The sequence below is a fragment of the Delphinus delphis genome, chromosome 3 (genome assembly GCF_949987515.2).
Source record: "Delphinus delphis chromosome 3, mDelDel1.2, whole genome shotgun sequence".
NCBI classification, from domain to species: domain Eukaryota; kingdom Metazoa; phylum Chordata; class Mammalia; order Artiodactyla; family Delphinidae; genus Delphinus; species Delphinus delphis.
The window spans coordinates 28,845,231-29,954,551 of record NC_082685.1 but is presented as its reverse complement, the minus strand read 5'-3'; the positions used below and the strand labels follow the sequence as shown (position 1 = coordinate 29,954,551).

The 1,109,321-nt window shown below is 43.1% G+C and overlaps 2 protein-coding genes, 4 long non-coding RNA genes and 3 pseudogenes across 8 annotated transcripts; 5 read left to right on the top strand and 4 right to left on the bottom strand.

The window, feature by feature from the left end:
- The first annotated feature begins 199,546 nt into the window (after positions 1-199,546).
- LOC132423081 (teneurin-2) lies at positions 199,547-912,557 on the top strand. The gene is made up of 27 exons (XM_060008418.1): positions 199,547-199,626; positions 500,981-501,190; positions 584,141-584,375; positions 625,673-625,911; positions 680,463-680,585; positions 694,617-694,822; positions 720,849-721,044; positions 729,131-729,232; positions 746,876-747,070; positions 752,208-752,408; positions 754,112-754,297; positions 787,409-787,555; positions 810,646-810,856; positions 815,133-815,252; positions 818,420-818,681; positions 819,443-819,710; positions 837,964-838,107; positions 838,534-838,783; positions 848,813-849,045; positions 850,337-850,491; positions 851,967-852,841; positions 861,087-861,262; positions 862,723-862,958; positions 890,838-891,134; positions 892,605-894,219; positions 909,700-909,830; positions 911,464-912,557. Exons 1-27 carry the CDS (start codon positions 199,581-199,583, stop codon positions 912,223-912,225), a joined length of 7,821 nt encoding a protein of 2,606 aa, XP_059864401.1. The 5' UTR covers positions 199,547-199,580; the 3' UTR covers positions 912,226-912,557.
- Positions 447,622-451,542, top strand: LOC132423083 (uncharacterized). The gene is made up of 5 exons (XR_009518922.1): positions 447,622-447,834; positions 448,049-448,225; positions 448,963-449,000; positions 449,574-449,656; positions 451,055-451,542. It is a non-coding gene; the product is annotated as an uncharacterized lncRNA (long non-coding RNA).
- On the bottom strand, positions 792,577-795,730 carry LOC132421963 (uncharacterized). The gene is made up of 3 exons (XR_009518794.1): positions 795,570-795,730; positions 792,979-793,069; positions 792,577-792,802 (listed from the first exon to the last, which is right to left on the bottom strand). It is a non-coding gene; the product is annotated as an uncharacterized lncRNA (long non-coding RNA).
- On the bottom strand, positions 836,407-862,819 carry LOC132423084 (uncharacterized). The gene is made up of 4 exons (XR_009518923.1): positions 862,713-862,819; positions 862,062-862,300; positions 845,582-845,714; positions 836,407-836,884 (listed from the first exon to the last, which is right to left on the bottom strand). It is a non-coding gene; the product is annotated as an uncharacterized lncRNA (long non-coding RNA).
- On the bottom strand, positions 862,808-927,733 carry LOC132423082 (uncharacterized). Of its 2 annotated transcripts, none has more exons than XR_009518920.1 (9): positions 927,525-927,733; positions 918,882-919,009; positions 917,835-917,992; positions 916,981-917,108; positions 866,616-866,799; positions 865,811-865,891; positions 864,201-864,493; positions 863,164-863,468; positions 862,808-862,904 (listed from the first exon to the last, which is right to left on the bottom strand). It is a non-coding gene; the product is annotated as an uncharacterized lncRNA (long non-coding RNA). The 2 variants fall into 2 exon arrangements; XR_009518921.1 differs by having other exon boundaries at positions 866,626-866,799.
- LOC132421962 (PC-esterase domain-containing protein 1B-like) lies at positions 882,189-883,467 on the top strand (annotated as a pseudogene).
- Positions 927,734-939,191: 11,458 nt separating the features above from the next.
- WWC1 (WW and C2 domain containing 1) lies at positions 939,192-1,092,195 on the top strand. 2 transcript variants are annotated; one of them, XM_060008413.1, is made up of 23 exons: positions 939,192-939,817; positions 1,016,135-1,016,244; positions 1,026,071-1,026,274; positions 1,036,967-1,037,043; positions 1,038,544-1,038,623; positions 1,044,544-1,044,673; positions 1,046,036-1,046,182; positions 1,047,397-1,047,470; positions 1,051,085-1,051,327; positions 1,057,097-1,057,186; positions 1,057,997-1,058,532; positions 1,062,249-1,062,357; positions 1,062,757-1,062,837; positions 1,063,507-1,063,593; positions 1,064,805-1,064,997; positions 1,070,525-1,070,677; positions 1,071,317-1,071,408; positions 1,077,980-1,078,103; positions 1,079,384-1,079,548; positions 1,085,002-1,085,094; positions 1,087,602-1,087,835; positions 1,090,014-1,090,135; positions 1,091,404-1,092,195. In XM_060008413.1, the coding sequence occupies exons 1-23, from the start codon at positions 939,699-939,701 to the stop codon at positions 1,091,468-1,091,470; spliced, it is 3,330 nt and encodes a 1,109-aa protein (XP_059864396.1). In that variant the 5' UTR covers positions 939,192-939,698; the 3' UTR covers positions 1,091,471-1,092,195. The 2 variants fall into 2 exon arrangements, with proteins under 2 accessions (XP_059864396.1, XP_059864397.1); XM_060008414.1 differs by lacking the exon at positions 939,192-939,817 and having other exon boundaries at positions 1,016,138-1,016,244; positions 1,026,071-1,026,267.
- On the bottom strand, positions 949,011-952,123 carry LOC132423078 (ubiquitin-conjugating enzyme E2 variant 3 pseudogene; annotated as a pseudogene).
- Positions 968,479-968,935, top strand: LOC132421961 (mitochondrial import receptor subunit TOM7 homolog; annotated as a pseudogene).
- Positions 1,092,196-1,109,321: the final 17,126 nt, after the last annotated feature.

The following is a 1,109,321-nucleotide window of genomic DNA, read 5'->3' as shown; positions in this document are numbered from 1 at the left end:
CCTCCACATACTAGCGGCTCTAGGGGCACCTTATCTTACAAAAAGTTATTCAGGGGAGTCCTAAATATATGATTATCACAGTGTTAAAATACAGCTGATAATAATATAGAAACAGAAACAAAATTTAGGAATATCGCATTGTCACATGGCATGATACAGAAGCAAGAATCAAACTGATTGGTATTTTGCAAATGCATCTAAATGGGACCTCAGAGATTCAGGTTTTTGGCATATTAAGCAGTGCTTGCGTAACTTTAAAGTAGAACAGAGTACTTGAAGGAGTGTAAGAGTATGTGCCTGATTTCCAGGACTGCATGTTCCAGATTATAAACTTTAGTGGCATGGTTTTTCGTTATTTATATATTTCTTTCTTTCCTTTGGTGGTTTCTTTCATGTTTGTTAATGCTCAGAGGGGCTATCAAGCAATGGCTGCATTCAATAAATACAATAAAAAAAAATGAAGCATTAAGCCTTACTTTTGGCAAGGGCAGCCTGGTTATTACACATGTAATCTCCAGGCCTTCGGGGAGACATTGGGCTTGGTGGATAATCATTTGCTTTTTAAGCTGCTGAGTTTCTGATGTCTGTACTTTCACTTCAGTTAAGAGCAAAGGCAGTAACCGGCTGAGACGCACCATGTTCGTGTCAGTTCACGATTGGAAGCCTCTTAACTCAGAAGAAAACTCTTAACTTTTTTGCTTATTGCTCGGTCACTTTTTAGTTTAGTTGTTGTTTGTCAAGGATCAAATTAAATTTAAAGATGGGGGAGAGATGTAATCAAGTATTAAATAAAATGAGTTAAAGCTAAGGAAGTTGGTAGTATATATTTTCTACACACAACTGAATCAGGATGAATTGCTCAGAACCTAAAATCAAATCAGACAGGATTTGAGAAGTGCATATGAAAAGTAATGAGACATTTCAATTACCCATTCTGAAACTGGGATGTGTGAGGGGAAGGGGAAAATTTCAAGTGATACATGTGTAAATAGAACGGAAATTGCAGATATGTACCTATTACGTCTATATGCTTATACACAAAGGAAAAAAGGTTACTGGTGATGTAATGTTCAGTATTATTCGGTACTAGCTGAAGGAACTGCCTAGAAGATTGTCCTTTCACGGTTTCCCTAAACTCAGTTTGAGGAATGTTAAAGCAGTAGAAGGTAGAGGTAAGTGAGTCACGGAATAGTCATCAGCTACAGAGGTGATGAACTATGTATAGTCCGCGAGCGAATCTAGCCCATGAGTTATTTCGTTTGGTCAGTGCAGTGTTTAACACATTGTACATTACTAATCAACATTTTAAGAAGGGGAGATTTCATATTAGAAATTTTCATTTTTGGCTTCTCTTGCAATGCACAAGACTCATTAACATTTGTCCAGGTTTCCCTCTGGACAAACAGGCATAGAAGCAGTAACCATAGCAGCTCTAGACAAGCCCATTTCATCTGGTTCACCTGAGCTCCCTCCACGCTACTCCTATCAGTTAAGGTCTGCCTTAGCCTTTGTAGCACTTGAATGACCAAACTTGACCTATGTACAAACTTTAGGGAAATCAGAGTTCATAAAAATGTAGAAAGAAAGCTAGAAACCAGCAGTTGTAGCTTAATTTAACATGTGTTTAGCATAGTGATGTTACTTCTTTTCTGTAAGTTTGGCTTATCTGTAAAATGGATTTACTTTTGCTCTACCAAATTTCTAAAACAGTTTAAAGGGGTTCCAATAAAATGAAATCAAATGAAAATCAGTTTAGCATGGAAATTAATAAAGTAACTGTATGTGTGGGCCGGGGGAGGCTAACTCGGTGATACGCCATCCCCATCTTCTGAAGTAGATGCCCTGACGTATTGAACAGTTAAGGTCAGAACCTTTCATTTTAACACATATGTTTAAGTTATTTTAATGTAAAAGTATCTAGATGGACTTTTAGGAAATAGATGGAGGGAGAACGTACTTTAAAACTTTAGCTACTTCACATATATACACTGCAAAATGTAAAATAGATGGCTAGTGGGAAGCAGCCGCATAGCACAGGGAGATCAGCTTGGTGCTTTGTGACCACCTAGCTGGGTGGGATAGGGAGGGTGGGAGGGAGGGAGACACGAGGGGGAAGAGATATGGGAACATATGCGTGTGTGTGACTGATTCACTTTGTTATGAAGCAGAAACTAGCACACCATTGTAAAGCAGTTATACTCCAATAAAGATGTAAAAAAAAAAAAAAACGAAAAAACTTTAGCTACTTCAGCTGATTAAGGAAAACTCTGAGGCTTTTCAGGAGGAAGCCATTCAAAGAGGAGGAAAATGACTTCGTACTATGTTCAGCTTGGTCAGGCAAGAGGTTTATGGAGTCTGTTATAATGAAGTGAAAAACAAAAAAGTAAAGACTAGAAGAGGAAAATGCAGTGATATATGAAGACCTCCAGCACCCCAAAAGAGAAAGACTAGGAGCGTTGTTGGGTCATGCTGAGTTGGGAAAAAGCGGGTCATAAATCGTGCTCCACAAACTAAGGAACGTTCGTCTACATGGATAAGCAGGATATCCAAGTATTGTTCAGGGACGGCTCTGAATCACAGTACAATATACTCCCAGTTCTCTTTGTATCCTAAGGATATGTGTGAAGGAGAGAAGATAATTGAAATACAAGCATGTTTACTAATGGAAGGGATTGAAATATTTGAGTTAGCATTCTTTGGAAACTCCATTCGTGGAGTTTTATACTGGCCTGGCCTGAAGTGGGTAGAAGAGATCGACACTATAGCAATACTATTTATGCTTGTGTTAAATGTGAAAAAGGAGGGTGTGGATTTACGTGGAGAGAGCTAGGCTCACAAGAAGGTTCAGGGAATATTTCTTTATAGGGTATTTTATGCAAGAAATTACACTATCACACATTCACTGATCCAAAATGATCTTTGAAATATTTTTTTTTAGAAAAAGAAAATTGGTATTTGGAAGGTAATGCACATTGGTTAAATATGCATATTTTAATACACACAACGTATGTGATGCTGATAAAACTATGTTCTGTTTTATTTAGTATTGACAAAAAGTAAGTAATCGCACATGAGACACTTCAGTCTGGGGGATCCTTATTTTATTTCTGAAAAAAATTTCTGAAAAAAAAGTTGAGCTGTTGGATGCTCAACATTATACAAAGCTGTTGTGTGTCTCTTTGTATTTGTGTGTCTGTGTTGTGTGTGCATGGAGTTCAGTTGGGAGGAAGGATGTTATTGAGAGGGATGGATATCAGGAAATAGAAATTGATCAAATGCCAGGGAAATGGTATCATAAGGGTATTTATGAAAATGCCAGAATGAGTACTGTTGATGTTTTGTAGTGTACAGTTTTAGGAGAAGGAGAAAAGAGAGACCTGTGCTGACCTTCTTTTAACTTGAGCTCTGTTGGTCACTTTAAGGCCTCAAGCCACTGTTCCAAATATTCCGTTCCATCCATGTACCTCAGAATGAATGTAACAGAGCCCACTTTCTCTCAATTCCCACATAAGAACTCTTGCCTCTTGGCAACCCTGAACCAGTTTGAGTTGTCAGAGAAATCATATGTGATTTGGTGGGGAGGCTAATTTAGTTGCAGCATAAAATGTATTCTTCTCTATCTCTCCTCCCTTCCCAGTCATGATCTCTTTCCCTAATACTTTACCCCCCTCACCCTGCATCTAGCAAAGATCACCCCATCAGTGAACTAATTTCTTTATTCTTTCATTCAACCCTCTTGTTAAAATTGGTGGGATCATGTTTCCAAAATGTGATTTTAACATCATGGCTCACTGGGTTGCAGAAAAAAATTAAAGCTTTTATTTAAAGGTACATTTCTTTTCCTTTATCCTTTAAAACTTCTATTTTTTGAGTGCATTTTATAGTGCATGCAATGTATTAGTGTATGTACACACACCCACACACATATATGGTAGAGTACATAAATGCAGAAATGTATATATTGGAAGTGTGTCCAAAATTTTTATGTTGATGTAGATATGTAACAAAATGTTAAGTGACTATTGTTTTAGACATTTTATTTCCCAGGAGATGAAGTCTAAGCAGCAGTCTCTCCTTGGAATATTTGGCTAATCCGTTATCTTGTGGCAACCTAACAGATTGTCTTTCTTGTTGTTCAGAGCTGTCTGTACCAATCATACCTTACTCTTTTTTTGATACAATTCCCATTTTCTTCTCTCAGTTCCCTGTGTCAGCTTCCAGTTCTTTTATGGATAGATAACAATATTTACTTTGCTGTTTATTGAAGAAAGCAAGCACCCCTATACATTTATAGAGAAATCCCTGTCTCTTCTCAGTAGAGAAATAAGAATATAAACATTGGATGTATCAGCTGACTGGTATAGTAGGGGCACCTTTAAGGAGACAGTTGTAATTAGGTTGTAAATGAAGATTAGAACTCATATAAGTGAGAATGAGATGATGGATATTCTAAATGAAAGAAAACCAATGTGTATGGTGGTTGGGGAATGAGGAGATGGTGCAAAGATGATGATGATTTTTCAGGAACATTGTCTTCCCCAAAATTCCAACTCAAGTCAGACTAATGGGAACATAGTAATTTCATTGGACAGCAGTAGATATATAACAGTAGAGGTGTAGGAACTAGATGACCAAGAGCTTTGAGTTATGGTCTGACCAAGGAGAGTTAGAGAACAACTAAAAGTTTATTTGAGCACGAACAGTAATGTTTTAGGAAGCATCTGATTAAAGCAAACATGCATGTATGTACACACACACACACACACACACACACACACACACACACACACACACACGTTTGGACAGGAAGGTAACAAAATTAGAAGCAGTGATATCAGAGAGAGAAGCTGTAATCTAAGTAAGAGGACCCAAGAAATCTCTGGATTACATAGAGTCCTTCTTCTTGGCATTTCAGTAGCAAAAATTAATCCCTGATTAGCATATGAACATTGAATATTTATAATTAAAATATTAAAATTTGAAAAAGCATCAATTTGAAGCTCACAGAGTACAGAGAATGTTCCTTACAGAGGAATCTGTTATGCTTGCACATATAGTACAGTATTACAACAGCCAGACTCCAGTGTTTATTACTTTTAAATCACATGATTAAATAATAAAATAGCATCAAATATTGCTATGACAGGGAAAATAGGTCATAATATTATTTTTAAAGGAACAGCTAGTGTGTTGTAGGTGAACTTTGGCTAGAACTATTCCAGGTTGATTAATAGTTTCTTGAAGATTATTTCTGTTTCTATATCCTTGTTGCTCTTCTGGAATCATATTCTCATGTAATTTGTTGAAGTTCCTCTGTAACTGTGTTGTTTCCCTTTCATCCCTAATCCTTTATATTTTTATCCCTCATTCATTTACAAAAATCAGTCTTGAAAGAGATATATTTATTTTTTTTCTTTCAAACTTTCTATTTGTCTTTATACTTTTCTCTAGTTTTTATCTTTTTTCATTAAGTTCATTTTCATAATTCTCTCATTTTAATTTTTGGGGTATATTTTGTTCTTTTTCTAACATTTTAAGATGAGTATCATGTTTTGCAACTTTCAGTCTTTCTTCTTAAGTAAGAGTAAATATATTTACCAGGTCCCATAGGATTTGATACGAAGTGTTGTCCTCTTCATTGCTTTCTAAAGATTCTCAGCCATCTGGACTCTTAAAATAAAATGGAATCCTAATGCTACCAATTTTTACTTTAGTACTAATAATTGCTGGAAGAAGCCAATTTTTTTTTGTTAATTCTTTATAATGTCCGAATTGAGATATAAATAATACATAATATTAACATATTAATACACAATATATGTACATAAATATACATATGTGGAAACAACATACTTTTGCAAAGTATATCTAAAATATATGAAAATATCCATGTATGTGTGTGTATCACCACATGTAATTTGACACCAGAAATAACCATGGTTAATATTTTGGTGCATATTTTTTGCAGTCTGTGTGCTGTGTGTATATGTGTGTATGCAGTGTAAATATTTGTACAGAGTTGGCATCATGTTTTTTTTTCCAGTAAATCTATTATTATAAACTTTTTCCCATGACATTAATTTCTGCAATAGTTAAGGGGTTCATAGAATTTTTGTAGCATGAGACATTTCCTCAATTTTCCTTCAGTGGACATTTATTTTTTTCTAGAAACAATAAAGTGTAGTATGATGAGTAAAATCCTTGTAGCTAAATTCCTGTGCACATCCCAAATTCTTTTCTTATAATAAATTCCTAGAAGATTTAGTACATACATGGTTATTTAAAATGGTAATCATTTTCAACCAATTTCTTTATAGGAATGTTTACCCTTGCACCAGCACTATGTGCAAATGACCTGACACACACACTTGTGCTCAGAAGTCACTGAAAACTATCTTAATATTTTTCCTATTTATTGATGAAAATATTTTTATCATTTATTTGAATACAAGTAAGGCTGAGCAACTAATCATGTGTTTATTGTCTATTTGTATTTCTTATTTTACGATTTAGATACCCTCTCCAGGTGAGAAGATATTGGAATCATCCTTCTCATTTTTTAGTTTGTACTAACTTTTTACAGTGCCGACAGTGACCCCAGAGTAAGTCCTGTTGTGCTTTGTTAGTTCTACAGATGGTTTAAAATGTTCATTTATAGGTATGAAAATCATTTGGCTACATTCTCAAAATCATATGACTTATTTTCTGTGGAATAGAAATTAGAAATACATATACAATAGAAATATATATGTATATGTATATACATACACACACACATGTAATCTATCAGGCTTGAAAGCTGGAAAACCATTTTAAGTGGTTGCATTAACCAAAGAAGAAAAGCTAACTCTGAGTAGGGTAGGGAATTTTTTTCCGTATTGAACAGTTCAGCTGTTGCTCAGAATGCAGGACTTTACTTCAGATTGTTAATTTATAACAAACCAAGGATAGAATTGCATTCCACATGATGAAAGGAAATTCACATCTGCTAAGACAATCTGCAAGGCACCTTGAGGAGATAAAATCAAGTAAATGATGTATTAAATATTCTTAAACTTCCTCCATCTATGGTGCCTTTGATTCAATGAGGATAGCAATCATAAACACAGTGGTATTCCAGCTATTGGTATTTTTACAAAATAGGTAGTACTGCATGCAAGATAAATATCTCAGTACATAAAGAAATACTCTGAAAATAATCATGGGGAAGCAATTACTGTTATAATAAGCATATGGCTGTGCTAATATAGAGTGTTGCTTAATAATTGATGTTATAGAGAAAAAAAGAGTAGAAAAAGTTCTGTATTCTGGGGCATCCCCTAGTACATTCAGAAAGGAAAAGACCCTAGTGAAATGCAGAGCAATTAAGAGAATATGGGCTGTCTTCCACTTCCGCTGATACACATTTATGGCTGTGAACAGCAAGGCACGTTGGGAAGGCAGGAAGTATACAAATCAACTTAATCTGTCCCTCTGTGATATTTCAGGCCCTCCACAATATAGTCCAATTTTATGTTTTTAGCCCTTGCTCCCACTTCTCCTCCAAATATATTTTCAGCTCCAGCCCAACTGGACTACTTATTTTTTCCAGAGCATACTCTTTCCTCTGGTGTCTTTGTTTGACCTGTTCCCTGTGCTTTCATTGTTATCCCCAAACCTGCCCATCTATCACATTTCCTTACATCATCAAAGAATTATTTAAGATGCCAAGTACTCTGTGAAACTATTTTGGTCTCTTTAACTATATATGAACTTCCACTCCTTTGAATTCTTTAGCATTTTATTTATCCATTTGTTTTGGAACTAAGGGGAAATGGTGCAGACTTCATCAAGATAGAGAAGTAAATGATTCGAGATACATTTTGGAAATACAATATATAGAACTTGATGCTGGTTTGAATGTAGGTGCCAATGAAAAAGAGCTATCAAGAATTACTGACTTTAGTGATTGAAGGGATTCCTGGTTACTAAGATGGGGAATATTTGGAAAGGATAGGATTTGGGGGCTGAACCAGAGTTTCATTTTGGACACTGTTAAGTAACATAAGACATCCAAGTAGAAAGGTAATGCGGTTAGTTGTGTAATTATTAAAAATGGAACTTAGAGGTGAGGTCTGAACTAGAGACCTCAATTTGAGATTCAGCAGCATGGCAGTGGTCTCTTTGTATATCTACATGGAAGAAAATGAGCTCACACAAGGAGAAAGGCAGGGAAGGAAGAGTAAAGAGTTATTTATTGCAACAACCAAGGCAAGAGATGATAGTGTCTAGGACCAATGGCGGTGGTGATAAATGGTCTGATTCTCAGTATATCTTGAAGGTAGAGGTAGTAGTATTTCTAGGTGTATTGGCCAATACGTTTGTGAAAAAGGGGTGTCAAAGGTGACTCTCAAGTCCTTTACCTATTTTCTAATCAGGTTATCTGTATTTTGATATTGAGTTTTAGGAGTTCTTTATATGTTTTGGACATTACTCCTTATCAGATATATGATTTGCAAATATTATGTCCCATTCCATTGATTGCCTTTTCATTCTCTTGATAGTTCCTTTGCTGTGCAGTAGCTTTTTAGTTATATGTAGTCCCACTTGTCTGGTTTTGCTTTTGTTGCCTGTGCTTTTGTTGTTATCAAATCCAAGAAGTAGTCGTGAAGACGAATGTCACGATGTTTTCCTCTATGTTTTATTCTAGTAGTTTTACAGTTTCAGATCTTGTCTTTAAATCTTTAATCCATTTTGAATTGAATTTTGTGTATGGTGAAAGATAAGTGTTCAATTTCATTTTTTGCACGTGAATATCCAGTTTACTCAGTGCTATTTGTTGAAGAGACTGTACTTTCCCCACTGTATTTTTGGCACCCTTGTGAAAGATCAGTTGACTTCATTTGCATGAGTTCATTTTTGGGTTCTCTGTTCTGTCCCATTGGTCTATATGGCTGTCTTTATACAAGTAACATAATGTTTTGATTGCTGTAGCTTTATAATATATTTTGAAATCAGGAAATGTGATGCTTTGTTCTTATTCTCAAGATCTCTTTGGCTATTTGGTGTCCTTTGTGGTCCCATATGCATTTTAGGATTGCTTTTTCTATTTCTGTAAAAAACTGTCATTGGGAATTTTGAGTGGGATTGCATTGAATTTGTAGACTGCTTTGGGTAGTATGGACATTTTAACAATATTAAGTCTTTCAGTCCATGAACATGGACTGTCTTGCCATTTATTTGTGTCTTCTTTCATTTTTTTAATCAAGATTTTGTAGATTTCAGCATACAAGTCTTTCACCTCTTGGTTAAGTTTATTCCTAAGTATTTTATTCTTTTTGATGCTATTATAAATGGAATTATTTTATCAATTTCCTTTTCAGATAGATTACTGTTAGTGTGCAGAAATGCAACTGGTTTTTATATGTTGATTTTGTGTCCTGCAACTTTACTGAGTTCATTTCTTATTTCTACCTGTTTTTTTTTGTAGAGTCTTTAAGATTTTCTACATATGAGATCTACAAACAGATCATTTTACTTCTACCTTTTCAATCTGAATGCCTTTATTTCTTTTTCTTGCCTAATTGCTCTGGCTAGAACTTGCAGTACTATGTAAAGTATAAGTGGTGAGAGGGGGCATTCTTGCTTTGTTCCTAATCTTAGAGGAAAAGCTTTTGCTTTCTCCAAAGAATATATTCAGATGGCCAAGAAGTATATGAAAAAATGCTCAACATCACTAATAAGGAAGTGCAGATCAAAATCATAATGAGATATCATCTTGCACTTGTTAAAATGACCACTATGCATTAAAAAAAGGATAAAAGTGTTGGCAAGGATACAGAGAAGTTGGCACTCTTGTACACTGTTGTTGGGAATGTAAAATGGTGTAGCCTCTATGGAAAACAACATGACATTCCTCAAATAATTAAAAATGGCATTGCCATATGATGCAGCAATCCCACTTTTGGCTATTTGTTCAAAGGAATGAAAATTGGGATCTTGAAAAGATGTATGCAGCTCTTGTCACTGTAGCATTATTCGTGATTGAATAATGTAGAAACAATCAAATGTCCATCACTGGATGAATGGGTAAAGAAAATATGGTATATACATACAATGTAATATTATTCAGCCATAAAAAATTAAGGAAATCCTGCCATATGTGACACCATGAATAAACCTTAAGAACATTATGATATGTGCAATAAGCCATTCACAAAAGGACAAATACTTCATGATTTCACTTATATGAAGTATCTAAAATAGTAACACTCATGGAATCAGAAAATAGAATGGGGGTTGCCCCCTAGGGGTTGGGGGCCTGGGGAAAATTGGGAGTTGCTGTTCAATGGATATACAATTTCAGTTATGCAAGATGAGTAAGTTCTAGAGATCTGCTGTACAACATTGTGCTTATAGTTAACAGTAGTGTCCTGTACACTTAAAATTTTGTTAAGAAGGTAGATTTCATGTTATTTGTTCTTACTACAATAAAAAAGAAAAGAAAGGAGAAGAAAAGAAAAAAGAAAAAGATGATGCCAAGGCTTTGACTGGAGGTATGATATTGTCCCAACTGAAATAGTAAATTCAATCAACTGAAACTGAAGTGGAACAAATTTTGGAGTGGAAAATGGTGAAAGACTGATTGTGGCAGCATTAATAGAGAACAGGGTGATAAGAACTAAAGACACAAATAGAGACAACAATTTACATGAGCTCTGCTGCAACTCCAAGGAGGGGAGTCAAGAGAGCTTTTTTTTTTTTAATAAGAAGGAACTGTATATTTATGTGTTGGGTGAGAGTGATCCGATAGAGAAGAAGAGATCAGTTGATGATAGAGAAGAGAATGGGATGTCTTTCACAAGTACAGGAGGATGGGAAGTTCACCTATAGTAAAGAGAGGGGGCAGATTATGGCAGGTGGGTAGACCTCTGATGGAATTCTGGAGAATTTCTGCATTGATTACTTCTGTTTTCTCAGTGATGTGTGAACTGTGGTCATCAGCTGAGAGAAAGGATGGGGGGGGTGTTAAATTTTAAAGAGAGAAGATAAATGAGAAGAAATTGCTAGTAGAATGAAGACACTACCTTTTACTACTCTTCATGGTCGGATGTGTGTGTGTGTTTGTCCACATTCTACTGACGTGCCCAGGCACAAAGTAGGTAGTGTTCGATGTACCTTGGGCTCTGGTTTTACCAAGCCAGTACCAAACACCATAATGCAATAGAGGGGTAAGTGAGTACAAGGACTATTTATACTAATCATAATGATTCACCCTGAAAGTTAAGCTAAGTAAGGATGAGAATGAGAACATCATAGGGTGAGAGATGGTCATAAAATCAATTGATTGGAGGGACACATGGGTGTCAAAAGATAATGGGGTCAGGGTATGAGAGAGACTGAGCTACGAAAGTAGGCAGTGCTAATTAGAAAGTGGGTTGCATGAAATTGAGATTAAGGAAGGGTTGTTGTTATCAACGATGACAAGATAGGACCATGAGTGTGAGTAGCTGAAGCTGGATGGCAGACAGGAGGAGCAGCAAGAGCAGTTCACATAAATGGAAGTGAAAGTGTTGGAAGAATCACCTATCTGTGTACTGAAATAGCCACCACTGCAGACAGGAGGAGTAGTGAGTGAGTGATAGACAGCCGGTCGTTAAAATTATCCAGAAAGACGGAGGAGTGATGGCAAGAGGGAGATATGGTGTCAGTGAATGAGAGGTAATGTGTGTTGTAATCAGATGGCAAGAGACTCAGTGTTGAGCACATGTACAGAGCATTGAGGGAGCGTGGCCTAATGGTTTGAAGGCACAGGAAGGAAAAACTGCCACCTCTTGAGCACAATCTGGGAGAAGCAGAATCCCAGGAAGAGTAGGATTTCCATTGGAGCAATAACGTGAAATGTGCCTTCGGAGATATGGTTGAGATGTTTTTCAGTGATAAAGTGCATAATAAGGACTTAAAATGGAGAGTGAAGGCAAGGCTTTTGGTGTGTGATAAGGAGAGATGGACCTCTGGAACCCAGTGGCATTTAACCCCTCTTGATGGGATTAGAAGAACTAGGAGGGGTGTGGTTTAACCCTGGTGCGCAGGTTCACTGTTGATCCTGCAGAGATATCCTCAATCTATTTCTCTTATTTAAGGCAGTGGTCACCTGGTGATGCTGGAGAAAACATGGAGTCATCCCTTAGTATAGAGAAATGGTTGTCCTTGGATAGGGGGCAGGGGACAGATCCTTTATAATATTTCCTATTCAAGTATAAAGGAGGAAGAATCATTTTCTAATATACTATAAGAAATCTTGATGACATGGACATCTTATACATGTTTCTACAGTCTAGCACATTGTTTATCAGATGAGTCACAAAACTGTGATAGGGAGAATAGGAAAGAAGGCAAGAAAATGAAAAAAAGGAAAGAAAAAGGACAATAGAAAAGCAAACTCAAAAAGATGAAAGATTAGGAAAAATCGCTTGATAAATTGCAATCCACTTTATAAAACAAAGTATGGAACCCAGGAAAGATAGGTTCCGTTGATTAAGAATCGAACTTAGGGCTTCTCTGGTGGCGCAGTGGTTGAGAGTCTGCCTGCCAATGCAGGGGACACAGGTTTGTGCCCCGGTCCGGGAAGATCCCACATGCCACGAAGTGGCTGGGCCCGTGAGCCATGGCTGCTGAGCCTGCGTGTCCGGAGCCTGTGCTTTGCAACGGGAGAGGCCACAACAGTGAGAGGCCCGCGTACCGCAAAAAAAAAAAAAAGAAAAAGAAAAAAAAAAGAATCTAACTTAGCTTGAGTGTATGTGTGTCCATGGTTTAATCTAAAACTGAAGCTTCTCATTTTGAAGAGGAATAACCCTGTGAGTTAAGAAATCAATGAGCTAGGAGTACAGGAAGAGACAGGAAGATCATTCCATACCTTCTAAAAAATATATGTGTATTGTATAATAGGGCGCAAAATAGTGTTCCTGCTGAAATAGTAGGTTAAGAAAGAGGGATGACTGTACTTTGAAAGCACAGGAATGACAACTTGATCTTGTATGCCTTTTTTTGCTTTCTGGAAAGATGTATCAAAAAAATTAGGTGCCAAAACATGACTCTGGATCATTCTCTAGGGTCTGTTCGGTGGGCATAATTCTTTTAAAATATCAAAGATTTCTCTCACTATCTCCTCTAGGAAAACTGTGCCTATATTCATGACTGTGACCTTTGTTCAGCTTTCAATTTATTTGTGTAAAAAAAAAACCCACCAGATATTATGAAGAAAATTCAAGAACTACATATACTCTGTGTTGCATATTAATATTGGTATGACATATTTATGGGAGAGGCTGGAGAATTGAGGAGAAAAAGTCTGGAGGCCTGGGTTCTTGTCCAAGCTCTGCCAATAACTAGCTGTACGGCTGAGGACAACAGGCCTAATCTCATTAGGTGTCCACAGGTCATGATATGAACACGTTGGGGGCAGGGGAGCATGGCTATTAAGTGCATGGATCTTGGAGTCAGGTAGATAAGGCTTTGAGTCCTAGCTCTGTCCCTTATCAGCTGTAATGACCTTGCCAATTTACCCACTAAGCTCTCAAAACTCTTCTGTCTTCTGTAAAATGGAGATAATGCTTGTACCTCTCCAATATTCTTGTTATTATCAAATGAAATGGGGTGTATCAAGCTGTTAGCAAAGTGCTAGACGCATGGTAAACACTCTACACATAGTATTCACAATTTTTGTACTACTGTTTTAAAAATAATTTTCTCAATTGCCATATTTAGTACATTTATACTGCTTTTAACATTTATAGATTTATCACATTCAAGTGATTCAACATGATTTCTGGTGTCTTCTTCTTAATCCTTGGCTATCAGTCGGTCCTTGGGCAGAAATGTAAATCCCTGTTCTTGTACTGATCCTGCAGTAAAGGTGATGGGGATTAGATCATTTCCACTTACAGTGTCCATCCCCCTTTTCTGGGAACCTGTCATAAGTGGGATTTCTGCCTTGTATATCAAAGAGGGATTCTAAAAGATGATTTCATTTGTGCCTTTATTTTGTTCTTCAAGCCAAGGGAGTTAAATATTAATTAAGGAGTCTAATCCAGTAAATATGGAGAAGAAACCATCTCAGACTCACAGAGTTTGTGATAAAAGGAGCTGGGAAGGGTTTGAAGCCAACACTGAGCCAGGATGAGCAGAGCAAGAGATGTGGGATGAGATCAAAATATGCAAGAAGACCAATCACAGTTTACAGTGCAGAAGGCCTTTAACTACAGGAGGACACTGCAGTATCGCTCATTCTGAATACAAGTCATCAAACATTTATTGAATATCTACTACATTCTGGGAACTCGAAGCACAAAGATAAATTTCACGGAATCCTTGCCCTCAACTAACTCACATCCTAGCAGGAAGAAAGAGACCTAAATGGTGATGGGAGATAGAATAGCACAGTAATTAAGCACATTTCTTTGAAATGAGATTGTCTTGGTTTAAAGCTCAGTTCTGCCACTTCCTAGCCTTTGGGACATGGAAAATGACTTTATCTCTTTGAGCCTGAATGTTTTCATTGGTAAAATGAAAGAACCTACTACCCATGGATGTGTTGTGAAAAGCAAATGAGTAAAATGTTGAAATGGACTTAATGCAATACCTACTACCTAATATAGGCAATAATACATATCATTATAGGTAGTCATACATTAATGTTACACAGTGAAATTTTACACGGAGAAGTTACTGTTTGGGCTGGGCTTTGAAGCTGGAGGAAGATTGTTCCAGGTCAGAAAGAGAATAGATGACATCTGGAGCTGAGGACACAACAGGATCCAGAGCTGTGAATACGTTGTTATAGTTGGGGAATAAAGAACAGTCTCATAGTAGAGAAAAGAACAACCTCTCAGGGGTGGGGGCGGGTGGAATTGGAAGTGAACAAAGGGAAGGCTGGAAAGTTCACTCTGGGCCAGCTTTTGGAAAAGTTAGAATTGCATGGCAGATGCTTTGACTTTACCATATAAGTAAGTGGGGGCTGCTGAAGGTTATTAACAAAGGAGTGACTTGATTCGATTTGCATTTTAGAAAAATTGTTCTAAACATGGAATCTACATTGGGAGAAGGAGGGCTTGGACCAGAAAGAGGCTAAGGGTCCATTATGGTCCCATCTGGGTCAGTGAAAGTGATGGGAAGGGATGCGAGAGAGGGAGGTTCCAGAGGCAGCTTGACAGTGGCTCACAAATGACTAGCATGGGCAAGCCTGGGTTTAAAAGGAAAGAGAAGATTCAAGAGGACTGCAATGAGGATGACTAGCTTAGAAGAAAGTCAGTAAATGAGATAGAGGCAGGGAAGAAGAGAACAAGTTCAGTTTTGGAAAATATTGAGTATAGATTTTCTTGGACTTCTCTGTGAAGCTATTAAATAAGCACTTGGAAATGCTTTAGTGAAAATAAGGCAGAATGTGAACCTGGGAACAGAGACAAGGAAACTCTCACCCACAGGTTTTAAGTGGGGCCATCTGAGGGGTAGGATGTCTGGGAAAGGGGTTGTCCAGTGATCAGAATCAAGGACAGGGTCCTAGCAATGCTGCTTTTTAAAGGGCAGTCCAAGGAAGATGAATCAGCAAAGTCGATGGAGAAGGGATACTCAGAGAAAAGAGGGGTAAATCTGTCCTCCTTCTGGAAGTAGAGATTACCAAGAAGAGCAAGGTCAACGATGCCAAAGTGTTTAATTAGGATGAAGAATGAGGAGAGGCCTTTGGGTCTGACATTGATGACATTTGATGGAGTATTCTGAAGTAAGGCTGTTGCAGATGCTTGATTAAAATGGCTAATGGAGAGGAGGGTGGAAAGAAAATGAAAGCGGAGAGCAGGCATTACATCCCGTACACCTGTAAAGACCTTGTATTCCCTGTACTAATGTTTTGTATACAGTAGATAATTTAACCATGCCTCTTGCTGTGTGTATTTTGCGGGTTTCAACTTAAGTGATGCTAAATGACAATTTTATCATATTCTGTCCAAGAGGACCTTGGTCTAGAGCAAAGACACTTAGGGAGAGGGGCAGATGTGTGGAATGACTCAAGTTAGAATTCTAGGAATTATGTTTGCTGAGAATCGTGGATAATCAGTAACTGTCTCATAACTTATGTGGCATTTGGGTCATTATTATAAAACAAGTCTTTAATTTTTTTTAAAAAGAGGGTATAAAATGTTCTGAATAAAGGGCTAACATGCTTAACTGAAAAGTGTAGCTTCTCTGTAAGCTTAATCAGTGAATTTTAATCAAAGCCATTGACCTCTGTTCTGTAGTTACGTGGTTATTCAAAAGTTGCACCAGATTTGGGATGATAGATAAGCTTCTGTGATCCATTTAGAACTAAATCACAAATCTTTTTTTCTAAGAAGACCCCAACTTTGCAGATTTAGGTGTGGGAGTGAATTTTCCTACCAGAACACTAGTCTTCCAAATTTTCACAAATGGCATAAAATGACTGAAAAATTAGATTTTGTTCTGGTTAGTAAGTTAGTTATTTAGTTTTGACTGTTTTCCATTGTAACTTTAGCTTCTTTTTGTCATTTGCCTAGTGGTGGAAGAGAAACTAAGGTGTAGAAGAATAGAACTCTCTAGAGGCTGGGTTCTCCTTCCCTCTCCAGAAAATGCATAATTAATGGCTCCTCCCTCCTTTCTTCTTTTTTTCTTTAATAGAATGTCATTTTTTTAAGCCTTTTAGTAATCCCTTTAAAATAACACAAGATTGGCACCTTTTTTTTTTTTAATAAAAGAAGCAGTTAACACTTAGGTTTTAGATTCGGACAGACCTGGGTTAGAATCCCACTTCTCTCATTTGAAAGTTGGATGGTCAGCCAGTTTCTTAAGCTTTCTGACTTTCTCTTTTGTCATTGGTAAAATAACAAAAGAGAATATAAACACTCATTCTTAAACGTTCTTGTGGGGATTATGTAAGCTAGTGCCTTGTAGGAGTGTTACAACTTCCCTAGTTCTGTATTCGAACAAGAGGTAAAATCATAATCGTGTATAGAAACAATCAGCCCTGGAAAATCCCTTAAACTGTCTCTAAAGTAGAGAATGCATGGTTTTGTGCATGCAACCCTATACTGTGATAAGTAGGTATGAAAGTTTAATGCTTACAGTAATACACAGAACATAATAAGGTGAATGTGTATCAAGCCTGGATATATTAAGTGTATGGAGACACACATACTGTGAGCGTTAGGGGGAAATGACATGCCTGACATATGAGCAGATTCATGTCTCCCATCCCTCACTCTCACCGAAGCATAGGGATACTTTTTCTCTCCTTTCTCCAACACCCACCATCAGAGAATTCTCCAGTGTACACAATGGGCTACCACTGTAAGCCAAAGGCATGTCACAGTTCCTAACACATAGTAAACACTCAATAAATAGCCATTTCTAGTTTTCATGCCTTTCGTTTTCCTAATAGAAATTTTTTTTTTTTTCCAAATAAAAAGTTGCTCAATAGCTTAAAAAGGGTCTAAAGAGCCTTCTTCAGAGCCAGCAGTATCAGAGCTCTAAGCCATGCAGTCTTGTTGTCTAATCCACCCTTGGGTGACCATGCTCAGGTGATGCAATGATGCAGGATGATCGAGCGCAGTATGATCTTTTGAGTTAATTTTGCTCTCTCTCTGTAGTCTCCTGAGAGCCTGATAAAAGGAACATTTCCTTAAAGCTAATACATAGGAAGGCCTAAAAGTTCCAAATTTTGCAGCTTTCAGTGGATTTGAGGTAAACCCTTTACAAGAAACAGGGGAAAATGGATTTGGTTAGGGTTCTAGTTGCTGTCCTCAAAGGAGATTTATCAGCTTAGACATGTGTGTATGTGTGTGTGTGCATGTGCATGTATGTGTGTGTGACGGGCTTTAGCTTTGGTTAATAAACAAAATTACCTCAGAATAAAATATCCCTGATATTGAGAGAATAATACTACAATATTTGGTTGGTGTCCCACTGCTTTCGCAACGATGCTTTCTGGGGATGCCGAACTAAGCTGAAGTGGTAGTAAGAAAAAGAACAGTTTCATGGAGCCTAAAGACAGAAACATAAATCCGTGTTGTTCTTAGCGTACTGATGCTGTGCTAATACATTTGCCATAGGCAAGAAGTAATTCTAAATATTAAACTAACTTTAAACCACTAGTTTGAATATCTGAATCTCCTTTCTAATGATCTCACAACCTAGGTTTCGTCTGTATGTTTCAAAGGTCTTCATATTTTGCACCCAAAAGTATGTGTCACGGTGGAGAGACACAACAAAAAGTTTCATAAAAATTTTTTAAAGTGAGATTGGAACATTCTAAAACCTTGCTTGAGTGCCCCGCTGTTGATTTCTCCTAGGAGTGAAATACACGCGGCCACTTCTTCAGAAAGAACATATTAAAGTTGAAGTATAAGGATTTTTCGATCAAAAGGATAATGATTTTTTAAAATCTTTACTATGTGATAAATTATTCTGAAGTCATTATAAAGATGTACAAACTTCCACTAGGGAATAACCCAGAAAGATGGTGGTGACTTTGAAATCAGTATAGACGTAACATGAACCTCCTTCCATCCTTGACGGAGGCGGCTTATAGCATGATCCTGCTTCTATTTTTTAAAAAGTCATTTTCTTATCATCAAAAGATTTTTTATTTTCATTTTTAAGGGAAATGCACAGAAACAGCTACACATATTAAAATGTGTGAAACATGATGCCCTCACCACCAGTTTCCCTCTATTAAAAAAAAAAAGGTTTCATGGAGAATTATGAAATTATCTCCCTCCTTTACTTACCTTTCATGAAGGAAATGACACCTAACTTTTAAACCAAATTAAATCTCAAAATGGGCCATCTGAGCCTCTCCTCTTGTCTCTAAGCCAAGAGAAAGTTATTAAAATTGAAGATGGAGAGAAGAGGGGGGTAGCAGAGAGAGAGGGGCACCGCAGTGTTTAAGAGGCAGGAGGGGAGATGAAAGGCCTCGGATGCTGGAGAATTTCCTGGTGCACTTCCCTGAGAAGGCACTAATGACGGTGATTTGGGGTTATACAAAATCACTGACTATCCATCCGCATTGGGTAAGATCAGAAGGTCCTATCATTACAGTGAAGGCAGGATTCCTGCAGGCAAATATTATGATTGACTGTCACTTAGGCCTCAGGCAAGGTGAGTTCAAGCTCGTGAAAATGAGAAAGCTCTGGTGGAGCCCCTTCAAGAGAGAGAAACCTTTAAAGGAAGCCCTTTTAACCATTTTTGCCAGGAAGGCCGGAAGCAACTCCTCAGAAAGTTTGTCACAATTGCTCTTGCAGGAAACTCTGTATTTTGCACCACATTCTCCAGTGAAAGCAAACCCAGTACTGCTGACTGTTGAAATCTGTAACAACGCTCTCTGGGGGTGTTGATTATCTCCATCCACTTCTTGGTGCCCTTGAGAAATTGCTCGCGCTTCTCCAAGTTTCTCCTGTAACTCATTTTTTAGTAACAGCAATCTTGAGGTGTAATTCACATAGCATACATTCACCCATTTAAAGTATACAATTCTCTGGTTTCTGGTCTATTTGTGGAGTTGTGTGACCATCAGCACAATCAATTTTAGAACATTGTTAGGGCTCCCCAGAGAAACCGAGTACCTTTAAGCAGTCACTCCCTGCTCTCCTCCCTCGCCCTGAGTCACCAGCCCTACGCAACCATCAGTCTGTCTTGTCCCTATGAATTTGTCCATACTGTACATTGCATCTAAATGGAATCATGCAATGCGTGGTCTTTTTGACTAGCTTCTTTCACTTAGCATCATGTTCTCAAAGTTCACTCTCCTGTGTTACAGAATGTATCAGTATCGTTCCTTATTATTGACAAATAATATTCCATTGTATGAATATGCCATGTCTATTTATCCATTCATCAGTTCATTAACATTTGTGTTATTTCCACTTCGGGGCTGCTCCCATGATTGTTGACTTTGACATCGTGTATGACTTCTGAATGGTATGACGTAACAAGCATAGGCTTTGGGGTTACCTGCATCTGGGCTCAAACCCCAGTTCTGCTGCTGCCGATTAGGTGTGGGCCCGTGGTCAAGTTCCGTAGCCTTGTGTTCCTTTATTTCCTTGTTTTATACAACGAGGCATCCTGTACCATCCCATTGGCTTGCTGTGAGGATTAAATGAGATAACCGTTGAGCAATTTTCCATATCTTGACTAGGCAGTCGCATAGTATGAGCTTTCCCATGGAGATCTTGTATACTTTATAGAAAAGTAATCTGGGTAATGCCAGGCTATTACACTCTGTTTTAAATCAAGCAAGTGAAGACTTCAGAGACACCTCCTGGTATTGACAGTGTGCTCCGTGAAAGACTCAGCAAAGCTCCATGAGAGCTGTTTCTGTTCATCTTTTCCTAACTCAGCCTCACTCTTTAATTCCAGGTGGTAAACCCCACAAACCCTCATCTTAGATGTAGTACCATTCAAAAAAATTAAATCAATGCTGGCAACCCGCCCAAAAGAGGAACTAGCACAGGTCTTCCCATTTCATAGCATTATCTGTTGAGGAACAGATAACGTCCTGGATTCACTAGGTAATCCAGGATTTCAGAAACCCAAGAACTAAGCCTTTTACGTCTTTAAATTTAAAGTGTTGTTTATCATGTGCTGTTAAAACTTTCTCATTTGAATTTCAACCAGAGAAAAATATGCAGGATACAAATAGGACCCTTTATAGAAGTCTGAGAGCATGCCGAGAGTTTTTTTTTTTAGTAATTGAGTCAAAGATAGTGGCTCACCAAGTCTTTAAGTAGAAATGCCATACCTAAATAAATGCGTCTAAATGAGGTTGCAAAAAACGAATAGACTCATTTAATTAAACTTTCTTGTAAAGTTTGCTTAAAGTGTGTAGCAATTCACCTTGTCACTTCTCATCCAGGATGTTTAATGATGGGTTTGCTTTAGTTTCCAAATCAAAGTCAGCTTCTCCCTCTTTACAGCCTGACATTAGGCAGCCTGTGGAAATTGCATTATTCTCCGCATGAATATTCATAGAATTAAGTATTATCGATGGACTTAAAGAGCTCAATTATTTTTTGCAATTGCATGCTTAGTTGCGTATGCTGAAGTGGAATTGATTGAATATTTCAAGGCCTGGTCAAATCCTTGAAATAGAAAATGTGAATGGGTATCAGCAGGAAACCATCATCCATACTTTATCAGCTGGATTTTTAAGACAATTACCATCAATATTATTCCTTGATTTATAGTTCACACAATGTCTTAGATTATAATGAGCACAATTTTTTCCTCACAAAACTCTGTGAACAGAAAGTATTTTACAGATGAGGAAACTGTCCTATAAGAAGGATATCTTATCTAAGATCATACAGTAAGTACTGAAGCAAGATTAGAATCTAGACCCTTCTGACTTCTAGTTCATTATTACTTTTTCTGCATCTTATTGTCTCCCTGGGAAAGGAGTTGTTCTATAGGTTTGAAAGTACCTACCTAGTTTCAGTTTTTATTTCAGCTCCTATATATGTCATGGTATTGTTAGCTTAATTGCTGGGCCACTGAACCACATGGACATTTGGTGGTGGACAGAATACAGCATTTCCTGATGCCAGGGGTAAATGTAATTCTTCATTAATCATTTAATACAAAAATAAGGTGTTTGTTTGCAATATTAATCAAACATTCAAGGAAAACACACACCAGCAATTCATTTGATAAACATTGAATGCAAATAAGCAAGCAAAAGAAATGAGGGTGGGTTAATTCTATACGTATTTGAAATATACCACTTGCTTTGCCCTTGCTTCTGAGATGTTCAAGGTCATCTTCTTTTCTAGGATCATTGTCACTGTGTTAGAGCATTACTATTACAGCGATGGTTGGTGGTGACTGGTTTGTAGAGATATAGGGTACTTGAAAACAGTGGTCCCATTCAAATGTCTATAGCAACCAGGTAGATAATATAGATACATGTGTTTTGCAAGTGGTGGGCACTGCAGAGGGCCAGCATGTGTGCTGAGTTAAAGGAGACATATCTTGCTCTGGTTGGTAGTTGCCACCTTGACATTAGCATCAGATTTTTCTAGATCTTCTGGTTTTCCAAATAAAGACAGAAATCAATTTTCTTTGATAGTTGTGAAGTCTCTTAATATTTGAATTGATTAAATCCAATGAAATTAAATCATTTGTAGGACAAACAAAAGCACAAGCCACAGGTATTGGTCCATGGGCCATTTATTTTCAACTTCCACTGAAATGGACCTTCCTCCTGGAAGGAAAACCCATCCCCATTTAATACTGAGATACTAAAAGTGGAAAATTCATACAAAGAATCAGACTTAACCAAACCTTCATTTTTTTTCTGGAGAAACCCCTACATTTCATTGTATCCCCTTAATTCCATTGTGGCCCATTGTGATTTCTTGTTATACATAAAGACATCAAATCTAACAAATTTACCTTGAAAACCAAGCACATAGAAAAAAAAAACTGGAGAAACACAATAGAGAAGATAAATTCATTTCTGCCAAACTACAATCTCTCAAATCCTTTCAACTCTCAAAATCATGGGGAATCTTGGAACTGGAGGAGTTAAGGAGTTGACTTGGAAAAAGAAATGCAATAAATATTGCTCTTTCTCAAGAATATATCTCTATGTATGTGTGTGACATTAGTGTTTGAGCCTGAGTATGAATGAATTCGGGATCTTTTGACAAGAAGCTTTAGCAGAAGAGTAGTCCTTACTTTCATTGTATTTCTCAAGGAATGCCCCTACTTCTTGATAACATTTCTGAGGTGCCAGAGATTCAGGTGACAAATGACATTTTTATTCCTGACATGCTACTTTTTATTATATCATTGAGAATAAAGTTCAATAAGTGACTTCTGATAATACTTTACTGCTGTCTTTATGAAAGATCGATTCCATTAAGTAGATACATTTCAGTTGCCATTACTTCAAGTGATGCCATAATATACTTGAAATGCAGTCTTTAGTTAATAATAGCAAGCTTATTGAGTGTGTTAGAGATGTGCTGAAGTACTTACTTTGGGGCTAGGTATCAGCCAGAAATAGTATTTTAGAGCCATATGCTTTCTGTGTATCTTCCCCCAAATCTAATGTATATATATTTAAAAACAAACAAACACGTTTGCAATTATTTTTTAGGGGCTGCTGTCACTTAATGTAATGAAACCATCTCACTGAATAAAAGTTAACAGACAACTCAGAAGTCATTTCAGGAGTATTTTAATGGTCTTGTTCTTCACAAAAATGAACTCAAGCGTACCTACATAGGTAAAACTTAAGAGATGTCATTTGAAAAGAATCAAGTAGTAAGAATAAGGAACTCAACCAATTTTATTTTTTTAAAGGTTTATTCTTATTATAAGGAGTAATAAATGATTGTATGTGGTGAAAAGAGATGTGTATTCATTAAGACAGGAATTTGTTTCGCTCAATTTTTAGTGCTCAAGAAAAGGAGACGGGACTATTTAAAGAGAACAAAGTGGATAAACTTACAGAAAACTTGCAAAAACAGTGCAAGAAACTTCCATATCCTGAAGGGGCAATTTCAAAAGCCATTGTGAAATTTTAATAACATAGGGAAGTGTTCACCCATCTATTGTTAAGTTAATAAGCAGTCTAAAAATTGGCATGCACATTATAGAACCAGTTAAGCTTAAAACAAAAAAAAGATAAACTCACATAGAAAGAAGACCAGAAACATGTGCTCAAAAACATTAACAATGGTGTACACACACAATAGGATTATGGATGGTTTTGTATGTGTTGTTCTATCTGTCTGATTTGTTAAATGATAAGAATATAATTCCTTTATACAGAGAAAACATTTTTTTTACGTAAAATTGTACGTATATAGGTATGTTAAATGTGCTTATGCCATTTTTATTATTCAAGTATGTTTTTAGCTTATTGATAATAAGGGAAATACCAGTTATATGAATGATCCTTGATGGAATTGCTAACAGTTAATGATGATATTTCATAGCAGAATTTTCTTGTAGTTTTGAAATCCCTCTGCTTTTCTTAGTTTTTTGTTTTTTTTTTTTAAGTTAGAAGAATTAGGTCACAAGGAAAGTATCAAAGAAGAATTTGGGTGGGGGGTAGAACCTTGTAATAAATATTAATTTCATTTCCCTATTAAAAAAGTATAAATTCTGTGCTTTCATTATGATATAACTACATTGTTTTAGCATTATTTCTCTCTATCATCAGAAAATAAAATTCCTACATTTTCAAAATGGAGTAGGTAGAAATATTTGTGGATAGCATGAAATCCTTTCAGTGATGATACCAGCAAACATCTCCAAGATATAATGTCAGATCTGGTTAATCAGTACAGTAAAATATGCTAGAATTAGTCTTGATTAGGAAAATAGCAGTCAAAGCATTCAACTCTTTTCACTTGCTGGGACAGATGGCCTATCTTTATGAAGGAAAATATCCAAAAACAACAACCCACTATCTTATCTTTCAAAATATGGTGCTCAGAATCATCTTGGAAAAGAGCTATTTAAGCCTAATAAGCCATATGCTCAATGAATTGATTTATTCCATTCAGTGGTATAGACAGAAAACTCTTCTTTGCAATGTCTTTATTATACCTACATTCCCTGCAACTCAATTTTAAAAATTAGCAAAGCTTCCAAATAACAAGTAAATAGTTGTAGAGGCGCAGCTTTTGTGTTGACAAAAGAGGGGGGAAGTTAAATGCATTTAAGTGAACAGTCTCTGATTTGCCAAAGATTCTCCCTATAGAGTTGACAGTGTGTTTGAAGATCAGATAAACTGACAGCTTCCTTAGTATACATAAAGCAGGCCTAAAATTATTCCAGAAAGAATCCCTAAGGAAGAATACAGCTTCCTTGTCATTCTTTATTTAAGTTAGAGGTTGACCGGGGGCTCAGAAGGAACTAACAATGTTTCTGGGTCCTTAAACAAGAAAGTTCATTTAATTTTTAATTTTATGTATTTTAAAGTACACTTCAGTGCATTGTATTTAGTGCTGTAAAGAATGCTGTATCAAAATAGGCAACTACATGTGTGTATGATTGAATGGAAACTGGACCTGTAAACCTCCAGCCACATCCAGATGATCCAATATCTGAAACCAAACATTGGATAGGCATTCCTTTGTTTTAAATACTGTATTCCCTAGAAAAAATTTTAAGTATAAATTCCATGAACAGAGGAACTTATTTAGTCAATTTAGGGAAGCAGTGTTATGAGATCAAAGAGTATGAGCCTTGTAACTGAGATGGGTTCCAAACGTGAGTCCACCATTTGCTTCACTGTGTGATGTTGGGCCAGTTACTTAAACTCTCTGAAGCTATGAGAGTAGAGGAGAGCATGGTGATATAAGTAATCAAAACTAAAGTAAATTTTAAAAATAAATTATACCTCATTTTTATATATAGATATGTATACTTATATAACTGTGTCTATTTTTTGATCATCTGGGGAATTCAATTTAAAATTGGTAGATCAGTTACTAATTCCTTTGCGCCTAGAAACACACACTATTTGAGAAAATGTGTCTTTTACTTTTAATTGTGTAACACAAACAGAATTCTGATCTTTCTGGGACATATTGAGTCTTTAACTGAAAAAGATGGAGTATCAGTCCAGAGGCAAGACCAAGAACCTGATCTAAATTCTCAGTTTTCAAAAGCTCTATATGTTGTCCCATTGTGTGTGTGTGCATGTGTGTGTGTGTGTGTGTGTGTGTGTGTGTGTGTGTGTGTGGTAATGAGAGGCAACTGAATGACTTAGCTTAAAATTTCTCCACGGGATTCCAGGAGATTTGAAGAAGTCTTTCAAAATGATAAAATAATCTAGAATACATTCATGACTCGCACTATGAGTCTGCTAAACCACATTAGCAAAACTCAGTTTTGGCAAAGCATAATCCTCATTGTGCAGAATACACCTGAAACCGTAAGGGGTTAATTTTTTCATCTCTCAGTTATTAAGTGCTCTATTACACTATATATTTATAATATCACGTTCATGTCTAAATGCATCTGTTTTGACTAAATTATTGCTGATCAAACCACGTATGTGTGTGGAAAAGGACAGAATATAGAAATACAAATGCCAGAAAAACATTGACTACTTAAATTTGAGTATTTTCATTAAAAGACATTATCAGGGCACTCCACTGATTGAGACTTTGCCTTCCAATGTAGGGGGTGAGGGTTCGATCCAGGGTCAGGGAGCTAAGATCCCATATGCCTCGTGGCCAAAAAACTGAAACATAAAACAAAAGCAATATTGTAACAAATTCAATAAAGACTTTAAAATTGGTCCACATCAAAAAAAAAAAAAAATCTTAAAAAAAAAAAAAGACATTATCAGAAGGCTGACCAAGATATGTTTTGTGGGTGCTTGTTTGGTACATATATCTCCAGGCACCAAATCCACCGTAGTGGGATTTGAAGTTTCACCCAGAAGCTATATTGAAACGTCATTTAGCTTTAACAGGTGACTTGACTCTCTCCAGTTCAGTGCACTTCTAGAATCTCCAAGTGTTTTCAGCAGTAGTTCTCAAAGTACAGTCCCCAGACCGGTAGACTCAGGTTAGTCACCAGGAAACTTGTTAGATAGGCAGATTCTCAGACCCCACCACAGACATCCAGAATCAGTCTGCAATCTGTGTGTCAACAAGCTCGCCAGAGGATTTTGATGCTCACTCAGGTTTGAGAACCACTGATGTAATGTCAATCTTGTGAACCAAATGCCAACTTTGCAAATAAAATGGGTTCTTTTCTTTCTTAAAAAGTATTTCATTAATTACTGAAAGACAGTCCAATTTCTCTCCCTCAGTAATCTGTCAAATTTTTTCCCCCCCGCAGATACCCTTTCAGTAAGAAAAATGATTGCCTAGTGACTTGTTACCACTTGTATTTGTGGGTAATGCCAGACTTTTTTGTCGTAATGAGATTGTCTCTTATCAATCTTGGAAGCAGTGAAAGAAAATATGGAATATTTTTAACTATGTTTCTCCCTTGAATCAGAAATCAAGGAAATACTCTACCAGGGAAAATAGAAAGGTCGGGCAGTTTGCACTTCCCAGTGGTTTGAAAAAAAAATGGTGGCTGTTAACATTTCTGCTAAATCAAAATTGATCTAACTTTTGGCCCAACCTAGCATAATTCCCTTTGAAATGTTTTGTCACGTCTGTCAGTTTAGTTATAGTTTAAGATGTTGCATGTTTAACTTAGGGAGATGAGTGCAGAGTCTGAAAATATGTCATTGAAAGAAAAAAAAGTGACTTCAGTTTATGAAAAAAATATAGTAAAGGGACTAACTAGGCATGTTTAGAGAACATGAGTATTTGAGACCCTGCCATGTGTTCATCTCCTGGAATAGAACTAAAGATTAAAAATTTATAGTGGACTTATATCTGTAATTTAACATCATTTATGTAAAAAAACTTTTATTATTGTACCTAATTTTGTACCGTTTGGGCATCTTTTTTTAAAAAGGCTTTATCTGTTTTTTTTAAAATTTTTACTGGTTCTGATGATCATTATGAATTCAATTCTATCAGTTTTTTACATAAATCAGAAGTTCTGTTAGAGGAATAATCTATTCCAGTGTTATAACTCAATTCATTGTTTCAAGGGGGTGATGTTGGGCCCCATCATTATTTTTAATCTCTGAAATAATATATAGGTCTCATATTGAGTAAAATATTATATAACTCTCTCTCTCTCTTAATGAGGCTACTCCTTTTTAAAATTTAGTTTACTGAAGTATAGTTGACTTACAATATTGTGTTAATTTCTGCTGTACAGCAAACTGATTCAGTTTTATGTATATATGCATTCTTTTTCATATTCTTTTCCATTATGGTTTATCACGGGATATTGAATATAGTTCCCTGTGCTATATAGTAGAACCTTGTTCTTTATCCATTCTAATATATAACAGTTTGCATCTGCTAATCCCAAACTCCCAATCCATTCCTCCCCCACCCCCTTCCCCTCTCCCTCTCTGTTTGTGAGTCCGTTTCATAGATATTTTCATTTGTGTCATATTTTAGATTCCACATATAAATGATATCACATGGTATTTGTCTTTCTCTGTCTGACTTACTTTACTTAATATGATAATCTCTAGGTCCATCCATGTTTCTGCAAGTGGCATTATTTCATTCTTTTTTATGGCTGAGTCATTCCATCACACACTCACATATATATATATATATATATATATATATATATATATATATATATATATATATATATATATATACACACATACACACACACCACATCTTCTTTATCCATTTATCTGTCAGTGGACATTTAGGTTATTTCAGTGTCTTGGCTATTGTGAATAGTGTTGCTATGAACATAGGGGTACATGTATCTTTTCAAATTATACTTTTGTCTGGATAATGTGAGGCCACTCCTTTTACATTTAGCCCAAGTGAGGCCATGTTTGTCAGACTCACTCACCACAGTGAGCACTATGAACTTGTAAGAGGTCAGGGCCCATGTCAGTGAGGGTACTAATGTAAAAGATTGCCAATTTGTGGCAACTCCTGCTGCATTATTATCCATGCCTGTGAGGCTGGTTGCCATGAATTGTCTAATTTGAATTCTCTGAACCATGCGTTTAATGCTCACAGACCTCAGGTATTTATCCAAACACATTGTAGGTTTACCTGCCTCAAATATCCATCCATCCATCCATCCGTTGCCTTCAGAGCAGAGCAATAAAAATGAAGTCAGACCCTATGCCTTACGTATGGAACCCGTGTGATTTACAGCCAGGCTGAGTATAAAATCATAAAACTTTCAGTACGTGGTTAATATATAACCATCAAAATAACAGAGTGCAATTCTAAATTTATGAGGCTGAACTTAACACTGAATATCAAATAAGAATCACATTGATCTCTGTAGTGGATGACTTAAAAACACATTAGGTGGCATAACTGCAAGACAGTACATTGATTTAAGCATAAAATGCATAGCACGCAATACTTTACCACCTAACGTTTCTCAATAATGAACAAAGCTGTTGTATATTGATGAAAGGAAAATTATTTGTTTTGTTATATTAAGTGCTCATGAAGATTCCTTGCATTAGGCTAGGCAAACATGATTTGAATCACACTTAGCAAAGGGTGACATTGGATGGACATTTTACTGAATTTACATTTGTTTCTCAAAATAGCTATACAGAACCATGATCTTGACAGTTTTCCCACTTTTTTTAATGTATATTTTTTAACATCTTTATTGGAGTATAATTGCTTTACAATGGTGTGTTCACTTTTTTTTTTTAACAAAGAGGAAAGATTCATACAAGGTAGGTACTGACTTTCTGTAGAAACGCATTTTGCTGTAAATTTTCTGAAACTGATAGAAGCAATTCCACAAGGAGTTTTAAGGTCAATATCTCTAAATGCATGAGTCTATCTTGTAAAATTATCATCATCTTCAGAAAATCTAAAAGCCTCTTTAAAAAGATAAATAATAATCTTATAATAAATACAAGTTTTATAAAAACCTTTGCAGTAGAAGAATCTTTTTTAAATTTTTACATTTATTTTTTTATTGAAGTATATTTGATTTATAATGTGTTAGTTTCAGATGTATGACAAAGTGATTCCGTTTTTTATATATATGTGTGTGTTTATATATATATATATATATACACATACATATACATATATATATTCTTTTTCAGATTCTTTTCCCATATAGGTTATTACAAAATATTGAGTAGAGTTCCCTGTGCTGTACAGTAGGTCCTTGTTGATTATCTATTTTATATATAGTAGTGTGTATTTGTTACTCCCAAATTCCTAGTTTATTCCTCCCCCTCCCACCTTTCCCCTTTGGTAACCATAACTTTGTTTTCTTTGTTTTTTTTTAACCTTTATTTCTTTAATTTAATTTAATTTTTTTAACATCTTTATTGCAGTATAATTGCTTTACAGTGGTGTGTTAGTTTCTGCTTTATAACAAAGTGAATCAGCTATACATATACATATATCCCCATAGCTTCTCCCTCTTGCATCTCTCTCCCACCCTCCCTATCCCACCCCTCTAGGTGGTCACAAAGCACTGAGCTGATCTCCCTGTGCTATGTGGCTGCTTCCCACTAGCTATCTATTTTACATTTGATAGTGTATATATATCCATGCCACTCTCTCACTTCGTTCCAGCTTACCCTTCCCATTCCCCGTGTCCTCAAGATCATTCTCTACGTCTGCGTCTTTATTCCTGTCCTGCCCCTAGGTTCTTCAGAACCACTTTTTTTTTTTTTTAGATTCCATGTATATGTGTCAGCATACGGTATTTGTTTCTCTCTTTCTGACTTACTTCACTCTGTATGAGAGACTCTAGTTCCATCCACCTCACTACAAGTAACTCAGTTTCGTTTCTTTTTATGACTAATATTCCATTGTATATATGTGCCACATCTTTTTTATCCATTCATCTGTCCATGGACACCTAGGTTACTTCCATGTCCTGGCTATTGTAAATAGAGCTGCAATGAACATTGTGGTAATATGACTCTTTTTGAATTATGGTTTCCTCAGGGTGTATGCCCTGTAGTAGATTGCTGGGTTGTATGGTAGTTCTATTTTTAGTTTTCTTAAGAAACCTCCATACTGTTCTCCACTGATAGTGGCTGTATGAATTTACATTCCCAACAATACTGCAGGAGGGTTCCTTTTTCTCCACACCCTCTCCAGCATTTATTGTTTGTAGATTTTTTGATGATGTCCATTCTGACTGGTGTGAGGTGATACCTCATTGTAGTTTTGATTTGCATTTCTCCAAGGATCAGTGATGTTGAGCATCCTTTCATGTGTTTGTTAACAATCTGTATATCTTCTTTGGAGAAGTGTCTGTTTAGTTCTTCTGCCCATTTTTCGATTGGGTTGTTTGTTTTTTTGATATTGAGCTGCATGAGCTGCTTGTAAGTTTTGGAGATTAGTCCTTTGTCAGTTGCTTCATTTGCAAATATTTTCTTCCATTCTGAGGGTTGTCTTTTCGTCTTGTTTATGGTTTCCTTTGCTGTGCAAAAACTTTTAAGTTTCATTAGGCCTCATTTGTTTGTTTTATTTCCATTTCTCTAGGAGCTGGGTCAAAAAGGATCTTGCTGTGATTTATGTCATGGAGTGTTCTGCCTATGTTTTCCTCTAAGAGTTTTATAGTGTTTGGCCTTACATTTAGGTCTTTAATCCATTTTGAGTTTACTTTTGGGTATGGTGTTAGGGAGTGTTCTAATTTCATTCTTTTACATGTAGCTGTCCAGTTTTCCCAGCGTCACTTATTGAAGAGGCTGTCTTTTCTCCATTGTATATTCTTGCCTCCTTTATCAAAGATAAGGTGACCATATGTGCGTGGGTTTATCTCTGGACTTTCTCTCCTGTTCCATTGATCTATATTTCTGTTTCTGTGCCACTACCATACTGTCTTGATTACTGTAGCTTTGTAGAATAGTCTGAAGTCCAGGAGCCTGATTCCTCCAGCTCCGTTTTTCCTTCTCAAGATTGCTTTGGCTATTTGGGGTCTTTTGTGTTTCCATACAAATTGTGATTTTTTTTTGTTTTACTTAGGTGAAAAATGCCATTGGTAATTTGATAGGGATTGCATTGAATCTGTAGATTGCTTTGGGTAGTAGAGTCATTTTTACAATGTTGATTCTTCCAATCCAAGAACATGGAATATCTCTCCATCTATTTGTATCATCTTTAATTTCTTTCATCAGTGTCTTATAGTTTTCTGCCTACAGGTCTTTTGTCTCCTTAGGTAGGTTTATTCCTAGGTATCTTATTCTTTTTGTTGTAGTGGTAAATCGTAGTGTTTTCTTAATTTCTCTTTCAGATTTTTCATCATTAGTATATAGGAATGCAAGAGATTTCTATGCATTAATTTTGTATCCTGCTACTTTACCAGATTCATTGATTAGCTCTAGTAGTTTTCTGGTAGCATCTTTAGGATTCTCTATGTATAGTATAATCTCATCTGCAAACAGTGACAACTTGACTTCTTTTCTGATTTCGATTCTTTTATTTCTTTTTCTTCTCTGATTGCTGTGGCTAAAAATTCCAAAACTATGTTGAATAATAGTGGTGAGAATGGACAACCTTGTCTTGTTCCTGATCTTAGTGGAAATGGTTTCAGTTTTTCACCACTGAGAACGATGTTGGCTGTGGGTTTGTCATATATGGCCTTTATTATGTTGAGGTAAGTTCCCTCTATGCCTATTTTCTGGAGAATTTTTATCATAAATGGCGTTAAATTTTGTCGAAAGCTTTTTCTGCCTCTTTTGAGATGATCGTATGGTTTTTCTCCTTCAATTTGTTAATATGGTGTATCACATTGATTGATTTGCATATATTGAAGAATCCTTGCATTCCTGTGATAAACCCCCCTTGATCATGTTGTATGATCCTTTTAATGTGCTGTTGGATTCTGTTTGCTAGTATTTTTTTGAGGATTTTTCATCTATATTCATGACTGATATTGGTCTGTAATTTTCTTTTTAGGTAGTATCTTTGTCTGGTTTTGGTATCAGGGTTATGGTGGCCTCACAGAATGAGTTTGGGAATGTTCCTTCCTCTGCAATTTTTTGGAAGAGTTTGAGAAGGATGGGTGTTAGCTCTTCTCTAAATGTTTGATAGAATTCACCTGTGAAGCCAGCTGGTCCCGGACTTTTGTTTCTTGGAAGATTTTTAATCATAGTTTCATTTTCATTACTTGTGACTGGTCTGTTCATATTTTCTGTTTCTTCCTGGGTCAGTCTTGGAAGGTTATACCTTTCTAAGAATTTTTCCATTTTTTCCAGGTTGTCCATTTTATTGACATATAGTTGTTTGTAGTAATCTCTCATGATCCTTTGTGTTTCTGCAGTGTCAGTTGTTACTTTCCCTTTTTTCATTTCTAATTCTGTTGATTTGAGTCTTCTCCCTTTTTTTCTTGATGATCTGGCTAATGGTTTATTAATTTTGTTTATCTTCTCAGAGAACCAGCTTTTAGTTTTATTGATCTTTGCTATCGTTTCTTTCAATTCTTTTTCATTTATTTCTGATCTGATCTTTATGATTTCTTTCCTTCTGCTAACTTTGGTTTTTTTAATTCTTCTTTCTCTAATTGCTTTAGGTGTAAGGTTAGGTTGTTTATTTGAGATGTTTCTTGTTTCTTGAGGTAGGATTATATTGCTATAAACTTCCCTCTTAGAACTGCTTTTGCTGCATCCCATAGGTTTTGGATCATTGTGTTTTCATTGACATTTGTTTCTAGGTATTTTTTGATTTCCTCTTTGATGTCTTCAGTGATCTCTTGGTTATTTAGTGGTGTGTTGTTTAGCCTCCATGTGTTTGGGGTTTTTTTGTTGTTTTTTTTTTCTTTTTGCAGTACGGGGGCCTCTTACTGTTGTGGCCTCTCCCGTTGCGCAGCACAGGCTCCAGATGCGCAGGCTCAACAGCCATGGCTCATGGGCCTAGCCTCTCCACGGCATGTGGGATCTTCGTGGACTGGGGCACGAACCCATGTCCCCTGCATTGGCAGGCAGACTCTCAACCACTGCACCACAAGGGAAGCCCGTGTTTGTATTTTTTACAGAGTTTTTCCTGTAATTGATATCTAGTCTCATAGCGTTGTGGTCGGAAAAGATACTTGATACGGTTTCAATTTTCTTAAATTTACCAAGGCTTGATTTGTGACCCAAGATATGATCTATCCTGGAGAATGTTCCATAAACACTTGAGAAGAAAGTATATTCTGTTGCTTTTGTATGGAATGTCGTATAAATATCAATTAAGTCCATCTTGTTTAATGTATCATTTAAAGCTTGTGTTTCCTTATTTATTTTTATTTTGGATGAACTGTCCATTGGTGAAAGTGAGATGTTAAAGTCCCCTACTATGATTGTGTTACTGTCGATTTCCCCTTTTATGGCTGCTAGTATTTGCCTTATGTATTGTGGTGCTCCTGTGTTCGGTGCCTAAATATTTACAATTGTTATATCTTCTTATTGGATTGATCTCTTTATCATTATGAAGTGTCCTTCTTTGTCTCTTGTAATAGTCTTTATTTTAAAGTCTGTTTTGTCTGGTTTGAGAATTGCTACTCCAGCTTTCTTTTGATTTCCATTTGCATGGAATGTCTTTTTCCATCCCCTCACTTTCAGTCTGTATGTGTCCCTAGGTCTGAAGTGGGTCTCTTGTAGACAGCATATATATGGGTCTTTTTTTGTATCCATTCATCCAGTCTATGTCTTTTGGTTGGAGCATTTAATCCATTTACATTTAAGGTAATTATCGATATGTATGTTCCTGTTACCATTTTCTTAATTATTTTGGGTTTGTTATTGTAGGTCTTTTCCTTCTCTTGTGTTTCCTGCCTAGAGAAGTTCCTTTTGCATTTGTTGTAAAGCGGGTTTGGTGGTGCTGACTTCTCTTACCTTTTCCTTGTCTGTAAAGGTTTTAATTTCTCCGCCGAATCTGAATGAGATCCTTGCTGGCTAGAGTTATCTTGGTTGTAGATTTTTCCCTTTCATCACTTTAAATATGTCCTGCCACTCCCTTCTGGCTTGCAGAGTTTCTGCTGAAAGATCAGCTGTTAACCTTATGGGGATTCCCTTCTATATTATTTGTTGCTTTTCCCTTGGTGCTTTTCATATTTTTTCTTTGTATTTAATTTTTGATAGTTTGATTAATATGTGTCTTGGCGTGTTTCTCCTTGGATTTATCCTGTATGGGACTCTCTGTGCTTCTTGGACTTCATTGACTATTTCCTTTTCCATATTAGGGAAGTTTTCAACTATAATCTCTTCAAATATTTTCTCAGTCCCTTTCTTTTTCTCCTCTTCTCCTGGGACCCCTATAATTCGAATATTGGTGCATTTAATGTTGTCCCAGAGGTCTCTGAGACTGTCCTCAATTGTTTTCATTCTTTATTCTGCTCTGCAGTAGTTATTTCCACTATTTTAGCTTCCAGGTCACTTATCTGTTCTTCTGCCTCAGTTATTCTGCTATTGATTCCTTCTAGAGAATTTTTAATTTCATTTATTATGTTGTTCATCATTGTTCGTTTTCTCTTTAGTTCTTCTAGGTCCTTGTAAAATGTTTCTGTTATTTTTTCCATTCTGTTTCCAAGATTTTGGATCATCTTTACTATCATTACTCTGAATTCTTTTTCAGGTGGACTGCCTATTTCCTCTTCATTTGTTTGTCTGGTGGGTTTTTACCTTGCTCCTTCATCTGCTGTGTGTTTATCTCTCTTCTCATTTTGCTTTCCTTATGTGTTTGGGGTCTCCTTTTTGCAGGCTGCAGGTTCGTAGTTCCCGTTGTTTTTGGTGTCTGTCCACAGTGGGTAAGGTTGTTTCATTGGGTTGTGTAAGCTTCCTGGTGGAGGGGACTGGTCCCTGTGTTCTGGTGGATGAGGCTGGATCTTGTCTTTCTGGTGGGCAGGACTGCATCTGGTAGTGTGTTTTGGGGTGCCTTTGACCTTATTATGATTTTAGGCAGCCTCTCTGCTAATGGCTGGAGTTGTGTCCCTGTCTTGCTAGTTTTTTGGCATAGGGTGTCCAGCACTGTAGGTTGCTTGTCATTTAGTGGAGCTGGGTCTTAGCATTGAGATGGAGATCTCTGGGAGAGCTTTCACCCTTTGATATTAAGTGGAGCCGGGAGCTCTCTGGTGCACCAGTGTCCCGAACTTGGCTCTCCCACCTCAGAGGCACAGGCCTGAAACCCAGCTGAAGCACCGAAGCCCGAGCCTCAGCTCGCAGCCCCGCCCCAACGGGTGAGCAGACAAGCCTCTTGGGCTGGTGAGTGCTGGTTGGCACCGATCCGCTGTGCGGGAATCTCTCCACTTTGCCCTCCGCACCCCTGTTGCTTTGCCCTCCTCCGCGGCTCTGAAGCTCCCCGCCTCTGCCACCCTCAGTCTGTGCCCACCAAGGGGCTTCCTAGTGTGTGGAAACCTTTCCTCCTTCACAGCTCCCTCCCACTGGTGCAGGTCCTGTCCGTATTGTTTTGTCTCTGTTTTTTCTTCTTTCTTTTGCCTTACCGAGGTATGTGGGGAGTTTCTTGCCTTTTGGGAAGTCTGAGGTCTTTTGCCAGTGTTAAGTAGGTGTTCTGTAGCAGTTGTTCCACGTGTAGATGTATTTCTGATGTATTTGTGGAGAGGAAGGTGATCTCCACGTGTTACTCCTCCGCCATCTTTAAGGTCTACAATTTTATTTTCTTTGTCTGCTTTGTAAATAAGTTCATTTGGTTAAAGTTTTTTTTTCTTTCCCTTTTACGGTACGCGGGCCTCTCACTGTTGTGGCCTCTCCCGTTGCGGAGCACAGGCTCCGGACACACAGGCCTGTAAGCGGCCATGGCTCATGGGCCTAGCCGGCCCGCGGCATGTAGGATCTTCCCGGACCGGGGCATGAACCCGTGTCCCCTGCATCGGCAGGTGGACTTTCAAGCACTGCGCCACCAGGGAAGCCCTGGTTAAAGTTTTTGATCGATTAAGGGGAATTTGGAAATCCTAATAGCTACAGGTGTTCGGGTAATGTAGGTAACATAAATGGACAGAGTTGGTTCCATATGAGTTGAAAAACAGTAGCTAACACTTAGCCAGAGATTCATGGAACCATTAGAATGCACTAGGACCCTGGTTAGCTGGAGAATAGTGCCTTACTTATTCACTTCATTTGATTGTTATGTCTGGGTCCCAGGTCTTGTGTTTTGCAATAAAAGATAGAAGTGCAGATTTGTGTATGTAGACTATTAATTTTAAATCATTGAAAGTAAAATTAAATGCAAAATAATAGGTACAGACAAAATTTAAGCCCTCTTAAGTCAGTTTTCACTACACGAACGGTTGGTTAATGACCTCTCATCTTAGGGCTTCTGAGGACATTGCTCCATCCAAAGGAGCAAGAGTCATTCTTTCCACTGGTGGGAGAAATCAGTGGAAGGATCAGATATATTCATATGTTCATAACTTACATGGGAAGTATCACTTTGATAAAAGCTCAGTTAATATGAAAAGTTTCTTTGCAAGCTGATTCTCTTTCCTCACGAAGTCCGTACAGGTAAAAATCATTGCCAAGACAAGTGGGTAACATTTAATTAATCCACATGTTATTTGCAAAGTAAAGCTAGATGCAAAGTTGGCTGACACACTTACACACTTGAACTTTTCTGTTGATCTCTGTTCCAACCATAGGATAATTTGGCAACTCCATTTTGATAGAAAGGTATTAAAAGGAAATTGTACTATTTTTTCAAATAAGTGACTCTTCTAAAAATGTACTGTAGCTTTTACTGTACATTTGAAAATATATGCACATATTTGTGATATTGATTTTACCTGTTGTATACCTCCTAACATGTTTTCAAACCATTTTTTCTTTATAATAAATTAACTTATTACACTCTTCATGACATGCAAGACAGACTGTGATGTTAAAGAATAATGTTTTCTAATTATCATTGACATTTGCAGAGAAGATTAAAATTTAATAAAATTAATTGTCCATTCTTGAATGGCTCACTTTGTAGTTAATCATAGAACTCTGATTTCTTCTACTTACTTGAAAACTTTGGAGTTCCAATGTCTTATTAATATCCAATATGAACCCGGCACTTAGAAAAAGAGTTAGTTTTGTTCCCCTGTTGACATGGTTAATATATTCTAAGCAAAAAAGTATTGATTTTGAAAGAAAATTCTGCGGTTGTAATTTCCAACTGAAATATTCAGAGGTAACCTCAGCTAACTTATTAGGCAGTTGTCTTCTGGAGGTTATGTCGGATGGCGAGGAATGCAACCACCTCACCGAGGTACATCTCTAGTAATATAATTTGAAGTGCTAGGGCCCCTTGCATCCATTTCTGAATCTATTATTAGTTGATTAAATTAACTGGCTGGATCAGTACAGTGAGAAGAGACACAGTAATGATATTATAGAATTAGTATGCTATGATGAATTGTCAGGAGAAGTAGCTGTGACAGCCCTGTGGCCATATGCACTTAGCCATGCAATTTATAGTCATTTGGAGAACCAAGGACTTTTCAGTTTGGGTTAGGAAATTTGTTCCTGCTTTTGACGTAGTTTGAGGGATATGTGTATAAGAGTGAGGCAGGTGCTTAGTGGCAATCCAGGAAGAAATCAAGTCTCTGTTTTTAGATACTGGCATTTGGGTGATTTTCAAAGAATAAACCACAGTATATGGATGCCTTTATTGTAACAGTGCCAATTCCTTTCAATAGATTTATAGGATAGTGCAGGTTCTTTATGGTTGTGGAAGATAATGTTACTTTGGGTAAGATAAAAGTAAATGCGATCTGGTATCACAATTTCCCTGCTTATGGAACACTGTAAATTCTCATCTATGTATTGCATTTACAGCAATCCTGAAAACATTGCTGGGTTGTTTTGATTTAGATACATTTGGGGCTCCTAATGGCAAGGAGTTTTTAAGCAACTTAAAATGTAACATTACTTTTTTTTTTTTTGCTTTGCAACTGTTTGCAAGATAAACGAACTGTCAGATGCTTCTGAAGGGCATATGATGGCAGTGGTTGGTGATGCAGATACTGGTGGCATAACACCACATTAGGCCAAATTTACTGCAGGATTCCCAAAACATGTACAACTGTGAAGTCGCCTCAATACTACCATTGCATGAGAATTATTCCCTGGCTGTGTTTGTTTTGTTTTTGTTTTAATGTTTACTAAGAGCATATTCAGGAGTACAATGGACATGGGTACTGACATTCTTAACTCCAAACCAGATTCATGCAGAAAACTACTCTTTTTCTTTTAGTATGCTATAGAAATTTATGTGTAATTGATCCCTTCTATTTGTCAAGCAGGACTGTCATTTGATCACAAAGCAAACCATGGAGTGTTTTTTTTTGTTTTTTGTTTTGCTTTTCTTAGTATAGTTATTGCTTCCATCAACTGCTAAATTGATTCTGAAATTTCTACGAAAATCTAAAAGAAAATGTTGTCTTAGTATCTTAATGTATGCCTTAGCCCCTTCACCTTGTCCCTAACTTTAATTACCCAGAATTACAAAGTTAGAAGAGCTGCTTGATAACTCTGTCAGTTGGGTTATTTCACTTTGAAGCTAATAGGAAGACACCTATCAAGCCCTCCCTTTTGTCAGTCTCACCAGTATTCTTCCAGCTCCCTAAAGCCCTTATCTGGGAGTTATTTTCGACTCTGCTCTTCACCTTCCACGTCCAATTTATCACCAACACCTGCTGATTCTTTCCCAGCAGAGCCTCTTAGATCACCCCTTCTTTTCCATTTCTAGAGCCCCATCCTGCCCCCTTTCATCATTCCACACCTGGAGAACTGTGCCACTCTCGCACTCCATCTCCCTGCCACCTCTCTCCCCATGCCAGGAGGGCCTATATATACCAGGCTGCCAGATGGATCTCTTAAATATTGATTATATCCATTCATATTGCCTCCCCGTAGCACTGAGGCTTTTGCTTTTTCTTATTTCAGCCTAAGGGACTTGGGCACTTTTTTTCTTGTCTCTCTCTTCCCCTTTCCTTAGCACACATAATTGGCTAATTTTATTTGTCATTTATAATTTTTTGATCCAGGCACTGTGCTAAGTGCTTCCCGTGTATTATCTATTTTAAGACTTATACCATTCCTGCAAGATAAGTGGAATGGTTCCCTTTTTATAATCAAGGAAACAGAGGCTCAGAAATGTGAAACAACTTGCCCATCAACATGCAGCTGTAAGAGGTAGAGCCAGGGTCCAGGGTATGCGAATCTGCCTTTGCAATGATACACTCAGGCACCATGCAACACTGGCACCCTTGCTGGTACGGCTCTACTGCCATTACCTTTAGATGAATTTGCATTCTTTTTTTTAAAATAAATTTATATGAAGATATTTCTAAAACACACACATACGATCACACATTAGATGCCATATTTTGTAAACATTGGATCACTTTTATTTCCTTCCTTAATTCATGTTTTATTTTAAAATGCCCCCCCTCTTCCTTAGGATGTGAGAGGGTAGGTACTTGCTGGTTTTAGCAGGATTTAAGAGCCAAGGCTGTATGGACAGAGGATTTGATACATTTCTAGAGTTTCTTTTAACTTGTCAAGGGCACACCTAGAGCATCTCTTCACAGAGAACATCCACTTCTGCATTTGACATGTAACATGATGCTTTCTGTGGTGATAGAAGCAGCAGGTGATAGAAGGTAAATGGAAGCCCATGTGTGTCATTCCAAGGCATTGTAGGTAGAAAATGGGAAATAAAGGAGGAAGGATAGCTGAGAGATTCTCTGACTAAAACATTTGAGCTTCCACTGGAGAAGACAGTGTGTTAAAATAGGTCCAGGGAATTTGAAGGGAACAAGGTCTTCCATTAGGACTTGGGAACAGATGTCACTTCTCAAGATGGTCTTCAAGTCCTCCTCAGGTCCCAGACAACCTTAAGGTCCCCTGAAGCATGAATGGGACTCCAAAGATCCAATATTTCATATTCATTTTTTTCTGATAATTCATGTCCCTCATTCCCTTTGTGCACATTCAGAGACTGACCGTGGTTTTTCTTTGACATTTCTGTATTTATTTTTAGTGCATTAATTTGCATTGAATAATGTGTCACTTAGTGTTTTTGCTTGTCCACGTGCAGCCTAGTCTCCATCCCAATCAAATTTAACTGCTTTATAGAGACGTATGGAGTCAAAATAATTTCCATTCTTCCAAACAAGACTTTGTACCCATAGTCCCTAATGAAGGTGAACATCCAACTCACTAATTGGGTCACATTGTAAGGATGGCTTTGTTGCTGTATTTTAATGTTTCCATTTGGTAAACCACAGACTAATTATATTTTCTTCCATTTTGACACTTGAGAAAGGCAATGTTTTGCAAACAAACCTCTGACCATTCAGCCATATCCAGAACAAAGAGCAGAGCATAAGTAGTGAAGAACCTTGTGCCATTTGGAGGACATGGAGATTTGGATACTTTCAAAATTTTATGTGATTGTTGGATTCAATCTGTCCTTTTCTCCTTTATAACTTTTTTCTATAAAAAATATTAATGTGTTTTCTGGAAGGAGGAAAATATTAATTATTCTTAGGATTTGTCTTGTTTGGCTTTGAAAGGTCAAGAACAGGGAAATCAGAATTGGTAAAAGCAATTGGTGATGAGGGTGATGAGTAAATCATGTAGCATGCTTTGGTATCGAGAATGAATATAAATCATTATCCTATAAATATTTATCAGTGAACAAACTTATGTCTTTTTTTAAAGTTATGATTGCTTCAGGGTAGTTTAAACTTTAACATTAAATACAACAGATCATTTTATTATTATTATATTTTGTATAAATTTATTTATTTTTGGCTGTGTTGGGTCTTCACTGCTGCACATGGGCTTTTCTGTAGTTGCGGTGAGCAGGGACTACTCTTTGTTGCAGTGTGCGGGCTTGTCATTGCAGTAGCTTCTCGTCTTGCAGAGCATGGGCTCTAGGCACAGGGGCTTCAGTAGTTGTGGCATGTGGGCTCAGTAGTTGCGGCTCTTGGGCCCTAGAGTACAGGCTCAGTAGTTGGAGCCCGTGCACTGCAACAAAGAGTAGCCCCCTGGGGCTACTACAGCAAAGCCCGTGTGGAGCCCAGGCTTAGTTTCTCCGCAGCATGTGGGATCTTCCCAGACCAGGCCTCGAACCTGTGTCCCCTGCATTGGCAGGCGGATTCTTAACCACTGTACCACCAGGGAAGTCCCCGACAAAGCATTTTGGGGAAATTTAATAATTTGAGTGATGTAGATAACCATATTAAGCAATCTAAACTTAAAATTATATATATAATAAAATATAAAATAGATCTATATATGAAAGATTATATATACACACATAAAGATAAAGATAGTAATTTACATCAATGGCTAGATATCTACAAAGATAAAGTTTCATCAGCATCATTTCCCATTTTGCTTAGAGCTCTGAAAAGCCCTGCTCAGTCAGAATGCCTGAAACAAAGAGATGGCTTTGTTTAAAGTTATATCAGATATTTCAGCACATCCCCTGCCTAACTTTGTGGAAAGTGCATCCATTCAAAAGCCAGACAGGCCTAGATTGCAATCCTGAGTTTTCACATCACTTTCTGTGTTTCTTTGGATGAGTTATGCGACTTCTCTTCAGTAAACTTGAATAAAACTACCTACGTTGTAAGGCTGAGATGATCCAAGGAGGGAAAACCCAGGTCTCACTGGAACTAAAATCAGGTTAAAAGACAAATTACAAGTAAGGAGAGGAAACTCACTCCAAGTTCTACCAAATGGTAAACATTCCAGGACTCCGCAGCAACAGAGAATTTTTGTTTTTGTTTTTCTCTTTTGTTTTTTTTTGGTTTGTTTTTTATGGAGCAAATTAGAATTAAGTTGAACTTTGAAGGAAAAATAGTAGTCAAAATGGTAAAAGAAAAGAGAGTAAAAGATAAGGGTGTAAGCAGGTACAGAGTTTTACACTCCACAAACTGTGGTCAGTCACCTAACAAATCAGGATGCCAGAAGCTAGAGTATTTTGCAACCTGAAAAGCACATGTCCTTGAAACATAGACAGCTAGTTGTTGCCCTTTGGGAATGTAATTGTGGGGTGTCAGATCTTTTGAGTCTTCTAGAGAATCCTGAAATCCAGTTTTTGAAAAGCCCTCTGATTTTTGAATAACGTTAATTAAATTGTTAAAGCGTTCTAGGACCAAATCAAAGAATCACGTGGATTTGTGGATGCTTATCTCTTACTATACTGTGAGGCCCATGTCTCCCTGTAATAAGTATGACACAAGGGTGGTGTAGCTGTCTTTCCCCTCTTTTCAGCAGCGGAACCCTGGAAGTTCTGTAACCTCACCTCCTACCAGTCCCCTTTGCCCTGCCCCTTCCCAGCCACGTTATCTTTCAATACGCCAGACCACACCAGTTTAGGAAGTTTTGCCCTAGCTGCTCTCCCTGCCTGGGTTGGTCTTCTCCTGGATACCTTCCCGTCTAACCCTGTCTCCTACAAGTTCAAACGTCAAGGCTATTATGTATAATTGTAACTCCCGTCCCACCTCTGCTCTACCATGATATCCCTTGTCTTTTTTCCATAGTACTAAAACCCTCCAACCTACTACATAGTTTACTTATATAACACTGATCTGTCTCTCCTGCTGGGATGGTCGGGCAGGTGGAAGAAATCTTTGTTTTGTCTACCAACAAAACTAAAACTGAGCCTTTAGGTTGTACACACTCAAAGCATTTGTTGCAAAATGAAATAAGTTAATGGGTAAATGAATTCATTTATGGTTTAAAGGCCATCGTAGAAAAGGATAGACATTTTTTAAAGTTCGAGACGAAACTGAATGAACCAGAGCAGAGAGGACCTTTGTTCAAATTCAGGATCGTGGGACCAGAGTAGTAAGAATTGGAAAAGGCTTATTAAATTGTAAAAAGTATTTTGAGGACCCAGTTAAACAGTAATACTGTTGATGCAAAAACTTATTCTCTGATTAATAAAACTTGTGTGAAAAAAAGAAGTATTGTTGACATCTCAAAAGAAACAGTCTAATTTAGGCGCTGATCCATGCTCTTCAGTATTATTTCTCTGACAACAGCAATAAAGATAATTATATTTGAGTGTTAATGATTGTTTTGCAAAACATTGTTCTGACAGAGTAGGCACTTATTCCAAAATTAACATTTCCACTGTATGCACATTAACCTGGCTCTCAGTCAGTCACTTAACTTAAGTGCCTATTTTAGCTCCATTGAACTAGAGATCAGACTAGTCTTGGTGTGGCATCTTATAGGGTGTCGTCCTTGAGGTTTTTAAAGAGAGTCAAGTCCACTCAACAGGTGGCCCCTCTTTGAACCTCTAGAAAGAACTGTAACGAACATAAAGATATTCAGTGGGCAGCTTAATCTGCTAATCCAGAGCACAGACTTTGGAGACCAGTAGTCTGGGTTTAAAATGGCTCTTCCACTCTGAATTCCTAGACAGTTCATCGTGAGACTGTTTCCTTATCCATAAAATAGAGATAATGGAAAAATCTACTACATGAGATTATTGTGAAGATTGCGAGCTAATGCATATAAAATTCCTTAGCATACTGTTCTCAAGTACCACATAGTACTTTTGGTAGTATTCCTAGGAAGGTTATGATTACCTTCTCCATTGATAAGGTATACTCATGGCTTTAACAAGTTGTAATCATATCTGTTTGCCATTTGTGATAGTGGTGATGGTAGTTTGACAATTAGAACCGTTATTCTGTTCCAGTTGGATGTAATCTAATATCCTGGCTAAAAACCAAAAAAATATGGCTAGCATTTTCACAATACTCAAAATACTTTAGATGTCTACACTGTGCAGTTCAACATAGTACGTTCTCACTGTCCCCAGTCAGCATCCCAGGAGGTCTGTTTATTCAAGCAAATCAGTATATCCATGACTTCAGCTATGAACCTTTAGGAACTTCAGTAGCCCTAAGCTAATAGGTAGAAAGCTCCCTACCTGCCTTTTCAAGGGGTTTTCAGCTCTTTCCCAATCTCTTATATTGCCCAAGTGCTTTGCAGCAGTGCATCGTCACGCAGCCTCTCTGTGCATCCTGGAGTGTTCTCTAGGATGCTTGAGTCTTTATTTCACATTTCCCTTCCTGTGAGAAGACAATTCCAGGTGGGAAGAAGAGGGAGTTACTAGGATGCACGCCACCGATAGCAACAGTCTATTTGATGTCCATTTCATGAAGAAAAATGTAAAGTGGAGTGACTAAAGGCCTTAATGTGAGATGCCCCCTTGAATCTTAGTGCATCCACGTGAATCCTGATGCCAGGGCTGCAAGGAGCCCACTGTCAGGGTACAGAAAATGAAGACCTCTCGGCTTTCAAGTTTAAATGCCTTGCTCAGCGGGGAGTCCAGAGAGATTTGTTCAACTGAAATGAGCTTATAATCGGGCTTTCCTCCAAAGATAAGGAAGGACAACACCCTGTAGTTTTATGATGCGCTCTTACCAGGAAAACACAAATAGATTTCTCTGTGTTGGTGCAGTGTTGACTCCTGCTCCGGTATAGAATATTTCAAACTGCAATCAGGAAAATTTTCCATTTTAGACCACTAAGAAGAAAAAGCCCAACTTGAAACTAGATTTTTTTTTTTTAAGCAACACATAAGAAATACAAATCGTTCGTGTCTGCCTTTTTTTTTTTTTTTTTCAATTTCTTCTGATTTGGAGGGTGTTCCTAACACTTGCAATTATTCAAATGAAATGATTTTAGCATTTTTAGGGGTCATAGAGACATTTACTCAGCGAAGTTAGCTAGCTTGAAAGACATAAATTAACTGCTAATCAGTCCTTAATGAGAGCTGGATGGCATGATGTTTGAGCACTTGTCTGTATGAACATACCAACCAGCCACGCCACCTTTTGGACTCACCGTTAGTAGACTAGGTTGATTTTGAGGTGGATAAAATGCATGGCTAGATATTGTGTCCACCGTGAGGTTGGCAGGCTGTTGTTTATCACAAGATTTTAATGTTATTAATGAACTGTTAACAAGCTGTCGATTACGATGTTTATGAAAATTAGGGAAAGAGACATTGAAAGATTGATGTGCCTAGCGTTAAGAATGCCTCCTTGAAATATCACGATGTTAATAATTCCTCTTTTAATAACTGTTCTTAAACATTTGCTCTCCTTTACCACTGAGCTCTTCCCAAGATGTGTGCAGTGGGTTTTTCCATTGCACACATCTTGGGAATGCACACATTCTTCAAGGATGTGTGCAGAGAACAGCACAGATCAATCTGTAGGAAGTGTTTTGCTCTATGTTAGCAATTCTGGAATCATTTCCATTCAGCCTCGGCCATGAGTGAAGTTCAATGTTAAGTGTTCTGAAATTCACCTGTAACTATTTTATGATTCTCACGTGGGACTTACAGTTTTCCCTTTCTTCCCACTGGAGGCTATCCACTACGGTAAAAGCATTGCTTCCCTCACCCCTACTCCTTAAGTGTCCTGCACTGACATCAGCTGCCCCAAATCCCAGGCCTCTTTGTAGTACTCAAGATCATCTCTTTAGAATAAATCCTTTCTGTGGTTGTGAACTGTCAAATTAAAAATATTTCTTTCAAATGTCTGCTTCTCTGGGGACTTCTCTGGCGGTCCAGTGGTTGAGACTCCGCACTTCCAATGCAGGGTGTGCGGGTTCATCCCTGGTTGGAGAGCTAAGATCCCGCATGCTATGTGGTATGGCCAAAAACCAACAGAAAAAACACAACACATTTAGAAAAAACTGAATAAAATTAAAAAACAAAACAAAACAAGAAGTGTGCTTCCCTGCCTATACACCCAGACGAAATGCACTGTTTGTGGCCACTACATCCACTAACTCTATCTTTCTTATATTTTTTTTTATTTCAAATGCTCTTCAGTTTGTTGACCTAATACATGCCCATGCATCCTTCAAGGACCTTTACAACTCTTATATTTCTCTATAGTTCTTTTTATCTCCTTCCCCTGGCAGAGTACATCAGTCCCTTTTTGCAGTGTCTCCAGAGTACTTTAAACAAGTCAAGTGTCTTCCACCATCACCACCTCCTACCCTCCATCAAAATGTGAGCTCCTTCAGAATCCGGTCTGCCTCATATTCATCTTAATGAATCACATTTTTCAACATTAGAAAAGAGCCACCTCGTGACACTTTTAAAGAAATTCTGCTCAGACTTATATTTTATAATAAAACTAAGGTTATTAAATGGTTCCCAATATTTATAATAATTTTGCTGCAGTCTCATCACTTTTATTTTTAATTGTTATGATCAGAATTTTATCCAGATGGTGATAATGAGAGAGCAACCCTTTAAGAATGCTTCACCTCACAGTACAATTAAAGCAGACATCTTCTAAAGGCTCTTAATATTCCCCCCAGAAATGTGAAATTACATCTTGTTTTGTTTCGTGAAAGTCATGTTTTCATTATATGAAATTGGTATTTTATGTGAAAGAAAAAATCTTCTGTTCAGCTTTGAGCATGGAGACTTGTGCACTTCTTAGCATATTACTTATTCCAAAATTATTGAAAATATTATTCTTGAAGTTTTTTTTTTTTAAACCATACTCTCAGCTCTGAGAGTTATAATGTTTCATAAAGAAAGTATCATAATCTACAGAAAAAATCATGCATTCATATCTAGTTGAAATGATGGATTAAGCTGTTTTATTATAAGTATATCAAAATGCGATAAATATTTGCCAATGAAATGTAGTTATCATAACGTTTTGCACAGTGCAATTTCATGTTAATGTCCAAGAGGAATATGGATGGCTTTATATGTTTGATTATAGTACCTGCTCCGCAGTTTGAAAAATTTATTTGTAAGTGTTGAAAATGTAAATAGGAAAGTTTCAGGTATCTATGAATTATTTCTAAATACCACTTAACTCCTCCCAAGACAGATGAGGGCAGTATAAAACTGCAATTCTGATGACTGATAAAACAAGCCAGACAATTAAAGGCAATAATCCAATAAACTGAAAGAAAAAAGTGAATCAGCCTTTTGAGAACCAGGAGGGCGTGATGGAAAGAGCTGGGCTGTGGGGTCAGCAACCGTCTTGACCACCTAGTACCTTCATGTCTTCATCTATAAATGGTGGAGATCATGCCCAGCTCCTAGGATGACCCCGTGGATGAAATAGGTTAATGATAATAAACAAATAACACTCCATGCTTGCTGTGTGCCAGGCCCTGGTCTCATGCATGCTTCAATTTCTATTCTTTCAACTCTAAATAACATATAGTTTGTGATGTTTTGGTATGCTCTTGTTTTTTATTCCCCTTAGACATTTGTGGATTACCTTCCTGAGCATTTGTGCAATTTATGTAGAAATAAGATAAAGGACAAGGTATTCTATTAGTCCTTAATTCTACAACTTCATGACTATATGAACTTGGGAATATTACTTAACCTCTCTATGTCTCAAGTTTCCTCAACTGAAAAATAGCGGCTGCTGCTGCTTCATATGGGGACAGGTGCTTTGCGAGGCTGTTGTGAAGATTAGGTGAGATCATGCCTGTGAAGTACTTAGCACAGTGCCTGACCCATAGCAAGTGCTCAGTCACCTCTTATTGTTAGTTGCACAGTCCCAGCATTATTATTACTATTGTGAAGGCTCATGCGGTCTTTAGAAACCCTGCTGTATGTAAGAAGTCAATAGAGGGAAATGGAATATTTTGTGGCTAATCATTTTTGCATGTATCACATTCCCCTCGTATTTCCTTTTGTTAGATTCCCAATCTTAGGCTCCACTTTTCATGACAGGACAAGGAGTATGGATGGCTTTATATGTTTGGTTATGCTACCTACTCTGCAGTTTGAAAATTTTATTTGTAAGTGTTAGAAATGTAAATAGGAGAGTTTCAAGTATCAGTGAATTATTTCTGAATACAGAGAATAAATTCGGATGACAAGGAAAACCTGGAGTCACAGAGGCACAAGCCTGCCCGTTTTCCCCTTGTCCCACTGTCTTAAAACCTTTAAATGTCCTTTTAACCTGGGTAATGGTAGCTTTGTCCTTCCTTCCTCCACCCACACCAGTGCTGTTAGGAATTGAAGGGGCTTCAAAATAAGCTTAAGATCCAGGACTCCCTTTGTTCTGCCCCTAGACACCAAGTCCCGGAGGAACACACTGCAGTCAGTCTCTCTTTGAAATTCTAATTAATCTACATTTTAAAAGTGTTTTTTAATCTACATCACTCAGATTTTCAAGAGCTTCTCCACTGTTATTAGATGTCATATTTCCAGCCCCATGTTTGTGATGCTTAACTACGGCCCACACTCCTAAATCCTCCAGAAGTCTCAAGGGTTCTAAATGCATCCTTCCCAGTTTGCACTAGCATCATTTTTTCCTCTCTTGATCTCTTCCCACAAGTCAAAGAAGTCGTTCCTTGGTGACTCGTAAACACCACTTTTGGCAGACAACTTATTAATCTGATCGTTGTTTGTGGTAGCTGCAAGATTGTCTCTTACACTGATGGGGAGAGGAGGCTCAAAGTCGACGTTATTTTTGCATTGACTTTAAACATTATTAAAGGATTCAGAAGTTTATAGAATTATGATGATATGAAAGACATAACAGTCTTGTGGGGGAAATAATGAAAATGCCCATTGTGGGAATGTATTTGCAAAAGAAAATTGCCTGTTTTTCTGTACATCCCGAGTGCCTGCAGTCATCTACTTTCTTCATCTACTTTGTCCAACATGTATGATTGACTACTCAGTCAACCAAGATTTAGATTCTTCATTGTGAGCAACGCCATAGTAACGTAATCCAGTACCACTCTTCTCTGCTCTTCTTTTTCTTTTTGTCATCTAAGTTTTCTTTTTTGTTGTTGTTTTTTTATTTATTTTTTTATACAGCACGTTCTTATTAGTTTTCTATTTTATACATAGTAGTGTATACATGTCAATCCCAATCTACCAATTTATCCCACCATCCCCCCCACCTCTTTCCCCTCTTGGTGTCCGTACATTTGTTCTTTACATCTGTGTCTCTATTTCTGCCTTGCAAACCGGTTCATCTGTACCATTTTTGTAGATTCCACATATATGCGTTAATATACGCTATTTGTTTTCCTCTTTCTGACTTACTTCACTCTCTATACATATATACAATGGAATATTACTCAGCCATACAAAGGAACGAAATTGGGTCATTTGTAGAGACATGGATGGACCTAGAGATTCTCTGCTCTTCTTACTTTATCTCTCATGTTGGTGTTTTTAGGAACGGGAGAGAACATCAGCTCCACTAGTTTAAAAACAGCATACGGCTGACAACCCCTTTCTGTTCCATATACTCCTCATCTATCTTGCCAGCATAGCTTTTTGGCAAAGCAGTATTTTTGTCTGAAGAAGAATATATTGCATAAAAATAAAATGTTGTCCATAGGGCTGTGATTTGTAAAGAGATTACAGGGAATGATCAATTCATGAACCCATTCTAGTCAAATACTGCCTGTCTCTAGAATCAGGCTGATTTTGTGACAAAGCCACTTTGGCTACTAACTTACTACAGGATCTTGGGGAAATTATTTCAACCTCATCTAAATTCCTCATGTCTCATAAGTTCTGTAGTATGTTACTTCTCTATACGCTGCCTGTCTTATAGTAAATGCTTAATAAATATGCCTATTATTATTGCCATTCCCAATTATTGTTTAACATGATATTTTCCAAGAATTATGGAGGTCTTATAGTGCCTGTGAGACATATCTGGCTAGGTACTGTGAGTATTAAAGGCTACAAGTCTGCCTGTAAAATATATTTCTTGTAGAATCCTAATATTAGTCACGCTAATATTGGTATTAGATAAAAATGATACTATAGCATCACTTTAAATATGTGCACTTCTGTTCAAAATAATATTATTTTAAAAGTATATTGCAACTGTTTTATTAAATAATATCAGATTTAAGCATTTTGATAATGTTTTCATACCATTTTGTATGTTATTAATTTAGTGACATAAATAGCTTGCCTTTCAAGATCCTAGAATAAAAACCACAAGGACAGATTATTCCAGATGTGGTTCCCCAGCTGGAGTACTATGAGAAACAGGAGAGTGGATAGAGGGCATCATTTGGTCAGGATGTGTTCATATGTCCAATTTTTAGTTTCGAAAAAACAAAGAAAAGATAGGAAAAAAAGAGGGCTGGAGGGAGGGTAGGAGCAAGGAGAAAGAGAGTTAGTCAACAATAACAATCTCAGGTTTCAGCATCTCGTATTCTATTCTATTTTTCCATCCATATTCACTTATTGAGCATTTCCTCTGTGCTTTTTTTTTCAGTTGCTATTAATTTTTGCGTGTCTTTTAATATCTCAATTTTGAGTAAATACTCTCTTCTTGCAGAAGACAAAATGGTATAGAAATCGAGATCGTACAGTCTCCCCAACAGATTTTTTTTTTTAATAAAAAAGCAATTACTCTCACTATTATGGTTACATGGAAACACTTGGTAGGAAATGAATCCCAACTGTCTCTAAACCAATAAGGTGCATTCATAACTCTATGCTTGGGACAGGTGCAAGCAAATTTCAGTTCTGTACATTTTTTTTGCAAACTTTAGCAGGTTACTGAAATTCTTAGAGAATGTCATCGCCTCGGTTAATTAATTAATTTATTTATTATTATTTAAAAAAAATTTTTTTTTCACCAAGCCAAACATTTGGCCATATTTTTATTTACAACATATACTATAAACATATACAGTATGGCTATAAAAAGAACATTTTTAAAAAAATTTAACTGTCAAGAAAGTGTATAGTGTTATAATACTATACTACATGTTCATATTTTATTTCAAATTGGTTTGCTTATCATCCATTTCAAACCATTAAGAGTTAAATGCTACTTAAGGATAATTAAAAATTACCTATTTGCATTATTAACAATAAACCCAACAAATTAATAAGAAAGAATCATGTCAAATATTAGTATCCAAAAAAATGGGCTTTTTCAGAAATTATTATATAAAATATAGCAGCCAATTTCAGTTTATTTTGCTCTGTGATAATGTACATATGCACTTGAATAGGATTCTAGCATTTGCTTTTGGAAGATACTTTTAAGAAGTTCTTTGATTTCTTAAGGTCCAACAACTGCCACACCCAGCCAAATCTAATCCAACAGTTCATGCAATGGCTTTGGACAACGAATCATTGAGAAATCCTCATGATCTGGGTAGAGTTGCATGTTCTACCGATATTACATATGATGGAAAGAGACATTACAAGCCAATATCAAAATTGTAGCAAAAGAAAATACATACATTCAAATCAGTTGTGACAAAGGTTTTCTACAAATATTTTAAATGTCATACTTTTAGGAAACCAACATTTAATGTGTATTTGGATTTTACAGTATCTATACTCTAACTGAAAATTTAAGAGTAGTCAGATGGAATTCAGTCTAGTATTGCAAATCTTTCCGTTCAACATTATTGAGCACCCGCTATGTGCATAGCACTGTGCTAACATTTTAAAAGTCGAGTATTAAGATCCTTATCTTTACCTAAGCATTACCTTAGTGTGAGGTAAAAATATATTAAATTAGCGTTAACTCATTAGTTTGCTTGTGGTAATATATGTAATCCTGTGCCAGCTGGCGTCCCTGTGCCATATAATGAGCTTCACTCATTCACACACACAAATATCTGTACACCAACTGTGCCAGGCATTGTGCTAGTCACTGGGATACCATGATTTGGCATATGTTCAATGAATGCAAATTAATCTCAACCTATGCAAAACAATTGGAAAACTACCTTACTTTTCTAAAATGATCACCTCTATTTTTAAAAATAGCATTCAGTCTTTAAATATGTTCATAATCAGTAGCACGCATTAGTTGAATACCTAAAATATGCTAGTAGACCCATGAGCTGGAGCAGCAATTCAACGTCTTTTTTTTAACATCATCTATGTTCACCCACAGTTGATTACTTAAAGAAGTTTAGAAATTGAGAAAACAAGAATTTGAAATTTCACAGGTGTCTTTGCAAAAGTGAAGCATGATTAGTTTGCCTGGGATACTTTTCCAGTGCTGTCATATTGAAGGTTTGAATGAGGTATATGGTGCATTTGATTTTATCTCAAAATTGAGTAGCCTTGTTTTAGGAATGGGGGGAAGAAAACGTATTTTCTTTATCCCTGGCGACCCTTATAAATGATATCCACCTTGAATAATTGTTCAGTCGAAGCCGAGCTCAGTACATAGGGAAAAATATATTTCCTCTCTTTTTTAACAGTGGCCAGAGCCTCAAACAAGGTAGTGGCATGCTTTGTTCTTTTGGACTCCCAAATGCTTGTGGTAGTTCCCTGATAATATGTGTTGTCACTAATAAAGATAAAATTCTTCTTCATCAGTAATGTCCTCTGTCCACAAAATATTTATATACACATATAGTTTTACTTCTCTCTTCTAGCAAATCTATAAATGGAATTTTTGAATGGAAACCCTATGATATAAATAACTTAAAGCTTTCTCATAGTTTTACCTGCTTTGCAATCAGCCGTTTTCTCCTTCAAAATCAGTGCCTCTCATTAAGACTACTTCTGGCAGGGATGAGGGTCTAGCATCAGTTTGTAGAAAAGTGGTCATGATTTTGCCTCTGGGTTTGTTTTAATTGTTCCTCTCTATGCAGTAAGGTTTGTGGCTTGAATAATAGAGAATTCATTTGTAAGCTTTGCCTCCTACGTTTCTCCAAAGATTGTTGTGAGGACTAAATTAACCCCAAATTACTTATTGCACATCAACTCTGTGCCAGGCCCCCCTCAAGGTGCTGCAGACATAGGTGTAAACAACACAGTTCCCACGTTCATGGAATTTAATTCCAGTGGGGAAAGCCTGAACCTGAACAGGACAAAAATCACAAGTAAGGACTGCAGAATAGAAAATGCAATATGGTAACATGTGAGTAAAGCATCAAAGATCTTCTTCAGGAAGGTCATGGAAAGCTTCTCTGAAGACATATTGTTTGATCTGAGTTGTGAATTATAAGGAGGGAGGTAGCCACGGACAAACCCAGGATAAAACAACATGTCTGAATGTCCTGAGAAGAATGGATGTGCAGTGCTGGTGGAAGGAAAGGGAATCTCCATAAAGCCTTATATGACTGAGCTGGAGGGCATAAGAGATGAGACTGATGAACGGATGGTAGCAGAATCATGTAGGGCCATGATATATAAGGAGTTTTGATTTTATTTTAAATGAAAGCCAAACCATTGGAGGGCTTTTGGGGTGGGAGTGGCATGGTGTAATTTACATTTAAAAATAATAACAATATATGCAATAATCTACCAAGATTGAATCTTGCCTCTGTGACTTACCTCCCTAAGCCACCATTTTGTTACCCTTAAAATGGGCATCATTATGATCCTGTATGGGCATCATATGATCATCATCACTCGTATGGTAAAGATGAAAAAGGCAATCAATACACACTGCTCTGTCAGCGGTAAGCCTTCAGCAGACAGAGGTATTCAAAGAAACACTTAGGTCTCTCTTAAGTGTCCCCTTCATTCTCTAACCTGGACCATTCATTAATTTATTTTGTGCTCTCCTCCTCTCCCTTAATGTCTGAAATTTTTGACAATTTTCTCTGAGATTCATGGCATTCGGGCCTCTGGAGATAGCAGGGGGCCCGGTTTACTGTCTGTTAATTGTAGCTGTTCTCTGCTGGAAGTGCCATCACAACTAGAATAACCAGGGAGACTGGGAGGTGGTGCAGCCTATTAAATGGCCCCATGGGGCTGCCCTAGCAGCAAAAATCAAAACAAACAAACATTGTCCCAAAACAGGTTTGGGCGTTAGGGGGTTTAAAAATGGACATTTTCCCATTAATAACGTATCAGTTAAACTCTAATGTGACAGCTCTCAAAAAAGTCCTTCTAACAAAACTATTTTGAATCCCGAATCATTCATTTTGCCTGCATATGTCAAAGCCAAACCACGCCTAGCAGATAATTTGGTCCATAATTTCCAAGGGTCCAGGTAACAGCAAATAGAAATAAATAATCTGCTGCTATCCCATATTTCCAATGTTTCTATACAAGCTAACTATTTCATGGAACCTGAGAAATCCAAAAGTGTTTAATGATTCAAAATATCTAGTTGAATAGCTTATATAGAAACAATATCCAAATAATTAAGAATATTTTGCCCTCTGTTTTTAAGAGGAGTCCCAAACCTAAAACCCTACATAAATAAAGAAATTCATCCTTTAACCACGAATCTTTATTGTTAGGCTAGCCATAATATTGCTATGAAATTTTCATAGTAAGGGCAAAACATTTAGATTGTAGGGCATTAAAACAATTAACGAATTTCTTTTTATTTGAACCATTACATACAGAAGCAAATGATATACCTTATTTCATTGCTTGGTTAACATCAGCCTGTGCAAAAGAAGGATGTTTTTCAGAAGAGAATTACAAAATAGATAAGGTTGGTTTCCCCCATATTTAACTTGATGGCAAGGAAGCCAGGAGAATTTCTTTGGAATGTTAAACCTGGGATGAAATTGTATCTAACTGTTAGGAAAAACATGGATGGGGAAGGGGAACACATTAAAAATCTTTTATGTAAAGTAAAGAAAATTTACTTTAAAAAATGAGATTATATCTGTACAAACACAAGATTGAGAAAACGGTTTAAATGGAAGGAAATGTAAGATAATTGTTTTGCGTTACATTATCCTCCTCCCTCCTTGCCTAGCTAGTGTTTTCTACAAATAGATTGCATTTGATCTTGAAATGTGTATGAATACCTACCTATACGCTCCTATCCCTGTACATAAACACATATTTATCAATTTATATATCCACGTACATATGGATCACAACTTAGGAAGCACAAGGTAAACTTATTTTTCCTACCACCTACTATTCCTAAAAGGACATTCTCATACAGAATGCCTGCAACTAATATTTTCACTACTACATCACAGGAATAAAAAAAAGTTTTATTCTTTGATGTATTGACAGTGAGGATCATTACTACTTTACACTTAAGTAAATGATTCTGGGCTATTTTTTCATTGTATGTTTCAATGCTTTCTGTAAACTGAAAGTCTGAGTATATATCTACACTTGAGAAAAATAATGGCCAAGATAAGAGAAAATATATAGAAGTTAAATTCTAATGCAATAAAACCTCCCCTGGAAATAAACTTTTACCCCTGTTCAATTACCTGCTTGCCACCATAGATTTTTTAGGTGACATTCCCAATTTGGAAAAGTACAGTAAGTGGTTTATACCCACAAAACAGCTCATCATGGATGGACTCGCTATATTTACATCTGAGTTACAAACACTTGAAGTTTGCAGCATGAAGCAACCAAAGATTGAAAAGCAAGGGTGTTTCATATCACTCTAAATTATCATTTCCATAGATACAACCTTTATCATTTCTTCTCTGCACTTAAAAAATAAAAACCGGTTAAGGTAACCCCACTGCATAGTCTTCTGCTTGTTGTACACTTCACTGTTACAGAGTGAATCAGCTTGGCTAAACGTACTCATTAGTGCCCAATTTGTTTCTCTTCGTCTCTTTAAAGAAACCTTGCAAGCAGTTGGAGCACTTATTTTATTTTGATTCCACAGTGGAAAATGGTATTCACATAAGTAAGCATATACCAAACAAAAATAAATCATTATTTCTTAGATGACCAATATCAGCAGGAATCTCATATACTTCTCTGCTGGAGTTGATTTCCAAATTCATTGAATAATTATTGGTGCTGCTTTTCATAAGTGAAAAACATCTTTCCCTTTCTATTCTGGTTAACTTTTAAATGCTACCTTTCCTCCTCATTTCCTCAACACTTCTGAGAATTATTTGTAAAGGAGGGGGGAAAATGAAACTTCATATTCAGCAAATGTTAAGGTGGTTAGATAGAGTATAATCCATAACAACCACTCTCCTAGCCCTGAAATTTAAAGTTTTTCTTAGGAGCCTTCAGACAAAGAGTGTCAAGTTAGACTATCAATAAACAGAATCAATACCAATTAATGCCATAATGTTTTAAGGTAAATCTGGAATTTATTAGACTGTTTTAAAATATAGCACTTAGATTATTAAAGTTCTATTTTTCGTTTGCTCTGCCAAGAGAAAAAATACATTGTTGTTTCACTTCCCAAAGGATTAATTGAATTTTGCTAATAAACCTTGAGTAAATTTGGAACAATAGGCATAAGCATTTCTATATTCCCCCCTTAACAAAACTTATTAACAGCAGGTAACTCATATTCCTTGCCTCTCAAGTGAATTTATAAGACGCTGATTGGTTTCAAGTCAGTTTTACTACAGATTAGACATTGTGGCCACGTTACAGAAACTGAGAGTTCTCTACTCGGTTTAGAACTTGAATGAACATTTTTAATGGCTGCTGTGTACAGTGTATTGTATTAGGCACTATTATTGAGAAAACTACCAAATAAGACTTTAAAATTAATTCCAGCATTTAGACTCAGGAAGGGTAACAGTGGCAGGTTGAGATTCTGTCTAATGTTTAGACTCTTTCTGTATGTGCTATTGCTCCTTTGAGGAATTTTTCTCCTTTTATGCTTTTGGTTGATGATCTTACATTTTTGAGCTTCTAATTAGAAGGGAAGCTGAAGCAATTTAAGGAATGATTTTTACCAAGTTAATTTTTTTCTTGAGGTAAAGCCTGAGCATAGTTAATACCCAAACATAGAGCAATGTAACATTTGTACTATTTGTATCTTTCCAGCAAATAGATATTTATATTTATTTCCATATTTATCTATTTAGCTCCTAAAGTGAAAATATAATATTAACATAATTCAAAAAATAGTAAGATAAAATCTAAGAAACATTTTGGAATAAAATATCATAATGCACATTAGTCATTGCCCTTTTATTGAAAAAACTCCTTATTGTTAAATCGATGTATTTGCAAAAAATACAGTCCAGTCCAGATCTATGAACCGTCCAGGACTAACTCAAATATGTCTTTTTTGAAATTAAAAAAAGGTCTATGTAACTACAAAAAAATCAATGTGATAACATACCTTTGAATTATTCTGCCGTGGAATCCCTTTATCTCTTTACCAAGAAAAAATTTTCATATGAATATGAGTTTTAATTAACATGATGGACGGGGTACTTTACAGATATTCTAAAATATCTTAATATAAACTGTTATTAAATAAAACATATTTGAAATTATAATAATGCATTAGATAATCAAATAATTTAATAATACATGAAAACATTTTCAAACAAAATATATTTTCATTAATATTTTACTCATAAAATACCCAAGCCAAATTGTTTCTAAATAAGTAATTATTTCATATTTCAGATATAACCTGAAAAAATGAATTTATGTTCAGTTATTGAACTTTTGAACCTCATAAAAAATCATTTTAAAAAAGATTAAGAAATCTGCAACACAGAATGGCTTACCCCTGAATTTTATCCAGATTTAGTATAATGGAGGCTCTAGAAGTATTGATGGGACATATAATTCATGATTTCATATTCATAACATAGCTGAAATTTAGAATATATTGTTATTTATTGGCAATATCTACTCAAACACAAAGAGACTATTATATAGTTAGGTCAAATTCTATGAGTTTCTCTAACCTTATGGGGGAAAAAAGATAGGAAATTATAGACAAGATTTAGATTAATTTGAGGGTTGAATTGAATATGCTATATGACCCATCTATTTCCTTGTCCAAAAATTAGCAAAATAGCAGATAGAACCACTTGGCTAGAGAGAATGTATTTAGTAGTTGAATGCAAACATGATAGCCATATACGTAGGTGCTCCAACCTAGAGTAATCTTCCATGTGTGTCTCACTTATTGTGTCAATTGTGTATTATTTTAAACAATTTTCCAATAAGCAGATCAACTTCCTAATGTGTGTCTTATGAATTTTTCATGGGGGAAAATGAAAGGATAGTATGATCAGAGAGATTTGGGGAATGTTCTCCATATTTGATACCTTCAGTACATGAAAGTTCTCAGGGTTCTAACAGAGAAGACATCTCTTTATCACAGTGTCTCCCAAAATACCATTTACCAAGCATTACTTATTAATATTTCTATAGAATAACATAGTGTGTGAAATCCCGCCGTATAAAATGGAGTCTACTACTAACTACCTGATAATCCAGTCTACCTTCAATTTCCCAACTTTAGTTTCATCAGGAAATCTGTACAGCAATCAGAATGAACTATGTATTTTTCCCTCCATGAATCCCCAAGATGTTCCTTTCGTGTGCCTTTGTTCACATTATTTCCTCCATATGGAATGTCTATTACCTCTCTCTCTTACCTCTGTAGGTTCAAATCTAAGTGTCTAGTAGGTGTTTCACACATACGCTCACATAGATGATATGCCAGTATGAGATTCTACGTGTGCAGCTATGCAATCAACAATATCAGATGAAGCTTGAACAAACATTTTTAGTGCCTCTGAACATTGTGTATTATGCCAGGCACTATTATGAGGAAACCAGCCAAGCAAGGTTTTTTCCATGTACCACATGAGAGAATTAGCACTGCCGTTTTCACAGGAGGCAGAGAGCATCAAGTTAGACTTAGAGAGAGGGTAGGACATAAGTTGTATCTCGATTAAATAATCTACCTGTTAACTTTCTTGCAAATGTGAGCAGAAGCTCTAAAATCATAGGCCCCCTGTCTGTAGTGAGTGGGAAGACTTAGAAAGGAGATGGTTTGCTTTGTAGACATGCTTCACCTGCTTTTGCGACTAAGAAACAAGAATCTGTGTGGGTTGCTTTCTAAGCTGTGATTCAATGAATCAACAACTGTTAAGGGCACTAAATCCTATGGTGAAAACACTTTGAATTGAATCCTGTCTCTGCTTATTGTGATATTAGGAAACTTACTTAACCTTTCTAGGCTGGTTTCTCCCTCTGAAAACTGGAATAATAATACCAATTTCCTAGAGTCCATGCATGAGTGAATAATGAACTGTATATAAATACTCAAAAGATTGGCATGTGGTTAAGTTCTCTATGTGTGGAAATATTATTAATAACATTACCCTTCTTTATCCTTTTGCTACTCCTTCCTAAGTCACAAAGAATTCAGTAGCCTTTCATGAATATTCAACACTTTGTCTGAGACTCATGAAGCATTCTTAACCATCTATATTCTTCTTGAAAAGAATAAGATTCTAAATCATTACCAAGGCCAAATTTTAAAAGATGGAACATTTTATCTATAATGCATAATTGCCAATTCTAACTCAGTTACAGTATAAAGGCATTATTTAATTTAATTTATACCTTTGACCATGTCCTATGGCTGGAAAATAATGTCTTCTTTTACATGGTAGTTCTAACCTTTCCCCAATTACCACTGTCTGATGTTTTCAGACATAATTTGTTTTCAGTAAATAGATTTTATTTTAAGAATGTCTATCCAGCCCTTTATATGTTATAACCAGATCTTGTTTTAATAACTCTAGATAACAGGGTCCTATTTTTTCGTCTCTTCAATAGTATATTGAGATCATTCTACTTATAACAATTTAATGAAAATAAATGTTTTTGTGTTATTGAATAGAATTTCCATAATACAATGAGTTTCCTGAGATAAAAGCTTCAAGGCTAAGTGAAATGTAGAACAAGGACAATGATTCTAATGGAGAGATGGCAAAACAGTGTTTATCTAGGGTGCCAACTGCGACTCATTGGAAATGGCTTCCAGGATCCCTATATAAAAAGGATGATTCAGGCTTAGGAACAAAGAGTGCCATGATGGTCCTAAGTCTAGGAGCAGGATATGGTGGATCTTGAGCTTATATTCATTTTTTCCTGTCCAAATTAAACTTATGTGTAATATCTGTAGTTACTGGGGAAATGTAAAATATATGAAATACCAAGAATATTTTCCCTTCAGTATTGTAGTGACTCTTCAACCCCCTGACAAGAAAAAAGTACTATATGTAATATTAATCGTGGGCAGACTTTTTCCCTCTTTTAATTTTTTTCTTATGTCTTCTATCTTCATCCTCTCTCCCATTCTTCCGTCTTTTTCCCTTTCCTGTTCTGCTTTTAGATTCCCTTACTTTTCTTTTCTCCATCTCTTTCATTTTCCTTCCTTCTTTAAGCTTTTTTAGCATCTACAGTGTGTGCTTACATATGAATCCAGGTGCCCAGGTAAATCAAGAGTCTGTGCCACATTTGAACAGTAACATTGTTTGGTTGTATCTAATTGCTCAATTGTAATTAGTCCTGATCACATAGAGGACTCCAGGTAGCTTTTCCTAACCAGGGTATGGATGTTCCAAACTGCTCTTTGCTAACCCCTCCCTCAACTGCCCAGCAAGCTAATGACCCAGGAGGCATCTGTTTCCCACCTGACTCCTCAAGGTCATGGAGAGCTGGCTGCTTTGAAAATGCTTACATGCTCATCCACCCATATCATCTTTCCAGGACTGCTCTCCTTTATGGAGAGTGAATTGCCTTTTGGGTTTCCTAGATATTAATCCAACATCTACTTGAATATTAACACTTTCCAAGCCCAGACTAAAGGCAATTTTTGCCATAGTGTTGACCATATTTTAAAAAGTAATATAGCAGAGGTTATTTTTTGTTTGTTTGTTTGGGGGTGGGGGGGGCAGGAGGACAAGTAATATTTTAAGGAAATTTAGCATTAGCGACCGACTAGTACCTGTCTCTACGGTAACCAAATCTTAATAATTTTCTATTCTTTGCATTCAGTCAACTCTTTATCTTTCAAGTAAAATTGCTGTGTAACTCTACGGATGTTTTCGGAACTCACTCATCAAACTATATTATTGTATATCTTGTATACTCTGTTAGCATGCACTTCCTTGAATATAATTTTTTCAGCGATTTTTCTACACTTGTATCAACTGAACTCTGTAAATCCCCTTTTATCAAATTCTGATGAGGAAAATCAAATGCAAAGTAATTTTGTTCCCCATTTCATCAATGGATAAGTTACTGTTACTGATAAATTGTTCTGTGATATGGTCTTAACCCTTCTTCTCAGGTAGAAATGGGAGCGAGAAAAATTATCTCTACCTTTCATATGTTATGGTGGTAAAGGGTGTGGGAAGCCTTTCTCTATTGAACAGTTGTTGTTTTTTTACTCTGCTGTATAATAATTTTATTTTTCCCCTTCTGAAAATGAGTTTTGTGCTCTTCTTGTGAAGATGGGTAAGGCAGTGGAGGAAAGTTATTCAATTTTCTTTTGGGAGAATGTTGTAGCTACAGAGAAGGGTCACAGCTAGAGCATCATTTGGTGAGTTTCCCTAGAATCGGATGCCTTCTCTGCCATTTACTTGACATGTACCCTTGGGTCAATCTCTTATGCTTTCTGGGCCTCAGATGTTTGTTTCAAAACTTTAGTTATACCAAAGGAGAAAATAATGGAAAAGAGCATACTCTTCTCAAAAAATTGAATATTATTAAACAATTTCTTCCACTCTGAAAACCCTACATATGGAAACCCAAGCCCTTTCCTCACTTCCCCACAGGTGATCATTTTTATAAATTCCTATCATTTTTTACTTGCTTTTCTCATCCAGTGTTTTCTGAGATGGGGTCATACACATCGATACATGACTAGATTTCATTCCTTTCAACTGCTTATAGCATTATATTACATGAGTGAATCATTTATTTGACCATTTACTAATGATGAATGTCCATGTTATTTGCAATATTTTGTATTACACAAAATGATATGATAACCATCCTACGTACGTGTGGATATCTCTCCATTGGTTGATAACTAGAAATGGATTTGCTAGAGTACAAGGATGTCAGTTTTTAATTTTAGTAAGTATTGTCTAGTTGCCCTCTAAGTAGCTATATCACTCGAGCTTCCACCAATAGTGTAAGAGATGTCCATTTCCCTCCAGTCTTAGCAACACTTGATACTATTGATCTTATGAAAGTTTGACATTTATCTGCCGATTTTATTAGAAAATATTATATCATTTTACTAGCATTTCTTGATTCTGTTTTTATTTAAATCGATACAATGAGAGACTTAGGTTTCTAATAAAATAATAATTAATTAATTTTAAAAGAACTTAAAATGTATTAGAGATTTGAGATCTTTGAGGCATTTTTCAAAAATAGCACTATTTGCTTATGTCTTGGAATTATTAGTTGGGTAAAAAGGGAAACTGTATAGTATGGTCAAATTTCATTGAGAGCTCTCACCTCTAACCTTCTCAGTGCAAAGGGGCCTGTTATCTGTGTAAGCATCCCTGTTGAGTTTACCATGGGCTGGTTATGAAGATGTAGGAATCCTACCCCAATTATTCAGGTATCTTGACTTGGAGTTGTGCAACTTGCTTATATAGGAATGGTTTATGAAACATTACCGTTTCTGGGCTAAAAATGAAGTTGCTGTGCATACAGAACTTTGAAAATGCACAAAATGTCACACTGCCTAATGGCCTTTGAAAATTAGCCATTTAGGTCAAGAGGGAGATGACGATAAGTTTTGTAATTCTGTGAAAGTCTTTCAAGTGGTCAGGACATTTCAATAGCTTGACATTTTCTCCATCTGTTCTACGTTTTGAAATATGAAACCCAAGAAAGTGAGCACCCATGCAGTTCTGGTTGGCTTCTGTATGGACTTGGTAATGCTGGTCTAGCAGTGGTCCGGAAATGACCATGTAGGTGTCAGATTCACACCCAAACTTCTTTTTGTTAATAAAGTTTTTTCAGGACAACTAAGAAAAGCCCACTTGTTTAGGTCTTGTCTATGGCTGCTGGCCCTACAAAGGCAGAGTTGAGAAGTTTCAACCGTGAGGCCATCTGATACAAAGTAAATTATTGGCTGCCTGGCCCTTTACAGTAAAGGTTTACTAACCCGGGGTCTACTACACACGTGATCTGAGTAGACTACATTCTGAAAGTTTGAGAACTAATTTGTGAATAGATACACGGATCCTGTGTTTTTATTACATTGAAACATTTAAAGGACTTTGAATAAATCTCTCAGCAGATGGATTATAATGGTGGGAAATTTACAGTGAAATTTTGTTGATAAAATATTTTTTGTTTGTCCTAAAAACAGGTGAGGATTATAGTACAAGTACTTCTGAAAAACATCTTAACTGGTGGAAAGTACTAATTTAAACAATGTCTTTTGTTTGCTATTATTTTCTAGTATATTCCTGAAATAGTATCCCCTTTAACTTGAACAAAGGAGCTTATTATACATGGTGACTCTTTAACTTTTAAAAGTTAAAAAAAGACAGCTAAATTATGGTTTATGGATTTTTGTAGTGTTTAACGGTAAAAAATCTGTCTTCTGATTCCTCCAAACATACCCCAGTAAGTTAATTCATTATGTTCAAAAAGGCTTACTTAAAATAGCATTAAATATTAGTATATTCATTGGCAAATAAATGTTTAATAATTATATTTTGTATTTCCTCAATTCATAATGACTGGTATTATGGCAATAGATAAGTAAGGTAGTCTCAAGAGATTTTAGTAATGCAAGAAAATAACGCCAGCCTCAAATTTTATCAACATAGTCAAACTATAATCAAAGTCTTATTTTTTTATATTTCTACACATCCAGTGTCCAGTAGACTTGTCTCAAAGTCATACATATGTACACACACACACACACACACACACACGCACGCACACTGTCCTGAACTCTGCCATGGTAAAAGAATTACGTTGGTGACTTTCATATGTAATAGATGAGTAAGCTCTCAACCAAGAAAAGTCAGACATTTGGGGACAATCAGGTTTCAATATGAAACTAATGAAATGTCTGGACAAAAATCAGAAACTACTGTTAGCAAATACCTAAAATAAAAGCAGAAGTAATCACACCTCAAACAAATGAAAGTTAAAAGAAGCATCCCAGCTTCAACCTCATGTAGAGAAAGAACTCACCCAGAAGTAGGTTACTGACCCGAAATAAATAAAACCAGATTTCTATTCCAAAAGTTGCAACTCTCCAACTTCCACTAGTTCCTGTCATGTTGTTGGCAGTAATTTTCTTCAGAAAACACACTAGTAAGAGTTTATGCTGACCAGGAATAGGAGAGGAACTCCGTGTCTTTTCTAATCTATAACCAAATACCTTGTGCTAGGTAAAATCTCACTGAACTTTTGCAGTAAATGAACATTTCGGCAAATATTAAAACAAATTATTGTACTGAAAATGTGTTTCTAGAAAAATAGTCACAATATCAGTATTATCAGATTCAATGTGTACACTGAATCATACATATTTTTCCTTATTTATATTCAAGTGATCACTGGCACAATTTCCCTGTGCCTCAGTTTACCCACTTGGAAAAGTGTATATAATAATGACACCTACCTTATAGGGTTGGGGAGACAATTAAGAGTTATTACACATAAAGCACTTTTAAAAGTCCTGGTATATAGTGTTCCATCAATTTCACCTGCTTGTAGTAGTAGTATTAGTAGTAGAAGAACTAGTAATAGCAGTTAAAAGCATCTTCAGATGTCCCATATTTCCCAGTTTAGAGTGTAAACAAATGATACCAATATTAACAGATGCACTGTCCTGAGTCTTCGTTGTAAGAGAAAGATGTAAGCCATTCATTTGTTTATTCATTCTAGAACCACTAAGCAGGCTTTGTCCTAATTCTGGGCAGATATATTGGACACAAGCACAGTTGCACAGTTTTCTCTGCTCTCAATGAGTGTACATCCCTGGAGGGGAAACAAATTAAAAGCAAATAATTTCAAAGCAATTCTATCTAAGACAGAGGTAGGAACTATGAGGAACTTGGTAGCAAATAACTAAAAGCTGTTACAAAGGGACTTCATACATCCATTTTTATCCCCCCAGCCACCCTGCAGGGTTGGTCTTATCATCCTCATTTTTCATATGAAAAAAACGTGATGGGGATGTCACTAACCTAGATTCATGCAGCCAGGGTATGGCAAAGGCAGGATTGATCCTAGGTCTTCAGGGACCAAAATCCATGGTTTTGCAATCCCTCAGACTTTGCTTGCCTGGATCAGGGTACTGAGAGTGTTGGCTAGGACATTGCTTACTCCATGGTGTGGCTGCCCAAACCATCCCTAGTCTGGACGCCACAAATGGAGCAGAAAGAAACATGGAGAGAAGCCATTTCATTTTAGGACTCTTGACTGCAGCCTGTTCGTCTGGCGTGATTTCTTCTCAGTGCTTATGTATATGCTAATCACTATGGCTCAATGTGTCCTTGTAAATAACAATGCTGTGGTGAAATGTTTAATCTTCCCTGGGGTTGGTGGACCTCTTCAGCAGTTGGTCTAGTGATAAGCTGAGCAATGGGAGTGTAGCTTCTTGTTTTCCTGAAACCACGTGTTGACAAGAGTAATGAATGACTGATACTGAAATACAAGTGATTTGAGTTGGAATGAAAAAAATGTAAAAAGTTTGAATTCTGTTTTTGGCTGAGTTTTCTTTTTCTTTTTGTTTTCCTCTCGGACTTTAAACTTTGAGGGACCGGTGAAAGGCCATCTACTCCCTTTCTCGTCTGTTGACTGGATCTCTTCAGACGGAAGAGAATAATAAATTATTATTCTGAAAATAAATAATAAAATAAATTCTGAATAGTCCTCTTTAGCCCTCCCTCCTGGTGCCCTATCTCTAAAGCCTGGACAAGAGCTACAAATATAAATAGTGGCTCCTTGCCCCAGTTTCTGTATTTGTTTGGCATCGATTAAATCACTCCACCTTCTAATTTGGAAAGTTTATCATTTAAAGCTCCATCCACACATCTCCTGGGCCAAAAGTGTGTTAATTTATTATACTATTCTAAATATATGACTTGGAACTGATATTTCACTATCCACCAGCAGTGTTTCATGAAGTCTGGAAACCTACCTTCACCTTCTTCTAATTGCCTTTTGCCTGAACTATTATCCTTAACCATTTCTCAATGTTTTATTATGACTGCTTTCAAACACACAATAATGTTGTAAGAATTATTACCTAAACTTTTTGGAGAGTTGATACCCATTTAATGTCTAACTTTGGTAACACAGCTATCATCTTGATTTTTGCACTCACCCCATCTCAGTCTTTAAAACAAATACACACACACACACACACACACACACACACACAAACGGAGATGCTTGCCAGGGATTAGAATTAATAAATGGTCAGGAATGTGGGCTTTAGAACTTATTAGACCTGGTTTTAAAGCTTAGCTACATTAGGTAAGCCTCAGAACCTCTCTAACATCCTACTCTATGGAATGAGGAGGGCAAATCCCACTTCAGAGATTACGTGCAGATTACGTAAGGCAACGTGTATTAAAAATCTGGCACCATCCCTGGCCCATAATAGGTACTTAATAAATGGTAGGTGTTTCAAATAATTACTACATGATATGTACTTAGTTATAAAAGTAAGTTGAAATTGCCTATAAATTAGTGTATGTAAAATGTGCTAAAATAGTTTAAACTTGAGTAATTTTTTTCCTAGTTAATTTAACGAGCATCTCCCTTGATCCTCACTGAGCTACTGAGCTGTTAGGACCCAGAGTTGAGCGTGCATCTCTGACCTGAGACTCAGCCAGTAAAGTTTTATCTCCAGTAAAGAGGATCAAGGAATGCTTTGCAAACATGAGCAGCAGCACCTGACCCCACTGGAATCGCATGGAACTGCTTCCCGCAGAAATTCTGGGCTTCCTCCCAAATGCTCCATCTGAAGGTGAATGCCTAGTGCAAAATGCCGCACATGTGACTGTCTCCTAAACAGTTAATGCAGAATACTGAAAAGAGCCCCTGCCCAGGCTGTCTTTCTTAATGAATTGTGACAGTGCACTAATCTAAGCACAATTGGCCTAGTGTCTCTCATTGTGACAGCAGCATTTCCACCAAGGAAAGCAGCAAGGGTATTCTGAGATTGTGGCTTGTCCGGCGCTGAGTTTGATTTATGAAATGAGACCTAGGTGCCTGGATTGAACAGATTGGCTTGCAAGAGACAGCTGTAGTGGAGGAGCTGCTGCCAGGTATGGGGAGTGGAAATAGAGAAAAATGAACAGTGGGATAAAAGTTCCTTTCCCAGTCCCCACTTATCAACATGAAACATCTGTTTCAGCTACAGTGGTTCCCAGTGGCAGGCAGAATTATTGATACGGTGAAATCACCGCCTCTATGCATCACAATGGTTTGCCCCTACCCCACCCCAGCCGGCTGCATTGTAATAATTCATTACTGTACTAGTGCTACCAAAGACACCGTGCACCACTGAGAGGGGATTAATGCCACGGCAATTGTGCAAATGGGGAGAGTGGGGAGGAAAATTTTCCCCAGGAGCAATAAATTCCTGCCCACTGTTCTGTTTTATTGTGGATGAACACAGCAATGATACTGGTTGGAAAATGAGCAATATGCTTCTGCCTGTCTCCAGTTGTGTTTAATATTCTTTTTAATGGGAGAACATAGCTTTTATTTAAACTAAACATAATGAATGCATTTGAAGATTTGGATCGGTGTTTTAAAAAGTCTTGCTAGCTCATATGTTATGTAAGCACATGCTGCTATAAATAGGAAAACAAATATGCTTAGTTCAGCTTTTTGTTAGACGAAATTTGATTAGGGATGTGCAAAAGTTGATGCTGTCAGCCAACACGTAGCACCGGGGGGCCATACATACCATGTTAGAAGGAAAATTAAATGCATTTATTATGAAAGAAACTGATTTTGCAGAAACATACCAGGAAAGTTTACATGCCTAAATAAATAGGAACTAGGATGCCTTAATTTCAGTAATATCACTTTATAATGCAAGGTGGCAACCTTGCATGAGTTCGTATGGCAGCTGAAGAACAATTAGAAGGTTTATTAACCAAGTTCTCATGGTTCTTAGCCTATTCTAAGTAGCAGAACAATGCAAAAAGAAAAAGAAAAAACAGCGTATCACTTGTGAAGATGCTTTACAAATGCTTTTCATTTTTAAATTAATCTCCCAACTAAAACTGTAACGTGGCCAGTTTAGATGTGAAAGCTAAAGAACATAGGCAGTGCTATACGGTTTGCTCTCTGCTTTTATTGGAGCACCTAGCACTGGTCCTTGAGATGAGAAAAATAGAGTTTGGTGTTTCAGACAACAACGAAGTTGAGCTTAGGCAAATTAATAAGCAGATCCTGCCTGTCAGCCTGGGCCCTGAAGAGGTTAACAGACTCCAGTGCTGACAACGTGATAATGAGGATTTATGGTGAGTGGGAGGTGAGGGTGTGTGGATGCTCCCAGGCTCCCAAGTGTGGTGTCTCCAGGCCCTCTGCAGACACAGCACCTCAACAGGAGCGAAGATTACCTTCTGGATTGCAGCAACAGCTGAGCCTGGCTACATTGTGGCTAAATTCACAGACACTAAAGATGTGTACGTGTAGGGGTGTGTGTGTGTGTGTGTGTAGTTGTATTCTTTGATATTTTGATACTTTGTAATTTCAGATATACCCTGAGTTGAACCACATTTTCATTAGGAAAAGAAAATATTCCCTTTGTCTAGTATGAGGCATATTTGGATGGGATGGGTGGTTGGATGGATGGACGGATGGATGGATAGATAGTAAATGCAGTTCATGTAGCTTTCAAATATCTTCATGTTCTGTCCCCGACCTACTTCCCTGACTTCAAATACTACACCTCCTTTTTGCTCCCTCTTTAAAAACTATGTATATATGTATATAAAGCTATTTTTCTTTTCCTCAAAAATGCCCACTCGCTTTTAGCTCAGGAGGCTTCGTACTTGCTTTTCCCTATGACTGGGACACTCTTCCTGGCTCTTGACCAGGCTTGTTTTATCACCGTTGAACAAAAACCCCAGATGTCTCTTTCTCTCCTTCCTTCATCCCTTACCACAGGCGATCATGCTTTCCTGCTTTCTTTTCCTTATAGCTCATTATTTTCAAAACGTATCGTGTTTGCTTACCTGTTAATGACCTCCCTGCTGCCAGAATATAAGTCCCATGAGAGCCAGGACCTTGTCTAACTTCCTGTTATTTCCCTTGCACCAAGAACTGTGTCTTTTATTTGGTGCGCATTAATATTTCCTGAGTCTGTGTGGAGTGGGTGAGGAAGTAAGGCTTTCAGAACCATAAGCTATTCTGTGACTTTCCATATCGGTGTACTTAGATTCTGAGGTCTATAGCTTCTTCTAAGTAGGCGATTCTTAAGAAATAGCTAATGTTGGGAGCATTAGGAAAGGAAGGAAGTACCAGTGGTGCGGCAAGTGATCTCAGCTCACACGGGGGTGCTCAGGTTCAAATCAGAATGTACGTTCTCAACTCTCCCCTCATTTGCTGTTGGCATTAACTCAGTGTAGTTTTCACAACGTTCACTCTGTGCTAAATTGGATACCTTAATGGGTGGTATGACTTATTAGTCAAAAACTAGAGGATGTTTCTCTGTGGGGTATTACTATTAATAGCACATCATATTTCACTATTCCTGACTCTTTCATGTGTTGATATCCATGGTTAATGTAATATTTTGCAAGAATATATGGTTTCCATTTTTTTATTTTTGAAAATCACTATTTCAAAAATTATGATAACTGCTGCCTTTTACATTAGAAAATGAATTGCTAAACTGTTTCATAAAATGTATTCCTCTCCTACTACAGAAGATGTCAATAAAATCATAAACACACACTTGGGAACAGAAGTGTTTACCTGCACACACTTAATTCAGACCGGTTTTGTTTTCCCTGAAGAGGCAAGTTCGCGTGTCGTTTCTCATATTTAAGCGACGATATCTTGACCCCAAGATTGTCAGATACCTGCCACAGGACTCGTCCGTGAGACGACTGTGGAGGAGGCTGTACTGAGCCCCGTGCACATGCCACATGGTTTCAATTACAGCTTTATATGACTAGACAGTGTGGTGCCAGGAAGGAACGATTGAAATTTATGCAAAGGGTCTTTGTCTTCGTGGTGCAGATACCTGGGTCTCTGCTTTCAGGATCTCCCTCTCCTTATGATTATTAACGTTTGTTTTATCCTTGTGAAGACCAGTCTCTGAAGTTAGAGATTCTGTGTTGAAATAAGAGAAACCGAAAAGAATAGCCTGGGTCCCTATACCCATCCTGTCGTGCTTTTTTTCCTTCAGTTTCCACACTTGTCTGAGGCCTGTAGGGTGACATTGCCTTTCTCAAGGGTGCTTTTGGGAGCAGGCACCAGATAACAAGTGTTTTTCCTAAGGCTGCAATCGGTGAAGGTTTCCTCAAAATTTGGGGAGGGGGTGTGATGGCTTTTTCTATGACTTAAGAATTAAATCAGAGCACAAAGCATTACCTACATAGTTCTTTGAAGAGGTATGATAGTGACTTATGAGAAAAACAAAGCTTAGGTCTAATAAACCATCTAATAGAATTGAAAGCATCAGCTCAAGTCAGTTATATGGTTGCTTCCAGCTTCCGGGTAGGGTGATGGACAATCTTTTTTTTTTCAAAAGTTCCTAAAGAGTTGACTCTTTATAAATATACATGCACTGAAAGTGAGAGATCAACATGGTCCTAGACTGGAAGGTTCTCTGGGGGGAAGGTGCATTATGGCTCCCTTGTCTTTTCTCACCAGTGAATTATACACGACTAGGACATAGTAGGGATTCATGGAGTATTTGTCAGATCTATGCGTCAGTAAATGTTCAATTTAACCTCTTCTCTTATGGTTGGGAACAGAAACCCAGAGGAAAGATGTGGGTAACCCAGGGTGATGGAGCCAGTTGGTGGCTAAAATGGGACTAGAACCCAGTTATGCTGTGATTTTCCACTTCGTCAGTAACAACAGGTGTGTGGTGAAGATGGAATGTCCTGGGTATTGGAAAGGAGACTTAGGCATATACCTTATTCATAATGGCTGCCCATGTTACTCTGAACCCTGATGCACGGATCTATTTAGTTTAAGGCATCTGTGCCGGTACTAAATCAAATTCACCGACAGTAACTTCAAATTCTTATTATCAGAGACCAATATGGCAGCTGTGGAAATGTAAATGCATTTTTGTTGGTGAGAGGGGGAGCTGAATGAGAAGATGAGCTTTCTGACAGCATGTCAGATTTCCGTGGATGGAAGGAGAGAGAGAGAGAGCACAAGGAAAGTGGGGTGAGAAGTGGAAAACAGCCCAGAGAGGGAATATGACAATATATTGTAACTGCCTTTGGAAGCTTCAGTTCCTTATATAACTCAGTAAAGTAGAGGCTGGGAACAACAGGTTAAGTCATGTTTTTAATAGTGTTTTAAAAGCTTTCCAGTTCTTGTAGAGACTCACAAATCCTCTTTCTAATGCATTTGTTTTCTTGAAATGGCCCACTCTTTTTGTCTCAGAAAACCCATCTTCCACCTCTAATTGAACAAAAAAAAATGGTTAAGCATGCCCGGTCACTACTGTTTGAGTAAAAAAAAAGACAAATCTATCTTTTCCCCTTGATAATGAAACATAGCGTTTGGAACATCTCTGAATCTCATTATAAAATAAAAGAAGGAAACTTCAGAATGACTCTATCATTAACTGCTTGTGTGACTTTGGACAAATCATATTGAACTTTCTGTACCTCAGTTTCTTCATTTCTTGGGGAAGTCATTAAATTAGAGGCCCGCCAAGCTTCCTTTTATGTCTTTTATCCCCATGTAGTTCATAGGCCAGGGAGAGAACAGGCCATAGAGTCCAAATCTACCATCAATTCAGGATCAAAAGAACGGATAATTTAGGGACTAGAGTTATGAACTGTAAATGGAGTCCATGCAAAAACATCAAACTCAGTTCAGCTGTCCACTCCTCTAAGCATTCAGTTTGCTTCTATATAAAATTTGAAAGGGAAGTGGATCTTTTGGTCTGGAGGAACTCTGATTCATTTTGGAATATTCACTAGGTGAATCATGCTCCAGCCAATTACCAACATGTTTTAAGTCTTCCTCCATCCCTGTCTGTAATGGTTTTAAGCTTTATTATTTGCCATCCCTTCACTGTTTAGGGACACAGGTAATCAATGAAAATGTGTATTTCAAGAATATGCATGTCCCCCCGCTCGTAGTTTATCAAAGTCACTTTGAATCATTTCACTTCTTGAATTTTCACTTCTTGTAAATCATCAGTGTCTATAATCATATTACAGGGTCACAGGGGATCACCAAGAAAGGTATATTAAAGGGATGGCAGAGGAGTAAGTGCAATGCTTTGAGTCATTCCTGGGTAAAGGAGAACAGAATTTGTTCTTGGGAAGCGGGTAAGGGTGGAAACATTCTCTTTCGTTTCCAGTAGGCATACTGCTCACTGGCAAACCTGAAGAGCTGTACCAGTCAGGATGTTTACTCTTTCAAATGAGAGGAACTGCAGTTCAAACCAGCATAAACATGAAAGGGAATGTAATTAGGAAGATCAAGGAGTGAATATGGATGGCTTCAGGCATGGCTAAATACCAGGGTTCAAAGAACAATGACACTAGAAATCTCTCTTTTCTTTCTTCCTTCCTTCCTCCCTCTCCCCCTCCCTCCCTCTCCCCCTCCCTCCCTTCCTTCCTTCCTTGCTTCCTTCCTTCCTTTCTTTCCTTCTCTCTCTTTCTTTCTTTCTCTCTCTCTCTTCCTCTCTCTCTCTTTCTTTCTTTCTTTCTCTCCCCACCACCCCCGTTCTCCCCGGCCCACCTACCCACTCCCCCAACCATTAATTCTGTTTTCTTCTGGAATACGCTTGCACTCAGGCCAGCTTACCTTGGAATTTTGGCTAACGGTAACATCAGACCTGTACGATCTATATTCTACCATAGTTCCAGCAAAAGTCCTGGCACTAGGATTGGCCTGGTTTTAGGCACTTTCATCCCTGAATGACTCTCATCATGATCATCCAAGTCTGGGTTACATGTCCATGACAGGAATCTGCAATGGAATTTTCCCTCTCAAACAGTGTTGCCTAAAGTTAGAGCAGGGCTGCTTCTTCAGTGAATATAGGAATGCTGTTACCAGAAATAAAAGAGGGGGTAGGAGAAGTATGCATATGTCAGCTGCAATTGTTTCCCCCCAGAAAACAGAATTTGTGTGTTTGACCCACAGGAGTGTGAAGCAAAGCAATACATGATCGTAAATTAATCAATAGTTCACCTTCTGATCTTTTCTAACTCAAATTTATCTATTCTTCCTGTATTCATGTCATTCTTCCAAATGTGACATCGATCCATTGATGTTGGATTCTTTCTCTTGAGAAGCCAAAGAAATTCCCTATTATACAGAGTTTCTTGTTCACTGATAAACACTAGAACAAAGGAATTTCTGAGTAGTCAAACTCAAAACATGCAATTCATCGCTTGGGTTTTGTTCCCAGCTTTGAAGTGAAAATACAGCTCTTGTTTGAAACAGATATCTCCTCTCAATCCAAACAAACTATCAAATTTCCTGAAAAAGGCTGTATGTTGAAATGCTTCATTTCTGAGTGTCATAAGCATGGCTTATCCCCTTGTTGCTGATATGGGTGTATATTTTTCAAATGTATCTCCTGGGAACATTAAAACATTTCATTATCCATCTTCCTTTATTTTTTTTTCCAAGTGATGTCTCTGCCAGATATGAAATGCATGTAATTCACTGTTGCTTTTAATTTGTCAGTACATTAATTTTAGTTGATAAAGAAGTTAACTGAATCTGCTGTCCCAGTTATCTTTGATAATTCAGGTTCATTTGGCTCTTGCTTTTAAAGACTGTTCTGTGTCTCCCCAAATCTCCTTGTGTTTATACAGCTTTTAAGTTGTCATTGACCCAAGAGAATATTCAAGGGTGATTATAGTTTTCAAGCTTGTTTGTATGCAATGGCCATGACCTTTTCTTAGAAGACACACAGCTGCTCTTAGCTGCACCTTGACCTCTAACAGGCACTTATTACAAATCAATTTCATAGATTCTTCATAAAATAATATAGAGTGTCTCTGGTAGCAAGATGATGAGAGGACACCAAGTTCTTGTCCTTAGGAGGTTAGAAAGAACAACTGAATCATGAAGTTTGAATGACTGTTGAGTGGTCTTACTTTTTCTCCCTGGCTGTCCTTAAGAAGAACTATTGTGCCCTAAATTTTGGAGACAACTTCTTTAGTAGATGCCACATTGATATCTGGGCAGAGTGGAGCCAAGGTGTTCATTCTTTGGTTGAAATCTCAAAGTTGGCTATACGGAGTTAGGCATGTCCTTGGAAGAGATGCTCCACTGTCTCTGGTTGCTTAATTACACTCTAGTCAAATGGGGACCTCAAACCACTTTGAGTATCCTTGGGAAAGGAAGGAGAGCTTAATTCTTTAAATGACTTAACCTAATCCCACAAGTGTATAATGGCCTTTGTGGTTTCTTCTATAAATTTACCACTATGGAATGTACACTTAGTAGGTGCCTAGTAAGTACCGATAAATCAAATTGAACTAAATCCAACCTGTTTTTTTTTTTCCAACTCTATTATTTTTACTAAGTACATTTTTAGTTGTCATGAACACACACACACACACACACACACACACACACACACCTGTCGGGTTTTTTTCTTTTAATAAATCTAGATTGTTTTTAGTAAGCATATTTCTTTTATTTATTTATTATTATTTTTATGTATTTATTTTTGGCTGACTTGGGTCTTCGTTGCTGTGCAGTCTTTCTCTAGTTGCGGCGAGCCGGGGCTACTCTTCGTTGTGGTGCGTGGGCTTCTCATTGCAGAGCTCCTCTTGTTGCAGAGCTCGGGCTCTAGGCACACGGGCTTCAGTAGTTGTGGCATGTGGGCTCAGTAATTGTGGCTCACGGTCTCTAGAGCGCAGGGTCAGTAGTTGTGGCGTAAGGGCTTAGTTGCTCCTCGGCATGTGGGATCTTCCCGGACCAGGGCTTGAACACGTGTCTTCTGCATTGGCAGGCGGATTCTTAACCACTGCACCACCAGGGAAGCCCCATCTGTGGGGTTTTTATGTGCTCTGCCACTGTTCCTGAGCTTTTACTGTGTTGTTTAGTAAAAACATCATTTTTAGACAAAATGTAGACTACCTAGAGGTAACTGGGCTTCAAAGTGTTTATGCACTAGGATATTAATTTCCATTTCAGAGTATTCCTTTTTACACAAGATGGATGTTCTGCTTTCAATTTATTAGCTGCATAAATGAGCTTATCTATTTCTAATTTTGACTTAATATAAAAAGCATAAAATTTTAGGTTTCATCCATCTAATTTTCATTTTGTATAATTATTTCTGGTAAGCTGATTTTAGTTTATGCCATCTGTTCTTCAGGTTCAGGCAGATAATATTAAAGGTATATATTGGCCAATATCTGAATATCCACATTCATAAGTCACGCCACATTTCTGAGAAATCCATAGTGGATTCTGAGGCTGCTCCCTGAGAGAAGACTGTTACCAGAGCTAAATACAGCAGTGAGAATTCCTCTGTCCGCTGTGCTGTCTCCAGTTGTGTTTGGAAGTGCATGGTTTCTTCTCACAGGCCTTTCTTACCTTAGGCCAAAATGTAAGCGTTACTTTAATAATTTCTTTTCTCCTTAGCCTTAGAGCCATCTTGGAAAGCTCTCTTTTCTCTTCTTTGCCCTATCAGTTCACTCTAAAGTGCTGGAGAAGCAGAACACCTCAGGTATGTTAGCAAGTGGGTCTGTTACAAGCATACCAATCACTTGAAAAAGTGTGGAATCCTATAGCACAGGCAAAAGTTTATGAGATTTAGATAATTCAAGCTCATTTGCCTCCGGCTTTTAAAGGCTGCTTTCCGCCTCCCCAAACTTTATGCACAATGGTTAAGTCCTTTTTGAAAGAGCCCATGCCTCAGCAACTTTGAAAACCGTAGACACACACACCGTCGCCAAAAAAAGAGAACCCTTTTTTTCTTTCTTCTTTTGTCAAACAAATGAACAATCACTTTAGAGACTTCTTCCAGAGTTAGTGTAACACCCCTCCTTAAGTCACAGCAAAATTTCCTACTTACCAAGAAACTTTCTGGCAAAATATTTGCTAAACATACCTATTGCAAACAATGCCAAGATTTTCAAATGTGATCATTGATGAAAAGAGGCACAGCTAAGACAGCCAGTTTTTTTGTTCATGTGATGTATCATTTTGCTGGTTGTCTTCGACTCGGTGATAGCATTACCTCTTCAGGCTGCACAGGTCAAAGTATTAGTCTTCTGCAGTGACCCTTTGCCGTCCCAAACTTTTAAATTATTGTAAAATAAATATTGTTAACTACGGTAAAAAAAAAAAAAAAGCAAGAAAATATTCTAATTTTCCTCCTTATTTCAGAGCAGTCAACCTTTTAGTTATAATTATGAGCGATTTCAAAATGTCAAGCAAGTTAAAAGGATTTCATTGCTATCTTTAAGAAGATAAAGCTGACATCATATACAAAAGGAGACATCGCAACAGAATTTTATTAGTAGTAAAAACACTAAGAATAATAACAAGAGGCAACATCTATATCATGCTTCATATTTGCCAGGTCCCTTCCTAAATGCTGTGCGATATCCACACGTGTTAGCTTCCAACAATGTTATGAAGAGAGTACTGTTTTTTGTTTTGTTTTGTCTTTTTATTTTTTTTAGAATTTTATTTATTGTTTTATACAGCACGTTCTCATTAGTTATCTATTTTATACACATCAGTGTATACATGGCAATCCCAATCGCCCAATTCATCACACCACCACCCCCACCCCCCCACTTTCCTCCCCTTGGTGTCCATACGTTTGTTCTCTACATTTGTGTCTCTATTTCGGCCCTGCAACCAGGTTCATCTGTGCCATTTTTCTAGGTTCCACATATATGTGTTAATATACGATATTTGTTTTTCTCTTTCTGACTTACTTCACTCTGTATGACAGTCTCTAGAACCATCCACGTCTCTACAAATGACCCAATTTCATTCCTTTTTATGGCTGAGTAATATTCCATTGTATATATGTACCACATCTTCTGTGTCCAATTGTCTGTCGATAAAACCATAATTCAAAAAGACACATGCACCCCAATGTTCATTGCAGCACAATTTACAATAGCCGGATCATGGAAGCAACCTAAAGGCCCATCGAGAGCACTGTTTTTATCCTCAATTTGAAGATGAGAAAAAGGAGTCAGAGAGGGTTTACATAAGTGACCTAAAGTAGCGCACTGGGGTGTGAAAAGGTGGAGTCAGAATTCGAAGCCAGGCAATCTAGTTCCAGAATCTCCCCTCTTATCTGCTGTGAAATGCTGTCTAAGCATTACAAACAAGTACATTCAGGTTCAAGTCACATTTTCATTCATTCATTTATTCATTTTTTTTAATGTGGGATAATATGCGTAACATCCAGGTGACAATCTTAACTATTCTTCAGTGTGCAGTTTAGTGGCATTAATACATTCACATGTTGTGCAACCATGACCCCCATCCATCTTCAGGACTCTCTTCATCTGTACCCACTGGGAAACTCTGTACTCGTTAAACAATAACTCCCAGTTCCCCTCTCCCCATAATCCCTGTGAATTATTGTTCTGCTTCTTGTTTCTATGATCTTGACTGATTTAGGTCCTTCATATATTAGAATTATATAATATCTGTCCTTTTGTGTCTGGTTTATTTCACTTAGCATAATTTCCTCAAGGTTCATCTTATTGTAGCATATGTTAGATTCTCCTTCCTTTTAAAGTCTGAATAATATTCTATTGTATGTGTATACCACATTTTGTTTATCTATTCATCCTTTGATAGTTCCTTGGGTCGCTTCTACCTTTTGGCTATTATGCATAATGCTACTATGAACATGAATGAACAAATATCAATTTGAGACTCTGCTTTCGATTTGACCTGGTATATACCCAAAAGTGGAATTGCTGGATCATACGAAAATTTTATTTTTAATTTTGTGAGGAACCACCGTACTGTTTGTCATAGTGGTTGCATCATTTTACAATCCCACCAATAGTGCATAAGGGTTCCAGCTTATCTACATCCTGTCAACACTTGTTATTTTCTGTTGTTGTTAATAGTAACCATCCTAATGGGTGTGAGGCAGCAAACTTTCCTTTTTAATCAGTCGTGTAAACTGGTACACACACGTTGAGAACATAGCCAGTGTCACTCAAAAGTAAATTTCCTAAGTATTTTCTTACTTCTTGTTTGTATCTATAGTTTACAAACTAGATGGGCCCCCAGATCACTCTGCATCTCACTGTATATAAAGACAATCGCAGTTATTCAAATGTTTTTTATATATATATATATATATATATATATATATATATATAAAAAACACTTGTTTTATATATAGATACATTAGACTTTATGTATTTAACTTTTGTGTCTCTCATGGAAAATAGGACAAACATATTTAAGCATAAAGCTTCTCTCCCATTTCCAAAGTATGGAATTTTCAATTCAGAAGGAGCCATTATCTCATGTCAAAGTTGAGGAAACTGAAGTCCAGACAGGTGAAGTGATTGGTCCCAAGTTGCAAATCTAGTTCGAGCCTGATCCAGCCTAGAATCCTTTTCTCGAAGCTTTCTCCATCCAGTGCCCCATCCAACCTCTGTAAGATATTATCCAGTGTCTGTAAGATAATATCTATAATATCTTACTATGATATCTACAATCTGTAGCATTACGCATTATATTATAGATGTTAATAAGATACTTTCAGTTTAAGATCATTCCCATCTCCCATATGGAGTTCAGATGTGAGCCAGCTCCCACCAGTTCTCCAGTTATACTGTTTGCTATAGGTATATTTGTTTTTAGATTGTGAATTGAGATGCATATTCAGCTTAAAAACTGTGAAAGGTTCTTTTAAAATTTCATTTGCACTCAAGATGCTGAGTGTGAAAGACATAAGTTCATCTCTAACTCTCCATAGTTCTTAGCATAAAGATGATGACCCTGACATGTCACTGATATTTTTAGAACTAATGGCAAAGTGTCTTTTTTTTTTCCTTCTGCTGAATACACCACAGACAGCCACAGTTCATTGGGCTGGAGAGTTTCAGCTGTATAACTAAAAATAGATGCCTCTGTGAAACACTAACAAAGACAATGTCAATTTCCCTAAACCACCAAAAAAGCATGTTTTAAAACAAATCTACTGCATTTCAGTTGTGCAGAATGTCTACTTTATTCGCCTCCTGGCTGGGCTTTTAGGGGACTCCTTTTGTTTTAATACCTTTGGTTTTCAAATCCATCACTTCAGGATCGTGTGATTTGTGCAACTCACACTGTTGAAAGAAACTTCAGTTGTTTATGCCCTTGCAATGAAATTGTAAACTGAGCTTTCCTTTCAACCCACAAATAAGCAACTAATAAGTTAGCATAATGCACCTTTTGGTAGGAAGAAAGCCTAGACTAAGTGTAGTGTTTTGTCACTGTCACCTGAACATCCCTCCAGGCTTGTAGCACTATTTTAAGCACTCTGTGCCCCTATTTTTTTGCTTTTGTTGGGGAGGGTATAAATTTTTTCAGTTCGTATTCAAATATGTTGTTGTGTTTTTTAAAAACTATTAAGATGTATAGAAGTCCAGAAAGTCTTTTTTTTAATGTTCTTTTTGTGGATGCTTGGAGTCCCTTCAGGGATACCATTGTGCTTTTCCCATATTTGGAAGAAAATAAAAGAAAGACATGGACTCTTTGCTTTACAGAAGCCACATTATCAGAAGCTTGCTTCCTTGAGGTCCATGTACTAGATGGCCTCAAGAGGCAGCCTGCTTCTTGGATGTTCTTCTAGCAATTAGAAGAACCCCCCGTGCACCCCCCAACAAATTCGAAGATTCCTAGGAATACCTACTGAAATCACTTTCATTGGGGAATGATGTCACATTGTGATGCCAGTGTGTTGGTTATTTTCCAGCAAACTCAGCCTTTCCTAGATATTTTATTTCATGTTTATAAGAGATATTATACTGCCCTGAACTCTGATTATTCAGCACCATATCTAATACATAGGTGGGCACTCAGTAAATATTTTAGAAAAATATGTGGTACTTATATTGCATGTGCCTTACTTATATCTCAAATACTATCTACAAAAATTAGCAGCCAGGGTTTTATGCCAGATAAATAAACATCTGTACAAAGCATAAGCAAATGTATCTCTACTATAAGGTATAAATTAATTTAACTATTTCTGGTAATATGATTTGATTCTAATTTATGAATTGTATTTTGTTTGTTTCACCTAGAAGTTAACATTCTTGGTAATTTCAGATACGTATTGCCTATTGATGATACAGCATTTTGCAGTATGCTTGAGATGAATTTAAGTTTAACAGATTTGAGTGATTGATGGCCTGTGAAAAGCTTAATAGTTGTAAGTTAGAGATAGAAATAAGCTGCAGAGCCCAAAAGCAGTGAATCCTCAAGAGACAGATAGGACAGTCAAGTTTCATAGCCCCTTGACTGGTCAATTTCACACACGGAGATACACAGACATGCACACAAACATACACACATAGGCACCCCTTCCTTGGATTTTCTTCAGATTAATACGGTCCATAGGGTACTGAAGTAAATAATGAATGCAGTGAACTCCACAGTCCCCATATAACCAAAAATTTTAAAAAAATAAGATGCTACTTTTTCATGGAAATCCGGAAAGGGGCAAGAGAAAAGGTAGGAGAACAAATCATATTTTCTAGTTTAATTTCTGCAGATCATGGATCTTAATGCTCAAAACAATGAACGTATACTTCTCTCCTTCTCAGCATTACTGCTGCGACTGCAAACATAACCAGGCATGCATGCCTACTGATAATAACAACAACCAACATCCATTTATCATGTGCTGTGTACCAGGCACCTTGATAAGCCCTTCACGTGGGTATTTTTGTTTAAGCATCGTACCAGTCACATAAGATGCGTCTCATTTTTATCCGCATTTTATACATAAGGAAAACACAGCTCAGAGAATAAGAGAAACGAGCCCAGTGTCATAAAGATGGCAAAGGACAGAATCAGAACTCCAACCAAAGTTATTATTTCACTCCGGACCACCCAGTGCCAACTGGCTAGTTGTCGCCCAGAGGACAGGGTTTACTCCAGGGCAACTGATTTGAACTCAAAGGCAAGTGAATGCCTTTTCAGTAAAATATGAATATTCTTGGATCTTAAAAAATATTTAATTTTATACACGATTTATTTGTTTCATTTCGACTTCTCAAGAGTGTTAGTTGTTTGGTTCCTTTCTCAAGGTCAAAGAGCTGTATTTCATAGAAGAAAACATTTAAATCACGAATCTAGAATGTTTACTGTGGTGGTAAGGATGTAGGCCGGCACATGGAAGCTCACTGAAATTTCAAATAGGAAGGATGAAGATGGCTGAGCACAAAATCCCAGGGAGCTGCCCCAACTCACTGTTGGATAAATGGGGGGCAGAACTGCTGCAGGGGGAACTTAAGGACAGTATTTTACCTTCACGGTATGTGATTTCATTGGGGATGCAGAGTAGTATTTTTATCTCAAGAGACTTGCTTCTTATCAGGAAGGAGTGAAGAGTTTAAGCCATGAGGAAAAGCACAAGTGATCTGGAGAAAAAGTGCCTTCGTAAGAGCATTGTTTTCTTTTTTCCCTCCCATTAAGAGAATACTGCAGAAACAGAAACAGACTCACAGGCATAGAGAACAGACTTGTGGTTGCCAAGGAGGGGTGGGTGTCGGGGAGGGATGGATTGGGAGTTTGGGATTAGCAGATGCAAACTATTATATATAGAATGCATAAACAACAAGTTCCTACTGTGTAGCACAGGGAAATATATTCAATATCCTGTGATAATCCATTCTTTTTCCTATTTTTATTTTTGTATTTATACTATATTTCATATCATATTCATATTCAGTTATATATACATATAACTGAATCACTTTGCTGTACAGCAAAAATTAACACAACATTGGAAATCAACTATACTTCAATAAAATTTTAAAAATAAAGAGAATACTGAAGGGTTAAGCAGGTAAACCCTAATGCCATCTACAACCTCATATTCCTGGAGAGCATATCTTTGACAAGTATGTATCCTCTTTCTATATATGAGTAATAAAGAAGTTAACATCTGTTGCAGTCTAATCATCTATCTGGATACACAGTTTTTATAGCAGTTAGAAGGAAAAACAAGTAAAAATCTTCAGTGATGAATTGCCAATGTGAGCCTGTATCATGAATACCATATTAGGTATTTTTTTATGTTTCCCGTTATCCAGTATTATTGATAGAAGCCTTTGAATTGAACCCGTTTTCATTATAACATTAGGGTGAGGAGCCATAAATATGCTTACCTTAGTATAGGAGACCAAATCATTTGTAAACCTGCTCTGCAAAAATTGAAGACAGACCCTGTCTTTTCACAACAGGCTTGACTGTATTAACTTATAGGAGATTATGGTCAATCACCCTTGTAGAAAAAAGATTGGATACTGTTTCAGCTTTCAAATCCCTTTTATTAGTATTAGCAAGAGACTCATTTCTTTGCAAGTAAATTCTCTGGGGAAAAAAAAACCACATAACTATGCATTTACTGGAAATGTACTGAACTATTCACATTTAATTCAGAAAATCAGCATGCATAGTACCTATAGTTGAGTCTAACTTATGATCCATAACTCCCCCCCGCCGCCACAATGTGTCTCAGACTTGCCATGTCACATTGATATGGTTACCATGGTTAATTATTTAAATATTTAATATTTAAAAACCCAGATCTCCCCAAATATTTCACGTGTCTCTAGTTTGGCCGGTCACACATTATTAGAGGTGCTTAAGTTGCAGGTGATGTCAAGTGCAGTTTCTTTCTCTCTGGTATCGGTGGTAAGCACATTCAAGGTTAGGTGCAACTCACAGCTCTTTGGTTTGGTAAATGTTTACATGTCTGCTTATTTAATGACTCTAATACGGCTCTTTTTATGATGTTGGGTTGCAGAAATAGTGTGAGAAGTTATTAAAGGTGAATGTATCTCGTTTTGTTCAATAAAAAAAATAATCAGCTCATATTTTCTCTTGAAGCATTTTTTGTCCTCTTGTTAGATGAGAAGAGATGGTGAAAGGGAGAAGCATGAACTGAGTTCTTACTCTGCTCTAAGCATGTACTCCACAATCTGCATGGTTTTACTTGGACTTCACAATCACCCTGTGAAAGTGTTATTATTCTGATTGACAGATGAGGGTCAGCATGGGAAGGAACATGCCCAAGGTCACAGAGCTACTGAATGACAAAGCTGGGGTTTATCAGTATCTGCCTTAATCCAAAGTCCATGAATGTCCAGGGAGAATGACTAAATAAAGATTCTGTCCTTAATGATATTGATCTAAATGTGATCTTTCTTAAGAAAGAAAAGATCTAATGATGACCGATTTCACCTCTAAACCCCCAGTCTGGCTATATTTTCTACCCTTTAGACTATAAGATTATTGACTGTCCTTGAAGAGGAGGTAAAGCTGAACTTACCAATATGGTTCCCTTTGCCTGGCTCTGAAAGGTCCCTAAAGGTAGTTTGACATTTCAGTGTTCAGAGACAGCTGAACTCTTCCTCCTACACTCCTAACTCCCCTTCAGCCGTCTTCCTTTGTGGCTGAAGAACACTACTTCCTGCCTACTGTCATCACAAGACAGCCCTACTGCTCCAAGTTCAGTTGGTTTTTGGAGAGACACAGCAAGAAGTTTTCATCACACTCATATCTACCTAGTCTTACAGTTCCACGTGTCTGATATCCATAACAGAAAAGAGTAAATTGAATTAATGGAGTCCAAAAACCTACACGTGTCTCAATACATACAATGTGTCGAATTTCTTGTTGCTCTTTTTTGGAGGATTCTCATTGACTGTAATTATATTAGTCATTGACATCTTTCATTGTGATAACATCTTCCAAGGAATACATTTACAAATTATAGCTAAATATAGTTTTACTCTTCCTGTTAGGTAAAAATAAATAAATGGATATGGAAGTATTTTTTACAAACTTAAAAAAATTTTTTTTCATATTTATTTAATTTATTTATTTTTGTCACTGCATTGGGTCTTAGTTGCAGCATGCGGGATCTTCGATGAGGCATACGGGATCTTTTTTGTTGCGGTGCTCAGGCTTCTCTCTAGTTGTGGCATGCAGATTTTCTCTCTCTAGTTGTGGTGCACAGGCTCCAGGGCGCATGGGCTCTGTAGTTGTGGCATGCGGGTTCCAGAGCGCGTGGGCTCTGTAGTTTGCGGCACGCGGACTCTCTCGTTGAAGCACGTGAGCTCAGTAGTCGTGGCGCGCGTAAGCTTAGTTGCCCCACGGCATATGGGATCCCACTCCCCGACCACGGTCGAACCCATATTCCCTGCACTGGAAGGTGGATTCTTTACCACTGGAGCACCAGGGAAGTCCCTTTACAAATGTTTTGACTTCCAATTTTCCAAAAATATTGTTTTCAATGGAAAATGATTTTGTGAAAGCGTATCTTTAACTTTTTCTTTCAGGATCATGAAAATCACTTATTCATGTATGGGCCATATTCTGACATATTTGTACAATGTCACTAATGGTTTTCTTCTTTGAGCGGCGTCTCCCCATCCCTTTCGGTTGTGTGTGAGGAGGCCTCAGCTGAACAGGAATTTGTGGGAGGTGTTTTGGACTTAAGCCTTTTGCGATTGTATCCTTGTGTTATATGTACCATCGAGGCAAGCATCACAGGATGAACCAGAGGGTGCCCAGCCAGTTTTGAAGAAATGAATCCTAACTTTGGATTCAGCAGTTAGTACAGCACCTTGATCCTTAAATCACATGCTCACCAGAGTTAAAATAAAATTTAGAAAAAGAATGGAAGATAAGCTTTTCTTGCTCTCTTTTGAGGGGGGAAAATAGTGCCCTTATGCCTTTTCAGAGGAGTCTTCAAAGATACCTTTTAAAACATTCCACCTTCTAAATAGAACCCCTCCTAAACATCATGGAAGCTGGAGAAAGTATTCATTCCCTTTCATAGTTGTTACAGCAAATATAAGCCTGGAATTATGAGGAAGATAAGAACTTATTTTATAGAGTACCATGGTACTGAATCAACTGAAATAAAATTTTATGTGTTAGGTTATTCTACTGGCCCTGCATAATTTATGTATGTGGTGGAAGTTTTCATACACTATAGCATTCAGGTTGATTAAATATTTGGCCAAATCTTATATTTATGGATAGTTTGAAGTAATGAAGTAAACTAGAAGCTTGATCAGAAATATAAACCCATACACTGGCATCTGTTCTATTCACATTTCATTACAGGAATTTTTCTGGAAGAATGGCCCACCATGAGTGCAAACAGGGCTTTTAGGAGTTCTTGAATTTTCAGAAATAAGAATATTCTACCTTGCAACACTAGAATGTCTGTGTGTGCTCTTCTCAGAAATTGGGCGTAAGATGAACTCTAAAATATTAGACATGGAGGAAAGGGAGAAAAATAAAACTTCATGTGTTCAGAAACTGTCCACTTTGTATTGAAAATCTGAATGAAATAATCAGGCTCTCTGTAGCCCACTGACATATATTTTTGATAGCTAGAATAGTTTGCCTATGACAGCATCCTTATTATTTTTTTCCATACTTCTTAGAAATAGGAAACCCAAAATCTGCAGTGCTCAGAAAACTATCAGGCAAAGCTGGGTTTCATCCTATTCTTCTAAAATGTGTAGCAATTCTCTCTTTGTGATGGAATCAAGCATCAAACATAGATATTTACTGTTCTAATACCGCTTTCTCACATAGGCTATTTATAGGAACAGTACATTGAATCACTGGTTGTTATATGCATTCCCACCATTTCTTCCTCGTATCAGTTTAGCAGTCTTACCATTTAATATGCACAGGAAGAGCAAGCAAATAGTCTTTTAAAATTGTGACACTTCCATGATAGAAAACACTTCTGTTAAACTCAGTTGAATAGTCTACTTTACCATATTGAAAAATTATGTCACTTGTAAACATCTCTGTCCTCCCAAATGATGCATAATTAAAATTCTTTAATTCTGACTTTCTGTTTTCCTGTATTAAAAATGAGAAGTGCCTTTAGATTTGCATAGAAACTTTAAACACTATCCTAATCAAATTATTCCATCAGACACTCTACCAGGAGTGTTTAATCTTGACAATAGATAAAAAGTAAAAGTTTGTGTGTGTGTGTTTTTAATCTGAAGTTAGATAGGAAGATCATCAAACCAGGGATTAGTCCTAGCACTGCATCAAAATGCATATTTTATGTCTGTGTAATTAGGTTTTAATAAACGTGTTTGATGGTTACTTTAAAAACATATTTTTCAATGCAGAAATAGCATCGTATAAACTACAGTAAAAAGAGACTCTTGCAAGACTATTTGTTTTTTAATTACAGTCTGATGATGATAAGCATTTGTTATTTTCCCAAGTAAAGATTAATGTTATAAATCAATTTTCTAAATCTGAGGCTTAAATGCAATATGTTAGACACAACTCTGTCTGTTATCATCAAGTCTGGCGTTTCTGGAATATTTGTCGTTGTGTGTAACCTTTTAATTGGGGCCACAGTTTTTAAAGTGCTTCCATGGTTTATGATGCTAGTGTTAGACTTAATGAGTCATTAGCCATTAACAAATTACTTCTGTGATTATTTTTCTGATTGCCAGTTAAGTTTTTATTTCATTCTTAGCCCTTTACATTTTTAGTTACAATCCATTTTTATTGGCAATTGAAAACCTAAACTATTTTAGCGAAAATATGACATCAAGATTCTTTTAGCTGTGTATGTTTATTAAAAATAAACTATACAGGATAGAAACTTGATATGGGCACAGTCACAACTGGAATCTTATGTTTGTTTTACCAAACAAGAGATTCCTTATTTCTATTTTGGAAAAACTGCAAATGAGTTTTGTTTCATCAGAATCTTATACATTTACCATATTTTTAGTATTCATTATCTTCCTTTATACTTCTGTCTATACAAGTCATATTTTCCAAAAATGACTTATTTTAAATAAATGATCTTTACAAGTTTAATAGTTAAAATCCTGTTATAGCCACAATAAAACGTTGCAATGATCAGTGAGCCCCAGACAGTCTACTAGAAAAGATAACTTGTGTCAATCATTTGTGAATAGAAAGCTTTCTGCATGGACTGGAACCAAATGGGCATAAAAATTTTCTGCCATAATGAAGCTTTAATAAGCCAGTGATATAAGGTTTTGCAGTAATGGATGGTGACCAACACGGAAATCAAGTTAGCAGACCTTAAACACAGAAATTATATTTATCTATATTGACAAATATACTTGCTTATTTTATGTGGCTGCAGTGCAATTATAGATCAACATTGTTCTTCCAAATATGTCAGTAGAGCCTTTGAATTCCATTATGATTCTGATATTCCACGTTATGGTGCATTCAAAAATTAAGTGCAGTATTCACAGTGCTTGTTTTTGGCTTAGAGGTGGGGTAGGGTAGTTCTTCTCAAAATCTATTTGCAGTTAATTTGGTTTGGTTTTTATTTTTGTGTTTCAACTTAGAGAGAAAGAGTCTTTCCCAATTGCGGGACTAAAGGAACACAGTGTAATATTTTCTAGTTAATCTGATCAGAATATGGGTCTAAGAATGACGGTATGTTCCATGGAGGGGAAGTTAGAGGAGTTGCCTTTACTCAGTGCTCTGAAAAGAACCAGTCAGTGCCTTGGTATGCTATCACCAAGTATCCCATGACCTGTCATGGAGGCAGGGAAGCAACACAAGGTGATTATAGCCATTTACAATCAAGTAGAAAGGGATTCTGCAGTAAAATTAAGAAACTACTAATTCTTTTTAAATTATTTATAGAGGCCTAGCTAAGGAGGTCTATCTTCTGGAAAGGGGTTATCAGTTTGGTTGTGGAAATTTGATGAAAGATCAAGGATTGAATTGTCAAGCCATCTGTGTTCTTTTTCTGCTGTATCATTAGAAAGCTGAATGATTCTGAACAAGTGCTTTAAAATTGCTGGACTTTAATTTTTAGGGAAAGTGTTAAAAAATATATATGGATCTATAAGACCTTGGCTTTTCTAGAGAGGATTCCTTCACTCAGAAAGCATTGAGTCCATATTATAAAGATACTTCTACTTAATGGCATGGCCTTGTTTCCTAACTCTGCAAATTGGCAGTAGTTCTTCCTTGTTAACTTATACAGATCAAGTCAGACTGGGATATTTGTCAGTTAGACTTGTAAGTACAGTCATAGTTTGTTGTCCCTTTGGGTATGAGCTAGCATTCTCTCCCATTAAGTAGGGTTTTCCGAATGGTTGTAAAGAGGGAATGGATTTTTAGCTCTTTTCTAAAGAGGATAGATAGATGATACATAGATAGATAAGAGCATGGTGGTGGGAACAGAGAAGTGAATTACTATAGTAACAAAACTCTAAGAATGAAAGTAATACAAGGTGCATTACTATAAGAATTCTAGTTCAATCATCTCCAGCAAAAAAAAAAAATTTCGTTCTGAAGTATACAGAATATTAAAGTTGATAAGATAATTGCAATTTTATGATTTCAAGATGGTTGCCACCTATTCGAAGTGTCAAATAATTACCATACACATTCAACAGAACTGCATGAATGCTTCCTGTGGCATTCCCACAGCTCTTGTTAGACACGCAGGTGTGTGGTGATAGACACATGCCTGTGGAACCTATAACAGTGAAAAAGTCAAGAGAGATTTTATGTTAAAAATCTAGAGGAGCAAAAAAATAATCTCCAATTCACAGCATTGCAGTACAGTGGAAAAAGAACTCAATTAAGTGTCAGGAGACAGTAGATTGAGTCCCAGCAGTGTGATACAAGGAAAATCACTTTCTTTCTCTGAGCCTCAGTTTCAGGGAATCTTTTCCTTGACATGCAACTCCATTCCTGGCAAAGCAGGCTGGAGACCCCATTTGCTCATCGTCTTTTGCTCTTTAGACCTTGTGTGGTGTCTGGAAGTTGATGGTAATCAAGCCACAGAGTCGAAGTCTCCTATGCACTATTCTCCCTTTAATGTTCAGTCAAGACTTCCTGCACTTTCTTTTTCACTGAAGATGTCCAGTGTAGAAATTCCAATTCCAGCTATCTGTGGCCCTCAGCTGGGCATGTGGTTCTTTAAGGGAATAGTTGTAAAAGAGAAACTTAAAGGAAACATCTCAAAAGTTAAATCCCTGTAGGGTTTTTACCACGTTAACTCCCCCTTTTATACCTTGGATTGGAAATATAGACTGTGTTCTAAGTGTAAAGTTAAACACTGTTCTGAAGCCTTCTGTTACAAGCCTGCTACTTTTCTTGCTGCAATTATTTAATCTTGTTTTGACAGTGGACAGAACACAGAATTTGTTGGACTTTTATTTCAAATTAGCAGCTGTCTGGAATAAAAAATTCTCATTACTCTCCATCATGCCTAAAATGGCCTGGTTTGCTTGACTGAGGATGTTATATTATTGGTTCAGGAACAGAAAGGGTCTTGCCTTGGTGGCTTTAGGGTGATGGTCAAAGAAGGTGGTGGTGGTGATGGAGAGGTGACGGTTTCCTCCCTCTCTGTCATATCTGTAACGTTCCATTTATCTTTCTATAAAGGCTTTATCTGAAGAAAAATTAAAAGTAAAAAAAAAAACTTCATGCTAAACAGGAAGTTTAATTGGTTCTGCTATTTTTGGAAACCAGAAGATAAATGCTATGTGTGAAGTTAATAAACCATAATTGGAATTTGCTTAAGAGCATTCTTTCATTCCACATGGAGCCGTCCACTGCAGGAAGCAATAGGACCTGCCTGGGATTCAGGAATATGTAAGCCCCTTTCCCAAGAACAGCTGTGACTTTCTCCGTGACCTTGAGGAATTTAATAACTTCTCTGTGTCCCTGCTGGACAATAAACAAATTGGGGTGCAAATAGAAAAGCTAAAAACAAACACAGTAACAAAAAAACTGAATGCTTTTCAGATCTTGCATGATAACACTATCATACGTGTGTTAACATTTACCAGTTTCCCACTTCTGTATAGTACTTTCTCCAAAAAAAGAAAGCTTAATATCTTTATGATTAATATTGAGCTGGGCACCTACATAAACTTATTGTGAGTAGTAAGTGCCCTTTAGGTTTTGCATATTATATAGATGTGACTGTCCACCCTGCTGGAGCTATTTGCCAAATGTATATAATCATTCTCATTGTGTTATTGTTAATGAGATAAATAGATGATAGATGTAATATATACCTATATCTGTATAGATATGTAGATATACAGTTGACCCTTGAACAATATAGGTTTGAACTGCACGGGGCCACTTATACAAGGATTTTTTTAAACATTTTTTTAATACTATAAGTGTTTTTTCCTCTTCCTTATGATTTTCTTAATAGCATTTTCTTTTCTCTAGTTTATTATTTAAGAATGCAGTATATAATACATATAACACACAAAATCTGTTAATCAGCTGTTGAAGTTATCAGTAAGGCTTCTGGTCAGCAGTAGACTATTACTTGTTAAGGATTGGGGGATTCAAAAGTTATAAGCAGATTTTAACCTCTATCCCCCATGTTACTCTAGGGTCAACTGTAATCTCTGGGATAAAGAGGTTCACTCCCCTCCTCATATATTTATGTGGGAGCAGGCCCTGGGCCATAGCAAATACTTGATGAACAGCAGCATATGGAAACATAAAGAGCTTTGCAAAGCACCTGGGTTCCGATTCCAATTCTCATCTTACTAACTGCAAGTGTGAGCAGGTTCTCAAACTATTTGACTCTCAGATTGCCATCGGTAAAATTATTTTTTTCTTAACAGCATTCATAAAGGACTACAGATTTTATCTAGCTTGAATATAAAGTGATCTCAAGAAAAAAAGCTGTCCCATTAGCCAAAGGATGAAATTTTAAAAATAAAAACATTTTTGGCCAAGTTATTTGTGAAAACTTTTACAGGTAGATGAAATAGTCATGTACACTTATAGTCTTTATTTAGTTATACAAAATTTTAACTGTACTGTATATTTGTTCAAACTGTAACACAATACCCATGTGATAGTTTTAATTACACATTCATACTTAATATTAATGTCTTTGTTAACTAATGCAGGTTTTCAGAGCTCTCATCTTCACTTCATTCTGAGGGTTCTGGGATATAGCAATTCATTAATTCATGCATGTTATCAATTTTATTCCAAGCCACAAAAATCCATTACAACTCTTAGTTTTTTCATTCATTCCATAGGCAAATGTTTATCTCCATAGGAAGCAGTTACTACATGTTTTTTAAGAGAGATGCATAAAATATTTATCAACATGCTTATTTGCAGGCTGTAGAAATCCTGGAAAAATGATAAAATCTACATTATTTTTAAAGTTTCTCTCCCTTTTTTCAGTGATTACAGTGTAGTCAGTGGACCTCCAAGAGTTTGCAAACATAGCACCGTTTGAGATGCTAATGTATCTTCCGCAAGCGTAGTATGTTGTGAAAGTAATGTAATTGATAGGACATGCCATAAAATTATAAACAGAAATATGTGCAATACCTGCTTTCTAAGAGATATCTCTTTTGGTGGGCACTTATCTTAAGCTTAGGTTTATATGGAAATATGTTTAATGCAAGTAAGATGACATAGTTAAAATTACTAAATAATATGTAGACTGCTAAAGAATGAGCTACCTAGAATGTACCTAGAATAGCATTTCTCCAAATTTTAGTTGCAAGATCCCTTTACACCCTTAAAAATATTGACCCAAAGAAATTTTGTGTATGTACATTAAAATTACATCTATCAATATTTACTATATTAAAAATTAAAACTGAGAAATATTTAACATTTATTAATTTTAAAATAGCTATAATAAACTCATCACATGTTAACATTAAGAACATGCTTTATGAAAAATAAGTATATTTCAAAAAATTTAGTAGAAGAATGACATTGTTTTGTTCTTTCTAAATATCTTCAATCCTGACTTAGTACAGCTGGGCTCATTGCTTGAAACATATGAAGAAAATCTGGCCTCATGCAGATATTTAGATAGAAATTGAAAACTTTATTAGCCTTTTCAGTTAATTATGGATAATCTTTTTTGACTTTATTCAAAAACTCAACAAGTGGTAGTTTCTTAAATATTATTTCCAGTGTGGGATCTTTTTGAAATCATATTAATAGTTTTTTTACTCTATTAAATTAAAATCCATTGACTTTCTTGAGCTTGGAATGGATCTTTTTTTCTTACGCAGTAACTTGTAACACCATGTCTTGGTCATTCAGAAAATATTGGTTCACTGAGATATGCAGATCTTCCACATATTGAAACATTTCATTATGAAATGTCAAAAAATCACAGTTGTAAATATCACCATCAATCTCATCAGCAACGTCTTGAAGTATTGGGAAGCTGAGTATTGAAATGCTCATGGTGTGGATTCATGGTTTGCACGAAACTAATTTTTGCTTGAAATCTTGCATTTTATCATTGGCAACAAATACTACTACAGTTGACTTCCTTCAAGTGACTAAGTCACTTCATGCATTTTTCAGAGAGCATCTGTTAAATACTGAAATCTGAATAGCCATAAGTTGTTTTTCAGTAGTTATTTTAAGTAAAAACAATGTCCCATAGGAAAAAAAATAGTTCACCCATAATTCAAACAATCACATAAATACTTTTCCTCAGTCCAACTATTGGATATTTGTTTGCAACAGAAAATGCTTCATGTATATTTACCATCACATCACATAGAATATTTTTTAAAGGTACTCAAAGGTCAATATGTAATAAAATCAATAATTTTTACTGCTTCATCAGGGGCATTCTTGAGTGAAACTATCATTTTTTTCCCTGCAAGTAAATGATGATGAAAAACACAGTGACTGCTAGCACCACTTGGTGCCACTGCCTTGATTTATGCTAAGATACCACCAGTTTTAGCCTCCATTGCTGTTGCACCATCTGTGAAAAAGAAAATAATGTGTAAACATTATTATGAAAATAGTTTTGAACTTGGAGACCTTCAGGGGTCTCAGACTACACTTGAAAAACCACTGACAGAAGAAATTAAATAAATGGTATTTACTTGTAATAATGTTGATAGCTGACATCTTTTGTTTACATGTGGTTTCATATTACTGCATTGTTCACTGTTGATATCCACAGAGTAATTTTGATTATTTAGTCATCTCCTTATTACCATTGTGTATTCCTGTTCATTCACCAATTTTTCTCAAGGTGGTATCTATACTGGGCCTTCACATCAAAAATGTTCATTTTGTGAGGCTCTGTTAGGCTTATTGGTAAGATATTTTTATAAATACCATCTTGCCCAACCCCCACCCCCCAAAAGATAGGTTAGACATATAGATGGCTAAGAAGGAAGGAAGGAAGAGAGGCAATAAGGAAGAAAAGTGGGGAGGAAGGAACCAAGGCAGTAATGAAGAAACAAATGAAGGGAAGACATGCAAGAAATAAAGAACTGAGATGCACACTTAAATGCTTTTCGTCTGGGTTGACACTGAAGTTTGGTCAGGGAAGGTCTTTGAAATCACTCTTTGTTCAATTCAGTAGCTACTCTTAATCATTTTGCTGAATTAAACCTAAGTGTCATGTGTAATCCCGTTAAATTTATTTTTGTGTGCCCCCCAAATAAGAAAACCAATATGAAGTTGTGATATAAGGTTCCGGTGTGTTTGGGGAAGAACAAAACAAACAAGTATCAATGACCATGTTTTTAAAAATTCAGACTCATACTTTGGGGGAAGAACACTCTCAATGAAAACATAGCTTGTAAGAGCTGCTTCTGCTTCTTCGTCTTCTTTTGCATTTGTTTTTACATAGAAGAATGTTGCTGTGGTTAAACTCATTGTACTAACAACTGCCAATGTGTGCCTGTGACTGAACTCTAGGAGAAGGCTCTGCCAGGAAACTGTCTCCTAATGATATGATCTGCATATTTTAATGAGGCCAAAAATGTAGGTAACTGTATAGACTCTGTACTCTGCTCATTCTGGGGTTTTCAACATTCTTGTAGATTGCACATTGTTTCCATTTATTAACATATGATAACTGGAAATGGGTTTCATATCACCATCCCTCAGCCCTATATGGCTTGACATTTTCAGAGTTCAGATGAAATACTAATAACCTGTCTGTGCTTACTCTATTTTATGCTTATTCTAATGATGTCCATTCAATCAATGAGAGGATAGCATGGCCACTACATTTAATAGCACAGAAGCAACTTGTATCTATTTACAAAAAGTAAAGCTATTCAAGGTATTAGGAGTAAACCTTTTTAAAAACGTTTTTACCTTCCTCTCACTTTTATGGTATGAGTGCTCGATTTTGTTTTTTGTTTCACTCCAACCTCAAATCCCTCACTCTCTTTCTCTCAGCCCTACCACCAGTGTTCATTGAGCACCTGTTAGGAGCCAGGTGCTGTGTAATCACTTTATATTCATTATTTTATTTAATCTCTACAATATTACAGAATAAGCATGATTACTTACAACTACTTGTGTGTGTGTGTGTGTGTGTGTTTACACAGGTACACTTGTATATGTGTTGTGTATAATAGGGTGTACATATGCTGGTACATGTGTGTATTTGTGTATATCAAATATGCATGCAATTGACATGATGTGTATGTTGCTAAGTCTAGTGTGGTAGATATAAGTGCAGACAAACTTCATGATATTGAGTAAGCTGTCCAAGGGCACACAGCTTCTAAGTTAGGCCTTGGATCAAACCCAGGTTTATCTAAACCTCTGGGTTTATCATGGCTTTTCTCTTAGAATATTTGGAAATAAGACCTTTTGCTGTGTTTTATTCCACTCAACCCCCAAATTATTTAATTAAGTCATGTACAAAACAGGAAGAAATTTCTTCATATTTTATTTCTCTGAAAACAATTAAATATAAAAGTATAATGTTTGGGGTTCTTCCATCCTAAACTAATAACAAAATTTCATGAGGAACAATCTTGAGTAGATTAAGCCTTTGACTAAGAGTCGAAGAACTGGACTCATTTCCTTCCAGATAATTTTGATGAAAATGGTTAGTAGGTCACTTTTTAGAAACAGCATCAAAGATATGGTCAAAATAGGTAAATTTCAATCATGAATAAATAATTTATGATTAAAAATATTATCACCCAGACAAAACATCTGAAAAGAAACAGATTACAGTATCCTAAAGGCAAAATTGACTCTACCTGAACATAAAGTTTTTGTTTTCATTTTTTAATGTTTTCTTGGCACTTTGGATTTATTGGTATCACGACATTTATTACTCTTCCTGTGGCAGCCAATTTATCTGCATTTCCTAAGTATATTGTGGATTTTTTTTTCCAGGCTACCACTGCAATTGATTTTTTATTGTATATAGAATCCTTTGCCATAATTAGATCTCTAGGAAGTTTGTTGAAATGAATAAATTAAAAGACTTTTAACAACTCAAAAAAAAATGGAATCATGTGCCTAGGGAGTAGTCCATTTTAACACATTTTTACTGAGATGTAATTGACATGTAACATGATATTGCTTTCAGGTGTACAACATAATGCTTTGATATTTATATACATTGCAAAATGATCACCACAGTAAGTCTAGTTAACATCCATCACCACACATAGTTACAGGATTTTTTTCTTGTGATGAGAATGTTTAACATCTTCTCTCTTAACAACTTTTAAGTATGCAATACAGTAGTAACTATAGTCACCATGCTGTACATTATATCCCCATGACATTTATAACTGGAAGTTTGGACCTTTTGATACCCTTCACCCATTTGGCCCACCCCATGCTCCCTGCCTCTGGCAACCAATAATCTGATCTATGAGCTAGGGGTTTGTTTGTTTTTTCTTTTTTTTTTTAAGATTCCACATATAAGTGAGATTAAACTTTATTTGTCTTTCTCTCTGACTTATTTCACTTAGCATGATGCCCTCAAGTTCCATCCATGTTGTCAGAAATTACAAGATTTTATTCTTTCTTTATGGCTGAATAATATTCCTTCGTATACATACACCACATTTTCTTTATCCGTTCATCCATCAATTTTAATACATTTTAACGCATGTATGGTTGGCCAGGTGATTTAAAATACAGATTTATGGACATATTGCAGAAATTCTGAATCAGTAGATCTGGGATAGGTCCAGGAATCTGAATTTTTTTCAAAAGTACCTCGGGCATTTCAGACCACACTTCAAGGAATGTAGTGTTACCGTAAACAATTTAAGAAGTGATTGAGAAAGGTCCTGATTTGTGACTGACTCGCAAATTTCCTTTCTCTGCTTTGCACATTTAAATCCCTGTTCCTAATAGATAAGCTTCATATGGAACACTTAATCCAGTAGTCACTTGTACCTTCTTTTCCATCCCAACTTGAGGCTTTCCCTGGTTACCTCCCTTACCTGATCGCTCACTTTCCCTTTCTCTCCATCAATGAGTGTAAAACATTCCCATGATATGAGTTATACAAATAGCTGCCTGGAATAAGCATTGATTACTTTTTATGATAGTTTTATAAGAATGCACACCTTTTTACTAGATATGAAATTACTTTGCTGAAAAAAATTATATCTCACAAAGAGGTGAGTGGAAGAGGCAGACTATGTATGTAAATTATTAAAGAGGAAAATCTAGAAATGTCATGCTTTGTAAATGGAAACCATACAATGTTTGCCTGAAACAACTTCTAAAACTCTAATTCTCCAAATTTAGTCCTGTTAGAAACACCCTGAACTCAGGAATCTGCATTTTAACAAGGAACCTAGATGATCCTGATGTATAGAGATGTTTCATGAGGAACTTTGCACTAAAGATACGGTGGAAGCAGATGGCTAATGTGTTTCAACACGCTTTTCATCTTTAAGCCTCATCAAGTATTTTCCTGCTCAAAACTCTGACTAACCCTTCCACATATCGTTTGTGTTCTGCTAAGGCCTCAGGTAGCCAGTAAGGGAAGAAATAACATATGAACATATGAAGATAGGGATATAGAACTTTAATAGTTGGCAGCTTTATTTTTAACATTCTAAATACTTAATGTTATTTCTTAAAAGGTTAAGATAATGGATCTGTTTAGCATAATTCCTGACAATCTAGAATTCCCATAAAAAGTATCCAGAGGTCTGGAGGATGTAACATTGAGTTTAGCTCTCAAAACCTTGATTTTCTTTCTAATGCTGTAATCATTTCCTTCAGATTGTCTCTCAAATGGTTTTCACCGTCTGGTTGTGTGGTTTCTTTACCCACAGAATTAATTCATAGATATACTAGAGACATAATTTTACTTAAAGGTATTTTCGTTTTTTTGGAAGGATATATTAATGTATTCAGTGCTCTCAGAGATGGTTACTGGATGAAGTTTACAAGAGAGGCTTGCCTACTTCTCGAGTAGGGATCAGCAAACTTCAACCCACAGACCCAATATAACCTGCTGCTTGTGATTGCCTGGTCCATTAGCTAAAAATAGATGTATCTTTTCTTTCTTAAACATTTTATTTTGAAAAAAAAATCATTTTTTACATTTGTGATGGTTTCAAATTCAAAAGCAGAATATTTTGTAACACCTGAAAATTATTTGAAATCCAAATGCTAGCGTCCTGTAAATAGAGTGTTATTGGCACACAGCCACACTCATTTGTGTATGTATGTGGTTGCCTTCATACCACAGAAGACACTGTTCTGTAGTTACAGCAGAAGCCATATGTGTCGCTCACTGCTGGGCGCACTATAAACCGCAGTTGAAGCAGTCACAACTCGACGGCGTTTCAAGAGCCCCATGTGTCACCCATCCGTGTGAAAAACCACTTTCAAAGATAAAATACGAAAAATCTCATTATAGATCAGTATTAACAGATGAGCATTTGCAGTAAATTTTGATGATGTGGAATGCTCACTTTGAATCCCAGTTAAGCAAAATGTGAGCACACACATGAAAAGGATTTCAGCCTTTTCATTCGTTTTGCAAAAAGGAATACTCCATTATTAGGATTATATTTTGAATTTTGTCAAAAAATGGGCGGACATTTGTTTTCTTTCTTGTTAGGTATCTACGTAATATCCTCAATTTTGCTGGTTGGTCAGCAAGTCTGAAATATGTCCTGTTTGGTTCTATACAGAAAAAGTTGCCTGATCCCTGTTGTTAAATACTGAATGCACAAAAACCGAGGTGCTTAGTTTGGTTATGGAAAATGTCTCGTTGCGGTAGAATTATCTTTCAAAAATATGATTTTCCCTGATTATATAAGTAATAAACGTTACCAATACAAAATTTGAAAAAAGGCTACAAGGTGTAAGTGAAACTCCACCCCCTTAATCTTTACCACCTGGATATGAATACATCCTGCCAGCATATCAATATATTTCCCTCTAGATCTGTTTTCAAATACTTTTATATATTTGAAAACTTACCATAAAAACAATACTCAATATTACTTAAAACTTTATAAGTAGTTTCCCATACCATTTGCCAATCTTTGTAAATGTTATTTTTATGATCTAATATTATTCATTCATTTGGATGTGCCGTAATCTGAGTTCTCCTTTAGTACGATCATTAAGATATTTGGTTTTAACTTTCTTCCCTTTTTAATAATTTTATGGTGAATAATTTAGTTGCTCAAATTGCAGATTATTTTATCAGAGATCTTCTTCTATTGAAATATAGTTGATTTACACTATGGTGTTAGTTTCGAGAGTACTGCATAGTGATTCAGTTATTTTTTTCTGATTATATTCCATTATAGGTTATTACAAGATGTTGAATATAATTACCTGTGGTACACAGTAAATCCTTGTTGCTTATCTATTTTATGTATAGTAGTTTGTATCTGTTAATCCCATACTCTTAATTTGTCCCTACTACCCTCCCTCTCATCTTTGGTAACGCATAAGTTTGGTTTCTATGTCTGTGAGTCTGTTTCTGTTTCACATATAGATTCATTTTTATTATTTTTTAGATTCCAGATATAAATGATATACAGTATTTGTCTTTCTCTGACTTATTTCACTAAGGTCCATCCATGTTGCTGCAAATGGCAATATTTCATTCTTTTATATGGCTGAGTAATATTTCATTGTATATATACAATACCACATGTTCTTAAGACAATCATCTGTTGATGGGCCCTTGGGTTGTTTCCATGGCTTGGCTCTTATAAATAGTGCTGCTATGAAAATTGGGGTGCATGTATCTTTTCAAATTAGAGTTTTCATTTTTTTCTAGGTATATACCCAGGAGTAGGATTGTTGGTTCATAGGTTAGCTCAGTTTTTAGTTTTTTAAGGAACCTCCATACTGTTTCCCACAGTGGCTGCACCAATTTACATTCCCACCAACTGTGTAGGAGGGTTCCCTTTGCTCCACACCCTCTCCAGCATTTATTATTTGTAGACATTTTGATGATGGCCATTCTGACCAGTGTGACGTGATACCTCATTGTGGTCTTGCTTTTGCATTTTTCTAATAATTAGTGATGTTGAGCATCTTTTCAGGTGCCCGTTGGCCATTTGTATGTCTTCTTTGGAAAAAATGTCTATTTCCAGAATATTTTTAGATGATATACTGCCTTCATTTATTTAATATAAAATTTATTTGAAGGATTTGGATAGCACACCTTAATTTTTATAAACATACCCTATGGGCAAGTCAAGCTACCCATTAGTTGCTTGATAAAACAAAGGTTGCTTGATCCTATTAAAGCCTAATAGTAAAATGATAGTTAAGATAAAGGCTCTAGAGCAAGCCAGGGGCCTTTAAATCCCAACTGGGTGACCTAAGTAAAGTAATTAAGCTCTGGAAATTGGAAATAACAGTGGACTTTATCTCATAGGGTAACTGTTTTCCCAGTTAAAGTAAAGGAGGTAGTATACATAAAGTGCTTAGATCAGTGTGTGGCAATCAGTAGGAGCTCAGTATGTTAGCTGCGATATAATAAAACAGAAATATTCAGCCCTTTTCTCTCACTTAAATTGAGAAACACACACCTGACTTTTGAAAGGAAATCTTTCTTCTACTACATTAAATTCAGCTTCTTCCCCTCTTCGCACTGTCAAACTTTCAAAAGCTGCAGAAATGCCATTAATGATATTTATGTTGGTGAGCCAGTCACTTAATCTCTGTTGAATTCTCCTTTGCCTCACCTTTATGGATTGTTGAGAGGATTAAATTAGATAATACATGTAAAACACTTAGCCCAGCCCCTGTATGGAGTTAGCCCACCTGTACCGTGTCACATATGCCAATAATAACAAACATTTAAAGTCTACAATCAGCCAAAAGATGCCTTCTTGCCCCAGTGGCCTTCCAGAAAGTTCCCTAATCCCCCTTGGTAGAGAGTAGAATCACAGAATTTTATTGGAGCAGTGGTAGCCTCAGCTGCACAATCAGATGAGTGGGCTCTGCAGACAAGCTGATTTAATTAGGGGTGTGTGTGTGTGTGTGTGTGTGCGCGCGCTCACGTGCTTTTTAAGGAAGTAAAAAATGAATATAAATGGGTCAAATGGAAGACTTAAATTTCAGGCCCACAGCTGTTCCATGGCTCCTTTCAGCTTCTGATGTCAAGTTCCTCCTAATAAAATATTAAATGTTAATAAAAGAAATGTTAAAACCACTATTAGTTTTTGGTCAGGTTCCTTTTATACTTCTGTTTAATTCAAACAAGCTTGTGGGCACATTCTTTTTCTCCTGCTCAACTTGAAATGGTTACAAACAAATAACCTCTCTCAAAATCTTTAATCTCTCTGAAATTTATTCTCCAGGAATATTAGCTCACCTTATTTTTTTAAGCAAAAAATAAAGTTCATTATAATTTGTTAATCTAACTCTGCTGCCAAGTTGGCTGTTTTATTTAACAATAAATTGAATACAAAAGCTCCCTAAGGCAGGAAGATAGAGTACCAAGCTCTGAAAGTTTGGCAGTTTAATTGACATTTCATAGTAGCCTCAGGCGGAAATTAATTTCAACGCTGGTTATGTACACATACTTTTGTTGTTGTATAGGTTAGTGCATGTGTACATACATATACATTTATCTGTCTCGAGGGTTACACTACAAGTAAATTAAGTGTGATTTTGTTTGTTTTATATATAATCTTGCCTGGATCATACAAAATTTCATGTTAGACTTGTGAAAGAAAAGTTATACTTTAGTGATTTTTTTCAGAATGTGTCTTTGGAAAGCTATGTATTTTTAAGTTGGGTGAACACCACTAGAAAACAAAAAAAAGTTTTACATCCTGTTATGGTTTGAATTGTGTCCCCTAAAATTCATAGGTTAAAGTCCTAACCCTCCTTACCTCAGAATGTGACCTCATTTGGGGATAGCCTCCTTAAAAAGTAATCAAGTTAAATTAAGGTCATTTGGGTGGGACTGAATCCAAAACGACTGGTGTCCTTATGAAAAGGAGAAAATTGAATACAGAGGCATGCTAGAGGAAAGATGATGTAAAAAGATTCAGGGAGAAGATGACCATCTGTAAGCCAGTGAGAGAGGCCTGGAACAGATCCTTCCCTGGGCCCTCAGAACGAATGAACCCTGTTAGCATCTTGATCTTGGACTTCTAGCCTCCAGAACCACTAGACAATAAATTTCCATGGTTAATCTCCAGTGCTCTGTTACAACAGCCCAGCAGACTAGTACACATTCCCTTAAAGGCAGTATAATACTTTATAACAATAATCTACATTAAAACAGACTAAAGAAAGTAGGACAAAAGAGAGAGTTTGATTATTCATTATGTATTGAGGGACATTTGTAAAAAAAAAAAATCTAACATGTATGAGATTAGTCTTGAATCAATTCATGACACAGAGGCCCCACTCAAGAGTCCCAATCCATCATTAACATCCATCAGAAAGTCTCATGCCTCACAAACTTCTTAAAATGGGAGATAGGAGAGATAACTATGTATACATTAAATGGACCAACTTTTAAGAGAAAGATAAACATCTCTCAAACATGCTGAATTACACTGCATACATTCCTTTGCAGACATTCTAGTAAAAAGCAAAAATCTATCACCAGTATTCTATGTGGGTACAGTGATATTCTGGAGCCTGGAATTGATAATTTTACTTTAGGCAGTTTAGGTCTCTTTACAATTTCTCCCCCAGGGTTGAGGTCTTCATCCAGCTGGTGGCCCTGTTAGGGAGTCAACTAAAGGATTATGAGGCTTTATAAGTCCTAATGTTGTTGGGACTGGTAATTCATGAGCAGTAGATGCAGAAGCCACAGGGAAAAGCTCAGAGCACCAGGAGAACTAAAGACAGGAAGGCAAGAGTCTCTATGAGCCTTCAGATTAATCTTCCCAGGAAGGAGCGGAGACACTAATGCTTAATGAACATAAAAACAGACTACAAAAAGCGGGAATGAAAAAAACCACATTATAGCTTTTACTTATTTTGTTGGACTTTTATTTCCAAATCACACAATTGTCTGAGATGATTTAATGCACAATTACATTAAAAAAAATGAAATTAACATGTTTGTAAAAACAACTGCTAAATAAAGCCATAACATCTTTCTCTGCGCTCCCAAGATAATGAAGCGTATTTTTCATCTCTAACTGTGTTTCTGTATCAGGAGGATGGAATTTGGGGCAGGAGGAGGGCATGGAAATAGACTTTCGTTACTAAGAGGCTGTCTTGCAGCTCCCTGGGAAGTGGCTTTTGCCACTTCCAAAGTGCAGTTGCTGAAAAACAGAGCAGTAAGGCCTGTAAAGAACGGTGTCACTATGACACCGAAGACCTCAAGGCTGGAACAAGTTACAGGGGCAAGAGCAGAGCAAATGGAGGGTGGCAGAGGGTACATATTTTGTATCTTGGTACCTACTGGGCTGCAAAATTCTGACTGTTGACTCAAGATGCTGCTTTCCTTTTGATGTAGGTATAGACACCTTAATAATGATATATACTTGTGTACCTGTCCATATACACAGGTATATGAAGCCTGATAGAGGCCTCGTCCTCCATGTATGTACACACACCAATGTTATATACAACACACATTTGTAAACACACAATCATATTAAAACTGTCTCCAGTGTCTAATTGAAATGCTTCTCCCCCCATCATTGATCCATAAAGTATCCTTAAAATTTCTGAGAAAAAAATAAAATCATGTCTTCTTTCAGAATGATTTTTGTGGCAAATGTGGTATAGTGTAGTGATAAATGAAAAGTAATGATTCTACTCAAAGGTTGAGTAACATAAACATATAAGAGTATCTACCATATTCCAGAGCGGTGCTTGCGTTGGGGATAGAGATAAACTCATAGGATTTTGCTCCTGCCCTCCGAGAGCCCACAGTCTGTCTGATAGTTTTATTTTTGTTCCATTCCTTATCTAACACAAGTTACTAGTGCATGGATATATGTCCAGAGAATACATCACTAAAGGGAAGAATATAATTTAATGCTTTTCTCCCTCTGTCTCTCAACTACTGGATGGGATTTGGTTGAGGACCCTGTATAAGTTGGAAGTGACAATCCCATCCCCTGTATGCTTTGCCCAGGCAAGATGAGCCTTATCAAAGGACCAAATCTGTGCCTGGTGTACTCCTTTTTATATTATGCAAAATTTAAAATGGAGTGGGAGCAAAAAAAATCACAGGAGCAATTATACTTCACATCTATGAATAAATTAATGAAAAGTTTTATGTAAAAGTTCAGAAAAAATATACATATATACATATGAAAATATCAAGAGATTGTTGTGGTATCTTAATGGGGAAGCAGAATAACTTACAAGTTAGATTGGACTTCTGATAGGATGACATGAAGACATCTCGTCTTACACAGTGCTATAGTGGAGGTTTGTGGAGATTTTTTTGTTTGTTTTTTGAGTATTCAGGCCATGATCTAGTCTAATTCCAGTTATCTTTGGTTTGGGGCCTAGATATTAGCGTCACTTTAAAAAGTTAGCTGTAAAAATATTAGTTATTCAGGCTAATATCTGAATTTGCACAAACATGTGGGGTATTATCTGTGAGAAAAGAAAGCACCAGAGGAAACCAAAGGCCTTCAAGCTAAACCAGAACTAGACAGACTTGTGTGTATCTATGTGTGTGAATATGTGTGCATGTGTGTAGGTGGGAGTGCATGTGATTGCGTGTATTTGTATACATGTTTGTGTATTTATACGCATGTATGGATGTTTGTGAGTCACGTATGCATGTGATTGTGCGTGTTTATGCATGTGTTTTGTATGCCTGTGTGTGTGGTATACATGTATGATTGTGAGCTCTGTGTCTGTGACTGTGGTTCGATGCCTTTTCAACTCCCATGAAGTTTTTTTTTTCTTCATTTATTCTTCTGATTAACTGTCTTAGTCCATTCAGGCTGCTCTAACAAAATGCCACAGACTGGGTAGCTTATGAACAACAGAAATTTACTGCACACAGTTCTGCGGGCTCTAAGTCTGAGATCAAACATGGGCCCTCTTCCAGTTGCAGACTTCTCACTGGATCCTCACATGGTGGAAGGGGCTGGGGATTGCTTTGGAGCCTCTTCTGTAGGAGCTAATCCCATTTAACAGGGTTCCAGCCTCATAGCTTTAGCTCCCAAGGACCCCACTTACTAATACCATCTCCTTTGAGGGTTAGGATGTCAACATATGAATTTTAGGGAGACAAAAATATTCAGATCATAGCATTAACTCAAGGAATTTCTGCTTTCACAAACCTCTTCTGTTACATCGTTTGCCTAGTTAAGTACCAAATAAAGAACTATATTAAATATAAAATAGCAGATAAAAGTACAGGATGGTTCCTTAGCTGTGTTACTCTTGAAAATTTCAGGTGGGATACCTCACGTAAGTCTGGGTTACTTATTTTGTGTTCAGCTGTTATCCTCCACATCTCTTGCAACAAGATATAATGCAAAATCTAAAGAAATGCTTGATGCTTTCTTAACATAGTATTTTCTGGTCCTAAAATTTGTAATCTGTAAAATTATTGTGAAAATATTTTGAAATATTTGAGAAGATGAAGATTGCATGAAACCCCACAGAATTCACAGGTACTATTTGAATAGATAAACAGAACTGCTCACACCAACCTGAACTGAGTATTAGGTCACGTCCCTTCTTCCTGCTCCAGGAACTTTTCTCTCTCTTCTTTCATCATCAGTTCTCTTTCTTGGAGCTTAACTATAAGTATGAACATGCTTTTATGTCGCATGTTATTTTTTCAAAATCTATTCTTGATCCCACTTCCTCTGCTAGCAATGGCCTTAATTCTTCCCTTGTCTTAATAGGAAAATGCCTGGAAACAACTGTCAACACACTGTCCTCTCTCCCTCTCTTAAAACACATTCTTTTCCACTATAACTGACCTTGTAAAGGTCATTAATAACCTCCATGTTGTCCATTCTCAGTCTCATCTTACTGGACCTATAAGTATCATTTGATCCAACAGATCACTCCCTTCCCCTTGAAATATTCTGTTCCCTTGGCCTCCAGGATGGTTTTGCTCCTAACTCTCATTAGCTGGTTTTTCTGAGTCTCCTTTGCTTTGCTTTTCTCTAACAAGAACAAGAGTTTGTTTTCTCTGACCTCTTAGTTTTGGAGTTTGCCATGGCTTACTCGCTGGAACTTGCTTTTCACTACTTAATATCTCCCCTGATTTGGTGATCTTACCCAGTCTTGTGTCTCTATTTGTATGAGATCCAGTGTTACATGAGATTTACTCTGAACTCCATACTAAAATATTCAATTGCTTACTTAATATTTGTACTTGAAAGTCTAATAAATATCCCACACTTGACATGTTAAAATTGAATTCCTGGTCTGACCATCCAACTGGCCCTAGCTGCAGCCTTCCCCATCTCTGTCAGTGGCAACTCCATCCTTCTATTTTCTCAGGTCAAAATATTTAAAGGAGTTTCTGACTCATGTCACACCTCATCCCATATCCAATTCCCTCAGTTATTATAATTTAGAAATATCTCCAGAATCTAACTACTGCTTACCACTTGCACTGCCATTACTCTGGTGTAAGCCACCATCATTGCTCCCCTGCACCATTGCATTGGCCTGCTTTCACTCTTACCTCCTTCAATCTCCGTTCTCAAAAGTGGCAGCCAAAATGATCTCTTTAAAAGGTAAATCAAGCCATTGCCCCCCTTCATTTCAAATCCCTGCAATGGCTCTCCATTTCACTCAAAGTAAAGGCCATGTTCTTACAAGGACCTATGCAGTCTACCCTGTGCTGAGCTTTTACTACTCTTTCCCATTTCCTTTATGCTCCAGTACACCAGCCTCCCTGCAGATCCTAGAAATCTCCAGGCATGCCCTTACCTCCAAGCCCAGGCACTTTCTAGTCTCTCCGTCTGGATTACTCTTCCCCTAGAAAGCCACAGCCTCACTCCCTCACTATCTTCAGGTGTTTGCTCAAGTATCATTTTCTCAGAGATCTTTCCTGACCAACCCGTTTAAAATTCCAGCACTTCCCTATGGCCTTCCCACACTCCCCATCTCCCAACCTGCTTTGTTTCTCTCTATGAAACTTATCACCTTCTAACATACTATTCAACATACTTGTTTATTGCTCTTATTGGCCTCTACACTATATGCTCCATTACGGCAGAGATTTTTGTGTATTTTGTTCATTGCTGTCCAAATCCCCCATGCCAAACACCATAGGTGCTTGATATATATATTCTTTTCAGAAATAAATAATAATATAATTGGCATTGTACTATATATGTTACATGTGGATGTGATTTTTTTCCCGCTTAATATTACCCAAGAAAGCTCCGATTTTGCTAGGTATTTTTACCTAGTTCAGTATGATTTGTTTCTGGTACAATAGTATCCCATTTGTATTAATGTTCCATCATTTATGAGATCCCTATTACTGGATATGTACATAGCTTGAATTTTTAACTAATAGAAGGATATTACCTACATAAATATCCATCTGCATAAATATTTGTACATCCTTCAGATTATTTCCTAAGAATTATTTTTCTGGAAGAGGTAATTTGGACCAAAGTGTGAGCTGATTTTATGGGTTCAGATGTGTTAACTGAATAAACCTCCAGAAAGTTGGCATTTACTCTTCCATTTTAAGTTATAAGGATACCCTTTTCCAGCACACTGAACCACATTTTATATTGCTGCTAAAAAATCTTGCCAACTTGATATGCAAAATGCATATGAATTTTAATTAACTTTTTATTTTGGAAGAATTTTAGATTTATGGAGGTTGCAAAGATAGTATAGAGAATTTTCCCTAATGTTAACATCTTACATAATCTTTGTACATTTGCCAAAACTAAGAAATTAACATTGGTATATTCCTATTAACTAACTCCGTCTATTAATGTTTTGAGTTATTTGTTTTTACTGGGTTGAATCCTACCTTACCCATTTGTCATTTGTATGTCTTCTTCCATGAAATGTAATTGTATGTCATTTGCCAGTTTTCTTAAGTGTATAATGTATTTTTGATGAATTAACATTGTCTGTTTTAGATATGGTAGACTAAGATCTATTGAAAGCAGTGATCATTTATACCTGCATGTCTCAAAATGTCTATCATATTATCAGTAATTTCTCCAAAATTGGTAGATGTTTTATGACAAGGGGTTGCCTCATCCTAAGTATTTGGGAAACACTAATATATAATATAGTGCAAGCATGGTTTTTTAACCAAGATTAAACAGATTGAAGTTATTTCTTGATTTATTAGTTAATGATTTATTAGTTAAATCTCTGTTACAAGGGACAAAAACTCTAAGTCAACTTGCTTAAACACAAAAGGGTAATGAATTGTATGATGTAATGATAAGTCCCAGGGTAAGGTAGCTAGATTCAGGAATCACGTGTTGTCATTAGGACTTGGTGTCTCTCTATTTCTCAAGTCCACATTGGCTCCACTTGTCAGGATAGTAAGAGGGCCTCCAGCAAAAATCTCATGGATCACTTATTTGTTCCTAAACCAATCGCAGTGACACGAGGAATAAGCTGTGTTCAGTGGCTTTTTCCAGGGGCAAGTGTCCACTCCTAGAGGTAGACAGAATCTCATGTACTGACATCAAAAGAATGCATATCCCTGAATTAAAATTGTGAACTGTTTCCTGGGGTGAGTATGAATGTCATGCAGTTAAACTAAATGTCTGCTGTTACTGGATTTCACACATGATCATTAAGAAGTCCACTTTAATTTCAGATGAGACCACTCAGTATCCCAAAACTGTCATGAGCATTGTTTTCAATTACCTGTGACATAAGTAGGATAAACTTTTTTTTTTTTTTTTTTACCCCATTTTACCTATGGGGAAACTCAGCTCAATGATACATAGTTAGTGGTGCTAAAAGCTGGCTCCTATTCCTTATTTACTGATCATTCTTTCCATCTGTAACTGCATTACTTAGAACCATTACTTGTAACCACACAGAAAATTTAACACTCAACATCAGTTTTTACGGTGGTCCATCAGCTACTATGCCAGTTATTAATGCCTTTTGTTCACATGTTCTAATGACCCACTATCCATGGCACATTTCACAAACACATTTGAAAAATTCTGAGGCTTTCACCAAAAGGCTGTCAGCTGTTACCCCAATGATCTACTGCTTAGATATCCTACTGTGAATTCCCTGGTCTTTCTTTTGTTTCGCTATATACCTACACAGTTGTCAAGGATACCCAGCTCTCTATTGTCTGAACAGTCCACAAGGTGTTTTATTAAAAGTCCCAATTAAACTTGTACAGCCATTCACCTGTACATTCATCTCTTTACTCTCTCACACACCCACACTCAGCTAACTACCTGATCTAAAAAATACCAAGGGGTCAGGAGCCATCAAGAGAATGAACAAAGTACATGGGATCTTTGGGTATCGCATAATAGCTGTGGCAATGTTATCTCAAGTAATTGCTGCCCTAAGAAAGCAGAGCAAAACCAGATTGAAAAGCTGTAAATAAAGAAAGCGAGAGAGCAAGGGGATGATGGGCAGTTTTTCAATTTTATGGCTATTGCATTATTAGTGTTTTAAAGACTAAAAGGGTGTTTTCAATGTAAAACGTATTGCTTGAGGTAGGGCAAGAGAGAATTTGGTGAGATAGCAGAGAAGCCTTTAATTTATATCATCATAAAACTGTAGAAATCCTTGAAATTCAAATTGCATTATTTACTTTGTAAACGTCTATTTATATATAGTTAATTTTCAAATTTTGAGGCAGTATAGAGTAGTGGATAAGAGCAACTCAGTGCTCTGTGGTGACCTAGATGGGTGGGATGGGGGTGTGGGAGGGAGGTCTGAGAGGGAGGGGATATGTGTATACATATAGCTGATTTACTTCGTTCTACAGCAGAAACTAACACAACATTGTAAAGCAACTATACCCCAATAATAAAAAAGAGCAGGGGTTTTAGAATCAGAGATGATGATGATGATGATGATGATCATTTCACTTACTACTTGAATGTCCTTGAAGAGTGCATAACCCTGTTTGAGACACAGTTTCATGATCGAATTACTAAACTTACTAATTATAGCACCTACACTGTGATACCTTATAAGGATGCAACAAGATAATGCATGTAATGCATTGACTACAGCCTCTCCACAAAGAAAGAATCAGTGTATTAGCTTTCTTTCAATAATGCATAATGTTATTGAGAAGGTTGTGAGCAAATCATCCCTTTTATTTTATCTTTAGGCTTTTGTAATTTTATAAAATTTATATGACTCTCTTTAATAATTTGTATAAAGCTTTGGATATTCTCCAGTAAGCTATCCCTGGTACTATGCAGAGGTAAAAAGCAGACAGAAAAAACAAGGATGCTTAGTCTCTGGAAGAGAAGGCTCATTGGTCATGATAAAGAAGAGGTTACACTTATCCTATGTGGTCACAGGGAAAAGAAATAGATGTGTGAATAGAATGTTCAGGAAGACAGATTTCGGTTCACTGTAATATGATTTTGACTCACCCTAAAATTCAAAATTAACCTACAATGCTAAAGTCTACTTCTAGAGAAAGTCAGCTCCTTTTCCCTAGAGAATTCCAAGTAGAAGCTGGGCAAAATCTTAGTCAGGAAATTATAGAGAAGATGCATTTGTGGAAGAGGGAGTGAGCATGGGTTAGGTGAGGTGGTGGATAGGAGCCCTTCCTGCTGTGGGAGTCCATGATTCTGGTTTTTAAATAAAAGTCAGATATTTTTGTTTTCGATAAGTGTGTATTCATTGAATCACTCATTGAGGAAAACTTTATTGATACAACAAGAAATGTCATGGAACCTTGTTTATTAAGTGTATACGTTGTGGAGTCTGATACGCCTGTGTTCAGTCCTGGTCTTGGCATTGAATCTATTATGATTTGAGCAAATGGCTTGACATCTCTGAAGCCTTTATTTACTCATATTAAAATGAAAGTAATAGTGGGACTTTCCTGGTGGTCCAGTGACAAAGAATCCAGCTTACAATGCAGGGGATGTGGGTTGGATCCCTGGTCAGGGAGCTAAGATCCCACATGCCACGGGGCAGCCAAGCCCATGAGCCACAACTGCTGAGCTCGCGCACCTCAACTAGAGAGTCTGTGTGCCACAAACTACAGAGCCCACATACTCTGGAATCTGCGCACCACAACTACGGAGCCCGTGCGCCCTGGAGCCTGCACGCCCCAACCAGAGAAGAGAAAACCTGCGTGCCACAACTAGAGAAGCCCACGTGCTGCAACGAAAGATCCCTCCTGCTGCACCTAAGACCCGACACAGCCAAAAATAAATAAATAAATACATAATAAATCTTTTTTAAAAAGTGGAAGTAATAGTTTTTACCTAAAAGGTTTCCTAGGAGTATCAAATAAAATGTAGCACATAATAACCTTAGCACAGTTCCTGTTATCTATTATTATGCACTCAATAAATGTTTGTCATTATTATTATTAATATTGAATAAATGAAAGTACATTTATGTGTGCAGGATCAAAGGTGAATTACCTGCTATCTTTTTTTTTTTTTTTTCTGCGTTGAGTCTTCATTGCTGTACGTGGACTTTCTCTAGTTGTGGCAAGCAGGGGCTACTCTTCGTTGCAGTGCACGGATTCCTCGTTGCGGTGGCTTCTCTTGTTGCAGAGCATGGGCTCTAGGCACATGGGTTTCAGTAGTTGCAGCACACAGGCTCAGGAGTTGCAGCAGGCGGGCCCTAGAGTGCTCGGGCTTCAGTAGTTGTGGCACACGGGCTTAGTTGCTCAGTGGCATGTGGGACCCTCCCAGACCAGGGGTCGAACCCGTATCCCCTGCATTGGCGGGCAGACTCTCAACCACTGCGCCACCAGAGAAGTCCTACCTTCTCTCTTAACTTTTGAGAATTTTGTCAGCGAGAAAGACTTGAGCACAAATATCTAGCATCCAATGGAGTAAATAATATTTCCATATGTTTCTGTAGGAATCTACTCATTTGCTCAGCGTATATGTGTCTATACCTATTAACAGGAAGTATAGACTCCTGACATCAGGGAGTTGGTGTGCTATTATAGTGGACGAAGAATGTCAAGCTAATAAACCATATAAAATAGGGTGGAAGGCATGGAGAATGACATAGAGATAGCAGGTGTGGTCAGGACCTACCTGGCCGAGAAGGCAACAGGATCTGTTACTTGGGTGATGGAAGAGAGTTTAGAGGGAGGAAAGACGGCTACCAGATGGACTCATTAGGTAACCTTCATGGCAAAAAATGATATTAGAGTTCATTCCTAAAGGATGATTAGAATTTCATGACTTATCCATTATTTGATTCAGTCAACTAGTGCTTCATATGTATGTGAGACTCATTATAATTAGTATTGGAAATTCAAGAGAGTAGTCTCCCATGGAGCATTAGATAAAGAATAGGCAGCTGTCTCTGAGATGCAAGAGAGCAACAATAGTACCAAAAGTAAGAAAGCACACTTCTTGCAGAAAATGTAACAATTAGTTGGTGGGAGAAAAGGCTGGAAAAGTAAACCTAAGTTTTAAAGGTTTAGAGGATGCAGAACTTGATTCTTTAGATATTAACGAATTAAAATCTTTGGACAGGGAAGTAATGTGATCAGATGTTTGAAAAACCAACTCAGGGACAGTTAGGAAATGGTTTCAATACTTATGTGACTTCTTTATCATTCATTCATTCATACATTCATTAATTCAGCAAGTACTGACCCTATGTGTCCAGTCCAGGGTAAGAGGATTAGTAGGGGGTTTCCCTACTAATAAACAGAATTACAGATACAAGCAAGTATGAAACAGACATATTTGAAGCCAATACATGAAGAGGACTATAATTTCAAGTGAAATGAAGGTTTAAAGAAATAACTGTATATGTGTTTTCTCTATTCTTTGTTAGAAAAGTAGAAGATTCTTTTAGGAATCCAATTATGCCATTTTTCTGTCTACCTTAGCCTGTTATGAGCAAGGCTTGAAGTTGGACTGAACAGATGACCCTAGATAAAGACGCTAGGATAACAAAAACCTAGTATATTCAACCAATTGCAATAATTCATATTTTTAAGATTTCATTTAGACTATTATGAATACTTTTAATATACAGTCTCTAAAATTTATGAACTGTAGTTAGATGACATTTTCAATCCACAAAAGCAAATGAATTTATTTAGATGATATACAATCTTTCTAATGGTGGGACTTTTTCATATAAAGCTTTTATTTTAATAATTTAAAATGAACACCACACACATTTATTGAGAAGCCCTCAAGGTCAGATTTTTCAAATGCCACCCTCAGTTTTGTAAGCTAATGCAAACTCATAGTTAAATAAACTGGTAAGTAATCATACTGCTTTCCTTTCAATATCACAAAGTAATGTAAAGTTTCCTCTATAAAATTAAATTTTTGCTTAATTGAGAGTAGACAACCAGAACTGACATAAATATGGAGACAGAGTCAGCAATAGCAAAATGGGAGTTGTGCTTGAAAATGCTTTGGCAATGCTTCTTCAGCCTACAATAGCAATCTTCCTTTAAAGCAGTCTCTGATCATCGGTTCACAAGGGTAAGACAATAGTGGTCAGGTGTGTTGTATGACCCAAAAATGATTAGGGCAAGAACAATAATGCATGTTAAGGAAGTTCCCAAAATAACTGCTACCAATACTCTGTGGAAATGCCTTGGTGTCTGCCCTTCCTGGTCCAGATTGTTCCTCTCTTACGTGGATCCTTTCAGGTGTTCAGCATCCTTGCAATGAAACCCCTGTCTTGTTTAGGATAACTTAAATTAGTTTTTATTGTTTGCAACCTAAAAACAAAACAAAACAGAAAGAACTTAATCCTTACATTTCTTTTATAGTTAGAAGCAATAACACTTCGAATTTTTAAAGTTAGCCTAAGCAAAAATTTTAAAATGGGACCTAATCAAATTTAAAAGCTTTTGCACAGCAAAAGAAACCATTAACAAAATAAAAAGACAACCTATGGAATGAGGGGAAATATTTGCAAATGGTGTAACTGACAGGGGGTTAATATCTAAAATGTACAAACAGCTCATACAACTCAATATCAAAAATAAATAAGTAAAACTCAATCCAAAAACGGGAAGAAGTCCTAAATAGTTATTTTTTCCAAAGAAGACATACAGGTGACTAACAGGCATGTGAAAAGATGCTCAACATGGCTAATTATTAGAGACATGCAAATACAAACCACAATGAGGTATCACACAACCACCACACAGAAGTCGGAATGGCTATCATCAAAGTCTACAAATAATAAATGCTGGAAAGAGTGCAGAAAAAAGGGAGCCCTCCTACACCATTGGTGGGAATGTAAACTGATGCAACCACTATGGTGAACAGTATGGAGGTTCCTTAAAAATCTAAAAAGAGAACTACAGTAGGATCCAGCAATCCCACTCCTGGATTTCTATCCAGAAAAGATGAAAACTCTAATTTGAAAAGATACATGCACCGCAGTATTCATAGCAGCACTATTTACAATAGCCAAGACATGGAAACAACCCAAATGCCCATCAACAGATGATTGGCTTAAGAAGATATGGTACATGTATACAATCGAATATTACTCAGCCATACAAAAGAATGAAATAATGCCATTTGCAGCAACATGGATGGACCTAAAGAATATTATAGTTGGTGAAGTAAGTCAGAGAGAGAAAGACAAATACTATATGATATCACTTATATGTGGCATCTAAAAAAATAATACAATGAATGAATCTATATACAAATGAATCTATATACAAAACAGAAACAGACTCACAGACATAGAAAACAAACTTCTGGTTACCAAAGTGGGGTGGGAGGGGAGAGAGTATTAGGAGTATGGGATTAAGAGATACACACCACTATACATAAAATAGATAAACAACAGAGATTTACTGTAGAGCACAGGGAATTATATTTGGTATCTTGTAATATAAGCTGCCAAAAAAAAAAAAAAGCAGTGTGCTGAATACCTGAAACTAACACAATATTTAAATCAACTATACTTCAATTAAGAATATAAATAAAGAAATAAAAATAAAGTTAGCCTAACATATAGTCAGTATAAACTGTTTTTCAGCTCAAGAAATAAGCCATTGGTTGCAAACTGTTTCTTGTGACTTCAAAGCCAAGGTTCATTTTTCAGTGGTTTTAAAATTTTGCAGAATATTATATAGGTTCTCTCATACTTTCCTCTACCCTGTACTACCCCAGAGTAAAGAGCATTCCTAGTGCAAGCAAAGGAAATTCAGCCTTGCCACAAATATAGATGATCTTGAACTCTAAATCAATTGGAATGGATTTTAAAACACAGCTAGGACAAGTCCTTTTAGAAATTAAGTTAGGGCAGACAATAGTACTTCCAGAGTAACACTGTGATCTTGATGTGATTGATTTCAGACTATTGCTTGAAATATTCACAAAATTCTCCTTCCTCTTTTAGCTCTGAACTGTTCAAGGGTATGTTTATTAGCAACAGGGAGAAATGCCTGGTAGCTTTAGAAGATTGCCCTGTCTCTTTGTATTACTTCTTTCAACTCTGATGTTTACTTCAATGTTTAAAATGACACTGAGGGGATCTGTAGCTTCAGATGGATTTTGGTAAGCTGAAACCTAATGTCCCTGAGACCGAATCCTTTCCCGAACAACAGGCAGTTATTAATCACGTCCTCTTTGTCCATTATACGTCTTCCCTTTTTTTCTGTCGTTGTTTTTTTCTTTAATGATACACATTAAAAATTAATGTCTGTGACAAGATTTTAGAAGAGTATCCACTTTTATTTTGTTAGCAGGTGGGATCCAAGAAGAATATCCTGCAGAAACCTCCATTACAATGCCCTTCCTGACAATTCAATTGTAAGATGCTATTACTATTTATTAATTGCTCGGGCTGCACTGTCATGGTTTATGATGTTAGCACAGACCCTGGATTGAGTTACATCCTTGTATTCAATTAGAGACTGTGTGTTATTGCACATATTAACGCTGTCGAACCACAGATGCTAGCCGTCTGTAGGTTTGCTTTTTTTTTTTTTTCCCCCTTGTAGTCCTCAAAAATGGGGCAACTTAAATCAGTACTCCTAGAAAGGCTTAAAAAATAAAATAAGCACATAAGCACATGAGTTGCAGGTTTAAGAACAAGGGCCGTGTAAAATTTAAATTTGAAAGACTCTATCAAAAGTATTTGCATAATTAGAATTGGGCAGCAGTTTAATCCATCTTGGTGGTCACTTGCTGCTGAAGAGGGGTATATGCTCGTCTGATTTCTGTTTTCTGGTTATTGCCGGTTTCTCCTGTCAAAACACTGTTCTCTGGCTAAAGGGAGGACCAAGTTATAAGATCAGAGTGACCAAGTAGGATGCTATAATTATAATCAAAGGGGATAAAATGTATCCGGATGAGGAAAGATGCATGAGTGACAAACCAGTCCTAACAGGACATTGAGGAGAGAAGGAATCTGCCCCTCACTTCCTTCTATCCTGGCATCTGATGAACTATTGATACTTTGCGATACAGAAGTATACCTCCCAGTATAATTCACAGTGAAGTAGAAGCACGTGAAAGATGCATGGCCTACAGCAAGGTCTAATTCCTTAGACTCTTTTCATGACTTATTCCAAATAGATGTTTTCCTACAAAATAGGTATGTAATAAGATACCTCAGGAATGCCTTATCTTTGTCGGACCATCATTTACCCTTGAGAATTCCACATTCACCATGGTCAGTTTTGTCACTTAACGTCAATGTGGATTGAAGCTTTCCTGCTTTTGCACAATCATGGCCTCCTCTTTGAAAACATGAGGCGTACACCCCATTGCTCTGGCCAAATGCCAGGTTAGGTAATTACATTCTGTTACCTAAAGACCCCCTGTAGTTTCAATTAGAAAAATCGTTTTACCTCACTCTTCTACCTGTGGTGGTGTATAAGGATAGGTACTGCACGGCTAAACAGCCCACTTGTCTCACCCCCGAATAAGCTGCTCTTTTTCATCATCTTTAATTAATATTTATTGGGTACCCACAGGGTGAATGGCTTGGGACAGGGTGACTTGGTAATTAAGTGTTCCCGAGTGCCAGTTGTCTCCTCTGAGAGTGAATATGGAGGACCCAAGTTTGAACAGTCTATTCATCATCACAGAAATAGCATCCATCCTTGTGATACGGTGCTACCTTGCTCTCTTCTGATATCTGTCCATCTGGTACACCTCTAATCAAAAATGTCCTTCAGATCATTGGATCCTAACAGCTTCAGAATTATGTCAAGACACTCTTTGTGGTGACCAGAGAGTGTGAGCTGCCTTTCATATCTGACCAATTACAGATTACAAATCTCTTCTCTTCTGGGGGGGCGCGGAGGGGGTGAGTTTGTTGTCCTAATGAGCAGCATGCTTTTAACGTTGAACATGACCTCCGTGTGTCTAGGATTACATTGTCATCTGTACCATCTGCTAGCCTTTTTTGCTATCTAGCTCTGTTCACTGGAGGCAGAGGCTCTGGAAACTCTTAGAAAGCATCAGGTCTGATGCTTTTCTTCCAGTTTCTCCAGACGCTATCTTGATTTGTAGCCTGATTTTAGGTCTGTCTCTTGAATGACTTTGTATTTCAGTGACCACACTTACTTTTGCCATGTTTCAACCACTTTGCTCACAAATTTGGAGATTTCAGGTTTTATAGCTTAACTTCTAAGGGGGTGTGACATGGCCGTGAGGAGTAAGCATTTCAGGGATTATCTTTTTCAACCAAAGAGGGTTCATTCTTATACATGAGACATCAACCCTCTGTTCTAAAGGTTTCATACTACACAGCTGCACGCTCATGCATCCTGACGCAGGCTCTGGGGAGGTGGAGAGAGGAAGCAAAGCACTTGCTCTTTGAAAGCTTCTACCCTAACACTAAGTAGACAACCCTGCACAGACGGCATCACACAGAGCCTTTAGGTTCTCTCAAGGATGATGGCAAAACATGAATTAAGAAAAACTATACTTTTCATATTTTATTTTTAAAGTTTTATTCCAAATTTGAAACTGTCTTATCACCTTGTCTCCTTGATTTCGGGAGAGGATGACCTGTGTGGGAGTGTCATTAGTGAGACAATGAAAATATTCTCTCTTTGGGGGATTATTTTAAAATGTAGGATTGTTTATATTTTATTACAAAACCAAGGGCGAGAGCTTCACGTGCAATGGTTGTAAAAAAGATTTTGCTTAAAAAAAATAAAACTGGGTCTAATGCAAAAACAAAAATTCTAAAGGGTATTAAAGTACACCATAGCTTCCAAAATACATGTGCTTTCTCCCCTAGTTCAGCCAGTCCTCTTTCCTTGCCTGTTTTCAACCTGCTTCCCCTTTCTGGCCCCTTCCACTGTGTTACCTGGAACTTTTTACTACGGCTAACAAGTGTCCTGTATCTTTAACATTGTCCTGGGGCCCTTCACTGTCCCACCATCATATGGCTTTCACCACAGGTCCTTTATCAGGTCTCATTCCTCAGTTGCAAGCGACATAGACAACTCTGGGAAAATGAGCAAAAGAGGAATTTAGTGGAGGAATGTGGACACTCAGAGGATTGCTGGACAGGCTAAAGAACCAAGTGCTAGAAATGGGCCTGGGGAATGTGTGCAAAAAACTCCTGTTTTAGAAATGCTTTCTGAAATATTTATAGATAACGTAATGTTCTTTCTAGAATTTGCTTCAAACTTTTCCATTGTAGGGTGAGGGTAGATGGGGCTAAAGGAAACAAGAATCATCATGAGTTGATGAGTTCTGTAGCTGGATGATGGGTACGTGAGAGTTCATTTGCTGTGGGGCATGTTTGAAATTTCCACGAAAAAAAGTCAAAATGAAAAGATGGATCCAACGCTGCTGCTCCTGGGAGCTTCCCAGTGACTTTGAACTGACAGAGATGGGTGTTATGACTCTTCAGTGGATCTAAGATGCCCTCTAAGGAAGACACAGTTAGTTCATAGTATTTGCCCTGCTCTAATCCAGTCAAGGTGTGTGTGTGTGCACGTATGTGTGTGCACGCTCACATATAGGAATGTATGTCCTTTGAAACGAGTATGTATGTAAGTGTAGGAATATGTGTTTGTGTGTGTGTGTAGGTATATAAGCATGTGTGTTCTGTAAGGGGGGTGTGTGTGTGTGTGTGTGTGTGTGATAAGTCTGGCAGTGTTTGAGGTGTGAGAACAGAGGTGACAGGGTTGAAGTGCCTTGTCATCTGCAGCAGGTCTGTCCCGTATTTAATTGGCAACTGTCCTTTTTAATAATCACTTCGGCCTTTGAGGTTTCTGTCCACTGAATACTAAACCCAAAATATAAATGTCCTTTTCCCCCCATTGAGTATTTTTTATTATTGATTTTTTAAGATATGATTTGTATGCTCTCAATCAATGCAATATAATGTAAAAAGATAATCTGCAATGTAGTTTGTTGTCAATAAATTTCCCATATTATGTCTCAAAAAATTTAAAAAAATAAAAAGAAATGGGCAGGAACCAAGGTGACCTGGATGGCTAAGAAGAAGGAAAGAGAGAAATTGTGACCAACTGAAGAACTGCCCGGTTAGGAAACAACAGATAAAATGAGTACTTACCTTATTTTTGTCTCCATCCCTGGGCTGAAGTCCCAGTTCCAGGCAGGCAGTGTCCGATGGAACTGGCCTGCTTTTCATGCCTGGTTTCTAGCTGTCTCTAGAAGATGAGTAGAAGATTGTGGGAGAAAATGGGATCCTCCTGGGGTGTGATGAGATGCAGTGGGTGTTTGACTAACCAGCATCAACAGCTCTGAGTCTCGGGGAGAAGGGCAGTTCCTCCAAGGGAAGACAGCTGTTTGGCTGAAGGAAAAATTGCTGGGTGGCCCCAAATAGTAACTGTCCCTCTCAGTGTTCTCCATGACTCACAACCGCTCATTTTGTTCTCCAGCTTTAAAATCTCTAGTAGTTTTTGTTACTGTATAATCAATTCCGTACTCCTTTAATATGCTATCCGAGTGTGGGCTTTTATAAACAGCCCCAATCTACCTTTCTTTTTTGCCTCTCTGGCCATTCTTGTCCATACCCAGGCTGTAGATACTAGTCGTGCAAATTATTTATTTTTTTAAACATGCTGCTTACTGTCATGTCTGGATGACTTGAGTCAAGCTTCTCTTTCTACCTGAACCACCCTTCTTTTTCCCCTTTGCCTTGCTAATTCTTACTCATCCTTTTTGATCCCAAATCACACGACCTGTGTTCCATTGCATTTACTTGGGAATCTCTGCGGGCTGGCCTTTTCAGTGTGGGTGCTCCCCCTGCCTCAGCCTAGAGAGTGAACTCCTTGCGGGCAGGGACCATGTTCCTCACCTCCATATATCTTCTCTGTGTGGCCACTGGCTCCATGTGACCAGTACCAGGTGATCACCCATCATTGGATTTTCAGTGAGCATCTCACGCTATGTCTTCATGTCGATCATGGACTTTGTACAGGTGCATTCATAGAGCTGTCCTAATCCATATCTTATTAGTGGTCAGTGGCGTAAAGCTCAGTACCTTCTCATATTTCATTTGATACTTTTTACTGACTTCTCCCTCCCCAATCCCCATTCTCCAAATCCTTCTTCCATCTCCTCATTCTTCCCAAATCTCTGCTGATCTTCACATCACCCACCCTACAGTTGAGACCAAGAGTGGGAGCTCTTTTGTTGTCTTGAACTGAGTTGAGTCAGTGTGAGGACTTGTTAACTCAGTTGCTCCCTCTTCCTTGGTGAAGAGGATTTGGGCATTTGGGGTGGCTGGATTTCACCACACCCCCTACTTTATTTTGGTTTTGGGTGGCAGTGCTTAGAGATTAATATTTATTGAACGAATCAATTAATTATCACAGCAGAAGTACTGAGGAAAGAGGGGAAAAAATAGGTGAAATAGGAATATGTCAAGAGGAAGCTTGGTTTTTGTTATTACTTCTGTAATAACCCCTTAAAAGGAACTATTTTTCCAAACTTGATGTTTGACAAAGATAGCAGGGAACTTGGAAGCAAAAATTAAAAAATAAAAAAAAAAAAGTACTAGGTCATGTTGCTTGCTCTAGATATTTTTGGCATGGCTAAGATGTGCTAGGAATATTTCATTTTTGACATAAACTCTGACCACTTTTCACTTGCAAATGACCAGAATGCATATATTTACCCAGGACAGGGTAGGGTTTGTGATCATGATATTGTGATGCACTGCGGCCATGTTAAGGATTCAGCAGACTTATCTGAGCCTAGTGTATCTACAGCCTCTGGTGGAAGAGCTTGAGTGACCTATTTCTTCTTTTTTGTTTAAGAATCAGGAGTCTAAGCAGTCAAATTGTGAATCAGGAGCTAATAGGATGAATAGAAGCTAGAAAACAGCATGCCACAGTTTAATGAAAGAAAAATGTGTTCCATGCTCAAGATACAAAGAAAATGCTACTTTCAGATTACAGTTTTTGCAATCTATTTATTTCCTTCATTTTCTCTAACTGCTATTTCACTCAACTACAACTTTTAATATTCACTGGACAAACAATACAGAAAAGCTTTCAAATCTTTGTTGAGCCCCTTCCAATGTATTTTATATTTCACTGTCTATAATGGAGTATTTAGTTATTATAGGACATTACATTTTGCATGGTTAAGTTATTTCTCTTCTTTTCAAGACGGCTAAGAATATCAGCCTAGAAAATCATGCTGGTTCAGTGGTTGACTTTAGTCAAAAATCACTGAATCCCATTGCGATCCAGTGTTTTACAAAGTGTGGTTCTTGGGTAATTGTATTGGCTTCAGGAGGGGATTTGCACTAAAAATGCACATTCTTGAGTCACTCCTAAGACTAAATGCATCAACATGTGTGCTGGTGAACAGAGGATGTGGATTTTTAACAACCTTCTAGAAGAGCCTGTTCACACCAACGTTTGAGGCTTTGCTGGTTTCAGTATTAAAGGTAATAGCAGCATATAATTTACGGAGTTGGTCCCCAAACCTGTTTAGTCTTCTTTTATTTCAGCTGTGCTGTTTTGCTCTTCAAAGCCATGCTGTGTCTTCTTTTGCCTCTTCAGATCAAACGTCCAGCTGTCTGATCAGTGCAGAGCAGTGAGCAACCCACCACCTCAACTTGTATCCCTTCCACTCCCTGAGTCAACCCTCATAAGTTGATTACATACATTTTTGTTTAAGATATTTAAGACTCTGATCTTCATACATTCTTTTTTTTTTTAACGTCTTTATTGGAGTATAATTGCTTTACAATGGTGTGTTAGTTTCTGCTTTATAACAAAGCGGATCAGCTATACATATACTTATATCCCCATATCTCCTCCCTCTTGCATCTCCCTCCCACCCTCCCTATCCCACCCCTCTAGGTGGTCACAAAGCACCGAGCTGATCTCCCTGTGCTATGTGGCTGCTTCCCACTAGCTAGCTCTTTTACATTTGGTAGTGTGTATATGTCCATGCCACTCTCTCACTTCGTCCCAGCTTACCCTTCCCCCTCCCCATGTCCTCAAGTCCATTCTCTACGTCTGCATCTTTATTCCTGTCCTGCCCCTAACACATATGTATGGAATCATACATTCTTCTAGGCAGGGCCCATAGCTAATTAAGCTTAAAAATAACATTTGGAAGTTTATATATTATTATCATTTAATCAAAGTCATATATTTTACTGTGGGAAATTTGGCAATACAGTAAACGACTAAGAGCTAAAAATAACTCAATACCCGATAATGCAAAATCTTTACTATTATTATATTTTTAAAACATTGAAAACACATAATGAAAACCTATTAAGAATATAGTCAGTCATACAGAGTGAAGTAAGTCAGAAAGAGAAAAACAAATACCGTATGCTAACACATATGTATGGAATCTAAAAAAAAAAAAAATGGTCATGAAGAACCTAGGGGCAAGACGGAAATAAAGACACAGACCTACTAGAGAATGGACTTGAGGACACGGGGAGGGGGAAGGGTAAGCTGTGACAAAGTGAGAGAGTGGCATGGACATATATACACTACCAAATGTAAAATAGATAGCTAGTGGGAAGCAGTCGCATAGCACAGGGAGGTCAGCTCGGTGGTTTGTGACCACCTAGAGGGGTGGGATAGGGAGGGTGGGAGGGAGATGCAAGAGGGAGGGGATATGGGGATATATGTATATGTATAGCTGATTCACTTTGTTATAAAGCAGAAACTAACACACCATTGTATAGCAATTATACTCCAATAAAGATGTTAAAAAAAAAAAAAAAGAACATAATGTGTATGCAGTTAAGAATAGATCATTGCCAGTGAGGTCGATTGCATGATTTGGTTTAGTGTTTGGGTTTATTTTGCTTTTCCTTTGCAAAGTTATTTTGGGAACATCTTCACAGAACTTAACTTTTACTTGCCTAATGTGGAACAGATACAGTTTCAGTCAAATGGAAGCAATACTTGAGCTCTTCTAATGAAAATTGTTAAAGTTTAGAGTATTCCTATTCTCTTACTAGGGTTATATTAGGCTACTAGCATTATTCATTATTTCTAAATAAGGTGAAATGTGGACCCCCATGCATGAAGATATTTATTACTTATTGATATTTAAAGGTTGTTAAATTAATCTTATTTAAATTACTCCTACTGCCAACCACTGTTACAATAATTTATTATATAATATTACTTTAGGGTTTTCTTTTACTTTAATATAGAACTTGGAAAAGCAATATTTTGCCTGTAGATTTTTCCTACAGTTCATTGTAACTGTGACTAATTCATCACAGCTGTTGAGACATGCAAAATCTATAATACTTCACAATGTTGCTTTTCTGTTTCTGTTTTCTAAGACTGGTACTTGATTTGAAACCATATAATGAAAAATTACATGCATCTCACTGGAAGAAATATTGCTTTGACCACTTGGAAGTAGGAAGATGACCAGGAAGAGTCTTGTGACTCTGTAGAGGAGGATTGTGTATATGAAAGTCTGATAACTTCACTGAACTTTGTTATGCCTGTCCTGAGTGTTGAGATTAGACCTGCCTTTAGTTGTTTAGTTTTGATCCAGAATTAACGTCTATTGTCATTGCATTCTCTCTTCTGTTATTGGCAAACCTCTGTTAGGTAGCTCAGAATTTCTTCCAAAATATAATTCCTCGTGGAATATCTAGAGACCCCTTATTCTCTTTGTGAGTTACCATGTCTCCTCCTTTTTCTGCTTTCCTTCTTTCCTCCTCTTTTCCTTTTTCCTAAAGGATCTTATACTGCTTTTAGTTGAAAAACATTATACTGCTTTTAGTTATCCCCATTCGAAGAGGCTGGGCAGAGGCAAAAATAGAAGAGGTGGCCTCCATCTTTCCTTTCTGCCTCTTAGCAGATCTTACAATGGATTAAAGAGGAAAACAAATTAAGAGTAAAATGGGGCTTTGCATTTATTGGTGAGGATGGATTGTATCTATTCTATTAGCATGGATGATTGAATGCTGCCTCAGTATCATTGTGTTTGATATTCAAGCTGATGCCATCATTTTCTTAGTGATGATTGAAAGCTGCTTCTGTATCATTATGTTTGATATTCAAACTGTTGTTATCATTTTCTTGGTTTGCATGTAGAAAAGACTGATGAATTATTAGTTACATCAAATCTTTAACGTGTGTAAATTAGTCAAGTACAAAATATGCTTATAAAATCCATGGTTATTATTCTACTGTTAGTATTATTTTTGAGGCTTCATGCAAGAGCAGAAGAATATGTAACGGTCTTACCTGCTACTTACTTATTCTAAGTTTAAATATATAAAGTACAGAGACCCTAGAAAAACAAACTGTGTATATGGATACAAGGAAAAGGATTGCTTTGTCAACCAAACTCTTGTTATTATATAAAGACTAATGGAAATAGGAGGGGAGTTGAAAAATGCAGGTAAACTTGTTCTTTAAAATTGTCAGTTTGGGGCTTCCCTGGTGGCACAGTGGTTGAGAGTCCGCCTGCCGATACAGGGGACACGGGTTCGTGCCCCGGTCTAGGAAGATCCCACATGCAGCAGAGCGGCTGGGCCCGTGAGCCATGGCCACTGAGCTTGCGCGTCCGGAGCCTGTGCTCTGCAACGGGAGAGGCCACAGCGATGAGAGGCCCACGTACCGCTAAAAAAAAAATTGTCAGTTTGTATGGAGTCTGGATGTTTTGTAAAATATATACAAAACAGGAGGGGTACAAACTAGGTGGCCATTCATTCATTCAAAAAGTACTTATTTACTAAGAAATATAGCGAGCCATAAAATAGAAACAGGCTTTGTCTTCATGGAGTTAAGAGGAACAGACATGAGTTGAAAAACTACAAAAGATGTATAATCATTAGTTGTGATAGGTTCTATGAGAGGAAATTAAGGGGATGATGAGAAAATATTAAAGGGGGCATAATCTTGGATAGGGGAAATCTGTTTTAGGGATTGATTTTTAAGTTCAGTCTTAAAATATGAGTAGGAATTGACCAAGGGACTGTGAAAAGGAAAGCACTTCGGACAGAAATATCAACATGGCAGTGACGTTGAGAGTGTTCCCTTCGTATGTATCACGTGCTCCATCGTGTGTTTTTAGAGTAGCATATAATATTTCATATGGACTCTAGCAAAATTTTTTAGAATCCGTGTAATACCGAATTGACTATTAGAGTAAGAACAATGAGATACGTGCAAGTAATTTCATGCAATTGGACTTATTCTTTCTACCTATTTACACACCCCTTCATGATTCTTCTAAGAAAGTTCTTTGTATGACTTGGAGAGAATGGCTTTAACTACAGCTAACTTTGTGAAAATTGGTTTGCAGTCCAGGTTGGAATAAAAAGATCAGAAACCACGTGTTGGTACTGTTTAAAAAGGAAAAATAATTGGGTATCTTAGTGTTACAAATATGTTGATGTCTGAAGTTCTATTTAAAGCTATTTTTAGTAAGTAAGACTCAGCAATGGAGTCAGATTTGCTGACATAGAGGTTCATTGGGGTATAATGACACTTAAGGGTTGCTCGACTTCTGGTCCATTTCCTGATGCCCAATCCCATTATTAAGGAAAGGGAGGGTAAGAAAGAAGGGTAACTCTAAAACTATCAGCTTAACTGTTGACTTTACTGAATTCTTGCTTGATTTCTAGTTGCAGGATATGAGTGATTGTTTTTACCATCATTCATAATTGGCACATAGAAGTATTTGCTGTATAACATTTGAAGGTATTTCTAGACATGAGTTTCTGGCTTTGAAAATTAGCCATCATCTTTTTTTTTTTTTTTTTTTTTTTTTTTTTTGCGGTACGCGGGCCTCTCATTGCTGTGGCCTCTCCCGTTGCGGAGCAGAGGCTCCGGACGCGCAGGCTCAGCGGCCATGGCTCACGGGCCCAGCTGCTCCGCGGCATGTGGGATCTTCCCAGACCGGGGCACGAACCCGTGTCCCCTATATCGGCAGGCGGACTCTCAACCACTACACCACCAGGGAAGCCCTATCCATCATCTTGCCTCTACTTTTTAAATGTGTCTAAATTAAATAAATCCAAATTAATTTGTTTGTGAATGTTCTATCTTCACTCACATAATTAGCCATCAGACTTAAACAACTTTTCTAGTGCAAAATGTCAGTTAATTATTAATACATATTATTAAAGTGAAACAAGTTGCTGGAAGCATTTTTGAATTTGTAATTGGATTTCTGTATGTTATTCTTAAGTACAAGAAGTCAACTATCAACTTTCTTAATGGTAAACTAATTTTAATTTTGTTAAGTATGCTGTGCTCTTGGATAAACAGAATAGCATCTATCTCAAGAAATTAAAAGAAAATATTAATTCAATCTTATTATTAAACTATATTACTCCCAAGTAAGTTTAGTTATTTTTTTTAGAGTAAGTTTCTCATAGGCTTTGGGATCTAGTATCAACTCGCCATATCACTCCTCATTAAAAATAGAATCTCTCTCTTTTTTTTTTTTTTTTTTTTTGTGGTACGCGGGCTTCTCACTGCTGTGGCCTCTCCCGTTGCGGAGCACAGGCTCCGGATGCGCAGGCTCAGCGGCCATGGCTCACGGGCCCAGCCGCTCCGCAGCATGTGGGATCTTCCCGGACCGGGGCACGAACCCGTTTTCCCTGCATTGGCAGGCGGACTCTGAACCACTGTGCCACCAGGGAAGCCCTTCTCATTTTTTGACAGTAGTTTGTCCATATCAAAGATATAGTGTGTTCAATAAAATATTAAAAATGCAATATAATCCAACAAAGATACCTAAGAAATTTATGGCAGAGTATACACCATTTATATAAAATTCCCAACCTCTATAAAAATTAGTACATAGATTGCAGCAGTGCTCTCAGAAATACCTGTCACCACCACGTACCTTCAATTCAGGGTGGATGTAGCATCCCATACCCGGCCTGGGCCGAGTGACATCATGCAAATGGTAGCATTAGTGTCATGAGTAATAATGGCTTCCCCTTCAGCCCTGTCAAACAACGTCAGGTTGCTAGGCTCTAACTTTTGTCGCAGAGCTCAAAGAAAATATAAAACAAGTACCAGGTTGCTGTGGATGGGTTAGCAAAGTAATTCACCAATAAATAATAATTACCCTAGGAGTAAATATGGAATCTGAATTTTTTAAAATTAAATCCATAAAGGTTCTTTCTCTGTAGGTTTTATTTTTCTTTCTATTATAAAATTAGAGCTTGTCGCTTCACTATGGGGTTCTGACAGTTAAATAATAGTTTGCAAATGATTAGTGGAATGAGAAATTACTGCCCATAGATAGAGCTCTGTGACTCAGCAGATAAAGATATGCAACTCGTTTACCAAGGAAACCCCACTGGACATGCTGGAAAGTGAAGGCAGAAGTAGTGTTTTCTGTTGTAAGTGCTCATGCCAGTTTGTTAAACTTCCCTTAATTATCAGAATAATTTTCATTTGGAACTTAAAACCAACTGGGCCAAATATATTTCACTTAGGCATTTTCAACTTTGAAAGGGTGTGGGTGAATTACATTAAATGGCTCTCCACACCCCTTTACTCTCCTCCCTCACCCTTTCATGGAAAAGGGATCATGGTAATATCCAGCTATCTTTCTAGGACAGCTCCAAGTACAAAGAAAGGACAGTAGGCGTGGTGATTTTAATTATCCATGTAAATTAAACTATTTGCTGCAGTCTTGTGATTGAAACTCATTACTTTAACTTTATTGTTTAGTTATGAGAGTAAACCTCAGCTTAGTGAAATTATAAACCAGATCCTGATGGCTCCACGCATTCACAGAATTTGAAGGAAAAAATAACCCAAAAACCACAGTCAGGACAACAGAGTACCTCAGTTGTCTTTCATATGTTATCACACCAAACATAGCACCATGAGGCACTCACTGAAAGAACAGTTTTCCTTCTTTAAAATCTTTTCCTGTGCAAGAGAAATATGCTAGTGTTAGAAGATATTTATTACAAATTCAAAAACAAAGTTGTAGTAGATGCCTCCTTTTACTTGGTCAATTTTACTGAACGAAGAGTGGTCTCATAACCCTCTCTCTCAAAATTAGAATCTCAAGCTCAATTTTTTTCCCCTAATATCTGATATATCTTTTAATATTTTAGGGTGTACTGTTTCTCACTGTGACAAATAAAGGTCATTCTTCTTGTCTCTATTTTTCTACCTCTGGATGTTATCCATAACCGTCAGGTAGTGTCAGCTCCGTTGACTGTAGACTAATTGTCCTTAAATTAAATATATTAAAATTTGTAATTGTGGTGAGAAACAATGCTGTATTTCCCCTTGAGTCATTGTTGAATCAGTTTCCTCACATGGGAGATTCATTTAGAGATAGTTTTACTTGGCTTAAAATAATTGAGGACATTCAGAATGCCAAAGTTATTGGAATAACTTGAAAAGTTGTATATTGTCTGCAGATTTATTTCAAGTACAAATTTTAAGGTAGATGCCTTTACTTGACACTTAATTAACACGTCTACTTTCGGTTGATTATTTCTCGGAATGATATTTCTTATCCCAATTGTGATATTTTGATTTGTAACAATTACATACTCTAGAATCTAATAATTTGGAATTTAATTGGTAATTAAAGCTCTTCGAGTTTTCTAACAGAGGTCGTTATTATTAGTGATACAGGTAATAAGAGTGAAAGTTTATTGAGCACTTAACATGTGCTAGGAACCATGAAAGCACCTCACAAGCATTGCCTCACATACTTTTAACAATATCACTATTAAATGAAGATATTCTTGTTATTTATTATCCCACTTTAGGCCTAGGGATGCTGAGTAACCCAATGTAGTTTAAAAACTATTAAGTGGCAGAGCCAGGAATGGACCTGTGTCTGTTTGACTCCCAAGCCCATCTGGTGTGGATAAATAGAATGATAGAACAATGTATCACAGTTAGACCTAAAATACAAGTGAGGGTAACTGAAGAATGATATTTAACTCTCATATCTGGCTGCCTTTCTACTATCAACATATTTTTCACTAAATTATGTTAAGGTGTTTCTTCCCAGCTTTATTGGGATATAACTGACGTATAACATTGTGTAAATTTAAGGTGTACAGCATCTTGATTTAATACCCTTATATATTGCAAAATGATCACCACCATTGTGTTAGCTAATGTCTGCAGCACATTGTCTAATCACTATTTCTTTTTTTGTCATGAGAACGTTTAATATCTACTCTCTTAGCAACTTCCAAGTATATATCACAGTATTGTTAACTGCAATACTATGCTGTACATTAGATCCTTGAAACGTATTCATCTTATACCTGGAAGTTTGTACCCTTTGACCAACATCTGCCAGTTTCCCCCAACCTGTAGCCTCTGGTAACCACCATTGTACTCTCTGTTCCTACGAGTTCAGCTTTTTCAGATTCCACACGTATGTGATATCACGTAGTGTTTGTCTTTCTAAGTCTGACTTACTTCGCTTAGCATAATGTCCTCAAGGTCCCCCCAGGTTGTCACGAATGACTGGATGTCCGTCTTTATCGTGACTGAATAATATTCCATTTTCTGTATACACACCACATATTTATCCATTCCAAAGAAAGTTAATGTGTCATATAAATATGCGTACAGAGCCTAGCACAGCATTCAGCACAAATGGGGTCTCCATAAATATTTGTTCAATTTAATTTAATTGATGTTTATTTTTTAAATGTACTAAAATATGAAATGCATTTGCTCAGTTTGGAATGTAGCTTTATTAATGCATGAATAATTAAACCTCTAAAGTTTTCAAGTTAATAGTGACTTTCTTTCTCTCCTGTCTTCTAAATGCAACAGTGTGCTTGCCGCCATCTTCTCTAAGGCAATTTGCATGTGCCCCGTAATATGAATTTCCATAAAATAACGTCCATGACCAGGCCTGTGGCACCTTGTGATGCATCTAGGGAACTTCTAAGTTATATCAAAGAAAGCTATCACTAATTTGTAGAGCTCACATTATTCTCTTTGAAAATGCCCTTGCTCCTGGAAGAACCCTTTCTATGAAAAGGGAAATGGATATAGAGGATCAGCATTTTATGTTTCACATTATAAAAATTTCTTAATAATTATTTTCCCAAACTGAAGTTATAGAAGAAAGCCAATACCTGATAAAAGAAAACAGATGAAAAGGAAAGGAAAGGAAATAAAAAATGTTGACAGTGTAGTATAGTTTGGTTTTCTTGTGGTGGTTATCTTTCTTTTGGGCTGGGAAACTCCACCTGCGATTATATCTACATCACTTGAATTAATAATTGCAAACTGTCAATGTACTGTCCCATACATATATAATCCCCAGTCTCATTATGTTTCCAAATACAAATACAAATTATTGCCTTTCTTCATCTCTCATTTTAAAATGAAATGGATTCCAAGTAAAGTGCTCTGTGGGACAGAATTAAAAAGAGAGAGAGAAATGGAGCTGGGGAACTAGGTGAGATCATGTTTGAACATAGCATTAACCTCCTCCTTGCTGCCATCCCTACTTTTTCCACATTTTGTTCTATGCCATGCATTCCACAGATATTTATTGAATATCTTCTGTGGATGAGGCACTGTGATAAGGAATTAGCATAAATTCCAAGATAAATAAGAATAGCCCTACATCCTAAACTAATCTACAGTCTAGTAGAGAAGAGATAAAACACACCCAAAGACAATGTCGACTGTCCCCCAAGTTGGAGAGATAAAAGATTGTGGGAATTCAGAACAAAAAGGGATTATCTTGAATTTTGGAGAGGTCCAGAGGGTCAGAAAAAAATTCCGTTAGAAAGTGAAATGTGAGCTGGCCTCGAGGAAAGAATAGAATTCAGCTACTGCCCAAGTCTGATGGAGATGCTGAGAAGGGGTTGCACACTGATTCTCTCCTCCTTCTCCCACTCTAGAATAAAAATAGCTTCCTTCTAACCACCTTTAAACACTGCTCACCCTTAATTCGTCTTTCCTACCAATTCCTACAGTAGATATGGAACTTGCATGCCTTTGTCATAAGAGGACTTCCCGTAAAGGCAATCTTAAGGACTCTAGGTGAACTAGGTTAGGGGCAGAGAGGAATTTACTTCTCTTTGTTGACTCTCCGTTTCCTCCTCTATGAAGAAGAGAAATGGAGTGTAACTGGGATCACAAGTACCAGCTCCAGTCCATTGGTTGTGACTGCCTGGTATTCCTGGTAGGCTGTGTTCTGAACGCTAGCAGGCCAAGCCTGAACAAAGCCGAAAGAATCTGGTGATCAAATAATTATGTCTGCCATTGGCATAGAATGCAGGAGTGATGTTACACTCGCCACATCTTTCCAGCCACAGAGTTAATCATTTCAACTAAGCAGACATTCCACATTTGGGGGTTGCTAAATACCAAGGCATGCCTTTATTTCCAACCTTCTCCATGAAGAGTGGGATTTGAGGTAGAATTTCTCAATTTGTAGAGGCACTCCTAGGACGTGATGATCAGGCTTTATAGGCAACACACCTGGATGTTAAAGCAAAGCTGAAATACCGAGCATTTGAGTCGTGTCATATTCTGTTTCAGAGAGAGTTTAAGCAGACAGGCAACCTCAGAATTTCCTAGGAAGTGGACTGGGCAGCTCTAGATTTGAAAGTAGTTGCATATCGGTTGGATTTGGTTATATAAGCTCAAAAGATACCTTGAAGATATCAAAAGACATCTTGGCAACTGGGTTTTCTAGTTAATACGAGGAATGAGACATGAAGATCTATGGAAAGCACTTGAGAATGCACGTAATTGGGTGTTTAAGTGGCGGCTGTATCCCATAAGAGATCTCTGATGTAGACTGAGATATATTGGTTAATTGCTAAAATAACGTGGCCAGGCCCACACAGCTATTCTGGCAACTCTAAACCTTGCTTATTTAAATTAGGAGTTTCATCAACATTGTTTCAAAATAGTTCATTTAAAATGATTATCCTCACACTGGATGCTGAGGCACAAGATGGTGCATAATAAACTTAATCTTTATTTTATTTTATACAATCCCTACCCTTCCAGGGACCCCTTGGAATCATTGGCTGTAATGAATTTATAGCATGAGCACTCTCCGTCCCTATAGATAAGCAGAAAAGAATAGCACCTTTTGCATCTGTTTGTTTTCCTTTTACTGATGTTTCTTTGGCAGTATATTTAGCCTCCTAACTACACCTCTTAGGTTTAGAGAGGGCTAAGATTTATTACAAAATTATTTTTAAAATATAGTTTATCCATTGCCCTCCAGTGACACAAATGTCAGAATTACCTATGGAACTCCAGGAAAACCAATTTAATTCTTCCTGTGTCTGAGCCTTTGTGGTGTCTATTTTTATGAAGTAGTTTTCTTGTGGTTTTTTCCCCATTTTACAGTTTTTAAATGGATAAGTTGTGGTATTGTATCTTATGGTGAAGCAAGGATGATGAGAGCCATCACAGAACACTGCTAGTTGTCAGTGCCCTTAAATTATAATTGATTAGTACACGAATAAAGAAGTGATAGGCGATTGGATTTCAAAAGAAAATGGGACTACGTATGACTGGTTTGAAGGTATGATTTTATTGTGGAAGGGTTGAAACACAAAGGTTTCCCCAAAGTCTCATTTTTCATAGACATGAGATAAAATCTGTAGCTCATTCCACTGGGGTTTAAACCATTTGTAGGCTTTAATTTAATTGGCTAGAAAGCAAGGAATAATGGTTTACTTTGAGCTCTCTTTTATCTTCCTTAGTAACATGTCACTTACATGAGCCATGGATGCTGTGAGTGTTTTCAAAAGACCTCTTTAAAGTATGCCTGCACTTCTTCGGGCACTAAAATATGTTTTACTTGGAGATGTTCAGGGGCAATAAAATACAGAGTATCATTTTAATAATAGAGTAAAACTCAGTGAAAGGAAAGTAAACAGCAAATATAGGCTGAAACTGGAGTGATGAGTGAAGCCTGCTTCCCGGAAGTGAAAATGCTCAGAGTAGACAGAGAAATGCTTTCTGAGCTTGTTTGGTAGGAAATACTGTTAACTATGTAGATTCTCTGTGAAACCTCATTATACTTAGGCTGCTAAATGTTTGCTTTGGCACGTTGTGTTCTATCGTTGGTATCACATCATTCTCAAAATCTACCAGCACAGCCACTTTAGAGCAGGTGAGCTTGCCTGGATGAACTGGACACACATTCTTCATCTGCCCTAATGAAATGCACTTATTCTTAGCCGTGGGGTAGTCAGTCATCTTCTGTGATGCCTCCAGATCCATTCAGCAGAAGCTTTCCTGCTTCTCAAAATATCTCACCCTAGACATGTAGGAGCCACTTCCATGAGAGGAGCAGCAGTTTATCCTTCACCGACATCCTATTGTTAGCTTGGCTCTTGAGTTGGCCTACAGTCGTGGTCCTGCTGACTAAGGCTCTGCTCTCCTGGGTCTCACTGTGGTCAAATCAATGCCTTAGTTCTCTGGGAAGGAAGAATGATAAGGCATCTAAGTGTTGTCTGCTCTTTAGTCAGCTGTTCTCTTAGCTGTTTCTTTAAACGTCCGGATTACCTGTTCTTTAGGTTGCAGTGCTATCTCATTTAGATTATGTCACTAGGAAGCATGCAGATGGAGACCTTCCTGCCCTCTTCAGCTCAGTGGCCCCATGACCTTGCATAGGACATTGCAGCTTACTGAATCTCAATATTCCCATCTATTCATTCCAGAAGCTATCATTCACTAGCGATCCAAGTTTAGCAGGTATTATTCAAAGTTCTGAAGATACAATACAAACACATCATCCCTACCCTACCCTCAAGGAAGCAACCATCTTATAGAGAAGATGGGAAAGTGAATAGTCAGTTAGGGCTACGGCCCCATCAGCTTCCTAGAGGAACTGTTAGGTGAATGAAACGATAAACGGGTCAGTGCTTCTTTTCTTCCCCATTTTATTGAGACATAATTGGCATACGTCACTGTATAAGTTTAAGGTGAACAGCATTGTAGTTTGGTTTACATATATTATGAAATATTATAGCAGTAAGTTTGGTTATAATCCATCATCTCACATAGATAAAACAAAAAGAAAAGAAAAAGAATTATCCTTGTAATGAGAACTCTTAATGTTCCTCCCAGAGAAACACATAACAGTGTCTTAAGGGTTTGAAATTTGGTTAGAAATACCAGGATTCCCATAAAAAATAAATAATGGCAATAGCCATTAAATAAGAAGTGACAAATAATTGTTGGAAAACGAATGCTAGAGATATCCAGAGAAATGAGAGATCCCATCGGAAGTTTGGGGAAGGCTTCTTAGAGGAAGTGCGGGGCCCGAATGACTGACAGGTCGAACTTATACAGGTAACAAGCCAGGGGAAGGGCACTCCCTACAAAAGGGACAAGATGTGTAGAGCTGGAAATGGAAACAATTCATATGAGATGGTAAGGAAAACTGTCTGCTCCAGTAAGTTCTTGAAGGTAAATATTAAGAGTTACAAAGTTATTTTAGTTCTTCTTCCCAGGGTTCATGGTTCCTTTTTATTTATTTATTTATTTATTTATTTATTTATTTATTTATTTATCTATCTTTGACTGCATTGGGTCTTCATTGCTGTGCGCGGGCTTTCTCTAGTTGCGACGAGCAGGGGCTACTCTTCATTGTGGTGCATGGGCTTATTGTGGTGGCTTCACTTTGTTGCGGAGCACGGGCTCTAGGCACGTGGACTTCAGTAGTTGTGGCACGTGGGCTCAGTAGTTGTGGCTCACGGGCTCTAGAGCTCAGGCTTAGTAGTTGTGGTGCACGGGCTTAGTTGCTCCGCAGCATGTGGGATCTTCCCGGACCAGGGCTCAAACCCATGTACCCTGCATTGGCAGGCGGATTCTTAACCACTGTGCCACTAGGGAAGTCCATTCATCATTCCTTTTTAATCTGATAGATAACAGGTCATTGGCAAAGTGCATTTAAAGCACAAAAGTTAAACAACAGTCATATTCCCTTCAGACTGCACTCATATAAACAGAGTTGGCAAAGTTACAATTTTTTGACTGTCTACAAGATGTAGACTACAAGTAAAGTATATGTGTAAGTCTCCATAACACCAATAGTAGGAAAGTAGCATCATTTATGTCACAGCCAATCTTATAGGTTAAATACAGGATTGCTTTATTTATAGATTTTATACAATATTTAAATCAAGACACATAGTTTATAAACCATTTTGTAGATTGCCTTTTCATGTAGTCTTAATATTTTCTCAGAACTCTATATCATGCATAGACATTTAGTTCTCTATTCATGGAAATGAATCTTGATGGAATATTTCCAATGGCTGTGGAGCCAGCTACTATGGTAAGTTCTGGGGATACCAAAGGAGAAGTCTCTAGAGCTTTGCCTTTTACCAGCCTAAAGGTCATTGAAGAAGATAGATAAGCAAAGCATAGGACAATTTTTAGTTTACTCTATAAATATGTGGGACAAGTTTATTTCCAGTTTTCTTGTTAATTATGTTTATTTGCCCAAAGGAAATTTTATTCATGTGCAAGTTCTTTCCTTTTGATGAACTCTCTTGTAATCTTTGTTCTGAAGTAGCTAAAATATTAGCCGAAGGGCACAATTCTTCTTTCAGAAATTTCTCTTGATAATGATTGTATACGAGTGCCAGAAAACACATCAAAATGCTAATATTTGTAACTAAACTAGTGATATAAATTTTACATAGCCATCTCTAAAATTGGGGGAAATGTAGAGGAAAAATATTTAGGAAAACCAGATATGATCTAGGATTCTGAAAGAGAAACTAGATAAATTCATAGTTATTAGTGAAAGATATCAGCTACCTTAATATATAGTGTTTATGGGCTTCCCTGGTGGCGCAGTGGTTGAGAGTCCGCCTGCCGATGCAAGGAACACGGGTTCGTGTCCCGGTCCAGGAGGATCCCGCATGCCGCGAAGCGGCTGGGCCCGTGAGACATTGCCGCTGGGCCTGCACGTCCGGAGCCTGTGCTCTGCAACGGGAGAGGCCACAACAGTGAGAGGCCTGCGTAACGCAAAAAAAAAAAAAAAAAAATATATATATATATATATATATATATATACACACACACACAGTGTTTATTTCCTGACCTTTTAAGAGTTTGAAGATATGAAACCTAGGTCTTTTCTTTCACAATTCTATCAGACACCTAAAACTCCAAGTGCATTTTCACTTACATGTCTTCCCTAGACATTTTAAAGAAAAACAAAAGGGAGAAAAGTTAGGTTTCACAAAAGATCTCTAAATATTGCCTAATTAAAGACATAGATAATTATTCTTTGATTCCATAATCATGAGCCTTTTCCCATCTCCAGTAGCACCGCTGCATCTAGAAGAATTTTGGCTTTTGCTTATGGTCTTGACTAGTAACTTAACGTGGTGATTAAGATACTTTCTTTGTATATTTGTACATATACAAAGACATGGATGTCCTTTCAAATTATACCCACCTTCTCCTTAGGCTAATGGTATATTAAATTGCATTGAAATGCTAAGGTCTCTAACTATAATGATTTTCCACATCCCATTTACCTGTTGATTATTAACGAATGCTTCCTGAGTTGCATTCTTGCTATTTTGTCTTTAAAACTACTTTCAGGGTTTTAGTATCACATTCAAGAGGCCAGTCAGAGTTCTGTGCTTGAGGCTTCATTAAAATTCTGTCCTACACATCATCTGACTCTCACTTTATAATCTATCAGAACACCTGTTTTCTTTACAGTTGCCACGAGGCAGCTCAAAACACTGTGGTATTTAGCATTAATAATGAGCACAAGATATGTATTTTTGACACTTTAAATTTTCTTTAGAAAAGTGCACGGAAAAAAGCCAAGTTTGAATGAATTATCTAAACTTTTGCAATTTCATAACATGAATTTTAACCAACTTTTAAAAAAAATGTGTATCAGAAAGCGACTTCTCTCTTTGTCACTGGGCATTCCGTTGACTAACTAGGAAAGGATGTAGAGGGACATAACTTTAAAATGTCACTGCATAAACTAATAGTGATACAGAAAGTATTTTAATAAGATTCTGTGCATTATTACTTTCCCTATTTACATACCAGTCTCACAGACAGTTCATTGTAATTCTCACTCCAAGAGGAAGTTGAGAAGCTTAATGTCACTGTTAATATCTAGATATGTTTATAATTTGGTGACTAAAGTAAGTGATGGGATATGTCTGTATATGTATGTATGTGTATATATGTGTGTATGTATGTATGTATATATGTATACAAACTTACATAAACATACATCACTTTTGTGTGTATATATATATATACACACAAAAGGAAATATGTATATGTAAAAGAATATATATATATATTCTTCTAAGTTCAGGCATTTAGGATATTATTGTTAAATGATCCTCAATATAATTGTACCTATTTGAAATACTTCAAGGGAGGGGTAGGGAGATAATGGATGGTCTCAGAAGGGTGAAAGTCTGTCACTATATTATGTAAATGAAGAAATGTCTTCTAGTACTTATGAACTGCTGTAGTTTTAAGTACTAATAGAGGACATACTGCAAGTTGATTATTGTAATCCTACAGTGTTATCTCATCAGTGAGCGGATTAAGGGAGCTCTCTCTGCTGAGGGGTCTGAATAAGCATTTTCATTTACTCCCTGCTGGGTCATTGACAAATGGAGGTTTTATATGGGAACATTTAAAAGCATATACAGTAAACAAACCTATATGTTACAAATCCTTAATGCTTTCCCCTCCACTGTAGGCCACTCTATTTTCCCTGTTCTGATAGGGAACAGCCATGCATTTAATTCTATTGTGTCCTTTGTGGTTCTCCCACGGCTTCTCTGCTTTAATATTATCCCCCTATCTAGGTTAGAACCTCTTCCAAGGCAGAAACACTATCTTATTTTTATTTCACATTTTCTAAAGGGTTTGTCCCAATGCTGGACATATAACAGGTCACTGAATACATGCTGACTGCTTGATCAGTTAAGGTACTTGATTCTAAGTTTTACTCCCAGATCTACCATTGATCCATTTATAGAACAGGAATACCAGGGGCACTAACATTAACATCAGAAGTTCTTTCTAAGAAATTGAATCATTCAAACAAGAACACCACTGTCTATGCCAAAACAATACGTTTTCTTGAATAAGGATTCTAGGTGTGTAATATACATTTATTACTTGTTAGAGCCAACGGCTCAACAGCTAAAATTGTTATATTACTTTCAAAGTAAGGAAAAAATTCAGTGAGTCCAGATTTCACTGCTTCATCTCATTTACCTCTAAGTAAACATGGAATTATAGTTCACTAAGAGAAGACAGTGAAGAATCTAAAATATGTAACCAATTCATCTAAATAGTTTGCATTTATTATTTCTTAGATATGGGTTTTGACCTATAATTCATAATCAAAAGCTGATTTTTTTTTTAAACACACACATCTATACACACATAATTAGTTTAGATTTAGATAGGGACTCCAAGAAACATGTCAAATTAAATTTTCAGTTTAAGGTTAGTTTTAGCTTTAATATGATATTTGCAAGATGCATCATTTAAGATGTGTTAACTGAGTACTTTAAGATACCTAAAAGAACATAGAAAACATTCTAAAACCAAAGAATCATGCTAAAGAGTGTTGAAAATTAGAAACTTGATTCACCATTTGTCAGCATAGACTAAATGGAGCCTAAACATTTAACTGAAGTTAAAATTCGGGTTAATGATACCAGATATTTAATCAACCAGTGCCCTAAAATACCCAGCAAGGAGCAGTTGGGGGAGTGCACATTTGAGCTTTAAAGTATTTTTGTATTCTCTGTAGCCGGTATGCCAGTATGTGTCTGTGTTAGGTTAGGTCTTATTGTGCAATGTATATCAAGATGCCTACTCTTTAGATGCCCATATAACCTCAAACAAAGTGGTTATGAAACGGCAGGATCTCTGCAGGAAGCAAAGAGATATCTCAAATAGTGCATAATCAAACCTGGAAAATGGTGTAACGTCATCAGATGAATGGTGAAGTTTATATAATGTTTTTAGTTAATCCCTTCCTTGCCAGAAACAGACTCCTTCATGTTCCTTCCGTAAGGAGTGGGAAGGTGGGATTTTGTATAAGAGTAATAATATGGAAAGTTGTCCCATTATGTCTATAGAAGATGAAAAATGAAAGCTATCCTGAACATAGGTAGACTTTTCTAGCCAGATTGTTCTAGGTGCAAAAAGGTGCCAAAGACCTTTGCAGATTAGAGTTCAAGGTTCATCATTTAGTGCTCTGTCCATGGTACTTGTGGCTTGGCTCCTGTGTGTGTGTTCTTCTCTCTAATCTTTGCTATCATCTACTCTATCTTTTCTCTACATCACGGCATTTCGTACTCACTGTTCCTGCTTCCCCGTAACTCTGCCTCCATAGGGCCTATGATGGCCTATCTGACTTATCTCTCAATTTCAACTCTCACCTTCAGCTCTAATTCTTAACTACTTAATTCTTTCTTAGTATTAATTCAAATTCCTAAACAATGGCTCAGTTCAGTTTTTTTTTGTTTGGTTGGTTTTTGGTGCCAGGTCATGTTTGCTATAACAGCCTGTAAGTCAGAGCTCGCCTCTAATGAATTAGCCAAGATTTGGTGAGATGAAGGTGACAGAAAGGTCAGATGCCAATAGCATGGTCATTTGGAGCTGACCATTCTGGCAGGGCTATGGCTGTGGTTGCCATTGCAGGGGGTGATATAGGCTATCATGTGACACTTTTGACAGGTCTCAGAAATAAACAACACCCAGGCTATTCATAGCCGGAGATAGAGGTTGTCAAAATGAACTTTTAGTATCTCAGATTAATTGGATTAAGCCAAACCCATTCCTTGAGCCAGTAAAAAGCAAGTATATCGCTACTCAAATGTTTGATTTTTTTTTCCTTGAGAAAGGGCCAGTTGGGTTGATTTCTAACACCTTTACTTACTAGAAGAGAGATCTATAAATGAAGTACAAATTTTGAATGCCCATTGAGTTTGAATAAACAGGCTGTGGCATGGCTAGAGCGAGACATGATACAAGCCACTGGATTAATTCAGGGACTGTGCAGAAACATTCATCCTGGATGCTTTATATTGGGCGTTGGTGAGGCGAGCTTATCGTTGTGTATGGTAGGTTCTTGGCACAGCCAAATTTGACATAATATTTTAATATGCCTTCTTACTGGTTGCAGAAATCCTTATTATTTCATGAATTAGTTCCAGCAATGCAGAGAGCCCCATGTATTTTTAGGGAGTTCTGGGATCAGCATTGAAGAAAATGTTGCCGTTGTGTTGGAGTGTAGAATGTATGCGGAGTAGAGTCCAAATGTGACTTGGCCACCTGAGGCTTAAAAAGGTCTAAAAGTTAGCTAACGCAACACTATAACCATCAGTTCTCGCCATATTGGGCATCTTTGATCGCTCTAAAAAAATTACCTTTAGAAAAGATTTAATTAAAAGTTCTACTCTCTCTTTTCTCATATACCAAAAAGAACATCGGTGTACAGTGTTAATTTATAGTATCATTTGAGTGCTGAACTCTCTCTGTTAACCCTCAATTTGTATAGCACAATCATGTTTTTCAGGTTTTCTGAAGACCTTACAGATCTTTCTAATAAATTGATATATTCTCTTGCATTCTCTCTTCCCTTTAGAAAGTTACCAATGGAGTTGTTCTTATCCAATTTATTTTAATATCCCTACTCTTTAGTGTATTAATTACTGCTTATATCATGACAAGACCTTTTTTTAGTTAAATATGATGTGATTTAAATGTTCTGGACAAATTAGTTTGCTTAGAAAAAGTCCCATTTGGACATGGACTTAAAATATTCCCTTTGATAGACTGAGGGCATGTCTACACTTACCTTTGAACAAAAGTGTCATTCTGTTAAGCTAAATGGATCTCACAGTCAACCTTATTTCAATGATCAAAAGCTAACAGTTAGGACTTGAAAGAGTTAGGTCATAAAAGGGGACTGGGCTGTAAAATGATCAATGAACCAAGAGTTAGAAGGTCTAAGCCGAACTCTGCCCTAATTATCTGTGTGACCTTGGGCCCCTCATTTTCTCTCTGGGTCTAGTTTTCCCATTTAAAAAAATGAGAGTTATGGAGTATTCACTCTCTAAGGGTCATTTGCCTATATTATGTATTTCATACCTGAAGGGAAATACATTCATCCTGGCATTTTATAAAGTAAGAATATAAAAATATAAATCTGTCTAAAAGCCATAACTTTCATATTAAGATAACAAATATCCTGGCAGAGAACAAAAATGAGTGAATCTCAACTAGATCCATTCTAAGGGATAACACCTGGATTTGTACAGTACCTTGCCCTGGGAGACAGGAGCTGTTACTTCTATGGTCTCCTTTGTCCATTTTACCCTCCCCCCCACCCCCCGCCCCCCAGCAGAAAGCCTCTGTCCTAATAAAAATATCCCGTGTAGATGCAAGGGCATCTATGTGCAAGAGGTAGTATACTAGACTCCTAGGGCTGCCATAACAAAATGCCACAAACTGGGTGGCTTAAAACAACAGAAATTTATTCACTCACAGTTCTGAAAGCCAAGAGTCCAAAACAAGGTGTCTACAGGGCTGCACTCTCTCTGGAGGCTCTGTGGGAGGATCTGTTCCTGGCCTCTTTCAGCTAGAGATGTTAATTTATAGTATCAGTTACTGACAGCTAGAGGCTGTCAGCATCCCTTGGAGGTTGTCAGCATCCCTTGGCTTGCAGTCACATCACCCTCTGCTCCCTTTTCACATCGCTTTCTCTGTGTGTCTGTCTCTCTCTGCTTCTCTCCTATAAGAATACATGTGAGGTCATTGAGGGCCCAGCCAGATAATCCAGGATAAATTCCTCCCCTCAAGATCACCATTAATCACATCTTTTGCCATATAAGGCAATATTCAGTCTTTTTCTGTATAAGGTAATGTTTGCAGGTTCCGGGAATTAGGACACTGACTTATATTTCTGGGGGCCACCGTTTGGCACACTCTAGGTGAGACAACGGGTCACTAGTGAACATGCATCTCACTGCTGTGAGAGCACCCATGCAGTGCTGGATGATTGTTGCACATAGGAGCACAGGCTCAGTGTTGCCAGAATTTCCAATTTTGAAAGAAAAACTAGAAACCTGGGTTTGCGTCTCTGTGTTTGTCAGTGAAATCCCCTGATATTTGATGATGGATCATTTGAAAAACAACACTACATGTGCCAAATAAAACGCATGTATGGGCCACATTCGCTGCAAGGGCTGCCAGAATAAAATTTTCTTTGAAAGAGCACTTTGTATACATATTCTTTAACTCAACAAATATTTATTTAGCACCTAATAGAATAATATTTATTTTAGATTGACCAGGGGAGACCTTGCCACTTTCAGAAAATTATTCCCAAATTGTAGTCCTCATAATTTTTCTTAAGGAAAGACAGAATTCACTTCATATTTCCTTTTTGGAGATATTTTCTATGACTCTGTAGACTTCATTGAGATCAACTGGGCTTTATGACCCAGGAATGAATTTAAGACCCAAATTCAAAATTTTAAATGTGGTCTGATCCTTGAGTACATTGGAGATAATAGTGCCCCTAGACTTGCCTAATATCTCACATTTACTGTGCGTTTATCTTGGCTATCTTGACTATGACTCTTTGTAGATAACAACAGAAAAGCCGTTTGCATTTCATATAGCCCCTCATCCCTATTGAGTCAGCACTACTGAATTAGGCCAACATGTTAGAATATCAAGTCCTTCAATTTTCTTCATCATCGGCTGTCCAACCACATATTTCTTCAATACAGAGGAGAAAGTTCTTGTAGGTGCCTAGTCTGCTCTCAGTAGCTGTGAGTCCTTGCCCAATTCATTAACCTTGGTTTTTTTACTTAGAAAATAGAGATATAGAGAGTAGATCTTAAAGTTCTCATTATAAGAAAAAGAAAAATCGTAACTTGTGAGGTGATGGATGTTAATTAAACTTACTGCACTAATCATTTCACAGTATATACATATCAAATCATTATGTTACGCGCCTTAAACTTATACGATGTTATATGTCAATTGTATTTCAACAAAACTGGAAGAAAAAAAAGAAAATAGCAATATATCTCTTCCTAGGTTGTTTTGAGCATTAAAGGGGTCAATGCATGTGAAGTATTTAGAGGAATGCCTGGCACATAATGAACACCTAGTAAGCATTAGCTATGTAATTATCTTTATTATTATCAAATGTTGGTAAATATCTTCACTTTATTATTCTGTCTCCTTCCCTATGGCAGTGCTTCTTAAAATATGATGTGTGTTCTGTTCTCCTGAGGATCAGGTTAAAATGCAGATTCTGATTCGGTAGACCTGAATGGGACCTAATTCTGCGTTTTTAACAACGTCCCAGGTGAGCCTGATGCTACCTATCTGAAAAATCATCCTTTGGGTAGCCTGTGAGACTGCCTGCACATTGCAATAATCTGAAAAGGGTTCAAAAAATACCAACGCATAGCTCCCTCCCCACCAGCAAACCAATTAAATCAAGATCACTGGTGGTAGGAACCCAGTCTATTGATTGGTATTTTTGTAACAGCTCCCTGAGTGTCTCAGTTCAGGCTGCTGTAACAAAATACCATAAGCAACAGAAATTTATTTCTCACATTTCTGGAGACTGGAATTCTGAGGTCAGGGTGCCAAGCACGGTCAGGTTCTGGTGAGAACCTTCTAGCAGGTTGCAGACTGCTGTCCTCTTGTATCCTCTCATGAGGAAAACGAGTGAGCTACCTCTCTGGCTTTGTCTTATAAGGGCACCAATCCCACTCATAAGGGCTCCACTCACATGATTTAATTACCTCCCAAATTCCCCACCTCCAAGTATCATCATATTAGGACTAGGGTTTCAACATATGAGTGTTGGGGGCACATGAACGTTCAGCCCATAATGGCAAGGGAATCTAATATGCAACCAGAGTCAAGAACCACCCTCTTACACTATAAAAATTTTCATACCCTCCCGTATAATGGGGTGAAAAGAAATGTCAGGCCTCTCTGTTACGAATTAAATCCTCACCCCACCTGGAAGAAGCCAGCAGCATAAACAAGAATACGTTTGAAGTGGTGCCCACAGCAAGTCTTGTAAGTATCTTATGGGAAACACAGTATTTTGGTATTTCCCAACCTGGTGCTGTTAACGAGAATCATCCCTTGTTTGTGTTTGTTAATCAGCTTGATGAGCAGTTTCTGTGTCAATCTTCCCAAACTGTGTTGGCCAGTTTCCAAATCAAGTACATAAATTACACACTGCCCTCTCTTCAAGCTGCTCACCACCCTTTAGAATATCAGGAAGGAATTTCGAACGTGCAAATCTGTACAAGTGGATTCCTTAGACTCGTACTGTGTGGTGGTGGGTCTGATGTGACACTATAATGTGTCACAATATTATGACACTGTGATGACATACTTTAATGTCAAGGAGTAATATTTTGACCAATATCCAAATGTCAGCCTTTCTTTTTAGCTCTGATGCTCCTTATAGAAGAGTGTTTCCTGGATCAGTTATTTATAGGTGTTGAGCCTCCATAGTGTCAACCTAAGCACACTATTCCAAGAACCAAGGAGTAACATATGGCTCAGCTCTACTGGGATCTGCTATCAGAAAGAATGCATGAGTGTGCTGGCAGTTCCTTAACAAAAGACCAAATGAAGTAAGATTTCAAGAACATGGAAACTTCCATAGGGTCGACTCCTCTGTGTAAACTACACCCTGGATATCACTAAAGTCCCATCGACCTAGGACCGAAAGGACCAATTGTAACCCTTCTGCCATTTCTGTGTGCACCTATGGCAGTTTCTCGATGAGTATCTCTACTTAGACTGAGATCCTTCTGTATTCTCAGGTCATGAATTCTACTGTAGAAATCACCTTGAACTTGAAATTTCCAGCAGGTTATAGTCCTTTTGGGGAAGTGTAAGTGGAAAATAGAGAAGCAAATAGTGAAACCTGCCTAAGTCCCTAGCGACCGTTTTCAGTAGTTATGTGATTTGGTGGACACTGTTAGAAGAATATAGTTTGTATTATTTTACTAGTGGTATTATTATTATATATTTGAGGGATGTCTATTATCTCCCAATTATCAGGGCATGGAGTTGGGGAGTGAATGTCTTTCTTCATATTCATTACTATTGATTTAACTGAAAATGGCCAACCCACCTAATCAAGGAAGAAAGAGCTGCAGTAGGAGGGAATGTATCCATGGCCTTAAAAACAAGAATACATGAACACTATCTAATAGTTGCATAGCATCTTCTTGTGCCTTCATGAACAACAAAAAGATACTTCTATTGCGGGAATCCAGAATTTTTTAAATGCCTAAATAGATAGTTAAGGAATAGGCATGTTTGGAACATAACTGGATAACAGGGAGTAATCTCTGAAAAAAATATCCAAGGTGTGAATGCATGTAGTCAGCTACCAGTGTCCAAAACTATCTATGTATGCTCCCTATCTGTGTAAGAAGTAACATACACACACCTAGAAAAGAAGAATGGAATATTCTGCAACAGATTGCTAACAGTGGGGTAGTGGCAATGCATGGTTCTGTATTTTTTAAATGTTCCATAACAAGCCTATATTACTGCTTATATAATCAGAAAACAACAATAACAACTGTTGAATTACGTTTTTCTTCTTTTGGCTTGTTGGCCCTCCGTGATTACTTCCTAGTCAACATTGATTGTTTCTTAGCTCTTTTTTTAAAAAAAAGTTTATCTTATAAACACCAACAAAATTTAAAAAAACAAACCCATAAGTTTCTCTATATCTCTATGCCTAGGAAGTTAGATTCTTTCTTTCTTATTCCTATTCAGTGGCTAATTGTTTGGTCTGTGCCCTCTACCATGGATAATGCCTTCTCTATTAGCATACATTTAGAGTCTTTGTTTTCTAGAACAAACGTCAGTCAGTGTCTCTGGAAATCTGCTCCCGAAATCTTCATAGTCTACAATCAAGTAGAGAAGATCATGGAATCTTGCTGAAATGTTTATGCAAATATTTCTGAGGGCATATGTTGTAACCTTATATGACACACTGTACCCCAGAAAAGTATGGAGTCCACATGCATTCAAGTACAATCAATCCCCTGTTTCCTGGCATTAAGAATGAACTCTCTGGAAATAAAAGATTTTTGATTTGAGAGTCCCCACTCAGCACACTCCCTTCTCATACACCCCCATCCTCCACGTCTCAGATGGGAAAAGAGAATTGTTATTTACAAAGAAGGACCACTGGAACTGCGCATTTCCACATAGGAAAAATAATTCTTGAATTTAACTTTTTGATATAAAAAGGATGTATCTGAAATATTACATAGGCCCTCATGCACAGACAAACCCAAAGGATCATGTTCAGTAGGTCTAAAGAGTCAACAAAAAAACAGTGCCCCTTCCAAAAATAGTTCAGCAGAGCTTCATAAATTATATGCACAGGATATCAAATATTTGGATGATTGGAATTTCATGTTATGAATTATTTTCCTTTTTCATGTAGGTATATGGCCTCTTTTCAAATCCACCATTTTCTTCCCATGATTTGCATTTTCTGGCCTCTCTACATCTGTGCCATTCCCTCTGTCTGGATTGTTCTACCCCTTGTCCTGCTCAGTAAACTGATGCTAATACCTCAAAGACAGGAGAAAATGGCCCCTTTTCTCTTAGAGCATTCCCTGACCCCAAGGGTAGAAATAGTTGCTTATTCACCTGTGATCCTGTAATATTTTCTGCAAACTTCTTTATAGTTATTTTTATTGAATAAATTATGTGTGCCTTATGAATTATAGATTCAGAATTCTGAGAGGGCAGAAACCATGAATCCTTTTACAATAAATACTTCAACCATAGCACACAGTAGGTGCTCAATAAATGCTTACTGAATGAAAATTTAATCAGATGACATAGTGTTAGGGGCTTCTCGCTCTGATGAGAAAAAAACAGTTTATCTTCAGTGTGCAAAGAGGATGCTTCTGCCCTATCAAAATGGCTGCATCATGACACCTTATAGCTTTTCTGAAAACTCCAGAGAAATTCCATCTTTTCTGGGGTGGGGCGGGGGGGAATGAAAAATAGTTTGAGTTCAAGTCCCTTAAATACTTTTTAATAAGCCCATACGAGGTATTCAGCATTTGCTTTCATAGCTATATAAAATCAGTCTTCTGACAAATTTCATATTGCCTCTTTTCTATTTAGATAAACTTCAATAATTAAAGTGTCCAGTGAAAGTCTGACAATTCGGAGGACTGCAAATTAGGAAGCAATCTTGAATGATGTAATGTGACAGTGGTGTGCAATAACTGGAAAGATATTCATCTTAGATAAGAAAGGTCATTGGCTTTCTTGTCCCTGGCTCATCTGGAAGTCAAAATGGACTGGAAGATTTCCTGGGCTAAGCATGCATGGTGTTTGGTTGAATGTCCTGCCGCTTGCTGCCAGGTGGAAGAGGGTACTGGAGAAAAAGAATGGTGTCAAGAATAAAGCATGGGCTCTCTGTACAGAATCCCATTTCTGAACCTTACTTATTGTGTTAACTTAGCTAAATTTCTTAATCTGAGTCTCGATAATTTTATCTTTACAGTCACGCTATAATAATATAGCTACCTTAGCAGTCTGTTGAGAGGATTAAATAAAATTATGCGTGCAAAAGTCTTACCATAATATCTGGCACATACTATGTGACCCAGGATTCAAACCCGTAGCTGTATAAATGGAGAAAATTAACTTATCTGAATTTCGTTCTTTGAATGCATCATACAATGTATGGTGCTTCAAGTGCCCAGCATCTGTAGCTGCTCATTCAGTGGCTGATATTACTTAATTAAAGTAATCTCTGATGTATTTAAATAATCTCTGATGAGCTCATTGCAGTGAATTGCGGTAAGCTATTCACACCCTTGTCTCTCCTTTTGTGTGTTTGTAGAAGCCTCTTAGCCCAGTATTGGTTGTCCTTTGCCACTAACAGCTGTCTTCAGGCTTCTTGAAATTCTGTACTATGCATTCCCATATGGTTTTCTTTTAATTTTAGTTTACTTGAGTAAGTATTGTTACTTTCTACTATTGAAATAGAAATTAAAAATAGGAGAAAGATTTCTCTAAGAGTCTGCTTTAAATCTGTTTCTAAAAATGGTAAAGACCATCATCAGTAAGAAAACCTTGGCTTGACTCGCCTCATTCTATCCAAAGAACTCTTATCTCTTCTTCATGTAGGATTACATACACTAGGTGTGGGTAACTGAGTGAATAAACCAAGTATACTTTTTTTTTTTTCAATTTTATGCTAGACTCAGGTGGAGAAAAAGCAAATCGGTCAGCAGTAATTTCTGTTTAATCGCTGTCCCCTTGCCTTCTGAGCCAGATTCTTGGTCCTGAAATCCCTGTTCTAGTTTTCACATTTACAAATAAGGAAATTGAGGCATGATCTCAGGAGTTTCTTTAAGCCCTTGAACAAACTGTAGTCCTGTGATTTTAATTAATGTTGCTATAACTAGATTCCACTCCCCCGTTTCTTGGTTTGGGATCATCTCTTCTTCATTACATCTTTTTTTCTTTACTTTATATCGTGATAATTGAATTCTTTTTTTTTTAATTTTATTTTTTTATTGAAGTATATTTGATTTACAATGTTGTGTTAGTTTCAGGTGTGCAGCAAAGTGATTCAGTTACACATATACATATATCTATTTTTCAGATTCTTTTCCCTTATAGGTTATTATAAAATATTGAGTAGAATTCCCTGTGCTATACAGTAGGTCTTTGTTGGTTATCTATTTTATATATAGTAGTGTGTATATGATTAGGAGTTTGGGATTAACATAATTTATCGTTGCATCTTAACATGTTCCCCTTCGCACTTAGGAGAACCTTCATGTCTTTCATGAGTACCCACCATATATCTTCAACCCGGAGCGTCTGAATACATGGAGTAAACACAGAGGGAGAGCTGGTATGAAGGGTAGTTTTAATAGGCAGCTCCTCTAAAGCCTTGAAAAGAGTGAATTTACATGTAAAACAATATAAATTATTGATTGGGTTCTGTCGGTTACTACAGAAGTAAGTGGCTGTCTGGGTTAGCTTATAAAATCACAAATAAATCACTGATTTAAAGTTAACATTTCCAAATTCTGTAATATATTCTCTTAGCCTTTTAAAATTCTCAAATGTCTACTGTGAAATGAGAGAAAACACAAGTGACAGGAGTTACAGCATTCCCAGAGCCCAGCATTCACGGGTCCTCTGGAGACCCCATACCAGCATGTTTGAAGTGATGAGTAGACTAGACAAGAAAGGAATGGCTGCTCTTCCAAAACTGAAAGAATTGGGGGTATGATATTATAACCAGTATATAGTTTATATATACTTTATATATTACAAAGAAAAATCTTTAATGCTCCTTAACCATTTATGTGAGACTAGTCCTTTGTACTAAACTGTATAGAACGTATCCCAAAGTAGTGTCCCTCCAAGTGTGATCTGCAGAATGCACTGCTACCAATTCACAAGAAGACATATAAACTGAGAATATTAGAAACTTTTAGAACAACTTGACATAACCAGGATATCCATTTTTCTAATATTTTTTTTATTATATTTTCTGTCTCTGACAGATTGGAGACTTTAAAAAAATCAGTTGCTCACACAGATAATTTGGAAACTTTTTTTAAAACTCAGTTGTAACACGGAATAATTAAAAATAAAAAAAGAAAGAATAAGGAATAAAACTGGGAAGGGCTTTCTAATCTTTTGCACCTGAGTATCTGTACGTGTGAGCGGTACCCTTCATGTAGTTCCGACTATCCTGTTAGGCTCTGAGCTCCTTAAGTTACTTCCACGATGTCTTTTCATCCTCGAGGAACTCTGTGTGGTGGGTGCTCTTGAGGCTCTTCTGTTTGGCCCAAAGTAGATTTTCTCCCCAAATGGCAGCTGTCAGAAGAAATCCCTGATTTAAGTTTTCACTCTCCTTGCATCGATCCATGTTGTCAAAAATGGGCTTGTGATCTGTGAACAGAGTTCCCTCCAAATCCTGTGAGCACAGAGCAATGCGTCGCCTTGCTCAAGAGTCCCATTCAGGTGGCACCCCGCGCACCACCAGGCTGTTGAGGAAATTGACAAATTTATAGCCTTGTCGCTGCCTGGCTCTTCAGTGGGGGAAGTGCAGTTTTTCTTCCAGCAAGCGGACTTAGTTGTCTGTTTGCTGTTGGCCTCAAATGTGAGCACTGCTGGTGATGCATGTCACAAATGGAAGTAATATCATTTGAAGTAGTCCTGCTAGAAGCCCAGGAGCAATCTAACTGCATTAACTCCTCCGTCTGAGTGGAGCAGGCTGAAGAGCGTACATGGCTCGACTGAGCTGAAGTGAAGAAAACAAGGCAGCCATACAAGAGTCCATGACGGCAAGGAGCACGGGAGCCTAAAGCGGTTTCGCTCACTGCCTTCTAATAAATGACACCAGAGTAGCGCAGGACATCTAATATTATGTTTACAGACCTGGTTAAACCTTAGAAGTAGCTGCAGTAGCGGCTTCCTTTCTTTTCGAGGGGTTTCTAATGGTAGGTTCCCCCTCCTGCCTCTTGGAGCTATGGATGACAGCTGTCTTATACTCAAGAATACCCTGTATGCATTTCTACTAGTGGTTTTAAAGCACGAGGCAAGAATTATAGGCTTCCTTTATATTGTTTTCAAAGAGTACAAGTTTTTATTAAGAAATAAACTGAGGTTCAAAGAAAGAAAGAAAATGAACTAAGGTTCAAAGCCATTGTTTTTACTGTATTATGATAAATAATGGCCCAACAAGTTATCTTGTAATGAGCATTAGAACTTAGGTACTCCTCTGTAAGTACTTGAACTTCAGGAAACGTTATTACCCAGCAGGCTATCTTTTCACATCTTCATTGATGCTGTGAGTTAGGTCACAGTTCCTAGGTATATTGGGAAATAGAGTACCTCTCCCCAACATCATTTATTTATTCAGCATGTCTTTACTTAGAATTTTCTCCAAACACATCTATTAAGCTGCCCTGAGTGGTCCGTGTGGTCTCATTCATTCTCATAGTCACATGGGATGGGAGCTAATATTTTCCCCACTTGCAGATGAGGAAACTGAATATTTTTAAAAGTGAGTAACTTGCCTAAGATCTTAGGACCATGATAGGTGTTCTTTGTCACTGTAAGACATTTAAAGTTTTATTACTTAGGTAAGACATATGAGAAGTTTAGTAAAAACTAATTGAAATTGAAATACATGTGTATATGTATCCCAAAAAGTGTGGTAAGTAATCTAATCCAAAGGATGCAATGAAGGTATGACATGGGGACCATGGTCCCCAACTTTCACAAAATATTTATTCAGTGGGAAGGTAAATATGTAGCCAATGGGTAAATGTGCAAACTAGAATGTGATGTGAGACGAACTCTAAGGTCTTCCTCCTAAACTTAAAGTTCTGTAACTTCTGACTAGGATGATCAAGGAAAGCTTCCTGAAGGAGGTAGAATATGAGTAGAAAATGGAAAGATCCTGATTGTTTGAGATGGGACAGTGGAGAATTCCAGGAGACAGCACAGGGAAGCAGAAAAAAATGGATATATTCAGAGAAGATACGGCTTGGGTGAAAAACGTCCATGAAAGGGATTAGTACAAGTACAGCGAAACAGTACATTGGGGTCCGAAAATGGACAAGCTGGAAAAACAAGCCAATACACTTGGGAAGAATGAAGGTTCCTGAACTTGCAGGTACCATGTTCGTAGTGGTTTTAGGAAGATTTTTCACAGGCTTGAGTACAATGAATTATGGTAGAAGCTTGGGGGGAAATACTGCAGGCAGAGAAATTGGCCAGGTAGCCATTGCTTGTGTACAGCATATTGGTTAAAAGGCATGGAGTGGAATGCATAGAGATGGGAAAAAAAAAAAAGAAAAGATCAGATGCACGATCCACGTACAGGTAAAATCAACAAAAATTGACAGCATAGCTTAGGAGTCACACAGCCGCTTCAGTAGTTTCAAAACCTGCTATGTTATTTGCCAGACTTGTGGTCTTAGACAAGCTACTGAACCTCTCAGTGGCTCTAGGAGCAACTGGTTTGAGGTTTAAGCCAAACTGAGTCAACGAGTCTCTCCATAATGAAGAATACATTGGGAACATGACATACTGGTCAGACTAGCATAACGATTCAGGGCTTAAATAACCAAAGGTGCCACCTACCAGCAGTATCAAAGTGTTGACAAAAAACAATGCAGCTATTTACCAAGGGTCAGGTGAGGGGTCCATAGACATCTCATAGATCTGATTTCTCAGGGGCTAAGAATACTCTTGGGGGCCTGCGGTGTAGTACTTCACTGGAGAAAAATAAAATAGGCATTCAGGTAAGGGTGCAGGCTTGAGGAAGCCTTGGAGACAGGAATGTGCCTTGAGCATTACAAAGAGCAAGGAAAGCACTTTAGTGGAATGCAAGAGGATAAAGCTCCAAAGGGAGGTTGGGGCCAGATTGAAGACATCTTTGAATTTGCAGATTTAGCAAATAAACATACAAGTGATCCTGCTTGGATCATACTATGCTGAAAAAATTACTTGTTGTTGATGTGAAATTCAAATTGAACTGGGTGTCCCGTGTTTTATCCTGCAGCCCTATGTTTGGATGCCAGGGAAAGGCAGTTGGACATAATTTTCAGTGAGAAACATTTGAAGGGCATTTTGAGCAATGGATGGAACGATTTTCAGTGAGAAACATTTGAAGGGCATTTTGAGCAATGGATGGAACGATTTTTAGAAGGATTAATTGGTCGTGCAGGAGGGAGGAGAGACTGAGAATAAGGCGGATAGCTGTGGATGGTCTAGGAATAATACTGGTAAGAGCTGATGAGATTTCTCCTTCCACCCACCATCCCACCATCTCTCAAACCATGTTTCTACACTGGCCTGTCACTCGTCTCCTTCCTTGCTCCTGATGCCATATCTACCTTTGCAGAACACCTGGGGACCTGAACAAGAGTCCCTTGAGCCCAGCCTTTTCCATGTGTCTTAAGGACAAAGTTATATGATACCTTCTTTCCTCATTTTCTTTTTGTGATACCTTAATGTGATACCTTCTTTCCTCATTTTCTTTTTGGTCAGTTAGAAGCATCTTGTTAACATGGTTGTTTTAGGTTAAGTGAATTCACCACTTCTCCAAGATGAAATAGTTGTGTATTTTCTTTTCAAGCAAAGATGTACAACTGTAAAAATCAAAGTTCAGATGACTTGCCCTTCTCCTTTTCTGCTTGTACCAGTCCCTTCTGGATGTGCCTTTTCAGAAGGTTCCAGTGAGGAGCTCAAAGGCACAACATTAGCTACTGACCTTTTGGGCGGGGAGGGTGGGGGGGGTGGGATTCCCTACTCATCTGGCAGTAGCTTCTCTGTTACTCAAGTCAGTGGGTAGAGTTACTCAGGCTCCCCTCTTTGACCCTCTTCTGCCTGCAGCTTCCAAGCGTTGTCATGAATTTCAGGAGCTAGGGGAATTGAGGCCTGAGAAACAAGGAGAAGCCTAGCAGAGATGGCCGCGGCGATGATGCTTAGAGGAAACCTAAATCTGCTTAGAGAACAGCCAAAGTCTTAAGTGAACAAACAGTACCAAGAAGGCACCAAACATGAGGATGTCACTGAAGGTTAATGCGTGAGAATTAAAGCTCGAGAATGAAAAGATATCAGAGAGACTTACAAGCTCAGCTTGCTTGTGTTGTGCAGGAAGCTTGGCAAGAGGGCAAGTGGGGCAGAAATCTAGGTCCTAATCCCCTTTCCAAGCAGTTAGCTCTGGCACAGTCTGCATCCATCAGGAGGGGACACCTTTTTCTTACTGGCGTATGGATGCCGTCTAGACGAGTGATGCGGCTGGACAGAGTGAGGTTTGAATCTGGCTAGTTGTCAGACCGTGTGCTCTGATACTTGCCCATCCTGAGCCTAAATCTCTTTACCTGCAAAGTGGGATAATAATAATGCCTACCTAGGCTCATATTGCTAAAAAATGCTTCTCACAATGACTAGAACATAGCTGCAAATAAATTATAACCACTACCACAAGACCAGCAACACATACTGTCTGTACAAAGTTATTCAGGAGTCCCATAAAAGGCCTTGAAGGCAGATTTAACTTTCCTTCATAAAAATCATCCACTGGCAAACTTTTTCTATAAAGGGCCAAATAGTAAATACTTAGGGCTCTGTGAGCCATAATGCCTCTGTCACATATTCTTCTTTTTTTTTAAACAACACTGTAAAAATGGAAAAAGCATTCTTAGTTTATGGGCCATACAAAAACCGTCTTCGGACTAGATTTGGTTCATGGGCTACAGTTTAATGATAAAGAATGCAAAGAACACAGACGTCCGTGAGTTTGTTAATTTGGGATACCTATGTGGAGTCAGACAGCAGATAGATAGAACTCGTCAGTCATTGCCCTAAGCTCTCAGCCAGCCCCTACAGTGGTGAGAGTGTAGACTCTAGGTGTCTATTTGTCTCAAAATCAGATGTCCAGCCCGAACACAATGGTCACCATGCTGTATGTGCTCAGTAAATATTTTTGAGGGAATGAATTGAAATGATTTAAAGTTTTTTGAGCTGGATTTCTTCATCTATAAATTGCAAAGAAACACATCGTCAGGAACAAAGGAGGTACTGTATAAAATGTGTGTATTACAGTGCCAGTCACATAATGACAATAATGTCACCATCATTATGTTCCAGTGTAACCGTTGTCAACATGCACTTAGGTATCACTTCAAATTATTGTATCAATAGTCAGCAGCTGATTTGAAAGGAAAAATTAAAAGTTCTAAGGATAGAGTGATTAAAAGTGGAGAAACACTAGCTTCATCCATCAGAAAGAGTGTATTTATCTCAGAATGATGATAATTTCTTTTTCTTGAAAAACAAACAAAACAAAATCAGACCTTGAGGAAAGGCCACTGCTTTCTACCTCTGACGCTGACTGTGCACATCTATAAGCCTTTCCTCGCTCCCACGACTCCCTCTTCCTAAGCACATGGCAAAGATTAAAGTCCTAAGTGATCCCTGGGGAAAGGTGCTGTTACAAACCAGGTGGGTACCATTAGCACGGAACATATAAGGATGAAGATTACAATGAGATAGAGACTTTACTAAGGAATAGGGTACACTGGACGTCATGCAATTCACACTGTCACGTACCTTTACGATTTGCAGAAAAATAGCTGGTAATAACCAAGCCATGATATCTGAGCTATAAAACAGGCAGTCAGCTTATACTTTAAGGGAGGAAAGAAACTTTTCAAATGTTGCAGAATGTAGGACACTTTCGGATAATGGGAAGTTCCCCATTAGGAGGCACTACTTAATAGTCCATACCTGTCAGTCTATGTCTCAGTTGCCTCATCAGTAAAATGGGACAGTTGCATCTACCTAGCTGGTGGCGGAGATGATTTGCAAATTACTTCCAGATGAATGTCCATAGATCTATGATGAGCCTTTAAGGCACTGTATACTATAGGTAAATGAAAACCAAATTTGAGAACATGTGGATAGTTGGGAAGGCGATTTTAAATAATTGAGACACATTTATCTTCTATTTTTGAAATGAGGTTCAGAATTCAGCTGGAATTATAGTATCATCAGATACTTTGAACTTGCTACAATTTAAATAGGGTCATTTGAGCAAAGTACAGAGCGTCATTCATTCCCAAGTTTAGCCAGTCTGCCCGCTAGATTGACTGGTGATGTCTTGATTGGGTATGATTCCCCTTGACTTATTTCTCTGTTGTTGATAATTAAAAGCTGTCTGGTTTTATTCTCATGTAATGATAAGTGAAGGGGTAATGTCTGCCAGACTTTTCCCATTCACTTGTTGTTTGCAACAGTGCAGAGCCTTGGGATCACCATGAATTTTAAGCTGATGTCCTGGTAACTGAATATCAGTGCAGATAGTATATTGATGTTTTGCATCTGGGAGCTGATACACAATCTCAGAGCCAACTGGAAAACAATCCCCAGTGTAAATGGATAAATTGGCACTGGTGACCTTATCCTCTCATTCCAGCTTTGAAAAACAGACACTTCTGTGAGTGGGTAGAAAACACCATCTATCAACCACAGTTTCCACAGTTCTCTGGGACTAATACAAGTGCCTAACTTTACATCAGAAGGACAAAGCATATTGAAGAAGCAGAAGACAAAATGATAGTTAGCCTCTCTCTAATCTCGGTGTGTTTTGTTCTGGTTCTTGAAGCTTTCCCTTCATTATGGTTTTAATCATCTCGATCAGCATTATTATAATCACAAAATGTCAGCCTAAGAAAATGATAATCTCATCGTCATTATGTTTCAATGTCACCTTTGTCAACTTGTGCTTAGCTATCATTTCAAATTACTGTATCAATGCTGTAATTAGATATAATTTGTGATATGACCAGCATTCACAGGTGAGTGGTTTTTCAAAAAATCCCACACCAACTGAAATAGTTTATTATTATAGGTCTTTTCTTTCAGAAACAAATATGTTTAATGTGGGCTGTCCCTTGAGAAATATTTCATATCAAAATGTTACATTTTATGAATACAACATGAATTAATATTTATGACTTGAATATTATAGCCTGTGTGTGTGAGCTTGAAGCACTGAAACCTCTATCTCATTCTTTATAGTTTTTTTTTTTTTTTTTTTAACTCAAGATGGCATTTGGGTTTTTTTTTAGGACTGTCCTCATGCATACAATTAATGAAATTCAAATATCTCTCTTTTACCAAATTTCTTATTGCAATTGACCATTCTGTAATGATTTCTATTATTTCATTACAGAGAATCATAGGTTTAGGATACTTTCCACTCTGGTAAGTTCTCTTTTAAACCAAGATAAGATTAAGGTGTAAGAGAGGAAGAAAAGCATTAATTTGGAGAAAGGTTTTCTACCTTCCTTTATGGGAGGAAGTCTAGGCTAAAAAGTAGGACTGGTTGATCCAGCATAAAAGTGATTCATGAAATATGACATCTCTTTAACATTGAGGAAAAAAATGCTTTCCTTCATTGAGTGCTTTCTTCCATATGCAAAATATTGACACATCCCTATTATATCAAACAAAAGCCTTCGTTCACAGAGATAATTTTATAGAGCATCTGGTATCATGTGATCTTATTAATATTTATGAAATATGATAATATGAAAAAGGGGGAACTGGAACACAGCCCTATCTTTCTAGACCCTATTCATTTCAGCTTCAAAATGTTTTTTCATTTCACACATCAGACGCTAATTAGCAAATATCTAATTAGTGTTAGAAGATTAATCACTCTTGGGAGTTGTTGAGGCTTTGAGCTTTCATGCATGCAAAAACAGTGCCATTTTAGGTGCATTTGTTAAGGTACAGTAACTTTAAATGATACAACTTCTATTTTTCTTTGAAAAAAATTTGAGTTACAGCAATGGAGTAAATGTAGGCTCTAGTAAAAAGAGATCGAGGAATATGCAATTGGAAAGATAAAAATGACACCATTGAGAGCCACACATTCAATGCAATCACCAAATGTTAGCAAGAGCTTGCTCTATTTTAGGCATTGTGGGAGGCCCTCAGAAGACCCAGAGAACCAAAAGATGTAGCCCCTGACCTCCAGATGCTTAGGAAATTAAAGGAGGGGTTTGCAAACTAAGGCCCCAGGCCCAAATTCAGCCAGCCACAGTGTTTTTGTATGACTTTAAACTGAGAATGTGTTTTACATTTTTCAATGGTTGAATAAAAAGAACCAAGAGTGATATTTCATGACACATGAAAATTTAATGAAATTCAAATTTCAGTGTCCATAATTTTTTTTTTTTTATTGGAACCCAGCCATGCTTATTCATTTATGTACTGTCTATGGCTGTTTTCGCCTATCACGGCAGAGTTGAGTAGTTGCAACAGAGACCATATGGCTCTCAGAGCCTAAAATATTTACTCTCTGGCCCTTTACAGAAAAAAATTTTTGCCCATTCCTGAATTAAAAGCTAAATATCTTGATATAGTAGAGCAGCTTGGGGAGTCAAGTAGACTGATATCAGTTCTGTAATTGGTTAGCTGTGTGACTTTGGGTAGGTGATTTAAAATTTCTTAGCTTCAGTTGATAATACAGGAATTATTCATCTCTTCATAGATCTATGAAAACTGAGGCTTTTAAGAACTAAATAGAACTACTTAAATAATGTACCTCACTTGGTACTTGACTGATGGTAGATAAACGGTAAAAGTTACTCCCCTGGATCCCAACCCTTCCTAGAAACAAAATAAAGTTAGGTTTCTTTATTAGTTCTCCTTCTCATCCTCCTTCAAAAGGTTTCCAAATGGAAGGGTGAATGGTCCAGAACTGGAAGGAGTATTAATTCTTCACCCAATTCATGAATAAGATGGAAAAAGGGATAGGTACTAACCTAAAATGATCTCACTGGAGATTTCTGCTTCTAATATTATGGTACTTTGTCCCCATCTTGTCCCCAAATGCCCTTAAGCATCAATTCCTTCTTCTAGTAAAACCTGAAGGAAGGAAGTAGCCAGGAAAAATTTATTGTTAATGTAAGTTCCAGTGATGTTGTTCTTATTTTTTTATTCATAAAAATCTCTGTTTATACCAAATTCCTGTTTACAATTCACAGCTGTCAGATCTTTCATTTAAGTACACACATATTAAATTTATTGACTGTATCCTGCAGAGTTAATGATGGGTAACTCATTAAATGCCACAGGGAGCCTATCTTTTATAAGGAAAACTGGAGTGTTTTTTTAGAGGGTGGGGTGTTTTGGGGGCGGGATTGGGGTAAACTGAAAACTTTAAAAAATTATTCTCTAAGCTGAAAAATCTCTGTTTCAGTGCAGCAGGAATTGTAATCAAGACACACACGTATACAGCCATTAAAGTTATCTACATTGAAATTTGGCCATAATTCAAATTGCTTTATATATTCTTGGGAAACAAGACTACAAACTATAGAAAGCATTTAAAGTGAGGTTTAAGCTGAAGATACAATGGCTCCATTTTATCTCTCTGAGGGTTGTGAGCAATGTTAATACATTTTCTCTGAAACAATATGCATTAGAAAAATATTTTGAAATAATATTGATTTTAGGTGACTGACACCTGAGTCGATAATTTGAAAAATGAGATCACAATGACATGTTAGCATATAATCACATGCCGCACAATAGAAACAGGAACTGCCTTGGATGGTTGCTGTAGTTGGGGGAGAACAGGAAAAGCTGGTGTCCTAGAATAGCTCCACTCTACTCACTGGTCACTCTGTGCACTTAATGAGCCCACTCAGTCTGGAAGTGCTCTGGGCAGCAGGCAAGTTGTATTTAGAGAGCATGGCAGCAGGTGGGTGGAGGTGGGGTGGGATGACCTAGCAGCAGACAGAAGGATCTGGTGCCATTGGATGAGGGGGGCCAGGAGCCCTTAAACTCTTTTAAAAAACTATGGGTTTTTTCTACCATATTTTAAAAGCCAAATACAGAAGAAAAAAGGAAAGTGATTATAACTACAAATAGAGGATCTTGGTCACAAAGAAAGTTCTTCCTATTGAAGAGAGGGTGTTTCCAACCAGGCAGGTTGTTAAACACAATTTTCAAGAGCCTTTGTATGTGTGAACGATACTGAGATTTACAAACATCGTCTGGCCCCCAGGAGCTTACCATCAGGTCTTTCCTTGGTGTCTTTATGGATACCTAAACCGTCTGAATAAGAACGACCAGGAATGGAGGTAGTTCTTAAAAAATACAGATTACTGGGTCCTCTCCTGGTCTGCCTCCATCTAGATCTCTGTGGGGTCCTGCCCTGGAATCTGAATGTTAGTGAGCTTCTCGAGTGATTCTTAAGTACCTTAAAGATTGAGAAAAATATCTCTGGGTCATTTTCAAATAGAAAATAATAACCAGTTGTTTGTTCTGCATGTGTTTTGCATTGTCTTTACCTATTCCTACATCCATAAAGCCATCTTTCATAGTATTGTCCTTTGTTTTCCCCCAAACAAGAACTTTACCTTTGCCCACCATTATATTCTCTGGTTTCTTCCTGTCAACCACAAATGGCTTTTGCAGTGGAAATTTAAAAGACTGTATAAAGCCAGTAATGAGTTAGAAGTCATTCCCACAAGATGACAGAATAACATGAAGTCACAGTTGCTTCTTGCTATGTACCAAACCACCCTGAAACTCAGGGGCTTGTGGGTCAACTGAACAGTTCTTCTGCTGGACTCACCTGGGGTCCGTCACATGCCTGCAGTCATCTCAGGGCTTCAGTGGAGGCTGATTGGTCTAGGGCAGTTATTCCCAAAGTGTGATCATTGGACCAGTATCATCACCATCACTAGGGAAGTTGTTAGAAGTGAAAGTTCTCAGACACCATGCCAGAGCTACTGAATCAAAAACTCTAAGAGTGGGACCCAGCAATCTGTTTTAATAAGTCCTCCAGGTGATTCCAATGCACACTCATGCTTAAGAATGCTGGTTTAGGGAGTAGTAAATGGGGAGCTCATTGCCATTCCAAATGGTCTCATCCTCCAATAGGCTAGCCTGAGCTTCCTCAGATGGTGGTACCACCTTCCAGTAGGGTGAAATCAGACATTGAAAGGCCTCTTGTGGCCTAGGCCCAGAAGCTGGCCATTGGTTAAGTTGGTTAAATCTATTGGCTAAAGCAAATCACATGGTGAGCCCAAATTCAAGGGGAAGGAAAATAGATTCTACTTCCTGTTGAGGGGAATGGCAAAGTCACACAGCAAAGTGGCCCAGATACAGAAATGGTAATAATTGTTTTGGCCATCTTTGCAAATAATCTACCATACTAGGTACTAATATAATAGACCTAAATGCCTTATTCTCCCAAGATTTCCCGACATGATCCTCAGGATTTTTCTCTTCTATGCAGAATACAATGCTGGTTGTATTAGTTTCTGCGGGCTGCCCTGACAAAAATAACCCAAACGTGGGTGACGTAAAACAACAGAACTTTCCTTCAGACAGTTCTAGGTTCTGGAATTCCAAAATAAATGTGTCAGTAAGCCCATGCTCCCTCTGAAGCCTGTTGGGGAAAATCCTTTCCTTGCCTCTTCCTAGTTCCTGGTGATTGGCAAACAATTATTAGTTTTTGTTGGCTTGTAGTTGCACCCCTCCAGTCTCTGCCTCTGTTGTCACGTGGGGTTCTCCCTGTGTCATCACATCATCTTGGAGGACACCAGTCACATTGGATTAAGGATCCAGCCTAATTCAGTATGACCTTATCTGAATTAAAATAATTACATCTGCAGTGATCCTATTTCCCAACACAGTCACATTGTGAGGTCCTGGGGATTAGTACTTTAACATTTTTTTTGGTAGCGGGGGACACAATTCAACCCACGATACCTACCTAGGTTTCAACCCTCTGGTTGACTATATGTTACAATATTTAGAATCAAAGAGTAACTCTGTACTGGGAGGAAGGATGGATTCCAAAGGGCTTAATAAACCTTTTAATTCACTGCCTGGTTGTATATACTTGACCCTCTTGTGTGAATAGATAAATAAATGTTTCATTGTTTAGTGATGTACTGGACATGGAGCGCAGGAGGGAATGTCAGCGTAGAATGTGATCCTTATGATGGAGAAGCCACAGAAGATGGTATCTTCCTGAGCTGTGTATTTTAAAGTATCCTATTACATAGCATGGAAATCAGTGGTATTGTTCAGCATAATAATGCCAGGGGCACATTTACAATATCCTGTTATAGCTTGGAAATATTGATGGCTGCAACAGGATATATGTAGTTTCAATTGTGTAAAGTGATGGTTTTACATCATCTTCCCTGGAATTTATCAGGACCCTTTTATGCTATCTCTTATGTAATAAGCCTTTGGGTTTTAGAACATGTACACCTGCCTATATGTATGGTTATATAGAGCTGTATCAATGTATTCATTCGTTCATTTATTCATTCATTCATTGTCCATTCTTTCATTCAACAAACGTGGACTGAGTGCCTATTGGGAGACTTGGGAATCAGAAATAACGAAATAATAATGAAACAGTTTTCTGCCCTGACCTCATGGGGCTGATATTCAAGAGGGGGACATAAAAATTTTAAATAATAATAAATATGCAGCATAAAATACAGTTTCAGACAGTAAAATGTGCTATGAAGAAATATATGTGTAATTGGGGAATAGAATTATATTTGTTCAAATAACTCTAAGTATCACGTGAAAGCATGTTTTTAATATAATAGCATCCAAATATCTAGTCCACCATCAGCAACAATGATATAGTCATTGTTCAGTGACCCTTTCCAAGTTATTGGAAATATTTTCCAGTTGATGCTAATCAATTTCAATAATTGAGCTTGTTGTGACTGTTTTTATGCTATGTATGTTAAGAGCACGGATTTTGGGTTCTGAGAAACCTGGGTTTGAACTGAGACTTGGCAGTATGGTTATATACTCTCTCTGAGTTTAGTAAATGTCCTCATTAAATGAAGATAATTATACCTAGTTCTTATGTTGTCCTAAAGCCCTGGTGGCGCAGTGGTTGAGAGTCCGCCTGCCGATGCAGGGGATGCAGCTTCGTGCCCCAGTTCGGGAAGACCCCACCAGCCGCAGAGCGGCTGGGCCCGTGAGCCATGGCTGCTGAGCCTGCGCGTCCGGAGCCTGTGCTCTGCAACGGGAGAGGCCACAGCGGTGAGAAGCCCGCGTACCAAATAGTCTTATGAGGACAGATCAATCAAATATCCTCCTGTCTTAAATGATATCAATCAAACACCTGTGCACAATGGGAGCACCATCTTGCTGGGTAAACATATTTATTTAAAATTTTAATTGTTGGACTTCCCTGGCGGTCCAGTGGTTAAGACTCCACGCTTCCAATGCTTACACTGCAGGGAGCGAGGGTTTGATCCCTGGTCGGGGAACTAAGATCCCACATGCAACACGGCGAAAAGAAAAACAAAAACCAATTGTTATTCTTCCGAGATGACGAAAACAGGCGTAGTTAATTTTTACATCTTCAAAAATGTATGACTTCTCCATCATGCATTGTATATCAAATACAATAAAAAGGCAAAAACCATTTACACTAAAATCTGATTCATGCTTTCACGTAATATTTATGGTTTTCTATTTTTATGGAGGCACCCAAAGTTTTGTGACTCTTTTAAAAGAAAAAAACCTTTAAATAGTACCTTGCATTAGGACTGCATTTTCATATTCTTAATTTGTGCATAATAATCTTGACTATATCTGCTACCCAGGTTGCTGTACAAGCTTCTCTTTTATACCCTCCATGAGTAAATTAGGACCATGCTTGTAGACTTGATAGGTCATCCATACCAATGATAACTATAATATTGGTAAGGAAAAACACTTGGTTCTGTCATGTAGGTTGCATCTCCAAGTGTAATAATTATTTTGCAAATGATGACATTATCAGAAAAAAAGTTACTGTATACTTACCACATCTGAAGCAGCTCGCTCAATATTCAGAACAATCCCATGAGTCAGGAAATGATATCAGCATTTTACAGATGAGACCCTGGGAAATTAAATAACTTATCCAAATATGTCAGACAGAAAGTGGGGAAGCAGAGATCTGAACTCTATTATTCTTACTCCGGCATCTTTAGGCTTCATCATCATGCTGTATAGACCACTTGATGGAGAATGCATGGGGCTGAGTGATTTGTGTCATTTGCTGTAGAGCTAGACATGGAAAGTCCTCTTTTTTTTTTTTTTTTTTTTTTTTTTTTAAATATCAGAAGCTAGTATCTGACTTGTAAAATATTCCTCCATTAAGTGAGCCATTGTCTTCTGGAATTATCCCTGATAAATGGTATGATCTGCCCAGAAACCTTACAATGTGAGCTTCATACTGCTGAGATTTCAATCCCTGACCTGAAAGGAAATCTTTATTCAAGACATGGAACCTGGTGCCCTGATAGCTCAGACCTCCCCTAGATGCCCAACACGAAATCTTTGCTAACCACTGAACTGAACATTGAAGTGACAGAAGGTTGCACAGAAGGTAAATATTCTTTGAGATGTAAGTCTAAATTAGGAAGGATTGGGTAGGATTTACTGTGAATGGGTGCCTACATTTGAGAGTCTCATGATTTTAGGTATCCTACAGAGAGATGTTAGCAGGGACTCTGGTTTAAAAAAGGGAGGGGGTGTTCTTCAAGGCAGAAATAATGACAGCTAAGCTTCAGAGCTTCCATGGTCCCTTGGCTTTCTTGCACCCTCAAAGACTGAACTAATCTCTCTGTCAACTTCAGTGTGTTAATTTACAGCTTAACACCCTTGGGCCGTATTTCTATCCCCTTCCCCATAAGTGACACCTCAGTCATCAAACTGGCCTCCTCACCTGGGTAATCTGGGTACAGAGGCTCCACTTATCTCACCTTCAAAGGGGCAGTCACAATGACTGCACTTGATACATTCTGATACATTCGTAACATGACAGTGTAAAGTACAGGGTCATTCTAATGGGACTTGGACTTGAGGGGTCCACTTATTTTGGTAGACTAGCCTCTATCTGGCGGTGGGCTCTGAATTGGGGTATTGGCTCTTCAGGACCCATTACGAACAGTGACATATGAAGGAAGAAGAATGATTTTGACCTCATAAATGCTTCTCAACCACATTTAGTTTTTGGAAATATTTTGAAATATTTATCTTAGACTTTTTAAAATCTTCTTTTCATAATGATTCATGCCAGAATACAGAAACTGTGTTGGCTCTAAATGTGGAACCACACAATTAATAGTAGAGCTGCCAGGGACTTCAGAATTCATCTAGTTTAACCTTCTCTTTACAGATGTGTAAACTGAGGCTTGGATAGGTCATATGCCTAGTCCAAGGTCACCTGACTAACTAATGGTAGTCTTTTAAATATTCTCTAAGACGCAAAGATGTGGAAATATCTACTAAACTCCTTTGCTCTACATTTTTAATCACTTCTATTTCTGTTTTATCGTACTGCAACATGCTCTTCAATCCTTCCAGTTAAAAGGATGAGGGGAAAGGGGGAAACAAGGATAGGAGGAAGAATACATTGGCATACGTCAAGATAACTTACAGCAATTCAAAAACTCACATTAAATTCCTCAGGGCACTTTCCCAGAGCAAATCACAGGATTTTCCCCTAAGTACTTATAAAACAGGTTCAAGGAATAAGGACTCTGGTCATTCATCGATTCCTGATTTTTATTCCCAGACTTATCACTCCCCAGGATGAGAGGTTTGAGAGAATAGCTGCATTCGTAAAATGACTAGAATAATTTTAGCCACCTCAGGGATTCAGTGACTGTTTAATACAATAAAGGACTCTGAGATAGTCGGATGAAAGGTGCTTTAGATGGCAGACAGGATTACTCGATTAGAATTTCAGAGAGGAAGAAAGGAATCTTTTGTGTTGACAGGTTTTTTTCTTTTTCTTTTTTTGGCAGTCCTGTAGTGGTTAAAAATTTTTCTTTTCCTTACCAATTTCTTCAATTTTAGATCGTGTCCTTGACTTGGTACAGCTTTCATGAGGAGGACTATGTGTTGGTATAAACTGCCTAGCTCCCTTTTGGATTTTTTTCCAGTATGCATTTTAGCCTCTTTGAATTCATAGGGCTAATTTTTCTCATTTCCCGTGGTTGTGATGTTTATAAAGTAAAATAGAATTACCTGGGGACAGTGTTTTGTAAGTCAGTATTTGTTACAGGTCACAGAGGCACACACACATACTCACACACACATAAACACACAGTCACACTTCCCTGTATTGAACTGTTTGGAGACCAGACTAGTTTTGTTTCATTCTCCAAAGGTTGCCATCATATCATTAATCTCTCTCAGCCCTTAAAGATGGCCCTTTGCCATATTCTGTCACAAAACAAGATATAGACCATTTACGTTATTTATGTATTTATTTATTTATTTATTTATTTATTTATTTATTTATGGCTGTGTTGGGTCTTCATTGCTGCGCGCAGGCTTTTCTCTAGTTGCGTTGAGCGGGGGCTACTCTTCGTTGCTGTGCGCTGCGGTGGCTTCTCTTGTTGCAGAGCACGGGCTCTAGGTGCGCAGGCTTCAGTAGTTGTGGCTCACGGGCTCTAGAGCGCAGGCTCAGTAGTTGTGGCGCACAGGCTTAGTTGCTCCGCAGCATGTGGATTCTTCCCGGACCAGGGCTCGAACCCATGTCCCCTTACACTGGCAGGCGGATTCTTAATCACTGTGCCACCAGGGAAGTCCCCATTTACTTTAAATACCTAAAAATAACAATGCTGAATCAGTGGTTACACACATGCACACACACACACACACAACCAGGAGATATTGCATTTTGTAATTTTTGGAAATCTCTGTGCATTGTGGGTGGGGACGAGCAATAGAATTTGCAGGTTATTGAGATTGAAATGTTTTATTACATTAGTTGAAAATGTTCTTTGCTATTAAAACAAGTAGTGCTAATTAATAATCCTGCAGAATGGTAGAGCAACCTTTAAACTACAAGCATAGATTATTAATCCTTTGCAGTAGAATTCTGCTTTTCCTTTCTTTCTCTTTCTCTTCTTTTCTTTTTGTTTTTAACATCTTTATTGGAGTATAATTGCTATACAATGGTATGTTAGTTTCTGCTTTATAACAAAGTGAATCAGCTATACATATACATACATCCCCATATCTCTTCCCTCTTGCATCTCCCTCCCTCCAACCCTCCTTATCCCACCCTTCTAGGTATCACAAAGCACTGAGCTGATCTCCCTGTGCTATGCGGGTGCTTCCCACTAGCTATCTATTTAACGTTTAGTAGTGTATGTATGTCCATGCCACTCTCTCACTTTGTCCCAGCTTACCCTTCCCCCTCCCCGTATCCTCAAGTCCATTCTCTAGTAGGTCTGCATCTTTATTCCCATCTGGCCCGTAGGTTCTTTATGACCTTTTTTTCTTTTTTAGATTCCATATATATGTGTTAGCATACGGTATTTGTTTTTCTCTTTCTGACTTACTTCACTCTGTATGACAGTCTCTAGGTCCATCCACCTCACTACAAATAACTGAGTTTTGTTCCTTTTTACGGCTGAGTAATATTCCATTGTATATATGTGCCACATCTTCTTTATCCATTCATCTCCTGATGGACACTTAGGTTGCTTCCATGTCCTGGCTATTGTAAATATAGCTGCAATAAACATTTTGGTACATGACTCTTTTCGAATTATGGTTTTCTCAGGGTATATGCCCAGTAGTGGGATTGCTGGGTTGTACGGTAGTTCTATTTTTAGTTTTTTAAGGAACCTCCATACTGTTCTCCATAGTGGCGGTATCAAATTACATTTCCACCAACAGTGCAAGAGGGTTCCCTTTTCTCCACACCCTCTCCAGCCTTTATTGTTTGTAGGTGTTTTGATGATGGCTATTCTGACTGGTGTGAGATGATATCTCATTATAGTTTTGATTTTCATTTCTCTAATGATTAATGATGTTGAGCATTCTTTCATATGTCTGTTGGCAATCTGTATATCCTCTTTGGAGAAGTGTCTGTTTAGGTCTTCTGCCCATTTTTGGATTGGGTTATTTGTTGTTTTTTTTTTTGATATTGAGCTACATGAGCTGCTTGTAAATTTTGGAGATTAATCCTTTGTCTGTTGCTTCATTTGCAAATATTTTCTCCCATTCTGAAGGTTGTCTTTTCATCTTGTTTATGGTTCCCTTTGCTGTGCAAAAGCTTTTAAGTTTCATTATGTCCCATTTGTTTATTTTTGTTTTTATTTCCATTTCTCTAGGAGCTGGGTCAAAAAGGATCTTGCTGTGATTTATGTCATAGAGTGTTCTGCCTATGTTTTCCTCTAAGAGTTTGATGGTGTCTGGCCTTACATTTAGGTCTTTAATCCATTTTGAGTTTATTATTGTGTATGGTGTTAGGGAGTGTTCTAATTTCATTCTTTTACATGTAGCTGTCCAGTTTTCCCAGCACCACTTATTGAAGAGGCTGTCTTTTCTCCACTGTATATTCTTGCCTCCTTTATCAGAGATAAGGTGACCATCTGTGCATGAGTTTATCTCTGGGCTTTCCATCCTGTTCCATTGATCTATGTTTCTGTGCCACTACCATACTGTCTTGATTACTGTAGCTTTGTAGTATAGTCTGAAGCCTGGGAGCCTGAGAGCTCCATTTTTCTGTCTCAAGATTGCTTTGACTATTTGGGGTCTTTTGTGTTTCCATACAAATTGTGAAATTTTTTGTTCTAGTTCTGTGAAAAATGCCATTGGTAGTTTGATAGGGATTGCATTGAATCTGTAGATTGCTTTGGGTAGTAGAATCATTTTCCCAATGTTGATTCTTCCAATCCAAGAACATGGTATATCTCTCCATCTATTTGTATCATCTTCAATTTCTTTCATCAGTGTCTTATAGTTTTCTGCCTACAGGTCTTTTATCTCCTTAGGTAGGTTTATTCCTAGATATTTTATTCTTTTTGTTGCAATGGTAAATGGGAGTGTTTTCTTAATTTCACTTTCAGATTTTTCATCTTTAATGTAGAGGAATGCCAGAGATTTCTGTGCATTAATTTTGTATCCTGCTACTTCACCAAATTCATTGATTAGCTCTAGTAGTTTTCTGGTAGCATCTTTAGGATTGTCTATGTATAGTATCATGTCATCTGCAAACAGTGACAGCTTTACTTCTTCTTTTCCGATTTGGATTCCTTTTATTTCTTTTTCTTCTCTGATTGCTGTGGCTAAAACTTCCAAAACTATGTTGAATAATAGTGTTGAGAGTGGGCAACCTTGTCTTGTTCCTGATCTTAGTGGAAATGGTTTCAGTTTTTCACCATTGAGGGCGATGTTTGCTGTGGGTTTGTCATATATGGCCTTTACTATGTTGAGGAGATTTCCCTCTATGCCTACTTTATGGAGGGTTTTTATCATAAATGGATGTTGAATTTTGTCGAAAGCTTTCTCTGCATCTGTTGAGGTGATCATGTGGTTTTTCTCCTCAATTTGTTAATATGGTGTATCACGTTGATTGATTTGCATATACTGAAGAATTCTTGCATTCCTGGGATAAACCCCCCTTGATCATGTTGTATGATCCTTTTAATGTGCTGTTGGATTCCGTTTGCTAGTATTTTGTTGAGGATTTTTGCATCTATGTTCATCAGTGATATTGGCCTGTAGTTTTCTTTCTTTGTGACATTGTTGTCTGGTTTTGGTATCAGAGTGATGGTGGCCTCATAGAATGAGTTTGGGAGTCTTCCTCCCTCTGCTGTATTTTGGAAGAGTTTGAGAAGGATAGGTGTTAGCTCTTCTCTAAATGTTTGATAGAATTTGCCTGTGAAGCCATCTGGTCCTGGGCTTTTTTTTGTCGAAAGATTTTTAATCACAGTTTCAATTTCAGTGCTTGTGATTGGTCTGTGCATATTTTCTATTTCTTCCTTATTCAGTCTCGGAACGTTGTGCATTTCTAAGAATTTGTCCATTTCTTCCAGGTTGTCCATTTTATTGGCATATGGTTGCTTGTAGTTATCTCTCATGTTCCTTTGTGTTTCTGCAATGTCAGTTGTTACTTCTCTTTTTTCATTTCTAATTCTATTGATTTGAGTCTTCTCCCTTTTTTTCTTTATAAGTCTGGCTAGTGGTTTATCAATTTTATCTTCCCAGAGAACCAGGTTTTAGTTTTATTGATCTTTGCTATCGTTTCCTTCATTTCTTTTTCATTTATTTCTGATCTGATCTTTATGATTTCTTTCCTTCTGCTAACTTTGGGGTTTCTTTGTTCTTCTTTCTCTAATTGCTTTAGGTGTAAGGTTAGCTTGTTTATTTGAGATGTTTCTTGTTCCCTGAGGTAGGATTTTATTGCTATAAATTTCCCTATTAGAACTGCTTTTGCTGCATCCCAGAGGTTTTGGGTCATAGTGTTTTCATGGTCGGTCATTTGTTCCTACGTATTTTTTTATTTCCTCTTTGATTTCTTCAGTGATCTCTTGGTTATTAAATAGTGTGTTGTTTAGCCTCCATGTGTTTGTATTTCCTATAGATTTTTCCTGTAATTGATATCTAGTCTCATAGCATTGTGGTCGGAAAAGATACTTGATACGATTTCAATTTTCTTAAATTTACCAAGGCTTGATTTGTGACCCAACATATGATCTATCCTGGAGAATGTTCCATGAGCACTTGGGAAGAATGTGTATTCTGTTGTTTTTGGATGGAATATCCTATAAATATCAATAAGTCCATCTTGTTTAATGTATCATTTAAAGCTTGTGTTTCCTTATTTATTTTCATTTTGGATGATCTGTCCATTGGTGAAACTGGAGTGTTAAAGTCCCCTACTATGATTGTGTTACTGTCGATTTCCCCTTTTACGGCTGCTAATATTTGCCTTATGTATTGAGGTGCTCCTATGTTGGGTGCGCAAATATTTACAATTGTTATATCTTCTTCTTGGATTGATCCCTTGATCATTATGTAGTGTCCTTCCTTGTCTCTCTCTTCATTCTTTATTTTAAAGTCTATTTTGTCTGATATGAGAATTGCTACTCCAGCATTCTTTTGATTTCCATTTGCATGGAATATGTTTTTCCATCCCCTCACTTTCAGTCTGTATGTGTCCCTAGGTGTGAAGTGTGTCTCTTGTAGACAGCATATATACAGGTCTTGCTTTTGTATCCATTCAACCAATCTATGTCTTTTGGTTGGAGCATTTAATCCATTTATATTTAAGATAATTATCAATATGTATATTCCTATTGCCATTTTCTTAATTGTTTTGGGTTTATTATTGTATGTCTTTTCCTTCTCTTGTGTTTCTTGCCTAGAGAAGTTCCTTTAGCATTTGTTGTAAAGCTGGTTTGGTGGTGCTGAATTCTCTTAACTTTTGCTTGTCTGTAAAGGTTTTCAGTTCTCCGTCAAATCTGAATGAGATCCTTGCTGGCTAGAGTAAGCTTGTTTGTAGGTTTTTCTCCTTCATCACTTTAAATATGTCCTGCCACTCCCTTCTGGCTTGCAGAGTTTCTGCTGAAAGATCAGCTGTTAACCTTATGGGGATTCCCTTGTGTGTTATTTGTTGTTTTTCCCTTGCTGCTTTTAATATTTTTCCTTGTATTTAATTTTTGATAGTTTGATTAATATGTGTCTTGGCGTGTTTCTCCTTGCATTTATCCTGTGTGGGACTCTCTGTGCTTCCTGGTCTTGATTAACTATTTTCTTTCCCATATTAGGGAAGTTTTCTACTATAACCTCTTCAAATATTTTCTCAGTCTCTTTCTTTTTCTCTTCTTCTTCTGGGATCCCTATAATTCGAACGTTGGTGCATTTAATGTCCCAGAGGTCTCTGAGACTGTCCTCAGTTCATTTCATTATTTTTTCTTTATTCTACTCTGTAGTAGTTATTTCCACTATTCTATGTTCCATGTCACTTATCTGTTCTTCTGCCTCAGTTATTCTGCTATTGATCCCATCTAGAGAATTTTAAATTTCATTTATTATGTTATTCATCACTGTTTGTTTGCTCTTTAGTTCTTCTAGGTCCTTGTTAAACGTTTCTTGTATTTTCTTCATTCTATTTCCAAGATTTTGGATCATCTTTACTATCATTATTCTGAATCCTTTCTCAGGTAGACTGCCTATTTCCTCTTCATTTGTTAGGTCTGGTGGGTTTTTACCTTGCTCCTTCATCTGCTGTGTGTTTCTCTGTCTTCTCATTTTGCTTAACTTATTGTGTTTGGGGTCTCCTTTTCGTGGGCTGCAGGTTCATAGTCTCCGTTGTTTTTGGTGTCTGTCCCCAGTGACTGAGGCTGGTTCAGTGGGCTGTGTAGGCTTCCTGATGGAGGGGACTAGTGCCTGTTTTCAGGTGGATGAAGCTGGATCTTTCTGGTGTCTTTCTGGTGGATCTTTCTGGTGTCTTTCTGGTGGGCAGGTCCACGTCTGATGGTGTGTTTTGGGGTGTCTGTGGACTTATTATGATTTTAGGCAGCCTGTGTGCTGATGGATGGGATTGTGTTCCTGTCTTGCTAGTTGTTTGGCATAGGGTGTCCAGCACTGTAGCTTGCTGGTCGTTGAGTTGAGCTGGGTCTTGGCATTGAGATGGAGATCTCTGGGAGATTTTCACCCTTTGATGTTACGTGGAACTGGGAGGTCTCTTGTGGACCAGTGTCCTGAAGTTGGCTCTCCCACCTCAGAGGCACAGCCCTGACGCCTGGCTGGAGCACCAAGAGCCTTTCATCCACACGGCTCAGAATAAAAGGGAGAAGAAAAAGAAAGAAGAAGGTAAAATAAAATAAAGTAAAAGAAAAGAAAAGAAAGTTTATTAAAATAAAAATAAATAATTATTAAGAAAAAAATTATTTTTCAAGTAAAAAAAAAAAAAAAGAAAACCAGACAGACAGAACCCTAGTACAAATGGTAAAAGCAAAGCTATACTGACAAAATCTCACACAGAAGCATGCACATATGCACTCACAAAAAGAGGAAAAGGGGAAAAAATAAACTAGCTTGCTCCCAAAGTCCACCTCCTCAATTTGGGATGATTCGTTGTCTATTCATATATTCCACAGATGCCGGGTATATCAAGTTGATTGTGGAGATTTAATCCACTGCTCCTGAGGCTGCTGGGAGAGATTTCCCTTTGTCTTCTTTGTTCGCTCAGCTCCCGAAGCTCCCAGGGTTCAGCTTTGGATTTGGACCCACCTCTGCGTGTAGGTCGCCTGAGGGCATCTGTTCTTCGCTCAGACGGGACGGGGTTAAAGGAGCAGCTGATTCGGGGGCTCTGGCTCACTCAGGCCGGGTGGAGGGAGCGGTACGGAGGCAGGGCGAGCCTGCGGCAGCAGAGGCCAGTGTGACGTTGCACCAGCCTGAGGCACGCCGTGCGTTCTCCCGGGGAAGTTGTCCCTGGATCACGGGACCCTGGCAGTGGCGGGCTGCCCAAGCTCCCCGGAAGCGGGGTGTGGATAGTGACCTGTGCTCACACACAGGCTTCTTGGTGGCGGCAGCAGCAACCTTAGCGTCTCAGGGCCGTCTCTGGGGTCCGCGCCGTTAGCCACGGCTCACGCCCGTCTGTGGAGCTCCTTTAAACAGCGCTCTTAATCCCCTCTCCTCGCGCACCAGGAAACAGAGGGAAGAAAAAGTCTCTTGCCTTTTCGGCAGGTCCAGACTTTTCCCCGGACTCCCTCCCGGCTAGCCGTGGCGCACTAACCCCTTCAGGCTGTGTTGACGCCGCCAACCCCAGTTCTCACCCTTCGCTCCGACTGAAGCCCGAGCCTCAGCTCGCAGCCCCGCCCACCCCGGCGGGTGAGCAGACAAGCCTCTCGGGCTGGTGAATGCTGGTCGGCACCGATCCTCTGTGCGGGAATCTTCCCGCTTTGCCCTCCGCACCCTTGTTTCTGCGCTCTCCTCCGCGGCTCCGAAGCTTTCCCCCTCCTCCACCCGCAGTCTCCGCCCACGAAGGGACTTCCTAGTGTGTGGAAACCTTTCCTCCTTCACAGCTCCCTCCCGCTGGTGCAGGTACCGTCCCTATCCTTTTGTCTCTGTTTATTCTTTTTTTCTTTTGCCCTACCCAGGTACGTGGGGAGTTTCTTGCCTTTTGGGAGGTCTGAGGTCTTTTGCCAGCGTTCAGTAGGTGTTCTGAAGGCGTTGTTCCACATGTAGATGTATTTCTGATGTATTTGTGGGGAGGAAGGTGATCTCCGGGTCTCACTCTTCCGCCATCTTGAAGCTCCTCCTCTCTCTCTCTCTTCTTTCCTGCGTTCCTTCCTTCTTTCCAGAAATATCTGTCACAATGGGAACTGTTTTAGGGTCTATGTTTGTAGTGGTATTTCAGTTCAGCCAATCATAGTAGAGTAATCTTATGGCTTCTACCAAGGAATGAATATCAGTATATCTTTGGTGTGGAAAGATTGGGGATAACACCAATCCAAAATCTAGAAGCTCTGTTTTATTTCATGTAGAAGGACATTTCCCCATGAACCATTATGAGCATCATATCTAGTACACTTGAACTTTGCAAGGCTTATCTGTGTCTTAAAAAGAAAGTGTATTGGCTCCAAAATGAAAATAAAATTACAAAATCCAAATCGATCAAGTTTGATTAAATGTCTACCAAATACTGAACTTACCATTATGTCAGTCAACCAGTATACTGCTACCCAAGTCAGTTTTTATGAAATTATATAGAAATTAGATGTTTATATAAAAATAACTCTTAACTGTTAGATTTCTATACAGGCCTGTTATGGATGGGTGGGGCTTTTTGCAAAGAAGCAATCTGGGAACAGTGAAGTCCTAAAGTGTCCCTTTCCAGATGACTTTTCAGACAACTTCATAATAATGTCAAATAAGATTTAATGTATTTGTGTGATGTATGAACTAATTACCAGTTACAGGCTTGAGGTTATTGTATCATATGTGGTAACTTTGTGATGCGTTAGCTGTTTTTGCAGCGTGAATTCATTTCCTCCCGCTTTCTCTCTCAACTAAAAAGTTGCTGTAAGCTGACTTTTGTTCCATTTTACCTCAGTGCATTCACGGACTCCTCCTTCCAGACTATTGCCAGGTGTTAGCATCTTCCCTGAGTAATTTCAGGCATTTTCCTTTGAATGAGAATGGCTCACTTGGAAGGTTGTGAAAGGCATATCCATGTGGAATTGAGAGGATCTTGTGTTGTGATGTGGTGGGAAGGCTTGCCAGAAATTGCCCGTTTCAGGCTGATGATGCAAAACCAGACATCTGTTAAATTAACATCTACCTAACATTTTGCCTTCAGTCAAATGCATTTTTTTAAAAAAAATTAAATCTCTCTCACTCCCGCTTTCTTTTTTTTTTTTTCCACTGTCAAAACAATCTGTCACAAGATATTTAATTTCTGTGTAATGGGTTACTTAAAGAAACCAGCATATGGTGCAGTGAAAGTACCTAGCTACGAGTTTCAGGCAATGGTGCATACTGCTGTTTCACTCTTTTCCTGGACCATATTGTGCCCAGCATAGATTTTATTATGGTGCAGGATTTAAATTATTGCCAGGGTCTCTCACAACTCTTGCCTTTTAAGATCAAAATATGAGTGTCAGTATTCTTGTACTGCCATGGAATCAGAAATCACTTTCTACTTTGGTTAAGTGGTAGTCAATTTCTGGCAGCCTCAGTGAGAGAGAAAGAGTAACTTCATTATACACAACACTTTTCACACCCCTACTTGTGTCCAAGCACTTGTGAATAGCACCAACCTGATCTGTAGCCTGGCAGTTTGCTCTAGAGAGGCTGATGTTTGACACAGTGACAGCACTCGGGACATGATGCCAAACTGCTTCATCCCTGATAGTCTGAGTAATTTCTACACAATGAATAACCCCTGATACAATAGAGTAGCCCTATTGTTGGGGGAGAAGATTTTAAGCCACTCTCACCATGGGGAGCAAAGATTAAGCATGATCCATATGGCCTATGAAAACCTCTCGAACAATCTATGACGTACAGTATCAATGACTGTATGAGTATCTCCTTGTACAGTAATGTACATGTATTTCTGTATGGTGAAGGGTGAAGTGCTTATTATTAAAAACAGCAAATAATGTTTAGTATATGCCAGGCACTTTTCTATGCCCTGGAAACGAAATGGTGAGCAAGAAATACAAGATTTCTGCTCTTAGCACACTCACATTCCCATGAGAAGAGACCCAGTAAACACATAAGCAATAGGCAACCTGTAAGCAAAACATAAGCTTATAGATCATTTTATCTATCCATTTGTCTATCTATCAGCAATAAAGAAATACATATATAAGTATATTTCTTTTACAAAAAACTAATAAATAAATCTGTAAGCAAAATAAAAGTTTACAGATTATTTTATCTAGATATAACAATTAAATCTTTCTTTGTGAAGCTAGAGGTACAAATAATATCTATATAAACAGATAAAATAGAAGTTTTGAGATTATTTCACTTCCTTGTCTCTCTCTCATCTATCTGTCTGTCTTACCAAGGGTGAGTCATTAGTTTTGTGTAATTTAAGTGGTTATACAAACCTACTTCATTGTGTCCTTTCTTTGAGGGGCAGATATTCATTTCTTCAAAGTATGAAAGTTCCCAGCTTGCTCTTTATTGGGACTGCCAACAGCAACCTATGGGGGTTAGTTAAAAAGTGAGGGCTGTCGAGGAGAGGTTGACCTCTAGGCCATTGGTGAGGGAACAGGAGGATGAGGTTTACCTCCTTTAAGCAAGGACAGAAGGTACCAGCTCCCTGGTGAATGCTCTCTAATTGTTCATTCACTGAACAACTATGTTGGGGGTTTTCTGGGGAGAAAAAGTGAAATATAATACCTGCAATAAATCACTTTAGTGTATTACTTATCAATCGAAATTCTCAAGTACCCTAGAAAGCATCTCTGGGCCACGGTCAGTGCAAATCGATCATAAATGAACGTGCTAGACAATGTGGCAAAATCCTTGCTCCACTTGTATCAAATAGCTTGGGATAGCTGTGTTATTAATCAGAACTCCCTGAAGTCCTAAAGTTCAAGCAGCACATACATACCGAGGTCTACATTAGGCAGAGTCAAGAGGATATAGTATTTCTTTTCAGTTCATTGAGAAATTTCAACTGTCACATTTAGCATGATTTTTGAGAGTTGCAGTTCTTTCACATTTTTATTTGTATTTTTATTTTTATTTGTATTCTCTGGAGCTTCTAATATTAGTCTCTGATTTTTGAAGCACTAGTTAGGAAGCCACCATATTTAACTAAAGCTGATTGCCACTGAGATGATTCAGCCAAAGATGGGCCCGTATCCCTTTATCCCCCCAGGATAAGGGGGCCGTGGTAGCATTGTCCAGACCCATTGGCATCACAGTTTGTAATGCCCATAAGCATTGGAGGAGTTGCTGCTTTGGGCTTGCAAGATGACTGGCATATTCCATAAATATTTGTTGTACATAAGACTGAGATTTCTTCTCTTGCTGTCTTCAGGGAGATCAAAAGTGATAGGAAGGGCTTCCCTGGTGGCGCAGTGGTTGAGAGTCTGCCTGCCGACACAGGGGACACGGGTTCGTGCCCCAGTCCGGGAAGATCCCACATGCCGCGGAGCGGCTGGGCCCGTGAGCCATGGCCGCTGAGCCTGCGCGTCCGGAGCCTGTGCTCCGCAATGGGAGAGGCCACAACAGTGAGAGGCCCGCGTGCCGCAAAAAAAAAAAAAAAAAAAAAAAAAAAATGTGATAGGAAAATAGGAGAATTACATTCTTAAGCATGCTAACAGCATAGTCTCTTGCAGTGTCATGATATTCATTCATGTGACAAATAGTAAATACCTCCTAGTCGCCAAGCCTTATGATAGGTACTGGTGTGCAATGGGAAGTTAATAATAAATGAATGAATGAATGAATAAATAAGGGAGAGTTCCTGCTCCATGGAACAATAGTATAATTTAGTAGAGAAACAAGACATTATTCAAATAGGCAACAAATAAAAATATAATTACAAGCTGAGGAAAAATACTTTGAAGGACAGAAACATGATTTTAGAGAACACATATGAAAGCAAGAGGGCTAAATTTGATGGGATCAAAGATTTTTCTGAGACAGCATCATGAGCTAAAAGTGAAAGGATGGAGAGTGAGCTAAGTGATGGGCGGGGAAGGCCATTTCAGACACACACAACAGCATACCCACCAGCCCAGTGGTGGCAGGGAGCCCATGGTCCCCAAGAGCTGACAGCAGACTGATGTGGCAGGAACTCAGGGCTTGGGGGAGAGTCTAGGAACAGAAACATTAGGTACTAGGCCAGTAAATAATCCTGATTTTTTCAAAAGCAAACTCTGAATAGAAATCTATGTAGAAGAGCATGAAACCACTTAGAAATCTTTGACTCTCACATAGCATCCAGACCTGTGCCCAGTTTGGGGCTGGGCAATGAGAGAAGGAGATGGGAACTAGGGATAATGAAAGCTTTAGTAAATGTTAAAGAAATCATGGACATCATATGTGATGAAGAAAAGATCGGGGGCGGGAGTTGGGATAGGCTTTCAGGATCAGCATATGCCTTCTGCACAGCTGAACAGTGCCTGGCTCATTTCCCTTTCTAATGAGACCAGCGCAAAATCCATCCATTTAGGCTATTCAGCTTTTAGGTAAATGTACCAAGCAGTTGGGGTAGTGGGGAAAGAGGGGTTGACATTGATGGATGGAGTTAAATACCAGAGTCCCACCCCCATGTCAGGCAGACTTTTCTAAAGCAGTATTGTGACAGAAAGGCCTGGAAGATTCCAGGTGGGCAGGGCCGGCTGGACAGAGCCCAAGTGTCTCCCTCAGAGCGGGAGGAGGAAGGCTAGATGGGGTCTCCTTCTGTCAGCATGGAAGGATCCCGTTCCGAGCTGGCAACAGTGTGGCACTTGGTGGGATGCGTTCATCAAACAGGGCTCTGCGGGACATATGGGCTTTCCTCTGACACAATTTCATTTTTTGTCCAGAATTACCACCAGAGCAATATCCATTCCTTCACTTAACTCTGTGGTAGGACTCTCCAACCTTTTGGACAATAAACTGTTATTTATCTTGGTTCTAAAATAGGGATGACATTGCTCCTGACCTGCCTTAAAAAAATGGTTAAATTGAAGTAAGGAAGGTTACCATGCCTTGACTCAATAAATGGAAGTACTACACTCTAAATATAAAAGATGTTAACCAAGCCAGACTCTTTGAGAAGACTTGAGCATATGTGTTTTTAAAAGGAGTGGTGATTATTTTCCATTAGTTTTCTGACAGTTGTTCTGATCAGATGCCTTAGATTCAATGACCTCACTCTACAGTTTTCATCATTTAAATGAATCCAATGACAAAGGAGATGGTGGGTTACAGTACTGTTACCAGGGTGGATGTGACCTTGACAGTTACATTCAGAGCCGTGAATACTTAGCTGTGGACATAAGGCACCTAGAATGACTTGAATTCTCATAACAAGCCTAGGACACGTATACTGTTTTTTTGTTGGGTTTTTTGTCGTTGTTGTTGTTTTCTGCTGTGTGTGGGTTTTGTTTTTGTGTGTGTGTGCATTTTACAGATCAGGACTGAGGCACAGAGAGGTAAAGTAATTTGCCCAAGGTCACTAAGCTAATAAACAGAGGAGCTTGGGACTCGCATCCAGGCAGCCCAGTTCCCGAGCCTGTATTCCTAACCGTTATCTATATCATCACCAAGAAATGGATTGGGCTGAGAGCGTGGCAGAGATAAGAAACTCAAGAGCAGTTGTTTCTTTTCTTTTTTTTTTTTTTTTTTTGCGGCACGCGGGCCTCTCACTGTTGTGGCCTCTCCCATTGCGGAGCACAGGCTCCGGACGCGCAGGCTCAGCAGCCATGGCTCATGGGCCCAACCGCTCCATGGCGTGTGGGATCTTCCCGGACGGGGGCACGAACCCGCGTCCCCTGCATCGGCAGGCAGACTCTCAACCACTGCGCCACCAGGGAAGCCCCCAAATGCTTTTTATCCACAAAATAACTAAGATTACTCACAATACAAAGGGTTTATTGCAGGAGTTTCATCTGTTCAGTGATGCCAATATTAATCTATGATCATATATTTATAGAAAATCCATAGACTTAGTGCTTTGGTAAGGTGCACAAGGGGGCCAAAAAAATACCAGGTGCAGGTCTTAGCAAAGAGGAAAGCCATGTCTTTATTAGCCACTGTAAAATCCATGCTCTCATGTCTTTTCTTTTTTTTTTTTAATTAATTTATTTATTTTTGGCTGCACTGCGTCTTTGTTGCTGTGTGCGGGCTTTCTCTAGTTGCAGTGAGCAGGGTTTACTCTTTGTTGCAGCGCGCGGGCTTCTCATTGCAGTGGTTTCTCTTGTTGCGGAGCACGGGCTCTAGAGCGCGGGCTTCAGTAGTTGTGGCTCATGGGCTCTAGAGCGCAGGCTCAGTAGTTGTGGCGCACGGGTTTAGTTGCTCCACAGCGTGTGGGATCTTCCCGGACTGGGGCATGAACCCGTGTCCCCTGCATCGGCAGGCGGACTCTCAACCACTGCGCCACCAGGGAAGCCCGAGCAGTTGTTTATTTTCAAAGGAACTTCTCTTTCTGTGCTCCTCCTCCAACCTGTTCCAACTGTTCAGAGATGACAGATGCTTGGGGGGGTGGGGTGTGAGCAGCAGAGAAAAGAATATCCTTATAAATTATTGTTTTTCAATTTCAGGATTAAAACCACAAATTTCCCATCACCCATCTTTCTGGAAACTATAGGGCAGCCACTGAATTTAATTCTTTCTTCCCTTTCTCCCTTAGTCCATAGATGTGGGCACGTGTGCACACACACATGCACACACACATGCACACACACACACATTTCTAGTAGCACTTGAAAAAGTTTCTGTGGTTCTCTGTGCTTTCTCAGATTCACATAATTTGGGACTGACTATGGCAATTAAATATGTGAACAGCTCTCTGGAAGATCCCAACAGTTTAGGCTTTAAAAATGGTTTTGACAACTGAATTTTATTAAAAAGCCATCTCAGAAATACTGACCAACAGCACCTCTGTGTTTAAAATTTGAAGCACACTGTGGTTCCTGAATGTTCTCTTTCTCTTATTGCCTACTTACATATTATATTTTTAAAATTCACCTTCAATAGTATATTTAATGCAGACTCGGTTGGGCATCCTTGTGTCTGTCAAATTTGGAAAAGCATCTTCCTTATACGCTGTTGTCTTCACTTCCCTGACTTGCTTTCATTTCCCACTTCCTTCTTGGAGATTCAGCCATCCTTCCACGTGTGATTGCTGGGATGGAAATAGCTCGCTTGTGTCACCTATAAGGACAGAGGGAGAAAGAATGTTTAAGTCAGTTGCCATGTTCTTTTCCAGCATCTCCAAGAGACAACTCCTTCATTTTGCTACTCAGAGGAATACATCCGTCCTTGACACGTTGGGTCTCAGGAACTCCACGAATCAGTAAATACCGCCCATTCCAATCTGACCGTTGGTCATAGCAACTAAATTTCAGGCCGGCTGGAGTGCACAAATACACCCAGCACCTTCTGAGTGTGGACCAGCCCGTTCAAATTCCTTAAGGGGAAAGAGGAACTTCAAGGACACATTTGCAGAAAAGGAGACAGAAGAGAAAGGAATCTCGCGATTCGCATTTTAATCTTCTGAATTACTTTTGAAAGCCTATGTTTGGGGAACCCCTAATGGCTAAACTTACACAGCAGAAGGAAAATAAAATGCCCGTATTAAATTTCCTAGGAACACATTTCAAATGTTCCCTTTCTCCTGTCTCCATGCCTCAGACTTTGAGTCATTTTGCCTCTCTCATCTGTTTTCAACTCAGTTGAGTTACAGCCAATCAGATAAGAGGAAAATTAGATTTTAATGGAATATTTGATTTTCATTGCTTAATTGATTTAATTGCAAGTTTCTATTTCAGACTGGTAGAAATGCAAAGATTTTCAGTCAAATGGAGAAAAGCTCCCATTTTTCTGTGTTCAACAATGACAAACTTAATAATTCACTGGGAGCCTGGATTCTAAAACTTTAGAGGCAGGAAATGCTGGTATCTTTCTGAATTGTTATTCTTAATCTGTATTTTAGTTTCTCTTTCATGTACACATATCTCAGATCAAGGTCCTGTGTTTACACTTGCTTATTCTTTTGGTGTTGATTTTGATGCATGAATTTTTGTCAGCGGGAAGAATACACATGTACCTATTTACACTTATATATTGTATAAGAGGGACATTTAATACCACAGAATATTTCTTTTTGCTGCTGGTAAAGCAGAAGGATAATTAAGTGTTAGTTCTCAAGCTGCCACAGTAGGTCAATGGGTTTCCTGGGTTCTCTTAGACCAACCTAGACAAATGGCTTCTAGTCTGTGTCAGTGCCTATGATATATACCAGCTGCCTAGGGCACTGGGATAAGAACAATCCCTCGGAAAAAGATACAAGGTTCAGTAACCAATGGGGAATGTCGTGTGTGCCCATCGTTGGTCAATCATCTCTGTTTTAGGCAGCCAGCTTGACCACAGCCTGATTCTCCCAGCGCTTTTCCATGGTACTGTACCAGCACTGCATCTCTTCACAGTTCCCGAATTCCCTCAACCCATCATCATACCAATTCTAGCAGGCTATGTATTTGACATGTTAAGTTTTCATTTTTTTATCTCTGTCAGTTTAGGGAAAGTTAAGATTTCTCTAATCATTTTGAGAAAAGTGTGTATGTGTACAGAAACCCCAGCATACGAACATTGAATGATGGATGATCCATATTTGAATTTCCTATCAGGTACCTTGGATACTTGGCAGTCTATTTGGAATATAATTTTCCATGTGAAAATCTGAGCCTATTGGGTGCTAGTGTTTTCATCATCATTTTCATGATCGTCACCACGATGCCTAGTTTTGCAGAGACTTCCTTTTCTCCAAAGGGAGGAAAGCCAAAAGGTTAAGAGCGAGGAGTTTGGTGACAGCTTACCTGTGTTAGAATCCTGGCTCTGCCACTTGCTAACTGTGGAACTTCAGGCAAATTATTTACTACCTTTCTGGCTTTTATTTTCTTCATCTGGAAAAATGGAATAATAGTAGGGCCTAGCTCACAAGATCATGTATGGATTCAGTAAGGTAATAGATTTCAAGTGCTTAGAGGTGTGCCAAGCATACAGTAAGTGCTTAATAAGTGCTATGAATACTACTGAACTTATAGTATGTGCCAGGAACTAGGCTGAGAAGTTTACATGGTTTATTTATTTAATCCACTCATACTCAACTGGGGGGTGATTTTTGCGCCCCCGCCAGAGGACATTACGCAATGTCCAGAGGCATATTGGATTGCCAAGACTTGGGGGTTGCTACTGGCATCTAGTGGATAGAGGCCAGCGATGCTGCTCAACGCAGAGGACAGTAGTCCACAGCAAAGAATTGTCCGGCCCATGATGTTAACAGAGCTGAGGTTGAAAAGCCCTGATTTAATCCATATACTAGGAATTATTAATATTTTGCTCATTTTACAGAAGACAGGAACTGAAGCTTGGAGAAAGTAACTTCTTACACCGCAGATTCGATGCATCTGACTACTATGCAGCAGCCTTTTAGAGCAGAAGGGTTTATTTTGTTTTTAAGCTGAATGTGTACAAGCCCTCTAAAAACCCCAAATCAGAAATCCTGCATGTTTTGTGGAACTAGAACAGTTGAAGAATGGGATCAGGCCAGTCAGGAGAGACACTGTCCAGAGTGCAGTATCACTGTACTAGAAACCCGTCCAGTGCCAGGCCTGACCCCTGTGATGCTGCTGGATCCCGGGGAGGTCTAGGGGGCTAAGCCGAGGCGGGGGGTGGGGGGGTCGGGTGGCGCAGGCTTTGTCTGCCTATAGTCACAGAAGTATATTTTAACAGATTTGGTCAGCCCTGAGAAGCGCTTCAAATGTATCAGTTCACAGTTACTGTTTCTAAAGACGAGGCCAAGTTAAAACTGTGAAAAGTGAGATTCTCTAAAGAAAAAAACACTGAGTAAATATTAGTACAGTTAGTAGTAGTTGTGGCAAAAATCATAAACGTGACCCATATGACTCATGAGTGGGAAACACTCTGTCCCAGATGACCCTTGACGACAGGGGTGCGAGAGAGTTCCTCTAGGTATCCTGGGATCTGGCGCATAGCAGGGACTGAGGATATACGTACTTAATGAATGAACCCAAGCTCTCAATCTTACTCCATCAGTACAGCGCAGTTTAATGGTGGTATACGTGTAATCTCAAATATACACAATCCCATCCCATTTTATATCAGAATAGAAGTTAGCAATAATTGGCTGATTCTGGTTCTCAGCCTCTCAGCCTTTGCTCTCACATAGTCCATCCCTACACCCCAGTGAATCGTTCCTCTACTGTGTTCCCCTGCATTGTGCTTGGCGAATTAGCTGAATGCATTCAGAGAGTCAAGTGACTCAAAAATCATCCCCTTTATTGTGACCTCCGGTCAAACCCAGATGTCACAAAACAGTCTGTGATCTGCAGTAGTCCCTGAGGTCTGGGTGAAGATGCCACAGCTACTAGTGGAGATGGGTTCCCAAGCCATTTCTTTGTGAATACTTATTACAGGAGTCAATTCCATCTGAATGCAGCCAGATAAATGGCAGTCTCGTTTACAATGCTCATAAATGTAATTTTAACCGTGACTTTCACTAGATTAAGAAAAATCTCTCTGCTTTTGGCCTCCCACACATATGATTTTCCCTTGTTATGTAAACTCCTGGTCAGTTGCTGTTCAGTAGTCCTTCAAGTCACAAGGTCCCGAGGGGGAATGATAGTATTTGTTATGTAGACAACAGCAGAGTATGTTGAAATGAGAGTATTCTAAGTACAAAATCAGTCATAAGAATGAAATCTGTTTGCAGAAACAAGTTGTGTTCAATGGGTAGGTGTTTTCGTGCTTCAAATTAATATTTGTCCTTTGCAGTAGCAGATGTTCAGCTGTAGACGTGGGCTGCCGGTGTGAGTAGGCACACCACGGAAGTTCCAAGTGAAGGGCTGAGAGACAAGTGTGGCTCTCACGGCCAAGGCAATCCCACCCCCTCCTCCCACGCCTTCCACCTTGTGATGATAAGTTCTTGGCATCTCAGATGCACACGCTGGGTCTCACTTCTCAACTGTATTGGGGCTACGTTTCCTAGCACATCAGCGCCTCCTGCAAAAACTGTGGCCCTCAGACCTGCAGCATCACCACCCAGGGAGCTGGTTAGAAATGCAGAATGCCAGGCCCCAATCCACACCTACTTAGGAGCAGAACGTGCATTTTAATAAGGTCTCGGGTGATTCCTCTGCACACTGAGATCTGAGAAGCACTGATCCGGAGCACCCTGACCTCTGATCTTGCTGTGGCCCTTATCAAATGTTTATCTTATTTCTTTCGGTATTATAGTTTCTATTTTGCATATATTACTTGAGGGCAAACATAGCCTTATTTTGTTCAGACCCATTTAGTTTGTAAGTGCATTTCCTAAACATAGTGGTGCTTAATCAACTCCTGAATTTAAGTTAGACACTCAGATTATAACCCCAAGAAGAGGAGGCAAGCCAGAATGGGAAGAGAGGTTTTTTGCACTGCAGTTCTGGATTTAGGCGTCCATAACTGTCCTACTTTCCAGCTGGGGAAGCTTGGGCAAATCATTTTAACTCCTCTAAGCCTGGGTTTCCTTAACAGTAAAACGCCAATCACAATAACTACCTCATAGGTTTATTTTAAGGATCGAATGGGATCAAACATGTAAAGCCATTAACCTAGTGCTCATTGGTTCACAGTGAGTTCTCCATGCATGTTAGCTACCATCATCTTAATTATCATTGAAACCAGGAAGTTCTATACATAGGATAAGCCCTAAAAGAAATCGCCCTCTCCCAGCACTTCTTCAGTTGACCTTGTGATTCTTAACCGGGGTTGATTTTATTCTCTGGGGATGGATGGCAATGTCTGGAGACGTTTGATTGTCATGATGGGGGATGGTGCCATTGACATCCAGCTGGGAGAGGCCAGGGGATGCTGCTTAATGTCCTACAGAGCACAAGGCAGCCCCACACAGCAAAGCATGATCAGGCCCCAGTGTTAGTAATGCCAGTGCGGAGAAGCCCTCTATTACCCACCGAGGGACGGAGGTAAGCAAAGCCAGCATTTTTCTTGAGGATTTAGGTACCTCAGTATATTAAGCCTCTCAAATATTAATGTTGAGGCCCCTTGTCAGAATTCATCGACTAAGAGGCAAATCATTTCCTCTGGAACAGAGCCACACACAGGAAAACCTGATGCAGCCTGATTAACCTATTAAAGCACATTGCATTCTTTAATATCAAAGAGAGCTAGGTTCTTTGAAATGTAAAACACCATAAGTGAAAAAATAGCGCCTGCACTTCCCCCAGGAGCGCAAGGTCATTGTATAAATAATGCTGGTTCCCCTATTAATTTTACTCCATTTGGGGGATCTGAAGGAGACCACAGTGGTTGGGGAGAGAGGAGACCAGAGAAGGCTAGACTCTGGCTGCCCGTGACTGAGGTCAGGCAAGATAGCTGTGGTCTGCAGTCCAAAAGAGATGCTGGAAATGGAGCAAAGTGAATGTCGTTACAGCTGGTAGAAGGATCCAGCAGGAAACTCCTGTCTCTTGTTTCCTTAAGAAATCGGAGCTGCTGCAAGAGAATGTATTAATTTCCCAGGTACCACTGCAAAAATAAGGACAAGGAGGCGAATGTGAGGTTTTCTTCTTACTGTGAACAGATTAAGCAGACACCAATTTATACCTCATTGTTAAGAGGAACTTTTTTCTCACAAGTGAGACCACATTTACATCTTTTGTAATTAAGCTAAAGGACTTCTTTAAAAAAATGACATTTCCCCCACCCCCCGTCATGAAGTAAATATTTTATGTGAAGTGGGATCAAATGCTGAAATATATACATGAGAACCACAAAACAAAAAATGATACCAAGTCCCAGAACCTCCTTCAGCCTAATCATCTGCTGGGCTGGAATAATAGCCCAGCCTGTCGGTGTTCTGGTTTTGGAAAAGGCCATGAATGACTAACTGAAGCAGTTCGGGAGACAGTAGGTGGGCTGGAGCGGGGGACTCGCTATTCCAAAGGGCTAGACGTTGCCAGCTTCTCGGAAAGCAGGAGCCATGGCAGTGACTAGCGCGTGCTCCCCGACATTCAGGTGGCAACCATCCATCAGCAGGAACGCGGGGTACAGTAGCATCCCACTATACATTTCCTGCCTACTTTGCTTTTGGGCAATTTTCATTTTTAGGAAAATTGAACCCAGAGAACAGTATATTAAGAGTTCTAAAAGACCAACATCGTTTATTGCCCACACAGGAGAATCTAGCTGGGCAAAGAAGCATGTTTTTCCCCTAACAATAGAGTTTTCATGGCTGCTATAAGCAATACAGTTACTGAGCCAGATAAATAATTGCAGAGCAGCAGGGAAGATGAGGTGTGGGCAAGGAGGAAAAGGGATGGTTTCGGGTGAGTTTTGTACAAAGATGGGGTCAGCGAGGTGAAGAGAGGTCCTCCCAGGCCACATCTGTTCTGCACTAACTAAACTGAGTTATTGGCCACACACTTGTGCTACAAGCTGAAGGCCGCACCGCCAGCCCAGGCTGCACCTTTGGAAGATGGACGTTTTCACAAAATGAAGGATCAGATGGAAGCTTGTGACAGGTGCTTGGCCAGCTTTCTGATGGGTCAAATCAAGTGCTAGCTTCCTAAGGAAACAGTGACAAGCCTGGTAATATACATGCTTATGGAGTGTAAGTGCCGACGCGTCATGCCCCTGGGTGCATGCCTAGGTCCGTTTACTGGTGTTCATCTGTCTGCATCCTCAGCCCTTATACAGAGATGAAAAGACCAAGCCTCAGATATATTTCTCTTTACGTTTAGGCTTTTCCTGAAACAGGTACGTCCCAAACTTCATCTTCCATAAAAAGACCAGGTTTATCCTTTGGATGCATCTTTCTCTTTGGCCCTCTTGCTGTTTCCATTCAAACAGGCCTGGAGAGTCTCCTTCTCTTCCTTGGGTTCCTCCTTAGCCTTTCCGGGGTGACTGTTCTGGTGCCAAGTCACCTCTCCTTGCTTTCGAATGCAGTTCTCACTACCTGCTGAAGAGACTCGCTGATAAAACTCTCCCCAAAGAACCTTCTTGACCTTCTCTTTTCCTTGACCACAAGGCTACTTCTGTGCTCTCTCAAGTGAGGGCCCATAAATCTTTGGAAGTTGCATCAGCTGTGTGCGCTTACAGACTCTTGTCACCCTCAGCATTATCTTTCAGTGTCGAATCCAGTCAGAGCACCTTTGGAGTACCCAGGAGGATTCATTTTGTAATTTAGCAAATAGTTATTAAGTCTATCCTATGTATTAGGCATGGTTCTAGGTGCTGGGAATCCGAGAGTAAACCAAAAAGACCACCCCCCCACTCTTCTGGAGCTTACATTCTGGTAAAGGGATCAGATGATGAACAAAGTAAGAAAACTATAGCGATTTAGATGTGTTAACTGCCTTGGAGAAGAAACCAAAAGGGGGATAGGGAATTTGAGGTGAGGGGGTGATGCAGTTTTAAACGGAGTAGGCATCATTAGAAAAAAATGATATCAAAAGAAACTCTCAAATGAGGTGAGAGAGTAATCCTTGTTCACAAGGAAGAACATTCTAGAAAGAGATGTGTGTAGCTGCTGGGGAAGAGAATGAGGGAGAAATTAGTAGGATTTGGGACCTGAAAAACTGTGAGGAGGACAAAGCACGTCCAGCCTTTAGAATATTGGAAAGGCTCTGGCTCTAACTCTGGAGGAGAGAAGGAGTTCTTAGAGGGTGTTTAGCAGAGGAGTGAGATTAAGTGGCTTATATTATAAAAAGAATCACTTGACTGCAGCATTGAGAATAATAAGGAGGAGGCTGTATTGGTTACCTATTGCTAAATAACAAACTACACCAGAAGTTGGTGGCTTGAGACAAGAATTTATTTCTCAAATTTCAGTGTGTTGTTTGGTCAGGTCTTCTGCTGGGCTTGCCTGCCCTCGCGCAGTTACATCCAGCTGGTGGGTCAGGTGGTGGATGGACTCCAGGAAATGGTTGGGCCTCTCTTTCCCTCTTCCTGTGATCTTTCATCCTCCAGGAGGCCAGACAAGGCTTTCTTTTATGGAAGTGGCACCCTTCCAACAGGGCAAGCCCCAAATCCCAAGGGCTTATCATGCCTCTACTTGTATGGTGTTTGCTTATGTCCCATTGGCCAAAGCAAGTCACAAGGCCAATCCCAGGGTCAGCGTGGGAGAGGACTACATAAGAATACAGATGCATGAAAGCCGGATACATTGGAAGTCCTTATTGTTGCAATCTGACACAGGAGCCAAAAGCGGAAATCGCAGAAAGCAATTAGGAGGCTCTACAATAACGCAGAAAAGAAATGATGATGGATTGTACCAGGGTGATGACAATGGAAGTTTTAAGAAGTGCCTAGATTCTGAATATAGTTGGAAGAATGACCTTATTTGTATTCTCCTAAGTCGCTAGTGTAAGGCTATTAAGGTTCCAGGGACTGGCGATATTCTTACTATGCATGAGATGATATCATAACAAAGTAAATGAGGTCAGAGATAGGTTTCTCTTATTGCCAATAATTATTCAATGAGTTTTCTGAACAACCGTACACTTCGTAATTCACTTAGTGCCATGACTGTACACGGTACCCTGTCAATATCATCGTCAGCTAATATTTATTGAGCATCCTCTGAGTACATGGTATTCACTCACAGCAGCAGAGGTGAGCTGCATTAATTCTTTCAGCCAGTGCAGGATTATTGAGGAGTTTATTGCCTCAACTTATTAATTGGTGCCCCAGCAGCCCCAAGGAAAGCATTCAGCTTCCAGAATATAATTTCTTATTCCCTTGGAATAGATGTAGCTTTGGTAGGGTCTGACTGCACAAGGAAAATACAGAGTTCTCCATCTTTATGAATACGCTAATGCTTTTTTATTAATCTTATTATCAGAAGCTGGGAGCTGTTAGTCCCATTTAGTAGATGGAGCAGTGGAGGTGGATAATGGTTAAGTGCTCTGGCCAATGCCATGTTTTAAGATGGTGGCAGATCTGAAATTGAAATACAGTAACCTTTTTTTATTGCACTACACTGCCTCTCAGTGGTGCACGCGATTCCCATTTCTCTCTCACACTAATGCACAGTCATGAAAACTCATTCTACAAGATTTAACTGGCATCTCTGCTCTTCCGGGGAGTGTTAGACACACTGTTCTTTGACATCTGCACAGCCTAATCACTGGAAAAGTGGTTTGTTTGTTTGTTTGCATTGTTTTTTTAAGCCCCTTATTATAGGGGATTTGTCAGCTGTTAAAATCACCACTTTTTTGTGTTAGTTAAATTCTCATCAGAAAGATGTTGTTGATTTCAGAGCGCATCTAGATATTTAGGAACCAACATGTGAAATAAATGATTCAATTGAGATCCCTATTTTCATTTTGTTCTAGAAACAGTGATTCAGTGGTGATTCTTTTGATTGATCATTCTTTTTGAGAGAGTGCTACCTTTTTTGTTGTTTGTTTTTGCATTTGCCCACTGGGATTGCTACTTTAAAAAGTCCTAAAAGTAAATTCTTGGTGGGTAAGGTATTATGTTATCAGGAAAGAGTAACACATTAGACTACAAACATGCTAGGAGCGTTTATTTATGGTCATTTATTAATATGACCCATCTTTACCTAGTAGAGACAGGTCCTAATTGAAAAGAAAACAGAAGGAAGGCTTGAGCAGGGGCAATATCTTGGCTTCCCTAGAAGCACAGCTTAAGACAGGGATTCTTATTCAAGTGGTTTATGAAAGAATGCTTCTGGGAGAAGAGGGAGGGAAGCAGGATAGGACAGGGAAACAAAGAGCAAGGATGTGGTCTCAGCTGGAGATGAGCTTCAGTGTAATTTAGGATTGGTCCCACCTTAAGGCAAGAAGGGAGCAGAGGATGGGACAGTGGGGGACCGCCTCTTTTGAGAAGGCTCCCACTGGCTGAGAAGGAGACAGCAGGGCGTGGTTATCAGCCACCCCTCACAGCAGGAGATGAATGCCCATCAGGCATCTGGAATGTACCAACAGCATCCACTACAGGCCAGGGACAAGCAGGGAGCTTGGGGTCCCCAGCATCCTCAGGGCACTCAGTAGAAGACTTGAAAGACAATGAAGAAAATGAGGCCAGAAGAGGAAAGGCCCATCAACCTGGGAGATTCCTAAGGACAGTTCCTGATAAACTGTATTTCTCCTCTGGTAGCCACCTGAAAGAAGGGAGTATTTCCCCTACCTTGTTCTGCACTTGCCCAACACTCAGCTTAGAAGAGCCTTAGAATCTAGCAATGGGAGGCACCCCAAAGCCCTGATCTGCCTTCCCTCAACTGTGACTGCAAGATCCCAACTCCTCACTCTCCAGATTGGAAAGGGCTGTCAACGGTCCCTGCATTCACTACTGGTCCCTGACCGGCATTTTCCCCTTTAATCTATAGCAATGCTAGCAATGCCTGGAGCATGACACTTACACTGTAGCTGCAGATGTGGGCAGGAGGTGAGATGCTGCCAGCCCTCACTTCCAAATGGTTCTCTGTGTCTACCTTTCTTTTTTTCATGAGAGAATTAAATTTGGAGCTAAGAACGACTGTGGGTGGAAAGGGGCAGTTTAAATGCAGAGATTATTTGTAAATCTTGAAAGTCACACCCTTAAATGTCACATACTCTGTCTGAGAGGCACTTGAGTGTGTACCCTCCAGAAAGTCTGTTTGTTGTAATTCCATCACATTACATATTTTAGTGCATATCTCTTCCTAGCAGCTTCCAGAGCTTTTCAGATATTCCGCATCAGAAATTGCACTGTTTTATCCTGGATTTTACAAATAGCAACCAGATTCTTGTAAAACAGAACTATCTGATAAGTAAGGTTGTGAATTGCTTTTTGTGATTGTCATAGGTAAGAGTATTGAAGAAACTGGCAAACAGTGCAGTACACTGGTTACCGTAAAAATAAAACCTGTAGCAGTGAATGTGTTTTTCTGATGAATACATTCAAGGCTGTGATCATTGTGCAACTTCTGGTTGGATGCTTTCAAATGTTCCGTATTGAAAAACATCAGTAACAAGAACCAAATAGTCCACCAAAGGCTGTATTCAACTCAGTGGAGAGGAACGTAAAGTCTTAGAGTTTCACTGAGGCCAACTCTGTTCGGTCCACCATGGGAAGCAGAGAATTGAGGTTCTCTCTTGATTTGTTTTCCATTTATACTTTAGGGTTAGGTGGCCGCTACTTTGGTTTTCACTTAAGCGGGGGGGGTGGGGTGGGGGGGGGGTGGGGGGGGTGTTCAAATCACTATGCAAAAACAGAAACGGAAAACAGATAACTGGCTTCTCTTCAGCAGACAAAAAACAAAATGCCTGAACACGCTAATTAATGTAAGCAATTTTATAAGCAAAATAATTTGTTTTAGTTGGCTAAATAAGATCTGATATGATTAGAATATTTGATAAACTAATTGCAGAAAATTAAATCACCAACCTTTAATCATCTTATATACTTATTGCAATTTTGGAAACAGATACGAAAATGGACCTGAATTATCTTATCTTTACAGTAGTAAGAAGAATACATTAAGGGTTTTTTTGAAACTTCAGAGGTTACATCCTTTTTATAATTTTGGAGAATATTTCTTTTTTTTTGAAAACCAGTACTTTACAGACAATTCCAACAGCTTGAATCTGTAGTGAATCCTTACAGAACCACCACAAGAGTGAAAAATCTTCCCTAAGAAAGCTCCTTGTGTCCAAGGAGTGAGGCTTATTAAGGTGAGGTGTCTTCCACAATGTCCTTTCCTATCATATCCCCCCTAAGGAAAAACTACCCTCCCAGAATAAATAAGTGGATAATCGGGCCTGAAATGACCCCACAGGGAAGACCCTATGGAACTGAGAAACCTCTTCTCTAAGGCTTAGTTGCTGACAGGTCCATATAAGCTGACTTCCAACTAATGTGTCAATGATTGGGGAAAAAATGATAATCTTCCAGAGGACAGTTGCTAATTCTTCCTGCCTAAGAATCTCAATTTGTTGTAATGAGTTAATTTCAACACTAGCTGGAACACTGGTTGACTCTGACCATGTGCTCAAAAAATATACACTGAGGTAAATAAAAGGAATGGCCTTCCATAGCACCTAAGGGCTGAAGAAGCTACAAAAAATTCCACTTTACCACTATTCTAGCAGGATTCTAACAACAATTTTCTAAAGGCCAAGGACTATATTAGATGCTTTTGCACATAATTTCTGAATGATAGAATTTTATACCTGTGAGTACTTTCAGTATAAACATCAAATCAACATGTTTTATATATATATATGTGTGTGTGTGTGTGTGTGTGTATATATATATATATATATATATACACACACACACACACACACACACATATATATTATACACATGCACTCCCTATGTACAAGATAGTACCCAAAGGAATAGCGATATATATTATACATTAAAAAATAAAGGCACTTAGTTCCTATAACCTTCAGAAAATTTAAAATCTAAGTGATGAACTAAGAATAACCTAGAGATATTAGAAGAGTAACAATTCACTAACAGCCTGAGATATCCAAAGCCAGGACAAGATTAATTTGGAAAAGTATATGTAATAAAATGTCTCAGGCAAGGGGCACTTTGAAATTGGAGAAAAGAGCATTTACCATGAGCTAATATAATCTAGAAAGGAATTTTTGAGGATGAAGGACAAGTTATGGGGAACAAAGGGTAGCAAACATTTAACAAAATAAATTCCAGGGGAAATTACACAGGGAGGTGGCAGAGTATGAAATATATTTGGGTATATATACACCAGTTGTGTGGAAATCAAAAAAAATCACTAGAAATTGACGGGTTTAGGTAACATCGGGGGATGACCCCATTCACTCATTCATTTATCAGACACATACGTATTGAGCACCCACCGTAAATTAAGCACTGCTCTAGGTGCCAGGAATACAGCAGTGAACAACAGTATATCCTGACTTCGTGAAGTTTATGCACATATCAAGACTGTTATAAGACAGTAAGTGTTTGGCAATATTAATTATCCCATGTGGGGTGCACAGGGCATTTCTCTTCTTAGTCTGTTGCTTTTCACTTGTGCACAGACTGGCAGAGACCATGGTCTACACATATTTGAAATAAAAGCATTCATTCAACTTGTTGAAAATTCAGTAGCATTGTTTATCGCCACGTACACTGGAAAACATGATACTGGTGGACTGAATATTTTATCCTATTCCACATTGTTTTAGTATTGTATAGACTAATAGCCAGAAAGGAAAGAAATGAGAATATGATTACTGCATTTATTTAAAAAGAAAGAATTAAAGGTGACGGAATGCCGTGGGTATTTGAGTGGATATTTCTACTTTCTGTGTAACCTTAAATGGATGATGTTCAGCTAATAACCTCCACTTTTCCATGCATGGAATGGGTAGCCTGAGGGCCCTATCTTCAAGCAGAATATAAATGCCAAGTATGAAGAAGCAAATCAAATCGATGAGTATCACTTTTCCTACCGCTTTTTTGCAGAGACTGTCATTCTTTTCTGTCTCCATGCCTCATTCATATGTACTGTTTCTCTTTTATATTATTTTGTATAACTATGATGTTTTTCATAGAAAGGATGATGAAGCCATTTCTGCAAAAACCAGTGTCACTGAATTCAGATATGGTTAAAAACTTGAATCCCCATGAGCACAGATGATCAAGCAGTCAGCATTTACCAAGTAGGCAGGTTACTTTGTGTAAAGATTTCTGAAAGATACTAAAGATGCAAAGATAGTGTAAACGTGAATATTGCTCTCATTTAGTCTATAACACAGAAAAATAGGGCGCAAACCTGAAAACCCAAGTAATTATAAAGCAATACAGTATAGGCTCAGAGGTCAATGATAGGCAAGGATACAAATAACTAGAAGGTTGAAGACAAGGGTTTCTATTCTGGCTCTGCCATTTGTTCTTTGTGTAATATTCGCTAAGTTAATTTTGATAAACCTCAGTCTCATCTTCTGTAAAAAGGTTCTAATAGCCATTTGGTGGGTTGTCCTGAGGTTTAGAAATTAGAGGCAACGATAAATCCCTGTCACTTAGTAAGCACTTGTATGATTACTAACTCCTCTTTGTTGTGTAGGTGCTACCTGTATACTAGCTATTGTGCTAATTACTTTACATTTATTACCTAATGAAGTTTACAGGTGAAGACAGTGAGGTTGAAAGAGAAAAGGGATTTGTTCAGGGTCCCACGATTTGGAAGCAATTTCAGGTCAGGATTTAGACCTAGGAGCAACTCCAAAGCCAAGCTCGTTATTATCATACAAATCACTTTCCGTAGAGCATTTGAGTAGTTATTGTGGTTAAAATAATTTCATCACTGTAAAGTTCGGAAGGTCAAGAAAGTCTTCCTGGGGGAATATGTAACTTGTCTCAGTGTTAGATAAAGAGCTAAGAGTTTAGTATGTTGGGATGAAGGAGAAGAGGACATTCTAAAGAGAATGAGGAATGAGGCTGGAAGGGATGTGCCAGGTCAGGCTGGGGACAGGGGAGGGAGCTCCTGTGAGGAGGTGACAGAGTGAATGTTTACAGGGATAGGTTGGTGTCAGAGGTGATTGAATATGAGGGGAAAAAAATCTGTACAACAAAGTGATTTTTACTAGTTCTCTAAAGAATTGTGAACCTTTGATGATTTCTTATAAAAACTGATATGTATTTGGAACGAGAAAAGAAATCACAAATTACAAATGTTAAAAGGCTGACGATAATTGCAAATATTACAGTTGCCAGGAAAGTAACATGATCTTTTTTTATCATTAGCTTGACACACCTTTCTTTTCCCCACATTTTTTTTTTTCTGCGTGCTCTTTGTTTCTTCAGATAATGATTTTTGCTATCATTTTTTTGAACCTTTGATGATTTTTAAGCTGCTACGTAAGGTAATGAAATAAAACAGACTTTCAATCGACCAATCAATAACTATTGGTGATGGATGTCATTCCGAGTGGCATTTTAAGAAGGTTATTCTGGTTTGTGAAGGATGAATTGGAGATGAAAAGAAAACCTCTTAAAATGAGTGTTTTCAATAGCTGTGTCATGACAGTTGGGAGATGTGTCACAACTAACAAGGCACTAATAGTAAAGTATTGGTTTGCCGAAGATTAGCTGCTTTATCCATTAGAGCAGATTCAAGGTCATTTCTAGAATAATGCCACTCGCCTTCACTTAGATTCCGAGTGCTTTCTTGAGAGGAGGAAAAGGGGTGTTGTTATGATCTGGTTGGGTCTTTGGCAGGACCCTAGGACTGTCCCTAGAGAAGCGAATGCTGCATTTCGTCCCCGTCCATGTGTTTCAGGACAGAAAACCACGGTGAAGTGCTGCATTAAAAGATTATCACAATAGTCCAGGCAAAAGTGCGCAGGTGGAGAAGGTATTAAAAGTCTGGAAATGAAACAATAACTTTAAAAGATATGAGGGGGTGATTCTTGATAGTTACCGATAGTCGAATGTTGAGAGAAAGGAAAGAAAAGAACCCTGTATGACTCCAAGATTTATACACTTTACACAGGTGAGGGAATTGGGAGAAAAAGCTTGTTTTGATTCATGAGTTTGATTGTGGAAATTCTTGAGTTTTAAGCATATCATCCAAGTGGAAAGACCCAGAGGGCAGGTTGAATAACTAGAGCTTACAAGGAAGGGCAGAGTGGAAATAAGTCTTTGTGAGCCGTCTACTCTGAGATGAGAAAATATTGTCTATTTTAACTATTAAAAAAAAAACTCTTTCAGGTGGATTCCCTAATAGGAGTTAACACATATGAGGCACTTGCTGTGGGTCGGAAACAGAACTCATAACAGCACATGCATTATTTATTCCAAATGACAGCCCCGTGAGGCAGGTAATGTTATTATGCCCATTTTGAGATGAGGAAAGAGCCACAGAGAGGCAAAATAATTTGATCAAGATCACACAGCAAGCAGGTCGTGGAGCTGGGATTCAGTCCCAGGAAGCCTGGTTCCCCAAACTGAGCATTTAACCACCATCTACTCCACAGTAGAAGCACGTGGGCAGAAAGCTCTCCTGCAGAGAAACAAGACCTGTGAAAGTCATATTCCAGCTAGAAACATTAACGTGATTTGGGCCACCTTGGGCACCCTCGTAGAGTCAGATGGTCCCCCCCCCAGTCAAGGTATCTTAAGTCATATATATCAAACTGCAAACGTTGCCCTCTCAGGGTCCCCACCTCCTCACTAAGGAAGTGGTGAAAATAAGCAACAACACCGATAGCCATTTATAGCTTTTAAAAACATCTCTTTTCGTCGCCTTGATTTCTTTTTATTTTTCTTTGACTATATTTTGCCGATCCTGTTCAATTCGACCCAGGCCCCTCCCCGGCTTTTCTTTCACTGAAACGGTTATATTCTTGTAACAGGGTCTTTATTTTTATTGGCAGAAAATTCTCAGTCTACTTACTCCCTTGTATCAAGTTAATTTTCACTATAGAATCTATCTCAATAATGCCATTTAAAGGATGCTGCTTCCAATACACTCTTCGAGATGTTTGCAGAGAATTCTGGATTTACCAGGGCACCACTTCCTTAGCTACTCACCGGCCCTGCAGCCTCCTTTCCTTCTACATCTGAGCACGCTCTGTTCTCTGGCCAGCTGCCTTCTGTTCAGCCTCTGTGTGTTCCCCATTCTCGGCCCTGCCTTAATGATCAGTAGGGCTTCATCTTGATCACATTGGAGGGAGGGATGGAGGGAGATTGTTACTTCTTTATTTGGGTCCAAACTATAGACATATCCTCCTATTGGCAAACCATGAAAATGATGACACTCCCCAGTTTAACAAGATCAAGCAATCCCTCTTTGGATACAGCAATGTGGCCAGGGTGGAGATAGAAGGTCTCATTCCTGGACCAGTTCTCAGTCTATATCTGGTGGTTTACGCAAGAACTCCAAAATACCAGATGCTTAGGGTCCAGGGATATATTATTGGGATACACCATAGTTAAAGTGAAATGATTGAATGTTTTGTTTTGCTTTTAGTTTTTCCCAAATAATAACTCTTATGAGTAGGAGACATGGGATTTATTTTCCGTATTAGAACTGCTTCATTTCAAAAAGATGGTCAGTTAAAAGCTTGAATGTAACCTCTTCCTGCTGGCTTACTACTGCATTAGCTCAGGTTACCATGGGAAGCAAGCAGTTATTTTCACCAATAACTTAACTTATACCAAATACTCGACCTTGGAATAAGCAATTTACATCCTTATAAAAGAGGTCACTTAGGGAATTAATCCTAGCCCCCATGTGGCAGGAAGGGAGTAGAGATGGAGCAAAGCTGGTGAAACAGCATTCGAAACCATTTGAATTAGGAAATCATCTCTTTTTGACTCTTTTAAAAATGGAGCCTACTTTAAAATGGTACAGGAAGGCAGAAGGATGCAGTAAAAGTCTATAGAAATAGTGACTCAAAAACTCTGTTCCAGGACTCAAGAAAGCAAGCCTGTTGTCACATTTGGAGGGAAACCAGAAAGAATTGAGGTTTTCACTTTCCTAATAGCTCTTTTCCAACACCTTTCCTTCAAACATCTTGCCCTGCCTTTTATTTTGCCTTTCTTAACAAAATGACTGGAAAGAAACCACCTTTCCAACTTTAACCAGGAAACATAGGTTTTTGCAACTGCTAATATTTTGGTGTGGGCTCTTCCTTTTAAAGACAATTATCAAGACGAAGCATTTGTTTCTTCTTTTGTTTACCCGTGGCAGTTTGTCAGCAGTTATGATAAGTAGAATTCCATCTGTCAGTAAAACTACGTTGCAAATTGCCGTAGAAATTAGCAGCTTTCATTTTCGCCTACATAAATAAATATGCGAAATAAATTGCACGTAAACGCATCCTAAAAAATCACAGGTACACCGCACAGTTAAATGCCAGTCAGAAAAAACCAGAGACACATGGCGATTATCTCAGTTTTCAAACCTGGAAGATACACGAATGTGTTTCTAAATGAGAGAGGCAGTGTATCATGCTTGCTGAGATAAAAACAGAAGCTGCCAGACACTGCACTGTGGCTTTATTCTCAGAATCCGTTGCCTGAAACCCGCTCTATCTTTTCCCCATGTTCTCTCTTCCCTCTCTCTCTCCATCTCTCTCTCCATCTCCCTCTCCCTCTCTCCCCGCTGTCCTTCCCTCGCTCATTGTTCTCTCTCTCCTCCTGCCTTTGATGCACATACGTTGTCACATTCCATTGACTCTTCCCTCTTCTCTGTTCTTACACTCAAGCCTAGCGATGCTTTCGCCAGGCAGCGGCAGCCTCTCCTGCGAGTTTTAGTCATGTGTGCAGCTCAGTTTGATCGAGCGTTCCTTTTCTGCCTTTGCACTCTTACAAAAGATTAAAAGGTGGCGTCACATTGCTCCCCTGTTCCTTCCCGCAGGAGGGACTTAAAAGGGACAACAAAAACTAATCACTTTCAATAAGCATTTTCTTGCTGGGGAAAAGAAAAGAAAAGAAAAAAAAAAAGGGAAAGAAAGAAAGGGGGGAAAAAAAGGCAGGGGGTGGATTTAGCGGTGTAATTTGAGACCGGTGGCGAGGATTGGGGCGAGCTAGTGGAGATGCTGCACGCTGCTAACAAGGGAAGGAAGCCTTCAGCGGAGCCAGGTAAGAGCGCCCATCGGAGGGTTTGACCGAGTGGCTTAGTTAAATCTCTGTTTTCACCGTTTTGTAATTGAGAAAGGCATCCACAGCAGAAGCCGATTTTTCAGTCGACTTCCTTTTGTTTAACATAGAAAGTACCTGTATTAATTTTGATGAATTAGAGCATGCAGCAAATTCAATTGAAAATAGATTTGTATAGCAAATGCATTTAAACTGAATGATTTCTCCTCCGTTTTATTTCAGGGGAGAGATGAGAAAGATGATTTTGATCAGAATAGCACTTTGCATTATGTGAAATTCTAAATAGCTAACGGGGAAAAATAATAATAAAAATTCAATTGATCTTGTTTTTGAACTCCGGGACTTAAACCCTGGGAGACAGCTGGGATTTGAAATTTTTCTTCTAACTGAACTTCTGCTGCGTTATAATAATTTTTCACCGGAGGTTTAGGCAAGGGTAGAGTTTAAGTCGAGCTGCTGGGCTGTGTTTGGCTTGGATCTTGTGGGTGAAGCGCTGCTTCTATCTCCCTAACCTGTGTCAGGTTGATGCTTCATAAATGGAGATTGTGTTGCCCCAAATGAAAATATGAAGTTAAAACATCAGTTTAGGGCATGTGTTAGAAAAGGATCCAGTAAATAATTAGGATAACTGAATTATGACAGTTTGAAATGGGAGTTAACTCTGGAGGTGCTGTTTGATCAGCCGTCCTGGATTTTAAGCGGCTCAACAATGAAGGGGACTAATTATCAGCCTCAAGTCGGAACTTTGCATTAGGACCCTAAATATAGAATACATGCGGACTTCTACTGTAGGTGGCTTTCGGGAATCTGTCCCTTTTGTGCGCTATGAATGAGAGTTGTGGATTATATTTGATGGCATTTCTCCTTTAAAGAGCTTTGGGATGAAGCTTAAAAGGCTCACATCTATTTTAACGTTGAACAAACACCAAATGCAATACACTGTAGTCTCCCAGCGCCTGATTTTTGTTGCTGCTGCTGTTGTTTTAAAGTTGTGATCATTTGTTTTGAACCTCAGTCTTCATTGATTTTATGTTCCTCGCCTCTGCTGCTGAAATTTATTGCTGGCGTGAATGAACTGAGATTTGAGAATGCAAAAAGAAAAAATTTTAATTAGCCAGAGTTTTGGTTTAAGGATAATGACATCCAAATGATATCCAGATTTTTACCTAGGATGTTACCTAAAATGTTTGAATTAATATTTAGATGATTTTTGGAAGGTTGGGAAAATCAGAATATTAAAAGTATAAAATTCTGTTAAAAAATGCTTCTCCAGAATGAGATATAGAAAGGTGACTTTAATGCCTCCACAGGGTTTGGTCCTAGAAAGAATTGCTAGACTGTGACATGGTTGAGTTCAGCACTGTGCATGAGAAGATATTTTATATATTTATTTGGTGATAAGATTATTTTCTTACCAAGTTTCCAAGCAACTTGCCCCTCAGTTCCTTACCCTGACGTGTCTCGTGTTTGCCAGACCATCTAATGGCATCTTGTGGTCGCAACCTGTGAATCCAATTTTATGGGGACATCAGGAGCTGCTGAATGTTAGGGAGTGGAGACCAAACCGACTATAGGTCTCATCACACTTCATCATCTAGAGATAATCTCCAACAGAAGTTCTCTGGAAAGCCCCTCATACAGGTGTGGGGAAACTTAATTTTTCCATCATGGTTAAAAGAGTGGCGAAAGATGTGGATAAGGGGAAAAAGAAACTGCTAGGATGTTTGATGTAATCATGCTGGTGGCAGCATAGTGAGTTTTTAAAATCATATCACATGTCGCTTTCTTTTTTTTCAACTTAGGAAACTTTGCAGAATCTTGAAGCGGCTCTTCTCAAATTCAGTCCCTGTTTCTACATAGCTTTCTCTGATAAAACCTTTTCTTTGACTCTAGCTTTAGCTAACCATTGAGTGTTTCAGTGTCGCTGCTGATAATAATGATTACATCTTAAATAAGTGACAAGTGTTGAGAAGACGGACTGGGGGAAATATGTTGTCTGCATCACATATGCGTTTTAATTTTATTTATGAAAATGACTACTTCGTGGTGAGGAGATGATAAATTTGAAGTTGTAGCTTGGCCGTTTGTTATCACTGAACCACTGTCCTTCTCCTGGAGAACTAAATGGAACTAAAGCAGGCAGAAATAAATCAGTTGTAAACTGGTTGGTAGTTCAGTGTGCACTTTTTAAGCAGATGGTAACCACAGCTATCCTTTTACTCAAACTATCTGATTAATATAAATAGCATTTTTCTGACTTTTCCAGTAGATGTTGCTGGAGAGCAAAGAAAAGATCATTTTTTTTTTTTACAGGCAAAAAAAGAAATGTGATAGACTTAGAAAAGCCAACGAACAAGATCCTTCTCCCCAAACTCCGCTGGTAGCATTTTGCATAATTTGCTAATTAATGGGTTATATTGAATCATTACCTTTTATGATGTTCTATAGAAAGTGATTAAAACTTGAGCTAGATTTTTAAATTATGAGATTGTTCTCTTTAGACCCTATATATAATGCCTGTTTGCTGTTTTCCGTTTTTAAAAAATCAAGTTAACTGCGCATTACTATTCAGAACATTTCATCCCTGAATGCTAAAACCCTTTAACATGCAAATATGATGTCAGAGGAAGAACTGAAATAGAATACCCCGAGAAGAGTAATGATCAAACACATTATAAAAATACGCACCAGTTGCCAACATGTAATAAAATATTAAGAAATTAAAAGCATGCAACCTCTAAAGTAATAGAATTTCATTGCTCTGAGACTGTTTTCCCACCGAATATTAAGTGCTTAATAGATCTCTCTGTTAAAAAACAATTGAAAACCTACATGGTTTGTCACTGAAGTTATTTTATTACGTGATTTTGAAAAATTAGTCCAATAGGATTTTCCTCTGACTAGGAAATATAATTAACATTGGCTGTTAAGTGCCAGATTTCCAAAGCAAGAGCCACAAGGCTTGATGGAGAAACTGGGACTGCAGAGAGCAAGCATCAGTGCTAGAAGCGGAGGGCACCCACGCTGGAGCTACTCTGCTGGAAATCACTCTGATAAAATGACAAAGACAACCCAGAGGAGCCCGGGATTCTAGTACCCAGACACAAACTGATGCAATTTCAGAAAACCAGTGACCTCTATCTATGAGAGTATTTATTTTTGGAAATGATCAATTAACCGATTTCAATTGTGAAAGAGAAGTGTGTACAATTTTTCCAATGCAAAGGGGGCCTTGGATATTACAAAAGCACATTCAGACAAGATAGCCTATGTGGTAGAGCTTTCAGTTTTTCTTACCTTAAACAGTCCATGCTGTTTTCTGGTGCATTTTTCTTTTGCATTGAAGCCTTTCTTTATCAGTTTTCATTCCTGAGGTGTGAAATGCTCCATAGGTTGTTTTTGATTTAACACCCATTTCTCATTTCTCTTTTCTGGGAGGGAAAAGCTTACATTTAGAAGGCATGAGTATCATCTACTCGTATTTTGTAATTAGCACTGTAAGTATAGTGTAATGAGCACTATAAGTCCACTGGGGTAAGGTTGTTTCAATTTTTTTTTTTTTTTTTTTTTGCTTTGATTCATATACATGTTTTGTGTTTGACCCATAGTGATTATTTTTTTCTCTCTGTCTTTAAATAAGAAAAGCTTTACAGTTTGGTGGGAGAATTTGGTTTCTTTCTCTGGTTGATTTGCGCTTCGCTTTAGGTGTTCTCTGTTTTTCATTATAGCTATCAAGCACTGACTATACTCAAAGCACCGTGAGTTAAATGTGCCAAAACATGTCTGTCCTGAGAGCAAAGAGTGCCTGTGCTCTCAGTGAGAACCTTAGGAAAACAGAAAATGTCGACCAGACCTGAAGAATTACCTAGTGGGTTAAAATGTGCTGGTTAATCCTGACTCTTTCCCTAGGAGAGCAAAGAAGGAAAGGTCACTGCAGATTGAGGGGATCCTGAGGATGGTCGCCTTTGAATCAGGAGTAAAAGGCGAAAACACAAAATAATCCGGACGAGCCAAGTCAGAGGGGTCCTGTGGGCAGTAACACCAAAATGAATGACCAATGCCAGTACGACTGAGAACCTTGAATGGCAGGTATTCAATAGCCACTGGAAAGATGTGATCTGGCAGCTTCTAAAGGAGTGTTCTTTGTGTGGGAGTCAGGGAGGAGTGGAATAATGGGTCCATACCATGCCACTTGCCCATAGATAGTGATGCTAAAATGCCTATTTAGGGTCCATCTGCCCTCTCATTAAATTGTGGCCCTAAGGAGCTATCGTTATCCGTGGAATATTGCTTTGTCTTCTAGGGTCATTGTTGAAAAAACAGCGAGAACCCCTAGTCTTGAGGCTTGAAGCTTTGAATAATCTACTGCATTAGCCTAGATATAAGTGGTAAGGTTGAGAAACACTGCTGAGGGGAGGGAGAATGACTCGGAGAAACACCTTCCCATTGTAATTATTGCAATCTCTTGTATGTACTGTAGATGTCACGGCCTCATTAGACAGGGATTTTGTGTATATGCTTTTGTTTTCATAAGAAAAACCTTCACCATTTGTCGGAGATGAGACCTGTAATTTAGCAGGTGTGGTATTCTCTCCATACTATTTGGATATAATCAATTAGTGTTAGGTTCATCTCTGGTTTCCCGACATCGATTAGAATGGGTTTTTATGATCTTTAAGGTTTAATCTCTCTGTAAAGGTATATACTTCCTTTTTGGGAATTAATTGCTTCCCTGAATTGTCTGTGTGTCAGTTATTTTCTATAAACCTTGACTAACTTAACTTGAACTGGGAGATGCCTAGAATGTTTGACCGAAGTTCAGTTGTGGAGACTCCTCTGATCATTTAATGGAAGTTTATATATTAACATATAAGATGTTTTCTTTCATCTGATAGACTTCATAATGAGAAGGAGCAAAAATCATAATTAAGTGGAATGCCACCCTTTTCCTCAGAAACTGATTTAACCAGCCTATTCCCGTAGACAGGGTGACCGACGTCACCTCAGAACCAAGCTGTAGATGAATGCTTTGCCTTGTCCTCCAACTACTTTAATCTAATTTGTTCCATTTACTTTTCCAAGCTTTTCATCTTCCCACCATTTTAATACCATCAGAGATGGGGGCTACCCATGACATTCAAACTTGACATTATCAAACACAAAAGGCATCACTCAGACACTTGACTGCATTACAATGCAAGGGAAAAAAATAGATTCCCAAAGGCTTAGAAATTATTGTTTCATACCTTGAATGTAGGTGGATATTTTTTTTTTCTGTTTCCTTCAGTCTGCCTCATTTGACTGTTTTGCTTCCGTGTGTTTGCAGAGTACTGAAAACCTGGAAAAACTAGCACTCACCAATCCGTAACGTGCACATCCCTATGTTCACTGGAGGGATGTGTATTAATACAATGGAAATTTACAACTCTGTTATTATCTGTTATTTGCTAGTCACTGACCACTACTTGATACAGGACCAAAGTTGAGCCCTGCACTGGAGCTGTCTTTTCACTGTTGCCATCAGTTCTTCTGACAGTCAGTTAGCTGTGGCCAGACCTTCTTCCTGACTCACACATGTGTGGTCACTGCAGTAACTCCATCATTGCTGGGTAGACCAGAAATCTATTGAATGCACAGCAGTCCTGTGTTTGTTTACCCATGAAATCTGTGTGTGTGTGTGTGTTGGGATGGTGGGAGGGATTCTTAAAGTTAATATAAATTTATTTGTACCTCCCTTTGCTTGCTATCATGAACCTTCTATTCAAAGACAATTTACCCCCATATGTAAGACAACATTTGTGAGCTGAACAGATAGTATTATCAGATTGTGGTGAATTGCTTCAGTGGTATTACCTCATGCGTAGAGATCGGCTGTGCTGTAGAACTCTGTAAAACAGTCAGCTACATGGTATCCTACAGGTTTAATACACTTCTGTAGCCTTGTACTTGGGAAGGATTTCTGTAATTGGAGACAATCTAGCTAGGAGAACTTTTTAAGCCATTGGAGGCCAAAATACAGATTTTTGGAAAATGTGACTTTTTAGGCTTGAAACAGAGTGGATTACAAATTTCTCTTAACTGGACAGAATCATTATTGTGCATATAGTACAGTCTTGATTATCCAGGTTCGAATTTCCAGCATAGAGAGCATTCAGATTTCTTCTCTGACTTCCCTGTCTTCTCTCTGACTACCTGACATGTATCGTTTCTCTAATCACTGGCACCTCTGCTAAGGGAATGGAAAGGCATATTTGAACAGCAAGATCCAAACCTATGAATTTTCCTTCAGGAAGAGCTAATTATGTAAAAAGTCTAAGAGGTAGGTTTTTGAAACTAAAATTGACTGACTAAAATTTCCATTTGGGGGAACCCCTCTTTCTATTTACAAATGGTGGTTTACTATAGCTGTTAAGATGCCAATATTTTAGCCACACATTTAAGAGGCAAAAAGTAAATCCACTAGTCTGAACCATGCCAAGAAACTGGTTTCATTGCTCTGGCTTATATCATGTCCCTGCCCTACCACCCGACCAACTACAGTGTTGAATTACCTGGCTGGGTAGCGTGCCTAGCTGGCATTTTTTAAGACCATTGAGATCAAGCAAGTATACCTTGTGCAGGTTATCAGGGTTCTGCTAAGCATATTTCTTTAGTGTTAAGTACAAAAGTGGATTACTGGTGCCCAAACCCCACTTAGTTAATCTCCAGTACTGGTCCTATCTCATTTCCATTATCACTGACTACCAGTCAATCCTTGATAAATTATTTACATGTAGAATTTGACCCCTGGAGGTCGTCAAAGTCCCAATTGACTTTAAAGACGTGAAAATCTCTTAGATCCCAGAATTACATTGAAATGGTGAAAGGACTGGAAGGGTAGCTGGCTTTTCCAGAGAGGTTGTAATCACAGAATAGGCATGAACGTTCCCAGCCACCTTCCAAGTTCCCAGAACAGAGTGCAGGATTCCATCTAGAGGATATTGCTACAGAATCAGAATTTGATCTCCCTCCTTTTCTTATACATTAGTTGTGGCTTTGACGTTCTCAAAATCTTGTGGTCATACCTGCCACGTTGTAACAATGTCTTGTCAAGTAATGCACTCTTCTCTCTTACTACCCTTATTGGACAAACATGTCTATAATTGGTTGCACTTTTGAGGTGCATAATCAAACTTCAGGAGGTGTTTCTATTTCTAAACATATTGTGTAATATAATGTAACTAACAAAATATATAATATGTAATATAAATACAGATATACTAAAGGGCAAAAAATGTTATTACTCTTGACACTAAAAATAGTTTTTTTTATCATTAGAATTGAGGTTATTAGAAAGAAATGTACTTGAAGTCTTTAAATGTTGAGGTGTAGCTGATGATGTAGTATAGTAACCAATAGTTTTCAATCCATAGTGTAAATGAAAATTTAAACAGTACTATAGCAGACAAAACTGAAAATGGAGAACCTTGATCATGAGTTATATGTATGTAGGAGATGCCTCTTGTCGTTTATATGTGTGTGCACATTTATACACATGTATATACACGTATATATATATATATATACATACATACATGGTTACTCTGTGTATGTGCATATTTTTATCTATATCTCCATCTCTGTATCTATATTGGTATTTGTACCTGTATCTATAGTCAGAGTTAGAGAGAGAGAGAGTGAATGGGCATATTCCTAGTAAGATAAAATGTGGTTGTATTCCTGGTAAGATATCATGTTTCTTTCCAGCTGACATGATTAATTTCCCACAATCTGACATGCAGTGTGCTAGGTACCAGATGAATCAGACATAACTCTTAAGGAGTTCATGGTCTAGTCCTGAATTAGAAATTATTTTAATGTTGAATGTTTCACTCATGGATATATTTAATAGTTGGAAACATTGCGAGAAAAAATTCAAGGATTACAAAGCCATCAGAGCCCTCAGTAGGTAGTTCTAAATTTAATATGCTTTGCCTGGTCAGGAGGAGGATTGGAAAAGAAACACGGCAAGCGTGATTCTGGGGAAGAAGAGCCTCACATAAAGTGAGCTGGTCTCAACTAAAAATAAATCTGGCTTTATGGGAAAGCCAGGCCAACGAGACTAAATTCTCTGTTACCCCTTACTGCTGGCAAGTCACGAACGAAACGTAGGATCCATTTGTCTGGTGTTCACTTTTCTGTGAGTTCTGTATAAGCGAGAACACAGGGAGAGTGCCATCAACATGCTTAGTATTAAATGTGTACGCATAAGGTCTTGTCTGAAAATATATGCAAACAATGTGTGCATATTTTTCTAAAGTGAAATGGGCTTATGCAGTGACGATTCCTTTTTCTCAGTCTGTGGCATTTATGATGTATGTTTCATGTGTTTATAACCACATATCATATGTAATTTATATACACACAGATATAGTCTCTAGAGGTCAGTAGAATATAAGAAATGGGCAAACATTCACATCTAGATGAGACCTAGAGATTCTGAAGGCCATTTTTCAAATGATAAAATGATGATAGTCGACTAATGACATTAGGAACTAAAATCATTAATCAGTGTTAACAAAAAAATCATGTCATTCTTGTTCCTGAAATGAATCTATTCTATTTATTTTAAGCAAATTTCATATAGATGAACATTTACATGGCAAGAACCTTGACAGAAACCCAAGCTGTAATTACTTTATGATGGTTTCTTATAAGACTGTGATTCTCTAGAATACTTTTTGAAGATATTTTTAATGTTAACAGAACAAAATACTAAATTGTTTTTAAACACTTGACTATTACATTCAAAACACTACTTCTATTTTAGCTGCCAATTCAGTCTCCTCCACTCTTAGAAATGAATGATTTGATGATTTATATGTTGCAATTCTAATTGTTTTTATGAACTAAATGTCCCTGATGTTGGGAAATATCTTAGAAAGTTGTGATTTATTTTATATATAAAGCTAAAATTGTTGACAGTTCAGCAAATTACCGCACAGTTGAGCACGTTGATCAGATTTTTCTCTAGAAATGTCATGCACAAGAAAGTGTAGAAAATGATGGCAGGTAGCTATGAACTACTTGACGGTGGAGTTGCTGGCGCCTCTTACATTCCATCCCATGCCAGAGAAAACAGTGTGGCAGAGCTTCCGGTTTCATCTGGATTTGAGAAGGAATGATTATCACCTGAGCTGAAGTTGCCTGCCATGGCTTAGAATTTAATATGTCTTGCACGTGTGAATGAAGATCACTCACACTTGGAACTAAGCTATCGATAACCTATTCCCATATGTGTTCATTTACACCATAGCAGATTGCATTCTTAGCTCAGTTTCCTCCATGATAAACCCTAATCCAGGGGTTGCAAACACAAATGCCTAGAGGGGAATATTCAGAAATAAGACAATAGGAGGTGATGGGGGATGGTAAAGAGCCATTCCAAATTTAAACACACACCTTCACACCAAACCTATGCTAAATGAAACCGAACAGAAACCTATAAGCATTTTTAAAGAGTGATCACATGAAGTACTTAATAGAAATTTAGGCTTAGAGGGGCTTCAGTCATCACCAAGAGATCCCCAATAGGTATTTGATAAATATTGATAGATTACTTCCAATAGGTAATCTAGTCCTTACTTTGCTGCCAAATTATTAAATGAGGAAGATACAATATATTTCCTATCCTCAAGGAGTTTGCAGGGTAGTTGGATGCCTCCAGGGCATCCCCTCCCTTGCCTCTGTGCCCCATGTCTGCTCTCTCAAGCTTTTGCATTCTCTGTTCCATCTCCACAGAATTCCTTTCAGTCCTTGCAGCTTTCATAATTGTGTCTTTGCAAATGCTCATCCTTCTAGTCTTCTGCTAACAAGCCAGCTTGCCCCTGGCTGATTCCTATTCATCTTTTAGATCTCAGGTTAAATGTTGATTCCTCCCAGAAGTTTTCCTGGACTATCCCTCCCTAAGCCTAAACTCTGAGCTCCCACTCTGTAACTCTATAACAATGTACTTACCTTATTGTAACACTGTTTACCATTTATAGAACTACCAGTCTAACTGTACATATCTGCATAATCTATTAAGCTCAGTGAAGGCATGAACCATGTGATCAAGCTTGTTCATGGTATATGGTGAAGCCTAGTAAAATATCTGGCAGCATAAAGTTTATTTAACCAGTAACTCTTGAATAAATGTTTAAATACATAAATAATCACAATGCATTGATAAATTAAAGAGAAGCTGTCACATCTTCAAGAAACTGGGAAAGGTTGACAACCTTGTTTGGACTCAAGTCTTATTCAAGGACAGGTTCAAAGTGGTCCCAAGTGTTACCTTTCTTCTGCCTCTCCTTATCTGCCTTGAAATAATCAAGGTCCCTAAGTACCAGAATAGAACCATCCTCTTAGCTGAAGGGGGGTGTACACTTTAAAGCTGTGGTTTTCGAGCTAGTCTCTGATCAGATTACTTATCAGAGACAGTAGACTTGTCCTGGTGAAACCCTAAAAGCAGTGACTCCCTCTCTCCACTCTAGTGATTCGTTTAAGATATGGAGCCTTGGCTATCAGAACTACTGAAAAAGATGACGCAGAATAAGTAAATATTGACTTGTTTTTAGTGGGGTCTAGGGACCTCACTTTATGGGAAGATCTTCTTCCTCCAAATCATCCTTCCCTGCTATCTTTTCCCACTCTTCTCCTTAAATGTTTCAATGAGGTCTTTGAGTTCTCTGATTTGATAAGATGGAGCTATCTCTCTTTACTTGCGCATGAAAGTCCCTAATAGGTGCCAGTCTTCCTTTTAACACCCAGAGACTTATGTTTGCATCCCAAACAGATTCCCACTCTATCATTCTCTACAGAGGGACACATTTAAGTGACTGGCTAGTTTTTAGTGTCAGAGCACCCAATTCACTTCTATCTGGTTTTTAGTTGGTTATGTTAGTTCAGCCATATACCCTCAAAGTAGAAAATTATTCTCATAGTACCCTGAAAAATGGTTAAGGATGGATTTGGAATTAAAGAGTGGACAACTTTAACCTTTCATGATTTTAACTCAGCTACATTCCAGGTATTATTTTAATTTGCAAATGTGTGATGAGTTTGGCGAGACGTATGAGGAATGTGGTAGAAAGAGCATTCAGATATGGTATCTTCTCCTTATTAGTATTACTTGAAATTACCTTCTGCCTTTACCGTCTAGTCCTGCGCTCACTGTCATTTATCTTTATTGTTGTCCAAAGGAGGTAGTATATATTTTATAAACAGTATAAAATGAGATTTTCTCCATATATTTATATGATTAAGACAGCTTTGGAACTATATTATCATTCAGAAAGGATAATGAGAAAGTTTTAGGAAGAACTAAAGCACACGTGATACAGCATGGAAGCTGAGGGGGGAGCTCGCTATTATTCTACACTTTGGTAATATTTGCTGTCTGTTTTCAGGGATTCTCTTTTTTAGTATTGTGTCAGGAGAGTTAAAAAGAGGGACATGTGGAGATTAATCCTAAATCCTTTTCTTCATCTCTGGTAAAAGTTTAAGAACTCATCCATCAAAATATTTTCCTAAAAATTCATTATCTTTCTGTATGACACAAAAGCATAAACAACCTTACAGCCCTCCTAGAAGCTCTTTAGATAACAATTTTTTTTTAGATAACAATTTAATACAAATGTTCAACAACTAATAAAATAATTATTCTAATTTTTACTAATAAACGTTACAAGGCTGGTCAGTTTACTGTCCCCCTGGCAACATGCCTATTAAATGATTTGAGTTCACTACTGTAACTTCTCTTTTAATTTTTTACCTATACCTTCTTACCCCAATTTTTGCTTCCGTGAGGATTATGTTGGCATGTCCATTTATGCCTCACTCTCCTGTTTCTTCTCCAGAGTGTCCTATTAAATTCACTCAGATATCTTTTGTAGACACTCTTAATACCAAAAATAGTTTATTTTTTTTTGTGGAATAAAAAAAGAAAGTTTTTTTCCGTTGCGGAGCACAGGCTCCGGACGCGCAGGCCCAGCGGCCATGGCTCACGGGCCCAGCCGCTCCGCGGCATGTGGGATCTTCCCGGACCGGGGCAAGAACCCACGTCCCCTGCATCGGCAGGCGGACTCTCAACCACTGCGCCACCAGGGAAGCCCAAAAAAGAAAGTTTTTAGAAAAACAGTAATTCTCTGTAGAGTGGAATGTACTTTCCATGAGAAAATATATTCCATTTGTAAAGAATTAGAACCACCTCAAACCAAGCACAGTATCCCTCATTTCCAAAGCGTTCTAGAATGAGAAATAATAATCAATATTGGAGTAAAAATATATATATATTTCAATTTAGTTAGATGATTTTACTTCACAAAAATGCATGCGATTATAAAAAATAGACCTTTGACTTTTAACTTGGGTTTATTTTGCAATTTTGTACGTGCTTGTGGATTTGTTAATGTTAAATTGGTAATTGTTGATCTCTGAGGAGGGGTGTAGCATCTTCAGTCTGAGCTTATTACTGTGTAAAGTATGGATTGCCTTTACCCTAATGGCCTCTGAATCCTATTACCATCCCATTAGAGAGTGTGGGATTTTAGTAATTCTGTTGTTGTTTCCAGTGGGCAGTGCATATAATGGGGAAGGGCAGGGGTTAATGCAATTCATCTCTTTTAATACTTGTAACTCTGAGTCCCTTATCACTCACTGTGGTTTCATTGGAGTCCCCTCCGCCCCTCCCCTCCCCCACCCCACACCGCTTCTTTCTGTTATCTTTAAGGCCCAGTATCTTTCTATATGGCTTTCCTAACCAGAAGAGTTTGGAGAAGGGAGTTTTTGGTGATTCGTCAGTTCAAACAGAATTTTAGCTATTAGCTTTTCATAAACTGAAGATAAATAAGGTGGTGTGTCAGCTTGTGTGAAACAGGCTGCGGCCCAGAAAGGTTTTCAGTGACTGTCATTGTGCCAAGAATAGTATTGAAATAGCTCTTCAATCAAGATCATTTATAAGGCCTTTTGGAAGGAGAAGCATGAGACAAGCGGGTCGGATCAATGCCCACTAGTGTTCTGGGTATAATGTTTCCATGTGTTGGCGGAGACAGCTGTGTCCTGGGTCCTAACAGTGCTAGAGAGAGGAATTGGGAAAGATTTCAAAGCGATAGAAATTAGATTCCTTTAAAGAGAAGTTTCCGAGCAATGGTTAATTCCCTCTCTATCAGCTGTACTCAGTAGACATGTCTGATTACGTACCCCTGGTTTTATTCATGAAATTTGTTTTTAGCTAATACAGCTTTTTTCAGAATAAATACGAACATCAGATTACTTCCCGGTATGTCAAAACAAATTAGTTTCCCACAGTGATGCAGTGAAAGGTGTAACTATTTTCCCTTTTTATATGTCAGAAAGCATTACGGGGGCTGGGAAATTCCCACTTTTTCCCCCCTTAGCCCGAGAGCCTGGTGGTTTGCAAAGGTCTGGTTTAATGCAGAAGCATGGTCACCTAGAGCTCCAGCACCCCCCTCTGCTGCCATTAATGAGAATCGCATGCTGAGATCCTAAGAGGCATCTGATGAGCGCAGAAAAAGGCAGGGAGTGGCAGGAGATGATCAAACCATTTCAATCTGTTGAAAGTGAGTGATATTCCCAGGGCTTATTGTTCACTTTCTCAGAGAATTAAGTTTCCATATGTTTCATCATAAATGGAACGAGTGTGCAACATTATTGCAACATGACAGTGTCTGCTGGATGATGCAGTAGAAAACTGGTGTTTGGGGGCAAATTGCTTCTTGTCTTCATGTTCTAAATATAGTGGTGGCCACCTGTTATAGCTACTAGTCTAAGCCCAGTGGCGACGTTTAGATATGGTGCCTTGGTATGTAGTAGTTTGCATGTTTTTGTGAATATGCATGCATTGAGTTGTTCCTTAATTTGAGATATCACTTCTCATATTTCTAGGCAGACTGTGATATTATTTCTTTCCATCAATTGGGTGTGTTGAGTGAAATTTATTTTAGAAGGTAATTATGTAGCCACAGGTATAGTTTTTGTTCCAATGAATTGATATGAATAAGCATTGTTAAAAGATATTATTTCCTTTTGATGCTTAGTTACAGATTACCTTTTCAAACCACTTTTGTTCCCACAATCACTTGGGAAGCTCCAACAAACAAAAATGAAATAAAATAAAATCTACTACAGGTACCTACTGACGTTAGTGTTTTTAAAAAGCGATATACCTGAGACCATTTGCTGAAAATTACTAGGCCCATGTAAGAGACATGTATAACCTATGTAGAATTTCTTACAGTTTTGCAAAGGCCAGTATGGGGGATCCTGGTTATTCAACAATTGGAGTGTGGATTTCTGTTTTGCATTTATGTTTGGGTCCCATTTAATTCACCTCGTCTCTTTGTTCTTGAAACTTTCCTTCAGATCTGCCAATCTGCCAAGAAACATAAAAATCAGATGACATGAATGACATGAATGTTTCTCTCAATGAGAGAAAGGCGTATCATCTTTTCTATCTTCATAAAGCCACAAACTTTTCCGTTGTCTCTCTCAGTGTTCCCTTCATGCACAGTACACACATTATTTAACCTTTGTTAAATATCGGCAAATCGGTAATGAAATTTGACTCTCTGTTAAGACTACGTGGTTTGGTTCTTAAAAAAGAAAAAAAACAGGAAAACTAGTATCAGCATACAAAAATAAATGTGAATTCTTGTGAGGGAGAGACAGGAATACTGAATACCACATTTTATACCATATTCCATTCTATGTTTTCTTGGCTACACACTCTCCAATAAGTTTATGATAGCAATGAAAAAAAGCACATTTATTTAAATACGTATTTTCTAACTATAAAAGTAGAATGGTCCATGCATGAAATTCAGAAAGTTCAGAAAAAAGTAAACATAATAAAAACCACCCACAATCTCACCCAAATCTATTTTTAAATGCACTTAAGCAAATGAATATTTTAAGAATCAAGATTTTGTTTCATGCATTCATTGTCATACTGTGGGAATTCCCTCATGTATTAAGTAGCACTCAAAAACGTTATGTTACTATTCTACCAGAGTATATGCCTTAAAAATATACCATGACTTAAAAAGTAACTTTCACTAATTTTGTGATTATAAAAATCTAATTATATGCTTGTTATAAATACTTCGGAAAAATATACAAGTGAAAAATGGTTTTACATTTTGAAATGCTACTATAAAAAGATAAATACTGATAATAGTTTGGTCTATCATTTTGATCATTTTGCCTATATAATAAGTAATCATAATTATTATTTTTAAAATTTATGTTATTTCTATTGAGATTATACACTTGATCTTTTAATTTATTCTCTTTCCACTGAATTTTCTGCTTAATTTCATCCTTCTAAAAACAAACTCAGATTTCTTTCTTTATAACTACCCTTAATATTTTTAGGGTATGATAAACTTCTGCTTGTCGTTTTCATTGCTAATATTTTACCTCAGTAGTTTTTTTATTTTGTTTTTTCACATAAAGCTATTTAAACTCTTCATGTAGTAAAGCCTTCTAATATTTTAGCTATCTTGAATTGGTTCTCAACTTTAAAAGAATCCACATTATAAGGTCCAATAAATATGTACTATTTTCTCCTAGTAATTAAAAAAATGTTAATAACATTAAACTTTTAAATCCATTTAGAAATTTATGTGTGTGTCAGATAAGGATCTATTTCCCCCTCAAAGTTAATCTATTATTAGAATTTTCGCCTGTAGTCTATATTAAATCTCTTGTGCAGTAGAGTCTATTTCAGGGCCTTCTGCTCTGTAAAATATACTTGTGTGTGTGTATTTATATATATATATATATTTTTTCCTGCACTGTTAGTCCACTGATTTATCATACTAAATTTATAGTAACAGAGGAAGGCTTTCTTCCTTGTTTTTCTTCTGTTCAGAATGTCATTCTTATTCATTTTCCCTAATAAGTTGAGTAAAATCACGATATTAAAAACTTTAAGCTTACATTTATATACATTAAATTCAGTTTGATGAAATTTCAACCAGATTTATTCAATTGTATGCATATATAGAACAGTAGGGAAACGTTAACTGTCTTCAACGGTATTTTTCTCTTTAATTTGAGGTTTTTATAAATGGTAGTTACTTTTTTCCCGCTTTTCTCCAACAAAATATTTCTACCCTTTTGAATATGTGGGTTTGGTGTTTTGACTTATTACTCTGTCATTTGTCTTAATCAGGCAATTTTTTTTGAATTTCATAAAAAATCCCTTACGCATTTGCGTACAATGATGCAAGAAATTTCTCCCACATTACTTCCTTTTCTTCTTAGAAAGCAATGTATGTCCGTTAAAAAGTGCTCATTATATTAGTCTACCAAGTGCCCAGTTACATCTTCTGAACCATAGCTGCACAAAATAAAATGCTGATTTCACATTGTTGGTCTTTATCCATTTGTGTGTCAACATTAAATGCACAAAGCAGTCTGAACGGTTCTGATTGCTCTAGCTTCCCGGGTAGAATTTTCTAAGATATAATCCATAGAAAGTCAGTCCAATATGAAACTCTGCAAAGAAAGTGTTCCTTTAGTGGAATAAGTTTGAGAAATAATTCATATAATAGCCTTTTCTTGGCACTTCATAATAACTATTATCATATTAAAAGCTCTGGGAAGGTCGACAATAAAAACTTCTCTCATCTATTTGAACCCAACTTCTCCCAGATTTCATCAATAAAATGAACATTTGCTGTTTTTTTGGAGGAGGGGGCAATTATTTGGTTTGATGGTTTGTGTTTTGTTATGGGATAAATGTAATACTTATCACTCAACCAACAAACATACTGAGCATTCAAATGGCATTATTCCAATCAATTTCAATTTCCAGTGAGTCTTGTTTCTTTTAGGTGTGGAATGAAAGATAGCTCTACTCAGATCTTTAGAGGCAGATCTCGAAGCATTTCATTCACTGACCATTTACTTAATGGTTAATAACAGTGCGGTTGCAGTAGGCAGTGTTATACCATCATCATACACAGAAGCTCTATGCTCCTTTGCAAATAAATTAAGCTTTTCGCAGATCAATTTTTTTCTGTAAAATGGGAACAGTATCACTGCCGGAGGTTACGAGCAGCAGCAATGATGCATATAAACTCCTTAATACAATTTCTACACAGAGAAGCCACTTATAAAATTACAGGTGGCATTACACTTAATAATCATTTACAAGAAAAATGAATAGGACATATTCCCTGTTCTCAAACGCCCTAACAGTTGGTGCAATAAGAAGTAACCATTTCATAATGCTGTGCAATTGACATGTATTTTAATGGTACACTGTTGAGAGGGTGAGTATGCAAGTAAGAGAAAGAACAGACAAAGGCAGTGAGGGAGCTGAAATCAAGTGATACAGAGGTTCTCAGGGGGTGGTTATTCCACATTCCAGTATATGCCAGTCCAGAATGAGGATTTTACCCAGGTTGAGTATGGGAGGCTGTCACAAGTTCCTTAGCTCCAAGTGCTTGCTAAGTTGGGCTTCTTCTCTGGTAACCGTTTTATGGAATGTGATTTTAAAAGCATCCCAAAGTTGTGAGTGCCTTTGTGTCCTGTTGACATCTGATCCATCAGTGGGTAAACATCCTGCCATTGTTACTGGAGCACCATTTTAACCTCCTGGAAGCCAAGCCCCAGCTCAGCAAGAACAAGGTGGAAATGTTGGTAAACCCCTTTATTACTTTAAGTCTAGACTACCGTAATTCTCCACTTGAGGATCTTCTAAACTGTGCTATTTATAGGATGCAGCTTAAGAGTATAATGCGGCCCCAATCCTTCCTGGCATTTTGTCACATCAGCATATTTAGAACCATCAATTCAGTCCTCGTATCAGTTACCCATAAAATAAACATTACATTGATTGTGAAGTCATTTTACTCACACAAATGGTACCACAGAGATGTGGTTTCATTCTGCCTGTCTCATGGATTTTTCTTTCACCAAACCCTGGTCACTTCTAAAGACTTAAATTTGGAAGTTTTTGATATGGTCCATGAGCTTGAGATGAGTATATTTAAAGTTATGTTGGCAAGCTTTAGCTTTTATTATATTTTTAAAGGTAAATTCTTTATTACTTCAGGAAAATATCTGTTCTTTATAGATAGGAAAAATATAAATTCCTTTTTTGTGTTTTTTTATGTCATAATCATAATGTTCAATATTATGGAGAAAATTTGGGCTTAGATATTTTTCTATACATATACTATAAAATGTTTAATAAAATGAAATTTATATCACACATGATTTAGTAGGCTACTTTTTAAATTGATGTCACTGTGGTCTTTTTCTTTACTTTAAAAACTTTAGTTTATAACTATAATTTTTCATTTTATAAAATATGTGATTTTTTCATTTAACAATTATTCCTTATATAAATATTTATCAAGTGTTCACTCTTTACATGGCCCTGCCCTAGTTTCTGAAGGAATACAGTAATAGATAAAACAGACACAGCCCATGTCCCTATGGAAATAATCCTCTATTGGTAGAGATTGGAGCTCCTTTCATTTTGGAGCTATTATAAAAAAGATGATTTGGGGTCTCAGTTGAATCACTCAGGAATATTTGATCTGGCCCTCTCTTTCCATTCATGCTAAGAATACAAGTTTTTTTGTTTTTTGTTTTTTAAAGGGGATGGCCTTGGAAAAGCTTTCCACTTTCTGCCATCTTTTGTAGAAATTCTTCTAGTCATGGACCTCTAACTTGATCATCTTCTTATGGACATAAATTCTTCCTCTGTTTGGGCTCTTTGAATTCAGACTTTTTTTGAACTGCATTGGTGGTTATAAGCCCCAGGCTCTTTGCCAAATCCCATTTAGCTGTAAGCCTCACCCAAAACTATGGGACTCTGGTCACTGTTCATTTCTTTAGGCTTCTGTCTATCTGTGGAGAGAAGTTGGGAATTAAGACTTAAATTAAAACTATAAATGCTTATTCCTCATCTTCACTCTAAGCTTTCTAGATTTGCCTTTAGATGATAACATATACATTGTATCCTTTGAGTCTATCCATCCAGTTTGTAAGAACACTCCTGAAATTGGAAAGAATGTCCCCAGTCACAGCTATTTCTTTTAGAGTTTTGAGATAAACCACCATTGTAGATCTTTGCATTACTGGCCACAAGCATTTCTGGAATGGGTCCCTGTATAGCAGGAATGCTTGCTACTTTCTTCTCTCTCACCTCAGCAAAATAGGCATGTTGGCAACGTCATGTTAGTCATATCATGCTGATGTCATTGGGTGACAATCACATGTAGATTTCGAGATGACTGGGATACATTTCTTTGCTGAGATGTGACTTTTCTCTTGCATGTCTAGACTTCCATGTACATTCCTTAAGTTACACATTCTCTGCCTGTTAGAAAGGAATATTGTATATAACAATGATAAAATATGCAGTATTTAAGAAGAACTTAAATTCTTTAAATCTGCTAGTAGATTAGAAATCTGGCTTGAAGCATCCACTGCTAAAATTAAACTGTATTAAGATCAGCTCATACAATGCCAGGTGCCAACTTTCTGTTTCCTTCTGTCTTTAGCCAGCCAGTATAGAAGTTGTATTTCTCATTGATGATAACATACGACTTTGCTCCTAAATGCACTATGTGAAATGCGAATTTGAGAAAGCACATGGTTTTTATTTTAATCTTTAAAATATGTAATCTATAAAAATATAATGCTTAATCTAACCAACATGGGAGTGTAGTAGCTAAACATGGTTCTAGAAACCCGAGTTGTTACAAATAAGTCTCTCTCGTAGATATTAGAAATCAGCTACCATCAAGATAATAATCAACTTAGAAATAGTGTTTGCATCCAGCTTTCCTTCTATAGAGATATGTAATTGTTGTGTGTTTTGTTTAACATAAAAGATGATGTTTTCATTAATTAGAAATAACATTTTTAAAGCCTAGACTATAAATTTAATGCTCTTAAAGTAATTGCAATTTTGTGGCATGCTTCAGTATTTATTTTTATAGAGTCAAAGACTCAGAGGGTGGAGAGCGAGAGAATTGTATACTTCAGCCTCCTTTCCTATGGAAAGAACTAACCCCAAGCAGTGATTTTCTGTCTTCGATCATATGTTGATAGACGGCTAAAAAAAGAAAGTCTGATCAGTTCACCAATGTCACACTATTTTTGACACACCAAAGTCCTTGCAATTTTACTTACACATACAGGTTAGGAAGTGAAAGACTGATTAGCTCTGGCAGTTTGAAAAGTATTATGTTTGTTCTGACCCCAGCTCAAATGAAAGTAGAATGATTCCAAACCTTGGAATGGTCACAAAACTGAAATTACTCATTTGAAACTGCCAGGACCGATCAGTGCAAAATCAAGACGTTCTTTTGGGTCCTTCCTTTGGAGAACATCAATTTCAAGGATTTAAGATAATCGTCTCACCTTATTATCAGAAAATCTTCCTTTACATGGCAGCTACTGTCTCTCAAGACAAGATAGCCCCTCACTTATTAAGAAGGGAAAGAAAAGACAAGGTACTGGGAGAATAAGCTATCAAAAGAAAAATTAGTGAAAATGAATCAAAAGACTTTAAGCAATAAAATTAGGTTTCTCCTACTCACTTAGAATCACAGATATTCTAAGGCCCCAAGAAATACATAGCCCAAAGCTGACTTTTGAATTATGGGGAAACTGAGGCTCCGAGAATGGAAGTGACTTACACAGAAAATTAGGACCAGGGAATTGATGAGAATTGACTCTGATTTTTGTTCCTGATCAAGATTTATGACATGAAATCTAACATCACCAACATTCACAGTAAATAGACCCATTCTGCAACAAAAGGTTAATTTTCAAACCAGTTACTTTTTCAAAAAATACTAGCCCTCAAGCAGGCGTGAAATATTTCTTGTATTACTGTTCTCCTTAAGGAGAATAAACAGAGAACCATTTGGATTTCCTCAGTTGTTTAGTATTCCTTTAGCAATTTCAGACTTATTTGTGTCTGAGGAAGGAAGCCTCTTCTATCGAAACATGACATATAAACTAATGGCTGGTTTTGACATTGAACTTCAGATCTAGGATTGGTAGGAGTGTTTGCACTTAATGTTTGTAATGTACAAATAGATCCTTGTGTAAATCCTCAGCAAGAACAGCCTTGTGTAAACCCTTCTCCGCCATCTCTCCCCTCCCTCCAAAAAATAAAGGAGGAAAAACTCCATCACAGACACTAAGCATGGGGCTTATTGGAAAGACAGAATGACTATTTGGTTTAAGTGTAATTTCAGTGTGTAAATGTTCACAGCTACCTAAGGAGTGAACAGAAGGCAAAACCTCCCTACCCTTATTTAGGTTTCCCCTTTTGATTTGAATCCTCCCCCTTGAATTCCCTTTGAATTCTACCTTGTCCAGTGACCCCTGTTGTTTTCTAGTGTGATGGCAAGTTGTATGCTAGATGGCTCAACAACTACTGGGGTTGATGGGGGAGTAGCAACACTAATTTAATGCTAATTATATGCTAAACCGTTGACTATCATTTCAAGTAAACCTAAATGACAAAAGTAAGTAGCATCCCTATTTTGCAGATTAGAAAATGGAGGCACTAAAAGTCTAGGTAGTTTCTTGTATGCTAACGCATATATATGGAATCTAAATTTTTAAAAATTGCTTCTGAAGAACCTAGGGGCAGGACAAGAATAAAGACGCAGACGAAGAGAATGGACTTGAGGACACGGGGAGGGGAAAGGGTAAGCTGGGACGAAGTGAGAGAGTGGCATGGCCATATATACACTACCAAATGTAAAACAGAGAGCTAGTGGGAAGCAGCTGCATAGTACAGGGACATCAGCTGGGTGCTTTGTGACCACCTAGAGGGCTGGTGGGATGGGGGGGGGGGGACGCAATAGAGAGGGGATATGGGGATATATGTACATGTATAGCTGATTCACTTTGTTATAAAGCAGAAACTAACACACCATTGTAAGGCAATTATACTCCAATAAAGGTTAAAAAAATATAAAAATAAAGCTTTACTGCCTAAAAGTCTAGGTAGCTTCTATGATGTCCCATAGCTAGGAAGCAGGAAACCTGGCTTTGACTCTGCCACGCCCCTGTTTGCCCCCTTCTACTGGACTGTCTCCCCTGAGGACACCGCTAGAGACCCTTAGTTCCAAGAATCTCCTGGGCTGATTCCCACTGATTTTATTGTTCCATCAGTGAATTTTCCGTTTTAATGATAGGAAAAAAAATATTCAGAGGCATTCAGAAATCTCTCTTCTTCCTTCAGGACTTCTGTGTCACATTTGAAGGAAAGTGATCAAGGTTTTCTCCAGCAATCAGTTTACCTTCAGAGGATACAATACAGTGCTAGAACTATGGCTCCCAAAAATATATGAAGAGGCCAGTTCAGAGCCTTGCTTTTCCAAATCCAGCTTTTTAAGGGAAAGCCTCATGGGCTTAGACCTCCACTTCTCAGCTCCCACTGTCTCAGAGTTATGAGGGTTTCTCCTGTCTGAAGTAGTAAGACTGGGGCAAGTGTTGCTGGGACATTAAATGCACATTTGAAATGTCCCTTGGAATGTCCTAGGAATGGTTCACTTAAACAGAACAGATAAAACCGGCATTTGACACCATAGGGGAGGGGAAGCAGGTGAGAGACATAATAGTATTATATTCCTCCTAATGTATACGTACTCATATGTTATTATATTAAAATTAACATTTATTTCTATACTTATTTTAATATTATAATGCTATAGTATTATTTTTAAGATTATACATGGTGCTATATTTCAGTATTTCTATCATATTCTGTACAAATCTCTCCCAGCTTACCATATTTTTTTTGTAGTCACACGCATACACACACACACACACACACACACACTGCTCCCACTCTGCTGTTTACTTGCTACTCTGTGCTCGTCACCCCTAGTTATTCAGTGCCCAGCATATTCTGAATAAGCAGGAAATGTTGACTAAAAGAATGAATGAACAAACCTACAAATGACAGGAGGCACTGAGATTACTTACACCCACATGCCATGAGATTCGCCGCATTAACCCCTCTTGCAGTCAGAGAGATTGCTTCATGAGAGATCCGTCAAGCATGAAGGAGTGAAGTAAAACTGGCACATGGATATTGTATGTAGGCTACTGTCTGTTAACTTTCCATTTTTACTTTACATACCAGGAGAGCAGATTGATATTGCATTTTAATTGTGTATATTAGCAGAAGGCATATGGTTACAACATTTTCCTATTTACCTTCTGTAACATGAAATTTGTCATTTTCCTCAGGAAATTTTCTCCCAGGATTGAAGGGAGAATGCCTGCTTTTTACACCAGTTCAGTTTTCTCCCGTGCAAAAGTCTCCTGAGATGTGTAACGAGTCAATGCCAAGATGACGCTGGCACCATTTTCTTATTGCCATGGTGATCTCCAGCTCTCCTGAAATCTCAAGGGAGACTATGGTATTTTAAAAGCAACTTGAATTTTGGCAATTAAAAAAGCTGGAAGGCATCATCTTTCTCCATTTTGCCAGCTTTGGTAAATATGGATACAAATGATGTCTAGAGAGGAAGGAGATGATTGCACTTTATTAGGTGGGTAACCCCGTGTTAGAAGATGAAAAGCATCATGGAAGTTACATGTGGGGTATTTATGGCGATTCAGAGCCCTACTGTGAATCTTAAAGTGTTCTCATCACAACCTTCCTACAAACCTTCCTCTTCCCCGTGGTCACTAGCATTTTAACAGACAGTTGAAGGTATGATTGTCAGAGTGTTTTAATGTTGGAAGCACTGTGTCATATATGTAAATGTTGGCAGTTATCAAAGTAAAGGGAAAAAAGTGATTCTCCTAAACTGGAAATTAAGTTAGACAAGCATAATTCAGACTCCAGGTTAATCACAGCCTCCTCCCATCAGGAAAGTTCTTACATTAAGAGTTCTTCATTTGAGCAACTGCGCTCTCCTAGAAAAGCCTCTAAGATTAAAGGGTTTTGTTTCACTTCAGAAGACACTGGAAATTTTCTTAGGTATTCCTTTTGAGCTATAAAATGAACACTTGGAATAAATGAACACAGAAGCAAACATTAAAGGGCAAAACGTATATAGGAGAGGAACCAGGGCTGGTGGAAGGAAAGCGACTTCTTGTATCTTTGGGTACAACTTTGTGTTTAGCGTGAGCTGGGAAAGTAATAGGCAGCTCAAGATAGGGCTTCGGGTCATTTTGTGTGTGTCGTCCTATTAGGGCAGCAAATTGTCAAGGGCAAAGAAAGAAAGAGTGGAATAATGCTCTTTAATTAGGAACTTCACACAAATGCAGATTCCCAATTTGCAGGTGGGCATTTTAATTGATTTTTACAGCCACCTATACCTAATGTTTCGCAGTTAAAAATAAATCATATAACTCTCAAGTGCTGCCTCTTGCATATAATTAAAATCTGATTATATCTGAACATTATCAGCAGCTCGAAATTAAGAATTTTCTATGGATCTGTTTGATTCCATTGGGGAAAATACTGCCAGCAAGGAGTTTGGTGGCCTCAATGGCAAAACTCAGAGGCCTGTTTTCTTGTCTTAAATCCCTCTGGGTAGGAGCAGTGACTATGTTTGCTCACCATCTTCTTTAATGCCATTTTTAGCTGCTGTGACCTGAAATAGAAGTAGCCAGATGGTTTTGTGGGAGGTTTTTAAATTATTATTGTTATTTGTTTGTTGACTGCTTGTGTGTTGTGTTTAGCACAGAGATTTGGTGATTTTTAAAAAATTGTTCACTGTTTTTTGATGAGTGCAGTGTCCCTATGATAGCTGACAGATGACTTGCTGAGTCGAAAAGCTCAGTGAGGTGATTGAGAATAGCATAAAGAGCTTCATTATTTTGTTTTCATTTACAGATACATGGAAGCAGAAAACTAAAAAGTCCTCCCAAGGCTCTTTTGTTGCACAAATATGTTAATGTTCAGTCTGAGCTAATAACTTTTTCCTTCTATATTCTCACTAATGGTATGTTCCTGTATTCGGTCTTTTAATCTATGCCTTTCGCCAGATTTGGGATTTTTTTTTTTTTTTACTTGTTTCTAGTAATATGTTCTTGAAATTAAAGATGGAGATGGATTTGGGCAACATGTTAGAAAGTTTTTGTTAATAGAACAAGTGTTAAATGTATGCTTGCTCTTTTTTATGTAAGAAAGATTTTTTTCTTAATTTTTAAGCACAGTTTGAAAAAATATCTACACCATTTAAGAGAGAATTTCAGCATCCCCACTGTGCTGTAGTTTTTCTTTTCCTGAAAATAGATCCACAAATGTCATAAATTAGTCTACAGATTTTACCTTATTATGCTTCCTCCTTCAAAAAATATGCAGGAAAGTGATTATATGTGGTGTTCAACTCAAGGCTGATGAGTTGGTTGTAATTATCAAGGCAGACATAATGAGATGAAAACAACTCTTTCTCGAGGGCCTCCGAGGAGTTTTCAGTCACTATCATAACCCTGTCATGCTGGGTTAACTGTTTTCTGCCCAAGTAGATGTCAACACAATTAATTTCGCAGTTTCCTCAGCTGATATGGTTAGGGTTCATTTGCTCATCTAGGCAAGAAAATCCCCATATGTTAAGGGTGGAACTGATTTCTGGGTTCTTCATAGGCAGATGAAACCATGAGAAAAATAGACACTTCTCTGCGTTTATATGTAACTAAATGGCATTCTCTCTCTTTTTGTCCTCAGCCATATAGTTCTTGTCATTATTTGCCATTGCCATTTGACATGTATTCCATCATTCAGTCACTCAACAAATATTTATCAGGTGCCAGCATAGTGCAAGGCCTTTTGCCAAGCTGTGAGGTTACAGGGAGAGCAAAGCCAAAAAGCCCTTGTGGAGTTGGCAGTCCATCTGAGAAGAAAGACATTATTTAAATAATTGCACCAATATATCTAATTAACAGAAAAATGTGAAAAACAACTAGATAATTCACGTGGTCCTTGTAACTCGTTCTTTAGCCCTGACATAGTAAATGTTTGCCATGGAAGAGTATTCAATAGAACTTTCCACAATGATGGAAATATTCTACATCTGTGTTTTCCAATACATCGACACTAGCCATATTTAACTTATTGAGAACTTGAAATGTGGATGGTGTGACTGAGGAACAGAGTTTTTAATTTTCTTTAATTTTAATTAACTTACACTTAAATATAAACAGACGCATGTGGCCCTTGACTACCGTATTAGATGACGCTACTCTAAAACGTACCATATTATTACCCGTATCTACTTTTGCCCTTGAAAATGGCACTTGCTACAACATAGAAACAGGACAAGGTATGTGTAAGTTTGATTTGTCATTTACTCCATGAGCTGTAAGGAACATTTTCAAAGACCAAGAGAATCTATGAGGGAATGACTATGTTTTTGCATATTTGATAAGAAATGATGAAATAGGGCTTCCCTGGTGGTGCAGTGGTTAAGAATCCTCCTGCCAATGCCGGGGACATGGGTTCGAGCCCTGGTCCGGGAAGATCCCACATGCCACGGAGCAACTAAGCCCGTGCGCCACAACTACTGAGCCTGTGCTCTAGAGCCCGCGAGCCACAACTACTGAAGCCCGCGTGCCTAGAGCCCGTGCTCCACAACAAGAGAAGCCACCGCAGTGAGAAGCCCACACACCACAACGAAGAGTAGCCCCCACTTGCCACAACTAGAGAAAAACCTATGTGCAGCAACGAAGACCCAATGCAGCCATGAATGAATGAATGAATGTATTAAAAAAAAGAAATGATGAAATAATGTCCTCGATCTTAGTGTGTGAGTAGATTACAAGCTTATCTTTGATTTATGTCTTGAATCCTGTACCTGGTGAGGATATTTTCCTAAGTCCAATATTTTTTTGTTATTCTTGCTCTATGAGTCACTGAGATTGTATATTAACTTCGTTGATTAATGTGATTTATTACCATAAATCTTCTCCTTTAGCTTATGCTGCCACTTAGTCAAAACTGCAAATGTATTTTCACCCAGAATTGTATTCAACATCATTCCACTGTAACCAATTTCTCATGCTCATTTCGTAGCATGTATGTATTTATTAATGATGGAAATTGAAAGAGAGAAAAGGAACTGGGGCAGGGGGGCATGCAGAAGGATGCAAAGAGGAAGAGGAAGGGAAAAGCAAGGAAGGGGGAGAGAAAGGCGGTACCGTAGAATTAAAACAACCCAGAGGAGGTAGCCTTTGTTGCCAGGGAACATGGGAATCCTTTGGCCGTGCATACAGCTATGATCATTAAAATTGCCATCCCATTTCCTTCCTCTAGCATTTTTATTACTCTCTAGATTCCTCGTCCCTGCAGTTTTGTAGTATAGAGAATAACCGAGTGTTTTTGGACCCTACATTCCTCAGCTGCTTCTTGTTTGTTTCTCATTCTATTTCTTGCCAAAGAAGGAAAAATGAGCCAAACAATTTTCTGCTCCTTCTCTTTTCCAACTGATATCCAGGACCTTTTAACTCACTGCCTTGTATGAAACCCCCTGCTGGGCATCTGTAAGATGTGTGTGTGTCACCTCTCCACTTGGGGTTCACGCCATCATACTGTCTCACCATCTGTGTTTTTTTATTGATGAGGGCAGAGCAAAGAAAAAATATTTCCCTATCAATTTCTACTGAAGACTGAGTGTTCTGGGCCATGGTTTGGGTCAAGTAAGCTTGCGGGGGGTGGGAAGAATATATGTTGTTGAGACTATTTTAGACTATTTGCTCAAGCCCATTGAAGAGGAAAATGTATCTTATGAATGCATTTCAACTCATAAATTCATATATTCTTTCAGTTGATATGAATTGAGTGCATACTTTGCAGTGGCTTTCCTAGGTTCAGATGATATAAGGAAAGAGAAAGATAGAGAGCAAGACAGACAAGGAAGCTGATAAATGGAACTTACATTTTGTCAGGCAGTGGGGCCAGAAAGGAGAAAGAAAATAAATATGTAAACAAGGGACAAAAGAAAACTTCATAGAGATAAAGGCTGAAAGATAAATTAATGCAGAGTCATATGATAATAAATGGTCATGAGGAGGACTTCCTTAAAAGAAGATGGTCAGGGTCTTCCCTGGTGGCGCAGTGGTTGGGAGTCCGCCTGCCGATGCAGGGGACACGGGTTCATGGCCTGGTCCGGGAAGATCCCACATGCCGCGGAGCGGCTGGGCCCGTGAGCCGTGGCCGCTGAGCCTGTGCGTCCGGAGCCTGTGCTCCGCGACGGGAGAGGCCACAGCAGTGAGAGGCCCGCATACTGCCAAAAAAAAAAAAAAAAAAAAAAAGAGGATGGTCATGGAAGGCCTCGTAAAAACGGGGACAGTTGAACTGAGACTTGGGTGATAGAGGGAGCCTGCTGTGGGAATAGCTGTGGTAGAGCTTTCCAAGGCACACCAAGGCCAAGGATCCTGAGATGAGTATGACTCTGATATTTCAGATTCTCAGAGTTTGAAGAACACATAGATCCAGTAGGCTGAAGCGACATGAAGAAGAGGAAGGGGGTGTTAGAGAAGGTTATAGATACTTAAGTGTTGCTAGTTGCTTGACCACCTAGATGTCCTTTTGCCTATGTGACAGGTTAGTAATCAATTAATAGACCATACAGTTTCTTAAATTCCATTAGATAGTATGAGGTCATAATATTATTTCAGTTTTATTGTTCAAACCAGAGGTGTTTCCTTGAATTGTTTAATATCTATTTTAAGGAGGAAGTTTACGTTGGTTTCAGATGTCACAGATTTCAAGGCATTAAGGTAAAAAAGTCCAGGTTCAGAAATAGCTGTAGGATGCGTAAAAGTATTCTTTAAGACCACAGAATCTATCAACAGATGAATGGATAAAGATGTGGTACATATATACAATGGAATGTTACTCAGACATAAAAAGGAATGAAATAATGCCATTTGTAGCAACATGGATGGACCTAGAGTTTATCATACTAAGTGAAGTAAGCCAGACAAAGACAAATTATATGATATCACTTATATGTGAAATCTAAAAAAATGATACAAATGAACTTATTTACAGAACAGAAATAGACTCACAGACAGAAAACAAACTTATGCTTACCAATGGGCAAAGGTGGGGATAAATTAGGAGTTTGGGATTAAAATATGCACACTACTATATGTAGAGTAGATAACCAACAAGGACCTACTGTACAGCACAGAGAACTATACTCAGTATCTTGTAATAACCTGTAGTGGAAAAGAATCTAAAAAAGAATATATATACATACACACACACAGGCATATGTACATATATATTTTTTACATTACTGAATCACTTGGCTATACACCTGAAACTAACACAACATTGTAAATCAACTATATTTCAATAAAAATTTTTAAAAAAAGAAATACTTGCAGAATACTTAAAAGTGTTCTTTAAGACCATAGAATCAGTTTGAGAAATAGGAATGAAGTTGAACTTATACTGTTGTCTCTTCCTCATCACTGGTGAGGGAGGATGGAAGGATCTGTATCTCCAAGCCTTGCTAAAGACACAGCACTTGCAAACAAGAGGCAGCAGAACGAAGGGGAGTGTCACAGTGGGACATGAAAAAGAAACTCTACAACAGTGCTTTATTTTCCATTAATTACCTCCTTTAATTGGTCTGGAGTTTCATGTCTGTGTGTTTCGAAATGTGTCTCAGGGGTGAGGCATGTATCCCCCCATTTTCATAACTCAGAGTTCTGATTAGTGTGAAATAAAACAATACTAAACTGGTTTCTGATTTTGTTAAAACACTGAATTTGAAAAGACTAAAAATGGTAGACGATAGTAACAGAAAAAGAAAAGGCAAACATGAAACATGAGAGCCGGACCTGTCAGTCCTGTTTACTACTAAAATAATGCCTGGCACATAGTAGATGCTCAGGAAATGTTTGTCAAGAATGGTAGAAGGTGGAGGTGGAAAATTAGTACATACTCTGCAATTAAAACTAAAGCAGGTAAAATAGCTTAAGCCTTAAATAAGCCTTGAAACTCAAATTGGAAAGTTAGTAATTAGCGAATTACCATTTCATTAACAAAATAGGGTAGTGAGCATTCTTTCAGTCTCCTCCTTTGTATTCCAAATTGATATTGATTATTAATGTTGTTTTGGCTCCGTCATCAGGAGGCTTTGTTTTACGTGGTTTAGTCACTTTTAATCTTTTGGGGTCGCTTTCTTGTGACCTAAGTATCTAGTAGGTCTCCATGTCTGTAAGTACATTCTTATGTTGGATTTGAGTTTCTATAAGACTTATCATTCAAAAATCCTCTACTATTTTCCTTGTCCAAGAAGAGTAAGTCCTCTAGAGTATGTTCCTGATACGTGGGGCAGCAGGACGAGTTATATCAGTGTGTTCAAACTGTTTTTCATGGGTGCTTACGATGACCCAGATCTTTCGGCAGATGCCAAGCCTAAGAGCAAACTTAGGACAAAGCTTCTGGTAGCTTGAAGAGTTTTAGGGGAAAAAATGCATGACTACTAAGTGGTGTCAAATAATGAAGGCACAATGAATGAAATCTGTAGATGATGCAAAGAGAGAAAGAATGATTAATTCTATTTGGACACATTCAGAAAGATTTCCTAGAGCCGAACTTTGAAAAGTATTGGGGAAGCAAACAGAAAGATGATATTCCAGGCAGAGGGAAGCGGTTTGGTCACAGACTTGGAGGTGTGCAATAAGGTGTGTTTCTTGACCTGCGATTAATGACGAGGTCATCCCTTGTCAGTGCAGAGAAATGAAATCACAAATGTTGTCCGGGCCAGATCGTGCATGTGCTCCTAAAGTTACTGAGTGCTTTCCACTTTATGCCGTAGTCCATGGGACATCATTAAAGAATTTTAAACATGAGAATGTAATGATTTTATGTTCATTTTTATTTTTTAAAAACCATCTTGGCAAACGGAAGTATGGAAACAACAGTACTCAAATCTTTTATTCTTTTTAAAAAAATATTCTTTTATCACTCGAAATTAAGAATCTGCTACGAGTCAGCTTTTGTCTATATGCTGAGTACAGGGATATGAACAATGAATAAATATTCGCAGTAGGGCATGCTGTGACTCTCAAAGGCAATGATTATATAAGTTACACTATCCAAAAAGGGCCAGTGAATAACTATTCACCCCAAAGTACTCCCTTTAGATATAGCCTCCTGTCCCCACTGAGAAGTTTTCCCCTGGGGTTACTGCCACTGCGTACAATTAGGCCACCTGCATGTGTGCTTGAGGATTATGAGTTGAACAAGTCTTCTCTTCATTGGGCAGAATAGCTATCTAATGGGAACTCAATTTTGAACATGTATGTAAATGTTTGGTGTAACCACATCCTCTTACTGTTACTGAACCTGTTCAGGCACGGAGTACATTGGCCACATTTTCCTTATCATCTCATAAAGTGGTTCTTAACTAGGAATACATATCAGGATCAAGAGAGGAACTTTTTAAAACTCTGCATATGGGCTTCCCTGGTGGCGCAGTGGTTGAGAGTCTGCCTGCCGATGCAGGGAACATGGGTTCGTGCCCTGGTCCGGGAGGATCCCACATGCTGTGGGGCGGCTGGGCCCGTGAGCCATGGCCGCTGAGCCTAAGCGTCCGGAGCCTGTGCTCTGCAGCGGGAAACGCCACAGCAGTGAGAGGCCCGCATACTGCAAAAACAAAACAAACAAACAAACAAAAACCCAAAAAAACCCTCTGCATATATGGGTGCCAGCTAAGAGATCAGAATCTCTAATCTCAGATCAGGGGTAGGACCCTGAAGAATTTGTAGTTTTAAAACCTCCCCCAGTGGATTCTTACACATTCACCTACTTGAAAAACCACTCATTCTAATCAGGTATCCCAAAGCATAGATTTTTAGAGCTAAGACTAGAAGTCCCATCCCCTGAGGCCTAGCTCAGGGCACTTCCCATTACTGCACCTCTTCCTGTGTCCAGCCAGCCAGCCCTGGACCTGGAGCCAAGAAATCTGTGTTTGCATTGCTTTAATCTCAGTCTAAGTGTATTAGCTGGCTCATGCTGCTATAACAAAGTACCATAGTCTGCATGGTTTAAACAGTAGACATTTATTTCTCACAGTTCTGGAGGCTGGAAATCTGAGATCAGGGTGCCAGTGTGGTTGGGTTCTTGGTGAGGGCTCTCTTCCTTGGCTGACAGATGGCTACCTTCTTACTGTGTCCTCGCCTTACCAAGGGGAGGGAGAGGGAGAGAGAAAAAAAGAGAGCGAGAAAAGGAGGAAGAGAGGAAGGGGAGGAAAGCTCTCTGGTCTCGTCTTATAAGGGCACCAGTACCATCACGAGGACCCTACACTCATGACCTCATCTAAACCAATTTACCTCCCAAAGGCCCCACCTCCTAATATCATTACATTGGGAGTTAGGGCTTCATCACGTGAATTTTGCAGAAGCACAAACATTCAGTCCATTACACTAAGAGAGTGGTTCTCAACCCTGGCTTCACATTAGTGTCATGTGGGGAGCTTTAAGAGAATACTGTCTCTCTGATCCTAGCCCATGAGATTCAAATTTAATATGTTTGCTAGGCCTACCTCTTCATCCTACTGGTGATATAACTTTACTTACATCCTTGATTTTGTCATCTTCAAAATGGGAATGGCATTCCTAGCTCTGCTCAAGATGACATGAGATTACAGATATCAGAAGGTATTGGTTATCTCTCAAGCATTATAAAAGTACAATTTTCAGTCTTAATTGACTGTCTTTCTTTGTTAAGGAGCTTCACATGAAATCAGTATTTTAAGTTTTACATAGCAGAGCTTTTAAGGTCCAGGTTTTCTGCTCGCTGCTGCTCAGATGATATCAGGAAATCAATCCCCCAAGAAAGCATAAATCCGGGGTCACAAGTTCTAATCCCCACCGGGCCAGGACAGACCTTGTAAATAAAGAGGGAGTGAGGAAAATCATTCAGTGTTCTGAGCCACTTTGGATTGAGACCTAGGAGAGAGAAACGTCTCCCTTCTACTAGAAAAGTAATAGTGCAAACATGGTGACTAATGGCAGCTGGCCTTGGCCTCTCAGGGCTGAGGAAGCTAGAGAATGAATGCCGTCTGAAGGGGCAGCTGTCTGTACTCGGCCCAGCATGGGCAGATCATCCCATTTCTCCCCAGAGAATCCCAAATCTATGCTCTTAGGTAAAAGCTCCCAATATTTAAATGTTAACAACTAATTAAACACCCAGTACGTACACAGACACATACACACAGAGTAAGCACGTCATAGGCTAACCCTGCCTGGTCTAAACAACACACATTTGTCGTCTGAATTTTGCCTGCGTGCCCCAGTGGCCTGCACACCACTAGTTGATGACCGTGCCTCTGGGCTTATTATACTCTTCCATCTACTAAATCGTTGTTTTTTTACGTATATTGTTCATCCACAAAGAAAACGCCTCTCTGCGCTGGCACCCAGTTGGCAATCCCTGGCATGGATCCTTATTTCCTTTCGCTCAATTTTCTGGCATTCATTGCTATGGATTATGTTCATTCCTGTTATCAATATTTACTGAGCTAGATGGTACTGTGCTAGATAATAATGATATAAAAGTCAGTAAGACAGAGTCCCTGCCCTGTGTTGCTTCCAGTCTAGTCTAGGATGGATGCCCAGTGCAGTGACCGAGGTCTGAAAGAACAGCATACGAATGTGAGATGCAGACATCTAACCCAGACTCCTCCACTGTGTCTGTAGCTTCTAGTTCTTTTTATGAATAACAGAAACTGTCCTGCCTTTTCTTTTACCCACCTTTTCTTTCCCTTATGTTTCTGAACATTTAGCCAAGGCACTGACCCCACGGTGTAACGACCACATCTAACCTTTGGTTCTTTTGAGGCTTAGGAGATATATGATGCCCAGAAGGTCAGGGTATAAAAGTAGAAGTCTTACCACCCAATGTAATGCTAATAACTAATACTATCACCATTGTATTTGACATGCAAGCTATGTGATAGCTACGAAATTCTGCTAGGAAAAAAAAGACACCCAGGTGTACTTGGTGCACCTGGCTTTTCTGTTTGCAATGTGGGTTTGGGGCGCTCAGTGATGCCAAGTGACTCACCCTGCAGACCGTCTCTTGTAGCAGGCTTCTCTCCAGGGAAGTGTCTCCCCAACCCTGAGATAGCTATCTGTTAATAGAAGGAAAAACAAGTTGTGAAAGTAGGCCATGTGCATCACTGATAAACATGAAAATTTCATTGGTGAGAGCCCTCCTTTCCCTGCCAAAGTGACCTTGGTTGGCGCAAAGATGACAGAGTGCTTCCCTGCCTGGGTCTGACAGCATTGCTATCACAGCACGTTTGACAAATCGTTCACATTAAATCGGGGGGCACTTTCGGCAGCGCCGACGTCCCCTCTCCATCACTCCTGATTACCACACAAACGTCAACCGTGGCACCAAGCACATTTGTCAGAGGGAGTAAAAAGCAGTTGTTAGTAAGAGCACTACCTGTCACACTAATGGACTAGAGCTTGTTGCTTTGTGTCTCGCCGGAGTCTACAGATTTGCAAAAAAACAAAACATAATTTTTTTTGGAGGGTTGTCCGGTGTTTCTTGAAAGTGCTTTTGTGCTTGGGTAGAGAGAGGTATTGAAAGCTTGTCAGATGGGACATCCAAATGTCTTCTCTTGGCCAGAGAAATAGATTCTAATTTTTTTTGCGACTTTGTTGTTTAGTGACCACTGTCATTTCTTTGTGGTCAGATAGACAATAGCAAGTGTTTCAGTTAAGAAAATCTATACACTATACGCTTAAATTAAATTAGTAAACAACAACTACAAAATGAATGGAACGATTCTTTGTTATTCAGTAGTGAACAGTCTACCCTTTGTCTTTAAATTTTAGGATACCATTTGAAGGAGGTGAAGGATGAATCTGTTTCTGTCATCTTGTCCTGTAATGTGTAGGTGTCATGCTTTGCGTAATGCCTCATGTGTTATTCATACACTTTCATGGTCCAGCCATAACAACCCTTCAAAGCAGACTGGCCATACACTATTACTCCCATTTTAGAGATGACAAAACTGAGAATCAGAAAGGTTATTGCCCACAAGTTGAGTATCATTTCCAGTTCATGCCTGTTGACTCTAGTCCACAGTATCATTATTATTTGGATATCCAGTAGGGAATATGCATTTGTTGAAACGATTCTATGTTGGCCGTATTACTAAATTATAACTCCGTTTCCAAGTCATCCTCCTCTTTTCCCCAAGTCCTCTTTTACTAGTCAGTTTGTATTTGATTTCTGTTTTTCTTCCTTGTCTGAGGATGCAAAACATTTATTTAAAATTTCTTTTTTTTTTAGAAAATTGGGGAAAGAAAAGTGAAAGAAAAGGACAGACTAGAAACTTTTATCTGACTGTACTTTATAAGATAGCATCAACTACTCTAAATTATGGTTTGGGAGAATGAACTTCTGGTACTAGAAACAAATAAGATTGTTGTGTTAGAATCTGAGAACTGTTGCCATTCTGTCTATCGTAGGCCAATGGGTGGTCCCCTTTGGTTTCTTGTGAGTTCCATCTTCTAAGTGATGTAACAGGCTGGAGTGATCAGCATGAGACAGACGGGCTAAGTTGAATAAAGTAGCACTTGTTAAGTGATTCCTTTCTTGTGTTATTCTAGAAGTCTTAGATTAATGTTTCTAGATGTTCATGCTGGTTCATTTCCGTTGTATATCTTAGTTACTGTCAATGTCCTTTTCATAGGAAAACATGTGATCTTTAATTAGCTATTCATTACAACCTTCTCAGATCCCTGAACCAGGAAATCTCAATGTATTAAACCTACTCTGATTCATAAGAGGGCAGTCCCTCATAAATCCATTCAGTCATCAGATTCTATTCCATATTTATGATGTGCCCATCCCTGGACTAAATCCTGGGAACACCAAGAGGAACCTCCCACTGGTTTAATGTGAATTATTTTATGAGAAGAAATGGACACTTGCCGTGTCCCTTGCATTGGCAAGTGGATTCTTTAATGTGAATTATTTTATGAGAAGAAATGCTAACCTTCATCCTATTCCCCAAGGCTTTGCATGACTGGATCCCAAGCATTCTCTCATTCTTTTTTTTTTTAATATAATAGTGTTTATTTATTTTTACTTGTTGACAGTTTGCTTTATTTATTTATTTATGGCTGTGTTGGGTCTTCGTTTCCATGCGAGGGCTTTCTCTAGTTGTGGCAAGCGGGGGCCACTCTTCATCGCAGTGCGCGGGCCTCTCACTATTGCGGCCTCTCTTGTTGCGGAGCACAGGCTCCAGACGCGCAGGCTCAGTAATTGTGGCTCCCGGGCCCAGTTGCTCCGCGGCATGTGGGATCTTCCCAGACCAGGGCTCGAACCCGTGTCCGCTGCATTGGCAGGCAGATTCTCAACCACTGCGCCACCAGGGAAGCCCTCTCATTCTTATTTTTAATGGACTACTAGTAATCTTGTAACTCTTTCTTTTTTAGATCATAGGGGCGTTTAACACATCAATATCAATATCTCTCATTTGTCTTTCTCTGGTAGCAGGTTTCCTTTCACACTGAGATATATAAAATAGATCAAAGAGGAGCATTCATGGTTGACATAGGAGTGTAGGCTTCTTGTGATCTGGAATCCTGGAGCATTAAGTCCTGCTGGAAGAAGATAGGGAAAGCCCTGGTCTCGGGTTGCATCCAGATCCATCTCAGAGTCCCTCCCCTTCTCTTTTCGCATGTGCCTCCCTGAGCGATATTGTTGCTGTGGGATGACCATGCCAAGGAAGGGAGAGTTTTGTCAAGAAAGTCTAGATGAGAAAGTCTAGTTTAAGGATATTTAACGTATAGATTGAATGATAACAATTTATATTTTGTATCATGTTCCAGATGCTCTGAAGCCATTTCATACACATTCACTTCAACTCATCCATATTTCCATGCCATGAATTTGTCCCAGTGTTTATTTTATTTTACAAATAAAGTATGAGGTCACAGTGTCATGTCCAAGGTTAGAATTACCAAGTTATTACTGAAGCCAAAACTGGAGCACAAGTTCTCAAAGTCCAACCCTGTTAACTTCTTTGGAATCCCGCACACACAGCTCACAGCAGAACAGTGCCTTCCTAAATAGAGCTGTCTTCATCATCCACTGCTCTCTGCTTCTGTTTCCTCCATCGCCTAGCTTATACGTGCACATTTCTACCTGTAACCAAGTTTCATCGAGACATACATTTCCATGGAAATGAACACCCATCCCCAAAAAAGATAGGCAGAAGGTGGCATTTATTTAATTTTCCTAAGATACCTTGCCTTATTTCCTTTATATCTAGATATACTGCGTGCTTTTTTTTTAAGGCTAGGGAATGTGGCCCTGTGTTAATTTCCATGGCTACACACCCCGTCATCCAACACTGGCTTAGCGGCATATGATATATTCAATACATTTTAAACACTGCTGCATTTAAAAATAACTTTAAAAGGTTGTAAATGTCAAATTGAGATTTGAAATATGTCAGATAACTGTCATTTTTACACCCTTCATTAATTTCAGTTGGACTCAGTAAATTGTATTTGACAAACTGTTATCGTACATTGACTACGAGCATGCTACATTTATGTAGCACAGCCCTGACATACGGAATGTTTTGAGGGGAACTTGAATATGTGACTTCTCTTTGACCTCCTCTATGACATGAGACCATCAAATGACAAGTGTGGCAGCATTCAACTCTCAGGTTGTCCAAATGGTGGCAATTTGGAAAAGCTTCAAGAGGCTTGTTCGGAAATGGAAATGTCCACTGGAGAGTTTCCAATAAGAAAAACAGACATATTTGCTCTCAGTGCAAAATGGCAGAATTTGGACTATAGCTCAGGCAAAGGGGTCATGAATAAAAAATTCCTTTGGGTAGATCTGAGCAGGGGGAGACATGCATGGAACAGTCAGGTCCGGTTTTAAAAATAATCTCATTATTAAAATTAATAGCAACTATCAACGATTAAGTGCTACATGAAGGGCACAACACAAAGAGCATAGTGTTTAAAACCCCAGGCTCTCTTCTGTCAGACTATGCAAGTTCAAAGGCTGGGTCCACGACTTACTCCGTGACTTTGGGCAAGTCACTTGACATCTAGATGCCTCAATTTGCTAATTTATAAAATTAGGATAATAATATTACTTACCTCCCAGAGTTACACTGAGGCTACTGTGAGTTCAGTGAAGGTTATCTGTTATTATTATACAGCAGGACCCTGTGAGGTGCTTGGCGCATATTCATTTATTTTAGATGGCACGAGTCATCATCGCTAATTTACAGATGAAGAAACAGAGACTTCAGCGGATACTTATTTTGTTCAAAGTTATCCACCTCGTAAGGGGCAAAAACAGGGAGTCAGGGAACTGATATCATTTTTTAGGTCAGTTTGTTCATCTGTAAAAGGTAGTAATTGAACTTGAGGGTCCCATCTACATCAACCGTTATTGGAAACAGTGACACCAGGAGCCACCCACTGTCACCCACTGAGAAAAATGACATCCATAAATCCAAGTGCCCAGACACGGTTGGTTTTGGGTTGTTTTTTATAAATTTATTTATTTATTTATTTACGGCCGCGGTGGGTCTTCGTTGCTGCGCACGGGCTTTCTCTAGTTGCGGTGAGCAGGGGCTACTCTTTGTTGCGGTGTGTGGGCTTCTCATTGCAGTGGCTTCTCTTGTTGCGGAGCACGGGCTCCAGGCGCGCGGGCTTCAGTAGTTGTTGCACGCGGGCTCAGTAGTTGTGGCTCACGGGCTCTAGAGCGCTGGCTCAGTTGTTGTGGCTCACGGGCTTTGTTGCTCCGCGGCATGTGGGATCTTCCCGGACCAGGGCTTGAACCCGTGTCCCTTGCATTGGCAAGTGGATTCTTAACCACTGTTCCACCAGGGCAACCCCATAGTTGCTTTTAAAAATACATACATCCTCGTATTTGCTCCCTTTTCTCTCTTAAGAAGAAAATAAGCTGGGCTTTGTGTGTATGTATGAGTGTTAGTGTCATATTTTTAACACAACATTAAAGAAAATGTCAGTAAGTAAATGACCTGCTAGGTGTGTCTCCAAACTGCAGCTGTGGAAGAAATTTTACCTAGAAATTACTGATTCTCAACTGTGTGCTGTTCTGAATAAAGACAATTATTCTTTTTCATTGTTTTCTTTTTCTTTCTCTTGGCTTTAGCACAGAAAAAAAAAAAAAATCACTCGAAAACCAACCAAAAATAAATTCTTAAAATTTGAGGAATCTTTAGAGATGATTGAGCTCAGAGTTCTCAGGTTCTCAGTTCATCTCAATGTACTTGTTTCTGTCGGGACAAACAAATGTGATCACGGTGAGCTGGGAGGGCACTCTACTGCCGAGATCCAGCTGATATGCCTAAAGGTATGCCAGCTTTCAACCCAAAATCATATCTGACTTTTATGACCAAGTTCATAGTTTTTGAATATCATTAACTAATTTTTAAAATGTGTAAAGCTGTTGTGGGATAAACAGTAGCTGTCTGCAGGCCATTTCTGGCCCAGAATGAGCCATTATGTTACTTGAGATTTAATCTGACCCAGACATTTTGCATATTCAGAAACCTTCCCCCAGAGAGAAGGTAAAGATCACCTTTCAAGATCTTTAAGATCATACAGAGAGGCCACAGTGATATAGGACAGGAACCCAGGCCCCCAGAGTTCTAGGCCTTGGTTAGTTTCAATACCTTATTCTGCCTCTTTTACTTGTTATCAGGCAAGAGTAAAGTGGTGTGGCCCGTTAACTCACACAAGAGAGAAAACATTATCTTGCATGTATATTTGGGAAGCGGAAAACACTTTTAGATTGGATTCATAGGATTTACTCTTAGGTTGGATTCACAGGATTGGATTTGAGGATTGTAGAAAACAAAAGGAAGATTTTTCCAGCCTACGGTTTTCTGACTGCATGAGGAAGAGAGAAACACATCAAAATCAACAAGGGCGTGTGGTCCACCCTAAGGGATTTCATCTGTGGGAATGACCAAGGAGCAGTGGGGAAGGCTGGGGGATTGACACAAGTCACTTCCAGGCTCATGCAAACCATATCTCATAGCAGGCAGTTTCTAAAAGCTGATCTGTCCCTCATCCCCCTTTCTCCTTTCATTTTCCCACTGAATAAGCATGAAGCTCTCATAAACGTGTGAGCAGGTGATCTCCTTTATCTCTGTGCTTCCTCTTCACTGATGGCTCCACCCACTGGAAGCAGATGCTGTCTATCTCACCGCAGGGGTTCAGCGTCCTTCATATTAGTTATTTTACGTAAACAAGGAATCTAAGAGGGAAGTTATAATTTATGAGAACTGTGTGGAGCTTCCGACAATAGTCATAAACATTCTAAACTTTATCTTGTTTCGGAACAAAACATACATTTTGTCACCTAATAAGGATTTTTTTTATAACAATATTTCTATTCTGGACTGCCCTGTTACTGTGAATAATATGGCTGGAGTGATTTTTTTTTTTTTGTCCTATATGTTTAGAAATATCTGTTCATTTCTGTGATTCTTCCTTAAGGGTTAGAGGACAGTAAATATTATCAGGTGACCTGACCTTTATCAAGTCTCACTGTTCAGGAAGTTGACTGATGGTGCCTTTTGGAGTTCAGGTGTTATAGTTGGTGAGTTGATTTTTGCTTTGTTTTGTTTTGAGAAAAGTAATGAGCAAGTTGTAGATCCCTGATCCTGGGATTGAGGCCCTTTGACTCATTTGGTCTCTACTGTCAGTCATCATTTATTATCATTTTGCCTCTGCAGAATCAAACAGAAAGTGATAGTTCTTTGATTGCGTTATAATTTCAGACTATAATAGATTTTCCAGTTGGTTTTCTATGGATTCCGACACTTGTGGGAAAAGGGATTCAGACTTGTTACATGGCAGATTTTTTTTTTTTTTTGAATCTTTAGTGTCATCAATGAATAAACAGTCAGACTGTCTTAATCATAATTAAGGGAGATAGCAAATAGTCAGTTTTCTCCCAGAGTTGCACATCACTAAAGAACAGAAAGAAAGGCAAGCAAAACTCCCCGATTAGACTAAACCTTCATCCCCTTAATATTTCTTATGCTGGTGGTGGGAATAGAGACCAAAACCAGTTCTTTTTCTTTTCCTCCATTACTCTACCTGCGATTTTTTAAAAATCCACCTTTTTTCCTAGGGAATATTTGCCATTAGGTAGAATCTTAGCTTCCAGATTTAAAGGCTCATCGAGAGATAACCAGTGTAATCAGCTGAGCTTGCAAAGAATACACAATCATAAAATCATTTAATTAAATTCCATTAATGCTGTTTGTTTTGGTGCCCATTTGGGTATTTATAACACCATTGCTGTTTTCAGTGCCAAAAGGTTTACCACTTAATTATTATCTTCGCTTATTGGAGATGTTAGCATCAATTTGTAGGGTTCCATAATCACACAGTGGGTGTTGCTTCACCAGCTATAACACACTTTCCAGAACTACAAGTCCCACAGCCTCTGCTTGATCTGAAGATGAAGCTGTGGAAATCAAATGAAAACATTTGTTAACTTGTAAAAATGAAACACAGAAAAGAAGAACGGTTATTCAGACTGTGAGTAAATTTGATGGGGTGTGAACGGATCCCTTTATTGCACTCTGTTTATAGCATCCCTGCCATTTTCTGAAATGGCAGCCCAATGCTTTTCATTGTCTTAATTAGATTAAGAATGGATTAGAGGGGCCAAATCTATTATTAAAAAGACAATTCTGCTGTGTTCCTGAAAACCCCCTTTTGGTTTTTAATTTCTTAAATTCCACTGATGCAAAATAGCAAATGCCTTCCTTGTAATTACGAGCATGTATGCATTCATTTAAGGCTGGTAGGAAGTTAGGAAAATCAGATCTTTGATTTTTTTGGGAAACTATTTCTGAAGAAATAAGGAAAGGAAGAAAGAAGAGAAGGGAGGGAGGGTGGATTGTGAGGGCTGTGTTCCTTTTCACTATGACGGAAACGTGGGGAAATAGTGTAATTGTTTTCTTCTGCTTTGGGTTTACTCAAACATAGAAAGGACAATGCATGACTCTACGAGCTGATAATTTCTCCAGGTACATTTGTTTTTTTCAGTTTAGTTCCTCACCTGAAATACTTGAAAATGCAGGTTACTCATTCTTCTAACTTAGATGGAGTGTTTGTTCTATGGGAAACCTTCCAGGATGATTATCTGGTTTGGAATTTTGCATCTCTGTCTCTCCTCTTTGTACCTATACACATGCAACTTTCAGTTTAAAATTTTGCTATATAATCTGTTATAAATAGTATGCAAGTATTGCTTTGAATTTCAGTTGGAACAGAGCTGCTGTGTTGGAAACTATAGTGTTTTATTTTGTTTTTCCAATAGGTACCCTACTTTTAATTTGTTGTTGGGTTTCCCCCTCTAAACTGTGTCACCTTGAGATGCTATTTCTTACATATTTTCTCTGCATTTTAAAATTACTATATAGTTATGTGGTTAAATTTCATCGTGTCTCTCTCTCTCTCTCTCTCTCTCTCTCTCTCACACACACACACACACACACACACACACACACACAAATGAATGCATGTAGAAACTGGTGAAATTTGAATAAGGTCAGTGGTTTACTTAATGATATCATACTGGTGTCAATTTTCTGGTTTCAGTAACATACTATGGTGATGTGAGATTTCATTGGAAAAAGCTGAGTGAAACCTACAACGGGAACTCTCAGTACTATTTTTGCAACTTCAGTGGGTCTTTATTTTAAAATAAAAAGTTTAAAAAATGTATAGTTTTAGTCCATTAACTACTAAACTACTACCAGCAAATATTGATTCCTACTTGATCTGTATTAAATTAGTTTTATTTTCATAACCGACATCGAGATATCACCAGCCTTTTGAACACTCACAATTCTTTTCTTCTACTTCTTGGTACCTTGCATGTATGCCCACTCCACTTAACTCCCGTACCCCTTAGCATAGGGTCCACATCTGAACGGTCTTTTTAGCCCCAGAAACTAACAATGGCCCCAAAGCTTTAGACATCCTGTTCCTGGGACATTTGATCGTTGTATATTCCTATATAAATATAAAATATGAAAGGAAAATAAGTCATGGAAGGATGGTTAAGTGAAGAGAGAGCAGCTACCTCTGCACAATGTGTGCCCCACAGTAAAAACACTCTGAATAATCTGAATGAAGGAATTAATTAATTAATTTTGTTCACATGTGAATTTTGTACTTTAGCAAGATAGGACTCTGTGCCTGCCGAGCCATCTGTTCGTTTGAGTACTTTGTGACAGACTCAGATTCTGAGATGGCTCATTAATTGTCATTGCTTCATTGAGGTGCGATATTTGGGATTGGAGGTCTTGAAGTGATACCTAATTGAGGAGGACTGTGACAAAATTTATCACTAATTACTTGTCTCTCAAATGGGAATCAATGCCATCCGCAACATACGATGGTGATAATGGTTATCATTTATTGAGTGATTAGTATTCTAAGCACTTTACATGCATTCTCTCCCTTTAATTTTACTCCATTACTAGCTTAGAGTTGAGTAAAATAACTTGTCCAGGGTCACCCATAATTGGCTTGTGAGTGTCTGAGCTGGGACTTGAACCCAGGAAACCTGCCTTCAGAGGACCTTATGTGGTCTCCCTCTCAAATGTGTGCCCTTATGCTCTTAAATGGTGAGTGGTTACATATTAGACTCATCTGAGGACCTCTTCCTGGACCCACTCCCAGATACACTGATTTATCTGCGGGGACATTTTGTTAAAGTTCCGTGGTTGGTTCTAATGTGCAGCCGTGGTGAGCATCACTTGCTTAACTGCACATCGGAACTTAATATCTGTGAAGAGTGGAAACTACCTATTCTACTGATAAGTTCATTTTGTCTGGGCTTCACCATTGCAGTGCAGGGTAGTGGTCCCACCCACCTACCTATGGAGAGAGGGAGCTGGGAGTCTACCTCCTTTGTCATAAATTTCCCACCTTTTGTTAGCAATCTGCTTCTCATATTCTCAGCTACAGTCTTTCCATTTCCACCACCCACCATCTGCCACAGATGTTCATTTTAATAGCATTTACCTATATAAAGACATCTGTTTGCCAAAAAAAAAAAAAAAAGAAAAAGAAAAGAAAAAGAGCTTTTATACCAAGAATCCTAAAAATTCACCTGTTTAGGGGAGCTGGGCAGATCAGGTTAATGAAGGAAGAAGGCAAGTCTTTGAGTAGGGTGTTCCGTTTTTAAAAGACAGAAGTGGGGCTTCCCTGGTGGCGCAGTGGTTGGGAGTCCGCCTGCCGATGCAGGGGACACGGGTTCGTGCCCCAGTCCGGGGGGATCCCACATGGCGCGGAGCAGCTGGGCCCGTGAGCCATGGCCGCTGAGCCTGCGCGTCCGGAGCCTGTGCTCCGCAACGGGAGAGGCCACGGCGGTGAGAGGCCCGCGTGCCGCAAACAAACAAACAAACAAAACAAAACAAAACAAAAAACACTGAAAAAAGAAAAAAAAAAGACAGAAGTGGTTATCACTGGGGCAAACTGGGGAATATATATCCCATTTCTAAGGGTACTCACTACTCTAATCTCACAAGGTAGCCACACAGAAATCCTGCTCAGTGTTCTGGGTCTTCCAGTTTTTCGGGAGACTCTGGAAACCTAATTTTTGGTTTGTTTTGTTTTCTATTGCAAAATTACTGGGCAGCTGGTTCCGTTTGGGTTTTTATTTGTTTGTTTGGGTGTTTTAGTTTTGTCTTTTCTTCTTTGTTTATTAAGGTATAGCTGATTTACAATACTATATAGTTCCGTTTCTTTTTTTTTCAACACCGTACAGGTCAATATTGTGTCACCAGTAAAAACACCAAAGAACTGGTGTGTAGCTCAAAGCAAGCAGCTGCCTTATCCTGCTACCTTTGTGCATTTGGAAATAAATAATTTCTTTTTCCTCACTGACTACCAAGTGTTCCGAGTTCCAGTCTTTGCCAGAAATTGCCATTCTGACTGCAGACAAGGTACAGGATTTTGTGGACCCTGTTTCCTCATGTGTGAAATTGAACCCAGGGCAGGGCATGATAGAATTATAGTGGGCATTAAAGGCTTGGGCTCTGGAGGAAGGCTGGTGAAGCTGAGACCGTCTTGCTACTGCTCACCAGCTCCGGGATTTTAAATGAGTTATTTAGCTTTCAGAGCCTCCGTTTCCTCATCTGTAAAATGGTGGCAAAAGATACTAACTCTCACGGTTGTCCTGAAGATTAAATTAAATTGTGTATTTAAAGTGTTGAGTGGTAAATCATTGGCCCTAGTAATAATGAAAGATATCTTTTTTTTTTTTTTCCGGTACGCGGGCCTCTCACTGTTGTGGCCTCTCCCGTTGCGGAGCACAGGCTCCGGACGCGCAGGCTCAGCAGCCATGGCTCACGGGCCCAGCCGCTCCACGGCATGTGGGATCTTCCAGGACCAGGGCACGAACCGGTGTCTCCTGCATCAGCAGGCGGACTCTCAACCACTGCGCCACCAGGGAAGCCCGAAAGATATCTTTAATGAGTGTAATATTTTTAATATTGAAATCAGGCAATCCACAGCCCTGGACTTTGTCCCATTGCTCTTGTTGGCCTCAAGCATTGGGCAGACCTGCTTGTTCCTCCTTTGATACCCCATCCATTGACATTGCAAGATCTTTTGCTAGTATCCCTATATTTCGAAAATTAGCAGGACTGATGGCTTCATGGTGATGGACGGAAATGCGCGTTTCCACTCCCTCTGACGTGGACCATACTGATCTGGAGGTTATGCTTGTAGAAGCAGAGGAAATGACCTTTGGGAGAATAGAGGCGAAGTGTGATTAATAATGCGTATATGTATGTATTTTAAGAGGAGGGTTGTATTAAATGTGAAAAGTCAAGTTCCATTGCTTCACTGCCTGTAATCTTTCTAAGGGGATAAGAACTTCTCCAGTGCCCTTCCCCCTGATTGGGTGTAGATTTGCAGCAAGGGCATATAAACACAAGCAGACTTGTGTCATTGCCACCACTGTGCTGTGGAGTAAAGGCTGTACCTTATCAATTTTTGCATCCCTGGACACCTAGCATAGGACCTGGTATGTAATTAGCAAATATGTTTGGTAAACTGAGCAGGAATGTTGCCAAAGTGTGGTCATAACCTACCTACATCACAGTCATCTGGGGTGGGGCAGGGCATGTTATTCAAAGTGAAGATTCCAAGGCCTTACCCCAAGCTTATGAATTCAGACTTTCTGGGAGTAGAACTTTCATTCTGCATGTTCAAGCTCCTCAAACAATTCTTATGCATAGGAAATTGGAGAAACGACCTCCTTTTCATTTCTCCCAAGAAGTTCCTAATATATTATAAAAAATCTCAAAGGCAAAAATATTTAGGCTAATGTGTGTGTATATTCATGAAAAATTCCTGCTGACAGATGCATGTGTTTACACTATTTTATATACTGGATCGTAATAAGATTATGTAAGTGTGTCCATTTTGAACGTACTTAGGATTTATCTTTATTAATTCAAGCAAAATGAGTGAAATTGGGAAATTAGTTCTATTCTTACTTTTGTTCTATTCCGTTTACTTCATTTTATTATCAAAAGGTAAATTCCAGCTTGGCTGAGGAAGACCTCGGCAAACCCTTTGGGCAGCACAGCTCAGCAAACCTCTGACATCTAAGAACTCAGGACTGAAAACTGCATAAATGCAGAGAGAGATACAAAAGTCTTCCATGTGTTAAAAACACACATGGCCTTAATGAACTAATGTTTGAAAGACGAAGGATGGGATAAAATGGTAAAACAATGAGTTGAGATTCAGAATAAGCTTCCACGTTTGGCAAGTTCTATCTAAATATTGGCGAAGATTTTGATTCCTCTATTCCCCTAATAAGGTTTTAGAAAGATATCAGAGAAAAAGATTCAGCACTAAGATTAAGCCATACCACGCAGTTCAAGTGAGTATCATTCTTTCTCAAAGTGCGTCGTGTTTTTCAGAATCCCTCAAACACTGCAGACATGACAATCGCTTAAAGTAGTATTTCCAAGGAAGAAAATGACAGATCTTCGGTTGGGAGGAAAGACATGGCTTTAGAGCTATTTTTGCTGTATGTTTACTCCAATCCAAACAGCCAAAGAGGAGGTCAAAGGGTGGAAATTCTTTCATTTCATCTTTGGGGTTTGGCTTTGTTTTCCCCTTTTTGATATTTCCTTCTTTCACTGTCTTGTCAAAGCTGCATATGTTGTCATTCATTTCCTCTTGCTGCTACCTGTTTCCTAACAAAATATACAATTGTTTGCGCTCGTGGCAGGGAAAACAAAAAAGGCAGATCTTTTTTAAACAAAAGTTTCTTAAAATCTTGCTCCAAAACTTAAAAAAAATAAAATGACACTGTAAGATGCTGCGTAAGATGGCAGGAGGCTAAGACTCGCTTTAGGTCTCCTAGACCCAGAAATAGGGCTGCTGCCTCTTGTTCCAAAGCCAACTGTTTCCAACACAGATTATTTGATTAAGTCCCCTCATTCTCCCCTGAAAAAAAGGAGACTGTATTTGTTTCACTTTCTAATACGGAGTTCTACTTATTATTATTTTTGTCATCACATTTTATGAAATGACATAATTTCTACCGAAAATTACTAGGAATGATTGACTGTCCTTTTCCCAGCTTGTCTGGTTTCTCTTTAGCATCTCAGAAAAACACCTAAGGTTGTTTTAAAATTTTTTACCTTTTTTCAGGTTCAGTTCCAGCACCTCCAGTCAGTTGAGCTAGTGCCATTTTAATTTTCTCCTTAACCCTGTGTTTGCCAGCAAATCTGATATTATTACAATCTGGCAGTCTGCAGGCTACATCATAGGCACGAGGGGTTTGTTTAGCCAGCAAAGGGATTTTTTAATTGAATCTGAATGCCTTCAGATAAGTACACTCCCTCGTACCCATAATTACCTCATACCTGGCTGCTTCCCCCATTGGCCTCTGAAGGAATCCTAGCAAGACCAGCTCTGGTGCTGATCTTCTGTTACAGCTTCTCCATCCATTTTTTCTGCTTGTGTAACTGCTAAGTTTTGGGAGAGTATGTTTGTGTGTATGTGTGTTGGCTGTTGGTACGTGTATTGGTTGTGTGTGTATGAGGTAGGTGGGGTGCCACATGTCTGCTGTGCATACTTTAGTTGTATGCTTTAGTATATGTGTATTTGTGTGTGTGTGTGTGTGTGTGTGTGTGTGTGGTGTGGTGTTGAGTGGGGATGCTAACGGAGCAACTGGTGATTTTGATTTTCTTTCTTTCTTACCCACCTCCCTTAATGGCCAGATAAATTCTGTCTCACTTGGGAGTTTTTTTTATTTTTTACCATCTTTATTGGAGTATAATTGCTTTACAATGTTGTGTTAGTTTCTTCTGTATAACAAAATGAATCAGCTATATGCATATGTTCACTTCGGAGATTTTAATACTTATCTAAAAGTTAGGTGGTTTTCATATTTTATTTGCCAATATTTACCATATAGTTTATGTGACACTTCTTCTCCTCCCCAAATACAAAATCCTGATATAAAAAGACTCATCTAGTTATAAAAGTATCCTTAGCCTCAGATATTTGACTCTGTCAGGAGTTCAGGATTCAGAAACTTCTCTTTAACAACAGCTGATGGCATTTTTAAACTGAGGACTTCATAACGAGAACATTTGTCGGGAATGACAAAATATATTCTATAATATCATTACCAAACACTTAGTGGAAGTGTTTATCTGCAGAAACATAACATTATATAGAGAGCTATAAACAAGGTGCTTCTTGCATTAACACCCATCTTATTTCACCAGGGAACTATTCACCATCTGAACTATTTGCTGATTTTCAGTGTTGCATTCCTGGTGGCCTCATTTAGCAAATCGCTGCCTCTGTGGTGGCTGGTTTACCCCAAACAGAGAACGCTCACATTTCCTTTTTGCAGGGTGCAGGTTCAGATTTTCTGCTTTCATCCTCACCACCTGTATACTAGTCCTAGCTACTGCTCTTCCTAATTTGCTCTTTGAAAAATGTTTGCAAAGTCAGGACTAAGATGATTTTGCACAGTGACAATTGCAGCTGCCTGTTATTACAAGTAAGTTTAATTCCTTATGCATATGTGACTTTGTAAAATACAGCAGCCATTTCCTGATTAAAGTCTTCCCAGTGATTCAGGTTTATTTTTTTAGTCCATGCTTATCTTAACTGTTTTATTATCACGTACTACCTCACTGAAGCCATCCAAAATTGTATTATTTAACCATCACTTATCTCATTTTTTAGGGACTATATACTTACAGTAGTGCTTACTGTAAATAAGCAGTAAGTATGAATGAATCAAATATAAATATGAAATATTTACTGATATGTGTGAGGGTGAATATTTTTATGTGTCTGTGTATCTCAGATAAGGAACAAATAAAAATAGAGTTTAAAAAATGTAAGTTAGAAAAGGAACATCTTCTCAGGTGTATCAGTTATCTTTTGCCGAATAACAAATCACCCCAAAATTTAGTGGCTTAAAACAATAATAAACATTTAATAATCACCGTTTCGTGAGTCAGAAATTTGGGAGTGAATTAATCAGGCAGTTTTCACTCAAGACCTCTCATGAGGTTACACTGAGGATGTGTAGCCCAAGTGCAGCGTCTGAAGGCTTTGCTGGGGCTGAAAGATCTGTTTCCTACATAGCTTATTCACAAGGCTAGCATGTTGGCACTGGAAATTAGTAGGAAGCTCAAGTTCTCTTCTGCTGGGGTTCCTACACATGTTGCTTGAATGTCCTCATGACATGGCAGCTTGCTTTTCTAAAAGCAGGAGATTCAAAAGAGATGAAGAAACAATCTTTTATGACCCAACCTTGGGACCCACTGTTATATCTGCCCTATTCTGTTCATGAGAAGGGTGTCGTTGAGTCCAGCCCACATTCAAGGGAATGGGAATGGGCTCTGCCTTTGGAAGGAAGTAGCATGAAAGAATTTGTGAACATATTTTAAAACTACCACATGATATTCCTGTAATTTTTAACTTTTATAATGCCCATATAGTCCACAAATTGGAGTCGATTGTCAGTAATTTTTTTTTTTTTTTTTTTTTTGGTCAGTCTTGAAATGTGATCAGAAGGCCACTGTGGGAGGCAAGCTTCTTCCAGGTACACAGAATGGCTTCAGGTTGGACAATATATGTGGGTTTTCCTGCTATGTGTTTCTGTAGTGGCTTCCCAGAGTGCTCGATGTATTTAATAAAATTAAATCCACTTATTGGCATGATATATAAAACAACCCAAGGCTTCCCTTCTCATTTGGCTAAGTGGCTGTTTTTTTAATAGAAAACAGAAACTTTACTAGGTCAGTGCTTTATATACATAGGTTTTGCATCTGGCTCACCTGAAGCTTTTTACAAATAAAAATTCCTGGCTACTAGCCCAGATCTACTACATCATAAATTCTGGAGAATGGAACCCTGAGACTTGTTATTGTTTTTAAAGCTCTAGGTGATTCTGACATAGCCAGTTATTATTAGAGCAGTATTTGGGAACTACTGCCGTACTTAGCCAAATCTATTTACCAACTAAAGTCACTTGTAAAGGATGACATCAAAAATAAATTGCTAACATTCATGATAATGTTATTTTGCTTTCAAAAATGCTTCTGTTTGGGTTTCTAGGCACTTTCCCCATACCAGCCCCCGACTGACTATGACTGTTTGATTCTGTAGCTACGTCCCCCCAAGGCAGTAACATGAGGGGTCGTCCCAGTGGTCAGGGCACTGGCCCAGAAATGCACTGTTCACGCTTTCCGAAGACAGTGACTCTCTTTTTGATTAGAGTTGTCCTCCTTTTACCCAAAGGTTTTCCATGCAACCAAGGGAGCATAACAATGACGTGAGGGCTTGGAAAGGAAATGTCTTCATTGATTTTTATTTCATGAATTGATGCCTCCATAAAAATGGCACAGGCTTGGTTTACAGTGTCAGTGTGTGGAACTGAGGGGAGGACTGTTAAAACCCATCCATTTTCCCAAAGTTTAAACCACCCTAATGAATTAATCCATAGATAATGGATTGAATTCAGTGCAATTACCCCAGTAAGTAAGGCTTGTTAAAAAGAGATAAGGTAGCACAGTGAAGAAAACAGCAATTTCCCCTATTACCTGGATTTCATCTGGGTACTGATAATTCAGTATATGTGTTTCCTTTGAAAGAGGGATGGTGGGGCCCCATTATCAATGTAGAAACCAGTGGGTATTACACTGTAAAAAAAAGAGGATAATTCTGACAACCAACCCTTTTCCCAACAACCTTAAGTTCCCCGAGATGTATAGTTGATGTAACCCACTAAATCTTTATAAATATAAGGTTTTGATTCCTCAAGACAGGAAGCTCATCCTTACTCCACCACTACCCCTTGGTACCTTACATTATCCTAGTTACATTGAGAGAGAGCCACATTATTTTGAATAGGCTGCTAAAAAGAAAGTATCTATAGGTATCACACAAAATAAAGATGATTACAAGAATGTCTTCTATGTGTAAAGAACTTTGCAGTTTAAAAGCAGTGTTACAGAATCACTCTCTATGTATCAGATTTCTGTGCCCAGGCATTAGAAGAAGTTTAACACACAACCCTGGGCCTCAAACGGCTGCCCTGTACAACTTGAAGCCTGCTTTATAGTGGCTCATCTGTATTTATCTTCCAGTTGTTACTTCTACCACTGTATTCAGGCTTTTGTTCCTCACTTTGTGTTTTCTTCAGAAAGCTCCTAAGTGACATTTCCTTCCCCATCTTACCTGCCATATGGATTGATTCCAAAGACTCTGTCATCTTCTCATGGCCCTACTCAAAAACCTAAGTTCTTGGTAGGGTTTATAGTGGTTTATCCCTCCATTATTTGTGGGACTGACCCAAGAGCTGCAGCTTAAGGCCCTTCCTGGTCTAGTTTTCCTTACATTTCCAACGTTCGATTACGTTACCTTCCCTCATGGTGTTCTGCATTGTATGCTCTTTCTTCTTTGTTTATGATCTGTCATTTCTCCTCCTGTGATGGTATTCTACCTCCTGAAAATATACTCTACATTCCAGTCAACACCTCCTTGTTCCTAAGACATCCTTCTCTTCCTCATACACACTGATTCCCTCCATCTCTGAGCTCCTATATCAGTGCGAAACAGCAAGGCATAGTATAAGGTGGCATAGAGAATGTAGGCTTGAGAATGAGCTGGCCTGGGTTTAAAGTCTGCCTCTATCAGCATTAGCAGATGCTAATTGTATGACCTTGGACAAATAACCTCTCTGGCTTGAGTTTCATCTATAAACAGAAGGTAATAACGCCTACTTTTTCGGAACATGACGGGGGTTACGTAAGGATAGAGAAAGCCTTTAGCACACTGTTACTATTGCTAACTTTCTATACGTGACCATTTACTCTTTTCCCTTGTATTACTCATTGAATTTTTAGCTGCGTATTGCTTGTGTTGTGTTCTAAATCTATTGTCAACCACCCAAAGGAGGCTCATGTCATTGGATCTTCACAGTTGAACCTGGCATAGAGCTTTGCATAAAGTACTGATAATGGATAATTATTGTAATTTATTAAACACTTAGTATAAGTGAAGTACTCTGCTATATTAACCCTCAAAACAATCTATGAAGTAAATCCTATTAGCATCACCATTTTCTACGTTAGAAAATTTGGGTCCAAGGTCGTATAGCACCAAAGTGGTAGAACAAGATGTTGAATCAGACCGAATGGTTTAGTGTTATATTTTTCACTTCTATAAGAATGAGAGAGAAAGAGAGATTGGAGACAAAGAGAGACCTAGGTTTGCATCCTGTTTACCACTTTCTAGATGTATGACTTTGGGTGAATTTCCTAATTTGTATAAGCCTCAGTCTCTTGATCTGTAAAATGAGGATATTAAAAGTATTTACCTCCTAGGGTTCTTGTGAGGATTAAATGAAATAACCCATGTTGAAGTACCTGGTGTGTTTTAAAGGTTCTATAAATATTAACTATTAATATTTAATCATTATACCCTTACAATCCATCCACTTATATCATATGCACATGCCTTGTTGGTACACACTTTTCAGTTGATTGGTATCACACCACAGCCTCTCTGGACAAAAACAGTTTCATCATAAGAAAAATCCAGGACTGAGCAAGTACATGAATGGACTTCACACTAGAACATAAACCAGGATGGTGTTTTCAGACTCTGAACACTTTCAAGGCTTACTGATGGGGTGATAATAACATTCCATGCTCACCTTTGCAGTGTCCAGTAAATACACACATCTGGTTTTCTCATTGTTATATAGAAAGTCAACTACATTAGGCAACAAAACTCTATGGGATTTGGGGAAATTATTGCACTTCTGGTGCCTTATGACACCACCCAGGGTGTGTTATAATCACCAAGAAATGCACTGCTTGTTACATCTTGTTGTAATTCAGTTTCTATGTAAAAATTTAAAAAGAAGAAGAAGAAGAAACGGGACAATACGTGGTGGTTTCAGTGACCATTGGTCTTGAAAAAAAATCTCAGATTAAAACCTCACCCTTCCCCAAACATTTATTGTTTAAAATAGAATCACCTTTTCTAGTATATATAAAGGCAAACTGGAGCAGTATTCTAGCAATGCAGTTCTAAGAGCGTCACTACTCAGAGGGGAAATTAGCAAGGCAAAAATATTAGACTCAGAGCTGCATCCCTGAGTAGCTTTTCTCTGCTGGGAAAACGCCAGGGTGGGACGCTGCCTCCAAGGCAAGATGATGAAGAAGATGAATCCTGTTTTTGATCCACCTGGGAAAGTGCTCCCCAGCGTCCTCCTGTAACCCCAACAGGGTTTTGGATCACTGACGGAGATTGCTGCTCTTTCATGGTACTTGTGGTTGTAATTGATTCATTCACTCATTCAACAGTTATTCGTGGAGCGCTTACTACGTGCCATGAACTCCTGCAGCTATTTGGGATATGAGATTGATGAAACACCTGCCCTCTTGTTGCCTGCCTTATTATATTTGGGAAATACAGTCAGTAAGCTTGGAAAGAAAGAAACACAGTAACTTCAGCAAGTGATTTGGGCTATGAAGAAAATACAATGAAATAATAGAATGGAGGATGACAAGAAAGGGGCCACTTCATAGAGGGCAGTCAGGGCGGGCCACGCTGAGGGTGTGACATTTGTGCTAAGGCTTGAACTATGATAAGGTGCCAGCTATGGAAAGATCCGGAGGGTCCCATGCAGAGGAAATAGCTACAGCAAAGGTCCTAAGACAGGACCCAGCTGGGTGTATCCAGAGATAGAAAGAAGTTGAACATGGCTATGGCTGAAGTATAGAGAGCAAAGAGGGAGGATAGAAGTTGATGGGGGTAGCAGCCAGATTATATATGGTCTTCTAGGCTCTGACATGGAGTTGGATGGAATTTATTACTACCCCTCCAGTGGGGAGTCTTTGAAGGCAGATATGAGCTAACTTTTATTGAATATTTACCATATGCCTACTACTATTCCAAGCACTTTGCACTATGTATTTAACCCTCACAACTAACTTGTGAAGTGTATATTCTAATGCCCATCTTACATGGGACAAGTATAATGCAGAGAGGTGAAACGATTGCCCAAGGCTAGTAATTAAGACCTAGAAACAGAACTCAAGTCTGTCTGACTCTTTAGCCCATGTAGCTCCACCTTGCCTCTCTACCCTAGCTAATTGCTGGATCAGTGGTATATATATTTGTTCAAAAGACATGGGTACCAATTAGGTTAAAGCTTGCATTAGTATTCACATTTTTAAAAAGAGGAAGCCAGTGTTGAGAGCAAAGAAATAAATTACTAATGGCAAAGTTTAAAACAAAGATGAGGGAAACTTTTTTTATTCTTTAAAGGGCCACATGACTTTCAGACATGCCTTTTATTTTCTTCTCCATCATTCCTATATTCCACCCACCATCAAGTTCTGATGAATTTACCTCCTATGTATCTCTCTCTCCTCTACTCTCCCTGTGCAGAGCTGCTACTCCATCCAAGTCACCATCAGCTCTCACCTGGATGCTCACTGGAGTGCCAGCTCTTCTCCCTAAGACCGCACAGCCCTGCCAATCACTTCTCTACCTTGCACTCAGATCAATCATTGAAAATTAGAAATTGGATTATTGTACCTGTGTTGGACCTTCTTAAATCACTCAGGAGGAGCTTCCCATTGTCATTAGAATAGAGACCAAATTGCTTAGCATGGTCTAGAAGGCCTGGCCCCTCCCTCCTCATAAGACTCACCTTAGTCTCTGAGCACCTGCCCAGGGACCTTCTTCCTTTTCTTTTGATTGGCATTTCTTCTTCCCAGTTTAGGTTTATCTCACTTTCTAAGGATGGTCTCCCTGCACCCCACCCCCTTAGCCTTTACCTATAAACTTCTACTCTGTTAGATTTTGCTTCAAACTTGGTTTCCTTAGAAAAGCCCTCCTGGACCCAACACCCCAGACTAGGTCAGGATGCCTCTCACACACTCTTTGGGCTTCTGTTTTATAACCCAGTTTATGGACTGTAATCATGTATTTATCCATCTGATTATTATCTGCTCCTCTCTTTTGATTATGGGCACTGTGAGGTCAGGAGATGGGTCAGTTTTGCTCATGTTGGACCCTCAGCACACCTACCGTGATGCCTGATATATAGAACACATTCAGCAAACACTTGAGCCTGGTAGCATGTTCACTGCCAGAGAAATGACTGTAAAGGGGTCTAACTCTGCCATCTCACTTCTACAATGATGAAGTGGGATTTTAAACAGTACAGTGTGGATGTTGCCTTACCCAGCCTCTCAGCTCCCAAGTTGGGGGGCCCTCTCAAAAAAGCTCTAGAAGCTCCCTATCAAGGAGAGTGAAATGGAAAGTCTCTGCTCTATACACACAATAGTAGCCCTACGGAGCACGACAGCATCTGTGCGGCAGGGCATCCTGCATCCAAGTATACCAGGTAACTCTGAAAGAAAAGAGGAAGCTTTTAGGGAAAATCATTCCGTATTCTTTGTGAATAAATTGGCCTGTTGCAAAATATGTGAAGACATATCAATGAAATAAAATGCCAAAGTGACACTGGAGTAGAGAATCAATAACTCTACTCAGCACTACATGTCGAATCAGCTTTTTAATACATATGTGTAAGGCAGCCACCCACCAGAGCCATACTGAAATCTACCCAGTTGAGAAAAATAAATCAATTATGAGTCCTGAAGTGATTAAGCTTTTTGCCCTTCACTTTCAAAGTAGTCCCTTTATTTTGTTTAGACTCAGTATAGGTGAGTGGTACACACACACGCGTATGAATGTAAGGTCAAGTATCTAGCATACTGCCTAGCACACTAAAAGTAGGCACTATACCCTGAGAAAACCATAATTCAAAAAGATTCATGTACCACAATGTTCATTGCAGCTCTATTTACAGTAGCCAGGACATGGAAGCAACCTATGTGTCCATCAACAGATGAATGGATAAAGAAGATGTGGCACATATATACAATGGAATATTACTCAGCCATAAAAAGAAATGAAATTGAGTTATTTGTAGTGAGGTGGATGGACCTAGAGTCTGTCATACAGAGTGAAGTAAGTCAGAAAGAGAAAAACAAATACCGTACGCTAACATATATATGGAATCTAAAAAAAAAAAAAGAAAATGGTTCTGAAGAACCTGGAAACAGGACAGGAATAAAGGCGTAGACGTAGAGAATGGACTTGAGGACACGGGGAGGGGGCAGGGTAAGCTGGGACGAAGTGAGAGAGTGGCGAGGACATATATACACTACCAGATGTAAAACATAGCTAGTGGGAAGCAGCCGCATAGCACAGGGAGATCAGCTTCGTGCTTTGTTACTACCTAGAGGGGTGGGATAGGGAGGGTGGGAGAGAGACGCAAGAGGAAGGGGATATGGGGATATATGTATAAGTATAGCTGATTGACTTTGTTATACAGCAGAAATAACACAACATTGTAAAGCAATTATACTCTAATAAAGATGTTTAAAAAATCAAGCTATTTTTATTCTACATATTAAAAAAAAATACTCCATGCAAGGAAATACCCTACTCTTGATCATACTGACAAAAAAACAAACAGAAGTTATGGCTTGACAAACATTTTATTGCTCGGAAGTGTGATTTCCCCTCCATTATCCTGTAACATTTTCTGAGGTAAAACTGACTGTTTATACATTGCAAGTAAGAGCTAGCGGAGGGTGAAACTGAGGCTGCTTGCAGGGTTTCCAGCTTGTTTAATAAAGGTCATCAGTGAAATAGCAAGTCTAGGAGGAAATCAAGGTTTAATTTGGGATATTTGGAGTTTGAGGTGTTGGTGATACACGTGTGAAGATGTCTCAAAGGTGATAGCTCGCTCAAGTTAGAAGTTTGAGCTGGAGTTTGAGGTGAGATCTAGCAGCATTTAATAAATACTCAGAAATATAAATTAAAAAGGTGATAATGCAGAAACCCAATATGCTCTCTAAGGAATTTCACAGTTTGTTTATCAGAGGTTTATCTCTGCTCAAAGAGTTTACACTCCTCTCAGGTTGACAAGATATACTTGTCAACACTTTTAAGTTCAAAAAGTTTTTTTTTTTTGCGGTACGCGGGCCTCTCACTGCTGTGGCCTCTCCCGTTGCGGAGCACAGGCTCCGGACGCGCAGCCTCAGCGGCCATGGCTCACGGGCCCAGCCGCTCCGCGCCATGCGGGATCCTCCCAGACCGGGGCACGAACCCGTGTCCCCTGCATCGGCAGGTGGACTCTCAACCACTGCGCCACCAGGGAAGCCCCAAAAAGTTTTTAGAAAGAAGAAATGTTTAGGGCTAGAATCGTTGGCAAAACCTTCCAGAAAAAAAAGTTAGGACTTGAACTGGCCCTTGAAAAATGAATGGAATTTGGAAAGTTCTTAGAAGACATTCAGGAATAACTGGAACAAATCAGTCAAAATACTCTTGAAAACACATGGCAAATGCAGGATTTAATCCTAGCAAATTAACTTCACAACATCAGGTAGAGTTTCATTTGAAGCTCTCCAAGTGTTAGCTGAAGGGATCTTTCTAAAGCAGAACTGAATTGGGGGTGCCAATCAACCTAAACAGTGTGTGGTTTAGCTTGGCTCCTGGGAATATAATTTCAGCAGCTTAGCTGTACTCCTCCTCTCCCTCCCTCTCTTCCTTGTTTTCTTCTTCCCTTGCTGCTTTCTTTCCCTCCATCTTTGCCCATGTATTAATTAACAACCTTGTATGGCTCAGGCACTGTACCTGTACCCTCCTATAGGTATAGTCATTCAAAAGAGAGGTTTGATTAATCAACAGAAATCCATCCCTGGAAACATACCTCAAAGAAAATAATAGATCATTTTGTAGTCCTGTCGTGAAAGGCAGTATTTTTATTATCAACAGCAATTTTGCTTTGGTTCATTGATCCAACCCCAAGAGAGACATTTCCTCCAGTTATAAGGAATGGTTGGGCTTTTCCTGAGCAACTGGTTTGTTTCTGTATTATGAACACCACGGGTGTTGTAACTGCCTGGGCTTCCTCTTTGAGCTGGTTGCTAGAAAACTTGGGCTTGGAAACAAATTTTGGCTCAGATGTCCTGAATCACAAATGCCAAGGTTGGGACATGGGATTCAAAAAGCTCAACAAGTAATTCTGATGATCCAAGAAGTTTGAAAAGCTTGGCTTTTGTTTCTGTTTGTAAGACACTTATAGTTTATAATGAATATTTGGCCAATGATTGCATTTCCATATAGCCCCAGGAAGTACATCCAGATTCCTGCTACAAGCAAGGCATTCTGCCGATATTTGGCTTAGACTTTGAAAATAACTTAAATGTTAAAATCCCACGAAGTTGGAGAAAATGTCTCGAAAGTTAGAAATTCTTTTTTTTTGTTTTTTTTTCAGTCTCAATAGGTGCTTAAAAGTATTAGGGTTAATTATTCATTTGATTATTATTATAGAGTACATAGAAGAAGCTTCACCAATGTCTGAGGAACTCAGCTGAATTTTTTTTAAGGGAGACACAAAAATGTTAAATGACTTGATCAAGGTCATCCAAGTACTTAGTCCCAGAATCACCTCTCGTAGCAGCACCCACATCTTTTGATTCATAGTCCAACGTTCTCTCTGCAGTCTCAGCTTCATAAAGAAAATTGATGGCTCTGTAAATAAAATACTTTTCCCATGTACTTAACTTTAAGCAATCCCACCCGAATCCCCTACGTTCCCCAACTTACTCAGCCTGGAAGGAACTGTTAAACAAACCTCCAATATATCGAAAGCCTCCCCAAAGCATTCATTTGTCCTTGAAAACTACTTTCTCTTTTTTTTTTTTTTTTCTGCAGTCCAAGAGATGAGCACCAAAAACAAATTTCTATGAAATTAACTAAAAGATTTGGGCATTGATTTTAGATCCATTGTTAAGTGGATTGTTAAGTCCATTGTTAAGTCCATTGTTAAGTTTCAGCAAATCAGAATATTATCAGATGCTGACATGTTGAAGATTTCCCAATTGGGAAATCCCATATTTTGAAATATTGTCATTGTCTTTGTCTAGAGCAATGTTTCTCAAATGTGGTACAGGAAGGAGCTATTGAACTTCTTTTCATTTATTTTGTGTATCCTTGAAAATGTTGTGTACATTTAATAATGTGTAATATAGCTTATGTAATAGAGAAGTATATGTTTTATAAATAAGTATACATATAATGTGAGTTTGTGCCTTTTTAAAAAAAACTTATATGAACACAGGAGTCAAAATAGGTTTCAGACCACTGATAGAGGTCTGAAAACTAATTTTTCTATTGTTTCTATCCCAGGTCACTTAGAGAAACAAATCACCATTCCCTCCCTCCCCGACTTTCTCCCTCTTTCTTTCTTTCTTCCTGTGTTCCTTCCTTTCTTCTTTCCTTCCCTACTTTTTCTTTTTCTCCTAAGAACGTTCTCTAAGTACCTATCTGTATTCTCTGTAGATCAAATCACCAATCACATGGGATGCTCAAAGAATTTCAGCCATTCTCCAAACTCAGTAGTTCTATCAGCACTTTATCTCAAAATATGTTCTGAAATATCAGAGAATTTCCCTAAGTATAAGAATTCTGACTATTATTAAATTATTAATACAATTTTTGGGGGTGATCACACACTCAAGTTTAAATACATGGCAAGAAACGTATGAGGAAGAGGTTTTTTTTTTCTTCATTGACCAGTTATTTTGATGTATGTTTCAGCCTACATTTTCTAAAAAGCCTGCTTAATGATTTTTAAAATGTTTAATTCACCTTCTCACAAGAGGATTTCCACATATTTAAATCTCTTTTTCGTTAAAGAAATAAATAAATCTTTTAGATGATTGTGGAAAATTCTAAGTATACAATAATTAGATTTAAGAGGATTCTCTCAGAGACGCAATTTAAAAATTCTAAATGCATGATACACACTTCTGTGAAAAGCATAATAATCACCTATACAATTAGCAAAATGATTCTCTTGAGTTCAAGAATGTAAATTGGTGAGTGGCTATCTGCATTAATCAGATAATTTCCATGTTTTACTTTGGGATGTAGACTTTTAAAAATATTGCTTTGTGGATTTTATCTTAATAAGTCATTGAAATGGAAGGAAAAGGTTGATTTAATCCATGCTTCAGTAGCTTAATAGTCATCTGATTTTTGAGGGGTTTAGCACTGTGCCTCAGGCAAACGTGGAGGAGAGGAAGAAGTCCATCCAGAAGCTTCTCAGATTAGTTTGTTCATTCATTTCATTCATTCGTTCACTTAATGTTTAAGGAATGCTTATTCTGCATCACAGCCTCATGTGTGAGTGCAGACTCATGCATTAGCTGTGATTGCTGATTTATAGAGCATCAACCTAAAATGGTAGGCTGACATTTGACATGAGAAAAGAAATAAGTATATCATATCAGATTTATTGTTACTTAGAATTTATTTTTATAATATTTTAGTTGCATTTGATAATAAGATAACCACCGCTTCTTGAATTATGTTTGAGATAATGTGGTAGGCACTTTAGACTTATTGTAATGCTTTCAACTCCCCTGCAAGGTTGGCATTATAGCAGAGCATAGGAGTTGAGAGACTGAACTCTGAAGCCACATTGACTGGGTCCAAACTTTGACTCAGCTCTCGTTACATATGAGTGAACCAGAATGAGTTCTTTGGTCTCTCATTGCCTCTGTTGCTCTGTGCAAAATGAAGAAAACAAAATCACCAATGTCATAGAGCTATCGTAAAGATTAAATGAAATGATAATATACATAGAACTTAGAACAGTGAAGTTAGAGCAAAGAATTTAGAGCAGTGTGTTTACTCTCACTATGATTGTTGCTGTTTCCATTTTAATTGATGAGAAATAATGTATTAGTATTAAAAACAGAGTTTATTTACCTGTTGATTTTGCCTGGGATACAGTGAGGCAAGACTTTTCACAGGAAGAGAGGCTGATTTGGTCCTTGAAGGTTGTGTGGGATTTCAGTTCAAATTAGGAAGTGCACTCCAGGAAGAAGGAATGAAATGAACATAGGCATGGATGTATATTAGTCCAGTGTAAATCTGAAGAAAAATTAGTAATTGGGGAGTCTGGAATGCAAGGTATATGACAAGGATAAAAAGACCAGGTTATAAAGGATTTTTAATATTGTGATTTGGTCTATATTGGCAGAATGTGTGTATGAATGCTCATGCATGCACAATGGAAAATTCAATGACTGTGAAAACACTTGGTTCTCAAGTTATTTTCTTTTTAAATTGCCCTCATTAGATAATCTTAGCACTTGTCAAAAGCTGATCTGAAAAGAAGGCTCAGAAACAAAGGAAACCACTTAGATACAAATAATCGCTTTATTTATGCTCAGTAACAGTGTAAGTCTGGACAGCAGCCATCAGTTAAATAGACCAAAAATTAGACTGAGATCAAAATTGCGAGCTCAGGCACAGTATTAATTTTCTGATTGATGATGAGTAAGAAGAAGCTGTTGGGCATAGCCTCAGCTGTATTTCAGGGCCCCTCTACATTTCTTCTAATTTATTAAGTATAATAAACGAGTCACCAAGGATGAAGGATTTGTTGTCAGCTGTAAGACACAGTGTGAAGGATGAAGCACTCCTGTCTTCTCCTGATAATCAGTTGATCTGTGAAATTAACAGGCATATAGATAGATTATTTAAAGATCAATTTAGCCAAGAATTGCTTTCAAATGAATATATCAGGCATCAAGCCTGTTTTCTGAGACCATTTTGTAAATTGGAATACATGTTATGTGCAACTTCTCATTTCAGGGCTCAGGCAGTTTCAATTCAGGAGGCTTTGCTCTTTCTAGAAAGTGTATGAAAATCAAAAATGAGCGGGTTCACTTCTTTATGTATAATGAGGAGATCTGTAGTTATTCTGTAAGTAATCTCCGAAAAGAGTTGCTAGAAAAATTCTCCTTGCTCACATTACTGGCACTGGGCTAACACTTCCCTCTTAAAAAATCTTTTCAGCATGAAAGTTTTGGAATTAAGTTCCTAATAAACTTCAAAAGTCCAACAGCTGTGAGTAATTATGATACAAGCATATCAATCCATGTGCAAACAGATTTACTTGGTAAGCTCCAATCCTCTTGCTAACCCTTCACTGCGATAATTAAGCACACTCTAATGAGTTTGTGAGCAATTTCCATATGATTTTCCCCCTAATTATTATTTGAGTTGCCCATGTTTATAATACTTAGTAATATCCTTAAAGTATCAGTGGTGAAGGCACAATTTTGGCTGGTGTATTAATTTGTATGTTCTCATTCATATGCTAAATAAATGAGGGAAAAACATCTATTTAAAGGTCAGAATTTTTAAATGGATTCTTACATGTGTGTATGTTCACTTTTATACACTTTATTCAGTACCCATAGAACCAGTGAGTCATTTTAGCCTAAATCAAGTCTTACCTTTCTCTCCTAAAAGACCTCCAAGTTCTTATGGTAGCCTTTAAGAATCAAAAAAGAACAAAATAATACATATAAAATAAAAGAATGTGTGGCATACAAAAAGGAAAAGAAAATCAAAAAGATATTTATTGCACTTTGCTGTACAGCAGAAATTAACACAACATGTAAATCAACTGTACTTGAATAAAATAAAATTTTAAAAAGCCAAATAGATCTTTTAAATTAAAAAAAAGATATTCATTGGACTGGACTGGTGTCAACAGCCTTTGCTGACATCTCACAGGGCTGGATGCAGCCTCATATCCTATTAGGTGCACGTCTCAGAAAATAAAGAGAGCTAGATAAATGCTGGTGGTATTATTACCTTATATTTTAAGAACATCTTATGATCATCTTAACTCCATGTTTTTTATGGAAACACCCCCACTAATGAAATTTTCAATAAATGTCACTCAAAAAAAAAAAAAAAAAAGACTCTAAATGATCTTAAGTAAGTGATCTGGCTCTGGGTACCATTCAAACTTTATTTCTTACCATTTGCTTTTTCTCCCGGCTCCAGAATACTGACCTTCTTCCTATTTCTCACTAAAGTCAAGCCAGTTTGGAAAATAATATAAAAAAGGATGTATATGTGTGTATAACGGAATCATTTTGCTGTACAGCAGAAATAAACACAACATTGTAAATTTCAATAGAAACTTCAATAGAAAATAATTAATTAATTAATTTTAAAAGCTAAGCTGGTTTATATCTTAGGATCTCTTGCATTTAGTACAGCCCTGCCTGGTATATGCTTTCTCCATCACTTTATGTAACTGGCTCCCTTTTTCCAAGGGTCCACTAAGATATCACTTCTGTGGGGAGACACTGGACTCTTAGTTACAGTGATGCTTTAATGATACAGTCATTCTCTACTGTCTTACCCAGTTTTATTTTCTTTTATTTTATCTTTAAATATCATCACTATTTTAAATAAGCTAGTTTGTGAACCTAGAATGTAAGCTTCATGACATGTCAGGTCTCTCACTCAGCTCTTTATTTTCAGGGCCTAAAACAATGCCTGGTGCATGATACAGTCTTAATAAAATACTCCTTTGGTGAACAATTAGATGAATAAATAAGATGGCACAGAAGGAATCTCAGCTATCTGGTCTACCCCTCATTGCATAGATGAGTAAACTGGAGTCTATTTCCATCCATGATTTGTCTCCAAGAGGACACAGCCTGTTAGAGTAGACCTAGGAGATTAAGGTCCCAAGTTTCCTAATTGCTGGCCCAATGCACCATCATTTTGCCAATTGCCTTTATTTTCATCTATCTGGTTGTGCCTGTTGAAACATATATTCACACACATGATATGTATTAACATTTAAAGATTTTGAATCAAAATCACACCAATTAAATCCTTTCTACAAGTGGACAAGTCACTTAACTGCCCAGGGCTTTGGCTATCTCGTCTACTATATAGGGATAGCTTATCTGTAATATAGTAACACATTATCTATGCCCAGTCAAGTGGTTGTGAGAACAAAGTAACAAAAAAAAATTGCAGAATGAATTGGTAAATGGAAAAATGTAGTTTGCAATGATAATAATCAAGACCCAGGTGGCACTTAATTAAATAATATAAAGCAGAACTTAATTCTTGGTATGTCTACTTTTGAATAGGTTCAGATACTGAAATTCCATAGAAATTATAAAATGTATTCTTACCTATCTACGAGAACAAAAGAAAGAAATAGAAAAAATAATTTCCCCAGATGCATCTTTCTTCTTTCTTTTGAAAGAACAAGTGGGTCTCACAAAGCTGTCCCCAAATCAGTATATCAGTGTTATCTGAAAACTTTTCCAAAGTACTATAAAATCTCTGGCAGACCTTAGACCTACTGAAGTAGATACCATAGGAGTCAGACAATCTGTGTTATATCAAGCCCTCCAGGGAATTTTGATGCACATTCAATTTGAGAACTTTTGCTATAAGTGATTTAATTAGGTACACATGATAACTTTCAGAATTCTAAGATCTAACTGTGTTAGTACATATTTTCATAGAAGTTCATCGTGAAACCCAAAAGTCAGATGTGCATCAAAGTGTGTCGCCTATTTATTTCCGTCACAGCAGACTCACAGAACCAAATAGATCATGGAGAGTAGATTCCCATAATGAGATAGGAGACCAATAATTTATCACCGACATCTCATGGACGATTGCAGGAGGAGGTCATTATAATTACAAAGACACTCCTGCCAATTAGGCAGTTCACTGGGGAAGTAAGGAATTTATTGGGATGGTTCAGAAAACAAACAAACAAGTGTTCTGGTTTTCTTGAAAAGATGGTCACTTTCTTTTCCTCCCAGAATTCTTGATCTTTCATCTCTCAAACAATCCTTTTGGAGTTGACAGGGGAGCAGAACTCCCCCGCCCTGCCCCGATAACAGTTTACTAAATATTATGAAGAGGGTAAAAGTTACTGAGCCTCAGACTCAATTTCAATCATGAAACAACTAGGTATTAAAATGAAATCTGTCCGCTTCACTTACTAGCCTGGTGAACCTGGGCTAGTTGGCTAAGTTTCCCTGAGCTTTGGCTTCCTCATCTGTGGAAAGGGGAGGATAAAGCCAGCCTCAGAGAGTTGTTACAAGGACTAAATAAAATAATATAGAGGGAGGACCCACCAGCATACCACCCATCAAGCCTGGCACAAAATGACACTCATTCACTGATGGCTTCTCCTTTGCCTGCTCTCTTTGGTAAAAAACCGCAAATGAGTCTTTTTCACACTCTACACCTCTTCTCTTTGTTTGCACCCCAGATTTCCAAAATGTCAGGTATTGAGGAAATGAGGACACAGCGACTGTGAGAAGAGAGACGCGATCTCAAAATACAGCAACTTAAGTGTCAGCAGAGATGGTACTTATAAAATGAGCTCCTTTCTGCTGAGACGACGGTACTCAGTTGACCAAAAGACTTAAGTAGCTCTCTCAAAGATCCATTAGACGTGCAAACAGACTCTTTTTCAATTCCCGTTCTTCATGCTCCCTGCATCTATATGTGTGTCTATACACACACACAGCCCTGCACACCAAATTGAGTCTATTGTAAGCTTGTATTATTATCATTCCCGTGAAGTACAGTACAAGTATCATAGTCGGGCTTCATGTCAAAAGATTTAAGATAGAAAAAAGCATGATAGAACCGTAAAAGGGTGGGACATACAGCATTGTTGAATGGTGGAGATACAGTGCTGAGACAAATTCGGGGAACTCAAAGAAGGGATCGAGGACTCATCTCCTTGATATCATTTGAGTTTGCATGTTAGGTTTGTGAATATTATGCATTGTATGGATGTAGCATGTGAGAAAGAGGTGCGGTGGGAGGGACAAGGTCTTCTTTAGAGGAGAGTGTTGGAAACCCCACTCCTACAAGTAAATCATGGGGTTTCATACAAGATTTGGCAATGCCATGGTGCTCGGTACATAAGCTTAAGTCATCAGGGTTCCCAAAGAAGATGTCCTAATGTATCACTGCAAAGTGAGATGTTACTCTTTGATGACATTAAGGCAAAACTTCCTCTCTCAAACATTCTGCCCTGCCATTAGTTTCAAATCATCTATGCATTAATTACAGCTTCCAGTTTATTTTTTTTCAACAGCTTTATTGAGGTATATTTTATTTACCATAAAATTGTCAGGCTTTATATCAGATTGTACACATGTGAGTGTATAATTCCATGACTTTTAGTAACTTTACTGAGATACCATCACCATAAGTAAATTTTAGGGTATTTTTGCTCCCACCCCTAATAAAATCCCTGCAGCCCATTTACAGTTAATCCTCATTCCCATGCCCAGCCCCCAGGTGACCACTTATCTACTTTCTGTCTCTATAAATTTGCCTTTTCTGGACATATCAATGGAATCGTACAATATATGGTCTCTTGTGTCTGGCTTGTTTCACTTGGCATAATCTTTGTGAGGTTCATCCAGGATCCAGCCTTTGTCAGTAGTTCATTCCTTTCTATCGCTGAATAATATACCAACAGCTTCTGTTAAACACTTTTTTAAAGGCTTATGTTTATATATTGATATGTATACAGAAACTGGAGGAAAGACTCATTTCCAATGAAGGGCAAAGTAGATCCAGATTCAGAATAGGGTTTTATTCTCTAGATCTCACAGAATGTGACTGATTATACTTTCTCATTTATTTGTCCCTCTTGTAAAGAAACTACCACATCAAGTATTGCACTTTTAAAAATATAATTTCCCAAGAAACTATTCAAACCAGAATGGTGAAAATATAACAGCAATTTCTGGCAAACTGTGTTTGGGAAAAAAAACAAAAAAACGCCAGGCATTCGTTTGGAGAGTGCTGTGATGCAAATACATGTTAAGTAATGTAATGGAGTTAAAAATTATCATAGTATTAAGATGAGTCATAGGAATCTGAAAATAAGTAGAAGATTCATTACTTTTAATATCTGAAAGTAAATTAATTCCGTATCTCATGGTTTCGTTGATCTCATTTTCTTTCATATTCTAATATCGTGTCAGAGAGATTGCTGCAATATTTACATATTGTCTTTGCTGCCTGCAATATAGTTACCCTCTCAGATTATCCACCTGGATCCATTTAATTTCATAATGGGTTTCTTTGGAAGTTGAGTTGTGGGACGTCATAAATGTTCAGGGAAAGCATGCCACTGTGGACTCAGAAATTATACAAAAAAAGCTTCCAGTACACATGCTAAATAAAAACGGGTCATATAAAGTTTATTAACAAAACAAATTAAACCAGCGTGGTAATGGATGTTTCACATGAAATTTCACATGAAATGTTCATGTGTTTCACATGAAATTCCTGGAGCAGCATTGATGGGCTTTGTCAACCTGAGCTTTGAATTCATGTTTTGCTCACATCACGTTTGCCTTTTTCTGTTTTCCCAGTTTCTCTTCTAAGTGGGGCAAAGGCTGTCTTCCTTTCTCTGGGATGGGAGAGGTCGGTCTTACCAAGTATAGTGTGGATTTCCAGACTCAAGCAATTCCAGAGGATTGTAAAAGGGTCAGGAGGTGGGTCTGAGTTGCCCAAACAATAATAGTGAGGGTGGAGTTATGCACTCAATAAATGGAAACTACTGTTAGGTATGTGTAGTGTAGATGTTGGGAAGATTCAATAAGATAAATGCCTTATGATGTAGCTTCTATCATTATTCCATTTGGCAGATGAAGAAACTGAGGCTCAAGGAGGTTAAGAAATGTGTAGAAAATCACTAAGTTAGTGTCACTTTATGCTAAATAGTTTCCCAAAGACCTGCCCCTCCCCACCCCTCTGGCTCCTCAGCTACATTAACATGTCAAAGGACCTCTAAGGTCTCCGTTTATTAATCTAAAGAATGAGAGGTTCATTCTACACAAGCGTCCTTTTCTTGAGCAGAATCACATTTTCATTTTCCTAATCTTTTAAAATGACAGATTTATGGCTGGGGTGAGGGAGGAATCAGTGTCAATTGCTCGTTGGGATAGAAAGTGGTGTCAGCAGCGAGGAAAAAGCAATGTCTAAACATGGAGGAAGGGTGGGGAAGAAAGATGGTGGTGATGACCAACAAAGCAGGGGACTAGGGCTATTGTAGTTGCCACAGGAAGTCGTTAACAAGCACCAATCAAATCAAGCCTGTCAGTCAACCAGAAAATCCCCCTCAATCTCTGAAGCTTCTCTGATGCTCTTCACAGGGAAACTTGTGTGTTCTTTTTCTTTTGTCAGAGACATGTAATTTAGAAAGCAGAGATTTTTTTTTTTTTTAGGTAAACAAGAAAGAGTAAAAGGAAATAAACAATGAAGCTTTTAAAAATGCTTTCATAATCCCTTCAGTGGATGTTATCCAGTAAATAAGTTTCACAGTATGTTATCAATGTTAGTTTAGAGAAAGAAAGTTCAAAAAGTTAAGCTTTGATATCTTTATCTTTTCACAAAGTTTATTCCTGAAGGAGCTATATGTAAAAAGAAAAACAAAAACAAAACAGAACAAAAAAGAATATATATTACCACAACAAGAAAAAAATCCTTTCCTGTATTCATTCCAAGTAATGGGTTTCACCTCATAGCTATTCTTTTCTGCAAAAGGTTGATGTTGGTATCCTTGGGTATTATTTTCTGATGGTATCAGGGCATAGTGGGTCATTATCGAAGAGCTGGCTTATTTCTGGAAGATGTTATTAAATGTTGTGGAGGTACGGTTATTTCCATTAAAATGCCAAAAGAAAGGAAAAATGTGGAAATACTAAGGGTAGTTCTGAGGAAACCAAGCTGCACCTTAGAAAATGAGACACTGGTGTTAAAACTTATAGTTGTTTTAGAGGTTAGCCTGCTCCATTCAGCTACACAAAGGCTGAGACAGGAGACACAAACTCAGGTATGTACTAGAACGAAACAGGTTACATAAATGAGTGAACCAGGCTGATTGGTGATAGAGACATGGGAGCATTAAAAACATTCCATATTTCCCCTCATCCTGTGATAAAAAAATAATAGCACAAGTGCAAAGTTAAAAAGTAACAGATATTCAACCCCAGTGTCAAGGCAGATAATTTGGAGAGGAAAGACATTGGCAAGCCAGATGGCTTATGAAGGGCACAGCTGTAATTCAACTCAAGCCAATTTTTCCTTCCATATTTTGAAAATCTGGGTCAAAATCCAGAGGAGGATAAGGGTTGCATGTAGCTGAAGGGAGAGAAAGGAGCAACTGAGAAGTCCTTTCATGCCTGCATAGGATGTAGAGATATGAGACAATTTCTCAGCTTTATTTATGTCTTGGAGGAAATGTGGCGCTCTCAAAGAGTTCCAGGAGTGGGATGTGATCATATAAAAAGTGGGATGTTGACAAATTAACCTGACAGTGCTTTGTTCAGTGGTTTCAAATATGGAAACCAGTCCTGAGACGTTTACAGAAGAGTCGTAGGGACTGGAATTAGCATAGTAACATTGGAAATTACCACACCGATGGGAAGTTGGTAGAGCTGACAGATCTAGGATGAAGGTTAATGTCCAAGAAGGTATAGTTGTTGACACAGACTCTCAAGAAAGATATTGGTGCTACTGACAGCATCCGACCATAAGGAAAGGAGCATGTTTTGAAGGGAAGATGCTGAGATACCAAGTTATTTCACGTGGGCAGGCATTCCCAAGGACAGGAACAGGAAATAGAAATGCACATCTGCCTGTAAGTGCCCTCTGGTCTGATCCCCTCCTGTAGGAAGTGCTTCTAGGTTCAGTTTTAGATCTTTAGACCTAAGATACTGGCAGAAGCCTTCCCAGTTTAGAAACTTGGGCCCTATCCTGACTTCTCCTCTCATTTTTCTCCTATATTCAATCCTTGGGTACATTTTGACTGCAAGTCACCCTGAAATTTGTTTCAACTTCACAAAATCTGTAAAAAGCTTTGGCTAGAGCTAGTCTCTATCCAAAAAGCAATCCCCAGGATCTGCTTGGGTGCGTCCATATGTATACATACCTCTGTAGAAAACCACAGAAACTAACCAGTGGTATGAATGAAAGCAAAGGGAACCAAACTAGTCAAGTGCATTTCAGAATGTCGTACAAAAATGCCTTAGTAAATGTATTACAGACGATGGCCCATTCTCACAGAGACTGACCAGCTGTTACAGGCTTCTGCCCAGCACCTGGCTTAGACAAATTATTTAAAACCAGTGTGCAATACTCTTTCCTCTCATATTATAATAAGTACACACACACACACACACACACACACACACACCCGCAGTGTTTAAACAAATGTAGTAATTAGGAATTCTACTGTTTGGTGATATGCAGAAAAATGGGTTTAACATTTGTTTATCATATACTGTGTGCAGGCATTGCCCAGTTTTTCTTTACCGTGGTGACCCTGTTTTGGAATCCGTCCCAGTGATGGGGACAACAGGACTGAGTATTAGAAACCTAGACCATCCTAGAAAATCTGGACCATATGGTCGCATACCTGTACCTTCCTCTTTTTCTCCTCACAGAGCTTGAAAATTCCAGCAAGTGATTTGGAAGTCTGTTTGATGTTGGTCTCTAGTGAGAAACAATGCGACTGTTCACTTACTGCAATCGGATGGATACCTGTCTGGGAAAGAGGGCGGAGGGTGGAAGGGGTGCTGGGGGACCCCTCACCACAGGCTTTGATCTTCCTTGACTCCTCCTGGGATAGCTCACCTTTTGATGTTGGGAATCAGTTAATTACTAGCCGAAATTGGTTTGAGGGACTAGGAAACAGTCTGAAGGCTCTGTTCTCAAACTGCCTGTACTTTGATCTGAGGAACTTTAGGGCAACCTTCCGGGGCATCTCAGGCAAATGAAAAGGGCTCAGTCCACGGCCCTGATTTTGATCCTCTTGTTCTACTGTAGTACCATCCTGATTTAGCAGACCTCTTCTCCTTCAGAGCCCTTGTGGTTTCAATGGTAGGAAAATGATGACTTTTAGCAGCAATTGTTAAGCATCTTTTGTACTGCAGAGAGCACACAACTTGATAATTCCCTCCTTAGATCTTAATTTGAAACTCCTATCTCTCTTTTTGTCTGTATCTCTTGGTAAACACCACCTTGAATAGCTCTTGCAACAAAAGGACTGAATATTAGAAACCTAGACCTTGATTTGTAAGACAGTGTATTAAATTAATGGGTTGGGAGTCAGATTTCTTGCCCTTTCCTTTGTTGATACAAGTTAACATCCTCCAGGTTGACCTGAAAGGCTGAGAAATGCTCTGGGGTTTGATGGGCAGGTGGTGCTGGAGAACCCAGCTCTCCTTTCTCTTCCAAACAAGGCAACACAAGCTGGCACCTTGCCTAGTAATCCAATTCTCCTAATGAACGCGTCTCCCTAGTCTGAGGCCCTTGCATTGTGACCATGCCACAGGGCTGACAAAGAGATAATTTTCAGTGCTCAGAAAAAAAAAAACAAAAAACAAAACACATGCAGAAACCTTCTGAGAGTGTGTTTTGTTCTTATGTCATGGCCCATTATGGCATTTTCATTTGAACTGCATCTGAAACCCATTTAAAGAGGTGGACTGTTCCCTTGGAAAACACAGACAGGAGCCATCTGGGTGTGTCTTAGAGGAGCCTGTTTGTTACCCTGGCTGTCATTATCAGACCTTAAGGGTACTAACATTGTATTAAGTATCTAAGCAAACGTAATATATTTGATTCTCCTGTATATTAATCCCTTGTCCTTATATAAGTAGTAGATTCATATCACAGTATCTCAGGCAACAGAATACCGTTCAGTATTCAAAGATAAAATATGCATTCCTACGCATGGGCATTTTCTAGTTTTTCAAATGGAAATTAAGCCATGCAGATAAACCACACATACGTGGAGACTCTGGGATTACTCCTTTAGCAGAATGATGGATGAGGTGTTTTTTGTTTTGTTTTTTTCTTTATTCTCACCCCCATCATGGGAGGCGGCCCATACTTCAAAGAGTTTTAGAACTTTCTGACCTTCTGTAAGTAATAACGAAAGTCCCCAAGGCCAGAGAAATGAAACCACAGGGTCTTTTTCCGTAAAATAAATTATGTTCCCTCATCTCAATATCTATACCCTTCTGTGAGAAGCAGGTTTCCCAACTGAAAGACTTTCCACATTGCTTTGACTTTCCCCGCTGTGGTCCCTTCCTCATTTAGCAAACTTCGTTCTATATGCATAATTGGGAATTAATTTTCTAATTAGGTTCTTCACATTTATGAAGTTGTTTGATGGGGTGTCTGTTCTTATAACATGGCCTAAAGGCTAAAGTAGCGGTAATAATTCTTTTTTCTGGCTTTGCCCCTAATTCAGCTAAGGTTCCTAGGAAATACATTTAACTTTTATGAGTTCCTGGTAATACATCTTTAATGCTGATCTACCTTTGAAAGGTTGTTAGGAGTGTGCTCACTGAAGCCTTTAAGACTCATTACAATACAGTTGGTTTTATCTGTGATAGCTGCCCAAACAAAATGAAGCCATTTCTTCTGCAACAAGAAGGATATTTAGAAAACCAAGAGCAACAACAATTACAGAAAGAAAAACCAGATGATGATGCTGGGAGGCAAAATAACATTGAACTGACCCTTGGCTCAGGTATGAGCTGTAAGGGTCTTCATCTGAATTCTCTGTGATTTGCTGCAGTGGTTCCACGGGTAGAGAAATTGACACTCTATGGTTCCACCACCCTCTGATCCATGAAGTATATACAAAACCATCTAAATTGTCTTTTTGCTCGCTCACCATTAGAGTTGGAAGTAAAACAGAAATCCTTGTGTCACAATTTTTTCATGTAGCAAAGAAGATCATGTTACTTACTATTATGGGTACAAAATAGCATGTTTATGAGAACAAGGGGGCATCGAAATCGTACAATAACAAAAGGGCATCCTCATTTCATAGGATATCAGTGTCATTAACCCTACACGAAATTTGGCTCAAAAAAAATGGATACTCCTCAGTATTCTCCAAATAAGAACCACCTCTCACATAATTTCCTTTGCACATCAATATTTTCATTTGCGTTTGCACATTTGCATGTATGTCAGGGCCAAGCAAAAACAAAGTGTAACACTGGATATGTGATGGTTTTAATGGTAGGTGATACTCAAGCCTCAGAAAAAAATATTTTTCTTACCCCAGACCAATTTCACTCTTTATCATCTGAGTTACCTTCTAAGTCCCTGTATCTTCTGAACTCATGACATTCCTCTATAAAAGTTCCCACTTTACAGCTGCAGCTGTAACTCTCAAGATCCAGTTAAGTTTCAGCATAGAAAAAGCCATATGATAGAATGGGAAAATCGCTCTACCCCAGGGACTCAGGAGGCCTGGTCGCTGTGCCCACGTCTAATACTGAGTTTCTGTTGTGATGTTGGACAAGTTATCTCAGCTGTTTGTTCCAGTAAAGGTCAAACAAAGAGGTCCTTTCTATTCTGAATGCATTTGGCTTCCAACATTTTATCCATGTCTTACCCAAAGAAATCTCAGTCAGTCCAACTTTCTGAAAAATTATCCTGAACCTACCAGATGCAAGGATAGCATAGTGGTTAAGAGTAGAGGATGCAGGCACTGCCTTTGAGTGGCATCATTGCCTCTTCTCCCCAGCTACTCAATTATCTCAGCCTCAATTCTGCAGCTGTAACACGGACTAAAGATCCTCTTTCACTGATCCTTTTCTGTTCCCTTGCTGTCTCGTCCCCCTCCTTTCACTGCTAAATGGTAGAATTTTGTTCTGATTTGTTCTGTTTTGTTTTAAAGATCTAGAAAAAGGACTAGGAGGAGGACTTTGATCAACCGGCCTAGATTAAGAGTGAGGAATCAAGGATTATGTATCTAACTCAGACTAGCAATTGCCTGACCTTAATTTTACTGGCTATATAACACCCAAAGTCTTCTTTTTAAAATTTAAATCAAAACACACCCTCCTGTTGTTTAGATGCCATCCATGGTTCCTCACTGCACCGTATTTAGAATAAAGTCCAAACTCTACCATATTTATCGTTAATATTTGACCTCGGACCCCTTCTTTTCTTTTTCATCCTCTTCACCACTTACATCCTCTTCCACAACTTCAGTCTCCTCCTTCTCATCTTCCTCCTTCAGAAGGAGACGTCTCTAGCCCCAAATTTGTGCTGAGTTCATACCTGCATTTCTAACAGCTAGCATAATTTATCCGCCTTGAATTCTGGTCAGCGTGTCCGAGTTGTCATTCATCCTCTCCTTCCCCAGACGACCAAGCAGCCATGGCTTCTGACTTCCGTTAATGGCACCTCTGTTGTTACAGGCAGCCAGACTCACGATCTCATTCCTTTTGATCCCTCCCCATCTCTCTCTCCCTTTCACTGCTTACCAGCTTTTCTATTTATACCATTATTTGGACTTTCCCTTTCCTGTTGCCATTATTATTACTCACATCGGGTCCTCATCCTCAGGAATACTGCAGTAGTATCTCAGGGCCTGAAATAGTGAAATAGCCTCCCAACAGGTCATCCAACTTCTTCCTTTTTTTTCTCTTTCACTTCAGGTTATAAAACTGTAAGACTAATTTATGTCCTGGGGTACAGCTCTGAACGTTTCATTGTCCGTGCTCCCAAACATTTGTGAGCCGTATAGTAGAGTCTAAACTCTTTAGCCTGACTTTCAAAGTCCTGTACAGTATGACCCTGACTACTTTTCTAGGCCAGTTTTCTGCTTTTTGTTTATTATTCTATTTATTCATCCCTTTATTTTTTCAACAAATATTTGATTAAGAACCGAAAGTATGCAAGACCCCAGAGATACAACAATACAAATGTGAAACTTTCAGTCTAATGGAAGAGAAAAGCCAAACATATACACACACACACACACACACACACACTCACACAAGTAGTATAATAGAAACAAAGAATATGATAAAAAAGTAACAGGGAAGTAACTCTATACATTTAAGTAACTTAAATATATCTAATACTTGACCTAAGTTGAGTAGTTTAGTAATTCTGAATACTGCTTAGTATTTTCTGCCCAATTTTCTTTGCTTATGTGCCCTTTTCTCAGAATGTCCTTGTCTCTAATAGTCAATATCTGATCCACATTTAAAGGCATATTTATTGAGGCTTAATTTTTTTGCCTCCTCATTGTTACTTTCTCTCACTCCACCCCTTCCAAGCCCTCAATCCAGCCTTTGGGCCAGAGGTGGGTCATGTGACCTCAGACTCAGCCAATCAGCTGAGCTACATCTCCCTGCTCAGAGGAGTTGGTTCTGAAATGGCATGTGACTTAAGCTACGCAGACAGCTAATCTGAGGACTTTTGAAGAAACCACTGGGAAGCAGTCTTCATTTATTCCTGTTGGATTTGAACCTGAGAGGATAGAAGATTTAGAGTTACCAGAGCCACCTTGTCTTTTGGAGAATGGAGTCAACTCAGAAGGAGATAGGGAAAAAGAAACCCATTCTTGGTAAGGTCTTGGGAGGTCCCCAAATCAAATCGCAGCACACCCTTGGAATTGTTAGTTACATAAACCAATCATTTTCCCTTTTGCTTAAGTCAGAGTGGTGTTTTCTAAAAGAGAAAAAAAAACTACCATCAACCGATCTCAAATACTACTCCTTTCACTGAACCTTTATTGGTGTTCCCAATTCAATACAATGTCTCTCTACCATCAGTCATTTTGTATCTCAACTCTGGTACATATTTTATCATCCTTATTTTAGAGTCCTTTGTGAACTTGTCCCCTACCAGATTTGAATGGAAGAGCTCTTGATTGGTCTGGCAAACAGGACCTGGACTAAGGTTTGGTAAGTTGCCTCAGGTACAACATTTAAGGAAGCACTCACTCTCAGGCGTTAACTCTGCACTCCCACGAGAGGAGAGAGTGAGTGCCTCCTTAAATTTTGCTCCCTATGCATCGCTCACCTCACTCTAGTTCTGATTCTGCTAACAGAGTAACTACTCAATAAGTTTTTGGCAAATTCAAGAGAATTCCACATTTTGCATGAGATTGGGAATTATCCAGCATTGCATTTTTTAGCATTATACTCATTTGGCAAGCCTGATCCACTTTTTTTTAACCTTTACCTCTTCGTCATGAAGTCATTTGTCAATATACAACAATTATAGGGATGGTTTGTTGATGACATGACTCAAGAAACCTCTAAATAATATTTCCCAGCAAGGAGGTGAAGTAATAACTCTACTAAGAGACACATTCAGAAATAACATAGAATAGGGAATAGAGGATTGAATGTTCACTCATTTACTTGTATTTTCATAGTTCAGTGTCTGTTGTGGAGCCAGAATTATACAACTCATTATCTAGGTCAATCTCGTGAGCCATCTTGTCAGCACAGATGTGCTACTTTTTACACTAGAATTCTCAGTGGTAAAGCTGCTTCCAAGCTGACACCTATTATTAATAAAAGTGTTAAATAAATAAATTAGAGAAACAATGAAATCAGTGAAGTCTGTACAATAAGCACAAGAAGCTATAAATATTGTAGCTTCATTTTATATGAAATTTTGTTAGTTATTTAAAAAACTGTGGGAGATCAGTAGTCACTTTGTGTTTGTGCTGGTGTTGGTTTATTGGTTGTAAGCAGCAGAAACTGACTCCAAATAAAGAAAATGTTTCAGAAAGGAATATCAGATCGAATAAACAGGTTCCAAAGGAAAACATTGGAACAGGCTGGAAGCAAGACAGCTCCAGAGCTAGATAACAAGAACATACATCTGTCGTCTCATTAAGCACAAACAGGACGAATCTACACCAACAATTTCCCTCACATGGTTCTACTCAATTTTTGTCTTTGCATTATTTTACTCAAGACTTATTCCTAGGACAGTGGGATCATTTCCTGGTTGTGATCATACATCTTCCCCTCGACCAAGAGAAAGCAAGGCATTCTCTTGAAAAGTTCTACCAACACTATACACAAACAACAGGTGTCCATTACTTTGGTACAGTTAGAATCTGAAAACCTTCCCTGTCCTACTTTACACATACTCTGGGCGAATTGCCAATCTGTGTTCAGCATGAGCAAAATCACTTTATCATGATACTTTACTGTAGCAGTCACATCACATTGGCTCAGATTTCAAAAGCACAGAGCTGCGTCCATAGGCATGTGGGTGAATTTGGTAGGGGAAAAAAAAAAAAAAAAAAGATTTGGTGTTGCTGTGTTTTAGTTCAACTGTTTGGCTCCTCGAGGTATATGCTGCCATCTATTAGTACATGAATTGGACTAATCTCTCTGTGAGCTGTGTTGAAATGCTTTTGCCAATAGATATGGGGAGTGAGAATGTCCAAGACACAGATTTTTAAATCCCCAATTCTGTCCCAGACTAGCCCTTTTCCCCCTGGTGGATGCTTAGAAAATGTGTGCACAATCCAGATAAGCTAGATACAAGGACACTATTATTAATTTGGGCATTGACCCCAGTTACCAACGTGGAACTCCAGTGATGTGGGCTGGAGCGTATAGAAGACTCTTTTGTCTGGGTTTATTAGGGCTAAGTAGCCTGGAACTAATACACGCTGAAAGTCTTGTTTTTCTACTTTTCTGGAATTACAAACCTGATCTTACTCTCAAATTCAAGGCAAGTCCAATGCAGGTTTTTGTCCTTCCCATAGGATAACAAAGGCAAAGCCAAAAGAGCGTAAGATTTGGTCCCAGTGCCTAGAGTTCAGCCTCTCCACGCTACCCAAGTCAGGCCTTTGCAGTGATTCAGAGCTTCCCCCCAAGATAGCTGCATCTAAGCCCCACTGAAAGACCGACTATAAGGAGAGGAACCAGCGCCAGCTTCATGGGCTTGTGATCTGTGTAGTTGTCCTGTACTCAGAAGAACTTCACACACTTGGTTTAATATACTGCAGTCCTCTGTTGAAGTTGTTAATAACTCGAACAAAAGGCTTGTATTTTCATTCTGCTCTAGGCCTTGCGTATTTTACAGCTGATGCTGAGAAAGACAGAAACGAAGGAAGCCAGAGTAGCTTACAAGTGGGCGCACCTAGGCCACAAGGTGCCACACCTTTTAATGTCTTTAAACAAATGTCATCTCTTGACACACTAGCCAGGTACAAAATGCTAGAATTTGAGCAATCCATATGTAACACACTTTCTTCTTAGGAAGGGCAGCAAAGGTAGGGGACAGGTGAAAATGATGAAGAAGAACCATAGTGTTCCCACTACTAGAAGCCAGCGCTCAGCCCGCAGTCTTTGGAACTAGACCTCAGACGTGTTGATTTATCCAATACAGATCACTTTTCTGAAACATAAAATATTTTGACAGGTAGGGCATGAGAGAAATGCATGAAGGTGGTCAAAAGGTACAAACTTCCAGTTATAAAACAAATAATTCCTGGAATGTAATGTACAGTCTGGTGACCATAGTTAATACTACTGTATTGCATGTTTGAAAGTTGCTAAGAGAATAGATCTTTAAAGTCCTCATCACAAGAGAAAAAAACTGTAACTGTATGTGGTGATGGATGTTAACTAGACTTATCGTGGTGATCATTTCACAATATACAAATATATTAAATCATTATGTTATACACCTGAAACTAATATATTGTTAAATGTCAATTATATCTCAAATATATGTGTGTGTGTGTGTGTGTGTGTGTGTGTGTGTGTATTTGAAATTGGTTGTTCTCCAAGGGTGAATATGAACTCCTTGGATGAATTGGCTTTGCTGTTTTTAAAAAATATATTCTGTTTTTAATTTATTCAACCATTTGCTATATGAAGCCTGCAGAGCACTTTGCTAGGTTCAAGAGAAAATACAGCATTCTATCAGTCATTGAAGGTTGACTTAAAATATAGTTAAGTACAGAATGCTGCATCTCCTAGTAGAATAGTGTTCTGTTAAAGCCAGATATTGGAACATGTTATTCATGTTTAAAATCCTTCAATCTATTCTCATTGTAGAAAGTTGAATAAAAATGAAATTCCTGAATAAGGTCCACTCATATTTAGCTCTTGGTATAAATATCACTTGCTAAGAGAAGCCTTCCTTGTCTTTCCAAATCAAATCAGGACTCTTGATGTGCTCTCTTAGGGCATCTGTTGTTCAACATAATATTTTTCATAATTAAAAAAATTATTTTTATTGAAGCATGGTTGATTTTCAATGTTGTGTTAGTTTCAGGTGTACAGCAGTGATTGTTATACGTATACATATATCTATTCTTTTTCAGATTCTTTTCCCATATAGATTATTACAAAATATTGAGTATAGTTCCCTGTGCTATACAGTAGGTCCTTGTTGTTTATCTATTTTATATATAGTAGTGTGTATATATTACTCCCAAATTCCTACTTTATCCCTCCCCCCCACCTTTCCCCTTTGGTAACCATAGTTTGTTTATTATGTCTGTGAGTCTGTTTCTGTTTTGTAAATAAGTTCATTTGTATCATTTTTTTAGATTCCTCATACAAGTGATATCATATGATATTTGTCTTTCTCTGTCTGACTGACTTCACTTAGTGTGATAATCTCTAATTCCATCCATGTTGCCGCAAATGGCATTATTTTGTTCTTTTTTATGGCTGAGTAATATTCCATTGTATATATGTACCACATCTTCTTTATCCATTCATCTGTCAATGGACATTTAGGTTGCTTCCAACTCTTGGCTACTGTGAATAGTGCTACGATGAACACTGGAGTGCATGTATCTTTTTGAATTATGGTTTCCTCTGGTTATACGCCCAGGAGTGGGATTGTAGGATCATATTGTAGCTCTATTTTTAGTTTTTAAAGGAATCTCCATACTGTTCTCCGTACTGGCTGTACCAATTTACATTCCCACCAACAGTGTGGAAGAGTTGTCATCTCTCCACACCCTCTCCAGTAGTTGTTATTTGCAGGCTTTTTGATGATGGCCATTCTGACTGATGTAAGGTGACATTGCAGATTTTGTATACTTTGTTATTTGATGTTTCCCTCCCATATTAAGTTGTAAACTTCTTAAGGGACAGAGCACAAACTTCTCTTACTCTCCAGTGTATGCCAAGTACTTAGCATGGTTCCTAAGCACATAGTAAATGTCCCATAAATATATATTGGATTAAAAAAAAAAGCATGGAAGTGCATACTCTGTTTTTAAAGTGGCATCAAGTACAGAGACCCTGAGACGTGAACAAATGTGGCACGTCTGAGGACCAGAAAGAAGGACCGGTATGCCTGGGACACAGGGAAGCATGGCTTAGGGGAAAGAGGAAAGAAGTGAAGTTTATGAGGGACCCAGGAACCTTGCAGACTAGAGTAAGAAATCAAATGTGATGGGAAACCATCAGAAAGGTTTAAGTTGTTGAGATGTATACTGAAGATGATGTATGTATTATGACACCATAATATTTTGGAACTTAAAATTAAGTCTGAAGCATAAAACTTAATACAACATCATCTAGAGTAGAGGTGGGCAAACATTTCTATAAAGAGCTGGATAGTAAATATTATAAGCTTCTCAAAGCATACAGTCTCTGTCACAGCTACTCAAAAATCTCATGATCGTGTGAGAGTAGCCATAGACAATACTTTTTTTCTGCGGAGCCCAGGCTCCAGATGCGCAGGCTCAGCGGCCATGGGTCACGGGCCCAGCCGCTCAGCGGCATGTGGGATCCTCCCGGACCGGGGCACGAACCCGCGTCCCCTGCATCAGCAGGCGGGCTCCCAACCACTGCACCACCAGGGAAGCCCCATAGGCAATACTTTAGAAAAAATAGCTATTGCTGTGTTCCAGCAAATCTTTTTTTTTTAAATTTTATTGGAGTATAGTTGATTTACAACTATAAATTGTAGTCAGTTATACATACACATATCTTTATTTAGAAAAAGAAGCAGTAGGTCAGATTTGGCCCATCAGCCTTGGTGTGCTGATCTCTGATTTAACAGAACTTGGGAGCATGTGCAACTCTGTCACACGCGATGCCTATTAAAAATGCAGATTCTTGTGCCTTCCTCCAAACACACTGAACCTAAATCTCTAGGTTTGAAGTCTGAGAGTCTAACAAGTTGTCCTAGAGAATTTTATGCATGATTAAGTTAAGAACCATTGGTCTAGAAACCCAGTCCATTCCCCTGGGAGCATTTCTAGAGTACTGAAAAATGTAACCGACTGACCTATGGTGGCACATGGGGGTGGATTCTCACGGTAGAAGGAGTAATGTTTGGGATGTTCTGTATTCCGTGCAGGGCACAAGGCAGGTTGTAAGAACTGGCCAATACATCAGAATGGAGCGTTTCAGGAGACTGTCAGGCAGGGCATATGGTTAGTAGCAAGGCAGAAAGCTCTGCTTAGATAAGGCTTCAGAGATCAGCCCTTCCTTTGAGTTCCCCGGTTTTAATTATTGATGCTAAAAATACTTTTCCCTTAATTGTTTTGTGAAATTAACTTAAATAAAGAATTAAGCGGTTCCATACATGCACAGGCAAACATTACACTCTTTTCACATAAACACTGGGATGATTCCTCAGAATGTTCCTTTTCAAACGTGGCTGCAAAATAACACCCAGAGAATGTATTTCCAGCCACACAATACTGTGACAGTAAGCAGACAGCACACGAGAGCCTGTTATGCTTTATAGATTGCAATGATTATATTGTGGGAGCAGTTGATGCATTTGCTGGTGTTCATTCTGTTTCGCATTTGCATTTAAATTCCTGTGGAACAAAGATAAGATAAAGAGGAAAACAAATGATGCTTATTTGTTGTTGTATTGAACTCCTATTATAAGTGTTGCTTTAAAAGTGGGTGAAGCTTGGCAAGGAAGCATTCCACGTGTTCTTTACAAAACATCAGATACACATTCAATCATCAACTAGAAATATGCAGGCGGACATATCCCTAGGGCTTTAATAAAATCATAAATCAATAAGGCATAACCCAAAGTGTGGCTGAATACAAGGAGAAAATGAAATCCTCAGTACTCTCTTTGACACATTTATCCACATTTTATTGTTACATAAGAAATGTAGAACTGCATTTGAGTTTTGAGACTGTATCCTTTTTATTTCAGGCATTTTTTTTTTAAAGCATGGCTTGTTATTCACGTTTCCTCTTTCAAATAATCTGGGCATCCGCAGCGTGATCCTTGGATGAATTTATGCAGATCAGTTCTACATCCAGGGTAATTCTTTCTGCTCCTCTAAGCTCTCTATTTTGTTGCGATCCAAGGAAAAAAATCTTTTTGTAGAGTTCAATTGTGCATTCCAGGAAGTGGATGTTGGATTCCTCTATCTATGCAAGAAACACACCTGCCTCCCCACATGATATGTTTGCCATAATGAAACCCAGAAGAGTGAGAAAGTGCCGCCTCTTTCTCCCAAGTTGCCAAGTGGCGTACCGATGCTCTGATGATTTAAAGCATCGTTTTAAACACCACACTCATTTCTATAGATACACCCGAAATCAGATAAAAATCAATAATTCAGTGACAACAGTTAATTTTATGATGTATCTGAACTCATAACACAGTTTTCTCTGACTTTACTTATTCTTTGCAATACATTTCTCAAAGGAATGACATTAGTCAAACTCTTTTCTGGATGTTGGCAGTGAGAGTCTGGAAACACTCCTCAAAAGTGGGGTCTGAAGAATACTCTTAATAAGAACTATTCCACAAAAATTAAATCTGGTTGTCAAGTTAGAATTATTAAATCTGGTTGTCAAGTTAGAATTATGACTAAGAACCAATCTGGTTGTCAAGTTAGAATTATGACTAAGAACCACCGCTTCACTTAGCTCCTTCACTTAGCTCCATATTAAAGGCTCTGAGAAGTCCAGCAGGAAAGACATGTATGAAGATTTGTTTGCCCAGACTTTTTGTTCAGAGAAAAAAAATTTTCTTTTTGAAATCTAACACCTGGCATTGGAACATGTTTTCTTGGGAACACACATACCAAAACTGTGGTCTAAGTGTTAACTGGTAACTAGCAGTAAATACAGTCTCCTGTTTTCATTTCACTTTTTATGGCCCCTAATGCATGTTTTTAATATATAGTTTGGGCATATTCATTTATATGTCATTCATTCAGCAAGTATTTGAGGAACTTTTCTGTGCCAGGGACTGTTGGGTGCTGGAGACACATCAGTTCAAAAGCATATTTTCATTTAGTCTTCAAAATATATTACTTAGTCGCTAATATAAATAGCAAATTAGATTAAAAATCAAAGTATTGCAACACATCAAATACATACTATTTAAGACTCTTAAGGCAGGTAGTCAGGAAAACTGCAAAATAATAGATATTTTTCCTTATGTGTCATTAGGGTACCTTGAAGTGAGCAGGTACCTTATTTATTGTTGTGACTCTCCCTGGAATACAACGATGCATTTGAATAACTCACAGTTATGAGATTTAGAATCAGAAGCAAAGAAATTCAGAAGGATTAATTTTAGCCTCTTGCTTTAGCTGAATTTCTATGATCTAAATCAGTCCCTTCAAATGTTTTGAAAATCAGATCATAAACAAAATTTTATAAGCTGCCTCTTTTAGAATGTGGACTTAGAATGGCACAAATCTGACCCATTTTTTCAAATGTAAGGCAAGTTGGGTTAGAAAATCTATTTTTAGAAATAGTAAACAATTTTAAAGTTCGTAGAAGCTACAAGCCATAGATTTAGATAATAACACATGGAGAAAAGTAATTCTAATTCTCATTCTTATGTAGCGTACGTCACTTCAGCCATGTCACTAGAGCTGAAAGGGGTTGCCAAGTTAATTTAGTCAAGTGGTTTTCACAAACTATACATCTTTTTAATCATGACTTTCATTTGCTGGTTGGAAGACTCAGTTCAATCTGGCTTAAGTAAATAAGAACAACAACAACAATAATGAAATGAATAAAGACCAAAAACGTAGTCTAGGAGATGTCTCACTTCATCTCAGAGTGCAGGGGTATCATTTGCTCAGGCTTGACAGATTCAGTGGTGCAGACCATGTCACTGGGACCTTGTATGTGTCTCTCTCTTTTTCAGGTTTGGCATGGATCTCAGACAGGACCCTCCACCTGCTGGTTCCCAGCAGTTGCAGGCTTACAAAATTCCTCCAACTAGAAAACCCAACACAAAGAACAATCTCTTTCTTTCTTTCTTTCTTTTTTATAAATCTATTTTATTATTTATCTTTCGCTTCATTGGGTCTTCGTTGCTGCGCGTGGCTTTCTCTAGTTGCGGCGAGCGGGGGCTACTCTTTGTTGCGGTGCGCGGGCTTCTCTTGTTGCGGTGGCTTCTCTTGTTGTGGAGCACGGGCTCTAGGCATGCGGGCTTCAGTAGTTGTGGCTCGCGGGCTCTAGAGCGCAGGCTCAGTAGTTGTGGCACCCGGGCTTAGTTGCTCCGTGGCATGTGGGATCTTCCTGGACCAGGGCTCGAACCTGGGTCCCCTGCATTGGCAGGTGGATTCTTAACCACTGCGCCACCAGGGAAGTCCCAGAACAATCTCTTTCTTAATGATTCTCAGAATTGATACTCATTAGGCTCTCCTGACTCAGATGCTTATGCTGCAACCAATCACAGTGATGAAAAGAATAGAGTGACCTGCTTGGCCAGGCTTGGAAGATGTTTTTATTCCTGGAGTTGGCACAGACCAATAGTGAATGATATGGAGTGGGGTAGATGTGGTTTCCCCAGAGGAAATTGAGGTACAGGTACCAAAAGAAGGGGGAATTGATGCAGCGCAGGCAAAATCAGTAGGTGTCCATTATGTTGTTTTCAAGTGAACATGTACATAGAATCCTGAGGTGTAAAATAAAGAAAAAGAGGAAATTTCTCATTAGACGGTCCTTGGGGAGAGGGGAAGGGACCCAGAGACCTGCTCATTCAGCCTCTTCTCTCAGCTCTTGAGGGAGCTGACCATCTGTCCTGATTTTTCTGGGATAATCCTGATCTGTGTCTGTTGTCCAGGGTAATTATTAACAGCACCCCTTTTACTCTCAAAAGTGTTCTGGTTTGCTTAATAAAATTTGGGGTTGCTAGATCTTGGGGAATCTCTGAGATCTATTTTTGTCCATCAAACACAATTGGAAATCTCTTGATCTACACCACCGCATTCATTTTGTTAAATATTTCTGTGTTTCACCTGAATAATATGCAGATCTTGGGACATTTTATCTCTAATCATCCTCTCCCATTTTACTTCTTTCCCAAAGTTAAACTTCATTGTTGTAAGTTACTCTACACAAACATTAATTGTATAACTATATAATTTATACAATTAATGTTTGTGTAGAGTTACCCACCTTTAACAGATTCTATGTTTATTATTGCTTCTTCAACCTCAATCTTTCTCCTGAGATAAATTGTCATCTTCCTGAACTAATCCTTTGGAACCTTTCTACTCAAAGTGTGGTCCACAGACCAGAATCATCAACGTCATCTGGGAGCTTGTTAGAAATGCAGAATTTGGGGCCCACTGAATCAGATTCTGTAGTTTAACAAGATCCCCAGATAATCTGAATATATATTAAAGTTGGAAAACCCCTATTTTAGGACAGAGATTGGACTGGCTGCCCATTAGAATCTCCTAGGTGGCCTTAAAACTTAAGTACGTGTGTGTGTGTGTGTGTGTGTGTGTGTATTTTTATATATATATATATATATATATATATATATGTAGAGATACATATATAGATGCCAGGCCCTTCCTCAGACCAACTAAGTTAGAATCTCTGGGCATGGGGCCAGAAGCTACTCTAGAAGTTCCTTTATTTAGGATCATTTGGTAACAAATTCTCGTTTTCTGTTTGTCTGAAAAGTATCTGCTATTCACATTGAATAATAGTTTAGTCAGTTCTGCAATGCTAGGTTGACATTTATTTTCCCTCAGTGATTTAAAGATTTAGAAGATTTTCACTCTTTTCTGGCTTTAGTTGCTGTTGCTGGAAATTTTCTTGAGAGTAGTTTTTCCTTTGTAGGCAGTCTGAGTTACTAACTTTTCACTGTCATCAAGACCTGGTTTTCGATGTTGTGCAAGTTTACGGCATTGTGGCCAGGTGTACATTTCTTGTCACATTTAGAATTTGTTGTGTTTTCTCAATCTGAGGATACGGGTTTTTCATCACTTTTGAAAAATTCTTAGCCATGTTATTATCCCACATTCTATTCATTCCTTTTTTTCCTGGAAACTATGTTAGACTCATGCATAACATTTTCATTTTATCTTCCTAAGCGTTTCTTATTCTCTCAAATTTTAATCTTCTTGTCTCTCTCTTCAGCACTCTGGATAACTTCTTGGTATCTTCCCATCTAATATGTGACTCATACACATTGGGCTTTTATTTACATGCTTTTATTTTTTTCAGTGTTTAAATTTCTATTTAGCATATTTTATTTCAGGAGTTCTTTTTATAACCCGACCAGTCTTTCTTCAATTGTGTCTTTCTCCTTGCTCATTACTTCAGTTCTTTAAAAAGATATTTAAACATAGTTATGTTACAATCTGAATCTCATAATTCCAATATCTACGGGTTTCTTCCTGTTGTTTCTGCTGATTACTCCTCACGAACACCTGTTTCCTTGTTTGTTTTGCAGTTTTGGAGAGTGAGCTTATGTTATCTGGAATTTATCTGTGGATATTTTGTGAGGCCTGAGTTGAGGCTGCATTCCATCCTTGTAGAGACATTCCATCTTTGTAGAGAAATATGTGTTGGCTTCTGCCACGTTCTCTAAAATACAACTGGGTCAAGACTATGATTTCTTGTCTTGGGGTTTCCTGATATATGCTGGTTATGTAAATGTTGAATCACAAATTTGCCTGAGGGCAGGCCTGTGGTGATACATTTTTCAGAAGGTCCTTTTTTCCATCTAGAATTCATCATTAGAACTCCACAGATTCCCTGGTCTGTCTCTTTGCTGACTGGTGAATTTTTTTTTGTTCCATCCTTTCTTTGAGGGGCAGCACCCCAGCTTCAAGTCATTCACACTGTTAATGAGTAAAGTGCAGCTCAGAGTTTGACTTTGCTCGGGCTCACCCAGCACCTGGGAGGCAGAGATGAAAAAAAGGACCCAGATCTTCTCATAGACCAGTCATTTTCTCTCCAACAAAACAAGCTACAAAAATAGTATAGTGCCTTCTTCTAATAAGAATGGCTTCACCCTTGCCTCCAGTTGAACAAGGAACAGCAAGATTCAGTTATTCCTCCTGGCTAAGTTTGACAAATTATAGAAATAGGTTACTTAGATATATTTTAAGAATCATAAGAACATAAAAAAGTCACATGGGATAAGAATTATAGCCCACACTATTCAGTGTTTTGTCTTTTATAGTAGCGCCAAGGGACATTGGTGTGACATGATGAGAGTTGCCCTTCATGAGGTTCCTCAAAGGGGGCATCCCTAACTGGGGAAGATCTATCATCCAAGAATTTCTCTAAACCCTTCTTGAACTCTCATTATAGTTTTGGTTTGTACAACCTTCAGGCATGGCCTTATATATATATATATATATATATATATATATATATATATATATATATATATATATATATATATATATATATATGGAATTGATCTTATACTAGTCAGGACATGGGCTAAGTAACCCTGAGGTCCTTTTAAAATATAATTTTAAGTATCATAAATCTTGTTGTATAAGTAGACTCTGCAAGTGGAAGGCACATAGTAGAGTGGTGTGGAACACAGACTGTGAGGTGACAGCCTGTGTTCAAATACAGGCTTTATACTTGTGTCCTAGCTATGTGACCTTGAGCAAAATCTTTCACTCTTCAGAACTTTTGTTTCCTTTCCTGGACATGTGGTTTTCCCCAAAGGAAATTGAGGTACAGGTACCAAAAGAAGGGGGAATTGATGCAGCGCAGGCAAAATCAGTAGGTGTCCATTATGTTGTTTTCAAGTGAACATGTACATAGAATCGTGAGGTGTAAAATAAAGAAAAAGAGGAAATTTCTCATTAGACGGTCCGGAAATGGGCAATGATTTTAGGGTTATCATAGGTTATTGTAAAAAAAGGAATAAGATAATGCATGTAAAATTACATAGTACAAGAATTAAAGTAAGCAGTGAAATGAAACTATTCTTAGTAGGACCATTATGAATATTTTTATTATTACTAATAATATTATTTATTTTTTATTATAATATTATAAATAAATATTATTTATTTATGAATATCTGCATCAGGTCACCAACATCACACAAAAATGTGCATGTGACCCCATCTCGTTTATTTTAAAACATTTGGATGGTGAGGGGCGGAATAGCATATGAGAAGGATAAAGTTGATACTTATACCTTCCAACTATTTAGAGTTTTTGAGTACCAGTGCGTACCAAATAAATCACCGACTTTTCAGGAAACAATCATTAAAATATCTTTGCATGTGCAGTTGTAGGAGTCCTGCATTTTGAAGAAGAGAGAGAGAAACTAACAGATAAACAAGGTCACTTGCGGTTCCATTCTGGATTTTACCCTTATATAAATCGACTCTGATATTGGGTCATCGGGTTCCCTCAATTATCTTTTTTTAATTAATTTTTATTGGACTGTGGTTGCTTTACAATGTTGTGTTAGCCTCCACTGCACAACAAAATGAATCAGCCATACACATACAGATATCCCCTCCCTTTTGGACTTCCCTCCCATGTTATTTTTGCCCAAAAAACAAAGCAAAAGCTTGTGGCATGTAATAGCTCTAATGTTAATAAAAATTGAATGGTCTTCCCTGGAAAGTGGCCTCTCCACTCTTTCTTAAATGTCTCAGTCTGCCCCGACATTTACTTTGCACTAGTGACAACACTCAATTTTCATTGACATTATCTTCCCAATACAATCAGATCAAAAATTGCCAACATCATTCTCATTCCTCTCCTGCAAGCAGATAATACAGGATAGGGTCTGGCTGATAACTTCCACTTCAGTAAGCTCTGATTCCACTACTTGGAATGCTCTGTGTGGTTTTCCCTTGGACTAGAGTCAGAGGTATTCATGTAAAACAGGTGATTCCCATCAGCAGAGATGCACGTGACATTTGCCTTTAATTGGACTTCCCTCCTGCTGGGTGCAGAGACTCTGTAGGTCCCTGAGGGTGACTTGTACCAACTGGAGCCTGTATCAACAGGGACCTTCCCAGGTCCCACATGTTTATCCTTCCCCCAAAGGGCTTGTGCTCATATCTGTAGGTTGGAAGGAATTGCAGTGAAATTTCTAAGAAATGGTTGTGAGCATATAGGATGTTCTAACTCAGTTCACAGAAGCGTTGCCCATGTTTTGTGACACTTTCAACTCCAAACTAAATCGACTCAGGGTTGCTCACAAAAATCAGGAATTGTTCTTCAAACCCTTATCATATGAGTGATCTTTTGCAGGTGACTTAAGTTCTCCAAGCCTCACTTGCCTCATCTGTAAAATGGAAATAAATATTAATATTTTTTAAGAATTATTTGAGATTTCAGTGAGATAGTTCAAGTACAGGACTTCAAGGGCCTGGCACATTTTATATAACATGTATATATATTCATAATATTTAATGTTAATGCTAATGTTGGCCTACAGTTGTTCTTTTTTTTTTTTTCCACAAATGGTCGGAGATTTCTGTTCCTCAGTTTATATCTGGAAAACAAAGCGGGCAATTAAAGACATTATTTTAAATGTAGTCTAAATTCTACTTGTACTTGATATGCCCAGATGTTTGAGGGGGAAAAAAACACCTTGAATTATCAGGATAATTTCTCAATTTGGGGCAGGACAAATGTCATATGTTGAGTTTTCTTTTATATGTTTAGGGTAACCAACCATCTGGGTTTGCCTGAGACTGAAGGAGTTTCTGGGATGCTGCATTTTCAGTGTGAAAACCAGGACAGTGCCAAGCAAACTGGATGAGTTCGTCACCTTACACATTATAGCTCCTGGTAAACACTGTAAAGCACTCAAATCTGATGAGCTTTTAAGCAATACATAGGTCTTGTGGAAATTTTTAAAATCCTTCGGTGAAGAAAGTGTTGAGGGAAGCGAAGGGGGAGGAGGGATATATCCTTAGAGCTGCTTTCAGCCTCAAAAACTAATCGATGCTAAACTAAAATAAAAGTCCTTCAAGTCTGGAGATAGATGGTTTCTGGATTGGGTTAGTAGTTCGACAGTGTCTTTGAGGACTGGAGAACCTTAGTATTGGCTTTGGCCATGTTCACCCTTAGAGTCCCTTTCGGCTTCATCCTCAAGCATCTCACTCTCCCTTTACTGCGTCTAAACCCAGAAGGACAAACGGGGGAGGAGAGAAAGAGGCATCTCTCTTTTTTCATCAGGGAGTAAAATCACTTTCTGAGTCTGACCCAGACTATTTTCCTTTGTTTCCCTAGCCAGAGCTGGGTCATCTGCCCACCCATTAATCAATCAAGCAAATGCTTGGAATTACTAGACAATTAGACAAAGCAGAGTTCATCCTCTGGGCTGAGGAAGGGGCCAACCTTTGCTAATAAGCACCTTTTAACACGAACAAAAATAGGATCTGGTTAGGAAAGAAGGAGGGAGATTGGAGAAAGAACTAATGGCTAAGGAGGAGGCAGACAACAGAATCTACCATGGGCAGGGAAAAGGGGGCAGTCTATCTCTCTAAAATCCACTCCTGTTCTTTAGTCAGTCACTTATCACACTGATGTGAGTGCTTCTAGCTATTGATTTCCCAGGGACCTGAGTATAATAGGAATATGGCAGATGGATCACCATTTATTGGTCAGTGTAGGTCATAAGGCCCAGGGAATTCATATGAAACGTCTGCCTGTCTCAGTTTCTCTCTATCTGCCACTTAAGATATGGCCAGCAGCTTTCTAAACTGGAAGAGGAATCTAACCAAAGAAAACAATAAGGAACTCTCCATTCTGAAGTTTATTTCTTGCCTGCAAATCAAGTAAAATATTGATCTTTCATCTCAAGAGAAAGTCTTTCATTGGAACTTTGATGCCCCAATTCTCGTAACAAAGTCCCCACCAAAGAAAATGTGATCTGGTTTTCTCACCTTTGAAAATCTTTCTCAATTCCCTGAGTCACTCCCTCTCTGTGAGCTGAATGATTATACTCTTCCCTCCTTCCTGGGGCTGCTTTGTTTATTTAAGGATGAGGGTTCAAGGTCATTGAAGCAAATCTTCCTCGGCTCCACCAAGACACAAGAGCTCCTGTGTAAGTGACCAGACCCTTGTTTATCAGAGACTTGCCTTGCGCTATCAAGGTTTGTTATCTCATTTATACCCTTTATGTCTCTTATGAGGGTGTTATAAGTTTTCCTTAACTAACGATTATGGTATTTTAATACATTTTAGAAATGTTCCACAAATGTTAAGTGCTGTTACTCTTTGGGTCATTCCCTATTTGCATTAATACGACTTCAAGCATCATCCATGCACTCTAATGGGAGGATGGATCCCTTACACGTTTCCTGGCTTCTTAGGAACAAAAAGATGGCAGTGCAAAGTGAGGTTTAATTTTCCTTTTTGCTTTTAGATGATTCTTAAAACCTTTCTAAGAGACCTTGAGTGATAATGATCTGGAAAACAGTAACTTCTGATAGTAAAGGTCTAATGTATAAAATATTTGATTAGGAGCTAAAGAATAAATCAGCAGTCATATGGCCCTGCCTTTTAACTGGGCATATATTTAACACAGCCACAGGCTGCTCCTTTCATTTGGAATTTCCAAACTGAATTTAGGAAAAAAAATAGTGAAAGTATATCCAGGAAATCCAGTATGATTTTGGTGGGATTCTACCTGCCATGGTTCCAGCGTTTTCACAGATACTATGGTGCGTGGCTCTATACTTGTCTCTAGCTGTTTGTGGTTTCTATTTATGTTCAGATGCACGATGGATAATCTGTTTAGATGTGAGGAAAGAGTTATCTACTTTAAAGTTATACTCTTTGTACATTGTGGAGAAAGTCCTGAATAAGAAATAAGAAATTAGAAAATCTTCATTTAATTGGTTTGGTGAATCTAGCTTTCAGTCAAAAGAAATATGTGAATATCTTTTGCCCAAGACAAACAACACATAAAGAAAGAAACATATCAGACTGATTTGTTCTATCCCCTGAAGACAGGAAGGTGGAGGAAGCGTAAAGAAAATGAAAGACACGAATGCCTATTAGACGGCACAAAGGATTGGTTTAAACAAAGCTTTCAACATCCTACTCACAGATATTCTAGAGTGTGATTTTTTTTTTTTTTCCTGATAAGCCACCCTCAGCTGCTGCATCTCATTCCTTTAAAGGGCAGTCATGCATCACACCTACTGAGCTTTTCCACCTGTGACTCCAAATAGGAGGAAAGTCAGCTTCATACTGGTTGTACTTTGTTGGGAGTAGAGGGCAGGGTGGCAGATGGGGGAGTGAGTGCCTGTAATTAACATAATAGTTTAAAATATAGCTTTCAAGAGATGAACATCCTTAGACAAACCAGTGATTGTAGGTCATGGGCTGTGCTTTCCTTGCTAATAATTGCAAAATCCATTGCTGTCCCCTTTGAGTTTTTTTTTTTTAATAAAAGACTATTAAAACTGAATAAAAGCATAATAAGTAGATTAGTTAGAACAATAGTCCTCATGAGAATGTTTTGATTCTGAGTACAGCTGCTAAAGATAACCCTAAATGCAATCAGGTTTAGCTCCCTGCCTGTATGAAAGGAAGGTAATACCCTCTGAGATTTTGCCAACAGATGACATTATTTCTCAAGTGTCTCTTTCTACATTTAAATTATTCTTTCCTCTGGGCACTGGCAACAAAATCTTTGTTAAGAATCACCAGAGAAACAGAGCTCAGAATAAATGCTCAGTGGAAAATTATTTTTGAGAATTTGGTTTTAGATATTTCATATCATAAGGATGGATAGCAGTGCATCCAAGAGGGAGTGCTCTGTGATCCTTCTCTGTCCTCTTTGTAATTTTAAGGATCAAAACGCCCAAGGTGGCCAGAGATAAGGACACAGGGAGCAGTGCGATTTTACTAAACATATACACATTGTAAAGGGTAGTGTGATCCAGTGTCAGTGATGGTGTGTCCACATTCTGTTCTCTGTGTTTCACTTTATTAATTGCATTCCCTTTGGTCAGATGTATTCATATCCTCTTCCTGTCTCTCTCTCTCTCTCACACACACACATTCCCCAATTTTCTTTGTATAGTAAAAGACCTGAATAACCCTCAGAAAAAATCCATTCATTGAATTGATCATTCAAATGGTCATGGATTACTACTCAGGTCAGTTCTTCAAATAAGGTCCCACAGTCAGTACTGATATTCTTTGCAATCTCCTGCAGCATGCCCGTTCATAGAGAGGCTGCCTTCCAGTTTCTATCTATATCTCCACGCTTCCACTTCTTCCTTGAAAGGTATCTTCTTTCATAGCTTCCTATGTCAGATACCTCTACACATGCTTTTCTCCATCGCCGGCTGGGCAACTCTGTCATGTTGCCAAGAAGCCCTTGGTTGGTCCTTGGGTTTTACCATCTTTCATTGCCGTGTTCCCTTTCCTGTTCTTCCCTACTCCTTTGTTGCCTCCCAAACCACTGCATTCACTCAGAACTTTAGTCTCTGTTTGGATAGGAGAGACTGTGAAACTTAGCACTGTCTCAAGTTTGTAAGTTTATGAAGTTCTCTGTCACCAGACTAAGTAACGAGACTCTTTCATTTGTCTGTCCACCCTCATCCAAGTATGACTATAAATGTAGAATCTTGTAATAGTTTTCCTTGCCTTCCACCTTTGAATTAAGTCTTTAGCCTCATGGTTGCCAAAGTGTAGGGAGTATAGATACAAGACATCATCAACTTAATTTGGTCTCACACACACATATCCCACCCCGTAGTTCTATAGTTCTGTAGTGGTGACTGGTAGATATTTGCTTTGTAAAGATAACGTGAATCAAAATGAAATTTATTTTGAGACTGTTTTATTATTTCATAATAGCTTTGAAATGATTGGAGAGGCATTTGAGAACCCATAAGCCAAAGAGTAAGCTTGTGTTTATTGAACATAATCATAAAACTGATTAGGAATCAGTCACTCCCTCTATTATTTTATGAAGAGGGAATTTTACAATCCAATGTTTTGACAATTTTTTTCCAAGCCCAGCTAAAGTCAGAGTCATCTGGAGAGTTTTATAAAACTACACGGACCGGGTCCCATCTCAAGCCTACTCATCAGCAGCTTGGGTGACGCCCCAGGTGGGATATATTTTTTTAAGTTCCCCAAATGATTCTGACATCCAGCCAGGTTTAAGACCCATGGACATATTCTATTTCACGTTGAGATTTTATGTATGTCTGTATGAACACCGTGTGCATCCATTACATTTATAAATACCCATTTATCATCATATCATGTTAATTCCTTTAGAAAATCTATAATTATGTTATATATAAATAAAATCTATAGCTATAGACACACAAACCCAGAAATATTATAGGCAGAATGGCCACAAATATTTTTCTAAAAATTATTCACAACTCCTGAACTATACACTCTGCTCATAGGATAGAGTTTACCAACTCCCCTCCCTGAGAGTCATGATAGTTCTCCTTTGTTGAGCTCACTCTCTGTGCCGTGTGTGCTGGGATAAATGTTTTTCATGCATTATTTCATCAGTCCTCCCAGCAAACCTGTGCTTGCATTTCTGCTCTCATGCAACATATACACTCTTTTAAAATCTTGTTATGTGCAAAATCATGCACTGAAAAAAAAAAAAAAAAAGATGATTTACAGTAAATCTGGTTTGGGCCAGACCATTTAAAGCCTATACAACTTGGTAATCAAGCATCCACACAACAATTATAATCCCAAAGATGAAACACTAGCAGGATATTGTTAAATTTCTAATGTGTGTTTATACATATGTGTGCATATATGTATATATTTACCTTTAATTAAAGGTAAAACAATTAAAGAGTATGAAAGGTAAAGACTGCTGAGCTCTGGAAACAAGAGCGAAGTGCACAAACATCAGGGAGAACCATATGTCCTTCAAAGACATAACACAGCCAGAAAGAGCCATAATAAGAATGTGGAGTGAGTGGAAGTCATGCAGCGGGGGCGGGGGAGGGGAGGGTGGCTGCAGCATTATTGTCTGACTTGCTGCATTCAACTAGGTTCTCATTCCTAGTAATGCTGTCCTTCCCAAAATAAAACATGAAGTTGTTGGGAAAAAGTAGGTATCAGCCATTGAAATCCTAAATTGCCCTGGCATTATTCCCTTATTTGCCAGTGGCCTATCAGCTTATGTATGACAACAAACACCTGTTGTAGAAGAATACACTGTTCTATTACTAGCCACATCTTACAGATGAGGACATTATAAGCTGTGGATACAGGCATTCTTGGAGAGGTAGTGTTTCCCTCACCCTGCCCTTCTCTTTCCTGCCCGGTATTTCTAGCATTGAGGACATGTAGAAGAAAGACTCATTTAGGAAGTGGTGTGATCTTTAGCAAAAATAAGGGTGTACGGGTTTTGTTATCCACTAGGCAGTTAGGTAGACATTGAAAAGGATACATTTTTAATACAATTATGGGGCTATAAGAAGGCTCTTTCTCTTCTGCTAAGATAACTTTTATCTCTACTGGGAGTTTATTGTGTGTTGCCTCATCATTTACCTTATTTGATGTTCACTGTGGCCCTATTAAAACTGTTAGGGGGGGTATCACTAACTCCGTGTTGAAGATGGAATGACCAAAGCCCAGAGAAGCACCCTGTAAATTAGGAAGGGCTGAATCTTTGCTTTACTTTTTCCCCCAACCCTGATTCCAACATCTGTGGTACTCCACTGCTGAGAAACGAAGATAGACGTTTCACATTCTAATTAATAAAGCCCATAGCACTCTTTCCTGCAGACATAATACCGGGACTTAGTGTTGTTGAAATGATTTACTGTTACTGAGGACCAAGGTCTATGGTTTTAAACTGACTCTGTACTTGGACCTGCCTTGGTTCAGACAAGATGGATTGGTGGTTTGGAGTATTAGCTTTGAATTCAGGCAGATTTGGGCTTATATTCTAATTCTACTTTCTTAGTAAACTGGTTACTTAGCTTGTCTGGCCTCAGTTTCCTGATCTATAAAATGGGGACAGTAACTTTGCCCAGAGAGGGTTATTATAAAGAACAAATATAATACTTATGTTAAATCTATAGGCAGAGACAGAGTTAGTGTTTGATTAATAGTAACTATTATTGGGCTTCCCTGGTGGCGCAGTGGTTGAGAGTCCGCCTGCCGATGCAGGAGACACGGGTTCGTGCCCTGGTCCGGGAAGATCCCATATGCCGCAGAGCGGCTGGGCCCGTGAGCCATGGCCGCTGAGCCTGCGCATCCGGAGCCTGTGCTCCACGACGGAGAGGCCACAACAGTGAGAGGCCCGCGTACCGAAAAAAAAAAAAATAGTAACTGTTATTATTATTAGAATGTTCTTTTAGGAAATAGATTATAAAATCCAGACAGCACACTTACAAAAGAACTTAAAAATGAAAATCCACTTTAAGGTAGAGAACACTTCTATGTGTTCATGTGTGTATGTATAAATTATCAAACTAAAATCTGCCAAACTGTGTAAAATAAAATCTCAGTTCTATTGTATATACTGAATTTCCCAGAATCAACTGTATGTGTCTGTGCAGGCCACGTGCATGTCTATACCATTCATCATTTATAAACTCTATAATAAAAAATAAATGAAAAGAATTGAGAAAACTTCATATCAATGACAAAACCACAACAAGTAGCATTAATATTTCTTGCCCCCTTTGCATAAAAATATCTGAAATAGTTACACTATAAGGTGTATTCATCAAAGTTATGAGTTAGAGAATAGAAAACAATATGGGGAAAAAAATAGACTGTGACTATATCAGTAACAGAAGGGTCAACATAGCTGTGTTTATTGAACTTCTATGTTAGACTCTGAATTTCTCAGTATAAACATGAAGTTCATGGTACTTATGTAGTTCTTTTATTTGTTTGTTAATCAAAGTGGGTTTAGGGGGTGAGAGAAACTTAGAAGTTGCTCAAGAAGACAAATGTCTTCCAGGTTTTAAATGCCAAAATACATTATTTCATGCCCAGTTTGCTTTTTTTAAAATCAAGGATATGAATTGATGGCATGGGCAAAGTTCTCCATGGCCCTTCTTGATAACCAAGACCCAGGTGGGTTTTGCATGCACATATCTGATGATATCCTTTGATCAAAGTCAATGACATAGCGTTAGAACCTCATTCAGTATGGATTCATTCCCCTCGACATAACACTGAGGTCTAAGCACCTGACCTTCTGGTAATCTGACTTCAGTTACTAGAGGGGTGAAGGGATCATGTATCCCACAAGCTTTCTGACCCATCATTCCTCCCAGCCGGGCTTTCAACAGAAGCTTGGAATCAAATAATCAAGTAGGCAGTGCTCTCTGGAAAAGGCTTGGCATGGTGATAGGCACCATTAGTTATTAAGAATAGGTCTGTATGATCTGAAAATCAAACCAGGAGCTAATACCTTTGGTTCCTAAATGAAAGTTTATCTTCAGAGACATGAAAACAGGCCTACACACAAGCATCTGTTTCTCTCAGAAGAGAACTTCAGACAGATTAGTGACTTGAGTACCCAAGAGTAAGAATAGTAGCGTGACAAATGATGTGGGCAGAAATACTTTAATGAGGCAAATTCCTGAAAACTAAGCCAAAAATTAAGCAAAATAAAGAAGAAAATGTGATGATTTGCCTAACTCTTATCACATAATAAAGGAAGCCATGTCAGTTTCTCAAGAGATACCAACAGACCTTCCCCACACCCCGAACCCAACACAATGACTGCAAGAGTTCGTACAAAGAACATGAGACAGTCATGTCTGTTATGACTTACGGCAGTGTCACCAGTGTGCAGATGCCTGTTATCATACAGCTATTTCTATATCTATATCTGTGAGTAGGACTCAGTAAAATAATTTAAATTGTATTTTATTATTTAATATCTTGCATGTTTGGGGTGAGGGGAAATGTCTACTTTTTAGTTTTCAGTATTGTTTCCATTTTTTGCAATGTGTGTATACTGCTTTAATAATGAGAAAAAATGAAGTTATTCTAGTTTTAATTAAAAGATGTTCCCAGTAACACTTTTTTTGGCTCCCATGCCAAAACAAGTTTGCTCACTATCGATTGAAGGGGATGCTAGGTCTCATGATTGCCACTGGGGAAGCTCTCTGAAACAGAGATTGCCTCTACGAAGCCCCTGACATTTGTTCCTTCACCCAAGATGTGTTGAGCACCCACTATGTACAGTGTATTTCAAGTACTTGAGATTGCTAGCAAGAGTCTGATGGACGGGCTTCAGTGTAGCTTGTGAGGGCGTTCGAAGATAATATTGAATCATCAGAAAAAATCCAAGTCACAGTTCAAATACTGACTTCTAGGTTGGTGGTCTCAGAAAAGGGGTAAAGTTGAGAGATCCCAATTGAATCTGCAGCTTCTATTAAATTTGAACCCTAGAGACACTTTCCTGCAAATACCTTATTTTTTTTTGAGTGTAGAACAATTCATATTATGTACACCCTTCTACTGACCTGTCTCTTTGAACCCTGCAGGCACTTGACAACTAATGAATAAAATAATATTGTGTGCTCTTGGGGCTCTTGCAGACCCTTTTGTGTCTATAAGAGCTCTCATTTGTTTCCGACATACGGGAGAGGATACAACATGGAGAGAGGCTGCTTAGAATAACTGAGATAGCATGGTCTAAACCCCAGGGGCACTAATGACATTGCATCCACAGAGCCAAGTTAGAATGTTCTATAATGATGTCATTAGACTCCTGAAAAAGCTAACTTATTGCTGACTAGAATTTCTCTATTACATTCTCTTTAAAAGAGGAATAAACTCCAGGGTGTGTGGCTCTGCATGGTATTGACATTGAATGTCTGTGCCTCCAGTCACTCTGATAAAGCCATTTGACCTTCCTGCATGCAGTTTAGTCAACTCAGCTGCCCTTTTTATGGGGACAAATGAATTTCCAGGATTATGCAGGTCAGGTCACCTGGGGTCAAAAACTGATTATTCAGTCATTCCATCACCTTTGTTCTACCTTGGCATCTTTGAACATTTATTCTTCAGGTCCTCACCTTTGATTTGGTGTCCCCAAATGTTTATTCCTGTGAAAGTACATCTGCAACTCAAATACAGAGATGCATAGCTGATGCCTAGAACACATTTAAAACCATTCCCAGGGTGGCAGAGACCCAAAATGGACAGTCTAAACCATGTATTTGAAAGGCAGAATTGTAGTAGGGGAAAAAAATAAGGAGAAGAAACATAAAAAATTTGAGACCAGGACTTGCCTGGTGGTGCAGTGGTTAAGAATCCGTCTGCCAATGCAAGGGACATGGGTTCGAGCCCTGGTCCAGGAAGATCCCACATGCCGTGGAGTGACGAAGCCCGTGCACCACAACTACTGAGCCTGCGCTCTAGAGCCCGCGAGCCACAACTACTGAGGCCCGCGTGCCTAGAGCCCGTGCTCTGCAACAAGAGAAGCCACCGCAATGAGAAGCCCGCGCACCGCAACGAAGAGTAGCGCCCGCTCACCGTAACTAGAGGAAGCCCGTGCGCAGCAACAAAGACCCAAAGCAGCCAAAAATAAATAAATACATTTAAAAAATTAAAAAAAAAATTGGAGACCAAGTTTCTCCTGTTTATTAGCCATGTGACCTAGGGTGAGTTATATCACCTCTGTATGTCTCAACCTCCTGACCTGGAAAGTGGGGTCGTTAATAGAACTTCCCTCTTCAGGTGGATCAAGTGAGATAAATATGTGAAACACCTAATGAGAAATCAAGAATGGTAGCGGCATTGATGAATGTGAGTGCAGGAGTGACTCTACCTGGGATTTTACCAGAGGAGCATCAGTTAACAGAAATGTCATCTTCCTAAACCTAGAATTTAGATTGTATTTATGTACTAGCTGGTCACCTTGTCAGCACTGAAGCTTTTATAAATGTCTGCCTATCAAAACCCTGCAATCTTTATGTTTCTGGGTTCTGTTAAAGCTCTAGCCCCAGAGAGCTCCAAATTTGCATCTCCCGCATTTGCATTCTCTATCTCTCTGGCTCACAAAACGAAGGCAAGAAAGTAAATCTTCAAGTTAGACACCCATTCTGTCAAACTGGTGTGCCGTCCAATGAATGGTGGGGACAAAAGAAACACATCACCGTGGTAATATGTAAGCGCTCTGAAAATACCAAGCAAGCCCAATGCCAATATGATATATGAGATTTTTTTAAAGTGACGTTGTAGTCTAATGAGATTGGCATGATTAATTAATGGCCTGTGCTTCTTTTGAATTGGGAAGATAAAGCATCGTGTTTCCTGTTGTTTGGTGTGACACACAAAGACTTTTGCGTACCTGCTGATATTTAAGTGACCCCGAGGATGTAGAATTTGACAGTCATTTGCTACACGAAGCTCACAAAAAGAGACAAAGGAACATAATGTTCAGACCACAGTGGTCCTATCTTTCCATTAACACTATTTGGCTTTCTAAAGTCATGTATATCCACTGTACATCTTTGTACCACGTAGTCGATCTGCTCCTCGGAGGGCCAGGCCTGGACGTTCAACCAATTGCTATTGCTTTGTCTGCGTCACCAGAACTGCCCACCTTTAATCAGGGGATCTCTGCAGTCATTTGAAGATGATTCATGTTTACAGAATCTTAGGATGTTTTTTTGACCACACAGTGTAAGGACTTCACGGGAGAGACTGTCTAGCTTCCCGTATACAGTTGTTAAGGGGATAAAGATCCCAGCTCTGCTACTGAGAATTTGGTGATTTTGTTTCAGAGACTGTATCTTTCTATCAGTACAATGGGAAAATAATAGTTCCTGGCTCAAAGGGAGTAAGTGAGGTCTAGCACCTGTTCAATATTTGATAAACAGTAGGAGTTGTTAAGTCACAGAGTCACATTCTCACATAGAGAATAGAAGACAAACATAGAGAGTAGAAGACAAATATCCAGATAATACTTTTACAGGAAACTTTTCTTCCCTCTGTTTCCTGATGATCCTAGTAGTTGCACACTTCTTAGGTCACCTGGGTAATACAGAAATGTCAGAGATCAGTCTGGTTTTCAAAGCCTTTGGAGTATTTACTGACCCATGATGCTCAACAACAACCTGGAATAGGCAATGGGAAGTCTCAAGCACATTCAAGGAACTAGTTTTGAAAAAAATCCTGTCACCCAAACCTTCTATCGTTACAACTCACATCTGTTTACATCAACTCACATCTGTTTACATCACACTTTTATTCTATGCATCGTCAATTTTTCCAGAATATAGATGTTACAGATATCATCTATTCTATGAATCTTTGATTATAATTTTCTCATCTCTACTATCTTTAGTTCAAACTTCACCCTTTTTCTTTTTAATCCAGATTTTTCTCTCTTGAAATTAAATATATTTACGTCACCAACACCCTTCTTTACTCATTCTTCTCTACCCAGTCTAAATAATTACCCTATAAATCACCCCTCAAAAATAAAAAAAAATAGCAGGCATGGTTCCTGGTTTATTTTGGAATATGCAGCCTAGGTAAAAAAGGAAATAAGTATAAATATACTAATAAGTATAAGCATATCTATACTTTATACTTATTTCTAATGCCTGGTACTCAAGAGTACTTTGACAAATTAATAAGTGAACTTGAGAATATATACATATTCTCAATATATGTATATTCCATATACAAAGCAATATGGCAAGTGTAAACCTGTTTTCTCACACATTGAATATATACATTCATGTCTGCCCAGGAGGAGAGTAATCATGGTTGAGGGGTGTCAGTCAGGGAAGGCTTCCTGGAAAAATGGCAAATGATTCAGTTTCGGAAGCTGAAAAGGGAACTTTGGGTTGACACATTTTATGCAGTGACCGCTCTCTGCAGCTTTCTTCTGCATCCATATCCCATAAATAATATGTTTTCAATAATCCACTGTATCCTTTGTTAAAACAATGCTTTGTGGAATTAAACATACATTTCCCTCCCTCCTGAAATGCCCTTGAGAAAGTTGAGATTATGCTAGGCTTTTATTGTGAATCTAATGCTTTTTGTCATCAAGAAAAAGTCAAACTAATTAAACTACGTGAGAACAGAGCACCTGAAAATGACTGCTTAGAGTCAGCTGATGTGTGTAGGTAATTCTCTCAACTAAATGTATGCATGTTGTACAGTAAGGGCACTAGGCGGTCAGTGGCCTTTCACTCTGTGCACTGTTCAGACTCTTCCACCAGCCTTTCACATGTGGAGGACAAAGGAATGTCATCAGTTCTCTAATTCAGCTACTAGAGCAACTCTCCTAGAGAACTCTCAACATAGTTTAACAATATTCCAGTGTTTTCAGTTATCTCAAGAGAATAATGTAACATGAAATGATTCCCTAAACAGTTTGTTCTTAACAATAAGTAAATTTTATTTAAAAATTACAGTTTTATAAAAACAAAAATTACAGTTTTATAAAAACAAAAATTACAGTTTTATAAAAACAAATTTACTTTGACTATGTAATTGAGGATATCACTCAGAACATTACACAGATTTTTATGAAGTTTTGCAAGAAAACATTTCTCATGACTTAGTACTGAAATAGATAGATTAAAGAGCAACTGGTTTGTTTTTTTTTTCATTTTAAAGAAATTATTGCTTGGCTACTAGTAGTATTTTTCTGTTTCCATTGGTTGGTAAGTAAATCAGGCCTAGTCTTTTACTCCCCTCCACCAAAATCTGTAGATATTTATGGCATGTATGCTGTGTACTAATCTTCTCTCTCTTTTCTTCATATTTTCCAACTCATTCACCATTGTTATTTTTAAAATTTTCCTTTTCAACATAAAACTCTATAAGAAACTTCGAATTTTTTTTGGACCACATAGTTAACAGAATATGGTTTCAAATATAATAATAATTAAAGAAAATACTATAAACCTATTTATTGATGATATCAGAGATTTTAAGATAAATTTGAATAAACTATGATTGAAATGATGAATCTCTCTTCCCCCAAAGTTAACAGATCCAAGCTACTACATTGTTTATAATGTAGAAGAACTGGAAATTGTCTACATGTTCATTAGTAAGCAATTGTTAAATAAATTGATGTATTAATGCAATAAAATAATATATGACTTAAAATCATGATGTAGAACAACATTTTAAAATATGGAATAGTATTTGTGGTAAATTATAAAATTTAAAATGGCAGGTTACAAAGTAGTCTATCTAGGGCTGTTCTTGTTAGGTAAAAGAATAGATTTTAATGCACACACATACACACACATTAAAGATTAGAAATATAAGAAATAAAATTTTGACTATCTCCAAACAATGACATTACAGCTGAGTTTTCTATTTCTCTCTCTCTCTCTCTCTCTCTTTTTGTATTTTCTAAGTTCTCTACAATGAACATGTGCTATATTTCTAATCAGGGAAAAGTATTTGTTTTAAAAAGCAAGATATGAACTATTTACTGTTATCACATCTAGCAGATAGCCCTGTCTCTCAAAATAAGCCATAAGAAAGGATTCCTATTTACTCAATGCAGGGCCTTTTTCACCTTGATGACAATGGTATAGTGTCTAGAGATTGGTAAAAATATCTAATAAGCAGATTCTACCTGCACAGTCATTCTCTTCTTTCCCCTGTGTTTCCAAAGCAGTCTGAGTTTCTGTTACAGCACTTGCCACCTTGAAGTTCACTTCTCTGTTCATTAGTCTTTGTTTCCATACCCAACTACCCATTAGTCTGCATCTCATTTGCAGAAAAAATGATTCATACTTTTAGGCCTTCCATAAATGTGTGTGGGGTGAGTGTGTGAGTGACTGAGTACAAGAAGCAGAGAAACCCTTGCTGCCAATCAGACCAGAATAACAGCAGACAAGGCACCTCCTCTCACAGCCAGTTTTCTAGGCTCACTTTGTATAATTGCCTCAAATCTGAAATTCCTTTACCTATCTAGCTTCTGCCTAAATGTTGAATATTGTATTTTCCACTCAAAGAATGTCAATAAGGATTTTATTTTTTTCAATTACTGTTGCAGGGAATGTTTCCCTTTAGGAGAACTAAAATTTAATAACTTTTCTTCGGCAAAGTTGACGATCTCTTTATTCTCGCCATGATGACTGTAGTCAATCAATAGTAAATTGGTAGCCAAGCTGAACGTAAAGAAGTGATTAAAAGAAAACCAAAACACAAATGCACCCTCTTGAAAACCTAATCACATTATGAAGCTCTAAGCATGAGTTATGAGGTAGCTGTGGCCGGCTGGGTTTTGATGAAGTACGTATAATTTTGTATCAGCTGCCACAGGACTATTTCCTATAGCCCTTCTGACTTCTCTATAACTTTAAAATAAGATTTACCCTATTATCATCTACTTAGACAGGCTTCAAGATCTACCTAGGAAAAAAGACTATTAATAATATGTTAAACTGTATTGCTATACTTATTTTTCCACATTCATATGGTGGAATTCAAGCGATAAAAATAAAATAGGTAATTCATTAGATTTCAAAGCTCTGGTTGTTAAAAGCATTTTCTCAATTCAGGAATCCTGGCATGAATTTATGTTATCAGCAAGTACGATAGATGTATTTCTTTTGAAAATACATGCATTATTTTTATCCAGTTTAGATGAGGAATAATTAGACATTTAAAGTTAAGGGGTTATGTGATCATGATTAATTTCAATATATGCATAATTCAACTTTAAACCAGTTTTCTCTGTTGGTGCTGAATGCAAGTTTTTATTTCAGAAATGGTAATTTAACAGTGAAACCTTGGAAATTCATTTCTTAGGCTGTTTTCCTAAAATGTGTTATTAGACATTTATACTCTCCGACATTATAAGCAGTTTAGATTTTTTTGTTTTTTAATATTTATTTATTTATTTTTGGCTGTGTTGGGTCATCGCTGCTGCACATGGGCTTTCCCTAGTTGCGGTGAGCGGGGGCTACTCTTCGTTGCCGTGCTCAGGCTTCTCATTGTGGTGGTTTCTCTTCCTGCGGAGCACAGGCTCTAGGCATGCGGGCGTCAGTAGTTGTGGCACTCAGGCTCAATAGTTGTGGCACACGGGCTTAGTCACTCCATGGCATGTGGGATCTTCCCAGACCAGGGATCGAACCCGTGTCTCCTGCATTGGCAGGCGGATTCTTAACCACTGCGCCACCAGGGAAGTCCCAGCAGTTTAGCGTTTTATTCAAGGTGCAGGGAGAATTTGATCACACTGATGAAGAATCTAAAGCATGGTCTCTGTCTCGACATGTAGAAAAAAGAAAAGCCAAACCTTTTTGCAGTGGTCATCTGGGATAGTCTGTGATCTATTCTGGAACGAAGAGCATTTATGGCTTATGTTTCATTGTGGTAACAGCTCTTTTTTAAGTCAGTTCTTCTCATTGGCCAAGATATTCTTTATTTTTAAGGGAACACAGATTTTATAACCACCTGGTTAAATATCAGAAGTCTGTCTCTGCATTGCCTTTGTCTTTTCCTTGTCATTTTTCAAGACACAGGCTTTGGAGAAAGTATCCTCTAGGCAGTGGCGGACTTTCCTTCTCAGGGTTCCCTTAGGCTTTACAGCCTGATTATTTAATTAATCACTCCATTCCTTCAACCAATGTTGAACCCATTTTACACTGGGTACAGTACTTGGCTCTGGGGATGGTGAAGAAATGATCCCCGCCTTTATACCACTTACAGATTTATAAGAGAAAACAAGCATGAAGAGGGGCTTTAAGAAAAACATATTCATGGGGGACTCTAATAGGTTAAAAAGAAAACTCCCTGAGAAAGTGATAATAGAGCTAAATCTGAAGGATAAGTAGGAATTCAGCAAAAGAGTTGGGAGAGAGGTTTCCAGGCAAAGAGGAATTATAAAGATTTGGGGCAAATGAGGAAGTGTTGGTTTAAAGAACTGAAAGTCATGGGAAAGAGAGAGAAGAAGAAAAATGAAGTGGGGGGACTTGAGAGGGTGAGATGTTAGAAAGGCCTCGAAGTTCCAGTTAGGATGTTAAGGACAGAGATGTATCAGTATATTGAGCATATGTTTATGCACAGTGACATGGGGAGAACACAGTTTAAAAAGCCCTAGGTGTGGAGAACAGGAGGACAGGCAGACGCTCGTTAAGATACTACAGGTGCTGTCACTACACGAAGATGGTGGCCCAGGCACGCAGGAGAGAGTGGAGATGCAAAGCCCAGAACAGATGCTGGGAATGCTTAGGACGTAGAAATGGCAGAACTTTGAGATCAAAGCATGTATCTAACATATGCCTTTGTCATTCTGAATTACAATGACTTATTTTGCTCTCTCTCCTGTAAAACTAGGAGTCATTTTTTTGTAAATCTAAAACCTAATTCACTGCCTGACACATTTTAGGTGCTTGGTGTACACTGAAGAATAAACTTCAATTGATTCTATGTTGTAAACTGTCTATGAATGGATTATACAGAGATTACACACGCACACACACACACACACACACACACACACACACACACTCTATTTCAGCACCCTACTGCTGTTGAAACACACGGCGTCTTTTCAACGTGTTGACATGGGTGTCTGTTAGCGTAGTTTCCTGTACTAACGGTAAATAGTAATAGCGGCTCTACTTATTTCTTTCGTAGTTATCGTATCTGTATTAATTGTATATATTTGTTTGGTTGAATACTTACTGGCTCTCTCCTCCAGTAGCTCCGTGATAGGCAGTACCATGTCTCTCTTCCTCACTGAGAGCCAGAGATAGGAAAGTCAAGAAAATAAACGTAGCCTTCGCTGGCATTTTTATATTAGTTTGTCTTCGTTTCTCAAAGGAAAGATGGTCCCTGTGATATCATCCGACTTCCTGGTTGTGCCGATATCACTAACCTCTTAGAAGAATGAAACAGAATACTATCCATTATGTTTATCTTTAAAAACTAAAGTGTGTTGTTGTATAAACATCTGGTTAACTCTAACGGAATCCCCAAAGCTGCCAATAATTGGGTTTACCTGAGGGATTAAACACAAGCAGCATTAGAAATAACATTGTCATTTTCTCCATGTTCCAAATGGAATGGTTTCCTGAGATAGGGCAAACCATATTTGTCAGACATGAAATTTATCTTCCTGTGAAAGGGGCACCTGATGTTCTAATGAAACTCACAAAAGCATGTAAAGAGGTTTGGAAGGAAAGAAGACGTTCCAAAGTGTGGAAATAATTGATAGAATCATAATAATGCTAATTTTAATAACAGTCCATCTATGAATGGTCTGCCAGCTTCACTCTCTACCACATTGTACTTTTATTTATGATGATTCTAATGTAATTGGAAGTATTTTTAAATTAAAAATGCATGTAGTACTTGGATAAAGGAAATGCCTCTTGGGTGGCCTGGTGGCCATTGCGCTTTGCCTGCGGCATCTCGAGCTTTCGAAAGGACAAATCGCACACTCCGTGTGGATGTGCCAGTGAGACAAATCAGAGGGTCTACTCCTGCAGCTGGCGGGGGAACCACCGTGCCAGCTCATCTTCAGCTGTCGTAATTCAGTATCTTGACCAACACTCAGATTTATATTAATGAAAGCAAGCATGAAATACACACCCAGTCCTCACTGATAAGATCTTCGATACCCACTGGATTCTTCTGCAGGAGACAGATGGCCTCAGTCTTGGCTTCCTGTGCCAGTTTGTTGATGGTCTTTCCAAATGATCCCACCTTGATTCTCACTCAGGTCAGCATCCAAGTAGCTTTTGTCTAGGCATTGGCATAGAGCTTTTGTCTAGGCATTGGCCAAGTAGCTTTTGTCTAGGCATTGGCATAGAGCTTTTGTCTAGGCATTGGCATGCGTTCAGGAAACTCCCAGTTCATTCCCTGTGTCTTCAGCATCAAAAATGCTTCTGTATCGGCCTGATCAAGAATGAAGCCATGCATTGATATTTCATTCATGGTGCAAATGAGTAAGTAAGTTGGGAGAATGAGTCTGCAACAGATGAAGAAATCTCATGCCCTCAGACAGAGCTTGGGTTATATTTAAGGAAGGATTCCTCAATGCAAATGCTCTTGTCCACTGTTCTGTACATGCCAGGTGGAAAACAATGGAAGAATTTAGTTAAAATATTTTATTGTAAGAATAAAGCATGCTATATGCTATTTACTGTAAGGACAGTACATTATTTCCTACGATCACTAGAAGTCCTTTTCCCATTAATAAGATTAGTAGTAGTTGTTGTAAGTATCATAACAAGAATACCCATCCTTACCGAACGCCTACTATACTGAATTACCTTCACATACATTGTCTCAGTTAATTCATGAAAGTTCTGTTAATAACTATGCAGGTTCTATTAATAGCAGCATATTATAGATGAGAATAATGGAGACATATGGATCTAAAGCCATTAGCCTAAGGATACATGGCTTGTAAGTGGAGAGGCTAAATTAGAACCCAAATAAGGGCCTATGGAATCTAAATCTTCAGCTCTCAACCGGTGCTCAGTGCTGTCTTGGGCGTTACCATGCCAAGGTGCCCTTTTAGAAACAGACTCTTAGAACTTCACGTGAAATTGTTAGTCATCAATAGTTAAGCCTTTCTTCTCGTTACTGTCAAACTTCGCATCTTCAGAAACCAACCTGAAAAGAAAATTGTGCAATGATGTTTGTAGTACAGAAAATTATATTTTTGAAGCGACTCAAATGTATCATTTAATGGCAAAAAATGCCTATCTGTGAAGATTAAAACTTTCCTTTTTATGTGTGCATACCCCATATCCACTGCACCAAAGTAAAAGCTGTCCTCCTGTTTTCATACCCCAAATACACGGAATTCTGGGTTTTTATATTCCATCTTGAATCCATCAAGCCATCAATCAATTCTCACTCCTTTTCCGCTGTCTCTTTAATTTACTTTTTCCTAGGGAATCCCTGAGATGATCTTTTAAATACTGTTGGGAGGAAATGCATCTTCAGTATCTCAGTGGTTGGTACTGTTGGTTCACTGCTGGATCAGTAATTCTTTTTCAGAGAATTTTCACTCCTACCTACACTTATGAGCTTCTACCTGGCTCCAGTGCTTACAAAAGTACCGTGAAAACATAAAAGCCTTTTTAAGTTAAAATATTCATAATGGTTTAATTCTAAACATCATCAAGAGAACTATGTAGTTGAGGCAATTCAGGATAGATAGGCAATCTACCTATCTGCCTATGATAGTATATGATAGTCTGTGATAACTTCTAACACAGGATGCATTTACCTTTCAAAAAATGGTGAAAGGATATAGAGGGGAGGGGATGGAACACTAAGGCTGGATAGGAGTGTCCCTAAGGTTTTTCAGGAGTGTTATGATTGGCTACCAGCTTGTAGAATCAGAAAAGTATCCTTTTGTGGAATGAGGTAACCTGAGTTCAAATCCAGCATGGCCACCAATAGTAACGTTACCTTGAATAAGTCACTTACCATCTTTTAGCTTCAACTTCCTAATCTATAAAGTGGAAATAATAAATATATTTTTCTCATGGGACTTCCCTGGTGGTCCAGTGGTTAAGAGTCCGCACGTCCACTGCAGGGGGCACAGGTTCCGTCCCTGGTCAGGGAACTAAGATCCCACGTGCCCTGCGGTGCAGCCAAAAATAAAAAAGCATTCTTCTCCTATGAATGATGCAAAGGTCAAATAAAACAATGTATTAAAGCACCTAGAATAGTGCCTGACACATAGTAAGACTTGGAATTTATTGACCACTTCATATTAATTTGCCAAGATCTCTTATCTATCCTGTGGCAAAGGATATCTTTGTAAAGACACATTTTTTTTTATTGAAGTATAGTTGATTTTGAATATTAGTTTCCTGTGTACAACATAGTAGTTCTATATTTTTACAGATTATATACCATACAAATTTATATTAAATTATTGCCTATATTCCCTGTACTGTATATTAACATCCCTGTGACTTATTTATTTTGTAACTGGTAAGTTTGTACCTCTTAATCCCCTTCACCTTTTTTACCCCTTCACCCACCCCTGTCCTGTCTGGTGACCACTAGTTTGTTCTATATATCCATGAGTCTGTTTCTGTTTTGTTATATTTGTTTGTTTTTTAGATTCCACATATAAGTGAAAGCACACAGTATTTGTCTTTCTCTGACTTATTTTGCTTAGCATGAAACTCTCTAGGTCCATCCACGTTGTTGCAAATGGCAAGATTTCATTCTTTTGTGTGGCTGAGTAATATTCCACTGTGTGTATACATCACATCTCCCTTATCCATTCATCTGTCAATGGACACTTAGATTTAGGTTGCTTCCATATCTTGGCTACTGTAAATATGCTGGAATGAACATGGGGCATGCAGATACTTGACTTAATGTTTTCATTTACTTTGAATAAATACCCAGAAAGGAAATCACTGGATCATATGGTAGTCCTATTTTTAATTTTTTGAGGAACCTCCATACTGTTTTCCGTAGCAGCTGCACCAATTTACATTCCCACTTACAGTACACAGTGGTTCCCTTTTCTCCACATCATCACCAACACTTGTTAGTTCTTGTCTTTTTGATGGTGGCCATTCTGACAGGTGTGAGGTAAGATCTCCTTGTGGTTTTGATTTGCATTTCCCTGATGGTTAGTAATGACACACTGAGTACATGAGTGTGAAAAGGGTAGCCCAGCTCTTTTATAAATGCCTAAGCAATGCAGATTCATGCTTTAATGACCAAAAGGACAGTTTTATGTAGAGCCTATGACTTTTCTTATCCTTAATGTTTTAGATTCAAGATGGAAAAGTCTGCTCTCTGGGGTGAATAATGATGCATGTTCTTTAACTTAAGTGTTTAAAGGAACTATAGCACATTTGTTAAGATTTATTTCCTTGCAGTTATCAATTCCACAGCCCAAAGGTTGCTACTCTTGTACAGGGAGGGCCTGTTTGCTCCAGGTAGCATCTGCATGGCAGTCACTTTGAGTGAGTGAGGGGGTTAAAAATGGAAACATGTTTACAGAGTAGAAAGGCGGGAAGGTCTTGGCATAAGTGGGGCCTGGTGAGTTTCTACAGTAACCTCATTCAATATCACAAGGGCCAGTCTCATGGAATGAGATGGCATTCAAAGATATGTTCTGGAATTTTCCTGATAGTCAAGCTAGCTATTGAGGTTAAAAATAATAGGATATATACATCACTGTAGCTTTGCTGGGATGCTGGAGCCAATAAAGGAGCTGATACCTTTGATATCGAAGAGTATGGAACGTCAAGAAATGAAGCTTATGACATCTTGGTGTATGGGCGATCCCTCAGCTTAAAAGCTCCACTTCTCCTTTGCCAAGTCCCTGTTGAAATGCAGGGGCAAAGAGACAGAGTCATAGACCAGTAGAGTCCCATCTCATCACCAGATTCCTACCTGTTGAAAAATCTGTTGTCACGTTTCTTAAAACACACTGAAAGACATGTGTAGTTAACAAAAAATATATCGAGGACACGAAGGAAGTTACATCTCGCTCAGCATTTTGCTGTTAAATATTAGTGATACATTCCCGTAACCTCAGAGAAAATTGACTCAGGTGTACTGTAGGGTGCCAGGCAGCAAAGTTTGATTTCTTAAGTCAATTATTTACATCAAAATGGCACCCACGTGACATTTGGCTTATTTACAGATTTAGAGCATATACGAATATATGTCTATATGTTTATTTGATATAATTGTCAGTACATTTTTTAGGATTATGCATATACAAAAACGTTACAGAGATGAACATTTTCTGACGAAAAATAATTGGCTCAATTGTCATCATAAATTAAGGGAGGGTGAAATGGAAGCATTGGGCAAGGGAGTACATTTATTCCCCAACTTCATTATCAGGGAAAAACTCTGTGTATGTAGTGTTTTCACTTTGTTCCCATCATCACATTGATTGATACGTGATTTTGTTCACTTACCATTTAGGCTGAGAGTTCACAGATGTTTTAGTTAAGGTATTTTAAAGTAAATTCTAAATGATCAAGGTACCTTGAGTTTAAGACTTGGAAAAAATTAAGCCACTTTATCCAGCCAGTTATATACTATGTATAGTAGCAGAATTTGGTATGGCAAAAACATGCAAGAGTTTTCCTTCTACCTCTCCCATCCTCTCCCTTCCCTTCCTTTTTCTCAAATGGTACATTTTTGTATGTGTGAGAAAACATTAGAATAAACAAAGAAGCCAGCAAAAAAAAAAAAAAAAAACTTGAAAATCATCTACCATCTTAGCATTTAGCAAGAATCACTATCAACATTGTGTGAAATATGTGTGTAGGCCTTTCTTTATATGTAATAAAAAATTAAAACAATAATGATAGTATTTATATAGCACTTACTCTGTGCCAGGTGCTTTTTAAAATGGTTTACATTTAATCCGCCAAGGAGTCCCATGAACCAAGTACACTATTATCATCATCCCTGATACATGGAGAAACTGGGGTAGAAACAGGTCCAGTGACATCAGTAAGGTTATAAAGGCAGTGAGTGAGGTGAGCGTGAGTGGCAGAGCTAGGCTTTGCTCTCAGCCAGCCTGGCTCAGGATGACCTTTTCCTAACCACTCTGTTACATTGCCTCTCACTGTACATATTTTAAAACAAAAATGGCATCATATCTCACTTCTTGCTTTATGATTTTTCCACTTAACGCATTGTAAACTTTCCCCCATGGTATCGTGTATTCTTCGGTGACACCATTTTTCCTGATTCTCCCTGTGAATCCTTCTAACAGGGCAGGCAATCATGTCTTTAAATGATCCCCTCTTGTGGATCATGGAGACCATGTCACATGGCAGAAGGTTGTTTAACTGAGAAATTTCTGTCTTTGTCCTTGAAACATTAGCGTTCCAACTAACCCATGTACCAACTTTGTTTGAAAAACAAAACAGATTGCATGTTGCAAGACAGAGCTGCTGGCAAAATACTCCATCGTGTCAGATTTATACAAACCCATCTCCTGTGTATTGCACCATGTCCTAGAAAACTGAAAGCCATGAAAACAAGTGCTCAGATTTTAAGGAACTCAATGACAGCTGATAAAATATTGCATTTTCTGTAGCAGTTTTTACATAAAGCTTCCACCTTAAAGAAATGGATTTGATGGGACTAGGTGGTAATTTTTTAACACGATCAGTGACAAAATAAACACCATCTGTTAGTATTGATTTATTCTACAGCATTCTCATGCTGGGTGATTTTATTTTACTCTTTTCAGAAATGGTTAATGACACATCTGGTAGTCAGTGAAGGTACACTTTGGGTAATTAACTGTGGTCATAAGTTTACACAAAATGCTAACAGAACATTTTTTTTTTCCTTTCTATTATAACCAATGGGACATGTCTGAGTCCCCAGCTACTTACTCATTTTAAACCTTGTGCAGAATTATCCGTTTGGCTGTAGTTGAACTTTTGGAACAATGTTGTGTTATTTTGGCTTCTCGGAGAAGCAGATAACCAAGACGGGAATAGGTATGCTAGAGATTTGGGGGAAACACCTGATGATTAAAACGGAGGTACAAGGGAAGGTGGGGAGAGGCTTCAGCTGGCAATGTGAGTCTGACACCAGTGACAGGAAAGTGGGAGGGAAGGAAGATGGGGTAAGAGAGCCCCAGACTATAGCTAGTTCCAAAAAAATGTCAGCCTGGACAGTGGAGAATCCAGGAACCAAATTTGTCTATCAGAGCTTTCCTACATTCCACAGAAATGAGACTGAATTATTGTATCCACTGTGCTTGGTCATTGGCTGAGAGCATCCCATGGGAAGCCTGACCTCGGCCCAGATACAGTGGTGGGTCCAAAGGGGACAGTGACTGTGGTTGTACATCAAATGTGTTTCCACAACAGGAGATCTGAGGGGTGCACTTGCATGGTCACCACAAATATCTACCCAGGCAATGACTGAGAGAGATGAGGTGACCACTACGTTCATTTATCTCTATGTCTTTTTTTAAAAGAAAGTATACTATTTTAAATGATCTCTCCTCTCCCAGTTTCTCCATTGATCTCCAGCAAGAAGGTTAGCATAATTGGAGATGTGGGTCCTGTTTTGATTAAATTGTATCAGCTGAGGAGAAGAAAAGAGTGCTTCACACAGTTCTTACCTCTTCATCTGCTCTTAAAAAAAACTCTGAGGGTTCTAATGCTGCTGCTGATTTTGCTTTTGGTGGAAAGTGCTCCTTAGGTTTGTCATAACTCTTGGCCGTGAACCCAGGAACCCCTCCTCCTATTTGAACTGAAAAATCATCTGGGGATGGGAGAGGTGATATTTAGGAAAGAACACATGATTTCCAGCCATTCAAAACCCAAAACGTATTTTGAGAGCCAGAAGGCAAAAAAATGAACGCGGCATTATACAGTCACTGTCTTTATATTATCTTCTTCCTTCATCCTGACAACCTTCTGAGGTAAGTAGGGTTTGTGTTGTTGGGTTTGTTTCTTTGTTTTTAACAAAAGAGGGAAACGAAGTGCAGGAACATCTGGTGACCTTTCATTGGCACATAACTAAGAAACATAGATCGGGGTTTCAACCTGTTCTCTCTCTGTTTTTGCTGCATTCACATACAGAATAGATTTGCCACAATTTCTCAGTTCTACCAGTTACTTTACTTGTGTGGGAAGCACTTCTAATATTTGTACAGATATCTCTCTGTACATCCCGAAAAGGGCACTGAACGGAGAGACCTGCATTCTATTACCGTTTCTGCTACGAAATAGTTGTGTGGCTGTGAATTAGTTAAGTTCTTTGGGCCTTAGTTTTTCCCTCAGTAAAGAAAGGAGATTAGGTTATAGATAGTATTTACCAAACCTCAGCCATTTTCCATCACCATGATTTGTGTCACATCTGTAAGACCACCTATCATTTCTTTGCTCGATATAAATGAACTTATTTACAAAACAGAAACAGACTCACAGACTTAGGAAACAAACTAAAGGTTACCAAAGGGGAAAGGAGGGGGAGGGGTAAATTAGGAGTTTAGGATGAACAGATACACACTACTATATATAAAATAAATAACCAAAAAGGACTGACTGTATAGCACAGGGAACTATATTCAATAACTTGTAATAACCTATAATGGAAAAGAATCTGAAAAAAGTATATATATATATATATATATATATATATGTATATAAAACTGAATCACTTTGCTGTACACCTGAAACTAACACAATATTGTAAATCAACTATACTTCAATTAAAATAAAAACAGTTTCCCCCTTTTAATGAAAATGTATTTGAAGTGAACACATTACATCATTGTTTAGACTGGAACACCAGTATAGATAACAAGTAGAATTTTATATGTTTATGACTTTTAATTGAATATATTTAATTTATACATATCATATATACATATAACTATATGTGGCAAATACATGTACATGCCATATATATTTCTATGTATATAACGTAAGGGATATGTAAGGAATGCAACCTGCTTAGGAAATGCTAGCAACCAACTGAGACTTCCTCCTTAATTGATGTAATCAGAAAGTTAGATGGAAATTTGAAAACAGAGTATTTCTAGTGAGAATGTTCTAGAGATCCAATGTAATTTGACACATTGCCCCACCTAATATCATTTTGTGGATGGCCAGTGTCCTACACCTTGGGATACACTGGAAAAATGATTTGTGGTAGCCATACAATCGCATGCACCTGTGGTTTCCATTCTCCACCTTCACCTACCTTTGGCCTCATTTCTCCTTATCTTTTCAATTGCAAAATTTGTAAGAACTAATCCTCTGACTGCAGAAATATTGTCTCTGCATCTTGGCTCACAAGTGGAAAAAAAAATAAGACCTGGGACAGATAAGAACAATTCCTCCTTGTTCTTCTGGGAAGGTTCAAGAGAAGGAAGTAGACAGAGAGAGATAGGCAAGTTAAGGCCTGATGCAAGCCACGGTGTGTCTTCCACCAGCCAGTATTTTCCCAGTGAAGGTCAGGTTAAAGTGAATAGTGTGTGATGAGGATGGAGCTGAGTACATTGACCAAGGGTTTTCTGTTCTATCAAATATCTCCAATCCTATTGTGCTGCCCCAACTCCCAGTCACCTCCACCAAAACTTAATTCTTTACTCCATTTTATCTTATGATATTTTAGAAGGAGCCTGGACATTGCAATCAAAGAGAGCTGGGTTCAAATCCAGAATCTCTGCCACATCAGGATGGAGAGGCAGTCAGTGGCTCTTGGTGTGTGGAAGAATGGGGCGTTCTCTGGGGGATCTCTCAGGAGATGATAGAGGAGGAGCTTCACAGGCAGAGGAAAGGCAGGCAGAGAGCATCCCAGTCCCGGTATCCAATCTGAATCACTGTCCTTTCTACAGATATGCACTGTGCAATGAGCTATCTGTCCTAACTTCTGAACTGCAATGGATCTGAAATCTGCAACTGTGCGGTTCATGTCTCAGCTATTTTTCTAGCACCATTTGGGAGAGGAGGATACCTCTTTTCACCCTCTGCCTTCCAACCTAACCATCTGCCTTCCTGATTCATTGTTGGGAGCCCTATCTTCCTTCCTGTTTTACCACTTTCTAATGCCGCTACCTGAAATTCTCTCATTCATGCATAATGTCTACTTGCTTACTGCTGTTCTCCCCTCACTAGAGTGTAAGACAGACTTTGTCTACCCTGTTCACAGCTTGTTCTCAGAGTCTAGAACAGTGCTTGGCACAGAGTGTTAGGTCAATAAGTATTTACTGTAAAGTCGAATGAACTGGCCCTAGGCATTGACCCCATTCACTCTCACTTACCGAATTAGCTCCTAATTCTTGCTGTGCACTACCATCACCTGGGGCTTTGCTGGAAACACACTTTCCAGATCATCGCCCCTGGATAGTCTGATTCAGTTCGTCTTGGGTGAAGCTTAGGAATCTGTATTTTTATTAGCATCACAGGTGATGAGACACAGCCAGTGCCTGGACAGCTAGGTGGGAATTACTCCCTTGTGGAGTATTACTGAAGAAATAACTTCATTGTCGGCACATGAAGACACAGTCTCCTGTATTGAAAGCAATTAATTAAGTACGCATTTATGATTTTTAAAACGTACACCTCAGAGGCTTATCCAGTTTGTGTATGTGCTCTGGCAGACCCAATTGTATTTATTCATACATACCCTGTTTGCATTATGGTAGGGAGACCAGCTGTTCAGTCAGGTGCCTCTTCCCCAAGAAAAAGATCGTTTAGGTTAACAAATAAATTGGTGAACTGCTGAGAAGTTGCCCAAATGGGCTTCAGGCTTTCTTCTAGAATGATATTCGATACACTATAGCGTGATACAGGGCATTTTACATAGCCTTTGTGAGCCTCTGATCTTGCATCTGTAATTAGGGATAATATTGTCCAACTCATGGGTCTGTGATGAGCTATAAGTACAGTGCACTGGGCATTTTGTATATATGGTGCTTAATAAATGCAAATATCATAACCTCTGGGAAGATTAACTCAGACATTCCATTGCCAGAAATCACCCTACCAAGTCTCCAAAGTCTAAGAAACCTTGTCCTCAGTGATCAAGAGAGGGACCAGCCAAAAAGTGCTTAGTTGGATGTGGGAAAAGTGCTAATAATGGAACTTTGTGAAAAAAAATTCCTCCTCCAGATTTCATTTGACACTTGCTATATGAAGTTAGGATTTTAATAAAAAATTTTTAAATAGTTACATAATTTTCCTAAAAGATGGATTGGGTTCCCAGAAAAAAAGCGGGGCTTGATTCAATTTGGGCTTGATTCAGATGACTCAAAAATTAATTTCCTAAGGAACAATCTCGATGGGTAAACTGAGCAGTTGTTACTGGAAGACCAGGTAACTGTCATATGCCAGCACAGCACCTGACGCCACTCTCCCTCACTGTCATCGACCTTTTAAGAAATTTCTAGGCAAAAGAAAAAAAAAAAAGTTTGTTAATGCGAGTTATTAAGCATGAGTTGGAGTGAAGGGACCTGGGGTTTATGGTAGAAGAGATATAGCTCGATATTTGTAAGCAAAACCAATATAGAGATAGACTTTAATGCTAAGAGTGATTTATACGTTGATCTCAAAGTATACTGACTGGCATGTCCACAATGCTGCAGTGGCACCAGCATCACCGTATAGTTATGTATGGGAACATCCCTTACTGGGGGCTTCCGGTTCCCCAAATATTTAGCTTAAGGTTGAACCTCAAGGAATCCAGAACAATCAGCCCTTTTCACTTTTAAAAGTAACTTAAATCATGGAAGCAGAACAGACTAATTTGTTGAATGAACTTTTTTTTTTTTTTTTTTTTTTTGGTACGCGGGCCTCTCACTGCTGTGGCCTCTCCCCTTGCGGAGCACAGGCTCCGGACGCGCAGGCTCAGTGGCCATGGCTCACGGGCCCAGCCGCTCCGCGGCATGTGGGATCTTTCCGGGCCGGGGCACGAATCCGTGTCCCTTGCATCGGCAGGCGGACCCTCAACCACTGCGCCACCAGGGAAGCCCCTGAATGAACTTTTTACAATTCCATTTATTTAAGATTTTTAGACAGGCACCATGAACCTCAAGTTGAGATTTTAGTATTCTCAGAGGTCTGCAAAAAGCATCCGCCTTCTAAATCGACATCTCTTCCGAGTTCCCCCTGTTCACCCTACCTCCTCTGCGCTTGCCCAGTTCAATTTCTCATCCCAGTTGAGCCCATTTTACAATCTTGTGAGCCTCGGGGCACATGGTAGACAATTGGAGAGTGATGGCTCTCAGCTGTGCCTGCATGCTGGAATCACCTGGGCCGCCCCAGGAAACTCTGATGCTGGTTAATTGGTTGAGGGTGTGGCCTAGGAATGCAGCTTTTAAACCCACCCTCCCACCACGTGATTCTCACAACCAGGTACAGAACCACAGAGAGAGGAGCCTCCTTTTCCCCAGGACTAGACTCAGGTATGTTTTTCATGACTAACTTTGACAAATTAGTGGCAAATTGTGCCCCTGACTGCTTTTACGTAACAACGCAGTCTGGTTTTCATGGGAGATGATTTTGTGATGAACCTATTCGCCGTTTCACCGCTTTGCTTTGCTTCTTTAGAATGTGGTGCCTTAAATGAACTTAGTGGTCGGAGTCTTAGTGGTCGGAGTCTTGTTGGTGCCGATGGTGCTTGCTAATCATTTCTTTCCTTCCCCACACTTGAGAATTGGGTCCCTTCTCAATCTCTGGGTGTATGTGAATAGCTCTCACTAGCTGTGGTAAGTGAGTTAAGTGAAACTAAGTGTAGAAGCTCACTGAAACTGGACTATGTAATTACATTGTTCATCGGAATGGATTTTAATATGTACATGGAGAAAAAAAACCATCATCACATGTAGATAAATAACCCATTTTTTCACAGAGCAGGAGCAAACAGCCACCAAACTTAACTCTGTTATTTTCCTAGGCAGGCTACATCTAAGAGCCAGAAATTTGGATATATTACTTTTTACTATATATATTTCTGTACAATATTTATCTACTCTTGCTTTTGATATTGTCATTTCCCAAAGGGATACACACTTTTCTCAAGCTTTATGACTTTCTGTGGGACTCAAAACCCCAGTCTTAAGCTACCCTCATTCACAGAGCAGAGTTTTCCATTGTGGGAGGTACATATACCACAGGTGGTAACAAGATGATTATAGGTACAGCGCCTGATGTGGCATTAAATAACTTTGGATCACATAGGAGAGGAGACAAACCTTTTCTTTAAAAAGCCAGATAGTAAACATCTTAGACTTTGCAGGCCGTACGGTTTCTGTGGCTACAGCTCAGCTCAGCCATTTTATTAGCAAAACAGCTGTAGACAATTCATTAGTGATAGGCGTGGCTCTAAATAAACCTATTTTTATGGATGCTGAGATTTCAGTTTCATATAATTTTTACATGCCATAAAATAGCACTCTTTTGATTTTCTTCCGCCGTTTAAAAATGTAAAAATCATTCTTAGCTTTCTGTCTGTACAAAAATAATCACCGGGCAAGTTTGCCAAGTCCTGCCATAAGGGAAGCCTCTGTTTGATGATTGACTTTAACATTTCTCTAAAGCCTTTGAATTTCACTGTTTAACAGAGTTAGAAGTTGAATGTTTTATCTCTTTGTCAGACAAGACTATTTAGCTAGAACTGAACCACGCTGTGTTGAATCCCTTAAATTTTATTTTTAAAATTACCTTACATTCATGTCTCATTAAGTGTTTTTTTTCCATTTAGAACAGTGATTTTTAAAATGACTTACAGAAACATACTAAGTAGAGAAGAGTCCAGGTGATACATGATTGGCAATGATTATGAGACATATATGGAAGGGTTAATATTTGGGAGAATGCTATCCACGTTTGAGTATCTGTCACTATTTTCTTCAAAGGAATACCTGTGTTTCCGAAAAGAACAAACAGAAACCTTACTATGTTTCACCACAGCTCGTGATATTTTTTAAAAAGCCCCTGATTAAACACACAAATCCCCCAGGCACCTCTTCATATCAGAGCCAGCTGAGGTATGACAACCAAAGTAAAATAAGGTTAAAACTTGAGATGGCTCTTGAAATACACAGAGCAGGAGTAGTGGAATTACCTCTCTGGAATCATCTATGGAAGAGTCCGACATAATCTCATGTAGTTTCTTACCACACGTTTTATCTTAACGCTTAGCCAGCTGATTCCTGTTTATCCAAAATGGTGACTCTCCCTTTCCTTTGTATGAAAGTACAATTGGGATTGTAGAATAGGGATTGGGAGGCATTCTTTTGAAAGAAAGCCAACTAAATTTTCTAAGCAAAACTAACCAGTGACTGCGACTACAAATGTTTCCTTTAATGCAGAGGCCGTGCTTATACCTGGGACCACGTTCTCTCAGTACATCGGCTGCAACAGGCACTAAGTTCTCTCCTAGCTTCTCCTCCTGCCACCTCTCTGAGCTCTTCTCTCATGCTCCACCTCCTTGCCTTTCCTTCTCACTCAGCAGCCAGTAAGATCTTCAGTAAATCAGCCCGGGGCCATCCTGCTTAAAAACCTCAGGAGACTCATCACTGCCGTGGGGACACCCACCATCCAAACTCTCTAAGGCAGCCAGCCAACCAGGCCCGGCACCATTCCATCCCTGCCATTCTGGGGCCTCAGCTTGGGCTCCTTCCTTAGTCCAGCCCCTGACCTTCCTTCAGTGCCTCACCCTTGCCCAGTTCTGTCCTGCCTTGGAGTCTAAAGCAGAGATGCTGTTCCCTCCATCTCAGAGTTTCTCATCCTTGGCACAATTGACATTTGGGTCAGGTAGTTCTTGGTGGGAGGCTGACCTATGCACTGCAGGATATTGGGTAGCATTCTGGGCTCTCCCACTTCGATGCCAGGAGCATCACCTCCCCACAGTTAAAGCCAACAAAAATGCCTCTGGCTGGTGCCCAATGTCCTGCCACTTGAGAAGCACTGCTCTACCAGGACAGTGTCCCTTATTTCTCTTGTTCACCTTTTAGAGCTCAGCCTGCAGTTTACTTCTGCAGTCTCCTTGACCCCCACTTTTAAAAATGGTTCCTCTGATTTGAACCTTTCATTCCCTGCTTCACCTTTCCTTAGGAGTACTTGTCATTTATAATCATGGATCTGTGATGTGCTTATTAGTTTAATGTTCCCTAGACTATAAGCTTCTTGAAGGCACGCTCATTTGTTCACTGACTTATTCCCAGCATTTACCACAGGGCCTGGCACATTGCAGTATATCAAGAAACGAATTCCCAATGAACAAAGTCAAAGTTTCCTTCCATGACCCTAGTTGCCTACAGCTGTGCTCACATAAACACCATCCCCAGCTGCTATGATTCAGGCTTCTTACCACAGACAAATAAATTTTCAGGAGCTCTAAATATAATAACCCAACAAATTATCCCTCTAAATGATTAAATTACTCTCATATTTCGGGTACAAACAAGTACCTTTATTGTTGACAAGAAAATACACCTAACTCCAAATGTTACCATGGAGGGAAATTTCTCCTCCTCCCTTTTTCTCATTGTATGAGCTAATCTGTGTCCAGATCTGATTCACCTGAATAGGCAGCTCTCCATGCAGTAATGTGAGCTGCATTAAAAGCCCTTCTTCTCCGTAAGATTTCTTTTACCACTACCCTCCCAGATTTTGTGGGGTTTTGTTATTGTTGTTTTTGGTTTGGTTTTGTTTTGACCTTTGGAGTTACCTCTCAGTTCAAAGTACTGCATTTCTTTCTAGAAGATAATGGCTTCTGGTCACTTTCTCATTTTTGTGTCTCTCACAAGCCCAGCTCACCATACGCTGTGCTTTACTGTCCTGAGTGACTTGACATTTTCCAACCAGACCATCATATCTGTCTCTCCATCAGGCTTTGGCCACACTGTTCCTTGTGTTAGAACATTCTCACCCAGTACCTTCTCCGAGAAACAGTCCCTTAATTCCCAAGATTGATCTGACATCTTTCCTACCCACTTACCTGGCCCCTAATCTTCTCCGTGCAATTGCGCTTAATACACTACACTGCAGTTGCGTGTTCATTGCCTGCCTGACCCCTAACTTTGCTTGGAAATGCCTAGTGAGAGGAACAGGAAAAGGCTCCTATAAATATTTTCTGTAGGAATTAACGAAGTACGTTTTAAAATGTAAGCCCCCTGAAACTGAAAATCAATTCTATTGTTAGCTAGTTATAAAAGCCCATGTTTGGTTAGGGGTAGTGAAAAGAAATATATATGGCTATTACCAAAGACTGTCGTAAGTACTTACGAAGATCTTTCAAAACAGAGATGGCACATATGTCAAGTCCTTCCAGTCAAAACTTAGAAGGCTTGAGAGGGTCAACACTCTGCAATAGTGTGCTGAGCAGGATTCTGAGGCCTCATTCAAGCTTGATAAAAAGAATAATTGGATCCATCAGCAAAGTGTTATGAACATCAGGCAGGGACGTGTAACATCCAAACTCTAAAGGGGTAACTAAAAAAGTAAAAGAAAAATCCTAACAAAAATTCTCCCTCTTTTACCTAGTGTTAAAATCAGAGGACCAGTACTTGAAGAGACTTCCTTAGACATCCCTGAATCTAATCACCTTCTTTTATAGATGAAGCAGCTAAGGTCTGCAGAGTCAGTATGATGAGCAAGCCCCACAATAGCAAAGATAGAGCTAGAACAATGCCCCGCTGATTATCTAAGAATTCTCATCCACGCTGAGTTCAAGGGGCAACATTCCCGTGACATGGCTTGCAGTGGAAGAGGCTTCTGGATCTAATATTCCTCTGCTGGTGGCTGAGAGATGCAGACTAGCAGCTAGTAATAATGCAGCAATGATTTGTTTACTATCAACTTGAGCCAGGCTTTCGCTAAACACTTTGCTATGCAGTATCTTCTTCATCCACCCCAACAATGTGATAGAAATTGTCATCATCCCCAATATGCAAATGAGAAAACTGAGGCTTGAATGATGAACTAACTTGGGAAAAATCACCCAGCTAAAAATGGAGAGAGCTGGACTTTGCACTCAGTCTGATTCCAAAATCACTTTGTCCTTTGAGGACAGCTTGAGTTCTTCGGACCTCTTCACAGACGTGATAGAGTATAGAGACAATGAAATTTGCAAAGACACTTGCTCTGAAAAGATACAAAGAGTACTTAGGAAATCTACAAAATCCTGTTGCTCCTTGATAGGAAAATCAGATGAAATGTGGACTACAGTATTTTCTTAAGTCTTCTAAAAATTGGAATGTGAAACTAGAAGCTATAGATGATCTGCGTTAAGATAGAAGTCAAAAAGACAGCGAGCCTTCCCTGGGGACTCACTACATGCTAGGCGCTGGGCTAAGTGTTTTATAAACAGAATGACTTGAATTCCCACAAACCTTGAGCAAGCTGGCGTGTTCAGGTTGTGTACTGCACAACTCCAAAGGGTACCATTCATACACACGATGACACACACAGTGGCTTTGGGTCTAGGGCAGTACAGTGGCCCTGCCTCTGAGGTGGTTAATATTATCCCACTCGTTGTTGAGAAGGCAGAGTTTCCGTGGTTGGTTCAGGCTTCATGGAACTTCCCTAAGCTGAGCTGAGATTGTAACCAGGAGCATCCTTCAGAGCCCTTGTTCCTCACTGCTCTTGCTACACTGGTGTGCCTATAAGCATCCTCTCAGAAGGCAGAGAAGCAGGCTGATTAAATCAGCATAGCCAAGCTTGCCTGAGTTATATGAAATCGGTCTTCATAGGAAGCACAAAACCAGCTGTTAATGACTCGATACTATTAGCAGTAGATTGTGGATATCACGATTCAGCCCGTGCTTTCAAAGCAAAATAAACAGATTCCATTTGAATATGTATTGGTTCTATATTCAGTACCATTATCCTGCTTTTTAGCATAGCATGCACTGGAAAAATAAAATCTCTGTTTAGAAATAATACTTGGTTCAGCATCAGTACCCACAGTCTCCACCTTAAAGAAAAAACAACTAGTAAGTTTTTGGGGAAAACAATACATGAATTAATTTCAGTTCAAAAGAACAGCAGGGATTATTCAGGTAGAAATATTTATGCCCCTATGATGGAATTGCCACATTTAATCAGCATGACCAGTAGCACTTTCTAAACAACAGCTGCTAGAGAAATGTACACAATAAATGTGGCAGTTCTGTGGAAAATGGAATTTTTGTATACTAGCCATTAGATTTTTTTCCCCAATCATTACGTTGCCCCCACTCCCGCAAGATGTGGAGTTTTTGCATAAGTTGCAAATTCATGGTTAAATGAGGCACTTTTTTGACTTGGCAAAAGCTGTGTAAACATGAAGTTATGAATAGTCTGAACTGGTTTGAAAGGTGTAACCTTAAACACCAGTGTTATCATGATGACGGTATTTTTAAAAATATTGGTTTCAAATGAGTCTGCCTGAAATTAGCATAAGGTAGCAACTACTCATTCTCACTCTGTGTAGCTTCTGAACTTTCAGTAAGATGGAAAAATAACATGAACCCCTGAAATATAATGTCTGAGACCACTGGCTTTAGAATCAGGCTGGCTTTGCTTTGCTCCTCACTAACTGCACGTGAGATCTTGGGCAAGTCACTTAAGCTCTGGTCTTGTGTCCTCCTTCAGAGGACAGTCCACCTTACTGACTGTTACATGGGTTCACTGAATCAATACGTGTATAAAGTGTTCAACAAAGTGCCTGATTCCTAGTTAGTGGGACTCATTTTTTTATAGCTTTTATAATTACTGTATTGTGGTATTCTCTGCTCTGCACTGAGAAGGGATCTGCCTGTATTGCTGTATAAATATTTTCTTATTTTAATGATAGCTGCTAACTTTTCATTTGACCTTTCCTTACTATTATATGTATGTTGTAATAAACTTGAACTACACTCAAAGTAAATAGATTTCTTTCAATGTTATTATCTACCAGTTCCTTTTAGAGAATATTTGCTTTGGCAAGTAGAGGTATTTCCTGCTCTAATCAAACCACCAGGCTTATTCGATTTAAAGACATTTTCACAACATTTTGAACATTGCAGCAGTTACAGAAAACTATAAAGTATGTTCTCTGCCTTTGAAGAGATCTGGGGGAGGATTATTGACATCTTTTATACAGAACAAGAATCATCCTGAAATACCAAAGAAAGGTTTAATATAACTGTGATAACTGAAATGACATACTGATTTAACTATTTAATGAGCAACCCCTGTGAACTCTGCCCACCCATTCATTAAACTACACAATGAAATAAATGACATCTGAACTTCCACACCTGGATGACCAAATCGCATAAACAACGTAAGAAAGGATAGAAGCACTTGGGTTTCAGTATCATGTCTTTCTTTGAGAAAGTTCTGTCTCCCAAGTCCTTCCAAGTCATCTCTTGAGTGTCTGAGTCCACATCCAGCTCCCCATCGTACTTGTTTACACACAGATGTTCTGGTTTGGGTTTTGCTTCCCTCCACGGTGCCATGTCCCTCACCAAATTTCACTTTGCTTTAATGAAGAAAGGGCTGGTTTTGCCACAGTGTGAAACCTTTCAGTGGTAAATGTTTTCCCAAGAACTGCTGCTTTTATTTTCTTCAGAATTCTTTATTTGTGCCCCCTCTCTCCCTCTCTCCTTCCTGTCTGTCTTGTTCTTGCTTTCTCTCTCGCACACATGCACAAGGACAGGCAGACACACCAACATTCACATACCTCTTAGCCTTCCTTTTCATAGCATCATCCCACGCCCCACAGTTGCCTTGGCTACAATGAGTCCAGAGACTTCAAATCCAAAGCCATGTATACTATATGCTAGGGGACCCCTGCAGTGAGTGGTATACAGCATGAAAAAAGGACACACTAAATCTTGACTTAAGCAACAAGTGAATTGGGTGTGATTCTTATTTGTTCAACGAAGAGGCGTCAACGTAGGATTACTTTATATCATTTAGGAAAAAACAGGGTGGTTGTTTTTTTTCCCAGAAAAGTATAGTAGAAACCAGTGAGTACACTGAAGTAGCCCTAATCCTCAAGTTTGTAGTATCATTGATGTATTCATTTTAGGAAAGTTGTGTCAACAACTTAGGTCTTTGGGTGTGATGTAGCAAATACCTTTCTCCTAGGCTAATAGGGGAGAGTAACAGGAGGTGAGGATTTGTTCCTCTCCATCAAAAGTCTGTGTTTCGCTGTTGCCGTTGTTCATTCCCTCTCTTCAGCCCCTTCTCTTTGACAAAAAGAGCAAATGAAAGGAATGGAGAGGGAAAAGAAGGAATGAACTGTTCGGCAGAGTAAGAGAAGGAATTCCTTGAAGTAAAAAAAAAAAAAGCTTTTCAGGCAGTTCTGAAGTTGGTCCCATCTGAGAACTTTGTTATGGAAATTGGCTGTGGAGCTCACCTACCTGGGGCTACTACGATTGAGGCTTTTATTCCCTCAATTGAGTATGGCTGTGGTGTGGAATTTGGGGAACAAGCTGGAGGGAGGGTATGTCTTCCCCACTTGCCGTCATGGGGTCATCCTCTCAGCCTCATCTGCACTCTGGGCTCCTGTCTTGACAAATGGTATTTATTTGTCACTACCGATCATTTCTCTGGGTACAGTCTTGGCCCCAGCTTTTATTGCAGCTTTAACAATTTTTATAGCCTAAGCACACCTCATCCAACAGGAACCATCCTTACTAAGTCATTTGTTTAATACAAAGCCCATAATGCAAAAACTAGTACTGTAGGTGAAGTCATTCTTTGTGCGGGAAAGTAAATGCCTCTGATTAAAAGAAAAATGTTCCCCCCTCATCCCTCACTACGATTAGGAATATGAACTATATTCAGATGGAAGAGTTCAATGCCAATATTATGGGCTGCACGATTGAGCCCAGAAACAACAATAACAGGAAAGGAGAGGCAGGGAAGACCAGAAAGCTCAAGGAAAAAGAAGGCTTTGGAACAAAATTATAGAACTTTGTGTGAGTTAACTGGTTTTGCTTCTTTCTTTAAATAAATTTATTTATTTGTTGATTTTCGGCTGCATTGGGTCTTTGTTGCTGCACGCGGGCTTTCTCTAGTTGCGACCAGCGGGGGCTCCTCTTCGTTGCGGTGCGTGAGCTTCTCATTGCGGGGCTTCTCTTGTCGCGGAGCACAGGCTCCAGGCACGTGAGCTTCAGTAGTTGTGGCACACGGGCTCAGTAATTGTGGCTCGTGGGCTCTAGAGCTCAGGCTCAGTAGTTTGGGCATACAGGCTTATTTGCTCCGCAGCATGGGGGATCTTCCCGGGCCAGGGCTCGAACCTGTGTCCCCTGCATTGGCAGGCAGATTCTTAACCACTGAGCCACTAGGGAAGTCCTGTGGTGTGCATTATTGACAGTGGGGTTTGAATAGTTTGAAGTTGGTAAATGTTCCTGTTGAGAAACCATGTGTTGCTTTGAGTTTGCAGAAACACCTGAGGAAGATGATCCCTTGCTGATGGTCCTGTGCTTTTTGTGCATCAGAAGGTGAAAATTGAGGACCTGAACTTACTTTCTTCTTTTTTTTACTTGAAGTATAGTTGATTACAATGTTCTGTACAAGTACAACTCTACTACAAGTTTCAGTTGTACAGCAAAGTGATTCAGTTGTACATACATATATATGTACATACATATATATTTTTTCATATTATTTGCCCTTAAAGTTTATTTAAAAATATCAAATATAGTTCCCTGTGCTATACAGTAGGACCTTGTTGTTTATCTCTCTTATATATAGTAGTTTGTGTCTGCTAATCCCAAACCCCCAATTTATTCCTCCCCGACCTTTCCCCTTTGGTAACCATAAGTTGTTTTTTTCCTATGTCTGTGGGTCTATTTCTGTTTTTTATATAAGTTCATTTGTATATTTTTTTAATATTCTGCATATAAGCAATATCATATTTGTCTTTCTCTGGCTTACTTCACTTAGCATGTTAATCTCTAGGTCCATCCATTTTGCTGCAAATGGCATTATTTCCTTCTTTTTTATGGTTGAGTAATATTCCATTGTATAAATATACCACATCTTCTTTATCCATTTTCTTAACAGTAAATATTTAAAGGGAAAACTTTGTCCTAATACTTTCAGCAAGTATGGTTATCACGTTCCTGTTACATACGAGTGGAAGTCTGCCGAGTTCATACTAGGTGATCATTTAATGCCAATACAAAACCAGCTATTGGACAAACAAATATTTCAATGAAACCGAATAATTAATAAGATCTTGATTTACTATTCTCAAAATTGTAGAATAATTGGTGGATATCTGGGTGTTCCTATTTTGTTTCATTCTTCCCCCCATTGGTTGTTCTGGATGAAACTTTAGAATATTTATGACTGCCTTTGGCGCTCTTTGGCATGCTCCCTACAATTTATCTACCTCTGTAGTAATTTGCTTCTGAATTTGAAGATTAAAGGATGATGAATGGCAAGGCTTAGTGTTTACTGGCTGTGGTGAGGAGGGGAAGTGTGGAGTTTTCCTAAGACTCCATTAGAATTAATTCATCCTGTTCAGGGTAGTTCACCAAGTATATCCTCTGCTCTAACACTTAGCAATGACTTAGACTCATAATGCATAGAGGTGTTATTAAAAATACATCAAAATTGACAGCATGAATTGTACATGATAAACTTCTAGAAATCCTGGAACCCAGTGCCTGCACGCTGAGTAGAGTCCTGGGCATTCGAACTCTGTATTCCATCAGAAAACGGTTTCTCTTCAGAAGCCTCCAAGCTCTGATAAAGGTCTTTAAGTAGCTCTGATTAGTAGAGACTCCCCATCAATTAGGGAAATGGTATTCAGACACATGGAAAGTCAGAATATTAGCTACAGTTTACCAAAGTGAAAAGGAGTGGGTGTTGCTCGGTTTTCTGGTCCAACCATTTCTCTGCTCAGTGAATATGATCAGGACTTTCTTGCTGTCTCTATGTATTTTAACTTGTTGATGTTGAGAGATACAGTGTAGGGTTGGAAAGACAGATTTTATCTAAAATTCTGATTCCTGTCGGTTGATAGTAGCTGCCTAAGGTGTTGATTTAAGAAGATTATGATATCATAATATCTGGGTTCAATTTAAAAAAAGCATAAAAGAATTGCCACAATTGAAGAGTACTTTCTGCCACAAGGTGGGGGAGGGGGAGAGAGAGGAAGAAAGATGTACTGTATTATATAGACATACTTATATATGTATGTACCAAATTATCTAAAATAATTGTATATGCACTTTTAAGAGGTCATTGTAAGGGTGAAATTGCACAATATAGGTGTCAGATACTGGCTAATTATTATCGACCTGTTGCCCCTTTCCCTCTTGGGCAGACAATGAAAATGCAATTTCAGCCTCCCTTGACGTTAGGTGTCTCCCTGTCCCTGAGTTCTGGAGAAGGGAATGTGTGTATAGAAATGACATCATTTCCAGACACAGAAAATAAATCCACATAGGATTCTCCATCCTATTTCTCTGTGCACTGGCAGAAGGAATGGAGAGGACTTGGGTCAGAGAACCTAGAAGGGAGTGTGGACACGAGAAGGGGCCTGAGTCCCTGAATGACCGCATGGATCAGAGGCCTCCCCCGGCCCCTCCCACTTTTGCCTGCCAACCTGCTTTGTCCTGCCATGAACAAGAAATATACTTTTACTGTGTGGCACCCCAAAAAGCAAGATTGGTTGCCTACATTGACTCATACTGTGTATGTCAGAGCTTTTTAGAGAATGTAAAGCACACTGGAAGTCTAGATTAGAAATACAAGAAGGCAAAATACATGATTTCCCTTTCCATACAAATTGTCTATTTTTAGATCTGCTAAGAAGCTTTGCCAAAGCATTCTTTCTCTTTCGTTAAATGGGCATGTTGAACACACTTCCCTTCTTCCTAAATCGAGCTTATGCTTCAAACTGTCTGTCCAGCACAGCCTTCCCTGATGATGACAGTGTCAACATTTGAATCCAGGGGCATCCTCCAAAACTACATGAGAACTCTCAGGGGAAATCTCAGGGGTGAGCAGAGCAGGGGCACTTCTCCCCTCTCTCCTTCCCCCCGGTACATACATCCTCGACTGAGTCACTTTCTGCTTTGTAGTTCCTGTCTCTGCCAACTTGGGTCCACTGTGTGGCCTCCTCTAATCCTCAGGTTATTTGATCTTCTACTCTCATTTTCTCCCCAGCACTTTCCTATTTAGGTTTTATAGAATTTATTTTTCCTTTCCTAAGTGTAATTTTTTGTATCTGTCTTATTTGAATTTCATTTCATATAATTCCTCCAGTGCATCCAGGCCATTTTGGATTCTAAACATGTTGTCTCATTCCTGACAGCTGGGTATTCATTGTAGAGTACAAATATATACTTAACTGTGATGGCCACACACTTATAAATAGAACAGTAAAACTACAGTGAAAGTTAGAAGAGATGGGAGCCATCCATGAGGCTGGTCCAATGGGTGCGTACTTGTTCTTGCAAATAAGGCAGCTAGAACAAATGGAAAACTGATTTAACTTGCGTGTGCTAGCTCTCTCTCTCTCTCCCTCTCTAAGAATATTTTTGTCTCTGCATATCTTCCTCACTCTCCTCTCTGCAGACCCATTTTTCTTGTTCCATGGTCCACATGGCAGGACATGGCTGCCAACACCCCAAAGTTTTATACCCTCCACCCCCTTTGAGAAATTGCCTCTGATTTTTAGTAGTTCAAAATATTAGAATGAGAGAGAGTGAGAGAAAGAATTCAAGAGAGAGAGAGAGTGAGAGAGACTCTTCTTGGTCCAGCTTGGTCAAGCATCCACATCTGGTCCAATAAACTCTAGCAAAGAGGGCAAAGTTATGGTGAGAAATAAGGCTCAGGGTTCCCAAGCCTGTGGATAAATGGAGGAGAATCATTTGAAATCAGGCACAGCCCCCAAAAGATCTACGTATGGAGGTGAAAGTGAATGGTAGAAGAACATAAAAAAATAAATGAGAGAAGTGAGAGAAACTGATGATAATTTCACTTCTTTGGAACCTGAAATTCAAAAAGGCCTGTGTATGTGTGTGTGTGTATATATATGTATAGGTATGTGTATGCATTTATACACATACAACACGCTTAGTGAATGCATACTATGCCAGCTACTGGAAGAGCCCTTGTTCTCAGGTAGCTTTCAGTCTCATGGGAAACACAGACACGCAAACCGAGAAAAGTTAAGCTCTTGTGAATGGTGATCATGGAGCCCAGAGACCACTTACTAACCCAGGAAAGGAGAATGACAGGAAGTCTTCCCAGAGGAGTAGATGCCTGGGATGGCTCTGAAAGGCAGAATAAGAAGTGGCCGGATGAAGGATGGGTGAGCAGGCCATTCACAGTGGGAGGGATAACATGGACGGAGACAGGACGGTGAGAAATAATATGGTGTATGTTCTGGGAAGGGAAGCCTGGAGTTGCTAAAGCATAAAGAGGTAAAGAGAGAAAAGCAGTAGGGAGGGAGCAAAGGGCACACTTCAAAGAACTTTGCTGGCCCGGTTCATAAATGCAGACATTAATCTAAGGACGTTGGGAAACCATGGAAAGATTTTAAGCCGAGGAGTGATACCACCAAACTTGTGTTTTACATAGATCACCCGGCAGAGAGCTGGAAAATGGATCTGAGAGGAAGACGACTTGGGAGACAGGGAGACTAGCTAAGTAACTATTGCAGTGATCTAGGGGAAAGATGGAGAGCTAAACTAAAGCAGAATAACATGAATATTCATGACTTCAACAAATAGATTTTAACATTTCTTATGTGCCTGCTACTGTGCTAGATATCTCCCATGGGCCATCTTATTTAGTCTCTAGAAAAGACCTATCATGTCAGGTACTATTATTGCAGGTGAGAAAGCTGAGGCTGACAGAGAGAGATTGCCACTTCTTGGCTATGAGACTTTTGGCCAGGTAAAGGCAATATTTAAATCCAGGTCACTCTGTCAACAAACTTTAGTAATTAACCACCATCCCAATGGTAATAGTGATGAAAAGGAAGGAGACAGGTCAGAAATATTTAGGAGGTATAATTATCCGGACTATGTCATGGACCAGGTTCAGGGAATAAGGGAGAAGAATTCGCCCAGGATAGCTACCACGTTTTGAGCCTGGATGTCTAGGATGGTGGATGCAGAAGGATTTTGTTCATTTTTGAAAAGGGCCTTTGATATTCATTCCAAATGAAATCCATCACCTGGAAACCAGTCATTTGCCACCATCACTCTCCAGACGCTTGGCCCTTCCATATTCTGTGGCTAGTCAGTCACTCCAGCCCTCCTGGCCTGGGCCCCTTGGCCAATATTTCCACCTGTTTTACAGTTCCTGCAGTTCCTGCAGTCCCTTTGTCCCCTGACCTTTCCGCCGTACCCGCCTTGCCAGTCGTTTTCCTTGGATCAAACTTACTGTCCGTTTACCCTGTGCCAGCTCATGGAAGGTCATGCACTGATCCCTGCGAAAAGCAGCTGGGTTTAGTGCCCTCCCTCACCCTTATCCTTTCCTTCTTCTTTCATCAACCTCCCCCTCCTGTTCTACACTGAGCCCCTCTCCTTAGACCCTACCCAGACACCTGCTCTTTGCAAGGTGAAGTAACTTTGCCACTGACTTAGGAATCAAGGTCATGTAAGTTGAGGTTGCTCAGCTTAGCTGCCCACACCTCCACATTCATTATGATCCATTCTCCTGTCTCCACTCTTATTTCAGAAAAAGAAGTTGTTTCTCTTCTTGCTACCAACTGAAATTGATCAATTGTGTACAAACTATTTTTATTACATTATCTAAACTGTGTGCACCATGTAAATTCAGGTAAAGTTATTTATCCTCTCTATTAAAAAATATAATATTGTCATCATTAGCAGAGCTTCCGTCATCCCACAACAAACTATGAGAAGGGCTCAACTTTCTTCATCCTTACCTCGGGTCAGGACGAAGTAGGTTCACCTCCAATCAACTAGATTTTAATTAGCCCCAAAATGATGTTTTGCTTCCGTTTCTAAGCCTCAGCTAGTGAAATTACCAGACCAAAAATGAATTTAACAAGTAAAGAAATGCAAAAGTCGTTAATATCTCAAAAACTAGGTCTTTTACTATATATTAACAAGTATTAAGATGCCACCATTTTTAAGATTTTTTTTAAAAAGGAATTTGAGGGAAATTAAATGCATAAATGCAAATTTAATCCTGATGTCAGGAATGTGAATGTGCAAATGTGTAGACAATTTGGATTTTATAAATAATATGATGCAGTGAGTTTTATTCCTAGAATTATGCTTCTTTTTACCTAGTGCTTGTAGCTAAGTCTAACTTGGTCAGTTAGAAAATTCTTAGTCCACAGTGCCCTCTGTTAAAAATTTTGCTGTATTTTTTGTTTTACAGGGAAGTAGTATCTGAGACCCATGATAGCCATTTCTCTCTTAGGTTAAGAATTGTTTTTTGATGGCTTTGCTCGATGATCTTTTTCGAAAACATAAACATACCTTCAGTAAAGACTGAAGCACCACGAGGAAAGAAAAGCCCGTAACCTAGGTGGCTGTTTTTGAATATGGAATAAAACATGCATCTGGAGATAAGCAAATTAGGACACGATTTTCAGTGTTCTACTCCAGTAGGAGTTTAGTGGAGAAAACAATTTATTTGCTCTAAAATGACAGAATATTTCTCAGCAAACAGCCGTATGTGTTCACATGTGCATGTTTCCCTTATTAAATGATAAAATCACTCTAGCTCTGGATTTCAGTGTCTTCCTGCTGGAAGCATCTGATTGCACAAATTAAGCCTAGGACTTAGTCTGGGCAAAAGTATTTTGCTGTCTCATAGGCTCACAGTTAGTGCTGCTATACGGATATATATACTTTTGTATACATGTATGCATACATTTATATATTTTAACAGCATTTTTAAAAGGATAGTGTTTGAAATGTTCAGTGAATGTTTATTAGAATGCCTTGAACTCCCTGAGCCTCTGCCATGTTTTCTATCTTCCCATGGAGATTTTGGTTTTCTATCTCTTCTAAAATAGCCTTAGCTGGTGAGAGGTACCAAATCAACAGCCTAGAAGTCAGAAAGCTACTTGTTACTACCATCCTGTAGTACTGCCTTTGCGTTTCTGTGCCACAGCTGGCTGAAAGACCTCTAGTTCCAGCTTCCTATTTAGTGTGGCTGGTACTCTCTTCCTGGCGAATCACTTTACTAGCTTGGGCATGGGGTACTGATCTCATAGACTAAGCACACACACAGCTATAGGCGTGCACACACAAACACGGGCGCACACACACATGCACTCACAGGCAAATATACATGTATACACATACACATGAGTATCGTGTACATGTGTGCACATATGCATGCATGTGTGCAGTACACACGACACACCTATGCGTGCACACCCACATGCACACATATATGTGTATGTAGTACACATGCATGTAGATGCATACATCTGCATTTGCATGGACACACATGCACACAGCTCCAAAGCCCTTTTCCTCTTACCTCTTCCACCTACACGTTTTCCTTTGTTCCCTTTTTTTAATTTTTAATTTTATATTGGGGTATAGTTGACTTACAAAGTTGTGTTAGTTCCAGGTGTACAGCAAAGTGATTCAATTATACATATACATGTATTCATTCTTTTTCAGATTCTTTTCCCATGTAGGTTATTACAGAATACTGAGTAGAGTTCCCTGTGCTGTAGTAGGTCCTTGTTGATTATCTATTTTATATATAGTAGTGTGTATGTGTTAATCCCAAACTCCTAATTTATCCCTCCCTGCCCCTTTTGCCCTTTGGTAACCATAAGTTTGTTTTTTAAGTCTGTGAGTCTGTTGTTGTTTTTTTTAATCTTTACTTTCTTTTTTATTTATTTATTTATTTTTGGCTCTATCAGGTCTTAGTTGCGGCACATGAGATCTTTGTTGAGGCATGCAGGATCTTTCTTTGCTGCATGGACTTCTCTCTAGTTGTGGCGTGCAGGCTCCAGGGCACGTGGGCTCTGTAGGTTGCGGCAAGCGGGCTCTAGTTGAGGCACGCAAGCTCAGTAGTTGTGCCGTGAGGGCCTAGTTGCCCCTTGGCATGTGGGATCTTAGTTCCCCGACCAGGGATCGAACCCACGTCCCCTGTGTTCTAAGGTGGATTCTTTACCACTGGACCACCAGTGGTAAAGTGTTTTGTAAATAAGTTCATTTGTATCATCTTTTGGTATTCCACATGTAAGCGATATCATATGGTATTTGTCTTTGTCCTACTGCACTTAATATATTAATCTCTAGATCCATCCGTGTTCCTGCAAATGGCATTATTTCACTCTTTTTATGGCCGAATGGTATTCCACTGTATGTATGTACCACATCTTCTTTATCCATTTCTCTGTCGCTGGACATTTAGGTTGCTTCCATGTCCTGGCTGTTGTGAATAGTGTTGCAGTGAAGAGCGGGGTGCATGTATCTTTTCGAGTTATGGTTTTCTCTGGATACATGCCCAGGAATGGGATTGCTGGATCATATAGCAACTCTAATTTTTAGTGTTTTGAGGAACCTCCATACTGTTCTCCATAGAGGCTGTACCAATGTACATTCCCACCAACAGTGTGGGAAGGTTCCCTTTTCTCCACACCCTCTCCATTTAGTGTTTGTAGACTTCTTGATGATGGCCATTCTGACCAGTGTGAAGTGATAGTTTTCTCCTCAATGCCCCCAATATTGAGACTTTTTTGAGGTTATTGTATAACTCATTGCTGTTCAGAATATGATATTTCTACAGACGAGGCCTGGATTTCTCTTTTTACAAGATCACTGAACAGTCCTACGCACCAGTTATGGAAGTTTTCATAACCCACCTAAGCAGAAGAAACATCAAATCATTGAAGCTTAATCCTGAAGAAACGAGGGTCACCTTGGCCTTGCCTTCTGACTTGGGCTGTCTGTGTTGTAAAAAGTGAGGGACACGGAACTGAGAGCTTCCCACAGCATCCTTCCCTAGACCCAGGGTGTCAGCACACGCAGAGATTTGCAAGTGTTTTCTACCGCTTTCCCTGATTACTTCTTTGTGGGGGATGTTGGTTTTCACATCCCAGCACTTCCCTGGTATTCCAGGGTTCTTTGCGTTAGTCTGATGAGAGAGGCGTTGAAAGTTGTTTCTCCTGCTGGGGCAAGAAGTGGCAGGGATTGGAGGTGGCTTCATCATGCCCTGTAGATCTTATCTCTGCTCTTGTGCTTTTGTTTCATGCACTGAGAGAGGGCACACTGGGTCCGACCTCTGCTAAGTCACTGTGGAAAAGATTGGAAACAAGAGGAGGAAGAGGATCGTGTCTCTTAGTTGAATGCTCTGAGTTTATTGACTCCTATCTTTCTTGTTATGGGTAGACTTGGGCTTCCCAGGCCTCTGAGCTCAGGATTCTGTGATCTGTCAGCTTTCAGGTCAACAAACCCCTGCCAGGGAGGCTCCTGAACAACAGACAAGTGAGAGGAACTGACTTCTGTAAGAAAATTGGACAGTGAATAAACTGCTTAGGAGGATTTAGTAGCCCAATAGAGGAAACGTCTACCAGCTCAAATCCCATGAGATTCTAGCAGTATTTTCCCAGTCTGTTGCCTACCATCCCCAACCCAGACACTGCCCCCAAATTCATGTCACTGGGGCTATCTCCACAGCCTTACACTGACACTTTTGTCCCCAAGGTTGGTGGGGCCTGAAAACGCAGCATAGGTAGGACTTCTAGTGTTAGCTTAAAAAGCCCTGAAGTCCCGATGTATACAATTACCTAAACACTTTTCTGTACATGATTTCTAAGCAACATACTCTTTATTGTTAATAGAACAATGAGTACCTACTTTATATTAATTTTAGTGTTAGGCTCTAAGGATGCCAAGGTAACAGGACATAGCCCCGACCTCAAAGATCTCATGGTCTTGGAAGGAGGAGACAGGAAATTTCATATTGTAGAGAATCTGTAGTACGTAATATGTGGACAAGGGATAGTGAGGCTAGAGAAAGGACACCAGGAAGGAGGCTGACTTGGCGGAGTTGGCCCAAGAAGATACCTTTTAAACTATACCTTAGGAGAAAGAAGAGGGTTAGTCAAACTAATTTAGCTGGAATTACAGGTCCGCACACTAATATATATATATTAGTGACCGCCTGTTTCTTTGGGGATTTTTCAAGAAGTCTGTATGTGGGGGTAGGTAACGTGTGCTGCTTGCTGAGGCCCAGATGGAGAGGGGGCTAGAGAAGCCATTGAATCCACAGGGAGCCATTGAAGGATTTAAAGCAGTAGAATTAAAATATCATTTTCATTGCTCTGTCTTCTAGGATGCTTTGACTGTACACTTATGGACACAGATATTTTCAACAGAATTGTCCCAAGATTGATAAATTTTTATCGAGAAAATATTTCCTGGGAGCAGGAAGCTCAAGCCAATTTAATTTCTTAATCAACTTCATGTACCTTTTCATACAGAACCCATTCATCCAGAGTGAATGATGGGGTCCGATCTTCTTTGGAATCAAAATGACAGAGAAAAAAAAATTCAGAGTAGGAAAGGAAAAAAAGTAGTGAGTTCAAAACTTCCCTCTTTAGGTTCTCATTTTACAGAGGTCATGTGACCTGCTGGATGCAAAATACCTTCTTGCCACCTTCTCATATTTGTTTTGGGCACAGGAGGGGTCCACTTCAATTCGGGGTGTCAGTTATTTTAGAATGCTTCCATCCTTGGGGAATTTCTAAGTTTTGTAATTATATCTGAAGCAACTGAATATATTTCAAATGGGGCTTTCAAGGAGAGGGACGGTGGAAGTTGAGCAATTAGGCACACTTTGCTTGCTGCCATCACAGACAAAAGAGACAGAGCTTAGAGGGAAGGTATGATCCTTCCCGCCATTGCTCGGAGCCCGAGGCTTTTCAGGGTCACTGAGGAACGGCGTCGCCCACTCATCCCACATCAGCCCAGGAGCACAGGAACCTGGAGAGGTCCTTTGTTGTAGCAACAGTGACTGCTGTCAGGAAGGCTTGAAAACAAGCCACCTGGGGGTTGATGATGACCGGGAAGCTGTATTTTGAAGGATCCCAGGCGCCTCTTTAACATTCATGCCTCCTTCAGCAAGCTGCTAATCTGTAGACTTCAGCTTTCATCTCCTTGAATGCCACCCGGCTCCCCTTGTTGTGCCACGCCTGTGAAATATGCATCACTCCTGTGCCTTTCATCTGAGAGCTGATGACCAAGATTGACGTGTTAGTCAGCAATGGGTTAACGTCAGTTGGAATTAACAGCAGATTCACTCATTGGCTTTTATTGTTAATATTTACATAGCTTCCAGATGGTGGCCTTTGGGTAGGGAGACCAATGGAATGTGTAATGAGCCAAGGTCAAGAAGCTCAGAAAGTCACTTCTTTCTTTTTTTTTTTAAAAAAAAATGTGTTTTATTTATGCTTTTAATAAATGAAATGAATTGAATGGCTTCCAGTAAAACTGACAAAAATAAAATACAAGCTTTGGCTTTCTGCAAGTCTGAGCAGCCCAAATGGTTACTAAGTGGTAGTTTTTGGGAGCTGGGTAAGCTCGGTTTTCTGAGGCAAGCCATCACAAAAATCTAAAGGAAAAATATCAATCTTAAGTCTTTTTTGTTACCTTTTTTGTCCAAGTTGGTAAACTTTACATAAAGCATCTTTCCTCAGCCTTTGTACATTTTCTAGCGCTACCAAGACCACACTAACCTGCTTTCTTCAGCTTGGCTTTCAACTCAGTATTTTGAGTGCTTCATCCTTGGCTATAAAGTGACCCCTTCTACCTCCTCAGTTTTAACGTCTCAAAGCAAGATGGCTTAGAAATAGATTGGACATATTCTCAAATATTCTGAAATAACCCAAGAGTTGTATTTGAATGATTTCAGTGGCACACACGTCATGTTCTGAATTCTTTGCCTCCTTGAGTGCTTAATTTTCTCGAGAATCGTATAGTTTTTACACCATCCATGTCTTTTGAGATTTTACTGGTGCTTAAAATATAAAGATATTTTCCTCCTTCTTGAGGAAGTAGTATTTTCCCTTTGTGGTTGAAAGGAATTATAGCAAAAGGAAAGAGCATGATCTTTGGAATCATCTGTCAGTCATAATCAAAGCTACATCACTGACAGACTTACGCCCTTGGACCACTTCTCTGAGCCTCAGTTTCTAAACCTGCAAAATGGGGATTAAAATAAACAAAGACCAGAATCGCTGTGGCAGAGAAACTATATAGATTTGCTCACAGGTACTGCCCCAAAGTGGACTTTGGGGAAAAGCAAACCAGACTTTTGTTCAGTGTCCTTTGAGTTGGAATTACAGTGAGCTGTTCTACATGTGTCAAACACCCTGACTTTTCTTTTGAGAGTTTAGCCCTGATAATTTGCAAGGGAGTTTTAATTTTAAATAGGTGATTTCTAAAGGTTTTGCTGTTCTGAAATTCTGAATATCTGTCATCCAAATATGAATTAGGTTTTAGATATACTGTAATAGTTATTTCCTGAATCCAACACACACCGCTTCCTTCAACATAATGTGGGAAACTTCAACTCTCTTTGCAGAGTCAAGTGCAGGAAAACCATCATCCAGTTTGTTCTAGTGTGTGTGTGTGTGTGTGTGTGTGTTTTGTTTTTTTTACATGTCCTCCATCCCTCTCTCTGTTGCTGTGGAACGATGCAGCTCTGAGGACCTCACCTGAATCTATGTTGTATGATCATTGCTAGGCTTATTGTCTGACACATTGAGACCTGTTCGTGGGCCACTCACAGAAGAGCCGGTTCCAGGGCAAGTCACAGCTTCTCTGTGGCTCAGTGTCTGCATCTCTAAAACAGGGTGGTCACCCCTGTCCTTTCTGCCTTGCCAGAGACAGTGTATATTAAAGAGGTTTGAAAAACCTCCTGGGATGAACAAATTCTGGATGAACATTGATAGTGTAGAAAAGCACAGAGCCTGTATAACCCTCTGGGACTAAAAGGGGGCAAAGTCAAATATGTAATTCAAAGACAGGTTGGCTGGGGTTTGATATCCGAATTATTTTATCCATTGTGTGGTTGAAAGAATAAGGGTTTTGAGGTCCTACCATAGATCAGGATTCATACAAATAAAGAGACACCGATTTCCAAGCACAACAAGGTGGGTTCCGGTTAAGAAAGGCTAGTTTGAATCAATGGTTCAGTTTTATATATTTTTCTGCTTCAGAATTTACCAGTTTTGAGATCTTTGACATTTCATTTAACCTTTCTGAGCTTCAGTTTCCTCATCGGCCCAAAGGCGATACTAACAGCAGGTTTTCAGCTTTTTGTGTGTGTGTGAATTAGAGACATGTAACAATATGTAAAGCACCTAGCACAACCCCAGAGACACACATGCCCCAAAGAAATATTGACGATTGTTTCTAGATTTTACACCTTTCAAGTGTACAACTAAACCAGATTTTGAACTCAGCCCGTGTGTTATAGATGCTTTTTTAGATATCAAAGTGTATATAAATAAAAGAAGGATGAAAAGAATTCTACCCAAAAAAAGCAAAGACGGGTTGGGAATGTAATTAAAGCAGAACAGATGAAAGAAATCATTTGGCAGAGAGGAGATCCCATTCCTAATAAGACATGCATCACCTTTCAAGGTAAATTTTAGAATGGAAACACTTTTTGAAATGGATTGACCTGCACACTTGTGAAGGTCCCTCTGGACCAAGTTCTTGTCTTCGGTCAATACGCTTGGTCTCAGTGACTTATCACAAAGGACTAGATAGAGAGGACAGCTCTTCGGTGCTGTCAAGTACTGAGATTTTTAGGGCAACACTAAGATGTAAGGAAAATTCCTAAGGGTTTGAGCTCAGAGGGTCCTGGAGAGCAGCAGTAGTCCTCGAACAGCTTGAATTGTGTTTCCAAGGGGAAAGAATGTGTTTCTGAGGAGGTGAAAGGTAAAATGAATGTTTGATGAACTGAGAATGAGAGTAGAATGACAGACAGTAAGCAGCCTAAGCCCTGGGTGATGGCTGGGCGTAGGGTTAATGGCAAGAAGAAGGGGAATCTAAATAACCAGAACATGTGCAATAAAGTACACAAAAGATAGATTTCTCAGGGACTGAGCAGACCCTCTAGAACAGTGATTCTCAACCAGGGGTAGTTTTGCCCCCCAAAGGGCTTTGGCATTGTCTGCAGACATTTTTGTTTCACACAATTTGGGGGGGGGGGTGCTACCTGCATCTAATGGAGAGAATCCAGAGATGCTGCCACACACCCCACAATGCACAAGATAGTCCCCACCTCCAACAAAGAATTACCCAGCCCAAGATGTCAGGAGTGTCCAGGTTGAGAAACCCTGCTCTAGAAAGACATTTTCTAAACTCCATTCCACCAGCCTGCCACAGGGTAATGACATTTGCGGGGCAGGGTGCATGGAAGGAAATGTGTTTTGGGAAGGGTGGTTCCATGTCGCATAAATTGGGGAAGTTCTGTGACCCCAAAATGCAAATAGGTTTCTTTACTGCAGAATGTTTCTGGTATTTAATAAAAAAGGAAACCATTGCCAAAGCCAATTTTCCTAGAAATAACTTTGTAACTTATAAATGTTCTGCAAAGTATAGTATGGGAAACTACTAACCTAGCATTTCATGCTAATTACTCTGGTAGGATATGCCACAGTATCTACTTGAAAAAAAGTAGACACAGTCGACCTTCAGTTGTTTAAACACACACACACACAATCAAACGCAAAACCTAGCATGCATTTGAACAAAAATGTGGAGGCATGAAAGATTGCATCCTGAGAGAGTGTACATCATCTTGATGGTTCAGGCAGTGAGAAATCAAAGAATGGTCTAGTCCATGGTTCCTTCATACCATCTCTAGCAGTAAGAATGACAAAAGTCTAATGTCTCGTCAGTATGCCAGGATGCTAATACAGCCATTTCCCTGATAGGCACTCAGTACGTTTGTTGAACTGAATTTATTGTTGATACTTAAGTGGTTCTCCCCACCCCAGTTATAAGTGAGTAGTTACAGCGGATGCTCACATCTGATTGCTTTGTTTGTAAAAGGATTCCATTCACTTGCATTTTTTCCACTCTGAAATATTGCATTTATTTAAGTGCATCTTCTTAGAAGATGTATTCAGAAGAGAGCCCAAATAATGTATGCTCCCTGGTTGAATGCAAGGACATAATTTAAGTAGAGGTGTTGGGCTGACATCAGAGCTTTTGAGTGAAAGTAAAAGCCCAGAGGAATAAGGGGAGAATTTATTATTGTTTACGTGTTACACTGAAGCTTTAAGTTTCCTTAGTTACATGAATGTAATATGCATCACTCCAGAGTGGACCTGGAGGGGCCTTGCAGGGGAGGAATTGGGTGTGTGCTGTGCTGTAATGAAATCTGCAGTAATCTGTTACAAATGGGAGTTTATTAGGAAATAGGCATGTGTGTTTAGCATAATAAAATCCCTGCCTTCTAGTAGCCCAATTCTTAATTTTCCAGGAGAAACCTTATATCTCATCTCTCCTTTGATCCTACTTACTATAGTATTAAGGGATTAAAAACCTTAGGACCTTTTGTCCTTCAGTCATTCATTAGCTTGATGTTATACCTAATCCCCATTTCCATTTGCAGAAAATTCAGTTAATATAAGCAGCTATCACCACTTTGCAGGTTTAAAAAAAGGTAATATCGCTTGAAAAGAATGTTGAAAATTTTTTTTCAGTGGTTTAATTTTGTATCAAATGCCACTTAAATCCTTATGTATTCATTTTTCTATCGCTACCGTAGCAGAGTACCACAAAGATGACTTGAAACAACACAAATTTATTATCTTATGGTTATGGAGATCAGAAGTCCAACATGAGTTTCACTGGGATAAAACCAGGGTTGCATTTCTTTCTGGAGGTTCCAGGAGAGAATCTGTCCCTTGCTTTTTCTAGCCTCTAGAGGCCGCCCACACTCCTTGGTTCATGGCCCCTTCCTCCAACTTCAAAGATTACCAGTGCTGTGTCTCTCTGACCGTGCTTTCATTGTCACATTTCCCTCTCACCATAGCCCGGAAAGTTTCTTCATTTATAGGGATTCAAGGATTAGATTGAAAAGCTCAGGACCAGATGGCTTCACAGGAGAATTCTATCAAACATTTAGAGAAGAGCTAACACCTGTCCTTCTCAAACTCTTCCAAAATATAGCAGAGGGAGGAACACTCCCAAACTCATTCTACGAGGCCACCATCACCCTGATACCAAAACCAAAGATGTCACAAAAAAAGAAAACTACAGGCCAATATGACTGATGAACATAGATGCAAAAATCCTCAACAAAATACTAGCAGACAGAATCCAACAGCACATTAAAAGGATCATACACCATGATCAAGTGGGGTTTATCCCAGGAATGCAAGGATTCTTCAGTATACGCAAATCAATCAATGTGATACACCACGTTAACAAATTGAAGGAGAGAAACCATATGATCATCTCAATAGATGCAGAGAAAGCTTTTGACAAAATTCAACACCCATTTATGATAAAAACTCTCCAGAAAGTAGGCATAGAGGGAACTTACCTCAACATAATAAAGGCCATATATGACAAACCCAGTCAACATCATCCTCAGTGGTGAAAAACTGAAACCATTTCCACTAAGATCAGGAACAAAACAAGGTTGCCCACTTCCACCACTATTATTCAACATAATTTTGGAAGTTTTAGCCACAGCAATCAGAGAAGAAAAAGAAATAAAAGGAATCCAAATTGGGAAAGAAGAAGTAAAGCTGTCACTGTTTGCAGATGACATGATACTATACATAGACAATCCTAAAGATGCTAGCAGAAAACTACTATAGCTAATCAATGAATTTGGTAAAGTAGCAGGATGCAGAATTAATGCACAGAAATCTCTTGCATTCCTGTACACTAATGATGAAAAATCTGAAAGTGAAATCAAGAAAACACTCCCATTTACCATTGCAACAAAAAGAATACCTAGGAATAAATGTACCTAAGGAGACAAAAGACCTGTATGCAGAAAATTATTAGACACTGATGAAAGAAATTAAGATGATACAAATAGATGGAGAGATATACCATGTTCTTGGATTGGAAGAATCAACATTGTGAAAATGACTCTACTACCCAAAGCAATCTACAAATTCAATGCAATCCCTATCAAACTACCACTGGCATTTTCCACAGAACTAGAACAAAAAATTTTTACAATTTGTATGGAAACACAACAGACCCCGAATAGCCAAAGCAATCTTGAGACAGAAAAACGGAGCTGGAGAAATCAGGCTCCCTGACTTCAGACTATACTACAAAGCTACAGTAATCAAGACAGTATGGTACTGGCACAAAACAGAAATATAGATCAATGGAACAGGATAGAAAGCCCAGAGATATAAACCCATGCACATATGGTCAACTTCTCTTTGATAAAGGAGGCAAGAATATACAATGGAGAAAAGACCGTCTCTTCAGTAAGTGGTGCTGGGAAAACTTGACAGCTACCTGTAAAAGAATGAAATTAGAACAGTTCCTAACACCATACACAAAAGTAAACCCAAAATGGATTAAAGATCTAAATGTAAGGCCAGATACTATCAAACTCGTAGAGGAACACATAGGCAGAACACTCTATGACATAAATCACAGCAAGATCCTTTTTGACCCAGCTCCTAGAGAAATGGAAATAAAAACAAAAAAAAGCAAATGGAACCTAATGAAATTTAAAAGCTTTTGCACAGCAAAGGAAACCATAAACAAGATGAAAAGACAACTCTCAGAATGGGAGAAGATATTTGCAAATGAAGTAACTGACAAAGGGTTAATCTCCAAAATTTACGAGCAGCTCATGCAGCTCAATATCAAAAAAGCAAACAACCCAATCCAAAAATGGGCAGAAGAGCTAAATAGACATTTCTCCAAAGAAGATATGCAGATTGCCAACAAACAGATGAAAGAATGCTCAACATCATTAATCATTGGAGAAATGCAAGTCAGAACTACAATGAGGTATCATCTCGCACTGGTCAGAATGGCCATCATCAAAAAATCTAGAAACAATAAATGCTGGAGAGGGTGTGGAGAAAAGGGAACACTCTTGCATTGTTGGTAGGAATGTAAGTTGATACAGCCACTATGGAGAACAGTATGGAGGTTCCTTAAAAAACTACGAATAGAATTACCATACGACCCAGCAATCCCACTACTGAGAAAACCATCATTCAAAAAGAGTCCTGTACCACAATGTTTATTGCAGCTCTATTTACAATAGCCAGGACATGGAAGCAACCTAAGTGTCCATTGACAGATGAATGGATAAAGAAGATGTGGCACATATATACAATGGAATATTACTCGGCCATAAAAAGAAACAAAATTGAGTTATTTGTAGTGAGGTGGATGGACCTAGAGTCTGTCATACAGAATGAAGTAAGTCAGAAAGAGAAAAACAAATACCGTACGCTAACACATATATATGGAATCAAAAAAGAAAAAGCCATGAAGAACCTAAGGGCAAGACGGGAATAAAGATGCAGACCTACTAGAGAATGGCCTTGAGGACGTGGTGGGGGGGAAGGGTAAGCTGGGACAAAGTGAGAGAGTGGCATGGACATATATACACTACCAAATGTAAAATAGATAGCTAGTGGGAAGCAGTTGCATAGCACAGGGAGATCAGGTCAGTGCTTTGTGACCACCTAGAGGGGTGGGATAGGGAGGGTGGGAGGGAGGGAGATGCAAGAGGGAAGAGCTATGGGGGATATGTGTATATGTATAACTTATTCACTTTGTTATAAAGCAGAAATTAACACACTATTGTAAAGCAATTATACTCCAATAAAAATGTTTAAAAAACCCCCCAGAAAAACAAAGAAAAGAATCAACTGTAAACATAATTCTACAGGTCACACACACACACACACAAAAGGGTTAGATTGAGCCCAGCTAGCTAACCCAGGATCATGTCCCCATCTCAAGGTCCTTAATCTGAATCTCATCTGCAAAATCCCTTTTGCCCTGAAAAGTAACATATTCACAAATTCTAGGGATTAAGACGTGGACATCTTTGGAAATTCACGATCCTACCTACGATGCCTCATTTCCTCGTTTCCAGTGTGATTTGAGAGAAATTCCAAAAGATTCTCAAAAATCAGAAAAGCATATTTCAAATTGGTTTTTAAAACATTAGCCATTACTTCTTCAGCTTTAAAATCAAATTAACCTGGACATGGACTCATCAGCTCCATTCTTTTCCCATTCATGCTGTAGAAATAAAACTCCTGAAGATGCTGAGTAGGATCTGTCCCAGGACGAGTGATAATAGATGTTGGTGAAATATCTCCCCTGTCAACTTCCGGCTATGAATACCCACGTATTCACCTCCTAGCCTGCATGTCTTGCTCAGCGAAGCTCAGCTGTGTCACTTCTGCCTTCCCTCAGGCACTGATTCCTACACACAGACAGTTACTGGTGTCAGCAAGCATGGGACTACGGCTGGCTGCACAATTAGCTGTTAATATCTGGTAAAAGGAATCATTTGAACCCCATCAGTGTACGCATCGGAGTTAAACTGCTCTTTGAGCATATGAAACCAGGCTTTCTAATGTGAAGGAGGCTGTGGTCAGAATACAGTATTACTCATTTTCCATGAAAGCTATGGAAAATGGACCCTTGTTCACTCATAAGTCCTTGGTAGAGATTAAAAAGGAGGAGAAGGGGTATATCTGGAAGAGTTGAAAAGTCCTCAACTTTTTATTAAAGTTCTTAAAAATGTTTCTACACTGACCTTAGCTCTTTCTTCTAAATTTCAGAAAACAGGTCCAATATGACTAGTCACGGAGAAATGAGGAAATTTATTGGGAGTGCGAGTGTGATGAGGCAGCCAACTACAAAACCCTCTTTGGAACTAGAATGATAGTATTAGAGTTCTTTATCCCTGAAGGACTTTAACACTGTAATCACTGCATCTGTCATTTAAATACACACGAGGTTGTGTGTTCAGTAATTATAACTCTATTGGCACGCTTTTAAAACATTAAGGCATTTTTTTTCTTTTAGTCAATGCTTAGAGACCACACTTTCCTGTCCCACTGTTGGCTGGCACCAACGAAGCAAAGAAAAGCATTAGAAGGTGAGCCTTTGCCGAAGGCGCATGGCTCCTTTTAGAAAAAGATTTTTATATCTGTGGCTTTCCTTACATTTATAATGCGATCCAGATGCCCTGCCTGATTTGTCCCATGCATCCTCATCTCATGCCACTGTCTCTCTTGACTACTGTTCTGTGATTGGGCTTCTTTCTGTCTCTGGAAAAGGCCAAACTCTCTTGTCTCTAGAGCTTTGCCCTTGCGACTCCTTCTGCCCGCAATGCTCTTCCTTCCACAGCTCCTTCATCTGTACTTGTGTTCTCAGCACAGCCACCAGAGGGTGCTAGATACAGTCTGATCTGTCACTGCTCTGCTCCCAGCCTTCCAATGGCCTCTAATCTCACTGCGGTCCTTAGAGTGACCTCAAAAGCCCTCCACAGTGTGGCCTCAGTTACCTCTCGGACACTTTCTTCTGCCCACTCCTTCTCATTCTCAAATTCAGATTTCTCCATATCCCTCAAGTTTGCTGGATATTCCCCCACCTCTAGACCTTTACCTTTGCTGTCTCTGACTTAGTGGTCATCCCCTAGATGTATGCAAGGATTCCTCCCTCCATTCATTACCACTATACTTTCAGGATCTAGAACAAGCATTTAGTAGGTGCTCAGTAAATGTCTGTTGAATACATGAATGAACAAAAGCAAGCATTACCTGTTCATGGAGCATCCTGACAGTCTAATTTATAGTCCTCCCAGTATTCTGTAACGCATCGCCCTCTTTATTTCTTCCGTAGCACTTAGACCGCGTATTTTCTGGTTTTCTGTCTGCTTTACTAAGAAGTTAGCTCCTAGGAGCAGGGACCATGACTAACTGCTTCATTGCTGTGTCCCCAGCACTTAGTGCAATACTGCCACATGATTGGGGCTCGATAAACATTTGATGAATGAGTAAATCTGAAAGAAAACAAGCCTTCATTAACTGAAATTAGATCTATACCCCACTAAGCAGGAACTTGAATATAATGTAAAAGGTGGCGTCCAGACAGGCTGTAAATTTCAGTGTTCACACTCACTGAGATATAAATAAATATACAGATTCTCCTCTCTTTCCTGCTCTGTGCTGTTGATCAGAAGTGAGTTTCCTGAGTACTTTGTAATTTACCCAGGATAATCATCGCAGTGAAACCAGAGATCAGTTCCTTTGTTTTTGTCTGTGGTTGCTTTACACATCTCAGTGCATCTCATATCAATTAATATTGTACAAATATCACTTTTTTATGTAGCACACCTGTTAGGCTCCAGTGTGGCTTGCCTTCCTCTCCAGCAGCAGCCTCGTCAGTGGCTTTGGAAAAGACACTCTAAGGGCAAAATGCTAATTTTTCCACTTACTTGCTATGTGACTTTGGGCAACTTTCTTAACCTCTCTGAGTGTCTTCATGTATGAAATAGGATTTTTTTTAAAAAATCAACTTTGTAAAGTTCACATTTATTTATTTAATATTTTCTTGAGCACCTAATATGGTTCAGGCATCACCTAGGTGCTAGGGGAAGATACTAGACAAATAAGATGCCTGTCTTCATGTAGCTTTCAGTCTATTGGGAGTGGGGGGTGATAGATAGTAAAGTAGGAAGGAGATGCATAATTTAGTAAGGTATTTTCAATGAGTAAGTGTTTTCCAAAAAAAAAGAAAACACCAGTGTGATGAAATAGAGAAGGTAGACGTGGGGGACAGAAGGATACCACTTAAGATGGAACTGTCAGAGAAGACTGTTCTTTGTGCTGAGAACCAAATGCTGAGAAGAATCAAATGCAAAGGTTCTAGGAAATAATTTTCCACGTAGGGATAACAGAAAGTTTAAAGTCCCTGTGGTGGCTGGGAGCTAGGTGGTTCAGGGACCAGAAAGGTGGCTGTCTTGGCTAAAGTGGTAGTGAGCGTGGTTCTAAACGGTCTCCAAGATGTTGGGAAAGGTGGCTCGTGTAGGGAGCGCCATGGCAAAGCGTTCCTGGAGGAATCATCTCACCCCTGCTTCTGGCACCTAGTAATTGTCTGATAAATTAAAATTCTCCTTCTCTTTCAAATTTAAATTTTCCAACTAGAAGGACTGTATTTATTCTCTGTTAAAATAAAGGGCATGAACAAAGGTGTATTCAGGTAGTTTGTTGCGTTTGTGCTAATTTGCATTTATTATCAATCACCATTTTAATTAAGGGCACAGAAAATTAATTCTTATTAAAATCTGATAACTTTTTAATCCAAAATATGGTCAAGCATTTTCCCTTGGATTAAGGCAAGCATAATGCCCATAATATGGTACCAAATGAGTCGTGCTATTTTAAAAGAGATACTTCAGTTTGGATATCTTCAAGAAAAATATGTGTTGAAAAAATTCCTAGTATATATATTTCCTGAAAGCCTATGTGAATAAAAAAAGGATCTGAAGGTCTCTTTAGGAAATCTTTAAATAATAAGTGTTTTCATTAATCGGGCGTAGTTGTTTGTTCTCCCAGCAAATACTTACTGAATGCTGGTGACTGTGTATTATGCCTCATTCTAAATGCTTATTAATTAGGCCCAAGGTTGTATGGATTTACAGGCTGTAGACCTCTAATGTACATATAATTGTTTTATCCCCACTACTACACTATCGGACTCCACCGTCCCTCACTGTATTTCTGCAGCAGCTTCCTAATGAGGTCTTCTCAAATGCAGAGCTGCCCCTTTGCTCCCTGCTTTCACATCTTTGCTTGGCTTCCCACTGCCCTGAGTGGTCTAGGGGCTTCTTTACTGTTTACCCCTTATTTATTTTTCTAAGTATATCTCCTGCTGCTTCCTACCAGCATCTCACCTTCTTTCCTTTCCTCAGAGAATCCATGCTCTCTTTGTCTCATGCTGTCACATTTGCCTAAAGCGCCCTTCCTCCTCCCAACTTCTTCCCCTGTGCTTTTACCAAACTAATTTCTACTCAGCCTTTAAGTCCCAGCTTAAGTCATTTCCCAGGGACTGCATTTCCATGTCCACCCTACTGCCCTGTCTAGTTAGGTGCCCTCACAGGGCACCTCTGTCTATCTCAGAATTATCCTGCTCCATTGTCGTTGCTGCCTGTCTAGCCCCCCAACTAGATTGTTAGCTAATGGGGGCAGGCATTTTGACCATGAGGTTCTTCTTTAAATCCCCAATGCAGGGCACACTGCGTGGCATACAGCAAGTACTCAGGAAGCATTTGTTGAATTTAAAAGGAGCCTTTAAATCAAATGACTCTTCACTACTTGAAGTCTAGCTTCATGATCCACAGTCCAAAAATCCAATATGATAATACCAGTATTCATAAATAATAATAGCAGGAGAACTTCTTTTATTTCCCTTCTTTTTTCCCCTTTTCCTTTTTCTCCCTTTTCTTTTAATAGAACCATTCCAAACTCTGGCAATCTATGTCAGTACTGTGCCTCTCATTCTGGGGGCTTGCTAATGACCGTGGATGCCTCTAACCGTCCTAAATTCCCCTAGCTTTCAATTTCGTCCTGTAGAATTGATTGCTTTGAATTTCTATTGTTAGTAATTAATTGAAAGAATAAGTCTTCATGAGAGGTTAATAAATATGTTTTATTGAAGACAATCCCAGCGGTGCAAATGCAAAACTTGTGTGTTTTAAATTTTAAATGGTTATCAAAGTGAAGCCTCCAACTCGACCCCAAGTAAAGCTTGCTGAATCAGTAATGACTCCATTAATATGCTGACATGGCTTTTCTAAGATCTTGTTAGGACTCCCACCGGCATCTGCTGAGTCCCACCTAAATCAAAGACTACTTCCTAGATCAGCAATTTATCAACTGGGGTAGAGAGTGAAGAGGCTCTCCACTCTTTGTTTGTTTTGTATATTATGTAAGTTTCAGGTGCACAGCATGATAATTTGGCACCTGTATACACAAAGGGATCTCCACCACAAGTCTAATTGCCATCTATCACCAAAAAGTTGACCTCCCACCCTTCACCAATTTCCTGTACTCCCCAACTCACTCCCCTTCTGGTAACCACTAGTTTGATCTCTGTATCAATGCATTTGTTTTTATTTTCTTTGTTCATTTGTTTAGTTTTTTTTTAGATTCCACATATGAGTGAAATCAGATGGTAGTTATCTTTTTGTGTTTCTGACTTATTTCACTTAGCCTAATAACTTCAAGGTCCATCCATGTTGTTGCAAATGACAGAATTTCATTTTTTATGGCTGAGTAGTATTCCATTGTGTTTATATCTTCTTTATGCATTCATTCATTGATGGACACTTCAGTTGTTTTCATATCTTGGCTATTGTAAATAATGCTGCAGTGAATATAGGGGTTCATATATCTTTTCTAATTAGTGTTTTCATGTCCTTTGGATACATACCAGGAATAGCTGGGTCATATGGTAGTTCTGAATTTTTTTTGAAGAAACTCCATGCTGTTGTTCATAGTGGCTGCAACAATTTATATTTCCACCACAGTGCACAGGGATTCCCTGTCTCCACATCCTCTCCAGCATTTGTTATTCCTTGTCTTTTTGATAATAGCCATTCTAACAAGTATAAGGTGATACAGCATTATGGTTTTGATTTGCATTTCCTTGATACTTAGTGATTTTGTTCACCGTTTCATGTGCCTGTTGGCTATCTGTATGTTGTCTTTGGGAAAAATTCTATACAGATCCTCTGCCCATTTTTTTTTTGTGTGTGTGTGTGTGGTACGCGGGCCTCTCACTGTTGTGGCCTCTCCCGCTGTAGAGCACAGGCTCAGTGGCCATGGCTCACGGGCCTAGCCACTCTGCGGCATGTGGAATCCTCCTGGACCGGGGCATGAACCCGTGTCCCCTGCATCGGCAGGCGGACTCTCAACCACTGCGCCACCAGGGAAGCCCCCCTCTTCTCATTTTTTAATCAGGTGGTTTCTTTTTTGTTGTTGCCTAGTTGTGGGAGTTTTTATATATTTTAGACATTAACCCCTTATTGAATATATGATTTGAAAAGATATTCTCCCATTAAGTAGGCTGCCTTTTTGTTTTGATGATGGTTTCCTTCACTGTGCCGAAGCTTTTTAGTTTGACGTAATCCTATTTGTTTATTTTTGCTTTTGTTTCCCTTGCCTTTAGAGTCAGATCCACAAAACCATTGCTAAAGCTGCTATTAGTGAGGTTTTCACCTATGTTTTGCTTTAGGAATTTTATGATTTCAGGTCTTACAGTCGAATCTTATCCATTTTGAGTTAATTTTTTTATATGGTATAAGGTAGTGGTCTAGTTTCATTCTCTTGCATGTTGCTGACTAGTTTTCCGAGTACCATTCATTGAAAAGACCATCCTTTCTCCATGGTACGTTCTTTGCTCTTTAGTCATAAATTAATTGTTTATATGTATGTGGATTTATTTCTGTGCCCTTAATTCTGTTCCATTGACCTGTGTGTCTGTTTCTGTGCCAATACCATGCTGTTTTGATGACTGTAGTTTTGTAGAATAGTTTGCAATCAGGGAGCATGATACATTCAGCTTTGCTCTTCTTTCTCAAGATTGTTTTGGCTATTCGGGGTCTTTTGAGGTTCCATACAAATTTTAGAATTATTTGTTCTAGTTCTGTGAAATATGCTGTTGGAATTTTGGTATTGCTTTGAATCTGAGATTTGCTTTGGGTACTGTGGATATTTTGACAATATTAATTATTCCAATCTGTGAGTATGGAACATCTTCCTATTTTGTCTTCTCCAATTTCTTTCATCAGTGTCTTTATATTTTTCAGTGTGTAGTTTTCACCTCCTTGGTTAAATTCATTCCTAGATATTTTATTCTTTTTGATGCAGTTGTAAATTGATTTGTTTTCTTAATTTCTCTTTCTGATAGTTTGCTGGTAGTGTATAGAAACATCACATATTTCTGTATATTGATTTTTGTATCCTGTGACTTTAATGATTTGTTTATTCTAGCAGTTTTTGGGTGCAGGCTGTAGGGCTTTCTGTATATAGTATCATGTCATCTGCAAATAGTGACAATTTTACCTCTTTCTTTCCAATTTGGATGCCTTTGATTTCTTTTTCTTGCCGAATTTCTGTGGCTAGGACTTGCAATACTATTTTGAATAAAAGTAGAAGAGTGAGCATACTTGTCTTATTTGATCTTAAAGGAAAGGCTTTCAGCTTTTCACCATTGAGTATGATATTGCGTGTGGATTTTTCATATATGGACTTTATAATGTTGAGGTATGTACCCTCTATACACACTTTGTTCAGAGTTTTTTTTATCATAAATGTATGTTGAATTTTGTCAAGTGCTTTTTCTGCTTCTGTTGAGATGATCATATGATTTTTATCCTTTATTTTGTTAATGTGGTATATCACGCTGATTGATTTGCTTTCATTGAACCATCCTTGCATGCCTGGAATAAATCCCACTTGATCTTGGTGTATGATCCTTTTAATGTATTGTTGGATTCAGTTTGCTAATATTTCATTGAGGATTTTTGCATCTGTGCTCATCAAGGATATTGGCCTCTCATTTTCTTTTTTTGTGGTGTCCTTGTCTGGGTTTGTTATCAGGGAGGGTAATGCTGACTACATAACATTTGTATGGAAGGTTTCCATCCTCTACAATTTTTTGGAAGAGTTTGAAAATGATAGGCATTAAATCTTTGAATATTTGGTAGAATTCTCCAGTGAAGCTGTCTAGTCCTGGGCTTTGTTTGTTGGGAGATTTTTTTATTATTTTTATTACTGACCCAATCTCCTCAGTAGTAATCCTTCTATTCAGATTTTTCATTTCTTCATGATTCAGTCTTGGAAGATTGTATATCCCTAGGAATTTATACATCTCGTCCAGCTTGTCCAATTTTTTTGGTGTATAATTATTCATAGTGGTCTCTCAGAATCCTTTGTATTTCTGTGGTATCAGTTGTAATGTCACCTCTCTTATTTCAGGTTTAATTTACATCTTCTCCTTTTTTCTTGGTCAGTCTAGCTAAAAATTGGTCAATTCTACCTTGTAAAGAACCAGCTCTTAGTTTCATCGATCTTTTCTATTGTCTTTTAGTCTATTTTAATTTTTCTGCTGTGATTTTTGTATTTCCTTCCTTCTGCTAATTTTGAGGTTCATTTATTCTTCTTTTTCTAGTTCCTTTTTCAGTATAAAGTTAGATTTGGGGTGGGGAAGGATATTTCTTATTTAAGGTAGGTCTGTATTGCTATGAACGTCCCTGTTAGAATCACTTTTGCTGCATCTCATAGATTTTGGTATGTCATATTTCTGTTTTAATTTGTAGGGTTTTTTTTATTTCTCCTTTGATTTCTTCCATGACCCATTGGCTGTTCAGTAGCATGCGATCTTCTTGTTTTTGTGGGTTTTCCCATTTTTTTTCTTTTGATTTTTAGTTTCATATCATTGTGGTCAAACAAGATATTTGGTATTCAGTCTTCTTGAATTAACTGAGACTTTTTTTGTGACCTAACATTTGATCTACTTATCCTGGAAAATGTTTCATGCACGCTAGAGAAGAATGTGCATTTTTCTGCTTTTGGATAGAATGTTCTCCATATATCTGTTAAATCAACTGGTCTAATATGTCATCTAAGTCTGATGTTTCCTTATTGATTTTTTGTCTGGATGGTCTATCCATTGATGGAAGTGGGGTGTTAACAACTCCTACTATTATTGTATCTCTTTCAGTTTTTTCCTTTAAGTGTATTAATATTTGCTTTATTGTCCATTTACATTTCAATTAATTATTGATAGGTAGGTGCTTATTGCCATTTTGTTCATTGTTTTCTGCCTGTTTTTGTAATTTCTTTCTGTACTTTCTCTCTTCCCTTGTGTTTTGGTGGTTTGTTGTATGTTTAGATTGCTTTCAAATTTTCTTTTGTTTTTTCAGTGTCTTTTCTTTGTGGTGACCGTGAGGTTCACATATGCAAACAGTAGCTTGTTTTAAGTTGGTAGCTACTTACATTTGAACACATTCTAAAGCTTTATCTTTTTACTCCCCACTTGTTTTATATTTTGCTGACACATTTTACATCTCATTTTATGCATCCCTTAACTGATTATTGTAATTTTATTTTTATTATTTTTGTCTTTTAACCTTCATACTTGCTTTGTAAGTGATTGATCCACTACCTTTATATATTTACCTTTTCCAGTGAGATTTTTACTTTTGTATGTTTTCTTATTATTAGTGCCATTTCTTTTCAGCTTGAAGAAATCCCCTTACTATTTCTTGTAGGGCTCGTTTAATGGTGATGAACTCTTTTAGCTTTTGCTTATCTGGGAAACTCTTGATCTCTCATTCAATTCTAAATGATAAGCTTGCTTGGTAGAGAATTCTTGGTTGAAAGTTTTTGTTTTTGTTTTTTCCTTTTAGCACTTTTAAAGTGTCATGACACTCCCTTCTAGCCTGTAGAGTTTCTGATGAAAAATCTGCTGATAGCCTTATGGGGTTACCCTTGTATGTAACATGTTGTTCTCTTTATCCTTAACTTTTACCACATTAATTACATGTGTCTTAATGTGTGACTCTTTGGGTTTATCTCATTTAGAACTTTCTGGGCTTCCTGGACCTAGATGTTCGTTTTCTTCCCCAGATTAGGGAAGCTTTTAGCCCCTGTATCTTGAAATCGTTTTTCTGGCTCATTCTCTCTCTCTTTTCCTTCTGGGAACCCTATAATGTGAATGTTCTGCCTGATGTTGTCCCAAATGTCCCTTAAGTTATCTTTAATTTTTTTAAATTCTTTTTTTCATTTTTCTGCTCCGTCTGGGTGCGTTCCATTGTTTTGTCTTCCAGCTCACTGGTTTGTTCTTCTACCTCATCCAGTCTGCTGTTGAAGCCCTCTGGTTATTTTTCAACTTAGCTGTAACTTCTGTTTGGTGTTTTCTTGTATTTTCAGTCTCTTGGTTGAAGTTTCACTGAGTTCATCCATTACTCTCCCAAGTTCAGTGAGCAGTTTTATGACCATTACTTTGAACTCTATCAGGTAGATTCCTTAGCTCCATTTCTTTTAGTTCTTTTTCTGAGGTCTTGTCTTGTTCTTTCAACTGAAACATACTTTTTTTCTCTTCATTTTGCCTAATTCTGTGTTTGTTTCTATGTATTAAGTAAATCAGCTATCCTTCCAAGACTTGAAGGAGTGGCCATGTTTCAGAGATGTTTTGTGGGGCTCAGAAGAGCAATCCTACCTGGCTACCAGAGCCAAGTGCCCTCTTGTTGTGGCAGGGCCAAGGCTGGTGCGGGACACTAGTGAGTGGGCTTTGTCCTCTGGACTGGCTGTAGAGCCCAGCTGTGGCTTCTGTGTCACACTCACAGGTGGGGATGTCATTCCACCAGCTGTGAGGCCCAGCTAAGGTGCAGAGATAGGCAGGGCTTTCAGCAGGGCACTAATACCTTAGAGGGAGAATTCCAAAATGATGCCTGCCAGTGGCAGCATTAGCAAGGTAGCCTGAGATTGCAAAAGTGGGTCCTGCCAGTGTCTCAGTCCTTGGCCACATCTCACCTGGTTCCTGGCCTTTCCAGTAGATGCTTCAAGAGTAGTAAGTAGGTCCCCTTCACCTGTGGTCCTGGTCCTTCTCAGTCTGGTGTTTTTGCATATTTTCAGGTCAAGTGAGTATGCACACAAGCCCTTTAAGAGCAGGTTTTCTGTTCTATAGTTTTCCTGGACATATTCCTCATTAGTTTTCAAAGCCAGGTATTTGGGGAGCTCATTTCTCCTGTGCAAGATCTAAGGGTTGGGGTGCCTGGTGTCGAGCTTGAATACTCCACAGGGAAGAATCCATACCTTTGTGACATGTACTGGTTGTGAATCACCGCAGCTGGCGTCCGGTTTTTTTCCTTGGCAAGACTGTATCTCTGCCTCTCCTGTCTGTCTCACTGTTGTCCTTTTACCCTTCGTTGTGGAAGCTCTGTTTATCCAGTTTTCAGGTCCCTTTCCAAATGAATTATTCCTGGTGTAGTTGTAGATTCACTGTGCTCATGGGAGGAGATGAGTTCAGGATCTTCCTATACCACCATCTTGAACCATCCAGCCTCTCAACTCTTGTAATGTAGATTGTATGCTTATTCAGATCCACTGTGATTCCTAGACTTGTCAACATCACTGGACAAGGTTTAAATTAAGATTCATCAAACATTTCATGAACACATTTTGTGCTAAAAATGATGCTGTGTATGCACTTCTCATTGGGAACATGCTGTGAGGCCCTGGGCATGTCACTTAGCTTATGTGGGCTTTATGTGTAGACTGTGTTAACATTATGGCTCCAGGTAACATGCCAGGTAACAGTTTCAAATCTAGTTTACTTAAAAAGGAGGAGGCTAGTTGACTAGGGGGAACTATGGCCATTGCCGTGATGAAGGCTCTTTGCACATACTGTTCATATTTCTAAAATGCTTTTTCTCCACCCCAGTTTATTCCCTACCCCCTTGTTTTTGGCGAGATTTATCTCAAGGAAGCTGAGAAAGATGAAACTACCTCTCTTCCCTCCCTCCCTTGCTTTAGTCAAGGATTCTCAGCCCTGCCTGCACGCAAGCATTCAATGAGTTTTCCTCATTCTAAATGGAGTGTCTGAGGGAGACTGTGGTTCATTCTGCATTTCATCTACAGCCTAGAAGCCTGGAACCTCATTAGTCTTCCCACCACCTGCTCCTTCCCCAACAAAAATGAGCTCCTGGACCAGTGTAGGTGGGAACCACAAGGACTCCTTGGAACGCCCAGCCCTTGACACTGAGGAGGAGGTCCAAACAAAATCTGTGCAGCGGAGGCCAGGCTGACCGTATGATACTGCTAGGCAGTTGTCAGGAAGAGACACTTCTCATGTGTTCAAATGTGGGCATGCTTATCAAGGAGGCAAACGCTTGCCATTTCAATAAATATCTAAAGTTGGCAGCGTCTTTTCAGTGATAACCCTACTTTGTTGTCTTGACTTTTCGTTACCTTCCCCTTGCACTCCAACTGAACATCCTTCTCAGTACTTCACATTCACCAAACTGCTCCATCACAAAAGCATCACTGAAAACCCAGGCACCATCTTCCACGTCTGAGTAGCCTCTTAGTATTCCCAAGAGACCTCCTTCTCTCTCTTCCTTTCCCCCCACTGGCTCCTTATCTAGTTGTTAGACTTCCAAGCCCTTAACTCTCTATGAACTTAGAGTATATTTTAGTTACTTCTAAAATATAAAAAGCTATTAACTTTTTATCAGGAAGCTAAAGTTTAGTTTTTGCATGTGAATAAGCCACTGTTCTTCCTGTATTAGAAACTGCCTTTTAAATCTCTTGTGTTCTATTAAAATAACAATATCAAATTATGTAAATGTGTGTTAATTGCTTTATTGAAATTAATACCCTTATTTAGCAAGTTAAACCTTGCAAAATGGCCATTTTTATTAAAAATTATGGAAGTGTGCTGGCTGTTTAAAGGCTAATGTAATTGGGTGAACCCAACAACTAGGAAATGTCAATTAACAGGAGATTGTTAAATAATATTATTTAAACAATCAGTTTTCTCTTGTAGCTTAGAAAATGGTCCTGGTAAAGTAATAATGACCGTCTGAGGCCTGAGGGAAGGTTTATGACTATTTTGTTCTCCCCTGTTTTTGAATCTGTTGGATTTTCTTTTCCGTTTGTCAAAAGTAGGCTTTGTTTAGTAACAGAAATTTAAATTTAGCAGTTTATAGGAAATTATACTTCGAACACTTCTCCTACGTGAAGGTCATTTTCTGGCTGGCCATAAAGGGCCACATGGCATTTCTGCCACCATGCTGTGGGTACTTGGAGAAATATTTGGAGGTTTCGCTCTTTTCTTTTTGAGATAGTTTTCCTTTTACAAAAGGATTTTGATCTCTCTGCTTTTGATAGCAAGAAGCATTGCATTCCATTGGGAAGATTCTTAATATTCTTATTATGGGTGTTAATTTCTTAGCCTCTCCACCATTGGAAATAATCCTCTCCACGCAACAACCCTAAAATCCATCGTCTTCTCAATAGCCCTCAACTGGAACTGCTAGTAACTGTAGTCTTGCGGTATAAATGTTCTCATTGGAGCATACTACAGAAACCTATTTATGAAAAATATCTTGTGGTTTCCAAATAGTTGGAGAGAAGGGAATTTTTGGTCACTTATGCAATTTACAGAATTGAGGTCAACCAAGGATGTTGGGATCGTTTCGACTGAGGCTGGGAAGACAAATGTATGAGTAATACTCTAGAGCTCTAATCTCCTTTCTTACTGCATATTGTTTGTGAGTCATTAGCTTTGAAAACCAGAAAAGAGACCCACATTCCAGAGTTTCTCTATCAACACCTGTTCTTAGTGTCATCAAGCACTTGAAAGTAATCATTGTAGGTGGTGGATCATGTAGAATTTCTAGGGCTTTTTGTGATGACTAGATGATAGTGTTTCTTCATTATATGACAGGACACAGCTCTCCTCTCCCACTCCTACCCGACTCCCCCATGATTCTGGAACTAAACCGTCAGAGTTTCATCTGTTCAGATTTTCTTTGTTCACATTGGAGATGTTGGGGGTTCATTCCATGGACTTCTATGATTAATACTCAAAGTATTGATTTTATCAATCAAGTCACCTGTGAAGCTGACGTTTTTATTGCTAGAACCAAAAACTAGTGAAATAAACTTTCTCTTAATAGACTAAACTTGTATTTTTCCCCAGAGGGATTTACCCAACTGGCTGTTAGGTTTATCCTCCCCTCTACTAAATTTATGCAACATGAACAGCAGAATAAGAAGCATACCTATACACTTAGATTCCTAACAGTTTCAACATAATACTTCTCACAGCAGAATTGCCTGCTCAGTCATAAGGTAATCCATACAGTGTTGAAATATGGTCGCTCTGATTTCTGTGTGGATGTAGGGATACTTCTGATAGGAGCAGCCTTAGTTCCAATGTACAAGGACAATGTGCAGCTGATTGTTTCACTTTCAGAAGATGCAAATAATCTTTTAGTATCAAAACATCAGATGAAAACCCCATACCGGTTGACTAAAATGGGCTTTTACCCTCTGGAATTTTTTTGCCAGTTCTAAGGGGAAACGTTCAATTTTTAGCTGTATCACTAGTTTTGTACAACATGGAAGATGGTTTGCCTCTGTAAGAGTTTCATGCATTCGATGGAACTGAAATTGGCTGGTCCCTGCTGAGGGAGATTTTTCTGGTCTGTGCTCTGAGAACGTCTTTCATCAGGTGCATGACCATTTATCCAGGTTTTTGAGGTCTCAACCAGGTTATTCTTTGATCTTTATCTTATTCTGAACTTCCTAATGGTCGAACCAGGTCAGAATAGGGTAAATCTCAGCCCTCCAGATGTCCAGGAAAAATGTCATCTTGCTAGTAGCTTAATTTTCTTTGTAACAAAAAATATGTTTATTGAACCTATTTTGTCATTTTAAAATGTGTATATGATGTTGCTTCTGCCTTCCTAGACTGTTTTTGGTGTAACTGAATTTCTTTTCATGGACTCTGGGTGGTTGCTAAAGCATCCGTTTCTCGGAACTTTTTTTGAGATATTTGAGGCTATTTGCTTGTCTCCTAAATGCTCCCAGACTATTGCATTTTGAGGAGGTTTTCTTTTTCTTTTTATAGTGTTGCTATCTCATTTGTTGCTTTCATGCTGTTACCTTGTCACAAGGCCTGGCAAGTAGTAGGTGCTCGTTAAGTATTTGTTAAACGAATAAAATGTCACTTTTCACTTCTATTGTAGGATTTCCGTTTTCAATCTCTCTCCTCCTCTTTTCTAATTGCCTATGTCTAGTTTGTTCAGGTTTTGGAAATTCGATAGCCCTGCATGATAATCTTATGTGCAAATTGAGATGAAGCAGTGTATGAATGAGGACTTGACTTGTCTGAGGAATGACAGTACAGCGAAGGCTTGGATTTTGTGACATCTATTTTGACTGCTAAGAGGTCACTTTTAGAACTTGCTTCCTGCTTTGAAACTGAGCTCTGAATCCACGAAATGGTACGACAGTTGACTTGCAGACAGATGAGGTATTTTTGTATTTAGTTTTCCTCCAATGGTCATTACCAGCACCTAGGAGAACTGCCAGAAGCAGGATGTATAAAAATCACTATGCCATTACTGTGTTTGTGCTTACTTTAATTAGACTTCTCTTAGATTTTTTTTTAAAGCTGTTCAGGGAGAAATGTGACCCTTGTGAATGTAATAATGCCCGTCATGTAAAACTTAAGTGCATCTGAGGCTTTGGAAAGTGTAAAATTTACACTTAAGGCCCTGTTTAGTCAAGGGGATGAGATTTAAGATCAACTATGGAGGGGAAAAAAAACTGAATACATTATTGTTTTCAAGAAAACTTCCAAGACAATAAGAATTTTTTTCTCTTACGGCCAAATGGTTGACAGTTGGCCTTTTTGAATTTCAGTTGAGCTTTTAGAGTTTGTTGGTCAGACCCTCTTCTGCCACTTTCTTATTGTGTCTTGGCTGGAAGTCTTAGGAGGACAAGAAAATTTCTCATTAGTGACATGTAGTGACACTTCACTTTATTGTGCACGGACGATTTCCTGACAGAGATAGATGACATGGTTCGAGTTTCCAAGAAAATGTTATTCCATCATGGAGTGGAGAAGCTCTGAACCAATCTTTCTGATTCACAAACAGGCTGTAGGTGTGCCAAACATGACAAACTGATACTGAAATGCACAGCCTTGAAATGGAAGATGCTTCCTTGTTCATTTCTGGCTGTGTAAGGTTGCAGGTAAGTGAACACATTAACAATGTCAACTTCTCACTGCTCATTAAGGAGTGATGTGTACCATACTCGGTCTGTAGTGAAAACTGCGTATTAGTTGGAATTTTTTGACACCGGAGTCTTATTTTCCCATCAGGAAATATTTTCCTGGAGTAGAAAGGGAAAGCGATCATTTTCCCTGTTTTCTTTAACCCCAGCGTCTCCTCAGGTTGATTTTTCAAATTGGCTTGGTAGTGTCAGAGAAAAGCCGTGTTCCCACGCGGTGGTAGACGTTTGTGGGTTATTCCCCTCACCCTCAGCAACAATCAGATTTCGTCACCCCCTTGCCCATGTCATCTTTGAGATCTGGTAGAGCTAACTTGTGAGGACTCACATGAGAAGATCCATGTCTTGTCTTCAAGGCCCTGTGTCTGCTTGGGGATACAGGAGAGGAAGCCAAGATACAAGCTAAGGCTGCCAGTGGATTCTGTCCTCACCACATGGTCATTGACCTAAGCTGGCCCAACCAAAGAGCCTCTCAGGACTCTTTTTTTTTTTTGCGGTACGCGGGCCTCTCACCACTGGGGCCTCTCCCGCTGCGGAGCACAGGGTCCGGACGCACAGGCTCAGCGGCCATGGCTCACGGGCCCAGCTGCTCCGCGGCATGTGGGATCTTCCCGGACCGGGGCACGAACCCGTGTCCCCTGCATCGGCAGGCGGACTCCCAACCACTGCACCACCAGGGAAGCCCTCAGGACTCTTAATGAGAGCTGGGAGATGAAGCAGCTAAGAGTGAGTCTGTGGGGTGTCAAGATGTGAGCACAGAAACTGCTGCTGCCAGTTTTAGCTGCTAAGAGGGAAGCCAGCCTGAAGAGAAAGTGGGCCCTCCAAAACGGGAAGAGCTAAAAGAATCTCAAAGAAATGGGAGCCGAGTTCCAAACCTTTGAATTAAACCCTCTCTGAAGCCTGTCCTATTTCTAGACTCTTTTCTAAATTCTTTTCCTTTATTATTCAAGATCATTGAGTGGAGTTTTCCATGGCTTGCAGTCAAAAGATACTCACTAGCGAAGCTACTCAATATACCACTTTGGGTTTTGATCACCTGTTGTAAAAGTGCAAGCCATACAGACGTAGCATAAGATCCAGGAACTAAATGTGGGTAGTTCTGAAAGCACGTCTTGTCGATGCTGTGCTGGTAAATGGTTCACAACAAGGTCTGGAGGCACGAGATGAGGTTGGTGTATCGCATTTGACAATTTGATTTCCACGGTGTGAACATTCTTGCCCTGGCCAATTTCAAGCTACCAGTGTGATACTGAATGTGGCATTAGGGAGAGATACTAATAATAATTGGATCCCTTGAGCCCATGATAGTCAGCAGCAGCATACCACTACCTCTATTCCAAAGCCTCTGTTTTACATATGAGAAAACTGTGATCCAAAGGAGGTGAGGCTTTCTTGACATCACGCAAAGAGAGAAAGGCTTGAGCCAGAATGCCTGTCCCCTGACTCCTGAAGTCTAGTTTTTAGCAAGCTGATAATCTGGTTTCTATATGTTTACACATGTAGCTGGTGACGTTAGCACATTTGTCCTTTAAACAGAAAGCCCTATGGGTCTCTGCTTAAGACCAGAAAACTGTCCAGATTTTCAAAGTCATTATCTCATTTTTCGCTGCCCAGTTGATCAATAAGAATCCCTGAGTATCTTAACAGAAGTGGCCACCGCATTTTGACAGTGTATGTGCCAGCCACTGCCTATATACATGATTTCCACGGAATGCAGGGAAGGAATCATCCTGCCATTTTACACGTGAGGAAATTAAGGTTCAGAGAGGTAGAAGTCCAAGGTCACATCTCACACCTAGTAAGGGGTGGAGTGATAGCTTGACCCCAGGTTTGTCTCGCGTCAAACAGCAGTTAGACTCCCCCTCATTTGGTGTCCTGCTCTGGAGAGATGATGTTTCCACTGTGTGCTAATGCGCTTTGGAGATTTTCCATAACTTAGGAGACACTTGCGGGGAACGAATTACAATACCAGACAAAAATACAGATGCCCTGTTTGCTGATAAGGGCATGAACAGTATTCCTGGCCCTTTGGGGTTCTGGTCATAGTTCTTATTTTTCCTATCACCTCATCTGGCATGTCATCTTTGAGATCTGGTAGAGCTAACTTGTGAGGACTCACATGAGAAGATCCATGTCTTGTCTTCAAGGCCATTTATAAAATAGTATGAGAAGTAGTCCTTTACTTCCAGTAATAAATGTGAGCCATCAGTAAAACCTAAAAAGCAAGTAAAAGGATCACACACTGTAAATATCAATAATTACGGTTAATAAAAACTAGGCCGGTAAAAGAAAAGAATGCTATTTCATCATTTCATTCTTCTTGTGCCAAACAGATACCATTTATAGGATTTCCATAGTTTCTCAGTCTGTTCTGTCTGCATTATTGAGAGTGACTCTGCAGCTTTCAATAATGTCTGAATTATTTAAGTGGGATGATTAGCGTAATCTGTACCGCACCCTTAAGAATACAGGGGCAATTAAACACCGAGTTTGACCTACTGCCCTCTTTTGTAGGGCAGAGAAGAGCCACACAGCACAGGTGATTGCAAAACTCAATTCTGTTCATTCTCCATCTCTCCCTCCCTCTAACCTTCCTCCCTTCAACTGTCTTTCTCCACAATGCACACACCCAATTTTTATCCTTCAAAGCTAGAAGGAAACTCACTTTGTTTTAGTCTAAGTGGCATTGAATTTCCTCAATGAAAATTGAATGTGCCAGGGCTTCCCCGGTGGTGCAGTGGTTAAGAATCCGCCTGCCAGGGCAGGGAACACGGCATATCGAGCTTTGGTCCAGGAAGATCCCACATGCCGCAGAGCATCTAAGCCCGTGCGCCACAACTACTGAGCCTGCCCTCCTAGAGCCCGTGCTCCGCAACAAGAGAAGCCACCGTAATGAGAAGCCCGCACACCGCAACTAGAGAAAGCCCACGCACAGCAACGAAGACCCAACACAGCCAAAAATAATTAAATAAATAAATTTTTTAAAAAATTGAATATGCCGGTGAAACAGGGTCTTCAAGTATCCAAGCATCTGGATGTTCAGTGTGGTGTAGACAAATTAAGCAGTTATATCCGTTGTGCATCTGTCTCTCTTTGGAGTCTTGTAGAGACAACAAACATTAATATATAAAGAAGAATAAGAATACAATTCCTTTGAAGTTCCACTACAGTCACACGGTAGTATGTCAGGCAGCCATATCCAGTGTGTCTGAAAATTATGGTTCAACTTCCTATAATATATACATAAATCTTACCCACCAATTCCCATGTTGGAGTCTCAGAATTTACAGGTGAACAAAACTACATAGGGGGACCCAAGGTCATTTCAGTATTTCACAAAGCCAAACGGAATGAGTACCCTTCTTGGTACAAGCTAACTAAAACGTCAAGTTTCTTTTGGTTCGAAAGTCAATACTAAACAAATGCAACTTGGTAAACAAAACCTTTTATAAGTAGAAATACTTAGCAGATTGTTTCAAAAGGAGGGCTGGGCTTGATGTGAGAACTGTTGACCAAGTTCCCAGAACAGTCCTTGTCAATTCATCAGTTATTCATTGGGCACCTAAGTAAGTGCCCTGCAGCGTTAAGATCTAGACCACTCCTCTACTGCTTTTATAACATAGTGGGGAAGGAGAGAGAGAAAAAAATGAAGTTTTATAAATGTGGTAAATGTTACCAAAGGAACTTAGAAATATCTATTCCTGCTTCTACTCAGAAGGAATTTGAACACAAAAGAGCCATCTGCCTATAGTCCATGATTTTAGAGGAGCCAAAAATGCAACATAGATAGATATCAAAATATCTCTTTTGTAAAACCAGTTTACAAATTCGGTATCCCTCATTTCTTCGGGTTAAGGTCTCAGTAAAAGATGCCATCTCCCCAAAGAAAATGGGAAGCTGTTAGAAAACCTTAAAACTTCTGCTCTGATAAATGTGTTGGATTAGCAGCTGTCACCTAGGACCTCTGTAGCATCGGGGCCCAGGACAGAAACGCTGGAGGCGCTGCAGCAAGGCTTTAGAAGAGAGGAAGGGCTCCCTGGCGTGCATCCTTCCAGGTGAGGTCACCCCAGAGAGGACTTGAGGAGTGTTGTTGAAATCTGAAGGTCTTGAGGCCAAGAGAAAGGCCAGAAGCAAGCAGGGGACCCTAAGGAGGAGCCAGAGAAGCCCCACCGTGGAATGCCAGTGAGGAAGCCCACCTTCCCCAGCCAAGGTGAGCCAGGCCAGTTAAGCCTCGGGTCGACCTGGCTGCAGAGAAGCACCGGGCTCCCTCCTGAACGGTATCGAAAATGAAGCTGAGTTGATGAGATTTGCCCCAGGCCATAGAAGCCGTCCCTGTCACACCTGGGATTCTAATTCAGCTCTTTCTACCTTTCAGAAAGACAACTCCTGTCACTCCCGATCATGTCCTATTTTTAAGTTCATTATTCACCTCTGGGTACTTAGCCGGTTTCAAGAGCTCCCACATCAAAGCATTTTAAAAGGGTGAGTCTAAAATGATGGTCCTCTGGACGCCAGGCTCATCCACTGAGCCCCTGCAAAGGTTCTGTGGTTCCTACAGAGGCGGGCTGCTCATCAACAAGTTTCCCTGGGAGGTGAGAAGCATCTCTCCTCTGATCAGAACATGCCTGTCACCGAGCTCCGGCAGCTACTGAGCCAGCGCCCCAGCCCAGGAGTCCAAAATCTGTCTCTGGCAGAGGCTTAACTGTTTGGCTGCTGCATCGGAAGGTCCATGCTGATACCTCCCAGGAAGAGAGAACTCAGCTGGGAAGTTGCCAGTTGCAGACAATCTTCTCCTTCATTTCAACTCTGCAAGTCGTTAATGTGTTCCTGCCGACGGTCCAGTCCTGTGGGGTGTGCATCCCTCTGGTGGTCTGCAGTCCTGCCGGGGAGTCCAGACACGCGGGCAGGAGGCAGCCGGTTGGTCCATGGAGCCTCCACATAATTAAGAGCTTGGCAGTCATGGCTGCAGGAATTCAGGGATTGTTCCAGGCTCTTGATGTAGCGCTGCTCCTGAGAAAGGACCACTGGTAGCATTTAGTAAAGACCCAAAGCAATTGTCCCTGCCTTCTCAGGGTTCTTCCTATCACTTTAGGACACAAACAAGATGTAAGGCAAAGTGAGACCTCCACTGAAGAGACACCTCCCGAGAATGAACAGGGCTGCCTCTGATCCAGTCTCATGGGGGCACTAAGCTGACCCGTAGCCCTCTGAGGTCAAAGGGAAACCAGATGAGGCCCCAGCCAGTCATGGCTGCTGTGGTTAATCCACCCTTCCGTTCTGAAAGCCTGGCTCCAACGTGCGTCCTCTTTTTTGTTGTGTTGTTCGTATGATTTTGTTCTTGATTTTGTTCGTAACTCAGAACACAGGTTGGTGTGCGTGACCACTTAGTATCTGGCAATGCAATAACGTGGTGGAAGTTTCAGGCTGTGTGACATTCTCATTATTTACAGAATAAGAAAGTAGCATTAGAGGCTGTTAGAACACAAAGTGATACATTGGACTTGAGTTTACATCATGTCAGATCTGCTTTTTCCCACTTTTGATACCCTCTTACTTCCTAGGAGAGTGGCTTCTTGTGCTCGGTGATTTTCTTTTAGAAGACTTACTGTAACTCTAATTAAGTAATTATTAGTAACCCAATTTATTGGATGTCTTTCCCCCTTGCAAGACTAATTCCCGGGAACGCATGACAAAAGGTGGATTCTTGATTATTGTAATCCTGATGTCTTAAACAGATTTGGCATGAAGTGCTCGATAAGTATCTATTAAGGGGATTGTATTAGTTCAGTAGGGTTGACATAATAAAATACCACAGGCTGGGTGGCTTAGACAATGGAAATTTCTTTCTCACAGTTTTGGAGGCTGGAAGTCCAAGGTCAAGGTGTTGGCGGGTTTGGTTTCTCCCGACGCCTCTATCCTTGGATGGCAGGTGCTGCCTTCTCCCTGTGTCCTCACATGGCCTTTTCCTCTGTGTGTGCATCCCTGGTGTCTCTGTGTGTGCAAATTTCCTCTTCTTATAAGGACACCTGTAAGACTGGATTAGGGCCCACCCTAATGGCCTCATTTTAACTTAATCACCTCTTAAAAGGCCTGTTTCCAATTGCAGTCACATTCTGTAGTACTGGGGGTGAGGACTTCAGCATGTGAATTTGGGGGAGACAGGGACACACTTCATAGTACAAGGATGAATGCTATAAACAGAATGATGTACTTCACAGGAAACAGGTTCATATTAAAGTCGAGAAATTTGAGAATAATAGACATAAATATTACATTAAAATGAGGTAAGGTGATTTCCTTGTGATAATAGCACTCTCCCTCGTAGGTTCCCTTGGGTAAGAAACAAAGGGTGGCGTTACAGCCGGCAGGTCAGGGATGGTGTCCTAGCTGGCGCTGGGGCACAGGTTAGGTCTGTCATTTGGGGCTCGTCTATTTCCGGGCCTCCGTTCTTTAACCTACAAAATGAAGGACTTGGAATCACTGAGTCACTCTGTCATCTGTGAAAAGTGGACCAGAATGGAAATATGCCTTCTGGCTAGGCTGTGTGACTAAGAGCAATGACCTTCAGTAATTCTATTTCTCAAAGGCTTGGGGAAAGAAAGCAGGGATCCAAAGTTTCCCGTTTTTTCCTTAGTGGGATTCTAGTTCTGTGCAGGTTGGAGACCTGGGGAGGCAAAAGTCTCTACCCCAGGATGCTTCCTAAATGGCCACTTTTAAGCAACTTGAAGCGACCTCGTAAATAGGAAAAAGCTGGCCAGCGTTCCAGATTTCCATCTTGTTGACTGGGAGCCACTCTTTGCTGGCTTCCATCCATCGCCACCTCTCTTGGTGACAATTGATTTGGGGGATGTGGTGGTTGAGGCAGTAGGAGAGACCATATTTCCACAAATGTAATAGTCAAAACTTAGCCCTTTCCCCTACTCTGCCCCAAAGCTCAGAATAGATAACTGGGGAAACCCCAGAAAGCGGTAGCGGTCCACGGCCTGTTAGGCACCGGGCTGCACAGCAGGAGGTGAGCGGTGGACAGGCGAGCAAAGCTTCATCAGCCGCTCCCCCATCGCTCGCATTACTGCCTGCACCATCCCACCCCTGCCCCCATCCGTGGAAAAATTGTCTTCCACGAAACCGGTCCCTGGTGCCAAAAAGGCTGGGGACCTCTGCCATAAAGGACCACTTTCCACCCTGTTTCACTGATGTTTTCTATTCTTTCCTCTGCTGAGTGCTTAGTCGAGACATTGTCTTGAGCAGTAAAATGACAGTGTAGTACTCCAGCAAAGTGGAACAAGTAATTTTTGGTAACCCTCTCCTACCCTGTTGGCTCTTGAAAATGGTCATTCCTCTATGTGAGAACTTGCTAAGATGCTGCTAGAAGAAAATCCATAAGATGATTAACAGATGCAGGGGTCTCTGCCTTGTCTCATTAGTGGCGTGCTGGTCTAGAAGTCTGCCATCTTGTTCACGGCGCTCCGAAAGGAGGATGGTAGCTGCCTTTGTTCGGATACACGTATGTTTTTCCCATTTTCACTCACCACCCCTTTGCCCAAGAAATCCCCTTTCTGAATCGACAGTGGCTTTCCAAGTCTGTATCTTTGCCTTTCTAGCTAGTGTCTCCTCTTCATTTATTCAGTCACATGGGGTTACAGAGACAGGAAGGCAAAAACTTGTGCAACGAATTGGGACCTCAGAAATTCAAGACCATTTGCATTACAGCAGAAGACAGCAGCTTCTGAAATACACTGAGTGGAACTTGGGAAACTTTGCACACCCACACCTGATAGAATGCTTCTCCTGTCTGCTTTTGGATTGTGCAGTCAATTCACATTTTGTTGACTCTATTTCCCTTCAATCTCCCTTTCTATATAACTTCAATTCTCCTTCTGCTAGGATTTCCCATTTCTTTTCCCGGTGGCTTTATACCTCAGCTCAGCCAATCTTTGAGAAGCAATGCCATGCATCTCTCGTCTTTCTTTTCTATCCCATGTCCTACTTGATCCCTATCTTAGCTCTGCAAACACAATGGGAAAACTGCCAAGATAAAAGCCACCCTTTGGCCTCAGTTATTGGGCCTAGGGACTCATGAAAGGCACCTGATAGAGTTCAATCAGAAGTTCGTACCCTGGGCTTTATTCTTAAAGACTAAGGATCAGGACAATCTTGATTTTCTCTTACTGAGAAAAAGCATCTCTAACCTGTTTCTTAATTCCTTCTTAGTGGCCCCTCCCCCTTTGACCTCATCAGCCCCCACTACGCCTTTCATTTACGGGGCTCCAGCCACACCAGCCTCCTTTAGACCCTGCAGATATGCCAAGCTCATGCCCATCTGAAAACCTTAGCTCTTGTTTCCTCTTTCCAGCACGTTCCTACCCTATAGCTGCACTGCATCTTTCTCATCAATCTGAGAAGTTCAGTCTGAGCTCACATGTTACCTCCTCGAAGAAACCTCCCCTGACCACCCTGGTTGAAGTGATTTCACCATCTCCACCAGTCACTCTCTGTTCCATGTACTTCTTAACCTCCTTACTGTCAAAAGTAAGCTCCGTGGGCTTCCCTGGTGGCGCAGTGGTTGAGAGTCCGCCTGCCGATGCTGGGGACGCAGGTTCGTGCCCCGGTCCGGGAAGATCCCCCATGCCGCGGAGCGGCTGGGCCCGTGAGCCATGGCCGCTGAGCCTGCGCCTCCGGAGCCTGTGCTCCGCGACGGGAGAGGCCACAGCAGTGAGAGGCCCGCGTACCGAAAAAGAAAAAAAAAGTAAGCTCCGTGAGGGCTGGAACTTTGTGCTGTGGCCCCCGTTTGCTCCAGCATCTTTAACTGTGCTTGTTACAGATGAGATACTCAACAAACCTTTCTTGAACGAGTAGGTTTCGAAGAATAGGGTTAAGGGAGGCAAAATTAGGAAAATACAATGAATGATCTTCAAAAGGGAATCAGTGGAGAAATCGCCTTGTTGGTTCAGCTTCTAGCACTTAAGTTTGTAGCTCTTTAGGAGTTTCTCTAAATCATGGGCCGGCTCTGAGACGTGGCCATGGTGTAGCCAGCCTGCTTCAACCATCACCTCTACACGAAGTGCTCTAAGGAATGTGTGCCATCTTCCCTCATTTCCAGATAATACTATCACCTTCAAGTCAACATATCGAAAATATTATCCTGACTTCTGGCTCAGCAACTCAGTCTACCTTCTGAACTCTCCTGTCAGTTTCACTGCCCGTCTTCTCTTTCCTCAAGAAGAAAAACACCAGCCCTCCCTGGCTCTTTTCACTATCTGTAGTCCCTCATTCTCAGTGTATCAAAATGGGGTTATGTTACTTTCTATAAACTTAAACAATCATGCATTCATTCAACACCTGTTGTTATTCCTAGAAACTGTGCTAAGCCTATAAACAAACAGGGCTCTGGCCCCCAGGGAACTTAGGGTCACCCATTTTCTGTTTTAATTGGATGAAAGAACAGTGAATGAGCATCCCTCCCAGGGTCCAGGCCCTCACCACCTCAACTCCCCTTTCTTAGACAACAATCTTCTAACCATGTCTTGCACATTGTTTCCAAACTAATCATCCCAATCAGCAATGAATCATTCTACCTCCTCTTCTGGAACCTAAACTAACTGGACTTTGGGTCCAGAGTTTTCTTACCCTGAGCTTTGGAAAGTTTTTATCATCTGACCATCACTCTAATTTATTCCCACATTTCTCCAATAATTCCCTCTTTCCCAGCCACATCATTTGCTTTTTTTTGTCCCTTTAACCTTCATTTTTATTCCTATAGTCCCTAGCACAGAATTTAGATGTAGATGGAACCTTAAACATTATTTAACCCAACCCTTGCATAGTACCAAAAAGAAAACTGAAGTTCATAGGCTTCAAGTCAGAAAGCTGGTCCTGAAAATATTACGTTCTGGGTTTTAAGGCTCTTTACCCAATACATTTTCATGTATGCTTTATAGCTGTATGTCCACGAGGCTGGCATCCAGCAGTTACTGTCAGAGCCCATTTAAAGTTCTCAAATCAAGTGGAGAGTTCAGAGGGAGGTTTTCTCGAGTAAACGGGGGAAGAGCAGCCTGGTAGGGAAAGGGGAAGGAAGAAGTGGGCTGACAGGAAGCGCGTTTGCAGGTTTGACTACAGTCGGCCTTTAGTACCCATGGGTTCCGCATCTGCGGATTCAACATACCATAGATTGTGAATTTTGTTTGCCATCGAAGTTGGCTGATGCAGCATAGGGTGCGCCAACTATGGGACTTGAGCCTCCGCAGATTTTGGTATCCACAGTGGGTCCTGGATACCCGATGGATACAGAGGGACGAGTGTATCCGTGTTCTCCGCTCATCCGCATTTGTCATCTGGGTCGTTAGAATAGGATGCCTATATTCTGAGCTGCCAAGATCTTTCGTGATCCAAATCCTTGAACTCATCTCGATGCTGAAGAAAAAAACCAAACGCGCACACGCAGTTGCTTTTTCTCTTTTAGTATAAAACCCAGGAGTCTGCTAACTGGGGGACAGCTGAGGCCAGAGTTTGAAAGACCAATAATTGTTGACTAATGGTGCCTCGGTGGTAGTTCCAATATGCCAGTTAATGCATAATGTCTCCCTGCATGAAACCTGATCAAAAAGCTTTAAAGCTGCTGGGCCCCTACCGTTTGTGGAAGAAAACACGGGGGACCCAGGGCCTCAGAAGGAGCGGTGATTTGGAGACATTGACTGTCTGGGCAAGACCTCATTTATAAAAAGACAAAAAAAAGAGGCACCATCCTTGAAATGCGCTGCATTGCAAAAAGCCCGTGATTTGTAAATGATGTGTAAGGTAACTATTTGAAGTGAAGAAAAGGCTAGCAAAATAATAAATAAGGAAAAGAAAGCTGGCTTTTCTTTTTCTTCTCAGTGTTTGAAAACCTCCCCATTAAAAGAACACAATATGCAACTGCAAACATGGATCAGCCTCATTAAGAAGAAAGAAAACTGTTTGAAATAAACCTCAAAGAAAAAAGCTGTCGTTTTCTTTAAGGACACCATTATGTTCTTATTGACAAGACAAAAGAGTAATAAAGTTGAATTAGAACAACTAGAAGCTTGATAGTTTCGTTGGAGGGAAGTAGAACAAACTTGGCTATTAAAAAAAAGAAGAAAGAAAGAGTAGATCTTTTAATCAGCCTCTACTGAAGCGATGACTATTGACCTTACCCTCATTGAGAGCTTTCTTGAGTCTGTTTCGGGGGCAAAATTCTTGCCTCAACGATACGACGCAGGAGTTTTAAAACTCAAAGGGAGCTTGAATAATCATTATGTTGGAGTATCTTATTTTATAATTGGGGGAATTGGTGTCTAAAGCAGTTACTCGTCTTGCCCATATGTTCACCCAGCTTTTGAATTTCAAGGTTAAATTCTGGAAATCAGCAGGAGCTGCAACTTATTTTCTCCAGATACAGAATCTCTTTTTCCCCATCTTACCAGGAAAGCATCGTACTAAAAAGAAATTTATGGCGATTATTCTGAAATCAATCCAGAAGCATGTTCAGGGATTTTGAGTATACTTGGGAAAGTTTTGTGACTTGGTGGGCGGCGGGGGCGGGGGGGGTCCCAGGGTTCTCTTCCCTGTCTGGACTCGGCATCAAGCAGTAGAAGCAGAAGTGACAGGGGACCCCCGTCCTTCCTCAGCACTGTACTGTGGTGACAGTCTGCACCGTGTACCCACACACTCTCCTTGTTGGAACAGAAGCAGTGCCTCTCTGGCCCCTTTTGTGAGAAGAATGAAGCAAGAAGACCCTGCCGGCTGTGACTGTGTTATGAAACGCTCCAGAGCAGCAGTGAGAGAGGCCAGACACCTTGGAAGTGACAAGCTCTCCCTTATAATATATAGTAGGAGTTCACAAAAAGGAAAATGCAATAATTTCTTAAGTACTTTGGGCCATTTTCCTCTCTTACTTCCCTCCCCGAGAAGTCTGGACACATTTTTATTTGGAAAGGCGCATTGTGACATTTTATATCATTTCCTCCACCTATTAATAGCTCTGGCTGCCCCAGGTGTTCATTTTGAAGACACCCTCGGAGAAGGACTTCTGGCAGCTGCTCTGCAGCTGACAACTTTGGGGAAGTGGCAGGTTTTAATTGATGTATTGCGGGTACCATGCTTTCTCTCTCTCTCTCTCTCTCTCTCTCTCTCTCTCTCTCTCTCTCTCTCTCTCTAAAAAAAAATAAAGTGATGAGTTTAGTATCCTCCTAGGGCCTATAGATTTTAATATGTCAATTTTTCCTCTTTTATTGGAACGTGGATGTTTGTAGCTGACTGGCGGTCTTCCGCGCACCTTTTTATCTCTGTGTGACACCAGACACCCGTGTCAGCATCACCCATCTCTCTTTGAACACCTTTCTGGACAGGTAACAGACAACAGCCCCTGTATAGATTCTCACCGGAACAGCAAGTCCTACAAGTAGATCTTCAATTAGCTGCCTGCCGTTAGTCAATAATTACAACGAGAGGAAATTGGAAGAGGTGGCTGGAAGGCAGGAACAGGAAGTGCCAAAATGTCTCCTTTCCAAACAGTCCCAGCGACAGTCCTCTGGCTGCCCCCTGAGGGAGGCAGCATCCCCCAGGCCAACAGTTCTGTGGATACTGGCTCCAGAAGCCATCCCCTCTGATTCTGGCTCGTTGCCTCCCCTGTGAAGGAATGAAGGTATTTCCCAAGAGTCTCAAAGAATGCCAGCTCTGCCATCACTTTGCCCAGCGAAGCCATTGCCTTTATGGCCGCTTCTGTGTAGAGCTCCATCTGAGACCCTTCTCGCAATAGGAAGTACAAGGGGGTTTCTTACTCCCTTGATTTCCCCCTTAACATTCTAATAGATCTTTAAAAAAGAAAAGAAGAAAAGCTTTTTGCTGTATAACTTATATACCATAAAATTTTACCCATTATAAGTATACAATGTATGATTTTTTAAATTAAATTCCTAGAGTTGTACAACCATCAACATGTTCTACTTTTAGAACATTTCTACCATCCAAAAATTCCCTACAGTTCATTTACTGGTCATCTACACTCCCACTGTCAGCCCTAATTCAGCACTAATCTACTTTTTGTCTCAGTGAATGTGCCTTTTCTGGACATTTCTTACCAGTGGAATTATATAATGTGTAGAATGATGTTTTTGAGGTTTGTCCATGTTGTGGCATGTATCAATAGTTCATTCCTTTCTGTGACTGAATAGTATTCCATGGACACAGGTACACCACCTTATCTGTCTCCATCCACCAGTTGAGGATATTCAGATCGTTTCTAGTTGGGCGCTATCATGCTCTTATGAGCATTTGCGTGCGTTTCTTTGCATGGACCTCTTAACTGCCACTCATTAGGTGCTCATGTGCCCCAAGCTATGCTAATCATTTTCAGTGCATCATTTTTAGACTCCACAACAACTGGTAAAGCAGGAATGTTAATCAGAAAACCAAGGCTTAAGAAAGAGCACTCACTTGGAAAAATGTTTCTGGGGCCAAAATTCAAACCCATGCTCTTTCCACCATGCCTGGCAGCCTCTCTGCCTCTCAAACAGCAAAGCAGACATTCGCACTGAGCTTTCCACTGCAAGCCCCATTGCCCACCCTCCAGCCACGTCAAAAGTCCCTGGTGTAGCCACTTTAAGTGGGTTTGAGGTTTGCAAATCTGCCCTAGGATTCTTTCACCTAAAAACATCCTCCACTAAATTATAGCAGGTCACTTTCAACCCAACTGTTAACATTGATACATAGATCAGTGCAAATGTATCAATTATCTATCTGATGCTTAGCACCAGGGTGGGCAGTGTGTGAATTCAAAAGGTGAATGACAAACAACATGGCCCCTTGAGGGCAGTATAATGGAAGACCAGACTCATACCCACACATCTAAATGACGTAGAACCAATTACACATGTTCTGAGAGCTTTGATTAGTTAAAAACCTGTGCTAATACCCAGGCCACTTATAACTCATATGCCACCTACCTATTTCCTTCTTGAGTTATGTGAACACTGTGGAGGTTAATTACTAATACGTAATATAAAGAGGGCTGGACTCTACACAATTAATGAGCTGCTCAAAACATATAGTGTGGAAACGTAGAGATGTTAACATCATTTAAGGCAGTTTCCCAGGTAGTAATTGGATAATCTACAGTTTCCCCTAGAGATTATATTCATATATACATGCGTGCTCATGCATGCCTGTGCACACACACACAAAGTGGAGGGGGGAGAGGATTATAAATATTTGTTTCTTCCATACATCCCATAAATCTTTATGGAACACCTGCAGTGTTCCAGGTACAGTGCAAGTCATGTAGGCTTTAGCGGGGAGCAAAACAGAGTTCCCTGACCTCCTAGAGCTCATAATGTTACAAGGGAAGATGAAGGTTATAGATTGAACATTTGTGCCCTCCCCCTCCCCCCCAAAATGTCCATGTGTTGAATACCTAATCCCCAACGTGATGGCAGTTGGAGGTGAGACCTTTGGGAGGTAGTTAGGTTTAGATGAGGTCTTGAGGGTGGGGCCCCCATGATGGGGTTAGTGCCCTTAGAAGGGGATGAAGAGACTAGAGCTCAGTGCTCTTTCTTCACCAGCTGAAGCCACAATTGGAAGGCAATCCTTCACAAAGCAGGTGCCCAACCCTGCTGGCACCCTGTCTCATACTTCCAGTCTCCAGAATTGTAAGAAGTAAAAGTCTGTGGTTTAAGCTACCCAGTCTCGTATTTGTTATAGCAGCCTGAGCTGACAACAACAATGGATAGTAAATAAATAGGAAATCATAGGAAGAGCCATGAAGAAATAGAGTATGACAAGAGCCATGAAGAAATAGAGTATGACAAGAGGACCTGTCTTTCAGGGGCGGAAGGCAGTGGGCTTATGCTCAGTTTTGCATTAAAACAAAAACAAAAACAACCAAGCAAAACAAAAAATCAAAACACCACCTCTCAAGGCAATGTATGGAGGAAGAATTAGCAGGGAGCAAGTGACATATCCCGGTGGCTTAGAATATGGGCCTAACAGGATAAATGGATTGAAATAGTCACATTTAAAGACGTAAAGCCCTTCCTTCTGTGTCTTTTTTAAATATTCTGCAAAACTTCCATAAAGATTGGCAATTTCGCTATCAAGCCTCGGTAACCTGTTATATCAGTTCTCCATTTTTCCTGCCCATGTTAGCGATAGAATATCTTCCATTAACCTATGCTGAAAGAGCCATTTCTATTCTAAAAATCTATTTATGTTCCCCTATAACTTTCTTAAAGATATGCCTCTGGGCTGTAAAACCTCAACCTTATAACTCAGCTGAAATGTGAATACTTTTGCCAAATTTCAGTAACATCAGTTGGGCCTTTTCTGAGTCATTTGATGATGAGGCTGTTTTCCCTTTGGTGGGGGTGGGGGTGGGGAGGGAATACCATCTCATTCATTTGAAGGGATTAAAAACTGAATTTGATTCTTGGCTACTTGCTGTGGATTTGGTCTTCAGCATCAACAGTATCCTATGACTTTTATTTTCAACTATTTCATGAATTAGAAAAAACAACAGGTGGTCCTAGTTGTGAAGTTTCTTTTAATGATAAGTGTAGGTTCCTGTTCTTTGTTTTTTATCATCTTAAGTGACACACTGCATTTTATTTCAGATCCTCTTCTCTGTACATTCTCAGTCTTTTTCACAGTTTCTTATAAAGCTTCTCTGGCTAATCCTTGTTACTTTCCAGTTGCCAGAAACCTTTAGTAATGTGATCATTTTTCCTTAAACATTTCTAGGATAAAAACATAGTTTTACCTTTTATAACCTCCACATCCCAGAGAATTCCTTTTTGAAAATGTACTACCCTATACTACTTCCTACTGTGGTATTAGTTGTCTGTATGTCTTCCAATTGCCTGTGGTCATTAACAGAATTTTTTCCCATTGGTTAGTATTTTCTTTTTCTATAGTTCTTCTTTCTGGTAAGAAGAGTACATAGAATTCTCCCCACCCGAATTTAATAGTTAGATTAAATTATGCTATGGTATGTATTGAGAAGTTTTTGTAATTCCATTATGTGTCATTGACCCCTCTTTAAGGTGTTGTGTATAAAGACATTTCAATCTGTAAGAAACTGCTGGTTTTTCATTAAGATAAGAACAATTCACATTTTTGTATGTATATCTCTATTTTTTAAAGGAATCAAACCTAATGATATGGATTTCATTACATGTCTATTGAAAATGAGTATTACTTTGACTGTAACAGCAGAGCAACTGAGGCAAAAGTGAAAAAAATGTGTTATTTAGGACAAGAAGTATACAAGGTATTTATATTAAGAACTGACATAAATAAGATATGATTCCTGTCTTTAAAAGACTTACACTTGAGTAGGTTAGGGCAAAAAGAATGTTCAGATATCCATAATTAGATGAACAGAAGGAAATAAAAGTTCAAGGGAAAGAAAGTGAGATTTATAAAGGCTGAGTAGGTCTACGAATTCAATGCTGAGTCCTATGACCCACGTCTTCCAGGTCAACGTGGGAGGGGGGAGCAGCACAGTGAGATCAGCCAGTGACGTGCATTAGCATTTGATATCTCTGTTTTTTGAGTGGGTATCTTTGCTTTTTACCCCAAATCTCTTAGACCACGTATATTAGATTTATAAGAAGATCAACACCTCCTTTTTTGAAGGAGGCAATTTGGGGGCAGAATTGGGATCTGGAAGTGGCTCGATCCCTAGCTACATTGCCCATTCTGATAAAATCATCATCACCTTAATAATCTCTCTTTTGCTTTGATCAGGTGTAGTAGACGCTGCCAAAAGTAATGGAGATGATGTTTTAAAGTGAAAAGGCATAAGGGGGTTCCTGGCAGGATTGGTTCATTATTCAGGGGGAAAGTTATCAGCGTCCCTGGAGAACTCTAAGGAAGGAGAGACTGCGCCTAGTGACAAGTTGATTTAAATGATAAACTGGCTGTAAAGCCCCTAACAGAGAACTGGCACGGAATAGGTGCTCAATGAATGTAAATTCTCCATCTCTCTTCCGCTGCTCCAGCAGGATGGCTTAGCCCTGTGCTCTTATGTGTTCCAGTTGGTGTTCCTGTAAATGTGCTTAGAGCTTCAAGGGCTCCAGTGACACCCGCGGGTTAAGGGGTCCGATTATCAGAGCAGCATCTTTCTCCTTGACTTCTAATGTCCTGAGTAATTCTTTTTTTTTTTTTTTTTTTTTTTTTTTTTTTCTGAGTAATTCTTGATGATAGCTTTGCCCTTGTCATCCAGCAATGGTCCTCTTCTTTTGACACCAGCATTCTCTGAAGTGTGAGTCTGATTATAAAGGGGATGAGTCCAGGTGTGCTATGTTTGTGGTGACCTAACATTTTCTGCTGGGATGATTGATATACCAAAGAGGCAGTTAATCAAGAATGGACAACTGGGACTTTGAAACCACAGTATGTTAAAGTAATGTACCTACATTTTGATCCTTTCCCTAGACCTCTGGGAGTCTTTTGAATACTTAACTCATTAACCAGCCTGGGGCTTTTTTTTACGTAAAAATGATGTGGGTGGCTGATTCGGCATTATGGTAGATTCTAACTGCCACCCCCCTCCAGAAATATGTCTGGACAGATATTTTATTTCCAGGAGGGAGATAGAATTCCTCCTTCTGTGGCATGGCTCTCTAGAAGGTCTCTGAGAACTTAGGACTTAACATTTTCTGATGTGACTATATCATATTCCACCAGTATTTCAGAAATTATGCTTTAGGTAAGTCTTAGAGAAAATTTATAGGGTAGGACAACAGTATGTAACATCAGGGGGGCCTGACTTGAATATGATATCAGGAAAGGCTTCCCTAGAGAACTGAACTGATTAATAGTAGGTAACCAGAAGAAGGGGTTAGGGGAGGGAGGGAGAGGAGGAATATGTGTGGACTGGGAGGAAAATAGTGAGTTCCAAGAATGAAAGGTTAAGGTTCCTGGGGCAGAGAGAGGGAGCAGGAGAGAGGAGTGAAACAGATGGTAAGAAGTGGGCAAGGGCTTCCCTGGTGGTGCAGTGGTTGAGAGTCTGCCTGCCGATGCAGGGGACACGGGTTCGTGCCCCGGTCCGGGAAGATCCCACATGCCGCGGAGGAGCTGGGCCCGTGAGCCATGGCTGCTGAGCCTGCGCGTCCGGAGCCTGTGCTCCGTGGGCAAGGTCCAGATCCAACACAGGTTCCCGGTCCATCTTAAAGGGATATGGACTCCATCCTCGGAAAACTGGGAAGCCAGCGAAGGATTTTGAAGAAGGGCTGTCATAATCAGATTTGTCTTTAAAAGATCATTTTGCCTGCCATGTGGATAAAGAATTAGAGAGAGGAGCAAGAGTGATATTGAGAGAACCAACACGAGGTTGTCATACTGTGTAAGATGCAATGATGGCAGAGAACAGCATGATAATTTGTCCTTTTGCCTCGGAAGTTTACAGTCTAGTAACGGATTGGAAATACGTACACAGACTATTACCATGAAATATGTAATGTGCCACAGGAATTACGCAAAGTAAACTGAGAAAAGGGAAAAGCCATTTTAGCAGAGAGAGTCAGGGAAATATCTTCTTACGTGTTGAACAACCAATCCTGTGACCTGAGGTTTGTTTGTTTTGTTTTTTGCTTTTGTTGTTGTTGTTTTGATTTTAGTTACGACTGCTTCCAGGATAAGAAACTGCTTTAAAAGTAGCATTCCCACTGTTTCGGCTGCTTTTAAAGCTACAACACAAACACATATTTTATATTCAGTTTCACATTATCTTTGTCAGACAGTAGAAAGCATGTTTTGGTTAATTTCCTTTTAGAAAGAAGTAAGTGAATTTCCCATTCGTTGTCCAGGTCATCTGTCTGTCAGTACAGTCAGGAAAAATTTAGAGAGAAATCTCTCTGTAGAGGACATACTATTGCTGAGTCAACAATATGGATGCACAAGCAAATGTAAATGAAAGGTATATGATGATTTTATCCTGAGAAATTTGAAAGGGATTGCAGGTAGAAAGACCTATATAACGTTCTCCTATAGCTCTTGGGGCCCCTTTTTGAAACACCCTTCTGAGACTCCACTCATTCATCACTTCCCACACCTACATCCAGCTCTCTTTCAATAAGGATGGCCAGTCAGGTGCGCTGATTTGCTGTGATGGAAAAGCTGCCCAGTTCCACTGGTGAATCTCCTTTGAAAAGAAATAGGCTGGATTATACTGAGCTTATGAGAAGGAAAACTTTCAGTTGGTCATGTAGCGAGGCATTGGGAAAGTTCTTGTTCATGATTTCATATTGGCTTAACTCTCAGTTCTGTCCATATGTGAGTTTGGGTAAGTCATTTAAGCTCTCTGAGTTTCTTTCGAAAAATAAGATGGTTATGCTGATTGATCACCCAGGTGTTTTGCAATCTTAGTTCCAGATATATATTTCCATCCAGGAGAGCTATGAACTAATTTTCCAGAAGGTTCTTTAGGCTCGAGATAATTGCAAATGTTTAGTTATATGGGTCTATGCACAAGAGAGTGCTTGACTCTATGTATCCTTCATACTGATGTCAGAAGAAAGAGAAGGAGAATTCCTTTAGTCCTCTAAGTATCTGAAGAATGCATTTGGGGCAAGAGGTGGCTCTTTGAATATGAATTTTGACTGTGCCTGGTGGTTTTGAAGATTGAAGAAACATTGTATCTGGGCTAAGAAAAATAGTCGTCTCCCATAGTTTGCATTCTTAGACCACACCCAGAAAATTCTATTCCATTTGATATGATGCAATTTAAAGATGCTGACAAATCTGGATCAAAGAAACATGATAAAGATGAAGAAAAATCTGGGAAATTTGCTATATAAGGAAAAGTCGTTAAAAATTGGAAAGGCTTGGTCTTGAAGACTTAGGGATACATTACAGCTGTCTCAAATATTGTGTAGAACTGTCAAGGGAAGAGAAATGAGACTTATCCTGGCTCTGCCTTTCCTATTAGGCCTGGGGTAAATCGATTGAAATTTTAGCCAGCTTAATTTGCACTCAGTGTGGAGAAGAAATTTCTGACAACACTAGCTAACCAAGAATGGAAGGTGACCTAGTTTCCCTTGTGTAGGGGAGTAATACGCAGGAGACTGGATATTAACAATAGTGATCAGAAGAGGCAGTGATTTAAGTGTTTTTGCATGTATTAACTCAGTCATAACATTGCTTTGAGGTAGCTTCTTTTATCATTCCAATAGTATGGATGGAGAAACTGAGGCACAGTATGGCTAAGCCACTTGCCTAATTTGTCACCTAATTAGTAGGTGACAGAGCTGGTATTTGAAACCGTGCAGTCTGATTGTAGAGTCCTCAGGCTTAACTGAGTTGCTATATTGCTTATAGATGGGCATCACTTAGACAATCTGTGGATGGGATTTCTGCCCTGAGTTTCCAAGGAGGTGTTTGAAGAGTCCACCGGTAGCAGTGCATTCTGGGGTGGTACATAACACATTCAGAGGTGCGTTCCTGCGCGTGCACCCAGAGCCCTTGGGGTTGAGACTCCATGCCCAGTCGCTCGTTCTGCTGTAGGTATGCATAGCCATTCAGTTGCCTTCCCCACACCACCTGGAGTTGGGTTTCGCTGTCTCTTGGTAGAATTGTCTTTGTCTTGCCACATCAATGTCATCCACTTCAGCTATACCATGACATTCCTTTAAGGAAAAAAAATCGAGGGCTTCCCTGGTGGCGCAGTGGTTGAGAGTCCGCCTGCCGATGCAGGGGACACGGGTTCGTGCCCCGGTCGGGGAAGATCCCACATGCCGCGGAGCGGCTGGACCCGTGAGCCATGGCCGCTGAGCCTGCGCGTCCGGAGCCTGTGCTCCACAGCGGGAGAGGCCACAGCAGTGAGAGGCCCGTGTACCGCAAAAAAAAAAAAAAAAAAAAATCGAAAACATATCCAGAAACATTGCAAGAAAAAAAGCCCTGCTATCTGGGTGTACAGGCTACAGCTAGACCTTTCTTCCAGACATGATGGATAGATGTTTGTCCTCTTCTCCCCCAGAGACTGCACCTTATATGAATGTTTGAGAGATACCTTGCTTTCATCAGCCCTTTGACAGTTAGGAACCATACGAAATGGCAAGTACTTTCTAGTTCGGAAAGAGAGAGAGAATCCCTTTCAGACTTGGTAAGATTTATCTCAAGGTAACTGACCGAGAAGGAGAACTGACCCCACTTCATATACAGGTGCTTTAAAATAATTTGACAACACGTAGTTAAAATGTAAGTATGCCATGCTGTCAATCACATTCTTTCTTTCTGCATTTGAACACTTGTTTTACTTGAAGGAAGATGATGTTGGAACATTTTATGGCATCCATCAACAAGAATGTGCACATGGTTTCAAATAAGGGTTTCCAGCCTTCTGAAACCAATTACTTCTACCTAAGTAGAAATGCCAAAGCAGAGATATGTCAGCAACTAAGAGAATAGTTGTGTGAAGTAATAATAAATACACCCAATGATGATGCCTCGAAACAACAGAAATTGTACACACACACACACACATGCACAAACCTTTCTAAGAGATACTTTTTAAAGTCTGTGTCAAACAATGTTAACCCAGAGAAATGCAGAAATGTCAGACATGGGCAGGACTTGCGGTTGGCATTTGGCTGCCAGTGGGGGAGGCGTCCTCCCACGCTAATTCCTCAGGAACCTCATGCTGTGTCTGTCTACAGGGAAGGGAGAAAAAAAGGGAGGAGGGGGAGAGCAGATATTGCCTCTGATGTTTTTCCTTCGCAGCTGGAGAAGGCCTCAGCTGTGTCAGGCTGGGACTGCTGGTGGTTTTCTGTAGAGGGGACCACATAAGGAAGAGCAGCCCATCCCAGCTTATGCCAACGGTGACCCAGCCTCTCCTGATCGTCAGCACGGCTGGCACAATTGAATGCAAGCCAGACTGCCTCTCATGGAGACGCGTCAGTGCCTCACCTCTGCCCGTGAGTCCTCTCCATGGGAAGGTTGTGATGGAGTCTCTGGGTAAGGGTGAGGGAGGTGCATGCAGATGGGGCTTTGCAAGGACCTTTCCTAATTGACAGAGGAGTTGGCGCATTTCCTTTAAGCCTTCCGTGGGTATTGAGGGAAGGATGGGGGGCTTGGCAGTGAAACTGCTTTTGCCTGCAGCTCTCTAAGAGTAGCTGTGGGTTCTTGTCACCGAATAGAATTTCCAATTCCTATCAAGCTGTGGGTCTGCAATTTTTTCTACTACCTTCATGATGGCTGCCAGGTATGGCATCAGAAAACTATTCTGTGAACATAAATATAAAATGGGATTGATTAACTGTAAACATCTGTTAGGTCAAGCATCTTATGTCTATTGCCGAAATATTCTTTCAAGTGACTCTGTCTACATCTGTCACGTTTTTTCACCCTCCAGAGACCTATTTGTGGTAGCTCTCTGTGCACTGATTGGCTTTACCCTTGGCTGTAGTTCTGTGTTGAGGCATTTTACTTTTTTAAGCATCTTTATTGGAGTACAATTGCTTTACACTGTTGTGTGAGTTGCTGCTGTATAACAAAGTGAATCAGCTATACGTATACATACATCCCCATATCCCGTCGTCTTGCATCTCCCTCCCCCGCTCCCTATCCCACCCCTCTAGGTGGTCACAAAGCACCGAGCTGATCTCCCTGTGCTATGCGGCTGCTTCCCACTAGCTATCTGTTTTACATTTGGTAGTGTATATAAGTCCATGCCACTCTGTCACTTCGTCCCAGCCGTCCCCGTATCCTCAGGTCCATTGTCTATGTCTGCATCTTTATTCCCGTGCTGCCCCTAGGTTCTTCAGAACCATTTTTTTTTTTAGATTCCATATATATGTGTTAGCGTATGGTATTTGTTTTTCTCTGTCTGACTTACTTCACTCTGTATGACAAACTCTAGGTCCATCCACCTCACTACAAATAACTCAATTTTGTTTCTTTTTATGGCCGAGTAATATTCCATTGTATATATGTGCCACATCTTCTTTATCCATTCATCTGTCGATGGACATTTAGGTTGCTTCCATGTCCTGGCTATTGTAAATAGAGCTGCAATGAACATTGTGGTACATGACTTTTTTTGAATGATGGTTTTCTCAGGGTATATGCCCAGTAGTGGGATTGCTGGGTCATATGGTAGTTCTATGTTTAGTTTTTTAAGGAACCTCCATACTGTTCTCCATAGTGTCTGTATCAATTTACATTCCCACCAACAGTGCAAGAGGGTTCCCTTTTCTCCACACCCTTGCCAGCATTTATTGGTTGTAGATTTTTTGGTGATGGCCATTCTGACTGGTGTGAGGTTGAAGCATTTTTAAAAACAGGCAAAAAGAGAGCGGAAGTGATTCATTCTATTAACCGAACTTTTCTTCGAAACATGGATGATTCTTGCGATCTGTATCTGATATTTAGTGTGCTGAACAGATTTTTAAGAAACTCCTGGTGTATTCTGCTACAGGTGCTGGGTCTGTTGACACATCTTCAGGTGTACTATTTGCCTTCGAAGGGCACACTGCTGTCACGGCAATGTAAATAGAGTAATAATAATCCCTTGCATTTCAGGGCAATTTATGTTTTCCAGAGTTCTTTTACTCATTTTATCGAATTGATCTCACTTGATCATTACATCAACCCTGTGTGGTAGGTATTACGATTTTTATTAGCTCCATTTTGTGAAGGAGGAAACTAATGGCAAAGGACTCATCCAAGGTCATACAACTGAGAAGTGGATGTGTTGGTACTTCACTCCTCGTCTCAGGCTTTTGTTTTCTTATGCAAATGACCTGTAGGTGGTAGAGACACAACCACACAAATACAGGTTCCCACTTCCATACTTGCCTAACATATATTTGCCATTTTCCTTGTGTGGCCCACTGCTTGCCCTGCAGGCCACAGTAAGGACAGTGTGGAGTAGAACAAGTTCAATTTGAGTGTGCGATGCCTTCCTTCCCTGCTGCACACATGCGTACACACGCGTGCCGCATGTGCACGCACTCTGCTCCCTGGGTTTAGGGGCCCTGAGATGCTGTGAATTTCCTGTCATTTAAAAAGCAAATCATTACTAAATCTGATGGAGGGTTAATATTCACTATCATGACTCTAGAGAAGACAGAAGGCCGATTCTATAATAGTGTGATCTCATTGACAGTTGAATAGAAGGGATCAGGGAGAGCTGGGGGAAACACCAACATCCTTCACATCATCACACATCAGGTCCCTCCACGTTTGAGAACAAGCAAGTGTGCCCCCAGCAGCCAGGGAGGGCAGACGCCCTCGTGGAACTTAGCACTCTGTTGAAAACTGGCCAGCCAGAGACCTTGAGAGCTAAGACCCACGCATGAAGTATCTAGGGACACTTTCTTTTTTTTTTTTGGCTGCACTGCACAGCATGTGGGATTAGTTCACCAACCAGGGATCAAACCTGTGCCCCCTGCTGTGGAAGCGCAGTGTCCTAACCGCTGGATCGCCAGGGAGGTCCCTAGGAACACTTTCTAATGGCTACCTGGATGAACCTCACTGGATTCAGGCGGATACAATTCCCTCCTCCCACCCCTCCCTTCCCCCAACCAAGGCCCTGCTTCCCAACATCCGCATTCAGGCTCAACAGCAGGTGTCCACTGGCTCTTTGTCAGAACACAGGGATGGAACTTGAACTGTCATGACACAGGCTCCCATGAAAAGGGAGGCATCTCTTTTCAGGTTTACCAAGTATGCTTGGCAGTACTTTCTTCGGCAGAAAGAGGGCGAGGGATTTTGCGTGACATTATTTCCTTTGTCGGGACAATTTCATATTCTCAAGCTGCCTTCTTAGATCATTGAACAGTGCCCCGGTTACTTTCTAGAACAGACAGATGCCCTCCCACCTCAGCCACCGTCTGCCTTCGTGCTTTCATCCGCGCGCACGTGCAGAAGTGACACAGAATATCTCCAGAGTTGGCCTGGTGAGGGCTGTCTTTTCAACTTTCTTTTTGAAGTTATTCTGAAAAATCTCTTGAGACATAGGTGGAGGGTGGATTCATCAAATCTTAAAATGTCAGAGCTGGAAGGCAGCATAAATTGCATGTGGTCCAACTGTCTCATTATAATGATGAAGAAATCAAGTCCCAGGGAGGTTGAGATTTGTCCCAGTTTATCATGATAATGACTGTGTTCCATATCTTGCATGTGTCCTTCACGTGCCCCTCCATCTTTCGAGACCTCGCTCTCTGTCCTGAAAGCTGACCACATAGGCTGCACTGTGGTCGCCCTTGTCCCCTGGCTGCCAACTGTTTACTCAGTGGGAAGAGATCAGAGGGTGGAGGGAAGGGGGGCAGGGTACTTATCACCAGCTTCCTCTTTGTCATAGGGCCACGAGCTGTCCCCGAGATGCCAACCCTCTCAGGGGGCCCTCTGCATATAGTTTTCTCTTTCTGGTTCCCCTCGTCACTCCCTCCCCTTGACCCTTGCCAATGCCGGCAACTTCCCTCTTTGGCTTGCCCAAGAGCACTGCACCGACCCTTCTGTTTTCCCTGATCCCTGACCACAACTTTTAAAATAGTCCACTGAATAAACTTTCCTCACTTTACCCAGTTTGTGTGTCATCTGCTTTCAGGCTGTGACCTTGACTGACATAGTAACAGCTGGAGCTAAAACTACAGCCCAGCTGCTTCTTCCTCTTCTGACCCCTCTACCCTGTTAGTCCTTACACCATAGTTTGTTTATTATGGATAGCTTAGTACTTTGCATAAATACATAATCTCTTATAAATACATATTGCTAGTCACTATGAAAAGTATTAGCATTCAGTGGTTAAACGCATGTGTTCAAAGTCTTGGGTTCAAATCTCGGTTCTGCCACTTACTAGGTGTTTCTTAACTAGCAAGTTGCTTGACCTCTCCATGTCTCAGTATTCTCGTTCATAACTAAAAGGCTATGATGAAGATTAAATGATACCAGTGCATTCAGAGGACTTAGTACACATAAGTGTTCAATATGGAGTGTTCATAAGTGCCCAGCACATGGTAAGTGTTCTGTAAATGTTAGGTTTTACTAGCATTTGCTCTTTGTCAGGACTCAATTTCTGCACATGGACACATTTATTAGGACTCTAATTCTGTAAGTGGAAAATGTGCAGATTTTCCCGAGCCTTGCACAGTGTCATAAAATGTCATGAGTATGAAGTCGTTAGTTCCCAGGAACGCCGAAGAGTGATGGGGAAGTGACGGGGAGGTGCTGATAAGCGGGGATGTGAGTCATGGGGCTGCGAGGACAGACGGAACAGGAATGCAGACAGCGCCCTGACGGACAAGCCTAGATTTGCCCGGAAGCTGTGCTCTGCCTGGCGGGGATGGGAATCAGCTCCCTTCCGGCAGGGTGGGTGTCACTTCCCAGCTGGCGGACCCGAGGGGAGATCATGGAATCTGTTGCTTGAGAGAGACAGTCATGAGCCTGGAGGTTCCTGCAACAATCAAGATACAAGGGCTAGTTTCCAAAGATGCCGACGAGTCCCCACCTGGAGACAGAATTTCTTTAGTTTCAGGGTGTGAAATAAAGCATTGCGTTCTTTTTCCAAAACAGTAGATTTTGTTTTTCGGAGACTTGTGCTTCCTTTGGAATTGTTGAATATTCAGAAATGTGAAATGGGTTATATTTGAGTGTGGCCGTCCAGAGAGAAGAGTTGTGGGTATTTGGAGAGAGGGACTGGCCCATCCTAAGCTACCTAATCAAGTAGAATGTGAGGCGGGCTCCTCCCCGATTAAAACTCCGTGTGGTGCATTTTCTCCTGGTCTCCCCAGAGGTGTGGTAAGTCCTGGCTTCCCTTACTTACATACAGTGTCTCCTATCATTAAATAGGAGCCTGGGACATGCCTCTGGAAGAAAAGGAAATAAAGTCATCCCATCTTCTATTGCCCAGTGACAACCCTCTGTTATTACTTTATGTCAGACAAGCAGAGAGTTGAATACCCTTTTGGAGACTGCAGGAACCTAGGAGGAAGTCCACGCTGTAGTGTCTCTGCGAGTGGGTCCAAACATCCTACTCAGGCAGCCGGGGCTCCTCCCACTTGTCCCCTTTTTCCCTTTTCTCCTTTGACTAGGATTTTGATTTCTGGTCCAGAAGGTCATTAACCCTGGAGCCGACAGTCAGATTGCATTGAGGCTGCCCTAAGCGCCCTTGATGGAGTGACTTGTAAATAAACGTCGGTCCCTAGTGCGTGTGCTCCCCCCCGTAGGTGGCCCCTTGTTGCTCTGTCCACCCAGTGTGTCCACACTCCCGCCCAGCAAGGCACCCACTGAGCGCCTCTGTGGCACCGTGTCCAGGACTGTCTGTGACTAAGATAGTGAGTGAATGCATCCTCCTTTCTCAACTTGCTGCTGTATCTCTTTTCAGTCTTTTTTTTTTAAGGAACTTTGTCAGTGAGTCCTGTCGCGGATATGCTATGTAAAAGTAAATCACTCTGTCTCCTACCCAGCCCTCTCACTCTCAATCCCCTTTACCTCGTTGTATTTGTTTTCTTTCTTTTTTTGTGTGTGTTCATGGTACTTCTGAGTTTCTGACATGCTGTGTAGTTATTTATTATGTATGGTTTCTTTGCCTCTACCCACAGGTATATAAGCACCACCAGGGCAGGAAACTTGGTCTATTTTGTTCAAAAATATATCCCATGTGCCCAGAATGGTGCCTGGTACATGGTAGGTTCTCTGCCAGTGTTTTGCAGAATGAATAACCAAGCGTCCCAAAGAGGCCACTCCAAGAGATTCCCTAACTCTAGAAAAAGGCCCAATGCTGTGTTTTTCTCCACCTTGAAGACTGTGAACTGCTATTAGGAAAAATCACTCAAAAGTCAGATTCTGTGAAAATGTTAGTATCAAGGCAAACGAGAAATTTGTCTTCATAACGGATACATGTTTCAGCTTTCGATTATTAACAAATTGAAGGCACAAGGTTAAAATCCCCAAGTAGTACACGACCCCACAAAATGCCCTGCCAACCTCTGATTAAGGCCCAGTGGCCCTGACGTGAGGCATCAGAATCTATCCCAGGGCCCTCTGCGGAAACTGGCATCAGAATCTATCCCAGGGCCCTCTGTGGAAACTGGCATCTCCACTTAGCTTCCTGAGTTTCCCAACAGCTGTTCTGAGCTCGGGCCCTTGACATTCCCCCTCCCACCACAGAGGCATCCAATGATGATCATATATCCGCTGGGCCAGAGACAGAGAGAGAGTGCCAGAAGGGCCTCATCTAACAACATCACTGATTAGAAAAGTTTCATCAACTTTGAATCATCAGTATGCTTGCACCAATGAGCTGAGGGCTGCAGGAATCAGCTGTGTGGCTGGAAAGAATTAAGCAGATGCGGAAGCACCGCCTGACTTGGGCTAGCCTGAGGAACACGTAGTTCTTGATTCTCAGATGGCTTTTTGGAAGGGAATCAAAGTGACTCATTTTCCATCTCTCTCTCACACACACACAGACGCACACAGTGTGCGTGCGTGCATACACAGATCTAAGGTAGCCTACAGATGAACTAAGAATCTGAGCAGCTTTTTAGGAGGAAAAAAACCTCCTGCTGCCACATCCCCAAACACCCATATTTCTCCTTCTGGGTGTGGGAGAGCCTAAGCAGGTCTATGATCTGTTTTTCATCTGCATAACACGTTCGAGCTGCTTTATCAGGTAGAAGAAATTCCACTAAAGATCAACAAGAATGCATAATGTTTGCAATGGCCAATCATTTTCTCAGAGCTGCTTCCCTCCCCTTCTTATCTTCGTGTGTTTCTTTTGCCTATGTGAGGCCCTCTGGGATTTAAGTTGGTGCCCCAATCTGCAGGGTTCGGGTTGTCAACGGGCAATGGTAAGGTTAGGGATGAAAAGCCGATTTTAGATACATTCTTAATATTGATCTCTGTTTATCAGAAAGGCTTTTGCTGTGCTGGTTCACTTCTGTGCTTAGGCAAAGGCTTTGACAGATTTACTGCCACAGCGTTTTCAATCTATTGTAAAGTAGCATCAGCATTCAGGGTGCCGTTTCCCTTTCTCTGACCCAGTTTTAAAAACATCCAACTCAAGGTGCTTCATTGAGTTTACATAGAGGTTGCAAAGCAATCAGAATTCCTCCTACAGTTGTTACCACAAGAATTGCTATAAGGCCCCTGTATCTTGCCCTCCAAAAGCCGCTGTCTTTTGGTGTAAAGAATGACTGCCATGCAGGAAATACTTTACCAAAATCCAATTGAACTGTCAGAGTTGTTTTTTTTTTTTCCCCTTCCTCCCTTGATTCCTTTTCCATTATCACTGATTTTCTAGTTTGTAAAGTCCACGTTCACACTTTCTCTCTGGCCTGCCTTCTCCCTGCAGAGCAATTCCAGAAACCAGTTCTGTGGCCCTAACGCACACGCTATTAAATATTGGCGCTCCAAGCCGCAAGAGTTTATTCCAACTCTCTCGTTGAAGGCAGCCCATGCAAGGCTTACTGCTTAGAGAAAAAGATGGCCTAAGCACGTGAATGCTTTAAAAGATCTTTCTGAAAAGTGCTTCTTGAGGTAGATTGGTTTGTGTTCCATCCTGTCTGCTGTGTTCATTTTCTCTCTCACCTACACAGGCCCTAGAAAGCACAGCTTTTACCAACAGCTTTTCCCAGCTCCCAAGTCAATGTCATTGTGTTCTTTCCATTAGATTCTTTATGCTGAGTGTTTGAAATGGCAGCCTCGCGCTCCCAAGTGATCAGCAAATGTCAAGTGTCCCCAAGCACAGAAACCAGCTGAGATACTAAGGCACTGCAGGCTGAAGGAGGATTGTATTATTGTTGTTAGGTTTCTGGTGGGATGGGGAATAGGGAGAAAAGGCGGGGTTGCGGGGCGGGGAGGGGGAGAAGATGCCTCACACAGACACAAACACATCATCTTCAATCGCTCAGCATCTTTCAGTAAACAAAGTCATGCTAACACCAAATTTGGAGACAGTTTGCTAACTTCATTACCAGCCTTGCCTGGAGCAAATGGTAACTGGCAGTGGGTACTTCTAACTTTTCTTGAATTTGTTTTAATACCTGGAATGATTCTCCCATGTAGGCTGAACTTCCCCTCACTTTGAATTGTCTTGTTTACTTTAATGAAGCCTTCCCTAGCTCTCCAACGTGCTGAGCTTGACAAGCGTTAATTTACAGAGAGCACTTTTTTTTCCTTTTCTTTTTCACTTTAGCCCTTGCATGCTTGCAAGGCAAAGAAGCCAGTGAACAACTGATGAGCAATACATTGTTAATCCGGGCTTTCTAGGGGAGAAAGGTGACTTGACCAATGAAAGTCTGAATTTCCAGGCTCTTCCTGCTGGTGGTCTACGTTGTGTCTCTTTACTTTGGCTTCTTAAAATAGGCATCTTTAGATAGGGTCTGGCCAAGAGAGAGATGCTGGGAAATTCTCAATTTCACATTCCTGCTGCTGTGGCAAAAAAGAAAAAAAATCGTAGTTGAGGGTAAATTTGAGAGACTGCTGAGTCTTCCTTCCACTTCTTGTAACTCCGATTTGACGCTCCAAGCTGCTATTTGCTTTTTTATGTCTCCGTCCAGATTTTACTTCTCCCAGGAAATTTTCAGTGACCACCCCTCCCCATGCCACCCACAGTTAAGTAAGGTTCTTCTTCTCTGCTCTCGTGGCACCATCTGTTTTTTTCCATCACAGTGCTTCTTATATCCTATTTAAATTAATTTAGCAATTCAATTTAAATTGTCTCAATTGTCAGCGCTCCAAGGAGTGAGATGCTGTCTCACCCTTTGTCAGATCCCACCTGGCAAAGAGCAGCTTCCCAAGAAGTAGACTTCTGTGGGATGTGATTTGTAAGCCTTGTGATCTGGAAGCCAGAAAGAGCAATCACCCTTGCCTCTGTGTTTCAGGCAGTCCACTGAGTCACGTGTGGCAAACAAGCCTACCTTTTTAGAAATAAATAGAGCACATTCCTAAGCAGAACGGGGGCACTGGGAGCCTGTGGGCCACGAGGATTGCCTCTTCCCTGGTCTGTCACCCTCATGCAGAGGAGATCACGGCCGGGATGCATATTTATGATCTCTGGTTGAATGTGCCTTCTCTACCTGCCCATGGGGAGCTCTCCCACGAGTCTCCCCTCCACCAGCCACACTTCCCTGCTTTGATGGATGGAGCTGACTGGGCAAATTGCTATGCTGATGAACTGCTCAGCTACCTGAGCACATGTTCCAGGGAGATCTCCAGGGATAAACCACATTTTAGAGAAGGCTTCATCCACAGCCTGGGGTGAGCCTTTTAGCCCTGAGCTAGTGGAGTTGCTGGGGTAAAGAAGATAAAAGACTACAGTTATCGCGCTCACTTTTTTGCAACCCCGGTGCCTGTCCTTGGGCTAGAAGGAAGCCTTACTGCATTTTTCTCTCCTCCCAGAAAGTTATTCAAATTGAGCCCTCGAGGTCTGGGTGTCACTGTGCTCATTGAAAGAGGGAAACCAAGAAGCTGAACTGAAAGCACTTAAAGGCAGGATGCATTACCTTAAAATATGCAGATGGAAAACTGACATTATTGTCAATGTCAGAAGTCACCTTTCTGAGTAAACATTCGCCTCTGGGCAAATGCGGGGCTGTGTTTCTTTCCGTTTACAAATGACAGTATGCAAATGCAGGGGGGTTGTGCCCCAGAACTCGGAGTTGTCTTCTTTCATCTATCCGTAATGAGGAACATGCAGGAATCTGTCAAAAACGGCACCCTGGGCTTGATTTGTTCCTTCTGAATAGAGGGGATTTCAGCAGCGTTAAATCTGCCAGTTGGTTTTGTGCCTAAGTATTACATCAGTCTCTCGTATGATCTTGCATCCTGTGTAAAATGCAATATTGGGGCCTAATGGGCAGGATTAACAAGAGCTGGGAAGCCATAAATGAAAGTTTCTTGTTTCTAGAGAACAAGTTAGAGCTTTTATATTATCTGCCGCGGAGCTCGGCGAATTTAAATATATCTCTTGGGCTTTGGTAATATTCGTGTTAATGTCAAAATTGATCCCATTGTTATTGAGACGTGTGGTTTTTTTCAGGCTGAAGACCCATAGTGCCTGTTGCCAGGGCTGATGAATATCTGAGTGGGATAGGTTCCTTCCATCCTTTTCCCAGAACTAAGTGAGGTTATCATTGGTGCCTGCTACCGAGTTGCGTCTGTAGGTTTGCCTTTTCCTGTAGTTCACTCATAAACTTAACTGATATTTTTTTGAGTACCTACTATGTGCCAGACAGTCTACTTGACTCTGGGGATGAAACAGTGAACAGCAAGATCTGGGCTCTTCCCCCATAGGATTCCTACTTAGATATGGAGAGAAACAATAAAGTAAACACACAAGCGAAAAATTATAATTGCGCACTGACATCAGTGCGCCATGGGAAAAGAGGATGAGAAGAGAGGGAATTATGGGGAGGGAAACCACTAGATCTGGTGGGGACAAGACAATATTTAAGCCGCGACAGAAAGGACGAGGCCAAGCCAGCCTTGAAGATGGAGGGGGAAAGAGCTTTCAACACAAAAGAATAGTATGTGCAAAGATCCTAAACTGGGGAAGAGCGCGGGATGTTTGAAGAATTAAATGGAGATGAGCATGTCTAGCGCAAAACAAGAAGGCAGCGTGGGATGAGATGGAATTAAAGAGGCTTCTGCAGAGAATAGATCATACAGGGCCTTGTAGCCATGGAAGGAGTTTACCATTTTATCCTAAGTGCAGTTAGAAGCCATGAAAGAGTGTTTCTTAGTTCACTTTATATCTTTTAAATCTATATTTTCACACCTATTAGGATGGTTATTATTATTTTTTAAAACGGCAAGGCTGAGGAGAAATTGGAACCCTTATGCGTAGCTAATGGGAATATAAAACTGTATAGTACTTGTACAAAACAGTGTGGCAATTCCTCCAAATATTAAACGTAGAATAAGCGTAGGATCCAGGGATTCCACTTCTGAGTATATTCCTGAAAGAATTAAAAGCAAGAACTCAAACAGGTATTTGTACACCCATGTTTGCAGCAGCATTGCTCACAATTACCGAAAGGTGGAGATAAACCGATTGTCCATTGACAGAAGAAAGGATAAGCACAATGGGATATATACATATAGTGGAAGAGTATTCAGGCTTAAAAAAGGAAATTCTGACACATGCCTCAATATATGAACCTTGAAGACATTATACTAAGAGAGATAAGCCAGATACAGAAAATAAGGATCATATATTCCTACTTATATGAGGTACCTAAAGTAGTCAAATTCATAGAGACAGAAAGTACAGCGGTGATTGCTGGGGGAAGGGGGGGCGGGCGGGGAGGGAATGAGGAGTTACTGTTTAATGGGTATGGAATTTCCATTGAAAAGGTGTCAGAGTTCTGGAGATGGATGGTAACGACGGTTGTACAACACTGGGAATGTACTTAAAGCCACTTAATTGTACACTTAAAAAGGATTAAGATGGTAAATTTTATGTGTTATGTATTTTACCATCATTTTAAAGTGCTTTGAAAACTCCCACACTATTTTATGCTAGCTAGAAAGGCAAGAGGAACAGTAGGGAAGACAGATAATTGCTCCAGTCCGGTATTAAGACAATGGTCGTCCAGTGGCAATAGAGATGCAGAGGATCAGTGGATCTGAGACATATATTAAAGGGAAAAAGCTACAGGACTTTACTGATGGATAACATCACAGTTCTTTATAGTTTGACCTCTGATACACTTGAAGCTTTTAGACCACACTTATGGGGGGAGGGGGGGCGGGTAAAGACTGGCAGAATCCCTTTGACTGGCAGATGTGTTTAAGCTTGATATCTTGGTGTATGACAAGGAAAGCTTTATTTTTAAACCTTTCAGTAGTCTTGGATGGAGTATGGGAGCTATTGCTGTTGACATGTGAATATTTGCATGCACTGTCACACAGCAGTCATATGCTCTGTGTGAACACGGCTTGTCTTGTGATTTGCAGGGATAACTAGCATGTGGCTGGAGTTGTTCACTCCCTTCCTTATTAGTAATGCACGTCTTCCATTAGCATATGCAACTAACTACTCCCTTTCCCCTGTGTAGTGTTGACATTCATTGTAATGATTTATTATCCAAGCTAAATAACCCTCAATGTGAAACAACAAACATGACTGTGTTTGTGTTTTCCATTTGTTTTCTCTTTCTTGCTTCCGCCTAAGTAGATATTTCTTTACGTGATAATTACATGGTGCAGAAACAAACAATTGGAAAGCCCACTAGAAAGATTATGAATGTGGTTTATTTTTTTTTTTTGATTGAAAATCTATGCCATTTTAGTGGCATCCCACATAAGTGACTTGGAATTTTTAAATTATTAGATTATTAAGATGTTTGTTATGAGCAAACACTCCATATAAGATTTAATGATCTATGAAAGGGCCACATTTGGGCTTCTCATGGAGCCTCTGAAGACCCCAGGAGTCTTGTTTTTCTTTGTTTGGAATGTTTCTGGAATGGTCTGAACTATGAGGTTATAAAATGGTAGAGAGCATTGGCTGGGGAGCTCAGCAGTTCCACTGCCTGAGTCATATCCCAGCCACTGACTGGCTGTGTAACCTTAGGTGATGCACTTAAGCTCCCTGAACCTCAGTGTTATCTTCTGTAAGATGGGGCAATAGCCATACCTGTCTCCAGAGGTCCTTGTGATGATTGAGATACTAAATGTGAAGCCTCTGGAACAGTGCCTTAGAATAAATGCTCAATAAATATTAGCTGTTATTATCATCAGTGAATTACAAACTGTACGCCCCTGAGAAAGACATTATGAAAATAAATGTATGTAGAGACATAATATAAAAAGATAGAGAAATAGACTGGTGGTTGCCAAGGGGGAGGGGTTGGGGGAGGGATGGTCAGGGAGTTTGGGATGAGCAGATGTAAGCTATTATACATAGGATGGGTAAACAACACGGTCCTACTTTGTAGCACGAGGAACTATATTCAATATCCAGTGATAAACAATAATGGAAAAGAATAGAAAAAAGCATGTATAATCTATAGCTGAATCACTTCACTGTACAGCAGAAATTAACACAACATTGTAAATCAACTATACGTCCATAAAAAAATTTTAAAAAAAGAGAAATAGATACACTGAGGTCATTATTGTGTGACTATGTATGTATGACAGTGAAATTAATGTGAGGAATGCTTTAGAGTTTATGGTGTGCTTGGAGCCCATGATAAAGATTTAGCAGGATTTTACCCTGTACAACAGAGATTAGAAATCTTGGTCCGTAACTAGTCTGATGTTATTGCAAAGGCACATCCTCACCCACTCTGGTTACTCTGTTTCTTATTAGATTTGTTGCCCATTTTATTCACAGTGACCCCTCTTCACGTCATTCTGGACATTGGAGACTATTCATTGGCTCACGATAGTTTCAATAACTTAACATTACAGAAAACTAATTATATTGTATTTCATCCAGTTAAAGCTACCTCACCTGGCTTACTATGGGCAATTCTGTTTTCTAAAGAAGAAGAAACACTAATTTTGGGTTGAGCTGCAGCTTAAAAACCTAAGCAGGTTATTCTTGCCGCAGACTTTTCCCCAATAGAAAATTGTTATTGATATTTTGTAAGTATATTCCGTTCAAAGGTAAAAGGCTGTTTCCACTTGCCATTTTTCTAGTGGTTTTTTTCCTACACTGTGTCTGCAAGTCAACACTCCTGGGCTCAATTAAAATATGTATTTAGCCACTGGATTTGCAGAGAGATGATCAAACTTGAATACTAATACCTGAGTTATTGCCTATGAATACTAGGATGGTGCACGTTGAGGGACGGCTTTCAAGACAATGGCCAGTGAAACCAGGACGTGTGGCACTGATTACAGCACAGCACACACGTACAGCTGGATTTGGCTGAGTTTTGCAGCAAACACAGAGCGTTGCTCATTAAAATCACAATTTGACTGAGATTACGCCCACTCTCAATCATATGAATTATGGGAAATTTCAAAACCACCAAAACGATGCCACTTTCTACCTTCCCAGTGCCTAGCGGTCCCACAGGACAGACGTTAGTTTTTCCTAACCTCTGCTCTGAAGACCTAACACATAGCATCATGATAGCAACTGATACTTGTGGAGTTCTTACTGTGTGTAAAGCCCTTAGCTCCTAGCTGAGGATGGAATGATGACCCAAGGCAGGCACAGCCCCTGTTTCCTGGAGCTTCCATTCTAGGGATCAAGGAAGAGGTGATGTAGTCACCTTCTGAGAATTACAGAAGGTTTCCCTGAAAAGGTGCCGATTGGGCAGAACCATGGAGGCTTAATGACTAGGAATGAGTATCTCAGGCAAGAGAAGCAAGGAATGAGTATCTCAGGCAAGAGAAGAGTATCTCAGGCAAGTGCGGGCGTTGCCAGGTGGGGAACTGGGAGAAGTGCTGGGTGTCTGGAGCCAGGAAAAGCAAGGTCCAGAATAATTCTGGAGAAGTGCTAAGGACCAGTCCACCTAGACCATGTTAGGAGTTGTGTCGTGACTTCTTAGACCAACTTAGGACAATAGTAGGTACTGTTGATACCATCTTCCCAATGCTTTGGCAAATTAAAGCTTAAAGTGGTGAAAAAAACCTCCTTCCTCAGCTAGGAAGTGGCATATGGAGGATGTAAACCATAGCCTGAGCTTCTAATCACCCTATTATAGTTCCTCTGTAAGATGCTTCCCAAATATTTTCATGGGGTTTTGACTCACAGTGTCAACGTGGTCTTTCTATAGAATCTGGTACTTCAGTCTGCCATCGGTTTGGTTGGCATCAGAAAGAAACTACGCTAACTGCTGGTAAACTAAACAGAGTACACAGATGAACACAACCTCTGTTATGTTTACACCAAATCCTGGGTCTCCAAGCCTCAGGGGGGGGCTTAAAAATTAGGGCTTGAGTGCAGTTAGTCCCCTTGGGCAGCACGGTGGCGCAGAGAGGATCGTGTAGCTTTCTTAGCTGAGAACAAGTTGTGAAGTCCAAAAAAAGGAGTTTAAAGAGAGCCAAATTAGTGTTATATTAAAAAAGGGTTACAATGTATTTAAGGAATGAAAATAAGCCTCTGAGGTTACATACAAAGAGGAGAAAAGAAAAGCGAAGGGGAGGGAAGGGAAAGGAACGAGAGAGAGGGGGAGGGGAGGGGAAGCGAGAAGAGAAACATTGCTATATTATAAATCGGCTTCAGTCATATTCTCTCCCTCTCTCCCCGCCCCCCTCCTTCCCTCCCTCCTCCCCTACCCTCAACTTCTGCTTTGAAGCTGAACTCTTGATAGATTAGCCCACCACTAAAGAAAATGCCCTCTTTTACATGTGCAAGCTTGGTAATTGCTGCAGAAAGATACTGAGTGGCTCATAATATTCATATAGTCAGATTAGTTTTGAATCCTACCTCAGTGGAGGATGTTGGAGTAAATCCAATTCACGCCTGTTTACCTTGTCTGTGTGGGCACTCCTTTTTCCCAATCATTTCATCCTTTCTCTTGGCCTCAGTGGGTGCTATCAACAAAGAGATCCCAGTATCTCTGAGAACAAGTCAATTACTAGACCAGAAAGAAAAGGAATAGACTTAAATGTTTGAAGAGGAGTGGGTTCTTGATTTTTTTTTTTTTTTTGCTTTCTTGGTAACGGTTGAAACAACCCTGAGGCTCTCCACCCGAGGCTACGGAAATTTTGTTGGGCAGTTATATCTCAATTCAGAGACAACTGTCTCCTGACCAATCCGCTGTGAGCTTTGAACATATGGCTGTGTCTGATTTCACCAGGGAGAGTTTTGTAAGATCTCTATTCGAGGGAGCAGCCACTACACAGATGAGTGATACACTCCTGGAATTAATTATTGCTTGCCAAGTTTGAGGGTTGATTCACTCAGCCCAGAACTAAGAACTCATCTTAAAGCTGAAAGAGTTTTTGATCATCTGGGTCCAGCTCGCCTTCGTAGACCCTCTAACCCGATGCCATGTGTACTTTGCTATTAATGGTAGGCTTTGAACTCCTTAGTTTGAATTTCACTTTCTAATCATAAATATATGAAGACAGTAGGGGCCATGCATTCCCTGGGCCTGATAATTAAGAGCAAGCCTACCTTGCAACTCCAGGCTTCCTTTTTTTCTGTGAAGGCTGCCTTTCTTCCTGAAATGAAAGTGGCATTTCGACCATCTGGCATAGGCTGCTGTCAATAAAGGAATCCAATCACATCTTACCCATGTTATTTTGCGTGAATAATGAGCTTAGTCTTCATAAATAAATATGTGCTCCCTAGAATATAGGAGTGGCCTCCAGCGTTGCTGATCTTTCCTAAAATGAATACTACTTGAACAAATAACATATCCCAAAAAAAAAAAAATCCTAATAATTGCTGGAATCTAATGGGAAAAAGTAGCCTGGATTACTGGTGATAGCTGCCTGTCAGTCTTGGAAATCTACCTAAAGACATGTCCGCCATGTAAAGTTTTCTCCAGACCAGGGTTTCACTGTCAGGCCATCTCACTTAGGGCTTGATTAGCTTTTTATTTTAGGCAGCGTGGCTCTCTACTCTTTTGGACATTATCCCAGCGGGCATTCTCCTAGGTTTCCCTGGGGAAAGGGTACAGGCCAACTTCTCTCATTTTGTGTTAGGACTTTGAAGTTAGGACGTTTTCAATTACCTACCAGACCTGGTATTCTCTCCGAGTAAAACGCCAAGTGTCAGACCCACTTGTCTGCAGTCCTAACATTAAAAGCACCCTATTAATAATTTGTTGCATGTAGATGGCCACAGTGCCAAGTTTAAGCACCTCCAATAGGCAGGTTTGCATGTTAAATAGAATCAGTATCCTATTAACCAGAAGAATGAATAAAACTATTCTCCATTTTCTATATGTTTAACCTCTTTGAAACTACTGACAGGTCTTTTATTTTGGAAGTATATTTTACAGGGGAGAAGACTTCCTAAATATGATTTAATTCTTTTCTTCCCTCCAGAGAAACAGGATTTAAAATTTGTGCTTGTCCCCTCCAGAAAAGGCTCAACCAAACAGAATCAAAATATCACAGCGGTGAAAAAAAAAAAAAAGATGCTGTATTGTTTCAGAGTCCAGATCTGTCTCTTGTGATAAAGATATTTAAATCCTCACGATTCACAGGTACAAGCCAATCTGAGCCATGGACTATATTGAAATGATAGAAAGCTTTCAAGTTGATTTCTGTGTGTGCTCCATGGTTGGAAATTCTGTTGGAGAAATATGGTTAGACTATTTTGACAATTTTTAACCTGCTTAAATTGGATTTTTTAAAGTGCACAAATTGATGTTCTGCCTACTTGGAGAATGTTTTAAAGATACCAAGACTTCAAAGAAAAACAGAGTAAATCAGATGCAAACATCCCTGTATCCATCCTAGCAAAATTAGTTTAGGATTTCCTAGGGCAATGCTAAATTAGAATGACGCTCAGACATGAGGGCGAGTACCACTGGTAATCATGTTTTCTTTCATTGTGGGGGGGACTGAGAAGAGGAAAGCTATTTTTACATCTTGTGAGAAACACTAAATGACATCAACTTCATAATTATTTTTCAAGGGTGCCATTGAGAATTCGTAGTGTTCCTGCCACTGTCATGGAGAATTGTGTCAATTTCTGACCCATTGGAATTTGGGGTGTCAGGGGGCCTTTCTTACTCTCCGTGTTCTTTGCTGCCTTCCTATTTGATCATCAGATATCTTTCTTTTTTCTTTTCTTTTTTTTTTTTTTTTTGAACTGCAGGGTAAATTAGGTCTCAAAAACAGCAACGTATATTAGATACGATATCAGCTCTAGAAGCTGAAAGCATTTTTTTTTTAAATGAAGCCAGAGAGATGGAGTGATCTGCTTGATAATAAAGCTTAGCTTTAATGCCAGCTCCATGCTGTTACAGCATATTACTAAACAGCAAGAAATGTGGCACAGATGTTGTGGCGGCCATATTTTACACCATCCAAAAGGTCATGTCGCTTGTTATTACATTCAGAATCAATATTAAGTGAGCGTTCCAAATTTCAGCTGTCAGTTGAATTTATTGCTGCAAACCAAAGCTGAAGGGTTCTCGACTGTGATTCAAGCAAACTAACAAATTAACTAATATAAGGGCATGCCTAGAAGAAGCAGGTGACCCACATGCCCGCAGCAAAAGCTGAGTTCTTACATAGCTGTGAGAAAGGGCTGCCCCGGACGCCAATCACAAACAATTGTCACCTCAATATTTTACAAAGAAAAAAAAGAAGGAAGGAAGGTTCATAGATTCTCAGGTGGATGAGATATGCTAAGGGCAGCTTCTTTACATAAAGCGTGAGATAACACATATCTGTCAGACAGCATTCAGGATGGCTAGCACACCTTGCAGATGGCTTGACCTGCCTTGCCAAATTTGCCCAGAGGTCAGGTCGCCTAACCTTACTCCATAGTTGTCTTTAAACCTAGACGTGGAAACACTAAACCAGGTGCAAATTATGCTGTATTCTTCATCGTGCCATTTATCATCTCAACAGGTACATCAGGGATAATCTTTCTTAGCAGTAGTCAGCTCTAGAAAGTGTATAAAAATATCTAACAGACGGATGTCCATTTAATTAGTACACGGACACCCACAGTTGCCTAATAGGGTTTATTGAAGGGAACAGGGAATTCCAAGTTACTGGGAAGGAACTGGAGGTATTATCCTATTATCCAGCCATCAGATCAAGAGTCTCGGAAGTGCCACAGCAACGTATTCTGCACAGAATGGTTGGTGAGAAAGCAGAGGACTGTTGGCAGTAGTCTGCAAGCCTGTGAGTCCACGTACCCATGATTTTCTCTGAAAGTATTTTTAAAACCTATCCTCAACTGCGTATGTCCGTGATGCAATCTCACCAGTGCATCTGTTGAGAGGATGAATGTTGCCCAGTTAGCAAGTGGTCCAGAGGGTGTGCTGGGGTTTCTGCAGGATGTGAGATCTCACAAGGCCATCCCACCAGGAGAAGTGAGCGGGAGGAAACCAGGTTGTATGGTCCCTTGGCAGATGGAACTTCTCTCCTGAGGATTTCCAACTCTTGGTGGTAGAAAATCTCCTGAGATTGTGGACGCATTGGTAAGCTTCCAAACTGCTGGTAACTAAGAAGTAGGTTTAACTGGGGCCCTCAGATACTTTCTTGACAAACATGGTACTCATTTTTGGTTATTCTCGCTCACCCTGCCTTCTGTTACAAATGCAAGTAATGATTTTTAATTGACTTTACTAGGAGTGTTCAGGAAAAATATCTGTAATTCTAGTAAATAAGTACTTGAGTCAAGGACTATTCATTATTCAAGATTCAATAAACATTTTTTTGAGTACCTACTCTGGGCACGGTCTATGTTCAGTGCTCTGGGATAAAAAGATGAACAAGACATGGTTCCTATTCTCAGGGACTGGGAGAGAAACAGATGTATTTAAGTAAGTATAATTCAGTGTAGCAGTACCATTGCTTAAATTGTTTTACCTTTTGACCCAGCAAGTTTATTTCTAGGGATTTATCCAAAGAAACAGTGTGCAAAATTATGGTTAAATGGATATTAGTTGTATCGTGGTGACGGATAGCTAAGTAGATGCTCAATGACTATTTGTGGCATAAATAAATATTATGAACTACCCATAAGAGCAGAAATGGGAAATTCTAAATGTAACAAAGAGAATTCGCTGAAGATGACATCTACAAGATACAAGATTTTGGAGGAATTTTAACTTTTGTGAAGAATACTTTATAGCATGGGAAATATTTCTCAATTTATTGTTTAATGAAAGTGCTTACAAACAAATATGTGTAGTATGATTTTGGTTTTGTGGAAAGAAAAAAAAATACAGAAGAAAAACATTCATATGCTATATGACCAAACCAACTGATTGATGGGTTAACTAAAAGAGTAAAGCAATGAGTCAGAAAAATCAATCCATACACATCTAAATAGTTTGTTTCAACTTGAAATATAGAAAAGTATTTTTTTTCCACTAATCCTAAACTACAGTGATCTTAAGGGGCAAGACTAGGCTTTTTCTTTGAGTGTGAAATTGTTTCTTTCTTGCATAAACTACTCCCATTATGCAGTCTGTATGATTTACTATTTCAGTTCTTTAAAGTAAAGCCAGAAATCAGATGGCTTGCAAAGAAGTCTGAATCCTGAATCCTTCTAGATGTTTACATGTTCCCCAACAGTTTTTTCCAGTTGTATCCATACCTAATTTGACAGTATTGTTTGTAGCAATTTGCATGCATTGAGTTTTTTCACTGAACTTTAGAAAATGCTTTGTGTTTACACCATTTTATTGGTTCGTGCTATATTTAACTGAATTGTGAAATTAGATTAAAATACAACTGGCATAAATAGGTTTGAGAGCAAACACAATTTGAAGGAGCAGAAGGGAGAAGGTTATTAGAGAGTAGCCTGCAGGCTGCACGCTGTGGATATACTTGTACGTTTTACGGAGGGTACGCAGAGTATGGGCAAATCAAGCAAACCACTCAAGTGAACGTTGACTAGGGGAGCTTCAGGTGCATACGTTAGTCAGAAGGCAAAAGCAAATGACCAAAAGAACAGAAACCACAATGTTAATAGTGCTTATCTCTGGAAGGGGACACTATGATACATTTGCATTATTTTTCTCCTTTTCTGTATTATTCAAACTCTTTACGATGAATACGCTTTCTTTTGTTAGCAGACAAATGACTCATTCAGTTAATTTTTAAATAAATATTAAAGATAAAAGATGCAGTGTGCCTTGCACTGGGCTATGTGATGCAATCAGTGTTTGAGAGGTAGTATGACAGATTTGCTAGCAGGACTGTCTTTACACTTGGGCTCCCTGGCTTTGAATCTCAGATCTGCCACTTTTTACATGTATACCTGTGAGAAAGTTCACTGCAAACCCAGTTTCTGTAACTGCAAAATAGACATAATAGTAATAGCATCCAACAGCCAGGTTGTTGTGAAGATCAGATAAAGTATAGCAAGATCTAAAAAACTTCATGATGCAAAGGACTCACGTATTAGCTCGTCTTGTTTTACTATTATTTTTCGTATGTCAAGGGGCCAAATTTCTCAACTGTGAGCCAAACTGAGCCTGTTATTCAAAGAAAAATGCAAGTAAACAAATGATTAAGTAAGCACACAAGTATTTGTCTTGATGCTGTGGGAGACGGGTTGGCAAACTGCAACCCATGGCCCAAATCTGACCTGCCGCCCATTTTTGTAAATAAGGTTTTCTGGGAACACTGCCACGCCACTGATTTATTTATTGTCTGTGGTTGCTTCCACGCTCCAGCAGACAGAGTTGAGTAGCTGTGGCAGAGACCACATGGACTGGAAAAGCTGAAATATTTACTCTCTGGTTTTTTATGGAAGACGTTTGCCCACCCCTGCTGTAGGGAATTCATCGAGTATCCTTATGAGTCGGAGTCAAAAGAGAAAGTTTTGTGAGCTAGAAGGAGGTGGACCAAAGGGATACTGAGAGGTGTGTCCAAATGATGTGTGCAAGGAATCTGCTGAAGCCAATAAAAAGTATGGAAGGATAGGCTCCGAAAATAAATTAGAGTAGACCAATGTGAAGATCTCTGTTCACAGCAGCGACGATGCTTATGTCTAGTGTGTTGGGCCACAGTCTGTTGATCAGGACAAACATAACATGGCTTAAAGGAGATTATCTGATGGTGGGGTATGTGCAGGAATTAAAGAAGGTAAACCTGTAACTAGAGCATCAATAGGTACCTGTTAGAGGAACACGGTGATGAGAAAATGGGGTCTCAGCAAGATTAGTAGTGGGATGGAATAAAAAATTAAGTTTCACCTGGTCCTTAAATCCTTTTAAGAACCGTTTCCCATATTCTCACAAAGAAAACACCGTGGGCTTCTTCCCTGGAAACAAGTTTAGTAGCATGTAGTCAGCAGCAGAGTTCATCGGCATGAGCAGAACAGCCGTCTTTTCTACAAAAGGTATTAAAATAATAATTGCAAAATGGGATGCTTGTTCTGGATAAAAACCTAGATTAGGCTCAGAATGTCTTCCTTCAAAAGTCATGCATTCATTTACGGGTAGGCTGCACAAGCGTCCGTTTGGGGAAACAGCATTAAAATGATATTATTCTATCAGAATTCCTTCTGCAGTGGCAAGATCTGCGCGCTTACCTTGCCAGTTATCGACGTCTGATGTGACTCACACTCAACTCAGCCCTTGGCTAATGGCGTCAACGGCATTAACACATATCAGGCTGTCACCCAGAGCTTAGGGTATCTTACGCCTTTATTGTGGTACAGAGCATCACAGTGGTAATGAGGTGGAAAGAAAAAAGTTTCCTTCCTAAATGTAAAATGAAAAGGAAAGCATCCAGCATGCAACCTTTGAAACACCAAGTAGACAGGCAGTGGTAGGCCGTGACATCGCGTGCTGGGTGGAAGTGTTTTCATACTGCATCTTTGAGGTCCTCTGTTAATTATTAAAGCCTCCATTGACAAAAGATCTTAAGCAACTCAGAACTAAGAAACAACCCAACAGTACAGATGATGTTAGAGGAAATATTCACTGCCCTACCTACCAAGAACCTCTCTAGAAAACAATAGGATGGGAGCAGGTGGCGAGGTGGATATAGTCCTCAGTAGCCTAGACCATACGTTGTGAGATCTCAAAGGCACTTTCACCATGTCCAAAAATTCTCAAGATTGGGTGAACATGCTGCAGACTCTTGAAAAAATTGAGAACGTATTCCTTCCTGTTGTCCTTTATACAGTGACTTTACTAGAACCCACGCACCCATCTTGCTACTAGCAGGCTTAGAACAACATATACTAGAGCAGAACTCTTTTGAATAACTGAGTTTTTTGGGGTTTTTTTTTTTTGCGGTACGCGGGCCTCTCACTGCTGTGGCCTCTCCCGTTGCGGAGCACAGGCTCCTGACGCGCAGGCCCAGCCACTCCGCGGCATGTGGGATCTTCCCGGACCAGGGCACGAACCCGCGTCCCCTGCATCGGCAGGTGGACGCTCAACCACTGCGCCTCCAGGGAAGCCCTGAATAACTGAGTTTTAAGAGCTGTATTAGTCAGTGGTCCTCCACTTGATGTTGGAGTCAGGTAACACACCAGAATAAATGTGGCTTAGAGAGAGAGACAGGCTTCCTGAAACGCTTTATAAGCCCTGGCATTACAAAGATCTCCTACAATTGCTGCACACAAAATCTGTGCTGTTCCCACCACAGCTCTATAGAAGGCTACGTCCCACTGCCTTTGGGGCAGTGGGAGAGGGAAGGAGGAAGGAAGGAAACACAGCCACCTTTATACTTTGCCAGGAAGGATTGTGAGCCATCCTTCAATGTTCCAGAGGTGCCAGGGCCAGGCTCCAGGAAGCCACAGGACAAATCTCAAATCTTCCAAATGTATACAGATAAGGGAGAATTTCCCAAAGCATGGGACAAGTATCAATGGTGATACTCCAGGGGAGCAGCTGTTTCACATGCTTGACATTAAGTACATTGAATCACATAGCAAGCCCAGTGTTAGCTGTTTTCACTCCTTCAGTCCTTTTTATTTTTTAAAATAATTTTTGTGTTATTTATTTACATCTTTATTAGATTATAATTGTTTTACAATGTTGTGTTTCTGCTGTATGACAAAGTGAATCACCTATATGTATACTTATATCCCCTCCCTCTTGGGCCTCCCTCCCACCCCCCCACCCCCCCCCCCCAGGTCATCACAAAGCACCAAACTGATCTCCCTGTGCTATACAGCAGCTTCCCACTAGCTAGCTATTTTACGCACGGTAGTGTAGATATGTCAATGCTACTCTCTTTTTATTATGTCCAAAAGAAAGCCTTCATTTGATACCAGCATGTCTTCCTAATAGAGTCAATCCTTATTATTCATGGATTTCATACTTGTGAATTTGCATACTCATTAAATTGTTAACCCCCAAAATCCATACTTGTGGCACTTTCACAGTCAGTCATGGACATGTGCAGAGCAGTGAAAAATTTGAGTTGCCCTGTGCACACTCCCAGCCGAGTCTGAACAAGGAGACATTCTGTTGCCTCCTTTCAATTCTCATAGTGTTAAAAAGTGTCCTTTCACAGTCTGTTTAGTGCCATGTTTTTCACATTTTTGTGGGGGTTGTTTTGGGTAATTCTGCTATTTAAAATGGTCCCTGAGCTCAGTGCTAAGATACTGTCTAGTGATCCTAGGCACAAGAAGGCTGGGATGTGCCTTATGGAGAAAGTGCATGTGTTAGATATGCTTTGTTCAGGCGTGAATTATATAGTGCTGCTGGCCATGAGTTTAATGTTCATGGATCAACAATGTCTATTAAATAAGATGCCTTTAAACAGAAACATAAAACAAAACTATATATTGGTCAGTTGGTGAAAATGTTGTGACCAGTGGCTCATAGGAACCTAACCCTTTGTTTCTCCTAGGAGCAAAGGTTCAGTATTCCCTAATGGAGTGTCCTTGGTGACTTTAAAAAACATAACTCTCGTGAATAATAAGGATCATACTTACAATTAGCTGGCAGGAGCATTTGCAGGAAGTTGTAAACACTTTTGTTTCCACTTATTTTTCATATTTTACATCATTTATCTTTGCTGTTACTTTCGATTTATGGCATAAATAGTATTGTAAAGTTTCCTTGTGTTATAATAAGTCAAAGTTTGTCCCTAGATACATTTATTTAAGTGAAATAACTGAGTTCACTGAAATAAAAAATATTAAGTCAGTGATACTGTGTACTAGGAAATATGATAGTAAATATAAATACAAAATAACACGTGAAGGAGGTAGCAAAAATATAAATTTATGGGAGCCTAGAATTGGAGAAAGCGTTTATTCTTCACCTTTCTTATTTTGCCTCCTTAGAGACTAGTTCTGTAGCCATGAGCACATTGAATAGAGGTACTGTGACTTAAAGAGTGCAAAAAGTAAATAAAAGGGATGGGGTGAGTGAATGGGCATTCTAAACTCAGGCTATAAGCCTTGACCGTCCAGACAGAATTCACGAAGATCGTGGATTAGGCGTTTTCTATATTGTTTCTAAGTTTTCTTACAATTTATAGCAGGCTTCTGAATTAATGTTAATAACCTAGCTCACCAGACCTGGCCTTCAAAACACAAATTGTCCAATCACCCGAGCAAGCTAGTTCTCTCTCGTCTGATAAAGACCACCCATGTGCACCCCTGGGAAGGGAAGATGCTCCTGCCCTGCCCCCTGAACTCGGAGATCATTTCCAAGTTCAGCTCTTTGTGGCACACCGTTCTTCAACCTGCTTTTTTATAGTAAATGCAAGAGAAAGGAGATTTTTGACACCTGGAGCAAAAGATGTAAAAACAAAAAAGTACAAGGGAGCAGTCAAACTGAAATGAGAGCAATTAAAGAGACAAAAAGTCCCCTTAGCTGCCTTTTGGGTACTTTTTTGATCTTTTCACCAAGGAATTAGTAGCTTTTAATTTTCCCCACCTTAGCTTAAAACACTGCCGGCAGGAAAGGAATGAACATTATAGGAAAGGCTGCTTTTGATTAAAAAACAAATGTAGGTGAGTCAATCAAGCAGCTGTCAGATGCCATGAGCACGGGATCTGCTTGCGGAGCTCAGTGGCCAGGTTTATGCTGGACAACAGAAGTCTCCGTATAAAAGCAGCAGCTTTTTTCACCGCATCTCTCATCATCAGATGCGTGTCTCCACTTGGCTTGACCTTTCTTATAATCATCTGACCGACTCGCTGCTTCTGCCACTTAAAAAGGGGGAGGAAGGCTTGCTTAATTTTCAAAGCACACTGAAAGGACAGTGCTTTTGAAATTGGGTGTAAGCTCAGGTTCTCTTCTAACCAGGGACCGTGAAATATTGATCAGCTCCAGCTAAAAACAGGATTTTTCTTTTCTTTTTTGTTTTGCTTTTGCTTTTGTTTGTTTTTTCCTCATTCCCCCTGGATGGTTTTGTTCATCAGCACAAACGCAGTTCAGCTCACTCAGGAAGTCCGAGAGAAAGGGTCCTGTTCGTCTGGGAGATGGTGCGGGCCAGGCTGGGGCAGGGCAGGAGTGGGGCATGTTTGTGGATGACCACTGGATGCCGTGGGACAGACCCACACGGCATTGGCAGCAGCTTTCACTGCCGGGAACCAGAGTACATCATTTCAGAAGGAAGGGTTTCTGAACCCCAGTTTAACAAACCTTCATAGCTCTGGTTCCGAGCCCCAGGAAACTCATTAATGCAGTTAGATGCCACAGCTGCGTGTGCTTCAGACAGAGAGGAAGTGTAGCCACTCTTGCGCTCCACCAATGCCAAAGCACCTCCTCCGTCCACTAGCCCAGCCCCTTCTTCCACATTGACCTTTTGGAGATGCTTCTGGCCTTCTGAGAACTAGCCCAGGCAGAATTCCACAGCACCATGATGTTTCTAATGTTACAAAATGTCAGCTGACACATGAAGGGTGCTTTGCCTACCAAACACATCACTTGGTTCTGCTGAGAAATCACACGGATCTAGCAAGGCCTTGGTCAGGCTTACGGATACAGTCCTATATGGGGCATATGAGGAGCTGTCAATGTTTGAGACTGAAGGAGGGAGACAGGGAGGGATCTGGGAGTAACTGAGTAAACCGTGGGGTGAAACTCACTGGCCCGTGCCTTTATAACATTGTGGAGTTTTTTATAACCAACTTCAGGGTTAATTCAGTAAAGAACAGTGGGCGGGGCCCCAGCAGTATCACAGTTGCAACAATAGTTACAAAAAGAGGCGCCAAAGTCACTGTCTAATTAAAATTCTGGCTCTATCACTTATTAACTTTTAGATTTTGAACAAAATTGTTGACTCTGTAAAGCCTCAGTTTCCTCTTCTGTAAAATGGGGGAAAAAATAATAATAACCTCAAGGGCTTGCATTTTGGTTTGGGGGTTTTGCTTCGGTAAAGAGATGCATGAAACAGTGGGTGTGGATATGACTCACACACGGCCCAGCCGCAGAATGCATCCAGTAATAGCTCAATCCTTGCTGCTTCCTCTCTCCCCTTCTCCTCCCCCACCTCCTCTTCCTGATTCTCTTCTGTGGTTAGATCATTTAAAGCAGGACTAGTGGTTTTACTGACATCATTCAGCCTTTCATTTTAGCCTAAGTCATATACTAAAGTCACATAAACTTTAAGTGTGACCATGTGTCTAGTCATCAACCAGAGGGTGGCACAGTTCCTGTCTTCTGGGAGTTTACACTCCTAGTAGTCACTGCTCACTTGCTTTTAACCTTCTCCAGCATGAGGCGTTAGGCGACTTTGGGGTGCCAGAGAAACATAAAACTATGTTTTCCTCTGAGCCAGCCAGTGAATATGAGATTTCGCACATTTGCATTTGTCATTGTAATTCTTTTGTTCCAAAAAGGAGTGAAAAGGTTAGCCGGGATGTCATGCGTTGGAAGGAAATATCAAAATGTGTACCAGTCTGTCTTCAGAACATCACCCAAAGTTGAGAGTTTGTGTTGTTTGGGTTTTCATTCAAGGTAGAGAACCTAAAATACCAAAGACAAATGATTTGTGACTCCTACTCAATGGATTCAACTCCAGACTATTTCCATAAATCCCGGAATTCATCTATATCCTGTTAAATTAAGGTTTTTTCGTGTTGAAGGAAATAGTGCCAAACTGATAAAGTCTTCTGAATTATTCTCTCTAAATATACTTAATCTTCATTAATGCAGCCCTGCATGGTATTTTGAGCCAATCTGAACTAACAGGAAAATTTTTCACATATCTAATCTTAAAATAAAATTTCTTTTTTTTTTTTCCCCTACTATACAGTCTGTCAAGACCTGTGTGTATAGAGATTGTATGTACATATAGAGTTTTTTCATCCTGGTCTTCTATCCCAGCCCATGCTCATTTCTGGATATCATATCATATGATTTAACGTGGTCACTGATTTTTTTTTTCCTCCTGTTTTTCCTCAGTGTCATGGGAAGATAAATCAACTATCTATTAATATGCACTTCATTTGGTGAGGTAGTCATTTAGGGGAGTTTCTTCCTTTCCTTTCCTCTTTTTTTTTTTCGTTTTTTCTTTTTTTCCTTGCTGTTGTAGCTAATTCAACCATATGCATTTCAATTCCCAGGCTCCCAGGATTCATACGTAGAGAGTAACTACCACACAATTGATTTCCCGCCCTGCAGGAAAAGGGGAAGCAGTAGAAAAGTCAGATGGATTGATCGCTAAGATACAGGCCCTGTGGGATGCTTCGATATCATCCACATCTTGAATGCATGAACAATCCTCTCATCAATAGGAAAATCCCCAGGACAGTAACTTCATAGGGTCCAGATAGAAGGTTAAGTAGGCAGGTGTGCTCACCCATGTTCATCCCTCTTTGGGTCTGCCCTGCCGTAATAAACTGCCAAATTTATGAATTCAGACTTTAGAAATAGGCAAATCCGAGGTAGAAGCATTGAACGATGGGGCTGAAGGGCTCTAAGAGAACATTAGTCAAGGGATTGCAGATTCAAATGTCTACAAGTACCAGGTGTGCGGGTGTAAGATAGTAACTGCTCAATTAGTGCTTTATAAGACAAAGTAAGTAGGCAGGTGTCATGCTAGGAGGTAAAGAAATAAAATGGTCACAAAAAACATACTCACGGGGCTTCCCTGGTGGCGCAGTGGTTGAGAGTACGCCTGCCGATGCAGGGGACACGGGTTTGTGCCCCGGTCCGGGAAGATCCCACATGCCGCGGAGCGGCTGGGCCCGTGAGGCATGGCCGCTGAGCCTGCGCATCCGGAGCCTGTGCTCCGCAACGGGAGAGGCCACAACAGTGAAAGGCCCGCGTACCGCAAAAAAAAACATACTCATGGGACAACAAGGACCTACTGTAGAGCACAGGGAACTATGCTATGTCCAATATCTTATAATAACCTAAAATGGAAAAAAATCTGAAAAAAAAAGTTTGTATATATAAAACTGAATCACTTTGCTGTTCACCTGAAACTAACACAACATTGTAAATCAACTGTACTTCAAGTTTTTAAAAAAGCCTATCTGCACCCCAAAAAAAAACACACCCATATTCATGGGTTATCTTTGCCAACAACCTGCTGTTTGTGACCCCTGAATTAGTCTCACTCATTTTACAGAAGAGAAAACTTAGAAAGTGAGAAGTAAAACCCTTACCCAGTGTATCACACGCAGAATTCCACCCTTCTCACATTTTTTTTTTTCCGTCCCTGATGCCATTACCAAATACCATGCTTAAAGTTCAACTTCTAGTTTAGGAAAACAGCCTCTCACACCTCAGGTACCAAGCCCTATGGAATCCTATTGCTTACAGTATTAGACAGGATTCTCTCCTTTAAAAATGACAGCAACCGAACTTCAGCCAGCTTCAGTAAAACTTAAAGGGGAACTCATTGTGTCGCACAAGAACCGAGAAATTCTAGCTTAAAGGAATGGCTGAATCTAGATGCTCGAATCAGCTCCTCAAGACGCCGTGTCTCCACCTCTTGGCTCTTTTTTTTTCCTGTTGGCCTCATTTTTAGGAATACTTCCCCTTTGTCATGACAAAATGAGTTCCAGTAAGTGTAGACTTACATAGCTATATGACAGCCCAACCAAATTGTGGTAGAGCTGCTTTTTTTAGTGGCTGTGAACAACAAAATCCTAAGATTGAGTCTCATTGGAATAATTTGGGGTCACGTGCTCTTCCCTAAACCAATCAGTATGGCCAGGAGAAAGGAATAATTGATTGAAGGTAGAGTCTCCCCAGTGAACTTCCTGGCCCGGGAATGAGCAAGAAAGATCAAGACACTGTTTTAAAAGAAGGCGATGAGAAGTAGGCAGGCAAAAACAATTAGATATCCATCACGTTTCCCCTTCGTACTCTGTTCAGAGCTTGTCTCTCCCAGCCAGGAGCATTAGCATGGGGCTTAGGTGGTTGGAATTTGTGGGGCAATATCCTGGAGTTCCCTGAACTGATCAGAAGGCAATACTGGGGACCAGTACAATTTCCAGTGACTCAAATGCAAAAGATGAACCCCTTCTTCTTCTCTATTTTCTCCATTCTTTTCTTTAACATACATTATTAAGCACTTACTAAATATCAGGTACTTTGTTAGATAGTCTTTTCTCACATGGTGATTTATATTATTCAGACAACAATCTCACAAAGCATAGAGATAATTATCCCCAGGGGCCAAATAGGGAGCATCTGCCGTTTGAGGTTCAAATTTGTGTTCCAGGGAGCCAGGCGATCTAAGCCGTGTCTCAACCAGAGCAGTGCGTTCATCGGTCTAACATTTTTAAGTTCTGTGTACTAATTTTTTTAAGGCGTTAGTACTTAGTATTCTTTTCCTGACTATTACTTAGCAAGTAATTAAGTGATTTTCTTTTCAGTATTCAGACAATTACAAATGACAGAACTTTAATCTCTAATTTAACAGCAACAAAAAAGAGGAAATATGTTGACTGAGATGATAGAAAAGTCCAGGAAGAGCTGATTCTAGGGGTTCATACCTTGGATCTCTTCTGTTCAAGATTAGTTCCGTTCTTTGCCTCCATGTGGAAGCTGGGTGGTTATCTGTCGCCTTTCCTTTTTTTCACTTTGTTTAGAGCCTGTCTCTCCCCCCACGTAGCTCCAGGCATTCATCCCATCTTTAAGCGCTCTCAACAGAGAAAAGACTTTCATTTTCCAATGGTTCGAAGAGTCTAATTAGATCTGCTTGTCACTGAGTCTTATTCGACCTACTTGACCTGTCTTACATTGCCTGCTTATTCCTGATCTCTGTGGCCAAAGGCATACCATGCTTTGTTTGACCATGATAGAGTCAGGTGACTCCTGGGCACCTAGGAATACTCCTGTGCACCTAGGAATGGGAGATGACCCCTGCAAACCACATGGAATGTGAAGGCATGGGAAACCAGAGGATTATTAGGGGAAGGTGGCCAGTGGCAGTGAGAAAGTCCACCAGCTCTGTGGTCGAGCCGGAGTCATAGCATAGACCTTTAATATCAGATGAATTCTCTTTCCAGTGTATCTTGTTGCCTCTCTTTTGTCCTTGATGTAGCCCTTTAAAAGTAGTAGCTTTTACACTTTCTGACTTACTTCACTTGAGGACATGGGGAGGGGGAAGGGTAAGCTGGGATGAAGTGAGAGAGTGGCATGGACATATATACACTGCCGAATGTAAAATAGATAGCTAGTGGGAAGCAGCCGCACAGCACAGGGAGATCAGCTCGGTGCTTTGTGACCACCTAGAGGGGTGGGATAGGGAGAGTGGGAAGGAGACGCAAGAGGGAGGGGATATGGGAATATATGTATATGTATACAGGGAGGAGGTATGGGGACATATGTATATGTGTAGCTGATTCACTTTGTTATAAAGCAGAAACTGACACACCATCGTAAAGCAATTATGCTCCAATAAAGATGTTAAAAAAAATAGTAGCTTTTATATTAACTTTTTTTGAATTCTTATTTTCCCATGGCAATTATGGGAATAAAAATAATTGGATAGATGGTCCATGGAGATTGCTGTTTTGCCAAAAGTGAGAGGTATTGTTCTGCTTTACTACACTGTTTGAGAAAATATGGATTCAGATCCTGGCCATTATTGAGTATCTTTGTGCGACCTTGGGCCAATGGTTTTCTCCAGGCTCCTCCTTCACAGGATTTTTGTGAGGATGAACTGAAACAACACGATATACAAAAAGGTCTTAGCACAGTGCCTAGCTCATGGGAAGTACTGCTTTTCTCTTTTTCAAGTGATTTACCCCAAGGATTCTTTAAATAAAATATTTCTTAGGACTTGTGAACCATAGATTAATTTACAGTGAAGAATCTATAAAAAATATTTCCTAGATTGAATCTACTTCATCAAGGAAAAGACACACGATTTACAACTCATTATGATGATGAAAGTGTTATTAGTAATTGTTAGTGGTATGTATAAGCAACAATGGAATATCAAACAAGATCCTGAAAATACAGGGCGTATTTAGGCCTTCTTAGAGTCAAAATGGTTCATCACAGAATGGACCTTCAATAACGGTTTGCTTATAGGTCATGTATTAGTTAAGGCGATGCTAGTTGTGGTAACAGAAAAGCCTGGATTCCCCCAGTAGCTTAACTCAAAAGAAAAATGTATATCTCACTCCCATCACGGTCCAGTGGCCAAGAGTCCAGCCTTCCTCGTAACTAACTATTCAGGAATCCAAATGCCTTCCAGCTGTTGGCTCTGCTTTCCTTTGCATCATCAGCATCCTCTCCATTCAGCCAAAGGAAAGGTATCACTTTCTTGATCACTGACCCATCACTTCCTCTCCCTTTCCACTAATAGCTCCATGGCCCTGCCAAGATGCAGGTGAAGCTGGGAAATGGAGTCTAGCAACGACCGTTCACAATGGAAGGGGAGGCAAAACCAAAACCTACATGGGCCAGCTGCGTCAGCTGTGCCACCCTAGACCCTGCTGCCCCGTGCCATGATGTAGGAGTCTGTGAGCATTTCACGGAGAATGCCATGTCTCATTGATCATTGCATCCTTATTGCCCAGCGTTGTACCTAAGCATTTCCTGGTTGAATAAAAGAATTACCGAAACAAACTGGCACATCTTCAAGACTGGGCTCAAAAAGAATTCTTAGGTAGCTAGTTGCAATCATTTGAAATCCATATTTTCCTTTTCCTAGGCTCTGTCCTATTCGTAGGCTTTGAGATAAAAGAAGGATCATTACAAATTTAATAGCATCTGACTGGAGAATTGATAAGCAGGAGTTACCCAGTGCAGGAAGCCAGACCAGTTGTAGGTCCATGGCTGTCCGACTCTCCCCAAATCCCGTCCCCTTCGCAAAGCTAAGCCCACATCATTCCTTGGTTTGTGGAAGAGGAGCCACGGTAGCCCCGAGCAGGTGGGGGGAGCAGGGTGCAGTTTTACCCTCTCTCCAGCCTGGCCAATTTTGGCTGCCCATGGGCCATGGGTCTGTCATCTTTCAGGTCGCTTGGACATTTTGAAAGCCCTGTTATTATGATTATTTTATCATTCGCATAAACTAATTTGGATTTTCTTTCCTTTTCGATGATGTTGTTTAGATTCTGGCCAGCTACCTTTAAAGACCAACTCAGTGGGTGCTTTTGTTTGTTGTCATGAACAACAGTATTCTTTGGTCCATCTTCTAAGGCAGGTTAGAGCAGCAGTTAAGAATATACTCTCTGCAGTCAGACTGCCTTAATTCAAATCTTGGCTCAGCTCCTACCAGTGGGGTAAAATGGGGCTTTAATAATATTTCCTACTCTAGAAGGTTATTATATTTTTTAAAAGTACTTATCACAGTGCCTGAGATACAATATGTACTTAATAAATGTTAACCAGCATTATAATTTTTTTTTTTCTGCGGTACGCGGGCCTCTCACTGCTGTGGCCTCTCCCGTTGCGGAGCACAGGCTCCGGACGCGCAGGCCCAGCGGCCATGGCTCACGGGCCCAGCCGCTCCGCGGCATGTGGGATCCTCCCGGACCGGGTCACGAACCCGTGTCCCCTGCATCGGCAGGCGGACTCTCAACCACTGCACCACCGGGGAAGCCCACCGGCATTATTTTTATTGTAATTATCTAGGTATTCATACCTGAAAAATTTTTAAAGGGGGCTAGATCCTATTATAGTTTACAGATAAAAGAAATAACATCACAGAAGTTGAGTTTCTCATTGCCTAGTTTCTTGATTTAACCTCTATCTCAGCTCTTTGAGTGTATTTTTTGTTAATAACAGACAAAATAAAAAGCAGACTTTTTTTTTTTTTTTAAACATATGATGAAGCCATGCCCTGGCTTTGATTCCTACACAGAGCCTCCATTCATTGTCAGAGCCATTTCTCTTCATGGATTGATGGCAGAATACGGCCTGTTTCCAAGACTGTTGAAAGCAGGGCACAAAAGAAATCACACTGGTGGGGTCCACAGCTGGCAAAATGGGAGAGACTAAGCGGGTGAAAGAAGCTGTTAATACAGACCAGAAAATTTTTAAGCTAAAAAAAGGAGTATGCCCACCGAAAGTCTGAAAACAAAAAGTTTTATTTGGGTAAAGCGATGTTCGACTCTGCATGATTCCTCCTTAGAAAATGCACACGCTTGCCTTCTCCAACTGCCGGAACATCATTCTTTTTGAACGCAGAGGAACCAAAATAGGGAGAGGAATAATGGGCCTTCAGATAGTCCATGCCCAAAAGAAAACTTAGAAACATAAATGCTAGGTCCCTAGACCCAGCAGAGTATAAAAGAGGGGGTTCCCAGTCTCTCTATCACAGAGGCACCCTGCTGCTGTCGTTCACCATCCCTGTGGGAATCAGTATTAGCAATACATATACCAGCAGAGGGAAGATGGGTATGAAGGGGCGGTACTCAGTTTCCAAGTCACTTTTCAACACTCCCTTCTCTAACCACCTCCTCCTCAGAGCTCTGCAAAGACCTTTGCCTGAAGCCCCCAAGTGGTAATCCATCCCTCAGGAAAACACTGTCTGAAAGCACTTCTCCGTCAAATGCTTTCCATATTGGAAACATTCCTCCATCACTGGCAGGGCAAGCATTCAGTGACTACATTGATTCTTCCTTTTCTTCTAATCCAGTAAAAAATGTACCTTGGCCTTCATTTTTCACTCCAACCCTTAGAGTATGACTCGAAAGTCTCATGGCCAGTCACACCTCTGCTAAAGGTTTCTATTCCTCTGTGTCTATACCTTATCAATAACTGTCCACAAGGATGCATTTGGCTTAGGAAGTAAACCCCAAGTGTGTAAGAAGAGCATCTGTGTAATCCTTAGATTTCACCGAGCAAAGCCCATGTCTTCAATAAAAGCTCTCTAGTGATGTTTTAGCCATCATATTTCAATTTTTTGCATACTTATTTCTCTTCAGTACATCGTATACTCCAGAAAACATGGACTATATCATATACATGTGCATATGCATGTACTTTTGTATATCTGTATATCTATAATACAGATATATATATAGTATATATTTGTATATCTATAATAAAATATTATATAAAATGTGATACAATACACCCTACATATGGAAATATATAAATATTCCACAGAATATAGTAAAGGGTTTTACATATAGTAAATTCTTGGTAAAACTGTACTGAATAAATTAACAAGGATCATGATTGCAGAGAGTACAAGGAAAACAACTGGAACTCTAAGTATGATCAGTGATTCCCAAATTCTGCAATTAGGAATCAGGAAGCAAGTTCTGGTCTTGATTTCAGCTCTCTCTTGCTGTTGAAGGAAGCAAACCTGTTCGGTTTGTATGACCTACACAGTGATTAAGAAAATTTGGAATTAGAGGGCTAGGATTCGAAACAAAATAAACACCTAGATTTCCAATTGCTTTTGAAATGTCAGACAGTCCGATCTCTGAGCCACACCCTCACGTGACATCATTCACGGGCAAGGGCCGCTGATCCTTCAGATGGAATGTAGATGGGAGATGGGGGAGTCCCCATCTCCCCATATTGTCTTCCAAACAGTGAGGATTGGTGTCACTTGCATTTATCATCAAGGTCGAAATACTGTTTTCCTTACAGTAAAGAAGAGAGTGAACTTTTTTTTTTTTTAAACAAGAAAGGATTTTATTATCAACTTCAGTTGTACATTACCAGATTCATTTTAACCCATGGACATTTTCTAATTGTACAAATGCAACCATTCACTTGAATTTTCTATTTTTTTTAAAATTTTTATTGGGGTATAGTGGTTTACAAAGTTGTGTTAGTTTTGGGCATACAGAAAAGTGAATCTGTTATACGTATATCCACTCTTTTTTAGATTCTTTTCCCACAGAGGCCATTACAGAGTATTTAGTAGAGTTCCCTGTGCTATACTGTAGGTCCGTATTAGTTACCTATTTTACATATAGTAGTATGTATCAATCCCAGTCTCTCAATTTATGAGACTGAACTGTTTCTTACCCCCATGTCTCTGTCAAAAGCAGACACATGAAAAACACGTCAAGAGGGCTGCAGTTTCTCATAGCCAGCCTCTCTCGTTATGAGATCTAAGTAGGTGCTCCAGGCCTGCAAATTTGCAGACCCCGTCAAGCAAATCGTAGCAGCCCGGAGGCTTCCTTACACGTTCTAGTCATCTTAGTTTTTCTATGAAGATAAAACAGAGTAACTGACATGATGACGTCATTAGAACCGACACAGACCATCTGTGTGAATCAAGGGTTAGCCATTGACCTCTGGCTTACAGATCGTTGTGTGGGTCCTGGGGACAGCTCGGGCGTGAAGGCAGAGCATGTTGGCGCTTGCTGGAAGAGCACTGTGTCTACTACGCCAGCTTCCCTGGTGGTGGTTGTGGCACAGGTGCAGAGAGGGGATAGGGATGCATCCCAACCAGAAGCACGCTTTAGGAGAGGAGGTGGTCCATGTGTGGCCCCAGAGGGTTGCTGGAGACTTGGAGACAACACGGTCTGTCTACCTCACTGACTGTAATAGTTCCACAAAGATGTCTACATCCTTAAATTTAGGGCTTTCCTCCTGAGCTAGTGTTTCACTAAGTAGGACATAATGGCTCTCTGGGAATGGTTACCAGAGGTCATATAAATCTGCATGGTGGGAAGTCGCTGGAGGTCCAGTGGTTCGGACTCCATGCTTGCAGTGCAGGGGGCACAGGTTCTTTCCCTGGTTGGGGAACTAAGATCCCACACGCTGTGCAGTGTGGCCAAAAAAAAAAAAAAAAAAAAAAAAATCTGCATGGCGATCTGTACTGCCTTTTTTTTTTTTAAGGTGACTCATTTTTACCCCCATGAGGTATTGTTCTGTTAACAGACATTTGCATAATAATATCGAGGTCAACATTTGTAATGTGAAGAAAAAAGTTTTGCTCTAAGCTCAGTAACGTTTTCACAGTTTCTGCAGGAGGCTTTTCCTCTGAGGTTTCAGTCCCTGACTGAGTTTTCCAGTTTGTCGTCTTCTTCCTTCTGTGAGTCCTACCACACAGAAAACATGCAGGGGAAGAAAATCTTTTATATGAACACCCATACTCCCTGGATTCTCCAGAATGAGCAGCAAATACTTGTTCCTACCTGCTTTTAGAAATAGGTAGGGGTGAAAGGGTCTCTCCTTGCTGTTAAAGCCTCAAGAGAGCTTTGCCCTTTCTAGAATGAAATCGTGGCCTGAAATTAAATATTCTTACTTTTCCTTCTGAGGTGGTGTAGTGCAACCTGGGCTTTAAAATCAAGAGGACACCAGGGTCCATCAATTGCCAATGTATGATCCTGGGCCAATGACTTAAGGTCTGTGAGGCTCTGTTTTCTCATCTGTAAAATGGGCGTTATGATAACAGTCTTTTGGGATGATTTTGAGGATTACAGGAGAGAGTGACTACAGTCACTACATAACCGTATGCAATAGATGATGGTAAATTCTTAATAAATATCTACTATTATTTTTCAACTTCTATTTCTTCTTAGCCTCTCTTCTTTTTTTTTTCTCTTTGGTAAAAACGTGTAAGTAATACTTTCTCTCTCAAATTGCAATTTATTCTTAAGAACGATCCAGAAGTGTGCAAACACAACCAACTAGGGTCCAAAGTATGATAAGACTGTCGTGTAACATAACTTTCTATTATTCCCCACTTTCACTTTCATATTCACCTTTCTGTTCGCTTGGGGGAAGATATTAGAAAAATGTTAAACAGCCCTAGATTTGAGAAGTAAGAGTAGAAAAATGATAGACAGTGAGGAATATCGCTTATGGCTCCTCTCTCCAACAATTATTATTTTTTTTAATATCCTTATTGGAGTTTAATTGCTTTACAATGGTGTGTTACTTTCTGCTGTATAACAAAGTGAATCAGCTATACATATACATATATCCCCATATGTCCTCCCTGTTGTGTCTCTCTCCCACCCTCCCTACCCCACCCCTCTAAGTGGACACAAAGCCCCAACAATTATTATTCCTGCATATTTAAGTTCTATCTCTATACATGTGTTTAATTGGGGAATATATTACAGTAGCTATGTCACCCACCAGTCCACTCAGAACCCAGATAAAATCTAAAGCTGCTTCTACAAACACACATTATAGCAAATGCTACAAGTGGCACACATTTGCCAAATAAAACCGTTGTTTGAGAAAAACATTCTCTTTGGGCATATGACAAATTACATGCGTATCTTTCAAAACTGTTTCTTGTGCTGGTGAACCTCAAAGGAAAATAAGTTGTTTGGGTCCCGGGGAAAAGGTTGGCTGTTAGGAGGGTCAAGTCATCAGTAACTCCTTTAGTAGAGGCAAATGGGAAGAAATTACATTTGGAATGAGTCCTTTACAACATGATTTTGCTTTGCTCTTGGTTACAGACGAATCAGTGAGTGTTTGTTGATTGCTTCTGTGTTCTGGATACGGAGGTTGATGTGCGCGTATACAATAAGAGTCAAATTAGTGGGAAAAAGAGTAAGCTCTGGAAGAGTTGGAAGGAAAGAAAAAGTAGTCAGCAACTATCCTGCGAGAGGTTTCATGATAAAGGTGAGTAGGGAGATAGCTCCATGGCAGAGATCTGGGAACACCAGGAAAAAGAAAAAAGCTGGAAGGTCCTTAGAGGACGAATTGGTGGGGAGAGGAGACATTTAGGCTTATAAAAAGCAAGCATGCTAAATGCAGTGTTGTGTCCTGCTTTGGATCCTGGGACAGAAAAATCTGGCGAAGTCTGGAGTTGAGTTACCTGTCATACGCCAGTGTTAATTTCTCATGTATTTTTGACAAACATACCATGGTGACATAAGATGCTGAGACTGGGGGACTGGGTAAAGGGTATATGAGCACTCACTGGATTATCTTTGCCACTTTTCTGTAAATCTAAAAGTACCCAAATAAAAGTTTATTTTACAAAAGAAAATCAAGAGTGGGGAATACAGAGTAGAACAATACATTCGGTTGACCTGGATTTGGGGTAGGTGAGTGAAACTGTAGCTGAGGTGGAAAGGAAGTTTGGACCATATTGAAAAGGGACTTGAATGCCGGGCTGAAGACTCTTCACCCTGGTAGAGAAGTGCTTTTTTGTTTTAAGACAAGTAGTAATCTTAATGACGTACAGTTTGGGGATGACTTAATCTGATATCTGGTAGAAGTGTGCAGGAAAAACTAGTAAGCAAGAGAGATGAACAAGTTAGAAAGCTTTTTTGGAGGGAATCATTTTGGGGGAATATAATATTTTATGACTGTATTTTCCCCTGGCAGCTTAGGGAGAAAATGTTAGCTGTTAGGAGGGTCAAGTCATCAGTAATTCCTTTACTAACAAAATGGGGGGACATTACATTTCGAATGAGTACTTTCTGAGCATCAGAGAATATAGTGATGGTGGTACTTAAAGGCAGATCTGTCTTCCAAATTTTTAAGGCTTGTGAGTAGATTTTAGAAGTAGGAGGAGAAACCCACATTGAGTTGTGTTCAGTTCTGCAAGGGAGTGACCCAGAGAACAGTCATCGAAGGTCCTCCTTTTAGCAGATATCCACAGTGAGGAAGTACAAGGAGGGTAAAAAGCCTTGAAGGTAACTTGAGAATGAGGAGGTTGAGGAGGTAAGAGAAGACCCATGAGGGTATGAAGCCCCCAAAGGCAAAGGGAGGAGAGAATTTGAAGGAAATGAGCATGGACCGTATTGTTAAATGTAGCAAAATCCAGCAAGGTAGACAGGAGGCGTACAGATATCACTAGGGAGGTAACTAATGACCATCAAGGGAATTGTGTCACTGATGAGTTGTGTCACGGATGAAGACAAAAGCCAGCTTTTCACCAGATGGAGAAGAGAAGAAATAGAGGCACAGTGCACATCCCACTCTTAGAAGAAATTATTTCTTTAGAAATAGAGGGGAACAAAAGATGTCAAATAATGGAGACATCTGTACGAGTCGTAATGCATTTTCTTGTTGTTTTATTTTAGTATTATTTTTAAAGACAGAGAAAGATGGGTCTTGTGAAAGAAGAGGAGAAAGGGGTAGGAAAGACTACACATGCTGGAGAAAGTAATGGAAGGGAAACAGTGTCTTTTAGGAGCTACAAATAGATAGAAACAGGGCATCTGAGAAGGAGCTGGCTTTGTCTCAGCGGACACCGCCAGCATTTCTCATCTGGAGCTGTGATAGCTTCCAGACTCATCTGTTAATCTTGCCTCACCCGCCCCTGTGTATTTGCCACAGTTTAACTAGAATTTTATCATGTGGTAGCCCTCCCCCTCTAAAAACCCTTTACACCGTTGTTCTCTGGATAAAGATCAAAATCCTACAAGCCATTCCAGCTTTATATGACACCATCCTCGCTCCTTACTCTCTGCTTCCACCCACAATGGCTTGTTTTCCATTTCTTGAAAGCACCGTGGTTTCCTCCTCCTGAGTATTTGTACAAGCAGACATATTCCCAAGATACTGTGGGTTCGGTTCCAGACCGCCACAATAAAGCGAATATCACCGTGAAGCAAGTCACAGGAGTTTTTGGTTTCCCAGTGCATTAAAAGTTATGCTTACACTATAGTGTAGCCCATTAAATGTGCAACAGCATTATGTCTAAAAACAGTGTACATACCTTAATTTAGAAACTACTTTATTGCTAAAAAATGCTGACCATCACGTGAGCCTTCAGCGAGTCGTAGTGGTAACGTCAAAGATCACTGGTCACAGGTCACCATAATAAATATCATAATAATGAAAAGTTCGAAATACTGTGAGAATTACCAAAATGTGACACAGAGACACGAAGTGAACAAATGCTGTTGGAAAAATGGCGCCCATAGACCCACTCCACGAAGGGTTGCCTTGCATCTTCAATTTGTGTAAACCACAGTATCTGCAAAGCATCATAAAGTGAAGCACAGTGAAATGAGGTATGCTTGTACTGCTTACTCTTTCTTGCCCTTCCCTTCTGTCTTCATCTACTCATCCTACAACTCTTAGCTCAATGATCAACACCTTAATGAGGCCTTGGACAATCTCCCTCAGTTCTCCCATTCTTATACTCTTTCAGCATCTTCTGTTCTTTTGAGGGTTTTGTCACAGTTCACCTGGCCTGTGTGTGTGGGTGTGCGTGCACGGATGCATGCACGCACAGAGTTATTCGATAAATGTGTGTCTCCCCCACGTAGTTGGAAGCAGCTCAAGCCTTTAGGGATGCCGTACTGTCACCATTCATCCTCCACAGCCTGGAAACAGCAACCTGAACATAGAAGTTGCACATCTATTGGAAGTTGCTACAAAGATGAGTTGTCCACGTTCACGTGTTTCTTTGGGACTCGTAGAAGTCCCCTCTCTAGCTGTCTGTCAAGATCCTGATGCAGCTTGAGTCAGCCCTTCTTCCCCAGGAGTAAATTTATCTCAGTCTTTCCTCATTTATACCTTCAGTATGGTATATGCCAACAAGATATATAAACTCTCCTGCCTATAGGAGTGAAACAGGGACCCACACTCCAGTTTGTCACAATCCCCTATTAAATACCACTCAGAGAAGTTATCAGTAGTAAGAAGGAAGTGGAATCTCTGCTTGTTAGCCTTAGCCTGCCCTTGACAATTGTTTGACCATTTTACCGTGGCGGGGACTTAACAATGGTTGACATGCAGGAATATGTTCTCAGTATTGTCATATCTACTAATTTTTGAGCCAATCAGCCCAAAGTCCTCCAGTCAGATGCCGTGGCATGTGGGAGGTGTCACTTGAGCCCTGGAATTCTGACTTCTTTTTTCTTGTGACCTGCCACTTAAAGCTTCCTTGCGGTAACTGGGACCCATTCCAAATGGCACTGCCTTTAATGTGCAGAACATTTGTCCTCTTTAACTGACCACCTCTTAGAAACGGTTAGCATTGAGGGAAATTTTTTGTTGGGGAATAATGTCTGCCTCAACTTACCCATCGTGGACAAATTTGAAGCTGGAAGATAGATGCTCATTTTTCCCTGTGATAGCACCTGCACACATATATGGCTGTGAGGCTAAGAGCAGCATTATTGTGAGTTGTATTTCCATCGTGATGTGAGAGGACGGTGGTTAAGTAGAAACCCCTTTAACACGTAAGCATTTTCTGAGGAAGGAGACTCTGTTCCTTTCAACCCGTGCTATTTACCCGTCATTTCAGATCTGAAGGTTGAGTATGTTTCACATGTTATAATTAATTCTCTCATTGCCTTCGAGATCGCTGACTTCCGGCCACTGTCAGAGAAATGAAGAGTGAGGCTATGGGTCAAAAATGAGTTCTGTGTCAGAAAAAGTAAGGAGAGGAATCTTGTTACTGACTGACAGTAACAGGGGGAAAAAATCTTCTGTGATAGTTTAGGGGGGAAACGTGAATCTCATGCAATGTGTTTCTGACCCCGCAAAAGTTATATGCGACTGAATTGGGTCATTCTGATCCGTTAATGTTTTTTTGTTTGTTTGTTTTGTGTGTGTGTGGTACGCGGGCCTCTCACTGTGTGGCCTCTCCTGTTGCGGAGCACGGGCTCCGGACGCGCAGGCTCAGCGGCCACGGTTCACGGGCCCAGCTGCTCCGCGGCATGTGGGATCTTCCCGGACCGGGGCACGAACCCGTGTCCCCTGCATCGGCAGGCGGACTCCCAACCACTGCGCCATCAGGGAAGCCCCCATGAATGGTTTTGACCCCATTTAAATAATATAGCTATTATTTTATAATATGGGTAGTAATGACAATAAACATTTAGGGAGTGGTTATTACGTTCCAGGGACTATGCAGAGGGTTTTCCGTGATTTATTCCACTTACTCATCCCTGACAGCCCTATTTACCGATGAGAGAATTGGTGTTTAGAAAGCGTCAGTTGAATGCCTGTATTTGTTCAGCTAAAAATGGGCAAACTGGGACTTGGACCCAGGCGAGCTACCTCCAGGGCCAGAGCCTTGACACCAGCAACCAAGCACACAGATATTAACTATCAGGTTCATTGCACCTCCATCAAGACCTATCGCTCCCAAGTCCCATCTCTGTTGCTTTCTGTGAGCTAAAGATTGTAAGTGGGTCACTCCGTTGAAATGTCCCATCAAGGAAACCACTGCCAGCCACCTTTTCCCCATGCAGTTCAATCCACAGTGCAAAGCAGGTGTTCTGGTGGTTTAGGACACAGTCCTCAAGTGTTTGATAAGGGGAAGCAGGGGGGAGAGCTTCAAACTGTGTAGCACAGCACCAGGCACTGAACACCTCCTGTTAGCACAGAAGCCCGCAGGGACCAGAGTGGATGGCGGCCGGCCGGCACGGGGCACGTGTGCGGGCAGCTCTTCCGGGCTGGGTGGCCTTGACCGACATGGGGCTGGAGCTCAGAAAGGAGCGGAGTTGGGGGGGGGTGGGTAGATTCCAGGAGATCGCAGACTCCGCACTTTTGTCTAGGGCTGGCCCCGCCTTCAAAGTGAAACTTCCACGGGAAAACTAAATAAAGGAAAGAAAAGCCAAACAGAACAAGTTCGCATTTAGTCAGCTGCTACTGTCCTCGGAGGTGGTGTGTTTATGCTAGATCTTAATTATGCTGCTTGTCAAAGACATCCGAAACTCCGCTGTGGTTTGTGGGAGCTATTTTATCTTTTTATCTTTACAGTTAGAAAAGGACTTAGTATGCTGAACCCTACCCTCCATGAGATTCAAACGTGGAGTGAAAGAACTTTTCTCTCTTTCCTGCCTCACTGTCCCCACCTCTGCACAGCCTTCTGCGAACACCTCATGAGGACGCTTTGTCAGTCAGCAGAACCTGGGTGGCCTTGAACAAAACTGCGAAGCCTAGGGCTTCCTTGGTGGCGCAGTGGTTGAGAGTCCGCCTGCCGATGCAGGGGTCGCAGGTTCGTGCCCCGGTCCGGGAAGATCCCACATGCCGCGGAGCGGCTGGGCCCGTGAGCCATGGCCGCTGAGCCTGCGCGTCCGGAGCCTATGCTCCACAACGGGAGAGGCCACAACAGTGAGAGGCTCGCGTACCACAAAAAAAAAAAAAAAAGAAAACTGCGAAGCCTAGGGGGGCTGCATGGGCCTCCCGTGTCCGACCCCTGTGACTCCCACACCCCGTGCCTCTGTCTTCCAAGACTCCCTCGACAGTGCTCATCACTCAGACGTTCTGGGAGAGCACTTACCTGTACCTGCTAGCCGGCTAGGTGTGGGGAGCATGCCTTTGGGGTAATGCCTCGGGGTAGTAGTATTAGGGGGTTATTTGAGGTCGTAGATGCACAGCAATGTGTGTTGAATAGGAGAGTCCCTTTTCAACTCTCTTAATCCTTCAGATGAAATCAAGGAGAACATCTTTGGTTTGGTGTTTTTATCATCACACTCTCATTTCATTATATCTCTTCTTACCTTTACTTTGTATTTAGGGCAGGTGATGCTTATTTTACACTCCTTGCAATGCCGTACAATTTTCTTTTCAACGAATGCATTTAGGCAGGAGAAAAAAATAGACGTACTTAAAGAAAACTTGTGAAGTCAGTGGTCGTACATGACAAAGCAAAGGGCGGGAGGGGAAAAGGAAGGGCTGAGTTTTGACAAAAGCTTTATTCTAGAGGCCCTGAGTTATGCTTCACTCTGACTCAGCCTGTGAGATGCTATTCCTGCAAATCTCTTCTCAGACACGCATGTTTTCAGGGAGTCTTGAAAATCATGGTAGATTCTTAACACTGGGTGGTGAGTAGATCTGACAACATTTTCAGGCTCCTAAAGGCAGGATCAAAAGGAAGGTATTTTGGAGTAGGTCTCTCCATAGTTCATAGAGTACCATAATCTATAACAGTGGTTTGATGGGTATCAGACTTAGGGGCAATATTGGCTTTGTTTTTCTTTATTAAAATTCACATACCTGAGTCCCACCCCCAGAGATTCTGTTTCAGTGGGTCTGGGGTGGGGCTGAGGGATGTGCACTTTAATAACTACCCCCAGGTCACCATTGAGCGCTCCCAAAGGAGAACCTCCGCTGATAGGATTTGGTCCACGTTAGTACCCAGGGTTGTGTGCACATCAAAATGAAGAAATGTGTGGACTGCACCGTGTAAATATCAAGCCTTTCAGTATAAAGAGCCCAAACCAACAGAAGACAAGTGACAGAATTAGAGCTTGTAATCATCAGTGTCAAGAATAAATTTCCAATTCATGCAGTCCTGTGTTCACCAAACAGCTAAGTGGTTTGTCAAGCCCATTGGCCTCTCTTGACCTCAGGTAACTTTTCTGGAAAATGAGGATGATGATATTTACCTGCAAGAGAATAACACACCTGGCTGGATGATTCATTTAGGTCCATTTTATCTGCCCAGTGTGCACATGTTCCCTTAAAAACTCACTTTCACTGAAGGCCGCTGATGTCATACAAGAACTTTCTCAGTTCCTGTTCGAGGCAGGTCTTGAATCAGGTTCTCTTTCACAGATCAGAGGAGGACCACACATCCCCCCAGTAGGAGCTTGACAGCCCTTCTCTCCACTGAGCCTGACGGAGCTGCTTACCTTCTGGTTTCTACAAAAACCAATGGGCTTTGTCAAGGAACACCCAAGTCCAGCACATGCTCTGATTTCATTTCCAATCACTGACAAGACCCAGGTGACTTGCTCAAGCCTGGCTTACACAGAGCTCCCTTTCAGCACAGACGTTGTGTAACCAGCCAGATCCTGCCTTACCCAAAGCCTTGTGAAAATATCTTCAGCAGTTAACAAGCAGAGCCTGCAGTTAGAACATGCTCATTAGGCTGCACGGGAGTTTTCAAGTCTTGCAGCTCACATAATCTGCTACTTGATTTCCACTGAATTTCATTTCTGTTGGGCATCAGTACAGGAACACGGGCAGCCCTGTGGGCTTTGCCAAGGCCTGCTGTCTTTCTGCATGTTTTCCACAAGGCTAGGCCGACTGTAAAATTACACACCTATCCTATTTGTGTCTCCTTTCAGTCTTTGGGGGTCCCTTCCGTCGCCAAACGGGGCTCTCTTGATCCCCTAGTGAACAGATTACTTCAGGAACCAAATTAATTTTAGATGACCCTGTGAAGGTTATACCCAGTAATCCCTGTAGATGAATAGGCTGATTTCTGGAGTTTATTAGATCTTCCTTTGTTCTAGAACTTATTTCTGTGGGTCTCCAAACCACTGCCTTGAAAAATAATGCTCTAATTCCAAATGATCAGATTTCAAATAAAGGCCTTTAGCCAACTAAGTATAACGCTTCTTCCCCCGCATCCCCCCCCCCACCCCCTATATTTTGAAAGCCCTGCATTTGGGGGAAAAATATTCTATGTCTCCAGGGTCAGCGTCCCTGACCCTGGAGACATAGAAGACTGAGAACATTGGGCAATTTCGTATTTTGTAAAGAAATGATTCTGGCTGCTGAAGGAATCATTTATTTCTATTACTTTTTTTTTTTTCTTGGGGGCTGGTTGTGAAGGAGCGTGTTGATTCATTCCTCAGTCAATGACTTAGTGCCTGGAATGTGCCTGGGAGGGTGTTAGGCCTTGAAAGTACAGCGATAAATCACACCTGTTTCATTCCCTAATGGAACTAACAGTGAGGAAAGCCAGTCTTCTGGACAGATAAATACAATGGAGCAAGATAAGCGGCATGAATAGAGCTCTGGACGGAAGGCAACAGAATGGAGAGAAAGGAACTAAGACAGACTTGACAGATAATGAGATCCCGTGTTAGGGGAACCCAAGAAAAGTCAGGACTGAAATGGGGGGATCCAGAGATCCAGGGAAGCAGGAAGGAAGTAAGGCAGGTTGGAATCAAATATTGACAGGGGGTGGCAAATTGCCTCTTGAGAGAAGATGGTGAATCTGGCCCATATTTAAGGTCTACAGGTACAGACTGGTGGGGCATGGTGCATGGGTACATTGACCTAACCTAGAGAGCTGAGTGGGGCTGAAAGATAAGGAAAGGGTTGGGATAATGAAGTTGGAGAGGAGAAAAACGCAGTAAGTGTGGGATCCTTTATGGTTCAAGACCTTTGGGACTTTAATGAGGAGTGCAGGTCAAGACTAATCACATCTTCACACTTAACATTTCTTCCAGTACATTCGTGACCATTCTGTGACTCATCCACAATAAGATGAGTTACTCAGAGCATTAAATGACACGATGATGTGGAACAACCTCCTGAGACCTTAGGATGTGTCAAAACTTATTTTGACCACATTCGTTAAATCTCTCCGGTTCCTTTAAATGCGTGGTCTTCTTAGATAGTTATTCATTGAGCTTCAAACTTGAAGGTCTATCTTCCTCCTTCAGGCATCTCAGAATATTTGTTGAAGGATGCCCAAGATGTTCCTTACAGCTTGAGATAATTATAGAGTTACACACTGGTCAAGGTACACATTGTTTGAAGCACCTGGTAGGAGGCTTCTTTATGGCATCTTCTGATCATTTAAATGGGTTCTTCTTGATTCCCATTAAGGTGGTCAAGCACTCATGTTTGTTGAGTAATTGTAAATGCATGGCAGTGCAACTAATGTTGTCCAAACAAGGTTCATACCTACGGACCTTTATTCTTTCACTATGAGATTTTATTTCCTGGGATGTCAAATATTAACTTGCATGAGTCCTAGAAATGATGGCTTATTAACCCTGCGTAGTCAAAGAAAATCAAAGGAGTGCGTGAAGGAACAGTTGCCAACTGCAGGCACGTACGAGCGGAGACTTCAGTGAAGATGAAGCTAAATACCTGATGTAGGAGGCGTTTAGGGAGAGCCTTAGGCATAGACAAGAAAAGTGGCAAATCAATAATTGCTAAAAATCACTACTTTGATTTTGTCAAATTCTCTACCTCTTACACAATGAACATCAAATCTGCCTGCCTGGGTCAGATTTCTCTTCTGTGGTCACGTACCTGGGAAGATAGAAAGGACTAAAGAATGCGCCGTTGTTCCCAGGACTTGTGGTCTGGCACCTAAAATTCCACCAGTGAAGGGTCCTCTAGGAGTGGCGTCCTTTGCATATTCAGCTCTGCCCACCTTTGCCTGACTTACTTGCTGTGCTCCTTTGAACAGATAAAGATTTGAGAGTAAATTTTGATTAATGGAAGATTTAAAGAGTGTTATCTTGCAGGAGTGATCCAGGGAGAAGAGTCTTCAACAAAGACAGAAATGAACCAGTGGCAGGCTTGTCATTCTCCACTTTGCTTCATTTCCTAGAACAGCTCTGCTTTCTGTGTTGAGATCAGATCACGAGTCAGGAAGCACTGGCTCCTATGGAACTCCAAATTTTCCCTTACCAAGACACGGATCTGATACTTTAGGGTTGGTCAAAGTAATGTTACTGTTTTTTTGTTGTTGTTTTAAGATTTATTTTATTATTTATTTATTTAATTTATTTTTGGCTGTGCCGGGTCTTAGTTGCGGCACACGGGATCTTTCATTGAGGCTTGTGGGCTTTTCGTTGCAGTGCAAGGGCTTCTCCCTAGTTGTGGCGGGCAGGTTTTTCTCTTCTCTAGTTGTGGCACGCAGGCTCCAGGGCATGTGGGCTCTGTAGTTGTGGCACGTGAGTTCCAGGGCTCATGGGCTCTGTAGTTTGTGGCACGCGGGCTCTCTACTTGAGGCGCGTGAGCTCAGTAGTTGTGGCACGTGGGCTTAGTTGCCCCACGGCATGTGGGATCCCAACTCCCCGACCAGGGATCGAATCCACATCCCCTGCACTTTACCACTGGACCACCAAGGAAGTCCCAATATTACTGTTTAAAACAGAGGGAGGAATAAATATGATTCAGAGTTTAGCTTCACCTTTACTTCTTTCCCCCCTTCCTTCCTTTATTCTTTATTTTTAGTTGCCATGTCTTTTTATGGAGGTATAACTGATATACCAAAAAATTCACCCATTGTAAGTCTACAATTTAACAAACCCCCTCCACAATCGGCTGATGGATAAACTTTTATTTGAAAACCATGGAAGCATGTTTTGTAGTATTTATTCTAAAAATGTATTTAAATTGATTTTTCTAGCTTCTGTTTCACTATTATAATATAATTGCTGTGGCATGAGATTAAATGGCGGGGTGGGGGGTGGGCGGGGAGATGGTCTTTAACAGCGATGAAGCCAAGTTTGCAGAGCTGCTCCATTTCACCATACTTTGATATCCCACACTGAGATTTGAAAAAGCAGAACTTTTTGTGGATGGCAGAAGGGAGAACCCACTTCTTGAGTTATGTGTCTTAGACTGAAGTTATTAAGCCTTTAGTTGCCAGTAAGTTGGAACAATGGTAGTAATCACCTCTGCTACTCATTGACCATATATTCTATTTTATTCTCTTCACATACATTACCTCATTTAAGCCCCACCCTGGGCTCTCTCCCTTTTTAAAGATTAGAAAACTGAGGTTCAGAGAGATGGAACGCATTTTGTCAAAGTCACTCCGCAGTAGACGACCAAGCTAGGAAGGAAACCAGGTCTGTCTCACTGCCCTGCCCCTCCTTTCAAGATTGCCCCTCATTCCATCTCCAGACAAATGAATCAAGGCACAGCAATCCAGGGGCAGCCCAGTTGTCAGAGGTCTGCTTCTAGTGCTAGGAAAGAAAAATTGAAAACACGTGACCTTAGGGGAAAAAGGTATGCTAACATTACACTTAACAGCCATTCAAAAATGATGCGAACAGGAGAATGATTTAAGGCGAGAATCCTTATGGCTGTGGAAGTCCTGAGACGTCCTTTGAGCTGCGCGGTGTCTGAGACTCTGAGGGAGGGATGAGACTGTGTATGGACAAGGCTGCTTGACTCATCTTTGGTGACTCTCCACCTGGGAGTGAACTGCACAGATCCGTGGTAATGTGTGGGGAGGCATCATGATTTGCCAGCTTGAATAAGCTCAGAGTAAGTTATGATTATATAGCAACTTGGAGGGTGTAAGAGGGGCATTGTCAGAAGTGATCTCTCCCTCAGCTAACCCTTCAATGTACCACTCATTCGTCACTGGGCACGTAAACAGTGCCTTGTATTAGATTGTTTTCATGCATACGTTTTATCATCTCTCCCCATGGTTCTCAAACTTGGTTAAGCACAACAGTCGAGGGAACCACTTAAGGCAAGAATAGGTTTCTGGTCCCCGGAGAAGCTTTTCATACCATAATCTTGAGTTAAGACTCAGATACCTGTATTTTTATAAGGCTTTCCTGTGATTCTTAGAATGAACCACGATTCTTAGAATGAACAGCGATTTGCTGTTTTAAAATCGTTAAGTCCTTAAGGGCATTTTGTTTCCTAGTACCTAGCAGAGAGCTTGGCACAAAGTTCAGTAGATATTTATTGACTGAAGGAGAGAATGAATGAATATTTTAATTTCCTTGGGGTCAGTGATGATGTAACTTATGTCCCACAATGTTAGTAAATAGTGATCAATAACTATGTATTGATTGATTAGCTTTAAATCTGTTTTATTTTTCCTCTACCTTTGCTCAGCACTGGGGAAATGGCCATGAATTTGTTGAAAGTCTTGTGTTCTGGAAAACCTGATACCTCTTCAGCGAGGTAAGGTGGTGGGCATAGCAGCCAGGAGTAGTTTCAGGAGTTCACTTATCCTAGAAACCCAAGGAGAGAACGAGTTCCCACACTTTGCGAGTTTATTTTGCTGTAGTACAGTGAGTAATTGTCCTGAGGGGACTAGATGGCATTGGAGAGTATTAATCTTAGATTTTCATTTCCTGTAAAATAACTTTCCACTTATTACATTCAGTGCGAATACTCTGGGTTTCAGGAAATACGCATATTTTATCACAGACAGTCCTAAGTGTGCTCCCAAACGTATATGAAACTCAGGAGGTAAGAGGGGCAGGTGCAGGCCATTAAGTAAGTCAGGGGATGCCAGCCTCAGCTGAGAGGACTGGGGTTAAGATACAGGACCGAGTCACCTGGAGTCAGCACAGCCAGTGCATCATTGTCTAACTTTAGGATCATTGAGCTTCAAAAACTATTTTTAATAGGAAAATATTAAAAATCAAAATGACTATAATAATAATAATTAATGGGCTACCGTTCATCAAGCCCCTAAGTTCCAGATATTGTACTAAGCTCTTCTACACATCATGCTATCTAATTGATTCTTTACAAGAACCTAATGAAGTAACGTAGTAAATTACAGATGAGTGTCTCAACTAAGATTGGGCTTAAGAAAAGAAAAAAAAAGAAGGTTTTTTGCTCATAAAACTGAAAAGGAGTGCAGGGGTACCTCCAGGCAAGTTAGATTTTAGGAGCTCAAATGATATCGTAGGACCCTTGTCTTCCCTGTTGGCATTTTTCTGTGATGATGATGATGAGCAGCAGCAACTCCAACTTACATCCTGGGAAGATCAATCCCCATGGAAGAGAAGACTCTTCCTGCAGAGTCAGGAAAGTCCACAAGCTTACCTTCGCTTCCAACATCAACTGCAAAGTTTGAGTGTCCCCGCCATCACCTTCCGTTTTGGTAATTTGCTAAAAGGATTCACAGAACTCACTGACACGTATGATGCTCATAGTTACGGTTTATTACCATAAAAGGATACAGATGAAATTAAATCAAGGGAAGAAACTCATGGAACATAGTCCAGGGAGGTTCCAAAAGCAAAGCTTCCAGTCGTGTTCCTCCAGTACAGTCATGGGCAACCCCAACTTTTCCAGCTAACAGCGTGTGACAGTGTGCATGGAATATTGCCATCCAGGGAAGCTCTCCTGAGTCTTGGTGTCCAGAGTTTTTATTGGGTATCAGTCACAGAGACGTGGTTGACCACCCACGTGCTGACCTTCAGTCTCTAGTCTCTCCGGAGGTCAAGCTGATAACCTCATGGTCCAAAGCCCGCACCATAAATCACATTGTTAAACTCTCCAGTGTGGCCCAAGGCCCCCAGGTAGACAAAGACTCTTACCAGGCAGAATATTCCAAAGGCTTTAAGGTCACCTTTCAGGAGCCAAGGACAAAGACCAGACTTCTTTTTTGAGTAAGGTTAACTCTTTACTACACAATTCCCCAGCTATTCCAATGACAGCCCTGGCTTCCATTGGGGTCAGGAGCCTATGCCCGAACCAATTGCCCTGGCATGGAGATGAAATATGCCAACTGACTAGGCTTAGCGACAGGGCCATTGAACTTGCCCACTACATAAAACAATGGCAAGGAGAGGTGGTTCTCCGAGACAATCGGACATTGATCAAACTCTTTTCAGTAGTAAATAAAATGAGGGTGAAAGTCTGTGTTAACTCATGACAGGACTCCACAGAGTAAATAAAACACCAAATTCCTTTCATTTTGACCTCATGAGATGTCATTAGCAAGTCTATGGGAAAAGGAACTGAAGGTGACTTAATATAAATACAGATTTTTGAAAAGAGACAGAACCTCTTAAAATACGACATGTGTGATTTAAGAAAGAACAGGATAATGGAGAGTTGGTGACGAGGCTCCATATGTGATTGTTTCTGCAGATTTCCCACCAGAAATGAGTTACCTGTCTCATTTCCCTAGAGCAACATGAGAACCACCTAGAACAGTAGTTCTCAGGCTCGATGTGCTTTAGAAATATCTGGAGAGCTTTTAAAGTCTGAATGCCCAGGTCACACCCTATAGCAGTGAAATCAGAATGGCTAGGGATGGAATACAGGCATTCGTATTTTTTTAAAAGATCCCGGGAACATATGTATATGTATAACTGATTCACTTTGTTATAAAGCAGAAACTAACACACTATTGTAAAGCAATTATACCCCAATAAAGATGTTAAAAAATAAAATAAATAAATAAAAGATCCCTAGGAGATTCTAATGTGAAGCGGTTTGGAAACCACCATCATAGGGTATTAAAGCAACACAAACACCGCTGCTCTGAACACTAGTTTCCAGTGTGGTCAAATTTCCTTGATTAAAAGTATACCACCCAATCACTAGTCAGAAGAATTGCTCTCCAGAATTAGCAGGATGTGGTGCAAAACCTAAGTCAGAGATAACTGGGTTCAAACCTGGCTTTTATATTTTCTACGTGTTGGGTCTTGAGCAAGTCTCTTAGCCTCTGAGGTTCAGTTATGTCATCTGTGAAACAACTAGTAACTTCTACCACATGGAACTTCAGAAAGAGAATATGGAGAGAGTACCTGACATAGCAAATATCAATTCCCTTTTTTATATCATTACATTTATTTCGAGAGAGAGAGAATAGAACCCCCTTGTCTTTTTATTTTCCCTACCTTTCAGACTTTTTTGCTTTGTGTTTGTTGTGTTTTGTCATTTTTAACATACCTATGTAAGGATTAAAAAATTATATCTCAGTCAATCATGCAAAAGTTGGAAATTTTTTTGTCATTAAATGTAATTGTTCCCTTAAGCATTGGGAAGGTGGCCCATTTATTTAGTCATTTATCCACGCAAGATTTGTTAAGTCTCTATAACAATATTTCAGCTACCCTAAAATACACTCACCTGCAAAATAACTCATTGTTATCTTATGTATGAACGAGAAAGGAGAAACCTTTGCCAATTAAAGTGTGACATGCCATGAGTTGCAATAGGAATTCCTATTTCATAAATGTTCAGAGCAAGGAAATGTATATCACAGAGTCAGTGAGATGTGGTGTCCTCCAGGATGCTAGGCATCAAGATATAGAGCTACATGATGCTGATTCAGTCATTGGAGGCCAGAAAGGACCAAGTTCCACAGATGGCTTCATCCTCTTTCCTTAGAAGATGGACTCTATTTCCATCAGGAGAAGAACATTTTTCACACCTCTTTTAGGTCATTAAATATCATACTCTGATCACCATTTCACCTTTGAGAAATACAGTGACCAGTTTAAATGGTCCCCATTTTTAAATCACTTTTCTCCAAACGGGGTCAATTTTAAATGGCTGAACATCGTCCCACCTAGGGAAGGGAGAGTGAAAATGGCTCATTATTTCAGCAGATCACATAAGCCTTGATACAGGAAGGTAGGGGGTGGGAAGTTAGAGGGACTTCAATCTAATGATCACATGATCTTTCTTCCTCAAACCTCCCCATTCAACTGAAGATTTTGGGTTATGATCCCAAATGGGTCGAAATAGAAGCTTGGAAAAAAATTTACTGAATAGAGCCCTTTGCTCTATTCTATATATACTTAATACAGATATGCCCCATTTCTCTCTTCTTACATTAAAGCCAGCTTGCCCATAAATGTGCCTACATTTACTAGATTTTTTTGGTAGCTGGCAAAATATATCCCCAACTGGAGGCAATGTGTTTGAAGAGATTCCGAGGACAGGTGAAACATCACTGATTCTGACTCATCTCATTGAAATGCAATCTTTGTATTTAGTTTGGAAAATTAATTTTTTGTTGACAGAAAAAAAATCGAGAAAAAAGAAGACGAAAATAATAGGCACGTCAAATCCAAATGAGAATCCTGCTAATTGCATCTTGGTGTGCCATGCTGGGGCCCTTGTCCAATCAACAGAGCTTTTCTTTTGAGGGTAAGCAATTTAGAGAATGAATCGGCTCTGCTGTCTAATAGGAGGATGGGTGCCAAAGTTAGATCTTTAAAGGAATAATCTTATTAGTCCTCTTATTAAGGAAGCCGCTGCAGTGTGTAGACTTTGAACCTGCCTGATAAAAAGTAGGTCTTGTCAAACAGCTCACAGCTCCTAGTGAAAAGGTTGAACTTTGTTGGTTTAGATCATCCAATCCAAATGCAAACATGTTTCTAAGCTTCTGTTTGCATACTCGGGGAGAAAAAAAGACTTTCTCATTTTCCCTGACTCTGACACTAATAGGATTCCAAGGGGATGGCAGCTCCCACGGAAATTACTAAATCACCGTGTTAATGGCACAAGCAGAAAGGCAAAAGTTTCCTGCGTAACCTGAAATTTAAAGCTTCCCGTTGTCATTGTTTGGGTCCTTTTATTTATTTAACTCTTCATTTTTTTCCTCTTAATGGACCCTGGTCCTCCCATTTCTCTGCCATTCTGTCTCTGAGCTGATCCCGTCTGGAGGTCGTAAGGCTGAAATTTTGACAGCTTTGTCGTTTTCGTAGCTGTGAGGGCTGATGTCGAGTTTATAGGATTACTGCTCTCCAGGAATACTTCCCTACATAATCAAGCAGAAGGTCAAGAGAGATAGAGAAAAAAAAATAAAAGACTCTAATTAAATCAGGAGGGCTGACTTGTGCCATCACACACGGGTACACCTTCAGGCAGGGCCTGATGCTCGTATCCAAGAGCAACAACTGGCCGCAGTCAGGGGCCGCACTTGTCCCAATGGACCACAAAGAAAAATGCCATTAACGTGAGTGACTCCTCGAAGAACTGGCTGCATTCTTTGCTTCTACCCTGCTATTAAGGCCCTTCTCAAATCAGATTAGGGGAAGGCGCAGTAACACAGAGCTTGATTAGCGTAATGGAAAGAGGGGAGCCAGCTCTTGTCTTGCCTCTGCTGCTTTTGCTGCTAAGATGTGTGTGTGGCTTCTGAGCACTGGCCTGGTACGTAATACAGCCAGACAGTAGTGCCCAAATAGAATTAAAGGAGAGTATGAGACTGAGTCTCCTGAGAACAGAATTGAGAAAGAGCCTCACTCCCAGTTTTTGCATGACGGGTCCTGCAATAGTGAACCAGTCACCCTGTAAAATTCCCAGACAGCCGAACTGCTTTAGTCCATTTTAGCTCAGCCTGTCCTGTCTGACACCTCCTCTGTGCCAAACCCTGGCAAGACATTAGTGGTTCAGCAAAGTCATAGACAGGAGCTTTGTGTCTAATAAGGGCCCAGGAGCAAATACGATAAATAGAAGGTGGTGTAATGCAATGATGAGGCAATACTTACAGATTTTAAAGATTATTGAGTGTGCTAGTCACTGTTCGGAGTGCTTTACAGAGAACGAGTCATTTAATGTAGAAGTTAGATTGTCATGCCTGGAGCACAAAGGGTGTGGAAAATCCCCCCCCCATGAGTGGTTTGCTTGGGTTTTGAAGGAAGTATAGGGCTTATCTCCTATGTTTAAGAGATAAAAGAATGCAAGAAAAACCTTGTTAAATAGAAAAAAACTCAACTATAGAGGGTTAAAGTGTGACATAAGATGAAATCATCCAAGAACTATAGTATTCCTGCAGCATAGAGCAAAAGGCAGGTGGTGGAGAGGGGGCTGAAAGTCATGGGATGGAAATGAAGGTTTTGTCCTATGGGTGATGGAGCCACTGGAGGATTCTTAAGTAGGGATCATGTGCCTGTTTCCGTTTAGAATTGCTTCTGTCCCTGTTGAAGTTATAGCTGGGCGAGTTTGCCCCGTAGACCTCCCTTGCAAAAAACCTACCCCCGAGGGTGGGCACTGCCCTGGCAGAGGTCCCTGTGTAGAACTCTCCAGGTTCAGACATCCTAACTTTCTATTTGTTGACTAGAAATGGAAGGAATGAAGATTTGTATTTTTTATTTATTGGTGAACGCTGCTCATGGGAACATAGTGCTCCTGTATCAAATCTAATACCCTAGGATCTCTTAGCAAACATTACCTTCTTTAAGCAGCAGCCTGAGTGTATCCCACAAAGTGTCCGACTACGTCTGTGGAAAAGATGCTCCGTGGGCAGTTGGCTGGAGCCGTTGAACTCCTGGCTACGTTTTCTACCGGGCTTGGGTCTAAGGACGTCTGCCTCTCATACCTACAGGTTAAGGAAAACTGTCTTGCTGAGTGATGCCTATCGTTACTGGCCCAGTAACATGACTAAGGACCAAGGCAGATGAGAAAGGCAGCAGCATGGGAGGGGGACAGAACAGAAGCAGTAATGTGTTTGTGAGCCACAGAGAGGTGTCCAGGATGGCACACAGACTGGTGATAGTGTCCCCAAGAAAAGGTAGGGCACAGGGGATGAGATTATGAGATAATACATCAGGCCAGAAAGTACACTAATTTCTTCCTTAACGATTTTGCTTCAGGTTAAACTCTCCTGCATGCTTCTGTGAAGCAGCTGCTGGAAATGCAAAGGTTTGCCTCCTGCCCTGAGAAGTCTCAGAGTTTCCTGGGGACCCTTGCTGTGGCCAGTGGCTCTTGTTTCTTCATGAGCAGGGCCTGGTCCCCTCCATTCTGAGGAGGGCTGTGTGCATCCCAGTTAGTGAGAATGAGGATGATGTTGTGAGATTGTCTAAGTCTCTGAAATGTGTCCGTAAGTAAAAGGAAAGCAGTCAAAACAGTGCAGATTAATGACTTGAAAGGTCTTCAGAGGATGGCGGACTATTAACGTCACTGCCCGGGGTTCTGAAAGGGAGTTGCTTTACTAGAGAGCTTGCCAGTTCCACACACACACACACGCACACACGCACGCACGCACACACACACACACACACACACACACCCCTGAGCTAAGCCCTGGGAACCACCATGCTATGGTGGAAAGAGCAATGGAATGTTGAAAAAGCAGGGAGAATACATGCTTGCTGAAAACTTGGATTTTGCCTTGGAGCTTACAACCAGGGCAGCGTTCTCCCTCTGTACCCCCAGATGGTGCCAGGGAACAAAGCAAACCTTCCATGGACAGGAAGCAGAGCATTGAGGCCTCCACCTCCCTGACTCGGTCGGCAGCCCGGGCAGTAGCAGTTGGGAGCATCTCCTCCCTCCCCGCATCTCACGCTGCTCAGATTTCTTAGGAACAGGACTCTGTCCTCCTTGGTCACTTCAGGTCTGTGGAGCCTTCCTAAGTCCTAACCACAGTCAGCTTTCTAAATTGAGAAAGCAATGAATTTTTAAAGTCTTGAACTTGTGCTGTAATAATATTTCTTCCCTCCCACAAATTACGATGCGGGAAGGCAACAGATGTGTTTTCTTATGACTCTGGGAACATGAAATATTGATGGGGGAAGGGAGCGTGGACATGGTATCGAGATCTGCCTACGATGAACGTAGCAGTTCTCATCCCAGCTTCTCATTTTCCACCTTTCTCTTCTGACACTTAGGACGTGAAGGAAGCCCCAAACTCATATAGCCCAGGCTAGTTCAATGAAAGCTCTTAAAAAGCTGTGCAGGGAAATCTGTCTAAAAAAGTCTTTGTCAGTCTCCAGGGACCAATTGCTAATGCAGCTAATACCCATTTGATCTATACAGATGATTCTTCCTTTGTCCCCAAGGGAACCTCTACAAACACGTTGGATTTACATGGTGCCAAGCCCAAGCGGCCTGTCAGAAAATAAATAGCATTTTAACACCCTCAGGCATCCGTCCCCGGGATGAAAAGTAGCATGTGGACTGTTCTCTGAGTTTTCTATCCAGGCCATAGGACATAATCAAAACTTCATTTTTAGAGCATTTCTTTTCCTGGTGACATTTCACTCTGAGGCACTGCATTCTGAAGAGGAAAAGGCACATTGTGGTTCAAAAAAGAAAAAAGAATAGTGTTTCATTTAGGACACTATTTCCAAACACACGTCTGAGTGCCATGTCGGTGTCAATGTGTGTGGTACAAAAACACAAGACTTCCTTAAGAGGCACAGAACTGATGCTTTTATTTTAATATTTATTTATTTATTGAAATGCATCTGAGGAGTTGTACGTATATACTCATAAGCACGTATATATATGGAGACATGTATAGCTAGCAGTTCTAAGCTGTGATTTCATGGATATTACTAGCTAGGATGAGGCTGAAGTTAGAAGCCAGTCAATTTAAAGAAAAATATGAAGTAACTGGAAGAAGCAGAGATTGGATGGAATGCAGGGGGCAACTGGGTAGAGCAAAGGTCCGGAAGGTGGTAGGAGTATGACTAACATTTGAGGAATGCTGATCTAGGAAAATTCCCCACCTGTTGAACTAATGGGAGAGTCAGGGCTAGCCCCACCCTCTCCCAGCCAGTGGTGATGAGTGGGAATCCGTGAGCTTATGCCCCCAGGCAGAGACACAGAGCTCACTGATGCCCTGGGGCTCAGTGGGATTTGAATCACAATTCCCTGTTGTCTGAAGTCTTGTCCTCCTTGTGGATTTAAGCAGAAAAGTACATGTTCATGGTGTCCCAATTCAATGTGTCCTATCAACCCTCTTCCCAGTGGAAGGATATAAGACAAGATGCTGCCAGCCACTCAGGAGACACGCCTTTCAGAGAGGGAGTCCTCCAAATGCATGGGTTCTGCCCAGGATTCTCAAGTGCTGGAGGAGAATATGTAACTCTCCTAGGATGTATGTAAGTCCATGTTGGAGAGATTACGATGACAGTGCCTAGCTACTCAGTCTTCAATGTGTGCCAGGCATGGCCAATTAAGTCTAAACCTCAGAAGAGCTAGGTGAACCAGGCACCATTATCTTCCTGGTATATTTATACAGAAGCTAAAGTTAGGACATACACCATTCAGAGATTCAAAACCAGTTCTGTCTGAACAAGAGCTTGGACGTGAGAGGCCACGCTCCAGCTGTGAACACTTTGGGGAACAGCTGCTCCTATAACTGTGGTCCCGTCCACAATGGGCATTTGAACATCCTACAAAGGCTTCCTAAGGACAGCGCCCAGATTTAAACTTCCTCCCTGGCAACAGGCAGTCAGTCACAGACTAAGAAAACTTTGACCATGATCTTTTTTCAGGTCTGGCAAAGGGCAGCAAAGTAGGAGGATGGTCGGTGTGGAAGGAAGAGAAGGGAAATAAAATAATAAATCCATATAAATGAGAGGAATTTCCATGCTAGTGTTTTCTTCCCAGCTCCATCATGAGCCCTGACAACATTAGAAAAATCCCTTATCCTCCTTGATCTTCTTTTTCCCCACGTAGACTAATGAGAGATTTGGACTAAATGACCATATAAGTCCCGGGAAAACCCTTTCAATCCATGTTAGGATGAGTAATTTATCTTGATCTTGCCTTTGATGTACAGCGGCTCAGGAGAGAGTTGGGTTGGAGGATGGTTGCTAAAACACTAGGAATACCTTCCCTTCCCTGGTGATTCAGTCTAAAAAGAGCCACATCATAAAATATCCCAGGAAGGGTTACATAGGATATCTTCTTGTGGAGCAGAAAGAGAAGGCATGGCGTACGAGCGACCCCATCCCTGCACTCTCTCTGTGGGCTCTGTACCGGAAGCCCTGCTGCCTTCTAGCCCAACCATAGCCTGGAATGCTGTAGAATCAACCAAGTTTCTGAATCAGCCTCTACCGACGAGAAAAATGCCGTCCTCTTCCTAAAGAGCTTAACTTTAACTTGAGGGGAATCCGATGACTGTTTTCCTTTTGCTTCATGGAAGAAAGTTATTCAGATGAGGATTACACAATTTCTGAATCTTCTCTGCCACTTTCACTTCTTAAGCCCCCAGTTTAAAGGATACCCTCAAGCAACTGTTCTGCCTGATGGAAACAGGATGTAGGTGCCCCAGCCCATCCATTGTATTGCTCTGGGTACAAGGGTAGTTTCTCAACCCTGCTGACAACAAGACACACCCATGCCTCTTAGGTAGTCTCAGGAGTACATATTTAGGGATGTTCATTATTCGGGATGAGATTGGAGCTTCCACATGGGAAACCAAAAAACAACATAGAATTTAAACACCACCCAGAGTTCTTCCACGTTATTACAAAGGAAGCCTGTGTCGTAAGACGAGCATTCGAGCCCCACACATTGTAAAAGCACAAATGGCCCAGCAGAGTCAGTTACCCTCAGATGAAGGATACCTGGTAAGAGGAGAAATGTGCAACTTCATGCCGCCCGATCTAGTACATACCATGGAGGAAAAAATAAGAGAAATGTTAACTTAATGCAGCAAAATGTTGACTGGTATTAGAAAGCGATTAGCCATGATCTGTGCCGTGACTAAAGCATGTTACAACTTGATTTAGCTGCTGTGTTTCAGAAGAACTCATAATTCATGTTTCAACTGGAGAAATAGCTTCAGTGAATGATGCAACATACCGCATTTTTGTTCAGGTGGTTTGACAAAAAGCAAAAGATGGAGTTGTTTGAAACTGGAATTGAGAAAAGGATCTTAACGATGTCCATGCAATCCAGCTGTTCCTAGAGATGTAGTAGCAGTTTGTGTGGCTGTTTCTTAGTAGTGAAATGTTGTAGAACCTGCTTCTTTTGAAGATTTATAATTTTGATAGTTCTTGTTTATGTAAGCAAGAAGGAGTGTGGTTAATACTTCAAATAACTGCATATTAAGGACCTCCTGTGTTTGTATATGCAGAAGAGGATACAACGATCTGTTAACTAGATCATTAGAGAAGAGCTACATGGGTAAATGTCTCTATTTTTCAAAGATATTGATAATAACTTGTGTATGTTATCATCCATTGAAAATGCAGCCTTTATAAAATAGGCAGAGTTTGAAGTATTGCCTTTCTCATTCAAAAGACTTAAAAACCTTGATCAAAACCCTTAGACACTAAAATGGCTTCAGGAAAACTGTGAAACCTCATTTATGGAGAAACTTTAAATTTAAAGTAATCACTTTCTGAAAAAATTTAAGTTCATCATGAAGTTAAGTATGAGTCCTACACACACAGTATTGAAGTAGAAATACTGGATTGAGTCAAAACCAATTTATTGGACAGTGAAATAAAAACCTGAGTTCCACTGGTTTTACCCTCAGCCTTGCAGGGGGATGGAAGGAGCGTTTGAAAGGATGTCAGACCCATGGGTTCCAGCTGAACTATTCTGGGTGACATGAAATTGAGAGTCCCTTAATCTCTCCATTCCTCCTTGTCTTTTTTTTTTTTTTTTAATAAAATGCTAGCTCTGTATTAGATGAGAGGTTCTCAATCTCTGTTCCTTTTGTAGCTTGTGGAAGGCGGGGGGTGTGGATAAGTGGATGGAAGTTTCTAGAGGATGTGACTGCAGGCTACTTTTTCTTCCGTCTCAAGTGGAGCAGTCCTGCTTTGGATATCAAAGTTCTGAAGTAGTTTTAGTTTACAGTTTAATCAACAGAAAGGTATTCAGTTGATTTTTAAAGTGCTGGAATTCCCTTTTAAAAAAAATAATGTCTCACAATCCACCTCTTAATACTCTCAGTTTTTATACTCTCTTTAGTTTTTATTGACATGTCTGTCATGGGGCAACTCATCTGAGCAAGTTTATTGAGGGAAACGAGAGCGATAACTACAGCACTTGGCACACAGATTGTCGATAACAATCCAGCTGTTGGGGGAGCACTTAGAGACGGGGCTCGGGCGTCTGTGAACCAGTCACGGTCAGTTTTGTGCCACTGAACCGATAAGCTTTTGAAAATTCATAGACACCAAGGTTAATTGTGAGTTCGCAAGGTGCCGGGCCCTGGGTTAAGCCCTTGACCTTTCTGACTGCATCCTCAAACTCCCAGAAGTGAGTCTCGCTATCCAAAGTTTCCAGATGAGAAAACGGAGGCTCAGGGAGATTGAACAGCTCGTCTGAGGCCACAGGCTAGCAAAGCACTGGTAGATCCTTGAGTCTCGCCCACACCGCAGCTCTGGTGGGCAGCAAGAGGCTCTCGGGGGTCCTTGCCAAGATTTTTAGCCTGCGGTCAGCCTCTAAGTTGATGATTGCTTAGTTACTGGAGGAATAAATGATATTCTTAAATAATCTTCCTTCCAAAGAATCATCTCTGTTCTCATCACTCTTGTTAGTTGCTTCTAAGTCCTTTCCAACAAAAATTACAGTGTGGGTTGGGTTCCTTAGTGGAGAAGATGAGAGAATTAACTTCTAGCTGAGAGCACAGTGGTGCCCATGTATGGCCAAGGCCTCCTTAAGGGACAGTGGATTGGATGACCCAGCGTTCTGGATCTAAGCAGCCAATACCCTAATTTGAAATCGTCCCATAAGGCAACGTGTATCTGTTTTCCATTCACCAGATCTTTGGGTGCCTGGGTTGTGTCATTTTGTGGTATGTGAATGTGTGCCTGTGTGTGTGTGTGTGTGTGCTGTCATGCTCCCTTTCATCTGTTTATGGTTGAGGAGAGCTCTGTTCTTTGTGCACTGGAGCAAATTGCTTTGCTACCGTGTGCATCAGAGAGTGGGTTTGCCCGCTCCGGGCTCTGCTCCACTGACCTACACTGCGTTCTCTACCGTTGTTTCCATCTCACACACCAATTTTCCACCCAAGATATCTGAGTGGGGTTGGGCTAAGTCATTGGAAGTGACAGTCACTTAAAAAAAAAAACTGACTCAACACAGGAATACACGTTCAAAGGAAGCCTTTGGAGAGAAGCAGGTCGCTCTTTTCTCCTTGCGTTCTTGGATGAGACATTGCCTTTCCCCCAGCCGACTCCTTGCCTCCATAAACTGACTTCACTGTGAGGTCCTGCCAAAGGTGGTTTCACTAAGCAGTGCCTGGGGCTTTCACAAAGTGAAGTTACCTCTGCCTGCCAAGCAGGGACTTTTTAGCTGGAGACGGGGCCGGGGCGGGGGGGGAGATTCATAGCCTCGTCACTACTCCTACAGAGGAGGAAGTTGCTGTCATCAGCCTTCCTCTGCTGTACCAGCGTGCAGTACGTTCTGCCCGCGAAGAGGCGCGACTCAGAACACTTGGCCGAGCTATTGACCAGAAGGGAAATGGCAGACCACAACTTGGAGAGTTGTTCGTTTTGCTAAAGAGGAGACTTGGGGACAGGATCGTTGCTCAACCTGGTTACATCCGTGTGTACGGCCCCGGGCGTCCCCGGGAGTCCCGACCAGCAGGACAAATCCTTGTGAGTCCGAGGAGGAACCTGTGGGGGTTGAAAAAAGGGGGAAGGGCAGGAGATGCGAAAGAATGGAGGCAAGACAGAATCCTGATCAAGCCTCAAACTTTTATTGCTGCGGTAGCTGTATTTATACACTGCAGAGAAAGGGGGGCGGGATTCAGAATGAGGGAAGTACTTGGCTAATCATCATTGGTGCTGCGTGCGCGGGCTTTCATTTTAGGCGCGAACTTCTATCTCATAAATCAGGAAGAGAAGCAGGGTGTCGGCCATCTTCTAATGGCGAAAACTTCTTGGCTCCCAACACATCCGTGATCTTCCCATGTAGAACTGTGACTTGGATGGGACACCAAGGAGCATTTGCTGGGTGAGCGTGATTGCTCTTCATCCAGCTTGGAAGGTTAGTTGTGTTGCCAAAGGCTCCTTCCTTCCCTTAACAGCCCATTGGAAATCGGTCTTCCATGAATTCATCAGAATGGTTTCTTTGTAGCGCCTCCACTTGGCTGCTTCCATATCAATATCCCCAACCCAGGGAGGCCACTTGCCGGGTGTTCCCCAAACTATTATCTGAACCTTCCTCCCTGGAGCGTCTTCCGCCCACTCCAAGGAAAGTGTCCTTTTCCCTCCGCTCATTTGCCATCGTGACCATATTTCAACGCTGTCTTGGCTCGTAAGGGATGAGCTGGGATACGCCTCAAAGTGCTTTTGTTTCCTCTGAAAGAGGTTGAATCTGGGAAGGGGGGTGGGTAGTGAAAAAATATATGTGGGAACGGTTTAATTGTATCCATGAGGATTCTTAGTAATCAGGATGCCAGTGTGTGTTTTCCAGAGCCTAGAGCTGACATAAATAATGTAGCATACCTCACTCTGTGCAGGCTTGCTGAGGAATGCTGATGGAGAAGCCAAACTGGGACCTGAAGCTCCCGGCTCCCGGCACAGCCTTTAAAAGCCTTTTATTGAGTCGTAGTTTGGAAACAGCAGTCAGGGCCTTGGCGAGCCTTATATTCCAGGAGAAGCCGAAGGAGGAGGAAGTTTAGAGGAAGCGGCCTCACTTGGTTTTGGGAGAAAGAACCTGGTGCAGCCTGGATGGCTCCAGTGAACGACTGGTTAACTTCTTTCTGTTTTCCTAATCCCCAGAAGGAATAGGACAGCCCCGTCTAGTCCCTGAAAGCCTGGTAAGTGTGCAGCTGTTGCTAACAAGATATGACTGGCCCCTCCAACATAGTTAAAAGCATCTTGCTAGCCCTTTAGAGCCTCTTGCCTTAATGGTAAGAGCCAGATAAGCTTTGCAGGACAGCTAACCCCAACCTAAAGTCCTGCAGCTTAAGCTCACTGACAGGAGAAGTATGCACTAGAGAGAGCCAGAGGGACCACAAACGCCACACTTCATTTGCAGGAAGGAAACAAATGTGTCTTTACGTGGGATTTTTACAGGAGGTCTGCCCAGCCAAGTATCCAATTGAAGCATCTTCCAGATTTTGATTTAAAGTGTAACTTAAGCCTTGTCTTGGCCACAAATTATAGAAGTGAGGGAAAAGATGGGGGGGTGGTGAGGAAAATGGAGTAGAGGGATGTTAGAAATAATTCTCTGTTGTCGATATTAAGGGACAAATTCTGGGCATTCAGTAAAAAAAAGGCAGCTATTCCTTGCTTATACTCTGGTGGTTTAGAGAAGGACCTCAGGGAACATTTGTTTTTCTTTGTTGTTTTCTTCGTTTGCTTGTTTTTTGTCTTTCCTTTTGATTAAGGTATTTGTGGTCTAGAAGAGAAGATTAAAGCAGGATCTGTTTAATTTATTCAGTTTGCCTCACAGACATGAAGTTTCAGAATGGTAGGTGTCAAATATATTCTTACCTGTTGGGGAACTAACTGGGAGCAGGGTTCTCAAACAGGAGATCTGAGCAAAGATGTGTTACCCAGTCGGGGCTGTTTTACGTTTTTGGCCAGTGATAGGAGCTGGTGTGTTGACGAAGAGAAAGTATAGATGTCAAGTTTGCTTGGACTGGAAGGGTCTGTGCACCTTGCCCTTTAAGAGGTGGTTCTTTCTGCCGTTGCTGGTTTGACAATGATGGAACCTTGTTAAAGTGGGTTAAGCTATAACCCACTTAAATTGACAAAAAATATATATATAAAAATATTCAGACACTTTTGTCATGGGACATGAGTATTTTTTTCCCTTTTAAGTCGCTACATAGTTGGTAGGGGTTTTTCCCCCATTTAAAAAGTAGTATCCAAATGTGTTTTATAAAATAGCATTTGGAAATTTTGTTTGTGACATGATCCTATGGACGGATTACTAGGAACTCAAGAAGTTGCTTATAACCATCCCATTGAACTGGTGGAAAAGGAGCAAGGTTTTTTGTCTGAGTTTCATTTCACACACACACCCCCCCCCCCAGCAGTGCCCATGCTTTGTTGACCTGCTGCTTTAAGACTTCCATGAAAACTTTTATTCCGTAATGACAAGAGCTCTGCTGGCTGCCTCTCTGCTTGTGCAAACACATTCCTAAATCTGAACTATTGTTTTGTCTTGTTCCGTTTACCTTGTCAATTTCTGTCATCATAGAAAAGGACACCGGGCAGGGGCAGGTTATTGAGGTTTCTTTAGTTTGAGATTTCTTTAGTCTGAAAGATCGGTTTCAACAGTTTTCTAGCAAGTCTTCCATTCTTTGGACAATCACATGCCCATCTGTGAAATGGGCTTGAGATCTGACGAAAACGTAATACCTCTGCCCTCTGGAAGCCTCTCAGTCATGGTGGTAAATATTTGAAAGGAAAAAAATTGTAATAGAGAATTAGCTAAGGGTCTCTTAGCAAGCTGTTCTCTTTGGGCCTGAGTTTAGGAACGTTGTAAGCACCTAAAAACTGTGTTGCTTGTTGGTTTTTATTCATAAGCGCATTAGGAGAAAGTACATTTTAACTGCAGAGAGAGATACAATACTTCTAGTAAACAAAACTCGGCTTTTATAACCTAAGGAGTGACCTAGAGGAATGTGAGGGATTGACAGAAGGCCCTGGTTCTCGGGTGCAAAGTCATGGCTTCATGTTTAATTTAACAAAACATTAAACATTTCATGTTTAATTTAATGAAACATTAGAGCACTAGGATTTGTCACCTTCATGACAGAATGTCAGAACTGTGGGATAGTTTCAGAATATATGTTCCTTCTGCAGAATTCACGTGTGACGCTGGAAATGTTTCACATCCAAAACCTCCACTTTTTTCTAGGGCTCTTTGTTTCCCTGTCATCAAAGAAGGAGAAGCAAAAATGCAAGTAAAACAAGAAAAACACCACCACGTTAGGCATGCACTGCTAGTCTAGCTAATTTTAGGGGGGCTATTAGCAGGCATTTAGGCAAATCTATTAACATTTAGCGTCAGCACAAATGCAATCACATTTCTACTTCTTGTGTTTCTGACAAAATAAGCACAAGGATCTTCAGGACAAGAAAAGAATGGATGTTGCCATCATTTGTTACATAGTAAACTTTTTATTTAACCCACTTAGATTTTTTAATGAACTATTTAAGAAAGTGGGGTGAGTTATTTGGAAAAACTGAAGGAAGTGTATCCATGTGATAAAGATGATTACCAGTGAAAGAGAAGAAACCCTTTGCATGGCATTGCTTGCCAGTACAGTCTTCTTTTCTTGGTGGGAAAAATGTGGTTGCTGGTTGATAATGCTACTTTGCCTTTGGCTTGTGATGGAAAATTTCCGTTTTTGTATTTCAAAGTGCTAAACTATAGATGTGTCCTACCACTCTGTCCATATTTTGCAGATGGGTGGGGCTCTGTTTTCAACTGATGCTTTCAATGTTTAGCTCCTTTGGATAGAAAACAAGAATTTATGTTTGAGCCGTGAAGGTGATTACCAATTCATAAAACGTGTGTATATGTGTACAGATATGTATTTATACAAACACGCAAACATATATACGCACACAACATACGGGCATACAAAAGCCCCCCCACCCCCCCAAATACTGCCTCCATTCATTTGGATTATCTCTTGCCCCATTTCTGGAATGTCTTTATAAAACACAACCAGCATAGAATTTTGCAAGTACGGTATTTGGTTTTATGATGGCAGGAGTACAAATACGTCTCCACGTTACCATAGACTCAGCCTGAATGTGTGTGCTGCTTCATGTGCCTTGAAGTGGCTGAGACCAGATGCTTCAGCGAGAGATGTCCTATTAATGCAATTCAGAGGAGCATATGGCAAGAGAAGAATCGTTACGATGGTGACTGACCTGAAGAGCAAGTAGCTTTTTCACCGTTAAAGAAAATGGTTTTAGGGCTTCCCTGGTGGCGCAGGGGTTGAGAGTCTGCCTGCTGATGCAGGGGACACGGGTTCGTGCCCTGGTCGGGGAAGATCCCACATGCCGCGGAGCAGCTGGGCCCGTGAGCCATGGCCGCTGAGCCTGCGCGTCCGGAGCCTGTGCTCCGCAACGGGAGAGGCCACAGCAGTGAGAGGCCCGCGTACCGCAAAAAAAAAAAAAAAATGGTTTTAACCCTCTCCTAAGTAGCAGTGAATACTTTCTTGAGTTGAATAATATATATTTTTTAACTCTCCTGGAGGTTGCATTCTGGAATGGGGGTGCAAAGGAGTAACCTGGACGGCTGGGGAGCCCTATTTCCTTTGGCGGGGTCTGGGGAGTCGGGAAGACCCCTGGGCCATGGCAGGAAGAATGGTCTGTGCTTACTCACCACCTGCTTACCAGGATGGCCTTTGGGTCCAAGGGCTGCTTTCCAGCAGGGTGGGGTCGGCTTATCTTGGACTGCCTGGATGGCACTCCCTGTCCTCTTCCCCCAGCTAAGGAGGCATGCTGGGTGACCACCATCCTAACCCACAGGTGGCTCTCTTCCCTTCCAAAGGCCTCTTTTGAGGCCCGTCTCTATGCTGGCACTCTGACAGGCACTGGGAGGAAAAGCAAATGAGACATGGTCCCCAGCTTGAAAAAGCTCCTGTCTCATGGGGAAGGGCTGCCAACAGAAAGGCAGAAAGCGTAGACTTCAGTGCTGAGGAAGGAAAGCCTTGCGCGGCGGCAGGCACCAGGTGGGTGCACAAGAGAGGGCAGCCGGTCGCCAGCAAGAAGGTCAGGAAAGGCTTCGTAGAGGCCTTTGATCAAGAGACATAGCCGGGAAGGTTCCTGTGGAAGATGTGAGGCAGGGCCTTCTGGGTCCTGAAAATGGCCAGCAGTTGGCAGATCAGGGAACTTCAGATACTCAGTCCAGGAAGGCCGGTACACAGAGCACGAGGAAGGCAAAGGATTGGACTAGAAAGATGGGCAGAGCCCTCATGATGAATGCCGTTACATACCACCCAGTCTGGCCCAGCATCTCAGAAGTGTAAAGCAGCCAGGCCATTCATGGCAGTAAACACAGCAAGGGCTGGACATGGGGGTTATGGGAGAGTCCCTAAGGTCTGCAATTTCCACATCTAATTCAGCTTAACTTAAAAAAAAAAAAAGCGCCGGCCGCCACTGTGTGGACCAAAGAATTAAATGTAAAGGTCCCAGGTGGAGCCTGGGGGCTACGAGCTGGAATCCTTTGCACGTGGACCGTAGGATGCCTGCAAAGGGATTTCTTCTTTTGGCTAAGATTCAACTTGCTTTTAATCTGGAAAGATTTTATAGAGGAGCTTTACATAAACAGTGTGTTTCGAGACACAGTGTCTCCAAAATTCTGTAATTTCCAAGCGCCCTCACTTGAAAATCTGGTTGGTGTTGGGGGGGTGTTTATGTTTACTGGTGGATTTACATGTATTTATATAATGGTGGGTGTGTTCAGATTCCTTCACAGAGTCAAAGCTTCTGGAGGTGGAATCAGAAATCCAGGTTGAAATGCCGACTCTGTAGATAGAGATACACACAATTAGCCTGTCACAGCTAATGAGGGCTTTTTCGCTTAGCCCACGTTGTAGGAGGTTTGGGGGCTTTTTGCCTTTGTCTTTAACTTTTTAATCTTCTCACTAGCAATTTAACTTTCTACCCTACGGTCATGGCAGAGATGCTCCCACTTCTGTTAGAAAGCCCTAGCAGGTTCCATGCTACCTTTTGAGAATGCAGCCCCCCACTGAGTGGGGTGGTGGAAGGGAGGCTGCAGGTGATCACCTTGACCTTGACTCTCTGCTACCACTTGACCCGCATCTGGCCCCAGGCGGGGAAGGACTGATGCTTCCGCGTGGCAGTCTGTCGGCTGCGTGTCCCAGGGAAGACTGATCACAGGATCCCATCCATCATCCCACAGGCTCTGCCTCGCAGATTGGCCGGGCTCCCTGTGCATTACGAGCCAGGCTGGTGATGAGGGACCCGGGTGTGGGCCCTGGCTGCTTTGCTGGTTTTGAGGCAGGGCGCTGGCATTTGCATTTGTTGAAGTGACTGAGCTCTCCGTGTCCTAATTTATCTGTCTGCAGAGTGGATAGTAATACTTCTTGTGGGAATAGCGTTAATAATAATTGTTTAAAAAATTGGCCAAGGGGGCTTCCCTGGTGGCGCAGTGGTTGAGAGTCCACCTGCCGATGCAGGGGACGTGGGTTCGTGCCCCGGTCCGGGAAGATCCCACATGCTGCGGAGCGGCTGGGCCCGTGAGCCACGGCCGCTGAGCCTGCGCCCCCGCAGCGGGAGAGGCCGCAACAGTGAGAGGCCCGCGTACTGCAAAAACAAACAAACAAACAAAAATCTGGCCAAGGTATCGGCTCAAACCCTAGTCCCACAAACCAGACACAACTTCGGTGAGTTCCCCGGTTCCCTGGACTTGTGCTCACGTTTCCTTCCCAACACCTGCCCACCAGCGCCCGGGGTCTCAGAGTTCAATGGCTTATCACACCAGCACCTGTTCCTTTCTCTCTGCTCCATACTGATCCAGTTGTAGAACTCAGCCCCTTTCCCCTGGCGCGTGCAAAAAAGGAATCACCAAGTAGCAAACAAACACATAGGCAAACGCGGTCATCCACCCAAGACCTCTGTGCAGAGCAGACTGTACTGAGTTTGGGGAAGAGGAAGAGTTTCTTTCCCTCTCTCCCTCTCTCTCGACTGGCCATAAATTCAAGTGTCCCTCCCATTGTACTTACACAAAGCAGGTCAACACTCCCCACCTCTGCCCCCAGAGCCAGTGCCCTTGGCAGTACGTTGACAGACAGAAGCCAAGTCTATTCCAGACTTAGCCATTCTCTCTATCCCAACAGGCTTTGCCAGAGGAAGGCAGTAGTGTAGAGATTTAGTTCCCCGCAGATCTGAATAATGCCATTTCCCATCAGCAACCTCCAAGCCACCAAAAAGGGAAAGCTGCTATATTTTTGTTTTAAATAAGAGTTTTTCTGACACATAACAGTGCATTATATATTTCATTATGCTTTTCAGTGCCCTTCCCCCAGGGATGATTGATTGATTGATTGACTGATTGATTGTAGAGGCAGTGTGGCCAAAGGTAAGAGCACAGACTCTGGTGCTCTGTCCCTTACTAGCTGTGTGACCCTGAGTGAGTTAAAGTTCTCTGAGCTCCAGGTAAATGAGGGATAATCATGGTACCTCTCTGATCCCTCTTATGGGATTCAATGAGATATTATCTCAGAGCCCAGCACATGCAATGGTTGTTTCCTCTGTACTCATTGCCCTCATTTCATTTTGATCTGAATTTTATGATCGGATTGTTCCTTTTATTTCCAAAGAAAGAAGAAGAATTTTCTTGAACCTGGTAGGGTGCTGGGATTCTGGCAGAATACACGTCAGCCCACCACATGGAAGCTGACACAGAGTTACTGGCCTCCCTCTGTTCAAGACGGAAGCAGGCAGTTCTGCTGCTTTCCTGGGAGCAGGCTTTTGGGTTAGTGTCTGTTTCTCTGCAGTAACCATCTCTCCTACCGCTAACAAACCCGAAGTGATTCAGAATAACTGGCCTTAGCAGAACTTTTTTTTCCAAGCAGAGTATTACTAGAAATGCAAACACTCAAAATTATCTCTTTCATCTTAGGTGGCAGAGAATCTGATTGTTCGCACTTGGTTTGCGTCCTCAGAGGGCGGGACTGGCACGGGGGCAAGGACAATTACGGCAACTAAATTTTAATCAACAGTTTCAGTGACAATATTGAATTAAAAAGTTACTAGTTACTAGTTAGAGCGGGGCTTAGCTCCTACACGCGCAGATCAGTCATTCTGTGGTGATTAATATCTATTCAGAACAGAGAATGTATTATGGATACTAAATTATCATAGGAATGAATGCAGTCTTTTTAAAGGGCTTAAAATATGTTAATAAATACAGTATTCCAGCACCTGCAGCTCAAGAAACTAAAGTCATTAAAGATGGATATAATTATATTTATTATTGCAGGGATCTAGGTGGGGGAAAAAACAGTTTAATGAGCATGAATGAAACAGGGGTTCTTTATTTAGAACTTGTTACCTAAAGAAACTGTTCCCTTTGAGGAGGTATTTCATAGAACAGTTGAATTAGAAAACTATACAAAAGGTAAATTAGAGACAATAATATTCTAAGTTTTGGGCAGTGAACTTCAGAGGTCCACTGGGGATATTGCTAAACTCTCCAATCCCTTCTCATTGAACTTGGCATGGGCTTCAACGTCCTCCACCATGCCTGTCACTCCCCCAGCTTCAGTTTCCACCACCTTCCCATTTATGCTCCACCGGAGAGCCCCACCCTCCTTGCAGTTTCTCAAACACACCCAGCTCTTGCCCACCTCAGGGCCTTAGCACATGCTTTTACTTCAGCGTGATGTTTATTTTGTACCACTTCATTAGGACATCGCCAGCCTCGGTCCCAAACAAATTTTCATTACCAGTTCATTGAATCCTCACAACAGTCTCATGGACTAAATCCCATTGTCGTCCCCATTCTACACACAGGGAAATAAGTCAGAGAGAGGCCAAGGGCCTTGCCCTAGGTCCTGCTGAATTGAGGTCTTCTCTTTGCCACAAAGTTTTGCTGCTGCTTTGTAGGGTTGGCTACTACCATCCCTCAGCTCTCAGCTCAGATGCTGTCCCTGACAGCTTTATGTCAAGTCACCCTCCCCCATTTAATCTTTCGGGATCCAGTTTATCCTTTGCAGTGCATATTAGCACAATTTAAAACGGTGATATGCACGTGTCTTTTCAGTCATCTTCATTCTCTGGCACTACTGTCATGTCCATGAAGGCAGCAACTGTTTGTGTTCGGTGCTGTATCCCCAGCCCTATTCAAGTGACTGACGTTTAACAAGTACTAAATAAATATTTGTTTAATGGGTCCTTAAACTCATATGTTCACCATTTGCTGTCTGTAGCTAGAATAAATGATATTTTTCATCTATCTATCCAGATAGATTGACAAATAGGTGAAAATATATTTTTTTTCAAATTTTCAAAAAGAGAAGATAACTTTCTTTTGTGAAAAATGGCAGCCTAGTATAACCATTTCTGTGTTATATCTGGGTCCTTAGACACAAAAAGTTGGAAATGACGATTGAGAATAACTCCTGTCTGACAGGTAAGGAATCAGAGAAGCTGGGAGGAGAAGCCACTTCCTCAGGGTACGGAGGTGGTTAGGACAGGATTCAAGAGCAGACCCTAGTGCTCTTGGCTCAGGGTCCAGTGTTGTTTCTGCCCATCTGCCTTGCTTACACGTTGTGCTTGGCAGGTCAGGAGTGGTAGTTTGAAGCTCTCTTATTTTCTTAAATCTTGAGGGTGTTGGAGGTGAAAATTAACTGTCTGCCTATCTTCATGGTGGAATGCATTTGAAATACCATTTCGTGTTATGAAGTGGAAGAAGGAAAATAAACAAACACACATTGTGTGGAATTAAAAATGGAGATCCTAACGCTATACATCACGCCCTAGAGGAAGACACCAGCCTTAGAGAAACTGTCTCATTTCTCTGGTTTGCCAGCTTGTTGGGGACATAATCTGGCTCCTAAAATCCCCAACACCGTGATTTTTTACCATTTAGAAGCCGTGGATCACACTGAGAATGTGATTAAACTTTTGAGCCATATGCCCAGAGAAAAGGAATATGCACAAACAGGAAACATTTCGCAGATCATTTCAAGGAGCTCATGGACACATTTTTGTCCATTTCATAGCTCTCTAGAGGCCCATGGATTCTAGTTTAAGAAGCCCTGGTAGCACATAACAGTATTAGTTCATTATAATAGCTAGTATTTATTAAGCTCTTATTATGTGTCAGACACCTGGCTCATTAGATAGATAGATAGATATGCTTTCTAGATAAACTATACATATTATATATGTACATTTTTTTTACTTAGTTCTCAGGTATCACAGTTGTTCCCATTTTACAGATGAGGAAACTGAGGCTCAGAAAAGCTAAAGAAGCCAGAGCATATTGGAGCCTGGATTACAACCCAGGTGATCTGACGCCATAGCCACATAAAGGCAGGCACGGGCTGTGTTCATAAAGTAGGCCTTGACCAGCCTGTGTGTGATGCCATGGTAAATCCCATGGGAGAAAATAAAGGCTAATAGGACACCTTCAGAGTGTCCACGAAGGCTACCAGAGGGCTGAAGACTCCATACTGCAGGTCTTTCATTTCCTCACGGAGAGGCAGTCAGAATGGTTTCAGGGTGTATCCTCTATCCAAGAAGTGCTTTCCACCCTCCTACATATTGGGAGGGTGGAAGGGGCTCCCGGGGGCTTGAACTGGCAGTTCTTGTGGTTTTATTATAGCCCGTATTTAGGTAACTTCCAATTTGAGAATGTCTGCCATCAGATGGGCAGGTGGGTCCTGTCTGAATGTGAAACCATCTTAGAATATTCAGAACTAACTGGATTTTGTCAGCACACTTTATAAGAGGCTATTAGTGTGAAGTGTATTCAATTATTTCTTGCTTTCCTCAAGAGAATAAACAGTGAACCTGTTAGAAGTTGCTTGAGAATATTCCTGTAACCACTTTTAATTCCTTCTTTCTTTTTACTTTTTCTTTTTTGTTGTTGTTTTTTTTTGCGGTACGCGGGCCTCTCACTGTTGCGGCCTCTCCCGTTGCGGAGCACAGGCTCTGGACGCGCAGGCTCAGCGGCCATGGCTCACGGGCCCAGCCGCTCCACGGCATGTGGGATCTTCCCGGACCGGGGCACGAGCCCGTGTCCCCTGCATCGGCAGGCAGACTCTCAACCATTGCGCCACCAGGGAAGCCCCCTTGTTTCTTTTTTAAAGGAGGCAAAATCATTTTTACTTAGACGTGGATGTCATTATCAAGTTAGAACTAATAACTGTAATGAATTTGTATACTTCTGTTTCTTTTTCATTCGTTGGGCTTTATCTAGCCATTTTATCTTGTAATTAATGTCCTAGGCACCAGCTTTGATCTAGGCCCCTGGCTGGGCACTGAGCATTAAGAAGTGAATCAGATACAGCGTCTGGCCTCAAGGAGCTTACAGTCTAGTAGGAGAGGAGGCCATGTAAACAAATCTGTGTAATGTGTTGTAGCGCATGGTATAGTGTGGAAGCAGCAGCGGGAATGGTCGGCTCGTGTTCAGAAGTTTATGACTGGCTACAAGCACAGACTTGGAGAAGCAGCTAAGAAAACTGTATTCCCTGGAATAAGGATTCTTAAACTTGAGTAGGCATCAGAATCCCTCAGAGGACTTATTAGAAACACAGCTTGATGGGCCCCAACCTGAGATTCTAATTCAGTGTGTAGGGGGTAGGTCCCCAAATTTGCATTTCTAACAGGTCCTTAGATGATGATGCTCGTCCAGGGAATGTACTTTGAGAACCCCTGTTCTAGCATTTCCAGAGGACAGATGGTATAGAAAATACTCATTATTGTTTCTAGGGTTTTATCACCTTAACTTTAAAATATTTTATGCTCTTGTTACTGAGTCCAAGCTCATACCGCTCACCACACAACAGGCCGATAAATTGAGAGCCGAGGTTTTGGGGCAAGGAATAGGGACTGTATTCAGAAAGCCAGCAGACTGAGAAAGATAGTGGACTAGGGTCCCAAAGAACCATCTTAGCAGAGTTAGAATTCAGGCTTCTTTCATATTAGAAGGGGGGAGGGTATCGGCTGTGGCAAACTTCTTGGTGTCAGAATCCTTCGTTCTTACAGCTGTCCACATACGTCAGGTCACGATGTTCCTATAAACGTCCAACGAGACAAATGTTACTCTCTGTTCTGCAACTTTTTATCTCTATAAGAATGGAAAAGTATTATACCTTTAAAGGTCAGAGCCTTCAGAACGGGCTATCCTGTACATTTTAGGCTATAGGCAACATTCTTAACTTGCAGCAAAAGCAATAGAATACAAGGTTAAAGTAAAAGAAACACGTCCAATATGGAGTCAAATTTGTGCTTCCCTGTTATACTCTCTGTGTCTTCAGAGTTTCCTTATGAATGTGTGTGCTTCTGTTCTCTCCTTTGAAAGTGTAGCTCTGTAGTGTTCTGAAAGCTCTTTTTTAAGTGCCTGATTTTGACCTCTTATAGGAGGGAAGGGCAAGATACTAAGAAAAATGATAGGCCACTTATACGAATCATGAGCTGTATGAATTCTTATGGATGTGAGAGTGTGAAGATGAGTTTCTTCTGAAACAACGGTCAGCACTGATTCTCACAAAATACTGTGGATGGACAATTAAATGAATAAGGTGGTCAAATTTCAGATCCAGAGGAATGATAGAGAGACAGGAGACCAGCAGACACCAAGAAAGCCTAACACAGGGGCAGTGCTGCAGCCTTTTCATAAACAGAGTCACGTTCTTGGCCAAATGTGATGGAAAATACAAACTCATGTCAGAAAACAATACCCAGTTCCTAGATTGATGATTCTTGCTCTTTTCCTTTATTCTTTTTGTCTATTTTGCACAGGAAATAAGAACCTTGTGGACAGAAAGATCATCATTTGTCAATCCTTTGCAGCAATTTTCCTAACAGTTCTTTCAGCTCTAAATGCTTTTAAGCATCTGTCAGTATCATATAATAACCTTAATGGGAGGGAAAGACAACAACCATAACAGTAACAACTATTTGCTGCATAAGAATGAATTGAGTGGCTCTCTCCTTCCTGGACCGCAGTGAAAATGATGGTCCGTCCACATGTGGGTTTCCACATGCAGCTGTGCTGTTATTGTTTGTACATAGACCTTAAGTTGTCTAGTTTTTATGTGTGTAGGCATGATGTCAGTTGAGAGAGAGAATGGACCAAAAAATATATATTTAGCATCTCAGAGATGAGACAAGTCGATAAACAGCTTGATTACTATTTCATTCAGGAACCAAAAAAGATGGCTTTCTAAACTGAAAGGACCAAATCCAATAACTAACTGTTTGTCAGGGCACTAATAATGGTATTTGTATCTCTTTTAATTGGCTTTAACCTTTCCCTTCATGTGTGCAGTATTAAAAAATTAAAGAGGAAAGTATTTAGAGGCATAGATTTACGGCGCTGCGTAGATTACATGCTTTTAATGAGGTCAGGACAATAAACCATCTGAGCAGAACCTGCTGCCCAATGATGAATTACTCCCTTTTACAATAGACAGACAACAGCGAGCGTGTGGGTACACAGGCACGCTCACAGGCGCATCTGTAGACCAAGTGATGCTCAGCTTCGCTGTTGAGCTAGCACAGTGTTTCCAGTTACAGGGAGGGTCAGGAAATTTTCAAAATACAGAGCTGCAATATACCAGGTGAAAAAGTGAAACTTGCAGAGTAAAATGCACAATGCTTATGTTAGATATTGACTCACGGATGTCTGTTTATGTACCGGTATAGATGGATGGATGGATGCAAGGCAGGATGGAGAGGAGAAAAAGAAGGAGAGAGGATGGGAAGGAGGGAGAGAGGGAGGAAGGGAAAGAAATACACGTGATACACAGATAATCTGGAAGGAGCACATAGTGGTGTGCCTGAGCTGGCTTGCACTGTCTTGTAAGAGCTGATTGTGTAACACGCTTTCCCAATTCCATCATATTCTTAGTTTAAAATTGCACGTGGTGGAAGTATTTATTCCACAGAAAAGGTAAATGCTTTTATAAGCCAGAGCTTTTTTTCTGGAGAGCCGATTGGTAAGCCTTCAGCAGCGCACTGCTGGACATACAACAAAGCATTCAGAGTGGTTATATCTAGAAAGTGGGTTTCCCAGGAGAAGGAGGGGGAAATGAAGCAAGAGTGTTGGGAGTGAGAAACAGGCACCCTTCCTCTTTATTTTATACATTTCTTTACTCCTTCCATTTTCATTAAGCATGTGTTACTTTTATAATATTAATAATTCCTTTTAAACATTGAATTTTAGAATTGGTTTACAAATATCCTTGAAACTTTTAAAAAAATACAGAAATAGAATTAGTCACCTTTACTTTGTAAGTCAGGTACACAGCATTTGTACAAGGAGAAACAGTTCAGACAAGTGATAGAATCAAATAGTCAGAGGACTTAAGACTCAGCCCCTTTGGTGGTGAAAACTTCCTCTGTCTTGCAAATCAGAAGGAAAACAGAAACACAAAGTGTGAATGTAGATTGGTCCAGGAGCGTGGAGTGTTCGCTGTCAGATCCCATCCCACAACAAGTCCTAGTGATGAAAGTCACATGGTGTATGTCCAAAGCTCATCCCCTCACGGTGACCAATTGAGCCAAATCATATGGTCTTTACCTAATCGGCGACCTTGAGTTGGCAGTGTGAAACATTGCTAATGAGGAGAAAAGCACTCCACTCCAGAAACGGAGGTGAAACCCCACTGGAAATGTACCATCCATGGGGACCAGTCAGTTTGTCACCAACCAAAGTGATGGTGACACTTCCTTTTGCCACTTTGAGACGCTGAGATCTCTAGTCAACCTCAGTAAGGTGCAGAGCAAAGAAGGCTCACCGTTGCCCCCTCCTCTCCAAAGCCCTGTCGTTCGTCTCAGTTCTGTCTCCATGACAGCAACCAACTCCAGCATGAAAGTCCCGCATCTAAAAGCCAACACTTGAACCATTCGTGAAGACAGATGCTTGATTTTATAAACATGTATTCATTCATTCAACACATAATTCTTTTACGGACCAGGGTTCTTGGCCTCCTTAATCAATAGAAATTGATAGGAGGCCAGATAAGAAATATAGGCAAGGCTTTATTGGGGGCCCTGCTGCAGCGGGGTGGGGGGACGGAAAACAAGTAACAGGTTCCCTTGCTGGCTCGCTCGCTGAGGGGGTGCGAGCTGTTCCTTATGTGAGGTGGGGTAGGGGTGTGTCCAGGGCTCGGGCTGGAGGGGTGAATTAGGTGGTTTGCCCACTGCTTTGGTGGTGTTTCTGCAGAGGGCATGTGCGGTACCCTGCTTTTGCTCCCAACACCCTGTTTTTGCTTCTGGCTCTTCAGGAATGTCAGCTGGGCCTTTTGGTCTCTTGGTATCTCGTTGCGCATAACTTGCCCCATCTGCGCAGGCACACAGTTGTTTTTAGTCCCTTACGGTTTCTTTGTGTTCTCTTGCTCTAGGAGACGTTTGTGCAGGTGCAAACACTGCAGCAAAGGGTCCCAGGTCCCAGCCTGTCTCAGTTCCATGTGCCTGGCTCTGGGTTAGGTGTGGGGATACAATCGTAAACACATCAGACAAAGACCTCACTTACCTGAAGCTGACATCCCAGTAAATGGAGACAGACATAAATAGGTAAACCAATAAAAAATACCATCGCGTGAGTAACCTTTGAAAAACAATGAAATATGGGGGTGTGATAGAGTAACAGGTACTTTATATCTTCGCTTTAGAGGGGAGAAAGGCAAAATATTTCTGGGAAGGTAAACTTTGAACTGAAATGGAAATGACGAGCAGCCAGCCATGTGTAGATCGTGGTATGAGATGTATGTCCTAAAGGCTCTTTTTTTAAAAAAAAAATGTATTTATTTATTTATTTTTGGCTGTGTTGGGTCTTCGTTGCCGTGCGAGGGCTTTCTCTAGTTGCGGCAAGCAGGGGCCACTTTTCATCGCGGTGCGCGGGCCTCTCACTGTCGCAGCCTCTCGTTGCGGAGCACAGGCTCAGTAGTTGTGGCTCGCGGGCCGAGTTGCTCCGCGGCATGTGGAATTCTCCCAGACCAGGGCTCGAACCCGTGTCCCCTGCACTGGCAGGCAGATTGTCAACCACTGCGCCACCAGGGAAGCCCCTAAAGGCTCTTTATGGAGGTTTCTCTGCTCCCGCTATGGGAGCACCCACTTTTAAGACTGGTTGCAATGAAGGGCACTGTAGGTACTTGCTTGCTTTCCTGGTAACTATCTCAAAGCAAGTTCACTGCTCCAAGTACTTCTGAGAAATATTCAAAATGGGATCATTTGTGTATGTGTAGCTGAGGTCACGTCCTTAACTAACCCTGAGGTGGTTTACCTTTCAGTGTAGTGGAGAGCATGAAAGAAAGAAAGACAGGGCAGTCGTAAGTTGAGATGTCATCAACAGTTGTAAATTGCGTCTGTACAGCATGAACAAAGAGACGGTGTGCTGGAGGGGAATGTATGCAGACTTTGGATCAAGAAATATCTGGGTTCAAATGCCAGCACTGCCACTTAGCGTCACTCGCGTGGTATGGACCCTCTCTGAGTACTCAGGGCCCTTGCCTGTAACATGGGGATATAAAAATGCACTAAGATCCTGTCTATAAAGCACCTGGCTCAGAGCATCCTCCTGACGCTTCCTTTTAGAGAAATTTCTGGAAATATTGCTGAACTGTGACTCACTAGAGTGAGGCTTCCGTTGCACGGGGACAGGGAGGGCCCATTCTTGCCTTTGCTTCAGTCTTTATGTTGGGTGCAGCGCTGCAATTTGGGACTTGAAGTTGTAGCGAAGTGTCCCAGATTGGGCAAGAAAATTGGGAATGCAGATGTCATTTTTTTGGCAGGAGCCATCACAGAAGACAAAAGAGACACGATACGGTACTCAGCAAGAGAAAAACCCATTCCCTTAATATTTTATTTAAGAGTTACCCTCTGCCCTTCCCCCCTACCTGCTTCTCCTTCTCTCTTGCTTCTTTTAGTCCTTTTTGGTTCTCCCCGAAGCACCAGAAATAAAGCTCAGCTCGGAACCAACTGGTCAGAGTCCTTGAATCACATCCCATGTGCAGCGTGGTTTACACAGCAAATGGCATTGCCTGAGAATAGAATTGTAAGGACATGCATGAATGCTGACTCTAGTCCTAGGGGTAATGGAAGCTGCATGTGAATATAAAAATAAAAACCTTGGGAAAAAAATGAACACGACAGAAGCAGCAAGATGATGTTTTTACGTTTTCACCTTTAATTGACTAAAAATATCAATATAACATATTCCTTGGACAATCTCCCCAACCTCCCTCCCCTCTTTTTTAATGGGAGTGGGAAAGTGATTTGGAGAAAGAATACTCACTGAATTGATAAAACAGTGGTTACCCCTGGGAAGTACACGTGGAGGCCTAGAAAGGGCGTTATTTTTTACTTTAAACACATTCATCACTGCTTGATTTTGTTTTGAACCAGCCTGTACTACATTTTTTAATTAAGAACTGTACCTTTTTAAAAACCAAGGAGGGAGAGAGAAGAGTTACTTTCTACACAAGACCAGCTACATTGTTTTTAAGTAAGTTTTATTAACAAGTGACAATTACTTTTTTATGATACATTTAAGATAGTGAATTATGAATGACTGAAAATCCCCTCCAGCCTAATTGGGAACCATTATGTCTGGTAATTGCCACTGATTTCTGCAAACAGTCATTTTTCTCTGGCCTATTAACGTAATTTGAATTTTTAATTGTCTGTTGGAGCTAACAGACAGTCCCATTCACCAAAGGGTTTGAGACCAGGCATCACCCCCAGAGAGCTCACGCTGGAAACTCGAAGACCACTGGAGGACACTATTAGGACTTGGTGGATTGGCGAGTTGAGGTGGCAGCCGTGGTGACAAATGTGACACATCTTTTTAAAGACCCACCGGGTTTATACATTTTCAGACTTCTGCATCGTTGAGTTTGTCCACTTTGTTTTGAAGCTACGTCACCAAAAAAAATTTTAAAAAGGAAGAATGTCACACTTTTAACAATTTTAACGAGGATTTTCATACCAGCAGTTTATCTATTGCACTATGTTTAAGTGTGAACATTCTGGAAGAAGGGGAGAACGTGTCATGCCCCATTGCCTATAAGAGTTTTTGTATAATTAACTCTGTGACATCAGAAAGGGACAAAATTCCAAGTAGAGACAGGTACATATCTTAATATATGTAGAATAACATACATATTAACTACAAAGGCATTTTATGTTCATTTTCTTAAGTTAAATTCAGAAAAGTACAAAGAGAAAAATCTGGAGAAAATTAACTATAATCCTACTAAGAGTATATAGTATATTTTTGCATAAATGCATATATATATGTATACTAGTGTTTATATTTTCTCACATGATTTAATATTCTTCTAAGATACTATTTTTAAGGACTACATATGGTCCAACATATGGATTCACCATTGGTTATTGAAGCACTCCACTCCTGTTGGATATTTAGTTTCTCAGTTTTTAGCATTACAAAAAAGTGATGTGCATATCTTATCCATCTCTGATAATCCCCTCAAGAAAATGTCCTAGCAGTTGAATATACCCTCGAATCACCCTCCAAAAAAGTTGAAGTTCACGATACACACTCCGAGCAGTATATGCGTGCTGAATTTCCCATGCTTTTCCCAGCATTAGATATTAACCTTTATTAAAATATTGGTGCCGTTGCTAACTTAGAGAAAAAGCATCCCATCATTTTGTAAAGTTGCATTTATTTGATCGATAGTGAAGTCAAACATCTTTTTCACCTAATTATTAACGTATGCTTGGATATGCCTTTGTGAACTCCATGTTCTTTCCCACACTGGCCATTTTTCTGTTGGGGTGTACCTCCTTTTTTATCGACACAATCAAGATTTTAAATTCTTTATGCTTTATTAAATCTGTGGAGACAGTGCTGCCTCAAAGCCACTAGTTTGTCAGTGCCAAGAAACAACGGACTAGAGCTCAGAGCACACAACTAGTTCAGGATCTATGGGAAGGAGGGGTTGGGTTTTTCTGCCGCTGTCATACTCTTCCACGTTTGCCATAGGTGGGAAGGGATCGTTCATCTCTCAATACAACATATGAAGCCATAAACAAAACTTCCCCAGGGGCCTCTGTCTTCTACCTCCCAGCCCTTGATTTGGTCCGCTCGACAAGTCCCAGTGAAGCCCTTTGGGAACCTGCACCTGTTTTAGCACTGAGGGAAACAGGAAATGCCCATCAGAAACATAGACTTGAGCCTCTATCTAAAATACTAAATCACAAGCACTGCTCCCCGTACAAGATTGTAGGATCCAGCATAAGGCAGTGTCTAATCAGTATATTGACAAGGAATCTGAAGCTTAATGACACAGGAGGAGCCACAGAAATAGTCCACAATTCCGGTGAGAATATCTGATGACTGGACTCAAATCTCTTTCCAAAGTTGGGAGCTCCAGGGTCCATTGAAGTACCTTTAAACAAAGGTTCCAGCGGAGATCTTTATGAGATTCACTCCGGGGCAGCCCATTTGCTGGTGTGAGTGCAAGTCCAAAGCTGAGACATTTGCCCTCACTGGAAAACTGTCACTACTACTGGAATGAATGCGTTCCAAGTGGCCATGACCCTTCATAACTTTTCTAAAGAGTTCAGCAGGAACATCAAGGAAGGGTGGGTACTAAATGAATTCCTACAGAGAAGTTTCCAGGGCTCAGCATGTGCTGGTGACTCTGAGGGGGGCATTTGTTATAAAAATCGCAACAGTTTGTTATCAGTCCTGACCCAGTCCACTGCCTTCAAATTGGAAACGGACAGTCTGTTGTTGTTGTTTTTTAACATCTTTACTGGAGTATAATTGCTTTCCCATGGTGTGTGAGCTGCTGCTGTATAACAAAGTGAATCAGCTATACATACACATATATCCCCACATCTCCTCCCTCCTTTTTTTTTTTAACATCTTCATTGGAGTATAATTGCTTTACAATGGTGTGTTAGTTTCTGCTGTATAACAAAGTGAATCAGCTATATTTATACATATATCCCCATATCTCCTCCCTCTAGGGTCTCCCTCCCACCCTCCCTATCCCACCCCTCTAGGTGGTCACAAAGCACCCAGCTGATCTCCCTGTGCTATGCGGCTGCTTCCCACTAGCTATCTATTTTACATTTGGTAGTGTATATATGGCCATGCCACTCGCTCACTTTGTCTCAGCTTCCCCTTCTCCCTCCGCATGTCCTCAAGTCCATTCTCTACGTCTGTGTCTTTATTCCTGTCCTGCCCGTAGGTTCTTCAGAACCTTTTTGTTTTAAGATTCCATATATATGGAAGCAACCTCTAAGTGTCCATCGACAGATGAATGGATAAAGAAGATGTGGCACAGATATACAATGGAATATTACTCAGCCATAAAAAGAAATTAAATTAAGTTATTTGTAGTGAGGTGGATGGACCTAGAGTCTGTCATACAGAGTGAAGTAAGTCAGAAAGAGCAAAACAAATACCGTACGCTAACACATATATATGGAATCTAGAAAACGAACAGTCTTACTACTCTTATTTCTTTCACGTCCCCAGGAAACTCCAACCATAGCCCGTTTTCCCATCTCAGCCTGTCCTTTATATACTTTGCTTCAAACTTGCTTTCCTTGAGGAGGCCCTGGGAAATCTCCTTCCTTCCTCACCTAGACAGAGAGAACGAGCGTTGTATAGGCTTAAGGTAACATTACAAACCAGGGTTTCCAGCCCTAGCTTGGGCTTTCTTTTTAAAGTTTAAATAATACACGAAGACTGCTTTGAGAAAAGTGCTTTCCTTGGAGGAAATTTATAGACACTGGATGGCTGAGAGCTCAAGATCTAGAGTCAGAAACTGGCTTGAATTCTGGGTTTGCCACTTTCTAGGTTAAAGGTGGTGTTGTTAAGGGTGTAGGGAAATAAGGTTGTTGTTAGAAGTTAATGAAATGACTTAAGCATATGGTACACCGTCAGTGAGGGTTTCTGGGTACAGGCATGCCTTGGAGGCACTGTGAGTTCAGTTCCAGACCATCGCAATAAAGTGAATATCGCAATAAAGTGAGTCCCATGATTTTTTTGGTTTCCCAGTGCATATAAAAGATACATTTACACCGTAGTCTAGTAAGTGTGCAGTAGCCTTATGTCTTAAAAAAAAACAATGTACATAGCTTAATTTTAAAATACTTGATTACTAAAAACTGCACGCCATCATCTGAGCCTTCAGCAAGTTGTGATCTTTTTAGCTGGTGGAGGGTTTGAAATGTTGCACACATCACCAGAATTTGGCACAGAGACATAAGTGAGCAAATGGTGCTGGAAAAAATGTCCCCACAGACTTGCTCGACTCAGAATTACCACAAACCTTCAGTTTGTACAAAATGCAACGTCTTTGAAGTGCAGTAAAATGAGGTATGCCTGTATTGTCTTCATTACGGTTAAAAGTTTACCAGAAGTATTGTATTCAACACTCAGGACATCTGTGGGGCTGGTGTTTATCTGTTTCCTCCACTTTTCAGCAACATCGATATTCCCAGCTGACTCTGGCAGGCCCAGTCCTGCTTTTCTGTGGAAATAGAAAGGAAAAATATGAGATGACTTAAAAGATGCCAGACGAATCTCTGCCCCGAAGCCAACTGTTTATTCAGCTCATTCAGCTAACAAATAATTTCACTGGTGATTTATTGTTTTCCTCAGTGAAATTTTCCTTCATCCATCCATAATTAAAAAGGGTGCAGAGCAGTAAATCGGTGGCCCTGTCATGCAACATTTGTTAGCATCGAAAACTGAGGCATCATAGCTTTTAGGGAAGAAAAATGAAGAGGTTAGATAGAACCTGAGATATGAATTTTTTAACCAACTTTTATTTTAGAAATGAAAGATTGTGTGTGTGTGTGTGTGTGTGTGCGCGCGTGCATGTGAGCATGTGTGTTTAAAGAATGGAGACCAAAAGATAAAGTAAATGTGATAGCACATCCTCCAATATGATGGCCTAATTTCCATTGATAGTGAAAATATTCCCCTTATTAGCAACGAGCACATGCAATGTTTACAGTATATTTTGGAGAAAGAATACTTTTTTTTTTTAAATGACAAAATTTTCCAAGCTTGGGGAAGAAATTGAACTACCTACCTAGTTCACAAGATTTCCTTAGTCAAGGTAAATCCAACTACTCCCTTGCCCATAAGGCGGTGCTAAATGGAACAGTAGGTAAGCATTTGAAAGTTTAACTTTTTTTCTGAAGAGAGTTCAGAGTGGAAAAAGCAGAGTTTGGACCCTGACTTTTATGGCCAAGCTAACACACAGCTTTGGAATTCTACTGTGTAATGTGACCCATTGGTCTAATAATTATACTTTAAAAAATATCATGGTGTCACCGAACACAGGTTTGCGTGCCTGATGCACGGTGAGGCCAAACACACTGAAACATCAGTTTGGAGCAGAGAAAGGTTTATTGCAGGGCCATGCAAGGGGACAGGTGGCACGTGCCCCAAAATCCCTAAACTGCTTGAAGGGTTTCAGCAAAGCATCTGTAAAAGCAAGGTGAGGGAGGAGTGCGGTTTGTTGTTGCAGATTTCTTGGTGTTGGAATCCTTTGTCCTTGGAGCTGTCCACATAGGTCAGGTCACCATGTTCCTGTCAACCTCCAACAAGGCAAATGTTATTCTCTGTTCTGCAGCTTTTTATCTCTATATGAATGGAAAAGTGTTATACCCTTAAAGGTCAGAGCCTTGAGGATGGGCTATCCTGTATATTTCAGGCTACAGGCAACATTCTTAACTCTAAGTAAAAACAATAGAACACAAAGGCTAAAGTAAAAGAAACGGATCTAATATGGAGTCAGATTTGTTCTTCCCTATTCCAGTGGGAGAGAAATAATGGGAGGAATTGAAGAAAGACAGGTACATTTCTCCCGTACGGGTTCTGCTATAGCCGAAGGTCACTCTTTGACAAATTCTACACAGGTAAGAATGAACTTAATACAAACTGTGTGTGTTCAGTGCTTCCTGGAGCACCTTACCCTCTTTTACCCTCTTTTCTCTCCCCACCCCCGCATTAACTGAGAACCCCATAAATCAGCTAACAATATAAAAGCCTCATTAAGCCTCTGAAAAGTGCCTAGTCTCAAAAGACAATAGCATTTTGAAGGAGACAGAGAGTACCGACACATATAATCATGAGGAAGAAAACACCAGAATAAGAGAAAAAGCAATAACTATACCATGCACCATTAAGGACCACCTCGAGATAAGATACTCAGTGTCAGAGTACAGATCACAAGTGAATTTATGTCAAAAGAAGAACGTTTGCTCTATCAGACTATGTCAGACTAGTTTGAACACGTCTGCCCAAGAAACTGTCAAGCTTTCCCAGCCTCCATTTGAGGGGTAATTGTGCCAGTGACTCTGACTGCTCAGAGAAACCTTGCCCCCTCACTTTTCTTTGTACAAAACGACCAATTTGTTGGAGCAACCATGTGCCGCCTAGTCAAGCTGGTCATTCATTTAAAGAACAGTTAACTTTTCTTTAAAAATTGTCGTCCTTATTTTTGTAACTTCTGATGCAATTTCAAAACTCTAGAAAAAGTCAACAGAACCACTCCAACACAATTACTATCGCCAGTTGTCTATGTTTGTCCCATTTGTCAATTACCTTATCATTCTCTCCCCCGTTTTCTCCTCTTTCTCCGCATATCATTCTCTCCCCCTTTTTCTCCTCTTTCTCCTCATCCCTCTGTCTCCCCTCAACCCCCCTTTCTCAGGAGCATATTATTTTTTCTGAGCCAATTGAGTAAGATGCTCCCACATCCAACATCCAGCCCCTTTACCCCTGAATTCTTCAGTGTGTGTTTCCCAAGAGCAAAGACATTCTTACATAACCACAGTACAAGTTACCAAAACAAAACAATACCTCCAAAAATGAATTTAGCATTGATAGAAGATAATCTAATCCTCAATCCATATTCAGATATTATCAGTTGCCCCAGTAATGCCCTTTATAGCCCCTGTTCCTCAGTCTAGTATTCCTTTCAGGATCACAAGCTGCACTTTGTTTTCATGTCTTTTGGGTCTCCTTTCATCTGAAGCAGTTTGTGTGCCCTTCTTTGTCTTTTTTGATTGTGACATTTTTAACTTTTTATTGTAGTTTTACATATATATAACAAATGTAGAGTCCAGTGAATTTTCCACAGGTGGAACACACCTGTGTTATTGGCTCCAGAGCAAGAATTGGACCATAAACACAGTACCCCAGAATCCTTCTCCGCAGTTAACTTTTATTGTACACGTTGATTAGCCAAAAGAAGCATGAATTCTTTTTGGCCAAATTCAACTCTTTCATCCTAGAAGACCTCCTGATTATGGCTGTAAGTTGTCTTGTTCTCATAGTGGAACAGACATCTTGCTGCCATCTCAGACCAGGAAGGGGCGGGGTATTGCTGTCCCCTGTGGTCTAAAGGAAGCCAAGTGTTCGACTTTAATGAAGTTAGACAGGGAAGTGATATTGTTTACATCCAAAGATCAGAACTCCTTAAACTGTCTGTGGTGATGGACCCCTTTGTGATCCAATCCTTTGGGAACCTTTTAAATATGGTCCTTCTGCACTTGACTGTGTGCAGTTTGCACCACCTGGGACTTCCCATGCAAGGTTGACCTCACCCAGACTGGTCTATGACCCATTCCTACTGACCAGCTGTATCATCGTGGCCATGTCAAACTGCTATGAAAGTTTCTGAGCATGTGCTCTCAATTTCTATATTCCTCTCATCGGGCACTGATGGGATGGGGCTCATGGAGCACATTTTGAGCAGTACTGGACTGGGCAGTGAGCCCCTCTCAGTCAGAATTCAGCTGGTTTACATGCTCGTGGAGCATTCCTAATTCCCCAGCCTGTTTCAGGCCACCGTTAAATGCCTCCTGCACAGAGCTAATCTCCATTTATACCAATACTTTTACTGGGGAGATGATTTCATTAGTATCTAATACCCTGATCTGACTCTAAGGTCCATGGAATAAAGACCCCCTCAGTTTTGCTCCCCACTGTATACTCGGTGGTGCCTGATGCTTCATAGACACTCAATAAGGAGCTGTCATGTGGAAGAGTGAATACATCAGTAGTGCATCAGTGATGCATCAGTAGTGCATCACTACATCAGTAGTGCCTTCTGACAAACGACAAGACCGTGGGCCACCCTGAGAGACGTTTCAGCCCAACAAAACCACATTTGGCATAGAAGAATAGGGGTCAATCATTGATCCCAGCTCTGAGAACTCGAGGACATTTTGCTTGTTTTAAATGGGAGAAATTGCACTTTTGAAAATGCCTAAAGTGGGACTGAACGTATGCATAGTAGACACTTAAAAAGCATCCACTTCTAATTAATCATTTTGAGAGCGTAGCACTACTTTAGCAGGGAAGCTGCATGTTACTATTTTCAGGAAATTCTACATTTGCCCAATTGTATTACTTTCTTTAAGAGTCACATTTAGCCAGGCCTCATTTCAATGTATACTCTTATCATTTGCGGGGGTGGGACTGCAAAATTCTATCTTACTAAACAACCAGAGCCCTATTTATTCAGAAAAATATAGATCGTAGATGGTTTGCAAGGAAAGGAAGGTTTTGACAACCAAACCTGGGAACAGATTGTTTTCAGGAACTTCAATAGGCTCAGCTGCTTTCTCTCCTCCACTTTTTTCCTTCCATGTGTATAATAACAATAACAATAAAGTTGACGCTTCACCCAGTAACGATAGGAACTATCACCAAAATGTCCTGAAACTCTCTCAACTATAGGACGTGATCTCTGGGGCAAACACTTAAAATTGCTGACTTTGGGTTGTCAAGTTCTGATGATCCAGGATATATCGTTTGTGCTGTGAGGCCTCGCCTGGAATTAAGGCTGACCAGTGGTAGCAAGACAGTCAGGAGTCCTCTTTTCCTGGTGAGACTTCCTCTGTTGGCTGGGGGAATCTTTAGTGGTGGAGAAATGTATATGAAATATACATGTTTCTCACCATTTTCTCAACTTAGTTTTCTTAGTTCCAAGTGGATAGTAATGATTTATAACTCCAGGGTGGCATTTTAGGAGAACTGGTAGGGGGTAAAAAAAAATAAATAAATAAATAAAAAGGTAGTATAAATGTAAATGTAAAAGATACAGCTCATTCTGTCTTTGAAATTGTTGGTGTGAAAAGAGCTCAACAGTGTTTTATTTAAACAAGGTCGGCTCCGACCTTGATTGACTTGCAGTAAATTGCCTGGTACAAGAGGCGAAAGGAAGTGGAGAGAAAAATGGCAATCAGCACCGAATGTTTCACTGTTGATTGACAAGCACCAGAGATGTGCTAGAGTAAAGATAAATTGGCCAACAGGGCCCATCTTGACAGCTCCTGAGATGGGAAAATTGTTCTTGTTAATTTGCTGCGGGAACCTTGTCATTTGTGGCATGTGCACTTGAGTGTCCGAATTGTATAACCAAAGTTCAGATTCCTGTGCAGCCTCATGCTGTTCTTGGGTTTGGTAATGTTTTGGTGTGTATCACCAGGATGCATTTGTAAATGGCTTTCGAATGGGGGGAGAAAAAGGGAAGCAGTGTACCTGCTTCGAGCCGACATCTTCCACTGAAATATAGGAAATGACTAGGCAGACGTTTTCCACTCAACAATAGGTTTCAAACAAACACATGTGCAGAAGCTCCCCTTCCATCCACGTTCCATGATTCCCTTCTGGCGTGATGGATCTAATTGGCTTTATCGCACCACAGGCTTCAAGTGGCAGTTTTTAGATAGGTAAGTTTTATTTTAGAAATTTGGGAGTGGCCACAAAAATCCTTCATAGACTTTTCCTATCTTCAGCCCTTCAGTATTTCTTTCTCTTTTAGTTGTCCCCTAGCATTATTTTTCTAGCACTTTCCCTCCTCTTTCTCTCCTTCCAGCATGCTGAATTAGTGAATGTCTGTCATTTCTCAGCCCCCTCCTTACATCTCTTCCTGTAAAATCAAGAATAATTTGTATCAAGTAGTGAGCAGACTGCCAGAGAGAGCCATCCAGCAGTCATCTTTCAGTCTTGTTTGCCATTTTTTGCAAATTAGGTAAAATTTTATTTTCCCTTTAAGGGTGTAATTTAAATTAAACCATTGTTGCAGAGGTTTCTTTTTATTTTTTTCAAGTAGAAATCTTCCCCATTATCACTTTCCTCTCTCTCTCTCTCTGAATTTTTCAGAGTATTAGTCCATTCCTGGTAGGGCAGGAAGGATATTTATTTTTATTTAAAAGGGCTGTGTGAAAAATAACTTCAAAATATAAGAAATATAAGAAAATGAATATAATAAAATATAAGTGAATCTTTGAAATAACTGGGTATTATTTTATCGTATTAATTACCTTCATTGATGTCACAGCTCAGAACAATGTATCACTTTCCCACTGTCTAAGAGAGATCCAGACTCAAGATGTCCATAATTCTCATATTACTTTGCGCAGACCCCTTTAATAATAAGGGGTTCTGGTTTTAGGCAGATCGCATAGGTGTTTGAAACAGCCTGGCATATGAAATAAGACAAGGGAGTGGTAGGGCCTGAAGCAAACTGGAGACTATTTACCCCTCTGAAGGCATTCGAGGTTATGCCCACAGACATACACCACATTCTGCAGGCTGTCGAGATGCAGAGTTTGTGATTTTTCAACTTAAACTTACCACATTTAACCTTTTCCAAAACACTCCCTTGATATCTCATTTTTATCTTCAGAGTAACCCTGGAAGGCAGGCACTTGACATTCCATTTTCCCCACTTCACATTGGAAACAGACACACCCCAAATTCGACTTGTTAGTTGGAGACAGGGAACAACGTGGACAGCTCATCCTTGCTGTTGCTCCCGTGGCCATTCGACTTGCTAGTTTCCACCCACCTAGGTATCATACAAGACCTCCTTCCAGCCTTGTTCTTTCACCTCCGTCTACTTAGCAATGTCTGATCCCCAAACCATCTCTGTCTCCAGTTGTCATCAGCCCCTCCTTTCCCAAGGAGAGTTCACTGCACTTTCTCTGGGTTCCCACGCCACTCTAAGCTGATCCCTTGAAGAGCAGTTACCACTCTGAAAACAGTTGTGTATTTACGCATATGTGTTGCTCACTAACGTGTGAATTCCTCGAGGGCACAGGCCAGTCTGGTTCCACGTTTTGTTCCTGCTGTCTAGCCCGGCTCCTGTCACGTGGTCGGCCCTCAGTGAAGACTGGCTGAGCAAGTGTGAAATGTTAGCATACACTCATGACAGCTCAGCGACTTAGAAAAGCATTGGATCCAGCATCCCTTCACTCAACTTTTTTCTCCTTCTCCATGCATCCATCCATAGGGGCTGACTGGCGAATGGCTGGATTTAGAAATTATCCTGAGTCAGAAACAAGAGGGAAAGGGAAACTCTGACCTGTCCGCAGCGCTTAGACTGCTAGAAGCGTTCACCCCCAAGTAGCCCAGAAGTGCTGGGGAGTCTTTTTTAGAATGCTCAGGTGTTGTTTACATGCTGCCAGGAATCTTTTGAAAGGTTGAGAACAGATGAAGCCGCAGAAGAAAATGACAACGAATACTTCAATGCTAGGGTATTTTGGACCTCTTTTATTAACAATTAATAGCCCGGGACATGCTTATGAATCACATTCCCAAGGCTAAGTTTCACCAGGGACCAGTTTGTTAGAAGAGAAAGCCTCTTTGGATTGTCCCTAAGTGGCACCTCTAGCTCCACGTAAATGAACTTGATTTCTCCCCTTCTACTTGTATAGGAACCGCGTTCCAAATTATGCATTATCTTGAGGATAGTAAGGATATAGTATCAGAGAATCTTGCTTTTGGACTGAACCACAGAAGTCATCTTACTCCATTTTTATCCGCACTTGGAGTTCCTCTCTAGCATCACCACTAAGGGCTGTTTAACATCTGCTCGAATGCCTCCATCCATGGTGAACTCACTCCCACCCAGGAAAGTGCATTTCTTTTGTACACCAGTCAATTCATTAGAAAATCCATCTTACTTAGCTAGACATTTTTTTTCTTATCTGCTCTATTTTTGGCCCCTTTTCTGCCCTCTGTAAACAAACAAAATAAATGCCGCCCTCCCTCTACAGGGCTAGACAGTATGGACTGGATCAGATCTGCCCTTGTGCACACCAGACCCTGCCTGCCCAGTCTCCAGGCTGAGCATCTTAGTTTCTTTTAGACTTTCACCTGACTTGAATTTACTCCCCAACGCCATCCTGCCATTTTCTTATGAACATCTTCCAGTTTACAGTGTCATCTCGAAACGTTACTACGTCTATGAGCATGTTTCGACCGGCTTAGTGTAGAACTTGAAGAAGCATGGTGTCTCTTGGTCAGAGCTTTGACTTCTCTTAGTGGTTTGTTTGGACCAAACACATCCATCAGTGCCTCGTAGCAGAGCTGTTATTTTATATGTGCTTCTGTTGAATCCTATTTTCCCATCTAGTGCTTGCAAAGATGTTTTTTTCTTTTTTCTTCTTTTCATTTATCCTCCATGCAGAACTTTACATTTACCCTCATCGATTTCAGGTTGGGTGACTCAGGTTATGTTTGGATCTTCATTCTCATGTCCAAAATATAAGCTTTTAATTCTAGCACTGTGTTCTCTACAAATATACTAAGACCTTTATTTGTATCCTTCTTCAGTTTTTCCATGAACATATAGGACATGCCCAACAAGAGAGCCCTGGGGCTTATCACTAGGAACATGCAAAGGGATAGTGTTCGGTGGGTCAGAACAGACAGTTGAAGAGGTCATGAGAGTTGCTTCAGAGTGTTAAATAGTATATGCATAATAATAAAGTGACCATAGATCTTACTCTTGGATTGAAAACTCAAGTTCCCATAAGGACCATCTAGGCAATAAGAATGAATGAAATAGCCAGGGGTACGTAAGAGAGAATGGTGATGTCTCTGGTAAAGTAGAGAGTGCGCATTTCAATCAAAGGCATTACAATTCAATTTTTAAAAAACCACTGTATTTTCAAAAAAATATGTGTCTGTATGCCAAATGAGACCAGTGAGCTGCCACAGGGACTCTTCTCTAGAGAGCAGCATTAGAACCAAGGAATGGACCCATGTATTTCTCCCATGTAGACAGCAGTCCCCAGCTCTTAAAGATTTCCTGGAAAGTCACGGCTAAAAAACTAGTGCTCTGACCACTTTTCCTTCTTGGGCAGTCGTTAAGATATTAGTCGATTCCCCAACCAGTGACTTTTTGCCGGAACTGACAGTGTCAGCATTCCTTCTGTTGGTTGTTGATTTGATTGTTCTCACAGAGCTTGGTTTTTCTGGCTGAGGGATTTGGGAGCAGGCTGGACATCTTTCCCACTTCCGCCCCGTTCCCAGTGCCCTGCTGTGGGTGGTCCTGATATTGGACAAGGCAGACTGTGTAGAACAGGTCTCCTTTAAAGCCACATGGTACATTGTGTTCGTTTCCTATTATGAATCTAACCGATTGCCACAGATTTAGTGGCTTAAGAGAACACAAATTTATTAGCTTATAGCTCTGGAGGTGAAAAGTCCAAAAGAAGTCCCAGTGGACTAAAATCAAGGTGTCAGCAGGGAGCGTTCCTTCTGGAGGCTCTAGGGAAGAGTCTGTTTTCTTCCCTTTTCCACTTCCAGAGGCTGCCTGCATTCCTTAGCTGCTGGCCCCTTCCTCACACCACTCCGACCTTTGCTTCTGTGGTCACATCTTCTCCTTGAAGTCTGACCCTCCTGCTTCCTTGTTATTTCCCTCTTATCACCCCAACCCAAGATCCTTAACTCAATCACATCTGCAAAGTCCCTTTTACTGTGCAAGGTACCATACTCACAGGTTCCGGGGATTAGGATAGGGATGATGATGGGGACCATCATTGTTTTCATCACATAGGTTGTAACTCAGTTATAATGTATGGCCTCGAGGCCAGCTGGAGGGTGAAAGCACTCAGCTCTGTCACCTTCATTCTCATCAGCTGTGTGATGCTGTAGGGGGGAAGGGTTCATTGAGGAGGGGAATTCTGCTAGGACTTAGGCGACAGTCCCAGTCTCTGTACTATGCTAGGTCATGTGATGGAGAGAGAAGGTAGAGCTCCTCCCCTGAGCTCAAAATTTAAAACAAGAAACTACTTTGCTCCTCCCACATTTAACCCAGAGAGGATGTAGCGTCACCTCTGAAAGTAAGCAAAGCCATAAATACAATCCAGGAAAAGCCTGGGAGATAACTTCCCAGGAGCTGTTCCAGAAGATGGGGATTGCAGGGTAAGATGTGCGTGACTATTTAAGAGAAACTCCTTTCCAAAGCACCCAGGCTGTGAAGACAAAGCAAGAAAACTGGACCTTCAGCTGGTCGCCAAGGGTTGGCCTCATCTGTCTATCCCATCCCCTGCCTCCCAGCCCTGCCCAGTAGCGTGCAGGGAGTTAATAGTAGCTCTGTAGTACTGGATTCGGGGACTGGTGTGACGTAGATGAGGTTTGGCATTAAAAATGCTAAATAGTTACAACGGAATTTTCTTATCTTCATTCACGAAGGTGTTATGTTTCCCACCTAGTACCATCACTCTTAGAGGGCATGAATCCCTAATTGTTATCTGCATCTCGGGAGGTAAGTTTCTCCGTGGAACCTAGCAGCAAAGAACAAAGCCCTAAACCTTATATATGAGGAAATGTGTCAGCCTACATGGAGATTTCCATTTCCCAACTTGGATATTATGTTGATTAGAGTAAGTGGAAGATTAAGGGGGCAGGGTTGTTGATCAGTGTGATCATTTGCTAGGTGGTAGAGGCTGGATAAACTACTCGAGAGAGAGCCAGTTTTACCTTAGTTTGTCCTATGACTCGTGAATTCTGAGTCGTGGTATGAAGTTCTTTGTCTTTGATGAGAAGACACAATGCTTGTGTGTATAGTCATTGATTTTTAAAAATGTATTGTAAAGAAATATGTATATATCTGTAACCAGATTTATCCTAGTTGCCAAAGATATTAAGAAAGGATTTTTTTTTTACTGTCAGACACTACAGAAGTATTTGGTAAGGTCAGAAAACATGTTATCTATTTCCCTTCTAGAGGTTACTCATCTTCTTGTTTTAAGGTATAAAAAAGTTTCCCTGCGAGACTTCTGATTTTGGCCTTGAATGTAACAACACCAGAGCTTAAGGGTAGACTTCTGACTATAAGGAATAAAAATGAGTTCTGGGGCTTAAGCTTTGATTGAGGCCATGTCTGTCTTTGTGAGAAGCAGCAGCAGCAAAAGGGAATCTATGGGTCAAGACTTGCTTGGGTCTTTCTGCAGGGGACAGCTAGAGATGGCTGCAGCTCACTTGTTGTGGAGGGAGGTGTGTAGGAAGTGAAGGAAATAGAAGTGCTGTGTTCCTTCCTCTTCTCTTCATCTCTCTGGTGAAAGAAATTGAATCCAAGGAGTTACTGTCTCTTTTGGAAATGTCTTTGTTAGAGTTACATCAGTGAATATTGTCTTAATTGACCCCGTGATTTTTTAAAAATAAGGAAAATAGTATTATACGCTGGCTGCTTATTACCTAATACTAATTGTCTACACTACACACAGAATTTTCCCTACTCCATAATTCTCATCTCCCCATTACCGTATCCTTGGTATTCTTAATGCAGAACCAGCAGCCAGGGATGCTTGAAATGATATTTAAATTATTTGAGAAAGACTTCTAATGAAGCTATTGGGAAATATATATGTTAAAATTATAGGTAGCTGATTTGCTTTTCAACTTTTATAGGGTTTCGCAAGTTTAAAACACTGAAGTCAAAGGTAGAACTAATAAAAGCACAGTTGAACTTACTATATTATGTCAAGATTTACAGTAACAAATTATTGTTTTTCAGCTATGAAGATATCATTAAGCATATGCCAAGCAATCAGTGCATGACTGTAATAGGTTCATGAAGGAAAGGCTTTTTCTAATCGAATTCAGTGGTGTTTTTCCCAAGACAGCAGCAGCTTTTATAAAATGATGGTTATATCTCCTCATTATAGAACCTAATCTCCCCCAAAGACATTCAGCAGCTGCAAAACGCCAGCATCTTGTAGTTGTAAATTGTTTTTTATTATTTATTCCTATTTAACTAAAGAAGAAACGGCCATCAGATGATTTAACGAGATGAGAATGTAGTGGCTTTAGCATTTGACAGCCCCGATTGTTAGCCCACGCATTGATCTCTTTACCTCTGGGCTTAATGATAATTGGTATTTTTTGGCTTTCTTGCCTCTGCTGTATACGCTGAGTATGAGTCTCCTAGAAAGCAAATGTGTGTGATCGGCTCTTTTATATTTCTCTTTAGCGTGGGATTTAAAGTTATGTGTATTCCTCATAGAATTTAAGAAATTGCAGAATTGGACAAAAAGGGGCACATGTGCCCTGCTGTGGTAAGTCTCATTTTGATAGGAGGTGTCATTCTGAGCTGAATTTGTTACCCACGAAGTGACATAGGAAAGGCAGAAGACAAGACAAAAACCTCTATTTGAGTGATGGGCATTATGATTTACTGGTGCACATCCTGTTGCAAATGATGCTCCACAGTGGGAACACTTGAGGAAGTGATCACGCTCTGTTTGAGACGGTTCCATGGAATTTAAAAATAAAATGGGACTAATGAGTTTTCGCATCACTCCATTGGTAGAACTCTCAGGGGACGACCAGCCAATTTAAATAAATAAGATTCCATAACCCTATGGGAGATGACAGGGGTGAGACATTCATTTGAATCGAGGCTCCTTTTGAGAAGAGGAAATTTCCCTCATAACCTACTTTTAAGTAGATGGTTCCTACGTGATTTTTGTGGCTGCTTTTCCTTTGTTGCATTTTTTTTAAATAATTTTTTTATTGTTATTTTTTCTAGCATCTTTATTGGAGTATAATTGCTTTACAAGGGTGTGTTAGTTGCTGCTTTATAACAAAGTGAATCAGCTATACGTATATATATGTCCCATATCTCCTCCCTCTTGTGTCTCCCTCCCTCCCACCCTCCCTATCCCACCCCTCTAGGCGGTCACAAAGCACCGAGCTGATCTCCCTGTGCTGTGCGGCTGCTTCCCACTAGCTATCTATTTTACGTTTGGTAGTGTATATATGTCCATGCCACTCTCTCGCTTTGTCCCAGCTTACCCTCCCCCCTCCCCATATCCTCAAGTCCATTCTCTGCATCTGTGTCTTTATTCCCGTTCTGCCCCTAGGTTCTTCAGACCATTTTTTTTTTTTTTTTTTTTTTTAGATTCCACATATGTGTTAGCATACGGTGTTTGCTTTTCTTTTTCTGACTTACTTCACTCTGTATGACAGACTGTAGGTCCATCCACCTCAGGAGAATGTTTGTCTTTCTTTCCAGGACTTGGCATATTTTCCTGGAAAGGTTTAAGCAGTTTCTCCACCATTCATACTGCATGCCTGTCTAGAATGGCGGGTCACTCAGAACCAATTAAGCAACCGTTTCATTCCACGGACTATCACAATTTGCTTTTTACCTATTCTGTTCAGACTGAAGCTGTATATTTGTGGCCAGTTGTTATCCAGGCTTTAGATTTTCAACTTCATAGATAGAAATTCATCTTCCAGTTTTGTGATAAAATAATTCAACGACAGCAAAATGCAAATAAGACTCTAAAAATTTATGGAGCTTTACATAAATAACCACTTCCCTATCATGATAACAACTGAGAACTTTGTATAGTTGTGAATCTGCATTTCTCTTTATTCAATAAGTGTAACCTTAATGCTGTTTACCATTTCATTTGTATTATTTATATATCAACCAAAGGGTATGAACACTCAAAAATAATTTCACATCACCTATCTTCCATTCCTTTCTATTTTAAAAGCCCTGAAGATATAGTTCTCCCATAAATAATAATAAAAAGGCACTATATTAATATTTCAACCGAGATCCCCGTCTACTCATGCACACACACACAAATACATATTCTCTAATATATATACACACCCCTCCCTACATATTAACTGTGCCTGAGGCTTGCAAGAAAATCAGGTCAAGCTAAAGGAGAAATCAGAGAATGGGACCAAAATTAATATACTGCTCTGTACCACGTGTGAATATGAGTTTGCAGGGGGAAAATGGCTTATTCTCTAGACCACTCCTATCTCTGTGTTGAGAAATTTTAACTCTGAGGCATGTATAGCATCACCTTGCCTGGACAAAGGTGAAAGTTCAGCTCTCTCAGCTTAGATTTTATTAGATTTTCTTAAGTCAGATAAAACATGGGTGTCTGCCTTGTCAATTTTGTTCTGTTTCTGAACATCTGAAAGCTCTTTCTGTACATCTTTCTTCCTGGGAGATATTTTTTTGTAAAGTTGTGAATAAAATAATGATTTGCCTATCTGTATGAGAAGGGTTTTCTAGGCAACGATTAGCATCATTTTCAAACATTGGGAATGGCTTTCGGTCCAGGTGTATCTTTCATCTTATGCTACGTGCAAAAGCAAGCACATAGCATCAATATGTGAATACGGTAGGACTCGCGCCTCTGTAACCGTGGTTTATTCAGGCCACAAGCCGAATTATTGTTGACTTCTCCCTTTCTCTTATGCCCGCATTAATCCATCAGCAAAACATGTCAACTTTACCTTCAAAATGTTGCCAGGTTCTGATCTTTGTCACAGTCCAAGCCCCAATAATCTCTAACCTGGTTATTACGGCACCTTCTAACGGGTCTCCCTGCTTCTGCCCTGGCCTCCCTTAGGTCTGCTCTCAACACAGTAGCCACAGTGATCTTGCTAACCTGTGCATCAGACAGGTCACTCCTCCCTCAGAAGTCTCTAGCAGCTCAGAGTGAAAGCCAAAGACCTCACAGTGGCTTGTCAGGCCTCCCTCTTCCTCACCTCTCATTGCATTCCAGGCTCCCCAACCTGCTTGCTCTTCCTGGATACACCAAGCATGCTGCCAGCTCAGAGCCTGCCTCAGTGCTATTCCTTGTGTCTGGAATGCGCTTTCCCCCAGGTATCAGCGTAGCCCCCTCTCTCACTTCCTTTGGATCCCTGTTCAAATGTTGTCTTAACTGGGAGGTCTTCCCTGATGACCTTGAATTAAGTAGCACCACTTTTAAGCCCCACCTTGCCTCTCCCTAGTCCCCTTACTGTTCTCTATTTTTCCCTATAGCCCGTGTATACATGCATACATGTAGGTGTTTGTATATGAGTGCCTGTAGGTATGTTATTTTGTTGGTTTTTTTATTTGTTATTATTTTCATTATTACTTCTTTGTTAGTTTTCCTCTCTGCTCACCAGAATATATGCTCTAAGAAGGCAAAGATTTTGGTTTTTCACTTCAGAGCCCTAGCCCACAGAACAGTGCCTGACATGTATTAGACACTCAAAGACTGTGTGTTGAATAAATGGAAGAAGGGGGGGGAGGAGGAAAAGTAAGGAAGGAAAGGAAAGGGAAGAGGGAAGGAAGGTGAGGGAGGGAAGACAGGTAGGGCCAGGAAGGAGAGAGAGGAGGGAGAAAAGGAGACTTCGTGAATCTTTTTTTTGGCTTGTCTAGGAGCTCTGATGGGAATTCCCTACTAGTCCTTTTATCTTCCACACAACCTCTTATACTGGATAGAAACCATTTTAGTTTAAGTTTACATATGCCAACTCTTGGCTTAAACAAACAATGTGGCTTGTTTACTGGGATCATAGAAAAAAAAAAAAAGGTGGGAAGCGGGAGCCCGGCATGCCGGTTTCTGCCTGTACATTGACCAGTCAGCCCCTCCCACAACTGGTTTGCCAAATGAGTGAGCAAATGCATGTTTACCTCCCAAGTGAACATTAATCACTGTTTACCCCGTGCTTTGAGATTCACAGATGAAAGCACTCATAAAAGGAAAAAATGTTACGACTTTGCAAATGGTTACAGGCTCTCATTTAGCTCTGGAAACTGATCAAGCAGGAATGTTGAATCATGAGACTAAGGTTGGCCACATATTACACTTGTTATAATTAATCTGAGCCTGAGCTTCAACACAGTGGCATGTTTCCTTTAAATAAATGGAAGTCCTCTAAGGATGCATTGAATCTATATGGGTCTCAGTTTTCAGCTGGGAACTAAAATTTTTCAGATATGCAGAAGACAGGAAGACAAATGTGTCTCTGACTTCCTGTGGGGCAGGGAGATGCTCTGGGCAGACTGCTTCCTTTTGAGACATCTTCTAAATGATCCTCTCTCTCCTTTACCCCAAGGGACAGTGACAAGGACACACACAATTATGGGGATTTAGAACTGGAGCTGAATGTAAAGGGCCTATAATCCCACCTCTCACTGAACTCGAAAACACTTTCTGTGGCCTTGCTGACCAGGGCTGATCAGGACTGCTTAAATAATCTCTGTGATGGGGAGCTTATTACCTGGAAGGTTGCAGATTCTGATGTTATTCAGCAACTGTTGTTAGAAAGTTCTTTTGCCTGTTTCTCCATTTGGTCAAATAGTAACATTAAACACTTTCCATGAGCAAGTGCTTTGTGAGGTGCTGGGAGATCGAAAGATTAAAAACAACAACACTAACAGTGCAGATTCAACAACCACCTAGAGCGATGCTGTAGCCTAGAAGACAGCCTGAAATGTAGTAGTTATTCAATAAGTATGTTTTGAATGAACAGAAGAGTGGATTACACTCCAGGAAGAATGAGAAAGTGCATGCCTAAGGAACCATAATACTAGGTAGAACTCAGATAGAGGCGAGGGAAAAGTAAATACCGTCGATAGCAAGCTGAATCTGCCTGCTTTAACTTTCATCGTTCCTAGCACTGACATCTGAACATTCCAGAAAGTTCATTTCTTCTTCCATGGATCTTGACTGAATTATTTCAGGATTGCTACAGCTTCCCTTACCTCTTTTCCAGGCTCAAGAGTTGCAGGGCGTATAATCTCTTAAATGATTTCTACAACACACATCAGTCTGAATTTCCTCCCCTGGGCAAATCTAGTTTCTCAGCTAGGCTCTTAAGATCATGTTAGCCGAGAATGGAATGGACCAGCCAGTCCAGGTGTGATCACACCAGCATAGCATACAGCGAGACTCTTTTTTTCTTATGCGTCTCATACTGTACAAACCATTTGGTTCTGGAACCCTTCTCTCCTGGGACACAGGTTTCTATTCTGAGAAAGCCCAGTGTTCCAAAGAACACAGTTTGGAAAATAAGAATGTAACATTTTATGTTGGGCTTCATTTCAGGAAGAGGAGGCAGTACCTATTTTACACATTTTGCAGTACAGTTGTAAAATTGTAGCCCATTAATCTGATTTGCTATGAAACTCGATTTTCTTCATTGTAACTTGAACTTTGGTTTTTCTATTTATCCTTCAACTTGAATATTATTAAGAGTAGTGTAATTTAGTGGACAGAACCTTGGACTCAGGTCACTCATTCACTGTGTGTTCTGGGAAAAGCCACTTTCTTTCTCTGAACCACAATTCTGTCATCAGCAAAGTGAAATGGTTGGTCGAGATACTCTCCAAGGTTCCTTGTAAAGCTAGCATTCAGTGGTCTTAAGCCATAGCTTTCTTTGACTTTATCCAGATCGTTCAATGAATTTTACTAATCTCAGGAAAAGAACAAGAGGTAACTAGATAGCTGTTCTAAAGAGAAGCAAAGGAGCAAAGAAGACGAGCAACAGGTCAACCTTACCTACTGCTTCTACGATTCACCTGACATGGCAGAACTACGTAAATGGTGAAACAAACGTGAACTACTACCGGTGACTGTCTTTGTTCTTTGCCTGTACAATGTGGCAAGTTTTCATAAGAAAGAGCTTCAGATTTTCTGTGTATGTTAAGTGATACTGACACTTTAATCACATCACTTCTACCATGTTGGGGTTGCCCCACCATGTTCATGCCCCACCTTGCACATCGTGGCATCACCTGACATGCAGACTCCTCACTCACCTTAAGTCTTTCTGCATTTCAGCCCTGGTTGGCAGTGGTTTCTTTCTTGGCGACTGCGATTGTTTGAAAATAATGTCAAAACAAATCATTTCCCTTTTTCACTCCCTGATAATTATTTAGTGGCTATGCCTACTCCCGCGACTCTGCCCTCATCTCTTTCATTACTCTTTTCGTCTTCTCTCTCTTTCTCTCTCCTCCATCGATTCCCTTGACTAATTCAAAACTCCCCCAAGAAGTTGGGCAGATGCATCCCAGGGGTGGGAAGAAAGAAGCAACCATTTCCTAGAGCTTGGTGAGGTTTCAGGACCACGGACAGCGGTTGTGGGTGGAGACCTGGGAAAAATCCATTTTAGTCAGTCTTTGCCTGTGGTTTTGAGGCCCCTGTTGGAATCCCACCGGTGGGGGCGATGACAAAACTCTACAAAGAAGCTTTGCAGTAAGAACCATTCTCCCCAGAGATTAGAAGCCAAACCTTATACCATCACATACAAAGAACAGATAGCATCTGGGCCTGGCCGTTGTCCTAATGTCAGCTCGCTTGGAATTTACCTTCCTTCCCCAGGCTGACCTCTGATGATGGGGGCAGGCTCTGGAGGCATTGTTCTAACCGGGCAAACGCTGCAGCCATTGTGTTGGCATGGGAGAGCTGCCGGTTCCTTTCCAGCCCAGCACAGTAATTTTATCAACCCTGGCTCAGAGAAACCTATATTTATAATGCTAATTAGGAGAGCACACATTTAATTTGAGTGGAAGACTGTTTGTATCTCGCTGAGCCTGATAACACAGGGCTCAAGCAACAGCAGTCAGAGGCAAAGCAGGCCTTTCTCCCTTCTCCAAGTGTTTGAAACAGGGCTGAGTCTTGCCAAACAATTTCTCTGTTGGATTAAAAAGAGAGAAGGAGAGTGCTGAATATGCCGGAGCTCAGAAAACTTTGCGTTTATCTCCCGTCTGCATAATATATTTCTCTGTGCACTGAGAAAACATGCCTCTTATGTTATCTAATTGTTTCCTGACACATTTAGCAACAGTTCACACTGTTTAAAGTGACATTAACATTGCTGACAGTGGAGGTGCTTTCATTAGATGGGCTTTGAATTGTAGCCAGGATGCACTGCAGGTCTTCAAACAGGCTTGTAGAAGGCGAGAAAGGCATTATTTATGAAAATAGAGACTTGGCCAACAGTGCCCTGTGGGTGCGTATTAATTTTGCTGACTCCAGTCAATTTAAGAATGTGTTGATGTGCGCATGCACGAACACAAGACAGCTTCTCACGAGCTGAACTAAGACATCTTCGTTGTTCGGAAGGCCGCTAGGATGCCTGGGTATTGTGGAAAGTCTGAAACGTCTCGCCTTCCATGTCTTGTCAACCACAATGTAGCAAGGTGAGATTTCAGACACACGTCAGTCAGTTGGCAGCCAATCCTCAGGCTAAGAAGCACGTGTGGCTGGGCTGTGTGGTAGGCGTGATTATCATGCTCCCAGTTGTGGAGTTAATTCTCCTCTTTTTCCTCCTTAGTGCTTCCTCCTGCCCCTCTAAGGCTGTTTTTCTGTGTCTTCAGTTATCTGCATGGAGGCATAGTTTACCCTGAGTACTCTAAATGAGCCTTCAGAGAACAGGACCCTGCAGTGCCTGAAAAGAGAAATGTGAAGATTCATTCTGACCTTCGTGGAAAAAGGAAGCCAGGCTCAGAGAAGATGGGGAAGGTGCAAGTCAGGTTGTGAATTTCTGTTAGGACGCAGCCTTGCCTGTGACCTTGATGCAGTTATTGATCTCCACACTTGTTATGTGGGCAGATGATAGTTAGAAATTGTGGAATTTTAGAGCTGAAGGAGAGCTTCCTACAGATCGTGTTGTCACCCCCACACTGCTACGCTTTCTAATCTGCCTTCCCGGCTTATCGTAATTGGAATTAGTTACTCTTCTCTCCTTATCTCACTAATGTTGCAATAACTCTTTGTGGCCATGCAATCCTTAATCATAGAGATCTGAATTAGTATCCCGGCTTTGTCCGTTACTTACTGCGTGACCTTGGTCCAATCACTTGATCTCTGCAAGCCTCAGTTTCCTCATCTGTAAAATGGGGATAATAATCGTACCTTCCAGATAGTATTGTTGGAAGGATTACATAAATTACCAACCATGAAATGTGCTAAGCATGCTGCCTGGAACACTGTGAACGCTCAAAAAAGGTTACGAATATTAGTCTCCTCCACTGGAGTATGGGTTTGATTGTGGCCGAGGCTACAGCACATTGCTTATGAGTACTAGGTGCTGTTATGTGATAGTGCAGTAACATTGCGTGCATTGACTTGCAGGTTTACTGTAAGTCACACAACTAGCAAGCCCTGAGGTAGCCACAGTAGGAACCGTGGCCTCCTAACTCTAACTGTGCTATTAGTGGAGATTTTTTTGTGTACAACGCAATGACTTTGAGACGACTATTCAGGGAAGGAATGAACTAATGTGTATGACATCCATGGTCTCCTAGCAAACTAGACCTAGTACTAGTCTAGTTTAAACTTTCCATTCTAGTTTTCAAACATTTCTACATTCTTTGAACGGGAACTTTTCAGCCTTTCTCTTGGTTATTGGTGGTTCTAATCTTTTAGCACCTTATCAAGGACCATTCAATGAGGAATGGATGGGATACTGTGAGCCTGGGCAGCAGAGAGATGAAATAGTTGAAACATCTGTCACCTAGAGCCCGTGCTTTACCTTTGCTGTCCCTGAGGCACATAGCAAAATACAGACTCACAGTTGAGAACTGTTTGCTATCTGCAAACAAAGCTTTTGAAGAAGAAAGCTTCCAATTATGAGAACAATTACCACGTGTAGAGCACTTTACCATTTGCATCGTACTTTCGTATATGATATTATTTGTTCCTCAAAATGTCCTGGAAAAGGAGAATAGGACATCTATCTCGTCCCCTTCTAATGGATGATAATATTTACCCTTTATTTCAGAACATTTATATCACTGTCTCACTCAGTGCTTATAATAATCTGTATTTTTATATACATTTTACTTATCAAACATTTGAGAACAGCAAAGTTAGGTGACTTGCCAAAATTCACCCAGCAAATCAATGGCAGAGCCAAGTTAAACGTCAGTCCGGTTCTACTGCCCATCATACTGTCATATCAGTGATGGGTACTTTGTCATTACAATGGTTAATTAAATTCCATTGTCATTCCCTATGCAGTGTTATAAGCTCTAGAGCCTGGGCTCAAATTCTTCAAATCAAACAACCTATCCCCTCTTAGTTCAGTCTTCTGTCCTTTGAAAGAGGATGATATTACCTACCCTAATGTGTTGTTATAAGAGTAAATATAATATATGTAAAGGGCTTGGAAATAACGCCTGGTACATTGTGAGAGCTCAACAAATCTTAGCAATTAGCAATAGTATTACGTCCATGTACCATGAACCCAAGGAATGAACGTAAAAGTAAGATGGATTCCTACATGGCATGGAAGATGTTTTCCAAGGAAGCTTTTTGAAAATTAAGTTTCCACATGGGCATACAGTTTCTTTAAGTCTTTCTCTAAAAGGTTGTCCCCCAACTGAGTTCTTTTGAGACTATAATGTAGGTTCCAGGAGGGCAGGGAGACAGTCCAGTGTGTCTTCTGTGTGTTACTCGTGACACCATAGGGACTGCATTTAGCACTTTGATCTTGTGTTCTTGGATAGTGTTGGGTCACACCTCCCAAGCAGTTCACTAGGGTAGGAAGCTTTCATAATTAGAGTGGGAGTACCTCTTACACAGGGCTTAGGTTCTGGGGTCAGCAGCCAAGACAAAAAATAGGGTCATACCACCACCCTGGAGAATTCCTTAGAAAGGCGCCACCTTGGATACTGACACATTATCTCTTAATAAATCAAGCAGTCAGTTTTTCCTCCAAGGTTGTCACAGACTGCTGTCTTCATCTGAGCACCAGATGAAGCCATAACTTAATATTCTAGCTACTTGATTAAGAGGAAAACATACATTGAAAATCAGAATCAATTCTTCTCAGCAAAATATTTACCCACTGAGAGGCACCAAAAACCCAAGACCAACAGCCACTGTAGGTCAACTGTTGGTGTCAACTGCATTGACAGTGGAGTCAATGCCATGTGCATTTGATATACAGCCAGTAAATGTTTATGGAGTGAATTGTTCCAATCAACCAATCGCACTGCTATTTACTGTGTACAGGCTCTGGGCCGGGTTCCAGGATACAAAGGTGCATAATCCACAATTTCTACCCAGTCATTGATAGTCTCATGAATGAGCCATTTAAGGATTTTTTTAAAATAAATTGATTTACTTATTTATTTATTTTTGGCTGCATCGGGTCTTCGTTGTTGCACGCAGGCTTTCTCTAGTTGCGGCGAGCGGGGGCTCATCTTCACTGTGTGGGCTTCTCATTGCGGTGGCTTCCCTTATTGTGGAGCGTGGGCTCTAGGTGCACGGGCTTCAGTAGTTGTGGCACGCAGGCTCAGTAGTTGTGGCGCACAGGCTCAGCAGTTGTGGCTCGCAGGTTCTAGAGTGCAGGCCCAGTAGTTGTGGCGCACGGGCTTAGTTGCTCTGCGGCATGTGGGATCTTCCCGGACCAGGGCTCGAACCCGTGTCCCCTGCATTGGCAGGTGGATTCTTAACCACTGCGCCACCAGGGAAGTCCTGAGCCAGACATTTAGAAAAATGAATATATTAACATATTACAAGTACAATGATAGAAGGGTGTCCTGGGCAACCAGCGGGTGGAGTGATCAGGAAAGACTTACAAAGAAGATGATGCTTGAGCTGAGTCTTTCAGGAGGTTTGCAGGATAAGATTGAGACTATCAGAGAGGAGGGATGGGAGGGGAAGATAGATATTCAGTAGTCTAGTTACTTGGATGTGGTTAGGGTATAGGAAATGAGGGCGTCTGGCAAGAGAGAATTCCATGCAAGAGTTTGAACTGTATTATGTAGGCAATGGGGAGTCCTGGGAGATTTAAGAAGGATGACAGGAACGAATCTGTATATTCAGAAATATGTTGGCTCTTGAATGGAGGGGAGAAACACAGGAGCGAGGGATACCAATTACGGGGAAGCTAGAACCATAGCCTAGGCTGTGCCATTCAATATGGTAGCCACTGGGCACATGTGGCTATATAAACCTAAATTAATTAAGAATTCCGTTCCTCATTTGCACCAGTCACATTTCAAGTGTTCAATAATCACACGTATTAAACATTATCGACCTAAAACATGCCTGTCGTCACAGAAAGTTCTATCGGACAGCACTGATCTAAACAACTACACATCACCAAACTAGTAATGCTGTCTCATCTTAAAGGAGCTGAGACATGTAATTAAGGTGCATGTGTCAAGGAACTAGGAATTTCTGGTCAGAACGTATCTGAGGATCCCTTGCCTTTCGGTAAAGATTTGTGTTGCTTCAGGTGAAATAGATTTGTGTCCTCAAAGGGGGAATCTGTACAGATTCATTGCATTTCATCTGATGAATATGAAAAGGCTGGCATTAAAAAAAGTTATAGAAATCATATTACTTCAAAAATAAACTCTCCCCTCTATCTAGAGCCTGATCTATATTTGACACCTTCCAAAGTGCAATGCTGCCAGGAAGATGTGATATATAAACAGGCAAGTTGTCAGTGAGATCTAGGAATGACACTCAAAGACATGGAGCCCCAAACTGTGAAGACAGTTCATGCTTGAAGCTCCTGAAAGAGGCCCTTTAACTGGGGCGAGTCCAACAGCCTGCCACTCTTCCGATAAATTATGTATAATAGCCTGTGCGAAATCGAGGTAGTTGTGCCAGGGCCATCTGAAAACCATTTGTTTTTGAGAAGATGCTTAACTGGGCTTCAGTGAGTTCAGTGAAGTGTGAGTGAAGAGGGCAATTATGTCTTCTGTAAAAAGAAAAACTTGAAATGGGCTGATCTGGAATAGCTCAAACCCAGTTGAGCCGATATTGCCTCATTGAGAAGACATAAGAGGTCATCATGAAAATTCCTCAGGTGAGATTCACTCACCTACACACGAGTTGGAACATTCTCCCCTGAATCTCTTGTGTCTGTAAAGGCAGCCCAACCCTCTCTTGACGAACGGGTCTCTCCCACTTCTGGAGAAAGGCAACTTACAACGTCCCTCAGTGACAAATTAGATTTGCTTTGCGGAACTTTTCCCTCTCTTTAACTTAAATTCCCCAATTGCCACTTAAACTTATTTGCTTGAAGGTTTCTTGGGAGAGGGGGAAAAGCTAACTGAATCCAATATTTACTTCTAATATCAACCTAATTCTTATCAACTGGAAAAAAAGAGCTACTTAGAAACTGACCGTGTAACATAAAGGATATTAATCTGAAGCCATCACACATGCCGACCCAGAGTTTCTCAGCCTCGGCACTGTTGACATTTCGGGCTGGAAATTCTTTGTTGTGGTGGACAGTCCTGTGCGTTGTAGGGTGTGTAGCAGCATCTCTGGTCTCTGCTCACTGGAGGCCAGTAGCATCCTCTCCCTTCCCCACCCCCATCCCACTGAATTGTGACAACCAGAATGTCTCAAGACATTGCCAAATGTTCCGTAGGGCAGCAGTCCCCAGCCTTTCTGGCACCAGGGACCAGTTTCGTGGAGGTTCAGGCAGTAATGCGAGCGATGGGGAGAGGCAGATGAAGCTTTGCTCACTCACCCACCGCTCACCTCCTGCTGTGCGGTCGGATTCCTAACAGGCTGCGGACCGCTACCAGTCCGCGGCCCGGAAGTTGGGGACCCCTGCCCTAGGGGGCAAAATTGCCCCCTGTTAAGAATGACTGATCTAGCCTAACATGTATATATGTTAAATATATGCCGCCTGCTACAGGGAATATAAATACATAATATGATGTAAAAATATACATATATGTGTGTACATGCCTATATTTTGCATTCTACAGTTATGACTGAAACTACTATCTCTGTTCTTTTTTAAAATTTCAGATGCAGGCAAGAAATTGAGTCTTGGGTGAGTCTCTCTCACTACCCCCAAGATCAATGTATTTATTCTAAGGCCCAGTCCAGCTAGAAAGTGATTTGAGTTTCTCTACAATGCCAAGGACAGAAAACTGCTGCAGTGCATGCTTGATCGGTAACAAGGAGACAGCCATTTGCCTGCGTCTCTCCCCCACTCCCTGATGCCCACACTATTCTTATAAATAGACAAGGTACCTCCTACCATGAATTGTTTCTCTGGGACCCCACGTGTTCAATTTCTCATGATTTAATAGGAAGACAGTCCTATGATAGAACATGAACATTTCATAATTCTGGAGGTCTTCTGTGCTGAAATGTATTCTAGGTCTTCTACTAAATAACTGTACGGCGTTGGCCAGATCATTTTCTCACTTCGGCTTGGTAGTCAGTTTTAGGCAGGATGCTTTTAGTTCTGAGTGACAAAAACCAACTGAAACTGGCTTAAAGAATAACCAGAACAAGAAAAGAGGGTTGGGTGGGGAATAAATTGGTTCATATATCGAGAAGTTTAATGGCAGCGTTCCATTAATAATGGCTGAATCCAGGTACCCTAACGATGCCATCAGAATATCTCTCCCCGCGTCTTACACCTCAACTTTCCTCCCTGCAGACCCCTTTCTCAGGCAGCCTCTCTCCTTGAGTGGCAAGATGGCTTTATTTTTCCAGCCTCACCATCTCCCAGACTCAACCCCAAGAGGAAAGAATGACAAGACCCCATAACTGTCCCACGGCCATGCACACACAGTAGGTGCTTGTGAACCGACTGGAACCGATAAGCTGCAAGTGTCATTGGCTCCATCTGGGTCCCTGGCATCTATCATGTGTCAAACACAGCCTTACGTATATCATCTCCAGTCTTCACAGCAACGTGTGAAGTTAGTGTCATCGAAGAGCCCCAGAGAAGTAAAGTTAGTTGCTTAAACTCACACAGAAAGTGGCAGAGCTCAGTCAGCCGGGCTCCAAAGTCTGTGCCCTCTCCATTCCCCACTTGGGCTTTGGAGGACAGATAAAAGCGGGCAGGCCAAGAAACTAAGGCTGGACTGCGCAGTACAGAGACAGGAATACTGCAGGCAGGAAGGCAGAGACACACATTTGCAAAAGACCACTGGACGATCACATCCATTGGAGTCCAGGGTTTCATTTGGGGCAGAGTGGAGAATGAGAATGGAGTGGGTTGGGTGATGAAGCCAATTAACAGGTGAATTTGAATGTGAGCTAACTCCAGGTTTGGGAAGAGCCCATTGTAGTTTTGGCAAAACACAAACTGAAGTTGAGATCTTCGTTCTGCCTCTTGGGTGTGTTACTAACCTCCCTGAGTCTCTAGACAGTGTTGTTGTGATCATTGTGGAAGGGTATGTGAAAAATCCCTGAGCCTGGTCCTTAGCACGTGAAACAGGCTGATTAGGTGTGCAGTGGCTTCGTCCGCGTTCCTTCAGCTGGAGGTAGGGAGTCCGGTTAGAGTTGTTGTCAGGGTACCTTGTAGCAGACGTGGTGGTGGCCATGACTGCCATGGCCCAGTGCCTCACTGAGCCCACCATACCTTGAAGAATGTCCCACCACACAGCCCTCTGCGAGTTCCGTGTGGTAGGTAGAGCTTAAAAGATTGAATGCACCTTCCTGAACGATGTTCTCGAGGAACTCCAGAGAAAGTGGGACCACATCCCTCAACTATTCACTGATTACAAACAAAAGGGAGGGCATAATCTCAAGCAGTGAAATTATTTCTATTTACATACATAGTCACATACCTCACTTTTCACTGTGTCAAAAACAGGGACTTCACAAACCCCAAATATTTGGGGGGAAACGGATCATTTAATCAGACATCTGAATAAATAGCTAGTGTTGGGAACTGTCATTAGGACCATTGTTTAAATTCTCTAACCAACTGTTTTGCTTTTGTTGATGCGGTCCTTTTGCAATACTCAGCTTTAACACAAAAGCTGTATTTTTATTCATCCTTAAGCGTACAAAGCTGCAGAGGATTTCCCGTTTCTGACTTAAGAATTGCTTTCTCTCTTTATAGATCATGTATCGTGTGTGAGCAATCGCTGTGGCTGTTTATGGTTAATTACCTCACCTAGGATGACCTCGATGGTGCCTTCCAGAAGAGGGCCAGTCAGTCTGGGGTTCATATCTTGTTCGTTTTTTTAACAATCACGCTTCTCTAACACAGACAAGAGTAGAATGGACCATTCAAGGCTTGGGTTTTGGCGTCAGAAGGCTTGAGTTCAAATCCCAGCCAGTTCTGCTAGTGGTACAATGTTAGGAAAGTTAGTCCATCTAAGCCTCAGTTTCTTCACCTGTAAAAGGGGGTGATAATAGGATTTTGTCCATAGAAAATAAAATACTTGGCTCAGCACAAAGCAAGATCACGTGTATAATTGATAATGAATTCATTTAACTTATTATTTTATATGTAATTATTCTTCATGCTGTTTGTTTTGTTCTGTTTTGACTGTCTCCCATCCATGTCTCTCTACTCCACCAAATATCCTGACACCCCGTCCCTGCATAGATCAATTATACATTGTCTACACAGAACATGTTAGTATCAGCTGGCCATTAATCTTTTGAGTGAAAAAGGAACTCGTTTGAAGTGAATTTGGGGATTGATCTGCAACATGCCCTCCATCATAAATTAGTGAATGAATATATTAGCAACAGTTGGGCAAAACAGCAATTTCATGGATGATACTTACTGCTTTGGGGATGGAGAGGAGATGGTAGCCCTTTAATCTTGGGTGGGAGATCTAAAGCTGGCTCCAAATCAGTTTAAGAAGAAAAATAGAGGTGTCATTGAGACACTGGGAGTTAAAGTAATGTGACTTAAACCGCAGATGCTGTAGCATAATGTTTTCAGGTGTGACTGAAGCACATGGTGGGTAAAGTCCTGGAGCATAGATGGCAAATATGCTCTGTGCATCTACTGCCTTTCCCCCGCTCGTTGTCCACGATTTTTTTAAGTGGTGATACCACCGAAACCCGGGCATCCTCAGAATCATTCTCAACACAGCCTTCCAAACAGCCGCTCCCAATCTATCAGAGTTCACATGGAACTGTTCTCTCTGGCTGTAGGTCTTTCTTTCAATCAGAAAAATTTTAGGAGTTGAAACCATCACAAAATCTTATTCATTTGGAAACAGATAAATCAGCACAATTTGAATTGGTCCCCATTTCTAAGGTCATGGGGAATCCAATCACACAGATAGTTAGACTTCGATTTACATGGGGATCTTGGAAAACACACATACACACCCACACATATACAAGACCATATGAGTTTAGTGAATGACATATTGCTGCCTTTGCCTGTTTCCTCTTGCTTTTTAACGGATTGATTAAACCCAGTTTTCTGTACGTTTGCTGTGGACTCTATACCCATTCAGAATGATACTTTGAAAATAGTTTGGGGGTCAGGGAGCCCCCGTAGTGCATAGAATAGGAACTGGGTAAGGACATAGCCCCTGGTTACATGCCCATCCCACGCTAAGTATTTTAGTAAGAAATCCTGGTCTATAAAGTGAGCCTGTATAAGTTCCAGCTTTCTCCCCTGTACTTTGGAACCTGTGTGTGTCGGTACAGATGGTCTCTGTCAGTTGTAACAGTCATGGGGAAAAATGTAGCATAGTGAACAAAATTAGCAAATGACATAGCAAATAGAGAACCGCGTACAATTTGACTGGGGGCAGATCTAGGGACTGAGAAATTTCCCAAGTAGTGGTAGATACCAGGTAGAGCATTTAAGGCGCTACCAAGGCATAGATTTTAAGGAGGCATGGATTTTACAGGAATCAGACAATTCTGTGATGTGTATTCCAATACACTGGAATAGCCCTAGTGCTTTCACTGTGTTAGGAGTGCTCTTGCATTGTCTGTATTTGTATAAATTAAAAGGCAGTTCTGTCTGTACTATAAGAAATGAATTCATGCTGAACACAATTTCAACAAGTTCATGTAAAGAATGATTTCACAGCAACTATCATATCAGGCCCCTGGAAAATTGCCCCTGAACTTCAGTTCCACCTCAGTCACTCAAAGGAATTTAAAAATTGGCTCCCAGCCATCCTTCAACATGCAGTTTCAGATATGCCTCAATAATACAAACTTTAAAGCCTATTGATTGTGAGTTAAAATCTGTTCCTGCCAGGGCCCCGCTGCTAAGTGGACGTCAATGCCAACTTCGCAGTGCCCTGGTCAGGACGCTTCCGCAACCAGGAGCCTTGAAGAAGGTGGAGGGTAACACGGCTGTGAAAGAGCTACTTTGAACTTCATAACAAAATTACGAGAAAAGCTTTGAACTCTACCGGCTGATAGCTGCTATCAATGGTTATTCAAAGAAATGTTTCTTACTTGAAATCTCGAGAGTGCCTTGGGATGGGGAGATGGGGAACTGGAAATACGATTTCCTGTCCATCACCTCCCCTCCTTGTATGTCACCATCTTCCTTTTTTGTCACCATGCTGTTTGGGCAAACACCATGCAGACGGGGTGAGAGGGTAGATTTGGGAATAGACAAACCTGGCCCCTGTCACTTGCTAGCCATGCAATCGCACTTCGCTGTGCCTCAGTTTCCTCATCTACAAAATGGGGATTATAGTCGTTCTAACCTCATAGAATTGTTTTCAGAATTAAATGAGATAATCTATGTACAGTGACTGACGCTGTGAGTGGCAGATAGTCATTGTGCAAAAACATTAGCAGTTAAAATAGTAATGATGGTCGTATTGTTATTAGAAGAAGACTTTGGGGGAAAGTCACATTGATTAAATGTGAGTACTGGTTCTGATGACACTGATGTATTCAGTCTACCTTTGCCAGATCATCTCACAAGAATATCATGCCTCTTATATGGCTCCCAAACAGTTATGAATGAACTAAATATTTCAACTCAAACTTCATTCATCCATTGATCTGTTTCAGGGATGATTCTTCTTCAGCTGTGTTACTGAGCCCCTAACATTTGAGCTTTAAGGGTACCTTATTTCCTATCTCTTTCTGCCACTCCCACCCTCAAAAAGGGTAATAGGCTAGTGGTTTTGATGCCTCTGTGCTATTGTTAGCTGTGTTTCCTCTCGCCAGGAGTCCCTTTCCTTTTCTTTTGAAGATTGCCCAGACACCACCTTTGCCAGGAATCCTTGTTTGGCTCTCCACCACTACCTCCACCTGGCCAGGCCGAACCAAGTGTCCCTTTTCTGGGTCCCCACAGAACCATGTTCTTACATGAGACCATCCTGCCCCTTATCAGGTGGTACTGAAATGATGTGTTTTACTCTCCGCCTCTCCCACTAGACTGTGAGCTCTCCGAGGGCAGGGCTGATGTCTTATTTATTTCTGTATCCTCAGCATCCAGCAGAGTGCCCTTTGGAGGCCCTCATACATTTTATTCATTCACAATGATCTATCAGTAAGTAGCATTTAATGCACCAAGCAGTGGATCAGGAAATACGATTTCAAAAGCGATGACGAAAATTAACATGCATCTGAGGTGCCTGAAAATGCCTTCACACACATAGTGCATCTCAAAGGAGGAAAACAGATTTCTTCTACCTGAGTGGAAACTCTAGCCTGGTTCTTAAGTTTGCTTTCTTCATACCTTACCCTTTCCTCCGCAATGCCCAATTCAGGGCACATCCCCTGGGCTGCAGCTCTTGGCTCATTTTTCTGAGCTTCCCAGATGAACAAACCAGCAGACAAGCAGTCACGAGGACCCCAAGACGTAAGCGTGAATCAGGGGAAAGTCCACACGGCAATTATCTTCACTCAGCAATTTGGCTGCCAGGAGCTCCCTGCCATGGGAAAATAGAGGCTGCAGCAGCCTTCTGTGCGGCAGGAGAACTTCTGGACCCAAGGCCAGCTCCGAGGCACTGCCCGTACCTCCTGCCAGGACGGCTGCTCCTCCGCGTGGCCTGATGTGGCTTTTCTTTGTAGGGATCCCCCCGTGATATCCAGGAGAACCGCATGGTGGAGAGGGCGGTGGCACTGGCCAGTCCTTCGAGATGCAAATATGTTACCCTCTCTGCTTCTCCTCCGCTTCTTCCCCAAACTAATTAACTTGGTTTTAGTCTACCTTATTTATCTGTTCATTCATTCAACAGGTGCTATTTGTGAGGAAGATACTGAGGATATAGGGGTGAATAAAATAAATGGATATATCCACCTTCAGATAGTAATAAGGGCTTTAAAGAAATGTAAACAGGCTAGTGGGATAGAGCAGGTAAGTGGGCAGTTTTCAAGAAGGCAAACAGGGAAGGCTTGAATGAAGAGAAGAAGCAGGTCCGTGAGTGTCAGTGATGTGGCGAGTAGGGGAGAATGTTCCACAGAGAGGGGACAGGAAGTGTGAAGACTCTGAAGATAGAATGGTGTGGCACGTTCAAGCAACAAAAATAAAGATGGCACATTGGCTGGAGGTTAAGGGGCCAAGTGGAGTGTGGTTAAGGACCACTTCCAGAGGTGAGTGAGAGAAGCAGTTAGTGCCAGAGTAGGAGAGACATGCAGGGCATCATAAGGAGTTTGGGTCTCTTTCTACAGGCAATGGGAAGCCATTGGAGAGTGCCAAGCAGGAGAGTGACATGACCCAACTTCTGTCATTGAAATAGCATTCTGGGGCTTCCCTGGTGGCGCAGTGGTTGAGAGTGCGCCTGCTGATGTAGGGGGCGCGGGTTCGTGCCCCGGTCCGGGAGGATCCCACATGCCGCGGAGCGGCTGGGCCCGTGAGCCATGGCCGCTGAGCCTGCGCGTCCGGAGCCTGTGATCCGCAACGGGAGAGGCCACAGCAGTGAGAGGCCCGCGTACCGCAAAAAAAAAAAAAAAAAAAAAAAAAAAAAAAAAAAAAATAGCATTCTGGCCGCTGTAGAGAAGGGAGAGAGACAAAGGGAGATATAGATGGCATATGGCAAGAGCGGAAGCAGGGAGGACCTCAGGGAGCTAGTCCATTGAGAGATGATGGGGACTTCAGTTAGAACCATAGCGGGAGAGAGAGAAGGAAGTGGGTGTTTTCTTGACTGATTCCATTTCAGCTGTGTAGATGGATACTTCCGCTCATGCCCGTTTTCTGAAATACGCAGCTATGGTCGTATGAATTTAGACATTTGGAGAAACCTCAAACCACTTGAAAAAATACATCTGGAGCATTTTTTTTCTTTTCTTTTTTGGCTATTTGTATTGTGAGGTGGTTGCAATGTAACTTTCTCTGGTTGCTCTCATGACATTCATTGCTGACCTTTGACCCCTCTGTCCTCTTTCCCAGGTCGTCCCATTCCACCTACATCCTCGTCTAGCCTCCTCCCATCTGCTCAGCTGCCTAGCTCCCATAATCCTCCACCAGTTAGCTGCCAGATGCCATTGCTAGACAGCAACACCTCCCATCAAATCATGGACACCAACCCCGATGAGGAGTTCTCCCCCAATTCATACCTGCTCAGAGCATGCTCAGGGCCCCAGCAAGCCTCCAGCGGTGGTAAGGAAACTGTGGTGTCTGAACATGTTGTGTGTGTGACAGTCTCGAGTGTCCTGCAAAATGACAACTCTGAAACAAGGGCTGGGGAGAAGGTGGTGTGGGGAGCGGGGAGGTGAAGCGCGCTTGTCGTTTGGTGGCATTGCAGTTCCAGAGTATGTTTGTTTAAAGGCTGCAGTTACTGAAGAGGCATTGCTTAGCTGAACAGAGTGGGAGGAATTGGCCCACCGCTGCATGTGAGAGTATGCAGGTCTCAAGGGGGAAGTGCAGAGAGACGATGGAATATTGAATGCTGTATTACTACAATTCTGGTCATAGCCAAGTGACCCCGGACACCCTCACGTGCCCAGTGTGTGTGCATCTCCGATCTCTTGTTTTTTTGATGGTTGGCTTCTGACTCTTTCTTGCTTGTTTAGATGATTTTGCGATTAAAATGTGTTCCCTTGACATGAATGCTGAATGTCTGGCCAAGTCTGAAGTGTTTGGGGGGTGACCTCTCCTCTAACCCTCTATTTGTCCCACTTCACTTGAAATTAACAAGCTGATCGCGTGGTACCATGATATATACTGCCTCTAAATCCCTGGTTCTCATGGTGATTTTCACATTCACAGAGCAAAGGGACTGCTCACAGCGTTCCATTCCCTTTTTGAGGATTTTGTGGTACCCGCCTCAGTTCCAGATCTCTAAATCTTAGATGGAATTGTCCCAGGTCCCACACTAGCCCTGCCTTATTTCAATCTCTGCTGTTGGTGGTATGTTCACAAAACATGTGAGTGTCGGATTGAGCAATATCTAGGGTTAAGCACCCATGGGCCCAAGGAGAGACATTTGCAAAAATTCACTGCTTCCGACCCCAAGGCTTTGGAGTTATCTTTTGAGTTGGCCACTCGTGGTGTTCCTTAGCATGTCCCATCAAAAGCAATCCAGAGCTTTCCATGCCAAGAGTGTTTCTTGATGGGATTGTGTTTTAGCTCCACCCATGAGTATATGCCACCAGTGGCCTCAACCTCTACAATTACAGAGGACCTCGTAAATACATTTAAGATGATTCATTCAGGAGATGGAATGATGTACTGCTACTTATGATGGCCTATGCCCTTCTTCAAAGCCAGGCCTGATATATTTAGTAAACTCATATTCTTTTTCAAAAAAAATTACCTAATCAAATCTCTCATCAAATGAGCAATCCATTGTTGATATTATAAAGGCCTTTAATCTACCATAAATCTTTATTAGAACTCATCAGAACTTCTAGTTTGAGAGAAATGTGATTATGGCACTCTTAAAATGACATTACATCATTGGGGTGATTGGTTTATCATTTGGAGAAGAGACATCAATCATGACTAGCGTAACCACACAGTAAATGAATTCAACCTTTCTACCGCGGAACAATGACACTGTAATTGCTCAAAATCAGGCTTAGAATGAAATCGGAAAATGCTCTTTCTTCAAATATGATGTTAACTTAATGGAATATATTATGAAAAATCATGTTTGAGGAAATACTATATAATTAAAAATATGTGGAAATATATTCCCTTTTTTCCTTTCATCAGAACCTGATTTTAGCTACAGGATCTTTTTTTTTTTTTTTTTTTTTTTCTGCAGAGATTGTGTTGCATTTAATTGAACTATCCTCGCTTATGTTTTGCTGCCTTTTATTTCATACTATGTAATTGTGATGAATATTGTATTATAAAGTACAAGACGCTTTTGAAATGAGGCACACCTGCTGATAGCTTTTTAAAAAAATGATTATTAGCAAGAAAATGAGCTTTTAAAAACTATATCCTTTTATGCATATATGTATACCCAAGCCAAGTTGATTTCCATAAGAGGGGTCAGTTCTTAATCTCAGGGCTGTCTAGAGTGTTTGCTTAGTAATAACGCTGTGAGTGATTTCTTTTCTTTTGGACGTTGTATCAGATTGTGAGTGGTTGATAGGGAGTTTTTGTTGATTTTCTGCCTAATCAAGACCTCATTTTGGTGGACACAACAGATGTGTGTGTTCAGAGTCAAACTTATCCATTTTTTCATCACTCACACCAATTTGTTCGGCTCACTTAAGATTGATAGCAATTTAAGCTTCAGTAACGGCAAAATACCACAGACAATTTGAGGGTCCATTTTCATCCCACACAAGAAGTACCGTGATACGATTTCTTCACCCTTAGGGGTGAAGACACCAATGTGCAACATCCTTGTTTTCAGGGGGATACTTACCTGAGAACTGGTTAAAGCTCCGGCCAACACGCAGCCATTCAAAATTCTTGACTCTGGCCTAGCGCTGAAGTGAGTGCAAATCAAGTTCAAATGTGTGTGGTCGTGTGTGTGTGTGTGTGTTCACGTGTGTGTGTGTGCGTTGCAGAATGGATTTGGGGTCCAGGACAAATTGGGGATTCTATCAAGATCTGAATGCAGTTGCCATGAATTTAAATTTGACATAAAGGATTGAAAATAGAATTTGACACAGAAGGTGCAAAGTACAGAGCCGCGCCTGGGTGTTCTGAATTGAGTTTGATGAAAAGGGGCTGGATTTTTCGGTCGGTGCGGAGGCACAAAGCAAGCGACCATGTGATTGATTATGTTATGTTTAGCTGGTTAATAACACAGAACTTTTGAATTTGGTCTCTTGGCAATGACCTTGTGCTTTGAAGATCTGGTCCAGTTTGGTCTTCGCCTCTTTCTTAGGTGAAATAAAACCCCTTCCAACACTTTCTTCAGCCCATATATGACAGTAAAAGAATTATTTCCTGCTGTCCTCTTATTGTTGCTGTTATGACTTGACGTTAGTGAAGCCCATCATTAGGAGAGTGACTGCACTCATTTCCTGCCCAAAGAGTCTCTGTTCTAAAGAGACAAACTGGACATAAACTGTACGACTAAAACGTTTTTGACATGAACACCTCCTCAAAGCAACAAAAAAATTTCACCTTTATGGTTCCACCGTCATTATTTTCTATGACTGTAGTGCATTCTTTAGTGGACGGTACTAAAACCTTGGCACCTTTGCGGCCAAATTGCTCTCACCTTCAATCTATGCCAATCGTGCAGATACCCAGGTATAGCTAGTGAGATGCTTAGAAGAGGAGCGTTTCCCATCACCTCAAGCATTTTCTTCCAGATGGCTGAACTCCATCAAGTGGCTTATCCCGTGTTCTGACCTTCTGCCAGGACAGGTCAGCTTCAGAGATGTTTCTTGTCTATAGCAGCATACTTTCAAATCTATGAAATAACTCACCTGGAAGAAAAAATCTGGATCTCAGTGGCAGCATAATGGAGGCTCCTGCCGCTGGACAAATAAGACTACCTTCCAAATCAGAATGGGGTTTGCACTTTGCTCTCAGAATATGAGGCAGAAAATACCCGGCCAGCCACATTATGGTCTGAAAGCATTGGCTTACCTCCTCCACTCTAAGAGGTTGAGTTTTCGTTTTCTTGAAAGTCTAAATAGAAGGAGTTTGGAATACTCATTAGTAACATCAAATGATACAGAAGAAATGTAACCAGTATGCCTCTGCCAGGACCCTTTCCATAGGTTCTGTGTGGCAAAGGAGCTGTCCCTGCGGGAGAGTGTCAGTTTGTTAAAGTGCATTGAAAGTGCCCAGCTTTTTTTTTTTATAACATCTTTATTGGAGTATAATTGCTTTACAATGTCGTGTCAGTTTCTGCTGTATAACAAAGTGAATCAGCTATACGTATGCATCTATCCCCATATCCCCTCCCTCTTGCGTCTCCCTCCCACCCTCCCTATCCCACCCCTAGGTGGTCAAAAAGCACCAACCAGCTCTTTTTCAAAAAGCAACGCCTTGGTTAATTCTAAAGAACGTAATACTTCAAAACAGCAAGCTCCCGGTTCCCTAGAGTGGTCCAGGAATTCAATTGCCTAGCTAATTTAATGATTCTCTTGTTTATCTGGCATCATAAAGCAAAAGACCTTTACTCATTCAATAATTCAGCCATCCATTCATTCATTCATTCCTTTTCTTACATCTTCCCTGTAATTTGTGACAGCTTATAACAATTTTTTTTAAACTGGAGAGCTATAAAATGATACAGTAAAGATAAAGGGAAAAATCTAGGGGGAAGAACGTACACGTAGGCTTATATACTATACATAAAGTCCTGTTCCGTTATTTAAGATAGAAAACTTGATTCTAAGCTTCCCGGAAACCAGAGCAAAAAGAGAAAGAGCAAAGCTGCACAACATCTGTGAGATAAAAGCAAATCAACTGACAGCATCAGGGAAATTCTGTGAATGCTTATAGTGAGGCCAGCAAGAAATCTCTCTTCCAGGAGATGATGTGTGCATTCCAGATGAACGATTCTCAGGAACATGCCATAATTCATACGCTAAAGAATATCCTGTCAAAATGTCTTATAACCTCCCTCCACATAAGCCATAGAGAATATTTTCACTTAAAAAACCATTCTACTAAAAAAAAAAAAAAAAAACCATTCTACTAATGCACCAGAATTGCACAGCCCAAGGGCAAAACTTGACTTGGTCCATCCATAGACCTTAGTTCTATAAAGGAGCGTGTAAACCGTATGGCCCATAGACAATAGACCTTAAATATCATTGCTCATAGCTAAATATTTACAGGAATTAGCCAACTTTGGGGTGATAGTCGCCCCCCAGAACCTGAAAACCAGATGTTCTATGTTACAGATTTGTCTTGACAGCCACGGAGAAGTGAGAAATGATATCCTCTCCTGAACACTAAAGCACTGCCCTAGACAGCCTCACTCATCTGGCTTCTCCCACCATCCACGGGGCTGGATGTGGGATGAGGAAGAAGCGGGGGGGTGCACAGAAATTTTTTAAGTTAATGAAAGGTCTTCCCCTTATATATTTTAGGTTTGGGGAAGAATTTTTCCTTTCATATGTTACAAATTTTCTTGCCTCCTTAAACAGATTATGCCCACTATAATTTAATTTAGTTTAGGATTTCCTGAATAGCTCACAGCAATTCTTATGCGTATGGGTGATTGGACTGTGCTGATAATACGAAGTCATTTTCTTTTAGAAGTCGTTCTACACCGTGAAGCTGTTTATCCGACCTCTTTTAAGGTCCCGCATTTTAACTTTAGTCTGTTCTTTCTAGGCTGTTGTTTCTTCTCTCAGCTTCACTTCATGACGCAGAAACCTCCGCTGGAGGATTCCTGGTGTCAGTCCACAATAGATGCTCAATAAGTATTTATTAAATAAATGAATTAATTAGTGTCTTCAGTAACTGCTAAATGTAATGTTTTTCATCATGTATGAATGAAGAAAATGGATCCTAATGGGGAAGGAAGGCAGGTTAGACTATCCCAGCTCAGGGAAATATACTTATTTTACAAAACATATTCAATATACCTATTTTTTGTTTTGTTTTGTCTGTTTTTCTGTGCTCTAGAACTTTGTAGATCGTCTTTAAATGAGAAGGTTTTGAAAAATACTTTTTGTACATATCATGACAAGTAGTGGCAGAGCCAACGTAAGGGCCCCAGAGGGGGCCCCAGGTGGGAGCCTCAGTCAAAGGAGTCCTCACCTGTCTGGGAGAGATTTCATTCTTCACTCTTGATTTGGGCGTCAGGAAATCGAGTCCACACGTCATTTCCTCTCCCAAATTGGATTTGTTTTATGCATGAGTCCCTTGGTTCCCATTTCTCCTCCATCAACTTGGATGTTGGGGTCAGATGTTCAGAGCTACCTGTAATCCCCTTCTGGTTCCAGGCGTTGGTTTGGCCACCTCTCCTCCAGAGGGGTTCCCAGCATACCAGCAGCATGGAGTAAGTCCTGGATGCCATCTCAAGGCTGAGTAGGGCACACTCACCCCCTACTCCTGCCCTAAATGCAAAGCCCATGGGATTGGCTCTCAGCCCGAGGCCTTCTTCTCCCTCCATGCTAGCTATTATGCTGAGCATTTTATATACCTTACTTCATTTACTTTCATTTAACCGCCACCACATCCCAGTGCAGCAAGAATCGCCATCATACCCATTCTATTGATGAGAAAACTGTGGCACAAAGAAGTTAAGTGACCACAGTCACAAAACTGGAAAATGAAGGGCCTGGGTTTCAAACCCAACCTTCCTAATTCCAGAGACTTTTCTCCCCACCCCTCTGTTAAATGTTCACCTCTAAAACATTTGTGTGGCTTATTGAAACGGAAGACAATGAATGCATTGCGTTAAGGGGCATGAGTTACAGTGTTCAGAAGGTTGGGAAAAAACTGACACAGCATCACAAAATACTCCTCACCTCCACTGCTTGGCAAACACACATCTCCCCTGACTCTTTCCAGAAGATTCTGGTTGAATAAGTTCAGGAGGAACCCAGGAACTGTGATTTCACTCCTCTCTTCGGATGATTCTTAGGGTCTGGCAAGTTTGGGAAGCATGAGTGTAATGGGAAGGCTCTAAAGCAGAAGCTGAAGAACTTAGTTTTTCTATACTCTGTCCCTGATTCAGTTCACAGCACGATCTTTAATAATCCTGTGCCTCAGTTTCCCTACCTGTCAAGGTTGAGCATTGCCCCGAAAGGTCTCTGAGCTTCCCTTCTTGCTATAACATTCTTCGTGTGTGTAAGTTCCTTGCATCCAGCTGGACCAGACTGTCCCCACGTTTATAGGCCCCCCCAAACCCCCCTTACTGCGTAGTGTGGATTTCACCCCATCCTCTAGGGCTTTGTCGAAATTGAGACCTACACAGTCATGCAAAGTAGCTGCTTGCAGTTTCCCTGCAGAAGCTGAGAAGCGTGGTTTGAGGGTCTGATGACACTTGGTTGAAAATGTCAATATCCATCCCAGCAGGCAGAAAAAGCAAGCACCTGTACCGCTGACCTGGGCTCCCAGAGAGCCTCACCCCAGCCTCTGAAACAAGGTCTTCCACTCTGAGATTGGGAATTGGTAGTTCTCAGGGACTCTCTTGACATTGCTAAACAGAGGTTGGACCTTTTCTTGTTTTTATTTGTGCCTTCTTGTAATGCACTTGCGTGTGCCTGTGTACACACACACAAACACGTAGTTTGTAGGTTCACCAGTTTCCAGCCCAGCTAGGCCTGGGACTGCTGTTCTGCACCACAGCGCAAATGAGCACACAGGCAAGATGGACAGAGAATTCCTTTGGAGATGCGTAGCACAGAAGTGACATACAGCAGTGAGATGTTTCTTCTCAGCAAATAATCTTGCTATTGACAAAGTTCCCAAGGTCGATAAGCACTGTGTACCTTCTACCTCTCCATCTCTCTCCCTGGCTTCATGGTACATACAAGATGTCCTATATGTGACATCTTAACAGTTTCCTGCCCCTAACAATTTTTACCCAGAACTTCAGCTTCTCCCAATTTTTCTTCAAGACTACATTTAATTCTAACTAGCTTCTCCCATAATATTAAATAGCCATTTAAAAATGTGGTCCCAGGGCTTCCCTGGTGGCGCAGTTGTTGAGAGTCCGCCGGCCGACGCAGGGGACGTGGGTTCCTGCCCCAGTCTGGGAATATCCCACATGCCGCGGAGCGGCTGGGCCCGTGAGCCGTGGCCTCTGAGCCTGTGTGTCCGGAGCCTGTGCTCCGCAACGGGAAAGGCCACAGCAGTGAGAGGCCCGCGTACCGCAAAAAAAAAAAAAAAAAAAATGTGGTCCCAGTCCCTTGCTAGAAATGTCTCAGTGCTCTATTAAATGGAAAGATAGATTTCTTTTACCAGTGGGCAGTTTCAACAGAAGTTATAACCCCAGTCCCTGGTAAATCTCTTAAACCCCTCCCAAAAATAAAAATTAAGAATAACTGTAGGGCTTCCCTGGTGGCGCAGTGGTTGAGAGTCCGCCTGCTGATGCAGGGGACACGGGTTCGTGCCCCGGTCCAGGAAGATCCCACATGCCGCGGAGCGGCTGGGCCCAAGAGCCATGGCCGCTGGGCCTGAGCGTCTGGAGCCTGTGCTCCGCAATGGGAGAGGCCACAACAGTGAGAGGCCCGCGTACCACAAAACAAACAAAAAAAAAGAATAACTGTAGTCTATACTAGTTTGATTCAAATCATAGCTCAGCCACTTTCTAACACTGTGATCGTGAATGACTTACTTCATCTATGCCTCGTTTTTTTTAATCAGTAAAATAGTAATAAAAGTCTACAACTCCTAAAGTTGTCATGAATATTAAAGGACATTCTGATGCATCTGAATATCTTGAAAGGAGATTTAGATGGAAGAGAGATCAGGTTTGATGTTATTTATTTTTTACTTTAGCAAATACACTGTGATAACATATACATAACATGAAATTTACCTTTTTTTAAATATCATGTTTAAGTGTACCATTCTGCGGCACGAAGTACATTCCCATTGTGGTGCACCTGTCACCACCGTCCATCTCCAGAACTTTTTCATCTTCCCAACAGAAACTCTCTACCCGTTGAACACTAACTCCCTACTCACCCCAGCCCCTTGCAACCACCGTTTTACTTTCTGTCTCTATGAATTTGGCTACTCTGCGTACCTCAGATAAGTGGAATCACACAATGTGCGTCTTCGTGACCAGCTTATGTCACTTAGTATAATGACTTCAAGATTCATCCATGTTGTGTCAGGTGTCAGAATTTCCTCCCTTTATAAGGCTGAATACTGTTCTTTTGTATCTGTATACATTTCAATTACATTCAAATACATTTCAATGATTCATTTATCAGTCACTAGACGCTAGGGTCATTTCCACCTTTTGGCTATCGTGATTCATACTGCTATGAGCACTGGTGTACAGATATCTGTTCGAGGACCAGCTCTGACTTCTTTTGGGTATATACCCAGAAGTGGAATCCCTGAATCGTATAGTAATTCTATGTTTAATTTTTTGAGGACTTGCCATACCATTTTCCATAGTGGCTATACCATTTTATTACCCCGCCAGCAATGCACAAGAGTTACAATTTCTCTTCATCCTTCTAACGCTTGTTATTTTCTGTGTGTTTTTTTTAAAATAATTGCCGTCATAATGCATGTGAAGTGGTTTTGATTTGCATTTACCTAATAATTAGTGATGTTCAGCATCTTTTCATGTACTTATTGGCCATTTGTATATCTTCTTTGGAAAAATGTTTATTCTGGTTCTTTGCCCACCTTGTAATCAGGTTGTTTGTTTTGCTGTCGTTGTTGAGTTGTAGGAGTTCTTTACATACACGCAGATCCCGTTTTATTGTGCTTTGCTTTATTGCATTTCACAGATATTATGTTTTTTACAAATTGAAGGTTTGTGGCAACCCTGAATCAAGCAAGTCTATTGGTGTCATTTTTCCAACAGCGTTTCCTCACTTCGTGTCTCTGTGTCACATTTTGTAATTCTTATTATATTTGATATGGTGATCCCTGATCAGTGATCTTTGCTGTTATTACTCTGACTCACTGAAAGCTCAGATGATAGTTAGCATTTTTTAGCAATAAAGTTTGTTTTTTGTTTGTTTGTTTTGTGGTATGTGGGCCTCTCACTGTCGTGGCCTCTCCCGTTGCGGAGCACAGGCTCCGGACGCGCAGACTCAGCGGCCATGGCTCACGGGCCCAGCCGCTCTGTGGCATGTGGGATCTTCCCAGACCGGGGCACGAACCCGCGTCCCCTGCATCGGCAGACGGACTCTCAACCACTGCGCCACCAGGGAAGCCCCTTAGCAGTAAAGTATTTGTAATTAAGGTATGTGCATTGTTTTTTTAGACATAATGCTATTGTACATTTAATAGACTACAGTATAGCATAAAGATAACTTTAAATGCACTGGTAGACAAAAAAATTCATGTAACTTGCTTTATTGCAATATTAGCTTTATTGTGGTGGTCTGAAACCAAACCCACAGTATCTTTGAGGTCTGCCTGTACTCTGGATATCAGTCACTTATTAGAAATATGATTTGGAAATATTTTCTTGAATTCTGGAGGTTGCCTTTTCACTCTGTCGAGTGTCCTTTGATGTGCACCAGTTTTTAATTTTGATGTTGTCCCACTTACCTATTCTCTTCTGTACCCTGTGCATTTAGTGTCATATAACAAACACTTGTAAGGGCTTTTTTTTTTTTTTTTTTTTTTTTTTTTTTTTGCGGTACGCGGGCCTCTCACTGTTGCAGCCTCTCCCGCTGTGGAGCACAGGCTCCGGACGCGCAGGCTCAGCGGCCATGGCTTACGGGCCCAGCTGCTCCGCGGCACGTGGGATCCTCCCGGACCGGGGCACGAACCCGCGTCCCCTGCATCAGCAGGCGGACTGTCAACCACTGCGCCACCAGGGAAGCCCTGTAAGGGCTTATTTTATAGCAGCCATTGGTTTAATGATTTTTACATAGGGCAGCTCATTTAATCCTTCTTACCAATGAGAACAGGAAAATCAGCCCTTGACGCTGGGAATTGGCCTGACACTAGCGTCTGGGCATAAGTGCTGTTAGGAGCTGGCCTGGCATTCCCAGCTAGGTCATGGTGTTCTCCCCTTGAACCTAAGCAAGCTTCCGAATACCAGCATTCATCAAGACCTCTCTGTGGTTGGGATAAAGTGAGATAAAGTGAAAGCAAGACCACGTCATAATCTTGCCTGAACACAGACAGAAAGCAAGTCACTATCCCACAGAAAAGTACAAAACACCCCCCTCTCCAGGCTGAAATGAGTGACTGTACTTTCTTTACCAATGGCAGTGTTAGCCTCTTCTAGTCAGTCTTCCTATAGATGAAATATATTGCGATCCAGTCAGGATGATTCCCACTGACTGACAGCACCAAATGGAGAGTGAACCGGTTTCTTTGGCCCCTCCCTAAAATCACTGACCGCGGCCCTCTCTAATACCCTCTACTGAAGCACCCCATGATGCCCCACTGTGTATCTTCTCCCTCCTTGCAATGAGTTAATAAACCCATCTTTGTTTGGTTTGACCACAGTATGTTCCTAGTGGTGTTTTGGCTGGAGGACATTGACACCGTTATGCTGTGGGTTGGTATGATCTCCTGTTCAACACATGGGAAAACTGTGGAACAGAGAGGTTAAGTAACTTGCCCAAGGATACACAGTGAATCAGCAGTACAACAGGAACAAAGAAATCAGTCTCTAGCATGATAAGTATATAGAAATTTAAGTAAATTTTTAAAAGACAGCTCCCAAAAAATTGGTTCAAGAAATAAAAAATAGTTATCATTTCCTACATGGCTCAGGTCTTAAACACTGAATAATGATCTAAGCATTATATCTGAAGGATGGGGCGATGGAAAAGTACATATGTGGATGGGGCAGGTAGAAGAAGAAGCCTAGATCTGCCTTTTTCTAGTGAGAAGTTACTAGGTAATGCCTAAAATTGAAAATGCAAGAAATAGCAGCAAAGCCTGTTATTTATAGACCTGGAAATAAATACCAAAATAGTCAGCTAAAATAAAGGTAAATGTTGTTGCCTCTGGGAAAGAAGAAATTGGTGATGATGCAAAAGGATTGCTATTTTTGAAGCGAACGCTGTAGAACTATTCGATTCTTTAAACTATGCGCATTTTTTTTCTTTTGACAAAAAGAAAAGAATTTTAAAAGAAAGTACAAGAGATTGGTCACGCAAAACACTTAATACAGTGTTAGAACCCCAAATGGTAGCTGTTTAATATCATCAGACATATTTTCACTCAACAAACGTATGTTGACCAGAGGCTATGTCTCTGAGGTGATACCGGGCGATGCGAACTTGGAAGGTTGGGCACTGGAGCATTTTCATCAAATCTGTAGATTTGTCTTGTATCTGTTTATTAGGGAGCCCTGTGGAGCTGTTAGGGTTTTAGAGCTTTATCCCAACCCAGCCCCGAGCCCTGCTGAAAAATCCCAGGCTTAGGGTGGCATGAGACAGAGAAGATATCCTAATGACTGTTCCTCCTCAGCACTAACCCAGTAGCCGTCTAAGTACAGGTCCCATATTTTCCCCAAAACTTTCCCAACCAGCTCAGCCCAACTCCAGCCAGAGTCAGAATTGCACAAGTATTATAGTCTGCCTTATTCAATTCAGCACCTCATTACATTCTGAATTGTAATATTCTCTTGGTATTTCATGCATAGAAGTCACTTGTGTCAACATTAAGTTGTCACCACTTCAAGACAAGGGTCATTTCTTTGGTCTCTTTGTATCATTTAGCCATTGGTACATGTTGAGATGAGCTAAGGCAGACTTATCGATCTAGCTTTCAAAGGACAGTGGTAGACTGGGGCAGCAAAAAGGTGGATGCATCCCCAGTTAAAGTCTTCCAACTTGGGCCAGTTGACTGAAGGTCACTGTAATGTTTTTACATCTGAGATCATCTGTGATTGTGGGTGTGAGCTTGATCACTGTTAGAAAGAACAGAAAAGGTACCCTAGGGCATGATGAGAAAAGAGGCATGTTTCTCCAATCTATTGTCTTCCTTGGATCTAAGGAATCTCTCTCTCTCTTCATTCTTTTTAGCAGCTGCTCTCCTGAGTTGATGGTGCTTTTGAGCACCATAGTTGTTTCTATTGATCACTTTTTGGTGGCACAGTCATAATCTGGGAAACTAGCCTGGTAGATGCATGGCCTTAGCATCTATACCAGTTTCCCAGGGCCACTGTTATAAGGCACCACGCACTGGGTAGTTTAAAACCACAGAAATGTATTCCCTTACAGTTCTAGAGGCTAGAAGTCTAAAATCAAGGTGCTGGCTGGTCCGTGCTTCCTGCAAAGGTTCTAGGGAACAATCTTTCCTTGTGTCTCCTCACTTCTAGTGGTTGCTGGAAATCCTTGGCTTTCCTCATTTGTAGTAGCGTAGCTCAATTCCTGCCTCCATCTTCACGTGGCTCTCTTCTCCCTGTATGTGTCTCTGGGTCCCCAAATCTCTCTTTATAAGGAGACCAGTGATTGGATTTAGAGCTCACCCTAATCCAGTAAAACCTCATTTTAATTCCATCTGCAAAGACCCTATTTCCAGATAAGGTCATTTTCACAGGGACCAGGGGTTAAGACTTCAACATATCTTTTGGAGGAACACAATTCACCCACAGCAGAATCCAACTGAATCCAAAGCAAGACAGAGCTACTAGACGTTGGGCGTCAGAGTAGCGCTCAAAGCCTCCTGTCTTACTTCTGTGACATTGGAAGAAGCATCATCCCTCTTGCCTTCCTCCCACTTGTGTTCTAGATCCCATCTGGTCCCACCTTCACCCTGTGTTAAGGATCCCCTCTGGAGGATCTTTGCCAACAGGATTTAAATAAGTGGAGAATTACTCGTCTCCTTAAAAAGTTTCTTGAAAATGTTGTCTAGCCCCTCTCTACTTTCTCACTTTCCTTATACTCTGCAACCCCTTATTTTTACTTACTTAATAACTGCTTTTACGACATTCACAAATAGCCCCCATTTGCTAAATTTAACAAATGTCTCATCATATCTTACATTTCCCTTCTTCACTGCTCCTCCCACCTTGAAATGCCATTTCCTTTGGCATCTACTGTTCCACATTCTCTTCATTCTTATTCCTATGTTTCTGGCCACTTCTGTCTTCCCATAGATGCCCCCTTCTCTGTTGCTCCCTTAAATGTCAGGTATCTATAAACCCAGGCCCCCTTTCCTTTCCTTTTTATGCACTCTCCCATGGGTGATCATCTACACTCATAACTAAAATTAACTATCTATGAGTTTATCACCCTGATAATCCATTTCTCCAGGTCAAATCTTTTACCCGATATATCTAAATGTCCCCCGTATATTTCTGCTAGGATGTCCAGCAGGCAATTCAAATACAACAGCTCTGAAATGAAACTCAAAAATCTCAGCATATTGAATCCCAAACATATTCTTTCCATCTGATTCATGTCTGGTATTCCTCGTCTCAGTCCATGCACTATCATCCAGTCAGTCGCTCAAGCCAGAAACCTAGAAACCAGGCTTTCTGTTCCTCAGTTCTACGGAGAATAAATTGCCAAACACTATCAAATTTGACTCCTAAATATTTTCGTATCCCTGCTACCACTACCCTAGCTCCAATTTCTATTATCTTTGGCCTGGAGACATAATTGATTCTAACTGGTTATTCTTTCTTTTTGTCTCTGTCATCTAATTCTTTCTCACATTTCAGTTAGCAGAGTTTCCGTAAAACGCGTATCTCAACACATCTCTCTGCTCCTTCAGACTCTTTGGGGGGACCCCTTGTTCCCTGGATGTAGCCTATACATTTCAGCATATCACAGAAGGCTCCTATTCACATCCCTATCCCCACCTCTCACTGTTCACCCCACTCCGTACATCGTTCCTGAATGTGGCACACTCGTGCTGTAGAGTCTTTGCATGTGGTGGTCTTTCCTCCGGGAAGCCTTCTGGTCTACCTGATCTGGGTTAGTCACCCTTCCATGGTTCCCCATGCTGTTATTGAACTCACCATCTGACTGAACTCAGCACTGGATTTAAGCTCGTTGAAGACAAGAACCATACCTGCCTTGTGTCCCATTTTACTTTATGCATTTAGCTAGCACAGTGCCTGGCACAGAGCAGGTGCTCAATAAATATTAGGTGAATGAATAAATAAATAGGAACAAAGTCAGAGAATGGAGGAAAGGTGTGCAGAGGCTATTTTCGATTTCCGAAGAATGGTCCAAGAAAGTAGTGGGGGCAGACCCTGGCTCACAGGCTGTTTTCCTCATCCTAGAAGAGGTAAAGAATTAAGAAGGCATTTCTGGTTGATGGAATATGCAGTGTGCATGGCAAAGAAAGCCAGAAGCAAGCAAAGAAAACCAGTATAGTTAATATTTCAACTCTAGAATCTGAATAAACCAGTAAAGTATAGAAAAACTATTTTGTGTGGTGCTTTAAAGTTCCAGGACCAGCTTTCCCCCTGATTCCTCCGAGGCCCCCAGCCCTCTCTTTTGTCATTTTCTATCCCATCTTGTGTTTTACGATTTCTGTGGCTTATTATCCTATTCCTTTCTGGTGCTTGTAAGATACAAAAATGTGAAGGCACATGCGTTTTTGATACTGAAGCATTTAGGCAGTTATCACTTCAATTAATGTTTTCTGCTAGAGTTGTATTTTAGTGGAAAACAATAATTGTTTCAAAGACAGCATCTTGGAGTTGAACCAATTCTATCAGTGAACAGTCAACCATGGGAAGCTAACAATAAAGGCAATGATCAATCGTCCTTTTTCCTTCCCTCTCCCACTCCAAAGGCAGACTTTGCATCCCTTCACTTAAAAAAACAAAAAACAAAAAAAACAAGCTGACGGTGTAGCATCTTTTTTAACACCTCAGCAGAACAGTCGTGTCCCCTTCTCAGAAAGACCCCTAATTTATCTTTATCACATTTTCCCACCCCTCACCCTCACTCAGGATCTACGAAGATGCACCTGTGCAAATTAGGACCTTACAAAATCCCCGCTTTTCAATTGTGTTGATGTCCAACCGTGGACTGGGTGGGGGTGGGGGTGGGGGGCAGGGCTCATATTCCCTCATGCCGGCCCCCCAAGTAGTTCCACCGGGCATCTGGTGGCATTCACACTTGACTGGAATCGCATTTCAATCTGTTCCATCTGATTGGATACTGGGTTTTCTTCCCCGTCTGTGGTAATGGAGCACTCTTTCCAAGTTCCCAAGGTTATTTTCATCTCAATGACCTTTTCCATCTCCCTGGGGTGCCTGGCCATTACCCACCCCACTTTCACTCTGCCTGCTTAAGATATTGCTTTATGTGTTACTCTTGCAGCAGTTGACTGTTGTCTGTGATACATTTCTATTCGCGATTTTACTGGAGCAGTGATCTTTATCAGCCTGTGACCCCGCCCCTATTTCTAGGTGGGTTCTCTCTCCGGTAGAGCAATTTGCTTGAAAAAGTGAGAAGAGATAGGATGGGACACCACCTATTTAAATAAGAGGATGCTGGGATTTCTGTTTCTTTTGCTAACCTGTGCACCTCCTCTTGAAGACTGAAAAGTGGTTAGCATATAAGAGACTGAAAATAGGTTGTGAAAATAATTCACAGGGAGGGAAAAAAGTCTTATTACACTGGGCAGGCTTGGCATTTTCTGCCTCTCTTTTTTGATCTCAAATTGCTGAAGGGGTTCAGAAGATAAAAAGAATCTGTGAGACAAAGAAAGAAAATCATGGCAAAGAAGAAAAGAGCCCTGAGGCAGTGGGGGACCAGTGAATCAATCTGTGTCCTAATTCTACAAGAACTCACTGTGTCATCTGGGTGGTCACTTCTCCTCTTGGACCCTCTGTTTTTGATTCTACAGTGCTGGGGAAATTGGGGCCAGATGTTTTGAAAGGTCTCTTCCAACTTTCAAATGTCACAATTCTAGGAAAAGAATAAGAACTAGACACAACACAGTCCACTTCTAAGGATGTCTTGAGTTGCCAAGTCTGTTAAACTAAAACCGTTGTCTCTTTCTAGATGAACGGTGATGATGGTGACAGTGATGGTAATGATGATGATGATATTAAATAATAATCATAGCATAACGTATCTTTGATATTGTCTATTTCAAAGAACAAGTTCATGTACATTATCTCAGAGGTTGCAAATATTTGGCCCTCAGACACATGAGCCTGCAAACCTATGTGATTTGTCCTTGCTGGTATTTTTTAAATGTTTTTATTTCGGTGACAACATTGAAAAAACAGATATTTTATATAAACATTCATAATCCTGTCTTTCTTGAAATAACAACAAATCTAGCGTTACCTGCCTGCACTACATCACGGCCACCAATATCTGCAGTCAGGTAGAGGCTGCGCCTTTTAGATGGGGTAGGCGTTTCCCACTTAACTTCTCTATGTGGTTGGCTTGGCCTCTGTAGACATTTGAACTGTGATCCCAGTTGTCTAGCTTATGGGTGATGGTGGTGATGATGATGATAATGGGGATGGTAGCACCACCCCTGTCATTGATAATAATATCCCTGTTGGTGTACCATTTTTGCCTTTAGAAAACACTATCATATGTAGTACCTATTTATGTTTGTTTGTTTGTTTGGCGGTACGCGGGCCTCTCACTGTTGTGGCCTCTCCCACTGCGGAGCACAGGCTCCGGACACGCAGGCTCAGCGGCCATGGCTCACGGGCCTAGGTGCTCCGTGGCATGTGGGATCTTCCCGGACCGGGGCACGAACCCGTGTCCCCTGCATCGGCAGGCGGACTCTCAACCACTGCGCCACCAGGGAAGCCCTGTAGTATCTATTTAAAACCCCATTACTACCAGATAGTGAGGAGGACATAAAGAGTTTCATTTTCCCCACTTAACAGATAAGACATTTGAGGGTCATAAAACTGAAGTTACTTATCAATGGATAGTAATCAGTCTGTAATGGCCCCAGACTTTCCACTACCAAAGTCTGTTTTGTAAGACTTTGTCTACCTATTCACATGTATTAAGTCATAGTTTGTTTCTCTTTTTTTGTGTGTGTGTTACATGAAAATACATATATATGTGTTTCAGACTATTGGTTTGTTTTAACACACTGAACTAATAGAATTCTTACATCTTGGGCTCAGAACACCCCCAAAATAGGCTTTTACCTTCATGACTGATTTCTCTTAACTTCCCCTAAGCTACCAGCAACTTTTTCAACTACCTTTCAGCTACTGTCTTCCTGTACTCTCCGTGATGAGTTTAATTTATTTACCAAGTAAGATTACAACGGCTAATGGTAAAATTCTTTGGTCCCTTTGCACAGTTACTCTGGATTTCTAGGTGGACTTATCAACAAGTATATACAGTTAAGAGGAAGGAGAGCTTACATGGGTCATGAAAAGGTTAGGTGAGTTCTAGGGACCCTGGACCAAATATCTTTATAACATAGCTGAGTTTTATGCTGATCTGCTAAGGTCACTGCCAAGGCAGCCAGATGGAGAAGACTTCAAACTCAAGTGTTTTGTTGTGGCTGTTCTTTCTGATGTGGGAGTATACAGTGTGGAAGATTGCCTCACCTCTAGTTCCAAAGTTAGTATTGGCAGCCACAGAGTGTCAGCACATTTTAATTCAATACCCACAGTACATCCATCGTGTCACAGGGGCTGGGCATTACCTGCATTTGAAGAGCCATCGTCACACCAGAGCCAGGTCCCCTGTCCTCCTTCTGGCATTCTGTCTGATACTGATGAGTTCCGCAGCTCTGAGACTCTGCTGGCCCTAACTTGCCCATGTCCTCATAGCAGCACAAGATCAGATCCCTTTTTCAAAATAACCCAGAGGCTTCTAGGCTTTGATTTTACTCTCACCTGTTTCGGAAAAGACTCAACCTTTACAAAGAGGAAACTTCCTGTGCTGAGGAAATTCTGGTTCATTGTATCATCCTGTAAAATGCCTTAAGTCCTTTGTGAAAGGGGCTTCTGGTAGAAATAGATAGACTCTATTCTAGATTGTGAGATGACATTGATAGTGGGCACACCATGGACTTAATTACAGCATTTCGGAGCAGAAATAAGAAATGCTCCTTTCAAAGTTGCATGTTAATCATAAAGTCCTAATTTCAGGAATATTAAATGTGGAAAAAACATTTCCTAGAATGGAGGAAGTATAGCACATACATGCTTATAAGCCAAATACATTTCTTTATAAAGGAACAGAAGATATATGCCCGGCTCATATTCATGCCCAGAGTTGCATGTTTTGAATAACTGGGGTCAGATTAGGTTGACCTAAGAAGCATCCCTGTGTCGCAGTGCAACTAAGCTTCAAAGGGACCTCTTCATAGGAGTGGTTTTCCTTCCTGAGGTGAAGGACCAATAGTGCAGCACACCTTCCCCGTTGTCAGGGTGCAGAACCAAAGCAGAGATCGTCTGGAAAGAGCTTTACATGGGAGGGTAAATGACACCCAAAATCCATTGTGCAGCTACTTGGGGACGGAGGTGATTTCATTTTCCAAGCTATCACGTTTCAGAGGTCAAGGCTAGAAAAAGTACTTGAGAAGTATTTCCCCAGCAGGGCTAAAGGTGGGAGCCCATGCCTTTATTCTGTCTCCATCACAGTTCTGAAAAACCCTCTCGTAAGAGATCCAAAGTCTGTGCCTTACTCCTGTCTCCATTTGGACTATTGTTACCTTGGGCAAGTTCTTTAATTAACTCCTCTATGTTTTAGTTTCACCGTTTTTAACACAGGGATAATTATACTTCAAATCACGTGTGGGAAAAAAAATGCCTCTCCTTTCCCAGTGAGAAGCAGGCATGCAAGTTACCATTATTGTTTATTAATAGTCATGACACCCCACGTGGACAGTGAAATCAAGCACTCTCCCCCATAGAAAGCTTCCTCCAGACTCCCTCATTAAACCTGACATTCACTCTGAGATTTCACTGGCAGGTAGGCATCACCTTTTTGCTGGGTTTCTTCTTTTCTCGTTGCCTGCATCAAGACCTCCTATCAACAATTAGGCTTGGGCTACTCAGAACTCACCGCCTATAATGATCACAAGAGAAATTCATAATGGGAAAGTAACTCAGTAGCTACTCAGACCAAAGAGTTGGCAGATTGTAAAAACTCTCCACATACCTCAGGTTCGGAGTTTATACCTGTTTACACCAGTTTCCACAGCCCTCCTCCCTCCATAATTGGTCAGACCGGTTCAAGGTTGAACGATAGATGTGAGAAAAGCAATTTCAGAGAAATTCAGCGCACACTTTAACTTCCTACATTGTAGTAGAAAGTTCCGCTCATAAAACAACTAGGCACACTGATGAAGACCCCTGACAGTGTCCAATTAGACTTCCTTAAAAAGGAACAAACTCCTTAACTTCGTGGGTTTCTGGGGCCTGTTTATCTTTTCCTTTTGGCTTATCACAACTCTTAAATTACCTTAGCATATGCTTTGTTGCTGATATTCTTCTTCCTTTCCTTTGCCACAGGAAACAGAAAAAGATTTTTATAAGAAGCATTTCAAGAAAGTGTTAGAGGGGGAAAAACGTAGGTTAATGAAATCAAGAAGGAAAAAATTTCCAAAGCCTTTTAACACTATGTAGTAGGACAATCATTCAGTACAGGGTCAACCCCTAAGCAAGGTTAGGCGTAATGGGTGACAGATGAACTGAGTTGGGTGTGTCAGCTTTGAACCCTTATTACCCTAGTTTCTGTGTGCCACACAAATTCAGGTTCCCAACAATTCTGCTTAGCATGTTTTTGAATATGGTAAAATAATACCATAAAAGAAAATGTAAGTAATCAAAGTCCTGTGGTATTTCTTCCACCCAAAGATTGCGTCCCAGGGTGTACATTGACTCCCTGAGAACTATGGCAAAGTAGTTCAATGCAGCACGCATAATCATCTGTTATGCTACCAGGTCTCTTTCACATGGTGAGTACTTTATTAGATAATAAAGTCCTTGAGAGGGGAAGCCTTGTCTTATCTTTAAACCTCTGTTCCCTGTTAAGCGCAGTGCCCAGCATGTCAGAAGCCAGAGATGACCCTGTATTAAATGGATGAGTGGATGGATGAATGGAGAGAAAATACTTGTCTTACTTGATCTTTACGGTTTCTGGTTTCATCAGTGAAGATATAGAATACAGGGCAAGAACCTCATGGCTAAAAAGCAGGCCAGAGTGGCATGTTTTATAAAAATATATCTTCATTTCACTTAGAATAAAATCTGGACCACTTATGGCTGACTTCCCATTTCCCCATAGCTGACCTTTCATTCACTTAGCTCCAGTATCATCTCCTCAGACAGGCCTTCCCTCTTTCTGTGTCCTCAACACCCACGAGAAAGCCTGGCATTTAGCGTATACTCACTGTCTGTTGGGTGATTACCAAATAATAATTTATATTTGCCAAATATTCAATATGATACTGTCAGAAAATTCTTGAGGTCATTCTGCTTCCCAAACTCCAATTCAAAAGCAAATAATCTAAAAGGCAAATGCAAGGTGGAAATGTTCCTTTGGTTTTGTCCTCCTAGATAATGGGAAGCTAAGGGGTTGCTTCCTCTCCACCACTCCCCACCAGGAAAAGAAGGAAGGAAGGGAAGGAGGGAGAGAGGGAAAAAGGGAGAGAAAGAAAAAGAAAACCTTGAAAAAGACTGGATCAAACAAAGTTTGGGGGGAAAAAAAGTTGTAAGACTTCTCAAAGTCTTTCATATGCTTATGGGAACTGAGAATCTTCGAGAGGAGAATAGATGCCTTGTTTCTAAAAACGATTTGACCAGGCAGCATTGTTCCTCTTCCTCCTGAAGATTTGGAGGGACTCATCTTGGCATACCTTTTGGGAAACAGAAAGTTAAGGACCGACATCTGCAGAACATTTACCGTAGTCCCAGGCACTGTACCAGGCATTTCACGTTTTGTCACTTGCTTTGGTCCCTCTGCCTTTTATTGATGAAGAAAATGAGCCTCTCAGAGTTTAGCTAACTTGACCGAATCATGTAACCATCAAATCAAGTATAGCAGCCAGGACTTGAACCATTTCTGCTTGATTCCAATGGCCCTGATCTTCTCACTGCCCCACACTTCTCAAAAGGGTGCTTCAACTTCATTAAAGCAGATGTTCCTGCTAGCAAGCTCTAGAGCCACCTTGAGAGCTTATACGATGCAGATGTCTAGGCCCCCTACCAGCATTTTTAATTCGGTAGGTCCCAGGTTGGGCCTGTACACTTGCATTTCTAACAGGTTACCAAGTAGCGTCCGATACTGCTGGTCTGGGACCCACATTTTAAGAAGCACTGTCTTAAACAGTGAGTATCTCTGTTTCACGTTGTTTCGAAATAATGTTCTTAGAGGCTTGAGAAGCTGAAGATTCTAGCAGATAGCTTTTACTGCCCTCAAATGATACGGCGAATTCATTTCAATGCACAACACTTCTTGAGTATCTCCTGTTACAGACACGTTATGTGGTACACAGAGATGAAAGTCAGAGATGACTAACACCAGGTACATGGCCTTAGGGAGACCCTTATCTAGCTAGTGGCAGGATGGGCTGAGGAGAGGCACTAAGGAGAGCAGAAATAAACAGATGACGGTGGTACAGCAGGTCAGGGGTTCTGATTAATGGGGGACACAATACTAGAATGGCACAGCCAGCCCCTCCCCACCTGAGCTACAGCTGGGATGGGGGAAAGTCTCCCTACACCTGACTGCTAAATCATGATTCGTAGTCAGCTGAGAGGGGCAGGTGGGGTTCCAGGAAAAGCCAACAGCAAGTGCAAAGGCACGGAGATGGCAAAGGACATGGTACATTTGGAGAAGGCTTGGGGAAGTGTTGATGCCAAGACCAGCATGCAGATGTATGTAGATCCAGGCCAAGAGTGGGAATGACTGGAAGTGAGGGTGGAATCTGGTTGTAAAGGGCCCTGTCTACATACCATGGATTTTAAATGGAAGTCACACAATGAAGAAAGCTCGTAATTGAGGTATGTGGCTCCTGTCCAAAACATGTGATATCTGCTATTTATTCAGACATGCATTCATTCAGTAAATTTTTTTTTAATTTTTACTGAAGTATAGTTGATTTACAATATTGTGCTCATTTCAGGTGTACAGCAAAGTGAATCTGTTATACATGTATCCACTCTTTTTTAGATCTTTTCCTAGATAGGTCATTACAGAATATTGAGTGGAGTTCCCTGTGCTATACAGTAGGTCCTTATTAGTTACCTGTTTTATGTGTAGTCGTGTGTATGTGTCAATCCCAATCTTCCAATTTATCCCTCTCCTCCCTTACCCCCTGGTAACCATAAGTTTATTTTCTATATCCATAACTCTATTTCTGTTTTGTAGCTAAGTTCATTTGTGGCCTTTTTTTTAGATTCCATATATAAGCGATATCATATGCTATTTGTCTTTCTCTCTCTGACTTACTTCACTCAGTATGACATCCATGTTGCTGCAAATGGCATTATTTCATCCTTTTCTATGGCTGAGTAATATTCCATTGTATATATGTACCACATCTTCTTTTCCACTCCTCTGTTGATGGACATTTAGGTTGTTTCCATGTCTTGGCTATTGTAAATAGTGCTTCAATGAACACTGGGGTGCATGTATCTTTTTGAATTATGGTTTTCTCCAGATATATGCCCAGGAGTGGGATTGCTGGACCATATGGTGACTCTCTTTTTAGCTTTTTAAGGAACCTCCATACTGTTCTCCCTAGTGGTGTACCAGTTTACATTCCCACCGACAGTATAGGAGGGTTCCCTTTTCACCACACCCTCTCCAGCATTTATTGTTTGTAGATTTTTTGATGATGGCCATTCTGAGCAGTGTGAAGTGATACCTCACCTCATCATTGTAGTTTTGATTTGCATTTTTCTAATTTAGTAAATATTTTTGAGTCTGTGCTGGATGATGGGGGCAATACAAAGAAGGCTCAAACTCTGAATCTGTCCTTCAGGAAGGGAAAGAAAACATTTATGACCTAAACTCCAATACAAAGGTGAAAATGTGCCCCTATTAAAAAGCAGCGAGACACAGAATGAGAAGTTCTGGAGCAGCATGGAGGGAAAGAGGTGACTCACTGGCAGAAGCACAGAAGCCACATTTGTGATAACTCTCGCAGGAGAGTCAGAGCTGGGAGGCAAAGCGCGTCCCCGTTATCAACCTCTAAGACCTTTATGGGTATTTTTATAACCAGCTCTCTGTTTCACCTCCAAGAGGGTAGGGATGAAGATGGGAAGCGTAAACTCCAAAGGCTTTTAGAGAGGGGTTGCCTTTAGACTCACGCCTGCTTTTCCCCCCTAGCTGAACGTCCAGAGAAGAGCTAGCCTGTGTGTTTCCGCAGCCTGATGAAAGGATGGATGTGTCAGCCTGTAAATAATTGCTGCATGAATCTTTATAACCACGCAAACGAGCTGAGCTCGGCTGGTCTGCGATAGCAGTTATCATCCTCTCATGCTTAAAAGAACGGGAGGCAGAGGCCCTGTGCCATTCTTCCTTCACTCCCTGATTATTCCACACTTTTAGAATATGGGTAAGGACTGACTGATGAGCTGACTTAGTTTAGCTGTGTAGGATTTTTCCCCCAATTTAGTGAGCAATGAGGACCCGCGTGATTTCTACTCTTTCATTTTGCTCTTTAAGTCTCATCTGTGCCATTAGCTGAACTAGTACGGCTCGTAGTGACTTTTTTTTCCTTACTCAGAATTCAGAGACTCGTTCTTCTCTTATAATTATAAAGTGCTCACAGTCAAGACAGCTCTGGTAAACTTTGCTTTTCAGCACAAGAACAATATTAGCTAAAGTGCTGGTTGTAATACAGATGCTTAGAAAAGTAGGAGAAGAATCAGGTCTTAAAAAGATGTATAAACCCCATCCCAGATTATATTCATCATCTTCCTTTCTTACTATAAACTCCCAAGAATTCGGATCGGAATGCTATTTACAATGATTGCTGTCAGGAGACGTTGAATATAGATTCATCTGCCTGGCAGGTCAGAATTACCTTTAAAATCTAAATGAAATGAAAAAGGAGAAACCACATTCTTCTCAGTAATGGGATATTCCTGCGATAGTCTTGTGAGCACCCATAGCTTTGCTGCATCTGTGAGAGCTGCCTCAGGCTAGTCCAAAGGTCCTTATTTTTAGAAGCAATATAGATAGATAAGTAGGTAGACAGAAAGACACATAGATACATAGATATAGGTTGATAGGTAGACAGGTAGATAGGCATAGGTAGGAGGATAAGTAGAGAGAGAAACAAATAGATACCAAACTCATGAGCCTAGACGATTCCACAGGAGTTTGGGTTGGAAAAGCACACATAAGCAATCCATGCCATGGTCTTTTTTTTTTTTTTTTTTAACCTTTTGGGTAGCTGACACAATCCTATTGGAAGTAGGGTCAGAATATTAACTCGGGCCCTTTCACAGTGGGCAACATGACTGTGGAGACAAGGGATTTGTGAACAGAAAACATGACTTCCTCCATCTTCTGCTAATCTGGGTCATATTCCAAGAGCGCTTTGCTGTAGCATTACCGAGGACTTCTTAGTCTACGCAGACTTAAGCGAGAAGTGTGGTTTTCCTCTCAACAAGCTTACCTTCACATGCCTCCAATAAAGGAAATAATTTAGCGCCAAACTTTAGGTCTCACAGTTTGGTTTCCCCAGACCAGCTGCATCAGCAGCTTCTGAGAACTTGCTAGAAATGCAAGTCCTCAGCACCCACCTCTCGCCTTCCCCAGACCTGTAGAATCAGAAACTCCAGGGTTGGGTCCCAGCAGTCTTTGGTTTACCAGGCTCTCCAGGGGGTCCTGACTCGTGTTAACATTTGGGGAGCCCTGATCCAGTAGCTTCGTCGTGTTGAGCTGCCCCTTTAGGCTGTAATTGGCAGCCTTGGTGACACACTGGAATCACCTCGGGATTCTAAAACAATGCCTGAGCGACAACCCCCAGATTCTGATGTGATAGGACCAGGAAGTAGCCTGAGCACCAGGGTGTTTAAAGCTCCCCAGATGCTCTTGAGGAAGGGTTCCCATGGAAGCAGGTGTAAGGCAAGCCGTGGGGGAGAAACTGGAGATACGCAAAGAGTTAGCTGGTTATCGCAGAACACAGCCTGGGCTCTCAGAAGTAAGGACAGATTTACGTTAGGCTATGTCATTGGGTGGTGAGAGATGCTGAGACTTTGGCCAGAAAGAAGCCACGGAACCTGCATGTTGGACGAATGTGGAGGAAAAAAAGAGAAGGGACTTCCCTAGCGATCCAGTGGCTGAGACCCTGCGCTCATGATGCAGGGGGCCCAGGTTCCATCCCTGATCAGGGAACTAGATCCCACATGCCCCCACTGAGCGCTTGCAGGCCGCAACTAAATCTCCTGTGTGCTGCAGTTAAAGATCCCGCATGCCACAGCTAAAGATCCAGCATGCTGCAGTGAAGATCCCACATGCTACAACCAAGACCCAGTGCAGCCAAATAAACAAATAAAAATAAATAAATTTTTTTTAAAAAGAGAGAAGGAAAAATCAAAGTTAGCTGCGAGTACTTGAGCATGGCCAGGAAAATGGGAAGATTCCTCTTAGCAAAAGAAGGGTTGAGGTTTGGAGGGAAGGAGATCTTTGATGGAAAGTAGAAACCAACTCTGACTCTGATGAGCTGTGGACTGGTCAGATGGTGATGCCCATCAGGTAGCTGAAAGTTTGTGTCTGGAATTCAGAGGAGAGACAGGAGGGAAGGGGAGAGTGGAAGAGAAGAGAAGAATGAAGGGGAATACCATGAGGAACACTGAGAGACGCTGCGAACAGAGAGGGGAGTTTGCAGTCATCTGTCTGCACACAGATATCACTTGAAGCCCGTGGAGAGAAGGTCATTGCTGAGAGAACGGGTGTGCTGATAGGAGGAAACAGAGCCTCCAGGATGTTCGGGATGGGAAAAAAACGAAAGAAAAGAAGGTAGCAAAGTGGGCAAGTTTGGAGAAGAGCCACATTCATGTAGCATCCTGGGGAATGACTGCAAGAATCACTGTTGCCAACAGTATCAAATGCTAGAGACAGGCAAGGAGGGTGAGATATTTCAGGTAAAAAGAAAGCTTGCAAAATCATAATGATAGTAATGATGATAATAACCCCTCGTGCTTACAATCCATTTACGAGACAGGCTCTTAGCCAAGGGCTGTACGTTAACTGAACAACAACCCTCGAAGTACTGGGTTTCCCCATTTTGCAGATGAAGAAAGTGAGGCACAGAGATGTCAAGTACCCTTCACAGATGACACAGGAAAAAGTGGTGGAGCCCCAATGAGAAATCAGGGCAGCCCGACTGCAGACATCTGGCCGCTCTGTGGAAACCAGCAAGAGCCATTCAGAGGGCGATGCTTTGTGGAGGTGGAAAAACCAACAGGGACTGCAAGTCTCTGTCCAGGTAGATGAAAATATCTCCCGTGTTGCTCCAGACAGGAATTCTCCACAGAAAGCAGAGAAAATGTCACTGGGCAAATGTGCAAGCACCTATCAGGACGGAGGAAAAGCACTGCACTCTATTCTGACAAAAAGTTGACATTTGAACAAAGGGAATTAAATAAAAGAGAGTACGTTAAATTAATTTGAAAGGTCTTGTTTAAATCCACTCACGCAAAGGCGTTCTCAATTAAGCCTTTTATTCTACCCTTGGCTCACCTCCCCGAGTTCCGTTACTGCTGCAGCTCACAGCACATTGGGGATGATGCCAGGAAAGGTTCATTTCACACCTGAAATGGCTAGACCTCATACCGCTTCTTACAGTATCTTTCTGTCTGTGCCCTCAACCCACGAGAAAAAAAAAAGCGGGGAGGGGGAAGGAATGATATCTTCCTCTGGAAACATCACACAGAGGCAAACGTTTCACTGCGGTGCATTAGGAAACCCTTAGATGTCAGGCGCCGGAGAGATGTGAAAAAGCATTGGTACTTCCCTTGCAATTTTTAAAAAAGTCATCAAAGCACTTTATATACATGAAACCACCGACACTTATGTGGGGGAGGAATTATTATCTGGTTATCATGAAGGTGGAAATTACGGCCCTGAGAGGTTAAATGGTTTTCCCAGCAGGCAAGAGAAGAAACTTTCCCAGGCCTGCCATGAGAACTTCTCTATTTGTATTTGTTTTCTAATTAGGGCTGCTCTGATGATTCATGGTAAAAATTTGGGAATTGCGGTAATGATTTATCAACACAGGGTTTTTTAAAAATCATTTCCCATGTTTTGAAGTGAAATTTGGCTGTGAGAATTAATTGCAAAAGAGCCCAGATAGAGGAGGTTGACACAGATTCGTTTTTGAAGTGAAAGGATAGGAGGATTGGCCCTGTTTTCAAACTGTTAATTTTCTTGTTAATCACAGGGTTGGTTAATAACTACCTGGTTATGACTGTGGCACAGAGAGATTGTCTGAAATAGGTCACGCCTTCAGTCAGCCTGGCGTGTCCTGTCTTGATGGAAGGCTCCGGAAGCACAGAGACCCAGCAGTGGGAGGGACAGGGGAGGTAGAATTGATAGCACCGTGACCAGCTCTGCCAGGGACGGGAGGACAGCAGTGCTGGCCCAGGGGACTCTTCTGTTGGAGACAGGCAATTCAGGACAGACTCACGGGGAGCCCCCGGGAGATAAGAGGGTAAAAGTGGACTGAGATGTCGTTTTTGAAATGTATGTGCTTTTTAATTTTTTTAATTGTCTTTCATTAATAATGTGAATGAACTGTGCTCTTATTTTCTTATGTTCTGTGAACATAGGAGAACAATTGGAATATTTAGACAAGATTTAAGAAGACAGTTAAAAATACCCCAAATTACACATACCCAGAGATAATCACCATTAACCTTTGATATATAGCGTCCCTCTCTCTCCTCTGTCTCTCTCTTTATGTGTAAGATCTATGAGAACAAGGATTTTATCTTAATTGTTCACAACTAAATTACTAGCACCTGGAACTGTTCCTGAGCAAGTAGTCGACAATCAATCAATATGTGCTGACGTAGGATGGAAAGAAAAACCCATTCTATTTATTATATGCAATTATATATTATAAACAAGTTATATGTAATGACATATTCATGCAATTTTTAAATCCCAATCAGAGATTCCACTCTACACAAACCCTCTTTCATATGGCAACATATGGTACCATGAACCAGCACACGAGGACACTAGGCTTCAGAATTTGGGCTCTGGAGTTAGACTGCCCGAGTTGGAATCTGCACTCCAGCACTTACTAGCAGGGTGACCTTAGGTAGTGTCTTAATCTCTTTAGGTCTCAGTTTCTTAGTCTGTAAAATGGGAGTAATAATAATATCCATGTCAGTGCATCTTTGCAAGAGGAAATAAATTGGTACGTAAGTGAACTTAGCACCTCGACTCACAAGCTCATAACTGCTCGTAAATACTAGTTATTCATCTTATTGTATGTTATTAAGTATTATTCCAGAGCACCATATTAGTGTTATTCCGTCCTGCTGACATAGCACGATTTATTTAAACTTACCCCCTTTTGTCGGGCACTTTCGCTTTTTCAATTTTCTTTGGTGTTAAAAAATATCACTGCAAAGATCATCCTTCTATAAAAATTGCTTTACCCATCTACGATTGTTTCCTTCGGATAAAATTGTAGAAGTAGAAATAGAAGATCATAGGCAATAGATCTTTTTATAACTCTGTATAACATATTGCCAATGAAATGTAGTAGCTGTGTAGGAACGACCAACGGCATACGAGCGAGGCTGTTTTAACCTGTTACACAGGCTCTTTCTGAAAAACAAGTCCCCTTCGATTTCTTCAGGCCATCTTGAGTCAGGTCAAGGAGTATCCCTGCCAACAAGCAACAGAGTTTTAGGAGCAGGTTCTTGCTATCTCTGCAGGTGAAGGGTCAGTGGGGAGGGGGAGGGGGGATGCGTAGGTGTGGATCTTCTGTCCCAAGCAGCTGCGTGTGTATCAGAGATGAACCTAATTGTTGCCTTCAGTAGATCTAAGTGCTCAAAGCAAAGTGTAGAAAGTGCCGTACCCAAGGTGTGGACCCGGGCTGGCATCTCCACAACTGCTGCTGTGGTTGGTGTCCGTAGTTGCCTTGTCATTTTAATGTCCTTGCCCTTCTCAAGATATCAGACGCAAGGCCATTGCAGCCTCCTTGGTCCCCCGGCTTCTGCTTCTGTGACACGGATCATAGCATTCACTTTCTAGGGCTGCCCCAGCCTAAGAGGATTCGTCCTTCCTATGGAGTTGCCTCCTCAAGAGGAAGACTGATAAGGTGGTCGTAAGACTCCTTAGAGAAATGGAATGAGTTGTATAAATAAAGCGTTCTGGCCGCCGACTCAGGGAGGATGAGACCCCGTGTCACTTACATGTTTCGGAGCTCTCTGTATCTTATGAAGGGGAACTTGGTTTCATATTGCAGGGCTTCAATTCCGCCTGGAAAGTGATCGCGTGTGGCAGTTTGCTTTTGTACTCCTCCAGTTTATATGAAAGGAGTGAGGCACTTAGATTGGCTGTATTTGTTCCAAACAGGAAAACAAATCTGGCATTTTTACATATTGTTCTGTACTCCTGGGGAAAATAGCTTTGGCAGCCTAAGGGAAATTGCAGTTCAAACGGAAGCAATTCCCATGAACGTTCTGATGTACAGTAAACCCGCCATTTGATTGGATAGAGCTTCCATTCACTATAATCATTGCACGCCAATCCCAAGGGAGCACTCTTCTAAGCACTAGGGGCCTAACGGTACCCAAGGAAGATGTGGCCCCTGCCTTCATGAAGCTTCTGTTCTAAAGGGGAACTCAAAATCTTGGAGTCATAAAAATAGAATGATGACCAACGTGAGTGCTATGACAGAAACGTACCAGGTGTTGAGATTAAAGAAACAAACAAACATGAAGATACCTACTTAGATACGATGGGGGAGGAAGCCTTTGAGGAGGTAACTTTTTAACAGAAACCTGAAAAGTAAAATTGAGGTTACCATGGAACAAGGTTTGAGTGGCTGGGCTAGGGCCTGGGGCAGGGGGAGGGCTTTATACAGGCCAAGGGAACAGTAAGGAAATACCTCCAAGACAGGAAAGCTCTGGATTACGTAGAGGAGCTAGAAGAAAATGCACGTGGCTAGAACGTCACCAGCCCGGGGGAGAGAAGCCCGAGAGGTGATAGAAAAGTAGGTGGAGATAGCACCAGTAGCACCCGCAGCCTCTGGGAACTTATTAAAAATACAGCATTGGGCTTCCCTGGTGGCGCGGTGGTTGGGAGTCCGCCTGCCGATGCAGGGGCAGCGGGTTCGTGCCCCGGTCCGGGAAGATCCCACGTGCCACGGAGCGGCTGGGCCCGTGGGCCATGGCCACCGGGCCTGCACATCCGGAGCCTGTGCTCCGCAACGGGAGGAGCCATGGAGGTGGGAGGCCCGCGTACCGCAAAAAAATAAAATAAAATAAAATACAGCATCCACGCCCCACTCCAGAACTTATGATTCAGAACAGGCATTTCCCTCCACTAGATCCTCAGGCCATTCGTGGACCTGCTCAGGAAAGCTTGAGAAGAGCTGATGCAGGCAATTAAAGTAAGAGGTTCAGGATTTCTGTAAACTGCAAGGGGATGTTTTGGTCGATTTGAAGCAGGGTGTGGCATGCTTTAATGAGATCTTGAAAGATCACTCTGGCTGAATGGAGAGGGATGGGAGAGTAGGAAGAATAGAAAGGAGAGAACAAGTTAGGAGGCAGCTGTAGTCGCTCATTTGAGAGGTGAATTCAGCCAAGACTAGATTACAGAGAAATTCCAAGCATGATTACGTGCCTGGGAAGCTTTTCTGCTGTCCTATGAGCCTGGACAAGCAGAGGAAAAATATGCCCGTCTATGTTCCCCAGGCCGGACAACAGGACATTTGTTTCTCCTCAAGCAGATGCTTTGTCTTAGACTCTCAAAGAGTCAAACACCGTCAAGGGGTTGGATAAGCCACAGTGGTCCTTCTTTCCAAAGTATCACCTTATAGTTAAGAGCCTGGGCTGTAGAATCATCAGAACTGTGTCCCCATCTGCCTCCCACACGCCCTTCCTGGGCAACAGTGACCACATCACCTAGATTCTCTCTCTCTTGGCTCCCTCATTGGTACAGAAGGGAGAAAAGTAGCACAACGCTTTCCTTAGTAAATTGGTATGTGTATTAATTGAGAAAATGCGTTTAAGTTACTTAGCAAAGTAATTTAATAAGGGCTCTATAGACACAAGTTATTAGTATCAGCAATATTATTTCACAAATATGTATTGCACACTTAACCACAGGCTGGGGACAGAGAGAGGTCCTAGAGCCCAAGTAGGGGGCAATAGCCAGCCCCTCCTGCACACAGAGATTGCAGGCTTCTCGAGAAAACCGATAGGTGCAGAAGGGGATTAAATCTAGCTGTGGGGTCATTTCTATTTATCTTTCCCCACTTCTCACTTGTGTCTCTCTTCTACTCTGGAAACTCAGAACTTAAAGGGAGGGCAAGGTAGAAAGCATCTTACCTATATGTTTCTTAGTTCATAGACAAGTTAACTTTAACTATAGATAGGGTGATCAGTGGTCCTGGTAAGCTGGGGACTGTCCTGGGGTGAATGCTGAAAGTGCCACATCCCAGATACCCCCAATGTCTGATTGATTGTCCTGACCATAGGGATGGTGGGTAAGAGCCAGGAGAGCTGCTCTCAATTTGATGACCACAGACTAGATATAAGGTCTTGGACAACTCTTTAAGCTTCATTTTCTTTATCTGTAAAACTGGATATTAATGTCTAGTCTCTATGTCTCAAGACATGGTTGTAGGATGAAATTGGACAGCATTTCATACCCCATATGATCAGGGATGGTGGGTCTGTAAATGACCTCATGGTCACGATCATTATTATTAAGTGTCACCACAGATGAGGATATTAGATGTAAAAGGAAAAAATAAATCCCCAAACTGAACTATTTCCCAGAAACCCTCTGTGGGTCTCTATTCCATTTTCAGATAGTTAGAAATACAGAGGTAGAAACACACAGATTAAAAAAATTCAGCTTCCAACCCCATCATTGTGTGATGGAGGGCGGATAATAGGGGCTATTTAGAAGGTATTTGGGATACAGCAAGTTACCAACGACGAATCTTCATTGCAAGGAGAGGTTAGACCTGTGGAATGAATAAAAGTGAGCCATTGTGAATGATGATTATGAGATGCTAAATTCACACCGGCTCCTAGCAGCAGTGTGTTGTCTGTAGCCAGGCCAAGGCTGAGATTTTTCAATGAGAGCATCTGGCTTAGAAACTCCACAGCAGGGGAGTTGGGGGTGGAGGAAGAAAATTCAAGAAATCCCCATGCGACCTTTTTAAATTTAGCACTCAAGGCACTAATATAAGAAAACACCAGTGTGTGGATGAGAAAACGAGGGAGACTTTACAAATAGGAGAATTCAGGATATCTGTGTTTGAGAAATTCTTTTGGACAAAAGCAGAGAAAATGACATTATCTGTAATTAGAAATAATAATGTGTAATTGGTTCATTTGCCATATTTCTACAGTTCTGATTTAGTTGAACAATGTGATCATTATGCCACCAGTTTTCAATAGAGGTGTCACAATGAAAAATAATTGCAATATTCCACAATATTAACTGCACCCTAATTGCAAAAGTTTTGAAATATAATTACCATGAAAGCTAATGCGACAGGGAACATTAAGCATAATTAGTGTTTTTTTTTTTTTAAAAAAAAGGGAAAACTGTTAGGAGCTTGTTATTGTCTAGTAAGGTAGCTTCAAATTAGCTGTCTGTAGAGCACTTTCATCTAGCTTTTCTATAATTTTCATTATTAGCACAGACTGTAATAAATTTATTTGACATAGCTCACACCTGCCAACTCTGCAGGAGAGAACTTCTAATGTGCGCCAGCCCCAAGGTTTCCCACTGAACCTGTCAGAGCTTCCTACAAGGAGGCAGCCGGGAGTGAGGTTATTATTTTTTTTAATAATAAAATAAAAGAAAACCCCTCAATTGCACATTACACAGTCCAGATTTAACACTTAAGCTGTGTTTTAAGTAATTTCCATCGAAAGCCAGTGCTCTAGGAATGCAATTAAGAGCCTCTTGTGGGCGGCGCTACACAATCAAATCAGGGACCATTTCAGAGAACTCCCAAGGCGAAGGCCCACTCTCTGGGGACTGGCGGACTCGGCAGGGAGCTGACAATTAGCCTGTGCACCTGTTTGCCCAAGTGCAGCCCCTGATTTTCTGAGAAAGGCATCGCTACCCACTCACCCTGAACTCAGTGGCCGCGATCAAACCCATCAGTTTCTCCTTTGACAAAACTACTCAAGGTCAGCATTCGGGCGCAATCATCTGCACCTCCTACCCACCCCGGGCTCGGTCTGTCTTTAATGAGGCTGAAGAGTCAAGATTTTGACTTCGCGTCGACCATCGGATTCGGGGAGGAGAGTACTCAGCCCAGCGGGGGCGTACAAATCCAGGGGGAGCCATTCATGTTGTTTTCTATGTAAAGTTGTGCCTTGGGGGTGTCCAAAGTGAATGATGCCTCCTGTGGCTTCTTATTTCTGTTTGTAGGTTTTCTGCTGATTGGCTACATTACATTCCTTTGATTGAGAAAGAAAGAACAGAAAGCTGGGAAAAGGAGGGAGAGAGACTGGGAGTTGATATTTTTGCCAGCGGCCCTAGAATCTAATTAAATAGGCCCTCCATCCTAGATGGTACGGCAGATGAAATCAAAGACAAAGGAGGCATGTCCGCTTAAGAAAGCATAAATCTGAATTATTATATTCCGTATCTGTATATCTCCATTTTAAGAACTCACAGACCCTAGTTTGCAAAATACCGCACCAAAAGTTGAACAGGCTCACTGTAGACATTGTCACTCACAGCACCAACTTAGTAATAAAAGGGGTATAAATGAAAGTGGGCAATTTTTTTTCTGGTCAAGATGGTCCTGGACCCTTTAGTTTGTTGAAATCATCCTAAAAATGAAAATAAATACTTTTGTAAGTTATTATTATTATTTTTTGCGGTATGCGGGCCTCTCACTGTTGTGGCCTCTTCCGTTGCGGAGCACAGGCTCCGGAGGCGCAGGCTCAGCGGCCATGGCTCACGGGCCCAGCCGCTCCGTGGCATGGAGGATCTTCCCGGACCGGGGCACGAACCCGTGTCCCCTGCATCGGCAGGCGGACTCTCAACCACTGCACCACCAGGGAAGCCCCTTTTTGTAAATTCCTGTAGCCTATGTATAGACCTAAGAATTCAAGAAGAGATATTCTTCCTTCTTTTCTCCTGCAAGCCCCAACATAGAGATAAAAGCATCATTGATTTTGTATTAATAGCCGTACAACCCAATTTTTAACTCTGATGCCGCCCTCACTTAAATCAATCTGATAGAACTGATGACATCGAAGTTCTTAGGAAAACACGAAGTTCTCTGTTGCCTGAAGACGCTGTGTCCTGTAGACAGATAACAGTAAGAGAGCAAGTCACTTATCCATATAATTCTGTTTCCTCATTTGTAAAATGAGGACATTCAACTCTATGATGCTCTAGATCCTTCTAAGCTGAAATTCCCTGTCTCTAAGTTAAAGTTAGTTTTTGACTGGAGCATTTCCTCTGATTGCCTGTTTAATATTTCCAGCCAGTCCTTGGTTCTCAGAATCACTCTGTTCTAGGCTTTCTGTTGTTACAACTGCACATGCTGTTAGCAACAGATGAGCCTAAAAGTGTTGTCTAGAGACTATTGGCAGAGCTCAGCTGGCTGGAAGTCCTCGGAGGAGAAAGTTTGTAGTCAGACTTTTCTCTTCTCTTCTCCTTCTTCTTTCCTCCTTCTCTCCTTCCTTCCTTCCTTCCCTCCCTCCTTCTCTCTGTCTCTCTCCCTCCCTCCTTCTCTCCCCAACACAGTCCTCAGCATATAGGTTCTCAACAAATATCTCCTGACGAAAGAGAAGAGAAAGTCCAGCCTTGGCAGTTCTCCAGGCAGAGTGTGTTGCTTGCTTGGAGAGAAAGGTACCACGGATCAGAGTTAATCTTTAGGTTTACAAAGGCATGGGTATCTTAGGAGCTTCCCTTAGTTCAGCATTTGAGGCCCATAATCTGCTGAATACAGCGCCTTTCAATTTATGGAAAGGGGTCATATATTTTAGTGGTTATGCATGACTTACATAATGTTTAATGCTTATTATGATTCCTCAGTGTGACATTTCTGCTGAGTTTTATATTTTCATTTTCTTTTTTCTTTTTTTTTTTAAAGCAAAAATTGAACGAGTTATATTCTCTTCCAAGGGAGAGCATTTCCTTTTCTAAAGGGAAAAGAGAAAACAAACTAGAAATTTATAGTATAATTTTTTAAAATTTGGATTCCACGTGGAAGTCTTCTTTATCCTGTGTCAGGGTTTACAGTTGGACTTTTTAAAGGGTTAATCGACTGAATGTCTGATTATTGACTTACTTCAAAAATATTAACTACATTCCCTTTGTCCTGTGGCATAACGTAATCACTTGTGTTTAATCTCCCTTCTTTAGGGAATGAAGGATTATCCAAAGTATTGTTGCAGGGTCACCGGAAAATTACTCTTAAAGAGATCTCCTTTGCCAGTACTCAGCTATCACCCTTCACTTATAATTGTTTGGTTGTTAACTCTTATTTGTCAGTACTTTTTAGGTGAAAAGTTCTCTTAGAGCCTTAAGGGTGAACCTGAATTTAACAATAAGTTACCAAACCTGCATTTGCAAAGATTAGAAAATTAAATTTTCAGTTAAAAAATATAAATAGTTGGGATTTGAACACAAAAATTAGGATGTTTATTATCGCCCAAATGGCTAGACTTTATCATGCAAACTAGAAATAAAATTTTGAACAAATAGTTTCATTTTATAGAGAAAAATAAATAAATGTAGGATAGCACTTATGTTATGAGTAGAAACAGGACAGACGATGGAACTCATGTGGTTAAGGAACATTAAGCCTTCTGAAGTTCACACCTGCCTTTACAATTATGAGTACGGCTTTTTTCTAGGACAGACTACATTTGTACGAAATATCAGACTTTGTGTCAATAGATATGTTTTTTAATCACGAAGGGCAGATTGGGCTCTTATTATACAGTTATCGACCAGGGATTTATCTTCTAGGACTCTCACAGGATTCGTTTTTTGACTTCTATAACAATCTGGCCCATTGGGATGTGTAGCTTAATTTATCTTTCTGCAATACTAACACAATGAAAATTTTCTCTTCTGGTTTTGGAATTATACCCGTTTTGGCAGAAACTAAGTGTACATGCTACTACTTCTCATTCTTGCACCCAGGGCAGACATCACTAATTGATCGCAGTGCTCTTTCCTGCTGGGAATAGATGCAGCCTGCCAGTACTTCTCAACGGTCCTCTAAGCAGCCACTACTAATCAATCAGATTGGCATGCATAATGAAATGCACTTGCCATTCAGGGCAAGAATCACATAAAATAGCCATCTCATAGATGTGATTCCCTGGGGTATCCAGGGTGCCAAAACCTATTATAATTGTCTCTTCAAAATGTGTGTTTAATATTCACCTTCCCTCCATTACAAATAAAAAGAATAAAGGCATGCCAAGTAAGTTCCGTTTGGGAGAGAAACTTCTAACATTTTTCATTTCTCCAAAGTGGCTCCAAGATCTAAACTGTTCTTGCACAAAAAGTGCTGTCATTGAAATCCACTAACTCATAGCTCAGTCCACATTCATTTCCTCCAAAAACAAGGAAGAGACAACGCTTATGGTACAGTTTCACTATTATTAAATGATTCTTCTGTGGGCAGATAGTTCTGAATGCTTCGCATCCTCGGTCTTGAATACTGATACTAAATCGTGTCCTTCCACAGAGTGAAATACTCTGAATTTTGAAGGAGTTATATTTATAGAGGAATAATTTATCCCGAGTTACATTAAAATAAGTAAATCCATGGCAGCACAGTTAAATTCCTAAGAGCAAGAACCTATCATTACTCTCACATTCTCTTTGGATTTCTGCTAAATTGAGGACTGTGCAATTTATGAATACGTATTTTTTGGTTAAACAAACCCTAGGAAAAAAGCATGTTTAGGCATCCAAAACCTGTTATTAAGAGCTCAGAATATAAACTTCTTATTAGAAGATTTGAAATTTTTTCCATCTGCCACAATCTCTAGAATTCAGAGTGATTTTCTATTTCCTTTTGTGATAAGAGACAATCATATCTTGTTTTCCCTAAGATGAAGGAACTGCCTGCAGTTTTCATTGTTCCTGTAGCACAGAGGTGTTGCACAGGAAAGGCCATGCATGCTGCATGGTGGGCAGCGAAGTGAGGAACCTGAATGAGATCAACAAATATCTATCGAGCACCTATTCTGTGTTAGGCATCGAAACTGCAACTCAGGTAGCCATGGTTGGTCCCAGGAGCAGTAAGAAGAGTACTCACCCGTGAGGGGGTCCAGGAAGCAGTGAGCATCAACTCCAGCAGTCATTCATGCAGTGAATATTTATGGATGTTTTCTTTGTACCAGGTAGTGTCCTTGCCCTCCAGGGCTTCTATCAGACTGCAGAAAGATGTACAACCAGGGGGCGTGGCTTATGACCCATGAGCGGTCCATTTTAAGTTTCCCTGAAATGAAGTTCTTTGGGGCCAGTGACCTTGCCCCTCTAGTTCATTGTTGGATCCTCGGCGTCTAGCACAGTTCTGGCACAAAGCAGGCACTCAGTACACACGCTGACTGAATGAATTATACTAAGGGGGCAGGAAGAGGAAGTGAGTGGATTCATGTAATTTTGCACATTCCTTTTGCAGACAGTGAGCTCCCTAAGGGTGAGCACAGGTCTGCTATCTTTGTGTTCTGAGATCTTGGCATCTCCTGGGCATGCCAAAAAAATGTTGCAGGGTGATTTCAGAGGTATCCAAGGAACAGATTAGAGGTAAGTTAGGTGTTAAGATGTGAAGCAAAGGAATGACCGGAGCATAAGGTAATTTGAGACCACTGTGATTTGGAATATAGAAATCCAGAGTACCTTTTCCTTCTCTCAAGAGCAAGTGGAGAATGGAGGTGATTTACCCAGTGTACACCTTGCGTTCATCATTATTCCTTGTGCCAGCCGCTGGTACACCTTGGGCAAAGGCAGGGAAAGGAGAGGGCATTCCTAGGTGGAACAGGAACGGCCACACGGCAAGGAAGGTTCAGGGACGCATGAAGTGATGGATGAGGGATTATCTCTTAGAAGACCTGGAGGCGGTCATTCCTTAGCATCCTTGCATTCCAGCAAAGCTCTGCTGGCAACCTCAGCAAGATGGAGTTAGCCCAAGGTGATGCTGAGAACCTTGCAGGGCGCTCACCAGAGCTCAATGGCTGGCTGCCTAGCTAGTGGAGTGCTTTATCTCTGCATCCTCCTGCCTCTTTTCCTTGCACAACCTGGACCCTCAACTATGTTCTAATGGCTGAATCCATCCTCTTCGCATGGGATTTCAGCATGTTAACTATGTGCCAAAAACCAGTGGTTTATAAACTTTGATAAAGCAGTGGAAGAAGCAAGTTTCACATACTATCACCCATCATATTTTCATATCAAGCAGGAAGAATAAGTTTCAGTGATGTTACAAAGCGTATTTATTTATGCAGACGATCTTTTTATCCTTTTCTCGACAGGATATTGGCACCGCAGTTGAAATGGGTGGGGGAGAGGTGGGGGGAAGAAAGCAACATGTTCCCATTTCTCAATACCCTTCCTGCCAACTTTGAATGAAGACCAACTTCAAGATTTGAATATCTTCAGCATGAATCTATTGCTAGATTGTGGTGGAGAAATTAAAACAATAGAAGTCTTAAAGTGAGATAGACAGCAATTTGCAATTGGCACATCCTCCCTGGACATAGTGACAGGCGGAGAGGGGAGAGGGGTTACACCCTCTTCTGCTGCTCAGTCTGCAGGAGGCCCAGTCACTCCAGCAACTTCTGAATCCCACCCGGCTACCACTTCTGTCCACTGAAGTCTGGGCTTCACCACTGTCCAACTATGTACCTTAGGTCAAGTTATTTAATTTCGATTGCCTCTGTTTCCTCCTCAGTAAAAAGGAAATGAGAGCAGAGCCTAACCAAAGTTTTCTTTGGGGATTAGAAGAGATGTATATTAAGTGCTGAGAACAGTGCCTGCATCTGGTGAGCTATCAATAATGTTAACAGCTATCGTTACTATTACAATACTTATTGTTACGTGTACAGAGCAGAGACTGTGCGCCTTAAATGCAGGGCCAGCAAGTGGAAAGGGGAGAAAACAGGAGCTCAACCAAGGTTGAATCTTCCCATTTCCTCTTATGTTGTACTTGGGCTGGGGGATGCCTGCCTCTTGAGTTTTACTTGCGTGGGTTCAGGGTCACCGCCTGTATGAGTTCTCCACGGCTGCTGCACTAAGTCACTACAATTTTTTTTTTCTTGGAATATAGTTGATTTACAATGTTGTGTTAATTTCAGGTGTACATCAAAGTAAATCAGTTATACACATACATATATCCAGTCATTTTTAGATTGTTTTCCCATATAGGTCATTACAGAGCAGTGAGTAGAGTTCCCTGTGCTATACAGAAGGTCCTTATTAGTTATCTATTTTATATATAGTAGTGTGTATATGTCAATCCCGATCTCCCAATTTATCCCTCCCCCACCCTTCCCCCGCCTCCGTAACCATAAGTTTGTTTTCTCCATCTGGGACTCTACCTCTGTTTTATAAATAAGTCCATTTGTACCACGTTTTTAGATTCCACATATAAGCGATATTGTGTAAATTGGTGCAGCCACTATGGAGAACAGCATGGAGGTTTTGTAAAAAACTAAAAATAGAGCTACCATATGATCCAGCAATCCCACTCCTGGGCATGTATCTGGAGAAAACCGTAATTCAAAAAGATACACGCACCCCAGTGTTCATTGCAGAACTATTTACAATAGCCGAGACGTGGAAGCAACCTAAATGTCCATCAGCAGAGGAAAGTCACCACAATTTAGTGGCTTAACACAACACAAATTTATCATCTTACACTTCTGCGGGTCAGACATTGGAAACACCTTGATTTAGGCTAAAATCAAGCTGTCACTGGGCTGCGTTCCTTCTGGAGGCTCTGGGCGAGCCTCTGTTTCTCTGGCTTTTCCAGCTTCCAGAGGCTCTGCCAGAATTCCTTGACTCATGGACCCTTCCTCCATCTTCAAAACCAGTAGCGTCAGACCTGCTCTTTCTGATTTTGCCGTCTCTCTGTTTCTCACTCTCCAGCTACCCTCTTCTACTTATAAGGTCCCTGATGATTACATTGAGTCCACCTAGATGCTACAGGATAATCTCCCCATCTCAGAGTCACCCGATGAACAAACTTCATTTCTTCTGCAACCTTTGTTCCCCATTAGTTCATTTCCCCACATTAGTTTCCTTGGGCTGCCGTACCAAAGGACCACAAACTGGGTGGCTTAAAGCAACAGAAATTCATTGTCCCAGAGTTCCAGAGCCTAGAAATCCCAAATCAAGATGTTGTTAGGACTGTGCTCTCTCTGGAACCTCTAGAGGAATCCTTCCTTGTCTCTTGCTAGGTCCTCGTGGTTTGCTGACAGCCTTGCAGCTGCGTTAACTCCGTTCCCTGACTTCATTGTCACATGGAGTGTTCCCTGTGTGTCTGTTTTCTTACAAGGACACGAGTCGTATTGGATGAGGAGCCCACCCTGCTCCAGGAGGACCTCGTCTTAACTAGTTATATCTGCAGTAACCCTATTAGCACATCTGAGGTTGGCGGTTAGGACTTCAACATATTTTGGAGGGGGAGGCACAGTTCAGCCCGTGAAACCTAACATATTCACATGTTCTGGGAATGAGGATGTGGACATTTTCAGGGGCATCCTTCCACTTACCACCACCACCCCCGCCTTCAAGTCACCCTCCTTCCCGATTGAGATGAGAAGATAACAGCTCAGAATGAGAAGCAAGGAGAAACTGAGGTTCACCCCCAGCCTCAGGGTGCTCTCTTCTGAATGTCCATCATTGTGAGAAGAGGCAGCCCTTATATGACACATGAAGGACAGCTAGCCAGTGTTGTCGAAAGGGATTTCAGTCCCCAGCAGTAGAGAAGGGAGTTGGAGAGAGAGGAGAAAAAGGAAGAAATTAAATCCTTGACAACATATGGTCAAATCTCATCCCAAGCGAGCTTTCATTTAAGGTGTCTGAATCCGTTCTTGGAAGTGTCTTTTCCCCTCCTGTTCAGGGAAGTTTGCTCCATATTGAAGTTCTTTTCTGCCCCACACCCCCGCTACCCACCAGCTCCCTTCTGCTGGCATCGGCCTCTGTCACTCCACTGATACTCCAGGCGTGTGGCTAGGTCTCGCTTTCCCAGCAAAATCTTCTGTTCTCCTGCATGGATTCCCCAATTATCTACCTAATCCCCACTCTCCATTCCCTCCCCTTAAAACACGCCCACCACCAACAGAAATTAAAGGCATAAACCAGAAGTACAGAACGTCTTCAACCCTCGTGGCATTCCTGAGAGAAGAAAGCCTGTGTACTAACAAGGAAAGACTATCTGTCCTCTATTTCTTTTTCTGCAGGAAAACGTGGGCAGGCTTTTATTTTAGGTAAAAATGGTATCTCCTTAATTTAGAGGGCGTTCATTGTATCAAAACTTTAATTGTATCAAAACAAATGTCACTGTTAACTCTTCTGATCCAAGATGCAAGACACTCTGTGCATACGTGAGGAATGTAGGTTCAGATTCCGGTACAAGGGTTTGATGATCTGTGCTGCCCTTTTGTCTGCCTGGCCTTCAGGAAGTTACTTGGACTCCTTACTTACAGGTACCTAATTTATAGGTTTGTCATGAGGATTAAAGAAGCTAATAACATATATGGACACTTGCTGTGTGCCGGGCACCGTGGTCTGCCCTTTTTAGGGACTCTTGGGTGATGGAAGCCACTTAGTCTGATGCATAATAAACAGTTGCTATTTTTTGTTACTCCGTGACTTTTTTCAGTCTGCCACAGGAAGCAAAATATTCTTCCTGTCCTTTACGTCCAGTCCTGGAAGCTGCTCAAAAATCCATTTCAAGAGCCCCAGTTTCTCCCTGGGTTCGTTTCTGACTTTATTGTACTATATTTTTGTGCAGCGAGTCAGAGCCAAAGGACCCGGTTGGTGGAAAATTTAAATCAGATCAGTGAGAGTCAGCAATCTTCATCTCCCCCGCTGTTCAGCTCCGCACCCTTGCCACCAGGTCAGGGCAATCATCAGTCCTGGGGAGCAACTACAAAGCTGTTTCCAGAGCCAATTTCCTGCTGAACTGTGTGTTACACTCTTAGCAACATTCCAAAAATTATACTCATTTCAAAGCTGGCTTTGATCTGGACCCCCTCCCTTCCCTCTCCCCCAGCCTTTGCCGGGAAGCACATCTCCAGGACTAGAGGTTCACCTTGAAAGGCTGAGATGCCGGTGAGCAGAGCCGGGCTCTTCCTGAGAGGGAGGGAAGCCCCAGAACAAAAAAAAAAAAAAAAAGAGGAAAAAAGGAAAAAGTCCGTGGGAGGCCTCACTTATTCTCAGTGGTCCACTGCCCTTGCCTTGGTAGCTCAATTCCTTCTCAGGGTGAGAGGAACCGCTGGCCCAGGCTCTACGTAAAAAGGAGCCGCCTTGGGTTTCTCACTTGGAGTCTGAGGGCAGAGGTGTACAGGGAGGGGATGGGAAGGGGTGGGGAGGAAATGCTTTTCCCAAGGGGACGCATCAGTGCCTTTCAAACCGAGGAAGGCCCATCTTTGATGCCTCGAGCATCAGACGTCCCTGACAATTCTGTGGAAGGAGGAATTCTCCAAGGAGCTTCGTTTTCCTCCTCTTTCCCTCCCCCCTTCTCCCCTCCCCCTCTCCCCCCTCCCCTCACTGCTAAATTATGATGTGGAAACTGAGGAAGAAGAAGAGACTTGCTCACGGGCCAAGTTGCCTGTGGAAATCCAGGGTGATCTGCAAATCCCCATTCTAGCCCAAGAGAACATCGTCTCAGAAGCCAAGCAAAGCGAAAGGGACACGTTGATGAACGTACTTCATCCACTGATGAGAGCTTGGAATCTCTGGGGCTTATGGGGATGCAGTGCCGTAAACCCAATAGAGACGGAGCATTCTCTTTCTTTGCGAATTGGGAATCTCAGGGGGTCCCTAGGTAGGGAATTTTTTTTATAATAGTTACCAAGTGGAAGGACTCTCTTTCCACCTTAGATCAGGGAGTAGGAGAAAGAATGTGTAATAACAGGCTGACCGTGGGTCAGGGGTTGCAAAGCCTGCCACCTGCCTACGGGTGACCTTGAGAGACTCACGAAACTGAATGTCTGAGGTTCCTCATCCATGAAGTGGGGAATTGGGGATGAGGATAAAGGATAAAAACCCATGCGAAGCGCTTCAACCAGCGCCTGACAGCTTGTACCCCATGCAGTTCACAGCCCCATAGCGTGGCAGACGACGGGAGAAGGCTTCTCTGCCAAGCAAAGGGTCTCAGTCTTGTCTGTCCCCTTGTGCCCAGCACGTTGCTTTGTATATTATAGTGACTCCATATGCATTGGTTAGATTGAGTTGACTTGAACGATGACTAATACTTTCAATACGTTCAGGAAAGTGTGTATAAGGGAACTTGCCGACAAATTATTTTGTACAGTGAAGAAGCTTTTTGTAACCACCCCAGTATTATTCTTTTAGTGTAGCTACTTCGATTAATGTTATTATTATTCCCTATGGAGGGCAACAATAACAACAGCTACTGTCTACTCATATATGACATTCAGTATAGTACTTAGCACAAAGTTAGCATTCGGTGATGGTTAAATAATAGCGAAACAACACGTAGCCTGCCTTTCAAAGTGTTGGTTTCCATATGCATTTGCGGCACTACATCTGTGAGATGAAGGATTTGTTTGTATTTCTCTTTTGTGTTAAAGCATAAGAGTTATGTTGAGTGAATAAAAATAGTTACCACTCACACTCAAAAAGAGGCACTGAGATGGGTGTTGAACAAACACAGAACATTTCCAGAATGTGGCCGATTCCCCGGGTCCCACTGCATCACGCTGACCATTGTGGTAATTAAGAACCATCTTGACACTTGAAGCCCATCAGGTATGAGATGCTGCCCTAGTCTGGGAGGATGAGGGACACGTCACCACCTGCACACCTCCCTGTCAGCTCTGCCTGCCGTATTAGCAAGCTGCAGCGATTATAATAGACGGAGCCACAGCTGAGCCTGTGGTTTGATTTTTGTCACCATAAAGGCAGGACTCGACACTAAAGTAATTAGGAATGAATTTTCAGATCTCGACTTCTCAGGCACACTGCCGGGGAGGGAGACAGGAGCGGGTGGCACTGTTTTGGAAGCTGAGATGGTGACCTTGTACGTTGCCCTCACTCTTAATCTTTCTCTCAGAGAGCCCAGTGAGCACTTGGCCAGAACCTCCTGTTAGGCTGACAACCAGAATGGTTGTGTGTGTGTGTGTGTGTGTGTGTGTGTGTGTGTGTGTGTGTGTGTGGCCTGTAGGCACTTAGAAGAAAAAGGAGCAGAAGAATGAAGCCAATATGGGAAGCAAAGTTACCACGGGGACAAAATGTTCTTCGGAGCAGCTTGAAATGAGCATAATTTGGGAGAATTTCTGCAAGAGCGGTTAATTCATAATGGGGTTTGCTGAGCAATCAACAATGTGTTGCTTGTATTTTCATATGCTGGGAGCATATGCCTCCGTGTGCGCGCGCATGTGTGTTCAAATGCTCCAGTACTTCGATACTTCACTAATGTGCAGTCTCTATTTCTTGCTTTTGTCTGGGGGCCTCTCATATTACATTTAGATTGTATCCTTTATCATCCCAAATTGACATTTATGCTTTTACTTCTATTGTTTCCCTAGCTTCTCCCTGGTATGGATCAACAATTTGTTTTAATCTGTGTCACTTCTCTTATCTCCCTCGACACAGAGGAGCAGTCATTTTGCACCGCCATCCACCTACAGAGGTGGTGTTATCAAGAGGGTGGTGGGGTCCTGCCCCCTCTCCCCACTACCTAAAAGGCTGGCGAATGTTAATTGCTTTTCCAGTTAGTTTATAAGAATGCAGAAACCGCTGAATGCAGCTTGACTGGTTTTGATGAAAGTAATGGAATGCTAGTGCCTATGAATAAATAAATCTGATTTACATAGAGGACCATTGTGGGAGTGGATAGGAAGCTGGTGAACGCAAGCAAATTATAGTTTAAGGACACATTATTCCTTGGCTTTTATTCTAAGTGAGGGAGGAGAGCTCAGCTTTCCTTGGATTCCCAGAGCGGGGAAGGGGGGAGGCGATCCCTTGGCCTCCGAGAAAAATGCTTTGCGAGAGCAGCCTTGGTCTGAAACTTAAGGGGGATGCGTTTTGTTTGGAAAGAAGCTGTGTGTCTCACTTTCTGAAATCCCTTTTGGAAAGAATAGCAAGCCGTGCAGAATTTATGAGCAGTAAACCGAAAATGTTGGTGTGTACATCAGAGTGCCCTGGCGATAGATCCAGCAAAGGCTCTCAGAGGGAGACAGGATCACAACCGTTTCTTTTTCGAGTTTATTTGCGTTTCCTAAATTCCCACAAGATCGCAGCGACGCGAAATGGAATAAATCAAGACACTCTTATTTTCAGACGAGACAAGGCGAATATGAAGTAACGCTCTGCCGTCTGAGTATGCTGATCTCAGCTGACTGCTGAGTTGTAAAGGCGGGAGCCCCTTCTGCATTTGCAACGTGGAGGAAATAAGAGTCATAACATCAGGGTGTCTGCATTTCTAAGCACCCAGGATCGTTCTGGAATGGGTTCATCTGTCAGGAGAGGAGCTTGGATGTTAACAATTTAACTTGACACCTAGACTAAAGGAGAAGCAGGAATGCTATGTTTTAGAAGTGGCTCTGTTGGTGGCTTCCAACAAATGAATGAAGATTAAACACCAGATTCAATCACTCAAAAAAAAAAGATTTGTTATGGGTCAAGTATTATTCTCAGTGCGGGAGGTACAGTCAGGAATAAAGCACAGTCACGGCCTTCAGGGCACATAGATTCTCACACCCAGCCCTTGGCAAGTTCTAAACTCAAGGATGTAAATAACTGAGGGAGATCTTGAAATTCACATACAGCGCTTCAACTAAACAAAATTCCCAGAAAGGAACTGTTTTCTTTGCATTTAGTATCATTCATGACATGATGGCGTCCATAATGCCTAAGAAAACACCCGCACGAGAGCCCAGCATGCAAAATCATCAACAATATAAGGAAAAAAAAAAAAAAAACCTGACTTATTTTGCCCATTCCAGGGTCCTCTGTCTATAAATGCATTTGAAATTAGGTTATTATCCACTATCACCCATGCTTATCTCCCAGGTTCTTCATAGTCATTGCTCAGGTCCTGAGGATGTATTGATAGGCTATAGATTAAATACGAAATTACTACGAATCTCAAGCACCCAAAGATTTATGGACCGAGGCTTAGGCCTTGTATCAAATCAACCATCTAGGAAAATATACAACTTCACCGTAATATTAAAACTTACTGGCAGCATCTTCATCTTATCCGATTGGTACTGTCCTGATGATAAGCCACAGTAGGCAGAGAGAGAAATGGTGTGATAAATTATAGAACATGTGTCGAAGAATATCTTTATTACATTTGGATGTGCACGGATTTCACTCACTGTGCACGGAATAAATAGAGTTTATGTTTTAATGCCCACTTCAGTTCCAAGAACTTTAGAGTCTCAGAAGACTGGGTGGGGCTTCCCTGGTTGCACAGTGGTTGAGAGTCCGCCTGCCGATGCAGGGGACACGGGTTCGTGCCCCACTCCGGGAAGATCCCACATGCCGCGGAGCGGCTGGGCCCGTGAGCCATGGCCTGTGAGCCTGCGCGTCCGGAGCCTGTGCTCCGCAACGGGAAAGGGCGCAACAGTGAGAGGCCCGCGTACCGCAAAAAAAAAAAAAAAAAAAGACTGGGTGATCTTCAGTTGGCCCCATTCACAGGAGTTAAACATGTAGGTAGGGAAACAAAGTATATAACTACAGGGAAGCTATTGACTCTAAAAGGAAGTGTTTCCTGGTCAGCATGAATGATAGGCACTGAAAGGTCAAAATGGGTTACAATCTGCGTTTCATTCTCCACTCCAGAATTGCCTGGAGAGTCTGTATATGTGTTCCTTAAAGGGTGGTCCACACACCAGCACGTTGGCAATCTCTGGGAGCTTGTGAGAAGTATAGTCTCTGAGGCCCCACCCCAGACTCCCTGAATTAGATTCTAGATCTGGAATTCGATCCTCAGGGGATTCATCTGGGCATTGCAGCTTGCAAAGTGTAGGTCTAGAGGCAAATCATGCTGTCACAGGCGTAAAGTGTGAAAGAAGGAGGGGAGCTCTTCATGTGTCTCAGAAAGTGTCCTGAACGACCATGACATATGACCAAAATGTTGATGATGATGATAATAATAATAAGCCAAAGTAGCAAAACAATAAAAATGGTAGTTAACGTTTATTGAACCCTTAAGATGAACAAGACATTGTGCAGAGGATCTTCTATACTTGACCCCGTGTAATCTTCATGAAGACGACCCTGTGAGTAGAGTGGTGTGGTCTCCCTACTTTACCAATGAAATAAAGCCTAAGAGGATTAAAGAACTTTCCCCCAGTCTGAAAGCTTGTGAGTACCAGTGCCAGGATGGACACCCATATCTGTGTGACATCGTATCACCTGCAGTGAAGTCCTGTTAGTGAGTATTGCTAGTGGATGGGGGCAGCCGTGTTGGAGGAAGACACCGGAATATTAAGAAGGAAATTAAGTCCTGAAATGGGAACTGTCCTTATAGGGAAGGAGAAAAGGAAGACCAGCAAATGATCTTCTAGGTCCTATGAAAATATGTCCCTCTCCCAGTTCCCCAGCTAAAAACCTGCAGCCCTTCTTGATTTTTCCTTTTCCCTGATGACCCAGAGCCAGCTGACCATTTCTGTCACTTCCTTTCTTTAGTATCTCTAACCTGTTTTCCTGGCTCTTAAAGTTCACCCTGCTGTCTTAGTTTGTCGCTTGTAGCTGGGTCTGCAGAAACGTTCTCCACAGCACCCCCACCTGCAGCCTCTGCCTTTTACAGTCCATCTGTCGTACTACTAGTTAATCACTGCTGTCTTCCCAAAAGCCAATCCAAGCATGTTTCCTCTGCCTGGCTCTGTCAGGTAGTGAAACACAAGGGCAACTAAAACACATTTTGCCCTCAAGGAAGTGACAACATCATGGAAAGCCCTCACTCTACCTGGTCTGCCTATCTGTTCTCATTTCCCTTTCCCCATTCCTACATGCAACATCCCAGCCACCCTCACCAGTCACACATTTTCCACTGCCAGGGACACTCTTTCCATCTCAACTGTCTGATGAACTCAACCCATCCTTCAGCAGGGAGTTTGGCTGTGAAGTCTCTTCCTTCACCTTACCCAAGCAGAAGGACTTGCTCCCTTGGTTCAGGCCACTTTTAGATCAATTAGCATTTTGCTTATTGCCCCTTCTAAATCCGAATTTGTATTCCTGCCATATCCCTGGAACAGAGAAAGGATGAGGAGACAAAGGAATGGCTCACAGATCCAAAAAACTGGACTTTAATATTTGTTGTCCGGTTTAAGACCTTGTAGACAGATTACCCCGAACACCCATCTCTTACACTCTAACCGAAGCTATATAAAGAGGGTGTGGAATGTTTTCAGGCTTTAACTCATCATGTGAGGACACCACCTGGTCTCTCAGTCACCTTTATTTCAACAGCCTTGTTTGCATCTGAATAGAAACAGGATTAATTGACCAATAAATAGTTTAAATTATCTATGTAATCTCAGAACCTCTGCCAGAGAGTTAGAAAGACAGCTTGAGTGGCTTCAAACCAGAATTATGTCCCCATGGACAATGTCGTCAGATTCAGTCCATGTTTGGGAATTCCCTGGAAGTCCAGTGGTTAGGACTTGGTGCTTTCACTGCTGGGGCCTGGTTGGAGAACTCAGATCCCACAAGCCCATGGTGTGGCCAACAACAACAACGAAAAGATTCAGTCCATGTTTGAGTCCTAGTAACTTCAGGTTGTATATTAGAAGACTTTCACAGGTTTTAGCTTCTCTATTTCCCCTAGTAGTTCCATGGGATAAATGTTACAAGTTCCATTTGACAGAGGAGGAAATCGGGGCCCTGGATATGTTAAATAATTTCCCACGTGGCTCCCACATTATGGCTTGTAAGCTTGGAGGTTGGGAGTTTATGCTCAGACGGGAGACCCAGTATTTCCCACTATACCAGGCAGACTACTCACCCACAGATCTCTCTCTCTCCTGGCCATCATCTTCTGATCAAAGTTACCCAAGGAATATGTGTGACTATATAGAGACATGAGGTGTGACTATAAAGCAGAAAGATGTTAGAATAAAACATACATGAAAGTCTCTTTGAGTGCCTTACTGTCATGCCTGCTGTGTGAAAACACCCCTGTGTTTGTACTCGTGACCGGCTCCGTGTGCTGACAGTGTCCAAGTCCTGGGTCTTCTTATTTTTGTTTTCTTGTCTCTCAGATTCACCCCGGAGAGGAGGGGATGCTTCATATCAGCTCACAGATGTGATTATAGCATCTCTCTACATCCAAACTTTAGTCATATATTTGTCTTTATACATACTTTTAACAGGTGAGCAGAATCAGGTGCAGTTCTTGGCTCTGGGGTCCAGTTAGCTGAACGCAGATGACAGGCGAGGTGTTATTGCCGACTCCTGTGTCAGCGTCATGGGGACCAGCTCTGATCCATTTCTGTCCATGGGCGCCTGCCAGGAACCATGCAAGCAAGTCAATAGGATGCCCATTGATGGGCCAAACGTTGTTTTTCTCGACAGGAGCATGCAGAGTAGGTGAAAATGTCCAACTGGCTAGTCTGACCTGTCAGCCAATTTTCATCTCTCTTGGCAATAGCATAAAGGCGGAAAAATATTTAGAGTTCCTGACACTTAGGATTGGGACTGCTGGGTATATCCCAGTTGAAGGGGTTAACACTTCCTTCAACTCAAGGTAACCAAAGCATGGATAAAGTGTTCGCCAGAACCTGAAGGGGACCCTGCTAAATGCATAAGTCAGGATCACATGGAACTTATATTCCCCAGGACTGTTGGTCACAGTGAAGTTGGAGGACTGCCTGCATTAGAAGCATCTGGAGAGCTTGAGATGGCATGTCTTGTCTTATGTTGCCAGCTAGATGCTTAAGCTGTGGCTTTAACTGAGATCCAACAAGACGTCTAATCCACACATTGCATTACAAAATGTATCTCACAAACAAACAAGCAGGCAAAATGCATCTCAAGACTTTCTTTCTGCCATGTGTCTGGGTAGAAAGAAATAAAACTTAGTATCATTTCACACATACCACAGTGGCTAAAATTTAAAAGATTGACAACATTAATACTAGCAGGGATGTAGAATACTTCATATACAGTGGTGGGGATGGCGGGTTGTAAAGTCATATAATCACTTAGGAAAATGGTTTGGCATTTTCTTATACAATTAAACATATATCCAGCAATCCCAATCCTGAGTGTTAACCCTCCAAAAATAAAAGTATATGTCCCAAAGTAGATTTTTGCCTGAATGTTAATAGCAGCTTTGGTTCTAAATAACCATAGACTGGAAACAAAACAAACGTTCACCCACAAATTAATGGATAATTAAACTCTCGTATCACACATGGAGTAGTATTTAGCGATACAGTGGAGTAAGCTACTGAGATACAGAACAGCATGGGTGAATCTCAGAAACGTTACGCTGAGCAAAAGAAGTCAGATACAAAATAGCACAGACTTATCCTTCCCTTTATAAATGTTCAAAACATGTAAAACTAATTTATGGTGGTCGAAATCATAAGCATGACTTAGAGGGCTTGGGGATTGCCTGAAAAAGGACACAAGGGAACTTTCTGGGGTGATGGAAGTAGTCTGTATCTTGAGAGAGCTGAGAGTTACATGGGTGCATTATTTATCAAAACTTTTCAAACTGTATGCTTAAGATTGGGATGTCTAAAGTTCACCTCACTTTTTAAAAGGGAGGGTGGAAGAGAAGTGGATGTGGCCAGAAAAGAGCAGTATGAGGGACCCTCTTGGTGATGGAAATGTTCTGTATCTTGACTGGGTCAATATCAACATCTTAGTTGTAATATTGTTGCTGTTGTTTCATAGAAAGTTACAATTAGGGGAAAGTGGAAAAGGGTACTTGGTATCTCTCGGCATTATTCTTACAACCGCATGTGAATCTATAATTATCTCAAATTTAAAAGTTTTACTTAAAACAAAACAACAAACATTTGGTATTAACAGCTTGGGATTTGAATTTTTGTCTTCTTGTGAGTAACCTGCTGTGTGTGTGTGTGTGTGTGTGTGTGTGTAAACTTTTTATGGGAAAGAGAGAAAGAAAACAGGGCTTTTAAGTAATTTTAAATTTATTTTGAGTTTTGTTTTGATTTCTCCATTTTTATTTTGATTTTTGTTTTGTTTGCTCGTGATTAAACATCCACTCCTTCAATGGGGTTGATTTCATCAGTCTAAGGTCAAAAATCTTTACATCACTCCTCGCTTCTCTCCAATGTCTTATCATTCCAAAGTTGCCATGAAATACAAGGAACCCCTTTCCTGAACATTATTTTTCCACTGACATTGGAATATGTCCGTGGAACATTATTTCACTGACACTGGGGAGCAAATAGTGCCTGTGAGTTATCTACGATGCCGGGTCGGGGGAGATGTCAGCCGCATGTGAGTTTGCAAGTTTCCCGGACAATGCAGTAGTGCTAATGCAGTCTCCTGGATGCAGGGACACCAACTGGGTTTATGTCACTCCCTTGGGGGCCTAAGTACATAAGTTAATCCTTTTTTTTTTTTTCCAGTACATGCAGAGAGGGCTTCCTCGTGTATGCTGCCCATTTTGAGGGAGGGCAGGATGCCTCCATGTGCAAACAGTTTACATTTGAGGAAAGCAAGCAATACGTACAGTATCAGAACCTAGGTTTTGGGGGTGTTTTCTTTATTGAAATCCCTGGGAAGGCTGATCTGGCTTGGACAGATCTAGGAAGGAAGGGATTCATCAGCTAGAATTAAGTTGCCTGCCTTGGCTTGCCTAAGACTGCAGAAGGTCATCCTTGAGCTCCATCGCAGCCTGTCTCCTGGCACCTGCCCACACCACTCTGAAACACACCTAGCCTTGTGGATTCTGCCTTAGCCAAATGTCTGCCACAGTAAAGGCTGATGCTCTTGAGTTAAAAATGCCGGTAATTATCAAGGTGCAATGTAGGAAACTAAGTCCCTTTTTTTTTTCTTTTTTTTTTTTTTGTGGTACGCGGGCCTCTCACTGCCGTGGCCTCTCCCGTTGCGGAGCACAGGCTCCGGACGTGCAGGCTCAGCGGCCATGGCTCACGGGCCCAGCCGCTCCGCGGCACGTGGAATCTTCCCGGACCGGGGCACGAACCCGCGTCCCCTACATCGGCAGGCGGACTCTCAGCCACTGCGCCACCAGGGAAGCCCCTAAGTCCCTTTTTTTCTGGTAAGGATATCACCAACATTATCCCAATATGCCCACTGATGTCCAGGAGGTGGGTTAGTATGGTTTATTCCATTTTGCAGAAAGGAAAATCAGTTAATCGCGCCGAAACCACCTTTCGCTCCTTCATCCTTTTCCTCTTCCTATTCTTCCTTTTTCTTCTTCTTCTTCCTCCCCCTTCCCCTGTTCCTGCTCCTCCCTGGGGAGGGGGCGTAGTAAGAATCTAAGACAAGGATGGAAAATTCTCATTGTCTTTTCTCATTTCCTCTACTAGCATTTTCTTACCTTCTCTAAAACAGCCCCCCCAAAGGCCTGAGGTTCCCACCTCATTCTCACTCCAACATCGGAACTCACCAGTTCTGTTTCCCAGCCCCTCTGGACCCTAAGCCTTGATAAGACACCGAGTGATAATTAGATTAATTGGGTAACATGAAGCTCTCACATGTTATGAAGGCATTTGTTTCCTCTAGGTCCATAAAGGATATTCCTAGTGTAACCTGAGGCACTTCTACTGGAGCCGTGGGACAGAGGGTTTTAGGCCAATAGCTAGAGCTTTCAGGTTCCCAAAATTACATGTGATGGGAAGAGCAGTGCATTTAATTATTCAGTGGTAAATGAAGATGGAGTGATAAGCCTCGATCTTTCAAGGGCACATAAGAGACACCCAAATGTGTGTGGGCAGAATGTGTGAAGAAGGGCAGGGTCATTCCTAGACTTTCCTAAGCGCATTTGAGAAGGGCCTATGAGAGGATGTTACAGCCTGCCTCACTTGCCCATGAAATTGCTCCAGTCTAGAAAATTCTGAGTCCATGCAGAAGCTTATGAGTTTGCATTATGTTATTATCATCATGAGAAGACAATTACACAGCACCCTGCACCCTCTCCTTTCTTACCACTTACCAAGTTCTGTTGAAGTTGTCTGTTCCTCCTACTGGACTACAAACTCCTCCAGGGTGAGGGCTAAATCTTAGGCATCACATGGTTCTAAGCATCAAGCTTGGGCCCAGGGACAAAACAGATGCTCAGTTAATGGCTATTGGACTTCTTAGCATGAGTTCTGGCTCATTTCCAGGAAAGATTGCCCATAGGATGGGCTGTTGAAGAAGTTGGGGTCTGGACCTGAAGGAGTCTGAGCAATGTTCTTCAGTGATTTTTCAGATCGCTTGGTATCCTTATACGAGAGAGTGGATTCTAACCCAGGTCAGCCACGGGCCGTAAGCTAGAACAGAGACTGACAAAACTGGTGGAGGAAGATTTATGAAACTTTCCTTGATGGCTCAGGGCTCGGTTTTCCTGCAGGATAACAGCATTGTCCCTTAGATAGGAGCACAAGTGAGTAGTTCAGCTCTGCCTCTCTGCCTTCTGTCCTCTCCATGCACCAGTTCTCAAGACAACACTGTTATCGCACCAGAAAATACTGCCCAGAGCATTACAGATGTCTGGTGCAAGTAGAACCCATATTAGTGGTTATTGCTTAAAGAAGAGGCATGCTCAGATCTCTTTACTGTGCTCTGGGGAAATAGCAATTCTTACTTTCTTTCAGAGAAGACCAGAGACATAAAAAGATCAGTTGGGTCTGGCCTATCTCAGAGAGAGGAGGCTTTTTCAGAAGTAACTTAAAGGGCAGGTTTGACATGACCTGAGACACATCCCCACAAATACAGATTTCATAACAAGTAATTTTTATCTGGGTGCTGATGGATGTTTAGACATAAAATTTTCAATTTGTTGTTGGAACAAATAAATTAGTGACATTGTATGAAGAATTAATGAAAAGTCAAAAAAAGGATTTTTTGTTTTGGGGCATGGACTTCAAGCTTGTTCCAAAAATTCTGATTTTCTATAGTCTGTTGACAATTGACTTAGGGTGAACTGAACATTTTTCCTTTTCTTTTTCTTCTTCTTTCCTCTCTCTCTCTCTTTTCTTTCTTTCTTTCTTTCTTTTTTTTTTTTTTTCCATTGAAGATGCTTAGCCAGTTTTTGACAGTGAGTAAATTGTTCCTAGAACAGAGAGAGATTTTTGGGAAAGAAAGCATGACTTCTTTTCAAGGAGGCTTTAATTGAACCAAACAGGAAATTCATTAAATGACATTTAAAATGGCCAGGAAAAGTTACTGTTTTTGCTCTGGTAGAAAATGATCTGTTTAAAACACTTACTGAGAGATACGAACGTCATATACCATATAGTTCCATAACACTTACAGCTTTATCAGTGCCAGCCTTAGCTGGGAGGAGTTATTTTCCTTTTCTGCAAAAAAACAAAAGATCCCAAAGTATTGCAGCACCATTGTGACCATGCTTTACCTCATGTGCTCTGGAAATAAAATAGCACCTTTTGCCCCTTGAAAAACATTGCCATTTGTAATCAGCCCAGATCCCCTGCTATAGAGAGTGTCCACAGCAACAGAAGCTTTTAAATTGCTTGCCTTTGATGAAAATGAAAATGTTATCCATGAAGCATCTCTCTAAGAAAATAAGTCCAGGCCTGATTCGTGTTATGCAAACAGACACATACAGTATCTCCCTGAATCAGCTCTTTCTCATCTGAAATGGAGCTATTGTACTTTATTATGATGTTAGAGATTGAACTGGGGCATGAATGCACTTCTGATAATTAAGATCATATCAGGTTTGGAAAACGTAATTCCTAACAAGAGATGAAAGTTCCCCTATGGTGTAGACTCAGAATGCTTGTGAATGGGGCCGCGTAATGGTCATAGAAGTAAAGAGAGAATTTGAAATTCGTTATGCAGAAATGTGCAGATAACACCAGAAGGACGAGCACCCCAATTCCATAAGCCCATTTTTTTAAAAAACACGAAGCATCTCTTGGAACAGGCAGGTGGTGTATCATATGTTCCCGGAGCGGAGAATGAGCTTCCTGCTTTTAAAAGTAATTGATTTTATAGTGAAATGCGTCAAGAGCACTGGTTTTCAAAATGATTCTGTTCATGAGTGCTGGGAAATAATACATACTGCTAATTGCTTCAGAAATAGCTGGATTCTTTAACTTTGGCTTTGACTGTGGTTGGAAGGAAACTCCTATGCCTTTCTGCGTTTTCCCTCATCACAGATTAATAGCTGTTTTGAAATTGTGTCTCCTTTTGCTGTTCCAGAGATGAAATCTGCATGTCTTCACTTTTTGTCCGTGGCACCAGCTACAGTGTTTTTTAGTTCAAACTCTGAATGTTCTAAAGATAGCAGTGTGACATTTCTGTTTCAATGAAACCCAAGTAGTAGGCGAGGTATAAAACACCAGAGAAGAAAAAGATGTGTTTGCTCATTTTCCCATTGTCCTAGGTGAACAGTTGTAAGTAGGGAGGCTGATTGCAGGTGTGTGGGGGGAGTATTAACTTCAGTGATTTGTCATTTTTTGGACACTTAGCGCGTGCCTTACTGTAATTCCATATTTGAATGTCTCAGTCCTGTATAGATTGATTGAATGTAATGTGAAACCTGAGAAAGGAAACTCGACTGTTGATGTTTTATTTTTTTTCTCGGTTGTTTCTCCCGTACGCTGACACGAATGTGTCTGATTTAGAGTCTGTGTTTGCTCAAGGTATCAGCCCAGTGGAATAAGCCAGAACCATAGCCTATGATCAAAACTAATTGAACCTACCAATTATGCCTGTGTGTTTCATCATTCGTTCATTCACACAAACGTAATATACCTATAATAAACATACCTACGTGTGTGCGCAAGACTGAAGTAGATCTTGATGAATCTATGAGACTGCTCACGTACCTCTTCCTCCAGGAAGACTTCCCTCACCCACTAGGCCAGAAGTCAGCAAATTTTTTCTGTAAAGGTCCAGATAGTAAATATTTTAGGCTTCACTTTGTGAGCTACATATGGTCTCTATCACATCTTCTTTTTTTTTTTTTAACTATCCTTCAAAGATGAACAAAACATTAGCCCAAGGTCTGAAAATGATCCATGGGGCCATAGTTGCCAGCCCCAAGACAAAGCCAAGTGTCCCTCGTTTCTTCACCCAGAGCAGCCTCCATATCCTATTGAAAAGAGCTCGACTCAAAATCCTCGGAGGGGAGGTTCTTATCTCTGCAGCCCTGGCCTAAGCACTGGCAAGCGTTCATTTTCCAAATATACAGCGATCGCCGGCTTCCAGTTTTATATTCCAGCTGGGAAAAAAAATCCTCTACAGAAACCAGTTAAGTAACGATTCAGAACACAGTGAGTGTTCTCGACAGATCCTTGGCAACCTTGGCTTTCTGGAATAGAACCCCAAGTTGAAAAATGAGTTTTTTCAGTGCGCTCCTAAGTTCTCACAATAGCGTTAAGGAAGCCTTTGTTCTGTACTTCATTAGGTTTTCATCTGGGCTCTTGTTTGTTCTTCCTTAGCATGTAATTTCTTTTCATTGTAATAATTAAAAAAAAAATAACTTAAAAGATGGACGGCAGGAATGGAGGGGTGCGTGTGATGGTACCGAGCAAAGCAGTAGGCCCAGAGGCAACCCCGAGATTGACACCGGACAGCCTGACCTCCAAGAAGGAGACAGAGTAAATCAGGAGATACAGAGCTAGCTGTCCGCCTAGAACAATTATGTGTGCTCTTCATCGGTTTTCAGTCATCAGTTAAATGTTGAACTATGTTCATTATGCTCTCTTTGAAGATGCAGCCAAATTTAGCGTCCACGTTTGAATTATTATATCTACATAACATGGTTCAAATAAAAACATCCAAGCACTTGCGGTTAGTTTTGGTTATCTGGAAAGTTCCCTCCTTGGACCTCCTCATTTATGAGTAATGTGTGATGAAAAGCCCATTTGCAACCCAGGACCACCTAGCATGAAGGGCAAGGGCTGTGGAATCAGATGGCCTGGCCTGGTTCTTCCTTTCCAGCTGTGCAACCTGAAGCAAGTTACTTAACCTCTCTAAGCCCTAGTCTCCTGATCTGTGTGATGGGCACGTTCCCTTAGGGTCACTGTAAGGGCTAAGTAAGATTATTTTACTTAGATAATCTCATTATTCTGTGTTAAGTAAGTCAATATCTTATCATTACTTAGCATTCTGTGTTAAGTAAATAAAATTCTTGACATAGAAGCTGGCATAAATAGGGGCTCACAAAGGTTAGCTATTAGTACTACAATTATTATCAGTATTGTTGATGATTAGTGTGAAAAATGAATTTGACACAAAGTACTCAAGGAGACTATATAAAAGAGTAAATACGGTGAAAACAACTGAGATAGCACCTTATGGAAGGTGCTACTTCATCTAGAATGATCAAACGAATTCTAGAAATCAGGCTAAACTGGGACTAATTCCCTCAGGACGCTATTTACCCCCTGGAATACTTTGTTTGGTTAGGCTGAGAAAGGCTGTTTTCTAGAACAGTAAAATCCACCCACATATTTTCACATCAGATCCTACTCTAAACCCCCAAATGTTTTGAATTCCCAGTGCCCTATCATGTTAGTTGTTTGTTCCTCAACGAAAACAGAATGGGAGCGTGGAAGTGGAGCAGAACAATAGCATTTCACTTCCCTCAGAACACCAGACCCCCTCCTAGAAGAAGGGGACAGGATCCATGTTTTCTCCCCTGATACGTTCTTTCAAACTGTTTTGGCTTCAAACCACACTTCACTGGATTCCCCAAAATGTAACCCAGTGGGGTTGCAGACATGCCACACTGGTCGTGACCTTTAAAAGCAAGGACCTGAAAAGGGCTGCTTCCTTACGGAAAAACAAGCGCTGATGACAAGTCTCGCCCCTGATGTAACACAGAGAAAGGGCTGCTTCAGAGGGAGAAATTGGGACGAGGGAGTTTGGCTGGAGCAATGAGAAATGTCGAGAGCCTTTGGGTATTAACCAGACTGGCAGCGTGATCCCCGGGAGGAAAGACAAAGATAGCTACCGCCTTCCTGACTCAGGGCTGCCCACATTGCTGCACCTTGCTGCCCTCCTGCAAGCAGGCTCTCCTCGTTCAGACAGTCTCACGAGTGGGTATCTCGGGTCCAGCCTGTGTAGCACCGGCTTTCCAGGGACTGGCATTTGTGTCCTCAGCTCTACAGTCAGCTATTGTGATAGAGGAGCCCTAGCTGACTACACGGTCGGCCGGACGGTTGTGCAGGCAGCACTGCCCTTGAATCGTCCAGGTAAGCAGAATGATGGTTTCTTATAGACTTGCCCTGAGGCTTGGAAGCAAAGAACAGGGGCTGGAAACATCAAAACAATAGATGGCCTTTTAGCTGTGTCCTCATACGTGTGCGTGGGAAAGAACAGAACACCTAAGGGACAAGGGCAGAGCCAGGGGGAAAATGTGCCCAGGAAGGGAAGAGGAAATAAGACGTGAACTGCTCTACCCAACTGAGCCAGAAACAGGAGCAAAGAAGAGCAATTAGCCCATCCTGTTATTTGTCAGTGCCTATGCTACCCTGGTTAGAATTCTCGCTTCTCACACTTTGCCCTCGTCCCCTTTTTGGGACCAGCCTTTGTAAGCCACAGTCCCTACTCCGAATGCAGGCAGTGTCGTTTTCCCGTACTTCCCTCTCCTTTCTGCCAGGATCCCAGTGCATCAGTTAGGAACTTCCTGGCCTCTGAAGGACAGGACTGATGTGGGTCACAGGTGCTAGAGCTGCACAGACACTATGCTAATTACATCACACCTGTTTCCCCAGGTTAAGCCGTTGCTATTGGCAACCTTGATATCCCTTTTCATTCATCCATTTACCAGCAAGAAGTTATTGCTCTTCCCCTACCCCATCATGTAACAGACCCTGGACCTGGAACTCGGTCCCTTGTGCGAGGGGACAAGGGCAGTAAAGAGTGGCACGTGGGAAAGGAGCATCTGTAAGTGGTACCTGGAGCTCCTGAAAGAGAGAAGGGTCCATTCCACCTGCACGGGAAGAAAGTGGTCAGGAAGGGATTGCAGAAGGATGTAAAATCTACAAGATGAGAAGGCACTGGCCAGTTGTTAGCACAGGCACCAGCACAAGCCAGGTCAGTGTAGATGGCCACGTAAAGGGCCAGACCTGTATCCACTGCTGGCGACCCCTCCATTCCTGAAGATGTTTTTCCAATAAATCCATGGCATCATACAGAACTGTGCCATCACCTTTAAATAAGACGGGTATGATTTTCTCCGTTTCTCCCAGCTTAGGTTCTGTTGAGTCCCTGACATGTAGCTGAATTGTGAGCTGCCTTCGGGGTTCTTTCTAAATACTTTTACAACTTTTTTTTTTTTTCTTTTACTCTACTTCTCTGCTCCCAGAATCGACCCCTTCTACTATGGGAAATTTCATAAGACAGACAGAAGTTTCTCTTCCTGGGTAGCAATCTCCCTTCATGAAGAATTGCCTTGTATGGAGTCAGGAAGTATAGCAGGTTGTGAAGCTCTGTAATTTGTCTCCCATCAACTAATGATCTTACTGTTATGAATGATGCAGTACTGTTAAGGTTGCTACGAGGTTACGGATTGTGCAAAACCATCCTATCTCCTCCTTACACAGCGTAGTTTCTTAAACAGCTTGCGAGAGGTACACGAGCTTCAGCAAACAATATTCTAATGAATTCAAATACCAAAACTATTAGCGACATGCCGATAGGACTTTTACACAGATCTTGATTCCATCTGGGGTTTTTTCTGGTGTGCTTTTTTTGTATTATTATTTTTAAGGATATGCTGTTATATATGTTGAAAACAGATGTTCAAGGTTGGGGGTCAATTTGCTCCCTTGTTTTTTGGAGAAGGGCCTCAGCTTCTGTACCTGAAATGGCTCCTGACCTGAGGCAAATCTTTCCCCCATCAACACCGAATAACTCTGTCTTGCTCTTAGCATTCATCAAGGCGTTTAATTCTGTTTTGTTATACTTTTAAAAATTAACATATAGTACCTACCTTTATGGTGTAGGGTTCCATGACTTTTAACACATGAATAGATTTGTGTAACCACCGGTCACTATTGTGACACAGAACAGCTCCATCACCTCAAAAACCTCCCTTGTGCCATCCTTTTGTAGTCACACCATCCCCCAGTCCCAACCCCTGGCAGTCACTGATCTGTTCTCAGTCACTAAAGTTTTGGTCTTTTGAGAATGTCCTATGGACGGCATCATACAGTAGGTAACCTTTTGAAACTGACTTCTCTCGTTCGGCCTGGTGCCTTGGAGACCTATCCCGATTGTTGTATCCGTAGCTGATTCCTTCCACTGCTACGTACTATTCCATTGTACCCCGCTTTGTTTATCCATTCACTCATTGTGGGACCTCTGAGTTGTTTCTGGTTTTTGGTGATTAAGACTAGAGCCGCTATAAAACGTTCACGTGTGGGTTTTGGGTGAACATACATTTTCATTTCTCTAGGATGAATACTACGATCGGGATTATTAGTTGGTGTGGGTACGTGTAGTATCGTGGGAAACCAGCAAACTCTTTTCCCGGGTGACTGTACCATTTTGCATCCCCACCAGCAAGGTATGAGTGTTCCCATCATGGTATTTTGATTAGCGTTCACGTCTGTCAAAAGTCTGTCCCGGCACAATGCTCTCGTTTGCCATGAGCTTCTTCTGGTTAATTGAATAGGTCATTTATTTTTTAGTTCTCTAATGAAGCAGTCCTTAGATTTTCTGTATTTTTAATGTTAAAGTCTGCTTTTCTCACTCCTATTTATGGTTTCTTCTTCGGTTCAGATTACACGTGCTTTAACTAGGAAAACATATCAATTATACGTCACTTGTGTTTTTCACAGAATGAGGGCCACGAGCTTAGGGTACTTGCAGATGTGCAGACAGATGTGGCTTGGACAATCAGGGTAAACCCGAGTGGTGAGACCTCTTCACATGGTCCACTTCCATTTTCACTTCATGCATCCTGATGCCTCACTGCACTTTAAGTGTGCAGAGAGTACCCCCAAGGGCCATGGGTGTCCTACTGATGTGATTCAGAATCCAGGGCAGGAATTCCAAGTCTGAACCTTGCTAAGAAAGCAGTAGAGCACTTATATTCCATGTGCATAATTGAGGACTCCAATTCGCCATGCTCTATTATCTAGAATGAAACATAAAAGACAGTTGATAAATACCACATTCAGTTTAAAGCACAAATGAATCAAAATGTTATAGTTTCTCTCCACAGGTAATAATTAACATTCTTCTGAATTTCTCTGTGTGTCACAGAGCATCCTTTAAATGGTACGCTAGCAAAAAATCCTAGTATATTGAGACATGCGTGTATGTAGACCCAACAGAATAGTGAGTTAGCTTTCGGAGATAAGACCAGGGTGGGGAGAAGGGGGTAAGGTCTCATGTTTAGCTTAATAATATGCATATATGAAAATTTTTCAGAGCAATATGTCATAATGGCCCTTAGAAAATTTTTATGCATGAACTGCAACGTGGATAAAAACATACATGAAAAATGAAGCATTCTGATAGTAACAACCACAAGGGGAAAAAGAGTGTTAAGGCGCGATCTTTGTGGCTCAGTGAAAAGGTGAGCATAGGTTATGACTGTCTTTCTTTACCTTCCTAGAAGTCAGATTCTGTAGCCTCAGAAATCCATGGAACCCAGGGTAGATGCTCAATAATTAATTGCTGAATGAATGTGCACGTGAATAAATGAAGACATGAGTGAAGGAACAAAGAAACAAATGGTTGAAAATGGTTTCTCATAAGTGAGCTTAGCTCAAGGGTCATTGTTCTTGGCAAGGAATTTAATTGGAGAGAAGGCAAAAGGAAGAGAATATGAAAGGCTTTATCAAGAAGCAACTAGCATATGACTTTGCTACGCTCTGTACAAAAAGAATCCCATAGAATGAAAACTTTTCCCAATTATATACCATGTATAAGTTAGAGAGATTTGTAAAGATTTAATGGGCTAACTGTGGCCAAGGGGAGTGGTTTAATATGTAACATGCCAGTGTTAGCCCCAATGGTAGTCCTAGAACAGAGCAACCATAAAATATCTCACACTTGTCACCGTACATTAAGGAAGCCATCGGAATTCATCTGATCCACTCCAAAAAGGCTTCCTGAAGGAGGAGGAATTCCATCTATCTTGCTTTTGATTTGCAAATCCTCTGCAGCACCGTCCTTTTCCTTTCCCACAGTCATCTGCTTTTCGTATCACCAGCCACAGAGATAAATCAGGATTTACCCCGCTCAGGTGAGTCAGTGGCCTGTAGGAGAGATTCTTTAATACAGTAGATTCGTGATGGAGAAACTAACAGTTTCCAGTGGTCCAGGGAACCACCAGAGATCCTGTTAGTCAGAATTTGGAAGTGAAGTGTGTCTCTTCCCACTTGGGGTGTGTCAGAGGCCTCTGCCATCACTAGTTCCGTGGGGGTTTCTGCTTTGAAGGCATTTGTTGTCACGTCTGGGTTGCTACAGAAGAGAAAAACATTGCTGCAGTTTGCGTGAGATAGAGCTGTGTTTTGGTAAAGAAGCCTGCAATAATTTTTTTCCTGAACTTCGGTCAAGTTCAAGCTTTTGCGATTTGTCTCAAATGATATCAAGCAACAGCCCCTTTGAAAGACTTTCCCTTTTGTTAGAATTTGCACTCTCCTTTCGACTCCTTTGTTCTTACCTTACTTCTCAAAGTGTCATTCATTCATTCATTCTTTCAGCAACACTTTCTTGTATCTACTAACTGTTCCAGGAGCCAGGAATTCAGCAGAGAATAAAACAGCATCCTTGCCTTCAGGGAGCTTACTTTCTAAAAGACAGTTTTTAAAAAAGTGATAAGTACTTTAGGCAAAAAGAAAGCGATGTAAGGAAGATAAGAGTGCTGAGGTTGTCTTGGGAAGGCATGTTCTAAAAGGTGACACTTAGTTGAGACGTGCACACACTAAAGGAGTGGGCCACTCCACAGTCTGTATCCCCAGGCCAAGGGTGTGGCAAGTGCAAGGGACCTGAGGTCGAAGACTACTTGCCTCAGTCCCAGATCAGGCAGAGACCAGAGAGGATCAGGGCCTTTTTGATTTTTATTGTTTTTAATAGATCTTTATTGGAGTATAATTGCTTCACAATACTGTGTTAGTTTCTGTTGTACAATAAAGTGAATCAGCCATATGCATACACATGTCCCCATACCCCCTCCCTCTTAAGCTTCCCTCCCACCCTCCCTATCCCACCCCTCTAGGTCATCAAAAAGCACCGAGCTGACCTCCCTGTGCTATGCTGCTGCTTCCCGCCAGCCAACTATTTTACATTTGGTAGTGTATATATGTCACTGCTACTCACACGTTGCCCCAGCTTCCCCTTCCCCCCACTGTGTCCTCAAGTCCATTCTCTATGTCTACGTCTTTATTCCTGCCCTGCCACTGGGTTCATCAGTACCTGTTTTTTTGTATTTTTTTTGCGCATACCGTATTTGTTTTTCTCTTTCTGACTTATTTCACTCTGTACGACAGACTCTAGGTCGATCCACCTCACTACAAATAACTCAGTTTCGTTTCTTTTTATGGCTGAGTAATATTCCATTGTATATATGTGCCACATCTTCTTTATCCATTCATCTGTCAGTGGACACTTAGGCTGCTTCCATGTCCTGGCTATTGTAAATAGTGAATATTGTGGTACCTGTCTCTTTTTGAATTATGGTTTTCTCAGGGTATATGCCCAGTAGTGGGATTTCTGGGTCATATGGGAGTTCTATTTTTAGTTTTTTAAGGAACCTCCATACTGTTCTCCATAGTGGTTGTATCAATGTACACCAACATTGTAGGAGGGTTCCCTTTCACCACACCCTTTCCAGCATTTACTGTTTCTAGATTTTTTGATAATGGCCATTCTGACCAGCATCAGATGATCCCTCATTGTAGTTTTGATTTGCATTTCTCTAATAATTAGTGATGTTGAGCATCTTTTCATGTGCCTCTTGCCCATCTGTATGTCTTCTTCAGTGAAATGGCTATTTAGGTCTTCCACCCATTTTTTAATTGGATTTTCGTTTTTTGATATTGAGCTCCATGAACTGTTTGTCTGTTTTGGAGATTAATCCTTTGTCCGTTTTTTCATTTGCAAATATTTTCTTCCATTCTGAGGGTTGTCTTTTTGTCTTGTTTATGGTTTCCTTTGCTGTGCAAAAGCTTTTAAGTTTCATTAGGTCCCATTTGTTTATTTTTGTTTTTATTTCCATTACTCTAGGAGGTGGATCAAAAAAGATCCTGCTGTGGTTTATGTCAAAGAGTGTTTTTCCTATGTTTTGCTCTAAAAGTTTTATAGTATCCGGCCTTACATTTTGGTCTTTTATCCATTTGGAGTTTATTTTTGTGTATGGTGTTAGGGAGTGTTCTAATTTCATTCTTTTACATGTAGCTGTCCAATTTTCCCAGCCCCACTTATTAAAGAGGCTATCTTTTCTCCATTGTATGTTCTTGCCTCTTTTGTTGTAAACTAGGTGACCATATGTGCATGGGTCTATCTCTGGGCATTCTATCCTGTACCATTGATCTATATTTCTGTTCTTGTGCCAGTACCATACTGTCTTGATTACTGTAGCTTTGTAGTATAGTTTGAAGTCAGGGAGCCTGATTCCTCCAGCTCTGTTTTTCTTTCTCAAGACTGCTTTGGCTATTCGGGGTCTTTTGTGTTTCCATACAAATTGTAAAATTTTTTGTTCTGTTTCTGTGAAGAATGCCATTGGTAGTTTGATAGGGATTGCATTGAATCTGTAGATTGCTTTGGGTAGTATAGCCATTCTCACAATATTGATCCTTCCAATCCAAGAACATGGTATATTTCTCCATCTGCTTATGTCATCTTTGGTTTCTTTCATCAGTGTTTTATAGTCTTCTGAGTACAAGTCTTTCACCTGCCTAGGTAGGTTTATTCCTAGGTATTTTATTCTTTTTGTTGCAATGGTAAATGGGATTGTTTCCTTGATTTCTCTTTCTGATTTTTTGTTGTTAGTGTATAGGAATGCAAGAGATTTCTGTGCATTAATTTTGTATCCTGCAACCTTACCAAATTCATTGATTAGTTCTAGTCGTTTTCTGGGGCATCTTTAGGATTTTCTGTGTATCGTATCATGTCATCTGCAAACAGTGACAATGTTACTTCTTTCTTTCCAATTTGTATTCCTTTCATTTCTTTTTCTTCTCTGATTACCATGGCTAGGACTTCCAAAAGTATGTTGAATAAGAGTGGTGAGAGTGGACATCCTTGTTTTGTTCCTAATCTTAGTGGAAATGGTTTCAGTTTTTCACCACTGAGTATGATGTTTGCTGTGCATTTGTCATATATGGCATTTATTATGTTGAGGTAGGTTCCCTCTATGCCCATTTTCTGGCGAGTTTTTGTCATAAATGGGTGTTGAATTTTGTCAAAAGTTTTTTCTGCATCTATTGAGATGATCCTATGGTTTTATTCCTTAATTTGTTAATATGGTGTGTCACATTGATTGATTTGTGTGTATTGAAGAATCCTTGCATCCCTGGGATAAATCCCACTTAATCATGCTCTATGATCCTTTTACTATGTTGTTGGATTCTGTTTACTAGTGTTTTATTCAGGATTTTTGCATCTGCATTCATCAGTGATACTGGTCTATAATTTTCTTTTTTGTGTGATGTCTTTTTCTGGTTTTGGTATCAGGGTGATGGTGGCTTCATAGAATTAATTTGGGAGTGTTCCTGCCTCTGCAAATTTTTGGACGAGCTTGAGAAGGATTGGTATTAGCTCGTCTCTAAATGTGTGATCGAATTCACCTGTGAAGCCATCTGGTCCTGGACTTTTGTTTGTTGGAAGATTTTTAATAACAGTTTCAATTTTATTAGTTGTGATAGGTTTGTTTATATTTTCTAATTCTTCCTGGTTCAGTCTGGGAAAATTGTACCTTTCCAAGAATTTGTCTATTTCTTCATGGTTGTCCATTTTTTTGGCATATAGTTGTTTGTAGTAGTCTCTTATAATCCTTTGTATTTCGGCAGTGTCAGTTGTCATTTCTCCTTTTTTGTTTTTAGTTTTATTGATGTGCATCCTCTCCCTTTTTTCTTGATGAGTCTGGCTAAGGGTTTATCAATTTTGTTTATCTTCTCAAAGAACCAGCTTTTAGTTTTATTGATCTTTGCTATTGTTTTCTTTGTTTCTATTTCATTTATTTCTGCTTTGATTTTTATGATTTCTTTCCTTCTACTGACTTTGGGTTTTCTTTGTTCTTCTTTCTCTAGCTCTTTTAAATGTAGGGTTAGATCGTTTATTTGAGATTTTTTTGTTTCTTAAGGTAGGATTGTATTGCTATAAACTTCCCTCTTCGAACTGCTTTTGCTGCGTCACATATGTTTTGGGTCGTCGTGTTTTCATTGTCATTTGCTTCTATGTATCTTTTTATTTCTTCTTTGATTTCTTCAGTGATCCCTTAGTTATTTAGTAGTGCACTGTTTAGCCTCCATATATTTGTGTTTTTTACAGTTTTTTTCCTGTAATTGATTTCCAGTCTCATAGCGTTGTGGTCAGAAAAGATGCTTGATACAATTTCAGTTTTCTTAAATTTTCCAAGGCTTGATTTGTGACCCAAGGTGTGATCTATCCTGGAGAACACTCCATGTGCACCTGAGAAGAAAGTGTATTCTGCCACTTTGGGGTGGAATGTTCTATAAATATCAATTAAATCTATCTGGTCTATTGTGTCATTTAAAGCTTGTGTTTCCTTATTTATTTTCTGTTTGGATGATCTGTCCATTGGTGTAAGTGAGGTGTTAAAAGTCCCCTACGATTATTGTGTTACTGTCAGTTTCCCCTTTCATGGTTGTTAGTGTTTGCCTTATGTATTGAGGTGCTCCTGTGTTGGGTGCATGAACCTTTATGATTGTTATATCTTCTTCTTGGGTTGATCCCTTGATCATTATGTAGTGTCCTTCCTTATCTCTCATGAAAGTCTTTATTTTAAAGTCTGTTTTATCTGATATGAGTATTGCTACTCCAACTTTCTTTTAATTTCCTTTTGCATGGAATATCTTTTTCCATACCTTCACTTTCAGTCTGTATGTGTCCCTAGGTCTGAAGTGGGTCTCTTGTAGGCAGCATATATATGGGTCTCATTTTTGTATCCGTTCGGCCAGTCTGTGTGTTTTGGTTGGGGCATTTAATCCATTTACATTCAAGATTATTATCGATATGTGTGTTCCTATTACCATTTTCTTAATTTGTGGGATTGTTTTTGTGGGTCTTTTTCTTCTCTTGTGTTTCCTGCCTAGAGAAGTTTCTTTTACATTTGTTGTAAAGCTGGTTAGGTGGTGCTGAATTCTCTTAGCTTTTGCTTTTCTGAAATGCTTTTGATTTCTCTATGGAATCTGAATGAGATCCTTGTTAGGTAGAGTAATCTTGGTTGTAGGTTTTTCTCTTTCATCACTTTAAGTATATCCTGCCACTCCCTTCTGGTCTCCAGAGTTTCTGCTGAAACATCAGCTGATAACCTTATGGGGATTCCTTTGTATGTTATTTTTTGTTTTTCCTTTGCTGCTTTTAATATTTTTTCTTTAAATTTAATTTTTGTTAGTTTGATTAATATGTGTCTTGGTGTGCTTCTCATAGGGTTTATTCTGTATGGGACTCTGTGCTTCCTGGACTTTGGTGACTATTTCCTTTCCCACGTTAGGGAAGTTTTCCACTATAATCTGTTCGAATATTTTCTCAGACCCTTTCTTTTTCTCTTCTTCTTCTGGGACCCTTATAGTTCGAATGTTGGTGCGTTTAGTGTTGTCCAGGAGGTCTCTGAGATTGTCTTCAATTCTTTTCATTCTTTTTTGTTTATTCTACTCCTCAGCTGTTACTTATACCATTTTGTCTTCCAGCTCATTTATTCGTTCTTCTGCCTCCATTATTCTATTATTGATTCCTTCTAGAGTATTTTTCATTTCAGTTATTGTGTTGTTCATCTCTGTTTGTTTGTCCTTTAGTTCTCTAGATCTTTGTTAAAAATATCTTGTATTTTCTCAATCCGTGCCTCCATTCTTTTTCTGAGGTTCTGGATCATCTTTACTATCATTACTCTGAATTCTTTTTCAGATAGATTGCCTATTTCCTCTTCATTTATTTGGTCTTGTAGGATTTTACCTTGCTCCTTCATCTGTGACATATTTTTTTACCATCTCATTTTTTTCTTTTTTTCGATGAGTAGAATTGTGTTCCTGTCTTACAGGTTGTTTGGCATGAGGCTTCCCACACTGGAGCTTGTAGGCTGTTGGGTAGAGCTGGGTATTGGTGCCAAGATGAGGACCTCCAGGGGACCTCACCCTGATGAAGATACCCTGGGTTCTGAGGTTCTCTGTTAGTCCAGTGGTTCAGACTCAGAGCTCCCACCGCAGGAGCTTTGGCCCAGCTCCTGGGTCATGAGCCAAGATCCTGCAAGCCATGCAGGGTGGCAAAAAAACAACAAAAAAAGGAAAACAATAACAAAGTAAAAAATAAAATTAGACTAGGTAACTAACAGATATGTTAGAAAGAATATAAAAATAAAAATATCGATGAAACGACAACTGGAAGGTAAAACAGAACCACAGTAGTAAAAAAAAGAGAAGGAGGAAAACAAAAAAGGTGGAAATGACCTTGGCTGTGGAGGGCAGGGCCTAAGCAGGGGTGGGGTTTGAATGATGGGCGGGGCCTATGCTTAGGACCCCCTAGGGCTGGAAAAGGCCCTGGGAGCTGTGGGGCTTAGGCTTAGTGGAAGAGAAGGGGCCCAGGTGTGCCTCCTGCCTCTGGTCTCAGAGGGCGGGGGACCCTTCCTGGGAGTCCAGCAGGCTCTCTAGGCCCAAAAGGGTGGGAACAATGCCCTCCACTCTTCTCCTGCTCCTCCAGTCCTGGAGGCCCCCTCCTGCCTGCCTCTCCTGCTCTCCCCTGGCCTCCATCCTACACCCCCAGGACCTATGCGGCAGGGGGTGGTGCCTTGGAGGGTGGGGGACCCGACCTGGGAGCTCAGTTGGATTCCTGGGGTCGAGTGGGTGGGGCAAACATCTTCCACTCCTCTCCCACTCCGCTGGTCCCAGAGGAGGGCCTTTCTTATCTACTTCAGTGTTGTTGTTGTTGTTTTTAATTAATTTATTTTCTTTTATTTATTTTGTTTTTGGCTGCGTTGGGTCTTTGTTGTTGCACATGGGCTTTCTCTAGTTGTGGCGAGCGGGGGCTACTCTTCATTGCGGTGTGCAGGCTTCTCATAGCAGTGGCTTCTCTTGTTGCAGAGCACGGGCTGTAGGCGCATGGGCTTCTGGAATTGTGGCATGCAGGCTCAGTAGTTGTGGCCTGTGGGCTCTAGAGTGCAGGCTCAGTGTTCAATATTTTCTTTGAGAACAAGGCTTGAAGCTGAATGGAAGAGACAAACCTAGGCTGATAATCTGGCCAATCCCTACACACGTCCCAGATTTTAAATTGTCTGTGTTCTTGCTTTTTCTCTGCCTGCTATATTTCTTCCCCCAGATATTAGAATGGCTCTCTCCCTCTTTCCTTCAGGTCTTTGATCAAATAGCATCTTATTGAGAAGCCTTCCCAGGCCACACTGTTAAAGTGTCAGATAAGCAGTGTTAGAAATGGAAATTATTTGCTTTACCAAATCTGATTATTTCATGAAAGAGATGACTCATTCTCTATGTTGTGGGATTAAGAATAATCCCATTTGAGATGATAAATACTAGAAAGTTTTAGTAACCCAAGAAGCCCTGAGAAACAAACTGCTATTTCATGACTTATGCCATCTAGATGTGATGAATAACTCAGGGCCTCAGTGGGTTCACTGGTGAATAGCAGTAATAGAGCAACTTGCTTGGCTCACAGGTGAACCTCAGCAAAAGAAACTTAAACATCTGGATTTTCCACAAGTTCTTCGTGCAAAATGAGGGCTGATACTAAATAGGAACACCAAGGTTCAAGAAAAGCTAAGCTTTCCTAATGCTGATTTTCATAGGGAATAAGAGAATTTATAAAAAGTGAAAAGCTACTTATAAGGTCCTTCAAATTGCCAACTATCAGATGGTTCTATTTCAATGCATTTAAGTTACAAAAGGTGAAAATTAAGAGCACTGATTATTTCGATATGTTTTAAGACCTAGAGCTATTGTAACTCCTGAGTAGGAAAAGACCCTTTGTTGTTGTTGTTTTTTAATTGAAGTATAGTTGATTTACTATGTGTTAGTTTCAGGTGTACAGCAAATTGATTCAGTTGTACATATGTAGAGAGATATAGGTATAGATACAGGTATATCTGTGATATATGTATACATATGTACATATATCTGTTCCTTTCAGATTCTTTTCCATTATAATTTATTATAAGATATTGAATATAGTTCCCTGTGCTATACAAAGGGTCCTTGTTGTTTGTCTGTTTTATGTATAGTAGTGTGTATATGTTAATCCCAAACTCCTAATTTATCCCTCCCCCTCTTTCCCCTTTGGTAACCATAAGTTTATTTCTATGTCTGTGAATCTATTTCTGTTTTATAAATAAGTTCATTTGTATCATTTTTTTTAGATAAGGGTCCCATATACTTAATGGTGCTATTTACCTCAAGAATATCTGGCAGCAGGAAGTTTTCCAGGTCGTTGAAATAATCTTGGAGTCACAGGATCTATTTCACTCCTCTCTCCACCATCTCTAGAAAGAATTAGCCTGGTTAGGCAAAAATAACTAAATACTGACATTTCCTAAGTACTTCCTATTCATAATGCATTTTCTAAGCACTTTAGCTTTAAACAAACTATCTCATTGAACTGTCTTTACCAAGTAGGGATGGTTATTAACCACCTTTTATGGATGGGGAAACAGAAGGCCAGACGGGTTACCTACTTCATAACTCTGGTTGTCGACAGAAGTTGCCCTGGCAAAACTGGAGAAATCAATGTTGAAAAGACTGTGAAAAATCCCTGGCAATGGCACGACGAACCATGGCTAAGAGGAAACCCTGTTTTTCAAGGCGGGGGCACAGTAGGAGATGGTGATTCTAATGTCATTGACACCTCCTCCCCCGCAAAACTGAGATCGGCAGAGCACACTGGCATCCTGTTGGTCCCAGTGTTTTCTGAAAGTTGTTTGCATCCTGGGACTCCTGGGTAGCGCCAAGGGGTGGATTTTCTCATCTTACCCTCCTCAGCCCTGGATATACCTGTTCATCATCCACGCTACATCATAAGAAGAACCTTGAGCACTGTCTGATCCACTTTAACTAAGAGTGCAGAGCAGTTCCAAGACAACTTTGAGAGAAAACACCAAACAATTATAAAGAAAATCCAAAGGGCACTCTCTCTGATAGTACCTGAACCATGTAATCCTGGGAGGGGAATGCTTCTTCAGGAAGCTCTCAGATATTTGTTTCTCTGGGATAATTATGTGCGTGTGTGTGTGTGTGTGTGTGTGTGTGTGTGTGTGTGTGTGTATTTTGAAGGCAGATAGAGTATCCTGAAAACATCTCCAGCAATATGCTCTGTATATCCCATTATAGCAGCTGTCACTTGACATGAAACCAGATGCAGTTCAAGGTCTGACATTCCCCTGACTTCTGTTTATATAGTGTGGAGAAACTTCTGTTCCCTTGCCCTATAAGGTGCGTACCACAAGAGATCTGGGGAAAAGGTCACCCAGATAGTAAATAATTCTGCTGAGTTTTGAAGTGAAAATGCTCTAGGAACCTTTATCCTGTCCTTGCCATTTAACTAGTGCGCTTCAGTCATTCTTGGTATTAACGAATGGTGTGGATCAGAGCTTGTACCCATCCTTCTGTTACTCAGAGGCTCAATCTGAAATCAAAATCGTATTTTATCTTTGTTTTGATCCTCTTCCTATGTTCAGGGGAAAGAATTGTGACCATTTCAAAGAAAAAAAAAAAAGGAATGAAATACACCCCAAGGAAAACCTAGTTAAAGAGCTAAAGAATGACGTATTGATGGGAGAAAATTCCACTGTGATTTTTATTTAAAAAAAAAAATAGTCTGGCCTTTGAAAAACATACTATCTTTCATGGGTAGAGAAATATCCAAATTCTGCCCAACCTATTTTACAATAAGACCTTGAAAAGCTATGCGATGAGCTGGAATGAGAGTTTAAATTTTTGATGCCGTTCTCTGCCTGGGAAAGTGATAATGCAGCTCAAATAAGAGAGAGAGTATTTTCTGCTACAGCGCAACAATCAACATAACGTCTGGGCGTATTAATAATTTCACTCCTAAACTTCTCGACAGGGAGAGCATGGGTCTTAACAGCATTGTCAGGATCCTTGGGGCAATTGAAAAACCCAGAATCATTACTTTCTAGTGATAGGCATTCCTCTCCCAGAGGATGCCAAAACACCTAGGGTAATGTAGATTTATTGAAATGCTCAGACAGGCCCTGCTCAGATGTAACTTCGCAATAGAATCTTCTCTTTAGGAGGATTTCTCTCAAATATTTCAAGTGGTCTTTTTTTTTTCTTTTTGTATTTGTCACTTGGAAAGTAGCTAATGGAGTTGACATTGATCTCAAGTGAGACTTTCCTGATGATTTAAGAAAGCAAGGAGTGAGTATAGGGCTATGGTAAAATGATGGGGCGTCTATGATGAAAATCCCTTTGTGATCCATCAGAGGTGAGAACTTGCCCTATTTGGGCAGTACAGTCCCAAACCAACAAGCACTGTTAAGCTTGTCATTCAAGGGTAGCTGCTGGTTTGGCACCCGATTCAAGACTTCTGGCTCTCTTCCTTCCTCCCCTCGAGAGTCCCTGCCTGTGCGTGGCTAGGTTTTGGCTGACCAGAAATGGCTCTCTGCTGTGATTACAGCCATGCCTGAAGCACTGGAACGAATTTCAGGATCCCCCTCAGACCCTCAAGTGTACAGTTGGCTCTCAAATGGCCATCGCCTAACAATCTCCACCTGAAAAATATCAACAGCAGCGGGGCCCCAGCCAAAAAGCTCCTGTGAAGGACTGGCTTCAGGTTGCCCGGGAAAGATTTTTTTTAAATGGTATGAAGTGGCCCCCATCTGAGATCTAACTTTGATTGGTCCCAACGGGACTCTGCAACAGACAAACATCGTGGTTATAAAAAAAAAAAACAGAGGGAATCACCATTTATATGAAATGTCCAGGGTTTCCCTGGTGACGCAGTGGTTAAGAATCTGCCTGCCAATGCAGGGGACAAGGGTTCAAGCCCTGGTCCAGAAGATCCCACACGCCGCGAAGCAGCATAAGCCCGTGGGCCACAACTACTGAGCCTGTGCTCTAGAGCCACGAGCCACAACTACTGAGCCTGCGTGCCTAGAGCTGATGCTCCGCAACAAGAGAAGCCACCGCATGAGAAGCCCTCGCACCGCAATGAAGAGTAGCCCCCGCTCACCGCAACTAGAGAAAGCCCGCGCGCAGCAACAAAGACCCAATGCAGCCAAAAATAAACAAATAAATTAATTAAAATGAGATGTCCAGAATAGGCAAATTCATGGGAACAGAGAGTAGATTAACAGGAGGTATTGGAAAGCACCTGCTAATGGGTATGGGGTTTCCTTGCCGGAGGGAGAGGGGTGGTGACAGAAATGTCCTAAAATTAGACAGCAGTGATGTTTGCACATCTCGGTGAATATACTTCTAAAATACTAAAATGTACACTCCAAGGAGCTGAATTTTATTATAGCTCAGTAAGATTGTTATTAATAAAAATAAAAAGGAATTCAGGCAGAGCCAGGAAAAAACAAACAAATTAAAACAGGGGATGGAAGTCACCTTCCTCCCGTGTCTGGCTCTCTCCCTGTTAATGGACCCTCTGAGGGCAGTAAGCATTAGGGGAATTAACTACATGCTCAAAGAACAGAGGCAAAAATCTACTCTGATCCCTCTCTGCTGAGGCTCACCACCCTCCAGGGACATGAGTTGTCAATTCATTTGTTCATTCACTCTGCGCTCCTTCTGTGCCAGGTGCTGTAGCCTTGTGCCGGGGATATAAAAATAAGAGAGACATGCTCTTTGCATTGGAGGAGCTCACAGTCTAGCTGGGAACACAGGAGAGTCCAAAAATAATACAAAACCTTGTGCCAAGGGTGATGAAAGAGATGTACCCTGTGTGCGCTGGAAAGGGGCCCAAATGTATACAGTTAAATACAAAATGTACGAAGGGAAGCATATCATTTAACCTCCTTGCCCCTCCATTTCCTCATCTTTAAAGTGGACAACAATATCTATTCTGAAGGTTATTGTAAGTTTTTTTTCATTTTGATTTTATTGGAGTATAGTTGATTTTACAATGTTGTGTTAGTTTCAGGTGTACAGCAAAGTGATTCAGTTACACATATACATATATTCATTCTTTTCCAGATTCTTTTCTCATATATGTTTTTACAGAATACTGAGTAGAGTATTATAAGTTTGAAATAAGGTACAATATATAGAGTGCTTATTACACAGCTGGGGCTTATTCAATGTGAGCGATTGTTCTTAGATGAGCTAATATGTCCCCTCTACACTGTAGTTGTTTATGAATGTAGGTAGAGGTGACAAAACTTTGGTTTCTAAGCCTGCAAGTGATTCCTCCTTATGACTGCAATCCCCATGCTTCTGTCATGGGATGTGTCATTATGAAGGCACCCGGAATGTTTTTTCTCTGAGGTCATACCTTTTATGTAAGCAAGAGAACTACAGATCATTCCTTATGAGTAAGTACCATCCTTTCCTTCTCCGGTGCTCTGGTCAGGCTGACTGGGGTCTCTCCATGAAGGATGGCCCCTGGTCCAGGACTGTGCAACTCAGGCCAAGAGGCACCGGCCAGAGCCTATCTGAGGCCCCCTGGGAAATGAGAAAGAGGCCGTAACTTGGCTGGCTCCTTCATCCTGCTTTCTTTTTTCTCCTCTATTCTGAAATGCGGAGAAATGTGCAGCCTGACAATAGCAGCCAATTGCAAGAAATACTGCAGACCAGCCAACCATCCTGCAAAGCCAGCAATACCATAGGAGGGTCAATAATAAAAAATAAGAGTCCGCTCTTTAGGAAACAAATCATTCAGTAGATATTAAAGACAGGGAGGGAGGGAGCAAGCTGAATGTCCACAGCATCCAGTACTTTGAGACGAATAAGTAAGCCTCTCTCCAAATGTAGGAGGAAGCTGGATCTGGACCCCCCTCCCCGCAACCCCGGGCTATTGGCAAAGTGCCTGCAGTCGGAGCTGGCAGGATGAGATGGGAGCAGTGTGCCCTTGTTTCTGCCTCCAGCAGACCTAATTGGGAGCCAGGGATGCAGCGTGGAGGAGGAAGCTTGAGGAGGGCCTTTTGGGAAAGCACAGAAAAGAGACTGTGCTGCACTTTGGCTCTTCTGGCCTATTTCTCCTGATTCAAGCAGCACTGTGAGGGGCAGAGCTTTGAGGTGGGCGGTTCCCTCCACTTTCTCACAAGATTTGCTTCTACAATGTAAGCACATGTGCAAAGAAATACGTCAAGCCAGTTTTCCTCTGTATCTGAGGGGGCGTGCGTAAACTGGGGCAGGGTCCTCATTCCCTCCCTGTGTGCATGCTCTCTGGGGCCTCGTGCTCCTCTGCATGCGGCAGAGTGGGGAAGAGACCCTGGGGTCAAATATCAGCTCTACCGTTTACTGAGCTGTGTGACCACTGACGAATTACTTAACCTCTCTGAGCCTCACGGGCAGGATCTGTATAAATGGGGATGAGAAGAGAACCTATCCCATAGGAGTGAGTGGGAATACCCTGAAATAATTTAAGTACAGCACTTACCACAGGATCAGACACACAGGGAGAGTTAATTCATAGCACCTATTGTCAGTATTATTGGTTTGTTGTCATTATTTGTTTATGGAAATGGGACAGCTCTGAATCCCAAGTTCCACTTCGGCAGGCTCTTAGAGAGATGCTCTTAAGACCCCTGTATTAATGCCTGTGCCATGTCACTTAGTCACTATGCCCTTCTGTAGACAGAATTTGAAGGTAGAGAGGTCTGAGGTTAGTGACTTCGCCTCCATATGCTGATGTGATACCTCACCATGAAAGCTGCCACCTCAAAGAGCTAGGAAAACTGGAGCGACCCAGGACGTACTCATTACTTTCACCAGAACCATGGTTGCTATTGTTGTTATTACTATTACTGGTATTATTAACTATAACACAAAATAATATGTGTTGGTAGCTTACTGTATGCTAAGAATTGCGCTAGGCTCCCTATACATATTCTCATTTGATTCTCCTAACAACCATATGAAAGAAGTAAAATCTCTATACCCATTTTACAGATGAAGAAACAGACTCAGAAAACAATACGTAACTTTCCAGCGGTCACACAGCTAGTAAGTGGCCAAGCAGGGGTTCAAAGCCACCCAGCAGCCTGGCCATCCGCAATAGCCTCCACTCTCCGTAGTTCTAACCAGAGGCTGTTACGCTTGAAAATTCTCACCTCCGACTCCCTCTAGCTCCCATTCAAGGTCAGATTTGAACAGGGTGTCCTGGTGCCAGTTTTCATCACCCAGAGACTCCAGAAGCTCTGTCAACACCATCCCCACTTCTTGCATCTTCAGGTTGCCCTCAAGATGGAACTTGCTCCAAAGGTGAAGTTCTTAAGGCAGACAGTTTGTGGTTAATTCATTATCTTGGGGTCCGAAGGGTTGACATTTTTTTAAAGGCCAACAACTGGCATGCCATCTCCAAGAATGCGTGAATTATTAGCAGCTAGGCAGGGCTCTACTTTTATTTTTTCTTTCACACATTTTATCATCATTTTTAATTGCCAGGAATAATTGGTGTGGGCAAAACACCACCAATCTGAGTTCATCCCTGCCTTCCCACTCTCATCAACACCCCGCTTGGCAAGGGTAGACCCAGCCTAAATGCCTCCCCCAGCTGTTTATTTAGGAAAAATGCAACAACAGTAGCCAATTATTGTGAATTTACTTCCTTAGCTGCAAAGAAAATTCTTTCTTTATACATTATTTAAAATGTGGGTGTTGCTGGTTTCCACACGCTATTTGAGCACCACTCATCTCGTCAACACAAGAGTTGATACTCCAGTATGTATACACAATGGAATACTACTCAGCCATGAAAAGGAATGAAATAATGCCATTTGCAGCAACATGGATAGACCTAGAGATGATCATACTAGGTGAAGTAAACCAGACAAAGACAAATACCATATGATATAGCTTATATGTGGAATCAAAAAAAAGAAAAAGAAACAAATGAACTTATTTCCAAAACAGAAAGAGACTCACAGACATAGAAAACAAACTAATGGTTACCAAAGGGGAAAGGGGGATGGGGGGAGGGATAAATTAGGAGGCTGGGATTAACATGTATAAAATAGATAACCAACGAGGACCTACTGTTTAGCACAGGAAACTATACTCAGTATTACATAATAACCTATATGGGAAAAGAATCTGAAAAAGAATATATGTACATACATATATAGTATATGTATAACTGAATTGCTGTGCTGTACACTGAAACTTACACGATATCGTAAGTCAACTATACTTAAAAAATTTTAAAAACAGAGTTGATTTTTTAGTGGCCACACAACTTTGTTGGAATTGACGTTGTGAATTGATAAAGAAGCACTGCTTTATTTTTTAAAACTCTACTGTCAACCAATTGGCATTTAGGAAGGACAGAATATGTGAACGGCATCTCTGTCAGGATCAAAATTGCTGGCAACTGTCCCACAGCAAACCTAATGCTCAGAAGCATAGACCATTCCAGCAAATGAGTCCAAACAAGCAAACAGGACAAGTTAAGCATTCATTCAAGCACTTAATTTTTAAATCTACAGGAAGCACCTTCTCCACAAATTAACTTATCTTTGCTACGAGTCCTACCTGTCCCACCCTAGCTTTTAACAAAGAACCAATATATAGCTCCTTCTTCCTAGGACTAAAAGCCCCACAGTACCTGAAAACAAATTCCATGTTCTGGACCCGAGATAGATCAGGTGTAGAATAATAGGTTAACACAGCAATTTTAATGCCTGTTGCCTTTTGCCTGCTAAAAGCCTACTTATTAGGTTGATACCATGTAAGTGTTTATGTTACATAGTTATTTGTGGCTCAATTACATTATTATGTGATTTCATATTTATGTAATAGAAGGGCCATTTGATGCACATGAATTAAGCCCAATAAAAGTATGGAACTCAGAGCGGATGCGAAGTTTCCTTCATCAAGCCGAGGTTATTCATTTTTGTTTCACCACAGACTGAAGACAACCCTGCCTTGGAGAATGGCTTTTCATGTCATTTAGCGTCTTAGAAAGCAGTAAGGCATGTTGCTTACCATTGTCTGCATTTTTTGAAATAGAAAACCGTCACATCCTGCAAACGCATTGGATATATAACACATATATATATATATATGTTGGATATATAACGCATTGGAGTATAACACATATATATATATATTGGATATATATATATATGATGTATAACGCATTGGAGTATAACAAAAACATACACAAAAAAGTGCTTGAGATCATTAGCTGTAGCAGAGATGTTGTTATATTAGCGGTACGTGACCCACACAGAATGCTGAGGAACCCCCAAGTCAAGCCAGCAGTCAGAAACATAAATGCATACATCCGACCAGATGAAGATGGCAGGGATCATTCGGGCTGATGACAAAAACAAACTAAACAAACAAAACCACCCAGTGGCATTTAGCTCTATCCAATTGTTGCCTTGAGAGAATACAGACTTCAATTGGTTTTTGTTTTCAAGAGAAGTCAGAAGTCTGGAACAGGATATACAATCTTGACCTTGAATTTTTGGTAATATTCAGCTTGGGCGCCGCTGGTTTGTGACTCCTGGCCTAGAGAGATGAGCTCTGGGTGTACTCCATCTCCTCAAATCTGGGATCCTTGAGAGCCGCAGTTACGTCTTTATCCATCCGTTGATTCGTAGGAGAACCAAGCAGTGTTCCCTGCACACGGTTTGGGGGAACTTGCCAGCCATCGGGTAGCATGTTTAGCATTTTACATTCATCTTCCCCTCGAACTTCCTTACAGGTAGTTACTGCTGTCTTCATCATTTGGCAGGTGAGGACACGGACAATTAAATGAAGTCTCAGGCCCAGGGTCACACAACTCAAAAGGGGTCAGACCCGATCCTTGAACTCATTTCTTCCGATTTTATCTCCTAACCACCGGCTCAATGCTCCCGCACCGCTCTGCTTCTCCCCCAGTGGTAGCCTTTACCCCTCTGTGTTGTCATTGTCTTTTCCTTCTATCTCCTGTACCTAGTTGAAAAGTTTGTGTTTTGGATAGAGAGATAAATGAGCAAATATGATCAACGTCACAGTGGAAATGAGCAGCCGTGTAAGGAGAACATCTTTCGATATTGAGGACGGGGGATAGTTTTTGTTATAATTGCTATCAGTAATTTGATGTAAGTGCACTGAAAGAGCTTGTTGCTTTATAGGAGGACCCGGGTGAGTGGAGAGTTAAGTATTTGCTCATCTTCCTCTGCACTTCTTTCTCCATCTCCCCCCGACCCCATGAAACCCTAGGCCTTCTCTTTAGGAGAAATGGAAAGAGAGTTTGCCGTTTCTTTCAGTTAACTGGAAAACTCAGCCTCTGTTTTGTTTGGAACGTACCACACCACACCCGGGTCGGCGTTTCCATTCCCCCATCAGCACCACCCCTGGCTGTGTCCGCAGAAAGACAACCACAGGAATTCCACCCACACTGAACACAGAGGGACAGGGAAGGGCCACCCAGGCTGGAGCAGACAGAGAAATCTCAGGGTGAACAGACAGGAAGCAGGAGGGTCCCGATATCTCATTTAGTGAATTAAATCCCTCACACGGCCTCTTTGTACTTTGGGAGAGTGTGTGGTCTGGAGGGCTGGAGGGCGGGGGCCGGGGGAGCTGAGGGAGATGGTAGGTTAGGGCTTGGGGCTGGGAAGGGTGGGTTCTCGCTTTAACACTGATTCATCTCGCCTTCCCGAGGCAAGTCTCATAATTACCTAACTAATGGAGAATAATGATACCACTTTGATGGGAGTTGAGAGGGGGAGAAGGAAAGGCATGAGAATTCATTAACCTTGTGTGAGGGGCTTGGATAGCATCTCTGAAGGATCATTATTACATCATTTCACCCCCTTTTCTCACCTCTTTCCACTAATACAAGACAGACAAACGTAAATAACTATATAATAATAGATTACAAGACAGACAACAATGCCAGAAAATATAGTAGCCTGCTACAGCAATGGAACTCCCTCAAAGATATATTTAAAATGCCACTGGTGCAGAATGGAAAATACGAATTACAGGTTCATTTGGAGGACGCGATTTAAAATCTATACAACTTGTACAGTGGCATTTCCCATTAGGTTTTAGTTGTAGTTGTCTTTTTCTGCACACCAAAAAAAAAAATCCCCCCAAGTAATTGCAGCCCAGAGATGCAAACTTCAGGGAACCACTTTCCTCTGTATTTTTCTTTCCTGTTTTCGATGGTCATGATGCTCTCCAAACCTAGGATCTTCTTGGCATGTTGTCTTTCTTTCGGAACGTTTCTGCAAGCTTCCCAGGAGCCACGGAATGTAGATTTACACCTTTTGGAGATGTAGCCCGGTCACCTAAGGAGACAAGTAGTTGAAATGTGTGTCAAATTGCTTGTTTAAATGACTTGAGCCAACTTCTGAAAGCCAGGACAGCAGGGGCTGAGGATATTGAAAGTTGGCAGGGGCCAAAATGACAAGGCTCGGCAGTCACCTGGCGGGCTGCCAACCCCGACTGGAGGCTTCGCAAAATAAACTTCCTCAAAGGACACGAATTAAAAGTCATGTTTCAGTAGCCATTGAAACCAAATTATAGGCTTACGTTGCATAGTGAACGACCTTCATTTTCATTATGCTTCAAATATTTCACTTCATAGGTGGAGAGTGGGTTGCTAGGAAAACGGTGTGTGGAATTGTCATCCGTGGTCATACTTACAGGGGAATTACAGGGGAATACAGGGGTATAGTTGTCCTTTGTGCGTTTTTCCTGCAAGGACAGAGGATTGCAAGTTTAGAAACCAGGATGCAATTTGGAGTAAGGGTCGTGGTTTGAAAACATCAACCCTGACCTTCTCCAGAGACTGGGTCCTCAGGGTTCATCTCTCAGAGGACAGATGTTATGAAGCCCCTGATCTGAGCGGGCTCACAGGTGTGTTTTGTTGATTCTCATTTAAAAAAAAAGTATACATATACATGTGAATATGTGTGTATATATAAACATATATATAAATACACAAAGACACACACATATTTTTTAATTGTCAACATTTTTTAAAATACAGAAAAGTCTTTTGAAAAAGTCCAGATCTTCAGCTCTCCTAGAAAAACTGGAAGATCATCTGCTTTGAGCTCTAACCCCTACATGGCCACGTGAGCCTGGATCTGAGTGAGGGCTGCTCCCTGCCCTCTCCAGTTCACCCCAGTCCACCTCACTTTCCTGCCTGGCCCCTGATAGGTGTTTACATTTACTACTCCCTGACTTAGAGTGTGTCATCTATCTTTTTTTTTTTTTTTTTTTTTTGCGGTACGCGGGCCTCTCACTGTCGTGGCCTCTCCCGTTGCGGAGCACAGGCTCCGGACGCGCAGGCTCAGCGGCCATGGCTCACGGGCCCAGCCGCTCCACGGCACGTGGGATCTTCCCGGACCGGGGCATGAACCCGTGTCCCCTGCATCGGCAGGCGGACTCTCAACCACTGCACCACCAGGGAAGCCCGTGCCATCTTTCTTATACCTTCAGAAAGATGCCATGTTTTTAAAGAATGTATGGAGTGTACTGGTTTACCAGGAAATGGGCTAGGGACTTGTTACAACAATGCTCAGCCTTGAATATCATGTTACTTTCATTGCAGAATTAATATGTTTCAAATAATTCCACTGGTCAGCCCTCACCAGCCTGGTTTTGCTAACCTAGTTTCTCATTCTTAATTTGATGCCGAGGGATAAAGGCAAATCAAAGTATACTATTCGTTAGTAACTGACACTGGGATGCTGGACACAGTCGTATCTGCATCTGTAGTTCGTGACATTCGGCAATTGTCAATATCGAGGCTTTTGTTCCAGGCTCTCCTCCGCAGGCTTGCAGAGCGAACGCGGCCGCATTCTGAAGCCCCTAATGGCCGTTTCTCCTTCCTCTTTTCTCAGGCCCTCCGAACCACCACAGCCAGTCGACTCTGAGGCCCCCTCTGCCACCCCCGCACAACCACACGCTGTCCCATCACCACTCGTCAGCCAATTCCCTCAACAGGAACTCGCTGACCAATCGGCGGAGTCAGATTCACGCCCCGGCTCCTGCGCCCAACGACCTGGCCACCACGCCCGAGTCAGTTCAGCTTCAGGACAGCTGGGTGCTAAACAGCAACGTGCCCCTGGAGACCCGGTAAGTCCCCATCACGATCACACCTGGCTCCCTGCTGCATCACCCGCCCAGAGCAGTCGGGAGAAAATCCCGCCTACATTATGGGACAAGTTTACCAACTCTGTGCTGTTCCCTTGGTAATTTGACCCTGGACGGTAGGTTGATAGGTATTTCTTCGTTCACATGTGTCTCCTTTTAATGCTTGTTTACTTTCTTCCACAGCTCCTGTGTACCCAACTAATAGAATTAGCATAACATATTTTTACTCAAAGACTCATGGGAAACATGCTTCTAAGGGTATATTGACAGAAAGCTGCTGATAAATTATGCATTTAGCCTTTCTTGAAGTAATAAATGAAGACTCATTTGAAATTAAGTGTTTGGGGAGACCTTGAGCAACAATCCCTGATTCCAGACTGACAGAAGTATAATTTTAATTTATACTTCATCCAACATGCAGTCTCACTTTAATCCCTCCTGTATACACTAACAGCCTGATGCCTGAGGGGCAAACAATAGTGTAAAAAAACAAACAAGAAAAAAGCGGCAGCACTTATGTTGAGAGGGAAGGGTTTCAAAGTGATCTCCAGGTCTGGCTTTGTTTTGTTTTGCCTTTGCTTCTGTCCTTTTCTCACCTTTGCTTCTGGTCTTCCAAAATCACACCTGCCTTAGTGACCTGAAGGAAGGGGCATTGGTCACAGTGTGGCAAGCTGCAATGTAATTGACAGTGGGTCAGCCAGATACTGGAACGCCTTGCTGTTCCACCCCCAGGCACTTTCATGGTTTGTGTGCTTCAATTGGTACAGTTTCCTTGCCCGGAAGAACCATGGAGACTAAAGAGAGAAGGACTAATTCATATTGAACCTTCAAAAAGTTCCCACATAGTTTTTAAACTTTCATAACTTAGGTTTAAGGAAAGACTGAAATAATCTGTAATCTTTCTGGTAATGGCCCGTGAATTTTCTGCACACAGCTGGAAATAATTATGCAAGCCATAGCATTTGATGTTGTTTCTTATCTCTAATATGTTTTGTTTTATTAACAAGATCTTGAATAAGTTGTGTACCACTGTCACTGTAGTCACCCCAAGCTTTAATGCATTTTATTTTCTAACAACTCTAGGTGATTTGTAACCAGGCCTGCAGTCTTAATCTCTAAGGCTTGCAGTCAGTAAAGTCAATAGAAACTCTATGCATATATTATATATAATAGATAGATTTAAGCATTTGTACTGATATAATAACCCACTAATAAGTAGCTTTGCTGGAAAGGTTCCAGGCTGAAAGTTGACTGGTCCGCCAGGCTTAACTTAGGATATTTTCATAGCTGGTAGTGGTCTTTCAGGCTGGATAAGACTCTGTCTTTTTCGTCCTTATATTTATGAACTGCCGTAGAGTTTGTTGGGTACTAGTCAGACTATTTTCACATCAACAGACCACTGTTTGAAAACTAGTTTCTAGACATAAAGGCTATGCACAGTGGTTAGGATGAAGAAAGAGGAGGGAGAAAGGGAAGGAGAAATGTGGTAGATATTGGGGGAAAAGAAGGAGAAAAAGGAAAGAGGACCACCATCGCCATTAACAACCAGTTTTTATTGTGCAGTCTGTACATGCCGATGTTAGTGGTTTCAATGCACTACCTCATTCAAGCATGGAAGCAATCCAATGAGGTAGGAAGGAATCATTGTTATTAGCGTTTTAAAAATTCAGAATCTAGACTTGGGGGGCAGAGTAACTTGCAAGCGTTCTAGGGCTTCAGTGAGATGGTAAATTATGACCCGCATTGGATGGAACTCTCATGGTTGCTACACATAAAATAAGGTGGTCAGATTGTCTGATGCAGGAACAGCCACGAACCTACATTTATGGCCTTAATTGTCACGTCTTCAGGGAAAGATCCATCAGAGTGTCTACTCCTCGCAAAGAGCCTCCTGTTGGTGATGAGAACACATACACTGCATAAGCGTATCTCCCATCGCCCAGTTTCTGATGTGATCAGTTGGCAATAAAGTGTTCCCTTGAAAGGATCTGGAGGAGAGGACCAGCAAAGCCAAGCCTATCCCCTTCTTGTTCTCCTGAAGTTCTCCCAGAACATGCTTTCTGACCTGTAGAGTCCTTCTGCAGATCGTTAGGATACATGGCATTTCTCCTAGGATTGGAGCTTCTCAGTGATGCTTTTAGAGGAGGCAAGCTTGGGAAGTAAGTAAGATGGCCAAAACCTTGAAGCCTAGCAGAAGGAAAAAAACAAGGGAGAACATATCCAGATGTTCTTTGATCAGTACATTCAAGGGCCAAGAGTTCGAGAATATAAGGCCCTTGAGATGGGGCTATTACTAAGTCAGTCACAGATATTTGAAACTCCATCCATGGAACTGAATACATATAAGTTGGATGTGCAGCTTGTCTCATATATGAAAACTTTAGCAATAATTAATAGAATTGTTGAACTTTGTGTTTCTCTTTTAAATATGATTTATACAGTCTCTTATTAGCATTTACTTACTGAATCCCTGGAAAATACTAAGCGCTATGTTAGGTACTGGGGAGATTATGATTAAAACATGTATCCTGCCCTTAAAGCTCATACAACGTAAAAATGGAGATAGGCACATAAACAAAAAGATAGTGCAGTGTTTACAGGAATGGAAGTGCGTAAGTTACAGTAGTTGTACAGTTGAAATAGTTATTAAATTTCCCAGGATGGTCAGGAAAAGTTTCCCAGCTGAGGGGCTGTTTGAGCTGGGTTTCGAAGGATGAACAAGAGTTTACCTAGAAGGTAGAGCGGTGGGAATGGGAGGGTGGGAGGGAGGGAGACGCAAGAGGGAAGAGATATGAGGATATATGTATGTGTATAGCTGATTCACTTTGTTACACAGCAGAAACTAACACACCATTGTAAAGCAATTATACTCCAATAAAGATGTTAAAAAAAAAAAGTTTACCTAGCAGGTAAGTGGAAAAAAATCAAAGATTATAGCATCATTTGTTCTCATTCCTCAGTGGTTTTCCATATAGTCTTGGAAACTGTAGAACTGAACGGTTTCACTCACTCACGTGCTGAAATATTGTGAGTTTAATGGGGTGATTTTCTTACCCACAAGAGCAAATGTAGGAATGGAAGCTCTTACGTTAGGGGCATGATATCATACTAGGATTCCAACTCCTGTCTTTCATACCCAATAAGAATTGATTAACCACAGCAGGAAAAAACCATTGAGGGCAAGACATTCTGGAGGCTGATCATGATGTACTCATCAATTTTGAAAATGCAATGGAAATGTACAAACAGCTTCACCACCTCTACTTTCATTAATACAGACTTCTGGGCATGATGGAAGAATTTCCTAACTCTGGGAGGTGATGGGCAGCATTCTGCAACCCCCCGAGACTCCAGGCCAAATCCAAGCTGTTTCTTTAGACCAGTAAGGAACAAGCCCTTGCCCCTCTGCATTGCTTTTTGATGTTCCCGTCAGTCTTAATGAGGCATGTTAGATCTTCCCTGGACTGTGTGTTTTCCATCTTTGTTCTATGACAAGTAGAATCAAGGTGCTAATTAAGGAGGCATAGCCAGGAAATAGACTGTATGAATCTGGAATTTAACACAAAATGAAAAAGCTTATAAGGAGAGTTCGGTATCAACGTTAATAATGTAAATAACAGTGCATATAAATTTGTACCACCCAGGACAGTCAGCTGACGTGTAAACCATAACATGATCCAAGAAAAACCAAACCTAGGGCAGAGGAACTAATTGCAAACAGCCTGGACCCTCTTTTCTAACGTCTGCATAACAGAATCACTCTGCCCACCATCTTTCTCTCAGCTTACTGGCGGAAGATCTTAGAACAAGGTCCCTGTGTGATTCTGGGTCGATAGCACCTATCTCCTCCTTCCTCTCCTGAGAGGAGCAAGGTCAGGAATCTTCCTGGCCAGCTGCTTCTTTGGGAGTTTCTGAAGTCAGCATCTCTTTGTCTAAGACAGTAGAAAGTAGCTCAGCGACAGAACCTAACTTGCTTTCCCTTATGCATTTTGCTGAGGCAAGCTTCTTTCTTGGAATCCATCTCGGTAGCAGGTCACTAAAGAGAATCCGTAAGCGGGACAAAACTTCCTTCTGAGTTTGCTTTTGCCCTGAAATACCAGAAGGCCTCGTTTTAGCCATCCAGATCCTCGAGCTACAAACAAGTTTGCAACTTGCTCTTTGAAATGGTCATCCATTACTCATTCGAGAAACATCTATGAGACCCAGCCAGGTGCCCGGCACCGAGGATTCCGCAGTGAAGAAGAAAAGCAAAGTCCTTGCCCTTCTGGAGTTTCCTGACTGTAGACAGAATGTGAACAAAAGATTAGGCATATGCCCCTACAGTGACAGTAATAAGTGTCGTGTGAGGTATAGAGAAGCCAGACTCAGGAGAAATTTGCATTTAGGCTGAGCCCTAAGGATGAGTAGGTGTTAATTAGACTGAAAGAATGTTCTAGGTGGCGAAAACCACGACCCGCTGGGGGAAGAAACGCTAAGATGCCGGGAAGAGAAAGCAAACTACACAGACAGGCGGGAGCCGGACAGTGCAAGGTGTGGGGCTGCTTTAAAGATTTTGGACCCAGCGCCAAGAACAGTGAAAAGTCACTGAAGCATTTTAAACAGGAGGCCAAAATAATAACATAAATGGTCCCGTTTTGTTTTTAACTATGGTAGCTGCCATAGGTTCAGTAGGTGGGGAGTGGGGAGGGGGGCTTGAGGGCAAGTTATAGCAGGACTAAGGGTCCAATCTGGAGAATACTGTCACGGTTAAGATGAAAAGTGGTGGGGCTTCCAATAGGGTGCCCGTAGCTGCAGTATCAGAGCTGTCCTTCTTTCTCTTACCAATCTGGCCAGAAGGTGCACATTCAAAGATGTGGGGTATGTACTGAAGGTAGAATCAGCAGGTATTTGTGACCGATGGAATGTCAAGATGTAGGTTAGGCAGGTGTGAGCACAGTATCCAGTTTTTTGGCCTAAGTGGCTGAGTGAATAGGGATGTCATTTAGGAAACAAGTTCGGTTTTCCACTTCTTAAATCTCTGAGGCAACAAGAGTATTAAGAGTAGCTGTTATTGGCCAGACTTATTTTGATTCTAAAATAATAGATGTAACACAGAAGCACAACCATTTGCAAATGATAGCATAGTTCGTGTATCCAAAGCTCTCAGCAGTGGACTTTTCTCTTAAAAAAAAAAATCTCTCCAGAAATTTTGTTCAGTTTAATAGTTATTGTACATGATTGTGTAGTTCTGTGAATAACAACTTTATCAAATAGTTTTTGCTCCATGCTTAGTTTTACATGCATGATCCCACTGAACCCTTTAACCCTTCTGTTGAGTATATGTTACTATCCCTATTTTAAATAAACAGAAACTGAGGCTTGGGAAGGTGAAGTTACTTACACGTCTCCAAATAAGTAAGGGACCGAACTGGGGTGGAAACCTGGGTCTACCTGACTCCACGTGCAATGCTCTTAACCACCACATGATAATGCCTTGGAGACTAAAAGGACAAAACAAAACGATACTTATTGTCCAATTAGAATGTATCCAGTCCATGGAAATGGTGAAGTTAATGCAGTATAAGTGACACGAGGCAAGAAATGATCTGAGGGATGAATCCCAGTCCAGTACTGGACATTGAGTTAGTCACAGACAATATCATGAGCAGGCAGGATAAGAAAGGACCCTTGTCTCCAGCTCTGCGGGATCGGTGGCCACCCAGGATGGTCAGTCTGAAGTCCTGAGCCTCCACGGTGGTGGCAGCATGGGATCCACGTGAGCTGAGTTACAGACAGGAGGTTTAGTGCGCTGCATGTCGTAAAATGCGAGAGCAAATTGACACTGCAGACGTAAGAAGCAGTGCTACCTTTTTAGCTCTGTGATTTGCATAGGGTTTATCTTGCAGACAGTCTTTGCTACACTGGTAGCAGAAAGCCACGCAGCCGCGGGTATGGCGGCTGGCCATTTGGTCATAGTTTGAGTAGGGACACTCAGGAAGTTGTGATGAACACCCAGGAAGTGCTCTGGTAAAGAATGGAGCTTGTTGGGCTTGGTAAGTGGCACCTGAGGAGTCTAATTCGGGTAGCAGCATTTCAGAAAACATACTTTTTATCTTTAAGACCAAGTAATCTTAGCCTCATATGGATGCTTTATTGGGAGTGCATATTTGGGAATCAAGACTCAAGACCTTTAGTAAATAAGGTTGTCACGGGGAAGCAACGAGACTGTTGGAACATCTTCACCGTGCTGAACCTGAAGACTCTTCTCCACTTGTTCTCCAGATTGATTTTTCTACCTAAGGATTAATTTTCTGACAGAATCACTGACAAGTTTGATCTTGAGAATATGAAACCAACGTAACCTGTTTTGCTTTTCTTCCTTTTTTTTTTTTTTTTTTTTAACGTTTTTGCGTGAGGTTTAAACCTAGAATTCATTCCGGGTGAACCAGATGCATTCCAGCACTTTGCAAATCAATAGGCCGCTTGATTTCTCCATATTGCAGAACATTATGCTCCCTCTAAGTTCTCATCAGAGGCAACATGGAAATTAATGAGACCTTTAGGTTAGCGTTTCCAGCTCAGCCTTAGTTTATAGCTTTACCTCGCCTTTTTGACACCGTGATCCCGCCTGGCCACCAGCAGCATTGCACGTTGCAGTGAGCTTTAATTTTGTAGTTTTCTTAGTCTTCCTTGGAAACTGGCAGCTTATTAATCTCAATAACTGAACTGCACAGTAGGCAAGCTCTCCAATGAGAAATGAGGCTGTGTCTTTTTGTTTTTGGCAGATGGAGACAAGAGGTTGGTTGTTGGATAGAGCCAGGGGGGTGGGGGGATGAGTGGTAGAGGAAAAAGCCAGTAAGGAGGGGCACCCCGTACCCCAAATCACTTTCTGACAATTGGCAGGAAAATAAAGAGAACCTAGTCTAATCCACTCCTCTGCAATTGAGGACTCGCGGTGTTAACCACATTCAGACCTGTTAATAAGAAAATAAAGTGTTGTGGTTCGTGTGCAAATTACAAGGTGCATTAAGAAAGAAACAAGCATTGCATCTTACTTAAGACAACTCCAGTCTGCTCTTGGCATGGTTTGCTAACTTGGAAACATCCTTGAAGGTAGAGGTATACAAGGAGGGCTGTCCTTTTGAAATTTGTCTCCTGCTGGAAAGTTAAAGCCCTGTTAAGTTTATTAAAGCTTTGGGGACTTGAACTTCTTACTTGCGAGTTACCACAGGGAAGCCTCTGGGGAGAAGGAACTTTTTTTCAAAACCCGTCTCTCTGCAGCCTGGACCGTGGGGACCCAATTAGGGATTGAGGCCACCTTGTGGTCATGGCTTGGAAGCGCAAGACTCTGCCCTGAGTACGTGTAAATGTTGGACTCTTGGGTTAAGTTCAAGGTTGAAAAAAGCTAAATATTTTCATCTCTGTCTGTGCTCTTTCACCCATTCAGCTAATATCAACTGTCATTCCCCTGGGGTATTTCCTGAAGCCTTCCCAGAGGATATTTTATGTGGCTTAGGCGGGAGAGACTGGATGGAACCCAAGGCTTTTCTAATTCTGGCTCCCCAATGATTTTTTCTTTTCACAGAAGCCAGATAAGGCGTTCGTGGTTCTCCCAGGCAGGCGAAGTAGGCTCTGCACCTTTTCTGAAGCTTCCTTTGGTTTATTAGTCTTGGTCTCGCCTGCCCTTGTGAGTGGGGATCTTATGTCCCCAGAATTGCAATCTATCCCAGGCGTTCAGCCAGTTTGCTCAACTAGGGCTGCATCCTTTAGATGATAGGGGAGTTTAAGAAGCTTTAAGCAACTTTTTCTCAGATACCTTTTTTCCCCTCCAAAACCCACTGAACAATTCCGGGCTGTTCCCTAAGTCTTGAATGCAAATATCCATTTTCAGAAGTCATGACAATTTTTTAAATTAATTAATTAATTTATTTTTTTGGCTGCGTTGGGTCTTTGTTGCTGTGCGTGGGCCTTCTCTGGTTGCAGCGAGTGGGGGCTACTGTTCATTGCGGTGCGCGGGCTTCTCCTTGAGGTGGCTTCTCTTGTTGCGGAGCATGGGCTGTAGGGCGTGGGGTTCAGTAGTTGTGGCTCGCGGGCTCTAGAGCGCAGGCTCAGTAGTTGTGGCGCACGGGCTTAGTTGGTTCATGGCATGTGGGATCTTCCCGGACCAGGGCTCCAACCCGTATCCCCTGCATTGGCAGGCAGATTCTTAATCACTGTGCCACCAGGGAAGCCCATGACAATGTTAACCATGGAGAATCACCCTCAAAATCATGTGTTTTTAAATCCCTTACAGAATCGTTTCTTGCTCAGCGTAACTGTTTGAGGAATCTGCAAGTGCTTCCAATTTCTGTCATCGGTGTTTTAGCTGTGAGTGCTTGCCTTATATTTAAAAAGAGAATGAGTAACACTTCTTTTTTATTTGTGAGAGGGTTCTGAAATTCTCTTTCAGCTTGTTAAAGCTTCAGCTGGGTTGGAGCATCCCTAAGACACCTGCTCAACAATGAGTCCTCCTGTCAAGCTGTTACACACCAACGATATGACGATTAAAAGCTCATTTTTTTGTAATTATTTGAAGGACTGGATTAAAAATCCTGTTCTAGGAAGAAGGTGGGAAATGTCTTCTTCTTGTTGGGTATGTGCTTAGATAAGAATTTTAAATGGAGCTTCATCTTCATGACTTTTTAATCTCTTATCAACCCAGATCCTCTCCACTGCACTTTGGAACAGGTAATAAGAAGGCATTAGGTGATATTAGGCACATTTAAGCATTTGGTGGGACCCCAAATCCACCCCACCCCGGCCAATTTAGTCAAGTGAGAGAATAAACGTAAAAGCCCTCTGGGAACGGGACCCTGCTGTGTGAGGGTCTTGTATTCAGCTTAGGGCGCTCTTAGTATGTTAATGTCCTACAGCTGAGTGCTAAAGGCAGAGGACGGCAAAGATTATCTTCTCCAGCTTCTAAACCTCAGAATCCATGTGAGGAGAGATGGTGGTCATATTGAAAATCTTTCCACTTCCTGTGAAGGACTGAACGCTCTTTTGGGCTTTGTTTTTAGGCATTGTCATCTCTTCCGTGCCTGCCTTGTGCCAAGCCCTGTATTAGGCACTTTATATTGTCCGATTTGAAGCCCTGTGCGATGGATACAGTTGTCCCCTTCAGCATGTCAGGAGGACGAAACCTGGAGAGATGAAGGGTCTGGGACAGAATCAAGATTCAGGCAGAACTGGATTCAGGGACTTAAACTCAGGCATTAGGCGCTCGCTCTCGCTCTCGCTCTCTCTCAGCTTTGTTTTTCCGTTTTCCAACATTGTTCTTAAGCGGGTTTCCTTTTGTGAGATCTTTGTGGGAATTATAGGGTCTATCCTCATAGCTCAGAAAGGAATAGGAAAAGGATTTCTTCTTCTGGATATTTCAACGGAACTCCCTGGATATTTCAACGGAACTTCCTGGTTCTCAGGAACCCAGCTAGAATCCCGTGCCCACAGCAAACCCAATCCCGAGGCCTGGAGCATGGGCCATGTTGACTGTCTAGGCCTGGATCACATGCCCACATGGAACAGGAGACCAGGAAGAAGGGCGTGGCCATAACCAAACACCACAGTGTCAGGAGACCGTAAGATAGAGGTCTAGAAGGAAAAAAAAAAAAAACCCAGGCCAAGTTCAATACTAGTTTTGCCCTCGCCCAGCTGCCTTCTCTTATTGGCTAATTATAGTGATTCTCCTCTGAGCACACAGTCCTGCCCAGGGGTGGGGTTAGGGGAGGTTCAGAGCACCCGGTTACTTCACTTGCCTTGGGCACCGAAGGGGGTTTACAACTGATTCCAATATGAAGTAGAAAGAATAAGGTCCACTGAGTAATTCGCATCCCCTTCTGATTCATCACCCTCTCTGGTTCACTTCTCACACGGCCCACGACTTTACCTTTGAGTTCACTGTAGCCACTTAATGCATTTTAACTTTTATTTTATTGATGTCTCTTTTAAGCTATCCTCTTCTTTCCTGCGTAACTGCTTGGATTCCACATTTTCTAATTAAAACATGCTCATTTATTGTCTCACTAAACAGTGCTCTTTACGAGGGCTCATGATGAGAAAGTTAACTCGGAACAACTCAACGCGTTTCTCATCTCCTGAAAAAGGCTGGAGAAGCAGTTTTACCTTTATCAAGTTGAAGTCCTTGGTTTTGCTTTTTCAGAAGACAGTGAATGGGAAACATTTAATTCCATGCTCCAAGCTTCTATTCTCAGCAATATAAAAATGCATTTTATGCTTTTTTGTGGTGACCATCTTAGATAGGACATTTTGCAGGGGTCAGTCTGCTCTATAATGGACCTTATTATAGGTACCATCAGAATAGTTCCACATTTAATTAGACAAAAAGTTTTGTCCTAAAAGTCAACATGTCCTAATGTCAATAATTATGCCCATTGCTATTTACACTCCTGTGATTTAATCTGATATTACTAGCTGTAGAAAAGCTCAGTAGTAGGGGGAAAGGTAGCACACTTACATTTAACCCCCCTGCTAGAATTTCAGTATAATGGTGTGGGGGACACTGGGTTGGGTGTGAGAACCAGGAGGGAAGGACACATTCAGTTTGGGTCTGGGGGTACTTTGTTTTCTGAGTTCTCACCATCGTTGGCCTTGTCTGGAAATATGAAAGCTGTGTTAGGATGGGGACCTCCTCACATCCTGCCTATAACGTGCATCTTCAAGTTCACAATACCTTCAGTTTGGGGGAGAGGGGAGAAGTATAGCATTTTCTGCAGGGCTAAAATTGAAGGCCTATTTCAAGCATAGAAGAAGAGGGAGAGGTGAGGGGTGGCATAGGAAAGAAAGGGTCTGGTGATGAGGACACAGAAATAAGTATTTACCTGCCATCTTCTGGGAAGTCGGCCCCTTGATTCTGACCGCTGCATCAGAAAGCAGACCAGGAGAAGGAGTCAAGGTCAACATGATTTAGGTTGACCTGATCATTTAAGAGGAGGGGGAATCATTTGGCAGCACCAAGGCAGAATTTTGAGACCGGAACCCATGTTAGGATCACTCGTGCAGGCCAATGTCTATTCTGCAGATGAGGAGGGTGAGGCCAGATGACTCGTTGGTTTCTCACGCGGATTGTCTGGGTGGGACTGCAGGCAGGCTTCCTGCTGGAGCTTCCCTCAGATCGCCTCACTCTTCCCTGTATGATGAGTAGGCGACTTCGTTGCCTCTTCCTCCCACGCAGCATCTTTATCTCCATTTCCTTCTGCAAAGGAATGGTCAAGAATTTAAGACAAAGAATTAGAGCACATATTACAACAGCTCTGGTATTTCCAGGTGTTTTATTACAAAATGTATTCATTCTCTTGGTAAAAACATTGAACAATTAGAAAGGTGAAAAGTGCAAAGTATATTCATGCCCTGCCCCTCCATCCTATTTTCAAGGAAATCTCATTTGAAGGTTTATTATTTTAGGCTTCCAGAAATGTTTATGGTATCTGAGCATATTTTGTTCAAGTTTAATATAAAAGGGATCGTGTTATACCTACCATTTGACAATGGCCTTTTTTAACTTCGTGAGAAATTGTAGAAAGCATTTCAGGTAATATCATATATACGTACCTCATTCTTTTTTTTTTATTTTTTGGCTTAAACAACAGAAATTTATTTCCTTACAATTCTGAAGGCTAGAAGTCTGAGATCAATGTGTTGATACGTTAGGTTTCTTCCGAGATTCTCTCCCCTTTGCTTGTGGATGACTGTTTTCTCCACTGTCCTCAGGTGGTCTTCCCTGTGTTTCTTTGTCCTTATCTCCTCTTCTTACAAGGACACCCCAGCCTAATGTCCTCCTTTTCCCTTAATTACCTCTTTTTTTTTAATAGATCTTTATTGGAGTATAATTGCTTCACAATACCGTTTTAGTTTCTGTTGCACAGCAGAGCAAATCACCCGTATGCATACACATGTCCCCATATCCCCTCCCTCTTGAGCCTCCCTCCCACCCTCCCTATCCCACCCCTCTAGGTCATCACAAAGCACCGAGCTGATCTCCCTGTGCTATGCAGCTGCTTCCCACCAGCCAACTATTTTATATTCGGTAGTGTATATATGTTGATGCTACTCTCGCTTCGCCCCAGCTTCGCCCTCCCTTCCCATGTCATCAAGTCCATTCTCTATGTCTACCTCTTTATTCCTGCCCTGCAACTAGGTTCGTCAGTACCATTTTTTCCCTTAGATTCCACATATATGCATTAGTGTACAGTATTTGTTTTGCTTTTTCTGACTTACTTAACTCTGTATGACAGACTCTAGGTCCATCCACCTCACTACAAATAGCTCAATTTCCTTTCTTTTTATGGCTGAGCAATATTCCATTGTAATTTTGTGCCACATCTTCTTCATCCATTCATCTGTTGATGGACAGCTAGGTTGGTTCCATGTCCTAGCTATTGTAAATAGTGCTGCAGTGAACATTGTGGTACCTGTCTCTTTTTGAATTATGGTTTTCTCAGGGTATATACCCAGCAGTGGGATTGCTGGGTCACATGGTAGTTCTATTTTTAGTTTTTTAAGGAACCTCCATACTGTTTTCCATAGTGGTTGTATCGATTTACATTCCCATCAACAGTGCAAGAGGGTTCCCTTTTCTCCACACCCTCTCCAGCATTTGTTGTTTGTAGATTTTCTGATGATGCCCATTCTAACTGGTGTGAGGTGATACCTCACTATAGTTTTGATTTGCATTTCTCTAATAATTAGTGATGTTGAGCAGCTTTTCATGTGTCTCTTCGCCATCTGTATGTCTTCCTTGGTGAAATGTCTATTTAGATCTTCCACCCATTTTTTAACTGGATTGTTTGTTTTTTTGATCCTGAGCTCCATGAACTGTTTGTATATTTTGCAGATTAATCCTTTGTTGTTTCATTTGCAAATATTTTCTCCCATTCTGAGGGTTGTCTTTTTGCCTTATTTATGGTTTCCTTTGTCGTGCAAAAGCTTTTAAATTTAATTAAGTCCCATTTGTTTATTTTTGTTTTTATTTCTGTTACTCTAGGAGATTGGTCAAAAAAGATCCTGCTGTGGTTTATGTCAAAGAGTGTTTTTCCTATGTTTTCCTCTAAAAGTTTTATAGTGTCTGGTCTTACATTTAAGTCTTTAATCCATTTGGAGTTTATTTTTGTGTATGGTGTTAGGGAGTGTTCTAATTTCATTCTTTTACACACACCTGTCCACTTTTCCCAGAACCACTTACCGAAGAGGCTGTCTTTTCTCCATTGTATGTTCTTGCCTCCTTTGTCGTAAATTAGATGACCATATGTGCATGGGTTTATCTCTGGGCATTCTATCCTCTATCATTGATCTCTATTTCTGTTTTTGTGCCAGTACCATACTCTCTTGATTACTGTAGCTTAGTGGTATAGTTTGAAGTCGAGTAGCCTGATTCCTCCAGCTCCTTTTTTCTTTCTCAAGACTGCTTTGGCTACTTGGGGTCTTTTATGTTTCCATACGAATTGTAAGATTTTTTGTTCTATTTCTGTGCAGAATGCCATTGGTAGTTTGATAGGGATTGCACTGAATCTGTAGATTGCTTTGGTAGTATAGTCATTCTCACAATATTGATTCTTCCAATCCAAGAACATGGTATATTTCTCCATCTGCTTATGTCATCTTTGGTTTCTTTCATCAGTGTTTTATAGTCTTCTGAGTACAAGTCTTTCACCTGCCTAGGTAGGTTTATTCCTAGGTATTTTATTCTTTTTGTTGCAATGGTAAATGGGATTGTTTCCTTAATTTCTCTTTCTGATTTTTTGTTGTTAGTGTATAGGAATGCAAGAGATTTCTGTGCATTAATTTTGTATCCTGCAACCTTACCAAATTCATTGATTAGTTCTAGTCGTTTTCTGGGGCATCTTTAGGATTTTCTGTGTATAGTATCATGTCATCTGCAAACAGTGACAATGTTACTTCTTTCTTTCCAATTTGTATTCCTTTCATTTCTTTTTCTTCTCTGATTACCATGGCTAGGACTTCCAAAACTACATTGAATGAGAGTGGCGAGAGTGGACATCCTTGTCTTATTCCTGATCCTAGTGGAAATGCTTTCAGTTTTTCACCATTGAGTATGGTGTTTCCTGTGGGTTTGTCATATATGGCCTTTATTATGTTGAGGTACGTTCCCTCTATGCCCATTTTCTGGCGAGTTTTTGTCAGAAATGGGTGTTGAATTTTGTCAAAAGCCTTTTCTGCATCTATTGAGATGATCATATGTTTTTTATTTATTTTATTTTTTTTAATTTATTTATTTTAGTTTAGTTATTTTTATTAACAGAAAATGAAAATATCTTTATTTGGATTGGCGATGGAAAGAAGTGATCACAGAGGACAATTATTTACCTTTCCTTTTTTTTTTTTTTTGTGGTACGCGGGCCTCTCACTGTTGTGGCCTCTCCTGTAGCAGAGCACAGGCTCCGGACACGCAGGCCCAGCGGCCATGGCTCACAGGCCCAGCCACTCCGTGGCACGTGGGATCTTCCCAGACCAGGGCACGAACCCATATCCCCTGCATCGGCAGGCGGACTCCCAACCACTGAGCCACCAGGGAAGCCCTACCTTTCCTTGTTATATCAAGATGAACCAAATCATATTTAGTAGAACATTTCTGTAAAAGAAAAGTTAGATCATATGGTTTTTATTCTTTAATTTGTTAATGTGGTGTATCACATTGATTGATTTGCATGTATTGAAGAATCCTTGCATCCCTGAGATAAATCCCACTTGATCATGGTGTATGATCCTTTCAGTGTGCTCTTGGATTCTGTTTGCTAGTATTTTGTTCAGGAATTTTGCATCTATGTTCATCAGTGATATTGGCCTATAATTTTCTTCTTTTGTAATATCTTTTTCTGGTTTTGGTATCAGAATGATGATGATGGCTTCATAGAATGAATTTGGGAGTGTTTCTCCCCCTGCAAATTTTTGGAAGAGTTTGAGAAGGATCGGTGTAAGCTCTTCTCTAAATGTTTGATACATTTTGCATGTGAAGCCATCTGGTCCTGGACTTTTGTTTGTTGGAAGATTTTTAATTATGGTTTCAATTTCATTACTTGTGATAGGTCTGTTTATATTTTCTAACTCTTCCTGGTTCAGTCTTGGAAAATTGTACCTTTCCAAGAATTTGTCCATTTCTTCGTGGTTGTCCATTTTATTGGCATATAGTTGTTTGTAGTAGTCTCTTATAATCCTTTGTATTACTGCAGTGTCAGCTGTGACTTCTCCTTTTTCATTTCTAGTTTTATTGATTTGCATCCTCTCCCTTTTTTTCATGATGAGTCTGACTGAGGGTTTATCAATTTTGTTTATCTTCTCAAAGAACCAGCTTTTAGTTTCATTGATCTTTGCTATTGTTTTCTTCGTTTCTATTTCATTTATTTCTGCTCTGATCTTTATGATTTCGTTCGTTCTACTGACTGTGGGTTTTCTTTGTTCTTCTTTCTCTAGTTGTTTTAAGTGTAGGGTTAGATTGTGTATTTGAGATTTTTCTTGTTTCTTGAGGTGAGACTGAATTGCTATAAACTTCCCTCTTAGAACTGCTTTTGCCACGTCCCATAGGTTTTGGGTCGTCGAGTTTACGTTGTCATTTATTTCTATGTATTTTTTTATTTCTTCTTTGATTTCTTCACTGATTTCTTGGTTATTTAGTAGAGCACTGGTTAGCCTCCATGTATTTGTGTTTCTTACAGTTTTTTTCCTGTAATTGATTTCCAATCTCATAGTGTTGTGGTCAGAAAAGATGCTTGATACAATTTCAATTTTCTTAAATTTCCCAAGGCTTGATTTGTGACCCAAGATGTGATCTATCCTGGAGAATGTTCCATGTGCACTTGAGAAGAAAGTGTATTCTGCCACTTAGGGGTGGAATGTTCTCTAAATATCTATTAGATCTATCTGGTCTATTGTATCATTTAAAGCTTGTGTTTCCTTATTTATTTTCTGTTTGGATGATCTGTCCGTTGGTGTAAGCGGGGTGTTGAAGTCCCCTATTGTGTTACTGTCGATTTCCCCTTTCATGGTTGTTAGTGTTTGCCTTATGTATTGAGGTGCTCCTGTGTTGGGTGCATGAACATTTATGATTGTTATATCGTCTTCTTGGAATGATCCCTTGATCATTATGTAGTGTCCTTCCTTATCTCTCATAAAAGTCTTTATTTTAAAGTCTATTTTATCTGATACGAGTATTGCTACTCCAGCTTTCTTTTGACTTCCTTTTGCATGGAATATTTTTTCCATCCCTTCACTTTTGGTCTGTATGTGTCCCTAGGTCTGAAGTGGGTGTCTTGTAGGCCACATATACATGGGTCTTGTTTTTGTATCCATTCAGCCAGTCTGTGTCTTTTGGTTGGGGCATTTAATCCATTTACATCCAAGGTTATTATCGATAGGTATGTTCCTATTAACATTTTCTTAATTATTCTGGAATTGTTGTTTTTTTGTTTGTTTGTTTGTTTGTTTTTTGCGGTATGTGGGCCTCTCACTGTTGTGGCCTCTCCCATTGCGGAACACAGGCTCCGGACACGCAGGCTCAGCGGCCATGGCTCAGGGGCCCAGCCGCTCTGTGTCATGTGGCATCCTCCTGGACCGGGGCACGAACCCATGTCCCCTGCATTGGCAGTCAGACTCTCAACCACTGTGCCACCAGCAAAGCCCTGGAATTGTTTTTATGGGTCTTTTTCTTCTCTTGTGTTTCCCGCCTAGAGAAGTTTCTTCAGCATTTTTTGTAAAGCTGGTTTGGTGGTGCTGAATTCTGTTAGCTTTTGTTTGTCTGAAAAGCCTTTGATTTCTCCATCGAATCTGAATGAGATCCTTGCTGGGTAGAGTAATCTTGGTGTTAGGTTTTTTTCTTTCATCATTTTAAGTATATCCTGCCACTCCCTTCTGGCCTGCAGAGTTTCTGCTAAAAAATCAGCTAAAAAGGAATCCCCATACAGTTATTTTTTGTTTTTCCCTTGCTCCTTATAATATTTCTTCTTTGAATTAATTTTTATTACTTTGATTAATATGTGTCCTGGTGTGTTTTGCCTGGGGTTTATCCTGTATGGGACTCTCTGTGCTTCCTAGACCTGGATGACTATTTCCTTTCCCATGTTAGGGAAGTTTTGCACTATAATCCCTTCAAATATTTTCTCAGACCCTTTCTTTTTCTCTTCTTCTTCTGGGACCCCTATAATTCGAATGCTGGTGTATTTAGTGTTGTCCCAGAGGTCTCTGAAATTGTCTTCAATTCTTTTCATTCTTCCTTCTTTATTCTACTCCTCAGCAGTTATTTCCACCATTTTGTCTTCCAGCTCATTTATTCATTCTTCTGCCTCAGTTATTCTGTTATTGATTCCTTCTAGTGTGTTATTCATTTCAGTTTTTGTGTTGTTCATCTCTGTTTGTTGTTTAGTTCTTCTAGATCTTTGTTAAACATTTCTTGTATTTTCTCAATCCATGCTTCCATTCTATTTCCGAGATTCTGGATCATCTTTACTGTCGTCACTCTGATTCTTTTTCAGGTAGATTGCCTGTTTCTTCTTCATTTATTTGGTCTTGTAGGTTTTTACCTTGCTTCTTCATCTGTGACATATGTTTTTGCTGTCTCTTTTTTTCCTTTTTTTTTTTTTCTTTTTTTTATGAGTCGGATTGTGTTCCTGTTTTTCTGGTTGTTTGGCCTGAGGCTTCCAAAACTGGAGTTTGTAGGCTACTGGGTAGAGCTGGGTCTTGGTGCTGAGATGAAGAACTCTGTGAGACCTCACTCCGATGAATATTCCCTGGGGTCTGGGGTTCTCTGTTAATCCAGTGGTTTGGACTTGGAGCTCCCACCGCAGGAGCTTCCCCCTGACCCTGGGCTTGCTAATCAAGATCCCGCAAGCTGCGTGGGGTGGCAAAAAAAAAGAGAAAAACAACAAAGTGAAAAATAAAATTAGACTAGGAAACTAACAGATATGGTAGAAAGAATGTAAAAATAAAAATATAGATGAATCAACAACTGGAAGGTACATCAGTACCACAACAGTAAAAAAAAAGAGCAGGAGGGAAAGGAAAAAAAAAAGGGGGGGCGGTGGAAGGCCTTGGCTGTGGAGAGCAGGGCCTAAGCAAGAGCAAGGTTTCGTTGGTGGGCGGGGCCAATGCTTAGGACCCCCAGGACTGGAAAAGGTCCCGGGGGCTGTGGGAGGTGGAGCTTAGGCTCAAGGAACCGAAGGGACCCAGGCTTGCCCCCCACCCTGGTCTCAGAGGGCAGGGCACCTCACCTGGGACCCTAGCAGGCTTGCAAGGCTCGAGTGGTCGGGGCAAACACCCTCGCTCCTCTCCTTCTCCTCCCTCAGGGCCCCTCCCACCTGCCTCTCCTGGTCTCCCTGGCCTCCCTCCTATGCCCCTAGGACCCATGGGGCCTGGAGGGGGCTTTGGATTGCATGGGACCAGCCTGGGAGCTCAGCAGGCTCCCTGGGCCCCAGTGGGCAGGGCAGTCGCCCTCCACTCCTCTCCCGCTCTTCCCGGAGAGTCCCTCCCACCTGCCTCTCCTGATCTCCCTGGCTTCAGGGGCGCTGATCTTGTCTGGCCTCCACTTCTCCTCCCCCCTCAGTCCCCCTGTGTCTTAGCGGTTCACTTTGGGGTTGCTCCCCTCTCCTTGGGGTCAGAGTCCCCCGCCAGAGGCCAGCAGGTGCCCTAGTTAGGGGGCGACAGTAACTCCGCACCGTCCCACACCGCCATCTGGACTACTCCTCATTCTTTGGTAAAGTCTGTGTAGTATTCCATAATGGCATAATTTATTTATCCAGTCTCTTGTTGATGGACATTTAGATTGCTTTCAGGTTTTTGCCGTTACAAACAAAACTGTAATGAAGAGTCTTGTGTATATATCTTTCTTTGCATACTTACCTGATTATATTCAAAAGTTAAATTCCTGCAAGTGTAATTGCTAGATCAAAGGGTATGTATAATGTGCATTTTGAATTTTGATAGATTGCGCTGAATTATGTCCATCTCAATTCGAATGTTACAATCTCTCTTTATTGCTTAATGGTCAGCGTTTCTTTATGGATTTAAAATAAGAGCCCTGAAGTTCACGGTGTTGGATTTTCGGCATAGAATTGAAAGGATTTTCTTTTTCAAGGAATAATGTACTAGCTAATACTCAAATACCCTAGAAACTCAACTCTGCTTCTTACGTGCCAGGTAAAATGAAAAAGAGGTATCGCTGTGGGGAAAATTGGATTCACTCACTGCCCTTGGTTCTAGCCATAGGGCCCTTTCTCTTTATCCCAAACTTGACGCAGCGTGGCCAGTGTGATTCAGGCCTAACCTTTGCTACCTTTTGTTTTCTCATTAATATATGGCAAGGCTTAAATTTGCCTCTTTTCCCCATCTACCTTGCCTCTATCTCCCTAATGGGGATATTATAAGAATGTCTAAGACGACTTCGTCAAGTTTCTGAGTCCCCAAGAGAAATGTGGAGTACGGCAGTATTATTGTTCTATTACAGGAGAGCACGATGATCAAGGGTTTGAAAATCCCACAGGGACAGTCTCTTTTGTGAAATAAGTATGTGAGGGCTCTGTTAATAAGAGGCCCTCAAGCCAAACTTATCTAGGTTCTTTATCTGAAACTCCAATTTTATGCTAAATAAGGATTTTTGTATTTCCCACCTCCCATTTGTAATCCCATTACCAGCTGTGTTCATTGGACTTCAGCTTAATTCATCCGGCGTTTATGCAGGTCATGTTAGGGGCTGAGCGTCCAGCAAGGCGCCGAGGGTGTAGGAGGAAGATGGTGTGGCCCTTGTCTCCTGGGAACTACAGTCTAGTAGGAGAAAGCTGAGCATGTAGTTTACATGAATGTGGAAAGTCGTAAGATGGATTTAAGCTCAGGGCACTGTCTGGGAACATAGGATGCTGGGGGTCAGGGAAGCTTGGGCTGTGTAGAAATGGGGTGTGAATCCCATTCTGATGGAAACATGAGAGTTACCCCAGCGAAAGCGCCTTCCAGGCAGAGGCAAGGGAATAAGAAAAGGCCAGAAAAGCAAGAATGCCCAAGTATTCTGGATCCACTGGGCTGGGACTCAGTGTAGGAGAGGCCCCAGGGCCTGTGGCAGGGACACCTTCAAGGCCCAGTCGAGCACCCTGGGGTTTATTCTGTGTAGGAAACGGAGCCTGCAGAGATTTGCGCAGAGGTGTGTTATGGTCACATTTGCAGTGAGGAAGAGGAGAGACTTTGATGGACAGACCAGAAAGACAGGAACTAAAGTTCACTGCAGTTAACCAAAGGATCCCACAGGGAAGAAAGGAAAAGGGACTAAAAGGCAAGAAATACATACTTTCAGGAGGCTATCTATGGGAGTCATTGGTCATTAGCTCCAGAACAGTGAAAGCCAACATTTACTGTCAGGTCTGTGCTGAGCCCCCTCGTTTAGTCCACACAATATCCCCATGAAATATTTTCAGTCGTTTTCACCAGTTTCCAACCAAGGAAACTGATTCAACAATATCACTTCGTTTGCCCCAGGCTGTGCAGGTTACAGGTGGGGCAGCCAGGCTCTGAAATCCGCATGCTGCCTACAGTTTACCCATTAACCACCGCCCTGCCCAGCCCCCAAGAATGAGCGGGTGCTGTCCAAGCCCCCCACCCTGGCCTGACCTTCTTCCTCCCTCCTGGCCCCTGCCCTTCCCAGCCACTCCTCTTCCCCTCCCAGAAAGGCAGACACTGCTTTGTTTTTCATGTAACCACTTCACTTCTTGTCAAGCCAAACCTAAGAGCCAGACAGGACCCCAGTTCAAGTCCAGACCTCTGCGATGTCTGCAAGGCAGCCTCCCCTCACCAGACTCTCCTTGAGGTTTTGTTTAATGCTCCCACTTGCAAAGAAAATGCCTGATGGCAGGCCCCTGCCTTTTAGTCTCACATGCCACCTCCGCGTCAGGCAGCTTTCAATTTCCTGTGCGTCAGCATGTCCGTCTGCATCTTCGTCAAGACTTCCAAGATGGCAGTGACAAGCTTTTGGGGTACTTAAGGCAAACATGCATGACAGTTTTCCTTGACACTTGCATTTTTAAAAAGCCTTGCCTTGAGCCCTAGGAAACCCAGCATTTGAGAAACCAGGAGCCTTTCAAGGAAGCCAGGCTTTCAGTGCCTGCTTCCCTGGGACGTGTTTTGCGACAGGGACACTGCAGGATCTGCCCAAGAGGATAGGAAATGCCATAGCGATATTTATGTGTTGATGCTAAAGGATGGTTGCCTTTTTTAATGGCTTTCTGTGTGTGTGTGTGTGTGTGTGTGTGTGTGTGTGACTGAAATGTATGGACCTGTTCTGTGCATTGTCACTGGGTATGTGGCTGGCCTACAAACACACGTAAATGTCACACTTCTGCAAAGCATTAATTTCTGAGCGTCCAACAGATATATGTAGGCAAGCAGACATGTCACAGGCGTTGCTACAAAGCTTAATTAATATCCCTGAAGGGCTATCGCATTTCCTAACCGGTGCTAAGTGAGAAGAAAATGTTGTACCTATGGACATTATACATGTAAAGAAATGTGGGTGGCCTTCCTATATTTGCTTATGCCCCAGAGGGTCTGATGTAAATTCAAAGGGGAAAATAAATTGTTTTCAAGATAACTATCTTTTATTTGAGGTTGAAAAAAGGGAGCAGGGCCCCAAACTTAATGCCAGAAATCTCCAGCACAGTGGAAAAAGGAAATCCCTAACACACAAAAATGAGTAGCAGTTTTCTTTCTCCCCTGGCTGCTCCTACGTCTAAGATAGCTTTGATGACTTAGGACTTGTTGTTAGCTATGCAAGAATTTAGATAAAGCGATTTTGTTTTCTTTTCTAGGTTTTGAAGGAATCCCGTAGAATACTTCATCTGTCCCTTTTAATTTTTATGACATAGATAGGCCTGCCTCCTTCTCTTCTTTCTTTCCTTCTTACCATCCCTCCCTCCCTCTCTCCACCCAGTGACTAGGTCTTCAGAACCTACAAAAATCTAGGACATAACCATTATTGGGGTTTGTTGGTTTTTCATTTCTTCTGTACTTTAGCGTACTCATCCAGAAATGGAAATGAATGAAAACTTTATTTCTCAAAGGTATACCGCATGGAACACCAGTTTGAAGACCGGGAAGGTGGGTGGGTTAAAATTTCTGTAATCAAATCAGTAAGCAGAATGATAAATATTTTGCAGAGGGTACTGGGATATTTAGAATATTTAAGATGTTAAAGGCTTGTGAAAATATGTAGTGATCTCCTTAACTTTATTTACTCCAGTATTTCCCAAATACCATGGAACACTTTCTTTACCTGAAGTTAGTAATATACAAACACACTTAGTGATCCCAAGAACACACTTTTATTTTTTGTATTGTATTTTTTTACATCTTTATTGGAGTATAATTGCTTTACAATGGTTTGTTAGTTTCTGCTGTATAACAAAGTGAATCAGCTATACCTATACATATATCCCCATATCCCCTCCCTCTTGCGTCTCCCTCCCACCCTCCCTATCCCACCCCTCTAGGTGGACACAAAGCACCAAGCTGATCTCCCTGTGCTATGCGGCTGCTTCCCACTAGCTATCTATTTTACATTTGATAGTGTATATATGTCCATGCCGCTCTCTCACTTCGTCCCAGCTTACCCTTCCCTCTCCCCGTGTCCTCAAGTCCATTCTCTACGTCTGCATCTTTATTCCTGTCCTGCCCCTAGGTTCATCAGAACCTTTTTTTTTTGATTCCATATATATGTGTTAGCATATGGTATTTGTTTTTCTCTTTCTGACTTGCTTCACTCTGTATGACAGTCTCTAGGTCCATCCACCTCGCTACAGATAACTCAATTTTGTTTCTTTCTGTGGCTGAGTAATATTCCATTGTATATATGTGCCACATCTTCTTTATCCATTCATCTGTCGATGGACACTTAGGTTGCTTCCATGTCCTGGCTATTGTAAACAGAGCTGCAATGAACATTGTGATACATGATTCTTTTTGATTTATGGTTTCTCAGGGTATATGCCCAGTAGTGGGATTGCTGGGTCAGATGGTAGCCAGGAACACACTTTGAGTCTTACATTTCAGACCTTCTCTGACCCTGACTGAAGTAGGAAGCCCAGAGTTTCTTCAAACCCTTCCTAGAGAAGGACTTTGTAATTTTGCTTTTAAGATAAGACATAATATCTCTCTCCACGTAAATTTTTGAAATTCATCCATATGCAGACTCATTTACCAGGTTCTGCAATAGTTGGGCCTAGTGAGTAAGCACTGCTTATAATACAGTGCTCAGCATGGGCTAACAATGAAAGCTTTTTTAAATAAAAATGTCAGGGATAAGGGACTTCCCTGGTGGTACAGTGGTTAAGAATCTGCCTGCCAGTGCAGGGGACATAGGTTCAATCCCTGGTCTGGGAAGATCCCACATGCCGCGGAGCAACTAAGCCCGTGAGCCACAACTACTGAGCCCGCATGCCACAACTAATGAAGCCCGCATGCCTAGAGCCCGTGCTCCACAACAAAAGAAGCCACCACAATGAAATGCCTGTGCACTGCAATGAAGAGTAGGCCCCACTCGCTGCAACTAGAAAAAGCCCGTGCACAGCAATGATGACCCAATGCAGCCAAAAATAAAAATAAATAAAATAAAATAAATTTTTTTTAATGTAAGGGATAAGATAGCTTTCCTAGAATATAAACGCTACCAGGCTCTCACTATAGCCTCTTTCCTGAAATGAGAGCCATTGAGTTGGGAGTGTTGAAGCATTTTGTAAGGTATGATTACTCTTTCTGCAAATACTGCCACCTGGCTCTTTGGGGATGCTTCTTGTTTTTGTAATTTATTTCAAATTTTCAAAAATAAGCTTACGACATGGGTTGGATGCAAGGAGTCTGACACAGTGTTTAGGGCCAACCAGAATGTAACCTTGCTGAGGAGTTCAATGTGGACCACCATTCTCTACATTTAGAAACCAACTACAGGTTTCTCGAAAAGTTAAACATAGTTACCATATGACCCAGCCACTGCAATCCTCCAAATAGCTGGAAACAGGTACTTAAATAAATACTTGCTTGCAAATGTCCAGAGCAACACTATTCCCAGTGGCCCAAAGATGGAGACAACACAAATATCCATCAGCGGATGAATGAATAAACAAAATGTGGCACATATACAGTCGGCCCTCCACGTCCGCAAGTTCTGCACCCGTGGAGTCAACAAACCGTGAATCAAAAATATTTGGAACAAAAAGTTCCGAAAAGCAAAACTTGAATTTGCGGTGCGCTGGCAACTGTTTACATAGCATTTATATTGTATTTACAACTATTTACATAGCATTTACATTGTACGAGGTAATATAAGTAATCTAGCGATAATTCAAAGGAGGATGTGTGTAATTATATGCAAATAACTCTGCCATTTCATATAAGGGACTTGAGTATCCACGGATTTTGGTATCCAGGTGGAGTCCTGGAACCAGTCCCCTGCAGATACTGAAGGTTGATGATATATATGATGGAATAGTATTCAGCCACAAAGAAAGTAATGATGTACTAATAAATGCTACAGTGGAGAACACCTTGAAAACATTATGCTAAGGGAGAGGAGCCAGGCATAAAAGGTCACATGCTGTATGATTCCATGTAGTAACTGAAATATCCAGTATAGGGAAATGCATAGAGATAGAAATCAGATGAGTGATTACCCGGAGCTGGGGGTGAGGGAAGAGGGAATGAGAGTTGCTGCTTAATGGAGACAGGGTTTTCTTTTGGGGTGATGAAACATTTTGGAACAAAATAGAGGTGGTTGTATGACATTGTGAACACACTAAGCGCCACAGAATTGTACACCTTAAAATGGTTAATTTTATGTTATGTAAATTTCACCTCAGTAGGAGAAAAAATTAATTAATGGAAAACAGCTAGAGGGTCAGTGTGTCTCCCTCGGTCTAAAAGATCTACTCATGGGAGAGACCAAGTAGTCTGGAGAACCCGATTCTTGCTCCAGTCTTTTCCAAGCAGAATGCTAGGGAATAAATGTCCGTTTCCAAAACATGCTCTCAAATGTCTAACTTTGAGGGCACGACAGAAAATATCAGCACGTGTGATTTGATTAATAGGTAAATGGATCCATGTGGGGAATACGTTAGCATCTGAAAGATGGTCCACGCGATCCCTGTGCAGCATCATGGTAAATGCAACTCTTCAGGCTTTCCCGAGATCACTGAAGCACCAAAGACAGGAAATAAAAACGGTGTATCAGGCAGGACTCCTTTGTTACAGAGGTAGGGAGGAAAAAGAGAAAGATAAATGGATTCTTCTCTGGGTGGTGGAGGGTAAACATAGGAGGTTTCGGAGATGAGATCCATTCTCATCACATTCTTTTAAAAGTGATTTGGAAGGGAAAATACACCATGAAATCGCCATGTTTGCAGAGATACGAAACCTATGAAGATAAACTGCTCGGTATATCGGTGGGCAGAGAAGTGACAGATAAGGAGCAAGTACATTTACCAAAAATTCTTCCAGACTTATACGAATTTTATCTCTGAGGCTCCTGGTTTCAAACCAGGAACTAGCCCTGAGATTAGTGTAAACTGATGCCTGACTGTATACATCTATTGGGTTTCCTGTGAAAAGGGAGAAATGAAGGACTGCAAAATGTACAGAATCACTAAGTGGGGTCCTAGAAATAAGCCTAAAAAATGCGTTACCCCACTGTTTTCCTAAACCGTCGTGTGTTCTCAGTGGAAATGATCAGTGTGATTATGGCTAATGTACCTCAAGAATGGCAGACAAGTTGAGGAGCGTTCTGGCTTGAAAGATCAAGAAAACGAGAAGGCTCTCACAAAACGTGCTGGAAGCCTCCTCAGAATAGAAAGGTGAAGGTTCCTCAAAGGATTTAAAATAACCACGTGTAGACATCATGAAAACGTGGTCTTGTTTACCAAAACCTTGAAAACCAAAATGACAGAGCATCCCTTGAAGGAGACGCTACAGCATAAATAAATAGAAGTGTTGCATCTGGGAGCAGACAGGAAACTGAAATTCGTGCCTTCCTACAGGCAGCAGAAAATAAACTTTTCAAGATCTAGATTAGCTCGTGTTTTTATTCATTTCCTAAAAATTGATTGAGCACCAGACATCTGCTGGCACTCTCCCAGAGACTGGGGATACAGTGGTGAGGAAGACTTCATCTGGGCTCTTAAGGAAGGTACATGCCATTGGGGAAGCAGACAGTAAGACAGGCACAAACACGATAGCTGCTCAAAGGGATTAGTGCTGAGCGGATGAGAAGGCTGTGTCTCTACACCACTGCCATGAACCAGGAAGTGGGGTGGTCCTCAGGCCAGGGAGGATAATCAAATGATGGGGTGGGAAGGACTGATCAAGGAAGGCTTTCTGAGAAAGTGAGCTTTGAAGGGAGACTTGAAAGAACTCAGAAGGAGGAGCCATGCAGATATCTCAGCTAAGAACATTTCAGACCAAGGGAAACACAGTGAGAATACCCTGAGACGGAGAGGAGCCTGGCCTCTTTGAGGGACAGCAGAGAAGTATGGCGAAGCCTCAGGACCAGAGTCCGTGGAGGCTGGGAGGAGGCGAGATAGGCCATAACCAGGTTCCTCGTCAGCCATGGCAAGGAGCTGGATTACTGCTAAGTATAAAGGAAGTGGCAGATTTTAAGCAGAAGAGTAATGCGATTTGACTTGTGCTTGCAGACAGTGACTGGCTCCTGAGTGGAGGATGGATGTAAAGGGCCAAAGTGGAAGAGGGGAGACCTGTTGAGAGGCTGCTGGATGCTGTAGGTCAGGCGCAAGGTGATACAGAGGTGTAAGTGGCGAGAAGAAGACGGATTGGAGGCAGAAAGGAAATTGACTGAAGATGGATCAGGTGTGAGGGAAGGACAGGAACCCTAGTGAAGCCTAGTGAGGTGTACGGTATGGCGCTCGCCCGGATGCCACCCTCTGAAACCAGAGCACGTGTCTCGCCTGCCAACAGATCTCAGCCAGGTCCCTCTCTGAGACTGAACTTCAGCTAGAGACAGCCACCCTGCACCCAAGGTTACATCCCTGTGGACAGCCCACATCTAATGACTGGCCCAGGTGAGGTTATGAAGGCCCAAATCCTGCAGCCCAAATTGAAACCACTCTGCAGAGGCATCCCAGCTCCAGAGCTCACCCTTTGCGACAGCATCCCTGTTCAATTTCTCCTTCCGCCCAGCCTGCTTCTGTCACTCCCAAGAGCGCTTGCTAATAAAGTTTCTGTGTGCAGATGTTTCTTCCTAGAGTCTGCTTCCTGGAGATGGCATCTGTCCAGCTGATGGGTGATGGCTTCTTTAACCAATATGGGTGAAGCCTGAAGAGAAGGATAGTTTGGAGTGAAAATCAGGAGTTGTGTTTGCTCACATTCACCTTAAGATGTCTAATTATATCCACATGCCGACAGAGTGATAGGTGCCATGTTAAGGGGTGGCTAGAATATTCTGGAGAAGAACCCGAACCCTCAAGGCAGATGGCAAAGAATACAGCCAGGCCTTCTCATCATAGAGGACTAGACTGAATTCCCATGAGTCTCTTCTACCATAGTTATTTTCAAGTTTGAGTGTTCCTAAATCTGCTTCCTTTGTTCACAGAGAAGATAAAGTTTAAAACCCTTTGTATTTGGACTGAAATCCAAATTCCTTGCTCTCAAAACCATGCATAATATAGTCTTCCATTGGGCCAACCTCTCCTTCCCACCACTTAGCCCCTGGATCACGACACAGTGATCCACGCTGTTCTTCATTCACAGCCTCAAAAATTCAGTCTTTCCCACCTCAGGGCCTTTGCACATACCTTTCCTTTGCCTGGGATGCTCTTTTCACCGTTTGATTACCCGTTTCTTATCCTCAGACCTCCTCTTTTTGATCATCTCCTCAGAGAGGAGTGACCACACTAATGGCTTCCCACATTTTCTCTTAGTTCTTTGTTTCCTTCATGGTACTTCTCACACTTTGTAATTATTTCATGTATTTCTTGGTTTACTCAGACTTGAGTTTTGTTTATTTGGTCTGTCTCTCCAATTAGAAATCCCCCATGAGGGTAAGGACTTAATTCACCATTCTATCCATGTGCCCAATAAATATCGGTTGACTCATAACTTCATATTTTAGATTTTTTTTTTTTTTTTTTTTTTTTGCGGTACGCGGGCCTCTCACTGCTGTGGCCTCTCCCGTTGCGGAGCACAGGCTCCGGATGCGCAGGCTCAGCGGCCATGGCTCACGGGCCCAGCCGCTCCGTGGCATGTGGGATCTTTCCGGACCGGGGCACGAACCCGTATCCCCTGCATCGGCAGGCGGACTCTCAGCCACTGCGCCACCAGGGAAGCCCCCATATTTTAGATATTCTTTCCAGGGATGAGGAAAAAATACAATACATACATGGATTAAACACCTCCTATAGGCCAGCTTCTGTGCTCACAAATTCTAGTACCTCTTTCAGCCCTTCCAACAGTTCTGTAATGTACCTATTATTATTTACCCATCCTTTAGAGGAGGCATCTGAGGCTCAGAGAGATTATTTGGCATTCCCAACGTCATGCAGCTCCTCGTGGAGTTGAGATTCCAATCCAGACGTGCCTCACTCCAAAGCCTGTACATTTTCCATTAAACCGTAATTTGTGTGTTCCTTCAGCAGACATTTGTTGAACACGTACTATGGACAGAGAAGAATACTAGGAAGCAAAAGATATAGGACCTGCTGTGGAGAAGCTTGTAATTTGACTGGAGAGACAAGGCAAACACACAGGACAGATGTAATAGCGTGAAGCAGAATATGATAAAGGGACATACTGTAAGGTTCCTTCCAGCTCGAAAATTCTTTGACTCTCTGAATGGTACAGGCAGTAGACACAGCAGGAGAAGTCATTCTGCTCCTTGATTGTATCTGATGGCATGCATTCTGTCTGCATCCACCTCTGGCTGCCAGTGAACACAAATGCAAGTCTATTTCAGATGGCCGTCTCTGCACTCCCGTATTATAGTGTAGGGTGGATTCAAGGTCAAGTTTGAAGTCACCATATTACAGTGTATGGTGGATTCAAGGTCATGTTTGAAATCAAAGTCAGAAGTCTTTGTTTTTTTTCCTCTACTATATTAAGACTCTTACCAATTAACTTGAAAAAAGTCAAGAAGTGAACAACTGGCGGGGGGCGGGGGGGGGGGGGGGGCGGTGGTTTGAGGGAGGGCGAAGACTCCTTATCTCATCCCAAAGACTCTGAAGTGGATTTGCTCACAAAACACCAGGTTTCTTTAGTGACCTCCTGAGACTTTGCCTGTCACACTGAACAGCATATCATTTCATAGGGGGAAAAGAAAAACAAAGTGTTTCCATGAGAAGGGCTATGTTATATCACAGTGTGATGCTATTTAAATATCAAGCTTCTATTTAGAAAATGGAAGGCAATAAATTGAGTTGCTAATTATTCCAGCTGTGAGTATTTTTGGTATGACTGCACATTTTGAAGAGGGCAAAATAGAGGATCTTCCTGTTGCTCATGGCATATGCAAATGTAATGACGGTCCCCTCTGATCTAAAAGGTTCAGGGGTCAGAAACCTTGAAAGCCTATTTCTCATTGCATCAAAATTGGTTTGAGTCTAAGCTTAGGGACTCATGATATGAAATGGGCTTTTCATTATACTAATTGGGTTATTGGCTGCTTCTGCAAACTTGGGAAGTAGCAGTGTTTTTTAAACATTTTTAAAGTTTTGTTTTTAAAGCAACAGTTCACCTCTCAACCCAAGCATAAATTCCCAACCGGAAGAGGAGAAGAAACATATTAGTGATGTCCTCCATCCCTTCCCTTCCTAATAAAATTATTTTTGAGGGGTGGTGCTGCCAGCAGTGCTCTAGTCACTGTGCTAATTAGGACAACGCATTCACTTTACATATATTTTAAATGAGCTGGGCCCTGTGTAGGTCAAGGAGGTCTAGTAAAGAGCAAGATAGACATGATTCCTGCCTTCAAGCGATTAATAGCTACATTTATTGATCACTCACTGGACGTCAAGCTCAGTGTTAAGGCTTTCACGTAAATAAATTCATCCAATCCCCCTAACAAGCCTATAAAGTAGGCACGAGCCATCTTTCCCTTTAAAGGTGAGGCCACAGGGACTTAGAGGGGTAAGTAACTTGCCCAATGCCAGGATCCAAACCTTTGTTGTCCAGGTTCAGAATCTGTACACTCAATACCTTACTGGTTTCAAAAAGAATTAAATTAATAATAATAAGAGAATGTTTATATATAGGGAAAAAGTCTGACTCTAAACGTCAAATGTTTACCAGTCTCTCTCAGAGTATGGGAGACCTTTGCTTTCTTTTTTTTTTTTTTTTTTAACTTATATACTTGGTCTTTCTTTTGTAATGTGTACCTCTTACATTTGCAAATAGGAAAATAAAGGCACGACACTTAAAAGATTGCTTAGTTTTGCTATTCAAAAAGTGACTGGGGGGCTTCCCTGGGCGTCCAGTGGTTAAGGCTCCATGCTTCTAATGCAGGGGTGTGGGTTCGATCCCTGGTTGGGGAACTAAGATCCCACATGCTGCGTGGCACAGGTAATAAATAAATAAATAAATAGTGGCTGAACAGTATGGTATCCAACATCATCTTTCTCATTATCTCATGGTTTTTCCATCTCATCCTGGAAGCTTCTCTCTTTTTCTGTTTTCTTTTTCTCTGCATGCCCTATGTGTGTCTCTCTCTCCCTTCTCTCTCTTTCTCCCTCCTTCTCTCTCTTTCTCCCTCCTTCTCTCTCTCTCTCTCTCTCTCTCTCTCTCTCTCTCCCTCTCTCCCTCTTCCCACACCCCATCTCACCCACCCTTCGAGTTTCCCCTCTACCACCACCATTCCTTCGCAGATTGGAGAGCATAATAGCGATGCCAGAAAGCGTGGTGGTTATTTAACCTCTCTCCAGCTAAATGTTTTATCGTATCTCCTGAAAATCTAATTATAGCAACTTTACATGCTACAGTACCCTTTATGGGCTGCCTCTTTTAAAAAATTTTTTAAAATTTTTTATTTTTTCCTTTACCATCTTTAGTGGAGTATAATTGCTTTACAATGGTGTGTTAGTTTCTGCTGTATAACAAAGTGAATCAGCTATACATATACATATGTCCCCGTATCTCCTCCCTCTTGCGTCTCCCTCCCACCCTCCCTATCCTACCCCTCTAGGTGGTCACAAAGCACCGAGCTGATCTCCCTGTGCTGTGCGGCTGCTTCCCACTAGCTATCTGTTTTACATTTGGTAGTGTATGTATGTCACTGCCACTCTCTCACTTTGTTCCAGCTTACCCTTCCCCCTAAGTCAGAAAGAGAAAAACAAATACCATATGCTAACACATATATATGGGCTGCCTCTTTATTAAACTAACTCCTTTAGACACAATAAACCTGGTGCTTCAAAGGGCATGGCCAGCGCCAGTGAGATCGGATGGGTTCTTCTGTACTGATCACCACCCCCCAACTCCTGGTGTACTTCTGCCTCTCTCCTTTCTCTGGCTTTTTATCAAATTTCAGCAACAGCCTGTATGATACTCAAAATCTTTCAGGGGTTAATGGATGGCGTATCAGTACTTTCATCCGCTACTCTGAATACCTCTGAGTTTGTTTTCTGGAGAAGTCAATTTTCTTGGTAGAGCAACAATCAATACCTGGTTTCCCTGATAACCAGAGCTGCTTTTTTGCACACGGTGCTACCTGGAGACCATTCAAGGCGTTCACTCGGTTTCAAGGAGAACGTTGGCTGCGGCTGACTTCATGAGCAAAGACAGCGGCTGCACTGTTGTCATTAGTCGTCCTGGTTAGTTGCATGGTGCTCTGTGATGAGAGAGTGGGATCCAGATTGAGAGAGAGCGAGAGGAAGGAAACAAAAACTTGTCCTCTGTACAGTTGTTTCTCTAGTACATTTCCTTTTCGAAGCCCTGCTGGGAGTTCACCCTGGGAATACAGCTAAACCAAGAAAAAAGAGGGCGACTGCCTCTTAGGATCCCACTGGTTGCAAGCTGAAAAACAAAATGGTACTTGGTGTTAAGGGATTGTCCATATTTGTTTCTTTGTTTCTTTGGTAGGTTTTCAGGTTAATGAGTGAGTTTATTCACAATTGACTCAGGAGAGAAGGAAGAGAAATCTTTTGTTGGGGCCTCAAGTAATTTAGCCAGCCACTGCTTCTCAAAGCTTCTGCTGTAGATCAGTCGAACTCCATCTCTATCGCAAGAATAAAATAAAAATGCACAGTGAAATATACAAGCAGCTCATGCAGCTCAATATCAAAAAACAAACAACCCAATGCAAAAAGAGAAAGAAGACCTAAATAGACATTTCTCCAAAGAAGATATACAGATTGCCAACAAACACATGAAAGGATGCTCAACATCACCAATCATGAGAGAAATGCAAATCAAAACTACAATGAGGTATCACCTCACACCAGTCCGAATGGCCATCATCAAAAAATCTACAAACAATGAATGCTGGAGAGGGTGTGGAGAAAAGGGAACCCTCTTGCACTGCTGGTGGGAATGTAAATTGATATAGCCACTATGGAGAACAGCATGGAGGTTCCTTACAGAACTAAAAATAGAGCTACCATACGACCCAGCAATCCCACTACTGGGCATATACCCTGAGAAAACCATCATTCAAAAAGAGTCATGTACCACAATGTTCATTGCAGCTCTATTTACAATAGCCAGGACATGGAAGCAACCTAAGTGTCCATCGACAGATGAATGGATAAAGAAGATGTGGCACATATATACGATGGAATATTACTCAGCCATAAAAAGAAAGGAAATTGAGTTAATTGTAATGAGGTGGATGGACCTAGAGTCTGTCATACAGAGTGAAGTAAGTCAGAAAGAGAAAAACAAATACCGTATGCTAACCCATATATATGGAATCAAAAAAAAAAAAAAAGAGGTTCTGAAGAACCTAGGGGCAGGACAGGGTTAAAGACGCAGATGTAGAGAATGGACTTGAGGACATGGAGAGTGGGAAGAGTAAGCTGGGAAGAAGTGAGAGAGTGGCATGAACATATATACACTACCAAATGTAAAACAGATAGCTGGTGGGAAGCAGCCGCATAGCACAGGGAGATCAGCTCAGTGCTTTGTGACCACCTAGAGGGGTGGGATAGGGAGGGTGGGAGGGAGACACAAGAGGGAGGGGATATGGGGATATATGTATAGGTATAGCTGATGCACTTTGTTATACAGCAGAAACTAACACACCATTGTAAAGCAATTATACTCCAATAATGATGTTTAAAAAAAAATGCACGGTGTTTTTAATTGATCGGGTCCTTCTTACATGGATGTGAGGCATGAGTTTCTTGTTTGTTAGACCTCTTTTTAAAATCTTCCATGGTTGTTTCATCAGAGAAAAAGGTATGCCCTTAATTTTCTAAGCCGATCTGAAGCGAAAGCCTGGTTTGCCAAGATTCTGCCTCAAAACTGCATGCCTTCGCTGTTATGTAAAGCGCATGGGGGAATGGCTGTTAGGTTTGCGTGCTCTCTCATAGGTTTTATTAAACAGTTTTGTTTTCACAAGAGGAGAAGTGGTGACATGTACTAAAAAGATTGATAGTTTAGGGTGAAGTGATGATTACTTTATTCTAAGAGCTCACTGGGACCGAGGGTACAGAACAGAGGACAGAGAGGAACCATCCTTCCTTAGCTTTACTACTCAATTCGACAGCCAGCCTCTGAGCCCCTAACCTGTGCCGAGCAGAATGCTGGGTCCCGGGACTGAAGCTTTGATAACCCACGCGGCTACGAAGGAAAGATGTATGCACGCAAAAAAAGAAGTATTATTTTTTTGTGCAGCATCAAGGGCCGATTTTCTCTCTCCCCTCAAGTGTCAGCAAACTCCAAGGACAGCACTTTAGGGGCCCCTCATTTGCCTTTCCTTTCCGAGGCACAAGTGGCCGATTCTGAGAGCAATTGAGTTGTGCTTGAAGAATGTCAAGTGCATTTGGAAACGACACATTTCTGCCGATGCCTGGAGTCCTGAGCTGAGCTACTTCCATGGCCGACTGCTGGGAAGACGTTCGGTTGGGGCATCACAAATGATCCCTTGGAGCGCCCTCAGCCTGCCCCTGAGGGGGAAAAGCTGTCTTAATAGCCAGTTCAGGAAAAATCCGGAGAAGTTCCCTAAGCCTTCCGGGTCCTCCCACTGACCATCTGGCCAGGCCATCACCTTGTGGGTCTTGCTTCATTTTATTTACCTTTATTCCTGCTTCATGTGACTGCGACCTTTGGGTGAATCAGAGCTTGCATTTTTTCAACTTGTTACTATGAAAATTTTCAAACATTCAGAAAAGTTGGAAGAACAGTACTACATAAAAAAACCACCTAGTTTCAACAATTGCTCTCATTTTGCCACGTGTGCCTTATATATCTATATATAGAGAGATCTTTTGGCTGAGTCATTTGAAAATAAGTTTTGACATGACATGTCATGCCTAAAGACATCAGCATTCAAAACTTGCATTTTAAAAAATATATCTAGTAACCATCTAGTGGGTTCTGGATAAGTCAGACGTATTTGAAAGTTGCAAAGACGGTTAGGGTAGAGTTTCTTAAACTTTATCATACATTAGAATCACTTAGGAAACTTCTTCACCAATACACTCCCAGACCCCAGGCCTAGGTCTGGATGCAGCCCAGGAATTTGTACTTTTCTAGCAGAGCCTTCCAGTGATCCTAAAGCAGGTATTTATGGGACGTAATCTAAAGATCGCTTCTTTAGAATCTTTCTTTTTTTTTTTTTTTTTTTTTGCGGTACACGTGCCTCTCACTGCTGTGGCCTCTCCCGTTGCGGAGCACAGGCTCCGGACGCGCAGGCTCAGCGGCCATGGCTCACGGGCCCAGCCCCTCCGCGGCATGCGGGATCTTCCCGGACTGGGGCACGAACCCGTGTCCCCTGCATCGGCAGGCGGACTCTCAACCACTGCGCCACCAGGGAATCCCTAGAATCTTTCTTTTTTTATTTGCTGAGTGTAATCTTCTAGAGATTCATAACAGCAGGGTGTAACTGTATGGTGTGAGGAGACTACATGTCTTTGGTACTCTGATTTAATAATTCTAAGCACCAGAAACTAGAAACAAGGGATGTGATAACTAAATGAGTTTCATTTAACAGTGATCATTAGAGACACCACAGTACCAATGAGCGGCCTGAGAGATGTATCCTGGAAAAGATAATACAGTGCCAAAAAGTATACAGGTTGTTTTTGGTCTGTGGCAGGATCTGGCCTTGTATGTATAAATATAGACACTTGCCTGTATGAACTATGCAAACTTATAAATGTTTGGAAAATAAGAGTCAACATGGCAGAAGGAATCCTAATTTCAGAATTCAAAATGTTCACAGTATTGTCCTTTTAGCATTCATGATTTTGGCCTTGGGAACGTTGCAGGTCTTTCACTCAACAAAGATTTGTTGACTTCCTTCTTTGTGCCAGGCTCTATTCTAGATGTTAGGATACAGTGATGAACACATCAGACAAACCCAATTATTTTGGACTTCATAGAAATTCAGTTCTAATGATGGAGGCAGACAGTAAATAGCACAAATGCATATACCCTGAAGAAGAGTAAAGCAGTTATAACAGGATAGAGAATGACAGAGAAAAAAGTAAAGGAGGCAGGAAAGATCTCTCTGGGAAAGTGACTCTGGAACAGAATGTTGAATGATATGAAGAAACGTATTGTGCAGCTATTTCCAGGCAAAGGGAACAGCAAGTGCAAAGGCCCTGAGGCAGGAATATGTTGGATGTGATATGATGAGGACTAGTAAAAGGACAGTGTAACTCATGGAGGGGAGGAGGATAAAGTGGAGGAAGATACAGTTGGAGAGGTGGCCAGAGGGCAGATCATGCAGTGAACTGTAGGCCATGGGAAGGATTTCTGATTTTATTCTAAGTATTATTGGAAGCCTTTTCTTTTACTTTCCTTCCTTCTTTCCTTCCCTCCTTCCCTTCCCCTCCCTCCCTCCTTTCTTTCTTTCTTTCTTTCTTCCTTCCTTCCTTCCTTTCTTCCTTCCTTCCTTCCTTCCTTCCTTCCTTCCTTCCTTCCTTCCTTCCTTCCTTTCCTTCCTTCCTTCCTTCCTTTCCTTCCTTCCTTCCTTTCCTTTCCTTCCTTCCTTCCTTTCCTTTCCTTCCTTCCTTCCTTCCTTTCTTCTTTCTTTCTTGGAGAAGGGGACAGTGATGACATGTGACATAATCTGACTTTCTTTTTAGAAGGAAGTATGAAAAATAGATTGGATTGTCAAGGGGACAGTGTTAGGATCTCATGAAGCAATCATGAAGCAATCCCAGTTAAGTCCCTACATACGAACGAGTTCCGTTCTGAGAGCTCTTTCATAAGTCCAGTTTGTTCATAAGTCCAGCAAAGTTAGCCTGGGTACCCAACTAACACAGTCAGCTGTATAGTACTGTACTGTAATAGGTTTATAATACTTTTCACACAAATCATACATTAAAAAAAACAGAAAAAAATAAAACATTTTTAATCTTATGGTACAGTACCTTGAAGAGTACAGTCGTACAGTACAACAGCTGGCATACAGGGGCTGGCATCGAGTGAACAGGCAAGGAGAGTTACTGACTGGAGGAGGGAGAGGAGGTGGGAGATGGTGGAGCTGAAGGATCGTCAGCAACAGGAGACGGAGGGCAAGCTGCAATTTCACTCACGCCTGACGTGGATGGCACAGGTTCTGGGCTTGAAATAAAGATACTGTACCACTGTACTCTCTACAGTATTTTATAGTAAAGTACACAAAAGCACAACCACTCGTAGAGGATGCACGCGTGTGACAACATACGTGAGACACGTGAACTAACTTACATGATTGGACAGGCAAACACATGTTCGCACCTTTGAAAGTTCACAACTTGAAGGTTCGTGTGTAGGAGACTTACTATATAAGAAATAGTAATCATATTCTTCTATTATTTCTTATAAATGAGTGCATTAAAAAATAACTAAAGTCAGTTTAAACTTCTTAACCTTCACCTTGTGATTTCTCTCATGTTGCTAAAACATTCCTGCTTTCGCTTTATTGATTCTGTCCACAACTGTGACTGATGTTGTGGCCCTGCTGTTTAGATTCTGGAAGTACCAAGATAGTAATACCGCTGTCAAGTGTAAATTTGGTTTGGGACAGACACATTAAACATATTTACATAACATAACATAGTATATAATATGTTATATATTATTTATATAAGCATCCTTTGTATATACATTTATATATATATGCACACACACACATATATATAAACAAGTATATAAATAGCTTCTTGAGTGCACAAAGTGACGGGGTGCTTGGGCTTGAGGGCAAGGTTGGAATAGGTTTCCGAGGTGGGTCGTTGGCAGGTGAGTAGGAGTTGGGTGGGGTGGGATGGGTGGGAAAGAAAAAGAAAAGCCATTCCAGAAAGCATTACACATCATCCACAAAGGCACCGTGGCATGAACAGACTAGTTACGGAGCACTGTGTCTGTTTGGTGTGGCTGAAGTACGGAGTTCATGGGAGCTGGAAGCATAAGGTTGGAGATGAGGATAAAAAGGCTGAGTAGTGGTTGTAAGAGTGTGGTCCCGTATTGAGATTTGGGTTTCCTCTTCTAAGTACTGGAGAATCCCTAGGGATTTATAAGTGAGGGTGTGATGGAATTTGTGGTTTGGGCAGAGAAGTAGCAGAGGGATGAAGGAGAGGGTTGGTGGGAGAAGTTTTCAGAAATAAAATGAAAGGGATCTTTAACCCATCGTGTAGGAGAAGATGAGGGAAAGGAGGAGGTAAAGATGACGATTGTGTCCTAGACGACTGGAAATAACAGGAGTCAGGAAGAGTGTGATTGGGGAGGGGAAGGAAAAGAGTCAGTGTTTGGTTGCAACTTGTTCAAGAGAGTTAAGGAAGGTAGAGGAAGACATGCCCAATCCACAATTGGAATGTGGGTCTCAGGAAAGAACTTGAGCTAGAAATGGAGATCTGGGGACTCCAGCCCCATCAGTGATGGCTGAAGCCAGGGGAATGGGTGAGATCTCTGTTGGAGTGAGAACTGGTGTTCGTATATTTGTAAACATTCATTAATGACGGCTTACAATGTCCGTATATTCCTCTAAGTTTGATTCCCTGTTTTTACTACCCACTCTTGGAGAATTGTCCAAGAAGTAAACCTGAAGTAGTTCTAAGTCAAATCCCAGAGTTCTTCCACCACCCTGGCTTTCTGGTGTGTATATGTTCTAGCTTAATTATAAGGCAGTGGACTATTATCTATGATCTGGAGAACTCTTCAGGTGTTTGCTCAACGTTTGTCAGGCTTTAAATGTAAAACTCATGTTTCAGCCTCCTTATATTCTCTGAAGAATTAAGAATCAATGCTATTTGTAGGCATCGAACACTTACGATGAAACACACCCTTGGTTAAGTGGTTGTCCTACGTGATGGTGTGTAATCCCCACAACAACCTGTGCTATTCTTACTCCCACTTTACTCCATTTTACCCATGAGGAAATGGAGGCTGTCAAGAGCAACGTCAGGTAACTTACATGAACTTCCTTGTCCAGGAATGGCACTGCCAGGACTCCGATCCAGATGAATCTTGCTCCAAAGTGCCTCCTTGGGACACAACGCCTACTGCCTCCTCCTCCAAAGGCTCTTTTTATCAGGAGCATTCAAAGACATCTATTGGACAGGGAGTACAAACCTTACTTATAGGATCAAACCTCTTGGCTGTGTTCAGATCATTGAACATTCTTATAGCACAAATAAAGTTTTTTTTTTTAATGCCATTTTTTAGTTCCACGGGACATCAGAAGTTTTTAATTTATTTATTTATTTTGGCTGTGTTGGGTCTTCGTTTCTGTGCGAGGGCTTTCTCCAGTTGCGGCGAGCGGGGACCACTCTTCATCGTGGTGCGCGGACCTCTCACTGTCGCGGCCTCTCTTGTTGCGGAGCACAGGCTCCAGACGCGCAGGCTCAGTAGTTGTGGCGCATGGGCTTAGCTGCCCCGCGGCATGTGGGATCCTCCCAGACCAGGGCTCGAACCCGTGTCTCCTGCATTAACAGGCAGATTCTCAAACACTGCGCCACCAGGGAAGCCCCCACAAATAAAGTTTTAAGTATTGGTTGTTTATTTTGATGTTAGCCATGCTAAATAATTCACTAATCAGATACTCATTTTCTGACATGGTTGTCAGTGATCTCAGGCTCCTTTGATCTTTACCAAGAATTAAAATACTTTCAAAGTTTTATCTGGAAGCAGCCAAGATACAAATATTTGTAAGGACAGCGATCTTGCCTCAGAATCCCACTGGGAAAGCCTGCTAACCACCATATGCAAGGAGAATGTGGTATAGTAAGTCCCGTTAGAGCTTTTAGCGTCAGGCAGACCGGAGTTTAAGGCCCAGTGACACCGCATGCTAACTCTGGGCTTCGGTTTTCTCGTTTGTAAAACTAAGGTAAAAATAGTATTCACTTCATAGGGTCACCGTGAGATTTAGTTTCAAGTAAAACATTTAGCATTATGACCCATAGTGTGTGTGGTCCATAAATATAATTGCACCTAATGAAGACTTGAAGGGAAAGGAAATACCTGTATAACATTTTAAAACCTTAGAATTGAAACTGAGTAAATTCGTAAAACAATGAGGGAGCTTCATTTATTCATTCAAGTCGCCCCTACATGCTGAACTGGCGCTGGGGCCTGGGACCATAAAGATGAACAAGGAACAAAATAAGACACAGCCCCCAGCCTCCACGTGGTCAGACTCTAGACTCCACTGAACCCGTGCTTTGAAATCCACTAGATATTTTCCGGAAGGCGAGTCATTTTAAACAAGGTGTGGCACGGCACCTTTGAAGTTTCAGAAATGGCACACATAAGAGGGAGAAAATCTATTGTGGGAGAATTGATGGTCTTTGATGTGTCCTTAGAGTGACAGGCTCCTGACCCCTGAGGAAGGGTTCTATTAAGGGTCAACAGTACAGCGCATTATCCTGTTGACATACCATAGTTCTAGACAAGGGGCACCTTGTTCAATTGGCAGACAAAGATATTTCCAAAGAAAGAATTGTGATCTTGAAAGCAAACTTGCGGTTACCAAAGGGGAAAGGGGTGGGGGAGAGGTAAATTAGAAGTTTGGGATTAACAGATATACACTACTATATATAAAATAGATAAACAACAAGGATTTACTGTAGAGCACAGGGAACTATGTTCAGTGTCTTGTAATAACCTATAATGGAAAATAATCTGAAAAAGAATATATATACATACATATAGATATGTATGTCTATATATAATCACTGTGCTGTACGCCTGAAACTAACACAGCATTGTAAATCAACTATACTTCAATTTAAAAAAAGAAAAAAAGGATGCGGAAAATAAAAAATGACCTAGAGGGGTGGTCTCAGAACAGGAGGCAAGTGAAAGGGGAAAACAGCCCAGAAAGAAGGCTCAAGAGAGACAGTTTAGGATGACACTTAAGAGCACAGACTTCAGTATAAGACAGAGCTTGGGGTTTAAATCCTTGAACGGTTGCTTGACTTTGCCAAGCCTGATTTCTCATGTCTTAAATGGGGATATTATAATATTTAGTTTGTAAATAGTTGTGACCACATATTTCAAGTGCCTTTTTTTTTGATTGACGTACAGTTGGTTTACAATGTTAATTTCTGCTGTACGGCAAAGCAATTCAGTTATACATACATATATTCTTTTTCATATTCTTTTCCATTATGGTTTATCCCAGGATATTGAATATAGTTCCCTGTGCTATACAGTAGGACCTTGTTGTTTATCCATCCTATATATAATAGTTTGCATCTGCTAACCCCAAACTCCCAATCTATCCCTCCCCTACCCCTTCCCCACCCTTGGCAACCACAAGTCTGTTCTTCAAGTGCCTTTAAATAATAGGTCCCAATAGTGGATGGAGCTCAGCACCATCTTCACCATATCATGGCCAGCATCTCTGAGTGAGCAACAGTAACTCAGTTTCCATATTTGCTTTGCATATGTTGCAGGATTATTGTGGAAGATAAAATCCAGAGGTATATGTGAAAACATGAAATGATGTGAGTTTATGGAATTAGTTTATGTCACCATCAAATGTAACATTCGCCCCTTTGCCCATGACACGGTTGGGTAGATAATCAGAACTATATTAATGCTATAGAAAGCAGACTGGGGAAAAAAAGCAGCTGGATGGTCCTCAATAGCCACCACGTGGATCCTGACCCTTTCCCTTTCCCTGGCAGGCACTTCCTCTTCAAGACGTCCTCGGGAAGCACACCCCTGTTTAGCAGCTCCTCTCCGGGATACCCTTTGACCTCAGGAACCGTTTACACACCACCACCCCGCCTGCTGCCCCGGAATACCTTCTCCAGGAAGGCCTTCAAGCTGAAGAAGCCCTCCAAATACTGCAGCTGGAAATGCGCCGCCCTGTCGGCCATCGCTGCGGCCCTCGTCTTGGCCATCCTGCTGGCGTATTTCATAGGTAAGTCAGGGCAGCTGTGAGCAGGTCGCCGACTTGTGAATGTAGAGGGCCTCTGTTGTCTGTACTGTTGGCTTGTTGGCTCCTGAAAGATGTAAAAATGAGTGATGGATGGGAGTGCTTTTTTCCTCCTGAAATCCATTTCAGTCTGATGAGTTTCTCCTTCATGATTCTAAATGACATTTATCAGAAGTGAAATTAAGCATCCTTACTGTATTCTCTCTTGGAGATAAGTTGAAAATTGTCATTCCTGCCAACCCATCCCTCACTCCTCAAGTAGCCTTCTGGTCTCCTCCATCTTGGATTTTAAGCCAGGTCTGTGCTCTGACATTCAAGCAGCATTGGTTAACTTCAGACAAAAACCAAATAGAAGAAGCAAAGCAAATCAGCGTGCCTAGAACATCATATTGGATGGAAAGCCAAAGCAGCTACAAGATTTTTAGAGCTGGAGAACAGAAACAGGATAGAGAGGCTAGAGCACCCAACCAGGTCTTCATAGGGAATCAGGTCATCCAGACCCAGTGGATCTTGCCCAAGTCCCCTCCTTTGCCTCTGTCCCTGTAGCCTCAAGTCTCATCCCACATGCTGCTGGATCTGAGTCAGGTGCACCTCCCACGCCAGCTGTGATTCTGGGTGGGAGCTCAGGGTATGACTTAGGATAGCAGATTGGTGAAGTTGCTGGGGTGTCTTTCTTTGAATGCCAGGGATGCTGATTTGCATCTGTGGGATGTGGCCTTGTAACTATGGGAACCAGCAGATGCCAAGAGTTCAGGGACAGGGTGCCCCATGCATTTGAGCATCCTGGGCTCGACACAAAGCCTGCTCACAGCTCCTTGCCGCAACGAGGCGCCCTCAGCACTGCTACTTTGTCACCTGAACTTGCGAGTAGCAGGTCTCCTGGCCCGGGCCGAGGCCACGGTGACATTTGTTAAAGTTGATTTAAAACACTTGGTGGTTCTGGCTTGGTCTCAGGGCCGCTCTGTCAGGCCTCTCCAGTTTGGCTGTGCCACGTTGCAAAGCAAACCTATAACCCAGCAGCAAAAAGAGACTGGCTCTGAATCAGCTCGTGACACTTACGCTGAAACCCTTCCTATTTACAAGAGGGAAAATAAAAACCAACCCTAACCAGTCTGGTTTTGCCCTTTCTCCCAGGGTAAGCCCTCCCTTCTCTCTCACACTTCCTTCATCCTCCGGTAGCCAGCAAGAGAATAAGCTGGTCCAGAACTTCCCAGACCATTGTGCCCAAGCTTGCCTGATGGCAGAGGAGGGGGACTGTGCTCCCCCAGAGATCTGGGGCCCTGCCCAAGGCAAACCATGACAGGCCAAGAACTGATACGAGGCTTTCACTCTCTCCCATAATGTTGCTATGCTCATCTTAATAGAGAAAAGGGTGTTTTTGCAGTCCTCGTCAGTGGCATCTCTCAGGAATGGCCTCTAGAAGTAAGAAAATTGACACTCCAGGGAAACGCACCATGTTTACCTGGGGCTTTGCAAACACCTTTGTGCCCTAAACCCCAGCTCTACATGTGGGCTGAGGTCAGATACCCACACACCCCTAGTTGAAGGTCATGTCTGCTTCTCACTTACCTCTTGATGAAGGATGGAGTCATGGATTGACTCGAGGAGGGGGAAGGGCATCTGTTGCACCCTCAATCACTTGAGTGGAATCTTTTGTATCATTAAAGGTAGTTTTGTGTGCTTCCCCAGGTAGCTGTTGGGGAGGAGAAGGGGAGGGGTTGGTGGAAGCAAATTGAACATGACTTTGGGGTCCTGGCATGATTCAGCTTTGTGTCAGAAACTTCAAAAAGGGTCCATGAGCTCACCTCTCAGGCTTATTGTTCTGCTGGGCCGGTGGGCACCATGGAGAGGCCCAAATATGGAAATTGAGGCACTGCCTGCCTCTGCCAATACCGTCCCTTGTGTACCTCCTTCTCCACTCGCAGGAGAGGGATAGATGGCTAGTGCCTGAGTTATCGAGCTTGATAGTTAAAATATAATAGCTTTCTGTAGGGTGATCATGGAAAACCCTGTAGCGAGAGTTTAATGGTTTAATTGGGTGTGTAACTTGTAAATGATGGATTAGGAAACATATGTATCCTCAGTCTGGAGGCTACTGGAAGCTGGACCCGAGCATCTTAGGATGGCTTATTAGTTTATAATCCATCACTTCCTATTATGTATGCTTTAGGTAAGATTATGCTTCGACCCTGGAGTACTGAAAAATTGTTTTTGACTCAAAATGAGTGATGGAATGGGCCGATTCACCCAGCAGTAGTGGTGGTGCATAGAGGGCTACAGGGCTACTCTCCAGAGGTGATGACGGGTCCGCAAGCATGGTGAGGGGTCCCGATCTGGAGGACTGGTCGTGACCCCAGGGATGCCTTTCTCCTTAGCTTTAACAAAGTTGTTCTCTTTCTGGGTCTTGGTTTCCTAAGTAAAACCTGGGAGTATGATGGTTATTAACGTTCAGAAACTCCAGAGTATGGTGAGGATTAATTAATGTGTATAAATCACTTTAAAGATGAAAGGCAGTATATTATTTATTACGGAGCTGCAGGGACACAAACAGTGCATCGAAAACACAGAGAAAAGTGCCGTCAGGAGCAACACGTGATTGTGCCTACCTAGAAGACAAGCCATCAGGGAGAACAGACGGACAACGTAAAAATCAAAGCCTTCCTGTTAAGGAGGCCGAAGTGTTTAAGGCCTGAGCCCACACTAGCCCGTACACGACCCTGTGTTCCACCGGAACATGGCAGGTCCTGAAATTGAAGCGTCTACCGCAGGACATTTATGGACAGGCACTGGGTTCAGGCCTGCCAGGAACTGCAACAGATAGGCCAAATTATCTTCCTTGCATGTTGAAACCCGCATGAAGTCTTTCCAGAAATGAGCAATTTGGAAACGTTCAGCCCCATGACCAATTCTTCCGTAGACCCAGCCTGTGGGTGGGTGTAAATCAGCATAACACCAGCCCTCTGGCAAATTGGAAGACGTGAGCCTCTTTACCAGCTCAGGAGAGGTCCCCCAGTTCCTATTCACGCAGCTGAGGTCAGAGATCTTTTATGATACACTCTTCCAGCAGATTCTCCCGATGCCAGATTCTCCCAGTGTACGAAACATCCTCAAATGAATTCCTCTGAAAAGCTGCACAAACCACTAGGGGACTATTTTGTGCGTTACTCAGCCCCTGGCCCAAATGGTTCCTATGGGGAAGACGGGTTGAGAAGAATTTGGCTGTGAAACACAAGAGAGCTTCCTGCTCAGGAAGCTGTCTGTTATCCTTGGGCAGCTCAAGTACTTTCATTGCCTGCAATGCCAGAAATCCCTCTGGATCCCTAAGTTTCTAAATCATGTAACCAGCGTAGTGTTTCTCACCTGTGTTATGCCAACTCTACCATGTTTTTATCCTTATAGGGTACATACAGTAACTGGTTAGAGTCTTCTATTTGTTAAGAACTGGACGCTTTTCCATTTAAAGCACTTTTATATTACTATGAAACTTGAACCATACCCCCAGCCCCCAACATGCACTCCGGCAGAAAATGAAATTGGCGTATTACAATCATTTGACAAGAACTGATGCTGAGGCCCAGAGGGTCTCAAGTCACGTGGCTAGTTAGTTGCAGGGCCAGGACTAGGCGCTTGGTCTCCTGATGCCTCGTCTAACCTCCTTCCCTTGACTGCTCTCTACTAAACGTCACAGTTGGCCATATTTCCCAAATACTGCATAAAACCTCAGTCATCCTTTTTGTAGCATCAATTCACCTTACCTAATTCTGTCCTTATCAGCAAGGGAGAGTAGTTGGCTCCCCTCCTTCCTGAATTCGTCTTCTGACGAAGTGTACAGAAGCCACATCTCCTTGGTCTCCTAACCTGTCCTCGTATTTCTGCTTTCCCAAATATCTTCTATTACAGAGACCAAAAAACTTTTTCTGTCCAGAACCAGATAGTAAATATTTTTGAGTTTGTGGGTCAAACAGTCTGTTACAACTCCTCAACGTTGCCGTTGTAATTCAAAAGCAGCCACAGACAGTGTGTAAACAAAGGCGCATGGCTTTGTTCCAGGCGTCTTTAATTGTGGACACAGAGATTTGAATTTTATGTACTTTTCCTGCGTCATGAAATGTTATTCTTTTGATTTTTTTCAACTGTTTAAAACGTAAAACTCTCCCCTAACTCCATGTGCCGTTGCCAGCGTTTGCCAACCCCCGTCTGATTGTATTACTGTTCTTTTCCTAAGAGCACCTTTTCAGAGTGTTTCCACCTTTATCAAAAGAAAAGAAAACAAACAGTCAAAAACATAATGCTATCAAATTGGCTAAGAGGCCACACATACGTCCACTGTAAACGGAGCAGGTGATTGCCTGCAGTCCCGTTACATAATGAATAATTACATCTGATTTTTGACCCAAACCAAAAGTAGAAAAAGCAAGTTCCTTTTCTCTTTAAAAAACTTTCTATAAGATAAAAATTTCCATCCCAACAGACTGCTTGAAACACTGCCCCAACTCAGGGATGGAGTAGAATCGCCTAGGAATTTTGCCACATACTCACTTGTCCTCAATCTTCAGTTACCATAGGTGTCTCTGCAAAACCATTGCCTGTTTTTAAAGATGACTCAGTGCCTGTTGCCTAGTTTGTTGAGGTTTTCTAATGGGTCGTAACAATGCTGGGTCCTTGAATGACATCATTGCTTTCTTGTCCCAGGTTAACATTGGCTAGATCTCATTTCCTTAAAAGGCACCAACGTTCTTGCAGGGCTATCCCCCATCAAGGAAGAAAGATGCTTGCAGTGTATGACTTTGCTGTTTAAATCCAGATAATCCTCCAGATTCTAAGATGAGCGTCAACAGAACAGTTGAGCATGACACAGGATTCAGACCGTCACCCCCGAGTTAAAAACAAGTCTTCTGTCAAAAACTCTTCACGTGGCTGGGAAAGGAAGGGTGGCAGAGAGAAAGATAAGAGCATTTATGTCATCCTAAATTAGTTTTTAGCTCTTCAGATCCCTGCCAAACTAATATATGTGTGTGTGTGTGTGTGTGTGTGTGTGTGTGTGTGTGTGTGTTAGAAAGTCACCTTGTCTCTTTTCACTACAGTAATTCCTGCCAAATATGAAATACTACGTTTTAAGTAAGCCGTTCACCGCTCTGTCTTCTGCCACTCTCACTTTGATCTGGGAAGAACGCGGGCCATCAACATGTCAGGATGTTAAAAGTGTGGTAATTTGGGGTGCTTTCAGTTTCTTTTGAAAACAATGAGAGATTATTTTCTATGGAAACTAAAAGCCTACAATGTGTTTAAAGTTGCTACACTTGGAAATTGATGTGTTGAGACTCACAGCTGATGAATCCTGCGTTCTCAGCTGCTATTTTGTGTATTCCCATCTTGCTGAATAGAGCAGGTTTGGGGGGAAACATAAAGAAAATGACAGAAACTGATGAGAACAGTCAGTTTAACCTGGCATCCTTCATGAGGACAGAGCCTAGGAAAAATGTCAGCTCTCTCTTTCAGACTCACTGCTCTTTGACTAGCCAGAGAAACACTAAACCTTCCCCTCCTGTATGAATTCCAGATTATATATTTATCTCCCATTATCTAAAGGGCAAAATGCTAATGATGATGTCTGGACAATCCGGCAAATAACATTTCCACCCAATTCCCCGGCCCCAGACGGTCCAACCTCACAGTCGTCCACACAGAGAAAAAGAGAACTGCCCGCAAGTTAAGTCAGGGGACCCAGTTGTGTTATCCATTCCATGTTAGTAGCAGACTTTTTATCTAATAGATATGCTCATGTGCTCTTAACCAGATAATAAAGTCCTGTCAGTGTCTCCACACTGGTGCGTCTCTGGCAGTGGGACTGCCATTTCCTAATTGTATACCTGATTTCAGAGTGTCTGTCGACTTATTACGGAAAGTCAATTAAGTCCTTAGCTAGGTCTTCATCACCTAGCCACCACATGGCAACATTTGTATCTCACATTCGACATTCAGAAAAGATGAGTTCCTCTGCTGAGGGGACGGAAGTGTTTTTGCTTTTCTCCCCAAGGTGCCCGTCAGAAATCAAAGTAGTCAGGGGTCAGATGGAGGGATACGTTAGGAGTCTGAGATTAACACATACACACTACTACATACAAAATAGGCAAACAACAAAGACCTACTGAATAGCACAGGGAACTATATTCAATATCCTGTAATAACCTATAATGGAAAAGAATCTGAAAAAGAATAGATATGTACATATAAATATATATATATATGTATATATAATTGAATCACTTTGCACCTGAAAGTAACACAACATTGTAAATCAACTACACCTCAATAAAAAAAATAGTAAGAAATAAGAAATCAAGCTAGTCGGCCAATACAGGGCTTTCCACCCTCCTGGGTGGACTTGATCGGTGAGAATGAGGACGCAATTTTCGGTTCCAACTTAATAGAGCGTCTTAATGCAAAACCAGGAAAGAGGGAGTAAGTGCTATACCCCAGGTTCCCAAGGACCACAGTAAGGACATGGGATACTGTTATCATCTCCCAGCCCAGGACTTCGTGCCTCCATGACGTATGTGTCGGGTGGGTGAGGATGGAGTGTCCACCACCTGTCCCTTGAGTCACCATGCAGTTCGGTCCTGGACTTCCTCTGTAGCAGTTCTCTCTCTAGAAGTCATTGGTCCTGAAGCAGTAATGAGACACTGTTGTCTCTGTCTCCACACACTCTGTTTATTTGTCTGGCTCACTTAGGGGGGTCACCAAGCGCACAGATCCCCATTTCCTAAGTCTTTCATTTGTTCATTTATTTGTACTTGTTTCCTGATTTAAGATTCTGGGCACAGCTTTGAATGTACTGTAGATAGGTATTATTTCATCCTACATTTTACCTATAACACAGTTGCAGAGGTTCTCACCCTGCCTGGGTAATTACAAAAGAAACAGCTTGTTGTAATGGAAAGTACATACTTGGGCTTTGGTGTCAGAGAGACCCGGGTTCAAATTCTGATGTATATACTTAAAAACCGTATGACTATGGGCTTGCTGTTTAATCTCCCTGCACCTGAGTTTCCCATACAAGAAAACAGGGATAACTCCTACCTTGTAAAGATGCTTCAAGTATTCCCTGAGATGATACATGCATACAGTTTTCTTCAAATCCAGTATGTCATCGTGTATGAGAAGTGTCATTATGGTTCGTATCCCCAAGGAGAGAAAAGGTTATCAGTTAAATATGGCATGATTCCTTAGCATTTATAATATGTATTTTTAGAAGGAGGTAGACACAGACCACCTGAATTGATATACAACCCTGTGTATAGATAGGTCCACAGTCACACCAGCAGACCAGTGTGCTGCCTGAGCAGCCTCAGTTGTAAGAAAACACTAATTTTGAAGGAGCATTCTGATTCCAGAGATGTGAAAATGTGAACAAAATTTGAATCTTAGAACTGGTGAAATATGGTGGTACCTGGCATACAATAAAAGCTTAACTAGAAGGAGTGATGTGATTATTGTATTGGTTACCATACTCCTAGGGCAGGTCCAGTGAGAAGCCTAGAACAGGTCCTTGGGTCATTGTATCCTCAAAACAGTGCCTAGCACCTTGTAAGCACTCAATCAATATTTGTTGAGTTAATGAACGCTAATTAGGGTTAGGGCTGAGTTGAACCATGTGTGGAGGGCATTTGTCAAGTACCCAGAATCCCTGATTTCTAGTTTTACTCGTTCCCCATGTCAAGGGAAGTTGCTGGCTCCCTGATGTTGTCATTGCCTCTGTTCCCAAATTGCGTCTCCAAGTTACAAAGTGTTTAGGCAAAGGAACAGTTAAGTTAGGTGGGCTGTGTAAGTACCACATTGAAACGCTCTAGCAGGAACCTGTGATTCCCTGAAATCAAGAGAGCTAGCTGAGTGAAACTGGGAAGTGCTTGTGTCTGGCACACAACCACCGTTTGGCACTCACATTCCAAAAGTGTAGCAGGCTTCAGTTGGAGTTCAAGGTGAAGAAGCAAATAATGGCATAAATCTGAAAGTCGGCTGGCTGCTTCTCCGTAAATGAGGATGTGCTAAGAAATGAAAGCAATTGCTACAAGGCAGCAAGTAGAGAAGGGAACCATTATATGGTGAATTAGGTCTGTGTACACAAGCCATACAGAATCTTTTGTGCTCTGAAATGCCCTGTTTAGCAGTGTAGCTCAGAAGCTTGACCCCAAAGCAAACTTTTAAAACATTCGTATTTCCCTTGAGGTCACCTTAAACCAGACTTCTTGTGTCCTTCATGGAAAATGCCTTTAGACGAAATTCATAACTTGTTTGTAAAGAACAGACACTCGGAATTTTGGCCTGAGCCCTTTTGTCATCAAATAAATCTTTTATGAAATTGATGTCTCATGATAAGATACTCTGCATTAGGAGAGCAAATGGTCCATCAACTATATTAATATATTTAATATTACCATAAAAGAGAGGATAATGCATTGCACGTTCCACTAATTTCATTTTTTATCTTACTGACTTCTAGCCTTAAATAAATACGTAAACATCAGAATGTTTCAGAAAATAGTCCTAAGCTACATGTTGATAAGAAAAGAGCTTTGCGGAGGAAAATAATACCCTCCGTTCTTGGAGAGAGAAAGGAAGGTATACGATATATAATACGTATCATCTTTCAAAGGCGTTTTCTTTTTTTTTTTTTTTTTTCCTAAAAATCAGAGCTATGGATGAGAAGGGAGGAGCTTTGCCTCCAGTCTTTACATTTCTTTCGTCAGTACTGCACAGCGGTTAGGGAAGGTCCTTCCCTTGGGATGGGTTTTCATTGGAGTTAGGTCATTTACGGGAAGATTTGTGCAAACGTGTTTGGCACTCCCCTTAGGGACTCTGATCTTTGTAAAAGAAAGGTGTATTGCCTTGCTTTGGCCTTTGCAGTCATGATGCAATTCTATCAGTTTGCTTAGTTACGTTACACCATGAGCGTTTTAGAGGCATGTTAATGAAGTTTAGATTAGGCTTGGTCATATTCCACAGGGAAAGGCAGTGTGTCAAATGCTTTCTGTTCTTCAGACCATGATAAACAAGAGGACATCTTTCAAGGAAGTTCAGTGTGCCCTTGAGTTAGATGCATTTTGGAAATGGGCTTTAAGGCTCCCTTATGCCCCCAATTTTACAAACATTGACTTCTGGGGTATTAGCTAAATTAGAGTACATGTGTTTCATAAGCTGATTTGTAGACTTTCTGAATCTCAAGAGAGTTGTGGGGTAAAGACTTTTTTTGCCATGAAGAAAATTCGTATAACTTTGTATATTAATTTCATGTATTATTAATTTTATATTAATTTAAAATTTATTAAATTTATTACATTAATTTTATGTTTTTCCATTGGGCAAGAAATGTTATTTAGGTGAGTTACCGTCTGGTCACATTGGATGTTGGAATCTGCTGACGAGCCTCGGATTCTAGGATATTTTTACTTGAAATTTTTTCCTAGTCCTAGAGTCTCATAAGTAGCCCCGTAAAATAGTACAGTTAGTAGGAAAGCTTAGAGCCTGGGTAAGTTATGTTTTGCACAACACGTGCCATGATGTTAATCAGACACATAAAACAGTGATAGAGGCGTCTGAGTTTCAGCTTTTCCCAGATCCAACAGGGAACAGAAGCTTTTATACTAAAAAGCTTTGGTATCAACTCGTCGGTGTGAATCAGTGCTCAGCTATCCCTTTCTTCCCCTAGAAATGTGGAGTGGTCTAACCATTTTACAGTAAGAAACTGAGGAGGTTTGTGTCCATTTTTATGCAGTCTGGTTTTGTCCAGTGAAGGCGTTATCTCCTCCTGAAGTTACTTTAACAACCATAAACCTCCCCAATAAAAAAGCTTACACTTTGTGGGACCACAGCAGTGACAAGAGAAGAGCCAAAGAGAGAAGAATAAATCCTAAAACGAGTGGGATGAAATTAAGGCGAGAAGTAAGAGCAAGGCAGAAGAAGCTGTGAATAGAATAATTAGAAATGTTACCTAGCAATGCAAACTGTGAAGAGCCATGTATCAAGCAGGATAAAACATGGCACAATTAGAAGACACAGTGTGGTGAGAAAATGACACCCAGCATACCAAGTTACACATAACCTTCTGCACAATTTCTCCAAGCAGTACATCCAGGCAAGGTAACGAGATGAAGAGCTATCCTTGAGAATTGCTTGGAGGCGCTGTTGCACCACCTCATCTTACATCATTAGACTTTTGGTTCCCTCATGAGCTACTTAGATAAATAACAGTAGACAGTTTGACATTTATCCAAATAAACCAGAACGCTACCATGGTAAAGGAAATTGAATTTATAGACACGGTAGGCTCTTGCCTAATAGACGAGAGTAATGTGTTCAGTGATGAAGATCAATCTATATTTCAAATACAGTGTATGAAGGGGGGCCTCTCAAAACACCTCCCTCCTACAAAATCATTTCTCACTAAGGTTGGTTTATCTTCCCTTGTGTCTAATTGATATCCATGTAATTCTGCTACCATCTCTGCTACTGCAAGTGATGTAAGAGATGGAAAGAATGAATGTGGGTGTTGGTTCCCAGGAAAGCATTGAAAGTTGGGGGTTAGGAAGATCACTTTTGTCTTTAGAGTGTTGTCTTTGGAATAACCCTTGAAGCCAGAGGGCAAGCATATTTGTTTTTCATCAAGTGAGGGCATTCTCCAAAGTCTTCTTTTCGATCTTGATCAAAAATCAACATGAGGAAGGAGAACTCTTTTAGATCAGATCTTTTCTTTGCCTTAGTTGTAATCTTCATGGTGTAAAAAAAAAAAAAAAAGAAAAGGTCCAGTAGAGACTATTTGAGGTTACCCTTCAATTTTAGCTCCCAGTCCAATTCAATGGATTTATGAACTTCCAACATTTAGGAAAGTTTCCTAATTCCTCATTGGGCAGGTCTTGGTCTAGGACAGGACATGGATATGCCCAGGCTGATAGCCACTCACGACTTACCCAAGTCCTGGCTGGTGGTATGGGGACAGAGAGTGGGGCAGTGCAAGAGAAGGGACCGGAACTCACCTCTTCTAGTTGGCATGTGTGTAAATGATTCCCACACACCACTACTCCCCCAGACACTGTCCTGAATAGTCTGGTCAGAAAACACTTTCTGTTATGTGTACATTTTAATGAACTGTTTTGACATGTAAATTTGGTGTGACTTTAAGGAAACCAACTTCCAATCCTGCTTCTAAAGGTTTGCTTTTTCACAATGTTTGCTTTTATCTGCTCAGATATGAATGTCTCTGTTTCTCTTCTCCCCTCCCCTCTCCCCTCCCCTCTCCCCTCCCCTCTCCCCTCCCCTCCCCTCTCCCCTCCCCTCTCCCCTCCCCTCCCCTCTCCCCTCCCCTCCCCTCCCCTCTCCCCTCCCCTCTCTCCTCCTCTCCCCTCCCTCCCCACCCCTCCCCTCTCCCCTCCCTCCTCACCCTTCCCCTCTCCCCTCCCCTCTCCCCTCCTCCCCTCCCCTCTCCCCTCCTCTCCCCTCCTCTCCCCTCCCCTCCCCTCTCCCCTCCCCTTCCCTCCCCTCTCCCCTCCCCTCCCCTCTCCCCTCCCCTCCCCTCTCCTCCCCTCCCCTCCCCTCTCCCTTCCCCTCTCCTCTCTCCTCCTCTCCTCTCCCCTCCCCACCCTCCCCTCCCCTCTCCCCTCCTCTCCCCTCCTCTCCCCTTCCCTCCCCTCCCCTCTTCCCTCCCCTCCCCTCCCCTCTCCCCTCCCCTCCCCTCCCCTCTCCCCTCCCCTCCCCTCCCCTCTCCCCTCCCCTCTCTCTTCCTCTCCCCTCCCAACCCCTCCCCTCTCCTGTCCCCTCTCCCCTCCCCCCTCCCCTCTCCTCTCCTCCCCTCCCCTCTCCCCTCCTCTCCCCTCCTCTCCCCACCCCTCCCCTCTCCCCTCTCCCCTCCCCTCCCCACCCCTCCCCTCTCCCCTCTCCCCTCCCCTCCCCACCCCTCCCCTCTCCCATCCCCTCTCCCCTCCCCCCTCCCCTCCTCTCCCCTCCCCTCCCCCCTCCCCTCCCCTCTCCTCCCCTCTCCTCTCCTCTCCTCTCTATACATATTCCACCTTTAAGTATCCTTGGGACAAGTCCAGATTTAGCTTGCTCTGTCAAGTTTAATTTTTTTAAAGGAATATACATACATTACAGTTAATTTAATTTTAGGCTTTTTAAAAATGTACTAGTCTGCCCATCTGTGGCTTTTTCCCAACTCTTGTGCACTGCCACCTTGGTTCTTTAGGTGGAGGTCATTGGGGTGGAAGTGCTGCCTAGGCTGGGGCCTCCTCTGGAAGGACATATCTCTCTTTCTCTTGTAGGGATATAGATGCTAATTGCATGGTATTTTATTCTTCTCATCAGAACTGACAGGAATAAAGCCTTTTCGAAAGGTCAGTTGACCCGGCAGTGCTATCCTATCCTTATCATAGGAAAATACCGATGGCTTATTTTAATGTCAGAGGAAAATTGGAGAGCAGACCTGAAATATCTGTGACTAAATTTATCTCAAAGGAAGAAAAAGAATTGTCTGTCATGTATGTATGACTAAGGGATTTATTAAACAAGCTATGTACCCCACCCAGGGAGAATGCTGTTAAAACACGAAGAAGAAGAAAAAAGAGAAAACAGAGATCACAGGAAAGCCCAGCCTGAACTCTTCTCATAATTGCATGTCTGGGTACCCTTGCTAATTTTGCCCACGCCCTTTGTGATCCTTTCTTCACCACACACTACTGCTGCCTCCTCCCTAACTAAAAGCCTTACCGTGCCTGTGTTTCCTGCCACGTCACAAAACAACACAACACAACAAACACAGTGAAACCTGGCTAATTGAGAAGATGCCCAGAGTAGACTGAATGGGCTCTTGTTCTCACATCCTTCAAAACTCATGTACCGGGTCGGATAGACCACAGGGGTTTTCTTCCAGGGCCTGGCTGATCTAGAATCTCTCTTGGTGGAAATGTAAAGAAACAGTCCAGACATAAAAAGTAACTAGGTGTGAATTGCAGAGAAATGGAAAGGATTCTTTATATCGTGCAAACGCGATCCAACTCTGGCTGATTTTCTTTCACATGAAAAACTGGGGGGCAGACCCCAATGGCAAAGCACGTGAAAAACATGACAGAGGGAGAAAAATGCAAGCGCCACGGGAAAAAGCAAGCATGCACAAGAGAGAAAACCTATGGGAGGCCTCCCTTAGAGCAACTGTAGTGTATATGGCATATACATTTTTTTCCCGGAAAGATAAAGGGTGCAGGAGGCCAGGTGAATAGCTAGAGAGAATTATCGTTTTCTCTGGCTTCTGTAGAACAGGAAACAACCCCATGTTCACTACTGGCCTAGTGAATAAATGGAAGCTCAAGCCTCATGGTCAGTTTAGAAAATCCTCTGCCTTAGATTAAGCCGGTTCTTATTTTTCCACTGGATGACGAGGCTGCAGTTCTAGCCCATCTGTTCTCAGCCCCGTCCCCAGCATTCTCAGGGACTGCATCCACTTATCTTCGAAAGCCAAAGAAAAGAGCATGATGTGAGAGGGGGAAGTAAAGCCAGTGGCCCAGGGGAGATTAGTCTCATGCTGAGTGGGGAGACTGAAAATCTCTCCCCAGAACGCTGTGATCGCGTGGGGGTCCTGAGGTTCTCACGCACAGGGGTGACCCCAGTGTCTTGACGGAAGATTTTCCACATATGCGTAAAGGTTCTCTGTGTAGAAAAGAATTTCAGCTAGGGGCTTTAATGCGCTTGAAAGCGCATCAAGAGTAACACCAACATGCTTTCACCATAGCCTTGGAATCCTAACATAAATAAGAGAAAAACTGTGATTTGAAATATAATTCCAAATACTAACTGGGCCCCGCTGTCTCGATGAGTAATAAGCTTCAATAAATGTGTGACAGGCACAAGGCTCTTCAGTATGAAGAGTAGTGAGGCCTCAGAAATAGAAATAGGTTTTTCATTACATGAGGGATTAGGTTCAGCCTGACTCTGGAGCCCGTTCCCAGGGTCACAGCTGCATCTTCGGCCTCCGGTCATATTAACCAGTAATAGTAAAACAGGCAAGCGTGGCCCGAAACAGCGATTTGTTTTAGGGAAGGGAGAAAGGTCACTTTCTCCCGCTTAAGCCTGGATTGCCATTGTTTACGACACACTTTCCCTTAAACTTCTCTCCGTCGGTGCTAATGAGCTACAATTTGAGTCAGGTCCCACCTGGGTGCTGCTGAAATCTGCAAGGAAGCCGGTGATGGAGACACTGGCAAGGTTTGGGGTAGCAGTTGTTGCTGTTTTATTTTTATCCACATCAGGCTCACCAGCACACGCGGGTGTATCTCTTTTGAAGGTCGTAGGAAGTTTTATTGTTTCATGCAAACTTGGCTCTCCATTTGAGTCTTTCCTGATACAGGAACTCAAAATTCAGCAGGCCCACCCCAGGCCTCTCTCCTTCTCAGCACTTAGATGTGTGATCAAGAAACTGATCTGAGGGCTTCCCTGGTGGCGCAGTGGTTGAGAGTCCGCCTGCCGATGCAGGGGATCCGGGTTCGTGCCCCGGTCCGGGAAGATCCCACATGCCGCGGAGCGGCTGGGCCCGTGAGCCATGGCCGCTGAGCCTGCGCGTCCGGAGCCTGTGCTCCGCAACGGAAGAGGCCACAACAGTGAGAGGCCCGCGTACCACAAAAAAAAAAAAAAAAAGAAACTGATCTGAGTGCGTCTTAGCAGCCAAGGGGACCATAGCGGGGGATGGGGGCGGGGGGTCTTCAAAGATGAGTTTCAGTGGGGATTTGAAAAAGGTTTGGGGACTCTGGTGTAGAAGGGCAGCAGTGATGAGAGCGGATTATCAGTTTGGGATAGGTTTTCTTTTTCATGCGTTATCAACACAATTCCCTGCCTCTGTCCCTTCTTGACACAAATAACTCATTGAAACTTTATACATCCAGGATCATTGTTCGCCTGGATCAGGAAACCTGATTGGTAGTTGTAAGAGCTCCTCGTTTTAAGGGCCCGCTGGCGTTGGAGCAGTCCAATGAAGAAAGCCCTGAATTTGGTTTAGGAAGTTGGGTTCCAGTCTGAACCCTTGCTAACTGAGTGCTTTGGGGAAAGTAGATTCAGTGCCCTGAGCCTCCTTTCTTTCAACTATGAGAAGCGTTTGATAATGTTTATAATGATGATGGTACCTTTTTTCATAGTCTATGGGAAATTTAAAGTAGATATTTTATTATTATTTTATTATTATTGCTCTTTGCTCTTCCAAGAGAAAACACACAGAGATGCTGAATTGCAATTTAGGGATTGGGCTATCGGAGTTTAGAGAAGGGGGAAACCCCCAAGGGCTGGAGAAGCTGACGATGACTGAGTGGAGAAGGTCCCAGGCTGACCCAGTCCTGGGAGGATGGAGAGAAAATGAACTAGCAGTGGGCTGAGAAGTGTTCCAGGCAGAGAAACTGACAGCAGGGAAGGTGAGGGGCAAGAATTAATAGGGTAGATGAAGGGCAATGGGCAGCTCAGCCGGTGAAGGGAAGGATGCCGGCGGAAGAGCCACGGAAAATAGTAGGTGAGGTAGAGCGGGCCCAGGTGATGGATGGCCTGGAAATCTGGCAGGAGGTTTAATTTGATTAATTTGGCATCAGGGAGGTGCCTTAAGTTCATAAGCGGGACTATAATACGATAAAATTATGACATGATATCGTGTCAGTTACCTCGTAGATGCTCCATAAATATTTATTCGCTAATTGATTAAAGATGAAGATAGATTGGGAAGTAAGACAGGAGACAAGGGAGACTGATCCAGAGACTCTGGCACTAACAAGTGAGTGTGTGAGTCGGTGAAGGCCCAGATTAGAAGGGGAGCCGTGGAAACAGAGAAACAGAGGGAATCTGTGAGAGACGTCTTCCAGAGAAGAAAAAACAGATTTGTGATAGTATCTGTCGTGTGTTGACTACGGAGGTGAAGACAGAAATATCTAGTATGCCCATCTGGTTTCCAACCTGGATCCCTGAAGGGTTGCTGTCAAGAATGGGGGAGCTGGCAAATTAAAAAGTAACCCACCATTTTTAAAATCACCACTCACTCTTCTAAAAGCATGGCTGGCCAAAACGTTTTTTTGTTTTTCTTTTTTATGAGTGTGTAATTCTACCAGGGCTGCCACGAAGCCATTCTTTTTTAATGCACTCAGTAAATCTCTGTGCTGTTTCTTTATTGTGAGAGGACCATTTGATCCAGTAAAACCCATCCAGACCCCTTCGGAGGTATTCACTTTGGATTTTGTATGAAAGTCTGGGGGGAAGAAAGAAGAGCAGATTCAAGTTAAAACTAAACTCTTAAAGGCTGGCAAAATTCCTCCAAAACATAGTCCTCATATGTGGTGCAAATCTTGTGAACCGAAAAGAGGCATCAGGGTATACGTTGACACACAGCACACCCATTTATAAATAGAAAAACATGCTCCAGGACTTGAAGGCGCTTGCCTTAGAAATGCAGACTGTGGTCCTGGGAGTCTGTACCATTGCCCTTTTTGATTTGGGGCAGTGAAGCTTACAAATGAAAATCTTCAAAGAAGAAACTTGCCTTTTGATCAGCTGGTTAGAGGCAGGTTCGAAATTATGATAAATCTGCTACACATTCACTGTGTGAGCAGGTTTAAATTCTAATGCGTCTCTGCAAATGAGGCTGACTCACTGTACCCAGGCTGAAGGGTGAGATGGATGAAGTAGGCTGTGGGTTTACGGATCCGGGCAGAGACGGCCAGACGTCAGGGAATGAGCCTTTGCTCTCCTCCCGCCAGCCCTATCTCTGCACCACGCTCAAGTCTCCATTTATTTTCTATGCTTTAACATTTGACTGAAGTGCATGAAATACCGTGTCAGATGCTAGGGGCCCAGTAGCATAAAATTGCATGATCACCTGGGGAATTTTAGAATTAGCTTCCAAAGTAACCACCAAGATAATTCAGGCCCCAAAGGCAGTTTAGTTTCTGTTATCTGGGTTGAATGTGTGGATGATCCTAAATTTCGTTGATAATTATGTGTCTCTGCTTTCTTTTTCTCCTTCTTCTCCTTTCTTCTAGTCTCTTTTCTGCCAGAGGGGAGCAGGAGATAAGGCTTGGCTATGAAGCCAGACGTCGCACATTTCTGTCCAGTTTTTGACCCTGGATCATGGTGCTGGTTTTCAGAGAGACCTAAATCAGTAACCATTTCCAAGTTCAGTTAGGTAAAGATGGACATCAGACCCTAGCCATCTCCACTTCGTCCAGCGAGAGAGGCAATACCGTAACTCCATGATAATCCCACCCTTAAAGTCTGTGCGGTCTTCCTGCAGCCTCCCCAAGCCTCCATGAGAGAAGTTCCTGGGATCGGATATCATGTCTTGTGGGTTAATTAATTGTGTGCATTCCCAGTGAGCCCATGGCTCTGTCATAAATGTGGCGAGTTATTATAAATGACACTTAAATGTAGTCAACTTCTCAGCCAGGTTAGAATAATCACAGGACAATACAGCATTATTGTCTTAGTAGCGTTACTGTAGCAGACGACACTCTGAAATCCTCTTTAAAATAAAAGGAACCTGCGCTGGGAACTCCAAGATTGGATGAAATTTTAAAGTGGAGTTTGGAAGAGAGTGAACAGGCTCTTAACCGTGGGTGAAATTGTGAGAGAACATCTTACACTATTCTTGCAAACCAGCTTGTCATTTCTCGAGTGTATAATGAAATAATGTGTATGAATATTTTCATGCAGAACAGCCTTTTCCTCGAGTCTTACCCTCTTCAGAGCTCCGTGGTATATACAACAGAGCCTTTTAGAACAGTGTTTTATAATCTCAAGACCAAGGGCTCCCAAAAAGATCCCGAGAGGAGTGTAAAGGAGCAGTAACTCTAAGACTGCACTTTTGTGAGTAAATGATACTGAATGATGAGGGATCTTCGTGGGGAAGAACCCCTTAAAATTATCAGGATCAGCAGGGAATGAAAGCAAAATGCAAACACTCCTATTCTGCAGCTATACTGATTAGCAGATCTATGATAGTTTCCACGTTTGAGGTGAGCCGTGGGCTTGGCTAATGGTACCCTTCCATCTTCAAGTTGGGGGTGTAACTAGAGAATGGCACTGAGGTTCCTTCCCGGCTCCACTTCCTTTCCGTAACTGCTCTTCCTGTGATCCTAGGTGAAAAGGATGGATTGAAACCCGGTAGGTCTTTTTATAGAATATCAAATATTTTACCCACTAAGCTGACTTGACTTGAAGAGGTACTTGCACAGATTGATGAAATAATCTACATATGACCACGCCTTGCTCTGCAGTCTGGGTGGAGTAATAACCAGTCACCTCAACCTTTGCTTATTAAGAAGGTGGTCGGGGCCCAAAGATGTGCAGAATGATTTCCTTTCCCCTCTTGCTATTTTGCACGTGATGCAGGATTGTAACACGTTGAGGCCCACTTGTGGATCCGTCCCAGTAAGATTTACCCAGCGAGACTCTTTTGTACATCAGGACTCCATTGCTTTCTGCTCTAACTCAGCACAGCCCATCCCACCCCTGGAAACCTTTGGCAATGTCTGCAGACTCCTTCGGTTGTCACAACTGGGGGATGCTACCGGCATCTAGTGGGTAGAGGTCAGAGATGTTGCTAAACGTTCTGCAATGCATAGGAAGAATCATCTAACCCAAAATGTCGATAGTGCCAAGATCAAGAGATTCTGTTCTCACTGACTTGTAATCATGTTTTTAGGTGTATTTTTTTTCTCCTTTACCATCAGAACCAAAGTAAGAGCTCAGACCCAGTATTGCCCTTGTGTGGGTCATCTTTAGCTCTGTATTGCTCTTCCTCTCCATGCTGTTTTTCACACTCAAAGTCCTCACTCCCCTTCATGAGAGCAAGCTGTGGTGCTAAGTTCTGAGAAGTTATTTGACTAAACTGGTCAACTTTGTGCTGTGAAAAGAGGGTTCAACTGCAGAGGTGTAGTGACAAGTACCCCTGAATGTACATCTTTCCCCAAGTATCACCACTGGTTTTTTTTTTCCTCTATAAAAAGGACAGTGAAGTCAGTCATTTATTAAGGATCTACTATGTGCAGGAACTTCACATGCAGTGTCTTAGCTAATCTTCAGAATGACTTGATTTTCCTGTTTCTAATTAAGGAGCGAGATTTAGAGCCCTTAAGTAACTTGCCCACGGTAACTCACTAGTCAGTGGTTGGGATCTGGAGTTAAAACAAAGGTCTACTTGACTCCAAGTTCACGATCTTATCGATATGTGAACTGCCATCAACTTGGTGACTTTGACGTTATGTGTCTCCATCCCCCAAGAAGTTCTTGCAACCACCCTTAACCATATCGCTTCCAAGAAAGGAGAAAATAGGGTCCCTCTGATCACAGGTTAGCTGCCCCTTAGCCTTGTCCTGAGAACTGAAGGTTGACACATTCCCCAGCCAGTTCTCCACGGCAGAGAAGCCTGGAGACAGGCAGAAGGAATTGGGAGATAAAATGAAACATGCTTCAAAACTGAAAGTGAGGAGGAGACCTTAAAGTCCTGGTCAGGACGGTCAGACAAGGCAGCGTTTCAGTTAGGGAGGCATTCAGCTGCCAGTTATCAAAAACAACAACCACAGGGCTTCCCTGGTGGCGCAGTGGTTGAGAGTCCGCCTGCCGATGCAGGGGACACGGGTTCGTGCCCCGGTCCGGGAAGATCCCACATGCCGCGGAGTGGCTGGGCCCGTGAGCCATGGCCACTGAGCCTGCACGTCTGGAGCCTGTGCTCCGCAACGGGAGAGGCCACAGCAGTGAGAGGCCCGTGTATCGCAAAACAAAAACAAAAACAAAACAAAAATGAAGGCTCTGTGTTGCACACAGAGCCGCTAGATAGCCAAGGTTGGCAGGAACTGGCATTGTTTATGCTGCTCAGTGATACCATGTAGGACATGAGCCCTTCCTCTCTCTCCACTTTGCCATTCCCAGAACTTTAGTGTTTTTCCCTTGGTTTTGCTGCCTCATTGTCACAAGATAGCTGATGTAGCTCCGGATATCATATCCAGCTTCAAGGGGGGAACAAAGAGAAAGAAAAACTTCAAGTCTCTGAGTCATTTATCAGGAGAAGCCTAAACCCACTCCCCTAAAACACACACACACACACACACACTTCCCAGCAGAATTTTACTTATATCTTGCTAGTCAGAATTGTGTCACATGGCTGTCCCTTGCTTCCAGGGAGGCTGGGAAAGCTTTTCTAGACTCTGCTTAGAGGCAACAGGGAAAAGAAGGTTAGAATTGTCTGATAAATCTGAAAACAGCAGTGTCTTATAACAGTGATTTTTACACTCAAAAGCTTTTACATTCAAAAGTTTCTGCTTTTCTGGAAATAGATACAACCTCTACTTCTAAGAAATCTCTTTTACATACGTGTCCAGGGTGGCACTTTGAAAGAGCGTGTGTTAGTTTGTTAGGGCTGCCCTACAGAAGTACCATGAAGTGGATGGCTTACCACAAAAGTCTATTGTGTCACAGTTCTAGAGGCTAGAAGTCAAAGATGAAAACGTCAGCTGATTCCTGCTCCCTCTGAAGGCACTAGGGAAGGATCTGTTACGGGCCTTTCTCGTAGCTTCTGGTGGTTCTTTGGCTTGTGGCAACAAAACTCTTATCTTCACATGGCATTCTCTCTTATGTGCGTATCTATGTGGCCAAATTTTCCCTTTTCTTAAGGCCACTAGTCATATTGGATTAGGGCCCACCCTAATGAGCTCATCTTAACTTAATCATCTACAAAGAAACTTACTTGTAAATAAGATCTCATTCGTAGACGCTGGAGGTTAGGACAGCAACATCTTTTGATGGGGGCAGGGGGCGGTGGAATACAACTCAACCTGCGACACAGGATTTTTCTGAATCGTTCATAGTATCTTAACAGTAATGATGACTGTTAGTATTCTTGAGCATTTACTCAAAAATACTAACATATGCAAAAGAGCTCATATGAATTTTCTCATTTAATGTGTATTACCACCACATTAAATGTTTGGTACTATCATCATTTCTATCTTACAGGAGAGAAAACTGAGGCAAAATAATATTGGATAACTCTTCCCCCAAATCACATAATGAGTACATAATAGGGCCAGGTCTCAACCCCATGCAGCGTGTCCTCTGAGTCCTTCTACTTAACTATCACCTAGACTGTCTTCACCACAGCCATCTTCACCTCTGCTCTTGCAAGTTTCCTGTTCATAAATGCCAAATAAGGGTAGACAAGTTGGTTTCCTTAAAAAATTTTTCTCTTCTCAAAGCTTTCCTTGCTGCCTTTGAAACGCAAATAAAACACTTCATTCTGTACTGGGTGTAATGGTTTCCTCTTATTCAAATGCAGCGCCATCTACAAAGTATTTGATTTCATCATTTCTTGAAGTCCATTTAAAAGATGAAATCACCCTTAATGGGGCAATGAAATGGAAGGATTCCTAAACTGAAGGCAAATGATTTGCGTAGAAACCCAAATGCGCCACCTTTGAGGCAAAAGCCAAGGCGATGGGTGCGTTGGTCCTGTCCGCCACTCCTGCCCAGTCTTGGGAGGACTGTGGTCTGCTCCGACAACCCCAGGGAAGAAGAGGGGCTCTGGGAAGCTGGATGAAATTGTGCTGCGGTGGCCAAGCAGTCCACAAGGCAGAAGTGCTGCGTCCATTTGGGTCTTCTGGCTCTTCTCAGTCATCAGAAGCCTGGCGTCGATCTGTGTGGACCGGTACAGGGAAAGGACTTTACCGGCATTGCTTTGGTTACGCAACCCTGTAATTGATCCCTCTTGCCATAAAACTGCCTTAGTAGCCACTTACAATCATCCAGTGCTTTGCTATCATCCTTCTTCTGCAACAAGACCATGAATGGAAAAGAAGGCTGCCCTCCCTTAAATAAAGGACTGAAGACTGAGAAGGAAATGTGGCTTTTTTAAGGCAATCACACAGGTTGCTCATTTCTTCCTGGCTGGGGCCAGACGGGGAAGGACATAAGAGCGAAAAAGCAAGTAATGCTTTGTGTCTGTGTGGTGCCTCATGATTCTGTGTGGTCGACAGCATTCATTATGATCCTCATTTTACAGCTGCAGACACGGGCTCATGTAGAGAAGGAACTTGTCCAAGGCACACAGCTAGTCCATAGCAGGTCAGGGGCTAGTACCCAGGTCGTTGGACTCCGAATACTGTGCTCCTTCCACAAGAAGGTTCAGCACTGCTGCAGAGAACTGTAATGAAGGGCTTCTGATTTGGGCTGACAGAAGCTTCTAGAATCTGAAAGGGCAAGACTTCCACCTAGAGGACTAAGGTGCTGATTCCAGGAGCCATACCTCAAGGAGAAGTCTGTTTAGTTGGGGAGATAAAAGGACTTGAAGGGACATCTCTTGGCTGGCTTTCCTCAGTTTGGGATTTGTCCACGTCACTCGTTCTTTGAGTCAGCAAAGAACCGTGAGGAACAGCTTCCTCCCACTTTTATCATCCTTATTCCTGAGGATAAAAGCTATGCTCTTCCACATCAGAAGGGAAGGAATAATTATAGCAGCTAACATTGAGTGAGCCCTCGAGATGCTTCAAGTTGAAGGCTTTGTTGGAATCACTCACTTACTTCCCCTCCACATCCTTATTAGTAGTGGTAAGAAGAATTGTCCCCATTCAACAGATGGGGAGACTGAGTCATAGAAAGTTTAAGTAACTTGTTCAGGTTTGCACAGCTGAGGAGAAGCGGCGTGAATGGATCAAGAAGCCTGTATTTCATTACTTTCTCTGTTGTTAATTCTCAGTGCAACCATGGACAAGTGTTTACCCTCCGAGGGCCTCAGTTTCCCTATCATAACAATCCCAGCACTTATACAGCACTTACTCTGTGCAGGTCACTGGGCTTTGCCTACATGCTCTCATTTCATCCTTGCAACAAGCCTGTCGGGTTTTGCTATTTTTACTTCCACTTCATAGATGAGGAAACTGAGGCTAAGAGATGTTAAGTAACCTGTCCAGGGTCACACAGCCAGGAGCTGCCTAATTAAAGCATCTGGGCACTTAACCATAATGCTCTGTGGCCATGGGTCATCCCCAAGGTCCTTCAGCTCTAAATTTCTGTCAGTCCATTATTTCATCTGACTTCTTTTTTTTGCGGTACGCGGGCCCTTCACTGCTGTGGCCTCTCCCGTTGCGGAGCACAGGCTCCAGACGCGCAGGCTCAGCGGCCATGGCCCACAGGCCCAGCCGCTCCACAGCATGTGGGATCCTCCCGGACCGGGGCACGAACCCGTGTCCCCTGCATCGGCAGGCGGACTCTCAACCACTGCGCCACCAGGGAAGCCCTCATCTGACTTTTTAAACTTAATATAAATTTTTCTTCCCAAGTGTTGCAGCTCTATAGGGAGCGCTGCAACATTTCAAAGAGCATGCATCGTCTACATTTTATTCCCACTTGACAGATGCAGAAACTGAGGTGCAAATCAAATAACTTGCTTAAAGTAATACAATTAGAAAGGTAGAGAGTGTCTTCAAAGTCAGGCCCGCTGAATTCCAGTGCCCATGTTAATGTAGGTTCTGGGGAGCTGAAACTCAGAAACTATACTTACTGCCCCTCGACCTTGACCTCATTTGGGCAATGACATCATGATCCCTGATCATCCTCTCAGTGGGAGTTGAAGAAGGCAGTTTGCTTGGTGGCTAACGGCAGACCCTCTAGAATCAGAACAGGGCTGGAATCCCCACTGTTTTACTTCACAGCTGTATGATTTTGACCAAGTTACTTAACCTCTCAGATGGTTTTGTCATCCATAAAACGGTGATAATAGATGCACCTACCTGCAAGAGTTGCTGCAAGGATTAAATTACATGCTGTGTGCACAGCTTTTTGTACCATGCTTGGTATAAAATAAGTGCTCAGTAATTGCTAGAAGGGATTGGAGTGGACCTCACAGGGTCACCGGACTGAGCCAGCCCAGGGCAGGACCCAACTTTGCACAGGGCTTCTCCCCACAGGCACCCTGCTTATGCCCCTTACTACATGCATTGCTCATTTATCAGCCTCTTCTGCTGCCCCTCGGGATTTCTTCTTCCCTTGGATCTGACCCAGCTAGACGGGCCTCTGATCATTTCATTAAAGGAATAGGAAGTAGAGACAATTCGTGGTCAATTTTAGAACTAGGGACTGAGGTGGAAAGAATGTGTGTTTGGATCTGATCAGAAATGGGTTCAAATTTGGGTATCATTTAAATCTCCCTGAGCTCCAGAGTATCACTCTAAGATGAGGGTAATAGTGCCCCCCTTTGCAGAATTATCATTAGAACTAAACAAGAAGATAGTTGTGGAGTGCCCTGACGTGGAATAAGAAAATGATCGCCGTTTTTAGATTGGCCAGCACGTTTACTCTGGGCAATTTGTGGTGGCCCATTGAGAAGAAGTGAGCTGAGTTCTGCAAATGCTCTTTGCTCATTTTATATGGCATTGTTTATATTCTGAACTTGTCCCACTCCTGCTGTTGCTGGTGGGAAAGAGTATAAGAGAATAGTGTGGGACAAGCAGATCACTTTTGATAATGTGTATAGCCATTTAATTTTTATGGAGTAGAGAAAGACGTATTACAGGCAAAGCAGTTTGCCCATTAGGATATTCAGAAGCATTCATCCCAGAGTTGGAGCCTCTGAGCCATCAGTGGTTCCATCCTCCTAAGAACCTAGGGGCTTTCGGGGCTTGGTAATGATTCTGATTCTTTTTTCCTTGGTGGCTATTTGAGAGAGGGCCTTCATATGTCAAGAGCTCAAAGCAGAGGATGACTTCAAAGTTCTTCACGACATTCTTGCCATTCATTGTTGATGTTGGGTGAATCTTCGGGACCCCTCCTGTCAATCTTTTCTTGACATATTAGCCTTCTTGCCTTCTTTCTCTTCCTCATCTTTCTCTTCTTTCATACTTCTTACTTGCTAGTCCCAACTCTCCCAACTGTTGGGTGATGGAAGACCTGTCTTTATTGAGCTTAAACTTTCTCTTCTGCCATATGGTGAAATCAACGGCCCACCGGCATCTTGGAATTGGTTGAAGCATTCATGGGAGGTAGAACATGTTTAATGTTTTAAAATTCTTACTGTAGAAGTGCAAGAATTGCTGGCCTTTCTCTCTGTTCCTTGCGCCCTCTTCCTCGTCTGCTCCCAGCGTTATGTCTGATTTCTTCTCTCTCTCAATTTATCCAGCTCACATAATTTGCCTTTTCATTTTGTGAATAGAGACAATTTGTGAATAGAAATTACTTCCAAATGTTTCAAAAATATTTTCCAAGCATTCGCTTTGACGTGGTCTTGTGAGCTTTTTTCTTCTTTCTTCTTTTTTTTTTTTTTTCATGAGGAAATAAGTGTTTCCAGGGAAATAGGGCCTGGAGTTAAAAAGGATTGGATTGCCCGCTCTCTTACTGATGACAACTTCGGGTCCCTGATCGCCAGAGTAACTGCAGATATGGACTTGCTGACCCCGGGATTGGCGGAAGAAGAAGACAGTTCAATTCAGACCACTGCCCTAGAAGTCCCAGAAAGGAACAGGATAAGAGGGAAGAGAAAGGAGGAAGCAACTGAGTTCAGAAAATAGAGCTAGTCTGGCTGCTGAGGACTTTTTAGGTGAGAGAATCCCCACATAAGTATTTTAATTTTAAGGCTCATTCTCAAGTTGGGGTCGATTCTAGGGTACCTCCTGAGGACTAGCTTTGTCCTTTATCCATCCACTCATTCAGCAAACATTTACTGAATTTTGTCTTCTAAGTTGGGAGATCTTGGTGATGCAAAAATGCATCCAAGGTCCCTGCCCCCACCCCCAGCAGATCCCTGTCACACACAGAAGGAAAACAGATGTGCCAACAGTCACTTATAAGAAAACGCTAAGGAGGTCATAACTGACCTCCTTAGGGAAGTGAATGGGGAGAGGAAAAGGAGGATTTTAGCTGAAGGTATCAGGGAGTACTTCAGAGAGGTATCAGAGAGTACTTCAGATATTTGACTCCTAGCTGGAAGGGTGCATAGGAGTTTGGCAGAAGATGAGGTGGGAGAAGTACATTTTAGGAATTAAGAACACCAAGTGCAGTGAGTGATTCAGCCTGGGGAAGCGCGGTGTTCTGGGGAAGCACTTATGGTTCATACGGAAGCAAACAGTACACAGGGCGCTGAGGTATTAAAGGAGCTGGGACTGGAGAGAAGCGTCAGGTGACAAAGAGCCTTTCACACCATACAAATGTGTATTTGGATTTGATTCCTTTTTTTTCTTTATTTATTTTATTTACTTATTTTTGGCCGCGGTGGGTCCTCGTTGCTACGCGCGGGCTTTCTCTAGTTGTGGCGAGCGGGGGCTACTCTTCGTTGCGGTGTGTGGGCTTCTCATTGTGGTGGCTTCTCTTGTTGCAGAGCATGGGCTCTAGGCGCGCAGGCTTCAGTAGCTGTGGCACACAGGCTCAGTAGTTGTGGCACATGGGCTCTAGAGCTCAGGCTTCAGTAGTTGCGGCGCACGGGCTTAGTTGCCCCGCGGCATGTGGGATCTTCCCGGACTAGAGCTCGAACCCGTGTCCCCTGCATTGGCAGGTGGATTCTTAACCACTGCACCACCAGGGAAGTCCTCCGGATTTGATTCTTAAGTGATGCGAACCCTGCTGAGAATCATGAATAGAGGAGGGCATGGAACAGTGTGGCAGCCCCGTGTGGAATGAAATGAGTGGTCAAGACTGGAGGCGATAAGATCTAAGGAGGCTGTTTCCAAAGCCCAGAAAGCAGAGAAGGTGAACAGACCAAGGACAAAAGCAGGGCAGGCCAGGAGGGGAGCAGATCTGGGAGACATTTTAGAGGTTGAATGTCCAGGTTTGGTCATTGTGAATCTGGTAGGAAGAGGAGGGAGGCACCAGGTATAACTCCATCAAAATGATCAGGCTTTTGCTGTCTCCTGGGCAGAGAAAACAGCAGTCAGCCTCTGGAAATGGGGGACCCGCTAAGAGAAGTGTTCCTGTTCCTGTAATCCACAACAGAAGCCTGATCAGTTCCATGTGTTATGTCAGTACATGTCAGCTGGGCTGGATGACGCTGGGGGCTCTGGGAGAAAGAATGTACTTCCTCGCTTATTTTCACACACGTAATAAACAAGTTAGGACACTGTAGAATTGGATTGAGTAAACTTTCTGATTTTGTCGCTGCATGATGTTTTAAGGACAATAGGTGTTAGAGAAAACAAAAGGCTTAAAAAGCACCTGCCTCTTTTCACTTCAAATGACTTGTCTCACTTGCCTGGTAGTTTAATTGCCTAAAAGTAAAGAACAGTCGAGGTACAGATAGCCTAAGCTGGGCTTCAGAGAGGGGCATGGATTTCTACTCCTGTGACAGTTATACATTGGGTTCTCAGAGGGTTAGGATCCGTTTTGGGCTTCAGGGCCGGATTTAGGATGGATTCAAGGATTAGATTGTCAGGATTAACTATCAGCCTCAGATCTGGGGGATAATGGTGAGGATATAGATTGGCTTATCAGTCAAGTTCATTTAGACCTCGCCCCACCCAAGTACATGCTCATCACTTAGCTGTGAAAGACAGGCTAGGGGCTACAAGGTGATCCCCAAGCCATCTTAATGGGTGTTCGGAGTCTCCCCATTCTCCAGAAATGAGTGGGAGAGGATTCTCGAGCCCTCTCTTTACAGGGCAAAGGCACGAAGGCACACCCAGATTCTTAACGGGAAGGTCTTGGAGTAGCTATTGCCTGATTCCTGTTCCCCATTTTCTTCCAATGGAGATTAACTGTATGCTTTTATTTTTTTGCCGAATGTGCTCCTCCAAGACATTTTTCAGTCATGATATGTTTGGCCTTACCTGGTTATCACTGTTCTATGTGTTGGGGGGGGGGGGCGCGTTTGGTGTCATCGTTTTATTTTGTTTTCTTGGGAAGAGAGCTGCCTGCCCTCTCACAGCCACTTGACTTGCGGCAGCTTGGGTGGGAGATCCTGAAAACGATAGCCACTTCTACCTTGGGCTGTGGCTTTCAGCGGTTCGTGGTTGGGTACGATGGAACTTCTACCAGCCGGCTTCCCAAACTGAAATGCTGGCTTTTGTGAACTTCAAAAGTTGCTAAGATACTGTGTGTGTTTGGACACCATCCAGTCTGTTTCCCTCCAGGCTCACAGCTTTGACGGAATATTTCCTCTCCCTGATATTGTTAGATAGGTGACATGCCAAACCAAAGTTAGCACCGTTAGAAGACATTTCTTTGAGTGCAGTCTCCTTGGTTCTCCCATTCATCTGCCGTGCTGGAAGAAAAAAGTCAAGTCAAAAAAAGCTCTATTAAATAAATGTGCCAAGTAACGAGGAAAAAAAGAAAAGTTTCTTCAACTTTTATATGCTCAGAATTGTCTCACAAGCATATTTTTGTTCCTCTCCTCTACTTAAAAATTGATAACCTAGAAATAAAGTTGAGAAAGGGTTAGAAGTGGTTTGTGGCACAAAAGTGGCACCTACTGGTAAGCCTTGGCTGAAACTTGAAGTTGAGATTTGTGCATGACCTTGACCAAAGTTACATCCTCCTGAGAAGGCTTCCTAATGATTTTCTGTGTCTGCAAGGGCAAACCCTCTTTAGATGTATAAATATTAAAAAGCACTTCTTAGGCATGAGGGCACTGGTTTCAGGGCTACAGAATGACTTTTTCAGCTTGTAATTAAAAACATGTACTGGATAACTAACCAGCAGCACTGTTTGCTCAAAGGAGCAAATGATTTAAAACTGGGTCACACACCAAAGGGGGATGACCTCTGGGTAGCTGTTCTTACCTCTGGTTTCTAGAAGCATCTGCCTGGCTCCCCCCACCTTCTTTTAGCTGTTGGGTTCTTGGGTTTCCTTTACTTCTGTCTTTGGGGTTTTTGCTTTATCCTGGTGCTATTTATTTCATGTTTGGGTTTCTATGTCTTTACTCTGTATCTGAATCAATAGAGCTTGTCCTTAAAGGAAAATCATGGCTCCCTCATTTAAGGGGACATTCAAGGTTTGCAAAAGGTACCCCAACACTGACTGCATTGAGCAGGCAAAACAATCCCTTTTGAAGAACGATAAATTTTTTTCAGAAAAACAAAGGGTCTCCTACATATTTGATTTTTATTTTTCCCTTTTAAAGGCAGACTCCATAGAATGATGCAAAGGGAACATAAGTGGATCAGGTACAAAGAGCTGTGATTTATCCAGTTGAATAAGTGAGAAGGGAGTTGAGGTCTGCCCCTTCTAAATGGTGCCAGGCCCTTGCTGTTCATTTTCTCGTCTAATCTGCAGTACAATCTTATGCAGTCGGTACTTCTATCAAACCCATTTTACAGATGGGAAAACTGAGACCTAGAGATTCTTTATCTAGTGCTGTCTAACAATTAAATGGCCATATTAGGAGTCTTTCTGACTCTAAGTGACGTAAGACAAAGACAACCTTTGTTCGTTTGTTCATTCATTCATTCCACAAATATTCATTAAGTCCTCCTAATGGCCCAGCACTGTGCTGGGGGCAGGGGTGCAGTGCTGAGGGAGAGCAGGCAGGTGCCCTGCTCCTGTGAAACTGACTGCCTCATGTTACAATCAGAGTCACCACATCCCAGTTTGCTCTGTGGTTTTTTTGTTTGGTTTTTTAAAATAAATTTATTTATTTTATTTTTGGCTGCGTTGGGTCTTCGTTGCTGTATGTGGGGTTTCTCTAGTTGCGGCGAGCAGGGGCTACTCTTCGTTACGGTGCACGGGCTTCTCATTGTGGTGGCTTCTCTCGTGGAGCACGGGCTCTAGGCGTGCGGGCTTCAGTAGTTGTGGCACGTGGGATCAGTAGTTGTGGCTCACGGGCTCTAGAGCGCAGGCTCGGTAGTTGTGGCGCATGGGCTTAGTTGCTCCACGGCATGTGGGATCTTCCCGGACCAGGGCTCGAACCCGTGTCCCCTGCATTGGCAGGCGGATTCTTAACCACTGTGCCACCAAGTAAGCCCTGCTCTGTATTTTGAAGTTATGTTTTAGCCCCTGTGGGGAGGAGTGGACAGATTGGGAACATCGATAATTATTGAATTGGTTTTGTCCCCAGCCTTCTTAAAAACAGTTTTCAGTGAGTGCCAAGCCCTACTTGGCACAACTTGGGATGTCTCCCAAGTGCTACTGAAAGAAATCAGAGCAGGTTGTATTTTGATTGTCTAACCATCCTCAGCCTTAGGTTGCTGTGTTGGGCTTTTTCTCAGGAGGCCCATTTTTCTCAACTCTTCAGCCTTCTACCGCTTGGGTTAAGTTTTGCTTTGTGCATTTAAAACAAATGCCTTGGGCTTCCCTGGTGGCGCAGTGGTTAAGAATCCATCTGCCAATGCAGGGGACACGGGTTCAAGCCCTGGTCTGGGAAGATCCCACATGCCGCAGAGCAACTAAGCCAGCGTGCCACAACTAGTGAAGCCCATGCACCTAGAGCCCGTGCTCCGCAGCAAGAGAAGCCACTGCAGTGAGAAGCCCGCGCACCACAACAAAGAGTAGCCCCCGCTCGCTGCAACTAGAAAAAGCCCGTGCACAGCAAAAAAGACCCAACGCATAAATAAATTTTTAAAATAAATTTTAAAAATAATAAATTAAATTTTTAAAATAATAATAAATTTTTAAAATAAATAAATTTTTATTTTAAATAAATTTTTAAAATAATAATAAAAATAATAAATAAAAATAAAAATTTTAAAATAATAATAAAAAGAAAAATAAATTTTTTTTTAAAATAATAATAAAAAGAATAAATAAAAATAAATAAAACAAATGCCTTCGGGGCATGTGTGTAGCAGGATTAGGATAAGATGACAGGGATGAGGGAAGATGGATTTTTTGGAGCCGGTGAAAAGACTGCCTGAGATGGAAGATTCCCGTCATCAGGTCAGTCTTACAGAAGCAGGTATAGTGTTTCTCTGTTTGTATTTTCAGTCTTTATGGGGCAGGGGGATGATGGTTACAAAACAAGTTTAGCGTTGTTCCTGACTTCCCGAACGGTTGTTTTCTCCCTGTAGGGTCAGGGCTTTGGGGTCACCCCCGCCCACTCTGCCCAGTTGATGCCACACTTTTGTGCATCTTGTCTCTCCATCCTGCCCTCTGTAAGCAACCTTCCATGTGCCAACCTCCAGGACCTGGATCCTTTTGCATCCTATTACCCTCCCCCTCCCCACTCCACTCCCCTGTCTGTCTTTCATCAGTGGAAGAAGTTTGCTTGGCCACCGTGGCCTGAATAGTGAGGGACCTGGATTAGCACGACAGCTTCCGCCGCTGTCAGTACGTGACCTAATGGAGTTGGTACAGAGGGTTCTGTAGAGGCGCTGGTCCTGGCAGGGAAAGCTTCTGTAATCTTGCCGTTGTTTAGAATTATGAACTTCCAAACCCTACTGCAGGGTGGTGGCAGCCACGCTGATCTGAAGCCTTGGGCACATTCTTTTGAATTGCTTTGAAATTGGATATTCAAAATTCAATAAAAATAAGCCAGCCCGATGGTACAGCTGAAGCATTCCACCCATCCAGCTGGATAAGCCGTGATGATTTCCAGGCCTCGGACTAGCAAAGCCCGAGTGTGATGGGAAGATGAGCGCCAGGGCTGCCAGATAACTCTCTCTGGCAACTCAGCCCGCTGCCGGCGCCCTGCCAGCTGACTCACGGAGCAGGGCTGGCTCTGGCAATATGCGGCTCCTCTCGCTGGCCTGCCCAGGCAGGGATGCGGTGCCTGCCTCAGTCTTGGCCGGGCTCCAGGAGGAGGGGATGCCTCAAGGGCAAGTGGACAGGGTGTCGGAAAGACAATAAAATCCCAACACTCCAGTTGTCTGCAGAGCGGCTGGACTTCCCAAACACTCTGCCACAGATCCAGAACCGTCAGACACGTAGGCCGGTTTAATTAACTTGTATGCAGATGTAGACAAACACCATAATTTGCCCTTGAGCAAACGCTACTGCTTTTGCGTGTGAAGGAGGACATGGCACTCGTGGATGGTGTTCTGTTGCCATCTATGTTGGAAGATCCCGCTTCATCACTGTCCTTTGGGAAAGGCTGTTTCTTCTACCAGGGATTTTAAGAGAAGACCATTCTCCCTTCCCCCTAACACTCAAGCTGCTTGATCTCCCGGCTTCATGATGGGGTATCGCAATTATAAATAAAAACAGAAATTCCTTCTAAGACATATACATATATGCAGGGAGAGATATATATGTGTGCACACGCATAAAGATACACATATATACATGTATGTTTATATGCATTTTTGTACATACATATACATAGGTACACAGGCAGTCCGACCTATGAAGAGAATCCATTTGAGAAGGGTGTGTCGTAACCCCTGAGCAGTCTCCTCAGTTTTCATAATAGGGCCAGTCATACCCCACGCATGAGTCCCGGCTCTTTGTCGGAACTGGCGTGTATGTGAAGCACCCTGAGTCAGATTCCGGGAGAAATACATCCGTTAACCTTCTGATTGAAACCCCATGCCACCCACAGGACCATACCTAAAGAGGAGTAATTGCAACGGCGGCTTGCAGGGCCATTGTGAGCAGCCCACTCCATTGGCCTGCGTTATATATTGCCAACCACTCAAGGGCCAGCCGTGAAATTTAATTTGGAGTTTTACAGACCCATTCTGAATCCGAAATCTCAATAATAACTTTCCCTTTGCTCAGCCCTTTAACTGTGAAATTCAGTTGGGGAGTTTCGGAGCAGCAGGTAATGTCACAGCACACCAGAGGGATTTTGCCAGAATTCTACTAAAGTGCTTGCAAGTGTCATTTCCATATTTAACTAATTTCAGTTTTTAATTAGCTCCATGTGAAAAATGAGAGTTCACGCTGAGCTCCTCTGTCAGCACAGACGCTTGTTTCCTTTCTAGGTTCTCAGGACAATTAAGAAAAAAAGAGTTGATGCTACAGTAAATGTGATCACGCATCGCTCTCTCAAGCCCTAACATTGTTCACTGGCAGGGAGGAGGTGGCACTGCCAGGCCTGCTCGCCAGACTGGGAAAGAGCAGTCGGAAAGGGGTTTAGATGCATATCTGTGGATCTGAATGGTTTCTTAGCCGCACAAAGTGTATCCTTGTCCCTGAATTCTCCAAGATGACTTGAAATCAGTTTTTGAAAAACCACTGTATGTAATAGGTAACTACAAAAATATGTTCCTCTGGGAAAACAGGTTTCCTTGGTGCTGTCTGTCTATGTGCTAAGCTCTTGCATCCAGGTACCTCCACGTTCATTCGATTTCAGATTCTGAAGCCTCTTGCCATATGAAAGCAACTTCTTTATGGTTAAGTTTCAAAATGCAGTACAGACATGGAAATTTGTTAATCCTACATTCAGAGTGTAAATTTACCACTTGGGACTAACGTGCAAATGAAAAACTACATACTCTTCAAAAAAAATGTATTGAGAAGTTCTGCTTTGCATAAACTGAAAAATATTTGATGTAATCAGGTTTCTGAAACAATATCGAGGAAGCCAAACAAATGCAGGCCCTGCATCTCATTTGCATAGCATCCATGCTAATGGCATTATTTGTTTAAAAGAGAAGATTCATTAGAAGTTTTGAAAGCGATTTAAGTGGAAAAGTGTTGGACACTTCTCTCTAGTAGCAGTTCTCGGAACCTGGCTTGCTTGGAAAGTAGAATCCTTTTTCTGTTTGTTTTCCGTGCGTTTTAGTGCTGAATGATTCTTCCCCATTGACAGTGGGCATTAACAGATGATGCCGCAGTGAGAACACGAGATGTCTCCAATGGGAACTGAAAACTGGAATCCAAAGGACGCCTCAAGTATTGGGTCTATATGGCTTGATTGGGGAGCGGAGTGGAATGCTGGTAGCGTTTTCTTCCGCGTTGTGTCTTTGTATTTTCAAAGAGCAAATACAAGCTTGTGGATCAAGCAGTGCTGCCTTTTGAGTACGGAATTAGAGAAACATCCTGGAGGGTTGACAGAAATTCTACCATTCGAAATTTGTTTGTGTCAAATTTGTTTGTGTCATGAAAAGATGGAGAGAAGTTTTTGAACATGAAGAGACCGCCTAGAAGTTCTTTAAAATCACTGCCACAATGAGGAGCATTGACCAGCCATAGAGGCTTAATTAGCCCCTGAGACTTGAGGATAGGATTTGATCGCCCATCTGAGCTTAGAGAGTGTGATACTCCTCTCCCAGGGCCATGATGGGGGCCCACCTGTGACGGGGAGTGGATTGTGAATGGAGAGAAACACAACTTCTGATTCCAGTGGTCTGTTTAGTCGTCTGGAGATGAACATGGTTTGGAACTTGTATATTTCTTTGCTCTTCTCAAGGCGTGAGATCAGACGGGCCTCACCTGGGTGTTCAGGGGGCATAGCTTCCTGTAGCTCATCACAAGAAGCTTGTCCTTCACGAGGAGGTTTGGCCCACGGTTTCCTTGGCTGTTGAAGACCGCTCTCAAATGCAAAGAGCAGGCAGCAGCAGTGTCCACCTAAACATTTATCCACTGATGTGGGGATTAGCAATTAGCAATCCCATAACAGGGAGTTCGTGTAATAGAATTGTGAGAATAATACTCTGGAAGTTAGAATGGCCTTAGATGGTGTGGAAAGCCACAGACGTGAGTCAGAGGGAGAAATGCTGGAATGGGCAGTACTTTTAGAGAATTTTATGCGAATTCTGGGGCTGACAACCCAGGGTGAAAACCATGGTTTTGTCACAGAGTGCTTTAGTCTTACTAGTCATCCATTTACTTGTTAATTATAGAACAAGTATTTTCCAGTACGAGGCAAGAAAACAGGCTCTAGAATCCAGACTGCTCAGGATCAAATCCCAGGTGTTTTTTTATTACTATTATTAATATTTACGAGCGACGTGAGCACAGCCAGGATACTTGGCCTCCCTGTGACTCAGTTTCCTCCCTGTAAGATGGGCACAATAATAGTACTTGTCTTATAGGGGCTTTGGGACAATTAAATGAGAGAGTTGTTGACTAGCCCTTAGCACAGTGCTTGGCAAAGGAAGGAGCTATGTGAAGACTGTTTTTACTGTGCTGGGTTCCAGGTGTACAGTAGTGAACCAGACGTAACTAGTCACTGCCCTTCTCGAATACACAGCAGCAAACCTGGATAGAACCAGTGAAGACAGATCACTAATTAGACATACACATGTATGCAAGGGGAGATATACGTGTGTACACACACATATATATACAGACATATATACATTTTTGTTTATACGCCTTTATGTACATACATACATATACATAGACACACAGAGAGACAGTCGACCTATAAAGAGAATCTATGTGAGAAGTGTGTCTTGTTACCCCTAAGCAGTCTACTCAGTTTTCATAATAGGGCCCATCATACCCCATGCATGCATCCTTATAAGGGTCCATGAGCCTTCTAAGTGCTATATGAAATAAGGATATTGAATTAGGAGTATGGGGAAAAAAATAAACTCAGCAAAAATAAACTAATTGGCTAAAGCCACTTATCAGAATGGTAATCCCTCCTATGGACAAAGTGGTCCCATGTGCACTGAAGCATATTTCTCCGAAAGACCGTGGAGAGCTAAGTACCCTCACCCAGTGAGAGCTGCCTCCTGACCACTGTATGAAGCACAAGGCTGCATGGAAAGAACATTGAAGGTCAAGTCTGAGATCATTGGCACTTCATCAAGGATTCTGTTCTAAGTGCATAGGGCCTTCCCAGAAAAAGAAACACAGTCTTGCCCTTAAGTCCAAACGTGATGCCCAGAGGCCCCTAGACTACCTTTTTCTTTCACTAAAACTATCAGTTCCTTCACACACAGTTTTTCAGGCATCGCTTGCTCCTGGGAACAGATGGGAGAACACACAGAAAAAGTCCTTCAGCTCAAAGTCTTGCCTAGACTGACCTTGCCCCTGGACTGGCTTTGTGTATCCTAAATCCAAGCCCAGTACTTCACCCCATCGCTCAGAGTTCTTTCTGGGATACTTGGTGCTGAAAAGTCACCCCTTATCACCAGAATAAGAAAGTATTGTCTGAAGGAAAAATCAAACTGAACTGTTTGGTTTTCCTACTTTAGGAAATATAATTGAACTTCAGCTTTGGGCTGCTCTGTCTTGTGTTCAGTATTCCAACAGAGAATACATCTCTATAGAAGTTTGGTTTGTTGGTTTGCTTTTGTTTCTGGTTTTATTGTTTTCCTCCGGGTGGAAGGTTTCAGTAACAACTGTTTGTTCTTGCTGTCGAAGAAGTTCAGCACACAGGCAGATTGATATGGTAGCAAGAAGACATCACCTATTACTTTGTGTAATAAACTTCCTTCCAGAGGAAAAGAAAAAATGGCTGCGCCTCGACTGCAGAGCAAGTGTGGTAAATATTTACAGGAATCAACACTGTTGGCAGAAATGGAACTTGCAGAGATCTTCAGGTTCCAAATTTTCAGCCAAGACTAGAGAGGAAGAGACCTTATAAACGGGTTGTAGTGAGCCTTCTAGAAAAAGGGCACTAAACCCCAGCCTAAGAGATGGGCTTGGACCAGCTAGGTAGCCTCATGCTGACTCTCTATCAGACATCTCTAGGGAGCTTTGGCAAGAGTGGAATCACAATTTGATGCTAGCCGAATTTTGCTTTTCTTTTTCTTTTCCGTTGAAGTTTATTACGGGATATTGAATATAGTTCCCTGTGCTATACAATAGGACCTTATTGTTTATCCATTCTATAGATAACAGTTTGCATCTGCTAATCCCAAACTCCCAATCCTTCCTCCCCCAAACCCCTCCCCCTTGGCAACCACAAGTCTGATCTCTATGTCTGTGAGTCTGTTTCTGTTTCGTAGATAAGTTCATTTGTGTCATATTTCAGATTCCACGTGTAAGTGATATCCTATGATAGTCGTCTTTCTCTTTCTGACTCATTTCGCTTAGTACACACACACACATCTACCCCACATCTTCATCCATTCATCTGTCAGTGGACACTTAGGCAGTTTCCATGTCTTAGCTACTGTAAATAGTGCTGCTATGAACATAGAGGTCCATGTATCATTTCGAATTACAGTTTTGTCTGGGTATATGCCCAGGAGTGGGATTGCTGGGTCACATGGTAATTCTGTTTTTAGTTTTCTGAGGAACATCCATACTGTTCTCTGTAGTGGCTGCACCAACTTACATTGCTACCAAGAGTGTAGGAGGGTCCCCTTTTCTCCACACCCTCTCCAGCATTTGTTATTTGGAGACTTTTTAATGATGGCCATTCTGACCGGTGTGGGATAGTACCTCATTGTACTTTTGATTTGCATTTCTCTAATAATTCTAGCTGAATTTTCTGATAAATTCCTCAGGTCCCACCTGGGAACCGATATGGTTGATAAAAAGTATAGTCCATATGCTTTACACATCAGACAGCCAGACAGTTTTGACACTTCGTGAAAAATGCAGATGCCTGACACAGATTCTCATCTGGACAGACAGCCATCCCAACACACCATGGAGCAGGGTCTCAGGGACACCCCTGAGCATGGACAGCGCTTTGTTCCACAGAGAACTCTGTACCTCTTCAAGGGTTCATACAAACTGTGGTAGACACAAAATGGGGAGCCTGACTGGCTCACATCAGTTCCCTTGGTGACAGGGTTGCCAGATTCAGTGTAGAACCCCAGTTAAATCTGAGTTGCAGATAAATAACAAATAATGTATTTAGTATAAGTGTGTCCTGAATATTGCACGGGAAATTCAAATTTAACTAGCATCCTGTATTTTTATTTGCTAGACGTGACATCCTTACTTGGTGGCCGGGTCTATACTCAACACCCTCCTCGCATCGTCTTCAGGTCAGGGCCATAGTGTTATCTTACCTTCAAGGCCACAGTGAGAGGCCCAAGGAAGGGCACGTGACCCCAGCTGCGACGATCAGAATACTTGCCTGTCTAAAAGCGAAGCTCAAAAAATGAAGCTCTCTTTTCTCTGGTGGCCCAAGAGGGTGGGACGATGAGTCTGGCATTCTCTGTGGCCACGGCCCACCCTTTGTGGAGAGAGCCCCCTGACCGAGAATAAAGACAGGGCTTGGGCTTCCCTGGTGGTGCAGTGGTTGAGAGTCCGCCTGCCGATGCAGGGGACGCGGGTTCGTGTCCCACTCCGGGAGGATCCCACATGCCGCGGAGCAGCTGGGTCCATGAGGCATGGCCGCTGAGCCTGCGCGCCCGGAGCCTGTGCTCCGCAACGGGAGAAGCCACAACAGTGAGAGGCCCGTGTACCGGAAAAAAAAAAAAAAAAAAAGACAAGGCTTGGTGAGGCAGATCCTCCCTCACTTCCGTGAGCTATTTTAACAACCTTCCAAAAATGGCCCTATTCTGCTGAAGCTAGGTCAAGCTGAGCCCTAACAGTCCTAAGCCAGTACATAGCTGTTCAGCGCAAACTCATGGGGTCAGCCTCCCGGACTAAAGAAAAAAAGAATTTGCCCCAAGAATGCTTACAGACAGGTATTTCCAATCACATGCCCCCGGCACAACTACCCCAGTGCATCGTCTGGTTTTGGGCAGCTCTGTGCCTGATGGGGGGAAAGGGGATGCAGTCCTTCTAACAGAGCCCAGATCCCCCAAGACCTGCCTGCCTTCGGTCTGCACGTCCATGGTCAGGACTGACCAGAGAGTGGAGGAGAGAACCCTCCCTTTATGCCATCTCAGAGCCACTGTCTAAAATACCTTCTCTCTGAAAATATCTCCCCAATTTTAGGCACAGTGCTTAAAATTTCCACCCTGAGAGTTTATATGTTTGGCTTAAATCACTAATCTCCTCTATAATTGCACATCCATTAATGGTAGAAAATGTGAAGTTGTTTTAAGGGGCGGGGGGCATGAATGAATTCATGTATCAAGTTCCAACAAGTTCTGGGACTTCCCTGATAGCACAGTGGTTAAGAATCCGCCTGCTGATGCAGAGGACACGGGTTTGAGCCCTGGTCTGGGAGGATCCCACATGCCACAGAGCGACTAAGCCCGTGCACCACAACTGCTGAGCCCACATGCCACAACTACTGAAGCCCTCGCACCTAGAGCCCATGCTCCGCAACAAGAGAAGCCACCACAATGAGAAGCCCGCGCACCGCAACAAAGAGTAGCCCCCGCCCGCCGCAACTAGAGAAAGCCCGTGCCCAGCAACGAAGACCCAACGCAGCCAAAAATAAATAAATTAATTAATTCTTTAAAAAGTTCCAACAGGTTCTGTTTTAATTCTGTTAAGTGGCTGATGGTTTGGAAAGCAAGGTTCTGAGCGACGTGGATGGGCGTCCAGGAAGCTTCCAGTGGGATGGGAAAGCATTCATACAAGTGGCCCTGTTGAGTCTGGAGGTGGCCATGGGTCTCTGATAACTGGTCCTCCCAGACAGGCAGAACGGGCAGAGAGCAGGTCCCTATTGCACTTTGGCTCAAGTCTGGGTCTGCCACTGTCTCCATCTTTCCACTCTGGCTTGAGCCTCTCTTTTCTGTATTGCGTCTTCCTAGCTGCTTGTGACATCCTACCCGCGTGGGCAGAGACCTTGCACACCTGGCAGGAGGCTCTGGGGCTCTCAGCTCCTCCACCCTCGTGGAAATAGGCAATAGGAGCTCGTTCCCGCCGTTCACGTTCTCCTTTACTCATTGCTAGCGGCCTTGCTTCACACAGCGCCAGTGGTTCTCCAACTTAAGCCTCTGTCAGAATCACTTAAAGGGCTTGTTAAGCCATATAGATACCTGAGCCCCGCCCCTGCCTGAGTTTCTGATTTGTGGGTCTGGAGTGGGGGCCAGTACTTTGCATTTCTAACAAGTTCTCAGAGGATGCTGATTCTGCTGGTCTGGGAACCACAGCCTGAAACCAATGGCCTGGACCATTGGAGGGCAGCGGTGTCTCAGTTATTACCATTCCCCTCCAGAGCCTGGCTTAGCCCCAGGCACAGAGTCGAAGGTTAGGAAAGACTCATTAACTGAGCCCACCCACGCTATGCAAACCGAATCATGTGAGCAGGCTGAATTTGTAGATATCAGGTTAAATGTAGGAAATATTGCTATTGAATGTGTTTTTATACACAGAGGCATCTCCCAAATATTAACATGGGAGGGGACTCAAGGTGGTGATCTGGGTAGAAGGAGGGAGGTTGGAGGGCTTGAGTTGAAGCTACGTTTGCAAAGGAAACACGCTGCATATTTGCAGTAGCTTTGGAAAAGTTTGATGGAAATCATTTAGAATCCCCCCCCATTCACCTCCCTTTTCCCACCCCAGCTGCACCTCCCACCACTGCTTAGCGTTGCCAGTGATATCACACATGCATGAAATCTGTGAGTCGGGTCAGCAGGTCTGACTCTTCTTTTGAAAGCATCTCTCCAAAAGGATGCCTTCAAGAGTCAGTGCAGCAAGGTGGAAGCAAATGAGATGAGGGATCTGTGCTTCTCAAGAACGATGCATAGCCTCTCCGCCAAGGTATTTAACCTTTTTAGGTTGAGTTCTGTAACCTCTTCTGTAAAATGAGTCCAGAGGAGATGATCCCTAAGTATTCTCCCCCATTGGATTCTGATGTTTTAATTCAGAAGACAGGACATCTCCAATTCAGGAATGACTATTTGCCTCTAATCTAGCTGTTTGGAATCTGAAAGATACTTTTCTCCAGACAGACAGTTATTTCTGGCCAGTCCACACAATAACTAATTTGTTGAGCTCGTAACTCTTTGTCAAGCCAAGTGCTTTGCATGCTTTATTTTGTTTAATGTGACAGTCTCCCCTGGGAGGTAGGGAGTTTCAAGATTCTCAGTTTACAGATGAGGAAATAGAGGGTCTGAGAAGTTGAAAAACTAAACTAAACAAAACTTTTCCAGAGTCTCACAGATACTAAGGTCCAAAGGGATCGGATTTGAGGCCAAGGGTTTTTGGCTGCAAAGCTACTCTAACCATCATGTTCCATTGTTCCCATAAAAGTATATCTTAGCTGCAATGCACCTGAAGTATAGCGTCCGGCCTTTAGGCAGAAGGCAGCATTCTTTTTTGGCACTTTTGCTATAAGAGGCAGAAAGCATTATGGGTAAGTGTTTTGAGCCAAAGTCCCCAAGTTCACAGCCCAGCTCTATTACTAGTGGTGGAATGACCAGGTTACTTAATCTCTCTCCCCTATAGTTTCTTCATCTGTAAATAGGTATAATAAAAGTATCTGTCTCTGGGGCTATTGTATTAAGTGATTAATATGTTTAAGTTGGACCATATAAAATTACCGATATTCTACCATCTTTGATCTACCAAACATTTCCTATCTAAATATTTAATGTTCTTAGAATAGTGTCTAGCACACAGTAACCACTATATTAATGTTGACTATTATTGTTACGGAAAATTGCATTGAAAACTAGTATATACAGGATGGATAAACAACAAGGTCCTACTGTATAGCACAGGGAACTATATTCAATATCCTGTGATAAACCATAATGGAAAAGAATATGAAAAAGAATATATATGTGTGTATAACTGAATCACTTTGCTAGACAGCAGAAATTAACACAACATTGTGAATCAACTCTACTTCGATAAAAAATTTTTTAAAACAAAGAAAGAAAATTGCCTTGAGGGTTTGCAGTATCTGGGATATAGTCGGTGCTCAATGATGGCTGGTGAATTTATGAGTTAAGTAGAAACTGGGCTGCCCAGGAACACATCCGTGATGGTCTGGGCTGTGGACATGTTTCTGGGCAGAGGCAGGTGATGTGGATCAGGGCTCTTGGATTCTAGCAGGTTCCAGACTCTCCTGGCATCACCCTGGCCTAAGGTGGGGAGGCTCTCGGCAGGAAGGACTGACCCCATGGATGCAGCCTACCTGAAGCAGTCTTAGGCCTCTGGCCCTGAAGAAGTAAAGAAAAAGCCTCAAGGTGGAGGGGGTGGGTGGGAGGTCAGGTCTTGTGGTTTGCTTTTATCCAGCTGGAAATAATGAGAAAAGACAGGCACGGGCAGCCTTCTTTCCAGCCCATTCTTCTACTGCTGATGTTTTTGCTTTCTTAGACCACTGTAGAGGGCAGGGAAAACACAGAAATAATGGTGGGTCCTTGGGAATAGAAAGACAAATGTTCGAAGTTAGAGGCAGTCCAGCATTACCAGGGGGTAATGTTTTCTCCACTGCAGGAGACAGACCACTAGTAGCACATGCGCAGGGTGACCGTGTGCTGTGTGGGCAAACGTCTTTATTTCAATAATTCTATGTCCATGTTCATGTATCACAAAGCCTTATAACTAATACATCACACATTCTATTTCACAGATACTATTTTGGGTTGAGGCTAAGTGGATTAAAGTTTTAAGGCGGGGGGGGGGTATTGATTTTAAAATGTAGTGAGGAAATACTAGCATGAGTGGAGATCAGATTTAGTAAAAAATCAGGAATGTGGTCCATGATGACTGAGGTTAGGGAAACACCAGCAGGGAGGTTGAGATACATCCGCATATTCCTGGCTCTGGCGCTTAGTAGCTGTGTGAGAGTGGGCACGTTATTTAATCTCCCTAAGCCTCAGTCTTCTCATCTGTAAAATGGAAATAATAGGTCCTGCCTCAAAGATGATTTCTGGGGGAGCAGGGTATTCAAATGAGAAAATGCTTAGAAGCTGGTAGTAATGGAGAGCCTGGTACAAAGTCAGAATTCAATAGAAACTGTTCATTACTATTGCCATGATTATTCTTAGCCTGGTACACTGCAAGACCTCAATTAACTGCATTTTTTTAAACACAAGTCGTTAAGCCATTCTTTCATTCAATAAATAGTTGTTGGACATAGTGTGTTCTAAACCTGATAGTGGCTCTACTGCAGCAAATTGAAAAGAGGGGGTATAAGGACTCGCTCTCACCCCTCAAGGTGCTCATGGATCAAAGTTTGAGGGGGGATGGGAGGGGAAGTAGAGTGATCAGCAAATAAGTTATCACCACATAAAGCCACAGATGCTGTGAGAGGTGCGGATACAAAATATCCTGGGGGCAGAGAGGAGGAAATCGGCCTAGAAGAACCCCATTTAGCCACAGTGGTCTAGAACTGCTCTGTCCAGTAGCCACATGTGAACTGAATTTTTCACTTCATTTCATTGTAATTAAATTTAAAAACTGAAGGGATGTATTTTTCTGTTTAACAGACTTTTATTGTTTTGGCAGGACCACATTTCACTCTAACCACTGAAAGTTTAGCACCTCCATTGAGATATGCTCTTAGTGCAGAATACAGGCCAGATTTGGAAGACTTAACGAAAAATGATTTTTACATTGATTACATATTGAAGTGATGTTTTGGATGTATTAGGTTGAAACCATGACATTTATTTTTACCTATTTAATGTGGTTACTAGAACATTTTAAGTTGCATATGTGGCTCGTGTTATATTTCTGTTGGACTGGAAGCAGAATGGAAATGACATTTAAATTAGAGAACTCTAGAGGTTCAGAGGAGAGACCCAACTCTGGTTACCTTGGACAATTCTTTCTGACAGATCTGGAACTAAGCTTAGAGGATATGAGGGCAGCAGCCAATGGGCTATTCCTGGGGCTGCAGAAGGACAAAGGTGTCTCTGAGATTTAGTCTAACTATGGGGACTTGGTAGAATTGCCAGATTTAACTTTTTTTTTTTTTTTTTTTGTGGTACGTGGGCCTCTCACTGCTGTGGCCTCTCCCGTTGTGGAGCACAGGCTCCGGACGTGCAGGTTCAGCAGCCATGGCTCACGGGCCCAGCTGCTCCGCGGCATGTAGGATCTTCCCGGACGGGGGTGCGAACCTGTGTCCCCTGCATCGGCAGGCAGACTCCCCACCACCGCGCCACCAGGGAAGCCCTTTTTTTTTTTTTAAATCTGGCAACCCTTGTCACTGGGCGTGTTGTATAACTGGTGTCTCATTCTCTTCATTTGTAAAATAGGGATAATAAAATATCTACCACAGGAGTGTCTTATATTAAAGACGAAATGAAATCAGATAAAACTAATGTGGACATTTTAGAAACTTCAGCCTCCAAGATCTAAGTAATAAAAACAAGTGGGGGAACTTTTCAAACGTGTTCATCCTTCTTGAGCTCCAAACATGTGGGTCAGGGAGCATCTCTCTCCCAGGCAGGTATTAGAAGAGACACCAACCCCCGCCTGGAGGTGAATTGGGTTACACCTGAGTTGGGATCTTCCATCGAGTAATTGGGGGGGTGTGGGGGGTGGGGAGGGATCACAAGCCAAAGGGAGGAGGAAGGTTAATTATGAACCGTGTTGAATGTCTTTCTGCTGTCATTGCAATGCTTTGTATAAGCCAAAAATGCCACAGCCACAGTGCTGCTACCTGTTGAGAGAAATGTGTACCTTCAGCAGGAAAGAAATGTTTGGGACTTAAGTGTCACTTCAAGCCCCTGAAATTAGCTCTACCAAGTAAATTGTCAAAAACTCCAAATAAGCCTAATTGTGTCATTTATCTAATTGCAGAGGAAACTGTTCTTTTTTGATAGATTTAGGTGGCTTGCATTCCGAAAAGAAAGAATCCTTTTTTATCCAGACTAGCTTTCTCCCGGTAAAAAGTTGACTGTGTTGATAGTAAGCACATCAGAGAACCAGGACTACCATATTTCTGGGATTTTCAGTTCCTACTGTATGATCAATCCCTGGGAGAGAGAACTAATTTTTGTTTTTAACGTGATGTTTCTTTCCATCAGAATCAACTTTTAAATGTTTTAGGTTAGGCATGTGAAATCCACTTAACTAAAAACCATTTAAGAGAAAGAGCAAGCCCAATTTACTGTAACATGAGATTTTTTTAAATTCCTGAGTTAAAAAAAAAAAATCCTTGAGCAAACCATGTCAGAAATTAAAAATTGAAAAGAACATTGGCAGCCTCCCCATGTGCCTAATTTGGCTTTGCTGAACAAATGACCAAATTGAAATGAGAATTACATACAGGATTTGCTCAGCGTCCTTATTTCTTCAACTCATTTCTCACTCCTGAAAAATTACCAAGGTCACACGCAGGAGGGAACACATCTATATGGACCACGACATCCTTGGACCGGGTAGAAATAGAAAAGTGGTGATTTTAGACTGTAGGTGTGAATGAACTTCTGTGGTAGAAGTAATTTGCCAGAGAAACCCGAGCTAATGAATTTAGGATCAGAAAGAACCATAATGCCCCTTTTGTTGACTAATTTAACAGGTTATTTTTGCTTGTGCCCTGCATTGCAAGTCATAGTAATAAAAATCTTAGGTGAGAGGAGAAGGCTTCTCTGCAGTGCCCTCATTGTCTGTTTTTTAAGGCTTTTCATTGCCCATCAGCTTCTCTGTCTTTAAGGAGGTGGACGAGACAGTAGAGAGGGCACCAGACAAAGAATCAGGAGACCAAATTTCAAATCCTGGCTCAGCCAGTCATTGGCTGTCGTGGGCACCATCTGTACAGCAAAGGTGTGGACCACACGACCTTTGAGCCCCTCTTGACTGTGGCTCTGCCATTCTGATGGGATGCAGAGAAAAGGAAGCCACAAAGCTGTCTCTGGTGGGGGATTCAGGCCAATGGGGGATGAATATCTAGATGAATATACGTCCCCCATCTTCACTGGTATTGGACTTTGAGCTGACAGTCGTCCTGCTGTGAGTTGGGTGGTGCAGTACTCAGGCCGTAGGTGTCACGGGGCTCAGGTTCAAATCACCCCTCGACCACTTACCAGCTGCATGCTACTTCAGTCCCTTGAGCTTCAGCGTCTTCGTCTACGAGATGGGAGAATAATATACACACTCCACAGAATCGATGCTGACACACAGTAAGGGCTTAATAAAAGTTAGCCATGATCACCATTGTTGTCATGACAGAGTGATCCGAGACCCAACGGGAAGTGAGACACGTTTCTTGAGTGCCTCCTTTGTGTTTGATACTCCCAGGTTCCTGTCTCCTTTATATCACAATGCCCTGCAAGGTCGGTTTGATCACCCCTCTCCCCATAGAGATGTAAAGGGCTGAGAGCATGTGCTTGATTCCATAACCAGCTGCCCCAACTGTGAGCCCTATCAGGGTGGGCAAGGTTCCCAACACCTTTCTGCCTCAATTTTTTCATCACAAAATGGGAATGATAACAGTACCCACCTCCAGGTTTGTTGTAAAGGGCAAATAAAGTAATGTATACCAAGCGCTCAGCAGAATGTTGGCCCCTGAGTCAGCGCTTTCTAAAAACGTTAGCTTTTATTCTAGCTAAGGAAAGCAAAGCTCAGAGAGGTGAATTCATTGGTACAAGTTCATCTGCTTATGAGTAGTAGTGTGGGGATTTGAACCCTGATGGGACTGAATCTCTCAGGGACCCAAGATAGGGAGATAGCTCTTCCTTTATCCTGTTCCTAAGGCCCCCTGGCTAGGATGCCAATCTCAGGCTGCCTGGCTGTGGGCTGTGAGTTCAGTCAGAAGGCTCACAGGGAGTGGTTTGCTGGGGGCTGCCCGGGACTCAGGAAGGGAAGTGAGTCCAGACTGTCTTTCCCTCGTTTGCTGCAGCTGAGGGAACAGAGTAGGGCCAGCGCCCTAACGGCCACCTCCCAGAACCCCCTCCCCACTCCCTCTTGCAGAAGGCGATTTTTCACGAGAGAGTTCCCCCTCTTTGTTCCAGCACACACACAGCACATCTCCTGATCGATATGACATCTCATCCTCTAAAACATTCATGATGTCTGCTTCCCAGGATTCCGGTGGCCGCATGCTGCGTGCAGCCCACGTCGCCTTCCTTTTGTAGTTGGTGGTCTTGTGGACCGGCCCCCTCTTGAACAGGACCGCTGGTTGCTGTTCTTTAATGAAAGACGAATGATGTTTGGATTGTTGACGCTGAATGACAAGCTTCGGGGTCGGGCGGAAGGAAGATGCATTGAGGTGTATGTGTGTGGATTGTGGGGATGTGTTCTGCTATCACAAAAGCTCTTAAAATCCGAGACGGTGATTTATTTGAAGAAAAAAACCTACCGATGTTATCATTCTCTAAAGGTATTTTGATCACATGGGTCCTTTCTTGGAGAAAGAAAGGCTTTTATTTTAGTTCTTTCCAGGAAAAAGTAGCAGCAGGAACGGAGTAGTCTGGGGTGGGAAATGATGCTCTGTATGTTGAATGGCTCCAGGTGTGTATTTATCAGCCCGAGGATGAGCTGGCTCCGTGGACAATGGGATGCCTGGCCAGCATCGCCTGTCCTCCAGTGTACGTTCCTGGGGACCCCCGCACCAGAAACAGAAGGTGGATGTCAGCTCATGGGTCCGTCTTGCGTATCGATCTGCCCGGTGATGCTGGGAGCCAGGGGGCCTTGTTATAGGTCACCTGAGCACACCAGACACCACACACCCACACTGTTGCCAGCTGCAGTGCAGCAGGTGCAAGGGGACGAAGGGGGCGGGGCTGACACCGGCTTGGGGGCGCCATGCACCCTAAAGCGGCAAGGAGCCCCATTTGTTTCCTCCAAACACAGGAATTGATTAATCTCATACCACTTCCCGCTCCCTGTACCATCCCAAGCCTGTCACAGGACTAGATTAATATGCTGGTCCCTCCGTGTGGATTCTTCTTGTCTCGGGAACACACCGCTCTCTGGTCCCAGAGCTGTCTCCTGCAACTCTCGCCTCGTCCTCGTGGCAGACATGCAGGCCAGCAAGTCTCCCTGCTTTTGTGAGGGACTAGAATTAGAAAGGCGCAGACAGAATTCATGCCGAGGACCACTTTAGCACCATAGCTGGAAGATGAGAGAGTGCAGGTAGAGGGGTAAATGCAGGTGCATTTCTCCAAAGCCCCTCTCATTTCCCGTGGTCCTGCCAGGATTCTGGTATCGTATCTACAGCTCACCCTTCCTCGTCTGTGTAATTCCTGGGCCATAAGCTTTGCAACCATTTTGGAAGCTGCAGGCTGGAAGTTGGACACAGGCAAGTAAGTTCTCAGAGCATTCTTAGCAGATAGGTGCACAAATCCCATTACTAGTAAAGGGATTTGTGGGCGTAACTTCCCTGCGGTGCTTTGAAAATTTATTCCACTCAGTGTATTGCAATACAATGGGGCGAAACTAAAAGAAATCACTTCACCAATGTGGTTTGGAAGGGATTTTTTTTTTTTTAACTCCTTTAAGATTTAAAAATTTTTAACTCCTTTAAGACTTGGAGCATTTCTGAGAATGTTATCCCTCATGGTTTTGTTTACATCTCTTCTTTTAGGCAGAAGGTCATTTGGGCACTGACAGCCTTCCTAAAAAGGGTAATTAATACATTAATACATTGCAGTGAGCCCTCATCTCTTTAAGGAAGACCCACTGTATGCTACTGCATCCCTGAAGCATGATAAGCAAACTCACCAAGGAAAAAGTCACCAAACATATTGATTGTTAGCCAGCAGGACGGTAAATTGAAGTTGTCCAACAGATTTATTTTCTATTGACAACGGCGATTCCTTTAAGTTAAATAGCAAACTGGTTTTTATATTTATAGAGGACTAATGACTGCTTGCACAAGGAGGTGTCTGTTCCCGAGTGAGCCTTGACAGTATTTAGTACGTGGTTCTGTAGCCCACCTGCCTTGTTCAGTCTTGGCAAAGTAGTGATTCATTTAAAGAACTCCAAGGGCCGGACGGCCTCCAGTGAGGACTCAGAGAGAGTGAGTCACTGGCAGGAGAGCATGGTGGTTGACTCTGCAGGTACAAGTGTCTCAGTCTGAATCCCAGATTTCCCACTTCCTGGCTGTGTGATCTTGGGCAAGTCACTTAACCTCCCGAAGCCTCAATTTCCTCATCTAGAAAATGTAGATTATATTACCACCTCACAGGGTGAGAATGAAAATAAATGAGCTTTCTTCCTCTTCAGAATCCTCCAGGGTCATCCCACCTCACCCAAATATAAGGCAGACCCCTTCCAAGGGTACCCATTCCCCACCACTGATCCCCCGCAGCACCCCACACTCTCCTTTTCCCCTAACTTCACTCAAACCTGATGTCAGCATGAATTGCTTTCTTACTTCGTTCAAGCCTTGGCTCAGGTTTACCTATCACAGGCAATCATCTTTAATTGGTCTAGAATTAAACCAAAAAAGTTCAAGTTCCCAACCCCTATGCCCTGGCATTCCCTAGCCCTGTACTCTACTTTTCGCTTCTGTGTTTAGTTTCTATTTTCCCCTGAGGGCGAGGAACTTGTCTTGTTAACTGCTTTATTCCTGGTGCCTGGGAATACACACCTAACACACTGTAGGGGCTCAATAAATGTCTGCTGAATGATAAATGATGAATAAATGATGCAAATAATGTAATTAGCCCAATACCTGGCACAGTCCCAAAATAGATGTTCATTGTCACCATCATCGAGGAGGCTCATTGGCAGTGTGTTAATTTTCACTACTACTTGCAAAAGTGCCTTTACAGATCGCCTGGGCAAGTTCGAGGTCAGCACTGGTGCATTTGAGCTCGGAGTATTCCGCTGCGGTTTTTTCCGTCATCTAGGCAGGGGCCCTTTCAGAATTGGCTACATTTCCCACGGGAGCCCTGGCATTGTTGACTGAATCGGGTGATGTCAGGGTGGGGAGACCCAGCCCTGACCCTTCCTATCATCCTGCCTCAGTCTCTGAAGGAGCTTTGCCGTCATCTCTAAGGCCCTTGTGAATCTGATCACAGGTTTAGCCACAAGACCTCCTCCCCTCCCTAAGCTCTGCTTGACCTGAAGGCTTCCATTTTCAAAGGGAAAGCCCAATCTCTTCCTCCAGTTATGTATTGACAAGACTGATCTTTAAAGATACCCCCGGTTCCTGGGGACCTGCTCGGCAAACGCAGAACACCCGTGGCCCCCGTGTTTGCCCTCTCTGACAAGCAAGGGCTGAGCAGCTCTCTGGGAAGCGTTGCTGACATATTGATTGGCCCTCTTGTCAACTTGATCCTCTGCCAGCCAGTGAACATGGAAGGTTCTAAGTGGCACCCAGCAGGGCCCACACATACCCTAATTACTATTTCAGACAACCCCCGTTCCAAGCTGCCACTTTTCAAGGCCTACAGTCTCCTTCCTTGTGGTTGCTGGAGAATTCTTTTACCTGCCGCCAACCCCTCCCTCTTCTCTTTGCTTTGGCTCCCCCTGAGTATTTCTATCGGACCCCATCTGGCACAAACGCAGGCAACTTCAGTAAGAAAATAGCACCATAACTGCAGGTAGGTCTGTTTAGTATTCCTGCTGAAATCTGGGATGTGTGTGTGGTCTGTCCATCCTGTCTTGGTTCATTTTCAATACTTGATAAAAGTTTTCTCCAGTTAGCCAGAGGGATACTCTCAGAGTTTGGCTGCCCTATTGTGTTTTTGGTGGCTGATTTCCCAGCTGCCACCTGGATTACATGAACTTCCCCTTGGAGCCTTTCCCTGTTTTGTCCCTGCTGACCCATGGAGCCCCCTTGTTGCATCCCAGGATCTCTCTGGAGCAGAGCCTGTCAAACCATGATAAATTGTGCATTTAGGCTGTCAGTGGGGGGTGAATAACATTAGGGAGAGGGTCTCCCAAACTCATTTCACTTCTGACCCTCAGATGGTCTGAACAGGACCTCTTGGGATGAGCTGCTGGAGCATTTGTGGGGATTGGGGGAGGGGACCACCCCACCGCATCCACATGTCTTTTGGGAGAAAACGATGAGGCCAGTGTTCACCCAACATCTTGAGGTGAAGAAGCGGTACCTCTGGCTACTCTGAGGCTTCTCAGCTTCTCAGTCTGATTCTGAGAGCAGGTCAGAATTGGAGATATTATGACATAGTGTTTAAAGAGCTACTTCTTCTTGTTGTTGTTGTTCATAGAGGCTAATGTAGTGGCCTTATATATGTGCAGACTCTTCCTGGCTGGGTTTTAGAAAGGATCCTGAGCCGGTAAGTGAATAACTTTAAGGACTGCATGGACACCTAGTGTATAAAAGTGGAATTTCTCATTTACCGGCTACTTGAACGTATCAGTCAAGATTGGCTCAGGCATGCTGCTGTAACAAAGAACCCCAGACTCTCCATGGCTTACAGCAGTAACAGTTCCTTTCTCCAATCACTCTGTATTCTATCACTGGTCAGCCGTGGCTCTGGACCGTGCTGTCCTCGCTCCAGACCCAGGCTGATGATGTGGCAGAAGGAAAAGGTATGCAGCGTGTGTGGTGAGATTAATAAGGTGAGGAACTATGATGTAACCCCCCCCTCAGGAACGGGGTGCTGACTGTACAAAATTGGCGATTCCTCAACCACAGGGAGATGATCATGAGTTGCAAGAAAGAGACCGGGTTTGCCGAGATTCCACTGCAAACCAGAATATGTAACCAGATCGCTATGAAATATGAAGCAGCCAGCTGCCTCCCACTGTAATCCTCCTCGTATTCTAAAAGCCCCCTGTGATCAAACTTTACAGTCACCAGCTTCCTCACCTGTGAAATGGGCACGATGACGGCACCCACCTCAAATGTAAGCTGCGGGTCTTGAGGTAATATCTGTAGAATGTCTACCACGGTGCTGGCCGTAGAAGGGGTCCAAGGACTGGCAGCAGGTATTAATACTCTAATCATCAGAAAGCTTCTCTTTGCAGACCCCTCCATGTAGTGGCCAGCACTGTTTCATTCCATCCTTCACACCCCTGTGTTATGTGTTTTTTATGTATAAGGAGTATCATGTCCTACAATCCAGCCCCTCACATCTGCCCGCATGTATCATTACTGATTCCAATGAACACTCATGGAGCACCTTCTATGTTCAAGATACTCTGCTATCAGTAAATCTTCGGGGGGGGGGGCAGTTGCTGAACCTCCCTCTGGCCCTAAGCAGCTATTATCCTACCTGTAAAGGGAAACCTTTACAAAAGGTAAAGAGAGAGAGACTGACTGATTTCTCAGCCCCCACCATCAAGCAAATCCGTAGCAGAATGAGAAACAATTCTCATTAGTCAGGAAACTCATTTACTTCACAGCTCCCTTGGGTCTTTATCCTAAGGACACTTTAGTCCATCCCCACAGGCCAGAAAGATATTCTCATTTTCCTACCGAAGTAAGAGACAAGGAATAGCTGACCAAGAGAAAAATAAAAAGTGCAAACAAAAGCCTATTTCAGACTCCCCACAACACCCCACCTACAAAAAAAAAAACAAAAAACAAAACCAAGAGGAGGTGGTTGTACCCCGATATAGTTCTCACTTATTTACTTAATGTTCAATTCAACAACAGAAAGTATGCCCAAACTTGAGTTTCATTTTTCAACGTGAGTTGCATCGCTTCTACTGGGAGGACAGAGCTTATGCACCGTGGATTTGGCTTTTGTCCTTTTTCCATCTTCATCTCACTTTCTTATTTTTCCTTTCACTTCTGGGAGTCGTCTGAGAACTTACTTGTGTACTCTGACCCGAACCCTTCTCACCCCATCTGTGGTCTTCTTGTTTTCAGAATACTTTTTTTTTTTTTAAATAAAGAGATGCTACGGAACCCAAGATAAAAGAAGGGGGGGGGGCAGGCGTCTTTGCAAACGGAGACCACCGTTTCGTGGACGCCCTCGGTATATCCAGTAAGATCGGGGTATTGCTTGCTCTCTGATCTCCCAAAGCTGATGGTTGCAGTATGTTCTGCACCTTGGAATGACAAGATTGAGTACCAGGAAAGGGGAGCAGTTTTGACAAGAGTTTTCATATTGATGGGGCGCTGGGGAGGTTGTCATCTTTGCCTGATGGACCCATCGCTTCCGTTTCTAGATATGAAAAATCAAAGCTCTGTGAGGCCTGGGCCCCGGCTGGGTCTGCAGTATCTATCTGTGTCTCTGTTAAAACGCAGAGACCCTCCTTGAAAGAACCGCATCTCCAGTGCAGCAGCAAAGCTGGCTCGAGGCAAGCGCCGATAACCCAATAGCATGTTTTTTTGGAAATCTTTTAAAAATAGCTAATTCCTCGGCTCCCTTCACCTGGTAATTACAAATCAGAAGCTATCGTTCTCTTGAAGCTGCCACGATTAGTTCTCATGTCCTGACCTCTGTACAGTGAAAATATGTCATTATTTGAGGCAATCGAATCTGGCCTCTTCAACTAAGTGACCTACATAGAACAGATAAACTGCAGGAGAAAATTAGGTGTTACCCAGACAGAAAGTGTACAGTAAATGTCACTTACTCTTATTAGCATGTATCATCTCGAAGAGTTGCAGTAGTGAGCCTTGCACTTCGGAGTAAGGTAGAGAAAGAAAACTTGGTTCTGAGGTGGGGTTGTGTGTAAGGAAAAAGCAGATGTACACGCAGGGACACCTTGCCACCTTCATCCATGGCCATCAATCTGAGCTGTAAGGTTTGACGATAAGTTTTTAACCTTAAAAGAATGCAGCCTGACTTTAGGTGGTGGTAAGCAAGCAGAATTAATTGCTGTGTGAACAATTTCCTAAGCATTGTTAATTGCGTTTCCTGTGGTTAATTGTTTCTCCCATCCCCGCCTCATACTAGGAACCTTTCCCTGTCAACAGCCCTTTCCCTCCTGCAGTGCTGGAAAGGTAGCAAAGGCATCAACCTGTGTCTGGTTGAAATGCCAGACAGACATGTGGTGGTTATTGCCTGGCTGAGAAATATGCAGGGGAAGGAAGTCCTTATTTTTTCACAGAGGAAGCATTCCTTAGATACAGACTTTGAAAGAATGCAGGTGTGTGGAACTTGCCTTTCGCTCCACACAGTAAGAACAACTCACCAAGAGCCATCAGACATAGGGGGATATTGGCTTAGCTCAACTCACCGGGACGTGGGCAGTTGGCACCAACAGAGTGACAAGGACCACCAGAAGGAAGTTTGGTGTCTGGAGGTTGGAGGTTGTATGGGAGTAAAACGAGAGTTTTGTAGGCGTGCTTGTTTGCTTAGCAAAGAAGAGGCAGTGCTTCAGAACTCTGTGTCCCATCTTGGACTGTGGGGAAGGGTAGAGACAGGGCAGGTGAGAGGGAGAGAGACAGTGAATCACCGTAGTACTATTTCCAGAAAAGGACTCCATTCCATCACTACCCCCAAGCTTTCTCCACCGTAGGCTGAAAAGATGTTCACTTGTCAGGAAGAGGGCTGGAGCGGAAAAATCTTTTTCAAGTTTGAAACAGGGAGGTGGGCTTTACCGTGGGCCAGTACTACTGCAGATCCTGGAGGCTGCATTGGTATTTCAGCGCAGGTATAGTCTCGTCTGCATCAGACCAGCAGGCTGGCCCTGCTGGGGGAGCCTTGATTTGAAACAGATTTAGATTGTGAGAAGTTTGGGAGAAACTATTCTTTTCAATGCCCCTGGACCACCAGGCGATCAACAGCTCTGTCCGAGTGCAGGAAAGGCTGGGAGGGATGGAGAGTGCCCTTTACAGTGATCCCAGAGGGGCACTTTCCCCTTTACGGTGGCACCATTGGAAGGTCCGGGCTTTGTTTTCCCCTCCCTCCTCCGCCTGCCACTGGGGATGCTCTCCCCCTGAGGCTGTTGTTTCCTTTCCACTGGAAGAGGAAACCCAACTACCCAGATCTACTTGCCTTCTGTATTTAGCGAATCCCTGAGGCCTGGGGCAAGCCAGTGTTGAACTGCAGCTTCCTTCAAAGGCAGTCGTTTGGAAAAGGCACCTGGCCCTCCCCCTTGACATCTGCATTGCTGAATTCTCTATTCATGTTTTCATTACTTTGTCTCTCCTGCAGCCATGCATCTGCTCGGGCTCAATTGGCAACTCCAGCCGGCAGATGGACACACCTTTAACAATGGGATAAGGACCGGCTTACCAGGAAACGATGATGTGACAACAGCGCCATCTGGAGGCAAAGGTGAGGTTACAGCCGCAGCTCGCCCTCTTGAGGCCACAGGAAAATTCAGAGCTCTCGCCACCTGGTTCAGGTTTTCTAATCCGAATCTTGTAAGGTATGCAAAAGGGAGGAAACGGGGAGAAAAAAAAGCCCTGCATTTTCTAGGTACCCCCGTTCAAAGCTGTCTGCTGTTCCTGTCTGTGAGCTGTGTCTGGCTGGAGCCGCTCGGAGCTGGCGCGGTGCCCGCTCAGAGCCATGTGCACCCCTACGCTATCTGCAGCGACCGGCAGGGTCTGGAGCTGCTTGAAAGCATCTCAAGGCCTGGGGAGCAGCAGGAGAAAGTCCTGCCTGATGGGGAAAGCTGAGAGCAGCAGGCGGCACGGGCCAGTAGACTGGAGCCCTCTCCCCAGGGGAGACATGCAGCTTCCCCAGGGAGGAAGCACCACCTGGCAAGGCATGAAAGAGAAAGACCCGGAGCTGTTCCGCTTCGGGGGAGAAGAGAAAGGAGTTTTGACAACTCGGGAACAAAGCTTCCCTTGGCAAAACAGTGAAGGGGACAATAGAAATGTTTACTGAAGCAATCAGGCAACAGTACTTTTGCAGGAAAAAAAGAAAAAAATAGGTGCTAACAAGGTGCTAAGAAAGAGGAGAAAAAACAGAACCATGGGGAAGTGGGGACGTGGGGCAATTAAGAGACAACCAACGGCAGCCAATGGCACCATTAGGCAGGCTGGCATGCAGGGTAGGGGAGGATGCTTGACTCAGGATGGAAATCACAAACAGAAGAGATTGCACAGAAGGGTTCTCCAAACACAGAATTTTTCACTCTGCCTCTTAGCACACTAGGCAGTTCACCCGACATTTCTTAAAATACCCCACAGGGATATTTCAGCAATGGTAAGGGAAACATTTATTGGGCACCTGTCGTGTGCCAGATTTAACATTGTGTAACCTTAGTAACCCTAAAGGGAGAAAAATTACCTTGGAGAAACCGGGGCCCAGGATGTTTTAGAAATTTACCCCAAATCCAGCAAGTAGGCAGGTACAAATCTGAACTCAGGTCTGTGACGTGTGCATCTTTAAGGGAGCTGTTGGGTTTTTCCTAGATCAGGCATTTTCCACAGAGGATATTCCAGAATCATCTTCCCATAGAGGTGTACATTAATCAGCCCTGAGGTGCTAATGTTGCTTAAATTAGCCTCTCCGGAGCTGTCCTAATGCTTCAGGTGTGCCTTTGTCATCTTTTGATCGAGGCTTTAAGAGTCGTTCTCCTCATCTATCCTAATCATAACACTAAATTACCTTTAAGTAAGCATGAAAAAGTTTTATCTGAGGATGAAATTATATGTTTTCCATTATCAAGTGACTAAAACTAGACCTGAAAATGAAAAGTATATTTTACCTTAACGGACCCAAAAGCCAGGAGCCAGATTTGCTGGCCTCAGATTTGCAGTCTGCGTATCTCCAGGGCTTGACACCACCTGTAAATGTAACTTCAGTTGCCTTTACTGCAGTGGTTCTCAGCTGGGGTGTTTTTGCCCCCTAGGGGCACATCTGACAAGGTCTGAAGACTCTTTTGATTGTCACATTTAGAAGAGATGCGACCAGCATCTAGTAGGGAGAAGCTGAGATACAGTTAAACAGCCTACAGTGCACAGGAGAGCCTCCTACGATGAAGAAGTATCCCATCCAAACTGTCCGTGGTGCTGCTCTGTGAGAAACACTGCTTTTGGGGGTCTCTGTTATGTTTGATCCACACATGTCCTTTAATCTGCAAATCAACACTCCTTGTTTTGAAAAGAGTGCAGAATACACATTTGAAATGTCAATATGCATTTTTTTTGCACAGGGATGTATTTTATGTCCATATACATACTGAGATTACATACAAACACTTTTTTTTTTAACTAAAAAACAATTTTGGGGGGCCGCTCCTCGCAGCTTGCGGGATCTTAGCTCCCCGACCAGGGATTGAACCCGAGCCCTCGGCAGTGAGAGACCAGAGTCCTAACCACTGGACCGCCAGGGAATTCGCACAAACACTTTTTAAATAGCGTTCTTCACAAAAGGGAATCACTGATAGGCATTAACTTCCATAAGTGAAGGTCGGCCTCTCCTCCCATTTGTGATTAAGCTTCATTTCCAACCCCACTGGAGCCTCCCACACCGGCAGGACAGAAGATTCCCGGAAAAGAACAGGTCCTAACTAAGAGTATGACGTCTCTAAATGAACAAAGAAACATGTTCCATGGTGTCTTTGGAAGGGCCAGAACTTTTCCCCTCAGAGGCCACCTGCTTTTGAAAATACTGTGTGAGTTGTATAACATCACACAGAGCAGAATATTTTCCAAATGAGTTCTGAGCCAGAAAAGAGGTTACCAAGTCATTGTGCAGTGAATTTTGTCGAGAGGACTTTTGTGATAAAGTCTGAGCATTTGAAATTGCTTAAAGTTGAAGTAGAACTCAGAACGTCTTCTTTCTGAACGCCAAAACAGTACTCTTCCTGTGACCGAAGAGATCAGATCTCTCCTTAAGTTGTTGTGAAGTTTGGTTTTAAAAATGACTAGAAAGGTTAGTGTTTTCACACACCCGCCTCTTTTTTTTTTTTAACACCTTTATTGGAGTATAATTGCTTTACAATGGTGTGTTATACCCGCCTAACTCTTTTTAAAGGCGGTGATCCTACGTTTGAATTTCTTTACCCAGTGACCTACCTCCTCTGCACAATCTAAACCTATACATTTAGATAACCTGGATCAATTCCAATCGACTACTTTTCCAGTGTCTCAAAGAGACAATCAAGATATATTGGCAATAAATTAATTAAATACCACCCTCTCCATTTTTGTGTGCTGTACGATAATCCTTCACTCCGATAATGTTTTAATCAAGATACACCACACATTGCCAGGGAGGTTAATCTTATTAAGCAATTACTAGGTAAGTATCCAGCAGAAGCAAATTAAAATGTAAGCAAAACACAGGCATGTGAGTCCCATCTAAGATGGCATATCGATAGAGATTTCATTACCTGGTCTTCAGGAGTGTTTACACTGCTCAGATTTGGAAAGGAGTCTAATAGACAGGGCAGCCTACACACTCTGATATGTTAGTAGAAACAAAGGACTTGATTAATTGGTTGGGAGAATATATGTTCTTTGGGCTTTGTCTTCCCTTTTCCATTTGTTGCTGTTCACGGTTTATTTTTTCTCCATTCTGTCTTTCAATTAAAACTTAACGTGGTTGATTGGGTCGTTGGATTTCACATCAAGGAAGGGGAGCCCACAGACTGCCAGAATCACTCACCATCTCAAGTGTATTTCTATGTTAAAAGGAACGAACTCATACGTCTTCATTACAAGAGCACGGAACACTTTTTCTATAGATCTGGGAGTAGATAAGCCTTGAGAACGAAGATTCAATACAGTGTTCTGACCTGGTCAGATAGCATAAGGGAATCCAGTTTGATTGGCTAGGTCCAGAGGCAAAATATACAAGAACTTTTAAAGGGCGTGTCGTATGTAGCCAATTTGTGCACTGATCTTAAGAAAGAATAAACGCCCAAGTAGAATTTCATGGGTCACTCTCAAAACCTACACTCATTTTACATTCAAGGTGCCCTCCGTATCTGGGGTCAGCAAACTGCATCTCATGGACCAAATCTGGCCAGCCACCTGTTTTTGCAAATAAAGATTTATTGGAACACAGCCACGTTCATTCATTGTCCCTGGCTGCTTTTGCGCTCTGGCAATGGAATTGAGTAGGGGCAACTGAGCCTAGATGGCCCCCAAAGCCTGAAATATTTACTGTCTGGCCCTTTACAGGAGAAGTTGGCTGACTAGTCTTGATCATGTACAAACCCATTTCTGCTTTCCTTGGACTTGTCTGTAACTACAAGTTGTAGGACACTAGGGAGAAAGACAAAACTCCAATATATCAGTTTTTCCTTCTTGACATAAAGTTGGGTATAATATATTCTCAGATAACTTCGCATTGACAGATGCTCTATACTACAGGGCTCTGGGGTTGGTCTGACTAGATGCAAACACCAGCTCCATCACTAAGGAACTGTGTGGATGTAAACAGGCCATTTGCCCTCCCTCGGCCTCTGAGCCATCATCTGTAAAATGGTACCCCCTCATAAGCTTGCAGTCCCCCATAATGAGATGTCACTTATAGAATATGGTGTGTGATATCAGATACTTAATAAGAGATCCATGAATATTTGTTGTTTTTCCTGACATCATCATAACGTCCCTCGGTCGGTCCATTTAACAAGCCTCCACAGGCTGCCACTTCTTATGAGGTGCTGTATTTTCCAAAGGCGAAGGCTGCCTTCGGAATGTGAAGGTAGACAATCCTACCACTTCATCTTTTTCCTTTACCCTCTAAGAATGGGGACAAACCCTGATGAAGACTTCTTCTCAACCATGTGCTTGATGAGGTCAGTAGGAAGCAGGACTTCCCGTTCCAAAGGGCCAATGTGCAAAAATGAGCTGGCCAGCTCCTTGCAGCGTTATTTGTCTCACTGCAGCTTGAGTTCCATCACTGCTGGCATGTCTGTTTTAAGCCCCACCATTCTCGGTTTATAACTCAGCTGTAAACATTTATTTGTGCCTGGAGCACATTTCTTTCCTACCCTTTGAAAAAAAAATCAGAATTTCCAGATGGTATGCAAGTTGGAAAAAAATGGCAAAGACTGTTATTCTGTTTAGAAACATGTTTTTCTACACTTGCCCTTTCAGCAAAAACTTCATAATGATTTTTACTAGTTGGCTTAATGTATGGTACTAGGAGCCAGATTAGCAGGGAGGTTGGTAATTCTTCCTCTGGCTCTCATCAGCCTCTCAATGAACACAACCCAGGGTTCCAAAATGATCACTTCCCTACATGGGGCTTTTTCAAAGTCGGTGAAGTTCCCCGAAGGACAAGGGGTCATTATGATCGAGCCAGCCATTGAGATACTGCACATCTACTGGCAGGTACACCAACCACCTACATACCAAGGCAACAACTCCCCTCATTTTGGAGGCCGTGCTATCCTACCGTTGTTACAGATGGGTACCACTTAGTGCATCACATTGGTGGATTTCAGCTTCTGATTGCCCTCCACAAGCCGTTCCCAGTTGCATACTTTCTGTTGTACGTGGCATCATCGTGGCTTGACATAGGTATTAATAATGAGATCCAGTTTCCCTTCCTGCCATATTCGCCCTTACTTTCATTGGCATGCTTCTCTTTCAGAGAGACCTGCACACCCAGAGCTTGGTCTCTGCTATCTGCTTGGATACGCCTCTCTTTGTCTCTCTTGTATTTAGCCCAGCGTCTGAAATGCAGTCAGCCTAGTGGTTACATATGTGGGTTTCTGAAACGGTCGGACAGAGCTTTTGATCCCAGCTCTGCCACTTAAGACCTGTGTGATCCGAAGCGAGTCACTTTACTCCTGTGGTCCTCTTGTCTGAAAAACAGGAAAAAAAAATCATAAAGGAATCAGGAGACTACGTGGCAAGTTGTAACCACTCGATAAATTTTTTAGCTGCTATAAATAATACTAATAAACTGAACTACTTATTAATACAGAAGCATGTTCACCTGAACAGTCAGATGTATAAATATCTATTAACACCCTGAGTGACAGAGATTTGGCCATTTTTGTCTAAGATGACAAACTGAGGTTTCAAAAGAAAGGCCATGTGTAGTTCTGAGTGCTGAAGGATTTTATAAAAATCATTACTGCTGTGTGATGTTGTGCATACTGTAACAGCCGCAGTGGACGCTCAGGATGGAAGTCTATTCCTGAAGAATAGACAGGCAACAGCCGGGTGAAGGCTCCTGGGCTGCTGCTGACTCAGACGAGCTAGTGAATCTCATGTCTTTAGGAGAATCTTTTCGCCTATCTTCTGGTTAAACAGAATTCACAGATGGTTGTCCTGATTCCCAAATAAATGGAAACGAGGTGTAATGACTGAAGCAATATTCTGAATTCACCTTTATTTGCAATAGATAAAAATATGTGAGGCAGAATAATCTGCAAGGCAGATTTATGCTAGGGTGCCTCCAGAGTTCAGTTTAAGTTTAGGAAGTATTAACATGAGGCTTCATTTCCGTGCTATGACCGTGAGTCCGTTCCCTTTATCACTTGTTTGGGGAATAGTCTTGCTGTTTCCATAAATGAATTATGGCAACATTTTCTGAAATGATTAGCTTCTAATGTGGCTATGGAAGGCTGTTGTTTTGCTCCACATCAGTCTTATTTAACTGGTTGGAATTTTAGGTACGTGTGTCTGAAATAGGCAATCGCTTCACATTTCCATGAGCAATCTTCCGTGGAGTTATAGACGTGGGCTATCCTGTGAAATTGATCATTAGAGTGTTGCTTCTAAAATCCCAGAAATGTCATCTTTAAGCTGGAGATGAACCCGCAAGAACCAATGTGTCTTAAGCATCTGCTTCTTAGGGCAAAATGATCACCATCTCCACTTTTCACTGTGCAGCTCGTAGATAGAAAGAAAAGTTGGACGTGGAAGCCACGGCTCTGGGAGATGGAGGCTGGACTCCATCCTGTTTGCCAGGACACCACGCTTGGTCATTGCCTAGAACCCAAGGGTGGTGGCCGGACTCACACAGAATGATTACAGAAGGGTGTTAAATTCCTCTGTTCTTGATACTGTCGACGCAAAGACTTCAGGCTGCCTAGATAATGGATAATGGGAAAATGACAGACACCCCAACTTTGATGTTGACCAGAGATTACCTAGCACTACAGTCGATGCTTGCTAAATAGTCGTTGCATGAAAATGTGAGTGAATGACCCCCCCTGCCTTGCGTGGCACATTCATGGATCATTGTGAAATAAACACATGGCTGCCTTCCAGTTGCCCGCCTGAGAAGCAGCTAGAGCCCACGTTAACAGCTGCAGTTTGGGTGTTAAACTGGCCTTTGCTTTCTCCGGATGTAGCACTTTAATTCATGCAGTAGGTACCCCCCCAGGTCTGCAGATGTATTGACCACTCATTGTGTATTGATTTCAGCTGCTCTGCAAGATGTCTGTTTCATTACAGCCCACTCCAGCCCTGGGCCCTCTTGTAGTTAATAGTGCACTAGGCAGCTGGTACCATAAACTATCAATAAATCATCACATATTTATCCTCTAAATCTGGGATAGTTACAGGTGTTTTGCGGGCAGCACAACAGCTGGATAGAAAGATGTAAAAGTGCCTAGAATTCGCGTCCTGTGTTACTCTGGTTAATCCTCAGAAGCAACCCCATTATACAGAGGAGTAGACAAACTCAGAGAGCGGGAGGGATCAGCCCGCAGGCACACGGCTAGTAGTTCTCAGAGCTGGGATTCAAACCCAGGGCTGACCAGCTCCACATGCAACATTGCCTCCTGAGAACTCAGAACTTCTCAATATGACGACAGCCATCTTGGAGGTAAAGGTAGAAACCATAATTACTTTGTTTCCTTGTTGAGTGACTCTCAATGGCATCCTTTTAGGGGTTAACCATGTTTGTCCTAGAAGAGCTGGCATGGCTCCGGGAGCCCAGGTTCTGATCCTTGTTTGTGGGACTGGGAGCCTGGTCCGGGCTGCTGGCCTCTTTGACCTTGGAGGGCGGCACGGACCTCCTGGACATCAGCCCAGGGATTTGACCTCCAAGGACAGAGTCATGGAGATGGTTCCCCACGCTGGCTGTAGCAATTTACAAAAGGCACCTTTCCTTTTAATCTCTCGGGAGGCAGTATTGGCCTAACTTTTCTCGTCCTTTTATTATTTTTAAAGTTACAGAAGTTATGCCCACTCATTTTGAAGGTTCTTTTTTTTTAAATGTATTTATTTTATTTATTTATATTTTTGGCTGCATTGTGTCTTTGTTGCTGCGCATGGGCTTTCTCTAGTTGTGGCGAGTGGGGGCTACTCTTGGTTGTGGTGCGCGGGCTTCTCATTGCAGTGACTTCTCTTATCGCGGAGCACAGGCTCTAGGCGCGCGGGCTTCAGTATTTGTGGTGCGCGGGCTTCAGTAGTTGTGGCACGCGGGCTCAGTAGTTGTGGCTCGCGGGCTCTAGAGCGCAGGCTCAGTAGTTGTGGCGCACGGGCTTAGTTGCTCTGCGGCATGTGGGATCTTCCCGGACCAGGGCTTGAACCTGTGTCCCCTGCATTGGCAGGTGGATTCTTAACCACTGCGCCACCAAGGAAGCCCTTGAAGGTTCTTTTTTAAGTATGTAGAAAAAGTCTTTTTTCCTTTGGCTGTAAAGGCTATTAGTGTAACAATTGGCGAATTTGAATAAGGTCTATAAATTAGATATATTTGGTTGTATCAATGTTAATTTTCTGTTTGTGATAACTGTACTGTGGTTCTGAAAAAGAATGGCCTTGTTTTTAGGAGAAACACTTGGAAGTATTTCGAGGTAAGGGAGCCACCTGTTTATAACTTAACTCAGTGTTTCAGAAAAAATATATATTTATATACAGAGAGAGAACACAAATGTATGTAACATTTATGGAATCTGGGTGAAGGATATGCAGGAATCTTTGTACCAGTGTTTGAAATTTTTCCATAAATCTGAAATTATTTCAAAATGAAAATTTTATATATATTAAAGGTATTTATATGCAGATGTATATATATATGTGTGTATATATATATATATATATGGAAAAAGTGAAAACTCTTTGCAAAAGAATAATTCAGTTGCATATGTGGAAAGTTTAGTTTGAAAGCAATCACTGGTTTGTTAAAAGGGATGTTACCTTCACTTTCTGATAACCCCTCCCCCCACGGACCACATAGGCGTCTTTGTAGCACAAACCCAGAGATGACCCTCCTGACTTGCTCTGTAGACCACAGTAGGCTAAGGTGGAATGCCCCTTAAGGTATCCTTGGGTCCAAACCACTCTTATGGAGATAAGGACAATGAGACCTGGAGAGCTGAACTGCCTAAAACTAGCCAGCTGCTTAGTAACAAGGATGGGAGTTCCACAGAACAGTTCATTTACATCCCTGTTCCTTCCACAAATGGTTCGGCATCATAAAGCATCAGGATTAGGACCTTTACCTCTTGGTTGTTAATCCAATGACCTATACACTAGACTCCAGCTGCCTTGGCTCATTTTTTTTGTTTATAAGACTTTATACAAAAGATAAATTAAGAGTTGACTCATGATTTTTCAGAAGGATTCATAAGGAAGTTTTCTTTAGGTAGTAAATTTCCCCATGGAGCTCTCAAAAGAGAATTTAATTTTTTTTTTTAAAGCCAGTTTCCGTGCAACTTTCCAAAGTAAATCTTTCTTAAGGCTCTCATTTCACCCAGTAGTCACAGGGGTTTTGTTAAAATACCCCATCAGATGGTCAGATAAAACTTGATTCAGTTCAATAAGAATTTATAGATGGGTTGCCAGGTGCAAACCACGGAGAACCCAGAGATGCATTTGTAGCCCTGCCTGACCTCAGGGAGCACAGCGTCTAATAAGAGACACTTAGAAAGGCAAGTAAAATCAACATAGTACCCAACAACAGTGCTGCAGTAGAGTTAAGTGTAAATGCTATGAAAACGCAGAGAAAGAACCTATTTATCTGGCAGGAGGCAGGATATAAAGGATAAAAGAGCTTCAGTGTGAAGGTATAGCTGACTGGATCTCAATTTCAGTGTTACTGGGGTGGGATAGGGAGGGTGGGAGGGAGGGAGACATAGGAGGGAAGAGATACGGGAACATATGTATATGTATAGCTGATTCACTTTGTTATAAAGCAGAAGCTAACACACCATTGTGAAGCAATTACACTCCAATAAAGATGTAAAAAATAAATAAATAAACCAGATGCCTGTTACACTGTAAAAAAAAAAAAAAATTCAGTGTTACTAAATAAAGCAGGATTTTCAATAAACTAAGCTAATCAATAAAATAACCAAACAGGCTTCTATAAAGTCCCACCAAAAATCAGTAATGGAAACAGAGCCTGACTCCCAATTTTAAGCTTGTTCCCATAGTTAAGTCTATTCTAGAAGAGTTAGACTCTCCCCTCTCCCTTGATAGATACATACATACATATATACACATATATGCACATATACATGTATATAAATATATACATGCATATCACATATACACACAATGTCTTTTTGAAAATCCTTTACTCCGAAAAGAAAGCCATGGAATATTACTCAGCCATAAAAAGAAGCGAAATTGAGTTATTTGTAGTGAGGTGGATGGACCTAGAGACTGTCATACAGGGTGAAGTAAGTCAGAAAGAGAAAGACAAATACCGTGTGCTAACACATATGTATGGAATCTAGGGAAAAAAAGGGTTCTGAAGAACCTAGGGGCCGGACAGGAATAAAGATGCAGATGTAGAGAATGGACCTGAGGACACAGGGAGTGGGAAGGGTAAGCTGGGAAGAAGTGAGAGAGTGGCATGGACATATATACACTACCAAATGTAAAATAGCTAGTGGGAAGCAGCCTCATAGCACAGGGAGATCAGCTCGGTGCTTTGTGACCACCTAGAGGGGTGGGATAGGGAGGGTGGGAGGGAGACGCAAGAGGGAGGGGATGTGGGGATATATGTATACATATAGCTGACTCACTTTGTTATACAGCAGAAACTAACACACCATTGTAAAGCAATTATACTCCAATGAAGATGGTAAAAAAAAAAAAAGCCAGACATTTCCCTCATCGTCTTTCATTCTTTTATTTAATTCAGTGTAACTAGCATATATTTTGCTATTATTATATGCTAGGGACCTTCTTTGTGTACTTCCATTTGTTACTCTCAGCCTATGAGATAGTTACTATTATTGTTCCCATTTTAACAAAAAGAGAATGAAGACCCAGAGAGGTTAAGCAAATTGCTGGTGGTCACACAACAAGGAAGAACCAGAGCCAGGATTTGAACCCAGTTGTCTGGCTACAAAACGTATACTTCAGCACCCAGGTGCACTGCCTCCTTTGGTGGATGGAACATGAGGGGCGGGGCATCTGAAACCCTGGTGGGGGAGTGTGACTACTGAGAAGTCAGCCTGTACTCATTGGCGGGAGCAGCTAATTACTGACTTAAGTGTCCTGAAGTTGGGGTCTACTGAAAGAAGGGGGACCCCACTACTATAAGAACCAAACCCAGACTTCCCTGGTGGTGGCAGTGGTTAAGAATCCGCCTGCCAATGCAGGGGACACGGGTTTGAGCCCTGGTCTGGGAAGATCCCACATGCCGCGGAGCAACTAAGCCCGTGTGCCACAACTACCGAGTCTGCACTCTAGAGCCCGCGAGGCACAACTACTGAGCCCGTGAGCCACAACTACTGAAGCCCGTGTGCCTAGAGCCCGTGCTCCGCAACAAGAGAAGCCACTGCAATAAGAAGCCCGCACACCGCAACGAAGAGTAGCCCCCACTCGCCACAACTAGAGAAAGCCCGCGTGCAGCAGCAAAGACCCAACGCAGCTAAAAATAAATAAATTTATTAAAAAAAAAAAAAAGAATCAACCCCCTGAGGCTCCTTGTCAGAATTTCTCCAGCGCAGCCGCTCCCTGGAAGCCTCTTCGCCACCTCTGGCGTCCTCATTTGGTTTGACATTATCAAAATCCGTTTAAGTTTCAACAGCAGATTAGTGGGCTCGTGGGTGCCGATTCCCTGCTACTTTTTCATAGCCTGTCATTAACCCAGCAACCCCTGAAAGCCCAACAGACACGAAAGAAAGCTCATTTTATTAAGTTTAAAGATGAGTGATTTCTTTAGAATTCTTTTTTATTTTTAGTGCATTTCTTTAACTTGTTGCTACACTGTGATTGCTGGGGTTACATTTGGTCTCTATCAGAGACTCCTAAACTATTCTTCCCCAGGGTTGGTTTTTTTTTTTCCTACAGCTCTTCCTTACTGCATCCTTTTTATTGTATCCTTTCCTCCAAAGGCCTTAATTTGGCGAGGAGAGAAGCCCTTCCAAAGCAACATTTTTAAGTACAAATTCGTTTTTAATTTATAATAATCAGAGCTTCTGATCAACTGGTGATAACAAGTGGTTCCCCCTAGATACGTCATTATGTCAGCAAAATAAACAATATGCTTTTGAGGCTTAGAGCCTTACCGATAATAATAATCATGATAGCTAATTTTTATTTAGTGCTTACTTTGTGCCAAAAATTAGTCGAAGAGCTTTGCATGGGTTCACTCATTAAATCCTCCTAACAATGCTATGAAATAAATAATAATAGTGTCCCAATTATACAAGGGAGGGAACTGAGGCACAGAGAATGGATACACTTTACCAAGTATCAAAGCTGGCGTTTGAACCAAGGCAGTCTCAGCCCAGTTTCTGCTCTTACATGCTATGCAGTATTCCTCCCCTACAGGAAAGTACTTCCTATCTGATAGGCAACATAAAAACGTTTGAGGAGCAAACCATCTAAAGAGCTGACCCACGAAGGATTACTAGTTTCTTTTCTTCCTAACAATGTTTTGTGATGGAAGCTTCCAAACTCCTTCCAAACAGGAGCCTGTTCCCTATTCTAGAGGTCGAGGGTTTCTTCTTAAGGTCCAAAGCAGCGTGTCTTCTACTTTATTTTAAGCCCCTGTTTACTTCGTATTTGACCCACTATTGAACTAAATACGGGGAAAAAAATAACTTTACACCCTCAAGTCATTCTGTGGTTTTTCTTTTATAATTTAGATATGGAAAACCTTTAGGGATCCAAGAATGTCACCTCTCCATTTTCCGGAATGAGAAACCGGCACCAAGCATTTATGAGTATTGTCTTAATGCAGTGGCCGGGTGGTAACAGAGCCAGGTCAGCTAAGTCAGAATGCCTCACTCACCTTTCATGCCCGTCTTCTGCAACCTTATGATCTCTCTTGACCATCCACACCTTTCGCAATGGATTGTGGCCAAATACAGATGAATATATTCAGAAGAGTGCGTCCATTACAGAATGCAGGAGGGAGCTGGCTTCCCATCCTTTGCCCATGAGACTGAAGAAGTTTTAGATCCACAAGGCCGCCAAAGTGATCAATGAAAAAGTGAAAAGACCCTCAAAACCAAAATGTCTTCAGTTCTTTCTGGATTTGGTTTCAACTGGTTTAGAAGTTCTCAAGACGATAGGAGATTGTGGTTTTATATTTCCTTTCGAGTTCAGAATCCATTTGAAGGAATCACACGTGACCTATGTAAAACTAGCTTCCATCAAGGTTTTGTTCCCATTTTAGAGAGGATGATAATGAGGCCCTGAGAGATCAGTTAACTTTTCTTGGGCAACTTCTAGTAACTCCCAGCTTTTTCTTCGTTCTGTGTTCATAAAGGAAACCACCCTCCGAAGTGTAGGAGACCCTGGCTAGTTCGTTGTTATTAAGAAACCCTCTTTTAAAATAGGAATTTCTGGAACTCCTATTATTAAAGTTCTGAAGGTTGCCGAGTATGGGCAACCAGTGGTTCCTATATAAGTGATTTCAAATAATGCAACAGAGATGCACCAGTGTCACCGTGAGAGGGGTGTGGTTTCCACACGGTACTTAAGTCCCTCCTCTTAAGCGAGGAAGGGGTGACACCCAATGTTGGGTCAGCCTTAGAGCAAGTCAGCATTTTCTGTTGAGTTATTTTATTTATTTTGGACTGATGTTTGTTCACTGCTGGCTCTTTTTTATTAATTTATGAGAATGTCAGAGTATATTGGACTTGTTTGTGGCAGGAAAGAATAATTAACAGCTGCAAGAATTAAATCTGGTGCCAAATTAATATCACTCTCCCCTTTCCTACTGATCATTTTACATCCCAGTCACATTTGGAGTTTACATGTACTTATCAGACTCCAGCTCTTATGATAGTTGATCAGTAAAGAGTAATCTCAAGTTTAGCAAGCACTGTGCCAATATTTCAGATGCCCTGGGGTATGAGTTTCTAGGATTCTTATTTAAAACCTAGATATTTTAAGTTGTGACCTAAAGAGAAATTTGCCATGGGTTTCACCATCATATATTTTTTAAATACTGGCATATAATCAAACAGAAATGTAGAGCCAACTAATGTGTACACATGTCATGGACTTGGTGTCAATTCCTATCTTCCAGTGCCCTGGTTCTTGAAGAACAGCAGCATAGACAGTGGCGAAGCGGAAGTTGGTCGGCGGGTGACCCAAGAAGTCCCACCTGGCGTGTTTTGGAGATCACAGATTCACATCAGTCAACCCCAGTTCTTAAAGTTCAATATCTCCCTCGGGAAGGATGCTCTCTTCGGTGTTTACATAAGAAGAGGACTTCCACCGTCTCATGCCCAGGTAGGAACATGCTTGATATAGCCATGAGTTTAAAAAAAAAAAAACAAAAAAACACCACTTCACACCCACTAGGATGGTTATAACTAAAGGATGGACAATAACAGTTGGAACCCTCCTGTATGCTTTGTGGGAATGTACAACGGAGGGCCACTGTGGAAGAGAATTCAATGGTTCTTCCAAAAGTTAAACAAAGAATTACAGTATGATCCAGCAGCTCCACTAATAGGTGTATTCCTACAGAGAACTGAAAACTTTATTTCTCATTTAACAATATGCACAAATGTTCATAGCAGTGTTTATTCATAATAGCCCCGAAGTGGAAACAACCCAAATGTCCATCAACTAATGAATGGAGAAACAAAATGTGATCTATCCCTACCATGGGATAGTATTCAGACATAAAAGGGAATGAACTATTTTTTTAAAAAAAAGGGAATGAAATATTGTTACATGCTACAACATGGATGAATCTTGAAAATGTTATGCTAAATGAAAGAAGCCAGATACAGAAGGCTACATACCGTTTGATTCCATTTGTATTGTCTGGAATAGGCAAATCCTTAGAGACAAAGAGGAGATTAGTGATTGCCAGGGGAGAGGGAGGAAAGAATCGGGACTGACTGCTAATACCTTTGGGGTTTCTTTTCGGGGTGATGCAAATGCTCTGAAATTAGATAGCGGTGATGGTTGCACAACATAGTGAATATACTAAAAACTACCAAACTGTAAAGTGGTTAAATTTATGTTACGGGAACTATTTCTCAGAAAAAGAAAATGGTTACCTCCCCACCTGATGACGTCACCTTTGCCAGACCTTTGCTCATCCTTGGGTACTTTTTGTTGAAGGGGTCTAGTTATTTGTTAAAACATCACTAGGAGACATCCCACTGTGTTTGAAAAGAGTGACGTAACATTAACCAAAATTCAGCAACCATTTCTCTGTGGCTTCCCTGTGCTTCCCTGTACTAAGTGCCTTGGGAAGTGCTTGACACTGCGTAAGTGAGATTATTCCCAGCGTTGGGAATGACAAGATTAGATTCGATTATGGATTTCATTGTTTTTCTTCTCACCCCTCCTTTCATTTTTCCTGGTAGAGATTTTCTTATACATCCCACTTGGGATAAATTCACCCTCATCTAGTTTGGTTTTCTTTTCCAGTAAGAATTATATATCCTAAGGAAAACCAAGCAGTGTTTTCCCGCCTCATTTGCTTTCAAATCCAGCAAGTAGGTAAAGAAGTACATTAGGAAAATACAGCAGTGGAGGGAAAAACACCCTTAACCACCCATTATATCCAGTCAAAGCTGACCTTTTTAAACATGTGTTGGGAAGGTATTCATCCAGAAAATTCAACTGGAAGAATTTAAAGCTTTAAACCCCTTGGCAAATGCAAAGCAGTCAGGCCACCATTTCTTTGTCCTTAGCTCACAGCAGACATTGCTAATCGATGACTGCACTTTTTCCTCACTAAACTCAGTGCACAGATACCTCCAAGAGAACCCTAAAGGCAGCCACCACCAATTGACTGGTGTTGGCTCTCAAGATGAAATGTATTTGCAGTCCCATCTTTACAGCCTGAAACGATCAATATAAGGGACTAAAAGGACCACTTCTTTTTTGAGCAGGGAGAGCTGTGTAGGTTTATATTAACATACACAGCCCATGCTATAGGGATCAATGTGTAAAGTGGTAATCAATAAGTCCTCCATCCATCCATCCAGAAAAATATTTATTGGTCTAAGCACTGATTATCTAGAGATGAGTTAACGTAGCCCATGACCAAGCAGAACTCTTGTTACAAAAATCACATCTGTCCTTTAAAGAGATTCTCATCAAGAGAAAGAGAAGGATTCAGCTAAGAGGAGTCCCTGAAGCATTTCTGTAACTTCTGGCCAGGTGCAGGGTGCTGGTCTGGGAAGTTATGCAAATTGTTAGGGGGTCTCCCTGACCTTCAGGCTCCACTCTTTCTACTGTAGCATAATGAAAGATTGACAGCAGTGAAATATACTTGTTGGCATTATTTGAGTAAGTAGGAACATGCCTCTGGGCACAGCTGAGCATAACTTCCCTATCAGCCCCTTGGATGCCAGGAGCTTTGAGGCTGGGGCGGGGGGGAACCTCTCCCTTTTGACATTGTTCTGAAGCACTGCTATCCCCCTTCGCTTGCATGCTCTGAGCAGAATCATGGAAGGGCCAGCGATCATGGCAAGTCAAGTAGGTAAGCCTCTGAAACTGAGTGATAGTGGACAGCAGGCAGAAAGGTACTCTTCCCAGGTTCCCCGCTGTTCTGACATTCAGGACTCAAACCCTCAATGACAATGTCTCTCCTTCTTTTGTGGCTACACCACGCTGTCCATCTCCTGCTAAGCCGGTGATTGTTCTAGTGATCGGCCTCTCAAAATAGCTGCACTCCGGGGACAGCCCCTTCCCATTTCATGGGAAGGGAAATGAATAGGTGTGCACAGAGGGTTGCCGTCCAGCTCCCAGTTTGGGAGTTTAGCATGCGTCGGAGGGTCCGGTAAGCAAGACACGGTGCAGATGCTTAGAATGCACAGGACAGGTACAATACAGGGGCGCTTCTTAAAAAAAGAAAGAGAGGAGAAGACGACTCCCCACGCATTCTCACGATCATTCGCTATCATAACGTGCCTTCGTGTCCATTTGATGAGCTACGTTTCCTGGAGGAGATGGAGCTTAGCCCCTCGCAGTGATAGGTGACTAACTCACGTCTCAAACCATTATAGAATTTTTCATTTCTATTGGTATATCCTATCAAGGAACATACGTTCTATGGGGATTGGCAGGCTAGCCAAGGTGACTCATTTGAGCTGAAAAGAGAGAAAGAGGAAGAAGTGGGGAGGGGGAGGAATATGAAATTCTCTCGGCTGCATTGCATGAATGGCTGTGCTTAAATTTTATTGAGTATCATGCTCTGACCAAGTGCCTACAAGATTTGGTATCCTTGTCCAAGGATATTAAATACAGGGGAGAATCCTTTCTTACCTGTTTAAATTTCCCAAAGAATCAGAGTCTGTCCCAGTTGACTTTTTGAACGTGGCTTTCTACAGCGATACAATACAGAGGTAGCATGGCATAGGGGAGAAGGTCCTGGAATTAGAAAACTGAGGATGGAGTCCCTGCTACGTGCTAACCAGGTGTCCTCGGACATGCGCCTTAACCTCTCTTAGCCTCAGTTTCCCTGTCTACCTGTGTTCCCTGCCTCACAGTGTTGCTATAATTACACTACCCCTACCACAACAAAGGGAGGATGGGAAAACACTCTGCAAACAGAAGCACAATATAAAGATATGGTACACTAGTGTTTCACTGTACTTAGAAGTCCTGCATGGCCCTAGTCAATACTGTCTGTCGATAAGCAATGATGTAAATATAGGTTTTTAAAATAAAATTAATTTTCTCGTTTTTTTCTTCTTATCAAAGGACAAATTGTTTTCATTACAGAAAAATTTTAAAAGCACAGAAAAACAAAAGGAAGTAAAAACACCCGTAATTGGAAGCAGTCCCCTTTTGCTGAATAGTTATGTAGTGTTTCTGCTATAGTAAAAGGTTATCAGTGGCACGGGCTTCCCTGGTGGCGCAGTGGTTGAGAGTCCACCTGCCGATTCAGGGGGCACAGGTTCGTGCCCCGGTCCGGGAAGATCCCACATGCCGCAGAGCGGCTGGGCCCTTGAGCCATGGCCGCTGAGCCTGCGCGTCCGGAGCCTGTGCTCCGCAACGGGAGAGGCCACAGCAGTGAGAGGCCAGCGTACCGCAAAAAAAAAAAAAAAAAAAAGATATCAGTGGCAGTATAAAAAAAAACAAAAAAAACTCAGCATCTAAGTGGCTTAAAGCAACAGAGGCTATTTCTTCTTTATATCAGTGGTTCTCAACACAGGGCAATTCTTCCCTACCCCAGAGGCATTCTTCAGTGTCTGGAAATATTTTTGGTTGTCACCCTGGGGAGAGGTTGCTCCTGGCAGGCAGTGGCAGGTGGGCTGCTGCTAAACGCGCACAGGAGAACTCTCCACAGCAAGGAGTTATCCAACCCCACATGGCAAACATGTGGAGGTTGGGAACATCCTACTTCACGTGTTCACTTTGGGTGATACTGGGCTTTGCTCAGTGTCAGTCTCATTCAAGGGCACGGACCTGTGGAATTTCCACTGTCAGGAACATAACTAGTACCCTATCGCAAAGGAAGGAGAAGATGGTGAGTTATGCACCAATCCCGAAAGACTTCGGCTTGGAAATGTCACGTATCATTTAAGCCCTTCTCATATGGACCAAAGCAAGTCAGATCCTAACTTCCATGGAGCTGGAATTACAGTCCTCTGAGGTTCCTGGGTAGAGGGGCACCAGATATCCCAATGAAAGGCCCTTATGCCTTACGATAAAATATTGGGAGACCTGTCCTCATGGCTAGTCTTTGTGTACACCCTTAGTTCTTTTCCTGAAAGTAACCCTTACGGATTTTATACTAATTGCCAAATTTTCCTTCTGAAAGTTTATACCAATTACCCTCCCTACTCTCCTGCCCACCAGCGGCAGTAAGTGCCCGTATTATTTACTTGAACTCTTGCATAAACTGGATATCATTGTTTAATCCTTGTCTGTTAGAAAGGTAGCTATCCCATTGTCTTTTTTTTTTTTTTTTTTTTGCGTTACGCGGGCCTCTCGCTGTTGTGGCCTCTCCCGTTGCGGGGCACAGGCTCCGGACGCGCAGGCTCAGCGGCCATGGCTCACGGGCCCAGCCGCTCCGCGGCATGTGCGATCTTCCCGGACCGGGGCACGAACCCATGTCCCCTGCATCGGCAGGTGGACTCTCAACCACTGCGCCACCAGGGAAGCCCCCATTGTCTTTTTTTTTTTTTGCGTTACGCGGGCCTCTCGCTGTTGTGGCCTCTCCCGTTGCGGGGCACAGGCTCCGGACGCGCAGGCTCAGCGGCCATGGCTCACGGGCCCAGCCGCTCCGCGGCATGTGGGATCTTCCCGGACCGGGGCACGAACCCGTGTCTCCTGCATTGGCAGGCGGACTCTCAACCACTGCGCCACCAGGGAAGCCCCCCATTGTCTTTTAAATGCAGCATTTTGGTGCCCTGCATTCCATTTTTTTAAGACCTAGACAAAAGAGAAAAACAAAAGTTGATCTAAGCCATTGCCAACCTACCAACTCAAATTCTCATGGAGCTGGTGTATGTAAGGTATCCTAGTCCATCCTGCCGAATATTTGGAATCCTACAAACTGTGTCAGGTTTGCTTGAGCCCAGTTCTAGAAGGGGAACAGGTGAGACTTAAAGATCATCATCATCATCATCATCTGACCTGGATGCAGTGCTAGGGATCAAAGGAACTCTCAGAAGCTGTTGATGCAAGTGAGCATCTGGGTGGTTAAGGCAGGGAGCAGGTTTACTTGACAGTTCATCACGGATTGCTACTGATATGTCAAGCCAAGTAAAATCCTGCGTGAGAACAAGTCAATAATCGGCAAATTAGGTACATGATTAACCGAACCAACAAGATGCAGTTACCGCTGGGGAGGTCTGCTGGGACTTCACCTTCTCCCCAATCCTGTTTAGCGAGTATTAAAAACGCCTATTTCATCACTCAGACTGATGGAGCCATGAGCCCAGTCACTTCCAGAGGCAACTTGAACGTGTGGGGTGGGCTTACAGCTCCAGCTGTAAGGGTTGATTAGAGGCAGGTAGTAGGGATTAAATGACGCTAAGATGGAAGCAGACACTGTCAACCCCAGTGCTTTACTCTGAGGTGTGTCTGTGGGATGGGAAGCAAAACTATCCGCACATTCATTGAACGATAGAAGGGAACGATTTAAGAGACCACAAATTGCCCCATGATCATACCAGAGAAATGCAAATATGGCAGATCGAGCATGTGCAGACCAAGATCAAATGAGCCGAGCAAACATTCCTATTGTCCTCTTCAGCAGAATTCCCCTAAATGACATTTTTTCAAAGCAGATTTATAAATAGCGATGGGTGGGGTTAGCTGTTCGCCAGCTCGGTTTATCCCTTTCCAATTCAGAGCCTTGTTTGAAAATGAATTCCCTCTTTCCTTGTCCCCTTCTCTCTTGCCCAAGCAAGTCAACTGCACACAGTTTCCATTAGAGGTGGAAGTAACTGGATCCGTGGGTCAGTGGGACGCCCACGTGTTCTGAGCAGCCTGCTTCTGTCACTATGCCCCTGTCCAGTGCCCATGATCCAGGCAGACAGGCTCTCCTTGGACTTCTGTCTTCCTGCAGAGCTGCGTTCTGGGATCTTAGTGGGGAGAGAATACCAGGGTGTGGGGCTGTCAGCTTGCATAGCCCACCACATAGCATTTTAATTTCATTTTGAAGGAAGGCATATTTTTACAGGCATGTTTTTCAGACCCTTCCTTTGCAAAAGAGCTTGAGGTATGGAGAAAGAGTTTGTGAAACCAAGAGAACCTTGCTTTCTTCTGTATTGGACTAAAAGTGCTTTTGGAAAGGTCTTTCTCAGGACACCCCTTGTGATTATCTGGTGGCCTCCTGATAGGAATGGAAACTGCCAATTAAATCAGTGGGTACCCTCCTGGGCAGTCACCAAGCAGGAAAAATCTCAGAAGATGCTTGAGTTTTACAAGGGGCCTTGTACTGAGGGACATGCACGGGGAGGGCACGTTGAATGTTTTCAAAAAAGTCAATTATTGAGAACATGGAACTCGGGGAGAAAGATAGAAACAGAGAAAGCAGGGATGAGTAAAAGGGGCAGCGCCAAACCACATATTTTGACTGAGCAGAGTCTCAGAGGTGCTGTAAGTCAAGAGTTTCAAATTTTCCAGACAAAGACCTTAATCTTCAAGTGAAATCTTCTGTAGAACCCCATATATAAAACAAATCAATGTGACAGTTTTATTAGTATAAGCATGGTTTATAATTCAAATCCATATTTACTATTGTAATGTTTTGATCTCTGTATATGTATGCTTGTATGTGTGTGTGTATATATATATATGTTTATATGTGCGTACGTTAATAATCATGTATACAGATGGAGACAGAGACACAGAGAGAGAAACTAAACTCATGAGGTTAGTCACCCGTAGGAATAGGTGAGGAGAACAGGACTGAGAATTAGGTTTAAAAGGTACTTGTTCAAAGGGCTTCCCTGGTGGCACAGTGGTTGAGAGTCCGCCCGCTGATGCAGGGGACACGGGTTCGTGCCCCGGTCCGGGAAGATCCCACATGCCGCAGAGCGGCTGGGCCCGTGAGCCATGGCCGCTGAGCCTGCGCGTCCGGAGCCTGTGCTCCGCAAGGGGAGAGGCCACAACAGTGAGACACCCGTGTACCACAAAAGAAAAAAAAAGGTACTTGTTCAGCAGGGCGGTGGGATGTGTGGTGAAGGTGGGATGAACTGGGAGATTGGGATTGACATACATACACTAATATGTATAGAATAGATAACTAATAAGAACCTACTGTATAAAAAATAAAATAAAATAAAATTTCCTGAAGGATCATCTGCCTGCCACACCCTAGAATGAAAAGTAAATTCTGTGTATTTTGCCTCCTGTCAAAAAAAAAAAGTACTTGTTTTTATCCATAATAAAACATTAAAGGTAAGGCAAGCCCTTCCCCATCTCTAAGACACATGCCTGCTCACACACGTACAAAGACTGAAAATAAATATGACACAATGCTAACATTTATTCATTTGAGTGGTTGAAATATGGGTGATTTGTCACCATATTCTTTATACTTTTCTTAATTTTAGTAATCTCTCTGTCTTTAAGAAAAGTAGGTCTGTGACAAGCTTGAGTCTATTTTGAGTAAAACAAGCATTAAGAGGTTATAGATGATGACTCTAATCTTATAGCACTCTCAGGATTCAATTTATTTATGTACTTTGTTTTGTCTGCACAGCTTTGAGAAAAATCACAGTGAATATATATAAGCAGTTGCAAAGAGCAACTGTATTTTCTTTCATCATTTCCCTTACAGGCTCTGGCTGGTCTTCAATTAAATTGATCCACAAGCTTGAAGGAGGAGAGATAGAAAATAATCGTTTCAAGGTTAAATCACTTAAAATATCTACTCACATCCCTTGCCTTAGATACAGAAGTAGAGAGGTTGCACCCCAAACTTAAAATAAGCTGTGAAACTCTTTATTAAAAAAAAAAAAAAAAACACCATTCTGGAACATGCTACATGTTCTTTTTTTTTTAATTGAAGTATAGTCGTGCACAATATTATATGTTACAGGTTACAGCATAGTGATTCACAATTTTTAAAGGTTCTACTCTATTTATAGTTATTAGAAAATATTGGCTATATTCCCCACATTGTACAATATATCCTTGTAGCTTATTTTATACCTAATAGTTTGTGCCTCTTACTCGCCTACCCCTATATTTCCCCTCCCCTCTTCCCTCTCCCCACTGGTGACTCCCAGTTTGTTCTCCGTATCTGTGAGTCCGCTTCTTTTTGTTATAGTCACTAGTTTGTTATATTTTTTAGGTTCCACATATAAGTGGTATCATACATTATTTGTCTTTCTCTGTCTGACTTACTTCATTTAGCATAATGCCCTCCAAGTCCATCCATGTAGCTGCACATGTCAAAATTTCATTCTTTTATATGGCTGAGTAGTATTCCATTGTATATATACACCACATCTTCTTTATCCATTCATCTGTTGATGGACACTTAGGTTGCTTCTATATCTTGGCTATTGTAAATAGTGCTACTGGGAACATTGGGGTGCAGTTACATGTTCATTTGAAACTGCATTCCTGGTTTAACATCCTGACATGAACTTGAACCTCTGCTCTGCCTGGCATTTGCTTGCAGGATCCACCAGCGCAGTTGCTTATACAACCTTATCTGAGCAGACGCACATCAGGTGGATTCAGAGAAAGCCCAGTGCAGATCTTGAAGTTTTCTAATAAACAGCAGAGTAACAGAAGTTCAGATCTGTGTTCAGAGATATTTAGAAAAGATTTATTCCAAGATCTTCACAAAAATTAACAGCTTTTAAAATGTTCATTGAAGCCCCCCTCAGTACAGATGTTTGTAGGGAAGCCAAAGATGTTAGAAGACAAAAATTACTATCAGTCATCTGATCTCTTATAAAAATGTTCTCCACTCAGAGATCCCTCCCCATTTAACACTAGTTATAATAATAATAGTCAGCATTATTTGAGGGCTCCAATGTGCCAAGGACTGTTTCACATGAATTATTTTCTCTTCACAACAGCCCTGTGAGGTAGGCACCATTAGGAGCAGCCCCATTTTACAGACGAAAGAACTGAGGCAGAGCTTAGGGTCACAAAGCTGGTATGCACTGAACACAGCAGACTGGCACCTCCTTTTTCTCCTCTCTGCCGGCAGTCATTTCCAGGAACATCCTGCAGTACAATGTCAACATGAATGCTGACAGAGTAAAATTACAACTCAAGCCCAAGACGAGAATTTCATTAAGTCAACAAAAGTGATGCTGGAGATCTGCCTGTAAGCGCCCAGGGAAGCCTTGGTAAATGCAGATCGGGCTGAGGTAGCACAGTTAAATACTGTGGCAGAGAGAGGTGACAAGGAAGGTGACACGATCAGCGCTTCCAAGAGGGCGGTTCTAATATCGTAAAGAGAGGTCCTGGAAAATTTGATGGAGACCTCCAGTATGTTTACATTGGATTGTGTTGCACCAGTCAAGCTACAGGGATGCTGCATTGTTCTCGAGTATTTCATCAACTCTGAGATACACACGATGCTCATCTTTTGACATCTCTGAAAACAGGATGCATTTTGCAGTCAGTGAAGTGGAGGGACAATGAAATGTTTGGTGTCGCATGTTTGTGTACGTAGGAAAGCTCAGTGTTCATTCTAAAAATTAGAGCGTAGTTGCAAGTATAACCTGAATATTCCTAGATATCAGATAAAAAATACTTTCATAATTACAGTTGTACTTTTCAAGGTAAATTCCGAATCAGTCAATGTTAAGAGCATCCATTTTAAGTGGCCTTTTATTAATTCCAAATATCCTCAGATAACTAGATCCTACTGTATATGTCAAGTCAGGGAGGGTATTTAAATATAATTTTTTAAACATATAAATACACAAAAATAAAGTTTAAATAAACATTCTGTGGAATGCCTATGCAGCTGTTCCAGACACAGACAAGCATGGGCGTAAGGGTGTGGACCAGTCCAGACTGCCTGATCTTGAATTTTAACCTCCAGTATTTCCAAGCTGTGTGACCTTGGGCAAGTCCCTCAGCCTCTCTGTGCCCTGATTACTTCATCTATAAGATGGAGATAATAATATTATACATTCATAGCATTGTTGTTAGATGTAAACGAGGTAATCTTTATAAAGCACTTACAACTGGACTGGCACAAAGAAATGGTATAAGCTATCATCATGTTTTTCAAAGCATCCGTAATGCAAACCCCACAAGCTCCCAAACAAACAAAACAAAACAAATTCCAACTGTTTTATTAAAAGATAACTTTTATTTGTGGTTTTCTCATTATAAGAAGAATATATGCCAATGATAGGAAAAATAGAAAACATTAACATTTTTAGTATATTTTCTGTTCACATGCATTAATCATTTTTACAAATATAGGATCATACCATACATACGCTTTTTACTCTGATTCTTTGCATAATGATAAGTAGGGAACAACTTTCTAAATTTGAATATTCTTCCATAAACTCATTTTAAATGCCTCAAAAATAACTCATTCTATAGATTAAAAATTTTTTAACATCTTTATTGGAGTATAATTGCTTTACAATGTTGTGTTAGTTTCTGCTGTATAACAAAGTGAATCAGCTATACGTATACATATATCCCATATCCCCTCCCTCTTGCGTCTCCCTATCCCACCCCTCTAGGTGGTCACTAAGCACCAAGCTGGTCTCCCTGTGCTATGAGGCTGCTTCCCACTAGCTATCTATTTTACATTTGGTAGTGTATATATGTCCATGCCACTCTCACTTCGTCCCAGCTTACCCTTCCCTCTCCCTGTGTCCTCAAGTCCATTCTCTACGTCTGCATCTTTATTCCTGCCCTGCCCCTAGGTTCATCAGAATCATTTTTTCTTTTTTTCTTTTTTAGATTCTATACATATGTGTTAGCATACAGTATCTGTTTTTCTCTTTCTGACTTACTTCACTCTGTATGACAGACTCTAGGTCCATCCACCTCACTACAAATAAATTTCGTTTCTTTTTATGGCTGAGTAATATTCCATTGTATATATGTGCCACATCTTCTTTATCCATTCATCTGTCAGTGGACACTTAGGTTGCTTCCATGTCCTGGCTATTGTAAATAGAGCTGCAATGAACATTGTGGTACATGACTCTTTTTGAATTATGGTTTTCTCTGGGTATATGCCCAACAGTGGGATTGCTGGGTCATATGGTAGTTCTATTTTTAGCTTTTTAAGGAATCTCCTCCATGCTGTTCTCCATAGTGGCTGTATCAACTTACATTCCCACCAACAATGCAAGAGGGTTCCCTTTTCTCCACACCCTCTCCAGCATTTATCGTTTGTAGATTTTCTGATGATGGCCATTCTGACCAGTGTGAGGTGATACCTCATTGTAGTTTTGGTTTGCATTTCTCTAATGATTAGTGATGTTGAGCATCCTTTCATGTGTTTGTTGGCAATCTGTATATCTTCTTTGGAGAAATGTCTATTTAGATCTTCTGCCCATTTTTGGATTGGGTTGTTTGTTTTTGTATGGAAACACAAAAGACCCCAAATAGCCAAAGCAATCTTGAGAAAGAAAAACGGAGCTGGAGGAATCAGGCTCCCTGACTTCAGACTAGACTACAAAGCTATTGACAAAGGATTAATCTCCGAAATATACAAGCACCTCATGCAGCTCAATATTTATTTAGTTTTTAATAATTTCCTTATGATGAATTCTTAAGAGTAGAATTGCTAGCATAAAGGAGTTACAATATGTCACACTTCTGTAACAATAACAACAGCCATAAGAATAGCTGGTATTGATCTGGTGCTTACTGTGAGCTGGGCTGGACTCACAGTGACCCTCAGAGGTAGGAAATTTTACTGTCCACATCTTAGGGATTAGAGAGCAGAGACTCAGAGAGTTGAAGTAACTTGCCCAGGGTCACAGTGCAGCCTGGTGAAAGGTTTAGGCCCAGCTTTGAGAGAAGCCACCAGTGCCCATGATTCTGTTCCGCTTTTGTGCTCGGGAAGGCATTTTGTGACTAGACACGTTCCCAGCTTACTCCCTCTCCTCAGTGATTTATTTTCACAAGCAGCCCACATAAGACCCTCCTGTTGATCTGAGGAGGGCACGGGGCCAAATGTGACATTGTTGGTAAACCACTGTCTAAAGACAATTAAATGGGAATGTGCAGTAAATAAGAAATCACATCAGAAAGCACTGAGAGGTAAAAACTTCCATTCTTCTGACCTCGTGGTAGAGCTTTGGCACATCTTGGAATAGCCTTGAGATGTTCATCACTTTTGCTGAACTTGACCCATACACTGTGGCTGACTAGGTCTTCAGAGCAGTCCCTTCCACCCTTCTCCTGGGTTGGATCAAGAGGCAGCATGATGAGGGCATAGCCTTGTGGGAAGACGAAATATGAAATCAGTCCATTCATGTGCTCAACAAATATTCACTGAATGTCAGTACTGGGGATGCAGAGATGAAAGGCATTTAAAAAGATAGGGACCTGACGAGTTAAGCAACAACGGCACCATCATGTAGGGAGAGCTGGAAGATGCGGTACGGGGTGGAAGATTAGAACTGACGTTCCGGAATCAGCTTGGTCTGGGTTTGAATCTTATCTCTGCTCTGTAGTAGCTGGAGGTTTGTGGATGAGACTGTCTAGATTCAGCTTTGCCGTCCGTAAAATGAGGGCTGTGCCTCATCAGGTTGTTGTGAGAATAAATGAGATAATGCCTAGGAAATAGTAAGCACCCCGTGGAGATCAGTCGATTCGTCTGACGGCTTATGACCCTTACCGCTCACTCGCAGGTAACCTAGCAACCAGAGGTCTCTACAGGGAGAAAGTGGCAAGGTCTCTGGCAGAAACCAGCGCTGGTTTGCAAACTGAGTTTTCCTTGGTCCTCCTCAAGACTAATCCAGATTGCAAAGATCAGGGTCTTCCAACACGGTCAGGATTGGAAGGACTGGAAACAGCTCAGGATTCCTGTCTCCTCTCAATGCTTTTATAAATATACGAGCTGGCGGGGGATCGGGGTGCCTCTCCTGGGGCACACTGCACGGCACATCCAGTCGTGTCCGGCCCGAGCCCAGCTCTTCGTGGGCTGGGAGAGGGGTGGACGGTGTGCATCCTGCTAGCGCTATTCTGTTGTACATTTCTCCAAGTCAATGCCATGTATCATTTATGAAGTTTGTTCCTGTCTCTTGTGTGATAAATTCATCAAATGTTAGCTAAAGAGTTGGTACAGGTAGTTGAAGACCATGAAAATAGGCCACCAATTCTAACCTGTGCAGGATTCTAGGACAGCTTCCTGAAGGAGATGCTACCCGAGCTGACTCTTAGAAGGTGAGTTAAACAGACAAAGAGAAAGGGAAGAGAGGGAAAGATGATTCCAAGCTAAGGGCAGTGAAATTCCCCCTTTTGTATGGGCTGTGTCGAAGCTTCACATAACGATTGTCCTTTTTTAAAAATGGTGCTTTTCTTTAGCCGTCACTTACCCACGAGGACATAGCTTTTCCTTTCAGAACTGGCTCTTACAAGGCCAGGAGGGACCAAGGAGGGCAGCCCCTCTGGAGGTTTAGTAGCTGTGACCCTGGATTGAGTTGTTGCAGATTTACGGCGTGTACACAGCTCCTGCTAGGAATCCACGTTAAATAAAAGGAAAAAAGTGGTCAAACACCACAAAGCTATGAATTACCCTTGAAACTGGGAACACACACTTTTTATGTACTGAGGGGAAGTCTTGAAAATAGGAGATCAGGACTTAGGGTTTTCAGCTGTTTCTCCCTGATCTCGAAAATTTCGTGGGAGAGGGTTAACAATCTCCCAAGAAGACCCTGTCTTCAGATAGATACATCATTCTATCAGAGGCAGACCATAACAGTGGACTCCACCAACGTTATTGAGCACCTACTATGTGCCGTGTGTCGAGGGGCTGCAGCAGTGGACGAGGCAGAGCTCGCCCTTGTGTAGCTGCCGGGCACTGGCATTAGGCCCCTCTAAGAATTCCCAAGAAGGAAGGGCCACCTACCAGGGAATGCATTGTCCCTGCCTTGCCCTGGCCTGGCCTTATTCCTTAAAGTTTGTCCGTGTTGGGACTTCCCTGGTGGTCCAGTGGTTAGGACTCCGTGCTTCCATCTCAGGGGGCACGGGTTCGATCCCTGGTCGGATCCTAGCGTGCCACATGGTGTGGCCAAAAAAAAAATATGATAAAGTTTATCTGTCTTTCTCGTGGAAATCCCTCTGAAACACCTCTGAGAAGGAGGCGTGCTGGGATCTCACCATGGTATTAGAGTTGGTGCTAACACTCTTTAGCAGTAACAGTCGATCCTTTTCTATTCATTTTGCATTCCCCCTACATTCCCCCCATCCCATCCCAGACATTCAAAACACACTCCTTCGAAAACCACACTTTTAGGCTTGATAACGGAGTTGGTGGGCAGGGGATGGGGCTTGGCAGGACCCATCAGCTGCTTATCTTCACCCAGCGAACCGCCAAAGCCCCTGCCAGTTCCAGAGGGCCCTCAAGGGAACCAGACACAGTGAGCACACCGGGTGAGAAGCTCTCTTTTTATTACAGAAAAAGGGTCTGGTCTCATCTTTTATAACCGTTCGTCAGAGCATCCGTCTCTGCAGACCTTCCGTCGGGCTACCGTCCTACTGAAAGGAAACTCTGAAGTTTTAGAAGGCCAGCTCTCTGAGGGCAAAGAATGTCCGGTTCCCTGCCTCATCTCCAGGGCTGACAGCAGTGTGGTCTGTAGGGGGCGCATCCATCCCCGTGGCCTGCTGGTCCCCTCTGCAGCCTGCAGACCCGCGGTCTTGTCCGCACTCCCTCCAACTCCGCAGTGCTGGCCCGCTTGCTCTCCCCGAGTCATGCCAAGCTCATTCTGTCTCGTGGCTTTGGCACTGGCTGTTCCCTCTTTCTGGAATGCTCCTCCCTGATATTCAGGTGGCTCCTTCCTTCCTTCTGTCAGGCCCCTACCCAAACGCCATGCCCTCCGTGAGCCCTTTCCCGACAAGGGGCTCTAAAACTGGATACTCCTTTCTGCTTTATCCCCATACTCTACTTTATTTGGCTTCAGTCAACTGAATTTAGCCATAAATGACTAGCCACCCAATGCAACATTTTACGCGTACAGTTTGATTCCTAAAATGTGAAAAGGGTGTCTGAGTAAGCACCGTCACAATCACGATATAAAGCGTTGCCACCCCTCAGAAGCTCCCCTGGGCCCCATGGCAACCTCCTACCAGCCCCCCGCTGATCTGCGTTCTGCCGCTAGAGGTTAGGTTTGTCTTCCCTGTAGTTTTATGAACAGGGTAGCCTGTGCTCCTTTGTGTCTGGCCTCTTTCACTCAGCCTAATGCCAATGAGATTCACCCACATTGTTGTGTGTATCCATGGCTCATCCCTGTTATGACTGAGTAGACGTCCAGTTGTATGGCTGCACTATAATCGGCTTGTCCGCTCACTTGTTGATGGGCGTTTGGGTTGTCTTTGGTTTGCCCTTTTTTATTCATAGCCCTCATCACTCCGTGGCATTCTGTTCCCCTGAGGCAATGTCAGTCCCCCGGAGGGCAGGAACCTTGGCCATAGGATTCACTGCTGGATCCCCAGGGCCCAGAGCAGGGAGGGCCAGGCACATAGTAGGTGCTCAATGTTTGTTGATGGAACCAATAGTTTTACATTCATTTTCCCCTGTAGCATGAGGCCTGGGCAAGACACAGGCTTGCAAGCTGGGCTTCAGATCTTTCTTTCCTGTGAACCCAATCTAGAGACCTTCAAGCCTTCCAAGGGAAACCAGACGTTAGCTGGGGCTCCCTGCTCGGTGCTCAGTGTGTCTGTGCCCTGTCGTCCTGCCCATGATTTCTGAGTTCCTGTGGCTTCTTCCTCGTGTATCTTCTGATCTCTGCTTTTTTGCCCCGTGATATCCAGGAAAGATGCTCACTCTCTTTGCTGGTTTCCATGAGAAATTCCATCACATCAAGGCTCTTATCAATTTCCCTTAGTTTTTTTCTCTTTTTTTATTTGTTGGATTTGGGAGTGTGGGGAGGGGTCACAGGAAGAGGCCACATTGTGGCCTGGGTGGTCCCCAACATCTTGCTGCTCTCACCTCCCCTCCCTTTACCTCTCTCTAGCTCCCTCTCTATTTCCAGTGACCAAAAATGTCTTCCTTTGTCTCTCCCAGAAAAGTCCCGCCTGCCCTCACGTTCCTTGGTTTCTTGCTTTCTGCTTAAGCAGTGTGTTGAAGAACAGTTTTTCCCCCAATAAGATTAGTAAAATGGCTCCATCTCATCACAGATGGGCGGGGTACCCCCTGAATCCCAGGCACCCCTGTCTTTGTCTTACCGGCGCAGCCTACCAAGAGGGAAGAGATACTCCGGGTCAGGGCAATGGAATCCAAAACACAGAGCAACTTGTGTCCTGAGTATGATTCTGTTGACAGTCCTGCAGGCTGCTTTAGGAGTCCCTTTCTGTCATCGGAGGCCCTCCCACCCTGACACACAGCATAGATTCTCTTTCCCAAAGACAGGAAGGTAAACCTTGATCTCCCCATAGGAGCAAGGCTGACCAGCACCACGTTCCGGCTGCCTGTTTATTCAGTGCCCGGGCCTGGAACGCAGCGGCTTCGGGACACGCTCTCCTAAGCTGACTGCTTGGGTGTGAAGCCCAGTTCTGCCACTTACCAGCTCCTGAGCAAGTGATGTAACCTCTCTGTGCCTCGGTTTCCTCATACGCAAAGTGGGGATAGTGATTTATATTCATTGGGGCTATTATAAGCATTAAATGAGATGGTACATGCGAATCACTTAGAACAGTGCCTGGCCTCATTAAATGTTACCTCGTGGTATCATCCAAGCAGTTAGCAAACAAAACTCAGGAAAACTGTATCGCATTTACTAAAAATTCCTAAGAACTTTTCCTAAAGAGGTTATGTCCTTTCAGTAGTTGTATCACCAAATTCCACTGTGTTGGTATACACTCCACTCTGGGTACGATTTCCTTTGGGCCTAAAGGTTTACATTCATTCAGTCAAGATCTTTGCTGAGTACCCACTACGTGCCAGGCACTGCTCTAGGCCCCAGGGGATACCATATGGAACAAAACAGACACATCTCCTACTTATTTATTTATTTATATATTTTTCTGGATTCAAAGCTGGTTAACATTTATTTATTTGTTTGGTTGTTTTTTTTTATTGAGGTATAGTTTATGTACAATATTATATAAGTTTCAGGTGTACAGCATAGTGATTCACAATGTTTAAAGATTACATTCCATTTATAGTTATTCTAGGGTCTCCCAGTCTTAAGAAGTTTGTGTTCAAGAGGAGTGAGATGGGGCTTCCCTGGTGGCACAGTGGTTGAGAGTCCGCCTGCCGGTGCGGGGAACGCAGGTTCGAGCCCCGGTCTGGGAAGATCCCACATGCCACGGAGCGGCTGGGCCCATGAGCCATGGCCGCTGAGCCTGCGCGTCCGGAGCCTGTGCTCCGCAACGGGAGAGGCCACAGCAGTGAGAGGCCCGCGTACCGAAAAAAAAAAAAAAAAAAAAGTAGTGAGATGGACTATAAATTAGCAGATAAGTGACAAGGTTTTTTTCAATGAGTTTTTGATGAGTTTTTGCTGAGGACAGAAAAGGAGAAGTGATAGAAGCATTTTAGAATGGGTGGTTAGGGATGCCCTTTCTAAGGTCATGGTGTTTCGGCGGGCATGATTGACAAAAGGAGCAGGCAGCTGGGGACTTCCCTGGTGGTCCAGTGGTAAAGAATTCACCTTCCAATGAAGGGGACGCGGGTTTGATCCCTGGTCTGGAAACTAAGATCCCACATGGCACGGGGCAACTAAGCCTGCACGCCTCAACTACTGAGCTCGCACGCCTCAACGAGAGAGGCCATGTGCTGCAAACCTCAGAGCCCATGCGCCCTGGAGCCCGCGTGCCACTACTAGAGAGAGAAAACCCACAAGCCACAACTAGAGAGAAGCCTGCATGCCACAGCGAAGAGCTCGCTCTGAAATGAATGATCCCACATGCCTCAGCGAAGATCCCGTGTGCCACAACTAAGATCCAGTGCGGCCAAAACTAAAATAAATAAATTGTTAAAAAAAAAATGCAAAGAAAAAAAGCAGGCAGCTGTAGGATCAGGAGGAAGAGCTTGTGCAAAGGCCCTGAGGATGGGATGAGCTTGGCATATTCCAGAGACAGAGAGGAGAGCAGTGTGGCTGGAACACAAGGAGAGAGAAGTTTGGAGGTGGGCAAGAGGAAGTTATGGGCCAGGTATGGCCAGCACCCAGCAAAACCATCCAGAACTTTCTTGACCTCTTTTTGCATCTTCTCCAGTGGTCCATCTTTCTGTCCTCAGGTGCCCAACCCACTCTGCTCAAGCCTGACGCTAGCACTCCTGGGCTCTGCCTTCCTCCCCCTTCTCTGCTCACTGGCATCTTTAGGAAATTTACAAACCAGGCCAGCCACCAGCTATGCTGGAAGCTACAGCCAGGTTCTTGGAAAACTTAAGGCGACCTCCCACAGTTAAGACTCATGCAAATCCAAGTTCAAGTCCTCGCTTGGCCACCAACCACAGTCAGTGGCCCTGGGTATGTTACTTAACTTCTCTAGCAGCCTTTGTTCTCTCCTGAGAAATGGGGAGGAGAATAAGATTTCTGGGAGGATGAAATGAGATACCATATATCAGCTTTTGCCATTATGCCTGGCACATAGCAAGTGCCTAGAAAAAAAATAGGGACTTCTTCTTTTCGATGATTACGTTTTCCGCCACTGCAAGAGGACGTGCGGTGAAGGAATCAAGAGTTGCACCTGTGTGGATGTAGTCTCCCCTGCTCCTTACTGTAAGGAATTTCAGGCTGCTTGATCCGCACGATGGAGCCCAGCATGATGATTGCTACAGTCCGCAAATACAGGTGCTGTTTCCTTCCCAGAAGCTTAGGGGCTCGTTCGCATAGCTGGTGGACAGACAGCCCAGCAGTGCCCACACTGGGCCAGTCAGCATCTAATGAAGTGACTTGAACACTGTAAGTAGGAACTGAAAAGACACGCGAGGCCACGTGGAAGGAAGGGAGCCCCCCACCCCCACCGGAGCACGGCCCACCACCCTCATCCTTCCACGCTTCCCGGAGCACTCAGCCCTTTGAAGGAGAGAAAAGAGGTGGTGCAGAGCTTTCAATGAGGAATCAGCCAGACCCACTTTGCCACGGGCCTAGCTGGAGGCGGAAAGAGATGCACAGGCCCCCAGGAGCGACCCACCACTGCCAGTTGTCACCAGATGCCACCAGAGACTCTGTGGTCATGTGGCTTCGAGCAGCCCTCACTCACACATGCTGCTTCCCTGCCATCCAACCGACTGCTGTGTGTGCCCTGCCGTCTGAGGCAGAATCAACATCAGACATCAGGAGGCCGGGGATGCAGCCAGCGCGGGGCCAGGTTGCGGCAGGCCCTCCGTGGGAATGTCGGCATTCGCCGCTGCTCCTGTCCACGTGGGCCCTCAGCGAGCAGGTGGTCCAAATAGCAAGAAACTTACTTACCCGCCCCCCGCCCCACTTTCCCGGGGTCCTGGACCCAGTAATAACATCTTCCTGAAGGGTGATGGATCTGTCGTTAACCTTGCCCTCTGTGGCAGGTGTGTATTTGCATGGCTTCCAGAAGCATCTCTCAGCTGCGCGCTCCCTGCCTGTGGACGCTTTCCCTCCTGGGAAAGTGACAGGCCCTGCTCAGCGGTGCAGCCCCCTCTGCTCTCTCCTCCAGCTCCTCTGGAAACCCACTAAGTTGTCTTAATTATAATTCCTCCTTGGTCTCTGCCAAGAAGGGGGCAGATTGAAAATTGGATCGGATATTTCCTGTGGTTTCTTTCTTTGTCCCTCAAGCGCTCGTAAAAGTTGTGTTTCCATGCCACTTTGGGCTATGACTAATGACTTAAAGGCACAGCCCTCACACTGCATGCCAACATGTGTTGTTTTCCAGAGGCCAAGGGAAAGAAGAGAACTTCGGTGACAGAGGGGGAGTTTATCAGGGGTTGTGGCGCTGTCACCCTCTGGGTGACCTTACTGCCTGGTCAAGAGAGGCCAGCTGCCTTGAGAGACAGACTTGGCCCTGCAGGCAGCCTGTGCACACACATCCCCCATCGGGGTTGGGTCACGGGCCTTCTGATCCTCTTCCAAGGCTCTCTGCAGATCTATCAGACAGAACGTGCCAGGAAGCAACCTTCTTAGTCCTTCAAGCACAGCACGGTCCTCCAACAGCCTGGAATTGATCATGATGGGATCCTGGAGCTAAGGAAACAGATGTCCCTGGTGCTAAGCCTGAGTTATCAATCCCCAGTGCTGGGGCATGAGAAAGCAACTCTGGCCAGGGTCTGAGTTCTTGGAAGATGGACTCTTCCTAGTGTCAGCCAGGCTGCCGTCTAGGATTCCTAGAGAGCAGAGGCTCTCCAGAACCAGATGGCCTCCATGCAAACCAGCTTGTTACTGTGCTTCTGCTTTCCCTGCCCTGGAAAGCAGTCTCTGCATCTGGCTGGCTTGATCCACCTTGTGTTTCTAGCCTCCAACCCTCCCCGGGTTATAGCAGCCGTGAATGATGCTATGTGACGCTGCTTGGTATATGTTAACCTGTGAGGAGGGTAACTACATATTCCAAATGGGAGCACTCTCAAGAGTGAAAGGAGGAACAGAGGAGATGGAAACTAGGACATCCCTGGGCAGACTGGGATAGATAGACACCCTACACATAATAGGTTGGAACTCGGCCGACAGAAGATGCTGCCATCCTGGGTGATTCTCTCCCACCGCCCCTAAGAAGTGGAAACATTTGCTGGTACTTTACTATAATCTTGGGAGGTGAACCAGGAAGGAAGAGAAGCATGAGGTTAAGAAATCTTGAAGGCTGTGCTGAAATAACACATGAAATAACATATAACACAAATAATAACACATGTTGAGGCTACGCCTCAACATTTCAGTAGCTTGATTTTTTTTTCATGTGTACAACATTATAGTGGGTTGGCCAAAAAGTTCGTTCAGTTTTAAGTAAACATAAAAGACACATTTTTCATTTTCACCAAGAACTTTACTGAAAAATGTATTCATTAACCGAGTGAACTTTTGGGCCAACCCAGTATTTCAGCGTCTGTATGCACCGCAGTGTGCTCACGACCAAAGTTTTGTTTCCATCCATCACCATACAGTTGACCCCCTTCACCCATTTTGCCCTCCCCCACCCCCCTTCCCCTCTGGTAGCCACTACCCACCCCTTTTTTCTGTGTCAGTGGCCTAATTTAGTAAGTGTTTATCGCTTGCTTGTGTCAGTATTTCCAGCTTCCCTCCAAGCGCTAATCTAGGATCCAGGCCACTCCTATCTTGTGACTCCATCATCTTGGGCTTTAAGAGAACTCTGGTTCTCTCTAGAGGCAGATAGGTAGGGAGAGTGAGCAAGTAGGAGGTGGCACAGAACGTTTTATGGCAGGGTCTAGAAGTGGAGTTCATCCCACAGCGTATGTTCCATTGACGGGAACACTGTCACGTGCTCCCACATAAAAGCAAGGAAGCTGGAAAGGAACAAGACACTGATACAGACAGTGACCGTCAATCTCTACCACAGTGGTCACTAAGGAACAGTGTCAAAGGAGGAAAAGAGGGAAGACAAGCGACGGAGCAAAGAAAGTCCAAAGAAAGAAAGTGTACATTGGACATCATCCTATTGAGAATTTTTTAATTTAATTAATTAATTTATTTATTTTTGGCTGCGTTGGGTCTTCGTTGCTGCGTGTCGGCTTTCTCTAGTTGTGGCGAGCAGGGGCTAGCCTTCATTGCGGTGCGTGGGCTTCTCATTGCGCTGGCTTCTCTGGTTGTGGAGCACGGGCTCTAGGCGCGCAGGCTCAGTAGTTGCGGCTCGTGGACTCCAGAGCACAGGCTCAGTAGTTGTGGCGCACGGATTTAGCTGCTCCGCGGCATGTGGGATCTTCCCGCACCAGGGCTCTAACCCGTGTCTCCTGCATTGGCAGGCGGATTCTTAACCACTACGCCACCAGGGAAGTCCCTCCACTGAGAATTGAAAAGGTGAAGTCATAATGGCCATCTAAAGTCACCTCTCAAATCTTGATGATCTATAGGCAGATTCCTTGGGCCACAGTGTCCATCACGTGCACGTCTGGTGGTGCATGACTGAGGCTTGCTGCCTGTAACTCTGCCCCTTTCTCTTCTATTCAGGAAAGCACATTAGAAGACAAGGGAGGGCAGGTGATTATTACTGGAGACAAAACCTTCAGTACATGGCAACTTAGTTTCCTTTCAATGGAATTCATTTACAGATTCAGTAATTTATGCACTTGATATTTTACAAATATTTATTGATCAAACTCTGCTCAAGATGAATTAGACACAGCAATGAATTACCATCATGATAGCAGAAACTTTCAGGGTGTGTTTACCATATACTGAGTGCTGACTATTCTAAGCACTTTACATGGTTTGACTCATTTAATCTTTACAACAGTGTTTTGCTGTATTATTATTATGTTTTGAAATTATACCCATTTTAAAGATAAGGAGACTGAGGCACAGAGAATTGAAATAGCTTGTGCAAGTGTCACAGCAAGTAAGCAGCAGAGCGTGGGTTCTAATCAGGCAGTCTAGCTCCGAAGTTCTCAGGCTTAACCACTCTGCCATGCAGAAGAAACCCCTGCCCTCCTGGAGTTTACATTCTTCTGAGTAGACAGACAATAAGCATAAAAACATTATATCAGGGCTTCCCTGGTGGCGCAGTGGTTAAAAATCCGCCTGCCAATGCAGGGGACACAGGTTCGAGCCCTGGTCTGGGAAGATCCCACATGCCACAGAGCAACTAAGCCCGTGCGCCACAACTACTGAGCCTGCGCTCTAGAGCCCGCAAGCCACAACTACTGAAGCCTGTGCTCCTAGAGCTCGTGCTCCACAACAAGAGAAGTCACCACAATGAGAGACCCACGCACCACCGCAATGAAGAGTAGCCCCCGCTTGCTGCAACTAGAGAAAGCCCGTGCACAGCAACGAAGACTCAACGCAGCCAAAAATAAATAAATACATTTATTTTTTTAAAAAAACATTGTATCATTTTAGAGGGTGATAAGTGCTTTGAAGAAAATAAAGCACAACAAAGAGATACAGGATTGGGACACCTCAGACCAACATGTCCCAGTGCCCCTGGCTCACAGATTCTTCCTTAAATGAAAACTACTCTCCGTACTTCCGTGGAGGGGCTCCGAGGAGCCGGCCAAAATAGATGTCCGCTCTCTCCTCTGACAAATACCTTTTCCAAGAGTCATTTGATTGGTTGGACAGCGTGCACTGCTGCTGGTCCTAAGCCATTTCTGTGTCCCTGGGCTGGGCAGCCAGTTCAGCAAGAGATGACTGATGCCCAAATTAATAATGAGCAATGGCCCCATGCAAGTAACCACCTTCCCCCAACTTTTCCTCGTGGGAATGATAACCTGGACCCCAAATGAACTATATCCTTCTCACCTCGGCACTGAGGAAGTTACACTCATTCCTCTGGCTGAAAGCAGTTTGTAGACATGGGTCTGGGTAGTCGGAAATTTACAAGCTGTTAAGGAACAAATGCTCTGGTTACAAAGGGCTCCGAAAGGAGCATCAGTTTGTCATATCACTGCAGATCATTTATTTTATCCCATAAAGACAGCTGCAACCAACAGGCTCTGGGGTAGAGGGAAGCTAAATACAAACATTCGTTTCCTGAGAGATGGAGGAGATTTCCACTTCCTACGCAGCGTCCCTTGCCAGGCCCCCAGATACAAAAGCTAGAACCATGTGCTTCTCTTCTGCGATCCTTGTGATTTGCAAATAAGTGACTCAGAGTCACAGGGTACTTCATAAAATGGTTATTATCTTCCAGGCACTGCCCTAAGCATTATCTCATGTCATCCTTATAACATCCCCAAAAGGTGGGTGTTATTATTCCCTAGTATGCAAACCAGGAAGAGGGTGAAAGATCCGCCTCACTTCAAACAGTAGCAAATGGCAGTCAGAATTCAAACCCAGGTCTGTCTGACAGCAAAACCTTTGTACCTAAGCTTATAGACTCTTTTGGTTTCAATTATCACATTTCAGTTGGGAAAAGCTGGCAATTCTGCTGACAAGGAAGTCCCATTAGTAGATTTCCTGGAGTTTCATTCTTTGAAGTTCGTGAAAGGGGTTACAGTGGATGTCAGTAACCCACATAACCCTTTTGATGGCAGGGAAAGTGGTGAGAGAGAGCTTAATCCCACAGTGGTGGTTTTTATCTGCTAAAGACCTACACTTTGAATGTTCTCTGGAAGTCAAGATGCAAATGACTTTCCTGTGGAATGATTTCGCAAGAGTTCGCAAGATGATTGCATTTCTGCTGGGGTCTTATTGATTTTCTCATCAACAAGTAAGAGACATGGGTGTCCTCTTTGCCTTTCCCTTCATCCTCTCTGTCCAGCCCATGGTCAAGCCCTGTCCTCTCTTCCCTAGAAATGTTCCTGCAAAGTTGTCCCCTTTCCTCATTCACTGTCCTAATCAAGACGCCTGTCACCTCACACTTGGGTTTCTGCAGTTGCTTGCTAACTGGTCTTTCTGCTTCTTTTCATTCCCTCTTCTAGAACACCTCATAGCCTGCCTGCAAATGAATTCCTCAGAACATTCCTCCCATCACGTCGTCAGTCACTGCTCAAGGATCTTCTGTGGCTCCCACTTGCCTGCCGCAGGATTTCACCATTCCCTAGGACAGGCCCCTTTGGATCACACTTGCTCTCCCATTCCCCTCACTCCATTCCTGGTTGCCTTCACCCACCACTCTGTCTTCCACTGATTGCTTCCAGTTCTGAGCCTGGTTTCCATTGAAACAGAGTTTCATAGTTAATTGCTGGTCGATGGGAGGCCAGGCACTGTGAGGGCACTGCACCTAAACAGATCTAGGTCCACATTTTTGCTTGCTCAGTTGGTCACTGGGTGACGTTTGATGTGTTGCTGGACTTCTCTGAGCCTCAGTTTTCTTATCTGTAAAATAAGATACCAATAGTGCTGATCTTACAGCGGTTTTGCAAGAGTTGAATGAAATGATGATGACAATGGTGGTGGTGATGACAGCTCGCATGTATTTTGTGTTTGCTTTGTGCCAGGCACTGTTATCAATGTGATCTTATTTCTCACAACAAGCTATAACATAGGTACCGTTATTTTCAGTTTTGCAGATGGGAAAATTGAGGGAGGGACAGGTGAAGCTAATAAGTTCCAGATTCTCTCCCAGGTAGTCTGGCCCCTCAGCCCTCTTTCTTAACTACTCTGATATACCACCTTCCTTTCATGAATGAGCAGTCAAGGGTATCTGGTAACATAGGTTCATAATTCTTTACCTGAAACTCTTGAGTGCCAGATGCAATTTGGATTTCAGAATTGGGGGAATTATTAAAAAGTTATACTTGGCATATGCTATGTATCCTATAACACCCCAGTAGGGACTGGAGCAAAAACCCATCTCTCTCTCTCTCTCTCTCTCTCTCTCTCTCTCTCTCTCTCTCTCTGTCTCTCTCTCTCTCTCTCACACACACACACACACACACACACAGGAAAAAAACCACAAAAGCTGAAAAGAGATTATGGCCTTATAGTCATAAAACTATTAGCAATAATTATAATAAATGGTGACTGTTATTATTACAACTTTCATGACTCTCGTTTTACTTATAATCAAATGAGCTTATAGTAAAATGTACTCAGGAGTGTCTCTCAGTTAACTAATGGGGCTGGAGGGGAAGGTGCTTGTTATGGGACCAGGTCTGCACCCTGTGTCACATGCTCTCTTCTTTTCCCAGTATGACTTCATGGAGCGTCTGGACGGGAAGGAGAAATGGAGCGTGGTCGAGTCACCCAGGGAACGCCGGAGCATACAGACCCTGGTTCAAAACGAAGCCGTGTTTGTCCAGTACCTGGACGTGGGCCTGTGGCACCTGGCCTTCTACAATGATGGCAAAGACAAAGAGATGGTTTCCTTCAACACTGTAGTCTTAGGTAGGTACGGGATCTCTGAGGTGATATGTCAGGAAGGAAAGGATGGAAGTGTCTGGCTTCTCTGTTGAAGGCGCATCTTCCAAGGTGGTCCTACTATGTAGGGGACCAAACCAGCATCCTTAATTTAGGGTTCATAGTATCACCTAAAACTAGCCCTGATTAAAATATGAATGCTACTTAAATCATGAAAATCCACTGTGAATACCAGGGATTGAGTTGCAGTGAAGAGCTTGGCTCCAGCCACCTGGCTCAAGCCCTGGCCACACAACCTAGGCAAATCATTGGACTTTTGTCAGCCTCAGTTCCTCATGGTACAACAGAACTAACTAGTCCCTCCTTATAGTGCTACTGTAAGGAATAAATGAAACGTTACAGGTATAAATCCCTAAGCAGCCGGTAAATACTGACCGTTCGTGTCAGGTCAAAATTTTTCTCAAGAATCAAGGAAAGCGCAAACTAAATATTTTTTTAAAAACCTGAAAAATAAATCAAGGATATAACCATAAGAAAGAAATCATATCTTTGTTCCCAAATTGGTAAATTTCAAAAAGCTTGAATTAAGCACGTGTCATTTGGGGCATGTTTTATAGCAGTCCTTTTTAGTAGCCATTGGGGAAAAGCTACGATTTTATCCAAAATTTCCCCTTATATGTGCATACAAACCTGTAGGAGTGCCACTATTTTGAGAATATTTCATGAGGTTTTCTAAAGCAAGCCCTAAGAATTTTAACAATCATATCACCTATAAATAATTTTCATAACATTTATTTTGTCATTAGGTTTTAATCTTCTTACTAATGATAATAACTGATCCTCTCTGAATCAGGGCAGATTTTTAGACCCATTTCACAGAGGAATTAACTGAGGTTCAGGAAACTGAGTCCCTCAAGGTCCCAGGATATGGAAATGATGGAAATGGCATGGACTCCTGGGCCTCATTCATTGCCTTTCTGCAACGCCATGTTGTCCCAGCAGCGTTTAGTTGTGGACCTCAAGTTTCACTAGAGAAACCTAGATAAGATGGTTGATCCAGGATTAAATCCTACCTTTTCTTTCCCACATCCTACCTGGGAGAGTCACTAAACTCCCTGAGCCTCAGATTCATCGTTTGTGGGAAGGTAATGACGATATCTCCGAAGGGAGGGATGATGTGACTTCATGTACTGAACCTGTCTGGAATGGAGCTGGTAGTCATTCGTGAAAGCTGATGATTTTTTTTTTAATATTTATTTATTTATTTGGCTGCACTGGGTCTTATTTTCAGGATCTTCGTTGCAGCACGCGGGATCTTTTAGTTGCGGCACGTGGGATCTAGTTCCCTGACCAGGGATCGAACCCAGGCCCCCTGCATTGGGAGCGTGGAGCCTTAGCCACTGGACCACCAGGGAAGTCCCAAGCTGATGACTTTTTAAGAGCGCATCTTGTACAGCGGTTTTTCTATTGACTGCATGTTAAGACCTTCTCTGTTAGTTTCATGGATTGCTCTGAAGGATTTCCTGATTCTTGAAAGAGAACCTGAAATTCAGGTGGCAGCCACAACTTCAGAATGGTACAAAATCAGGTGGGATTTGGTATTTACCATAGCATTGAAGTTAATGCTTAGTCCCTCTGTTAAGGAAAGATTGACCCTAACAGGGTTAGCCAAATGCTCCTTTTAAAGCAGTGCTTGGCATGCCAGAGCCCATGGGCCAAGTCTGGCCCACTGCCTATTTTTATAAATAAAGTTTTATTGGACCACAGCCACATTCATCTGTTGACAAATTGTCTGTGGCAGCTATAACAACAGAGTTGAGTGGTTGCAGTGGAGACAGTTTGGCCCATAAAGCCTAAATATTTACTCTCTGTCACTTGACAGAAAAAGTTTGCCAAGCCCTGCTCTACACTAATGGCATAAACTTTGTATCAGGAAAGTCACTGGAGAAGTCTTCCACCGTTGGGGAAAGTTCCCAGGAGCATGTTATGTACCAATGAGGGAAAAAAAAAATAATGTAAAAGGATAAAAACCAGATCACAAAAGAAAGAAACTGGCAACAGATTTAGAACTAGTTTGGGATGGTAAGATAAAGAACAATCTTTTGCTTAAGAACATGATGGGAAATGATATCCTTTTGGTCACTTTGTGTGTTTTTTTAAAAAAACTTTTTGTAAATCTTTTTTTTTTCTGATTTTTATTGGAGTATAGTAGATTTACAATGTTGTGTTAGTTTCAGGTGTACAGTAAAGTGCGTCAGTTATACATATACATATATCTACTCTTTTTTAGATTCTTTTCCCATATAGGTCATTACACAGTATTGAGTACAGTTCCTGTGCTAAACCGTAGGTCCTTATTAGTTATCTATTTTATATGTAGTAGTGTGTACACGTCAATCCCAATCCTCCAATTTATCCCCACCCCTTTCCCCCTTGGTAATCATAAGCTTGTTTTCTACATCTGTGACTCCATTTCTGTTTTGTAAATAGGTTTATTTGCACCATTTTTTGAGATTCCACATATAAGTGAGAGCATGTGATATTTGTCTTTCTCTGTCTGACTGACCTCACTCAGTATGACAGTCTCCAGGTCCATGCATTCGCCTTGTGTTTAAATGCAAAGACTTGATACACATGACAGCAAACCCCACACACGGCAGCTGGCTTAGCTGGAGTCTATAAAGACTCAGTGGAATGGTTAATAACAAAAACAGTAACAACGGCACGTCTATAGAGAGTTGACCATGTACTAGCTCCTGGACTTGGCCCTTCTGGGGTCTAGATCAGTTAACCCATAGAGTAGTTATATGAGGTCATTACTACCAATATTCTGTTTTCCAGTTGAGGAAGCCCAGACTCAGTGAAGTTAAACAAGTTGCCCAAGGTCACACACAGCTAGTAAGGGGTGGAGTCAGGATTCAAACTCTTCCAGAGCCTGTGCTCTTAACCACTGGATTGCTTTGGATTCGAGCCAGATAAATCCCTTTCCCCTTCCACACAGCAAGTTGTCTGGGGGCCATGTTATCTAACAATGGCTTCTGCCCTCCGTTGCCTTTATCCACATGGACACAGACAGTGGTAGTGAGATGCCCTTCCCCCAGGCCATTACCCTCATTCGCCTGTCGGAGCTGGGAATAGCAATTCTCCCCAGAGGATTTCTCTCGTCTGGACTGTAGCTCAAAGAGAAAGTCAAAGGTTATCGGCCTAATAGTTGGGCAGACATCTTGATAGAGCAATGATAGTAATTGGCCTGAAATGTAGGGAAAAGTGCAGTGTTTTATTTGGTTCAGAGATTCTCCCACACATATCTATTATCGGAACACACTCCATCAGAGCAGCCAGGAGCGCCGAAAGCCCCTGTGATATGAAACAGAAGGAAAGATGTTAGATGGGTGTTGACCAGCCATCACACTAAATATACCTTTGACTCAGGGATGTCTTTTGTGTTTTGGAGAGAAGCAGCCTGCTTTCAGAAATGAGTTTCATCTCAGGGTACCACAGAGTGGCATTCTTGAAGCACGGTGCAGATTTCGGGGAGGCCAGCCTCCACTTGTATAAAAATCCCGTTTCCTGGGCTAACTCTCATCACCTGCCTTGTTTCCTCAACAAAAGTCCAACCAGGTTGACAAAAAGGAAAGCTGATAAGATTTCAAGAGTAATATTTAATTGGGTGTTAGAAAAGGGGGACTGAGAGAGGTGAGCTCCTTCTATATTTCAGCAGTACTACATAATTGTTCCTTTCCTCAAAAACTGTAGAAATGCTTCAAAGACAAGACCTGGGCGGGGGGTGGCATGGTGAGAATGTAAATTGATACAGCCACTAGGGAGAACAGTATGGAGGTTCCTTAAAAAACTAAAAACAGAACTACCATATGGCCCAGCAATCCCACTACTGGGCATATACCCTGAGGAAACCATAATTCAAAAAGACACATGCACCCCAATGTTCATTGCAGCACTGATTACAGTAGCCAGGACACGGAAGCAACCTAAGTGTCCATCGACAGATGAATGGATAAAGATGTGGTACATATATACAATGGAATGTTACTCAGCGATAAAAAGGAAGGAAATTGTGCCATTTGCAGAGACGTGGATGGATCTAGAGACTGTCATATAGAGTGAAGAGAGTTAGAAAGAGAAAAACAAACATCGTATAATATCACTTATATTTGAAATCTAGAAAAATGATGCAGTTGAGCTTATTTGCAAAGCAGAAATAGAGACAAAGACGTAGAGAACAAACGTATGGATACCAAGGTGGCGGGGAGGTGGGATGAATTGGATACCAAGGTGGCGGGGAGGTGGGGTGAATTGGATACCAAGGTGGCGGGGAGGTGGGGTGAATTGGGAGACTGGGATTGACATATATACACTACTATACATAAGATAGATAACTAATGAGAACCTACTATATAGCACAGGGAACCCTACTCATTGCTCTGTGGTGACCTAAATGGGAAGGAAATCCAAAAAAGAGGGGATATATGTATATGTATAGCTGATTCACTTTGCTGTACAGCAGAAACTAACACAACATTGTAAAGCAACTATACTCCAATACAAATTAATTTTTAAAAAAGACCTGGGGAAATTGAATGAAAAATACTCTTCACTGCAGTTTTTGCTCATTTTGGATTCTCCCACCCTCTGAGATGCGTGCGCGTACACACATACATACACACACACTTCAACTATTACTTACCAAGGACCTACTGTGTGCCAAGCATTGAGAATACCTGGGTGATCAGTTCAGCTCTGGTCTCTTCCTCACGGAGCTTGATGAGAGAAGACAGATAGGTAAAAAGACAATTATAGGAATTAGGGGAAGATAGAGGAAAGGGTACAAAACCCAGGTTGAGGGCAGTAGGGAAGGAAGATGCCTAGAAGCTAAATGTTTTCTAAACTGAGACTTAAGGATAAATACCTCAGCTAAAGGGCAAGGAGGCCTTCCAGCCCAGCACAGAGCCTATGCAAAGACCGTAGTCCTTTTCCCTGGGACTGTGGTAGCAAAGAGCTTCCTCTCTTCGATGCTCTGTCTCTGAGGATGTTAGGTTGGAGAACAGGGAGATTTCCACCAAAGCATCCCCAGACCCAGATGCTCAGTGAGAACCTAACTCTACTTTGCTGTCCGAGTGACTTCTGAACATGCAAGCTGGAGAATGTCATGTTTCTGTTGAAAATTTTTCGCTTGCTCCCATTGGTCCCAGAATAAAATGTAAAACTCATCCACATGGTCTCCTGGGCCCTAGATGATCTGGGTTTCTCCAGACTCATCTTAGGTCACTCTCTTCCTTTTTAGCTACCCTCCAGCCACGTGGGATTCAGTTCTGCCGTTTTCCACCTCAGGGCCTTTGCATCAGCTCTTCCTTCTGCCTGGGATACTCTTTCTTGCTTGCTTTTTTATTTTTTTTACTTTTTTTTGTGGCCATGCTGCGAGGCTTGCAGATCTTAGTTTCCCGACCAGGGATCAAACCTCGGCCCACTGCAGTGGAAGCACAGGGTCCTAACCACTGGACCGCCAGGGCATTCCCCTGCCTGGAATACTCTTCACCTGGCTGTTCCAGCTCACCCTTATATGTCACCTGCATAGAATAGAGACGCCCTCCCTGACTGTCCTTTCTCAGTAGCTTCCACCTCTTACTCCCCATCACAGTGTCCTATTCTCTTCAAAGCAGATATCACAATTTTTATTTGATTTGATAATTTTTTTTTGGCCTGTATTCTCTATGACAGTGGAAGTTCTGTGAGGACAGGGACTGTGTCTGTCTTAGTCACCATTGTATTCACCAATGTCTTGTAGGGTGCCTTGCATATAACAGTTGCTCAGTTAATAAAGTAAACCCGGGCTTCCCTGGTGGCGCAGTGGTTGAGAGTCCTCCTGCCGATGCAGGGTACATGGGTTCATGCCCTGGTCTGGGAAGATCCCACGTGCCGCGGAGCGGCTGGGCCCATGAGCCATGGCCACTGAGCCCGTGCGTCCCGAGCCTGTGCTCCACAACGGGAGAGGCCACAACAGTGAGAGGCCCGCGTACCGCAAAAAAAAAAAAAAAAAAAAAAAAAAGTAAACCCTATGTCAAGGACTGTGACAGGTCTGAGATCTCACCGTAATTGTCAGCTCACACAGTAGTCGGCCACAGTCTCATAGATGTTATCAGAAGAGGAGGTGCTCCTGGGTCAGAGACAAAAGACTTTATTCCTCAGAGCAATGTAATATCCACAGTATCAACATATGTGCCAGTTCCAAGCCCCAGTCCCCACAGGGCAACACAAGCAGAGCCAGGTGTTACCTACACAGGCAGTGGGTTACATGACAGGAGAGAAACTCTGAATTTACTGTCCTTGAGTCTCCAAATGGGCGGTGAGCCTGCTCATTCTTTTCTCCAGAGGGAGACATTATCTTTATTTATACTGGACAGTAACTAAACTTGCCCTTTGCTCTGGAGACAGACACTGTCTCTATCTCCCAGGGCTGTTCACTATACAGACAGCCTTTAAAAAAAGATAGTCCAGAGCTAAGGAGTCAGTGCCTCTGCTCATAAGACATTCAGGAACACAAGACACCCGTGGCAAATTGTCTCCTAACATCATGTGAAATTGCTTTTTGACCTGCAAAAGCAGCTACTTCATATGATTCAACCTAATGCTTTTTGAATGAAAGAAGGAACGGAGGATGAATAGATGAAACAAATCGATAGCTACTTAGATGCTTCTCAGCCCACCTTTATTCTGCCAACCTCAGGGAGTTGAGCCTGCAGTGATAATTGTTAGACACTAAAGACATTGGCTTGGGAATTCCCTGGCGGTCCAGTGGTTAGGACTCTGTGCTTTCACTGCTGAGGGCTCGGGTTCAGTCCCTGGTCAGGGAACTAAGATCCTCAAGCCACGCAATGCAGCCAGAAAAAAAAAAAAAGAAGAAGAAAATAAATTGGCTCGATACTGATTTTGAAAAAGCAGATACACTGATTGAGTTCTCCTAGTGCCAGAAACCAACCACACCCGGATTCCGGCAGAAGAGAGCTGAGAAGTGAAGCACTATAGAAAGAAAGCACTACGGAGTGGTTTGGTTTTTCAGTCCAGAGTGGGAATAAATGGGAAGTTCGGTTTAAAGGAAAACCTCCCTTACCATTCACAGGTGACTCCATTAGGGACAATTAGACTTCCTAGTCTTTCATGCATATCACCAAGCCAATGTCCCCAGCTCCCCAAGGACTGTGTCATGTCATCTTTGGGGCGTAGTGGCTTTTGATCATCTTAGTAATTTAGAACCTGAAAGTCTAAATGTGTTTATTTGAACGTAAGGCAAAATTAGGTTAATAATAATCATAATTTTAAAAGAGTATGACTCCTTCTGTGCAGACCCAAATCAACATGAAAAAGTTCCAAAATTATCCCTTTGAAGGCATTACTTGAGGGTACACATAGCAAGGTAAATCACGAAATAAGATGGCTATACAGGTTAGAACAAGGGTGAACTAATCGATTTTCATGAAAAATAAGATCTGCAAAAAGCTAGGCATAAAAGACCTTTTGTACCACCCCAAACCTGCTACTTAATGAATCCCCAAATCATGCCAAAATTGATCAGTCTTAACGTATTTAGACTTCTCTTTCTTTAACGCAGGGGATTTTTTTTACTCTGTAAATCTGAGATCAGGAGGCACCACTGTCATTTGGAGAATCACTCTCTATCCTTAAGGCTAAAAGCTGATATCCCACATCTCAGACCAAATCTCAGATTGACAGGATGATGTTGGGGCAGGGTGGGGCTTACAGTGTTTAAAAACTTGCCAGCATTCAGTCTTGGAAAATTGTAGTTTTTAAATCCAGACAAGTAGTTTCTTTTGCAAAAGCAAAAATTGCAGCAGTATTAGCCCCATATTCCTGCCTGGGCTAATCACACGGAGAGCAGTGGTTACATCCATGCATTGTTCAAGTTGCCCTAGTCCCCACCCATCCCTGTTCTCCTCCTTCGCTCACTTCTCCCTACCGGTCCTCTGTAGGCACCTGAGGTTACTACCACTGCTCCTGAAAAACAGGGGATGGCTGACTATTAAATTGCTTCACCAGCAGGCAGAGAAAAAAGTGATTGTTCAATTTCTCTCTTTTTCAGATTCAGTGCAGGACTGTCCACGTAACTGCCATGGGAATGGCGAGTGTGTGTCCGGGCTGTGTCACTGCTTTCCAGGATTTCTAGGAGTAGACTGTGCTAAAGGTATTTACCACCACTTCCCTGCTATGACTGGAAAATAGAAAATAGGCTTCTCAAAAAGGGGTGGGAGAAGGGGCACCAATGTAGCCTCCCCAGCAAATTCCACTGGGATATCTCGTAAACCCGTGCATGCTACACGTCCTAATGCTTTGGCAAAGAGTAGACTTCGATGTGTGACAACTGGCCAGTATACCTGTGAGAGCAGGGCAGGTATCCTTGCCATTGAGGTGTGCTGAGAAGAAAGACTTGCTAAAAATGAGATGGTTAGATTTCCTGTAAAAGCAGAAGTGAATTACCATCGCTCCTTTCTTATAATCATTAACGTCCATGAAATGGAAGATTAAGCATCTCAGGGTTAGTAAATTTCATTCATTCTGGCCAGCTATGCTCTTAATCTGGGGAGTGCTATTTATCTTGGCTGAATTGGTTTTAAATTGTATTATTAATTTATCTACACTGCCTTGCACAGGATGATGGGGGCCCTGGGATTCTTGGGGGGAAAGTATTATAAGAAAGAAAATGACTCTCACAAGGACAGAGGACTTAGGGCTGCCTACCTAGCTAGCAAGAGACCTTGAGCCTGACCTTCAAGCAGTGCGATCACAGGCGAGTGCAGCGGAGAGCAGAGTTTCTCACACTTTTTAGACATGTGTACACACACACACACAAGTATACATTCTAGATAAATACAACCGTAAAATTAAAATGAGACGTTCACAAACAACTCTTCATGTTTCTTTTCTATTCTGTACCGTTTCACTTTTTATAAATGAAATACACTGACTATGCTGATTCCCCACCCGCCAGTGAGTCTGAAAAACAGTGATGGAGAGGTTCCAGGCCCTTGCTCAGGAGTCAGGCATTCCTGGGTTCCAATCCCAAGCTCAGCCGTTCAGGATCTCTGTGATCCTGAACAAGTGATCTGACATTTCTGAATCTCCGTTTCCTCCTCTGGGAAAGTGGGGAATTCCTTCCTAAATTCATCCTGAGGATGGAATGCAAGAACACACCCCAAGCTCTTAGCGGAACACACTGTGAGCCCTCGGAGGGTTTAGTCTTACCATCTTTTATTTACATAGGTCATAGTATATTTACTTATACATTCATATAATATTTTCATCCTTTTATGTGCTCCTCATTAAAAGACCATCCTACCTTGACGTTCTGAGAGCGAGGCAGTCATTAGTCAAGCCGCTCTGGAAAAGCTAAATCACAATGGCTTGGGGAAATCGTATTTCAGATACTCACAGTATTTCAAAGATTTGCGATGCCCATCCTTCTGAATGCTGACTGATCAGTGACTAGGACTCTTTTAAGTGCCTGAAGTTCTGGATTTGGTTGCGCGTGTGTGAGACTCATTCCTAGATGACACCACCTATGGATACATTCATAAAGGTTTGGTAAAACCTGTCAGACGCAAAAGGAGAAGAGAGCACGAAGCCACCGGACCGTTCTCTTGGCTGCCTTGCACCTTGGCACGCTCTGCCCGGGGCACGTGGACACATGCCCAAGCAGACACTGGAGCCTGGTGTTCCTCGCAGCCACCCCTTTGCTCCGGTTCTGAAGGGCTCTGCTGAGGCAGGTAGATGACACCCTGCCGCACGGTTGTCATGTACTTTTCAGAACGAAGGCTTTCAAGGAGGGGAAACCTCAGTAGCATTCGAATGGCTTTCCTCGCGTAATCTAATTTCCTAGGAGTGAAGGCCTTAATGAGAGGAAGGACAGAATAGTCCTTTTATCTGTGGCTGCAAATGGGCTGAACCCTCAGCTGCAGGGCCTGTGAGCTGTAAATGTATATTAACACTGACACACATCAATGTATTATTAATCCCCAAAAACGTGTGTGCTCTGACTGCACATCCAGGGATCAGCCTTTCAGCCCTGAGTACCCCGGCCATTTAAGAACTCTTCACTCTCGATCCATTTGCAGATGAGCGTCCACTCTGCATTATGGATCTGTAATGGGGTGTGCATTTAGCTGCTTAAAAGGCCTCTCGGTGTGCGTTTTGCATTTACCACCTGTACTGTGGCCAGGCGCGCGCTCTGAGCGTGCATTAGCCGCGGTATATAATTGATCCTCACGAAACAAATATCGAGTGGCTGTTAAGAGTAGTTCCTCCTGCACACTCAGAAGCTGTTCCTGAAATCGGCCTCTGAACCTGTATATTTTAATTCAGCTGTTGATGCCTACAGTGGACAAAATTGAAGCGTTTAGAGATTAAAATTGCTTTCTCCTTGTTTCCCCATCTATTCTTGGCAAAGTTGGCTTAAGAATGTCAGGAGTAAGCTTCTACCGCTTTGCCCTAAAGATGTTGCTTCCTTAGTATTTTTGAAATTTAAGCTACTTCATTAATAATGATGGTGTTTGGAAACACTCTAAACCCTTGTTTCACACACTTTGCTCTTTCATGTACCACCTTTATGTTTGTTGCCAAATTCGTGGGCCATCAGAATTTTTATTTCCTTCCCATATTTCTTTGAGTCTGCCCATTAGGTTTACACAGATGAATTTATTTTAAAAGGACTCAGGTCAAAATGAAAAGTTAAAAAAGAGAAAATTGGAATCCATTGCAATAAATAGGAAACGTTAGTGCCGCCTTTAAATCTACTGAGAAAGGAATATTTCCCTTTTTTTTAAATTTTATTGAAGTATAATTGATTTACAATGTTGTGTTGGTTTCTGGTGTACAGCAAAGTGATTCAGTTTTATTTTTTTTTTCATATTCTTTGCCATTATGGTTTATCAGAGGATACTGAATATAATTCTCTGTGCTATACAGTAGGACCTTGTTGTTTATCCATCCTATATATACTAGTTTGCATCTGCTAATCCCAAACTCCCAATCCATCCCTTCCCCACCTCCCCCTCTGCCTTGGCAACCACAAGTCTGATCTCTGTCTGTGAGTCTGTTTCTGTTTTGTAGATATGTCCATTTGTGTCATATTTTAGATTCATATAAGTGATATCATGTGGTATTTGTCTTTCTCTTTCTGACTTACTTCGCTTGGTATGTTAATCTCTGGGTCCATCCATGTTGCTGCAAATCGCATTATTTCATTCTTTTTTGTGGCGGAGTCATATTCCATTGTGTGTATATATATACACCACATCTTCTTTATCCATTCGTCTGTTGATGGACATTTAGATTTTTTCCGTGTCTCCGCTATTGTAAAGAGTGTGCTATGAACATAGAGTGCATGTATCTTTTTGAATTACAGTTCTGTCCAGATATATGCCCAGGAGAGGGATTGCTAGCTCATATGACAACTCTATTTTTAGTTTTTTGAGGAACCTCCATACTGTTCTCCATAGTGGCTGCACCATTTACATTCCCACCAACAGTGTGGGAGGGCTCCCTTTTCTCCACACCCTCTCCAGCATTTGCTATCTGTAGACTTTTTAATGACGGCCGTTCTGACTGGTGTGAGGTGATACCTCACTGGAGTTTTGATTTGCGTTCCAGAAAGGAATCTTTGCGCTGCCCTGAGCAATCAATCCCAGTCAGCTTCTCACACGTTCATTTCACGTCAAGAATCCCCACATTGGGTCCTACTCTATATATAGCACATGTGAAGCAGCCCGGCTCCTAGATAAATTCAAGCCTTGAGCATCTCATCTCCTAAGTATGGGCTCCTGAAAATAACAAAATTCACTACCTACACCTGTGTGATATAGCGAGCACCCAGTAAAAATAGGCACACAGATTGAACTCTACCAGCTTCAGATGGGTAAACCTAATGATTAGCTCCTCGTTTACTTGTGGTCGGTTAAGCCTCCTTTTCGGGTAGTTTTAATAACAATTAATAGTTATTACTATTATATATATATAGTATAATACATACTATCTTATCTGTTCTCATATCAACATATCATATGTTGATATGTATCTGTATCTCATATTTCATATCAACAATGTGAGATAAATCCTATTTTAACCACCCCCCCAATATTTTAAGCTTTTTATATTAAAAGCATTTTTGTCTTGCAGTCAAGTTGCAAAAATGCACATAGCGTTCCCAGAGTTCACTCAGCTTCCCCTAATGTCAACATTTTAAATTATCAAAGTTCAGTTAGTGAAACCAGGAAATTAACATTGATCGATGCTATTGACTAATTCACAGACTTGTTTCCAATTTTGTCCTTTTTTTTTTTCTGGTCCAGATCCCACATTGTGTTTAGTTGTCATGTCTCCTTAGTCCCCTCCAATCTGCGAGGGCTCCTCTCTCTTTTCTTGTCTTTCATGACCTTGACGGTCTTGAAGAGTACTGGTCAGGTATTTTTTAGCTTGTCCCTGGATGCGGGTTTGTCTGATGTTTACTCGTGATTAGATGGAGGTTATGCATTTTTCACAAGATGCTATGCCCTCCTCAGTGAATCCTATCAAAGATGCATTTCTGATCTTTAACAAGAAAAAGATTCAAATGGGGTTGTGTGTGTGAGGGTATGTGTGGTTGCGGGTGTGAGCATGTGTGTACCTTCCCCTCACCCCTCACGCATAAGGCAGAGATGCTTGGGTGGCCGTATCCTGTTGGTCCAGCACAGTCTGTCAGTGACTATGACACATTGCTACTCACAAACAACTTTTGAGCCCAGGAAGCTCACAGGTGTTAGCAGGGAGTGACCTGGAGCAGCCAGGGTGAGGTAATCGAGCTAGCAAGTGCAGAGAGGAGAGAGCTGGTCCCGAGGCCCCTGCTACCCTGAACAGTGCATGCCATCTCCCGGCCGTGGCCCACAATCATGTCCCTTCTTTCTTGATAAAAGCCCTTAGGAGGTCCCGAGCCCAGGTCCACCCGCATCACAAACTCGCATTCCCCTTTGTTCCTGCACTGCCAGCTGTGCCCAGGATGCCTCAGGTCTGCCAGTTTCTGCTACTGCAGGCAGCCGGCATACTCAGGCCCTCCTGCCAGAGGGAGAATTCGCCACATTCCCATCACATCCGAGCGGCCGGGTGTATGTCCGAGTGACAGAAACGCGGATTTACTCTCCTGACCTCATGCTGCACCTCCCGTGCCCTCAGATGTGCGGTGCAGACAACAGCTCCTTGTCTCCTGATAAACCTGACAGTCTGCATCAGGCATCTGACGACATCCCCACAGTGAACGGAGGAAGCAGTCGGCATGAATTTGCAGGGCATTCATTCCTCAGCCCCCACCAAACCGGGGGCTCCGAGGGGCTCAGATGTCAAAGTGGAACTGACCCTCACCCCAGAAGAATGTATGAGGGTTCTAACACCTTGTTCCAAATCAGTCAAGGGGACCAAACTTATTCGTGCGTCCAGCAAACGCTTATCGTATGCCTGCACTAAGCACCAGAAATACAATGATGGGCAAGAATGCCAGGGCCTGCCTTCTGCGTGCTTCCGGTCTGACAGATGCACGTGATAAGTAAGTGGGAAATGGAAGCCTAAGTCCAAAATGCTGGGTTGTGGGCTCTGAATGCTATTATAGATGTTATTAAGGAGACGATAAGGAAGTTCATGAAGCAACGAAGTGTGGATCTATGAAAATAGTCAATTAGTATCGGGGAATGTGAAGAAAATTCCATGGGGGGAGAGTCTAGTAAAGGAGCTACACTGAATAGTGTCTTCTAGCGTAGAATTTCATTAATTGCTTAATGCAATAAACAATCTGTTCAGATTCAGAGCTTGAGGAAAGATGGCATTTCTTTCCCAATAACTCGTACCATTTTCTGTCAGGTGCCTCTCTTGTCCAGCTAGAACCGTGCTTATGATTCAGTTATTGTTTAGTTTATGTTTTTTTCTGTTATTACTAATCCCCTTGCATGACTTTCTCATTACTATACTTCTATGCTGTTTGTTGTGGGCTAGATGCTTTTTAACTCTGATTCCTTTTTCTTTCATTGACTTTTATTGAAAGGTCTCTCAATGACTTAAGATGCTTCCTTGGGTCGCGTGTAAAGCAGTTTTGCCTTTCGGAAGACATCCAAGGCTTCTGATGATCTTGTTTTGACACTGGCTTCTCAGATGGCATATTTGGTGCTGAGCTTAAGGCCCCCACCTGCAGTAGAAACTTAACACACCAGAGCCTTCCTTGTTCGGTAATGCGTGTTTAATAGCGATTAGAAACGACAGCGCCCGCTGCAGATCAGCCGTCAGGGGAGGCCGAGAAATGCCACGACCACGGGAACATGAAGTCTTCTTTCTGGGGGTTGGTCTCCGCTCCTACCCAGTTTGTGTGGCGCCTTGAAAAGACAGAATGGGGATCTTGCCAGTTTTCTCCCATTACCTGGCAAACGTACCCACTACTCAGTCCTTCTCGGCCAAGTGCTGGCACAAAAGTCAAATCATCATCATCGTCGTCATCGTTGCTGACATGTATTGAGATTTTACTATGAGCCAGCCACTGCACTGAGCAACTGCATAATTATCTCATTAAGTCATTACTTGTCCTATTTTATAGATGACTGTGATCCCCTGTTACAGAGGAGGAAAATGAAACACAGAGAGGTTAAGTAACATGCTCAAAATCACTCAGCTCATAAGCGGTATTGCTAGGATTCAAACCAAGCAATCTGGCCTGCCCTCTTAACGCTAGGCCAGCCATGAGATGGATTCACCTCAGAAGATGTGAGGTGTAGGGAAGACGTGCTTTGCAAGTTTGTGTGGCAGTTTCACACTAGGATTAGGGTTTGAACCCCAGAAACCTTAAGGAGAGGAAACTAGGGTTTACTAGGTAGAGAGTGGCAAAGCAGGCATTTGAAACAAAGTCTGTCTGACATCGGAGCCTGTTGCTCTGAGCCACTGTCCTCCCGGCCCCAAGCTGGGACATCCTATCACCTCCCTCATCTTATCATTTGCCAACTCCTATTTCATCGACCTTCAACCCCTTGTTCTCCTGTCCTCACAGCCACTGCCCTGTTCACTTGGCCACCAGCTCCCCCTGATGGCATTTCTCCTACTCACCACCTGTGGCGTTCTCCCAGAGCTCTTAGGAGCATGACACTGCTCTCCCCAAACACCTTCAGTGGCTCCCAGTTGCCTCCCACAGTGGTTGTCAATCTTTGGTTTAAAGACATTTATCTGGGGAGATTGTTATAAATGCATACTCCCAGGCTCTTCCCCCATGCCAGCCGGTTCTGAAGCAGTAGGACTGGCACGTGCACATTTTTAATGATCCTCCAGCAGGGAGGGCCCTGATGCTGGTGGTCAGGGGCCATAGGCTGAGAATAAATAACACATTTCTTAGAATGAGGTTCAGGGTCTTCCATGATCTGAGCTCCTTTGGCACCATCTCCCACTAAGTCCCATACACCATAGATTCCAGCTACTTGTCCCTCATATACACCACGGGCCTGCTTCTTCCTCTCTACTCATGCCACTTTCTTGGCTGGAATGTTCTCATCCTTCCCAAACTTTCCTATCTGCTGCTGATCCTTGAGGACCAAACTCCCAGGTCACCACCTCCCTGATGCGCCCACAGAAGGAACCCTGCAGTCACACAGGACTTGGCGACACCTTGGCAGTGGCCCTTCATCCCGTGCCATGTTCTAGCTGGGGGGTGACATCGGTTTCTCCCACTGGATCACAAGCTTCCAGCCGTTTTCTTTGTATCTCCCTGCACCTAGTTTGGCACCCAGGAGATAGTAAGTGCTCTCTAAATGTCTAGGGGCTTGAATTTAGGGGTCAGAGATCATACAGATGAAAACATTGCTGGGAAATGTACAAGACAAAGTGAATGCTAGAAAACAAGATTCAAATTGGTTGGATTAATCACACAGGGATAAATCAGCCAACACCGAGACACAGATTTCAATGAAGGAAGGGAGAGAGCAAGTGAGGGAGGGGAAATGGAGGAATGAAGAAAGGGAGGAAGGAGCAACAGTTTACAGAAAAGAAATACCATTTGTTCTGCACTTTACCTGCATCCTCTCAGAAGGACAAAGCTATGAAGAATGGAAGCTGCAGAGTGTGAATTGGCTGGGTTTGAATCCATGCTCCTCTAGTTAACTGTTCCCATTTTAGAAAATTACTTAACCTCTCTGGGCCTTTGTTGTCTCATCCATAAAATGGGGGCAGTAGCAGTACCACCTGATGGATTGCCGTGAGGACTAAAAAGTGAATGCGTGTGAAGCGTGTAGAACCATGCTCGGCATGTATTAAATGCCCCACAAACATTAGCCAGCATTAATCTTCACAAGCCTTTGGAATCGTTGTTGTTATCCCTATTTAACAGGAGAAACAGAGACTTAGAGAAAATAGGCTACTTGCCGAAGGTCACACTGCAGGCTAGATTTTGAGGCCGTGTCTGTCTGACTCTGAGGCTTATGGCCCTAACTTGGTTTTCCTAACTTGGCAGGAAGATCCCCTAAAAGGGGGGCAGTGACCATTCACTCTCAAAGCCCTCACAGACAGCGCAGCCACCTGACTCTCCTGGCCGGCTCCACTGCCCGCCCCCCACCCCACCGCTTTCCCGTCTCCCCATCAGTTCCTCCCCTTAGTGGACGTCTGCGCTCAGGAGAGAGACGGCAAGCCCCTTCATCCCCACCAGAAGTGCAGGGGTCCTCCCCACCACCCAAGAAATGCTTTCCTCAGAGCATCCTTTGCAAAGAAGCCACTTTCCCCTTTCACAGCTGGCCTCACCTCTCTCAGTGAAAGATGATCAGATCCCACCTGTCCTTCCTGGAACCACCTAGGATGTTCCTTCAGACCCTCCATCTTTCACACCTGTCTTCCTCTGCCACCCCAGCTGCTCCCCGCAATCTCCTGTAATGCAGACAGGCCAGGGGCCATGGCTGCTGCCCACAGGAGCCATTCCACGATCCATTGCAGTTCGAGGCTGAATCCCACCTCTCCTTCGTCCCACCCTTGACCTGAGAAAACGTGCAGGAATTCCTTGGCAGCAAGAACCCAGGAGGTGGGGTTTGAAGCCAAGCCCTTGGTTCGTGCTTTGCAGAAAGTGTCTCCACACTTGGCGAAGGCACCTGTGATAAAACGGTCGAAGAACCTCTGCACATATTCAGCACAAAGTGCATGCCGGGCCCTGTGCAAAGGGTTTAACCAGAGTGATCTTGTGTCATCCTCACATCCTGCATCATTATCATCCCCATTTCACAGCTAAGGAAACTGAGGCCCAGAGAAGTTAAGGTACTAGCCCAGGTATGGCTTTAGAACCCTATGTATCAGAATCCCCTGTTAACTCACAGCTTGCTGGCTTCTCCCCACCCGCCCCCCAAAGTTTCTGATTCAGTAGGTCTGGGGTGCTAGCATCAGCCCGGAGAGCTTGTTAGATATCCAAACCCTCAGGCCCCACACCAGACCCTCTGGATCAGAATCTCACTCTCACGGCATCCCCAAATGACTTACGCGCGCATCCAAGTCTGAGTCTGGATGACGTTGCCCTTGGACTCTGCTCATGTGGCCCAGAGAGATCTGAACGGCAGCAGCATTACCACTTTTATCTTCCTTCCCCCCAGCTTGCCAAGCAGGTGTGGAGGATGCCTGCCTCCCCAGTTTGGAAGCTGCAGTGCCCTTTATGTGGTGCCCTCATGTGAGTCCATGCCTCTAGAACGTGGCCGCTCCCGCTGTTTCCCAGGCTTGTTGCATCACCAAACATACATCACTTGGCAGGACCTACCTCAGTCAACCCTCCCCCAAGTCAAATCGCTTCTGAGACTAAAAACTTCTTGTTTCCCTTTTAAACTACTAGATGAGTTGCGGAACAGTCTTACAAAGCAGAGTGCCTAACCCCGGAGAAACTTGCTGTAGGTGTGATGCGTACAGAGGTGGGGAAGTACTCCGGTTTTAGAAAAAAACTTCCGTATTGGGAAAAAAAAAACCAGTCTTTAGAGAGGTCAGCTGGGATGGGTGCTGGGAAAGAGAGTGTTTCCCCCCCTTGTCTCTTTATGATGTGATGATTTGGAACAATTTTCTCCTAATAAAAATAATGATAATAAAATCAAATCTATACATTTCTTATTATGTGCCAGGCAGTGTACATGCACTTCACAGACAGTACTTCATTTCATCCTCTTAAAAACACCATGGGTTTTTCATCCGGAATTTTTGTCCCATTTTAAAGATAAAGAAATTGAGGTGAAAAATTGTGTCCATAGTTACACAGCTGGTAAAAACGAAGGGAAATTCGGGCTAACTCATAAGCCTACACTGCCTGGTATTGTTCTACCTGCTGGGGAGACGGCAGTGAATAAACAGACCTTCATGTCTTGGGGGAGCTCCCACTCTTGTGGATAACGAGACACCAATAATTTGCAAGCTGGTCTCAATGCTTAAAGCATAATAAGAATGAAAAGCTGCTTCAATCTGGACTTGAGCTGCAAAAAGCTTACTGTGTACCCTGAAAATTTCAAATATTCATTATATAATTAATGCTGTTCAGTCACACACACACACACACACACTTAAACTTTTTTAAGAACAGCTTAAGCACTTATCGATTGAGAACTTTTATAACTCTCAAAATGGAGGCATCCCCATATCTCTACAGGTATTTTAAATGAGTTGAATTAATCATAGGCTTAAAAGTCTCTTGCGATCTTCGTTAACTTCCCTGGGTTTAATTAAAACATCTGTGCACTTTTAATTTATCGATTCATCCAACTCATATGTCATGTTTTTAACACACCCCAGTATGCTCTGCATCATTTTTAACCCGATTTCCACTTAACTAAAGCAATTAAATTCACCCCGGATTAATTAAAGCATCCATACTTTCGTGCTTAAGTCAGCCCGTGCTTCTTTCCCCACATGGCTCCTGAATGTCAGAGATCTGACGCACCTGATGAGTTTTTCGTCCTTGTGGAAATTCTTCCCTGAATCACTTCCTGGCTTATTAATATGCCATCTGACAGAACGGGAATGAGGAAGTGGGTGCACCTGAACTTTGGCCCTCTGAGCCAGAGACTGTGCCGCCGTCTGTCAGAAGCTTCCTTCGCTTTCCTCTCTTCACGGGGGGCCTGCTGGATCTTGCCCCCCTCCCCCGAGACCAACTAGAGTGTCTGAGTGGTCCAGGCAGGAAGGTGGGGGGTAGCTGTTCTGCTCAGAGCCAATCATCGTGAACAGAATGCCTGGTGATCTTTGCATTTATACTTTCGTCATTGCTCTTAGTTCTGCTTTCCAACCTCCTCACTCTTCCTACAAAAAACAGCCCTTTCTTGTCCTGACCATTGAATAGGGAGGGAAAACTGAGGCACCAGCGTCGACAGGCTTCACCGTTGGGCATGGGATGCCAGACAGGTCTTCAGGTAGGGACAAGTGATCCCCCTAGAAACTAGTTTGGATTTCTGCCCCTACCCACCGTGACAGAGCCCGTTTCCCCTCAGCCCTGGCAGTGTTGAGGGTTATCGGTCTTTTAGATTTGTTTTGTTGTTTTTTTGTTTAATTTTTTAATTGAAGTACAGTTGATTTACAGTGTTGCGTTAATTGCCGTTGTACAGCAAAGTGATTCAGTTGTATATATATATATACATTCTTTATTTATATTCTTTTCCATTATGGTTTATCATAGGATATTGAGTATAGTTCTCTGTGCTATACAGTAGGACCTTGTTTATCCATTCTATATATAAAAGCCTATAGATCTTTTTAAATCTAAGTCAAGGATTATTTCTCATTTTTTTATCTATACTTATTTAATGGCTAATGAAGCTGAGAATCTTTGCCTACTTTTATTGGCAGTGTAAAATTATATTTATATGTCCTTTGCCCAGGTTTTCGTTTGTCTGTTTTTATTGATTTGTAAGAGCTCTTCGTGTATTTCATATATCAAACATTATTCTGTGAAATATGTTAGAAAATATTTTTTCCCAATGTTGCTCATCCCTCAGTTTTGTTTAGGGTGTTTCTTTATCATGTAGAAGATTTAAATTTTAAGTGATCAAATCTGATCTTCTTGGTTTCTGGAATTGATGTCTTTTTTATACATCCCACTCTCAAGAAAATAAAATTAGTCTTCAATATCTTTTCTAATACTGTTGTAGTTTATTTTTCTATTTGGATCTTTAATCTGTATCGGATTTATTTCTGAGTATAGTGCGCAGTAGAGGTCAAACGTTATCGTCTGCCAAATACGGTGTCTAACGCCGCACCGTAAGATGTTACGGTAAAACCCAAATGAACTTTCAGGTCAACCCCATAGATTGTCAATTGCAAGGATCGAGTAAGAAGCAAAACTTGCCTTTCCTGAGTTTGGCTCAGCAGCAAGCTACGTCCACAGTCTCGAAAGACAATGGGACACCAGTTTTGGTTTCGAGGACACTGAACTTGGTTTGCCTCACCTCTGTGATCCAAATATTATATCCTCAATTGCTTCAGGAGACTTAAGGCATCTTTGTTTCTCTGTCCCTTTTCCCCACCACCTAACCCAGCTACTAGCACATATTAGCTTCTTCATAAGTGTTCATTGACTAACTGGGATGTGAGGCAACCAATTGTTAGTACGATTTTGACACTTTACCCAGAGTACTAGGTTCAAGTATTCTCAAGTCTCTTTTCCAGAAGGGTTTTCAATCAGATTTCAAAGCATTTTTAAAAGACATATTATTTGTTTTTTGTTTTTTAATTTTATTGAAGTATAGTTGAGTTACGATGTTGTGTTAATTTCTGCTGTACAGCAAAGTGATTCAGTTATACATGTATATATTCTTTTTCATACTCTTTTCCATTATGGTTTATCAGAGGATACTGAATATAGTTCCCTGTGCTATACAGTAGGACCTTGTTGTTTATCCATTCTATATATAATAGTTTGCATCTGCTAATCCCAAACTCCCAGTTCGTCCCTCCTCCACTCCCCTCCCCTTTGGCAACCACAAGTCTGTTCTCTGTGTCTGTGAGTCTGTTTCTGATTTGTAAATAAGTTCATTTGTGTCATGTTTTAGATTCCACATATAGGAGATATCATATGGTATTTGTCTTTCTCTGTGTGACTTCGCTTAGTATGATAATCTCTAGGTCCGTCCATGTTGCTGCAAATGGCATTATCTCCTTCTTTCTATGGCTGAGTAGTATTCCATTGTATATATGTACCACATCTTCTTCATCCATTCATCAGTTGATGGTCATTTAGGTGGTTTCCATGTCTTGGCTATTGTAAATAGTTGCTGCTATGAACACTGGGGTGCGTGTATCTTTTCGAATTATAGTTGTGTCTGGATATATGCCCAGAAGTGGGATTGCAGAATCATATGGCAACCGTATTTTTAAAAAGACATACATTGTTCGAAAGTCCCTCCGCATATCTAGCCCAGCCCACAAATGACTTGTCAAGTTGCAGGCATTTTTCCCTCTGTCTGGCTGGCTGGCTGGCTGGGCCTCCTCAACCCCCTCTACCTTCTCTCCAGGTAGTGTCTGTACTGTAAGCTCCAAGTAGGTGGGACCCCTTTAACTTAAAGCAGCAGACACGGGTGGCTTGTCCTATTACTTCCCACTGAGTAAATAACACTGATAATTCATTTCATCCCTTACAGAGAACTTTGGGGGGAGAAAAAAAAAAAGCTCCAGCTTGATCATTAAAATGAGCTTTGCACCATTTAGGTGAATCTAAATGGTGTCATTTCTTTTTGTCATCAGCCTGTTAACTTGTCAGTCTTTAGTGGCGGTGGTCTATTTTTCTTCTGCGCAAGTCTTAGAGCTTCCATTTACTAGTTTTAGTAAAACAGGTATAGTGACTTTGTGTAAACATTTTAATTAAGTTTAAATAGGAAGTTGAATGTACGATACTGTGCTCCTGGAAAGCCTTAGGAACAGGGGAGAGAGACGAGGACATCAAACTTTCCACATGTGATTCCAGAACCATCTTCCTCCCACAACCGGAGAAGACTAGGGGAAGAAAAAGATGATGTCTTTCTGTTAGTATTATTTGATGCTTTTCTGGTGGTGGTGGTGTGTGTGTGCCTTTGAGACCTACTGCATTTTTAATTTTATTAACCCTTGAAGTCAGTCTGGAGATTCAGTTTGGAATTTCATAAGGGAACATCCGTTAATTACAAACCAGGTGTCAGCTACTGTTTTGAGTCCTCAGGCATTTTAGCACACTTACCATCAACTCTGAGAGAGAATTTTTTTGATGGGGAAAGTGGGTCTCAGAGAAGTACAGTGATCTTGTCAAAATCCCAAGGCTGGTAAGTGATGGGTCTGGATTTGAACCCAGGTCATTCTGGCATCGAAACCCTTATTCTTTCCACCTGTGTTCCATATCACTTCCAGGCAGGTGCAGTCAGAATTGTTTGTCCTATAACCTGTCATAAAAAAAAATCTTGTAGATTTAGTGATAGTAAAACTATAAGAAAAGTTATTAATGCAGGAGGTCCCCACCTCACGCAGCCTCTCACATGAGAACCAAGCTGAGCCTTACATACTGTGATGCTCTGGGTTGAGTTGTGTCTGAGGATGAGTCAGTTACCCTGAGGGAAGGAGTTCTCCGTGCAGGTCAGCCCAGTGACCACTGGAAGGCGCTCATCTGACACTTGCCCTCTGTCCCATGGTAAATGGGTTACGAGAGAGCGTCGTTCTTCTTTAACCTGCCTTCTGCTTTTGTTATGTGACATCAGCAGAACCTGTCAAGCGCCCTGCTTTCTGGAGAACATCACAGTGTTTTTCATTTTCTACCACCCTCCTGGTGAGCATACAGCAAACATATTGAAGGAAGGCTGCATTTAGAATGTGGAGAACTCCCTGACCTGACTATTCTCTACCTTTTTTTTCCCTGAGTAATTTAAGTAGGTCATATTTTAAATTTGACTTCCCAGGCACCTGGTTTTAAATAAAATCCATTCTTACCTTCTAGACAATCCAATTTTTTTTCACCACTTGGAGTCTATGCAGAAGAAAAACAGTTACAGTATGAATAAAGTAAATAATCCCAACTGTGTTTTATCAATTAATAAAGACAATAATTGTTTCCTCTTTACGTTCTACCCTCTTCCACCTTTTGGGTGGAAGAAAAGTGCAATGGGAGCCCATTGGTGGTGATTTGATGTAACTTTCTCTGCCATCCAGGACAAGTTCAATATATATATAACCCTCATGTCAGAAACAGCCCTTGCAGCTCTTATCACTAGGCATGGGTAGCCACGCTTCTTACTGTTTTCCTGTTTGAGTGTGCAAGGGAAGAAGTGCGGTAAGAAATGATGCTGATTCTACTCTTCCCACCAGGAGATATCCCACAAGTGTTACCTAGATCAGAAACGGCAAGTGAGTTTTCTCTTGCCACCTCCACCTGCTCCCAAGTCCCAGCCAGGGCGCTACATTGAAGGTTTTTAGGCTCTTCCTAGGCTCAGGAGGACAAGATGCCATGATCTGCCCCTGCAGAGGTGCAGGAAGGGAGAACAGTAGCTCATGTGCACTCATTTGCCCTCCCTGACCTAAAGCTTAGCATGAGTGTTATGGGGCACTGACATGGAACCAATTTACTTTGTCCTGGAAGCCCTCTCAGCACTTTGAGAAAGCCCATCGTTTCTCATACTTGTTGGTATTTGCACGGTCTCTAATCTGAATCTTGGGCACCCTGGTTCAAAACTCTTCCGTCTGCCCTCTCTCAGACAATCAGCATGGGTCGCAGCTCTACAGATCTCTCTGCTCAAGTCTCTTGGAAATAGAAGGCATGCTCCCTACATTTAGAAAGAGTTTATCTAAATTTACCATGTAGCTTTGATGTTCTCTCTTTTGATCTCATCCTTCTTCTCTGGTAGATTCATAAGGATAAGAATTCTACTGGAAATGGTTGTTTGTACAACTATTCTAAAATAGAACATGGGGGTGGGGATAGCCCCTCGATCATATGTCAGCTGTTGAGATGTTTTTGTTTCATGTCAGTTTACAGTTAGGGTCAATTACAGTCAACACACACTTCACGAAAAAAAGGCACTGTATGTACGACATGAGGTCCACCCTAGAAATTGTTCTTTCCACACCTTTCATAAATGGCTATTTTGTGCTTGCCCACACGCCCACCACTTGGGAGTCCCTGAATGTCAGGAACATAACAGACATACTTACTCAATCAAGCCAACATTGATGAATGCAACGCTGGAAGGAAATCAACAGTGATAAACATAGTCTTGTCCTTGAGTAGCTCACTGTATCTTGGGGAAATTAGACACGGAAGGAGAATTAATTACTATAAAAACTAAATAGGACATGACCACAAAAGGGGCACGGTAAGGTGGATGGGGCCTTTACTAAGGAACGATCTAATTAGGTATGTAATCGCGTCAGGGGATGGGGAGACCATTCTAAGTCTTCTACAGGTACATGTGTGCCAGTTGCAGGCACACATGTACCTGTAGAATTCTTGGAGCCTGTGCATTCCAAATCACAGGTAACCCAGGAATTGTTAAAACACCCCTGTCGGTCATTTCTGAAGGTCCCTGAATGCCAGTTCCATAGCCTGGAGCCATGCCCTCATTTTAGGCTCGTGGTGGAAGCCAGGTTGGAAATTCAGGTTCTTTACAAACTGATCCTGAAGTGAAAAGTCCAAGGTCTGAAGGTGACCACTAAAATCTCACTCTTGATGACCTCCAAATGGGCAGCATTGGCACGGTTGAGGCCAAACTGGTAAGAACTGTTGGCAATTCATACCAGACCATCCCCAGATAGTCAGCCTTCTTCCTATCAACAGAGGCAAGAGGGTCCCTGCTGACATGATCTGCTAGAGATTTCATGTCTTCAACCTGCCCTCCCCTTCCTTATTTTTTTTTTTTTTTTTTTTTTTGCGGTACGCGGGCCTCTCACTGCTGTGGCCTCTCCCGTTGCGGGGCACAGGCTCCGGACGCGCAGGCTCAGCGGCCATGGCTCACGGGCCCAGCCGCTCCGCCGGCATGCGGGATCTTCCCGGACCAGGGCACAAACCCGTGTCCCCTGCATCGGCAGGTGGACTCCCAACCACTGCGCCACCAGGGAAGCCCTCCCCTTCCTTTTTAATGAACATAAACATCAGGAGTAGGAGTTGACTAATCTGAGGGTAAAATATTCAGCAAAATGGGTTCTGATCCACATTACTGACAGCAGCAACACGCACGTCCATGCAGCTTAGTCAAAGGCACAGCTTAGAGTCCAGGCAACCTGGTTTCCAGTGGGGCCCCCCACTCGTGACCTTTGTGATTTCCAGCAAAGTAATTTCACCAATCTGAGCCTCAGCTATAAAATGGGAGCGTGATTCTAGCCTCCCACCTCGTTGGTTGATCATGATGATTCAGCAGTAAATTGCGCGTGAAGGATCCTATGCCGGGCCCAGCATATAATAAGCATTCAGTTGGTGGTAACTGCTGTTATTAGTAGCATTTTTCAAATTAATTTTTATTGGCGTATAGTTGATTTCCAATATTGTGTTAGCTTCTGCTGTACAGCAAAGTGAATCAGTTATACATGTGCATATATCCACTCTTTTTTAGATTCTTTTCCCATACAGGTCATTACAGAGTATTGAGGAGAGTTCCCTGTGCTATGCAGTAGGTTCTTGTTAGTTGTTATTAGTAGCATTTTTGTTGTGGTGGTCATTGTTTATCTGAAGATGGCTCTGCACCTCCGTGGCCCAAGTCCCCAGCCAAGAGCACTGCAAGCAAAGCCGAGAGGCCCGGCAGGCTCAGCCTCCTTAGACAGACACAGCCCTTCGGGCACTGTCCCCAGCCCCATCCTCTGTGACCCGGTGCTCTGTCTTTGCTCTTTGCAGCCGCCTGCCCCGTCCTGTGCAGCGGGAATGGACAGTACTCTAAAGGGACATGCCAGTGCTACAGCGGCTGGAAAGGCGCGGAGTGCGATGTGCCCTTGAATCAGTGCATCGATCCTTCCTGCGGGGGCCACGGCTCCTGCATCGATGGCAACTGTGTCTGCTCTGCCGGCTTCAAAGGCAAGCACTGCGAGGAAGGTAAGCGCCAAGGGGTGGGCTGGGCAGCCATGGGGGCGGGAGGCGTTTGCAGGCCTGGACCTTTGCTAGTGAGCCCAGTCCTGGCTCCGTGTTTTGCAAAGGAAGTTTCAACATTTTGCACTTCAAACCCCTCGGCTTTGATGGACTTCTTAAGCTGTAGAACTTAAGAGAGAAGGCTTGCCCAGCTGACTCTGGAAGACATGTTTTGTTTTCCCCTTCTTTATGTTAATTAGCTCCTTTTCTTTTTCTCCTTTGTTTTTTGTCTTCTGTCTCCCTCTGCTTCTCCTCCCCTTCCTGCTCTTTCTTTTCCTTTTCCTTCCTTCCCCTTCCCCATCTTCCTCTTTTTTTCTGCTTTATTTAAAATCCTCTGAATTGGGAATTATGGTATCCAGAAGAAAAGACACAAGAATCCTTAATCCTCCTCCCTTCCCCAAAGCTGTTTTTTCTTTTTTTTTGTTTTTCCTTAAAGCTGTCCCTGGTAATCTCAGAGCCACATATGTCTGTGTAAATCTTTCTGCAAAAATTAATATCAATAGAAGGCAGTCAGGCTTGAAAGACTATAGGTACCTGTGTCATTTAGAGACACCATGTAGGGCAAATGATCCTGGTTACCTACAGTCACAGAGACTTAGAGGAGAGTGGGCGTGCGGCGAGAGGGCTGGGATTTGATGAGTCCTGAAGAGCTTACTGTAGCGTGCTTTGAAGTGGTCGCTAGCACACATGGGCAAACCAAGCCTGATCGGAAGCTGGGGGCGGGGGGGGGGGGGGGGGCGGTTTGGGGGAGGAAGTACAGGAATACAGGGAAAGAGCACCTCTCCGGAGGTGTTCAGAAACCAGCTCTAACTAGTCCTAGTTGCTCTGGTTGGTGCTCCTGGAAGTCATTTGGTAGCAAGGTGTTGGGACCTGTAAGGCACTGGAACTCGGCCAGGCTGCCTGTCAGCCTTCCCCCTCTGTATTTGCCCTTCCAGAGTATGGTTTTAGTCGCCCACCTATTGCTTTTCCCCTTATAAAGAATCAACCACAGTTAGTAGGAAGGTAAAAACCTAGGTTCTCTCCATCTCTCGCCTGCTCCCCTCCCTTTGAATTGGCTCAGTCATTACAGCCCTCACTGCAAAGTAGTGACAGTGGCTTTCCCTTAGATACCCACACGGAAGCTCCCTTTGTGACTTCTCCCATTTCATAGTTTTTAGAACTATTTCCACAAAGACTCAGCTTCTGTGACATTATTCTTCTAAGATTTTCCAATACATCACTGCTAGTGCCCTTAATGGGGCCCAGAAGTGTGACCCCACCCCCAGATCCTCATTTGCTCAACTCTCTCTCTATTTTTCCTCTGTAATAAAAGGTAGGGGCTTCCCTGGTGGCGCAGTGGTTGAGAGTCCGCCTGCCGATGCAGGGGACACAGGTTTGTGCCCCGGTCCAGGAAGATCCCACATGCCACGAGCGGCTGCGCCCGTGAGCCATGGCCGCTGAGCCTGCGCGTCCAGAGCCTGTGCTCTGCAACGGGAGAGGCCACAACAGTGAGAGGCCCGCTTACCGCAAAAAAAATAAATAAAAATAATAAATAAATAAATAAAAGGTAGCCTCCCTCCCTCCCTCCATCTGCATCATAAAACCAAATTGGGAGCTTGGATGGAGGAAGTGCTGATTTAATAACCCTGTTTGAAAGGTTAAAGTTCTTAAAGATAAATGGACTGCCGGAGGCAAAGCTGCATTGGCTGAAGACATGGGAGAGGCCAACCATATGACAAGCAAGGTTAACACGACCTTTTGCATGTACCTCATTTGGCAAGAGGATAGTGATAGAGCAATGGTGTTGCCCATCTTAGAATTTTTTCTGTCCAGTCAAGATTGTGCATATCTGTATGAGTGGGATTTCAAGTACTCTCTCAACTTTCTCACTCTCCCACCTGGTCTCATTTAAATGTTCAGAATGAATTAAGCATCCAACAAAACAAGGAAGCCACGTGGATCATTATGAAAGGATGAAATCGCCTCTATTGATTTCTGCTACCCCAAAAGAATGAACCGAGATGATGCATATGCTGTTTTCAAAATAGGAAATGGAATCAGAAAGCCTGGATCAGCCCTTTTTCTTCCATTTAGCTTTTTTCTTTCTGATATTCATCATAGTCATAACGTTCAGTTTACCTGAAATGGCCATGGCAATGAAATCAATAGTTGTCATCCTCCATTTCTGCTGCATAAACATTGTTGTACTATTAGCAAATTTGCACAAGAAAATGAAAGGACAGATTCGTGAGGTTTCACTCGATGATGTCTGGGGGAGTGGGAAGGTGAGACGAGAGAAGAATTGACATATTAGTTTAAGTCAGCCATGTTTTCATGTCAGTTTCATGGTTGAGTCATTTTTCAATGACATTTAACTTCATAACTGTAATTCATGGTTCTTCAGGGGGTTATAGTACATACTGTTTGTAAAACTCCTTGACCTCCTTTTTTATCCTTAGGGACAAAAATTGCATTCACAACCCTTTTTTGTCAAACCTACAGAGGGCCCAAGACTAAATGAGTTCTAATGATTTCAGCTGCCAGAGGGCTGGTGGTATAAGGCACATGGTACTTAGCTGGTAAAGACCACTGTCCCCCTTTTAAGTATAACACTGTTTCTATTTATAAAGCTTTGTAAAATGCCATCCTCCCTCCTGCCTGCGGAACACTGAGGAGGTGGCCACGAGACCATCATATGAAACTGGAACCAAATTTAAAATTCATAGTGAAACTCTCCCCTTAAAGTCTGACTTTAGTTATTCCATCAGCTGCTATGATTATATAGCACAAAGGGCATGTTTACTGGTTTCACTGACCTGAGAAAGGGTTATCTCATATTTCTAGATACAACAAATGGTTCTTTTGACGACATTCCACTCCAGGGCTAATAAATCTCGGTGGATTTTCCTCCTTCCTTCATACTGTAATTCAGGCTAGAGAAGCGAAAGCTAATTTATCTGGAAGAAAAGTGTCATTTTTTTCCTTTTTTTTTTTTGGTATATTACTTTTTATTTCATCCTTTTCGAAAAAGATCATATGATAGTTTTTTTCAGTTTTTTGAGAACTCCTAGCTATTGGCACCTCCCCAAACATTTTAAGTGACTAATTATAGATGGAGAGTGATTTTTGAGGCACATCGCACATGAGGTATTTTTGTGTAGATTTTGATTTTGCTGTGTTTGAAATGGGGACAGAGTGAAAAACTAGAACTTTGGGATTTTCTTTTATGAGAAGAATATGGACAAGATTGATTCTGAATGAATGAGTTCATGTTTTGCAGATTCCAAATTGCACAGCATTCTTCCCAAAAGCAAGACGTTGTTAGCCCCCTTTTCTCTTTCTTGTCAGTCCTTCACACTGGAAATTTGTCTCATTAACAACAAATGCTTATGGCAAAGTGTGCCGTTTATCCTCACAGCAATTACGTATTGAGCACCTACTGTATTCCCTTGACTGTGAGAGGCATGAGATGTTAAAGACATTGCACAGCCTCTTTGTGAATGTCTTCCATGTGTTTGAATCTTTCAGTTCATTTACATCGGATGTGCTCCACCCTCCTGAATGGAGCAAATTTGAAAATATCAGAAAGGGTTCATGTCATCAGGAGTAATAGTCCCCAAGACAATGAGTTCAACATTAAAGTGATTGTAACCAGAGAAAATGACATCGTCATAAATGTCTCCAACTAATAATAAGTCACTGAAATGTACCTTTTTGAGAGTATTCCTGATTAAAAAAAAAAACAAAAACAATGGCAGCTTTTGCTTCCCCATGGCTCAAATAGTTTTGAACTGATTTCCGTAAATAACGTCTTCCTGAGAAGGTCCAAGTGGGATCCTGAAAAAACATCTCTTAACGCTGAAAATTCTTATTTCTGCCTCAAGCTGTGCCCCCAGTTGATGGCAGAAGCAAAGGCTTTAATCTAGGCCAACAGACCTGATTTCCAAGCTGTTAAAGTGAGCGAAGTTTGTGTCTTAGTCAAATAAGATGACAAGACCCCGCCCCCCACCATTGCTCTGATCCATAAGGCACCATCTGAGACTCACGTAAGACCCCTGTTCACCACTCAGACCCCACGGTGTGCAGTGCCCTCTGTGCAAATGCCACTGCATCATTTTCTAGGAATACCTAAGGACGCTGGTCTTCCTCTAAAAAGCCCTATTTGTCCATCCTCAGGCTGGATGGATGTCCAAAGTTTGGGGTCACATTCTCATACAAAAAGTCCTGTCCTGAGAACTGGCCTTTGCAGCTCACTGCTCTCCTCACTTTGAGTGGATTCCAGAGTAATAAACTTCAAGTCACTACTGGATGTATAGCCACTCTGATTACTAAGAGGGCCAAGCAATCAGACCATGAAACTGGCAAGAACAGCAGTGACTGGAATCTGACTGTTAATTCGCCTGATTAACAGTCTGGGGGGAGGTCAGTGCCACAGCCAGAGACTCACCCATCCATTTTACTAAGATTGTGTGTAGGAAGGTTACCCCTTTGGGAACCCTTCCACACCCAGCTTCACCTCTTCTTTCCTGCACATTTACTAACTTCTTCCAGTAGATGTGTGCTCAGAGAATGAAAACTAATTTTAGACTTAGCCTAAGTGAAACTTAATTAGGAAAGTGACTCACGCATGAGTGTCACTGGTTTTCTTTTTCATCTTTTGGTACCTTCTGTAGTCAAGTGTTAGTGAAGTTAGACTGAGCCTCTCTACTTTTCTCTCCAAAAGTGAGAGATGATCGGGTTTGGTATTACACGTAGAGACATCACCAGCATTCATGGCCCAGTCTCAGAAGCCCTGATGTGGTTCAATAAGATGCTAATGCTTCTAAGTACAAGGTTCTCAAGGTTGGATGATACGTCTCTATATTTGGTTCCTCCTGATTCTGCTTGAGAAATCCCCCTTTTTCCTTTACATTCTCTTCAAGTTTGAGATTTGGTGTTTTAACAAATAAAAAGTCTTTAATTCTTTATGGGTATTCTTCAAGGGGCCATGTACTACCTGGGCTGTTCCATTTGCTTGCAGGTGGGTAGGAATTGGTGCAGCACTGGTCCGTTCAGCTGTAAACTGCTGTTTCATGGCCCATCCCCCATGAGTGATCAATACTTTTCCTCTTTGTTTTTTTTTCAGTTGATTGCTTGGATCCTACGTGCTCCAGCCATGGGGTCTGTGTAAATGGAGAATGCCTTTGCAGCCCTGGCTGGGGTGGCCTCAACTGTGAGCTGGCGAGGGTCCAGTGCCCAGACCAGTGCAGTGGACATGGTACTTACCTCCCCGATACGGGCCTCTGCAGCTGTGATCCCAACTGGATGGGTCCCGACTGCTCCGTCGGTAAGCCAGGAGGTTTCCTCCTCACTTTCCCCAACACTCATGCCCTGTGTTCCTTCCAAAAGCCCAAACAGATGGGAATCTGCTCTTTCCACTCGGGATGGAGGGACTTTGGTCAGTTGCATAGTACCTCTCTTACTCTATCCTCAGTCATGAAGCCTTTGATCCTTGAGAAAAGAACAAACAAACAAACACCACTTGGTCCTTGTGCCTCGTTGGTTTCATCACTGCAAATGGATGAGGGGCCCGGGAGGGATGCTTCCCTTTGCATTATAGCTTTCTTATGTATGCTCCCTAAAGGTACCAGAAAACAAAACAGAACAATTCAGTCCCAGACAAACTGAACGGAATGTCCTATAAAAGAGAAAAGACGCTCCCTCGGGGTGCCAGGTGAACATGTTATAAAGCTCTGCATACTCCAGTGACAGGAAAATAATGAAGTGGCACTGTACCCTTTATTTTCCTAAAATTAAGAGTACGTGCCTTACCTCCCTAGTGACCTTAAAATGGAATGGTTCAACAGTTCAAGCCAGTCTCCACCTTTCCAAGAATGGTTCCGTTCACACTGTCAAGCGCCTATCCAAGCAAGCCATCATCCTTCCGCCCCCTTCTGTCAGATTACCATGGCAATCAGGAAGGGAATCTATGCGAAGCTTTGCTACAATGGGAAAGAAATGAATATTTCATTCCAGAAGGAAAAAAAAAAGGAAGAGTCAGTTAACATGGGCTATTTTGGGTATCTTCTCAGCCCACTCGCCTCTGCCTGCAGCTCTGATGTTGGTGGTCCAGGCCAAGCTCTGTGGAGGATGGGGGGAGGGGCGCCCTAGATCCGAGACCCAGCGGTGCTCCCGACGTGCCGTGTGACTTGGAGTGAGTCACTAACCCTCCTGGCCTGGTTTCCCCTCCCCTGGCATGATGAGCCATGCCTCCCTCAGTAGTCTGTCATAAGGGTGAATGCCTGGCACGTGCTTGTCCTCGAGTGAGAGGTCTGGAATGCCAGAGCGTGCATATCTGTCTGTATGTCTCCTCCCCAACCACAAAAGACTTTGAGCTCCTTTGAGAAAGAGGCTGTGTAAAGGCAGCACGATTAGAGCGGTCACGATTGCCACCAAGGTGCCGAGCCGGGTGACAGCTGGGCCTGCAGTCATCAGCGAGGTTGGAGCCGCTGGGTCTCTGACTGGCCTCGGGTCAGTTCAGGCTCTCAACAGGGAAAAGAATCCCAGCTGGCTGGGGAGTCAGGCTCCGCAGGTATCTTTTCAGGTGGGCACCTCCCGGGTGGCTTTACCAAACTGGTTGAGCAACGATGTCTGACCTCTTCCTGGGACGGTCTCCAGCCCTAGAGCAGTGGTTCTCACACTTCGGTGTACGTCACAGACACTTGGAGGACTTGACAAAACAGATTTCTAAGTCCCGCTCCCCGCGTCTCTAAGTCAAGAGGACCAACCGGGGCATAAGAAGTTGCATTTCCGCATAGTTCCCCAGTGATGGCACTGCAGCCAGTCCAGGGACCCCACTGTGAGAACGCTGCTCTAGAAACTACCTCACAGTGGATGAACACCCGGCCAGTGGAGAGACAGGCCGCCCAGGATGACATACCTCTGGGCCTTGGGCCAGCTCCAGGGACCCGGGCCATGTGTGTGGTCTGGCCTCCGGTGGAGGGTTTCGCCGGCTGTGGTGTTGAGCTGTAATCATTGTTTTTCTTCCAGAAGTGTGCTCAGTAGACTGTGGCACTCACGGCGTCTGCATCGGGGGAGCCTGCCGCTGTGAAGAGGGCTGGACAGGCGCAGCTTGTGACCAGCGCGTGTGCCACCCCCGCTGCATTGAGCACGGGACCTGTAAAGATGGCAAATGTGAATGCCGAGAGGGCTGGAATGGTGAACACTGCACCATTGGTAGGCAAACGGCAGGCACCGAAACAGGCACATATTTGCTTTATTTTCATAAATCGTAGATCTATAGTGATGGTCGTGCGTTGCAACTGGCTGTTCCTGCAGGGACACGAGCGCTCTCCAGCATTTCCTGCTGCCTCTCCAAATCTCCCAGGGCATAGGGAAGGGAAAAGCAAGGTCCTGATTGGAAAAGGCTTTCCCTTCTTTCCAGAATTCCAGATGGGGAGGAAAGGGAGCAGATCGGATAGGAAAATCCATCCAAATTACTAATCGTGGAGAAGGGAAATGCACACGCATGGGAAATGGTCAGGGCCTGGAGGTTTCAAGCACCCCAAATGACTGTGGTCTTCAAGTCTCCCCTTTTTGAATACCCTCCCAGCCGGATCCCTGCTTGCTGGCAATAACTGAACTCACTTCTTTTAGACCAGGTTGGATGCAGGGCAGGACTCCCAGGTTTCCTGGGTAACCAGGTACCCCTCTAATAGGTTTGAACATCCCCTTGTTGTCCCAAGACAAGGCTCTGTCCTTGGGCTCCTGACCCTTCCCCTCACCACCACCATCGATAAATGTCTCCTCCTCTGGCCCCATTTCATTCTCACTCAGTCATCTCTCTGTATATATAAAGCTTGATGACTGAGAATATTTCTTAAAAGGTCATTTTCTTTAAGAAGTAATACTTCTCAAGTTTCTTCGGTTTTGGTTTTGCTTTTGTCCCGGTTCGGGGTTGGTTTCATGCCAAGCTGGCTGAGGCCACGTGCTTGCATGGAAACTCTCAGAGAAGTCTCTATCCAAACTACTAACATGGCCCCTTGAACTTACCTTGGATTCTAGCCATTGAGTTGGGGGCCCTCCCCTCTGTCCTAGCCCCAAGACCCCAGGCACCTGGAGTGGGAGGCAGGGTTAGGAGCTTCTCCAGGGCTGACTCATGAGCTCAGACTCAGTTTCCCATGCTGTTCATTTGGGTGGTCAAGCAGAGAGAAAGTGCTCTTTGCATTAGGTTTCCCCCAATTCTATCTAATTGGGCATCCGAGGGGCAGCGTGCCTATCCAGGCCACGACCATAGCACTGGGACCCTGCCGGGACAGTCTGTTGGCAGTGAATTGTTTTTGCAATCGTTCAATGGTGCTCCAGATCCCGTTCCCCCTGCAGCCGCTTTCATCTTCAGTTCCCTGCAGAGTCTGGGGGATAATTCAGAAGGCGTTCAAGGGAAGGAAGTGCACAGCCCAATACTGAGACAGTTTAAAATCCTTATTAATAGCTCCCACTCTTCAGGGGTGTTCCTCTTGATATCCTTTGCATGCTTGGTGTGATCTAAATACAGACCCTCCCCGCCCTCATACCTCCATTGCCCCCAGTCTCCCTCCCCAAAAGAGCTCTTGCCAACCTTTAGGTAGAAAATCCCCCTTTGTCTCAGTTCACACAACCCAGCCTCAGCCTCCCCTTTGCTCTCCCCTTCCCGCATCTGCCGAGGGTTTAGCATCCCGCAGGGGTGCCTGCTGACTCTGTCCTACCCACAACTCATCTCTACTCTGGGAAGAGCTCACAGCAGGGCAGCCCTGATGGATCAGAGCAGAGGTTGGAGAACTGTAGGTGGGGGTGCGGACCCAATCTAGCCTGCTGCCTGTTGCTCTGTGGCTTACGAGCTAAGAATAGTGACATTTTTTTAAGGGTTGAAAGAAAAATATTTCCTGACACATGACAGTCATATGAAATTCCAATTTCAGTGTCCCTTAAACAAAGCGTTAGTAGAGGACAGCCACACCCATGTGTGGATGTATCATCAGCTTCTGCACTGCACCTTGGCCTTCAGTCATTGCAACGTGGTCCACAAAGCCATTTGTTGTCTGGTGCAAAAAAGACAGGAAAAAACTGGCCAACCCCTGAATTGGAGAGTTGCGCAAGTGTTGGCAGGGAGGAAGGAGAAAAGAGAAGAGGGTCAACATTCACTTTAGAGAAAGGATACCAATTGTGACTTGAAGGCCATCGGGGGCCAAGGGAAAGGGAAGGGTCCAAATGTCACAGAGAGCGAGTGGAGAGAGAACAACTGTTGCGTGGAAATGTCTCTGGGGCCTTTGAAGATGAAATGGGAAGATGGTAACTTGAGTCTCACAGAAGATGGTGAGGATGTGGCCAGCAGGAGAACACAGGAGATGATTCTTTCTAGCCAGCCCTTTGGGTGAGATGCATTAGAGAAAGGTGTTTTTGCGACTTGAAGTGTCTGGTTCAAGTTTCACAGCTCCGTGAGCTCTTGAGAAACAGAGAAGGTGCAGATGTATATGCCAAGTAAAGCGCCCCCAAATGAAGCTAGTGACGTCCCAGGAAAGTCTCTCCTTCAGAATTATGATCTCTCATGACTTCATGAGCTCGTGCTACGTATGGCATAAAGATCTTTATCACCAAAGTCTGTCCTTGTGAGAAATCAGGGCTCTGTGGCTTTATTAGTGGTATCAGTGCCGCCTCCTCGCAGATGTACATACATTGGGCTTTGCTCAGAAAAAGCCAAGCATTCCTTGGTTGCTGAGATTTGCTATTCAAAGTCTAGAGGTGTTCGTACACATGTAATTGCCTCTTTTGCTTTTCCTCCTCTGCCCCCAGAGCTGTTTCATGGAGTTTTAATCTTTTATTTTGAGCAGACTCTCCTGTCGATTCACTCTAAGTGAATGCCGCAATTTACAAGCCCAGAATCAGTCCTCCTCCTCCTCGGGAATACTGACGGTCAGAAAATAAAGAGAGGCTCTTTGGTCCCTTTCAAGCAGAGCCTCAAATGCTATATTTTGAAAATAGAAAATAAATAAGAATGAAATGGAACCTAGCCTGCAAAAAAAAAAAAAAAGCATTGGGAGGTTCGGGATAGGGCAAAGCAGTGGGTGCTTGGGTTGTCTGCGGTCTATTTTCAAAAGGTCATGGTGCGACAGTTTTCTTAGGGTCATTGCAAAGAGTCAGCTAAGCATTTCACATCAGTCCTGGTATATCAAGTTTATTTTACCCAAGGAAGCAAGAAGACAGATGCAGGGGGGAAAGGGATGAGGATAAAAGCACAGCCTTCCACAACTCAATCCAGTAGAATCACCAGGATCTATCCACGCTTGGTCAAATGCGTTTCTGGAATTTTTCAACCAAATTATTCTTTTATATTTGGATATTTAATACATATTGCTAAAGATTTAAATATAAGGTATAACATTTCAGTGTTAACTGGTAGAGCTGACTTGCCAACAGGTTGGATTCTACCAAGCAATGATCTTTTATTAACTCTTTCTAACAAGTTAAATACAGAGTATGGCAAAAATCTCCAGAATTGCAGAGAGGAGAAATAGACGTTGAATCTAAATCAACCACAATTCGCGTATCTCTTTGGAATATATTAGCATTATTTGAATAGGCTGCAGTTTACTCATATGAATAAATCAGAAGGCACATTGTGTGATTAGACTAGTTTCATTCTTTAAACATAATCCTAAAATGGGTTGTTGTTCCTATCACCTGCCATCCCTCCCACCACCCCTTATTAATACTGTGGATTCAACCTCAGCAGTCTATTCAGAGTCTATAACACCAGGGCATAAAGGAACCGTAGAATAACTCAGAAATCTCTATGAACTAGAGTAAACTCAGATAAACATCTCTTATAAAGAAACAGAGTAAATGTTAACATGTTCCTCAAGCAGAATAGTCAGGCAAAATACAGGGAGAGACCAAAGTTCTTATTGCTGGAGATTACACGGAGGAAAGCAAAATGCTCATTGAGGGTTGTTGCTATTATCGTAAGCTGTCCAGATATCCACTCTAAATAATACAGGCTAACACACACACAGAGCAAATCCACCAAAACTAGGCTCTGACCCTAGCTGAACTCTTTGATATCTGGGTAGTGAGCAATGTCTATAATGGTTATTCCAGCCTGTTTACTTTTTCTATGTGGTCCTGACCTCCAGCTGCATTTCAGAATCATGAGGACTGGATTCCCAGGATCGTGTGGGACTGAGTAACCTGCCCCTGTACCACAAGTCAGAACAGTTTTCTTTTCCCTCTATCGCACTGGGACCCTTCTATTTTTCCTCTTTAATTGGTTGGGGAAAGAACTGGGTTCTTGTGATGTTAATAAGGAAAATGAATCTTTACCCAAGGTAAAACCAGCCGTGCGACAATCTGATGTGCTGATTAAGTGATTGTCATCAGGAGTAGACAGGGTCACAGTTCAAGAGGGAGAGAGCTTCGGAGCTACAGGGAACAGGTCAGGAAGAAAACGACTGTCAAAATGAACCAACTTCAGGGCTTCCCCGGTGGCGCAGTGGTTGAGAGTCCGCCTGCCGATGCAGGGGACACGGGTTCGTGACCCGGTCCGGGAAGATCCCATATGCCGCGGAGCGGCTGGGCCCGTGAGCCATGGCCGCTGAGCCTGCACGTCTGGAGCCTGTGCTCCGCAACGGGAGAGGCCACAACAGTGAGAGGCCCGCGTACCAAGAAAAAAAAAATGAACCAACTTCAGACTGAGTACAGCTGCTTCTGCATCTCATTCCAGCTTCATTTAAGTTATGGAAACTTTTTTTTTTCTTGTAGCTATTATCCTTCAACATTTGAGCTTTCATGACTCTACAATGAGATATCAAGTTGAGATAAAATTAGCCACTGCGGAGCCATCCTTCCCACTAGGTCTTTGGAAGCAGCTAATTCTCTGATTGGTTCATTAACCTATTCCTCCGGGAGCTCTTATTGGAACCTGTCCTACGATCTCCATTTTTTTCTTTTTTTTTTTTTTTTTTTTGCGGTACGCGGGCCTCTCACTGTTGTGGCCTCTCCCGTTACGGAGCACAGGCTCAGGACGCGCAGGCTCAGCAGCCATGGCTCACGGGCCCAGCCGCTCCACGGCACGTGGGATCTTCGCAGGCCGGGGCACGAACCCGTGTCCCCTGCATCGGCAGGCGGACTCTCAACCACTGCGCCACCAGGGAAGCCCCAAGATCTCCATATTTTTTGAAGTGAAAGCCTAAAGTGATAGTTCTTCACTGTTTAAGATTATGGGCAGCAGAGAGTAGGACATGTTCCACTGCTGCTTTTTTTTTCCCCTACACATAGGCCAAAATGTGAGCCTTTTCATTGAAGATCAGGAATCACCACATGCCCAGAAGCTCTCTTCACGTCTGGGTCAGGCAGTCTGCCCAGGTTTCCTACCCAAACTCAGAACAAGGCCCTGGAGGTAGAAGTTATAGGAACCCATTTTCAACTCAATGGAAAAAGTGGAATATAATGAAAGGGAAAGAAACTGCCTCACAAGTAGTGAGACTCTCGTAGCTGAAAGTGTTTAGTTTCTTAGCCTAGATGTTGAAGAGGGCCTTTCAGGGGAAGGTAGACTAGATAGACACAAAGCTCCCCCTGGCTTTATGGCTCAACCATCCTCTAGTTTAAATGGAAACATTTTTTTGGTATGACTTTCTACGTGATTTAGTAACATATGCCCCAGCAGAAAAGGAGGTCTCATCAAAAAAGAAAAGAGGGGAAGAAGTCTTGCAGTTATAGTTCTGTGGGGAGACAGTGAGTTGGAGCATTCCTTGTACCATCACCTTCATGTTTCAGAGGGTCCCCTTGATGTACTAACACGTGGCCCACAGGGACAAGGCCAGATCCAACAAGTAGATAGCTTGATACGAGGTATCACCGCGTTCACAAGAGCAAAGAGCTAAAAACAGTATGGAACTCTTAGAACAGAAACCCATGGGTGAGAGTTAGCATGAGGAAGATTCCAGACTCAAAAGAAAGGAAAACATCAAAGAATAAGAGCTGTTGAAAAATGGGCTGCACTCCCTGAGTGTATGTAGTGAGTACTCGGTCGCTTGAGCTCTTACAAAGAATCAACATTTCTTCCAAGACTATCAGTCTTGGGTTCCACGATATACACTCAAGACTTTATATTAAAGAAAAAGGGAATGCAGAGAGGGCCCCGGAGCAATGAACTCCATAAGATGTTCATGATGGGCATTTTCTCATCACCTGCTAGCTGACTCATTGTGGTATCATGAAGAATAAATGGACAGAGGACAGGAGCTCTGTGTTTTAGGCATGACTGTGCCACGAACATTCTGGGTGGCCTTGAGAAGTCACCCAACCTTTCTGACCTTAGTTTCTTCCCAAGGCCCATGAGGGGGGTGAACCACATCACTGCTCTCTAGAGTGTGGTCCACAAACGTGAGGTGTTTTTGTTGGTGTGCAAATGTATTTTATTGACTGGTTATATATGGGGCTTTTAAAAAGAAGTATTAGGAAGAACCATAACTAGCTCGTTAAACTCATGATTACATGGGCATTAATGCTTAGGGATGTTGAAAAAGCAGGTAGTGATATTAGGCCTAAGTAAATTTGAGGAAAAATATTAAGTAAATAACAGTGCAGATATTGCAAATGTCACGAATGCACTATGTGATTGACTAGATTTAGAACACACTTGGATGAGATGATCTCGAAGGACCTGCCCATCTCCAGAAATTTATTACTTTTGATGCAAATTTATATGCATCCCGTGGAATGGTCCACTCCAGGACAATCAAATCCTTCTCTCTTCTGTAAGGTCAGGGAGGGTCTCCAGGTAGATTCCCGTAATATACTGATACACTTTACATCAAAGGGATGGATACAGCAGAGTGTTGGTTTTGCCGATGATACGTTGTGAATTTTGTTAGTCTGATTATCTGCTCATCTCAGCTCCAGTTTGTATCTGATTTACCTAGAGGATGCTTCTGTGCATTGAAGAACTTCCTTCAGTGGTTTATATTTGTGTTTCTTTTTTTAAATTTTTTATTGAAGTATAGTTGATTTAGAATGTTGTGTTAATTTCTGCTGTACAGCAAAAGTGATTCAGTTATACATATATATACATTCCTTTTTTAAATATTCTTTTCCATTATGGTTTATCATAGGATATTGAATATAGTTCTCTGTGCTGTGCAGTAGGACCTTGTTGTTTATCCATCCTGTATAAATTAGCTGAAGTCTGCTAACCTCAACTTCCCACTCCATCCCTTCCCCAACCCCCTCCCCCTCGGCAACCACAAGTCTGTTCTCTATGTCCGTGATTCTATGTGTTTCATAGATAGGTTCATTTGTGTCATATTTTAGATTCCACATATAAGTGATATCATATGGTATTTGTCTTTCTCTTTCTGACTTACTTCGCTTAGTATGATAATCTCTAGGTCCATCCATGTTGCTGCAAATGGCATTATTTCATTCTGTTTTATGGCTGAGTCATATCAGTGTGTGTGTGTGTGTGTGTGTGTGTGTGTGTGTGTGTGTGTGTACACCACATCTTCTTTATCCATTCATCTGTTGATGGACATTTAGGTTGTTTCCATGTCTTGACTATTGTAAATACTGTGCTATGAACATAGAGATACATGCATCTTTTCGAGTTATGGTTTTGGCATATGGCAACCCGATGTTTAGTTTTTTGAGGAACCTCCATACTCTTTTCCATAGTGGCTGCACCAATTTACATTCCCGCCAACAGTGTAGGAGGGTTCCCTTTTCTCCACACCCTCTCCAGCATTTCTTACTTGTAGCCTTTTTTTTTTTCTTTTTTTTTTGTGGTACGCGGGCCTCTCACTGCTGTGGCCTCTCCCGTCGCAGAGCACAGGCTCCGGACGCGCAGGCTCAGCGGCCATGGCTCACGGGCCCAGCCGCTCTGCGGCATGTGGGATCCCCCCGGACCGGGGCACGAACCCGCATCCCCCGCATCGGCAGGCGGACCCTCAACCACTGCGCCACCAGGGAAGCCCACTTGTAGACTTTTTAATGATGGCCATTCTGACTGGTGTGAGGTGATACCTCATTGTAGTTTTGATTTGCATTTCTCTAATAATTCGCTACGTTGACCATCTTTTCCTGTGCCTGCTGGCGATCTGTGTACCTTCTTTGGATATATTTGTGTTTCCTAATTAAAAAAGAGATGGTGTTAAAGTAGAGGTCCATCTGACTATATCCACGTCACTTGCATTTGAGCAATGCAAGCGTGATAATGAAGGGATTAAGACACAGTCTGTCGTGTCAGTCTACCTGAGATCAAATCCGAGCAGATTTCTTAACCTCTGTGTGCCTCAGTTTATCTGTAAAATGAGAATACCGAATACGACCTACCTCGTTGGGTTATATGTAAAGTAGTTGGCCCAGTGCCCATCATAAAGTAAAAGCCAAATCAATGTGGGCGAACATCTTCATCATCATCCCCCATTATCACCATCATTATCTACTGCCAACGTAAGACAGAGCACAGGGGAGGATTATCAAAATCAACTTCTCTTTAAGACATTTCTGCTACCTTCAGTCTCCCTCTCACACGTCTGCCCTCAATCCATCAAGCAGTTAGCAGCATGTCGAAAATAACACCTACCCACTCTCCATTTCCCAAAGGTTTGTTCTGTAACTTGCTGGCATCTGGTTCTAACAGAGAAACCGCCTCTCTTACCTGGAATTGAACCTGCTTATTTTACCAAACAGCCCAATTGTACATGAAACCAAACCTCTGAATATCCTTAGGTTAATACAGGTTAATATTAATACAATTGTGAAATTGGGGTTTGCTGCTTTCAACCAAAGTTCCCCAAACTGGACCTCTTGGACATATCCAGGGGTAGCCAAGAGTTCTCTGAGAATTTATTTTTAATTCTGGGTTTCCTTTTGACCATAAGTATACTTCAAAAGGAAAAAAAAAAACTTTTCCCTTGAAATATTACTTTGGAATTCTGTTATTATCTGAAGAGAATAAAACTTCAGTTCTTTAAGCCAGTGTTTCTCCATATAGGGACCACAGACATATTCTGGAGGTCTTTGGTAGGAATCTGTTCTCCTTTAAGAAGAAATCTGGTAGTTCTTACATTTGAGGATGTTGTCAGCTCAGTGTGTCTTAGAACACCTTGTCCTGGTCTCGCCTTTCCTTACTCCTTCTCATTCCTCGTGACTCTGGGTTCTAAGATTCTATCTGCCTGGCTCTGTGCATCAAAGAATGACCTAGGAGCCTCAACTTGGACTCAGTTGAGTAGCACACATGCTTTTTGGAGAGTGAAGACTCTCACTGGTCTGTCCCTATTCAGCCCAATAAACTTCACAATTACCCGCATTCCTCCCAGGCTGCAATTGCTTGACTCCTTAGAGCGTAACCCAGGGGTCATATCTGGGGTTTCTTTGCAATTCCTTGCCTCATTTCCTGGGTTATCAGGAGTCATACCGGGTACCCCAGATGTTCATGGAAGAAACAGATTTTGCATTTTCTCCCAAGTTGCCTGCCTCATGGGGTTCACTCTTATACTAACCCACTTCTTTCACAGCGTTCTATTTCACAAGCTCTTTTTCAAAGGCTTGCCTTTACTGCTTTTTGAAAATAGGGTACCATCATTTTTTTATTTTTTTTTTTGTGGTACGCGGGCCTCTCACTGTCGTGGCCTCTCCCGTTGCGGAGCACAGGCTCCGGACGCGCAGGCCCAGCGGCCATGGCTCACGGGCCCAGCCGCTCCGCGGCATGTGGGATCTTCCCGGACCGGGTCACGAACCCGTGTCCCCTGCATCGGCAGGCAGACTCTCAACCACTGCGCCACCAGGGAAGCCCGGGTACCATCATTTTGAAAACCCGCCAGTCGAAGTCAGGGATTATTGCTCTCCTCTTCTATCCTTGCCGTTGTGGATTTCTATATATCATTATAACCAGACCCGCAGAGGCCTTCATACCACTGACGATCTCTCAGCCTTTCCCTTCATGAGTAATAAAGAAAGAAACCTCACCAAGTAGCAGCTAGGAGAAAGTTGAGTATTTCATCATAAACATTCTCGGGATAATTAAAACGGATTAAATTACAAGAAAAAACGCATTTAGTTAATCTTTCCTCTAATTAGAAAAGTATCCCTGGTTTTAAGTAAAGTGTTTGTTTTTAAAAACATGTTTTCATTGTAATCAGTACAGGGGAGGCCTGCTTGGTCCTCAATGATAGGATTCAACATCTGCAAAGTAATTAAAAGCTACCAGCCAGTGTTTTTTTGATGATTAAGATCCTTCAGGAGCCTATTCAGTCTTTTCCCATTGCTTTCACCATGGGATTCTCCATAAATGACCTTATTCTGTGGTCCATGGCGACGTTACCCTCTTTCTGTGCCCAAACGGTTGAAGATGTGGCTGACTCGTCTTAGTCAACAAGTGTCAAGCGGGGAGATGAATTCAGGAGAGTTTATATACTTTTCCAAGTGAGCTGGGATAATAGTCAAAATGAGACCAGTAGGCAACATGAGACATGCATGAAATAGAATAGGGTCACAGTCTAGCCCTCCATGAGTTCTGTTCCAAGGCTGACAGATCCCACACTGCCCCAAGCCCCGCAAGTCCATCCCACCGGTAAGGAATGATTTACATCACTTCTTCAATTTTATGGTTCATCCCAACTGCAAAGCTTCCTCCCCACCCTCACCCCAGACATTGCTAGAAGTTTCCAAATATGTCTCACATGTTCATCTTTAGCCCATTCAGATTCTTCTAGCTCAGTGCCCTCAGTGAGGCTGCCTACAAAATGCAGTTAAGGGGAACCCTAGGATACTTCCCCTACTGCCCGGGTCCACGCCAGGGGTGTGCCAGCCAGGACCCTCAGTACCCACCCTACTGAAGCCCTGCTGTGTTTACACACAGAAGGAGAGAATGCCACACTCTCCCACACTGGGAAACTTTATCAGCTGGTAACATGTTCCTTTGAGAAAACAGCCCTTCATTTTTTGCCTATAGCCCCTCTCCCATACTTCAAGGTTTTGTCCCAGGGCTGGGCTGTAGAACAGACCACAGGATCCTTTCTGTCTCCTCACCTGCGTTCATCCTCAGACACCTTCTATAGACCCAGGGACAGTGAGGGATGCTCACAAGTTCTCCAAACACAGCCAGGCTCTGAATCCCAACTTAGCCTTGGGACCCCTACCGTCTACACAGCCGACTCTTAAGGTTGCTTCCGTTTTCAGCCAGCTCAACTGTCAATCAAAGAGTCCCTGTGGCCTCCCACCTTCCTAATAGTCATGTCCCAGGAGGAAGGGAGAGGGAACTGCTTCCATGTCCCCTAGACTCTAGGTTTCCAGCAGTTTCGGGCACAGCTCTTTGAGGCTGCTTGCTCTAATCTTGCATGGCATCCACCATCACCCAGTGGGCCAAACTATACATCACAAAAACTACATCCTGCCAGAGAAAGCAAGGGTTAACCAGCGTTCTAGAGACAGAAAGCCCCAGGTAATTGTTGTCCAGGAGGAGTTAAAGACACAGACCTACTAGAGAATGGACTTGAGGTTATGGGGAGGGGGAAGGGTAAGCTGGGATGAAGTGAGAGAGTGGCATGGACATATATACACTACCAACGTAAAACAGATCGCTAGTGGGAAGCAGCCGCATAGCACAGGAAGGTCAGCTCGGTGCTTTGTGACCACCTAGAGGGGTGAGATAGGGAGGGTGGGAGGGAGGAGATCTGGGAATATATGTATAGCTGATTCACTTTGTTATAAAGCAGAAACTAACACACCATTGTAAAGCAATTATACTGCAATAAAGATGTTAAAAAAGAAAAAGAAAAAGAAAGCGCGGTAAAAAAAAAAAAAAAAAATTTGCTGAAGATCCTGGGCCACGAATTCCAAGTTCAGCCGCAGCAGCGCCTGGTCGAATTAGCAATGAAGTTGGTTAGAGCCTGGCCCAGAAGCGTCATCTGTCTAAAGCTGTAGGCAGAGTGATGGGCTCTGATAAGTGTGAATTGCATTTCTTTATTTAATTATGCTTTAACTTCAAGAGGGCTTGCCAGGCAGCCGTGTCTCATCTAGAATCAATGTCGGGGGGTAGGGGCCCCCAAAGATGATAAAACAGGCACCTCACAACACAGAGGAAACATTTGTACCTGATTTGATTCCAACATGTTAGCAAGCTGTCACTCGCTGGTCACACTGCTCCATCCAAGAGACACACTGTCTAATGACACGAAACTCAAATGTAGTGGCTTGGCCCTGCAAGAGAGCATCCTGGCAAGAGGCAGTGAGATTGTTTCTCTACGTTAGGTGTATGTGAGCTCAGGAAGCCCAGATGTTGCTGGTGATAGCAACGCCCGCCCGCCCGTGAATAGGGAGGGAGATTGAAGATGTTGAGAGAAACTAGCTTCTTCCTATTAACCCAGGAACGCAAGCAAGTCGAGTTGGGTCCCTGAAGCAAGTTGCTATCAGCTTCTCACCATACTTTGAATATGAATTGATTTAACTTTGTATCTCCATTTAATGGAGCCAAGAAAGATCTGTATCTGTTCACTTACAGACCTGCTCTCTGGGGGTCTGATACAGGAAATGTTTTCATATCATAGAAAAGCCTAGCGCCGAAAACGGTCTACCCAGAATTAAACAGCTTGAAACACATAATATACATCAATACCCACTCCAGACTCTCAGTAGCTACCGCATCCTGTCTATAGACTAACATCTTCCCTCTCTGCTAACTGTGAACACTCATTATCAGTGCTCATATAGCTACTACTGTAGTTATCATGCGTTCGCAGGGAGGGGCTGGTGTAAGGAAATGTGTAGCAAAAAGATTAAATGTGTGAATGAAACAGGCCTGGCTTCAAATCCATTGCCTGTCGGGTGACCTTTGGCAGTGTCTGTATCTTCAGTAAGCTTTGGTTTCTCCCATCTGTAAACTGGGAATTAATAACACGCATGCCCTACTGTTGTGAGGGCTTCACTTATAGGCGAAGCACTTACCACAGTGCTTGATGTTCCGTCAATGTTGGCTTAGTCATCATGAACAGCACTTCTCTGTGCCTTTACTGTAGTATCCCCACTGTGTCTTCATGGAGTAAGCAGTTAAGAAAGCAGTAGGCATAGGATACAACAATGCATGGGAAGGAGCCCAGAAGTCCAGAAAGAGAGGCCGGGGTACTAGACCTCATGTGTTAAGCCAGGTGTCTGGGCCCTTCCTCTGATTTCACTCTTGCAGGAGGAGCTCTTTGGAACACCTGGATTCTGTTCCTTTAAGAAGGGAGAACCCAAGGAGCAAGTGTAAAGCAGGGAGGGCGGTAGAAATGGCCCAGGGTGGATCTGACTGCCAACTGCAGGAACGTGGGTGTAATAGACAGGAGAGCCACGTGTGTTTCATTGCATGCCACGTCTGGGGTCCATACTTCCTCTCTCTGGTTCTAGCTGGGCAATGGCAACTGCATTCATTCATTCGTCACGAAACATTTATGCAGTGCCTACTGTGAGCTGGCCGTAGCACACGCCCCCTCCCCTCTTCCGTGGGAGTCCCTGGGGCAGCAGGGATGAGAAGTGACCTGCAGAGGGGCGGTTGACAGCCTGAGGAACTCTAGACCTCTACTGCCTTTTTGACTGCATGAGACTATGCTGTTTTCTAACTTGGGACACCCTCCTGGTGTTTCTACCAATATTTTTGGCTTATTTTTCTACACCATGCTTTGCTCATAGCTTCCCAAGGAGATCAATGTAAGAATAGAAGCCCTGTACTTCAAATGGTAGTTTAAATTCCTTTGTAACACAGTGTAATTACATAAAAGGAAGCAGTCAGGTATCAAACTGTGTGGATACACACAAATGACTCCCTCGTAAGTGTTAATATTTCCAACAATGGAAGACATTTAGTTAAATCAAATGAAGATGGCAACTCATTAAAATTTGATTTTCCCTCGTATCCTTTTTCATCTTTTAATCCTCCATATATGGTACAGCCTGTTCAGTTAAACAGCACTCATTAATTAAACCTCAGCTTCTGCTAGCTGTATCTATATTTTTATTTATTAGGACAACCTTTAGATGATTATAATCTAATTTAGTTGGATTACTGCTTGGACATCTCTAAGTAAGAAAACTGTGGGGTTTTCTGGTGGAATTACTGGCTAGAGGAGGATGCGGGAGAAATCAAGTTCTCCCCTGGCAGGAGCTGGCAGACAGGTCTCTCCTCTGCTGGCGGCGGGGGGGGGGGGGGGGGGGGTGCTTAACCTAGATTTGGATAATAAGGGTACCATGCATTCAGTATCTTTGTATCTTTGTTGACTATAGGAAGGGGGGGGAGGGCCAAATCTATAGAAGAAGATGTAAATTCAAACACCCCTATGTGGGTGAGGCAAGCCCAGTATAAGTAAGTGCATTAAATAGGGTGTAAAATGGTAAGGATTGGAAACAATCTGGAAACTAAAGGCCCTATCTGTGGAGGGCAGACACAACCCGCCACTGGCTGAATGTTGCCATGTAGAAATGCAAGCCTAGTTTTGCCAAATTTTCCACTTCTTCAGTAGAAGCCAGAGATCCAGATTGGTACGCACACTCTCCCAACGTTTAAATGTTGGCAAGCAACTCAAAATGTATGCAAATGCTATACAAGCCATTCAAACAAGACTGGGGGCCAAACGAGACACCCATCGACTGGGGGCCAAACGAGACACCCATCTGTGGCCACTGACATCTCCAGTGAAAGCTGAGTGCTGAATGAGGAAACATCATTTGCCTGGATTGAGACTTACATAGCTTTGGCTACTTTTCTTTGATACCCCACCTCTCCTGGTGACTGGTTTAAGCTGGTGGGAGTCTCATTATCCTGATATAACGGTGATACTTTGCACTTACATGGTGAATTTTTCTCCAAGGAGCTCAAAGACTTTGTGTTGCCTCAGTCAACCTCACAACAAGCCTGTGAGGCCAGCAGGAGGCTCTTGCCCCCCAATACACAGTGAACAGCATCAGGAAGGATTTGACATGAGGCAGCCAGGTCGACTCATTGGTTTCAATCCACGGTCTACACAATTGGCAAATACAGCATTCAAGAAGCATGGGCAGGGTTTCCAGTACTGCCTCCTCTGCTGCCCTTTCTGGCTTCTATTCCTTGCATCTGCTCCAGTTGACAGCTCAGCCCCAGATCTCAACAGTATAGGCCAACTGAGCCAGTAACTTATTCCTGTGCCGTGCGTGTGAGTGCGTACACGTCTGTGTGTGCATGCATGTGTGTGCACCCATCTGACTTCTCAGCAGGCCCAGCATGGTACATCCGCACCCATTACAACATGTCTCTGCATTGGTCATTGGTCTAATGCCATGCTCTGAAATGCTACCTTTGCAAGTGCTCAAGACCTAGAAACTCCAGATAGGTATCTTCAGGAATCTGGATACCTGTATTTTACTAACCGTGCCTGAATAATTCATGCTGCTTGAGGTCCCTATGTCCCTTTCTCTTCCTCAGTCTGATAGAATTACGATGGTAGAGGAGAAGTGTTTCCCTTACAGAGCTGGCACGTGTGCCCTCTCTATGGCCACGGTGGATTAGTGGGAATGGCCGTGTGAAACAGGCGCAAGGGCCAGAGCAGTGCAGTAAAGGGCCAGGAACGAGGATCTTCCCTGAGTTGCCTTGGGGAGAACAGCCAAGGAAGTAACACTGACCATCAGTGATTGGAGCTCTGTCACTGCCGTCACTTCCCCTCCATGACTGGGCTCAAGGGCTTTCCTACACAGTCCCCCTGCCCAGCCCCTTCCCCTCGGCTTCTTGGGCATATGTGCTGTCTGTCTTGCTCTCCTCAGGGGAATTCCGTCCATGGGCTTTGCAGGCATGACCCAGAAGGAAGACTCCAGTACAGCAGAGTGTAAACCTGTTGATCTTTACCCCAGGACAGCAGAGCACGAGTCTCCTGCATTTTCTAGATTACCGTGCTCTTCCCTCCAAGCTGTCTCAGATCAGGCTGCTGATTCCCGGGAACACTTCCCAGCGTGATATTCTACTAACAGTCGTTCACATTCTCTGCATGCGAGCATGCCATAAACATCCTTCAGAGGAAGATGCAAAAATGAGAGAAACACCTGGCCACGTTCAAATGCACGTGTTGGGGAGAAAACTCAACTTATTGACATTGGAACGACAAAGGCTGTCCTACGCACCCAGCTTGCCATCTGATCCTGCAAATCAGGACACTCTTCATTAGAGTCAAAGGAAACTGCCTTTACCAGGGATGCAAACTTTCAAGGTCTGCAGGAAAGCAATGGAAATCCTTCCTCAATCTAGTCTGAGCCACAGTGGACTGAGCCTCCTGAATCAACCATAATGTTTCAGCTCGTCCAGTAGATCAAAACCAATATTGAATACGTTTAAAGTATGTAGATTAAAAGAACGATTTCTTCCTATATATGAGTATAGCTGAGTATATAAAGAAATGGCTTTTTTGCTGCCTTGGGAGAAATCGACTTGTGCTTTCCATGTGGCCGTTCAGAATGGAAGCTTTCAAAGGTCCGCCGGGGCTGCTCTTTGTCTCCATACATTACGCTTCTCAAAATATTCAATATCATACAAACAAACCATCATTTGTATTTTTAGAACAGATAAGCAAACATACATTTGGGGGAGTTCAAGGGGCACCATGTTGGGGACTCCTCTGTCATAATGGCCTCAGGGTGACATTCTAGAAAGTCAAAAAAGCCAAGGTAGCCACTGGCATCCTCAGTGCTGGCAAATCTGGTAAAGCCCAAGGTGCCCACGGTACGGTGTGTAAAATGCCAGGGCGGGTGACGCTCACCGTAGATCTGCCGGCAAATTCAAGCCCACCTGGCCGAACTGGCCTCCGGGTTAAATTTACTCCTGAAGGCAGACACCGAAATTCAAGGGAAGTGCAAGAGGCCAGATGCACTGGTCAGCAGGGAGTTCGGCCACTGCAGTTTCAGCTCGCAGCCCCACTCAGGTTTCGGAAGAAACTGAAGTGAAATTCCAGGTTGAGTTAAATACCTGGCAGGACCACAGGTCGGTTTCAGTGCATCTAACTGACCTCAGCTTCCTGGGATGCCTTTACCTTGACATGTAAATTTCCGCATCCATTGCCAGTGAGATTGGGTTACGCTAAGCAATGCAACCTTAAAATATTTTCGGAGCAGTAAAAGCAAACGATGGCAGTGTTATAAAATCCCGCCTTTTAGCAGACATGAAAATGTTACTGATACTGATCGCAGCGAGGTAAAAAGCCACAGGCCAAGACTGAGGGGAAGGAGGCAGAGCCCCTGGAAACAGCATGAGGCTGACACGGGAAGACAGGAGTTAAAGCCAGCTGGGAATGGCTTCAGAAGCTAGAAGTGCACATTGCTGGGGATTTTGCTTTTCATTTGTTTTTCTTCCCAGGCTGGGGCTTCACCCCTTTCTATTAAAACCCTGACAGTGGCTCCTAAGAAAGACGACCTCTGGCAGGACCAATTCCTTTGGTTTGGCCAATCCTGCCACCCAGCAGCAAAAGTACTACCCAGAAAGAGCCTGAATGATCCCCTGCCCTGAGCAGGAATACAGAAGGTGCTCTGTAAGTGCTAGCTGGCTTGAGATTCCCTGGGTATGACCCTCTGAGCCGTTTCAGAGAGAGAGAAAAAGAGAAAGCACATCAGATCTGAGGAGAAAAGCTGGAGAGGAAAAGAGTGAAGAGCCACTGTGAGTTGGCTTCAAAAATCCTGTGTTTCTTCTTTGTTATACAGCAGCAACTGACACAACAATGTAAAGCCATTATACTCCAATAAAGATGTTTAAAAAAATGTTATAATGTTAAAAAAAAAAATACTGGGTTTCTTAGCTGCCCAAACAGCCCATGGGTTACAAAGTCAAGAGCTGGATTGGAAGAAGGAATAGCAAAGGGAATAACCAAAACTGAGTAAGTGCAGGGTTCCTCCTGAGTTGGGAACATGAGGGCTTGAACAGAGGATGTGCGGGCCTGTAACCTGGTGCATACATTCAAAATGACCCAGAATCACTCCCAGTGGAGTGAAAAATATTCCTTGGGAGGGTGTGAAAACATCTTACTCTTTATTGTATAAAACAGATTCATGGGGAAGGAAACAGTAACCAAAACCGTTAGGAAATATTCATCTGGTGGAAGAGATGATCAACTGATTCGTTTCCGAACTTCAATAGAAGTGGCCTCAGGTATCTTTCCTGAAGACACACTATGGCTTAGGAAGCTTTCTTCCAGTTCACATTTCTGTCTTTATCACCCCTTGCCGGCTGACTCAGGCTTACACAAATCGGTCTGGGCTGAAATAAGGAGACGGGACAAATAATTGACGTCATATATGTTTGGAATTTACGGATTGACCGACTTCCCCTTTCGGATAATAATAGCTGATAGTTACTGAGTATTGACCATAAAACCTGCCAGTCCTGGTGCCAAATTCTTAACGTCTTGACCTTCTCTCGTCAAATCTTCACTTCAGTTTTGCGAGGTGGGAACTGTTGTCATCAGCATCGTCCAGGTGAGAAAACCGGCTCAGAGAGGTTCAACAATCAGTGGAAGTCTTAACTGGCAGGGACAGGGGGAGGTGAGCTCTACATCCAGGTTGACTTGACAGAGACCAGGTGTAACCAGTACACTGTTTTGATCAGCTGCTTTGACCCCAGGTAATTACAACAAGAGGGTTACTATGGAGGCCAGCGATGAAATCAGAGTATATATGGGCACCAGGGAGCCACCCTCACCTACTGGTAAGGTCACCACCTGCAGAAGCATCTGTTTGGTGATGGAGAATGACCCCCCCGTTAGTATGCTTTGGGGTTCTCTGCTTTACCAGTGCCCCCTGGCCAAAGAGTGCCCTAACTTATCTCAGATTTCGAAAATGACTTACTGCCCCTCAGCATAGGCGTCCTTGACCAACTCCCCTAAATTTAAGTTGACTTTCTGTCAGAGTTCACATTGCTACCAACTTTTCATTAAACTAATTATTCAAAACAATTCAGAGTTAGCGTTCTCACAGCAACTGTAACTCTGCCGTGACTATATTAAGGTGTAAATCGAACAGCATGTTTTGCAATGAAGTTAATTTTATATTCACCAGAGAACTGAGTTATAGTTGCTGTGGGAACCATCATTTCGAATCTCTTGACTTCCGTGCATTTACATTCTCAACCACAGCGTTGCACACTGTAGCATATTTTGCATGGATGCTTAATTTGCTTCGCACCGTGGCCTGTCTACCCTGACCTTGGGCGTCTTGTCAGAGACTAGCATAGCAGCCTTCTGGTTTTCCCAGCCTTCTTTCTTATCCTGGTACCTATGACACAGCATGGAGAAATCACCAAGAAACCAAAATGGTTCCCATTTTATCTTTAAAATGTTTTGGAGAGGTAACTTTCCTTAGAAGCACAGTCAGGGAGAGGTACCGAGTCTTGGGCAATGTCGACTAAAGCAGGCGATGCCATTGCATTTGTGTGGAGCCAGGATTCTCATCCAAGGGTAATTTTGGCCCTGCGCTGTGTTATTCAGTACCCACAGGGTGACCTCTGAAAGCTCCAAGACCTTGCAAGTACCATTAATCATGCCAGCATGCACAGCCATACGTAAGAACTTATTGGAGCTCCGGAAAAGCTAAACAACGTTTCCCAGAGCCCCGTAAAACCCAAGCGTCTCTAAATCAAGACGCATGGCAGGGCCTCTCTAAAAGGGACATTCAGCAGAACTGGAATAGAACTCGGGCTAAGTCCTGGTGGTATGGAATAGGTAACATGTGCCAGGGTAGAGGCAGAGGCTTGTGTGGGAGGGCTAGCAGAGCAAGTGAAGCTCTGAGATGGTTAGAGACGCGAGCGTTCCGTCTACAAGGATTATCGATTTTTGTAGCTTTATTGGAAAAATCAGTCATGCTTTCTGCCTCCCGGGGATTGCTCGGCTGCAATTTGGGAGTGTGTATGTGTGGAAACTCGGCAGGTTAAGCAGCTGAGTAGCCGCTCCCATTCACCATTCAATTATCCATTTAGCGAAAATGTGACAGCAGAAACATACTGCTGTTTTGCATGTTTAAAATGTATTTGAAAGGAGGGATTTTTTGTTTCTCTGTAAATGAGAGGATTTCCAAGAGGAAGCTCTTGCCTTCCTAAGGGCACACTCGTTATGCAAAACTGAAGAATAGCACCTAACAATAGCATGGGCTATTGTTGGAATTCTATACTCTCGGAAAACAAGTCTCCTCATTCCTCTTACGGATGGAGACTTCTTGCAGAATTGGTAGATTAAAAACCCTATCATGACCAGCAACCTGCCCCCTAAGTCCTTGATCAGCTAAAATACGCTTTAAGAAAAGGACTAGAACACTACATGCGAGTAGAGTTTCAGAGCACGGGATACGGTCAGGACGACAGGGTTCCCCGCGTCACAGGGATGGGGATTGGTGAATGATGAAGGTGCTGGTTTCGTGAGTAAGGGCGGGGTGGGAGACACCATGCCAGCCAGAGGAGAGAAAGGTGAAAAGCGGAGGGGAGATTGCAGTGTTTTTATTGTTTCTGTACCAGGCAGAAAGTAAAGAAAATAAGACGAAATATGGTTTCTGTATGAGGTCATTTGATATGCAGTGTTCTGAGAGCACGCCTTCAGAGGATTTGGAGAGATTGATTGGTAGGGAAAGCTCGATAGCTTAATAAATAAATGTAAATATAGATAGATAAATAGATATTGGATAAGTGATGGGTGGATAGGTAGATGATAGATAGAGATAGCTTTAGTGTGTTTGAGTGCCACAATTCAGATGCGTCAAGCTGACCTATAGAGATAAACAGAATGCAAAGGGATTTAAAGTCCAGGATTAATAATCTGGGAGGATGCTTGGGGGTGGTCCAAGGAGGCCTTAATGCCAAGAAGAACTAGACAAAGCTGGCAGAATACATGCAGCCTGTGGTCTGAAGTCATTATGTTAAGGAAGTCAGGAAGCTCGTTTGCTGGAGCTGTTCCACGTTAGACTGCCAACCCTGTCTATAGGGACAGAGCCTGGGAGACCCCGTGCTTCTCTGATCTCCTCCACCCATGCTGCCCTTTCCCTTCACTCTGCCTGTTGTCTTTAATAAGGAAAAGCAACTTGGAGAGGAGGGCAGAATCCCGTGTCCTCAACCCCATTTGTTCACTGATTCTCAGCTGAGGACTCAAATGTATTTGCATAACCGGAGTGCTGTATTATGGACGAAGTAGTTTATCCTCTGCTTTTGTGTCTCAGAAGTCTTTTCTTTTGGAGGGTATGTGTAGGGAACCCTAAATCCATAGAGAATTAGCCTCGCCACACAGAGCCGTGGTAGCAGGGCACCCCTGCAGCCTGCCTGAGCCACCACGACAGTTACCAAGACTATCCCTATGGCCTCCTCCTGGCCAGCTTCCCAGATCCCACCCTGGCCCCATCCCTGTGTGTTCTCCTTGCACAAAGGGACCCTTTAAAACTTCAAGTCACATCGGGCCACTCCTCTGCTCAAAATATCCCCAGAGCTCTTGTTACTCAGAATAAAGCCACCATCCTCAGAGTAAACTGCGAGGTTCTGCATATATCTGTCCCCACCCCGCCTTACCCTGTCCCCACATTGTCCCCTTGTTCACTCTGCTCCAGTCACACTAGCCACCTTGCTGTCCTTCCAACACCCCAAGCACTCTCTGCCTCAGGGCCTTTGCACCTACAGTTTCCTCTGCCTGGATTCCTGTCCCCCCAGACACTGGCATGACTCTCTCCCTCCCCTCCTTTAGGGTTTTCACTCAAACATCACCCCATCAGCGAGGACTTCCCGGACCACCCCATACATACCAGCAATCCCCCTCACACACCACCCCCATCACAGTTCCCCTCCTTGTTTTATTCCCCCCCTAGCGATTATCACCATCTGACATGCCATATTAATTTCTTATTTGTTTACTATGAGTCTCCCCCAGTAGAATGTAAGACCTTTAAGAGCGAGACTTTGTCTCTTTTGTTTACCACTATATGTTCTGTGTCTAGAAAGTACCTGACATTTGGTAGATACTCAGCAGATATTTACCGAATGAATGAAAGAATAAGCTCATGAATTTACTCTGGAAGCTGACACATTATAACAACTCCGTACATGCTTGATGTTGCATTGGGATTTCTCCCTTAGAAGTCCTTTCACTTCCTGATTTCCACACGCTAGACCCAGCAAGGGCGTGGGGTAGAGCTGGAGACAAAGGGCAACCCTCTTGACTGGGGACCACCAAGCCACTCAGGCAGGACATCATGGGGTGGCTTCACCCGGCAGGATCCTGTCCGCTTCTCATCTGATTAACAGAGTGGGTCAAGCTCCAGACTGACACCTCACACTACCCTAAACCACCTAGAAACTCAAAATGGTCCTTGATTAATCCACAGTGAGGAAAACCCACATCTCCGTCTCAGTGTATTGTCTCCCTCAAGAGAAATCTATATGGGAAAGGAAGTTAAGATCAGAAGATCGCCCGGGAAGCAGAGAGTCAAAGCAAGGGGTGTGTTATTCCGATGCCAACCCTGTCCCTATAGAATCCTCCCTGGTTAGAGGGAAGCGAAGTGCATGGGCCCAGAGTTGGACGGGCCTGGGTGCAAACCCCCAGGCTACCACTTTCACTGATTATGACCCTGGGGAAGTTCATTAACTCTCTGAGCTCCAGATTTTTCAGCCACAGATGATGATAGTAATTTGTACTTTATATGCTCCTTGAAAAGACTCAATGAAGTCATGAGGTTGTGAAGTGCCGAGCACCGGGACCCGCACTCGTCAGTGGCAAGCGGTGTCCCTTTATTCCCCCCAGTCAAGCAGGACGCACTCACTGCTGAGTTGACCCTGACTCTCTACTGCTCCACGGGGCTCCCGTTCCACACCCCGGGCAGACCACCCCTCTCTGTTAACATGCTTTTTTGAGCCTGAATGAGATTTCTCAGCCCTGGGATCCTTTACGGTTTCACCTCACACGCCTCTTGCATTTAAGGGGGATTCCGAAGATAACGTGTCACATTATGTGCCCATCTTACGCATGTACCTTTCAGGAAGTTATCTCACTTTTCTCATTTCCATTTCCTCCTCTTGGGAGGGCACCTTCCTGGGGTCTTTGCTCTACTGACTGCGCTGATCCTGGTGTCAACAGTAGCGGACACTCCCTCGCCATCACCAATTCAAGTGCCAATCAGAGGCTCTCCCAAGCCGTACGGGACCCTTCTGCTACTATTTGAGGTTACTTTCTTTTTTGTTTTCTTCAAGGTTACTTTTAACAACAACACTAATAATAATGGCTATCAGTTCTGGATCATTTACTATCATATTACTATTTACACATGGTTTACACATCATGCGTATTTTTGCATTAACACCTATTAACACTCATGCTAAGTATGATAAGTAATACGATATGTATTCTCTCTTTTAAATCCCAACAACCCTCTAGGATAGGTACCCTTCTAGCCCTAGTTTCATAGATGAAGAAACTAAGGAATAAAGAGCTTATAATTTTTGCCTAAGATTATACAGCCAAGGGATATAGGGCTGGATTCAGAGCCCACTGCCTTCACCACGCTACTGCCACATGGTTACTGGGCTGACCTGGTACTTTGGCCCAAGGAGGCCACAGATACTGCTGGAGGACCCAACGTCCTCAAACAAGTAACCCAGTATAAAAGTCTGTGCCCTCTCCCTTGCTCTTGGGGGGGGTGTTCGCCTCCATGACCACCAGTGAAAAGAGCCCAGCCCTCACTCGCTGACCTTGATAATGACAGTTATCCCAGGTGGCATGCGACTGAGGGGTTTCCTGGGGCTCAGGACTTTCAGGGCTAAAACCCAGATAGTCCCGGGCAAACGGGGACAGTCGGTCCCCCTAGTCGAGAGCAGAGACTCTGGAGCCCGACCTCACATCCTGGCTCCACCACTAACCAGCTCTGCCACTTTGGTCAAGTTACTTAACTTTTCTGTGCCTCCATTCCGTCTCCTGTAAAATGGGAATAATACTAGGGCCTACACCATAGGGTTGTTGTAACCGTAAGTTAATGCAAGAGAGGCATATAAAAGAGTGCCAAGGCACACAGAAATGTCTAGTTGAGGAATTGCTATTATTGTTGTCATTCTCTTAAAAGCTTCCTAAAATCCAGAGTTACGGTCCTGGGGCAGGTTCTTTGTCTAGCCCTTTTAACATCTATAAGAAACAAACATTTAGTGATTTCCTTACATTTTCTCAAGTTGGGCTGCAAACAGCAAAAGAATATACAGGGCAATTTATCATCAGCCTGATCTTAACAGCAGTTAAAAGGGAGCCATGAGCCTGCGGTAAGTAACCAGTCCGTGCCCACAGGCCTTCTAGGTGTTATTTGTATTTTTACGAGCCTCCTGTGGCTATAGGGATGCTCAGTGGGTGTAGAAATTGGATGGTTAAAAATAACGAAAAAGAGATCAAAGCCCGTGCCTTTGTTCCTATCTCCATACCAGGGAGGTACCACATTCATTATTTGCTGGACAGCTGTGGGAGTAAGCAACCCGAGCTACAGTAACTTGATTATCCTCCAAGAACCAAATTAAACCATTGAGCTTTCTGATTATTGTCATCCCTGCCTTTGTGGAACTCTTGTTACCCTCTTCATCTACCAACGTGCCTCTGTCCTCCCTCGCTGGCTGCTCTATCCTGTCTCTCTCAGTCAGGAGGGATCAGTTTATTCCAAGGTGAAAGGCAGGGACTCCTCCAGCACTCCTCCACCGCCTCTGGCATCAGCTCAGTTTTAGACCCTGTACCGGAACCAACTGTCTCTTTTGCTTGGGGAGTGACCCGCAGGAATCTCCTCCCTTTGCCTGGCTGCCGAATCAAGGGCCCAGTGAAGCAGCAGAGGCACCACATGGTTTATTTATGCATTCATTCAACAAACAGCTTTCATGCCAGGTGCTGGGAAAACAGCCTGTACCACAGAGTCAGAGTCTTTTGCACTCGGGAGGCTTGGAGGCTCCCGGGAAGATGAGCGTTGAGGCTTCTCAACCTCAGCTGCACAGAGGAACCACTTGGGGAGCTCAAGAAATCAAAATACTGATGCCTGGGTCTCATCCTCAGAGATTCTGATTTAATTGGGGGTGCAGCCTGGCGTCCGGATTTTTCAAGGCTCCCAGGCGATTCTAATGCGCAGCCTAGTGGAGACCCACTGCTCTAAACAAAAGAGGAATCAGAATGATGGTGAGTGCTTCAGGAGGAGTAGGTGGTGCCGTGAAGTCATGTGATGGAGGGGGAACCCTGAGCTGCAAGTCAGAGAGCCTTCCCTGAGCGACCGCTGGCTCAGACAAGGATAAATGGCTTTGCCAAGTGAGTGCGGGGAGCAGAGTTTAGGGAGAGGGATCTGCAAAAGTGCAAAAGGAGGAGGATCCAGACTATGTTCTAGAACAGAGGAGGGCAGCGTGGCCAAGGTCAGAGCAGAGACTCAAGTGACAGGAGATGAGGAGGGGAGAAATGGACGGGTTCCTATCAGGCAGGGCCTTGGAAGCCCTTTTAAGGAGTTAGGACTTAAGCCTGAAAGCAGTGGTTCTCACCCAACAGCCATCGGAACCTGCTGGAGGGCTTGTTAAAATGCAGGTTGCCTGGCCCCATCCCCCCAGAGGTCCTGAATGGTGGGTCTGGGATGGAACCTGAGAATGTGCATTTCTAATGAGATCCCAGGTGATGCTGCTGCTTCTGGTGCCAGAACCACACTTTGAGAAGCAGTGCTGTGATCTAAAGCGATGGGAGAAACTCCTGGCTCATTGGCAGCGGGTTTCATCGTGGCCCCAGTTGCTGTGGGCCTTGGCAACCTGCTGATATGTGCGCATCACTACCCATGACATCCTCCTCTGATTGGGTGAAGTGGGATAAAGAAAGGTGTTGTTCCAGGGGAAGAAAGCAGGCTCCCCTCAAGGAAAGCAAGGCTTGTGTTGGACCCCAGTACTACCGGGTGATAATGACTCAGTCCCAATCCACTAAGCAATTGACATGGGATTTCCCTCCCAAGAAGAGCTATTCCCGGTTACTGCCGCCTAAACTCTGTTTCCTCCCCTCATGATTTCTACTCTTTTTTCAAAAATTTATTTTATTTATTTTTTGGCCGTGTTGGGTCTTCGTTGCTGCATGCAGGCTTTCTCTAGCTGCAGTGAGCGGGGGCTGCTCTTCGTTGCGGTGCGCAGGCTTCTCATTGCGGTGGCTTCTCTTTGTTGTGGAGCACGGGCTGTAGGCGCACGGGCTTCAGTAGTTGTGGCACGCAGGCTCAGTAGTTGTGGCTCGCGGGCTCTAGAGCACAGGCTCGGTAGTTGTGGCGCACGGGCTTAGTTGCCCCACGGCATGTGGGATCTTTCCAGACCAGGGCTCGAACCCGTGTCCCCTGCATTGGCAGGTGGATTCTCATCCACTGCGCCACCAGGCAAGTCCATGATTTCTACTTCTAAAAAAATTGTGTTAATAAGAGTTCGAAGCATCAAAACAGTACAAAATAAGATGCATTTCGTTTTCTGAGCCCAAGGCTGAGCCCGCTGCCTTCCTTTTCCCATACTGACAGAAATGATGCTGATCAGTGAGAATCGTGGTGCGTCCAGGAAACATGTGGCATTGACACCTGGATCCAAACTTACGTCACCTCACGGAAGCCCTGCCGTTTCTGTTGCTGCCAGGGTGGAGGGGCATGACTTCTGCCTTATGAGCAAAAGAGGCACGTTAGACCATGGAAAGGATCACTGCCCTTCCCAGCCCTCCCCCTCCCCCTCCACCCCCACCCCTATGCAGACCCTTAAAGACATACACACGCTGTTGAAACGAAGAGGAACATCTGCCTCTGGATTTTCCACAACTTCTCTGACAAAGCAGGGGCAGTTGTTCAAGCTCAGGTTCATGGCTGAGCGCCCATTGCCAGTTTGTGCCTCTTCACCACTCCTTCCTGCTCACAGAGATGAGCTAGAGGACCAGCCTTGCTGTTTTCTGGGACCAGAATGCTTCTTTGGCTGTCAGTCTTCTCAAATTAGTTGGAGTTTTCCCCGGAGTGTCTCGAAACACCAGATTAATTTTTGAGCGTTTGTCGCTGCCGTTTAGTAGAAACGGCCACCAGAGCCCCAGTGATCCCCCGCACCTCAGCTGTTTGCAGGTCTAAAGAGTTCTGGAGTGCAACGGCAGACTCTATTACATATTTCCAGTGTGTGTCCGTTCCTCAGTTCCAACGGTGCGCAGCTCTGAGAAAACAGTCATGTTTAAAACAGTTGGGGGAGGGGGGGGTTCCCTCATTAAGTTAACAAGCAAAAGTACAATGCCGCCCAAAAGGAAGTCATCACTTATTTCACCTTCAGCTCTCTTGCCCTTCAGAGCCACCCTCAGCATCAGCGGGTTTTCTGAAAACACTTCTAGTGACATTACTAGATTCTTGGGTGGTGGGCAAAGGGGAGTGAGGATTTCCTAGAATGTGATGCAATCGCACACTCAGGACCACCCCAGAAGCCTCCATTTCTTAATTTCAAATAGGCTAGGCTCTTGTTTTTTTTTTTTTTCCTGATCTGGAGGTGAGGCAAGAAAAAGTGGCCTGCACTTCAAACTATGCCCCCCCCCAAAAAAAGCCTGCTGCTAATTATAATATTTGTAATATCAAAAATTATATCAACATGAACAACTATAAGTACTACTCTCTATTGAGCATTTACAGTGTGCTCAAGCTCAGTCTTTGCCTTTATCATTTCATTTTACCCCTCTGACATCTGTATAGAGTAAGTATTACCATCATCCCTCTTCATTCATTCACTCAGCAAACGTTGATTGCGTGTCTGTCATACGCCAGCTATTTTTCTAGACACTGAGGATACCTCAGTGAACAAGAGATGCAAAAATCCTAGCCCTCGTGCAGGTTGCATTCTGTTGGGAAGGACACGAAATAAGATTTATTAGCAAGATATAAAGTTTTACAGACGGGGGTGAAAGGTGAAGCTACCAGCTCAAGGTCACACAGACAACAAGAGGCAGATCTAGGTTTTTGGGGGGTTTTTTTGCAGATCTAGGTTTTAATCTCAGACCTCTGACTCCGAACTGGGTTAAGGTTTTCCCCTTGGTTCAGAAAAGCCTTCCTACAAGGGTGTAGTCCAGGCTGCAGTAGCTCTCCCAATGGTCTCTTGAACCGAGCACGGACGTCTCCCTTCTCTGGCTTTCCTTGTCATCTGTCTGTGTTGGCATGCAGCCTGTTCTGTGTTTTCACTTGCATTCCCATCTGGGTGTTGCCCTCTCTGCTTTTCTAAGGTGCGCCTGATGTTGAATGTTAAAATCCTCCTTCTCTTTCCACGTCCTTTCTGCCGTATTAGCCGCTTATTTCTACCCCTCAAGTGCTGCACGTGGCAGAACGTTTCTTGATGCTGTTTTAGAAAAGCCTTTTATGGCAAGTATAGCTTTCTTCAAGTACATGTATGCTCCCCTTTTTACTGTGCTGTAGACATGATTTTGCTCACGCCTAATTTTTGTTGGGGCAGAAAGCCTGCCTATCTGGTAACTGTGTCGACGGATTTTTTTTTTTTCCCCCAGTCTTTGGAATCCTGTGTGTAGAAAATTCTTGGAAACTATTCCATCTTCACTCTGCCAAAGGCATTAGAGATGCTAATTTCGGGCAAAAGTCATTCGTTCATGCATCCCCTGACTCTGTGTTGAGTACTGGCAATCCAAGAGTAAACAAGATAGACGTGGTCCCTGCCCTGACAGGTTTACGTCATAACAGAAATGCCCAGAGCAGTTGTACACTGCACAGTTCTAGGGGCCCCATTCAAAGGGCAGTGAATGACGATGTGTACCTTTATTACAACAATTTTCCTGCAGGTGACAATAAAATGTCTTAAGGAAGGGCTGCTACAAGGGCTAGCAAGCATCAGGGAGTTGCCAGACAGTTGGGATTCAGTGTGGTGGATGGGATAGGATAGGGTAAGATAAAGGTACCATGACAGGTGGAGCTAGCCTTGATTTGGGAGCTTTGGAAAGGCTCCCTGGAGATGACTTGGGCGAAGGATGGGTTAAAGTTAGGCAGATAAGGAAAGGCCGAATGGCTTCCGTCTGAACAAAGCCTAAAGTGATATTGAGTTAGGCTGATGTGTTGACAACCAGTTCATGTAAGATCTGGAAGCCAGGGTAGGGACTTCAGAGTTTGCCCCAGGGTCAATGGAAAGCTCTAGAAGTATTTTCAGCAATGTCCAGAACAGAGAGAAATGGATGATGGTGCAAGACCGGAGGCAGGGAGACCAGTTAGATGGCTTTGACCAGAGTCTAAACCAGAGATGAGGATGGCTTAGGTTAACGTAGTAACAGTAGGGGTAGGAGTGGAGAGCAGATTCTAGAGATATTTAGGAAGAGCAGGTAGTGCTTCTTATAGTAAAGAGGAAAATTAGGCAGGACTTGGTTTTTGACCAGATACATGAGATGAGAGAGGAGGTGGGGGAGGGTAATTAAGAGTGACTCCAAGGTTTCAGTCTCGGCCAGTGGGGTGTACATGCCGGTGCCACTCGTTGATCAAGGAATCAGAGTTTGGGAGGGGAAGAAAGATCAAGACACTGAATTCTGCTGAGTTTGAGATGCTTGTGAGTGAACAGATGGAGATGCTGAAATGCAAGCTGGAGTCCAGGTCCAGAGATCAGGGAAAGAGCTGAAAATTCAGGAGTCCTCTGTGCGCTTGGCTTTTGTTTTGTTTTTAATCCCAAATTTCTGCATCAGCTCTAATTTTTGTTAAGACAAAAAGCCTGCCTACCTGGTAACTGTGCCAACAGATATATTTCTCCTAGTGGTTGGAATTCTGTGTGTAGAAAAGTCTTGGAAACTATTCCATTTCCACTCTGCCAAAAGTATGGGAAGTGCGAGAGAACCATCCCAAGATATCACTGTTGCCCTTGAAAGTTCTCTCTGTGAAGACGACTTAGATCTTTGAGAAAGAAGTCCCACTAGCTTCTCACCACTCTCAGAAGAGTCTATAGATGAGAGCCAGGCTGAAATGATACTGGCACCACCCGATTGTTTTCCATTCATTTAAGCACCTACTCTGTGCCTGACACTAGGGCAGGTGCTGGGATGCAGCAGCAAACAGGGAAATCTCAGCTCTGATGCAGCTTTAGATCAAGGGCAGGCTTTCTCAACCTCAGCACTACTGACATTCGGGGCTGTATCGTTCTTTGTTGTGGGGACTGTCCTAGGCATTTTAAGATGCTGAACATCCTTCCTGTACCCACCAGTAGCATCCTCCCCTAGATGGGATCATCAAAAGTGTCTCCAGACATGGCCGCATGTCCCCTGGAGGGAGGGATGGGGGACAGAATTGCCTCAGTTGAGAATCTCTAGTCTAGGGTCACGATAGGACCTGAAGTCTCCAACAGCCAGCTCGCCACCTGCACAGAATCAAACAGCTGTGCCTAAGGCCTCCCGTATCGGTGGTCTCGGAGCTAGGCACTCAGGGAAGGGGCAGTGCTAGCTAGCCTGAAATCCAGAAGACTCCATGCAGGAGACCTCATGGATCCCAAAGTATGAGCCCATAAGCCCAATTCAACACCAGTTACAGATTCCTCTCCAGAGAATAGCCACTACCTGATACCCATTTGCCCTCCAGACTAATTACTTGCTACGTTTTGTTTTCCCTTAAGTGGAGGCTGGCTTTGCACTTTAGAAACACAACGAATCACCTCCTCAGAAGGCCACCAACAGAAGGAACTTGTGCTGGGGGGTAGCTTGGGGTTGCCTAGCAACGCCACGCATTCACCAAGGCTGCTTTCTTCCTCTTCGAGCTAAAAAACAAAGTCCCGTCCATTAATTCCCGGCTGCCCCAGAACTTCTCAGAAATTTGCGAGCTTCCCACTGTTCGTGTTTTCATCTTCCTCACACGATGTGGAGAAAACCCAGGACTGTGGTCTGTTTATCTCGCTTCAGTGGGTCAGGGGAGAAGGGGGGGAATCGAGAGAGAAAGAGAAGGGGGAAAAAAGCCTTGTTCAATCTAGGAGCGTGCATATTTTGAGTGCATATCTCTGACTGACATGCTAGTATAGTGTTCTTCGCAAATTTGGCTTTTATGTAGTGGACGTGGGTTTCTTACACAGTGAGGCTTCTGTTGAGACTTTGTGCATGATTTTATTCAAACATGAGACCTCAAAGTAGGTAAATAGCAAAGCACATATAATAGATACCGTGCCAGATGAATGCTGGTAGGTCTCTCGTAGTGTATTCTGTGTGATCCATTCCCTAAGACTTACTGGTAGAAACTGTAAAGCTGGGGGTGGCTGGAGGTTGAAGATACTCTCTTTTCCTCGAGAATTTGTGAAATGTCCCTTGGGCTTTTCCTACTGAGTTGCATTTTGCTCCTGCAGAAATATTTGTGGCATTTCTCTGACACCCACTGGGGCTGGCCTCCCTTCCCAGCGCTCTCTCTCAAAGTATAAAGGGGGAGAGTCACAGGTATTCCAGGTAGGGCTGTGGTCACCTCCTTGGTAAGGAAGGAATGGAAATGTGACTCTTTTTGTGAGGATAGGTATGGGGACAACTTAAGTCTTTTTTCAGATATGCAAACACTGATGATTTGCTCACATCCTGGATTTAGTGCCAGGTTCTTCAACTAAAGAAAAGATTCGCTGGTAATCATCTCCTCAGTCCTCCTCTCAAGACAGCTCGTCTTCCTTACAGAGACTTCTGCATGTAGCACGTCTCCTCTGTTGCTTACCTTGTTCTCCCAGGTCCTAACCCATGCATACCACATTCTGGAAAGGATGGGAGGGAATAAGCATTGAGGAGTGAAACTCCTTAAAGAAGTAAATTTCAACTCAATTTCAAACCCTCCAGCCCTTTCTTCTTAGGAGGAGTCCTTTAAATTCCCACCGCTGCCACTTGCACAAATTAGGTTTATTCGCGTTCTTGTAAGGGGTACTCGAGGGAAGAGAGGAAGGCTGCCAGGTGACGGCCTCTGGAACGCTGGAGAGAGAAGTAGGGGGAGATGCACACTTTCGATTCAGAAGATGTGGGCCACAAAGGTTTCAAATCAATTACCTCCATCAATTACAAAGTGCTCCCTCCGCCATGGCCCAAGCTACCCTGCTCTTTGTGTAGTTTAAAAATAGATATAGAAAGAGATGGAGATAGAGATGGTAGCAGATGTCAAGACAGAATGAGAGAGAGAGAGAGAGAGAGAGAGATTCAGGAGAGTTATTTTCTGAGGACAATTAAATTAATGGTCTTAAACGTAGTAGGGAAACATACCTAGGTTGCACAATGCCATAAATTTCCTCGAAGTCATTGCCTTGTACAGTACACTTAAAACGGGTGAATTTTATGGTATGTAAATTACACCTCAGTAAAGCCGTTAAAGGGAAGAAAAATAAAAACGTATCTAGGAATTCTTGCCAGCAAGTAGGTTTTGTGAGTGTGGCCACATCCTACCAATCCTGTGCTTCTCTCTACATCTTATAAATGGCGACAGAGGTTCTGCCACGGAGACTCCCCATCTCACTATAGTGCCCCCAGCTTTTTCTCTTCTTTCCTCATCCAGGCTCTCTTTGCCCACGCTTAGGTCAGGAGAGTAATAGCTGCAATTGTTTTGGGTGCTGGAGCAATTAGGGAATGAGGTAGGCTGCTGATTTCACACACACAGACACACACCCAAAAGGAAAAGAAAACCACAAAATAGGAATCACTCGAACCCCACTGCCGTCCCCCACGGGCATGAGCATCCCTCTCTCTTTTCCCGATTCATGGCACTCAGCACCTACTCTTTCCCCAGCCTTCCGATCCTGCAGTATTTTAAAATCATGCCATAAATAGGTTGAATGATTGGCAGCCAACATTTTTAAGTGCCCCTTAAAGCGAAATACTACAAAAATATGAAAATAGCCCAGCAGAACCATCCAGCTCTTGGTCATAAGAAGCTCGTGCTAATCGCATGTAAATTTAGCTTTAAAATTCTGAAAGATGGAGGGCACTCTGCCTCCACTCTGGGTTGATAGGGAATTTTCTCTCTTCTGCAGAAGGCTCTTCTGAAAACAGAAAGAAAGAAAAGATTTTTCTTGAGGTAGCATCCATCCGGAGCCAGCGGGCTGGAAATAATGGCCTAGCTAGGTGTGTTGTAAGCTCAGGGCTAGTTTAGCTTTCCGGAATGTTCCCCACTTTGGGAAGGTTGCCTCAGACCCCTACGCACAGGTCAGTGTCATTGGGGATCTTCTGCATCTGGGCCCCTGCTAACGTCTTGCAACCGCATGCGTCGCCTGCTTCCCCGACTCTTCCCAAGGCAGGTCCGGGCCCCACTCCGCGGCTGGCCCAGCGGCTGCCCTGTGGCCTTGCTCCCCCTTTGCATGGCTCCCCTGCTGCCCCAGCGCGGCCTCACGTTCCTCCTTCTCATTCTCTCCATTTCTCCAACCAGATGGCTGCCCCGATTTGTGCAACGGCAACGGGAGATGCACACTGGGTCAGAACAGCTGGCAGTGTGTCTGCCAGACCGGCTGGAGAGGGCCTGGATGCAACGTTGCCATGGAAACCTCCTGTGCGGATAACAAGGATAATGAGGGAGGTGAGCAAGCGTCTTCTAACTCCCAGCCCCTCAAGAGCAGAGCATTGTTTATAGATGGTCATCATGAGTCCTTTATCCTGAAAGACCTCCCCTCAGCTATTGTCAAATGTTGTTGTAACATTTCCTTTGAAGCAAGCGCAGCAGAGAACGGGCATCCTCAGGCCAGTGGGGACTCCTGGAGACATGGGCTGGAGGCACTGGGATTGGATGCTGGCTCTGGTTTCTCAAGTACGCGTTGCCACAGAAAGGTGGCCGGGCCCTGGCTTTGCCTTTGGGTGACCGTCCCTGCCAGGCCTTCCAGGGCAGGGAGTTACAAACGAATCTGTGCTGGTGATGCCAGTATGTGCTCACCCTGAGCTAAGAGGTGGTGAGCAGTGCATCCCTTCGTCCTTTCGGCCCTTTGAGATGTTACTTTTACAAATGAGGAAACCAAGGGAGGCCTAGAGAGCAATTAAGTAACTTTTTAAAGATAACTTCGTCACCAATAGTAAAATCATGACCCTAACCCAGCTCTGCCTCCAAAGTCCATGTTCTACCCAGTGGTTGGCAAACCACAGCCCTTGGGCCAAATCCGACCCACTGACTGGTTTTGTACCAGCCTGCGAGCAAAAGGTGGTTTTTACAATTTTAACGGTTGGGGGGAATAAAACCTAAAGAAGGAGAATATTTCACAACACATGAAAACTATGCGGAATTCAAATTTCAGTGTCCATAGGTAGAGTTTTGGTGGAGCACAGACACGACTATTCATTTATGTTAGTCCTGCTTTCACCCTCAAAGGCAATATTGGTGAGTTGGCCGAGACGAAGCCTAAAATGTTCACTCTCTGACCCCTTACAGGAAGTCTGCTAACCTCTGTTCTGTACGCCTAACTGAATTTTCCTGTGTTGTTTCCTGGTGGAGTGCTAAGATTCTGGGGCTAAGTGGGGGTGCAGTAGCAATATGGACCACCTGATTTCCTGAGAACACAGATTCATGCTCCCGTAACATTGGTACCAGCTTGTCATCCACCCCTACCATAAGGACTAACTGGTCAGAATCCCCTCAGGGCAGAAGCTATTTCAGGGTATAAGAGGGTGTGAGTCTGGTTATTTAACAAAAATCTGTATTGTCTTGTATGTGCCAGTCCCTGGGCTCTGGGACTGTCAGCCCCTGCCCTCATGGCCCCAAGGGGTCAGTAAGCTTCACTGATGTCCAGAGTGAGGTGTAATCCATTGGGTTAAGGCTGAAAGTATCAGACACACTATTTTTCTTTTTCTTCATCCTCCTGATAGACATTTTACACTTTCCATAACCTATGATTGCAGTTGTAACGTGTCTACAATTTGTAAGTCAACAGATGTGCATGCGCTGATAGGAGTACCCCAGTCAAAAAAAAGTTTATAGATTGATGCAGTTTACAGAGCTCCCATTCGCTCATTTACCTTCCTGAAACAGAGCCAAAATAGAAGCCACTTTAATTCATTTTTGAATAAAGTGAGCCGTAACTCCATATACATTTTTTTCCCCAAGAGAGACGGTCAAAATTGCACTAGTTTTCCTGGTAATGTTCACTGTTTTTGCTTCCGGTCCCTGGTGGTTTCACCAAGCAAAGCGGTTGTTTGCAGATCCACTCCTTCCTCTTCCAGAAAGGAGCTGCTGTCCTAGCTTTCTTCCCTGTCGCTGGCGTCAGCAGCTGAAAGCTTAGCAAACAGGCTGGAACGGTGCGCCCAGGGGAGGGGGACTAAGTCTCCCGCAATGCGCCCTGTGCCACCCACTTCCCTCTCCACCAGCCCCACCCTGATCCCAGCTCCCACCAGGAGAAAACCAAATTCCTGAAGTGATGGGGCTGGAGAAGGAACCCTGCAAGTCCCCAGCCTGAGGACGGCCCAAGGAGCACAGTTCAGGGCCCCTCCTGGCAGGCAGAGGCAAGAGGCACCCGGAAAGGCAGGGCACAAAAGCAAATGAGGCAGTGATTATGCTAAAGACAATAATGGCCTTGTTATGGGAACTATTAAAGCAACCTCCCAAGGAAGTAATTAACCACCAAGAAAAAAAGGCTCTGCACTGTGTTTATAAAAAGAAACTCCCAGTTAATTCAGAGTTGCTTGTGTCAGGTGAGAGGGGTAGGCATGGATTCTGTCTCACCTGCTGTATGTAAGCAATTCACAATTAACTGAGGTCTTTTTTTGGAGGAGATTCCTCTGTGCAGAGTATCCTTTTTTATGGTTAATTACTTCCCTAGGAGGTGTGCTCAGCACTTTGCTGTTTATTGATAAATATTAAAGTTGTTCCTCATCAACTGCAGATCCAATCCTGTAGCACGCTAATTACATCACTGTTTTGTTTGTTTGGGGGTGGAGTGGGGGGGGGGAAGTTCTGCCCCAAGCTCTGTCCTGCTTTTCCAGTTCTCTGAAGAGCTGTGTGGGTCTCTAAACGTAGCAGTGGGTGGGTAAGAGCAGCCGCCCAGGCCTGGGGAGCAGCTGCAGTGAACACATCTGTTATAAACCTCATGAATGGGGAAAATAATAGAGCGCCCTTCCAAAGGGAGCTGGAAGAGGCAAACCATTTTCCCATCTAGGAATGCTCTCCATTTTTTAAAAATCTCAAGTTTAAAGTGATAGTCTTTTTTTTTATATTTTAAACTGATATAAATATAGATATAAATATGGATATAGATATTCGAAGCCCATAACAGCCTTTTTCAACCTGAGTTCCTCCATGAGAGAAAGAAGCTCTAATGCCTACAGACGCTGGTAGTTCCAAAATGTTAGCTTACGGCAAAACCACCTGGAGGGCTTGATTACACACAGATTGCTAAACGCTATCCCGGTTGATTCCGTAGGTCTCGGGTAGGATGCAAGAATTTGTATCTCTTGTAAATTTCCAGAGGATGCCGATGCCGGTTCTCTTTGAGAGCCACTGACCTAAGCCAGCCATGATGTGGAATGAATGAACTTCTCTCCGATGCATCTAGAATGGTACTAAGTACCTTCCTTGGGAAACTTGGGAGATTTTTCACTGAACTACTTTCTGGATCTTCTGGTACTTAGACGAGCAACCCTGTTGAAAAAATATCCCCCCCAAACAATTTGTGGATTCCTACCTTCTTACTCCCATGGCTTTCAAATTCTGCCAACACCCCCAGCCATATGACCACCAACTTAAACTCAGGAAGCATTGGCTGCTTCTGAAGGGACAAACTTCACCTACCACGGCCCCTGCGAAGTAGTAGAAACGGTTCGGACAGACGTGCCGGGGAGCAAGACTGTCTTTTTAATAGTGAGAGATCTTTACTTGAACTGCTCACCCCAATTTGAAAAAGGAGAGACTCAAAGAAATATTTTTGCTACAGAAGACAAATACGAGCTCATTAAAGTCTGAGAATACACACAACATGTAGATCAAGTGACAGGCGGATAATATTTCATTATCACCACCACGACAGGTGTGAGATTTAGTTCATCACAGCCAGGGGTAGGAGAAAGGGTGGAAACCTCGAGGTGGGGAGGCGTTGGTAGGCTCTCTGGCCTGGAAAGACAGTCCTTATTCCTTCCCTCCACCCTTTTATCACCCAGAACTTGGCGTCAGGAGCCCCAGCCCTCTGTCTATAGAAGCCCAAGGCTCCCATCCTTGTGAGCCAGCCTGGGAGCCCGGCTGAAGCTCCCATGGAATCCTATCAGATGCTGTCTCCAGTCTGTTGGCAGAGGCCCGGAGGTGGAGGGGTGGGAGATGGCCCTTCGGAAGCTGAGCTTATCCACGATCGCCATGCCCCATGTCCTTCCTGGCCACACTGGGGAGTTGTCTTTGTTTCCCTCTGTTCTAACACAGCTCTGAAAGTTAGATGCTTTGCTCCTTCTCATGTCACTTCCCTGATTGCTGAATAGGTGACACTGTAGCATCATATAGTTAAGAGCCTGGGCTCGGGGCTCAGGCTCTGTAGCCCACTTCTGCACGTCAGTTTACCCCTCAAAGTCTCAGTTTTGTCGTCTGTAAAACTGGCGTGGCAATGCCACCTCCGTGAACAGGGGTGAAGTTTCACTGAGAAAATGTGTGTGATATGTTTTACAAGGTGCCTGGCTCATAGGATACCCTCCTGTGCTGGCCGTTGCTAGCTTTACTGTTGTTAGTATTGTTGTTGTTATTGTCTAGAATTGGATGCTGAATCCACAGAGATGGCGCCTAACCCATACTTTTCCCACAGAATCTCAGAACCACTGAGATTCTAACCAGGGCTCATCAGACTTCAGTGTTGCGTGGCCACACTGGAGAGCTTGTTTAAAATTGAGATTTGTAGGCCTTTGAGATTCTGATTCATTAAGTCAGATATGGAATCTAGGAATCTGCATTTTTATCAAGCACTCCAGAGGATTCTGACACAAGTGGTCTGCTGACCACATTTGGAGAAAAACTAGTTCAAATGATGGTTTCCCCTGGGTGGGCTGACCCAGCCCAATGTCATGGTGCCTATTCCCAGACCTCTACCCCTAGAATTTCCAGAACACAAGAGGAGTGAAGTGAAGAAAGGGGAATTTTACTTCAAGTAGAAAGAAGTAATTGGAAAAATATAAACACATTTTCCTGTTTAGTTTCTGAGCAAATAACTTCAGTATGTTTTAGAAGTGCTCTCCATTCCTGGCTGGAGAGGTGGCCAATGTTTGTCTCAAAATTTTAAAATCCTTTAACTCTCTGTCATTAGGGTGTGACTCCATCCATCCATCTGTCCATCCATCAGCCATTCATTCATGTTTTAACAAACATTCGTTGAGGGTTTACTAAATGTTAGACATTAGTAACATTAGGCCTTTGGAAATACGAAGACAGACATGACACAAAGCGTCCGCAAAGAGAGCTCACTGAATCCATCTGAAAAGACAAGATGTATAAACATGGTGGTATTATTATTACAATCCAGTGTGTGAGGGCAGACGGGGTAGGAAGGGACTGTCCCGGAGCATGGGTGTTGGCTGCAGGACAGGAAAGAAAGCCCGTCGCAATCCTAAAGCCCAGGGTCTTCAGCCTTTCTCCTTGTCTCCCTCAATTCCACGATCTGTGTGATCAGGAGCCCCTGGTAGGGGGTGTTCCATCCACCAGCATCATCGGCATTTCTCTCTCTAAATTAAGGACTTCAGTCAGGCTGCTCTTCAGAACGGAATTTCCCAGCCCACCTTCATCTGTGAAGCTTGATTCCTTGTTTTGCTCCAAAGGAGGCTGCCTTGGGTTAAGAGATGTGGATGCTGGCCTGAGCTCAGGGCACTCCAGCCAGGTCTAAATGAGGAGAAATAACACTGGAGTCTGTCCAAAAGCACTTGGAACAGACGAAACCCACTCCTCACCGACCATTGCCTCCCCCTCTCTCCCCATCCCATAACCATCCAAATTGGCTTGACATGATTCAGGGATGCTCTCCCGGCATTTATCTCAATTGGTAATTAATAACTCACCTTGTCTGTGCGTTTAGCAGAGCCAAGCTCGGGACTTCAGGGACTCTGCAAGAGTTATGGTTCACAGGTCCAAATAGTCCCATTTCTTCATCTAGTGAGAGGGAAAGCTTGGTGAACCCATTGTAAATGCCTTGATTAATGTGTGCAAATCATGTTGATGGATGGGTTGGGTGGGGGACAGCTTAAAAGTGCAACATTGCTCTATTAATTGGGTTGGATAAGGATTCCCCTTGCAGTCCAAAGACCTTGTGGGAAATGTAACTGGAGCCATAAATGATTAGCTCCCAGAGAGGAAAGGAATATATCTAATGCTTAGAAGGAAAACTTGACCTAGAGGCCACTGCCACCTGGCCAGGCACTGGGGCTCTCTTCTTTGGGAGGGAAGCAGAACTAGCTGCAACTGAACTCCTAGAGGACCACATGGCGACAGGGGGCTGTTATTATTATTCAGGATCTTCCAGTTGAAATAAGATCTTTGATTTCCTAGGCGCATTGGATTAGAGAATCTTCTGTTTAGGAGACTGAGAATTGGGGGTTCAGTTTTCTTTTATTCTATTGAGGTTAAAAAAAAAGATAGAATCCATTCTCCATTGCATATAAAAGCTATCCTCGGGCTTCCCTGGTGGCACAGTGGTTGAGAGTCCGCCTGCCGATGCAGGGGACACGGGTTCGTGCCCCGGTCCGGGAAGATCCCACATGCCGCGGAGCGGCTGGGGCCGTGAGCCATGGCCGCTGGGCCTGCGCGTCCGGAGCCTGTGCTCCGCAACGGGAGAGGCCACAACAGTGAGAGGCCCGCGTACCGCAAAAAAAAAAAAAAAAAAACTATCCTCAGTAAGATTCCAAGAGCGCTGTGCTGGGCTTCAGAGCCACCTCGATCACGGGAACAGGCAACCAGCGGTATCTCTCTGCTGCTCCTCTTGCCCATGTCCTCCGTGCCTCCACACAGCAGCCAGAGGGCTAGTTTTACATTGTAAGTCAGATGATGTCGTGCCCTCTAAGGGCCTCTCCTGTAGCTAGAATCAAAATCAAAGGTTTCACCTTGGCCTAGAGGGCCTGCTAGGATGGGTCCCCGCCTTCTCTCTCACTGTGTCCCCGACAGCCTCTGTAGCAGCTCTGCTTCATCCACTCTGGCCAGCCTTCCCATCCTTGTACAAGCTAAGCTTCATCCTCCCTAAGAGGCTTTGCTGGTCCAGGGCCAGCAATACTCTGACCTGGGCATTTTGCACGACTGGCTTCTTCTACTCATTCTTAGGTCTCAGCTCAAAGGCCCCAAAGAGGCCTATCTTGACCTGGAAGTTTCACCTCTCTCTCCCATCACCCTCTGTTGTTTCCTTCACAGCAAAGGTCACGCCCCTAAATTACCCCTGCTTTCTTCTATGTCATCTGTTTCTTCACACCAGAAGTGCAAGGTCTATGAGTCTACCTCTTCATAGTTTTTCCATTTCCCAGATAAGGTACCGCAAGAAGGTCATATTCAAAACAGGCCTTTCCGCTAACCACTACAACATACTGCTTTTCTACCTGAAAGCCAGCATCACATTTCTTCTACAACACTAATGAAATTTGGAAGTTGTTTTTGAAGGAGGTTCAAATAAGTACAGAATGTGTGCTGTCGCAAAAAGGTCTTCGGAAAAATCACCTCCAAGGTAAAACTCTCCCATAGTAAGAAACTTTCCCCTTTCACAGTAAATTTATTTGACCGTGGAATTCGTCGTTCGTGAGTTTACCTAACATAGCACCTTCAGTCTTTTCGAATCAAATCTTTAATAGTTTAAATGGTTATTAAGTGTCTCTTAAGGGATTATATATTTTTCCCTGATTAGATAACAAATCAAATATTCATCATAAAATTGTAATTAAAATGCATAATCTGCAAAAAAGAGTTAATAATTTAAATCACTGAGGACTTATTTGAGGGAATTAAAGGATCAAAACACAGGTTTAACTGGTGGCAGAGAGGTAACATTTGTATCATTCTGTTGGCTTCCTCTCTTTTTGCCTTGGCCAGAGAAGCCATCTAGATGGCAGAGATTACCCTCTTGGCTTCTGTGACCAGCATCTGAATGAAGGTTCAAGGGCCTCGGTGCCATGATTAGCTCTGTGGCTCCCACAGTCCTCCCCTCAGTCCAGACCAGTTGCTCCCTACAAAGGATGACCTTGCTGTCCGGGGGACATTGTCAGTGTCTGACATTTTATGAGTCACAACAAGGAGAAAGAGAGGCGGTGCTGCCGGCATCTAGTGGGTGGAGGCCAGGGATGCCGCTAAACGTCCTGTGTGCACAGGACAGCCTCACCACAAAGAATGGTCCAGCCCAAAATGTCAGTCATGCCAGGGCTGACAAATCGGATGTACACACTAGCATCTCCCAGGAACGTACCGGAGGAGCTGGACGGTACCAACACAGGGAGTGTCCTTTGGTTCGATGTCAAAGGCCCGATGCATGGAGCACTTATTAGAGGCCAGGCCGGTGCTCAGACGTTACCAAACTGCCCAAATAAATCATGGCAATAGCCCATGAGAGCCCTGAGAGCCTCTTATTATCCTTTACATAGAAGCAGAAACTAAGGGCCGGAGAAGTGAAGTGGCTTACCCAGGTCCCCCAGCTAGAATGTAGCCAAGTCAGGGTTCAGGAAGCAGGTTAAGAGCCCTCCTTGCAGGCCCCTCGCAGCACCTGAGTTTCGTGTCCGGGATCAGAGCAGGGCAGACCTCCTTAACACCCTCAGCCCCTCAGCAGCACGAATTCTGCAGCATTCTGAAAAATAGCCTTGGTGTTAGCTTCCCCCCACTCCCCGTTTTGGATCTGGAGTGCATTTTTGCCACAAAGTACTTCTGCAATGGAATGCCGACGGCGGGGGCGGGCAGCGGGGGAAAGTGGAGCAGTTGGACTTTAAATAGCTAGGCGTTCTCCACACTGCAGCGAGAACAGCTGCCCCAAAGCCTGTGCTCTTTTCTTTGACTTTCCATCTTCTCAGCCACGAGCTCTGGGGGATTGGAGAGGGGCCAGAATTATGCGGCCAAATGTGAATCCAAAGAAAACTGCAAGGTGTCCCCCAAAGCTCTGTGCCCAGTGCTTCCGTATCTCTCCACACACAGCAAAATCCAAGCCTCTTCCAGGGAATTCCCTCCCTTTTCAATCCTCAAGGTATTTCATCCTTGATCTTCCCAGCCAGTACTACCAGCAGTACCTATGGGTAGGGCCACGCACTGAGGGACGCTATGTCTTCATGAGATAAGGAGATCATGGAGCCCAGGAATGTCAGATACAGAAAGGCTGAAATATACAGTCTTCAGCAGCTGCAAAACCCAGCGAGGGAAAGTAACTTCTTCAAGGCCACGTAGGAGGGTGGGGCAGATAGGAGCCAGAGGCTTAGTTTCCTGGCTTTAAATCCAGTACATGCTTCCCCCAAAGGGACCCGGTCACCATTCAGAGAACAGGTGCCTGGCATTGCTGGTTTGAGCCAAGATCTATCTGAGACCCACTAGGATGAACGGAGGAACCTCACACCTGAGAGTGAGCGCCTTCTTTAATTTTGCACCCCAGGTGGGCCTCCCTCACCAGCTCCCGTCCCTGCCCTGCACAGACCTCTTCTCATTGATGGTGATGATGGCAAACACCTCCCCCACAAACAAGCCACAGTCTTGGACAGAACCCCCCAAATCATTTAGTCATTCAACAAATATACACCGAGCCTCTCCTCTGCAGGAATGTACGAGACACAGAACCCACAAAGAATCCACAGTCTCATGGGGGCGGTGAGGCATACGTGAAACCAGTCACTGCAAAGCTATATCCTAAGTGTCCATGATAGACATAAGGCCAAGGGGTGATGGCAGACCAGCAGAGGGACATTGAAGGCTTCCAGAGCCGGTAAAGCTTGAATTTTGAAAGCTACAGAGGAATTAGATTAGGCAAGAGAGAAGGGCATTGTGGGCAAAGAAAATGGCAAAGGCACAGAGGCCAGAGGCAGCAGAGCACATGTGGGGACATCTGAGAAGGCTCAGGGTGTGCAGAGTGGAGGAGGGAGAGGTTGGGGAAGCAGGTCTGGACAGACAGAGACAGGTCGTGTGTGCCAGGCTGGGCAGAGTGCACTTTACCCCAAATATTGGCTTTACCTCCCTCCACTTAGCATCTTGGTCCCCAAAATCTCAACGACCCCTCTTCCTTCAAACTGATGTGTCTACTTGGATTATTCCTGAACACACATGCTCAGAGCAGGGAAGAAAGGAGGGCCTTTCCTTATGTTTCCTCATTGCCCGTGGCAGGAGGAAGCAGCCTGGCAGGGTGGTAACGAGGCTTTGGGGTCAGGAAGCTTTGGTTCACATCCTGGCCCCTCCACTGCTCCACAGTGTGAGCCGAAGCAAGTCATTCTCTCTCCCTCTCTCTGAGCCTCAGTTTTGTCCTCCGTAAAGTGGGGCTAATGACGGTTCCTACCTTATAGGACACTGTGAGGCACAGATGAGTTTATACGTGCAAAACACTTAGCACAGTGCTTCTGGTAGGTCAGTGGGCATCAGAGTCACCGGAAGGCATGAGCCTCTCCCCCAGTTTCTCGTCCGATAGGTCTGGTATGGGGCCCGCTGACGTGCATTTCTAGCGAATACCCAGATGATGCTGACACTTTGAGAATCACTGACTTGGCACAGTATGTCCCCTTTAGAGGGGAGCTCGAGAGCCTGCAGTGAGTGATGTCTCCAGGCGTGGTGGCCCTGGGCTGCCTGATGGGGAAACAAGCCCAGATGCTCTGCTTCTCAAGGCAGTGGCGACTTGATTGGCATATGGACGCTGCAGACATCCCTGGGCTCACATCTCTGTGGCAGGTTCCCTGGCTCTCTCTCCTGCCACGTTTGTCCCTGCGTGTTGCCGCACACATCTGTGGACGCACCCCTGTCTGGCCCCTCCAATCTCTATTCTTAATTATGAAGGCCCTGGTTTCTTAATGTCTTCCCACCTCCACCCAGATCATGCCACCAGCTTTGCTAGGCTGGGCTACTGTTCCTGCAGCTGCCAGTCTATCCCACACAGAGCCCTCAGAAGAATTCTTTTAAGAGTCAGGTCATATCACGCCTCTTCTGGTATTTTCCCAGGGCGTCTCATCTCCTGTAGCGTGGCGCCCAGGTGCAACGTTGGCCATTGCTTTGCATCAGCAGGTGCCCGCTTCCATCTGATCTCATTTTGTCCTTCTATTCCTCTCCCTCCACTGGGCCAGCATCCACCATCCTGTTCTCCCCATAGCTCACAAAATACAGCCCAACCCTGGCCATTTGCACCTGCTGTTCCCTCTGCCCAGAATGCTTTTCCCTCAGATGTTTCCGTGACTTGTTTCCTCATTTCATTTAGGTTTCTACCCAAACATGACTTCTTCAGAGATGCCATCCCTGGCTCCCCTCCAACCCTCTCCAACCCTTTGCCCTGCTTTACTTTTCTTCAAAGCACTATCACTCTTGCAAAGTCTATTATACATTTATTTGTTCATTGTGTCCCCTCTCGAATCTAGACCCACAACCTCAGGGTCCCTGTCTGTCTTGGTCAATTCCTTATTAAGTGAATTGAAGAATGAAAGCTTTAATGAGAAGTATCTAGGATAAAAAGCAGTTGTCATTTATTCAGTAGATTATTTTAGGATGAAAGAAACATGCATACAGACAGTGACCCCCAAGTCACTGTATATCACTGACACCATTTTCTCAATGCCAAGAAAATCCAAATGTAAGATACACTGTTTGTTTCACTAAGACGTGAACACGTGATTCTGCTGCTTTTCACCTCTGTAGCCGACTTTGCTCACCCAGTGTATCGGCTTCCTGTGGGCTGATGGCAGTAGGTAGGCAAGCTCCCTCCTCCAAGACAGGAGGAAAGGCAGGGGCGGCCAGGGATGGCTGTTGAGTGAGCCCAGACGTCCCACACGATGGCTTGCTTGGCCAGATGTGGAATAGTGAGGAAGCCAGAGTAAACAGATGGTTACTCTCCGCTGAATGCTTTTGCATAAAGCTTATTTAGTCTTTCACAACAGCTCTATTATGCTGATATGATTATTATTTCCATTTTACCGATGAGGAAGCTGAGGCTCAGAGAGGTAAAGTAACCAGCCCAAAGCCACACAGACAATGTGTTGCCGACCTCCAGATGCTGTTTTCATAACTGGCAATACAATACCAGCTCCTAGTACCGACGCAGCAGAGGGGATGTGAAGATTAAATGAGAAAATCTCTAGGGAGCGTTCAGCACAGTGCCTGGAGTGTAGTAATGGCCGTGTTTAGGAAATTCATACTTCTGATTTCCCTAGTCTAGCAGGAAGTTTGTAGATAGCTGAGTCTGGTCCTTCTCGCAGTTGCAGGGCTGTGGGTATTTGTCTATTCTTCACACGGTCATCAAAGCTGCTAATTCTCTCAGCTTTGGGGCCGGTCCTCCCACCTCCCCCCCGCAAGAGACGGGATCTCTCCTCAGGCGGAAAGTCACTGTTCCGGCTTGTTGCTCAGAGGTGTCGGTGGTGACAGCCCCTTTCCTTTCTGAGGGGCCCAGCAGGTCACTGCCTGGCACCCCACCAGGCTGCCACCCCCGGCCGGGCCTGGACTCCCCGGCCATCGGCTCACTTCTGTCTGACCTGTCAGTGGGCTCTTGGAAATGGTGGTTGATGAGGTCAACAGACGTGTGGGGTGGAGCAGACTGGGCTGGGAGAGGCCAGAAACAGCAGGGCAAGGGCGAGCATGTGGGGAAATCAGTGGCTGAGATCAGAGGCCCCTGCTCTCTGTTGCCACTGGTTTTTTGTAACAGGAAAGGGGGGAAGACAGCTGCAGGCAGGGTAGAAAGCCCCTGGGGATAAAAACATGGCCCTGGGCTAACAAGGGTGAGACTGTGCCAGAGAGGCCTGTCAGGGATGTCCAAGGTGAAAACTTTCTGATCAAGTGAGATCATTATTCCTTGAGCCTGTATCTGGGTTGTGGAGAAGCAGCAGTGGGAGGGGGTGGGGAAGAAGGAAGAGAGAGAGAGAGAGAGAGAGAGAGAGACCAAAAGAAACAGCAACTAGAAAAAAAATGTTTTCCGAAGGCTTGGCCTTTCCTTCCCCACATTCTACAACATTCACAGGGAACCTTGATATGGCTGTGATCACTCACAGCCTCCTATGAAGAATGGAGGGTAGAAACCAAGAGTGTAGGCTTTGGAGGTGGACAGACTAGGGGTGAATCACTCCTGCATCACTGACTTGCTGTGTGATTGTGGGCAAGGCCCTTAACCTCTCTGAGCCTAAGTTTCTTTATCTGCGAAGTAGAGATCACAGAAGCCTCCTCAAAGGGTTCTTGTGAGCCTTACTGGATGGTGTCCGGATAAGGTTGCATGATGCAGGCTGAGAAAGCACAGAGGAGCTTAAGCTGCTGGTGAGGGGGACAGCCCTGTGGTGGTCCACCCAAGTCAGAAGTGTAAGCTGGTAAACTCAGGAGCTGGGGCAGAGAGCAACGAAAACGTTCTGTGTCCCAGTTTTCCAAAAAATAAATCGCCCTTCAGTATGTCTTTAAATTGTCCCTCTTCTGTTTGACGTGGTCCTGCCTTAACTAAAAGAGCTTGGTGCAGGCCCTAAGCATGTCTTAGCGGCAGGTACAACAAACAGCTCCTGTGTATCGGCCGCTCGGAATGTTTAACGGTAACAGACCTATCATGGCAGCTGCGTGTAGGATTTAACGTTGGAGTGCAGCAAACTGGGTTCAGAACCCAGCCCCGCCATTCAAAAGCTGCACGGTCTCAGGCGAGGTATTTAACCTCTCCCTATATCTGCGGTTCTTCATCTGTAAACAGCAGGGCTAATGATGCCTAGAGTTCTGGTGGTGATTTAGTGAGAGGATGCACGTAAAGCACTTAGCATGGTGCCTGGCACTTAGTAAGCTTTTCTCCTAAATGCCAACTATCGACTCTCATAAGACATGGTTGCCATTAACACTTCATGGTCGTGCTGACCCCCCCAGGATCCTGTCACCTAGCACAGGACCCCTATGCTGAAATGCATTGGTTTGGGGGAGGCTCTGGGAGCCCAAGGACAGAGGCTCTGAGCTGATGTGCTAGTAGTGATGACGTGGTTTGCATTGGGCCTGATCGGCCCAAAACCTGCATTTTATGAGACAGTCAAGCCTGGGGCTGCCCCTTGTGACTGTTGAATAGATGAAGGTTTGGCTGGTCCTTCCTGGGATAGAACCCCCAAACCTAGAGCTCTGTGTTCTCATGAAGTGCTCCCCAACCAGTAAGGCTGATTGCAGGGAGACTGTTGCAGGGAGATGCTGCAAGCCAAACGGGGTCCTTGGTCAGGAAGTACTGCACACGCCATTGCAACAGTAAAGAGTCCTAATGCGTATTCACTCATCAAGGGCGCTGAGAACTCCTGGTGTGATTAAACCAGTTTAACTGTGTTTAACCAGCATCTCCCAGACTGCATTTGACCACAGACCCTCCTGTCCCACCTCCATTTCTATTTCAGGGAACCCCGATTAACATCCACAGGAGGCATAATTTGGAAAAGCTGGTTTCATTCCTGAGGGTCAGTTGTGCTGCTATGGATATCTGAGAGGTGTTTCAATAATTCAGAGCAGGGGGTCTCAAGCTTTAGTGAACTGAGGAATCGTTGGGGCCTTTTCATTAAAATGCAGATTCCTAGTTTCCGCCCTCAGGAATTTAGTAGGTGTGGGGGACAACCGGGATCAGTGTTTTAACATCACTGAGGTGATTCCAGGACAAGAAATCAGGGAGCACAACTTGACCAGTAGTGGTTTAGTGCCTGACTTATGGAAGTACGGTGCTCAGAACACCGGTGTCAGCATCACCTGGGACCCTTTAAGAAATGCAGGCTCTCAAGCCCCAGTCTAGGACTACAGAATTAGAAGCTACATTTTAACAAGTTCCCCAGGTGATTCTGATGCTGGTTAGAATCTGAGAAGCATTGGTTTTAAAGGGTTTGGTTAATAGTGTTTTGTTTTTTGTCCATTTGTTTCATTTCTGATGAAGAACCATTCAAAAAAAAAAAAACAACAACTAGACACACACTTCAAGATCATTGTCATAAAATTTCTACCATCCTTTATCCCCACCCCCATTCATGTGGGGTCGACCAGATGCCCCAGTAGCTTCGCGGTAAAGCCAGAGTCATATCAAAGAGAGGTCTTACCTGGATCATATCCCTGCCTTCAGTAACAGTGCCTGGGTTGTCCTAGGAAGCCTTTGCTTTCTTTCCCACATCCATCCTGAAGACTAGGAAAGCCAGCAAAGCATCTCTCAGGGAGGCCTCCACTCTGCCAGATCTCTGGTTGGACACGATGGATCTTCCATTGCTAAGTTATAGGAAAAGCTGGAAGGTGCTTTGGGGGCAAGGATCCCGGGGCTTGGAATTCACAGACTGACAAAAAGAGTTGACAAGAAGCAAGAGGAAAACTTCCAACAGGCCTTCCAGAAGGAGCGCAAATACAATTTTACTTCTTGCAATGTTTAAGGATGGCGGTTGCCCTGTGGAGGGAGAGGCAAGATGCCTGCTGAAAGACAGTCCATCAGGCAGCCAGGGTATTAATGGCAGGTGAAACCTTCCAAATGAGCACACTGTCAGCCAATCTATTGCTTTAAAAGGTTGGCAATGCGGGAGACCTAACAGCGGCAATGAAGAACTAATCTCATATTGCCAGGTTAAATCAAGTCAGCCTTGCCCATTCCTTTCACTTCTTAGTTACGTCAAGCCAGAATACTTTCAATTATCCCTCACTTCCAACTTGTCAGCAGGCATTGGGTAAAATGCAAATAGAACAGTGCCTTTCCCTGGTGGAGAGCAGGAAGTATCATTGAGAATAGCCTCCCTTTATTGAGTTCTTCCTCTGTGTTAAGTGCAGTACCTTCATCTCATTTCACGGGGCCCGTCGTAGCATCTCCGTGCTCTCTGGTGACGTAGGTGCTATTAAGTCCATTCTATAGCTGGGAACACTGAGTCACAGGAGGTCAATCACTTGCCAAATTTACATAGCTAATGAATGATAGAACAGGTTTTAAAACCAGACCATTCTGACTCTAAAACCTGTATTATTATGTTATTTGTCTAACTAGGATAGGAGCCCAGTGGTTCCCTGAGCTTCGGAGTGCCCACCTTAAAATTTTCTAAGTGCTGTTCCAGTGGCAGGGACTGGCCAGGATCAGCAATGCTGTCTGGGAAGAGCACCCTCACCCGGACTAGGACCCCCATGAGCCCTGGGCCCTGTTTCTCCCTTTCAGGGTGCTCTCTGACCCTCTGCCTCTCCTCACCTCCACCCCCATGCATGTAGGGTTGACCAGATACCCTAAGGTGTTGGAAGATTTGCATCTCTGAGCTATCTCAGGGTCCAATGCCTAGCCTCAATTCTAGAGGGCAGATTGGCAAGGCGATTGCTCCTGCTGGCTGAAGGAGTGTATGTTTTGCAAGCTTATGTAAGATCAGGCTGCCAGAATAATGCTGGTATGCTGATTTGGGAAACTCAAATTGTTTGTATAGATAGGGGCCGGGCAGAAAAATATTAGCCAGGAGCCCCCCACACTTTCCTCACGGTCCTGCAGGAGCTCACCTTAAAACAAAATAACTCCCGAGACAAAACAAATGCTATGGTCGCCATATTTCTTCTTTACTCAAGAACCCCTTTATGCTGCTGGCTAAAATTCAGGAGCCTTTGGCTTTTGCCAGCCCTCCGAGAAGGGTGCTCTCCAGCGCCCCCTGCTCCCTCTTCATTTCCATCACAAAGAGCAGACAGCGCAGGACTTGCCCTTCTTGCCCCAGCTTGTTGCCTCCTGCCTTCTCGCCACTGCTTCATTGATTTCCCCACCTCCCCACTGTTAACCGATCTCCAAAATAGCCCTAGGGGGGCTTCCCTGGTGGCGCAGTGGTAAAGAATCCGCCTGCCAATGCAGGGGACACAGGTTCAATCCCTGGTCCGGGAAGATCCCACATGCCGCGGAGCAACACAGCCCGTGCGCCACAACTACTGAGCCTGCGCTATAGAGCCCACAAGCCATAGCTACTGAGCCCACGTGCCACAACTACTGAAGCCCACACACCTAGAGCCCGTGCTCAGCAACAAGAGAAGCCACCGCAATGAGAAGCCCACGCACCGCAACGAAGCGTAGCCCCTGCTCGCCGCAACTAGAGAAAGCCCGCACACAGCAACGAAGACCCAACGCAGCCAAAAATAAAGAAATAAATAAACTTATTTAAAATATATATGTATAGCCCTAGGGTATATTGCATTCACCACCTTAACTCCCTGTATTTTTCCTGGGAAAATGACAATTTGGCAAGTACCTCACTCTGGATGCGAAACAGACATATATGATGCCAAGAAGACTCACAAAGAAGAAAAGAAGTAGAAATGACTGAGACACTTAGTAGGTTACTAGGTGCTCACAACTGTTCTCAGGACCTTATGTGGATTATCTTCTTTAGTCCTCCCAGTGCTCCTTGAAGCACCATCATCCCCATCCCCATCCCCATCCCCATCCCCATCCCCATCCCCATCCTCATCCTCACCATCATGCCTGCTTTGTACATAAGGGGAACAGGGCACAGAGAGGGTGATTATCTTGCCTAAAGTCAGTCTGTTAGCAAATACATAAAGTGCATAAACTTAAATATACACCTTGATGAATTTTTATAGACATATTCACCAGTGAAGCCAAGTGAATAAGATGAAGATCTAGAAAATTCCCAGAACCTGAAAAGTCCCCTATATTCTTTTCCAGCTAATACCTCCCCATTAAGGTGACCACAATTTCTAACTTTCTACTGTAATTCATGAACTTTGCCTGTTCTCGAGCATCCTGTACATGAAAGACTATGTAGTCTCCAAAGCCCATGTTTTACCTGGTCCACCCTACGGCCTCCTGACCCACTGAGTGGGGAAGGTAGATTTGGTGGTTGGTAGCCCCTCTCAGCAAACCATGGTCTGGGAAAAGTGGGGCTCATTTTTCAAATCTGAGCTGCTGCCTAGTTCCCAAACGAGTGCTGCATGCAGACGCTAGCAGCGCTATCCATGGCGCCTGCAGTGAATTGTGGGAGTCGATTTGTGCCACCCTGTCACAAAATAAAACTAAGAAAAGTAAATTTGGATCTTCCTCTGAAGCCTTTACTGCCCAAGGAAACCGGAGAGCTCATGCAGGTTGTAGAGGGAGTCAGTTGCATACCAAGCTGCAGGGAACAAAAGGCACCCAAAACTGACCCAAATGCTTCCAACTGGATTCTCCCAAAGCTGCCCAGTGTACGAAGATCAAAGAGGAAATAAATGAAATAAACCTCCTCTCCTTCCTGGAGACTTTGCTTCTGTGTAGGAGTGAGGCATGGACTCAGGCAGCCTTCCTGAGGCAGAAAAGCTGTGCATGTTTCAGCCAACTCGGAAATATTCAGATGTTTGCTGTGGCTTCTCTACTGTAACCTCTCTGTTTACCCGTGACCCCCTTCCCCCGAGTGTAGCATCGCTAGTAGGTGTTCAATTAAGGCTTTGAGGTTAAATCTCTTGACTGTTTAGGAGCTCCTTAAAAAGTCTTACAGGGCTTCCCTGGTGGCGCAGTGGTTGAGAGTCCGCCCGCCGATGCAGGGGACGCGGGTTCGTGCCCCGGTCGGGGAAGATCCCACATGCCGCGGAGCGGCTGGGCCCGTGAGCCATGGCCGCTGAGCCTGCGCGTCCGGAGCCTGTGCTCCGCAACGGGAGAGGCCGCCCAGAAGTGCAACCTTGTGCCAGCAGTAAACAGCTGAAAGGGGCTTTGAGTCTCACAGGTAGAGAGTATGGTCCTCAGCAGCCTGCCTTGCAGGGAATGAATTCCCAGGCATCTTGTTTCTCATGTTGATTCCTTTTCAGATGTTCATCTCAAACAGCCACACACTTCCCCAGCTGTAGGAGCAGACAGGCCTTCAGAAGTGATTAAATCTCATGGCTGCTCACACTTTCCCAGCTTGACGGGTGTCCACTGCCCTGTCTTCAGCCTCCCTTTGGGAAGGAAACATCTCCTCCTTCCAATAATGAAGACGACAAGGGTGGTGATCTCATGGGTTGCCTTTTCCTACTTTTTCTCCAAAGCTGCTGCTCTGCCTCTTGGCTAACTTACTCGGCTTCTCTGTGCCTCAGTTTCCAACTCTGTAGGATGGGTGATACCGTGATGCGGGGGGTGATATACAGTTTAGTGGGTGCTTGCTACACCAGGCACTCTTCCAAGTCCTGAATACATAATAACTGCTTTCATCCTCCCAACAGCACCCTCTAATGTTATCAATTAACAATGTTCTAATGTTCTCCATTTTGTTCATAAGGAAACTGAGGCACAGAGCAGTTCATTGTCCAAGGTCAGCAGATTGGTGATCACTGATCTGAGATTCAAACCCAGATACCCTGATCCAGAGTCTGCAGCTTAAGGGTTATATGATTCTGCTTTGTAAGGTTACCATGAGGATTTAAATCAAGAATAGATGTAAATCCTGTGCAATATATAGCATTTATTGTTACCACCCATTATTATTATCTCATCACTATTTGAAAACATAGCATTCTTGCCAAGATGCAACCTACCTATAGCACATACCAGTGAATGACTCTAATCAGGGGACATTCATTTCATTTATTTTTATGTCCAGTTTTTATAAATTGAAAAAGTGGAAAACTTCAGGGAGTTTCTGGTTATAGTAATACCTACTGTTCATTGAACACATACTATATGCCAGACTGATACTATATCTGTCAACTCCCTATCACATAACCCTATGATATATGCATTGTTGTCACTCAGTTTTTTGTTTTTTGTTTTTTGGTTTTTTTTGCGGTATGCGGGCCTCTCACTGTTGCGGCCTCTCCCATTGCAGAGCACAGGCTCCAGACACGCAGGCTCAGCGGCCATGACGCATGGGCCCAGCCGCTCCGCGGCATGTGGGATCTTCCCGGACCGGGACACGAACCCGTGTCCCCTGCATCGGCGGGCGGACTCTCAACCACTACGCCACCAGGGAAGCCCATCACTCAGTTTTAAAGGCAAAGAAATTGAGTTTCAGCCAGGTTGATTATCTTTCTAAGCTCACACAGCCAGGGCTTAGAGGATTCCACAGGCCAGGCTCTTACCTCTGACGCTGTATAGATTTTTTGGCTTTTTACCTTGGGAATTCCAATCCAAAGGCTTCAATGTAGCCTTAACCTGATTTCTGCGTCACGTTGCCAGAACTGTTATGAAAGATTCTCTGATTTTCTTTATCAAAAGCAAGACAACGAATGCCTAACCTACCGTTCCCAGAAAGTTTCTGCACGTCCATATTTCTCTGAAGTGGCCGTTACAATTAGCATATGACGTACGTGTGTGGAACACAGCCAGAGCTACGACTAGCGTGCGTTCTCACAGAAAGCACCTAGATGATAGGCGGCGGCCACATCTCACAGAGTGGAGTAAATGGGGATGTTTATTAAGCAGTTGCAGGGCACCACTGTGAGCCCTTGAGGAAGGCCTGGGTCACTTTCCCATAACCGCTGAGGCAGAATGGGGCCCTTTTCGAAGACTCTGCAAACCTCTCTCACCAGGAAAAAAACCAAGCAGACAAACAAATAAGGAGGTGGATAAATAAAAAAATAAATCGTCCAGTGTCGTAGGGGGGCTGTGCCGCTTTCATGCCCCTGTTGAATGGAGACATTGGCAGCCTCTCAGGTCCTGAACTGGCGATTCAGAACAGTTTGATTGCTTGCTTGATTGTTTGCGAGATAACTGCAAGATTGTCAGTGACAGGGTAATTTACTGAAGATTGCCATGTCAGACTCCATGCGAGGGGCTTGCTGGCATAAAGATGCGCTTCTCATGACTGACAGGCCACGGGGAGATTGGAGTGCCAGTTTCAAGTTCACAGTGTTGTCTGCAAGTGTTCGGCGGCAGCAGGCCATAATCACGAAACATGATGAGGTCATTACAGGCGTAACGTGTGCTCACACTTAGTAATGGATAGAACCCCAAATGCGCCATCTCTGGAGCAGGTAAATGCAAATATGTAGGGGGAAATCATTTCTGTCCTTTCTGTCCCCTCTTTGTTAGCATTTGCCATCTGCTATTGCTGATGTGTTTGTAGGACACCTCCTGCCAGACGGGCCCTTGAATAAAAAGCCTGGAGTCAACAAAACAGTGGGGAAATTTGAGGTCCATGCTTTTGAAGCGGTCACAGTCACAGAAGGAGTAGCAGACTAGAGGGGGTTGGGAGAGGACAACGTTCAGTGCTTAATAGGCAAGACTGTCTGTAATTTATTATTCGCTCCTGATGTGAGGCCCTCAAGCTGGTTGTATGGAAAGGGGTTGGGGGCGGGAGGTGGCACATTCCCAGCTTCAGGAGGAAAAGGCCACCAGAGATGGATGGAACTCCTAATGGGACGAGGCCGGTGGCCTTAAAGAACTCTGTAGTGCTAATAACAGTGGCTCTCTTCTCACCTGAGAAGTTTCTGCAGCGGCTGGATGAAGCACTGCCAGCATGTCTCAGCAGGATATTTTTAAATCTGAAGCAGGCATTCCGTGGTGGATTCCTTCTGTCTAATGAAGGCGCTCCATGGAAGGTGACGGTTGAGGCAGAATACTCTGCCTTTTTTTTTTTTCTATTCTTTTCTTTTTCTTATTCTGCCAAGGGCCCCGGGAGCCACTGGATGATCTGAACGTGGGTCTGACATGGTACCTCAGCATCATTCTGCTGCTCAGATACACTTCTCCAGCACCGTCTCTTGGGTCTGAGATTTGCGGGCCCCTGGGGGGCACCCGATTCAACCAGCACATCAGGCTGAGGTGCTCAGAGCCATGACTTTGAAGGTCTCTAAATTTCAAGCGTGCATGCCTGCTCACCCTCCTGTGTCTGCGTTTCCAGAAAACTTTGTAAATCTAAACGTGTTCCGAGGCACACGAGCAACATTTGCCCACGTGGAAGATGAGAGGCTCGTTTTAGTCATTTAAAGCCGAGCGGAACACACAACCTCCCAATTTGTTTGTTTGCTAAAAAGAAAGTAGTGCATTAAAATCATTGTACATTAATTGCTAAGTTACAGTGGAACTTCGGTGAAATTAAATATTTCAATTTCATTAGTGGAACCAAACATAAAGGGTAATGCCAAAAAAGTACGCTGTAGTAAATTTAAAGCACACAGCCAGGCCTCTGATTCAGTGTTCCAGTTCAAGTGTTTGTCAAGTCACAGCCCAGGGTTGGAGTGCATGTTTCTGTGATGCTAATTATGGCCCCAAAATGCCTCGCTATCAAAGCAGGGAGTTACATGTAAGCAAGTTACTCTCCAAGCTCCTACGCTGTGTAGTCAATCAATTCCCAGCAGAGTGAAGAAGGGTTGGCTAACTAATCCATTCTAATAGGAATTCTAAGGAGCAAACACTGCCCTAAACACCCCCATCCTCAGCCCTAACAGCCATGTGAGGAACGGGAAACAGTCATTGACTCATTCAACAAACATTTGTTGAGTGCCTGATTCCATGGTTGGCACTAAGCGAGGCATGAATATAAAAACGGATACGACACTGTTCTTTTCAAAGAGCTCATTTTCCAGACAGGAAGGCAAGCATACGGAGACAATTAATTCTAGTACAAGCAAGTTGGCTTTAACAGCGGTCTCTAGTATGTCTTGTGCATTAGAATCACCTGAGAATCATGTTTAAAGTGCAGACTCCAGGACCTGCTCCTGGAAGCTGTGCCTGGGGAGCTCTGGGGTAGGCCCTTGATTCTCCCTACAGGATTGTGACGCAAAACCATTCTCTGAGAATCTCTGATTCAGGGACACACAGAACGGGAATACCTAAGCTAGCTCGGGTATCGTCAGGAAGGCTTCCTGGAGGAGGCCACACCTAGTCTGGGTCTTAAAGGATGAGTCATAATCTGTTTCCTCCACTATACTGCCAGCTCCTTAAGGACAGACACCATCGTTCTTTGTTCTTTTTTTTATTTCCCGAACAGGGATGACACTCAAATATTTGTTGAAGGGTAGATGAATAGGAATCAGCTCGGGAAAGAGGTGGAGGGGCAGGAATCGAGGCAAATAAATCAGAATGTTCAAAGTCCTGCAGGTATGGGGAAGGTAGTTTCAGGAGCAATTGGGGAAACTAATGGCTTAGTTTGTGGGTGCTCAAGCTAAAGCCATTTCTCCACATTCCCTGGAAAGTGTCAGACTCATCACCCTGGTTCTCCCACTAGTCAGCAGTACCGTCCCTGGCTTAGAGGGAGAAGGGACGGAATGCGTTTCTCCACTGAAGCAAGATTTAAGGAATCCCATGCATTTTGATGACTTGCACACCCGTTAGCACGGGCCCCTGAGATCTGGCAACAGGTAATTCTTTTGCGCAATGTCGTTTAAGAGCAACATGTTTGTTTTTATTGCCAGCCACTCAAATAATACTTGCTCATGATAGAAAAAGTAGAAATTCCAGAAAAATACAAGAAAGAAAAAGAGAGAAACACACTAATCTACCGCCTGGGGTTAACCATTTGTCCGCATTCTCAATTATTTCCTTTCAGTCTTGTACTTCCTGTGAGTATATAGTGGAATTATCCTAGGCTTGTTGTGTGAAACCTGCCAATTCAGACCGTTGGGAAGGGTTGAGGCTGCTCGGGACAAGGTGTTAGCCTCTCAGAGCAGCTTTGTGCCATGATATCTGCTGACCCCTGGCTCTGTCTCTGCCCTTCCAGATGGCCTGGTGGACTGCCTGGACCCTGACTGCTGCCTGCAGTCAGCCTGTCAGAACAGCCTGCTCTGCCGGGGGTCCCGGGACCCCCTGGACATCATTAAGCAGGGCCAGACAGACTCACCCGCGGTGAAGTCCTTCTACGACCGCATCAAGCTCCTGGCCGGCAAAGACAGCACCCACATCATTCCTGGAGACAACCCCTTCAACAGCAGGTAGGCGCCCTTCTGTCCCCGCAGGTGGCTGAGGTCGCTGCTTCCCCTTCCTGTCCAAGCAGGAGGAAGTGCTCCTGGTTTTTCTGTGGGCCTAGTTGGCCTGGAAGCTACCCCATGGGAGCAGCTCCCTGCTCTGGTTCATAGAAGGCCCTTTCCTCTCTGTGGGTCAAGCTCCAGAGCAGAGTCCTGGTCCCTCTATGGGATTTGGCCACCTGCAACCCAGAACCTGCTTAGAGACACCTGTTGATTGCCTGGTTTCTAGATCATTTTTACGATCTATTATTTTATGACATTATCGTTATATTAAATCTCCTTTTAGAATACCTCTCATTGTGGCTCTTATTTGATCATCCCTGAAATATTTCATTCAGCAGAGTATTTTCTAAAAGCAGTTATAAACTTAATAACACAACTTAGCATTTGTGGCATCTGAGAGTCAAGATGATGCCAGTGGCTAGAATTTATTGAACGCCTGTGATGAGCTAGAGACTTGAAGCAGATTGGCTGTAATCCTCACAGTCACCCACCCCATCCGTGGCATCTGCTAATTGCCGAGTTGGTGCTAGACATTGTGCCAGTGCGTGTCCCCTTCTCATTCCAAAATGGCGGGGGGCAGGGGTGGGATGGGGGTTTCTCTTGAGTTTCCATTTGCTCTCAGTTGCTAATGTGAGGCTTATGAGTATTCTAGAGGCAAATTCTGGATTTATTTTGTAATCAGCTTGGCCTCTCCTCTCCCCCCCACCACCGCCAGGTCAGGTTAGAAGTGTACCCCTGGAGAACAAAGCAAGGGGAAGAGTTGGCTTTGAGATGCCCCCTGGCCCGTTCTGTCTTCTAGGCACTGTTTCTGATTCTGAGGGCGGAAGGAAGGCTAGGAGAGGCAGGGATGTTCTGCAGGCCTGCCTGCACATCTCTGATCTCACTCTGGGTCCAGATAACGCTGGTGTCCGCAGATGTGAGGATGGTGGGTGTGATCTTCTTGGGGGCACCCCTTCTCATGGAGAAATAAGAACTGGGAACCTCTAGGAACCAGGAACTTGTCCCTGCCCCCTTACCCCTCTGACAGCCCTCTTCATGCTGTCTCTCTCTTAGTTTTCTTCATCCTCACTTAGGTCTGGGCAGACCCTGAAGCAACTCGGGAAATAACAGTGCTTAAGCAGACTTCTCGCTGGCGAAGGAAATACCAGACTTTACTTCTTAGAGGAGGCCTTACTCTTATAAGTGATTGTCTTGGAGCCTCCCTCATTAGACTTTGGGGAGGAAACATCACCAGGCCGTGACTGAGACTCCGCTCCTCCCTGGGAGAGCCTGGCGAGGGTGGGACGGGGAAGTGGTGGGTAATGGTACAGCCAATTAATTCTGCAGCCCCTTAGAACTCTCTGGGAAGCTGTGCAGCCCCAATTCCTGGCAGCTCTTTGACTATGAGGGTTCTTAATGAGGTCACCGTGGGCCAGCAACTTTAGCCTCTCTCTGTTCTGGTTTTACTAAAAATAAAATAGAGAAGAAAAAAATAATCTCAGCCCTTGTCTATTTCAGCCACCCCCCCACCCCGCAACACCCTCTAGCTGTGTCATGTTAGGCAAGTTATTTAACCTCAAACTTTATTTTCTTGATTGTTAAAATTAAATCAATACGTACAGATTATACTACACACCGTAATATTATTTTAATATGAGTAACCCTCAAAAAAATAAACCACAGATCTCGGAACAAAAATATATTTTCTCTGCTTATTAAATCCCGGTTCTGGGACGGGGATTGTGTAGGTATGTTTCTTTTTAATTATGAACATAATTCCCATTGCCAGAGACTCATGACAGGCCCTTGCACTAGTCCATGAGCATTTCGGTGAGGTCTGCATACAGTTTGCTTAGACTATAAGGGCATCTTTCAAAGACTCGTGCTCTGTTTCAGTCGGCTTCCTATTAACATTTTATTATTTCTACCCTAAATCCAGTAATTTCCTCATCTCCTCTTCATATTCTTTCTTCACTTGTGCCTTGAAAATCAATCTTCTCCTCCTCACCAGTAGTTACCACTCCCAGAAGGCACCCTGAGTTAGAGGCAAGATGTAGGGAGCAGGCAGGGGCTCCGGAATATTTGGTAGACTATACCAGCCCCAGAGAGCTGGGCAAAAGAAGCTTGCTTTAGAGAAAGCTCCACGCTCCAGCATGTCGGCTTGGATCCATAATTCAGAAATGCAAAATGTTACTCCAAGACATAGGTTGAAGTTCACCAAGCATGTGAATTTCAGTGCATTATCCTCTGACAAATAATGAAAGACAAAGCTAGGAGTAAAAAAGAGCTTAATTCAAGACTGCTAAGAAGGCGTTTCCCCTAGATAATGGCATACAAAAATAACTAAAATGCCTGGACTCCACCACTATAATTTATAGAGCAGATCTCACTATCTAGATAATGTGATAATTGTTACACACCAATAATCATAAATAGAAACGAACTGATAGCATGTCTTAGCTGAATCTTTTCTGCGAATTGACTGCCTAGAGACGATAGGAAGCCAGCAGCAGTGAAGAATTAGGAAAACTGAGGGTAGAAATCACAGGCAACCCAGCTCCCTTTATTCCCATGGCACTCTGCAAAGTCTTATGCTACAGGAATGATTTAAAAGAAATAACAGTTGTATAAAAAAATGGAGGGGAAAAATACTCCACTGTGGGATGTATTCCCAATTTTGTTTTCTCATCACAAGCAGCTTGTACCTTGTGGTCATCAACACACATCACTGATTTTAAAACAGTGTCTAGGAAGGCCTGAAAGAAATCTTAGTCTGAGCTAAGATAAGGAAATGGAATTGAACGAAAGAATTATTTTCATAAATTAGTTTTCCATTTTCAAAAGACTGTATAGCATTGTGGTTGGAACCAGCTAAAAATGGAATTCATTTGATAGGCAGCCAGTAGCAGACAATTAGAGCTGTCAGTGGAACAGTCTAAACCCTCCCAAGATCACCAAGGGGTCGGAGTTGAACAGTTGGGGGGATTGCTAATAAAAAAGAGAGGTGCTTGGAGAGAGCATCCCTCCAGTTTTGGGTTCACCCGGGACTGCAGAAATAAGTGCGTTCCAAAAATCGAGCAGATTTGGACAAGATTCTGGCAAAGAACGGGTCAGCTTGATTACCTGGTCCAGAAATTGGGAGTGTGTCCAAGAATCTGGACGCCTGAGAACCTCTCTGCCTTCTCCAAGTTGCCCAGTGGCTTGAAGGCCAACAGTACAGCCGCAAACCTGCCTGGTAGGCTGGAAACTTAGTACAAAAATGGAACTTCTCATGAGCCCATTTCTCTATGAAGTCGGGAGAATTCAGGTGAAGGGAGGCGTGTGCATTCTCTCTGCATGGATTTTGAGTAGACTCTTGTGGCATCTCTGTTGCTTTATGGGATTTCCCAGAAGGAGCTGGTTGAATACTGGCATCTTTGGGAAAGTTCTAATTACTGTGATCTGGAGACAGGGGGGCTTTCTCTCATGGTGGCAAAAAGTTGAGAGGTATATACCACCTCCCCGCTCCCCTGCCCCAAATCCTGGTAGCAGGAATTTGATGTAAGAGAAATGCATAGTTACATGGAGTCCAGAATCCAAGATAGTTCTACCAGAAAAAAAAAAAAAAAAAAAAATCTCTAATGTTCTCTTTTCCTCAGGATGGCACGGATTGTGAGAAATTTTGCTTTTAAAGGGCAACAGAAAAAATAATGTATGTATATGTCCCAGCCTCATAAAAAACCTTTGTGTGCTCCCACCACCCAACCCCCCACTCCCTCTGTCATCCCAGCCTGGAGGAGAAGAGTAACAGTGCCTTCCTCCACGGCCAAAAAAGGAAATGAGTAGGCAGATGGGGAAGCTCTCACCCGAGGATAATACTCTCCGTGCCAGGCTAAGGCACAAACATGAGTGATGAGGGGCAGCCTGAAGCTCGGGCCAAGCAAAAGGCAAGTGATGTCAAGACACGGAGTGAGGCTGAGGGCAGAGGGAGTGTGCACAGGGGACCCCGTTGCCCAGCAGAATGACTGAAGATGCTGCCCGTGGATTTCACCCCAGACTGTTCCTCGGGGAACGCCAGCCTTAAGACATCCCTCTGGCCCACATCTCTCATGGAGATGTGATTGTGTGAAGCCAGAAGTTCATGTTTAAAGGTCTCGTCCTTGCCTTAGGGACCAGAGGAGGATGGGGTGGTGGGCAATGGGGAAGGGGAACTCTACGACACTCCCTTGTCCCCTTGTTCTCCTGCCTGGGGCTCAAAAGCTTGTGTTTCTCTTTCTCTCAGCTTGGTTTCTCTCATCCGAGGCCAAGTAGTAACTACAGATGGAACTCCCCTGATTGGTGTGAACGTGTCTTTTGTCAAGTATCCAAAATACGGCTACACCATTACCCGCCAAGATGGCACGTAAGTAGCTTTATGGGGCCCCACTTACTTGGGACTGAGGCTGCAAAGAGACAGATGGTGCTGTTGGCTTGGAACCACGTGCCTCCCCCTTGTGGACCGGGGGGAGACCCACCAGGCCAGATCTCTAGGGAGAATCCCCCCTATATATATATATATATTTTTTAGTTTGGTCTCAGAAATGGAAAATAACTAGAATGGCCAACCTCTCCAGGGCTGCCCACAGCAATGCTTTTTCCATGGCAGGTAAATGCTTTTCCGTGAGTGTGTGTGTGTGTGTGTGTGTGTGTGTGTGTGTGTGTGGCGGAGGCCAGAAGGAAGGGAGAGTAGCTCTTGGAACCTCACTCCTATTTTATTTTAAATCAAAGGCAGTGCGGGGTGACAAGGATCCACATGCCACAGTGTCCTGTGGTGAACCCCTTCTGCTTTCATCTGTGGCTTTAGGAGTTGTGTTATTTTTGCTCCTGTTTTGAGGGGGTGGGATGTAATCAGAGAAGCCTAATTAGATACATTTAGCTGTCACCCTGCGGTGTGAAGGAGGCAACCTTTCCCTATTATCCTCTGATTGAAAACCCGCACCCATGCGGCCTCCACCAAGATGAAAGCTGTCGTTTCCTTAATCCATTGGGCATGGACTTGAAATTTAAAGAAAAAGATAAAAAGAAGAAACAAAATCTGTGGGAAGGGGAAAACAACTCACCCACCCTAGGCTTAAAACACACAGAGACACACTATTGTATTCTATTCCAAATGAAAGAGGAGACGGTGGATGTAAATCTGATGCAACACTTTTTCTATAAAACTGGAACCTGGAAAATCATAAACGTATCACGTGCTGTAAATCTTGCCTTTCTCTGGTGAAGAATCTGGTCTTTTTTTCTAATGTCCTAAGGTAGCCTTGCAGGTAGTTTCAAAAATCACCAGCCCACAGTAGCCCTGTCCTCCTATTTTCACCCGTGAAACCAAATATTCTCGGTATTCACCAGGTGCAGGCAGTCCTAATTAGCTGAAAGCACTAGGACTGTGAAGGTGTACCATGCCGAGCTGCCTCGGTGCTTGTTCATTCTGAGAAGCCAGTGTTCTTGTGCTGTAAGTCCTGTGACGACACCAGAGGACATTTCTGAGTCCTCGGTCTGAGGTTTCTCACCACCTTATGCTGCCCGATCCCCCTCAGCTGCTTCCTGACTAATCATCGCCTAAATCCACTTCCCGGTTCATCTATCCCACCTCATGGATCGGTGATCCTTCAGCTTGTCCAGGTAGCAAAGCCCTGGAAGTCACAGGATGTGTTTGGAAATGCTCCGAGGGATCCCACAATCTGTTGTGTAGTGGTGTGTGCCACAGACATGGGTGGTTTGATGCAATCATCCCAACGAGGAACGATTTCACTTCAAAACATCTGACTCTCCTGGACCCTCTACAAAACCATCCCCGGGCGTCCCTGGTGGTGCAGTGGTTAAGAATCTGCCTGCCCATGCAGGGGACACGGGTTCGAGCCCTGGTCTGGGAAGATCCCACATGCCGCAGAGCAACTGACCCCGTGCACCACAACTACTGAAGCCCTTGTGCCTAGAGCCCGTGCTCCCCAACAAAGAGAAGCCACCACAATGAGAAGCCCGCGGGCTACAACCGAGAGTAGCCCCCGCTGGCCGCAACTAGAGAAAGCCCACGTGCAGCAACGAAGACACAATGCAGCCAAAAATAAATAAATTTAAAAAGAAAAAGCATCCCCAGCAGCGTGCATGTCCCAAAATAAAATATAAACAAACTAATAGAATAAACTCTTCCACCATGATATTTACCTTAATATTCATATGTTCCATGTTCACTCATTTTACGTCTATTGAAAAACACTAAAAGTGTTACCAAAATTCAGTGAAGCCAGTGAGTCCGTATATTTTCATTGAGTTTTTACTGTGATCCAGGAACTCTGCTAGTTGCTGGGGATTCTGAAGTGTATACAAGGGAGTACCACTGCCCTCAAAGAGTTGAGATCCCGGCGGAGGAGTCAAGCACAAAATTGAGAGACTTCTCTCCATTAACGTTCTTTTCCATTAATTGGGGAAGAACTACCTTTATTTTACTTTACTAGTAACACACTTCCATCCAGCTCTGTAGGAAAACAGGAATATAGTTTAAGAACGATTGTCAGAAATATCAGAAATAGTAAGAACCATTTCATCCAAATGCCAAATAAATTTGTGTTTTGGAAAAAAGTATCAGAAACAAGGCAAAATGGATGAAGGGGGTTAAAAAGTCCACACTTCTAGTGATAAACAAGTCCTGGGATGTATGTATAACATGGTGCCTGTAGTTACTATTACCACATTGTATATTTGAAAGTTGCTGAGACATCTTAAGTTTTTAGCACAAGGAAAAAAAATTGTAACTAGGTGTGGTGATGAATGGATTTATGGTGGTGATCATTTCACAATATATACAAATATTGAATTATGTTGTACACCTGAAACTAATATAATATTATACGTCAATTGTATCTCAAAAAACATTAAGGTTCTGTGAAACCAACAGAAACAGTACAGGTCGAAGAAAAGAAAGCTTTCATGAGCCCCTCCCTGTGTCCTAGAATTGAATCATTGTAACTCCACGATGTAGTGAAGACTCCTATTAGCCTAGCACGATGCTAAATGCTTTACACCTGGGAAGGGGGGAGGAGGGGGACATACATTTTCTGTAAAGGGCCAGGTAGTATCTATTTTAGGCTTTGATGCCGTATGGTTCCTGTTAAAACTACCAGGCTCTTCCACTGTAGGTCAGAAACAGCTGGAGAGGATAAGCTAATCAATGGGCGTGGCTGGGATTCCAATGAAACTTTTTACCAAAACAGGCTGTGGGCCAGCTTTAGCTCATGGGCCGAGTCGGCTGACCCCTACTTTGAATTCATCACAAAATTTCATCCTCTCAGCCACACCGGGACATTGGTATAATTATTTCCATTTCACAGATGAAAAAACGGGGGCTGAGAGAGGGTTAGCAACTTGCCCATAGTCACACAACTAGTAAGTGGTAGAGTTTGGGTTCCCACGAAGCCCATGTTCTTCTCCTGCCTGCTCTGCCCCTCCCACTACTTTAAGCCTGGAGGTCAGAGCACCTACCTGGTCTGCAGGTGAGTTCACCCCTCTCAGTGAGCTCACTTACCCCCTCTCCAGGTTTGACCTGATCGCCAATGGCGGCGCCTCCTTGACCCTGCACTTTGAGCGAGCCCCGTTCATGAGCCAGGAGCGTACCGTGTGGCTGCCGTGGAATAGCTTTTATGCCATGGACACTCTGGTGATGAAGACAGAGGAGAACTCCATCCCCAGCTGCGACCTCAGTGGCTTTGTCCGGCCGGATCCAATCATCATCTCCTCCCCGCTGTCCACCTTCTTCAGCGCTGCCCCTGGGCAGAATCCCATCGTGCCTGAGACCCAGGTAGGAGCACCGGGTACCAGGGTGGGACTCTCAGTACTGCCCTGCCCCAAACTGGCTGGCTGACTTCCTCCCACCATCTCTCTCTGCCTGGATAAGCCAGAAACTAATATTAAGGGGGAGGGGCAAAAAGTAAGAACGCAGTAGAATTTGTAGTCACTGGAGAGAAAACTGAATCTCTCCTGGACATTCCGGATGTTTCCAGACTTTAGCAGTCACTGGAGCTTTTAATAGAATAAAAACAATACACATATGTGCAACGCACCTGCAAATTGCTTTTTATTCCTGTTAGTCACAGAGATACATGATAAGAGGCGCTTTAATGATCTACATCAGTGTTACGACAGAGGGCATATTACATTATTGCCTCCCTGTTGCTTTATAGCAATTGTCGGTGGAAGTTGCAGGTTCATATAATTACAGCCTCTTGTGGCCTCCTTGCATGCAACTAGCAATAAAGCCTGCTGTTCTTATTTACATCTTTTGCCAACAGCGTGGTTTTAAAAAGAAACACAACAGTGACCAAGAATAATTATTAATCCAAAAATCATAACCTCAGCCACTTTGCTCCGTAGTGCAGGATAAAGTTTTGGTTGTCGGGGGGTTTTTTCTCTCTTCTCAGCCACGGAACGTGGTTCTTGCACTCCCCCGTAAGGCGTGATGCTTTGGTGGGGGTGGTAGCAGACAGGTAGCCTCGGGTTGCAAGCAGCCCAGCTGCCGGGGTGCCTTTGATGCAGTGTATCTAGCTTGCGTTTCCTCCCCAGGTTCTTCATGAAGAAATTGAGCTGCCTGGTTCCAACGTGAAGCTTCGCTACCTGAGCTCCAGGACCGCAGGCTACAAGTCGCTGCTGAAGATCACCATGACCCAGTCCACGGTGCCCCTGAACCTCATCAAGGTTCATCTGATGGTAGCTGTAGAGGGGCACCTCTTCCAGAAGTCATTCCAGGCCTCTCCCAACCTGGCCTACACCTTCATCTGGGATAAGACGGATGCCTATGGCCAAAGGGTCTACGGACTCTCTGACGCTGTTGGTATGTTTCAGTTTCAACCCCTTATTGATTCTTGGATTTAAGCATGCATTAAATCAGCCTGTATTTATTGAATTCCTAGTATGGGCCGAGAACTATTCTAGTAGCTAGGGAGGCAGTGGTCCATAAGCAGACAAGCGTCCTCTTCCGTGGACTTCCTATTCTACTGAGGGATCGGAATAATAAACACAGCCTGGACAAGAAAATATCAAGCAGCGTTAGGTGCTAATATGAAAATAAAAATGTGTTGTATACTGGGGAAGAGGGGCAACGGGGGGTGGGCGTTCAGGGAGGGTTCCTCAGCAGATGATGTTTAAACAGAGGCTTGAATGAAAAGGAGCCGTGTGAAAATCAGGAAAAGAGCACTCTTTTCCTGGCAGAAAAAGAGAAGAGGGAGGTGTTTTTGAAGGACAGACATAGGCCAGTGTGGCTGGAATGTAGTGGACAGGGAGACTATTTGAGATGGGGAGAGAGGTGGGCAGGGGCTCGATCATGTTCCAGAGAGAACACTCTCAGGTGGCACAGAACTAGAGAACCAGAAGACGGAGCTAGAGGGGGGCTGAAAGCCACGTGCTACGTTTCAGGCTTTGCCTCTGAGGGGATCACGTGATTTCCCACTTGGGAAAGACCAACATAAGAGAAGGGTCGTATCGTTATTGGTCTTTGAAGAGCTGTGAGCTGTGGATTCATGTCAACCTACCCAGTATATTTTCTTACTTGTAGAAAGCTGTCTGGGATTCATTAAAATCCAGAATCCTGTATTTTCTTCACCAGTAGGCTTGTGGTTTTCAAGAACTGCAATAAGTTACCAAAATAAGAAACCAGCAAACTCAGAAATTTTCACTGTAATTGACAGCCAGTGTTCATCAGACACTCCCTTGCCGCAGAGCATTGTGCTAAATCCTTTGTCTTGGGTGACCTCGCAATAACCCTATCAAGTAGACCCTCTCATAATCCCCATTGAGCAGATGGGACCTGAGGGAGAGGGTAAGCAAGTTGCCTGAAGTCACAGCCCTAGCAGGCTACGCATGCTCAGAATATTGCCCTTGCGGTCTGCTTCGTCAATGGGTAGAGTTAATAACTTAAAGACAGTAGTAAGTTATCGGAGTAACGAGTGCATTTAAATATAAGCAGTGGCTAATTTAATAAATATTATGTCAGGCTTTAGCCAATATCAAAATGATAGCCGACATCAAAAAGAAGACTGCATATTCATAATGCACCGCATGGACTCCAGCTCCTACCATTATCAACACATCTTGTTTCCTCCTTACCTTCATCCACTCCTCCGCCTCCCATATTTTTCTGAAGCAAGTCCCAAACATCAGATCATTTCATCTGTAGTATATCAGAGTGTATCCTTAAAAAACACTTTAAAAGCATAACAACAATATCACAACAAAGAAACACAATAAGTTCTTAATATCGAATAGCCAGTCATTGTTCAATATTTCAATTGCCTCATGAGTAGCATAAAATAAAGTAGTACTTTATTTGTTTGAATCAGAATCCAAATAAGATCTACCTTTTGCAACAAATTTTTTGTTATTATACAGGTTTCAGGTTTACAGCATTATAATTCAACATCTGTATACACTACAAAGTAATCACCACCACAGCTGTAGTTAGTACCCATCACCATACAGCTGACCCCCTTCACCCGTTTTGCCCACCCTCCAAACCCCTTTCCCTCTGGTAACCACTAATCTACTCTCTGTATCACTGAGTTTGTTTTTGTTTTATTTTGTTTGTTCATTTGTTTTTTAGATTCCACATATGGGTGAAATCATTCAGGATCTGTCTTTCTCCTTCTGACTTATTTCACTTAGAATAATACCTTCAAGGCCCATCCACATTGTCACAACTGGCAGGCTTTCATTCTTTTTACAGCTGAGTAGTATTCGATTATATATACTGCAATTTCTTTTTTTTTTTAACATCTTTATTGGGGTATAATTGCTTTACAATGGTGTGTTAGTTTCTGCTTTATAACAAATTGAATCAGTTATACATATGTTCCCATATCTCTTCCCTCTTGCATCTCCCTCCCTCCCACCCTCCCTATCCCTCCCCTCCAGGAGGTCACAAAGCACCGAGCAGATCTCCCTGTGCTATGCGGCTGCTTCCCACTAGCTATCTACCTTACGTTTGGTAGTGTATATATGTCCATGCCTCTCTCTCGCTTCACCACAGCTCACCCTTCCCACCTCCCCATATCCTCAAGTCCGTTCTCCAGTAGGTCTGTGTCTTTATTCCTGTCTTACCCCATGTTCTTCATGACATCTTTTTTTCTTAAATTCCATATATATGTGTTAGCATACGGTATTTGTCTTTCTCTTTCTGACTTACTTCACTCTGTATGGCAGACTCTAGGTCTATCCACTTCATTACAAATAGCTCAATTTCGTTTCTTTTTATGGCTGAGTAATATTCCATTGTGTATATGTGCCACATCTTCTTTATCCATTCATCTGATGATGGGCACTTAGGTTGTTTCCATCTCCGGGCTATTGTAAATAGAGCTGCAATGAACATTTTGGTACATGACTCTTTTTGAATTATGGTTTTCTCAGGGTATATGCCCAGTAGTGGGATTGCTGGGTCATATGGTAGTTCTATTTGTAGTTTTTTAAGGAACCTTCATACTGTTCTCCATAGTGGCTGTATCAATTCACATTCCCACCAGCAGTGCAGGAGCGTTCCCTTTTCTCCACACCCTCTCCAGCATTTATTGTTTCTAGATTTTTTGATGATGGCCATTCTGACCGGTGTGAGATGATATCTCATTGTAGTTTTGATTTGCATTTCCCTAATGATTAATGATGTTGAGCATTCTTTCATGTGTTTGATGGCAGTCTGTATATCTTCTTTGGAGAAATGTCTATTTAGGTCTTCTGCCCATTTTTGGATTGGGTTGTTTGTTTTTTTGTTATTGAGCTGCATGAGCTGCTTGTAAATTTTGGAGATTAATCCTTTGTAAGTTGCTTCATTTGCAAATATTTTCTCCCATTCTGAAGGTTGTCTTTTGGTCTTGTTTATGGTTACCTTTGCTGTCCAAAAGTTTGGAAGTTTCATTAGGTCCCATTTGTTTATTTTTGTTTTTATTTCCATTTCTCTAGGAGGTGGGTCACAAAGGAGCTTGCTGTGATTTATGTCATAGAGTGTTCTGCCTATGTTTTCCTCTAAGAGTTTGATAGTTTCTGGCCTTACATTTAGGTCTTTAATCCATTTTGAGCTTATTTTTGTGTATGGTGTTAGGGAGTGATCTAATCTCATACTTTTACATGTACCTGCCCAGTTTTCACAGCGCCACTTATTGAAGAGGCTGTCCTTTCTCCACTGTACATTCCTGCCTCCTTTATCAAAGATAAGGTAACCATATGTGCGTGGGTTTATCTCTGGGCTTTCTATCCTGTTCCATTGATCTGTCTTTCTGTTTTTGTGCCAGTACCATACTGTCTTCATTACTGTAGCTTTGTAGTATAGTCTACAGTCAGGGAGCCTGATTTCTCCAGCTCCGTTTTTCGTTCTCAAGATTGCTTTGGCTATTCGGGGTCTTTTGTGTTTCCATACAAATTGTGAAATTTTTTGTTCTAGTTCTGTGAAAAATGCCAGTGGTAGTTTGATAGGGATTGCATTGAATCTGTAGATTGCTTTGGGTAGTAGAGTCATTTTCACAATGTTGATTCTTCCAATCCAAGAACATGTTATAGCTCTCCATCTATTTGTATCATCTTTAATTTCTTTCATCAATGTCTTATAATTTTCTGCATACAGGTCTTTTGTCTCCTTAGGTAGGTTTATTCCTAGATATTTTATTCTTTTTGTTGCAATGGCAAATGGGAGTGTTTTCTTGATTTCACTTTCAGATTTTCATCATTAGTGTATAGGAATGCCAGAGATTTCTGTGCATTAATTTTGTATCCTGCAACTTTACCAAATTCATTGATTAGCTCTAGTAGTTTTCTGGTAGCATCTTTAGGATTGTCTATGTATAGTATCATGTCATCTGCAAACAGTGACAGCTTTACTTCTTTTCCGATTTGGATTCCTTTTATTTCCTTTTCTTCTCTGATTGCTGTGGCTAAAACTTCCAAAACTATGTAGAATAAGAGTGGTGAGAGTGGGCAACCTTGTCTTGTTCCTGATCTTAGTGGAAATGCTTTCAGTTTTTCACCATTGAGGATGATGTTGGCTGTGGGTTTGTCATATATGGCCTTTATTATGTTGAGGAAAGTTCCCTCTATGCCTACTTTCTGCAGGGTTTTTATCATAAATGGGTGTTGAATTTTGTCGAAAGTTTTTTCTGCATCTATTGAGATGATCATATGGTTTTTCTCCTTCAGTTTGTTAATATGGTGTATCACATTGATTGATTTGCGTATATTGAAGAATCCTTGCATTCCTGGCATAAACCCCACTTGATCATGGTGTATGATCCTTTTAATGTGCTGTTGGATTCTGTTTGCTAGTATTTTGTTGAGGATTTTTGCATCTATGTTCATCAGTGATATTGGCCTGTAGTTTTCTTTCTTTGTGACATCCTTGTCTGGTTTTGGTATCAAGGTGATGGTGGCCTCGTAGAATGAATTTGGGAGTGTTCCTCCTCTGCTATATTTTGGAAGAGTTTGAGAAGGATAGGTGTTAGCTCTTCTCTAAATGTTTGATAGAATTCGCCTGTGAAGCCATCTGGTCCTGGGCTTTTGTGTGTTGGAAGATTTTTAATCACAGTTTCAATTTCAGTGCTTGTGATTGGTCTGTTCATATTTTCTATTTCTTCCTGGTTGAGTCTTGGCAGGCTGTGCATTTCTAAGAATTTGTCCATTTCTTCCAGGTTGTCCATTTTATTGGTATAGAGATCCTTGTAGTAATCTCTCATGATCTTTTGTATTTCTGCAGTGTCAGTTGTTACTTCTCCTTTTTCATTTCTAATTGATTTGAGTCTTCTCCCTTTTTTTCTTGATGAGTCTGGCTAATGGTTTATCTATTTTGTTTATCTTCTCAAAGAACCAGCTTTTAGTTTTATGGATCTTTGCTATCGTTTCCTTCATTTCTTTTTCATTTATTTCTGATCTGATTTTCATGATTTCTTTCCTTCTGCTAACTTTGGGGTTTTTTTGTTCTTTCTCTAATTGCTTTAGGTGCAAGGTTAGGTTGTTTATTCGAGATGTTTCCTGTTTCTTAAGGTGGGCTTGTATTGCTATAAACTTCCCTCTTAGAACTGCTTTTGCTGCATAGGTTTTGGGTTTTGGGTCGTCGTGTCTCCATTGTCATTTGTTTCTAGGTATTTTTTGATTTCCTCTTTGATTTCTTCAGTGATCACTTCGTTATTAGGTAGTGTATTGTTTAGCCTCCATGTGTTTGTATTTTTTACAGATCTTTTCCTGTAATTGATATCTAGTCTCATAGTGTTGTGGTCGGAAAAGATACTTGATACAATTTCAATTTTCTTAAATTTACCAAGGCTTGATTTTTGACCCAAGATATGACCTATCCTGGAGAATGTTCCATGAGCACTTAAGAAAAATGTGTATTCTGTTGTTTTTGGATGGAGTGTCCTATAAATGTCAATTAAGTCCATCTTGTTTAATGTATCATTTAAAGCTTGTGTTCCCTTATTTATTTTCATTTTGAATGATCTGTCCATTGGTGAAAGTGGGGTGTTAAAGTTCCCTAGTATGAATGTGTTACTGTCGATTTCTCCTTTTATGGCTGTTAGTATTTGCCTTATGTATTGAGGTGCTCCTATGTTGGGTGCATAAATATTTACAATTGTTATATCTTCTTCTTGGATTGATCCCTTGATCATTATGTAGTGTCCTTCTTTGTCTCTTCTAATAGTCTTTATTTTAAAGTCTATTTTGTCTGATACGAGAATTGCTACTCCAGCTTTCTTTTGGTTTCCATTTGCATGAAATATCTTTTTCCATCCCCTTACTTTCAGTGTCTCTAGGTCTGAAGTGGGTCTCTTGTAGACAGCATATATATGGGTCTTGTTTTTGTATCCGTTCAGCCAATCTGTGTCTTTTGGTGGGAGCATTTAGTCCATTTACATTTAAGGTAATTATCGATATGTATGTTCCTATTCCCATTTTCTAAATTGTTTTGGGTTCATTATTGTAGGTCTTTTCCTTCTCTTGTGTTTCTTGCCTAGAGAAGTTCCTTTAGCATTTGTTGTAAAGCTGGTTTGGTGGTGCTGAACTCTCAGCTTTTGCTTGTCTATAAAGGTTTTAATTTCTCCATCAAATCTGAATGAGATCCTTGCTGGGTAGAGTAATCTTGGTTGCTGGTTTTTCTCCTTCATCACTTTAAATATGTCCTGCCACTCCCTTCTGGCTTGCAGAGTTTCTGCTGAAAGATCAGCTGCTAACCTTATGGGGATTCCCTTGTGTGTTATTCGTTGGTTTTCCCTTGCTGCTTTTAATATGCTTTCTTTGTATTTAATTTTTGACAGTTTGATTAATATGTGTCTCGGCGTATTTCTCCTTGGATTTATCCTGTATGGGACTCTCTGTGCTTCCTGGACTTGATTAACTATTTCCTTTCCCATATTAGGGAAGTTTTCAACTATAATCTCTTCAAATATTTTCTCAGTCCCTTTCTTTTTCTCTTCTTCTTCTGGAACCCCTATAATTCGAATGTTGGTGCATTTAATGTTGTCCCAGAGGTCTCTGAGACTGTCCTCAGTTCTTTGCATTCTTTTTTCTTTATTCTGCTCTGCAGTAGTTATTTCCACTATTTTATCTTCCAGGTCACTTATCCGTTCTTCTGCCTCAGTTATTATGCTATTGATCCCATCTAGAGTATTTTTCATTTCATTTATTGTGGTGTTCATCATTGTTTGTTTCATCTTTAGTTCTTCTAGGTCCTTGTTAAATGTTTCTTGCATTTTGTCTATTCTATTTCCAAGATTTTGGATCATCTTTACTATCATTATTCTGAATTCTTTTTCAGGTAGCCTGCCTATTTCCTCTTCATTTGTTTGGTCTGGTGGGTTTTTATCTTGCTCCTTCATCTGCTGTGTGTTTTTCTGTCTTCTCATTTTGCTTATCTTACTGTGTTTGGGGTCTCCTTTTTGCAGGATGCAGGTTTGTAGTTCCCGTTGTTCTTGGTGTCTGTCCCCAGTGGCTAAGGCTGGTTCGGTGGGTTGTGTAGGCTTCCTGGTGGAGGGGACTAGTGCCTCTGTTCTGGTGGATGAGACTGGATCTTGTCTCTCTGGTGGGCAGGTCCACGTCTGGTGGTGTGTTTTGGGGTGTCTGTGGACTTATTATGATTTTAGGCAGCCTCTCTGCTAATGGGTGGGGTTGTGTTCCTGTCTTGCTAGTTGTTTGGCATAGGGTGTCCAGCACTGTAGCTTGCTGGGCGTTGAGTGAAGCTGGGAGCTGGCGTTGAGATGGAGATCTCTGGGAGATTTTCGCCATTTGATATTATGTGGAGCTGGGAGGTCTCTTGTTGACCAGTGTCCTGAAGTTGGCTCTCCCACCTCAGAGGCACAGCACTGACTCCTGGCTGCAGCACCAAGAACCTTTCATCCACACGGCTCAGAATAAAAGGGAGAAAAAGTAGGGAGAAAGAATTAGTAGAAGTAGGAAGGAAGGAAGAAAAGATAAAGTAAAATAAAGTTATTAAAATAAAAAATAATTCTTAAGAAAAAAATAAAAACGGACGGATAGAACCCTAGGACAAATGGTGGAAGCAAAGCTATACAGACAAAATCTCACACAGAAGCCTACACATACACACTCACAAAAAGAGGAAAAGGGGGAAAAATCATAAATCTTGCTCTCAAAGTCCACCTCCTTAATTTGGGATGATTTGTTGTCTATGCATGTATTCCACAGATGCAGGGTACATCAAGTTGATTGTTCAGCTTTAATCCGCTGTTTCTGAGGCTGCTGGGAGAGATTTCCCTTTCTCTTCTTTGTTCTCACAGCTCCCAGGGGCTCAGCTTTGGATTTGGCCCCGCCTCTGCGTGTAGGTCGCCGGAGGGCGTCTGTTTTTCGATCTGACAGGACGGGGTTAAAGGAGCCGCTGATTCGGGGGCTCTGGCTCACTCAGGCCGGGGGGAGGGAGGGGCACGGAGTGCGGGGCGAGCCTGCCGCAGCAGAGGCCGGCATGACATTGCACCAGCCTGAGGCGTGACGTGCGTTCTCCCGGGGAAGTTGTCCCTGGATCCCAGGAACCTGGCAGTGGCGGGCTGCACAGGCTCCCGGAAGGGAGGTGTGGATAGTGACCTGTGCTCGCACACAGGCTTCTTGGTGGCGGCAGCAGCAGTCTTAGCGTCTCCTGCCCGTTTCTGGGGTCCGTGCTTTTAGCCGCGGCTCGCGCCCATCTCTGGAGCTCCTTTAAGCAGCACTCTTAATCCCCTCTCCTCGCGCACCAGGAAACAAAGAGGGAAGAAAAAGTCTCTTGCCTCTTCGGCAGGTCCAGACTTCTCCCCGGACTCCCTCCCATCTAGCCGTGGTGCACTAATCCCCTGAAGGCTGTGTTCACGCCGCCAACCCCAGTCGTCTCGCTGCGCTCTGACCAAAGCCCGAGCCTTAGCTCGCAGCCCCGCCCGCCCCGGCGGGTGAGCAGACAAGCCTCTCAGGCTGGTGAGTGCCAGTCAGCACCGATCCTCTGTGCAGGAATCTCTCTGCTTTGCCCTCCACATCCCTGTTGCTGCGCTGTCCCCCTCCACCACCCGCAGTCTCCGCCCGCGAAGGGGCTTCCTAGTGTGTGGAAACCTTTCCTCCTTCACAGCTCCCTCCCATTGGTGCAGGTCCCATCCCTATTCTTTTGTCTCTGTTTTTTCTTTTTTTCTTTTGCCCTACCCAGGTACGTGGGGAGTTTCTTGCCTTTTGGGAGGTCTGAGGTCTTCTGCCAGCATTCAGTAGGTGTTCTGTAGGAGTTGTTCCACGTGTAGATGTATTTCTGGTGTATCTGTGGGGAGGAAGGTGATCTCCGTGTCTTACTCTTCTGCCATCTTCCCCTCATCCTCCCGCAATTTCTTTATTCATTCATCCATCAGTGGACAGTTAGGTTGTTTCCATATCTTAGCTATTGTAAATAATACTGCAGTGAACATAGAGGTGTATATATTTTTTGAATTAATGTTTTGGCGTCCTCTGGATATATACCAAGAAGGGAATAGCTGGGTTCTCTTAAATTTTTTTAATCTGTAGTTTTCCCTTTCATCACTAGCTCATTTTCCCCAGTCTTACTGAGAAATAATTGACTTACATCACTGTATAACTTTATGACATACAGCATGATAGTTGATTTACTTATATTGTGAAATAATAATTAGCACAATAGATTCAGCTAGCATTCATCTTCTCATAAAGAAACAATAAAAAAGAAGAGAAAAAAGGAAAATTGTGATGAGAACTCATAGGATTTAGTCTTTCAACAACTTTCCTGTATATCATACAGCAGTGTTAACTCTAGTCATCATGTTGTACATTACATCCCTAGTACTTATTTATCTTGTATCTAGAAGTTTGTACCTTTCCACCACCTTCATCCAGTTTCCCCTTTCCCCACTCTCTGCCTCTGGTAAACCTCAAGCTTGATATGTTTTTCTATGAGTTTGTTTTGTTTTTAGTTCCACGTATAAGTGAGATCATACAGTGTTTGTCTTTCTCTGTCTGACTTATTTCACTTAGCATAATGCCTTCAAGTTCCATCATGTTGTTGCAAATGGTAGGATTTCCCATTTTTTATGGCTCAGTAATATTTCATTGTGTGTGTATATATATATATACACACACATATATATACACACACATATGTATATTGTATGTATTTGTATATATATGTATACATATACATACATATATATATATACACACACACACACACACACATACTACAGTTTCTTTATTCATTCATCCATCAGTGGACACTTACATTGTTTCCATATCTTGATTATGCTGCTATGAACATGGGAGTGCAAATATCTCTTTGACATAGTGTTTCCATTTCTTCAGATACATTCTCAGAAGTAGAATTGCTGGATCATATGGTTTAATTTTTAATTTTTCAGGAACCTCCATACTGTTTCCAGTCCCACCAACGTTGCACAGCGGTCTCCTTTTCTCCACATCCTCACCAGCATTTGTTATCCCTTGTCTTTTTGATGGCCATTCTAATAGGCGTGAGGTGTTATCTCATTGTGCTTTTCGTTTGCATTTCCCTAATAACCAGTGATGTTCAGCATTTTTTCATGTATCTGTTAGCCTTTTGTGTGTTTTCTTTGGAGAAATGTCTATTCAGGTCCTTTGCCCATTTTTTAATTGGATTATTTGGGCTTTTTGCTATTGAGTTGTATGAGTTCTTTATGTGTTTTGGATATTAACTCTTTATCAGATCTACTATTTGCAAATATTTTTCCCATTATTTAGGTTGTTTTTTCACTTTTATGGTTTCTTGTGCAGAAGCTTTTTTTTAGTTTGATGTAGTCCCACTTGCTTATTTTCCATTTTGTTACTTGTGCTTTAGGTGTCATAGCCAAAAACTCATTACCAAGACCCATGTCAAGGAGCTTTATTCCTGTTTCCTTATAGTTTCAGGTCTTACATTTAAGTATTTAATCAATTTTGGGTTAATTTTTGTAAGTGGTATAGATATGGGTCCAGTTTCATTCTAGTACATGAGAATATGCAATTATCCTGGCACCATTTATTGAAAAGACTGTCTTCTTCCATTGAGTATTCTTGGCTGCTTTGTCAAATATTAGTTGACCATATATGCAAGGGTTTATTTCTGGGCTGTCAGCTCTATTCCAATTGTCTCTCTGTCTGTTTCTATGCCAGTACCATACTGTTTTGATGACTATGGCTTTATAATATAGCCTGAAACCAGGACGTATGATGCATCCTGCTTTTTTCTGCTTTCTCAGTATTTCTTTGGCTACTCGGAGTCTTTTGTGGTTCCATATAACTTTTAGGAGTGTTTTTTTCTATTTCCATAAAAAAATGCTATTGGAATCTTAATAGGAATTACATTGAATCTATAAATGGCTTTTGGTAGTATTGACATTTTAACACTCTTAATTCTTCCAGTCCATGTACACAAGATACCTTCCATTTATTTGTGTTTTCTTTGATTTCTTTCAATGTCTTGTAGTTTTCAGAGTAGAGATCTTTCACCTCCTTGATTAAATGTATTCCTAAGTATTTTTTGATGCTATTATAAGTGGGATTTATTTATTTTATTTCTTATTCAGAAAATTCATTGTTGGTGTATAGAAATGCTACTGGTTTTTGTTTGTTAATTTTGTATCCTGCAACTTTACTGAATTTACTGATTAAGTCTTAACATTCTTTTTTTGAGTCTTTAGGATTTTCTATATATAAAATCATGCCATTGGCAAATAGGGACAATTTTACTGCTTCTTTTCCAGTTCTGATACATCTTCTTTATTTTTCTTCCTGATTATTCCAGTTAGGACTTCTAATACTATGTTGACTAGGAGTGGTGAGAATGGGCACTCCTGTCTTGTTCCTGATCTTAGAGGAAAAGCTTTCAACAGTTTTCCATTGAGTATGATGTTAGCTGCGGGCTTGTCATATATGGCCTTTATTTTGTTGAGTTGGGTTTTTTCTATGCCTATACTGTTAAGAGTTTTTATCATGAATGGATGTTGAGTATTGTCAAATGCTTTTTCTGCATCTCTTGAGATAATCATATGATTTTTTCTTTTATCCTATTAATTGGATTATCACATTGATTGATTTGCATATGTTGAACCATTCTTGCATCCCAGAGATAAATCCCACTGGATCATGGTGTATGATCATTTTAATATGCTGCTGAATTTGATTTGCTAGTATTTTATTGAGAATTTTTGCATCTGTACTTATCAGGGATACTGACCTGTAGTTTTCTTTTCTGATAGTGTCCTTTTCTGGTTTTGGTATCAGGGTAATGCTGGCCTTGAAAATGAGGTTGGGAAAGTGTTCCCTCCTCTTTGATTTTTTGGAAGAGTTTGAGACGAATTGGTGTTGATTCTGCTTAAAATGTTTGGGAAAATTCACCAGTGAAGCCATCTGGTCCTAAGCTTTTCTTCATTGGGAGATTTTTGATTACTGATTCAATCTCTTGACTAGCAATTGGTCGTTCGGATTTTCTATTTCTTCCTGACTAGCAATTGGTCATTCAGATTTTCTATTTCTTCCTGATGCAGTTTTGATAAGTTGTATGTCTTTAAGAATTTTTCCATTTCTTCTAGGTAGTTCAGTTTGTTGGTGTATAATTATTCAGAGGAGCCTCTTATGATCCTTTGTATTTCTGTAGTATAAATTATTAAATAATGTGTCCTTATTCATTCATAATTTTGTTTATTTGGGTCCTCTCTGTTTTTTCCCTAGGTAGTCTAATTAAGGGTTTGTCAATTTTGTTTATCATTTTAAAGAACCAACTCTTTGTTTGGTTAACCTTTTCTATTGTTTCTCTCTTTTCTATTTTATTTATTTATGCTGCAATATTTATTATTTCCTTTATTCTGCTAACTTTGGGCTCAGTTTGTTCTTCTTTTTCTAGTTCCTTAAGGCACAAAATTAGATTGTTTATTTGGGATCTTCCTTAATGTAGGTGCTTATTGCTATGAACTTCCCTCTTAGAGCGGGTTTTAATGCATCCCAGAAGTTCTGGTATTTGTGTTTCCATTTTAATTTGTCTCTTTTTATTTCCCCTTTAGTTTCTTCCTTAATCTATTGGTTATTCAGGAGAGTGTTTTTTAATTTCCATATATTTTTGAATTTTCCAGTTTTCCTCTTGTTATTGAGTTCTAGTTTCATAGCATTGTGGTCAGAGAAGATATTTGGTATGATTTTAATCTTCCTGAATTTGCTAAGACTTGTTTTGTGGCCTAACATATGGTCTATCCTAGAAAATGTTCCACGTACACTTCTGCCATTGTTGGATAGAATGTTCTATGTATGTTTGTTAGGTCCATTGGGTCTATAGTGTTGTTGAAATCCTCTGTTTCCTTTATGACTTTCTGTCTGGATGATCTGTCCATTTTTGAGAGTGGGATATTCAAGTCCCCAACTTTATCCTATTATGGTTTATTTCTCCTTTTAGCTCTGCTAGTTTGTGCTTTATATATTTACATGCTCCACTGTTGGGTGCATAAATATTTATAATTGTTATATCTTCTTGATGTATCTACCACTTTACCATTATATAATGGCCTTCTTTGTCTCTTTTTAACACTTTTAGTTTGAAGTCTATTTTGTCTGATATAAATATAGCTACCCCTGCTTTTTGGGGGGCATGGGATTACCATTTGCTTGAAAGTTTGCCATGCCTTTTTTTTTTTTTAAATATTTATTTATTTATTTTTGGCTGTGTTGGGTCTTCGTTTCTGTGCGAGGGCTTTCTCTAGTTGCGGCAAGCAGGGGCCACTCTTCATCGCGTTGCGCGGGCCTCTCACTATCGCGGCCTCTCTTGTTGTGGAGCACAGGCTCCAGATGCGCAGGCTCAGTAGTTGTGGCTCACGAGCCTAGTTCCTCCGCGGCATGTGGGATCTTCCCAGACCAGGGCTCAAACCCGTGTCCCCTGCATTGGCAGGCAGATTCTCAACCACTGCGCCACCAGGGAAGCCCTGCAATGCCTTTTTCCATCCCTTCATTCTCAGTCCATCTGGGTCCTTATGGCTATAGTGAGTCTCTTATAGGCATCATAACATTGGCTCTTGTTGGTTTTATTCATTCAGCTGTTTCATGTCTTTTGATTGGAGAATTTAATCTGTTTACGTTTAAACTAATTAATGATAGGGACTTAGTATTGTCATTTTATTCTTTGTTTTCTGGCCCTTTTGTGATCCACTGTTCCTTCTTTCTTTTTCTGCTGTCTTTGGTATTAGTGACTTTGACTTTCTCTCATGTTCCTTTGTGTAATTACTATAGATTTTTACCTGTACTTACTATGAATCCAGATGAGATCCACCTTGTGCAACTGGCTGATTTCTCTTCAATTATTTTAATCTATGGTTTCTCCTTCCATTTCAACCTCTTTTTTTAGGTTTTATGATTTATTTGTTGAAGAAACTGTATTGTTTGCCTGTAGCATTTCCCATAGTCTGGCTTGTTTTCTGATTGCACACCTGTGGCTGTTTAACATGTTCCTCTGTCCTGTATCTCCTATAAATTGATAGTTGGACCTTGAGGCTTTCTAGGTTCAAGTTTGATATTTTATCTATACCAACTTTTTTGAGGTTTAACTGACATACAATGTATACAACATAATGATTTGATATTTGTATGTATTGCAAAATGATGACCAGTAGATCTAGTTAACATCTGTCACCATACATAGTTACAAATTTTTTTTCTGGTGGTGAGAACTTTTAAGATCTACTCTCTTAGCAACTTTCAGATATACAGTACAGCATTACTAATTATAGTTACCATGTTGTATATCACATCCCTGTGACTCATTTATTTTTTAACTGAAAGTTTGTAACTTTTGACTTTCTTCACCTGTTTGGTCCACCCAGCCCCTGCCTCTGGCAACCACCAATCTGTTCCCTGTACAAGAGCTTGGCTTTTTGTTTTTTGCTTTGTTTGTTTTTATTTTTTTAAATTCTGCTTATGATCATCTTTGTTTCATAAACACTTTAAAAACATTACTTAGATTTCTCCAAAAATTTTTTTAATTAATTAATTTATTTATTTTTGGCTGCGTTGGGTCTTCGTTGGTGCATGCGGGCTTTCTCTAGTTGTGGTGAGCGGGGGATACTCTTCATTGCACTGCACAGGCTTCTCACTGTGGCAGCTTCTTTGTTGTGGAGCATGGGCTCTAGGCGCGTGGGCTTCAGTAGCTGTGGCTCACAGGCTCTAGAGCGCAGGCTCAGTAGTTGCGGTTCATGGGCTTAGTTGCTCTGTGGCATGTGAGATCTTCCCAGACCAGGGCTTGAACCCATGTCCCCTGAAGTGGCAGGTGGATTCTTAACCACTGTGCCACCAGGGAAGTCCCCAAAATTTACTATTTATCACAATGAAACATTGAGGCATTTAGAGCAAATGATATTCCTATTTACACAGATTTTTAGATCCACATATAGGTGAGATTATACAGTATTTGTCTTTCTTTATCTGACTTATTTCACTTAACATAATGCCCTCAAAGTCTATTCATGTTGTCACAAATGGCAAGATTTCATTCTTTTGTACGGCTGAATAATATTTCATTGATGGTATATCACGTCATTTTTATCCATTCATCTGTCGATGGACACCTTGGTTGTTTCCCTATCTTAGCTATTGTAAGTAATGCTGCAACGAATATAGGGGTGCATATATCTTTTCACTGTTGATGTTTTTGTTTCCTCCAGATAGATACCAAGAAGTGGAATTGCTGGGTCCTAGGGTAGTTTTATTTTTAAGTTTTTGAGAAACCTCCATCCTGTTTTCCATAATGGCTGCACCAGTTTACATTCCCACCAACAGTGCACAGGGTTCCTTTTCTCCACATCCTCTTTTTGATGATAGCCATTCTGACAGGGGTGAGGTGATATCTCATCATAGGTTTGATTTGCATTTCCCTGAAGATTAGTGATGCTGAGCATCTTTTCACATACCATTGGCCTTGTGTATGTCTTCTTTGGATAGATGTCTATTCAGTTCCTTTCCCCATTTTTTAATTGCGTTCTTTGGTTTTTGGCTGTCAAGTGGTATGAGTTCTTTATATACTTTGGACATTAGCCCCTTATCCGATATATGATTTGCAAATATTTTCTCTCATTCAGTAGGTTTCCTTATCATTTTATGAATGGTTTCATTTGCTGTGCAGAAGCTTTTTAGTTTGATGTAGTCCCACTTGTTCCTTTCTGCTTTAGTTTCCTTTGCTTTGGGTGTCAAATTCAAAAAAACATTGCAATGACTGACGTTCAGGAGCTTATTGCCTATGTTTTCTTCTAGGAGTTCTATGGTTTTAGGTCTTATATTCAAGCTTTTAATCCATTTGAGTTCATTTTTGTGAGTGGCATAGAGTGGTACAATTTCTTTTTCTTTTTCTTTTTTTTTTTTTCACATGTGGCTGTCCAGCTTTCCCAACCCATTTATTGAAGAGAGTGTCCTTTGTCCATTGTATATTCTTGGCTCCTTTGTCATAAATTAATAGACTATGTATGCTTGGGTTTACTTCTGTACTCTCTAATCTACTCCATTGATCTTTGTGTCTGTTTTCATGTCAGCACCATACTGTTTTGGTTACTATAGCCATGTAATATAGTTTGAAATCTGAGCATGTGTTGCCTCTAGCTTTGTTCTTCTTCTCAAGATAGCTTTGACAGTTCAGGGTTTTGTGGTTCCATACAGGTTTTAGGAGTGTTTTTTCTATTTCTGTGAAAAAATAGCATTGGAATTTTGATAGGGATTACATTGAATCTGCACTTTGCTTTGGGTAGTATGGACATTTTAACAATATTAATTCTTCTAATCCATGAGCATAGAGTATCTTTCCATTTATTTGTGTCTTCTCCAGTTTCTTTCATCACTTTCTTGTCATTTTCAGTGTACAGGTCTTTCACCTCCTTGGTTAAATTTATTCCTAAGTATTTTATTCTTTGATTTTTTTTTTTTTTAAGCAAGACAGCTTGATAGATGGTTCTCTCTTCTTCTCTCTTCTCTCTTCTTCACCTCTAGGTGACTAATGTCAGCCTGTCTATTCTTTTGTGATTTCAGCAGCATTGATGCTCATTGCCTAGATTCATTAGGTCATTAGGGATTGTAAAATGATATTTTAATTCTGTCATTGCTTCTTTATTATTTACTAGCTAGAATACTTTTATTTAGAGATACTTTCTCATTAACTACTTGGTTATTTGAGGTACAGTTCAAATAAGAAAGAAAGGATAAATGCTTGATTCTTTCCCTTTATTTACCAGTTTTCAACCTAATAAGTTGACTCTCTCACATCCTCTCCTGGTGGCAAATCAGTGTTTTTAAATACCATTATGAACTCACAGGATGAAATACCTCTAATATATCCATTGAAGTTATTATCTTTCCTCATAGTCAAATTGTCTCATCTTTGGTCAGTGGAAGCTCCTTCAAGCTGATTCCCAAATTCTTTTGACGTGGCCCTAGTAGATTGTATTTCCTTCCTTGCTATCTGGTGTGATCAAATCGCCTGGTCTTCTGTTGTTCATTTCTTGTTCCAGCCGTTTCTTCAAGGAGCCCTGATTCCTGTTAATGAGAAATAATATTTCAAGGCCACAAACCAGGCACTAGCACTTCTCTTTGCTACTGAGTTGGTCATTGTTTCTTGGAATTTTCAGAGGACAAGCCAGTACATACATGGGTTTTTTTAAAAGATAAAATGTACCTCTCCTTCATTTCAACACTCCTGTATCTCAGGATTTAAAAAAAGCTGTGGAGCATCCCCAAAGGTGACACACATAGTTAAGAATTTAATGTGGAAGGAACAGCCATAATAACAATACCTCATGTTTCTGAAGCGGCATTCCAATTAAAAATGTGTGGCATCTCGGCGTTTTGTCTCCTCTATCCTCACGACATCTCTCTGAGAAACTGAGGCTTCACTTGCTCTGTTTTACACACGGGGGAGATGGAGCCACGAGGAAGTGTGAGCTGGAACAGAACTGGAACTAAAATCCTTCTTCTCCCACCCCTCTCTCCTATTTGTCCATGTGGCAAATGCAGGATTTTTATAGTTTTTGGATTCTGTTCCCCACTGAATTGCCATATAATTGGCAGGCGGTGTCCCCATGCCTGCCTCACTTGGAACTCTCTGGAATCCTCAGTGAATGTACAAAGTGCCTCAGCTAACACAAGCTGTCGCCTCCAGAATCTCCTTATAAATGAGCCACAGGGCTTCCATAGGTCTTTCTCCTAGTGAGTGAAAATAAATAACACAAAATATAGCGAATGCAGGCCGTGAACAGGCTAAGGGAAACGGTCTCCTGTCCATCTCTAAAGGAGCGTTGTATTCAGTTTCTAAATGATTCATCTCTTCCTTCCCCATCGCTGGGGTCATTTTTGAAAACCAGCTGTTCATTGGAAAGTTCTTTCTATCCCCACAGACTATGACTGTGTAAAGTTTCAAGGTTGAGTTCAGCTTGAAATTTGAATTTAATATTGTATGGAATCACAAGGAGAAAAGCAATCAGCCTGCCTCGAGTGAGTTTTTTGAGCTGAATCTGTATTACCGTGAGCACAAGTTTCTCATTCCTGCTGGAGGGCTCTGGAGTAATCAAGGAAACTCTCTCATCTCCCACTCTGCCCCACCCCCTTTTATCTTTCAGTGTCTGTCGGGTTTGAATATGAGACCTGCCCCAGTCTCATCCTGTGGGAGAAAAGGACAGCCCTCCTTCAGGGATTTGAGCTGGACCCTTCCAACCTCGGGGGCTGGTCCCTGGACAAACATCACATCCTCAACGTTAAAAGTGGTACGTGAGCACATTTCCTTTTCCCAAATACGGCCTAGTCTTGCCTCTGGAACCTTCTCTCCGGCCTTGACATTTAAGTGGTAGCCCCCTCCCCTTCCCGTAGCTCTTTTTCATCAAATGACCAAAATACTCGTAAATGTCAAGGAATGTTGAGCTGTTTTTTTCCAGACCATCCACCTTAGTGTACCTCACCGTTCTTCTTCAGTGATCTCTACAAATGTTATCTTACCCCGTACCATGGCCTTGGGGTTTCCCTATCCTATGACAGCTCTCTCAGCATCATGAGGAAGTTGGGGAGCTCCCCAAAGTTGCCGTTTCCTACTGTTTCTCTTCCCTCTGTCACTTCCCCTCATCCTTAGTAAGCCTACAGAAGTGTCCTCCCCAGAGGGCTGCAATAACTGCCCCCATTTACTGCCCCTGCCCCAGGAATCCTACACAAGGGCACTGGGGAGAACCAGTTCCTGACCCAGCAGCCCGCCATCATCACCAGCATCATGGGCAACGGCCGCCGCCGGAGCATTTCCTGTCCCAGCTGCAACGGCCTTGCTGAAGGCAACAAGCTGCTAGCCCCAGTAGCTCTGGCTGTTGGAGTCGATGGGAGCCTCTTCGTCGGTGACTTCAATTACATCCGGCGCATCTTTCCCTCCCGAAACGTGACCAGCATCTTGGAGTTACGGTAAGTGACTGCACAGAAAACCTTCTTTTGCCCTATTGCTCCCAGTGCTACAAAACTTCCTTGGGTAAATGGTGGGGTTCTTCAGAGAATACAGATTCTGTGTGACGGGCTGAGGTTTAAAACCTAGGCCTGGAATCAGATAAGGACTAGGGGAAATGCTTTGTGTGTCTATAAAACACTGCATGTGTATCTAGTACAGTGGTCGACACCTGCCTTACAGCAAAGGAGAAAGCCTTCGGTCAAGGTGCTGGGGTGGGACCTGGGTAGCCGTGTTGTATAAAACCTTCACATGTGAATCTGACACACACCAAATAGCGAAAGGACCACTACTTGAAGCTGATGGTCCATTTCACGGGTTTCTAAAGTGGTACTTCCTAAAAATACAGATTCCTGGAGCCCACCCCCGGGGGCACTGGTTCAGTAAGTCTAGAGAAGGGCCGAGGCATCTCTTCTCTTTGACAGGCTCTGGAGAAGAGTCTGACGCACATCCAAGTTTAAGAACCTCTGACATTCATTTATTAGTTCAGGCATTTATATTGAGCACCTCTGTGTGCTGGCTCACTATGAATTTTCTGGATATCTGTGCACACTTACTAGGATCTGACTTAGAAGTACTGCATAGGCCTTGCTAGGTAACTTCTGTCCACCCCTGGGAGATTCCTCCTGGCCATTGCTAGCTACTGAGTCTGAAGTCCAGGTCTCTGTGCTGGACAAAAGCTCTTTGAAACTCTCTTTTCAGGAAAGTTGATTCTAGGCCCTCAAACCTAGAGAGGGATCTGTGAGTAGAGGGAGAAATGCAGTCTATAAATAAGGGAAATAATTCATTCAACAAGGCAAATATATACTATGTGCGGAACTGTCTGGCGAAGGGAAAAAAACCCAAAACAAACAGAGGAACAAGCAAAGCCTCAGGTGTGTTTGTGGTCTGACAGGGAACTTCAAACTACGTCATGTGGACAAATTAAAAATTTTTCAAGAAGCACTAAATGCCATAAGGAAATTCTAACGGGGTAAGAAATAGAACCGTGGTGGTGGGAAGGAGGGAGAAAGAAGCTTCGTAAGATAAAGTAGTCAGAGAAACCCCTCATCCTAGGTGATATTTGAGGTGGGACCTGAATGATGAGATCAGCCACGTGAAGACCTGGGGAAAGAGTATCCCAGGCAGAGAAAAGTTGTGCCAAAGCTCTAACATCAGCAAACAGCCTGCTTATTTAAGGGACTGATGGAAGTCCAGTGTGGACTTCTGAGAGTGTCTCAGAGTGGGGCAGAGAGGTAGATAGGGGACCAGCGCTTCAGGGTCTGAATGACCATGTCGACACGTGTGAATCGTATTCTGCTTTTAAATTGATTTTATTGAAGTATAGTTGATTTACTGTGTTGTGTTCATTTCTGCTGTAGAGCAAAGTGATTCAGTTATACATACATATGCATTCTTTTTCTTTTCCATTATGTAATGCACAGCCATTGGAATTTGGAAGTAGGAAGGGGGGTGGAGCTGACATCTGATTTGCATTTTTTAAAGAGGACTCTGGCTATTGGGTGAAGAATGGACTGTTGGGGTGTAAGACTACAGTTGGGAGCTGTAGCAATTGTCCAGGATTTGGGGGATGGTGACATGGACTAGGGTGGTAGCAGGGGAGATGGGGAGCTTCCAACTGGAATATATTTTCGAAGTAAATCTGATAGGAATTGTGTTTATAGGGTGTAAAAAAAATGAGGGGAAAAAAGAGAGAGGAGAGAAGAATCAAGGGTGATGCTGGGATTTTGACCTGAGCAACCAAATGGGCGGTGGTGTTTTCTGAGGCAGCTTCAGCTGCCAACTGAAGGACTTAGAAGAAGTCACAGGGCGCACCTACATTCTGTGTGTCTGAGGCCCCTCCTGGGGGAGAGATTAGTGCTCTGACCACCAGAAAGTGATGCTGAGTGTTCTGAGGAGCTGAGACCGTGCCGGGCACTGGGAGGGGTAAAAGGAGAGAAGAAAACCCAGCTTCCACCCAAGAAGGTTCCAGCCTCTGTGATCAGTGATCCAGGATGTGTTTACCAAGCATTAGGGTTGGTCAGGCCCATGCTGGGCTCTGAGGGTCCAAAAGGGGATGAAACCCAGGCTCAAAGAGCACCCATTCGAGGGTGAGAGATGGGGACCTGGGCAAGAAAAGGCAACTCAAGCTGAGTGTTCTGGAAGAGCCAACAGCCAACCATCATGGAAACACAGAGGGGGAGGCCATGGGGTAGAGTAAGAGGGTGTAATCATTGAAAGGCGAACAGTGAGAGGAAGAAGGACGCAAAGTGGAAGAGGCTGGATAATCCTCAGTCCGTCCAAATTACAATCAGACAAGCCACCCTCCTAGAGCTCCCCAGCTAGGTCCCTTTCCTAATACGTTTACTTCCTTTTTTACCCTAGTAAAGCATCTTCTTCGTAGGCATCCTCTGGGCAGTGGAGAGCCGTGAAAGCAGGCAGAGCAGGGGGTGGAGCTGGCGCTGGGCTTTTCCATGAGGGCTGCATGATTTCATCTGGCATTTGTCACCCTCCACATCTGGACCTGGCTTCTTTGTCGCCTCTCTTCCCGCTCAGAGCCACATCAGCCCTTGCCTGCCCATCCCCGCCTCCACACCTTGACTCACTCTACTTAAAATACCTCGTCTCCCTCATCAGTTCCATCTTTAAGACTGGGCTCTTCCATGAAGCCCAGTCTCCCCAGCAGAAATAATTCTCTCCCTCCCCTGGGCCACTTAACTCTAATTTTCCACAAAGGTGACACCATCGACTGCCTTGTTTTTTAGCTATTTCTGCAAGTCTGTAGGGCCCCAGGGTGTGAACTTCTGTAGAGCCGGCACCTTTGACATCTTTGCCCCTTGATGCCCAGAGCGGTGCCTGGCCCACAGGAGGGGGTCAAGACATGTTGCTTGGGTTAAAGGGGACGAAGACCAGCATCCACCGTTTGGTTGGAGTTTGTCCCTGATTCCACGTCTCTGAAGTTGCAGGGGCCACAACATCAATGGTACAAGCTAAGGGCCCACGTGGTGACATTGAGGACAGCTGCGGAGAAGTGTAACTGTCAATTTCCCTTCACGGCTGTGATTTTTTTTTTTTCCCCTTTTTAACCGCCTTTGGACTCGCTCTTGTTTTATCAGCCAGGTATCCAGGCGATTAGAAGTTAAGCTTTAACAAGAACACTGGTTTGATTCCTCTTTTCTTCCCACTACATACCGGAAAACAAAGGGATGTCAATCCCCTCTCTTCAAAACAGTAACCAGCAAAGGGCGGGGAGGTGGGGGGCCATGGGCGGGCAGGGAGAGACCTGTCGTGCTTCTGTCTTTTCTCCAGTGTGAGTTGGCAGCTGAACGATCCAGTTTTGGGAGTCGGTGCCCGTCCCTGTCTCACTTACCCAACCCAGAGCTGACCCTCCGAACCCGAATTTTATTTAAACGTTCACTCTCCTTCTTCCTTGCTTCTTCCTTTGCCTAACCAAAACATGCAGGGGCAGAGTTCTACGTGCTTGAAAAACTTCTGATGGTAGAAGGAGCCTTATTCCTAGGTAAACCGGTTATCACCTGGCAGCTCCAATTCCACCGGCATTCAAGACATTTTCAACACCCACCTCCTCAGAAAGCCTGATACCCCACCTCTAGGAGCCCATTTCCCTTCTCATAACTATCACCCTCTTCAGATGGTCCTTGGGAAACCCAGGCCCTGGGGAATAGAGTAAATCTGTCAGTCACTCACATCTTAGGGTGAACTTTGGTCAGCGGGAAAGTTTTCCTTTCTCCCCCCATTTGAGACTATCTCAAGACGTGAACCCCAGTGTGAGGCAGTAAATGATGACGGACGGGACAGTGTCGCTCTGCCTTTTCTTAACTTGGCCCCTTTCCATAAACATAAGAATCTCACACTTTCCTTCATGTTTGAAATTCTACTTTTCTTTTCATTTTCCCATTATAAAATTATATTATGATATGAACTATGCTTTTTTTCCATCTAAAACACTTCCCCATGCTGAGATTCTGACGGAGGTATTGGGGTAGGTCAGCAGCATCATTGCACCAGGGAGGATGTTTAGGGGAGGGAATGGTCCAGCCCAAATGTGTGAGTGCTAGAGAGGGAAGAGACGCAAGAAAAGTGGGAGCCTAGGAAGGCGGGCAAGGGCAGCAGAAATTGAAAGTAAGCTTCCCCAAAGGCCAGCTTTGCCTAAGAGTACAGCTCCAACAGACCCTGCTTAATGCCAACGTAGAACATTAGGGAGGAGAATGAGATTGTAGTCAGAGAGGAATGCTTCCTCTGTGAGGTCAGGGTATAAACATGGAGGTCAGGAAACAAAATATAACACAGCACCTACCCAGAGTAACAATGACAACGATATTTCCATACAATTTTGGACAGTTCTTGGCACTGTGTTCAAAGCTCTTTCACCAAGGAGGTACCCAGGTTTCATGGGGCCTGAATCTTATGCAATTTGGGAATGAAACTGACTATTATTTAGGATAAGAAAAGAAACCAAAACAAATTGCAAACTTTGAAAGTCTGACAATTAGTGCAAACATCACAACATCCAGACAAATAACCTAAAATTTGTTGTTAATTAACTATTACACTTCCACGATATATGACTTCTCCATTGAGCACGCCACTTTCTGTAATGATGCTAGGTGAGTTGGCATGATAGGGCAGGAGGATTCCTGAAAGCCGTGAGTACCAGAATGGCCAGGAACCATCTAAAAGATGGTAGAAGGACCACGTATGAGCTGCATAAGTACATCCGCCTAAAACTGAACTATATGTATCTCAACTCACTTCTCTTGAGTTAGAACTAAAACATACAAACAAAAACTGGTGGCTCCAACTCCACCCTGTTCTGTGGCACAGAGGGATAGAATTGGAATGAAAAGAGACAACAGTCTCATCTTATTGCAGCTTTGTGATTCTGAGCAGAACGTGAGGGATTGGAACTCATCCAAGGCAGGGTCTGGCAGTGCTAAGGGAAGCAGCCTATTCCTTCCTCCACTCAAGAACCCATTTTTCCAGCCCTTACTCTCTCCGGGGCTCTCTACTAAGAATCAGCTGTATGGAGATGAGTCAGTCATGTCCAGATTTACTTACTCGCTTCTGTTCACGATGAAGCTAGGAAGACAAGCACACACACATAAATCACAAGACAGCCTGCTGAGAGCTCCCTGAGACGAGCGGAGAAGGCTTGGGGAGACCCTGAAGGCTTTGCAGGGAGTCATTGAGACTCCACAGTGTGAAGAGCTAATCCTTCTCAGTTCTCAAATCCGAGACACCACTTTTTCCTCAAAGGGTTGGTTTCTTTGAAGCCATGGACGCAAAGCCTAGGCCTGTCCCTTGTAAGTAGGGCACCTATGCTCTTCTGTTGGGTTGGCCCAAAAGTTTGTTTGGTTTTAAGAAAAATAAAAGACCTTTTTCATTTTCACCAAGGACTTTATCGAACAAAGGATTCATGAACTGAACGAACATTGTGGCCAACCCAATACACAGACTGACTCACCGGTGCTCTTATCTGGGTTTGTTGCCTGCTAAACACCCACTCTGCTAATGGCCTTGGTCTGGAATCGCGGTGACCTCAGCCTTTCTCCAAAGTTCAGATCTACATGATCATTTGCACTCTGCAGTCTCAGTGACTTAGTCACCCCTGCCTTCTCCTTCCCCCAACACAGGTATTATATTAATCAACTTAAAGCAGATGTTCTTAGCAAAGAAGTAGGTCGGGTCTGCAGACCCAAATCCCAACCAGTCTTTTGACAAAATCTTGACTGAAAAAAAGTGGAATCGATATTGCAATAATTAAGAGCCAAATATGACTACCACTGGCGGCAGATAACATTTCACTTTCATTAAGCAATATAAAATAGATGCGAGAATTCCTGGCTGCCACCCTGACACACCAGGCTTTGCAGAATGAATCTTAAATTGCACTATGTCAGTCAGAGCTCAAGAGTTATCAGCATCATTTAATTAACTTTTTTTTTAATGTAAAAACTAACATGTTGGAATAAAATATAAAAATGTAATCCCTGTGCAAACCCACCACTAATGATGGCGCCCGGCAGAGACCCGAGCCGCACCCAGGCAGGAATCAGGGCATTAAACCCTCTTTGTTCCTTCCTTGAAGCCTCCTCCCTTAGCTGGAAGGGAAAGAGGGGTCAGGGGTTTCTTCCACGTTGGCCTAGGAGCCTCAGGAGTGGGGAGCACTTTTCTATTTAAGGCCCTAGCCTCTCTCCTCTTCTCCTCAATGCCCTTAAGATTCAGCCACTCTCCTGTTGAAACTGACGTGTATTTTTATTCTTAAAAGAAAACAGAAGCAACACTTTGACTAGTTTTCCGAAAAAGAATGTGAACTGGAGTCTTTGGCTCCAATTACGAGAGGATGGTAATCGCCTGTGAGTTTCACTGATGGGTGTTATCTGTAAGAAAGAATGCACACTTGGGGGCCCACGCGGGCGTGAGGGAGATGGGGAGAGGGGAGGGGGCAAGGAGCAGAGCGAGGAAATGGTTGAGACTCTCAGGGTTCAACAGGGTGTTTGGCAAATGCAGTTGGCTGTGGGCAGGGCCGCTCGCTCTCTCGGGTGGGACAGACTCTGTAATGCACCAGTGGCAAGTAGATGGTTCAGGCATCACCACACCCAAGGCGGATGTTCCAAAGGCGTCCCAGCACTCTTGACGGCTGAGCTTGAATTTGGCCTCAGAATCCTCCCACTCCCGCCCTCCCGGCAGCCATTACCAATCGATAGGTGTTGGCACTCAAGAGGTAACCTGCGTGCCATCCCTTCATTAGCCTGTTTCACCTGTTGCCACCTGTGTCACGTGACGCCCCATTGCTGGTCAGAGAATTCAAGCTTTCTTGTCTAGATTCTCCAATGGCCGGGAGGAATCCAAGATCAGAGGAGCTTCCCAGATAATTGTGCTGGGAGCCGTCAGCTAGAAGGGAAAAAAAAAAAGAAAAAGAGTGCCTTTTGGGGGGGAGCCCATTATACAAGAAACGAAAATGTTATGTTTGCTTTATCATCAGTTCTTCCGCTAACTGTTTGTTCTTTTTCCTTCTGTTTTCTTTCTCTAAAGAAATAAAGAGTTTAAACATAGGTAAGATGAAGAAGTCTTTCTCGTATAATTCGATATGGTTCGTTTGCTACCTTGTGTTTGCTTTTTGTTCTGTGCTTTCTTGTGTAATGTTGTATATTTTTATGTACCAAACATAGTAACTTTTTATGTGCTAATTGTGTGTTGTGGATATGATAAGCTTTAGCAATTATGAAATTCAGTCAAAAAGGAACCAAATAAGCTGACAGTAATTAGAATTTCCGGAAGATGCAAGTGCAAGGTAATGAACCCTCAGCAAACTTTCATCCCGACTACTCAGTGCGGTCCATAATTGGGCTAAACATTTGAGGCAAACTTCTAGCTTTTGTAAATGCTGGACTGGGTTCACAAAAGCTTTAATGAACTGGAAACGGGTCAAAAACTCATTTTCAAACTCCTTAATGATTTTTTTTTCCCCTGGATATATGGTCACTTTAAAAAAGAAAAACAAGTTAATTGCCCATCTGCTGGTCAGAATGAATCCAACAGTCAGATGCATTGGAAATTGCCATGGAATTCAGTCACTTTTAAGTATTATGAAGGGTGTGAACCGAGTACTTTTTGTTTAGGTAGGCTTTGTCATGCTCTGAGAAGATCGCCTAAACCATATTGGTCCAATTCACATATATGTGCATGTTGCTCTGGGGAGCTTCCTGTTACAACGTTAGGAAAACTCCAGGTTGCACTAAAATGGAAGAAAAGTGACCTTCTTTTTATTTGGAAGAGGAGGAAAAAACAAAGCAATGTATTTTAATACTCAAGGGAATCCTTCTCTTCCCTCCTTGAAATGAAGTTGGCAGAGGCTCCTGCGTGATGTTAGGTCAAAATTAGACAAAGAATAAAGCCGTACAAGATCATCAAAGTCGGTGCAAAAGCCTCGCGTACGAGTCCTCTGCCTCCTCCATCTCAGGCACACCCAAATTGGCTGGTTTTAGACACCCCCCTTGGGCCAGATGTTTTCAAAGGCAGCAATGCCCCGGAAGGACACCCGCTTCAAACTTCCACACTCCATCTGACCTTTGCCATAGCCCCAGTGTGAAAGCATGGCCATCCATCTCCCTGAGCTCCTCTGCAAGAATGTTGATTGAAATGAGTTATGAGGCCCTGGGAAGAATGGGCTCCCGGCAAGAACTGACCCCACCCCCTCAACGGGCTGCTCTTCTGCCGGAGATTTTGAAAAGCCTCCTTGAATTGGGCTCCCTAGAAAGCCCAGAATGAATTATCTTGCTCACAGACAGGCACAGGTGTGCAGTGCCCTGATTCTTCGGATGATGGTACCAGCTCCTGTGTGGTCAGTGACAAAGCACAGCGTCTAATTAGAAAATGGCATGAATTTTTTCCCTTTCTGCCCTAATTTGTTTTGCGTGTATAGATAGTCTCTCAAGACTTAGTAGGCGAAAAAAGAAGGAAGGAAGGAAGGAAAGGAACCCAGGTAGCCTACTCTCCCAGACCTGTTATCTAGGCTGGAATTTTAGAAAGACCTTGATTCTCGTTGATATGCCTTAATAGCGACCTGAGGAGAGGCTGGAATGAAAGACGGTCTCGACGCACAAACTGTTCCTAAAAATGGCTTCCTTGTTCTTCTCTTCCTTAACTCAGGCAAGAACCCAAATGGTGGTGTTTTCATTAGTAATTGACCAGCTACTGTCTACAGGACAGATGTATCCAACACTACCATCGCCCTCACCTTCCCTTCACCTTTCCCAGCTCCTCTCTTCCCATAATTCCAAACTACAGTTGAAAAATAACTGAAAAAGGAAAAAAAGAAAGACCTGTGCTCATTTTAGGCATGTGGCGCCAAAACCTAGTCTCCCACACTAGGACAGAGAGGCGTCTGCTGCTTGCATCCTAGGGGCAGTGATGCTAATCACCAGTGTGGGAATAGCACGAGTACCCATTCTGGTCTCAGCCTCCAGCCAGGGACAGACAGTGCAGAGGGATGACAGTGTAGGGTTTGAGCCCAAAGGGTCGTGAGTGATGCTCTGGTTTGACTTCTTTATTACCCCAGTAAGGAATCTAGGACCCATCGTGGCCAAAAGACTTCCCTAGGTTCGCCATCTGGGTCCAAGTTGAGTTTAGAGTTTCCTGTGTCTTAGTCCTGTGCCAAGTTTACAGATCTTACCCTGTCCTCGTCAGCAACACATAGGACAGCTGGACGCACGGCAGAGAAAGAGCTCCAGGTCTCTGAGGCTTCTTGCTCTCCTAATTCATTTCCCCCACCCTGAGGGATCTCCCTCCTAGTGTGTCTTAGGGTCCTGGCAGATCCCGGGCCATGCCTGTGACCTCACTGTTACCCAAGATTTGAAAACTACATCTCCTTCCTTTACCATTCAGATTCTGGACGTGATATCGGCAAGATATCACATGTCATCACACAAGATACCAACTTTGTTCATATCCACACCGAGGAACAGTAGAGAAGATCTGAGGCTGAGGACTGGGGATGGCTCTGGGGAGCCGCCCATCACAAAGTTAGGAAAACGCCAGGTTGCCCCAGTATTCATGATCTAGTACTTTGGAGGCACTGAGGAAGCATAGATTAAGAAGAGGAGATCGTCCCGTGGAAGTGTTCCTCAGCCCCCCTTGCGAACATAGTAAACCCACGGGGTAAAGAAAGGAGGCTGGCACCCACAAAACACGAACACAAAAGCAGTATCAGAGTGAGATCTCTCGCAACGGCTAAATGAAGCAATGGTATTCTAGCATGAAGGGAAGCGATGAATTCTCTGGTAGCGTGAGGAGCTTAAGTCCAATTAGAAGCAGCTAAGAGCCATGATATGTTAGAACACTAACTTATTACGTTAGATTCTTTCCAGTTCACTAAAGTGGAAAGACAGCGGAGGTGGGTAGAGTATTGCTGGGATTTCTGTCATCTCTTTGATCCAGGAGGCCAGCTGCATAGCCCCTTCTCATTCCTCTCTGTGCTTCTTCTCCTAAAGCAACAACCCAGCACACAAGTACTATCTGGCGGTGGACCCCGTGTCCGGCTCTCTCTACGTGTCTGATACCAACAGTCGGCGAATCTACCGAGTCAAGTCTCTGAGCGGAGCTAAAGACCTGGCTGGGAATTCAGAAGTCGTGGCAGGGACGGGAGAGCAATGCTTGCCCTTCGACGAAGCCCGCTGCGGGGATGGAGGCAAGGCTGTGGATGCCACCCTGATGAGCCCTCGAGGTAGAGTCTGCAGAGGAAGAAAGCCCTTCCCCAAAGAGAGCTTGCCACACGCGTGGCTCCCTCCCTGTTGGAACTGAACTAAGCCCAGGCCGTCCCAAACACAGCTTCCCCTAGAATAATTTAACTCTGCTAGATGGCTTTGATGTGTGGGTGAATGTTTCTTAAAGAAACCGGATTTGTTTATTTGAGGTACACTTCATCACCCGCAAATGTCTTTAGTTTACAAATGGAAAGTGGGGTGGATTGCTCCTGGAGATTGCTGGCTGCCGCCAGTCACAGAGAGTCAGAAGGAAATGTTCGCTCCGCGAGCCAGAGTGCCAGCTGTGTGGGCTGCAGACAGAAGAGAGCCCGGTAGGAGGGCCTCCAACCACTCTGCAGCTGTTCTGTTAGATAATAGTGTATCTAAAGTCAAGAGCACAGTACCTGACATTTTGCAAATGCCCCATAATGGTAGCAATTAAGAACAGGTATCATTTCCAAGGGCCTGGATTTGGGGGCGGGGTGGGGGGGTGCAGTTCTTGGCCCTGACGGATCTCTGTTTGAAAAGGACTAACTGAAGGTTAAGGGCATGTTAAAAAAAAAAAAGAAAGAAAAAAAAAAGAAGAAAAAAGAAGGTTAAGGACCCGTCATTTGGAGGTCCAATTCTTGTTAGCATTTTTAGCTATGCTGAAAGCACACAGCAGCATGAAATAAGGATGGGGAGCCTTGGGCTTGCGCACTGGGGTGAAAATGCAAAAGAAATAGAAGCTGCTGTCTGCCTCTTACCAAGGGAGTGCTAAGACCAGCATTCCCCCCAGAGTATCGATGGAGTCAAGGCTTCGTTGGGAACACTTCCTGGAGGATACATGTTGACTTAGGAGTTTGTGACTGCAAGGGTCGCTGTTTCCCAGCCTCATTGTTGCAGTCAGTTGTGAAGGGTATTCAAGTAATTTACTACCAATAATTTTTTAAGCAGTGAACTTGGGAAATAACATCTTTTCTAAAAAGAGCAGATGCAAAATGATCTCCCCATTCCTTCATCTGCAGCCTTCGTTCATTTGCAGCCCAAGGTTCGTTCTTTGGCTGCGTGGTGAAACAGCCAGCGCCCCAGGAATTAGGCAGATCTGGCACAGTGCCCCCGAGAAAGGGCATCACCTTAAAAGATGGAGAGCCACAGCTCTCAGTGTGCTACTCCAGTCAGGTCCCCAATCCAAGAAGGGAATTCCCCGGTAGGGCATCCCTACCCCCCAACCCCATCCTGCCAGCCCTGCTCTTTGCCAAGAGACGCACTCCCACTCTTTGTCTTGCTCAGGTATTGCAGTCGACAAGAACGGGCTCATGTACTTTGTCGACGCCACCATGATCCGCAAGGTTGACCAGAATGGAATCATCTCCACCTTGCTGGGTTCCAATGACCTCACTGCTGTCCGGCCACTGAGCTGCGACTCCAGCATGGACGTGGCCCAGGTGGGTCTCTCTGTCTCTCTGTCTCTCTCTCTGTCTCTCTCTGTCTCTCTCTGTCTCTCTCTGTCTCTCTCTCTCTCTCTCTCTCCCTCTCCCTCTCTCTCTCCCTCCCTCTCTCTCTCTCTCTCTCTCTCTCTCTCTCTCTCTCTCTCTCATTTCTCATCACTCTCTCTCTCATTTCTCATCACTATGCCACACCTGGTTCTGGGCCTGAAGTTCTCACCTGGGGCGTGTTTGGGTCAGAAGTGGAGGGGGAGGAGGTGATACAGATACAGATCCCAGGTTTGTTTGCAGAAGGCTTCAGGTGAGCTAGACGGCAGGATGGAACGGGACATGTCAGATAGAAATGAGAGAGAAGTAGGAAAAGAGAATGGGAGAGGGAAATTCTGCCCAGAAGAGTGGAGCTGGTGACACACTCCAGCCTTGTCAGATTATAGAGTAGGAGTTACTGTGTAATTACCTTTCTTCTTCATCGTTATTGCAGGTTTGAGAATGTACCATACGTATTACGTGTCAATCAGAACTTCCCTGTTAATCTGAAATGATCGCATCCTCACTAGATAAACCTTTACTTTGCGCATAGTAACTAAAGCACATCCCTCTGCGATGTTCCCCCAAGTGATAGTCTTTTAGTCCAGGTTCTTACCTGTTGGCAGTGAACAGAGGCTCACTCGAATGTACCACAGGAGAAACGGGACTTTATACTTCTTTTCTTAAATTTTTATTGGAGTATAGTTGATTTACAGAAACGGGACTTGAATATAAGGGTCTTCCAACAACCTGGAGTCTATGTTTACTCTTCCAAAAGGGCCTTTTTCACCCTCGGTCAACTTCATTAATTTCAGCTCAAGTTCCTCAACTAACTGACCACTAGTTACTGAGGTTTTCATTTCAGATTCTGCAGAGAAGGGATGTGTTTGGTCCAGTACACTTTTTCAAGCAAACACTCAGGTTGTAGTTCGCTGGCCAGCCTGTGCATTGGCTGTCCTTGGGTCAGGGACACCTTCTAAACCGCGTGGCTCCTTGTCCTGAATCAGATAAAGATGCTAAATGAACCTAGCCTCCTCAGGGCCACAGCTTGGTGAGCAGAGTATGGGCTGCATCACACTAGCCCTCTGTGCTGTGAACCACCTAAACTGTATGTGATGACTCTGACCCTGGTCCAATTATCTGGGGCTGTCAAGAGCATCATGGGTAGAACTGGTGACCTACTCTAGCCATGACCTACTCTAGCCACAGCAAGTGATAGAGCAGGAGATGTCTGTTCCAAGTTACTTCTTCGCTATCGCGTACACCCAGCATGGGCAATGAGCCATTGGTTCCGTGATGGGCGCGTCTCGTACAGTGTGTTAGTAAAAAAAAAAAAAAAAAGTAAGCCTTTTCTCCCAGTTACATAAAATCAATAGAAGTGCCCTGCACAGTTAAACAACTGAGCACCTTAGAGGCTGTTCTTGAGTTTGGTGCCGTATCATCCACAGGTTCGCCTGGAATGGCCAACAGACCTTGCCATCAACCCCATGGACAACTCCCTGTATGTTCTAGAGAACAACGTCATCCTTCGCATCACCGAGAACCACCAAGTCAGCATCATTGCGGGACGCCCCATGCACTGCCAGGTTCCTGGCATTGACTACTCGCTCAGCAAACTAGCCATTCACTCTGCTCTGGAGTCAGCCAGTGCCATTGCCCTCTCTCACACTGGGGTCCTCTATATCACCGAGACAGACGAGAAGAAGATTAACCGTCTACGCCAGGTAACAACCAATGGGGAGATCTGCCTTTTAGCGGGGGCAGCCTCCGACTGTGACTGCAAAAACGATGTCAATTGCAACTGCTACGCAGGAGATGATGCCTATGCGACTGATGCCATCTTGAATTCCCCATCATCCTTAGCTGTCGCTCCCGATGGTACCATCTACGTCGCAGACCTTGGAAATATTCGGATCAGGGCGGTCAGCAAGAACAAGCCCGTTCTGAATGCTTTCAACCAGTATGAGGCTGCATCCCCCGGAGAACAGGAGTTGTACGTCTTCAACGCCGATGGCATCCACCAGTACACTGTGAGCCTGGTGACAGGGGAGTACTTGTACAATTTCACGTATAGTGTTGACAATGATGTCACTGAGTTGATTGACAATAATGGAAATTCCCTGAAGATCCGTCGGGACAGCAGTGGCATGCCCCGCCACCTGCTCATGCCTGACAACCAGATCATCACTCTCACAGTGGGCACCAATGGAGGTCTCAAAGTCGTGTCCACGCAGAACTTGGAGCTTGGCCTCATGACCTATGATGGGAACACTGGCCTCCTAGCCACCAAGAGTGATGAAACCGGATGGACAACTTTCTATGAGTAAGTAGGTTTTTAAAGTAGTTCCTAACAGTACTCACCCTACCCTCGCCGGCATCAGGACTGGCCGTCTGTGTAGCTTTTAGAATCGTTTACTCGTGTTGTCTTCCTAACTTTAATGCCCCAGGATATTCCTGTCCCCTGACTCCTAAATGCTTTGCACTATTGGGTGTCTGGTATTGAACGTCCTCCCTGCAAGAGTTGGGAATGCCTGTTGCCTGCTTGCCATTCCAATTTCAGGATATTGGACACGCACGGCGCCTGAGACATCAAGTGTTGATTAACTTTGCTGATTATTCATGTTTGCCATGGGTGCGGAAATGAGAAACTAAAAGGCAAGATCCTGGTGGGGCTCCTGTCATTTGCCGATAGGTCCAGCAACACACTTGATTGCACAGACAGGTAGATAAACTCTGAATTTCCTCTTTAGCAGAAGCAGATCAATACAGATAAAGTGCTAGGTATATTAAAAGATGTGAGAGCTGGGCATATTTCCCCTAACAATTATCTCATACTTGATAGTCCCGCCGTTTGTTTTACCAAAAAGCTCTTTTCCCTCGCGCCTGCAGGCAGTTCTTGGTCCAGTTGCCTGCTGCTGCAGGTATTAACCAGTGGCACGCTGGTGGGAGGAAATTGCGAAGGCATGATTCGCTGGCTGAGACGGGGATGGAATTTATAAGTGTCTGGCTGTCCTTGATGGTGAAGGATCTGGCTAACCACTATATATTTGGAGTCGTTGCTCGCTTTCGGTCTAGGTGTTACTGCCAGCTGAGAATTTAGTGAGTTGGCAAGGTGTTGTCACAGAAGGAAAGAGGGACAGGGGAGAGAACAGAAGACCTCATTGTGGATCAGTTTTACTTTCAGGGATGTGCACTTCCTGTTTGCATTCCAGAGGGTTTGGGAGCATGTAAAGGAGGCTGTTGCCACCTCCTGGAGATCGGCTGCACTGCAGAATTGCTTGCCCTTGCTCTCCTTGCTTCTTTGGGCCAAGCTGTCTTTCTCAGACTTCTGAAGCACCCTGATATCCTCCAGACGCTGGGACTTGATCACACTTTATCAGCCAGTGACTCTGTCCCTGAAGGCGCCATCTAAGTGCCACCTTTAGCTCTCACACCACGTTAGGCTAAAGCTACACTTTAACCCAAACGCCTCCTAGATTCTCATCTTCTCTTCTGGAAGTTGCACCTGAAGACCCAGTGCACTTCAGAGAGAATTGGTGTCACCCTCAGGAGGCCAGTCTGAAGTAGGCCTGACTTAAGAAGCTGTAGTAACAAAGTTCATCCAGACTGAGGGGCATCCTGAGACAGGAACTCTAACTGGGAGAGTATTTTCCAGAAGGGGCCCCTAGCTGAATGAAAGCAAGGTTAAGGTTTTTTTGGTTTGTTTCTTTTTCTAATGTTCGTTCAGAAGTTACACGGAAGCATAATTTTTTTCTCTCGATATGAAGAGCTGCTTTTCTTTCCATACTGCTGAGTTGGTAAATGATCATACGTTCTCCGTTGTAGGGGTTCAATGCGTCTGGCTTTCTTGGCCTCCTAAACAAGATGGTAATTTCTTTCCGTTTTGTGGTATGTTTTACACCTGGTCAGCAAGTTGGTCGTTTAAAAATCAGAGACAGGGCTTCCCTGGTGGTGCAGTGGTTGAGAGTCCGCCTGCCGATGCAGGGGACGCGAGTTCGTGCCCCGGTCCGGGAAGATCCCACGTGCCGCGGAGCGGCTGGGCCCGTGAGCCATGGCCGCTGAGCCTGCGCGTCCGGAGCCTGTGCTCCGCAAAGGGAGAGGCCACAGCAGTGAGAGGCCCGCGTACCGCCAAAAAAAAAAAAAATCAGAGACAGACTCTACTTCCCGTGGGGACCGCAGTAGCCTTAGCGAAAACTTTAGAGAAAGGAGTTAACAGAGTGATGAACAAAACCACACAGAGGCCTTGAGGCTCTTAGAAAACAATCTGTCCTTCAGTGAGTGCTTGTAAGAACACCTGCCTTCTTCATAGTGCTTTATAGGTAGAGAAGCCTTTCGTCCGCCCACCCATCACAACGACCTTCTAAGTACAGGTGTGATTATCCTCATTTTATGGATAAAGAAATTGAGGCTCAGAGACGTGAAGCCACCACCACCCCCGTCACCCCGCCCCTAAGGCCACAGAGAGAGTCAGTGGTGCAGCACGACTCAACTCCAGATCTCCAAGTCTCGCCTTCTTGGCGTCACACACCAGTGTCCTGAAGCGGGGCTGTGAGTAGAATTGGGAACTCCTGCCTTCCTTTGGATCCCAGAAGGGAACTCACCTGTCCCAAAAGTTGGGGTAAGGTACAACCCCTGAAGACAAATTCCTCCTTGACTCTGGGAGCGGGAGAGAAAGGTGAGGGAAAATAACACTATTGAATTATCCTGGCCCTATTCGATGGTCAGTCGGTTTCAGAAAGTTCCAGGAAGCCCCAGCCTTGGAATTTAACTCTCCCCCGATGTAGGCCACTGGGTCCTGATAGAAGACGTAGACTGGTGGGTATATCTCTGAGAGAACACAGGTTTTCACAGCCTTCCCCAGAAGACAGCACAGTATACCAGAAAGCTCCCGGATCTTGGGGTCAGGAAGACAAGGACATGAATGCCATATACTTACTTATTGACTTTGGACAAGTTACTTAACCTCTCTGAGCCTCAATGTCCGTACATCTGTCAAGTGGGGATAATAATGCAAACCGTATAGGGGCACTGTGATAATTCACTGAGATGATATATTGATACTTTTAGAAATTAGCAAAGCACCTGGCATATAGAAATTCAACGAAGGGTAGATGCTAATGGCATTGAGAGAAGCAGTTGATTTATCACACCTCTGTCTCCATCCCACCCCCTCAGATTCCAAACAACCAATTGCGTAGTGGATACAGGAGTCAGGTAGATGGAGATTCATTTTGGAGAAGCAGAATTGAAGAATGCAGTCTTCACGTTTGGTCTTCCCTTACTACTCCACTTTGAATTTATCCCGCTCTCTCCCCATGCCCCCGTACTTCTGCCCCGCCCCCAGCCCCTGCCAGGGCAGAGCCTGCCTTAGTAAACCTGGGGCCCAGAGGAACAGAAAACACGTCACCCTCAAGGACAGGCCCTCCAGAAGAGAGAAACTGTAAAGGGCTATTCCAGTCCTGAGCAACTCCTCCCAACCAGGCAACTGGGGAAGGAGTGAATATCGGATCAGAGGGACGGAGGGAGGGATGGAAGCTGCCTTTCCATGGAGTAGGGTTCAAGAGTTACTTCCTAGAATAAGCAGGCACTGCAATTCAAGGAGCCTGGAGTGGGTCCCTTTAACTATTACCTTTCTCCCACCTGTTCTTTGTGTCGGGAAGTGCCTCACAGAGAGCTCGGCAGGAATGGAGCAGACATGGGAATGCCTTCTGGAGGTTCTGTGGTGTCTGCTAAGTTCTCGGACTGGGCGAGAGTGGCCTGTATTCCTGACAGTCACAGGACTGTACTTAAAATTACAACCACCACTACACGTGCTCTCTCTCTTCTCCCGCCTTGATTTTAATCCTTTCCACTTGTCACCATCTGACACACTCTATATATTTGTATTAATTTTTATTGGAGTATAGTTGCTTTACAACGTTGTGCTAGTTTCTGCTGTACAGCAAAGTGAATCAGCTATACGTGTACATATATTCCCTCTTTTATTGGATTTCCTTCCCATTTAGGTCACCACAGAGCACTGAGTAGAGTTCCCTGTGCTGTAAAGTAGGTTCTCATTAGTTCTCTCTTTTATACGTAGTAGCCATAGGGTGTGACATACACTACAGTTTAGACTTCAGTTTATTTTGACTCTCTCCATCTAGCTTGCACACATCATGATGGCAAGGATTTTCATCCATTTTGTTCTTAGCCGCGTCCCCAGAGCCTTGAACGGTGCCTGACACATAGTAGGAAGTCAGTGAACAGACGTTGAAGAAATGAGTCAGACGCAGCCTCCAGCCCCACATGAGTCAAGGCAGGACTGGTTCCACTGGGTCGCCATGAGGTCCCATTACTGGAACTCATAACTCCTTGCCAGGATGTGCAGACTTATTTGCAAAGAGACCTGAATCTGGAGATACTCACTCCATGGGTATCGGAAGTGGAATCTCCCTTGAAAGTTACAGAAGACCTATTTTCTCCCTCTGGCCCCTGAAAGTCTGGCCTCAACCCCAACCTGCTCTTCCCCAAAAGTCGACTCTCCAGTTCCTACTGTTTATCTCACAATGAAGCGCAGCAATCTACACGTCGTAGGTGTCCAGGTAATACAGTAGATTGGAATTAAATCACTGCCTGGGGCTCCCAGAATACACCCGTCACATTGTCCCTGCTTGGCAGCAAGAGTTGGGAACACTAAGCACCCTATATCAATACACGTAGAATTGTTTAATTTTCTTATTTATTGAGGTAAAATTAACATATAACATTATATTAGTTTCAGGGGTACAACATAATGATTCAGTATTCGTATATATTGCGAAATGATCACCACAGTAGGTCTAGTTAACGTCTGTCACCATATAGTTACAAAAACTGTCTTACCTGTGATGAGAACTTTCAGGTTCCACTCTCTTAGCAACTTTCAGATAGGTAATACAGTATTATTAACTACAGTTACCATGCTGTATATTAGATCCCCATGACTTATTTTTTTTGCGGTACGCGGGCCTCTCACTGTTATGGCCTCTCCCGTTGCGGAGCACAGGCTCTGGACGCGCAGGCTCAGCGGCCATGGCTCACAGGCCCAGCCGCTCCGTGGCGCGTGGGATCCTCCCGGACCGGGGCACGAACCCGTGTCCCCTGCATCGGCAAGCAGACTCTCAACCACTACGCCACCAGGGAAGCCCACTTATTTATTTTAAAACTGAAAATCTGTACCTTTTAAAGTTTATTTTATTGACGTCTAGGTGATTTACAACGTTGTGTTAATTTCTGCTGTACAGCAAAGTGATTCAGTTTTACATACGTATATATATTCTTTTCCATTATGGTTTATCAGAGGATGTTGAATATAGTTCCCTGTGCTGTACAGTAGGACCTTGTTGTTTATCCATTCTAATATGTAACAGTTTGCATCTGCTAATCCCGAACTCCCAATCCATCCCCCCCCCCCCCCGCAACCTTCCCCTTGGCAACCACAAGTATGTTCTCTAGGTCTACGAGTCTGTTTCTGTTTCATGGATAGGTCCATTTATGTCATATTTTAGATTCCACATATAAATGATATCATGTGGTCTTTCTGGCTTACTTCACTTAGTATGATAATCTCTAGTTCCATCCATGTTGCTATTTCATTTCTTTTTTTATGGCCGATTAGTATTCCACTGTATATATGTACCACATCTTCTTTACCCATTTCTCTGTCGATGGCCACTTAGGTTGCTTCCGTGTCTTGGCTATTGTGAATAGTGCTGTTTTGAACATAGGAGTACATGTATAGTTTTGTCCAGCTGTACGTCCAGGAGTGGGATTGCTGGATCATAGGGTAACTCTATTTTTAGATATGGCAACTCTATTTTTAGTTTTTTGAGGAACCTCCATACTGTTTTCCATAGCGGCTGTATCAATTTACATTCCCACCAACAGTGTAGGAGGGTTCCCTTTTCTCCACCCTCTCCAGCATTTCTTACTTGTAGACTTTTTAATGATGGCCGTTCTGACCGGTGTGAGGTGGCACCCCGTTGGAGTTTTGATTTGCATTTCTCTAGTAATTCGCGACGAGGAGCATCTTTTTATGTACCTGTTGGCCATCTGTGTGTCTTCTTTGGGAAAATGTCTATACAAATCCTCTGCTTATTTTACAATCAAATTATTTGCGTTTTTTGCTATTGAGTTGTATGAATTCTTTATATATTTTGGATATTCTTCCCTTATCAGATAGGTGATTTGCAAATACTTTCTCTCATTCAGTATAGTGCCTTATTATTATTATTATTTTTTTTGCGGTACATGGGCCGATCACTGTTGTGGCCTCTCCCGCTGCGGAGCACAGGCTCCAGACGCGCAGGCTCAGCGGCCATGGCTCACGGGCCCAGCCGCTCCGCGGCATGTGGGATCTTCCCGGACCGGGGCACGAACCCGTGTCCCCTGCATCGGCAGGCGGACTCTCAACCACTGCGCCACCAGGGAAGCCCGTATAGTGCCTTATTTTGTGGATGATTTTCTTTGCTGGGCAAAAGCTTTTTAGTTTGATATAATCCCACTTGTTGGTTGTGCTTTTATTGCCTTTGCTTTTGTGTCAAATGCAAAAAAACAAAAAAAAAATCACGAACACTAATGTCACAGAGCTTACCGCCTATATTTACTTCTAGGAGTTTTATGGTCTCAGGTCTTACAGTCAAGTTTATAATCCCTTTGGGTTAATTTTGTGAGTGGTGTTTTGTGAGTGGCATAAGATAGCATTTCATTCTTTTCCATGTGGCTGGCCAGTTTTCCCAACACCACTTTTTGAAGAGACTGTTCTTTCCCTCATTGTATATTCTAGGCTCCTTTGTCATAAGTTAATTGACCGTATGTGTGGGGTTATTCCTGGGCTCTCGATTCTGTTCCATTGGTCTGTGTGGCTGTTTTTTATTCCAGTGCCACACCAAATGAAATCAGGGAGCATGATGCCTCTGGCTTTGTTCTTTCTTGATTACTTTGGCTAGTAGGATATCTGTGATTCCATACAAATTTTAGGAGTGTTTGTTCTATTTCTGTGAAGAATGCCATTGGAATTTCGATTGATAGGGAATTGCTTTGAGTAATGTGGACAGTTGAATTCTTCCAATCCATGAGCATGGAGTATCTTTTCATTTATTTGTGTATTCTTTGAGTTCTTTCATCAGTGTCTTATAACAGTGTACAGGCCTTCTGCCCCTTGGTTAACTTTATTCCTAGGTATCATTTTATTCTTTTCTTGATGCAATTCAGATTTTATATATTGATTTTGTATCCTGCAGCTTTTACTGAACTTATTTATTCCAACAGATTTTTGGGTGACGTTTTTAGGGTTTTCTCCACGTAATATGATGTCATATACAAATAATGACAGTTTAACTTCTGCCTTTCTAATTTGGATGCCTTTTTTTCCTTGCCTAATTGCTCTGGATAAGAAGACTTCCAGTACTATATTGAATACAGTGGCATCCTTTGTCTTGTTCCTGATCTTAGAGGAAAAACTGTCAGCTTTTTACCATTGCGTGTGATGTTAGCTGTGGGCTTTTAGTAGGTTGAGGTATGTTCCCTCTATACCCACGTCCTTGAATTTTTTCTGCATCTATTCAGATGATAATACGGTTTATTCCTTCATTTTGTTAATGTGGTATTTCACATTGATTGATTGATTTGCCAATGTGAACCATCCTTGCATTCCCTAGAATAACTCCCACTTAATTATGGTGTATGAGCCTTTTAATGTACTGTTGAATTCGGTTTGCTAATATTTTGTTTGTTGAGGAGTCTTGCATTTATGTTTAGAGACGTTGGCTTGTAACTGTCTTTTCTTGCACTGTCCCTAGCTGGTTTTGGTATCAGGTACTGCTGGCTTTGTAAAATGACTTTGGAGTGTCCCCTCCCCTTTATTTTTTGGAAGAGTTTGAAAAGAATTGGTATTAACTCTTCTCTGAATGTTTAGCAGAATTCACCAGTGAAGCCAAGTGAGCCTGGACTTTTGTTTGTTTGGTGGGAGGTTTTGGATTCCCGATTCAATCTCCTTCCTAGGAATTGGTCTGTTCGGATTTTATTTGTTCATTATTCAGTCCTTTGATTTGTGGAACACAAATCAAACAGCATAAATTGAGCATAAAGTTGCTGTTCTCACTAACTAACTAACTAGGTTAAGTACCCCGTGCCTAAGGTGAAATGTATGTTTTCAGGTGTATCGGTGGGTAGTAGAAAAAAGCATCACCGTTTCTCAGGGCAGGCTGGAGTGTTGTTTTGTGGCCTCTCCCGTTGTGGAGCACAGGCTCTGGACGCGCAGGCTTAGTGGCCATGGCTCACAGGCCCAGGCACTCCGCAGCATGTGGGATCTTCCCAGACCGGGGCACGAACCCGTGTCCCCTGCGTCGGCAGGCAGACTCTCAACCACTGCGCCACCAGGGAAGCCCCAAGGCTGGAGTTTTGATGATTGTGACGAGGAGCCTCAGCGTGCTGCACCATCTGGCCACCCCACCTGCCAGTTTCTCTGACACCATGAGTCTGTCCCTTGTGTGTTGGGGAAGCCTTCAGTCCCAGGAACTGTGTTTCTAACCAGTGTGTCTGTTCTCCAGCTATGACCACGAGGGCCGCCTAACCAACGTGACACGCCCCACGGGGGTGGTGACCAGCCTACACCGGGAAATGGAGAAATCCATCACCATTGACATTGAGAACTCCAACCGTGATGACGACGTCACTGTCATCACCAACCTGTCTTCTGTGGAGGCCTCCTACACAGTGGTGCAAGGTAAGCCCCTCCCCCCCCAGACTCAGCCAAGGCCAGAGGTAGGTGTGAGTTACCAAGCCTGGGAGGACTTCCAGACCTCCCACCCCTCAGCTTGCTGTTTTAGTCCCTAGCAAACTAACTCTGCAAGAGGTCAATCTTGGAGAAAAGGACTTAATCAGAGGCAGGAGGATGTCATCTATACCAAACCAAATATTTGGAAATGTCTACATATTTATGTGAAAATGTCAGTTTTCATCCCTCTGTACTCTGCCCCCACCTCTCCATCACCAGCACGCAACACACACAGTTACCTTCTCAAAGGTGGTTTTAGCCTCTTGAGCCCACCTGTTTTTTGGTCCCATTCTGAGCCTCCCTTTCTTCCAAGGGTTTGTGTGATGAGTGGGTTGTTACAGTGACAGAGCCCTTTAGCGGTCTCTTGCCAAGACCTCAAAGGTTTCTGACCACCTCGTGGTTACTCTTGCTGTTCGACATGACGTACAGTCCAGGACAAGTGCACAGGCTGGCAAGCGGTGGACTAGCCCACTGGCCGAGGATAAACGTGTCCTGGCGCTAGATAAATGGTGTCGTTGCTGGACTGTTTGTTTATCCCCCGACAGAGCCATGACTCTATTTCTGCTCTGCCAGATGATTAATGATGTAGATTTTGTCTTTCTGCACGAGGGCTGCAGTCGTGACAGGTGCACACTTGCGCACTACCCCAAAAGCCAGGGCCTCAGAGGCCAGGCCAGCTGGACTCCTCTGCCCAAGTAGTCAGGAAGCATCGTATCTATAAAAGGAGTCTCCGACTCACATTTCCTACCTGGAACTTTTCGATAAAGGAAAGGTCAGAAGTCTGATTGCTTGACTAGTGTAGATTCCATTTGGGAAGACACACACGTTATCAGCACCCACTGGCTCGGTCTCCCTTACGCTAGTTGAGTCTCTTTGGATTTCCTCTGGAGTGGAGATGGCATCATGGAGTCAGCAGCAACCACATGAGGGGCGGGAAGGTTGCTTTTTCTCTTTGTTTTCTCGAAGAATCTTTGCAGTGGAGCTGACCTATGGTAGACCATCAGCCTCAGGTTAGATGGTAGGCGAAAGGAGAAAAAGAATTTTTTTAAGTAGTTTTCCTTTATTTTGTTCCATTTAAGCTAAAATATATATGTTAAAGATCGGGGATTTGATTGACACGAATTGTGTAGGCAAGAGGCGTCTTTAAATGTACTCTTCAGTGAGTAAAAGAAAGATGTCCCAGCATAATTATTTCTGGAGTGCCACATATTAATAATGTTTTTCTTTCTGTGGAACAGTGGCATCTCTGCTACTCACCTTAACATTGCGTGTGTGCTAATTGAAGGCAGCCGTACGCTGACAGCTGCAAAGTACCATGGAAACCTATAAAAATAGGGGTTCTGTTCTCTCGTGACTAACACAGTGGATAATTTATTTCCCTCTCCCCACCCCCACTTACATTTCTCCAGATCAAGTGCGGAACAGCTACCAGCTCTGCAACAACGGTACCCTGCGGGTGATGTACGCCAACGGGATGGGCGTCAGCTTCCACAGCGAGCCCCACGTCCTAGCGGGCACCATCACCCCCACCATCGGGCGCTGCAACATCTCGCTGCCCATGGAGAATGGCCTGAACTCCATCGAGTGGCGCCTAAGAAAGGAACAGATTAAAGGCAAAGTTACCATCTTTGGCAGGAAGCTCCGGGTAAGTCGTTCCACCCAACTTGTCCCCCTCAAAGTGGTACGGGACACACCCTTTCCTCCAGAGCTGAGGCCATCTCTCAGTTCCCAAGCCTCCATTACGCCTTTCTCTCTTCCCTGAGAGAGACACGTGAGCCACATCCTGCTGGGACTCAGACCTCGGAGAAAACGTTCTGCATTTCCTAGGACTAGAAAAGCTGGGGATTTACCTTAAGCTATAAGCAGAGGTCCCTCTGGTCTTTTCACACTCGCTAGCATCTTCTCTGTCAACTTTCACTGTTTGCCCAACTCAACACATGAAGCGGTGCCCGTGGCTACTGTGTGGTTTCGGTGTGCTAAATACTGAAAGTTTTATAACGTGCTCTTTACACTCAAGGAGTGGACAGTCCGGTAGAATGTATAAACCTCAGGATAATCCGATGGGTTAAGTGAGTAGAGAGAGGAACATCCAGGGCTTGGTGGGAGTCACAGAGGAGGCGCTACTATCCAGCCTGCAGGCATCAGGGAAGGCTTCCTAAGAGGAAGTAACAAGCAAGCTGCAGCAGAAAGTTTTAACCAACTCTAGCTTCCCCAGACTAGGCAACGTACCCACAAGTTACAGCTTTAAAAACCAATATATAACATTTATTGAGGACTTTTATGATGAGAGCACGACGTTAAATGCTTTACTTGTGTTATCTTAGAGTCTGCCTGCCAATGCAGGGGACACGGGTTCGTGAAGATCTCACGTGCTGCGGAGCGGCTGGGCCCGTGAGCCTGTGGCTCCGTGACGGGAGAGGCCTGCGTACCGCAAAAAACAACAAACAGCCCTGTGGGAGTAGGTGTTATTATCTCCCTTTTTCAGATGAGGAAACAGAGGCTCTGGGACGCTAAATAACCGGTCCAAGGGTACAGCGGCTAGCAAACAAACAGCAAAGCCAGGACTCAGCCCCAGTTCTCTCTCACTTGCCAGGATTCCTAACCAGCAGGCCTCACAGCTTCCTGATTAGAGCAACAGTCATCCAGATAATCTGGTTCCTGCTCTGTTCACTTACGTGGCATCAAGAGGGACTGGTTCTTACCATCAGGCGCTCCCTCGCGCTGGGGAGAATCCTCGGGATGTCGGTCTTCGTCAAAGTCAGCACCTATTTATTGAACACCGAACTAGGAGCCAGGCACTGTGCTATGCTGGAGCTACCTGGCACAACAGGGGCCGCAGATAAGAAGTCAACTAACAGATAAAATCATTGCAGGGTGAGATACTCACCAGGAAGACGGTAAACGACGCAATACGGCGGGGGTTTAACACACGCTTTGCTTTGGAATTCCTGAGATTAGAAGGCTCACGCTCAACAAAACCTGGGTCATAACTTCTGCCGTGTTACTGGATTGAAATCCAGCCAGCCCAGGCGACCTCCCTGCAGCCAGGCCACTCCATGTTAAGATTCCGCCCTTGCCTTTGTCTGGCTGGAGTTTAATTCTCCACATTAGGTTATCAGCAGCCTCCCATGTTTTTCTTCCTCTGCTGGTATCTGCGAAGTTGCAAGCTGCAGTATCTTCCTAAAGACAAAAATGAAATGAGATTAGTAGCTAAATCCTTAATGACTGGATTTCAGGGCTGTATAATTGATTTTTGATACACTGCACCATAGAAGTTGATTAGAAATAGTAATCGTGCCTTTTCTCTGATAAAGCAGTGATGAATTTTGACTAAAAGTTTTCAAAATAAAGATAAATGCAGCCCTAAAATAAAATGGCTATAATTCCCAACTCTGAATATTAAAAATCGTAATAATGGTACTCATGGTAATTAGCAGAAGTTAGTTAGTTAGGCACGCAAGTCTCATAACTGAATTTCTGCCAGGGTTAGATTTGCTGGCATCATGTTTATGCAAATGGAAACACAGCTTTATCTATCAACACCTCAACATTTAATTGTCTGGTGTTAGTTCCTGTAACAATAATCACATATCCATTTAGCTCTCTTAAATGAAAATCACTATGAGATTATAACAGGTTGAGTGGACTGAAAATGTAATTTGAAAATGAGGGAGAAAGCCTGGAATTTATTTGCATCTCATTTATTTTAATTCAATTCATAACTCGTTTAGTGAATGAAATAAAAGCAACTCCTGGAAATTGCCAGGGAGCAGGTGGGAGAAGGTAGAGAGGGAAAGTAGAGTGTCACATGTGAGTCGTGTGACGTGAGCTATCCCAGAGGCCAGGATTTCAAGGGAAGGGGTATGTCATTGTATCAGTCAGGGGAGGGTGGGGTGGGTGTGATCGGTTAACAAATGTGAACAAATACGCCCTGAAATCAGGGCTCAATGAGCAGGGCTAGACATGGCAGGCATCACTGCCATCCTTCCTGGTGAGAACACAGTGGGGTGACTTCAACTTAACTGCAAGGAAGCCCAGGAAATGGTGTCTTTCTGCATGCCTAAGCAGACAATGAAAGGAGATTTGGTGACCACGTAGCAGGGCCCCTGCCATCCCGATCAGGGCTGAGGGTTGCTTCACAGAAGAGTTGGAATCAGTTCTACAGAGCAGTAGGAATTAGCCAGGCAAAGATATCAGCAAGGGGTGATCAGACAGAGTGTCGCCTGTGAAAAGGCAGAGAGGTCCAAAAGAAAAGGAGTGTCATTTCAGAAAACTAAGTGTGGCCAGAGAGTTGGTCAGGGTTAGTAGGGTGGGAAGGGACTGGAAGGGCATATTTTGCTAGGCTGGCATTTATCCTGAGGACAGGATAGGAGGAGAGGGGTAATCCAAACAAGAAACGAAATCATTAGCAGAGAAGACAGAGGGACATCTGAGAGCTACTTAGCACACACAATTAACAGGACTTGGCAGCCAGCAGGGTTGCTGGGTCATGCTCACCTTTTAAGGGGCCCCTTCCATGATCATGTAGACTGGGAAGCCAAGAAACCCTCCAGACTTCAGGGGCTGGCCTGCCAGGCTCTGTGGAGGGACGAGGCAGGGAACTGAACCCCAAGACAGAGATGTGAGATTCTGACAGCCCCAGTGCTGCCACTTGCAACGGGGAAGAAACTGAATGAACTTGCAGGTGCTACCACTGAACCAGCACCACGTAATTGTTGCTCCCCACCCCCACCCCACCCCCGTGGATAACAAGGGATTTGGAGAGCATCTCTGGTGTAGTAACTGAAGGTCTCGTGCATTGAGGCAAATCGCCTGACCTTTCCCAGGGACTGGCAAGCTCCCGGCAGCCTGGCCAGTTGAGTGCCGTGAGGGCTCAAGGCTCTGAGCATCCCTGGAGTTTACCGAAAATCTCGGTGAAGATATTACCATAGAACAGTACCCAGTGAAACTAGGTACCCCTTCTTCCAGCATTCCAGCCAAGGGCACCTCTCAGGTGAGGAACGCGTCAGCAGCTCTTACATAAAGGCTGGTGAAATGTAAAATGGTAGATGGATGGCCCGTGGCCACCCGCTTCCACCAAAATCTTTGTGGCTTTGTTGCTTTGGCAAAATCTCGAGTGGTTGTCTGTGCCCAAACTCAAAGTAGGGAAGGTCTTCATTATGCCTCCCAAGGATTTCTCCAGGAATCTCACTTGAAAGAGCCCTCCTCCCTCAGGCCCTCACCACCCAGCTCCCTCAGGCCCTCACCACCCAGCACTCTTTCCTGTTTCCTCTGGCCTTCAAAAAACTCACAAAGCTCTTACATCAGGGTACCTGTAAGCTCCATGAGCACGAGGACCATCTCACTGCTGTATCCCTGGTGACAAGTGCCACGGGATGGGCATTCAGACGGTGGGTGACAAAGGAAGGTATGATGACCATGCCCCCTTCTAAGGCGCCTCCTTGTTTAGTGCATAAATGCCTCCGTATCTGTCAGGGATCTTTCCACTGCAAGAGAGAGACAGGAAGTGCACTCAAATTAGCTCAATTAAAAAGGGCATGTGTTGTCTTGCCTCGCGGGCCCCTACCAGAGAGGAGCTAGCCTTAGCGACTTCACCAGCTCAAATGATATCATCAGGTTGACATCCTTCTCTCGGCCCCCTTCCATCTCTCAGCAATGTTGCCCTTGACACTTAGCCTAATTTACCCCTACATTCGACTGGTGACCTCTTCACCCTGGGAGTCAGGCAGACTTGGCTAAAGATGACTCCGGGCTGATATACCAGTTCAGCTTAGTGACCCAGGGGTAAGAGGAAGCAATCTTTTACAGAATTAAACTCTAAAATCCCTTGGAAGAACTCTGAATGGCCTGCCACAGATGGAATGGCAGTCACACCCCAGGGCCAATCACTGGTCAGGCAGGTGGGGGTCTGTGATTGGCTGGGTCACACGTGGACATGTGTCTCGTGTGACGGACATCTCAGTAAAAACTCCTAGATGGGGAAACCTTAGAGAAAGGGGGTGCTACACCCACAGAAGGAAGAGATGATTAAATCACACTCATACACACCCAGGTATATTCTTCATCCTCCCTCCCTCCAAAGCCTAATCATAAAGCAAACTCCTGGTCCTGAGGACCTCTTAATGCATTAATGTCCTCCCCCTCCAGCAAGAATTTTTCTAGACTTTTGGAAGAGAGAACTGAAACCACCTCCTCCTGTTAAGATTTAAAACTTCTGCTCTTTCCTAAGATGGGTTTAGTGCGTGATTCTCTCTGATAAGGAAGGCACATAACCACCCTCTAGGATATTTCCTCCTGATTATGATTTACATAGAGATTGCAAAAGCAAGAAACAGCTACATGTGTAGGTAGCAGAACAAAAGGAAAATTGCTTCCCAGATAATCTTCCATCATGATACCAGTATTAGTGTTATTAGTATTCCAGGAAGTGGGAGTTAGTAATTTTGTTTGGGTTTCTGTATGATTAATATGACATTGCAATTACACGTTGGCTTGTGTTACTTTTACTTTTGTGGCAAATGACAGTGACGCAGGAACAAGGTGGGAGGCGGGTGTGCATGTGTGCCTGTGAACACACACACATGAACTCAGTTCTGCATGGAACCCACTCAGGTAGGTCTGTTAACATATGCAGTCATCACAAGAGCCTGAATTTCATCAGCCCTTCCTGCCACAGTGCATTCATTCTACACCAACCAACGTTTTATTTTTTCAAACACCTATTACGTTCCTGGCACTGTTCGAGGCACTGAGTGTTACGTTAGTGAACAGACAAGACACTGAATTCTGAGCAGTGCTTGTGCAGGCAGAACTTGCTATAAATGTAATATTAGCTTAAATAATATATAATTGGAAGGGTAAGCCTCTGCAAAATATATTCAACAATGTATCCCCCAAGCAAACATTACTTTCGGATGACTTGCTTGCTGTTTTGATTGGTGCGATGGAAAAGTGGAAAGACCCTCATGGAGCTTTATGCTGTAGCAAGGGGAAACAGATAATAATCAAATAAGTTACAAATAGTGTAAAGAAATGGTGATGGGTGCTGTGGGGAAAAAAAATGGTTGAAATAACAGGGAGTGTCTGATTTAGGTTAAGCCCACTCTAGGAAGATGACATTTGGGCTGAGAACTGAATCAAGAGTAGGAAAGTTTCAGGAATGGAATGGCAAGAAAGCCTTCTGTGCTAAGGTACCAGCATGTGCAAAGGCCCTGAGGCAGAACATGAGCCAGTGTAGCTGGAGCAGACTAGCTGGGGGGGTGGTGAGGTCAAGGGATTGGGGCCTGACCGGTGCTGCTAAGGATCTGAGAAGCACAGACGTCCTCCCCAGATGTACCCACTGTTGAACACAAAGGAGCATTCATCTGCAGGCTGGACTGCCTTCCCCGCTTCTGAGAGGCTAGGAGACACGCAACCTACTTCTACAAGTTCAGGTTGCAGGATGACAAGTCCCAGTCCGTTCAGTTCGTCTGGGCTGAGGCTCCGTATCAGACACCCCTCCTCTCTGCCACATCCCTACCCATGGACCACCTGCCCCCACTAGAACTCTCCCACAGCATCGGAAGTGAGGTTCTCTGCCTGGGCAGGGCCCTTGCTCACCACCCGAGCTTTCACCTGCTGACGTCCCCCTCTGGAATATTCTCCGAGTCATCTCCTGCCCTCACCTGTGAAGTCTCATACTTTGGGCCCCACTGAGGCAGCAGTTCCTCTGGGAAACTGGCCTCATCCATCCAGTTCTGGCTCTATGTCCCTCCTCCGTTCCTATAGTGCCTTCCTCTATTTACTCATCACCACACGAATGTTTTTCATTGTTGGTTCATGTGTCTTTTTCCTCCTCTGACCTGTAAGGTCATGAGGTCAGGGGCCCTAACTGTCCTGCTCTAGTTTAAATATTGATCACATTAACAAGCACAGAGTAGGTGCTCAGTCAATGCTGAATGAGTGGCTGTGATTTTAAGTTGACATCATGAAAATCCTCTGCCTCCAACCTCTGTCTATTAAATTCCAGGTCTCGGGGGTTCCTCCCAGAATGACTCCAATTGCTCTTTAGAATGAAGGAAGAAGCCTTTCAGATACTTGGAAGTCACAAATGTCCTGCTCACATTTTCTCATCTCAGTTTTCCTTATTAGAGCTTAGATCATCAGAGCTGCCAGCGTGCTTATACTCGGTCTAATTCAAGCCCCTTACTCACAAATGTTTGAGCACCAAACACGTTCCAAAATAATAGAGACACTAAGAAAAATAAGATAAAGTCTCTACCCACTAGGAGCTCACAGGCCATGACAGATAAGGAAACGGAGGCATGACCAGTAAAGGTTCTGCTTTGTAATGACAAAACTGATCAGTGTTAAAACTGCAACTCAGGGCTTCCCTGGTGGCGCAGTGGTTGAGAGTCCGCCTGCCGATGCAGGGGACACGGGTTCGTGCCCCGGTCCGGGAAGATCCCACATGCCGCGGAGCAACTAGGCCCGTGAGCCATGGCCGCTGAGCCTGCACGTCTGGAGATTGTGCTCCGCAGCAAGACAGGCAACGACCGTGAGAGGCCCGCGCACCGCGTTGAAGAGCGGACCCTGCTTGCCACAACTGGAGAAAGCCCTCGCACAGAAACGAAGACCCAACGCAGCCGAAAATAAAAGTAAAATAAACAACCCAATGAACCGACATTTAAAAAACAAACAAAAAAAAACCCCTGCAACTCAAATTCAGGTCTCTCCACCTTTCTACCTCACCGCCATCCGAAACAGCAAATCATCCAAAAATCATGTTTGCTTGGGGAATACATTATTTAATGTGTTTGCAGAGGCTTACCCTTCTAATTATGCATTATTTAAGCTGATATTAAATTTATAGCAAGTTGTTATGTCTGCTCCATCCCTGATCCCATCATAGCATGGAGTCTTGTATGGGAGCTGCTTTTTAAATCCCAGAGGACTGACCCAGAAAGGAAATGAAGATGTCATCTAGGCCAGGCTTTTAGGCTTTTCCTCTGGGCGGGTGAATAACTAAACTCTCCAAGCAGGGAGTTCTGCTTTTCGGCATCGCCAGACATGGAGAATCTCTTGCCCTCCCTCACTCATCTTTTCTGGGTTTCCCAGACGTGACGTGGGATGGGCAAGGGATTCTGCTGTAAGTCCAACTGAGGTCTCTCCTGCTGTGCTACAGTGCCCTTTCCAGGAGGGGATCCAGCCCAGCGTTAACTTCCTCTTTCCAGTTTCTCGATTCGCCAGCTCCCAACATTGCCCCTCAAGCTAAGTTAGAGTCGCCAGTTATAGGCCCACCAGGGCCATTTTAATGACAGCGTTTCCTTTTCTCAGGGTTCTGTACAAGGCTCCTTGTGACAGGCGTGTGCCTGGAGAGATCAAAACGTTCTGGAGGGAGATTCCACATCGGGAAACTACTTCCCAAAGTCTGCCCTCTGCAAAAATAAAAACCATGCTAAAGAGCTGAGTTTTATTAACTGGGGAAGCCAGGCTGAGGAGAATGCCCGCCCAATAATTAAAAAGAATGGCTTCCTTACCAACACAAAATTGTATTAATTTAAAAACTGGTTTCTCTATCACTGAATACCTACCGAGCTGGCTGGGAAGGGAATTGTGCTGATCCTGGCAGTGAAAATAATTCAGAATAACTTTTACGTTCTCCAGGAAGCCTGAAGGTTAATTTAAATATTTTTAGGTGGAATTCGGAATAAGAACAGTGTGGCTAAATGAAAGCCCCGGCACACTCTGAAGCCGGGGGCGGGTGCCTACGAAGAGATGAGCATGCCTGTCAGACCCTCCAAGATCTCGGACCCCATAGCCCAGGCACCTCCTCTTTACTGAAGGGACCCTCACAATTAAACATATTTGACTAGATTATACGGCTGGCCTGAACTCCTTGACTCAGCTTCCAGCGAATTTATTATATTTAACTAGTAGAAGGATCAGGCATTTTTATAGAAATTACGTATTTCAAAAGTTAACTCAGCGACATCACCAAGATGGGAACATAGGTCATCCCTGACTTTGCCCTCACAAGCACAGCAGCTAACAAGGATTCATGGACAGGAAACCACCAAGAGCGTCCTAGAACACAGGGTGAGGCTGAGCCACACCCCACCACCCCAACCCCCCAACCCCCGCGCCTTGCACCACAGAGATCAAGACTTGTGTATCAGAAGGGTAACAGAAGCACCTGCACGCGGACTGCATTGCCCCTCTCCCAGGCCAACACAGCTCCACTACTGGGAAAAGAGAGCTCGTGGGCGACATCTGGGACCCCCCCAGCATTGTGAGCTGCTTTGTGAGAGCGGCTACTCCTGTATCACCCCACAGGGACTGCAGGAGAATCTGCGGGGCTCAACCACTGGGAAGCTGATCCTGATGGAGAAAGAGGGAGGGGCTTGCAACAACCAGCACTCAGATCTCGGTAGACCGAGTCCCTCCCTGCAGCGCCCGGGTAATCCCAGCCAGCAGCTTTGCTCAGCTGCAGAACCAAGTCAGTCTGAGCAGGGAACTTGGCAGGAGTTTTACCAGCTCTGGAGGCTGATCTGCCCACTTCCCCCTCCAAGGCATGGAAACCCAGTAATGCTCAAGCCAGGAGGCGGGCAGGCAGAGCTGATTGCCCCAGAGCAAAGTCAGTACCAGGCATGGAGGGTTCCCCTGATATGCCCAGACAGGGGGAGTTCATTCACAGCCCCATTGCTGCTAAGTGTAGCTCTCGGCCCCTTCCAACCAGAAAGCCTGTTCAGAAAATTTGGGAGGTGCCTGAAATGGACCCTCCTGCCCGACCCAGGCATGGGAGCGGATCATAGGCCTACCAGCTGCTGAGTGTGTCTCCCCACCCTGACTGGCCAGGGGGACTGGTGGGAACACGTAGAGGCTGTATAGCACAGCAAGCTCAAACAGAGAGGTGGGCAGGCAGAGCTGACAGCCTGCAAAGCAAAGCCAGTGGCCCTATTTGGCCAGGGAACTTGGGGCAGAGGTTGGTTTGAATCAAGATCACAAACAAATAGCCTTACAAACCTTGGAGCTAGTTCTTGCACTTCACCCCAAGCAGGAAAACTAATTTGTAACCCCACTCATTGCTGACTATAGGCTTCAGCCCACCCGACCAAGGAACCTAACCACAGCCCATGGGAAGCTATGTAGCCCATCCATCTGCCCTACTTACAGTGGCACTTGAACAGAGAGCACAGTCTATGGCTTTTCCCATCTGCAGAGCAAAACCTGTAGCCCCCATCTGGAGAGGGAATTCAGTATACACTCTTCCCAAATTCAAGTCCTGAAACAAGCCGTGCAGACCCTGGATTCCATTCTGCTGCCCCACTAGGGCAGGGCAGATACCTACTGCTAAGTACAGTACCCAGGCCCACTGGTCTAGTAAGCCTGACCAGAGAACCCAGGCAACTGCAGAGCCCATCCTACAGCCTCACTTCGGCAGGGAACCGAGACAAGAGTCCTATCCAACTGTTCTCAGTCAGCAGCACACCCTCCCACCCCTGCCCTCAGAGCTCAAGCAGTTGCCTCATCCAAAAATAGACCCAGCTGCTCAAGGTCGTCATCAGCAGACAGTTGCAGAAAGTAAAACTGAGCTAACTGGCAAAGAATTCTCTCTACCAAAGCAAACCTACAAAGTCTAGAAGAGAGACCACTTACTCAAATGCACAGATACCAATGTAGGGACTGAAAGCTCATGAAAAATGAGGGAAATATGATACCACCAAAGGAAACTAAGAGAACTTCAGTAACTGAGCCTACTTAAATGAATATCTGTGAACTGTCAGCCAAAGAATTCCAAATAGTCCTCTTGAAGAACTTTAGTGAACTGCAAGAACACACAGACAAATGAAATTAGGAAAACAATTCATGAACATGACAAGAAGTTGAACAAAAATAAAAACCATGAAAAAAATTCTAGAGCTGAAAAATACAATAACTAAACTGAAGAATTAAGAGCTTCAAAAGCAGACTCAATACAGAAGAAAAAAAAGTCAGCAATCTGGAAGACAGGACAGTTGAAATTATCCAGTCAGAGGAGCAAAAAAGAAAAACAGCGATGAAAGCCTTTGCACTTATGAGACACAAGCCCCCCACCTCCACAAAAAAAAAAAGAATATTTGCATTATGAGAATTTCAGAAGAGAAAGAGAAAGGAACAGAAAGGATACTTAAAGCAATACTTGCTGAAATCTTCCCAAACCAAAAAAGAGAAATGGACATCCAGATCAATGAGGCCCAAAGGACCCCAAATAGGCTGAACCCAAATAGGACTACACTGAGACACATTGCAATTAACATTGTCAAAAGTCAAAGATAAAGCAAGTTGAGAGCAGTAGGACAAAAGACAGACATTACATACAAGGGAATCTCCATGAGACTATCAGCAGGTTTCTCAACAGAAACTTTTCAGGCCATGCGGGAATGGGATGATATATTCAAAATATTGAAAGGGAAAAAAAAAAACTGTAAACCAAGAATTCTATACCCAGCAAAAGTGTCCTCATAAATGAAGGAAGGAAAAGACTCATGAGCAAACAAGAGCAAGGGAGTTCACCACCATTAGACCTACCTTACCAAAATGGTAAGGGAGTTCTTTGAGTGGAAGTAAAAGGTCACTAATTAGCATCATAAAAACAGAAGAAAGTAACATAAAACTCACTTTTAATGGTAAACATATAGTCAAAATTAGATTATGTAATATGGTAAGAGTAGTGTGAATTCACTTACAACTCTAGTTATAAGTTTAAAAAAATAATAATCATAACTACTATAATCTGTTCGTAGTTACATAGTATTAAAAATATGTAAACTATAACATCAGTACCCAAAATGTGAGAAGTAAAAGTGTAAATTTTCAGAGTTATATTAAAGCTAAGTTGTTATCAGCTTAAAATAGAATGTTATCATTTTAAGATATTTTACGTAAGCCTCATGGTAACCACAAAGGGGAAAACCTGTAGTAATTACATGGAAGAACATGATAAAGAAGTCAGAGAACACTGGTACCAAAAGACATCAAGACACACACACAAAAAAAGACAGCAAGGGGAATTCCCTGGCAGTCCAGTGGTTAGGACTCCACGCTTCCACTTCAGGGAGCCCAGGTTCAATCCCTGGTCAGGGAACTAAGATCCCACAAGCTGCACAGCGCAGCCAAAAAAAAAAAGGGCAACAGGATACGAAAAGGGGAACAATGCGTCTACAAGAAAGCCAGAACATGATGAACAAAATGACAACAGTAAGTCCTTACTTATCAGTAATTACTTCAATTGCAAACATTAAATTCTCTAATTAAAAGACATAGAATGGCTGAATTGATTTAAAAGAAAAGATCCAACAATATGCTGCCTTATATGATACTCACTTTAGCCTTAAAGACATGTATAGACTGAGAGTGAAAGGATGGAAAAGATATTTCAAACAGATAATAATCCCCAGAAAAGCAAGAGTAGCTATACTTATATGAAACAAAAGAGACTTTAAACTAAAAATGGTAAAAAGAAACAAAAAAGTTCATTATATACTGATAAAGAGGTCAATCCATTAAGATATAACAAGTATAAATATTTATACACTCAACACTGAAGCATCTAAATATATAAAACAAAAACAGAGCTAAAAGGAGAAATAAACAGCAACACAAAAATAGTTGGGAACTTTAATATCCCACTTTCAACAATGGATAGATCCTTCAGACACAGAGTCAATAAGGAAACAGCAGATTTGAGCAATGCTATAGACAAAATAGACCTAACAGACACATACAGAACATGCTATCTGACAACAGCAGAAAACACATTCTTCAAGCGCCCATGGAACAATTTGTAAGATAAACTATATGTTGGGCCACCAACATAGCAGATTAAAGAAGATTGAAATCATAGCAAGTTTCTCCTCTGACCACAGTGGTATGAAACTAGAAATCAGTAACAGGAGGAAAACTAGAAAATGTACAAATACATGGAAATTTTAAAACACTCTCCTGAGCAACCAATGGATCAAAAACAAACTAAAGCGGAAATTTTAAAAGTATTTTGAGACAAATGAAAATGGAACTACAACATACCAAACCTTATGGGATGCAGCAAAAGCAGTTCTAAGAGGGAAGTTCACAGCAACAAACACCTGCACTAAGAGGCAACAAAGACTCCAAATAAACAACCTAACTCTGTGTCTTAAGGAACTAGAAAAAAGGAGAACAAACTGAGCCCAAGGTTACCAGAAGGAAGGAAATAAAAGAGCAGAAATAAATAGAACAAGAAAACAATAGATGATATAAAACAAACTCACAGTTGGTTCTTTGAAAAGATCAACAAAACTGACAAACCCTTAGGTACACCAACCAAGGCAAAAAGAGAAGGGACCCAGTCAACAAAATTATAAATGAAGGGCTTCCCTGGTGGTGCAGTGGTTGAGAATCCGCCTGACAGTGCAGGGGATTCGGGCCCTGGTTCAGGAAGATCCCACATGCTGCAGAGCAACTAAGCCCATGTGCCACAACTACTGAGCCCACGTGCCACAACTAATGAAGCCCACGTTCCTAGAGTCCATGCTTCACAACAAGAGAAGCCACCGCAATGAGAAGCCCGTGCACCGCACCAAAGAGTAGCTCCCGCTCACTACAACTAGAGAAAGCCCTCGCGCAGCAACGGAGACCCAACGCAGCCAAAAATAAAATAAATTTATTTTAAAAAAATTATAAATGAAGAAGGACACATTACAATTTATACTACAGAAATACAAAGGATCATAGGAGGCTCCTCTGAACAACTATACACCAACAAACTGAATAACCTAGAAGAAATGGAAATTTCTTAGAAACGTACAAGTTACCAAGACTGCATCAGGAAGAAATAGAAAATTTGAACAGACCAATTACTAATAAGGAGACAATCAGTAACCAGAAACTGCCCAATGAAGATAAGCTCAGGATCAGATGGCTTCACTGGTGAATTTTCCCAAACATTTTAAGAAGAATTAATACCAATCATTCTCAAACTCTTTCAAAAAAATAAAGAGGAGGGGAACACTCCCCCAAGCTTATTTTACAAAGCCAGCATTATCCCGATACCAAACCAGAAAAGAAAACTACAGACCAATATCCCTAATGAATATAGATGCAAAAATTCCCAATAAAATACTAGCAAACCAAATTCAGCAGCACCTTAAAAGGATCATTCACCATGACCTAGTGGGATTTACCCATAGGATGCAAGGATGTTTCAACATATGCAAAATAGTCAGTGTGATACACCACATTAATAGAATGAAAGAAAAAAATCATATGATTATGTCAATATATGCAGGAAAAAAGCATTTGACAGAATTCAACACCTGTCTGTGATAAAAACGCTTAACAAATTAGGTATAGATAGAACATACCTCAACATAATAAAGGCTATATATAACAAGCCCATAGCTACATCATACTGAACAGTAAAAGGTTGAAATCTTTTCTCCTAAGATCAGTATCAAGACAAGGGTGCCCACTCTCACCACTCCTATTCAACATAGTATTAAAAGTTCTAGCCAGAGCAGTCAGGCGAGAAAAATAAATAAAGGGTATCAGAATTGGAAAGGAAGAAGTAAAATTATCTCTATTTGCAGATGACATGATTTCATACATAGAAAATCCTAAATACTCTGCCAGAACACTGTTGGATATAATCAACAAATTTGGCAAAAGTGTAGGATACAAAATTAACAAACAGAACTCAGTAGTGTTTCTATACACTCAGAATGGATTATCTAAAAAAGAAATGAAGAAAATGATGCTATTTGCAATAGCATCAAAAACAATAAAATAGGACCAAATTTACCAAGGAGGTGAAAGATTTCTACTTTGAAAAATACAAGACACTGATAAAAGAAATCAAAGAAGACACAAATAAATGGAAAGGTGTCCCAGTTTCATTGAATGGAAGAATTAAGATTGTTAAAATGTCAAAACTACCAAAAGCCATCTCTAGATACAATGCAATCCCGATTACGATTCCAAAGGCATTTTTCACAAAAGTAGAAAAAAAATTCTAAAATTTATATGGAACCATAACAGACCCCGATGACCAAAGAAATCCTAAGAAGGAAGAACAAAGCAGAAGGTATCACACGTCCTGGTTTCAAGCTAAACTGCTAAGCTACAGTCATCAAAACAGTATGGTACTGGCATAAAAGCAGACAGATAGACCAATGGAATAGAACTGAGAGCCCAGAAATAAATTCAGACTTCTATGGTCAACTCTATTTGACAATACTCAATGGAGAAAAGATAATCTCTTCAATCAATGGTGCTGTGAAAATTGGATATTCATGTGTAAAATAATGAACCTAGACCTCTGTCTTAGACCTCTCACAGATAGTAACTTGAAATTGATTAAAGACTTAAATGTAAGACGTGAAATGATCAAACTCCTAGAGGAAAAAACAGGAAGAAGCTCTTTGATATGGGTCTTGGTAATGATTTTTTTGGATATGACACCTAAAGCACAATCAATAAAATCAAAAATAAACAAGTGAGAATACGTCAACTATAAAGCTCTGCACAGCAAAAGAAACAATCAACAAAGTGAAATGACAATTACAAAATGGGGAAAAAATATTTGTGAACCATATATCTGATAAAGGATTAACACCTAAAATTTATTTTAAAAATCTCATACAATCCAATGGCAAAAAAAAAAAAATTAAAAATTGGATTGGGCAAAGGACCTGAATAGAAATTTTTTCAAAGAAGATATACAGATGGCCAACAGGTACATGAAAAGATGCTCAACATCACTAATCACTAGGGAGATGCAAATCAAGAACACAATGAGATATCACCTCACCACCACCACCACCACCACCACCCCCCATTAGAATGACCATCCTAAAAAGACAAGAGTTAACAAGTGCGGTGAGGATGTGGAGAAAACGGAACTCTTGTGCGCTATTCGTGGGGTTGTAAATTGGTGCAGCCACTATGGAAAACAGTATGAAGGGTCCTCAAAAAATTAAAAATATAATAGAACTACTATATGATCCAGCAATTCTACTTTTGGGAATATGTCTGAAGGAAAACAAACAATGGATATCTGTTTCCCCATGTTCATAGCAGCTATTTATAATAGCTAAAATATGGAAATATCCTAAGTGTCCATTGACAGTGAATGGATAAAGAAGTTGTGGTATATATATACAATGGAATGTTATTCAGTCATTAAAAAAATGAGGAAATTCTGCCATATGCAACAACATGGATGAATCTTGAGGGCACTGTGCTAAGTGAAATAAGTCAGACAGAGAAAGACCAATACTTTGTATTGGTATGCTGAAAGTATGATCTCACTTACAGGTGTAATCCATAAAACAAACAAACAAAAATATCCCAAAACTTATAGTAAAAGAGATCAGATTTGTGGTTACCAGAGGCAGAGGTGGGGGAGGTAGAACTGGAGGAAGGTGATCAAAATGCACTAACTTCCAGTTATAAGATAAATAAGTGCTAGGTATGTAACGTACAACATGATGACCATGGTTAACCCTGCCGTATTGTGTGTGTGGAAGTTGTTAAAGAAAAGTATTACATAATGACAAAGGGGTAAATCCAACAACAGGATATAATATTTGTAAGTATTTATGCACCCAACATAGGATAACCTAAATATATAAAGCAAATATTAACAGATCTCAAGGGAGAAATAGACAGGAATACAACAATAGTAGGAGACTTAATACCCCACTTACATCAATGGATAGATTATCCAGACGGAAAATCAATCAGGAAACATTGGCCTTAAATGACATATAAGACCAGATAAATTTAACAGATATAAATAGAATGTTCCATCCAAAAACAACAGAATACACATCTCCTCAAGTGCACTTGGAACTTTCCCCAGGATAGATCATATATGAGGCCACAATACAATTCTTAAAAAATGTACAAGGTTGAAATCATATCAAGCATCTTTTCCGACCACAATGGTTTGAAACTAGAAATAGAACTCAATTAGAAGAAGAAAACTAGAACATTCACAAATATATGGAGATTAAGCAACATGCTATAGATCAGTGAGTGAAACAAATCAAAAGAGAAATAAAAATATACCTTGAGACAAATGAAAATGGAAATACAACATAAACTTAAGGGATACAGAAAAAGCAGTTCTAAGAGGGAAGTTCATAGTGGTAAATGTCTACCTGAAGAAACAAGAAAAATCATAAATACACAACCTAACTTTATACCTCAAATGAAGCCCAAAGTTAGTAGCAGGAAGGAATAATACAGATCAGAGCAAAAAAATGAACGAAACAGAGATTAAACAATAGCAAAAATTCAATGAAACAAGAGCTAGTTCTTTGAAAAGATAAACAAGATTGACAAACCTTTAGCTAGATTTAAGAAAAAAGAGAGGACTCAGATAAATAAAATCTGAAATGAAGAAGAAATTACAATCGATATCACAGAAATAAAATGATCATACTAGATTACTATGAACAATTATACACCAACAAATGGACAACATGGAAGAACTGGATAAATTTCTAGAAACATACAACATACAAAGACTGAATCAAGAAGAAAGAGACCATCTGAACCGACCAATTACTAGGAAGGAGATTGAATCAGTAATCAAAAACCTCCCACGAAACGCAAGTCCAGGATCACATGACTTCACTTGTGAATTCTACTTAACATTTAAAGAAGAATTGATACCAGTCCTTCTAAAAAGAATGCTTCCAAACTCATTTAACAAGGCCAGCATTACCCTGAAACCAAAACCAGACAAGGACACTGCAAGAAATAAAATTACAGGCCAGTATCCCTGATGGACATAGATGAAAAAATCCTCAACGTAACATTAGCAAACTGAGTTCAACAATACATTTAAAGAATCCTACATATGATCAAGTGAAATTTATTCCAAGGATGCAAGGATGGTTCAACATCGATAAATCAATGTGATACACATTTACAAAATAAAGGATAAAAATCATATGACCATCTCAATAGATGTGAAAAGCATTTGTCAAATTCAACATCCATTTAGATAAAAACCTTCAGCAAAGTGAGTGTAGAGGGAACGTACCTCAACATAATAAAGGCCATATAGAATAAGCTTATACCTAACATTGTAGTCAATGGTGAAAGGCTGAAAGCTCTTCTTTTAAGATCAGGAACAAGACAAGTACACCCACTCTTGCCCCTTTTATTCAACACAACATTGGAAGTCCTAGCCACAGCAATGAAGCAAGAAAAATAAGTAAAAGGCATCCAAATGGGAAAGGAAGAAGTACAACTGTCACTATTTGTAGAAGCCATGAAATTATATATAAAATACCATAAAGACTTTACCAAAACAAAACAAAAAAAGAATTAAAAACTTCAGTCAAGTTGCAGGGTACAAAATTAATATACAGCAATCTGTTGCATTTCTATACACTAATAACAAATTATCAGAAAGAGAAATTAAGAACACAATCCCATTTACAATTGCATCAAAACAAACAAAATACCCTGGAATAAATTTAGCCAAGGAGGTAAAAAACCTGTACACTGAAAACTGTAAGACATTGATGAAAGAAACTGAAGGCGACACAAATAAATGGCAAGGTGTTCCGTGCTCACGAAGTGGGAGAATTAATATTGATAAAATGTCCATACTACCGAAAGCAATTTACAAATTCAATGCAATCCCTAACAAAATTCCAATGGCGTTTTTCACAGAAATAGAGCAGATGTTTCTAAAATCTGTATGGAACCACAGATACCCAAATGGCCAAAGCAATCTTTAAAAAGAAGAACAGGGCTTCCCTGGTGGCGCAGTGGTTAAGAATCCGCCTGCCAATGCAGAGGACACGGGTTCGAGCCCTGGTCCGGGAAGATCCCACATGCCATGGAGCAGCTAAGCCCGTGCGCCACAACTACTGAGCCTGCGCTCTAGAGCCTGCAAGCCACAACTACTGAGCCCATGTGCCACAACTACTGAAGCCCACGCGCCTAGAGCCCGTGCTCCGCAACAAGAGAAGCCACTGCAATGAGAAGCCCGTGCACAGCAACGAGGAGTAGCCTCTGCTCACTGCAGCTAGAGAAAGCCCACACACAGCAACGAAGACCCAATGCAGCCAAAAATAAAATAAATTTAAAAAAAAAAAAAAAAAAAAGAAGAACAGACCAGAAAAGTTGGGGCAAATAGGAGTGTATGGGCACCAAGAGCGTGGATGAATTCACCTAAGGAAAGAATGTTGGAGAAAAGAAGGAAGGAGCCGATGAGTGGGCCTTGAGAAAGACTGACGTTTGGGGATGGCCAGAGAAAGAGAAACTCACACAGGATACCGGGGGAGGTGAGACAGGAGACCAGGGTGTCAGACTCTCCAGCAGAGTCATGGAAGGGAATCACCATCGGTGCCCCAGCCCCAAGGAGCTAGGGATGCTACAGATGTGATAACGACCAAGAAGTAGTCACTGAAAGAAGCAGCAAGGAAATCGCTGGGGATTTACTGACAAACGTTTCTTCGCTTTGATGGAGTTGGAAGCCAAAATCAAGTAAAAGGAGGAGTGAGTGGGAGGTGAGGACCCAGACACAGCCAGTTCAAACAACTTGGCAAAAAGTGGCCTTGAAGGGGAAGCAAAAGATAGGACTGTCCTGGAGGTGGAGTCAAAGACGGTTCCTTTCCTTTTTAAAGCAAGAAACTAGAATGTGTTTAAGGTTTAAAGAAAGGAGCCAGCCCCAGGAGATTGAAGGAAACAGAGAATGCCTAATTCTCCCCTCTCCGGGGCACCTCCTGGAGCAAAGTGCCTGAGGATGTAGCAGGACCAGCCACCTGAGCTGAGGGATCACCTTTACACCTGAGGAGCCATCCGCAGACCCACCGAGTGAAAGGAAGGAGCTAGGCGGCGCGTCCCGAGCGTCATGGGCCACGGGCTCGCCTCCGAAGTGCAGCAGCTGCTCCACAAAAAGTTCGTGGCCATCCTGGCGGACTTGGTCCAGAGGGCCGTGTACAAGGACCTGGTGCTCCTGCTGCAGAAGGACTGCCTGCTCACACTCAGCCAGCTCAAGGCCAAGGGAGAGTACGGCTTCGAGCAGGACGAGCTGGTGCAGGGGGGCAAGCAGGGCCGCATGCATAATGGCACCCACTACCGCGAGGTGCGCCAGTTTGGCTCCAGCCAGCACCTGGTGCGCTTCTACTTCCTGACGCACGTGTACTCCTGACGCGCGACTACCTCGAAGCCATCCTGGAGGAGCTGCATTTGGGTGAGCACGACCCGAACCTGGTCATCATGAGCTCCTGCCTCTGGGGCCTCACCACGTACGGGGAGGACTCCTGGCCAAACTACCTGCAGAACCTGGAGAGCCTATTTGGGCGCCTGTGCCAGGTGCTGCCCTAGTCGTGCCTCCTGGTTTGGAACACGGCCATGCCCGTGGGCGACAACATCACCAGTGGCTTCCTCCCACCGGAGCTCCGACCCGCAGCCTCAACCCCGAAAACCAACGTGATTGAAACCAACTTCTACAGCTCTGACGAGGCCCTAAAGCACGGCTCCGACAGAGTGCACTGGAACGTGCACGTGCACCAACAACTCTCCCAGCTTCTGCTGCCCCACGTGGCCAACGCCTGGGGGGTGGAGCTGCCCCAGCACGACCCAGTGGGCAAGTGCATCAATGACGGCCCTGCCAGGGGAGGACCTGGCAAGAGACTTGAGAGGCAGCCCCCTCTCAAGGGGGGGCTGCAGAGATCAACCAGCCTTCCCTCCTCCCCAACCCCTGCCTCCACCTGGGTGCTGCCCCCTGCCCCCCACACCATCTCCCCACCCACCCCAGTTCCCACTCCTGTCCCCACAACCCTGTCCCATCCCGTTTCACAAGGTGACACCCCCGTTCCTAGTCTGTCCCTAAGATGCCCATTTTTCTTCAGACCATCCTTTCCAATTGAATCAATTCTCCTTAAACCATTTCCATTCAGATATTCCCCCAAACTACCCAGACAGAATTTACCTTCGAAGTTGACTTTATGTTTAGTCGCCAGCCGCCTAGGCCTCCCTTCGCCCGACCCTGTTATCAGCAGCGGTCCCCTGTGGTCCACAGGGGTTTTCCCTGGCATCGTCCCTGTGGCCCCTATGTGCCCTGGAGAGGGCGGCCCAGAACTTCCAAGAGAAGGGCCCCAGCCTATGGAGAGCCAAGGCCTCAATAGACTGACTTGGAACTTCCTCCTCATGCACATGGACTGGACAGACCGTCTGACTCTCCCCAAACAGACTGACCTTGTTAACTGAAGCCTTTGGTCCATTGCTGTTGTCAGTAATGGCAGAGGAGAGCAGTCTGACCCATTCTGTTGGCTGTGGCCTCTCACTGCACTCTGGGGGGGCTGGGGGGTGACCAGCATCATTCCTGCCTCCCCACTCCCTATTCTCTTTGTCTTTTTGTAAATATAAAATTGAAATTAAAAATTTGTTTCATTGGGGCTTCCCTGGTGGCGCAGTGGTTAAGAACCCGCCTGCCAATTCAGGGGACACGGGTTCGAGCCCTGGTCTGGGAAGATCCCACATGCCGCGGAGCAACTAAGCCCGTGCACCACAACTACTGAGCCTGCACTCTAGAGCTCGTGAGCCACAACTACTGAGCCCATGTGCCACAACTACTGAAGCCCGCATGCCTAGAGCTCATGCTCTGCAACAAGAGAAGCCACTGCAATGAGAAGCCTGCACACCAGATCGAAGAGTAGCCCCCGCTCACCGCAACTAGAGAAAGCCCGCAAGCAGCAACAAAGACCCAACACACCAAAAATAAATAAATAAATTTATTTTTTTAATTGTTTCATTAAAAAAAAGAAGAAGAACAGCAAAGCTGAAGGCATCATGATCCCTGATTTCAAACTCTACTGCAAAGCTATAGTAATCAAAACAATATGGTACTGGAATAAAAATAGACACAAAGACCAATGGAAAAGAATTGAGAGCCCAGAAATAAACCCACACATGTATGGTCAATTAATTTACAGCAAAGGAGCCAAGAATATAAAATGGAGAAAGGACACTCTCTTCAACAAGTGGTGCTGGGAAAACTTGACATCGCCATACAAAAGAATGGAACTGTACCACTATCTTATACCATGCACAGAAAGTAACTCAAATGGATTAAAAACTTGAACATAAGACGTGGAACCATAAAACTCCAAGAAAAAGCGTAGGTTCCTTGACATTAGTCTTGACAGTGATTTTCTGGATTTGACATAAAAGCAAAGGCAATAAAAGCGAAAACCAATAAATGGGGCTATTAAAAAGCTTACACAAGCAAAGGAAACCATCCACAAAATGAAAAGGCAGCCTTTTCATTATAATGTTTTTTAATATTTACAAATCATATATCTGATAAGGGGTTAATATCTAAAATATAAAAAGAACTCGTACAACTCAATAGCAAAAAAAAATTTTTTAAACCAATTCAACTAAGGGACTTCCCTGGTGGTGCAGTGCTTAAGAATCTGCCTGCCAATGCAGGGAACATGGGTTTGATCCCTGGTCTGGGAAGATCCCACATGCCGCGAAGCAACTAAGCCCATGCGGCACAACTACTGAGCCTGCGCTCTAGAAGCCGTGAGCCACAACTACTGAAGCCCGTGCACTCTAGAGCCCATGCACTGCAAATACTGACCCCATGCACTGCAACTACTGAAGCCCATGCTCTCTGGGGCCCACATGCCACAACTCCTGAGCCCGTGTGCTGCAACTACTGAAGCCCGCATGTCTAGAGCCCATGCTCCGCAACAAGAGAAGCCACTGCAATGAGAAGCCCACACACCGCAATGAAGAGTAGCCCCTGTTCGCCACAACTAGAGAAAGCCCACACGCAGCAGCAAAGAGCCGACACAGGCAAAAAAAAGAAAAAAGAAAAAACCGAATTCAACTAAGGGACTTCCCTGGTGGTACAACAGTAAAGAATCCACCTTCCAATGCAGAGGATGTGGGTTCGACCCCTGGTCGGGGAACTAAGATCCCACATGCCACGGGGTAACTAAGCCCACGCACCTCGACTAGAGAGCCCACGTGCCACAAACTACAGAGCCCACACCCTCTAGAGCCTGCACACCACAACTGCAGAGCCCATATGCTCTGGAGCCTGTGCGCCACAACTAGAGAGAGAAAACCCGCATGCCACATGTAGAGAGAAGCCCACACGACACAACGAAGAGCCCGCGCGATGCAATGAAAGATCCCACGTGCCACAACTAAGACCCAATGCAGCCAAAAATAAATAGATATACTAAAAAAAAAAAAAAAAAAAAAAATTCAACTGAAAAGTAGGATCTGTGGGGCTTCCCTGGTGGCACCGTTGTTGAGAGTCCGCCTGCGGATGCAGGGGACACGGGTTCGTGCCCCGGTCCGGGAAGATCCCACATGCCGCAGAGCGGCTGGGCCTGTGAGCCGTGGCCGCTGGGCCTGCGCGTCCGGAGCCTGTGCTCCGCAACGGGAGAGGCCACAGCAGTGAGAGGCCCACGTACCGCAAAAAAAAAATAGGATCTGTATAGACATTTTTCCAAAGAAGACACACAGATAGCCAACAGACCCATGAAAAGGTGCTCAACATTACTGATCCCTAGGGATGTGCAAATCAAACCATGATGAGATATTATCTCACGCCTGTTAGAACGGCTATTATCAAAAAGACAAATAACAAGTGTTGGGAAGGATGTGGAGAAAAGGGAATCCTTGTGCACCGTTGGTGGGAATGTAAATTGGTGCAGCCACTATGGAAAACAGTATGGGGTATCCTCAAAAAATTAAAAAATAGAACTACCATACGAGCCAGCAATTCCATTTCTGGACATATAGATGAAGAAAATGAAAACACTAACTCAGAAAGATATACACCCCAGTGTTCACTGCAGCATTATTTACAATAGCCAAGACATGAAAGCGATGTAAGCGTCCATCAATGTATGAACGGGTAAAGAAGATGTGATATATATATATAATATACATATACACACACACACAAACGGAATATTATTCTGCCAAAAAAAAAAGAATGAAATATTGCCATTTGTGATATGGATGAACCCTGAGGGCATTATACTAAGTGAAATAAGTTGGACAGGGAAAGACAAACGCCCTATGATCTCACTTACATGTGGAATCTTTAAAAAGAAGAAAAAAAAAAACAAGATCATAGGTACTGAGAACAGATTGGTGGTTGACAGATGTGAAGAGTGGGGATGGGCACAATGGAAAAAGAGAGTCAAAAGGCACAAGTTTCCAGTTACAAAATAAATGAGCAATGGGGTTGTAATGTACATCATGGCCCTTATAGTTAATACAATACTGTATTGTGTATCTGAAAGTTGCTAAGAGAGTAGATCTTAAAAGTTCTCACAAGAAAAAAAAATTCACAGCTACGTACGGTGACTAATGTTAACTAGTCTTATTACGGTGATCATTTCACAATAGATACAATATTGAATCACTATGTTGTACACCTGAAACCAATATAATATTGCATGGCAATTTTATCTTAACTTTCAAAATAAACATAAAAGTCATTGATTAAAAAAGTTGTGAGGGGCTTCCCTGGTGGCGCAGTGGTTGAGAGTCCGCCTGCCGATGCACGGGACACGGGTTCGTGCCCCGGTCCGGGAAGATCCCACATGCCGCGGAGCGGCTGGGCCCGTGAGCCATGGCCGCTGAGCCTGTGCGTCCGGAGCCTGTGCTCCGCAATGGGAGAGGCCACAACAGTGAAAGGCCCGCGTACCCCGAAAAAAAAAAAAAAAGTTGTGAGGACAGTAAATCTTAAGTGTTTTTTCCTTTTTCTTTTTTCTTTCATATCTATATGAGATGATGAATGTTAATCAAACTTAACGTGGTAATCATTTCACCATATATGTAAGTCAACTTATTATGCTGTACACCTTAAACTTATGCAATGATGTATGTCAATTATTTCATTAAAATCGGGGGGGAAAGTTAGCTCAAATGAGCGCTATAACAAAATCCCATTCCCAGGGACATGATGAATTTAGAAATAAAATCCCACCCTAAATTATCAATGGCTAATGATTAGCACCTATTACTTTTTTTATGGTTGGTACAACTGGGCCAAGAGACAAAAGGCCTCGATAGCTTTAAGTAATAGTGACAAACCTAAATGGTAGCAGTCTGAGGTTGGGGACCCATCTTCTGTGCTTGCCCACTGTGCTGTTCTTTCTGCATTCTTAGCACCTTCACATACTAATATAGTTGTTTTAATGATAACCATGCTTGTATATTTGATTTACAAGTTAACATCTCCGATGAGTACGCTATAGCACTATACATACATACAAACATACACATACGTACATGCACACACGATTATATTACGGATATATGATTTGTCTGTTGGTCTCCCCCAGGTAACTGAAGATAAGGCCTGATATCACACTAAGTGTATTTTAACCAATAGTATGCTTCGGAATCACCCAGCTCCTATTCCCTGGGGAGCTGATTCAGCAGCTGTGGAGTCAGCCCTGCAGCCATGCTTTAGAGAGCATCCCGGGTAGTTTAGAATTTCATGTCTGTTGGAGAACCACTCGTCAGAGGGGGTGGTACAGCCTAGGGGTGAAGAGAGTGAGCTCAGGATTGGGACCCTGGCTCCTCCACTTACTATTTGTGTAAGCTTGAGCAGGGCACTTAAACCTGTCTGTGCCTTGCATGTAAAATGGGGATAATAGTGCTTGCCTGGGAGCATTGTGAGGATTAAACAAGATAAAACATGGGCAGTGCTGAGAACACGCTAAGCCCATCGTAAGTTCTTGGGACGTGTTGCTTTGTTGGTGTTGCTCATCCTTGCATTCCAGAGCAGGCACCATGCCTGACAGGAGCAGAGATTTAATGTTCAATAAATAATAAATGCACTGGGGGTTGTATGCTATCAGCAAAGAGAAGCAAAAGGGAAAAGAATAAGCAAAGGGATAGAAGAATAGAAGCGTGGCCAAGGAGGTGGGATATGCATAGGCATGGTGGGGGAAATCCTGAAAATCCTTCCTCATTGTTGCCACAGTATTCATTCTGCCTCATCAAAAGTTAACGAGGTCTTGAACTGAAACTCTTAAACACATAGGATTAAGAATCTTGATGGCCTTCTGCTGTTGTCCCAAATGAAGCAACCCAGTATGTCCAAACTTGTGTTTCCAGAGGAAGTGATCTTTCTGACGCCAGCTTGTGGTCTGCTCTGGAACTCTAGACCATATCTTCAACATCTTCAGTGATTCTGACAGCATTAACTTTTGGGCCTGTTGAAAATATCCTATCACACTCACTCTTTGCTTTCTTGACGATTCTTCCCAATTACCGCAGGTTTGACGATACGATTCTTCCACTCGAAGCTGCATTTCGTTATAATCCCAAGAACTCACCACCTTTATTCTCTCTCCATGCCTCAGCATTTTTTTTCCCCTAAATGTTTATCTCACATGTTCTGTCCCCTTTTTTCTGGGATGACTCCATGAAGACAGCAATGGTTTGGGGGACCAGGTGGTCCTGGGTTCAAATCCTGCCTCTGCCTCTGAGGGTAATTGCCCATATATAAAATAATTTCTACCTACATTGTGAGAATTAAACTGGGATCAGATATGTAAAGTACCTAGCACAGCACCTGTCAAAGCATCAGGGGTTTATCAGTTTAGATTAGTTTCAACTGCTGGTAACAGAAATGAGAAATAACAGTATCTTATACAAGATACAGGCTTATTATTTTTTATGACCTAAAAGGAGTCTAGCGGGAAGCAATTCATGGCTGGTACAGATGACCTAGGTCATCTTGAAGACACCTAGGTTGACAGGGATCTAGACATTTTCTCTGGATGAACCATTATCTTTGAGGTTTAACATCCTCAATGTCACCCCATATTCACAAAGTGAATACTGGAGCGCCGGTGGTCACATCCACATTCCACCTAAGAAAAGAAGGAAAGTGGGAAGGACAAAAGGGTGCCTACTTCTTAGCTAAGTCTGCTTGCTTTAAGGTTCCCAGAAGACCCAGCCAACAACTACTACTTAAATCACTTTAGCCACCCCAGTCTCCAAAGGAAGCTGTGAAATGTAGTTCTTTACCTGGGTGCAATGCTGCTCCCCAATATAACAGGTGCCTGTCATGTTAGAATTATTCCTTGTCTCCTCCAAAGCCGCAGGGTGGAACCCTCTAGAGTCCCTTACAGTCTCTTCATCATTTGACACATCTCAGGGCCCTCAATGCATGTACGATATATACCATGCAGAAAACAGTAAAGCTGGTTCATTAACTAGTCAAAGTCTGAAGACCTGAGTTCCAGACCAACCTAATACTTCATTGCTGTGTGACCTTGAGCAAGTGTATAACCTCTGTTGGAGGCTCAGTTTCCTCATTTGTGAGCATCAACTCAGACAGTGGATGCAAACTGCCTAACACAATGCCTAACACAGTAGCCCTCAGCACACGCCAAAGTTACTATTACTATCAACGTCATCATCACCATCATCATTATTATCGTTAAGTGCTATTGAAGTATTAGGGTAAAGTGAGCAGGTGCCAGACATGTCTCACATCCCTTCCTTCTGCATGTTTACACCTTCCCTCGCCTTCAGCAGTCACCCCAGGGATGTCTGGATTTACAGTCAATTACATTGAAAGAGCCTGGGCTGAGTTGGCCTCATTTCCTTCCCTTCCAGCCATCCACTCAGGGCTAGCTGAATCTCTACAGTCCCTCTCCTTTCCCCCTACCCAGAGTCTAGTCTCTCAGCCCTGCCTTCTGAGACAGGCTCTCTTCTCTGATCAGATTGACTTCTAAATAAATATTAAATTACGTCTGGATGTGTTCCATCATTCCTCTCAAATCTAAGTAAATCAGTTCCTCCCTTTGTTGGAATTCCCAAGGCCTGTTGAGATCACCCCACTGATGTCTTGCATCCTTGACGGTGGCGAGATTTTTCTCTAGATGGGAGAATTAAAGGAGTTCACATAGGAATAAGGCTTCGTATTCCCAGATCTTCGTACAATATGTATATCTGAGACCTTCTCCTCACCTTCCTAGGTACCTTTTTCTTAAGGTTTCGGAAGAAATCTCTGCACCTGCTCTTAAAGATCATTAGCTATTCATTAGCTGATAATGTGCCACAAAAGGGTTGTAAGTGTGCAAATATACAAATCCTCTTGCTTCCCAGGGTGGCCAGTTAGAACCCCAGGGGCCAGGGCTATTGTATATGGCTCTGTAATTTGTGCACTGCCCAGGTTTTCCCGTTCACAGTCTCTACAACACGATGACACCCCTGTAACTGTGCAGTGCCCAGCCTACCTAACTGCTCATGGCAGCCATGCCCAGATCAGTCATCTCTGGCCATTAGCAGCCTTGCTCTATTCTAGTGCACCCTACAGAAATGACCACTTTCTATGTGTACTACGATGGGAAGGAGTTTAGAAAGCACTCCTCTTCAAGGGTATTTCTTCTTCCAGCGCACACACAGGCCCTGGCCACGCCAGCTGTGTCCTCCATAGAAGCCTGAGCTAACATGCCCCGGTGATGTCTTTCAAAGCAGGCCCGTTGTGTTTTCCTAGGTCCACGGAAGAAATCTCTTGTCCATTGACTATGACCGGAATATTCGGACAGAGAAGATCTACGATGATCACCGGAAGTTCACCCTGAGGATCATTTATGACCAGGTGGGCCGTCCCTTCCTCTGGCTCCCCAGCAGTGGGCTGGCGGCTGTCAACGTCTCCTATTTCTTCAATGGGCGCTTGGCTGGCCTTCAGCGCGGGGCCATGAGCGAGAGGACAGACATCGACAAGCAAGGCCGGATCGTGTCCCGCATGTTTGCCGACGGGAAAGTGTGGAGCTATTCCTACCTTGACAAGGTGGGTGGATGTGCTGCCCTCGCTCATCTGGGGCTAGCTCGCTCTCTCTCATTCATGCTTCTCTGTTAAAGCTGACCTGACAGGCTTTGCCATAAGACATTGGAACATCTTTACTTTGACTCTACCAGGGCTCCCCATGCACTCTCACCCTCTGGGAGGGAGGAAGTCTGAAGGAAAATGTTATTCATAGCCCAGCACTGTTACCATTAAAAGCAAAAAAAAAAAAAGTTCTAGACACTCAGTAATGGCAAAAAGGGTGGACTGTCCGATTTTTACCCCAAAATAACAGTGCTGTTGAAACGGACAGAATCATCCCACTGGCAGCACGGCTAATCACTCCTTATCACTAATCACTGGAAATGCAGTGATTCATTTCTGCCTTGCCCGAAATTGAGGCATCAGGGTAGGGAATTCTGCCTAAAACTCGAGCATGCGGACCAGCACCCTCCCCTACCTGGCCTACTGGCTGAACCAGCCATATGGATTCTTGCTATATATATTTTCCTGTGTCTGCAAGTGGCAGACTCAGGTCTCCGCGTCAGAAAAGGTCCAGTTGTAGCAGCGGTAAAAAGAGATGCCTTCAGGTCACGAGTCAAGACTTTTAAAGGCGGCCCTGGTCATCTGGTCATCAGACAGGGGCTTGCTCAGCCTGGGCCTCTCATCTGGACTCACCTCCACACCAGCCCATTTCCGTTTCTTCCTTTCTTGCCTCCCCATGACAGCGGTCACTTGCCGATAGAGCTGTTACCTCCTCTGTAAAGGGGCTGCTGTCTCTTTGGTCCCTTCTGAATAGTGTTCTCATTACGTCGTAAGATGCTACAATGGTTGACCAGGGGAGGCAAGAATCTCTCCACAGCTTCAAGTTTGAGGCCATTCTTTCCCCAAACAATCAATGCTTCTGGGTTACTTAATCTTTTCGGTAGCTTCTAAATGGAGGATGTGGTTTCTCCTTAGATTTAATCAGCGGTGTCCCAAAGATAGTATGTGCATCACACCTGTCCCCTGCTGGGCCAGCATCAGTCATTTCTAACCAGTCTCAGGATTTCTTGTCATTGAGCCTGGAGGCAAACTCAGTGCCTCTCACCTCAGTCCTTCAAACCCCTTGCAACTCAAAGTTATGGTCCAAGCAACATCAGTATCACCTGGGAGTTTGTTCCACAAGTAGCTTCTCAGGCCACCTCTCCACCACCCTCCCCCACCGGACTACTGAATCAGAATCTGCCTTTTAACCAGATCCCTGGGTATTTCGCATGCACGTAAAGGTTTGGGGAGCGTTCTCCCAAGTAGCCACCGTGATCCGTAGAGTAGCATGCCCGATGAAATCAATTTACCCATAATTTCCAGTCTAAATTTCCCCATCCTTCACGGCTTCTGAATTGCCATTTAGGGAAATGGAATAAATTCTGTCCATTTGAGCACTTGGTCCTAAATGGCCAACTCATGTGTTCCCTTCCCCTTTCCTTCCTCCAGTCCATGGTCCTCCTGCTTCAGAGTCAGCGTCAGTACATATTCGAGTACGACTCCTCTGAACGCCTCCACGCCGTCACCATGCCCAGTGTCGCCCGGCACAGCATGTCCACCCACACCTCCATTGGCTACATCCGCAACACTTACAACCCGCCTGAAAGCAACGCTTCGGTCATCTTTGACTACAGTGATGACGGCCGCATCCTCAAGACATCCTTTTTAGGCACTGGGCGCCAGGTATTCTACAAGTACGGGAAACTCTCCAAGCTATCGGAGATTGTCTATGACAGTACTGCCATCACTTTCGGGTATGATGAGACCACCGGTGTCTTAAAAATGGTCAGCCTCCAAAGTGGGGGCTTCTCCTGCACCATCAGGTACCGGAAGATTGGCCCACTTGTGGACAAGCAAATCTACAGGTTCTCTGAGGAAGGCATGGTCAACGCCAGGTTTGAATACACCTATCACGACAACAGCTTCCGGATCGCAAGCATCAAGCCGGTCATAAGTGAGACTCCCCTTCCTGTTGACCTCTACCGCTACGACGAGATTTCTGGCAAAGTGGAGCACTTTGGCAAGTTCGGAGTCATCTATTATGATATCAACCAGATCATCACCACGGCTGTGATGACCCTCAGCAAGCACTTTGACACCCACGGGCGGATCAAGGAAGTCCAGTACGAGATGTTCCGGTCCCTCATGTACTGGATGACGGTGCAGTATGACAGCATGGGCAGGGTAATCAAGAGGGAGCTGAAACTGGGGCCCTATGCCAACACCACGAAGTACACCTATGACTATGATGGGGATGGGCAGCTCCAGAGCGTGGCCGTCAATGACCGCCCGACCTGGCGCTACAGCTACGACCTCAATGGGAACCTCCACTTGCTGAACCCGGGGAACAGCGTGCGCCTCATGCCCTTGCGCTACGACCTCCGAGATCGGATAACCAGGCTCGGTGACGTGCAGTACAAAATTGACGACGACGGCTATCTGTGTCAGCGAGGAGCCGACATCTTTGAGTATAACTCCAAGGGCCTTCTAACGAGAGCCTACAACAAGGCCAGCGGCTGGAGTGTCCAGTACCGCTATGACGGCGTGGGGCGGCGGGCTTCCTACAAGACCAACCTGGGCCACCACCTGCAATATTTCTACTCTGACCTCCACAACCCGACTCGCATCACCCATGTCTATAATCACTCCAACTCGGAGATAACCTCGCTCTACTATGACCTCCAAGGTCACCTCTTCGCCATGGAGAGCAGCAGTGGGGAGGAGTACTATGTTGCCTCAGATAACACAGGGACTCCCCTGGCTGTGTTCAGCATCAACGGTCTCATGGTCAAGCAGTTGCAGTACACCGCCTACGGGGAGATTTATCACGACTCCAACCCCGACTTCCAGATGGTCATCGGCTTCCATGGGGGACTCTACGATCCCCTGACCAAGCTGGTCCACTTCACGCAGCGTGATTATGACGTGCTGGCGGGACGATGGACCTCTCCAGACTATACCATGTGGAAAAATGTGGGCAAGGAGCCGGCCCCCTTTAACCTGTATATGTTCAAGAGCAACAATCCTCTCAGCAATGAGCTGGATTTGAAGAACTACGTGACAGGTGAGGACCTGGCCACCTCATTTGGGCAGTGGCTCCCCGTGGGGTGGTGGTCCCAGGAGATTGCCAGGGATTTCAAAACGAGGTCTTATGTCCGATGCTAGGAGAATCCTGGAGGGCTGTGTATGCCGGCAGTACAGGATCTAGAGCAGTCAAGTGACGGCAGTACAGAGCAGTCATCAGGTCTGTTTGAACATGTCCTGACCACTTTCAAGTCCATTCAATTGAAATAACTTTTACAAGAGCCCTTACTACCCCAAAAGAGGAAAGCAGCCTTATGAAGGGGGAAAGGATGGGACTCTGGTCTCAGAAGTACCTCATTCAGATTCCCTCTCTTCTATTTATAAGCTAAAGGACCTCGGGCTAGTTGTCCAGTATCTCTGAGCTGTAGTTTCCTTTTCTGCAAAAGGGCACTAACAAAATCATCTCACAGAGTGATCGTAAGAAGGAAATGAACTTATGTAGGTAAAGTCTAGGGCCTGGCACTTAGACCGAGGATGTTCACAAAAGGGTATCTGCTCACCAGATACATCACCGTTACTCGTGAAGCAATGAATGAGACTAGGTACTGAAATGACTGTGACCCAGTTCCCGACCTCAAGACCAGGCTGGTGAGATACAAATACAAATAACCAATGATAATGCAAAGCAGAATTAAGTCAGTGCTACCATATAGGTGTTTGTTCAGTTATTTATTCAACAAGCATTTATAGTGGGCCAGCATGCTACATTCTGGGGATACAATGATAAGCAAGACAAACACTCTTCTCTCAAAGTGGTGTGTGTGTGTGTGTGTGTGTGTGTGTGTGTGTGTAGCACACATGCAGATGACTTCAGATTTGAAAATTTTGACATAGTACAGAAGAGCCCCGTGTCAAAGTGGGCCTGAAGGACGAGGGGGATCTTGTTTGGCAGAAACGAGCTCAAGGCTGAAGAAAGACTATGAGCAGAAGTCAAAAGGACAAAGGAAGCTTGGACACGGGTGTGGACGGAGGGGCCAAGGAGGGCAGATAATCTACTTCCTCATGATAAGTGAGAAATTGGTAAAAGGAAACATCCATCTATTTCCATCCATCTCCATCCATCCACCTATTCATGGATATTTTCATCTAATACATAAGTACTAGAAATGCAGTGGAGGGCAAGATAGAGTCCCTATCTTCAGGGAGATAAGCAAGGAAATCTGGATGGATGGATGGATGGATGGATGGGAGGAAAAATACCAACTTTCAGCAAGGAATCTGGAGCCATCTCACCTGTACATGCATTGTAGAGGAGTAACAGTGGGGACCCCAATTCCAAGCCCCCCCCCAAGTTCCAGGAAACTCTTAGCTCTTGGCCAATGGGCCAGGGAAGCATCAAGCCCAAGGGGTCCCGACCCTCAGGTGGCCAGGGGTCACTTGTCCACCCCCAAGATTGGAAAGAAAGCAGCAGCTCCTTGGAACACAGGGCTGCCCTCAGTGCCCCATGCTGCGGAAAGAAATAGATGACCCTAAAGGTTAACTTGTGGCCCTGCTATGCCTCACTGACAAGTCCCAGAGCCTTTGAAGTTGAACCCAGCGTCCTCCTACAACAGAAGCAGCTGCTACCTTTGGAGTGCAGGAGTTTTGGCCAAGCCAGTTCCCTCCCGGTCTCCCCAGTGCGCCTCGTCAGGAGGCCCTGCCATGCTACTCCGCCAGGGCGTCCTCTCTTCCCCAGGGCTTGGCAGGGTTTGTGTCCCCCCCCCCAGTTCACTGCAGTTTCAAATTAAAGGACCTCTCGGGAAAGTACACACCCATATGTATATAGTTTCAAATAATGATAAAGCAGGGAAGATAAATGAAGTAGGTAAAGAGTTAGAGAGTGGTGGGAAGTGTCTTGTATCTTTAGGGCACTCACAGATAGGTGGCATTTGAGCAGAGGCCATTATGAAGTGGGGGAGGGAGAGGAAGCGAATTCCAGCCAAAGGAAACAATGTGAATGGGGAGGCAGCCCATGCCTATCTCAGCCATAGGAGAAGAAGACCCTGCCCCGCAAGAATGCGCTTCCCAGAGCCTGGCTTGGCACTGGATACCTTAGGGATGAACCAGCCAAAGGCAAATAAAAAGAAAGCCCTCGGCATGGGATGAACACACGCCCACAGCTGCCAAGACCCAAACAAAATCATTCGCAGAGCACAGCGTGCCTCCCTGCCCCCTCAGCTACTCTCCTGGTCCTCCTGAAAGGACAAAAAGAAATTCGAGTTTTCTGAATAGCAAGATGGCTTTCCTCGTTCCAGTGCTTCATGGAGACTCAATAAACGGGCATCAAATCAAGTTGAACTAAGTCCAACAAAACTGAATCCAGAAAACATTAGAAAGAGTCTAAAATAAAAGGTAACGTTAGAGAAGCTGCACGCACAGAGCTGATGTCCGCAGTCAAAGCAAAGTCAGAGGGGCTGCCGCTCAACGTGAGATGACCCCTGGAGACTGCAGCCCAGAAGAGAACGCCAAGTCATGCTCCGCCATTCGGATGTTGGCGAATCTGTAAACCCATCTTTATGCGTCTTGATTTGCATCGTAGGAGATGAGCAGAGGGGTTGAACTTGCAGCTCACAATTGAAGAAGGGATTAAGATGTAGTCAGCAGGAGCACAGTGGACAGAACTACTGTCTCTCTGGTGCTCAAAAGAATCTTTGCTGTTTGGAAACAGAGCTCTCTGAATGCAAGAGACAGCTGCTGAGGCTGGAGGAGGCTGTGTCCTCCCCCAAAATGCTGGCACAAAGGAGAACAGCAGAGAATACCCGTTAGGAGCTCAAAGACATCTGGGCTGGACACAGCTGTATCTACCAAGGAGGGGTAAGGGAGGGCAAGAAGTGATTCCTTTCCCACTCACGGGCTCTAAAGCTGCACCCTTTTTACCAGTTATCGTTTAAGGTAATATATTGATGACTGATATATCTGTGATACGAAAGATACTAGAGGAAAGGATATAAAAGACAGACTGAGAGATACAGACCCTCTCCCCAAAAACCTGCAGTGCCCTGGGCTTTTCCAGTGACAGTGAGTCCCAGGAAACTCCTCAGTCCTGGGCAAACCAAGACCTGTGCTCAGGCCCAAGCCTGGCCCGTCCTCAAGCCGGTTCCTTCTGATGTTAGAACCTGAATACATCTCCAGACACCAATTCTGGCCTTGCCAGTCACTTGCTGTGTGACCCGTACGAATGTCTTAACCTTTCTGAGCCTTAGCTTCTTCATTGGCAGCACTGTGCCAGTCACAGCACTTACCCTGCAGTGCTGTGAAAAGTAAGTGAATCATGACACATAAGGCACCTAGCCCTGGGCAAAGGCTTATCAATGGTAGGAATGCATTTGTTACGTGTAAGCAGCTATGCACCTGAAGACAGGGAGTTCGTAGGTGAGGAGTGAAATTACCACCTTTGTGTAATTCTCTGGGGTTCCCAGGGGTCTCCAGCTCCACCCTGAAACAGATCCCAACTCTGCTCTGAGTGGCATTGCTTTGGCAAATCTGAAACCCCAAATTTGGAGGTAAGCGAACCTCCCATATGTCACCCACGATGACTCGGGTTGGCTTCTCCCTGGCTGTCTCTGGGCTTACAGACCCCCAGGCACACATGAAAGTGAAGTCGAATTTTGTGGAGTTTGATTTCCCCAAGTGACGAGGGAGGCCCAACCTCCTTCTTGCTTTACTCTCTTCTCTCTCTGCACTTACCACCTAGGCTGCTGTGCTGACAGCGTGCGTTAGAGAGAGCGTGTGGGCTTCAGCTGCCCATGCTGTGAACAACATGGGGCGGGGGAGTGATGGGCTATTAGGAGGGGCCACATCGCCACTCCTACCTCAAGGACTTCCTCTTGACAGATTGTTTGGGGAGGCTGTCACCAGAGACAGCCAGTGACTTTGAAAGGAGGAGGGGTGTTTGTGTGATGCCAGAAGCGCCTTCTGCAGGATGGAGGAGACAAGCAACTTGAAGAAACATTTTTCAGAAGAGAGTTAGACTTGGAAACCAAGCCATGTTAGAAACTTAAAAAGATAGAACAGATAGATGACATGAACTATTACTGTTCATGGGAGCAGCCATTAAAATGTCTGGTCCCAAAGGCAGGAGGTTGTTAACATCATCTCCTGGAGACTAGGGAGGGATCCCTGCAGGGGAGAGTCTGTTGAGGGCAAAGACCTCTCTCTTGCCTTTCTTGGGATTCCCTCCATATCCCTGGTGAAAGATGGGCTGAGTTTATATGTTGTTCAGATGAGGTATTAAATAACATGGAAACACAGATGGGAAAAGTTCGTTTCTCTTCAGTGATCTTTTTATTCTCCCAATTTGGCAGAGGAGAAAGCCTCCACTTGATGCTGGTGTGTATGTAACACCTCGTTAACACTTCTCATCTCCCTTTTTAACAGAGAGGGCAGGTCTAAGACTCCCCGGGTAGCAGGTAACAAAATCGTGCTCCAGCTTAATTGCGTTGTTTTAATTTTACAGTTATTCTCTGTTTGCATCAAGTGAGAGTGCTCTCCCACTTATGGTAGTGACATAAAGTTTCTTTTTTATAATGGATGTGCTTAAGTAGACAAAGCAAAACAAGTACAGGTGATCCTCGGATATGGTAAAACCACCACGATAGGTGATCATGACGGGTAACCACAAATACCCAGAGTCTGGTAACCGCACTGCACCGCGTTCACCACCTACTTCGCACAGAGGTGCTCTGTGGATATATGATCATCGCTAGACTAAAGCGAGGCTTCTGTCTGCTTGATGCTGACACACTTTTTAAGGCAATTTCAAACCTGTATCCTTAAGTGACGTTTTTTATTGACGTATAGTTGACTTACAGTATTACATTAGCTTCAGGGGTATAACGTAGTGATTCAATATTTTTATAGATTATGCACAAAAGTTATTACAGTACTACTGACTATATTCCCTGAGTTGTACATTACATCCCTGTGACCTACTTATAACTGGTAGTTGTAGCTTTTAACCCCCTTCACCTATTTATCCCATTTCCCAACCCACCTCCCCTCTGGCAACCACCTGTTTGTTCTCTGTATCTGAGTCTGTTTGTTTTGTTACATTTGTTCATTAGTTTTGTTTTTTAAGAGTCCACATTTAAGTGAAAACATACGTTATTCGTCTTTCTGTAACTTCTTTCACTTAGAATCTCCTCCAGGTCCATCATGTTGTCACAAATGGCAAGATTTCACTCTTTTTTAGAGCTGAGTAATGTTCCATTATATATGTATATAACCACATCTTCTTTATCCATTCATCTGTCCATGGACACTTAGGTTCCATATGTTGGCTATTGTAAATAATGCTACGATGAACATGGGGTTGCATATATCTTTTCAAATTAGTGTTTTCTTTGGATAAATACCCAGGAATGGAATTGCTGGATCATATGGTAGTTGTATTTTTAATTTTTGAGGACCCTCCATACTGTTTTCCATAGTGGCTACACCAATTCACATTCCCATCAACACTGCTCAAGAGGGCCCTTTTCTCCACATCTTCACCAACTCTTACTGTTTCTTGTCTTTTTGGTGACAGTGATTCTGACAGGTGTGTGGTACTATCTCACTGTGGCTTTTATTTGCATCTTTCCGATGATTATTGAGGTTAAATGACTCTTAAATGGGCTATCGCTAATACGTGTACTTGCCACGTCATTCAAGGAACTTGTTTGTGTCTGAGGCTGATAAACACACTGTGGATTCCAGAATCCCTCTCATTAGAGGGTCTTCTAGGCCTGTATGTTTAGTGGTGAAGTCAGCATTAAACCCCTCATAGCAGTCCCAGGGCAGGAGGTGGGTAGACCTTCCTCAGCCCCTTCAGAAGCATCTTCTCAAGCAGGTACAGGTAGTTCCTCTGTCACACACACTACTCAGGGTGGCTTTTGCCACATATAGTCAGCGTTTGTTCATCCACTCCATGGATACTTATTGAGCACCTATTTTGTGCTAGGCCTGGGGAGACATCAGTGAATGAAACAGATTTTTTAACTCCGGGTCCTGATGGAGCTTACATTCTCGGTGAGGGAGACAGATAGTAAACAATAAATGTCATAAATGCCCAAATGAGACACATGTTCAAGTGTGGTAACTGTTTTGGGGATGGGGGGATGAGTGGAGGAAGCGGACTTGGGATTGCTGGGGGTGGGAACAGGCAGGGGTTAAACATGAAGTTGGCCTTATTGGAGGCAACGTCTGAGCAAGACTTGAAAAAGGGAGGAGTGAGACAGCCAGAAGATACCTTCAGGGAAGCACACTCCAGGCAGAGGGCTTGCCTGTATAAAGGCTCCGAGATGAGTGTGCACTTGGCATGTTCAAGAAACGGCACAGAGGCTGGAGCTGAGTGAGCGAGAGAGAGAGGAGAAGACGAGGTCAGAGAAATCACGGGCAAGGTCCTTAGAGACCATTAGAAGGACTTTCACATTTTCATTGAGAGAAATGGGGGATCGCTGGAGTGTTACAAGTAAAGGAATGGTAAGGGCCTTTTCCATGTCTAAAGGTATGTGGAGCACAGAAGTGAAAGCAGGGAGGCCAGTTAGAAATCAAGGCAAGAGATCATGGGCCAGGGCTGAGGTGGTGGAAATGGTGAGAAGTGGACACAGATTCTGGTCTATTTTAAAAGTGAAAGTAAAGGATTTAACCATAGGACCCAGCAATTCCACACCTAGGTGTATACATAAGAGAACTGAAAAGAGGTTTTCAAACATCAGTTTGTACCATCATCAGAAAGTCTACAAATAATAAATGCTGGAGAGGGTGTGGAAAAAAGGGAACCATCCTACACTGTTGGCAGGGATGAAAACCGGTGTAACCACTATGGAGAACAATATGGAGGTTCCTAAAAAAACTAAAAATAGAACTACCATATAATCCAGCAATCCCACTCCTGGGCATATATCCAGAAAAGATGAAACTATAACTCAGAAAGATACATGCACCCCAATGTTCATAGCAGCACTATTTACAATAGCCAAGACATGGAAGCAACCTAAGCCCATCAACAGATGGATAAAGATGTGGCATATATATACAATGGAATATTACTCAGCCATAAAAAAGAATGAAATAATGCCATTTGCCCCAATATGAGTGGACCTAGAGATTATCATACTAAGTGAAAAAATCAGAGAAAGACAAATATTATATCATACTGCTTATATGTAGAATCTAAAAAATAGTACAAATTAAGTTATTTAAAAACAGAAACAAACTCACAGGCAGAGAAAAAAATTTATGGTTACCAAAGGGGATGGGAGGAGGGAGGGATAAATTAGGAGTTTGAGATTAACAGATACACACTACTATATATAAAAGAGATACACAAAAAGGACCTGCTGTATTGCACAGGGAACTATATTCAATATTTTGTAATCAGCTATAATGAAAAAGAGTTTGAAAAAGAATATATATGTAGAGCCCCTCGATTCCAGACAAGATGGCGGAGTAGAAGGACTTTCACTCACTTCTTCTCATGAAAACACCAAAATCACAACTAACCGCTGAACACCAAAATCACAACTGCTGAACAACCATCAACAAAAAAGGTATTTTACCTACCAAAGACAAAGAAGAAGTCACAATGACACAGGAGAAGGAGTGCTTTCACTCTATAATCAAATCCCATACCTGCTGCATGGGCGACCCATGAACTGGAAAATAATTATATTGCAGAGGTTCTCCCACAGGAGTGACTTCTGAGCCCCATGTCAGGCTCCCCAGCCTGAGGATCTGGCAACAGGAGAAGGAGCCCCAGAGCATTTGACTTGGAAGGCCAGAGGAGCTTGAGTGCAGGAGCTCCACAGGACTGGAGGAAACAGAGACTCCACTCTTAGAGGATGCACACAAGATTTCACATGCACTGGGCCCAGCACAAAGCAGTGACTCCACAGGAGCCTGGGCTAGACCTACCTGCGGGTCTTGGAGGGTCTCCTGGGGAGGCGGCAGTTGGCTGGGGCTCACTGTGGGGGCAGGAACACTGGTGGTGGAGGTCCCAGGGAATATTGATTGGTGTGAGCTCTCCCAAAGGTCACCATTTTGGCACCGAGACCTGACCTCACCCAACAGCCTGCAGGCTCCAGTGCTGGGACGCCTCAGGCCAAACAACCAGTGGGGTGGGGGAGAGAACACAGCCCCACCCATCAGCAGACAGGCTGCCTAAAGTTGTACTGAGCTCACAGCCACCTAAAAATATACCCCTTGACACAGCCCTGCCCACCAGAGGGACAAGCCCAGCTCCAACCACCAGTGTGCAGGCATCAATCCCTCCCACCAGGAAGCCTACACAGCCTCTGGACCAACCTCAGCCACCAGAGAGCAGACACCAGAAGAAGGAGGAACTACGAACCTGCAGCCTGCAGAAAGGAGACCACAAACACAGGAAGTCAGACAAAATGAGACAGCAGAGAAATATGTTTCAGACGAAGGAACAAGATAAAAACCCAGAAGAACAAGTAAATCAAGTGGAGATAGGCAATCTACCTGAAAAAGAATTCAGAGTAATGATAGTAAAGATGATCCAAGATCTTGGAAAAAGAATGGAGGCACAGACTGAGGAAATACAAGAAATGTTTAACAAAGACCTAGAAGATTTAAAGAACAAACAGAGATGAACAATACAATAGCTGAAATGAAAAATACACTAGAAGGAATCAAAAGTAGAATAAATGAGGCAGAAGAACTAATAAGTGAGCTGGAAGAGAGTGCTGGAAATCATTGCCGTGGAATAGAATAAAGAAAAAAGAATAAAAAGAAATGAGAACAGTCTCAGAGACTTCTGGGACAACATTAAACACACCAACATTCATATTATAGAGGTCCCAGAAGGAGAAGAGAGAGAGAAAGGGCCCAAGAAAATATTTGAAGAGATTATAGCCGAAAACTACCCTAACATGAGAAAGGAAACACTCGTTCAAGTCCAGGAAGTGCAGAGGCCCACACAAGATAAACCCAAGGAGGAACACGCCAAGACACATATTAATCAATGACAAAAATGAAAGACAAAGAAAAATATTAAAAACAAGGGAAAAGCAACAAATAACATACAAGGGAATCCCCATAAGACTATCAGCTGATTTTTCAGCAGAAACTCTGCAGGCCAGAAGGGAGTGGCACGATATATTTAAAGTGATGAAAGGGAAAAACCAACGACCACAAATACTCTACCCAGCAAGGCTCTTGCTCAGATTCGATGGATAAAGTAAAACGTTTACAGACAAGCAAAAGCTAAAAGAATTCAGCACCACCAAATCAGCTTTACAACAAATCCTAAAGGAACTTCTCCAGGCGGAAAAGAAGGCCACAACTAAAAACAAGAAAATTACAAATGGGAAAGCTCACCGGTAAAGACAAACATAAAGTAAAGGTAGGAAATCATCCACATACAAATATGATATCAAAACCAGCAGTCGTGAGAAGAGCAGAGTACAAATACAGGATATTGTAAATGCATTGGAAATTATTAGAAGACCAGCAACTTAAAACAATCTTGTATACATATAGACTTCTATATCAAAACCTCATGGGAACTGCAAACCAAAAATCTACAATAGATACACACACACAAAGCAATCCAAACACAATACTAAAGATAGTTATCAAATCACAAGAGAGAGAACAAAAGAGGAAGGGAAGAAAAAAGCCCTACAAAAGCAAATCCAAAACAATTATCAAAACGGCAATAAAAACATACATATCGAAAATTACCTTAAATGTAAATGGAGTAAATGCTCCACCCAAAAGACATAGACTGGCTCAGTGGATACAAAAACAAGACCTGGATATATGCTGTCTACAAGAGACCCACTTCAGATCTAGAGACACATACAGACTGAAAGTGAGGAGGTAGAAAAGGGTATTCCATGCAAATAGAAATCAAAAGAAAGCTGGAGTATCAATATCAGACAAAATAGACTTTAAAATAAAGACTGTTACGAGAGACAAAGAAGGACACTACATAATGATCAAGGGATCAATCCAAGAAGAAGATATAACAATTGTAAATATATATGCACCCAGCATAGGAGCACCTCAAAATATAAGGCAAATACTAACAGCCATAAAAGGAGAATCAACAGTAACACAATAATAGTGGGTGACTTCAACACCCCACTTCCATCAATGGACAGATCATCCAGACAGAAAATCAATAAGGAAACACAGGCCTTAAATGACACATTAGACCAGACGGACTTGATATTTATAGAACCTTCCATCTGAAAGCAGCAGAATACACATTCTTCTCAGGTACACACAGAACATTCTCCAGGATAGATCACATCTTGGGCCACAAAGCAAGCCTCAATAAATTTAAGAAAATTGAAATCATATCAAACATCTTTTCCAGCCACAATGGCAAACATCCTAAAGATGCTACCAGAAAACTAGTAGAGCTCATCAATGAATTTGGTAAATTTGCAGAATACAAAATTAACACACAGAAATCTGTTGCATTCCTATACATTAACAATGAAAGATCAGAAAGAGAAATTAAGGAAACAATCCCATTTACCATCACTTCAAAAGGAATAAAATACCTAGGAATAAATCTACCTAAAGAGGCAAAAGACCTGTACTCTGAAAACTATAAGATGTTGATGAAAGAAATCAAAGATGGCACAAACAGATGGAAAGATACACCATGTTCTTGGATTGGAAGAATGAATATTGTGAAAATGACTATACTACTCAAGGCAATCTACATATTCAGTGCAATTCCTATCAAATTACCAATGGCATTTTTAGAGAACAAGAACAAAAATTTTTAAATTTGTATGGAAACACAAAAGACCCCCAAATAGCCAAAGCAGTTCTGAGAAAGAAAAACGGAGCTGGAGGAATCATACTCCCTGACCTCAAACTATACTACAAAGCTACAATAATCAGAACAGTATGGTACTGGCACAAAAACAGAACTATAAATCAATGGAGCAGGATAGAAAGCCCAAATATAAACCCACGCACCTATGGTCAATCTCCAACAAAGGAGGCAAGAATAAACAATGGAGAAAAGACAGTCTCTTCAATAAGTGGTGCTGGGAAAACTGGACAGCTACATGTAAAAGAATAAAATTAGAACATTCTCTAACACCATACACAAAAATAAACTTTAAATGGTTCAAAGATCTAAATGTAAGGCCAGATACTATAAAAATCTTAGAGGAAAACATAGGCAGAACACTCTGAAATAAATCACAGCAAGATCTTTTTGGATCCACCTCCTAGAGGAATGAAAATAAAAACAAAAATAAAAGGGACCTAATTAAACTTAAAAAGCTTTTGCACAGCAAAGGAAACCATAAACAGAATGAAAAGACGACCTACAGAATGGGAGAAATTATTTACAAACGTAGTGACCAACAAGGGATTAATCTCCAAAATATACAAACAGCTCATGCAGCTCTATATCAAAGAAACAAACAACCCAATCAAAAACTGGGCAGAAGATCTAAATAGACATTTCTCCAAAGAAGACATACAGTGTGGTCAAAAAGCACATGGAAAGATGCTCAAGATCACTAATTATTAGAGAAATGCAAATCAAAACTACAATGAGGTAATCACCTCACACAGGTCAGAACGGCCATCATCGAAAAGCCTACAAACAATAAATGCTGGAGAAGGTGTGGAAAAAAGGGAACCCTCCTACACTGTTGGTGGGAATGTAAATTGGCACGACCACGAGGAGAACAGTATGGAGGTTCTTTAAAAAACTAAAAATAGAACTACCATATGCCCAGCAATCCCACTCCTGGGCATATACCCTGAGAAAACCATAATTTGAAAAGAGACACACACCCCAATGTTCATTGCAGCACTGTTTACAATAGCCAAGACATGGAAGTAACCTAAATGCCCATCAACAAAGGAATGGATAAAGAAGATGTGGTACATATATACAATGGAATATTACTCGGCCATTAAAAAGAATGAAGTAACGCCATTTGCAGCAACATGGATGGACCTAGAGATTATCATACTAAGTGAAGTAAGTCAGACAGAGAAAGACAAATATCATATGATATCACTTATATGTGGAATCTAAAAAAAATGATACAAATGAACTTATTTGCAAAACAGAAACAGACCCACAGACTTCGAAAGCAGACTTGTGGTTGCCAGGGGGAAATGTGGTGGGGAGGGATAAATTAGGAGTTTGGGATTAACATATACATACTACTATATATAAAATAATCAACAGGGACCTACTATATAGCACAGGGAACTCTACTCAATATTCTGGAATAACCTATATGGGAAAAGAATCTGAAAAAGAATGGATATATGTACATGCGTAACTGAATCAGTTAGCTGTACACCGGAAACTAACACATTGTAAATCAACTATACTCCAACATAAAATAAAAATTAAATAAAGAATATATATGTATGTATGTGTATAACTGAATCACTTTGCTGTACACCTGAAACGAATGCAACATTGTAAATCAGCTACACTTCATTTTTTAAAATGCTATCCTAAAATAACAATAATAAAATCCTGACAGTGAATGAAGAAACATCAAGATAAATTTGTCCATGAATATTCATAATAGCATTATCCAAAATAGTAAAAAATAAAGGTGTAAACAACTCAGATAACCATTAACTGATGAATGAATAAACAACATGGGGTATATCCAAATAACAGAATGTTATTCAGCCATAAAAAGGAATGAAGTGCTGACATAGGCTACAACATGGATGAACCTTGAAAACATTGTGCTAAATGAAAGAAGCCAGACACGAAAGGCCACACATTATATGATTTCGAAATATCCAGAATAGGCAACTCCATTGAGACAGAAAGCAGTGTTGGTTTTCAGGGACTGAGGGTAAAGGAGAATGCAGAATGACTGCTAACAGGTATGCGGTTTCTTTGGGGGTGATGAAAGTGTTCTGGAATTCAACAGAAATGAAGGTTGTACAATATTGTGAATGTACTAGAAGCCACTGCATTGTGTACTTTAAAATGTTTAACATGATGAATTTTATGTTACGTGAAACTTACCTCAATTTTTTTTAAAAAGTAAAGGACTTACTGATGGTTTAGACATAGAGAGTGAGAAAAAGGAAGAGGTCAAGGATGGTAGCTGGAAGGATGGAGTTGCTGTAACCTGGGATGGAAAAGACTATGGCAACAGGTGCGGGGGAGGAAGATGAGTTCAGTTTTGGATAGAAGTCTGAAGTGTAATTACATACACTAGTTTGGAATTGAGGGAGAGGTCCTGGATGGAGACATACATTTTGGAGTCAGCATCTGCATGCAAATGGTATTGAGGGCTCTGAGGGTGCATAAGATCACCGTGTTTGGAAGAGTAGATAGAATGCAAAAGAAGTTCACAGACTGAGTCTAGGACATCCTGATATTCAGAGTAGGGAGATGAGGAGGAACCAATGAGGGACAAGTGGTGGCCACAAAGGTGAGAGGGGGACAAGGGAGTGTGCTGTCGAGAAAGCCAAGACAAAGAGAGACACAGGAGTGTTCAAGTTGTCAGATAAATTCTGATAGGTCAAACAAGATGAGGACCACAGTCAGCATTGGACTTAGCAACACAGAGGTCATTTGTGACCTTGACGAGAGTTGTTTTAATGAGTATCTGGGAGCAAAGCCTGATTCAGAGGAGATGAATGGGAGTCAGTGAGTCTAGAAAATTATTTTGAGTTTGAGAAGTTCTTGTAAAGGGGGTGAGACACGGGTGGTGGCTAAAGGGAGAAGGACGGACAAGAGAGGGATTTTTTTTAAGGTGGATTTTTAGTGGCATGTTTGTACGCTGATGGGGTTGATCCATTGGAAGAGGGAGTAAATTGATGGAGAGAGAGTTGCTGGAGCGCTGCCCCTGAGTGGGCGAACATGAACGTGAGCTGGTGCACAAGTGGAGGGTTGATTCCAACAGCTCATCTAGAGTAACAGGAGGAAGGCGGGAATATGGGTGCAGATGCTGGTAGGCTGATAGATAGGATGAGGGTTTAGGGACATTCCCCTCTGGCCTCATCGGTTTTCTTAGACTAGAAATTAAGGTCATCTGCTAGAGCGCAGAAGGGAAAGCAGGTGTGGGAGGTTTTAGGCGAGATGAGAAGAGGTTAAATCATCCAGGAGAATGGGAGGAGGACTAAATGGCGGAAGGGGATGTAGTCAGATTGCCAGGGAGCAGGAAGGCACAATTGGGGTTCATTGACAGGAATTTAAAGGAACGCCAGTCAGTGTGGTTACATTCCTTTCTGCTGCCACGTTCAGCTGCACAGGGATAAACATGGAATAGGCAGAGCCTTCCATGATTTAACCAAAATTGTGATTCCACCAAGCAGGTGTGATGAAGGGGCAAGGAGCTGAGATAATACACAAGGGAATAATTCTAATGATTGCCCATGGAATGTGTGCTAGGTGAGAAGAGAAGAGAGACCAAGAAGCTGAGGGAGGGAAAAGAAGTTTAGGGTAGGTTGAAGGTCCTAAGGAGAGGAGAGGCTCGGGGAGTATGGGTGTCAGGTTACAAAAAGGAGTAAACTAGAGAGTCCAGGTGGTGATCAGAGGGTGATGTACATGAAATTGAGGTAATGGGGGGATCAGAATTATTGATGATAACAAGGTCCAGAGGATGAGGAGAGTTAGTAGGGGGAGGATCACCAAAAAAATAAGAGGCCAGGCTCCTGGAAGGATCGACTGCTCGTCTAATGAAATTACTAAGAAGGAATTCAGGAACAGAGATGGAGAGAGCGACAGTGGAGCAGACTCAGTCTTGAGCCCTAGCAAGGAAGGGCAGTCGTCCTCTGAGCACGCAGAGCTCTCTCTTGACCTCTCTCTGAAGCGTAGACACCTGAGGAAAGGGTCTCAGGAGCCAGATGACTGTCTGCGTTCCATACACTCAGGGAATCCCCTTTCTATAATAAGCCAGCCTCAGTGCAGCAGCAACCCGCCCCCCACCGAGGTCCTGCACAGTGTTAATCATCACGTCTGCATGTAGCCAGTCGTTGTGTCTCTAGCCTCTAAGCACATTGACTGGCCCGTAATCGATGCTCCCTTAAATACTTGCCAAATGAAGGTGTCCATATTTATTGAGCAACCCACGTGCCAGGCACTATGATAAGCCCTTGACATGGATTTTTCCCGTCAATCCTCACGACAGCCCAATGCGATTAGTACAGTTATCATCCCAATTCATATCTGAGGAACCTGAAGCTGAGAGAAGGTCAGGAACTTGCCCAAGGTCACACAGCAAGGGCATCGAAAGTAGATCTAGCTTACTCCAGCACCGTCCTAAATCACCACATGGGGAGGGCTGAGTGGGGGTCAACTGACCAAGTTTGGAAGGGCATCTACTTCCGAGAACCCAGGTAAGCAGCTCTGGGTCCGGGCCAGGAGACCTTCACAGGCTCTTGCCTCCCTCTCCTGCTGGACTCCATACACAACCCCCCATTTTATTTTGTTCTGTCTCCAAGATCCTCTCTGGCTTTCCATCCATCATGATTTCAGAAATCTTTATTTTCGTTTCCACCGTAGATGTGAAAAGCTGGCTGGTGATGTTTGGATTTCAGCTTAGCAACATAATTCCCGGCTTCCCAAGGGCCAAAATGTATTTCGTGCCTCCGCCCTATGAGTTGTCAGAGAGTCAAGCAAGTGAGAACGGACAGGTAAGTGGAGGTCCCTGCCAAGAATCCGATGACCGTCATCATTCCCTTTGGCAAACAGAACCATGTTGGAGCCAAGGGCATGTCAGTAGCGGAGGAAAACATCGGAGCTGGGTATAAAAGGGGCGTGAAACGTGGTGACTTCGCAGGACAACGAATGTCAGTACTGTTACTTCTCTGGCGCAGCACGTATTTCTTTCCAACCTCAATTATTACCTTAATTGTGGTATCATTATCTGTTCCGTGTGTACCCTTGAGTCACTCCTTGATTAACCACAGCATTGAGAAATCTAGCAGCAACCTACCATCTGTGCTGCCTGTAAGATCATAACCCTTTTGGCTTTTATGGGACGTAATAAAACGGTGGTTTGCAGTTTCTGTCCCATTAAAGAACATTTTTATGCCTTACATAAAACCTCAGCGTTTTATGGCCCAAATGTATACAGATTGAGTTTTCTGAACATAATCTGTGCTTGGGTTTCTTGGTGATGACCGAGACGGTGGTTTCAATTTGGGTGCCGCTGAGACCTCGGCCACACCTGGACAGGGGATATCTGTGTTCAGATATCCCCAGCTACAGAACCTGTGCTCGGCACAATAAAAGTCTGAAAGGTCTCACCTGCTCTGAATAATCGTCCAGACTGTGTCACTAGAGAGAGACCAGAGGAGCTGCTGGGTAATTGAGAACAGCATTCTCACAGTTCTGCCCGTGGGGACCACTCGGGGGATGAATAGCCATCATTTCGCTCATTTATCTAAGTGCTGTTACCTCCCAAGCACAGCCTCTTCCATTATCCCAGCCTGTCCCCCAACCACCAATTGAGGTGAGCTGTAATTTGTGAGTAGAGAACTCAAGGCCAAGGAGATAATGGGGATTTCATCCCTCTGCAGAAGCAGGGCTAGGATCCAAAGCAAATGACTCAGAAAGCCCACGGACGGTCCCTCTGGCCCACGAAGCCAGCATCTGTTATTCCGGTGCTTCTCAAGCATTCATACGCACGCACACCAGCTAGAGTGTCTTGTTAAGCTGCAGCTTCTCACTCGGTGGGTCAGGAGGGAGGCCTGAGATCCCGCTTTTCTAACAGGGCGAGTCCTGGAGATGTCTCAGCTGCTAGCCATACTTTGAGTAGCCAGGTGCTAACCCAAGGAAGTTAATGAATAACCAGGGCACTGACCTCAAAGAGAGGTAGGTCGCAGCAGCGGGGTTCACAGCCGCTCAGACAAACACCCTGCCCTTCAGGTCAGGATATTCCTGGGTCTGAAGTGTGTACGGCAGCTGCCGGATCATCAGCGGGCAGAGTGACTCTCTCTTCCGCAGTGATGGAGAGCCATGGTAAGTGGGTAGGCCTGGGTGCAGATACCAGCAATGCGGCACTCCTCCGTACCTCCATTTTTTAGTTAATGGCACAGTTACAAGGTGGAGAGGCCATAGCATCAGAGCACTGGAAACCTGCCAGTCTGTCCTAGTTCCAAAAGGTAGGACTATCTTAGCTCCTATCACAACAGACGCAAGACATATTCTTGCAGGAGAGTCCCAGCCTTCCTCTTTCTGACCCTTTGTCGCTGTGTTGCCCAGCCCGTACACATAGCGGCCCAGCCCGCCTTCTCAGCTTTCTGTGTTTTCTTATGCCCACAGCTCATTACAGGTGTCCAGCAGACGACTGAGAGGCACAACCAGGCCTTCATGGCCCTCGAAGGGCAGGTCATCTCTAAGAAGCTTCACGCCAGCATCCGAGAGAAAGCAGGCCACTGGTTCGCCACCACCACGCCCATCATCGGCAAAGGCATCATGTTCGCCATCAAAGAGGGGCGGGTGACCACCGGCACGTCCAGCATCGCCAGCGAGGACAGCCGCAAGGTGGCGTCCGTGCTGAACAACGCCTACTACCTGGACAAGATGCACTACAGCATCGAGGGCAAGGACACCCACTACTTTGTGAAGATCGGCTCGGCCGACGGCGACCTGGTCACCCTGGGCACCACCATCGGCCGCAAGGTGCTGGAGAGTGGGGTGAACGTGACCGTGTCGCAGCCCACGCTGCTGGTCAACGGCAGGACTCGAAGGTTCACCAACATCGAGTTCCAGTACTCCACGCTGCTGCTCAGCATCCGCTACGGCCTCACCCCCGACACCCTGGACGAAGAGAAGGCCCGCATCCTGGACCAGGCCAGGCAGAGGGCCCTGGGCACCGCCTGGGCCAAGGAACAGCAGAAAGCCAGGGACGGCCGAGAGGGCAGCCGCCTGTGGACTGAGGGCGAGAAGCAGCAGCTTCTGAGCACGGGGCGTGTGCAGGGTTACGAAGGCTATTACGTGCTTCCCGTCGAGCAATACCCCGAGCTGGCAGACAGTAGCAGCAACATCCAGTTTTTAAGACAGAATGAGATGGGAAAGAGGTAACAAAATCATGTGCTGCCATTCCTCGTCTGGATGGCTCAGCGGGAGTCACTGTTCTCTCCTCTCCTAAGGAGATGAAGACCTAACAGGGGCACTGAGGCCGGGCTGCTTTAGGACACCAAGTGGCAAGAAAGCTCACATTTTTTGAGTTCAAATGCTACTGTCCACGCGAGAAGTCCCACCTCCCGAAGTAGACTAAAGCCCGGCTGCAAATTCCTGAGGAAAAACAAAACAGACGAATGAACGATCACACAACCATGTTCCGAGTTCCCCTAAAATATGACCCACTTGTTCTGGGTCTACACAGCAAAGAGATGGAAAGAGACGCAAAATGTCCAAAAGGAAGAACAGACACACGCACAACATGAAGAAGAAAAAAAAAAAACCCACACACATACACACAAACAAACACACCGACCGCAAAACAGAGACGTGAAGACGAGAAGGCCTCATCTTCTAATACCTCACTCATTCACACGTGAGCGACACACAGACGTCCGTGAGGACCAGCATTCCAGGACCAGTTGAAGACAACAATTCAGACTGCTGTTTGGACAGATACTACAGACGTTTTCCTTTTCACAAATACAGGTGCATTTAAACCACGACTTTGGGGGTGATTTGTGTGTAGCGACTGGGGGGGGGGGATAAAAGTGAAAGAGTGAGCACTGGAAATACTTTTTAAAGAAAAAAAATATATAAGAACACAAGAAAAGAAAGGAAATGGATATCAAAGCGAAATAATACCGTTCAGCACTTAACTCTCAGGTCCCGATCTAGTCTGGCCTGAGCTAATTTATTTGAGCGCAGAGTGTAAAATTCAATTCCAAGGGTGGCTATAATCACTACAGATAAATTTCATATTCTTTTGTCTTTGAAGATTCCATTGTGGACAGTAATACACAGTTACAGGGTGTAGTCTGTTTAGATTCTGTAGTTCGTGGGTATCAGTGGCAGTAGAGGTGTGGGCATCGTGACACTCTTTTGCTAACGGGCACCACTTCAGATCACCCTGTACATACCTAAGCCTCAAGGCACAATCACTGTTTGAGATTTAAAATTATTAGTGTGTTTGTTTGGTCCAGAAACTGAGACAATCACATGACAGTCACCACGAGGAGAGAAAATAAAAAATTTTAAAAACCCACAAAAAGAAGAAAAAAAAGTTAAAAAAAAAAAACAAAAAAAATGTCTAATAAGAACTTTGGTACAGGAACTTTTTTGTAATATACATGTATGACTTGTTCATCGAGTTTTTATATTAATTTTAATTTGCTGCTAAGCAAAGACTAGGGACAGCAAAGATAATTTATGGCAAAGTGTTTAAATTGTTTATACATAAATAAAGTCTCTAAAACTCCTGTGGACACTGGTCTTCTGTGCAAATGCTTTGAGGTGAGGGCCAGGTCAAAGTTTCTGGAGGAAAGGGGAGCTTCTCAAGATGCTGAGGCAGAGACGGAATTGTGAACTTACGGAGGAGCTGCTGTCACAGGCACCCCCTGCTCCCCAAGCTGCTCTAAACTCTAGAGTGACCTCTCCCTACATCTGCAGCCCCCGCCCTTCACGGAGCAGAGACGGGAAGGAGAGTGTGGGCCTGGGGCTGGTGGGTGGCGAGGCCCGGATGGGTCCCTCCAGCATTCCCGGGACAGTCAGGCTTCTCCCTGATGCCATGTTCTAGTTCCAGAAGGTGCTGCCAGAAAACTGAAGGCAAACACTCTCCCCACATGAGAGGACGTGCCTGTAGTTTGTGTGGCTCTATGTGTGCGTTCATATGTGTGTGTGTGTGTACTTTCTTCCAGACTGGATCACTTTACCCCAAAACTTGCACACTTGGGGCAGCCAAAGAAGGAAGAGCAGTTATGATCTGGATGAATTCTCCCCCACCAATCCTACAGTTAGAAGAGCAATAGTATCGTTAATAGCTCGTATTTATTGATGTGTACCGCATGCCAAGGACAGTGCTACGTGCTCTACACACAATACTTTCATTTAATCCTCATCTTTCATCCATTCAACATTATTTTGAGAGCTTGCCATGTGCCAAGCCTTGTGCTAAGTTCTGGGGATAAAAGAGGTCAGTAGACATACATAGGGGCCCTTGCCTCATGAAACTTACAGTCAGGGATGCAGACAGACAATAGGCAAATAGTTACCCTAAGAAGTGAAAACGACAGGGATGTTCAGTGCCAAGGAGGAGAGATTTACAAAGCTGTGGATGCACATAACTGGGGAGGTGACCTAGACTGAGAACGTAAAGGAAGTCACAGAAGTTTGAAAGTTAAGGAGGAATTAACCAAATGGAAGGAAGCAAATGCATCCCAGACCCAGGGAGCAGCATATGCAAAGGGACTATAGTGGTCCCATAGTAAGGCCAGAAAACAGAAGAGGTTGGCAAGGTTCAAAAGACCCACCGATTAAAGACTGATTTTTTTTTTCATTAAAAACAAGAGGGAGGGCTTCGCTGGTGTTGCAGTGGTTAAGAATCCACCTGCCAATGCAGGGAACACGGGTTCGATCCCTGGTCCGGGAAGATCCCACATGCCACGGAGCAACTAAGCCCGTGCGCCACAACTACTTAGCCTGCACTCTAGAGCCCGCGAGCCACTACTACCGAGCCCACGTGCCACAACTACTGAAGCCCAAGCGCCTAGAGCCCATGCTCCGCAACAAGAGAAGCCACCGCAATGAGAAGCCCGCGCACCGCAACGAAGAGTAGCCCCCGCTCGCCGCACCTAGAGAAAGCCCGCATGCAGCAACGAAGAGCCAACACACCAAAAAATAAATTAATTTAAAAAAAAAAAAAGAGGGATTTTGTTTTAATTTCATCAACAAGTGCTCCTGATGCAGCGGGAACAGGCAGGGGAGCTGATGTGATCATCTGTGTGAGGTGACAAGGCTAGTGGCCATCGAGGAGGAAATAGAAGTAAATTGAGTGGATAGATTGCAAAGACAAGCTCCTAGTATCATTCGCTTTGCAAGTGGAGAAACTGAGGCCACTTATCACCGAGCTGGGAGGTGGTAGAATGATTCCAGCCCAGCTGCGGCTGATTTCCAAGCCTCCCCAGCAAGTCTGGGTGGCATGTCACCCCGAGCCCTTCAAGGGCTCTGAATCGCCACTGCCTTCCCATCCTCTAACCCGGCCAGGGGCGGCTCCCCCAGGTGGAAGGAGAGGGAGAGAGAGACCAGGCTAGCCTGCTTTACACTCATTATCAGACCCCATGGGCCCTGTTGTCAGCAGAGCAAGCTGTGAGTGAGTTAAGCAAAGAGGAGAACAAAAATACTCCAGAGAACTTCCTTCTCAGAAGCACGTGTGAACACCCTTGTTTCCCTGTTTCCCTTCGGGAGGACAGGAAAGAGGACACAGGTCCTCCTGTGTGCTTTAGCCCAGCTGCCTTGTTTAATTCAACTGGCGTCAGGACCTCTTGGATATGCGCCCACAGAACAGCCTCTAGCTGGTCATGAGGCCTACTTGAATCCTGGTTTGGTGGGAGCCACACGGGGACTAACCACAGTGTTGGCTCCCAGGATAGATGCAGCCAGGGGGGCTACCAAGACAGGGAGGGGATCGCAGGCAAGAAGGCAGTCAGAGAGGGGGGGGGACTTCCCTCGTGGTGCAGTGGTTAAGAATCCGCCTGCCAATGCAGGGGACACGGGTTCGAGCCCTGGTCCGGGACGATCCCACGTGCCGCGGAGCAACTAAGCCCCTGTGCCACAACTACTGAGCCTGCGCTCTAGAGCCCACGAGCCACAAGTACTGAAGCCAGCGCGCCTAGAGCCCATGCTCTGCAACAAGAGAAGCCACAGCGATGAGAGGCCCACGCACTGCGACTAGAGAAAGCCCAACGCAGCAATGAAGACCCAACGCAGCCATAAATAAATAAAAATTTAAAGCCTTGTGCTTCAAAGGATGGCAAGAAAGTGAAAAGACAACCCATATAATGGGAGGAAAAAAAAGGCGGCAATGGGGAGCTCGCTCAGCCCAGAGCTTTTCTGCCTCCGCCAGCCTCTCGGCTGCCAGGTAGACACAAAGGCGTGGGCACACCGTGTGGCACACAGGCAATCACATGTCACCAGAGTTTCCCTTGAACGTGAAACTCTCCTCTTTTATGCCAACCATCATTGAATTATCCATGAGTGTTCTGTTACACCCAGGCCAGCGCAGCCCCTCACAACACACACACACACACACACACACACACACACACACACAAACTCATAATATGGGAGAAGGAAACGGTCTTGGGTAAAAAAAAATCCTCTCCTGCCTTTCCTCAGGCCAGCCCTAAAATGACCAGGATGAAATGTTTGGCCTCTTCCTGAAGTATTTGCACAATAATAGACAATTCTGGAAAGGCCTTTCAGGGAATAAGATTACGTGCTCTGAAGTCAGCCCGACAGGAACAAATCCTAACTTGACCACTCACGAAACACAGGGCTTGGGAAGGTTACATGTATTAATTAGGGTAAATAGCACTAGCTGCTTTAAGAAATAAGCCCAACAGGGCTTCCCTGGTGGCACAGTGGTTGAGAGTCCGCCTGCCGATGCAGGGGACACGGGTTAGTGCCCCAGTCCGGGAAGATCCCATGTGCCGCGGAGCGGCTGGGCCCGTGAGCCGTGGCCGCTGAGCCTGCGTGTCCGGAGCCTGTGCTCCGCAACGGGAGAGGCCACAACAGTGAGAGGCCTGCGTGCCGCAAGAAAAAAAAAAAAGAAAGAAAGAAGCCCAACATAAATTAACACAGAAAAAGCTGAGTCCTTACTCATGCCGTAGTTCATCGTGGTCAGTGAAGGGAACGGCTCTGCTCCAGCTGGGGGCCCCAGGCTCCTCACATCTTGTGGCTCCGCCTTCTTCTAGGTCCTCAGGATCTTTGAAGTCCTCTGCGTTCAACTGGTTGATGGAGAAGCAAGAGCACATGTGTAACTATTTTATTTTTAATGAGCCACACCTGGAAATATACTCCTCCCCTCCACTCACATTCCATGGGGAGTTCCATGGACCCACCTACTGCAAAAGAGACTAGAAAATGTCATCTATGAATCCAGGAAGAGGAGGGGACTAGGTGTTGGGGAGTCCCAGCAGTCCCTGCCACATAACTCAGCATCTATGAGCCTCCCTTTCGTCACCCATAAATGAGGGCTGATAAGAATGGGGCTGCTTTGATGATTAAATGAGGTTGCATATTTCACCGACACCTGGTAAGTCCCCAGTAAATGTTAGCGTTTATTATTTTTAAATCTTTGCTCCAGGGCTTCCCTGGTGGCACAGTGGTTGAGAGTCCGCCTGCCGATGCAGGGGACACAGGTTCGTGCCCCGGTCCGGGAAGATCCCACATGCCGTGGAGCGGCTGGGCCCGTGAGCCATGGCCGCTAAGCCTGCGCGTCCGGAGACTGTGCTCCGTAGTGGGAGAGACCAGAGCAGTGAGAGGCCCGCACCGCAAAAAAAAAAAAAAAAAAAAAAAAAAAAAAAAAATCTTTGCTCCAAGCACGGATTTTCTAAAAGCGGAACTTGAGGCATGACCCATTCATCATGGGAGAGGATGGAGAAAACTTTCCCTCAAATCCTACTCCACCCTGCCCCCTCCCCCTCCCAGGCCCAGGGCACAGGAACTGGTACCTCAGTGGGAGAGGGCTGCTCACAGCCTCCAGGGCTTTTCAGAAAGTGTCGGAGATCTCAGCAACGGGAAGTCTGGCTGTCTAAGAAGGCCATCCATTCAGTCATTCGTCAGCATTCCCAGTCACCGAACACACTGCTGTCCCGGGCGCCATCAGAGGCTGGGAATACAAAGAGAAATAAAACCTGGTCCAACGTGGCAGCGTCTAAGGTGTGAGGACCAACTCACAAGGCAAAATCTGCAGGACACGGCGAGCTTAATGCTGGCACAGGAATGATGCCCAAACATGTGAAGCTAGGGGAGGGGACCACAAGTTCTGTCCACGAGCCTTGGAGCTGGGTACTCACAGGGAAGAGAACGCAGGGAGAGAAGGTGAGAGCACTGCTAGGACTGGGAGATGGGCACCCGCTGCAGGCGTGAGATGAAATACACAAGCCAACGGGAGAGAAGTTCGGAAAGCCTGGAGCAATGGCTACGCACTAGGATCCCCTGGGGAGCTTTACTGAACATGCCCATAACCTCCGGGGCCCGGGACAATTAAATCAGGATCTCGAGGGGGGGGAATGGAGCCGTATGGGTAGGTTTTGAAACTCCCCAGGTGATGTGAATGTACAGCCTGGGCTGAGAAGCACTGATTGGAGCCTAACAGGAGGTACGTGGCCTGAGATGTGGATGTCGGGAGTGAGGCAGGAAGGAAAACCAGGCTAAGAAGCTGGACAACCTCTTGCAGGCCACGAGGAGCCAGCATGGGGCTCTTGTACCTGGGGAGAAATGTGACTAAGAAGTCCTTCAGGGCTTCCCTGGTGGCGCAGTAGTTGACAGTCCGCCTGCCGATGCAAGGGACACAGGTTCGTGCCCCGGTCCGGGAAGATCCCACATGCCGCAGAGCGGCTGGGCCCGTGAGCCATGGCCGCTGAGCCTGTGCATCCGGAGCCTGTGCTCCGCAACGGGAGAGGCCACAGCAGTGAGAGGCCCGCGTACCGCAAAAAAGAAAAAAAAGAAAGAAAGAAGCCCAACATAAATTAACACAGAAAAAGCTGAGTCCTTACTCATGCCGTAGTTCATCGTGGTCAGTGAAGGGAACGGCTCTGCTCCAGCTGGGGGCCCCAGGCTCCTCACATCTTGTGGCTCCGCCTTCTTCTAGGTCCTCAGGATCTTTGAAGTCCTCTGCGTTCAACTGGTTGATGGAGAAGCAAGAGCACATGTGTAACTATTTTATTTTTAATGAGCCACACCTGGAAATATACTCCTCCCCTCCACTCACATTCCATGGGGAGTTCCATGGACCCACCTACTGCAAAAGAGACTAGAAAATGTCATCTATGAATCCAGGAAGAGGAGGAGACTAGGTGTTGGGGAGTCCCAGCAGTCCCTGCCACATAACTCAGCATCTATGAGCCTCCCTTTCGTCACCCATAAATGAGGGCTGATAAGAATGGGGCTGCTTTGATGATTAAATGAGGTTGCATATTTCACCGACACCTGGTAAGTCCCCAGTAAATGTTAGCGTTTATTATTTTTAAATCTTTGCTCCAGGGCTTCCCTGGTGGCGCAGTGGTTGAGAGTCCGCCTGCCGATGCAGGGGACACGGGTTTGTGCCCCGGTCTGGGAAGATCCCACATGCCGCTGGAGCGGCTGGGCCCGTGAGCCATGGCCGCTGAGCCTGCGCGTCCGGAGCCTGTGCTCCACATCAGGAGAGGCCGCAACAGTGAGAGCCCCGCGTACCGCAAAAAAAAAAAGTCCTTCGATTAGAAAAGTGGAGAGAGGAAAGCAGCAGAGAGAACAGAGCCTGGGAGACGCAATAGCCCGCATGGAACTACCCAGATGAGGACGGAGGTACAGGATTAGGTTTAGGAGTGAAGACGAGGTTCTGTAACTCCCTCCGAGTTGGGGACAGTGTCTATACAGGGTAGTGCACTGAGGGAGGGTCCAGCCTCAGAAGCTCTGAGGGCGTCTCAGCAGGGGAAGTACCATACACGCCGGCATTGCCTCTCCCCCCGCCCCCCACCCCGACGCAGGTAAATGGAGCAACGCCTCTGGAGAGGGCCTAAGGAGACGTCTAACCTAGGCTTACCTTCAGGAATCCTCTGATGGGCCCAAGTCGGGACTTGGCAGAAAAGTGCTCATCCACTTTGCTCACAGCCAAGCCCCACCGCCCAAGCTGGCCCTCTGGCTGTGGGGCAGCCCTCGAAAAGCACGTCTGCCCCCGCTGGAGTCCTGCCAGAGACTGACTTCACCTGTTGCCCAAGCCCCTCCTTCCTAAGCCGTGGCTTCCTCCTGCTTCATGGTGGGCTTGCTGTTTGGCCACAAGGTGGCGGCCCTTCCCATGAAATCTTTCTGGAGCCGGGCCTGGGCGCCCCAGGCTGGTTTAGTGAAAATGTTGGGCAGCTCTGAGAGCCTGAGAAGTAAGAGAGCGCCAAGAGAGCCCTGGGCCCAGGGGAGAGTCCTGGGCCCTGAAAAGAGGTCCCTGGAATTGGTTCCTGGAAGCAAGATTGCAAAGAATATTCGCCTTGACTCGAATAACAGCCAGACTGGATTCTGAGCCCAGCTCCATCATGTATTTCCTGGGTAGATGTCCATACAAACCTTCCCCTTCCTGAGCCCCCCTTTTCTCGTGTGTAAAATAGGAGAAAAAAAAAAAAAAACAACTTGCTTTATAGGATTGTTGTAAAAGACTAACAAAAATAACAGGTGCACAGTGCTTGCCAAGTGCCAAATTGGGATTTAAAGTTTTATTTTTTTACTCCGAATACTATAACCCAAAAATGATCCACTATTTTCCTCTAACAGCAGTTTTTTTACCATTTAAATTCCAGCTGCTCCCCTTTCTAGCTAAGCCTGAGTTCTTTACCTAACCTCTGAAGCCTCAGTTTCCTCCCCTGTGAAATGCATATGATGATCCCATCTCACAGGGTTGCTGTAACAAACACCCAGTCTAGGGCCTGGCAAACGGGGATGGCTATTAATCCACCACTAGCTATTATTATTCTCAGCCTGTGAGGATGGAAGGTGAGGCCCCTGTCCCGAGACTGGCTGCACACAGTCCCAGTCCTGGAGCTTGACCTGTCAAATAGCAAAGGTCTCCAGGACCCACTCCATCCGTCCCCCACATACACTACGTAAAGCGATAGGCGTTTGCTCGGCTAGCAGACCCTGGGGCAGGAGGAGAAGAAGAAGCAATGCCTGTACCCCAGTGGCCATCCTGCCAGAGAATGAAATAGGAGGCTCCTGCTGGGGTCCCTCACCTGGGTCCTCATTTATGAGGGTAATGGAGGTAGGATGTGACCACCTGGCACCTGGCCAGCTGCAGAGCCCTCCCCAGGGTTCCAGGGGCCCCCGGCCTGAGCAGGACAGACCGCATCACTCCTTACCTCACCCCACCCACCTTAGTCCTCCATAGGGGCGGCTACTTTCACAAAGCATTCCCCTCCATCCTTTCCCCTTCCCGATTGCTCCTCTGTCCTTTCCAGTGGCTCTCCACCCTTGTCCCCTTCCCCCTCTAAACCCAGCGGCAGCAGCCGTGAAAGTTATCAAACCCTTTCACCCAGATTAATGGATTTTCTTTGAATTTTACACCCAATCAGTGAGACAGTCAGGAACAGATGAGAAACTGAGGCTTAGAGAGAGGAAGTGACCAGAGGAAGGCACACAACGCAACAGACCCTTCCTAGTGGCTGGAAATTCCCCTCCTGTTCTCCATCTCCTACCTCGTTATTTCCAACGCCAGGCCCCTCCCTCGACAACCGCTTATCTTAGTGTTATCTCAGCCGACACAGGTGGATTTTATTCTAAGGCAGGAGGCATTGGCCAGAAAGATCCTGCCCCACTGGCTTTAAGTCAACCAGAGACACATCTATCATGTAGGTGACTGGAGGGGAGAGGAGATGAGAAGAGGGACACAGACTAGCTTTGCCCCCAGGCAGCATCACTGTATTAATCAGGATGCTTGTGATGGTAAGTGACAGAATCCCGACACAAAGCAAAAACTGGGAAGTCCAAAGGCATGACTGACTTCAGACATGGTTGGATCCAAGGGCTCAAAGGATGTCTTTGCTCCACCTCCAGCTCCTCTTCCCTTGGGAAGTGGCTTTATTCCCAGATAGGTTTTCTCTACGTGTGGGAATGATGACTGCTAGCAGCCCTAAACCTACATCCTTGCAGCACCCATGGAAACAGCAGAGAGACCCTCCGTCTAACTCACAGAAGACCTTGAATTGGCCCAAATCCCATCAGAACTTGGGGGCCATACATTTTCAGCAACACAGATGCAGCTAGAGATTATTATACTAAGTGAAGTGAGTCAGAAAGAGAAAGACAAATACCATATGATATCACTTATATGTGGAATCTAAAATATGACACAAATGAACCTATCTATGAAACAGAAACAGAATTACAGACATACAGAATAGACTGGTGGTTACCAAGGAGAAGGTGGGTGGGAGAGGGATAGACTGAGAGTTTGGGATTAGCAGATGCAAACTATTATATATAGGATGGATAAACAACAAGGTCCTACTGTATAACACAGGGAACTATATTCAATATCCTGTGATAAACCATAATGAAAAGAATATGAAAAAGAATGTAAATATGTATAACTAACTTTGCTGTATAGCAGAAATTAACACAACATTGTAAATCAACTACACTTCAGTAAAAAAAAAAAAGAACTTGGGGGCCATAAAGAGAGGGAAACGGTGGTTCCCCCAGGAAAGATAACTGCCTAGACAAAAACATGTTAGCTACTGATATATCCACTGAAATCATGCATCTGTCCATTCTGTCAACAAAGAGTGCCTACACATCTTAGGTCTCGGTTGACTAAGTCAAGTGCTAGGGATACAAGGATGAATAAACACAGCCATCCAGGAGCAGTCTGGTGGGGAATACCAACCAGCAAATCAACAATAGCAATGCAACACGGAAGTGCTGGGGAGAGAACCGTGCAAGGCATGACGGGAACACAGTGGGAGGAGCAGTTAATTCAGCTTTGACGGGGATTTAGAAGGAAGGACACAGACACGTGCACAAGTAGTGCCCTGGGAAGATCTAGATTGAACCTTAATAGCCAAAAAGACATCCAGCCCATCAAGTCTTCCCACCGAGGTTCTTCCCCTGCCCCACCCCCCAGCATGGGCCTTTCCCTTCCTCCAGGAAGGCAGGAAGCCTCTTCCCAACACCAGCCTGGAGAACTTGTCCCTGGGCAGAACTGAGGGGAGGGGGTGGCTGGACATCCCCTGCTCCTTCACTCTGGGTCCTCACTCCCTCCCTCCACACATGGGGAGCAGGACCGCCCCTCAGTGTCAACCCCGTTCTGTCGGCAAAGGTCATGCTGCCCGTTGGACCAGCCTCTGCTCTAATGCAGGGGTTGTCCTTCTGGGCACCATGAATGTGTGGGGTCAGGTGGCTCTGTCGTGGGCTGTGCTGTGCATGGTAGGATGTTTAGCGGCATCCCTGGCCTCTATGCACCAGAGCCCCCTGCCTGCATGTGACAACCCAAAATGTCTCCAGACATGGCCAACTGTCCTCTGGGGGGAAAAGGTGCCCTCAGCTGAGAACAGTTGCTCTAGTGCCTTCTCCCCCATCTCTCCTCCACCCCAGACTCCAGTCTTTGGAAGGGGGAAGCCTCCGTTCCCTGGTTAGGCAGCCTAGTTCCCCCTAAGGAGACATTTATCAGTACTCACCCATGTTCACCCAAGGGATGAAACCCCCTCTCCCGGCCAGGGGTTCCAGAACTAAAGACTGGGTCTCCGCCCTGAGTCTCCTTCCGGGCTCCACCACCCAGGAGATACTACTCAGTAGCCGAGTTCATGTGCCAGGTGTGGAGGAGAGAATTGATTGCTCCCCACACCCGTCCCAGGTCCTCCCTCCGCTCCCCCAGACCCCTCTGAGGAGCTGCCCCTGCTGGGGGGAGGGGCGAGGGGGAGAGGCAGCAGCACTGAGCACTGCAGGTCTGTCTGAGCGAGGTGACCCAAAAGAGAAAGTGACAAGTAGAGAGGAGCCCGGGACCTCTCAAGGGCCTTCCTTCGGGACCTGGGCAGGAGGCTAGGGCCCGAGATGACAGGGTAATGTTTGATTTCCTCCTTCCTACACTGTCCCGGTGCTGGAGGTCATGCAGCCCCCTTGAAAAGGAACTTTTTTTTTTTAATAGATTTTATTGATTTATTTAGTTATGGCTGCGCTGGGTCTTCGTTGCTGCGTGCGGGCTTTCTCTAGTTGCGGCGAGCGGGGGCTACTCTACGTTGCGGTGCGCGGGCTTCTCACTGCGGTGTCTTTTCTTGTTGCAGAGCACAGGCTCTAGGCGCGCAGGCTTCAGTAGTTGTGGCACGTAGGCTCAATAGTTGTGGCTCACGGGCTCTAGAACACAGGCTCAGTAGTTGTGGCACACGGGCTTAGTTGCTCTGCGGCATGTGGGATCTTCCCAGACCAGGGATGGAACCCGTGTCCCCTGCATTGGCAGGCGGATTCTTAACCACTGCGCCACCAGGGAAGCCCAGAAAAGGAACATCTTGATAGTGACTGATGCTGCCCAGTGTTCTCTGGGCAGGGCTGGGCATGCAGCCATGGCATCCATAGCATTTCTAGAGAGAATGTGAGTTGATGTCCATCCGCGCCCTACCTGTAAGGCTTCAAGGGCAGCTCGGAGGAGGGGAGTTCTCAGGAGCGCAAGTCTGTCAGGCTGTTTTCCTTCCTTTTTATTATTGTGGGAACCTCCACTGACTGGATGTGTCTTGACTCTTGCAGCTCTGGGGGTGTGCCGGGCATCCTGATGCCAGTGACATTGGGGCGAGGAAAGAGAGGATGGGCCAGGGAAAGGCATAACTTACTTAGTCCGCCCAGGCGGGTACCACAGACTGTGTTTTTGAGGAATGGGGTGTAAAACACAGGCTCTGCCCCAGGTGCTATGTCCTGCATGTGTGTGTATGTCGAATTGCAATGCACACTGTGTGTTTGCCCGTGTGCAGGGGAGCACACGGTGTATGCCCAGGTGAGTATTGGTTTGTACACTCAAGCACGATTCCCAGGGCAAGCTACATGGAAGAAGGACAAGTATGGCGGTGTTGGCTGTGTGCAAGATACACTGCAAGGGCATGGGAAGGACCACGCAGGTGCAGAGATGCTGGGCATGAATGAAGATATCACGGAGGCGCGTGTGGAGGGGTGACCTGCACCGGGCGGGGAATGCATGGGGTATGACTTGTGGAAATGTGAGAACAACGGAACATGCCGAGCAAGGCTGCGTGTCCAGGAGCAGCCGCACTGATACTGCAGCAAGCGCTGAGGTGAGGTGTTTGTATCCATCCGCACCACACACTCACGCTTCTCTCTGTGCCGAGGGGAGGCGGGAAGTTCCCACAGAGTCACACGCAGCGCGGGATATATACTATGTACATAAAAGTACAGTAGAAAGGTCACTTTATCCTTCCTCCTTTGACCTTGTAGGATGGGACAATTGACAGTCTCTATGCCCGAGAGGCTATACAGTGAAATGGTTTTTAGCACAAACTCTGGAATCAGTGATTTGAGTTGGAACCCTGCTCTACCACGTACTTGCTACAAGCCTTCGACACATCTGAAACCTCCCTAAGACCCAGCTTCCTCCTAAGTGAGATGGGGAAAAATAATGCCCCATGCCTCCTGTGGAGGTCATGAGACTTCACTGAGGTCCAGGGGTAAAGCACTTACCCAGAGATGGCACAGTCCTACATGCTGGCTCCTGTTAACCACAGGGTACGGACGCCAGCACTTAGCACCATCACAAAATGCCCAAGGGACAGAGAACCTGGGCCCTGCCAAAGGCTCTGCTATCGTACCGAGGGCAGAAGCATTGCCGTGGAGGCCCCTTTCCCCCTCACGGCAAGCCCACCCCTGCTGGAAGCCCCTGCATTAACCTGCAGGAGACCTAGCAGAGGGGAAGAACTGACGACCAGCACATAAAGAAATGAGATTCCTCTTCCGAGGCACATCCTGTGGATGGGAAAGCATGGGGGAAACAGAATGGAGACCAAGTCGAAGCCATCGGACACTCCAAGCCGGCTCAGGCCCTCAGAACAGAGGGAAGCAGGATAGCCCTTCCCTACCAACTGCAGGCCTCAGCCCACGGCCTCAGGGCCTCAGCCCCTGGCCCCTCCCTGCTGCTACTGCACTCAGGGATGTACTGGATCCCGCTCCCAAGACGGATACATGTCCTTCCCAGCCCCGTGTTCAGTGACGTCACGCTGGTAGTTTGACATGAGCCATAGAGGGGATGTCTACACCATGGACATTGACAAATTTCCATGAGACTGGGGTGGGGTTGGTGGTGGGATACAAAAAAGAATAAAGATGTCAAAGAGCCATTAAGAGGAGGAGAGAGAGGAGAAACCCAAGGGAGAAAAGCTTTCTCTGTTGACTTCAAAGATACGGGCACTTGGACACCCAAGGTCAAGAACTCAGGCCTGGCACCATTCTAAAATAAATAAACAATTAACTAATAATAATAACTGTGGTGGAAGCAGCAAGAGAACATTTTCTGTGTTCTTCCAAATTGTCAGGGTGTGTTTAACCAGTTCACAATATCACAGTTTAGACCATGATGTGGACCACCCCCTGTAGCAAGTGCAGATCCCTGCCTTTAGCTCCCAGGCATTGGTTCTCCCTGTGCCTGGGAACGCTGCCCGTGGACGCTCCATAAAGCCCCCCTCTGAATGGAGCTGCCCAGGGCAAGGTCACACCGCCTACCCCCGGGGGTGTTGGTGAGGTGGGAAGCCCACATCCAGGGACAGGTCCATAGAGGGCTACAAAGGTCTGGCTGCTCACCTGGGTAAGCGACATCTCTGAAGTGTTGTCCCAGCTCCAGAGCTCCCAGTGGGATTGGCTGAGGTCATTGCTGCTACAGCACTGCAGCCGAAGCCCCCCCTCTGCCCAATCCTGCATCCCTCACTCCCTCCTGGGTGCTGTTCCTGACACACCAAGAAACAACCTGCACTCAAGTCTCCAGCCCAGAATCTTTTCCCCAGGGAACTCAACCTAAGACACCCCCTACCCATCTCCCTGTAAACAGACCACTGCCCAGGAGAACTACTGTCCAGTCCCATGTGGTTCTCTGCAGTGGGGGCATGTGCGTGGCTGTGGAAATGCCTGGGACCTGAAGAGCCAACGCAGGTGATTCCTCGGAAGAGGTGCCTCACCGTGTGTTTTGCTGGGGGATGGGGGAAGTAGGGGGAGAAGCATGATGGAGTGTGCATGTGTATGTTTTTGTGTGTGTGTGTGTGTGTGTGTGTGTGTATACATGTGTGAGCTGCTGTTTGTTTTCCAGGCTGGCATCCCTGTTGAAGGGCACAGCAAGGGGAGGGGAGACAAAAGAAAGCCACCTGCTTGTTGAGTTTAGCAGCACCCAGGACCTCTGCGGCAATAGCCACCTGGCCTGCTGACGACACAGAGACCTAAGCGTGCAGGAACACACGCCCTCTCTACATCCAGGCACAAAGCGCACACTGCCCCAAACACACAGCCCACATTCCAGGTCCTGGTTCTTGGCTGGAGATGGGAAGAACTCAGCCCAGCTCACCTTTAGTGCAAGAGGTGAAGCTGAAGAATCAGGCTCTGGGATCAGCTCCTGGTCACAGGTAAATCCCAGCCTCTGGCACATGTCACTCGCTTCTGCATAAGCCCATTCGTTCATTCCCCCAAAGACTCGCTGCACTTACTCTTTGCCGTCCTGCTGGCTCAGAAGCCCCCTTCATCATGGGAGCCCCAGCTGACTCTTCTCAAGAGGTTGCTGCACAGATGGAGAGCTTCTCCAGCACCCGGACGAAGGGAGTTCCCGGCCTCCCTGCCGACGAGAGGGCTCTGTTGGACAAGCTGCAGGCAGTGGACCTCGTCCATGCTGATGGTTCCAAGCAGAGGCAGAAGTTGCCCCCCCCGCCTTCCCCCATAATTCCGCTTCCCAATCCCGGCACTCACTGGTAGCCCATGGGTGAACCTTGCCCCTGTTGAGGGCCAACCACGTTACTTGTTAACTTGCTGATTGGAAATGAATTCCTCTTCAGCGGCGCTGGAGCTGAGCTAAGGGTGAACACCTGTGGAGGGGAGGGCCTCTGAGTCCTTGCGCCCTTACAGTAACAGTAATTAGATTAATCTAGAACTTTACCAAGCACTCAGACGCGAGATCTCAGGTGCTGGTAGAATCGTCTGTATTCCCAGGGGTGAGGGGTGGTTATGTTACACCAGCTACTCTGCAGCCTGGAATTTAATGTCAGGCAGGCCTGGGTCTGAATTCCCAGAGTTACTTACATTTTGAGGCTGGATGTGGGACGTGCCAGCTCGAGGCCTGGTACAGGGTACATGCTCAATCCACAGCCACTATCGATACTATTATCACTGCGGTCCCCCAGAGAAGCCACTGTTTACGAGGTGAGCCCCCTTGGAGGCTGTGTGTAGGGCAAACCCATCCTGTGCCTACTCTCATGCCATCCTCTGGTCCCTGGGTCCCATGTCAGAGGGCTGGCCAATCTCTGAAGGCCCGTCCCCACTGCCTTAAGAGCTGCCAGATGTGAGGGCTTCCCGGGCTGGACCTTATGTTTGATCACCAGGAAATGAAAACATACGATACCAGGAGACTGAGGCCAGGAAAGGCCCATGAATCCCTGTTAATTTCATGCAGGTACTAGTCTTCAGCCTCCCAGGCAGCTTCAGTTATTGAGTTGGGTCGGGGGTGGACATCAGAGGGGCTGCAGTCCACTGGCAGCCGAGCTCTTAAAGGGACATCCAGGGAGCTGTCCCGGAAGATGAGCCAAAGAGTGTCTCCATCCTTCTTTTTTTTTTTTTGGCGGTACGTGGGCCTCTCACTGCTGTGGTCTCTCCCGCTGCGGAGCACAGGCTCCGGACGCGGCGCAGACCCAGCAGCCATGGCTCACGGGCCCAGCCGCTCCGCGGCATGTGGGACCTTCCCTGACCGGGGCACGAACCCGTGTCCCCTGCATCGGCAGGCGAACGCTCAACCACTGCGCCACCAGGGAAGCCCCTCCATCCTTCTTAATCTGGATCAGCTCAGACATGGCGACCCATGGTCACACCCAAACCCAGATTTCTTTTCTCTTATTTGGAATATGGTGGGCAAATTTCTCCCCTACCTTAGCTTGGTTTCCTTTATAAAGACTTTTACAATAAAAATGTTAAGCTGTGTGACATCTATCTAGAGCCCAGGCCATTCGGCTCACTAGGGGAGAGATGGATGTTCGCTGGGCTTTTTAGTTATAAAGCCGCTCAAATCCTAATATCAGAAGTTCATAGAGAGGAATTTAACAGATCATCTAAAGCAGTTCAGTGCACATTGTTAGACAGCCTAGCAGTTGTCACTGCTGCAGTTTAGCTAACATTTATCGAGGTGTATGCCACACCATCTCATCTCAGAGATGAGAGTTGAATAAAACATAAAATACAGTTCCTTTTTTAAAAAAATTATTTACTGATTTTCAACAACATTGCCACATTTGCATTCTCTCCCTCCCTCCCTCCCTCCCTCCCTCCGAAATGCTCAAATGGTTCCTGAACCATTTGAAGTAAGTTGTAGACATCGTGACACTTCACCCCTAAATGTTTCAGCTTCTATCTCCTGAGAACAAGGGTTATCCTCCTGCAATAACTACAATACCACCATCACTCCTGAGATAGTTAACACCAACATGATAATACTGTCTAAAATGCATTCCGTATTCCCTTTTACCCCAGTGTCCCAGGAATGTTCTTTGTGGTTTGCTCTTTTTAAAGCAATCCAGGATATACTCATGGATCATGCACTGCATTTGGCTTCTTCCTAATGTTTTGATAGATGTAAAGAAAGAGATAGAGCTCTCAAAGACTTTTGAGAAAGAAACTTCAGATTCAAAATAAAAAGACAAATCCTTCCATAAGGACACTTGGATGCTGCATAATTCTCATTCCTCACCACAGATGGGCAAATTATTTCTTAGAGGGGCATATGGACTCCTAATTATTCCAACAGTTTAATGCCATCTGCTCCCTACGAGCAGGAAAAGTGGTTACAAGGTGGTGTCAGGGAATCTTAGGCCCCTGATCAGGGTTTAGCCCATGTTCTCTAATGCAAATCCAGGTCAATCTGGGCGGGGACTGTTCTGGGTACTGGAAACGTGGGAAAGATGAAAAACAACCCGGCGGCGCTCGGGACTTCCCCGGTGGTCCAGTGGTTAAGGCTCTGTGCTCCCAATGCAGGGGGCCCAGGTTCGATCCCTGGTCAGAGAACTAGATCCCGCATGCACAACTAAAGATCCTGTATGCTGCAACTAAGACCCAGCGCAGCCAAATAAATATGAAAAAACAAAAAAAATCCTGCTCTCACAGGGTTTATGGTCTAGTTGGGGAAGGGAAAAACAACAATGAGAGAGAGAGAAAGAGAGAGAAATAGGGAAATCAAATGATGAGGCTGGATTCCTAAAGGGTATTATAGATGGAGGGACATGTAACTCAACCTTGGACGGTGGAGAAGAGGTCCCATCTAAGCTACGAGCTGAAGAAGGAGTACTCGCCAGCTGAAGACAGAAGAGGGGTATCCTTAACAGGAGAAATAGGCTGTGTGAATGCCCAGAGGTGAGAAGAGGTGACCCAGGGCAAGTCACATACACAAGCTCAGTTGTGTGGTGTGAGGGGAGAAGGCAAGGAATTGAGGCTCTGGGGGTGGGGATGGGGGACACGAGGGCCCCCGTAAACTGGTCCTTACAATACATGGTAAGGTGCTGGACTTTATCCTAAGACCAGTGAAGCGATATTGAGGGCCGGAACACGCCCAGATGTCTTGGCCCACTAGAACGATGGGGCAAGGGGGCAGAGGAAACGCAGCTGGGAAGCTGCTATTGCAGGTGAGGAGTGGCCGCAGCTAAGACAGTGGAAGTGGAGACGGAGAGAGGGGAACAGACAGATTTTGTATTTTTTCAAACTATTTTTTTTTAAATGGAAGTATAGTTAATTTACAATGGTGTGCTAGTTTCAAGTGTACAGCAGAGTGATTCAGTTATACATACATATATTCTTTTTCAGATTCCTTTCCATTATAGGTTATTACAAAATATTGAATATAGTTCCCTGTGTATACAGTAGGTCCTTGTTGATTGTCTTTTTTTAATCCTTCTTGGTTGTCTTTTTTTTTTTTAATTTTACTGGAGTATAGTTGATTTACAATATTGCGTTTGTTTCAGGTGTAAAGTGATTCAGTCATACATATACATATATTCATTTTTGTAGATTCTTTTCCCATATAGGTTATCACAGAGATTATCTATGTTATATATAGAAGTGTGTATATGTTAATCCCATACTCCTAATTTATCCCTCCCCCCCCTCCTTTCCCCTTTGGTAACCATAAGTTCGTTTTCTATGTCTGTGAGTCTATTTCTGTTCTGTAAATAAGTTCATTTGTATCAGTTTTTTAGATTCCACACATAAGTGATGTGACATTTGTCTTTCTCTGTCTGACTTACTTCACTAAATATGATAATCTCTATTACAGACGTAGAAAACAAATTTATGGTTACGAAGGAGTAAGGGGGGAATAAATTGGGAGTTTGGGATTGACATATACACATTACTATATATAAAATAGATAACTAATAAGCACCTACTGTATATACAGCCTAGGGAACTCTATTCAATACCCTGTAATGGCCAATATGGGGAAAGAATCAAAAAAAGAGTGGATATATGTGTATGTATAACTGATTCACTTTGCCGTACACCTGAAACAAATACAACATTGTAAATTAACTATACTCCGATAAATTTTTTTTAAAAATATGATCATCTCTAGGTCCATCCATGTTGCTGTGAATAGCATTATTTCATTCTTTTTATGGCTAAGTAATAGTCCATTGTCTATATGTACCACATCTTCTTTATCCATTCCTCTGTCAATGGACACTTAGGTTGTTTCCATGTCTTGGCTATTATAGATAGTGCTGCTATGAACATTGGGGTGCATGTATCTTTTCAAATTAGAGTTTTCTCCAGATATATGCCCAGGAGTAGGATTGTTGGAGCATATGGTAGTTCTATTTTTAGTTTTTTAAGGAACCTCCACACTGTTTTCCATAGTCGCTGCACCAATTTACATATCCACCAACAGTGTAGGAGGGTTCCCTTTTCTCTACACCTTCTCCAGCATTTATTATTTGTAGAGTTTTTAATGATGGCCCTTCTGACTGGTGTGAGGTGATAACGGACACATATTTTGGAGATAGGATCCAAGACTTTTGTAGTCAGAGTGTACACAGGGAGTAAAGAAAAGTGAGAATCTAGGATGAGACCCAAGTCTCTGTAGTTAAAATATTTTAAAACAGGGATAGGCAAATTAAAACCTGAGTGCCAGTGGCCTGTTTTGGAAATAAAGTTTTATTGGCACACAGCCACACCATTTGTTAACAGATTGTCCAGGGCTGCTTTTAGCTACAACTGAGGAGGTGAGTCGTTTTGACAAAGACTGACCATATGGCCTGCAAAGCCAAAGTAATGAATGGCATGGTGATGAGTTCTCTGGGTTTTCTTTCTGCCTCACATATCCCAGACTGAGTGCTGGAGAAACCCACAAACGCCAATGGTCCCAACAAAAAGAAGTTCAACAAAAGCCTGCTCTCTCTAGCCAAGACCTAGCAAAGGGTAGACTAGCAAATAAAACCTTTTAGACAATAACCACCCTGCTCTAGCTAAATACCATGGAAAAAAAACTGTGGCCACACTTTCACCTACACAGGCAAAGGCCAAGTAGGGACTCTAAACTTCCACCCTCAAGAGACTGTGATGAGGGACTTCCCTGGTGGTCCAGTGGTTAAGACTCCACGATTTCACTGCAGGGGGCACACGTTCAATCCCTGGTTGGAGAACTAAGATCCTACATGCTGTGCGACGAGGCCAAAAAAAAAAAAAAAAAGAGGCTGTGATGAGGTGCCCCAACACTCCCCTGGGATGGTGTCAGAGAAGGCCAGTGAGCAGTGTGGACTGCTTCCCCCACCCCAACCAGGTGTCAACAAGGCCAAGTGGGTAATTGGACTTTCACCTCCACCTGGCAATAATGAGGTATGCCCCCTGCCCCATTCCCCTGCTGGAATGGTATCAGAGCAAACCAGCTAAAACTGGTTTACATAAGATCCAGAGTTTCAGAACATATAAAAATATCCTGGTTTCAGTCAAAAATCATTCGTCATACCAAGAACCAGGAAGATCTCAAACCGAGTGAAAAAAGATAGTCAATAGATGCCCTCCCAGCAACAAAAGAAGAGGTTTAGAATCATCTAACAAAGATTTTAGAACAGCCATGATAAAAATGCTTCAATGAGCATTTATCAACACACTTGACAGAAATGGAGAAACAGAAAGCCTCAGCATGGAAACAGAAAATCTTAGCAAAGAAATCAATGACATAAAGGAGAACCAAATGGAAACATCTGAACTAAAAACAAAACAACGACTGAAATGAAAACCTCAGTGGATGGGTTCAGGAGCAGAATGGAAGGGACAGAGGAAAGAACTGTGAGCTAGAAGATAGAACAATAGAAATGAGCTAATCTGAACAACAGAGAGAACATAGACTGAAAAAATTTTAAAAATTAACAAGAGCCCCAGAGACCTGAAGGACTGTAACTAAAGATGAGAGTCCCAGGAGGAGAGGAGAAAGAGGGTAGACTGAAAAAGGACTCAGAAATAATGGCTGGAAACTTCCCAACTTTGACAGGAATCAGCAGACAACAGATTTAAGAAGCTAAGTAAATGCCAAAGAAGATAAACCCCCTCAAATCCACATCGAGACACATAACACCTTCTGAAAACGAAAGATAGAGTAAGTAAAGTATCCAAACTTTACTAGGCTGTCTCGGACATTTACAGGCTTCTGCAGCTGAGGAACAGGGGCTGGGGAGCAGGGACTCTGTTTAGCCCAGATCAGGATGTCAGTGACCATGCAGGAAGCCATGTGATTGGGGTCAGAGAACCTTGCAAGATTGTAGGACACCACTGCTTAACTTGGATCCCTCCATAAAAACAACCTCCTACAGTTTACAGTGGAATGGAAACAGGGTTCTTTGGATGTGTTGAACACACCAAATCTTTGGGTCCTTTCTACCTGCTGCTCCCTTAGCCTGGAATGCCCATTCCTGGCCTGTTTACATTGCTGGCTACTTCAGGTTTCTGCTTAAATGTCAGTTTCTCAGAAGGGTCTTCTCCTCTGGGCCAGTCCCCACCCTAAGATATTTTGTCATAGCATGCTGTTTTCTTCTTGTTATCAATCCCAACATGCAAATATTTATTTATTTGTTGACTTGTATATCTCCCCGACTAAACTGTCCTTGTCCTGAGACCAGAAACAACCCTGTGTCCTGAGGGCTTGACCCATTGTCTGGTACAGTTGACAGACAAGAGTATAGTTGAATAAATGAGTAAAGAGCTAAGGAGGTAAGGGACCACCTTTAAAAGAACCCCTGTGTTTCAGCGGCTGAGCTAACACTTTACATACATCATCTCGTTTAGTTGTCACAAGTTGACAGTGAGGTGGGTATTGTCCTCTCATTTCACAGATGAGAAAACTGAGGCTCAAAAAGGTACTGTCTCATACCCAAAGTCACACAGCAACCATGATGGAGAGCCCAATTTCACACACGGATTTTTTTTTTCTGCCCGTGTATTTTCCACTACTCTACCCAGCCCCCATATTAAGGCAAGTTATCTGGGTTTTAGCCCCAAACCCTACACCCTTCTTGATAGCATCTTATAAAACTCACTCAGTTTGCTCAACTAAAATTCTGACAATGAGGTATCAAACGGTGAGCAGAGGACAGGTAAAGAGCATTTCATTCCACCAGTCTCTAAGCAGTTGGGCTGGAGTTTAATTTAAGTGCCTGGGTACCATGGAGATGCAAGCTCTATAAGTACCCAAGAGAGGCTTCTTTCAGCCAGCCCACTGGTTACTGTGCTTCCACCCCCTCCCCTGCTTCCCACCAGGGCTCCTCTTCTGCGGTTTGGGTAGATGTGGAGGAAAGCAGTGCTTTGCAGGAACTCCCTCCCTCCGTTCACACCCTTTCTTTCTCCTCCACACCCGGACTCTCAAAACTGAGATTTCATCTTTACCTTCTCCTTCAGTGCATAATTCATTTCATCGTTGGTGAAAGACACAACAGCTCCCAGCCCCCAGTACACAGAGGCCTCTTGGATGGGAGAGTGGAAACCTCTCCTGCCAGTCCCAGGGTAACCTCCTGTCCCGAAGAAATCCAGTTCAGTGAATGAATGGACCAGCAAGAAAAAGGCGGCATAGGGAGAAAAGTGCCCCTCCTTCCACAGAGACAGCTCAGCCTGTTAAATCCCCTGCTATCTAAGCCCCAGGTGGGTCTTGTTGACAGCATTGGTGGAGGTTGAGAACCAGGTTGGCCTATCTTCAGCTTGGAATTCAGAACCCACACCTCAACTCTGCCCTTTCATTGTAAACTCAGCTATGGCCTCAGCATGCCCTCTCCCACCTGCAACCACTCCAACAGATATGCAGTCTGACTGAAAGCAGGAGTTCAAGACTAGTAGTCTCCTGGCTGCTCCTCCACCCGCTTCCAACCAGACTGTTTATAACCTGAAGTTCCTTCTTCATTGGCATTCTAGATCCTACACTGCCATGAATTCAGGAGCAAAAAACCAGTTGGGAGGAGCTGTGTTGGACTCTTGGCTCTATTATTTACCATGTCACTATAGAAAAGTCACTTCGCCTCTTGAGTCTCAGTTTACACATCTGTAAAATGGGACTAATGAGAACCAGGGCAATGAGTCGTTATTCATAGAAACTCCATCAATTTGTAAAATGAGGGGATGGTGCTAGACTTATTTTGATGTATTTTCAAGCTCTGTATTAAACACTGAGGACCCAGAGATAAATAAGAAACCACCCCTTCTGTCTCAGCTCTCATATCACCAAGGTTTTCTGCACCCTAATTTTCCCTGGCTTAGGACATGGTTTCCCATCATTGAAAAAAAATAGTTCACGGGGCTTCCCTGGTGGCGCAGGGGTTAAGAATCCGTCTGCCAATGCAGGGGACACGGATTCGAGCCCTGATCCAGGAAGATCCCACATGCCGCAGAGCAACTAAGCCCGTGCGCCACAGCTACTGAGCCCGCGTGCCACAACTACTGAAGCCCGTGTGCCTAGAGCCCGTGCTCCTCAACAATAGAAGGCACCGCCATGAGAAGCCCGCGCACTGCAAGGAAGAGTAGCCCCCCGCTCGTCGCAACTAGAGAAAGCCTGTGCGCAGCAACGAAGGCCCAACGCAGCCAAAATAAATAAATAAAATAAATAAATTTATTAAAAAAGAAAGAAAACAGTTCACGGGCCGAATTATGAACCACACATAATGCACAACTAAAGTAAGGGGATGTTATCGGCTCAGTCACATAAACGTAACTGCATCCTCCAGGATGCGTGGGAGGCAAAGCATGAGGTAGGGAGGAACAGCCATGGAGTCGGAAGAAAAATCTCCGCAGAGGTTTCCACAGCCTCCATTTCCTTGAAGAATGTCGATGCTAACAGGAAAGTACTGCTGGCATATCTGATTTTTTTTTTTAAAAAAAGCTAATTTCTCCTCCTCACCATCTTCATGAAATATGTTACCCTGCCTCTCTGATTCTCTGAGACACGTGTGTGTTCTCCTTTGCTGCCGCGGTGGGGGAAAGGATTTCAGTGGGTGTCTTTTACAAGACAAGACAACCTGTTTTCAGGTTCAGGTGGGCGACCCGGTTGTGAAAGCAAACGAAGAAAGCCTTGTCCTGTGGTCCCTTCTGCTCGGCCCCAACTCAGCTCCAGAGCAGCCAGAGGCAGCCCAGGAGGAAGGCCGGGAGAGGCTGGGCTTCTTGTCAGATTCCTGCAGTTCATTCACCTGTAGAATAATGTCCAGTTTGCCCTATCACATGGCTGAGCCGGTTTTACCTTTAATCCCTTTCACGTTGGTCCTCAGCCTCAAGGAATGCCTAGGGATGATTCACCCGCCATCACATGGGGCAGGCAGTCATCTGTTTCATTACCTCACCCTGCTTGCAGCTTCTGGGAGATAACCCAGGATTCTTCTGCCACGGGGAGGTGGGGGGGTGGAGGTAAGGTGGACAGAGTAAGGCTTTAAGGAGTTGATTCCTGCTCTGGTCTCAATTTCCTGCTTCCCAGCCCAGGTCTAAAGATGTGCAGGAACAAGTCATGTGGAAATGCCAGGGCTAGGGCACCTGGGCTAAAAAGAAAGTTGGATTTGGTGGTCTAAAAGGGGTTTTCCCTTCACAACCAACATCAGCCGGTGGGAAGGCATGGTTGCAAAACAAGGCAAAAAAATGAAAGCAGCAATTACGAAGATTGTCACAAACAACCACACACAATTTTCAGGCGGGGAAAGGACATGGGCTTGTGTTTGGAACAGAAAATACTTCATCAGTTTCACAGGGGTGCACACGGTGCTCCAAACGTACCACAGGGAGGCCCCTGAGATGACAGCCTACTGTGGAGTGCCAAGCCCTCTACACTTCTCATCTGTAGCCCTTATGACAAGCCCTACAGAGTCTATATTATTATGGTGACTTTCAGACCTAAGACTAGGACTTCAGTTAAGCAAGTTACTCAAGGTCACACAGCTAGAAGATAGGGAGGGTTTAAGACCCACACAGAGTGGTTCCAGAGCTTTTGCTTCTCAGCCAAATAACTATGAAACAAGCATCAAAAGGGACAAGCATGCATAAGCATCCATGATATTCCAGATCCAGACCGTGGGTAGGTCCAGGAGTTGCAGAGTAACTAAAAAAAAAGAAAGAATAGGTTAATGGTGGAGAGCACGAGTACTGAAGTCAGGCCTAGGTTCACTTATTAGCTCTGTATCCCTGGTCAACAATATAGCATCTTGGAGCCTCAGTTTTCTCATCAGTGAAATGGGTATCATAAGTTGTCTTCCTTATTCCAGAGTGGTGTTGTGACACTTACATGAGATCCTGCGTGTGAGGCACCTAGCACCATGTTGACTTTAATTTTGAGCTATTGCCCTCATCACTAATGCGAGGATTTTATACATAGTGAAGTTGAGGCCCAAGCAGAGGCGGTGCAGAGGGCTATGGGAATCTCCCCATAAAAGGAGTGGGAATTCCTACTTCTAGGTGTTGTGAGGCCAGTCTGAGGCCCACATTTCTGGACTTTTGTGCGTGGCATCTATGGAATGAGGGAGGGAGGGTAAGGCCAAATACTGAGCCCATGAGTCTGGCCTTAAGAAGTAACTGGCTTTGCAGAAGGCATTTGGAGGTGAGGAGCTGCCATGGTGGGGCTTCTCTAACAAAAGAAGATGAGACCACAAACATGGGATTCTCCCCTTTGCTCAGCACACCCTGGCCCATACAACACAGAATGCTGGCTCCTCTGGGAGACTGTGGGGCTCAGACAAAAGGATACACCACACTGGGCTTCATTCCTCCAGTTCACCTCCCCGCTATATATCCAGGGCAAAAAATGGTTAAAGACACAGTCAGAAGACATAGACAGCCAGTTGATCCTTAACTTTAATTAAGTAATTACAAATTTTTAATTTCTTAAGCAATATTGATTTTTAAATTTTCTTCTCATTTTTTTTCAACATGGAATTTTACTTTGCTTGCTTTCTTCTTTTTCGTAACCCCCTTCCCCCAAAGCTATAACATATCAAATAGTATCGCAGAGGAGAACGCAGGGGAAGCTGCCTGGGACAGGTTAAGTATTCAATTTAATGAACAACAACAATGTCATTACTATTACTTTTACAGAGTGCTTCCCTGACACCGCCTGGAAGTCCTCCGGGGTCGAGGGGGGTGGGGTAGATTGATAGCACTCCTAATTTTACGGTCCCGGGGAAAAGCCAGCTACATTTGCAAATACGAGGGGTGGGGGGATGGGTGAAACAACGTGGGGAGAAGAATAGAATAAGAGGGAGACAGATGGTGTGTGTGTTGGGGGAAGGGATCAGAGATCCTGGAAAACTTATGTTCCCCGATTTGCAAGAATGTTTCCATTTAACCACTTCTTGCCTGACTCCTGATTCTACATGAGAGAAGCGGAGAGTTGTAAGATTTGGTGCCACCTGTGCAAGAGCCTGGACCCTCGGAGTGGAGAGAGCCAGGAGCGTTGGGAAGCAGAGGGAGAGCGGGTCTTGCTCTAGCCTCCTGGGGCGCCAGTCTGGGTCAGGAACCCAGGTAAGGGGCGGGCTCCCATTCCTCCGGCAGGAGCAGCCGGCGGTTGGGACTGTCCCACGAGGGGGCGCGTCTCGGGCCCTAGGACCCGCCCTCGCTGCGCTGGGCGCGGGGAGGGGACGCGGGAACCCTGGCGCCCGGTGCTCCGCCTCCCGTTTCCGGGGCAGCGCGGTTACCTGCACCGCCCGAGCCGCACCTGGCGGAGGCAGAAGTCGCAAGCCGAGAGCGTTCGCTGAACGGCGGAGCTGAGAGGAGGGATAGCACCCGGCTGGGGGGAGGAAGAGGCGGCGGCGGGCGGCGGCGTGGAGGCTGAAGGGCGCCGCGCGCCGCGAAGGAGGGCAGGCGGCAGCTGCGCTCGACTCGCTCTGCCACGCCGGCGGGGCGCGCACCCGGGCCCGCACCGCGCCGCTGCGGACGCACATGGCAGCGTGAGAGGGCCGGCGGCGGGAGGAGCGGGCGGCGCCGGGCCGGGGCCGCAGGGCCGCATGGACAGCGCCGCCACCCCGGCCGGCCCTCACTAGGGCCCCCAGTCCGCGGGCGCCACTCCCCAGATCATGGTGCCTCGGCGGCCGCCCGAGCCGAAAAGAGCCGGCCGGAGCCGTTGAGCCGGGGGCCCCCGCGGCGGCCGGGAGCTGCATGGGGGAGCGCGGGCCGCGCTCGGGAAGATGCCCCGGCCGGAGCTGCCCCTGCCGGACGGCTGGGAGGAGGCGCACGACTTCGACGGCAAGGTCTACTACATAGACCACACGAGCCGCACTACCAGCTGGATCGACCCGCGGGACAGGTAGGACCCCGAGAGGCCCCCTCCTGCCCCACGGGCCACCAGCCGGGATTGTGCAGGGGATGCCGAGGAGCTCGGCGAGCGTCTTCGGTTTCCCGCACCCCACACGCTCCACCTTCATCCCCTTCTGGACCGCCCGGGTGGGCTGCCGGGAGGAGGGGACGGCCAAGTGAGTTGGCCCAGGCTGCCGCCACCGCCTTCCTCTGATGAGGACTCAGGCCCCAGGCGGCACCTGCCCGGAGTTTTGACCTTAAGCTCTAGCCCCGCCCCCCGCCCCCCGCTTCCCCTTAGTTGGGTCGGGCGGGGGCTGGGGGAGCAACCTAGCCGAGCGATGCTGGGGCTTCCCGGGAAGGCTTTCCCCAGCACGGGGTGGGGGAAGAGGGGGGGATGGGGAAGCATCTGGTTTGGAGCGGGTGGCAGGCACCCAGGACTCAGTGGGAGACCGCTGGAGGAAGGACACTGCGTGCGTGCAGGGGAAGGCAGCCTGGAGTGTGGTTTTTGACAGGTGTCTCTGCGGCTCTGAGAGGAGCACGGGAGCAGTCTGGGGGCCTGGAGGCCGAGAGAGGGAAGGAAAGGAAGGAGCGGGGGAGGTCTGATCGGGGAGACCGGTTCTCCAGGAATCTCACGGCAACTTGGAAGCTGTTAGGATGTAGATGGAGGTGAGAGGCCTCCGCAAAGCCCTGCCCATCCCTCTTTCTCCTCCCTCCCTTTCTCTGGGGACCGCGGCTTCTCAGCCCTGCACCAGCGCGTCCTGACCTTGGTGGGCACCAGGCCGGCTGGAGCACCGGATTTGTTTTTGCTGAGGCAGGTGGAGTGTGTGGCTCTTAGCTTCCAGACTTTCTCCTGGTTTGGACCGCTTGGCATTTCTTTGCACACACGCACCCCCCCTCCCCATGAATATCCTGTGGGGAGGGGAGGACCACCCTCTGGGACCGCAGTCACCTCTGTGGTCAAAGTGCCTCAGGAATGCGGAATTTTCACCTGGTCGCTGTGACCTTGGGTGTCAGTGCCTGTAAAGCAATGGAGGTGAATTGTTTGGACCCTTCATCCTGTGGGGTTGGGATGGAGGTTCCAGAAGTCCAGGATGGGGTGTGTAGCGAGGTGAAGGTTGAGAAAAAGCAGAAAGAAAATGTGAGCTGAGATTCCTCGTGGTTTTTGTGAGCACTTTGGTTCATTCATTCAACATTTACTGGGTACCTCCTCTGCGTTCAGTACCACGCTGAATGTCTCATCAATTTAATCCGGAAGAGAAATTTTTAACGCTGGAGAGCGTCCCGTGGGCAAGCTGCTTTTACCTCTGAGCCTCAGTTTCCCTATTTGTCAGGCAAATGATTTGCTTGGAAGGGAAGGAGTAATAGTGGAACTCTTTTTTTAAAAAATTTATTTATTTTACTTTTGGCTGCGTTGGATATTTGTTGCTGTGTGCGGGCTTTCTCTAGTTGGCGCGAGCGGGGGCTACCCTTCGTGTGGTGCGCGGGCTTCTCATCGCAGTGGCTTCTCTTGTTGCGGAGCACGGGCTCTAGGCACGCGGGCTTCAGTAGTTGTGGCTCGTGGGCTCTAGAGCGCAGGCTCAGTAGTTGTGGCGCACAGGCTTCGTTGCTCCGTGGCATGTAGGATCTTCTCCGACCACGGCTGGAACCCGTGTCCTCTGTATTGGTAGGCGGATTCTTAACCACTGCGCCACCAGAGAAGCCCAACAGTGGAACTCTTCAAAGTTGGAAGGGACAGTGGAACTCTTCAAAGTTGGAAGGGACATAGAAGATCAAGGCCCAACTCCCACTTTCAAACGTGAGACAAACTTTGAGGCCCGGAGGTGCGATTTGCTTGTGTTTTGATCTTTCCACCCCTCTGCCTTATTTATGCCGAGTTCTTTACCGGCTCTGAAGTTCTAACCTCCACACTTGTGGTCCTACTCACTTTCCTTCCCCATGCCCCCCTCAGGGTCAGTTGCCCCAGGGACTCTGTTGCTGTGTTGGTGAACTGGACAGTCCCTTGTCCTCTCCTAATACAGGCACAAGTTCAAGTTTCTGTGTCCTCCCATATTTTAGGTCCCAGCAGCTACTGAGTCCAGTGTGCTGTTAGCAGTTGAATGTCGAGGACACTGCTAACTCGGCCCAGGTCATGCATCTAGGAACTTCTCTGGGCTGCTGAGAGGATAACACAGCTGTAGAAAGCTTCTTAAACAACGGTCATTTTTTACCCTTGGAAGAGGGCAAGGAGTATAGCTTCTGTGGGATACTGACTTGACTAGAGCATAATTTCCCAAATTTTAGTATTATGTGGACCACGTTTTTTGCTATATCCACCTGTGTTATTGCTTACTTAATATTTGACTTTAAATCAACCCAATTTGAATTTTTTTTAGCCACTTTCATAAAGGGGAAACTAGTAATATCTATTGCCCCCAGTACTAGGGAACCTTTAAAAATACAGTGGAGGGGGGGAACCACAGTGCCATTATATTTGAGTTCACTCCTGGGGCCTGTCCACGGCTCCAGCAACAGGGCTGTGTAGCCTGTGTTTTTAGGCAGATTGGCAGGCATTAAAAACACATTGGCACTTCCTGGAGCTGCTGACTCTCTCCGCCTTGCAGGCCACTGGTTTGAATGCTGCATCTTTGTATTGATATCTGCTGGTCATCCCACCTGCACCGGCCCGGGGTAGGGCCCCTGAGCTTGGGGCGCTGAGGGGTTCTGAGCTCACTGTTGTGGTGAGCCAACTTTGAAAGTTTGGGGAAAGAGCTGAGCAGAGGGTATCCACTTCTGACTCCCTGGAATTCCCTCCTGCACACCCCAGAAGGGAGTTTTGCCTTCTCGTCCTACCTGTGTGGCCCCAGGCAAATCGCTTGACCTCTCTGAGGTGCAAGTGCTCCTTCGGTGAGAGAAGAAGGTTGATGAGATGTTGCTAAGCCCCCTGCCAGTTCTCAGATAGGATTTCGCTGATTCGGGCTTGATCTCGCCTTCTCGCTCCTGACTCCATGGCAGAATTGGGAGGGGGGACGGCAGGCAGGAGGGTGAGGGGACTGAGAGGAGGAGAACGTTTAACAAGGCTGAAAAGCGCCAGGCTTCTTTGGGGTGGTGAGGTTAGGGGAGAGAAATTCTGCCAAGGCAGTTACATCTCTGCAGCTGGTTAATGCTATGAAACAAAATATCACATAAAAAATTAAAAAAAAAAAGATTCTGCTCCTTGAGTGTGTGTGTGTGTGTGCACGCGCGCCCATTTGTCTTGGTTTTTTTCCTTATCTGAATCAAGGAGATACACCTGTCCATTCCCCTGAATTTAAAAGAAGTAAGTCAAATGGTCCTTCAGTCAGAAAAGTGATTTCTTAGCCGCAGAGAACAGAATAGCGTTTCGGGTTACCAACCCTGAAGAATGTCCTGGCACGTTCCTCTCTCTGGGCCTGAGCTGTTTTGTGTGCTGTCCGGCTTGGAGGCTGCTGGGGGTAGGGAATCCAGTTTTCAGCTTCCCCTTTCACTGGGGGGTTGCCAGCTCTCTCCCCTTCTCACCCAGGGGAAGACAGGGAGGCCGAAATTCCTGAGGATGGTTGTCCCAACAACCAGAGAGGGGCCAGTGGGCAGCTCGGGCCCTGCCTACTGGGCCAAAGGCTCCAACAGCACCACGGGCTCCTCCCGAGGCAAGGCTGGTCTGAGAAGGTGACAGGTCTGTGGGGAATCAGGTGCTGCATATCGGGCTGTGGAGCAGCGTGCCTTTAGCAGTGCTAAAGTGGGTGCTTCTGGGAGCTTCTAGCAAAGAGCCAGCATTCCGGGTATATTTAACTTGGAGGTATGCAACAACAAACACACTGATTGTTCTCCGAGGAAGAATGGATTGTTGGAACTGGCCCTGCTGGGGAAGGTTCCTGAAGCCTAATTCCTGCTCATTGGGGGGTTTGTCTTCTGACCTTCTTCTAGGAACCACCTGGGAGCTCTGTGAGCACGGTTTCTGGGGCTGTGTGATCGGTGCTAGAGGCCCACGTGTCTGGGAGGCCATGTTGAGAGAACCCAGCAACTTCTCTCATGATTTGAGGAGGAATTTTTGCCAACGCTGTTATTTCAGGAATGATTCATAGTGTAAGACGTTGGGTCTGCAGCAGGCAAAAGATCTTAATCTCCTTCTGGTTACAGACCCTTATAAGAATCTGACAAAGGTTAAGGATGTTTCCTGAAGAAAAGCATGAACATGGCTTTTGGCACATAATTTCAGGGCGTTTGTAGACCCCGGGTTCATAACCCCTGCCAGAGATTAACTTAAAAACTGCTCGTCACTACCTGTATGCCCTCCTGTTTAGCTAGGTAGGACATAATGAGTGACCATTTACTATATTCAGGTAGTCTGCTGAGAGCTTTCCACGGATAACTTCTTTTAATCCCCCTAACAACCCTGGGAATAGGTTATCTGCCCGAGAAACCCGAGCCTCAGGGGGGCTAAGTTGGGGGAAAGCCACCCAGCTTCTGAGGAGCTGAGATGGGAATGCCAGGCATGCCGACTCCAGAACCCAAATTTCTAACCACTCAGCTGCCTGGACTCCGTTACTGAATTAAGACCTCTGCTCCACCGCCTAAGGAATTTGGCCTTGGGGCATGGGGCCAGCACAGGCATGATTTCAGTTACCTGCTGCCATTCCGGTGTCGCCAGGCCATGGCTATCCAGCGAGTGGTGTAGAAAATGGAAAGAGGTTGAGTCTTTGGATCCTGGCATCTCGGATCGGCTGCTTGCTGCCTGAGTGACCTTGGCAAGTTACACATTCTCTCTGAGCCTTGATTTTGTCTTCTCTAGGATGGGGTGATGCGCATAAACTGTCAAGGGCCATTATGAGCATAAAATAAGTTCAATCACGTAGGGCAGCTAGCACAGAACCTAACATACAGGAGACACTTGGGAACGCCAAACCTTTTGGCTTTTACTAGGAAGTACTTAGGAAATACTTAAGTCAAATGGAGACTGAGTCTCCATCCAGCTCTGTAGCAGTTTGCAGCTGGGATGGACCTTTCTGGTCATGTAATCCAGCCCTCTCATTTCACTGATGAAACAGACTCAGAGACGGGTGACTTGCCCAAGGTCACACAGCAAACGTCAACCTTGAGTCTCTAGTAGAGGTCTCCTTTCTTCTTTCTTTTATGTAAACTTTTCCCTAAAAATCAGACCCAGTTTCTTCTCATCCACGGTAATAATTTGAGACTATGTTATGCTTGTGGTTTATTCTTTGTAATCCTTTTTGACTATGCAGACCAGCAAGTTTCTTTCATAGCATTGCAATCATTTCTGACTCGTGTCGTAGGAATGTGTTATATGTCGACCAGTTAAAGTACCAGCAATTGCAAGTGCATTACTGTTTTTATAATCAATTTAAATAGATTTAAGGTTATTGTCGGACTAATGTCACTTTCCACCAAGTTACATTCTGACAAGCTTTCTTAAGTGGGAATTATAACCAGCCTGCCAGGGAATTTACCCAAAGCCTCTATTCTCCATGCTTCTGCCTTTTTTTTTTTTTTTTTGCGGTACGCAGGCCTCTCACTGTTGTGGCCTCTCCCGTTGCGGAGCACAGGCTCCGGACGTGCAGGCTCAGCAGCCATGGTTCATGGGCCCAGCCACTCCGCGGCATGTGGGATCTCCCCGGACCGGGGCACGAACCCAACCCGTGTCCCCTGCATTGGCAGGCGGACTCTCAAGCACTGCACCACCAGGGAAGCCCTGTGCTTCTGCTTTTAATGATCCACTAATACCTTTAGCTTGGGCCTTTACAATTATTAGAGGACTTTTCTTCTCCTTCCAAGGCTTGAATTTATGATCTACACATTTCACGGGAGTCTGCAATGCACGGGAATATCTTACGTCATTCATTAAGAAAGAAATAAGGTTAAAAAGCACTAGTCTAGCTAACAGGAAGAAATAAGAGGCATTGGAACCCACAAATGAATAAAATAATAATAAATGCTAAGTCTCCTAATATGTATTCTGTGCTGCGCACCAAGTGTTTTATATTATGATCTCATTTAATCCTTTTGCCAACCATATAAGGTAAGTACTGTTATTTTCTCCATCCTCAGATAAGGAAACAGCGATTTAGAAAGGTTAAGCATTTATATTTGCTCAAGGTCACCACCAGTAGGTGATGTACCCAGGATTGGGGCCCAGCTGGTTGAACTCCTGAATCCACACTCGAATTAGCTATTGCCATTTCAGGGCTCCAGATGCCCTGTTGACAAGCTGGGCTGGAAAGTTACCATTTACTCCTAAATTGAGGCGAGCCTGCTGTGGATCTCCGGGAAAGATGTTTTGCCAAGGAGGCTTAATCAGAGAAGCCAATGAGATCCACATGGCAGCTTAGGAGACGATCGGGCACAAAATCTACCTTCTGGGAGCAGCCAGCTAACCAGAGCTCTGGGAGGGAGGGGAAGAACAGAGAAGGAGGCAGAGAAACTCTGAAGGATGCGGTGTGTGGAGAGAGAGAGTTCAGAGTCGTTCCCGAGTCTCTCGGGTAAATGCTCCCAAAGGCCAGGGACTTAGTAGCCAAGGCAGCGCCTCCCTGTCACCACCCCTCCCGCTTTTGGCCTCGCCAAACTGACCTGATTCCCCACTCCCCTGGGATCCCCGGGAGCTGTGCAACACTGCCCTTTTGAAGAGAAGCGAATCAGGTTGCCTTGGTTACTGGGAAGGTCGGAACGCCCAGCTCAGGTGCACATAAGGAGAGACGAGGCTAGAATAAGTGGGAGTTGGCACGTGGCCGGCATGCTGCTGCAGAACTCTCTGGATGCAGGAAGCCTCAGTCGGGTTTTGGCTGCATTTGCAGGGGGTGCCAACTTCACTGCAGTCAGCTGTCTGTGCCGAGTGTCTTCAGCCACGTCTGCCTCCAGGCTATGGGGATCTGCCCCTGGCTCAGCGAGGGGCCCTGGATAAGAGAAACCCACTCCTCTTGGAGAAATGGCCTGGGTAGCATCTCCTAGTACTTCCACTTGGACAGGACTGAGGGCTGGATCGGGGCTGAGTCTGGGTGAAAAATGCGTGCCGTGCCTCTCCCAGCACAGAGGGGCCCGTGGGCCACACACCTTTAGGTGGAACAGGTAGAGGCTCTAGTTACTGCTACTGACAAGCTTCTCGGCTGCCCTGAATCCCTGTTTCAGAGTGAGATAAAAGAAGAGAACACTCAGAAACTGGATACAGTGGCGTTTTGTTATTTAACCTTCACCAGCGGGCCATTAAGCCTCCAGCTCCTGGGCAGACAAGCTCCTGCCAAAATAAAGGGGGGGCGTTCACTGTTGTTGTGTGGGGGGAACGCAGAATGTTCTGTAAAGATGCTAGACAGGGGAGAGGGAGTGGAGAAGAGAGAGCAGGGAGGAGGGAAGAAAAGGACAAGTGCAGTGGGTTACCTCCACCCCCATTGCCTCTTCAATGCTTCTACCCATGACATCTCACCATTGGAGAGAAATGGGATCTTTCAGTTTCAAATGTCTGGCAAAGAAAAAGGACCGAGGCTTAGGTTCTCGTTCAATGGTCGGCCAGAAAAAAAAAAAAAAAAAATGAAGCCGCATCAAGATTAGGGACACCTTTGTTGGCTTTTTTCTTCCCCTGCTCCATTCATCACTCTCTGGCAGCCAGGACACCAGGCCAACGGCAGCTGCTGACTTTCCCCAGCCGGCTGCCTGCTGTTGCCGGGCCTGGTTTGGTGGCAGCCAGACTGTCCCCACGCTGGCTTCCTCCCCGCCCAGTGGCGGTTACTTGTTTGATTTGTCTCTGGGATGCCCTTAGGATCCACTGACTGATACCTGACTTGGAAGGATGAAGTATCAAGATCCAGGCATCAGGTGTCTGCTAGGATGAGATGAGCCTGGGACAGCCTTCCAATCCTGCATCTGTCGTGGCTTTTCTTGGATAGTTAGGGCTCTCTGAGCATGGCGTTGTGTAGTCCAGGAATTTCTAAAGTTTTTATGTTAAGTGAAAAAAGAAGCAAACCCAAAAACTGTTCCATGAAAAATATAAATACATGTGGACGAATTAAGGGGTTTTAAAAAATGTTTCACTTGAATGGAAGGGCTGTACATGAATCATTTTCTAAAACAAAACTGTGGCACATTATTAGTATATTCACAATATACAGAAAATTGCAGAGAAACGTCTGCTAAATGGAACACGGCATTTACAGACCTTGGAAAGATAAATAAAAAGGGCAAGGTAGGTATAAGAAAAGACAAAAGACACAAAGAAGTCTGGAATTTAATTATGAGTATTACTGCCATTATATATTACACACATCATCACGTTTTATCTTTCCTCTGAGTTTGGACTTATAAGAGCCATGAGAAAACAATGTTTGGAGAGAGGGAGAAAGCTTCACTGTGTTCAAATTTGCTTCTGACACAGTCATTAGGATTTTCAGTTAAATTTAGATGGACTGAATTGTTTCATTTTTTTGTTCATTTACTGCCCAACCCTTCACACTTCCTAAATGTATATTTATCCTAGTTTAAGAATCCCTTTCAAATCATGCATCTAATCAATCCTAATCTTTCTGGTTCTACTCCTTAAAAACAGTAATTCCCTGACCCCAAAAATTTTAATAAAAAATGACCATGTGATCTCTCTTTTCCATTACATATAACACCTATCCTTTAGGTAAGATTGATGCCCAAAGCAGATGACCTAACACTCTGTTTTGAGGTCCAGCCCTTGGGTTTCTAAAACACCATTCGAAGGAGTTATCTGCAGTTTACATATGATTTCAATATCACAGCTAGAAATAGCAGCTCCAAAGCACATGTTCTACTGACTAATTTGGTGGGGCATAGTATGAATGACCTTTGGATACACCGAGGTGGTATCAGGATCATTCATTAATTTCAAAATGTATTTACTGAGGCCTTTTAAGCTCAAGGAGTTTACAGTCTGTCGAGGTGAAGAGACAGGTAAATATGCAATTGTAACACAGTGTGATAGTGGTTATAATAGAGGCATGAACTTACTTAACCTGGAGAATTAGGGAAGGCTTCCTGGGAGAGGTGGCACTCAAGCCCAGTCTTTTTTTTTTTTTTTTTGATAAATTTATTTATTTATTTTTATTTGTTTATTTTTGGCTGCACTGGGTCTCCGTTGTTATGCGCGGGCTTTCTCTAGTTGCGGCGAGCAGGGGCTACTCTTTGTTGCAGTGTACCGGCTTCTCACTGCGGTGTCTTTTCTTGTTGCAGAGCACGGGCTCTAGGCACGCGGGCCTCAGTAGTTGGGGCACGCGGGCTCAGTAGCTGTGGCTCACGGGCTCTAGAGCGCAGGCTCAGTAGTTGTGGCGCACGGACTTAGCTGCTCCGTGGCATGCGGGATCTTCCAGGACCAGGGCTTGAACCCGTGTCCCCTGCACTGGCAGGCAGATTCTTAACCTCTGTGCCACCAGGGAAGCCCTCAAGCCCAGTCTCGAAGGGTAAGCAGGACTTAGCCAAATTAATGAATGTTCTGGGAAAGGAAGCATCAGGTGCAAAGGCAAGGCGGCATGAGAGTGTGTGAACCCTTCGGGAAGCTGCAAGTTGATCATCTGACTAGCATAAAATGCTTGTCAGAATGGCAGAAGATGAGGCTTTGTCTTCTCCCTGCTCACCAATAACCTATACTTCTCTTGCTGAAGTCTGTGCCTTCAAAACATTTGTAATAATATATTGTAATCTCTGTGAATCCAGATTGCAACCAATTCCAATCACTCGATTTGCAGGAAATGCACTCAGTTTCCACGTCACGTAGGTCATGATTTCCGCTGGTTGAGATGCAACGAGCAGGATGCCATGTGGACGATAATGTCCCAGAGCTGCAACAAAGGCTCTGAACATATCCACATTTCTCTGTACCACGTCGAGGTAGGACTGAGAACTACCCAGAGAGTTGACTGTGAAGATCGCCACCTTTGCTGAAATTGCTAATGTGCAGGCAATTCCCAGTTCTCCACCGCCAACCGAGGTAATTTTATTGACTTTTATTCTCATGATTTGCCCAGTTCTTTGAATTTATATCTGAGACACCTTCAGTGATTTTTGCAGTATAGGCTAGCAAGTCTGCCTGCTGTGCCGCATCAGATGATGATAGAGAATACAGGGGAAGTTCTTCTTGAAACTTGGCAATCATTTCTTTAATTCATCCAACAATGACAAATTTAGGCCTGATACATCACAGGAATAGTGCCAGTGAAATTCAGCAGGTTTTTCTGGGAACTATCTTTGAAAACATAGGTATCCATGGAATATCTGAAATGTGGGAAAAACATATTTACAGTCTTCAGTTCTTCCATAGTTAGATCCCTGAACTTGTACTTGCCAAGCAGTTGCCTCACACCCTCACTGTTGAGCTCCATCTCCAGCCAGGACCACGAGTCGGGTTCTAGTCCAGGAATTTCTTACACGTGCATTTGTATCACTAACAGTGACAACCATAACTGGCCTCTGATGATCGCGATGCTAATAGTTATATTTAGTCATCTTTATCCAGTAGCTCGCGTGGGCCAAACACAGTTTGTTGCTCATGGTATTTTTGTGGCATTTTGCAGATGGGGAAACTGAGGTTAAGAACAGCCAAGTGACAAACTCAACGTCATAGAGGTAGAAAGGGGCTGAGTTGGAATCTGAATCTAGGTCCATCTGGTTTCAAAGCCTTACTCTTTGCACCACTGCAGTCTTTTTCAGTGAATTTGGAGAGAGGAAGGGAAGAGGGGAAGGGAGCAAAGGAAAAGGGACCTTTGTAACTACAGAGAAATAACACATCTATGAGCATATATACCTTGCTCACTGTGGAGGAAAATGTGTGGTTCCAGCCGAACTTTGGTTTGACATACCACACTGTTCCCTGCAGTAGATAAGGCCTTCCTAACGATCTCCAGAGGACACCAAGTCCCGCCTCTGTCATTTACATATAGTAAGTCACCTTGAACAAGTCCCTTCTCTACTGTAAGCGTAGGACCTACCTACCCCAGAGGGTTGTGGGGAGATGAAAGGACCTCAGACATGGTGGGTCTTACCCAGTGCCTGGTACACACCAGGCTTTCAGATGGGAGCTGTGACTAGTTAGGCTAGTTTACCCTTCTTTGCCTTGGTAGAGAAACGAGAACCATTGTCCCTTCCTTGCCAACTCAAGTTTTTTCCTGCTGAAGCAGGGCTCACCTGAGCCGCCTTGACATCAGGGTTTGCAAACCACCTTGGGGCACTCATTGTGTAAATAAACCAATAAATTCTTTTCCCCCTAGTCTTATCAGAGGCAAGCCCTCGTTTGGAATTTCTGAAGTAAAGTGACTCTTGCCAGGGAGCTGGCACCAGGGCAGTGTGTGAAGCAGGGATAATGAGTTGCAGTGGTCATGGCTGAGTGAAAACGGCTGCTGTGGGAACTGGAGGTCTCTGGAATCCATTGGTGACTGCTCTGATATCCTGGCCCTTCACTCGTGCTTCCCTGTGCCCTGTTGGAGAGCTGTTTGAGAACCTGCTGATTTTAGCATGGAGGTGGTGCAGAAGGGCATTGGTGTTTATCGTGTCCCACCCAGCCAGGGGTTGGCCATTCATTCAGCAGGTATTTATTGAGTGCCTACTGGGCTTCAGGCTCCGTTGAGAGCAAAGTCCCTGCTACAATGGGGTGTACCCTCGGGCCAGGGAGATGGGCAAACAGTTAAACAGATAAATTACATTCTGACTGGGGGCTTGGTATTTGCTAGAATTCTTTGACCCATCTTAGGAAGCTGGAGGGATGGCCCTGTCTAGGACACCTGTTGGTAGTTGCTGTGTGAACTTGGGCTTTGGATCTGAGAGACCTTTGCGCCTTCCCTACGGTGTTACCCAGAGCCTGTTAGGATGAGCTGGGCACCGGGCTAAGTGCTGGGAATGCAAGGGTGACATAAGACAGTCTCCAACTCATATCATTTACTACAAATTAGTGAGAGACAGTCATCAAACTGTGCAAATAGAAATGCCAGGCTCTCTGAACCTTGGTTTATTTCCTCTCCTGTTTCATCTGGACTCAACTTAGAAATATTTATTGACTGCCTGTAAACGAATAGAGTGTCTGTAATATGCCAGACATTGTTCCAGCACTGGGGATTTGGCAGTGATTAAGCCGTCAAAAATCCTGTCCTCACGGAGCTTACATTCTAGAGCAGTGATTCTCAAGCTTGGGGAAGCATCAGAACCACCTGGAGGATTTGTTAAGCCGGGTCCCACTCCCTCACTCCCACCCACACACCCAGTCTGTGTCAGTAGGGCTGCTGTGGGGCTTGGAAGTTGGTGTTTCCAGCGCATGACGCTGCTGCTTTGTGCCCTGTTGCTTTGCAGACCGCTAACAGTTGATTTATTGAATCCTCGCAATAACCTGGGAGGATTGGGGGTTAGGGTGGGGTAGGGGAGTCGGGGGGAGCCCTCTCATCGCTGTTTTACAGACAGGGAACTGAAGAAGGCAGGTGAGGCAGCTTGGCCCTCCCTCTTATGCTAAGCAAGCTACAGGAAGTGACTTCAGAAGCAAGCACTGTTTAACTGCCTCGCCGTGATCGCTATGAGCAATTTTGTTCTAGTTCTTTTGCTGACCCAGAGCCCGACTGGTGGCAACATCCAGTCGGGTGTGCCCCCGCGTTGTAAAATAAAGGATGGGGAAGCAGGAGGTCTGAGCAGATCCCAGAAGCCAGAAGGAGCTTCTCTTTACGTTAGAATGCGTGGAGTTATATATCCATGGTCACCGAGAGGAACAGAGGGCACGGGTCTTCCCTGTTTCTCCCTGATGCTGAGCCAGGAGACCTGTGCCGAGTCCGCTCTTCAGAGGAAGGGGTGCTGGGCTCCTTCACCCCTAACCCAGTCTTACTTCGAGTCTAGGAAGTGCAGATGAGGTGTGGCAAAGAGGCAAGGCTCTCCTCTCAGAATCCTCACAACAGCCCTCTAGGGAGGCCTTGTTCCCCTTGACCATGACTTGGATTGTACATCCTCAGCCTGGTCACTGGCTGGTTCTCTGACCTTGTTTAAGCTACTTAAAGCCTTCTGAGCCTCAGTTTCTTCACTGGCAAAATGGGAATAAATTAGAAGCTACCTTGTAAGCCACAATGAAATTCGAGGTCTCTCATTATATTTAAGTTCCACTGTCTGGACTGTTCTAATGACAGAGATTAAGGCCTCCTTGATAGCTTCATCTATAGTTCTGTAGTTTCTGCTCAGTTCATATATTTTGAGCACCAGAATTTTTTTGGACATAAACCTCTTTCTTCTCATTTCTCTGGACAAATGGATCATACTTAAGCAGATACACATCTTCCCAGACAACAAAGACTTTTGCTAGACGGGACTACTAAGCGGTATCTTAATAGCTCAAAAAATTTCAAACCAGCCTGAGTGGTTTATTTCCACTGCTGATATAAAACAAATATTTGCTGGCCGCAGGTGGAGGACCCTGGGTGTTTCTTCAACGTCCTGACTGGTCACCAGGCCTGAGTGGTTCTCAAAATGTGGTCCCAAACCAGGTCATCAGCTTCACCTGGGAAGTTGTTAGACCTGCAGACTCTCCTGTCCCACCTCATACCTACTAATCAGACACTCTGGGGGGTGGAGCCTTGAGAGCTGTCTTTTAAGGAGCATCCCAGGTGACTGCTGCCCCCTCAAGTCTGGGAACTACTGGCCAAATGTTTGCAGCTAGAATGACGTGAGGTATTCTGTGAGTGGTCGCAGGCAAAAACTGGCCAGGTTTGAAGAGCCTTCCAAGCACAGGTCGATGCAGCCCGTTGAAATGGTCTTCACTGGCTTGAGAACATTTTATGATCAATCCCCAAACCCTTATTGTCCAAGCGGGACCTCCGCACTTCTTTCACCAGGCCTCACCATCACTTAACATCTTTGCATCAAGATTCAGCTCACAAATGAAGTATAAAAAGGCCTTCCCCTTCTCCCTCGCCTGGGCTCCATGACACCTTATGCTGTAGTAGGACAGCGTGACTACCCGCATCCTCTCCGTTCTTGTTAATAGGCAGCTCAGTGGCTGGCACACAGTAGGACTGCACCAAGCCAGGAAATGGCTGCTCCCCAGTTGGGAGTTTTGGATTCTGTTTGTGGCCCTTCCTCATAGCAGCAAGTCCCTTGGCCTTCCTGAGCCCTAGTCTTCGTTGCTCTATGACGGGGGAATAATGACCCTTGGTCTCCTTTCCACAATGGAGTATAGGAGTCTGTGTCTGGATCTCCGGGACAATAGGATCAGTCAGTGATTCTCAAGTTCAGTTGCACATCGGACTCAGCAGAGGGGGAGTGCTAAAAACACCTATGCCCGCCCCACTCCCAGAGAATCTGGTTTCATTGGTCTGGGGTATGGCCTGGGCATGGGATTTCTAGAATCTCCCCAGTTGACTCTGGAATACAGCCACATTGGAGAACCACGAGTGTAGGTAAATACATCCCTTCCTCAAAATGCTTGGAGAGTTTGAATGAGATTATGCTAAAGTACCTTGTAAAGCGCTTTAAAATTTAAGAGTTCCACAGTTCCACATGGAAAACTGAAGATGATTCAGGAAGTATTAAAAAATAGCTATGGGAGGGGGAGAAGGAGATATTTCAGGGATGTCAGGCACCTTGCAGTTTGGTAATTTCCCCTCTTCTAGATCTGTCTTGCTATTTCTTTCCTGATGTGTTAAGTATCAAATTGATTTGGGCTCATCTTTGCCTTAATGTGAAAATCTTTTAACTCGCATTGCAGGAGTAAATGCCTTTAAATAAATTGGTCTAAGCTACTTTGGAGTTGTAGGCCTGGGGGGTGGGCAGCTGCTGCCTGTCCCCAGCAGATCTTGGTCTGGATTTCATGCACACGTCTGAGTCCTCGAGACTCCAAGGGAGTGGGGAATGCAGATATTGTCACCATGTAGATCGTGGCCGGTGGATAAGAACTCATCATAGCCAACACTTGCTGAGACCCTAGATAGTGCAAAGATCTGAGCCGAGTGCTTTGAGTGCATTTTCCAATTTAATTCTCCTAGCAACCGTGCGAGGTGAGAACCGTTACCATCTCCATTCTGCTGCTGGGGAAACTGAGGCTCAGGCAGTTGAGAACTTGCCAGTGATGGCACAGCTAATAAGTGGCAGAACTGGGATGCCACTTTCTCTGCCGCCACAATGCACCCTGGAGGCCAGGCCAGGCTAGGCTGTCAAGAAGAGCAATACTGAATTTGTTCTGGTAATTCAGACCATAGCTCCTTTCACTACTGTGATTCCTTGAGTAGCAACTTCGCTCGGTTGCTCAGGGTCTGTCTGGATAGCTAGACCTTTCTGTTTGCTCTGCTCCTATTTTCGGAGATGTCCCTCTCTCAGCGAGCACAGTGAGTGAGCTCTTTTTCTGAGTACAGTCAGTTTTTCAAAATTCCTCCAAGGATCACTTTCCTAGACCACGTTCCCCTGTCCTGGTGGTGATGAGCATCTTTGTTTCACCCTCCTTATAGACTCTTGTGCTCAAGGTAGCCCCATCTCTTGTTACTTTGGCATGAAAGACTCAGCAGGAATCAAATTCCCTTCGGACGCTTTGGTGTCTGAAGGGCATGTGGGCTTGGACGGCAGCATTCTTGCTTGCCCAGTAGCACATCCTTCAGGACGTTTGTTTGGGTTCACTAGAAGTCAATTGGGTCATCTCAGATCTGAAGTGGCTCTAGCCGTGCACAAATTACCTTCCACTTCTGTTGCGTGTTGGGTAGAATCGAAAACAAAGAATGCCATTACCTTTGTGTGTTTGGTTCCTGGTGGGAACTGTGCTAAGAAGAGGGTTCAGCAGTGACCAGAGACAGACATCATTCCTCATAGAGCTTACGGACACATAAGAACATGAACAAAAGACTTACGGATTAGGAAGATAAAGAGGATGCTGTATTAGAAAATAATAGGTCTTGTAAATGACACCAAAGATCCAGCTATGGAATTTAAAAGTTCTGTAGTCAGAAACACTGTTTGCTTTGACCTTTAAGTAGGATCCGTCTTCCGTCTATAGTGATCACTGCTCTACCTCTTCAACCAGGTTTTCTTAATTCAAGGCAGGAGATCCTGGCACTCACTGTAGTGGCAACAAGTGTATTTTCTTTTTTTTTCGCTTTTTTTTTTTTGAATGAAAGATTCTTTAACTTCTGTAGTGCTTCACAATTTTCAAAAGTTTCACACACGTGATTTCATACAATCTCATAATAACCCCCTCTTTTTTTTTATCCCCTACCCCTGTATTGTGCCTTTCCCCTTCCCTCTCCCCACTGGTAACCTGTAGTTTGTTCTCTATGTCTGTTGAGTCTGTTTCTTTCTATTTTATTCCCTGGTTTGATGTATTTTTTTGATTCCACCTATAAGTGATATCATACAGCATTTGTCTTTCTCTGTCTGACATACTTCACTTAGCATAATGCCCTCCAAGTCCATCCATGTTGCTGCAAATGGCAAAATGTCATTCTTTTTTATGGCCAAGTAGTATTCCATTGTACATGTAGACCATATTTTCTTTATCCATTCCTCTGTTGATGGATACTTAGGTTGCCATACCTTGGCAATTGTAAATAGCGCTGCTATGAACACTGGGAAGCAGTGCTTTTTCTTTCTTTTTTTTAAAAAATAAATTTATTTATTTATTTTTGGCTTCATTGGGTCTTCGTTGCTGCGCACCCGGGCTTTCTCTAGTTGCGGCGAGCGGGGACTACTCTTCGTTGTGGTGCGCGGGCTTCGCATAGCGGTGGCTTCTCTTGTTGCAGAGCACAGGCTGTAGGCACGCAGGCTCAGTAGCTGTGGCGCACGAGCTTAGTTGCTCCGCAGCATGTGGGATCTTCCCGGACCAGGGCTCCAACCCGTGTTTCCTGCATTGGATTCTTAACCACTGTGCCAACAGGGAAGTCCCAGCAGTGTTTTTTCCTTAACTTTGGCCAAGGAGCTCTGTTCTTCCCCCAAGGCAGCATGATTGGTCAACCACATGCATCTGAATTTCCTAAGAGAGTTACTCAAATGCAGATTCCAAGGCCTGGCTCTGGTCAACATAATCAGTTTCTGGATTATGTGAAACCCAGACTCCTTTGTAAAAAGAACCACTGAGTGATTTTGCTACCGTCCTAGGTTTGAGAAGTACTGATCAAGGAATAGACTTGTTTCCAAGTGCAAATCATTCTAGAGACTCGACCAGGACTAGAATCCCTTCAGCCTCTTCCACAACCTGGCCTACTTATTTATTGGTCCTCACCTCAGAAACATCTCTTCCTTTCTTCAGGCATCCATGGGTTTCTAGAGTGTGCTCAGGTGCTCTCTCCCCAAGAGTAAGCCTTCAGTCCTACCCCCTGCTCCTTTCTCTGAGGGACACAGAGGGGTTCCATACCCACCACCCCACCACCCCCATTCCCGCCATACCCTCCATTCTCCTCCTCCCACCCCCATTCTCTGAGCAAAGTTCCAGGAGTGTCACCAGGAGACCTGTGGTGGCATCTTCCTTGACTTCCCTGTAGTGTCTAACCGTATTGCCAGCTCTCCTCCTTTCCTGGCAGTCATTCTTATCCAGGAGAGTAAGGCGTTGTGCAGTCTCCTCCCTAGTGGCGGCCTGGGTCGCCAGGCCTTCGACCACCTGCTCTGCACTGAAACCTCAGGTGCTTATTTCCAGTTTCCGGCTGGACATCACTTCTCTGTCCAGGCGAGCACTGCAAACTACCACAAATCTAAAACTGAATCCAGTCCGGGTCTCAAACCAACATCTTTGCCCATCTGTGTACGTTGAAGCCCCGCCTCCCTCACTGGCCACGTTGGGTACCACTTGCTCCACGAGGCCTTCCCTCATCTGTCATCTCCCGCGCCACTCTGGCTGGAGGGTATCTACTTTAAGCCAGGCCTGTTCTGGTCAAAAGCAACAGAGGCCCACGTGACATGGCTCTAGAAAAGAGAGGCTGCTGTGAGGTCAGAGATTTCACAGGAATCTAAGGATGGGCCTAGCAGCCCCCACTACCGGGATGGCAGGAGCTGCAGCTGGAGGCCGTGAAGAACAGCGGTCTCCACGTACGTCCCTCTGTTCCCTCCTGTCGGCCCGCTCATGTCATGGTTTCTGCTACCTCTGAAACCTACAGACAGACTACAACAAATCTGAAATTTGTTCATACGTTCATAAACCATGTTATGAATTAGTTCTGCCTTGAACTTGCTGTGTGACCCTGGGCAAGCTACTTAATCTCTGTGAGCCTCAGTTTCCTCACTCTATACAAATAAGACGAAGAAGAATAATAGCCGAGATTTTATTGGGTGCCAAGCCCTGCTCTAAGTGTTTTATATTAGCTCAATTAACTGTCACACTAACTTTCTGAGGGAGGTACTGTTACTATCCTCATTTATAGATGAGGAAGTGGAGGCACAGAGAGGCTAAGTAATTTGCCCAAGGTCACACAGCTAGAAAGTGGCAAAGCCAAGATTCAAACTCAGGCTCTCTGGCTCCAGAGCTCACGCTGTTAGACCGCCATTCACTTTGAGGGGTTATTGTGAGAATTATAGCGTGGATTCTCTTATTTAGGACACGTAGCCGAGAGCAGTACTCAGAATAAGTACTTAAGAATGCTAACAGCCATGACATCATCATAGCATTAGTTTGCAGGTGACCCATATGACCTTCACAACCCCAGCCGACCTCGTAACTCTTCGCCTCAGCAGCCACAGCTAACCCGGTGTCCCCGGTTCAAATTCTTGTGAGAGATGCTGATTTGGAAAGATGACAGAGCTGGCCTTGAACTGGATTCACCTGGTACAAGAAATCACGACAGGGCTCAGGGGTCATGTACCAACCACAGCAGCTCTCCTCTCAGGAGAGGCCGTGGGCAGCTGGCATCCCTAGGTCGTTCTTTCTCAGAACTTCCAGAGTCAACTGTTCTGAATGTCTGGCAGTTAGGGGACCTGGTGGTTACTCTCGCTGAGCACATGCTCGATTCTGAGCCCTGCTTTTGGCCTCATCCCCTGTGGCAAGCTCCCATTCATTTCCGTGACCCTGACTCTCACTGCTGGAAGTGGGGCCTGTGGACCAGCACATCAGCATCGCCGGGGAACTTGTTAGAAATGCAGAATCTCAGGCTCCACCTCAGACCCACTGAGTCAGAAATTGCACTTTAACAAGATCCCCAGTGGTCCTTGCAGGTTAATGTTTGAGTAGCCCTGGCCAGTCAACACTACTTATGTCTGCGTAGCACTGTTTTGTTTTTTTGTTCTGTAGCTGACTGTGCCTCTAACTAGCTCCGATATAGATATCAGATAATATCAGGAAGCAGTGGATTCTTACAACCAGGTATAAACACTGCCGAGGGGTAGGAGCTTCTCAGCCTGTTCCCACAGCCCCACATGGAATAAGGGATTGAAGCCGGATCGGGGATGGGAGTGGGGGAGGGCTCAGTTGAAAGGGCGGGGTCACACCTGCTGGGAAAAGACAGGGTCCTGAGCCTGCAGCATGCCCACCAGTGGGGTCAGATGCCAGAGGTCAGAGTGGAGGCAGGCTGTGTAGAAGTCCACCACGGTGGCAGGACGTGGTCTCCGGGGTGCACGGGGCAGTCAGAAGATGGGAACCCTTGGTGGCAGGGGCAGTGTCTCTCAACTGCAACACAGAATGAGGAGGTGGCCCGCGGGCACCTGGCAGAGATCACAGAGGCAGAATTCCAGCCCTTAGAGAACAGTGGCAAGAGCAAGACAAGGAGGTCTGGGGTCCCCAGTAAGCTTCCCAGGCAGAGGCTTGAGCCAGCAGAATAAATGGCAGGCTCCCTGGAACTAGCTTAGAACAGGGCAGAAGTACCGCCATGAGGGGGCTAGCAGAAACAGTGCCCATGGCCAAGGCTGGGACCGGCTGAGCCAGGACCCCCATGCGCAGCCCTGGACCCAGCCAGGGGCAGCCTGAGTGGGGCGGCACTGGGGCAGGAGAGGGCAGGCTCCTGGTGGGGGACCGGGGGCGGGAGGGGCAGGCAGCCAGCTGCAGGCTGGAGGGCAAGTCTGTATGAGGCCCTGTGGACCGCCTTGCCTTCCTGGCATGAGGGCGGTGGGGAGGTGTGGCTGGATGCCAGAGGGCTTTCCCATCACTGCTCCCTGGCCCCGGTTCACCGTAACCGCATAAGCATGGACCTTGCCCGGACACATTCCCGAGATAACACCCACCGTCATCCCGGGAACAGGGTGACAGCCCGACTGTATGAGCAAGGCTCCCGACACCCTCCCTGCGTTCATTTCCAGTTTGCTGGATGTTGTATGTGTGTCTATGTAAAATGACAGAAGAACGAGTCATTAGTGAGCCGTCCAAAGTCCCTTTGGGAACATTCCAGGAAAATCAATATCCCATCAAAGCCACAAATGGCTTTTTTCTTTCCCCCACTCCTTCAAGGCAGGGTTTCTCAGAGTGTGATCGGCCAACCTCCCGCCTTACTCCCCCACGGAGCTTGTAAAACACAGATTCCTGGGGCCCTACCTGAAAACGACTGAACCAGAATCTCAGCGGGGCTTCCCAGAATCTGCATTTTTAACCTGCCACCCAGCCGATTCTAATACCCCTTAATAAAACTGAAAAACCTCTCCTCCCCCTACCCACAAGGCACTGTCTTTCCTTTGCACAAACCGGATCCTTGCCCTGCCTGCTGGTGCTCCCCCCCTGTGCTGCTACACCCACTTAAAGGGCCACCTCTTCCCAGGAGCCTGCCTAGCTGTCTTCGTCCCAGCTCAGGTAGGGGGCCCTCTGTGCACCCTTCTAACACGGCTCTGCCACATCGTCATTTCTCTCTCCTGTCTGTATTCTCCGCTGAATGGTAACGCATCCTGCCGAGCCTCCCCAGGCCCAGCATAAAGTTTTGTGCCTAATTAGAACTAGTAAATGAATATGAGCGAAGGCAGCTGAGAGGGAACGGTGAAGCCGCAGAGTAGAGGGTGAAAAGTAGATGCTTCCCGGTAGGAAGCCACCACCTTCCAGTCCTTCTCTCGGTCATCCTGAACTCCTAGGTCAAGTTTTGGAGCCAGAGGGCAAGTATCGGACCCAAGGAGAGCCCAGGGCTCTGGCTGGCCTGGGGCACAGCCCACCTGTTTGGGGCTGAGGCGTCCCCGGTGGAAGCCTAGCTCTCTATCTACATTTTGGAAAAACTCCAGCAGAAAAAAAGGCTCAAGGATGGTTTGCCAGCCCCAAGCCTGACGCCAAACTCAGGGCCTCTAGAATGTTCAACACCCCCCTCCCCTTGTCAAGGCAGGAGGAGTCAAAGAATAGAGCTATCGGACCATGAAACTCCCAAGAGTCCTTTCCCCCAGCGTTTCTCAGAGACCGCTGCCACTGTTTTCTGTGTGAGGCTCCGAATTGCCATTTGCCAAACTGGTAAACGTTGACCCAGCAGAAATCAGGCAAAAATAGGAGAAGCCCCGGACAGGGCTGCCTTAATCGTGTTGGTGAAGGGAGAGCCAGGTGCCTGTGAGCTGAAGAATGCTGCCCATCACCTCGCTCTGAAAAACAAAACGTATTTCCTTAATCTTAACAGCTTGAGCACCCCGAAACCTGCTTTACCAGTCCAGGGTGCCTCCTCTGATCTTGCTTGCTTATCTGTGTATACGTGGGGTCGTGGGACAAGGTGACTTTGGGAAGGCCTGGCCTGCTTGAGACTCTAGGGTCAGCCCAGACTGCTGTGACCACAGGGGACCTTAGCCCCGGAGACAGGCTGACCTCTTAACGCATGAAGTCAGAGTGAGGGCACCTGCTCTCAGTCCGAAGTAGGGTCGGAACCTTCCTGGGTTCTTGGAAGAGAAAGAGGATTGGCTGAATTATAAGTGGCAGGGCAGAGCAGCTGAGGGCTCCGTGCACAGTAGGCCCTCAGCAAATCAATGCTTCTCGCATTGAGCTGGTGAGAAGGGAGCAGCCAGTGTTAAATGTGGGATCTGTCAGAATCCTTCAGACGTTTGCTGAAATTCCATGAGGGCGTCAGGGATTATAAGGTTTTAAGGTCATTACTGAGTTTCTTTCGTGATTTTTTTCATAAGGATGTCATTTCTGAATCCACTCTCTTTCTCTTCCCATCTCCCCACATTACCCTTCCTCCTTCCCTTCCGGGAGGAAGACAGTACGGTGTTATCCTTTGGTCAAAATTTCACATTCAGAAAATGGTAACGTTCAAAAATCTTGTTCAGTGCTGCAGCACCCCCTCCCCCAAGCTGGAGGTTGTGACAGCTGTCACTGACTGAGGAATTTTACATGCATTTACCATTTCCCTTGTGCCTTCGAGAGGAGGCAGCTGAGGCCCAGAGAGGCTAGAGAATTTATCAAGGTCACACAGCAAGTTGGCGAGCGGCTTGGATTTTACTGCGGGCTCTGTGACCCCACGGCCCCGGGTGCTTGTCAGTGCCGCGTCGTTGTCTCCTAGAGGTCATTGGTGCTTGTTGATATAACATCGCTAACCATTTCTCCACCATTTCTCAGAGCGTTTTGTCCACGTGTCCTGATTAGAGAATTAGTTAAGCTCTCGAGCTCTCCAGGGAGCCGTGGCTGGAATCCTGCCTCCTTCCTAGAGTCTGCAGGCAGCCAGATCCCACAGACCCTGCTCTGTCGGGCGGTGAGGACGAGAGATGTGGCCCCGTGGTTGGGGGGCCGGCAGGCAGGTTGTGATGACCCACGGGGCACGTGTTCCCTGTCAGTTCCCAGGCACTGAACCCAGGCACCCCCCCCCCCCGCTCCCCGCCTGGGACCTCCTCTCCTATTTCCCTCTTTGCCTCCTGCCCTCCTAGGATCGACAGCTATTTGGAAAGGTGAGCACAGAGGCCTTTTCAGAAAGAGTCCTATTCTCCCGTCTTCCTGGTACCCTCGCTCACTGGGGAGAGAGAAGCAGGATTGTGTGGGGAGGGAGAGGCAAGTGTACGGGAACAGTTTAGATCTAATTGTTCATGATCCAGAATGTCCTCGTTTGCATTCAGGGATGCTGCCCGCCTTTGTGAGGGGCCACACCAAGTTGAATGATGTGTTATCAGTGCAATGCAATAGCCCAATGACATCATGAAAATCCAGGCTTTGGGAGAACATGTTCACAGGCAAGAATGCAGCGATGAAAAGATGGAAGGGCCTGGTTACGCTGCATAATCCAGCTTTTACTGTATAACCCCTGGGCTTATTGGCCCCTTGTTCCTGTTCTCTTTGACAAAGAATGATTTTTTTTTTTAACTTTCTGATTAGCAATCAGTAGTTTAAGCCTGCTAATCACCTCTTTAGCTTGGCATGTGGACCAAGGGAAGGCCACAGCACTTAATGTGTTCTCTCAGATCCAGAAGTTCAGAAATGTAGTCAGCCCCAATTTTTTTTTTTTTTTTTTGCGGTACGCGGACCTCTCACTGCTGTGGCCTCTCCCATTGCGGAGCACAGGCTCAGGATGCGCAGGCTCAGCGGCCATGGCTCACGGGCCCAGCCGCTCCATGGCATGTGGGATCCTCCCGGACTGGGGCACGAACTCGTGTCCCCTGCATCGGCAGGCGGACCCTCAACCACTGCGCCACCAGGGAAGCCCTCATTTTAACCATTTTTAAGTGTACAGTTCAGAGGCATTAAGTACATTCCCATTGCTGTGCAGCCATCCCCACCACCCGTCTCCAGAACTCTTTTCATCTTGCAAAACGTAGACTCTATCTGGGTTAAACACTCACTGCCCATTTCCCCTCCCCCAGCTCCCGGCAACCACCACTCTACTTTCTTCCTGTACGAATTTCACTGTTCTAGGTACCTCATGTGAGTGGAGTCATACAGGATTTGTCCTTTTGTGACCGGCTTGTTTCACTCAGCATAATGTCCTCCAGGTCCATCTACTCTGCAGCATGTGTCAGGATTTCCTTCCTTTTTCAGGCTGAGTACTATTCTATTGTATGTTTACACCATGTTGTGTTTATCCATTCATTTATTCACGAACACACTTTCACCTTTTGGTTATCGTGAATAATGCCACTGTAAACATGGGTGTAAAACTATCTGTTCGTGCCCCTGCCTGTACATCCTTTGTGTACGCACCCAGAAGTGGAATTGCTGGATCATATGGTAGTTCTATTTTTAATTTTTTGAGGGACTGCTATGCCGTTTTCCACAATGGCTGCACCATTTGCCATTCCCACCAGCAGCGCACAAGGGTTCCAGTGTCTCTGCACCTTCACCAACACACTTAGTATTGTCTGTTTTGGGTTTTTTTTCATAGTAGCCATCCTAATGACATAGTGACATAGTATCTCGTGGTTTTTTATTTTCACTTCCCTGATGATTAGTGATGTTGAGCATCTACACAGATACTTTTAAAAAAACGAACTTCTCCTGTCATTTCGAAGCTAAAGGCAGTAAAAGTAAGGTTCAAGGTGCTGAATCTGAGAAGCCGTGCTGCCTGGGTTTAGTGCTGGCTCCACTCCTTGCTGACTGTAGCTGTGGGTCAGTTGCAAGATCTCTCTGTGCTTCGACTTCTCACCTGTAAAATGGGGTAATAAGTAAACTGCCTCATAGGGCTACTGGGAGGATTCAATGATCTAATACAGATAAATCTCATGGAAAGTGTGAGACTTGTTATATGTGTTTGATGAGTGCTGGACTTCATTACTCTCAGAGTAGAATCTGCTGCCTTCCATCCTCCAGGGATGGTTTTCCTCTCTGCCTAGTCTTTTTCAAGTGGGGTAACAGCCTGGGGAATTTGAGGTGAGATGGTGGCTTGAACCCAGTAGGTTTTCACACTCCCAGGTTGGGCATGTCAGGAGGAAAAAGAGCAGTGGCACAACTACTGAAGCTCGCGCGCCTAGAGCCCGTGCTCCGCAACAAGAGAAGCCACCACAATGAGAAGCCCGCGCACCGCAACGAAGAGTATCCCCCGCTCGCCGCAACTAGAGAAAACCCGCACGCAGCAATGAAGACCCAACACAGCCACAAATAAATAAATAAACAAATTTATTAAAAAAGAAAGAAAACATGAGCAGTGGCAGCCTCTGAAATCCATCCTGAAACTCGGCAGTATCTGGTTTCGAGAGTGAGTTTGTGTAGAGCTGGCAGCCAGGAAATGGGACTGGGAATCTAGTGCAAAGGTAGTTTCTCTGGTTCCTTCAACCAATAACTATTAGAGCAAATAACCATCTGGATGAGAAATGGCTCCTAATGGCCTTGGATTAAGGCAGTTAGCTAAGGGTTTGTGTTGCTGCATGTGTCACCATGGGACCCTGCATCCTGACGGCCTGGAGAACTGTCCTCAGGCCTATAACCTCTGCATCTCAGCATTTGGGCCTCCCTATTGTGCCCCATCTGTAGGTCATTAGCCTCCTGGGAGAGAGATTAGGGTTCCCCTGTCCCTAATTCCAGGGGAAATTCCAGGAGTGTCAGAAGGACCCTGGGTCCTTCCCAGTGCAAATCTCTGACTTGGTCACTCTGCCCAAGGGAAGGAGTCATGGGAAAGTTAATCCTCATCTCTGATCCTTCTCTAAAGCCTAACCCAGTTTCCTTAGCAAACATACTGAAGGAAGCCGTGGCGGGGCGGGGAAGGAGTCTTCCCCCTCACCTGCCTTTACCTGGTTAACTCCTTCTCAGGGCCCAGCTTTTTTTTTTTTTTTTTTTTGCGGCACGCGGGCCTCTCACTGTTGTGGCCTCCCCCGTTGCGGAGCACAGGCTCCAGACGTGCAGGCTCAGCGGCCATGACTCACGGGCCCAGCCGCTCCGCGGCATGTGGGATCTTCCTGGACCGGGGCACGAACCCGGGTCCCCTGCATCGGCAGGCGGACTCTCAACCACTGCGCCACCAGGGAAGCCCCGAGGGCCCAGCTTTTAACATCAGTTCCTCAAGGGATCATCGCCCTGCTCCTGGAATGGGGCCAGGTGCAGTGTTTATATTCCCTCACAGAGCAATATTCTTTCTCTTTAAATCAGTTGTTCAATGGTTATTAGTTAAGACCTCATGTTTTCTTCTGTTTAATGTCAGCCCAGGACTCTTCTAGACTAGCCATTCTCAAAGTGTGTTCCCTGGAGGCCCCTGAGATTCTCTCAGAAGGTCTGCAAGCTCAAACTTCATAATAATACTAAGAAATTATCTGCCTTTTTAACTTTCTACCTATCATGAGAGGACTGTGGAGTTTCCCAGAGGCTACGTGACATGCAGTTTTGCAACAGACTGATGCAAAAGCAGCTCTTAGGACTCAGCGGTCTTCTTTTAAGCCATTCATTAAAGAGATTTGCAAAAATGTAAAATACTGCCATTCTTCTCACTGATTTGTGGGGGAGGGCTTGGAAAATATAATTAATTATAAGGATGTGATTTATGTTAACATGTGATTGGTTTATTATTTTTATTTTCAAAGGAATTAATATTTTTAAATTTTCTGTTTTCATTTCTAATATGATAAATGTTGATCAACAAAACCCACATGTGGACTTTCCTGGTGGCGCAGTGGTTAAGAATCCGCCTGCCAATGCAGGGGACACGGGTTCGATCCCTGGTCTGGGAAGATCCCACATGCCGTGGAGCAACAAAGCCCGTAAGCCACAATTACTGAAGCATGCGCACTCTAGGGCCCACGTGCCACAACTAGAGAAAGCCCACGTGCATCAATGAAGACTCAGTGCCACCAAAAAAAAAAAAAACAAAAACCACCCACATGAACAACAACTCTTGGGGTCCTCAGGTTTTAAGAGTGTGAAGGTGTCCCAAGACCAAAAATTTGAGTGAGGATTGCTGCCCTAAACAGGCATCAGGAACTTTTTTCTGTAAAGGACTAGTGGACCATACCCTCTCTGTCTTACCTATTTAACTCTATAGCATGAAAGCAGCCATAGATAATATGCATACAAATAGGCATGGCTTTGTCCCAATGAAACAAGCAGTGAGAGTTCGGCCTGTGGACCATAATTTGCCATCTCCTGCTCGAGGTTCCAAGCTGTAAAATGCCAGGAACCCCATCTAACCGATAAATTGCTTTATCCCCAACACCTAGCACAGGGCCTACTACTTAGTAGATGCTCAGGCATTATAACAGAAATAGTGTTTAGCGGCTGGTTGTCCAAGTCAAAAATAACAATGGCTTAACTTCAAGGTAAAACTTCTTTAGCACATTAAAAAAAAAAAAAAATCAAGAGTCAGGCCAGTTAGGGCCAGGGTGATGGCTCAAGGGACCCAGGTTCCTTGTGCTTTTCTGGTCCACCATTCTTAGCATGTGACTTCCATCATTAAACTCACCTCATGGCTCAACCAACCTTAAAGAGCCTCAGGAGAATTAAGCTGATCTGCCAATAATGAGCTGCCCATCAGGACAAAACTTAACATTCTTTAAAGAAGGAACATAAAATCCAGATTCTTGACAGCTTAGTGTTCAGAGTATCTAGCATACGATAGAAAAGGTACTCGACTTAGGAAGAAATACAGTAGAAGCAGACCCAAGGATGGCAGAGATGTTGGAATTAGCAGAAAATGAACTAATGTTTATTATAGATATGTTTAAGGAGTTTTAAGGAAAAGAAATCAGTAGGGAAATGGAACCAAATAAAAATTCTAGATGAAACTACAGTATCTGAAACGAAAACTTCCCTAGATGGATCTAACAGTAGTTCAGATGCTGCAGGAAGAAAGATCATTGAACGTGAAGTCAGAGCAGTAGAAACTATCCAGACTGAAGCACAGAAAGAAAAAAAAAAAGTTGGAAAAAAATGGTCAGAAGCTCAGTGATCTGTGGGATGTTGTTAATCAAGGTAACAAATGTATATTTGGATTCCCAAAAGGAAAGGAGAGAGAGAGAGAATGAGAAAATATATTTGAAGAGGTAATGGCTGAAAAGTTCCAAAGTTGGTGAAAAATATTGACCCACAGATCCAAGAAGCTCAACAAACCCTAAGCACGATAATCATGTGGAAAATCACACGTAAATACATCATAGTCACCTTGCTAAAAACCAAAGAGAAAGAGGAAAATCTTGAAATCTCCCAGAGGATAAAGACATGCTGCATGTAGAACAATAAGAACCATTGCTAACTTATCAGAAACGATGCAAGCCAAAAAATAATTGAATAATATCTCTAAGGTGCTGAAAGGTAGAAAAAACAGCCTGCAATTCTATATCAACAAAAGTATCCTTAAAAAAATGAGGGTAAAATCAAAAGCTTTATTTTCAGTTATAAAGGCCGAGAGAAATGCTCACCAGCAGACTTACACAATAAGAAATGTCAAAAGAAATTCTTTGGGGGGAAAGAAAATGCTATCAGATGGAAATGTGGATCTGCATGAGAAATTAAGAGCACCAGAAATATAAAAGACTTAACATTTTTTTCTTAATTTCTTTAAAAGATAATTGACTGTTTAAAGCAAACATGATGATAGTGTTATTTTTATTGAAATTTTTTGAAAGGAGGAAAAAGAGAATCAAGAAACAGATGAGACAAACAGAAAACAACTAGTAAATTAGTAGACTTCAATCTAGCTACATTAATAATTCATTAAAAGTAAACAGACTAGGGCTTCCCTGGTGGCGCAGTGGTTGAGAGCCCGCCTGTCGATGCAGGGGACACGGGTTTGTGCCCTGGTCCGGGAAGATCCCACATCCCGCGGAGCGGCCGGGCCCGTGAGCCATGGCCGCTGAGCCTGCGCGTCCGGAGCCTGTGCTCCGCAACGGGAGAGGCCACAACAGTGAGAGGCCCGCGAAGCGCAAAAAAAAAAAAACAAAAACAGACTAAACACGCCAATTAAAAGGCAGATATTGTCAGGTTGGGGGGAAAAAACAAAACTCCAGTGTACAGGTTGCCTACAGTAGATTCACTTTGATGTAAATACGCAGGTAGGTTAAAGGTAAAAGGAGGGGGCTCTTAAGTGTGTCGCCTGGGCCATCACCATGGTAAAGCTGAGCAAAGAGGCCAAGCGGAGGCTGCAGCAGCTTTTCAAGGGAGGCCAGTTTGCCATCGCTGGGGCTTTATTCCTCTCGTGACTTACCTGGGATTGAAGAGGGTTGCAGATCCTGGAATGACTGAACCAACTGTTTTGAGCTTACTTTGGGGATAAAGGACTATTTGCTCATCTGGTTTTGGAAGCAGTCAATGCAGAGGAACAACATGGAAGGTGTGCACTCTGGCTGGGATAAGAGATGGGACATCGTTTAGATGTTCACCAGTTGGATGACACAGGCTCTTCTCAGATGTGTCTGTGGCAGAGTGGAACCTCTACTGACTTATTTACGGTAGGCCGTACTAAAATAAATGTTTTTAACAGTATTAAAAAAAAAAAGTCAAAGGATGGGAAAGGTATAGCATACAGATACTAATCAAAAGAAAACTGGAATGGCTGTAATGACCACACATAGAGTATACCAAAAATAGGAGAATTAGCAGATACAGAGAGTGTTTATAATAATTGGCCAATTCATCAAAAAACCCATAATAACCCTAAACGTGTACACACGTAATAGTTGAGTTCAAAATACATGAATAAGTCAGTGCCTGGATCCACTCTTCGCAAGGGGAAGGGCTGATGGAGACATCTCCTCATTCCTGGCCCGTCTCCCCTGAGTCAGTGAGGAGGACAGCAGTAGGGGCAGAAGCAAGCTGACTCCGTAGCCTCGTTCTGTGTTCCGCATTTGTGTCCTTCCTGTGCCTCTGAGAAGGCAGGCCCTGGGCTCTCCCACAGGGGCCCTTGCAGAGAGTTCCCACAGGCTGCTCCACCTCCTCTTGCCCTAAAGGGTTTTCTGGAACCTGCCAACCTCATGTGGGATGCCAGCCAGGACTAGGGCCCGTGCACCTGAGATTCGAGAGGACTGGGGTCCTAGAGTGATGGATGGGGTCAGGGTTGATCCTGGGGAACTCCAAGTGTCCCAGGACACAGGATAGGGTGGCAGCGTCTACTACCTTCAGGCTGGCTCCTGCCGTTCAGATACTGAAAGGGGCTGAATCAGCCCCAGGTGGGGCAGGGGAAGGGGTTAGGGGAATTTTTAAGCAGTAATGAAATGTTGCCTGGAAGGGGAAAAGGAGGTGGTTTCCAGATAAGGGTGTGCCTGGATGACAAAGAATTGCATTATTTTCAGTCCCATTTGCTGACAGTCCAGCAATGATTTCTTTCCCCTTCCCTTCCCTTCCCTTCCCTTCCCTTCCCTTCCCTTCCCTTCCATCTCCTTTCCCTCTCCTTTCTTTTCCTTTCTTTCTCCCTTTCAAACTGTTAAAAAAATTGTGGCAAAATACACATAACATAAAATTTACAATCTTAAGCATTTTTCAGTGTACAGTTCAGTGGCATTAAATACCTTCACGTTGTCATGCAACCATCATCACCTTACCATCCATCTCCAGAATTCTCTCCATCTTGCAAAACTGACTCTACTCATTGAAGAACTAGCTCCTTATTCTAGCCCCTGGCAACCACCATTTGACTTTCTGTCTGTATGAATTTGACTACACTGTGTATTCCATGTAAGTGGAATCGTGGTATTTGTGTTTTGGAGACTGGCTGATTCACTCAGCATAATGTCCTCCAGGTCCATCCACGCTATCGCATGTGTCAGAATTTCCTTTTTTAAGGCTGAGTAATATTCCACTGTATGTACACACCACATGTTTCTTTTTTTTTTTTTTTTGGTCTGTGTTCAGTCTTTGTTACTGCGCGTGGACTTTCTCTAGTTGCGGCAAGTGGGGGCTACTCTACATTGCGGTGCGCGGGCTTCTCATTGTGGTGGCTTCTCTTGTTGCAGGGCACGGGCTGTAGGCACACGGGCTTCAGTAGTTGTGGCACGCAGGCTCAGTAGTTGTGGCTGGTGGGCTCTAGAGCACAGGCTCAGTAGTTGTGGCGCACGGGCTTAGTTGCTCCGCGGCATGTACGTGGGATCTTCCCGGACCAGGGCTCGAACCCGTGTCCCCTGCATTGGCAGGCGGATTCTTAACCACTGTGCCACCAGGGAAGCCCACCACATGTTTCTTATCCATTCGTCTGTTGATGGACGCTGGGGTTGCTTCCACCTTTTGGCTCTTGTGAATAATGCTGCTCTGACCACGAGCGGACAGCAGTGAATTTTTTGTTAGTTAATTTTGCTTTGTGTTAAGGTAATGAGGTAAAGCCAGGGATAGAAGTTAGTGGTTCAGGACACGGGCAGCCTTATTTCACACACGAGACCTAGAAAATAAGCACCTGAGAGAGTTTATCCCTGCAGATCTGCGTATTTGATGGGACAGAGCTGTCGAAACCTTTCGGTAGTTGGGGGCTTTAAAGTCCATCCCATCCTCCGCCAGTCCTTTGCCCTTCGTGGCCCCTGTCGTCACAGTTAAGATGTCATTTCTTGCTTCGGCTATTGTAACAGGGTGGCCAGACTCCAAGATCATTTTCCAGCAACTCATGTTGCAACTACTTCTGGAATTTTCTTCCACAGGGCCTTCCAGAGCAAATTGCTCCCCTTCTCAGAAACTTCTCATGGTTCTCCAAGGCCCATAGAAAACCCCGAAACTTCTTAGCATGACTCAGGGCCCCACTGGCCTTCTAGGCCCCTTCCCTTTCCTTCCCTCCATTTCCCTCCTTTATTGATTGGCCCATTTGTTCACCCTGGGGCCTGCATTTTTGTATTTGTTTCTGACGTGCATGTCTGCTACTGACTCATTGAAATAGTGTGTTAAAGGGCCCAGCACATAAGAAGTGCTGTAATGTTTATGATGAAAAGACTTTTACCTGGGGTCTCATTAGCTCTTCAGTGATAACCTCGTGAGGTCAGTCGTTTCATCCCCCGTTGACAAGCTGAGAAATTGAGCTTCAGAACTGCTGAGAAATGAGTTTGTAATTTTGGCCCTCGGATCAAATTCAGAACCAAGATTCAGAACCAGGCTGTTCCTCTGAACAAGACTGTGGCTTTATGAGACCCTGGAAAGCCGGAGGCAGCAAGAATAAATGCTCAGGGGCTCTGGATGTGCTCTCTCGCCAAGGGAAGATGAGGTTTTGTGGGGACTGAGTTTTCTGTGGTTTTTTTGGTTTTTTTGCCGTACGCGGGCCTCTCACTGTTGTGACCTCTCCCGTTGCGGAGCACAGGCTCCGGACGCGCAGGCTCAGCGGCCATGGCTCACCGGCCCAGCCGCTCCGCGGCATGTGGGATCTTCCCGGACCGGGGCACGAACCCGTGTCCCCTGCATCGGCAGGCGGACTCTCAACCACTGCGCCACCAGGGAAGCCCTGTGGGGACTGAGTTTGACTGAAGAACCATGGAAGGCCAGTGCTTGTAGATGTCCACTTAGTGAAAGGCTGAGCGTAAAGTAGCAGAGTGGAGCATTGAGTTGGCTGCTTTTCCAACTCTAGAAGGATACATACAGGGAATATAAGCTCACGATGGAAGGAACACGCTTCTCCCTTTCTAGGGGACCCAGGAACGAGGAAAAAGCCCTACCAAAATCGGTTGCATTCATGCTGGTACAATTCTGAATGCTCAGCTGGATGGATGAGGAAGTTGGAGCAACTGGGTGGATGCAGACTCCTTCCTCCAATGTGCAGCTTGCCTGAAGTGCGGCAGCCGAGGACAGAGGAGAAATCAGAAATGCCCATGGGGTGGTGAGGGACTTGCCCAAGGTCACCCAGCTGAAAAAAGCTGAGCTGGGCCTCCCACAATTTAAGAGTCCAGGTCCAGTGGTTCCGGCATATCGTGCAGGCTGCTTTTAATACACGTCTTCCAGTTGGAGCCCCGTAGCACAGTGCAAAGAGCATGGGCTTTTGAGCATCATTTGCAGCCTTGGCCAGGTTGGCCGGCCTCAGCGCTTTCATCTCTCTGCAAGGCGTGGATAAGAACCCTTTCCTCACGGGGCAGTGTTGAGGACTCAGTGAGCAGTCAGGCAAAGCTGCCAGCAGGTGCCTAGGACAGAGTCGGGTTACTAATGCGGCCGTTTCCTGGTGAGTTCTTGCTTTATCAGCTCCTCCTTTGCTTGGCCGGTGTGTACCACCATCGCCTGGGACTTGCCCCACGTGGTCAAGATTCTTGGTTGACGGCACCTTAGGGGCTCTCACCAAAGGAATAGGAGGTTCTGACTGAATACAAAGGTCAAACAAGTACAGCCTCCTTACTCTTCTTGTCAGAGCGTTTCCACTGGCCTACACCAGCAATCGTGGGGTGGGTAACGGGGAATTTCCTCACTTCCTTTTCCCCCAGAGTATCTGCGTGACCTCAGTTTCTGGTGACTTTTTGCCGTGGCGTTTGGTACTTATCCCACCGGCTCAGCCAGCATCCACCCTGGGCTGGCTGTGCCCTCACCCCTCTCCCACCTCCAGTAAACTAGACGTGCCTCACTGGGAACCTCAGCTTTGTCTGGAGAGAGCAGGTGGACCTCAGGCTCTTTCCCGCCTGCGAAGTTGGCCTTGCCTTTTGGCTCCCCCTTTGTGGGGTGCCCTTTTCTTCCTTCCCCCTTGGTAATATCTCAGGAAGAATGTTCTACCCTAGAGTTTCCAGGAAGCCACTTGATTGCATTACTGATTGATAACTCCATTTACCCTGGAGTGGACAGAGCCATAGTTCTGAGTTCTGCTTAGGACTTATCGTGTGCTGACGTCAAGCCCCAAGTGAAAAACTGAGAAGGCCTGGTTATGCTGAGTGCCTGTCGGACACCACCGGGGAGGCTTTGAGGTCTCTTATTTTATATGTTTCAAAAAAGGGCTCCTTCTTCTTTTGAGACAGAACTTCAAACGAAGCATTCCAGGCCACACTTCCTTTTGGTAAATCTTAACCAGTGTAAATGTTTGCTTTTGTGTTGTAAATCTTAGGAGGTTGGGCTGGGGGGGGGGAGGGGGAGGGGAGGGAGGGAGGAATTTCAGAAGCAGGTGTCCTGCCAGCAAAAGTTAAAACTTAATCTGCTGTTTGGGGTGTTTGGGGGAGACGGGTAGCTGGGAGGGGAGCATTTATAATTAACGAGCCATGCTAATGAACTGGAATTTGGAGACAGCTTTTTTGCCAGGTTGTGCGAATTCCTGGACCTCGTGCCCGCGGCCCCCTGGAAAGAAAGGGAGTTTAGGAAAATTCCGACTTGCGGGCAGAAACCCCTGTTGGAGAAGTCAGTGAATGAACATGGGAGGAACAGGGCAAAACAGTAATTAAAAGGGTAGAAAGGTAAAGGGGAAAGTGAAACGATACAAAGCAGTATTCATTAATAACTGTGGGTTTGTTTAAAATGTAAATTCTTCAAACAGTTATTAAAAGACGCGTCCATTTCCCTGCTTCCCGGGCTGGGTCCCCCTCACCACACCCAGGGGCATAATGCACTGAATCGGAGGGTCTGGGGAATTGGCCTGGGACCCACACTCTCCAGGAAAAAGACTTCAATTTGCTGCTTAAGGTACACCCCCTCGGAAGAGACCCTTGAAAAACTGGGACATCGCGTGGAGGGAGGCCACGTGTGCCTGGTGTAACTTGGGCAAAGGCGTTCACCTTCTCCTGGGCTCAGTTTTCCTGTCGGTGAAATGGAGAGCAGTCGGCACTTCCAGAATGGTGAGGATCTCTTGTGGATGCTTGCCCCTGCATTCAGTCATCATTATCGTTAGCCCCACCCCTGCAGAGCCCCTGCTGCGTGTATGGAATGTTCTGGAGGGGGATGGCTTAGTGGGAGGGGATCCTGGGGGTAGTGAAGCTGAGACCTCCCTCCACCTCTACATGTACTCGCTCCCTGAGGCCCCTTTTGCCTTTCTCTTTCCTCTGTTCCTCTAGGAGTTGGAGCTGGTAGTGGAGGGAAAGGGGGACAGAGCTCGGGGAGGAGGATGCAGTGAGGGTTTGGCAGGCAGCGGCTGGGTTTGGGGACCACAGCGCTCTGCAGTTCAGTAAGAGGGAGATGGAGAAAGGGTTGGGCCCTCGTCCCGTCCTCTGCCCTAAAGCTACTGACTCTTTTTACTATAAGAAGCAGCGGTTGCCTCTAGAATCCTGTACCTCCAATCCCCCCCCGCCCCGCCTCCCCAGAGCCTCAAACTGACCTCAGGGCAGAACTGCCAAGAAGTGAGCTGGGTGACTCACAGCCATTCCCCAGTTTGGGGCCATCAGAACCCCCTACCCATACTGGCGGGTCATGCTTCAAACGGCAGCTCTGCCACTTCCTCACTTAGCCTTGAGTGTGAGAGCAACAAAACCGGGAAGCAGCCTAAACGTCTCACGCTGGGAGCTGCACACGTTAAGTTGGGGGGCATCCACACAAGGGAGTGCCATGCAAGTAACAGAATGAGGTAGAGCTACACGTGCGGATATGGAAAGAATTCCAAGAAGTGTGATTAAGCAGACAGCAAGATTCAGAATAGTATGTTTTGTGTTTATAAAATGGGTTTAAAAATACACATCCATACATGATAGAGGCTTATAGAGGGGCTCCAAAGCATCAGGTATTCCACAGAAACACTGGGCCCGCAAAGGACAAAAATAGCTGCTGGTCCAGCATCACCCTTTGAGCCTCACGACTTTGGAACTACATTGTGTTTCTACAGCCTCGCCTTTCTCACTTCACTGAATTACCTGCCTGACTCATGTTGTGATTTGAACTTGCAACTCCCAGTCAGCGGAGAGTGAGTGGAGGGAGACTGTGTATGCACCATAGTGTAATTTTTTTAATATAAATTTATTTATCTTACTTATTTGTTTTTGGCTGCATTAGGTCTTCGTTGCTGCGCGTGGGCTTTAGTTGCGGCGAGCAGGGGCTGCTCTTCCTTGCGGTGCGTGGGCTTCTCATTGCTGTGGCTTCTCTTGTTGCGGAGCACAGGCTCTAGGCGCGTGGGCTTCAGTAGTTGTGGCGCACGGGCTTCAGTAGTTGTGGTACGCGGGCTCAGTAGTTGTGGCACACGGGCTCTAGAGTGCAGGCTCAGTAGTTGTGGCGCACGGGCTTAGTTGCTCCGCGCACGTGGGATCTTCCTGGACCAGGGATCGAACCCATGTCCCCTGCATTGGCAGGTGGATTCTTAACCACTGCACCACCAGGGAAGTCCCACCGTAGTGTAATTCATCAGTTTTGTTTTGTTTTTTAATTTTATTTACTTTTGGCTCTGTTGGGTCTTCATTGCTGCACGTGGGCTTTCTCTAGTTGTGGTGAGCGCGGGCTACTGTTCGTTGCCGTGTGCAGGCTTCTCATTGCAGTGGCTTCTCTCGTTGTGGAGCATGGGCTCTAGGTTCACGGGCTTCAGTAGTTGTGGCACACGGACCCAGTAGTTGCGGTGCGTGGGCTCTAGGGCACGCAGGCTCAGTAGTTGTGGCTCGTGGGCTCTAGAGCACAGGCTCAGTAGTTGTGGCGCACGGGCTTAGTTGCTCCGCGGCATGTGGGATCTTCCCGGACCAGGGCTCGAACCCGTGTCGCCTGCATTGGCAGATGGATTCTTAACCACTGCACTACCAGGGAAGTCCCTCATCAGTTTTGAGATGGACTTTTTTTGTTTGCTTTACAAAAACAAAATGTTAACACCTTCAAACGTTAACCTGCTGACACCTTCATACTAGGGATAAGTCGCAGAAATGCCGCTGGCATGGTAATTGCCGACACACGCACACACTCTGCTGCTTCTGCTAGTGTAGCTGGTACCATGGCTCCTCTGTGTTTCAGTCCCAAACAATTTAAGAACTACTGTGGACGGCGGACCTTTGTTCTTATCAAAAAACCCATCTTCGACATCTTCTGGTAAAATCAAGGAAGCATCAGAATCCAAACTCCAAGTGATTTTCAGCAGCTTGGAAAACAATCAGAGGCATTATCGGAGGTCTCTTTCAAGAAACGCCACCCCAGCACTCCGTGGCACAATGAATGGCACTGTGAGGAGCCCGCAGGTGCAGGTGACTCATAGCTGAGGAGGGTGCAATCTTATCGATACCTGAGCTCATGTCGTTTGCTTCTGTTTTTCCTTTTTGCATATATGGAAAAGAGAGCCACGTAATTAAGTCCATATCTGAATAAGCCTAAATAAGCTTTTTCAATACATACAAATATTCTGAGATAAAGAAAGCGTGGGACATAGTTTATTGGCCGTGTTGTTCTTTCTCTGTTGTATATATAATAAAACTTCTGTAAGTGACGCTCGTTCTCTTAGGTTTGATGAAGTCCAGTGGATGTGTGTGTGCTGGGCACGTCACATGCTGCTATGTCCATGAAAATATTTCTGGAAGGACACACGGGAAATCTTTTTTTTTTAATTGAGGGTAATTGACATATAACATTATATTGGTTTTAGGTGTATAACATAGTGGTTCAGTATTTGTATGTATCGTGAAATGATCACCGCAATAAGTCTAGTTAACATCTGTCCCCATACGTAGTTACAAGTTGTTTTTTTTTTTTTGCTTGTGATGAGGGCTTTTAAATTCTACTCTCACAAGCTACTATATATAAAATAGATAAAAACAAGAACTTACTGTATAGTACAGGGAACTGTATTTAGTGTCTTGTAATAACCTATAATGGAAAAGAATATGAAAAACTATGTATTTATATGTGTACAACTGAATCACTTGCTGTACACCAGCAGGTAACACGTTGTAAATTGACTATACTTCAATACGAAAAATTAAGATCTGCTTTCTTAGCAACGGTTTTTTTTTTTTAATTAATTAATTTATTTTTGGCTGTGTTGGGTCTTCATGGGCTTTCTGTAGTTGCGGCGAGCGGGCGCCACTCTTCATTGCGGTACGCGGGCCTCTCACTGTTGCGGCCTCTCTTGTTGCGGAGCGCAGGCTCCAGACGCGCAGGCTCAGTAGTTGTGGCTCACGGGCCCAGTTGCTCCGCGGTGTGTGAGATCTTCCCAGACCAGGGCTCGAACCCGTGTCCCCTGCATTAGCTGGCAGATTCTCAACCCCTGTGCCACCAGGGAAGCCCTTAGCAACTTTTAAATATGCAATATAGTATGGTTAACTGTAGTCACCATGCTGAACATTATACCCCTATGACTGCCTTATTTTATAACTGGAAGCTTGTACCTTTTGGCTCCCTTTACCCGATCCACTGACCCCCCGACCCCATCCCAGGCAGCTACCAATCTGTTCTTTACATCTATAAGCTTTTTTTTTTTTTCCTTTGTAGATTTCACATACAACTGAGAAGGAAATCTTAACTCTCCTGTTATTTTAGGGGCTTGCATCCATGGGTGAAGAGGGGAAAGGTTCTTGTTGCCTGTATTTGCAGATAGTGTTTTTGTTCGTTTTGGGTTTTTTTAAAAATACTTTTCATTATATTTTCTCTGATTTTTTTGTTTTTTACTTTTGTTAAAAAAAAAATTATTGGCAGTACCTTTGGAGTCTCAAGCCACATCTCAGACCTCCTGACCTCCTAATCTCCGGGAGTGGGACCCCAGGGGCCAGGCAGCCAGGTTCGGTTATCTATCTAGCCAGACTGAAAGCCAGCCAGCATCTCCGCATTTGTGAGACCAAGAATTCCCTGAGGCTCATCAGGGTTTCAAAGAAATTACTAACTAACTAATTAACTGTGTTGTTGCCTTCCCCTCTTTTCTCTCCCCATTCCTTCCTCAGATGTTTTTTGAGCACCTCTCCTGTGTATATAGCATCAAACTTCTGCAGACCCTCCCCTCCCTTCTGGAGTTGTCGGGGGTGTCCATTTTGCACTAGAGGGACCTGAGAAATGTGTATGTCATTACAATCCTTGATCATCTCTTTAGAGCCTTTAAGTCTGAGAATGTGCCCTCAATGCTATGAACCCACCCCCCACCCCCCAGGGGAAAAGGCTTCTCCTCCCTGGAGTGATCTTGATGCAAGGCCAGGTGTAGGTTTATCAGATTCCTAATGATGGGCAGCACCTCTGTGACCTTTGCAACCCAGAGAGGCTGCTCTGAAGTGATGTCAGTCTACAAAGGCCGAGCTCAGTGCTGGTGTGGCCGCCAGGGCTTTCCAGAAGGAGAGGGACATGTGGGAAGAGGACAGCTCCCCCCATCTCCCCATCAGCCCAGACCCATCATTTTGGGGACTTTGACATGGCTACTCAAGTTCCCTAACTGATATACCTGCTTTTTCTCTTCCCTTCTCACTCCACTCTTAAAGATCATCTGAATACAAGGTTCTTACAGAAATTCAGTCTGATCATGCCATCCCTTGCGTTAAAAACACTTTGGGGCTTCCCTGGTGACGCAGTGGTTGAGAGTCCACCTGCCGATGCAGGGGACGCAGGTTCGTGCCCCGGTCCGGGAGGATCCCACATGCCGCGGAGCGGCTGGCCCGTGAGCCATGGCCGCTGAGCCTGCGCATCCGGAGCCTGTGCTCTGCAACGGGAGAGGCCACAACAGTGAGAGGCCCCTGTGCCTCAAAGGAGAAAAACAAAACAAAACAAAACACTTTGATGCTCTAACATGGCACATAGGACATAAGTCTGACCCTGACTTTGCCTGTCCTGCCCCATCCTGCCCCCGCCTCCTCCGTCCCCCACTGTACTCTGACCACAGGTCTGCAAAGGCCTGGCAACCCTGTGCATCACAGAGTCTTTGCAAACGCTAGTCCCTCTACCTGGAATCTTCTTCCCTCCTTGCTTCACCTTTTAACACCTACTTACCCTTCAGCCCTGTGCTTAATCATCACTTACTCAAGGGAGCCTCCTCTAACATTGCTGAGTAGTTCAGGCCCCCCACAGACAGTCTCATGCCACTGTGTGCAGCTGCTTCGTAGACCTGCTCACATTAGTTGTGTGACTCACTCTCTCCTCCACCTCAAGCTCCCCGAGAGCAGGGGCTCGGGCTGTTTTTCCGTAAGACTCTATCCCCGGTGCCTGGCTGCAGTAAGCTCTGAACTTTTATGTTGGACAAATGAACGGCTGATCATCTGCTAAGCAGTGATGCTTCTCCCAAGAGGCAGTGGAAGGCCCCGCCCCCAGCAGGATGTGACCAAGGAGGCTGATTGGTGGGATGGAACGCAACAGGTCCCTCTGGTATCCTGGATACCAGAGAGGGTGGGAATGTAAACTGGGCCCAGAGGCTGCATTCTTGAAATTTCACTTCAGCCCAGGAGGAGTCTGCAGGGAAGTGAACCTGACCTTGAAGTTCTTGCCTTTATATTTTTCTCCCCGTCTCTCCTAAAAAAGCGAGATTAAAGGGGTAATCCCGCAACACATTCTTTCTGAGGGAGCTGCTAGGTAGGAGCTTCTGAGTCATGCTCCGCTCATCACCCAGACCTGCTTCTCGCTGGTACAGGTGCGCCTTCCAAGACTCCTTGGCGTCGCATGGCCTGGAGGAGGTGAGGTTGCAGGGGGCGTGCTCCCTGGGCACTCGCAGAACATCTCAGCAGTGGTTTCCCAAATGAGGTACCACAGAAGGCAAAAGGTGGGCTGACGATAACAACAGGTGTTTACTGAGCATGTGTTATGGCCGCAGGAAATGTGCCAAGCACTTCACTTGCTTTATATGATCTGGTCCTCCCAGCACACCTGTAAGTGAGGAATTACTATGCCAGTTAGACAGATGAGGAATGAGGACTCAAAGAATTGAAAGATCTGCCTATATCCGTCCATACAGCCGGGGGTGGAAGTGCCAGGATGTGAACACAGATCCATCTAGGAGCTCCCACACCTCTGTTCTAACCACGCTGCCCTCTACAACTTGCCCTGACTGCCAGCCCCTGACCACTTACAGTCTCCCTAGCACATCACATCTGTTCATTTAATTGTTTACAAATTGGACGAGGAAGATACGATTACTCTCATTTCTCCAATTACTAAACTGAGGCTTAGAGAACTTAATTAAGCGACAGAACCAGGATTCGAACACAGTTTTGTCCACCTGCAGAGTCCTTGATTTCCTCCCCATTAGGAGACCAGGGAAGTCTGTGTTGCTTATAGCGCATCACTTTTCCTCTCTGGTCCTCATCTATAAACCAAGGACGGTTTCCTCATCTATAAACCAAGGACACTGGACTCTTATCAGGGGTTTTCAAACGTGTTTTAGCCATGGAGCCATTTCTTCAAGTGGAATCTTGCATTGAACGCTGGTGTATGCACCCCTACCTTTGCTGCCCCCTCCTGCTGTAGCCAGCCTGCCTGGATACGTGCATCCCTTATACCCCATATATTCTCAAACAGATCCCAGTTTGAGACCTCAGCAGTAGGCGACTTCCAAAGGCCTTTCCACTGTGGTCAGCCATCTCTGCTTCTGTAATTTGGGGTCCAGTAGAAGAGCCAGGGCACATTCTTATTCTTAAAAACAACACTTCGTGTTCTCCCACCCGCTCAGGACCCCAGTTCAAAAGGTGCTGAGCCTTTGCCCCAGAACACCCTTCCTGCATGTTTAGACACTGACTCAGCCGTAGGGAATGAAGATGAAACTCATCGTTGTGATTGTGCAGTTAGTGTTCTGACTTGCTGGGAAATTCCTATAGATTAGTAGTTATTGCAAGACAGCTGGAGGTAAACCAAGTGGGTTCAAATCCCTGCACCTTCACTTCACACCTTGAGCCTGGAGGGCAAGATACCAAATCGATCTGCGCTTTCGTTTCTCCTGTGCGTTGAGAAGGCGATGATGCCCACCACAGGTCCTAGTATTAAACAACATGGCGTACGTGCTCAACAGATATTCGCCATTATTCATCATCATGTTTGACAGTACATGCTACTTCTCATGTACCATGACCACAGTTAGAAATTGTCACTCAGATAGGTAACCTTGAGTTATGCAGAGTTTGGGGTGGCATCCTAAGAAAAAGGAGCATCACCCTAAAGTCCCCTTATCAGCATCCCAACCACCTACACCAGTGGATGGTGGTAAAATCGTTGGGGTCCTGCAAAGCCCCAACCTTGTAACTTTCCTCTCCCCCTCCACTCTTACACGTGGCGGTGAACAGCCCTGCTGAGTATCCATACACCCCACTTTCAAACCATATGGCGCTTGAGATGAATTCTTTTTTCTTTACTTTTGAAAAAGTAAACATCTGTTGATGTTTCAGCAGATACATCAGTGGTTCGTAACTGGGGAACATTTTGACCACTCCTTTCCCACCCGCCCCAGGGCACATTTGGCAACGTCTGGAGACTTTTTTGGTTGTCACACCGGGCAGGGTGCATCGATGGTTAGAAACCAGGGATACTGCTAAACATCCTACAATGCCTAGCACAATTCTTCCCCTACAATGAAGAAGTATCTGGCCCCAGATGTCAGCAACGGCTCATGGTGAAGGCCAAGGTCAAAAAACCGTGAAATCCATGTTAAGCACCTATGGTGCATGTCTGGTCCTTGCTCACATGGATCTTGTAGTCTAGTGTGCATCATGGGGGGATTAGGGGGACAGAAATTAAATGACTAAACAAAGAAACAAACATATAATTGCCCATTGTCGTAAGTACCCTGAAGGAAATAAAATGGTGCCCTGGTGGAGAATAAACATCTCATTAAGATGGCTCAGTCAGATAAGACCTCTCTGGGAAGGGCACAGTTAAACTGGGATCTGGAAACCCAGGAAGCCAGCCATGCGGATAGAGGAGGAGCGAGTCCTGGCGTGAGTCAGAATGTGCAGGATGGCTGGAGGAGGGGAGCCTTGAAAAAAGTGCTAGGAGCTAGAGGAGGTAGGGGGGCCAGACGTGAGGGGTCTTCAGGCCTGGGCAGGAGTATGACTTTTGTTCTAAACACAATGAAAAGCCTGTGACAGGGATGTGGCAGGATCTTGTTTGATTTTTTTTTTTTTTAAGATTTAAAAAGTATGAATTGGAAGGGATTTTTCCTATATTAAAAATGTTGAGAGGTGCTAAGAAACCAGTCCTGGCCGTCGTAGGGACGAAGGGATCCAGGGAAGCCTTGACCCTCTGCCGGTGTGAGGACACTTGGAGTTACATGAACGAAGACACTTGGAGAGGGGAGAAGCAGAGCATGTCAGCTGGTCTCCTGGTTAAAACCAGATTCCCCCCAGAATAGAGGGTTGGGGCTGGGGTGGAGTGTCCTGGGACCTGGGGAGGGAGGGAGCTACCCCACAGCTAGCTGCCTAGGGGGAGAGGATGCAAGCGAATAGGGGGCTGCTCTCATTTGATGCGAGGGAGAATGTTTGTTTTTGCCAAGTGGTTCCCACTTCAAATCCAGGGAACCCCGGGGTTTGGGGCACGTTGTTCTGTCTGTATGTGATGGTTCAGCACACGGGTTTTGCCTGCTTCTGCCACTTACCAGCCGTGTCACCTTAGGCGAGTTACTTCATCTCTGTGAGCCTCAGTTTCCTCATCTGTAAAGTGGGTGAGTACTTCCCTCCGTGGGCTATGAGGCTGAAATAGTGTACTATTTGTGAAGTGCTTAGTGTATTAGTTATTACGTAGTTAGTTTAAATAACACTTTCACAAATAGTACATTTAATTTAGTCCTTATAGCAGTACTATGAGATAGATGTTATGATTTTTTAAACAGCTTTATTGAGATGTAAGCAAATGCCGTACAACCCACCTGTTTAAAATATGCAATGACATGACTTTTAGTGTATCCCCAGAGTTTTGCCACCATCATCCCCACAGTCACTTTTAGAACATTTTTATCACCCCCAAAAGAAACCCAGCTCCCCTTAGCCATCACCGCCTCAATTTCTTCCCACCCTTATTCCCAGCCCTAGGAAGCCGCTTTCTGTCTCTATGGCTTTACCTGTTTTGGACATTTCATATAAATGGAACCATGTGTGGCTTTTTGTGTCTGGCTTCTTAAAGTTTTCAAGGTTCATCCGTGTTGTTAAGTACTGTGTCAGCACTTGATTCCTTTTTATTGCCAAATAATATTCCACTGTATGGATTTACCACATTTTGTTTGTCCATTCATCAGTTGATAGATAGTTGGCTTATTTCTACTTTTTAAAAAAAATATTTTATATTTTTATTTTTGGCTGTGTCGAGTCTACGTTTCTGTGCGAGGGCTTTCTCCAGTTGCGGCAAGCGGGGCCACTCTTCATCGCGGTGCGCGGGCCTCTCACTGTCGCGGCCTGTCGTTGCAGAGCACAGGCTCCAGATGCGCAGGCTCCGTAGTTGTGGCTCACGGGTGCAGTTGCTCCGCGGCATGTGGGATCCTACCAGACCAGGGCTCGAACCCGTGTCCCCTGCATTAGCAGGCAGACTCTCAACCACTGCGCCACCAGGGAAGCCCCTACTTTTTGTCTATTATGAATAATGCTGCTATGAACATTCATTTACAAGCTTTTGCGTATATATAAGTTTAAATTTCTCTTGGGAACTTAGTAGGTACTACTCGTACCCTCATTTTATAAGTAAGGAAACTCAGGCATGGAAAGGTTAAGTTACTTGCCTAGATCCCACAGCTAGTGTGTGACAGCGCTGTAATCAGACCTCAGGAAGTCTAGCCCCAGAGTCTGTGCTCTCTTGAGAGCTTCCTCCATAACTGCTATGATGGAAGGAGCCAGAGAGACCAGGCTTTTAAAAGCAGACACATCCCTGCCCTTACGAAGCTCACCGGGAGACCACAGTGCAATCATCAAAGACGCACAAAACAACTAATGTAGCAGCTGTAACAGTAGAGAGTTACAGGTTCTGGTGGGTGGGCTGGCGGGCCCTGGGATGTGTCCTCATCAGGGGTGCCTGGGCTAAGAGCTGCAGGATGCAGAGGTGCTGACCAGGCAGAGATGGAGGGAAGGGAAGTGGCAGCCTTGCACGGGTGCAAGCCCTCCGGGGTAGGGCCAGTAGAGCACGCATCCTTCAGAGGCCCGGCATTTACTTAGCTTTTATTTAGCCCTCTTAGTCGGCACAGGGCTCCACGATGATGGATCCTAGGACAGTGCTGACAGAGAAATCCCTCCAGCTCAGCGCCAGGCGTGAACACATCCTGCTGTCGGCTATTACTGATGTCTCAGTCAGGGAGACCCAGATTTCAATCCCCGCCTCTCATCTTAACCATCAAAGGCTGGGATGCTTCAGATCTAAACCTGGGGTGGTGGTTTTCATCTCCTTCCCTCCAGGTAGCTGACCTTTCAATGGCGGAGAAGATCCATTCCTCTTCAAAGGGGTGCAGGTGTCTTGTGCTGATGAAAACTGGGTTGGGGAAAAAGGAAGGCGTCATCATCAGATACACCCCTGCCAGGGGTCTGGCCAGCCAGCTCCTCCCCTGACCCCTTCTTAAGGGAGCCATGAAGAGGACCCGGTGACTCACCCCACAGGCAGCAGAAGAAAGCCCTTGTCATCTCTTGCTGGCAGCAACAGAGCCCACCCCTTTTTTCCAGGTGGGCGCGGAGTAGGTGTTCTTAGTTAACTATGACCACCTCATAGTTCACGGCCATGCTGCTCCCTGCTGGGGCCAGACACCAACCTGTGTAATGTCCCGTTATACGGGAAGCAGCTCCCTGTCCCCAGGGCCCTGGGTCCAAGTGCTTCATGAGACCGTGGAATGGCCCCCTCCACATGAGTCGCGGTGAGTGACTTTCAGACGTGGGGGAGATCAGACACAGCTCCAGTCCAGCTGGCCTGGTTTTCTTCTGAATTGTATGGGACAGAAGGAGGGAGAGGGAAAACGTGCAGATCGGGGTAATAGGTCTGGGGCTGATGGAGCTCACCTAGGACAGGGACTATGGAGGGAAGAGTTCCTAAGCAAGAATCAGGGCATCCGCAGCTAGGCAGGCGCTTGGCCAGGCGCTTGGCCGGGTCCGCGTCACAACGTTAGGTGCTGTGGGTGAGTCACAGAGGCAGGTGGCGCATCCCCTTGCTTCCCAGACACTTACAGGTCAGCCAGTGATGCATGTAGTGAAATGAGACTTGCGGTTCCACTGGTGCTGACAGGTTCAAGCAGAGGGAGATTCCCGGGGACTTGGAGGCACTGAAGCTTTTGTAGGTTCTAGAAAGGCCGAAACTGATGTGGTCGCCGGTGGCCCGAGGGGTCGTGGAAGGCTTTCAAAGGTCAAGGCACTGAGGCAGGAAGGGACACAGTGACTAGTTTCTGTTGCATGGAGAAGGGCACTCGTGGAAGGGGAGAGAACTCAAAGGGTAAATGGGGCTTCCCTGGTGGCGCAGTGGTTGAGAGTCTGCCTGCCAATGCAGGGGACACGGGTTCGAGCCCTGGTCTGGGAACACCCCACGTGCCACAGAGCATCTGGGCCCGTGAGCCACAACTACTGAGCCTGCGCGTCTGGAGCCTGTGCTCCGCAACAAGAGAGGCCGCGATAGTGAGAGGCCCGTGCGCCGTGATGAAGAGTGGCCCCCGCTCGCCACAACTAGAGAAAGCCCTCGCACAGAAACGAAGACCCAACACAGCAAAAATAAATAAATTAATAAACTCCTACCCCCAACATCTTTAAAAAAAAAAAAAAGGTAAATGAAGAAGAGCCTTGGAGACTCAGCTAAGGAAACCTGTAAGTGGTGGGAAGCCCTCGGAAATTCCTGAGCAGAGAACGAGAGGATGCAAACGTGGCCGAGAGCAGACTGTGTTGCATGTGGATTGAGGGCGCTATTGTGGAGCTCCTGAGCACTGTCATCCCCCAGGCAATGGAGCTTATTCAAGGGCCCACTGCCAAGTACCTGTGTCAGGGCCCAGGCAGGGAGCAAAGGGAGTTTTCAATTCCATTGCTAAGTGATTCCTTCTGTTTACGCCCTCCAAGGAATGACCGCCTCCCGGAAGCTTGGCATTCTTGTCCTATAACCACTTCCCCAGCCCTAAGCTCCCCACCCTGCCCCAGGGCTCTACACGAACTTCCCACTGTACAGATGAGGCTTCCAGCCCATACTTGACCAACTTTAATCCCCTCTTCTGTTTGGACAAACCCTTCATGGTATTGAAGGTATTGCTAGGGGACACAGAAGTACCTTCCTGATGGAGAGACCTAACATTTATTGAGTGCTATCATGTGCCCGGCACTTGACTCTGGGCATGACAGTCTCTGTTTTGAGTGTTTACTACAAAGCAGGCACTGTGCTTACTGTGTATCTCACATTATCTCACGTGCTTTTCACAACAGGTGTGAGTGTTGATCCCCATTTTATAGATGAGGAAAACTGAGCCTCAGAGGGGGAGGTAACTTGCCCCAGGTCACGGAGCCATGCTGCTTGTCGACAGCAGCACACAGCTGGTTGCAAAGATGTGGGTCACCAGGTGTGTTTCCTCCTTGTGCTCAGAGGTTCAGACCTCAGAGGTCCTCCCAGCACCCCAGTAGGAGACTCAGTCTTCCACTGATGGCATTTCTTAATAATTCATGTGCTTCTCCCTTGGCTCAGTTAGGAATTCGAGAACACTGGTACCTCTGCCTGTAACGGACAAGAAGCTATCGTGCAGCGGGTCGCAGCAGTGGTTTGCAAGACCCCTGCGTCCTAAGCTTTTGAATTAAGAGTTCCTCTGGTACTTATTTTCCAGCTAGAACAGTCATGATAAAGCAGTGGAAGTGTATTCATTATCACTGTTCTGCTTGAAGACTTTGGGCTATTTATGTGAAAGGCAAGGAGATATGTCTGGGTGTTTTAAATCAGATAGTTTCTCAAAAGACTTCATTGGCCTGAAAAACTGTTCACTAGCCAGCAGAATTTTCATTTGTTCTTCTAAGCTTGACAGAGGCAGATATCCCATGGGAAAGAATAAGCGGTTTAAAGCTGGGTTCCAGTCCTAAAGCTGCCACCGGTGAGTTACGGGGCCTCTGGCATGTTCTTTAGATCTGAACCGCAGTTTCTCATCTGTAATATGGGGGTGTTACTTTTGCCTGGCAGAATTTTCCTGTCAGTCAAGGTGAGATCATAGAAGTGATCAGAGTTTCATAAACTACAAAGTGGATATACATGTGTGGAGTAACAGTATACAGTTTCCTTCATTCCTGGAGTTCTTGAAGGCATCTGGTGAAACAGTAGACGGGAGCGTTCTTTGAAGAGTGAGCAGCTCCCTGCATCTCTGAGGCAACGGCATTATCGCTCAGCCCTTCGCAATGGGTCTCCTCCAGCAGGAAGCAGGGAGGGCTTGACAGAAAGCGTCGCAGGGGTTCCTATTCCAAGGAGAGATTGCACTTAGAAGAGAAACTACTTAAAATGGAGATCAAATTTGTAGTAGATATTGGGGAAAAAAGATTTTATTTTGAGAAACAGAACAGAGAGTTTGGATGATAAGCAGACTTTATGTTGTGTTTAACAAAATTTAAGTTGTAGTTGCAGCTATGCCCCAATTCTCAGTACAAATAAAGCGTTGATCTATTTTTTGTGTAATTATTTTAACACAATTCACATTAGCAATAGGGACCGCTTTCTCTTCTCACTTGACTTTCCCAGCAGATGCATAAGGAAGGTCATTTTTGCCAGATATTGGAGAGAGCTTTGCCAGGTTCCCAAGGGCCTCATCTGATCCCTCTTGTCACTGAAGTTCTCCTGTTGTGAAGAACCTGTTGTCTCTTCTTCAGCCTGCTGGATCTTCTCCTCACTTGTTAGCCGGGGGACTCCACCACTCCTCGGGTGTGACTTGAGTAGTAATCTTCAGCATCCCTTTCACCGACTTCCTGAAATCCTGCATCGTTTAGAATATTAGTTATTTCCCCTTTAGATGACGTGTGTTGTACTTGCATCGCTTTGTCAACTGCGAAGACATCCAACCAACCCAGGTGGTTGTCGACTTGAAATGTTATGGGCTGGGCCGGATGTTAAATGGAGAGCGGTATCTGAGTAGGCACTGATTTTATAAGTGCTCAGTTCATGGGTTAAATTTTCAGATCGTGATGACTCTTGCTTCCCAAAGTGGTCTTCTGTGTACAGGGATCAAGATAATAAATATCCAGTTACTGAGTTTCCCGTGATTAAGAGTGCAGGCTATAGAGTCAGAGCACTTGGGTTTTGTTTGTTTCTTGTGGTTTTTTTGGCCACACCACAAGGCATGTGGGATCTTAGTACCCCAACCAGGGATCGAACCCGTGTCCCCTGCAGTGGAAGCACGGAGTCTTAACCCCTGGACCTCCAGGGAAGTCCGCAGCACTTGGGTTTAAATCTCAGTACCTACTTGTACAATCTGTGTGACCCTTGACAAGATAATTAAATTATCAGAGTCTCAATTTTTCCTGCCTGTGTAAAAGGGACAGTGTTACAACCCCTAACTCATAGGGTTGTTAATGAAGATGAAATGAGATAGTTAAGGTAAAGAGCTTGGTTCATGTCCTGAAACTCACTGTAGGTGTTGTTATTATTACCAAATGTTGTTGTTCATGATTTTCACCAGAAGTTTTCCCTCATCTGTGGCCCAGATTTTCCGTGGAGCTGCAGTTCACAACATGAGTGACACTCTACATCCAGTCTAGGGTCTAGCATAAACAAGGCTTCAGCAGGAAGGAGAACCGCCTCAAGGTTGGGGACAGGAGGACTGCCAGCATTCGGGACTCTGTGTGGGGTGGGAGGCTCTACCCAACACCACCTTGGCAGGGAGAAATGACTGACCCGTCTCTTAATAGAACCTGATGGTCAAGGGAGGCACACACCTTCCAGAGTATTGGACCCGGATGCCACCGCCCCAGCTCTTCAGCTGCCTGGAGCTCGCTGCTCCCTGATATTAATCAGGTGCCTTGTGTCCTATGTAAGAAGCAGAGAGGAAAAGGGCATGGGAAAGGCAAGTTCTTGCAGACCGATACCAGCAGGGCTGGAGTTAGGCTAGGAATCTGTATTTCAGAGGTACAGAAACACTGTAAAGAGACAGCACACACCTTGCACGTAGTAGGCATGCCTGAAATCCTTGTTGAAAGAATAAATGCACGCAGAATACACTAGAGTTCCTCCTGTTTTCGTCAAAGGAATTCAGCTGAGCCATTATTGAGAAACCTGTGTGACTAGTTAGAATTAGTTAAAAAGTAAAAGCTGGGGGACCTCCCAGGGCCTAAGTTTGCTATGCTTTTTGAGTGATTGTTCCATAAATGGGCAGTGGTTTAGAAATGATTGCCAAGTGTGACGGTGGATGTGTGGGTCCCTGTGAAAGGATTTTCGTAAGAGCCATGTGGTTAAGTCAGGCACTGTGTCTCCCCCTGTCCCCAGATGCTTTCCCTCTGATATGGGGACACTGGGCACACATTCTGAGGGTCTCTTGGGAATCTCAGGGTGATTGGGGGGGGCATATGGGAGGAGCTCTGCAGCGCAGGAACAGGCGTTGTTTTCCTAGTGTAGATTTCTGAATCTGTGACACTGGGCTCGTACTCAGGGTCCTCCTTCCATTCCTGATGGGGTCCTCAGAAATCACCCCCAGGCATTGGCAATAACCCCCAATCCACTGGACCAGCCTCCAAGCAACAAGGGTCCTCCCCAGGGGCCAAGGCCATGGTCTCCCCAGGTCAGGCAACAAGTTTGGAGCACTGGGGTGGGCGCTGTTTCCTGGGACCTGGGATGTGGGCAATTCTTGATTTAGCAGGTTTGGGCCACACGCCCTCCAGGGCAGACCCCAGGGGAGAAGCAGTTCGACGGGGACTGCTTATTCAGCCCACCATGTTGGGGGTCCCTTCCCAGCTGCCCATTGCCTCCCCCAGTGCCCATCCTTGCCTTGCCTGGAGACGGTGCTTGGAACTGGGGGCCCCAGGTCCCAGCAGCCGCTCCAGCGTCTCCTTGCACCTTTTGTTGAGATGCTGCCGCTGAATAAAAGGTCCTGTGAAGTCCTTGCTCACTCTGTTGGGACCTGTCCGTGGGTCCCCTGCTAAAGTGGAACTAAAACCCCCTTTTAGCTGTTCTGTCAGCCTGTGGCCTGATCTGAACGTAGGCTTTATTTTCTCACGTACGCCCTCCACTCAAGCGTCAGGGCAAGGGAGCTGAAGGAAGGGCAGAGGAATCCACGTGGGGATCCATTTTATTTATTAGCCTGGGTGAAATCTAATGGCGATTTTTAAGTAAAGTTGCCAAAGTCAGCCCAAAAAAACCAAATCCCTATATATTCAGAGTCATCATACACGCCAGCATCATTCTGTGCACTGTCCACTGGGGATACTGCAGTGATGTGAACAGGCCTGGTGCCTGACCTTGGGAAGGTCACTGTCTCCAGGGGAAGATTGTAAGTCATTTGAAGCAAGGCTGGCATCTAACCTGGTCTGGAGAGTCAGAGGAGTGGTGTTCGGGCGATGGTGACTTAAGCATTCAACATACCTATCATGAGAAAGAGCATTGAACACCTGATGTATCCAAGCACCGTGCAGACACATGGCAAGCCTGAGCTCCTCCTTTACTGCCATGAGCTAGGTCTTCCTGTCAGCCACATTTGACGGGTGGGCAGTGCAGCAATGAAGTGACGTGTTCAGGGCACATAGCTGCCCAGTGGCAGGGCTGGTCCTGAGCAGAAGGGACGCGACAGCTCTTTTAGGGCAGGGGGTTGGGTGGGGGGAGGGTGCAGCTCAGGGAGACCGGAGCCGTCACCCTCACCCTCTCTCCTGTCTTCCTGCCAAGGAGAGGCACGTCCCCAGGATGTTTGCAGGCTTTATTCCGCCTGGGCACTTACCCAGGCTCCTTTAATCCACAGCCGGATGGGAAGAGCTGCTGGCATTGCTGGCGGAGGGAAGGGCCACACAGCTTTGTCCCTCTCCTGGAGCACACCTCTCAGCAAGTTCCTGGGTGGGGTGGGAGCTTGGCCGGGAGCACAGGCCTGCCTTTATCCCACCTCGACGTCGGATGGCCAGAGAAGAGCCTTGCTGACTTGCCAGCTGGAGGTGATGGCCATCACAAACAAGGGCTTCTCCAAGGAGGAAACGCAAAGGCTGCCTCTGGAGAGCTGGGGAAGGGGAGGATGGAGGAGTAGTTGTCTGGTTAGGGTCCACTTGGGAAACACAAAGGAAGATAGAAACGATCCACCTGGGAAAGAACCTTACGAGGGCCCTTCCTGAAGGTGGCCTATACGGAATTTGGTCAGGGTGGGGCTAGGGGTGACCAGACCCTAAACTACACTTTGGGTTCTTTGCTCAGGGACGTGGGAAGAAAAGAGTTTCTCTTCTGGTGGACAGGTTCTTGAGTAGTCCGAAAATTCTAATAGCTAACGTGCCCCAACTGCTTTCCATATGCCAAACACAATGCCCAGTAGTGTACACACATTGTCCTTAGGGACTACTCTTATCCCTATTTTACAGAGAAGAAAACTGAGTCATGGCGAGGTTAACGGACATGCCCAAGGTTCTAGAACTGGTAAATGGAGGAGTGAGCTGTGTTCTCTTCCCAGTTCTACCATCGAGTGACCAAGGCCACGTCACTCTCACTCCCTCAGCCTCACTTTCCCCACCTCCACAGTGAGATGACTGGACATGATGATTTCTACAAGTCCGTTCGCTACCAGGGCCCTATAATTGTGTCACAGGGACCTGCAAGGTCATTCAGTCACAGAGGGGCAGGTCCTCTTGGGCACCTAGGTTTCTGACACCCCTGCCCAGTTCTCCCCATGCACACCTTTTTCTGAGCCAGCCTCCTGAAATCTCCTTCTGTCTACCGCATCTCCTACCTTACAAACTTAGGGAGGCTTTTATTTTTGTTACGTTTTCTTTCATGTTAAATGTTTTCCAGCGTGAAGCTCAAGGACCCCCTTTATTCCCTGTGAAAGCTTTCTGCTTCCTGTCCCACTCTGCGGGGCCTGATCGTGGCCATTCAGCCTTGCCTTCGGCACAGCCCTGCAGGCAGGCGTTACCAGCCCTCTAAGAGTTACTGAGCGCCTGGCACAGGACTTGCCCAAGGTCACATAGTCCGTGAGTGGCTGCTCCAACCTGGGATGTACCTCCTGGTCTGCTGTTAGGCATGGGATAGGTGCTCAGGGAGTGCAGCTTTCTTTCACCTCGTTACACTGGCTCTTCCTTCCTTTGCTTTTGTTTGCGGACGGAAGTCAGAGCAGGGCTGGGAGTGGGGTTGACAACCTCTGACCCACTGGGCCAGGATCTCCCAAACCCTCCTACTCTTGGAAGAGTTGGTCTGGACCAGCAGCTCCACCAGCCTCAAGTCAATGACCGAAAGCAGCCTCCTTAGTGCCTTTGTTTCCTCAAAGCAGTACTCAACATTTCACCAGCAGAAAGGGTGGTAATCCACGTGGGTCCCGTCTTCCAGGGCTCCCCCCCAACATCAGCTCTCCACCTGTGCGGCTCAAAACACCTGCTTCACTGTCCATCTCCATCCAGGAGGTCATTGCCCTCAGCCACCTTGGGCATTAAATTCTATAGGGATAGACTGGGCACATACTGGGAAGATACAAGAGAAGTGACTGTCAGCTCCAGAGCTCTGATGATGGCCTCAGGACTTGGGTTCTCTCCATCTCCTGACTCCCCCTGCTGCCCTATCGAATTCATTCTCATTTTCCACATGAGTGGCTTCTAGGATTCAAGACAAGTGCAAAAAGGGGTCTCTTTCCTTCATGGATCAGACAGAAGTCCTGGGGTCGACTCTCACTGGTCCATACTGGGTCACTTGCCTGCCTCTGAACCAGAAGCAGGGTTCAGGGGTTTAGAATGGGGTTTGGTCAGGCCCGCATCAAATGCCCATCTCTAGAGCTGGGCTGAATTCAACTTGCCACCAAAGCACACGGACTGAGAATCCTAGAGAGGTGATTTCCCCAGGAAATTTGCAATACGCTCACCACAAAGGGCAGAGATGGGTGCCTGGTGGCAAAACCCAAACAACTGTCCTCCGTACCGTCCCCTGCTGGTCCCCAGGGCCCAGTCCATGCGGGGGCTGCCCACGTGGGCCAGATGGGCACCCGAACAGAGGTTGAGAGCTCCTCCTCTGGACTGACTTTCCCACGTCTCCTTGGGTCCCTACTTTCCAGCAAATGCTCTATTCTCTCCACTCAAAGATGCAGGGTATCTGGCCAAGGGCAGGACAGGGGAGCAAGGGAGTGGAAGAGAGTCTGTCATTATCATGATCATTGACTCATCCATTCATTCATTCCTCTGCTCATTGGATTACTCAGCTATAGGCCCAACACATGTTTATTCATGTCTAACATTGCAGGCAACAGGTTAAATCAGAGTTTCTCAAACTTCAGTCATTGGTGTACCCTCTTCCCAATTTCCCACTTCCCAGTTTTTGGTTAAGAGCCAATAGAATAGGTCTGAACCTGGAGTCTGATCTCTTTTTATTAAAAGGGGAGCTTGGGGCTTCCCTGGTGGCGCAGTGGTTGAGAGTCCGCCTGCCGTTGCAGGGGACACGGGTTCGTGCCCCGGTCCGGGAAGATCCCACATGCCGTGGAGCGGCTGGGCCTGTGAGCCATGGCCGCTGAGCCTGTGCGTCCAGAGCCTGTGCTCTGCAATGGGAGAGGCCACAACAGTGAGAGGCCCGCGTACCGCAAAAAAAAAAAAAAAAGGGGGAGCTTGGCAGACGCTGGAGGTTGAAGACGCTGTATCGCCAGCCTGCAACTCTGTTCTTGATCAAACCTGAAAAGCTGAAGGGGGATTGAAAAGGGAATCACTTTCTCACTGAAAGAGCCAATGCCTAGTCCTGCCTTGTATGTATGCCACATAACGCTGTCCTGTGTGCCACTGAAAAGCATCGTCTACACGTGGGAAAAGTAAAATACTGGAGGGATTCAGAAAGGAATCCAGCGTAGACTTTGCCTTGAAGCAAGTTCCACTCTAGTAGGACAGAGAGCGGGACACAAATGATAGTGCTACGAGGCAGGACACGATGGAAGGAGGGGTCCAGAGGAAGTGCTGTGGGAGATGAGAAGAGGGTGCTCCCCTAGGGGGGATTCTGACCTCCAGAGAAGGGGGTAGGGCATCTCAGGCAGAGGGGAGGTATGGGAAAGGCAGGGAGGCTGGGGGTTTGGAGAGCAGCACGGAGGCCCGCCCATGGGTATGCTGTTCCTGTGCTGAGTGCCACCTGCCCACTCAGGTGCCCTGTTTACACTCGGATCCTAATGGTGGTGTTTAGTCAACTCTCCACTCAGAGCTGAGACCGGGATGTCTTATTCCCCACACGCTCTCCACCCGGGACACCCTGGTTTGCTCCACGTTCTCTAGCCAGTCATCCTGGAGGGGCCGCTGGGTAGTCGAAGGAGCCCATGTGGATTCAGAGCCCAGAGCTGCTCCTTTCCAGCGGTGGGCTCCTGTCTCCTGGGTATTGGCGGTCATCCAAGTACCTTCCTCAGAGGGTAGATGGGAGTGTAAAGTGAGACAAGGCACGCAGAGCGCTGAGCACACAACCTGGCACAGGCAAGAGCTCAATAAACATTAACGGACACGGTTTGAAAAATATTATTCCGGATGCGCTTACCGTGTGGGACCCTAAGAAAGTTAACCTCCCTGAGCCTCGGGCGCCGAAATAACATTTACAAAGAAAGACACAGTATACCCTTGGCAGGTATTTCTTTCGCCGGGGCAGCTTCAGCTGGGCTTTGGGTTTATCTGGTGATTATTCAGGTATCATTCATTGACCTCCAGCTTGGTTCCAGAGCCTCCCAGACTTTTTTATTTTTATTTTTCTTCCTTCTGATTGTCAAAATAACTCTGCAGGGTATTCTTATTTTTATTCCCTTATTTATTCATTGGTGGTTAAGAGCACAGGACCTGCTGGCCTGGGTTAAATTCCCAGCTCTGCAGCTTGGCTTTCCTGCTGTAGGGGCTTGGGCAACTGGCTCAACCTCTTCATGCCTCAGTTTCCATCTAAAATGCTACAAAATAGTATCTTGGACTTCCTTGGTGGCGCAGTGGTTGAGAGTCCACCTGCCAATGCAGGGGACACGGGTTTGTGCCCCAGTCTGGGAAGATCCCACATGCCGCGGAGTGCGTCCGGAGCCTGTGCTCCGCAACGGGAGAGGCCACAACAGTGAGAGGCCCGCATACAGCAAAAAAAAAAAAAAAAAAATAGTATCTTCTCAGGGGATTGCTAGGAGAATTAAACAGAGTTCATACTTGTAACTCTTAGGTCAGTGCCTGCCAAATAGTAATGCTGTATATTGAGAGCTCTTGTTGTTATTAGTATTAATGAGATGAAGTTACTTACCAGGTGAGCAGTGCGTGAACCCAGACCTGTGTGCTCTAACACCCATGTCCCTTCCACTCCACCAGCAGCCTCGCTCCCACATGGAAACCTTTCTGTGTATTTTGGGCCCTTCTAGGGTGCCCGGGACAGCCCCTCCCAGCTGCCTGTCATCCCTGGGGCACCCCAGGCTTACCTCTGCAGATCTGCTCACTTCCCTCTCCTGCCTTCCCTAAGAAGAGGCCACCACTGACCTTCCCCGCTCCTTCCCGGGCTTCCCTGGAGCAGCCCCAAGACCAGCCTGCCTCTTCCTTCCAGAATTTTCTTCCAGACCCTGAGGTAGCTCTTGCCCTTTGCATGAGAAGTTCTTAAGCAAAGAGACAAGATGCTGTTGATGTGCAAACATGCGACAGCCTTGTTCCTGGCATCGGCCTGCTCTGACCTTGCTGAGTCTTTCCGCCCCAAAGAATTAGGGTCGCTGTTCCTCCCCTATCTAAGCCCCCAGGGATCCCAGCCCCCTTGGCCTGGACTGTGGTCTTGAGAGCTGTTCTTCTCAGCTGTGTGCCATCACAGGCCCTCTCGAGACCTTCGTTTCCTCTGCTGCACACGCCTGGTTGTGGAGGTTGAAGGACATACCATGTTATTTACTTGTGCTGACTGCAGGCTACTTCCTGCTTCCTTTCGGGAGCCTCCTGGGAGCAGCCAGCCTGCAGGGCTCTCCTTTCTTTGAATCCTGTGGCCCGTTTCATGCAAGTTTCATTTTAAACAATGTCCTCATTGTTTTCATGCCTTCATATATGTTATCCTGTGTGAATGAATATGTTTGTGTGTTTATTTCCAGCTGGGTGTAAGCTCATGAAAGGTATTCAGTGCTGGGCGCCTAATAACTCTGTAAAAGATATTTGTTCATAAGCTTAGGCTCCTTCAAAAATTAATGTTTTTTCATCTTTTGTTTTTCAATATTGATGCCGTCGAGCAGACATAAACCAGGGTTCATTATTGAATCTTTTTGCACTGGTTTGCTTGTTCTCTAAGGAAAAGCAGCATTTCAACTATTTGGATAAATTTCTTTTTTTTTAATTGTTTTAAAATTCTGGGTTTTTTTTTTCTTTTTTTGTATTTTTTTTTTTTTTTTTTTTTGGATAAATTTCTGAAACGTATTTTAGCTTACTTTAAAAAAAATCATTCTTTCCTCCATCCTATGGGAGCCTGGGATGTGGCCAGCACAAGCTCTGTCCTAGGTACAAAAATAACTTCTTATTCCTGAAGTTAACAGGACCCTTGGGTGTTCACTGTGGACCGAGTTCCAGGGTCTGGCTTCTGCCAGTCCACAGAGAGACGTTTCTGGAGGCCCATGTCATCCCCTCCATCAGCGAGTTTCTTCTTCATGGACCTGTTCTGGCCCTATCAGTTCAAAGCCTTCCCAAGGAGGGTTCTCAGGGCCTGTTCTTTGGTAGTTTCCAGTTTGCTGTGGACCGTGTGGAGGGCATTGAGGTTCAAGCGTGAGCCTGTAACAGACCCTGGAATGCTTCGTGCCCCTGGAACTCTGTAGGAGTCTGGTGCTGGCTTTGTAAGTGTTAGGCTCAGGGACTGTGCCTCAGGAGGGAGGGAAAGGAAAACAAAGACAAAAAAAGAAACTCAAAAACCTTTCCCCAGGGACTTCCCTGGCGGTCCAGTGGTTAGGATTTCGCCTTCCAGCGCTGGGGGTATGGTGAGGGTTCGATCCCTGGTCGGGGAGCTAAGATCCCATATGCCTTAGTGGCCAAAAAAACCAAAAACACATAAAACAGAAGCAATATTGTAACAAATTCAATAAAGTCTTTGAAATGGTCCATATCAAAACAATCTTAAAAAAAAAAACAAAACAAAAATTTCCCCTTGGAGAGGAAGGGATACTCACAAGTCCTCTGTTTCATTCATTCAGCAGAGAGTAGAGGCATCAGCTAAGGCTGTGGTCTGCCGTCGGGAGACAGTGGTGAGGTCGGCAGGCTGGCTCCGTTTGAGTGGGACCGACAGACAGACAGACAACATGTCAACAAATACAGTGATAGAAAGTGATGGGAGGGCCCACTCAGGCAGGGCTGCCTGGGAAGGCCTCTTAGAGATGGCCTTGAGGCTGAGAGCTGACAGAAGGGATCAGCCATGCAAACTGTGGACAGACATGTGGGTGGGGACAGGTAGCGGCATCCCGGGCAGAAGGCACTGTGTGAGCCAAGGTTGTGAGGTGGGCATGAGGTGGTTGAGTTCTGAGAATTGAATAAGGCTGGAGAGGTAGGCAGGGGGCCGGGCCACAGCAAAAAGTTCAGATTTCCTCCTGGTTTGGGTGGCAAGGCTTTGAAGGGATTGAAGCAGGGGAGTGACAAGATTGGATTTATTTGGAGCTTTTTATGGGGTGGGGTGGGTGAGCAGGAAGGGAGAGGGTAGAAGAACCAAGAAAGCCAACAGCTGGAGGAGTGAGGAAAGGGGGCTGCAAAGTGGGGAGGGGGAGAGGCGGGAAGGGGGTGGCTGGGAGCCAGAGGAAAGAGAGAGAGAGCAAGATGGCAGTGGTTCCCTTGGGGACCCTGATGAGAGCAAATGGGAGAGAGCTGGGGGCTTTGGGAAATCTAGCTGGTGAAGGTCCAGGCCATGGACTGTGAAAGCGCGAGGCTCAAGGCTCAGTTTCCCCATCCATGTAGGACATGGGGAGCGAGCCAGAAGGGAAGGATCCTGGTTCGTCCACTGGCACTTGACCCAAATATGTTCCTTTTCCACCATGAAATCTGGCCACGTGATTTCTACTGATCAGACTTGTGAAGGAGCTAAAAAAGCGTATTTCTTGCAAGGCTTCACTCAGGAGAGGAAGTCGAGGGAAGCGAAGGAACCCACACTTCGTGAGCCCTGTTCCGTGCTGGGGGAGCCGGCTGTACGTGGCCCACAGAGGTGAAGAGTCTGGCGCGAGCTGTCACAGCTGGGGACCCAGGTCTCCGTGGTCCCCAAACCCTTGCCCGCTCCCCTGACCTGGTTAAGGCTCTGGGCCCCTCTGTGTTGGTGTCTGTGGAAAAGTAGCCGAAGTACATGAGTGCCAAACCGGCTTCTAAGTCAGCTGGCTGGGAGTGTTCCCGGCCCAGCCCCTGCTCTGATCTGGGGAGAGCGTGTGGTGATGGAGCCAGCAGGGGCTCCCGAGTAACTGACGCCTATAGAGCAGAGCTCTCCAAGGCCTGTGGAACGCATGTGCCAGGGAAAATTTCGCTTCTGCGTGATGATGATTATACTAATGAAAGTGACACAGGAGTAGGAGACAGAGACCTCCCTTGGCTCCCCAGGGGGTAATCCATTCCCCGGGGAAGGAGAACTGGCCATTTCCACACTCTTCTCCAGTTACCAGCTGGGAATGACAGGGGAGAGCTATTGAGACAGTTCAGGAGGGGACCGAGCAGTGGGCCAGGGCTCCCGTGGCCCATGTCCAGTCCTGGCACAAACAGGGACCCGGGAGCCCTGTGGGTTTAGGAGAGTCTCTGAGTATTGGTTTGCTCATTTGTAAAATGGGGGATTCCCAAGATCTTGATTACTAGTCAAGATAATAACGATACCGCTGTTGTGATGGGTATTTGAGAATCAAATATGGTCAGGAATGCAAAGGCACTTTGAAGACCCGATCACAAATTTCTTTGTTGGGTCGAGCAACACTTGGAACGTAGAGGACCTAGCTCTGAACCCTGCTGGGAATTCCCATGAACCATTTCTTTCTTCGTTTGCTCTTTCGTGAGTACATTTATTCATTCAATGAACATTCAGTCGGTGTCTGCTCATATAAGATGTTGAGGTTACAGCGATGAATAAGATGCTGCTCAAGTCCTTGTGAAACTCATGGAAGTGACAGACATATAAACAAATAAAAATACATATATTGTTTAAAAAAAAAGGGGAAGGAAGGGAGAAATGTTCTGGGCAGAAGGAACAGTGAAGGCAAAGGTAGGGGCATGGGAAATAGCCTGCAGTGTGCATTGGGTGATCTTGGTGTTGTGTCCTTACCAGGAACATCAGGAAGCTGCTGCCATTTTTCCTCAGCCAGAACATTCTCAGGGCAGAGAGACTGGGGTGAGAGTCGTTTTAACAGCTCCTGCTGCTGAGTATTCTAACCATGGTCTTATAACGGTGTGTGTTCTGATCTCTATCAACTTTCTATTTGACACACAAAATATTTCAAGCTGCCCCTTCTTTTTTACCCTCCACTAGCACTCCTCCAGCAATACCTAATTTGGGGTGATTGGTAATCCTTTGGTTTTTTTCCTATGTTCTTCATACCCTGATGTCGGTAGGGAGATTATCTAGAACAGTAAGTCCCTTACGTGAGAACGACTTCCATTCCAAGAGCGTGTTCGTAAGTCCAGTTTATTGGTTGATTGATTGATTGGCTGCGTTGGGTCTTTGTTGGCTGCGCGCGGGCTTTCTCTAGTTGCGGCGAGCGGGGGCTGCTCTTCGTTGTGGTGCACGGGCTTCTCATTGCGGTGGCTTCTCTTGTTGCGGAGCACGGGCTCTAGGCGCTCGGGCTTCAGTAGTTGTGGCACGCGGGCTCAGTAGTTGTGGCACGCGGGCTCAGTAGTTGTTGCTCACGGGTTCTAGAGCGCAGGCTCAGTAGTTGTGGCGCGTGGGCTTAGTTGCTCTGCAGCATGTGGGATCTTCCCAGACCAGGGTTCGAACCTGTGTCCCCTGCATTGGCAGGCGGATTCTTAACCACTGCGCCACCAGGGAAGCCCCTGTAAATCCAGTTTGTTTGTAAGTCCAACAAAGTTAGGCTAGGTACCCAACTAACACAATCGGCTATATAATACTGTACTGTAATAGGTTTATAATACTTTTCACACAAATAATACATAAAAAACAAAAAAACACAAAAAAATTAAACAGTTTTCATCTTACAGTACCTTGAAACGTACAGTATGGCATGCCAGGGGCTGGCATCGAGTGAACAGGCAAGGAGAGTTACTGACTGGAGGAGGGAGAGGAGGTGGGAGATGGTAGAGCTGAAGGATCGTCCGCAACAGGAGACGGAGGGCAGACTGCAATTTCACTCACGCCTGACGTGGATGGCACAGGTTCTGGGCTTGAAATAAAGATACTGTACCACTGTACTCTCTACAGTATTTTATAGTAAAGTACACAAAAGTACAACCACTTGTAGAGGATGCACGCACGTGACAATGTACGCCAGACACATGACCTAACTTACGTGATTGGACATGTGAACACACATTTGCATCTTTGAAAGTTCACAACTTGAAGGTTCGTATGTAGGGCACTTACTGTAATGATTTTCACATCTCCTCAGGGCCTTTCACATCAATCTCTAGACAAACTTCCAAGCTTGTCTCTTCTGGGGTCTCAGACTTTAGGGAGGAGACCTAGGAGGGCTGCCTCTGTTCCTCTCCCGGCAGCTGGACCAGGGCCATGCTGGGGGTCTCATTGGCCTCCACACTGCTTCGTGGCCCCAGTTCTATGCAGGAATCATGTAACTACTGTTTATGCTTGTTTTCTTTCAATATTTTAATGCTTTTCTAGACTCTGAATTTTTCTACAAGAGGAAAATGAGGATTCATTTTCGAATGACTTTTTTATGAAGGGGGAGTAAGAGGTTCTGGATAGAAGGACTGAAAAATGTACTTGGTATTTTTAGGGGTTTTTGTCTTATTTCTGGTTATGAGAGCAGCAACAACGAACAAACAAACCTGAACCTCATCCCCAGCAGTGAAACAGCAAACACTGTCAACATTTTGGCATTTTTCCTTATGGTCATTTTCCCTTCTACTTGCAGGCAGGTAAGATGATGCTGCATGCACAGTTTTGTAACCTGCTTTTTAAATTTCTTTTCAATCCTGTAATATAAACCTTCTCCCTTCTGTCATTCAAAATGCTTCCTGAGCTTCCATTTCAAACCGTTGCATCAAGTGATTATAACCATAATTTACCAGCTATTCATTCCCTACAGATACTGAGGCTGTACCCATTTTTTTCTTCCCACGGTAAATAACGTTGCCTTGAACATCTTTGTGTATAAATCTTCCCACCTGCTTAGGGTCAGAACAGCAGCAACTCGCGGATGCGTTTGTCTTCAAGGAAGTGGATTAAGTTCTTGAGGCCCCTTCTCTTATAGGAACCAGGTGCTTCTCTGACTGCTCCTGTCCTTTGTCAGCTGTGACTTCTGCTCCTGGGTTGGGCGCCGAGAGCGAACATCTCTTTCAATTTGTCTAAAACACACCTTCTTCTTCTCTTTATCTTCCCCAGCTCTCACAGCCTCACCCACAGCGTTCCTAATAAACATTCCTAATGTTTGTCCCTAATATTTGTAGCCAGAGCAAAAATAGCCCCCTAATGTTCCCTTCTTACCAGACTTTATACTTTAAAACCACAGGGGATAGTTTTCAATTCCACGGTATTTAAAAACTTACCTCTTCCGGCCTCCCAATTATGTAGATTCACCACCTCCTTTCACTTTCCAAGGAATAGTCAAGACCTGAATTCATATCCTCAGTCTACCTCTTAATAGCCGAGCGACCTTGGTCAACTTAACATCTCTCTCTAAGGCTCCGTTTACTCTTGGGTACCATGGGATCGTAATGGGAACCACTTCACTGGATTGCTATGAGAATTTAATGACAGTTAGTTCACTTAAAGTGCTGTGTGTTAGTGTTGTTATTCGCTGAAGGTTTTGACTCTGGGTCAAAACAGGAGCGTGCACGTCACCTCCAAGATGCTAGATTTTCACGACAAAATGGTACCCTGTAATGCCAGACCTGGAAGGATGGCGTTGAGATGGAGTCCATCCCCCTGGTTTCATTGATGGGGAAACTGAGGCCCACAGAGGGGAAGGGACTTGTCCAGGGTCACCTGGATGGGTATAAGATATGACATCACAATGCTGCTCCTATGATCAGGCAGCAGGAGGGGCTGGCTCAAGGCTTCAGAGCACAGATAGAGCCCTTCCATCAAGCCCGGGGAGGGGTGGGGGGGTGGCTCATCCTTTATGTCTAGGCCTTGGGTGGGCTCAGTGCGGGATTCAGCTAATTGTCCAGATCCCACCCATTGCCTGTTAAGCCCCCCAGATCCATCCCAGAGCAGCTAGGAAGCTTGTGGAGTATTAGAAACACTATATATGTTCTCTCTTGCACTACACAGGTGATTTCCTGTGACCCACCCCCGATACCGTCCGCACTTGTGTGACCACACACACCACACATACACACACACACGTACCTCTTGGGCCCATTGGAAATTCATATATTCTCCCCTGGCACGGGAGCGGAAGGCATCTGCCAACCTGTGGGTTTCTTTTCCATGTGGCTCACCATCTGGAGTGGCCACCTGGCCTCCTTGTGGAGTGTGTGTGTGTGTGTTCGTGTGTTTGTGCACACTCGCTCAGGCACCCATGTCCCAGGGCCAGCGTATTGTGTCCCCTCTCTGTGCTTGAACGGCTGAATGAACAAGAGCAAGAGAACAGAGGCACAGAGGACAATGCCCAGAAGTCATGCTGGCAGCGTGAATGAATAATTCACATTGTATCTGCTGCTTTCCAGGGCTTCCCCAAATAGCTGTTTTAATTGCTTATTTGTTTCGCTGCTGACTTTAATTCAGCCGCCTTCAGCTCAGAACACTTTGGTGTTTAACGTTGACTCGCAGGTAGGGCTTCCCTTTGGGGAACAACGGTCTGTTTTCTGCTTTAAAAAGAAATAATGGGAGGGAGAATAAACCCTCAAAGTTGTACTTTTCAGAGGTAAAAACCATTTTTCTTTTCACCTCCTGTGCAGAGCTCCTTTGTAATCAGTCACTGTAGGCCTCTGTGGTCTTGGAGAATAAAGAAATAGCGGTCACGTGGACAGGCAAGGCGAGCTTCTGGGCTAGATCAGTCGGCCCACCATGATGCAGTCGGCAAACACTTGGGCATCTACAGATTTTGAGATTCTCAGACATGGCCAGGCCGTGCTGCCTTGTGCTTTCCTACACATGCCAGCCAGAGCATCTAGGAAAGGTTATCAGGAAGGCCGTACCTGCCTGGGCAGGCAGCCTGGGGGCTGCCCTGCCAATGTAGCCCGTAGGATAGTAGGGGGTCTAATGCCATGTCCCCCCCAGAGCTCTGGCAGGATGCCTGTAGTGTGAAATGCGTGGCTCAGCTTTGAAAGGGCTTCTGCTGGTGGTCCTGGTGGAATGACCTGGAGAAGGGGGCTGGTTGGAAGCCAGGCATTTGGAGCCCCTTATATATAAATATAAGGGCAGCCAGAGGTAGCAGGGTGTAGAGTGTGGAGGGCCTGGGCCGATAGAAGCCGTGTGGGTTACAGCAGGAGGTGACGGGTGTGAATCTGAAGACACAAAGGGCACCCAGGACACCCTTGGTGGTTGCAGAGATGGGGCCAGTGGGCTTTGTGGTCTAGTCCCACACCTGCAGAACAGGGGCACCTGTAGAGCCAGTAGGCCAGGGTGCAATCAGTTACTCCCCCTCACCCCCCAAGCTCTGCTTGGCCTTCTGTCTGCAAATGGATGCAGAGGGTAGAGGGCTGGTTTAATGCAGGAGGACAGAAAGTGATGCTCAGAGGATCTACTAAGTGCAGAGGAGCAGAGGGGTTGAGAACCTGCGTTTCGGAATCAGGTCCGTGTGCTCACTGGCTGTGTAACCTCAGGCAAGACATTGTGTGGGACAGGAACTCAGCAAACACTAGGAAAGGGCTGATACAGCTGCTTGCAGGACTGTGCTCAGAGAGAGGCTGGGCGGCCATGGCCAGGCCCTGAGAGTGGGATGGGAGGCAGAAAGCTTTGATAAAGAAGGAGAAGGAGAGGGATTTCTCGAACACAAGGTTCGATACCGCTTTTAAAGTTCCTGCAGTTATTAAATAGGGGATGTTATACACCAGTCGTCCTGAGTACGGTGCTGAGTACGGGACCAGAAGCATTGGCATCACCTGGGAGTTTGTGGGAAATGTAAATTCTCAGTGCAGCCCAGAATCAGAAACTCTGGGAGTGGGTCACAGCTCTCTGTGAGCTCACAAGCCCTCCAGGGGATTCTGATGCAGCTCAGGACTGAGGACCACTGCTGTATACAATAAGGGGAAGTCAGAAGGGGTGTTCACAGAACGAGTGCGTATGGACCAGGGAGACTAGGGAGTGTTAGGAAACCTGAGTGCCAGGAGGATCCATTCCTCTGTGGCTGTGTGATCTTGGACAATTCCTTAGGACACAGTCTTAGAAACCCAGTACTGAAAGGTCCTTTAGCGATCACTGTGTCATCTTCTTATGGTGGGAACGGGGAAGCAGTGGTCCAGGGTGAGGAAGGGACTTGGCTATAGTTACTCAGCGGCAGAGCTGAAAATTGAAGCCAGTTGGATTTGCCTCCTGACAAACTAAGTGTCCCAGGATGTATCAGCTCGCCTCTCTATGTCTCAGTTTCCACATCCGTAAAATGGAACTAATAGTAGTACTTAGATTATTTTAAATAAGTTAATATCTTATAGAATTGAATATGGGGTTTTCCTTTATTTTTTCCTTACAACTGTATTGAGGAATTACTGAAGCACACTAACTTGTATGTATTTACAGAGTGCAATTTGATGAATTTTGACATACACATATGCATCTATGAACCTGTCTTCATAATCAATATAACAAACATTCCCATCATCCCCGAAACTTTCTTTGTGCCCTTTTATAATCCCCCTCTCCCTCTACTCATCCCCAGGCAACTACTCATCTGCTTTCTGTCCTTAAGGTTGGTTTGTATTTTCTAGAATTTTACATAGATGGGATCGTACAGTACAGTCTCTTTCTTCCCTGGTTTCTTTTACCCCAGTATGCTTCTGAGATTCATCTGTATCGTTGTGTGTGTTAATAGTTTGTTCCTTTTTATCACTGAGTAGTATTGCAGCGTGGATATACATTTGTCTAGTCATTCCCCTATTTTTGGACATTTGGATTGTTTCTAGCTTAAGGTTATTACAAATCAACATAGCATTAATTTTAAGAAGCACTATTATTTTATGTGCCACTAAGAAAAGTGCTACCAACTAAATTATGACCCAATGTTTTTAAATTAACTAGAATGTTTATTTCATACTCATCAAAATAAATCTTTCAAACTTAGGGGGTTTTTTGTTACACACGTATCGCTTTTTTACATCCAAAAAAAAAAAAAAAAAGAATACCTAAACAAAAATAAAGCTCCAGTGTTCCTAATACATCTTCTCATTCCGAATCCAATTCTTTGGAGTCAATGTTTAGCTCAGAATTACTGATGTCTGTGCTTTTAATATCGTCGTCCTCGGTTCCCTCCAGAGTGTTGGTGATGCAGCCTTGTTATAGGGCCCACAGAGAAGCTCAAAGGCCCTGGTGCTGGGCTCTGCAGCCAGCATGGCAATTATGCAGTGGTAGCCTCCCTTGCACTCCTGCTTTGGGAATGTTGCTAAACGTGTCTGTTCATTGCCTTCTCCACCCTTCCCCACAATCATTTGGTTCCTAGGGGTTAAAAGTGCTCCACTATTGTCTCTGAGATTTTATCCCAAGCCCATGACACCTTTGATGTCTGCGCACACACGGGCGGTGACAGCTCCATCAGGACCGCAGCCTGGCTGACAGTGTCGTAAGATGTCAGCAGTGCTAACACACATCCCAGTTTCGGAGATGCTAAAATGTATTTTTAAAATGTGCAGCTCAGAATCATTGAAACAGAGTCTATGTGTACTCTGGAAATACTCAGTGAAATTCAGCTTTTAGTATTATTATTGCATTCCTGTGAAGCATCAGTTTCCTGTTGGTCCAATGAGGGTGGCTGTATCTGCCTCACAGAAATGTTGTGAAGGTAAAGGACATGATGTATTTCACATAGAGCCTATGGTCCAGTGCCTAGTACTTAATTGACCTTCAGCAAAAGATGTATTGTTTCATTGCAGCCTCACGATGCCCTTGACTTTGGGGACCGGCAAGATAGAAGACTTGTGAATGCTGAAGCTGCAAAGGGGGCCTTAGAAATGTGACATCTCAGCTCCCTCATTTTACAGATGGGAAGCCCAGAGAGGGTGGGTGCCTTCCCCCAGGGCCTGGTTCATCTGGTGGCAACGTCAGGATTCAAACCCAGATCTCGTCACTCCCCTTCCAATGCTCTGCCTAGACTGTGTTGTCATGGAAGGAGCCACAGGTCAGGATCCCAGAGAAGCCTTCATGGCCAGTTCCATTTCCAGAAGGATCAGCTCCTCAGGCTGCATGGCTGGGGTGAGGGTCAGAGCTCAAGGAACAGGAATGGCCAGATTCCAGGGGAGGGTGGCTTTGGCCTCTGTCCGTCAAGCTGGAAGCTCCTGGACAGCCCAGCACCTGGGAGGACCCCTCGGAAACCCAGCTCTTGGGACTGGAAAGGAGCAAAGCTGGGGGTTGAGAGCCCTCAGGGTCGTAAATACAAAAAGGAGGAGCTCTGCATGTCTGCCCAGCACCACACGCCAAGGGCTCTATTGAGCTGTTCCCATGTACTAATTCGTTCAATGCTACCAGAGCCCTGTGAGGCAGGTTTTCATGACTGCTTTATACCTATGGGGAAACTGAGGCTTAGAGCTGGGGAAGGGATGCCTAAGATTACACAGCTAAGAGAGAGGGAACTGGGAGTCCCATTTGGTTCTGTTGGCCCTTTCTATAGGGCACAGAACCTCCTTAGCCTAACTCCCAGTTCGGGAATGAGAATGGAGCTGGGTGAAGGGCAAACATGTATACCCAGTGCTGTGTTCTGCTGTGGTACTGGGCTTTAAGAGAATTACCCTCCAACAAGGGAACAAGCAAAACGAAGGGCCCATCTCCCAACCTTGTCTATCCATGAATGGGAACTTCATAGTTTCATACGGGTTCTGGCACAGTGATAATTCTCCTTCCAGTATAACAGGGTTAGTTAGCCCAGAACAATACTATCAATAACTGTTTCTTGAAGGCTGTTCAGATGATTGCTGTATCTCCGATGGAGCTGAACTCAGCACCGGTCTGACTTGATCTCTTGGTGTCATGAGTGTGATGCAGGCCTGGGGTTGGTCCCCAGGTTTTAGTCTCAGCCTTGCCACTGGGTCCTTGGGTGGCTCTGGGCAAGTCTTTCTCTCTGTGCTTCAGCTTTCTCACCAATAAAACAAGGAGTTGATTAGTCAGATCCCAGATATCACACTCAGTTTTAACATTCCTTAATACCCCTGCATCAGGTGCCTCATTTGGACAGCAATGAAAATAATAATGAGTCGCTCACATTTATTGAGCACGCACTATATACCAAAGTGATATTTCATCCATTATCTCATCTAATCCTCAAAGAACACTGTAAGGTGGGTTTGAATGGTACTTACCTGAAAGCGTCGTTATGAGGTCCAAGTGAGTTAACATATGTAAAGTGCTTGGAACAGTTCCTGGCCCAGAATCCATGCTCAGTCAATGTATTATTATTTCTCCTGTTCTGCAAGTATGAAAACTGAGCCTCATAGAGTTTAAGTATCTTGCCCAAGGTCACAGAGCTAGAAACTGGCAGAGCCGAGATTTAAACTCAAGGAGTCTGGCTCCAAAGCCCTGTGCTCCTAATTTCTACTCTGTGCTGCCTCTTCATAAGACAAGATGCAGGAGAAAGATGTTAGAGAGCAGTGGGGACTATGTGCAGCTAGAGAGTGCCTGCCTTCAAAAGGCACACTAGCTCCGCTCTTAAAATACAGCACTGTAGTAGACAGACAAGCTTATCTATAAGCTGAATTTGGCCACCCTGTAGTCAGTTGGCCATGCCTAGGCTAATCCATGATCTGGTTCTCAGACTCTTCATCTTAAATCCCAGCAAGTGAGATGCAGAGAAATAGCAGAAACACCGCTGTGTCAGTGAGCTGGAGGGCATCCAGGGATGAGTAGGCATAAAGACATGGGGATGGAGGCGAAGGAAGGGAACAGGCCCAAGGCTCAGGTCTGTGATCCCAAGAACTGAGTTCGGGGGGGGGCAGAGTGAAGGCAAGATTTAGCAGGAGGAGGTTAGCCACTGGTTTGTGGAAGCCTGGGTTAAAGACTAGAAAGGGGTAGGGGGAACAGTCTGGAACTTTCCCTCCCCATAGGAGAATGCCAGGAATGAGAGGGAGTGACTAGGCCAAGAAAGCTTCTGGATAAACCAGTCCTACCAAAGTAGGGAAGCAAGGAAGTCTGGGGGTCGAGTAACCAGAATGTCTAGACAGGTGTTTTGAGAGGAGAAGGACGGAAGTGTGTGAGGGAAAGAAAACTTGGAAATTCCTGGTTGTAAATGCCTCCTTCAGAGAACAAATTTTGAGAGCCAAAGCCAATCCCGCTGTCACCTCTTAACTTTCTCTGGTTTAATTTCGCAAAAAAAAAACAGAGAGCTTAAGCAGTCCCAAGTCGTCCAGGAAAGGAGACGGTGGAATACGGCGCAAGGCGTGTTGGCTATTAGCATGAACAAGTATTTTGCCTCATCATGGAAAGGGATATAAACCCTAACTGATAAGAACAGGTAATGTTGGTTGAGCCCTGTGTGCCGTGGGCTCGAGCATAGCTCATTTTAACAGGTAGTCACTCTGAGCATCCCCGCTTTACTGATGGAGAAGCAGGTTCAGGCAAGTTAGGGTTCACGCCCAAGTGGACAGAGTGAGTAAGTGATGGCGCCTGCATTGCAACCCCTCTAGAGCTTATGATTTTTCTTTTACCACCACTCGTATCTCTCGAGTTGAAAAATGGGGACAGTGATGATGATGATGATGATATGATAATAGCTAACATATCCGACCAGCTTAAGATGAGAGATGACACAATTCTCACGGTGCACAGAGCACAGAAGTCTCTCAGCTGTTAACAGCCCACATTTACTGAGGGCTTATTACATGGCAGGCCCTGCGCTAAGCACTTTACATGGATTATCTCTTTTAATCCCTGCAACACCCTATGAGATTGGAATTTCTAAGTTTCACAGAGAAGGAAACTCCTAACAAGGTTAAGTAACACACCTGTGGTTGTAGACGAAGCAGAAAGTGGGTTTCAGCCCAGCATCAATTCCGCAGCCTTTGTGGGTAGCAACTACCCTGCCTCCCCATTAGCCGTGAAGCCCACCACCGTCTTCCCTGGATTACTTCCTTCTCCAGCCTCCCCGGCCTACACCCCGTCGTCTCAGTCTCTCCCTTCTCCCACCCCCTTGGTCTTTCACATCTGTACAGCTGACCTAGCATCTTATTAACTATCCCTGCATCCTCTCATTGCCTGGGGTTCACAGTCTAAGGTAGCAGAACCGCCATACATACTGTCACAGGGATGGGCCACTCCCTGCTGTCAGTGTAAGCCTCGTCTGCCTGGCCAGACCCTCTGCTCTCGAAGGCAGAAACAAGGCTTATTCAAGTGTCTTAGCCCTCATCGTGTCTGGCGTGGGACCAGTCTGTTGTGTCCATGCAGTAAATTCTTCCTTTTTTTTTTTAAAGCCTGATTGAGTTTATTTTTTAATTTTTATTTATAAATTTATTTATTTATTTATTTTTGGCTGCGTTGGGTCTTCATTGCAGTGCGCGGGCTTCTCATTGTCGTGGCTTCTCTTGTTACACAAAGCATGGGCTCTAGGCGCGCGGGCTTCAGTAGTTGTGATGCACGGGCTTAGTTGCTCCACGGCAAGTGGGATCTTCCCAGACCAGGGCTTGAACCTGTGTCCCCTGCATTGGCAGGCAGATTCTTAACCATCGCGCCACCAGGGAAGCCCATGCAATAAATTCTGTTGCTTGGAGGACTGATTGAAAGGAGGGAGAAAGGAGTTGAGGAGAGGGTGAGTCAGAGAGCCTCTCTGGGTCACCTTCTGCAGTTCGGCACTGGGGTGGCGCTCAAAGTCTTAACAGGGACCCCAGAGCCCCAAAAGCCCAGCCTCTGCCCACTCCACCTCCAGTCCGTCACTCATAACGTGAAGATATGGGGCTTTCTTTTCTGTTCCTCACACCATCATCCCTACCCAAAGCCTTTGTACTGGCTGTTCCTGTTGCTTCCCACCATCTGGTCTCCCCTCCAAGATCACCTCCTCCGAGAAGCTTCCCTTGCTTCCCTTGACTGCCCTGCCCCACCCCACCCTTACACGTAATCCCACTACCCTGTTGTACGTTTCTGAATACCATGAGTCTCTGAAACGATCCTGTGGATTCATTTTCTGGTTGGGGTGTCTCCCTGACGGGAGCGTAGGGCAAGGTCCTGTCTGTCTTGTCCACTTCTGTAGCTGGGTGTTCGCTCCGATTCGGCTGTGGTTCATGTGCTCAGCCGTCCTCACCAACTATGAGATGATTTGGAAATCCATGATTGATTTTCTTTTCATCCCCAGATTCGTTTAAGGAATGAATGAAGGTGTTTGCACCAAACCGAATTAAAGGGAGGAAGAAGAATTGCAAAGATGGCACTTTCTTCCGGCCATCCCAGCCTTGCAGGTGTGGGCTGCTTAGCACTGGGGCTCTGCCGAGGTCCGGTGGTGGCGTGTCCTCAGGAGTTGTGTAATCCTGAGCTATGGGAACTATGCGTGTGAAACACCCCGGGGCGGGAAGAACCGGCCTGGCCATTGTGCCTGGGCTGGGAGGAGAGGTTCGGCTGAAAGTTTGGACAGTTCTTGGCATGCAGTCTGCAGGGCCCTTTAGAAAGCCATCCCGCCCAGTTGGCCCTCGGAGAGAGCACGGTCTGGGGGGGCCAGCATCCCGCTGGACAGCGATAAAGAGGTTACTGTGGGAAGCGTTCAGATTGCTCGGGAAGCACTAGGAACATGAAAGATATGTAATGCGTTCTTCAGTCCCAAGAGAATCACCACCCAGTGTTAGACTTGGCAAAAGGCTTTCTGCTCCTTCTCTGAGCTGCCTCCTTAGAAAAGATGCGCTGTCTGAATACTGAATGCCAGCCGTGGCGATGTGGAGCTGGAAAGAGGACGAGGGGCCTGCGTTCCTGGACAGGTGATCCCACAGAACCCTACCTGTCTCCAAGGCAACACATCCGGGCCCCTTTTTTTCCAAGAGAGCCTGTTGTGAAACATTCAGGAATGTTTGTGTTCCTTCAGAGATTTGTAATTAAGAAGAGGCAGAGCTAGTTCTCTTTTGGCGCTCTTCCCTCCTTCCCTCTCACCCCTCCGGCATTTGGGTCATTTGATTTCGCGATCTGGATTTTCAGCAGCCCAGGACTTGGAGGCTGGAGGAAGGGACTGTACCGGGCTGGACTGGGGTGAATCGCTTCAACAGGGGCTGGGGGCTGGGAGTTGCAGGCAGGCCCCCAAGTCCTGGCCACATCTGAAAGCAGACATCTCTTCCCAGCTCACATTCTTGGCACTTGCCCAAGGGGAAGCACTGCAGGCCAGAGAAGCACCCACAGTTTCCCAGGGGAGACTGGTTTAAACGGACAGTTCCTCTCTCTGGGAAGAGGAGTGTGTGCACATGTATATATATGTGTGTGTGTGTGTGTGTGTGTGTTTAAATCCTTGTGCAGCTAAAAACGCTTCTCTTCATCCTTATTCTCTGAATGACACGTCTCTGCACACTGAATAATTCATCTCCCTCTTGGCATTTGTTCCAGAGAGAATCTCGCTGTCCAGATTTCTTGTAAGTTGCATAGTCTTCCAATAGAAGCTTTTCTCTTTCCCATGGAAGAGCTCTGGGAGTCTGGATATCAGCCCTCTGGGTTTTTTTTCCATGATCGCTTTGAAGGGAAGCCTGAATATCAAACCCAAAGCCTTCCTTTCTCCTCTTGCCCCGCTCTGTCTCACATTGGGTCCTCTGGATTCCCTCTTCTTTATCCCTGTGGGGCACGATGTCTGTGTTCACCGCAGGCAGGAATCAGCATCTCAGCCCCGGTAGGATATCCAATGTCGGGTACATTACTGATACTTGTATCTTAACATTTACTTCAGGTCTGGCTTCTTGATGTCCAAGGCTGGAACAATCAGTGGAGTTAATGGTTTTCTGGAAAAGTGATGCATTTTGGGTGTTTTAGACCTGCCGCTTCTCCCTCAGTCCCCATCCTCACACACAGAGCTCAGTGAATCCCTTGTCGTGGTAACTGTGAAACAGCTGTCTTTTCGTGAAGCAGTTGTGCATTATCCCAGTGTATTGAGTAGCTTTGCACCAAGATATAGAAAGAATACTGAAGTTGCAAATAGGACGCAGCTTGGGTACCTTCTGCCTGCTTCAGATTTCCCCCCTGCCCGGCTTCATCATCTGTATCTTGGGCATAGCTTCCTTTGTGTTCCAGATTGTTCTGAGACTCCCTTGGTCTTGTCAGTTTTTATTAGCAAAGCTCAGGTTCTGTAGTCAGGCAATGGGGCTTCAGGTTATACCTCTGGTGTTTGCCAACTCTGTGGCGTTGGGTGTGTTTTCTCACTGGTAAAATAGAGGAAGAGTGCCTGTGGCCCAGAGAAGGAACATGATATGTACGTAACTTGTTTTCTAGGCCCAGATTTAGCCATTATTAAATATTTTAATTCCAGCTGATAACAGGAATATTACAGAGAAACTAGTTAAAAAAATGATTAGAAAGCAAAAAGTTAAATTATGTTAAAATCCCTATACCAAGATAGCATTTTAATGTATATCTTTCCAGTTCCTCTTCTATAAACATATACACATTTTAGGCAAAATGTCATATACTGTAACAGTATCCTGTAGCTTTTTTTCCTTAATAGATCTTTATTGGAGTATAATTGCTTCACAATAACTGTGTTAGTTTCTGTTGCACAACAAAGTGAATCAGCCATACGCATACACATGTCCCCATATCCCCTCCCTCTTGAGCCTCCCTCCCACCCTCCCTATCCCACCCCTCTAGGTGGTCACAGAGCACCAAGCTGATCTCCCTGTGCTATGCGGCTGTTTCCCACCAGCTATCTATTTTACATTCGGTAGTGTATGTATGTCGATGCTACTCTCACTTAGCCCTGGCTTCGCCCTCCTACCCCATGTCCTCAAGTCCATTCTCTATGTCTACCTCTTTATTCCTGCCCTGCAACTAGGTTCATCAGTACCTTTTTTTTTTTTTTTTTTTTTTAGATTCCATATATATGCGTTAGCATATAGTATTTGTTTTTCTTTTTCTGACTTAACTTCACTCTGTATGACAGACTCTAGGTCCATCCACCTCACTACAAATAACTCAATTTCGTTTCTTTTTACAGCTGATATTCCATTGTATATATCTTGTTCAACAATGTTGCTTTTCCTCATAGTGTGTTAAGAGCATCCTTCCATGTTGGCAAAATATAGAACACACCATTATTTTTTGTTCTTAGGTATTCATTATTGTATTCACCCATTCCACAAATATTTATTGAGCACCGATCATGGGGCTTCTGTTGCTTAGATGCACCATTGATGAAATCATTTAATTCGTCCCCAGGGAAGAATTTTGAAAGGTAATGATCCACACAGGGATTCAGGGAGCTGTGGAGAGGAGATGAATCTTTATCTTCTTGATTTTCTACGTTGCAAAGTGTAACTAACAATATTCCCATCTCCCCAGCCAGGCTGGCAGGTGGGGCTTCTCAGGGCTGAGCCCAGGGAGAGGAATGAGTCAGAAACAAAGGTCTGACTGTGGTTGGCTCAGGCATTCCTGTTCCCTCCCAGATTTATCTGTCCTCACTAATAGAGCCATGGAGGAGTATGCCTCTGTATATAGTTTTCCTTCAGAGGCATTTTCAAAGCTGTGTTAGATGAAATGATGTTGGATGAGATTTGGCCATTGGTCACTGGTCTTCATTCTCCATAAGGAAGTGGGAACAAATCATTTACAGTAGTTTGAGGAAGAGGAGGAGGTACTGAGGGACATGGTCTTTTGTTTCTGAAGTCTGGGCGGGGCTTGGGGTGGAGCGGTGGAGTGGACTGAAGACAGCTTTGCAGAAACTTTATCCAGGTTGGCAAAGGTGCTCCTGAATGAAGTGCCTTCTGACCCGAGGAAATCACCTGTGTCTTCCCCACCTCTTCCTTCTTTTACTCCACGACGGTGCCTTGTAATTTTGCGAGGGGCTCCGGAGATGCATTGAAGATGTCAACTTTCAAGAGAACCTTTCGGCTCACAGCAGGGGCTCTGAGGACAGAGTACCTTGCTTGAAATCCCAGCTTTGTCATTGTTATGGACATCGAGAATGTTATTTAATCTTTCTTAGTCTCCGTTTCCCCTTCTGGGAAGCAGAGAAGAATGTTCTTTGAGCGTTCATTTGCACCAGCCTCTGCACTAAATGTTTTTACAAACATGACTTGATTTGACTTGACAACCTGGAGAGTTATTATTATCCCCACATTTCAGATAAAAATACTGAGGCTCAGAGAGCGACAGTAAGTTGCCACACTCGCACAGCTGGTAAGTGATGCTTATTGAATCCTTACTGGATAGGGCTTAGTCTGTTGCATATCATATACGCCTCTGCCCTCATCCTTTGTCTCCCACAACACAGCAGTAAATTACTGACCAACAGAAGCTTTGGGGCTATCCATTCCTTCAGTCAATAGATACTTTTCTTAGCCTACCAGACCCTGGATATATAGTGGTCCATGAACACACCAGGTCAATCCACCAGGGGCTCTTTCAGTGTTTCTTTTTCCCCCACATACTTTGCTTTAAGCTTGATTTGGAGTGGGTTTAAGAGGGAAGGGGATTGCACAAGATGGGAGAGTCATTTCGTATGGCTTGGAGGGAAGTTCTTGATCAGGAATCCTAGACCCCGTCTCACTCATCTTTCCTCCTGTCCCGTGGTACATCAGTTTGCCAATCTGTCTAAAGAGTGTTGAAGCAGAGCCTTCCGGGCTTCAACTGGGAGGGGATTGGGAGCAGACAGGAGAGGGGGAGTATTAGAATATGTATTTTAGGCAGATACAGCTATGGGGAAAACCCAAAGGGGCCGTCTGGGAGCACCGTTCAGGCGGACTTTTGTGTACCTGGATTCCCGGCTCCCTGCACGCTGGCTAAAGTGCTTGACCAAGGGTTTATGGTGTTTTCCAGCCTTGAAAAACCTGTGTGTGTTTAGCTGGGTGATTTGTCTGTCTGTCCATCTGACTTAGCCACCAAGACTGGGTGATGACCACCACCTCACTCCCCACAATATGGTGACTTAGAGGGTGGTTATCGCTAAAAGATCAGTTTGGCCTGGATTTTGCAGGGAAGGACAGCAGTGGGTACAGGCATTTGGGAATCGGCCCAGGAAGCAAAGAAATACGGCCAAACTCACAAGGAGGGAACATCTGCTATTCTAGATGCTGCAGTTAGCTAGCTTTCCAGAGGGGAAGTAGGTAGGACGGGCATGGGCTAGAGCCGGGGGGATGGCTGGGGCTGTGGTGGACAAGTGAACTGCAGGAGGAGCAGCCAGAGAGGGCTGGAGTTCGAGTCCGGAAGTAAGACTTGACCCTCGAGCCCTTTCCTGTGACCCCCCCCCCTCACTTAGAGGTGCAGGAACAGAGGCCCAGAGAAAGCAGGTGACTTGCTCAAATCACTGCCCAGTTTGTGGCAAAGTTGGGAGCCGAGCACATTCCCCGCCTCCCTCCCAGGTGCTCCCATCCCGCTGCTCCAGTTATGCGTTCATCTTCCCCGGGGACAGCAGAGCTGGTGTCACAGTGCAAAGCTTCTAGATCTGGTGGGCCAGCGCAGAGGAGCAGGGAGGTTGAGAGCACCTACGTGGTGCGGGGTGTTGGGGACGGTAGGCTGATGGAGTCTGTTTCTCTTCTCCCTTGCCAGGTACACCAAACCGCTCACCTTTGCTGACTGCATTAGTGATGAGTTGCCGCTGGGATGGGAAGAGGCGTACGACCCACAGGTTGGAGATTACTTCATAGACCACAACACCAGTAAGTTCCTGGCCGTCCTCCCTTCCCATCCCCTCTGCCCATCCCTCTGCCTCCTGCCCAGCCCCCCAAGTCTGGAAGAGCTACCAGCAGGGACTCATGAAGCCAGATTGTGTTTTGTTTCACGTAGAGTTAGACAGAGATGTCAGTGTAGATATAGATAGATAATGTATGCTCATATATAAATAACAGTTCAGAAGGATTTTAAATAGAATCGAAAACTCCACCTCTCACAACCCATCTCCCCGCTTTTACAGAGGCAACCACTGCTATCAATTTCTTGTGTATCACTCCAGAAATTTCCCAGTCATGCGTGTTTATGTGTCTATGTACATAGATTCTTTTTTTTCTTTTTTACCTATATTGATTTCCATGCATACAGATTTTTTTCATATAAGGTAGATGTGTCCTTGCCATTGCCAGACCATTTTGGAGCAGTCACTGCCCCCAAAGCAGGTCCCCAGCAGCCAGCATGCACACGTATGTGTCTGTCATGGAGTGGGCTGAGCGTATGTACCTCTAGCCCATCACACCGTTCAGCCCACCCTCACATCGTATCTGTGCTCCAGGTATCCTGACCCAGAGTGAAGATTCTTAGTGTCTTTGTCTCTCTGCCTATGATGGAGGCATAGGTTGATACGGGCAGAAGCATGTTGTCTGACAGGTGGAAGAACCCAGGTCGAGGTACCCCAGCTGGGGAGAGTTGATGTGTATTTGGGCCTCATCCGTCACGCACCTTCTCGGCCAAGACTATTCCTGTCCTCGGAAATTCGCTGCCCCATTTGTTCATGTGTACAGAGGAAAGAGGATGTCTCTGTCTCGCTCTCCACCTTCTGAACTGTGGGATTCCTTTTCGTCCTTTCAGGCAAGAGGAAAATGGGATGCAAAGGCATGTTTCTGAAGGTTGAGATTAGGGCACCAGATCCCAGTGGTCCCTGTTTCCTGAGTGTGTACTCTGCGCTGTGTGCTGGGAGAGGAACTGGAGAGACACCACTCATTCAAGCATCCCAGCTTCCCTGTGGCATGCTAGGGTGATTATCCCCACCTTATAAATGGGACTCAGAGGTAGAAATCGACTGCTCAACGCTCAGAGTCAAAACATGGCAGAGCTGGGATTTGAACTGGTGCTGGGAGTGGAGTCGGGCTTCTCCATCCACCTCCTCCTCTGGGTTTCAGTAGCACCTGGTCATACCTCTGCTGTGCCCCTCACGCTCTGTAGTATAACCATTCACCTACTGAGACTAGCTCTTCTAGAGCAGGACAGTGTCTAATTCATCTGTCTAGTCCCAGGCCTTTGCCTGGTAAGGCACTTAGTAGGTGTGCACTTGACCTTTGCTACATAGAAAAGGGCATACGTGCATGAACGCACGACCAAGTGGGTGAATGAGCAGACTGTTGTTGGCACCAAAGCATAGGAGAGTTTCTGAGAGACAGCTAATGGCATTAATTGCATTGTTGGTGGTAGCCGAGGTTTTTATTAGCATTCATGATTGCATACGGGATAATGAGAAGTAAATATGCCTAATTGAGTATGTATGGGGAATGAGGTTAATGCTTGGAGGGCTGCACGGTATGCTGGGTTAAACACTGATGTACAGGACCCCTAATCAGTCCTTTCCTGTTTGTAATTGCTGAATGCATCCCCCTCATTAAAATCTGATGGTGGGAGTGAGATTTTCAGGTGCTTCTGGGAGTTGTTGGAGAGATAGAAGGACGGAGTATCACGCAGTGGCAGAGTTTATTCTGGAGGGGATGATGGCAGAAGTGGGGGTATGTGTTGGGAGGTGAGTAAATGAGAATCACAGTAGGAAGAATTCTCTCTGCTAGTTTTACCAGCTATCGGGCTACTGGTTTTCTTTTGGCTGGAAGGTGCTCTCATTGGACGGAGGGTACCACCTCCGCAGACGGAGCCGGTGATACAGATGTGGTATGTGTGTGACCATCGAGGCCCAAACACTCAGAGCTGTGGGCTCAGACAAATCCTCTGTGTGTCCACTGACCGAAATTACTCTCTTAAGAGTTCTAGACACAATAGAATTGAGCAACCAATTAAATCCACCATCCAGCGTTCATTCATTCAGCAAATATTTATTGACCTCCTACGGTGTTCTAGGCACTGTTCTGGGAGCGTGGGGTACGTGAGAGTTCAAAATGGCAATGATCCTTATCCTTACAGAGCTTTCATCTTGGCAGGAGAAACAGAAAATAAACAGAATAAGTAAGCAGATTATGTAGTATATTAGACAATGATCAGTGTTACGGGAAAAGGGGAAGCAGAGCATGGGGCTGAGGTGTGCTGGGGTGCCTTTGTGGGTGGTGGGCAGGGACAGTGGTAAAGGTCTTCAGGAAGAAGACCTTGTCGAGAAAATGAGATTTGAGCTAAGACTTGAAGGAGGTGGGGAGAGTGTTTCAAGTAGAGAGAGCTGATCGAACAAAAACTCCACCGCGTGATCACATTTAGCTTGCTTGAGGGATGGCAAGGACGCAGGTGTGCATATAGCAGAATTTGTGAGGAAGCGGGGAGAAGGGTATCAGGCCAGCAGGGTGTGGGCAGTGGTCCACCTGAAGGGTTCAGGCTTTTATTCAACACGGTGGGAGCCATTGGAAAATTTTAAGCAAATGAGTGGCGTGACATGTTTTATGTCTTAAAAGGGTCACTCTGGCTGCTTTGCTGAGAATAGACCTTAGTGGAATAGGGGCAGAAGCAGGGAGACTTGTAAGAGATGATTGCAATAGTCCAGGTGACAAAGGACCGTGCCCCAGACCAAGGCCGTAGTGGTAGAGGTGGTGAAAAGTGGCCTGAAGCTGGAGGTATTTTCAAGATAGAGCCAGCAAGCCTTCCTGATAGATTGCACATGGGGTGTGAAAGAACGGGATAAATGAGCCTCTCTGGGCCTGAGCAGCTGGCAGGATGGAGTTGCCATTTATTGGATGGAGAAAACTGCAGGAGGAGTGGGTTTAGGAAGGAGGACCAAGGGTTCATTGGGATGTGTCGCATCTTCCATACCTGTTATACACCTGAGAGAAGATGTCGCTGGTCAGTTTGATGTAGGAATATGGTGTTTGGAAAAGAGATCTGGGCTGAAGATGTGTATATGGGAGTTGTTGGCATATAGAGAGTATTAAAGACATGAAACTGGATGGGATCACCAAAGGAATAAGTCAAGACAGAGAGAAGACAATCAAAGAATGAGCCATGGGGTCCTCAGACAGGAGAAGGTACAGAGAAGAGGAAAACCAGTCATGATTCTGGGGAGTGATCGGAAAGGTGGGAAGGAAAGCGAGAGCGTCTTGGCAGCCATGTGAAGGAGGCATACCGAGGAGAGAGATGTCAACCCCGTCAAATGCTTCTGACAGATCAAGTACGAAGAGGACTGAGAATTGACCAATAGATTTAGCAAACCCCTGTGACGCTGGTGACCCTGACTTGGAGGGCAGCTTTGGACAAGGACTGGGGGCAAAAGCCTGACTAGAGTGAGTCTAAAAAACAACGGAGGGGAGGCATTGGAAACAGCAAATATGGACAAGTCTTTCCAAGATATAACCTTCTTTCATTATTTCATTTATCCGTATTCAGTTTTCCCACTGCCGTGTACATCCATCATGATTAGATGGTTTTAATCAGTAATCAAGTTGTGTGTTCTGCTGTTTTCTCTTCATACTATGTCATGAATATTTGAGAGATGCTACCTAGTCTTCATATTTATCATTTTTAATGTATCAAATAGGTGTATTGATACATTTTAACACATAATGAGTGTACCATAATACCCCCCATTGCTGACCTTGTGGGTCCTTTCCATTTGTTTGTTATAAATAAATAACACTAGGGAAGAATCTTTATGCATATTGCTTTTTTCTTCTGTGATACTTTCCTGGAGTTGTATTTCCAAACGTAGGATCGCTAAGTGAAAGATTATGAACACTTGTGAGACCTGTGGTACCTCTTCCTAGTTTGATAAGTATTTCTAAAAGATCGTATCAATCTGTATTGCCACAGCAATAAGGGTACTATTTTTCTCATACCTTCATCAGTCAGTATGGGGCTAGTTACTTTTCGATAAATTCATCACAGGTTTAAACTGTTACTTCGTTGTTTTTCGTTTGCATTCATTTCCATACTAACAAGGATGGACGTTCTCCAGATGTTCAGCTGTTTTTAAGACAATTGTCGTTCAAGCCGTTAGAGCATTCAATAGTGTTAGTCACGTGGGTACGCGTGTGGTGCGCGTAGAAAGCAGGCGTGTGATGGGTAGAGGCGGTGGGGTGAGGGATGTGTGAAGTGCGGTGAACGTGTGAGCTGTATGGAGCGTGAGTGTGGAGTGTGTTTGTAGGTAGAGGTCTGGAGCCTGGGGGAGGCTGAAGAACTGGGTCTCAATGATGGCTGCGCCCAATCGGCTAAATGTTTACTGGAAGTAGCTGCATTTTGGGGAGAGGGGGCATGCGGGGGAAGGGGATACAGGGATGATGTTGTATGTAGCTGAGTTCGTGACATGCTGAATGATTAAACTATGTCCATGTTTAGCTTTAATAAAAACAAGAACTCAAAAATAGTTGGCCAAGGACATCTCTGAGAACCTGCCCAGGTGTAAAGTTATCTATTCTGGTGAGGTGGACTTAAGGAAGTGGAGCGTCAGCAGAAGGGGCTGGGCTTGGGAGGACCCCTCAGAGTGTGACCAGTTCAGGATGAACAGCAGTTAGTACAGCTCGTTACAGCCACCTAGGGAGCTGTCCCCAAAGGACAGTCTTTTCAAGAGTTGTTAGTACAACTGGTATCCATGTGGAAAAAAATACATCTCCACTTCTACCCCCGCCTCACACCATATGTAAAAATAAATTCAGAACGGACCACAGACCTCAACATAAAAGCTAAGACTATGGGCTTCCCTGGTGGCATAGTGGTTGAGAGTCTGCCTGCCGATGCATGGGACACGGGTTCGTGCCCCGGTCCGGGAAGATCCCACATGCAGCAGAGCGGCTGGGCCCGTGAGCCATGGCCGCTGAGCCTGCACGTCCGGAGCCTGTTGCTCCGCAACGGGAGAGGCCACAACAGTGAGAGGCCCGTGTACCGCCAAAAAAAAAAAAAAAAAAAAAAAAAAAGCTAAGACTAGAACACTTCGAGAAGGAGACTAAGGAGAAAATCTGCAAGATTTTAGGGTAGGCAAAGGTTTTTTGGACAAGGCACAGAAAGCACTAAGCATACAAGAAAAAAGTAATAATTGGGCTTCATTGAATTAAAACTTCTGCTCTTCAAAAGACCATTAAGAAACTGAAAAAGCAAGCTACATATAAGGAGACAATATTTGCAATACATATATCTGACAGCAGATCCGTATCAAGAATATAAAAAGAACCCTTACACCTTAATAGTAAGAAGCCCAACAACGCAATAAAAAGTATGAGCAAAAGATTTAAATAGACACTTCACTAAAGAAGACATACAAGTGGCCAAGAAACACATAAAAATATGCTTTACATAATCAGTCATTAGGGAAATAGGAATTAAATCTACAATGAGGTACGACTATACACCCACTGTAATGACTAAAATGAAAAGGATTGACAGTACCAGTGGTTGGTGAGGAGGTGGAGGAACTGGAACTCTAATTCACTACTAGTGAGGATGTAGATCAGAACAACCATTTTGGAAAACAGTTTTTTAGTTTCTTATAAAATTCAACATATAATTAACACACAAGCCAACAGTTCCACCCCTAGATAGTTTTACCTAAGCAAAATGCAGACATTGCAAAGACTTGTGCATGCATGTTCATTACAGCCTTATTCATAATAATCTCAAACAGCAACCCAAAAGTTTATCAAAAAGTGAGTTATGCTGTGTTCATGCAATAGACTGTTATTCCACAAAAACAAAAAATGGACGACTGATACAACCTAAATGAGTCTCAAAAGCCTTATGCCAAGTGAAGGAGGTGAGATCCAAAGAGCACATACTGCTTGATTCCATTGTCATGAAGTTCTAAGACAGAACCGGAGGGAGGAAGTGGGTGGAAGTGACTGACACAGGACTGCAGGGTAAAGGAACCATTTACACATTGATAACAAGCGGTAGTTTATGGTGTATGCGTTTGTCAAAACATATCCAAGTCTACACTTTAGATGATTGCGCTTCATTGTATTTAAATTACGCCTTAATAAAGGTGATTTAAACAGTGTATTGATGCCCCCTTTAATACTGCAGACCAATTAAATGGAAATCTCTGGGGTAATTTCCAACAGGCAACCAGGTTGAAACCAGTGTTCTGGTGTGGGGTTGTGGGTTGTGTTTGTCTGCCTGTGCATCCATCTATCCGTGTTGGTTTGTGCTACAGAAGAAAGCCTGGGTCATCAAAAATGGTAGCCAAGCCAGCCTTCAATTAAGCCTCTCACGTGCTTTTATACTCCAAGGAGCGTGGCCTCCAAAGGGAGGGCGCCACTCTCAGATTAAACCCAGAGCACCATGGGGAGGATCCATCCAGGGGTGCCCCAGGGCAGTTGTCAGGGACCCAGCATTTCACCTAGCCCTCTGGCAGGTGATTCTATCTGGAGCCCAGCATCGCACCTGCCAGCCTTGCCTGCCATCTTCAGTGACTGCTCAGCGCACCTGTGTTGTCACCTCTTAGCAGGTGATATGTTGAAATTGTTTGGGGAGCTTTGCGGGTCACCATTGCCTCCTTCCCACCCCCAGAGATCCTGATTTAATTGGTCCAGGGGTGGGGTCTGAGCATCGGGATTTAAAAAATTTCCCCCAGTGATTCTACTATGCAAACAGGCGTTCTTGGACATGGGCTGCACAGCAGTTACCTGACGAAGCTTAAAACTGCCAATGCCTGGGCCCTACGCTTGGAAACTCTGATGTTAAGTGTTCTGGGGGCAGAATTCAGGCTTTTGTTTTTATTTTTGTTTTTTGAAGCTCCATAGCTAATTATAATATGCTGAGTGGACCCAGTGTACTGGATGAAGTACCAACCTTTTTTTTTTGTTTGTTTTTTAAAGCAATTTTGCTGAGAGTCTGGGGGAAAAGGCAGTCTCATAAGACTGTCTGTGAGGATAAAAATTGGTACAACCTTTGGGACGATAATTTGCTAGTGTCTGTTAAAATTTAAGATGTGTATACCCACTGACCCAGTAGTTCCTCTTTTAAGGAATTCCTCTTTTTACACTACAGAATTAATAATAGCACACGTTCATAGAAGTATGCTTTTAAGAATCCTCACTACAGCATTGGTTGTGGTAGCAAAAGAACTGAAAACAATCCGGATGTTTCCTGGTAGTGGTCTGGGAGACCACTCAAGCCCTATCATAAATAAATCTTAGCACCATACCATGGAGTACTATGCAACCATTTAAATGATTGAGGTAAGTAAAAAGTAAAAATGAATAAGTAAAAACAGTGGTACAAATGAAAAAAAAGGATAAATTAAAAATTGAGGTAAATCTTTATGTACCTACAAGGGAAAATGAACATGATATATCATTTGGAGATGAAAGCAAATTGCAGACCAATATACATGACATGGGCCACTTTACATTAAAAATAAATTTGTGTGTGTAGCTATGTATGTATAAACAGGTTTGTATATAATCATAGGGCAATATCTGTTAGTGTGTGAGACTCCTAACGGCAGTTACCTCTAGGAGGTAGGATTGGAGAGATTTAAACTCTCATTTCTTACTTTACGAATGTGCAATGGTGGAATTGTGAGATTTTTCTTTTTTTGTATTTTTCAATATTTTTCCCCAAAATGTAAATTTTTAAAAATATGACAAACTTTAAAAAACATCTTCACCCTGGCCATGTTTCTTTTCTTTTCTGTGGCCTGTGTCAGCCAGAAATGCGGGACCCCTGAGGGGAACCCAGGAGTCCCTAACCCTGAGGGAAGCCACATCTGCTGATGGGAAATGGGACCCCACAGTCTTTCAGCCCAGCTTTGTAAATTCTCTCCTCCCGCTTTTTTTCTTCTCTTGCAAGTGTTCCTCCATCTTACTTGGTTGAAGAGTTGCAAAGCTTTCTTTGTGGGAAGCAATTTTTTGGCCCCTGCTGGCCATCTTCACACCTTGTTTTCTTTCCCAGAAAAAGGGAGGAGGAGAGCTTGAAGAATTGAATAGTTTTGGCTTTACTCTCACCATCATTTGTTTACTTTACCTGGGTGTAAGTACACTACAGCTTCCTGGGAAGCAGTGAGGCAGGGCCCATTATCCTCTTTTATAATTAGAAAAGTAGACTCAGAGAGGTCAAGCAGCCTGCCCATTGTAACACAGTGATTATTGGCAGGCATGAGAACGTGGCCCTGCTATCTCTTGGATTATTCTTCCCGTCTCTTCTTTCTTTCATTGGAAATACTCATTGGGGCCTATTCAGGAGGATTGAGAGCTAAAGGGACTGCAAAAGGAGGTACAAACTCAAAGCCCTCAGGAGCCACACACATGACATAAATGAATGAAGCAGATAAATTGTGGACCCACAGTGGCCAGAGCTTCTGAATGATCAAGAAAAACCAGACATCGGGATTTTAATGTATAAATCTCCTTGTTTTTACATACCAGTAATCAGTTCAAAATTAATAAAGTTCTTTGGGCTAAGCAAAACCTATCTACAGGCTGGATTCACCATATGGCTGTGATTAGACAATTTCCGGTGTGTTAGTTGCCCCTTACCCCACCCACCAACTGGGAAATGACTGAGGAGTTGACAGTCAACGGGCATTGGTACTTGGACATGGTTTTGACCTCTTTGACATCTGCTCAGCCGCCAGCTACCCTTTTTTAAAAAAATTTTTTGTCTTCTGACTTTTTCCCAAGTTATCACTATACATATTTATTGTACACATAATTTTAAAAAATAAAAAAAGAATGAAGAAAAGGCATCCTACCATCAAGACATATCTGCTGTTGATAATTTGTTAAGTTTCCTCCTAATCTTTTTGAGAATGTATATATGTATTTTGATAAATACAAAATTATTCATGCAGTTTTGCACCCAGTACTTCTACTCACTTTTATATCGTAAGCACCTTTCTGGTTTTTTTAAAATTTTTTTCGAAGACATTATTTTTAATGGCTGTTTTAGTGTATTATGTAAATATAGCATACTTATTTGAGCAGTTATTTCCTGTGTGACCTTGAGCAAGTCACTTAACCTCTTTATGTCTCAGTTTTCTCTTTTGTTTAATGGGGGTAATAAAAGAATCTTCCCTGTAGGGTTAATGTAAGGATTGGAGGAGTAAATAGATATAAAGTAATTAGAATAGTGCTTGGCATAGAGTAAACATTAAATAAGTGCTTGATGATTATTATGGTTTTGTACAAATGCATTTTTGCCTGAATTTATTGCTTTTTATAATAAATTACTACAGGAGAAATTATTGGACAAAGGGTATTAACGTTTTAAGGCTCTTGATTTTCATGGTCAGATAACCTTCTAGTAAGGCTGTTCTAATTTACATTTCCAACACAGTATTTCTTCATATCCTCTGAAATATCAGTTATTTTACTTTCCTTTACTCTTTGCCAAAACGAATGATCTTAAGCGTCTATAATGTTGTTGAGCCTCTCTGTCTAGATTAGACCTCATATCTGGCCCTTCCTCTGGCTGTTCCCAGACAGACTGACTTCAGGTTTGTAAACTGATCCTGGTTTGTGTGTGTGTGTTTGTTTGCTTAATCCAAAGGAAGAGTCTCTGTTGTTTAATAGGTAAGTTTAACCCATTCACATTTATTGTGATTTTCTACTTATTATGCTTTTTGTTTTCTGGTAGTAGATTCTACAGGCCACCAACTCAACAGACATTTGTGAGGTGCTAACCTAGGGTCTCTGGCGTCTGTTCTAGAAACCACTCAGATTGAGGATCCCCGGGTACAATGGCGGCGGGAGCAGGAGCACATGCTGAAGGATTACCTGGTGGTGGCCCAGGAGGCCCTGAGTGCACAAAAGGAGATCTACCAGGTGAAGCAGCAGCGCTTGGAGCTCGCGCAGCAGGAGTATCAACAGCTTCACGCCGTCTGGGAGCACAAGCTGGGCTCCCAGGTCAGCTGTGAGTACCTCCCCCGCCCCAGGACACCCACAAACACAGCTACAGGGAGGAGGGAGTGGCCACACTGAGTCTTGCCTCTGTTGCCTCTCAGCGTTTCTCAGATCTACCTATTTTCGTTCATCTCCACTCCTTGTCCAAACCACCACCCTCTCTACTGTTTTCCGGCTCCTACTTGTGCTTTGCAGTGATTCATCTACCATTTTCATTCCATTTCCGTTCATTCATTTGTCAGCTCAAAATGCCAGACTTATTACCTGTCTTCTTATTGAAAGCCCTTCGGTGGCTGGGGGCAGTGGGGAGTTCTTGGTTAATGGATAGTTTCAGTTTGGGAAGATGAAAAAGTTCTGGAGATGGATGGTGGTGAGGGCTGCACAACAGTACGAATGTCTTTAATGCCCCTGAGCTGTATATTTTAAAATGGTTAAAGTGGTAAGTTTTATGTTATGTGTATTTTGTCCCATTGCTCTTTCCATAGCCCACACAGTCACACGTGATCAGGCTCCTGCTGGCCACTCCCACCTCATCACAGGCTCTCATTCACTAGGCTCCAGATGCGCTGAGTACGTACATCGTGCTCCCCTCGCCTGCCCCGCACCTTTCCACCTTGGGGCTTTTGAATTGCTGCTCCCCTGCCTAGGAAGCTTTTCTATTGGTCTGTTTGCACAGCTGGCTCCTTCTCACCCTTCCAGTCTCTTCCTTCAGGTCATGTCCTCTGAGAGGTTTGCTTCTGACATCCCCATCCACAGACTCCCTTCCCCAGCATTAGCCTCTGTAATGGCTCTCTGTTTATTTTGTTCATAACACATATCACAGTACATCTGCTTATACGCTGCTGTCGGTATTTCTGAGTGGAGGAGATTTCCTGTCTCCCTGGTTTCTGCAGGAGGAGAAGAGGCATGGCAGGGTCCCCAGTCCTCATTCCCAGCATAGGGAGATGCCAGATCAGTAGCTTTCGAGGAGCCCGTTGACCTTTTCTGATGTGTTGAGGGTTTTTTTTTTTGGTAATTTACCACTTTTTTTTTAACTTTTTAGAAATTAAAAATTTTTTTAATATTTATTTTCTCTTATTTTTTATTTTTTTGGCTGCGTCAGCACGTGGGATCTTTGTTCAGGCATGCGGAATCTTTCATCATGGTGCACAGGCTTCTCTCTAGCAGTGGTGTGCGGGTTTTCTCTCTCTAGTTGTGACGTGCGGGCTCCAGAACGCAAGGGCTCTGTAGTTTGCGGCACGCAGGCTCTCTAGTTGAGGCGTGTGAGCTCAGTAGTTGCGGTGCATGGGCTTAGTTGCCCTGCGGCATGTGGGATCTTTGTTCCCCAACCAGGGATTGAACCCACGTCCCCTGCATTGGAAGGCTGGTTCTTTACCACTGGACCACCAGGGAAGTCCCTACCACTGTTTTTTTTTTTTTTTTTTGGTGGTACCCGGGCGTCTCACTCTTGTGGCTTCTCCCGTTGCGGAGCACAGGCTCCGGACACGCAGGCTCCGCAGCCATGGCTCACGGGCCCAGCCGCTCCACGGCATGTGGGATCTTCCCAGACTGGGGCACGAACCCGCGTCCCCCGCATCGGCAGGTGGACTCTCAACCACTGCGCCACCAGGGAAGCCCCCTACCACTCTTTTTAATAACTAATACTTTCCTATGTTTAATGAGTGCTTACTACATGCTAGCCTACAGTCTAAATATGTTATTTCAGTTAATTCTCATAACAGTTCTATGGTCAAGCACAGTTAATATCCTCCTGTAACAGATAAGGAATCTGCAGCCTAGAGAAGACCAATAACATGCCCAGGGTCTTACAGCTGCCAAGAGGTGATAAGTTGCAAACATATAAGTTCCTTCTGTCCCAACAACACCTGCATTGTGGGCCAAAGGGCCAGCATTAGGCCACAGTGTCAGGGTGTCCGTGGCTTGGCTGGGTCCTTAAACACTACCCCTGTCTTTGAGAAGTTTGGTCTGGGAGGAGGACTGTGAGTGGTTTATTCACTGTCCCAGCCCCGCCCCGTTCCTTGGCAATTCAAGAAAAAAAAAAACAACCTCAGATTATAGAAAAGAACTGGATTACACTCATTAGCTATTTCTAGGTCAAATAATGTCCTAGAGATCATCATGAGGGTTTTAGCACTTAATCTATCTTAGTCAGCTGGGGGCTGCCATAACAAAATACCACAGAGTGGGTGGCTTCAACACAGACATTTATTTTCCCACAGTTCTGGAGGCTGGAAGTCTGAGGTCAGGATGTCAGTATGGATGGGTTCTGGTGAGACCCCTCTTCCTGACTTCTCACTGTGTCTTCACGGGGCACAGAGAGAGAAAGAGAAACAGCAAGCTGCTGGTGTTTCTTCTTATAAGGTCACTAATCCCATCATGAGGGCCCCACCCTCATGACCTCATCTAACCCTAATTACCTCCCAAAGGCCCCTTCTCCAAATACCATCACATTAGGCATTAGGGCTTCAACATATGAATTTGGGGGGAACACAATTCAGTGTATAGAATTATTCTTACCAGAGCCCTGGAGGGAGATATTAATATTGCTCGTGAAACTCAGATTCAAAGAGGTAGAGGAGGGCTTCCCTGGTGGCGCAGTGGTTGAGAGTCCACCTGCCGATGCGGGGGACGCGGGTTCGTGCCCTGGTCCGGGAAGATCCCACATGCCGCGGAGCGGCTAGGCCTGTGAGCCATGGCCACTGAGCCTGCGCGTCCGGAGCCTGTGCTTCGCAACGGGAGAGGCCACAACAGTGAGAGGCCCACGTACCACAAAAAAAAAAAAAAAAAAAAAAAAAAAAGAGGGGAAACTGTTCTAGACTTAAAAAAAAAAAAAGCCTAATGCGGCATAAACCCAGTGAAGTGTTTGTACCTTGACTAGACCCTGGGTGGAGGGGAAAGCTGCCATAAAAGATATTCTCAGGCAATTGGAGAATTTTCTTAGTTATCATAACAATGTTGTAGCTATGTAGGAGAATGTTCTGTTATTTATTTATTTATTTATTTAATTTATTTATTTTCTGTATTTTTTTCTTGGCCACGTCGGGTCTTCATTGCGGTGCGTGGGCTTCTCTCTAGTTGTGGCACAAAGGGTTTTTTCTCTGTCTAGTTGTGGTGCGTGGGCTTCAGGGTGTGTGGGCTCTGTAGTTTGTGGCACGCAGGCTCTCTAGTTGAGGCCCGTGAGCTCAGTAGTTGTGGCATGCAGGCTTAGTTGCCCTGCGGCATGTGGGATCTTAGTTCCCTGACCAGGGATCAAACCCGCGTCCCCTGCATTGGAAGGCGGATCCTTTACCACTGGACCATCAGGGAAGTCCCAAGAGTGTCCTGTTTTTAAGACACATGTGTGGCATCATGTCTGCAGCTTAATTCCAAAAAAGTCCGGGGGGGAAAAATGAAAAAATTATGGTGTCAGTCTTAAATGAGCAGATCGATGATACATTGTTGGTTTTGAATATGGGATAGGTTTTCGTCTTTTGCCACCATTTTCCAGTAATCATTCTTTGAGGGCTTGCTATGAACCAGGCATCCTACTGAGAGAAAGAACTGGAGTGGAGGGAGGGATAGACAGAACATATGTGGGGAAATGTTCAACGTTGGTGGATCTAGGTGAAGGATCCATCAGTATTCATTACATTATGCTTTCAAATTTCCTGTAGACAGAAAGTTTCCAAAGTATAAAGGTAAGGTGGGGAAAAAAGAGTCAAGTGACAGGAATGAAGCATTCCTAGTGGGGGCTGTCCTGGGTGTTGTGGGATGTTTAACAGCATTCCTGGTCTCTCTACCCACTAGATGCCTGTAACATTCTCCACCCAGGGCTGTGATCACCAAAAACGTCTCCAGACACTGCCCTAGGGGGGCAAAATTGCCCCCGGCTGAAAACCACTGGTCTAGATAAACCACTTAGTGCAATTTCCTTAGAACATATTAATGGCTCAATAAATATTCTCTTGACAGGAAATACATTTTGAGAATGTCGACTCTGGAGCTGGACTGCTGGGGTTCAAATCCAGGATATGTAACTTCCTAACTAGCCGTGTAACTTTGCACAAGTGTTGCAGCTTCTCTCTGCCTCAAATTCTTCATCTATAAAATTGACATAATAATAGTATCACATTGAGGTGTTATGGGGCTTAATTTAGTTAAATACAAGGTATTTGGAATAGTAGTTGTCACATTCTTAAGCTCGCAATAAATAATAACAATATTTATATTTGATATATATATTTATATTTGATATTATTAATTCATTGGCATTTGAAACGACAAAGATTTTTAACTGATCCCTGGAACCAATAAGAATAAATACACGACAAAAAAAAAAAAGAATAAATACATGATTCGTGGTAGGAATTGATACAGTCCTATCATATGACTTCGGACGCTACTAAATACTCCATCAAGGTTCAAAAACACCATCATTTTGGTTTTTCTTTTTCTTTGGCCTCGCCACGCGGCATGTGGGATCTTAGTTCCCCGACCAGGGATCGAACCTGTGCCTCCTACATTGGAAGCTCGGGGTCTTAACCACTGGACCTCCAGGGAAGTCCCAAGACACCATCCTTTTGAATGTTAAAGAAGGAGTCATCTCGGATCACTAGTCCTAAGATGCAAACCAGTGAGGGATGGCCCAGTCCAAGCATCCCAGTGAAATAGGCATGACCCAAGGCTCCTCATGACTCTCTTTGGATTTTATAAGCCAGGTTTGCCTTCCAAGTCAAGCTCTCCAGCATGTTGATAGACCGGTGAGGTAACATGCCTCCCTCTAACTCAGATGATCTGTTGGGGCTTGTGAGAGTTTTGCCACCTTGCCTTGGCTGCTGTAGGGCTGTGGCTGCAGGTGGGGCCCTGCCCTGGGGATGGAGGCTTTGTTGTCATCTCTGGCGCAATCTCTAGCTCCGTGGGGAAGGAGAAGAGAACTCACATTTAATGTACACCTATTAAATTTCTGGAGGGCAATATGCCGGCACTCTACTTATGTTTAAAGTAACCTTGCTACACACACACATACACACACACACACGCACACACACGCACACACAATCTTGCAAGGTATTGTTGTTCCCATTTTACAAATAAAACTGAGGCCCAGAGAGGGAAAGTATCTTCCCCAAGGTCACACTGGTAAAAAGTGGCAGGAATAGCTTTTATACCCAGGAGTATCTGACCTCAAAACCAGTTCTCTTCATTTAATCCAAGTCAGCCAGTCAAATTCTAAGGTTTGGGGGCTCTACTGGGGTCCCTCCATCCTCTGAAAGATGAGAACTTGGGAGAGCTGGGTTCTTTGGGACCTCACCATGCTCCTTCCTCCTCCGGGCCTTGGTTTCCCATTTGAAAAATCAATCACTGGGAGCCTTGCAGCTAAAAATGCCAGTTGAACCACCTACGTGCTTTCACTCATTCCTGAAACTAAGAAAATATCAGATAAGAGATTTTTATGGCATACATGTACAAGGACAGGGAGACTTGGAGAGAAGAGAACAGCGGTAAAATATGGAGGCTGGAAAGCAGAAGGTCAGGTGGCAGCCTGTCTGATAGAGTGGAGAAAAGAGAAAATGGGCTGATAGTGAGGGAAAAAACAGGCCTCTAGTCTACCTGGAGCACGTGCAAAAGCCTCGGGAATTGGAGGGAGTGGCTGTCTCAGCGTGGAAGTGAAGTGAGGAGGGCCTGAAAGAAGATGGGAGGAGAGTTGTTCCTGAGACACAGACCACCAGATCTCCTTCCCAGATCAGGGCCACCAGGCCACTGCTCATCCCCAACGTGGGGAAACATTGGAGGTTTCTTTTTTTGAGGTGCATCATACTGAAAACATGGTGATTAAGTGAACATGGACTTGAGGATTGAGACCCCAGCCCGCCTGTACCACTTGACTCCCAGAAGGGTGCCAGGCTATTACCCTGCGGGCTAGACAGTAGAAGAGTGTGGGGAATCGGAGTCTCTTCTCTTCAGAGAAAAGAGATGTGAAGAGAAAAGATGTAAAGACACTGACAGTGAGGATTCCTAGATGAAACAATCCAGCCAAATCACATCCCAAATAACCCACAGTCAATCATGTAACCCATGATCAACAAGCTCCACTCCAGCCAGCTTTTTGGGCCCCCAGTCCTAAGTGTGAGCAGACAGCTGAGATTCCAGACATCCATGGAAAGCCTCTAACATGAACAATAGAGATTAAAACAAACACGTGGTGATAGGGAGCCCTTGTAGGAAACAGGGAATATGCATGGAGAAGAAAACATCGAGAGAAGCTACACAACCATGCAACTAAAACAGGATGCTACATTTTATTAAGAAAAAAAAAAAGGAGTCTTCAGAGAACACAGAAGAGCCTTAGGAAATTAAACTATGAGAGTAGAAATGAAAAATCCACAGGAAGCCTGGAAGGTAAAGCAGAAAGTTTTCTAAAAAGCAGAACAAAAATAAAATGAGATGGAAAAAAAGACCATCAGGCCAAGAACTCTATCTGAGCAATAAAAGCTCCAGATAGAGCAGAAGAAACAGAGGGGAAGAAGCATCAGTGACATAATGCAGAAAAATTTCCCAGAACTGATGGAGGAGAGTTTTTAGATTGAAAGGGCTCAGTGAGCACCCAACACAATGGATAAAAGTTAACTCACACCAAAGACATATCATTGTGCAACTTCAAACACTGGGAACGATTCAAGACCCTAAAAGCTTTCAGAGAGGAAAACCAGGTCACACAAAAATGATCGGGACTCAGAATAGCTCCAGGCTTCTCAACAGTAACACTAGAAACCTAAAAGACAATGGAGCAATGCATTCACACTTTTAAGGAAATTCATTTCCGACCGAGAAGTCTATATCCAGCAAGACTACCTTTAATCGAGGGCCGGCTAGAATAACGATCTTTTTAGACATGCAAGTTTTCCAAAAGTTTATTTCCTTCATGGGTCCTTTCTCAGGAAGCTCCTGGAAGTGATATTCTGCCAAAATGAGGGGGTAGTCACAGAGGGGGATACATGGTATTTAGGGAGGAGGAGAGAAGGAGGCAAGGAGGTGGGGGGGTCTCAGGATGCCAGCTGTGCAGAGAGAGTGCACTGGCACATGCCTTGCGAGACAGAGCCCAAGAGAGGAACTCTGTGAGAGGAGATTTAGATAACTGGCCAAGTGTGAAGCTGAATCAGTGTTAAATTTGTGGAAAGTAGGCACGCATAAAAATGATCATTATTAACTCTAGGAAAAACAACCCAAAAACTGTGCTGGAAAGAAAAAGGAGGCAAAGTTGGCTATATGCCTCGGCCCTGAATAGTGTTTGCAGTGTAAAAGTAATGCAAACACTGAAGGTTGCTTTCGCCAGAGTTATCTGATGAGAAGCTGGGAGGCGTGTCCTGTGTGGGGTAGGGGCCGAGAAAGGGAGTGAAGCTAACACTCCATCCTCCAGAGAGAGAAGTGAATAAATCATGCCTAAGACTGAAAAAAATCAAGAAACAGCGAAACATGCATATTAACAGACTCACACGGGTGGGCACCCAAGAAACTGGCTGAACCTGTTGAAACAGTTCCTTTTTCATGAGTGAGATAAGCGGATTGGGGAATGCTCTTTTTTTTATAGCAAATCTTGGGTGTATAAAATATATAGTATTTTATATATACTGTTAAACTGTTCATATATAACTTGAATAAAAACTAAAAATTAAACCTATAAAAAGGTGTCACCTTGAAGGCACACCTGTTTGAATTTAAAATTATTTTGTTGTGGGTTAGTGAGGGGACATGGACACAGAAAGGAAGCTGATGACCTATTTCTTGATTGGGGTGCTGGTCACTTGAGTGTGTTTCTTTTGTGAAAATTTATCAAGCTGCACACATGATTTGTGTACTTTTCCATTCTCGCATGTATTTTTCACTTCAACAAAAAGTTTATTTAAAAAATAACAGGCCACGGGCTTCCCTGGTGGCGCAGTGGTTGAGAGTCTGCCTGCCAATGCAGGGGACACGGGTTCGTGCCCCGGTCCAGGAAGATCCCACATGCTGCAGAGCGGCTGGGCCCGTGAGCCATGGCTGCTGAGCCTGCGCGTCCGGAGCCTGTGCTCCGCAATGGGAGAGGCCACAACAGTGAGAGGCCCGTGTACCGCAAAAAAATAAAATAAAATAACAGGCCACATCCCACTTCAGCAGCTTTGGGTATAAACAGTGCATTTCACAGTGATTCTCCAGAGGGTAATAATTCCAGCCCCTGCTGGCCCAGTTGGCAGAGTCTGTTCTTTTTTGGGTTCCCTTCCCTGGAAGGTTTCTAAATGTGCCCATGGAACACACTCACTTTCCACAATCAGCCCTGGCAGCGCTGATCCCCACGGCGACCCTCTCCTTCTTAGGGCCAGGACTTGCCATGCTTCACAGGCTCTCCCATTCTGCTAACAACTCCCCTCAGCACTTGCCCCTAGTGTAGACCCCCCATCCAGCAGCACCGATGAGCAGGGTGTTTAGCAGGACGGGGTGCTCACGGAACGGGCACCCCCCATTTTAGCTGTATCCCCATCTTATTTCCTCACTGATGACTCCTCTTGTCTTTTTACCATGTTTGCGCTGCCAATAGGTGGGTAACGATTGTTAATTACCTTAAAATTTTTCCAAAAGTGCCTATCTGGGGAATTTGCTTAAGTCAGTGCCTCCAGCTGTGGATCCAGCTAGGTCCCTCCCCTGAGATCCCCACGTCCAGCAAAGACCAGAGTGCAGAAAATGAAAGCTTCAAATTGGAAACAAAACATGTGTCTGGAGTCCCTGTTCCATGCTCACGACGAGGTCTCCGAGGTCCTCCCTGTTCAGGTGTTCTGGCCACTCATCTCTTCTGGTAAAGCCTGGCTTCCATCCTCATCCTCATTCTGTTCATCACCACCATCATTGCAAACTCAGCAGAGACGTAATGCTACCCATGGTGCAGAATGACTTGTCAGTTACTCTGCAGGGCAGTTTTGTTTCCCAAACTTCCCAGTGTTCCATTTTAACTTTAACTTTCCTTATGCATAATCAAAAGGTCCACTCAGGTATTTTAACCAAATCCAAAGAGCAGAGCAGCGTCTCCTTCATGACTGTCCCTTCTACCTCCAGACACTGAAAATTGCTAGCAATCTCCAAATAAGCCTCTCTAGCCTCAGAAAAATTCAGGTCCCAGCAGGTGATGTTAAGTGGAAAGGGGAGGTGATGAAATTGCTCAGACTATGGGATTAAGGACTTGGGAGAAACGCTTCTCTGGCCTGTCTCCCAAGAATGACTGTCCCTTTCCTGAACAGTGGGGCTGTGTTTACCTTAAAGACACAGTGACTCTTACATGGGGCCGATTTTCCTCTTCACATCAGCAGGTAGAAAGCTCAGAGCCAGGTCTGTGGCCGCGGGTCAGGAAGTGGGACCTCATGGTATGCAGTGAGCGCTAATCTCATGCCACTGGCTTCCTCACTTTCATTGTCCCTTGTCTCATTTTCCTTACTTTTTTTTTTTTTTTTTTGCGGTACGCAGGCCTCTCACTGCTGTGGCCTCTCCCGTTGCGGAGCACAGGCTCCGGACGCGCAGGCTCAGCGGCCATGGCTCACGGGCCCAGCCGCTCCGCGGCATGCGGGATCTTCCCAGACCGGGGCACGAACCCGTGTCCCCTGCATCGGCAGGCGGACTCTCAACCACTGCGCCACCAGGGAAGCCCTCATTTTCCTTACTTTAAATGGATCACTCTGTTGTGTCCATTTTTGTAAGCCTTAAAATCCTTTATCAAGACACAAAGAAATACTGCTTTTAAAACGCAGTAAGATTACAGCTAAAGGCATACCTCATTGACACTTCACAGATTGTGGTTTTTACAAACTGAAGGTTTGTGGCAACCTGGCGTCAGATGATGGTTAGCATTCTTTAGCAATAAAGTATTTTTTAATTAAGATATGTACTTTTTTTAGGCATAATGCTATTGCACACTTAATAGACTGCAGTATAGTGTAAACATAGATCTTTTAGGCACTGGAAAACAAAAAAATTCGTGTGACTCGCTTCATTGCAATAATCACTTTATTGCGATAATCGCTTTATTACGGTGGTCTGGAACCAAACCCATAGTATCTCTGAGGTATGACTGTACATGATAGAACTGTAGATAAACGTTGGATGGTAACTTGGAGAGAAGGTAATTGTATTAGGGTGATAGTGTTACAGGTAATTTATTTTCCTTTTCAAATGTACATTAATATTGTAGAGTGCAATAAATATTTTTAGTAATTCCTTCTGATTAAAAATTGTATGTTTGTGTTAGAAAATGTAGCAAAGACAGAAAAATACAAAGACGAAAATGAATGTTATTCATCATTCAAATCTCTCTAGATAGCAGTATTCTCTTTTTGTTATATTTCTCTCTGGTCTTTTTCCAGGTGTGTGTGTGTGTGTGTGTGTATTTGTTAACTGTATATTTTACAAATTTAACTTATTCCTTCTTTGTGGTTTTTTGTAAATTATTGTTTTTATATAACAGTAAGTTTTGGACATTTCCCAAATGTTCAGTATCCTTCAGCACCATCGTTTTAAATCACTTAAGTTGTATAGTCCCCGTTTTATATGTGTACCGTATTTATTTGACAGATTCCCCTTTGTTGGACATTCAGGTTGCTCACTAATCGTCATTCCTTTCTGGGTTTACCTAGATGGCCAAATAAGCCAACTTGACCAAAATGTGTTTCTTCTATAGAAGATTTTTTTTTCTTTTTCCTTGCAGTGGTCTCCGGTTCGTCATCCAGCTCTAAGTATGACCCTGAGATCCTGAAGGCTGAAATTGCCACAGCAAAATCCCGGGTAAGTCCTCTTTGCTTATACTATTGATGGGGGTCACTGAGGCAGCCTTAGGCTACTAGCCCACCCACAAGAGCAGAGGAGATGCTTCAACCAGGCAGTGCAGCCAGTGCTGACTAACAAGATTCTAAATAATGACAATAGTAGCAGTAGTAGCCGTCGTTTCTGTAATAGTGATGGTGATAGCAGCCACCGTTTCTCAAGCACTCACTCTATGCCAGGAGTAGCCCTAAATGCTTCACGAGTTCTACCTCATGCCCTTGAGACAGCCCCACGAAGTAGCCACTGTCAATATCTGCATTTTGAAGATGAGCCGACAGTGGCTTAGGGGGGGACTAAGTAACTTGCCCAAGGTCACAGGGGCTCAAGGCTTACTTTAAAGTTTTTAGTGTAAGGAGCTATTTTGCTGGGACTTCCCTGGCAGCCCAGTGGTTACGACTTCGCCTTCCGATGCGGGTGGCCGGGGTTTGATCCCTAGGCGGGGAGCTAAGATCCCACATGCCTAGCGGCTGAGAAACCGAAAACATAAAACAGAAGCAATAATGTAACACATTCAATGAAGACTTTAAAAATGGTCCACATCAAAAAGATCTTAAAAAAAAAAAAAGATGCTGTCTTGCTAACCACTGCTTATTCTGCAGTACTGTATTTGATTACTTCCTGATTACCTTAGGGGGAGAGATATTTTTATTCCCCCTTGACTGATGTGGAAACGGAGGATCAGCCGTCAAACGACTTGCTCAAGGTGAAGTCAGTGTTGTGAACACTGGTTTAGTGCACCTTCACATAGGTCCTACAAATTCAGATGCCTGCAAGAACACATGAAAGGGGGGCGGGGGCTGGCAGTGGGGCAGTAGGGAGCAGTGGGGACTGTGTAGCCTAGGGGGTGGGCCCTGTCTAAAGGGGTAGTGGGATTTCAGCCCTACGCTCGTATGGCCATGCTGGAATGTAGGCTCCGCATTGGCAGATCTTCCAGTATTTTTAGAAAAGAACTGTATATCTAGGCCAAGTATATGAAACATCTCAATATTTAATCATTAGCAACTAATTTTTAAAAATTTAATAGCACTGCAAGCCAAACAAAGCAATCCTGCAGGCTGAAGCTGGCTCCCTGGCCGTGTCTTGCCTGTAAAGTTACCACGTTGCCTCTTACCTCCATGCACTAGCATATCCAGTGCCTGCTTTAAGTAGTGCACGACCCAGGAAATTGCTATTCTCCTCATCTGTCAGAATAGGAAGGGGAGGCTCACAGAGGTGAGGTGGCATGAAAGAGGTTAGCCAGCTCCTGTCCGCTGCCTGTTTCTCTGGCGCAAGGGCAGCTAGGAATGACCTGCAGGACAGCTGGACTGGGATGCCAACCGAATGTGCAGCTGCTGAGACCCAGGCGACATCAGTGAGGGGGGCCTGAGGGATGTTGACCTGATCATTATGCAGGGGCAGTGGGGGACTCTGGATTGATACCAACCTCTGACCCAGCCCCGTGTGTGGTCTTCTGCCATCCAGGTTAACAAGCTGAAGAGAGAGATGGCTCACCTCCAGCAGGAGCTACAGTTCAAAGAGCGTGGCTTTCAGACACTGAAGAAGTAAGTCCACCCTGCGGTGTGGGGCATGGGGATTGCCCCCAAGCCGTGCTCCCCTCCTGTCCTCTCTGTCCCCCTCCCCTTCAGTCTCTCTCCATCCTCCTGGAAATGGGGCTCTCTAATCATTCGATTCCAGTTCTATTCCACTGGCATTTACTGTCACCCAACATGGAGGTTTGGAAAGGGAAAAGGGGAATCATTTCAGACCACCTGGTTCTCATCGTCCTCTGAATTCCCGAAGCCGTTAAAGTCTGTTCCATTCAGTTGAGTTTTGCCAGCCGGTCATAGAAACAAACGTCGTTGGGCATTTCTGTGCAGCAGTCTCATCCCCTCCAGTAGATCCGGGAGAGTCTGATACGCACACAAACAAAACCGCCTCTTTCCATGGCCCCTAAAAGTGAGCAACGACTTCCGCTAGTGAGCTCCCCAGAAGGAACAAGGATCTCTTCCACAACAAACGAATTATTAGGAGAGTGGGCACCATGCCGTGCATGCTGTGCTTATGGGTGATTGCAGGGGTTTCCAGAACTTTGACCAAATGTAATTTTCACTTTTAGAAGCTGACTTGCAGCCAAGCAAGTATATAGCTCTGTTGTTTCCTTAGAGAAGATGTCTTCATTGTCACTCTCATGATCATACTAGCTAAGACTTGTTGAGCAGATACTCTGTGCCAGGGAGGACTTTCAGTGTTTCTGCACGGGTGACCTCATCACAACTCTATAAGCAGTGCTCTTTTAGCTGACCCCATTGTATAGATGGGCACATAGTCAGTGCCCCTAAGAGTTAGCTTATTGTCATTGTTAACCACGGGGATCATCGAGACTTGTGCGTTGAGTCATGTTCAGTACATCTGATGGGCTTACGGGATGGTCATTACAGAGGTGCCTGGTAGCCCTCGTAGGAGCTCCAAGGAGTACAGCCAGTAGGTTTCTCTGTTCTAAGGGACGTCCACTTGGATTCCCAGAGAGGCCACCTCTGTGCAGACAGCAGCTTCTGTAGACACTTGCTGTTTCACTCTCCCTGACTGTACCTTTTTTTTTTTGGCTGTACGCGGGCCTCTCCCTGTTGTGGCCTCTCCCGTTGCGGAGCACGGGCTCCGGACGTGCAGGCTCAGCGGCCATGGCTCACAGGCCCAGCCGCTCCGCGGCACGTGGGATCCTCCCAGACCGGGGGGGGGGGGGGGGGCACGAACCCGCGTCCCCTGCATCGGCAGGCGGACTCTCAACCACTGTGTCACCAGGGAAGCCCTGACTGTACCTTTACCTCATTCCCTGGACCTCAGTCCACTCTTCACCACTCTGTGGCCACAGACCCGAGCCTTTGGGTGTCTGTCTCCAAGTCCAATTAATCGAGCGAACTGTGACCACCAGTCGAGGGGCCGGTTGGTTCTTATTCACATCTCCCCACTCCCCAAACACTGCCCCACCCCCACCCCCACCCCCACCCGGGTGAGTTATCACAACTATCCCAGAACACAGGGTAGAAGGAAGTATGGCTTTGGATTATAGATTGTGTAGAGTACCTTTTTGTGTTCTGTATTATGGCTTTGTGTTTATATATTTGTGTTTACATAGATATATGTTATTTCGGTAGGTATATATACATATGCCAATCCCGTCTCTCAAACCGGGTCCTGGTCTCATTAGGACAAGGGGCCGTGCTTTACGCTTCTTCGTAATCACCAGTGGTGCCAAGGACAGTTGAGGGCAGTACTGTGACTTCAGAAAATTCTTTAGTGGAGCAGCTTCTGAGCACATAGTTTAAGGGCTACTCACTCTCAGCGCAGGTGCCCTTCCCTTTCCTCTCCCGCCTCCCCACTCCCCACTCTGGGATCCTCTGGAGCTTCGGGTTAAAACACTTCCCATTATCCTCCGAGCCACCACAAACCTGTTTTACCACTTTGTCACCCTGCAGCAGCATTGAAAATTCTTGTTGCTTGGTAAGCTGACGCTGAAACCCCAAAGACAAGCCTCCTTTCTTTCCCCTTCCCTCGCCCGCCCGTTTGATATGGGGCCCAGATAAGACTGCATCGCGGCTCTGGCTACCCACACTCCTGGCCGGAAGCCGGCCCCGTGTTCACTGTGGAAGAAGTGAAACCATCCTGCTTTAATGGGCACCTTGGCAGAGAGGGTTAGGGATGTTGCCGCAAGGGACAGATGGCCCAGGTTCAAATCTCAGTTCCCTGGGAACGTGGAAAAGTGGCTTAACCCCCTTGAGCTCCTGTTTCTTTATCTGAAAAATAAGTTATTGTAAACATTGAATTGGAAAATCCACATGGAGCGCGTGACTCTGCCTGGCACATAGGGAGAGCCCAGTGAGCGGAAGAGGGTGGTGACCTCTAGCTACTTGCCTGCCTGCGCTTGGGAAGGAACTCAGATGAACTCTGCGTCCTCCCTGGGCTCGAGGCCGCGCTGGGTATGTGCTTGTGTACCCGTCTCCTCGTCTCTACTCCCTTTAAGAGCAGTTTTTATTCTGCCTCACTGATGGGGCTGAAAATAGACCTGCGAGACCCCCTAGCTTGTGAGCGTCAGAGCTTGGTTTGGAACCCGGGACTCTTGGATTTTGAAGCTCGTGTGTTAATACCTCCCTTCCTGGTATCATCCCAGATGACCCCCTCCCCAGACCCAGAAAACATCAGGCCCCTTACCCTCTCGCTTGGGACCCTTTTCAGTGTCTAGTGGGGGATGACCCAGTCACTTCGTGGCCTCCTCTCTTTTCAGAACCTGGGGGAAGCTGAAACTCATCCCTTTGTTCACTTCATGGTCAGCAAACCCAGTTTTAAAAAGCAAAAAGGTGGCTGAGGATTGAAGCATACCTCGTAGAGGAGCCTGAAAAGAAAACTCAAGCCCAAAGCTTGGGATTTGGCCCTGTCAGCTGCCCTGAGCCCTCATCAACAGGGAAGTCTAGGCCCACCAGCCCCGTGGGAGGAGGAGGGCAGGACAGCATCTTTCTGCATGTCCCCAGGGCCACCCTGCCCAGGTGAGGGTTGTCTGGACAAGTCCAAGAGGAGTCGGCCGCCGTCAGAGCCTTTGCCTTGCGTCTCTCTGGCTGCCCTGTGGCTGCCGGGTGTGTGACTCTCTCAAGTGCTGCGAGAAAGGACAGCTGTGTAATTTGGAAATCCTAAAACACACCCTCTCCTTCCCACCAACCACGCAACTTTTCTTTCCCTTAAAAAAAAAAAAAAAAAAAAAGATTCATTCACTGGGTGCATAATGGTAACCCTTTGTTCTCCTCCCCCGCTCCCTAGTCCTAAGAGTGTTCCTTCTCCCGGCTACTCTCTGGAGCCAGATTCCAGAGGCTGGGTTGCTAAGGCCACCGGGAGCCATCAGGTAGAAGGCGCCTGAGGAGGCCGAGGCCCGGCAGACAGACCACGTCTGTCCCTTCCTGAGGATTCAAAGCCACCCTCCCCCCGTTGGCAGAGGACAGCCGGGCACAGACCCTTCCCCAGAGCCCCCAGCCCTGTTCAAGCAAACCGCGTCTCCCCCGCACCCCTTTCCCATTTGGGGCAGGGCCACCTCTGGTCCCAGACACTCGGCTCTGCTGGGAAAAAGCTCCCTGTAGACTAATTTTTCAAACTAAATCTGAGACCAGTCTTAGCCGACCGGGTGGGCTCGCCCAGGCCCAAGTCCTCGAAAGGAACAGACAGGCTATTTTTAGTGGGAAGACATAACTGGGGCTTTGTCTTCCCCACACGGAGGAGGCTGAAATAACGGAAGGGGGAGGGCCGAGCTGAGACCGCATCTTCCCCCCACCCCCTACCAACCCACTCCCCTGCTCACAGGCCCCGACAATGAGACCAGGATGGCAACCTGTGATTCCCCAGTCAGGTTATTTTTAGCCCAGGACACTTTGGCCTCTAGCAGGAAACCAGAAAGGAATGCCTACGAGTGGTTTCTCATCCTGAAATAATGGGTTTGTGGTGTTCCCGTAGCCTGTAAAACTTCCTTTTCTTCCCCGGGAACTGAAACCTCGGCCCTAGCCTTTGATGAAAGTGTGAAGCAGTTAAATTTTCTCTCTGCCCTTCAGAACCTTTTCCACAGCACAGCCCTCCTTCCCCAGAGGGCTGGGCTCCCCACCACCTCTGATTTGTCTGACCTTCAGAAAACGACACCGTTACCCTTGGCTTTTTTACTCCCATCGTCCCCCATCAGAACGAACCTGTGTGTAGGGCCTGGATCAGCTAGGAAGCTCCCAAGGATGGAAGTATTCTAACTCCTCACATTTGCCTGGTGCTCCCTAGTTCCCCACCTGATGTTCCATCCTCATCCCATTTGACATTTCCTCACAGCTCTGTGAACGGGGGCCGGGCAAGATGACATTATCCAGGTTTTCTCAGAGGAGGAAACTGAGGCTCCATGTGCATGAGGGCCATGCCCAAGGTCACACTACTAAGTGGTAGGGCTGGGAGTTCTGCATCCTTCTAACCTTTCCTTCCCTGTGGCCATTAACGAGAGGAGCAAAGTCATCCCTGTGGTTCTCACCAGGGATGACTTTGCTCCTCTCCCCCAAGAGACGTGAGGTAAAGGATGGAGACATTTTTGGTTGCCACAACTCAAGGTCAGGATGCTGCTAGCATCTAGTGGGCAGACACCGGGGGTGCTACCAAACAGCCTACAATGCGCAGGACAGCCCGACAACAAGCCCCAAGAATCCTGAGGTTGAGAGAGCCAGATTAAAGGACATGAAAAGATGTTCAACGTTGCAGATCATCGGGAAATGCAAATCAAAGACCACAATGAGCTATTACTTCACACCTGTCAGAATGGCTATCATCAAAAAGAACACAAATGACAAATGTTGGTGAGGATGTGGAGAAAAGGGAACCCCTCCTACACTGTTGGTAGGAATGTAAATTGGTGCAGCCACTGTAGAAAACAGTATGGAGGTTTCTCAGAAAACTAAAAACAGAACTACCACATGACTCAGCAATTCCACTCCTGGGTATATATCCAAAAAACACTAATTCAAAAAGATACATGTACCCCAACGTTCATAGCAGCATTACTTACAATTGTTGAGGTGTGGAAGCAACCTAAGTGTCTGTCAACAGATGAATGGATAAAGAACATGTGGTATATATACTGTATACAATGGAATACTACTCGGCCATGAAAAAGAATGGAATCTTTCCATTTGCAGCAACATGGATGGACTTGGACGGCATTATCCTAAGTGAAATAAGTCAGACAGAGAAAGACAAATACTGTATGATATCACTTACATGTGGAATCTAAAAAATACAACAAACTAGTGAATAAAACAAAAAGAAGCAGACTCACAGGTATAGAGAACAAACTAGTGGTTACCAGTGGGGAGAGGGGAGGGGGAAGGGGCAGTATAGAGGTAGGGAGATAAAAGGGTTATTATGGGATTATAGGAAATCGTGTGGGTGAAACTTTTGAAAATTGTCAGGTACTATAGAATTTAAAGAATCTTTCATTCAATAAATAAAGTAAAATAAAACAAAATAACGTTAAGGGGGAAGAAAAGGACTGTTCCATGCCAGATACTAAAACTACACAAACATATTCAAGCCTGTCGGATCAAGTCTAGGACATTACCACATAAATGATTAATTATAGCACAACATACTGAGTGCAGTGTCACAGCTATGCACAACGTGTTATGAGAACACCTAGCCCAGCCTTGGAGGACTCAAGGATGTAATCAGGGAAGGCTTCCTGTAAGAGTTGACTTCAAGAATGGTGTTGCTTCTGCAGCCCCACACTATGGGACATTTGCAGTTTGACAGGGACCTTCTGTGCCTTATCCAATAGGCAGGACCTGGGGAAGAAGGGTATGCAGGGAAGAGAGGAGACTTCTTCCAGGACTGAAGCACTATGGTCTATGCTTTTCTTCTGGGGAAACCCCATCCCTCGGCCTATCTCTCTCTGTCTGACCTTTCCTGTTGACTGTCTCCTAGAATCGATAAGAAAATGTCTGATGCTCAGGGCAGCTACAAACTGGACGAAGCGCAGGCTGTCCTGAGAGAAACAAAAGCCATCAAAAAGGCCATCACCTGTGGAGAAAAGGAAAAGCAAGATCTCATTAAGGTACGAGAGTTCCCAGCGATGTGGGCCCCATCCCAGTTTCTCCTGAGCACCTTCCTACACCAGGACTCATGTGGGCTATTTCCACATGCTGCAAGATCTGTGAGTTCTCCTCACTAGTTCTCTTGGGCTTTTAGTCTCATTTTTATAGAGGAGCAAATGCAGGTTCAGAAGATGAAGTGACTTGCCTGAGGTCACACAGCCAGTGCCAATGGCAGAGCTGGAACAGGAGCTCTCTGGTCTAGTCTAAAGGCCACCTCCTTGCCACTGGCTTATTTTGCACAGAACCAAATGGAGGGAGGTGGTTTCAACATTACCTGGACATCAAAATGTAGCATCTTTATAAGCATTTCATTTCATGTTCCAACTCTGTGCTGGGAAGTGACAAAGGATGACAGATACGATTTAATATCTCTCAGGCAGTAGTGCCAAGCACTTTGCAAGCACTCTGCCTCACTTATCCCTTACATCAGTGCTCGGTTATCTCCATCATACAGCAAAAGACTGCACAGATCAGAGAGCAAGTGGTGGAGCCAAGATTCAAACCCATGGACAACTGACTCAGAAGCCCATTCTCTTAACCCCTGTACATCCCACCTACCCTCAAAGGAACTGCCTCCTTGACCTCTGAAATACTCTGTTTTCATTCCCATCGGCAGATGAGCAGTCAAGCTCAGAGACACTGTAAATGAGTTGGTGAAGGAAGCTTTGCACTCTGTGAGAAACAGAATAATTTCATAGCTCCTGCCCAGGACTGCAGCCCAGTGACAAGACATTAGCAGACAGTGAGGCATGTTCCGATCGTGTTTAGCAGTTAAGAGTACCAAGTCGGATAGACCAAAACCAAATCCTGGTTCTGTCAGTTGCCAGCTTCTCCCTGTAACAACTCCCTCGTGGATAAAATGGGGGATAATCATAGGTTACTCCTCGCAGGACCGTGATTAGGATTAAATCAGATCATGGTAGAGCTGACAGTTATTGAGTATTGACTGAACTAGTGCTTTACACTGGTCATCTCGTTTAATCAATATGATAGCCCTGTGAGATAGGACCCGTGATTATTCCCATTTTGCAGGAGAGGAAACTGAGGCACAGAGAGCTTCATCAACAAGCTCAGACCACACAGCTAGGAAGTAGCAGAGCAGGGGTTCCAGCTCAGTCCGTGTGTCTCCAGGGCCAGTGTCCACACTGGGTGACCCCACGTAAAGGGCCTGGCCCAGTGCTTGGCACCTCCTCACTAGTAGCTCTTTACAGCCTACGTGGGATGTCTAGGGGGAGCATGGGTTCCTAGTAGATTCATAGGGAGTGACAGGCCCAGAGCTCCCTCCCAGGAGCGTGCGTCGCCAACCCTGCCCTCCGTTCCAGAGCCTCGCCATGCTGAAGGACGGCTTCCACACCGACAGAGGGTCTCACTCTGACCTGTGGTCCAGCAGCAGCTCTCTGGAGAGTTCAGGTTTCCCGCTGCCGAAACAGTACCTGGATGTGAGCTCCCAGACGGACATCTCAGGAAGTGTGAGTAGACGGCGCGTGCTGCTGCTGCGGGCCCCCAAGGGACAGAGTACCCTTCTTGTGACTCACCTGAGGAGCTGGCTGGTGAATGTCTATGGGCCTGGCTGCTAACTCAGCCTTCTGGAGCTCCGTTCTCTTGCAGACCTCCTGGCCCCCGGATGACATGAGATGATGATGTGGAGAAAAAGCCAGCACTGACTCCCTGGCCACGTGAATGCATCACTAGATGCTGCACAGAAAGTATGTCTGAAGGACCAGGCGTCTTTCTCTGGTTTCCTTCGTGCTAATTTGCAGCGCCATTCTGTTGTTCTTTCACCAGCTGGGAAACAGGATATTTCCCTCCTGTTCATCCCAAAACAATGCATACAGCTTTCAGACAGCTGCTTGCCTCCCAGTTCAAAAGCTCAGCCCGGTCAGAGTAATGAATAGTGCAAGTGCTGTCCCAGACGTCGCTCCTGAAACACTTAGAACAGGACTGACCCACGGCAATCCATAACTCTGAAGAGCTTTTGTTTTCCTAGAGCAGGTGACATTGAATGAACCAGCCTCCATGGCTAAATGCTATTCTGTCTGGTCTCTATAGTCATGTTCCCACTTGTGAGGGGAAGCTGTGTTCACGTCTGATGGGGTGAGCCTTGTAGCTTCTTGCCACCCCCGACAGAGCGTGGCGTGGCAAACGGGGCCGTGCTCTCCTTCCCCACACCACCCATGTGTCCAGCTACAAGCCACCCGTGGGCCGAAGTATTTGTGAAGGAACTGTGTGCCTTCTTCCAAGTTCTGGGACCTTCCTCTCACTCACTCAGTGTTGCGCTCCTGACTGCAGGCTCCCTGAGTGTCTGGTGGGCCCCCTCCGCAGCACGCCCAGAACGGCTGTCTTGTGTATTTGCTGTCCGTGTTTCCTCCTGACCAGCTGTCTGCCATGCTTCTGGTGCTTGAATGGGCTCCAAGCCATTTGGGGCTGCAAGACGATATTCTGGGCCCTCGGCTTCTCTTCTAGAAGTGTTAAATGTCTGAGTTTGGGGCTCTTCCCATGCCTTAAGGAAAGAAAGTGTTTTTCCCCTAACTAGCTTCCCTGCAATTCACACAGCCAGCTCAGTAATTGGGGACTATTTTTAGCTACTTCCCACACAAGCTGTCAAGTCTCTCATGAGCTCCTGAAACCCAGCTCAGCACTGGCCACAATAGCCATATAATTCCCGACTCGTTCTTTCCTCCAGTTCGGCACCAGCAGCAACAATCAGTTGGCGGAGAAGGTGAGATTGCGCCTTCGATATGAAGAGGCTAAGAGAAGGTAACTAGAGGCTGGGGTCTGGGGGTAGGATGGCCCCAACAATGATAACTACCATTGTAGAGTGTCTGCTCTGTGCCTGCTTTTTACACGTCTCATCATGTTTAATCCTCACAAAGATTGTGAAGGTATTATCATCTTCATACCTTAATCCTCTCTGAAACTCAGGAAATGACTCAACCAGGGACACTTAGCTAGATGAAGAATGGAACTATGCTTTGAACCATACTTTAAACCTCAAAGCCTCATAATCTTTCCACTTGCCCGCCTGAAACTCAACCTCTAAAATCAAGGTTTACCAACAATCGTACAAGTAGTTTGGTGTGAAGGAGCACAGCTGGGGTTTTAGCAACAGGCTAAAAAGACTACGGATACTACCCACTTCAGTGTCTCCTGCCCAACTGGGAACAAGCTGTGTTTTTAAACTGTGTAGACACCAGGGACTTCAGATGTTCTGTGGCTTCACAGAATCCTAAGCAGCTGGGTTCCACTGCCGCATAAAATTAAAATAGTAATCAAAGCTGACATTTTTAGAGCATCTGTAACGGTCCACGCCATGTGGACAGGAATCTGATAGAAACTATTCGATAGAAGATGCAAAAAAGGAAATTTTTTGGTTATTGAACTCCAAAGTGCTGCAGTAACCAGCTTCAGGCACAGCTGGATCCAGGGATTCAAATGATGTCACATAGACTCAAACACTCTCCTTTTCTTAGCCCTGCTTGCCTTTGTGTTGACAGACTTTCCTGTCAAAGCAGAAAGATGACCCCCAGCAGTTCTAGGCTTACATACTACCAGGTTAGAAACCCCGGAGGACCTACCTTTCACAACTGTTTTAACAAACTTTGGGTTTGAAACTCACTGGATTTTCTGGGAGAACCAATCATTATTGCAGGGTGGGAGGAATAAGAATTCTGTGAAGGTCCAAGCATGGGTCACATGCACGACTCTGGGAAGGGGACTGAGGTCAGCTTTGTGGGAACCAAGTGACTTGAAAGTACGGGAGGACTGATTTCCCAAAGAACATTTGGAATATTGTTAACAAAAGAAGGAGAAATTGGATACAGTTCAGGTGGGAAGAAACACATCCTGTGCACTATTTCAGCTCCCCCTAGAGGTCCAGCAAAACAGCACGATTTCTACGTTTGGACAAGCACTTCTTGTCCCCTCTGAAGGCGACCACTCTGAACCCTGGATCTGTTCCAGTTTGCTGGAATGCCTATCTTAGATGATCTGTTATGGAGAAAGGAAAGGACTGAAATCTTCCCTTTGGGGTTGAGCCATTAAACTTCTCATCACAGAGCTTCCTGGCTCATCCTTTATCCAGCTTTGTGCCTCCCCCTTCACCCAAAGGTAGTTGAGCACATGATTGACCGTGGGATTTTTGCAGAAACTAATGCCTGTGGCCGGAATACATCTCTGGTCAAAAATGTGTCAAGTATAAAGAATAGAGCAGCCTGCTGAATGGGAAAGCAGAGGCTGCAGGTCTTGAAGCAGGGAGGGCAAGTGGCTATATAACGCAAGGTCTGATCATCGTATGCCAAGTTTTGTCACATGTGTGTTTCTTGGCAGAGGGTCTAGCACATTTCATCAGATTCTCCTAAGGATGTATGGCTAAAAGTTTAGGGATCACTGGCATAAGGAAAACGCCACCGGAAAGTACATCCAAGAAAGCATCAATTACCCCTTCAATGTCCCATGTGTAGTAGAGCCCCTGCCAGACCTGGCCATACCACTGTATCCTTGAAGCAGCTGGATGGATAACAGCAGCTACAGAGTTATCCCAAAGCCAGTTTTGATGGATTGCTGTATATGTGAATATGGAATTTAAATTAATTAACTCTGAGAATCCCTGCTGAGACACTTGGCTGGGGAATGAGCACATGTAGATGTGTTTCTCTGTATGGAATTTTCACTACACAGCATGGAGATCTTGTCCCGAACAGTGTTTTGAGTTTGGTCACATTGTTTGCAGATAAGATTGAACTGTGACGTCCCTGGTGGTGCAGTGGTTGGGAGTCCGCCTGCCAATGCAGGGGACACGGGTTCGATCCCTGGTCCAGGAGGATCCCACATGCCGCAGCACAGCTAAGCCCGTGCGTCACAATTACTGAGCCTGTGCTCTAGAGCCCGCGCGCCACAACTACTGAGCCCGCGTGCCTAGAGCCTGTGCTCCGCAACAAGAGAATCCACCGCAATGAGAAGCCTGCGCACCGCACCGAAGAGTAGCCCCCGCTGCCCGCAACTAGAGAGAGCCTGCCCACAGCAACAAAGACCCAACGCAGCAAATTATTTATTTATTTAATTATTTATTTAATTTAAAAAAAGATTTAACTGAGGGTCCAGAGGTCTGGGACCTCAGCAGATATTGACCACGTTTATGACCTGCAGTCTTAGGTGAGCCATATCCTCTCTGGCCGTCTGTCCAACAGGGTTACCACCAGTTCCTATCCACCCTTTAGGGATGGGGTGAGGCTAGGACAGTGATAGCTAAAAGCACTTTGCAAAGACTAAATCCTAAAGGATCACATGATTGCTTTTAAATATTTGAAGCAATACTCTTAGCAATAGTGTGAATCTTAATTTGATTCAACAATAATCATACCTAATGTCTATGTAGCACTTGGCATTATATAAAGAGCTCTTAATGATATGTTTTCACTTGGTCCTCATAACCCACCTTGCAGGTACCATCACTATTCCCATCTTACAGATGAGGATACTGTGTCTCAAAGCAGTGAAGGGCTCCCAACTCCTTCCTGTAACACTTACTAAGGGCCTGCAGTGTACCAGGCACTGTGCTAGAAGCTTGTGTTACCTAAATGATTCCTTAAGAAGGTCAGAGCCAAGACTCCAGCCCAAAGCCTCTGACCTCAAATCCTCAGCTGTTCGCAGGGTATTGCCGCCACTTTCTAGATTGAGAACACGAGGTTAGCAATGGCAGTATTTGCTGTGGTCGTAGTGGGCCCATGACTGCCACTGGTTCAGCACTTATGTGCCAGACGCACTGATCACAGAAGTGCTCATTTTCACACCAATTCTGAAGGAGGAGTAACTGTTTTCTTATATACAAGGCTCAGGGAGTGTGCCCAACATTACACACCTAAGAAGCAGTGAAACCAGGGACTAGGCAAGTGGCAGCAGAAACATTCACTGTGTGCTTGTTTAGCATGAAATGTTGTCCTCGGACATTTTACGAATTATGTCATAAAACCTTCAGCCGTTACCCTACAAGGAAGGAAGTTTTGTTATTCCCTTCAGAGAGACGAAGAGACTTGCCCAAGGTCACCTAGCTAGTGGTAGGAGGCTATTGCCTGGTGACGAATCCACCTCTACTTGATCAGGCTTCATGTCCCTGCGGGCAAGGACACTGCCTCTACCCTATCCCTGCAGAGCCTACTCACGGTTGGCACATGGTAGGCACCGCATACGTTTGTTAGATAAAAATCTGTTCCGTGAGACCACACACTGATTCAAAGGAAGTCAGTCACTGTCAAAGAGGATGCTCTGAGAACAGCATGGCCTCCTTGGACCATGTAACCTTGGAAACACAGTCTGTCACGCTGCTCCCGCATTGCCCTGGGCGCACCAGTCACGCTCACCCTCTTGGCCCGCAGGATCGCCAACCTCAAGATCCAGCTGGCCAAGCTCGACAGCGAGGCCTGGCCGGGAGTGCTCGACTCCGAGAGGGACCGGCTGATCCTCATCAACGAGAAGGAGGAGCTGCTGAAGGAGATGCGCTTCATCAGCCCCCGGAAGTGGACCCAGGGGGAGGTGGAGCAGCTGGAGATGGCCCGGAAGCGGCTGGAGAAGGACCTGCAGGCGGCCCGGGACACCCAGAGCAAGGCGCTGACCGAGAGGTGGGGCTGGGCTGGGGGCCGGGGGGCCGGGGCCCTACCCTCGCTGCCGGTCCGTCCTCCGGCCCCCAGCGGGGTGGGGAGAGGTGACGGGGAAAACCTGGGGTTCCTGGGCTCCAGCCCGAGGACACTCAGTTTAAAGATCTCACCGCTTTCTGAAGTAGCGAATCTGGGTAAGTGACTCAGTATCCAGCTACCCCAGAACTTTACACAGGGAATCGCATTACCAAAAAATCTGCTTACCTGCAGGTTTTCAAAAATTATCTCCTAAGATAAACTCTATGTAATTTAGAGCAGTCGTTCTGCAACTTTGTGACAGTGATTCACATTGTAGTATTATCTCATAGACAACAGTTTCACAAAGCAGTGCATACTCTTTCTCTGTGTGACAGCCCTGTGATATTTTCTTTTATGTTGCATTTCTTTTCATGCTGGTCATGACCCACTAAATTGATTTCGCCACATGCTAACAAATTGCAATTTGCAGTTTGAAATACACTGGTTGAGATGGGGGTCGCGAGCTGAGATGTTTATAGGAGTCAAGCAGGTGATGTAAATGCCAGAGGCCCACCTGGCCGTGGGCCATGTGAGACTGGAAGGTACAGACCCCACTTGTCTAAAGCAGGCGCCGTCTGCAGCCAGTGGAGGTGCAGGCCCCAGGCTGCCAGAGACCCCCCTATTTCAAGAAAAGAGTTGTTTGGATTTTTTTTTTTTAAATATTGGCAACTAATCCAAAAATTTCTTTAAATACCATGAGGGCTAAATCAGCTTCATCTGTGGGCTTGATTTAACCTGAAAGCCACTGGTTTCCATTCTCCGGTTGAAGCCTTATAACAGACTTTACTTCCTTCAGTGTCTCACCAGCCTCCACACCCACATTGCACAGAGCACAACTCCGTGTTCACAGTGGGTCCTACAATCCCCAGTTTCTCATTCATTCATTCAGTCAGTCCATCAGCCCGTTGTTTATTCATTCATTCGTGTAAGAAACGTCTTGTTGCACATATTTTGTGTGCAAGGCAATTTGGAGGATTCAGAAATGAACAAGTCACGATCCCTGCCCTGATACCCTTAAAATCGATTCAGTTATTTTCACTTGTTTTTTGGCAGCAGACTTTATTGAACAAGGCCCCTGCCCTTAAGGAGCTGGAGTTGAAGATGGTGATTTTCAAACTTTGTTGGGGGAGGGGGAGGTGGGGGAGAGGGATGAGCAAGGGAATTCCTCTTTCCAGTGAAATCAGAGGCAGAAGCCCAGTTTATAAAGCAGATAAACTTGTCTGGGCCCAGTGGCAGCAGGCCAGGCGTCCTAGGTGCCTGGCTGTGCTCCTTGCATCACCCCATCATGGGTCCTAAGATGCCTTCAGGGAGCCTCCCGAGTGCTAAGGAGCGCTGCTTGCAATCCCACCCTAGTAACTGAGTAAGCTCTGTTTGCACATGGTGGGGTGCCAGACGGGGCACGTGGACCAGCCTCTTACTGGCCTCTTGTAACCACATCACACAGTCCATTGACTGGTCCATGGTGGGGAATCTCTCCCCACCAAGCCCCTTGTCAGAACTACTACCAGGGATATGTCACTTTCCTCTCCTTTATCTTCCCCTGGGAGGGATGACCGATCAGCACTGACCTCCCACCAGGCAGGTGGGAGAGGGAGGAGGAGAGGGCTTCAGTATTTGGTGCTTTGTAACCCTAGGAGGCACCTTCTAGAATTCTCTCTCAGTGCCAACACTTTGTCCTGCTTTCCCAAGGCTGTCTGTGCACCTTGGGGACAAGGCCTGTGTCTAGACACCTTTGTGCCTTTAGTGTTAGTTGAATGCATAAATGGTTCGCCAGCCCGGGCAGACCCTTACGGGCCTCTGTATGCATCTCCTGATCTGTCTACCAGTCCTCTGGGCCCCTGACCCTACAGCCATCACTGGAAAGCCCTTAGCTTTTCATTATGCTCACAGCTGGCAGCTGAAGAGAACAGATCCCTGGCAACCTTACTCCTTGTTGGGTCAATAGAGACACCCTTCCCACCACCTACCTTGTGCAAGTCATTGACCAATATGGACTTCAATGGCCTAATAGGAAAAAAAACAAAACAAAACAGGATAATTACATTGAATACTTATATATTCTGAAGGCAGGTGGTTGGACCAGATTGTGAATTGAGGCTCTTCTCTTCTATCATAATTTTGGTTTCTCGAAACTAGGATTGGTTATTCTCTTAGAGACCCCTATACAAAATGTACCATTAAGTACCAGACTCTGTAAGCTATATCATCTCATTTAAACCTCCCAGCAACCCTGAGGTTAATCTCCATTTCATAGTTGTGGAAACTGAGGCTCACCCAACATCACCAAATGGCAGAGCTGGGATCACAGCCCAGGCTTGCTGGCTCTGGAGCTCATGCGTGCCTTAGTCTCCTGTCCACTTAGAAGGTCTTTTATTATTGCGTTCAGCCCCGTCTTTCAAAGGTCTGATTGCTCCCCTGGAACAGTGAGTTCGCACGGCCAGTCCAGGGAAGCCAGAACCTCCACGCCGTGGCAGCTGCTGAGCAGGTGTCTCGAGGTCCCCAAGGGCAAGGTCCCCTGGGGGACATGCAGAGAGAAGCCAGGGGGCACGTGGGCAGGAAGAGGCGAGAGCCTTGGGAAGGACAGGGACAGGGCTGACGGCTGTTAACCTCCTGCACGAAAGAGAGGAGAAAGCCCACCCAGCCGTCTTCGTCCGTGTTCAGCTGTCTGCCTCTGGCCCCCTGTTTGTCTGTGTTCATCCCTCTGACTCTCTTGTTCTCTCTCTAGGTTTCTTTCTCTTTTTGCTTCTCGTGCTCCTCTCTCTCTTCTCTCGCTCTGTCTCTCAGCATGGGAGTATTAGACTCGTCACCTCATACAACAGCCTCTCTGTTCAAGGTGCCTTTGAGAAGGCCAGGAAGAGACACATCCAGGAAGAGCACACCACAGGGCCTACCAAACCCCAGTGTCGAATCAAGCAGAAGCACAGACGTCCCCCCAGGACTCCCCGTCCTGCACGCTGCTTCCTCCTCCCTCCCCAGGGGCCCTCCCCAGCACTCCTGAGAGCTGCAGCGCCTGTTAGAGTGCGGACTCCCTGCCCCCAGCCCAGGGATCAATTCCTCAGGCCTGAGATGGAGCCCAGGCTCTTGCATTTTTAACCAGCACCCCAGGCGCTGAGCCGCAGCTTGTGGGGGTTCCAGCCCCACCTCCTGGGTCCTTTGCCTGCTTCCGCGCTTTGGTGTGTTCTTGGCCTCCCGGCACGTGCCAGGCATCACATGCAAACACCGTATGGCCCGCGAAGCCCAATACCTGTAGGAGGCCGCCTCGGCATCTGTGTGTGGCTGCTGGTAGCTACACCCCTGTGCTCGGGAGGTCAAGGCCATCTGGCTCCCGGTCCCCGCAGCCTCCTGTTGGGGCTCTACTGGGGACCTGCACTTACTGCCAGAGCACACCTCTGTGGTCTCCTCCCAGGGGAGAGGAAAACAAAGGTGGAAATGGTGGCCCAGGCTGCGCCTTGACCCCAGATCTCACACCCTTTCAAGGTCTTGCTCTCACGAAGGGTCAGATTCCATAGTCGTGTTCATTGTGCTGAAAACTGGGATTTTGTTCCATAGTCGTGTCCATTGTGCTGAAAACTGGGATTTTGTTCATTATGGGCTCCATCTGCCAGCCCCCCTAGTCCCGGGCAGGACTCTGGAAAAACAGGGCTGGGGACAGAGCTGGCCAAGAACCATGCCGAGGCCGCGGCTCCCGTGGTCTTTTCTGAAATTTCACAAGGCCAGTTCCCCAGTGACTGGTCCTGCCCCTCCCTTATCACTTTGCAGTTGTGTCTCAAGCAAACTCTGGTCTTCACGGCAGGGCCTGTGTTGGAGGCCTTGGGCATGTCAGTGGAGGGATGGCATGGTTAGGTTTTTTCCATGGAAATGAACTCTTCCTCCCAGGCCCCAGGCTGGGTTGGCTGTGCTCTGGGAGCAATGAGTCAGTCATTCCTCCTGCAGCAGGATGGCATAAGGGGATAAGATGCCAACGGTGGGACATATCTGTCCAGGGGAGATTTAACATCCAGGTCTCTCAGCAGAGCAAATGAGCTTTCCCTCCCATCAACTGGGGAAAAGTCTTCCATTCAGCAGTAACTTTCCAAACACATCCATGTGGTGGGCGCCATGCTAGGGGCTGAGAGAGTGAGGCGCACTTCCTGCCTTACAGTCCCCAGCCAGTGCAGCAGCTCGGAAACCTTACTGTGCCTAAGAATCACCTGGAATAGGGAATAAAGATGCAGATTCCAGGGAATTCCCTGGCGGTCCAGTGGTTAGGACCTGGCACTTTCACTGCCGGGGCCCGGGTTCAATCCCTGGTTGGGGAACTCAGATCCTGGAAGCTGCACAGCGTGGCCAAAAAAAAAGATGCGGATTCCTGAGCGCTACCCCTAGCCTTTCTGATTCAGTAGATCTAAGTAGAATCCAGGGATGTGCATTTAATAAGCACACCTCCCCTTCTGCGGGGGGAGCTCTGTGGGCCACGGACAGAGAGCCACTAATCTAGTGGATGCAGGAGAGCAGCCCAAGTCATGAGTGGGTGATGGAGCTCCTTCCCTGTCAGATCCAAGGAGCAGCACCCTCTCTGGAGCCCACCCAAGCTGCCCCCATGGGGAATTTCAGGAGAAACTGGGGGCTGAGCAGAGCCTATATCCAGCCATCCCTTCTAAACTCAAGGGTTTTGCCTTCAGGAAGGGAGCTGCTGAATTGGGCTCTGGTGTGGGCATGCCTGGGTGCAGGCCTTAGCTCCCGGGTTCTGACTCTGTCACGCTCACCTGGGTCCTCCCCAGGCTCTCTGGAACCACTCTTTTCAGCTCCTTGGCTGACTGTTGCCCATCCATTCAGCCTTGGGATGACAGACTCAGAGCTCAGTCCTGGACCCTCCTTTTTTTTCCTTCTATATTTTACCCTAAGATGGTGCATTCGTTTGTTAGGGCTGCCAAACCAAAGTTCCACAAACTGGATGACTTAAACAATGGTAATTTATTTCCTCACAGTCCTGGAAGCCACAAGTCCAAGGACAAGGTGTTGGCAGGGTTGTTTCTCCTGAGATCTCTCTCCTTGGTCTGTGGGTGACCATCTACACATGGTCATCTACTGTGTCTTCACTTGGTCTTCTCTCTCTGCATGTCTGTACACAGCGTAGGGAGGGATGGTTGGGTGGATTCCTAATTCTGCCAGTAACTCTCTAGCTTTAAGTAAACTATTTAACTCTGAGAGCCTCAGTTTTCTCGTATATAAAGTGGTTAATGGTTAAAAAAAAAAATGGCGCAGTGGTTGAGAGTCCGCCTGCCGATGCAGGGGACACGGGTTCGTGCCCCGGTCCGGGAAGGTCCCACATGCCACGCAGCGGCTGGGCCCGTGAGCCGTGGCCACTGAGCCTGCACGTCCGGAGCCTGTGCTCCGCAACGGGAGAGGCCACGACAGTGAGAGGCCTGCGTACCGCAAAAAAAAAAAAAAATTCTTACTATGCAGGGTTATTGTGCAAATGATTTAAGGCAATGTTATAAGTTTCCTAGTCAGCCCCTGGTATATAGCAGGTGATGCATATAGCAGTTACTATAGGATTATACGTAGAGGCCATACCTCTCCAAACATCATAATATAATGCCTCCAGGAAGTTCTTGTGTGTGCGTCTGTGGGTCTGTGCGTACATCTCCGTGAGCCCATGCCTGTGATTCCTCTTATGGGCAGATGGAGGCGGGTTCCCTCCGAGCTCCCCACTCATGCCTTCTCTCCCTTCAGGTTGAAGTTAAACAGTAAGAGGAACCAGCTGGTGAGAGAGCTTGAGGAAGCCACCCGGCAGGTAGCAGCTCTGCACTGCCAGCTGAAAAGGTGAGTAGTAGGCAGTGGGGTGAGCGCTCCCCTGGGCACGGCCATATGCAGGCGTCCCGAGGCAGCCCAGCCCAGCTTCTGCCCTTCACGTGTCCTCCATGGCCTGAGCGTGCCCGTTTAGAAGCAGAGCAGGCAGCCGGATGATCTGGGGGACTCGCTCTGGGCCTGGTGTGGCTGGGGGCAGGGCCCTTCACCTCCCCAGACCACAGCCTCCTTGGTCCTCTGACAACACAACAGAAGGCCCCAGTTGGGTGCTAGTGTGTCTTGTTCACGTCTCTCCAGCCCACTTGCACAACGCAGAGAGGGTAGGCCTCAGGCTGGGGCCTCGGTAGGCAACGTGGCTGGAATTTTATCACAACATTCTGTTCTCATCAAATATTTTTAACAGTTGACAATGCTTTTCAGATTACACTTAGGATATAACGTTTCCTTTTTCAGAAAACTGTATTAACGTGTAAAAAGTGAGTTGAGTTAAAGAAAAATATTAAGCGGCATTATTGGGGGTTGCATTCAGATATGGAGAAATATGCAAATGGAATGCCGCTGGTGGAGGTTTAAGAAACAGAGATATTGAGGAGAAAGTGGACTTTTAAGGCAGCTGGCTTGGGTTCGAATCCCAGCTCTGCCAGCTCGTAATTATGTGGCCTTCTCGGGATATCCTCTTTAGTGAAATGGGGATGCGTGGTCCACCCTGGAGACTGTCAAGAGGGTCTGATGAGATGTTGCATTCTCAGTGCACGTGGTGCTTTTCGGGGGAAGTTCGGGGCGCCCCACCCACTCTGTGTCCTCGCCTTCCCTCCCCTGCCCCAGCCTCTCTGGCAGCATGCAGAGCCTGTCCTCGGGCAGCAGCCCCGGATCCCTCACGTCCAGCCGGGGCTCCCTGGCCGCCTCTAGCCTGGACTCCTCCACCTCAGCCAGCTTCACCGACCTCTACTATGACCCCTTCGAACAGCTGGACTCGGAACTACAGAGCAAGGTGGAATTCCTGCTCCTGGAGGGGGCCACGGGCTTCCGGCCCTCGGGCTGCATCACCACCATCCACGAGGACGAGGTGGCCAAGACCCAGAAGGCAGAGGGGGGCGGCCGCCTGCAGGCCCTGCGCTCCTTGTCCGGCACTCCAAAGTCCATGAGCTCCCTATCCCCCCGTTCCTCGCTCTCCTCCCCATCCCCGCCCTGCTCCCCTCTCATCGCTGACCCCCTCCTGGCTGGAGACGCCTTCCTGAGCAACCTGGAGTTTGAAGACCCCGAGCTGAGTGCCACTCTTTGCGAACTGAGCCTTGGCAACAGCACCCGGGAGAGGTACCGGCTGGAGGAACCCGGAACAGAGGGCAAGCCTCTGGGCCAAGGTACAGGGCACCACATCCGGAGGGCGGGAGCCTCCAGGAGGGAGGAGGGTGGGAATTGTGCTCGGGTCCGAGTTCCAGACCCCAGTGATAATAATGGGCAACGTGGTTTTGGGTTTTTTTTAATTAATTAATTTTATTTTTGGCTGCGTTGAGTCTACGTTGCTGCGCGCGGGCTTTCTCTAATTGCGGTGAGCGGGGGCTACTCTTTGTTGTGGTGCCCGGGCTTCTCATTGTAGTGGCTTCTCTTGTGGCGGAGCACAGGCTCTAGGTGTGTGGGCTTCAGTAGTTGTGGCATGCGGCCTCAGTAGTTGTGGCTCGCGGGCTCTAGAGCGCAGGCCCAGTAGTTGTGGCACACGGGCTTAGTTGCTCCGCGGCATGTGGGATATTCCCCGACCAGGGCTCAAACCCGCGTCCACTGCATTGGCAGGCGGATTCTTAACCACTGCGCCACCAGGGAAGCCCCTATGGGCAACATTTACTGACTGCTTTCTATGTGCCAGATCTTTACATGGTATATTGATTTATTTATTCATTCAGTAGGTATTTATTATGTGTTTACTATGGTCTAGGTCTTGAGCGAAGGGTTTTCCATGGTGGGTTCATTCATGCAACAGATATTAAGTACCTCCTGAAACTAAATGTCAGGTCCTGTGCTAATGGGTGTACATGGATTCATTCATTCTTTCATTCAACTGATATGCCATGTGGGTTAGTCACAAGGATACAGCGTGGAGGACAGACAAGGTCCTGGTTCCCGTGAAGCCTACATGCAAATGAAGGCACAGACAATAACTGGACAAGCAGACCAATAAAAGCGCTAGGAAGAAAATAAAACAGGGCAGGGCTTCCCTGGTGGCACAGTGGTTGAGAGTCCACCTGCTGATGCAGGGGACGTGGGTTCGTGCCCCAGTCCGGGAAGATCCCACATGCCGCGGAGCGGCTGGGCCCGTGAGCCATGGCCACTGAGCCTGCGCGTCTGGAGCCTGTGCTCCGCAACGGGAGAGGCCACAACAGTGAGAGGCCCGCGTACCGCAAAAAAAATAAATAAATAAAACAGGGCATGTGATGGAGCCTTTCAGGTTGGGTTAGGGCTGCCAGTTCAGATTGGGTGGTGAAGGAAGGCGACACTTGAACGGAGCCTTGAGCAGTGAGAGGGAGCCAGCCTTGGGAGAAGCAAGAGCAAAGTCTCTGAGGCTGGAGCAAGGGGCTGCAAGAGGGGCCAGAGGGAGGAGATCACCAACAAGGCAGAGAATTGGGCAGAGTACGGGTTGTGTAAGGTAAGGAGTTTACGTTTTACCCTCATTGCAGCAAGGATCCGTGTGACTGTTTGAAGCCAGGGAATGATATGACTCCCATTCTGATGGGAGTGATAGTCAGAAAAGAGCATTATGGTGTGGACTGAGATTCAGGTCGGAAGCTGATGATGACAGCTAAGATTTATTACAAGAAAAATCTTTATCTTTAGCAACAACCACATAATAAATTATAATAGTTAAAATTCATTGGGGTGCATTATGTGGTGAGCAATGTGCTTTATATGATGAAATAGGTTACTTCCATTATACCCATTTCACAGATGAGGAAACAGAGGTTCAGAGAGGTGCTTCCCCAGCAGGTGGGGAAGCAGGGATTGGAATCTGGGTGTTTCTGACCCCAGAGCCCAATCTCTTTATCATCGTGCTCCCCTTAGGACATGAGGCAGCTCTGTGTATTCATTCCTAAGACACTCCTGGTGCTTGCTGATGCCATCATGCCTATGGTATGAAGGTCAGGACTGAGCAGGGTGATTTATCAAGTTCAGGTGTGCAAGATAACAGGCACCGTTAGGCGTACTTACTCACATAAGCCTCACAACACCACTATGAGGTGGGGGCTATTATTATCTTCCTCTTACAGACTGAAAGGAATGAGACTCAGCAAGGTTAAGTGACTTATCCAAGGTCATTGTCACTGCTGTGAAGCGGTAGAGTCAGGACTGGCTCTAGGACCACCTGCCCAGAACCCACAATGAGCCACGTGCCAGCTCTGTCGGCAAAGGGCTCCTGGTCCTGGCTCCCGTGAGGCCAGCTAGAAGCTCAACCCACTTCAGCCGTCACCTCCAGGAATGTGTGGGAGGGCTGCCGCTGCACCCGGAGCTATCAGTTCCTTCGTGTGCAAGGGCCAGTGGGAGCAAGGGGGAAATGATGAGGTTTCCCAGTTAATTAAAGGCTCTGCTGGGTGCATGCCAGCCGCTTCCTTAGAAGAGGAGCTGAGAGATCCCTGGGGCTCCCTCACCGGGAAGGGAGTCTTGCTGAGTGCCCTCAAACAAAAATAAAAACAGGCTTCCTCAGCCGGTGGCAAGCTGCAGAAAATTGTTCCCTGGAGAGGAGAGGTGTGCAGGTGGTACCCCTAACAAGGTTCAAGAAGCGTTCCCGGCGCTCCCTGTCTAAAGGCTGCGATAAGCTGGATCGGGGATGCTGGGACCCCAACCGAGTGCAGGGAGCGACCCCCATCCCCCTGCCTCCCGCCACGACGTTCGTGCAGCTTGGGGGCCAGAGCCCGCTCGCGTCTCAGGTCGGCGTTTCTTCATGCCACCTCCAGAAGCGTTCCCCGCTGCCAGATGATGCCGGGCTGAGCCCAGACACTAAGCAGGTTATGCGATTAGTGCCACTGTTCAGTCAGCAGACAAATTAATCTCCTTAAGTGGTTTAGTGGAGGGTGGAGAGGGGTGGGTCCGAAGGCAGAAGATCTCCAGGGCTGCAGCAGCAGACGTGGGACACAGGCTGGGAAAGCCACGCCCACATGGCCCCTTGGCTTCTCCCAGGCTCACTGTCACCATCCCCATCCCCAGCCCCTTCTCCAGTCTGCCCACCCCCTGCCCATGTGCCTGGCACACAGGGAAGTGCTGGCCGTGAGGTTGAAGCCCCTGAATCTGTCCTTCCCCTGCTGCGCGGAGGTCAGGAGCTGTCCTATTCACCTTAGTAGCTCTGAACTTAGCAGTGGACCTGGCACACCGTCAGCGCCCATTACTTGGGGAAGGAAGGAATGTGCAGTGTGTGCTGAATGCTTGGGCCTGAGCCCCGGGTAGAGACTTCTGAGGGCCTCTGTCAAGGGCAGGGGAGATGGGCTGAGTTAGGAATGGAATGGGATAGGCGAGTAGGACAGCCAGTACTTACGTCCTTCCCTTCCTCCTCCTCTTGCCCCTCCCAAGGGGGTCCGGGGGCTGTTATTTTGCCCCAGGTGTGTAGGGATCAATCTAGAAGACATCGCTGTAGTGATGGGAGTGATAGTCGTAGTAGCTAAGGATGATGGTACTGACTTTTCTAGAGCACTTCCCCTGCACCAGTCTCTGTACTAAGGACTTCCCTTTATCATCACATCCAGTCTTCCCAACAGCCCTGCAAGGCAGGTATTATTATCCCCATTTTACAGATGAGGAATGCAGGGCTGAGAGGGAGTAAATCAGTGTCCCAGTGTCACGAAGCAGTGTGTGGCAGAACTGTGATTTGAACCCAGGTGTTCTGGCTCTGGAGTCTGAGACGTTAAACACAGAATCACATGCTACCCTTTCCTTCACCGCAAAAAAAGGCAGGACCTTGCTGTCAGGTTCAGAGGTGGCTGGATTTTGGCGGGACCATGTTGGGACAGTGAGGGGATCAAAAGATGTATTGTGACGACAGTATCCTGATGTCTAAACCCCGCCTTGCCATCCTTCCTTTTTTCCTCTCTTCTCCCAGCTGCGAATAAGGCTCAGGGGTGCGACCTGAAAGTGGCCTGTGTCTCAGCTGCGGTGTCGGATGAATCCGTGGCCGGGGACAGTGGTGTGTATGAGGCTTCCGTGCAGAGGTGGGTCCCTGAGTCTTGGGAACTCTGAGTATGCAAGGCCCGGGCCTCCTCAGGTGTGTGGGAGGGACCCCCAGGAGGGTGGTGCTGAAGAAGCAGACTGCTTCTCCTCCCGGGGCTGGAGAGACTTCACGTTTGGGAGACTGCTAGTTCCTCAATTGCCATTACGGGTGTATGGCTAGAGGAGCAAGTATTAGAGAAAGCGCAGCTGCTGCTTCAAGAGAGGGATCCGGAGTAGTTGTGGGCAGGCAGGGTCCACAGGGAGGCTGAGCAGACCCAAACCTTCCTCCTTGAGGACCCAGCTTCTCCCTCCCAGAGAGAACCCTGTCTCTGGAAAATGACTTTGGCCCCTGGTCACTACAGGGAAGCCTGACTCTCTTTCTTTCCTGTGTTGCTTTCCAGACTGGGAGCCTCAGAAGCCGCTGCTTTTGACAGTGACGAGTCAGAAGTAGTGGGTGCAACCCGGGTTCAGATCGCCCTGAAGTAAGTGGCAGGGAGGGCGGGGCAGAGGGGCGTGGTCTGTGCGGGGTCTCCTCCTGGCCTGCAGCGTCTGCAGCGTTTACCCTCACAGCTGCCCAGCGAGGCAGGCAGAACCAGCGGGACCTGCTGGCAGCTGTGGGCTCCTAACTAAAGGGGGTGGAGTGGGGGGGGGGTCTCTTTCCATGCCTCCCAGTTCCCCATTTCACAAAAGAGAGAAAACAAGGTTTGAAGACTTCGTAACTTGCCCGGATTCATTGAGCTGGCCGGTGGCAGAGCCAGGCAGGGACCGAGACCTCCTGCCTTTTGGTCTGTTTGGTCGTTGTTGCCACGGCTTTGGTCTTATCATCTCACCTGGACCGAAGTCAACCCCTGGGGGCTGCAGCCCAGCTCTATTGTTTTCTCTTGATGCAGGTTGGCCCCAATATTTTTTAAACTAGGAATTAACTGCCGGTGTTTAAATGTCAGGACGTTTTCTACAACCTCTGGCTTCTCTTTAAAAATTCAGACCGACAGCTCTGGACCTGCATCCCTGCATGGCAGCAAACACTGGGCCTGTGCTTCCCAGCTCACCGCAGTCCCCAGAGCAGCCAGCAGCCGCATCTGTGATTATTAAGGGAGAGAGAGAGAAATGCGTTGCTAACAGGTGCTCCGTGTGCCCCCTTTTCATTTCAGGTACGATGAGAAGAATAAGCAGTTTGCAATATTAATCATCCAGCTGACCAACCTCTCTGCTCTGTCGCCGCAGCAAGACCGGAAAGTGTGAGTGTGTAGCTGACGGGCTGTATGTTATCCTCTCCCGCTCTGCGCCCATCCCGGGGGACGCTCTCCTGCTCTGTTCTGCTCCAACAACAGGCCCCGTAAACCTCTGTGGGTATTTAGTGCCCACGACCGTGATGCACGGTGTCAGTGCCGTGAACGTGGATGCAGGCAGGGCAGCAAACACGCTCTCTCTAAAGAGGAGCGCCCCAGACAGCTTCAGACCTTCCGCATACGCGTCCTGAGCCCCCACCAGGTGCCAGCACTAGGGAGGGGGTGGCGAGCAAACCTCCGCCCTTGTAAACTTGAAGCCTGATGAAGAGGCAAGTCACGGCCTCTTTCATCTGCTCTAAGCTCCAGTATTCCACGCAGAAGGAGCCGGGCCCGCCTTTCTGAAGAGCCGGCTCCCATCATTGTGCTTCTCTTGGCAGGTAGTGATGGGTGTTACCTTACAGTTGATGATACAGCAAAGACCTGCGCTGTCTGCCTCCCAGCTCAGTCCTGTGCAGACCGGGTTTATGATTCATTGAGCCCGTCTGCCTACATGTTCCTCCTTTGCTAGACCATAGGCCTTGAGGGCAGCAGCAGGAGCTTATATTTCTGTGGCCTGCACCCAGCCAGCGTCTGGGGTGTGACACGTGGGAAGGAGGAAAGCGGGCCGGAAAACAGGCAAAACAGAAGGAAGACAAGATTGACTGGACGCTGGACTTGTGTGCAGTCTTCGCTGTTACAAACAGGGCCGGGATGAATAACCTTCTGTGTAACTCACTGGTACTTGTGCAGCAGTATCTGTGCCTAGAAGCCAGCTGTCTGGATCAAAGGGTGAATGCATATGTACTTTTGTTAGGATGGTCACCTTCCCTGCCGCCCGAGTTGTGGCATTTTGCCCTCCTACCAGCGGTTGTGTGAGTATTCCTCAGTGTTAACAAGCAGCCGCTCAGATCCTTCTGTTCACAACAGTTTGCACACCGTTGGCCTCAGGCTCCACAAGCTTTGAGGGTCTCATGATTGGGGGATTCAGTAGAAGGAAAAGCAGCACATTGTCCTTGGGGCCCCTATGCATCCCTCATGAATAACTGCATAACTACTGGAGAAATTACAAACTCTTGTCCGCTGTTGTTTCCATGGGGATTTGCAGCAGCCGTTTAGCCTAACACCTGAGCCCCAGAGCCGGGCTGACCTGACCCAGGCTCTCCTGTGTTCTGTCCCTCTAGGAACATTCGCGTGGCTATCCTTCCCTGCTCCGAGAGTACCACCTGCCTGTTCCGGACCCGGCCTCTGGACGCCTCGGACACCCTGGTGTTCAACGAGGTGTTCTGGGTGTCCATGTCCTACCCAGCCCTTCACCAGAAGACCTTAAGAGTCGATGTCTGCGCCACCGACAGGAGCCATCTGGAGGCGTGCCTGGTGAGGACTGTGTCTGTCTATCTGTGCAGCCTTCTGTCCTTCTGGGAATTGGTCCATCTTGCACTTCAGGAAGAAGGCTTGGAGAAACACAGCTTGTGCTGTCAGCCCAGCCTTTCCTGGGTTCTAGGCAGGGGCTCTTCCACAGATGAACGGCGTTGTTCCCAGACTTATTGAGAGCAGGGGAAGGGGGAGCGGGGAGCTCCTTTTTCTGCCGTGGAATTGCAGCGCCACATCCCTTGTGCCTGAGGCTGAGTCACCAGCCTTCCCCACTGTGTGGCCTAAGACTCTTTAATTCTGTCTGCTTCCTTATCTGTAAAACCAGCTCACACTGGCTACCTCACAGGTGGTTCTCTGAGGGTTAAATGAAGCACTAAAGCAGTGCCTCTCGAACTTTCATGTGCACGCAGGTTACCTGCGGCTCTGGTTAAAATGCAGATTCTGATTCAGCAAGTCTGGGTGGGCAGGCAGCAAGATTCTGCATTTCTGTCAAGCTCCCCGGTGATGCCAGTACTGCTGGTCCCCGGAGCAAGGATGTAAAGCAAAGTGTCTGCATACGCTAGGTCTCACGGGAAATCAGTTCCCATCCCTTTCCTGCTTGGCTAGGGTTCATAACAGCGTCATTGCCGTGTATGTTGTTGTTACTGCTCACAGTGATGCAATAGCTTGTGTCAACTGGATGCAATTTATATGCTGGGCTCTGAGCTAAGCTCCTTACGTGTATTATCTCTGTTGATCCTCACTACCATCTTGTAAAATAGGTAACTGTTACACCAGTGAGGAGACCGAGGCACAAAGAATTTTCCCAAGGTCACACAGTCAGGAAGTGGCAGGAACAGAGTTAGAACCCAGGCAGGTCCACCCATGTCAGACCCTGGATGTTTTCTGTGTGCCAGCACAGCGCTCCCTGGAGCCCCCAGGTGGGATGGTGACTGCAGGGTTTGGCAGGCAGGGCGGGTGCTGCTGAAGGATGGAGCGGAAAGCTTTTCCAGATCCAGGCTCCAGGGAGTTCCCTGGTGGCCAGTGGTTAGGATTCCAGACTTTCACTGCGTGGCCTGGGTTCAATCCCTGGTTGGGGAACTGAGAAAACCCACAAGCTGCACAGTGCAGCCAAAAAAAAAGCGCATATATATATATGTGTGTGTGTGTGTGTATATATATATATATATACACACCTAGATAGATAGATAGATACAGACACACATACATGTGTGTATATATATATATATCTACCTAGATAGATAGATAGATACAGACACACACACACGTGTGTATATATATAAAAGGATAGGGCTTCCCTGGTGGCGCAGTGGTTGAGAGTCCGCCTGCCGATGCAGGGGACACGGGTTCGTGCCCCGGTCCGAGAAGATCCCACATGTCGCAGAGTGGCTGGGCCTGTGAGCCATGGCCGCTGAGCCTGCATGTCTGGAGCCTGTGCTCTGCAACGGGAGAGGCCACAACAGTGAGAGGCCCGCGTACCGCAAAAAAAAAAAAGGATAGAATTTTTATTTATTTATTATTTATTTATTTTATTTATTTATTTTTGGCTGAGTTGGGTCTTTGTTGCTGCACGCGGGCTTTCTCCAGTTGCAGTGAGCGGGGGCTACGCTTCGTTGTGTTGCACGGGCTTCTCATTGCGGTGGCTTCTCTTTTTGCAGAGCACGGGCTCTGGGCGCGTGGGCTTCAGTAGTTGTGGCGCGCAGGCTCAGTAGTTGTGGCTCGCGGGCTCTAGAGCGCAGGCTCAGTAGTGGTGCTGCACGGGCTTAGTTGCTCCACAGCATGTGGGATCTTCCCGGACCAGGGCTCAAACCCATGCCCCCTGCACTGGCAGGCAGATTCTTAACCTCTGTGCCACTAGGGAAGCCCCAAGGATAGAATTTTTAAAATAAAAATGAATAAACAATCCAGGCTCCTCCAGTGAAGCGTTTCCTTAGCCCCGAGCATTCCTAAATGAGAAGAGACTCAATCCTTTTTCTTCTCCTAATTGGATGCCTTTTATTCCTCCTTCCTAATTGATGTCTGGCCATTGCTGGTTGCCATGGCAGCAGCCAAAGCGCTCATCCCGCCGTGGCTTGTCTCCGTCCACGGCCAACGGGAAGCCTCTGTTCCCGTGTCCCGTGGGGACGTGAGTGTTAGGCTGTTGTGTATTGGTGGCTGGAGGAGGAAAGGAAGTGAGACAAGAGGAGGAAGGGCCATAGGCTCCCAAGCACAGTCTCCCCGCACTGCTGGGTTTGTGGAATCCCTGGTCTGTTTTGAGCCGTTTAACCAGCCGGGCAAGGACAATAGTACCCATCCTGAGTAGTGTCTGCGTGTCTAGTACTGGGCTAAGAACTTTGTGTGCAGTATCTCATTTAATCCTCACGACAGCCCTGGGAAGCAATATTAGGATTATCTCCATCTGACAAATAAGGGATCAAGGCCCAGAAAGGCTAATTAACCGGCTCAGATCATCCAGCGAGTAGGTAGAGAAGTCTGGATTTGAACAAGGATTCCAGCATCTTGACGTGTCATCATCACACTATCCTACTGGATTATGGGTTTGGATGAATACTGCCTTCCCCAATATCGTGGGCAACAGTTCCACCAAATGCTTTAGGGTGGCATCGCAGGAGTCACAGGCTTTCCAGCCGGATCCTGGTTACTCAGGCCCTGACTGTGCATGTTCTGTAAAGACAGCCCTCTGCCCAGGCCCCACTCATATCCCATGTCTCATCACAACCGCCCCCTTGCCCCTTTCTCACTTTGCCATCCCCACTTGGCAAAAACCCAGCCCCATCAAAGTGAACCCTCCCCTCCTCTCCACCTGTGCAATTGGAGCAAAACGCACACACCACCGCCCTGCAGTACCATTTTAAAATCGTGGTCACGAACCTCCCGTGAGCCCTCTTGCTGCCCAGCGTTTATACTGTGTCTCCCTGGACCACTTACTGTCTTGCTTGTCTCAGTGACAAATTCTTATCCTCTCCTCTCTCCTTGCCCTTACTCTCCCTCCACTGAGGCCCTCCCTTCACACCCAGTTCTGGAAGAGTAGAAGGAACCCCACAGCTGCCACGCCGCATCTACCTGTCCTCGTGGGCTCTGCTGTTCTTCCCGGAGCTGAGGATGCGCCCTCCCCACTCCCATCTAGGGCCATCCTCTCTCAAGGGCGTCACGCCAACCGTTACTCTTTTGCTCTCTCCTGTGTCTCCAGTTTTCCCTCCTCACTGGATCTGGCCTGTGAGTATGCCAACATACTGTTATTTCTCCCCTGCTTTCAAAAAAATTTTTTTAACCCCATTTCTTCCTCCCGTTACTACATTATTTTTTTCCTTTGCTCTCTAGCAACGGGTAAAAGAGGTGTATGTGTTCTCTCTGTATCTCAGTCCACGTGGGCTTTTGCCCTCATCGTTCCACCAAAAATGTGCTCATCAGGGACCTCCTTGTGGCTAAATCCGGTGGCCGGCTCTCCATCCTTGTCCCTCTTGGCCTGCCTACAGCGTCTGGCACAATTGCTCACTCCATCTTCCTCAGCATCCTTTGCCCTGACTTGGCTTCCCAGACCGCTCGCTCTCCTGGCCTTCTTCCCCCATCACTGGCCTTCTCTGTCTGTCTCCTTTGCAGATTCTTACTCATTTCCCTGACCTCTCTCTGTTTGAAGGCCGCAGAGCTCAGGCCTTGCTCCTCTCCCCTTTTCTACTTGGCGTGCACTGCTTCAGTGATCTCGTCCTATCCCCTGGCTTCGAACACCATCCCATGTGATGGCGCCCTCCTGGGCCTTTCCACTCTTCTCGGCGTTGTATGTCCGCTGCCGGAATCCACATCTCCTCTTGCATGTCCAGTAGCCATCACCAGTGCTGTGTCCACAAGCACGCCCCTGATCTTTCCTCCCGTGTCTTCACTGTCTCAGCTGAAGGCAACCCCATTCTTCCACTGCCCAAGCCAGAGACATCAGGGTCATCCTGGACCCCATTCTTCCTCTCATACCCCACCTCCAATCCTTCAGGACCTCCTGGAAGGTCTGCCTTCAGGAGATCCCCAGATTCCAACCACTTCTCTCCGTGCTCCTGACCTACTACCACCTCTCGCCCAATGGTTGCAGAATCCCCCACTGGATCCCCCTGTTTCTATTCTTGCTGCCCTTCGTCTCCTTTCAACACGGTAGCCAGGGGCATCCTGTTAAATTGCAGATGACTGCATGCCACTCCTCTACTTTGAAGCCTTAGGATGGCGTCTGTCTCCACCCAGAGTCAACACCTGGGCCTTTGCCTGGCCCCCCAGGCCCTCCAGGGTCTGCTCCTTGTCATCTCTTGGATTTTATCCCCAAGACTCTTCTTCCAGCCTCCTTTTACCCCTTGAATACATCCGCACGCCCCCTTCCCCAGCGCTTCGCACTGCTGTCCTCTGTAACCGGAATTCCCTTCTCCCGGGTATTGATGGGCAAATCTCACTCCCTCCCCTCATTCTGATCTTAACCCGAAGGTCACCTTCTATGTGACGACTTCCTTCCACCCTATTTAAAATCACATTGCCCCCTCCACTCTCTTACCCCCTCCTCTCCACTTTCCCTGTATTATTTTCTCTGCGGCACTTTACATCACCTCATATTCCTCTATATCATAGGTATTAGGGTACATGTCATTTTCACATTTTATCCCCTGTGAATTCAAGATGCAGTGTATACTAGATGGCAGGTCATAGTCTAATTGGCAACTGTTTTACTTTCTTAGTGGTACATGAAATAATAATACACTTCATAATCGATGGCATCTTAGACTCTATGAGACACAATATAGAAGTTACTTACTGATTATCTGATTCCCCCAGACTGGAATAGAAGCTCATGAGGGCAGGGATTTTTCTCTGCCTTAAATCCTTCCATATCCACAACACCCAGAACAGTGCCTGGCACACAGAGGCTCCTCGGAAAATGGGTGTGTGTTGAATAAACGAATGAACAAATGCATAAATGCCATCAGAGTGCGTCCAGTTTACTGAGGTAGACCATTCGCGCCTATGAGCCGGCCCAAAATTGCCTGTTATCTTGTTGGAATTAATGTAGCCTGGAGAACTCTCTACATCACTACCTAGGGATCTTCCTTATGTTTTGTACATAGCTGTGTAATATTCCACCCTATAGATATATTACAGTTTAGGCCTCCAGTCCCCTGTTTCTGGAGCTTTGAGTTGTTTTCCTTGACATCAGTCCTGGTCATGATGTTTTCTGACTCTGACACCAAAAGCAAAAATCAACAAGTGGAACTACCTCAAACAAAAGCTTCTGCACAGCAAAGGACATCATCAACAAAATGAAAAGGCAACCTACTGAATGGGAGAAAATATTTGCAAATCATGTATCTGATAAATATTTAAAGAACCCATACAACTCAATGAAAGAATAAGTTAGTGAACAAGTGAGTTATTGGAAAATGATCAGCACCTAGCCATTTCTTCCTCCCAGGAAGCTTCTGTCTCACCTGGAGTGGTGTTTTGCATACTGCCCCCAGAGTACCTTGTCACCCCCTGGTTGTGCTTTTTTTCCCATTCTCCACAGGGAGGCGCCCAGATCAGCCTGGCTGAGGTCTGCCGGTCCGGGGAGAGGTCGACTCGCTGGTACAACCTCCTGAGCTACAAATACTTGAAGAAACAGAGCAGGGAGCCCAAACCAGTGGGAGCCATGGCCCCCATGCCAGGACCTGAAAGCACGGTGAGCTGGGCCACAGCTTTGCACTCTTCTCCTGCACATGCGGCACCTGGCTGGATGGAAGGAAAAGCCTCTCCCTGAATTGGAGATGGCTGGACATCAGAGGTGGAGTAATTATTAGAAGAAACTGAGTCTCAGAGACATTAAATAATTTCCTCAAGTCACACAGGCTTCCTCACCATAGACACCATTCAGTATGAAGACTCTTCCACTAGGAAGCCTTCCCTGAATACAGCCCCCAAGCTAGCTTTGCCACCATGCCTCTGTTCTCAAACATCCAGTACTTATCTCTCTCATAGTCCTTCCCAGATTGTTTTGTTATTGATGGTTTATGGGATGGTCTCCCTGACTACACCATGCTCTCCTTACAGCCGGAGACCTATAATTCCGTCTCATGCAAACACTAAACTTGGCTGTCTTCCAAACTCTGTCTGTACATGCAGAGGTTATTCTCCAGAGAACTGCCAGTTAGAAGAACTGAGGACTGTATTTCCAATTTGTGTGACTCTACAGCAAGACGCTTACCCACTCTGGTCTTCAGTTTTACCCTCCGTTCACTGGGAGGGTGACACACTCTGATTCCTGCCGGGTGGGGCTATGCCCATGGTGTACAGATGGACCCATCAGCCTTTGTCTCTGCAGGATGCCGTGTCTGCTTTGCTGGAACAGACAGCCGTGGAGCTGGAGAAGAGGCAGGAGGGAAGGAGCAGCGCACAGACCCTGGAAGACAGCTGGTAAGTGAGGGTGTCCCTGGGAACTGACCTGGCTTGGACCTGGGCCCAAGGATGAGATCCCCAAATACCAGGGCAACCAACAGAAGTGTTCCTCTGTGGAAACGGAGAACCTCTCTCCCCGTGGGTTCTCTATAGGCAGAAAGGCAGTATATAGTCTGATACAGTAGTTCCCAAAATCCCTTCCCAGTTTGTCATTTTGTGTTCCAGGAATTACTCATGCTAGTTCACATCTAATATTAGAGTTTGTCTTGATGAACTTACATTTATTTTGGTTAAAAAAAAAATTCTTAGGAATCTTTATATTACTAGAAGTGGAAGTAAGTATAATTTGTCATAAATTGAAGATTCCTCAGTAAGGAATTGCAGTTGACTGCTAGAAACAGAGAGCAGAAATAATGGGCTTAAACAAGATAGAAGTTTACTTCTTTGTTACTTAAAAAGAAGACTGGGAAAAGGCATTCCAGGGTGCATCTGTCAGCCCCATGATGTTACTGGGAACCCAGGCTCTTTCTGTCATTCTGCTTTGCTGGCCTTATGTGTGACCTCCATCATCAAGGCTGCTAAGCACAGAATGGCTGCGGAGTCACCAGCCATCAGGCAGGCATCAGGAAAGAGGAAAGACAACAGAGTCTTCCTGCGTGCCTTGTAACCAAGGAGCATTCCTGAAAGTCCCACCCAGCAATTTCTACTTGCTTCTCATTGGCCAAGCTTAGCTACTTGGCCTACCTAACTGCAAGGGAGACTGGGAAATGAGGTCTCTTAGTTGGCACAAAATTCAGGATTCTGTTACTAAGGAAGAAAGTAGGAACGGATATTGAGTAGGCCATGAGCCAAGTCTGCCTCAGAAGGTAACTGTGGAAGATTAAGCGTAAGGAAAATACAACAAGAGTATTCAAGTCTAGCTGGGTATATTGCTTGCCAAGGTTCTAAGACTAAGGTCTCCTCTCCCGTTGTTAAAAAGGAAGGTCAGTCAGTGTTTCAGCAATGTAAAAGACATGCTACTGCCCAAGAGAGACTTTCTCCTTGATGTAAACAGGTCTGAAGGAGAAGTGAACAGGACACAGCTTTCTCACTGTGTGATCAGTGTTCTTTAGTCCCTTGTTTACGCACAGAAGGGTCTTATGACACACTTTAGGAAACAGTGATGTAGACTAGGGTTCAAATCCTAGCTTCATCATTTTTTGTGTAACCTTAGGCAAAGCATTGTTTTTGTTTGTTTGTTTGTTTGTTTGTTTTGTGGTACGAGGGCCTCTCCCTGTTGTGGCCTCTCCCGTTGCGGAGCAACAGGCTCCAGACGCGCAGGCTCAGCGGCCATGGCTCACGGGCCCAGCCGCTCCGCGGCATGTGGGATCTTCCCAGACCGGGGCACGAACCCGTGTCCCCTGCATCGGCAGGCGGACTCTCAACCACTGCGCCACCAGGGAAGCCCCGGCAAAGCGTTTTTAATCTTTGTATTGCAACATAATGTACATACAGAAAGGTTGACTTAAGTGTACAACTCAGTGAATTTTCGGAAACAGAGCTACCCGTGAATCCAGTGCCCAAATCGAGAAGCAGAGCGTCACTGGCTCTCCGGAAGCCCACACATGCTTAGTCCCTGCCCTCCCCCTCAAGAGCACCCACTCTTAGGCAAGCCGTTCTGACCTTGTCTGATCCTCAGCTGAAAAGTGGGGACATCACTCCGACTGTGTGGGGTTATCAGAAGGGACTGAAGGAAAAGCCACTGATGAAGTGAAAGCGCAAAGCTCGTAGCAGACACGCAAGAAACGGCAGAGATTCTTAGCAGTAACTCGAAGAGCAACACGGATAACTCCCAGCTGGAAATGAGCACAGCCTAGGAACCTTGCCATCTGGAGGAAGTGTGTGTAGTTGTACTTCAGTGCATGTGCTCTGAATGCAGACAGATGTGAATTTGGAGTCTCACTCATCCAACTCCCTGTGGTAGATTCTAGGGCTGGGTGAGGCCTGAGCATCCATAAGTTTAGAAACTTCCTGGGTAATTCTAAGGTGAAGCCTGGGCTGAGAACCAGGCTCTAACCCTGGTTTCCCTATCTGTGAAATATAGATTTAAGAAATAGCCACTACACATGGGGAATTTTGTAGCCTCAAAAAATCACGCATGCTGAGCACTTCACACAGACCCTTACTCACAGGAAGCACTCAGTGACTCTTCTGTTACAGCCCTAGATTATATGTTTGGTCTCACACGAAGCCTTTCCTTAGTATCTTTTACTCAGGGGTGAGCAGGTGTTTTCTGGAAAGGGCCAGATAGAAAACGTCTGCTTTGTGGGCCATACGGACTCTGTTATATCCATTCAACCCTGCCGTCATAGTGTGAAAGCAGCCATAGATGGTACCTACACCAGCCACCGTGATTCTGTCACTGAAGCTTCATTTGCAGACACTGAAATTTGAATTTCACATCATTTGCGCACACCATGAAATTTCACTCTCTTTTCGATTTTTTTTTCAGCCATTTAAAAATATAAAAACCATTCACAGCTTGGACCTTGCACTGTCCAAAAACAGGCAGTGGGGGCTGGATTTGGCCCACAGGCTGGGCTTCTCTTCCTCCATGTGATAAAGAATAGGACAAGGTTCCTGAATTTTTGTACGTTCGTACGTTTTAGGATTCTCTCTAAATGGTCTCAGTTTCTCTCTTTCCTTCTTTGTCCCACTCCATCTGTGTCTCCCGCTTCCTCTCCTTTCCCTCCCCCCCCACCTCCTTCTCTCTCTCCTCTCTTCCTCCCACCCCCCCACCCCACCCCACCCCACCCCCCCGCTTTCTCTTTCTCCTGTCTTTTTCCCTCCCTCTTCCCTCTCTCTCCTTCTCTCTGGCACACTGCAAAGGTCTGATGCCGGAAATAGGCCCAGGACCTGTCTTCCAAAACCCTGGCACAAGATCAGTGGTTTCCGCCAAATTCCAAGCTTATGTTGAGACTTTTCACGCCATCGCCTAGCAACCACCTTCTGTTCTCTCTCCCTTTGTGGCCCCCTCTCTCCCCACCCCTTGCCATTCAAACTTCCCCAGACACTGACTTACAAAGAGGGCTGGGAATCCCAGAGCTGCTCTACTGGGGTAAATCCATCTGCAGCCCCCTCCCCCCAGACTGGAGGCTTCTTTTGGTCCTGGAATGTTAACTAGCTCTGCTGTGCCGGCTCAGCTCTGGAGTGGAGGGCTCCAGAGACCGGCCCTCAGTTCTCATCTCCTCTCCTTCCCCCTCGGCACCCAAGGCCCAAAGGAGGGGTGCCGTTGTTACTCCCTCCTTTTATTTGTTTAGGTTTCTCTAGTGCATATAATCAGAAGACTCGATCTTTTTTTAAGATCCACAAGCAAAACAAAACTCTTAGAGGATGAGAAAATAGAGAAGAATATAATCACAAACAATGGTAGAGCGAAAACCCTTGTATTTACCTCCTCGGGGACTCGTGTGTGTTTGTCTAGGACAGAGGTTGAGAAGTGGCCTAGCTGGGTCCCAGGGCATGCGTGTTTTATATTTCACCAGGCACTGCAGAATCATTCTCAAGTAAGATTGTCCTAGCAAATGCTCCACCAGCAGTGACCGAGAGTACCCCTCAAGCTACATCCTCTCTGATACAATATAATTGACGAGTATTTAATCAAGAATATGTACGTTCTGTTTTAGCAGATGCTGCTAAATTGACTTCAGAGTATAAATTGGCTGCTCTAATGAACACTCCCCACAGGGATATGCCTTTTTCCCAAACCCTCACTTCATATTATCAGATACATATTTTTAAATTTTTATTGATTTTTGGCCACTTTTCCAAAGGGTGCAAAGATGTGACTCATTGTTTTTCTCTTTACAATTGAGGTGGGTTTTTTTTTTCCCCTTCCTGGAAAATACTTAAATCAGCTTCTTAGTCACAAAGAAGAGACTTCCCTAGTGGTTGAGCGCTTCGTGGAACTGAACAAACTTGGATTGGAAACCTGGCTGCACCCCTGAGTGGCCTGTGACGCTGGACAAGGCCTGCCCACTCTCTGATCCTCCGCTTTTGAATCTGTAAAACAGAGACAAGAGTGTCTTTCAGTGTGGTTGTGAGACCTCCGCGAAGCACCTGCAGTTCATTAAGCCCACAGTCAATGCTGGTTAATGATGTGGCATCTACGCAATCCTCACCAAGGTGCTCCCTGTGAGCACTCATGTTTAATGGCTCTTTTATGAGTAGATCCAGGTGGCTGGGGGGGACTTCCCTGGTGGCGCAGTGGTTGAGACTCCGCGCTCCCAATGCATGGGGCCCGGGTTCGATCCCTGTTCAGGGAACTAGATCCCACTCGCGTGCCACAACTAAGGAGCCCGCATGCTGCAACGAAGGACCCGGCGAGCCACAACTCAGGAGCCCTGGAGCCGCAGTTAAGGAGCCCACGTGCTGCAACAAAGGAGCCTTGAGCTGCAACTAAGGAGCCCACCTGCCACAACAGCCGGTGCAACCAAATTAAAAAAAAAAAAAAAGGCCAGTGGGGAGAAGCCCCTCCATAGCGATAGTCCCCATCTAAGTGCCAGGGAGGTTTTCATCGCAGGGCTGGGGACGGAGAGCCAAGATCTGTTCTCCCTGTTGGGAAAATCCTAAGGGAGATTTTATGTTTATCCACAGTCTCACTGAGCCAGCTAACTAGGTGTCAGATTCTCTGCTTTTGGCTGGAATTCCTCCAGCTCAGTATGGTAATACTGTCTCATGCTGATCAGAAGCCTGGCGGTTATGTATGTCTTTGCAAAGTAAAGATGGGAATGGAGATAAATTACTAATTAACAAATTCCGTCCATTTGTCACACCAACTCCTTCCAACCCTGGAGCCCAAGGAGAAAGGATAATTATGAAGAGTATCACCAAAAATAAAGTCTCTTCAGCAAATGGTACAGCCACCCCATTGGCTATCCATATAGAAAAAAATAAATTTTGAGTACCATGGACAAAAATTAATCTGCAATGGATCATAGAGCTAAACATAAAAGCTGAAACTATAAAACTTTTAAAAGAAACTACCAGAGAAACTCTTTGCAAAGATTTCTTAGGTACAGCATAAAAAGCACAAACCATTAAAGAGAAAAACTGATAACCTGGACTTTATCACAATCAAAGGCTTCTGTTCTTTGGAAGACACCATTTAGAAGAAGAAAAGGCAAGCCAGAGACTTGGAGAAAATATTTGCAAAGGATTCCTATCTAGAATATATAATGAACTCTTACAACTCTGTAATAAAAAGACAGCCCAATTTTTAAATGGGCTGAAAATTCTAACAGACACCTCGCAAAAGAAAATATGTATGGTCAATAAATGCAGGAAAATATTCTCAACAGGAAAGTGAAAAGTTAAACCAGAACGAGATAGGAGTACTCACTCAGTTGAATGACTAAATTTAAAGATTAATAATACCAAGTATAGGTGAGGAACCAGAATTCTCATAATATTACTGTGGGAACATAAAATGATATAACCACACGGGGAAAACATTTAATCACTTATACTTACTGTCTGATCCAGCAATTCTACTCCTAGGTGTATATATATATATATCTGTAATAGTCTGAATTGTGTCTCCCCAAAATTCAGATATTCAAACTCTGACCCCAGTACCAGAGAACAACTGTTTTTGAGGACAGGGTCTTTAAAGAGCTGATTCAGTTAACACAAGGCTGTTAAAGTTAGGGTGGGCCCTAATCCATTGTGACTGTTCTTATAAGAAGAGGAAATTTGGACACACAGAGAGATACCAGGGACACACATACAGAGGGAAGACCACATGAGGACACAGCATGAAGGTGGCCATCTACAAGTCACAGAAGGAGCCTTCAGAGGAAACTAAACCTGCCCACACCATGATCTTGGACTTTAAGCCTCCAGAACTGTGGGAAATAAATTTCTGTTGTTAAAGCCACCCAGTCTGTGGTATTGTGTTATGGCAGCCCTAGCAAACTAATACAACGTCCAAGAGGAGTGAAATCCTATTTCTACACAGACTTGTAGGTGAATGTCTATAGAAGCTTTATTCGTAATTTCTAAGCAATGGAAACAATCCAAATGTTTATCACCTGATGAACAAAGTATAGTCTATCCATCCAATGGAAGATTACTCAACAATAAGAAGGAGTGAACTACTGATACTGTGCACCAATATGGATGAATCTCAGAAACATGATGCTGAGAGAATGAAGCCAGAGACAAAAGAGCATATGCTGTCTGATTCCATTTCTACGAAACACAAGAAAAATCAGATTGAATCTTTAGTGACAGAAAGCTGATCAGAGGTGGGCTGGGGCTGGGGAGAGTTTAACTGGGAAAGGGTACAAGGGAACCTTTCAAGGTAATGGAACATTCTTTATCTTGAGTGTGGTAGTGGTTACACAGGGGAATACATTGGTCAAAACTCATCAAACTATACACGAAATGCATTTTGTTATATGTAAAATATACCTCACTAAAATTGATTTTTTTAAAAAGTGTCCTCAATCCTGAAAATGCTTGGAAGCCCTGCCCTGGATGCACTTAAATGGCAGGTGAACAGATGAAAGTGGGTGCTGTGGGTAACCAAAGTGCCTTGTCATCACAGGAGGTGCGAGGAGGGGACCAGCGAGAACGAGGCAGCAGCTGAGGAGGAGGAAGAGGGGGAAGAGGAAGAGGATGTTTTCGCTGAGAAAGCCTCACACGATATGGTTGAGTGCCCAGCGCTAAAGGTAGGGAGGGCTGGGGACATGGGAAGGGCTGTCTTGGGGAAATAGCCCTCAGTCCTTGAACCTGGGCAATCAGAAGAGGCTCGGGGCTAAGTCTCATGCTCCAGCATCAGGGGACAGGCCTTCAGAGTGGGATGACCTGCAGAAGGTTGTGTAGGAGTGTCCCTGCCTGGAATTGGGGTCATTTCGGTGACAGTAAGCCAGGAGAGGTTGACTCATCCCCTCGTCTCTCCTGCCCTCTGCAGTTCCCAGTTTTCTGGGCAGACCTCAGTCTTTGCAGGCAGGTGGGTCTGGGTTCAAAGGCCAGCTCTGCTCCTTCCTAGCTGTGTAGCCTTAGGCAGATGACTTCATCCCTCTCCAGCCTTGGTTTTCTCATCTCTAAAATGGACACAGTAATACCAACCTGGCAGGTGGGTTCTAAGATTTTGAGTGAAAGGATTTCTCCATTTGGGTCTGCCCAAAGTGCAGTAGGAAAGAGGTTCTAGTCAAGTTCCCTTCGCCTCCTGCTTCCCTGCTGCACTAGGGTTACATGATATAACAGGCTTCACGCTCCAGAGAGATCTCCATGTTCTTTGACCTGCAGGACTCCTGGAAGTAGAGCGCCCCATTGTGTCTGAGCCGGGCACGTGGGGCTGGAGGGGCTGGAGGTTGTGCACTGCACAAAGGTGCCTGACCCCTGGGGGCGGTGTGCAGCGGGGGTGTGAGAGGAGAACTTGGGCCTGCCTTCTGACTGCCCCGCACCGAGGGGAAGTCTTTCCGTAGTTTCTCCAGCCAAAGGGGGTGCCTTTTCCAAAATCACATGAAGGCCCTGTTTTGGTGAATCAAGGCCCTTCATTTGGGTGTTTTTCTTTACCTCTGCTGGTAACTACTGTGAAAGGACAATAGAAAACCTGATCTCCTAGTTTAAATAACGAGATCTGCTAGTTGCCTCCATAACTCCATGAAAACATCTTCGGTTCTTGGCCAGGGCCGTGGAGGCCTTGGCTACGGCTTTGATAAAATACGGTTGGTCTTGAGGGTGTGAAGTCCGGGACTTCGGTGGGTGAGGTACCTCTACTGCTTACGTGAGCTTGTTAGGGGACTGAACATCTCCCACAGGTGTCAGGGAGGACTGGGGGCCAGTACTCGGGGCCTTGGGCGCTGTCCTGGCTGGGCTGGGGCCGCGGAAGCCTCTGGCTGTGACTGAGGACCAGAGGCAAGGTGACAGAGGTGGGGAGCAGCTGCGGAGGGTGCCCGAGACTCTGCGGATACCGGTGGCCTCACAGTTGTGACCTCTCCCTCAGGTGGACAAAGAGACCAACACAGAGACCCCAGCCCCATCTCCCACGGTGGTGCGGCCCAAGGACCGCCGGGTGGGTGCGCCATCTCCAGGGCCATTTCTTCGAGGGAGCACCATCATCCGCTCCAAGACCTTCTCCCCGGGCCCCCAGAGCCAGTACGTGTGCCGGGTAAGCAACCATGTGGCACTCTCCTCCCCGAGAGCACCTGCTTCTCTCCCAGTAGCCGAGAGCCCCGGTTCTCACACAGCTCTGGGTGCAAGTTCCCATCGCGCTCACCTTGCGTCCTCATCGGAGCCTGTTTCCTCATAATGTGAACAGACCGACCCTATGGGGTTGCTTTAAGGATTTGAATTAGCTAAAGCCTGGGAAAGGCTCCATCACCAATACAGGGCCAGTGGTTTTATAATTCCAGCCAGCTCCCCCCTCCTCCTTGTTTATACCCTGCCCTGCCACACCCCTTGCTGAGATCAGACTGACCCTCACCATCCCTGATGGGCGGGCAGTTCCTCCCCCTCCAGGGCAATTGCAGCCTGCAGCCTGAGGTTACAAAATAGCAACAGGCCTGTTATTACTTAGTCATGGGCTTAGGGGGTTTTTTAATTGAACTTTTTGCTAACAATGAAAACTTAGGAAATTCCATTTAAAATTTTAAAAAATGAAGAGGTTTCAAATAAAATTCCAGTTTCTCTTGGGAAAAAAAGGGACTGTCTGGCCCCGTGGGCTACACATTCTGTCACAGACACAACTGGCTGGAGCTAAGCAGTGAGGGCCACTGCCCTTGGAGGGGTGGAGGGGCAGGACTTTCAAGTTCACTGTGGCCTCCACCTGGCCCTGTTTAACCTATTTCGCTTGCTGACCTGCTGTTTCAGGCCCCGCTGGATTTAGAAGCCGTGCAGTAGGCTTGGCCCCCTGATCCCTTTGCCTTGCTATCTAATTAGTCTACCCCGTCTGAGGGGTCATGCTGCTTGCTGGGGCTACAGAACCAAGACCCTGTTCCTGACGCCCAAATGACATATCGACATCCTTCCTTACCTCCTACCTTCCTTACCTCCTACCATGAAGAACCAACGAGCAATAACCAGAAGCATAAACAGAACCTTCCTGCCCTAGTGTGCCAATAAGTTGTCACAGGAAAGGCCCATGGAACCTGCCCCACCTCGTCAACCTGCCACCCACCTGCCTATTGTTATTGGGGAGGGGGAGGGGATATGGGGGGTTCAATATCTGATATTCGGTATCCAAGGCCTCCAATTATAAGCTTGAGTAGGAAAGGTAATTTTTTCATAACATGACAACTTCACTAATTTACTGGCTACTTTTCAAATTAGTCCCCCCAAAACATTCCCTGTAATACCTCCCAGAAATAACGTAAACCTCTTCCATCTAGGTCAAGTGTCTAGCTAATATTTGAGCTTGTAAGCATCTGAAAAGACAATGTGAGCACCTGCAATTTAGCTGCATATCTTGCAAAAGGTACAGGGTTTCCTGCAGTCACTGAATGTGACTACTGTGGCCTCTCCCGTTGCGGAGCACAGGCTCTGGACGCGCAGGCTCAGCGGCCATGGCTCACGGGCCCAGCCGCTCCGCGGCATGTGGGATCTTCCCGGACCGGGGCACGAACCCGTGTCCCCTGCATCGGCAGGCGGACTCTCAACCACTGTGCCACCAGGGAAGCCCTGAATGTGATTATAACTTGAGGGAATTCGTGAATCACAAGTGAAGAATCCTGCAATTAAGCCAGCACACAGCTGAAGAAGAGGAAAATCCAATCCATGTTTCAAATGTGCATAACTTGAAGGACTTAGAAAAGCCCTTAGGATAATGGATAATCTGTTTCTGGCAAAATTACTGACTTTACGAACGTGCAGTGGAAATCAAACACAAAGTGAAGAATGTCACTTGTTGGAAACATCACACCAGAAGAAATGAGTGTTTGATTCATCCTTTGTCATCAGGATTTAGAATGCAGTTGTAATTTTGTCAAATGGAAGATATGAAATGTAACTTCTGAAAAGTGTTTCTGCTTTCCAGCTGAAAACTCAAACTTTTTTCCCCCAATATTTACAATAAAACTCTGGTCTCCTGTGTAAATGGATTCGCCTTAGGTGGCCTTTTTCAGGATTGGCATCCTTGAATAACAAAGAGCTCCGGTCCCATTTATTACGCATCTTCAGCGTGCCTAGCACTGTGCTGGGCCCTTCCCGTATTTTATTATCTGGACCAGTTTCCAACCCTGCAGGGCTGCAGATTTAAAAATTCCTAGTCTGCATGGATCACCTGCCACAGGCAGAAACAACCTTTCTGGGACTTCCCCGGCAGTCCAGTGGTTAAGACCCTGCCTTCCAATGCAGGAGGCGTGGGTTCAATCCCTGGTCAGGGAACTAAGATCCCACATGCCATGGGGTGTGGCCAAAAAAAGAAAAAAAAAAAACAAAGAAAAGAAAGGGTCTTTCTTAGCAAAGCCATACATTTTTGCTTCTTTGTTTTCTGACTACACTTGAGCCCAAGCTTATCGGTTTCTTGTAGATTCTTACTTAAGGCTACAAGAAGTAGCCAATGGTACAATATCCTGAATTTTTTCGCTATCATTTCCCTTAAAACTCTATAGGCATGCAGTCTGTCTCTCGAGATACAACAGGTAACAAGTGTATCCCTCTGGTTTGCACCCACAGAATGGGCATTCTCAAATTCCCAACAGGGAATATTGGTGTCTGTCCTGTGCCCCATCCTACCTCCAGTACACAGCCAACTCCCTGTCTTCCAGTCTGTGGTTTATAGCACCCAAGTCCTGTACTGGTCAAGGTTCTTAATAGCAAGCAATAGAAACAGACTGTGGGCAGTGGATGCGGGGAAGAAATGTTTGGAAAGGAAATTGAGTAGTTGACATATTCATCAGAAGGCTGTAGAACCAACCTCTGCAATCAGGCAAGAGCAAGGCGGGCCAGACCACAGCCAGAATCATACCACAAAGACAGTCAAGGGAGGACAGCCCAAGTGCTGCTGTGGAGCGTGGTCCCAGCTGGCTGTGCCACTGCCTCTGGGGTTCAGCACTGATTCCTCCGCCAGCCTCCTACCGCTGCAGGAGGCCAGGGAAGCTCCGGCCACTGCTGCTGCTGCCACTCCTCCACCGCTAAGGGCTTCTCCCTGAGAAACCAAGAAACCCGGATGCTCATGGAGCAGAAGAGAATGGCCTGGTTAAATCCAAGAGGCACAGTGACAGAGAATTGGTCCAGCTAGCAAGACCAGAGCAGTTGCACTTAATTGTCAGAGTCTAGTCCCGTGCCTGCTTCTAGCTACAAGGGAGGCCATGAAAACAAGGCTCTGGTACTTTCTGCTTCATTCGTGAAAAGTGGGCTTCGTCTCCCACCAAGAGTCATAAGAGGATGGTAATTAGATTAGCAACCCCTCCCCCGCCCCCAAATCCCTGTTTTCCTGTGTCATCTAATGTCACAAACAGCCCTGCAAGGCATGTTGTATTAATCCCATTTCATATACGCAGAAAGTCAGGGCACTTCGTTCTGAATACAAGCAATCCCTTCTGGCCTGATGCCACACATCTCCACATCGAGTACCCTCTGCTGGGTGTCTCCCTTCTTTGGTCCTCAGCATGGCCTGGTGAGTTTCCTGGACTTGGGACCCCACTGGACTTTAAGTCCGTGAGGGGTAGAGATGGTATATTATACTCCCCACAGCTCTCCCCTACCCCTGTGTCTTAAACACCTACGTATTTATCAGCAGTGCTGGCACATGTGTTGGTCGGCTCACTTTGACCTGAAGGATACAGTCCTTCCAAAATTCTCATTTCCCTGTAGCTCCCTCTGACTGCCCGTTATTTCACCTCTCTGCTCCTCAATTTCCCTAGCCATCAGATGGAAAGAACAAAAAGGCAACGATATTCTCTACCATGTCTGAGATCAAACGCAGTACAACATCTTTAAGAAAAAGTTAAATTCAAGGACTTAATGTAGCTTTCATCGCTTTTTTTTTTATAACATGGTCTTTAGCGCATAAACAACTACGACTCGGGATTTCCCTGGTGGCGCAGTGGATGAGACTCCGCACTCCCAATGCAGGGGACCTGGGTTCAATCCCTCATCGGGGAACTAGATTCCACACGCGTGCCGCAAGTAAGGAGCCTGCGTGCCGCCATGAAGGAGCTGGCGAGCCGCAACTAAGGAGCCCGCCTGCCGCAACTGGGGAGCCCACGTGCTGCAACTAAGGAACCTGCCTGCTGCGGCTAAGACCTGGTGCAACCAAATAAATAAATAAATATTAAAAAAAAACAACAACAAAAAATAAAACAGCTACAACTTAAGCATCAGTTGTCCTGACACATATTCTAGTTGGTATGACACATATTCTGTGAGTGTCACCTATGGATTGAAACAATGTAGGATAAATCCCCCTTCTGATATGATATCCAACCCGTCTATTTGTATGAATCCACCCCAGTCAAGATGGTCCACCCCTCTGTCTGTATATTTGTTTCATCTCCGAGTCCTACATGCATCCTGGGGGCCAGAAGAGGACATGGCCTTGGAGTCAAACAGACGGGACCTTGAACGCTTGTTCGGATGCTTACCAGAACATTCCACTGAACATGAATGCAATGCTCACTGCATGACTTATAAAAGTGTGTTAATGTCTCCAGGCCTCCGTTCCCTCAGGATTGTTTGAAGATTAAATGAAACTGTCAGTAAAGCCCATGGCACATAGTAGGGGCTCCGTCCATGTGGCTGTTATGGTTACTGTTGCCTATTTCTCATTCTGGTTGAGCCTCTGCCTAGTGTAGTAGCTATTTCATCAACATAGCAGGACTATTAATATCATTATCACTAATAATTATTAATAACCGCAAAAATGCCGATGTGGACAGCTTCTCAGAAGAGACCTGCAGCAGTGAGCTGACAGCTGCCTGAATTAACGGACTGTAGCATCAGCCTGTGGCGATCCCAGTGACTTGAAAATACGACTCCGGAGAGAAGGCCCCCGCCTCACACATCCTGGGATGTGCTGCCATCCTCACCTCCCTCTCCGGTCCTCCCACTGGGGACACACACTGTCAGTGGAAAAGCATCTGCCTCGACCATAGCCCTGATCTCTGGCTATGGGTGAGGAACATGAGCCCTCTGGGGAGAGTCCATATCACTAAGTGACTGAAGGGTTCTGAGGAGGGGAGAGCTGTGTTCAGCACAGCCCTCACAGAGCGTGTCTGGCCCGTCTTCTCCGGGGATGTGGTCCCCGAGGCTTTGCCTGTGGGCTGCTTTTTTTATGTGTATGTCAGTCTTGACAGGGGCTCCATTTCAGCCACGAAAGCGGCTCTCGGGGCAACAGGGAAGAGTTGATACAAATAGGCCTGAGCGTAGGAGGTCAAGTGGTCAGTAGATCCTGGAGTCACACTGTCGGGTGTCAACCCCGCCATGCTGCTGCTACCAGCTCTCCAACCTTGAGCAAATTCGGTAACCCCTCACCCTCCGTCTCCTCCCCCATGGGTTGTTGGAAGGGTTACATGAGATATCGCATGGCTGACACGTAGGGGTGTGCATCACGGAGTACACACTCAGTGTGCTTTCCGCATGCACTTCGATCTTCATGAGCTTCCCACGCCTTTTCTCTGGCAGCTGAACCGAAGTGACAGTGACAGCTCCACCCTGTCCAAGAAGCCACCTTTTGTTCGAAATTCCCTGGAGCGGCGCAGCGTCAGGATGAAGCGGGTAAGATGATCACCTCGGAGCTGCGTGTCCACCTGCCCCTCCCTCGTTTCCCCGAGCCATGTGTCCGGCACACACATCCCCTGACGTCTGACCGTTTCTCCTCAGCCACTGGTTGGAAGAAAGTCGCTCTCGCAAGCATGGGGATACTTGCAAATGGAAGCTGATGAACTGTCAGGCTGGGTAGGCACTGGGGAAAGTGCCAGAGGGTCACTGTAACATCGTTATTATGACCAATAGGGTTAGATCAGGAGTGTGCATACTGGGCTTTGTTTTCTTGGGGAGAAATCAGAGTCACTAAGAACTAATCAACCCAAGACATCATAGCCACCCATGGGAGCCTGCCTGAGGCAGGACTCTGTTCGGTGTGTGTCGTCTAGCTGACTGGGCAGTGGCAGGTCCTGACGGCCTCCCTGCTGGTGGAGAAGCCGGGCGCCCCGCCCCCCCCCGCCCCCCGTGGGCTTCTCTCAGTCCAGCTGGAAACGTGCAGGGAAGAGGCCACAAGCTGTGCCCGCAGAGCAATCTGGCCTTTCCTTAACGGAGACTTGGCTGAGGGGTCAGGATGGGGCCGTCTTAGACAGTGGCCCAACTCCCAACAGGGACTTTCACCAGCCAGTCAGGGCTGCAGGAGGTGCAGTGTGGCTCTCCCCACTCTGACCTTTCAACGCAGGCTCGACAGCAGTTCTGGCGAGCTTGCAGAACTAGAAGAAACCCAGGAGCCAGAATGTCAGAAAGAGAAGCAGAGGGAGCAAAGCGAAAGAGAGAGTGCAGAGAAAGGAGAGCGTGCTGACAGCCCCACGCAGGGGTGGCTGCTCCGCATATCCTGTGGGCCTGCTGCTGACAAGCCCCCCGCCCCCCCCACACCCCAGGTCTCCAGAAAGAACTAGAGAGAGCAGGAGAAAGAAGGCAGTGCAGAAGAGGCGCACCCGGAAAAGAGAGAGTGCTGGCTGCCGGAGAACGTGGACATGGCCTTAAGCGACAGGCATGTCCCACCCCAGCCCCACCCCGTCTGCTGTGGCTGGCTGGTGCTGCAGTCCCTGGAACACCACGTCTCCTTGGGAGCTGGTTGATGATGCAGATTCTGAGGCCACACTCCCAGACTGTCTCATCCAGGCAGCTGGGGTGGGGCCCTGGAAACCGTATTTTAATAAGCTCCTCGGAGGATTCTGGAGCAGGTGTTCCGGGATCCACTCCAGGAGAAATGATGCTGCAGCTGCAGAAGCTCCCGCCTGCTCCCCCTGCAGTTACCTACTCCTAGGAGTGATAGCCCATCATATTCACAGGTCCCACCCACACTGAAGAGGAGGGGATTACACAGGGCTTGTATGTTAGGAGGGAGGAATCTTGGGAGCCATCTTAGAACTCCATCTCCCACAGTCATTTATTCTTTTTTAATGATTAGTGTTTTCTGATAGGAGGAGAGTTAATGATTATAGTTAATCAAGATCTTTTACATACAGATAACTGAAGAACTCAACCCAAATATAGCTTGAAAGTGAAAAAGGGAATGTATTGGCTCATTTAATGGAAAACTCTAGGATGTTGGACTGACTTCAGGCATGGATTGATCCAGGAGCTGAGCCAATGTCATCAAGCTTCAGTCCCCCTCTCATGGCACTGCTCTCTCCAGATGGCTTAATTCTTAAACAGGTCTACCCCATCTGCTGGTGAAGACGACCATGATCATTTCTAGGTTTATATCTTGCTGGCTCAGTGGCCTCTGTGTAAAGACATTGCCTTCTTTCCCAGTAGCTCAGCAAAAGTGCCAGAATTGAGTGGTACTGCCTGGGCTTGGATAATATGCTCCCCCCTGAGGCAATCACTGAGATTCTGATTGGCCAGGTTCAGGTCACGTTCCTATCCCCGAAGCACCCCCATGTGAAACAGATGGATTGACTACGGCAGATGTGGATTCCCAAGGGAAGATGAGGATGCTATTACTGTAAGACTAGAGAAGTGGAAGCTGGACAGGCAGAAACAGTAGATGTCCATTACAGGACCACAAAGTCGATGCATGGGGAACAGACCTGCATCGAGGAAACGGCTTTAGAGTAGGAGAGGGACAAGAATCCAGTGAAGGAGGGGGTACATGTTGAGGACACTGTGAGTAAGGAAAGCAGCACCGTGTAGGGAGCGAGCGGGTAGGTTCTGGAGCCAGCTCCTGGGGTGGAATCTCGGCTTTACTGCTTATAATCTGTGTGATCGAACCTCGGGGAGCCTCCTCATCTGTGCAGATGGTAACGGTCAGGACCTCACAGGGTTGTGAAAATGAACTGAGGTAACAGAAGTAAAGTGCCTAGCACCGTGCCTGGGACATAAAAATGCTCAATATTACGAGCAGTAGACATGGAAAACATCAAGACGGGCTCCAGGGCGAGGGCGAGCCCCATTTTTTAAGCCCGCAGGTGAACGAAGGAGGGAGGGTGTCTGAGGTTCAGACCAGGGGGTCGTGTGGGCTCACTGGACCCGGCCCTGTAATAACGGCTCAAAAACCATCCCCACCCCCGTAGCCTTCGTCTGTCAAATCCCTGCGTGCCGAGCGCCTACCACGCACCTCGCTGGACCTCGAGTTGGACCTGCAGGCGACCAGGACCTGGCACAGCCAGCTGACTCAGGAGATCTCGGTGCTAAAGGAGCTCAAGGAGCAGCTGGAACAGGCCAAGAGCCACGGGGAGAAAGAGCTTCCACCGTGGTTGCGGGAGGACGAGCGCTTCCGCCTGCTGCTGAGGATGTTGGAGAAGCAGGTGAGTGGCGCTCCGCCCGTGCAGAGGGTGCGCTGCTGCAAGGGAGGCCGGCCGGACCTTCAAACGGGTCCTGCAGCCCTGTGGTGCACTTGGAGTGTTCCCAGGTCCCCTCATACCCATCAGCAAAGAGATCCAGGAATCCCTCTGCCCGGCAAGCGTTATTAGCTCTTTACCTGGCTGCCAGGTCCTTTTGCTGCATTCCCGTGTTTATGTGTGCAAGACCTTATTGTTTACACGTTTATTCCTCCAGGTGGTCCTTCATCAAACACGTTGGGTACCTAATCTACGCTGGGGCACACGCTTGAACAGAGTAAATACAGAACGCTGACCTGCCCCAGTGGCTGCCCATGCGGTCCCGCAGAGCGGGTGTTTCCAAATGGGAAAGGAGCGGCTCCTGGCAGGACTTTGTCCTGAGGGAGATGCCTGGGAATACAAGCCTGCTCGCATCCCTGCCCTAGTGTAGTGCGTTTGAGGGATTTCAGCAGTTGCTCAAGGAAGAAGATATAACCACAGAATGGCCGGAGCACACAATGAGTTTAATTTGAGTGGTTGCTGCTTTCACAACTTTGCATCTGGGGGAAGTCCCTCACTGCATGACAGTGCCCACCGCCCCCTCCAAAGTAGTTCTGGGACCACTACCTAGAGAGGAGGAGGGCAGGGGAAAGGGGGTTGGAAAGGGGGCCTAGGCATCTAGATGATGTCATTCAGAGCACCATGAGAGTCTCTGGGTTGGAGAACACCAAAGCAGCAGCAGTTTGGGATCTCTTATAGCCCTGGGGTTTATCTTACCTATGACTAGCAGATGTTGGGTACAGCTTTAGGGGGTATGCAAAACAGGCAGGTTCTAAACAGCTAAAAAATCTTATTTGAGCTTCATTTTAAACAGTTGGATGGGTAAAAATTTGACTTTGGCACCAGTGGGCTCTTGAGATCCCGGAACTATGGTGAAGAAATAAATACCACAGGACCAACACACAGAGGCCACCTTCGACTCAATTTCTATAATACCTGCCAGGATTGCGGTCCATGGCAGACATGATAGACTTTTGCTAGTTTTCTCTGTACACAGCCAAGCAGTGCAAGAGCACCGTACAGAGGGTGCCTGCCTGGATTGTTGGGAGGGCCATTAGATAAAATTCCAGCTCTCAATGCAGGTGACGATAACTTAGAGCAGGAAGGTGGTACTGGGCTTCTTAGGTCTGGACTAATGTGGGAGCTTCAAATTGACTCTGGTAATTCAGAAGTTCCAGAAATGTTTATCTCTTTCTTATTTATTACTTATACCCTAATGTACTTATAATAGAGTTATAATAATAGCATTAAGAGAAAATAGAAAATTAGAGCAAGTTTTAAGGAAGAGAAGGCAATAAATATATCCCTAATCTAATGGTAGTTGTCTATTACATTTATCTTGGAGCTTCCTAGTAGCCAAGGCAAAAAGAGGTAAGAAAACAAGTGCATATGTGCCGTACCTTAAGAAAGCACCAACTAAGAAAACCTGACCTTTTAAATAGGGAAAAAAAAAAAAAAAAGTACATCTGTGACTGTCTGATGATGAGCTTCTACTAAAAAACCATTTAAATGGTAGCTTCATTGACCAAAATTCTGGCTTTATGCAATGTTTTCAAGTATATGGAGCATAGATATTTTAGGGCTCTCTGGTTTGTTCTCAAAAGTGCTTCCATAGGTTTGTATCAGGAGGGAAGAGTGTAACGTTCCTAAAGCCCTTTAGCACAACTGCATGACTTGGAATTGGGTTTCCACCTTTTCTCACTGGCTTGACGTTAAAGAAATTTCTTCACATGCCTGAGCCTTAGTTTCCTCATCTGTAATACAGAGGTAATTAAAAAATTTACCTTCTTAGGTGGCCCTGAGAATTAGAGAGGCAGCACACATTTTACCTGGTAGCCCCTGTCTCCTTACTTCTGACAGGTCCCCACAGGTATTCAGTTCCTGGCCCCAAAAACCTGTCCTGTCTGACAGATGATGGGATCACTTCCCCTCATTGTTCGGGATAAAGAGGTTCCTATGGTGGAACAGGAAGCGTCAGGGTGCCTATTCTGTGACCCTCAAACCTTTTAACTGCAGCAGACTCCTTCTTTGTGCTAGAAAGTTCCCCGTGGCTGACCCATTTCTAGAGACCCTAAGGACTCTCTACTACCTCACTTTGCCCTCCAGATGGACCGAGCAGAGCACAAGGGCGAGCTTCAGACAGACAAGATGATGAGGTCGGCCGCCAAGGACGTGCACAGGCTTCGAGGCCAGAGCTGTAAGGAGCCCCCAGAAGTGCAGTCTTTCAGGTCAGCGCCCGGCCAGCCGGCTTTCCCTTTCCCACCCTGCCCGCCCAGCCTTGGTCTTTGCTCTGCCTCGCTGCTCCCCATCCCACGCTCCCTTCCATAGCGGAGCCCCAGCTCTCTCTGTAGCAGATGTTCACCCTCTGCCGAGCCGTCCCCGTCAGTCTGTGAGCCCTGCGGTGCTTTCCCTCAGCTGTCTTGCTCCGTCCCCACACAACTCGAGCTAATGTGTTAGATCCTCTTGTTTAATGAATGAGCCACCTGCTCCACCCTTTCCTCTTAGCGTTTCCATCCCCAGTAATTGCAGAGGATTGGCTGAATGATAAATAAGCCTGGGAGTGATGGATGCTTGCCAGGCCTCCCTAGCTATGCCTGCTGCCTGCCGGGATCCCAGGGAGATGCCTTCTTGCCGCCCTGGACCCAGGCGTGGCACGGGAGGACGCCACCCACCATTCGGCCTGGGCCTCCCGTTCACAGAGGGCTTTGCATTTAGACTCGTGTTCTCCTCTCAGAAAAGATACTCATGTTTGTGTATGTGCTAAAACGCATTCCTTTGTGGAACATAAACGTGTAAAATATACTGTCATTTGTCTAACCGCATTTGGACATCCCTTAATTTCTAACCAATTGGAAATCTAAAACAAACCAACAGTGGAAGTGGCCCGAGGGCCCTTTTAGACTCTGGAGGCCTCTGATTGGAACTGAAGGTGGCTGGGCCTGCTAATGTCCCCTATAGCAGTGGTTCTCAATCAGGGATGATTTGGGCCCCTGGGGGACGTTTGGCAGTGTCTAGGGACTTTTTTTTTTTTTTGGCTGTGTTGGGTCTTTGTTGCTGTGCGCGGGCTTTTCTCTAGTTGTGGCGAGCGGGGGCTGCTCTTGGTTGCGGTGTGTGGGCTTCTCATTGCGGTGGCTTCTCTTGGAGCACGGGCCCTAGAGCGTGCGGGCTTCAGTAGTTGTGGCATGTGAGCTCAGTAGTTGTGGCACATGGGCTTAGTTGCTCCGCGGCATGTGGGATCTTCCCGGACCAGGGATCGAACCCATGTCCCCTACATTGGCAGGCAGATTCTTAACCGCTGCGCCACCAGGGAAGTCCCTAGGGACATTTTTGATTGTCAGAACTGGAAGGAGGGGTGGGAGAGCTTGCAGCTGGCATCTAGTGGGTGGAGGCCACTTACATGCACAGGACAACCTCACCACAAAAAAATTATCCTGCCCATTATACCTATAAAGTGAGGTTGAAAAACCCTGCTTTAAAGGGATGGCCTCTTTTACAGGGAGAAGATGGCATTTTTCACCCGGCCTCGGTTGAATATCCCGACCCTCTCTGCGGACGACGTCTAATCGCCAGAAAAGTATTTCCTTTGTTCCACTGACCAGGCTGTGAACCTAGACTGTGGCTAAATTTATTTATGTGGTGTTATATGAAGGTACTGAGTCACGAGTCCTCTAGCACTCTTGTCGGTTTGAAGACAAACAGATTTTTTTAGTTTGGGTTCTATTATTAAAAAAACAAAAACAAAAAAACCCACAAAAAAACCAGCATTACAATGACAAGATTGTATAGTTTGTATATTTAGGAATGTATTTTTGAGAAAGAAAATTTAAATGAACTAAAGCAGTATTAAGTTGCTGCTCTTCTTAAAATAAAATTGTTTAGTTTTTTTTTTTTTTTTGTACAGCTCTACCTTCTAGAGGTTTCATTGCAATAAGAAGTAATGTTTGGGGGACGGTAATCCTCAAAGGACGTCCTGCAGATGTCACAGCACAGCTGACCTTTCCTACTTAACATATTTTGTACAATAGTAAAAAAAAAAAAGTGCACGGGAACTGTTTGGGGGATTCTGAGGTGCACCCACGAATCTTCACGAGCTGTGATGTGTTTTTATGTGGCCGCCTGACGTGGAGCAGGCAGCGTGGGGCCGGCTGAGCTGCCCATCCTGTGCCAGTGACAGGCCTGCCCACGCTGGCCTCAGATGCCCAGTGAAGCCACTGAAACGAGTGAGGGAGGGCTGTGGAGAACTCCTTTCAGTTTTATCTCCATCAATAAAGTGGCCTTTCTGAACGAACGTCCTCGCTCTCTTTTTCTCCTCCACCCACTCACTTCATCTGTGTTTCCCTGATTTTGACTCTCTGCTTCCCAATCGTTCCCTCCCTACCCATCCCCAGCGCAGGGGATGATTTTTTTCTTTCCTCTGCTCATTTGCTCATTAAGTGAAAATCACTGCTCAGCTGGGGCTGTTGCAGACATCCGAAGTCAGCCGTTACCAAACAAGTAGCAGATTCTCTTCCTTCTTCCTTCCTCTGAAGTTAACCCGTGCAGTTGTCCTCCAAGTGTTGGGTTGGCCCAAAAGCTCGTTCGGGTTTCTCCGTAAGATGTTACAGAAAACCCTGAACGAACTTTTGGGCCAACCGTCTAGAATATGTTGCGCTGCCAGCCACGTCGGAATCACTTGGGGCAGCTTGTTAAAAATACAGACTCCTGGACCCTTCCTCAGACCAGGATGGCTCAGAGACCAGCTTTTATCCGCAGTTCCCGCTGTAAGTCTTACGCATACTGCAGTTTGAGGGACCAGCTGGTTTCATATGAGTGAAGACCAGGCAGAGGCAAAGTGGTATCGCCCCACATCCTACCGGAGAGTCAGGCGGGGGACACTAATAGACATGACCCTCTCCAGGCCACTGGGGACCATTGGGGGAGGGGTAAGGAGGGAGTAGAGCCCCCTTCTAGGCTTTCCCCAACTCCTCACTACATTCCTTACATGGCTGTTCCTCGTGTATTATTCCTTACATAGAAGGAACCTGGAGTGGTGTAGAATCCACCGTTACTCCCCACGTGGCTTCCAGGTCTTTGGACAGCCAGGCCTCCCTCTAACTATCCAGTCCATTTCCTCACCAACCCGGGGCTTCACCTCTCTGAACACACGAGTGTCGGATGCACTCTCTCACCTTCCGTGGAAATCCATCGCACGTGCTGAGGGTTGGCTTGGACGTTTCTTTAAATGAGTATCAACGTTGTCCCTGACTCAATTGTAATGGGTCCAAGAGCACAAGGGTTGCGTCTTGTGCTGTTCCTGTGGCCCTTAATGCCTGCACAGCTTAGAGCATTGAGACAGCTGCTGACCCTGCCCTTCAGTTCAGGGCTCTGGCCGCAGCAATGGGGCAGATGACCTATCCCACTGGCCACCGCGATTAGACTAAGGCTAGGCCTGGGGCCCCAGCTGGGCCAATCAGAACTTTTCCCCTGCATTTTCCACCTGAAGGTTGGAGACTAGATTTTCTCTTCCCAAAGCTATCGTGACCGTGGTTTCAGCTTCTGGGACCCAACCCTAAGGCGAAGAGCAGATAAAAGAAGTGGAGAAAGAAGGTGTGTTTTGGGGTCTGAATCCACCAGGACCAGAGGTCAGCTGCATCCTCGCTCTATTCGTAGTCTGTTGGTGAACCAAGTGAAGAGAACTCAGTAAGAACTTGAAGGTCCTGCAATGGGACATTTTTCGCTCAGTCACACCTTCATCCGTGTTCAGCTTTCCCGACAAGGGTCAGCCCCTCCCACCCCCAGAGCAGCAAGTGCTAAGAAGCAGAGCTCTAAATGCCCTCCTTGAGTGTGGGAAAGGCTGCAGCCGGAGAAGTGTGTCTCGGTGTTGCTTCAGCCGATGGAGCATTTGGGAGAAGAAGCAGGCCACCTCTGGGGAAGGCAGAAGGCCCTCTGTCAGCCGTGGCATTGAATTCTCTCTAAAAGCAGTTCACTGGCCAAACACCAATACATCCTGTTGCTTTTGCCTGGCAAGAAATCGAGGAATACATAAGGGATCTTCCATTTGTAATTGTGCTTGTGTCTTCTCCAGAATCTTCAGGAAACAAAAGCTCAGAAATGTGAGATGACTTGCTCAACATCACTCGGATGATAAATGGCCAGAGCTAGGATGCAGACCCTATCTTTGGACTTCAAATTTTCTATTGTCTTTCAGCTCCACTCTCTGTTTCCTGGGGTTACCACGTCACATGAGGTCCTACTCGAAGGGACTTGGCACATTTGGTTTTGAAGAATGAAGTCATGGAATCCTGTGGTTTCTTTGTATGGGGGTATGGAGAACGGAGGGGTGATTAGGAGACTGGTCGGGGAAAAGACACTCAGTAAACCTCAGTGGGTCTGACTGTCCTGTTCATAAAGCCGGTAGTTGGCCTTTTGACTATAAATATTTTGCAGTATGCACACTGGCAGCCTTTGTGCCTCCTGCCTCCCAAGAAAGCTAACCAGCAAGATCTGTCCAGTGAACTGTCCCTCTGCTGATCAGATTCCAGCCACGCTGACCTTGCTTCTCTCCATCCCCACCACAGGGCCTTTGCACCTCTGGTTCCTTCTGCCTGGTACACTCTTCCACCGTGTCTTCATCCCCCCACTATACGACCCTCTCTTCATCCCTATTCAGATCTCAGTTCAATCCTCACCCCCTTGGAGAGACTCTCCACCCTGACCCTGGGCCACCCCATCCACTTACCCTCCCACACGTCATTCTGTGACACAGTGACCTGCTTTGTTTGCTTCAGAGCACTGTTCCTCTCTGCAGTGATCTTGTTACATCCCCCCTGCCTGTCTCTTCCCTCTAGGACATAAGATCTTAAAAGCAGGGACCTTGCTTGCCTTGCTTTCTGTTGGATCTGATGCAGAGTGGGTCCTTAATAAATACCTGCGGAATGAATGAATGAGATGAAAAGTCTGCCCCAGAGCTGTGTTTAATCTCGTCTCCTTTGTCATTCCAAGGAAGTAAGGTAGGTTCTGGGTGGGACAGGAGTACTGAAGACTGCTATGGGGGGTGTCAGGATGCAGGTGTCTTTCCAATCAGGCTCAGCACACCCCTAAACACACCCACACGTCACCCTACAACATAAAGAAGCAGAAGTGATGGGGATTCCTACTGCACATGTGCATGCACACAGAGATATAAACGCACACACAGTGTTTACGTCCTTTGGAGGAACAGTTAGAGTCCTCTCTTCTAGCAATTGGTTTTATTATTTTAATGGCTAATACTTACCTACTGCACAAAGTCCAAAGGGCACTCAAGAGCCATGGTAGCAAATCCTTCCACTACTATAGGCCTCGGCACTGTTCTAAAGCTTTACTTATTGTTAACTCATTTATCCTCACAACAGCCCTATGAGGTAGATAGTATCATGATCATTCCTATTTTACAGTTGAGGAAAGTGACCCAGGGAAGAGTGGGATTAAACCCAGAGTGTGCTCTTAAGACATCTCACTACAGTGACAAGTCTTCTTCACACTTTTGTCCCTACCAGCAGCTACTTCCCTTGCTAAAGACATCCTGTATTACCAGTTTCTCCCATGTCTTTCCAGAGACAGGCAATGCATAAACAATCTTATATGCGTATCCTTTTTTTTTCCCACCTGAAAGTGCATGCTAGACAGACTGTCCTGCACCTTCCCTTTTCTCAATAAGATATCTGTAAGCTATTTCACTCTTTTTTTTAACAACCGTGTAGTATTCCACTGCGTGGATATACCACAAATTAATGGAGGGACATTTGTATTGTTGCCAGTTTCTTGCTTTTACAGCGTCTAATTGCTGTCTTTTCCATCCATCCTTTCACATGTATATGAGAGTATCTGTAGGTAAATTACTGCCTGCGTTTTAAAAATGCATTTTCAAAGCTCCCCGTGAAGCTGTAAAAGTGCCTCTCAGTCATTTCTTCCCAGCATGTTTCCTGGCTTCTTTAAGTGGCGTGAAGACTCCGGGAGATATACATTACAGGCACTGAAAAGAATTAAGTTGTTAATGAAAGGTAAGGAAGTTGTTATATTCTAGTAGAAAGTATATTCTTGTTATATTCTCGATGCTCCTTGTTATATTCTCGATGCTCCTGGGAATAACTAAACGTAGACGTTTGTCCTGCACCACTAATAAGGCTTCTCCCAGGGCATTTGGGACTGAGTACATTTATTTAGGAGAACATGGTAAGTCATATATTTACAACCAACCATAAATATACATGAAGCTAATCAGAAGTAACAAAATGACCTAAGCTTAATTTTATAGAAGTTTTTACCACTTGCATTTTCGTATTTGATATTTTGGTTTTGGATCTCTGATCATGAGGATATTGGACACACAGAGGCAGGCATCATGCATGTCTTGTGCACCATTTTGGCCCCAGGGCCAAAGCAGTCCCTGAGAGATAGCAGACCCTCAAACAATTGTTCAGTGAATGAATTAGTGTAAGACCAAAGTTCTGATTCCAGTCCTGCTAAGTAAAAACACAAACCCGGGTAATTTCCAGTGGTTTTCCTTTTTTGTTTGCGGGGGTTTTGGGGGGGGGGGTTTCCAGTGGTTTTCCATCCTTTTGCCAGGCTGTCTTGATAACCAATGATTTCATGCAGTGTTTCCCAAAGTGAAATGTAGGAGAAGATGCTAGAGGGTACCTAGGTGAACTTTGTATAATTATAATCATATGTTTATTTTAACTTGGCCATTAAACCCATGAATTCACAGCTACTACTTCTTAGGGTGAGGATTAGCAAATACTTAAGTTAAAAAAGTGAATCAATTTAAAGAAGAAGATCGGGAATTCCCTGGCTGTCCAGTGGTTAGGACTCTGTGCTTTCACTGCCGAGGGCCCGGGTTCCATCCCTGGTTGGGGAACTAAGATCCTACAAGCCCCATGGGGTGGGGGAAAAAAAAAATCACATAACATAGTGGCACAAAGAAATGGCGAAAGTAGTGATGATAGAAGCACATTTAGAAATAATTGAGTTAATATATCTAGAATGGTTCTAGGTATCTGTAAGCTATTTCATTCTTTTTTTTTCAGTTTTTTTTAAAACTTTATTTTGTGTTGGAGTATAGTTGATTAACAATGTTGTGATAGTTTCAGTTTACAGCAAAGTGATTCAATTATACATTTACATGTATCTATTATTTTTCAAACTCTTTTCCCATTCAGGTTGTTACATAATAGTGCTATACAGTAGGTCCTTGTTGATTATCCATTTTAAATATAGCAGTGTGTACATGTCAATCACAAACTCCCTAACTATCCCTTCCCCTGACACGTCCCCCCTGGTAACCATAATTTCATTCTCTAAGTCTGTGAGTCTGTTTCTGTTTTGTAAATGAGTTCATTTGTATCATTTCTTTTAAATTTTATTTATTTATATATTTTTTTGGCTGTGTTGGGTCTTCGTTGCTGTGCGCGGGCTTTTCTCTAGTTGTGGCAAGCGGGGGCTACTCTTCGTTGCGGTGCGTGGGATTCTTACTGCGGTGGCTTCTCTTGCTGTGGAGCACGGGCTCTAGGCGCCCAGGCTTCAGCAGTTGTGGCACGTGGGCTCAGTAGTTGTGGCTCGTGTGCTCTAGAACGCAGGGTAAGTAGTTGTGGTGCACAGGCTTAGTTGCTCCGCAGCATGTGAGATCTTCCCAGGCCAGGGATGGAACCTGTGTCCCCTGCATTGACAGGCGGATTCTTAACCACTGCGCCACCAGGGAAGTCCCATATCATTTCTTTTTAGATTCCACATATAAGTGATATCATATGATATTTCTCTGTCTGACTTACTTCACTCAGTATGACAATCTCTAGGTCCATCCATGTCGCTGTAAATGGCATTATTTCATTCTTTTTAATGGCTGAGTAATATTCCATTGTATATATATATGTACCACATCTTCTTTATCCATTCCTGTGTCAATGGACACTTAGGTTGCTTCCATGTCTTGGCTATTGTAAACAGTGCTGCAGTGAACATTGGGGTACATGTGTCCTTTTGAATTATGGTTTTCTCAGGGTATATGCCCAGTAGTGGGATTGCTGGGTCATATAGTAGTTCTATTTTTAGTTTTTAAAGGAACCTCCATACTGCTCTCCATAGTGGTATACCAATTTACATTACCACCAAAAGTGTGGGAGGGTACCCTTCTCTCCACAGCCTCACCAGCATTTATTGTTTTTGGATTTTTTTGATGATAGCCATTTTGATTAGTGTGAGGTGATATCTCATTGTAGTTTTGATTTGCGTTTCTCTAATAATTAGCAATGCTTAACATCTTTTCTTGTGCTTTTGCCCATTTGTATGTCTTCTTTAGAGAAATGTCTATTTAGGTTTTCTACCCATTTTTTCATTGGATTGTTTGTTTTCATGATATTAAGCCACATATGCTGTTTGTAAATTTTGGAGACTAATCCCTTGTCAGTCACATCATTTGCAAATATTTTCTCCCAGTCTGTGGGTTGTCTTTCATTTTGCTTATGGTTTCCTTTGTTGTGCAAAAGCTTTTGAGTTTAATTAGGTCCCATTTGTTTATTTTTGTTTTTATTTCCATTACTCTGGGAGATAGATTGAAAAAGATATTGCTGCAATATATGTCAGTATTTTGCCTATGTTTTCCTCTAAGAGTTTTACATTGTCCAGTCTCACATTTAGATCTTTAATCCATTTTGAGCTTATTTTTGTGTATGGTGTTAAAGAATGTTCTAATTTCATTTTTTTACATGTAGCCGTCCAGTTTTCCCAGCACCATTTATTGAAGGGACTGTCTTTCCCTCATTTTATAGTCTTGCCTCCTTTGTTGTAGATTAATTATTTTTAATTTCAATTTAATTTTATTTATTTTTATTTTTTGGCTGCATTGGGTCTTTGTAGCTGTGGGCAGGCTTTCTCTAGTTATGGCGAGCGGGGACCACTCTTCGTTGCAGTGCACAGGCTTCTCACTGCGGTGGCTTCTCTTTATTGTGGAGCACAGGCTTTAGTCACGCAGGCTTCAGTACTTGTGGCACTCGGGCTCCATAGCTGTGGCTTGCAGGCTCTAGAGCTCAGGCTCAGTAGTTGTGGCACACAGGCTTAGTTGCTCCACAGCATGTGGGATCCTCCCGTACCAGGGCTCAAACCCATGTCCCCTGCATTGGCAGGCGGATTCTTAATGACTGTACCACCAGGGAAGTCCCTGTTGTAGATTAATTGACCATGGGTGCATGAGTTTATTTCTGGGCTTTCTATCCTGTTCCATTGATGTATATTTCTATTTTTGACCAGTACCATACTGTTCTGATGACTATAGCTTTGTAGTATAGTCTAAAGTCAGGGAGCGTGATTCCTCCAGCTCTGTTTTTCTTTCTCAAGATTGCTTTGGCTCTTTGGGGTCTTTCATGTCTCCATATAAAGTCTAAGATTTTTTTGTTCCAGTTCTGTGAAAAATGCCATTGGTAATTTGATAGGGATTGCATTGAATCTGTAGATCGCCTTGGGTAGTATAGTCATTTTGACAATATTAATTCTTCTAATCCAAGAACATGGTATGTCTTTCCATCTGTTTTGTTGTCTTAGATTTCTTTCATCAGCGTCTTATAGTTTTCAGAGTACAGGTCTTTTGTCTCCTTATGTAGGTTTATTCCTAGATATTTTATTCTTTTGGATGCAGTGGTAAATGGGATTGTTTCTTGAATTTCTCTTTCTGATCTTTCATTGTTAGTGTATAGAAATGCAACAGATTTCTGTGTATTAATTTTGTAACCTGCAACTTTACCGAATTCATTGATGAGCTCTAGTAGTTTTCTGGTAGCATCTTTAGGATTTTCTATATATAGTATCATGTCATCTGCAAACAATGACAATTTAACTTCTTCTTTTCCATTTTGGGTTCCCTTTTTTTTTTTTTTTTTTTGGCGATACGTGGACCTCTCACTGTTGTGGCCTCTCCCGTTGCAGAGCATAGGCTCTGGACACGCACGCTCAGCAGCCATGGCTCACGGGCCTAGCCACTCCACGGCATGTGGGATCCTCCCGAACCGGGGCACAAACCCATGTCCCCTGCATCGGCACGCGGACTCTTAACCACTGTGCCACCAGGGAAGCCCTGGGTTCCTTTTATTTCTTTTTCTTCTCTGATTGCCATAGCTAGGACTTCCAAAACTATGTTGAATGAAAGTGGCAAGGGTGGACATCCTTGTCTTATTCCTGATCTTAGAGGAAATGCTTTCAGCTTTTCACCATTGAGTATGATGTTAGCTGTAGGTTTGTTGTATATGGCCTTTATTATGTTGAGGTATGTTCCCTCTATTCCCTCTTTCTGGAGAGTTTTTAACATAAATGGGTGCTGAATTTTGTCAAAGGCTTTTTCTGCATCTATTGAGATGATAATATGATTTTTAGTCTTCAATTTGTTGATGTGGTGTATCACACTGATTGATTTGCAGATATTGAAAAATCCTTGCATCCCTGGGATAAATCCCACTTGATCATGGTGTATGATCCTTTTAATGTATTGTTGGATTCAGATAGCTAGCATTTAGTTGAGGGTTTTTGCGTCTGTGTTCATCAGTGATATTGGCCTGTAATTTTCTTCTTTTGTGGTATCTTTGTCTGATTTTGGTATCAGAGAGATGGTGGCCTCACAGGATGAGTTTGGGAGCTTTCCTTCCTCTGCAATTTTTTGGAACAGTTTCAGAAGTATAGGTGTTAGCTCCTCTCTAAATGTTTGATAGAATTCGCCTGTGAAGCCATCTGGTTTTGGATTTCTGTTTGTTGGGAGTTTTTTAATCACAGTTTCAGTTTCAGTGCTTGTGATTGGTCTGTTCATGTTTTCTATTTCTTCCTGGTTCAGTCTTGGGAGATTGTACCTTTCTAAGAATTTGTCCGTTTCTTCCAAGTTGTCCATTTTACTGGCATACAGTCACTTGTAGTAGTGTCTTATGATCCTTTGTATTTCTGTGGTGTCAGTTGTAACCTCTTCTTTTTCATTTCTAATTTTATTGATTTGAGTGCTCTCCCTTTTTTTCTTGATGAGTCTGGCTAAAGGTTTATCAATTTCATTTGTCTTTGCAAAGAACCAGTTTTATTTTCATTGATCTTTGCTATCATTTTCTTAGTCTCTATTTCATTTATTTCTGCTCTGATCTTTATGATTTCTTTCCTTCTACTAACTTCAGGATATGTTTGTTCTTCTTTCTCTAGTTGCCTTAGGTGTAAGGTTAGGTTGTTTGAGATTTTTCGTATTTCCTGAGGTAAGCTTGTATTGCTATTAACTTCCCTCTTAGAACTACTTTTGCTGCATCCCATAGGTTTTGGATCATTGTGCTTTCATTTTCATTTGTCCCTTGGTATTTTTTAATTTCCTCTTTGATTTCTTCAGTGATCCATTGGTTGTTTAGTAGCGTAGTGTTTAGTCTCCACGTGTTTGTGTTTTTTGCAGTTTTTTTCTTGTAGTTGATTTCTAATCTCATAGTGTTGTGGTTGGAAAAGACGCTTGATATGATTTCAGTTTTCTTAAATTTACCAAGGCTTGCTTTGTGGCCCAGCATGTGGTCAGTCCTGGAGAATATTCCATGCACACTTGAGAAGAATGTGTATTCTGCTGCTTTTGGATGGAATGCTTTATAAATATCAGTTAAGTCCATCTGGTCTAATATGTCATCTAAGACCTGTGTTTCCTTATTGATTTTGTCTCTGGATGATCCGTCCATTGATGAAAGTGGGGTGTTAAAGTCCCCCACTATTATTGTGTTACTGTCAATTTCTCCCTTTGTGGCTGTTAGTATTTGCCTTATATATTGAGATGCTCCTCTGTTGGGTAAATATATATTTGCAATTGTTATATCTTCTTCTTGGATTGATCCCTTGATCATTATGTAGTGTCCTTCTTTGTCTCTTATAACAGTCTTTATTTTAAAGTCTGTTTTGTCTGATATGAGTATTGCTACTCCAGCTTTCTTTTGATTTCCATTTGCATGGAATACCTTCTTCCATCCCCTGAATTTCAGTCTGTATGTGTCCCTAGATCCTAAGGGGGTCTCTTGTAGACAGCATATATATGGGTCTTGTTTTTGTATCCATTCAGCCAGTCTAGTCTTTTGGTTGGAGCATTTAATCCATTTACATTTAAGATAATTATTGATATGTATGTTCCTATTGCCATTTTCTTAATTGTTTTGGGTTGACTTTGTAAGTCTTTTTTCTTCCCTTCCTCTTTTGTTCTCTTCTTTTGTTTTTTGATCACTCTAGTATTGTGTTTGGGTTACTTTTTCTTTTTTGTTTGTGTATCTATTGTAGTTTTTGTGTTTGCTGTTCCCATGAGGTCTTGATATAGCAGACTATATATGTACCAGGTCATTTTAAGTTGCTGGTCTCTTTCCTGCCTAGAGGAGTTCCTTTAGCATTTGTTGCAAAGCTGGTCTGGTGGTGCAGAATTCTCTTAGCTTTTGCTTATCTGTAAAGCTTTTGATTTCTTCATCAAATCTGAATGAGAGCCTTGCTGGGTAGAGTATTCTTGGTTATGCTCTTCCCTTTCATCACTTTAAATGTATCATGCCACTCCCTTCTGGTCTGCAGAGTTTCTGCTGAGAAATCAGCTGATAACCTTATGGGAGTTCCCTTGTATGTTATTTGTCATTTTTCCCATGTTGCTTTTAATATTTTTTCTTTGTCTTTCATTTTTGTCAATTTGATTACTATGTGTCTCGGCATGTTCCTCCTTGGGTTTATCCTGCCTGGGACTCTCTACATTTCCTGTTCTTGGATGACTGTTTCCTTTCCCATGTTAGGGACCTTTTCAGCTTTTCTCTCTCTCTTCTCCTTTTGGGATCCCTATAATGTGAACGTTGGTGCATTTAATGCTGTCCCAGAGGTCTCTTAGACTGTCTTTGTTTCTTTTCATTCTTTTTTCTTTATTCTGTTCTACAGAAGTGATTTGCACCATTCCACCTTCTAGCTCACTTATCCATTCTTCTGCCTCATTTATTCTGATATTGATTCCTTCTAGTGCATTTTTCATTTCAGTTATTGTATTGTTCATCTCTGTTTATTTGTTCTTTAGTTCTTCTAGGTCTTGGTTAAACATTTTTTGCATCTTCTAGATCCTTGCCTCCATTCTTTTTCTGAGATCCTGGATCATCTTTACTATCATTATTCTGAATTCTTTTTCTGAAAGATTGCCTAGTTCCACTTCACTTAGTTGTTTTTCTGGGATTTTATCCTGTTCCTTCATCTGGAGGATGCAACATAATCCTCTACTCTTTCATTTCATCGAACTTGCTGTGATTGTGGTTTTCGGTCCGCAGGCTGTAGGATTATAGTTCTTCTTGCTTCTGCTGTCTGCCCTCTAGTGGATGAGGCTATCTAAGAGACTTTGCAAGCTTCCTGATGGGAGGGATTGGTGGTGGGTAGAGTCTTTTCCCTCTGATGGACAGGGCTGTGCTCAGTAAAACTTTAATCCACGTGTCTACTGATGGGTGGGGCTGTGTTCCCTCACTCTTGGTTGTTTGGTCTGAGGCAACCCAGCACTGGAGCCTAGAGGTTGTTTGATGGGGCTAATAGCCTCTGGGAGGGCTCAGGCCAATAAGTACTTCCAAGAACTGCTGCTGCCGCCAGTGTCTTTGTCCCCACAGTGAGCCACAGCCACCCCCTGCCTCTGCAGGAGACCCTCCAATACTAGCAGGTATGCCTGGTCCAGCCTCTTATGGGGTCACTGCTTTTTTCCCCTGGGTCCTGGTGGACACAAGACTTTGTGTGTGCCCTCCAAGAGTGGAGTTTCTATTTCCCCAGGTCCTGTGGAATTCCTGCAATCAAATCCCACTGCTTTTCAAAGCCAGCTTCACTGAGGACTCCTCCTCCCATTGCCAGACCTCCAGGCTGGGAAGCCTGACATGGGGCTCAGAACTTTTTCTCCCATGGGAGAGTTTCTGTGGTATAATTGTTTTCCAGTTTGTGGTTTGGCCACCCGGCGGGTATGGGATTTGATTTTATTGCAGTTGCACCCCTCCTACCATCTTGTTGTGGCTTCTCCTTTGTCTTTGGATGTAGGGTATCTTTTTTGGTGGTTCCAGCGTTTTTCTGTCAATGGTTGTTCAGCAGTTAGTTGTGATCCCAGTGTTCTCGTAAGAAGGGCTGAGCACACGTCTTCCTACTGCACCATCTTGAGCTATTCTATTTCATTCTTTTTAATAACCATATAGATTCCACTAAATGAAGGTACCATGAATTAACTGATGGATATTTATGTTGTTGCCAATCTCTTGCATTTACAAACAGTAAAATGCCTTCATATAAAGACTAAGGCTGGTGTGACACTGGAACCAGGTGCTGGACAAGTGGGAATGATGAGGGCCAGGGACCCTAGGACCCTGGGTGGCCTCCCCACCATCTCTCTGACAGCAGGGAGGGGACAAGGAGAGGTTTTCAGCTTGGGGAGGACCCTTCTCCTGTTAGGTCAGGACTTTGTGTTGGTCCCATCCCCCTCTGCCCAGAAGTCACTCTGTGCTTGAGGGAGTTCTCATTGTGAGCAGGAGGATAAGAAAGGGGGCCTGGGCTTTCCTGGTGGCGCAGTGGTTGAGAGTCCGCCTGCCGATGCAGGGGACACGGTTCGTGCTGCGGTCCGGGAAGATCCCACATGCCGCGGAGCGGCTGGGCCCGTGAGCCATGGCCGCTGAGCCTGCGCGTCCGGAGCCTGTGCTCCGCAACGGGAGAGGCCACAACAGTGAGAGGCCCGCGTACCGCAAAAAAAAACAAAGGGGGCCTGCCCTCACCTAGAGCCTCAGTATGGGAGCTTGGTGCGCAATTTTTTTCACTTTAGAATTTGTTTTCAGTTACTATGTAATTAATACACATGGTTAAAAAAAAACGCCTCAAATGCTACAGAAAGACGTAAGATATAAAATAAGACACACCCCCATGCTCTGGAATCTACAGTTAATAATTGTTAATCTGGTGGTTTTCAGTTAAATAATTGACCTTTTTTCCTTGTTCATTGTCTGCAGGCAAGATCTGTCCCCTCCCTGCCATAAAGATGAGGAGATTGTGCCACATGCTTTCCCTTTCTCCTCAGCAACACCTCCTAATTTTTGTTAGTTACATCATTATTTTTTATGTAGTTTGAAACAGTATCACATTTACATTCTCCTCTGTAATGATCATCAAGCTTCCTGTTATGAGTTGATCTGAAAAATTAAGAACTATTAACAGCATTTACAATACGATGGTTGAAGTAAACATTATTTCCTATGGAAACAGGAAGTATGTTTGGTCCTGGCTCATTAAACTTTTGTTACTGGAAGCAAAATTCAAAGATCCAGTCATCTTTTCCTTCCCCATAACCTTCTTCACTTCTTTCTGGCCAGACTTAGCTCATTATTTCTCATACCCTGTATCTTCATTTTTGGATTCCTAGTCCAAGAGCAAGTTCTGTCAGTTCTACCTCCAAAGTACGTCATGAATCTGTCCATTTTTTTTTTCCTGTTACCACTTTGGTTCATTATCCCTTACCTGGACCACTTCCAAAGCCTCCCGTATTAGTTTGCTAGTGATGCCGTAACAATCTGCCAAACCGGGGCCGGGTTGTGGGTGAGGCTTAGCCAACAGAAATTTATTTTCTCAGAGTCCTGGAGGCTAGAAGTCTGAAATCTAAGTGTTGGCAGGCAAGGTTGGTTATTTCTGCAGCCTTTCACCTTGGTTTGTAGACGGCAGTTTTCTCACCATGTCTTCACATGGTCTTCCGTGTGTGTGTGTGTGTGTGTGTGTGTGTGTGTGTGTGTGTGTGTGTCCTATCTCTTAAGGACACCAAACATATTGGATTAGGCCTCACTCTCATGACATCATTTTAAATTAATTCCATCTTTAAAGACCCTACCTCCAAATACAGCCACATTCTGAGGTACTAGGGGTTAGAACTTTGACATATGCATTGAGGGAGAATACAGTTTGGCCCGTAACACCTTCCTTTTGAAAAACAAGAATTAGACTTCTCTGCTAGGCCATCCAATGGTTCGTACTGTGCTTAGAATAAAATTAAACCCCCCTGCCTGCACTTACAAATTCTTATATGCTTTGCTTTTGCCAATCTTTCCTTCTCAGCTCACACCCAATTCCCCTCCTTTCTGCTTTCAAGTAAACTTAGCTCCTGTCTCAGACCACTTGCATTTGCTATCCTCTCTGCCTAGAACCCTGTTGACTGAAGAAAAAAAAAAAGCACAACCTAAAACTAAAAGCTGAGAATTATGGGTTTTTTTGGCAGACAAAACTGAGGACTTTCAGAAGGAGAAAAACAAATTTTGTACATTAACGCATATATATGGAATCTAGAAAAATGGTACAGATTAACCAGTTTGCGAGGCAGAAATAGAGACACAGACGTAGAGAACAAACGTATGGACACCAAGGAGGGAAAGCAGGGAGGGGGCTGATGAATTGGGAGATTGGGATTGACATGTATACACTAATATGTATAAAATAGATAACTAATAACAACCTGCTTATAAAAAAATTTAAAAAAATTTTTTAATGCTTTGCTAATTGTAGCTTATTTAAAGCCTCTACTCCTATAATTCTTTGAATTATTTGAAACTGAAACAGGAGGAAAAAATTAAAAAGGAAAAAAAACACCAAAAACCCTGAGGACTTACACCTGGGATACAGCCTCTCAGTTAGCTCTGAGGGACTGCTCCCAAGAGGTAAGGGGGGAGCCAGGGTATATAGGAGTTTTTGTAACAAAAACCAGGTAGTCAGAACATTAAAGATCACTGTTACAGAAAACTAGGTATCTCAAGTTAATGAAGTTAGTACTTTTCTATATATGGGAAGATGCAAGAGTCTGGGCTCATTGAAATCATTCCTTTGATATGCACCTTAACGATCTAGGGCAAGTATCCTGCTTTTTTTCCATCCTGAATCCCCTCAGGGTGCACAGCTGGGGGTTGCTGCAGCGGCTTAGGGCTTGGCAGTGGGCAGCCCGTTTGTCTCCATCCTAAGCTCCCCTGGGGTTCACCGGCTGGGGGGCTGTAATGTGATGGCTTGATGGCTGCAACATCCTTTGTTTGCTGATACAGCAGGCAACATTTTTCACTCACAACCCTCCTATTCGTTACATTAAGAAACAGCTTTTTACCAATGTCCTGTAACAAACTGGGTGATATGCACCTCAGGGTGTAGGAAGACATTCTAAGGGGGCTTAGGGCCTGGATACAAGAGAAGAATCCATTTACAGATTGTGAATTTTTGTATACTCTTTTCTGAAATTTCTTTGCGTGCAAATTCAATTATCCAGTTCTCTTTTTATATCTCGCTTTCCACAGAGAAAGGCATAACACCCCTCCCACTGCCCTGGGTGTAAACTAACAGGAACTGAACAAGGCATACTTTGTCAGGGAGGAAGAGATTTTCCCCTACCCTCTAGGTTTTTCAGGCTGCCTGGTCTAAGAATTAAATTGACATGAGACAGGTTAGCGTGAGAAATCACAGAAAATTTTAGTAATATGTATACATGGGAAAAACTCAGGAGAAATGAGGAACTCCCAAAATGGCCCAAGCCGCCACCTTAAATACCATCTTCATCTAAAGACAAAAGAGGGCATTGGGGGTAGTGGTTTGGGACTTCCAAGGGGAGGAAGGCAATACACTTAGAGATGGAAAAGCAAGTGTTGGGTAAATAAACGGAGATAAGAGTGGACTCTGATCTCTAGGCCCTGCCAAGTTTCCCCCAGTACACCTAGCCCACATTCTTTGCAGATATCGCTGGTGATGGCTCTATTCCAGGAACAGGCCCTTTATCTAAATTCTTTAGGTCACTAAGGACGAGGTAAAAAGAAAGACTTCCTGAGTCTTCTGTTTCATAAAAATAATCAGCCTAAAATAATCCTCACACCAAAGAGATACATTTTGAGGTGGCAGATTTTGCTTCTCTGCAACTTCAAGAATTTCCCCTGAGGGTAACCCCTTTAGCACCAAGCAAAGGAAACTTACTAAAAAGATGACCCTTTTTCCTGCTTTGTTTCAAAGGCCCAAAGGTGGACATCTATCTGTCCATTGATTTGTCCATTCACCAACTCATCCTTCCCTCCATCCATCTTTCTCTCTTAGAGAAGTAAAAACGTGTCACAGGGACATATATTAACACTTGTGTTTGGCTTAAAAATAAAAGCAAACTTCAAAAATAAAAAAAATAGGTAAAAATGATATGAAGTATTTGACTTGACAAAGAGAACTGGCTTTGCCAATTAATCAATATGGTAAACATTTTCCATAAATTGGATGAGCTAAATTCGCCGCTCCATGGTTTTGATGAAAATACATTAACAGCACTTACAAAAGAAACAAGATGCCAGAAAATAGTTCATTACCACTATTTCAATTTGTTGCAAGAGCTTTCAGATGTCAACTTTAAAAAGCCTGTAGACTATAGTAAGAATTTTAAAAATTCATTCATGGGCCACAGAGCAAAAAAATTTAGAGACCACTGTTTGAAGCACTGGGGATCCAGGGAAGAGTGAACAAGACAGTTGACATCCCTGTCTTCTCAGAACTTACATCCCAGATTAACTGTTTAAAATTTTAGTTCAAATGTTACCTGCTCAGAGAGACCTTCCCTGACCCAAGTGACTCTACCACATTACCTTCCTGGCAATTAAAACTCATTGAGGGGTTTCCTTGGTGGCGCAGTGGTTAAGAATCCACCTGCCAATGCAGAGGACACGGGTTCGAGCCCTGGGCTGGGAAGATCCCACATGCCCAGGGAGCGACATGCCTAGAGCCTGTGCTCCACAAGAGAAGCCAGGACAATGAGAAACCCGAGCACTGCAATGAAGACCCAACACAGCCAAAAATTCAAAAAAAAAAAAAAAAACCCTCAAGATTGTTATTTACTTTCTTTTTTTAAAAAAAAAATTATTTATTTATGGCTGAGTTGGGTCTTTGTTGCTGCACACGGGCTTTCTCTAGTTGCAGTGCGCAGGGGCCACTCTTCGTTGCAATGCCCAGGCTTCTCACTGCAGTGACTTCTCTTGTTGCAGAGCACAGGCTCTAGGTGCGCCGGCTCAGTAGTTGTGGCTCTTGGGCTCTAGAGTGCAGGCTCAGTAGTTGTGGCGTACGAGCTTAGTTGCTCCGTGGCATGTGGGATCTTCCCAGCCCAGGGCTCGAACCTGTGTCCCCTCCATTGGTAGGCGAATTCTTTTTTTTTTTTTCTTTTTTTTTTTTCGGTACACGGGCCTCTCACTGTTGTGGCCTCTCCCGTTGCGGAACACAGGCTCCAGACGTGCAGACTCAGCGGCCATGGCTCACGGGCCAAGTCGCTCCACTGCATGTGGGATCTTCCCGGACCGGGGCACGAATCCGTGTCCCATGCATCGGCAGGCGGACTCTCAACCACTGCACCGCCAGGGAAGCCCGGTAGGCGGATTCTTAACTGTTATTTACTTTCTTGTCTGG

Bases quoted from the DNA above. Each gene is read 5' to 3' on its own strand.
- WWC1 (XM_060008413.1), top strand. From the start codon at position 939,699: ATGCCCCGGCCGGAGCTGCCCCTGCCGGACGGCTGGGAGGAGGCGCAC. The intron at 1,051,328-1,057,096 runs GTGGGGCTGGGC...CTCTCCCTTCAG, and splicing joins AGCAAGGCGCTGACCGAGAG to GTTGAAGTTAAACAGTAAGA. The intron at 1,063,594-1,064,804 runs GTGAGTGTGTAG...CTGTCCCTCTAG, and splicing joins CCGCAGCAAGACCGGAAAGT to GAACATTCGCGTGGCTATCC.
- LOC132423081 (XM_060008418.1), top strand. From the start codon at position 199,581: ATGCTGCACGCTGCTAACAAGGGAAGGAAGCCTTCAGCGGAGCCAG. The intron at 721,045-729,130 runs GTAGGTACGGGA...TCTCTTTTTCAG, and splicing joins CTTCAACACTGTAGTCTTAG to ATTCAGTGCAGGACTGTCCA. The intron at 787,556-810,645 runs GTGAGCAAGCGT...CTGCCCTTCCAG, and splicing joins TAACAAGGATAATGAGGGAG to ATGGCCTGGTGGACTGCCTG.